General features: G+C 38.2%; 5 protein-coding genes, 1 long non-coding RNA gene and 1 pseudogene across 9 annotated transcripts; 3 read left to right on the top strand and 4 right to left on the bottom strand.

Annotated features, from left to right (window-relative positions):
• Positions 1 to 16,571: 16,571 nt before the first annotated feature.
• LOC131672784 (uncharacterized) lies at positions 16,572 to 17,032 on the bottom strand. The gene is made up of 3 exons (XR_009302661.1): positions 17,001 to 17,032; positions 16,800 to 16,918; positions 16,572 to 16,692 (listed from the first exon to the last, which is right to left on the bottom strand). It is a non-coding gene; the product is annotated as an uncharacterized LOC131672784 (long non-coding RNA).
• An 84,826-nt stretch (positions 17,033 to 101,858) lies between these two features.
• LOC131672920 (coiled-coil domain-containing protein 1-like) lies at positions 101,859 to 108,632 on the top strand. The gene is made up of 2 exons (XM_058950473.1): positions 101,859 to 102,353; positions 108,621 to 108,632. Exons 1-2 carry the CDS (start codon positions 101,859 to 101,861, stop codon positions 108,630 to 108,632), a joined length of 507 nt encoding a protein of 168 aa, XP_058806456.1.
• A 454-nt stretch (positions 108,633 to 109,086) lies between these two features.
• On the bottom strand, positions 109,087 to 111,201 carry LOC131672915 (uncharacterized). Its single transcript, XM_058950458.1, has one exon. It carries the CDS (start codon positions 111,199 to 111,201, stop codon positions 109,087 to 109,089), a length of 2,115 nt encoding a protein of 704 aa, XP_058806441.1.
• A 65,917-nt stretch (positions 111,202 to 177,118) lies between these two features.
• On the bottom strand, positions 177,119 to 178,805 carry LOC131672907 (piggyBac transposable element-derived protein 4-like). The gene is made up of 3 exons (XM_058950446.1): positions 178,453 to 178,805; positions 177,646 to 178,283; positions 177,119 to 177,591 (listed from the first exon to the last, which is right to left on the bottom strand). Exons 1-3 carry the CDS (start codon positions 178,803 to 178,805, stop codon positions 177,119 to 177,121), a joined length of 1,464 nt encoding a protein of 487 aa, XP_058806429.1.
• A 183,832-nt stretch (positions 178,806 to 362,637) lies between these two features.
• On the top strand, positions 362,638 to 362,756 carry LOC131673098 (5S ribosomal RNA; annotated as a pseudogene).
• Positions 362,757 to 407,980: 45,224 nt separating this feature from the next.
• LOC131672542 (major facilitator superfamily domain-containing protein 6) lies at positions 407,981 to 1,079,274 on the top strand. Its single transcript, XM_058949841.1, has 9 exons — positions 407,981 to 408,134; positions 448,081 to 448,546; positions 693,024 to 693,419; positions 771,808 to 771,929; positions 810,848 to 811,073; positions 811,137 to 811,274; positions 955,238 to 955,507; positions 955,573 to 955,831; positions 1,078,627 to 1,079,274. Exons 2-9 carry the CDS (start codon positions 448,472 to 448,474, stop codon positions 1,078,926 to 1,078,928), a joined length of 1,788 nt encoding a protein of 595 aa, XP_058805824.1. The 5' UTR covers positions 407,981 to 408,134; positions 448,081 to 448,471; the 3' UTR covers positions 1,078,929 to 1,079,274.
• Positions 594,289 to 597,661, bottom strand: LOC131672525 (DNA polymerase subunit gamma-1, mitochondrial). Of its 4 annotated transcripts, none has more exons than XM_058949811.1 (2): positions 596,433 to 597,661; positions 594,289 to 596,336 (listed from the first exon to the last, which is right to left on the bottom strand). In XM_058949811.1, the coding sequence occupies exons 1-2, from the start codon at positions 597,568 to 597,570 to the stop codon at positions 594,334 to 594,336; spliced, it is 3,141 nt and encodes a 1,046-aa protein (XP_058805794.1). In that variant the 5' UTR covers positions 597,571 to 597,661; the 3' UTR covers positions 594,289 to 594,333. The 4 variants fall into 4 exon arrangements, with proteins under 4 accessions (XP_058805794.1, XP_058805811.1, XP_058805784.1 ...); XM_058949828.1 differs by having other exon boundaries at positions 594,289 to 596,903; positions 597,010 to 597,166; XM_058949819.1 differs by having other exon boundaries at positions 594,416 to 594,554; positions 594,652 to 597,661.
• Positions 1,079,275 to 1,153,433: the final 74,159 nt, after the last annotated feature.

The following is a 1,153,433-nucleotide window of genomic DNA, read 5'->3' as shown; positions in this document are numbered from 1 at the left end:
AGATATATAAGCAGACTTTTTATACCTAACAACTCATTCATTGAGGTGTCAATGATGAGTAAACAACAGGGATTTCCAAGAACAACCTCTTAAGCTTCAAGTCATTAATTTCGATAGAGTGGTGGAGACGGAAAAACAAGAAAAAAGACATGGTGAACTATTGCCTAATAGTATCCGTGCCGTTTTCTGTGGACCTAGAAATTGTGGAAAAACTAATTGTTTATTAACATTAATCACTCATCCTAATGGTCTTAGATTTGAAAACGTATATGTCTACTCAAAATCCCTTAATCAGCCTAAATATACATTTTTGAAAGATTTATTAGAGCCTATTAATGATATAGAGTATCATGCTTTCAGCGAGCATGAAACAGTTGTTTCACCAAATAAACCACGACCAAATTCTATCATGATTTTTGACGATATAGCCACTGAGAAGCAAGATAACGTAAGAGCATTCTTCTGTATGGGTAGACATAAAAAAGTAGATAGTTTCTATCTCTGTCAATCGTACGCTCGCATTCCGAAGTATCTCATTCGAGATAATGTGAATTTACTTGTTTTGTTTCGACAAGATGGCGTGAATATTAAGCACATTTACAATGATCATGTTAACTCAGATATGTCTTTTGAGAAGTTTAAAGCAATTTGTTCAAAATGTTGGAGAGACGATATTCATGGGTTTTTGGTTATCGACAGAGACAGACCAATAAATCATGGATAATATAGAAAGGGATTTGATTGTTTTGCTATAAATATAGATGAATGAGTGCATGAAGATTATTTAACTTCAGAAATTAGAAGCGTAAACATGGCTGACTTTGAAAGAGAAAAGAAGGTGCTCGAGCAATTATCCATGGCTCGTGATGCCATAAGACGCAAGTATCAACTAATAAAACGTGGTAAAGCTGATTTAGAAAAGACATTGCATGAAACTTTTAAACCTATGGTTGATCCATTGAAGAAACACGTAGAGGCAACTACTGATAAAAGTAACGCTACTACTGCTGAACAGCCAACGAAAAAGAAAAAGAAAATCGAGTTCGATAATGTTTTCAAGTCAGAAGTAGTAACTGACACTCCCTATAAATCTAGATATTTCAATAGTACTGCTAATGAATTAAATTCTACATTGCAACCGCTTGATACTACATTTGAGTCTGCTATTTCTATTGATGATAATGATGATGATCATGAAGAATCATCACTTGATACAACTACTATGGGGTATAATATCACTGAAGACGGATAATACGACGCGAATGACAAAAGAATTTGTTATATAACCGATCCTCAGGAGAGTAACGATGCTGTAAACTTACGAACGTTGCGAAAAACTAGTGAAGCTAACGTCGCTACGCTTACGACTACAATAAATAATCTTAAAAAATCTTTAAATATAATAAGAATACAATTACGATCGTATGGAGAAGCGATTCAATATTTAAAAATAAATAATAATGATAATAATAAAGAGAAAGAAATAAGGATTACGCGGTCTGACTTTTCATTCATTCAATTATAACAAATAGATTGAAATAATGAAACATCAAAGAGTGGTGGATGAGTTACTTAAACCAGCACGTCGAAACTATCCCCGTAGAAAAGTTGATGTACGTGGAATAGATGAGACATGGCAAGCTGATCTTGTAGAGATGCAAGGCTACTCGAGAGAGAACAAAGGCTTTCGATATCTATTAACTGTCATTGATATATTTTCAAAGTACGCTTGGGCAGTTCCTGTGAAACAAAAAACTTGTGTAGATGTTGCTTATGCAATGAAGTCTATATTAAAAAAAGGACGCACTCCTAGAAATCTACATGTGGATTGTGGCAAAGAATTCTACAATTCAAATTTTCAAAGACTAATGACAAAGTATAAAATAAATCTATATTCAACCTATAGCAATCTTAAGGCAACTATTTGTGAACGTTTCAATCGCACGCTAAAAAATGTCATGTGGAAAAAATTCAGTCTTCAAGGAAATTACAAATGGATCAACATTCTAGCTGATTTATTGAAATCTTACAATAATAATCGAAAACATCGTACGATAGATATGAAGCCAAAAGACGTAACTAAAGATAATGAAATGCAGGTGTTGAGACGATTCTCTTACGATCGACGTCTTTTCGTTAAGAGCCCTAAATTTCAAATAGGCGATAAAGTACGTGTGAGCAAGTCTAAACACGTTTTCGAAAAAGGATACACTCCTAACTGGTCTACTGAGATTTTTACTATTCAACGAGTGGTGAAGACAAAGCCTATCACTTATCATTTAAGAGATTATAAAGGCAATCCAATTGTTGGAGGTTTTTACGAGCAAGAACTACAGAAAGCTATGTATCCTGATGTATATCTCATTGAAAAAGTTTTAAGGAAACGTGGTAATCAAGTATACGTTAAATGGTTGGAATTCGCACAATTCATGGATAGATAAGACTTTATACGTATAAAAGAATAAAGACGTTTATGTAAAGTAAATTTTATTCAAATAAATATCACAATAATAATAAATAATTTTTGTTTTATTTTAATGGTAAGAGCCCCAACCTTCGCTCTCACCTGTGAGGTACTTCCATTTGAGCATCATCACTTGTGAGTCCATTAGAACAAGTCGAAACCTGCTTTAGTAGAAACACCTGTGACTCATTTACCTCTCCACAATATATTTTATAATAAATTTATTGTACATACTTTATTGAAATAAAGATACATTGATGTTACATTAAATAATAAATTGAAATCTACCAGCGCTATGATATTCAATCTGTAAACAATATTTTTGTACATGATCTGAAAGTAATATATAAAGATCATAATGTTTCATGATGGCTCTTGAAATTCGATCTGGTAAAATAAGTTGGAATTCACAGTCGAGCTCGAGAATGATTCGATTGTTATCTTCTTCCTTAAAGTTTGTTACTAAATAACAATTTTTTTTCTTCATGTTCATAATGATTTTTCTCCGGTAGTGGATCAAAGGGCTTCATAGCTATTTTATTTAACATTGCTATCGAAGACTTGAGAATAGTGGAGAAGGAAGTGGATACTACTGGTAATGATTCTTCTAACAGAATGACGTTTTCCGAGCTCTTCTCTCTCTCTCTTAAGACCTTTACCCCACCTACACTTTTTCTAGCCGGCACGGCCGCCTCCCTCCACTTGCTAATTCTTCCACCTCCACTTGCTGCTTCTTCCACCCCCACTTAGATTTTTAGTTTGTTAAGTGTATATACTACAATGATTTTTTAGTATAGGTTCAAGAATATGATTCATCATTATTATACGTTTTTTAAATAGTGCTCGCGATATTATACTACTTAGTTGCATAATACGACGTTGGAAGCGTTCTCGATCTCGTGCAAGCTGCTCCCACACTCCTTTTCTCGAGTCTTTGTCTTCAATAGGAAGATGATGAATTTGAATATTATCTGAGAACTATACATACTTCGAAGCGCGAATGCTCTTCTTGTTTCTTCTAATAGGCGCCATGATAAATCACAAGAGGATAGTCTTGCTATAGCTATTTCTTCTCACTGAATGATGGTAAAGCAAATTATGCATCCTTCTTATAAATATATTAGAACTTGAATGACTGCCCTCTATCGGAACTTAAGGTTATTTATAGGAATAGTGAGAGCCCCAACTTTCGCTCTCACCTGTGAGGTACTTCCTTTCGAATCAACGCTCATGAGTCACCTTTACATTGAGATAAAATTCAATGGAAAGGGCTACATTAAGAACTTTTTTTTTACCTCTCCACAAAAGAAAATAAAAGGATAGTTAAATAAAGGAAAAAAGACTATTTAATTAGATATATATTTTTTTATTATTCATAGTGTAGCTAATTACATTAGAATTATAATACATTTAATTACTATTCGTTGAAAATACAGTTATGTTTAAATTCGAAGTTAGAACCGACAATATGGTAAATAAATAACTCATCCTTCTCACTAGTCTGATGTAGGTTGTTCAACATTTCTTCATCTTTTTCGAGTACTATGTTAACCCTTTTAGGCAGGAACACATCAAATTCGTCGTCAATTGTAATAACAACGCTAAATCCATATTTCGTTGTTAATGATCTAACTTTAGTAACTTGATATAATGTGTTCGATGTTAGTTGGGACATCGCCTTCCGAGGAAGGAAAGTCGTCTTGGAAATTTTATTTATTGCTGAGAAATCCATTCTGTAAAATAAAAAATCAAAGAATTAATTATTTATTTATTTATTATTAAGGTATTAATAAACTAAAATTATTTAAATATCTTACTTGTTTCAATAGTTAGTGGAAGACGTATTAGAGGTAAGACTGTTGCTTGAGTGAGAGCTGAGCAACTATTTCGAACAAGAGTGAGCTCTTAGTTTTATAAGTGGCATCCCCACTCTTAAAGCTCAAGCCGCCGTCGCCGCTTCCCTCTCTTTCAGTCTCCGCTCTCTCATGATTCTTCATCTAAAACCATTCTCCCACTCTGTAGACTCAGATATCCATTGTTTTTCCCTCTCCATTACTAGTCATCAGCGCCATCTAGTAACTGTCCAAGGAGTAGAATTCTTTCGCTAGTGCTGCCCTCTAGAATTATTTTCTTCAAATCTGAATCTTTTCATATTACTATTTTGTTCTATCACTTCGTCTTCTTCTCTCTATACCTCTTTCTTCGTAGCTGTTCAACTCTTTCTTTCATTTCAGCAATTTCGAGAGTTTTATAATGCCCCCATAGAAGTGTGTCCGGATTATTATCAAAAATACATCGTTTATCATCATGAGGGCTTAGTGCTGTCTTTTCCTCTCTCTCTGTTAATATTTGATGTAATTTAGATCGAATATTACATTGAGTACGTTTAATAATTTCCATTTCGTTTAAACACCTTCGATAATCTGAGTGAGTTATTGTATTTTTTACTGTATGTTTTTTCACTCCTTTTGCCTTCTTCAAGGGATCCTTATTTATTATTTCAATACTGTATAGTTTACTTCGTAACCCAATGTACTCCCTCATAATAGCAGCATTGCACTCATCCTTCATAACACCAAGAACTTTTTTGTTAGCTAGAGGCATTCCAAATTGATTATCAGCAGGATAGTCCGATGTGTCAAATTTATCAATGTCTACTTTCATGATCTCATACATATCGACATCTTGAATTTCATAAATGAGGCTGTCAGTATCAGTATAAAGTAAATTACATTTTTCACCAATTCGTTGCTTCATGTAACCATAATGAAAGTTATAGACTAATGTTTTTGAAAGATCTAATACACATAGACCGATGTATATAGGTTTTTTAATACTGATAGTTGTCCACGATAATTGAATAGCAGTTACATTTTCATGAAAGATGGAACTACTATGGAAATTTGGTTGGGCAATTCGAGCTTCAGCGCCATATCTACCACCCCATTGATTGAACAGTTTGACATCTTTTCGTTTTCTTTCGTCTTCCATTGTTTTTCCATATACTGCATTAATCATAAGCTTGTAAAATAATTTTTCAAACTCATTTTTAGCTTGCTTTCTTTTTTCAGTATTTAAATCAACATATTGTTTCAACCATTGTTTTTGTTTGAATTCTAGCGCTCTATATATCTTTTTGAGTTTTAGTCCATATTTGAGAGCTTCTTTTAACGCTCTATAATGAATAACGTATCGTTCTTTATCATAAAGCGTTGTCAAAAGTTTTTTCTGTTTTGATCCGAGTGATTTAGTATGTTCAGGACAAAGAGGTAGGTCTTTATGTTCATCATGCAGCTCTTGTGGATACTCTAGATCTACTTCTCAAATATAGCCTACGTCGCTATCATCAGAGATATTGAAAAAATTTGACATATCCACATTTGAAACCCATTTGAAGCCCTCAAATGGTAGTGATTGAGTCATAGCCCAACCATAAAGGTTGTTTACGTCATAATACATTAAAAATTTGTTTGGCTCATCCTTATTGAATTTTTCACCCATATATTTATTGTTGGCTTTTGAAAATCTATTGCAGCATTGACTAATACCTCCACGAATACCTTTTTGAATGAATAAAACCATATCTATATCTGTTAATAGTTCAAGCTTTTATATTTTAACATCGCGTCCCATGTTAATCCAGGAGTAGTGTAATAATGAGCAGGATCGAGATCATATGCATTCTTACAGGTTGATCGAAAATTCTCAAAAATATCAGCTAGTAAAAGTACATCAGTTTTCAGATAGAGATCAGAATACATTCCTAAATCTATTGTCTCCCAAATACTACCGAAAATATTCCATACGTTTTGAGCATGCTTATATTCTTCAGTAGGAATATCACTATCTGTCAATTGACTATGAAATTTTTCAATAGATAAAAAAGTTCAATAGATAAAATTTTTCAATAGATAAAGTGTAATTATCTTTCTGAAATTCTCTCTGTACAATATCTAGCTGAGGTAAATAATATGCTAATTTATCTAGAGATGTAGGCATAAATCGAAAGGAATCAATGAAACGAAAGCTAATTCGACTGTTTGCAACTTCTTTTGTGAAGGATATGTATCGCTCCTTGTTTTCAGCGAGAACAGAGATCTTTCCTTCAAATTCTGAGTTAGTAGCAATTTCTGTTATAATAAAATGTGAGTCATAGCCTGTAAAGTTATGAAATACGACTGGTATGAAAGCAGCATTTTTATAATTCAAATTGCAATGATTGTGAGCTGCACCTCTAAATTTTCCTGTTAAATGACAATGATCACGAACTCGTTTTTGGTTATCTTGAAAATATTGGTTGCAAATATGACATCTTCTTGCCGTTTTGAATGTCTGTTCATTAATAAATGATAAATCCATTTTTATTGCATTATTATATATCTTTTCTAACTCAATCACTAGGGACTTCAATTGCTTTATAAACCATAATGCTGGTGATTCGTCTTCATTTAATTTTTTTCTATATGACTTACATATCGACTTACTATCATCATAACGGCATTTTACATATAATCTAATGCTATAGGCTTCATGTTCTTGGAAACTATGTCTCTTAACATTGATATTCTATGGGTATTAACAGACATTCAAAATCCGCGTATATAATAAATGGAACTTCCTCTTTATGTTTAAAATTTTTAAATTCTAAAGTAGCATCGTCAGGTAAATTAATCCGACACTTATTTATTTTGGAACAGTCAACTTCATGAGATTTCAAATTTTCCTCGTTAGTAAAATAATGAAGGCAACGTTCGCAAAGATAAATTTTTTCAGTATGTTGAGTAACTTGTCTACGAAGGAGAGCAGATAAAGTTTTAATCCATATGTAGTGAGTTTCTAATTTGAATTTTTTATCATCTATTGATATTCGTGGTCTATTAGTATCATTTTCATCAATATATTCGTTTTGTATTAAGAGTAAGTTCACATGTTTAGTTTGTTTTAATTTCGTTATATAGCACGGTGAGACTTCATATTTCGATCCATATTTTTTTAGTATATATAAATTTACACTTATATTATTCAACTTTTCAAATTTAGGAATACTTTTTATTTTTACAGGGAAGCTTATACCATCAAAATTCAGTTCATTCTCATAGGGCTTGTACTTAATTACTCTGTTTGGATTTCTTGCAACTGGATGAAGGCATGAAAGTATAGCCCATTTAAAACATTCATTGTCTTCATTTTTAACATTAACACAGGCTCTTTTATTATCTATGCTTGACGGTAATGGTATGTACGAGCATGGTTTAAATGGATTATACTTATTTATATTAATAGTGAGACCGACAATAGTTTTTAACGACCAGCCTGAGTCTCTTTCTTGAAATTCTTCGATTTGTTTAAGTATAATATCTTTAACGTTATTTTGAAACCATCTATCAAGATCAGTAGTCTTATAAATGCAAACATTTTCTGTATTGAAATACTTGATTTGAATATCTTCGTCTTGATTTTTCTTTATGATAAATTGTGATGCCATTTCTGTATTTATTTTTAAGTTATTATGGATAGCAAGAAATTGAGGTATTTTAATTTGTAATAGTTGATTTGCGGCAACTAGAAATGTTTTTATATCTAAATGATGTTGATTAACTATACAGACTGTACTAATTCGATTTTCAAAGGCTGAATGAATTGGTCTCCAAACAACTCCATCTCCTAGAATTTCATCCTGAATAGCTGTTAATGGTTGTATACTTCCACCAACTTTTATAGTTTTACTTAAATTGACTTCAATAGAATTCAAATGACAAGCACAAGTTTGACACCTTTGTCGAATTGCTCTACTTAAATCAGATCGTTTCATAAATTCATTAATTGAAATTATAGCATTAACTGTTAGATTTCTCCATCTAATACAATCGTCTATATCTAAATCGTTCGAATGGTTATAAGCTTTCCATAAATTTTTAATTGTTTCTTCAAAATAGGCGATAGAAGTCATGTTGTTAGTTATCTAGTTTTATTGTCTTGTACAGTCACTTGTCTATAGTTGTATAAAGGATTATTATGATGAAAGGATGGAAAAGGTAGTGAACAGCTCTAAAATGAACTTGTTCTCAGTTGGTAATGAATATTGATTTGTTTAACAAATCAATAAGGATTCAACTAACTACTGAGGAACTACTTGCAAATGGCGTAAGGTAAGGCAAGCTTAGCTCGCAGGCTGTCTCGAGAGACTGCGCTCTTTTGCTAAGCCAAAGCTGCTTTTAAAGGTTAAGTGAGGGCGCTGTCAGCAATCTGAGGGCGGTGCCAGCAAACTAAGGGCGCTGCCTACAAAGTGTGGGCGCTGTAGGCAGTATATGGAAGGGTTAGCTCAAACGAAAGAGTGGGGGTGAACCGACTGTAGCACCATCTAACTTATTAATTTAGTATTAAAGGTTTTATATACAGGGTGTCCCATTTTAACTTACGCACCAAGATAACCCAAAAACTATGAGAGCTAGCGAAAAATGTTTCGAATAAAAGTTACTCGTCTCCGAGGGGGACATATTATGGTGACCTTGACTTTGACCTCGAGGGTCATTATCAAGGTCATTTGAAGGTCAACTTTGTTTTTTCAAATAGGAACCCCTATTTTCGACCCCGGATTCGGAATGAGCGGAAAATTCTACGTTTAGATGACCTATCATGCGTGGGGTCCGGGAGACGCGCCAAGGTCATTTGAAGGTCAACTTTGTTTTTTCAAATAGGAACCCCTATTTTCGACCCCGGATTCGGAAAGAGCGGAAAATTCTACGTTTAGATGACCTATCATGCGTGGGGTCCGGGAGACCCGCCAAGGTCATTTGAAGCACAACTTTGTTTTTTCCTGGAGTACCCTACTTTTTTTATCACGGATTCGGAAACAACAAAAAATTCTACGTTCAGGCAAGGTGTAACTTGTGGTTGATCACTCAAGAACATGTGAAGGTTAACTATTTTTCATAGGAATCGCTATTCTCGACCCCGGATTCGGGAAGTATGGAAGGTTGTCCGTTCTGTCAACGTCGTGATGTAACGTGTATTCAATTCTTTATGCTCATTTAGAGGTAAAAGTAAGTTTTTGAATAAAAACGTCGATTTTTGTTTTGAACGGAGTGAGGAATTTAGTGTTGAGATGAGTGATTATTAATAGTAAGCATTTTTTTAACAACTGTTGAAAAAGTCGTTGAGCGTTTTTCATGTAAGTATTAACAAATTATTACCACTCTTGTGGTTAGTGTTATCTTTCAAATATGCATTACGTCTTTGATATTTCTTCACAGAATGACCAATTATTCAGAAAATGAAGTCGTTGAAGTATTGTTAGTACTTGGTGCATGTCGCCGGAACTACCGAGCTGCTGCTCGGCTCTATGCTGAACGTTTTCCGAACCAGCGCCATCCTAATGACAGCCAAATCAGAAATATCGAAAGACGTTGCCGTATGAATGATCTTCATCGACAGAGAGGTGGAAACAGAAATGTGAACAACAATGATCCAAGACTTCTTGCTGTGTTAGCAATGGTTCATGTGAATCCTCACATCAGTACAAGAGAAATCGATCGTCGGTTGGGCGTACCTCGTACTACTGCTCATCGGATGTTAAGATCCGTGGGTTACCATCCATACCACATCATCCTGCACCAAGAACTCAATGAAAATAATTATTTACTCAGAATGAATTACTGTAGGTGGGCTCTTAATCAACTGGACGAGGATCCCAATTTCTTTTGGAATGTTTGTTTTAGCGATGAAGCTACCTTCAAAAGTGACGGTAAACTCAATAGACATAATTGTCATTATTGGTCACCTGTCAATCCTCATTGGCATCGTCAAGTGATAAATCAACACCGTTGGAGTCTTAATGTTTGGGTGGGAATATTCAACGGGCATATTATTGGTCCCCATTTTTTTGATGGCAATGTCAACGGCCAAGCGTATCTTGATTTTCTGGAGAATCATCTACCTGAATACTTGGAGGACATCCCACTGAATGTTCGGCAGCTCATGTGGCTACAACAAGATGGTGCTCCAGCTCACTTTGCTGTAAACGTTAGAGAATTTTTGAATGCTCAATTACGTGACCATTGGATAGGTCGAGGTGGTCCAGTTCCCTGGCCACCTAGGTCTCCTGACCTGAATCCACTAGACAGCTATTTCTGGGGATATTGCAAGGACGCTGTTTACAAGGATGCACCTACCACTAGATTAGATATGATGGATGGAGTGAGAAGAGCTTGTGCAGCTGTTACGCCTGAAATACTTACAAACGTTCTCAATAATTATCATCGGCGTTTGGAAACATGCTTAGCAAACAATGGGGGACCTATTGAACATCTCATGTAATTGTGCGTGCGCATCATTCATCACCAACTTATTGCCAGATCATTATTATTGTTATTATCGAGTTATTCCTCATCAGATTGACTAATACTGTTGATTATTACTACTAATGACTAATATTTTTTTGTTAAACTCTGTACATAAAAAGTTGAATAAATTTAGTGTGTTCTAAAATTTACGCATACTTTATTTCTCATATGAAAACATGAAACTGTTCTGAGTAAAGTAATTTGCCATTAATTTGACGTTTAAATGGCCATGGAAAGTTGAATTAATTCATTACATAAAATATTTAGGATTTTTTGTACTTTTCGAATCCGGGGTTAAAATTAGGGATTCCTATTTGAAAAAACAAAGTTGACCTTCAAATGACCTTGGCGGGTCTCCCGGATCCCACGCATGATAGGTCATCTAAACGTAGAATTTTCCGCTCTTTCCGAATCCGGGGTCGAAAATAGGGGTTCCTATTTGAAAAAACAAAGTTGACCTTTGAATGACCTTGAAAATGACCCTCAAGGTCAAAGTCAAGGTCACCATAATATGTCCCCCTCGGAGACGAGTAACTTTTATTCAAAACATTTTTCGCTAGCTCTCATAGTTTTGGGGTTATCTTGGTGCGTATGTTAAAATGGGACACCCTGTATAGATCTTCAAAATAAAAATATAGTCATTATTACTTTGAGATACGATTCAGCTCACATATCATAGAGAATAATGAGATTTATACTCTAAGATGGACTATATTTTAGATATTCAAGGCATTCAGAGTCTTAATAATACTTTTATTTGTAAGGAGTTTGCCTATTTACCAGTATGTTCTAATACTTCACCTACAGTACTACTTTTTAAACCTCCATATCATTGGCTCAAACTGCCTATTGAATATCAAAGTGTTAATAAGTGGTTGGAATTACATCATCATGGTATTTATTTTTATTATCGTTAATTAACATTGATTTTATTTGAAATATTTAATATAATCAATTTTATAGGTATATTATGAAGAAATGGTATTTTACCATATAATTTTTGAAATTGTACTATACGCAGTCATTTACATAATTGTAGAAATATTTATGTGAAAGGATTACAAAAGAAGCAATGGCTCAAAAAAATTATTCCTGAAAAGTAGGTTCAAATAATATACAATAGTACAAAATTCTAAATTCGAATTTAATTAGTTTTTTTTTTTTTTAATTACAGAAATATTTTAGATATCGAAACTGAAATGAGATGTCCGGGATTGGAAGATTTAAGTCTTAAATTTAAACCATCATGCCGTATATTATAGTCAAAATCGCGAGAATATAGTACGAGGTGTGATCAAAAAGGAAGGTGAATTTTTATTTTTCTCAAAAAATATTTATTTATTCATCAATTTTTATTTTATCTCCTTCAAAGTAATCCCCCTCGGATATAATACACTTGTGCCAACGCTTTTTCCAATCCTCAAAGCAATTCAAAAAATCATTTTTTGTGATCTTGTTTAGTTCATCCTTCGATGCCGTCTTTATCTCCTCAATCGTGGCAAAACGCCGTCCTTTCATGGGCCTCTTCAGTTTTGGGAACAAGAAGAAGTCAGAGGGGGCCATATCTGGGGAATACGGTGCCTGTGGCATCGTTACTGTGTTGGTTTTAGCCAAAAATTCGCGCACAAGCAACGATGTGTGAGCAGGGGCGTTATCATGGTGCAAAAGCCAATTTTTATTTTTCCACAAATTCGGACGTTTCTGGCGGATTGCTTCGCGCAAATTGCGCATAACTTGCTGGTAATATTCCTTATTTACTGTTCCATCCTGTGGCAAGAATTCATGATGCACCACGCCCCTGCAGTCAAAGAAAACTGTAAACAAAACCTTTACATTTGATTGAACTTGGCGTGCTTTTTTTGGTCTTGGTGATCCAGAATGCCTCCACTGGGACGATTGAGTTTTAGTCTCGACGTCATAACCGTATACCCATGTTTCGTCACCTGTTATAACCCTGTTGAGTAAATCTGGATCATCGTTGACGTCATTCAGTAGCTCTTGGGCGATGCTCATGCGACGTTTCTTTTGGTCGAAATTGAGCAATTTCGGAACAAACTTCGCTGACACACGTCTCATGTCTAAAACACTCGTCAAAATTGATTGGCATGAACCAAATGAGATGCCAATATCATCAGCAATTTCTCTAATGGTAATTCGACGATTTCCCAACACTATTTTCTTCACTTCTTCAACATTCTCATCAGTTGTTGATGTGCTGGGGCGTCCAGAACGAGGTTCGTCGTCGGTGTCTTCTCGGCCTTCTTGGAAGAGTGTATACCACTTGTAAACATTTTTTTGGCTTAAAGTAGACTCACCGTATGCCACTTTCAGCATTTCAAATGTTTTGGAACATTTGATTCCATTTTTCACACAAAATTTAATGCAAACTCTTTGATCCATGTTTTTAGACAGCAGCAAATCGTGGAGCACGCAAAACACTTCTAACCTTGATGCCTCTTACAAACAAACCAAACATACTACAAAGCTGAAATTTGGAACGTATGTTCTAGACGAGTGTACCGACATAACCAAATAAAGAAGTCGAAGATCGAACGGACGTAGCCCGCTAAATTTCAAAATTCACCTTACTTTTTGATCACACCTCGTATGTGCTGCAGTAAATACACAAAAGATACACGATTGGATGATGGAAAGACAAAAACAAGCAAAATCAAAAGGGATCGACACAGTCGAAAGATTTACAGATGACTATAATTCATATAAAAATTCAACTGAATATTTAAAAATAGCTATGTCAGACACTGAACATAAAGATTATAGACAAAGTGTACTCTATTCAATGTATAATTGAAAATAATAAATATTAAATAAATAATAAATGTGTGCTTATTTAAATAGTAAAATACTTATAACGATTGTAAGAAAGGGTGAATGGATGGGAATAAGGTTCTCTCCTAGCAGAGATGTTTATGAGGAACATCTCATGGATTTGTCAGTCGAGCGACTGCATTCGTAGTCTCTAGCATTCTCACGAAAACAGTTCCCTTCGTGGAAAGAGCACGTATTGACTATAGACAGCATACGCTCCCCTCCGCGCACAGTGGTCCACGCTTAGCTAGAGCGTGGGAGAGAGAGAGAGAGAGAAAGAGAAAGAAAGAGAGAGCATACGTTTACTACTATAGTAGCGCATCCCCATCAGGCCAGAACTATAGACAGCATGCGCTCCCCTCCTCCTCCGCACGCTCGGGCCCTATACCAAATGTATGCGTGTGTAGCTAATATACACAATATGCATCCCCTAAGGTACATGTGGCATTAGCTCTAGTGGTAGAACGCTAGCCTGCCAACCCAGAGGACTCCGGTTCGATTCTCCGGTCTGTCTTTTCATTTTTTTCAAAAAATCGTCGCTATTTTCTATATTCGTTTCATTCTTAATGTAGCAAGTAAATTGTTAATAATATATATTTATAACTTAAAAAAAAAAAAAAATTTAAATTTAATTAGACTGAAAGCACTAGGTATAGGGTCCCTAGGGACTAGGAGCCCTAGGGACTAGGAGCCCTAGAAACCTTCCTTAAAAATTATAAACAATTATTAACATTAATAATAATAATTAACATGGAAGGGATAGAGGCCAGAGAACCAAAGGGTTAAACCAAGGGACCCCCCACGAATATTGTTAATAATAATTGTTAACAATAATAATTATTATTAACATGAAAGGGTTAAGCCAGGGGGGCCAAAGGGTTAAGCTAGGTGGGGTCAAAGGGTCACAGACCCCCCGCAGGTGTGCTGGAACATACATTGCTATACTACTCCGCTCGAAACTCTTTTTTTTCCATTTTTCAAATAAACCAATAACTTTTTATTCAACCAACGCTCACAAAAAACGACTTAATGAATTGAGCTGAAACTTCGTACGACATCTAGTTAGTTGTATTACTTGCCAAAAACATCATAATTTAAGCGTGACGAGCCCCATCTCTTAGATTTTGTAAAGACTTATTGACCCCCCCTCGTACATTGCCTGAAAAATTGCCTCTATCAGTGGTATATTTTGTTGAGAATGCAAATGAGTTGTAGCATCGTTTATACAGGAGCAAACGATCGAATATGCTCGCAAGAACAACATGTTAAATAAGCTCTTGGACGTTTTTTTAAAAGCGGTATGACTGATCAATTCACTTCTTTAACGAATATTTCAAAAAGGATTAAGTGTAAAAGAAATCATGGAGCTTCCCACGATATAGAAAAATTCATTGCAATGTAAGGATGGGATACGATGCTATCCTTGTACTTATTATATTATCATTGACATATAATATCGTATTTCTACATTTCATGTATAGAAAACTATTAGCAGTAAATGAGGAAGAAACGTGGAGTAGCAATTTCAGAAACAATCAGTTAGACGTGAATATTGATAGTGAGATGGATTTTAATTGTTCTTAAAATATATATATATATATATATATAGGTCTGTCCAACAGATTTTTTAAAAAAGCTGCGCAGGTGGGTCAACCGATCTTGGAGGCGATTTTTTCTATGGTAGTACATGCAACAAGAGGACTTTTGCTATCTGAGTTGTTTTTTAAATATATATATACCGAAATATATATATATAAATAGGTGAAAAAATGAGCTTTTTTTGGCCATTCTTGAAGACTTATAACTCCGTGAGTTTTGAAGATATCAGGATGGGCGACCTCTCATTCGATTGGTCTTTTTATTTACTTTTGAAAAAATGGCCGTCCAAAACCTGAAAATACACTCTGCTGGATATGCCCACTGGTTCATTGCACTTATAATTGCTTTATTTTGAATCATATTCACGGGTTCGTAGTTCCGTCAGTTTGACATTTTTTGAAAAATTACAAGATATTTTTTTGTTTGCCTTTAAAAGAGCTTTAATTTGCGATACCGTCCATCTCGCTAGCTTAATTAGGACCAAAGATATGCGTATTCAAAGTTTGTTATTATTCCGAAAATAGCAAAATATTGCTATTTTGAAAGTACATTTAAAAAATACGAACATCATCCTTTTCATCAAACAAGATTTTTCTAAGCAGCTCTAGTATTATAGAATATAGTCCTATAATAACAACGGTGGACTTTTGCTTCCTTGTTGACTTATGTGATTTTGCAAAATCATTAATTTCGGGTATCTTGAATAATTATCTACGATTTACTATTGTAATTAAGATTATGATAATATTATATTAAGAATAAGGGCCAAATTGTGTGCATCTTCTATAAATACATATTCCTACCCTAAGAAATGATGATTCACCAACATCCAGTATTGTGATTGGTGGAGCTCACAAGTAGCGCGAAAATTCAAAGTTATATCAGAATTCAGGTTGAATTACTTTTTGAAGAAGAACAAAAATGAAGCGCAATAAATCATATTAGTTTATGCTAAATGATAAAAAATATCTATTTTTCTACATGTTCAGTTTTTACTTATACTTTCAGGCGTACTCTCGTCAGACAGAGTTGTAACTTTAAACTCGGCACTGTCCTTATTAATCGGTTTCATGTAAAGATATCCTCTAGTATTTTTGACAGTTTGTGCTCTATCAAATCGTTTCTGGAACCTTTCTTGTCGACGTTCACATTCATTACTGCTAACTAGAAACCTTACAAAAAATGGAATAATATTCAGTTTTACGAAAGTCTATTGTACGAAAAAGCGGTTTTATAAATAATGCCTTACTTAATTTTTTCCATTACAGGAACATATCACGTGCATGCAAAATTTGCTTTTCTACTGTCAATCACAAAGATGCATCCCTGACAAAGCGTTTCGCTACAGCTCCGATTCCATCACAAGGTCCTTTACCGTGGCTAGGGGCAAAGAAATTATTGGATTCTACTTTGATTCCAAAGTCATCTTCATGATGACAAATATTTGTAAAATGATTCCTGTAAAAATGATGAGAATTGTCAGTAATTTTTTTTCATTCATTAAAGAAGCTTCGCAAAAATATGTGAAGCTAAAAAAATAAACTTATTTTTGTATTATGTTATACTTCAAATTATTCTTCATGAATGCGAAGCAATATTTCTGAGTTTCATTGACATAATGATGTTCTTTTAATTTCAAAACATCTTTCACAAACCCTTCATAGAATACTTTGACATCCTCGACCTTTTGAATAAGTGTTACGCGAGTATTGCTATTTGTTTCATCATTATTACTTGTAAAATGAACGGATGACCAAGTTAAGTACCTGATGTAGCCATTTTTTTACAAGGTTTTTAGTTTGCAAAAAGTCCTGAATGGCTTTTTCCCCGGGACATTCAGAGCAGTTTTTCAACATACAGTTTTCGTTATCTACTGAACAAACACAAACATCTAATAATTCTCTGTAATCCAATGACAATGATATTGCTGTTGCTTTCAATTTTACATTCTGATGTTCCATGCAAATACAAACGGAATGTGTACCAGGAGCACCAGCAAAACAGCATTCGTCTGGTCGTAGCTCAGCAAAATATGACAAACTGGGAACTTTTTCTAATTCGTCCGCATGATCGTCTAGATAATTATGGTACAAATCTCTGAGACTGAAAAAAAACAATCTCTTCTGTAATTTTTCTTTCACTTTCGTCTTTTCGTTCATGACAACAATATATTCTTTGATATCAGCACAAGCTCGGCTATTCTTATCATCTTTGTAATAACTTCCTATGGATTCTACAAGCTCTTCAGAGTAAAAAGAAAACTTTTTTCTAAGTGGGTCGGCTAGTATACCTGAAATTTATAGACCTTATCAATTGGAATATAAATAATTATAAATCAGAAAATAGTACCAAGATGAGTACTTTTATTATTTCAAATAATTCTGAGACAATACAAATAAGATATTATGAATGGAGAACGGAAAATACAAACATTATTAGAATAAATATTGTAATTGAGCGAATTTGATGAGTTTAAATGAGTTTTATAAATTCACTTATATGATAATTAAATTTTTAAAATGTTTTAGGAATTATCGGAAATTTGGAAAACAATTTATATCAGCCGGCTTGTAAATCTTATCGCTAAAGCTTATTTATCTCAATATTAACTCACCATGTGTTTCCCTAATGTGATTAGCTTTTGTTATCATGTATCTAGAACATCAGATATACTTTCTGATTTCTCTATAAGTGAGTTCTACAGGCAACAAGGTTAAAATCTTGATTTTTCCAGAAGTGGTGGATTGATTGTTGTATGCCATGCGTAGATTGTTAATTATTTGACTTAGAACTTGACTATCTCTTTGCAATTCAGTTATTTGGCTCACAGGTAAGTCAGATTGAAAAACATCATTTATTTTTTCTATACTTCTTTCATAACTTCCCTGAACTACTGTTTCCAAATTTTGTTGCTGTCGTTTTTGAGATAATTTTCATCCAAGATTCTTTTTAACCTTTCTTCTTTCAAAATTTTTTCTTGGTTTTCAGAAACAAACCCCAAGCTACCATCAGACACTATTGGGTCAGAAGATTGACTTTGATCAGTTACTACAGCACTTGCTGAAGATGGCAATTCTATCTCAGATTTTTCTTGAATGTTTGCAGAACTGTGTTGTTCAACAGCCAAGATAGTAGGTAAACTAGAGGGGCATCAACTCAGAGGGGTACTAGCTCACTGAGTTGAAGTGTGTGAGTTGAGGTGTGTGCATGTTCACCTCACCCCCCCCCTCCCGATCGGCCCGTGCACTGTCGACTCACCTCCCCCTCCTCCCCTACTGAGTTATACCGATGCGTTCTACGCACTCCCCCCTCCCCTACTGAGTTGATCTGATGTGGCGTGCGTTCTTCCCCCTCTCCTACTGATTTGATTCCTATGCGCGCATCACCTCCTACCCCTCCTCCTACTGAGTTATACCGGTGCGTTCTACGCACTCCCCCTCCCCTACTGAGTTGATCTGATGAGGCTTGATCTGATGTGGTGTGCGCGCGTTCTCTGCAGCATTTCCCCCTCTCCCACTGATTTGATTCCTATGCGCGCATCACCTCCTCCCCCTCCTCCTACTGAGTTATACCGGTGCGTTCTACGCACTCCCCCCTCCCCTACTGAGTTGATCTGATGTGGCTTGATCTGATGTGGCGTGCGCGTTCTCTGCAGCACTTCCCCCTCTCCCACTGATTTGATTTCCTATGCACTGCGCGCGCGTTCAGTGTTTCGCGTTTTGATTATCTTATTGTGTGTGTGTGTGTGTGTGTGTGTGTGTGTGTGTGTGTGTGTGCGCGCGTGTGCGCGCGTGTGTTAAAAATTTTTAGATTTATCTGAAAAAAAACGGACGGATCGGGGGATCGAACGCGCGTCCTCCGGATCCGCAGGCCGATGCTCTACCGCTAGAGCTACAGCCACTGTTACCACGGGCAATACCGTATTGTGTATACTGGCTACACACGCGATTGATATGTGGGGGGGGGGCGGCGGCGGCGCCGGCGGCTGCTGCTGCTGCTGGGGAGGGCCCAAGCGCTAATACATAAAAATGATAATAAAGTTTAATAAATATACTAATTATAATAAATATTATACATAAATATTTATTATAATTGGTATATAACGAATAATAATTTTTTTATGTTCGATGTGTGCGCGTGGGCGCGCGTGTGTGTGTGTGTGTGTCTGATCGGTGAAATAAAAAAGACATATTATTAATAATTATTTATTATATAAAAAAAATACAAGAAAATATTAAAAAATGTACAAAAAAATCAAAAAAATATATAAAAAATGTACAAAAATTTATAAAAAAAAAACCGATGCTTAGTTATCGTCACCATCATCATCGTCGTCGTCGTCGTCTTCGTCGTCTTCGTCGTCGTCGTGATCAGCGGGAAATAACTTGGCAACTTTATAGCGCGGGGCGCCGTCGACCGTTTCGTCCATGACGCACAGGCGCTTTTTCCCCGTGATGTGGAGATCCTGCATGAGCGCCGTTACAGGCGATCTCGCAGGTCTACTCAAGGGACCTGGCGACGGCGATCTAGAAGGCTGGCGCACAGCGGGGGAACCTTCGGGACTGCACGACCTCGATGTAAATAATCTGCGCACCATGTGTCTGACCGGCCCATTTCGATCTACGTGCCGCCTGCTGCCGCGCTGCGGTGGTGATTCCACCCACTGCGGCTGCCGACTGCAGCGACCAGCGGCGCAGTATACGCACTCCCAGCCCTCGCATACTGGCATGTTGTTGTTGTTGTCGTCGACCTGCAACTAAAAAATGAAAAAAACTTTGAACATACTACCGCCGATTAGAAAAAAAGAAAAGAGAAAAAAATCATACCTGTTCTCGTTGGCGGCAGGGCGTCTCTTGTATCTCTGGTGAAACTAAGTTCACCAAGAGCGGCTGCTGTGGCGTTGTGATGTCGATGATCACAGGTGCTGCTCGAGGCGTCACCAGGTCGACGTGTGTCACGTGTCGTGATGATGGTGGTGGTGGTGGTCGACGCGCGACAATCACCTCGCAGACCATCTCCACGTCGTCGTCGTCATCGTCATCAGACCTGCAAAAAAAAGATTCTTTAATTGAAAAAAATTAATTCATATATCTATTTATATATAACAATATTCAACTTACACATTCACCGTTGGTAGCAATCGCAAGCTTGGAGACGGTGGCAGTGATTCAAGTGGCGACCGATGCCTGCTGTAATAGGAAACACATGTATAATAAAACTATGAGAGTAACAGCGATAACGACTACGACGACGAAAACCAGACATCGTAAAAAAAAAAAAACGCGATCCAAAAACAAAACAAGAAATTCTAACTACGTGAGAGAAAGGGACATTAAATTTAAAATTGGAAATACTCTCTCTCATATACACACGTACATACATATTATATAACGAATAATACAATATTATTCAATGAAAAAAAGAACAGAACCTCTTTTTTTAATGTAAAGAACATATATGCTCTTATTATTATAAAAAATTTATGTATAACTAATACCATTATATTGATAAATTAATAAAATTTAAATATAATTGTTTTATTAGTATAATGGTATTAATTATATATAAAATTTTATAATAATAAGAACATATCTATTTACATTTTAATGATTTTGTTCTTTATATTATAAAAAACAGAATGAGAGAGAGTAAAAGAGAATGAAAAAAAATGATACTTACAATAATATCGTTGGTGGAGGTGTCAGCGGCATCCGTATTGTTGCCGCTTCGTGGATGTCGTTGCCGTTCCTCCTCGGCGAAGGTGTTCGCGGCTCCTCAACGACGACTTCGTCCACCGCTGCTTCTTGTAAGACTTCATCTTCGGAAAGATCTATGTCCTCGCCCAACGCCTCGATTGCTTCATTCAGTGCGTCTTGCCACGACACATTGTCCGGCGAAAACAATTGTTCCAACAATTCATCACTCACTGCTTTATCGTTTTCACGCTGCATTTTTCTTCACTGAACTTAACTTCACGACAAAAAAAATCACAATGACGTATCGTTGCAAGGCGTTCGAATTTTATTCATTTTTGAAACACTTGCCGCGTTTTGGTCATTGGTCGAAGATTTGGGAGTAGGGACGCGAGACTACGCGATAGCACTGATTTTGTCGCGCGTATAAGACGATCATAATTAGTGGTGGGAGTAGCTAAAGAAAATGTGATTAGTGCGGAGAAAAGACGCCAATGTGTATTAATATAGGATCGCGATAGCGCATACGCTCTTTTTTTCTCACGCAACGGACGAAGAGTAGGTGGTGGCAAGCCGTTGGTAGTGACAAGTTGCAGCGAACGAACGATCGGCCCTTTTCTGGGCCACTTTTTTTTTTCAAGTTGACGAAGCTGTACAATCCCGACAGTTAATCGATATCATGATCAGATCAGATAAATTTAAAACAGCACTTTTAAGTGCTATTCAAACGTATGTGCAAATATATTAGTGCTAAATTTTCAATAAAAAACTTATATTATTTTTCTATAAATCAGCACTTTTAAGTGCTATTCAAACGTATGGTTAAATATAACATAGACTAACTATTTGTTTAATAAAAAACTTATATAATTTTTTAATAAATCAGCACTTTTAAGTGCTATTCAAACGTATGTGCAAATATATCGTAGCCGCAAAGGTAAGTACTAAAAACAATAACAATTTGAAATTACGAATAAATTTAACCTTGTGTTTTTCTTTATTCTTACCCCCTCCATTTTCAGCGAAACGAGCAGGTAAGTATAAGGTAAGTATTTTTTTAATTAGTTAAAAATTAGTTTTTAATTATTATTTTAATTAGTTAAAAGTATTTTTTTAATTAATTAATCAATATAATATTTAAAATATACAAAATTAAAAAATAGTTCGTTTAAATCAGTGTACAAAATAATATTAAAAAAATGATAATTTTTTCCTAAATCATAAAGTAATATACAGTTAGTATGCACTATCTTTAGAAAGAGCGACAATGACTCAGACGGTAGACCACTGTCGTATAGATGCAAAGGAGGCTAGGTTCGATTCTCCTGTATGTCTATTACCGAAAGATTATTACGAGAAAAAAAATTCGATAAATAATGTTACTAATTTTTTCTTATAGAGTATTAGATGTAGACAATTAATTATTAAAAACAACAACAACAAATATCTCTAAAAAATCAGTGCGTATATGCGACAGTTTTAAATGACGTCACTCGCATAGGCCGTTGAGTCAATTCCCCACAAGTTGTATGCTTTACATACACATACACGCACGCGCGCGCGCACGTGTATGTATAACTCATAAAAATTAAATGAATTTTTTTTTTATGGAATGTATGGTATGTATGGAATGAATGGAATGTATGGCATGTATGGAATTTTTTTTAATGGAGGATGGAGGGGGGAAATCTTAATCGTCCGTTATAAAAATGAGCTGCATCTCATCAGCAGTCGCATTCGCATCCAGAGTGAACTAGTGTAAAGTGTGAAAGAGAAAAGGTTATACGAACATTCTACAATGAGCTCCAACGAGATTGACTATAGGTAATTATTTGTTTTATTGTTTATAGAACATACTTTATATATTTTTTAAATATTTTTTTATTTGTGCAGATTTGAGCAAGCGAGGCTGGATAGCTTCACGTCTCAATGGACATGCGCACACGTACGACCAGCAGATCTTGCTGCGGCCGGCTTTTATTATACGGGGCAGATCGATCAAGTACGCTGTTTTGAATGTGGTATGGAAGTCTGTCGTTGGGAAGAAGGTGACGACCCTATGACGGAACATAAGCGCTGGGATGGTGGCTGCCTTTTCATTCGTAACAGAAGTTGCGGCAATGTGCCGATCGGATTGAGCCCCGTACCGGTACCTCCTCCTCGAAGAAAAAGTAAAGATGTTTGTGGACCGTATAAGCTCGAGTATCGGGCAGCAACAGCGTGCGCAACAACTAGCCCACTTTCGAGTACAGACGAGCCTGCGTTATCGTTATCGATTGAGAGTCTTGTTACAAAGCTTTTTTCCGATTTACATTTGACGGAGAAATGTGCTTCGAAAACCATAGCAAATGCAACTGTTGGTATGGTATCTGTTTGCGAAGAATTTGTACGCGGTTATAAGAAGAGTATCTATAAACAAAATGAAAAAATGAATAAAATTCGCGAAAGGGTTGAAAAGTCTCAGCGAGATATAGGCAATATTTTGCGTCAACTTGAAATTACCAGATGTAAGATATGTTTGGATGCTAGGGTCGCTGTACTTTTGTTACCTTGTGGACATATCACTGTATGCATGGAATGTGCATCAAGAATTGACGATTGTCCAATATGTCGTCAAACTATTAGCAAACGCGTTCGTGCTTATTTTGCGTAAATTAGTTCTTATTTGGTTTTAATAAAGTTCCTATTATTTTTAAAAAATGTTTGTGTACTTTTTTTTCTTTTAATCTAATATTTTTTTGTATTTTAATGTTATATTTTTTTTGTTTCTAAAATTTAATATATATATATATATATATATTATAAGTGAGTAAAAACAAGGATTGATCGATACGTTAATTTTTAAAATTTATTTTCAAACTTAGATATAAAAAATCAAATTACATATCACGACTTTTGCGAGCGAGCATCCATCTACTGATAGCCAGCGCGTTTTTAAAGGCACACGGTGGATTTGATAGATACGCGTTGTGGTTACTGCATACGGAAATGCTATCGTTTGAAATATTCTTGAGTGATGGACAACCCAAATCTTCAACGTTAACCACAGTCGTTCTGTAAAAAAAAATCATTAGATATCATTTTTTTCTCTTTAAGATGATACGCGACGAAAAGACACTTACTGTGCATTGGTCAACAAATTTCTCAGCCATTTTGTTTTTTCAAGACCTTTGACAAAAATAGTTGCTCCAAAAAGTGTTTTTTTGATTATTTTTCCAAGATCGTCGTACGGTAAATCGCCAGATTCCCACGGAATACCATGAAAATTTCTCGTTAACCACCGGTTTTCACTCTGATTTTTCTTTAATAACCACTCCCATGGGTAAGGTGGTTTAAACAGAAGCACCGATGGAGTTGGATCTTCTTCCAGAGGACAAACAGCAATCTCCTTGAATACGAATTCGTTTAAGCTAGTTTTGAAGCCCTGTACGTCTACAACAAAATCCATCGTAGTAACTGAGGAATCGACGTCGACGACTGCGTCAATACAGACGAATGAATGTCTTTTTATACTGAGCTTGCACTTGTTGATGCCCCACTATAATTTTTCGATCAATCACAATCGTTCACCCCCCCCCCCCCCCTCTATACTTTTTCCAACCAATCAGCATTGACGAGTAATGAATATAACGCGATGGATTTGTCAAATCTGCTCAGTTGAGTAACTAGCATCATGGCTGAGTATTTCAAGAACACAGCTTTGTTGCTCTTGCGCGCACATCGTCTGGCGAATGCAGGTTATGCTAGTGTCGAAGACATCGAAAGATGGTTGACACTGGGTTCATTGGCTTTGCGCAAAGCCGATGAGCTTTCTCGTTCGCCTAGCTTGATCGTGTCTGGCAAACAGAAGCTGCAGGCAGCTATGTGCATGATTAGAAGCGTTTTACATCTGCTAAACGAATACAAGAGTAGGCTGTTGGCACAGCCCCCCATTGCCACCTCATCGATTGCCGAACCTGTGGTGAGCAAGCATAGCGAACAATCCATATACGAACCTCTCGTTATTTTAGATGTAGTTGGTGAAGGTCTCGAACCGGCTAGTACTACTACTACTACTACTACCACTACACCGGCTGTTGTTAATCCAGCTCAAGACTCAACAGTTCACTGGAACGACATCAATAGTGCGTTCAAAGGCAGAATAAAGACTGGTGTGATAACCAATCTGAAACATCTGGATTTGAATGCGTTTTTGAGGCATGCCAAACCATTATTCCATGCTCAAATTAAGGAGACCTTGAAGAAACATAGTTCTTTAAAAGTTAATGCCGTGCTGGATGCCGAGTATGCAGTCGAAAAGAATAATTGCGATGAAAAGCTCGATGTGAAGCATTTCAATACGAAGATGGCGCCGATATACCTAACCACAGACATAGACGAGTGGTTCGTCGAAAACGTTTTACAACCAATTAGTAAGAGCAAGGAAGAATTTCAAGAGCAAGACTCAGGCTGGTCTCTTCGCGTTATATTAAACTTAACCGTAAATATCAGCAAGTACAATCCTATGAGAGTTGGTTCTTACGTTGAATTGCCCAAGCCTGTTAAAAATAAGAAAGCCTGTGTGAACGTGCGGAACAACGATAACGAATGCTTCAAATGGGCCATCCTTTCGGCGTTACATCCAGTCGCAAGGAATGCATGCCGTGTCACTGCCTATACTGCTCATCAAGATAAACATAATTTCAAATATCTATCATTTCCGGTACACCCGAAAGAAATCGTGAAATTTGAAAAGCAAAACAACGTTTCAGTGAACGTGTACTTTTTAAATTTGAATAATGGATCCTACGATGTGTTGCCGCAACATTTGACCGATGAGAAAAAAGACAGGCATGTGAATCTTCTTCTAGTGGAAAATTATTATATCGATGTAAACGAAAAGCAGCAGCAGCAGCAGCAGCAGCAAATGGAACGTCCCGGTATACCATACAAAGTGCACTACGTTTGGATAAAAGACTTATCTCGATTGATGTATCGACAGTTGTCATTTCGCAAATGTAAGTCGTATATATGCGATCGTTGCTTGCACTATTTTCTAACTGAAGAGAGATTGAAAACGCACGAGATTGACTGTAAAAATGTGAATATGTGTAAAATTGTGCTTCCCAGTGTCAAGGATAAATATTTACAATTTGAAAACTTTAAAAATGAGTGCGCGGTACCGTTCGTCGTGTATGCCGATTTTGAGAGTCTCTTGGAAGCGGTGTCCAACGACGAGCGGATCTATCAACGTCACAAACCGTACAGCGTTGGCTTTTTCGTCAAGTGTAGCTACGATGACTCTCTTTCGCGTTATTGAAGCTACAGACAGAAAACCGTCGATGACGTTGGTCCGGCCAAGTGGTTCGTTCGCAATCTTCACGATTTGGCCAAGTATCTGCAAGAGTTGTACAGAAGCCCGCAGCCTATGGAAAATTTAACGTTCCAAGAGGCAATTAGCTTTCTTCGTCCTACGTTATGTCATATATGTAATAGGCCTTTTGTCGAGAATGAAAAAAAAAAGACAGAAAAGTTCGCGATCATTGTCACTTTACGGGAAAGTATCGTGGAGCTGCTCACAGCACGTGTAACATTGCTTATCAAGAATCGCGAACTATACCCGTTTTTTTTCACAATCTCAGCGGATACGATGCGCATCTATTTATCCGGGAAATCGCGAACGAATTTCCCGGTCGAGTGAGCCTCATTCCTCAAACCAAGGAAAAATACATATCTTTTACAAAGTACGTGGAAGGTACCGATATAAAGCTGCGTTTCGTCGATTCGTTTCGATTTATGGCGTCCTCGCTCGACAAACTATCGTCGTACTTGGAAAAACACGATATTCTAGAGCGACATTTTCAGCAAGATGACGGATACACACTGCCGCAGATTGCCCTACTCAAGAGAAAAGGTGTATTTCCGTATGACTATGTGTCGTCGTTTACAAAACTCGAGAAGACGACGACGCTTCCACGAAAGCAAGATTTTTACAGCAGTCTGTACGATTCGGATATCAGCGACGAGGAGTACAGTCACGCGGAGAACGTTTGGAGAACGTTCGACATCGCCGATCTCGGCCACTATTCGGATTTGTATCTCAAGACGGACGTTCTCTTGTTGGCCGAAGTTTTTGAAAATTTCAGAGCCAAGTGTCGAACGGCGTATCGCTTGGATCCGGCCCACTACTATACGACGCCCGGACTGAGTTGGGACGCCATGTTGAAGTATACGGGTGTAAGGTTGGAGCTCTTGACGGATATCGACATGCTCATGTTTGTCGAGCGCGGCATTCGCGGTGGAGTTAGCCAGTGTTGTAATAGGTACGCTGCCGCGAACAATCCATACATGGACGACGACGACGACGACGACAACTACGATCCACAGAAAGATGACAAATATTTGATGTATTTTGACGTCAATAACCTTTACGGTTGGAGTATGACCGAGCCACTTCCACTCGGTGATTTCGAATGGTGCGACATTGACGCCATCGCCAACTTTTCCTTCGATATTCCCGATGACTCAGCTTTCGGTTACATACTCGAGGTGGATTTGGAGTATCCAGAAGAAATTCACGATGCGCACAGAGATATGCCATTTTGTCCGGAGCACAAAGCCGCTCCGGGATCCAAGCAGAAAAAGCTCATGACGACTCTCCATGATAAGGAGCGTTACGTAATCCACTACAGAGCTCTGAAACAAGCAATAGGGCATGGCTTGCACCTCGCGAAGATACATCGGGTTTTAAAGTTTAAGCAGAGCCCATGGCTCAAGACGTACATTGATTTGAATAGCGAGTTGCGTAAGCGAGCGGCAAACGAATTCGAAAAAATGCTGTACAAACTGTTCAACAATGCGGTGTACGGCAAGACCATGGAAAACGAGAAGAAACACATCGACGTGAAGTTGGTGAACAAGTGGGAGGGGCGATACGGTGCCGAGGCTCTGATAGCTCGACCAAATTTCCACAGTAGCGACATTTTCGACGACGAACTGGTGGCGATTCAACTGTTGCGTACAGAAATCACCGTGAGAAAACCCATTTACATAGGTCTCGCTGTTCTCGACTTGTCCAAGACGCTCGTGTATCGATTCCACTACGACTACATGCTCGGTGCCGCCATTGGCGAGGAGCGTTGCAAGCTTCTGTACACCGACACGGACAGTCTCGTGTACGAGATCACCAATGTAGACATGTACGAGGTCATGCGTCGTGATATTCACGAATTCGATACGTCGGATTTTCCAGAGCCGAATCGCTTCGCGATTCCCAGAGCCAATAAGAAGGTGGTCGGCAAGATGAAGGACGAGAACGCCGGAATACTCATGCTCGAGTTCGTGGGACTCAGAAGCAAAATGTACAGCGTGAGAGTTCGGAATAGAGATGCGATAAAGAAGGCAAAGGGGATCAAGAATTCGGTGCTGAATACCACGATTACGTTCGCCGACTACGTCAAATGTCTCCGAGAAAATGTGATTATGAGCCGACAGCAAAAGTTCATCAGATCGCGTCATCATCAATTGTACAGCAAGAGACAAACAAAGATCGCGCTCAGCGCGCACGACGATAAACGCTTCTTGCTGCCCGGAACCACCGATACGCTTCCTTGGGGCCATTACGGCATTCCGTTGGTGGAGAGGGAGGGGCGGATAGAGGCGTTGGGAATGATCGCAGTCGAGCCAATGGTCGCTCCTGCCGCCGCCGCGGCCGCCGCCGCCATCGAGCCGCCGGCCGACGCCGTCGAGCCGCCAACCGCCGCCGTCGAGCCGCCGGCCGACGCCGTCGAGCCGCCGACCGCCGCCGTCGAGCCGCCAACCGCCGCCGTCGAGCCGCCGGCCGACGCCGTCGAGCCGCCGACCGCCGCCGTCGAGCCGCCGACCGCCGCCGTCGAGCCGCCAACCGCCGCCGTCGAGCCGCCGGCCGCCGCCGCCGCCGCTGTCGAGCCGCCGTCGCCGAAAAAGAGCGGAGTGGGGGACGGGTTATATCAATCGACGCCCGAGGCTTCGCAGCTCATTCTCATCGAGACAAAGTTACCAGCAACGTTGACGACGACGAGTAGCGAGCAGCAGTCTTCGAATTTCATTCTTAGTCAACTTGCACCGAGGAAAAGAAAGTTACTGGAAGCTCGGTTCGTCGATAAAATTAGAAAAAAATAAAAAATTACACGAGGTAATTGTGATTTTGTGTGTGTGTGTGTTTTGTTTCAAGTCGACTGAGTTTAAATATCATTGTTTTTTTCTACAGATGGATCTCGCGCAGCTGAATAATTTAGCTTGTAATCAATTCAAACCCACTATGAAGATTCGTGAATTGGACACAGAATCCAAGTATATGATCACCAGACTCAAACAAGTTGAAACACGATACGGTGCAAAAATCGTAGCCGAAGTGAACGAGGAGTTTCAGCCGTTTCTACCAAACAAGGTATCGAGTGCGCTGATCGTGAATGAAAAGCTGTACAACGATATGTCGGATTACGCTAATAAACTTAAATTATTTCTCAGCCATAAGGGTAATGGTTGTATAGAATTTACAACTGCATAAATATATGTATATCAATGTACGCATAACAAGAAAAAAAAAAAGAAGAGAATAAACTTCCTTTATATTTTTTTCAAATCAAAATATGTGTGTGTGTGTTTATTTATTAATTCTTCAATCTACATAGTTTTTCTTTTTTTTCTCTACAATACGGTTCTATTTATCCAACTATTGTGCGAATCATCAAATCCTAACCACTTTACGAAAACTCGATTACCACGCCTCTTAATAACCTTTTCCACTAGATAGATGTCGGGATATTTGGTTTTCTGAAGTTCCTGTTCGTAGAAGCCACCTAGGATAGGCTTATTTTGATAATCTTTCAAATGATAAGTAGTTGGATTTGTTGGTGCCACGCGCACAATTGTAAATATTTCCGTTGACCAATTTGGTGTATATCCCTTTTCAAATATTTGCTTCGCTTTGCTCACTCTGACTTTGTCGCCAACTTTGAACTTTGGCTTTCTTCTTCCCACGTATTGTATAAATTTTTTTAATACTTGAGCTTGATTCGCCGCTGTAACTTGGATAGGTTTTATACCAATAGTTTTGTGTTTGCGATTATTGTAAGCAGCTGTGAGCTCCGGTAGTACGTCGAACCATTTGTAGTTCCCACGGAGACTAAACTTTTTCCACATAGCGTTCTTTAACGTGCGATTAAATCGTTCGCATATCGAAGCTTTGAGCGAACTATTGGTAGAATACAGATTGATATTATATTTTTTCACGAGAGCTTGAAAATCTGTATTGTAGAATTCCTTGCCTCTATCCGTATGAAGATTCTTTGGCCGTCTACCTTTCGCTAAAATAGATTTCATGGCCGCTGTCACATCGCGACCGGTTTTCCTTTTCACTGGCATAGTCCACGCGTGCTTGGAAAAATTATCAATTATCGTGAGAAGCCAATTATAGCCGCGATTTTGTCTAGAATAGGCCTGCATATCGACGAGATCGGCTTGCCACGTCTCATCGATACCTCGAACGTCGTACTTTCGTCTTGGATAATTACGTCTCGTTGGTTTGTGCAACTCCTCGACCACCGCTTCCATCTAATCGACTGTTTTCTAAATTTTCAACACTTGACTTTATTTGTGGTAATTCCTCTTTGATAATTGCATCCAAATCCTCAAGATCACTCCTTAATCGTGCGATCACGTCTCTCGTAGATTTGATTGCCATCTGAACGATGTTTTCCGCAGTTTCCCAATTTATAGCATCTTTAGCCTTCCGCGGAGGAGCAAGATTTTCCAATCTTTTATTCTCTAGATCGTAATGGTACTCGCTCGTGAGCTTGAACCCAATACCAGGCGGACCGTGAAGACCGGGAACTCCTTGCTCTTTATATTTACGTCCAAATACGTCGACGTTCATTTTGATAATGCTCGAACGATAGGTGTGCTCTTAGTATATATATATCCACCCTCGCGTAATTCTTCGATTATCGAATGAATTTCGTTGATGTGATTATTGTTACCAGCTGATTGCTCAGCCAATAACAATCGAAGACGATCAACGAGCTCATTCGGATCATCCCAGTATATGTAATCCATAGAAGTATTGTTTCGAGCAATCTTGTAGGTAGGCAAAGACGTATCAGTCGTCTGTAGCAGCCCCTCGCCTCCTTTTGTATTTTTTTTAGTCAAACCAAATAACGGACCAATTATGTTATTGAATTTATTACTATTGTGCGCTCGTATAGCCTCGTTTGGATTATTTTTCTTCCTATGAATATTAGAAATCTCCAAGATTTCTTTGTAGCTCTTGAGATCATTGGAAGTGATTAAACTTTGATCAGGTTGCTTTGCAACCAGTAACTCCATCAAACCCTGTGTTTTTGGGAACTTGAAATCATCGACGTCTACGTTATCTTTGTCAAAAATCACCGTAGATTTACCAAGCGTGTATGATCCATTTCGTTCTTTACGTACTCCATAAATCAAGTCCACAAAATTCGAATCACTTTTATCCAATGCATTCGTGTACTTGTCGCCAGCTAAATGCTCATCCTCGCTCGGTTCGTCGGATAAACTGTTATAAAATTGTGTAGTATTGTGCGTGACAGTAGCATCGCTATCTCCGCCACTAGACTGAGCGGTTTCGTACTTGTCGACATTATCAGCCGAATTGATTTCGTATTTTAATTTTTTTTTGTTTAGAAATTTCGGCTTTTTAATAACTGTAACGGGAGTTTCGGGGGGAAGATTTTTTTTTTGTTCCTTCTCACTTATTATGACTTTAAGAGGATCGACTATTGGTTTGAATGTTTTATTCAAGACTTCGTCGGTATACTCTCGGTTATGCTTCAATAAACTATATTTTCGTCTTATCGCGTCTTGCGCTTTTACGAGTTGAGAAAGCACATGTTTTTCCCTTTGATGATCAGCCATGTTAACGCTTCGACGATCATCGAGAGATTGTGTACCGCATTACTATCGTGATATATTTATAACAAAACAATCAAAGGCCTTTTGATATCTTCCACAGTTTATAGCTCTGTCTTTGTCGATCACTAAAAACCCATATTTATCATCCAACCAGCATTTTGCACAAAGTTCTTTAAATTGATTGTAAGTCATATCTGAATTCACATGATCGTCGTATATATGTTTCATATTTGCTTCGTCTTGTCGAAAAATTGCCAATAAATTGACGTTATCTCTCACGAGATGCTTAGGAATACGCGCGTACGTTTGCGAGAGATAGAAACAGTCGACGCTCCTATGTCTGCCCATACAAAAGAAAGCGCGTACATTGTCCTGTTTCTCACAGGCGATGTCGTCGAATATCATAATTGAATTAGGCAATGCATGCTCGGGATCGATCACGGATTCGTGCTCCTTGAACGGAAAATACTTCACTCCGTCTATCGGCTTTAACATCTCTTCCAATAATTTATACTTTGGCTGATCGAGCGATTTCGAGTACACGTAAACATTTTCGAATCTAACGCCATTGGGGTGAGTGATAAGCGCCAAAAGACTGTTGGTCTTGCCACAGTTGGACGGACCACAAAAAATAGCTCTGATGCTATTCGGCAGTAAATCTCCGTGACGCTTTGGTTGTTTATCCTCCCGCACGATGACGTCAAAATTTTCTACGGGAAGTTTCACAGTTTGTTTCTTGAAATTCATACTCACGAGACAGAGTTCGAACGATAACTGACCACATGGCTATATATATACCTGTTTTTATAGTTTAAAACGTTAGTCGTGTGTTGGACTTGGTCGAGGGATGATCATATGCAAACGTCAAAGAGTAAAGAAAGGACGAGGATTCGTCAATAATATCATTAATAAACTTCCGTTTGAACTCCATATTCCAGGCTATCAATATTGCGGACCAGGAACTAAGTTACAGACACGTTTAGCTCGCGGTGATCCAGGAATCAATCCTCTCGACGCAGCTTGCAAGCAACACGATATAGCGTACTCGAAAAATCGAGAAAATATCCAGGCTAGAAATATCGCAGACAACATTTTAGCTGAAAAAGCGATCAAAAGAGTCTTCGCTAAGGATTCTAGTTTTGATGAGAAAGCAGCTGCTTACGCTATATCTAACGCCATGAAATTAAAATCAAAGTTTGGTATGGGTCTCGCGAAGAGAAGAAAGAAAACCAAGACGAAAGGACGCAAGAAAACGAAGAAGTTAGTTAATTTGAAAAGCGTGATCAAAGCGGCCACATTCAAATGGTCCAAGGGTAAATGTGCGCGCAAAGTCATCGGTTCTGCTTTGAAAAAAGCTCGTACAACCGTTAAAAAAGCTGGTGGAAAAGCAAACATCAATGTTCCACGAATTCTGCCAATATCAACTAAGATGGGTGGAGCTTTGCCCTTCCTCATACCACTTTTTGCAGGCTTGAGTGCAACTGGCGCTCTAGCTGGTGGCGCCGCGGGAATCGCAAAAGCCGTGAACGATGCAAAGTCTGCAAAACAGCAATTGGAAGAGAACAAGAGACACAACAAAACGATGGAGACCATTACTCTGGGAAAAGGCCTGTATCTCAAACCTTATAAAAAAGGCTATGGACTTTATCTCAAACCTTATCTGGGATCAGGTTTGAAAAAAAAAAAAAAGTTCGAAATAAATTTACCGGATAGAGCCCTCACAAATGCCGACTTGATGAAGTATGCAAAAGTTTTGAGTATACCAAATTTTCGCGGAGTCTTCATGAGAAATGACTTACCGAGTTCTGGACCATATTATCACGAATCAGCTATAGTCAATCTTGACGGCGTCGAAGGAACAGGAACGCACTGGGTGGCTTATCGCAAAATCGGAAAAAACGTCACATATTTCGATAGCTTTGGAGATCTTAGACCACCTATTGATTTAATGATGTATCTTGGCGATATCGAGATCAAATATAATACGAAAAGATATCAAGATTTCAATTCTCACGTATGCGGTCATCTTTGCTTACAGTTTTTGTGCGAGGGTATAAAAGTAAAGGCAACGTGAAAATATCGCTAGTCATGTTCACACAGTCATGGAGGATTCGTTAACTCTGACGCTCTCGGGTAATTCTTCACTGTTGGAAGCGCACTATTTCCCACCAATCGAACTATCACAGCATAAACATTACAAGTTGGGCTTAGTCGAGTTTCTAACGTTCAACTCGATATCTAATATCGACGTACATAATAATAAATTTTACGTCGCAAATCAAATTATCGACATACCTGTCGGGACCTACGAGATCGACGACATTGATAAATTTCTTCGCAAAGCTGTGCAGCCTCTCCGTACTGATAATAATAATAATATAATATTTAGTTTGAAACCAAACAACAACACCTTGCATTGTACAATCAAGTGTTCCGAACCTATCGATTTTCGTCCGCAGAATTCTATCGGACGATTGTTGGGTTTTTCACAACGTACATTAGAGGCAAACGTTTCTCACAACTCTGATCTTCCCGTCAGTATTCTCAGAGTGAACGCTGTGAGAGTTGAGTGTAATATAACCGCTGGAGCTTACTTGAACGGAAACACCGTTCATGATATTCACGAATTTTTTCCAGCAGTACCGCCTGGATATAAAATTATTGAAATTCCCTCTCGCGTGATTTATCTTCCAGTTACGAAAAAGTCTATAGATTATTTACAATTATGCATCGTCGATCAAGACGGAAATTTAATTAATTTTCGCGGTGAAGTCATAACCATCAGATTACACCTCAAAAGCGTATAATGGGAATTGTTTACGATTCAAAGAGTGGTAGGGACTATATAAGCATTGAAAAATGCAAACCCATCATCAGTCGTCGACTGAAATTGAAAACGTCAACACGACGAACTCCAGTCATCAATCGTCATCGGAAAGCGAAAGCTTTAACACGTCAAAGCATAAAGTTCCTAAAAAGTCTTGGGTTAAGAGTAGTTCCAGGTGGAAAATAAATTGCCTAATTTTTTCTTTTTGCTGCTTCTGCTTTCAACGAAACAATGGAGAACATTCTCGAAATATAGTCACCTGTCGTCTTCGATGAATCTTTGGCTCATTACGAGATCCACGCTCATCAACCTTACACCAATTCATCGTTCAAAAATAGTGACGAAATTCGTATATCAATTCAACATCAAGACTTGTGCCTTTTACCATCTCGCAGCTCGTTACACATTTGTGGACGATTACGCAGCAACAATAACACTTTGTTAACGAATACTGATTTTGTTAATAATGCCATTTGTCACATGTTTGAAGAAATTAGGTATGAGCTGAATGCTATAGAAATAGATAAATGTAAGAACGTTGGTCTCACAACCATTATGAAGAACTGGTTATCTCTCACTCCAAGTCAAACCTTGATTGCCGAAAATGCCGGATGGATAAATACCTTAGAACAAGAGGACCGTAAAATAACTAATGCGAATGGCTACTTTGACATTTTGATTCCTCTGAGCTTCATACTTGGATTCGCTGAGGACTATCGCAAAGTGCTAGTGAATATGAAACATGAATTAATTCTCGTAAGATCGAGTACTGATTTAAATGCAGTTTATCAAACGAAGAAGACCGTGGCTAACGTTGAAGCTTACGAAGAATTCAAGATTAATGTAACACGTCTCGAATGGCTTATGCCCTATGTGACTGCATCGAATGCAAAGAAAATACGTCTACTCGACTTTCTAAAAAGCGAACGAAGTATTTCAATGAGTTTTCGTAGTTGGGAACTGTACGAATATCCAGCGCTGCCTGCAAACACAAATCACGTCTGGACAGTTAAAACGACAAATCAGTTGGAGAAACCACGCTACGTCATCTTAGCCTTTCAAATCAATCGAAAAAATGAACCAAACTCTAACGCTAGTATATTTGATCATTGTAACATCAGAAATGTAAAACTGTACCTCAACTCTCAGTGCTATCCATACGGTAATCTCAACATTGATTTCAGTAAAAACCAGTACGCAATGTTGTACGATATGTATGCCAATTTTCAAAACGTATACTACGGTAAGGATGCCGAACCGATGCTCAAAAAACTCGAATATAAAAATTACATGCCACTCGTAGTGATTGACTGTTCGAAACAAAACGAATCATTAAAGACTGCTCCAGTAGATGTGCGCTTGGAGTTCGAAACTAGAGAAAATATTCCCGAAGGAACTACAGCGTATTGTCTTATTCTACACGATCGCATCGTTCAGTATAATCCGATAAATGGAGATGTGAAGAAACTTATTTAGGAGAGGGGGGGGGGGGGTATTAAAGAATTGACTCTTTCCTTAAGCAGCTCAGTAGTAGCTTTCTATCGCAATGGAGTACGTAGTGGATATGCAAGGCTTCATGATGCCTGGCAAAACTTATGCCGTGAAAGAGTTAGCGATACTCCCACTTAACTACAACGAAGAACCGCTCGTACGCTTGTTCAAACCTCCCTTTCCATGGCGAAGGCTAACGGAGAAATATAAGCGAGAAAATCTCTGGTTAGAACTCTACTATCATGGATTAACATGGAACTCTGGCGATTATAAATACGAAGAGCATAAATTCATCATCACAGATACACTCAAAGATGCCACAAAAATTTTCATTTCCGGAGATTTGAAAAAAGAGTGGTTAGAACGATATGGCCTCAAAGTTTTCGATTTGAATGATTGGGGCTATTCGCCTTTCGAAAAATTAAAATTAGTTACTGTGTGCCCTAATCATAACGGCAAATACGTAACGACATGTGTACATCAAAACGTTAAAATAATGAAAAAGTTTTATATCGATGGCTGTTGTATGGATTGGGAAGAGAGCGATGAAGTCGTTGAAGGATTTCTATAGTGATTTTGTTTTTTAAGTAAATACTTTGTAGAATAACATGTATTTTTTTAAGAACATGTAGAATAAGATATATTTTTTATCAATAAAAAAAAATTTTTGTTTCAATAGATACAAAAAAATATTCTTTTATTTTTTATTAAACCATCCAAAAAAAAAAAAAAAGCGAAATTCTTCGCTGACTCTGACGATGACAGCAGCAGTAGCAGCAGTTCATCTTTTTATAATAAATTTTGTATTTTTTTATCAACAAAAAAAAATTTATACAACATAGAATTTAGACAAAAAAAATGTTTATTTATTAGTTGAGGTGGTGTACAATGATGACATGTATAAATATGATTATTTCTTCTTTTCGTTATTGAACTGCTGATAGCCTTTTTGTTCAGGAAAATTTTTAGTATTGCTCGAAAATTTCGAAATACTTTGTTTCCATGTCGATGATTCTTTGTTCTTCTTTTCGTCCGGGTCTTCCTGTGGAAGACGAGAGTACTTTACTTTAGAGTAGCGATCCATTTTATGTGAATGCTGGTTGATGAAAGATTCGATAATTCTTACGCTGTGCTATTTATAGTAGCTTACAACCACGATGTCTACAAATAAAAGAAAGTAAGCAGGTACTTGCACGTTTTTTCTATTAAACCATCTTCAGTAGATAAGACACGCATGCACGCACACACACACACACACGCGCGCCCACGCGCACACATCGAACATAAAAAAATTATTATTCGTTATATACCAATTATAATAAATATTTATGTATAATATTTATTAAACTTTATTATCATTTGTATGTATTAGCGCTTGGGCCCTCCCCAGCAGCAGCCGCCGCCCCCCCCCCCACATATCAATCGCGTGTGTAGCCAGTATACACAATACGGTATTGCCCGTGGTAACAGTGGCTGTAGCTCTAGCGGTAGAGCATCGGCCTGCGGATCCGGAGGACGCGCGTTCGATCCCCCGATCCGTCCGTTTTTTTTCAGATAAATCTAAAAATTTTTAACACACGCGCGCACACGCGCGCACACACACACACACACACACACACACAATAAGAAAATCAAAACGCGAAACACAGAACGCGCGCGCAGTGCATAGGAAATCAAATCAGTGGGAGAGGGGGAAGTGCTGCAGAGAACGCGCACGCCACATCAGATCAAGCCACATCAGATCAACTCAGTAGGGGAGGGGGGAGTGCGTAGAACGCAACGGTATAACTCAGTAGGAGGAGGGGGAGGAGGTGATGCGCGCATAGGAATCAAATCAGTAGGAGAGGGGGAAGAACGCACGCCACATCAGATCAACTCAGTAGGGGAGGGTGGAGTGCGTAGAACGCATCGGTATAACTCAGTAGGGGGGGGGAGGTGAGTCGACAGTGCACGGGCCGATCGGGGTGGGGGGGGGGGGGGGTGAGGTGAACATGCACACACCTCAACTCACACGCTTCAACTCAGTGACCTAGTACCCTTCTGAGTTGATGCCCCTCTAGTTTACCTACTCAAGATATTCTGTTTTGATTTCCAATCGTTAAATTTCTGTAGCATAGAAGCTCGATACGTAGTACAAAGTTTCCCACCAGAAGGAGCTATTATATTGCAAATACTATACAATTTATTACAATTTTCTAAAGAAAGAGTTCTAAAACCTTTTTTAATTTCAGAATGTTCATTTAAAAGGTTGCAGCAGTTTACTTGACGTTCAGGAAAATTTACTAAATATTGTTTTCGATGATTTGCACAAATAAAACCTTTGGGAATTAGAGGTAAGTTTGGTACTCTATATCGAAGATGTTTCAAATCTTGCGCATCTAAATCTTGAAAAGCAATTAAATTTTCCTTAAAAATATATGACTTTTACATGATCTAGAGTTATCCAAACGACCGACTATACAATCGGTCTCATTCATTTTGAAAAAGTGAAAATTGCTGGAGACTATGGATGCTAACAAATTATCTTCTTTTTCTGTAATGAAATGAAATTAAAATATTTCAACTATGATAATAAAATTTTTATTATATTTCATGAGTTTATGAACTACTTTGGAATTTTGATTTATTAGAAAATGTATGAAGGATATACCCAACTGCTCGACTTAAAATAGATTGAATAATTTATTCATTAACAACTTCATAAAAAAAAAATTAACGTGTAGAAACGCGTTTTTGTTCAACAAAAAAAAAATACATTACTATTATTCAAAAAATTTACTATTATTAAACTTACATTACTATTATTCAAAAAATTTTCGAAAGGATCGGAACATTAATATTCAAGATTTTGTTCGTCACATTGGATCAATAATTTTGATTTTCGGAAATCTGATTTCAGATTTGTAATATGAGACGTCAAAAACCCGTATATTACATCTCCAATAGATTCCCCAGTCAAATATGCTCCTCAATTGGTTGAAAGAATATTTTGAAACTTTTTAGAGTTGTTTTCAGTTTTTCAAACTCACGTTATAAGCTTTTCAAATTGTTTTTTGAGTTTGAATACAAAATGTTGCATGCATACTATAAAATGATTGAAATAGTTGTCCGAGGGCTGATTTTCTTTGATGAACACAAAAACTACTTGAAATAAGCCATAACATGTCTAAAAAATAGTGTGATGGCGGGCCATTTTTAAAATTTTAATTTTTCGTAAGAATATTTTTTTTGTATAGCATCTAAGGCAAGCACGAAATGAGAACAATTGCTCAATAGCGAGGAGGGCCGAGATGAGTGTCGCGATAAGAATTTCCCTCGAAAAGCAATAAAATCCGTACTGCATCCGAGCCAGCGTTCTCTTACGTATGCAAAGAGCCCTTGCACGTGTTTAACAGGCGTCAACATGTCGATGAGAGGAGAGAGTCGTAAAACGGCGACTGTATCCTGTATGCTACTTTTCTCAACGGATTTTTCCTCCTTTTAAGATGCTCAAAAATTTACCATTGAAATGAAATAAAATTTAAAATTATCCAAATGCAATTATTTAATTATCGCAATACTTCCCGGATAATTATGAGTTCTCACACCTCTCATCGAGTTCTCATTTCGAAGCTAGGATTAGCTAGAAAATAAGAAAAACAGAGAAAAATCCAAGAAAAAAATTATTATATATGCGCACTATGTTGTTAAACGGATTTTTATTGTAAAAAATTAGGAAATAATCGCCTTGTTAAGTTACATAAGTTTTTTTTTCTTGTATTAATACTTCGATTAAAACTTAAATAGAATTGTATGATTAGTGAATAATTTAATAAAACACTCATAAATCTGTACAATACAGCGTGCGAAATAATAAGATTATACTTTATTACTTATTATCAATATAAATTATATACTGCAACGGTAGTCGATTCAATTAATCGAACCGTTCGCGATTCTGAATTTCGCGCGTTAGTTCTAAGTTTTGAGAGAGAGAGGGGGCGCGCGATCTTTCAAATTAGCAGTTACGTCTCAGCTGTTGATACGTGTGGATACCGCCGAATTTTGTTTGCACTGTTTTCTCGCCGAGTGATAGTTTTACCAGGAGTAATTACACGCGCGAGTGCAACAACGTGATCGGCAGATTACAGCATCACGGGAGCAGCATTTGCAGCATTTGCAGCTGATAGGCGGCACGAGACAGCACAGCTGAGATAACAGTTCCGGAGGCAGTTGATACATTTTATTGGCATCAACAATTACGGCTGATCACCGTAATTGCACCGCAGGGTAGGTGCACCTCCCTTTATTATCGCGTGTCAAAATATATTTATTATTTTGTTTAGCCGCGTTAGCGTTAATAATTTTGTATTCGCGCCGAGCGTTAGATCGCGCCAAATTTCGTATCTTCTCTCTCTCTCTCTCTTTCCCACGGAAAATTATTTGATTGTAAATCCTATTCGCGTGCGTCAGTCTTTCGGCCCGACAAAGACTGTATAGATTTTTGAATAAACTTTGTTAAACTTATTCGCCGATTTCGCCATATGATTTTCCTAATAGTTTAAGAAATTGGAATAGGCTTAGGTGTTAATCCTATTACGTCTAGGGGATTAAGCGGAGAAGGAGTAAAGTCGCTCACACGTCAAACTCATCATGTGTCACAAAGCACGTGACTTAAGGTGAGTTCAACTCTGCTTGATTGAAGACAATCAAATTAAATCAGCTGACGTTAAGGCGAATACACGTACTAACATACGTGTTAACGGAGCGGCGGTTTGCTCTGCATCGTGGGAGTTTGCTCTTATATAAATTTCCCATTTTTGCAGGTTTATCCCCCCGTTACAATACTTATAATTATTTGTAATATTTATTTTCAATACAAATTATAATCAACAGTAATTGCGAAAAAAACCTACAATATTGTCCCTAGCACTAAATAACTTGTAAGTTATCGAGAACGCATCATCGCTTGCTCCACTCCTCCCAAAACCAAGACGCTAGGAGAAGGACTTACCACCCAGCCACCCCCAGTGTATAAAAAGAGATGTACGAGCTTCGAGCGACAGTTGTGGAGAAAAAATCAAAGAGTGAAAAAAAATCAAGTGAAAAAGAAAATCAAGCAGTTGCGGAAATACTAGGCAGTGTCAAGGAAAAATCAAGGGAGTTGAACAAAAATCACGCAGTACTATCAGTAAGGAGCAGGAAGTCAAACAGCCAAGCGGAACGAGAAGACAAGGGAAAATCAACCGATTAAAAATAAGGACGCACAGGCCGAAAATGGCGTATTATAAAATAAAGAAAAACAGTAAGCAAACGAAACAATTTTTATTTCCTATTTTTCAATCTTTCTTTCTTCTAGTTAAGAAATAGCTCGTGCTTCCCTTTCTTTTTTTTTATTATCTGGACACTACTTTTGATAGGCTCCAGGTATTAATATTATTAGGAAAACCCGGGTACTACTATTGATAAGACCCGTGGTGCTTCTCGCTCAAAGAATACGACTTTCGATCGGAATCTGAGAGTAGAAATGTAGGCTCTGTGGCCCTATCCCCCTCGGTTTAGACAATTCCTTAACGAGTGATCCACGTCAGTTTAGGCGAGAAATCGCAGTTCTGGCGACAACGAAACTTGAGATTGCGCTAAGCCTTAGGCGCACCTGAGCTGTGTCGTTGCCACGACGTTACAACAGTAACGGCTATAGCGGGATAATGATGTAATCTTTGAGAGTTACATTCCCATTAGAGAAAATTAAAACTTACAAAGAATCTCTATGAGTTTTAATTTTTGTGATCTCACTCACAATTTTGTCTTTTTGGGTTATATTTCATTAGAAAAGTAATAAACACGTGGGCTTAAAATTAAAGAAATGATTTGTTCAATAATAGTTGTAGTAATTGTAATGACTGTTTTACATACTTTTTATTTTAGTATTTTTAATATCACGCTAGTGCGTAATCTTTCACGTAATCTTGAAAAAAATATTTTTAAGTTGCAACAAAAGAATAAACCAACAAGCAAAATTAAGAATTTGTGGAACTTTTTATTAAAATACCAAGTAAACGTTATCAGCTGACAAAAACAGTTTGCGATCTCAAAAATATCCTTTTCATTTCATTTAAATAAATCTGATACACATTACAATGACAATCAGTACTTGCGATGCTTAAATTTTTTTTTTCATCACAATCTCTTTGAAACGTTACCTTTAAACCATTAAACTCCTATTTTCTAAAAAATACTAAAATAAAAAGTATTTAAAACAGTCATTACAATTACTACGACTATTATTGAACAAATCATTTTTTTAATTTCAAGCCAAAGTGTTTATTACTTTTCTAATGAAATATAACTCAAAAAGACAAAATTGTGAGTGAGATCCCAAAAATTAAAACTCATAAAGATTCTTTGTAAGTTTTAATTTTCTGTAATGGGAATTTAACTCTCAAAGATTACATCATTATCCCGCTATAGCCGTTACTGTCTTTTTAGACATTTTATGGCTTATTTCAAGTAATTTTTGTGTTCATCAAAGAAAATCAGCCCTCGGACAACTATTTCAATCATTTTATAGTATGCATGCAACATTTTGTATTCAAACTCAAAAAACAATTTGAAAAGCTTATAACGTGAGTTTGAAAAACTGAAAACAACTCTAAAAAGTTTCAAAATATTCTTTCAACCAATTAAGGAGCATATTTGTCTGGGGAATATATTGGAGAAATAATATACGGGTTTTTAACGTCGCATATTACAAATCTGAAATCAGATTTCCGAAAATCAAAATTATTGATCCAATGTGACGAACAAAATCTTGAATATTAATGTTCCGATCCTTTCAAAAATTTTTTGAATAATAGTAATGTAAGAAAAATTCTAAACAAATAATATGTAATGAAACTCTGTGAAGGATAGTTGAAAAAAATATTTCAGAGTCCTAGTTGTTCCTATCAAGAGAAAACCGAATATTTTTGTTGAACAAAAACGCGTTTCTACACGTTAATTTTTTTTTTATGAAGTTGTATGAATAAATTATTCAATCTATTTTAAGTTGAGCTGTTAGATATATCCTTGATACATTTTCTAATAAATCAAAATTCCAAAGTAGTTCATAAACTTATGAAATATATTAAAAATTTTATTATCATAGTTGAAATATTTTAATTTCTTTTCATTACAGAAAAATAAGACAATTTGTTAGCATCCATAGTCTCCAGCAATTTTCACTTTTTCGACATGAGTGAGACCGATTGTATAGTCGGTCGTTTGGATAACTCTAGGTCTTGTAAAAGTCATATATTTTTAAGGAAAATTTAATTGCTTTTCAAGATTTAGATGCGCAAGATTTGAAACATCTTCGATATAGAGTACCAAACTTACCTCTAATTCCCAAAGGTTTTATTTGTGCAAATCATCGAAAACAATATTTAGTAAATTTTCCTGAACGTCAAGTAAACTGCTGCAACCTTTTAAATGAACATTCTGAAATTAAAAAAGGTTTTAGAACTCTTTCTTTAGAAAATTGTAATAAATTGTATAGTATTTGCAATATAATAGCTCCTTCTGGTGGGAAACTTTGTACTACGTATCGAGTTTCTATGCTACAGAAATTTAACGATTGGAAATCAAAACAGAATATCTTGGCTGTTGAACAACACAGTTCTGCAAACATTCAAGAAAAATCTGAGATAGAATTGCCATCTTCAGCAAGTGCTGTAGTAACTGATCAAAGTCAATCTTCTGACCCAATAGTGTCTGATGGTAGCTTGGGGTTTGTTTCTGAAAATCAAGAAAAAATTTTGAAAGAAGAAAGGTTAAAAAGAATCTTGGATGAAAATTATCTCAAAAACGACAGCAACAAAATTTGGAAACAGTAGTTCAGGGGAGTTATGAAAGAAGTATAGAAAAAATAAATGATGTTTTTCAATCTGACTTACCTGTGAACCAAATAACTGAATTGCAAAGAGATAGTCAAGTTCTAAGTCAAATAATTAACAATCTACGCATGGCATACAACAATCAATCCACCACTTCTGGAAAAATCAAGATTTTAACCTTGTTGCCTGTAGAACTCACTTATAGAGAAATCAGAAAGTATATCTGATGTTCTAGATACGTGATAACAAAAGCTAATCACATTAGGGAAACACATGGTGAGTTAATATTGAGATAAATATGCTTTAGCGATAAGATTTACAAGCCGGCTGATATAAATTGTTTTCCGAATTTCCGATAATTCCTAAAACATTTTAAAAATGTAATTATCATATAAGTGAATTTACAAAACTCATTTAAACTCATCAAATTCGCTCAATTACAATATTTATTCTAATAATGTTTGTATTTTCCGTTCTCCATTCATAATATCTTATTTGTATTGTCTCAGAATTATTTGAAATAATAAAAGTACTCATCTTGGTACTATTTTCTGATTTATAATTATTTATATTCCAATTGATAAGGTCTATAAATTTCAGGTATACTAGCCGACCCACTTAGAAAAAAGTTTTCTTTTTACTCTGAAGAGCTTGTAGAATCCATAGGAAGTTATTACAAAGATGATAAGAATAGCCGAGCTTGTGCTGATATCAAAGAATATATTGTTGTCATGAACGAAAAGACGAAAGTGAAAGAAAAATTACAGAAGAGATTGTTTTTTTTCAGTCTCAGAGATTTGTACCATAATTATCTAGACGATCATGCGGACGAATTAGAAAAAGTTCCCAGTTTGTCATATTTTGCTGAGCTACGACCAGACGAATGCTGTTTTGCTGGTGCTCCTGGTACACATTCCGTTTGTATTTGCATGGAACATCAGAATGTAAAATTGAAAGCAACAGCAATATCATTGTCATTGGATTACAGAGAATTATTAGATGTTTGTGTTTGTTCAGTAGATAACGAAAACTGTATGTTGAAAAACTGCTCTGAATGTCCCGGGGAAAAAGCCATTCAGGACTTTTTGCAAACTAAAAACCTTGTAAATAAATAGCTACATCAGGTACTTAACTTGGTCATCCGTTCACTTTACAAGTAGTAATGAAGAAACAACTAGCAATACTCGCGTAACACTTATTCAAAAGGTCGAGGATGTGAAAGTATTCTATGAAGGATTTGTGAAAGATGTTTTAAAATTAAAAGAACATAATTATGTCAATGAAACTCAGAAATATTGCTTCGCATTCATGAAGAATAATTTGAAGTATGACACTGGTTTAGTAGTAATGGATTTTTCTGAGAACTACTCATTTATAGCTCAGTATTCCGTTTGGGCTTTTTATTTTAACAATATTCAAGTTACGTTACACCCTTTCGTCCTTTACTATAGAAGCAATGATGGAATAAAGATAGAATGTGCTAGCTTTTGTGTCATTAGCGATTACTTGAAGCATAATGCATACGTTGTAAATATCTTTCAAGAGAAGGTGATAGAAATTATAGATCTCTTTCCGGAGTTGAAAAAATTGATATATTTTTCAGACGGAGCCCCAACACAATACAAAAAAAAGTTTATTTTTTTAGCTTCACATATTTTTGCGAACTTGCTTAACCCTTTGCGGCATAGTGGTAAGTATACTCACCACCTTTTTGAAATAAGATTTTCATGTATGAAGGGCTCTAATAAATCGTTGCTCACGGGGATTTTTAATATTTTATCCTTCTAATATGTTAATGAATGTATAACTATATCAAATTATCGATTTTTAGTCGCCATTTTTTAAAAAATGGCTGAAAAGTGCACCAAACTGACGATTTTTTAGAAAAAAAATCATTATTGAAAGCAAATGTTACTATAATCGTGCAAAAAAAATTACTTGTAGGTTTTCAGGGTCACTGAATACGAATCTGCAGTCAGAATTTGAAAATTTTAATTTCCAAGATGGCGGATTCAATATGGCGGATCCATTTTTCAGCTAAATTTTATTTTTTCATTTATTTTGAGTCAATTTCGGTACTAAGGGGTTTTTGGGATCGCTGATTACGAATTTGAATTCAGAATTTGAAAATTTTAATTTCCAAGATGGCGGATCCAATGTGGTGGATGAATTTTTCAGCTAAGTTTGCTTTTTCCATATATTTTAGATCAAACTCGTTACTTTGGGGTTTTGAGGGTCGTTGATTACGATTTTTAAGTCAAAGTTTGAAAATATTTAATTCCAAGTTGGCAGATTTAATATGGCGGATCCATTGTTTAGGTGATTTTCTTTATAAAATACATTTCATATATCGTAAAAAGAAATTTTACCTAAAAATCGGATTTCAATATTTCGACTTTATAATATAAATTGAGAGATAGAGTAAAGTTTTAAAAAATTAAAAAATAAAAAATAAACAAAAATACAAAAATGGAGACTTACCACCACGTCCTCGCTCGTGTCTCTGGGTTCGGCTAAGAGTGGTAATATTATCAAAAATGTAAAAATTATAGCAGAATATAGTATGGAATGGCGAGTGTAAAAAAAACACTGAACAAACACATGGGTCTGTCATATATCGGCTTTCTACTTCCATTCAAGATACTTCAATCTAGCTGAAAAATGGATCCGCCATATTGGATCCGCCATCTTGGAAATTAAAATTTTCAAATTCTGACTTCAGATTCGTAATCAGTGACCCCAAAAACCTACCGGGTAACAGTTTTCATATTTATATTATTGTTTCAAAAATGTGTGCCGCAAAGGGTTAAAGAATGAAAAAAAATTACTGACAATTCTCATCATTTTTACAGGAATCATTTTACAAATATTTGTCATAATGAAGATGATTTTGGAATCAAAGTAGAATCCTATAATTTCTTTGCCCCTAGCAACGGTAAAGGACCCCATGATGGAATCGGAGCTGTAGCGAAACGCTTTGTCAGAGATGCATCTTTGTGATCGCCAGTAGAAAAGCAAATTTTGAAGGCACGTGATATGTTCCTGTACCTGAATGAGCATATGGAAAAAATCAAGTAAGGCATTATTTATAAAACCGCTTTTTCGTACAATAGACTTTCGAAAAACTGAATATTATTCCATTTTTTGTAAGGTTTCTATGGGTTATCAGCAATGAATGTGAACGTCGACAAGAAAGGTTACAGAAACGATTTGATAGAGCACAAACTGTCAAAAATACTAGAGGATATTTTTACATGAAACCGATTAATAAGGACAGTGCCGAGTTTAAAGTTACAACTCTGTCTGACGAGAGTAGGCCTGAAAGTATAAGTAAAAACTGAACATGCAGAAAAATAGATATTTTTTATCATTTAGAGTAAACTAATATGATTTATTGCGCTTCATTTTTGTTCTTCTTCAAAAAGTAATTCAACCTGAACTCTGATATAACTTTGAATTTTCGCGCTACTTGTGAGCTCCACCAATCACAATGCTGGATGTTGGTGAATCATCATTTCTTAGGGTAGGAATATGTATTTATATAAGATGCACATAATTTCGCCCTTATTCTTAATATAATATTACGAGGGTTGCTACTTATATTTTGAGCCTTGGCAATACTAAGTGTTTAGAAGCGCCATCTGACATTTCCAGTGGAAAGTTTGACATTTTTAACCATAACCTTCTTCAGAACATTTTTTCATTTGAATGCAATTTGTGTTGTTCACAGTAACTTGAAAAATTCATCTCGGGCAAAAAAATGGAATTAACTCGTGAGCATTTTCGTGCGATGATTTTCTACGACTTTTGACGTGGGCTATCAAGACAGGAGTGCATCGATCAACTTACTTCGACTTTTGGCGATGAAGCCCCATCCCTTGCCACTGTGAAACGCTGGTATAACGAATTTAATCGTGGCCGCAGTTCGCTCGGGGATGAAAGTCGTGAAGGTCGTCCAAAATCAGTTGTTGTGCCAGAAAACATTGATGCTGTGCACGAACTAATAAAGCAAGATCGGCATGTAACATATCGTGATATTGAGGCATCCTTGGGCATTAGTATCACGAGCATCAATAAGATATTGCATGAACATTTAGCTGTAAAAAATATTTGTTCGCGTTGGATCCCCCATAATTTAACAAAAGCTCAAAAAGATGCTCGCATCAATTGGTGCAAAGAAATGCTCAAAAAATACAATCGCGGTGCATCAAACGCTGTGTATAACATCTACACAGGTGACGAATCTTGGATCTATGCATATGAGCCTGAAACAAAACAGCAATCCACTGTATGGGTCTTCCAAGACGAGCCGAATCCAACAAAAGTGATTCGTGCGCGAAGCACTTCGAAGCAAATGATCGCCTGTTTCTTTGGAATAACTGGACATGTGGCAACTGTACCGTTAGAGCATCGTAGAACAGTGAATTCTGAATGGTACACAACCATTTTTTGCCAGAAGTGCTTGGTGAAATACGAAAAATGAAGCGACAACGAAGGATCATTCTTCATCATAACAATGCAAGCTCTCACACATCAGCTAAAACAACCTCCTATTTGACTGGCCAAAACGTTGAATTGATGGGTCATCCTCCATACAGCTCTGATTTAGCACCAAATGATTTCTTTTTATTCTCGCATATCAAGAATAAATTGCGTGGACAATGTTTTTCGGCGCCTGAAGAAGCCGTTGATGCATTCAAAAACCATGTTTTGGAAACCAACGTTTTCCAGCAAAACTTTTGCAATCTTTGATAATTAAGGATTCTTTTATTTTTAAAAGCTAATATTATACAAGCTATAGTATAGTCTTGCAAGAATAGACTCCAGGTTATAAGTCAAGAATTAGTGAATTTACGAGAGGATAAATATGTTAATATGCTTCATGGTCTGTTCTTACAATGATTAATTTTGATCTTCGCAAATAAATATCTAACTTAAATATAGACCAAACTATCGCTAATAATTCCTTTTTGATTGTAAAATAATATAATTCTACTCCTTTGAGAGTTCGTGAAATAAATGTAACGACTTTCTCATCCCCCTCGTTATTCAATTGTGACAAAGCAGAAGCGATGATATGATAGCTTGCATCGGTAGTTAGAATATAAGGTTTTTCCAGAGTTGGATGTTTAAGCATAATCGTATCAATAACTAATTTTTCACGTTGTCAAAAGCTATTTGATGTTCCTGCAACCATCTGTAACTTCTACGTTGTATCAAGAGATCCATGAAGGGCCTGCAAGTCTGAATAATTTTTTACGAATTTGGTATAAAAATTAACTAAACCTAAGAAGCTTTGCAAAATTTTTAAGTTTTTTGGCGCTTTAAAATTTATAATAACTTTTAGTTTTTCGATATTTGCTTTAATACCTTCAGGACTTATTATATACCCTAAAAAAGATATTTTTGATCAGTCAAGTTTTGATTTAGCAAATTTTTATGTGTAGTTAAATGAATAATATGATCATCGATATTTGTGAAATACATAGTATATCATCTACGAATGGAATTATAAATTGATTGAAATCTCCGATCGATAAACTTAAAGCTCTTATTAAGGCTAAGTACTAGTACTGGTATCGAAAGGCATTACGTTGAATTTATAAGTATCTTCTTTAAAGATAAAAGTAGTATATTTTTTACTTTCTTCGTTTAATGGTAATTGCCAAAAACTACTAGTCAAATCAAAACTTTAAATGCATTTAGTACCATCACATTGTTGAAAAATTTCTTCTATATGAACTGGAGCATTATAACTTTTAATCAATTTTGAGTTTAATTTTCTAGCATCTATGCAAAATCTGACAAATCCATCTAATTTTATACTAAATACAATAGGATTAATATAATTACTTTTCAACCTTTGGATTATTTTTTTGTTTGTCATATCATTCAAACCTTCTCTAGCTTTACTTTGATATTTTTTAGGTATAGCATATTGTTATGAAAAATATGGTTCTTTATCTTTAAGCTTAAATTTATGAGTATAAACTTTTATTCTTCCTAATTTTTTTTGAAATACAACTTTGCATTCAAAAATTAAATTTGCTGATTCTTTCTCTTGATTTTCAGTAAAACTAGAACATTTCTTGATTTTCCCATCGATATCCCTTCGACTGATATCCATTATGTCGTCTTTTTCAATATCAATGCCTTCGTGTCGAGTTAGATCAGTGAACCAAGAGGTTTCGTCGCTATTTTTCGAATCAAAATTATTTTGAATGGCTGAATTCTTATAAGTATTTGAATCTAAAAAAAATATTTCATTATAATTTAATTTCTCTTTCATATTATTTATTTCTACATCTATACTTTCGTCAATAGTATTCAATATTAAATTCATGTCTTTTATACTATCATATTCAATAATACAGCCTCTAACTAGTTTTGGAATGACGATAAACTTAAGAGTTTTAGTTATTTTTCCAAATTTAAATTTCAAGATATTTATTTTTGTTGTTTTCAGGCCAGTGGCTACTTTATTTATATGACTACAAAGTGGTAATGTTGGTTTACTTTTATTCATTTCTAAGTTTGAATTATAAAAATCCTCTGAAAGTACAGTCACTTCACTGCCCGAGTCCAGAAAAGTATTTACTTTAATATTCTCAGTTGAAATGGAAATCTCTGGATATTTTCGATGTGACTTTTCGTTAACAGTTTGTTTAAATTCTTTTTTGATTTCAACCCTACTAAAAATTCTTACATCAGTTCTAATGTAAGAAACATCGCTATATCCCGTAGGATGTTTTCGCCCCCTATTTCTTACACTTGAACCTGTTTTCATGCAAGATCCAACATAAGAAATATATAAAAATAACTCGTATTCTATTCTCATGAAAGATCTGCTGCATGAAACTGTTTTAACATATGATTTGACATATGGTAGTGTAAGAAACCAAACTTTTGTAAAATTTATAATAAATAACAGTCTTTATTACCATTGTTTATTATAAAAAACACCCTACATGATCTAGCGATATTTCTTACATTAGAACTGATGTAAAAACATTCAGTAGGGTACTCTAGGGTCATCATAAAGGATACATAAATTCTTGTTTGTTACAAGTATATTCTTATTTATCGTTGTATCTCTTAATTCTAAATAATTATTATCCAATTTTCAATATACAATGATTTCTAGTTTTCCAATTGAGTTTCATTGTGAGGTCATATATCCCTATTTTCTTGTCTAATAGGAATATCTAATTTTAACGGCTTTTTCCTCTTTATTTTTTTCTTTATATGCAAGAAAATTATCGTTATCTAGGTTTGCCAATAATTTAATAAAGTCAGATATTTTCTTAATTTTTTGAGCTTGAAAAATTAATGATAATTTTTCAATTAATTCATATTCATTTAATTCATTCTTAATATCATAGGCTAAGTTAATTTTTCTTATGGCATAGTGGTAACGGCTTAATTTTTCATTTCAATAGTATTTACAGAATTGAATTCTGCGCATGATATTACGTCTTACTTCTGCGATCCAGAATCTTTCTCTGAATGCTTTTTCAAAATTGTCAAAAGATGTTATTTGTCGTTGTTCTAAGTCAGGAAGTAATTCTGTAATAAATTTCGCGACGCGACAATTTATTTTGATTACAGCGCGGTACGACAAGATCCTTATAAATAGGATTAAGATCCGATTGCTCTTCCTCGTTGCACTCGTCTAGCAATCTTTTAAGTGTGGGGGTGTGACGGCAGGCCATAATTTAGTTTTTTCAATCTTAATTAATTAATAGAAATCAATATTAAGAACAGAATGAGAACCTTCAAGATATATAAAAAGAGCAGAGAGCACGCAGCCTAAGTAGCAAGTAATCAAATAAAATAAAAAGTAAGTAAATTTCATATGTGGTTATCTTTTCTTTTCTTCCTTTCCTTTTCTTTTGTTTCTCTCTATTCTCCTTTCTTTCTGGAAATTCATTAAGCATGAGTCTGGCAAATTTCCCTTAGTCTCTTAAGAACACATTAAGTGAGAGTCTGGTGTGTACAATAATAACATTCAGTTATTATTTCCCGGTTAGTAGTTTCTCTGCGCAACAATATTGCTCGTCCCGGCTTATGCGTTGCACGCAAGCTAAATCAGAACAACCCTGAGCTTACGTTTACTCCAAGCGTACCTAAGAGTGACCCTGACGTCACAGTAAAATTTCACATAGAATTTAAACCTGTCACGAAAAATGAGGGGTTCCATTTAAAAAGTAAGGTTGACCTCGAAATTACTTTGGGGGTGGGGTGGCGGTTATTTGGGCCTCACACATATTACATGATTTAAACGTAAAATTTTACCTAGAATCCGAATCCAAGATAAAAAGTAAGGGTTCCAAAAAAAAAAAAAATTGACCTCGGAATGACCTTGACCCATCATGTTCATGGTCAAATTTAAGATCACCAAAATTTGGCCCCCTTGGTATTAAGCATCTTTTGTGATATTTTTCTGTATTATACAAATATTTTTCTGTACTATACATAGAATTTGAAATATGGGGATCCATAGATTAAAATGACTCACCCTTTAGAGTAGCAATTTCAGAAATAATCAGTTAGACGTGAAAATTGACAGAGTTAGATGGATATTGTTCTTCTAGTATATATACTAGTTGGGCTACGCCCCCCCCTGATTACTACGCTCGCCAACCCACAATACCTGTAAAAGTTTATTTTCAGGATATAAAAAACCGAATATAATAATATACTACCAAATTCAATATTTTTTTAAAATAAATTTTATTATATCATTTTAAAACATCGTAAACAGTGTGTTCTACTTTACACTCTTGGGGGGTCTTTGATATAATTATGTGACATTGACTTTGTCCTTGAAAATGAGCCTCAAGATGACAAACTTTTATTTGAAACGTTTCTCTCTCTCTCTCTCACTCTCTTATAGTTTTAGTAATATCTTGATGCGCAAGTTAAAATGGAATACCCTGGATATATAGTTGACATATAATTTACATATAATTATAATTTATAACTATTGATTTTTGGCTGTCGTCAATACGACATAGCGGAATCATATATAGAATAAAAACTTAGAGTCAATCGAATGTATCAATTGGTATTATCTAATATTATATTTAAAATATAATATTTATGTGTACAATACAGTATTATTTTATAGAATGTAAATAAAATCTATAGTTCTTGATGTCGAATTCTCGACATATTGGTGTCATTTTTGATATAGTGTTAATATATGTATTTTGTATGTCAAATTAACTGTTATTTACATATGAAATTATTGATATGGAATTGATATGAAATAATAAATAAAGAACATTAAAAATATCAAATTTTCAATTGCTAATTGAAATGCTTTGTGTAAACTTAAAATGATCGAATTTGTAATATTTTTCCATACATATTTTTTTAAACAAAAATGTTATAAATAGTTTCATAATGTCACGAATATGTCACATCGATACTAAGAGAGCGCACGTGACGGACCATGATAACTAATCAAATATAACGAGAACACACGTATCGGGTTATGGTAACTATTCAGGCATCGGTAATTTAATTACCTATTATACCAATTGTCAACCTTTCCGGGAAGATTATTAAATCTATCTAGCGATATCGATTAGGCTAAGCACTTTCTCCATAATATTTCCGCGAATATTACTCACCGCATATTAATTTGGCAAAAAACAAGGGAAGGGGCACATCAGCCTATGGTATAAAAAGGCTGGATCAGGATCCGCGATTACACAACTCACTCACTCACTCAATGAGAGAGTAGTAACTCTGTAATTCTGTAGTTGTATTATTTCTCAATTTTGCTACCTGGCTACTCACAAGGGAACCACCTCAACCGGACCTCACCGAGTTGAATGATTTTGGGATATGTTGTAGTACTTGAAAAAAAATTAGATACGTGTTTTTTTTTATCGGTCTATAAGGGCTTTTAAGGGGTGAAATCCACCCTGATAATCAACCTCTAAAATCAGTTTTTTAAATATTTCTCAGCATCAAATGAATATTGTTTAGTAAACTCAACGTTAAAAAATTTCTTATAAAAAGGCGCTTTTAAGGACATAACATTTATACCGAAGGGTTGCAACACCCTTTTTAATAGGGGTAAAGTGATTTAAAAATTGCACTGATAATGAGAAAATACCAAAATTAAATTGATGGGTTTCTGGATTTAAAAAAAAATTTGTTTAAGGGGTGTTTCACCCCCTAGAAACCACCCTCGTCAAACTATCAGCAGGTTAATCCACCTAACCCTGGGATAAACAAGTTTAGTCGTTTGTTATTTCTTGAAATAATTTAATCTTATGCATGAGCCAGCTAACTCAACTAACCAACCAGCCTCTAACCTACCAAACCCCTATAAACCACCCTTACCGAACCACATGTAGGCTAACCCACCTAATCCTGGGAAAAGCAACTTTAGTCGTTTGTTATTTCTTGAAATAATTGAATTTTACACCATAAGCAAGTTATCCCTGCTGAATCACATACCTCTTATCCACCTACCCCTAACCTATCTAACCCCCACCCTTATAAGCCACCCTTACCGAAACACATGCGGGTTAACCTTATATAAATAGCGAAAAATAAATGTATTTCTTGAATTTAACATTCATGTTGCATAACAATATGTCCTAAGTATTACAAATTTTATGCAATAATTATTATTTTCTTTTCAGTATAAATACAAAAAAGATAAAAATAATTATTAACGGCTTATAAATGTAAGATTTGAGACTAAAATAAATTATAAATAATTATTAACTATTTTGTTTTTTCGAAATTAATAATAACAGTTATAGTATCAGTTTTTTTTTAATATTATTTGCATTGTATTACATATAGCTGTGTATAAAAGAGTAATAATAATAGTTATTATTTTTTAAACGTAAAGTCAATTCGTAATAAAGAAAAATAACAAGTAATAACAGTTAAAAATTGATATGATTGTTGAAAAGACGTTAGATTTTCATGAAGATTATAAAGATACTGATGCTAAAATAATCGAAGATGAAGTTCAACGTCACTTTCCTGATCCTGATTTTGCACCAACAAATCAGTGCACAAATGATGATGAAGAAATCATATTTGATTATAAACAAAGAGCCGTAGAATTTTGGAGGAGCGGAAAAAAAAAACTTAAAACTGGATACTGTACAACATAGATTCAAAAAAGTTTCATTTATAAGTCAACTTAAACGTTGGGCAAAAACAATTAATAAAAATGGAACTTACCGAGAAAAAATTGCGTAAATTTGCCAATACACGTTTGATAAATTATAAGCCGCTATTGCAGCTGGTACGATAGGGCATGATCGAGATATACGTTAATGGGGATTGCAAGCTCAAAAGATTGTTGGCCATGAAGATATACTATAAGATTTAAGGCTTCTCAAAATTGGTTACTAAAATTTAAAAAAGATTATAGAAAAGTATCTAGAAAAATTAATAAATTTATCACCAAAAAAACATTAGAAAGTAAAGAACTACAAACTAATGCTGATGCTTTTGTAGCTGATTTAAATCTTGTATACCAGAAATCGGCATTGCAAACTTTTATAATTCAGATCAGAGTTGTTTCCAATTAGAAATACACTCGGGAAGAACATTAGCAGTTGAAGGAGAAAAGCAGGTGCAATGTCTGGTACAGTCGGTTTCATCGACAACGCACAACTGTGCGTTGTGATATAATTCAGCCAACTATAACAGCAATCGGGAAACTTTTATCACCACTTTTTATAGTATTAAAAGAAAAAATCGGTCAATTCGGTGCCTTAGTGGAATCTTCATTATTTAGACCAGAAAATGTGCATGTGGAGGCATCTAAATCTGGAAAATTAACGACAAGTTAGTATATTTTTGTTTAATATAATGCAATGACATAAAAAAATTTTTACATTTTTTTATTTTAGATCATTTTAAAATTTGGTTGAAAGAAGTTTTTTACCCAAACGTTGGACCTCAATCGATACTTTTACTCGACTTTTGGAGTGGACATTGCGATAAAGCTATAAGGGAAACGATGCCGACAAACAAAATTGTTAATATAAAAAAAATTTCCACAGGAACGACAGGGAACATCCAACCACTCGATGTTTATAGATTTCGTATCTGGAAAAATTTCGTTCGACGTTTATCAGATCAAGTAATTTTGATGGACTATGAAATGAATCTACATTTAAGAAATAACATCATAAAAATGCAGTCTCTCGTCCATAACCAGCTTTCTTCACCAAGATATACAAATATTTTTAAATACGCTTGGTATAAAAGCGGCTACATTGCTGAAAAACCAGCTAAAATAGATAACCCCGTTGATTTTAGTTTTGGAGATTCATGCAATATACATTGCGAAGTAGAAGTATGTAAAAATGTTGCTATAATACGGTGTGGTTGGTGTAAAAGATCATTATGTTTCAAACACTTTTTCGATGATTATCATTTCTATAAGGAATTCGTTGAATGATACATTTTAATTTACCAATAAATAAAAAAAAGAAAAAGATGAAAATTATTATGAAAAATCAAAATATATGTAGTATCGCGTACGATGGCTCTTACGTAAATATATTTATGTATCTACATACGAATATAAATATATATGTATAGATCTATAAATGATAATTAGACCTCGTGTTATTCTCGTGTTTATTTTTAAGAGATATTTCTCGCCATTTTAGTACTATTAAAATAAAATGTATTAAACATATTTTTATTTGTCATAAATTATGTTTGAGCTACAGATATATTTTATCAAAAAAAAATGGGATACCCCACGTACGGTGTAGAAATCAATTATTTTAAGAAAAAGCAACTGATAAACTCAATTCTCCCAAAGTTAGGTCTATTAGACTACATTTGGTTGGGTAAGGGTGGTTTATGGGGGTTTGGTGGGTTAGAGGCAGGTTGGTTAGTTGAGGTAGCTCACTCAGGCGTAGGATTAAATTATTTCAGGAAATAACAAACGACTTAACTCGTGTTTCCTAGGGTTAGGAGGTTTAACCTGCTTGTGTTTCAGTAAGGGTGGTTTATAAGGGTGAGGGTTAGATAGGTTAGAGGTAGGTGGATAAGAGGTATGTTATACAGCTGGGATAACTCGCTTATGGTGTAAAATTAAATTATTTCAAGAAATAACAAACGACTAAAGTTGCTTTTCACAGGATTAAGTGGGTTAGCCTGCATGTGGTTCGGTAAGGGTGATTTATTGCGGTTTGGTAGGTTAGAGGCAGGTTGGTTAGTTGAGGTAGCTGGCTCATGCATAGGATTAAATTATTTCAAGAAATAACAAACGACTAAACTTGTTTATCCCAGGGTTAGGTGGATTAACCTGCTGATAGTTTGACGGGGGTGGTTTCTAGGGCTGAAACACCCCTTAAACATATTTTTTTTTTAAATCCGGAAACCCGTCAATTTAATTTTGATATTTTCTCATTATCAGTGCGATTTTTAAATCACTCGAGCTGATTTACTATATTACATGTCGTAAAACAGTACAAAAAATAATGTATTAACCCCTATTAAAAAGGGTGTTGCAACCCTTCGGTATAAATGTTATGTCCTTAAAAGCGCCTTATTATAAGAAATTTTTTAACGTTGAGTTTACTGAAAAATATTCATTTGATGCTGAGAAATATTAAAAAACTGATTTTAGGGGTTGATGATCAGGGTGGATTTCACCCCTTAAAAGCCCTTATAAACCGATAAAAAAAAAACACGTATCTAATTTTTTTTCAAGTACTACAACATATCCCAAAATCATTCAACTCGGTGAGGTCCGGTTGGGGTGGTTCCCTTGTGAGTAGCCAGGTCGCAAAATTGAGAAATAATACAACTACAGAATTACAGAGTTACTACTCTCTCATTGAGTGAGTGAGTGAGTTGTGTAATCGCGGATCCTGATCCAGCCTTTTTATACTATAGGCTGATGTGCCCCTTCCCTTGTTTTTTGCCAAATTAATATGCGGTGAGTAATATTCGCGGAAATATTATGGAAAAAGTGCTTAGCCTAATCGATATCGCTAGATAGATTTACAAATCTTCCCGGAAAGGTTGACGTCTTTTTCTAAATAAATGACGTATATTTCAGAAACGACTTATTGGTAACCCTTTTAAAATCACGTCTTTCATTTTACAAATACGTCTTATTTTTCAATTAGTCATTCTGTAGTATACAAAAAATGACGTATTTTTGAAAATAGACGTTTTTTACAAAAGAGAGACATCTGTTTTGAAATCAAAGACGTCATTTCGTCTCGCTAAACACGTCATTCTTTACTTATTTATGAAAGACAATATTTAAGTAGTTTTTCATTTTTTTCATCAATATTTAAATGATGTTGTTTATTATACAATTGTTTCGACATATTTTATTTACACATGAAAATTCTTTATATATTATCGATTTCAATAAGAATATCTGTTTGAAACAGCACACAAGTACGAATGAGATCCAGAAACCATGTGAACGCAAATTGTTGGATTTGGATAATGAAAGGTTGTTGAAAGTAATTAATATAAAGTAATCTAACACAAAGGTTTTTATTGGAGAGCAAGGCACGTCCGGCTTCTTCGGCTATCCATCTCAGAGTGCTGCATAGCAGCGAGACCACCAGAGGCGCGCGTGTAGCGCATGCGCCAATACATATATATATTAAGAGGACTCGGAAGCCTTTATTTCAACACTCCCTCCCTTCTAAACAATCTTAATACAATTATAAGTGCTTATATACTAATACAATTCGACTTAACATATAGTAATAGTAATACAATCTTTCTTTTTTGATCACAATTTCAATGAACACATATGTGTCAATCTATCTTAATAATAGTGTAAATAATATAAATATTTAAATCAAAATATCATCTAGTTAAATCTTTCAATCTAATAACTCTAATTAAAGAAACAAAAGAAACATTTTTTTTTTATTTTATCACCAGTTATCAAAATACTCTAGTATCAAATATATAAAAAATCTAAAAATAGTCTATTCCTTCATATTTAAATCTTGATTTTAGTCTTCAGATTCTGGAAAAATAAATACACATAAATTACATCTATTGTTAATGACACATTTAGTAATTTATCTCTAAATGTTTTTGTTACGTGACGCTTCATTGTATTATTTTTTATTTTGTCAAATAATATTTCGGACCCGAGATTTCCGTTTGGACGTAGTATAATCAGCAGTATTCGTGTACGCGACTCGGTGGGAACGTGCGGCAGAGGCTGATTCACGCTGCGCCAGCATGCTACGACGGCATGCTTCGGTCAGCGTGCTTAGCTAGGTAAGACGAGCCGATACGAGAAGCGTAAACGTTTAAAGTATATGTGCGAGAGAGAGACGGAATGCGAGGGACAAAAGATATAGAACGAACCGGCGAAAACAACGAGGCGATCCTCAGTTAGTCAGGAGTCAGCGCTCGACTAAGAAGCCTGCAATCTTCCTACTTAAATACAAGAGTTTGAGAATATAACAGTTAAATTACATAATCGAAATACCGAGTGCCGAATATTTCTAACGATTTTGCGTGAACGAAAATCATACCAGTATTCACTTTATTGGCTATTGGAGTATTATTGGATAAAGGAAATATATTGGACCAGTTAATTAATCGAATTCGAAAGCAGTAATTACTCATATAACGAACCAAACGATATTTCGGACCAGAACAACAGAGTGAGTACTTCCGGCCTTTATTCTCGATAAACCGAAATCTTTTCCTTATTGTTTTTTTATCTCTCTCTCTTCGCTTCAATACTACTTACCGTATTCAAGGTTCCCCTTTTGGTGAATCCATTTGTTTGCGTACCGGGACCAGGTGTGTAACCGCAACCGACCGCGCATTTTAGAATATTTATTTAATAAATCGCGAACTAGATAGTAGGCCGATATTGTTACTAGAAGTGCTATCTGATGTATCAAAATATATATAAATCTATCCAACGTACCCGTGTAAGTTCATTTTAATAAACTAGGGAGCCCCCCCCCCTTTCTTTCCCATCACTCTCGCTTACCGCTCGCGCGGACGAACCTCGCATATTATCGGCAAAAACGCGATTCATTCGCTGATACGGTCGTGGTACCGTACTGAAGGTTTAATTCGCCCGAGTCAGACCCACTCGGAGCTAAAAACGGTCTAACACGTGGCCGTTTTGAAAAGACATCAAAACTGTCACGTAACAACTGGTAGCAGAGCGTAGTTAGTGCCTTCGATTAGTTGCCGATGAAACATTGTGTTTTTTTCTTCTATTGATTTTTTTTTATATATATACATTAACATGTTGAACGGGACGTGGAGTTGAAACCCGAACCGTTTCTTCCGCCGTATAAGTTGAGCTCTAGCGAGGAAGAAACTTTCGTTCTTTCTTACGCGTTTGATTTCGCTGAAGTCAATGGGAAATTAGAACACCCTCGAATTTCTTTTGCTGACTGAGTTTTTTTCTTTCTTTTCTTTTATCCTCTTCGAGTGAATTCTTCGTGTTTTTTAATTATCTTGCAAATATTAACAAAATTAACTTAGAGGTTTTGTGCTCACCTATATACAGGGTGTCCAAAAAGTAACGATACGCCTGAGAAATTTTCTAAGCCGGTTATTTTTTTAACCGGGTGAAGGTTGTTCTTGAAATAACTTTTTACGAGGAATCCGATGGTAACCTTGGATTTGACCTTGAACCTCATTTTCAAGGTTATTTTGAGGTCAACCTCATTTTTTTAAATGGAAACCCCTATTTTTTATGGCGGAATCGGAAAGAGCGGAAAATTTTACGTCCAGATATGTATTGAGGTATGAGGTTGAGGTAACCCCTAGAGGTCAACTGGAGGTCAAAGTATGAATTCTTAAAAATCTCGCGAATTCAGTGGTTAAACAAAACAAACAAAAGGATAACCCCAGGTAACTTTCAACGGTGCTCTTTAATTTGTCCTTGAACCTCATTTTCAAGGTTATTTTGAGGTCAACCTCATTTTTTTTAATGGGTACCCCTATTTTTTATGGCGGAATCGAAAAAAGTGAAGACTCTCACGTATGGATGAGTTGAGGTTTGAGGTTAATGTGACCTCTAGGGGTCAGATGAAGGTCGAACTGTGGCTTTGTAATAGTACCGGGATTTTAGTGGTACAAGGAAGTAAATAAAGGTCATGGAAACCCCCATTTTCGACAGCGGCAATCGAAAGAGCGGAAAATTTCACATCCAAATATCTACTTAGATCATAAGTCAAGGGCGAACTTAAAGTTTAAGGTCAGTCGAAGGTCACCCAAACTTAAAGACGCCCTAAAATTTTTTAAAGTTTTTTTCATAATGGAGAAGGGTATTTATTTAGTAATTGCCCATCGGAGATCCGTAACCTTGAATTTAACCTTCAACCTCATTATCAAGGTCAATTTTTTTTACTTTTAGCGTTACCCAGGAACAACGACGTGGACGTAGTAAAATCTGTGCCTTTGGGGTGCTTTATTTTCGTGAGTTCCCCTCGCCTATCAACAATGATTTTTTACGCTTATTTTCTTAATAACTTGATTAGTCGGTTAATCTTTTTAAGGTTACTATCCCATACCTATTCATTGAAAATCCACTAACAATTTCACTTGGTTCTATCCTTAGGAAATTTACTATGCCTAACATTATCGTTTTGAGCTTATTCTTCGGGACAATTGCATTTTCAAAAATTAATATTTAAAAAAGCAACATATTTGAAAAGATTTTACCATTCGAAAATCTCCATAAAGCATTAGTGCATTAGTCGGACTGTAGTAGAACTTTTTTGTAAAAGTACTCAAATTATAATTTTCATTTTTTGAAAACATTTATTTGGGTTGCAAACTTTTTGTTTTTAATTCTTATTGATTTGAGAGTAAATTTCAATTCGCTGACTTAAAATGGAACGCCTCACTGAACGAGAAAGAATATCACTTCTTATGATGAGAGACTGGGGTGGAGTAGAAAGATCTTACAGGGCAGTGAGAAATCTTTTTAATGAGACATTTCGGGTTAATAGAACTCCAATTGCTGTGTCTACTGTTCAGAATAATATTTCAAGGTTTGTAAATTTTGGCCATGTCAGAAATCTACCTAAGTCAGGCAGACCACGCTTAGCAACAAATGAAGAGAATTTATTAAATGTTCTATTATCATTCACTGAAAATCCACATAATTCCATCCGCAGAGTTGCTCAAGAGCATGACATAAGTACATCGTCCGTACATATCATTTTAAAAACAGCAAAATTCCATCCGTTTAAAGTACACCTGGTTCACAAGTTGAATGAAGACGATTTCGATCGTCGTGTTGAGTTTTGTGAAGATATGATGGCACGCATAATTGAAAATCCAAATCTTCCATCAAACATAGTTTTCTCTGATGAAGCAACTTTTCAACTTGACGGAACATTAAATCGACATAATTGCAGGTACTGGGCTGTGGAAAATCCACACTGGATGCGAGAAGATAAATCGCAATATCCGCAGAAGTTGAATGTTTGGGCTGGAATAGTGAATAATCGAATCATAGGGCCATTCTTTATTGATGGTAACTTAAACGCTCAAAATTATGAAGAGATGCTTCGTAATCAAATAGTTCCAGCAATTAGAGAAATAGTCGGAGACAACTTCGAATATACATGGTATCAGCAGGATGGTGCTGCAGCTCACTATGGACGAGACGTTCGAATTTACTTAGATGAGGTGTTTGATAATCGGTAGATAGGAAGGAGAGGCACAATTGAATGGCCAGCTAGGTCCCCCGATTTGACGCCTTTAGATTATTTCTATTGGGGTTATCTAAAGGATCGGGTATACAAAACTAAACCCCAAAACTTGGACGAATTACGTCAAAGGATCATAGACGAATCAGCTCTCATTCCCACTGAAATGATCCAAAATGCTGTTGATGCTTTTTACCACCGATTAGCTTACTGTCAAGAAGTGAACGGTGAACAATTCGAGCACTTAAAATAAGATGTGCTGATGTAAGATAAATCATACGTGAGAGGCCAGGGGAACTCACGAAAATCAAGCACCCCGATCGTGAGAGGCGAGGGAAACTCACGAAAATCAAGCACCCCGATCGTGAGAGACGAGGGAAACTCACGAAAATCAAGCACCCTGATCGTGAGAGGCGAGGGGAACTCACGAAAATAAAGCACCCCAAAGGGACAGATTTTACTACGTCCACGTCGTTGTTCCTGGGTAACACTAAAAGTGAAAAAAATTGATCTTGAAAAAACCTTGATAATGAGGTTGAAGGTTAAATACAAGGTCACGGATCTCCGATGGGCAATTACTAAATAAATACCCTTCTCCATTATGAAAAAAACTTTAAAAAATTTTAGGGTGTCTTTAAGTTTGGGTGACCTTCGACTGACCTTAAACTTTAAGTTCGCCCTTGACTTATGATCTAAGTAGATATTTGGATGTGAAATTTTCCGCTCTTTCGATTGCCGCTGTCGAAAATGGGGGTTTCCATGACCTTTATTTACTTCCTTGTACCACTAAAATCCCGGTACTATTACAAAGCCACAGTTCGACCTTCATCTGACCCCTAGAGGTCACATTAACCTCAAACCTCAACTCATCCATACGTGAGAGTCTTCACTTTTTTCGATTCCGCCATAAAAAATAGGGGTACCCATTAAAAAAAATGAGGTTGACCTCAAAATAACCTTGAAAATGAGGTTCAAGGACAAATTAAAGAGCACCGTTGAAAGTTACCTGGGGTTATCCTTTTGTTTGTTTTGTTTAACCACTGAATTCGCGAGATTTTTAAGAATTCATACTTTGACCTCCAGTTGACCTCTAGGGGTTACCTCAACCTCATACCTCAATACATATCTGGACGTAAAATTTTCCGCTCTTTCCGATTCCGCCATAAAAAATAGGGGTTTCCATTTAAAAAAATGAGGTTGACCTCAAAATAACCTTGAAAATGAGGTTCAAGGTCAAATCCAAGGTTACCATCGGATTCCTCGTAAAAAGTTACTTCAAGAACAACCTTCACCCGGTTAAAAAAATAACCGGCTTAGAAAATTTCTCAGGTGTATCGTTACTTTTTGGACACCCTGTATATTGTTCAATCTTAATTGAAATAATTACTTTTGTTAAGTACTTTTGTTTTAATACTTTTATGAAGGTGGAGTTTTTTTTTCTCTTTCTATTTTTCTCTTTTTGTTGATAAGTGGTTTGGACTAATTAATTTCATCCTTCTCTTATTTCTTTTAAATGATAAGGATTAGCGAAAAATTTAGATGGGAATAGTAAGAATCCGACACTTTTAACTAATGGGGAGCGACCGATAGAATTTTATTTGCAACTTTAGTCCGCTTTGTTGTCTTATACTTTGCTAGGCAATTTATATTATTCTCTCCTGTTAGGGAGGTTAGATTTAAAATAACGATTCGAATTACGGTAATTTTTTAACTTGTGAAATTGAGTTTACTCCTTTTTTTTTATTATTATAGTAAATATAATTTGAGTATTATTATCATTATTAATCGAATTTTGTTTTTCCCTTAGTTATATTAATTATTATTTATTCTTATATTATATAATCATTTTTTGCTTGTAATTTAGTGATCGCGTCTTATATTATTTTTTTTTCTCTCTCTCTCTCCTCCCTTCGTGTATTTTTGTCTCTTACCACCTGACGACAGAAAAAAAAAACAAAACAACAGAGATGGCGACTGAACAAGCGACCTTAAATCTTCTAACTAGTATGTCAGCAAGTTTTACTTTGCAAAATATTGTGCAAGGAATCACGGAATTCGATGGGAAAAATGTTCCCCTAAAAGACTTTATTCAGGATATCCGTAACGGAAAGACACTTATAGCTGATACGCAAGAAGCAAATTTTATTCGCTTGATTATAGCGAAATTAAAGGGACCAGCGAGAGATTGCATTTACGGTAAAACCGTAAATACTGCCGAGGGACTAGTTAAGATACTCAAGGAGCGCTTTGCCCCGTGTAAGGACTTCTCTTATTATGATTCGAAGATTCATAGTTTGCGAATGAAAAATGGGGACACGGTCGGAGATTTTCACGACCGTATCAATATCCTACTAAACTGCGCACAGAATGCGCTGAAAGAAGAACTTGGAGTTTAATATAGTGATGTTATGATGACCCTGATAAAGAATTCCACACTTAAGACCTTTATTGACGGGCTCCCGAAAGAAATCGGGGACTTAGTCGATATTAAGCAGCCGAAGTCTCTTGAGGGGGCTTACAAGGAAGCCCTTCGCATAGAAACTAGAAATAAGAACAAACCGAAAAATGAGGACCTTAATTTGAGTAAGTGGCTGTCGATTAACCGTGGATTTAACGTTGGCTATATTCAGGATCAGCAAATTGAAGCTGAGGAACCATATTACGAAGAATAGGAAGAGTTACCCGCGGAAATTCAACAATTTTTTATCCAACGCCAGAATGGACGATTTTATCAGAATAATCAACGACAGCAGAACCAGAATCAGAACCAGGAAAGCCAGCCTCAACAACAGGAAAGTCAGTCCCAGGGGCAGAGGCAGTTTATGTTTAGAAATTGGAGGGGACGCCAGCGGAATAAAAATTTTCAAGATAATGGCTGTCACCCAGGACGATTGTATAATTCTGACACGGACATGTATCAAAACGCTACGGGACGAAGATACGGGGCAATTGCCTATGACCAACAACAGAAAACCAATGAGTTAAGACCGAACCCACCGTATCAGCACTTCGGAGGAAATGCTGGTAATTTAAACTCCAACGGGGCTCGCCCTGGAGTGACGGCAGCGGGCCCATCTCAGACATCCCCGGCTCAGAATTATCGGCAGCAACAGGCGAAAACTCTGATAACGGAAGTTCGACAGATGCCGGAAGTGGAGAAGCCGGGAGTACCGCCAGCGAAAGTAATGACGATACTGAAAAATTCGGAGACGTTTTCTCCGAGTCAGTCGTCGCAGTTGCCACAGATCGGGGACTTAGCGCAAGAGATGGCCAATTCCATCTCAGATCATGCAGAGCTCCCCACACACCTGTCACCAAGCTACTCCAAAGTATTTTTTTATTGTTCTAGGTCAAAAATAAGAGGACCCGTATTTTTTCTTTTTTCTCTCAGATGCATAGTTCCGTCAATAATGCAATCGGAAAATGCACTGCTGAAAAGGGAAAATTGAGAAAATTTTTCCAATTAAATTTGGATTCCTCAATATTTTTTTTATTTTTCGATACAATTAAATAATTTTTATGTCATCTATAGTAGAAACGAAGTTCTTCAAGTCTAATTTATCAAAAATATGAATGTATGCATTTTTCGGGAGAAAATGCATGTTTTCGAAAAAGTGCATCTTGGAGAAAAAATTGTGTATCTCAAAAAGGCCATAATTTTTTGCGCTCAAATTTTTTTTATATATTCTTAGTACCAATACCTTCAAATCCATTCGATCAAAATTTGCTGTTTTTTCGTTATATCGCTTAAAAAAATTAAAAAAAAAGTTTTACATTTTCAAGTCAAACGCGATAAATACATAGGTACAGCGAATGGAAATCAAAGCTGAGAAAGAAAGGGTGACGTTAAATTATCAACATTTGCTGATGCATATAGATTTTGCTGAGAATTGGTCTGTAATTTTGAAAAATCCAGTTCAAGGGAATCATTGGGTGAATAAACAGATTTCAATTTTCACTGCTGTTTGCTACATAGGCGGAATTACAAAGAGTTATACTGTAATTAGTGAAGACTTAAAACATGATTATTCTCATGCATTGGCAGCAATACAAATAATTCTTGAACATATAACTAGATACACATAAGAAACGTATGGAAATTCGATTGATTCTATAACTTTAGTATCTGATGGCGCTGCAAGTCATTTCAAAAATAGATTCCAGTTAAATGAATTTTTAAATGCAAGTATGAGTAAAAAATGGATATTCTCTGCTACTGGTCATGGAAAGGGTGCTGTAGATGGTATAGGTGGTTTGGTAAAGCATTATGCAACAGTGCATAATTTACGCAGTACTGAATCTGATGCTATTCAAACTGCTAAAAGTTTTGTTGAAAATGTATCAAAATACACAACTTCTATAGAGTTGATTTTGATGGAAACTGCAGAGATAAACAATTTTCGTAGTAGTCAAATGGAGCAAAGACACAAATGCCAGAAATATCAGGGTATTCAACGTTGCCACATGTGGAAATCTGTTGTCTCGGAAGGGAGGAGCGAATTTATTATAGCTCGAACGGCTGCGCATCCATGGATTGAAGTGAAAAAAGATGAAAAAAAAAGAAAAGTACTCATAAGAAGAAAAACGAAAATGTAAACAAGGGCAAGAAAGTGAAAGTTGTATCTAAAAAAGTGAAGAGAGTTGTAAAAGTAATCAACTCAAACAGAAAAAAATGATCGTGTAATTTTACATTTCTTGCAGACATGATTGAATAAAAGTGAGCTTTTTCTTTGAATTACATGTTATTGTAGTTCAGTTATTAACCTACATAGTCGCTAACATGAATTCCTGAATGTATTTATCGCGTTTGACTTGAAAATGTAAAACTTTTTTTTTTAATTTTTTTAAGCGATATAACGAAAAAACAGCAAATTTTGATCGAATGGATTTGAAGGTATTGGTACTAAGAATATATAAAAAAAATTTGAGCGCAAAAAATTATGGCCTTTTTGAGATACACAATTTTTTCTCCAAGATGCACTTTTTCGAAAACATGCATTTTCTCCCGAAAAATGCATACATTCATATTTTTGATAAATTAGACTTGAAGAACTTCGTTTCTACTATAGATGACATAAAAATTATTTAATTGTATCGAAAAATAAAAAAAATATTGAGGAAACCAAATTTAATTGGAAAAATTTTCTCAATTTACCCTTTTCAGCAGTGCATTTTCCGATTGCATTATTGACGGAACTATGCATCTGAGAGAAAAAAGAAAAAATACGGGTCCTCTTATTTTTGACCTAGAACAATAAAAAAATACTTTGGAGTAGCTTGGTGACAGGTGTGTGGGGAGCTCTGCATGATCTGAGATGGAATTGGCCAGATAATAAAATCTATGCGCCTACAAGAGTAAGATTTCGAATACCCGAGACCGATACACGGTGGACCGTATTTATGGTCGATAATGGATCGGCCGTAAATCTTATAAAATTTAATGCTTTACATTGGACTACGAGGTTCGACCCAAGAGAGTCGACTACGCTGAGTGGGATAACTGCACACTGTTCCGACTCTAGGCACCGTACTGTTAACGATAAATGGCAAGCCTGCTAAATTTCATATAGTGTGGAATAATTTCCCCATTGAAGAAGATGGTATGCTAGGAAGGGACTATTTAATAGACACGACTGCAGTTATATCGTATTATAATGGAACTCTAATGGTAAACAGTGATTTGATGAATCCGATACCATTTCTACCTGCTAATGTACCTATGGAGTGCTTGCAAGACAATCTTATCAAAGCTATGCGCATAGTCCCAAAAGACGATGAAATATCAGAATTTGGAGCTGATTCGGACCTGGATTATGCGATAGAGCGACTTGGGAACGAAGGGATTAGCAACTCTAAGCCCGGTCGGGTAAAGGACGACGTCAGTCACGGTAAAGTCAGGTACACCATAGGACCAAGATCTCGCCAAGTTATTCAAATTAATTTGATCGAAACCGAGTTGACAGAAGGCTACCTGCCCAGGATTGACGTGAAGGACGAAAAGGTATTTCTTGGAGAGGGAGTAGTCGCAAATGCAAATAACACCTGTAAAATTATGGCGATTAATACACATGATGACGAGGAAGTCACCATTGAAGTGGACCCAAGAGAAATTTTACCATTCGAGCAGTTTAAATCGCAGTTTTCCGGCTCTGACGGCGAAAGTGTGTCGGAGTCTAAAGTAGCCGGGCAGGTCAATGATCAATATAAGAAAAGGGGAGAGAACCTCTTACAATTTATTAAGACCGGACATCTTTGTCCAAGCGAGCTCCAAAGCGTTAAGCGACTATTAAAAAGGTACCCACACGTATTTCTACTACCGAGAGAATCATTGCCCTGCACGGACTTAATAGAACACGAAATTCATCTTGAAAATAGAATTCCTGTAAATACCAAATAGTATAGGCACCCTCCCGTGCATAGACAATTTATTTCTCAAACGTTAAGAAAACGATTGGAAGACGGAATAATAGAAGAATCGAATTCACCGTATAACTCGCCGCTTTGGATAGTACCTAAAAGCCCGGCAAGTGATGGAACCCCAAGGTGGAGAATGGTCATCGATTTCCGAGAATTGAATAAAAAAACTGTCGGTGACGCTTACCCTTTACCGAATATAGAGGATATATTAGATCAACTAGGGGGATCCCTTTATTTTTCAACGTTTGACCTTGCGAATGGATTTCAACAAATACCCTTAAGAAAAGAAGACAGGCCCAAGACAGCATTTTCCTCGTTTGATGGGCATTTCCAATATAAGAGGATGCCGGAAGGATTGATGAACGCGCCGGCAACATTCCAGAGAATGATGAATGTATTGCTGCGCGGGCTGCTAAATGTAGAGATGCTAGTATACCTAGACGACGTAATAGTTTATGCTAAGAACCTTCACGAACATGAAGTGAAGGTTGGTAAACTTTTTGAGAGACTATCGGATGAGGGACTAGTCCTACAGCCCGACAAGGTGAATTTCCTTTGTAGGGAAGTAAAATTCCTTGGGCATATTGTAAGTGGTCGAGGAGTCGAGCCAGACCCTAAACTAGTCGAAGCTGTAATGAAGTTCCCAAGGCCAAAAGGAGTGAGAAGTGTTAGGTCTTTTCTAGGACTGTCCGGATACTATATATTATTCAAGATTATTCGAAAATTGCCAAACCCCTCAGTGATCTTACAAAAAAAGGACAAGAATATGATTGGAGACCTGCACAGGAAGAAGCCTTTGAAAAGCTTAAAAAACTCCTATGTGTAGCTCCGATTCTAACATTTCCGGACTTCAATAAACCATTCACGCTAACTACAGACGCCTCAGATTACGCGATTGGAGCGGTACTTTCACAAGAAGAAGATGGAGTCGATAGGCCTGTAGCTCATTTGTCAAGACTGCTAAGTAAACCTGAAAGAAATTATACGACCACTGAGAAAGAGTGTATCTCAGTTTTATACGCGATGAATCAGTTCCGGCCATATCTCCTATGCAACAAATTCACGCTGGTCTTTGACCATGAACCTTTGAACTATATGCATACGCGCAAGGACCCTGGACAACGCCTTATGAGATGGATGTTCAAGTTTACGGATTACCAATACACCTTCAAGTATAAGGCGGGAAAATTGAATTGTAATGCCGATGCACTGTCAACGAACCCGGTAAATTTACAAGAATACTTGAATGAAAAGGAACAAAAAGAGAAAGAACTGAATGAAAACATACCGAAAATTCAAGTAATGATGCTGAGAAATAAAGTGAGTAAAAGGAAAGTCACTAAAGAACAGACCGAAGAAGATCCAGAACAACTGGTAGCGATACGAAGAAGAGCGCATACCATATCCAACGAGCCTAAACCGAAAGGCAGGCCAGTAGGGGCCAAAACGAATAAAGGAAGACCGCAGCTGGATCATAGCACCGTAGCAGAAAGAACCAGAAGTAAAAGGCCTGTGCCTACGACCTCGAAAGATACTAAGAATGCTCGCCCAAATGCTATCGATACTGAAATACACGAGAAAACCTGGGCGCCAGCCGATAAAGAAAAGATGCGATCGAAAAGAGTCCAAGAGCTAAAGAATTACGAAGCGGAACTTCCCACAGACGAGTCAAGTACAGAACCCATCGAGGAGATCCAACAGAGAAAACAACTGACCAACCAAAACTATGAGTCCATGGCAAATACTTCCGAAATAGAAATAGTTGTAAACGAAAATGCGAATGAGGACGAGAAACGAAAGTCGGCCCGTCCTAAATTACATTGGCGCGTGCAAGAAATTGTAAATCGATTGGACCGAGAGATTCAAAGCTCGATTATGTCGGACTCTGAGGCGGATATGAGCAAACTACGGCCCAGTTCCTCGAGACGTTCTATGATATCCTCTACTGGTGTAGAGGATGGGGACGCGAAAGAAGCTCATGACAGTACAGCCTCCCATAGAGGACCCGCGATATAGCGGACTAAGAAGAGGCAAAGATACGGAAATAGAAGCGAGTGAGGATCAAGAACCCCAAACGAAGGGTCCGAAGATAAATAAGGCTAGTGGTACGACGACTGAGGAACTTCTATTCGAAACAACCGAAGAGTCAATTGAAATACCGATCACTGGACACCAAACTAGCGGGAGTTCTGAGAAACCTGAGGACGAAATCTCCGAGGAAAACGCGAATAGCGCAGGTCGAGGGGACCACGAAGATTTAGAGAAGGGACCAAGGACCAGTCTGACACCAGACGAAGTCTGGACATCGGCAGAGAAATTCGAAGCCAGTCTACGTCGACATAGGAGCTTGGACAACGTATCGTACTTTTGGGACGATTTGGGTCTAGCCCAAGATAACAAAACCATAGAAATGCTTTCTCATTTTTCAGACGGTGATGAACCGCTTCCAGAAATACAGGAAACACTATGGGAACTCGACCCATATGACGACGAAATCGAGACTAATGAAGAAATGGCTGGACGAATCAAAAAATTGGTGGAAAAATCTCAAAGGGTCGTTGCCTCTCAAATTGAACAGAGTAGTGATAGCGATGAAAATGACGCGTCACATGAAAACCAGAGCCAACACACAGAGTATTCAAGCGAAATCAACAGAGAGAACCGTGACGACGTGACGGAAGTGCCGCGTCATAGAGAAATTTCAGTGACTCCGAGCATAAAGGTAGGAGCACCAACTACCAAAAGTACGCCCATGGTTCAGGGGCGACGCCCTGTAGTGAAATTCAAGGGACTAAACGCTATCACTGAGGAATCGGCTACGAAAGATGAAACGCCGGTAGAATTACATTTTTCACAAGCACCCGTAGAGGATGAACTGTTTCTCATAGTACCCCCACCCTTGAGACCATTAAATCAATATAAAAGACCCGAAAATTATCGAAATCCGACTTGTAGTAGCGAGGGTACTAGCGGTGATCAAACGTTGGGACCCGCGAATTATATTCTTCAAAATAATGTCAGCATGAGCCAACAGTGTTTCACTTATAAGAGGGATAACATTGTTCATTTTATTTCACGGAATTGCGACAATAAAACCTCCGTCTCCAAGCTATTTGAGGAAATTGGAGCGATAGACTTACGGAACATGAAGAATCAAAAGCCAAAAATTGGACAGATTCTAACGACCGAGTACAAAAATAAATACATCTTCTCAATTGTCGTTAAGGACAAGTACCACGACTCCACTAGTATAGAAGCCATTAAAATAGGGTTAATAAACTTAAAAAAATTGCTCCTGCAGAAAAAACTGAGCAGTTTTCGTATAGCTCGTAGAGGAGATTATTCCGATGACTTAGGGCCCGGACTATTAACCGAAATCTTAATTAGAATATTCAAAAACAGTCCTGTAAAGGTTACAATCTGCTATGGTAAATCCATTATACCCCAGACGACGAAAGAAAAGAGATTATCCGAACTTTACATGATAGTCTTGTTGGAGGACATGAGGGAGTCAATCAAACTTATCAAAAGATAAGGGCTCGGTATCATTGGACTGGACTACGCAATGATGTGCTGGATTACGTCAGAAGGTGCCCGAGATGCCTCGAAAAAAAAATTGACCGGCATAAGACAAAAGAGCCAATGTTAATTACAGATACGCCGATAGAGGCGTTTGATAAAGTATCAATTGATACTGTAGGAAAGCTCCGGACCACTCCTGGTGGAAACTCTCACTTGCTAACGATGCAATGCAATTTGACTAAATACTTAATTGTAGTGCCGATAAAGGACCTTAGAGCAACCACTATCGCTGACGTACTAGCCCGACACTTAATATGCCAATTCGGTGCCCCTAGAGCAATATTGTCAGATCAAGGTACCAGTTTCCTGTCGGAAATTGTAGAATCACTTCTACAACTATTCAAAATCCATCATTTAACCACTTCCGGTTATAGGCCCCAGACCAATGGGTCACTCGAAAGGAGCCATGCACCCTTGATAGACTTTATACGTATATATTCAGAGCGTTTTGACGATTGGGACCGTTTGACGCCGTTCGCGGTTTTCACATACAATACTAGTATCCATAAAGCGACCGGTTATACCCCGTTCGAATTAGTATATGGACGAATCGCTAGGTTCCCGATGAAAATACCGCGAGAAAAAAAATTACGAACATAATCAATATTTGAAAGATCTTGTTTTACGTCTTACCGAATTAAAGATAGCGGCCGGCGAAAATCAAATACGTGAGAAAATCAAATCAAAAGAGCGGTATGACAGACATTCTAACACGTTCAATGGGAAGGTAGTAGACTATGCATGGGTCCTAAACGAACCGCGAATAGGCAAGGCCGATAGTTACTATAAACGACCTTTGAAAATTATCGAAATTTTAAATCGAAAAAATATTTTATTAGAATTTCCGAATGGAAAGAAAGTACGCAAACACGTGGATAAACTGAAATTGAAACATTGACTATATGCTATTTAAACTTAATATTTTAAGGCCATAAATCTACACTTACTATCTCGTACCTTACAGAAAAAGTTCTTCCTTTCCAACATGCAAAACTTTCTCCTTCTTCTCCTATGCTCTTTACTCGCATTATCTGTTACGGACCCCCAAGCTTACACGATAGAAAATTTAAGCCAAAACCCAGGATTATATTATGAAAGATTAGACCCCATGAGAATAAAAAGAGCGGATAGGAAAGTATACATTACGGTTGATACGAAGTACTTCTTGGCAAGGACCACCATAATACATGACCTTCATATATTACTTGGGAATTGCACCAAACACCTAGATGGAATGACGTGCAACAACATGTTAAACAAAGATATTTTGGATATAAAAGAGCTCACGCTTCAACAACTACAAACGGAAATTACTGAATCAATCGGAAACATGGGAAACATCCAGCCACCCAGGGTTCGGGGGCCCGGAAGCATCAGGAACAAAAGACTAATACCGTTTGGAGGGATAGGAAGCTTAAGCCACAGTTTGTTTGGATTGGTAACTGTGGACGAAACGAATAAAATAGACGCGAACATCGATCAATTATACCAAGACCAGAAATCGTTAATCAACCTTTTTAATAAAAGGACACACATTATTACCACGGGAATAAACAAATTGTTCAAAATGATAGACATACATGGTGACAGAATCTTCCAGCTTGGAACCCAGATGCGGCAAAAATTCGAAAAATTAGAAAATGAAAACGCACGCTTAGAATATATGATTTCTGTACAATCTTTTGGAAGAATGTTGGAATCTAGATTAGACTATTTCATTAAAGGTTCAGAAAGATTTCTAGAAATTCTCCGCGCATTAAAGGAAGGAAAAGTGCACCCAGATTTAATAAACACTGATGTGCTGCATCAAATAGTTAATGATATCAAACATACTGAAATGAACCTTGATTTTCCCATTCCAACGGAGCATCTCAGAGTAGAAGAAGTTGTTAGAATTTAAAAAATCGATGCATCGCATCGCGAAGGAAGGACATATATAGTGGTGCACTTGCCCCTTGTGGACAGAGATTACTACAATTTATATAGATTGCATTCGATATTAGTACCACAATTATCGATCTCTAAAAAAAGGTCAGCATATATAAAATATAATTACCCTTACTTAGCCTTGAGCTCAGATCAAAAACAGTATATGCAAATGGACCATCAATCTCTATTAGATTGCACTCGAACTCACTACACCTTTGTATGCTCAGTAAAAGGACCCCTTCTAGATGTTAATCTGAATAAAAACTGTGAATTAAGAATGCTAATACAACCATCCAACCATGAGTTGTACCATTGTGATATAGTACTGAAAAGTCAGGAAACGACGCAATGGAATTATATTTCGATGGACGGATCGTGGATTTTCTCTGCTCATCAACTGGACACTATACGAATCGCTTGTCCGGACTGAATGGACCAAATGATCCACATACAAGGGCTAGGGATACTCAAAATTGTCCCAGGCTGTATTGGACACTCGAGTGACGCGACCCTGTTAACAGAAGCAAAAAAGAATGACACGAACATTTATCTATGTAAACCAGATTTGAACCTCAACTTAACGACTCTATATCCTACCGTACATCTCTTATTCGATTCAGATATAAAATTAGAAAAATGGGTCCCGCAATCTGGAATGTGGACTAGCCAGGAAAAAGCTTTAAATGATATTATGGAGAAGGCAGAAACTATAAGTCAACACCATAAAATTACTACCTATCAATCCGGATTGATCTACGGAGGACTAAGTATCAATATTATTATGATAATGTTACTAATCGCACTTGCGTATAAATGGTGCACTAACTGCACATGGACCTCACATAGCACCAAAACTCACAAATCACCCGACGCTCGTAGACCTAACCGAGACCCTATCGCAAGAACCACATCGATTTTCCAAAGTCTAAAAATGACTAAGACTAGGAAGGATTCTAAACGGACGGATGAACCAAGAAAACCTGTTGGTCATACGTTAAGCGACGCTTCATTGGACCAAATGAAACAAAATCAAAAGCATCATCTACACCGAAACCTAACCCCCAAAAGCGACACGACAATACTCTTGCACTGCAAACCCAAATCGCAGAATTAACTTAATGACTACTAACATACTTATATGACCAAATCACGATCTGTTTCAGAAAAAAAAAGGGGGAAGAAAAAGAAGAAAACATGACATGACTGAAATAACCAGTATTATGGTACAGGATCTTAAAAGTATAAAAATTCTTTACCCTGACCACCTGCTATTAAATGAACTTCTACGCAGATTGGAACAGATCGGACCAGTTCAGGAGTTTCATGTACTAAAAAAAATGGCCAATAGCAGCGTAAAAGTTGTGTTATATAAATTCGATCAGATCGAACATGCTAGAATAGCTAGGAGGACTAAATCATGGACCCCTGATCTAATAACTAAACATTCATCTCGCATAGAAAGAACCAGAGTCTTTAGAAAATCTTCACCAAGACCAACTGATAACACACGCTTATTCTGCAGATTACCGTGGAATATCGAAGAAAATCGAAGAGAAGTGGCCTTTTTTGAGCATTTCGTAGAATTCGGACCCTTGCTATATCATAAAGTATTAAAAGATTCGAGGGGATCAATGGCCCTGGGATATGTTCAATACTACGATGCAGCTGATGCTAAGAGGGCAGTAGAAAAGTGTGACCCAATATATGGCGCAGAATTCGCGCAAGTACGGAAACGACGTTGGAATCAGGACCATGAAATCAAACACCACTGGTTATGTGATGAACAAATAGAGCTTACGATTTACAAAGACCATGACAAGACTTGCATGTGGCAGCATCAGAAAAGGATAAGGGAGAAAAAGGCCAACGAACGTTATCCAAAATCAGAAGGTAGAAGACCACCGTTACACCTTATAGTCGTAAACACAAGCAATATCACAATTGACCCTGAACCCCAGCACGTGAAGTCCAAGGACCAAGCTGATACTCCACCTGAAGATGAAATAAGCACAAACATTGACCAAGAGCGAGAATATTTAGAAACTTATGTATAAAATGGGGCAAAAGGCAGAAAGCTGATTACACTAAAATATAAATCTATCCAAAAAAAAAAAAAAATGAATATTTTGTAGCTTAAAGGAAATTCTTTCAAACTAAGTATGATCATCTTTGTCACTTATGTTAATCTTAGTTATACGCGCGCCGACGATTAAATAATACCTTGAATAATCGCATGTTTGTAGATACTACCCGTGAACTAATTGTAAAACCCCGTTTAACGCTTCTCGTAGTACATCCCACTTCCGATTTATCTACATTTTATCATTTATCTCTCTAAAGGACCATACTTAAAATTTACAGAGACCTTTAACATGAACCCACGGCTCAGATATGACGTTGAGCCGATGCTTAACGAAAACTATGGACTTACAATGATATACATGGACCCAAACAGGAAAGCGGAAGCAATGTGGCTCGCTTGCTAATATGGACCCTTAGAAAAGATGATCGACGTGGCGATTCCCGAGAAATTCAGGGAAAGCATAGGATGCACGATCTTTTACTTTGCGGACCCCATTCATGCCCTGGAGGCAATCGAGCGGTTATTCAACGATCGAAAACCGTTTTCCAAGGAAATTCTGGGACTGGAAGAGGACTTACCGACCTATTATCACCTTGAGAAGGTAATATTTGACAGCAACGACCTCTCGGAAGCCGCCAATGAACCAGACTTATCTGATGACGAGGATGGGCAAAACATCGGCGTGAATAGTGCCGCCCTGGTCCCCCAACCAAAAAACCTTGGTCCTAAACACGATCGCCTAAATAGAATTCACTTCTTATTACCCTATAATTGGACCGAAGTAATGGCAAATAAGGCCTTACTAAAGTTTGGCCCTATGGACTACATAAAGTACGTCCCAATGCGGAATGGAAACGGTTTAATGGGGTTCGCCGCATTTATTCATACCTCCGACGCAGAAAGGGTGGTCGCGAATAAGCTTGGCCAGTATTTAAAAGCCAGACTTATTCGCCCCAGGATCGTAAAGTACGGCGAAAACGCGTTGGACCTTTACGAAAAACACGATCTCTGCGGCCACTGGATTACCTCTAACGAACGCGGCAAGCACGTGTTACTCTGCGATATGCAGATCGGAAGTAATTTAAGAAAACACTACTTCTTACGGCAGGTCCATAGAATTAAGAGAATGGGACCAGCACCTAAAGGGCTGTAGTATTAGGAATTTCGATTATGTTAGTAAAGTAAAAGAACAGACATCAATCGACCTCGCTGGGCCTACAGAATCAGCAGCAAGGACCAACAACACGGCGCAGGTCATCTCGGATGATTTAGCACGGATAACAATCTAGGACCAGGTTATTCCCTTATTAAATACATGTACACACCCCCCTCTTTATACGCTATCATCGATTATACTAATGGACTAGGAATAAAGGACCTATATATATTTACTAATTTAGTCACTAATTTATTCCTTACCGACCCATTGCAGACCCTGTGACTCTTGATACATTGCCGAGGACGGCAACGATTCTAAGGGGGGAGGGATGTTACGTGACGCTTCATTGTATTATTTTTTATTTTGTCAAATAATATTTCGGACCCGAGATTTCCGTTCGGACGTAGTATAATCAGCAGTATTCGTGTACGCGACTCGGTGGGAACGTGCGGCAGAGGCTGATTCACGCTGCGCCAGCATGCTACGACGGCATGCTTCGGTCAGCGTGCTTAGCTAGGTAAGACGAGCCGATACGAGAAGCGTAAACGTTTAAAGTATATGTGCGAGAGAGAGACGGAATGCGAGGGACAAAAGATATAGAACGAACCGGCGAAAACAACGAGGCGATCCTCAGTTAGTCAGGAGTCAGCGCTCGACTAAGAAGCCTGCAATCTTCCTACTTAAATACAAGAGTTTGAGAATATAACAGTTAAATTACATAATCGAAATACCGAGTGCCGAATATTTCTAACGATTTTGCGTGAACGAAAATCATACCAGTATTCACTTTATTGGCTATTGGAGTATTATTGGATAAAGGAAATATATTGGACCAGTTAATTAATCGAATTCGAAAGCAGTAATTACTTATATAACGAACCAAACGATATTTCGGACCAGAACAACAGAGTGCGTACTTCCGGCCTTTATTCTCGATAACCCGAAGTCTTTTCCTTATTGTTTTTTTATCTCTCTCTCTTCGCTTCAATACTACTTACCGTATTCAAGGTTCCCCTTTTGGTAAATCCATTTGTTTGCGTACCGGGACCAGGTGTGTAACCGCGACCGACCGCGCATTTTAGAATATTTATTTAATAAATCGCGAACTAGATAGTAGGCCGATATTGTTACTAGACGTGCTATCTGATGTATCAAAATATATATAAATCTATCCAACGTATCTATCCATCCGTGTAAGTTCATTTTAATAAACTAGGGAGCCCCCCCCCCTTTCTTTCCCATCACTCTCGCTTACCGCTCGTGCGGACGAACCTCGCATATTATCGGCAAAAACGCGATTCATTCGCTGATACGGTCGGGGTACCGTACTGAAGATTTAATTCGCCCGAGTCAGGACCACTCGGAGCTAAAAACGGTCTAACACGTGGCCGTTTTGAAAAGACATCAAAACTGTCACGTAACAGTTTTGAATGCATCAAAAGGAAGAGGCTTTGTAAATATATCCGCTATATTTTCTTTAGTTGAAACCCAATTTACTCTAATTTTTCCTTCAGATACACACTGTTTAATATAATCACCATGAGTTTCTGTAAGATTTGCCTTCACACCTGATTTTTCACGCTCTTCTAATTTCTTTCTAATAGTTGTCAAGTCATCGTCAAAGTTTTTAAGTTATGGCTATCCTCTTTCTGTGTGCAATCTCTAGCTGACTTATTGTCACAATACAGAGTTATGGGATACATTGTTTTACCTAACATGTCTCTAAGTGCTTTATCTAATGAAATAGCTTCGTCACATGCCTCACTCAAAGCATAATATTCAGTGTGACATGTGGATGCCAACACTCTATTTTGTTTGTGACTTCTCCACATGATAGTATCACCGAACAAATTTATAGCCAATCCACTCGTTGAAGTGGAATCAATGTTATCTTTGAAACTGGCATCAGTATATATTTTCAAATCATCTTCTTTACTTTTAAAAATCAATCCTAAGTCTGACGTACCTCTAAGATACCTAAATATTCTCTTAACATCAGTCCAGTCTTCAAATGAGGGATTAGATTGCTTTCTAGAAAGATAATTTACTGCAAATGCGATATCTATATGGGGCATCTATTTGTCTGTTCTCTATTTTCTTATTTTCACTCTCATTGTTTCTTCTGCTTCGAACTTGTCTAGTGATCATAGGAGTACTTTGTGGTTTGCTTTCATTCATATTAAATCTCTCTAGAATTTTCTCTATATTTTTACTCTGTTTCAATGTCATTATTTTATTCTTTCTATCTCTAGTTATTTGCACTCCAAGGTATTTTTTGGATTCACCTAAATTTTTCATTTCAAACACTTTGCTACGATGGCCTATGATTTCTTTTAACTTACTCAAATTGTTTCCTACCAATAAAATGTCATCTACGTATAATAGTAAGATAATAAGAATACTAAGTTTTCTATAAGTGAATAAACACGGTTCATTAATGTCTCTTTGAATGCCCAGTTTTTCTACTTCTTCATTGAATCTTTGGTTCCATTTCTTAGGACTGACTCTAAGTCCATACAGAGCTTTACGTAATTTGCAAACGTGCCTTTTTCTAAATTCTTCACTAACTTCTACACCTTATGGAATTTCCATATAAATTTCTTCATCTAATTCGCCATTAAGAAAAGCAGTTTTTACATCTAGTTGATAAATTTCTAGGTCTAACTTATTTAATATTGCTAACATTGCTCTAATTATTGAAAGTCTGGCAACTGGTGCGTATATTTCTCTTACCTCATATTGATTTGTATCTTTAAAACCTCTAGCTACGATTCTACATTTAAATTCTTGGTTGTCGTTTATGTCTAATTTTATTTTGAAAATCCATCTATTGTCAATAATAATTGGTTTTCTACCTTTTGAGTCTACCTTGGGTCTTATTATAAATGTTCAAATTTCATTTTTATTCATTGAGTCTAATTCCTTTTTAACTCCAATTTTCCAAAATTCTCTACTATCGCTTTTCATAGCTTCTGAGTAATTTGCAGGTTCTGAATTTATTATAGCCATTAGAATATACATTTTATCGTTTTCATCTAACTCATCTATTTTCGGGAATGAAGTAAGAAAAGCAAAACTGTTATCTGTGAAATTTGCTTTACCCTCTGACATAGCTTTAAAGTCTTTGGGTACTTTAACACTCCTCTTTGGTTGCTGTCTAATTTTTACATCTAATTTTCCTTGATCATTATCTTTGTTTATTTTTCGTTTGAGAGTTTTTGTTCTGACCTTTGTCTTTTCATTAGGAACGTCCTTTTCTATTTCTACGGGATTTTCTGGATATAGGTTTAATTGATTTTCGTCTACAGTTTCTTCGATTTCTGTTGGCTCTAAGTTAATGTTTATTTTTTTTGACTTTGTGTATATTTTTAAACGTCAATTTTTCTATGATTCTTACATGTTTAGAATGAATTAATTTACCTGATTGAGGGTGCCAAAGCATGTAGCCATTTGCAGTTTGACCAATTAAAATCGCTTTAATTGCCTTTTCTGATAACTTTGTTTCTGTAATTGGTTTCCTAGCGTAAGCTATACTACCAAAACGTCTAATTTTGTCCAAATAACATTTGCTGTTTGGTGAAATCATTTTTAAAGGTGTTTGAAAATCAATTGATGAATTTGGCGTTCTGTTATACAAATCTACTGCTACTTCTAATGCAATATTCCTCATACTTTTAGGGAGACCTGAATCAAATATGAGAGATCTCATTTTCTCTTTTAGGGTTTTATTAAATCTTTCTGCTGTACCATTATGTGGAGGTGTATATGGGTTCGAAAAGTTTGACTCTATATTTTCTCTATTCATTATCTCGCTAAATTTTCCACCGGTAAATTCAGCGCCGTTATCCGCTCTAATATAACATGCTCTCAACTCTCTACTTACTAAATTTCTCATTGTTTTTAAATAATCTTCTAAGCAGTCACCGAAATCTGACTTGTGTTTGAGAGTATATGACTTAGCAAATTTAGTATAATCGTCTATAAAGCTAATAATATATCTTTTATTTCTGGATGTGATATCGGTTTGAAAGGACCCATCACATCAGTATGTGTAAGTTTAAGTGGTTGATCAGCTCTAGTCCTGATCTCTGAAAAGGGTAATCTACTCATTTTCGCCATTATACAAACTTCGTAATTTATTATGTTTTTGTCAAATACTACATTTTCTAAACGTTTGTCTATTTTCTTGAGTTTTTCAAGGTATCCTAATGATGGATGGCCTAACCTGATATGCCATAACATACCTTCATCTAATTCTTAAGTATATAGTTTTTCTAATTCAAAAGATTCAAATAAGTCATCTACTTCTACATTTTGTTTGAGATTGTCTATGTCGATAATATCAAGGTTTTCAAATTCATTATATTGATTAAGTTTGGGTACGATCTGATCTAAGTTATGCTCCCTCCCACTCTCAATTTCGTTACTTTCATTTTCTTTATTATCTCTCAGTTAAGTGGGTTCATCTATACTGGTAATTCTAGCCTCACAAGTGTATTTTTGATAATAATTTTCTTTTATACTTAAATTTGAATTTTTAACGTCTAATTCAACAAGTCAGTTAGGCCTTTTATAAATACCTGTGAGCTATGTGAAATCAGTCTCTTTATCAAAAATACGGAGTTTAGAATTATCCAAATAAATTCCTAAACCGGAATCTACAAAGCGTCTAAGGGATAACAAATTTTCAGTAATATCAGGAGCTACAAGTATATTTGTAAGTTTGATAGGGTAACCTGCCTTATCTAATTTGTTGATATATATTAATCACCTTTTCCATCTATCTCTATGTCAGCTGATTTATTTTTGTTTGCACTTCTAATAAAAGAATCAGAGCATTTTTTGAAATTTTCTAGAATTAGTCCTTTATTTACGATGTGCTCAGTTGCACCAGAATCAGCTAGAAAAGTTACCTTATCTTTATTTATATTTGTTAATTTCTCACCTTGTATAGCTGCTTGAGCTGCGTTGGCTAATTTTCTTTGATCAAGGGAGTTATAGGGAGTATAGGGACGAAGGTTTCCTTTTTTATTTACATTACCCCTACCTCTAAAATTTTCTCTACCCCTATTACCTCTATCTCTATTACGTCTATTACCTCTATTGCCTCTTCCTCTATAATTGTTATTGCCACCTTCCCTTGAGCCTCTATTTTCAAAGTTATTAGTATATCCTTCATACCTGTCGCCTCTATTTCCCTTGCGGGTTTGGTGTCTGTCGTGCTCCTCTTGGTTGTAAAAGACACATTCGTTGCTTTTGTGTGGCACTGTCTGCTTGCAAGCAAAACAGTACCACAAGTTATACTGAGTCAAGGGACACTGTGCTGCGACATGTCCCGACTTGTTGCAGCGGTGGCATGTCTCAGTAACGGGGCCAGAGGCGCCTTCTTCACTGGCCACATTAACTGAGGCTGCAGTAATTTTACCTCTAATTCCGTCGCGTCTATCAGCTTCTAACTGTAATATAAATTTCTTCATCTCATCTAATGTCATACCAATGGACTTTGTTTGTCTGGTCATGATGTCCATTTCCGTGATTCTAGGGTAGGCATCTTTAACTGCCTTTTTATAGGCTGCGGTTTTCTCAGTCTCAGTAAAAGGTGTTGCATCATCTAATAGTTCAAAATCTCTAATCATTGAATCGAACGTCTCTAAGAAAGTAACTACTTTATCGTTTGGATGTAATTTAGTAGTATATATTTCTGCTCTAATAGAAGAATCATCTCTATTTGATTCTATTCTACGTTGTACTTTGATTTTGATTAAGATTTCATTAGGATCAGTGATGCCTAGAACTAATTTGTGGTAGTTCTCATCTAAGTGGTTAATTAAGATATCTCTTACAATACCTTTCTTTTTCTCTTATTCCTCTAAGTTATATACTTCATTTGGTAACGTTTTGGGATCTACAACATCTAATAGTTCTTTTGCAGCTAATTCTGAATTTAGTCTATCTAACCATACATTTATGTTTGATTTATTAGTCAATGTATAATCTCTTTTAAAGTTAGATTTTGAAACACTATTTGTCTTTTCTAAATATTTTGCAAATTCTACTACTGTTTGATTCAGGAGATGAGACTGAGAACTGTTAATGGGAGAATCATTCAAATTTATAGGATTACGGACCTCTAAATTATTATTATTTTGACTTTCATCTAAGTTGAAGGCTATTCTACTTGTATTAGCTTAGGGGGTAGATGTGGCAGAGGCAGTAATAGCAGAAACAGAATTATTCTGACTCTGATTATTTGCTTGATTATTAATATTTAAATCGTTATCATTATTTTTGTTTCTAGTTACCTCTAGTCTTCTAATCTCTAGTCTTTGTCGCTCTAATTCCCTCTCTTGGATCTGCGACAGCAGGGTCAGAGTCTGTCTAACTCTGGGCCACAGATCCCTTTGGGTCTCCATTATCTTTTCGATGGAAGCTGTGATTTCTAATAGGTGGCTCTGATTGGTATGAGCCCCCTGGATGTCTCTCATTCTAAAGTTTCCCAGGTCGGTCATAGGAGATAGTCCAATGGATGGTGGGGTGACCTGGGTCCCCGAGCCAGCGGCTCCTGAGGTCGTTAGAGTTGCAATAGGTGCAGCAGGTGTAGCAGTTGTGGTGGTTGTTGTAACTGTTTAACAAATGTTTGCTGGAATAGTGTTCTAATTTAATACTTGGTTTTCACTTCTAAACTCTAACTCTAAACAAAGTTTTTGGATCCACTCTCTAAGTTTACTATTCAGCATTCTACTCTATTTATTTCGTCTAAGTATCATATATTAAATATTCTACTATAAATTTATCATAAGTTCCTGTTGTAGCTGGCACTTGATTATTGTTTTCAGTACTTCCACCTGCTCCACCATTCTCGTTGGTAACCTCTTCGTTTTGTTTTTGCATCTATATTCATCAAGTATTTAAATCAGTATGAGGTTACACAATTGATTTCATTCCGAACTAGCCAGGTACATCCGACAAGTTCAGTTTGAAATCTGTATTCGATGTTCACATCAACCAGCACTGCTCACGTGCTCCCTCTCTTTCCAACTAACTATACTAAGTGGAGAATATACGAGAGGGCCGATCGCACACGTTCACAATACCAAGTCAATGCTTCAAAAGAATACAAAAGTCTTCTGAGATGTTGACCATACTTGGTGCAACAATCTCAACTTTTCGAGAATTTACTATGTTATATATATATATATATATATATATATATATATATATATATATATATATATATATATATATATATAAGTTCTCTAAAATTCCATCTGATTGTCAAACTTTATTATTGTAATATTTATTATTGTAATTTTAGTTTTTGTACATGTACTTTCGTTTATATATGTATATATATATATGTATATTCAATTGTATATCATATGATTTAAGTCTATGCATGCAATTTATTAATCGGATACGTATAGTAGAATGATCTGTAATTTGTTTGATTCTAAAATACTCTCGGTTACTTTTCTCTATTATCTCAAAATTATGAATTTCTAATAATGGTATTTTAAACAATTATTGAAATGTGTTGTATGATTTTAAAATCATTGTGGGTGCGCGAAGTGCGGATTAAATTTAAATCGTTTACGTGTAATTTGTATGCTTTGTCTTACTCTATAACAAGCACACGCACGGGTTGTCACTTTTTATGTATCTATCTCTTTCTATATCGAGCGCTCTATAGTCTGCGTCTTCCTACACCCGTTTGTAATACATATCCTCACTCTCTCTCTAAGGTGTACGCACTCGTCTACTACACCAGTTTGTGCACGGACGCAGCTATCTCTCTCTATCCCGCGCTTTCGCTCTATCTATCTCTTTCTCACACACGAAACGATGCCGTGTGGCAAGGATGGCGGCAAACGCGCGCCACTACTCATCTGTGCGTGTCAGCACGTGTTTTAAGCCGGCCGTCATGGCGTCGAATTCTTTGTTCAACTGTCATTTCCACGACGGCGACTTTTACCTTTTATTTTTGTTGCTCTAGATATTTCTATCATCTAACTAAAACGCCGGAATTACTCTATGTTTTACTTTCAGCTCTAATTACTCTAAAATTGAGAAACGCTTATTTGCCTTAAACAATGGCTTTTGTTTGATCGCGATTGCACTCTAGTTTTTATCACTTTCTTTTTACTTACCTTTTCTTCAAAAATGTCTTGCGCAGTTGAAGCGTGCTGGGCCTATAACCTGTTGGATTTGGATAGTGAAAGGTTGTTGAAAGTAATTAATCTAAAGTAATCTACACAAAGGTTTTTATTGGAGAGCAAGGCACGTCCGGCTTCTTCGGCTATCTATCTCAGAGTGCTGCACAGCAGCGAGACCACCAGTGGCGCGCGTGTAGCGCATGCGCCAATACATATATATTAGTATCGATAGCTTACAAGTCTTGACTAATAGACACTAATCTCTTCATTTGAAAATTGGGTACGTGCTCATGGCTATCAAAGATATTTTCAACATTTACAGTCTTACAGATAGTATATTCTCGTTCATTCAATGTATCTACTATAAAAGAATCAATTTGTATGTAATCAATTGTCGATTGTTTTAGCAAATGAATTATTAGATCTAAGTCTTGCCTTATTACACGACAAGTATGTACATTCCATTTTAACTAATTTTCGGTAAATTCTTGAAAAATTTGACAACTGCAAATATTCTATCCATCGATTCGCAGGGCGCGAAGCTTTCCCGAAATATCTACCAATATCCGTCTTTAACACTGTAATACATTCTCTTGTCTCTAAATATAGAATGTAAGACAGAACGCGAGAGTTGGGATTATTTTGTAATAAGAATTTATTCAAAAGTAATCGACTCTTTTTCATTTCCATAACCCTACAAAATTGATGTAAAACACCTTTCGCAGCATGTATTTCTTTTACAATAATTCCGTTCCCATTTTCAAATCCGTACCCAGAATGATAATATAAGAAAGCCCAATTAATTACACTTTGCACTACGTGAAGCAATTGGTGGACGTTATACGTCATCGCACTTCTCCCTTATAAGAATTCTGTAAGAACTACAAATATTGTTAATAAACGGTGTGCTTCGCGGAGTTCAAATCTAGTTATATTTTCTGTCATTAAAATGTAAAAAGCTCTTACGAAATGAGACCAATGTATAACGTAGCATCGCATGCGAGGAATCATGAACAAAGCTATTGTACTGTAATGAAGAATCCAATTTTGATACTCTCTGGCTTTCCAAAATTTCCTATTTTCGATAGATCGTGAATTTCTTAAAAGTTTGTTAGGGACTTTTAAATTTTTTATAAAGTTATCAATAGCATCGATTTCGGCATTAGTTAGTGAAAAGGGCATATTCCTGACGTCCAACCAATATTTTATAAATTGTTTTCCTACTCCCAAGTCCATAAAATGCATGGCATCAGGTACAAAACCTGAAATTATATTAAAGGCTTTTAATCGAATCAAAACCGATTCATTATTAACTCCGAAAATCGTTTGCCCTGTAGCGCAAGCTTGTCGCATATGTTCTTGAGTGTCTGTTTCATTTCTTTCTGCTATAAGATCGTCCACTGTGATATACTTCACACAACCCCCTCTACCTACAGCAATCCAATACCCCGGGTGTAGACACCAACTACATCCATAATAGCCTTTGAACTGTGTTAGCCCCTGCATCGGGGCGCGTGTTATGGAATCAACGCACGAGCAAATCGCATAAAGGTAAATGGTATGTAACGTACCATTGATATTGCATATCATTCCATTGTCGGAAAATGCATTCATCCATGTAACAAACGGTCCAAAAAACACATTCATATCAATTTTACTTTTGCCAAAATATAAACCGCATACGTTTGGTTGTGATGTTCTTAATTTAAAAGGCAATTCATTAATCTGTACTTGAATAGACGTTACAGAAAATGAAGAGCTTTCAAATTCTGGCGATGCGTCACTATTAAATATAGCTGTTGCAAATCGATCCTTCTTATTTTCGGGTAATAATTCCCTCAATCGCTTATATATTAAACTGCCGTAAAATTCATTCATATCATCATTATATCGTGTTCGAGCTTCAACGATAAACTGAAAATGATCCCACTCTTTTTCAAAGTAATGTACTATTTCACATTCGAGATTGAAAATACAGAAAAATTCGGTGTAAGTAGGATCAATTACAGAGAAATGCAGATCACAACCAATACAGTACAAATTATGATCTTGTTCACGATTGAACTGAGTAACAAAGTTTTTACAAGTAGGGCATAAAGCATATTCGACTGTTCCATTATTTCTGTTGAATTTTGTATCAATAAGATAACATGTTTGAGGTAAAGATGATGTGCCAGAGAAAAGATTCAACATCCGAAATAAATCTGCAATGGCTATTTGGGGTAAATAATAATTCGACGCAAACGATAAAACAGTCGAGTAAATTTCATCGGCTCCTCTTCTTCGTCAGATAGTATATTTTGTATCCTATTTCGATGCAATGGTGCATGTGCCGGTCTACCCAGTATGATATTTTGATATTCCAAAACATCATCTACGCTTGCGTCCTCATCATCAAGTTCATTTCTTAATAAATCGCGTATACCGATTCTGTCGTCCTTAAAAAAATTCACAATACTGTTATATTAAAGTAGATTATACTTTCGTCATTTTCGTCAGCCAAATTATTTTTGATGCAAGAAATGACATCATTTTCAGAAAATTTTTCTCTTTTAACAAAGTTAAAGACGTGATTTTTTATCATTATTTTGTAGAGTTAAGGACATCATTTTAAAAAAAGACGTCTTTCGTCGGACGGTGTTTTATAAAATGACGTCCTTAACTCTGCAAAATAATGATGAAAAATCACGTCTTTGACTTTCTTGAGAGAGAGAAATTTTCTGAAAATGATGTCATTTTTTGCATCAAAAATAATTTGGCTGACGAAAATGACTTCTTTTTTTATATAAAAAGACGTATTTTATTCAAAAAAAGACGTTCTAAATGTCTCATTTTAGTACGTAAAGTACGTATTTAAAGGACGTTCTACAAGTATCTCCTTATAAGTAGTCTTTTTTTTCAATAGGGATCATAAAAGTCGACAAAACCTTTATAACGTCATCGAAAAATGAGTAACCTATCAATCTCATTCTAGCAAAGCAGGTTTTGCGAGAAAAAACATAATTTTATTTAGTTTTGATACTGGACAAATTACGTCTTTTCAAAAATACGTCTTTTTTATCTATGCTAATGCTTTCTCGTAAGAAAGACGTCATTTAAAACTGTCATGCAATTACAATTACCAAAAATTTATTTACTGAAATGTTTTTTCAAAACCATTTTTCAAGCGGATTTTTGTATGAATTTTTCAACGAATGAATGGGAAAGTAGTTATTATATAGTCAAAATGAATTTTCTATTAGTTGCACATTTTAAAAATGAACAATGTCTGCTATCATTTTGTGCTACAATATATAATCAAAAACTTAGTAAAATTGATAGTTTGTTAAACTGTAGATCTTCAAATATGTATAACTTTTGAAATAAACATTTCGCAGAAAATATCAACATGCTCAATTAAGTTTGTTATATTATATAAAAACATTAATGTAGCTGTAACAAATCTTTTTTTTTGTCCATTGGAACAAAATTGGATTGTTATGATAATTTTAAAACACACCGGATAACAAAAATAAATGTTATGAATATGAAACAGTCTTCAAAATATAAAATTACCATTTTGTGCCTACTAAACCACGTGGTCGTCGACGTTGATATTTCCACTCTATCATCGTGTACAGGTACAGGAACAGCAGCATCAGACGATTCAGAGCTCTGGAAAATAATAATAGAAAATAATTGTAAGGTAACAATTCAATTTCAATAAACGTAATATTTCATATAAATTTACTTGAGAAGAATGAGTATTTGATGACTGATCCTCGTGAGTATTACCGGATAATGAAGAATCTGAACTTGAGCTGTCAGCCACAGGTACAACGGCTTGCTAGAAAAAAAAAATGATATTTTAATATGAAATGCATTTTGAACCAATATTCAAGGTGATTACTATTGAGCAATTTCATACATACTTCGGCATTGTCACGATACCATTGAATTTCTATTCTAGAATCGCTATCAGACCTTTTACGTAACCTTGCCCGATATCTCCTTCTGTAATGTCTTGTTGAGCGTGGAGTCCGCCAATTGTCAGCCATTCTTTGTCAGTATTTATCTAAATTAATGGCGTATGAATAAATTTATTATAATATGTTACATTATATTATTTAAATGCTCGATATGTATACAATGTTATTTGTATACAATGCATTTCATAATAAATTTCATCCAATGATTCATAACACAGCCACACAAAAAAAAAAGTGGCAAAACCCACAGACCAGACCATGCAGACTTTATGTTTTTGGGGTCGCTGAGTCCGAATCCGGGGTCAGTTTTGCCCCACCACGTCACAGTCAAGGGCAAATGAAGGTCAAATTTGCAAAAATGGAGAAAATCAATTTTCTCCAGTCTATATATACGTTTTTGGGGTTGCTGAATTCAAATCTGGGGTGACTTTTGTCCCACCCTCGCGAGGTCAAGGGCAAATGAAGGTCAAATTTGCAAAAATGGAGAAAATCAATTTTCTCCAGTCTATATATACGTTTTTGGGGTCGCTGAATTCAAATCTGGGGTTACTTTTGTCACACCACCTTGGTAGTGTAGTATTCATCAAAAACAAACAGAAAGTCATGCCATCTAATTTTTTCTGCTATACCTTACGCGTTTCTCATCGAATGAACGGTGCAAAGGTTTTCTTTTACGTTTTTTTGCCGTTTTACAATCTCTTTTCAACTTCCAACAGTAGTCAGCCAACATGCATGTATCCCATCTTCCTTGATAACGCTTTTCCATCACTTTCACATCTTGATGGAAACGTTCACCTTGTTCTTCACTATAATCACCACAGTTTTCAGGGAAACTATCCAAATGATTGTGTAGAAAATGTAATTTGTAATTCATGAGACAACCCATCACCCTAAAGCTCTCCACCATTTGAGATACAATTTCTTTGTAATTGAGGCTTCTACGATTACCCAAAAAGTTTGCGGTAACGTCCTTGAAGCTAAGCCATGCAGTTTGTTCGATGCTGGTCATGGAACTAATAAACTTATCATCAGTCATCATTTTTCTAATCTTTGGACCATCAAAGATACCTTCTTTTAATTTCGCATCCGATTTACTTGGAAATTTGCTTTCCAAGTACTTGAAGCTCTGAGCATCTTTATTTAAAGCCTTGACGAATTGTTTCATGATACCAAGTTTTATGTGCAATGGTGGAATGAGAACTTTTTTAGGGTCAACCAATGGGGTAGCTTTAACGTTGTGTTCTCCAACAGTTAGAGATTTTCTCTCAGGCCATTTATGATCAGTATAGTGCTTTGCTTGATCTCGACTATCCCATAAGCACAAGAAACATGGCGTCTTCGTAAAACCAGACTACTGTCCTAACAATATTCCTGAAACTTTCAAATCACCACAAATACGCCATTGATCCTTGTCATATTTAATTTTTTGCAGTATAATTTTGAGATTACCGTATGTTTCCTTCATTGTGGTGAAGTGCGCTATAGGAACTGAGGCATAATAGTTGCTATTGTGCAGTAATACAGCTTTCAAACTTCTGTTTGATGAATCTATGAACAATCTCCATTCTTCGTCTTTATACACATTAGGTTTAATTTCATTCATTAAACCTTTTACGTCTTTACAATATACTATTTTATCACCATCACGATTCATATCTTCAAAGTATGGTTCGAAACTTTTGCTTCTTTTTCTGTAAAAAGATACTCTAGTAGAACTTGCCAACTGATTCATATCTTTCAAACTAGGCTCTCTAACAAGGTCGTTCAGTTTACCTTTGTGATGTTCGTATCACTTATAAATAAAAATAATTCGAACTCTCGTAATCTAGCCAATGAGTAAGAATTTGTTTCCGATGATTTTACTCTAATTGTCAAGAAAATAGATAAATGAAATAAATATAACAAATAAGTAAATCAAATATACATAAGTAATTGCAAAATATTGAGGAAAGTCAGACAATGCCCTAGTTTCTTATGGTGCGAATTGTCACATAAGCAGAGCTAGAGTCTTTCTTGGATAGGATATAATTCGGCCCAAGTTTCTTATAGCGCGAAATGTTCTATAAGTCGAGCTCAAATTATAAGGAAAGGTTAGTCTTGCTTAGTAAATCACAATGAGAGAAAGAACTTAGGCGTTAATCCAAGTTTATTCAGACTCATGCGCTCACTTTGCAAGGCTAGAAGTGAATGAATCCAGCCTGTGCAAAGGTGGGCCTATTTATACACAGATTTTCCCGCTTATTATTGCAGGAGAGATTTCATCGAAAATTCGAGAGACATTCGCGAATTTTGAGAAATGATTTTTCTTCATTTACAAGTAAATAACCATTAATATTAAGTTTTTAACACATGTAAATTTTACAGAATTAGTTATTTGTTGATTTTATACAATATACAATTATCGCCAATAGTGTCGTCAAAAGTTATTTACTAATGAAGTTAATTAACGTGATATTACATTATTTACAATAGAAAATTATTAAAATTGTGATGTTCGTATCACTTATAAATAAAAATAATTCGAACTCTTGTAATGTAGCTAATGAGTAAGAATTTGTTTCCGATGATTTTACTCTAATTTCAAGATAATAAATAAATGAAACAAATATAATCATTAAGTAAATCAAATATATATAAGTAATTGCAAAATATCGAGGAAAGTCAGACAATGCCCTAGTTTCTTATGGTGCGAGTTGTCCCATAAGCAGAGCTAAAGTCTTTCTTGGATAGGATATAATTCGGCCCAAGTTTCTTATAGTGCGAGATGTTCTATAAGTCGAGCTCAAATTATAAGGAAAGGTTAGTCTTGCTTAGTAAATCACAATGAGAGAAAGAACTTAGGTGTTAATCCAAGTTTATTCAAACTCATGCGCTCACTTTGCAAGGCTAGAAGTGAATGCCCCTAGCCTGTGCAAAGGTGGGCCTATTTATACACAGATTTTCCCGCTTATTATTGCAGGAAAGATTTCATCGGAAATTCGAGAGACATTCGCGAATTTTGAGAAATGGTTTTTCTTAATTTACAAGTAAATAGCCATTAATATTAAGTTTTTAACACGTGTAAATTTTACAGAATTAGTTATTTGTTGATTTTATACAATATACAATTATCGCCAATAGTGTCGTCAAAAGTTATTAACTAATAAAGTTAATTAACGTGATATTACATTATTTACAATAGAAAATTGTTAAAATTTCATATAACTTTAAAGTTGATTAATTTTGGAAGTATTTTCCAAAATTAATTATTTAAATTAATTAATAACATTTGAATTATGACTAATTTTTCATATTTGTAACGGTTTTCTTCTAATCTTAATATGCGATTATTAGATTAATTATCCAAGATTTTTAAATCATAAAATTGTCATTATCAATTATTAACTTAATATTTTCGTTCTATATATAGCTTATTGTTTAAATACATTATTAATTGTTTATTTATTAATAACAGTTGTTATTCTGCTGTTATTAATGAAACCAATTCTTACTCATGTTCTATGCTTATTCATTTTGCATATAAATTATTTATATATATTTATATTATTTATATATATTTCATATGTTAATAAATAAATTAACTTTATATATCGATATTCATTGTTAATTTATAATTGAATGAGATATTGTGAATCTGTATGTTAAAATCTATATAATTGATACTTTGTTATATTCAAATTATCTATAATTAACATATTTTTCTCAATATTATGGTTCATTATATCTATGTCTATTATTTGTGACGTCACGCTATTTGTTTTGACACGACTCTTATTTGTATACAGTCGCGTAAACAGTGAGGTAGCGCCGCTTAATGTATTGTTTTGACTAACAGATAAATACGTTAGACTAGTTGCAGTCATTTAATAAACAGCTCATAAATAGGACCGTTACATAGCCCCCTCTTGAGACTGAATGATTTTTGATAAGAAGTCTCATGAATGAGTTCCTTATGAGCTTTTTATTGATATTTTCGTTTGTTTTTTATATATTTTTTCTTTATTTCTTTATTAATACAATTATAAAAAGTTTCCAGGTGTTTGAGGTCGTTCTGGTTTATTAGTTTTCATTTGATTTCTTATTTCCTCAATTTTTTCCTTGGTCTTTGTGATTCTTGCCGCCAGTTTCTTGATTTTCTTCTGGATCCTGCGCTTTTGCTTTCTTGATGTTGTAGGTAAAGCTGCAGAGGGCACAGGAGCAGATCGACGTTGTACGTTTGAAGGCAGGAAAGATATCGTGGTTTGTTTTTTCGTTTTTGCCTTTGCCATCCAAGTAGGCTTGGATGGTGTCTGTGTGCTTTTGCACAGGGACCAAGGCACCATATTCATTGATGGTACAAAAATTTTGGCTGATGGGAATGGGATGTAATGTCTTAGATCAGACGTATTAGTCTGAGTACTTTGACTCTTTCCCACCATCTTTCGAAGTTGATAGTGTACTCTCTCCAGTGTTTACATATATTAGATCAATATGCAAATTTGATTGGAGAGAGAATATATCCCCTAGTGGCTAAATTTGGTACGGTTTTAGTAGAGAAGTATGAAATACACCTCTATTTTTACCATTTTTATATTTCAATAAGTATGTATCTAAACCGATTATGGATTTAATTATATACGGGCCTTCGTATAAGTTTAAGAATTTTTTAATAATTTCTTCTTCTTTATTACTTATATTTTGACTCCGTAATAATACATAATCATTAACTTTATATTGATAATGATGTATATTTTTATTGAAATTATTTGCACGTTTTATAAGTTTATTGTGCATTTTTTTCTTAATATCTTCTACTTGATTATAATTTGTCGGTACCTTTGTTTTGGTGTTAGGTATCCACCGATGCCAAAACCTATCTGGTTTTATATGTAGATGAGCTTCTATAGGAGTAGTTTCAATTGTTTCATGATATACACAATTCATTATTTGTTGTATTTTGGGAATTAATGGAGCCCAACCTTTATGATTGTCGTTAGCATATGCTCTTAAAAATCTTCCCAGTTCTCTATGTATTCTTTCTACAATATTGCTTTGTGGATGTCGAATACTAGAAAATACTAATTTTATGTTATTAGCTAAAAGCTTTTCTTTCCATGCTTTAGCTGTGAACTGTGTTCCATGATCACATATGATTGCTGATAGTTTACCATAATTTGGTATATAATGTTCAAATATCTTTTTAATAGTAGTATATGTAGTTGATCTTTTTATAGGATACATTACTACAAATTTACTAAAGCAATCTATTGTGGTTAAAATGTATTTAACTCCTCCTCGTGAAGTTGGCAATGGTCCATAAAAATCTAAAGACAATAAATCATTTGGTTTTTCAACTAATATAGGCTGCATTATGGATGATATCTTCTTCGTATAATATTTTGTACGTTGACAGAGATCGCAGCGATTTATAGTTTTAGCTACTTTTTTACGAAGCTTGTAAATATAGAAATTTTCTTGTAACATTTTCATGATTTTTCTAGATCCAATATGACCATATATTTCATGTATTTCTTGGACCAATTCTTGAATGATTATTTCTGGTAGTAATAATTTATTGTTAATTTTATCTTTTTTATATACTAAGTTGTTATAAACTATGTATCTATGGTTGAAATTTTCTTTATTTCTTAAATTTTGTATAAAACCATCATTTTGTTGTAATGACTCCATATTCTTGAAGTATTTCATTAAATTTTGTGAAGGTTCTTTCGTCAACATAGCAATTTCAATTTCATCTGTATAATTATTACTGCAGTCTGTGATATGTCTAGATAGAAAATCGGCGGCTTTATTCTTATTTCCTGGTAGATACTCATACGTAATGTTGTAGTCTTGAAGAAACAAGCACCACCTCACTAATCTCGCATTTGTAAACTTACAAGTTGTTAAAAATTTCAATGCTTCGTGATCAGTACGAATAATTATTTGTTTCGCACCTCTTAGATACGTTTCTAATTTTAAACATGACCAAGCTACAGCTAATAATTCTTTTTCGGTGGTAAAATAATTTAATTCTGCTCCTTTTAGAGTTCTAGATATAAATGTTATAACTTCTTCATCACCTTCATTATTTAATTGTGACAAAGCAGCGGCTATAGTATGATAACTGGCATCAGTAGTTAATATATAAGGTTTATTAGGATCAGGAAATTTTAAAGTGATGTTTCAATAAATATTTTTTTCACATTATTAAAAGCTGTTTCATGCTCAGGTAACCATTGATAGCCTTTACTTTTTTGCAATAAATTCATTAAAGGTCTACATATTTCAGCATAATTTTTTGCAAATTTTGTATAGAAATTAACAAAACCAAGAAAGCTTTGCAAGCTTTTCAAATTTTTTGGAGCTTTATAATTTTGAATTATTTCTAATTTGCTTTTTTGAGCTTTTATACCTTGTGGAGTTATAATATGTCCCAAAAATTCAATTTCTTCTTGAACTAATTTAGACTTTGAAAATTTCAATGTATAATTATCTCTTCGACAACATGTAAATAATGTTCTTAAATGATAAATATGTTCATTGAAGGTTTTAGAAATACATAGTATATCATCCACAAATGGTATAATAAATTGTTTTAAATCGCCAATTGACAAATTTAAAGCTCTCACTAAAGCTGCTGTACTAGTACATGTACCGAAAGGAACTACATTAAATTCGTAGGTATTGCCCTCGATAATAAATGCTGTATATTTTTTACTTTCTTCTTCGAGAGGAATCTGCCAAAAACTACTTGTCAAATCAAAACTAGAAATAAACTTTACTCCGAAACAATGTTGAAAGATATCATCTATATGTAGTGGGGCTTCATAATCTTTAACTAATTTTTTATTCAATTTTCGAGCATCTAAACAAAATCGCACTGATCCGTCTTTTTTAATGCTTATAACAATTGGATTAATATAATTACTAATTGATCGACGAATAACGCCATCTCTTAGCATTTGTTTGATTGCAATTCGAACATTTTCTCGATAATTTAACGGTATAGGATACTGTTTTGAGAAATATGGCTCTTTATCTTTTAAAATCAATTTATGAGTATATACTTTCAATAAACCTAATTTTTTACGAAATACATCTTTAAATTCGTATACAAGCGAAGCTATCTCATTTTTTTGAGCATTGGTAAGGTTAGAGCTTTCATCAACTTTCTCATTAATTTCCCCTCGAGTTAGATTATCAGAATCATCATTTGTGATGCCTGCATCTATTTCATTACGAGTTAGATCAATGAGTGATGGTATATCATCCCCAAAATCCGAGACAGTATCATACTGAATAGTTAAGCTTTGATATGTACTTTCATCCATAAATGCATCGTTATATTTCATGTTTTCCAAAGTATTATTAATTTCAAAATATATTTGCACTTTAAATGTGTCAAGTTTGAGCTTTATATTTTTCATAGTATCATAACCGATAATACAATCTTTTATTAATTTAGGAATAATTATGAAGATAATATCAATGTATTGACTACCCCATTTTACATTCAAATAAATTTGCTTTTTCAATCTCACCGATTTTTGGCCTGTAGCCAAAAATAATAACGTGTCCACTAATCGGCAAAGTAGGTTTATCTTTAAAATTACTTAAGTTTTGATTGTAAAATTCTTCTGAAATAGCAGAAACTTCACTACCCGAATCAAGTAGAGCTTTTACTGGAATGTTTTCTAATAAAAGAAATATTTCAGGACAAATTCTGCCCCCATTGCTATTATCATTATTTGATAATTCACCGTTAATTTCATGTCTAGGATCTTCAAAAATAGTTAATAATTCTTTTTGTAATAAATCGTTACTTGATTTTATTGTTGCAACTCGTTGCAAGCTTTTGCATTTATCCGATTTCCGAGAAGCAACATTTACTCGTTTCCCTAGGAAGTACTAGGTACATCTTGTAAAATCGGTTTTGCAATATTCTTATTTTTATTTACTTTATTATTCTTATTATTCGACTTACTATTTTCAATTGTTATGCTATTAATTTGTTGTTCTCCGCCGCTATCTTTTTGAGCATGACGTGAACTAATATAATCATCATTATCCAAAGAAGATAAAACTTTAATAAATTCTGATATCTTTTTTATATGTCTAGCTTGAACTAATAAACGCACATCTCTATCAAAATGTCGAGACAATTTATCTATTAATTCTTCTTCATCTAGATTTTCATTTATATCAAAAGCTAAATTAATTTTACGTATAGCATAATTATAACGTGATAATTTTCCACCAAAATATTTTCCAAATTCTATTTCGCGAGTAATATTTCTACGTATTTCAGCGTTCCAAAATTTTTCTTTAAATAACATTTCAAAATCTTCAAAATTTCTAATTTCCCGCTGTACTAAATCATATCAAGAAGAATTTACTCCCGTCATAGATTGAGATAACAAACATAACAATTGAGCGGTATTGTAATTACTTGCTTGCAAATAACATTTGAGATCATTTAAATATTTTACTGGTCGATATTTATAACTATCGTCAAAAACTGGACACGTTAAAGCAGGTTGCTTAATAGTTTCAATAATAGTTTCATTAACAATTGATCTATTTTGTTCATTATTCTTAATTTTATCAATATTCTCACGAAGTACTGAAAATGTTTCATTCATTTCCATAGTAACATTATTTTTCGCTCGAACAATATCATTAAAATTATCTTCACATCTATCTTTTAAAATAGCAATAATTTCATTTGACTTTTCTAAATTTGATTCTAAACTCTTAATTATTTGATCTTGTTCAACCATTTTATTCGTTAATCTATCAACTTTATTACTTAAATTGTTAATAGTTTCACAAATTGTCTTAAAATCATTTTGTAATTTAAATTGATCAGTATGAAATGTCTTTAATTCATCTACTACGGCTTTTTCCCATTCGTGCGTTCTCTTTTGTTGCACGGTCAATTCTTCACCAATTAGTGATTCACTAAGTTCGTTAAGAATTGTTTCGGGAGCACATTCAGTAGAATTATACATTGAACGTTTTTCGTTTGACATTGTAATATCAATAAACAAAAATCCAAAGCATACAATTAATTCAATACCAATAATAAATCAATTTTCAACAATATATAGGATTAAACAAATAATTGAACAAATTCAAATTATATATCGTAGTAATCAAATTTATTATAAATAATAATACAATTTATGCGCCTGGAGCATGCCTAGATACTAATATATGTTCTACGGTGTCAGCCAAATGATTTAAATCAGAGCTTATATTTCTCAAACTAGTATCAAATAATTTCATGTTCTTTTTGTAATTATTGCCTAAATTAACAAACGATTCCGCAAGTTCCATATACAATGTACGTAGTTCATTTATTTCTTTTTCCAATGACGCATTCTTACATAGTACTGCTCGCATATGTTTGTTTCTTTTCGGCATAATAAAAATTTACAATTAAATTACAAATAAATAACAAATGCTTAACAATAACTAATATAACAAGAGTCCTGTCACGGTCGCCAAATGTGATGTTCGTATCACTTATAAATAAAAATAATTCGAACTCTCGTAATCTAGCCAATGAGTAAGAATTTGTTTCCGATGATTTTACTCTAATTGTCAAGAAAATAGATAAATGAAATAAATATAACAAATAAGTAAATCAAATATACATAAGTAATTGCAAAATATTGAGGAAAGTCAGACAATGCCCTAGTTTCTTATGGTGCGAATTGTCACATAAGCAGAGCTAGAGTCTTTCTTGGATAGGATATAATTCGGCCCAAGTTTCTTATAGCGCGAAATGTTCTATAAGTCGAGCTCAAATTATAAGGAAAGGTTAGTCTTGCTTAGTAAATCACAATGAGAGAAAGAACTTAGGCGTTAATCCAAGTTTATTCAGACTCATGCGCTCACTTTGCAAGGCTAGAAGTGAATGAATCCAGCCTGTGCAAAGGTGGGCCTATTTATACACAGATTTTCCCGCTTATTATTGCAGGAGAGATTTCATCGAAAATTCGAGAGACATTCGCGAATTTTGAGAAATGATTTTTCTTCATTTACAAGTAAATAACCATTAATATTAAGTTTTTAACACATGTAAATTTTACAGAATTAGTTATTTGTTGATTTTATACAATATACAATTATCGCCAATAGTGTCGTCAAAAGTTATTTACTAATGAAGTTAATTAACGTGATATTACATTATTTACAATAGAAAATTATTAAAATTTCATATAACTTTATAGTTAATTAATTTTGGAAGTATTTTCCAAAATTAATTATTTAAATTAATTAATAACATTTGAATTATGACTAATTTTTCATATTTGTAACGGTTTTCTTCTAATCTTAATATGCGATTATTAGATTAATTATCCAAGATTTCTAAATCATAAAATTGTCATTATCAAGTATTAATATTTTTGTTCTATATATAGCTTATTGTTTAAATAAATTATTAATTGTTTATTTATTAATAACAGTTGTCATTCGGCTGTTATTAATGAAACCAATTCTTACTCATGTTCTATGCTTATTCATTTTGCATATAAATTATTTATATTCTTCTAATATTTCATATGTTAATAAATAAATTAACTTTATATATCGATATTCATTGTTAATTTATAATTGAATGAGATATTGTGAATCTGTATGTTAAAATCTATATAATTGATACTTTGTTATATTCAAATTATCTATAATTAACATATTTTTCTCAATATTATGGTTCATTATATCTATGTCTATTATTTGTGACGTCACGCTATTTGTTTTGACTCGACTCTTATTTGTATACAGTCGCGTAAACAGTGAGGTAGCGCCGCTTAATGTATTGTTTTGACTAACAGATAAATACGTTAGACTAGTTGCAGTCATTTAATAAACAGCTCATAAATAGGACCGTTACACCTTGAGTTCATAACTTTATGTTATTTTTTTTTGATCCGCCGGAAGGAAAACATTGTCATCGTCATCATCGTCTTCTTTAGTTTCTCCATCGTTATCACTTTCGTAGAATTCAACCTTGAATCATCATCCGAGTCATCACTTCTATCCTCATCATTGCCGCCACTTACTTCGGCGTTATGTTCTCAACAATTTCAGATACTTCATAATTTGGGCTTATGCTACCCCCCAAAAAGTTAAAAATCATATTTATTTCTTTCATATTTGTGAAATCATACGTTCAACATTTTCTTAAATGCATTAGAGTTTTCTGTATCATGAGTAGAGAACTTTTTAGAAAACCAGCATGTATTTGCTAATTGTATAAATGTATGGTGACATGAATGAGAAGAATTCAAATATGAATTTTTCCTTCAAAGTTGCCTTAACCTGCTGCCTCGACAAAAACTGTGACGGTGACACTGCCCTAAATAGGGATGTGTGGGATGATCCGCTCATTAGTTTGTCGAGGTAACGATGCCAGTGGAAGCGCACTGCCTTACAGGGGGGCGTTAGGGTGTGAGGATGAAGCTGTAGTGTGTCTGACGACGAGTTGACACTGTCCTCGTCAAAGTCGGAAAGCTCTTATACTTAGCCCCGGAGAGGTATAAGAGTTATCACCTCCAGGACAGCGGACTCACCTGCGATCGGACCAGGATCCCTAACGTGCGGGGTTATACTGTCAATCATGGAACATTTACCTTCTACTTCTCGTCATAATTGCAAAAAAAATAGTGATCTTTTTTATTTCGTCTGTGGAGTATATACTCCTAAAAAATTTCGTCGTGATTTTAATGAACGCCTCAGAAAAATTCACAAATCATGTTTTCAATTAGAGACGGATGATATTATAAAAGAGTGGACTCCAGGTAGCATCTGCGAACGATGTCGTAAAATTCTTTGTAAATGGGAAAAGACAAAAAAACGTGATGATGTCATATTTATTAGCCCAATGGAATGGTATCAACCAGATGGAAGCGAAGATTGCTACTTCTGCAATACTGAAGTTTCAGGATTGAATAGTAAATCAAAAATAAAAGTGAATTACGCTAAAGTCACTTCTGTAAAAAAAGCTGTTGAAAAATCGAGTACCAAAGAAGAGCTTTATGTGCTTGAGAAGTTATCCATTGAATCGGATACGAATGATGGAGATCATAATGACGAAGATTGTGACGACATAAGTGATGACAATAATGGCAATGCTACCAATGATGTAGGTGATGATTTGGAAGATGAATCCTATGAAAGTGATATTGATGGAAAAACTGATGATGATGATGAAGATGATGATATTTTCCTTCCAGCGGGCCAGAAAGACAAAAGCGTAAAGTTATGGTCTCAAGATAAACTGAACGACCTAGTTAGAGAGCTTAACTTACCTAAAGATGGAGCAGAACATTTAGCTTCAGCTTTGAAAGGCATGAATCAGTTGGCAAGTTCTACTAGAGTATCTTTTTACAGAAAAAGAAGCAAAAGTTTCGAACCATACTTTGAAGATATGAATCGTGATGGTGATAAAATAGTATATTGTAAAGACGTAAAAGGTTTAATGAATGAAATTAAACCTAATGTGTATAAAAACGAAGAATGGAGATTGTTCATAGATTCATCAAACAGAAGTTTGAAAGCTGTATTACTGCACAATAGCAACTTTTATGCCTCAGTTCCTATAGCGCACTCCACCACAATGAAGGAAACATACGGTAATCTCAAAATTATACTGCCAAAAATTAAATATGACAAGGATCAATGGCGTATTTGTGGTGATTTGAAAGTTTCAGGAATATTGTTAGGACAGCAGTCTGGTTTTACGAAGACGCCATGTTTCTTGTGCTTATGGGATAGTCGAGATCGAGCAAAGCACTATACTGATCATAAATGGCCTGAGAGAAAATCTCTAACTGTTGGAGAACACAACGTTAAAGCTACCCCATTGGTTGACCCTAAAAAAGTTCTCATTCCACCATTGCACATAAAACTTGGTATCATGAAACAATTCGTCAAGGCTTTAAATAAAGATGCTCAGAGCTTCAAGTACTTGGAAAGCAAATTTCCAAGTAAATCGGATGCGAAATTAAAAGAAGGTATCTTTGATGGTCCAGAGATTAGAAAAATGATGGCTGATGATAAGTTTATTAGTTCCATGACCAGCATCGAACAAACTGCATGGCTTAGCTTCAAGGACGTTACCGCAAACTTTTTGGGTAATCGCAGAAGCCTCAATTACAAAGAAATTGTATCTCAAATGGTGGAGAGCTTTAGGGTGATGGGTTGTCTCATGAATTACAAATTACATTTTCTACACAATCATTTGGATAGTTTCCCTGAAAACTGTGGTGATTATAGTGAAGAACAAGGTGAACGTTTCCATCAAGATGTGAAAGTGATGGAAAAGCGTTATCAAGGAAGATGGGATACATGCATGTTGGCTGACTACTGTTGGATGTTGAAAAGAGATTGTAAAACGGCAAAAAAACGTAAAAGAAAACCTTTGCACCGTTCATTCGATGAGAAACGCGTAAGGTATAGCAGAAAAAATTAGATGGCATGACTTTCTGTTTGTTTTTGATGAATACTACACTACCAAGGTGGTGTGACAAAAGTAACCCCAGATTTGAATTCAGCGACCCCAAAAACGTATATATAGACTGGAGAAAATTGATTTTCTCCATTTTTGCAAATTTGACCTTCATTTGCCCTTGACCCCGCGGGGGTGGGACAAAAGTCACCCCAGATTTGAATTCAGCGACCCCAAAAACGTATATTTAGACTGGAGAAAATTGATTTTCTCTATTTTTGCAAATTTGACCTTCATTTGCCCTTGACTGTGACGTGGTGGGGCAAAACTGACCCCGGATTCGGACTCAGCGACTCCAAAAACATAAAGTCTGCATGGTCTGGTCTGTGAGTTTTGCCACTTTTTTTTTGTGTGGCTGTGTAATTAATTCAATACTCATTCTTACACATGTGATCCAACATTTGATTTCATCTTGTTATAAATGCATGAGATAACATATACTGCACTTATCGACTTTATAAATAATCCCTACGTACTAACCTGAAATAACAAACACACACACACTATTATAAAATCACTAGAAAATAACCAAGAAAAATTTTGTACAATTTGTAAACGTACCGATTATACAGAGTCGACTTGTTTTAGACGTAATAATCAGGGAAACGAATAGATTCTTCCGAACATGAGTGCACGGAGGAAATAAATAAAAAGTCACTCGCTGCAGAATTAAGAGACGAAATAACGACAACACGAAAAATGGACATTGATGACCAAAATGAAACTCACGCATTAAATTTAACAAGATAATATGAGTCGCAAACCAAAACGGAAAAAAATAATAAAGTATGCCTCCAAAATGACAAACAAAAGAAACTCTATAATGAATGTAATGGCAATATAGAACTTACAAGTATCATTGAAACTAAAATGCCAATGTATTTCCTAAAGTTAAAAAATTTGTTACAATACATACAGGTACCGAATCCGTTTTCGGGTGTTAATTTTAATTTACTTATAGATAGCGGAGCTCAAATCAATATCATAAAAAGCGATTGTATACCATCAAACGCTATTTTGGACTCAGAAAAAATTTCATTATCCGGTATTACTGATAAAACAATTCAAACATTAGGTTTGATAAAAATAACAATTAATGGGTTGTTAATTGATTTTCATATTGTACCAAGAGAATTTTCAATCCCTTATGATGGCATTCTTGGCATACCTGTTCTGAAAGAAAATAAGTTAAGATTAGATGAAGGTTATTTGGAAATAAATAGTAGAAAAATAAAACTTGTATCAATACCGTTAACTCAAATGAACTCAATCGTTTTTTCCGAAAACAAAAAGAAAGAGGAATCAAGGATAACAGAAGAACAAAAGGGATTTTTAAGTAAAATTTTACATGGCATTAATAAGGCAAATAAAACAAAAAACGAAAAAGAAAAACACTACGACGAATCGAAAATCTTTGAGGAAAATAACAAATTTCATCCACTAGAAAGAGAAAATATACTAGAGGACCCCGAATCTGTTACATTTCCTTGCACAACAACAACGGATAAAATAAATAACGAAACAATGACTGTAAAAGATTTAAAAGTAGAACGCGAGATCGAAAGTTGTAAAAACTCATTACTAATACCTTTTTCTTCCAAGGGAATAACGAACTTGGAAGCTGAATTAGAGAAAGACCCTTCCAAAATAGAACACATGATTACCGATATAAATGTAGCAATGAGTACTGATGAAATGACTAACACAAAGAATGATTATGCAGACAATTACGATTATAAACAATTTATATCGGTTATAAAAGAAAATATAGGAATAGAATTCCCTTCGGAAAATACTGTTTCAGAAGAAATCCAAACATATCAATATTTATCTTTCGACTTAGAAAACTTTCCAAACAGTATTGAACTAACGGAAAATATAGATTTCAACGTCAATGAAAATGAAATTGTATACGCGGGGAGCATAAATGTTTTAGGAGAGGAACAAGAAAAAATTGAAGGAAATCAATTAAGCCACAAGGAAAGAATATTAGAAAAAATAAATTTGAGAGATTTAGTCGGAAACAACTATAAGATAATGAAAGAACTTATTGAGGAAAACAAAGATGTATTTTGGGCCAATGACGACATGAAATTAATTTAACAGACAACAAACCGGTTTACGTCAAACAATTTCCCTTGCCACACAAATTACGGAACATTGCTATTGAAGAAGTAAAATCATTGATATCTAATAATTTAATAAGGAAATCGAAAAGTGCGTTCAATGCACCAACATGGGTAGTGAAGAAAAAGAGCTTAGCAGACGGGAAAGCTAGATGGCGATTAGTAATTGACTACAGGAAATTGAATGAAAAAACTGTTCCTAACCCATATCTAATTCCAAACATAACAGAAATATTTGATCAACTCGGGAAAGCCAAATTTTATCATGTTGTCGATCTAAAATCCGGTTTCCATCAGGTAGCAATGCACCCGAAAGATATCTTCAAAACAGCATTTAGCATACATCCATTAGGAAGATTTGAATTTCTCGTTTTACCATTCGGATTAGTAAACTCGCCTAGAACATTTCAAAGAATTCTTAATACAATTTTGGGGGACTTAATCGCCAATACATGCTTTGTTTTTATTGACGATATAATCATCTTTGGAGAAACAGTGGATGAGGTCAATAAACGTTTTTCTGAAATAGCTCAAAAACTAAGAGAAGCTAACCTAAAACTTGAACCTCAAAAATGCGATTGGCTCAAAACAGAAGTATCCTTTTTGGGACATATTATCAGTGAATATGGGATTAAACCAGATAAAAAAAAAGTACAAGCTGTTGAAGCTTTTCCAACACCGACAATTACGAAAAACGTTAGAGAGTTCTTAGGGCTATGCAATTATTATAGACGTTTTATTCCAAATTTTGCAGAAGTAACAAAACCATTAACTATACTCTTACGTAAAAACACAAAATTTTTCTGGAACAACGAACAACAGGAAGCTTTAAATAAATTAAAAAAACTACTATGTGAAGCACCTATCCTACAATATCCACAATTTAACAAACCTTACATCGTTAGAACAGACGCGTCGAATCATAGTTTGGGCACGGTTCTTTCCCAGGGAGAATTAGGGTACGATAGACCCATCGCATACGCTTCAAGGGTTTTGAACAAAACAGAACAAAATTATATGACTTATGAAAGAGAGGCTCTTGCAATAATTTTCGCTATTAAAACATTTAGAACATACTTATTCGGAAATAAATTTACGGTAGTAACAGACCACAAACCTCTACTTTCATTAAAGTCGGCTGATAATAATAGTAGAGTACAAAAATGGCGACTAAAACTAGTTGATTACGATTTTGACATAATTTATCGCCCAGGCAAAGAAAACGGTCCAGCTGACTGTTTATCACAGATTGCGGTAGAACCAAAAATTTATGTTATGACACGAGCACAAAGAAAAAGAACCGAGAACTTAGAGGAGGTAGTACAGACAAAATCATTAAATGTTGACAAAAAGAAACAAATTACAAATCACGCATGCATTCAAGAAAAGAGCAAACAGAAACTGTAACGGGGTAATACCGTTTAATTATATTTTTATTCGCGCAACTTTGTCGAGAGGGCGAACGTAATTATCTATGCTCAAAATGTAGTCCGGAGAGCATGCGGAGACAGGCGTCAGTCAACCAATAAGTCATCTAATCTAGGAAAAAGTGAGTGGAAGCTATAAGGAGTAAGCGAGTCGAAAAACACTTGTTAGTAACACGAACTGAATCTTTTATTATTACTCAAATACTACATACGGTCGGTCCGCGCGTTTGTTTACATCGACGCTCGCTCATCGACAACACGTATTGTCGGGACGCTCGCTGTTCTTTGTTATCAGAGCCGCTACATGCACGCTTCGAATGTCGGAAATCAATTATTGAACATGCAACCACGATCGCGAGATTAAGCTGGCCAGCTTACCTTAATATCGCAGGCGTACGAAGATGACACAGACGAGTCGCACAGCGAGAAAACTTTTCTATTGTTTATGTCGCGGATCGCGAGTTCGCGCACACGATGGTTTCGCCCTCGATGGCGAAACCTCACACACTCTCTCACGACCTGGTCTCGAACTGGTAGTTGTATGGCACCTTGGCGGCAGCGGTCACTTCTCTGGATCACTGGCACGTATTTTTGTAGGCTTCCGGTATTGGCGGCACGTAAATCGGCGTTAGCGAAACAAAGGCGAGCGAACGTGATGATAGCCAGTGCTTCACTAGTTCGGTTTCAATCGCGCGCGTTCTGTCTGCTCGCGCGCCGAATTCCTTCGTTACGTATTTCGTCCCCCCGGCACACAGTGTACTATTTTGATAAAATGAGGGACAAAATCAATTATCTTACGATTGATATTAAATTTGAATTAAAAAAAAAAAGGAAATGAAAGATTGAGTAATTTTAAATCAGCGAAAAATAGTCCGGGAGCGAAAAAATGCAAATTTGACCTTCAAATTCAAGGTCAAACTTACGATTTTTTGAAAAAAATGTATATTTTCATCTCGCATTTTTCTGAAAAAAATTTTTTTATCATACCAACTATGCTATTTTGTAGATTTTACAACAAGGAATCCGAATCGCAGGTGCTAAACTAACAAAAAAATTTTTAAACCTCCCAAATTTGAACCTAAAAGTACCTTTCTAATTTTTGTAAATTTATTAAATGATAACGTACTTTTTCAATGTTCATCGTTCATGACATTATTAATCATTCAATATTTCTTGACATGAATCTTAAAATATCAGTATATAAGTAATTCATTCCATAAAAAACTAATTTGAAGGCAATCTCGTAGATAACTAAAGAGCCCTGCCGGGTAAGCATGTCAAAAATGCCCTTGAGGATATCGGATTCCGGACTGGAGGGACTTTTTTGTCATCAAAAGATATGACTTCTCTCAAATTTTCAGACCCCTAGGTTCATGTGGGGCAAGATGGGACGGGGTAATATGGTTTTTGGTTTTCGAACCATATGTTGGTCAATTTTTGAGCTACGTAAAAATTTTTTTTGGAAAATGTGTCGTTTTTTAAGCCCTACAAGACTGTCTAGTTGAAAAAATTTTTGGCGCGAAATTCAAATTTTGGCGGCCATTTTAAAATTTGAATTTGCCGCCATTTTGTCTGTTTTATAGGTGCATAGCTAAAAAAAATCTTACAATACTTCTTATGAACGAGAAAGTATGTGTGAATTTTTTGAGATTTTTAAAATTGGTGGAAGGAGGTCAAAAAAATTAAAAACCACATTTTCGATGATTTTTCGTACGTACGTGGCCCCTAAATATCCGTAAATTGTTTTCCAAGTAGTTTTCACGCTAAAATCTATTTCATTTGCCTCTTTCATACATTAATAAGCATATCCGTTTTTCAGAATAATTAACCAACGTGTTTTTCACGAATATTCTTCGAAAATAATAACCCACGTGACTGATAAATCATTGAAAAAATAGGTTAATTAATTAATATTTTAGAGAAAGGGTGGGCTAGCGTTATTCAAATAAATTCGAAGATTTCGGTTTGGTGTATTCAAGGAATTTCAGAGTAATATATTTTCCAATACATATGTACAGAGATTGAATTGAAAAAAATTTTGATTTTGTCCTAATCTTCATCACTGTCTTCGTTAATGACGGGCGGTACTTGTTGAACTGCAAAAAGGGAACTTAAAATTTTAGCCGGTTGTATTATTTTCGCAAGATATCTTCCATGCGAGAGGTAATATATCACAGCAGCAACGTGAGCACAGCAACCGATCGTGCGATTGCCGTTAGCGCACTCGCAACAGTATCTAACGATACCTGCACAGCCGTTTGTTTGTGGGCGGTAATGAACGAAACAATTATACGTATTTCTATTAACGTGTCTCGACTTCACACGCACTTTTAGAATTTCATTTGTTGCTTTTAAATAGTAAAGTTCAAGCTCGCCATCTTCGTTCATCATTTCGGCCAGATAAGATACGCTCTGCTGCAATTGGTATGTTCCTGAAAACAGTATCTTCAAATCCCTTTCAGTTAATTCTGGAAAATCTAGAACGTCACTGGATGTCATTGGTCGAAAAGGTAATTTTCTTCTACTCCAGTGACCATTTTCAGCTTCTGAAGCTAAAGTATTCTCCACATCTTTTCGTTGAAGCATACGTGAAACAATTTCATCCGTCATGGAAGGGTCTGCTACGAATCGCTTTCCGAACTTGTTTTGTAAAAAGCACGCTATCTTACAATACAAGCCAGCTTTTGGCAACATTGTATTGTAAAACTTATGACGAAGTAACTTGTACTTATTACCGATCACACCATGTACAACTTCAACTGGCCACCGGACCGCAGTAACAAAACGAGAGTCGTTAGATTCTTGTCTTGTTAACTGTTTTTGTTTTCCTTTGAGAGCTGGCATTAATATTTTGTATCCCATACTTTCAAGATTGTCTTTTACATCACGAAAACCTCTGTCTAGAACCCAGATATCTCCACTGATCATCAATTTTCTCAGACCATCTGGCTTTTTCAATAGGTGATCTAAAATTCGTGCATCATTCAGATTAGCCTCAAAAGGGCCTGCTGAGTCTATAATGTATCCATACAAAGCACAGATCATAAACGGTTTGCATAAAGGTACTTTTTTCTGACCAGAAAAAGATTTCCTTTGATACTCATTATTTGCGCTCTTTTCGTGTCGGAGATAAGTTCCATCACCAATCAAAGCCAGCTGATCTTCCCGAATATTATGTAATGCTTTGGCGACTGGAGTATTATGACTTATTAATTCTTCCCTACTTAGTGCACCAATACCAAAACGTGTTGGAAGTACATCTTTTTCAAAAGCTGTTAAAATAGATTGACAGAAAGCCGAAACCTGCTGCTCGCGTTGAACACCCAGAACAGCGCAAATGACTTTATTTGAATTTCCACTTACTAATTTAAACAGAAAAACAATCAATGCTTGTGTCACATTTCGAGATTCCGAATCTCTCAAGGATATCATCATATCGCGTAATTCTATAATATTTTCCCAACTCAACCCAGCAGTCAGCACGTTCAAGCGCTCCTCCGGAAAAGAATAATCTCCAATTCTGTCATGAATTTCAGAATCTACTCGAATAGATAATTGTTCAAGTAGTTTTGATAATTCCGGAACTGGAATCATACTTGTCGATGAGAAAACCTCAATGCTCTTCAATTCTTCGTCATAAAACCTCTTGTTTATCAGGTGTTTAATGCAACATCTATTACCGTTAGGAATATATATTCTCTTTTTTGCATAAACTTGCATCCGAGCCTGATCTGGAACTAACACAAGGCTTTTAATTGATTTGCATAAACAGCAGTAAGCATGAGTGCTGAGTGTTCTTGTAATTGACATTTCAACTAATTCGACTTCTTCCATCGGTTTTGCTTCTGGATAAAAAACTCCTGGACTATTTGTAGATGATAGAGATGACTGGGTTTCAGTAGGAGGTGTTTCTGAAAATAATTCTCCCGCGTTTTCCAGAACTGCAGTTTTGACTTGATTCTCTTTATTCTGATGCACGAATTTCCTCATCTTCGAGAAACATTTTGAACATATTATAGTATTGAGATCTACTGTCTCATCGAATATTGCATGAAATTGAGATATTTCTTCATCAGTATCTAACGATTTTTTGTATCCTGAAAGTTTCTTCAGGGGAATGCTGCAACCTGGACACTTTGTTTGTTTTTTCTTTTGCTCTGACATGATAATCTGTAAATAAATTTTCGAAATCAAAAAAGGAATCTTTCATTTAAGAAAATTAGTGTATGAATAAAAAAGGTTCTGATACAACTGAAAAAAAAAGCAAACAATCTCTAAAGAGCAATGAAATACTGCATAAAAAAGCATAATTTTTTCGAATGATTAGATTTTTTCACTGTTTTTGTAAATAATAATTTTTAACGAGCATTCGTAAAATATATCTCTAATTCTTTACACATCTTATTTCAAAGACCGTAAAATTTCTCATTCAATACAACAAAATGTCCGAGAAATGTTTTAAATTTTGCAGTTCAATACTAGTGTTCAATAAACTGAATTGTAAAGTGATTAGTTTGAAATAAATAAACTTTTCAAATGCAGCTAACTGAAAAATATAATGGCTCTGAATAAATAAGAATACTGGCCGGTGTTAACATTTTGATAAAAAATGAAAAATATGAAGTTGAAGAAATATTCAGTTGTCGGAGTGATTATTTGAGAGAAACAAAATATAATTTTTGCTTCAAACAAACCTTGTGATAATGTACATATTGATTTGACTAAAAGAAATAAGAATTGTCCTACTGTTAGAAACATGATTACCCAAGAATTTTTATAGAGAATCTTTTAAATGATATGATGTTATAAATAAATCACAGCTGAAAAATCTCAAGAATATCATTAAAAGTTTTATTCAAGATCAAGAATGTGATCACATGACAATGAAGCGAAATAAACTGTTTTTACTACGTGCGAGTGAGCATTCTAATAGCGAGAAAAGTAATCATATTTGCTTTATTTATCATAGAATATCTAAAATATATTTCGAACTACATGTTGACATTGAAAACTAACTAACAAATCATGTTTTCATAAAAGTAAAACTATTAAAGCTTTCCAAACAGTATATTGTAAACTGTGATATTTGATTGACGATGAAAATGGTTATAAAATTAATAATACAACAAATAATTGGAAAAAAGTTGAAAAAATGGTATGATAAAAAATTTTAAAAAGTTCTGTGCAGCATGTCATAGAAAATAATTTTTGTGAACTAAAACAATTGTAAGAAATGCCGTCCAATGGGTTGTTAAAGTGAAATTACAGTTCAATGAGTATTCAGTGTATAGAATCCAATGTTTAGAAACTAAGCGAGTGAGATGCAAATAGTACAATTGTAAATTTTATTCAACATGTGGAGTAAACTATAGTATGTTTTAATCAAAAGTAGCTTAGGCAAGCTCAAGGCAAGAAGTAAAATAAAGACACAAATAGCTTCATGAGTACCTTTGTTAGGAACTGGTACATAATAAATATTGCCATTAAATTATAAACCTCAAGTCAAATTTTCATAAAGAATGGTGACAAGAAATATCGATAAATTGCAAATCTTGAACCCGAGTTCTAGATTTAAAATTAATTCAGAAACTAATATGAGACTAGTTACTATTTCCATGAGTCTATAATATTTTTTCTAAGTATACAACAATACGCATTTCAGTTTCTATCTTACATGGTTCTATATTATACCAATTGCCATAAAAAACAGTACTAACAGTAAAATCTTACTAATTCATTCCATGTAGAATAATCTGTGTAAAGAAAGGGGTTAGGTTGTTAACTTTATTTTTTTCAGATAAATGTTCACATGAATGTTGTCTCAGACTGGGCAAATATTGAATCAATTTGAATAGTAGTTCAATAAGAAATGGACATTTTAATTTTTTTCAGAAATGTTATGCAGTAATTATCATATTTGTCGTACGTTATAATATAATAAAGTTTCAATACATTTCTTTGCTCTTTATGAGATTAAACTAATTATAGTTTTTCAGACTATTATTAATTACTAGACAAAAAGCTTCTTTAACAGAATTCAGAAACCTTTTTAAATTGTATTATATGCTGTTCATTTTCTATTTAATTATAAAATACTCAGTTAATTTGAAAGCTCACTTTTATTAACATCAATTCCGTTTGAAGCTTGAAAAATATATTCAATTGATAGGATCTATTACACAATCATAAACTTGTTATTGTCAACATAACACTTGACTTCCAACTCTTATGTCAATACTGTTTATGATATATACTTTATTTGATAAATTGTGATCAAAATATTTTCAGCAATGGACAAACAAGAATAACATAAGAAATGATTCTTTAAAAATCTGTATACATGTCATGAACGACATCAACAGGTGTACCATAACGAATTTTGAAATTGTCACTCGGATATAATAAATATGAGATAATTCGAAAACTGATAATTTTTTCAGATTGTGCATCTCTTTCAACGTCGAATATAATTACAAAACCATTTGTGCGTTATTCATTTACACCTGAACAAATCAAAATCCGTTATATATCCGTTATATATAATAAGTTCCGATTGGCAATTCAACAAATTCAACGATACCAATGCGCCGCTCTGGTGGCCAAGAAAGAAAACTGAGCAACGCCTGAAAGTTTGAAAACTAGCATAGGAAAAGGCATGAATTCCATAAAAAAAAAATTTCCTGGGCCCTGAATACGTAAAAATCAACTGAAATTGAAAGAAAATTATGTTTTTGATTTTTGTATAGTTGAGAAGTTGTTAAATTATGTCTAGTTATTTTTACATATTAATTTACATCTTACGAGTAGTGTAGAAGTGAGAATAGATTTTCTTGTTCAGGCGCTGGCCGATGGGGGTAAAAATTTACAATCCAAGAGTTATTTTATGTACTTTAACATGCTGAACACAAATCTCGAAAGTAGATTGTCGAAAATTTAACAGAAAATTAGTTATAAACCATAAAAAGTCCATTTATTATTTTAGCAACATTTTTTAGCAACATCCCTTATTTCATAACGAATATGTCGGTTCTTTTAGATTTGAAAAATATTGATTAGAATTGATACATGAAAAGTAGAGTTGATACATGAAAAAAACGTGATTTCCCACTATTATAAGAAACCAAAATCTTTGAAATTATTTGAATAACGCTAGCCCACCCTTTTTCTAAAATATTAATTAATTAACCTATTTTTTCAATGATTTATCAGTCACGTGGGTTATTATTTTCGAAGAATATTCGTGAAAAACACGTTGGTTAATTGTTCTGAAAAACGGATATGCTTATTAATGTATGAAAGAGGCCAATGAAATAGATTTTAGCGTGAAAACTACTTGGAAAACAATTTACGGATATTTAGGGGCCACGTACGTACGAAAAATCATCGAAAATGTGGTTTTTAATTTTTTTGACCTCCTTCCACCAATTTTAAAAATCTGAAAAAATTCACACATACTTTCTCGTTCATAAGAAGTATTGTAAGATTTTTTTTAGCTATGCACCTATAAAACAGACAAAATGGCGGCAAATTCAAATTTTAAAATGGCCGCCAAAATTTGAATTTCGCGCCAAAAATTTTTTCAACTAGACAGTCTTGTAGGGCTTAAAAAACGACACATTTTCCAAAAAAAATTTTTACGTAGCTCAAAAATTGACCAAGATATGGTTCGAAAACCAAAAACCATATTACCCCCGTCCCATCTTGCCCCACATGCACCTAGGGGTCTGAAAATTTGAGAGAAGTCATATCTTTTGATGACAAAAAAGTCCCTCCCGTCCGGAATCCGATATCCTCAAGGGCATTTTTGACATGCTTACCCGGCAGGGCTCTTTACTTACATGAGTGTTTTGATAAATAAAATGAATCAATCGTATTTATATTTCTTCTAATTGATTTTTAAATGTAAAAAATATTCTCGTGTTAAATATATAAACATGCATCGGCCAATGAATCAGACGAGCTTTCGATTTGTTTTTTACCGTATTCATTTGAAACTTTTATATTCGAAATATTTTCCATCGCTGTCCCGCTATTTTGAAGGAAATAGAATGAATGTTTACGTAAAGTGTATTGAAGGTGAACTATTTTCAGTATAAGTATGTCTTACTTGTTAACTCATGCAGAAGAACATATCATATTTGAATAATACTAGTGTAGTTTTTGTGTTACTCTTACTTTGATTGAACTTTGCATAATTTACATTTATCGCTCATCAGCTTCAGGAAGTAAGTATTCGTTTATATTGTTTGATCTATTTTATTATTTTTATAATTTAACTGTTCATATTCATTGTAATTACAGAATTCTTTTGTGACTTATTATTCAATAATTTATTTATTAATGTGATCTATTTATTGCACATTCTGTGTAAATATTTGTATTCTTTTATAGATGATTCGTGTTATAATGCATAGACTTAATGTGATTAATTTCATTATATTTTATCTTCTTAGCGCAATATTGCATGGTTTAAGGACGTTCTCTCGCTGCAGTGGTGCTCAACTTGCACAATATTATTAAAAATATAATTAAGAGTGTTCAATTGTCATCAAAAGCCTGATTTAGTCGGTATACATGACAATGTACATATACATGACAAAATAATGAAAAAATGTTAACATAAAAAAGAAAGTATAAATACGATATTTGAAATTCGTAACCTTTTACGATACCACTATATAGATATACAAATAACACGTCAGTTTTTCTTTTAACAGCTGTATCTTGGAATTTAATGCCGCTTGCCCTATTTAGTAAAAAATCGTCGTAATTAGTGTTTTGTCAATTATAACATACTAATTTATTTTAAAAAAATCAAGAAAACTCGTGTCTTGAACGACAAAAGCGCTTTAAAAATGCTACTGGGAACCACTGCTCCCATAAGATCCTGTGTTAAATAAAAGCAACTTTATATTACAATAACTCATAAGTTAGGTCCGGTATAGATAAAATACTTAATTAAGAACATATATTTCAAATTTCACGAAAAAAACAAGAAAAGTGATAATTAAGAGAACGCCCTTAAAGCCATAAATATACTTTAGTTATTTATTATCACTGTTATAAAACTCTTCATTCTACTAATCTATGTGTATGTGATATACTAGTATGAAACGGAAGGTGCGATCCAAGAGTAAAAATAAGGGTAAAAAACGAGGCAGGCCGAGTAAAAAAGGTGGGAAGAGGTTGAATGCGGGCAGAAAACGCATGTCAATAGAAAATGCTTCGAAAAAAACAATTCGTAGGCGAGCTCAAGAGTTGTTACAATCTGAAGAGTATAATTTGGACGTAATCAACGTAGCTGTAGCTGCAAGAATCGGAGAATCCAAGTTTACTAATGTTAGTGATAGTGATGACAGCCTTATTAATAATCATAAGGAGAAGGAAATTCGTAGACACTCTAAAGAGTCAGCTTTAGCATTTTTCTTGGAGTACGATTATTCTGTTAAGAGTTATAAGGCTTTAGTTAGTGATGCTTTTGAAAAAAAGTGCTCCATGTATCCTGCTTATGAATTTGTCCATAATGCAATGGTCGAATGTAGACCACAAAATTATAGTGTGGAGACTGAGGTAGAAGTTATGGTATCCCTTCAGAACATGTTAGATAAATCTGCCGAACGGTTGTGTGAAAGTGTGGCTTCGGACTGGAGTGAGCAAGATCTACGTAAATTAGAATTAATCGTGACTTTAGGCTTCGACAGCTCATCGGGACATGTTAATCCTCAACAACAATACAAAAACTCTGAAAATGAAAGCTCTAACGCTCTTCAGTCGCTTTTCGTGAGCAGTTTCATCATAATTAATTTAAGAAGTATGAATTCAGATGAACCCTTTTGGCTGAATCCCACACCACAGAGTATTCGATTTTCTCGACCTCTACGAATAGCCCTAGAAAAAGAGGACAAAGATGCAACACTACATGAACATGTTCGCTTAAATGAAGAAATAAAAAATCTTATTCCATACCGTTTCAAAATGTGCAATGGCAAATCAGTCAGGATTCAGTATAATGTTTATCAAACATTATTTGACGGAAAATGCTTAAATACTATTGTACAGAATGATTGTTCGAGTCGATGTCCTATATGTTTGCGTACGTCACATAAATTTTCTAATTTAAAAGACGACTTCACTCCAACAGCAGCATCTCTTAAATATGGATTGGGACTGTTGCATTGCGACATAAAATCGTTTGAACATATGTTGCACATTTCTTATCGAATCAGAATAAAATCATGGGATGTACGGAAACCAAATAAAGGTAAGTTTGACCTATTTTTGCGTTTTTACAAAAAAATTTTGCTAAGGGAGATATCTGGAACGTTAAGAATTAAATTGTAACAAACAACGAATACTAATTAAAATAGTCCTATAAGAGTTTCTTAGGGGTATATTAAACCTGTTAAAAAAAATATTATTGCAAAGTATAGCTTATGCTTCTTCACTCTCGAAGTTACCATATATTTTTTAAATTGAAGTTCTTTTTTATTTGTAACATTGGGTGTAATTTCAAGCCAATGAAAGTAATAAAATCAAATGATAATGCTGTCAAGCATTTAACTAATTGCTTGCTTATAATATACAATATTTTACTATTATAATATATCAAATTTAAAAACAAAACAAACGAGTTTTAACGTACGTATAAAGGACACGGGTAGCTCCTGCAAGTAGGTTGTTATACTTGCAGGGGCCTCGACTGTGGCCCTTGATAACATAATATAATTGCACATAAAACTACATTTATAAAATTCTAGTGATTGCACTTGTCTCAAGCTTAGAATATTAAATTTAATTTTAAAAAATGCTCAAACTATTGAATATAAAAACGTCTATTACCCTCTTGGGATTTTTTTAGAGGAATTTGAGGAACGAAAGAAAAATGTACAAAAGCAAATTTATGATAAAATAGGTGTGCGAGTAGATCAAATTTTACAGGGTCATGGCACCACAAATACTGGCAACCTTGCAAGGCGATGTTTTGCTCGTTCCAAGGATTTTGCAGAATCATTGGGAATTGATTTACAATTGATAACTGATATTGCTAAAATAATATCAGCTTTTAATGTAAGAAAGAGCTGAAACTAGATGAACTGGAAAAATTTTGCTGGAAAACTTATCAGTCATACTATAAACTCTACCCCTGGGCACGTATGAGTCCCACCTTACATAAGCTTCTGAAGCATGGCTGTGATATTTGTCGACAACTACCTCTGCCAGTAGCATTCCATGCAGAAGATGCCAATGAATCCTGGCATAAGTATTATAGACAAAACATGATTCGTCATGCTCGACAGGATAGCAGAGCAAATCGGATAAAGGATACATTCAATCGAGCTCTGTATGCTTCGGATCCTAAGATATCGCTGATTCTTATAGATCGTCGATTGAAAACTACATTCACAAATGATTCCTCCGATGTGACAGAATTTCTTGCAAATCCGTAAGTAAAGTAAAGAAATGCTTATTAATCATACTTCAACTAGAATAAAATATGCAAATGAAAATAATTTACAGATCCACTGCAGAAAACGAATACGAATCCGACAGTCATGATTCCTATGTCAAATGAATATCAAATACTTAATGAAAATAAATGTTATTATTAAAAAAACTCATAAAAATTAGGCAGAAACTTTTAAGTTCAAATTTGGAAAGTTTAAAATTGTTTTTTCACTTTAGTACCTGCGATTCGAATTCCTTGTTGTAAAATCTACAAAATAGGATAGTTTGTATGATAAAAAAATTTTTTTCAGAAAAATGCGAGATGAAAATATACATTTTTTTCAAAAAATCGTAAGTTTGACCTTGAATTTGAAGGTCAAATTTGCATTTTTTCGCTCCCGGACTATTTTTCCCTGATTTAAAATTACTCAATCTTTCATTTCCTTTTTTTTTTTAATTCAAATTTAATATCAATCGTAAGATAATTGATTTTGTCCCTCATTTTATCAAAATAGTACACTGTGCGGCAGGTGCTGCCCTCCCAGGCAGCAATTAAGTTAGGTTACCAGCGCTAATTTGACGTTTACCGTCACAAAACATACATACAAATCCAACAATATAGATAAAAAATGTATAAAAAATAGTAGCATTAATAATGATTATAATAGAGGTCATGTCATTTATAGCAAAAGTTCTATACAACTTCGTAATGATAACATTATCCATTTAATCTCTGAAAAACATGAAGGGCTAGACAAAAATACGAGTAACATACTTGCAGAGAAAAATTTGAAAATAAACAAAAATTTATCCAGTAATAATTTGGAAACATTAAACTACGGTAAACGAAAAATATTTATTTTGTGCCTGAACACTGCCGCAGCGACGGAAACAGTAAAACAAGATTTAGCCGAATTGTTCAAAAATATGAAAAGACTTCTATTACAAAATAAGATCTCTATGCTGAGTATTTCAAAAAACATTAACATAAGAAACATACAATGGTCAGAAATAGAAGAAATCATAAATGATACTTTGATAGGAACTAACATCAAGACTATTGTTTGTATGAATCATGTTGAATATATATGTGAGTTAGACCAGGGAAATAAAATTTTTGAAATATATCATTCTTCGAGATTAAGAGGTCATTCGGGAGTGAATCGAACTTACAATAGAATTAAAGATAAATACTGTTGGGAAAACCTAAAGAACGACATACAAAAAAGAATTTCCATGTGTATAGAATGTCAAAGAAACAAATTAAAACGTAAACCTACACGACAATCAATGATTATAACAGATACACCTTTCAAAACTTTTGATAAAGTTGCCATATAATTGGATATAATGGGGCCATTCGATATTACAAAAAGTAATAATCGGTACATACTTTCAATTCAAGACCAACTTTCAAAATTTATCACATTAGTAGCATTAAAAGACCAAACAGCGGAAGCTGTAAGCGAAGCTTTTATAAAAAGGTTTATTTGTACTTTCGGAACTCCAAAAATAGTACTAACGGACAGAGCACAAAACTTCAGAAGCAAAATGTTAAAGCAAATTGCCAAAAGATTTCATTTCGAAAAAATTGAAACAACATCTTAATGAAAACAGGAACAGAAATAAACTGTAACACAATCATTCCCCAATACTACAGAATAGGAAACGAATGAATAAATTTGACACCAACTCCGAGAAGAACAACCAACGCAGTTCTGACCTTGAAACCGACCACCAAAATAAGATGGAAACCGACGGAACTAGAATCATTGGCGACCAGTGGGATCTACTCCCAAGAAGACCTACAAAAACTACAAAATCACATTCTCTTTCCCATGGAGAAAGCATCACTCCTCAACGTAATCGCGAGAAGTATGCGAGGCGACGAAAGTCGACGAAAGAAGCGTAGAGGGAGGATTAGTATCAAACCTAATACTGACAGAACAAACACTAACCAACATCGCTGGAAGCATATAGAATAAGTTCATCACCAAACTAACTAAATTTGGTTCTATAAGTTCTGCCGTCATAATGACCGCCATTATATTTCAATGCGGTAAAAGTTTAATCAATGTAATAATCAGAGGCTACACTCTACACTCTATATATGGAATTTCTGCATATTTGCTAGGAGCCATATTTAGTTCAATAACACAATTACTGGTGGCACTGAACAAACCACTGCTCAAACAGAGAAACCAAACTCCATCGAAAGATGAAGAATATGCATTGGATGAAATAGTAATAGACAAACAAAAAAATGAGAACCCACAAGCAATAACCCCATTCACGAATCAGACCTCAAACACCACACCCCCCGTCCCTACTCCTAAAGAAATTTCCACCAGAAAGAAGCAATATATCCCAATTTTCACATTAGAATCACATTAGTTAAAAACACAAATCTGTTATATATATACATATCGAATCCTGAAATGAAGCTCTACTATACCGTGATACGGAGTATTATTGTCCGCGTAACATTAAAAGTACTATTAAGGTAAAATTAAAGCGTATTCAATCGATTGCCGAATAACTAAGAGTAACGCACATTTATTTATTTATTTATTTATTTTATTTATTTTTTTTCTTTTCTCTCTCTCATTTCTCTCTGTTTATTTTGCGTTGATATCACACCGATATACAACGATCTAGCTACGGAGGTGTTACGTCCCGAGACGTAACTATTTCTTCATTTTTGATTTCATGAGCAATCAATTGAAAAACGAAATAATGTATAAACGACTAACGGCATTTTTACAAAATACAAACTAAGCGAAATTAAAAGATGAGTAGTCCGAAAATATGGGGCGCCCGACATTTTGATTTTTTTGATTACTTAACACATTAATATGGGCCGAAGAGTCAATATAAAAACAGAAGACTCGACTTTTCGCCAGTTGATTCGCGACGCGCGACTACTCAATAACATTAAAATTTGTTACAGTTCTTACGAGCTGATTCGCGACGCGCGACAGCCGAATAACGTATAATTCACCTATTGTTATTTTTGAGAAATCATTTCTGTCTTTGAATAAATAAATAATTACTTAAATTGAGTGTTCGTGCATCATTACCGACCGACCTCATATATACTTCATCGAGATAGAGCTAAGCAGCGAATTTAACTCCAAATAATAACCCAGGTAAGTTCCTGTCACTATAATAATTACTAATAAATGAATGATCATACATATTCTAAAACTACACGTCACGGCTACGTAGTCGCCACATAACATTTACATGCCGCGCGCACGACAACAACATGCAGTGTCGGATCGCTCCCCCCTCGCAGTTCGCAGAGTTATTACATGTACGCTTTTTGTCAAGTCGAGAGATTAGTTGTTTAGCAATTCTATCGCGGTGGCGAAATTAAGCTGGCCAGCTTACCTTTCTAATTCTCGCACGGGTTACAAGGGAGATGAAGGAGACTCGTACGGCACACGCTATGTCTTTGTGTAATGTTTATTTGCCGGCTGTGAGGCCTCTCGCTCACGATTTCGCCCTCGATGGCGAAACTCACCGCTCACACACACCTGCACACACTCTTGTACGCACACTCTCCGGACGTAATACTATGGTACAGCTCCTTGCTTCTCGGCACTGCATTCCGGAATACTCGGGGAAAACTATCGATCTTATAGATGGCAGTTGAGCGTGCGGGTTTCCAACTTTCAACTTGCTGCTCTCTCTATCAGTAGCTAATCCTGCACTTGGATCAGCTCGTCTCGGCACTCGGGAAAGCTCAGGAACTATCAACTATCCCACCTTGCACAGCTTAGCGACCGGATGCTAATCTTCGACTCCTCTCAGGCGATATCGATAATTGATCCTCGACTGCCTCATTTTCATACGCTCGCGTTTCGTCCCGTCGCGTGCCGAGATCGCTCGTCACACTTTCCCCAACCGCTAGGTGCTGCCTTCGCGGGCAGCCGCATGGTTGGGCCGTTAGCGCTAATAAGACGTTTACCGTCACAGTAGATTGATTTTCATTCCGCTATCTTTTATAGTCATAAATCTTTAGAGTGAATTAATATTTAACCGATTGTAAAATACCAAAACTCAAGTTGACAGTATTAATATTTACAAAATTTAATTATCGTTTCTCTTAATGAATACAAGACCAAAAGACTCATGCATACATTTGCGAAAAGATGATTGTCCAGGCCGCGATAGATTTCGCATGCAATATTCGCGATGAAAATTTTTCTCGCGTACAAAAAGTTAGCAAGGCTCACATGTTCGCACGCGAAAATGTCTTTGCGCTTCAAATGCTCGCCGCCTATAAACAATCTCTATATTTTATTGCTGCGTTGCTACATAGTATTTCATATTGTATACTGGATTAGGGCGTATCATGCAAATTTATGGTAGACAATTACACGTTGCTAATGGCAGACATAACCATAACCTTGACAGCAACGGCCAGCATAGTATAGATGAATAGCTGACTACGGGAGTATATGTACTCGTATATGTATAGGAACTATAAGGCACCACCACGCACTGATACCTGTGATTGGTTGGCTTAGGAACAGTTGGTCAATCACAAAAGGAGGGCTAGCGGTAGAATTCAAATTGAATATTATTAATAATAATAAATAAACAAGATAATTGTGGTAAAATACTACCAATCATAGAATATATTAGTTCTAAAATTTTGATGATTTAATTATAATTATTTAAGCAGTTAAAACATTTGTTTGACCACAATTACCTCCATTATTTATTATTATCAATAACATTGAATTTGAATGCTGATACTGCTACAGCCCCTCCCCTTTATCAAACTAACGCCACCAAACGGACGATGTACGAATTAGCCAAGAGCCCGCGCACATTGTCTTTTCCAGGTTGGATTCTCGCCAACCGTGTATTTATCTGTGGTATTTCCGATGTTTCAGTCTCTATCCTTTCTTTCTCACTGAAAGACTTAGTCCTCTGTCTACTGCGTACTCTGGATGGTTAATTCACGTTGTGCTAAGTAAGTAGATTGAACTATAATCAATTACCTGATAATTCTAGCTAATATTACTCATTCATCAGATTCGCTAAATTAAAATCATTCATAGAATATATGGTATAGAATACAACAAAATCTAATTTATTTTCGCATTTATATTGACTTTTGTGAGTGCATATAGAACTTGGGAAATTGTGGTAAATAATAATCCTACTTGATTCCTAATTTTAAATAAGCCCCAAGGAATAGGTGGCCGATATTACCATATTGAATATCAAGTGATCATGACATGACAGATGAGAATAAATTTATTTGGACGTATGCTATAGAATTGCTTTCTTGCACTTCGTATGCTTGAATTTTGGTAAGATTATATCGGCTAGCCATTTTTTCATTATCATTCTGGTGCTTGCTTCCAAATTGTATCCCCATAAACTTGATCTGAACTTTGATGTCATGCAAGTGCAAAAAAGCAATTCTTTAGCCTACATCCAAATGAATTTGATTTGATTATATCGGCCAACATCCGTCGGAGCTTATATTATTTGGAAGCAAGTAGTATTATCATTCGCCAAATTTTGTCCAATTAATGGAGTATTTTATTTGTAGGCAAAATGGATAGTGGATTTTCAGACAGCAGCAACTATCCTGAAAAGGAAAAGAATAAAAGGTGTCTTAGGCGAAGCCCAAGAAAGAAGCCAAGTCCCCTCTGTACAGGGGTTCGATTTTATGTTGGTTCTGTAGGTACTGGAGAAGTGGCCTTCATTGAAGTTTCCAAAATCAAAGTCTTTGATCCTGAAAAAAATAAATTTCCGTACGACGCAGAAATTGAAACAGATATTGATTTAGAAAGCTGTGAATTAATGTATGAAGGTGCTGCTGTCCTTGCAATCGGTAAGAAATACTACCAAAATTTAAATAATAAGACCAGAATATTCAGTTTTTTAGGTAAATTTTGTTTCATTATTTAGGAACTCATGAGGCTCTGAAAGCGAGGTCTGAACGCTGGACAAAACCTAATAAGCGTCGAAGCTATATCTTTATAACAAGAGCTGCAACTGGTATAAAAAACAGTCCTGGGTCAAAAGCAGTACCACCAAAAAAACGAGGAAGAAACAAAATACAGGACGAAGTTCTACAAAAGATCTGAACAACGAAGTTTTTCATCAAGTATGTATCACGTGTAGAGTATAATTGATTCCAGATAGTTTCAGTTTTTACTAACTAGTAAATATTTTATGTAGATGCCACTAGTTCCACAAAGCTTCGCTGCTGCTAAAGCTGATGTTTTTGGCAAACAAAGCTCATTGCTCACTGGTACCGAGCTCAATTTCAACTTACATGGACCGACTGACCAGAGTGGTCCCACAGAACAGCATGACAAAGATTCCATTACAGCTAATTTGAAAAAACAATTGGAAGAAACTTTGTCAAAAAATAAGATACCGGTTCCTAAAAAAAGCGGGGATAAACAACAATGAGGATAATGGTACTTGTCAACCTCTAGAAGTGTCTCCGAGCACTAGTGGGAACTTCATAAGAAGTCCAAATATTACTCTAATCTCTGAGAAGAAAGTAGCGTCTCCTATAAATCGATTGAAGAAATTTGGTAAGATAAAATTGAATATTACTTTAATAATGCTACAGAAAATCGTATATAATATACATTTTTCGTCATTTCAGGCAAACCTACAAAATTATTCGTAGATCATGAAACTCATCCACCAGCGGTTACAATAATCGAGGGAAAAAAGAGGCTCCTCACACCAGTGCTTAAGGTTATCTTTTATCCAAAAAACTCGACTTAACTAAAGGTAAAATTTGAAATTGTCGTTTATGATATATAAAAATTTATATATTTACAATTCTTTTCAGGTCAAACCATGAAACACAATTTTCTAGAACGAGGTAAAAAAACAAGACTGACTTCACAAAAGAAAAGCTCAAATTTGACAAGTACAAAAAAAAATCTTAGAGGAAAAATTATGAAAAAAGGATATATAAAGAAAACCAAACAACTTACTTATGATAGTGACAGTTTCAACGCAGAATGTGAGAAATATTCAGAGCTTGTGGCGGGGAATTTCGGGGGTTTTAACCGCACTACCGAATTTCTTCCGCCACAAGGCCTGATTGGCTCTTTACCCCCGATTATTTAGGGCGCCAGACCGCCATCTAATTAAGGCGATTGTCGGGGGTAGGGCCAATATGGGGATCGTCGCGTGTATCCCGGTTTGCCTTCACGGCGACTGCGCAGGGTGGGCAAACGGGTGAGTACTCGCGATCTCCCCTCTTTCAGGCCTCGGTATCCAACAATTCGCTTCCTATTTGTCTCCTTGGTTATGATATACCGGCAGTTCAGATGATGACTCCTTATTTCAGGTCGAAAGTTCGGTCGAATTCGCGCGTATGTTACCTATCGTGGGACCCGGAAATATAGCAAATCACCGTTACCGGATTATAACCGCTCGCGGCTGAAAATCACCAGCATGCAAATGAGGCAGGGTAACAAAAGTAAATTGTATATAAAAACAATTAATCAGTTGTATTGGCGTATTTATTGATCCATAAATAAGTGGTCGGATTGATTAGGGTCAGTATGACCCGATATAATTATGAGATAGCAAGGACACGAATTAGTTGAAATACTAATATTCTCCCGGTCGGTCTTGGATTGACAAAGATGGTGGAATGGTCAGCACAAATAATTAAGTCACGACTTCTAATTCATCTATTCTCAATTTCCGCAATAAATTATTATACGGCGAAAAGTCAGCGCAAATAATTGAATCACGAGTTCGAATTCGTCTACCTTCAATATTCGAAATAGATCATTTTATTGGTGAAAGATCAGCGTGAATAAATTAAATCACGAGCCTTTTTTGTCTGATCCTAAGGCTTACGTTCGATTTTATGAACTGGCGGAAAGGTCAGCACAATTCAATAGGGTCGATAATTTTATTCGGCTAATTCTACGTTCGCAATAAATATTATTGGCGAAAGGTCAGCGCGAATACCCTAAATCACGAGTTTTCTTTATCTGATCCTAACACTCACATTCGATTTTATGAAATGGCGGAAAGGTTAGCACAATTCAATAGGCTCGATAATTTTATTCGGCTAATTCGCAATAAATATTATTGGCGGGCAGCTCAGCGCGATTAAATTAATTAATAATTTTATTCGGCTAATTCTGCGTGCGCAATAAATTAGTATACGGCGAAAGGTTAGCTCGAATAAATTAATCACTGCTTTTAATCCGTATAATACTAACACTCACGTTTGATTCTACGAAACGGCGGAAAGGTCAGCGCGATTCGATAGGCACCGGCATCGACGGATCCACGCATTGCGACGACCAACGGCATTGAAAAATCCACTCCCGCACTCCACGATTAATGTAAATGAGTGACACTTTGCCTACTTACGATTTTCCTTGCTGTTTCGGCGAACGGAATTACCGTGAACAGAAGGCGTCTAACGCAATTGGTCCTGCGACAAGATTATCTGGCGTGATCACTCCTTCTAGCTAGAAGACCAGTGGCAAAATGGACGAGAATCGGCTTTTCGCGGTCAAAGATCGCTTTTCTTCTCCTCTTTCCGAGAAGAAATGTTATTATTGGTCGGTATGCTAATTCGGATATCGGTAGCGCCCTCCGAATATTTTATCATTGGTCCGTATGTAAATTAGAAGGATACAGCGCCCTCCTTAACTCTCCTACTTTCGTCGTTATTTACCCTCTCTCACCCCCCCCCACTAAGGTAGCTATCATTAATTGATGGGAAAGATCTACCCCTACTCTTATCTATTTTTCTATCCGGACGGAAATCAAATTTTATTCTAATTCGCTTATTGGTTATGACGTCACTAGCGAATTTCGTCAGAGGTTCGAATTCTGTCGGTTAATTTATTGATTAAATTTAACAGGGTAGTTGTCGCTCGCTATTATAATAGGGGGTGTGTCGGTCGCATGCGAATTTTTATAATTCGGTATTTATTCCATTTTTATTTTTTTTTTTAATTATAATTTTAAGTTTAATTCGTTATAATATACGTCGTTTCAATTGTAGCGCCCCCATCTTCGCATTTACATATTATTCTTTTCATCATTTCATATAATCTGTCTCGCTCGCTCTTGTTTAGTCTATTTCGCTCGCTCTGTCTCGTTCGCTCGCTCTCAGTCTGTCTCGCTCGCTCTGTTTAGTCTATCTCGCTCTCTCTGTCTCAGTCTGTCTCGCTTACTCGCTCTCAGTCTGTCTCGCTCGCTCTGTTCAGTTCATCTCGGCGCTTCAAAATGGCCGCTCGGTCTCTCGCGCGTACGTCTCGTGTTCCCGTATCGGTTGTTGGAGTGCCTCCTGGGGTGCTCCCGTGTCGGTTAAGTGATGTGTTCCTGGATTTGTGTGTGTGGTTATCGTTGTGGTTGTGTGTGGCGCTCAGGATGTCGTCGATGGTGTTCGGCAGCCCGACCCAGCTGCCACTTCATCGGCGATTTTCTGCTTGCCCCAGGAGTGTCAGTGTTCTGTGAATGTTGGTGTTGGTGCCTGGGAGTGTAACGGATCTGCATGTGTCATCAACATGCATTTCCGTTGCATTTCCCAGTGAAGTTTTCCCGTTTTTCTTTTGCCGGTCGGCAACACGTGGTCGGGAGTGAGTGTGTGCGTGGGCTCTCTTATTTCGTGGTGCGCTCCTTTTTTTTTCTTTCGAGTGTCCGTCGGATCACTTTCATAGAGTTTGTTTCGCCAATATCTCCGGTGTGGTTGTTCGGGCATGAAAAAGGGTAATTATTTTTTATAGGGCGCATTTGTTTTTATTTTACGCAACTGGTTACGGGGCGGCAAGGGACGGGAATGGCTTTCCTGAAGTGTTGCAAATAATGCAGCGCTCAGGAAAGGTCTTGTAATGTACCGCATTACAAGCTGATAAAGAGAAATCACATAGATACTTTCATGAAGACTTTTATTGATCCCACAACTGGTAAAACAAAGACTGTAAGTATAATTAGATTATGCAATTAAAATAATTATCAACAAATACTAATACTATTTGCATTTTTTTCAGAAGATTTATTATCACTTGTTCTATGACATTTTCGTTCCAAGAAAAGCATGGTTGACAGCCATAGAAGAATCCAAGTCAAGTACGTCGTTCCTCTGGACCCTTGCACCTCACTTATGGGATGAGTCATTATTTGTCTCTTTAGCTGTCAATATCGACAAAGTTAATGTAAACCACTAAGAAAGAATATCAATTAGGTAAACTCCAAGACAATATATGGCTTTGAAAAGTAAGTACTTGCATATTTTTTTACTTTGAACACGATATAATATTTTTTGCTTTTTTAGAGGTTTACACCATGTTTTTAGTTAGAAATAACATCGTTCCAGAAAACCCGACAACAGATAAAGAAAAAAAATGAAAGAAATGAGAATTGGAAAGTTGGAACGAGAACTTGACATAGTTATAAACCAAACCAGACGTTTTTACTTCAAGGTTGAAAAAAAAATCAGTTCTGATGAAATTGGCAAAGACAAAGGTGAAGAAACAAGTGAGAAGGAAGATGAATATGAAAGTAAAGATGATGAATGTGAACGTAAAGAAGGTACATATAATGATGAAGTTGAAGATGAAATCGACGATGAAGGTGAAGAAGAAATCAACAATGAATATGAAGATGGAAATGAAGGTGAAAGCGAAGATGACAGTGAAACTAATGATTAAGAAAATCTTTCCTCGTTTCCATGTATATAGCACCTTAATTATTTATATATTTAGTTATTTATTTTACAAAATAGATATAAGTACTTTTGAAGCTCACTTTTCCAAAAAGTCAGTAAATTATTTTTATATTTAATTATTTATTTAAAAAAAATAGATTAGTAGTATATTTCAAACTTACTATTCGAAAAAATCAGTTTTTTATTTATTTACAAAGTTTAAAGTTTCTAAAATGTTTGCATAAGTTCTGCAAATATGTATATAATATATTTTGATAACATTGTTTCGACTAGCCATTTTCTCATGATCATTCTACTCTGCCTGCTTCTTCATTGTATCATCGTAAACTTGATCTGAACTTTCATGTCATGTAGCTGGATTTTTGATTTGATAATATCGGGCAGATATTCCTCGGAGCTTATATAATTGAGTAGCAAGTAATATGGACTTTTGTTAGTGTATAAAACTTGGGAAATTGTGGTGAATAATAATTCTACTTGCTTTCTAATTAAATAAGCTCCAAGGAATGTCTGTCCGATATTATCATACCAAAAATCCAGTTTTCATGACATGAAAGTTCGGATCAAGTTCATGGTGATACAATGTGGAAGCAAGCATTGTAGAATGTTAATAGAAAAATGGCTAGCCGATGTAATTTTATCAAAACTAAAGCATTCACAGGGCAAGAAAGCCATTCTACAGTATACGTCCAAAAGAATTCGTTCTCAAGTGTCATGTCATGATAACTAGTTTATGATATGATAATATCGGCCACACATTCCTTCGAGCTTATATAATTCAGTAGCAAGTGATATAGCTTTTGTGAGTGCCTAGAACTTGGGAAAATTATAGTGAATATTAATTCTACTTGGAGGTTATATTGAGACTTGGATGAGTGTGGACGTGTCTTGTGTGAGTGCAGAGTATAACTCAATTTTGGAGAGAAGGAGAACGGGAAGTGAAGGGAAAAATGGAGAAAAGGTATAGGAGGAGTGGAAAGGGGTTTGGAGAAGAGAAAAAAAGAGGGAAACAAAGGGCGAAAGAAGTAAGGTGAGAAAAAAAATAAAGGGAGAAAGAATAGGTTAGGCTAGATAAGACAGAAGGCGGGAAAAGAGGAGCGTAGGAGAGGGGTATAAAGGCGAAGAAAAAGGGAATAAGAGAGAGAGTTAAGGCGGGAGCAAGTTGGGGAATTTGAATAGGAAACAGGAACAAGATGTTCACAACGCCAGGAACAGCGAAAGAGAGGGATGGTAGAGGGGACAAGAGGAAGGCAAAGGGGGTGAGAGGTAGAGAGAGCGAAGAGGGCCTGAGGAGAGGAAACAAGGAAGAAGTGAGGCAGATGAAAAGGTACAAAAGTGAAAGCGAGGGGAGTGAAACAGATGGGGATGAAAGAAATGAAATGGACAGAACATTGATAGGGGTGGGTGAGAGTAAAGGAGAAGATAACGCAATTGAAAGAGTACTAGCAGAAATGAGAGAACTGAGAAGAGAGGGGAAGAGAGAAAGAGAGGAACTACTAAATGAAATGATGAGGCGAATGGAAGAGGCGGAGAAAAAAAGAGAGGCAAAATGGGAGAGAGGGTTAGAAAAAACTTAAAAAAGAATTAGAGAAGGATAGAGAGGAAAAGAAAAAAGAGAAAAGAGAAGAAAAAAGAAGACAAGAGAAGTGGGAAGAAAGAATCACTGGATTGGAAGAGGAGGTGAATAAGATAAAAAAATGCGTGGAAGGAAGAGAGACAAGGGCAGAAGAAAAAGGAGTAGATAATAGGGATGAAATGGATCACATGAAGGAGAGGATGGATAGAGAAAGTAGGGTAAATAATATAATTGTAACGGATCTGGAGAGAGAATTGAAATGGGAAAAAAAGGAGATGCAGAGGAATGGTTAAAGGACAGAATGGGAATGAAGGGGGAAATAATAAGCCTAAGGAGTATAGGAAGACCAGAAATAAAACAGAGACAGGAAGGGATAGAGTATAGAAGGAAGAGGATGTGGCAAATAAAGTGTGCCTCATGGGAACAAAAGTAGGGAATAATGAAGAAAAATAGTGAACTAGGGGAGAAAAAAATATTTATAGATCACGACTGGACGTGGAAACAGAGGAAAATAAGAGAGGAGGTAAGAAGAAAAGCAATAGAATTGAAAAATAAGGGCAAGGAAGTTAAAATATGGCACAACGGGTTAAGAGCAGGGGAGGAAGAGTGGAGGTGGAATGAGAGAGAAGAAAGATTGACAATGAAAGGAATGGAAGGGTTTCGGAAATAAATGTGAGAGAGGAGAGAAGAGAGAAGAGGTGAAGGGAAGAAAAACAGTAAAAATGTTATTCTGGAATGTGGCGGAAATAAAGAGCTTGGAAGAAGATGACTGGAAATACATTAGAAATTTTGATATAGTAGGACTTACGGAGACATGGGTAAAAAGAGAAGAAGCAGAAATAGGAATAGGAAGAAATTTGCATGAGTATAACATTGAATGGAGAGACTCGAGAAGGGAAGGAAAAAGGGGTAGGGAGATAGGGGGTGGACTGATGGCAGTTAGAGAAAGACAAGGGAGAATAAAGGTAAAATGGAAGAAAGAAAGGACAGAAGAAGTCATTGTAGGGGAAATAGAGATAGAGAGAGAGAAATGCACGGTTGCATCAGTCTACATGCAGCATAAGAAAAAATGAAAATTATGAGTACCTAACCGAAGAAATAGAGGAAAATAGAGGAAAAATATTAATAATAGGAGGAGACTTTAATGCTAGAACAGGAGGCGAAGGAAGAGAATGGGATAGCGAAGGACAGACAGAAGAAATAAAAACAAAGGATAGTACGATAAACGCAGAAGGGGAAGAGATGGTGAAATGGCTAGGAGAGACGGGATTAGTGATTATGAATGGGAAAAAAGAGGGAGATGAAGAGGGAGAAATTACATATATAGGAGCGAGAGGGATGTCGACGATTGACTACATAATAGGAAATATAGGAGGGGAAGAGAGAGTGAAGAAAATGCAAATGGGAGAGAGAATCAAATCGGATCACCTACCAGTAGAAGTGGAGCTAGAAAACAGGGTTGAAGAAGAAGAAAACAGAGAAGAAGAAAGGTTAAGAGAAGACTGGAGCGAAGAAGGAATAAAAGAGTATCACAGATGGATAGGAGCAGTAGAAGGAACGGAAAAATGGGAAGAGATAAAAATCAGGGTGCTGAACGCTATAACAAAAAAGAAAATAAGAAGTAAAAAAGGAACAAGAAAAAGCTGGTGGAGAGAAGAATGCAAGGTAAAAAGAGACAAGGTAATGAATGCTCTGAAAGAACTAAGAAGAGGAATTGGGGATAGAAGCAGATACCTGGAAGCAAAGAGGGATTACAGAGAGGAAATAAGAAAGGCAAAAGAAGAGGAAGAAAGGAAAGTGGCGGAGGAAATAAGCAAAGATAGAACGAGAAGGAAATTTTGGGAAAAAGTGGGCGGAGGAAAGAAAAAAAGAGCAAAAATAGACGAAAAAATAAGCAATGAGGAATGGCTAAAACACTTCAAGAAGCAGCTGGGAGAAAAAGAAAAGGACTACAATAAAAAAGAAGAAAGAGAAGAATGGGAAAGAGGGGAAAAAGAAGAAAGAGGGGAAAATGAAGAAAGAAGGGAAATAAAAGTAAAAGAGGTAGTAGAGGTGATAAAGAGAATGAAAAAGAAAAAAGCAACAGGAGAAGATGGGATTGCAAATGAAGCGTGGATGGCTGGGATGGAAAGCCTAATAAATGATCTGACAAAATGTCTAAATAGAGTATGGAACGGAGAAGGATACCCGAAGGAATGGAGAAAGGGAATAATAATACCGGTATACAAGAAAGGAAAAAAAGAAGAAGTAAGCAACTATAGGGGTATAACACTAATGGACACTGGATATAAGATATATGCAGAAATAGTAAGGAAAAGACTAGATAGAGAGATAGAAGAAAAAGGAATACTAAGCGATACGCAAATGGGATTCAGACTAAAAAGAGGAACAACAGATGCAATATACGTGCTAAAAACGGCAATAGGAAAAGAAATCAGGGAAAAAGGTGGGAAATTGTTTGTATTCTTCGCTGATATGAAAGCAGCGTTTGACAGGATAAGAAGAAAGAAGATATGGGAAATAATGAAGGAAAAAGAAATAGGTAAAAGGATCAGAAGAAGCATAGAAGAAATATACAAGGAAACAGGATGCAGAATAAAAATTAGAGGAGAGATAATAGGGGAATTTGACACAGAAAAGGGAGTAAGGCAAGGGTGCCCGCTGAGCACCACGCTATTTAATCTTGCCTTTGCGGAGTTAGAAGAGAAAATGAGTAAAATTCAGGAAGGAGGAGTGGTAATAGGAAGAAAGAAAATTTGGACGATAGGATACGCGGATGATATAGTAATGATGGCAAAAAATGAAAATGGGATGAAAGAGATGCTGAAAAAACTAAGGAGATTCTTAGAGGAAAGAGGGCTGGAATTAAACGTAGAAAAGTCAAAAATGATGAAATGTAAGAAAGGAGGAGGAAGAGGAAAGGAAGAAAGTTTTGAGTGGATAGGAAAGAAAATTGAAATGGTAAAAGAATATAACTATCTGGGATACATAATAAACAAAAATAATGGGAATAAGAGACATATAAAGAAAACAGAAGGTAAAATAAATATGGGACTAGGAAAAGTATGGGGGTTGGGAGAAAGATTATTTAAAGAAAATTGGAAGCTAAGGATGATGTTATTTGACGCGTTAGTGAAAGCGTGATAATGTACGGAGCAGAAATATGGGGGTGGAAAAGATACGAGGAAATAGAAAGACTACAAATGAAATAAATAAAATGGGTACTGGGTTTGGACAGAAACACACCGAGTTATCTGATAAAATGGGAAACAGGAAGAAAAGAAATAAAAGACAAAGCAATGGAGAGAGCGATGAGATATCAAAATAAAATTAAAGAAGAGGGGGATGGAACAATAAAGAAAGAAGCATGGAGAGAAATGAAAAGAAACGAAAGGAAAAGAGAAGAAAGAAATGAAAAAAAAGGAAAGAGAGAAGAAAGATTAGGGGAAAGTAAGAAATACAGAGAGAGAGAAGAAGGAGACGATGAAAGAGAAGAGTTCTGGGATGAAGTAAGAGAAGAATTGGAGAAAAAAGAAGAAAAAGAAATGGAAGATAAGTTGGAAGAATCAAGATATATAAGAGAGTGGAAGGGGATAAAGGAAGAAATGAAGAAGTGTAGACTAAAAGAAATACAAAATGAAGGGAAAATAAAAGGCCTACAAATATGAGAGAGGTTTAGGTTAGGGAACGAGACAAGAGGGAGCAGATACTGGGAAAAAGAAGAAAATAAGAAATGTAGAATGTGCCAAAAAGAAGAGGAAGACTGGAAACACATAGTAGAAAAATGCGAAATGACAAGAAAAGAAGGAGAAAAGTGGGAAGAAATAATAGTTGGGAGCAAAGATAAAATAGCATGGATGAGGGAACTAATGTGGAAAAGAAGAAGAAAAGAAGAAGAAAAAGAGAAAGAAAAAGAAAAGTGAAAAGAGAGAAGAAAGAAATTAGTAAGAGAGAATTATAGTAAGCATAAGTGAAAGCATAGGAAGCGGAGGAGATCGCAGAAAAAATGTAAAAGCCTTAATATGGACAGGTGAAAAGACCGGCTAGATAAGAAAGAAATAAAAGAAAATTTCATAGAGTAAAGAAGGCGAAAGTAAAGATTAACGAAAATGGATGAAATTGAAAGGAAAATAACGAAGATAGAAAGAGACAGAAGAGTAGAAAAAGAAGACCTGGAAGAATGGATGGAAATAGAAAGAAAAAAAAAGAAGTGATGTGGAAAATAAAGTAAAAGAGTTGGAAAGAGAGGCTAGGAACCAGGAAATAAGACTAAGAACAGTTGAAGAAATCCTAAAAGAAAGCAGGAAAGAAAGAGATGAGAAAGGAGCAGAAGAGGAAGTAGAGAGAAAAAAAGAGAAAAACAAAGGAAAAAAAAGGAAAATGGAAAGCGAGAGTAACGAATCACCAGGAGAAGAATGGGACGAGTGGAAAAAAAGAATTCTGTTAGTGAAAAAGGGACCAAAATGGGAAGAAGGTGTAAAAATAGAAGAATGGTTTGAAAATGTTCATAAAGTGAAAGTGAAGCACGTAAAGGAATTGGGAGAAAGGCTGAAAGTTGAGTTTAATAGCAGAGAAGACAGAGACAAGATATGGGACCTGGAAAGAGAAATATATAGAGAAGGAAAAATGAGCTTAGACGAGTGGCTGTCCTTTGAAGAAAGAAAAGAGAGGGACGAAATGGTAAGGGCAGCAAAGAAGGTCCTCAGTGCTTGCCAGGAAGCAGGAGTAGTGATGGACATCGTGGTAGAAAACAGAAGGATGATTATAAATGGGAGGACATACAGAAAGAGAGGAGGTATGTATAGGAGAGAGAGAGAAAGAGAGAGGATGGGATAGAAGACGAAATGAAAGAGTGAGAAGAAGACGAAAAAAAAAAAAAAAGGAAGGCAAATGGAAAAGAAGATGAGAAGGAAATACAAAAGACACTTACACGAACAAAAACTCAACCACACACACATACAACATAATCACACAAAACACAGGCAAAGGGAGGCAAGGCGCGTCACACAGTAGAGAAATGAAATGTACTTTGTAAAAAAAATAAGATGTAACATTTAGTTGAATAAATTTATATATATTAATTCTACTTGCTTTCTTATTAAATAAGGTCCAAGGAATGGGTGGCCGATATTACCATATCGAATATCAAGTGATCATGACATGACAGATGAGAATAAATTCATTTGGACGTATGTTATAGAATTGCTTTCTTGCACTTCGTATGCTTGAATTTTGGTAAGATTATATCGGCTAGCCATTTTTTCATTATCATTCTGGTGCTTGCTTCCAAATTGTATCCCCATAAACTTGATCTGAACTTTGATATCATGCAAGTAAAAAGGCAATTCTTTAGCCTACGTCAGTAAATTATTTTTATATTTAATTATTTATTGAAAAAAAAAATAGATTAGTGGTATATTTCAAATTTTCTTTTTTTTTCAGTAGGGTAAGTTATCTACCTAAACACACCACTTATAATAAAGGCGCTATTCCTTTAACCAACCTCTACTTACCTCCTGACTAAGATCCAACTTTTACCAACGCGACAGTATTTTAAACATTATTACGTCTAACCATAACACCTCCTCGTCTAAGCATAACAAATATTTTGCGGAATATTTAACTAATTTGTAAACGTTTCATGTTCATGTCATTTTAAATTACTTTCTAGTAATTAAACATAAATTTGCATATTCGCTCTGACAGAAATACTAAACCGACTACTATTCATTCTTGAATTGAATATTAAAACTCACTGCGCACTTTTACATTAACTTTTCTTCGTTTCTAATTAACCAATTTGAATGCTTGTTTTCCAAACTTGATATATCGAATGTTAAAAAAATAAATAAAGAGTTGTTTTCATATACATTCCTCATTCCATCTACGATATAGATTTACAACAACACACTTGTAAAAATAGATTTATCTCTACAATAAACGATTCAACTTTGACATTGCTTTACAATAAGTTCAGTTCTAATTATATAAACAAACTTTCTTTTATTAAAACCACATAATATTTTTTATTACAGATATGACTTTTATTTTGCGAGTTAAAACTTTAGAAACTATTAAAATATATTAATGATGAATAAATAATGGCTATACAAGATCTTATCCTTGCAAATAAAATATTTTTAAATAAAGTTAATAATAATTAATAATAACAAACTAATAAAAAAAAATTTTAATATTATGATAAAAATGTCTTGTTATTCTTTTGTTTCAGACTGATAATGAAAACTTCCTCGGAAAAAGTTAAGCATTTATATGTATGTCAAAGCTGATTTTGGTTACTTTTTCCATTTATTAATATGTTGAGAATTTGACACGACAAATAAAATAATTTATACCACAATAATGCTTAATTAAATACATAAATATAATTTTGAAAACTTGTCATTAATACCATATAATTTGATACTACTGTGTCGTGTTGACGATAGCCAAAAGTCAATATAAAATATATAATTACATGTAAATTATATAGAAACGTAGTTAAATTTATGTAAATTATATATTCAATGAAATAACGTAATAAAATTTATTCAAATAAACATATTGCATTGTCTCTATATTCTGTATTTTCATAACATTTTACAAAGATAGAGTAATTAATGGTGGGGTTTCCGAATTAATGACTACTCTTTTTAGGAATGGCGGAGGAGTGCCTAAAACTAGTGGGTAGGGGGGGACAAAACTGGAGACCCCCTTACGTGTGTGTGTGTGTGTGTGTGTCTGTATGTGTGTGTGTGTGTGTGTGTGTGTATGAGTATATGTTTACATACCCTGCTAAAAATAGGACATTCAACCGGATTGAAAACCCAATCCGCTTTGAGTCTATTTCTGAATCCTATAAACGACAATTGAAATTCATTAAAGTAGAATGAATCTTAATTCACTTTAATGTTTTTTTATCCCAAAATTAATTTTACATATTATAATAATTAATTTCAGGATAGAAAAATATTAAAGGGGATTCAGATTGATTCCAGAAAAATATTAAAGGGGATTCAGATTGATTCCAGTTTGATAAATTTAAATTGTCATTTGTAGGATTCAGAAATAGACTCGAAGCGGATTGGATTTTCAATCCGGTTGAATGTCCTTGTTTTAGCAGGGTAATAATATTTACTTCATATATAAACGTAACTGAATAACGAAAAAATTGAACTAAATGAAAAACGGCCATTCAGAGTAATATTCTGTAACAAAAATAAATATCTGATTTATAGTTTTGGTATATACACTTTTTAATATCATTTAAAATACGATGTTGTCATTGTTACAATATAAAAATCATCAAATAGATCTTTAAAAGAATACAATATTTGTTTGCATTGATTTTTTTAATAAACATTAGAAGTCTATATGCGGGCTACGCGCGCCGAAATACAAATTATTTCAATCATATAAACAAATGTATTTCGTTATTTAAATATTCGCGAAAACTGCATGAAAATATAGAACAAATTTTGAGCAAATATTTATTTATTGGTATGTTTAAAATTTATGTTTGAACAGATATAATTAATTATCTCTAAATAATTCTTTACAAACGTAATTTTTTATTTTGCTTAAATGTATTTCTTGCCCGAAATAAATTTTTATAGAATCCCACGATCTTACATAAGAGAATGCAACATATAATTATCTATGACTAAAAACGTCTTTTCGTAAATCAACGATAACTTTTCGGAATGTTTGTCCTTGAGCTTTATTAATAGTCATAGCACATGCCAATTTAACTGAGAACTGTCTTTTTTTAAAGGCGAAAGAATTTTCATTTTCGCAATATAAAGTAATATGGTTTGAAAAAAACACTTGTCTTGCTTTATCACTAGTTAAAATTTTACCTTTGAATAAATGATTTGATAAATCTATTATTTGCAATCTTGTACCATTACATAGACCTTCGTTAATGCTGATATTTCTTATTAACATTACAATATAATTTTATTCAAAAGTAATTTGTAAAATGGAAAGCAAACTGGATTTAGAGCATTTGAATTTTCAGGCATAAGGATATCATCGTATTTGTTATTAATATTATTTATAACAGTATCAACAGCAGTACATGTATAAATTGTAACGGGATAAAACCGTTTAATTATTTTATGCGCGCAAATACACTAAAAGGACGCGCGCAGTTAATTATGCTCAGTACGTAAATCGGAGAGCATGCAAAGACAGGCGCCAGTCAACCAGTAAGTTCTTTTATCGAAGGAAAGTGAGTGGAAGCTATGAGGTATAAGTGAATCGAAAAGCACTTGTTAGTAATACGAATTAGATCTTTTATTATCCCTCATACTCTACAGAAGGTCGGCCCGCGCGTTTGTTTACGTTGACGCTCGCTCATCGACAACACGCTTTGCCGGTACGCTCGCTGCTCTTTGTTATTAGAGCCGTTACATGCAAACATCGAATATTAGAAATTGATGATTAATCACGCAACCGCGATCGCGAAATTAAGCTGGCCAGCTTACCTTATTATTGCAGGTGATCGGAAGAAGCACAAATAACTCGCACAGAGCGGGACAGTTTCTGTTGTCTATTTCGCGAGTCGCGAGTTCGCGCACGTTATGGTTTCGCCCTCGATGGCGAAACCTCACACACACGCACTCGTCCTAGTCTCAAACTGGTAGCTGGATGGCACCTTGGCGGCTACAATCTCGGGTAACTGGCTGCTGCTGTTTTGATGTGTTGACGTTGATGGCTCGTGAATCGGCGATAACGATAGCGAAAGCGGGCGGACACAACGATGGTCTAAGCTTCACTGGTTCGAATTCAATCGCCCGCGTTCCGTCTGCTCACGTGCCGAATTCCTTAGTTACGAATTTCGTCCCCCCCGGCAGGTGCTGCCCTCACAGGCAGCAATTAAGCTAAATAATCAGCGCTAATTTGACGTTTACCGTCACAAAATATTCATTTGTGCTGTCTAATAGATTAGTTATTTGTTTATTTACATTATCTATGTCTTCATTTCTAGCAGAACAAATTGCACAATCACTCATTTTGTTAAATTTTTGTCTCAAATTAGTTGACCAAAAACATCAATTACCATACTAAAAATTCTTACATTAGTTCTAATGTACGAAATATCGCTAGATCACGTAGGATGGTAGGACGTATGGTTAGATCATATATAAGAAAAGTAGATAAGCAATGTATGTTTCAAGCTAATTTGTGGGGGGTCTAGGTGACTTGAAACATACATAATGGTCTGCGTATATACGCGCGCGCGCTCCGCAAGTATCGTGCGCGGTCAGGGAGTGAGTGGTGCCTCCCGACGATTCCGCAGAGTGATTCCTTGTCCTAGTGGCGACCCCCCAGAGCCCTCCCTTTATTAGTAAATAGTATAATAATAAATATTATTATAGACTTTCAAGATAGATTTCTTCTATAGAGGTTGTAAAGTTATGTGACAGCGCGCTGTATGATTCCAAAGAAGGGAATAAATTTTTTTCTTAGTATTAAAACCGAGGACGGAGTAAAAATCGTTGCCCATGAGCGGTGGAATCGTATCGCAGGAAAATTTTTCTTAACAGTCTCCAAACGGCAATAAAATCTGCACTCTAAATGCATGTAAGCGTGCGTTCCTTTCTTTTTATTACGCTCTTCCGCCCCTCGCACCCTCGCTCTTGCATACAAAATTCATACAGCCTTCAAAAACGTGATCGGAGGGTGCCGAGATGTCGATAAGAGAAAATGGCCATCAAACCGCGTCTGCATCCTGTTCTCATCATGACTAACGAATTTTTCTCTTTCAAGCTAGCAATTAAGCATTAGAAATGATAATATAATTTTTTTTTGTATTTGAATATTTTAACTTCAGCAATATGTCGCAAATAAGTTTGGCCTCTCAAAACCTCTTATCAAGTTTTCGCTCCGGGGCTTAGTTTAAGCAGAAAATAGGAGCAAATAAAAAAATATACGTTAATTTTAATAAATTCTATGTTATTTGGCGAACTCTAGTTATAAGATTATGTTGTTCTTAGCACTCTCCATTTTGTTCAGCAAAAAATTTTTTAATCCAATTTTAGAGCCAACCCGTTGTAAAAAAATAATCAAACCATCATCTCAGGTGGTTACACACGTGTGTTTCGTTGGTAAATATCCAACCTCATCAGATCTTTATTAAGAAACAAAACGAGAAAATAGTTACAGATATAAACCAAAACAAATAAAAATCACGCTAACAAAACATTTACCTCAATTCGCAAGTCATAATCAAATCAAATATCACAATAAAGTCAAAAATACATTGTTAAACTCATCTTATAACTTAACATTCGTTCAAATACTCAAAATTCAAATCAGACAACGACTATGAAATAATGCAAATCAAACAGTGTCTGCTACCTTTTATACCAAAACAAATCACAGGTAGACACACAATCAAATGTGATCAAATTAGATAGAGAGTCTAATTATTGTAAGAGATTAATTTCGGATATGATATATATTAATTTGTCTTATAACACTATAAATGGACAAGAGGACACTGGTTTATTGAGTAAACAATATAAAGGTTTATTTGATGTTTTAGCTGACTGATCTCACATTTATTTATAATATTTTTTAAAATTTTGTTTTGATGTATAATGATGCTTAATGTACCGGTTTTCTTGGCATAGGAGAGGGGATACATTTGATTGTGTGTCTACCTGTGATTTGTTTTGGTATAAAAGGTAGCAGACACTGTTTGATTTGCATTATTTCATAGTCGTTGTCTGATTTGAATTTTGAGTATTTGAACGAATGATAAGTTATAAGATGAGTTTAACAATGTATTTTTGACTTTATTGTGATATTTGATTTGATTGTGACTTGCGAATTGAGGTAAATGTTTTGTTAGCGTGATTTTTATTTGTTTTGGTTTATATCTGTAACTATTTTCTCGTTTTGTTTCTTAATAAAGATCTGATGAGGTGGATATTTACCAACGAAGCACACGTGTGTAACCAGTTGAGATGATTGTTTGATTATTTTTTTACAACGGGTTGGCTCTAAAATTGGATTAAAAAATTTTTTCTAGTTATAAGAAATTAGTCCACGAATTTGTACAAATTAACGTGTGAGATAACAAGCATCGCTCTATTTTTATTATATTTTATTACCACATAATTAATAATAACTATACTTTGCGGCGGATTGAATTGTAATATTGTTCTTAGTTATGTATTGTCGACTGAATTTGTTCCGAATTCGATTATTTAACAATTACGTGGTCCGGAGTTGAATTACGAGGTTTACGAAAAAGAAGCGCTTGCAATTATTCACAGTATCAAAGCATTCAAATCATATGTCTTCGGAAGGAAAATCACCATTATTACTGATCACCAACCTTTAGTTTGGGTTAAGTTAGCGGACCTCAATATCAGGGTTTTGAAATGGCGTTTTCAAATTTCTGAATATGACTATGAGATAATTTATTGCCCAGGCAAAGCCAATGCGACAACCGATGCATTATCACGAAATCCGATAGATCCAGTTAATGTAAAACATATACGTCAGAATGATAGAGTAATTAAGAATCTAGTTTACTCTTATATTAGTAAACAGACAGGTGAAGAGTTTCAATTCTTAATTGATTCTACTTCCACTACCAATATCATTAAATCCTGCTGTGTACCGGACGATATACCTATCCAAATGTCCAATATCTTACCCATGCAGAGTATTTTTGCTGAAGATGATTATCAAGAATGTGGATTTGTTAAACTATCAATTGTCGGAAATGAAATTATATTTTATGTTGTTACAAATTGTCAAATGCCATATCACGGAATCATAGGTAAAAACTTCTTGTACAAAACTAGCACAAGAATAAATTATAATAACAATAGCATAAACGAAAGTAATGCAGTGAAACCTGTTATTATTGAGAGTAACGTGCAGAAATATAGGAAAATTTACAATTTGTATACACCCCTCGTTGACGAAGAACCTCTTTTATTAAACATATGTAATGCAAAATATGGATGGTCACAGTACATGATTAATACTTTATCTGAACAGAGTCTGATAAAGGAAAAATATGTTTCAGGAATTCGTGATGATGCCGATCAAATTAACCTGATAGATATTGATGGTTTAACTGATAGAACCTTAGGATCAATAATACTGAAATTATTTGAGATACCAATGAAATTCTATATTATATAAAATGACTTTTCTGTAAATTTCGAAGGCACAATAGGATCTGATTTCCTTTTTTCTAGTGAAACCTGCGTAGGTGTGAGGCAGCCCAGCTGCTTATATCACAGATAGCGAAGGAACGAAACGCAGACATACTGATACTGAGCGAGCAACTGTGGGACTTACGAGAAAAGGACAGATGGTTCTCGAATACCCTCGGTACTTTGGCCATATGGGTCAGAGGCAAACCGGCTAGGAGAATACAGGCGTCTGGAAGGGGGGAAGATTACACGTGGGTGAGGGTGGATGCCGTCACCTACGTCAGCGTATATCTGACCCCAAACTGCACGATGGCAGTGTTCGAGGAAAAAGTCGATAAGCTGGAAGACACCCTCACAGATCTCCCGGGTGGCTTTGTCGTCGCGGAAGACATGAACGCGAGAGCGATCGAGTGGGGTATGACAACGACGGACAAACGAGGAAGGCTGCTTCTGGAGATGGCAGCAAGGCTTGATCTAGTAGTGGTCAACCAAGAGACGACAACGACCTATAGACGACCGGGCTTCGGATATTCGATAACCGATGTGACGATGACGTCAGACAGGATCTCGTCGCGGATAAGAGGATGACGCGTGACCGAGGACTATACGAGGTGTGTTCAAAAAGTAAGGTGACTTTTCAAATTTTACGGGCAACGTACTTTCGATTATCGATTTTTTTTGTTTTGTTATGTTGATACACTCTTCCCGAACATCTGTACCAAGTTTCAAGTGTATAGCATTTTTTGTTTGGTTGTGAGAGGCGTAGTAAGGTAAAGTGTATATATGTTAGTGGTAAAGGTAATAAGTGTTTTGCGTGCTCGGCGATTTCTTGCTATCGAAAAATATGGATCAAAGGATTTGCATCAAATTTTGTGTAAAAAATAAAATAAAGTGCTCCGAAACACTTGAAATATTGACGGTGGCATACAGTGAAACTGTTCTGAGTAAAAAAAATGTTTACAAGTGGTACAATCTCTTCTAAGATGGCCGGGAAGATGCCAATGACGAGCCTCGCTCTGGACGCCCAAGCACGTCAACAACTGATGAAAACGTTCAAGCAGTAAAGAAAATTGTTCTGGAAAATCGTCGAATCACTATCAGAGAAGTTGCTGAGGATGTTGGTATATCGCTTGGCTCGTGCCATGAAATTTTTTCTAACGTTTTGGGCATCAGACGTGTGTCAGCGAAGTTTGTTCCGAAATTGCTAAATTTTGACCAAAAGAACCGTCGCACGAGCATCGCTCAAGAACTGTTGAATGACGTCAACGACGACCCAGATTTACTCAAAAGGGTCATAACTGGTGACGAATCATGGGTATATGGTTATGATATCGAAACCAAAGTCCAATCGTCCCAATGATAGAGCCCAGATGAGCCAAAACCGAAAAAAGCACGCCAAGTTCGATCAAATGTCAAAGTTTTCCTCACTGTTTTCTTCGATTACCATGGCGTGGTGCATCAGGAGTTCTTACCATATGGACGTACGGTCAATAAACAGTATTATCTTGAAGTTATACGCCGTTTGCGAGAAGCAATACGAAGAAAACGCTCAGAATTGTGGAAAAACAATTCATGGCTTTTTCATCACGATAATGCCCCTGCTCACTCATCTTTGCTTGTGAGAGATTTTTTGGCCAAAAACAACACCACAATCATGCCTCAGCCACCATATTCACCGGATTTGGCCCCATATGACTTTTTCTTGTTCCCAAAACTAAAGAGACCTATGAAAGGACGGAGATTTGCAACGATTGAAGAGATAAAGATTACATCGCTGGAAGAGCTCAAGGCTATACCGAAAAGTGCTTATGAGAAGTGCTTTGAGGAGTGGAAAAACCGTTGGCATAAGTGTATTGTATCTGAGGAAGATTACTTTGAAGGGGACTACATAAATATTGATAAATAAATGAATATTTTTTCTTAAAAATACAAAGTTACCTTACTTTTTGAACACATCTGGTACAGCCAGCGATCACCAACACATCGTCTTTAAGGTGACAGATCAATCGACGAACGTACGAAACGGACAAACTAGAGACAAGACTCCAACGTATTGGAACCTACGACGACAAGACAGAGAGCTGGTTGACAAACTGCTACAGGAGGCACCGTTACCCGCCGAGTCTGTCCCGGCAGAGCTTGGTTCGCGGGAGCGTGCCAAATGGATAACGGACAAGACAATGGAACTGATAACGGAACTGTGCGACGCCACGATGACTCGACGCAAGGGCCGAACGAACAAACGAGCAATGTACTGGTGGACGGACAAGATTGGCCTCCTCCGTAGGGAATGCATTGCCTGCCGCCGGAAGATGAATCGCGCGCGGAAAAAGAACAGACCAGGCGTGGACGAACTATCGACAGCGTACAAGACGGCACGTAAGAGACTGACTACTAAAATAAAGGACAGTAAAAACCGATGCACTAGAGAGTTGTTTGAAGAAGTGAAGCGAGACCCCTGGGGACTTGGCTACAAGATTGTGACCAAGAAATTGGGGGCCCTAGACCCTTCTGAACCAAAAGACAAAGACACCATGAAAGCAATAGTAGATGGACTTTTCCCAAGCCAACCAGAGACGGATGAAGTGACGAACGAACAAGAGACGATAGTGCCAGAGTTTATCCGGGCAGAGCTCACTAAAGCTGTGTTCACGATCAAGCCTGGTAAGGCACCCGGACCAGACGGTATTCCGGGAGAGATCCTCCGGCAGATCGCGGGCGCACGACCAGGACTCCTCCTCGACAAGTATAACGCGGTCTTACGGGCGGGCATCTTTCCCAGACGATGGAAGACGGCTAGATTGGTTCTCCTGCATAAAGGAAAGGGAGAGCCGAATAGTCCGTCTTCCTATAGGCCCCTGAGTCTCCTAGACACAGCGGGTAAACTTTACGAAGCGTTACTGAAACCGAGACTGACGAACGCGGTAACTGCAAACGGAGGACTGGCAGGAAATCAGCACAGATTCCGACGGGGCCGCTCAACTATAGAGGCGATTCGACACGTGACCGACGCCTTTCAGCGGACGAGGCGCGTGTGCTACGGAGGGAGGCCAATAGTACTTCTCGCGACTCTTGACGTCAGGAATGCCTTCAACTCCGCTCGGTGGGGGGATATTCTGGAAGCCTTACAAACTTTCAGGGTTCCCGAATACCTGATGCGGGTGGTGAGGGAGTACCTATACGATAGATGGATTCGATACGAGACGACCGACGGAACAGTGACCAGACGAATCACAGCAGGAGTCGCCCAAGGTTCAATCCTTGGACCCGACTTCTGGAACATACTGTATGACGCACTACTAAGACTATCGATGCCACCGGGGGTGGAGCTGGTTGCCTACGCCGATGATGTGGCTGTAGTGATAATTACCCGCACCCCGGAGCTGGCGCAAATGCTACTGAACCGCGCGATATTACGAATTAATAGATGGATGAATGGACGCGGACTTAGCCTTGCTCTGGCCAAGACAGAATTCATCCTTCTGACGGGAAGCAGGATTAATACCCTGATTCCCATGACAGTCGGAGACGTCATGGGACATGGGTCATGGCCCACGGTGCGGACCAGTGGGGTGGTCAAGTATCTGGGGGTGACCCTAGATACGAAGATGACCTTCTGGCCGCACATACAACAGACAGCGAGGAAGGCAGCAGAGAGAACTTCCGCTCTCAGTCGTCTTATCGCAAACACATTTGAACCGAGACAATGGAAGAGACGACTACTAATGACAACGACCCACTCTATCATGCTCTACGGGGCTGAGGTGTGGGCCGACGCGTTGGGGGTCAAGAAATACTGCAAACGACTGACAAACGTACAAAGACAGGGAGCACTGAGGATTGCCTGTGCCTGCAGGACGGTCTCGGCTGAGGCTGTTCTGGTGGTGGCGGGGGTTATCCCGATAAACCTGCTCGCCAGAGAACGGAAACGCGTGTACGAACGAAACAGCGACGTGACCAGAACGGAAGCTGCCCAGGACGAAAGAACTAGGACGATGACGGACTGAAACGAACGATGGAGGATGAGCACGAACGGAGCATGGACGAGACGACTCATCTACGACCTGAGGCCATGGACGGAGAGGCAATTTGGGGAAGTAAATTTTTTCCTGACCCAGTTCCTTACCGGCCACGGGTACTTCAGGAAATATCTGTTTGACAGAGACAAAGTTAACGGCGCCGACTGTAAATACTGCGGACACGAATGAGACGACGCAGAGCATACATTTTTCGAATGCTCTCACTGGAATGACGAAAGGCAAAGACTGGAGACGACACTTGGAAGCATCACGCCCAACAACATCGTGGCAAAGATGCTGCAAGATAAACACTACTGGACGGTAACGGCGATGTACGTCGAGACTATCCTACGAGGGAAAAAGGCGGACGGTTGCCTGGAAGTCGAGTGTTAGACGTGAAAATGCGAGAGTAAATGGTATGAAAAAATGGATGAATGTGAATAGATGGATGTAACGAAACGATACAGGACCCGTTGACAACGAGAGGACTTGACGCCGTTCTCCAGCGAGAAGTAATGCTTACGCGGTTCCCCGCTGGAGATCGGTTTAGGTGGACTTTACTACTCTTCCCCGAACGGTTTACCTTCCGGTTGAAGGGAAGCTGGATTTGGATGGTCAGCTGGTCTTCGATGACCCGGAAACTCCTTGCGTTCGATTGATAAATCGCTTGAAACAGCCCGATCTGAGAGGATCAGCGAGTCACGTCACACGGCCGGTGGGAGAGTGTAGGTGGGTAGCTTCGGTGAACTGCCGTCACACTCCAACCGTTATGGTCCATGAGGATTTATCCTGTTTTCTTTACCACTATAAAAAAAAAAAAAAAAAAAATATAGCTAAAATCAAAGAAGCTATATATGTTCGAAACGATAATGTTGCTTGCTTTATAAGCAGCAATGGGTAGCCTTGTGACGAAGGTGCACGAAAACTAATGAAAAACAAAAAAATTAATAGTAAATAAATATTGCGAGTAGGCGAATTTTCGAAGGAGAAAAAGAGAAGAAAAAGAACTATTATCAATTTGGACTTTGTATACGAAGAGACCATCCAGAATCCCTTACTTATGTTAAAAATTATGTACATAGTATATTACAAATATTAAGAGACTTGCTAATTAATACTAATCAAACTGAGATTTGTTTTGCTTAAAGTAAACACATAGAAAATCTGACCAGAGATACTGAATTTATTAGTTGGTATCTTTAGAAATAGTGGAATAAAAATAATAATATGTATGGATAAGTTAGTGTATGTACCATTAGAACAACGAAACGCGATCTTTTATGAATTCCATAAATCCCCAATTGCAGGACATCGTGGCGTTTCAAAGACCTTTTACCGAATCAGACAAGAATACTATTGGGAAAATTTGAAAGATGATATTCAGAGACGTATTTAATAATGTCTCGAATGCCAGCTAAAGAAATTAACACGGTTACAAACCAAACAACCGATGATAATAACTAACACATGCACTACGGTATTCGATAAAATTGCGATGGATATTGTGGGTTCTCTAAAAAGAACCAAAAAAGGAAATGAATACATTTTAACCTTGCAGGATTAATTAATTAAATTTTGTCTGGCTGTTCTATTACCAGACACATTATCATCTACGATAACTGACGCTTTCATCAAGAAATTCTTTTGTGTCTTTGGATGCCCAAAAGCTGTACTTACTGATCAAGGCAAAAACTTTTTAAGTTCACTAATAACGCATGTTTCTAAGCGGTTTAAAACAAGAAAAATTGAAAACTACAGCATTCATGCCTCAATCCAACGGCTCCTTGAGAGATCCCATCACGCACTTATTAAATACTTAAAACAATACACCGACATCAACAATGGATGGGATGATTGGCTCGATTTAGCTATCCTGAATTACAATACCTGTGTACAAAAAAGTATTAAGCATACGCCGTATGAAGTCGTATTTGGTCGATTAGCTTGAATGCCTTCGAGTAATCCTCTTCGTGAGAGCGATACGTTGCCTACATATAAGGAATATATAATAGATTTAGTTGCGCGTTTATGTAGTATATGGAAACTAGCTTACGGAAATTTAATTAGTTCTAAAGAACGATGAAAAAAATATTATAATAAGCATATAAATTCGAAAGATTTTAGTTTAGGTGATTTCGTTTTTTTAAAATCAGGACCTAAACCAGGAAAATTCGGAGATCATTACTCAGGATCTTATTCAATAATTGGTGTTCTACAAAACATAATGATAAAATAGAAACTAAAAAGAGCACAAAGGTAATTCATTCAACTAGACTCCGAATTTCACACATTAACAAACCAACCAAAGAAACTAAATATAAATAAAAATATGATTACCTTAATGATAGTAATATATCCTATTTGATACTCAAACAAAAGAAACATATAATGAAATATTTTCTGATTACAGAACTATAATATGATGTATACTCTTCTATTATTACTGTTATTCCTACTCGTAATAGATAACTCAGTTACTGCCATCATAGGATAAGAATGCGGAGCAAGACCTCTCAACATAACGACTACGTGGGTGGTCCGATAAGTACTTAGCCTACAAAAGAAAAACGAAAATTTTGGAAAAGTGGCGTTTTATTTTTCAACATAGTCTCCTTTTAGTTCGATAAACTTGGCCCAGCGATGCTCCAACTTCTTTAACCCGTCTGAAAAATACGTTTCCTCGAGGTCTGAAAAGTAGGCTTCCGTGGTAGCGATTACCTCCTCATTCGACTCAAATTTCTGCCCGGCGAGTGACTTTTTCAAGTTTGGAAACAAAAAGAAGTCGCACGGGGCTAAATCTGGAGAATACTGTGAATGGGGCTGCAGTTCGTAGCCTAATTCGATCAATTTGGCCATGGCGACGGCGGAGGTGTGAGCCGGTGCGTTGTAACGGTGGAAGAGCATTTTTTTCTTCGCCAAATGGGGCCGTTTTTTCTGCAACTCGACGTTGAATCGTCCCAATAATTCGGCATAGTACAGCCCTGTGACCGTTTTGCCCCTCTCCAGGTAGTCGATGTAGTTCACACCTTGTGAATCCCAGAAAACGGTGGCCATCACCTTTCCGACCGATGGGGCAATCTTTGCCTTCTTCGAAGCACTTTCGCCGGGTAAAGTCCACTGTTTCGACTGTTCCTTGGTCTCTGGTGTATATCAGTGGATCCATGTTTCGTCGACTGTCACGATGCAGAAACTCCTTCGGATTGCGCTTAAACAGCGTCAGACATTGCTCTGAAGTTGTCTCACTATTGCGCTTGTTGTCCTGAGTGAGCAAACGCGGCACCCATCGCGCAGACAGTTTTCTCGTGCCCAAAATTTCATGCAGGACATGATCCACGCGGTCTTTTGAGATGCCTACGATCTTAGCTATCTCGCGCACCTTCAATCATCGATCTGCCGATACGAGCTCGTGAATTTTTGTCACGTTATCCTCCGTGCTAGCTGTTTTCGGAGCACCTGGACGTGGCTCTTCAAAAATCAACGTGCGACCACGTTGAAACTCGTTAAACCAACTTTTGACGGTCGCCATCGAAGGAGAAGAGTCACCGTACACAGCATCCAAGCGCTTTTTGATTTCGCTGCGCGATTTCCCTTCCAAAAACAAGAATCGAATCACCGACCGATACTGCTCTTTTTCTATTTTTCAAAAATCAATGGATACACTTGCTTTCACACGCTCTCAAAAATAAACTACAACTCCGATCCGGCTGAAATCTTGACAGTAACCATCTAGAAGGTTGTACTACGTGATAGAATATTTCTTTTGCGGGAGTGGCGCCATCGGGCGGTGAGGCTAAGTACTTATCGGACCACGCTCGTAAGTGGTACATTCTATTTTGACGATTCGCATGTGTTTCAAGATATTAAAGTTAACCAAACCACAGTTAAACGCGCAATACTTGCAGGAACTGTAGATCAAAATAGAGAATGCTTGTAGAAGTTGGAGTTAAGTAGTGGTTCAAGCTAAAATAAGAGTAACTTTCCATGAATATACCGCTTCTGTTGACTTAGATAACAACCAAATAATATTACGTAGTGGCGTTAGATGTAATTTAGGTAATGAACATTGTATTGATTCTGAAGGAGGATATACCTTTTGAGAAAGTATACCTCAAAATGTATGTAAATTTAATTAGTATCATTTATTGTATGAATGTGTAGCTAACCAGATTGAAGGTGAAATCGAACAAACCTTAGATTCATTAGTAACACAAGACATCGCGTTTGCATTAATATCGAAATCCAAACGTAATCTATGTGGTTATGAAATTATAGTTACCGATCATCCAAAATTATTTGTCTATCTTGTCGAAAATAATGCGTTTTTCCTCAGTGAGAAAATACCGTTGAATAACCTAGATATATTTGCGTAGATAAATTCAAAATTGGTATATGTAGAACGTCATATAAAGGTACAAATAAGTCGTATGTACAAGGATATTGTCAAACAGCGTTGTAAGCAAGAAAGAGAAATTTTGAAAAATGCACTTGCAATTGCTAATCAATCTCCCGATCAGTTTGCCTATAATCTCATGAAAGGACCCGGATACATTGCTGTAACAGCAGCAGAGGTAGTGCACATCGTTAAGTGTATACCCGTAATGTGAATGTCAGGCAGGGGGACGAATGTTATGCCGAACTGAAAGTAATCAATAACAATCATACCAGCTTTTTATCTCCTAAAACTCATATTTTAAAAGCTTGTGGGACAATAGTTTGTAATGCTTTGCTACCTACATTTTTTTATTTTAATGATGATTGGTATAAGTTTTTGCCCAGAGCAGTAGGAACAAAAACACCCACCACTCTTAAGCCTTTTTCTGGGTTAACCTGGAAATACCAGAATATTCCTTCACTAGCCATCAGTAGAATATATAAAGAAAAGGATCAACAAGATTTAATGAATCGAATCCTGTTTCCCTGGGAAAAACCTGCAGTAGTAAATGATGTAATCCGAGAAATTCGTGGACACACCATAAAAGATAATAACGGAATAATTGGAAAGCTGATGAGCGAGAATATAATGGAGCAATTAGTAGTCAATACATGGAATAAGATGTGGATGAAAGTTATGACCTTAGGTACGTTTAGTGCCGGTGTACTTGCGATTATACTAATTGTCCTAACCACTAAAAAATTAATAGAAGTCCTTATCAATGGAATAACTTTACACAGCATTTATGGATGGTCTTTTCATCTAATTGGAGCGATATGGAATAGTTTAACCACCTTTATGATATATTGAGCACCAAAACCTTCAGAAATAAAAAGAGATGTAGAATCACCAGCAAATATTGCCACCGCTTCTGAACAGGATTGCAAAAAAGAATTATATCCGAATTTATATACAAAAGAAAATGAAACAGCACAACACAACCAAAATAACTCTTCCACTAACACAATCTCAAGCTGTTAAGCCATCGCTTGGGTTTTTTCCATGTTAAGGCCAAGACATTCCAAGTTATAAAAAAATAAATATCATGATAACATTTTGATTACAGCATGATACGACAAGATCCTTATAATTAGGATTAAAAGTTCAATTGCTCTTCATCGTTGCACTCCTCTAGTAATCACTTAAGTCTGGGGGTGTAACGGTGGGCCGTATGATTCTAAAGAAGGGAATAATTTTTTTTCTTAGTATTAAAACCGAGGACGATGTGAAAACCGTTGTCCATGAGCGGTGGGAACCGAGTTAAGTATCGCAGGAAAATTTTTCTTGACAGTCTCCAAACGGCAATAAAATCTGTACTTCAAATGCATGTAAGCGTGCGTTCCTTTCTTTTTATTACGCTCTTCCGCCCCTCGCACCCTCGCTCTTGCATACAAAATTCATACAGCCTTCAAAAGCGTGATCGGAGGGTGCCGAGATGTCGATAAGAGAAAATGGCCATCAAACCGCGTCTGCATCCTGTTCTCATCATGACTAACGAATTTTTCTCTTTCAAGCTAGCAATTAAGCATTAGAAATGATAATATAATTTTTTTTTGTATTTGAATATTTTAACTTCAGCAATATGTCGCAAATAATTTTGGCCTCTCAAAACCTCTTATCGAGTTTTCGCCCCGGAGCTTAGTTTAAGCAGAAAATAGAAGCATATAAAAAGATATACGTTAATTTTAATAAATTCTCTGTTATTTGGCAAACTCTAATTATAAGAAATTAGTCCACGAATTTGTACAACATAACGTGTAAGATAACAGGCATCGCTCTATTTTTATTATATTTTATTACTACATAATTAATAATAACTATACTCTGCGGCGGATTTAATTATAATATTGTTCTTAGTATTAAGTAGTGTTTAAGTTATGTATGGTCGATTAGATTTGTTCCGAATTCGATTACTTAACAATTACAAAATTTTTGAATAAATCTTGGCTACGAATGGTACTCGAGAAGCCATTTAGCGAGCCAAGGGCTGCGTCCGCGCTCCCGATTTCCTCCACGCCCCCGCTCCAATCAGGGCCCGAAAACCCAGCGAAGAAAAATCAGAAGAGACAAACAAGCCAATTAACGCTTATAAAAGAATATAGATAGGGGTTTCCTTTTCGTAAGTTGCATCAGTGAAAGAGTGAAGAGAGTGAAAAAATAGAAAAAAAAACTATATAAGAAAAGAGAAAAAAAATCACTGACTCAACTCAGAAAATAGAATATAAAAAGGGCTGCACAAGACCCGAAGGGCATAGAGTGATTTTTCTCGTGCTACCAGTGAAGAGCAGATCAAGTAAACCAAGAAAGTTAAGCAGCCAAGCAGCGAAGAAGCCAAACAACCCAAGAAGCGGAGCAAGACAAGAAAAATCAACCAGTACAAAATAAGAACGCGCAGGTTAAGAAAAGTAAAATTTTCAATAAAAAAAGTAAGTAAACAAAAAAATTTTATTTCTAATTCATCTATCTTTCCACTATCTTAGAAATAGCTCGTGACGCAAAATTCTGTATTTGAAGACTACTTTTGATAGACTCCATGTACGATTTTGATAGGAAAACCGGGTACTACTACTGATACGACCCAGGGTACTTTGCGCTCTCGGATTACAACTATTGATTGGAATCCAGGGGCAGAAGTATAGGTTTAGTGGCACTGTCCCCCTCGGTTAAAATAATTTTTGATTAGTGATCGCGCTAGTCTATGCGAAAAATCGTACTTCTAGCAACAACGGAACCCTGGGACTGCGCCAAGCCTTAGGTGCACCTGAGATGTGTCGTTACCACGACGTCACAGGTAGGATGCTGTAAAAGTTGGTAGGGCGCTTGGTAAGTTATATGCTGGCTAGGAGTTGGTCCTGGGAGAGAGGGAAACGTCTCTAGCTTGTTAAGCTATGCTGGCTAGGCGCGTACATATTTTATCTCAAATTATATTGTAATGCGGTACATTACAAGGCTTTTCCTGATTGTTGCATTATCTGCAACACCTCAGGAAAGCCATTCCCGTCCCTTGCCGCCCCGTAACCAGTTGCATAAAATGTAAACAAACGCGCACTAAAACAAACAATTAACCCTTTTCATGTCCGAATACCACAACCGGAGATATTGACGTAATAAGCTCGACGAACGCGATCCGACGGACACTCAAAACAAAGAAAAAACGGAGTGCACCACGGAATAAGAGAGCGCACGCACACACTCACTCACGACCACGTGTTGCCGACTGGGAAATGAAAAACGGAAAACTTCACTGGGAAATGCAACGGAAATGCATGTTGATGACACATGCAGATCCGTTACACTCCCAGGCACTAACACCAACACTCACAGAGCACTGACACATCTGGGGCGAGCAGAAAATCGCCGATGAAGTGGCAGCCGGCAATCAGCTGCGTCGGACTGCCGAACACCATCGGCGACATCCTGACCGTCACACGCACTCACAACGGTAACCACACATATACACCCGGGAACACGTCACTTGACCGACACGGGAGCGTCCCAGGAGGCGCTTCAACGACCGTTACGGGAACACGAGGTGTACTCGCGAGAGACCGAGCGGCTATCTTGAAGCGCCGAGATGAACTGAGCATGAGCGAGCGAGACCTACTGAGAGCGAGCGAGACAGACTGAGACAGAGCGAGCGAGACAGACTGAGAGCGATCGAGCGAGACAGAGCGAGCGAAATAGACTAAACAAGAGCGAGCGAGGCAGATTATATGAAATAATGAATAGAATTATATGTAAATGCAAAGATGGGGGCGCTACAATTGAGACGACGTACATTATATATTTATTCACAACGAACTAAAATAAAAATTATAATTAGAAAATGAACATGAAAGAAATACCGAATTATAAAAATTCGCATGCGACCGATACACCCCCCATTATAATAGCGAGCGACAAATACCCCGCTAAATTTAATCAATAAATTAACCGGCAGAATTCGAACCTCTGACGAAATTCGCTGGTGACGTCACGACCAATAAGCGAATTAGAATAAAATTTGATTTCCGTCCGGATAGAAAAATAGATAAGAGTAGGGGTAGATCTTTCCCATCAATTAATGATAGCTATCTTAGTGGGGGTGAGAAAGGGTAAATAACGACGAAAGTAGAAGAGTTAAGGAGGGCGCTGTATCCTTCTAATTTACATACGGACTAATGATAAAATATTCGGAGGGAGCTACCAATATCCGAATTAGCATTCCGACCAATAATAAGATTTCTTCTCGGAAAGAGGAGAAGAAAAGCGATCTTTGACGGCGAAAAGCCGATTCTCGTCCATTTTGCCGTTGTTCTTCGAGCCAGATGGAGTGCTGGTGTCCGATACTTTTGTCTTGCAGGATTAATTGCGCTAACCACTGTTCTCTCACGCTAAATTCGTTCGCCGAATCTCAGCAAGGAAAACCGTAAGTAGGCAAAGTGCCACTCATTAGTTTCCGCTAAAGCGCAAAGGACGCTCCGGCAGCAGATCCTCCGGCCTAATCAATTCATTCACGATCGGGCCAAACCTCCCAATCAATTTCTGCATTCGCTCCGGAGTCCGCACACCCCGACAAAGCTCAGCTATCAAGAACGGTGAGACAGCCCTGCTGTTGTCCCATTCGTCCGACAAGCTTGCCCACGAAGTGGATGGTTGTACCTCCACCGGCAGCCAACTCCTAGTAGGCTCAGCTATCGCCACCTGATTCTCGAATCCTCGTCTCGGTGACGGTTTTACTGCGCCCACCGGTAAATCGTGCGGCCATTCGGCGACCCTTGCCCTCGCTTCAGCTGTCGCAGCAGCAGCGGCAACCACCGCGCTCCGACCAGGTGGGCGAGTAGCAACACGAAGCGTACCTCGCTCCGTGCGACTCTCAAATGGTCTCGCTACCACTACCTCCAAGAACCTGTCCGCGATTACCTCGCCTTCGGCGCCCCCCTCGGGAACAGAACCAGCGTTCTCGCCTTGGTTTTGTCCCGTAGCCGCGCCCGCATCAACAAGGTCACACGCGCCCGATAGGCAGCTCTAACGCCGATTGCCCCTGCTGGCCTTCCTCCACCACTCCTGGCATCTCGGCGTACTCGCCAGAGAAGCCTGGCGTTTCTTCCAGCATAACTACCTCTCCTGTAATAAATCATACATGTATTAGCCTTGCTACCTCATCTGACATCCAGTCAAATGACCAGATAATCACGGTTCTGTCTCCTCCTAACTCATCCGAAAAATAAAAAAAAAAATAAAATAAACAATACAAACATCACACTCACACAAACATCACACAACAAACAAATCACTCTCGGCTGTTACCTTTCCTCGTACCTCGAGAAAGCACGTATCTTTCGAGCTCAGATACATGAGCCATTGGTACCTGTTTGTTGTTATTCGTGGTCAATATATAAATTCCCGGAGAAACCACTCGTAAAATCTTATACGAACCGGTATATCGCGGATCCAGTTTTACGTTTTTCCCCGCACTCGCTCTTGACAGAGTGTATGCTCGCCTCAAGACTAGATAGCCGACCGAAAACTCTACGTCTTGTCGTTTTCTATCGTAATGTTTCTTCTGACGGTTTTGCGCTTCTTCAATATGTTTAATCACAAGATCGCGAAATGCATCGAGTCTCGCCATACGCTCGCTCCAATCCTCAATCGACGAGCGGATGATCGGCGTTCGCGTTTCCACCTCACGACGCAGACTTTTAGCCTGCTGCGGTTCGTGGCCAAAATTCAAGAACGCCGGCGAGACTTTTGTGCTCGCCTGCATCGTCGTATTCAGCGCCTGCCTGAATTCATGCAAATACTTATCCCAATTCCTGTAGTTCTGATCGACGAACATCGCCACCATCAGCTTCAGCGTCTTAATCGCTCGCTCGGCGAAATTCGCCTGCTGATGGTACGGCGGACAAAGTACGTGCTCAATCTTGTACTCGTCTTGCGTCGCTCGAAACTCATTCCCACAGAAATTCTTACCATTATCCGTGACAATGTACCCCGGTATCTCCCATCGATACAAAATAAGCTCTTCAAGAGCCTGCGCGAGAGCTTTCCCCGTAGCTGACATAAGAGGTTTCCACTCCACGTATTTCGTGAACAAGTCCTGAAACACGACTAAGTATCTGAACCTATTCTTACTCCTCGGAAGTTCAATCACGTCTGCCGCTATCACCAACCACGGTTGCTCAACTACCCGCCTACTCATGAGGCCCATCGGAAATTGTTGTTCTATTTTATACCGTTGGCATTTCTCGCACGATTGCACGAATTCCGTGATGTCATAATACATTCCGGGCCATGAATACTCCTTCGCGACTCTATCGTAGGTCTTATCCCTTCCGAAATGTCCTGCCGAGGGCTCGCAGTGTGCGTCTCCCATCACTCGAGCTCAGTGTTCTAACGGTACCACCAAGCGCGAATACTGCTCAGGGTTTGTAACCGGATCAAGTAATCTATCAGACGAGAATCTATACAGCATTCCGTCCTCCACTCGCCAATTCCGAAATTTATCCGGTCTCGCAAGTACGTCCTTCATGCGCTGCAAGTATTCAGGGTCCTTGATCGTCGCGAAAGCTGCTACTTCCTCGCCGTCCTCATACGCGCGCGATAACGCGACCGGCGTATGATGCAGGATACCTTTCCTGTACACGATTTCAAAATCGTACTGTTGGAGTTCTAGGAGCCACCGCGCCAACCGACCCGTAGGTTCCTTCTTATTGTGTAGCCAAGTAAGTGCCGTATGATCCGTGACTACCACGAAATGCACTCCCTCAATGTAAGGGCGGAACTTTTTAATCCCCATTATCACAGCCGCGCATTCCAACTCCGACACAGTATAATTACGCTCGTGCACATTCAACATTCTACTCGCGTAGCATATAGGATGTTCAAACCCATCCTCGTCCTTCTGAATTAGACACGCACCTAACGCATACGACGATGCATCGCAATGAATAAAGAAAGTCCTCGCAACATCGGGTCTCGCCAAAACCGGCGCCTCCGCCAGCGCTTTCTTTAGCTTTTCGAAAGCTTCGGCTTGCTCCTTCCCCCAGTGCCAACGTTCGCTCTTGCGCCTAAGCTTCGTGAGCGGTACTTTCATTTCGCTCTCATGCTCAATAAATCGCGCATACCATCCGCACATACCGAGAAAACGTCGCAACTGCTTAACGTTTCGGGGTTGCGGGAAGTCAATCACCGGCTTAATCCGGTCCGGATCAGGTCGCAACCCTTGACTATCCAATCGGTATCCCAAGAACGTCACCTCGGAGCACCCGAATTCACACTTCGTCACGTTTACTTCGAGTCCCGCATTTACCAGCTTCTGTAGAGCTCGCTCAAGCCAAGTCAAAGGCTCATCAAAAGTTCCGGTTACTACAATTATGTCGTCTAAATATTTGAAAACATATGGCTCAAATTCCGGTCCGAAAAGCGTATCCATCAGTCGCATGAACGTCCCGGAGCATTTACTAATCCGAAGATCATACGAGGTGTGTTCAAAAAGTAAGGTGACTTTGTATTTTTAAGAAAAAATATTTATTTATTTATCAATATTTATGTTATCCCCTTCAAAGTAATCCCCCTCAGATACAATACACTTATGCCAACGGTATTTCCAATCCTCAAAGCACTTCTCATAAGCACTTTTCGGTATAGCCTTGAGCTCTTCCAGCGATGCAGTCTTTATCTATTCAATCGTTGTAAATCTCCGTCCTTTCCTCCGTAGGTCTCTTTAGTTTTGGGAACAAGAAAAAGTCACATGGGGCCAAATCTGGTGAATATGGAGGCTGAGGCATGATTGTGGTGTTGTTTTTGGCCAAAAAATCTCTCACAAGCAAAGATGAGTGAGCAGGGGCATTATCGTGATACAAAAGCCATGAATTGTTTTTCCACAATTCTGGGCGTTTTCTTCGTATTGCTTCTCGCAAACGGCGCATAATTTCAAGATAATACTGTTTATTGACCGTACGACCATATGGAAAGAACTCTTGATGCACCACGCTATGATAATCGAAGAAAACAGTGAGCAAAACTTTGACATTTGATCGAACTTGGCGTGCTTTTTTCGGTCTTGGCTCATCTGGGCTCTTCCATTGGGACGATTGGACTTTGGTTTCGATATCATAACCATATACCCATGATTCGTCATCAGTTATGACCCTTTTGAGTAAATTTGGGTCGTCGTTGACGTCATTCAACAGTTCTTGTGCGATGTTCATGCGACGGTTCTTTTGGTCAAAATTTAGCAATTTCGGGACAAATTTCGCTGACACACGTCTCATGCCCAAAACGTTAGAAGAAGTTTCATGGCACGAGCCAAGCGATATACCAACATCCTCAGCAACTTCTCTGATAGTAATTCGACGATTTTCCAGAACAATTTTGTTTACTGCTTGAACGTTTTCATCAGTTGTTGACGTGCTTGGGCGTCCGGAGCGAGGCTCGTCATTGGCATCTTCCCGGCCATCTTGGAAGAGTTTGTACCACTTGTAAACATTTTTTTTACTCAGAACAGTTTCACCGTATGCCACCGTCAACATTTCAAATGTTTCGGAGCACTTAATTTTATTTTTTACACAAAATTTGATGCAAATCCTTTGATCCATATTTTTCGATAGCAAGAAATCGCCGAGCACGCAAAACACTTATAACCTTTACACCTCTCACAACCAAACAAATAATGCTATACACTTGAAACTTGGTACAGATGTTCGGGAGGAGTGTACCAACATAACAAAACAAAAAAATCGATAATCGAAAGTACGTTGCCCGTGAAATTTGAAAAGTCACCTTACTTTTTGAACACATCTTGTATAATTACATTCGAGTAACCCTAATCCCGGGACCGCGAATGCCATATATCTCTTGCTCTCCTCGCTTAGCGGTACTTGCAAGTACGCGTTCTTCAAGTTGATTTTAGAAATATAACGCGCCCCACGCAGTCGATCGAGAACTGAGTCAATGCTCGGCATCGGATATGCATCTGTTTTCGTCGCCTTATTCACCGACCTTAAATCTATACACATTCGATTCGTGCCATCTTGTTTTCTGACTATAACCGGCGCGCTACTCCAATCGCTTGTCAATTTTCTGATTAGCCCCGATTCCAGCCATTTCCTTGTCTCGCTTCGCATGAACTCCATCACCTGTGGCGAATATCGCCTTAAGGGAGTTTTTACTGGTCGTGCATCCTGCACGTCGATTTCATGCTTAATTAAATGCGTACGCGCAAGTGACTTCTCGGGTACTGCTCGCCGCACCAGACGTTCCACTAATTCGCGCTGCGAAGATCGCAACTCGGAGAGCCCCGCGACCTCGGCTCTAACGCGAACACGCGCGAGCCCAGGCTCACACGGGAACTCCACTCTTTCGTGCTTCAGCTCCGCGAACCAGTGCCACGGGCCATCCTCTATATGCCATCTCCCATTCGCATGATCCGTGCCAATGCCGAACTCCTGAATGAAGTCCATTCCGATTATCATGTCGTATTGCACTGGTATATCCACGACTCGCGCTACGATTATTCGTGACACTCCGTCGATCTCAACCCTGAGCCGAAGTTTCCCCACGATCCCGGTTTTCGCTCCCGAAAACCCGAACAACGGGAAGTCGGACGGCTCAATCTTGTCCGCAAAGTTGCCGCGTATCCGCGGACACACGATAGTCACCATCGCACCTGAATCGTACAGCGCACTGTATGGCTTCCCCGCGATATGGACTACCAACAACTCGCGATTTTCCACCGCGTCCACTTTTGGTTCGCCCATGCAAACACGAGCACAGAGGCGCGAGAAACCTACACCGGTCCCCGATGACTCGCCTCGCTTCTCGCTCCCCCGACTATCCGTCAAATCTTTGCGTGTCGACTCGCATCCTGCGCCATCCGACGCTTCCAAACCCGATGCGATCGGTGTCGCCCTAACTGCTACCTCTCCGCTCAGCACCATAAACTCCCTGAACGAGGTGACGGATCGCGACGACGTCTCGTCTACACCGTCAAGGTCGTCAGTTTTTGAGTTTCCAGCCTGCTGAGGCGATCTCTCAGTCCGAGTTTGTTCCGGAACTGGCCGCGCACGCGCCGCATTCCCCTCTGGACTTCTCGAAGACCGCGCGGTCTCTGCAGTTTCCATCGAGTTCATGCCTGGCTGATCCACCCCGGGCGTTCTCGTCGATTTACCTCTCGACTCACGCCCGAGCATCGCACTTCCTTGGCCATCTCCTCGATTTCGCTCTATTTCTCGTGAATCCCCTGCCTCCAACGCTCGCTTTACTCGCTCGCGCTCAGGACCTGCTTCACGCATTCTTAGCTATTATTCGTTGAATTCGATCCAGTCGAACTCTTTCCTCGAACTCTTCTTGATTCTACCTTTGGCGCATTCGCGTTGCATAGAGGCCTCTGCTTTCGCGTTATTCGCGCCCAATCTAGCTTAATTTCGCTCCGCCTGCTGTTGAAACTCTGCGAACTTGCTATAAAACAGCCTCATGAACGCGACTTTTGCCCCGTTGGGTACCCTATTACGCACAACTACGCGGAATTCGTCGGGTAACTGGGTCCCGCTTTTAAGTTTTCCAGAGCTTTGAGCCACACCTGACATTGCGGACATGTTTCCAACGTCTTATTTTCTTTACCGCAGCCTTGGCACGTGACCCCGCTCTACTTCCTTGTGAACACCGGTTCGCGTAATGTCCTAGCTGTTGGCATTTGTAGCAGCGCACTGGGTTCCTTCCCCGATTGCGACTCGCACTTTGGTCAGAAACCCCTCTGCCACTCGTGCCTCCAGCCCCCAACGGCTCCGAACTTGTTAGCGTCGACTTTAAGTTCTCTGGGCTTACAATTCAATGATCCGACCCGCGCCGATGATGCGCTTCTCGCATCAACGATAGTCGGTATTTCACCTGATAGAAAATCGTCGGCTCTCACTGGCGGTGCCGGCTCATGACGCACGCTATATAAAAATGCGCGAAATGCCCTGTCCTGCACGATCGCGGTCGTACCGTCCGTAACTAATCCGTTTGACGTCATCCATATTAGCAATTCCTGAATTTGCATTGCCTGAATGTACTCCCATACTGACTTTACTACAGAAATTTTCATAACCCGCCTTCTAAACGCTTCTGGCCGCGGCCGCGATTCCGCAGCTCTCCGATGCTTGGGCGATCTCGTCACCGGCATCGTATTTCACGCGACCCCGCGCGGTAAATAAACAGGCACCAAAACAGACCCAAGCTTTTCTAGGCCTATTTCACCTTCACTAGGCCTAAGCGCGTTTGTCTTCTTTATTTTCGAGAACAGCTCAATGTGCACAAGCCGACATGCCCATGGTGCGAGTACGCAACACAAAGACCTTACTCATTCTATAAACACGTCTAACCTTGAGCTCACGCTCAGCAACAATCCAAACAGCCTAGAATGATCGTTGCGATTCTCGCAACTTTCAAATTCACAAATACACAATTCAAACGTACAAATGTTGACTAGCCAAAACACCCGGCTCGAGCAATCGCAATCTGCGTAATAACAGCACACAAATTTACAGCGTAATCGCTTAATCACAACACCGCGATACTCGCCTCAGCCCATTTTACTAGCTCCGGGCTTCCGCGTAACTCGAGCCAAATGCGTTGACGACACAATAATGACGAAAACTCAAAATGTCCCATGCAACTAAAATTTTCCCTTTTCCAACTTATTTCCACGGCTCTCGCTCCCTACTCCGCGAATTCACCGAAAAGCGCTGATCGGCCGAGACACCGCACTGTTCAAAACTTATCACAAAGGGAATTATCGCGATCACCTCTTCCCAACCAGAACAAAGCGATGCGAACAACGCAACACGCCGAGATTAAACAAGGGATGCCATGCGAGAGTGGTCAGCCTCCGTGCGCCTTGGGCTGTTCTCTGCTAATTTTTCTGGGTTCTTTCTCGGTAAAGAAAGCCGGCGCTGACTTTCACAGGCCGAAGTTCGCTCTGGTTGGGGGAGGTTGATACAAATAATCGGGCACTTTAATTCAATTATACTACATATGGCGATCTCATTTATTGACGCCTTTTCACAAATATCGCTACAAGATTAACTTCGCCGCGGTGAGCGCGCTCGCTCAACCTTTCCGCGACCAGAGTTCGCGGGATCACGCGAGCGAGATTGCTCAGCGTGCGCGATAAAATCAAAATACGCTAATGTCCGTAATCGAACGAGAGCTACCGCGAGAGAGATAAACTGGCTTTGGACCCACCGAATGCCGACGGTCCGTCGACAGAGAGGTGACGCCGGCGAAAGCGTAGTCCCGCAGGAAACGGCGCCCTGGCGACGTTGGAAGCTGCTGCAGGAAGGGCCGCAGCACGGCTTTTGCCTCGTAGACGGCGAATGGTCGCTGCGTGTACTGGCTCGGCTTCGGACTACTGGCTTCCTGGCAAATGTGGCAGTCGCACCGATGGCAGTCGTTCCTTTCCGGCCGAAATATGGTCTCGTTCAGTCTTCTCTCTAAGCGGCCCTAATTACTTGAGAGCTCGCGCCTAACTGCCCTTCCTCTCTCTGAATTTCTCAGCCTCGCGCCGCCGCGCTCCCACCTCTCTCGCCGTCAAAAATCAGTCAAAATCGCTCTCTCTCTCTCTCGCTCTTCTCGCTCTCACTCGCACTCACGGCGACACCTCGCCGATCGTCGCGCTCCTCTCTCCAGATCCTGCAACGACACAAGTATGTAGTCGCTATATAGCATGCACATGAACATCGCTATAACCCTGTCACAAATGTTTGTTAGAATAAGTCGACAATAGTCGCGCTTTTCAAGAACACGAAGCTTTTAGCGTTGGATTATATATAAAATGTAGATATGACGATAGTCAGTCAGAGTATAAGTCTTATAGAAAACAAACAATTGAAAAAGAGACGCCTGCTCACTGGCTTATAAAACAATTAAAAATATTATTAACTTAGTTTGAAGATGTGACGAGAGCAAGCGTTGCGCTTGTTCTCGTCAGAATTTTTCCAGATTCCCCTCTCTCTCGGCAAAGCACGGCGATCAGCGTTGGGCACATTTAAGAATGCGTCTAATGCATGGTCTCTGTTTCAGCTGACGGAGATTGCCGAGCGGGGCCGAGGAGGCCCGAAGCTGCTACTCTGGCGACAGAGAGTATAGAGGTGTTAGAGAGAGAGAGAGAAATAGTCGGGGGCATGCGTATCCTACGCAAGATTAGGCAGGCGAGCGTTTCGAACCAATTAGCGCATTGGTCGCGCAACGCCTAATAAGTAGGTCAAGTGAGGGAGAAAAGATCGACGAAGAAGCTGTAGATTGCGAGGAAAAACGAGCGACATAGACGATAGTAAGTCGAGGGCAGATTCAGAAGGTTTTCTGAGTCGATAGGAGTAAGACGGTGGACGACCGGCGGTGAAAAAGTCAGAAGTTCATCCGAGGACAAAGGGCCGAGAAGAAACCGAGAGGAAAAGACGACTTGGTCCTACATATACCCGGGACGCTACCTGGGAAGCCGGCAGGAGTTGCCCACCGACGATCTGCTACACCGTGCGCAGGGCGCCGCCAGGACTCCCGCTCCAGCACCAAAGGTCAAGTTTGCAAATTAATCTCTCTCTCTTTCTCTCTCTCTATGCAACAACGGCACTGTGCGTAATTTTTAATATTAGGTGGGTAGCAAGGCATGCACACGCCAGCTACCTGCACTAATTACGGTCGGGTAATAAATCGCTGAAAGAGAAATCGTCCAGGCGATCCCTCGCCGGGCAACTTTCTCTTTTAGCTAAATAGCCTAAGTCTCGGTTTGTCGTCAAGGCGGTCATCTGTCGGACGACTCGCGTTGTGTTTTCTATAGATTTGTAGGCGTGATTAGTTAGTTAATTTGTTCTCTTTGTAATAGGTGTTAAGAACATCGTTCTGTTTATTCGATTAAGAGTGTGTGTAATGCGGTTTATTCTTATGCGATTTGTTAATGTGCGGTATTGCGAAGTTAAAGTGTAATTTAACTTTTGTTTGATTTAATTAGATTTGTTAAAATGCGAATTTGTTTGTGTGTATAATTTATTAACCATTTTCATTTTTTTGTCTCTTCCCCCTTCCCACCTCAATTACTATGAGCGAGTGCGCCTCACTTGCCCACCTTTAAATAATGGTTAACGAACGAGCTTTCGTTACTAAGAAATATATAAAAATGCTTTAGCAATGAATCTTTTCATTATCGATGAGTATACATTTAAATGGGCTACGAAGTGTCACATTTGTAATAAAACTTTTAAGGAAGAAGAAACGAAAGTTCGAGATCATTGTCATTTAACAGGTAGATTTAGAGGAGCTGCTCATAATCATTGGAAGTTGAGTTATAAACAGGCCCATATCATTCCAGTAGTATTTCACAATTTTACAGGCTATGACTCATTTTATCGTAACAGAAATTGCTACTAATCCAGATTTTGAGGGAAAAATTTCTGTTCTAGCAAAGAACAAAGAGCATTATATATCTTTTACAAAACATGTTCAGGGTTACGTCATTAGTTTACGTTTTATTGATTCGTTTCGTTTTATGCCTTCATCTCTAGATAAATTACCATCATATTTACCTAAGCTAGATATTGTGAAAAGAGAATTTGAGAAAGATAATTTCACAATAAGACAAATTGATTTACTTAAAAGGAAAGGTATCTTCCCATACGGATACGTTAACAGTTTAAATAATCTGACAGAAAATCAATTACCTTTCATTGAAGGATTTATTGATAGTCAATTAACAGATAGTGATATATCCAAGGTAGATTACATCCACGCACAAAACGTTTGGAATACTTTTCAAATTAAAGATTTACCTGGATTATCCTCCTTTTTTAACAATTTACATCCAAACACATCAACACTCATTCTATTACTGAGGAATATTTAGGATTCTCTTAATATATATATATATATAGTCAGCTTCAGGTAATTCGTCAATGCTTGAATGAATTTTATTAAGATAACTAGGATTACCAGCGGTTTAGTCGACGATAAGTAATCTTAACCGATTAACTAGCTCGTTCGGATCATCTCAATATACATAATCAAATAATGTTCCTTTTCTTGCTATTTTATAGTTAAGAAAAAGCCCTCTTTCATCAATAGTCTATTTTCGCTTCTTAGGACTAGCACTCAAAGATAAATTTGGACCAATATACTTTTTGAATATATTAACTTGCTTATTGCGATTTTCTACATTTGTTTCGTATCTCTTATGATGAGCGTAAGTGATTTCAAGAATTTTTATATAATTTTCAATATCCAATAAAATGATTAATTTAGAATCAGGTATTTTACGAAAGAGAAGTTCCATTAAACCAGGCGTCTTGCTGTATGCTTTATCATTCACAGTTACGTTATCGTTTTGGAAGGAAATTGGAAAATTATCTATGACATACGTATTTTCTTGTAAGCGAATATCAAATGTCTTGCGTAACTTACTTTTCTGTTCAGATTTATGTAATAGTCGAATATAGTTTCCTACAATCGAATCATCCAATAGCTGTTTTTGTCATTTCGTATTTACATTTGAACTAACTTTGTCTAAATTTATTGTAGCTGTATCAAGTGATGATTCAGTAGTCTTATTAAATTTATCTCTATCAACATCATTATATCCGATTCAAATGTAGTATCAGCCGGTTGCAATGTAGAATTTAATTCATTAACAGTACATTGAAATATCGAGATACAATATCGGGAGAATCAGCTGTTGTTTTTGAATTGAAAACTTTATCGAATGTCATTTTCTTCTACTTGTTCGTTTTCTGTTCAGTAGTAGCGTTAGTTTTATCAATAGCTACCTCCAGAAGTTTCTTCAATGGATCAATCATAGGTTTGTAAAGTTTCATTTATTGTATTTTTTAAATCAGCTTTGTCACGTTTTATTAGTTGATACTTTACGTCTGATAGGATCACGAGTCTCAGATAATTGCTCGAGCATCTTTTTTTTCAAAATTAGCCATGCTGACGCTTGTAATTTCTAAAGTTAAATAATCTTCATTCGTTTACTCCGCTATATTTATAGCAAAAGAATCAAATCCCTTTCTATACCGCCCACGATTGATTGGTCTATCTCTATCGATAACTAAAAATCCACGATTATCGTCACTCTAAAATTTTGAACAAATTGCTTTAAACTTCTCAAAATTCATATCTGAGTTAACATAATCATTGTAGATATGTTGAATATTCACGTCATCTTGTCGAAATAAAACTAGTAAATTCATATTATCTAGAATGAGATGCTTCGGTATACAAGCGTATGATTGATAGAGATAGAAACTATCTACTTTTTTATGTCTGCCCATATAGAAGAATGCTCTCACGTTGTCCTACTTTTCAGTGGCTATATCTTTTAAAATCATGATGGAATTTGGATGAGCTTTGTCTGGTGAAACAACTGTCTTATCCTTGCTGAATGCATGATACTGTATCTCATCAATCGGTTTCAATAAATCTTTTAAAATTTTTACTTTGGTTGATTGAGGGACTTTGAATAAATATAAACGTTTTCGAATCAAAGTCCATTAGAATGTGTGATTAGTGTTAGCAAATAGTTAGTTTTCCCACAGTACTAGGACCACAGAAAACTACTCGTATACAGTCAGGTAGTAGTTCGCCATGTATTTTTTCGCGTTTTTCCGTCTCCACCACACTATCAAAATTTATAACTTGCAACTTAAGTGGTTGCTCTCTGAAGTCTATATTGTTTTCAAGTCACCGATCAAACAACGAATGAGTCTACTGATTATAAAAAGACTGTTTATATATTATTAGTTTCATTAAGACTATCTTCTAAAGAGGTATGGTCATTCGTCATGAAAGAAAGACTGGTGGTGTCTTAGTGAATAAAATCATCAATAATTTGCCATTCGAAGCTCATTTGCCTGGTTATCAGTATTGCGGACCGGGAACTAAATTAAAAAAATAACTTGCTCGGGGTGATCCTGGAAAAAATCCGCTACGCTGCTTGTAAAGATCGCGGTATTACTTATTTTCAGAATCGAGAGAACATTGACTTGAGAAACGAAGCTGACAGAATTCTAGCTATATAGGCTTGGGATAGAGTGCGAGCGAAAGATAGTAGTTTTGGTGAGAAAGTTACTCCGTTTGCTGTAGCCAACATAATGAAAGTTAAAAGTAAACTTGGTGTGGGTTTTAAAATTATAAAACATAAAAACGTTAAAACGTAAAAATGAGGCAAGGGATTAAACAATCGTCAACAACAACAACGACGACGATGACAAAAACACCTGTATAAAGTAAAAATCTATCGATTGCATTAAAAAAAATTATTAACGCTGCTTTGAAAAGTGTTGTGCCTAGTAATAGATCATTCTTCGTCATTCCTTCGGCTATAAAAGGCGCCAATGAAACTGTGAAGAAGGCTGGAGGTAGAAAAAAAAAATATGCCTCGTATTCTACCGATTCCTAGTAGAGTAGATGGAGCTCTCCTTTTTTTTAATTCCATTATTTGTCGCTTTGGGCGCTGGAGCTCTATCTGGAGGAGCTGCTTCAATAGCAAAAGCTGTTAACAGTGCAAAGGCCACTTAAAATTAAATGAAAGAAGCTCATAGACACAATAAAACTATGGAAGCTATTGCTATTGGTAAAGAACTTTATTTTAAACCGTATCGTAAAGGTTATGGTATTCATTTGAAACCATATTCAAGTGGAAAAGGTTTAAAAAAAAAGCTTGAAGTAACTTTACCTAAACAAGCACTAATAGATTACAACATAAAAAAAATATGTAACAATACTAAAAATTGCAAATTTTCGAGGTGTTTTCGTGTGTAATGCTCTACTAACCGATGGACCGCGATATCAAGAGACAGCTATTGTAAATTTAGATGATGAAAGTGGACCTGGTACTCATTGGGTAGCATATAAAAAGGAAGGTGATGAAGTTATGTATTTTGATAGTTTTGGTATTCTACAACCCCCTATGGATCTATTGCTTTATCTCAAAGTTTATAGTATCGTGTATAATTACCGCTCACACCTCAGAAAATTCAGTTCCTGAAAAACTTGAGACTAAAAGTCGTCGACAATCGTGGAAGAAAATATTGTGCAGGTGTGTTGTATACAACAACAAAATGGACGGAATTTTAAACATTCATACAGGTGTCGCTTTCGATGAGTCTATAGCTCATTGTGAAGTTCATGCGCATCAGCCTTATTCATTATCATATTTCAATAACAGTGATGAAATCCATATAGCAATTCAACATCAAGATTAATCTCTGCTTCCATCACGCAGTATGATTCACATTTGTGGTCGGTTGACAAGCCGGATGGTACTACGCAAGTGGACTTTATTATTGAATAACGTCCTCTGTCGAGGAAATATGATATGAAATTAATGCTATTAAAATTGATAAAGTGAAAAATGTGGGTTAACAAACCTAATGAAAAACTGGCTTTCACTCAATCCATATCAAAGCTCTATAGCTAAAAATGCCGGTTGGAATGGTGATAACAAAGAAGTTTTGATATGTAATGCTCTAGGTTATTTTGATGTGTCTATCCCTCTTAGTATATTAATGGGGTTTGCTGAAGATTATGGGAAAATTGTAATCAATGTCAAGCATGAGCTTATTCTTACAAGATCAAGAGATAATTTGAATACTATTTTAAGCACTCCAATAGTGAATCCTGCTACTTCAAAAAAATTAAAATTACTTTAACTAAGGCTAAATGGTTGGTGCCATGTGTGATGGTTGCAGACAAAGAAAAAATCAAATTACTCAATCAAATTGGACGACATCGTGAAATTACAATGAGTTATCGTACGTAGGAATTGTATGATTATCCAAAATTACCTCGAACATCAAAGCATGTTTAGAGTGTTGATACTTCCAATCAATTGGAAAAGCCTCGTTTTGTTATTTTAACTTTTCAAACTAAACATAAAAGTTCGGCGAGCGTTAATTCTAGTAATTTTGATCATTGTAACATTAGTAATGTAAAGCTATTTCTCAATTCACAATGCAACCAAAATCAGTATGTTGTTCTCTACGATATGTATACTAATTTTCAAAACGCCTACTATGGTAAAGAAAACAAGCCGTTACTCAATAAAAAAGATTACATTGATAAAGTACCGTTAATAGTTATAGACTACTCCAAACAAAATGAACATTAAAAAGCGCGCCAGTCGATGTTCGCCTAGAATTTGAAACTCGGACCGATTTTCCTAAAGATACTGCTTAATATTATACGATCGTATTATACATATATGGTAATCCCATTAGTGGTGATATAATATAATCCCATTAGTGGTGATATAATATAATCCCATTAGTGGTGATGTTAAAAAATTAGTTTAAAATTAACAAGACATTATGTAACCAATGTATACAATGCTTTTCAATAAAAAAAAATAAAATATATACATTGTTGGAATTTAATACAAACGACCTATATCATACTATATAACTCGGGAGGGGAGGGGGGTATGATGACTATGACGCTCTCAACTTTCGAATGTTGAGGTATGGGCTTTATATAGAACAAGCATATGCATGTACTCTCATAACGGCTTCAGTATTTCGTAGAGCTTACATTAATTTCTTCATCTTTTCAAATAAATTACGTATTAGATATTCAAGGCTTCCAAGGTTCAAACGAGTCTTTTGTATGTAAAGAAATCGTCTATTTACCTTTATATATTGATACTTTTCCAACTGTGCTTTTCTTTGAAACACCGTATCATTGTCTTAAATTTCCTATCATATGTCCTAAAGTGAATAAATTCTTAGAAATGTTTCATTATGGTATATTATGGAGATCTGGTATTATACCATTTAACATGTTACCACGTGTATTGAATAAGCATTTACATAATTCTAGAAATATTTATGTAAAAGGATTGCAAAAGAAACAATGGTTACAATAAATATTACCTAAAACGTAAGTATAAAAATTATTATTTGTCAGAAATTAAAATCATTATTATTAATTATAAACTTATTTTTACTTTTATAGAAAAATTTTGGATCTTGAAAGCGACATGAGATTCCCACCATTGAGAGAATTACCTTTGCCATTAAAAACTATTATGTATATATCATTGCAGCATTCGGACTGACTTTATATGTGCCGTTACAAATGTACAAAAATTGTTTACATGGATTAAAGATAACAGAAGTAATCTGAACTCGAAGGTATCGATGAAGTTGATAGTAATACATATAAAAGTTCATTTAAATATTTTAAAATAACTATGTTGACTACTACTACAAATAAACATTATAGACAGACTGTTCTGTATTCAATGTATAATTGAACAATTAATTAATAATTAAATGAAAATTCTATGAGTTCTAATAATCGAATAAAATTAACTACGGGGTTGAAAGATTTCCAAAATCGAATGAGACTACTATAAGGCTTGCTTAGATAGAGAGAAAGCAGCATCTACGCTGTACGGAGGGCGTACATATTTAAACAATCATTTTATTTACTTACCACCGTTAATATCGAGTATAACAAATGGTAAAATCTTTGGTTGGTATACTTACCAACAGGACTGGAGGAATCTATGAAAGTATAAAAAATAACGTAAGATTGTCTAATAAGTAGATTATATATATATTTTTTTACATTTACAATAAACATAATTATAGTGTTGATAATAGCGATTATGTTCAAATTGTCCATTTTATATTCTTTTTGTTTTTTATTAAATTTTTTGAAATTTAATTCAGAAAAATTCACCAAAAAACCCCAGAAAAAAGGATACAATAAACAACTCACTTTTAATAAGTAGACATTTAAAGAATGTGCTTTATTTTTGTTGAGAACTGGCGAACGATTGACTCTGGAAAAGATTTTTTGGAAAATTAAGATATTTCCTACTCTCTAAAAGAAATTTCTACCGAAATTCAAAAACGCAGGGGAAACCTTCGTAGAAGCCTGGCACGCAGTATTGATCGCGTGCCTTAACTCATGAAGGTAGCGGTCTCAGTTCCGGTGGTCGCCGTCCACGAAATGACAATCATCGTTTTCATGGTCCGATTAACCCTTTCCACCGCATCACTCTGTTGATGGTAAAGGGGGCAGAAAACATGCTCGACGCCATACTCCCGGAGCATATCCTGAAACACCTTACTTTCATAAGCTTTCGTGTTATCACTAACCAGGTATTCCAGCGTTTCCCATCGAAAAAGGATCAACTCCTTGAAAGCGCGCGCGAGTGATTTTCCGTCCGCGGAGCTCAATGGCTTGATCTCCACCCATTTTGTAAAAAGGTTCTGAAACACTACCATGTATCTGAATCGATTCTTGCTTCGCGGTAGCTCCACTACGTCCGTTGCTACTATTATCCAAGCCACTCTACTACGCGTCTTCCCATCAACTCTTTCGGTACTTTCTGTTCAATTTTATATCTCTGGCAGACCTGACATGGATTAACAGAGCTCTGCACGTCATATCGTACTCCCAGCCAATAATACTCTCTCACTACCCGATCGCACGTCTTGTTCTAACCAAAATGTCCAGCCGACGACGCACAATGGGCATCCTGCAGAACCCTCTCTCTATACTCAACCGGAAAAACCAACCGCCAACTTTCCTCGCGATTCGTAACTGCATTGAGCAGATGATCGGTCATATATTGATATAACAAATTACTCTCTACTTTCCAATTGGGATATTTTTTCGGCTAGTCTCGGGCTTCTTGGCGCCTTTGCAGATACCAGGGGTCCTTAATCGTATCAAATTCTCCGACCTCCACCTCGTCCTCAAACTCGCGCGAGAGTGCATCCGGGACATGGTGCAGAGCACCTTTCTTATGCACGATCTCGCAGTCAAGCTGTTGGAAATCCAGCACCCATCGCTCGAGTCGTCCTGTTAAGTCCCTCTTATTCAGCAATCTCGTCAGTGCGCTATGGTCGGTCACTATTACGTAGTGGAATCCTTCTATATATGGCCTAAATTTTTGAACCGCGAATCGAACCTCCAAGAACTCAATTTGGCTCACCGTATATCATCTCTCATGCGCGTTCAACATACGACTCGCATAGCAAATTGGATGCTCCCCGTCCTCGAATATCTATACTAAGCATGTTCCCACCGCATACGATGAACCGTCGCAATGTAAATAGAACGTCCGTACGAAGTCCGGCCTCGCGAGCACTGGGGCTTCCGTGAGCCCTCTTTTTAATTGTTCAAAGGCCCCCTGCTGCTCTAGCCCCCAAGCACATGGTTGGTCCTTCCTTAATAATTTTGTGAGCGGTACCTTGATATCGCTCTCATTTTCAATAAACCTCGCATACCATCCCACCATACCCAAAAATCTCCGAAGTTGCTCTATATTTCGAGGCGCTGGGTAGTCCATAATTGGTTGCATTCGGTTCGGGTCTGGGCGCAGACCTTCGCTGTCCAATTTGTAACCGAGATACGTTACTTCCGTGTAAAAAAAGTCTAATTTCCCCTAGTTTATCTCTAGGCCCAGCTCAACCAGCCGCCCTAACACTCTCCTAACCACTGCATATTGTCTTCGAAATTCGTGCTTACTACTAACAAATCGTTCATGTACCAAAATACATTCTGTGCGAACTCCGGTCCAAAAAGCGCGTCCATGAAGTGCATGAATGTCGTGGGCGAGTTTACTAGGCAGAATGGCATTCTCTCGAACTCCCACCCCGGAACCGCAAACGCAGTTTACTGCTTGCTTCCTTCGTCTAAGGGATTCTATCAGAACGCCGGCTTAAGGTCAATTTTTGATAAGAATACCGCGCTATGCAATCGATTCAATATGGAATCCAGGCTAGGCATCGGGTATGCATCGTGCTTGTCACTTTGTTTACCGGTATAAAGTCTAAACAGAACCGATACGTCCCGTCTGTCTTTTTCACCATTACCGGCACGCTACTCCATTAACTATCTAATGGCCTAACTATACCCGCGTGCCACATCCTCGTCGTTTCTTCTTGCACGAATCTCAGGATCGGCGGTGACATCCTTTGCGTAGGTGTTTTAATTGGTCTCGCATTCCCGACGTCTATTATATGCTTAATTAACTTCGTCACGGCCGAGGCGGCTCCAGGTTCGGGCACTATGCTATGCACCAGTGCCATCACCTGCTCCCGCTGAGTATCCCTATATGTTGCCAGTCCCACACACTTGGCAAACACCCGTGTCGACCTATCCGCGTCACTCGCGAAGAAAATTCATTCTCGTGAGCCCCTGGGTCACCATTCCCGCCTCTCGATGCTGATATCCTACATCCACTCGTTCCAGAAATCTGCACCGAGGATCAAGTCATGAGCGCACCGCGCCAGTGCACATGCAGTCAACGTCTCGCTCTTCCCTCCTACTTCTATATTCAGTTTTAGGTCGCCCAAAGGATTCGGTTCATCGCCCGAGACTCCTCTTACAAATATTGTCGGCGACCTCAAGTGCGACGCAAACCTACTCGCCAAATCCGGGCCCATGACTGTAACCTGCGCACCCGAATCTAATAACGCCCGGTAGTCCTTTTCGTTTATTTTAATTGCCAGGAAAACCCTATTCTCTACTACTGCCACTTAGGCTGCGCTACTGTCCTCGCTCTGGTTCATGGGCTCACCACCTGAGCTTGCCTCGCCCCTCCCCCTCGTTAAAACGGAAGGATTTTCTACTACCTTTGCGCGACCCATCGAGTGATCCATCCCCGACTCCCCCGGCCTACTCTGAATCCTTTGCTCTCGGTAATTCGAGAGCAGCCGAGAGCTTCGTGGCAATTCCTTGGCCTTGCGTTTGACCTGCGTTCGATCGGTTCGTTCGCTTTCTATATGCACCTCTGAGAGCAACGGGGAGCTCCGTGGCGGCTCTTTGGCCACGGGCACAACCCGCGCTCGATCAGGTCATTCATCTAGCACTTCGGACTTTCCATTATTAACCACGTCTTCATCTTCTTTGCACCTGGGCTCCTGTACTTCATGCTTCTCTATTCCTGCTAAGGCCCTAAAAAATTCACCGTTATCAACATCCCCCCTTTCCAATTGTTCATAGCGACGCGACAATTTATCCTAAAACTCTACTGCTCTCTCATCAGGTACTCCCGAATGCGCGCCTCCGGTTACGTGCGCTTGTCCACTCCTACTATTTTCGCTATTCGCGTTACGTGGCTCGGCTGCGAGTATCAACGCAGCTTTGCCCGGCCCGACCTTTTTTCCATTGTTTCCTTCTCCAGATCTGGCCAACATCGTGCAAGCCACCCTTTTCCCGTGCAATTCAAGAGCCAACAATGCTCGCCAACGTAAACTCAGACACATATTGCAATTTTATTAGATTTTTCTTAATATCCGAATCACCAAGATATCGATGTGGCAGAGGCGAAGGGAATGGCACGCGAAACAGAGAGAGAAAAGCAAACAGGGCGAGCAATCTCAACTATTGCCTGACCCATCACAAATGGAAACCTTTATTTTTTATCCCGGATTCGGATAGAGTGGGAAAATTTACGTTCAAATCGTGTAATATATGTGGGGTGCATATGACCCGCACCCCACCCCCACAGTCATTTCAAGATCAATCTCACTTTTTAAATGGGACCCCTCATTTTTCGTCGCAGGTTAGAATCCTACGTGAAATTGTACGTTCTGATGATGAGATGTATATAGGGTCTTACAAACCCCCTACCCCACCTTCAAAGTCATTTCAAGGTTAACCTTATTTTTAATGGTAACCCTTATTTTCCGTCGCCGGTTTGAATGCATGACTTTGGGGGGGGGGGGGGGAGTCATTCAAACCCCATAAATATCCCGTCATCTGAACGTACAATTTCACGTAGAATTTAAACCTGCGACGAAAAATGAGGGGTCCCATTTAAAAAGTAAGACCTCGAAATTACTTTAGGTTATGAACGTAAAATTTCCCGCTCTATCCGAATTCGGGATAAAAAATTGGGATTTTCATTTATAAAAACAAAGTTGACCTTCAAATAACCTTGAAAATCATTGTCAAGTTGAACACTGATCTGACAAGTAGAGAAGTAGACTCCACTGGCCTAAACAACTTTTGTATGAACAATTTTTTCGTACAACGTGAACTTTTCAAGATATTCAGGTCCGTCATTTAAAATGGGTCACCTTGTATAATAATATTTATTATTATACTATTTATTAACCCTTTGTTGCACATATTTTTCTGTTCAGTGGTTTTACTTGAAAATTCCTACTCGGGGGTTTTTGGGGTCGCTGATCACGAATCTGAAGTCATAATTTCGAAATTTTTAATTCAAGATGGCGAATTCAAAATGGCGTTACCAAAATTTCCAAAAAATAGATGTATCTACTTAAAAATCGTTACTAAGGGATTTTCGGGGTCGCTGATCACGAATATGAAGTCGGAATGCAGAAATTATTGATTCAAAATGACGGATTCAAGATGGCGGCTCGGGAATTTTTGATAAATTAGATGTACAAGCATAAAAATCACTACCCAAGGATTTTTGCGGTTGCTGATTACGAATCTGTTAATTTTTTTTATAGTTCATCATTGTAGATCTAATATGACGAATACTACGACATAAACAGTGGTTAAAATATTGGGGACTTTCGAAAATTTACTCTTTTTTTGCGTAACCCAGAGCTAACGACGAGGACGTAAAAGAGTACTAGCTCCATTTTTTTTTGTTTTTTTTTTGTTTTTTGTTTTTTTTTTTTGTTTTTATTCAGTTTTTAGAATTATTCAAACTATTTTTTATGTATTTTCTTTTGATTTTGCCCATGAAGTTATGAAAAACTAAGCATTATTCTTTACCTAAGTGTGGTGATTTTGGAAACAATTTCTATCTTGCAAAAGACACAATGGTACATCGCAAGTCATACATTTCCACTTTATTCTCCTTTGATCCTTTCTTATACTGCAATAAACACATCGTTTTGCGCTTTGAATAGAAACAGGCATATGAGCTGCTTGATTGCGTCTTTTCTCTAAAGAAACTTGTGGTTTCTGGTAACGAAAATCTTCCGAATGGTCATATTTGCGCTTTCGACCTTTGGCAGTTGGAATTTTGTGTCCTACCATTTGTTCTACTAAATTTAATCGAAATTTTTTCAAATTTAACGTTGGTTTTATATGTTTTTCTCTGTACAAAATATATGCATTACTTATTGTTAGATCGAGAAAATGCCAAAATATTCTAAACCACCACTTTTTAGATTTACGATCAATTTTATAAACTGAAATAAGTCGATCAGCATAATCTAAATAACCCATGTCCTTATTATAATCTGAAGAAACAACAGGACAATTGACACATTTTAGAGTGCCATCTTTTTATCTACGATTTATGGTAGTAACTTCAGATGCATCGTGAAAGTTGAATAGAAAATAAACTGGTTTCTTATCCATCCACTTGATCCAGGTAGGACCTGTCTTTGCAGTCATAAATTCATATTCTCCTATGTCCATTTTTTTTTTGGATTTTTTATCATTGATATTCGTTGGTAGACCAGAACGATTCTGCCGAACCGTGCCACATGCGTTTATTTTATCTTCTTTCAGTGATGAAAGATGTTCCACCCCAGTAAAAAAATTATCGAAATATACGTGATGATTGCCATCAACAAGTTCTCGTGTAAGGTCTTTCACAACTCTTGTTCCCAATTGTTTTTCAGTGTTGTCTGCTTTTCCAGTATAGATTTGAAACTGGCATACGTAACCAGACTCATCTGCGCGAGTCCAGCACTTATATCCGCGTTTTATAGGTTTAGCTGACATGTATTGTTTCATAATACTTCTTCCCTTGAATTTTATCAAGGACACATCTACAGATTGGTGCTTACCAAGATTGAAACTTTCTTTGAAGGTTCGAGAAAGCTCGTCTAAAAGTGGTCTTACCTTATACAGTTTATCGTAATTTGGATCACCTTTTTCTGGTTCTTTAGAGTTGTCGTTGACATGCATATGAGACAGAAAAAAACTAAAACGATTAACAGTCATGAGAGATGATATGTAAGAATCACGTAGCTGAGGGTTGGGTTTTCACTCCAATAATCACGGTAAGATGGCAATTTTTTTATACCCATCAGAATGTTAATGCCTAAAACTATTTTTAATTCTTCTTGCTTACTCTTTTTTGAGAAATGTACAGATTAGTTTGATGTACAATATGATCCAATAGATCAGAAGAAAATAAACAAGAGAATATGTCTAAAGGTGATTTCGCTGTATCTGGAATGTTTGGACCAAAGCTTTTAGAAAACATAAAATCCGATCTTGGCCGACTAACAGACTTCCAAATATCAGATTGATTTGAATCATCAATGTCTTCTGCGTCCATTGATTCTTCTTCGTCATCGTTATTATTTACAGTAGAAATATTTTCGTCTAAAAGTGATCTTGAGTTCACAACGTCTTCTTCGTTATCAGAATCTTGAAGCCCATCAACCGAATCAGAATCGCTAGGAATTTCGGTTGTAACAACATTTTTATTTTTCCCCATATTTATAACTTCTTGTAACTTTGAATACGTTCAATGTGCAAAAAGTAACTTTTATAAAAAAAATATAAGCTCATGAAGTCATGTAAAAATATAAAATTAGTATTAGTTTTGACCAATAGCATTTGCAATGAAAAGTCAGAATTTTTGAAAATATTTCAGGATTTTAAAAAAAAGTTATTATGTTTATTTCCAATTCATAATAAAAAAGAATTGTGATAAAAACAAAAAATTACTTCGAAATATATCACCTCATCTACGATTTCAACGATTTAGATGTAAACCTAAACTACATATAATTTTTATCTCGATTTTTATAAAGTGATAATACCGAAAATCAGAAAAATAAAAGCACACACACACACAACAAACAAACATCACAGAATCTAACTCAGCGTATATCCACCGAGAATAATAGATAGAAGAATGTCAAACATGAAGGACATGGACGACACAGAAACAGAAATAGAGGAATGGATAAGTAACCTAGATGACGATCGACTACATCAGACTCTGGTAACTTTGGAATTAAGAAGCGACGGTGAAAAAACAACCAGGGCAAAGAGACTCCAGCGTTGGTTAATGAGCGACTATACATCGGCTGACTTCGAGGAAACGACAGCCCAAGAAATCGCCCAAGACCCGATTCGAAGAAATAAATTGAGATACGCCTACATCTCCAAGGAATGCAAAACACTGGAAGACACAGGAGCAACCGATCGCGAAAACCACCCTCTATATAGGCTACTCACCGATGATGAGATTGCAATCAAGCTCAACCTATCAGTGAACCAATCCCTATCAAAAGGAGCAGAAAGGATCTCAAGAAGCGACGAGCACGAAGAAGACCAAGCTTCGATAGCGTCAGATACAGAGATGCCCACGCTATATAATGAAAAGGGCAACCCCGTTACAATCCCCGCAGAGATCAAGGAAGTAATGCACGAATGGATAAATCGACTGAAAAGAGTCGAAAAGGCTATGGAAAGAGAGCGCCAGTACGTGTTATCGATAGCACAGATGGCACAAACTATATGCGCTACCCAGGCCACGGAAACATCCAGGATGACCAGGGCTCTGCAAAGGATAGGTAATATAGAAAACGAGATTACTCCAGGAAAACCAACCATCGTCACCAAGCAAAGAAACAGAACAGCTACCCAGCAAAACAGTGAACTTTCAAGATACGGTGACACTGCACTATAACACCATGATCCCAGGAAGCACCCCACAGAGACCAACACCAACGGAACAACCACGGTGGAACCCCAGAATATCGGGAGACCCCCTAATACAGCCCTCGGGGGGGAGTGGACAGCAGAATACGGTGAATAATTCTGCTGAAGGTGGCTCTGCGAGACATACAGGCAGCTATGGGCAAAACACGACGATGGGCCTATCAACCACACGGGACGTGGGAAGGATCGTGAGAGGCTGGCGAGTGAAATTCGCTGGAGAAGACGACCAGAGTGTAGACGTCTTTCTGGAAAAGCTGGAAGCCCAAAGATTGGCAGCTGGTCTCTCAGAGGAAGAGATGCTCCTCGGGCTACCCGACGTACTTACCGGGGTAGCCCACACCTGATATCTAAATAACAACAAGGATTGGATAGACTACCAGGACTTTGTTTCGGATGCGAGAGAATGGTTCGGTACTAGCATCCAACAGCAGCAGAGACTCAAAAGAGAAGCTCAATCGAGATACCAGGGCGATAACGAGCCCGCTAAGGTCTACCTCATGAAACTACAGGCCATGGTGAGTAAGCTACATCCACCGATGCCACCGGCAGAGATACTCGAGCTAATGTACTCCAACCTACTTCCCGAGATAAAGATTCACGTGAAGAGAAGAGACGCAATATCCGTTAGGGAGCTATGCCGGTTGGCGACGGAGGCACAGAACGACATTACGTTCGCCCGACAAAAACGGACGTTGTTGGAACCCAAGGCCTCCCTCTTCCCTGAGTGGGCGTATCAACCCACGGGCGGAGAGGCAACAGCAAGCAACCGCCGGCCGAAGGTAGCGGGCATGTCGAGCGAGAAAGAGGATGAAGAGGGAAAGAAAGAACCAACAATACCGGAGATAGCGGGACTGATGGAGCACGCCTTCCCATCCGCAATGATACAGAGATTGGAGGGTCTAATCTCGAAAATAGTAAACCGGAGAAGTCAACGCCCGGTTCCACCTGCTGAGAAACCGAAAACTCCCGAGAAAAACGCAAGCCGAAAGATGAAACCAAAGGGGCCCCGACGAGAGATCGATTTCTCAAAACCACTTACGTGTATAAAGTGTGGCAGGTTGGGCTTCATCGTTAGGCACTGCCCCGACTGTAAGGAGAGCCCACAGTCGGGAAACGGGACGCGGGACGGTTAGAGGGGGTCCCTACCGTTCCAAAAATAGAGAGGATCCCTCACTCCGATAGTAAGTGGGATGCTGAAACCCCGCAGACGGACCAGACGGCTATCCCTGATGAGGCGGTGGCGAAAGTGTCAGGAGTGAGAGGTGAATATTCAACCGAGATCAGCACGCAGGAAACGAGTGAGGAGAGCGAATCCAAGGTGATAAATCGACCATCTGAGGGTATGGAGGTATCGAACTCCACAGACAAGGACTTCGACATCGCGAGAGCAGACCTAAAGGAGAACCCGGAGGAGGGGAAGGATGGCCAAGAGTCTTTGGGTGCTACGGAGGAAGGAATTTGCAAGGAGCAAGCCAACCAGTGCGCGCCCAGGGAGAAAGGACCACCCCCACCGGCTATAGGATCGGCCAAAGGCAACAGTCGAGATCGACCTAGGAGCAGAAAATACGAACCCGAAGATGAGACGAGATGGTATTTGCCCATCAAAATAGGGGGATTCCGGATCAGAGCATTATTCGATTCAGGAGCATCTTGCACTACGATGGGCAATTTAGGAGTGGAAATCGCTTCGCACTTGGGTTTGAGACTAGAGGTGAAAGATGCGGGTTCCTGTCGTTTGCCGGATGGTACGAAGGTATCCGTAACAGGTCACGTTCTCATGCTCATGACGGTAGGTGGAGTGACAAAGGTAATCCGGGTGGCAATCATCCCAAGGTTAGCGGACGAGTGTTACACTGGAGTCAACTTTATCAAAGCGTTCAAAGCCGTGATAGACTCGGAAGATAACGAACTTTTCCTCAAAGACAAGAAAGTCAGGATACGCATGGAGATGGCGAGCATCGAAGGACTGGCTCAACTAGCATCGGTGGGCATCGCGGAAGTAACGGATGCCCAACGAGAAGAGATTAGCCAGATGGTCTCTAAGATCTTGCCAAAACCAGGGAAATTCCTAGGTTGTGTTGTCGGGGTAGAGCACGAGATCAACGTCGGAAGCGCTCGACCGATTAAGCAGAGGTATTATCCGGTTTCGCCGAAGGTCGAACAGGAAATGCACCGGCTGGTCAACGAGATGCTGAAGGCGGGGGTCATCGAGCCATCCAAGAGTGGATGGTCAAGCCCCGTGGTGATGGTCAAAAAGGGGGACGGAACCTGGAGGTTCTGCGTAGATTTAAGGGAGGTGAACGCGGTCACGGAACCAGACGCGTACCCCATTCTCTTCATGCAAGATATTTTACGCAGACTAAGGGATGCCAAATTCATATCGACCCTCGACCTCAATTCGGCCTACCACCAAATTAACCTGAAAAAGGAATCCTGTCCAGTGACGGCATTCACAGTACCAGGTATGGGTCACTTCCAGTTTGTGAGGATGCCCTTCGGCCTCTCATATGCCGGTGCGACCTTTCAGCGGGCCATAGACTCAGTAATCGGCCCTAACATGGACCCTTTCGCCATCGCGTATCTCGATGACATAATTATTGTCTCATCGACATTCGAAGAGCACAAGGAGCACTTGCGAAAGGTATTAGAGGCGCTCAAGGAAGCCGGCATGTCCGTAAGCTTGGACAAAAGTGCCTTCTGCAAATCGGAGGTACGATACTTGGGCGTGCTAGTGAATCGAGACGGAATACGACCCGATCCCGAAAAGGTACGCCCAATCCTAGAGTTTCCTGTCCCCAAGAACGTGAGGAAACTCCGTAGCTTCATGGGTATGGCCTCATGGTATAGGAAATTCGTAGACGATTTCGCCACAATCGCAGAACCCCTCAACAGGCTCCTGAGAAAGAAGTGTCCATTTGAGTGGGGTCCCGAGCAACAAGTGTCATTTGATCTGGTTAAAAGATTAATGACGACGGCGCCGATCCTCCAACCGCCCGACCCGAAGGGAGACTTCGTACTGCACACCGATGCGAGCGATACAGGCTTGGGGGTGGTTCTGACGCAGATAGTGGACGGAAATGAAAGAGTCATCGAATTTGCCAGTCGCACGTTGAGCCAGCCAGAGAGGAATTTCTCGGTCTCTGAACGCGAATGTCTCGGAGTCGTATGGGCCATCGAGAAGTTTCGGCCATACATAGAAGGTTATCACTTCAAAGTGATAACCGACCATAGTTGTCTCAAGTGGCTGAGGAGCATGAAGAATCCGACAAGCCGCTTGGCTCGGTGAGCGCTTAAGCTACAGGGATACACCTTTGAGGTAGAACATCGTAAAGGCGCCCTGCATCACGTGCCCGACTGCCTCTCGAGAGCTTATGAAGAAGATGGCGAGGAAGATTCGACCCTGGGCGCCATGACCTGGAGTGAGTGTACCCAGGATAAGTGGTTCTTGGAAACGTTGCAGGCAGTGACGGATGAGCCGGAGAAGAACCCGACATGGAAAATCATGGGGGGGAAACTTATATGCGTACCGCCCAGACACGTAGTTCGGAGAGCTGGGCGATGAGGAAGAAGCATGGAAACTAGCGGTGCCCAGGGAACAAAGGAAATCGATCATGACTGAGTGCCACGATGCCCCGACGGCCGATCACCTTGGGCGGGAAAAGACTCTCGCCCGAATACGCCGCTTCTACTACTGGCCAACTCTCGTAGACGACGCTGCCCAGTACGTGAAGAGCTGTACAATATGCCAACAGTGTAAGGTGGAGCAGCGCCCACCCTATGGCACGATGGGGCGCTGCCAAATAGAAAAACCATGGCGGGTCGTAGCCGCGGACATAGCAGGGCCCCTTCCTCGAAGCCCGAGAGGGCACGAATATATCTTGGTATTCGTGGACCTATTCACTCGATGGGTAGAGTGTATCCCTCTTCGAAGGGCCACAGCTAAGAATATCATACGAGAATTCCACGATCAAATAGTCACAAGGTATAGTACGCCAAAGATCTTCCTATCGAACAACGGCACCGAGTTTAAAAATAAATTGGTGGGAGAATACCTCAATAGAAATGGCATCTCGCGGGGCCTGACGCCAATTTATTGTCCACGGGCGAATCCGACGGAGAGATATAACCGTACCCTCAAGACCATGATCAGATCGTACCTCGAGGAGCAGCACAAGAATTGGGATGAGAAGCTTCGTGATCTCTGCTTCGCTCTTATCACCGCCGTCCATAGCTCGACCAAGCTTAGCCCCGCCATGTTGAATTATCGGAGACAACCAGTACCGCCTGCGACGATCCGGCGCGAACGGGAAACGATAAGGGCCGAGAATGAAGAGAACCAATCGCGGGAAGATTGGGCAGATCACATGAGTCATCTACCCGAGCTATTCGAGACGGCCACGGAGAGGGGACGACATGAACAGGAGCGCCAAGCGAAAATGTTCGATCGGAAGCGACGCCAAGTCCCGTTCAAAGTTGACGACTGGGTATGGTACCGTAACCGCGTCCTTTCGTCCGCGGCAAAGGGAATCTCGGCTAATTTAGCGCCGTTTTATAAAGGCCCATGTCATCATCGAAAAACTGGGAGCGAATACCTTCCGAATAGCCAATCACCAGGAGACTATGGAAGGCACGGTACATGCCGAGAATCTTAAATCATTCTACGAATCGTACAAGGAAGAAGAAGACGGGAACACTCAACCGCCGGGGGACATCGAGGCGAAGCGCGACCCGCCAGTGACATGCGACGAATCGAACGACGGAAATCGCGAAGGGGATAGCCCCGAACATACTCCGGATTCAGTCGACGCACCCCCACGATCGGAAGCCGAGGATTCCGAGGTGGGAAACGCACCCAGACGGCGACGACGTGGGCGGCCTCCTAGAGGACCACAGAGTCAGGGCGTCCCAATCTCTGAAAAGAGGGGCAGGGGTCGCCCAAGAAAAACCGTACCGATGGTGCGTCGGGTAGTCGAGCGCGCGGCGTCGAGCGAAAAGCGGGGAGACGAGCCTCCCATACGAAAACGCGGACGACGTCGGAAATCGTAACATGAACTCGTTAATTGTGATACCCACCCAGGGGTACGATCAATCCATGTTATGTAACCATTCGCCATTTTCGAACATATCGTATCATATATCATACTCATGTCAAATATCATTCATCTACCTCAACCCGATGTCCTCCTCCTCCCCAACCCTAGGATGGAGACTATCATCAGGAGAAATGCGGACTGGATGGAGGAAAAACTCCGGTACCTCCACCTATCGGACTCGGCGCAGACAAGGGTCACAGAGATCCTGGGCCGGATGAAGAGAAGGCTGGTCAGGGCCGGAGACCTCGAGGACCCGAACCGCGTGGAGGAAACGATGGTGGGCGTAGCCGACGCGGCCCTCAATGAACTGGGCGAGGTCAACATTGGGCGCGTTGCGAGGGAACTCATCGTATACACACAAGTACGATTCCTCGCCCAACTCGGACGCGCCCACAGCCAAGGGGAGTCGATGCTCGCTCCAGGGGGTCGGCCGAACGATCGCCCAATCCGAATCATCGAGGTGAGGCAGTCCACCCCGGGAATCCCAGTGGTCACCCACAGACCGGGATTAGCCCCGCCACCTCCATCAGACGGCTTGAAGGAACTGTGGGAGAAGTTCCTGCCGATGCCTACCAGTAAGGGAAGACCAACTCCAGGACGCCCAAATCCACCAGCGGGGGCGAGACGAATGGGGACGGCAGAGGCAGCAACCAACACCGAGGCTGCCCCCTCCTCCGAGGCACCTGGCTACGCAGAGGCTCCTCCCCCCTCCATGGGCTCCTCGGTCGATCGGGAGCCCACCAACGGTCCCAGCGCGGCGACCGCAACACGGGGCCGACAATCAACAAACACGCGATCAGAGGACAATACTACCACGCAATCGGAGAGGCCGTGGCATCAACGGGACTATCCCAGGCGAGACCGCCCATATAATCGAGACGACTGGCCTACCTCCCCATTAGCCTGGCCAATGGAATCCTCTCTGGAGGAAAAGTGGAGGATCCTCCACAATGCCCTCCAAGAAGTGGACAACGCGTGGAACTTCGTGCGACTCCTCACCCACAACACCACCGTGAGGTTCGCCGAGTTCCAGGATTATGCCGGCGCTGCTTAGATGGCCGGGGGATGGGTGGAGAAGGTCGCCACCTGGCGAACCTACACCGCGGCCATTAGGAAGGTCCGAGCCGACCGAACCCACGAACAAGAGGGTCGGGTTCGCGGAGGCTACAGAGGGGCCTCGGACGAGACCCACTACCATCATTCCGGGCCAACCTCCAGCGCCAACATCAGCGTAGAGGCATCCTCCTCCAGAGGAGGGACGGTAAACATCACCATCGCCCCCGACAGAGAAAGGAGCCAGAGTGGGCAGCGCGGACGAGCGCTGCCCGAAGACTTCCATAGGAAGAGGAATCGGCGCAACCGTGATCCAGATCGAAGCCGAACCCAAACCAATGCGACCCTAACAACAAAAGGGAAGGGCTCTCCTTCTCACAAGCGCAGGGATGCGCTCGGTGCGGACATCCGGGAGTGACCCGGTCTAGCAGGTGCCCAAATATCCTGAATCACCCGCCGATGGGAAAACCAAACCGACCCCCTTGATTCCTTTTCCTAAATAAAAAGGCCTCGTTTTACAAAAAAATCGTATATTCATTTCACCTCATGATAACCCCTGGTTATCCATCGCTCATCATCGCGCCATCAAGAGGTCCGTCCAAACTTTCAGTAAGGCTGTAACGAGTAGGCTCGTTAAGGGGTAGATGAGCGAGATTTGAAATAGCGCGCCATGCGCAAAAGACTCGCGCAGCGAGAGAGAGAGAGAGACAGCTACGACACGCGGATTAGAGGAGAACACGTGAAACCGGCGAGTAGATAGCACGCGTCTGAAGCCTCATTATCCTTTTTTTTGGTTTTTGGTGTGTGAAACAATCGAGTGAGGTGGAACAGTTATCGAAAAGAGGAAGCGCTGTGATTGACGTTGGCGTTCTGCGGCGACTAACGTGTCAGGGCGACCGAAGACACCACCCGAGCGAGGGGACCCGGCTCGTCGCCCACAATAAACGGGAAACGAATCATAGTCCTTCCGGCCTCGACGATCCTGGGCGACGACCTTCGGACAATCAGGCTCAAATTATAAGGTGAAGCTGTCTGCAGCAGCGTTCGTCCGCGTAAGTCCATCTAGATGTAATAATATTTGCGTGTGGAAGACTGCGCAGGATACGCGCCACCCGAAATTGTATCGTTCGTCTCTCTCTCACGCGTACGTTTAAGTAGGCCGTGCGTCGCGAATCTCTCGGTCAACGTGGGACGTACGCTATTATGGAAACAAACAACGAATAAAATCCGCTGTGATTGCATTGACAAAGCCGGTGAATTCACTTGATAATACCAGATTTTCTCTACGCTCCCTTCTCCTTCGCAACGTTTTCTGAGAACCTACAACCATCGCTCTTCTTTGTTGTTTCGTGCTTTTGAGCTCGTTTTCAGGCTGCGTGTCCAGCACAGAGCTAACCGAAAGAGGAAATAGCGGTGACAGAAATTTTGTTAACGGATGGCGATTCATCCACGAAGAAATCAACAACCGTTACAATGTAAATACGTTAACAATTGATTAAATAGCGAAAATGTGAAGTCAAGTTGGCGGTAACCCATGTTACCACAGTGCAACAAAGGATTAATAAGGAGGAGCTGTGAATGGTCGCCACTAGGTCAAGGAACCACTCTAGGGGGTTGGCGGTAGGCACCACCCACTCCCTAACTACCCACAATGCGTGCGCAGTGCGCGGACGCGCTTGCGCAAACCCCTATGTATGTTCCAAGCTACTTAGACCTCCCACGAAGTAGCTTAAAACATACATTTCTTATCTAATAAGAAACTTTGGTAACACTGTTATTTATTATTAAGATATTATAAGATTTTAAAAAGTTATTATAAAGATTATTATAAGATTTTGAAAAGTTTCTGCAGTACATTTGGAAAGCGACAATACCACGGAAACCATGCAGAATGGACAATTGATAGACTTACAATTAGTGATTGGCGCAAGAGATTACTAAAATCAGAAGGAATGCCACCTTATGACTACAATGATTTATAACGTTTTGTTTGTTAGAAAGGGAAAATAAATATAAAGTTACTGCAAATATTTTTTCGTGTGCAGTATTTAAAACTTTATAAGCGTACATTGTACAGCATACAAGGTCTGTCCAGAAAGAATCGGGCTTATTGTTTATATCTTCGCGCCATAGTGTTCGAGCGACCTCTAACGGACAGAAACGTCAACAGTAAAGCCTCACTAATCTATTGGTTACTTACTGACACCTGACGGAGTTCATGCGCAGTTTATCTTTGTTTACAGTGCCTTTTTCGCGTTTGTCGGATTTTGATATTGTCAAAAATGACTGAAAAACAAGATCAACAAATTTGCATCAAATTTTGCTTTCAACTGGGAAAAACGAGTTCGGAAACTATTGAAATAATGCAAAAGGCCTTCGGAAGCGAGTGTATGAGTAAAACACGAATAAAAGAGTGGTATAAACGGTTCAAGGATGGTCGAACTTCTGTCGATAGTGATTCTCGTTCCGGCCGACCTTCGACGACAAAAACCGTAGATAATATTGAGCGGGTGCGACTTGCAATCGAACAAGATCGTCGTATGACTGTGCGAGAACTAGAAGAAAACCTTGGGATACCAAAAACTATCATTTCAGAAATTTTAACCGAAAATTTAGGAATGAAACGCGTGTGTGCGCAATTCATCCCAAAATTGCGCACAGCAGAGTAGAAGAACATTCGCTTAGAAATCACTCTGGATAATCTGGAAATGGTTAATAATGATGATAATGTGCTTAGAAAAGTTATTACAGGTGATGAATCATGGGTTTATGGTTATGATCCTGAAACAAAACAACAATCTTCACAGTGGAAGCATTCTGAATCGCCAAGACCAAAAAAAGCACGTCAAAGTCGGAGCAATGTTAAGTCAATGTTGATTGTTTTTTTCGATTGTGAAGGTGTTGTACATCACGAATATGCACCAACAGGTCAGATAATCAATAAAGAATACTTTTGGGAAAATTGTGACTGGCTTCTCCATCACGATAATGCGTCAACGCATTCATCCAATCTTGTGCAACAGTTTTTGAGCAAACACAATATCGCATTGCTTCGGCAACCTCCATACAGTCCCCGACATAGCCCCTTATGACTTTTGGTTGTTTCCAAAACTAAAAAAACCACTCAAAGGATACCGATTCGATGACAAAACAACGGTTGAAAACAATGCGACGAGTGTACTTAAGGCTATCCCTAAAAGTGAGTTCCAGGACTGTTTTGAAAAGTGGAAACATTGATGGAACCGTGTTATTCAATCAAGTGGGGATTACTTTGAAGGATGCCACCCACCAGATGATAAAGAATAACGCTAGCACGAAAATATAAAGGTAAGCCTGATACTTTCCGGACAGACCTCGTATACGACTTCCCCTGCTTGATGAGATGTGTAGCTAGGGTTCCCTATGATATTATAGATAATTTCACCTGAAGGAGAGAATTCGGAGATGAAAAAATAAGAACATACTTTTTTCACTACTCCGTACCTTCGTTCAGAAATAATAGTTGGAATAAGAATTTTGAATTTCTATCCCGAAATTTTTTCTTACAATGTAACGGTGTAGGTTGGTCATGGCCTACACCGTGTGCCCCTTCTCTCTCTCCGACATCGCAAGTGCTCATGGCGGGCATCTGACGCACGTATGTTTCGTGCTTGATGCCAGTCTTTTGTTTCAGCACCGGTTTCTCTCTTCATCAAGAAAGGAAGAGAGAGCAGCAGCAGTATTGCAACAACATGCGCTCTCGTCAGTCACCAAAAGTGAGAGAGAGAGAGAGAGAAAGAGAGAGAGGGAGAGCAGCTATAGTGCGGCTAGGCGCGCGACACTGACCACGCTTGGCGGTATCGCGTGCCGCCGATTAGGCAAGGTAGTGGGGAGGGCGTGACAACCAGTCTTTCACGCACTATTGCGTCGTTTCTCGCGAGCATTAAGGAAGTGACCCCGCAAGCGAGAGCATACCAGCCTAACGCACCGTCACAGTATTCTCGAAAGCAGCCTTTGTCCACCAGTCACGCCATATCAGAGGAAGTCACCAGCCGGCAGAAAGAAGACCGACGTGCCAGCCCAGAGGACTTCGCCAATTACACAGGTCATACTCTCTCCTCTCGTTTCTCTTCCTTAATCGGTTTTACCTTTTTTGGCTATTCGCGATTTGTGCGCTGTGCCAGGCTCTCGCGGGCCGGCACAGCTGAACTAGTGGTTAAGTTTTCTTTCTTTATTGTGTATTGAGTCGGTTGTGAGATGACAAGGCGATCACGTGCCGGTCATCTCATTTATTTGGTAAGAAGTTATTGTGTATTAGGTTAAGGTTTGATAGATTGTTCTGTTCGTTATCGCTCAAGGTAGCGATTTTATAATAAATATATTTTGTTGGTAATAGGTTAGAATATTTATTGCGATCGCCTTTCCTCTTCTGCCTTGCTGGGAGCGATACACCGCCTCCCTTACCTCCTCCTTAAAGAATTTGGTTATAGCGGGAAAGGATTATCGGTCAAGGACGGCCAACGCTATTACAACAAACATAAGTTTACCTTTAAGCTAGTTAAAACAATCATAGTTATTTATTTCTAGAAACTGAATTTTCATCAAACTTGAGAGCATAATGTTAAATGTAAAATTGGTTATGATATAGTACATTTCGATACTCCGTGTGGAAAGCATATTTTCCGCATGCACAGCTAATAACGTGCGTTGAAAATCATACTTTTCAGACGTCGTATCGAAAACTACTGTATGACACATGTTCGGAAAAGAGTTCCTCGTTTCGTGTGCTTTTCTACCCTCGCTTCGCTCGGACAAAAACGCGGCACGAGATAAGAATCTACTTTCCTACACTTCTATCGTAATTGAGATTTTCGTATTCGTAGCTTGTCGATTTGCGATTATTTTCTAAATTTTTGTATGACATTGTCAATATGGTTCATTTTATGATTAACCCTTAACGATCCAAAATGGCATAAGCGGTATACTGGATTTGAAGCTTTGTAACTCATGCTATCAGTGACTAAAAAAATTGAGAGAGATATATTTCGAAAGCTCAAAACTTGCCCTTTCCGATGGTGTACATGAAATTGTTCTTTTTTTTTTAAATCGGGTTGTGAAAAGTTTCTTCATATGCCATCGACTTTGAACCATTTTAACCGGTGGAGTAAATGTCTGAACTTTGAGAATCCATTGTTCAAATTTCAATTTTTCACTTTCGTCTCTGCAAATTAATCTTGATTACGTTTATGATTTTTTCCTCAGCAAAATGTGCAAGCCGGCAAAATGAGCAAGGATAAAAAGTTTTTAGAATCACTCAGAGAATATGTTCAAATTTTTTCAAAAAGTTTCGAGCAACTTTTCAATTTTGCAAATGGCCAAATTATTGCAAAATAAAAAATTTGTTCAACACACTTCAAAAAATTTTATATGAATTTTTTTGACTAATTTCAAGCACTTTTTATTCTTGGTAATTTTTCTTCTAACTCTATTGCTTACGGGGAAAAAATTCTTAAAGATCACATTAGTTTCAGATGTAAAAGTCCGACAAAATTACACATAGATTGCGTATTAGTCATAAACAAAGTCTACGTTATCTAACTATCATCAACATGGAGGTCGAGGAATATAGAGAGTCTCTTTTTTTTACAATTTCTGATTTTTATTTTGTGTTTAATTTTTGTTAGTGTTTTTAAAAATATTTTTCATAATTTTTGAGATTTATTTTTGAGTTTAATTTTTCACGATGTGGGACATAATTCTTTTGTCCAATGTACATTCTGATATGGGCGATTAATAACTGCGTGATCTCTCGTATTGCAAGATTCGCATTTAAAAATTAGCATCTCTTGAACGATCTTATTTTATTCTACATATTTCTTAAAAACTTCTATTTTTGGATAATTATATTAATTATATATTTATTTTCACTACAATATTCATACTTCCATACGTCATGATATCTTTCTGACTCTATATTACTCTAGAATAGCTTGATATTTTAGACAAATTTCAAGTTCGCGACCGAGTTCGTGGAAATATCTACAAATTTGTTGCTATTCTTTTTTTGTTTTTTTGCAATCTGTAATTGTTTGTATATTCGGGCAATTTTTCCACTTTAAAAATTGTTAAGTATGTTATGTGACGGTAAACGTCGAATTAGCGCTAATAATATAATATAGCGCTAATAATATAATAATATATATTTATATATTAAATATAATATATAAATATAAAGACCATAGATTTTGAGAAAAAAGTTGATGAAGATTGAAAAAAAAAAAATTCGTTTTTTCCGCCATTTTGTAAAGAAGCGATGGTTCAAGGTAAACAAAAAAATTCCCTGTTAAACTTCAAATCCCATGATCACCTTTGATCACGGTCGCAAGGTAATATCTTCACCGTAACACTTCGAAAAAAAATCCTAAAAATTTTTTTTTTCGAAAATTTAGGTGTGTTTTATGTTTCAATCGAGCATATCTCTTTTCCTGTGAGTTTTATCATGATTCTGGCAACGGATTTTGAAAGAGTATGCAATTTTACATCAGAATATGTGGTTCAAGAATTTTTTCAACGCCAATTACATAGGAAAAAATCACTTTGAAAACGTGCAAGAAATTTTGACATTTTGGACGTTAATGGGTTAAGTCTTTACTTGCATAAGAGGGATTATCTTGTGAACCATCTTGGATTACTAAAAAGCAAAATAAAGAATATGTTGAACGAAAAAGTGATAAATATTAAAAATTACAAAGCAAAGAAATATTTGAAAATATCTTCACAAATCTTAATGAAAATAAATTTAAAAAATTTCTGTGAAATATTTAGAATTACAAATAAATTGTTTTTCATTGATGGTCCTAGGTGAACTGGTAAAATATATTTTTAGAAAACAATTATATATACTTATGAATGAACAAGAAAACATTGATTTTATGACATAGAATGTTTCAAATACCACTAGTCAATAAAAAATATAACGGTTAGGTTGCATCCCCTATAGTCGGATGCATGCACTAGTTCCGCATTTACATGAGAAGTGAAATGAAAGTTATTTCATTGTAAAATATTAATTGCAAAATTCATTTTTGAGGACAGATTCTACTTTCAGAAAACACTTTTTTCGACTAATAAAAGAACACGATACTTATTTTTGGATGATCTACAGCATATCAAAAAAATATTGAAGCCGGTGAGCTCAGGTTAGAGGGGTTTCTTTGTAAGTTTACACTACCTCAGTTATTAACAAGATCATTTTGGGATTAATAAGGGTTTGGGTGATTGCTTCTTCCGGCAATAAATAATCTAGGACGTTCTATTCTTATGAATTCTCGGTTAAATTGTACTACGTACTCTATCCTTCGCTGATACGGTGAACATTTTCTTGCTAGAATTAAGCGTGTAAACTATTTTGTGGATTCTAACGCTAGAATATTTTGTGGCTAAATCCTTATGTAAAATATCATGAATTTTTACAGCATTTCCCTTCTGGTAAAATATTTCAAAATTTCTAACCCCTTTCCATGTGCAAGCAGGATTTTTTCGAAAACCTACCTACTATACACGAACTCAATCTTAACTTATCACTACTTAGGCTAAGTCTATGGTATCCAATGAATGCGTTTCTTATTTTGAGAATGTATTGTAATAAATTGTAGTTAGTAAGAACATTTTGAATCATGGTTGGAAGTTTCTAAAACAGAGCAGAAGTAGTTAGATGGCAATCTCGATGGATAAGTACAAATTAGTTTATGCGGAGTACCTCTATGAGCACTATGAACGTTTGTATGAAATTGTGCTTGCTGCCTTTTTCATTTTTCCTGTCAACTTATTGGTTGTTCATAAACCAACAGCTTTGCAAACAAACTTAAATACTACAATTTTAAAAATATATGATTATATAATTTAAAAATTTCACAATTGTCAACTTTGAATAAAAAATAAATAAATAAGCAACTAAACTTTAGGAGAAGTAAGAAAATTATTTCATAATTTTAAATATATTAATATAGAAAAAATTCTCTAATGATATTACTTCATAAAATATTTATTGATATATAATCATATTCATAACTTAATATTATAAAAATCATACATTAGTTGACCTTTTACGTTTAAGAAAACATAATTAAACCTACTTAAAATTGATTGTTTGCTATGATTTTAGAGTTGAAAATGCAAATTAATATATGATTTTCGTACAAAATAATTATTTAACTAATTACTTGATATTTTGCTTAATATTAATACATCTATTTACGTCATTAGTCAAATACAGTTTGTAATCGGAAAGTTAGTTTATTTACAAAACATTTATATTTCATATATTTGAACTATACAATTTATCACATTGAAAACTGTTATTTCAACGATCTTTCCAACTACAATTATCCAGGATGATTATTCTACATTATTGTTTATTACTATTACTGTTTGCAACGATTACCGAAAATCGTAAGACTCGCGCGGGGTTAACGAGCGGCTAAGCGAGAGGAGCCGCGTTCGGTTCGCGAGAGAGAGAGAGCGCGTAGGGGCAATGACCGGGAGGGGAGGCTCCGACCGGCAGTATGACTGTGTTACTCAGTCTGTCAGCGTCGCGCTAACCTCCAATCTTCCTGAGTTTCCCGTGTTTTGCCAGAGACATTGCGAACTTAAGTGCGTGGGTGGGTGTGCTAACAGTAGCAGCAGCAGTAGCAGGAGCAGCAACTGCAGTAGCAGCAGCAGCAGCAGCAATAGCAGCAACATCAGTAGCAGCAACAGCAACAGCAGCAACAGTATACGAGGCGGCACAGCGAGCATCGAAGCGGCGTATAGCAACTTGTTGTTCGGATACGGTTGGCCACCGTATCCTCATCGTTCTCGCGGTAGGTGCACCTTCCCCTTTTCAATTGTTAATATAATTTGCGTGCGAATCCGCGCAGCGAGCGCGGAGAATTTAATTGTTGCGTGCGAGCAGGTAGTTCGCGGTAATCGCGGTTTTCTCTCTCTCTCTCAATCTGTGTGTCTTGTCATTCACGCGAGCGTGCGTAAGTCTCTCGGCCAGACCCTCGTGTAAATAAGTTGCGTTAATAAAGTGCATTTTAATTGTTACTTTCGAGTCAAATAGTCGTTATTTAGTCTTTCCTTTGTCCGGAGGTCGCGCCAGTGTTTATTTTCAGTGGATTCGAATTCGCCGGTTGCGTAGCACGAATCGTGCGAATTCCGATAGACGCGAGTCGACAACTTAGGTTCCGGCGGCGGCCGCACGAGTGCTACTAGCAAGGGGCGACAGCGCCGCCAAGCGGTGAGTTGGGGGAACCCAACTCGGAACAGTGAAGAGACTCTGCGCAGGCGCACTCTGAGGCAAGGTAGGTTACTGTGCTTTGAGCACATAGATAACAAGGCTTCGTCTAGTTATAATAAGGGCACTTTTTAGAGATTATCGACTAAGCGACAGCCTGTTACATATTATATACTATTAATTTAAAAAAAAAATGTTGTCAAGTTTGAGCAATATAAATTTTTATAGATGGGTTTCGACTCGTGGAAGGGAGTGTCTTGACTGTGAGTGCGAGTTTTGGTGAGAAAGCTCGAGAGAAAAAGTGTTGGAGGAAAGAGATAGAGGTGAAAAGAGCGTGGAGGCGGAAGAGAAGTGGAGTAGAGAGAGAGGGACTCAGAGAAGAGCAGGAAAGAGCAGAGAGAGAGGAATAAAGAAAAAAGAAAAGTTGAGATAAAGAGAGAAAATTAAGAAGCAGGAAAGGCAAGCAGAGAAGAGGAGCGGAAAGAAGTAAAGGCGGAGACAGAAAAAGTAAGACAGAGAATAAAGGTGAGATCACGAGTAGAAGTAGATAGACGAATTAAGACGTACGGGATAGTGATGGAAAGATTTGTGACAACAGAAAAATTAAGAGATAGAGGTGGAAGGATGGATAAGAAAGGCCCAGACGAGGAGAAGAAGAAAACAGTAAAGGTAGTGAGGAGAAGAGAGAGCGGAAAGGGGCTGAGGGAAAATATTAGAGGAGAAATGAGAGAGGCAAAAAGATGCAGGAGTGAAAGTGAGGGGAGCGAGATGGAAGGGGAGGAGGAAAAAGGATTGGACAACACGATAAGAGAAGTGGGAAAAAGTAGTGGTGCAGAAGATATAATGGAAAAGATACGGGCAGATATAAGGGATTTAAGAAAGGTATGGGAGGAAGAAAGGAGAGAATGGACAGAAATGTTTAAAGAAATGATGGAAAAAATGGAAAGAATGGAGACAGAGGGGAGAAGAAGAGAAGAAAAATGGGAGAAAGAAATAGGAAAAGTTATGAGAGAACAAGAGAGAGAGAACGAGAGAAGAAAGAAGGATAGAGACGAAAGAAGAAAGGAAAAAAGCAGAACTTAGTGAAAAAAAACTGCAGGAAAAATGGGGAGAAAGGATGAACCAGTCGGAAGAAGCGTGCTTGAAATTAAAAGAAAGTATAGAAGGAGGAAACAAGAAGCAAAGAGGAATAGAAGTAGGCAATAAGGAAGAAATAGAGTATATGAGAGAAAAAATGTATAGAGAAAATAGGATAAACAATATAATAGTGACAGATTTAGAGGGTGGGTTAAGATGGGAAAAGAAGAGTGAGACAAAGGACTGGTTAAGAGAGAAACTAGAAATAAAAGGGAAGATAGTGAATCTGAGAAGAATAGGAGGGATAGCGGGAAGGGAGCATCGGGGAGAAAGAGAAAAAAAGTTGTGAGAAATTAGATGCGCTTTATGAGAACAAAAAGAAGGAATTATGAAGAGGAAAAAGAAACTGGGACAGACAAAGATCTTTATAGATCAGGAATGAACGTGGAAGCAGAGGAAGATAAGAGAGGAAGTAAGAAGGAAAGCAAGAAATAAAAAGTAAAGATAAAGATAAAGATAAAGGTAAAGATGTGGCAGAACGGGATGAAGTCAGAGAAAAAGGAATGGTGGTGGAGCGAGAAAGAGGGAAAAATGGTAGGAAAAAGGACGAAAGGGTTTCAAAAACAATAGAGAAAAAAGAGAGAGAGAAGACGGAAGGGAGAGAGAGGGAAGAAAGATAATAAAGATACTATTCTGGAACGTGGTGGGGATTAAGAGCATGGAGGAAGACGATTGGGAATATGTTAGGGAATTCGATATAATAGGGCTAACGGAAACTTGGGTGAAGAAGCAAGGGGCAAAAACTGGCGTGAAAAAGCAACTAAAAGGGTATAACATAGAGTGGAGAGACTCAAGAAGGGAAGGAAGAAGGGGGAGAGAAATAGGGGGAGGAATAATGGCGGTAAGAGAGAGGAAAGGGATGAGTAAGGTTGAATGGAAGAAAGAAAGGACAAGTGAGGTAATAGTAGGAGAAATAAAGATCGGAGGGAGGGAATACATGATAGCATTGGTGTATATGCAACATGAGAAAAATGAAAACTATGAATACCTAAGCGAAGAGATAGAGGAGAACGGAGGAAAAACAATAATTATAGGAGGAGACTTCAACGCAAGAATAGAAAATGAAGGGAGAGAATGGGAGACAAAAGAAAACCTAGAAGACATAATGGTTAAGGATAAAGTGTTAAACGCAGAGGGGGAAGAAATCATAAAATGGCTAGGAGAAATGGGCTTAATGATAACGAATGGGAAAAAAGAAGGAGATGAAGAGGGAGAAATAACATATATAGGAGCGAGAGGAATGTCAATGATAGACTATGTAGTAGGTAACGAGAAAGGTGATGAGGCAATAAAAAGGGTTAAAATAAAAGAGAGGGTAAAGTCGGACCACTTACCAATAGAGTTGGAATTGGGAGACAAAATAGCGGAAGAAAGAAAAGCAGAGGAAGAAAGAATGATAGACGACTGGGGCGAAGAAGGTATAAGAGAGTATCAGAGATGGATAAACGCAATAGAGGGAACAGAAAAATGTAAAGAGATAAAAAATAGAGTTAGAAACGCAGTCGTAAAAAAAAGGATCGAAAAAAAGCTGGTGGAGAGAGGAATGTGAGATAAAAAGGGCTAGGGTGATGGCAGTGTTAAATAAGGTAAGAAAAGGGGAAGGAGACAGAGGCAAATACCTAGAAGCAAAGTAAGAATACAGAGAGGAAATAAGAAAAGCAAAAGAAGATGAAGGGAAAAGAGTGGCAGAAGAAATAAGAACAGATAAGACGAGAAGAAAATTCTGGGATAAAGTGAATGGCAATAGGAAGAAAAGAATTGGATTAGACGAAAATATAGGAAAAGAAGAATGGATAAAGCACTTCAAGGAACAATTGGGAGAGAAAGAACAGGAATAAAGCAAAGGGGAAGAAATCGAAGACAGCGAAGGAGAGAAAGGTGAAGAGATCAAAGTAAGACAAGTAAAAGAGGTAATAAGAAGAATTAAAAAAAAAGGCGACAGGAGAAGATGATATAGCGAATGAAACGTGGATGGAAGACACGGAAGGCTTGTTAAAAGATATGACAAAATGCTTAAACGGAATCTGGAACGGAGAAGGAAATCCGGAAGAATGGAGGAAGGAAACAATAGTACCAATATATAAGAAAGTGAGGAAATAAGAAGTAGAAAACTTTAGAGGAATAACGCTGATGGACACTGGATATAAAATATATGCGGAAATACTGAGGAAAAAGCTGGAAAGAAAACTAGAAGCTAAAGAAACGCTAAGCGATACGCAGATGGGATTCAGGAAGAAAAGAGGAACAGAGGACGCAATATATGTTTTAAAAACAATATTAAGGAAGGAAATAAGGAAAAAAGCATGAAAACTGTTTGCATTCTTTGCCGACATGAAGGCCACTGTTGACAAGATAAAGAGGAAGAAAATATGGGAAACAATGAAAGAGAAAGGGATAAATAGAAAAAATAGGAAACGAATAGAAGAAATATATAATAAAACAGGGAGTAAGGTAAAAGTTGGAGGAGAAATAATTGGGGAGTTCGAGACTTACAAAGGCGTAAGGCAAGGGTGCCCTTTGAGCATCACGCTATTTAATCTTGCCTTCGCCGACCTGGAAGTGAAGATCAAGCAGGTGCAGGAAGGAGGGGTAGTGATAGGAAGGAAGAAAATATGGACATTAGGATACGCAGATGATATAGTGATGATGGCAAAGAGTGAAAGTGGAATGAAAGCAATGCTGAAAAAATTAAAAAGATACCTGGAAGAAAGGGGGTTAGAGTTAAATGTAGGAAAATCAAATATGATGAAATGCAGGAGAGGAGGAGGAAGGGGGAAGGAAGAAGAATTCGAATGGGAAGATGAAAAGATAGAGATGATTAAAGAGTACAATTACTTGGGATATGTGATAAGCAGAAATAACGGAAATAAAAAGCAGATAAAGAAGGTAGAAGGGAAAATAAATATGGGACTCGGAAGACTATGGCGGCTAGGAGAAAAGTTATTTAGAGAAAATTGGGAGCTAAGGATGAACCTGATCGACGCGTCTGGCGAAAAGCGTGATTATGTATGGAGTAGAAATCCGGGGATGGAAGAGATTTGAAGAAATAGAGAGATTACAACTAAAATACATAAAGTGGGTATTGGGATTAGATAGAAACACACCATGTTACTTAATACGATGGGAAACAGGAAGACAAGAAATGAAAAAAACAGTATTAGAAAGAGCAATGAGGTATGAAAACAAAATAAGAGAAGAAAGAAATGGCTCTGTTACGTGTTTTCAAATAGACACACACGTCGTTAGTGTCTTTTTAGCAAACGAGCGACACTATAACTCGATGTGGTGTATTGCTGCATATATGAGGCCCCGCTCACTTAACGCTCGCAAGTTAATTATTAAATATATTTTACGTCTAAGTATATTTATGGAACATAAATATAAAAAAAAATCAAATAACTAGAATATATTTATATAGAGGTTCTCCTACTACTATTGCAAATATAGGCACGATTATATATATATGTATCATAAAGTAATTATATAGGTCGAAACTCTCATTAGTCTCGACTCTACTGGTTAAAGACAAAGGTATTAGCTGTAGTAATTGGGCTGCAATTTAAACTATTGGAATATTATACTACTAGATTTATATATCTTTCCGAACTACAGGTAATTATTTATTCGTTAAGGAAATTTCTCTTGAAGCTGATTTATCGTTGATTTAACTATAATTATGTAAAATTCGAGTTAAAGCTTACTCAAGAGTTTTAGCAACTTGGAACCGAGTTCGTCAAAATATTGTAGACGTACTATTTATCCCGTACACATGCATATCATGTTATCTGGGGACGTGCTTAATTTATAAATACTTCGTCAGCGTAGGCTATAATACTATGTAATTGAGAAGATCACATTACGCTGGTACGACCGGTATTTATGATAATAAATGAAAAGAGTCGCGAGAGCAAAATACCAAAGCCAAAATAGTTAAGAATTTAACGAACGCATACACATCTACATATATATATATATATGTAGTTATACACAAAATGAATACGTGGAAATTTGCCAAATGGTAATTATTCCAAGTATTATTATTATTATAGAGAAATAGGTAAGAAGAAGACAAGTTTACACTAATGAACCTTGAGTTACTTACTTGTTAAATGTTTATTTATTATTATTATTAGTAGACTTGTCCTTGAATTTATATAGTTATATAAATGTGTATATTGTTAGAATATTCGTCCAAGAAATATAATCCTTTTATTTTAGCTGGTCCTTATAATAACTGTTATCCTTGTAACAAGTAATTGTGCTGGAATTGGTCTGATCGTACGCTGTATCCGTATGTATATATATATATATATATATTTAATAATAATGCGTTAATGAACGCTGTTACTTTCGTCGCGCGTATACGTTAATCGCTGATAGGAAGGATATAAATATACTGATTTTAGGAATTTAACGATAAATAAAAACTGATTGACAAGAAACTGAGATCAAAACTGTATGAAAAGAACTGAATAAAACTGTACGGAAATCCGAAGAGAATTATGGCGTGTACGACTGGTCGTGATTAGCTCTGGCACGAGACTGGCGTGTCAGGCGTGGGCGATACAGTCATGCCGCGCGAGAGTGTTACTACGCCGTCACTGCATTACTACGCGGCCGCCGAATCGCCCACGCGTGCTTAACGTGTCCAATTAATACGCGCGGCGCAATTATACATAATACTAATACATATAAGTTTTACATTACATTAATACATATATCAGGATTAAGTGCATTTTAAAAGTTGTCACTTAACATCCTCCCCCCCTTAGAATGATTACCGTCCTCGGGAATTATATATCCAATGAGAATGAATAAACATGAATGATTAAGGATGATGAAAACGGGTAATATATGTACTATTAAAATGGTTACTATACATGTTATGATATTTTTTTTTTATAAAGATAAGAGAAAAGAAGAGAAAAAAGGTTTCTAAGGATTGATAAAGTTAAAGGTTGGTAGCGTTTATGGGCATTGCTGCCAACTCGTCCAAAATGTTTTCCAGAATGGTGGTGAATACCAGGTTTTGGCCCACAGATTCTTCGGACTGCTCTGGTTCCACCCAGTCCTCATATTGACATTGACGTAGATGGAGGTAGAAGCTTCGTTTTTCGAAGGATTTGTCACATAGCCAATGTTTCTTCCAATCCTTACCTATTTGCTTGTTACATAGGTTTTTATGGGCTTCGAAATCCCTCTTCATGACAATGCTTTTGCATTGTGCATGAAGAATGTACTGATTCTTGTTGTGCAGGGACAGGGGGACAATCCTTTCTAGTTCGTTCAATTTGGCTCCATATACCCTATGGTATAGTCGGACAGCCTCAGCAGCAGAACCCTTGGACACAAATCGCACACTGCAGGGCAAATGGAAGTGCGAAACATATGTCGTGATAGGCGTAAAATACATATAGTCCAGAGTCCCACAGGTTGCCAAGTCCTTAAATACTTGTTCCCGCGAACAGTACATCGGGATTCGGAAGAATACCCGATGTCCGAATTCGTGTTCTCTGATCACAACTCTGGGAGAGTTGGGATTTAAGGACTGGATACTATCATTCAGGTAGTTGTTTAAGGCCGAATGATAGTCCACGTGGGCGCAGTATCGTATACGGAGGGACTTGTGTCCATCCAGTCGAGACTCTAATTGATGCAGTTGTTCGATAGGTCCATAAGTTAGGAGGTTTTGGACTACATCAGATTCCGCGGTAGTCCAAGGGAAAGTAACCACCAAGGTGTTTTCTTCTTGATGGTAGGGAGCTACTGTGACCCCTTTCGTTAAGGCGTTCATCCTATTGGGCGTTGACATGACTATGTCCTGTAAGATTATGTCCATGTATAAGAAAATAATAGTAGGATAAAGATATACAAGAGAGAAACATTAGTAAAAGTTTTATAGAGAGTATATGAATGAATAGAGTTATATGTGATAAAGACAGTCTGTGAAGTCCAATTATATGATTATTGTCCTTTTACCCGTTTTACATACTAAAATTTAAGGTAAAATAATACAGGTTTTGATAAATAAAAATGTTCGTAACATCACGAAACTATATAAAATTGTATATATAAAATAGTTCATGTAAGAGAGGAATTAAAAAAAAAAATATTTTCTTATAACGCAGCTGTATCTTCTAAGTATTTCTCATCTTCTGAGTTGACCTCTGTCTCGATTTCTCCATCAGTCATTTCCAAGTCTTGTTCGATGACCGTTCTTTCTGGACGGTCAGATTCTGAATTTGGTTTCTTCCTGTATATTTCAGCAACGTCCATTCCATGTCCTGTTCGTGATTCGGTCAATGATTATTAGAGGAGCCGACGGCACCGGTGTTTGTTATTTGTACCAATATATTTGACATGTATCTAGGCCTTTCTGACAGTCGTTCGAGTGAGTTCGATGTACGTCGTTTTTTGCTAACTTTACGTTGTTTGTTGTTAGATGCAGAATTATTTTTGTTTAACCAAAATGTCCTCTGGTATTGCCACCTGCAAGTATAGAAATGTTCATCTTCTAGCTTTGCATCGACATAATCGTCACATAACCAACATAATACAGTTCGCTTCGTCTCTTGTTCACGGTCTTTAGCATATTGTGCACCATACTCAGGGTTACTGAATTGTAAAGCTCTAGTTGCATCTTTCTCATCACAGTATTGTATATACCCCAATGAAAGTCGTCCTCTATTGTCTCTTACTACTCTATGATATAATAGTCGTCCAAATTCGACAAAATGTTCGAAAAATTCGACCTCCCTATTTTTTTTTTTTTTTTTTTTATTTAACGTCGCTCTATTTATGCTCCATCAGTGCTAATCAGCGACGGAGGCTTGCAATGTGTTTGAGAACAAAGCACACGAAACTTTTTTCAGTGGTGCTTGTATCAATCAGCAGGAACTGGGAATCGAACCCGGGCCTACCGGGTGCGAGTCCGTCGCCCTACCGACCGAGCCATTGCAAGCCTCAACCTCCCTATTTTGTTCCGGGACTGCCCAAGGTAGTCTACAAAATAATCTTTTCTTATTAACGGGTGTCTTTGGTTTTATTATCACACTCTTGTATATTCGAGATCTCAAGTCGGCTGAATATACGGCTTCTTTTCGGGAAGTTTCGGTAATGCCTTGCGCCAGCTTTCTAGCCTTTTCAGCCTGTTTGGTGTCTTGGTATCGGCACAGAGCCAATTTTGTATCCGGTCCTGATGTACTTTCTATGGAGTGGAATTCTATAATCGTCCCTACAGATTCCAATTTTACGAGTAAGTCACTCAATTTTATGTCGGCCGAGTACAAGAATCTAATGCCTCTTGGATCTTCAATACTCGAAGCAAGCTGATTATTCATTATGTCTAAGAAGAATGCTAGGGCTGAAAAAAGAAAATACAGATCCGTCCATGCTGTTTCCATACACGAGATAAAGTCCGGTACTAATGGTCCCAGTTGTGTTAGTCAGTAGTTTAGATTGTTACAGGGCTTTGTTTCGGAAGTCCCGATTTTGTCTCTCGATTGGTTAAGGAGATGGGAATTTCGGGGTCGGGTAACATATTAGTAAGATCGTGCCGAGTGACGCTAGTTGTTTCTGGTGTATTGGTGAAGGTAATCATAGTAGCAGGGTTCTGTTTTATGTCCAATTCATTATTTTTCTTAGTATTGTTAGTACACGTTTCCCATTTCTTTGTTTTGCAACATTTATAAGCTAGCAAGAGTGTAGCAGTTAGGAATATAATTCCATTCACTCCCAACCCTCCGTAGATTAGATTCGAATGATAGGACGTTACACGTTTATGCTCGCCCACTATTTCCATTTTGTCCATTATTTCGGTTAATGTTCTTTCTTTATTTTTCCAGCCAACCAATTGAGGTGCCCATTTTATTGTTTCTTGTCGTTTAGATGATGTTATTTGGAGGTTATTAGGGGATTCGTTTAGTATAGGGTAAAGGAAGGTTACATTGAGGGTAAGGTCCGGTTTGTAGATATATTGCTCTGTAGCACTTCTATCTATTTCGGTCATTAACGTTGCGTCAGTTGTGTGTCCTATACACCTTGGCGCTAATTTAATAATACCAATGCCCTCCAGACGGACAGGTTCATCTTTATGACCCGAACAACTGATACGTAAGTTGTCGGGTTTTACCGCTGAAAACAACCAAGATCCGTCAGATTCGATGTAATTCCACTGCGTCGTTTGTTGTGTCCTAATTACCAAGTCACAATTATAGATTTCCTTTTGCGACGGTTGTAATAGCATTCGGACTTCACAATCCTGGTTGAGGTTAATGTCCAGTAGCGACGCCTTGGTCGGGCAAATGAATGCATAATGTGTGATTATACATTTTTTTAGAGTGGCATAATCCAAACGCATATATTGTTTTAGATCATTGTTCAGGGCCAGATATGGGTATTTGTATCTTATGTAGGCTGAATTTCCGGTAGATGTGTATGGTTGAGGGACTAATATGGAATGCAACCTGTAAAGGTTATATGAATTTCTGTCCACTAAGGGCAGATGCAAAACTATGAATGTCCGTCCTAATTTGTGAATTGCATCTACCTTAGAAATTTTTACAATCTCTTCTATTCTTAAATATTCTGAAGGTATCGGAAAATCCAAGTCATGATATGCGTGTTTGATATCAGAGGTTATTTGGTGTAGTACGTCGGTGGTAAGCAGGTCTGGATGTATTCTACCCTCTCTGACATTATGCAATACGTCCAATAGTCTCCTGGATTCATCAATACAGTGATCTAAACGCGCCTCTAGTGCTCTTCCGTAAGAATACAAGAGCATAATGTAGTCCCATTGTTTTCGGTCGTCCTCCATTTTATTTAGTACATCCGCAACTTGCGATTCTAGGTGTGTTATAATTTCGCTATGTTTGTCCATCATAGTATATAATTTGTCCATGCCAGTTAATATTACATGAGTTTTCTTTTCTACTAGATTTGCCATAGTTTTCTGGTCTGCAAATAGCCGATCTATATTTTTATTTATCTCATTAGTTTCGTCTTCTGTCACTAGTCCAAATAAGCTATGGCTAAGCGTACCAATGCCTCCAAAAGGCGTTAGACGTTTAGTTCTTATACTATGTGGGCTCCTTATTTTGGGCGGAGCAATACTGTCCATTGTTTTAGAAACATAAATGACGTCCCTGTGCAAACTATTTAAAGTTTTCATTTTTAGGTCCAGTCCCTGTTCTCCCAAAGTATTGGCACAGGTCGCCATGTGTAGATGAATAACACATTTGTCATAAAATGAGCGGAAATCTACCGATTGTCGCGACTGTGTTATTAAATAAGCGATATCGAGAGCTATATAAACTTTCCAATCAGCTCTTTTCATTTTAACCTGACTCAATTGTTCATAATACAGTCCAGGATTATTGTCTAATTTTTCTATTGTATATGTTTCCTGTCCTTTTGTCCGTAAGAAAGGTAGAAATAGCAACGACAGTAGATAGAATTGAATACACATATCGGTTAATGTGAAAGAAGAGAAAAAAAATAGTAGGATAGTCCTGAAAATAGATGTAATCACATGTAAAGAACAAAAACAAAAATACAGATTCGTCATGGAAAAGTAAAAAAAAAAAATAAATAAATAGGAGCAAAAAGAAGAGAAGAAAGGAGTTTCAACATGTATAATAGTGCAACTAATAGTGATTAATAAATACATAATAAAATTAAAACAAAAAATATATATACTATAGTTTTAACTTAAGCTTGTCTACATGCTTTCTAATTCTTTTACCATTTGCAACTCCAAAATAACATTTTTGTGTCCTAGTATTTCAATAATTTTAAGGGGGTTCTTATAGTAACTATCTGCCTTGCCTACGCGGGGCTCGTTTAAGACCCAGGCATTATCCTTTCTTACCCTTAAACATGTTTATTTTACTGTCGTATCGTTTTTTAGATCGTACTTTCGCAGTGATTTTGTTCGTACCGGCAGCTAATTTTAGTTCCGATAATCTATTAACGAGGTCTATTAAGTACTGATTATAAGTACGCAGTTTTTCTTCCCGCGGTATCATCATTGGGAATCGGGCTACTCGTCCGTATACAAGTTCATGAGGCATATAGCCCGTTGCAGCATGAACGCTGGTGCTATAAGTAAAAACCGCAAATGGAACCAACCTGTCCCAATCATCGAAGTTTTCTGAATAAGTCCTCATAAAGTCCATAAGAGGGGCATGGCTACGTTCCAATGACCCGTTCGTTTGAGGCCTATATGCGGACGTAGTAAGGTGATTTACCTTAAAGAGGTGTAACAAAGATTCAACTATATCCGACAAGAAGCTCGTCCCTCGATTTGAAAGAATAGCCCTAGGGGCTCCGAATTGACAAATCAGATGTCTAGCGAGTGCGTCGGCTATAGTAGTCGCCTTTAAATCCTTTGTGGGTACAATGATTACGTATTTCGTTAGGTGGCATTGCATTGTTAATAAATGTCAATTACCACGAGGTGTCGTCCTCAGCTTGCCTACCGTGTCTATTGAGACCTTGTCAAAAGCTTCTATAGGAGTATCGGTGACAATCATCGGTTCATGGGTTTTATGTCTGTCTATTTTCTTTTCTAGACATTTCAGACATTTCCTAACATAGTCCAGTACATCATTTCTCATGCCCTACCAGTAATATCGGGCCCTTATCTTCTGATAAGTTTGGTTTACTCCCTTATGACCTCCTATTAAGCTATCATGCAACGTTTTAACGATATTTGTTCTCTCTTCTTTGGGAGGCAAAGTCGTTTTCCCGTAACATACGGTAACTGTTATCGGACTACCTTCAAAGGCTCCGATCAATAGTTCTATTAACAGACCTGGTCCCAAATCATCTGTGTAATCACCTTTCCTAGATATGCAGAAGCTGTTAACCTTATCACGAATTAAGAGCTTCTTTAAATTGGCCAATCCGACCTTTATAGTTTCTACGCTCGTTGACTTATAATATTTGTCTTTTACCACTACGGAATATATCTTATGTTTTTTATAATTTGTCGTTAAAATTTGTCCAATCTTAGGTTTTTTATTTTTCATATTACGTAGGTCAATAGCACCTATCTCGCTTAATAATCTGGCTATTGCCGTAGTATTATCACAATCCCGTGAAATCAAATGTACTATATTGTCTCTCTGGTAAGTCAAGCATTGTTGAGAGTTTCTCACATTATTTTGCAAAGTGAAATACCCAGGACCCAAAAGGGTTTCGCTATCTTCTGTATTTGAGGAACTAGGATTATTATAATCGCTAGGTCTTTTATACTGACTTATGGATCCTTTTGCGTGAGGCAGGATGAAAAAGAAGTCATCATCTATGGGAGCCTTTGAAAAATTCAATTCAACCGGGGATTGTGTAGTCTCGCTATTTACACTTTCCTTTTCTTCCGGTATTTCTTCGAGTCCCTTAAATTTAATACCCGTTTGTCCCTTATTTAATGGAGTACTTTGGCTTTTAGGTTCACCAATTTTCAAATTAGGCGTTACCGATAGTTCTCGTCTCTGCAAAGGGATTAGCTCATCCCTTTCGTTAGATTTTTCATGTTCACTGATATGAACAGAGTCGTTGTTCGACGTTATTGTATCGCTCTGTGGTTCAGAATTTCTTTGTTCTATTTCGGATTCCACAGCATGTTGCGACAATTCCACTAATTTTTTTATTCTTCTTTCCATTTCTTCGTCTGAGTTTTCATCACTGTATAGATCCATTTCTCCTAACACATTCTGTAATTCAGGATCTACTTCGTCCCCATCAGAGAAGTGGCTGATTTCGTACGGTTCTAAATCTCTATTGTCCCAATAAAACGTCACGTCTTCGGCACTACGATGTCGTCTCAAACTCTCCTCGAACCTAGCACACGATTCTGCAAGTTCATTTTGAGTTAGGTTGGTCACGATTTCCTTTTCGGTAGAATCGTGTTTGTTCTCAAAGACGTCGTCGTCATTAGTACTATCAGTGTTATTACTCGTTTGAGGACCAGTCACTTCAATATCCAATGATCCATTACTTTCGTCAGATTGCGACGTTTGTTGTGTACTCGATTCAGTGTTTTCAACTAATGTTTTGTCCTGTATATTTTGAGCTGAATCTTCTAACTTTTCGGTTTTCTCCCATTCCCTTAATCCAGTACGAGTAAAATCCGGAATCGGCGGCTCGCTTTCAGAACTCCCTTGTTTACGTGTGTTAACGTCCGTTTTCTCTATACCCGTCGACGACATCATAGACCTCCGAAAAAATGTCGGGCTTTTAATAGTGATCCTATCGGTTTCTACACTGGATTCGTCCGTTAGAGCCTCATAAGATCCTGCGGTGTCAACCTGACTCTGGATTTCTTGGACTCTCGGATGTTTTTTTATTTCAGACGTCGTTAGAGGCGTATCCTTCCGCACCAGCGGCCTCCGGGAAATGTCAGTTCTAATTCCGTTTTCTCGGTTAGTCGAGACATTACTCGAGTTTTGACCTTGCGGTACCTTCGGTCTAGTTCCCGAAGCTCGTGTCGTAAGATCCCTTTTATCCGTAGGCAATCTAGTCCCTGCCTTTGACCTTTGACCGGATGTACTAGGCTGTGGGTCGGCGGCAGTCATCAATGGAGCAGGATTATTACTCCTCGTTCTCCCAGCTATCACACTATGTTCCAACTCCGGCCTTTGTTTGTTGGTTTTAAAGCCTAAAGGTCTACCTATCAGTCTAGGTTCGCCAGCAATCGTGTTTGCTCGTCTGCGCATTCTTTTCTTTTCTTCCTCTGACTTTTCTTTGGCGGCTTCTTGTTCTTTTGATTTGTCTTTCCATTTCTTGAACATCATTACCTGTCTATTAGGTATATTGTCATTGAGATCTTGTTCACACTTTTCTTTCTCTTTTAAATACTCGTTCAGGTCCACTGGATGAACTTCCGTTATTTTGTTCATATGAGCGGCCTTGCGAGCCTTGAAATCTCGGAATCCAATTCCCAGTCCTAGGCTGATATTGCCTCTGTCCTTGAAATCTATTATGCTGAGAATTATTTCCAGAGTAGCCTCCATTATTGAAGTACTGATTATTATTGTTTGGGTAGTTATTACCGTTCTCTGGATTTTGTTGAAATTGCCTCTGTTGGTACTGGTTCTTTTGAATATAGAGTTGCTGAAATTCAGCGGGCAATTCTTCGAATTCAATGGGCAACTGTTCTTCTGATTCCAATCCCTGCTCTTGCACGTAAGCAACGTCCAAATTTTTGTTGAAACCAGTCCATTTGTTAGCTTCAAACTTAGGTTTCATATTATTTCGAGCCTCAATTCTCAAGGCTTCTTTATAAGCATCGCTCAAACAAGTAGGGCATTTGACATCCACTAAGTCCCCTATTTCTTTAGGTAAACCGTTTACAAATATTTTTACTACGGCTGACTTCAATGGTGTCAACAAAATCTCGTTAAATTGTGCTCCCAATTCGTCTTTTAATGCGTGTTCTGCACAATTCAACAATATATTTATTCGGTCATGGAAATCTCCAACAGTGTCGCCCTGTTTCATTCTTAACGCATGTAATCTTGCATCATAATAAGCAAAATCCTTACACGGTGCAAATCTTTCCTTTAAAGCTTTCGTTAATTCTTCCGCAGTATTAACGATTTTGCCATACAAACAGTCCCTAGCCGGCCCCCTTAATTTTTCTATGACGGCCTTTACATAATTCGGTCTTTGGACGACAGGTACTCTGGCAGATCCATTTTTTATATCTTGAATAAAATCTTTTAATGGAAGATTCTTTCCGTCGAACTCTGGGATTCCTAACAAGGAATTTTGTAAAGCAAAACTCGCTGATGCCGATTGCTGCATAACTAGAGTTGCTTGTTGCTGTTCTTGCGCCTGCTGTTGCACTGCTGCTACCGCTGCAGGGTCCATTTTGTTTTGTTAAGTAATGCGAATGTGTGCTATCAGTCTTATTCCTGATTTCTACACTAATCGCATAATATTATCCTCCTATTTTAACGTATTCAAAACGTTATCATAGGGATCGCTTACCGATTTAAGATACATATATAGTTAAACACATATATGTATATATATACAATTTAGGATATATATACTTAATTAGCTAAAACTTAATATTCCGAACGTGCGTCCTTATAGATCGTTAACGTAACGTAATTTATTACGCGTTATTTAATATTACTACTTATTTCGGGGACGGTATAGTGCCCTATTGAAAAATTCCAGCTGAAAATCCAGGCTGGATTTCCACATGGAAATCCAGCGGGATATCCAGCTGGAATGCTATGGATTCCATATGGATTTTTTCTGGATTTCCAGGATGGATATCCAGCAAGAATCCAGGATGGATATCCAGCAAGAATCCAGGATGGATTTCTCAGCAAATCCAGGATGGATATTTTCTGCAAATCCAGATAAATTTTTCGGCAAATCCAGGTGGATTTCTCGGCCAATCCAGATGGATTTCTCGTCAAATCCAAATGGATTTCTCGGCAAATCCAGGTGGATTTCTCGGCCAATCTAGATGGATTTCTCGTCAAATTCAGATGGTTTTCTCGTCAAATCCAGATGGATTTTTCGGCAAATCCAGGTGGATTTCTCGGCCAATCCAGATGGATTTTTCGGCAAATCCAGGTGGATTTCTCGGCCAATCCAGATGGATTTCTCGTCAAATCCAGGTGGATTTCTCGGCCAATCCAGATGGATTTCTCGGCAAATCCAGGTGGATTTCTCGTCAAATCCAGGTGGATTCCTCGTGAAGTCCATATGGGTTTTTTTACAGAATCCAGAGGGATTTCTTGAACAATCCATATGGATTTTTAATCAGAATCCAGGTGGATGTTTTGGACAATCCATATGGATTTTCGAACAGATCCCAGGTGGATTTCTTGGTCAACGTACGATTATATAGATTTTCAAATATACATGAATTTTCACGTTCATTTCCAAAGAGATTCCAGATAGATTTTGGGCTCATTCGTTCATTTATTTTATGGACCGGTAGAATAATTAATCGCTGAAAGAAGGGGAGTTACGTTATTAAAAAATGAATGTTCAGTAAGTCAAGCTATTATTTATTAGATCGATCAATAAATTATTAATAAATATCTATGCATTTTCTTTATGAACACTTTAGAAGTTCTCGCAATTATGAATAATATGTTAAAGATACCATTAAATTATAAAATTTTCTAATAAAATAAACTAATAAAGCTTCAGTTATAAGGCAGTCTAAAAAACTCAGTCATAAAAGTATGAATTAAAGTAATATATTAGACTTCAGCATCATGTTCAATCGACTTTGTTTCTTTCAATAATCTTTTCTGGTTCTTGATGCATACATTGATTTCTTCGGTTATGAAGCCATTTTTCTTCGCAAGGATTTTTTTTATATCTTCATCGCTCCATTTACGTATTTTCTTGCCATAATACCTTATACACTCTGTAAATTAGTGAAATAAATCATTGTAGTTTTATAAAAGTGCGTAAACTTGACTTCGTAAATTCATTTTCCCTACTTTCTATTGTCATCAGTTCATACTCGTCAAGAGATTTTCTTTTATTAACACCCCGCGGCGTATACGATACTTTTGATGATAAGCATCTAGTGCTTAGTTGCCTTTCATAACGATTGTTTTCCGAATGAAGTACTCTTAAAATTCCCTTAGTAAATTTGCTGGCATCTTTCGCCTTCGTAATTATCTTCCAATCGTCATACAACATACGAAATGATTTATTTAACCAAATGTAATGTATCTGAAATTTAATAGATGAAAAATAATAAATTCAATATTTATTAGGGTGACTTTTTGGGAAACGAACTTATAAATGCAAACAAGGAATGCATATCAGAGATGAGCGCACGAAGCGCGCGGGACATCATAGTTATAAGATTTATTGAACTCACTGTGCCACCATCTTCATTAGTGATAGTCTCTTTATCTCCAAAATTTGAGAAATAATCATCCATTTTCTTTTGGCATTCATCACTAATTTCGGTTTTTTGTCCAAATAAATTTCTATTCAAGGTTTCTGTTTCTTTGGCCGATAGCTTTACTTGTGGGGTACGAGGCTGTAAACTACTACTATCATTTGAGGCAAAATCGAAGTCTCCTACCCCGGAATCAGTATTTATTGAAGAACGTGATGGTCGTGATTTTTTAAGTAAATCAGGCGAACATTCAAACGACAGCTTCCCTGAAAAGAATTATTGATGTCAATGCAATTAAGTTACTAGGCGTGTGCTGAATCAATGTATTTGTAGTTTTAAAGATATTGAGTGGCTGTTTGTCTTGCGTTTTACGTTAAGGCGATGCTATAATGAAAAATAACCTATAAAATCGTAAAAACCATTATGCGCAATTATTTTTGAGTTTGTATGGGATATTATAATTGTTCTTGGTTCTTTATATTATTTCTCAACGCGGATGACTTCAATAATTGATAAAAATTAAATAATGGACGAACGTGAACGATCATAATAAAATTATGCTGCTCGGAGTGACCCCATAAACACGCTATCGTACTTTTCGTTATTCTTCTTTAATATTCAGTTTTTGGTAATAACGAGGGTTATCCGCAATTCGTCATGAATGAAAGAAGTGCGGATAACTACGATATTTTATGTAAACTGCAAATTATTTCGATATAACGAAAAATACTGAGGTGTAAATTTGTTATGTCATCCCCTTAAGAGGATTCTATGATAAACCATAACCGATATTTTTATTTTTCGGAAGTAAATATCAAGCAGGATTCGACTAATGCATAATAAAACAATTTTTACTCTGTGGATAAACGCGGTGCGTAGGTTTCGTTATTATGCAACAATACCTTGTTTTTTATAATACTGCTGGACCAACATCTTTCATTAAGGGGATGCCATAACAAAATTAATACCTCAGTAGTTATCGTTACACGCGAATAATTAATAGTTTAAAATAAATATCGCAATCATCGGCACTTCTTTGAATCATGCCAAAGCGTCGATGACCCTTTTTTTTGGTTAAAAACTGAATAATAAACACGTATAACGAAAACTACGATAGCATGTTGACGGGGTGTCTCTACGTTGCATGATATTGTAATCGTCATCGTTCATTCAATACTAATTATTTTTATAAATCATTGAGGTCGTTCACCTTGAAGAACAATCGTCTTACCGAGAAAAGTATTAGGGTTAATAAAATTAATTTTAATAGAGTCAAAAATATTTTCATTACTTTTGGCTGTTGATTCAGTTGTGTGGCCATGTTCCGCTTTGTCTACATCGCGACTATCACCATCGATCCATCGACAACTTGAGAAATAATTTATATCACCATCGAAGACTAGTGGTGATGAAGTACCGTCACGGGAATTGAATTGGGTTTCGTCGTCGTCTACCTCTTTCGGAATATGAGAGTCCTTGATTGGTGTAGACGTTAGTGTTGGTGAGTTGCTCTGGATCCGCTGCTTCAAAATTTAGTTATGCATAAATATCAATTAGTAAAAAATTTACTAAGTAGGTTATGTTAGCGTTGAAATCCGTCTGTATTAGAATTTAAACCAACTGTAGAGTATTGATGACGAGAGAATCTCGAGTATTGATTTTTTACGGTTTTACGCTATTTTCTATCGTTGAAGTATAACAGAACACGTGGTCAGATTCAGTTACCTTTAACACAATATCATTTAAAAAGGGAGAGCAACGCGTAGGGGGGGCTAAGGTATATTCCGACGGGAGCACGCTTCACAGCTTCCAACGCTAACATAACCTACCTCGTGCCAATGTAGACGTGCTACCAAGTATTATAGTACAAAATTTATACAACATAACATCATAACATCATAACTTCATAATATAAACATTCGGCTGAAGCAAGAAGGGGCAGACTATACCTAGCTTTCGTGGATTATAAGCAAGCCTTCGACTGGGTGGATAGACAAATACTGCTTGAGAAGTTGGAAAAAATGGTAATCAAGAGAAGGATGCTATAAATGATAAGAAGAATTTACAAGGTGACGGTGTGAGATAATAACAGGCAACGGAATCTCAAAAGGTTTCTTAACAAGTAAATTAGTGAGACAGGGATATCCGATCAGTTCCACGCTTGTATATTGATGATATCGACGAGGCTGGGAAGGAAGGAAGGAAGGCGGATCAGTAATAGGAAAAAAGAAGATATATGGACTGAAATTTGCGGAAGACATAGTTATGATATTGGACACACCGGAGGGGCTGCAAGAAATATTAAAGTGTTTGGAAAAGTACAGCAGGAACAATGGAATGGAGGTAAACACGAAAAAAAACGAAAGTTATGGTCTGCAGGAATAAAGGAGGAATAGGTAAAAATTTGAGCTGGAAATACGATGGAAAAAAGTTGGAGGTAGTGAAAGAGTACAAGTACCTACACTGAGAGAAGTTAGGCGTAATAGGTGTACCGTGACGTACGATTGCTGTCACAAATTACGTATGTATATCGTACGTGAACTCGGGAGCGCTACGGGAGGCTTGTCGTCCGAAATCGGCGGGAGGCAGAGGTGCGCTATTGTGGTCGCGCTACCACGCGCGGGAAGGAGCCGCTTAGCGGAGATAAAATACCGAGATTAGATGTGCTCTGGATGCTTTATAAGTTATGTTGTCAAATTTTCGATGTTTTTATGTCACCAAGAATAGTTCGTTCAGACGCCACACGCTTAAAAAGTATTATCAAAAATTGTCATACCCTATATATTAAGCTTTATAAATTTTTAAAACCGAAACTACCATTTTTGGTTCATTATACTGAAATTCTTTTGCTGAATGGTCCTGTGATTAAATTCTGGTGTATGCGGTTCTAATCATTCCATCAGTTGATAAAACAAAATGCTCATTCTAGCACGCACCTGTTGGAAAAATCCAGCTGGAAATCCAGCTAAAAATCCAGCTGGATTGATATGGATTCCATACGAATTTGGCCGGGATTTCTAGAATGGATATCCAGCAATAACACTAGAAATTTATTACAAACTATAGCAAAAAAACAAGAGTGAAAACTTTCTGAACTCATACACCACTTAAAATAGGGTAGACCGGGGCTAGTTGGCCGTCTTTTTAGTTTTGAATTTTTTTCTATGAGTATGTGTTTTGGGGTAAAACACGCTATCGTACTTTTCGTTATTCTTCTTTAGTATTCAGTTTTTGGTAATAACGAGGGTTATCCGCAATTCGCGCAATTCGTCATGAATGAAAGAAGTGCGGATAACTACGATATTTTATGTAAACTGCAAATTATTTCCATATAACGAAAAATACTGAGGTGTAAATTTGTTTTACCTCATCCCCTTAAGGGGATCCAGTAGCTCTATTTAAACTCCATGTAAAATCCTAACCTTCCTACACTTCTCGAAGAATACAAACTGCTTATTCAGTTTTCAATTTTGTGTAATTATTTAGATCATCCACCATTCAGATTTACTCAAGGAATGCTGGATGATACTTCTATTAACAAAAAAAGGAAAACTGAATGCGCAAAATGTATTCTTCGAATCATAAGTTAGGTTAGGTTAGGTACGGTTCGGCGCTCTGGCTACTACATCCCCTTAAGCAACATAGAAATGGGGTAGGGAACTGGTAGGAGCGTTTAAAGCAACGGAAGGCGGCATCACGATCAGGCAACTAGCAGAAGGCAAAGAAGGAGAGAACCTAATAGAGAGACTAGATAAGATGATCGCGACAAAAACGGAGCAGGAAATGCAGTTAAGCTGGAACAAGATCGACAGGTCGGGGTACTGGAAATAGTATAAAAGGTGGAAGACGGAAATCGTCATGGAAGAGTACTGGCAGGAAAAAGGAGTGGAAGGACGTCTCAAGGGACAACGGTCAAGATTGTAATTGTGAAGTGCCCGAGTGTGTATTATAGATATTGTAATGTTTATACTATTAAGTAATGTAGGGGATACAATCTGTAAAAAGGAGGGTAATGTAAAAGGCGATTACGCTGTACATTGTAGAAACAAATAAATAAATATAAACATCTGAGATTTAAACATAAAAAAAATATCAATGAAACAGTTACCTTCGCTCTAACTTCTGTACTTTGCTCTAGTTCTTTCACCCTTTCTTCAAGAAATAAATTTCTTATCTGTAACCTTTCATTAATAATACGATAAGTAACTAATTTTTCTTGGAGTATATCTAGAGAGTTCTTCAACTTGTCTTTGCTAAGACGTAGGTGCTCAATATCACTTTCTAGCTCTTTGATCTTATCATTTCGCTTATCCAGACTTGAATTCATCGTTGTAGAAACTCGTGGTATCTCTATAAAAGGTGATACAATAGTACTGCTTGACTTTTCGTCACATACATTATTATCAATAAAAAGAGTGTCACCAGTTTTAAAGGTTTGCAATTTTTCCAATATATCTTTCTGCGCATTTTTATTGCATTTCTGAAATCATCAGTAGTATTATTATATAGGGCATATAGTATAGTATAGAATATAGGGCAGAAAAAGACATTTGGAGAAGTGAAACTCAAGTTTGGAATTTACAGATACTGATTTTCATTGAGGTCACATACATTGGTATCAAATATGTATAGGCTATTTCAAAGCGACACAGCAGACAGAAATTTACTACTCGTTTATTTAAAACTTGTTTGAAAATAATATTTTTATAATCGCTGTATAAATAAATGAATTAATAAGTGCATGCCCTATCATACTCTATGTTGAAATTTCAACGGATTAACTTTTATCCATACATATTGAATCGCTAAAAGAGACTGCTGTAACGGCTGAGATGGCCTATAGCTGACTTATTTTTAGTAGGAAAATAAATAAGCACAAAAAGAAGTCTCAAAAAATAACAAAATTGTATAGATATTCAACTCACAAACTGCAGCTGTTTCAGTTCCTTATCATTTATATTGCTTATTGCCTTTTTCATTTCAATTTTTTCCCTTTCACCATTTTCAATCTCCTCTTCTGATTGCTCGCCGTCATAATATTTATCAACGACTGATCTGTTGAGGACATTGAAATTTCCTCTTTTTATCAAATTTCTCGTACTCAGAAACTGTTGTGATTACTACAAAATAATTATTATTATTAAAACGAAATGAATTTAATCTTCACAGTGGCTCTCTTCCCAAAAATTGAACAGAAACAACAATTGTAGAATGGTTAAAGAAATATATTTTTTAGTATACTATAGAAGAAGGAGCAACAAACTACAATCCCGCAAAAATTATTTACGCCCTTTCGTCAAACCACCCACTGGAAAACTTTATAGCTCAAATAGCTCAAATTATTCTCAAATTGCACTGTGCGAATGCATCTCCCACAAATTACACCGGTCTAGTCGTTTGTGATTTTCTTGGCTGAGGCATGTATAATAAACATTTCGTTCACACAGTGGATATGCGAATTAGATATTACATTGAACTGGTCCCGGTACCCTGCTAAAAAAGTTCCATTCATTCCTATTCGGGATCATTCATATTCAATGGTAATCAATGAACTGAATGGTTCAATGTTCCGATGACGATTGAAACTGAATGATTTTCAATAATACTTCATGGTAAGCATAACTAATAGTAAAACTTACCATTAAATTTAATAGAATTCAATCTTTCTGAATAATACTTTGTATAGGAATGGTTTCAATGATAATCTATCCAATTGCATTGAATGAATATCAATCACAGTTCAATAAAATAATTAATCAATGATATTTTATTGTATATCTTTCTATGAATTTTAATAATTTTTCGATACAATAATTGTCCAATCATATTTTATTGAATCATATTATATGGATATTAATTTTTATCCAATTACACGGTTGGTCAATAATATTTTATAGAATGGTTTTCCATATATGCCAATATGAGCAAAAGCAATACTGTAACTTTAGCAATATTTCATTTAATAGTTTTTTTTTAATCTTAATGATTGGTCAATATAAAAATAACCCAATCGCATTCAATGAGGTATAGTATTCTATAATTTCTTATGAAAGGCAAACAAAAAAATTTCAAATATTTTCAATTGAATATTTTTTAATGAAATCTAATGATTGGTAAATGCAAGTAAAACTCAATCGTATTCTATTGAGAAGTTGTTTGTATAGTTTTGAATAATCCTTCATTCTACAAACTTATCAAATATAATTTTATTCTATAATTTTTCATTAGATGATGAAAGAAAAAATTTCCATAATTGAATGATTTTTTATAAATTTGAATAGTTGTTCGATACTATAATTGAAGAATCGTATCTTATGCTTTGGATATTATAATTTTATATAGGTCATGAATGAAAAAACTCCGTATATGATTTGATTGAATAGACTTTTATCAATTTTAATAGTTTTTAAGTAAAATTTGGATTGATGTGATCTTCACATTAAAAACTATTCAAAATTATTCAACGTCAGAAAAAAAGTTGATCATGCGATAAAAGACCATTAATACCCATTCAATTAGATTGATATTTTCTATTGCATATTATTGAAATGTTAGGACTTTCATATTCAAAACTATTGAAAATTATTCAACGATACGAGACTTGAATGTTGCAATAACAAACCATTGATATCAATTCAATCAAATTGATTATCGCATTCTAATGGTTTCAAATCTTCGATTTGACCACGAATTTTACCATTGAAATCGATTGGGTAACATACATGAGAAATTTCATTGAATCCTATTGAAAACCATTACTTTAATAGTATATTTTTCTATTGATAATGATTAATCTCGATTAGGAATCAATAGTAATCTATATTATTGGAACCAATAGTATTTAATATCTTGACATTTCTTGTTGGATGAGGAATCATATTCAATGGTCATTTGGAGTGTTCAGATCGAAGATTGAAAACCATTCAGAAATTCTTCAATGGTTTTCAATGGAACTTTTATAGCAGGGTTACAATTGATTTATTTAATTTTTCAAATCCTGATTTTTTTATTTTTGAATGTTTGAAACCTTGAGCATGTATTGAATTTTTTAAGCAATATGAGAAGATACTGAATAAGAGGGATGCTTTTACAGAAATAACTTTTCAGTTATTAGTAAAACATTAAAGGTCATAGCAGATCCTTCTACTACCATGAAAAGATTGAAAAGTATAAGTACACGAACACTGCCTTATATTTCTAGATATAATTGATAATCTTGCAGCCAATTATGTTTCAGAAGATAATTTTATTGACTTGAATGTAGAAAATGGAAATGGTTTTATGGGAGACAATACTTGAATAAGTTTGTGTCCAGAGGGATGTATGATTGTATGCGAATAGCATCTACACCATTGATTTGTAAATAACAATGGTTCAAATGGGAACTAGGGCCCAAAAATACTCAAAAGATTCAAATTTTAATATCCATTTCATGAGTCGAACCTGTCTTATAGTCATTCCCAATAAAAACCAGTTGAAAAAGCGTTCAAAATTATTGTTTCAATTTTGATAAAAAGTATTTCTAGTTTTATAATAAAATTATTCATTTATTAACATATCTTTTAATAACCTTTAATAAATATGTACCTGTATAAATGAAATAAAAGATCTGGGTGTAGTTGTGCTCGAATCAAGAAACACAGTAAAATAAACCTATAATGTTCCCCTTATACAGAAATGATTGATAAAAAAAAAAGACTTTTTCCATAGATTTTAAAAGCAAATTTATTGTACTCACATTGAATTGCTGATACTTGGACAGCCAATCTAACAGTCTCATCATTTTTATATTGCCATAATACAGAGTAGACTGAGTTTTTATTAAAGTTGATTTTGGCATCATTTGGATTTACATTCTTGAATTCCAATATATCAAGAACTGGTATTGTGCATCGCACATTATCATCTAGATATTTAATTTTGGCATAGAAACCTTTGCGGAAATTCTGCGACATTACTGATCTACTATTTGTAATGCAACCACACTACACACAATTAATCTAATTTTCACAGAAATCTACACAGAAATCTAATTTTCGTAATTGAAAGAAAAACTTGAACAAAAGAATTGAAATTTCTGATCAGTTTGATTGCCAAAATGCTAAAATGGCGGGAACACCCGAGTCACAAATCAAATTTATGTGAGCAGCAAGCATGAAGACAGTAGTATAGGTTAAATCACATTTATGTGAGCAGCAAGCATGGAGACAGTATGTTAAATCTCCATTCTCCATATGGCAACAAGTATCATAAGGAATTTGTTCAGAAATCATTCATAATTTTTGTAATATAAAAGGAAACAATGACAATATTCGTTTGTTCACGGAGCAAATAAGGAACAATAATATGCAATCTATCTTTTTGTGATTTTTTCAAATTTTCATTTATCGGCATACTAACTTCTAATATCTCTAGCGAATCAGAACCCGCCTATTTTACGGAGGATATAGATTTTGTACTATTGTATTGTATACAAAGCAATAACAAGTAATCGGACCATTGCCAAATAAGATAATTTGTTTCACGTAGATAATTGATTGAATTAAAGCATGGATTCTGAAAGTTCAAGAGAAACTCGTGATACCGATGATAATCAACTGCTTAATTCAACATCAGAAGAATTGAACAATTCAGTATCTGACACTGATAGTGTATTCATAAGATTACGGCAGCCTTTTTCTGATGAATCTCAATCCTTGAGTGGTAAGACAATTGTACTACTTACATATATGTAAAGTTATACTTGTACAGAGTTTTTTATATATTTATATTATAATAGAGTTTTTTGAGTACATAAACATTTATGATACAGATAGGATTTCACAGACCTGTTCTCCAGCAGACCATGCTATCGATAGTTTTGTCAATAACAGTGTTTCAAATGGGCAACCTATTTATGGCTTTCAAGATGGTATGCATAAAATGATAAACAAATCAATTTACAGCCTTGCATGTGACGTTATTATCTTTCTACTTATGAACAGGTAATCCAGTTCTGTGTTTCTTTTTCAGATATTAGTGCTACAGAATATGTGAGTTTGGATGACTCTAATCAATCTGAATTGAATGCTGACAATCAAAATTTGATTCACCACTTTGTAAGTTAACAATTAAGAATATTTTGCTGTAATGCCTACTATGTATAGGGTGAGTGTAGCCATGCTTGGCATTGTCCCAATTACCGGCACCTTTAATGTAATTGCATATATTAAGTTGAGCAACGTGTAAGCAAAATAATTAGTTTTATTAGACCGATTTAATGGATTGAAACTCGTTTGGTCACATAAAAATATAAAATATATTTATCTGACGCAACTATAAAAGTTGCCGGATAGTCAAACATCTAAATTTTTCTCAGTACCAATTACCAGCACTAAAACAAACATGAATAAGGGACGTTTCTTTTGCTTCTTTCACTCATTTTATTTTTTAAAGTTGTTCTGCAGTACATACTGAACAACTTGGTCATATATTTGAGTACTATTGTAACTTTACAAATTATATACAACTTTGAATGCCATTAATTGGTACAGTGATTCCTTAACATGATGGTAATAGGAACACTTACCCTACCCCACTATGTATAAGTTTCCAATTTATGATGTATTTACGTTATAAACTTTTATTCTTAATGATACATAAGTTAATGACTGATAGATTGATTGGAGAGTAGTTAATTTTTTGTTCTTTAATTTATCTATTTATTGTTACACACAAAAAACACAGAAAAAAAATACTTCTCAGTAACTTTCTTACCTCTTAAAAAAGTTTAGATAAAAATAATGTACCATTATGTTTTTGAGTTACTAAAAGTCTAAAGAAATCAAAGATTTGGTCTTTTACATATATTCATTTACAATATTTGAACGCTAACATATGACAGTGGAAGGTTTAATAGGAATACTGCTATGTATGTGTATTGTAGTTCCATTGGATAGATCCATGTTTTGTTATTTAAAAAAAACGCTATAACACAAGTATATATAATTGAAAATCAGTGGAATCAATCTTATTACTTTATCAGCATTTAAATACTCTGACGCTTTTCCAAATTTTTCATATTTTTTTCAAGGGGAGACTTGATATATGACAAATTGAAATTATTACAAGTTATATGCACATGGTAATAATGAAATCGAACAATAAACCATACAAAATTCATACTTTTAAAATGAAAATTAACTAAATAAAAAAGTGCATATGTTTGATAAACTGAAATTGTATAAATATGTACAATTGTATATTTATGTAAATATTGCATTCCATAATTATGAATTTTTCTTTTTATAATGTTTTCATTTTAACCCATTAAAACCGAATCTAGCCTGGATATCCATTCAATTTATTGGCGTTATATTATTGAAACGAAGTTCTTTACGTCAGGTTAGTCGCCTAAATATTAAAAAATTAAAAAAAGCTTTAATGTAATTTCACAATAATTACACAATTAATTAATCGAATTAATTAATGAAAGCTCCCATTCTTAAAAATATTTTTTCTATTTCCACACGAATCTATATGTAATGTATAAAAAATACCCGTTTGAAAATAATCATATGATCGATCATACGTTTTCTTTCGACCGGAATTATAATATGATTGGTGCTAAATCATATGGTCAATCACATGATTCTTCATATGATAAATTGAAAGATGAGTCATATGATTGAGCATACGATGAATCACTTGATGAATCATATGATGTAAAATTTTTCGAAAAATTATTGGAACTTCATTTGATTTATCATATGACTAATCATATGATTTATATGAAACATCACCTTGTACTGCATTTTTTTATCGTCATACGATTTATCATATGTTCAATCACATGACGATAAGAAACATGCAGTATTAACCGATGTTTGTTTCATATAATTTTGTTTTCATCATATAATTTTTGATTAATTGATTTTTCTTGTATCGTATGATAAATCATAGAAATACCAAATATTTTTGGAAAAATTTGCCATCATATGATTCATTATGTCATCCATCATGTGATCAATCATATGATTTATTATATGACTCATCATGTGATTTATCATATGATGGATCATATGATTGATTATATGAATTAGTATCATTCGTATGATTAATCATATGATGAATCATATGACAATACAAGTACAAGTTACATGTACAAGTTAATGTATAAAAATGAAAATGGATAATATGGAGCCGAGGTCGCGAATCTTTATTTGAATCACTTTATCTACGGTTTAATTAATTCCAATAAAAAAACATAAATATGTATAATTTTTTTAAGAGTTCATGTGGCATCATCGTTAATAATTAATTAATATCACTTGTTTTATATATTTTAGGACAGTTATCCGATATTAGAAGATATAGAGAACTTTGCGTGTAGTAGTGAGGAAGAAGAAGATTTTGATGATTTATCTATTAACAACGATAAGATCGATGAAAGTAAATTTAAAAAATTAGATAATATTTTACATGATGAAGAATACAATACGGTGGAACCTTTACAAATAGGCGTCAGTAACTTAGAAATAATTTTGTCGGCTAATGAAGTATTGTCAAAAGTACAATATTCCGACTGCAGGGATAGTAGATTTGTTTAAGATGCAAAATATGTTCCTTGACCGCAAAATTTTTCCTGAGAATTGTTACGGAGTCGATAGCTTATTCAATCCAGAAGGTGGTATTGATTATCACGCTGTATGTCCGATGTGTAATGTTTATATTGGAACATTTAGTAAAAAACAGCGGACAATTCATTGCGAAGTTTGCGATGAATATATAAACTTGAAAGATCCTTCGTTCACCGATTATTTCGTGATTATCGATGTGGTGAGTAAGATAAGAAATCTAATCGAAGCAAATAGCGATTTCTATATTGATATTGTAACTCGTCGAAACAAAGAACCTACTGACAATTTTACGGATATTTGCGACGGTCAAAAATATAAAAAATTTGTAGCATCGTTGCCAATCAATCGTAAAGAATCTTATATCAGTGTTACGTTTAACAGCGATGGATCGCCAACTTTTAAAAGTTCAAAATATTCTATCTGGCCAATACAAATTGTTGTAAATGAAGTACCGCAAGATATTCGTTCTACGCAAAGCATAACTTGTGCTTTATGGTTGGGCGTGACAAGCCAAACATGACATATTTTCTCCGTCCCTTTGTTGATTATATTAACAATCTTACGAGAAACGGTATCACAAGTCAAATACAAAATGGAAAAAGGAATCTTTATGTTTACGCATTATGTTGTTGTGTGGATGCTGTCGCACGGACACCTATGCAGGGTACCGTTCAATTTAATGATTATTATGGCTGTAATTGGTGTTTGCATCCAGGTGTACGTATTTGCCATGATACTGGATACGCTATGAAGTATTCGATAATGGATGAACATCTTGAAAAGAGAACAGCAAATAACACATTTCAACTAATGCAAAGATCAGTTGATATGAATGCACCTATTCTTGGTATCAAAAACGTAACTAGTTTGTTACTTTTGAATAATTTCGACATCATTGATGGGTTCGTTCCAGATCCACTTCACTGCGTTGATGCAGGTATAGGTAAACAATTTTGCAATTATTGGATGGCTTCATCTGGTGTGCCATACTCGGTGCCGAAGAGTATAATAAAAAAAATTGATCGATTCATAAAAAACTTCAAAGTTCCTACACAACTTGTACGATTGTCGCGTTCCGTAAATGAACGAGCCTATTGGAAAGCGGCAGAATGGTCCAATTGGATCCTTTTTTATAGCTTACCAATCTTAAAATATATATCACAAGAAATTCCGCATTTTGATGTGTATGTGAATCACTGGTCTCTGTTTGTTGAAGCATTTCACATATTATTAAAAAATGGATTACAAATAACGGAGTTGCAGAGAGCTCATTAACTGTTGAAAGAATTTGTATTCAAAGTCCAAGTTTTGTATGGTAAAGACGCAATGACGTTTAACGTCCATCAATTGCTACACTTAACTCAAAGTGTTGCTGATTGGGGCCCGTTGTATGCGCATAGTGGTTATGTATTTGAATCCGGTAACGGGAAATTAAAACGAACTATTTATGCAGCCAAAGGTGTATTGAGTCAGGTATGTCGACATGTATGTTTTGAAGAAAGTATAATATTATTACAAAAACATGTTGAAACTGCTGAAGATTTAGCGTGTTTAGAGTATGTGAGATATTTAGAAAAAGGATTTGTTCAAAAAACTGTTAAGTTTACTTACAGGTATTTTGGAAGAACAGTTGTCAATGAAAATTATAACGAACAGTTTCAGTTACCGATAAATCAAGTGAGAGCCTACGTAAAAATGGTTAAGGATGGATGTTTATTTAGGACATGTGAAAAATTATTGTACAGATCAGACAATGCTTTTGCTATGCTGAAAAGTGGCTGTTTTATACAGATTCAGCAGTTCCTTATCAATTTTGAAGACGGAAAAGAGTACATTGTGTACAAAAGAGTAGAAGTAAGTAATGATCTACTAAATAACGAGTTCAACTGCATAAAACCAGTTCTTGGAATGAGCTTAGATATTGATATAACCGAAACCAAAAATATCGATAAACTATGCGCATATTTGAGTATTGACTACAATGATTACATTTCATGTGTCCCTAATATGTATTGGAAATAAAATATGTATTTGCAGCGTTTGTACTTTCTATTAAGGGGATGCCATAACAAAATTTGTACTCAGTAGTTTTCGTTAAAATTAATTGTATCACATGTGTGCTAATTATTAGCAATTATTTTCAAACTATTGAAAGCTCTGAAATCCATAAAAAAATTGCAAGGATGCTAGAAATTAGTTTGAGATATATTACATTGATTCTTAATCTTAAAATCTTGTACTTCATCTTGTAGTTCATTGTTTTACCCTTGTTTTTATTGAATACGTATTAAACTTGATTTGTCACTAAAACGGTAAGTACATTTAAAATGATTTATCTATCCTCCATTCCCATCTCGACAGAACAAGAGACCGCCAGAACGAGAGAAGCTTTGCTGTGAATAGCCCACGTCTGACACCAACCAGGTAGGCCTAAATGTAAGAGAAAGATACGCTACCGCTTTAGCAACCTTTTCGCTCTCATTTTCTTAACCATCCCACGCAATAATTAGCCGTGTAATTGATAGACTCTAAAAAATCCATCTGAATCGACCAAAGAAATCCACCTAGATTCTGCTTGAAAATCCATAGGATTGTATAACAACCTACCTGGATTCTGATGAAAATCCAGGTTGATTGTCCAAGAAATCCATTTTGAATCTGTAAAAAAATCCACCTGGATTTGCCGAAAAATCCATCTGGATTTGCCGAGTGATCCATCTGGGTTGGCCGAGAAATCCACCTGGATTTGCCGAAAAATCCATCTGGATTTGACGAGAAATCCATCTAGATTTGACGAGAAATCCATCTAGATTTGTAGAGGAATCCACCTGGATTTGCAGAGGAATCCACCTGGATTTGCCGAGAAATCCATCTGGATTTGACGAGGAATCCACCTGGATTTGCAGAGGAAGCCACCTGGATTTTCCGAGAAATCCATCTGAATTTGACGAGGAATCCATCTGGATTTGACGAGAAATCTATCTGGATTGGCCGAGAAATCCACCTGGATTTGCCGAAAAATCCATCTGGATTTGACGAGAAATCCATCTGGATTTAACGAGGAATCCTCCTGGATTTGCCGAAAATTCCATTTGGATTTGACAAGAAATCCATCTGGATTTGCCGAGAAAACCACCTGGATTTTCAGAGAAATCCATCCTGCATTTGCTGAGAAATCCATCCTGGATTCTAGCTGGATATCCATCCTGGAAATCCAGAAAAAATCCATATGTAATCCATAGCATTCCAGCTGGATATCCCGCTGGATTTCCATGTGGAAATCCAGCCTGGATTTCCAGCTGGATTTTTTCAGTAGGGTGGGTATATTATAAAATTTAAAATAATAAAATTAAATATTAAAAATTAAAGTATAACTAAATTAATCAATTAAATTAAAATAATTAATTTTTAATTAATTTATCAATTAATAATTATCTTAATTAATTAAAATTAATTTTAATTAATTAAATTATTCACTTTATTAAAATTAAATATATATTTTTTTTATTATAGTTGCAACGATTACCGAAAATCGTTCAACTCGCGCGAGGTTAATGAGCGGCTGAACGAGAGAAGCCGCGATCGGTTCGCGAGAGAGAGAGGGCGCGTAGGGGCAATGACCGGGAGGGGAGCGTTCAACAGGCAGTATGACTGTGTCACTCAGTCCGCCTGTATCGTAGAGCTAACCCTTTTCCGAGCCGTTGTCGTGTTTTCTTGTGGTGGTACGAGAGTAGAGGCGAGAACGTTAGCGCGGTGTGCGGAGTGCAGCAACAGCAGCAGAAGCAATAGCAGCAGCAGCAGCAGCAACAACAGCAATAACAGCAACCGTAGCAGCAACAACAACAACAGCTATACCAGCGGAGTGCGGCGAGTGGCGGAGCAACAAGTTAGCGACGCGTATATCGGATACGGTTGGCCACCGTATCCTCATCGTTCTCGCGGTATGTGCACCTTCCCTTTATTATTGTTGATAGCGTGCGATCCCGCGCAGCGTGCGCGAGGTAATTAATTGTTGCGTGCGAGCGGTTAGTTCGCGGTGATCGCGGTTTTCTCTCTCTCTCTCTCATACAGCGTATGTTGTCATTCGCGCTAGCGTGCGCAAGTCTCTCGGCAAAACCCCCGTGTAATTGAATTGCCTGAATAAAGCGAACGATAGTTTTTACTTTATCTAGTCATCGTTATTTTGTCTTTCCTTTGTCCGGAGGTCGCGTCTATTTGTTTTCGATTCAAATAAGCCGGTAGCGTAGCACGGATCACGCGGATACCGGTAGACGGGAATCGTCAACATAGTTTCCAGCAGCGACCGCGCGAGCTCTACTAAGCAAGGGCGACAGCGTCGCCAAGCGGCGAGTTGGGGGAACCCAACTCGAAGTATCGAAGAGTCTCTGCGCAGGCGCACTCCAAGACAAGGTAGGTTGATGTGCTTCGAGCACATAGATAACTAGGCGTCGTTTAGTCATTATATAGGTACGTTCCAGAGATATTATAGGCTAAACGGCAGCCTGTTACATAGTATAAATATATTATAATTATAATCATACACCCTATTTGGTAAATAATATTTTTATTATATTTTTTTGATATTAAATGTTAATAATTAATTAATTAGGAGCGTTAAAACAGCAAAACCACGCTCTGCTACCATTTGTTACGTGTTTTCAAATAGACACACACGTCGTTAGTGTTTTTTAGCAAACGAGCTACACTATAACTCGATGTGGTGTATTGCTGCATATATGAGGCCCCGCTCACTTAACGCTCGCAAGTTAATTATTAAATATATTTTACGTATAAGTATATTTATGGGACATAAATATAAAAAAAAATCAAATAACTAGAATATATTTATATAGAGGTTCTCCTACTACTATTGCAAATATAGGCACGATTATTTATATATGTATCATAAAGTAATTATATAGGTCGAAACTCTCATTAGTCTTGACTCTACTGGTTAAAAACAAAGGTATTAGCTGTAGTAATAGGGCTCCAATTTAAACTATTGGAAAATTATCAGTAACAATAAATATACTACTAGATTTATATATATTTCCGAACTACAGGTAATAATTTATTCGTTAAGGAAATTTCTCTGGAAGCCGATTTATCGTTGATTTAACTATAATTATGTAAAATTCGAGTTAAAGCTTACTCAAGAGTTTTAGCAACTTGGAACCGAGCTCGTCAAAATATTGTAGACGTACTATTTATCCCGTACACATGCATATCATGTTATCTGGGGACGTGCTTAATTTTTAAATACTTCGTCAGCGTAGGCTATAATACTATGTAATTGAGAAGATCACATTACGCTGGTACGACCGGTATTTATGATAATAAATGAAAAGAGTCGCGAGAGCAAAATACCAAAGCCAAAATAGTTAAGAATTTAACGAACGCATACATATCTACACACACACACACACACACACACACACACACACACACACACACACACACACATACACACACACACACACACACACACACACATATATATATATATGGGTAATTCTAGGCTATTTCGATTGACTTGTAACCCTTAGGTTACGGATTTTTTTTTAATTTGGCACAATTGTTGTACACATAAAACTGAGATTTTTCCCAAATTTTGGAGACGATACATTAATTATATCAAAAGTTATTAACAATTAAAGAAAAATGATAAAAAATTTTCAAACAGCTATATTTTAAAAACTAATAAAGATATCGAAGTCGGATTTTTTTCAAAATACTTATAATGCCTTAAAATTTCGAAATAATTACAACAATAAACAATAAAAATTTTTTTTCGAAAGTTATTAACTTTTTGTTTAAACAATTGCTAATATCTCAAAAAGTATATTTTTTTTTTGAAAAATTCTTGCTCCTACGTATTCCTGAGGATTTTTGCTATCGAAATCAATCATAAAATTCAAGGGCCTGACATATCGGAAAGCGTAGCCCTAATTAAAAGAAGATGCTTCGGTGTCCGGTCGCTGAGGCGTCTTCTTTTAATTAGGGCTACGCTTTCCGATATGTCGGGCCCTTGAATTTTATGATTGATTTCGATAGCAAAAATCCTCAGGAATACGTAGGAGCAAGAATTTTTCAAAAAAAAAATATACTTTTTGAGATATTAGCAATTGTTTAAACAAAAAGTTAATAACTTTCGAAAAAAAATTTTTATTGTTTATTGTTGTAATTATTTCGAAAGTTCAAGGTATTATAAGTAATTTGGAAAAAATCCGATTCGGTATCTTTATTAGTTTTTTAAATTAAAGCTAAAGTACCTTTCGACCGTGAGTCCGCTGGAGCGCTACCGCAGCCTTACGCCGAGGCGTCTTCTTTTGATTAGGGCTACGCTTTCCGATATGTCGGGCCCTTGAATTTTATGATTGATTTCGATAGCAAAAATCCTCAGGAATATGTAGGAGCAAGAATTTTTCAAAAAAAAATATACTTTTTGAGATATTAGCAATGGTTTAAACAAAAAGTTTATAACTTTCGAAAAAAAATTTTTATTGTTTATTGTTGTAATTATTTCGAAATTTTAAGGCATTATAAGTATTTTGAAAAAAATCCGACTTCGATATCTTTATTAGTTTTTAAAATATAGCTGTTTGAAAATTTTTTATCATTTTTCTTTAATTGTTAATAACTTTTGATATAATTAATGTATCGTCTCCAAAATTTGGGAAAAATCTCAGTTTTATGTGTACAACAATTGTGCCAAATTAAAAAAAAATCCGTAACCTAAGGGTTACAAGTCAATCGAAATAGCCTAGAATTACCCATATATATATATATATATGTGTAGTTATACACAAAATGAATACGTGGAAATTTGCCAAATGGTAATTATTCCAAGTATTATTATTATTATAGAGAAATAGGTAAGAAGAAGACAAGTTTACACTAATGAACCTTGAGTTACTTACTTGTTAAATGTTTATTTATTATTATTATTAGTAGACTTGTCCTTGAATTTATATAGTTATATAAATGTGTATATTGTTAGAATATTCGTCCAAGAAATATAATCCTTTTATTTTAGCTGGTCCTTATAATAACTGTTATCCTTGTAACAAGTAATTGTGCTGGAATTGGTCTGATCGTACGCTGTATCCGTATGTATATATATATATATATATATATATATATATATATATATATATATATATATATATATATATATATATATATATATATATATATATTTAATAATAATGCGTTAATGAACGCTGTTACTTTCGTCGCGCGTATACGTTGTAACGGGGTAAAACCGTTTAATTATTTAATTCACGCTATTATTCTAAAAGGGAGCGCGAAACTATCGATGCTCAATACGTATTCGGGAGAGCACGAGAAAGTAGACCTCAGTCAACCAGTAATGGAAATTAACCTGTACTAGAATGAGTGGAAGCTATGAGGTATAAGCGAATCGAAGAACACTCGTTAATAATACGAATTGAATCCTTTATTATTATACCTCAAAATCTACAGTAGGTCGGCCCGCGCGTTTGTTTACATTCGCGCTCGCTCATCGGCAACACGCTTTGCCGGTACGCTCGCTGCTCTTTGTTACTAGAGCCGTTACATGCACGCATTGAATGTTAGAATCGAGTTATTATTTGTATAATCGCGATCGCGTAATTAAGCTGGCCAGCTTACCTTATTTTTGCAGACGGTTGGAGAAAAACAAAGAGTAGTCGCACTGCACGAAACAGTCTATTATTGTTTTGTTCGCGGGTCGCGGGCGCGCGCACGGAGTGGTTTCGCCCTCGATGGCGAAACCTCACACACACACACACTGCTTGGCTCTAAGCTGTTGGCAGGATGGCTCCTTGGAGGCTGCGATCCCGGGTCACTGGCTGCTGCTGCTCTGTCGCCTTGTATTCGTCGAGGATGCGTAACTTGGCGGAGATAATAGCGATAGCGGGCGGACACTGTGATGGTCTATGCTTCACTGGTTCGAATTCTACCGCGTGCGTTCTGTCTGCTCGCGTGCCGAATTCCTTCGTTACGTATTTTGTCCCCCCGGGAGGTGCTGCCCTCACAGACAGCAATAAAGTTAAATGGTTAGCGCTAACTTGACGTTTACCGTCACAACGTTAATCGCTGATAGGAAGGATATAAATATACTGATTTTAGGAATTTAACGATAAATAAAAACTGATTGACAAGAAACTGAGATCAAAACTGTATGAAAAGAACTGAATAAAACTGTACGTAAATCTGAAGAGAATTATGGTGTGTACGACTGGTCGTGATTAGCTCTGGCACGAGACTGGCGTGTCAGGCGTGGGCGATACAGTCATGCCGCGCGAGAGTGTTACTACGCGGCCGCCGAACCGCCCACGGGTGCTTAACGTGTACAATTAATACGCGCGGCGCAATTATACATAATACTAATACATATAAGTTTTACATTACATTAATACGTATATCAGGATTAAGTGAAATTTAAAAGTTGTCACTTAACAGGCTCAATAAAAAAAGAACCATAGAGAGAATTAAAGAAAAGGGAAAGAAATGAAAAAGAGAAAAAGGATAAGAAGGACGAGAGAGAGGAAAGGCTAGAAAAAAGTAAAATATATAGAGAGAGGGAGGAGGGAGACGAAATGATATAAGAGTTTTGGGAAGAAATAAGAGAAAAGCTATAGAAAAAAGAAGAAAAAGAACGAGAAGAAAAGCTAGAAAAGTCAAGATACATAAACGAGTGGAAAGAACTGAAAGAAGAAATGAAAAAGTACAGATTAAAGGAAATCCAAGGAGAGGGAAGAATAAAAGGCCTACAAATAAGGGAAAGATTTAGGTTAGGTAATGAAACGAGAGGAAGCAGGTATTGGGAAAAAGAAGAAAATAAGAGATGCAGAATGTTTAAGAAAGAGGAAGAAAATTGGAAGCACATAGTAGAAAAATGTGAAAAGCAAAAAGGATGGGGAAGAATGGGAAAAAATAATAATAGGAAGCAAAGAAAAGATACAGTGGATGATGGAGCTAAAATGGCAAAAAAGAAGAAACGAAGAGGAGAAAGAAAAAGAAAAACAAGAAGACGAAATTTCAAGACCCTAAGGACAGAAGGAAACAGAAAACAGAGACGCAAGACTCGCAGACACATCTACATACGCAAATATACACACACATACACAAAATGCAAGTACTAGCAACTACACAAGCGAGAGGAAGCAGGTATTCGATGCAGGAGCAAAAATGGAAAAGAAGAAGAATCGAAGAAGAGAAAGAAAAAGGAAAACAAGAAGACAAATTATAAGATATTAAAGAAAATAAGTGAGGTTGAGGAAAAGAAAGGTTGAGGGAGCAATAGGAAATGAGAAAAAGGTATCAAAGCCCTAACAAGGAAAGAGACATGAAATGATTAGCAAGAAAGAGAGCAAAAGCAAAGTAAAGGCAAAGGTGAAAAGGCAAAAAAAAGTAACAAGGGAAGAAGTCGAAAAGAAACTAAGCAAGAAAGAGAAGAGCAAGAGCAGAAAAGGCAGATCTCGGAGAGAGAGAGGAAGAGAAGATTAATCAACAGAAAAATGGCAAGAAAAGCTGAACAGACAGAAGCAGAAGACAGGAACGCAAGAGTTACAGACACACCTACATACGTACACATATACACAAAACACACACATACTCGTACACACATACACACACAAAACACATACATTATCAATTACACAAACTGGACACGAGATACAATTGTAATGTAAGAAATGAAAACCAAATCTAACACATAAGTTGTAAATAAATAAACTAGCTAACTAATTTTTTGTAATATTTCCGTTTACAATATATCTTCACATATGGCACTTTTGAATTCCCGTTTTGTTTGCAACTTGTTTTCACTCTATCAATTTTTTGATTAAAATTATAACAATTGGTACAAAATTCTCTAGAAAGCCTGTAAAATTTTGTAAAAATAAGAAATAGAAAAATAGAAAATAATAAATAATGATCAATATCAAAATTGGTAATGAAACATTTTTTTTCGGATTTCATTTTTTTCTGTTTCTAAAATAATAAACGCGGATAACCGACAATACGGGGTTAACATATGATAAATAAACTACCATTACTATTATTTTTAGCTAAAAAAATGGGGTTTATGAGAAAAATGAATTTGAATTTTTTTTTAATTATGGTAAAAACATTCAACAGTACCTCCCAAATACAATCAAATTCCACCAGCACAGTTAAAAAAAATTTAAGTGAGCGAGTGTTTCAAATTTTACGAAAATATATTACAAATTTTTGAAAAATTGAAAATTATAATGCCTAACTACATAAGTGCATAAAATCTAAAATTTTTATATAATCGACATATATAAAAATAAGTATAGTCTCATTTTCAGTCTAGAACCGACCATTAAATTTCAAACAATTTGGAGACATAGCCTACCTGATTTGAGATGGTTTTGGCTTAACGCAAAAGAAGGAAGAACTCTTATATAGATTGATACAGAAAAAATAATAGACGTTATATTACGTGAACGTCATATTATTGAACATTATTTATATATTATATTATAGCTTCAGAATGATTATCAAGTTTTGTTCCATCAAAAAAGATAAAAAGCTAGCCAAGGATTGCCACAGTGGGATCAATCATCCTAGAACGGTGTGTCATTCCTGAATCACGTACTTCAAGGAATTATATTTTCTAGAATGGATTAGTACCTTTATTAGAACATGAAAAAGTTCTTATTTAATCCAAAATATCAAATGTAATTTGATCCAAAAACTGTATTCTATGAAATGTTCTGGTATTATCGACATGCATACTTTGAAAAAATCTTGCCTGTCGTCATCCATTATTTTTACAACATAATGTCCGATGACACGATGTTCACGTAATACAACGTCTATTATTTCTTTTATGTTAATTCATATAAGAGTTCTTTTTTCTTTTGCATTATCTTTTTCAACATCAAATTTAACATTACAAAATTTGTATAAAGTATTTACAAATACAGTATTTTCAGTCATATGATCATAGTAATGCTCATAGTAATAATACAGCTTTTTTGCAGTAGTACAACATAAAATTTGGAACGTTTCTAATTTATCTCGATAAAAAACCGCTTATACTTTTAATATTATCTGATTATGTAAATGTTCTTCCGAAAAAGAAACGTTTTATTTTTTTACTATTGAGAATGATCTTTTCTTTTGTCTATTAGGAATTAAGTACTTTAAATACAAAGTTTGTCGTTTTGTTTAATTTTATACTCCCACTTTTAGTAAAAAACATGAATTTCTTTAAATTTTCGTATTTTCATTGAATTTTATAGTAATGTATAGTTAACATTACAATACAGAAATTACAAGAAGCATCAAAATGTATACAATACTATATTGTAAACGTTGCAACGGTAGTCGATTCAATTAATCGCACCGTTCGCGATTCTGAATTTCGCGCGTTAGTTCTAAGTATTGAGAGAGAGAGGGGGCGCGCGATCTTTCAAATTAGCAGTTACGCCTCAGCTGTTGATACGAGAGGATATCGCGGGAATTTTGTTTGCACTGTTTTCTCGCCGAGTGATAGTTTACCCAGAGTAATTACGCGCGCAAGTGCAACAACGTGATCGGCAGATTACAGCATCACGGTAGCAGCATATTTGCAGCTGATAGGCGGTACGAGGCGCAGCTGATATAACAGTTCCGGAGGCAGTTGATACATTTTATTGGCATCAACAATTATGGCTGATCACCGTAATTGCACCGCAGGGTAGGTGCACCTCCCTTAATTATCGCGAGACAAAATATATTAAGTATTTTGTTCAACCGTTTAGTGTTAAATTTTTTGTATTCGCGCCGAGCATTAGATCGCGCCAATATTCGAATCTTCTCTCTCTCTCTTTCTCACCGGAAAATTATTTAATTGTAAATCCTATTCGCGTGCGTCAGTCTTTCGGCCCGACAAAGACTGTATAGATTTTTTATGAATAAACTTTGTTAACTTATTCGCCGATTTCGTCATATGATTTTCCTAATAGTTTAAGAAATTGAAATAGGCTTAGGTGTTAATCCTATTACGCCTAGGGGATTAAGCGGAGAAGGAGTAAAGTCGCTCACACTTCAAACTCATCGAGTGTCACGATACATGTGACTTAAGATGAGTTCAACTCCGTTTGATAGAAGACAACAAAGAGAAATCATCTGACGTTAAAGCGAATACACGTACTTACATACGTGATTAACGGAGCGGCGGTTTGCTCTGCATCGTGGGAGTTTGCTTATAAATAAATTTCCCATTTTTGCAAGATATCCCCCCCGTTACATGGCGCCCAACTGGTATTAAGACCCGTGTCGTGCGAATAGGATTGTGCGTCGAAGGTAATCGACGCACGAGAGAGAGAGACGATTGCGCGAGCGCTTAGGGAGGTTTGAGCGGGTGGTAGAGCGAGATCGTGAGCGGTACGCCCTCTGCTGGGGAAAAAACGAAACCACTTCGAACCTTTAGCTAAAAATTGTTAAGAATATTGTAATAAGGGCCGAAAGCGATAATTATTGATAGGTTGAAGTGATTTCAGGTCGTACGGGATAATCAGGTGTTAACCCATTTCAGCAACAGTTTGGTGGATAAAGGGGGGTTGGTAGCACCTGATCGACGATAAAGGCAGAGAGCGTGACCCAAGCGTGCAGTTCAATTATTAGCCAGGCGGAGCAAGCAAACAGTAGGCTCCGACCTTAGGTAGGATATTTTTATAATATTTATAGAAAGTTTGCGGAACTGCACGCGCTCATAATCTCGCGAATTTGAGCCTTATAAAAGGAGGCAATAAGGGTAGTTACACTAAATAGTGTATACCCCGCTCATACCTTGGGTGATAGGAAGCGGTAGTGGTCGATTAGGCCGAAAATTTTAAACCTCAACCGCATCCTACACCCGTGCGGAGGCAAGATGGCTCTGTTGTCAGCTCAAATTGACAATTGGGCATTCGAGCTGACCTCCGCACAGCGCGAACGCTATTTAGCGGAATTAGAACTGCGCAAGGATGGAAGTGTCATCCAACAGGCGGCTAGGCTTGGGAGATGGTTGCTGGGTGAGTACACCGCCACAGATTTTCAAGAGACCACGCACAGCAAAGAGGTGGCGGGACGCAGGAGGCGATCCCGACAAGCGTGGCTCGACACAGTCTGTGACGAGTTGGAAACTCCAACGCGGATGATAACAGCGACCATCCCCTCAGAATCATCAATAGGGAGGGAATAGCATTGACTGATATGTCAAGAACATTCACCTGCCCAGATGAGGACTCTGAAGGTGAAGCCAGCCGCCATGAAGAGGATGAACTCGTCCAAAAGGCCCTCCACACGCAAGAACAGAAGGAGGGAGAAAGGAGACGGAGCAATCCGGATCTCAGGTCGCAGGAAACCTGCACCCGGAAGGAGCCTCAGGAAGAATTGTCCTTGAGAGAAGCCTTCCGAGAAATAGAGTACCTGAAGGAAGGAGTCGACCGTAACCACAAACTGGTAGGTCGAATCCTGGAAACCCTACAGACTCTGCAGGGAATACAGGTGTGTGCGGAGCGCGAGGCGCAGGATATGCGTCTGCGAATACGAGAGCTGGAAGAGACAATGCATGATATGGCCAATGCAAGTCGTTCTTCTCTGCGCGACTCGGTTCAACCACGTTCCGCACGTAATGTGGACTTTCAGGACACATACACCTGTCACTACGACTCTGGGATCCCGGGAAGCACACCGGCTCCTCCAAGACCACAACCCAGAAGGAGGGAAGTCACCCCACCGGAAGTCCTCCAAAGAAGAGGACAGGAAGAGGATCCGGAAGATTATGGGAGATCCGAACCTGTTCGACAGAGGAGTCGAAGCGGATCAGCTGGCACCGGACATCAAATATCCTCAGGGCTCTCCACAACCCGAGATGTTGGGAAAATTGTCCGCGGATGGAAATTGAGGTTTGCGGGCAGTAGGGCACAGAGCGTAGATACGTTTCTGTCAAGGTTGGAAGATCTGCGCGTAGGTGCAGGGCTAACTGATGACGAAGTACTTTGTTCCGTATCAGAGATCCTCGAAGGTAACGCGAGGACCTGGTACGATAATAACAAGTACCAGTGGCTCAGTTATACAGAGTTCGTCGCGGACGCCCGGGACTGGTTCGGCACAAGTACGCAACAGCAACAAAGGCTATTGCAGGAAGCTCAGAACCGGTTCCAGGGCGAGGACGAACTAGTGCGAGACTACGTGTCCAACCTGGTGGCTCTTGTCAATAGACTAGAACCACCCATGACCTTGGAGAGGTTATTAGACTTACTCCATGCAAACCTCCTTCCAAACATCCAAATTCAGCTGCGTCGGAGCGAGATGAAGTCGATACGCGAATTCAACAGGAGGGCGACCGAAGTACAGAACACCTTATCTTACGGTCGTCGTCCACGTGTATTCGCTGACCCCAATTCGACGATCTTCCCTCAGCACGCCTACCAGCCGAGCAAAAGAACGGCTGGTAGTAAATCCCAAACCGCTGCAATGGCCAGAGAAGGGAAAGAGCGTGCGAAGAAGGAGGGAGATCCGCAGCGCGGACAGGGAGTGGAGAACCCTGCCAGGAGGCCTACCGAACAAGCGTCGGTATCGGCTACGCAAGCTCCCACTTCTGATAAGAAGATGGAAGAACGTCTGGAGGGCATCGAGCGGATGTTACGCAAGCTGGCCACTGACAAGCAAGGCAGCCCTCCAGAACAGCGTAAGAGCCGATGGCGTGGGGGAAGGAAAAATTCCCCTTCTCCCAGGTCTCCTGGCGAGCGGCGAGATGGGCAGAGGCGGAAGATCGACTTCAACAAGCCTCTCCAGTGTTCCGCTTGTGGCAAGCTGGGATTCAGTCGCAAGTTCTGCCCAGATTGCAACAAGGGAAACGGCAAGGAGAGCGAAGAGAAGAGGTCATCTTCGCGCCTCCACTAGATTCGACCTCTCGCCGCGGGTCGCCGATGGGAAACAGCAAATTGTCGGCGACCCAGGGATCCAAACAGGTCCTGGAAGGGCATCAAGAGAGTCCAGGACCTAGCAGTACGTTAGAGCAGAAGGCGATCGAACCCGATGCCAGCCCTCGGCAGAATAGAGCAGTGGTCATTCTGGAAGGACCAGATGGCCATATACAGGTTGTGGAGGAGGGGGAAGATTCCAGGGAAGGCCTCTCCACACAAAAAGCTCCTCTGCCGAAGAAATCCACGAATAAAAGCAAGTCTATCGTCGTCGTAGCAGCGGAAGGGAAAAAACTGCTGAAAAACACGACGAAGGGAGGCAAAGATGCAACTCGTGGATATGACCCAGAGGATGAGACCAGGTGGTGGTTGCCGGTAGACATAGGTGACTTTAAAATTAGAGCACTCTATGATACCGGCGCCTCATCCACGGTCATGGGTCAATTAGGGCTGAGATTGGCATCGGAGATGGGACTCGGGTTGAATGTGACCAGGGCGGGCGATGCAAGGCTTGCTGATGGACGTCCGTGCCCTATAATTGGTCACGTGATGTTCCCTTTTAAAGTAGGGGGAATCACGAAGGCAATCAGAGTCGCCATTACGCCGCTGCTCACAGATGACTGCTATGTAGGCGCGAACTTTATAAGAGAGTTCCGCGCAGTTTTGGATCCCGATGAGGATGAATTATGGCTTAAGGACGCCCAAGTGAAAGTACCAATGGAAGTGGCTGGAATTGATGGTACGGCATTTCTCGCACCGGTAGGACTATGGGAAGCCACGGAGTCACAGCTTGAAGAAATTGAAGACCTCGTCGGAAGATTGATTCCTGACGGAGGTCAGACTTTAGGTTGTGCCGTGGGGGTTGAGCATGAAATAGATGTTGGAAATGCTCGACCCATCAAACAGAAGTACTACCCAGTCTCAGATAGAGTGCGAGAGGAAATGCACACGCTGGTCAAAGATATGCTGGAAAAAGATGTTATCGAACCAGCGACCAGCGGATGGTCAAGTCCGATAGTAATGGTAAGGAAGGCTGATGGAAAATATAGGTTTTGCGTGAATTATCAAAAGGTAAATGCAATTACCAAACCTGATGCCTATCCTTTACCATATATGAACGACATCCTAAGACGGATAAGGGATGCAAAGTTCATATCTACTTTGGACTTGAGCAGTGCGTACCATCAAATTCCCTTAAAGGAAGAATCGCGTCCAATATCAGCGTTCACAGTTCCTGGATTAGGGCACTTTCAATTTAAGAGAATGCCCTTCGGACTGTCATACGCAGGAGCGACCTTCCAGAGGGTGATGGACAAGGTGATAGGCCCGGATATGGATCCATTCGCTTTTGCTTACCTTGACGACGTAATTGTGGTTTCGTCGTCCTTTGAGGAGCATAAGCGGCACCTAGAAATGGTATTGAAAAGAATTCTAGGTGCGGGCCTAACCATTAACAAAGGCAAAAGTCACTTCTGTAAGACGGAAGTCAGGTACTTGGGAGTTCTTGTGAACCAGGACGGAGTAAGACCAGATCACGAGAAAATACGCCCGATATTAGAATATCCAACACCCCGGACTGTCAAACAAATAAATAAATAAATAAATTTCCCATTTTTGCAAGATATCCCCCCCGTTACAACGTGTGATGTTCGTATCACTTATTATTTATTTTATAGTTCGTACTCTCGTGGTCTGTCGCGTTAATGAGTAAGAATTCATTTCTTTCAATCTGAATTCCTTCTTTTTGTTCCCATGAAGCGCATCTAATTTGTCACATCTTTTTTCCTCTTTCTCCCCGATCCTCCCTTCTACGAAATCATTTTTTCTAATTTACAAGAGAATAGACAGTGATAACGAAATTATAAATATGTAATGTGATGTTCGTATCACTTATAAATAATAATAATTCGAACTCTCGTATCTAGCTAATGAGTAAGAATTTGTTTCTAATAATTTTACTCTACTTGTCAATAAAATAAATAGATAAATCAAATGTACTCTAATAATAATAAACAAATCAAATACATATAAATAAGTACAATGTTTCAGGGAAAGTCAGACGATGCCCTATTTTCTTATGGTGCGAATTGTCCCATAAGCAGAGCTAAAGACTTTCTTGGATAGGATATAATTCGGCCCAAGTTTCTTATAGCGCGAGATGTACTATAAGTCGAGCTCGAATTATAAGGAAGGAACAGTCTTGCTCAGTTAATCACAATGAGAGAAAGAACTTAGGTTTTAGCCAAGTTTATTCAGACTCATGCGCTCACCTTGCAAGGCTAGAAAGTGAATGCTAGCCTGTGCAAAGGTGGGCGTATTTATACACAGATTTTCCCGCTTATTTTTGCAGGAGAGATGTCATCGAATATTCGAGAGACATTCGCGAATTTTGATAAATGAGTTTTCTTAATTTACAAGTAAATAACCATTAATCGTAAGATTTTAACACATGTAAACTTTACAGAATTTGTTATTTGTTGATTTTATACAATATATAATTATCGCAAATAGTGTCGTCAAAAGTTATTAACTAATAAAGTTAATGAACGTGATATTACAATATTTACAATAGAAAATTATTAAATTTTTATATAACTTTATAGTTGCTTAATTTCGGAAGTATTTTCTAAAAAGAAATATTTAAATTAGTTAATAACATTTGAATTATAACCAATTTTCATATTTGTAACGGTTTTTTCTAATTTTATTATGCAATTATTAGATTAATTATCTTAGATTTCTAAATCATAAAGTTATCATTATCAAGTATAAACTTAATATTTTCGTTCTATATACAACTTATTATTTAAATAAATAATTAATTGTTTATTTATTAATAACAGTTATTATTAAGCTGTTATCAATTAAACCAATTCTTACTCATGTTCATTTCTTATTCATTTTGCATTTGGACTATTTACATTTTTCTAATAATTCATATTTTTAGTGTAATAAATAAATTTACTTTGCATATTAAAATTCATTGTTATTTAATAATTAAACGGAATTCGTATGACTATATTCTAAATCTACGTACTAAAGTCTATATAAGAAATACTTTGTTATATCAAAATTATCTCTAATTAATATATTTTTCTTAAATAACAAAAATCATTATATCTATATCTATTACTTTGTGCCGTAACGTTCCTTATTTTGGTTATGAAATTAGACTCTTGTACTAATACAATCAAATAATCCGTGAGGTGGCGCCGTTTAATGTGCTGATTTGAGTAAACAGATAGATGCGTTTGACGGGTTGAGGTGATTCAGTGATATAATAAACAAGCTCATAGATAGGACCGTTACAGTAAGTTTTACAGAAGCAGATATAGATAATTTAAGTATAATTTATAATTATCGCAAAAAGTATAGTCAAAAGTTATTAACTAATAAAGTTAATTAATGTAATAGCACAATATTTACAATAAAAAAATAATGAAATTTCATATAAATTAATAGTTTATCAATTGTAGAAGTAACTTCTATAAAGAAATACTCAAATTAGTTAATAACATTTGAATTATAATAAATTTTCATATTTGTAACGGTTGTTTCTAAAATCTTATAATGTAATTACTAGATTAATTAATTAAGATTTATAAATTATAAAGCTGTCATTATTATCTACAAAATTAACGCTTTCGATCTATATAAAACTTTGTTTCAATAAATTATTAATTATTTATTTATTGATAACAGTAATAATTAAACTGTTATCAATGAAACCAATTCTTACTTATGTTTCTAAGGTATTTATTATGAATTTAGAGTATTCCCATTATCCTGATAATTAATATTTACAATATAATAAATAAATTAACTTTGCATATCAAAATTTAAAATAATTTAATAATTAAACGCACTTAAAATTATTATAATCTAAATCTATGTTCTAAATTCTATATAAAAAATGCTTTGTTTCATCAAAATTACTCTTAATTAACATATTTTAATCAAATAACAAAAACTAATATATCTATATCTATAAGTATGTGACGTCACGCTCCTTATATGGTCATGAAATTTGACTCTGGTACAAAATCAATCAAATAATATATGAGGTGGCGCCGTTAAATATGCTAATTGATATAAACAAATTGATGAGTTTAGCGGGTTGCAGTGATTCAGTGAGTTAAGAAAATATCTCATAGATAGGACTGTTACAAACGAAAATATTATTAAATTTTTGTTGTTGTTGTATTGGTACATTCGCCACGATTATATATTCATAGTTTTGACTATATAGCATGTTTTGTTTTTCTGGCAGAGGCGTCAGAGATTAGAAATGTTTGGTGAGTTCGGCGATTTTCTTTTATCGAAAAGAATAAAGCAAAGAGTTTGCATTAAATTTTGTGTGAAAATGGAATCCTATAATACTATAATTCTCCATGAGTTGAACACGTTTAAAAGATAATTATTCATACAATTTTGTGATATTTCGGAGACTATTGTTGTCTCTGAGTATGATGTTAAAACCGCTGTATCATCTACGTATGTTGCTGTCATCATGTTAGGTCCGATGTGTATAACAGGTATATTGTTGGGTCTAGAATACTACTCTGCGGTACTTTACTTCTCTATTTAGAAGCTGTCGTTATAATATTTTTATTTATTTTTATGCGGAAAGCTCTATTTTGTAAATATGACTGACGTAGATTGTAATGGCGCTTTGGTGAACATCTTTCAAGTTTGTGCAGTACCCATTTATGCCAAACTTTATCAAACACTTGTATGACATGAAGGATTATGCTAAAGCAATATTGTTTGTCTTCAAAACAATTATAAACGAAAATATTATGATTGTTATATTAATATACGTTAAATTTGTACAAGTATATAAAAAAATACTTTTTGTCGTGAAAAAATAGAAACTTGGAAATTTGACATTTATGACGATAAAATGATGACAAAAATGACGATTTTTGTTAATCTTTTTGGTCGTATATATGCTCTAGATTTTGTTTCTCTCTTCTTAGTCTTCTTTTTCTTACTACATTTCTTCTCCTTCAGTTTAATGCATTTTTCATTTAATCTTTGTAATTTCATATCATTTCTAAGTGTCGTAGTAGCTTCTAATTTTTGTCCTTGTCTGTCCTTCTGAGCTTTAATCGTTGGTTGAATTTGAATATCTTCTGATAAATTTCTTGATAGTACGACAGCATTCGTATTCAATTTTCCGCATTTATTAATAATCTTATAATAACATTCTGTTAGTTTGAGTATTTTTATATTTTCGTATTTTTGTATGTTTGTATTATGATCCGTTGATTAGAATAACAGTAATAGTTTATAGTGACTCACAATTACAAATTTATTACCATATACGAGGAGTGTTCAAAAAGTAACGTGACTTTTCAATGTTCGCAGGCTACGTACATTCAAGTTTTAAATTGTTGTTGTTGTGTTGGTACACTTGCCACCATCATATATTCATAGTATTGACTATATAGCACGTTTTGTTTTTCTGGCAGAGGCGTTAGAGGTTAGAGGTGTTTAGTATACTCGGCGATTTTCTTCTATCGAAAAAAATGGAGCAAAGAGTTTGCATTAAATTTTATGTGAAAAATAGAACCTAGTGCTCTAAATCTTTTGAGATGTTGACAATTTTATACGGTGAGTCTACTCTGAGTAAGAAAAATGTGTATAAGTGGTATAAGCTGTTCCAAGAAGTCCGAGAGAAGGTCGAAGACGAGCCTCCTCTTGGATGTCCCAGCACATCAACAGATGAAAATGTTGCAACAGTGAAAGAAATTGTGTTAAAAAATCGTCAAATCACCATCCGACAAATTACAAAAGATTTTGGCATATTGGTTGACTCATGCCATGATATTCTTTCGGATGTTTTGAGCATGAGACGTGTGTCAACGAAATCCGTTCCAAAATTGCTTATTTTTTATCAAAGGAACCGTCGTATGACCATCGCTCAGGAAATGTTGAATGAAGTTAATGAAGATCCTGATTTTCTCAAAAGGGTTATAACTGGAGATGAATCGTAGGTATATGGTTATGATGTCGAAACTAAAGTCCAATCGTCCCAATAGAAGACCCCAGAAGAGCCAACATCCAAAAAAGCACAACAAATTCGATCAAATATCAAGGTTTTGCTCACTGACTTCTTTGATTACCGTGACGTCCCTGCTGTAAAAAATCCATTGAAAACTATTAAAAAAAAATCAATGGATTTCAATCCTCGATTTGAAACGTAAATTTTACTATTGGAGTCGATTAAAAATCTTTTTAAGATGTCGATTCATTGGAATCCATTGAAATTTATTTATTATAGAACAATAGGTTACTATTCATTTTTATTAAAATAATGTCATGTCTAATGGTTTTCAATAAGAAACTTTACTATTCACCATTCAATTTTGAATAGGATTGAATGATTTCTATTTGACATATTATTCAATGGTTATGAATCATACATTCCACGTTTCAAATCGAGGATTCAAACTTATTGAAATTACAAACTATTAAGTAACAATATTCAATAGTCGAAATCCTGATTGGGCGAATAGAATTCAATGGGTTTTTATAATATTTCTATTTATTGATTTTTTCCTCTCAATACATAAATTATATTAAAATAAATTAATATATTATAAATAAATAAATAAATAATATAATATCGCTTCTAGTAGTTTTTAGTTCAACACATCTACGTCCAATGGATCCGCAGCATCATCTTCAATTAGATTTGATTCATTAACTTCTTCATCGCTGCTATTATAATCAGCATGGATAAATGAGAGAGATTTATCAATTAATTGATTCTCTTCACCATCCAAATCTTTGATGATTGAATCAAAATCTTTACGATTCTTTGGACCTATTAAGAAAATTAATGCACGAATAATTAATACATGACAATTTGAAAGTACAATAGGAGAAATTAGTACGTTTAGTCAATTTTTTTTGTCTTCAGAACTGAAATAATTGGCAATTACCTTCTGATTTCGATTTTGTTTGACTCTTTTTGAGATTAGAAATTTTTATTGATACATAAGTCTTCCATTTCTTAAATTCCACGGAGGCGTCAAATTTTTTTTGTAGAGATTCTTTTAAGCTACACTTGTAATGTGTCTCGAGCCAAAAACGATAATAAACTGAAAAGATTACAAATTCATGAATTACGTATACATTATTTAAGTACAATAATGTGACTTATCAAAAAAAAATCATTTTTACGGGAATACATAAATTTCTCTACATATTATTTATAAAACTTACGAGAGCCGCGGTGGCTCAGGGGATAGGATGCAGGACTCTCACGGGGGAGCTAGACCTGGGTTCGATTCCCAGCGATTACCAATGGCTTTTTTTCAAAAAGTGTATGTGCCAAATTTAACACCGCGACTCTGGTGGTTCGGATTCCACCTTAAGCTGCAGGTCCAGTAATCGGGAACTGACAGGTCTGGTTACTACAGGGGGTTGCTCAAGTAGAAGCATACCGTAGAAAGCAATCATATGACTACTCTGGAACGCGGTAGTCCGATGCTTGAAGGGAAAACGAGAACGAGAGTTAAGGTGGGGAAAAAACACCTCCCACGCTGCGGTGGTGAGTGAGGCGTCCTAAAAGCCCGTGAAGGGTATAAGGAGTACATAACAACAATGCAATACAATGCAATATAAGACTTACGCTTACACGCTTGGACGATGGTTTGATCCAATTGTTTTGGGGCCAATTTGGAAGCAAATTTTTCCTTTTCTTCTTCATTTTGGAAATCTATAGTGGTGATGCTTTTTCATTGATTGTGTTATCCATTTTTTTCGCAGATCCAATGGTTTTATTACTTGCTCTTCCTGACAATGTACTCACTAATAAAACTTTCTCCGAAAACATGGAGGTTATTAAATTCCCCACGAACTGCGATGGACTTGTCGAATGACACAATATGTTGCTCAAGGAAACTCTGTCAATAAATATATTGTTGCCCAGGTGTACCTATTTGACAATTATTCATTTTTATTTAGCATGTGAATAAAATGATATTTAAATAAAATTGCTATTCATAAAAAAAAATATTTCACGTTGAAGATACGTACGTCTCCATTCTTCCTTTCATGACCCACTGGCAATTTATCTGGATCTACAATTGCGTTACTTGCTGATTCTTTGATTTGTTGATCAATGACTGTAAAATTATATTATCATTTATTCAAAATATAGATTTTCAAAAGAGGAGAATAAACAATTCTAAATCTAATCACAAAATATAAGACGCATTGATATTCATAAAATGCAACTCAACTCTTGCCATGAAAGGTAATGCATGTCAACTTATCATAAATGTAACGATCGACAGACATTATCTTTCACATATTAGCCACAAATTTTAAGATAAATAGTGCAATGTTCAAATTCCTTTTGCAATAAAATATAACGCAACAGAAATTGATTATATTTTCAATCAACAATGTCTATGTTTCGTAATTATTTTTATAAATGTTTTCAGTCATAGTTATAAAAGATATAACGGGGTTTTGACCCAGCGCGGGTCACTCGTTATATAAATTACGAGGGGATTAAAACAGCTCGGTGTGGGCCTCGTAATAGGCTGCGCAAAGCCTAGCCCAGCAGCAACAGGAACGTTGTGGTGCAGCGTCTGTTACCTTGGTTCGCGGAGAGCGTCGTGTAGTCCTATGGGCGCTTTGGAACAATCACGAAATTCAGGTGCGAAAGCCGGACGGAACGGGATTGTTTACGATAGGTAAACGGAAGCGCAAAAGAAGAAAACAGATATACGAATAACATCGAGTTTACTACGGAGAGTAATACAAAATTAATACGCAGCATAAGCGGGAGAGAGAGTGGCGAAAAGCTAGCGAGAGAGACATGTGTTCGAGAAGGTACTTACAATAATATCTCGGCGTTAGCCCTGCAGGCGATGTCCTCAGCCTCGCACGTGGCTCGCGATGACGCGCAGTGTGCAGCTCAGGTGCAGTCAAGAAGCGGGCGGCCTTAAAGGCTCGCACGCGTAGTCGCAGGAACTAGCCCACCAAAGGCACTAAGGGCAATCTCGGCACCGATACTTTACACCGAGCGGACACTCGCGTATTCGCAGGCAACCGAAATGTCAGTCACAAAAGTTAGTCGCGAAAAGTCAGATAATAAAAGAAAAGACTCGCAATCACGAGTATAGCCGCTCGTCACACGTCCACGTGCTTCGAAGTCGCCGGTACAAGAGCGAGTCCTTATCGCGCGCCTCTGCCCTAATCTCCTACTCGCGCGCGTCGCGCCGGCCTCCCGAATTCTCTCTCTCTAGCTCGCCCTCTATTAGCGGTCTCTCTGACTTACCTTTGGCTGCCATACATGTGGGATAATTATAAGACAATTATATATATAAGAATAATTATAATTATGTATGGGGAGAGAGAGACATAACGAGGATCTGGCCGCTCGTTATATGCCCCTTCCCCAGAGCTGGGTAGCAGGGCGTACCAGGTCGAAAAACCTGTCTCTCTCCACCAAGCAAGGAAAATTAATTGATAAAGAAAAATCAAGACATCGTAGTGGTAAAAAAATATGTTTTATTTATTTATCTATTCACTAGAAACTCTAGGTGTAATGTAGCTTACCGCGACTCTCTCTACTCGCGCGGATCGCAAATCTAATAACGCGTGACAAAAGAAAACGAGAAGAGAAGAAAAAAAAACATGGGCGTCAATGCCTGATTCTTGGGGGGAAAATCTCGAGGCGTAGCGCTTAGGTTCGGACCTAGTGCTCGGATACACCTCGTCTGTCGCCGCCGTCCGCGTGGGTGACCGACGACTCTTCTCGATCTCGAAGGAAGGCTTCCCTGCGTTGACGCGTTTCGACCATGCTGTACGAGTACGGCTGCTGTCCGTCGCTCCTCCAAAGCTCGTGCCTCGACCAATTCGGGCAGTCGGAGGTTCGAGGTACTCCCGTGAGGCCGCAAGTGGAGCAAGCCCGCTTGCCGAAGAGGTCGGGACGGGGACCGGCCCAGCGGTTGCACGGCTCGTCTCCTGCGGCTCCTTGCAGGGCAAAGTAGCCTGGCGTGCGGTGCGTTCGGTCGTTCGGGATGGCCTGGTTGGAAGCTCGACGGGAGTGGGACGTCGGTGGGTCGCCCAAGGCTGCGAGCTGCCGTTTCACCGTCTCGAGGTGCTCTTGGGCTCGACGTTGCTCCTCTCGTAAGCGTTGTCGCGTCTCCTCGCGCTGTTTGCGAGCCTCGCGTTCCTTCCGCCATTCGGGGATCGCCTCCTGGAGGTAGGCTTTGAGTTCTATGGCCTCCTGTAGCCTGGTTGAGTAGGTTCCCGCGATAGCGAGACCGCGGGACCCATGACGGTCGATGAAGGCGAGTCCGTCTCGGTAGGCCTTCTCCTCCTCCTTTTCCGCGGCTAGCCGCGTCTTTCTGCAGGCGGTGAAATGAGCCTGGAGGACCTTCCACTCCTCTTCGAGGGTAGGTGGCTCATTCGTCGTCGGGGCCGGGTCTACCTTGGCCTTAAGGCTCGTAGCGACGTCGCGTTCCTCGGGGCCGTAGCCGCGCTGCCGCAGGATGGCCTCCAAGCGTTCGGCGGCCGCCAGGGCGGAACAAGGAGACTCGTTGGTGTGCTTCAGGCTGCGGTCCGGTGAATCCTCGTCTTTACGGTCTGTATTGCCCTCTGGCCGTCTCGACCTGCGTAGCATCCTCTGGGGGAAGTCTAGGGTAGTTTCCGCGGAACTTGCGCCGCTGTCATCATCTGACGAGGCCCGCGACTCGTTAGCGGGGTCGTCCCCTACCGCATTGGAGTAGGCCAGGGTTAGAGCTGGAGAAGCGTCCCTTCGCGTCGACGGCGCAGCGTTTCGGCGCGATGCGATCGCTACGGCCGCCGTGAGTGCTTCATGCAGCACGTCTTCCATCCACTTGGCGAGGGGAGCTATTTCAGCGTTGGTCAGCATCCTCTACAGGGCGAAGCATACGTAATGTTAGGCAAGAAAACGAACTCAATTAGCTGCATCGAGCGATAGCGTCTGCTAGGGAAGCGAGAAGCTTTGAAGCAGTAACAGAGTTTTATTAGCATAGAAGGTGAGATAAGCAGAAAGAAAATGAGGAAACAAGCAAAGTCGTAGGGTGTTAGTTCCTGGAACGCAAGCGCCGAGGGGATACGTCGACGGGAGCATGCATTTTCTGCTTGCGAGGGCGACCTCTTCTCCTTGGGGCGGTCGGTATTTCGCCTTGCGCAAGGTCCTGTCGTGGGCTTGCTGAGGCCTCTGGCCCTATAACCTTCGTGACCGAAACGTCGTTGTTCGAGGTATCGCGCTCGTCGCTTTCTTGCGTGCGATCGGGCGAGAAAATTCCTTTCAACGACATCGTCTCGTCGCTTTCGTTTCCTTCAAGGAGAGGACTGTCTGCTACATCATCGGGGCACCGGGCTCCGTCGAAACACGGGCGCAAGTCGCAAACGGCGACTTTACCAACGTCACAACCTTCTTCGTTCTGGAGTTGGTATGAGTTGGGACCGAGGCGTGCGGTAGTGATGAACGGGCCCGCGTACTTCGGGCTGAGTTTCGCGGTTGTCTGGTTAGCGGCGGAGGACAGCATACGATTTTTTGCCCAGACTCTATCACCGACGTTATACTTGACGTCGCGATGCTTAGCGTTGTAGTACATCTCCTGTCTATCTTGGGCTTCTCGCGAGTGTTGCAGTGCAACGGCTCGGAAGTCGTCAAGCTTGTTAATTCGAGCGTGCCAGTCGGTGACCGCGGCCGTCTCGAGGTTCCGAGATACGGCGCGTTCTTCCTCTCGTTTCTTCGAGTTTGGCAGCTCGGGATGACGTCCGTAATTTAGAAAGGCGGGGCTCGTGCGCACCGCTTCGTGTATTGCCGTGTTGTAGGCAAACGCGAACTCTGCTATGTGCGCATCCCACGTCGAGTGCTTTTCCTCGATAAACGCTCGAATCATGGTTTTGATTGTGCGATTTACACGTTCGGTCGGGTTGCTCTTAGGCGAGTACGGGGCGCATGTCGCGTGTATCACGCCGAACGAGTCCAAAAAGTCGTCGACAACTTTATTCTTGAACGGAGTACCGTTGTCAGACAAGAAGTTTTTAGGGATCACGAAACGCAGAAACACACGTTCTTTCAGTTGGCATCGGATGATTTTCCCAGTAATCTTACGGAGAGGGACACATTCGATCCAATGAGTGAAGAGATCGAGAAAGACGAGCAAGTGCTCGTAGCCCTGCGCGGATCGCGGGAAAGGGCCCATGGTATCGCCGGACACAATTTCCCACGGTCGCGTGACGAGGTGTCGTCCCATCAATCCTGCTGGAGTGACTTGTAAGGCTTTGACCTGCTGGCAGATTAGGCAATTCTTAACATAGTATCCTACGTCGTGATGGATTTTCGGCCAATAGTAGCGGAGACTCGCGCGCTTGTGGGTTTTGTAGCGGCCAAGATGTCCTCGTGGCATTCGGATAAGACTAGTGCCCGGTCTTTCTTTGGGATAACGAGCTTCCAAGCGTCGTCATCGGTTCCGAAGAGGTCGTCGACGATGGGGTCAGGCTTATAAATATATAACCGGCCGCCTAATACCTTCCAATAGGGGTTATCCGTGGGCCGCTCGAGGACCTCCTGCATCCTCTTGCGGTACCACGGGTCGTTGATGCTCTCTTCGAGTGTCAACAAAGCGGTAGCCGCGAGCTCGTCTTCATCGGCCTCAAACATGCGTGAAAGCGCGTCAGGCACGACGTTGTCCTTACCCCTGCGATGTATAATGTCGAAATCATATGATTGCAACGCGAGAGACCAGCGACCAAGCTTACCGTTTGGGTGTTTCAGATTAGTGAGCCATTTAAGGCTCTGGTGGTCGGTCACAACTGTAAAGTGATACCCCTCCACGTAGGGTCGGAACTTTTCGGTCGACCAGACGACAGCGAGGCACTCACGCTCGGTAACCGACAAGCGACGTTCGCAAGCCGTCAGGGCGCGGCTCGCGAAGCACAGAACCCGATCTTTGCCGTCGATACGCTGCAGCAGAACGCTTCCAAGGCCGGTATCGCTTGCGTCACATTCGATGATGAACGGCGCAGTGAAATTGGGCCTGGCTAGGACAGGGGCCGTTGCCAAAAGGGCTTTGACTTGCTCGAAAGCTTGCCGTTGCGCCTCCTGCCATTCAAATTTGGTGTCCTTGCGGGTGAGCGCGTTAAGCGGCTCACAAATCGTGGCGTAATCGCTTAAAAATTTTCGATACCTCGAGGCCATGCCCAAGAATCTGCGCAAAGCACGAAGATTTTTCGGGGCTGGGTACTCGAGTATCGGTGCGACTCGTTCAGGATCGGGGCGTGTACCATCGCGATTTACCAGCACGCCGAGATAACGCACCTCGGTCATGCAAATTCTGGACTTCTTGCGATTGATCGTAAGGCCAGCATCACGTATTCTTTTTAGAATATGCGTGAGCCAGCGGACATGCTCTGAGAACGTTTCAGTAGCGATGATCACGTCGTCAAGATACGCGAAGGCATAAGGCTCCATCTCGGGCGAGATGAGCCTGTCGGCCAACATCTGAAATGTTGCCGGGGCACCAGCCAATCCGAAGGGCATCCGAACAAATTCGAATAGCCCGAGTCCGGGGACGGTGAAAGCAGTTATCGGGATGGCCCTCTCCGAAAGAGGGACCTGCCAAAATCCGCTCGCGAGATCAATTGCGCTCACGAATCTGGCGTGCTGGAGCTTTCGCAATATCGCGTCCATAAAGGGCAGCGGATAGGCGCTCACGCGAGTAACGCTATTCACCTTCCGGTAATTCACACAAAATCGGTATTCGCCGTCGGGTTTCCGAATCATCATCACCGGGCTAGACCACTCGCTGCGGGACTTACGAATAATTCCCATCTGCAGCATTTTATGCACTTGCACGTGCATTTCCTCTTCGATCTTATGCGACACTGGATAGTATTTCTGTTTAATTGGGCGCGCGCTGCCGATGTCGATGTCGTGCTCGATCCATCCGGTACAGCCGAGCTGCTCGTAGGAAGGTTCGGGCAGGAGGTCATCCATCACTCGATCGATTTCTTGTCGCTGCTCCTTCGAGATCTCTTCGATGCCCAAGGCCGCCAGCGACATCGCCTCCTCCGCACGAAGTGAGGAGACAGTGGTTGGGACTTCCTGGTCGCAACCTTTAATCCTTATCGTGTTGATCTCGGGATCCAAACACGCGGAAAAGGCTCGAACGAAGGTACTTCCGAGGGTGCAATCAGCATCAGCCTCGCTCAAAATGAGTACGTCGATCGAGTGGGTAACACCACCTATCGTAAAGGGTAACTGTACATTACCGATGATAGGGACATAATGACCATCGACTACTTTCGCGCCGGGCCCGACATACATGTTGACGCGCTTGTTCATCGCGGCAGCAATCTGAAGGGCGATGGGACTCAGAACGGTGCGCGAGGCTCCAGTGTCGTACAGAGCCCTGCAGGTAAATGGACCGATGCTAAGCGTCAGCCACCATCTTGGGTACTTCTCTACCAACGCGCTCGTCGCAAAACTATCGGAACGCGTTGGCGCTTCTCCCGCGGGGGCATCTGCAGCGAAGGTCCGGGTCGCCATCGGAACGGTAGGGACCTCGTCTACGCGTTCCTCTCCACGTTTTTTGGTGCCTCGATTTTTGAGCACTCGGGACAGGTGGCTTTGGTGTACCCAGGCCAGCTGCAGTCCCAACAGAGTAATCTTTCAGCATCGGGGCCGGGAGGCTTGCCCTTGTTTTTATCCGACTTGGGAGTGATGACTTGGGCCCGACCGTTTCTTGCCGGGCGGCCACGTCTTCCCTCGCGTTGACGCGGGTAGGCCGGAGGTTTGCCATCTTTCGGGGAGCCGGCGGTAATCGACTCCTACACTGCGTCCTTAAGGGGGACGGGAAGCCCTTTCTTAGCCGCCGCAAGTTGCTGCCACTTTTTATCGAAAAACTTTTGAAAAGATTTTTCGAAGTCGGCCTCAGAGAAAGAAGACTTTTCTACCACAGACGCGATGCTCGCTTTGGTCCTCGCCGGCGCTTTGGCTCTAGGCTGGTATGCCGCGTCGGGCAGCAAGCTCTGTTCTGCGGAGGGGGGGCTTTCCAGTGTTCGTCGGACTCCGCGATCTCCACTTCCATTGCTTTGGCTAACAACTGCGGTAACGACGCGAAGTAGTTCTGAGTCTTTTTCAACTCTTTCTTCAGTTTAGGCAACATATTATCGATTGCCAAGTCGACCTGGTCTGCGACGCTCCACGGCCTTTCGAAGCGGCTAAAAATAGTATTCAGCGCTGCAAGGTAATCGCGGACCGGTTCATCGGGGCCCTGTGTCCGCAGGTGTGCTTCAACCGATAGGTTACGGTTGTACTTCCTGGATTTACTATAGGCGGATAGCGCGGCATCTCTGAACTGCTCATACGATGACCATGTGGGCCGTAGCAAGCGGTACCATCGAAGCGCAGATCCGCGAAACAGGGTAGACAACGAGTCCAAAAGCTCGTCTTCCGCTATTCGGTCTAGGCAGCAGTTTTCTTCAACACGCTCCAAAAATTCCTCGATGCTGATGGTGCCGTCTCCCGCAAAAGAAATCTTCCATTCCCTGATGGTTTTCCCTAAATTCCTGGTTGAACTCATCGAACGGGAGGTTGCGAGAAGTGGGCTCGATCGCCAATTGGGGACACCGAAGCTCGAAGGGATTTGGGCTTGCGCAGCGGTCGTTTGTTGTGCGCCCGTCGCTTGCGAGAGCGGACGACTTGAAGATGTGATCCCCCTTCCTCAGCTCGAGCTTGCGGGGATGTAAGGGATCGCGTTGGGAAACTCAGCTTCCCTTAATCGCGTGGCCGCTTGCATCCTGTCGGCCGGTCTAACTGGTGCGGCTGAATAAATTGTTGGCCCTGTCGCGTATTGTGTTGTCTGCTGCTTCGTTGTCGAGCAGAAGATTCGTGCATGGGGATTTACGTTCGGGCTGGTTATAGTTAGATCGAAGTCCGGATCGATGAGGCTGTATGTATCGCGAATGTTGACAGCTTTATCTGCGCGCGTCGCGTTAAACCGTGTGCGCTCGTTTTGTTGTTGAACTCTTACTTCAGCTGCTTGTAGTCTGACGAGGAGGTTATTGTTCGTGGTCTTCAGATATTCATTTTGTCTTATAAGTTTGTCGTGTTCGTTTGACATAGCTTCTGAACAGTTTTGAAGATCGAGAATTTGTTGAGCCTGTGAACGTTCCGCTATCACTGCTTGTTTTGGCTCCTCGGCTGCTAAACGTGGCATTTGTTTAGGTTCACCGCAAGGCAGATTAACCCATATGAGGTCTTCCCGATAATTTATCGTACTTGGGGTGCCTATTGTAGGTATCGATGCCTCGTGCGCACATGTTGTGTTCGTGTTGGCATGACGTTGTTCACTTGAGCCTACGTTTGCTGCTGATACTGTGCACGGCGGTGTTGACTGCGATGTCGGCACGTGGGCGCTCGTAATTACTGCGAACATCGGTGTGTATGTGCGTACCGTGTCTCGCATAAGTGTCTCGTGTGTATTAGCTGATGTTGTGAGTGACATGTCGCCGTTATTCGTTTCTTCTATTTCTTGACTATTTATCATGTCTTCTTCTATGTCTTGATTAACGGCGTTAACGAGATCTTCACGCAATTCTCGCGGTAGCGCGTCTGATTTTATAAAAGTGAGACAAAGGTTATTACGCCGCGTTATCGTTTCGTAGTCCCACGCGTCTATGGTTTGTATGAAGTCTTTTTCTTCATAGTCACCTTGCAGTCGTCTATATAAGCGGTTCGCGCGTTCGTATATTGTGATGTCTACCACGAGTTCAAGATTTTCCAAAACGTTATCTATTCTATCACTTGGCAAACTTTTAATCCATTCTTTAATATGATTCTCAATTTTTTCTTTTATAATTGTTAAGTCGGTTATATCTTTTTCGGCCATTTTTAATTTTTATAAAACTGATAACGAAAAACAATAGTTTTGGAATATCCTAAAATAGTGGATTTTAATTGTAGTTCGCGTAACAATTTTTAAGCGGATACGCCCGATTGTTGCCAGCACGCACAGCGGAAAATAAAAGTTGTTACGCTTGTACGCATACGTTTCTAAATACGAAGAATTACGACTCTCGCTCGCACGCTATGATAAAATTTTAAGGTGCTGAAAACCGAGCGCCTTGTTTTGGTTGTGCGCTGTGGCTAGCTTCTAAACGTAAACAATTCTTCTCTCGTCGCGCGCGTCGCATTCCTCGGTGGATTCTACGAACACGCGCTTTCGCTATACAATTATAATTCGAATTTCGGAATTTTCACAAAGCTATTAAACCCATGTGTTGTTAGGCGCCATAATATAACGGGGTTTTGACCCAGCGCGGGTCACTCGTTATATAAATTACGAGGGGATTAAAACAGCTCGGTGTGGGCCTCGTAATAGACTGCGCAAAGCCTAGCCCAGCAGCAACAGGAACGTTGTGGTGCAGCGTCTGTTACCTTGGCCCGCGGAGAGCGTCGTGTAGTCCTATGGGCGCTTTGGAACAATCACGAAATTCAGGTGCGAAAGCCGGACGGAACGGGATTGTTTACGATAGGTAAAAGGAAGCGCAAAAGAAAAAAACAGATATACGAATAACATCGAGTTTACTACGGAGAGTAATACAAAATTAATACGCAGCATAAGCGGGAGAGAGAGTGGCGAAAAGCTAGCGAGAGAGACATGTGTTCGAGAAGGTACTTACAATAATATCTCGGCGTTAGCCCTGCAGGCGATGTCCTCAGCCTCGCACGTGGCTCGCGATGACGCGCAGTGTGCAGCTCGGGTGCAGTCAAGAAGCGGGCGGCCTTAAAGGCTCGCACGCGTAGTCGCAGGAACTAGCCCACCAAAGGCACTAAGGGCAATCTCGGCACCGATACTTTACACCGAGCGGACACTCGCGTATTCGCAGGCAACCGAAATGTCAGTCACAAAAGTTAGTCGCGAAAAGTCAGATAATAAAAGTTCGCAAGCACGAGTATAGCCGCTCGTCACACGTCCACGTGCTTCGAAGTCGCCGGTACAAGAGCGAGTCCTTATCGCGCGCCTCTGCCCTAATCTCCTACTCGCGCGCGTCGCGCCGGCCTCCCGAATTCTCTCTCTCTAGCTCGCCCTCTATTAGCGCTCTCTCTGACTTACCTTTGGCTGCCATACATGTGGGATAATTATAAGACAATTATATATATAAGAATAATTATAATTATGTATGGGGAGAGAGAGAGACATAACGAGGGTCTGGCCGCTCGTTATAAAGAAAGATAAAAAAAATATTGAAAAGTATTTTCAATAAACATTACAAGATTTAGACCATATTTTGTTAGCAGAAGGAATTTGTACATTATTTATGAGAATTGAATTAAAAGAATACTAAATTTGAAAAAAGGTAAATGAGCTTGTATAGCAAAGGAAACATAATTTTTACATTAAAGCTTTCAAAACCAAAACGGAGAAATGTGTGCTAAATGTATCATCCAAGTCCATCAAGTAAGTTTCTTCAGACTAGAATGCAATAAAGCAAGCAGATAGTTTAATTATTGAACTTGCAAAAATGAAGAAAAGTGCCGTATGAGTATCAGTGATTGGTGCAAACAACGTAGAGCCTGAAAAAATAGCATGTGACTTAGAGTAAAAGAAGTGCATTGGCTTCAGCTGCTTCGAGATGAGTAAGTATACAAATTTTACATGTTCTCTATTAAGATGTTAAGAATAAAACCAAGCATTGTTTCAAACTGGTTTATCGTTATTGCAAAAATGGTTTTTCGACACTCCGTGTGCAAAGACGCGATTCTGCGCGCGCTCAGGAAAGCTAGCGTGCTCTAAATCTCACTTTGCGCACATCGCATCAAAAAGCAATATACGATACATGTTCACGAAAACGATTCTTGTCTGTATGATCTTTTCATCACATGAGACGAGAATCGGTTTTCCCGCACTATTATCGTAATCTACTATTTTTCGAGTTTAAGAGGACACTATAGCGGGTTCTAACCTATAAATCTAGAAAAACCATTATGTTCAATTAATTTCAAGTTTTCACTGCATATCATAATTTCCCGGGACTCTATATTATCTTATATCCGCCTGTACTTCAGTGATTGATCAAAACTGTATATTCAATAAAAATCAATGGTTACGAAATTACATACAAATACTACAGGCAAAATATTCAACGGGTGTCTTACTACTTTAGATTTGTCTATTATTGTTGTGTATATATATTCATCCAAAATCAAGTCAGCATGGCTAGCGCTAAATATTTCATTTCAGAACCGTTATAATTCAGCTTTTAATCGCGATGTTTTTGTTTTCTTGCTACAGCAATCTTGATGCTTCTCTATATTTCACATGACTTTTATACTTCTTATTAACAAAAAACACTACAGTAGCATGCAGCGAATGTAAAAATATTTAGCGCTGTCCCACCACATTTATTAAGAAATGCAATTTTAAGATACTTTAGTTTCATACAGAAATCGGTTATATAAATATAAAATGATAATAAAGTGCTTATGAATGATGGAAGGAATGACAAAACATGCAGGTAAAAACCCCACGCCATAAACAATGTGACTATCACCTATGTACCCGCAACAAAAATTGTCTTACTAAAACGGTTCTGCGGTAGTAGTACGTTCTTTAGATACCAATTTCTTCAGCATCTTCCACTGAAAATATTGAAAATTGTTTTTTTATTAAAAAGGTTTATGTTAAACCATTTATTGATGTAATTGACTTGCTTCACAATAAATAAGTCAACTAGTACTATGATAGCTATAACATTGTATAACAATATATGGTTTAATGCCATGTACATTCATGTTACGTGAGTTGCTTTAAAATATACATTTATTGAGATGATCAAAACGCATCACTTCAGGATGTGATATAATACTTGTGTTTTACAAATGATATTGATGAACTATTCGTTCGTAATAGCAATTATTTCTGGCTAAATAACATTGTAAAACAATTGTTAATAAAGCTTGAAATTAAAAAAAAATAGCAATTATTCAAAATCATTGGAATTTACTAAAACGTATAAAAAACTATTGGTACTCATAGAAATTCATTAGCAATTGTTATGGTTCAAAACTTTTGTAAAAAAAAAGGTACATATGATTCTTTGAAAAATTATCGACCCTGAAATCGAATTGAATCAAAGCTATTAGCAATACTAACATATATCGTTATAACCAACATGTTACTAGCTAATAAACGACGCTTAGCGTCTATATTCGTTGTTGTTAGTTAACAGATTATAATATCTGTAAGAGAATGTCTTTATCGTCTTCGAGGGAAGGAGCTATACGGGTAGGTCCAACTTTTCTCGAAGTTTACACCAAAAGTGAGTCAAAATATTCAATTCAGCAGAATAAATTCTTTTTGATTGGGCAATAGTACACCATATATATAGTGTAGTATTATCCAATATGCACAGTCAAGAAGAACGTTAGCGCGAGCAAGGCACCGTCTTTACGTGCACATCTTCCTTCGCGCAATAATTTGTCTCGTGAATGTTAGAAGGAGTTTTTTCGCTTTATTTCAAACATGTATCAACTCATTTTCGGTGAAAATTTTGTGGAAAATCACTTTTCTCCATCAAATTTCATTACTATGGTATAAAAACGAATGATTTATTACGAAAAACGATTATTTTGTCATAATATAAGAGTTTATCCTTGGTAGAGGCATTGCAAATGTAAGATAAACGATTCATATCGATTTAAAAGTTATGGAAACTATTCGAAATTTTTAAAAGACGATTGAAATCTGCAAATTTTACTCAATATTATTAAGAATTTTAAAAATTATGTACTCACTTTTTTGCTCTTCAAACCTCTCGATTATTTTTGTTTGTAGATCGTAATTAAGTTGTCTTAACTTTTGAATGTCAGTCGTCACATCGTAAAGTTCTTGTGCTAGAACTTCATTTTGTTTTTCGATTTTTCGTTTTTCATTTTTATATTTGTGACAACTATCTTGGGCTTTTTTTAATTCTTTCTTTAAAAGCGCAATATCTTTGGTCATTCCTTCAATGAGGCACAGATAAGATGGCGACGTGTGTGTACATCAACAATTAGTTCTTGATTTGTTATCTGACAATCCAAAAATATTTATCATGGAATTTTTTCAATTACTTCCATTATTGTTATAGGTTAAAAATTCATTTTTTTTGTCAACGTTGAAAATAAACATTCTTTGAATGAATTAAAGCTGATCAACACAATTTTTGGACCGGATGTCGGTTTAGACCTAACCTCAACGGTACTATTATGAACTACTTAATCAACAGCTGTAAGTACGAATTTCAGGCGTGTTTCCGTTTCCTGGCGTGGAGCGTATAAAGCAAGTAGAATCTGGAGCCTCAAATACAGTTGTTAAGCCAATTACTGAATTAGAATGTAAAGTCTATTTTATTTAAAACTATTAAATGAAATAATATTAAAAATTTCATGCATCACGTCAAAGATTAAAATCTGTGGAATTGAGTAAATTCAATCTTATCAAGTTGTATAAGCTATCAAAAAATATTGAAACTTTTTTAGAAAGATTGGATTAGAATGGTTTGGATATCTAGTCTGTGAAATTATATTCGAAATTTTTTACAATTATTGAACCATATTTTTAAGTATGACAATTAAAATTTATTTAGTTGAATACGCTTTCAAAAAGATTGAAACTTATTGAATAACATTGGATTCAAAATGATTAGATGAATGTTCTCCAAGGCTATATTCGAAAAGATTAAAAAGTATTGAACCATATTTGAAGAGAAACAGTTAGAAGTTATTCAGTCATTTACGTTATTGAAAGATATTGAATTTCATCAAATAGCATTAGATTCAAATTGAGTGGATGGATGTTCATGAAAATTATATTCGAAATGATTGAAAAATACTGAACCATATTTAAAAAAAGTCAATTGAAAATTATTCGGTTGAATACGCTGTTGAAAACTATTGGAATTTATCAAATAATATTGAATTAAAACTGATTGGATCAATAATTTTTAAAATTATATTCCAAATAATTGAAAATTATTGAATTTAATCATATATTGGTCGCATTGAAAGTTATTGCAATTGGAATTTATTGGAAATGATTGAAGTTCAATGCATATGTTTATCGAAAACTAGCAATATTTTTGAAATCGTTTGGATAATATTGAAATTCAATAAACTTTAATAATTTTCAATATCTTATGTGAGCATATTGTTCATCAGGAAAAATGTTGATTTTGTTATGTCGAAGAAAAAGGTAATGGTCATGGTGAAAATTTCGGATTATTTTTTTAATTTTAAGGGCTTATAGTAAGTAAAATTTAAAGAATAACTTAACAAATCTGAAATGTTAAAAAACATTGACGTAAATAGAGCGAAAACCAAGGATTCAATATGTGTAATATGGAATTATGTAAGTAAAACACTATTGATATAGATTCATGAATGACTTTCCGAACTAAAAAGTTTTGTTAATCAGCGCAACAGATGTGCTTAGACATTGCAATATTTCATCTTTACAATTTTATAGACACCAGACAAAAAGAACTTACTATGGGCTTTATTGGCTTTGTAGCGGCTGGTGGTGCACCAGATTGTTTGCCCAACTTGGAACTTATTTCTTCATCAGATACTTCTATTTCTGGGGTATTATCATTATCTTTTTTCTTTTTAAGGTTAAATTCACTATCCAACTGAGCTGGAGACTTTGCTCTCCGATTGGAATTCTCAACTTCATTTGCAGTGTCCATTACTATATCCCTAGATTCAGGGTTTGCTTTTTCAAAGCTTTCTTTATTTACCTTCTGAAGCTAAGCAAAATTATAAAAAAGTAAGTTCAACTTCAAATAAAAATTCATGTACTATAAAAACTACTGGAATAGTGAAAAATACGTCATTTTCTGATTTTTTTCAGGCCAATAGATTTTTTTTTTATCAAGGTGTTCTGCTTGAGTAATTTGGATTTTAAAAAGGAGTAGAAGCTACTATGAAAACAAATCTAGTCGTACTAGGTCATTTTAAAGTCTACGACAATGACAATTGGATATGATTGGTATGACGTAACTCAGCAGTAACAGTAACTTAGCTGTAAGAGATTTCTTATTGAGTATCTAATATATACTTTTATACATATCTCATGAAGCCTGGAATGTATAAATAAAAAGTTATTGCATTGGTTTACCTGTTGAGTTTCCTCAATTCAGCAACTTTTTCATGCTTCATTTGAATCAGTTTTGTGAATTCCTTATCCTTTTGCTCCTGTAATAAAATAATACAAGTAGGTTAGCACGCAACAAATAGAAAATTATAATCGCACATAGTGATGCATGAAAGTAAATGATTTTGACACATGGGTAATTCTAGGCTATTTCGATTGACTTGTAACCCTTAGGTTACGGATTTTTTTTTAATTTGGCACAATTGTTGTACACATAAAACTGAGATTTTTCCCAAATTTTGGAGACGATACATTAATTATATCAAAAGTTATTAACAATTAAAGAAAAATGATAAAAAATTTTCAAACAGCTATATTTTAAAAACTAATAAAGATATCGAAGTCGGATTTTTTTCAAAATACTTATAATGCCTTAAAATTTCGAAATAATTACAATAATAAACAATAAAAATTTTTTTTCGAAAGTTATTAACTTTTTGTTTAAACAATTGCTAATATCTCAAAAAGTATATTTTTTTTTTGAAAAATTCTTGCTCCTACGTATTCCTGAGGATTTTTGCTATCGAAATCAATCATAAAATTCAAGGGCCCGACATATCGGAAAGCGTAGCCCTAATCAAAAGAAGACGCCTCGGCGTAAGGCTGCGGTAGCGCTCCAGCGGACTCACGGTCGAAAGGTACTTTAGCTTTAATCTAAAAAACTAATAAAGATACCGAATCGGAGTTTTCCCAAATTACTTATAATACCTTGAACTTTCGAAATAATTACAACAATAAACAATAAAAATTTTTTTTCGAAAGTTATTAACTTTTTGTTTAAACAATTGCTAATATCTCAAAAAGTATATTTTTTTTTTGAAAAATTCTTGCTCCTACGTATTCCTGAGGATTTTTGCTATCGAAATCAATCATAAAATTCAAGGGCCCGACAGTAGGTAAACTAGAGGGGCATCAACTCAGAGGGGTACTAGCTCACTGAGTTGAAGCGTGTGAGTTGAGGTGTGTGCATATTCACCTCATCCCCCCCCCCCCTCCCGATCGGCCCGTGCACTGTCGATTCACCCCCCCCCCCTCCTACTGAGTTATACCGATGCGTTCTACGCACTCCCCCTCCCCTACTGAGTTGATCTGATGTGGCGTATACCGGTGCGTTCTACGCACTCCCCCCTCCCCTACTGAGTTGATCTGATGTGGCGTATACCGGTGCGTTCTACGCACTCCCCCTCCCCTACTGAGTTGATCTGATGTGGCTTGATCTGATGTGGCGTGCGTTCTCTGCATTTCCCCCTCTCCCACTGATTTGATTCCTATGCACTACGCGCGTGTTCTGTGTTACGCGTTTTGATTGTTTTATTGTGTGTGTGTGTGTGTGTGTGTGTGTGTGTGTGTGTGTGTGTGCGCGCGTGTGCGCGCGTGTGTTAAAAATTTTTAGATTTATCTGAAAAAAACGGACGGATCGGGGGATCGAACGCGCGTCCTCCGGATCCGCAGGCCGATGCTCTACCGCTAGAGCTACAGCCACTGTTACCACGGGCAATACCGTATTGTGTATACTGGCTACACACGCGATTGATATGTGGGGGGGCGGCGGCGCCGGCGGCTGCTGCTGCTGCTGGGGAGGGCCCAAGCGCTAATACAATAAATTTTAATAAATGTTATAAATAGATATTTATTATATAGATATATTATTAATAATTATTTATAAGAAAAGACATTGTTATTAATAATTATTTATTATATAACAAAATATAAAAAATCTACAAAAAATACAAAAAATGTACAAAAAAATACAAAAAAATGTACAAAAATGTATAAAAAACTAACGCCTAGTTTTCGCCATCATCATTATCATCGGCGGCGTCGTCGTCGTCGGCGTCGTCGTCGTCGTCGTCGTCGTCGTCGTCGGCGTCGTTGTCGTCGTCGTCGTCGTCGTCGTCGCCGTCGTCGCCGTCGGCGTCGTTGTCGTCGTCGTCGTCGTCGTCGTCGCCGTCGTCGCCGTCGGCGTCGTTGTCGTCGTCGTCGTCGTCGTCGTCGCCGTCGTCGCCGTCGTCGTCGCCGTCGTCGTCGTCGGCGTCGTCGTCGTCAGCGGTGAAAAATTTTGCTATTTTGTACCGCGGGGCGCCGTCGACGGTTTCGTCCGTGACGCGCAGGCGCTTTTTCCCCGCGATGCGGAGACTCTGCATGAGCGCCGTTGTGGATAATTCCGCGGGCGATCTAGAAAGCTGCCTACTCAACGGAGCTGGCGACGGCGACCGAGAAGGCTGGCGCACAGCGGGGGAATCTTCGGGACTGCTCGACCGTGATGCGAATAATCTTCGCACCACCTGTCTGACCGGCCCGTTCCGATCGACGTGCCGCCTGCTGCCGCGCTGCGGTGGTGATTCCACCCACTGCGGCTGCCGACTGCAGCGACCAGCGACGCAGTGTGCGCACTCCCAGCCCCCGCATACTGGCATGGTGTTGTTGTGATCGCCGACCTGCAACAAAAAAATGAAAAAAAAACTTAGAACATACTACTGCCGATTAAAAAAAAAGAAAAGAGAAAAAAAGAATCATACCTGTTCTCGTTGGCGGCAGGACGTCTCTTGTATCGCTGGTGGTGAAACTAAGTTCACCAAGAGCGGCTGTTGTGGCGTTGTGATGTCGATCATCATCACGGGTGCTCCTCGAGGCGTCACCAGGTCGACGCATGTCACGCGTCGTGATGGTGGTGGTGGTGGTGGTCGACGCGAGACAATCACCTCGCAGACCATCTCCACGTCGTCGTCGTCGTCATCAGACCTGCAAAAAAAAAAAAAAAAAAAAAAAAGATTCTTTATTTTGAAAAAAAATCGTTTCATATATCTATCTGTATAATAAATATTCAACTTACACATTCACCGTTGAAGATGATCGGGAGCATGGAGACGGTGGCGGTAATTGGAGTGGCGCTGTCCGATGCGTGCTGTAATCGGAAACACTTATATTTATATTATGCCGATAACGCGACTACGACGACGAAAACCGGACATCGCAAAATAAGAAATTTTAAGTACGCGAGAGAAAAGAATGTTAAATTTAAAATTGGAGTATATACTCTCTCTCATATACACACGTACATACATATTATATAACGAATAATACTTTTACATTAATAAATTGATAAATTATCTATATAAAATTTTATCAATTTATTAATACAATATTATTAGATATATAATTGTGTTATTAGTATACAGAAAAAAAAAGAACAGAACCTCTTTTTTTAATTTAAGAACATATATGCTCTTATTATTTTTAAAAAATTTATGTATAAAAAAGAACAGAACCTCTTTTTTTAATTTAAGAACATATATGCTCTTATTATTTTAAAAAAATTTATGTATAACTAATAACATTTTATTAGTATAATGGTATTAATTATAAAAAAACAGAATGAGAGAGAGAGGGTAAAAGAGAATGAAAAAAATGTACTTACAATATTGAAGGTGGAGGTGTCAGCGGCATCCGAATGGTTGCCGCTTCGTGGATGTCGTCGTCGTCGTTCCTCCTCCTCGGCGAAGGTGTTCGCGGCTGCTCGACGACGACTTCGTCCACCGCTGCTTCTTGCACCGGTAAACCGATCAATCCGAAGACTTCATCTTCGGAAAGATCGATGTCCTCGCCCAACGCCTCGATCGCTTCATTAAGTGCGTCTTGCCACGACGCATCGTCCAAGGAAAACAAATTTTCCACCCGTTCTTCACTCATTTTACTAAACACTTCACAACTCCACGACAAAAAAATCACAATGACGTATCGTTGCAAGGCGTTCGAATTTTTATTCATCTTTTGAAACACTAGCCGCGTTTCGGTCATTGGTCGAAGATTTGGGAGTAGGGATGCGAGATACGCGACAGCACTGATTTTGTCGCACGCATAAGACAATCATAATTAGTGGTGGGAGTAGCTAATGAAAATGTGATTAGTGCGGAGAAGAGACGCCAATGTGTATTAATATAGGATCGCGATAGCGCGTACGCTCTTTATTTCTCACGCAACGGACGAAGAGTAGGTGGTGGCAAGCCGTTGGCAGTGACAAGTTGCAGCGAACGAACGATCGGCCCTTTTCTGGGCCACTTTTTTTTTTTTTTTTCAAGTTGACGAAGCTGTACAATCCCGACAGTTAATCGATATCATGATCAATTTAAAACAGCACTTTTCAGTGCTAAATTTTCAATAAAAAAATTTATATTATTTTTTTATAAAGCAGCACTTTTCAGTGCTATTCAAACGTATGGTTAAATATAACATAGACTAACTATTTGTTTAATAAAAAAAACTTATATAATTTTTTTAAAAAATCAGCACTTTTAAGTGCTATTCAAACGTATGTGCAAATATATCGTAGCCGCAAAGGTAAGTACTAAAACAATAACAATTTGAAATTACGAATAAATTCAACCTTGTGTTTTTCTTTATTCTTACCCCCACCCCTCCCATTTTCAGCGAAACAAGCAGGTAAGTATAAGGTAAGTATTTTTTCCCTTTTCTGGGCCACTTTTTTTTGCAGTGCTAAATTTTCAATAAAAAAAATTTATATTATTTTTCTATAAATCAGCACTTTTAAGTGCTATTCAAACGTATGTGCAAATATATCAGTGCTAAATTTTCAATAAAAAAAAATTTATATTATTTTTTTATAAATCAGCACTTTTCAGTGCTATTCAAACGTATGGTTAAATATAACATAGACTAACTATTTGTTTAATAAAAAAAACTTATATAATTTTTTTTTTAAAATCAGCACTTTTAAGTGCTATTCAAACGTATGTGCAAATATATCGTAGCCGCAAAGGTAAGTACTAAAACAATAACAATTTGAAATTACGAATAAATTCAACCTTGTGTTTTTCTTTATTCTTACCCCCCCCCCCCCCCCCCCCCCCCAATTTTCAGCGAAACGAGCAGGTAAGTATAAGGTAAGTATTTTTTTAATTAGTTAAAAAATATACACAATAAAAATAGTTCGTTTAATTCAGTGTACAAAATAATACTAAAAAAAAACGATAATTTTTTTTTCCTAAATCATAAAATAATATACAGTTAGTATGCACTATTTTTAGAAAGAGCGACAATAACTCAGACGGTAGAGCACTGTCGTATAGATGCAAAGGAGGCTAGGTTCGATTCTCCTGTATATCTATTACCGAAAGATTATTACGAGAAAAAAAATTCGATAAATAATTAAAAATAATTAAAATATCGTTATTAAAAATAACAACAACAAAAAAAAAAATGTCTCTAAAAATCAGTGCGTATATGCGACAGTTTTAATATTACCGAAAGATTATTACGAGAAAAAATTCGATAAATAATATTACTAATTTTTTCTTATAGCGTATTAGATGTAGACAATTAATTATTTATATGTAAATTGTCAACAATTAAATTCAACAGAAAGGATAGGTAATTTCTTCTCAATTAAAAATAATTAAAATATCGTTATTAAAAATCAGTGCGTATATGCGACAGTTTTAAATGACGTCACTCGCATAGGCCGTTGAGTCAATTCCCCACAAGTTGTATGCTTTACATACGCATACGCGTGCGCACGTGTATGTATAACTCATAAAAATTAAATGAATTTTTTTATGCAATGTATGGCATGTATGGAATGAATGGAATGTATGGCACGTATGGCATGTATGGAATTTTTTAATGGAGGATGGAAGGGGAAATCTCAATCGTTCGTTATAAAAATGAGCTGCATCTCATCAGCAGTTGCATTCGCATCCAGAGTAAACTAGTGTAAAGTGTGAAAGAAGAAAGGTTATACGAACATTCTACAATGAGCTCCAACAAGATTGACTATAGGTAATTATTTGTTTTATTGTTTATAGAACACACTTTATATATTTTTTTTAAATTTTTTTATTTGTGCAGATTTGAGCAAGCGAGGCTGGATAGCTTCACGTCTCAATGGACATGCGCACACGTACGACCAGCAGATCTTGCTGCGGCCGGCTTTTATTATACGGGGCAGATCGATCAAGTATGCTGTTTTGAATGTGGTATGGAAATCTGTCGTTGGGAAGAAGGTGACGACCCTATGACGGAACATAAGCGCTGGGATGGCGGCTGCCTTTTCATTCGTAACAGAAGTTGTGGCAATGTGCCGATCGGATTGAGCCCCGTACCGGTACCTCCTCCTCGAAGAAAAAGTAAAGATGTTTGTGGACCGTATAAGCTCGAGTATCGGGCAGCAACAGCGTGCGCAACAACTAGCCTACCTTCGAGTACAGACGAGCCTGCGTTATCGTTATCGATTGAGAGTCTTGTTACAAAGCTTTTTTCCGATTTACATTTGACGGAGAAATGTGCTTCGAAAACCATAGCAAATGCAACTGTTGGTATGGTATCTGTTTGCGAAGAATTTGTACGCGGTTATAAGAAGAGTATCGATAAACAAAATGAAAAAATGAATAAAATTCGCGAAAGGGTTGAAAAGTCTCAGCGAGATATAGGCAATATTTTGCGTCAACTTGAAATTACCAGATGTAAGATATGTTTGGATGCTAGGATCGCTGTACTTTTTTTACCTTGTGGACATATCACTGTATGCATGGAATGTGCATCAAGAATTGACGATTGTCCAATATGTCGTCAAACTATTAGCAAACGCGTTCGTGCTTATTTTGCGTAAATTTGTTCTTGTTTGGTTTTAATAAAGTTCCTATTATTTTTAAAAAATGTTTGTGTACTTTTTTTTTCTCTTTTAATCTAATATTTTTTTTGTATTTTAATGTTATATTTTTTTGTTTCTAAAATTTATATATTATAAGTGAGTAAAAACAAGGATTGATCGATACGTTAATTTTTAAAATTTATTTTTCAAACTTAAATATAAAAAAATCAAATTACATATCACGACTTTTGCGAGCGAGCATCCATCTACTGATAGCCAGCGCGTTTTTAAAGGCACACGGTGGATTTGATAGATACGCGTTGTGGTTACTGCATACGGAAATGCTATCGTTTGAAATATTCTTGAGTGATGGACAACCCAAATCTTCAACGTTAACCACAGTCGTTCTGTAAAAAAAATCATTAGATATCATTTTTTTCTCTTTAAGATGATACGCGACGAAAAGACACTTACTGTGCATTGGTCAACAAATTTCTCAGCCATTTTGTTTTTTCAAGACCTTTGACAAAAATAGTTGCTCCAAAAAGTGTTTTTTTGATTATTTTTCCAAGATCGTCGTACGGTAAATCGCCAGATTCCCACGGAATACCATGAAAATTTCTCGCTAACCACCGGTTTTCACACTGATTTTTCTTTAATAACCACTCCCATGGGTAAGGTGGTTTAAACAGAAGCACCGATGGAGTTGGATCTTCTTCCAGAGGACAAACAGCAATCTCCTTGAATACGAATTCGTTTAAGCTAGTTTTGAAGCCCTGTACGTCTACAACAAAATCCATCGTAGTAACTGAGGAATCGACGTCGACGACTGCGTCAATACAGACGAATGAATGTCTTTTTATACTGAGCTTGCACTTGTTGATGCCCCACTATAATTTTTCGATCAATCACAATCGTTCACCCCCCTCTATACTTTTTCCAACCAATCAGCATTGACGAGTAATGAATATAACGCGATGGATTTGTCAAATCTGCTCAGTTGAGTAACTAGCATCATGGCTGAGTATTTCAAGAACACAGCTTTGTTGCTCTTGCGCGCACATCGTCTGGCGAATGCAGGTGATGCTAGTGTCGAAGACATCGAAAGATGGTTGACACTGGGTTCATTGGCTTTGCGCAAAGCCGATGAGCTTTCTCGTTCGCCTAGCTTGATCGTGTCTGGCAAACAGAAGCTGCAAGCAGCTATGTGTATGATTAGAAGCGTTTTACATCTGCTAAACGAATACAAGAGTAGGCTGTTGGCACAGCCCCCCATTGCCACCTCATCGACTGCCGAACCTGTGGTGAGCAAACATAGCGAACAATCCATATACGAACCTCTCGTTATTTTAGATGTAGTTGGTGAAGGTCTCGAACCGGCTAGTACTACTACTACTACTACTACTACTACTACTACTACTACTACTACTACTACTACTACTACTTCTACTACTACCACTACACCGGCTGTTGTTAATCCAGCTCAAGACTCAACAGTTCACTGGAACGACATCAATAGTGCGTTCAAAGGCAGAATAAAGACTGGTGTGATAACCAATCTGAAACATCTGGATTTGAATGCGTTTTTGAGGCATGCCAAACCATTATTCCATGCTCAAATTAAGGAGACCTTGGAGAAACATAGTTCTTTAAAAGTTAATGCCGTACTGGATGCCGAGTATGCAGTCGAAAAGAATAATTGCGATGAAAAGCTCGATGTGAAGCATTTCAATACGAAGATGGCGCCGATATACCTAACCACAGACATAGACGAGTGGTTCGTCGAAAACGTTTTACAACCAATTAGTAAGAGCACGGAAGAATTTCAAGAGCAAGACTCAGGCTGGTCTCTTCGCGTTATATTAAACTTAACCGTAAATATCAGCAAGTACAATCCTATGAGAGTTGGTTCTTACGTTGAATTGCCCAAGCCTGTTAAAAATAAGAAAGCCTGTGTGAACGTGCGGAACAACGATAACGAATGCTTCAAATGGGCCATCCTTTCGGCGTTACATCCAGTCGCAAGGAATGCATGCCGTGTCACTGCCTATACTGCACATCAAGATAAATATAATTTCAAAAATCTATCATTTCCGGTACACCCGAAAGAAATCGTGAAATTTGAAAAGCAAAACAACGTTTCAGTGAACGTGTACTTTTTAAATTTGAATAATGGATCCTACGATGTGTTGCCGCAACATTTGACCGATGAGAAAAAAGACAGGCATGTGAATCTTCTTCTAGTGGAAAATTATTATATCGATGTAAACGAAAAGCAGCAGCAGCAGCAGCAGCAAATGGAACGTCCCGGTATACCATACAAAGTGCACTACGTTTGGATAAAAGACTTATCTCGATTGATGTATCGACAGTTGTCATTTCGCAAATGTAAGTCGTACATATGCGATCGTTGCTTGCACTATTTTCTAACTGAAGAGAGATTGAAAACGCACGAGATCGACTGTAAAAATGTGAATATGTGTAAAATTGTGCTTCCCAGTGTCAAGGATAAATATTTACAATTTGAAAACTTTAAAAATGAGTGCGCGGTACCGTTCGTCGTGTACGCCGATTTTGAGAGTCTCTTGGAAGCGGTGTCCAACGACGAGCGGATCTATCAACGTCACAAACCGTACAGCGTTGGCTTTTTCGTCAAGTGTAGCTACGATGACTCTCTTTCGCGTTATCGAAGCTACAGACAGAAAACCGTCGATGACGTTGGTCCGGCCAAGTGGTTCGTTCGCAATCTTCACGATTTGGCCAAGTATCTGCAAGAGTTGTACAGAAGCCCGCAGCCTATGGAAAATTTAACGTTTCAAGAGGCACTTAGCTTTCTTCGTGCTACGCTATGTCATATATGTAATAGGCCTTTTGTCGAGAATGAAAAAAAAAAAAAAGACAGAAAAGTTCGCGATCATTGTCACTTTACGGGAAAGTATCGTGGAGCTGCTCACAGCACGTGTAACATTGCTTATCAAGAATCGCGAACTATACCCGTTTTTTTTCACAATCTCAGCGGATACGATGCGCATCTATTTATCCGGGAAATCGCGAACGAATTTCCCGGTCGAGTGAGCCTCATTCCTCAAACCAAGGAAAAATACATATCTTTTACGAAGTACGTGGAAGGTACCGATATAAAGCTGCGTTTCGTCGATTCGTTTCGATTTATGGCGTCCTCGCTCGACAAACTATCGTCGTACTTGGAAAAACACGATATTCTAGAGCGACATTTTCAGCATGATGACGGATACACACTGCCGCAGATTGCCCTACTCAAGAGAAAAGGTGTATTTCCGTATGACTATGTGTCGTCGTTTACAAAACTCGAGGAGACGACGACGCTTCCACAAAAGCAAGATTTTTACAGCAGTCTGTACGATTCGGATATCAGCGACGAAGAGTACAGTCACGCGGAGAACGTTTGGAGAACGTTCGACATCGCCGATCTCGGCAACTATTCGGATTTGTATCTCAAGACGGACGTTCTCTTGTTGGCCGAAGTTTTTGAAAATTTCAGAGCCAAGTGTCGAACGGCGTATCGTTTGGATCCGGCCCACTACTATACGACGCCCGGACTGAGTTGGGACGCCATGTTGAAGTATACGGGTGTAAGGTTGGAGCTCTTGACGGATATCGACATGCTCATGTTTGTCGAGCGCGGCATTCGCGGTGGAGTTAGCCAGTGTTGTAATAGGTACGCTGCCGCGAACAATCCATACATGGACGACGACGACGACGACGACGACGACGACAACTACGATCCACAGAAAGATGACAAATATTTGATGTATTTTGACGTCAATAACCTTTACGGTTGGAGTATGACCGAGCCACTTCCACTCGGTGATTTCGAATGGTGCGACATTGACGCCACCGCCAACTTTTCCTTCGATATTCCCGATGACTCAGCCTTCGGTTACATACTCGAGGTGGATTTGGAGTATCCAGAAGAAATTCACGATGCGCACAGAGATATGCCATTTTGTCCGGAGCACAAAGCCGCTCCGGGATCCAAGCAGAAAAAGCTCATGACGACTCTCCATGATAAGGAGCGTTACGTAATCCACTACAGAGCTCTGAAACAAGCAATAGGGCATGGCTTGCACCTCGCGAAGATACATCGGGTTTTAAAGTTTAAGCAGAGCCCATGGCTCAAGACGTACATCGATTTGAATAGCGAGTTGCGTAAGCGAGCGGCAAACGAATTCGAAAAAATGCTGTACAAACTGTTCAACAATGCGGTGTACGGCAAGACCATGGAAAACGAGAAGAAACACATCGACGTGAAGTTGGTGAACAAGTGGGAGGGGCGATACGGTGCCGAGGCTCTGATAGCTCGACCAAATTTCCACAGTAGCGACATTTTCGACGACGAACTGGTGGCGATTCAACTGTTGCGTACGGAAATCACCGTGAGAAAACCCATTTACATAGGTCTCGCTGTTCTCGACTTGTCCAAGACGCTCGTGTATCGATTCCACTACGACTACATGCTCGGTGCCGCCATTGGCGAGGAGCGTTGCAAGCTTCTGTACACCGACACGGACAGTCTCGTGTACGAGATCACCAATGTAGACATGTACGAGGTCATGCGTCGTGATATTCACGAATTCGATACGTCGGATTTTCCAGAGCCGAATCGCTTCGCGATTCCCAGAGCCAATAAGAAGGTGGTCGGCAAGATGAAGGACGAGAACGCCGGAATGCTCATGCTCGAGTTCGTGGGACTCAGAAGCAAAATGTACAGCGTGAGAGTTCGGAATAGAGATGCGATAAAGAAGGCAAAGGGGATCAAGAATTCGGTGCTGAATACCACGATTACGTTCGCCGACTACGTCAAATGTCTCCGAGAAAATGTGATTATGAGCCGACAGCAAAAGTTCATCAGATCGCGTCATCATCAATTGTACAGCGAGAGACAAACAAAGATCGCGCTCAGCGCGCACGACGATAAACGCTTCTTGCTGCCCGGAACCACCGATACGCTTCCTTGGGGCCATTACGGCATTCCGTTGGTGGAGAGGGAGGGGCGGATAGAGGCGTTGGGATTGATCGCAGTCGAGCCAACGGTCGCTGCTGCCGCCGACCGACGCCGTCGAGCCGCCGACCGCCGCCGTCGAGCCGCCGGCCGCCGCCGTCGAGCCGCCGGCCGACGCCGTCGAGCCGCCGACCGACGCCGTCGAGCCGCCGGCCGACGCCGTCGAGCCGCCGACCGACGCCGTCGAGCCGCCGACCGCCGCCGTCGAGCCGCCGACCGCCGCCGTCGAGCCGCCGGCCGCCGCCGCCGCCGCTGTCGAGCCGCCGTCGCCGAAAAAGAGCGGAGTGGGGGACGGGTTATATCAATCGACGCCCGAGGCTTCGCAGCTCATTCTCATCGAGACAAAGTTACCAGCAACGTTGACGACGACGACGAGTAGCGAGCAGCAGTCTTCGAATTTCATTCTTAGTCAACTTGCACCGAGAAAAAGAAAGTTACTGGAAGCTCGGTTCGTCGATAAAATTAGAAAAAAATAAAAAAATTACACGAGGTAATTGTGATTTTGTGTGTGTGTGTGTGTGTGTGTGTGTGTGTGTGTGTGTGTATGTGTGTGTGTGTGTGTGTTTTGTTTCAAGTCGACTGAGTTTAGATATCATTGTTTTTTTCTACAGATGGATCTCGCGCAGCTGAATAATTTAGCTTGTAATCAATTCAAACCCACTATGAAGATTCGTGAATTGGACACAGAATCCAAGTATATGATCACCAGACTCAAACAAGTTGAAACACGATACGGTGCAAAAATCGTAGCCGAAGTGAACGAGGAGTTTCAGCTGTTTCTACCAAACAAGGTATCGAGTGCGCTGATCGTGAATGAAAAGCTGTACAACGATATGTCGGATTACGCTAATAAACTTAAATTATTTCTCAGCCATAAGGGTAATGGTTGTATAGAATTTACAACTGCATAAATATATGTATATCAATGTACGCATAACAAGAAAAAAAAGAAGAGAATAAACTTCCTTTATATTTTTTTTCAAATCAAAATATGTGTGTGTGTGTGTGTTTATTTATTAATTCTTCAATCTACATAGTTTTTCTTTTTTTCTCTACAATACGGTTCTATTTATCCAACTATTGTGCGAATCATCAAATCCTAACCACTTTACGAAAACTCGATTACCACGCCTCTTAATAACCTTTTCCACTAGATAGATGTCGGGATATTTGGTTTTCTGAAGTTCCTGTTCGTAGAAGCCACCTAGGATAGGCTTATTTTGATAATCTTTCAAATGATAAGTAGTTGGATTTGTTGGTGCCACGCGCACAATTGTAAATATTTCCGTTGACCAATTTGGTGTATATCCCTTTTCAAATACTTGCTTCGCTTTGCTCACTCTGACTTTGTCGCCAACTTTGAACTTTGGCTTTCTTCTTCCCGCGTATTGTATAAATTTTTTTAATACTTGAGCTTGATTCGCCGCTGTAACTTGGATAGGTTTTATACCAATAGTTTTGTGTTTGCGATTGTTGTAAGCAGCTGTGAGCTCCGGTAGTACGTCGAACCATTTGTAGTTCCCACGGAGACTAAACTTTTTCCACATAGCGTTCTTCAACGTGCGATTAAATCGTTCGCATATCGAAGCTTTGAGCGAACTATTGGTAGAATACAGATTGATATTATATTTTTTCACGAGAGCTTGAAAATCTGTATTGTAGAATTCCTTGCCTCTATCCGTATGAAGATTCTTTGGCCGTCTACCTTTCGCTAAAATAGATTTCATGGCCGCTGTCACTTCGCGACCGGTTTTCCTTTTCACTGGCACAGTCCACGCGTGCTTGGAAAAATTATCAATTATCGTGAGAAGCCAATTATAGCCGCGATTTTGTCTAGAATAGGCCTGCATATCGACGAGATCGGCTTGCCACGTCTCATCGATACCTCGAACGTCGTACTTTCGTCTTGGATAATTACGTCTCGTTGGTTTGTGCAACTCCTCCACCACCGCTTCCATCTAATCGACTGTTTTCTAAATTTTCAACACTTGACTTTATTCGTGGTAATTCCTCTTTGATAATTGCATCCAAATCCTCAAGATCACTCCTTAATCGTGCGATCACGTCTCTCGTAGATTTGATTGCCATCTGAACAATGTTTTCCGCAGTTTCCCAATTTATAGCATCTTTAGCCTTCCGCGGAGGAGCAAGATTTTCCAATCTTTTATTCTCTAGATCGTAATGGTACTCGCTCGTGAGCTTGAACCCAATACCGGGCGGACCGCGAAGACCGTGAACTCCTTGCTCTTTATATTTACGTCCGAATACGTCGACGTTCATTTTGATAATGCTCGAACGATAGGTGTGCTCTTAGTATATATATATCCACCCTCGCGTAATTCTTCGATTATCGAATGAATTTCGTTGATGTGATTATTGTTACCAGCTGATTGCTCAGCCAATAACAATCGAAGACGATCAACGAGCTCATTCGGATCATCCCAGTATATGTAATCCATAGAAGTATTGTTTCGAGCAATCTTGTAGGTAGGCAAAGACGTATCAGTCGTCTGTAGCAGCCCCTCGCCTCCTTTTGTATTTTTTTTAGTCAAACCAAATAACGGACCAATTATGTTATTGAATTTATTACTATTGTGCGCTCGTATAGCCTCGTTTGGATTATTTTTCTTCCTATGAATATTAGATATCTCCAAGATTTCTTTGTAGCTCTTGAGATCATTGGAAGTGATTAAACTTTGATCAGGTTGCTTTGCAACCAGTAACTCCATCAAACCCTGTGTTTTTGGATACTTGAAATCATCGACGTCTACGTTATCTTTGTCAAAAATCACCGTAGATTTACCAAGCGTGTATGATCCATTTCGTTCTTTACGTACTCCATAAATCAAGTCCACAAAATTCGAATCACTTTTATCCAATGCATTCGTGTACTTGTCGCCAGCTAAATGCTCATCCTCGCTCGGTTCGTCGGATAAACTGTTATAAAATTGTGTAGTATTGTGCGTGACAGTAGCATCGCTATCTCCGCCACTAGACTGAGCGGTTTCGTACTTGTCGACATTATCAGCCGAATTGATTTCGTATTTTAATTTTTTTTTGTTTAGAAATTTCGGCTTTTTAATAACTGTAACGGGAGTTTCGGGGGGAAGATTTTTTTTTTGTTCCTTCTCACTTATTATGACTTTAAGAGGATCGACTATTGGTTTGAATGTCTTATTCAAGACTTCGTCGGTATACTCTCGGTTATGCTTCAATAAACTATATTTTCGTCTTATCGCGTCTTGCGCTTTTACGAGTTGAGAAAGCACATGTTTTTCCCTTTGATGATCAGCCATGTTAACGCTTCGACGATCATCGAGAGACTGTGTACCGCATTACTATCGTGATATATTTATAACAAAACAATCAAAGCCCTTTCGATATCTTCCACAATTTATAGTACTGTCTTTGTCGATCACTAAAAACCCATATTTATCATCCAACCAGCATTTTGCACAAAGTTCTTTAAATTGATTGTACGTCATATCTGAATTCACATGATCGTCGTATATATGTTTCATATTTGCTTCGTCTTGTCGAAAAATTGCTAATAAATTGACGTTATCTCTCACGAGATGCTTAGGAATACGCGCGTACGTTTGCGAGAGATAGAAACAGTCGACGCTCCTATGTCTGCCCATACAAAAGAAAGCGCGTACATTGTCCTGTTTCTCACAGGCGATGTCGTCGAATATCATAATTGAATTAGGCAATGCATGCTCGGGATCTATCACGGATTCGTGCTCCTTGAACGGAAAATACTTCACTCCGTCTATCGGCTTTAACATCTCTTCCAATAATTTATACTTTGGCTGATCGAGCGATTTCGAGTACACGTAAACATTTTCGAATCTAACGCCATTGGGGTGAGTGATAAGCGCCAAAAGACTGTTGGTCTTGCCACAGTTGGACGGACCACAAAAAATAGCTCTGATGCTATTCGGCAGTAAATCTCCATGACGCTTTGGTTGCTTATCCTCCCGCACGATAACGTCAAAATTTTCTACGGGAAGTTTCACAGTTTGTTTCTTGAAATTCATACTCACGAGACAGAGTTCGAACGATAACTGACCACATGGCTATATATATACCTGTTTTTATAGTTTAAAACGTTAGTCGTGTGTTGGACTTGGTCGAGGGATGATCATATGCAAACGTCAAAGAGCAAAGAAAGGACGAGGATTCGTCAATAATATCATTAATAAACTTCCGTTTGAACTCCATATTCCAGGCTATCAATATTGCGGACCAGGAACTAAGTTACAGACACGTTTAGCTCGCGGCGATCCAGGAATCAATCCTCTCGACGCAGCTTGCAAGCAACACGATATAGCGTACTCGAAAAATCGAGAAAATATCCAGGCTAGAAATATCGCAGACAAAATTTTAGCTGAAAAAGCGATCAAAAGAGTCTTCGCTAAGGATTCTAGTTTTGATGAGAAAGCAGCTGCTTACGCTATATCTAACGCCATGAAATTAAAATCAAAGTTTGGTATGGGTCTCGCGAAGAGAAGAAAGAAAACCAAGACGAAAGGACGCAAGAAAACGAAAAAGTTAGTTAATTTGAAAAGCGTGATCAAAGCGGCCACATTCAAATGGTCCAAGGGTAAATGTGCGCGCAAAGTCATTGGTTCTGCTTTGAAAAAAGCTCGTACAACCGTTAAAAAAGCTGGTGGAAAAGCAAACATCAATGTTCCACGAATTCTGCCAATATCAACTAAGATGGGTGGAGCTTTGCCCTTCCTCATACCACTTTTTGCAGGCTTGAGTGCAACTGGCGCTCTAGCTGGTGGCGCCGCGGGAATCGCAAAAGCCGTGAACGATGCAAAGTCTGCAAAACAGCAATTGGAAGAGAACAAGAGACACAACAAAACGATGGAGACCATTACTCTGGGAAAAGGTCTGTATCTCAAACCTTATAAAAAAGGGTATGGACTTTATCTCAAACCTTATCTGGGATCAGGTTTGAAAAAAAAAAAAGTTCGAAATAAATTTACCAGATAGAGCCCTCACAAATGCCGACTTGATGAAGTATGCAAAAGTTTTGAGTATACCAAATTTTCGCGGAGTCTTCATGAGAAATGACTTACCGAGTTCTGGACCATATTATCACGAATCAGCTATAGTCAATCTTGACGGCGTCGAAGGAGCAGGAACGCACTGGGTGGCTTATCGCAAAATCGGAAAAAACGTCACATATTTCGATAGCTTTGGAGATCTTAGACCACCTATTGATTTAATGATGTATCTTGGCGATATTGAGATCAAATATAATACGAAAAGATATCAAGATTTCAATTCTCACGTATGCGGTCATCTTTGCTTACAGTTTTTGTGCGAGGGTATAAAAGTAAAGGCAACGTGAAAATATCGGTAGTCATGTTCACACAGTCATGGAGGATTCGTTAACTCTGACACTCTCGGGTAATTCTTCACTGTTGGAAGCGCACTATTTCCCACCAATCGAACTATCACAGCATAAACATTACAAGTTGGGCTTAGTCGAGTTTCTAACGTTCAACTCGATACCTAATATCGACGTACATAATAATAAATTTTACGTCGCAAATCAAATTATCGACATACCTGTCGGGACCTACGAGATCGACGACATTGATAAATTTCTTCGCAAAGCTGTGCAGCCTCTCCGTACTGATAATAATAATAATATAATATTTAGTTTGAAACCAAACAACAACACCTTACATTGTACAATCAAGTGTTCCGAACCTATCGATTTTCGTCCGCAGAATTCTATCGGACGATTGTTGGGTTTTTCACAACGTACATTAGAGGCAAACGTTTCTCACAACTCTGATCTTCCCGTCAGTATTCTCAGAGTGAACGCTGTGAGAGTCGAGTGTAATATAACCGCTGGAGCTTACTTGAACGGAAACACCGTTCACGATATTCACGAATTTTTTCCAGCAGTACCGCCTGGATATAAAATTATTGAAATTCCCTCTCGCGTGATTTATCTTCCAGTTACGAAAAAGTCTATAGATTATTTACAATTACGCATCGTCGATCAAGACGGAAATTTAATTAATTTTCGCGGTGAAGTCATAACCATCAGATTACACCTCAAAAGCGTATAATGGGAATTGTTTACGATTCAAAGAGTGGTAGGGACTATATAAGCATTGAAAAATGCAAACCCATCATCAGTCGTCGACTGAAATTGAAAACGTCAACACGACGAACTCCAGTCATCAATCGTCATCGGAAAGCGAAAGCTTTAACACGTCAAAGCATAAAGTTCCTAAAAAGTCTTGGGTTAAGAGTAGTTCCAGGTGGAAAATAAATTGCCTAATATTTTCTTTTTGCTGCTGCTTTCAACGAAACAATGGAGAACATTCTCGAAATACAGTCACCTGTCGTCTTCGATGAATCTTTGGCTCATTACGAGATCCACGCTCATCAACCTTACACCAATTCATCGTTCAAAAATAGTGACGAGATTCGTATATCAATTCAACATCAAGACTTGTGCCTTTTACCATCTCGCAGCTCGTTACACATTTGTGGACGATTACGCAGCAACAATAACACTTTGTTAACGAATACTGATTTTGTTAATAATGCCATTTGTCACATGTTTGAAGAAATTAGGTATGAGCTGAATGCTATAGAAATAGATAAATGTAAGAACGTTGGTCTCACAACCGTTATGAAGAACTGGTTATCTCTCACTCCAAGTCAAACCTTGATTGCGGAAAATGCCGGATGGATAAATACCTTAGAACAAGAGGACCGTAAAATAACTAATGCGAATGGCGACTTTGACATTTTGATTCCTCTGAGCTTCATACTTGGATTCGCTGAGGACTATCGCAAAGTGCTAGTGAATATGAAACATGAATTAATTCTCGTAAGATCGAGTACTGATTTAAATGCAGTTTATCAAACGAAGAAGACCGTGGCCAACGTTGAAGCTTACGAAGAATTCAAGATTAATGTAACACGTCTCGAATGGCTTATGCCCTATGTGACTGCATCGAATGCAAAGAAAATACGTCTACTCGACTTTCTAAAAAGCGAACGAAGTATTTCAATGAGTTTTCGTAGTTGGGAACTGTACGAATATCCAGCGCTGCCTGCAAACACAAATCACGTCTGGACAGTTAAAACGACAAATCAGTTGGAGAAACCACGCTACGTCATCTTAGCCTTCCAAATCAATCGAAAAAATGAACCAAACTCTAACGCTAGTATATTTGATCATTGTAACATCAGAAATGTAAAACTGTACCTCAACTCTCAGTGCTATCCATACGGTAATCTCAACATTGATTTCAGTAAGAACCAGTACGCAATGTTGTACGATATGTATGCCAATTTTCAAAACGTATACTACGGTAAGGATGCCGAACCGATGCTCAAAAAACTCGAATATAAAAATTACATGCCACTCGTAGTGATTGACTGTTCGAAACAAAACGAATCATTAAAGACTGCTCCAGTAGATGTGCGCTTGGAGTTCGAAACCAGAGAAAATATTCCCGAAGGAACTACAGCGTATTGTCTTATTCTACACGATCGCATCGTTCAGTATAATCCGATAAATGGAGATGTGAAGAAACTTATTTAGGAGGGGGGGGGGGTATTAAAGAATTGACTCTTTCCTTAAGCAGCTCAGTAGTAGCTTTCTATCGCAATGGAGTACGTAGTGGATATGCAAGGCTTCATGATGCCTGGCAAAACTTATGCCGTGAAAGAGTTAGCGATACTCCCACTAAACTACAACGAAGAACCGCTCGTACGCTTGTTCAAACCTCCCTTTCCATGGCGAAGGCTAACGGAGAAATATAAGCGAGAAAATCTCTGGTTAGAACTCTACTATCATGGATTAACATGGAACTCTGGCGATTATAAATACGAAGAGCATAAATTCATCATCACGGATACACTCAAAGATGCCACAAAAATTTTCGTTTCTGGAGATTTGAAAAAAGAGTGGTTAGAACGATATGGCCTCAAAGTTTTCGATTTGAATGATTGGGGCTATTCGCCTTTCGAAAAATTAAAATCAGTTACCGTGTGCCCTAATCATAACGGCAAATACGTAACGACATGTGCACATCAAAACGTTAAAATAATGAAAAAGTTTTATATTGATGGCTGTTGTATGGATTGGGAAGAGAGCGATGAAGTCGTTGAAGGATTTCTATAGTGATTTTGTTTTTAAGTAAATACTTTGTAGAATAATATGTATTTTTTTTTTTAAGAACATGTAGAATAAGATATATTTTTTATCAATAAAAAAATTTTGTTTCAATTGATACAAAAAAATATTCTTTTATTTTTTATTAAACCATCCAACAAAAAAAAAAAGCGAAATTCTTCGCTGACTCTGACGATGACAGCAGCAGCAGCAGCAGCAGCAGTTCATCTTTTTTATAATAAATTTTGTATTTTTTTATCAACAAAAAAAAATTTATACAACATAGAATTTAGACAAAAAAATGTTTATTTATTAGTTGAGGTGGTGTACAATGATGACATGTATAAATATGATTATTTCTTCTTTTCGTTATTGAACTGCTGATAGCCTTTTTGTCCAGGAAAATTTTTAGTATTGCTCGAAAATTTGGAAATACTTTGTTTCCATGTCGATGATTCTTTGTTCTTCTTTTCGTCCGGGTCTTCCTGTGGAAGACGAGAGTACTTTACTTTAGAGTAGCGATCCATTTTATTGGAATGCTGGTTGATGAAAGATTCGATAATTCTTACACTGTGCTATTTATAGTAGCTTACAACCACGAAGTCTACAAATAAAAGAAAGTAAGCAGGTACTTGCACGTTTTTTTCTATTAAACCATCTTCGGTAGATGAGACACGCATGCACGCACACACGCGCGCCCGCGCGCACACATCGAACATAAAAAATTATTATTCGTTATATACCAATTATAATAAATATTTATTAAAATTTATTATCATTTGTATGTATTAGCGCTTGGGCCCTCCCCAGCAGCAGCAGCAGCCGCCGGCGCCGCCGCCCCCCCACATATCAATCGCGTGTGTAGCCAGTATACACAATACGGTATTGCCCGTGGTAACAGTGGCTGTAGCTCTAGCGGTAGAGCATCGGCCTGCGGATCCGGAGGACGCGCGTTCGATCCCCCGATCCGTCCGTTTTTTTCAGATAAATCTAAAAATTTTTAACACACGCGCGCACACGCGCGCACACACACACACACACACACACACACACACACACACACAATAAAACAATCAAAACGCGTAACACAGAACACGCGCGTAGTGCATAGGAATCAAATCAGTGGGAGAGGGGGAAATGCAGAGAACGCACGCCACATCAGATCAAGCCACATCAGATCAACTCAGTAGGGGAGGGGGAGTGCGTAGAACGCACCGGTATACGCCACATCAGATCAACTCAGTAGGGGAGGGGGGAGTGCGTAGAACGCACCGGTATACGCCACATCAGATCAACTCAGTAGGGGAGGGGGAGTGCGTAGAACGCATCGGTATAACTCAGTAGGAGGGGGGGGGGGGGGTGAATCGACAGTGCACGGGCCGATCGGGAGGGGGGGGGGGATGAGGTGAATATGCACACACCTCAACTCACACGCTTCAACTCAGTGAGCTAGTACCCCTCTGAGTTGATGCCCCTCTAGTTTACCTACTCCCGACATATCGGAAAGCGTAGCCCTAATTAAAACAAGATGCCTCGGTGTCCGGTCGCTGAGGCGTCTTCTTTTTTTTAAGAATTTTTCAAAAAAAAAATATACTTTTTGAGATATTAGCAATTGTTTAAACAAAAAATTAATAACTTTCAAAAAAAAATTTTTATTGTTTATTGTTGTAATTATTTCGAAATTTTAAGGCATTATAAGTATTTTGAAAAAAATCCGACTTCGATATCTTTATTAGTTTTTAAAATGTAGCTGTTTGAAAACTTTTTATCATTTTTCTTTAATTGTTAATAACTTTTGATATAAGTAATGTATCGTCTCCAAAATTTGGGAAAAATCTCAGTTTTATGTGTACAACAATTGTGCCAAATTAAAAAAAAATCCGTAACCTAAGGGTTACAAGTCAATCGAAATAGCCTAGAATTACCCACATACTTTGCTCTTACGACCATTCGTTTTTGCATTCATCGAATCACTTTTTTTCTTTTGCTGGGTGGATTTTGGTTCTTCCAATTCTGTGTCGGTTGCTGATTGGAGTGCATAGCTTGGTGGTTGCCTTGGCTTTCTTTTAAGCTTTGCTTCCATCTCCTCCTCTGTAGCTGATGGAATAAAAATTTTACGCATTAGGCATCAGTATCATTACATATATTGATGAAACATCAGTAGTATGTATGTATATATATATATATATATATATATATATATATATATATATATATATATATATAATTATATATAAACTTATATACATCATATACTTACAAGCTAGATGAAACAGTTGTACTCTGTCTACACCATCAAGTTTATACACGAGCATCCTGTCAAACTTCGTGGATAAAAACTTTTTATTTAATCTCTCGGCAGCAACTGTCTCAGAAGTATTTCGCTTTTGGCCATCTAAATACTTTATTCTGGCATAAGATATTTTGCAGCCATCACTAGAAGGATTTGCGCCGTTACCACTCTCACTTAATGTAGACATTTTACTTATTTGTCTTATTAAATAAAAATTAGTCGCAACAAAATCAAACGAAGTCTTATCCGCGAATAAATATAATCAAATATATAATGAAACAACGAGCTAGAATATTGTAAGCGGCAACAATGGCGGCAATTTAAGCATGAAGCACAATGCGGATTACGGAGAGCTGCAGTCTTACTATCTCCATTGTCTCCAAGCTATTGTATGTTACAACTCCGTGGTCCGCATATAGTCTAACATTCTCGTACACACGGAACCAGAAATATATCTATGTATGTTACAACTCCGCGGTCCGCATATAGTCTAACATTCTGGTATACACACGGAACTAGAAATCGGAATGCGTTTTTGGTATAATATTTGAGAAGTTTGTAATTGCTAATAATCATTACTTACGGATAATATATATTACAAGTTTTTGAATTGTGTATGAGTACAAATGTTGCTAAAGTAAGATCTATAAATCCGTGCTGTTTATACATATATTCCGCAGTGGAGTCGCGTGCGTGTCATCATGGCCGTCTCAACCCATCATTTGCACCTGTTTACATCATATTACTGCCTTTGATTTTCGAGCATTCGCACATCACTGTTTTTGATGATTTAAAATTCTTGGCTTTTAAACGATGATAAAACGTTATAGCCGCGAGTGTGTGGGATAATATAAAGTTGTATTACGAAACCAGCGAGTTTTGAATAAATAATTTATAACACGTTCTGAAAATAGCATGGATGCAAAATAATAGTATTTTGTTTAAAAAGACAAAATAGCTATCACAGATTTAATGTACTCATCGAGGTATACCTATATCTTTTTTCATTATATTTTATTTCGAGTTGATTGATTGCCATGCATCATGTTATACTTTGTACATTTGAATTGTGTGATATATGTTGAATATATATTAATTGATGTCCAATTGAACCGCAAAAAATAGATAACTAATTCATATTTTCAAACTATTATTGCAAGAATTTTAAATTGAAATGTACATTACATTGAAATAGTTTGAAAATATGAATTAGTTATCTATTTTTTGCGGTTCAATTGGACATCAATTGATTAGCATTTTGGTATAAGTTATATATATTAGTAATAGAATCTTAATAATATTACTTATACGATGGTAACCGAGTTACATTTTAATTTTAAATTTTTACAATAATATTTTGAAAATATGAATTGTCATCTATTTTTTAAAGTTTGATTGTCCATCAATTATATATATATTCAACAAACTATCACAATTCAATCAACTTGAATATAATAATATGCAAAAGATGTTGAATTGATGGTATTATATATATGATCGTTACTTGTTTCTCTGATAGGTTTTGATTAATTACTGATCTTTCTTTATTAAAACTGTGTAATATATATTCATCAATGATGGAAGAGGATCAGACGAGCTCAAGTGATGAAACAATAGTCAACTCGCCTTCTAGTTCAAGTAGCGATGAAGCTGCAAATGAACCACATCCACCAAAAAGATACAAGCAAGCCCTATACTCTGACTACAAGAATAGCATGAATGTATCTCGCCAAACACAGTGGAGGTGGAAAAAGAAATCAGAAAAATACTTAGAAAGTCAAAGTTAGTTACATGCGCAAATCACATTTTTTTTAATAGTACGTGAGATTTCTGATGTCCGAAATTGCTTTTATGAAAATTTGAAGCATTTACTACTGTACTTTAAGTTGTACATAAACAAAAAGAATATTTCTCTGTCAATAAGTTTGAACTACGTCAATTTTTGTTCATCAATTTTATCACAAGCAATTAATCCATTTTTACACGAATTTACATTGTCGACAATATGCAAATGGTAATGAATAATATTGAATGTATTTCAATGCGATCTTATAAAATTAAATCGTACTGGATAATATATGAATGTCATTCGTATAAGAATTCTCTCTTCTACCATTTACTATGACCATCAAGTATTTAAAATAGTTTTACCAAGATCATTGATTATTTTAAAATGTATGAACGTTTCTCTGATTATGATTTTTTATTCGTTTATCAAACAGTTTAATGTTATCACGCTTATCAAACCTCAATAATTTCATGAGAACCGTAGTATATTTAATTGATTTCAACTCAGTTCAAAGTATCTGGTTGATAATTAAGTCGATCATTATACAAAATTATTTCCAGTAATAAATTCGCCATTCAAAAATTCACGTAATATAACAAAGTGATAGTAATTATTAAACATAGCTAATACATTTATTGGTGAGGGGTAAAGAGTAAGTTAGGAAATATGTAGTCGCATTATTAGAATTGAAGATTTAACTGAAAACTATTTTTATCGATTACGATATATAGATTACGATAAAATATCATAAAATTTAATAGCAGCCTATTCGATATTATTCATTAGCATTAACATAATTTCTTTAGAATAGGATATAACTTTTAAAGTATACTTTACAATTAGCATAATAAAATTCACACAACAGATCATCTTCAACTTACTGCTTCGACTTCTACTCTTGAACCTACTGTGCCGATTGAATCGAATAATTTAGTACAGAAAAGTGATTCTGATATGGTAAAGTCGAATTCCTCTATTGATAGGAATCAGCATACAGCTTCTATTGCTGAAGACAGTTCAAAAAAAAAGAAGAGTAACGATAACAGTGATCATTCAAAAGTGAATTCCATAGATTCTAGCGAATTTGATGCTCCTAGCAATTTTCCGTCTAGTTTTGTAGAAATAAATCAGAATTTATCTAGTCAACCTGATATCGTTAGACAATCTGCTGAAAAGGTAGAGAAAGGAGTAGGTTCTGTACAAGATTACTATCCTTCTCAGTTTTACTTTACGAATAAAGTCGAGGATACTACTGTAGAGAAAGAAAATGAAACTGAAGAACTGTATTTTTCGTCTGATAATGATACGGATATCGAGTCAGATTTAGAGAGAGAAAATAGTGACGATGAAGAATCCGAGGAGTCGTTGAACGATAAAAGCAAACATTTTTTTAATAAAATAATGTTTGCCGAGTCAGAGTTAACAGTTGGCGATGTTGTAGTATTAATAACGGCTTTTTCTTTGGACGCTTCGTTAAATGATGTAAATAAAGTTAAATTAGGTGAACTAATAAAAGTGCTAGCTGGGCAAAAATTTAGCAATCTCAATCTCTCGAAATACATGATAAACAAATATTTTTCTTCTCAAGAAGAAAACATGAAATATCACTTTTATTGCAGCAATTGTAAGAAAGAAATTCTTTACTCCATAGGAGCGAAGGAAAAAAAACGGTGCAAGGATAGTTTTTGCGGTGATTGTAAAAAAACGCTCAAGATAACAAGTGCTTCAACTAATTACTTTTTGTCCATGGACTTAAAGTACCAACTGCAATTACTATTATCAAATCCACAATTGAAAAATGATATTTTAAAAAATATAGAATCTAGAAATAGTCATAATAATGGTGTGTACGAAGATGTTTATAGTGGCTCGATATACAAAAACATTACATGTAATTCTAATACTGAAAATGAGTACATATTAACTGTAAACGCTAGCACAGATGGTGCACCACTAACAAAAAGTGGTAAAACGGGTTTTTGGCCTGTGCAAGTGATTATTAACGAATTATCACCAAAATTAAGATTCCGCAATATTTTGATTAGTGGCTTATTTTTGACCTCGACTGAACCAAAAAGTGATTTATTAAACTTATATTTGGAACAAGTATACGTTAAGCAAATGAAGCAATTGTTTGAAGAAGGAATACAAATTGTACGTGGAAATCGGACGATAACGTTCAAATTTCGTACGCATGCATTCATCGCTGATGCTGTTGCTCGAGCAATTGTACAGAATCGAATCCAGTACAACGGATATTATGGTTGTAGTTGGTGTTATCAATTAGGAGAATATTTCACAAGTGTCCACGGAGTCAGGTATCCCGTCACTCAGGACGGCAATGAAAGAACGCATGAGAGCCACATAAATGATGTCGAAATGGCTAAATCTGGCAAGATTTGTAACGGAGTGAAGGGCCCTTGCATCCTCCAGGACGAGATTGACATGGTTTGGGGATTCCCGTACGAAGAACTTCATGCTATGTTTTAAATATTATACCTACAAAAGAAATACATAGATTGCCTAGAATTGGTATTTTGAAGGGTTCAGCCAAACCAAAAGGCGCTGAGTTAAAAACTTGGTTGGTGCATTACAGTCTCCCTTGTTTGAATAACATTTTGAATGAAGAAGCATTGAATCACTTTTGTTTATTTGTCAAGTGTGCTTATATAATTTTAACAACAACAGCGTCTGACGATGATTTAGATGAATGTGAAAAAGATTTGATAGTGTTTGTTGTAAACTATGCAAAACTTTATGGAGAAGATCGTATAACTTATAATATTCATATAATTCTACACATCATTGCTTCGATTCGCAAAACTGGACCTATTAGCTGCAATTCGGCATTCCCCTTTGAGAGTAACATTTTTACTTTGAAAACGTTTTTGAGTGGTCCAAAAGGCATGGACACACAAATAGCAAGAAAATATTTGCAGACACTTGTTTTTAAAACTGGAAACACGAGAACATTTACTAAATCTGAAGAAGCTATTGATTACTGCGCCACTTTATTCAATACAATCAGATTTAGCAAATCCTTCCATCACAGAAAAGACGTTGCGTATTGCGGTAAAAGCACAATGAAAAATATCGCTAGTCTTGGAATTTGTGCCACTTATAAAAAATGTATTTATAAAAGTACTGTTTATCACAGTGAAGATTACAAACAAACAACGAAAACAAATGATTCCATTGTGCAAATTCAGTCTGGAGAATATGGTCGTATTGTAACAATTATAGACTTTAACGATGAACTATATTTTCTGTTACGTTTTTTTAATATCTTTCCGGACAATCCTTTCAAGAATGTTGATCACATAAAAAAAATTGAATCAGAATATCGTACAATATCTCTAAAACCTGCCAGCGATATCAAATGCAAAGTAATGTTGGTAAATGTCAGAAACGCACGTTATGTAAGCCACTTACCTAACACTTTTGAAATCCAATAATATGGTAAATTAAAAAAAAATAGAGTTTCACTATTGTATATATTTTTACAAAAATGTTGGATCTACGTAAAACTGTGAATAAATTAATGTTGTTTTATCCCAATGATGTTGAATGATTACCATTGAAAAAGACTAAATACCGTTAAATGCTATTAAAAATACATAAAATTTGTTAGAAACCATTCAATGCTATTGAACGGACAATGCGAAAAAATATTCCTTTTTATTGCAAAAGATTCGTGATTGTTCAATACTGTTAAAAATTATTCAATACTATTAAAAATAATAGAAATTTATTTTCAAATTTTATAAAATTATTGAAATATCATTAAAAATCATTTCTATTTTTCGCTTGACGAATGAAATTGTCGGTAATCAAACATTATTCAAATGACATAGCTGTTTTGTATTGTTAATGCGATAAGTCGTAAGTACATTTTTTTACCTGGACAGGTTGTTCATTAAAATCTACTGACAAAATGACCACAAATAAGGTATTAACCAGCAGCATATCCGATATACTGTAACTGATATTATTGATTATTTTTTGAATTATGCATTTTCAGTTTTTTTTTAATAAAACGCTTCGCTCATTTTGAAGTAGGGATGGTAACGAAAAAAGTTCGACCTCCCAAATTCATTTTCGTTAATCCTAACATTTGTAATCGTGCACCGGATCAAGACTTTTCAAAAAATAAGATATTATGATTCCGAAAACTTTCTGGATACCGAATTGAAATTTTTTGACTCACAGAGAAGAAAATGAAAGCTCCTACCGAGCACTTTAAGATAAAAAATGTTTCAGAATGTTTATTATTATATTTTTCTTGGTATATTTGTATATTTTTCATTGTATATTGTCTCCTGTTTATTATTATACCATTATTAGAATGATTTTTAAACGCTAATAAAGAACTTGGATTTTTCTTATTTAACACTGGCTGATCCCCTTCATTTGTCCGCATGAAACAATTATCCATTTTAATAGATTTAAAAAAGTATTTTGTTAACAACCATTTCATTTCATAAAATAATTTTATGAATACATTGAATACTATTCGATACAGCATCCATTCATCACGAAATAAAATACTTACTCCGAACTTGTACCCTTGACGCAACCTTTAATGCTTTACATTTGTTAAACACATAAAAAAATAAAAGTAAACCAATCATGTGTGACATGAAAAGCTTGAAGAGCAGAGATCAATGTTTTCATCACAAAGGAATATTCGAAAAAAAAAACTTGTTTAGTACCATTCAAAGCAACTTAATTCCACTGAAAATCGTTCAAATTCATTGAATAGTTATAAAAATACCATTCATTATTATCGCACAAATAGTAAGTCTGTTCAGTACTATTCAAAACTATAGACATCTATTAGATATCATTCGAACTTTTTAAATGTTATAAAAACACAGGTGTGCAAAAGATATTGTTCAAAAAAGTAGAAGCGACGCTTCTACGATGATGATTCTACATAAAATTGATTGTGGAAGTGGGACAAAATACACCAAGGCATTGCTACTTAATTCTTAAGTTTTGCGAGTACGTTTATAAATTAAAGAATATAACTTATAGTACTCAAAATTATAATTTAATATTAGATGTTTTGCATCCTCGACATTTATATGCTGTTGGTGAATATCCTATGTTTTAGATAGGGTGGTAATCCGCTAAAAGGAGTATTTTCAATTTAGAAAACAGAAATAGTTGTTGAATCTGCAACATTTCGTCGGTTCATTTATTACCTCGACAGGTTGTTTATTTAATTTTCTTTATTGTAATCATATTAACATGTTTTCTATATAAGAAAATTTCAATTAACAACCTAATGAATTTACTAAATCTACTGTCCAAACTACCGCAAATTAGGTATTCACGAACAGCATATAAAATATTGTGTAACTTATATTATTGACTATTATTCCATTTTACATTCTTCATGTGAAACTATTCATTTCAATAGAGTTGTAGAAGTAATTTGTTAACAACCATTTCATCTCATTGGATATAACATCATTTGTCACAAAATTGAATAAAAAAAAAATATTCAAATGGAATGCAATTGAAAAATTATTAATATAAATTGAATCTCATAAATCATGATTAAATTAAACATGACTCTTTATTCCTCCCATTCGATATTCATTGAAATCAATACAAATTTATTCAGTTAAATACGATTGGAAAATTATTCTTGTCAGCAACATTAGATCTTATAAAAGATTATTACAGTAAATGCGGTTGGGTATAGACCCCATTTTTCACTCGTTGAAATCCATAGAAAAACAGCTTAGTTGAATATCATTAGAAAACTATTTTTGTAATAACCATTCGAATTCATTAAATATGATAACATTAAATACGATTGAATACTGCCTCCATTCGGTATACATTCAAATTGATAGAGAACTATTCGATCGAATGCGATTGACAAATGGTTTTCAAATCAATCATTAGAAGTCATAAAATATTATTGCATTCAATACGATTCAATACTACCCCCATTCGGTATACATTAAAATTGATAGAAAACTATTCGATCGAATACGATTGTGTAACGGCGGTTCAAAAAAAGAGAGAATAAAGAAAAAAATACCGACCACACATTTAGCTCGTAAATTAAGATGAAAAACTGCGTGCGGATGAATAAAAACGATTTTTCCTGTGAACGGCAGTTTTCGGCTCGTGCATCTGGCGACTTTCGGGTACTGGAGATTATCAGGGCGATTTTACGATCGCGTCATCCGGAGTAGTCAGATTGCGCGCATGTTTAGAAAGAAGAGATCTGTAGCGCACATGTGCATCCTGCCAACAGTACTATTATTTTATTTTAAATAATTTATTTTCATTTTTGCTAATTTATTTTAAATTAAAGGAAACAGATTTGCTTGCAGGTCTCTCGAAAAATTGCGAAATTTGTCTTCCCGTATTTATTGGTTCATTTTCTTTACGAGTTTCGTATATATAATTGTTGGGTGCGCTCAACTTTGCGTTAGACAATTTAAGAATGACTTGAATGAAAGTTATTAATTATATTTGTTGCAATTAACTCTGATTTTTTCAGCATTTCTCAAAACTTTTTAATAATCAATTAATAATTAAAACTATTAATATCCTAATTGTTCTTAGATAAATGTAATTCTTAACTTTTGTTCTATCATTTAGTTTTATTATAGATTAAGAAACATTTTTGTAAAATTAGAGTACCACACACACTATTAATTTTAAATAAAATTAGTTTAAATAGATAAAGGCCAGAATAGTACATAGAGGGCCATCTATGCGAAGAGGGCCCAAAACACTAAAATGAAGCCACACCCGCACACTCCGCCCCCGGCCAATTAGGATTCGAACCTTGCTTACGCTGAGATACTCCCCAAATTTTCCAACCAATTAAGTCGAGAAAATTTTAGTTCTTCCTGCCCAAAAATGACAAAGATTTTCGAGTGGGAGTCTCTTGTAAAAAAGTATAAAAGAGATCTTTTCACGAAAATTCAGGCATTACATTATTAATTTTTTCGAAATTCAGTTCGTTCAAAGTTAGTAGCTCAGATTTAGTTCATTCAGTTCGTACAATTTATTTGAATTCGTTAGCTATTCTTCAAGTTCGTCCAGACCCAGTCAATCTTTTAGTGTGTGTGTGGGAAAACCATTATAAAAGTGAGTAAGAAAACTTAAATAAAATTTTTTTACATTTTAACTACTCTCCTTTAACTTCTCTCTCCTTACTCTTCCTAGTTTCGCGTACGGGATTTTCTTTCTTAGATAGTTACACTCGATTGCCAAGCGTGTGGTCGAGTGCATATTAGATAGGCTCCCTTTACGTTATTTTATTGCCAAGAGTGTGGTAAAATAACGCGAAGTACTGCTATATTGCCTAGCGTGTGGTACAGCAAAGCTTCGATCCTCCGTCGCCGAAAAAAGGAATTTCCCGCGATAGTGGTAACGCACGTCCCGGTTATTGTCCGCAAGGATAGACCAAAAAGTGCGCCTGATAATTGTTTCGTCAACCGACGTCACAATTGACAAATGGTTTTCAAATAAATCATTAGAAGTCATAAAATATTATTGCATTAAATACGATTGGATATCGATCGCCATTCGTAACATATTGAAATCCATAAAAAATTGTTCAATTGGATATGTTTGGGTAATTATTTTCTTGAGTAACATTCAAATTCATTAAATATGACTAAATCAAATACTATTGAATTGGTTTTTGTTGAAAACATTATTAAAAATCATTCAATATGATTGATATGAATGGTTATTTTTGCTATTCACTATGATTACCATTTATTTTCATTAGAAATGATTCACTCCCAATCGTCACTCGAACATTGAACCATTCACTCCATTGATTACTATTCGATATGAATAATTTTGAATAGGAACCAATGGAACTTTTCTAGCAGGGGTAGTTCATCAGGAATTCTCACCACAAGGTCGTACGGTCAATGAGGAGTATTAACTTGAAGTTATGCGTCGTTTGCGAGAGGCAATACACAAAAAAAGTCCGGAACTTTGGAAAAATAATTTGTTGATTTTGCATGACGATAATGCAGCTGCTCATTCATCGTTGCTTGTGAGAAATTTTTTGGCCAACACCAACACCACAGTCACGTCTCAGCTGCCATATTCACCGAATTTGGCTCCCAATGATATTTTTCTTTACCTAAACCTTAAAAAACCCATGAAAGGACATCGATTTTCAACGATTGAGGAGATAAAAACTGCGTTGCTGAAAGAACTTAAGGCTATACCTCAAAATGATTATCAAAAGTATTTCGATGATTGGAAAAAGCGCCGGCACAAGTGTATTATATCTAACGAGGATTACTTTGAAGGGAACAATATAAATATTGACTAATAAATAAATATTTTTTGAGATAAACATAAAGTCACCTTACTTTTTGAACACCCCTCGTATATAATTTCTAAATGTTTTTACTGTGAACACTATTCTAAGTGCTTTGCGCTTATAGCTGTGATACTTTTGTTCTATAAGTTTCAAAACTATATAAACGCTATTGAGCTATTGTTCACTATTTCACTTTGAGAAAATACGCAGCTCAAAGCAAAATTGAATGCGTCTATTGTAATAATGAATTTCTTTTTCATATCTGGGAATTGTAAAATTTGAGCTGTGCATAATGTCTTTTTCAACTTTCCAAAAGTTTCTTGCCTTCCATTGTTTCAAGTAAATTTTGTTCCTTTTTGTAACAATCGTGTAAGAGGTTTTGCTATTTTAAAAAAATTTTCTATGAAGCACTTGTAGTTATAAAACTTTACTAAAATGTTAATTTTGATAGTACTAACAAGTATGTAAAGCTTCAAATGGTCTATGTCCTGTTGAAATAGCCAAGAATGTACTATAAAATTATCAATACCGGATAAGCAATGGATTGTGAGTGAAATCGACTTATATATACTCGTATTTATATCTGAAGTAGAATAATACTTGTAAACCAAGCTGATAGAATTATATGACTTACAGATAGAATGAATTACACTATGTGTGTGTTATATCGACATAGAAAATAACAAAACTAACTATATCGACATCAACTCGGTGAATTCAAATAAAAATTTAAAAGAAAACGTGCTGCTGACGTCATCCGAAAAATAAGCCAATAAAAGAGTACCTTCCAAGAACCGATTTCTAATCTCATCACTGACACGCACTGAGGTGGGAATAACCGTAAAACAAGAGACGAAATGTATTAGTAGATCAAGTAAGGAAAGAGTTGCTGACAAGAGCCAGACCTAGTCAATCTTTATGCTTGAAAGAAATGTAGGAGCAATGCTGTCCTTAATAAGGAACCAAAAAACGCGCGCCTATCGCAGTCAATAGGCGTAAATGTGAGATGTTTTATGTTTGCGACTTTAATCCCCGAAGATTGTTGTACTCGAAAAAGGGATAATTTGGCGCCCGTTCAAATAATCTCGACGAAATAACTCACCACAGGTTAAGCTTCTCAAAATTCCTTGTCACATACTAATCGCTTTTGTTGGATATCGTTTACAATTTTGCACAAAAAATACACACAAAAAAATATAAACGTGCAAATAACCATGAAGCGTGAGGTTAAAGGGCAAGAGATCCCGGATTAACGTCATATTTCAGTCACTTATGCAGTTATTTATTGTTTCTGTTAACATTTACATTTTAATAAATTAAAAAAATATGACAAATAATTTCTCGAAAGAAATAATATCTGTAAATAGTATAGTAAAAATCCGTCTTGATTTTGTAAAAAAACTGCTTGGATTTATAAACAAAATTTACCCATATCCACCTATTTCCATCCTGTAAAAATTCTACAACTCCACATATATACATTCGACTGAAAATCTATGTGAAAATCAAATCTTTATCTTTAGCTGGATTAAGAGAATGGGAAAAATGAAGAGTTTTGCATAACTTTTATCGACTTTGCGGAGTCTAATTTTTTTAATAAGTTAATATTATTAACCATCATATGGTAAAGGCCATATAATGAAGATTAATCAATTTCTTTATATTTATAGACAATGAAACGTTTATATAATGTTGTAATGAAGATTTAATCATGTATTAAACTGCATAAACTAGAAAATATCATTTTAATTCATTGTAAGATTCGTTTTAATCAAGATTCATTGGATTTCCTTTAATTTTCATCTGATATTCAACGTAAAGATGTAAAACTTTTTTTAGCTTGAGAAACTATTAAAAATTTATTAGATTAATGGTATTTTATTAATCAAAACAAATCTTAAGGCTGGATCTTTGTGAACGATTGTGAGAAACTCCATAACTAATTATGGATGTTTGGTTATTATCTACATTCTCCAGTACAAATAATAGATACATATTATCAATTGAAATTTAACGCACTAATATGGATTTTTATTTTGAAAATATGAAGCAAGTCTTGATAATATTCAATGATATGTTTATCAATTCACAGATTCCTATAGAAAACAGGTTATACATGTACTTAATTAGAATTAGTGCGTGTTCATCTACATCATATGTAATAGCTTATCCTGAATTCATATTTCTTAGTTTTTATAATTATGTAGTTCTTATAGTAGAGACTTTTTTAGTGCATAAATTTTTATTCATATATATTAGAATATAGAAGTAGTAACTGAATTGTTTGCTATTGTTTCAATTGAAAATATTGTAATTTGACAAATTAAATTAAAAATTTTGGTTTACTGTATGATTATCATATATAAAGCTTTAATAAGAAATCTTGTATGCTTTGAATAAATATTTGTACAATCTCTTCAATTTATTCAAATGCAATTACCTCAGACTAATTTTTATAAAAAAAAAAACAGGTTAAGCCAATTAATTTTTAAAGGAAATTAGTCTGATAGAATTGTTAAAATAACACTTTTATTAGATAAAATAATTAAAAAATCTCTTTAAATTGTAGAAAAAAAAATTTATTTAATGAATTTTAACTTCTATTTATTGCACTTTCCCGTGTTTCTTATCTAAAAATTCGGTATCGCGTAAATGACAAAATATTTCGAAATTCTCAAAGCTCCAAGCAGTGTAGAAGAGACTGATTTCATTGCGCGAGCGCAGTGGCCCATTTATTGATTGGACAAGAAAACAAAAACTCGGAGATTCAGTCATTGATCCGTTGTTAGTTTAGAACTCGCAACCCGATTGCCGATAAAGGCGACTACCATAACAACGACAGATACTATGTCGATTAATGAAAGTGTCGTATGTATTTTTTAATAAAAAGATTTAATTTTTGCAATTTATATATATATATATATATATATATATATAAGATCATGATGAAAAACAGACAAGAAAGTTGTGTTCATGAAAGTGATGAAATCTGCAACGCAGTAAATGAAACAAAGGATAAACGGTTGCCTCAATTGTCTGGTGTACGTCCAATGGTCGACCCACAAGCCGAAGGAAATGTTGATCCTCACTTATATCCACAACCTAAAGAAGCTACTCACAAAATTAGGGGAAAAAATGATATTATAGAATATCTTTTTGGAACTGTTGATCAAGAACTTCTAACAGTTAAAACATTTTACTTTTTCTTTTACTCAGCCTTCGGATCTCTTTTTCCATTAATGGGTGTATATTTTAAACAAATGGGGATGAACGCAGGACAATGTGGCTTACTTATAGGCTTAAGGCCGTTTATTGAATTTTTTAGTGCACCATTTTGGGGTTCGTGGGCGGACAGGTGAGTAAATATATCATTTTTAAATATGTAAAAGCGTACAAAATCTTGTGATGAAGAGTTCTATGATGTTTAATGTTTTTAAATATATATAAATACAAAAACTGTTATGTTGCTATTTAATGTTTTAACATGTACTTAGAATTCTTTTATGTATCAAAATGTCATGATGTTAAATATTTCAAACAATGATTTTTATTTTTATTTTTTAACTGAAAAACATGACATTTTCAAAAAATAAACTTTAAAGTAGAAGTTCATAATAGTATACTCTATTGATTTATATAATTTGTGTCTCTTCTATTTATGCGAATATACAAATTGAAACGAATTTTGAAGTTATCAACACGAGTGAAACCGCCATCTTGATCCGCACTTTTAAGTATGAGAACATGAATTCTTCAGAAAAATTATTCTCTTCAAAAATTTCTTTTAAAAATTTACACTCTATGAATTTTGATAAAATTAGTTTATTCTCCTGCTTGATCATAAATGTAAGAGCTTAAAAAGATCATAAATGCAAACTCTTATCACCACGAAATTCGTACGGAAGTGGTATAAAATTCGTAAAAACTTTTTATGAAAAAACTTACGTATACATATTTTAAGCATAATTATCCAAATTTTATAGGAAATTTACACGTGTTCATACAAAAACTACACAAACCTTGTATGCAATCTATAGATTTTTTCCATAAATTTAAGATATGTTATTGTTAATTATTTAAAAAATAGTGTTTTATTATAAATTATACCTGACAATTAAATTTTAACACAGAAATATATAAATATTCACTGCCAAATCATTCGAGGTATACTTGTAATTTTTTTTTATTACTCCTAGTTTATTTACAATCTGTCGAATATACTAAGACAATAAGTAAATGTTATTATAATATAATTCTATGAATATGAAATTCAGAGGAATACTCCAGTGAGTATTCTATCTCTTATTTTTAATTTCAAAGCGTGTATGTATTAAATAAATTAGAATTTATTTATGTATTCATGGGTTTAAGTTACTTGAGTTTGATGTTAGCGATGGATGTCTTGAAAAGTTTGCTGATAAGTTTATTTGAATAATTTTGAAGTCTCGAGTTATATTTTGCGTAAAAATTTACAATTTCTTCTTTTACTGTTGGAACCTGTAGATTGTTTCTTATAATTTTATTTAGGATGAACCATGGAGCCCGTATAATATCCCTATCAAAAAAATCTAGTTGTAAATTCAGGCTGGATATCCAGCTGGAATACCAGGTAGATTTCCATATGAATTGTTATGGATTTATATAGATTTTTATGGATTTCCATGATGGATTTCCAGATCAATAATCCAGATAGATTTCTCAAAAAATCCGGGTGAATATTTTAGAGAAAATCTAGATTAGAGTTTTTGCCATTCCTGATGGATTTTTTATAAAATCCAGATGGATTTTCCATGAAACTCCAGATGGATTTTCCATGAAACTCCAGATGGATTTCTTATAAAATCTAGATGTATTTTTTCAAATTCCAGATGAATTTTTCATGAAATTCCAAATGGATTGTTTCAAATTTCCAGATGAATTTTCATGAAATTCCAGATAGATTTTTCAAAAATTCCATATGAATTATCATGTAATTCCAGACAGATTTTTCATAAAGTTCCAGATGGATTTTTTATGAAATTCCAGATGGATTTTTTGAGAAATTCCAGATGGATTTTTCATGAAATTCCAGATGGATTTTTTAATCAAATCCAGTTGCATTTATTCGAAATTCCAGATAGATTGTTACATGAAATCCGGTTGCGTTATTTTTAATTACAAATAGATTTTTCATGAAATTCCAAATGCATTTTTTTAAGAAGCGTAGTTGTATTTTTTTTTAATTTCAGTGGAATTTTAGTCCATCTTGGTGCAATTTTTTACAAATTCCAGATAGATTTATTCGGAATTTCATATGGATTTTGATGAAATTCAGATGAATTGCTTTAAAATTCAAATTTTTGTAAAATTCTATTCTAAATAATATTATTCATGCATAAATGTTTCAAAAATTATTGTGAGCAATATCTCTATGTCAAAATAATCAAGTATTGGTCATAATGCTTTCTTACTTAAAGCTTTATTACATTTTGTAACGGGGTTGATATCCGTCTATTTACTTATGCGCGCGTTCGCCTCGAAGAGCGCGCGGGATTGTCTAAACGTTTAAACTCGTCAACCGGAGAGCAGGAGGGAAAGGGCATTAGTCAACCAACCTTCTACCAGCGAGAAATAATAACTCCAAAATTACAGTCAATATCACATGCGAGATCGTTTATTTTCTCTTATCTCTACAATACGTTCGGCCCGCGTGTTTATGTTTACAAGGCGCACGCGCGTCAATAACATGCAGTGTCGGATCGCTCGCCGCTCTTTGTTCGCCGAGTTAATACATGCACGCTTCTTACTAAGTACGGGGAATTAGTTATTAGCAATCATAAAGCAATCGCGATATTAAGCTGGCCAGCTTACCTTATTAACGGTCGCACAGGCAACAAGCGAGGTAGAAAACACCCGCGCAGCGCACGCTAGTCTCTGGGAAATGTTTATCTGCCGGCGAGGTGTCTCGCACTTTTTGGTTTCGCCCTCGATAGCGAAACTGTCCACTCGCACACGTTCTCACACACTCGCTCTCGCCACGCCAAGGCACAGTTCCTCTCTCTCAACTCGTCAGCTTGTCTCGGCACCCGTCAAAACTCGGAGAAACTGTCTTTTGGTTGCTCACTACAGCTAGGCACTCGGATTCTAATCCTCGACTGGTTCATTTGTATTCGCGCGCGTTCCGTCCCGTCTCGTGCGGAATTCCCTCGTTACATTTTTCCCCAACCGGCAGGTGCTGCCCTCGCAGGCAGCCGCGTGGTTGGGCTGCTAGCGCTAATGGGACGTTTACCGTCACAATTTATATAATTAAAAATATTTATAAGTATTTTACATATATATTACATTTATCTAAATTTGTACATGCTTTTTTACTATTGTATAAAAATAACCAACATCGTCATCACTGAAAATCTCACTAATTAAGGAGACCAGCTAGTGTTAAACAGGAAAAAGAGGGATAGCAAAAAACGCCCAAAATCAGCCCCTGTTTCTGAGTCCAACATAACTTCTGAACAAAAGAGATAAATAAACGAAATAAACGAACACGATTCAAAATAATCGATATTTCATGTTGTATCCCGAACCCCCTATCAGCGTTAATAAAATATTCTTCAAATATCTTCTTTTTTCAGTTACAAACGTAATAGTCCTAAAATACAATATCTATGTCAATTATTCTAACTTATGACCACTCCAACCCCTAAAAGTTTAAAAATTACCCTTATCAGGGGGTGGAAAGCAATTCATGATCAAGAACATTTATAAAATAGTATTAAATTGTATTTTATCATTATAATATAGTACTTTCTATATTATAACGATAAAATACGAAGTATATTTTATTGAAAAAAAGAGTTTCGATACATTTTCAAATCAAGAGATTCTAAACAATTTTCATCAAATAATGCATACTGATTTATAATTACAAATGAAAAATTCGAATATCATATTTAAATAAATAAATAATAGATAAAGTTTGTAACATGGGACAAGATCAGGCAGCGGTAGGCTAATTGACCGCTGCTGACTCTCTCATGCGCAATGAGTAATATTGGCTCTCGCGACGTATTTGACAAAGTACAGGTCACACGATATTTTCATATTTTGTATTTATTTCATGTTTCCCTGAGTCAAGGCCATATGACGTCACACCACACTTACAACACACTTACCAAGTACACACAAACAATTACCAAGCCCACTCTCGGAAGCTAAGTACAACGAGATGAGGGGCAATGCTAGCAAAGACGGAGAAGAAAAGGAATTCGGGAGAGAGTTCTAGGCTGCGGTCAACGCCGGACGTTCTAAACCCGCGCTCATCATACTGCGCCGAGATAACGCTTTCTCCGGCATTCGAAATTGCATTGCAAATTCAGTCTTTGATTGGCTAAAGTGTGCCTCATTCAATCATAAGTGATCACAATGCATTGTTTGCCGTTATTTTGCCTAAATAATCACCTACCGTCAAAGGTCTTGTTCCGTGTTAATCAACGAGAATGTATCAGTAAGTGAATTATCAGAGCTTTGTAAGCAATTAAGGTAACAGTCATTTCAAGCTTATTAAATTGCTTCAATCATTCATGTGTGTGACTCAAATCTTACTCTAAATGGAAATTTGACTATCGGCGAATCAATTATATCATTAGCGATTGTAAGTGACCTCGCGTTATTAGAATCTTTTGTTTTCCTCTATGCCTGGCTTGACTATCGTACGGTCAAGCCGAAGAGAGCCAAAGTCCTAAAATTACAATTTTGAAATATTTAATTCAATTAGCCGTCGAATTAAACGAGTAAGTCGAAGCTCATTATCATGTTATTATTCGTACAAATACCATCACGATTAATTGCCTAGTTTAATTAACGAGTATTTGTCTGTTCAATCTATAATAAATCTCATATTTATCATTTACTTTAATTTTTATTATAGACATTTAATTGTATGCAATCCCCAGTTCCTTATCCCATTTTCTCTAGGTAAATTCACAGGAACCTGCTCCCGCTCTTCAATATTAGAGCTAGCCATATCTAAAGGAGAGGCACTGCTCCCTCACTTCCCCTCAGTGCCTGGCGCCCTTGCGCTAATCGCGTGAATCATCGTACATTTCTTGCCTTACCGTAACCACGCTGTTATAAGTTTTAGTTAACGAACTATTAATGAATAGAAAATTTCATATTTTATGATTTAACTGCATTCAATCTTGTTAATATCTGATTCTTGTCCAATTTTCTTCTTCTGGTTCTTAAGGCAGACATTAATTTCTTTTGTTATAAAAGAATTTATTTTGCTACTATTTTCTTGATTTCCTGATCATTTTTTTGTAAAATTTTTTTGCAGCAGTACTTGAGACATTCTGAAATCATACAGTTTCATTAAACACAAGATAATATAATAGGTACCGTGATCGTGGAAAATACATACTTTCGATAATAGTTTGCTCGGTATAATTAAGAGGAACTCGGCGATTGACGCCTCTTGGCGATTAAGATACTTTGTCTCCCGAAACACACTTTTTGCTAAGTGCTTGCTCGTACAAACCGTTTTTATCAGTATATAATTTTCGAAGAAACAATTTCGTAAATTTCTTTTCACTTTTTGCTTTCAGCATATTCTTCTATTCGTCGTATAATATCTTGGTATCTTTATTCAACTAAGTGTACACTGCCGGTCAGTCACTTTTACCCCAGCCCCCCTCGAGCAAAATTGCTTGAACTTGGAAGTTTCATATTTTTGGTCAGAATCAACGTATAGTCCGGGAAAGTAAGGTCGAAAAATCTGTTAACTATCAAAACTTTCCCATAACTGATTTTTCATTTTTAAATGAAAATATATTGACCCAGCATCACTCTCCTAGATTGTCTAATAATTTCCACTGGAGCTTGCGACACAGCTTGCAAGCACAGCTCAGACCACCTAAAATTCAAGAGATTTATGCTCGTATCATTTCTGGATATATTCTTACAAAAAAATCGTAGAGATGAAAATTGAAGCAAATCTTATGCTCTTGAAGGTGACGTAAATAGTTTTTTCAAAAAAAATGTTCCGATCTTAGATTTTCCAAAAATTGAAAAAATGTTCGAAAATTATATTTTTGGCTGGTAATTGTAAATAAAATATTAATATCGAGGTCAAAACATAGATAAACATAGAGGGCAAACTTCTAAAAATTTACATTTTTTCAGATTTGGAAATAGTTATATAGTAAAGAGCAGTAGGTGAAAATTGAATAAGGGCAAATCTACAGAAATTTTAGGTTGGAAATTTTTGATTTATATTTATATTGTTTTTGTTATGATTTATCGGTATTGCGTCGGTCATATGATTTTTTTAGTAATAAAATCGTGCAATTCAGACTGATGCTACCCCTCTTTGGTGAGTGTACGTGAGACGTTCACAAGTTCAGTAAAAATATTTCAATTTTATTTTAATCAAAATATCAAAAACCAATATAAATCCAACATAACTATCGTAAAAAAACGAGGAATCATATTTAGGTTCAATAAAATTATAATTAGAATCAAATAAACTCATTATTAATAGTATAAAACGATTGTAACATCAAGAAATAATTAATACAATGATGATATAATATAATAATTTTAGAAACAAAGTATTAAGTCGTCAATTCGAAATCGATCGTATATTTAGTTTCCCTTAGGTTTTTAGTACATGATAATACGTGTCAAATGCGGTAACTGTGCTCCTTAGAAACTATTTCTTATTTTTTATCGCAAATTTCAAAGTTCTATTAATTTACCCAGAAATAACTTCCTACAATGATGATTTTAAAAGAAATAAAAATTCATAATAGATAATTAATAAATATAAAAATACGAAATTATAAAGATAAAGCACGATCAAGTCGATGCGTACCCTTATACCAACAATGTACTATAACACCCCGCTAAAACGTGCCGGATGTTTTCCACTACTACTAACTACTCTACTCCACACCAATTGTTGACTTTTCCAAATTCATCAACAATCGAAAGACACTCTTTCCAATTGAAAACTCATCCATAGTATTACTTTACGATTGAAAACTACTCGAGAGAGCTCGGGATGATTAAAAATTATTCATGTGCCCTTCTTATGTACGTTTAAAAAAATACATTTATAAATTGTCATGGAAACGCGAACAATAAATTTGGAAGGTATGTGTAATGGTCAGTTATTAATTATATTAAATGTAAAAAGTTTATTCCAAATAGTATTTTTTCTACAGTTTTATACGAATAATGATTTAGAGATTCTCACCATTTATTCTGTTTTATTTAAATAATAAACACAAATTTGTATTACAAGTTAACGTAATTTAATTTCATTGTACTTGTCCAATCTGTGCATGAAAATCATTCTTATATTTTTTCAGTTCGAGACTAGAGAATACTTTTGGAGCAGTTACAACTAAATAGCGTGGCGTCGCAAGAAAACGAGCGTAGGTATAAATTCGGCAAAGGCTACGAAAAAGTGTAAATGACCGGGGAACAAAAAATGTAGAACGAATCCGGCGAAAAAAAAGTGTACACAACCTGCGTATGCTGTTACTGATGATAGTCCAACAGTCAACCAATGCAACTTATTAAGCAATGATACGAATAAGAACAATTTTATTTAGTTATTGAAAAGAAAACTTACCAATGCTGGATTTTTGGTAAACCAGGCAGAAGAAGATGTCGATGCAGAGCTTCGGTCGGCTATTAACTATTCCAATAACTATCCATTTGCTTGCATCGTTGCTGAGGATGTAGACGTTATAGTTATTACCCGTCTGGGTTGCTCGCGACCGTCCGCACAAATTATTTATTCGGGGATTCGGGAAGCAAAAGACGTTCCCACGACTGAATAACGCGTCGAGCATAAACACGTTAAACGCATAGATTCGAAGTCGGGATGAGGAGTGATACAGCGGCGAATAAACACAACAGCAGATTAATACGCTAGTCTTTTAATTATCAACAAACGATTACAATACGGCAACCTCGGACTAACATACTACGAGCGGCACAATAACAAACGCGAACGCGAAGGTGAATCGGTGGCTGGTCAGCCTGCCGATTCCCTTATAAAAACTAGATATTATAACAAATGCCCGACAAACACTTTTCGCTGATAGACTATCAACGGGTAGCCAGCAGGTTTGCTGTGCTACCAGCCATAGACTGACGTCCAAACATGCGAGAGAGAAAGACAAGAAAAAAATACGGCACCAACCTCGACCTTCAGCCCCTCCGACGGCTGGAGCGCTCTGCACCGTGACGTCACTGGTGTGCTCCTCGCTGACCGTCTCGCTGGTATCTTCTTTGGCGTCGCTATCTTCCTCCTTCTCGTCCTCTCGTTCGCTCTCCAATACTGTTGCCTCACCCGCAACTCGCTCATTGATTGTTGTCGCTGTTGTCTTCGCCGCCTCTCTACCGTTCGGGACTGCAGCACGTCCTGACTGCTCGTGCGCGCACCCGCGATTCTCGCCGGTTACCCACACGCACACGCCGGGTATACTTCGGGACACGGCTGGGCGCGACCCAGCCTACGCTCCAATCCTCGTCCGCGCATCGGGCGTGTCTCCGCAACGAACGATCGTCGACGAGGTCGCGAGGCCAACTTGGAAAAACCGTGACCTTTCGGTTTTACCCGCGCGCGCGACTTTCTCTGCTCATAGTTTAGCAGAGACTCTCCGAATTTTCCGCGGCGATCCGCAATTCGAGCGCTCTCTTTCTCTCTCTCTCTCTCTCTCTCTCTCTCTCTCTCTTTCTCTCTTCTTCTGCGCCATCTGCATCGCTACAGTCGTCAGCTCAGCCCGTGTTCAGCACCTCGCAAACAAAAGGTCCAAGCATGAGTGTGTGTGCCAAACGTACACACTCAGCCTGGCACGGCGCACGGACATTTGCGAGAGCCAAACGAACGAGATCGGCCTAGCCGAGATTCTCCGTCACATTATATTAAGTCAGCTGGCTCATGAAAAAACTAATATTTACTTTCTACAACTAGGCAAAGGTAAAGACGCGAAAAAATTTTATTGATGCGACAGCTTCAAATACCCAATGCTTCAAAATTACGTGTCACTATTACATGCCTTTAGCGGCTGTGATACCACTCTGCTTTTTATAACCAAGGTAAACTCAAATTCGCGGATCTTCTTAGGAACAACATGCAACTGTTCGATCAACTAAAAATATTTTACAACAGTACAGCAACGAAAGCTGAAGTCGAAAAAACTGGCACAGAATTAATAAAATATGCATGTGTCGAAACCAAATCACAATGAATCGTTAAACATGCTACGATTTACATGTTTTTTAAAATCTTCAGCTAAAAAAACTTTTAATTTAGCAACTTTACCACCAACGGAAGCTGCAATGAAATTTCATTCTTTTAGAGTGTTTTATCAACTCCGGTTGTGGGATAAGGATAAAACCATTATTGACAAAATGAAGCCTACCGACTGGGGTTGGAAATTCATGGATAATTATGGCCTCGCACCAGAAATGACTGACGACGTACTTGTACCCGACGAATTATTGAAAATTATTTCGTGTTCTTGTACCGCAGGGTGCTCTACTTCCAGGTGTGGTTGTAAAAAAGTTGGCATATATTGCACGATATTATGTAAAAATTGCGAAGGCAAAAACTGTTGTAACATCGAAATTGTAAGTACCGTACTTGACAATGACAAGGATGATAATGAAACTCTGAGTGATGAGCCGAATTTTGATATGAGTCAATTACTCGATTATGAACTTGCAATTGATAGTAGCAATAATATCGATGAGGATTTGTTTGCTAATGATAATGACGAGGAAAATTGTACAGAGCCACTTCCTCAGAGACCAAAAAAGGCGAGAATTTGTAGAAAATAGATGTAAATTTGTAAATAAATATTATTCTTAGTATCTACGTTTCGAATTATGTATAATATATATAATAAATGGATTTATAGATATAAATTATAAATATCATTGTACCTTATTTCTAGCAATATGTAATGGTTGATAATAACCATACTATTAGCAAACCACAAATGCAAAATTTTTACAAAGAAAACCAAAATAAAAGCTTGAGCTTCGTTCAACTGCGAACGAGCGCTGACCCCCCACCACAACGCCAAGCAGCTGCCGCCGCACCGTTTGGCCGAGCGAGCTAGGATTACTATTCTCTTTTGAATGGACCAATTGACGGTAGAAAAATGAAAATTTGTGTTTAAGTTGAGTTGGGATTCGAAAACCTAGCGAAGTGATCAAAATTTGAAAATTTCAATCGATATTATCACAGAATCTAACAGACTTTGAATTTGTTTATCTCAGCTTGTAAAAGTCGCATCTAAAAAAATGAAAAATCAATTATGGGTAACTTTTGAATTTTATTTCCTTACTTTCCCGGACTAGTATAGAGACGACCGGGAGCGCATTTGGAAGCTCATTTCAAGATCTTTCGAATAGTATGCATCGCAACATTTATGAAATCGGGTTTCTAATTTTTTCAATCGAATATTCATCAATGAAAATTCCGAAATTTTCAGTCTATCTTTGATAACTTGCCAATTCTAGGGAAAAAAACCCAGGAAAATTTTAAGAACAGCATTTTCTTCCTTTTTCCAAACCCTATCCAAATCATTCGTCAAAAAAAAATTTCCATTAAATATGACCCTTGTATGAAAAATTTTCTGGAAAATTGACACGTTTTTTCAACTTTTTCTAACTTTGTCAATAAAATCCTAGAAAAAAGTATACATGAAAGAAAATGTTTCTTTTTTCATGTAGAATACCGTAAAATTTTTTCAGATTAAAAAAAAAAATATTTTTTTTCATCCATCTTTCTATGGTCGGTCAAAAAAAAAGTAAAATATTCATCTGTAACGTGAAATTGTTTTCGTATAAAATAAAAATTGTAAATTTCAAAAACTTCCCGTTTTTTTTCCCCACAAGAACGTTGTTTTTCAATTATTTTTCATCGCTGTTTTTATAGCCGGTGCAAAAAACAATATATATTATACAGGAAACGATAGTGAGTATACGTGTGTGTGTTCACACCCAGTAATCACAGGCTTATTTAGTAGGTACCCAACACGCTGTATACTCAGGTGTTTACAAATAAAGTTATATACGAACGCTCACCATATGAAATGTGGTATCTTCTTAAATATTTCTGTGTCTACAATTATGAGCAAACTAGTCGATCAAGAGCGTTTCAAGTGAGAACAACTGTTTGTGTAATGTGCAGTGAACATGGCAAAATCGAAAAATTTGTCCGTGCGTGAACGTAATAAGATCATTGCCCTTCATGAACTGCAAATGAGTAGTCAGGCTATTTCAAAGCAGTTGAAAATAGACAGGCACACAGTGGCTTATAATATTAAAAAGTTCTGTACCTCTGGAAGTGTCGAAAATAGGTAACGTAAACCAAGAAGAAAAACTACTGCCAAAGAAGATAACTACATTTGTCGAATAAGTTTGTGTAATCGAAAAGCCACTGCCTCCGAACTTACCGTAGATGTCAACAAACATTTAGAAAAACCTGTGAGTATGAGTTCGGTAAAGAGACGTTTGCGAGAGAAAGGACTTTTTGGTCGAGTTGCCGTTAAGAAGCCACTTCTATGATCTATAAATAAAAAGAAACGCTTACAGTGGGTAAAAATTCATAAAAATTGGACTATTTCTGATTGGAAAAATGTTCTGTGGTCTGACGAGTTAAAATTTGAAATTTTTGAAAGTAGAAGGAGAGTGTATGTAAGAAGACGGGTTGCTGAGAAATATAATAGTGATTGTTTAGTTCCAAGTGTGAAGCATGGTGATGGTTTAGTTATGGCATGGGGTTGTTTTGCTAGATCAAAAGTAGGAGATATTTTGAAAATAGATGGAATCTTAAAGAAAAAAGTTACAAAAACATTCTACAAAGGCACGCTGTAACATCAGGAATTCGACTAGTGGGAGCACAATTTGTGTTTCAGCGAGATAACGATCCAGTAGTATAGCAATGTATGTTCCAGCACACTTGCGGCGGGTCCGTAACCATTTGGCCCCCCTGGCTTAACCCTTTCATGTTAATAATAATTGTTAATGTTAATAATTAGTTTATTTTATTTACAACTTATATGTTACATTACTTTACATCTCTTATATTACTATTTGTGTCTCGTATCCAGTTTGTGTAGTTAATTATGTATGTGTGTGTGTGTGTGTGTGTGTGTGTGTGTGTGTGCGCGTGCGTGTGTGTGTGTATATGTTGTGTAAATATGTGCCTTTGTAGGTGTGTCTGCAACTCTTGTGGCCCCGTCTTCTACGCCTGCCTGTTCCTCTTTTCTTCTCATTTTTCTTCTGATTACTCTTCTCTTCCTCTTTCTCTCTCCAAGATCTGCCTTTTCCTCTCTTCTGTTTTTCTCTTTCTTGCATATTTTCTTTTGCCTTTTCACCTTTGCCTTTCCTTTGCTTTTGCTCTCATTCTTGCTAATCATTTCCTCTATCTTTCTCCTTATTAAGGCATTGACACCTTTTTCTTGTTTCCTATTGCTCCCTCTGCCTTTCCTTTCCTCAACCTCACTTATTTTTCCTTAGTATCTTATAATTTGCCTTTTTCTTTCTCTTCTTCGAATCTTCTTCTTTTCCATTTTGCTCCGTCCTCCAATACTGCTTTCTCTCGCTTATGTAGTTGCTGTTACTTGTGTCTTGTGTGTGTGTGTATGTGTGCATGAGTATGTTTATGATTGCGCGTATGTTTGTGTTTTGTGTGTATGTGTGTATGTGTGTAGATGTGTCTGCGAGTCTTGCTTCTCTGTCTTCTGTTTCCGTCTCTCCTTAGGGTCTTGTAGCTTCATCTTCTTGCTTTTCTTTTTCTTTCTTCTCTTCATTTCTTCTTCTTTTCCATTTCAACTCCATCATCCACGTTATCTTTTCTTTGCTTCCTATTATTATTTTTTCCCATTCTTCCCCTTCCATTAATGTTAACAATTATTATTAACAATATTCGTGGGGGATCCCTGGTTTAACCCTTTGATTCCCTGGCCTAACCCTTCAATGTTAATTATTATTAATGTTAATAATTGTTTATAATTTTGTGAGGAAGGTTTCTAGGGCTTCTAGTCACTAGGGCTCCTAGTCCCTAGGGACCCTATACCTAGTGCTTTCAGTCTAATTAAATTTAAATGTATTTTTTTTAAATGTTATAAATATATACTATTGACAATTTACTTGCTACATTGAAAATGAAAGGAATAGAAAATAGCGACGATTTTTGAAAAAAATGAAGAGACAGATCGGAGAATCGAACCGGAATCCTTTGGGTTGGCAGGCTAGCGCTCTACCACTAGAGCCAATGCCACATGTAGCTTAGAGGATGCATATTGTGTATATTAGCTACACACGCATACATTTGGTATAGGGCCTGAGCGTGCGGAGGAGGGGGAGCGCATGCTGTCTATAGTTCTAACTTGAGGATGCGTGCTCTCTCTCTCCCTCTCTCTAGGTCTGATTCAGCGTGGACCATAGTGCGTGGAGGAGGAGGGGAGCGCATGCTGTCTATAGTTCTGGCCTGATGGGTATGCGCTACTATAGTAGTAGTAAACATGCGCTCTCTCTTTCTCTTTCTCTCTCTCTCTCTCCTACGCTCTAGCTAAGCGTGGACCATGGTGCGCGGAGGGGAGTGTATGCTGTCTATAGTCAATGCGTGCTCTCTCCACGAAGGGAACTGTTTTCGTGAGAATGCTAGAGACTACGAATGCAGTCGCTCGACTGACACCTCCTTGAGATGTTCCTCCTAAATATCTCTGCTAGGAGAGAACCTTATTCCCATCTGTTCGCCCTTTCTTGCAATCGTTAAGATTATTTTACTATTTAAATAAGTTCACATTTTATTATTTATTTAATATTTATTATTTTTAATTATACATTGAGTAGAGTACACTCTGTCTCTAATCTTTATGTTCAGTGTCTGACATAGCTATTTTTAAATATTCAGTTGAATTTTTATATGAATTATAGTCATCTGTAAATCTTTCGATTGTGTCGATCCCTTTTGATTTTGCTTGTTTTTGTCTTTCCATCATCTAATCGTGTATCTTTTGGGTATATACCGCAGCACATACTATATTCTCGCAATTTTGACTATGATATATGCATGATGGTTTAAATTTAAGACTTAAATCTTCCAATCGCGGACATCTCATTTCAGTTTCGACATCTAAAATATTTCTGTAATAAAAAAAAAACTAATTAAATTCGAATTTAAAATTTTGTACTATTGTATATTATTTGAACTTACTTTTCAGGAATAATTTTTTTGAGACATTGCTTCTTTTGTAATCATTTCACATAAATATTTCTACAATTATGTAAATGACTACGAATAGTACAATTAAAAAAATTATATGGTAAAATACCATTTCTCCATAATATACCTATAAAATTTATTATATTAAATATTTCAAATAAAATTGTTAATTAACGATAATAAAAATAAATACCATGATGATGTCATTCCAACCACTTATTAACGCTTTGATATTCAATAGGCAGTTTGAGCCAATGATATGGAGGTTTAAAAAGTAGTACTGTTTTAGAACATACTGGTGAATAGGTAAACTACTTACAGATAAAAATATTATTAGGACTCTGAAACCCTTGAATATCTAAAATAATGTCCATCTTAGAGTATAAATCCAATTATTCTCTATGATATGTGGGCTGAATCGTATCTCAAAGCAATAATGACTATATTTTTATTCTGAAGATCTATATATAAACCCTTTAATACTAAATTAATAAGTTAGATGGTACTACAGTCGGTTCATCCCCACTCTTTCGTTTGAGCTATCCCTTCCATATACTACCTACAGTGCCCTCAATTTATAGGTAGCGCCCTCAGTTTGCTGGCAGAGCCCTCACTTAACCATTAAAAACCACTTTGGCCTAGCAAAAGAGCGCAGTCTCTCGAGACAGCCTGCGAGCTAAGCTTGCCTTACTTTGCTCCATTTGCAAGTAATTCCTCAGTAGTTAGTTGAATCCTTATTGATTTGTTAAACAAATCAATATTAATTACCAACTGAGAACAAGTTCATTTTAGAGCTGTTCACTATCTTTTCCATCCTGTCATCATAATAATCCTTTATACAACTATAGACAAGTGACTCTACAAGACAATAAAAACTACATAACTAACAACATGACTTCTATCGCCTATTTTGAAGAAATAATTAAAAATTTGTGGAAAGTTTATAATCATTCGGACGATTTAGATATAGACGATTGTATTAGATGGAGAAATCTAAGAATTAATGCTATAATTTCAATTAATGAATTTATGAAACGATCTGATTTAAGTAGAGCAACTCGACAAAGGTGTCAAACTTGAGCTTGTCATTTGAATTCTATTGAAGTCAATTTAAGTAAAACTATAAAAGTTGGTGGAAGTATACAACCATTAACAGCTATTCAGGATGAAATTCTAGGAGATGGAGTTGTTTGGAGACCAATTCATTCAGCCTTTGAAAATCGAATTAGTACAGTCTGTATAGTTAATCAACATCATTTAGATATAAAAACATTTCTAGTTGCCGCAAATCAACTATTACAAATTAAAATACCTCAATTTCTTGCTATCCATAATAACTTAAAAATAAATACAGAAATGGCATCACAATTTATCATAAAGAAAAATCAAGACGAAGATATTCAAATCAAGTATTTCAATACAGAAAATGTTTACATTTATAAGACTACTGATCTTGATAGATGGTTTCAAAATAACGTTAAAGATATTATACTTAAACAAATCGAAGAATTTCAAGAAAGAGATTCAGGCTGGTCGTTAAAACTATTGTTAGTCTTACTATTAATATAAATAAGTATAATTCATTTAAACCATCCCTGCTGAAAAAGTTCCATTGAAAACCATTGAAAAAAAAATTAATGGATTTCAATCCTCGATTTGAACAGTATGAATGACCATTGATGTCGATTGACCATCGAATAAAATTTGCCGTGATATTGAAATCTATTGGTTTTGAAAAAATAGAGAACTATTGATATCCATTGAAGTACATTCCTTTTTTTATAATTATCAATGGTTGGTATCACCATTGAACCAATAACTTTTAATGGAATTTAATAAATTCCTTTGTGTGTGATACTGAATAGTTGTCACTTGTAAATTGACCTGTTCAAATCGAGGATTGAAATCCATTTGACATAGTTTTGAAATGTGTTTGAATATTTCCCAATAATATTGTATAGAAAATTTAAATTATAGGGCATTTATTTAATGGTATTCAATAGATTGTCATTTTAACGATAATTAATGATTTCCAATAGACAAAACCTTACTCAAATGAATAAATATTTATATGTCGCAATTACTTTGGTTTATTTTAAATGATTATGAATCGTGTCAACTGTAAATATTTCAATAATTTTCAATAGATGTGGTCATTTCACCGATATTTAATGATATTTAATAGACAAAATCGTCTTTCGTGAATAGATATGAATAGATCGTTTTTATTTTCATTTATTTTGTATGGTTTTTAATAGTATATACTACAGATTTGTAATGGTATCCTATAGACGTTTGTTCCTTCAAAGGTAAATAATGATATTCAAAAGACAATACCTTATTTAAATGAATAAATTTTAATCGGTCGCTATGATTTGAATAATTTCAATTTATTCTAAATCATATTTAATACTATTTAATTGAGAACTTACCTATTAAATCGTTGTTTTCTATAAATACGATTAATTTTTTATGCTGAAGAAAATCGTCATATTTTCAACTTAGTAAAATTACAACTATTATAATATTTATATTAAAAACATGAATACGTATGTAGTATCAAATAGTCATAGACTTTTTTTATTATTAAATATTAAAATACAGTGATTTTTATACTTGTATATGTATAAATAATGTTTAAATTATTTTTCAGACTCTAATTCGGATAAATCAATAAATAAAAAAATAAATAAAAATTTAAATAAATAAAAAAATTTCCAGATAAAAAATGTTTTTGTAATTCAAGCTAAGTGATCTGATTTTTTATCTTCCTCATCATGACTACAATCTGAAATAAGATCGGATTTGGAGACTGAACTTCCAGAATCACTATCATTTCCATCATTAACTTCCGTATCTATAAATAAAAGTGATTTATATTCTTCTGTCATATTATCAATTGGTGCAATCGATTTATTGCCACCAAAACTATTTCTAGAGTTCGGCCTAGTCGGTATTTTTCCGTCTCCATTGAGATCATCATTTAATAGCATTTCAGTGCCATCATTGATATCCGATTTAAATAAATTTACCAGTAGAGCACTGGAAGATCGATTTTTCTGAATCTCCTCACCTGAAACACCTTCATCGTTTGATAGCCTACCTGTAATTAAGTGTATTAACATAGAGATAACATGATAATATATTTTTTTAATGTAATATGAAAAGAATAATACCTTTAGCTGGGGGTTTTCCCTTTTTTGATTTACTTTCTTTGGGCTTTTTTAAGTTGGAGATTTTCGATGTCACATAGCCATTGAACTTGCTTAGTTTTATAACCGGGTCGAACGTTTCTTTATCACTTTTGTTCAGAGTGTCTCTGTAATAAGTTTCGAGCCTCCCTGCTAAAAAAGTTCCATTCATTCCTATTCGGGATCATTCATATTCAATGGTAATCAATGAACTGAATGGTTCAATGTTCCGATGACGATTAAAACTGAATGATTTTCAATAATACTTCATGGTAAGCATAACTAATAGTAAAACTTACCATTAAATTTAATAGAATTAAATCTTTCTGAATAATACTTTGTATAGGAATGGTTTCAATGATAATCTATCCAATTGCATTGAATGAATATCAATCACAGTTCAATAAAATAATTAATCAATGATATTTTATTGTATATCTTTCTATGAATTTTAATAATTTTTCGATACTATAATTGTCCAATCATATTTTATTGAATCATATTATATGGATATTAATTTTTATCCAATTACACGGTTGGTCAATAATATTTTATAGAATGGTTTTCCATATATGCCAATATGAGCAAAAGCAATACTGTAACTTTAGCAATATTTCATTTAATAGTTTTTTTTTTAATCTTAATGATTGGTCAATATAAAAATAACCCAATCGCATTTAATGAGGTATAGTATTCTATAATTTCTTATGAAAGGCAAACAAAAAAATTTCAAATATTTTCAATTGAATATTTTTTAATGAAATCTAATGATTGGTAAATGCAAGTAAAACTCAATCGTATTCTATTGAGAAGTTGTTTGTATAGTTTTGAATAATCCTTCATTCTACAAACTTATCAAATATAATTTTATTCTATAATTTTTCATTAGATGATGAAAGAAAAAATTTCCATAATTGAATGATTTTTTGTAAATTTGAATAGTTGTTCGATACTATAATTGAAGAATCGTATCTTATGCTTTAGATATTATAATTTTATATAGGTCATGAATGAAAAAACTCCGTATATGATTTGATTGAATAGACTTTGCAACGATTACCGAAAATCGTAGACTCGCGCGAGGTTAGCGAGCGGCTAAGCGAGGGGAGCCGCGTTCGGTCCGTGAGAGAGAGAGAGAGCGTAAGGGGCAATGACCGGGAGGGGAGGCTCCGACCGGCAGTATGACTGTGCCACTCAGTCAGTTCGTGCGGATCTAACCTCCGTTTTTTCCGAGCCATCCGAGTTTTGTGTTTTGCCATTGACGTTGAGGACTCGAGTGCGTGGGTGTGCTAATAGCAGCAGCAGCAGTAGCAGCAACTGCGGTAGCAGCAACAGCAGCAGCATCAACAGCAGCAACATCAGTGGCAACAACAACAGCAGCAGCAATAGCAATCGAAGAGGCGCAGCAAGCAGCGGAACAGTCGATCAACAGCGTGTTAGTCGGATACGGTTGGCCACCGTATCCTTATCGATATCGCGGTAGGTGCACCTTCTTCCCTTTTCAATTATTATTATCATTTGCGTGCGAATCCGCGCAGCGAGCGCGAAGAATCTGTTGTTGCGTGCGAGCAGGTAGTTCGCGGTAATCGCGGTTTTTTTCTCTCTCTCTCAAATAGCGTGTCTTGTCATTCACGCGAGCGTGCGAAAGTCTCTCGGCAAAACTCCCGTGTAAATTAGTTACCTCAATAAAGTGCATCTTTATCATTATTTTCGAGTTAGATAGTCGTTATTTGGTCTTTCCTTTGTCCGGAGGTCGCGCCAGTGTTTATTTTCAGTGGATTCGAATTCGCCGGTTGCGTAGCACGAATCGTGCGATTATCGATAGACGCGAGTCGACGGCTTAGGTTCCAGCGGCGGCCGCACGAGCGCTACTAGCAAGGGGCGACAGCGCCGCCAAGCGGTGAGTTGGGGGAACCCAACTCGGAACAGCGAAGAGACTCTGCGCAGGCGCACTCCGAGGCAAGGTAGGTTACTGTGCTTTGAGCACATAGATAGCAAGGCGTCGTTTAGTCGCAATTAAAGGTACGTTTGCATGATTATAGACTAAACGGCAGCCTGTTACAACTTTTATCAATTTTAATAGTTTTTAAGTAAAAACATATTCGAATATAATTTTTAATGGGTATTCGATTTTTTTTCAATTGTAAATAAATAGTTTTTTATGTACATCAACAAATTACAAAAATTGACATGAACATTATTATTGGATTTCAAATGAATTGGGCATTTTGCATAAATATCTAGCATTTCTAACGTCTACCAAAATTATTTTTTTTACAATCTATTTCACCAATTTCACATTAAAAACTATTCAAAATTATTCAACGTCAGAAAAAAAGTTGATCATGCGATAAAAGACCATTAATACCCATTCAATTAGATTGATATTTTCTATTGCATATTATTGAAATGTTAGGACTTTCATATTCAAAACTATTGAAAATTATTCAACGATACGAGACTTGAATGTTGCAATAACAAACCATTGATATCAATTCAATCAAATTGATTATCGCATTCGAATGGTTTCAAATCTTCGATTTGACCACGAATTTTACCATTGAAATCGATTGGGTAACATACATGAGAAATTTCATTGAATCCTATTGAAAACCATTACTTTAATAGTATATTTTTCTATTGATAATGATTAATCTCGATTAGGAATCAATAGTAATCTATATTATTGGAACCAATAGTATTTAATATCTTGACATTTCTTGTTGGATGAGGAATCATATTCAATGGTCATTTGGAGTGTTCAGATCGAAGATTGAAAACCATTCAGAAATTCTTCAATGGTTTTCAATGGAACTTTTATAGCAGGGTAGCTTCCTGAAATATTATTAGAATTGATTCATTAGTTTTTCAAATGCGTATAATGGTTTTACAAATACGTTAAACATATACAAAAATAATTATGAAATAATATTATTTATTTGTTTAATTTTAAGTAAACGATTTCGAGTGACATGTTTTTAGTGTACATTCAACGATGATATGTATGCAAAGAAGTTGGAGACTAGAATAACTTTCAGTGAGACATTTATTTAATAATAATCAAGGAAGATTTCTGTAAAGTTTCAGATCGATTCATTGAATAATCACTGAAATAAAGCATTTTTAACACAAACGCGCGATCTTGCACGCGGCATCGTTGTATGCTGCTGTCACGTAAGTATCATTTCGTTGTTACCGCCAGGGCGCGGATTTGGTATAAACGCTCTATTTCAGTGATTATTTGTTGAATTGATCTGAAACTGTGCAAAAATCTTCCTTGATTATCAATGAACAAATGTCTCGCTTAAACTATTTTAGTCTAAATTATTCAAGTATGATATTTATAATAAATGACAAAGACGTTATAATCAGTTCATTGCTTTTTTTGCGATAGTGCAAATAATTGACGTATTTTTTCAAATTTAGAGTCAGTGGTATTGGTATTTTGTATTTTCAAGTGACTGTGAAAGCTTAATAGTTGTAATAATGATTTTTGCTTAAAATATACATTGGTTAGAAATTAGATGGTGCACGATAGTTTTTAATTATCGATAATATAATTTGTTCGTTTTTGGCAATATTAATGTTACATATTTTGCTGAATAAAATGGAGGTAAGTAGTCGCATTTTTATAATATTTATCAAATTTTGTATTAATTGGCATACGGTAATTTTTAATACTTATAAAAAGTCTTTTTTATACTTTTTTAATGCATTATATTGTAGCAAAATAAAAATAAAGTAAGTACAACTTAATATATTTAAGATTATGAAATAATAATGATTATTTAGCTAAAACAAATACTATTGAATTGAATAAAATTTTTCAATAATAATGTTATGATTATTAATGTGTCAAGGACTTCGTATTTCCGTTTTAAATGTTGTTATTATAAAATTATTCAAATTTATTCGGCTTCGAACTGAAATTTCTTAAAGCGCTCTTTTTTTTCGTTATTAATTTTGTTTCAAATGCCGTCAATATCGTTCAATCGTTGTTTTGTTTACATCAACGCGCATCTAAAATGCCTCATATTAATTATACTGCTGAAGAGTATACAGACATGGTATTGTGTCTTGGTTGGGCTCAAGGAAATCGAGAAGAGGCTGCTCGTGAATATCGCCGCCGTTTTGGACACTTTCGGGAGAACATGCCAACAGCCGAGACTATCGGCAGAACCGAGCAAAGGTTTTTATAAGACAAAATTGCAAATATTCAATTAAAAAAGCTACTAGCGAAGCCGTTTTTTAGTTGTATACTTTTATTTTGTTGCTTTATAGATAGAATATTTTCATAGTAATCAGTAGCGACGATGAATTTAACCTCTTTTTGTTGCTATTTATAAAAAGGTTACGGGAGACCGGGAGCGTTATCGTGACCAACCGTGATGGTGGGCGACCGAGGGAGCTTCGAAATCAGCTGCATGAAGCAATAGTTGAAGCGTTTGAGAGGGACCCGACCACCAGCTTACGTCGAGTCGCTACAATAATAACCGAAACTACAGGAATCATTTCCACGTACAGTATGGCACAACGGGTAATGAAGGACGATGGACAGCACGCCTATCATTATAGACGCGTTCAAGCACTTCGTAAGTACAAAATTAAGACTTGCATAAATGAGAGATAGATAGATAAATACGTAGATGTCTCATTATTTACTGATTAATAAAATATAACAATACTTTGAAACTACAACATTTAAATATCTCATTTTCGTATTCCGTTTTAGTCGATGTATCAATAAAATATATTAAAACAGTGTCACATACAAGCATAATAACAATGCACGCACACAAAGCCACTCTCAAACGGCATACACAATGATTTCCTGTTTATTTAAAAAATGTTATCATTTATATTTTTAATCTAAAGTCAAAACTGTATAAACTTATAACTTATGACAAATATTAATTAATTTCACTAGATAATAGACTCATGTTTCAGACTATAGTTAAAGACTAATACAATGATACATATAATCAGCAATAATTTTACTTGTTACTGATTTTTTAAAAAGTTTTGTTATCATTGTACAAAGTTAAATTACGTACACGCGTCTCGATTTCGGCCGGAGGTAGCAGAAATTGCAGCGATGGAACTTTGATTGTATTAATATCGACACATCCAGACACGACTTAATTTATTAATTAATTTCTACGCTTTTATTAATAATAGAAATACGTATTTTTTACTATTTATGTTTTTTTTCTATTTCGCAATGGTTTGATACTGACCTATCAAATCTCGATACTTCAAGGGTTAAAATAAATGTTTGTAAAATTAAAAAAATTTTGTAATTCAATGTTTTTACTATTCTTATATTGCTTTGCTTATATTTTTTTAATATCTTTATAACTAGAATAAATTTGAAGTAATTTTTCTATTTAAATGAAAAATAATTCTTTTAGTTGTTTATAGTAGTTCAAAAAATACTACTGAGTTTAGTATCTTATTTACTTCAAAGATGGTTTTATTATTACTGCGAGTTTCGAGTTCAATAGTAAAGAGTAGAGTTTCCTTCTTTGAAATTCTGCTATGAATGTTAATGATATTCATAGCTTTATGTCCGATATCATCAAGTTCTTTCTTTAGCTCATATCTGTCGATTAAAGAGTAAATACCTCTCAATACCACTTAGTTACACTTACACTACATTTACATTTAGATGCTAAATAATATTTAATCTGATTTATGATCGGCGCATAATCCACTTATTTACTCGTGCAACTTTCACTTTCTCTAATCTATTAGTTTTCAATTCTAAAGCGAATACGAATACGTCAGATCAGCATGGACACTGACTAGAGACTCATCAAAAAATTATGAATTAATAACACAGGCCTGCAAAATAGAGAGTCGTCACTGTTCTTTTACAACTTACGGTCATTTCCGAAGTAATTTTTGGCGTAGAATTCGAATCCGTCGTCAGAATTGCTTCATCACGTCAGGTTTTTGAGTAATCGTCCCCTAAAGGTCGAAAAAACACGTTTTTTGGCCATATTCAAGGCTTGATTACATCGTGAGTTTATATTCTTTTCAAAAACGGTTGACGGCATCTTAAAGAAGCACTCTTACCCTTCAAAACCCATTTTTCAAATTTAAGATATCATTTTTTTTCATCAAGATATCATCAATGGAAATTTGCCATTTTTGAGGTTTCACCATGAGCTTAAAAATTCGGCCAATTTTCCTGGAAGAATACGATATATTTCTTAGTTTTTTTTTTATAATGATTCTAGAATCATTATCCAAAAAATAAATTTTTATTTTTTATCATTATCCAAAAAATAAATTTTTATTTTTTATAATGATTCTAGAATCATTATAAAAAAAAACTAAGAAATATATCGTATTCTTCCAGGAAAATTGGCCGAATTTTTAAGCTCATGGTGAAACCTCAAAAATGGCAAATTTCCATTGATGATATCTTGATGAAAAAAAATGATATCTTAAATTTGAAAAATGGGTTTTGAAGGGTAAGAGTGCTTCTTTAAGATGCCGTCAATCGTTTTTGAAAAGAATATAAACTCACGATGTAATCAAGCCTTGAATATGGCCAAAAAACGTGTTTTTTCGACCTTTAGGGAACGATTACTCAAAAACCTGACGTGATGAAGCAATTCTGACGACGGATTCGAATTCTACGCCAAAAATTACTTCGGAAATGACCCTCAGTTGCAAAAGAACAAAACCTTGCAGGCCTATGTAAGTTACACATTTTGTGACATATTTATGCGACTATTGTCATTATCACTAGTTAAAAGTTAAGATTCCGGAACAACAAGCTCTTTAAAATCATTTTCTACGTTTGCCAATGACTCCTTATAATCGTCTTAACTCGTCATTTATTTCTTTATTTCTTTTATATTTCATGTTGCTGATATTAATTACAGAATAATTTTGCCAATATGTGGCCAATCCAATAATCAATCGATAAAATTTAAGGTGAAAGACAAAAATAATTAGTCGGTTATTCTCGTGCTATTACAATCGTTTAACGAATACAATATTATGAATGGAAAAATATGTCAATCGCCTCAACGCTAAGATTACGTTCAGCTCAAACGTTCGGAAATTTATACTCCATGGAATCCTATCACGGAGATAAAATTCGATGATTATAACATGCCCACTTTTCATAACATAGTTGCCAGATTGCAAATCTGGCTCTACTTCCTTCCATAAAAAAAATTTAGATAAACTTACTGCTAGCAATTTATACATGAATAATTGTAGGTATACCGAATAATTTATTAAATATATTGTATTCTAAATTCTCTATTGCAAGATTACGTTGACAAAATTTTTGCAATGGTCAAAAGAGAGACAAAACTTCAATAATCTCATTGTTAAGACTCATACCACCATGGCATGGACTTCACGCTATTAACGATCAACAACAAAACCATGCTATAATAATCTGATTTTTCTCTCCGTGCAAATACCTCTTTTATCTCTAACCAAATAATCAAAACTTTTATTATAAAAAATGTAACAATTTTAAATATAACTCTTAACATTTTTCAAACATTTTTTCACCGATATTTCGGCAAACACCTACATAAACACGCACAAATATACAGCTTTTTGGCTATAAGAAACCGCCAAACAATTCAACAAAAATTAAATTGGAGCTAGATTTATTAAGTTAGGTGATTGTGATACAGATCCCGGAGACGCTGAGAATCGCATGCGGTTCTCTCAGTTTATTTTAGAATAGATTGGAGAAGATCCAGAATACATGGACCGAATTCTGTGGACAGACGAGTCGAGTTATGGTCGGGTAGGGCTGTTCAATCATCATAACGAACATTATTGGGATTATGAAAATCCCTTTGTTACCCGAGAAGGTGAATAAAATACTAAATAAATGATTTTTCTAAAATTTAAAATATATGGTAATTGTGCTATTGAAAAATATGAAAAATTTCGACACAAACATACATTTTGATAATTTAGGTTATTGGGTTATTTAGATTTCGAGGTCATACGATATTGATGAATATAAATAAATCGACACAATTGCCAATATTTTTAAAATTGTAGTTATAAGATTGAGATGATATCTGTTGTTATCTTTAGGGTAAATTAACGAAAATGGTGTTAATTATTTTCAGATAATTTCCAGCATCGTTTTTTGGCGAATCTTTGGACAGGCCTGTACCGCGACAGGATCATTGGGCCATTTGAGTTACCGATACCGTTAACTGCTCAAGCGTACCTCGATTTTTTGCAAAACGATTTGCCAGGAATGTTGGAGGATTATTTAACAGGGCAAGAACTGAACGACATGATTTTCATGCAAGATGGGGCACCTGTACACACTGCCGCGATAGTTAGAAACTATCTAAACGAGGTAATTTTTTATTTATTTAATTTTAATCTTTAATGGTTAAAAATAATTAAACAATTTCTTAAGTGTCACTTATTAATTAAAAAAAAGTTATATATTTCGAGGCATATCTTGGTCGTTGGATCGGCAACAATGGGCCGATACAATGGCCAGCAAGATCGCCAGATTTGAATCCGTTGGATTATTATTACTTCGGAGCATTTAAGGAACATGTTTATCATAGCGACGGCCCTCAAGATCTAGATGAGATGCTCTGCAGTATTCAAGAATTTGCGGATGATGTACAGCCTGAAGTGATCCATCGGGCTACACATCAAATTGAACGGAGAGCTAGGTTGTGTATTGAACAGAGGGGAGGGCACTTTGAACAATGTTTGAATGGCGATAATGGTGATGATGAAGCTATCAACGAGGATGGAATGGATGAAGATGATGAAGAAGATGAAGAAAATAGAGAAGAAGACGAAGAGATGGATGAAGAAGATGATGATCCAGACTGGGAGATGTAATTTGTTTGATGTGTGGGTTGTGTAATTATGTTTTTGATTTGTTTGTTGTATAATTGTGTGTATTATATGCGTGTAATTGTGTTTAACAAATTGTAACTTCATCTATGTAAATATTGTTAATTTCGTTTATAATTCTTATGGTTTATATTTGTTTCTCCATTTTGTTTTTGTTGTTTCGTTCTTTTATTTAATTTCATGATTACAATTGTTAATACAAATTTAGTTCACTGAAAATTTCTCTTGTTCATTATCTTCTTTTCCCCTCATAACACTCCAGCCATAAAACAATCTTTAAAAAACACATAATAAAACGCGACTGTAACCGAAAAAGTTACCGAAAAAGTTACCGTAAAAGTAAACGAAAAAGTAACCGAATAAGTAACCGAAAAAGTAACCGAAAAAGTAACCGAGAAAGTAGCCTGGAGAGCAAACGGAAAAGGCAATAATAGTGATCTATTTTATAAACAAATAACTATTCCAGAAAGTATCCGTGAGAGCAACCGAAAACAAGACCTAAAATGTAATGAAAACATAGTCAAAAAAGTAATCGAGAAAGTAACCGAAAAAGTAACCGAATGAATAACCGAAAAGGTAACCGAAAAAGTAACTATAAAAGCAGTCTTGAGAGCAAACGGAAAGGCAATAATAGTAATCTATTCGAGAAAGTTTCCGTGAGAGCAAACGAAAACAAGACCTATAATGTAATAAAAACATAGTCAAAAGAGTAATCGAGAAAGTAGCCGAAAAAGTAACCGGGGAACTAACCGAAAAAGTAAAAGAAAAAGTAACTATAAAAGCAGTCTTGAGAGGAAACGGAAAAAGCAATAATAGTAATCTATTTTATAAACGAATAACTATTCCAGAAAGTATCCGAGAGAGCAATCAAAAACAAGACCTGAATAGTAATAATAACATAGTCAAAAAAGTAACTGAAAAAGTAACCGTTAAAGTAACTTTTTGTTACTTTTACGGTTACTTTTTCGGTTACTTTATCGGCTACTTTACGGTTACTTTATCAGTTACTTTACGGTTACTTTTTCGGTTAATTTTGTGGTTTCTTTTTGTAATTTTGCGTTCGTTTTTTCGGCTATATTTATTTTACTTTGTCTAATTTTTTGTTATTTATACAGCTTATTGTCATAATATATGGATACATTTTTTTGTATTTATTTTTTAACTTTTGGAGAACTTTATTTAACTTTTTTGGCTCCGTATAATTTTTTGTACGTCTGTATATTTTTTAGAATAATTGGTGATATACGAGGTGTGTTCAAAAAATAACGAGAATTTTCGTTTTATGAAAAAAATATTTATTTATTCATCTACATTAATGTTGTCGCCTTCAAAGTAGTCCCCTTCGGATACAATACACTTATGCCAACGCTTTTTCCAATCCTCCAAACACTTTTGAAACTCGATCTTTGTAATAGCTTTTAGCTCTTTCAGCGATTCGCTTTTAATGTCATCTATGCTTGTAGAACGACGGCTTTTTAATGTTCTCTTTATTTTTGGAAATAGAAAAAAGTCACATGGAGCCATATCTGGCGAATATGGAGGCTGAGGCATCGTTACAGTTTCGTTTTTGGCCAAAAATTCACGAACAAGCAATGAAGTGTGAGCAGGCGCATTATCGTGGTGCAAAAGCCATGAATTGTTTTGCCACAAATCCGGGAGTTTTTTTCGGATTGCTTCACGCAAACGACGTTGAACTTGTAGGTAGTACTGCTTATTGATTGTTTGACCTTGTGGCAAGAATTCATAATGCACTATGCCATTAACATCGAAGAACACAGTGAGCATAACCTTCACATTCGACCGCACTTGTCGAGCCTTTTTCGGTCTTGGCGATCCAGAATGCCTCCACTGGGACGATTGAGCCTTAGTTTCGACATCATATCCGTAAACCCATGTTTCGTCACCTGTTATAACACGTTTTAGTAGTTCTGCATCGTTATTGACTTCATTTAGCGACTCCTGAGCAACTTCCATTCGCCGCTGTTTTTGTTCGAAATTCAACAATTTTGGAACGAATTTTGCTGCCACACGTTTCATACCCAAAACATTCAAAAAAATTTGATGGCATGAGCCAACTGATATGCCAACATCATCAGCGATTTCTCTGATTGTGATTCGGCGATCGTTCATAACCATTTCTTTCACTTTTTTCACGTTTTCATCGGTTGTTGATGTGCTTGGGCGTCCGGGTCGTTCGTCATCTTCAACGTTTTCGTGGCCATCTTGGAAACGCTTATACCACTCATAAATCCTTGCTTTACTCATAGCAGACTCACTATATGCCTTTGTTAACATTTGACAAACTTTACTACACTTTATTTCATTTTTTACGCAAAATTTAATACAAATTCTTTGATCCATTTTTTTTCACAAACGAAAATCGCCGAGCTCGAAAAACACGTCTAACGTTAACGGCTGCCACTTAAAAAGTAAGCAATGAATATTGCTGAAAATTTTATCGTACTTCAGGGGCATGTGTACCAACATAATAAAAAAAATTTTATACAAGCGGACTCTCCAAACCCGCGAAATTTAAAAATTCTCGTTACTTTTTGAACACACCTCGTAATACTCTATGTTGTTTGTCTAATTAAAAAATATGTTTTCGATAGTCTTAACTCTTATATTTAAATCAATACACGAAAAGGTTTTTATATTTACAAGAACTATTTATTAACAATAACTCAATAAAAAGTAACGATATAAATAAAAATATACAAAACTTCGTTATCGGTTCCTCGTATGATTCAACAACCTTGTTAATATTATCCTGTACCTTTTTTTATAAATGTTCTGTTCCTCACTCACTGCATTATTAACAAATTCTACAACAATAATAAACTCATGTATTTAAATATACGTATGTATTTTCCAATTACACATTGTTTTTTTACTTACGTAGTACTCCCTCGAATATCTCCTTTGGAATTTCAGGTGTTTTTCCCTTGCCAGTAGCGGTCATGGCTATGAGTTCCTCTTTTTTAATCAAGGAACTCATCAATTTTGTAACCATTCTAGTACTGTTGTGAGCGTACGTTTTTATGATGCTGTCAAGCTCAACTTTTGAAACGTATACATCAACATCATCCACTAAACGTACCTGAAAATATCTTCCTTGACACATTAATAATCATAACATTATTATTGAAAAATTTTATTCAATTCAATAGTATTTGTTTTAGCTAAATAATCATTATTATTTCATAATCTTAAATATATTAAGTTGTACTTACTTTATTTTTATTTTGCTATAATATAATGCATTAAAAAATTATAAAAAAGACTTTTTATAAGTATTAAAAATTACCTTATGCCAATTAATACAAAATTTGATAAATATTATAAAAATACGACTACTTACCTCCATTTTTTTCAGCAAAATATGTAACATTAATATTGCCAAAAACGAACAAATTATATTATCGATAATTAAAATCTATCGTGCACCATCTAATTTCTAACCAATGTATATTTTAAGCAAAAATCATTATTACAACTATTAAGCTTTCACAGTCACTTGAAAATACAAAATACCAATACCACTGACTCTAAATTTGAAAAAATACCTCAATTATTTGCACTATCGCAAAAAAAGCAATGAACTGATTATAACGTCCTTGACATTTATTATAAATATCATACTTGAATAATTTAGACTAAAATAGCTTAAGCGAGACATTTGTTCATTGATAATCAAGGAAGATTTTTGCAAAGTTTCAGATCAATTCAACAAATAATCACTGAAATAGAGCGTTTATACCAAATCCGCGCCCTGGCGGTAACAACGAAATGATGCTTATGTGACAGCAGCATACAACGATGCCACGTGCAAGATCGCGCGTTTGTGTTAAAAATGCTTTATTTCAGTGATTATTCAATGAATCGATCTGAAACTTTACAGAAATCTTCCTTGATTATTATTAAATAAATGTCTCACTGAAAGTTATTCTAGTCTCCAACTTCTTTGCATACATATCATCGTTGAATGTACACTAAAAACATGTCACTCGAAATCGTTTACTTAAAATTAAACAAATAAATAATATTATTTCACAATTATTTTTGTATATGTTTAACGTATTTGTAAAACCATTATACGCATTTGAAAAACTAATGAATCAATTCTAATAATATTTCAGGAAGCTAGAGCGAGTTATTTAAGAAATAAGATATAAAAATCATATTTAAATTTATCATTTTTGATGTTTCATTTCAATTCTTTTATCCTTGTAAACTTGACACATTGCTGAATATGAAAAATGTACAAAGATAGCATTTTTTGTTCATAGGGGTTTTCAATGTTGGAAAATACATTATGAAAAATCGCAAAAGCGAAACGTTTTACTTTTCGCATAGGGCCCTCGTTCTGACATTCCTTTTATCATTATATTTTTTATTGATGAAACATGTATTTGTTCAATGTTATTTCATTTTCTCAGGATTTATTTTTTTACTTGTTGGAATGCATGTTGAATTTCGATAAATTATAATTTATTATGTATACAATGTTAAGGTAAAATTTGCATATATACAATCAATTTTGTATAATAACGTTTTTTTCATTCATTGTACATGTAAAAATCTCAAAGAGAAATGTTAAAATAATAATATTGAAGTAAAATTTAGGGTATCGATATATTTTTAATTATATTATAACTAATTTTCATATCAAGAAACATTATAGGCTATAGAATAATAAAAAAATGATATGTCAATTAATCATTAAATGTAGTTTGTCGAGTATTGGTGTGTTCCCATGCACTGTTGTTGATTTTGTACTATTCATGAATTAAATTAATATCATCAAACTATCAATTGCACCGTTTGATAGAAATAAATCTGATTCACGATAGTACTTATTTTATCTGAAAATTTTTTATAAATAATATATTAAATCATTGTAGATTATGTTTTTTTTGTAATTAGTACTTTGAATTGATTATTGAAATCGTTGATCATTCCATAACTTATACTATAATATTAAGAATAGTCATTGTTAATTATTTATGAAAGTTCAATTTCATTTTATGTTTCATTATCGTATTACGAGTAAATGTGGAATATGTTACTGCTGATAATACACCATTCAATTCAAATAAAATAGACTAAACTACTCCTGACATTGTTACATTACTGTTTATATGTTTACATTGGACTGATTCATTATTTTCATGTTTTGACATAATAAATTTGAATATTTTTCATTGTTTGTTCTGCCATTCTTGGAAAAAATATTTTTTATACAATAATTAAAAAATTAAAGTCTTCATTTACCATTGTAATATTCATATATTGATTTTTTAATCTAATATCATTTTGATCCATTTATAAAAATTCTTTTTTTATTCATTTTCATAAGAAATACCGTTTTTGCATTTTTTTCAAAAAAGTCATTTTTTACTACATAAATTAACTGTATTTGTTTTACTTTTTTTGTGAATTATATGTTCTATATCTATATATCATATTTGCTACGTATTCATTTTTTCAAAAAAGTAATGTAACTAATGACAGGCTGAGTTTAGTCTATTTTTATTTGAAATGAATAGTGATTCTAAAACAAATACAGTTCATGTTATCTTTCTATATTTAAAATTTGTAAGACATGTTTCATTAATATAAAAACAATTGGTAATAAAAAATGACTTTCTGTTTTGATATGAAATTATAAATTTGATTAGATCTATGTACAAGCCAAATTATATATAGTATTGTATTCTGAAAAGTGATATAAGTTATGGAATGATTGGCAATATTTTATGTTTTATGGAATTGTAAACCATAGTGGTTTATGATCACTAAATATACTTTCGTATACATTTACGTCGATATCTATTGTACTGAAGCATAAGTCAATTGTTGTGTTATAATCGGTGGTGGAAATATTTGTTGGTGTAACTAAGTGTAGCTTGAACTGTGACATAAATTGGATGAAATTTTTATTAGTTAAAGTATTTTTACTTTTTATATTTATGTTAAAGTCACCTATTAATATGCATTCTTTTGTTTTTTCTTTATTAACTAAATACATAATTTCTTCAATATTTGATTTAAAAATTGTTATTTCATATTTCGGTGATTTGTACAGTGTTATAATACTGATATTGCCTACGTTTATACCTATAAATAAAGTGAATCCATTGTCAGATGTATATAGTTTATTCACAAAACACGTAGTTAAAGTTGGTAAGTCATTTTTTCGGTGATCGACATTTATTGAGGTATATTTGCCATTTGATTATAAACATTAAATTAGAAATTAAGGAGGTTTTAGTTAAATATTGTTATCATTTATAATGACTGTACAAAATATTAATATAAATAATAATAATGGTAGCAGCTTAGAAATTATTTTTCAAATTTACTTGAAAAAAAATAGTAGTATAAATAATAATAACGATAGTAGCTCTCAAATTATTTCTTAAATTTACTTGAAAAATTCCCTTACATTTTAATTTAATGGATCAACTATCCTCACATTCTATATGATGAAACAATATACTTTCTTTACCACTGAATTGATATGAATTAATAAAATTATAAGTACATTCTGATTACTTTTTGTAATTAGAACCTTGAGAATATGGAAAATTTCTCAAATTAATATGCAGTCAAAGATTTTAATATGAAAATAATTTTAAACATGAGTTATTATGATTTGCCATTTGATTATAAACATTAAAACATTAATTAAGAAATTAAGTGAGTTTTAGTTAAATATTGTTATCATTTATAATGACCGTACAAAATAGTAGTATAAATAATAAAAAATGGTAGCAACTTACAAATTATTTTTCAAATTTACTTGAAAAAAAATAGTAGTATAATTAATAATAACGATAGCAGCTCACAATTGATTTTTTAAATTTACTTGAAAAATTCCCTTTTATTTAATGGATCAACTATCCTCACATTCTATATGATGAAACAATATACTTTCTTTACCATTGAATTGATATGAACTAATAAAATTATAAGTACAATCAGATTACTTTTTGTTATTAGTACCTTGAGAATATGGACAATTTCTCATACTAATATGCAGTCAATGATTTAATATGAAAAAAAAATGAGTTATTTGCCATGTTTGCGATGAACATTATTTATTTGATACTATTAATATTTTTCAAACTACTTGTTTTTTGTATTAATTAGAATCATAGTAATATACAATTTTTCAAAGTAATATGAAGTGATATGAATTGATGGAATATCCGTAGTTTGAATTTTTTATTTCCAATCATATGGACTCTTTTTGTGAAATAATATTAAGAATTAATGTGCTAATTCAATAATATGATTTTATATATACAATAAAATTCTGAATTTATGTATATATAAAATGGAATACAGTTGAAAGCTTAAAATGTAAGAAATATATAAAGTTATGATAATCTAGATATATAAAACCAAGATATTGTCCAGTAGAGTAGCAAATTTAGTGAAATTGGGGTAGTCCGTACGGACGGAACATATTTCCAGGATGGCTGGATACGTATACCCTGTGGGAAAAGTCTTGGTTTAACAAGTCAAACTGAATTCCTAATTATACGGAACCACTTTTCTGAGATCAAATTCAATAGGCCCTCTCTATATGACTGGGCAGTGAACGAGGGCCCAACAAGGCATTTTTTGAAAAAATCTAGCTTCTCAATGACAAAAAATAAATATAGATTAATTAATTTGGCATTACTATTATCATTATTATCATATTTCTAATATTATGAAAACGTATTTAAATTCGTTAGCATCGAAATATTATGCCACGCATGAAGGTTGAGCACCGTTTTTGTTTAGCTGTGGCGCGCTCATAGCAGTCCATCTCACTGCTTCCCGCTCGCCGCCGAGCGCCTATACTTCCAAAGAGATTAAGATTATTAAGATTAAGATATTACATATATTGAGGTTAACCAAAATAATCTTACCAGCGACATTAGCTTAGATTTAATTGACATTATTAGATTTAATTATTAGACTAATATTATTAGACAATTATTAGATTTAATTGACATAGCAGTCAATTAAATCAAACCTTTGGTGCACTAGCTAAAACAATAGAGAGCACTAATTCTACGTCTAAAGCATCCTTTAAAAGGGATTATTAGATGTGATAGATTCAAACACTAGACCTAAAAGAATTTTTGATATTGATGAAATTGATAAAAGAAATAGACTGGTTAGAGATAATATAATCAATCATCTAGATGAGAACTATCACAAGATAATTCTCAATATTAATGACCCCAAAGAAATATTAGCAAAGATTAGAGAACACAGAAGAATAGGGGCAAACACAGATGATGCTAAAGTGAGGGAAGAGCTGTACAGCATTAAGATCAATAAGAAAGATAAAGTCTCAGTATTCTTTGATAAATTTGACTCCATTATTAGAGAGTATGGACTCTGTGATACAGCCATTCCTCTCACTGACGCAGAGAAAACGTCTGCCTTTATGAAAGCTGTGAAAGACACGAACCCCCGAATTAGAAAAATAAATCGGCTGATATCGAGATAGATGGAAAAGGAGATTTGTACCTTAAAAGTTTAAATAAAGAAGGTCATACCATTAGACTATCTAACGTTCTAGCTGCCCCTGATATATCCGAAAACCTAATGTTCCTTAGGAAATTTGTCGACGCCGGATTTAGTATATACTTAGATGACAAAAACTTAAAAATATTTGATAAAAATGATGGATCTATATTTCTAACCGGGTACTATAAGAAACCAAACTGGCTAATACAATTAGAAGTAAAGAACAGAATCGAGAACCTGGACAAAGAAACATACAATAAATATTCTTGTAGAGCACGATTAATAACATTAGAAGATTTTTCGAAAGACTCACAAAATATAGAGATAGAAAACAGTAAAAATATAGACTTAGAGATTGGGAGGGAGATTATTACGAATGAATCTATACCTATACTTAGCCAATACAGAGACTTTGAAAACTACTCACTAGATGACCTTAAAAACGAAAAGCCAATGGATGATTTATTTACATCATTCGAACTCGAGAAAAGATACTCAGAGGAGTTAGATGAAGGGATGCTGTGGCATGTAAGATTGGGACACCCATCATATGACTATTTAATAAAGTTACAAAAGACAAATAAAGAACTTAGCAATGTCAAATTCAATGAAAACATCAAAAACTGCGAAGTTTGTATAATATCCAAAACGAGCAAACAACCATTTAAAGAAGTTAGAACTAGAGCCGATCATCCACTTCAACTAACTCATACTGATATAATAGGTCCCTTCAAAACAATTACTTATCCTGGTAGGAAAAGATACATAATAGTCTTTGTGGATGACTTCTCGAAATTTGCCAAAACATATGCTATTGTCAACAAATTCCGAAGCAGGAGATTGTTTAGAAAACTATTTAAACACAATGAGAAACTTAGTTGGGAAGAATCTTAGAACTTGCTATGTAAGAGCAGATAACGCCAGAGAATTTTTAGAAGTTATGAAACGAGAAAATTTAGAGTCAAATTTCTCTAATCCATACACACCACCTCATAATGGTACAGCTGAAAGATTCAACAGAACAATATTAGAAAAACTAAGATCTCTAATGATAGATTCTGGATTACCAAAATCGTTATGGAACTTAGCCCTGGAAGTAGCTGTAGATGTGTATAACAGAACTCCAAATTCGTCCATAGAGTACAAAACTCCTTTAAATATAATATCCCCTAACAAGAAAGGCCATTTAGAAAAGATCAGACGCTTTGGATGCATAGCTTATGCAAAGAAACCATTGTCTGAAACCAAATTATCGGAAAAGGCCATAAAGGGAATCTTAGTAGGACAAACCAGCAATGGATATATACTATGGCACCCTCAATCCGGAAAATTAATTCTGACTAAACACGTAAAATTTAGAGAAAAGCTAACTTACAAAAACATTGATAAAAATGACGAAATAACTATAGAATATAATAAATATTCGAGTTCTACTTCCGAAGAATACCAGAATGATACACTAGAGACAACTATAGATGTATTCGATACAGATAATTCTGAAAAACCAGATAAATTAACTGAATTAGAGCCTACAGAAAACAATACAAAGAAAATTAAAATTAGTAAAAGAAAATCAGAAAATAATAAAGAAACAGAGAACCAATCTAGAGTACAACCTAAGCGCGTTAGTAAAATAAAACGAGAATATAAAGCGATGGCTGAAGGAAAAGCTAACTTGGTAGATAATAGTTTCGCGTTCTTGATCCGATGTAACAAAATTGAAGTTTTGGGAGAAGATGAAAAAGGTTTTTGTTTAATGGCTACCCTAAACTCAGACCCAACCAACTATAGAGAAGCTATGGAAACAGAAGATAAAATGAGCTGGACTAAAGCAATAAACGATGAATTAGAGTCCATGCATAAAAACAACGTATGGAGTATAGTAGATAGACCTACGGTAACTCAGAAAGGCAATAAAGCCAACATAATAGATAGCAGGTGGGTACTCAAAAGAAAAATTGATTCAGATGGAAAAATAACCTTCAAAGCTAGATTAGTAGTTAGAGGATTTAAAGATACTAATGAGTACGAACTTAAAGAAACTTATGCACCTGTATCTAGACTTTCTATAATCAGAGCTGCATTTGCTATAATCAATAAATTAGATCTTGAAGTCTGTCAGTTGGATGTGAAAACTGCATTCCTAAACGGCGAACTAGAGCACGAAATATATATAGAAATACCTGATGGAGTAATAGTAAATAAACACGCGAAAGAAAATAAAGTTTGTAAACTACATAAGGCTATATATGGATTGAAGATAAGTCCTAAGAAATGGAATCAGAGGTTCTCAACAGAAGTAGAAAAATTAGGCTTACAAAGAGATATAAATGAGCCCTGTTTATTTATATACAGAAAGAATGGCATAATGATCTTGCTTATTCTATATGTAGATGATATACTTCTAGCTGGAAATAACTCTGATAAGATTAATGAAATCAAAAGACGCTTAAGCTTAGTGTTTAAAATGAAAGAATTAGGAGAACCTAAAGAATATTTAAGTATTCAAATCACTAGAGATAGAAAAGCTAAAGAAATAATGCTGAGCCAAAGCAAATATACAGAAAAGATACTAGAGAGATTTAAAATGGATGAAAGTAAACCACAAAATACACCTATGATAACTAGACAAGTCAAAGTCAGAAATGATAAGAATATAGAGAAAGTGGAAAAACTTGGAAAACCAGAGGTTCCTTATTGAGAAGCTATAGGTAGCTTAATGTATCTTGCTAATGTCACAAGACCAGACATTGCATTTGCTGTAAATTTATTAGCCAGAAAACAATCGAACCCCACTATAAAAGATTGGATCGATGTAAAAAGGATCATGAGATATCTTAGAGGAAGTTCTGATCTAGGACTAACATATAGAGGTGTTACTGAAAACTTAGAAATATTTACAGATGCAAGCTTTAGAGACAATGCAGACTCATCCTCGACAAGTGGAATGGTTGCTTGATTATTCGGAGACTCCATTTTGTGGAGAAGTCACAAACAAAGTTTAATTAACCTCTCGACCTGTCATGCGGATTATTACGCAATGAGCGAAGCTTGTCAGGAAATGATTTCATTAGATAAAGCTCTTAGAGACATGTTAGGAATAACTATGTATCCTATAATTATAAGATGCGATAATAAATCCTCAATCAGCTGTACACAAAAGGAAGGAAATCATAAATTAAAGAACTTTGATGATTCTATTGATGAAATTATTATTAACTTAGAGAATAGAGAGAAAACAGGAATTAAAAATAAGTTATCTAAAGTACATGGAAATTATATTAAGCAGTGCATAACTGAAAGAAAAGTTAAATTGATTTGGGTATCATCTAAAGAAAACTTTCGATTCTTTTAGAGCTCTTAGAGATAATATATTTATCCATTGAATATGCTCGAGATAATTTTTTTTTAATTATTTACAGACGCGGAAACCAACGGGTCTAACTAAACTGCTCGTGATTGCGCGCATATGCACACAAGGGAGGGAGTGTTAAGCTTCTTGTGCGCATGTGCGCGCACGCATACCACGCCATCTTCGCTGAGTTCAACTGCCGCGGAAACTAGCGCGGCATTCCAACAGTGATCGCCTTTGGTGTTAGAGCTCTCACAATAATATAGAGGATTACTATTATTATTATTAGAGCATCATTAGAGTATAACTATTGTAATAGACTTTTAAATAAAATAACTTTGTATTTTCTAGTTTAACCTAAAGCTAGTGTTTAAATTAATTCACTTCAATCCAAAATTCCAACAGAGCCAATGCTTATAAAATGCTAGAAAAAAAATGAAATTTTATTATTTAACGTAAAATATAAAATCGGCAATATCGGTTGATGTTTTTTTAATACTTTTACAGGCGAGGAGTAGCTCTGCATCGAGTTTTTGTGGTGCTGAATTATTCTTATCTTTATTGCCAGAGCGATTGCTTGTATTACCAGTAAGTGTACTCTGAACTAACATCGGTTCAGTAAATTTCATAACCAGCAAGTTTCCTACAAAAAGGGCAGGTGAAGGCGAATGGCACAGTAAATGTGGCAACTCTCCCTTAGTCAATTTTTTATTGTGTCCTAAATTAACCTGTTGGAGTATATAATTTTTAGTATTTATAGTAACGTGTAAACATCAAGTAGTAGCTAGTGGTTTCATTTTTAATAAATATGTACATCTCCATTTCTGTAAGTGTAACCAGGTACTAAATCGTAAGGATTAGCTACAGGATAAGTAGCCGATTCATTCACTTGTTTATCGATTACTGTAAAATTTTAGTAATAATTTTAGTGTCCAATGTCATTAAATAGTCTTTTACGAATGCGTTAAAACAAATTTTAGCAAACCAAAAGTCTATTACATTATAGTTATATAGTAAAAAACAGTAGATGAAAATTGAATAAGGGCAAATCTACAGAAATTTTAGGTTGGAATTTTTGGATTTATATTTATATTGTTTTTGTTATGATTTATCAGTATTGCATCGGTCATATGATTTTTTTAGTAATAAAATCGTGCAATTCAGACTGATGCTACCCCTCTTTGGTGAGTGTACGTGAGACGTTCACAAGTTCAGTAAAAATATTTCAATTTTATTTTAATCACAATATCAAAAACCAATATAAATCCAACATAACTATCGTAAAAAAACGAGGAATCATATTTAGGTTCAATAAAATTATAATTAGAATCAAATAAACTCATTATTAATAGTATAAAACGATTGTAACATCAAGAAATAATTAATACAATGATGATATAATATAATAACTTTAGATACAAAATATTAAGTCGTCAATTCGAAATCGATCGTATATTTAGTTTCCCTTAGGTTTTTAGTACATGATAATACGTGTCAAATGCGGTAACTGTGCTCCTTAGAAACTACTTCTTATTTTTTATCGCAAATTTCAAAGTTCTATTAATTTACCCAGAAATAACTTCTTACAATGATGATTTTAAAAGAAATAAAAATTCATAATAGATAATTAATAAATATAAAAATACGAAATTATAAAGATAAAGCACGATCAAGTCGATGCGTACCCTTATACCAACAATGTACTATAACACCCCGCTAAAACGTGCCGGATGTTTTCCACTACTACTAACTACTCTACTCCACACCAATTGTTAACTTTTCCAAATTCATCAACAATCAAAAGACACTCTTTCCAATTGAAAACTCATCCATAGTATTACTTTACGATTGAAAACTACTCGAGAGAGCTCGGGATGATTAAAAATTATTCATGTGCCCTTCTTAATATGTAATTTAAAATAGTTCTATATGCGTAGCTATTACACATTTCCGAAAAATGTTCGCCAAACTGATTTAAATATAAGCAACAAATAGAGACGCTTATATAACGTCTATATTAGTTGATATAAGTATTGACGAATAATAGCAATGCCTATATTTGAATCAATTTTAGAAAATATCTGGTACCGCGCTTATATCATATCACGTATCGCGTTTGCGGGGCGTCATAGCACATTATACATTATATAGTGAAATATAAGGGGTTCACTGTAGCAAAAATGGCTTTGAAAAAAAGATATGAAGGATAGTGTACATAAAATTGAGCCTGTTGTCATGACTGCAAAGCATGCAAGCAATTTAATTAATAATAATAAGTCATAAGTTGAGTTGAACGCATGTGTTATTCAGATAAGTTGTTTCCAGAAAGAAACACTCATAAATTGGGCGCGAAAATATTTTTGATAAGCAGGATGATGAGCATTACAGTTGTCTGCTAATAATTTCTCGAAAACGTAATTTTTTACATGTTTACCAGCAATAGAGGGGTCAATTTACTATGATTTAGATGAATAATGTATAAAAAATCATGGAAACGAATAGGTAAATCTGATTTAAATCTAATATAGAAAAAACAATATATATATATGTGGGGGGGGGGGGGTTGTATGTGCGTGCGTGCGCGCGCGCGTGTGTATATGAAAAATAATTACAATATTTAGCGCTTATAAATAAAGAGATTTCTACCGCCAATCGTAACCTCGGTACTTTGAGCGCTTAGGTCGAAATTAGTATATTTAAGAATTAGCGCATGTAGCATAAGCATAGATTAAGTATTTGCGTGATTATTAATACCCAAATCACGGTATCACCGTCCATAGTAAAAAAGACCCTCATAATTTTATCACAAACAATGAAGCTATTGATTATTCTTTGCGTAAATTATTGAGTGTACGTAAATAAAAATGTTTTAGTGTAATGATAAAAACCAAAAATAGCAGTGATAATAAAGTGGAGCCGCTGATTACTAAATGAAGAAAGCATGCATTTTGTCAAACCATATGAACATATAATCAATCATCAATCAACAAACAAACGAAATTGTCTTACTAAAATCTGAATATGATATCAGTCTGATACCAGACACTTGTTGTGCCTTCAGCATCATCCACTGAAATTATTTGAATTTCTTGTTTATAAATATAATTTGTCATAAACTAAATGCATGCATATACGTAATTCTGCTATCATTCCAACTGCTGTTGATTAGAAATAATTCATATTTCACGGAATCATCGATAAAAATGATCAGATATTGTAATTATTTGCAAAAAATGTTAACCGAGTTTACATTTTTATTTTACATATATTTCATACACGTACTGCTTTATTTGTACGTGTATTACGTATACTTGTATAGGCTCTATAAAAACTAATGTATATATACTGATATGTCAAATACATGTAAGAGCTTTCTGAATTATTACAACTTTCCAAATGTACGGGATTCGGAAAGTTTGAATATCACTTAGTACTCGCTATTGATTATGTTATATCACTAATGTAATAAAATCGTATTGAAATTTTAGTGTAGCTTTGAAATCAGTATTTAAAGTTAGCGGTGCATTGATATTAATAGAAAAAATTTAATTCTATTCAAAATCATAGAATTGTATAATCTTATTTCAATTAGTTTTTCAAATAAATTATAAATCGGGATCATACATATTTAGATTATTTCGTTTCGAGAATGTACTTACTTTCCTGTTGCTCGAATTTGTCAAGAATTTTCTCTTATAACTCAAAATTGAAGCGTTTGAGCTTCTCATTTTCTATCATAAAGTTTTCACAGTCCTTGCTCAAAGCATCAACTCTTTTTTTCAATTTTTCTTTGTCTTTTTTGAACGAACTTAACTCTGATTTCATTGCTGCAAGTTCATCTTTCAAATGTCGAATGGTGTTTAGATTTTCTTGGTGTACTTCCTTATCTATAGTTGTGCTTTTCACCTGTGTAATTCAAAATTGTAGTTATTATTGTTTTGCCATCCCATATATTTTATTATGTAAAACACGTCTCATAATTGAACACCTTCAATTGATTTTTTCGGAATAAAAACTTACTCTGATAGCTGATGAACTTGGTTTTTGATTCTCCATAGCAGCAATCGTCGGCTAGTACATTTAGTCAACAGATTATACAATATAATGTACTATTCACATCACATAATTCAATGTGGTTTCCAGGCTGAACGACTTCAGTCAAATTCAACTCGAAGTAATTACGATAACTTATTCCACTTACTTTATTCGCTAAATTTAATTCTTTATATCAAAATAATAATCAAGTCTGCTTGAGATAGCTTTGATTTGATCAATGTAATGTTCTACAGACTTAAGATTTTCCGGGAAACCACAGAATTATGTCCGTGAAAAATAATTTGAAAATCAAATTCTCACTAAGAAATAAAGATAATTATACATACAACAGTAGTATCTCCATTATTATTGTTTGTGTTCTGTTCTTCCAAAATTTCTGATATCAAATCAATTTTTGGATGTTTCATTTGCTTATCCTCAGAAATCTCATTGTCAGATAAATCACCAGCTGATCTTTTGTTATTATCTTTGATTACATTTTTTGGAGGAAATTCCTCAGAATCTTTGTTACTCTAAAACATATATCCCATATTTAAATTATTATAAGACAAACAGATGCAGAAATACAAATAATCGGTTCTTATTATTTTCGAGATTTCATTATGAAATTATAATTTACACAATCAGGCCGTATTTAAATCATGCCAGTTCAAATTATACTAAAATTCATAAAGAAATTATTCATTTTAATCAATTGCCATTGAAATCCATTGAAATTTTATAAACTTAGAGAAAACAGTACAAACTTATTAAAACCCATTGTATTTACATACATTAATTATTAAACATGAAGTGAAGTACACTAGTTATCCCCAATACTATACATCTTTTTTACTTTAGAATAGACGTCAGCTTCTATCTATATTTATTATTGTTGTAAAAATTAGCACAAAGATTTTTAAATACCTACTTTTATAGTTGATGAAATTCAATTTTAAAAATATTAAATGATATTCAACTTGTAATGTTAGAAGTTAAAAGCAAAAATTTATTTGTAGAAATTTAAAGTTAATATGCAAGTCATGGTTGCGTCTCATTACGAAAATAGCAATTTTAAGATGCTTTTCAAATTTTAAAAACCAGTATTACAATTACCAGTATTATGTACAAGTGGTTATTTGTTCTCTTGATTTTTGTCGTATGAAGTTAAGAAAAGTATATTCAACTATGAGCTTATATAATTTTTAATGGATTTCAATGGTATTAACCTTTTTTTCAGCGATTATAATTTTCTTTTGGTCACGTTACTGGACCTTAATATACTCTGGTAGGTATAAATCAAAATGTATATAAAAATACCTTCGAACATCACCGGAATTATGTGTGACACCCTTTGATTATTAACCGGAGTTTGAAAAATCATCGAAAAAAGACGACAATTTTCATGTTTTTTTTCAAAATTTATAAAAAACGACAAGCCATAGCGAAAATCTGACTTCAGATTCGAATTCTACGGATTAAAACACATCGAAAACCATATTCAAATTAATCTTTTCATTCAATTTTAACCGGTTAAGAGCTGTTTGAACACGTAAATCTCACTCAAATGGGCAAAACACCTCGAAATTTTACTATTTTCGAGGTTTTTATACAGTGTCAGATTTTGCGAGGCTCTATAGGCCTCAAAATTATAAGTAAAAATAAATGAGATATGGTTTTCGATATATTTTGAGCCGTAGAATTCGAATCTGAAGTCAGATTTTCTCTAACACTTGTCGTTTTTAATAAAATTTGAAAAAACCATGGAAATTGTCGTCTTTTTTCGGTGATTTTTCAAAATTCGATTAAGGATGAAAAGGTGTCACACATAATTCCGGCGATGTACAAAGGTATTTTTAGGTTGTATTTATAATATAGAATGAGAAAATCACACTAATAGTAGTGTAGCCCTGATTTGAAATTTTGCCAGAACCGTGCCGAATTTTTGTGGAATTGCTCATATATATATATATATATATATATATATATATATATATATATATATATATATATATATATATATATATATATATATCTGTGTGTGTGTGTGTGTGTGTGTGTGTGTGTGTGTGTGTGTGTGTGTGTGTGTATGTATAATGTGTGCTCTGTTTGTGAATACAATATTTAGATATACATTATCTGTTTTCAATTAAATAATTTTAATTTTTTTTCTCTCTCTCTCTCTCTATATATATATATAGCGTTAATTGATTTTTATTGATGTACAGACTACTGCTATTTTCAAAGCAGTATTCTATTTCATCTTTCATATTATTCAGTATTATATTTCATCTTTCAAACTTATTGGCTGTGGCTATATAAAGGCATTTCATTATACAAGGATCAAAACAAGATCGTCGAGCTCTTTAAAAGAAATTTCGAGTACATTTCATATTGAATTGTGTATGAGCCACAGGTGTAAATATAGTAGAACTCTTCTTATAAACTCATACAAACTAAACGTTCCTCCCGGATGAGTATTAGATGCACTTTACAGATCATGTTCTTCAAAAATCAAAGTTCGAATTCCCAAAACATTTCTTCTTAGCATTGCAATCAATCATTGAGAAAAAATATGAATCATAACATGTCAAATGTAATTGAAAACGTGAGGTGCTATGAGCTCTCAAAACCTCTGTAAATAGTTCATAGATAAACGGAACTATATAATAATTTCAACAGATTCCAATCACTTTTGATAAATTACTATGAGTTTGAATGAATTTTTAAAGACTATAAAATATTCAAATTAATTTGAATATATTTCAATAGTGACGAATCAATCGTTAGTGTATAAATGCAGGATGGAGAGGCTTTAATCTATCTATATAAATTTTATAGTGTCGTCTATATGTCGTTTTTGAGTTTTAATTGTGCCTGAAGCGAAAAAACACTGTAAGATGTAAGTTCTAAACTACATTTACAATTTATTACTTTTTAATATATTTTGATAATGGGAATTGCAAATGAATTCTGATTTAGTATGATAATTCGAATACCGTATTTACCCGTGTATAAGACGCACCAAAAAGTTACTTTTTTCGTCAAAAAACTGAGGTGCGTCTTATCTACGGGACGCTTATACTATACATGGGAAAAGGTACTTTTTTTTCATTTTTTCGTCCCAAAAATGGGGTGCGTCTTATCTATGGGGGCGTCTTATACACAGGTAAATCCGGTATATATTATTCAATAACATTACTGCAATTTTTCAAAATAACCATTGATCAATGACAAATGTGAGTGTGTACAGTGCTGAATCTGCAGCTGTACAGCTAATTGACTATCGTTACTTTAGAAAAATTCAAGGTTTATATCAGATATAAAGCAAATAATAAACAGCTGTAGGATCTAATTTTTCTTTTGTATGACCGAGAATAATTTTAGATAAGTTTTAATATAATTTATATTTGTAGCGCTTTTATACTTTTTTTTCCAAAGAAACGAATCACTTTGTGGTTTTTCTGTTTTATAGGTCTTAATGAAACAAAAATGTTTTGCTAACAATAGCTGAGAAAAGTTACGAGTTTTTCCTTCAAGATTTCAAATATTGCCATTGATCCTAATAATATTTGGTATATTTTTCAGCATATATAATCCAATAGCCATAATATATTCCAATAAAAATAAAAAATTAAATGCGATAAATTATTACTTAGTACGATTAGCTTTAGTTGTAGTCGGCAACTTCCCAATTTTTATATTTAAAATTTTTTCAAATTCAATTTCCTTTTGTTCCTAAAAAATATAAAAATAGATTAGAGCTATAAACCATTTTATTATGATGTACACATCTTGGTTTAACGAATAAAGTATTCACATCACTGTGAAAAAAAATATAAATTGAAACTTACTTTGCTTGTTTTGCCAGTAGTAGGTGACCTTCCTCTCATTGAAGACTTATCACCCTTCTTGATTTCAGTGTCATCTCCTGTATCGGAGGCAGTGTCAAGTTGTTTTACTGGAAGCCTACGAGGACGCTTCTCATTATCTTTTTTTATCTTCTTTTCCATATCATCCAGAGTTCCTAAATTTGATAATTATTTTTATTAAAAAAAATTTACAGTATATACATATATATGTACACACACACACACACATACATATATATGTGTATGTGTGTGAGCACGGAACAAGCCCAACTTCCAGGCTCTGACCGAAAAATATGAGGAGCTGCGATCACTGCTCAAGGTCACCATCAAAGCAGCTAAGAGACAGTGCTGGCGAGACTTCTGCGAGGAAGTAGATAAGGACCCCTGGGGCCGGCCGTATAAAACGGTCATGCGCAAGATCAAGCCCAGGAGTGGCGCACCACCATCTTGCCCATTATTCCTCGACAGAGTAGTGCGACATCTGTTCCCAAGACATCGGGAGAGACCAGAACAAACAGGCCTAATGGAAAGAGACGATGAAACCGAGTTTACAGAAGTAACCCAAGCAGAACTGATAGTAGCCGCGAAGAAAATTCGAACCCGGAAAGCGCCAGGGCCGGATGGGATACCGGGAATTGCGATCAAGACGGCAGCACTGAATGCCCCGGAAATAATTCGCGATACATTTAGTGCGTGTCTGCGAGAAGGACATTTCCCAAACTCGTGGAAGCTGCAAAGACTGGTCCTGCTATCCAAGGGAAATAAGCCTCCCGAGCAGCCTTCGTCCTACAGACCACTGTGCATGTTGGACATTATAGGAAAACTGCTGGAAAGAGTAATCCATGCCAGATTGGAGGCAGTTATAGCCGAAGCGGGGGTCCTGTCTGGAAACCAGTTCGGCTTCAGAAAAGGCCGTTCAACCTTAGGCGCTATTGGTCGAGTTGTGGACCTGGCCAAAGATGCCATTAGCGGAGGACGGAGCGCAAGACGCATGTGCGCTGTGATCGCATTAGACATCCGAAATGCGTTCAACTCGGCAAGATGGGACATCATTATGACAGCCATGGAAGGACTGAGGGTGCCGCTGTATTTGCGTAGAGCCCTATCGAGCTACTTAAGCAACCAAATCCTGCACTATAACACCGACGATGGCACACACTCATACAACATCACGGGAGGAGTGCCGCAGGGATCGGTGCTTGGCCCCTTGCTATGGAACGTCCTATATGACGGTCTAATAAGACAGCAGTTCCCAAGGGGAACAGAGATAATAGCTTTTGCCGATGATGTAGCACTAGTGGTCACGGCAAAGAGCGTTGAGAAAATAGAATATATAGGAAACGTCTCCATCGAGGTGGTGGCCCGATGGCTAAAAGAGCATGGGCTCAGTCTCGCTGCGGAAAAGACGGAAGCGGTGCTCATCTCCCGCACGAGAGCTTGGAAGTATGCCACATTCACGGTGGAAAATAAGCGAGTACAGTCGACTGACACGGTGAGATACCTGGGAGTTATACTAGATGCGCGGCTATCGTTTAAGGAACACCTCTCGAAAACAGGTGTCAAAGCCACTAACGTTGCTAGGGCGTTGGCAGGTATCATGCCAAACGTCGGGGGGCCAAAGCAACCACGCAGAACCCTCCTATCGTCGGTCGTAAGCTCGGTAATTCTCTACGGAGCTCCTATATGGGCAGATGCGCTAAGAAATAATGCAAGCTACGGAGGGACGTGTCGAAGAGCCTGCAGAGCAGCAGCGCTACGAGTTGCCCGTGCATACCGAACTGTATCGGACATTGCAGTCTCGGTAATCGCTGGAATAGCGCCTATCGACCTACTAGCATGCGACAGAGCAGAAAAATACCGTGAAGGAGGTCGTAACGAAGAGAACAATGCTGATAGACATGTCCACAGCAAACGGTGGACGCAAAATTTAATGCGAGAATGGCAGAGAAAATGGGACAACGCAGTGAAAGGTCGCTGGACTCATCGCATCATCCCGAACATTGACAAGTGGACAGGCAGGCGCCACGGACACCTCACCTTCCAACTGACACAGGTGCTCACCGGTCATGGCTGCTTCCGCAGTTATCTCCAACGCATCGGTGTCTATGCGAGTGCCGAATGTCCAGCCTGTCCAGGCACTGACGAGGACGTAGAACATGTCCTATTTGTGTGTCCCCGCTTCGTTGAAGAACGGATGCATTTCCGCACGGAGTGGAATGATCCAATAAGTCCCGAAGGGCTCGGAGCTTGCCTGCTCGGCTCGCCAGAGAGATGGGAAAGGGTAGTGACCTTTGCCACGTCAGTGGTAAACCGGCTGACCGAAGTAAGAAAGGAGGAAGAGAGAAGACGCGACAGGTCTATCATGCATAGATAGAGCGAGGTGCCAGACTATGGGACTAAAAAGCGCTCCTAAACTACCACAGAGTAGTTGGTAGAGCGCGGTCACCTCATCCGATGCAGAGGAACGTAGGATCTGGGGTCACCTATGTCCATAGGATAACAAGGCGCCAGCCTATCCTAAGGGCTCCCCTGCCTTTGCGGGAGAGTAAAGGGCATTGGGTTGAGCCCAGACTCCCTCACCCGATGCAGAGGAACGTAGGTGTTGAGGTGGAGTCTGTCCAGAGGATGACCGGACGATTCCGATAGAAGAAGACGACCGGACGATGCCGTTGGAAGAAGACGTGTAAATCGATGCCGTAAGAAGAAGACGAGGCTAACATAGCCGAAGACGATGAAGATCGAAGAAAACGACACAGCCGAAAGGTAGTGAAGAAGACAAGGCTAATATAGCAGAAGCCCCCCACGAAGTAATGCCTAGCGACGGTTCCCGCGGGGGATACAGGTAGGACATAGAGAGATGGGAGTTTAGTGGGTATACCATGCTTAGGGATTCCCACACAAGACGAGCCGGAAGGCCGTTACGTTCATAAAGCATTCTCCAACTCTCTTTAATAAAAAAAAAAAATAAAACCCACACACACATAAATATATATATAATATCCAAACTTATAATATCGTGGTATACTTACTTGCGAGATGTAATAGTTGAACGGAATCCTTATTGTCAATTATACACTTTTTTGTCTTGTTGATAGAGGTCGAAGTAAATACTTTGTTGAGCCTTTTCACCGACACAGTATCAGTTCTTCCAATCAAAACACCATCAATGTACTTCATTCTCGCCCATTCAATTAGGTTAGTCGCTGTTTTCGTAGTAGTATGCATTTTTACATTGTGATAGAAAATCATAAAACACAGCGCGCCGCGGCTATTATACTTTTGACCAAAACTTTGAATGAATTCCTCGCTCTTTCTTTCATTTCATGGTTGGGATCACGTCGCTATACAGTGCCGGCCGGCTTTGTTATACGCTATTTTGTGAGCATACGATAGGTACGAAAACGGAATAGAACCGCATGTTTATTATCTACTTTCGAAATAATTAATACATTATAGAAATGATATATCCGAAAATTATAATATATTCAAAAAATTGTTTATAGAATATTGTTTAATTTTTTCAATGTAAATAAATTATTATTCAAAATTTCTGTAGTCTGATGTCCATATATACTTATAGTTAAAGTTTTGAAATACAGACATGAAGTTGTCCAAAAATGATCACGGCAGTTCCACACTCCACGTATATACTCGTATGTTACATGATGCGCATATATACATCATGAAATAAACATTGCAGGCTGATATTGTAATAATAATCATAATTATGATTATAGTTCATAATAAAATGTATATTAATTGAAGAAAAGAACGAAAGTTATATATGCACATATATCTTTAAATTAATAATACAATGGTAAGTTTAAAAAATAAATATTGTTTAAAATAAAAATATTAATTATTCTGCATGCCTAGAAATCGAATTAATATATATATCATCACATTATATTAGGAATAAATTTGATTACAAAAACGCAGCTTAATTATAATTTATATATACATTTTGTAGGTCTATAGCTAGGACCCACATGCATGCATTTTGTGATTATATGAGCACAATATAATAATAAGGATGGCCGATATAATAAGTAACAACTTCGATAAAGATACAATTATTGATGACTCCTTTGATGAGTCTACTACTGATTCCAGAACATCATCAAGTAACGATGAATTTAAACCTAATTTACCAAAGAGATATAAAAAATTTTTTAATCCTGATTTTCAAGAAAATTATGTTAGTCGTCAAACACTTAAAAGATGGGAAGAAAAATCTAATCAATATTTACAAAGATGTAGGAGTAAGTTTTATATTATACAGGGTGAGTCATTTTAATTTCCCCAGTCTAATAACTTTTGAAACAAGCAAATTACGCAAAAATGTTTCAGACCAAAGTTGTAGGGGTTCAAGGGGGACATCTAGGGGTGACTTTGAAATTGACCTTGAGCTTGACCTTGACGGTTTTCTCAAGGTCATTTCTATTTTTTTAATGGAAACCCCTATTTCTGATCTCAGGATCAGAAAGAGCGGGAAATTTTACGTTCAAGTATCTATTTAGTTTTTTTTCATAAGAACATAAACAATATTTCAGTTTTTACTTAAGAAATTGAAGCCGCTTTCAAACATCAAAAGGTTTAACGAGCATCGAAGACCTTTGTCGTACTTCTATTCTCAATGTGAAGCAAAGGTCAAATTCTTGAAAATTCTCTTATTTTTGTTACATTTCGAGGCGAAGCTTTTATCGCATATGACCGTTGTTAAATAAACTTCCAAAGAATAAGGGACTGGCCATGTACTAACGATGCTGATGTTTAAAATCATAAACTTCCTATCTTTAGCACTACCCAGGAACAACGACGTGGACTTAATAGGATTATGTTCCCTCTGGGGTGCTTTATTAACGTGAGTCCCCTTGCCTCTCACGATTCGGGGTGCTTTATTAACGTGAATCCCCTTGCCTCTCACGATTTAGGGTGCTTTATTAATGTGAGTCCCCTTGCCTCTCACAATTCGTGATGAAACTAGAATAAACTTATTTCCTATCGGTTTTGCTCGAAATTATTACCATTTACGTCGATGCATTGCCTGAGCCTCTGTTCGAAGCTTTCAATAGTGCGCAGTAAGTTATCTCTAGAGATTTGTCTACATGCAACTCTAATCCTTTCTATCATATTCTCCCTTGTTGTGGGCGCTTCGGCGAACACAGTATTTTTTAAGTATCCCCAAAGGAAGAAATCTGGGGAAGTTAAGTCCGGTGATCGTGCAGGCCAAGCAACTGGACCACCTCTTCCAATCCACCTTTGTTGGAAATTTCTATTTAAAAACTCTCGTACAATTAAAGCGAAATGCGGTCCTGCACCATCCAGTTGTATCTACATTCGACGTCTAGTCTCAAGATCTACGTCTTCAAGTAAAAGTGGGAGATGATCCCTTAAAAGTTCTAAAATAGCATTGCCGTTGACGTTTTCTTCAAAAAAGAATGGCCCGATGAGATGACCATTAACTATTCCACACCATACATTTACACTCCAACGATGTTGATTATCGACTGGTCTGTACCAGTGAGGATTCTGATCAGACCAATAATGACTGTTGTGACGATTCAATTGGCCAGTACTATGAAACGTAGCTTCATCAGAAAAAAGGACATAATTAAAAAAATTCGGATCCTGCAAAATCATCTGTAGAGCCCGCCGACAGAAATTTACTCTGTTTCTCATATCATTAGCGTTTAATGCTTGCGTTAAGGTAATATGATACGGATGATATCTATTACTTCTTAAAATTCTAATAACGGTTCTCTGAGGTATTCCTGTTTCTCTCTCTATTTGTCGGCTGCTGATATGAGGATTTAGGTGAACCAATCCTAAGACAACCAAAACCCTAGCATCTCTATCATCATACTCATGTCTTGGTCGACTTCTTCGTAGATGCCCTTGTCGAGCTCTTTCTTCAAGACGATGAATGGTACGGTGATCAGGATGGCGCCTTTGTGGGTATCGAATTTGATACAACCTTGACGCTTCACGGTAATTACCTCTACATTCTCCTAAAATCCAAATCATATCAACTATCTCTGTTGGGGTAAAATCAGCCATATTTTAAAGATTTTTTCAAAAAACCTCAATACAAATCAACAAAGGCAAAGATCATAGAAAGATGATACAAATTAAATATTACTGAAAACAGAGGCAATATTGTCCAAATTAGATTTCATATGATCGATGGCAATAAGAAAGGTCTCTTATTCAAATATGAAGAAATAATGATAGTGATACAATGAACACAAGCATGGTTAAAACAAAAGTAATATTTAAAGCTTTTTCAAAATTGAAATCACGACTGAACGTATTGCGATTACTTTCTAAACGACTTCCAAATGTAATAGATTCTTCATTGAACATGAAATTTATCCTTATGTATTTAACTTTTACTCTTATTTCTTTGCAGAACATCAGATTGATACTGAAATAGTTTCATTAATTTAATAGACTTGTAATAGCAAATTATTAGCAACAACTTCCAATATTTGAAATTTATTAATAATAATCATACAGTCCGGTGAAAAATAAAAAAGGATAGGGAACGGAAACAAGAATAGTCCCGTAAAATTTAAAAAAATTAAATTTAAAAAATTTAAAAATTTAAAAAATTTAAATCCTGTAAAATTTCCTGCTCTTTCCGATTCCGAGGTCAGAAATAAGGGTTCCCAATAAAAAAATAGACTTGACCTTGAGAAAGCCGTCAAGGTCAATTTCAAAGTCACCCCTAGACGTCCCCCTTGAACTCCTACAACTTTTTTCTGAGTCATTTTTTCGTATTTTGCTTACATTGTTCGATTCTTGTTCCAGGATAGTTTTGACCTTAGCATGACCTTAAGGGTTTATTTTGACCCATGTTAAAAGATGTTATCTGGATGTAAAATTTCCCGCTCTTTCCGATTCCGAGGTCAGAAATAGGGGTTCCCAATAAAAAAATAGACTTGACCTTGAGAAAGCTGTCAACGTCAAGCTCAAGGTCAATTTCAAAGTCACCCCTAGATGTCCCCCTTGAACCCCTACAACTTTGGTCTGAAACATTTTTGCGTAATTTGCTTGTTTCAAAAGTTATTAGACTGGGGAAATTAAAATGACTTACCCTGTATGTATAAGCATGGTATAAAATGCCTGTCATATTATGAATTGTATGCAAATATAATAGAGACAACTACAATAAACCTAACTACGCTAGGCTCTATTAACATATGTATACTCAAAATACTATAACTATTATACAATTTATAATCGTATTGCAATCGACGTATGCATGATTACTAAAAGCATTTTTGTTTACTAATAATAAATCCATAAATATGTGAGATTATATATATATATATACAGGGTGTCCCATTTTGAAGGAACCACCCCGAAATTTTCGACGGTTGGCGTTGTACAAAAAAATTGTTCAGACAACGGTTGTTTGGGACAATAGGAGCAACCTTTCTGTGAAATCCGATTTGACCTTGAGATTCATTTTAAAGGTCATTTGAAAGTCAAAGTCATTTTTTGAATAGGAACCCATAATTTTGATCCCGGATTCGAAAAGAGCGGAAAATTCTACGTTCAGATAACGTATTAGGTGTGGGGTGCGGTTAACCCCCCCTCCCCTCACCAGGTCATGTAGGGGTCAAATTTATGATTTTCTTCATCTATGCACAGGGATGATCGGGCAAGGGTAAGGTTAATTGTAATAACCCAATAACTCGATAACCCAAGTTCGTAATGTTATAATAACGATTACTGCATTAGCCGTAGACTTGAAGTTACCAGACCAAGGTAGAGTAAAGATGGGACATTTTGTCAAAGTTCTTGCTGGTGACAGATTCAGTAATGTTAGCTTATCTAAATACATGATGGACCAATGTTTTCCACCTCCAAATGATCGCAAGGCGCATCATTTCTACTGTACCAAATGTGATATTTTGGTTTACAAGGTACGATCATCTTAAAAACTAGGGTTCAACAAGTTACATGTGATAAATGTAAAGCTAAACAAAAAATTATTGCCACTTCTTCAAATTATTTTTTATCGCTCGAACTAAAATATCAGATACAACTATTGTTATCGGATGAATTTCTTTTAAATGATATTTTAAACAACGTAAAGAATAGAGATACTTGCGTCGGAGATGTGAATGCTGGTTCAATACATACAAATTTGGTAGGTCAGTCTACGAATCCATCAGAAATAATTCCGGTTAATGTAAACACAGAAAAAAGTGGTAAAAGAGGATTCTGGCCTGTGCAAGTATGGATAAACGATTTAAGTCCTAAATTAAGTTTCAAAAATTTGTTACTATGTGGGTTATTACTAACAGAAAAAGAGCCAAAAAGTAATTTATTAAATCTATTCCTTTCGGAAGTTTACGTCAATCAAATGAAACAGTTATACTTAGAAGGTATTGAGTTAACGCATAATGGAATGGACTTAGTTTTCAAATTTTGTAATCATAGTTTTCTCGTTGTCTTTGTCTGTCAACCTATAATACAGAATCGAGTTCAGTTCAATGGTCATTATGGTTGTAGCTGGTGTTACCAATTAGGACAGTACTTACCAAGTGTTCGTGGAATTAGGTATCCCGTTACCCAAGACGATACAGAGAGAACAAATGACAGTCATAAAAAAGATGTTGAAAAGTGTATGTCCGAAGGAGTCATCTGTAATGGAGTTAGAGGACCATGCTCATTCTCTAATTTACCTTATGATGCAGATTTGGTCTGGGCATTTGCATTTGAGTATTTGTATGGGCTTCTCAATGGACCAACTTTGCAAATTTGGAATGAAGTGAAAAGTGGAAATTGAATATGAATGATTTCGAATCGGAACCAATGGAACTTTTTCAGCAGGGATGCTCATATATACCATTACCGTCAATCATAGATAATAAAAGAGCCTGTGTTAATATTAAAAATGAAGACAATGAATGTTTTAAATGAGCTATACTTTCATGCCTTCATCTAGTTGAAAGAAATCCAAATAAAGTAATTAAGTACAAGCCCTATGAGAATGAACTGAATTTTGATGGTATAAGCTTCCCTGTAAAAATAAAAAGCATACCTAAATTTGAAAAGTTGAATAATATAAGTGTAAATTTATATATACTAAAAAAATATGGATCGAAATATGAAGTCTCACCGTGCTATATAACGAAATTAAAACAAACTAAACATGTGAACTTACTCTTAATACAAAACGAATATATTGATGAAAATGATACTAATAGACTACGAATATCAATAGATGATGAAAAATTCAAATTAGAAACTCACTATGTATGGATTAAAACTTTATCTGCTCTCCTTCGTAGACAAGTTACTCAACATACTAAAAAAATTTATCTTTGCGAACGTTGCCTTCATTATTTTACTAACGAGGAAAATTTGAAATCTCATGATGTTGACTGTTCCAAAATAAATAAGCGTCGGATTAATTTACCTGACGATGCTATTTTAGAATTTAAAAATTTTAAGCATAAAGAGGAAGTTCCATTTATTATATACGCTGATTTTGAATGTCTGTTAAAACCTATAGAAGATCCGAATAGAAATCTCGATGTTAAGAGACATAGTTTCCAAGAACATGAAGCCTATAGCATTAGATTATATGTAAAATGCCGTTATGATGATAGTAAGTCGATATATAAGTCATATAGAAAAAAATTAAATGAAGACGAATCACCAGCATTATGGTTTATAAAGCAATTGAAGTCCCTAGTGATTGAGTTAGAAAAGATATATAATGATGCAATAAAAATGGATTTATCATTTATTAATGAACAGGCATTCAAAACGGCAAGAAGATGTCATATTTCCAACCAATATTTTCAAGATAACTAAAAACGAGTTCGTAATCATTGTCATTTAACAAGAAAATTTAGAGGTGCAGCTCACAATCATTGCAATTTGGATTATAAAAATGCTGCTTTCATACCAGTCGTATTTCATAACTTTACAGGCTATGACTCACATTTTATTATAACAGAAATTGCTACTAACTCAGAATTTGAAGGAAAGATCTCTGTTCTCGCTGAAAAGAAAGAGCGATACATATTCTTCACAAAAGAAGTTGCAAACAGTCGAATTCGCTTTCGTTTCATTGATTCCTTTCAATTTATGCCTACATCTCTAGATAAATTAGAATATTATTTACCTTAGCTAGATATTGTACAGGGAGAATTTCAGAAAGATAATTATACTTTAGAACAGATTAATTTACTCAAAAGAAAAGGAGTTTTCCCATATGAATACATCCAAAATTTAAATAGACTAACTAAGACAAAGTTACCATCTATTGAAAAATTTCATAGTTAATTGACAGATAGTGATATTCCTACTGAAGAATATAAGCATGCTCAAAACGTATGGAATATTTTCGGTAGTATTTGGAAGAAAATAGATTTAGGAATGTATTCTGATCTCTATCTGAAAACTGATGTTCTTTTACTAGCTGATATTTTTGAAAATTTTCGATCAACCTGTAAGAATGCATATGATCTCGATCCTGCTCATTATTACACTACCCCTGGATTAACATGGGAAACGATATTAAAATATACAAATATGAAACTTGAACTATTAATAGATATAGATATGGTTTTATTCATTCAAAAAGGTATTCGTGGAGGTATTAGTCAATGCCTCAATAGATTTTCAAAAGCAAACAATAAATATATGGGTGATGAATTCAATAAGGATGAGCCAAACAAAATTTTAATGTATTATGACGTAAACAACCTTTATGGTTGGGCTATGACTCAATCACTACCATTTGAGGGCTTTAAATGGGTTTCAAATGTGGATATGTCAAATTTTTTCAATATCTCTGATGATAGCGACGTAGGCTATATTTTAGAAGTAGATCTAGAGTATCCACAAGAGCTGCTAGATGATCATAAAGACCTACCTCTTTATCCTGAACATACTAAATCACCCGGATCAAAACAGAAAAAACTTTTGACAACGCTTTATGATGAAGAACGATACGTTATTCATTATAGAGCGTTAAAACAAGCTCTCAAATATGGACTAAAACTCAAAAAGATATATAGAGCGCTAGAAAAACTATGGCTGAAACCATATGTTGATTTAAATACTGAAAAAAGAAAGCAAGCTAAAAATGAGTTTGAAAAATTATTTTACAAGCTGATCATTAATGCAGTATGTGGAAAAACGATGGAAGACGAAAGAAAACGAAAAGATGTCAAACTGATCAATCAATGGGGTGGTAGATATGGCGCTGAAGCCAAATATGGTTGCAGACAAAGAAAAAATCAAATTACTCAATCAGATTGAACGAGATCGTGCAATTACTATGAGTTATCGTACTTGGCAAATGTATGAGTATCCAAAATTACCTCGTACATCAAAGCATGTTTGGAGTGTTAAGACTTTCAATCAATTGGAAAAGCCTCGCTTTGTTATTTTTGCTTTTCAAACTAAACGTAAAATTTCAGCGAGTGTTAAATCTAGTAATTTTAATCATTGTAATATTAGTAATGTGAAGCTATTCCTCAATTCACAATGCTATCCGTATGGAAATCTCAATTTAAATATCAATCAAAATCAGTTTGATGTTCTCTACGCTATGTATACTAATTTTCAAAACGCTGACTATGGTAAAGAAAACGAGCCGTTACTCAATAAAAAGGATTTCATTAATAAAGTGCAGTTAATATTTATAGACTGCTCCAAACAAAATGAAACATTAAAAAGCGCCCCAGTCGATGTTCGCCTAGAATTTGAAACTCTGACCGATTTTCCTGAAGATACTGCAGCATACTGCTTAATATTACACGATCGTATTGTACAATATTACAAACTACCTATAATCATAGAGAGAGAGAGAGAACAGCATCCACACTATACGGCGTACGCGCCTAGCAAGCTAGAGACGCTACCCCCTCTCTGAGGGCCCTAAGTTAGCCAACAGAAGCTTACTAAGTGCCCTACTAGTGAAGAAGAGTGAGAGAGACCATCATATAGCTTACCAAACATCCTACCAACGTCTACAGCATCCTACCTTAATAACCTCTGTAGGTGGGTGTGGGTGGGCGGGAGGGTGTGGGTTGGTGTAGTAGGTGGATGGGTGGTTGGGGAAGGCACGCTGTCGGAGGGCCCACTGGCAGATCCAATCAGCGGTGATGTGAAGAAATTAGTTTAATATAGTTGACTCTAAATAAATTGGAATTAATACAATTAAATATAAGCTAAATAAATTAAAATATGTAACATACAGTACATCACGTTAAATTTTATGAATAAAAGCATTTAATTCTAAATATATGTCTTTACTTAATACCTAATCATAACAGCTATGTAACTCTCTCTCTCTCTCTCCCTCTCTCTCTATCTCTCTACCATTAGTTCTCTCACTCTCTCACTTCTTTCTCTCCCTCTCTCTAATTAAAAAAAAAAATAAAGCATTTTATTTATTTTAATTTATATTATTCAAAATTTATATTAATTATTACAAAAACAATATTATTTTATTTTATTTTGTCTTCTTTCTTCTTATGCGTTCCTACTACCTTGAGGGGGCGAGTCGGCTTTCTCGTTGTCGGTTCAGCTGGAATCATAATTATTCTACGCCGAATAGCCTCACTACTCTTGATTTGTGGCTTCTTCGGCACAGTTCTCTGTAAAATATTAAAAATATTAATTAATTTTTATTAAAATAAACGAATAAAATATATAAATTTTATAATAAATATAAGTGTTTTCTTACCCTAGTAGACAAATCAATTGCCTCATCATGTTGCAAAATGTCAAGCGAAGACATCGGTGATGTTGCAGACGCAGATGTGGTAGACGCAGACGTAGATGACGCAGACGTAGACGTCGTAGATATAGACGACGCAGACATCGCAGACGTAGACGATGCAGACGTAGACGACGATGACAACGTCTCCGATCCTGAAGATGATGTTGTAGATAAGGGCGACGCTGATGACGATGATTTTACTGGAACTAATATTTTTTTTATTTTGTCCGCTAATTCATCCTGTACCGTCTTGGCTAGCTCAGCTTTTCTCTTGCGCTCTAATCGTGAGAATTCTTGTTTTTTTTTCTCATTATTTCAGCGCGCTTCTGGCGACATAGCTGCGCCCTCACTCGATCTTTTCAATTTCATAGGCTAATTGTTGCGCGACCAGCCTTTCAGTCAATGATTCTTTGATAAATAAAATATCTGTATAAGTACATGTATAGAATTAAATAATAATAATAATAAACTTACTTCACGAACGACCGCAGTTATCTGAGTGAGTTGGGCAACGTGTTGCGTGTTGCCTACACATCTGAGCAACTGAAAATAAATAAATAAATATTTAAATATTAAATATTAGATAATATAAAAAAGAACTTACTTTGTTTAAAAGAATAATAAGCAGCCGATACAGCAGCTCACGCGGGATAGCATTAGTATTCTGTAAATTATAACTAAAAATTATTAAAATTATATATATATAATTATTTTTAATTTTTAAAATGATTAATTACGGTTTCTAGAAGCTGACAGACATTAACTATATTTTCCATTTTCACTAACAAAAATTTTTTTACACAAATAAACAGAAAAACCAATTTCACAATGTGCTATGACCAACTCGAAGTTTGCCTTGAGACTGACCGTCGAAAATCCTACCGAATGCTTGTAATATTAACAGATAATATTTTTCTACAATATGAGTATAAGATAAAGAGGGTTGGTAGAAAAACATAGCTGCTCTCTTTTTCTCTCTTCCAGTAGTGGAGAAGCTTGATCATCCTCAAACCAGTTGTGATCTACATTTGTGATAGACATAATAAACTTAAGATAAGAGGGTAGGTAGTAAGCATATCTACACATGCACTCCCCTACTCCTCCGCGCGCTATGGTCCACGCTGAGTCAGAGCGTACGAGAGAGAAAGAGAGAGAGAGAGCACACATCATTTAATAATTAATAAAATAATAATTAATAATTACTCACATAATTTACAAAACATACATCAAAATTACGTAAAAATTATTTCTCAAATTTAAAAAAGAAATAAATTGAAAGTTATGCAATGGCCATCCCAGTCGTCTGATTTGAATCCAATCGAACTGCTATGGGAAGAGCTCGATCGAGCAGTGAGTAAATCTTACCCAAGCTCTGCAACTAATTTATAGGAAATTTCACAAAGAGAATGGAACAATATCCAAGAAACCACATCGGGCAAACTAGTCGCAAGGATGCCAAGAATATACAAAGCTGTTATCAAGCATAAAGGAGGGCACTTTGATGAAAAAAAGTTTAATTTGTGTGATGCAAGTTCTAATTATCGCAAGTTTATGTTTGTTAATTACAAAGTCACTATTGTTACGTGTTATTGTTATAAGACGGTGCATTTATTTATTCTAATTTTATTTATTTCGAATGATATTTAGCAAAAATTTGGTTCATCGTCCAATCGCATTTGTCTATTTTTTGTTATCTATTTTTTGTTGTCTATTTCTATGTTATGACATTCTACTAAAAACACGCTAGAAACAAATCCAGAGTGAAATAGCAGATAATCTTCAAGTTTTAGGCTCAATGAAACTTATGTAAAGTTATTATTTCAAATAAATAACTTTACAGATTAAGCATGTATTGTCATTTGAATAATGACATATCATTATTGTTATTGAAAAACAGTGTTCTTGTGAAGAAAAAAAAATGGGAATAACAAGTTTTTGAAATCTACAATTTTTATTTTACAAGAAGACAATTTCACGTTGCAGATGAATATTTTACTTTTTTTTTGTTTGAACGACCATAGAAAGATGGATAAAAAGAATATTTTTTTTTTAATCTCAAAAAATTTTACAGTATTTCACGTGAAAAAAGAAACATTTTCTTTCATGTATACTTTTTTCTCGGATTTTTATTTACAAAGTTATAAAAAGTTGAAAAAACGTGTCAATTTTCTAGAAAATTTCTCATAGAAGGGTCATATTTGATGGAAATTTTTTTTTGACGAGTGATTTGGATAGGGTTTGGAAAAAGGAAGAAAATGCTGTCCTTAAAATTTTCCTGGGATTTTTTCCCTAGAATTGGCAAGTTATCAAAGATAGACTGAAAATTTCGCAATTTTCAATGATGAATATTCGATTGAATAAATTAGAAACCCGATTTCATAAATGTTGCGATGCATACTATTCGAAAGATCTTGAAATGAGCTTCCAAATGCACTCCCGGTCGTCTCTGTATGTTGATTCTGACCAAAAATATGAAACTTCCAAGTTCAAGCAATTTTGCTCGAGGGGGGTAAAAGTGACTGACCGGCAGTGTATACAATCTGAAAATAATAAAATAAACATTAATAATTCAGTTTAGTTTGTTTTTTCTGATCCCTATACCATAATCGGTTTTTAGAGCACTCCCACTCACCACCGTAGTGTGGGAAAGTGTTCCCAAGAAGCATTAGGACTACGACTCCTCCAATTGGTAGTCCAAATTATTGCTTCTACGGTAGGTGCTCAGCATGAATTCTATTGGCTTTTTTGTATTTTTTTGGTGCTCTTTCGTGCGATTTTTATTACCGGACCAGTTCGTGCCTTGTGGGTTACGAAACCTATAGTAATCGGGCTTGTCAGTTCCCGGCTACTGGAACTACAGCTTTGAATGCAATCCGAACCACTCGCTCGGATTGTTCAATATTCGCCGAGGTAATCAGAGAATACTATACAATCCACACTAGCATTCACTTTGTCATGTGTGGAAATACTGCCCACCGCCCAGACAGTCGGCACAGTCGAAGTGGTCACCCTTCCGAGTGCTAACCCCGCTCGACGCTGCATAATCGCGCATGCATCTCTACTACACACTAAAGTATCGACTAATATAAATTATTAATTATTGTTAATATTACGGCAATGAAAATAGGCGTAGTAAAATAATATACTAACACCAATATTCTCATCATTGATAATGGTTTCTTTCTTTCTAATGTTGGCAAAGATGGAAGCTTCTGCACCTGATATATCTGAGTGACTAGTATCTTCGTTGTAATCATCTTCGTTAACGTTGACTTGCATTTGGGACTGGGGCAAGGTTTTTGATGTTTTTTTACCGCGACTTTTAAATACATTTCTTGATAAGGTTGCCAACTCTTGTGGATATAATTGTACTATAGGATATCCAAAGATACTCGAGGTTGTTGCTGGTAACTTCTCAGAGCCACCTCCAATTCCTGAGTCTTGTGTATGTTTATCCACCAGTTTTGACAACTTCTTCATAGGTGAAAATGTTTCATCGTCGAGATTCAGTTTTCCTAAACCAAAAAAGTTACAAAATGTAGTTATGAAAACTAGTTTAATGTGTGTATGTTGTATCGATATACAATGTACGTTATTTAATTAATCACCAGCCTCTACTCACACTATTTTTCATTCATAATCTATTTTATAAAATGCTATATTTCAGAGTCAATTCTAGATGATGTTCACATTCGTTTGATTGCAATACGATTTTATCTGGATGAACTATACTATACAATATTATTCAAAAGAATAAACTAAAATAACTGAGATACATACAAAAATTCAATGTGAAAAATCCACATACGCATTCCTTAAGCATTTCCACATAGAGGAATGAATTCCATATGGATCTCTGTATGGATTTTCATTATCAACTTTACCAGTGAAATAAACTCGTATGAGATTGTCGAAAAAATAACACCTCTTAAAAATAATAATTTAGCAGCATTCTATAGAAATGAATACAATATAGTATTAGATTGGGCCACATTATCAAATACCACCTTCTTTAAGCGCCTTGAGAAGTTAAGGTAGTATCAGCTATAAATTGAAAATAGTGCTCAATTCTTCATAATTCGCATAAAAGTTACTGATGCTGTAATAAAACAGTATACTAAACTTCAAAGGCCCTAAGCTGTGTCTGAAGTTGTTGCAATATTAAATTGAAAATGTAACACCCAGCGTTAGAAAGATTCACATATTATTAAAAAACAAGTATAGAATAAATAGTGCCAGAATGTCAAATCTTGACAATAATATTTAAGAATTCATATAACAAAGAGATTTGGCATATAAAAAGTTGCAATCACTAGCTGTAAACATAAGCTACCATTTCAAGCCCATCGATCCATTGACTGTACATTCAAAAGTTTGTGAGAAAAATCCCGAAAAATACTTTTGAACCTCTAAAATACTATATGTTATGGTACTTTCACTGTTTTTCATTACAAATCCATCATTATCGATTCATGTTCATATTTTTAATAACTGAAAGAAAGATTTTTTTCATTTTGCTATCTTTTGACTCCGATTGTATATAGCTAATACTACCTTAACATTGTATGAGTTAGAGCCTTCATGATTATGTATACAAGTACTCTAGTACAGTTTGATCCGTGGTTGTCACGATTGTAATCAGAAAACGTGTAATTTCTGAGTCGACTACTTGGAACTTTGACATGTAGAAACAAACAAGCTCTTTATCCGCATAGTTACGAGAGGGGGGGGTTAATAAGTCTTTATAAAAAGAAGAAAAAAAAAGTTTTGCGTATGTAATTTTTTTTATTTTTCAACATAATCTCCTTGAAGGTCGAGACATTTTATTAAACGGCCTTCCAGTTTTTTTAAGCCATCAGAAAAATATGATTTCTGAAAACCCTCAAAATAGACATTTCTTTCGGCGGTGACTTCTTCATTCGACGTGAATCGTTGTCCGGCAAGCCATTTTTTGAGGTTAGGAAATAAGAAAAAGTCACTGGGAGCCAAATCAGGTGAATATGGTGGATGATCAATTATTTCGAACTTTAAATCGTTAATTTTTGCCATCGAAACTGCACACGTGTGAATTCGAGCATTGAAGAAAGAGGCATTTTTTTTGTTCAAGTGAGGACGTTATTCTCTGATTTTTTCTTTCAGCTAACCTAATAATGACGCATAATATTGTCCAGTGATCGTCTGGCCCTTTTCCAAGTAGTCGATGTAGATGATTCCATACGCATCTCGGAAAACCGTGGCCATAATCTTGCCAGTTGACTTTACTGTCTTTGCCTTCTTTGGGGCTGGTTCTCCTGCGGTAATCCATTGTTTCGACTGTTCTTTGGTTTCAGGATAGTGGTGTACCGATGTTTCGTCTACAGTTACAAGTCGACTCCAAAAGTCTTCCGGATTACGCCGTATGCGTGTCAAAAGAGCCTAAGAGGTGACCACGCGGGTTCGTTTGTTTTCAACAGTGAGCAAACGCGGCACCCATCTTGCTGATATTTTTTTCATCCCCAATTTTTCATGCAAAATTGAAATGATTGTACCCTTTGATACCCCTGTGGCCTCAACTAATTCTCGCAATTTTAATCATCTATCACTCAACACCATATCGTGGATTTTGTTGACCATTTCGGGCGTACTCACTTCTACGGGGCGTCCCGAACGAGGTTCATCTTTTGTTGTTGTACAGCCGTGTTTAATTTCATTTACCCAGTTATAAACAGTCTTAAACACAGGGGCAGACTTGCCATGAACGGCGTTCAACTCAACTGTGATTTCTTTTGGTGTAAGGCCTTTCAAATGAAAATGTTTTATCACCGCTCAAAACTCTGTTTTTTTTCATTTTTCAAATAAACCAATAACTTTTTGTTCAACCAACGCTCATAAAAAAACGACTTAATGAATCGCGCTAAAACTTTGTACGATATCTAGTTAGTAGTATTGCTTGCCAAAAACATCATAATTTAAGCGTGACGAGCGCCATCTTTTGGATTTTGTAACGAGTTATTGCCCCCCCTTGTAGCTTATCTTGAGATTTTGAATGAAATTGATTCATAATATACGTGAAATGCGTACAGGAATTCTCTCATATCATTTGTGGAGCGAAGACGATGTGTCGACCGCCTTGTACCATGAATTTCCTAAGTTACTTGTCGAGCGATTTCCGATATTTGACTAATTTTTATTGGGGCTATGAAGAAAAGTATTATATGCACTTAGGCCGAGATACGGGATATCCTATAAACATGTGTTTTTCGGCTTTAGTTTCACCTGGGCCCAAAGCCTATAGACGAATGCAGTAACCTACTTCTCAGTCTAAGAAAGTAATATATTACTAGCGACCTAGCCAACGGCCGTGCCTTGCTGGATACACCGGTTCCCGTTCGATCACCGAAGTTAAGCAGCAAGGAGCGCAGTTAGTAATTGGATGGGTGACCGTTTCGGGACACTGCGTGTTGTTGTCATAGTCGTTACAAAAGTGCACCGAAAATTCAAAAAAATACAAAAAAGACCAAATAGTTTATGCTAAGCACCTTCCGTAGAAGCATAAAAACGACTATCCTTAGAAACCGCGGTAGTTCAATGATTTGCGGGAACACTTGGCTCACGGTATACATCAGGAACTGGTAGATGAGGTGCCCTAAAAACCGTTCACGGTGTAGACATACTGAAAAAACTACTAACTAACTATTACTAGCGAGGTTCCTGGTTCTACTCGAAATCTTGTACGATAGAATTATATCTCAGATTTATTTGTTTATTTATGAGTTAATTGATTGATTTACTTATCGAATTATTAATTGATTAATTTATGGATATGTTCATTAACTTTTGATTTATCGATTTATTCATTCATTTTTTATCGATTTATTTATCTACATTTTCCTACATTTAACTCTAACCCCCTTTCTTCCAGGTATCTTTTTAATTTTTTCAGCATTGCTTTCATTCCACTTTCACTCTTTGCCATCATCACTATATCATCTGGATATCCTAATATCCATATTTTCTTCCTTCCTATCACTACCCCTCCTTCCTGCACCTGCTTGATCTTCACTTCCAGGTCGGCGAAGGCAAGATTAAAGCGTGGTGCTCAAAGGGCACCCTTACCTTACGCCTTTGTAAGTCTCAAACTCCCCAATTAATTCTTCTCCAACTTTTACCTTACTCCATGTTTTCTTGTATATTTCTTCTATTCTTTTCCTAATTTTTCTATTTCTCCCTTTCTCTTTCATTGTTTCCCATATTTTCTTCCTATTTATCTTGTCAAAAGCGGCCTTCATGTCGGCAAAGAATACAAACATTGTTCCTCTTTTCTTCCTAAATCACATCTGCTTATCGTTTAGCGTTCCTTTAGCTTCTAGTTCTCTTTCCAGCTTTTTCCTCAGTATTTCCGCATATATTTTATATCCCGTGTCCATCAGCGTTATTCCTCTATAATTTTCTACTTCTTCTTTTCTCCCTTTCTTATATATTGGTACTATTATTCCCTTCCTCCATTCTTCCGGATATCCTTCTCCGTTCCATATTCCGTTTAAGCATTTTACATATCTTATATCAAGCCTTTCGTGCCTTCCATCCACGCTTCATTTGCTATACCATCTTCTCCTGTCGCCTTTTTCCTTTTCATTTTTCTTATTACCTCTTTTACTTCTCTTTCTTTGATTTCTTCACCTTCCTCTCCTTCGCTGTCTTCGGTTTCTTCCCCTTTGTTTTCTTCCTTTTCTTTCTCTCCCAGTTGTTCCTTGAAGTGCTTTAACCATTCTTCTTTTCCTATATTTACATCTAATCCAATTCTTATCTTCCTATTGCCATTCACTTTATCCCAGAATTTTCTTCTCGTCTTATCCTTTCTTATTTCTTCTGCCACTCTTTTCCCCTCATCTTCTTTTACTTTTCTTATTTCGTCTCTGTATTCGCTCTTTTCTTCTAGGTATTTGCCTCTGTCTCCTTCCCCTTTTCTTACCTTATTTAACTCTGCCATCACCCTACCCTTTTTATCTTACATTCTTTTCTCCACCAGCTTTTTTTCGATCCTGTTTTTTCCTTATCTTCTTTTTTACAACTACGTTCCTCACTCTATTTTTCATCTCTTTCCATTTTTTTGTTCCCTCTATTGATTTTATCCATTTCTGATACTCCCTTATACCTTCTTCGCTCCAGTCGTCTATCATTCTTTTTTCCTCTTCTTTTCTTTCTTTCGCTATTTTATTCTCCCAATTCCACCTCTATTGGTAAGTGGTCCGACTTTACTCTCTCTTTTATTTGAACCCTTTTTATTGCTTCATCACCTTCCTCGTTACCTACTACATAGTCTATCGTTGACATTCCTCTCGCTCCTATATATGTTATTTCTCCCTCTTTATCTCCTTACTTTCTCCCACTCGTTATCACTAAGCCCCTTTCTCCTAGCTATTTTATCATTTCTTCTCCCTCTGCGATTAACACTTTATCCTTGGCCTTTATTTCTTCTAGGTTTTCTTCTGTCTCCCATTCTCTCCCTTCATTTCCTGTTCTTGCGTTGAAGTCTCCTCCTGTAATTATTGTTTTTCCTCTGTTCTCCTCTATCTCTTCGCTTAGGTATTCATAGTTTTCCTTCTTCTCATGTTACATATACACCGATGCTATCATGTATTTCTTTATTTCTCCTACTATTACCTCACTTGTCTTTTCTTTCTTCCATTCAACCTTACTCATCCCTTTCCTCTCTCTTACTCCCATTATTCCTCCCCCTATTTCTTTCCCCCTTCTTCCTTCCCTTCTTGAGTCTCGCCACTCTATGTTGTACCCTTTCAGTTGTTTCTCCACACCATTTCTTGCCTTTTGCCTCTTCACCCTGGTTTCCGTTAGCCCTATTATGTCGAATTCCCTAACATATTCCCAGTCATCTTCCTCCATGCTCCTCATCCCCGCGACGTTCCAGAATAGTATCTTTATTGCCTTTCTTCTCTCTCTCTTCCTTCCCTCCTCTCTCTCTCTCTCTCTCTTTTATCCCCATTGTTTTCGAAACCCTTCCGCCCTTTTCCCTACCATTTTTTCCTCTTTTTCGCTCCACCACCATTCTTCTTCCTCCTACTTCACCCCATTATGCCACATCTTTATCTCTTTATCTTTACTTTTTATTTCCCTCGCTTTCCTTCTTACCTCCTCTCTTATCTTCTTCTGCTTCCACGTTCAGTCCTGATCTATGTATATCTTTTTCCTCCCTTAACCAGTCCTCTGCCTCTCCCTTCTTTTCCCATCTTAACTCACCCTCTAAGTCTGTCTCTATTATATTGTTTATCCTACTTTCTCTGTCCATTTTTTCTCTCATATACTCTAATTCTTCCTTATTGCCTACTTCTGTTCCTCTTTGCTTCTTTTTTCCTCCTTCTATACTTTCTTTTAGTTTCACGCACTCCTCTTCCAACTAGTTCATCCTCTCGTCCCATTTCTACTGCAGTTTCTTTTTTCTACTTTCTGCTTTTTCCCTTTCTTCTTTCGTCTCTTTCTTTCTTTCTTCTCTCTCACTCTCTTGTTCTCTCCTAACTTTTCCTATTTCTTTCTCCTATCTTTCTTCTCTTCTTTTCCCCTCTGACTCCATTCTTTCCATTTTTCCCATTATTTCTTTAAACATTTCTGTCCATTCTTTCCTTTCATCCTCCCATGCCTCTCTTAAATCCCTTATATCTGCCCGTATCTTTTCCATTATATCTTCTGCACCACTACTTTTTCCCACTTCTCTTATCGTGTTGTCCAATCCTTCTCCCCCCTTCCCTTTCATTTCTCTCCCCTCGCTTTCATTCTTGTATCTCTTAGCCTCTCTATTATTCTCCCTCTGCCCCTCTCCGCTCTCTCTCCCCCTCACCACCTTTACTCTTTTCTTCTTTTCCTCCTCTGGGCCTTTCTTATCCATCCTTCCACTTTTGTCTCTTAATTTTTCTGTTGTCACAAATCTTTCCATCACTATCCCGTACGCTTTAATTCGACTCTCTAATTCTACTCGTGATCCCACCTTTATTTCCTGTCTTACCTTTTCTGTCTCCGCCTTTACTTCTTATTGTCCCACCTCTCTACCTGCCTTTCCCGCTTCCTGATTTTCTGATTTTCTCTCTTAACCTCAACTTTTCTTTTTTCTTTATTCCTCTCTCTCTGCTTTTTCCTGCTCTTCTTCTAGCCTTTCTCTCTTTTCTCCACTTCTCCTCCGCCTCCACGTTCTTTTCACCTCTATTTCTCTCCTCAAACACTTTTCCTCTTTAACTTTCTTACCAAAACTCGCACTCACAGCCAAGATACGTCCACACTCTTCCACCGTCCTTCTAACCTCCTATCTTGTTTGGTATATAAAACAATGTATAATAAATGTAGAAAACTCGTATTTTTTAAATTAAATATCATGTAATCATTGTCAAATGTCAAAGGTTGAGTACAAAAAATTTAATTGCAGATAAAAAAGTGTGAAAACATACAGATTATCTTTAGCTATTTTTTTTCTTAAAGAACGTTTACAAAAAAATATACGTCGATAAATAGTTAGTTATAAAACTCTATCAATGATACATTTTGTGTTACAATGATTCAAATAATCCATCAATATATGAACAATTTTTAAATTAGTGCATACAATACTTAGATTAAATATTTCATTTGGGGAATTGTTGACAACTATTAAGTGTGCCTTTGTTTCTGGATTCTGTTTAGGCCTTTCTTATTTTAAAGTGTCTTGATAAAACGGGTCAATTGTCATTAAACTACTCTGTAACTCGATTGACCAGCGCACTGGCTCTTTCTTATTAAAGTATCTTCATAAAATGGGGACTGACTCAAAATTGGAAATCGAATGTTGTTCTCGCTTACCTCTCAACTAATGCATATGCTTTTGTGTCACTGTCGATGCATAAATCATTAGATACTTTCATCGGTAGCACAATTTACCGTTTATAGGCAGATACACGTGAATTCACGGTGTACTTTGGTAACGATGTTGCAGGATACATCTGATGCATACTTTTATATATTCGTAGTCATTCTCTCTTTTTACGGTACTGATGTTTTATATTTTTGATCACGAATTGTGAGATCAAAATTGATTAATAATGGCATCGGTTGCCTGCAATCAATATTAATTTTGATGTTCTTTACATTATTTTTTGTAATTGTAAACAGGTTTAGAGAATTATCGAAGATACTTGATTGCACCATTATTATTATACAAAAGTGTAGCAGCTCAGTGAGTAAGTTTATCATCCACGTATGGAATTTTGTCCAAAATGCTGCAAGAGATTGAGAATAACAAGCACTTTTTGGACAGGGTATTATTTACAATTGAGTCCGTCTTTGGCAGAGAGGAGAATTTAATATGTATTATAACTGCTATTACACCGAAAAAAATTCAAATGTAGTTTTGATTAATAGGCATCAGTAGATAAGCAATGTATGTTCTGGGACACAAAGGAGCCTACAAAGGATGCCGCCAATGTATAAGGGATATGTGTATGTTCTGGGACACAAAAAGGTCGCCCGATGAAGGTGTCCCGGTACCACCCACTCCCATCCACCCCCACCTTTTGTTTGTTCCCACACTATGTATGGATTAAAAACTTATCTGCTCTTGTTAGAAGTGAAGTAGTACATACTCCAGCTCGGGCAATATCTCCTGCTGGTTACCGAGGAGGTAGGTATTGGTCCCACATACCTCCTCGATAATATACGGGCCAGCATACTTCGGCGCCAACTTCGCCGATACGTCCTGAGCCGCGGAACACAGGATACGGTTCCGTTTCCACACCCAGTCCCCAACCCTAAAGTCGGCCTGACGTCTCCTCTTGTTGTAATAGACCGCCTGAGGATCCGCCTCCTCCCTGGACTTGGAGCCAGCGCGTTCCCATAAGTTGGGCAACAGGTACATGTGCTCACCCTATTCGGTTAGTTCCTGGCCCTCAGAAGCTTCTCGGGCTAGCTGATCCTGGGCCCTTCTAAAGGTCGAGGGAGGAGTGGGTTGTCGTCCGAAAACGAGCATAGCCGGGCTGTAGCCTGTCGCGCTATGAGTTGCCGAGTTCAACGCGAAGTTGAACTCTGGCAGGTGCTCGTCTGAGCTCTTATGATCACGCTCTAGGTATGACATGAGCATGGACTTGAGGGTTTTGTTCACTCGCTCCGTAGGGTTGGCTTGTGGGTGGTAGACTGGAGTGAGGGCGCGCCGGATGCCGTTCCTCAGCAAGTAGGCATCGACATCCTGATTCTTATACTCGGTTCCATTGTCCGAAAGAAATATCTCGGGCGCGACGAACCTGGTTACCACTCTCTCGTGCAACTCCCGCACAATGGTCCTTCCATTGGCCTTGCGTATGAGTACGCACTCAACCCACCGAGTGAACAGGTCTAAAAAGACCAAGATGTACTCAAACCCTCTTGAGCTCTTTGGGAATGGGCCTGTAATATCGCTGGCCACCACCTGCCAGGGTCGCGAGACCTCTCGACGACCCATTACCCCGCAAGGCGGTCTTTGTTCCGCCTTGCATTGTTGACAGACCGGGCAACTCCTCACGTACTCTCTGACCTGCTCATACATCTTAGGCCAGAAGTACAGGCGCTTAGCCCTGGAGAACGTCCGTTCTCTCCCCTCATGGACCGCTGCTGGTGCATCATGTACCTCTTCGAGCACTTGGTGCCTTTTCTCAGCGGGAACCGCAAGCTTCCAGGATTCCTCATTATCGATGGACCCTTCGCTATCTTCTGTCGGATTGTAATGGTACAGCCTCCCTCCAACTACCTTCCAGGTATGCTAAGAATGGGGATCCTGGCATACTTCTCGGTACTTCTGCAGATACCAGACATCGGCAGTTTCCGGCTGATGATTCATGGCACCCACTTCTACCACTCCCTCCTCATAGGCCCTAGACAAAGCGTCTGGTACCACGTTGAGGTCTCCCTTTCGATACTCTATATCAAAAACATGTCCCTGCAGTGCCAGCGCCCAACGCGCTAGCCTGCCTGTAGGATTCCTCATACTGTGGAGCCACTTAAGGCAACTATGGTCGGTAATGACTTTGAAGTGGTGCCTCTCTACATAAGGTCGAAACTTCTCGATAGCCCATACTACAGTCAGGCACTCTCGTTCGGAGACTGTGTAATTTCTTTCCGCACTATTTAAGGAGCGTACTCAATGACGCGCTCCTGTCCATCGATTTCCTGCGTCAGTATGGCGCCGATCCCACTATCACTCGCATCAGTTTGTGAGACAAACTGTCCGCTGGGATCCGGCGACTGCAGGATGAGTGCAGAGAACATTGCGTCTCGTAGCCTTTCGAAAGCTTACTCTTGTTCCTGCTGCTAAGCGAACGGAACGCTCTTCTTCGTCAAGCGGTTTATCGGTTCAGCGATTGTCGCGAAGTCGGGTATAAAGCGACGATACCACAACATCATCCCCAGAAATCGCTTCACCTGCTTAATAGTCCGTGGTGTTAGATATTCCATGAGCGGCTTGATTTTTCGGGATCTGGCCTTACTCCTTCACGGTTCACAAGGACCCCCAGGCACTTGACTTCCGATTTACAGAAGTGGCTTTTGGTCTTGTTTACAGTGAAGCCCGCACCCAGAATTCGTTGTAAAACCAACTCCAGGTGTCGCTTATGCTCCTCAAAGGACGACAAAATAATGATCACGTCGTCGAGGTAAGCAAAAGCGAAAGGATTTAAGTCCGGGCCAATCACTTTGTCCATCGACCTCTGGAAGGTCGCGCCTGCGTATGACAATCCGAAAGGCATTCTCTTAAACTGAAAATGCCCTAGGCCAGGGACAGTAAACGCAGTGATGGGGCGCGACTCCTTTTTTAGAGGGATCTGGTGGTACGCGCTACTCAAGTCTAGTGTAGAGATGAACTTGGCATCCCTGATCCTTCGCAGGATGTCGTTCATGAAGGGCAATGGATAGGCGTCAGACTTGGTTACTGCGTTCACCTTCTGGTAATTTACGCAGAACCGATACTTGCCATCTGCCTTCTTCACCATCACCACTGGGCTTGACCACCCGCTGGTTGCTGGTTCAATGACGTCGTTGTCCAGCATGGCCTTGATCAGCGCGTGCATCTCATCTCGCACCCTGTCGGAGACCGGATAGTATTTTTGGTTACAGGGTCGAGCGTCTCCGAAGTCTATCTCATGCTCGACCCCCAGAGCACAGCCTAAACCCTCACCTGCGTCTGGAATCAATCCGTCGACGAGGCTAGCCACTTCTTGGCACTGTACTTCCATGGCTTCTATCAGGCCCACGGGTGCGAGGCACGACGTACCAGTGACACTTGCCACCTCCAACGGTCCCGCCACTTTGGCTTTCGCCAAGTACAGCTGGTCCGTGTCAGGATTCAGGTTGGCGCTGAATTCCCTTACGAAATTCGAGCCCACATAGCAGTCATTCGACAGCAGTGGCGTTATGGCAACTCTGACATCCTTTGTGATTCCCCTACCGTGAAGGGGAAGATCATATGACCCAATATGGGGCATGGATGACCGTCGGCGAGCTTAGCTTCGCCCGCATGCGTCACATCGAGGCCCAGCCCCATGTCCGATGCCAACCTTAGCCCGAGCTGACCCATTACCGTCGATGAGGCTCCGGTATCGTAGAGTGCCCTCAATTTGTAGGCCCCTACGTCTACCTTAAGCCACCATCTGGTCTCATCCTCGGGCGCGTAACCACGGGGAGCTTTCACCGTACCACTCTTACCTGTGGTCCGGAGGCTTTCGCGGTTCTTCATGCCTTGGGCAGCCGCTACTCGCATCGACGTGCTCTCACCCGCTAGTTCCTGGGTCCCAGGCGTATCCTCGGGAGCGTCGGGTGGTCTCCTGGAGCTTTTGGGGCCGACGGTCTCCTCTCCGACCCATTCGTACCCGTGCTCCACCACTTGAATCCGACCTCCATACCCTTCTTGGATACAGAACGCCCTGTTGCCCAGGTTAGGCATCGGCGCGGTCGTTGTCGCCTCGTACGCCACCGCACTACTGGGTCTCATAGAACTCAATGGCCCTTCCGAGACCTGCCTGAACCCTGGGGTCGCTGACGGGCCACCGCCACGTTCGAGCGACCCGCGGCGAGAGGTCATCTCTATTGGGGACGCGGAGGGGACCTCCGTCCTTCGTTTCCCAGCCCGTTTCCCTTGTTGCAATCCGGGCAGTACCTCCTAGTGAAGCCCAGCTTGCCACAGGACGAGCACTTGATAGGTTGGGATAAATCTATCTTTCTCCTCTAACCCTCTTGCCGCTGGCCAGGAGACCCAGGGGGGGGGGGTTACTCCTTCCCTTGTTTTGCGGCCGACCCCTTGGCCGCTTGGGGGAGTTAGCTTTCCTCTCCTTGAAGTACCGGTCTATGTCGCGTCGCAGGGTCGCTACCTGTGACGACAGGTCATCAAAACGGTCTGTCGCTTGCGTCGCGGAGATTGAAGACCGGTCCTCGGGATTCCTGGCCTGGCTCTTCACCGGTGACTCGGCTTACAGCTGCTCCATACCCCGATGTTTGTTAGACATGGCCGCGGTCCAGGCTCCTGCCCTGGGCGGTGGTGCCTACGCTGACACACCCATGTGCTCGGGATATAATGTGGACGTGGACTCCAGCCTGGTCCTCGGGCGCTCGTCGTCCCGCATTGCGGTCTCGATTTCGGTTGCCCGGGCATGAAACTCGTCCACATTGGAGAACGCGTTTCTCCACAGCTGCATTCGGATGGCGGGTAGAAGATTTGCGTAAAGCAAATCTAGTTGTCGCTGCTCAGGCAACGGCGGGCGTAATTGGGCAAGCATGAAGAGGAGGTGGCAGACGTATTCTCTTACCAACTCTCCCTTTTCTTGATACCGAGCTTGGGCCTCTTGCAGTAGTCTTTGTTGCTGCAATTCGCTTGACCCAAACCAACGACGAGCGCCAGCTACAAAGTCGGCAAAGCTCCTCCACTTGAGCTTATTGAGCTCGTACCATGTTCTCGCAACGCCTTTGAGGAGTTCTGATATGGAGCACAAAACTTCGCCGTCGGTCAGCCTAGAGCCCGCTCGTAGATCCTCTAGCCTTGATAGGAAGGTGACCACGCACTCCGAAGCCGTACCTGAATATCGCAGCTTCCATCCTCGGACTATTCTACCCGCATCCCGAGTTGTGTAGAATTCTGACGCCGCGTTGGTATCGTACCAGGCTGTCCGGGATTGCCTGCCCTTCACCAATGTTGGCGTCGATTGGTCCACTCCGCGGCGGCTGCTCCGTCCGCAGAGGCGCCTGCCTTTGAGGAGCCTCTCGAGGCTCACCAGGGGTCGGTCTCGTGGGTTCCGGGGTACTTCCTGGTACCCTCGGATCGTAGTGGCACGTGTACGTGGACTGAAAGTCCACGGTTCTCCTGGGCCGCTCCGGTACAACACTTTGTCGATTTGTGGGGTCCGTGCTCCTCAACTGCTGGACCTCCACCTGCAGGGCGGTCACCTGGTCGCTCCACCGCGCGCATACTTGATTGTGCCTCTCCCGCATCTCAAGTATGCGGTTAATCCCGACACGGTTGCGCTCGATTTCTTCTTTCAATCGCTCGGTCACGCACCGTTCCTCCTCGTCTTCTTGAGGGTGCAGCTCTTCGTTCTCGAAACGACGAGCTCTTCGCCTATCCGGCGATCCGGTGGAACCCTCACGTCCACTACTAACCCCTTCCGGAAGCCCACTGGCTACGCCGGTCCCAGACTCCTCGACGGGCTCTCGCTCCGACTATCCTCATCGAGGTTGTCGAAGACCGCGAGAGTCCGCGTCAGGTTCGCCTCCACCGCCTCATCGCTGTATAACAGGGGGCGACGTGATCCTCGGCATCAGCTGCCTCAAGCTCTTGACGTCTGGTCTCGAGCCATCTCTCTCGGCTTCTTCTTCTATATTGTGCCATATCCCTATCCAACGCTGCTACTTGGAAATCTAGGTCGATATACTCGCCCAATAGCCAATATGCCAGCCGGACCGCTTGCATCAGCTTGGGACCATCTGTGCGCAACTCCAGTTGCGTCAGGTACCTGTCAAGCTGTGTAGAAGGCAGTTCCGATGCCCATCGGGTTATCGCATCGGCGGTATCTTCCATACCGCCTACACTCGGGCGTAGGTGATGGTTGAGGTTACTTTACCTATTCGACCACTACCGCCTCATATCGCCCAAGGCGTGAGCGGGGTGCTGCAACTTCTACGAGGCTCATGGGTGTGTGCAGGTGCCGCGTACCCAAAGAAAGTAAGAACTTCCACTCGCAACTACCTACCTATAGGTGGAGACTAACTGTTTGCTAGCTCCACCAGGTTAGTAAAACTAACCCCGCACACACCCAAATTGCGTGCTCTGCACTTATTGTCGCTCTGTGACTAACCCCCACCTGAAAATACTCTAATGTGTGGATGTCAATTCAAAAAACCAATTTGTCACCTCTTTTTCTTTTTCTTTAGAGCGACACAGGACGTCTCTTTGACCCCCGCTATTAGTATGCTCTCGGCTTACAAAAGCAATCGCTATTAGGTCGGAGAGACGTCTTTTCCCCACTGCAGAGCACGTGCCGAACGAGCCACGTGTTCTTTACCCTTACACTCACACTCACGGCTCACACCTTAACACGCACGCGCGCAAACGTCTCTCTCTCCCGTGCGTCAGTCACTCTTTGCGTACAAACCAAATCCCCTTGTGTGAGTCCTAAAAACTGTTGGGCGCCATGTAACAGGCTGCCGTATAGCCGCTTATCCCTAGTAAATATACTTATCACGACGGCCAAAAGGTGCTCTGTTAGCTGTGTGCTTCAAGCACACTCACTCACCTCGCTCCCGTGTACGCATGCGCCGAGTTCTCTCAGTGATCCGACTTAGATGCGCGAACTCTCCGCTAGGGGCGCTGATGCGCTTGCTTACCAGCGCTCCGTCGGCCACTGCTGGCAACTCGCTTGACGAACAGCTCCTTCTATACTTTCGCGATCAGTGCTGGATTACCGGCGCGTTCGAATCGACTGTAAACAATAACACCGACACCGGACAAAGGGTAGGCGAAATAATAAGAACGTCTCTTATTGATCTCTAACTACTTTATTAAACCAAAGCTAAACCTGTATAGGGGACGATTTGCCGAAAGTCTAACGCACGCTATTTCGACACAATAATTCGAATGGGGAGAGAGAGAGTAGATCTCGCGGACGTCGCGGACTATTCGCACGCTCGCTACCTAAAACTCACCGCGCACGCTGCGCGGGACCGCACGCAAACTATATGACAAAGTGCAGCGCACTTACCGCTAATTCGATGAGGATACGGTGGTCAACCGTATCCACTCACGCAAATCGCGAGCCTCCTCTGCCACACCCTCTGCGGTGGTTGCTACGCCGTGCAGTGGATGCTGCTCGGGTGGTTGTAGCTGCTGCCGGTGCAACACACGTTGTGCAGTGTGCGCACCCGTCACCCCACTCTGACTGTCGTCACCACTGTTGGTGCACAGGTTTCGCAGTGTGCACACTCACCTCGCCACTCACTAATTATCCACCTGACCTTCCCGTGTATCACTCGGATGGAAAACACGTCGTTGCTTCTGACTCGATAAGCTACGATGTAGGCGGACTGAAGGACACAGTCATACTGGCTCACTAGCTCTCCCCTCCCGGTCATTGCCCCTAACGCGCCGTCTCTCTCTCTCTCTCTCTCTCTCTCTCTCTAACTCAAACCGATCACGGCTATTACGCTTAGCCACGCTCAGCAGTTCACGCGAGTCCTAACGATTTCCGGCAATCGTTGCAAGGGTCAGAATACAATGAAAAAGAACCAAGCAAGACTTTGATGTACTTCCATGTTCACAATTTATATGGAACGGCGATGACGCAGTCATTACCGTATAAAAATTTTAAGTGGCTTTTAAGTGAGATTTTAAGTGGGTCTCTAACATTGAGGAGCCTAATTTTTTCGATGTTTCTGATAATAATGAGGTTGGATATATTTTAGAAATTGATCTAAAGTATTCAAAAGAGCTACATGATGAACATAAGGACATTCCTCTTTGTCCTAAACATAACACATCTCCCGGATCAACACAAAAAAAAACTTTCAACGACACTATATAATAAAGAACGGTATGTCATTCACGATAGAGCGCTAAAGCAGGCTATTAAATACAGACTCAAATTAAAACAAATACACACAAATACACACTACAGTTTAATCAAAAGCCGTGGCTTAAAACTTATGTAAATTTGAATACAGAAAAAGCTAACGAGTTAAAAATGAGTTTGAAAAATGATTCTATAAACTCATGATTAATGCAGTATAAGGAAAGACTATGGAGGATGAAAGGAAGCGAAAAGACGTTAAATTAATTAGTGCTTGGGTGGTAGATATGGAGCAGAAGCACGGATCGCCCAACCCAACTTTCATAGTAGTTCCATCTTTGATGAAAATTTAGTAACAATACAGTTATCATGGACGTCTATTAGTATTAAAAAACCAATATACATATAGTGACGTTTGATAATTAAAGAGAGGTAATGGAGGTTTATAAATAAATTATATAATGAATTATAATTTAAAATTAATTTATTAACACTTTCTACAAATAAATAAAATAAATTTTACTCATTTATTTACAATAAATTAACAAAAATAATATGGAAAATTTTTCGAAATAAATTATAAAATCAATTGTATAATTATAAACGGATTGTAAATGATAATAAACATATATTATTCACGCTTTTTAAATAAATAATAATAACGAAAAACAGTAGCAAGTTACTCAGGATAGCTTATAAATGACTACTATTATAATCACAAACAGTTTTCAATAAATGATTTGGGAACTCAGGGTGCGTATAGCAACTTTACGTTTCTTCCATGTCTTTTTAAGGTCACAATGAACAGACTCCATTGCTTGCTCACTGAAGAACCCAAGCCCTTTATTATGTTTTGAATAGAAGTATGGTACGTGGTGGAAAACTATATGAGCTTTGGAAGTAACATTTACATTTAAGTCTAAAAACTTTGACGAAATTTATTTATTGCATCAACATAATTAGGTTTTAATACTTCTGAAAAACACGAATCTATACTGATCGAAAGTCGGAAAAGCATTTCACGTATTTCAAGTAATGTATATTGCAATTACTACGAAAATTGTCTATTTTGTTTAATGTTACATTTTGTTGTCTTACACGAGTTTCCTGCAAAAGCTGGCCCGCCATAAGTGACATCTTTCATAACATTGCAAGCTTGTACCCACTTCAAACTATCTTCTTCAAATTCTTTAGACATGTGATGATATAAAGTGTTCACAACACCAAGTGCGGGAGGAGGAATTATACTAATAATCTCAATATCTTCTCCGAAAATTTTACTGTCTTTGAAAACCGGATAGTTTACACAATTTTCATATAACTTTCATATAACTATCATTTTTTTTACAGCCATTTTTCATCCAAAGCTGGTAATTCTTGGAAATTTGAGATATTGTTCTGTAATTTCCACAATCGTGTAACTTACTTTTTGATGCATTACACCATGGGCAAGGAAAAGTGCTTGAGCTTAATTCCTACTAATATGTTAATCATCTTCAAATCGGCGGCAATAGTACAATTGAGTTCATTTAGATTCAAAAGAGACAAAAACGTAGAAACATTAATATAGTTTTCTTGAAGTCCTTCTACTATTCCTAAAATCAGTAGTTTTTTACACCGGAATATTTGAATTTGTTTGGTGCTATTCCATCGCTGTAATTAAAACGAGATCTTTTATTCAACTTCTCAACGAACGCCTGATTGTTACATTGAATTGATAAACATATTTTTAAGAATCCTCTACCGCCATCTATACTGACTTTTAGATGCACTTCGTAATTTTCACGATGCTCATTCACATATTGACACAATGTAGATACATTATTACATAAAACAAAATCTTTTATTTCATTCGAAACTTTTTTATCAGTAGACTTTGTAAATGTGACCATTTTTACGTGAAAAAGCGAATCAAGACGGTGACTTTGAGTACTTAATTTTTTTCTTAAATATTTGTCAATTAACTTTCGTTTTTTTGTAGCTGTACGTAGAGAAGAAGCTATACTGCAAGTTGTGTTAGCACTTAATCCATGGTTTATTTGGATTTTTAACATATCAACTGAACTAGTAGGAAAAGATTCTTTTTTGTTATTTGAACTTAAGGATAGTTTGAGAGGTTTACCGTGTTCTCGTGATAAGTTTATTACCTCACTTTGGCTTGACTCACTTGAAAGTGTAGATACCTTCTTACTTTTTAATAGCTCACTTATTAAATTTTCTTTAATTTTAGAGGGCAATTCATTATTTATATAGTTTTTTACATTGTTATACTTTGTTATGCGGTTACACTTATGAGCATTCCCTTTCTTCACTTCCGATAAACACTCAGTGCACTGGTTTAAATTAATACGGTGAATACGGTTTTGAGAATTGACTTGTGAAGACGAAACTTTTTTTGGTTTTTTAAATTTTTCTTCTCTCGCAACATTACAAAGAGTACATTGACACTTACCCTGAGATGTTGTTCTAGTATATTTAAGAGAATTAGTATACATTGAGTAATCCGGAAAAAAATATTAACATTTTCCTTCTTTATCTCTCGATAAACGTTAATTCTACATGTACTACATAAAGCAGTTGGCAAACGAACATCATTCGAATCGTAATCTGTATAACTTTGAATCAAACTTATAAGCTTAGGCCCTATACTTATCATATTTTTTTTCTTTTGTTGATACAATAAACATATTTTTGTGCGATTTTCATCGTGAGAGTACGCATGATCTTTTGAATGTAGAGCCATTTTTCATTCTTGTCCTTTCTTAAAAGAATCATGAGGAAAATGCGTCGCCGACATCCAGTATTTTCATTGGTTGAGATATGAAATGGCGCGGGAATTTGAAGTATTGTTAGATTTCAAATATTATTTTTATTGATTAATTACTATATTCAAAAAAAAATATTATGCCATGAGTTATACAATAGTTATATCTGATTTCAATTACATTATGCATAGACGTATTTTTTTACATGTATTTAAAAATGCGCGCTTGACAACACTAGTAGATAAAAAAACTCACCGAACTTTAATTTGAAAGATGGTATTGTTGCACATACTTCTTTAGTAAATGAAACACGAAATAGCACTGATAACTAATATATCGTAATAAAATTTAATAGAAGTCTGCTCTGCGAGTTAAGCCTATGTGTATACGTATATCCTCGTAAACACTTATCGTAAATAATATAGGTAAATACTTAAGAATGCGTGAAATGTATACAGAGAGAATAAGTCTGTGATCTAAGTAAATAGAAAATAATGTATGTAAAATGTGTTAAATGTGGTTGAAAGAATGTAAAACAATTTGCTATATTTTTTCAATACTTTTTTCTAAAGAAAAGAGTAAAATTACTAATCTCATATATAAACAATGGTTAAGGAAAATCCCTCATGTAATTAAAACAACACTCTTGAAAATTTCAACGTTTCGCCATAAATTCATGGCCTCTTCAGGAAAACTTTATTAAAAAAAAAATTATGAACAATTAAAAACTTTTTTATAAACAAATCGACATGATCATAACACTACAGTACACATCTAACAATAATAATAAAATCATTCGTACTCACAACTATAGAAAACCTAAGTCATAGTAATGTTAATTAATAAAATATTTTTACTATTCAGAAACAAACCGAAAAGTCAGAGATATAAAATGAACTGTGAATTTCAAAGTGGTGAAACTGTCTATATACTAGAAATGTCAATATAGTAAGCAATTAAACAACCAATCAGAGTCAAGCACGAAACGGAGATGCCCGAACAATTCGAATCACACAAATAAAATTCAATGACAAGAGCGCATCTCTTTTACAACATTTACAATCCGACAGTATTGTTTATTGAGAAGCTTCACATCTTCTTTTCTGTTAATCGTGTTATCACTAATATTAATATTAATCATCTCAGATGTAATTCTTTTTTTGTAATTTGATTCTCTATCCAAAATAACTGTGTTTTCCCAATCAAATTCATGGTTAGGAAAATTCTCTATGTGAGAAGATACTGGTAACTTATTTTTTCCTATTGAATCTTTGTGTTCTTTAATTCTCTTTTTTAAACTACGTTTTGTTTCCCCTACATAATTCGCAGGGCATGATTTACAATTGAATTTGTAAACGACTCCAGTTTCATCCCACTTTGACAATTTGTCCTTGCCTAGTTTAATTATGTTATTCAGTTTTTTGCTTAAAATAGGAACACATGTGATTTTAAATTTCTTGAAATAAAAAACCATCCGAACTGCACAATGCCCACATTTTGATTCCAAATCTGATTGGTTTTGTTTTTATGAACTGTTTCAGTAAACTTCGACCATAAAATTTAATCATCATTTCATCGATACTCAAAGCCGTAGAAAAATAACCGTACTTTTTCAAGTTATTATTAAATATATCTAAAACTTTTCTAACTTTTCATATTCTATCATTGCTATTCTCATCGCCAGGTTTCGAAGTCTTTACATGTTTTTTTATGCTTTCAAATTCCCTCCGTCCCATTGCATCATAAATAACATCTGATCGAAGAAGTGTATCAGTGGACCAATAATCTCGCTGAGAATTGCGCCCGTTGAAACTTGTAAGAATGACAATTCCTAAAAAAACATCTAATCTATCTGCTGATAAATTGTAAACATGCTGTACAGTAGCATCAATTATATCCTGCTTCAAAGAGATGGAAAAATAATCTTCAAATAATTCAGTAAGAGAAAGAGATAATATATGCTTCTTCTGCCTGTCACTAAGTAAGATATCATTCGTCATAATATCATTATATGTACATTCTTCAGTCATCCAATCATATTTATGATCTGGTTCTAGCTTTTTTTGTTTCGAATCATAACCATCTAATACAGTACGAAATGAAGTTAATTGTAAAGAATTAGTTAGGTCACTTTCATCTTCGTTATCTTCATTTTCATCGTCATCGTTACTTTCAGTTTCAACATCATCATTATTATCTTCATTACCTGAATCGTCAGAACTCGAATCATCTGGATCAGGTATAAGTACAGCCTCGATGTAATCATCATTTTCAAATAATTCAATATTCCTGTCCAAGTGATTTTTTTTCTCGTTCTTGAACTTTTTCTCAATGGAGTCACCAAGTTGTCACCACTCTTTCTTTTGCTCATAGTCAATATTACAAAACGAATATAAAGATAAAATACAAGGTTATTGTAAAAATTCTGGATGAACTATATTAGATTAGAATAAAAACTGAAATATGAAATATGCAGTAAAATTTTATTTATGAAAATAAAGGAACTTACAATCAGGGATATAAAAAAATTATCAGAGATATAAAAAAATTATCAGAAAATTTAAGAATAATATGTAAGTAATATCACTTTTAACAATTAATTATATTATCACCAAATATATTATCGTACAAACTCTAAGAAATATATCGAGGAAAAATACCATTATCATACTTCCAGATTCACCAAATAAATTTTAGAGTAAAAATACCCATATAAAAAAATTTTCAGATTTCATTTCAACACTAAATATTTATATAAAAGATACAGTGACTTAAATATCATACCCAATGTGCTTTATATATTGTAAAAATAAGAACACATACAAATATAACGTAAGTATATATCAAAATACATCTCGAGTCGTTTGAATGCAAAATTCAGGACAAAAATATGAAAAATTAGTGAAAAAATCATATTTTTCGGAATGTACGGCAATAAATGGTTGTTTATTTATAAAAAAACTCATGAAATGTGATAAATAACACTACATACTATTGATTTGCGTCATAAAAAATAACAACATTACAAGTAAAAAAAAACGGATTTTTTGTAATTTCCAAAGTTTTACTGGATTTAAAGAATTCAAGAATTTTTACATAATAATGATGAACTTTAGGAAAAAATGTTACTGAACAAAAAGTTTTTAGCATTGATTAAAGAATATTATAGAATTTTTTCAGAAATTTTTGACAACTTTAAAAATTTATCAAATTTTCAAAATTTTCAAAAATTTTCAAAAGTTGTCAACAAATTTTTAAAAAATTCTATCTTATTTGTTGATCAATTCTAAGAACTTTTTGTTCGATAATAGTTTTTCCTAAAGTCCATTATTATTGTGTAAAAAATTTCTGAATTTTTTGAAATATTTCCGGGATTGAGTCGCCATTTTGGAAATTTTCATGTTCAATTTCCAAAATCTATTGGTATCATTTGAAAGATTAGATAAAAAGATCACGATCTATGAAGGTTTTCGCCCCACTAACATGTCAAAATTGAGTCGAAAATTTTGAATACAAAAAAATATTGCCGAAGAAAATTGCGTTTTTTTCACTTTAATTTGAAAATTTTCTTGGAAAATCGGAAAATTTGAAAATTTTGTCAACGGCATCTGAAAGAGCACCCTCGAAAATAGTAGGGTATATGTTTTTATCGAAAAATTCTATCGCTTTCATAGTTTTAGATTCAATTAAAGTTAGTGCTCTCCAAAAGTGCAATTGTGACGTTAAAGGGTTAAAGTAGAGAGAGGCGGTTGTGGGGGCTCGAAAACCAAAGTAGTGGGGAGAGATTTTAAAAGAGCTGTGAGTCTCGAAGAGCTTCATTCTGTCTCAAGAATCGAGTAGTAGTAGTAGCAGCAGCAGCAGCACCACCACCACCACCACCAGCAGTGACAGCAGTAGTAGTAGAAGTAGTAGTAGAAGTAGTAGTAGAAGAAGAAGAAGAAGAAAGCGTAACATTCTAGATCTCTTTACTTACAGCAAGATGAATTTTGAAATGTTGAATAACATTGGAATGAAGATTTTCGATATACTTCCTGAAAAAAGTTATTATGAATTGCATGAAGATCAGAATTATCTAATAACATACATGAGGCAAGATGAATCTAGAACTATGCTTGAACTCGATTGTGAATTCGAAATTGTTCTACCGGACCGAATGTCAAGAGCGATATTTCATCATTTTGATCTTTTTATTGATCTTTCTGATAGATTTCAAAAATATGCATTATTTATTCAATATCATTTATGTCATCGATTTCCATTTATTATTAAATGTATTTGTATATCTTATTATATCTCAATAAAGATTGTATTATATAAATTTATTTTCTAGAGAGGTAAATGAGTCTTTAGTGTTTCTATTAAAGCAGATTTCGACTTGTCTTAATGGAATCACTAGTGTCGAATATAAAAATGGAAGTACCAGACAGGTAAGAGCGAAGGTTGGGGCTCTTATCCTTAAAATAAAAAAAAACAATGTAATATTTATAAATGAAAACAACACTATTTACTTAAATACAAACTAGATACATATAAATTTATATTTGTAATTCATTGATTTATAGTCTCCTTATTATCCAAGAATTGTAAGTATTGTCGAAGTCAAGCCATTTTACAAAGACTTCATTACCCCGTCTTCTGAGAATTTTTTTTACAAGATAGATATCAGGATACATAGCTTTCTGTAGTTCTTGCTCGTAAAAACCACCAACAATGAGATTTTCTTGATAATCTAGTAGGTGATATGAAACAGGTTTAGTTCTCGAAATATGATGAATAGTAAAAATTTCGGTAGACCAATTAGGCGTATATCCTTTTTCAAAAACGTGTTTAGACTTACTCACTCGCACTTTATCTCCTACCTGGAATTTTGGTTTTTTGAAAAGACGATGATCGTAAGAGAATCATTTTCACATTTCATTTTCTTTAGTCACGTCTTTAGGCTTCATATTTATTGTTCGATGTTTTCGATTATTATAAGATTCTATTAAACTGGAGAGGAAGTCAATCCACTTATAATTTCCTATTAAACTGAATTTTTTCCATGCAATATTTTTGAGTGTTCGATTGAAACGTTCACAAATTGATGCTTTAAGATTGCTATAAGTAGAGTAAAGGTTTATTTTATGTTTTTTCATTAGACTTTGAAAATTTTTATCGTAGAACTCTTTGCCTCTATCCACTTGGAGATTTTTTGCTGAATGCATGATACTGTATCTCATCAATCGGTTTCAATAAATTTTTTAAAATTTTTACTTTGGTTGATTAAGGGACTTTTAATAAATATTAACGTTTTCGAATCAAAGTCCATTAGGATGTTTTATTAGTGTTAGCAAATAGTTAGTTTTTCCAAAGTACTAGGACCACAGAAAACTGCTCGTATACTGTCAGGTAGTAGTTCACCATGTCTTTTTTCTCGTTTTTCTGTCTCAACCAAACTATCAAAATTTATGACTTGCAACTTAAGTGGTTGCTCTTTGAAGTCCATATTATATTATCCACCTATCGAACAACGAATGAGACTACTAACTATAAAAAGACTGTTTATATATTTTTTAGTTTCATTAAGATTTTGTGTTCTGATGAGTTATGATCATTTGTCATAAAAGAAAGACTGATGGTGCTGGCTTAGTGAATAAGATCATTAATAACTTACCATTCGAAGCTCATTTGCCTGGTTATCAGTATTGCGGGCCGGGAACTAAATTAAAAAAACGTTTTGCTCGTGGTGATCCTGGAAAAAATTCGCTAGAGGCTGCTTGTAAAGATCAGGATATTGTTTATTCTCAAAATCGAGAGAACATTTAGGTGAGAAACGAAGCCGACAAAATTCTAGCTAAGCAGGCCTGGGATAGAGTGTAAGCGAAAGATAGTAGTTTTGATGAGAAAGTTGCTGCGTTTATTGTAGCCAACATAATGACAGTTAAAAGTAAACTTGGTATGAGTGTTAAAATTTTAAAACGAGGAAAGAAACGAGATAAGTGATTAAAAAATCGTCAACAACAACGATAGCGACGAAAGACACATGTAAAAAGTAAAAATCTAACAATTCCATTGAAGAAAATTATTAACGCTGCCTCGAGAAGTGTTGTACCCAGTAATAAATCACTCTTCGTCATTCGCTCGGCTATAAAAGGCGCTAAAGAAACTATGAAGAAGGCTGGAGGAAGAAGAACAATAAATATGCCTTGTATTCTACAAATTCCTAGTAAAGTGGGTGGAGCTCTTCCTTTTTTAATTCCATTATTTGATGCTTTGAGCGCCACTGGAGCTCTAGCTGGAGGAGCTGCTTCAATAGCAAAAGCTGTTAACAATGCTAAGGCCGCTCAAAATTAATTGAAAGAAGATCATAGACACAATAAAATTATGGAAGCTATTGCTATTGGTAAAGGTCTTTATTTGAGACCACATCGTAAAGGTTATGGTTTTCATCTGAAACCGTATTGAAGTGGAAAAGGTTTAAAAAAAAGCTCAAAATAACTTTACCTAATCGAGCACTGACAGATCATGATATAAGAAAATATGATAAAATACTAAAAATTACAAATTATCGAGATGTTTTCATGCGTGATTCTTTACCAGCCGATGGACCGTGATATCAAGAGACAGCTATTGTAAATTTAGATTATAAACGTGGACCAGTTACTCATTGGGTAGCATATAAAAAGAAAGGTGATAAGGTTATATATTTCAATAGTTTTGGTAATCTACAGCCGCCTATAGATCTATTGCTTTATCTGAAAGTTAATAGAATCATGTATAAGTATATTAGATATCAAGATTTTAATACATACAATTGCGGCCATCTTTGTCTGAAATTTTTTTTAAACAAACTATAGAAAAGATGACTAGTATAAAAAATACTCATTCAACGAATGACCATCTTTTGATATGAATCTGTCATGGAGAATACACTGACATTGAATCTCTCGGAAACATCATCCGTACTCAAAACATATTATTTTCCACCGATAGAATTGATACCAAACAAAAAATACGTTCTTGGTCTAGTTGAGTTATTAACATTTAATTCAATACCAAACATTGACGTTGGTTATAATTAATTTTATATTGAAGGTCAAGAAGCTATCACTTTACCGACTGGTAACTACAAAATGGAAGATATTGAAAGCTTTCTCAAAGAAGCATTAGCACCTAAAGGTATATTGTTTAACCTGAAATTAACTAATAATACTTTACGTAGTGTCATTCAGTGCAGTCAAAAAATACATTTCGAACCAGAAGATTCTATTGGATCAATTTTGGGATTCACTAGACGCACGCTCGTTGAAAATGAAACACATAGTTCTGACTTACCCGTCATTATTCTCAAAGTCAACGCTTTACGTGTAGAGTGTAATATTACTACAGGCTCTTACATAAACGATCGCAAAGTACATACTATACATGAATTTTTCTCAGCAGTCCCACCTGGATATAAAATCATTGAAGTACCTTTACAGGTACTTATTTACCAATCGCCGTGAGAAGTATCAATCATTTAGAAATACGTATTGTTGATCAAGACGGTAACCTAGTTAATTTTCGAGGAGAAGTCATCACTGTACGTGTTCACATCAAAGCAATATCGTGATGGGAATCATATTTAACAACAATAAAATTGGACGAGGATATATGAATAGACTGCAATGTCAGTCAGCGATTAATCGACCGAGAGCTACCGCAGCGCTTACACGTCAGAACATTCAGTTCCTGGAAAGGTTAGGACTAAAAGTAATAGAAAATACACCAGCTAGCGCAAAGTATCGTGTATATTAGTGCGTTGCTTACAACAAAATGGACGAAATTCTAAATATTCATTCAGGTGTCGCTATCGATGAGTCGATAGCTCATTACGAAGTTCATGCGCATTAACCGTATTCATTATCACATTTCAATAATAATGATGAAGTTTGTATCTCAATTCAGCATCAAGATTTATTCATACTTCCATCTCGCAGTATGATTCATGTTTACGGTAGATTAACTCAGGAAAATGGAAATGTAGCAGTTAAAACTAAGTTAGTTAATAATGCTATATGTCATTTGTTTGAGAAGATACGATACGAGATAAATGCTATTGAAATAGATAAAGTAAAAAATGTTGTCTTGACAAGTCTTATGAAGAACTGACTATCACTCAATCCGAGTCAAAGTTTAATAGGTGAAAATTCTGGTTGAACTAGTGACAAAGAAGTATCACTTACAAATGACGTAGGTTATTTCGATGTTACTATAGCCCTCAGTATGCTGCTTGGATTCGCTGAAGATTATCGAAAAATTATAGTAAATGTTTATTACAATATCAAGAAATGATTTGAATGCTACCATAACCACACCTACCAATACAAATGAAGTAATATTTATGAAAATATTAAAATTACTCTAAATAAAATTGAATGGTTAATGCCATATGTAGTAGCAGCTGATAGAGAAAAAATCAAATTACTTAATCAAATTAGTCGTGATAGAGCGATCACTATGAGTTATCGCACTTGGGAGTTATACGAGTATCCAAAATTACCTTGTTACGTCTCGTGCATCACCTACGAATAGCTAATGAATGAGACGTTCCAATATGTTAACTAGTGGTTGGATATGTCTCACTTATAATAAATGTATGTGGAAATGTATGTCTGATAATTACACTACCTTGATAATCGTAGTTTTTAATTGTTGACAGAAATGCAGCAGGCTCTACTGCTTGTAGAATTTTATAAATGTAGCAGGCTCTAACTGCTTGTTGAATTGTTTTGGGTAGGTCGTTGAATAATAACTTGCACGATATTACTTTGTAACAGTCGCGAGTTTATTAAGTAAAGTAATCATCAATTGTCGGACCGGTGTGTACGGAGTTGAGTCTTACAGGTACTTATTGACTAACTGACGGACTACTGATCAACTGCCTGAGTAATTTGTTCATTCCTTTTTATATCTTTTATAGCTCTTTTCAGGTCAGTATTGCGATATGGTGTGACATTTTGTTTTTGCTGAATATAAATTTTGCGTTTGGTGACTTTATTTAGGCGTGTCATTTACCTTGTGTTTCGTCAACTTTTTGCTGACGTACGAGTAGTTTAGAGGCTTTGAATTTCATGATGTGCATTTGTTACAAAAAAGGATGCGTCGTAAGCCGTAACATTTTATTTCGGAGTGTCATTCACCTCGCGTTTCGTCAGCTGACGTGCGAGTAGATTAGCAGCTTTGAATTTCACGAATGTGCATTTGTTACAAAAAGGATGCGTCGTAAGACATAACAACCTCACACATCTAAATATGTTTGGAGTATGAAGACATCCAATCAATTGGAAAAACCTTTTCGTTATTTTAGCCTTTTAAACACAACGAAAAAATGAATTTCTAAAGTCTCAATGCTATCCATATAGAAATCCAAATTTAAACATTAATCAAAACCACTATGCAGTACTTTATACAACAATATGGAGGGACTTCTAGACATTCATTCAGCTGTCGCTTTCGATGAGTTTATAGCTCATTATGAAGTTCAAGCGCATCAGCCTTATTCATCATCATATTTTAATAATAGCGATGAAATCCATATAGCAATTCAACATCAAGATTTATCTCTGCTCCCATCACGCAGTTTGATTCATATTTGTGGTCGGTTGACCAAGCCAGACGGTACTACGCCAGTGGAGAACACTTTATTAGTCAACAACGCCCTCTGTCATTTGTTCGAGGGAATACGATATGAAATAAATGCTATTGAAATTGATAAAGTGAAAAATGTAGGCTTAACAACTCTCATGAAAAACTGGCTTTCACTCAATCCATGTCAAAGCTCTATCGCTGAAAATGCCGGATGGAATGATGATAACAATGAAGTCTTAATATGTAATGCTCTAGGATATTTTGATGTTACTATCCCTCTCAATATGTTGCTGGGCTTTGCTGAAGGTTATCGAAAAATTGTAGTCAATGTCAAGCATGAACTTATTCTCACAAGATCAAGAGATTATTTGAATGCTATTTTAAGTTCTACTAAGGAATCTTTATGCTTCAGAAAAATAAAAAATTACTTTAACTAAGGTTAAATGGTTGATACCATATGTGATGGTTGCAGACAAAGAAAAAATTAAATTACTCAATCAGATTGGACGAGATAATGCAATTACAATGAATTATCGTATTTGGGAAATGTATGAGTATCCAAAATTACCTCGTACATCAAAGCACGTTTGGAGTGTTAAGACTTCCAATCAATTAAAAAAGCCTCGCCTCGTTATTTAAGCTTTTCAAACTAAACGTAAAAGTTCAGCGAGTGTTAATTTTCGTAATTTTGATCATTGTAATATTAGTAATATGAAGCTATTCCTCAGTGCACAATGCTATCTGTATGAAAATCTCAATTTGAATATCAATCAAAATCAATATGCTGTTCTCTACGATATGTATACTAATTTTCAAAACGCTTATCATGGTAAAGAAAACGAGCCGTTACTCAATAAAAAAGATTTCATTAATAAAGTGCCGCTTATGGTTATAAACTGCTCCAAACAAAATGAAACAATAAAAAGCGCACCAGTCGATGTTCGCCTAGAATTTGAAACTCGGACTGATTTTCCTGAAGATATTGCAGCCTACTGCTTAATATTACACAATCGTATTGTACAATATAATTCAGTTAGTGGTGATGTTAAAAAATTAGTTCAAAATTAAAAAGACATTATGTAATCAATGTATACAATGCTTTTCAATAAAAATAAATAAAAAATATATATATATATATATATTGTAACGGGGTGCATACCGTTTAATTACTTCTATTCGCTCGGATTTATTGGAGGGCGATGGTAATTATCTATGTTCAATACGTAATCCGGAGAGCATGGGGAAACGGGCGTCAGTCAACCAATAGATCTACAAGAATGTGAGTGGGAGCAATGCGGAATAAGCGAGTCGAAAGCACTTGTTAATGTCACGAACGGAATCTTTTATTGCTCATCAAAAATTACACTGAATCGGCCCGCGTGTTTATTATGTTGACATCGGCGCTCTCTCATCGAGTACACACAGTGTCAGGACGCTCGTTGCTCTTTGTTAACAGAGCTGTTGCATGCACGCTTCGAATACGGGAAATTAATCGTCACTCATGCAATTGTATCGCGACCGCGAAATTAAGCTGGCCCGCTTACCTTAATATTGCAGGCGTACGAAGAAAACGATAGTAAGTCACACTGCGAGGGAACTGTTTTATTTTTGTCAATGCCGCGGCTCGCAAAATCACTCGCACGTGGCTTCGCCCTCGGTGGCGAAACCTCACACACACTCAGCCGGTCTCGTGAAAGGCGATGTTTTTCCACCGGGTCGGGTCTCTCCTTTCGGCAGCTGTATAACGCCTCGGCAATTGCGGTAGCCCCTCTAGGTCACTGGCGCGGACTATCTCCTTCTTATTTCCGGTATCGGTAGCTCACGAATCGGTGGTATTCTAACAAACGGACGAGCACGTTGATGGAAGGATCCTCACTCACTTGCTAGCGTGATGGTGGTTAGAGCCTCACTGGTTCAATTTTAAGCGCGCGCGTTCCGCCTGCTCGCGTGCCGCATTCCTTCGTCACGTTCCTAATCTCCCCAGTAGGTGCTGCCCCCGCGAGCAGCAATTAGGTTACGTTATTAGCGCTAATTCGACGTTTACCGTCACAATATATATTGGTGGAATTTAATACAAACTAGCTATAATCATACTATATATATAGTGACTATGACGCCCTCTACTTTCGAATGGTGAGGTATGAGCTTTATATAGAAAAATATAGTAACCGTTATTTCCCAAAATGCTTAAATACCGGCTTCCGGCACGAAAATCGTTTATTTATATTTTAAAACTAAGAATCAAACTATAAAATCCAGCAAAATAAAAAAATTTTACGGTTTCACTTTCAAAAAAACGTTTTTTTTTTATTTTTTTCAAAATTTTCGCAGTTCTAAGCTCCGCATCTTGTATATAAATATTTTAAGGACCCCCAGTATATTTAGTACATTTATGTGGTTGAAAACAAAACTTCTAGTAATTATTTTGAATACAAATAATATTTTTGCGCTAAGATATAGCTGTTCAAAGTAGTGAAAAAATTCAAGCAAACGTACTTTTCTGTTAATTTTTCGTGTTTACCGAAATGTTACCGTTATTTCAGGCCCAAATAAGTTTTACAAAAAAAACTAGAGTTGAAAAGCTTTGATTTGGTATCCCGCAGAAGTTTCTAGGTGCTTTCGTTGCCGAGATATGATCATTCAAAGTTTGTGAAAAAATCAAAGAATGAAATGTGTGAACCTGGTATCCTCGTTTTTAATTTTTCTTCAAATTCTACGCTTCGCTTCTTATACATAAATATTTTAGTGACCTCCAGTATATTTAGTCTAACTATGTGGATGAAAACTAAACTTTCAGTAATTATTTTGAATCTTTCAATCTTTCTACCCTTTAAATATAAAAGTTTGCGATTGAATTTTTTTATTTACGTTGTTTAGGAAATTGAACTTAAAGTTAATTAAAATCATAGTAAAAGGTTTTTATTAATTATTACACATTAACAAAATTTTCAACATAAACCGACAATATATTTAGAAAAATATTGTACAAAAATATGTGAAAATATTTTCCTTCACTTTCATTACTTTAACACTACGTTTTCAATTTTTTCATCAATTGTTCTTTATTTGTACTGTTTAATAATTTTCTTCTGCTTTCATCCACAAACTGAAGTAAATATTGCTTTTGTTCTTCGTCGTCAGATCGGGTATTTACATATTCTTGAACGAGATGAATCGCCCTTTCGGCACAATCATTTGCAACAGTAAGATTTTTCAATTTTTCGCGGCACTCTATGTATGAAGGATTTTTATCCCATGAATTATAATTGTATTTCAAAAACGTGTCATCAAAATTCAACCTTTTGAATAATTTTAATTTATGTTTGTTTGTGAAATAGTCGAGTGTTTTATCATGAAGTGCCCTGATACCTTCATCAGATGGATGAAATTTTTTTATATTATCATCATCATCTAATGTATCAATTCGCAGTGATTTTACAATTTTATCAATACTATTGTTAACATTATTGTCAAAAAGTGCAAGGATAGTTAATTCTGGCGACAAGTACCATAAATGGTTACTGAACTTTTCCAAAGTAACATCTGATATTTCTCTATCTATGGCTCTAAAATAGACTAATGATTTTATCAAATTTAAATCATTGTTTGGAGCAGAAATAGCTAAAGGAGCAGTGTACCATGAAGGCAGATATGTAAATATAATGAATTTACATACAGCATGTAATTTTGTTGTATCTTCCTTACTCATTTTGAATGATTTCCTAAATAAATACATTTTTATCGAGTAAATAGCTTTAGCCATCCAGCGAGCATGGTGAATTGCTCCTGGCTTTTTAAATGTTATTTCTTTTCCAACACCCAAGAAAATCAGAGGCAACTCTAATAATTCTTTGTAATCATTTCTGGGCTGATGTTCTTTTAAGAACTTTTCTATTTTTTCGGTTACACGAAGAACTTCATTTTTCAGAGATGTCTCTAATTCAGCTAATCCATTTTGAAAAGATTTCAAATTGAAAGTAGACCATTCATCTCGAAACTTTTTGAATATCGGTACATCTGGACCACTAGTACCAGAAAATTTTATTTCGTATGCTGCCCTTAATAGAAGCTCAAAAACATGACGGCGGCAAGATAAATAAAGCAAATCTTTTTCCATTATCTGTTCTAAGATCAATGCTGCACCACCTTTGAATCCTAAATTAATATTTTTAGTATCACAGGATAGAATGTTTATCAAGTCAATTAATCTCCAATCTTTCAATAACTCATAGACTGTTGAAGCTATTGTTTTTGCTTTTTGGTCATGCAATGCTGGTACATTAAGGAGTTTCGTGAATTTATCGCTAGATACTAAAACTGGTAATCTGTCGATCTTCTTGCAAGATATATTATCCGGAATAAGTTTTCTTTCCTAGTGAACAGCCATGAAAGTTACAGGAGTACCTTGAATCACCTGCTTCATTTTTTCATATTCACGCTTCCTTACTTCAGCCTTTGCAGTATTGATGGAGCTACAACTGAGGATCAAAGTCTGAAGATTAATATTCAATGCTGATGCGATAACGCTGGTTATTAAAACAGCATTCCTATCAGAAACTTTAGCTTTGTCAAAAGCTGCTACAACTTCTGGAGTCATCACATTGATCGTACCTCTTTCATTTTTTCTGTCTGTTAAAATATATGAATTAATATTTCAAGAGTAAAAGATGTATGTAGTAGCGCATGCGCAAAAGCGCATAAGTACGCGGCGAGATGTATCTGTACATAACTATGAGTACAGTCGAAAGAGAGCGTTTGCTTGAGGCAGACCGTGTCTCTAACTATGAGACCCACTTTGTACATATTTGCATGACATTATATTTTATTTAAAAACAAACTCAATCGTTCTTTTATCCCAGTCATTTTTAACATGGTAGCAGAGCCTGGTTCATTAATAGTGTGATCGATTAAAAGTGAGTGTATGGTTGACAAAGTGAATGAAGAAGATAGGAATGAATGAATGTTGTCTGAAATTTGTTTTTAAAGTTGAAAAATAAGTGTATAAAATGCGAAAGTAAAAAAATTATTGAATGATCAAGAAGATGCAAGTGAATACGATTTTGAATTTTGCCGTCATGCGGTGCTTGGCAGGAACACATGGAAATTTGAGGCTATACGACTAAATGAGGAGAAACAAGATAATATAGTACTCAACGTAATGAAACACAGAGGATATTGATAAGTATACTGTAAATATCAAGGTAATAAATCTTTTATCGAAAAATGAAGTTGTTTGAAACAATAATAAACAATTAGAAACAAAAATAAAGTTAAAGCATTGAAGCTTAATAACATATAAACAAGGAGTAATAAATATTTTATTAGATATATAAAGATAGATATATAAAGATAGATATATAAAGATAGATACACGTGCATGAACGAGAACGTTGAGTAAAGTTGTGAAAAATTGTGTTTGAAAGTTGTAGAGTATAGAATGGCTTCTGATACGGATATGAAAATTCCTATCTTTGATGGCAAAGATTACAACCTTTGGAAAAAAAGATTATTACTTTTACTGAAATTTAGAACGTGTGATGAGGTGGTCACACACGAAAAACAATTGAAAGATACTGATTGGGAAAAGCTTAATTGTAAAGCTATGAACTTAATATATTCTAGTATTTCAAATGAACAATTGGAATTTGTATGTGATGAAAAAACAGCAATTGATATATTGAATAAGTTTGATGAAATATACTTAAAAAAATCAACTTCTTTATAAATAGTTTGAGAAATAGACTGGATAAATTAAAACTAAAAGATTTTGAAAATGCCGATAGTTTCTTTAGTGAATTTGAGAAATTAATTAATGAATTGAAAAGTGTTGGAGCAGATATAAAAGAACAAGAAAAATTAGATTATATATTAAAAACTCTACCTGATTCACTTGCATACATTGGAGATTTAGTCGATACTTTGCAAGATAAAGATAAAAATTGCAGTTATATAAAAAACAAAATTAAAATGTATGAAATTCAACATAGCCAAGATAATAATAAAAAGTCAAATTTATTTAAAGTCGAAAAGAAGGACATTGAATGCTTCATTTGCCACAAAAAAGGGCATACAAAAAAAGATTGTAAAACTAATGCCTTTCCGAATTTCCGAGCAAATTGGCGAGGAGGTGCTATAACCCGAGGCAGCTGGCGAGGCAACAACTCTCGTGGAAGCGGTCAAAGGGGCAGCTACAATCAAGAAGAAAATTACCAAAACAACAACAACAGAGGTTATACAAACAACAACAATAGAGGTTACGGCAACTACAGAGGCTACAGCAATAACAGAGGGTACAATAACAACAACAATCGAGGTTACGGTCAACGAGGAGGTCACCGAGAGTTTAACAATCAACGAAGTTTTCAGCAAGAAGGTCAACACGACGCGCGCTATAGTTATAATGATAGGTATTACGATAATACACCACAAACGTTTTATTTGCATGCAAATATTGATGTTAAAAATTTTAAGAGTAGAGTAAATTACATAAATCAGAGTCAAAGTACACAAATTAATTGGATCTTAGATAGTGGTTGTACAGACCACATTATAAACGATGATTCTTATTTCTCAGATTTTAAAAGATTAGAAAGACCAATTTATGTAACTATTGCAGACGGTAGAAAAATAAAGTGTGAAAAAGTAGGAAATATTATAACATCATTTTATCAAAAAAGTTTTAGAACAGAAATAATTATGACAAATGTTTTTTATGTAAAAGAATTGGATAGAAATTTAATAAGTCAAGCAAGAATTACAAATAATAAAAATTTTAAAATCTTATCTCAAGGAAATCGATCTGAAATTTACGATAGAAACAATAATATAATTTGTACTGCGTATAACGATAATGGTCTATATAAAATTTCGTCATATGTTGATAAAAGAAATATTAGCGTAAATAATTCTGGAATAATAAGTCAAAAAGAAAAATTGCATAGGATTCTTGGTCATGTAAATTTTAATTATTTAGAAAAACTTTGCAAATATGAATTAATCGAAGGACTTCCAAAAAACTTAGAAAAAGAATATATGAAATGTGGAATTTGTATCAAAAACAAAATGCATAATTTACGTTTTGAAAACAATAGAACAAAAGCAACAGAAATCCTTCAATTAGTTCATACTGACTTAAATGGCCCACACAGAAATACGGGGTACGAAGGTTCAAAATATTTTCTCACATTTATTGACGATTTTAGCAAATGTACATTGATTTTTCCAATTCAAAGTAAAACTGAAGTATATCAATGTTTTCTTGAATACATAAATTTAGTAGAAAATTTAACAGGTAAAAAGATTAAAAAATTGAGGTGCGATAATGGTAAAGAATACATAAATAACAATGTTTTTAACTTGATCAAAGATAAAGGTATATACCTTGAACCTTGCCCACCGTATGTTCATCCACTAAATGGAACAGCGGAGAGATACAATAGAACGGTCATGGATACCGCTAGATGTTTATTATCGGAAGCAAAATTAAATATTAGATATTGGCCTGAAGCAGTAAAAACTGCAGCGTATTTGAAAAATCGTTCAATTGCGAATACACTTCTTAATAAGACACCTTACGAGATATTTTTTGGAAAAAGACCGAGTATGAAGTATTTAAGAATTTTTGGTAGTAAAATCTTTGTAAAAACTCCGGAAGAAAAAAGACATTCAAAATAGGACAGAAAAGCTGATATGGGAATTTTGGTTGGATATGATAACGTAGGTTATAGAGTTTTAATGAATGGTAGAATTATAATTGCTAGACACGTAGAAGTAGTTGAAGATGATGTGAAATGGATAGGAATAGATACTGATAATGAGAGTGAAAGTGAATCTGAAACGAGTTATGAAAGTATGAGTGATGATGAAGTATTTTATGATAATGAGAAAATTAAGAAAGAAAACAAATTTAATAATAGAAAAAAATCTAGCCCAAATTCAAGTGGCAATGATAATGAAAAAGTAAACTTAAAGTTTGAAAGGAGAGAGTCAACGCGAGAGAAAAGAAAACCTAGTTGGTACGGTCAACCAGTAACAAGTTTTATTTATGTAAACACTGTTAGTGCTGATTCACCTAAGACTTATAATGACGCAGTAAATTGTAATGATTCTGCTTTGTGGAATGATGCTATGGCAAAAGAAATTCAAAGTATAGAAAAAAATAAAACTTGGACAAAAGTTGACAAACCAATAGATAAGAAAATTTTAGATTTAAGATGGGTTTACACAAATAAATCTGATGGTAGAAAAAAGGCGAGACTTGTGGTACGTGGATACCAACAAGATCAAATAATTGAAGACATATATTCACCAGTAGCTAGACTGCAAACTTTGAAATTACTTTTAGCTTACTGTAACCAAAATGAATTTTATATTGAACAAATGGATGTTGAAACAGCGTTTTTGAATGGAAAAGTTAAATTTGAAATTTATGTGAAAATACCACAAGGTTATGAAAATGTTAATGAGAATTCTGATAAAGTTTTAAAGTTAGAAAAAGCTTTGTATGGCTTAAGAGAAAGTCCTAGAGCTTGGTACGAATGTTTTGATAATTTTATTAATAGTATGAATTTCAAAAGAAGCGAAAGCGACTATTGTTTATATTATAAAACTGAGAATGGAGAAAAAATTTATATATTATTATTTGTTGATGATTTGCTAGTTTGTTCAAAAAATCAAACTGTCATTGATAAAATTAAAAAGAAATTAATGAAAAGATTTGCTATGAAAGATCTAGGTAAAATAAAAACGTATTTAGGAATTAATGTTGAATATGATCTTGAAAAAGGAAAATTGAGCCTTGATCAAACTGATTATATAAACTCATTAGGAAATGTTTATAATTTAGAAAATACTAAACTGTACTCAACACCTATGGAGGAAAGGTTACATATACCTCCAGCACAATCAGGATCTAATGAAATCAAATATAGAAATTTAATTGGAGCACTTTTGTATATCAGTACATGTACTCGACCAGATATAAGCTATAGTGTAAATTATTTGAGTAGGTTTCAAAATTGTTATGATAAAACTCATTATAAATATGCTTTAAGAGTACTGAAATATTTGTATTTAACCAAAGAAAAAAAATTGAATTTTATAAGAAAATCGAATAATAATAATATTATAGATTGTTATGTTGATGCTGATTGGGCAGGTGACAAAAATAGTAGACAGTCAACGACAGGTTTTGTTATACGTTATTATGGAAATACGATTTTTTGGAAAGTAAAGAAACAAAGTAGTGTAGCTAAATCTTCTACAGCAGCAGAATATGTAGCTTTATCTGATGCTGTTAGTGAGATAAAAGTTATTAAAAATTTATTAAAAGATTTAGATGTAAATATTGTTAAGCCTATAAAGATCTATGAAGATAACTCTGGTGCAATTGCTATTGCCAAATATGGTAATCTCACAAAGAAATCTAAATACATAGAAACACATTTTCATTTTATTAACGAAAGCTACGTAAGGAATGAAATTGATATTGTAAAAGTTGAGAGCGAAAAGAATATTGCGGATATATTTACAAAAGCACTAGGTAAAAATAAGTTCGAAATGTTCAGGAAAGATTTAAATATTGTTTTTAAATGTTTGTTTTTAAAAAATACGTAAGTGCTCACAAAACTAATAAATTTTTTTAGATTTGATTAAAAAATATTTTTGGAAATTTTCTTGATTGAAAGACTTACCATTTGAAAATAAATTTTTTCAACTTTATAGCTTTCTAACATTGAATGCAAATGCTCAAATTTTTGAGATTCCATTTAATGTTCAATTTTGTAATTGAATCTTGTGGCTCTATATTTATTAAAGTAGCTTTCTACTTCAAAAATAACTCCAAAATCTATTTTTGGGTTATTGCAGATACATAATCTATAAATCCCATAGAATGAGACAACACAATCACCGATACGAAAAAAACAAAAATTTTCTGCTCGAAATCGATAGATAAACTAACAAAGGGTTATATGCAACAATCTTAGTTTTTACTTTAAATGCGCTTTTCTCAGCTTTTAGTTTTCAAGAGTTCAAAGTGAGCTTTGCGTCAAGGATTTATTTTTTTTAAGTACCGGGTAAAAGTAAGTACTGGGCTTCTTAGTTTCTTTAGCACCTGCCGAACAATTGTTACCTATGGAAAAGATGAGATATTAATTTCCATAATAGTGAGAGTCCAATTTTCAATGAAAAATCAGGAAATTTAGATTTTTTCAGAGGAAATTAGTTTGACTTTGACCTTTCATGCTGTACTTTGAATAGAATTGTTTTTCAAATTTTTATATTAGATAACCTTTATTCGGTGTGGCTTCCCCAACAAACTGAGCCCCCATAGAGTCATTTTTCATGAAAAATTGTAACACCACCTCATTTTGAACTTGTATAAAAAAATGATAAAATATTACCTAAACATCCTTATAACTTATGTTAAAAAAATTGTAAAAATATGGGGTTTGTTGGAAAGAGCTTCTTTTTCCACATAAAATATGGGGTTTGTTGGAAAGAGCTTCTTTTTCCACATAAAATATATGGTAAAAATTTCAAGTATTTAACTTCAATATTAAGGAAAATAGAAAATATGGTAGAAAGCTACCTCAAGCAAATTATTGACTTTAGTACATAAATGAAATGAACAATAGACCACTATAAAATCATATAAACACACCAAGTAATAATTATTAGAGTTAATAATAATTTTCAAAGATACTCCAAGAACTTATTTAATATTTTTCAAGATGACATTTGTCTGAATGTTTGTGTGCAAAGATAAATTGAAAACTAATCCAAATTTCGATGCCAATCAATCTACTACATTGAAATTGGTAATTGCATTATAGAATCTTAGTATAAATTAAACAAAGAGATCTATATAAACTGAACATTCACGATAAATAACAAAACCTTGCAGTCCAATAAATTCAACAAACTAAAGCTATTATTATAACACTTAACAAGAAATCGTATGAAGCAAGTTATCTTTTAAAAATTTCTATTAATACTGCAATAAAATTTGATAAAGACTAATAAAATACCTTTTTTCCCATGAAAATATTTGTAAGCCATTTTAATATTGAACCATGCAGACAATTGACATGGAGTTAATAGAACAGATTTTGTCCAATCAGCATATTACAGGATAATACTATTCCATTGCGATATATGTTATTAGATTATCTATAAAATAATCACTTCTTCATTTTTCAATATTTTGGTGAGATAGATACAACTCTTTATCGATTATAATAGAATTTACTGTTCACATAATGTTTTTACACACAAGCTTTGTAAATTAGCTTCCATAACATCTACAGCATAGTATTTAACTTACTTTCCGTAAATTTTCAACATTGAGAGTAAGCTGATAGTTGACAATATGTTTAAATGTTTATACCTTAGTGGATTCTTATACAGTTAAACCGTATACATGTTATTGCACTACTAACAGGATGTTATAGGAAGAGCGTATCTAAACCACGGTAATAAACACACAGGTAGATTGGCAATTAGTAGAATGAACGCTAGACTTTTGAGTGACCGCTTGAGCTGCGCTGCAGTCGCGCGTAGATATGATATTTTTCCGATTCATGTAGATTTCATTCTTCGTTTTTTCTATCAAGATTGGATGATCGTAACTCGACAGAGATAGTACTTAGGAAGTTTCGTGGGCTATAAAATCAAAGCTTTTCAACTCTATTTTCTCTTGGAGAAATTTATTTGGGCCTGCAATAATGATGACACATCCATAAACTCGAAATATCGAAAAATACGATTTTTAATGAATTTTTCTCTTTTTCAAAAAGCTATGTTTCGGCGAAACAATATTTTTTTTATTCAAAATAATTACTAGAAGTTTTATTTTAAACCACATAAATGGACTAAATATACTGGGGGTCCTTAAAATATTTATATACAAGATGCGGAGCTTAGAACTGCAAAAATTTTGAAAAAAATAAAAAATAACGTTTTTTTAAAAGTAAAAACCGTAAAATTTTTTCTTTTGCTGGATTTTATGATTTGGTTCTTAGTTTTAAGATATAAATAAACGATTTTCATGCCGGGAGCCGGTATTTAAGCATTTTGGGAAATAACGCTCACTCTAATAGAACAAATACGTGCCTCTACTCTCATAACGGTTTTGGGATCTCATAGAGTTCACATTAACTTCTGTATCTTTTCAAATGGATTTCATATTAGATTTTCAAGGCTTTCAAGATTCAAACGAGTCTTTTGTAGATAAAGAACTCGCCTATTTACCTTTAGATATTGATACTGTTCCAACTGTGCTTTTCTTTGAACCGTCGTATCATTAGTTTCAACTTCCTTTCAAGTGTCGTACAGTGAATAAATTCTTAGAAATGTGTCATCATGGTTTATTATGGAAATCCGGCATTATTCCATATAAAAATTTAGCACGTGTACTAAACAATCATTTAGATAATTCTAGAAATATTTATGTAAAAGGATTGAAAAAGAAACAATGGTTACAAAAAATATTACCCGAAAAGTAAGTATAAAAATTATTTTTATTTTTTGTTAGAAATTAAAATCATTATTAATTAAAAACTTTTTTCCTTTTATAGAAAAATTTTAGAACTTGAAAGCGACATGAGATGTCCACCATTGAGAGTACTACCTTTCCCATTAGAAATGATGTACACATATCATTAGAATAATCGAGCTAACTTTGTACGTGCCGTTACAAATGCACAAAAATTGTTTTTATGAATTAAAAATAGACGGAAGCAATCTGAAGTGGAAGGTATCGATGAAGTTTACAGTATTACTCAACATTTCGAAATAGCGATGTCAACTACTGAAAATAAAGATTATAGACAGACTATATTATATTCAAATATAGTTGAACAATAAATTAATAATTAAATGAAAATTCTATAAGTTTTATTAATTAATATTCAAATAAAATTAACTGTAAGGTCGAAAGGTTCCCCAAATCTAATGAAACTACTATAGCGCTTGTTTATAGAGAAAGAGAGAGAGACAGACAGAGAGAGAGCAGCATATAGTTTACCAAGCTATATGCTACCCTCTCTCCAAGGACCCACACGCCCTACTATCGAAGGTGAGCGAGAGAGAGAGAGAGAGAGAGCAGCATCTACACTATACAGCGTATGTGCCTAGCAAGCTAGAGACGCCAGCCCCTCTCCAAGGGCTATACGGCGCACACTCCTAGCAAGCAGCTAGAGACGCTACCCCCTCTCCGAGGACTTACACCTAGCCAGCATATGGTTACTGAGTACCCTACCGCCGTAGAAGAGTGACATTAGATTAAACAATTTTTATTTAGCCATGAGGTATAATCCCGTAGGCTTAGAGAGAGAGAGAGGGAGAGAGAGAGAGATATTTTTTTTTCATTTAAATCAATTTATTTAATTAATATTAATACATTTTATTAAATACAAAATTTTTTTTAAATTTTTTTAATTGTTTTTCCTTCCACATGTTTTGGTAGGATGTGTAGGTTTCCTAACCAAACAAGATGCTTTCAATCGATTTCACCTTCGGTGCCGCTTTCTGCGTGCTGGTGGTAGCAGTGGTTGTAAAAATCATGCTGCTGCTGGTGGTGGTGGTAGCTGTGTTTGCCGTTGGAAGGGCATTTTCAATGCTACTCATTGGATGCCTATCCACAGCAGCAGTAGCATCATTCATCTAAAAAATAATATTCATTTTTTTTAATTTAGTTATAAAATAAAAAATTTATTTATCTATAATAATAAATAATTTTACCTTAAGAAATTTCTTTTTTGGTAGAAGAGATGTAAACGCTGCTAACGATACAGCGTTTACACATCTTTTTTGTCTGCTTTTACGGCTGTTGTTTCGGCCACAGCCTTCGCAGCTTTTTCGGCTGCAGACTTTGCAGCCCTTGCCGTCTTCTCCGCCGCAGCTTTAGCAGCCCTTTCAGCCCTGTCAGCTATATATTTTGTGGCCTTTGCGGCCCTTTCGGCCTCGGTTCTTTCGAGCGCAGCGGTCCTCTCGGTTGTGGTCCTCTCAGCTGCAGCTCTTTTGGCTGTAGCTCTTTCGGCCGCAGCTCTTTCTACGGCAGCCCTTTCGGCGGCAGCCCTTTCGATTCTCTCGACATTGCGCTGTAACTAAGAACAAAAAAATATAATAACTACTTCTAGTATATGCTGAATATGTCACCTATACGACGGATCCAGCACGATTATATTAAGCTGAAAAGAAAAAATGAAATGATTAAAAATAAATATATTTTTATATTATATAAAAATGCTTATTATACTTACCACTCTTAAAATAGAAATCAATAAATAATAAAATATACTTGTCGGCAAACTTGCCAACATGATCGGTGGAGTCTAAAAAATTATAAAATTTATAAAAATTTATTACAAAAATGCTATCTTAAATAATTAGTAGAATATATATAAAATACTTACATTAACCATGAAAATAATCATGGCATTCATTGTGCTTATTATTTGGGTATTATCCATTTCTTTTTTCTTTTTTTTTATAAAAAACAAAGAACAGTTAATAAAAAATTGAGAATGCTTCGTCGATGTATTCTTCTTGAGCACTACCAAACGATTGACTCCGGAAAAGATTTTCGGAAAAATCAGGATGATTCCTACTCCCCAAAAGAAACTCTAGTCAAATTATAAAAAAATCTTTAAATGAAGAAGAACATTGATTTCGCTTTAGACGCTCATCATGTGGGGGATGTTAACGCAACTAAACAAGGCTAACTTAAAAACCTTATCTCTAAGTCAAAAAGCATTAAGATAACTGAGAGACGATTCGTCATTAAGATCACCCTCTCTCCAATCACCCGCTGCGTAATACATACTTTCGAACGCATCTTCATTGAAAAAGGAACATCGATTGCGATTTTAACCCTCAGCATGAGGTAAATCGTTATCGGAGAGAGTGCAAGATGGTGCGATGGTCGAAAGTTTCCTAAAATTAAATGTGACCCTGAAAAAGGATAGTGCACACTGCTATAACACATCTTCATTTAAAAAGGAACATCGATTGTGCTTTAGACTCTCAGCATGAGATGTAGTGTTATCAGAGAGTAGTTGAAAGGTTCCCAAAATCAAAGCTTACTATCTGCCCTACTATCGAAGGAGAGCGAGAGACAGCAGCATATATAGTTTACCAAGCTAGAGACTCTATTCCATCTCCAAGGGCCCACACGTAGCCAGCATAAGTTTACTAAGCACCTTACTATCGAAGGAGAGCGAGAGAGGGATAGAGAGAGAAAGAGACCATCATATAGCTTACCAAACACCCTATCAACTTCTACAGCATCCTATCTTAACAACCTCTGTAGGTGGGTGGGTGGGTGGGTGCGGGGATACTCTGTCGAAGGGCTCACTGGCAGACAAACAGGTGTCAAATTATCGTGAAAACTCAACACCTTCATCGGGCGGCCTCTTTCTGTCCCAGGACATACACATATACCTTATGCATTGGTAACGCATCTTCAATGCAAAAGGTACATCAATTACCTTTTAGATACTCAGCGGGAGGTGTCAAAGGTACATCAAATGTGGTTTAAACACTCAGAATGGGATCTCACCTTATCTCGATAAAAAGGTGTCGCGGTAGTGTGATACCGATGGATGTTAAGAAACTTAATAACCACTTTGATATATTCAAGTTGCATGATGAATTTACAACAGCACATAAATCAACAAAACAAAATGTTTTAGAATCATTATTGACAAAGTGGAAATTGGAACCGAAGAATTTATCTTATATGACGTTTATAAGAGAGACTCTAAGAACTCGCTATTACAATAATTTTTATGTTTATTACAAAACACTGCTAAAAAATCATAAAAAAAGAGAGAAATTTAAAGACTAATATAAGAGTTGGTTAGATGAAACTATAATATTCAATTTTTGTTCATTGCAAAGAGAAAATGTAGATAATACCAGTTCAGATAATTCAAATTTTCATAAGTAATATTAAAAGTACATAATCTTTTTTTTTAATTTTATATTAAAATTCAAACGCTTGTCAGTATAATTAGGTATATTTAAAATCAATGGATTGTGAGTATTGAGTCCTAATTGTATGAAATCTGATTGTACTACTATAAGATTGAAATAAGATTAATAAAACATTTTCTAAATTCGAATAGAGCGCATGCGCAAACCGTATTTATAAGCCTGAAGATTTCTATCCACTTTCTTTGTTGAGAAATTTTCTCATCGATTTTGATCTTCAAAATAACATTAATAAACATAGTAAACTAGTTTTTATGTGTAAATCTAATTAACTAAAGATATCCAGTTTATTCACGATTAGTATAAAGATTTAAACTTTCTGTAAATGGTGATAATTTATAAAAGTCGAATGAAAGTTTTTTTAATTTTATTTTCAGTCGATTTCAAAATTCTATTAATTCTTTATTTTAAATATAGTTATTTAAATTATACAAGCCGACTTAATTTTGAATTTTAACTTTGAACCTTTAATACTTAATTTAAAATTGAAATCTTTTCTAGACCGTCATTTCCGTATACCTGCAAATTGAAATCAAAGTTATTTTTATGTTATTACATGATTTTCTTTTCAAAGTTATAAATTAAGAAGACCTATTATATCATACGAAAATGCTTCTAGCAGAACACAGGAACAGAAACATAGGAACAGAACACATAGGATGATCAGTAATTTATCTGAAAGTATTGCTACTGAAGAGTGTTTTGATTTGGCGAAAAGGAAATTTAAAATTGAAGGAAATCGCAGTGCCTTAAAGATCTTCGATAAATTGGATCAGGAAAATTATGCAAATATTCTAATAAAAAACGAAAAGAAATATTCAAATTGTTCACAAATGAAACCATTGAATGCAGTTCGCTAAGTCGATTTACAATTAACATTGTGTATGTACCTTCACACCGTAAGGTTAATTCAAATATTAAGATTTTTGAGTTATTTAAATTCATGTTCATAAAATATGATTTGAAAATTTTTTGTTAAAATAAGCATTGCATGTATTTTAGATTTTAGTTGAAAAATAAAAATTTATTCTCAAAATTACGTTGTAACACAGCAAGGTTTACAGTGCCGTTGCAAAACCTTTATGACGTAGTTGAATGGTTATTTGAATTTCTAAAATCAAATTTTAACGATGAGTTAGATCATTCCACAAGATTGATTTTAATTCATAAATATAGGTTTTATAGAACAAATATAAAGACATATAAACAGGAGTTATTTCAAAATGAAGGCGAAAATACTGGAATTTTTTGTCCGTGTATGGTTCCACTTAAATTAGTAGACGAAAAAAACAATACCGTTTATTAGGAAAATCCCCGACTTTCGTTTGAAATAGATTTTGCTGAGCCATAAAAATTTATTTTGACAAAGAAACAAACCAATTTATTCAAAAGGAAGGATCAAAACTTAAAAAACAATTAATAACTTAAAATATCTTTGTATCAATGGATGTAATGTAGGCTTTAAAATGGAACTAACAATGATTGATGGGAAGGTATTAACATTTTTGTTAGTTTCTCTCAGTCTTTGATAATATAAATTTAATATTGTAACGGGGGCAGCGCCTTATTCGGCACTGACGTCACCAATTTATTAAGGGGAGAGTAAGAGAGGCACTTTCGCTCTTTAACAATCGGGGAACGAGAGGATAGGTCGAACAAATAAATAATTTTCCTTACTTGGAACATACAACTTAAATCTATTCAGACAAACAAATACAAAATCGGTTATAATAAAGTTTGCATGACGCGCACATGTACAGAACAACTTAAACCAACGCGGGGGGATGAATGGCCCGGCGACTAAATCGCCTTGACCATTTGCCTCCTTACAAAGGAAAGAATACGTCGAAACCTCTCTACCGCATTACGATGAGCGTAGCCGGCAAGTGATCGCCTGGCTACCTATCGTTCCTACGCGGCCGCGCATCACCATGAGAGAGAGAAATATCGGGAGAGAGAGATAACCTGACCTTAGTCCTTGGCGATGAGCCGGCAAAGGGGAGTTGACCTGGCCGCTGGCTGGACGTCTTCCTTGGCGTAGCCCGTGGTGAACCCACTGGAAGTCATGCCGTGCACGGTGGCGAAGGCGACACTGAGTGCCCTGCTGCAGGTATTGTCGCCACACGTTGCCTCGTCTCGCCCTGGTCTGATCACTCCTGCACGTGTACTTCTTCTCTCTTTGCGCTGCTACTTCCAGCTTCTCTCCTTAACTTTCTTCCGGGAACTGGCTCACGCGACTTGACGCATGGTCAGCGTTCGCGCTCTCGCCGGGCTCTCCCACCAAGCCCACTCATTAGGCGGCGTGCGACAAAAGCGCTAATTGGTCGCGCGTCACACGCCGGCCCAAACCTGCATAGTGCGTGCATAGACGCGCACTCTAGCATGCTCCCTAACTCTCTCTCTCTCTGTCTCTCTCTGTCTCTCTCTGTCTCTCTCTACCTCATAGTCGCTGCGCTCTTGCTTCTTCGGGCGCTCTCAACCTTACTCGGCAATCTTCGGCGGTTGGAAAAACATAAAGGCCAGTGGTTAGGCACAATAAATATATGCGCCGAACGCTGACCACGTCGCCATGCCGAGCGATAAGAGGGAGAGAGAGAAGGAGGGCAGACGAGGAGCAAGCGTACTGCTTGCTCTCGTCACAATATCAATAAAATATTTAACCAATGAAAGTTTGTGGTGCACTTAATAATACCTCTAGTCAAACGTACTTTATATGCAAAACAACAATATCTCATTTAAACAACATTAAAACACTGGTAAACATGGAAGTTGATCAGGAATTATTGAATTATGGATTTTCCATTATTACATGCACTGTGACGATAAACGTGACGATAAACGATATGGGACGGACCGCGCGCGAAGGTAGAAGAACTAGTCGAAATTTAGCCATCCGAGAATTTAGAAGCGCACAGGAGCCGGATTAACTCGTACGCAAACGCGGATATTTAAAAGAGTGCGGAAGCGGGACCATTAATAATTTCCGTTGTTGTTGCTGTCCGGAGTGATTGGTGATAACGCCATCGCCGGCCAACCACGAGGTCGCGGAATCCATCCGACAGAGAAAACCCCGTTTCCAGTTGAGAAAAGCGGCAACTTGAGCTTTATCTTGAAAGACGATACTAGTCTGCTCGCCCTGATAGTGCGACTATTCATATATAAGATTTATATATAAGGTAATCTGGCCAGCTTCGCGTCGCGATTTTTGTTAAACAACCGCGTTTAATTACTCTCCCCTCACGCCGGCGATTGTGAGAAAATCGGTAGCGAGCGTGCAAACGAATATCGTGAGTGAGAGACTATAAACGAAATGCCGATGCGTAAGATTGTCGCGCGCGTCGCATAAGCTGAATGCGCGGGCCAAGCGTATTGTAGATTATATAGAAAATAAACTAGCTCATTTATGATTGAAACGTTAATTTATTGTTGTCTTTGCTAATAATAAGTTGGTTGTCTGACATCTGTCCTCTCCTGCTCTCCGGTTAGTTAATAGACTCGATTATTTCGATCTTCCCGCGCTCATTCCGGTACGACTGCGCATCGGGCGAGACAAAGAAATAAAACGAAATTCACACCCCGTTACAGCACATATTAGATTTATATAATTAGTACTTGATATTAGTTACCATTTTGTTTTAGAAAAGAATGCAACGGAGAGGGTGAGTACTAAATTTGATAAAATGAATAAAATCACACTCTATACCGATTATGCACATAATTCCTTCAAACAAAAATATTCCAGAGTATGTATTTAACTATTTTCATATATCAATTTGAAATTTTTGAAGGTGTATTGTTATTTCATATTGTAGAAAATTACGAAACACTCTTGTAAAGTGTTGTATCACAGAAATATATCATTAGTATTTGTCATTTTTATAGATTTCTAAAACGGATGTAGAAGAAGTTGAACAATGGAAAAAATTAATTCAATGTGGTCTTCGAGATGAGCTGGGTATATTAGTCGATATTATTTTACAAGGTTCTCGTAATACAGACGATGATAATACCGCTAGGAAATTGTTTAATAACTTTAAGATAGTTTTCAATATAACTAGTAATTGCAATCGCTAAATTTTGGATTGTGGATATTATTATACTTTATTTTAATCTATAAACATTTGATTTGTTGTAGGATTCCATAAAGATCTACTTCAAAGGTTGCATGTTATTCTTGTACTGATATCGTCTGGATATGAAATAAATACAAAGGAATTTGAAATCTATTATGAAGATACAGTAAAAATATATATTAGATTGTACAACTTTTACTACATGCCTCATCTGTACACGTTATCTTATTACACGGTTGGAAAATTATAGATAGACTTATTCTATGGATTGGATATTTCTCAGAAGAAGCTTTAGAGAGTGGCAATAGAAACATTGAAAGATTTAGAGAAAAACTTAAAAAAAAATGCTCTAGGTATTTATTGAAATTTCTTTGCCAAAAAGTAAAATAAGATAATTAGCGACATAAAAATCACTATGAATGAAAAAATTGCTTTCGATTGAGATTGTTAATATACTTTAGAATATTCTGTATTTAAATGTGTATTATTATTTTTTTTTTACGGTGTTTAAAAAACAGGCAAATCCTCATGGACCTGGCGTGTATGAGTACGTCAGCGGGCAAAACAGTTTACCCGCTGTATCTAGCAGACTCAGGGGCTTGTACGAAGACGGGCTATTCGGCCCTCCTTTGCCTTTGTGCAGGAGAATCAATCTGGCTGTCTTTCATCACGTGAAGAAGATGCCAGCCCGCAAGACCGCTCTATACATGTCCAGGAAGAGTCCCAGACGTACAACCGCGATCCGACGGAAGATCTTCCCCGGAATGCAGTTCGGTCCCGAAGCCTTGCCGGGTTTAGGCGTGGACGCAGCTCGAGTGAGCTCTGACCCACCTAACTCAAGCACTGTCGTCTCTTGGTCTTCCATGGCATCATTCGTTTCTGGCTGGTTCGGGAAGAGTCCGTGACTATTGTGCTCGTAGTGTCCTTTGGTTCGAAAGGGACTAGGAACCCCAGTTTCTTGGTCACAATCTTGTAATCAAGACCCCAGGGATCCTTCTTCATTTCTTGGCACAATTCTCTCAAGCAGCGGTTCTTGCATTCTTTGATCCCGGTAGTCAGAGCTTTTCGTGCCGTCTTGTACTCGGTCGCCAGTCTGCCTGCGTCTTAACGTCCCTTCATTCGCGCTCGATTTATCCTCCTGCGGCAGGCAATGTATTCTCTACGGAGGAGGTCGATTTTTTCCGTCCACCAGTACGTTGCTTGTTTATTCTTTCTGCTGTTGTGTCGGATCATCGTGGCTTCGTACAGTTGCGTTATCAAGTCCATCGTCTGGTTATCCAGTTTACTCGTTCCCGTGTGCTGAGTTCTGCCGACAGAGCTTCGGTGGGTGCCATCACGTCCTGCAGAAGTCTTACGAAGCGCTCCTTGTCTTGCTTCCAGTACTTCAGAGTCCTAACTCTGGTTTATCCGTTTTGTTGAGTCGTTGCATGATCCACCACCTTAATGACAATGTGCTGGTAATCGCTGGCTGTGTAGTCTTCTACCGCCCGTCATCCTCTTATCCGTGATGAGATCATGTCTGAAGTCATTGTCACATCAAGTATTGAGTACCTGAAGACAGATCGTCTGTACGTCGGAGTCGTTTTTTGGTTGGCCACTACCAGATCCAACCTTGTGGTCATCTTCAAAAGTAACCTCCCTCGTTTGTTCATCATTGTCATGCCCCACTCAATCGCCCTGGAGTTCAAATCATCCACAACGACGAGGTTGCCTGATACGAGTAGATCTCTGAAGGTGTTCTTTAGCTGACCAAATTTTTCCTCGAAAACTGTCATCGTGTAGTTGGAGGTTAAGTATACGCTAACGTAGATGACGGAATCTATCCTCACTCACGCGTAGTCTTCCCCCCTTCCTGACACCTGTATTCTCCTTGCCGATTTTCCCTTTACTGTTCTTTGGTTTGATCGAGATAACGTTGATTCCTCCTTTTCGGGGAGGGTCTACCACTTTAGACCGAGTCTTTTCCGTCATGTTCTTCTGCGCGGGCGTCACCGTTGTCGAAGCCAATGGTTACCGTTGCCGTATCGCTAGTCGACTTCTTCGTTCTCTTCTTAGTTTTCTTAGAGGGAACCCTAGCCCAATTCTATCCGTCCGCTACTCTTTGGTAGGCAGCGGTCTGCTCAGGGCTGGTTCTGGTTGTTTTTCTCTTCCTTTTCTGTCCCTTTATCGCTTCGCCGACGACGTTTTTCAGGAGGGGAGGGTCAGGCATTCGCATTCACTTCATACAATTTTTACTGCCTTCTTTATAATGTTGATCCCTGTCGTTATGACTGTGCTGACATTTCTTTGGATCTTCCTTTCGGTCTTTTCCAGCAGCGTGTCAATACGTCTGAGTTGCACCCGAACCAGCTGGAGGCTTTTCGCTGTCTGTCCATTGTCCGTGGTCGCATTTTGGCGTGCCATTTCTACGACTAAGATGGTCGTCGACGTTGTTGGTATGCTGGGTTGCACTTGGGACTCTCGTGAGTCTGCGGTTTTCGGTGCAGATGACACTGTGAAACTTGCATTCTTTTTTGTTGTTTTCTTCAGCTTCTGTGTAATTGTGTATGTTTGTAAAGTGTCGTGTTGTGGTCAAAAGAAACTCCTCGAGATAATTAAGCCCAGTGACTCGCCTTGGACTCTCCCAGAACCAGAGCGCCTCTACAATTCGGTGACCACGGTACACAGTATTGCTAATGTTCGTTCCTAGTTCTCCCTCCCCTCTCGCAGCATGGACCCGTCCGATCACCAGTAAGTATTATTACAAGAGTCAAGATTTCTAGCTTTCGCTATCTTAATGTGTGGGGCGGCCTCCCATGTCAGCTACACAACGTTCAGCTCCCTCCTATTGGCGGCCCAGCAGTGCCCACTGGTTTTAAAGACTGTACCTTCCAGAGTGGAGGCACATACTGGTGTAAGGAGTCACGCCATCTCGATTTGTATCTGCTGGAAACCAGTCTGTCCGTCTCATTTTCTTTCGGAAGATACTCTTTTATAGAGCTTCCGTCTCACGTTACTCATTTAGGATGAACCGTTTATAGGTCATGGTTTATCTCGTTCATTGGTGGTTTTCGTTTATACAACTCCCCATTCGTACGACAGAACGAACTTATTTCTGTGTAAGTGTGAGTGATGAATAGTTGAGGACATCAGCATGTTACCTCTGTTCTTGCGTCGACAGTGAGCCATTACTTCTTATTGGCCGCTATAGCGTTACTGCTAGGAGCATTGACGCGACGTACAGCGTTGACACTGGGCACGATCACGGACGTCGGAAGTTAGCATTTGTCTAGTGAGGAGTTACCACTAACTGGGCCGGTCCAGCATTATTATTATTATTATTATTATTATTATTATTATTATTAATATTATTATTAATATTATTATTATGTGTGAAAAACTAATTTTTGTTATTCACTAAAATTCAATCATTACATAAAATATTAGAAGATTGACAATTGAAATAATAATTTTTTCAGAATCGAGACAAATAAAGACAAATAATATATATCAGAGTCTTTTCTCTATTTCGATCCACTAATAACATCTTTGGAGACATTACCAAAGATAAAAAGATCAAAATTATCGGACAAAATGAAAAAGCTATTACTTATTAATGCTAGCAAGAAGAGACTGAATCAGAAAATAGTGATATTGACTGAAAACACTATAATATATTGACAAATTAACATAACGTAATTAGTATGTATCTGCATATAATATAAATATCACCAGTATTTAAAACTATACAAGTAAAATGGATTTTTCACGCAAATAAATTTTTGTACTCAAAATCATATGTTGTTCCATTAACCTGATTTGATAGTCATACATCTAGAATAAGATAACATATAATTAATGTTTATAACCAAGTTATTACGTAATATATGCCTTGACAGTGAAGAAACTAATTTTTCTTGGAAATAGATTGAAAAAGTATATTGTAAGTTGGTTTTAAATCAAATTCAACCCATTAAAATATTTTGACACTTTTTTTGCTGCTCTGCATCACTGTGCGACGTATACACAGTATATAAGAGATCAAAAAGTGCAATGGCTATTTAAAAAAAAACAAGAGAGATAAAAAGATCACCACTTATCAAATAATCGTAGGAGAACGAAGAGCAGAAATTTAGTGATAGTAAATAACTTGATGTTGACGATATTATTGTCGTCTGCATTTAACCCTTTTCCTCCCAAATAACACAAATTTTTTCTTAACTTTCATCCTCATATCTTTTAATAAAAAAATCGTATGAAAAATTTATCAAGCATCACATCTTGTAGATTTTGACCTCCTCTTTCGAATGCCGTTAACAAAATTTACCTAAATTGTAACCCGGAAACGTTATAAGCCGGTTTTCCGGAAAATTCACAAATTTTTCGCGTTTTTTTTTCTAAAAAAAGTATATTTCGAAATGGAAAAAGTTTGCACACACCACTAAAAACACTGTTATCGGTGTTAGATGTCTTTTCTTTCAAATGCCGTTGGATTTTTTCCGAAATTCAAAATGGCGAACACAAAATAACGTTCGATAGGAAAAATTTTTTTTTTAAACTTGACCAATTTTTTTCTCCAAAACTATCAAGTTTAGTGAAAAATTTCTAAGAATAAAAATGTCTTAAAATTAGTCAAGAAATACTCTCAAATTTTTTCAGATTTTTTTACAGCGAATTTGGAAATTTCGATTTTCCGATTTTCCGATTTTCCACGAATTCGAAAATTAACTCTCTCGCCTAAAGTCCTATCGCGTCGCGATCAGGAAAATCGACTTTTAGCGAGGGTAGCAAAAAAAATAATTGTTAGACTTGAAATTTTTTAAACTTTTGTGAAACCAATTTGAAAAAAATTTACTCGTATACTAGGAATAAAATTGATTAATTTTTTACTCAAAAACTATTGACTCAATAAAAAAATTTATAATAACAAAAGAGTCTTAAAATTTACCAAGAAGTACTCTCAATTTTTTTCAGAATTTTCCGAGTTAATTTTCGAATTCGTGGAAAATCGAAATTTCCAAATTCGCTGTAAAAAAATCTGAAAAAATTTGAGAGTATTTCTTGACTAATTTTAAGACATTCTTGTTCTTAGAAATTTTTCACTAAACTTGATAGTTTTGGAGAAAAAAATTCGTTAAGTTTAAAAAAAAATTTTTTTCTTTCGAACGCTATTTTGTGTTCGCCATTTTGAATTTCGGAAAAAATCCAACAGCATTTGAAAGAAAAGACATCTATAACACCGATAACAGTGTTTTCAATGGTGTGTACAAACTTTTTCCATTTCAAAATATACTTTTTTTAGAAAAAAAAACGCGAAAAATTTGTGAATTTTCCGGAAAACCGGCCTATAACGTTTCCGGCTTACAATTTAGGTAAATTTTGTCAACGGCATTTGAAAGAGGAGGTCAAAATCTATAAGATATGATGCTTGAAAAATTTTTCATACGATTTTTTCATTAAAAGATATGAGGATGAAAGTTAAGAAAAAATTTGTGTTATTTGGGAGGAAAAGGGTTAAACTAGTGGCGTTGCTTCTGATAACTTGGTTTCACAGTAACAAATGCTTGGAGCAGTTTTCAATCATTAATAATTGCACCGCGGTTTTCTTAATTGTTGACATAAGTTAAAAATATTTTTCAAGGGTCAAGAAAAATTCCAAGCAATTAATTACACAGCCCGATGTAAAATGTGCACTCCTACCCTTTTTTTAAGTTTGGAATATCTTTTTTTTCTGTCCAAGATATCGTCATTTCAAGTTTACTGTCATAGCAAATTCGTTAAAGCTTGAAAATAGAGTGAGTCATTTAAAAAATGGATGTAACGTATTTGATTGTCATTGGATCACCGAATCGATACTCATTAGTGAAACTGCACCATATCCTCAGGATATCCTGATAACCTAGCCTAAAAATTAGAAAAGACCCTATTATGGATCCCCATGAAACATTATTTCTACAGATATAGAGCTAGTGTGGATGATTCAAATAATATTTTTTATAAGACAAAGTATTACTGGACACCTTTAAATACCTAATCAATATCCACTGATACCGTAAGTATTTGAGCAGACGTCAGTTCAACAATGAACACATTAACCTAAAGCGGTGCAAGAGACTTCTAAAACTCAATTTCCTTGAACCACGAGTCCGGTAACCCGCTTGTTTTCAACCTCCGATCCTCTCAACCCCATTTTCTTGAGTCTCAAGCCTAGTTACCTGCTGGTTTTTAACTCCCGACCCTCGCGATAAGAAGAATACATTAACCAAGTTTTGCCTGCTGGAAACAATTACGACCCGTACAAAGGGAGTGAAAGTACAGTATGACTAAAAAAAACGTGTACTAAAATCTAATTACTTTGCTTTTCAACAAAAAATTTTACGTAATTTATATTGGGTTATGTTCATAGCGATGATAAGAAATCATTTACCAAATTTATCGTTCGAAAAACTTTGCGATACTTGAAAGAGCGGTGAGAATGCAGTGAAAACGCAATTTTTCACACAACAGTTAATCTATGAGCCCTAATCCCACCAAATCCCAAGTTCAAAACCCTCAAACTATAAACGAATATCGAACGTTTCTAGCAGCAACATGCGTTTCCAGAACCAACCGCGAGAAGGTATTGATCACTGAGTTCTCTTTTTTTTACTAGTATTATTATTTTTAAAGTCGTAAACAATATACTGTTAGTATTAAGTACCATTGTTGTAATTTTATTGTTCTTTAAAATACTTGAGTGAAAAGTTACTATTTAAAAACATTAGTATCTTAGGTTTTTATATAGGTAGAAATCTAAGCTTACTAGTCTGTCGTTTATGCACAGTTATTACATCATTACGTGTGAGTAACCAACAGTAGTTAACTATCATGACAAAATTCCATGGTCCTAGATACCTAGATTCAATAGCTAGTAGGCCCTGGTGAAATCTCTCTTCCTACTCATTACTTACATCACCTAAATTTCCATCTGGGAAGAAATCGAAATGGTCAAGCAAAAAATGTAGTTTTTGAATTATACGGTATCCTAGAACTTTAAATTTCTCTAACATATCTTTTACAAGCTCTTTGTAATTGTTTTCTTTTTTATTTCTTAAGAAACCATTTATGAATTTTTCAAATGCAAACCAGGCATTTTTTTTCTTTGATAGAAATAGTTTTCTTGAAATCGTCTTCTTTACACAGCAATTTAATTTGAAGTCCAATAAAAATTTCTAGAATTATTTTTGTGTCACTAAGTTTTGGAAATTTTTTATAAAATACTGAAAACATGCCCTTGATTGATCGAGCGCTTTTACGAACTGCTTCATTAGACCTAATTTTATATGCAGTGGAGGTAATAGAATTGTTTTTGAATCTACTAACGCTTCGTTAAGGATGTTCATGGGTCCGGGTATCAGATTCTTCCTACTATGTCAGTTCTTTTTTACCCAGTGCTCCTTATCAGATAGTGCTCTACTATCCCACTAGCAGATGAAATATATGTATTTGGTGTATCTACTTTGTTGGCCTAGAAGAATGGATATGACTTTAAAATCACCGCATATCTTCCATTTATGTAATGTCTTTTGTAATCTATTTCTTCAAAAAGCAATTTCATGTTTTTATATTTCTCATCTAAAACTATTCAATATTCAATAGGAACGGACGCTTATAGATTTCCATTATAAAGGAGAGCTACCTTCAAACTACAGGTAGAGGAATTTCTGAAAAGTCTCCACGCGTCTGGATTATAAGGTTTAGGGCCTAAATCAGCCATTAAACCTGAAACATCATTGCAAAAAGTTAATAATTCCGCCTTCGTAAAATATTTTGGAAATTCTTTCCCGCGAATATAATTAAGTAAAAAACAGAAATATAAAATAAATAAATCAACGCTTGAAATGAACCGTAAAACAAAAACAATTAACTTTATCTTTGCAAGGAGTTCTCGGTATTTTCAATACTTATCCGTTAGCTCGCCGCTCAAACACGATCTCTGATACAGATAGTAATATTTGCACTGCTAGTATCAAGTCAGAACAATATCGTTCAACTGCATCCCTTGAGCTGTCCAGTGAAGTAAATCAAACTCCACTATTCCACTAGTCGAAGATATTAGCAACCTAGTGGATGAAAGGTGAAGTTAGAATAGCGCCTGCCTCGAAGTTACCAGGCACGTGGATGAAGGAAATTGGGTTGTAAAAGTCTCTTGCACCGCTTTAGAATGAAGTGTTCATCATTGAATCGACGTCTGCTCAAATGTTTACTGTATCAATGGATATAGATTAGGTATTTAAAGTTGTCTAGTAATGCTTTGTCCCATAAAAAGTTCTATTTCAATTATCCACACTAGTCTTATATCTATAGAAAAAACGACTCATGAGGGTCCGTAATAGGATTTTTTCGAATTTTTAAGCTAGGTTATCAGGGTATTCTGAGGTTATGATGCAGTTTCGATAATGAGTATCGATTCGATGATCAAATGACAATCGAAATCGTTACATCGATTTTTTAAATGACTTACTCTATTTTCAAGCTTTAACGAAATTGTTATAACAGTAAACTTCAAATAACGATATCTTCGACAAAAAAAAGATATTGTGAACTTAACAAAAAGATTTTAAAGGAGAGAGTGCTCCTTTGAGATAACGTACGAGGGAGGGTCAATAAATCTATACAAAATCCAAGAGATGGCCCTCATCACGCTTAAATTATGATGTTTTTGGCAAGCAATACTACTCACTAGATATCGTACAAAGTTTCAGCTCGATTCATTACGTCACGCGTGGTCACCTCTGAGGCTCTTTTGACACGCATACGTCGTAATCCGGAAGACTTTTGGAGTCGACTCGTAACTGTAGACGAAACATCGGTACACAACTACTCTTCTGAAACCAAAGAACAGTCGAAACAATGGATTACCGCAAGAGAACCAGCCCCAAAGAAAGCAAAGACAGTAAAGTCAACTGGCAAGATTATGGCCACGGTTTTCTGGAATGCGTATGGAATCATCTACATCGACTACTTGGAAAAGGGCCAGACGATCACTGGACAATATTATGCGTCATTATTAGGTCAGCTGAAAGAAAAAATCAGAGAATAACGTCCTCATTTGACTAAAAAAAATGTCTCTTTCTTCAAGACAATGCTCGAGTTCACACGTGTGCAGTTTCGATGGCAAAATTTAACGATTTAAAGTTCGAATTAATTGATCATCCACCATATTCACCTGATTTGGCTCCCAGTGACTTTTTCTTATTTCCTAACCTCAAAAAATGGCTTGCCGGACAACGATTCACGTCGAATGAAGAAGTCATTGCCGAAAGAAATGCCTATTTTGAGGGTTTTCAGAAATCATATTTTTCTGATGGCTTAAAAAAACTGGAAGGCCGTTTAATAAAATTTCTCGACCTTCAAGGAGATTATGTTGAAAAATAAAAAAAAATTATATACGCAAAACTTTTTTTTCCTTCATTTTGTAAAAACTTATTGACCCCCCCCCCCCTTCGTACTCAGTTTACCACAAAAAAAATTTATTTAAGACGTTATTATATCTTAAAAATAGTGAAAACAACATTTTTTGCACTTTTAAGTTAGGATATTTCAAAAAAACTTGATGAAATAGAGTAATTCTAAAATCAGATTTGAATTCAGCCACCCAAAATCTACCGGAAATAACTAGTCTCATCTAATGAACAAGTTTTACGTCGGGTTGTATTATCGTTTCAAGCTCTTCAGCATCGTTAGCCTCCAAGTTCCACATAACTGGTATACAATATCGTCACTAAAATTGCGCAATGTGATTGCGCACAGTAAAAACATATGCTCGAACGATATAAGGTTATGCATAATAATACGCAAGCTACCGCCAGTTAGTTTGTTTACAAAAAAAAACAACCAACCGCATAGATCTTAGGATTCTATATTCTTTTTTATGCATTTTACGCACATACGTAATTCCCACTGTCAATTCAATAGTGATAGTAACATATTTTTACAGGTACGCCTATGTGAAAGTTCTTTAGTGCACATTGATAAGCTCGAATTGGACAGCCTCACCAACAAATATAAAAATAATGGCCATAAGATGGTGATTAAGTTGATAAGCCTTCTGATAAAGAAACAAGAACTTCGATAGATGATACTGACGGAAAAAACAGGTACGCAGGCAATACCATCAGTGATTCACGATGGCGTACTACATAAGTATTGTTTTGTTAGAAAAATTTTCTGATTGATACATATGGTTACGTAATTTCTCTTTTTCGTCTATTTTAGAATTAGTCAATGAGATAGTAGAAGAAGAGGAGAAACTGGTGGTCGCCAAGTACAGACTCATTTCAACTAAAATGTGGAACAATGTGCAAAGATCAAAAAAATAATGAGTTATTTTTGCTTTTTTGTAATTGTTTGTATTTTTAATCATTAACACACATTCATGCACACATACATGGACACACACGAACACGCACTCATATACGCGCACCCTCACGTACACATGCGCACTTACTTACACACGAGCACCCTCACACACACACACACACACGCACACGTACTCTCATACACACATACGCAATCTCTCTCATATACACATGCATACACATACGTACGCACATGCAATTATTTTACATATAATATTATACAAAATATAACAGTTAACATATCTTTACATTTATTTCTTCTCAACTTCCTTGACCAATAATTAATCTGTAATAAAAAAAAATTATTATTTTCTTTTCGTTATTGAAAAATAGTATGTGCTTATTTTATTAAAACTATTTAACGTAGATATATTATCAAATTTATATGAAAGTCATTTTGTTATGACTTTTTTATGATTTTTTTTACAACTTTTCTACGCCTTTTCTACGATTTTTTCACGACTTATTTCCGACTTTTTCACGATATTTTTACAACTTTTTTGAGGACTGTTTTATTCTTTAGTCATTTATTATACACATTCCTTATTTCTTATTCATCTTTATCCCAATCTGGATCATTAGGATCTTCTGGCTCATTATCGCCCTCTATAATTTTTGTTTTCAAGCTCACCATAATTTTCATTTCCTGTGACCTCCCTATCCAGATTTGTTTTCATATATTGTTAAAACTGTCCCTTTCCATTCTGACATATAATCGAGCTCTTCGTAGCACTTAGAGCGTTACTGAATGGATTTCCTCCGGCGGTGTGTTTTCTGCCAATTCTTATACACATCGTTTTGCACGTTCCGCATACATAAAAATTTAGAGGATTGTGATTTGGAGAACGCGCTGGCCAATTCACTGTACATCAACGACCAATTCTTTCCTTCAAAATAACGAAATAGATCAAATAAAATAATTACCTCATCGAGATGATCTCGTACAGCTTGAGCGAAGTGGGCTGGAGCACCGTCGTGCATGAAGATGATCTATTCCTGCTCTTCTGGTTCTAGCACATCATCCAGAAGATTTGGTAGATTATGCTGAAGAAACTCGAGATACATTTCATGTTCAAATTCAAATTTTCCGGCAGATAGAATGGCTCCACGATACGGTCCAGAATGACTCTAGCCCGTACATTGACGGCATGACGAGATTGCGAATGGTCTAAATTTATAATAAAAATAGTAGAATTTTATGGAAATTGTATAGAGGTTTAAAAAAGAATCATTATTTTGTTGTTTCATTGTACGAGCAAAGATAATATTGTAATTAAAACGTACCTTCTTGCACCGCGGTTATGAGCCCACTTTTGCTCGTTGTGCTGGTTGAACATACACACTCGCTTAAAGGTACATTCATTGGTTCATAAACCCAAGATGTCAGGATCTTGCTCAGCCACGTCCACTAACAATTGGCTGTATCTCAGTCGTTCTGGCAGATCTCCGGGTTCTATTGAAAATAAAGTATTTCTATAACTATTTAAAACTAAAACATACTCGGAAATGTAAATTTTGATATCACGTTAAAGTCAATTTAATGCTACCATAAAAATAAAAATGTATAAACTTACCTAGTTTCTGTACGTGCAGAAGATGAAAGACATGTTGACCATTATCTTTCATAACATGTTGAACCGTGCTATAAGAACACCTCATACCTGTCGCCTCCTCAATTTGACGTGAAACCGATCGCGGGCTATCCGATGGGTCGGAGGCGAAAGCTGCGATGATAGGCTTATGGAGGCGATCACGTTCTCTGGATTCCTGACTGTAACGCTGTCCGTTTCTCTCAATATGCGTACGGCCATTCGGATGGGGCGGCGTCTGACGATCAGCGTATCTGCGAGTAGCCACGTTAGCGTTTCCCTCAGTTTAGCCCGTACATAACAACATATTGGTATACTCTTCGCTGGTATAAATAATTCGTATAGCCATTTTTGCCTACGATGAAGAATACCAAAACTTCGTTTGTATATACTAACGACTAATTCCATCAATATTTATAAACAAATAATTAATAAAAAACAAGGTTACTACTTATTTGTTTATTGGGCTTTTAATGTTTGGTTATTCGAAAGTACAGTCCCTCCTTCCATCCTGATCGTTGGACCATCGAAACTACTTTATGAAGATTCAAAAAGAAACGGGCAGCATTATGGTCAGAATTCCCGATAGAGCTCGACAACGAGGTGATTGCCTTGATGATCCTATCGGACCTATCGGTAATGTACAGATACAATACTTTTATTCTGCATTCTGTACATTTCAGCCACGCGTGTAATTGTGTCAGGTACAATAATTACACGTGCCTTTATTTATGCTTATTGCAATTAATTTTTTTAAATTAATACTCATTATTATAACACAAGTATGTATGTAAATACGCATGTACGTACGCGTAAGAGAGTACTTTGAGCGTCATAGCATTGCACGTGATTATATATGTATTTTCTACGTTATGCCTATTACAACTACTCGTCCAGTTCAATTTACATTTGGTATGTTGCAACTACGCGAGAAATTGAATACATAAAAACTAAACATAATTGCACAACGTTTAGTAACTATACAGGTAATTTCACTTTAACATCTCAATCAATAATAATAATAATCTCAATCAAAACTGATATTTATCTTACACATTCAAGTGTGCGAGTACATATGCGTGCATGTCACCAGTAATAATTTTATTAATATAAAAATACGCTGATTAAGCAGCCCTCAACGATAACACGTTAAAGGTTGAGCACCGATGTTACCTGTAGAGTAGCACGCGCACACCGATCTGCCCTAACCGCTACAGCTCACTTTCGAAAGGCCCATCGGCTGTAGCCGACCGCTCATTGGTTAACGTTCAATAGCTATTATTTAATTACCTAATTATCAACAAAATTTTTTAATTGCACCATCGTATTTTATGTTTCAAGGCGACTCTAACGTTATTAATCGGTCCCTGTCGGTGTGGGTATTAGGTGTCCAAATATTCCACAGCTAAACATTATAATATATTTTTATTTGGCATTGAAATACGGGAACTTCTAAGAATTCAGTGACTTGAATCAGTTGTATATATAAGTTAGTTGAAAACATTCTTCGGAGTCCAGTAATAAGAATGTTGTAATGTTAGGTGTTGTTGTACTGCAGTCATAGCCAATGATTGCCATAATTATCTTAAATTCTGTAGCTAGTAAGAACAATTGAAAAATCATAATTGTTAGTTTCTAAATTAGAACAAAAATTTAGTTTTTCTTTTTATGTAGAATTAATTTGTTGGCATGAACGTTACTTGCTTTTGTATCTTTATTTATGATGATATTGTTTTCTGAGTAATATCTAGAACTCCAGAAGATCCTAGAGTTTAATTATGTAACGGTCCTCTCAATTAGCTCTTCTCTTATTTTCACTGGATTACTGCAACCCTCTAAACTCGTGAATCTACTTACATCAATTAGTATATTAAACGGCGCCATATGTTATATGATTGTATTAGTACTAGAGTCAAATTTCATGACCATATAAGGAGCGTTACTTCACTCTACTTATAGATATAGATATAATAGTTTTTATTACTCAATTAAAAAGCGTTAATTAAAAGTAATTTCAATGTAACAAAGTATCTTTTATATAGATTTTAGGGCATAGATTGTAATGATGCGTCATCACAAGAAACTTACGCTACCTTATGCTAGCCCCGCTCCTGCTAGAAACGTGCGGCCAAACGACTATTGCTGCATGCACCCGCCCACGCACGTCCAGATCTCGCGACCTATGGTCCCCCGAAGTCTTCCCGACCGATGCGCACGACCCTTACGCCCGCGTACAACCCCTCGCACACTCGCGACCCGGTCCGACACTCCCGCGGGAAGCTGAAAGCCCTTAAAGATTCCAGCCGTGATCAGCTGATCGCAAGCCCCCGTTAACTGAGGCAGACCTGGCTAGACCAAAGTAGGGGCAACCGAGCGCGTGAGAGCAAGCGAGACCGCCGATACGAGACCGATCGGACGCGAGTAAGGGGAATCGTTAAGTCCAACGAGCGGTAGATAGACAAGGATAGGTAAGCGACGCTAACGGATTAGCCAATCATTATCAGCTTAGGGGTAGCTAGACAAATAGAGTGAAACCGACGCTATCTTCGCAGCCAGTAGGGAAATTAGGCGCCAAAATACGACCAATGAATAAATTATGCAGGCAAGAAATACCGATATAGACGGCGCTGACACCCGGCTTAGCATCAAGCTAACCAATCATCTAATCGCTAAGGGGAGGTAAGTTAAGAGAAGTGGCTCGTCGCCGAAAAACGCCACGCCAGTACCCACTGAACTCTGGTGCCGACCAGTGCGCCGCTGAGCCCTGGAGCCGACCGGCGATTTTTGCGCGAGTGCCGTGAGAAGCAGCAATAGAGTGAGTGAACAGCTGAGCATTAGCAGCAACAGCAGAGCATTAGTAGCAACAGCAGAGCATTAGCAGCAACAGCCGAGCAGTAGCAGCAACAGCAGAGCAGTAGCAGCAACAGCAGAGCAGTAGGAGCAATAGCAAAGCAGTAGCAGCAACAGCCCAGCAGCATTAGCAACAGCAGCAACGGCAGCATCAACGGCAGTAACATTAGCGGTAGCTACAGTAGCATTAGCGGCGGTGGCCGGGGCCGCGATCGTTTTAAGAAAGTGCTCGAGTAAGTACGCTTCTCTTTGTAATCATCGCGCGATTGCCGAACGTCCGCGTTACGGGAGTGCCGCACGACCCTCGCGCATCCGATGGTGCCGTTTTCGTGCATACTTTCGTCGCTGACCTTCCGGGCGATTTCTTTGTTGTGCCGTTGTACTGTCCATTGTCCGAAAGACGGAATCATCGCGTGATTGCTAAACGTCCGCGTTAACGGAAGTGTCGCATGACCTTCGCGCGTCTAAAAGTTTCGCTATTATGCATGTTTTCGTCGTTGACCTTCCGGGCGATTTCTTTGTTGCGCCGTTACACTGTCCGTTGTCCGAAAGACAAATTCTTCGAGTACGCACGTCTATGTACCGTAAATTCGTCGCTTAGCCCTACCGATTTATCGATCGACAAACGAGTTTTTCCCCGTTGTCGCGCGGAAAGCGAAACGTTCGCGTGCGTACTTGTTACCAGTTTTCCTCGAAGCGATTTTCCCCTGCGAGTTGCTATTTTGATGAAACAAAGCATGACCTTCGTGCGGGCGAGGAATTCATACGCGTGTCGATAGACTTCTTTGTGAAGCCGGTTGAATGTATATTGCGCGAGTCGCGTCCGACCTTCGTCCGACCGACGAGTTTTCCGTGCACACATCACTAGCCCTTGTTTTCGTTACGTGATTGTTGCTGTGAGGTGCTAACAACATTGGCCGAGTAGTGACTGACCTTCGCGCGACTGACCGATTCCTCGCGCGTGTGTTTATCTCGAGCGAGCTTGAATTTTCGTCGCGAAGTAGATAACTCGATATTACGTAATCGCATTCGCAATCCACGAGACTGTCTGCCCCAGCTATCATCAGCCAAGTCGACGTTGCGTCGTGGTACGCCACTCGAGCCCCAGGGACTAGGCTAGATAGACCATCGCGAGGGATTGACTGCTGGGCTGACCTGGGGAATGTTGGCCTAATAAATTCGAGTCTTATTAATCATGGTTTTGTTATTAACTGTATCCACTTGATTACCTCATCCCCCGTAGCTTTCGCGATCGGTCCCGAGGTTAGCAAGCGCGTACACGAATGATTTAATCGCCAATCCGTCAGATAACCGCGTGATCGCGTGACCCACGCCACCAGTCAAAGAAGGACCGGACGGAACCTTCTCCCCCGGCTACTGATCCATCAGTCGAGGCGCCCCTGCGACGCCTCCCCGATATACCCGCTTCTGAGCCAAGAGCCATCGTGCCCCGGACCACACCTGACTAGCCGAACGACCTGCAGCCGTGGGTGGCTAAAAACCACCCGTTGTCCCTTCTCTCTTTCATTCGGTATTCTAGGTCTCGAACGACCCCGTATATAGGATTTCGCGCTCCCACTTTCATCTCTCACAGGTGATAGCCCGCGCGAAATCGGCATACGACGATAACTTCAGCGAGGAAGGAGATAACGGGGAAACCACCCGACAACCACAGCGGCCAGGACCCGACAGCCGATGTTGCAGTGCTACCTGCCCTCCTAACGCGAGGACACGATACCTGGCGCCCAATCAAATATAAAGCTGCACATATTATCGGCTAACTGTGCCGCTGGCGGCAGTCGAGACCGGAAAATTGTCTACCACTTATTTTTCGCCTCCCTCTCCCCCGTTACAAGATTAAGATTATAATATTTTTCATTATTTTTAACCACTAAATCATATTAAATTTTAATGTGCAAATTTAATTTGTTTATTACGTTGTAAACGTTAATTATTATAATAAAGCGGATACTCTGAACTCAAGATGACTATCTGAGAAACACGAGTAAGAATTCGTTTCATTGATAACAGCTTAGTTATTGCTGTTATCAATCAAAAACAATTAACAATTTATTTAAACAAATATTAAATATGAATCGAAAGTGTTAATTTTTTACATAATAACATTTTTATAATTGATTAATCTTAATTAACCCATTTAATATTATAAGATTTTGCAAAAATACAAAAATTGATTATAATTCAAATGTTATTAACTAACTCAAGTAGTTCTTTATTGGAATTACTTCTACAAGTGATAAACTATTGCTATATGTAAAATTTTCTCACAATTTTGTTGTAAATATTGCGCTATCGTATCAACTAACTTCATTAGTTAGTAACTTTTGACTCTACTTTTTGCGATAAATGTAAATTATACTTTAATTATCTATATCTACTTCTGTAAATCTTACATATTTTAAAATTTCGTTATTACTGTCTATTCTCTTGTAAATTAGAAAAAATGATTTCGCACGATTGCGTAAATAACTCGAAGAGAGCTGTTCTGCGAATATAGGTGGGAAAATCCCTGTATAAATATGCTGATTTTTGCATAGGCTAGCATTCACTCCTAGATTTGCAAAGTGAGCGCATTAGATTGATTAAACTTGGCTAATACCTAAGTTCTTTCTCTCATTGTGATTAACTGAGCAAATCCTCTCTTTTCCTATTGTAAAATTCATGCTCGACTCATAGAACACTTCGCGCTATAAGAAACTTGGGCTGAATTACATCCTTTTTTCAAGAGAGACTTAAGCTCTGCTTATGGGACACTTCGCACCATAAAAAGCTAGGGTAAAGTCTATCTTTCCTTAAGTCTAATTATAACAATTATAGATATTTCATTTATAATTTTACTTCATATTCAATATTTATATATATTTTCAAGGTTCAACGAATTCTTATTTATTAACGCGCAGAGCACGAGAGTACGAACAAATAATAAATAATAGGTGATATTAACATCACAATTATTTTCCAATTTACTCCATCTAGGTTCTTTAATGAGTAAAACTTGGTTTCCTTTATTAAAATCGACTGGGTTTATAAAACTATCATAATTTTTTTTAATTTTAGAAACTATCAAATTTTCTTGTGTTAAATTAGCAATTTCTTTCATATTTGAAATAAATTGTGATAAGTAATTTTCTGAAGCCATATAGTTGTTCAGATGTTTTTAAAGGTTTCATTGATGGCAATCGAGATGGATAAGCGAAAACTACTAGTTTATATGGAGTGAACTGATGGGTACTATGTACACCTGTGTTGTAGTGAAATTATGGTAACTCTATCAACTCATCAAAGTCGATCTTTTAGGAGAGACATTTTTCAAATATTCACAAAGAGGATGATGAGTCTTTTCTACTGAACTATATGACTGTGTGGTGGAAAAATTATTGTTTTTATTTTCGCAAGTTTAAATTTACGGGTTATAGACTTTAATAATTTACTCGTAAAATTTGTTCCTCTATCGGTAAGGACAATTTTTGATGAGCTAAAAATAGATATGAATCTCTTTATTAACGCGTCTGCAATTGATTCTACGGTTTGATCTTGCAAGGGTACTACAATCAGAAATTATGATAATAAATCTTGAATTGAAAGATATATTTATTAAGATTTTTGGTTTTATTTAATAGATCCACTACGTCCATGGCAATTTTGTCAAAAAATTCTAAATTATGTTTCTATTATAACCATGAGTTGTCTTGTTTTTACTCTTTTTAACTTATTTCTTTAACAATCATCACAATTTTTCATTTGCTGCTTAACCCTTTCATACCGTATGGGTCCTGTAGAACCGATTTTGTTCAAGATGCTGTAGTAAACTGAAAGTAAATAATTTCTTAAATTTAGTACAATCGTATTCTTTCATCCAAAAAGAAGACCTCTGGCCAATAAAATTAATATTTTTTGTTTTTTTTCCGATTTGTTTAGTACGTTAAAAAAGTGCTCGGAGATGCAAATTGGGATTTCACAAAAATCCAAATCTTAAATGGTTTATTTTTGAATAAAAAAAAGGGTTAATAGGAATTTTTCTTTATTCTGAGAGGTGGATCTTATTCATGAGACATCGTTCTAAAAATATATGACTTTCCGAGTTCAAAAACATAATGCTGTTGACGGAGCATTTTACGTAAAAGGTAGTGGGTCCTACAGGATCAAGTCGGTTGAACTGGTTCATTAACACCTCGCACTGATATAAAGATTCTTTATGCTAAAGCGGTATTATATTATAATTTATAATATAAATTTATGATAATATCATGTACAAATTTCTGTTTGAAATTTATAATTTTGTATATATTTTTTAAAAATATATATTTCTGTTATGAAGTTATGATAAAATAAATAATTTTGTACCAATTTCTGTTAAATAGATAATTTGCAACGGTAGTCGATTTAATTAATCGAACCGATCACGATTCTGCTTCTCGCGCGTTAGTTCTAACAGCTAAGAGAGAGCGGGGGCGCGCGATCTTTTGAATAAGCAGTTACTGTGAACGCGAGTTACCGCCGATTTGTTTTTCGCACTTTGTTTTCGCCGAATAAAGTTTCCTTGGAACAATTACGTGCGTGTGTGCAACAATAGTATTGCAGCAGATTGCAGCAGATAAAAGCGAATTGAGGCAGCGCAGCTGATAATAGAGGGGCAGTGGCAGTTGAAATTTTTGCAACAATAATTACGGCTAATCACCGTAATTGCACCGCATGGTAGGTGCACCTCCCGTCATATTAAGCGATACAAAATACATTCGATATTTTGTATATTCGTGATAGCGTTATTCTTTGTATTCGCGTCGAGCGTTAGTTCGCGGTAGAATTCGAATCTACTCTCTCTCTCTCTCTCTCTCTTTCTCACTGAAAATAGTTAATTGTGAAATCCTATTCGCGAGCGTTAGTCTTTCGGCCCTACAAATGTAGTGATTATTATTAATTAAAGTCTGTTAAATTTATTCGCCGTTTTCGTCATTTAATTTTCCTAATAGCTTAAGTAATTGAAAAAGGCTTAGGTTTTAATCCACTTACATCTAGGAGATTAAGAAGATTAGGAGTAAAGTCGCTCACACTTAAAACTCAACGAGTGTCACAAGACACGTGACTTAAGGTGAGTTCAACTCTGTTTAATAGAAGACAACTAGGATCATCTGACGTTAAGGCGAATAGACGTATTATCATACGTGTTTAACGGAGCGGCTGTTTGCTCTGCATCGTGGGAGTTTGTTCTTAAATAAATTTCCCATTTTCAGATTTATCTCCCCCGTTACAAATTCGTATAATATAAAAATTTATTGATTAAAAAAAATTCTTTTACAACCATATATGTCCTTTAGAACCCACTTCATAAATAGTATATGGGGACCGAACAGTCGCAACCGAGCATCGCACCGCGGCAGCACCGGCGGAAGCAACAGCTAGCGCCGCGAATTTACCCGCGAGAGGAGAGTGAAGAAAGAACGACAAAGGCTCTTGCGTGCATCAATTCGGCTCGCCTTTCTTTATCGTCAATCTCGGCTGTACTGTCAGTTAGCGTAATAAATATTTTATAAATTTTATACCGCTCAGTGTCGTCTAGATTATTTCCTCCGAATACGTCTCCAAAATTACTTATCGATATTTAAAAAAAATGGTGGATTAATCTTCATTGTAGTGTTTACAAATAAAATTTTAAAAAAGTCACTTTTTTCCTGGAAAAGGGGTCTCGGTATGAAAAGGTTAATATTTAGTTTTGAGTTTTCCTAAAAATATTTATCTTTTTTACGAATCAATGTTCTATTTATTTCCAAATGTCCTTCTACGGTAGATGTATGATTTATATCGAATATCTTGTCTCGATCTTTGGGTACTACGTATTTAATATAATTTAAACAAATCATGAATTTAATTTCGGAATTTTGAAAAATTTTATTCAGTATTTCCTCTATTTTTATCCAATTAATATTATTTATTCGTAAGTCCCTTGAAATGCTAAATCTACTTAATTTTTGACGGGTCATAATTTCTTTTAAAATTTAAAGAATATATATAATATTATGTTTGATAGTAGTTGCGAATTTACCTAAGTTGATACATAATACTTGTACAAGTAATTTTTTTTTCGAGCTCAGATTTATAACTTTGATTTCATTTATATCTAAATTTTTACTTATATTCACTTACTTATTAATTTTTAGACTATCTATTTTTTATCTAATATGTTCTAAATGGTTTACGACGACTACAATATTATCATTTCGTAATTTTATACATTTTTTTGTAAATACATTATTTTTTTGCTTCGATGGTTCCATTTTTTTCTTATTAATGTACATCAACTGATCTTCGGTCTTTACTTCTACCGTGTGTTTATGTCATTTTAATCATTGACTCATTTCTCATTTGATTTTTGAATTTGGGCATTGTTATTAGATATTTCTTTTATTTTAACTTTTCCTGTTTTTTTTTTTGCTTTTTGAGCTTTAGTTACAACGGTTATCTTACTACTCTCTACTGGATTTTTTGACAGTATGTCTGCATTTATATAAATTTTCCAAGTTTATAAATAATGTCATTTAATTATTGTCTGCTGATTTGAATGATAGTAATGGTTTATGATCACTTACATTCATAAATTTATTTCCATAGATGTAATTTCTGAATGTTTTTATAGCAAATACGAGTCCTAATTTTTGTCGTTTATAAGTATGACTGAGTTCAAGACTTATGATGCAAATGCAATTGGTCTATCTTCGCCTATCTTGCATTGAGACAGTACACACCCAAATGCAAAGTTCGATGCATCTGTTATTATGATAAACGGTTTTTTCATATCTGGGAATTATAGAATTGGGGCAGAGCACAAAGCCCTCTTAAGGTTCTCAAATGAATTCTGTTTCTCATTGTTCTAGGTAAAATCGGTTTCTTTTTAGAATAATTGTGTGAGGGATTTGACTATTTTAGAAAAATTTTTTATGAATTGCCTGTAATAGCTAGTTTCCAAAGAATTCTCTTATATTTTTGACGGTTTTTGGGACTCGAAATTTGTTCATGGCTTCGATTTTTCAGATCGTTTTGTATGCCCTTCTTGCTTATAATATGGCCAACAAATTCAACATTTTTAAAAAAACTTGCGTTTACCAGTTTCCAACTTTAATCCTGCATCTCTAAGTTTCTAAGCTACTAGTTTGAATCTTTAATTATGCTCTTCTACTGTACTTATAACTATAATGATATCTTCTATGTGTACATAGTAAAAATCCTTTTTCCAATAAGTCTCCGAAGACTGTAGTTAGGACTCTTAAATACTCTAGGCAAATTGAATAGTCCAAATGGTACCAAAATGTGTCTAATGGGGTAAAGCTCACTTTATTTTCGAACATAATGACGAATAAATTCCGATTGATTGAAATGCAAGTAGATTAAATAAATGTGATAGATAATTGTTTATCACTATACCTTGGAGGTCATTTATAGAATACGTCTGCCAATCAGATCAGATGATGTTGAAATAAACAAGTCTGACTTGTGACTTTATTGATTAAATTTAACGCGTTTTTGGAGAATTATCGTTTTAATAATTCCCACGAACCATGCAATGGACCCGTGGCCGAGCGCCGTGTCACAAATTATTTAAAGGGGAAGGTATGGGAGGCTCTTTTGCTCCTCTGTAGCGGTGACGATGGGCCTCCTCACGAAGTTGACATCCTGGGCGTTAAATCGAGAGGGAGAGAATGATGGGTACATACAATGATCACTCTCAATAACCTTTAACCATATTTATTCTCAAAACGTTTCATAATGAAAGAGCGGCGACGCGGATTTACGCGTCGTCTTATGCGGCCGCGTGCCTTCGCTCGTGCGGACAAACGCACGGGGGCACGGTATAATAAATTGAGAGGAACTCAAAGGAGAATCTCGCCGTTCTCAACTTTTTTCGCTGTGCTCGCGGATGATCGCCAGCATCTCGCCGACGCCTCGCTCACTCGCGAATAGAAAGAGAGAGACGACCTGACCTGACGAAGGCTACTGGTAGGAAATGCTGCTGGTACTGCAGGCAAGTTGACGGCAGGTCCAGATGAAGTCCTCAATGCCTTGGGCGTAGCCGGGAATCCTCTCCTGGCCACAATCTGCCCGGCGTCGTATCGCTTCTTTATCTCTCTGATATGCTATTCGGGTTTTATATCGCGTGCGCTCTCGGCCGTCACAATCGCCGCGGATCGCTCGCGCTCGCTTACTCGCTACGCTCGACGCATCAATCTCTCTCTCTTCTTTTTGCCGCAGCCGCTCTCACTCCTAATTGTCTTCCAATGACGACGCCCGGCACAGGTATTGGCCCTGAAATAAAGCGGTGCGAGCATCGATATCGGTTCTTGATTTCCACCACGCTCGTCAGAGCAACAGCGAAGGAGTGAGTTGCGAGAAAGAGAGAGAGCGAACCAGACAAGGCCGGCCATTCCAGCCAGGGCCCCATCACAGTCTTTATAACCATTAAGCAATATTTATTGAAAAATAACAAAGATTTAAACACGTTTATAGCAAAAGTTAACAAGACAAGTGAAAGTTATATGTAAACCAACGACTTGACGAGCGGGTGAGTGTACGGAGCTCTAATTCTGAATAATTGGAAAAGAGTATGCAAGGCTTTTCATATCGTTTGTATTACATCAATCATCTTTAAAATTTTAAATTAGTATCTCGTTGAGGTAGCAATTACTTGCTACATCCGAAAAGTGTTTATTCGTAACATAGATTTTATGTAACTCTGACGGTTCTTGCAAACGTTTGCGTAAATTTGGACTCTTTTAAAAGCTTAAATTTCGAAATTGTATGTGCAATCTTTAAAATAAAACTTATGTAAAAATACGTTGCAAGACATAACAACGATATTGCAATATTAATTTGAAACATATTATAATATAAGTTTCAAACGCTATGAAACAGTTACAATATTATTTTCCAAGATAAAATAAGAATTTTACTTACGTTTTTTTTTGAAGCAAACAACATGTAAGTTACAAAATTGAAAATAAAATTCTAAAACGGAATTTTCAGGTATATGATCTCACGAGGACATCGATAATCTCTGCCGAAATACTTAGAAATTGATATTTCTAGGTCGTTGCTGTGAGGATAATATTTCTCAATAGCAGCATGAAAAAAAGTATACAAATTTCAATAGTAACTATTTTAATTTATGATCGAATTTCAAAACTTAATTTAAGAAGACATAATACTTAATCTTAAAGTGTCGTGCCAGATTTTATTAAGCCCCATCACATATATCTAGGAAAAGCCAGTAAATGCCGTTACAAAAACTTGTAAATTCACTGGGCTCATAAACGTAAACATTAGAAGAGAAGATTGACTTAGGCTGACCCTACTACAAATTCTAACATCAATTCAAATTAGCAATGTAAGAAACATTGCTAGATCCCATAGGATGTTTCCGCCACATATTTCTTATGTTTGAACCTGTTCTCATGCAAAATCCAACGTAAGAAATAGAATACGAATCATTTTTATATATTTCTTACGTTGGATTTGTATGAGAACAGGTTCAAGCGTAAAAAATAGGAGGTGAACATCCTACGGGATCTAGCGATATTTCTTATATTAGAACTAATGTAAGAATTTTTAATAGGGTACTTGAGCTATCTTCGTATTTTTCATAAGAGTAAACAACTTATGAGTTGAGCTACTAAGCGATTTTTAAGGAAATTGAATTTGTAAGACTTGTGACGGGGGAGAGGGAGGGGAAAAATAAAAGACGGTATTTCTCCTGATCTCGCGCTGTCGCCAGCGGCGCGCAGTCAGCCGAGACGACGTGTGCAGCTTTATTTTATTGAGTTGGGCGCCAGCTACCGTGCTCTCGCGTTAGGAGAACGTGGTAGCGCTGCAACGTCGGCTGGTTCTCGGCTCGGTGGTCCTGCTGGTCGCTGTGAGGTCGGGTGGTTTCCCCGTCGCCTCCCTCCTTGTCGCCGTCGGTGTTCTTGCGCGCGTGGCCGACTATCACCTGTGGAGGATGAAGCAGGGGCGCGAAGTCCTAGGCGACGATTCGGTCAAGTCTAAAGCGGAAAGACGTATCGAGCGAAAGGGGAAAGGGGGCAACGGGTGGTTTCCAAGGCCACCCACGGCTGCGGCTCGTTCGGCTAGCTAGATGTTTCGGGGCATGGCGGCTCTCAATCCCAGAAGCGGGTACATCGAGGGGGGCGTCGCAGGGGCGCTCCGGTTGGCGGCTAGTGGTTCGGGGGATGATGACTCCTTCCCTGGACTGGTGGCGTAGTGGCTGCGACGGTGGCTATCGGTTGAGCGGTGATCAGGGCAGTCGGGGATTCGCGCACGCGTTTACCGATCTCAAACCGGTCGCGAAAGCTACGGGGGATGGGGCGATCAAGTGGGTGTAGTCAATAATAAGTCGGATATAAAGAAAATTCGGATTTATTATGCAAAAGAAACCCAGGTCTACCCCTAGCGATGGTCAGCCTGGTCTAGATTACTGGGGGAACGCGGGTGGCGTACTACGGCGCGAAGTCAGCTTAGACGGACAATAACTCGGTTGAATGTTTCGGGCTTCGGCTATGATTCGAATACGTAACGTCGGTTTATCTATTCGCGGCGAAAATTCCAGCTCGTTCAAAACAATTGCGCTCAGGAATTCGGTCGGTCGCGCGAAGGTTGACTACCATTCGCGGTGTTGACGTTACGTATAGCGATGCTTGCGAACAAAATAAAGGCGACGATGTACCTGAGTTTTGCCGGTCGGATGAAGGTCTAACGCGACTCGTGTGATGTTTGGATCGACTCGGAAAGGAATTTCAAGGGCGCACTCTCAGAAAACTCGTTGCACGGTTGATAGCAACACGGCGACTCGAAACTATTCCGAAAGGTCGGTGGCAAAACCATATAAAGCAACGGTGACGGGCGCGCGAAGGTCATGCGGGATTCCGCGCGCGAACATTCGGCGGTCAGGCGACTATTTCAGGTGCGGGACAAGGAACGACGTGACAAAAAAAACTTGGGGATAACGGCAAACGTTTTCGGTCAAGGCGTAATGCGCGCGAAGGTCATGCGGCACTCCCGAAAACGCGGCGGTCGGCAATGCGCGACAAACTCGCGGTTATCATTCATGCAAAGAAATCGGTAGTAAAAGGGTACTTACTCCTGGTAGATTTTGGCCGATTAATGCTCTATTTGTTATCGTTATTCCGCTATTTTATCCTGTTATCGTTATTATCGTTATTTTATCCTGTTATCGTTATTATCGTTATTATCTATTATCGTTCTTCTGTTATGCCTATTTCTCTCAATATCTTTTGTACTATTTTCACTTTCACTATCTCTTGCCTACCTCCTTCACTATTTCTTTCGTATTCACTCTCGCTTTTCTTTCCCCTCTTTTTTTTTTTGTTTCCACTTTTCACTTCTACTTTCTTTTCTAATTCTCACTCCTGCTTCTTTCTAATTCTCACTTCTGTTTCTTTTCTAATTCTCACTTCTGCCTCTATTCTAATTCTCACTTCCGCTTCTATTCTAATTCTCACTTCTGCTTCTATTCTAATTTCTGCGTACCGCGCAACGGCGAGGCTCGGCGGACTTCCTACCGTCGAGGCTTAACGGTTACTGGCGCGCCGTTTTTCGGCGACGCACCGCTTCTCCTAGTTTACTTCCCCTTCGTTGTTGCCGATTGGCTAGCTTGTTGCTAAGCCAGGTCTCAGCGCCGTCTATATTAACGTTTTTTACCCGCGCAATTTATTTATTGGTCGGTCCTTCGCGCCTAATTTGCCTACTGGCCGCGAAGATAGCGTCGGTTTTCCCTCATTAGTTCGACCACCCCTAAGCTGATAACGATTGGTCAGTCAACTAGCGTCGCTTGTCTATCTTCTTCTATCTACCGCTCGTTGGTCTTACCGATTCCCCTCGCTCGCTTCCGATCGGTCTAGCATCGGCGGTCTCGCTCGCTCTCACGCGCTCGGTCGCTCCTACCTTTAGTCTAGCTAGGCCTGCCTTAACTAACGGGGGCTTGCGATCAGCTGATCGCGACTGAAAACTTTAGGGGCTTCTAGCTCCCCGGGGGAGGGTCGGATCGGGTCGTGAGTGCGCGAGGGGTTGTACGCGAGCGTAAGGGTCGTGCGAATCGGTCAGGGAGGTTTCTAGAGGTCGTAGTTCGCGAGATCCGGGAGTGCGTGGGCGGGTGTATGTAGTCGTGGCTGTTCTGTCATAGTGCCGGTAATATATATTTGTGTGTGATAACGCATCATCACATAGCCCCCCACTAATCCGGTGCATACACATGCACCGTGATTCGTCGGTCATCGCGGGTCTACTGATGATCTGCTCACACCTGGTCCTCGGCTACTGATTTAGTGACCTGAAAGGGGGTGTTTAAGGGATCGGATTAGGGTTAAATAAGAGTAGTCAGATGTGATTAATAGGCCCGGAGGCCGCGGTTTATTATTCTTAATCGCTACTGGATTCTCTGCCCCGATTCAAACTGCGGTTTCTTCTAACCTTCTCTAAATTTCGGCGTTCTGCCGCGGCCATAGCCTCCACGGCTTGACGAAGTTTATCCAGTTCCCTCAGGCGGTCCTCGATGTCTTGTGCGGCTTCAATGTGCGGTCGGCTGTGGCTGGGGTTGTGACGGTTCTGGCGTCTATATTCAGGGGGGCGTGGGATAGCGCCGGTTGATGGCCCCGGTCGATTAATGGTGGCTGGTTGCACCACTTCGTCGTAGGAGGGAGGTGGGGCCTCTGGATGTGCCACGTGGTGCGTCAGTCGGCCCGCGGTTGTCCTGTCCTGGCGATGCCAATATTCCTCTGCGCATCTTGGGCAGTTTTCGACCCCCACCCCTCTCCGGCCACAGTTGCCGCAATATTGGTTGGCTTCCGTTGGACGCGGGCAGGTCCGGTAGCTGTGTCCGGGCATCCAGCAGTTAAAGCAACTGCGGCCAGGAGGGTCTATGGTCGGGTCTGTAGGGATGGCTCTTAGATTTCCGAAGCCTGCTCCGGTATCTCTGGGGCGGGCTTCGTAATTTATCCAGGGGCGGATGCCTCGAGGTGGTGATGTGCGGGTTGGGGGACCTGGTTCGTCGCTGGATGCGTCCGAACGGTCCATCACGCTCACCAGGTCATTATATTCCAGGTGCCTCCGAAGGTTGTATCTTCTCCTCCGGCCATTTTCCCCCCTTATCCTCCTTTCCTCGATTCCGCGGATTAGGGTGGCCCTATCGTCCGTGTTTGTGACCGGTAACCATCCCGGGTGAGGATGGTGTTGCGACGATCTCTCGGTTTGGCTCGGTTTCGGGTCCTCCTGGCTATCCTCGGGCTGGTCTCCCCCCCGGATAGCAGGGACTACCGTCGCTCTCGTGGTCTCCGGGGTCGGGTCTCGGCTGGTCGGTCTGGTTTCGTCCGTGGGGCTATCTAATCCTTCTCCTCTTGTAAGGAGGACTATTCCCGACTCGTCTGAGCTCTGGCCGCTTCCTGAAGGTTGGTTTCCACCCGTTTTCTCGATGAGGCCTGCCAGGTGGAATATTTTTTGGTCGGCTGCAGTTTGTTCCGCCGGGGGAACCAGGGCCGCTACCCTTTTTGCTGCCAGGGTAAGTCGATCCTGCAGTCCGAGGCGAGCCTTTTCTTTCAAAATCTCCTCCTCTATCTCCATTATATAGGAGGAGGTCGAGAACGAGGGGGATGGCGCTGTTGCCCTCTGGTCTTGTCGGTCGTGGTCATCTTCCTCATCTGAGGATATAATGACGAGCTCTGGTTTGGGTGGTGGGCCGTCCTCTGTTGGCCGGAATTCCAATTCTGGCCGGTGGTGGAGGGGTCGTCGTGTGCGGGTTCCAAATTTGGGAGGCATGGTCAAGCCTGTAAATCAGAAGGTCTTAGTTTTCGGTCAATAGGGGAGGTCTATTAGTCAAGGTCATCAACCAGCACCAATCGTGCGATGTTAGTCTGGTTAGTTAATTAGTTTGTTACGCGACCTACATCTCCCCCCCCCCCTTTGTAAAACTAGAGAGGCTTGTCCTTTCTAGTTCTCGATTCAGCATGATTTTCGGGGCGTGATCTTATTCGTTTAGGTTCTGTGGTCTTAGTTACGCGGTGGTCGTTCGGTAACTAGCTTAACATTTACCGGATTTTCTCCTTTATAAGGTTTTAATTGGGTAACGTGGACTTTTCCTGTTTCCTTGCCGGACGTATTCTCGATAATGTACACGTTGTCTGATAGCTGTTCCTTTATCCGGAATGGTCCCTCATATTTCTCGGCTAATTTCGCCGAGAATTGGTTAGCCGCATTGGATAGGTGATGAGCTTTTCTCCATACCAGGTCTCCTATTTTGTATTTTGTTGGTCTCCGACCTTTATTATAGCGGTCGGCCATCTGGCTGTGGGCTTGGTCCAGTCGATCTTGAATCGTTTCGCGAAGGTCGTCCAGTTTCTTCAGTCGGTTTACCCATTCATTTGGGTCTGACGCCACTTTAACCTCGGTAGACTCCACCTTGCGGCGTAGGCTCTTTGGGGGCTTTGGTTGTCGTCCGAAGTTTAGAAAGGCTGGTGACGTCCGCGTGGTCGACTGTATTGCCGTGTTTATCGCGTAGCGGAGCTCGTTTAGGTGTTGGTCCCAATCCTTATGGTTGTTGTCGACAAAGGTCGCTATCATGGTCTTTAGTGTACGGTTCGTGCGTTCGACTGGGTTAGCCTGCGGATGGTACGGCACGGTGGTGACGTGCTTGATACCATACTCCTGTAGCATGGTATCTACGCATCTGTTGGCATATTCCTTGCCGTTGTCGGTTAACAGGTAATCCGGGGTCTCCCAGCGAAACAAGATCAACTCCTCGAAAGCTCGGGCCACGTTCTTTCCGTTAGCTGCTCGTACCGGCTTCAGCTCTATCCAACGAGTGAACAGGTCTTGGAACACTAGTAGGTATTTATTCTGGGTCTTGCTCCTGGGGAATTCCATGGTGTCAACTGCAACTACGGCCCATGGTCGGTCGATATTCCGCCGGCCCATTAGGCCTTGAGGTCCTAGTTGGCTGGCTTTATACCTTTGACACTTTTCGCAACGGGTCACGTAATTGTACACGCTTGAATACATCCCTCTCCAGTAGTAGTCTTGAGCAATTCTCAGATAGGTCTTTTCAACTCCTAGGTGGCCAGTCGTTGTCAAGCAGTGGGCATCGTACATTATTTGCTGTCTGTATTCGTCCGGTACCACAAGCTTCCAGCTGGTCTCTCCGTCGGTGACCGGGTCGGTCGACTCATCCAGTCGGTGATAGTACAGCATGTTGTCTTCGACCTTCCAGTCCGGGAATTTTGCTGGGTTCTGGTTAACATCCCATCGCCGTCGTAGGTACCAGGTGTCTTTGATCAGTTTGAAGGCTGATACGGCATCTGGTCCTGGCGACATTCGTGATAGGGCATCGGGCAGATTATGTAGGTTCCCTTTTCGGTGCTTCACAGTGATTGGCCATTGTTGTAGCTCCAGGATCCAACGGCCTAGGCGACCTTTTGGTTCTTTGTTGTTAAAGAGCCAGGTCAAGGCACTGTGGTCGGTCACTACGGTGAATTCATAGCCTTCTAGATATGGCCTCAGCTTATTTATCGCGTATATTACTGCCAAGCACTCCTTTTCCGTTACCGAATAATTACGCTCCGGTCCTGTCAGGGATCTGCTGATGTATACTATGGGATGTTCGCCGTCGTCGAATTCTTGACTCAGTACCCCTCCGATGGCGAAATCACTCGCGTCGGTCTGGACGGTGAAAGGTCGACTGAAGTCGGGACGGGCTAATACTGGAGCTTGCGTTAAGGCTTGTTTCAAGGTTTCAAAGGCCAGTTGTTGTTCCGGTCCCCAAGTATACACTTGGTTCTTCTTCGTTAGCTTCTGTAACGGGATCTTAATTTCGGAACAATTCTTGATAAATCGGGAGTACCATTCCACCATCCCTAAAAAGCTCTTCAATTGCGTGACGGTGCGCGGTACTGGGAATTCCAGTACTGGTCTAGTACGGTCTGGATCTGGTCGAAGTCCGTCATGGTCCAGTAGGAATCCCAGGTAGTTGAGGCGAGAGCATCCAAATTCGCATTTCTTAGCGTTGATCTGTAGGCCAGCATCATTGAGTCGCCTGAGGACTAGTTCTAAGAAATGTAGATGGTCATCAAAGCTCTCGGTTGCTATTATGATATCATCCAGGTACGGGAAAACATATGGTTCCCAGTCTGGTCCGAACAGGGCATCAGCCAGTCGTTGGAACGTGGCTGGTGCGTTTACTAGTCCGAAGGGCATTACAACAAACTCCCACAGCCCTTCACCAGGGCTCGCGAAGGCTGTATATTGGCAACTATCTTCTTCCAATGCAATCTGAAAATAAGCTTGTCGTAGGTCTATCTTGCTGATGTATCTGGCATGCCTAAGTCGGTCTAATATCGAGTCCATGTTCGGTAGCGGATATGCGTCCTTGCGGGTCACCTTATTCAGGTCTCTGTAGTCAATGCAGAATCTCCATGTCCCGTCAGGTTTCCGGATCATTACTGGTGCGCTTCTCCAGGCACTCTTGGACGGCCTTATAATTCCTAGATCATACATTCTTTTAATCTCTTCTCGTACAATTTTCTGCACTGCTGGTGACATTCTACGTAATCCTTGCCTTACCGGTTTCGAATCTCCTATGTCAATCAGATGTTTTACTACGGGTGTACGTCCTAGCTCGTCTGTCTCAGGCGGTAGCAGCCTTCCTATTATTTCATTCAACTTTGCGGTCTGGGCGGTCGTCATTTCGGTCAACCCCGCACATTCCGCAGAGAAGGTTACAATTTCGTGGGGTTTGTGAGGCCTCAAGTGGTGCCATCGCCCCCCACGTACTCTCCATTTCTTGTCCTTAAATAGCAACACCATGTCCCATTCGGTCAAGAAATCTAGTCCAAGGATGATGGGTGGTCCGGTCAGGTTAGTCATAGCTTTAAAGTTGAACCTGGCCGTATGCCCATCGCAGCTCACTTGGAGTGGCAATTCTCCTTCAGTTCGCTCAATGACCCCGGTCACTCCTTGTACCTCACTGAAACGCGGTATAAGTCGGTCTCGGTACCGGGCTGTGATCGAGGGTCCGATGATAGATACTGACGCACCCGAGTCTATCAGGGCGTCGTATACTATCTTGCCGATAGCGATAGGAATAAACAGACGGTTGTCGCAGTGTGCGCTTTTAACCGAGAGGGTCCCTGGCGTATTTGTAGCCCCATACTGGTCAGTTTCGGACTCGTCTGGTCGATCGGTTAATCCGGCGTCGAATGACGTAGTCGTTTCTGAGCAGTCGGCCGGCCCGCATAGCTGGGTGTCCTCCTCCCTTTGCGGGTTCGCATTTGACTCCGAGTTATTTTTGCTGTCCTCGGGGTCAGCGAAGGTCACCGTCTTTACCTTGGTGCCAGTGTCTGTCCCACCTGGCTCCCAGGGTCCTATCGGTCCTTTCGGCGTCCGTCTCCCTGAGTTATCATGGATGTCCTTAGGGCCAACGGTCATTGCTTCCTGCTGCTTCGTATTCCTGGGGTCTGCATCCATCTGGCCTGACTCCCAGGAATTTGCTTCACTGTATTTCCCCCTGGGGCCTACACTAGTCTGGCCTGACTCCCAAGGGTACTTGCCTACGCTGCTCATCGTCCCCGGTTCTGAGTTATTTGTGCTGTCCTCAGAGTCGGGTGAATCTTTTCGCTTCTGCATCGCTCTCCTGGGGCCTACTCTAGTCTGGCCTGACCCACAGGAGTTTTCTTCATCACACTTCCCCCTGGGGCCTACATCCATCTGGCCTGACTCCCAGGGGTACTTATTTGCTCTGCTCATCGCTCCCGACTCTGAGTTATTTTTGCTGTCCTCAGAGTCGGGTAGGTTTCCTTTCTTCTGCATCGCTCTCCTGGGGCCTACTCTAGTCTGGCCTGACCCACAGGAATCTTCTTCGCTATCTTTCCCCCTGGGGCCTACTACTATCTGGCCTGACGCCCAGGGGTACTTATTCGCATTGCTTGCTCGCTCTCTTACGGGTCGGTCGCCGGAAATCTGGTCGTTGCTGGGCTTTGGGTCCGATCTTTCCACGGCCCGGTCAGCAGGGTCCAGGTTTTCCAGTTTCCTTTCACTCAGGGGTGGGTACGTTGCGTTCTCCACCCTTGAGTCGGTCGGGACGCACTTGGTCGGAAGTTGCAGGATGAGGGTGTCCGGTGTCTCGAGCGTCCGCAATAATCTGCTTAGAGGCTCGTCATCCGTCCAGAGAGGTCGGTCGATGGGCATGTCTGACTCCTCAGAGCTCGTCTGCAGGGTCAAGTAAGGCGTTTCGACTACGTCCTGGTCCATAGGCCCCAGCTCCGTAGTCGCGTTTCCTCGTCCAGTGCGCCAACTCTCTATTTTCTCATCCTCTTCTCTCCATTGTGCGTCCGTCTCGAAGCCCTTTATCGCAGATTGTCGATGACTCGGGGAAGTAGCGGGCTCGCCTGCTCCCCCGAAGCCTCGTTTCCCAGAAGCCCTGTACGACGATTACTGCAGTTTTTGCAGAAGTCAAAGGGGGCTCCTGGTAATTTGCATACTTGGCAGAACATTCCTCGTGCTTCTCGCGGTCTTTCTCTTGGAAATAGTGCAGCTTGTTTTGGACACTGTCCTGCCATGTGTCCAGGCTCATAACAGAAGTAGCATTTCCGTCTCGGGCATCTTCGATAATCGTGGTCATCCGGGCACGCTCTACATTGGTCAGGCCCATACGGCTGACGGTCTGGCTGGGGCGGCTGAGGGCTGACAGGCGGTCGTAGGGGAAGAATCGAGGGTCGTAACCATCGAGACTCATACCCTTGATCTAGCTGCGGGGGATTCGAGTTCGTCGGGCCGTCCGCAGGGGGAACGGTGACGGTCGGGGTTGTCGGTGGTAGCCCCAAATACTGGTGCGGGTTCATCGACGACATGACCTGGGCCAACATCGGAGTGTCAGGAGGTTCCTTGGGTACCGTGGTCGTGCTGACCTTCACGGGTTCCTTGGTCTTTGGCTTCCTGTCTGGCTTCGGTGTTAGGTCCGGTAAAGTCTCCTGGCTCCGGTTCGGTTCTACCTTATCCGAACTTATCGAAGAGATCTTGGCCATTCTTTTACTGGTCTTCGGAGCCGCTGCTGGGAAACGAGTTTTATTCGACGGAGGATGATACTGTTCGTCCATCTCCTCTAGGTTTTCCCATTTCCGCCCATAATAGGTTAGGTCGCTGAAATGTCGTATGGACTTGTCGGCCATATACCTCCTATATGCTGGTAGCAAGTTGCGCTGGGCTATCTTGATCTGGGTCGAAGTGGAGAGTGGATGTTTAAAGAAGCTTGCGATATGTCGGAAAGCATCGAGGTAGTCGATGATGGTCTCCCCCGGGGCTTGTGATCGACGTCGCAGCTCCTCTTCAATGTCGTCATCGGTCAACCTGCGTCCGTAGTGGTCTCGCAGGGCTCGTTTCAGGTCCTTCCAACAGTGGATTTCTCTGGCTAGGCTACGGTACCAGGATGCGACTTCTTTGGTGAACGTGGACGATATCACGTGCAGTAAGTCGCTGCTGGTCATTCCGGTCCGAGCCTTAACTTCCTCAATCTGTCCGATAAACTCTTCCGGGCCGTCTGATCCGTTATACTTTATCTTCCTGCTTTCCAGTATCCTGATATTCCTCAAATCTCGTTTAGCTACATCATACTCCTCATGATGCCTGTCTCGCTGTGGGCGCCGTCGGTCCGGACTACTCTGGAGGTCGCTCGAGTATTCGGATTCGCTGGTCTCGGATGCGTAATGTTCGGGCTCACGCCAACGGTCGTGGTCACCCCTATGACGACGGTGTGACTGAACCTTGACGGGTCTGCGGCGGCGGGCTGGACTGTCTCGTTCACTGCTGCTGTCTGATTCTGAAGACGAATCCCTATTCCGATGGGAGTGTCTTGAGTGTCGGTCAGTTCTCTCAGGCCTACATCTTCGACCGCGGCTTTCATGCCTTTGATGTACTCGTGGCTTCGGTGAATCGTGGTCGCGGCAGTGGGCCTTTCCATGTGGTCGCACAGGGCTCGAGCTCACTTGCTTCGACCTAGACTTGCCAGAGCGGGTCGATTTCGTTGGCCGTCTGATAGTCCGATCAGGGGATCTGCAGTCAGTGGTGTGCGATCCATTGCCGCGTTTGTCGCTACGTCGGTCCGGACTCGAATGCCTAGTGTGTCTATGCCTATACTGTTTCGAAGAGGGTCTACGCGGGGACGTCCTCCTATCGCTCTCACTGGCCGTATTATCTGATGATAAGGCAGCCATACAAGTGGAGGTCCTGGTCTGGCGGTGCGAACTGGTGAGCCGATCTTCACTAGGACGCAGCTGTCTACTGCATAATGTCCTGGATCTTTCTGGCCCGTGCCCGGTCAGGTTACCCTTACGGCAGGTTTCTGGTTCAGCTGACAGGTCCATTCGGTCCTCTTCTGCCAACTGAAGCAAAGATCGGTTCAGGTCCGCCCTCCTAAGAGGCTCTTCGCCTCGACCAATCCCTCGGCTCTCCCTGATGGCTGGCTCGTCGGTATCGGTCCCTCTGTCTACTCCACTTGATTCGACAACCCCTCTCTTCGTCCTAGTAACTCGGCGAATGGCTCCGGTGCGTTCCGAAAGCTCCAGATGTATCTCGGGTTGGTCGGCTGCTCCATGCGGCGGTATCCTTCGAGTATTTCTGCCCTTCTTGGCCGGCTGTTCTATGACAGCGTCGGCCTTCTTGTGATTGCGCGCTCCACTGATCGCTGAGGCTTGTTGGGTCCGTTTAGACCGCCGTAATCTTCCTGTCGGATCGGCTGTGTCATCCTCTGAGGTACTCGGATCAACTAGGTCGGACGGTTCAGCTTGACTTGGTATTTTAGAAAGCGGGCGGACTTTAAACGCCTTCGTTCCTGATCTGGCGTTTTGGTCGTGTTCGCTTTCTTCGATAGCCTTAGCAACTTTGGATTTTGGGCGACTTCGTCCTTCCGCTGCTGTGGATTCCGATTGGTGCGTTTGGGCATCACTACTGGTCTCCACAGGACGCCATAATACTGTACAATACGTTGGGAAGGTGCTAAGGTGTAGGGATCCTTTGATTCGTTGGTCCGGTTTTACCCGCTCCTCCCGCAGACGGTACCGCAGGTACTCCAGGCGGTCAACGTCAGGTAGTCCAGTGATGGGGAGTCCAAGTCGCTCCATTTCCCCATGTACTTCGTCAAGCGTCATCTCCTTAATCGTCACAGCTATTTCTCGTCCAGCATGTGATTTCTTAAGGGTGTCCCACATCCTCAGGTTGTCCCATGGCTGGTCCTCGGATCCTTCAAAGGTGTCCATATCCTCGGTCCTGGAGGTCGGTACTCCTGCACTTGCGTTGGATGCCATTCTGCGCCAAGTAGCTAGTGCGTTGAGCACTGTGGTTTCCTGGCTTAATACTCGGTCTAGCCTAGTTATCACTGAAGGGGTTAAGTCCAGTTGAGGTCTATCACTGGGTTCCGCGGTCGCGAGGTCATTCGGTTCCCGAAGGTCTAGCGAGCCCCTACTAGCCAGTTCGACTGGTCACTAGTCCGGTTTCACTCCGCTTAGTGTTAAGTCCAGTCGGGGTTTGCTACCCGGGACAGAATATCGCGAGGTCGTACGAATCCAGCGGTCAAACCCCTAATCAACGACCTATCCAAGGTCGGCCAATAACTGGTTTCGAGCCCTTAGCTAAACAAAAGGTCTAGCCAAATACTCTCGCAGGTCTACCACAGAGAATCTTCCCAACGCAAACACAGGGGATATAAAGGTCCCAGGTCAGGCCCAACAATCGCGATCTTCTTAAAATTTACCCGGACAACTTACAATTATTATTCGGTCAGCCCACACATAGGTTAGTGAATTATTAGCTAGCAGCATAAGTATATATATAAACACAAATAATCACATATACATCGCATATAATCACAAGCACATCGCATATAGTCGCATGTAATCGCTAAATTCATTAACTTATTCGCTTCCGATTATTGTCTTATTCGCGGTCGCGGTACGCCACTTGGTCGGATCGGGGGTAGGGGGTGTTGCCCTAGCCACTAATCGTCAGTTAACTTGATGGCGTGGGCCCCACGTTGGGCGCCATTTGCGACGGGGGAGAGGGAGGGGAAAAATAAAAGACGGTATTTCTCCTGATCTCGCGCTGTCGCCAGCGGCGCGCAGTCAGCCGAGACGACGTGTGCAGCTTTATTTTATTGAGTTGGGCGCCAGCTACCGTGCTCTCGCGTTAGGAGAACGTGGTAGCGCTGCAACGTCGGCTGGTTCTCGGCTCGGTGGTCCTGCTGGTCGCTGTGAGGTCGGGTGGTTTCCCCGTCGCCTCCCTCCTTGTCGCCGTCGGTGTTCTTGCGCGCGTGGCCGACTATCACCTGTGGAGGATGAAGCAGGGGCGCGAAGTCCTAGGCGACGATTCGGTCAAGTCTAAAGCGGAAAGACGTATCGAGCGAAAGGGGAAAGGGGGCAACGGGTGGTTTCCAAGGCCACCCACGGCTGCGGCTCGTTCGGCTAGCTAGATGTTTCGGGGCATGGCGGCTCTCAATCCCAGAAGCGGGTACATCGAGGGGGGCGTCGCAGGGGCGCTCCGGTTGGCGGCTAGTGGTTCGGGGGATGATGACTCCTTCCCTGGACTGGTGGCGTAGTGGCTGCGACGGTGGCTATCGGTTGAGCGGTGATCAGGGCAGTCGGGGATTCGCGCACGCGTTTACCGATCTCAAACCGGTCGCGAAAGCTACGGGGGATGGGGCGATCAAGTGGGTGTAGTCAATAATAAGTCGGATATAAAGAAAATTCGGATTTATTATGCAAAAGAAACCCAGGTCTACCCCTAGCGATGGTCAGCCTGGTCTAGATTACTGGGGGAACGCGGGTGGCGTACTACGGCGCGAAGTCAGCTTAGACGGACAATAACTCGGTTGAATGTTTCGGGCTTCGGCTATGATTCGAATACGTAACGTCGGTTTATCTATTCGCGGCGAAAATTCCAGCTCGTTCAAAACAATTGCGCTCAGGAATTCGGTCGGTCGCGCGAAGGTTGACTACCATTCGCGGTGTTGACGTTACGTATAGCGATGCTTGCGAACAAAATAAAGGCGACGATGTACCTGAGTTTTGCCGGTCGGATGAAGGTCTAACGCGACTCGTGTGATGTTTGGATCGACTCGGAAAGGAATTTCAAGGGCGCACTCTCAGAAAACTCGTTGCACGGTTGATAGCAATACGGCGACTCGAAACTATTCCGAAAGGTCGGTGGCAAAACCATATAAAGCAACGGTGACGGGCGCGCGAAGGTCATGCGGGATTCCGCGCGCGAACATTCGGCGGTCAGGCGACTATTTCAGGTGCGGGACAAGGAACGACGTGACAAAAAAAACTTGGGGATAACGGCAAACGTTTTCGGTCAAGGCGTAATGCGCGCGAAGGTCATGCGGCACTCCCGAAAACGCGGCGGTCGGCAATGCGCGACAAACTCGCGGTTATCATTCATGCAAAGAAATCGGTAGTAAAAGGGTACTTACTCCTGGTAGATTTTGGCCGATTAATGCTCTATTTGTTATCGTTATTCCGCTATTTTATCCTGTTATCGTTATTATCGTTATTTTATCCTGTTATCGTTATTATCGTTATTATCTATTATCGTTCTTCTGTTATGCCTATTTCTCTCAATATCTTTTGTACTATTTTCACTTTCACTATCTCTTGCCTACCTCCTTCACTATTTCTTTCGTATTCACTCTCGCTTTTCTTTCCCCTCTTTTTTTTTTTGTTTCCACTTTTCACTTCTACTTTCTTTTCTAATTCTCACTCCTGCTTCTTTCTAATTCTCACTTCTGTTTCTTTTCTAATTCTCACTTCTGCCTCTATTCTAATTCTCACTTCCGCTTCTATTCTAATTCTCACTTCTGCTTCTATTCTAATTTCTGCGTACCGCGCAACGGCGAGGCTCGGCGGACTTCCTACCGTCGAGGCTTAACGGTTACTGGCGCGCCGTTTTTCGGCGACGCACCGCTTCTCCTAGTTTACTTCCCCTTCGTTGTTGCCGATTGGCTAGCTTGTTGCTAAGCCAGGTCTCAGCGCCGTCTATATTAACGTTTTTTACCCGCGCAATTTATTTATTGGTCGGTCCTTCGCGCCTAATTTGCCTACTGGCCGCGAAGATAGCGTCGGTTTTCCCTCATTAGTTCGACCACCCCTAAGCTGATAACGATTGGTCAGTCAACTAGCGTCGCTTGTCTATCTTCTTCTATCTACCGCTCGTTGGTCTTACCGATTCCCCTCGCTCGCTTCCGATCGGTCTAGCATCGGCGGTCTCGCTCGCTCTCACGCGCTCGGTCGCTCCTACCTTTAGTCTAGCTAGGCCTGCCTTAACTAACGGGGGCTTGCGATCAGCTGATCGCGACTGAAAACTTTAGGGGCTTCTAGCTCCCCGGGGGAGGGTCGGATCGGGTCGTGAGTGCGCGAGGGGTTGTACGCGAGCGTAAGGGTCGTGCGAATCGGTCAGGGAGGTTTCTAGAGGTCGTAGTTCGCGAGATCCGGGAGTGCGTGGGCGGGTGTATGTAGTCGTGGCTGTTCTGTCATAGTGCCGGTAATATATATTTGTGTGTGATAACGCATCATCACAGACTAAGTACCGAATAAGCAAAACATACTCAGGCTGAGAGTTTATTTTACTTGTACATAGTACTCTCATTGCAAGGCAAGGCTGGAGTTCAGTTCCCAGACGGTCGCAACGACGAGCAATTTATATTTTCTACAAACTTTGAATAACCTTTGACATATTATTGCGCAAAATGTTCAACCATGGGACTAATGTGTATGGTTAGCAAATAGAAACTTCGGTCGACGGTACCCCCAAAGGTCGCGCAGGATCACGGTGATAGGAAAAGGCCGCTGCGAAGACCGGGGAACTCGAGTCATCAATCTTTATGACCCATACGAAATGGTGCACCAATCCATGATTCCGTTTAGATTGTACTTTTTAAATTTAAGATTTCGAAGCACAAAGATTTGTAGATTGAAAGTATAGCTTTTAAGCTTTAATATTACAGCTAGTAAGGATATCCAATTTATATATTAGAGTTTTAAGAAAATACTTAACTCTGTCTTCGATGCAAATAATTTACCATGCTGCCAATATTTTCTACGACTAATGGTTATTATTTATAGAAATTTTATTGTCAAATATTGGAAAACTAATACGATTGTATTGCTAACTACCTCTCATTTAAAGTTATATTTTTGATATTACGTTACTTATCTTGTAAAATTGAGTGTGATAGCATAGACTATCAAAAATTAAAATAAGATTTAAATAATAAGACGACATTCTTTGTGCTTTCTAACTTTCAATTGTTTATATTTTTAGATAACGGAATATTACATTATACTATTAACGGAATATTACATATTATATTATTAAGAAATATTACATGTAGATATATTTTGAAAATTTACTTATCATTCTTTTTTAATTTATAGATGGCGAAAAGGTAAAGTTATTTTATTAGCATCATTATCATGTTGGATAATATTCACCTTACCTTTGGGATTCATCCAACCACCTGCGACTTCATGCTTGATTTATAAAAATCATTCTAGCTATCTATACGTACCTGACTCAGATCAGAAAATTGTAAAAAGGTCAACGGGTTCAGACAAAAAATTGACTACATTTCAAAATCTTTATCATTCTGTAGATTTAAGTGATTCAAAAAAGTTCCAGAATTCACATTCAGTTAACATTTTAAATTTTCAATTGCCACATGTAGATAGACATAGTGATCGTATTCTGGATTACAGTACTTGGAGAAGAAAAAAGGGAATCGACGGTGAAGAGAAAACTTATAATCAAACTAAAAATTCTAAAGATATGCGAATCGAATTTGAAACATTTTTGGAACATAATAGACCAAATAATATTCTCCAATATAACAGATTACTGAAGGTTAGTATAGAAAAACTTGCATATTTTTTTTAAAATTAATTGTAGAATATGGTTTCAGTTAGTAAAAAATGTATAAATTATATATTTTTAAAAATTTGAGATATCTTATCATAAAAAAATGATGAATCTTTCACATCCAACATTGTGATCGGTTGAGCATAGAATAGACACGGAAAATCAGTTATCATTAAATTTAAATAATAAAACGTTTAATGTTTTTTGGAAAAAAAATTGATAATGAATATAGCAAATGGATTATTTTTATTGTTATTATGTGCAAGATCGTTTTAAGAATACTAGACGTTAGTTTTTATATAAAAAATCAAATTCACAGATCCGAAGTTTGAACCGTTACCCTAATCTTACTTCGTTCACACGTATTCGCGTGAACAGAGATCATTGTATGTTTGCAACAGAGAGAAAAGAAAAAAGTAAGTATATATAGGCATATATATATTCAGACTCTAATGATTATTTGGTACGTTGTAATTCCCATTATTTAATTATTCAATTTTCCCTTTAATATTTTTTATAATCAAAAGATGAAACAATAAACTTTTTTTAGTTAAATGATTGAATTAAGTAAAACTTTTAGACGAAAGAATTATAATTTTTTAATTTTAGATTACACTGTTATGTGATATTGCTCTAATAATTGTGGGTTTTTAATAAATGCTGCTGTTAATAGGTCTGTCACAACTAATAAAAAGTTTGATCTAATGGTTGCAGAAGAGAAAACTAGTTATGTAAAGAAATTTTTATTTTCTAGCCAGTCGAATAATTTACTAATCATTTTTTATTATAAGTTCAAGAAAGATAACTGTCCTAGTTTTAACTGTTGTAATTACTGAAAGAAAAAGAAGAAAGCAATATTGATTATTGCAATTTATATTGAGTAATGATATTAAATATGAACGGGCATTGTCCATTAAGATCAAAATTCTCCAGTTACATCTATAAAGATGAAGTTGCCCCCAACTGAACTTCTTTAAACCTCTCACAAGCCGTCATATAGATAAACAACGGCGTTTTTCCTTCCTATTTTTTATTCTTATACTAAACTACTACTAACTTCTTATACTAAAATAGCTATCGTTACCAGATTGACGGTGTTATATTTTTTATAGAGCCTGGTTTTTTGTGAATTTTCTTCAAGCTCATGAATAGCTCATGAATATAGTACTCCTAATCTAAAAATCCGTTTTTAATATTTAAAACGTTATTTTTATCACAATTTTTTTCTAATTGTTGATTTTTTTATAATTAGTAAAACGACATAATGTGTTAATCGCTTTTACATTGACGCTATATATGCTCAAAAATTAAAAAAATTCAATTTTTAGCAGTTTTTTTGGTTCAGGTTAAAAACATGCATTACACTTATAGAAAAATCACTACAAATATCGCCAGTACCAATCATACAAACAGAAACCGATGATTGTATATTTAATCTTCGATTTTACGTATGTATAAACGAAGATTGGTAGTTTAATTGTTGATTTTTCATGATATAATGATAATAATAAAAAATATGTGATACATGTTGTAACACGTTCGTTTTGTTTTTCGTCCCGAACTTCGCTATTCGCGTGTCAAGGATCGGATCAAATAACGTCGCGTCACTAATTATTTAAAGCGAGGGGGGGGGGGGGTACAGAAGGCATATCTGCTCCACCGTGAAGGACGTCGATGGGCTCTTGTCGCGGTTAATCTTGATAGCCGCAACTACTTTGAAAGGAGAGAGGACAGGAGTCATCAATAACAATAATCCTTTTCATAACCATTTCTTTTATTCATATTCTTACGGTCCGCCATTTACAAAGTTTCCAATGCGACTCTACGAATGGGAAAAAGCCGGGCGAGCTGGTCTGCATGCGACGATGGAAACTGGAACTTAATTTTCGTGGGCACACGGGGTACTAGGACCAACGCAAAACAACAGAACAACACTAAAAAGGAATTTTCGAAAAATTAGGTGGTGAGAGCACAGTTGTCCTTTTTTCTGTTTTCGCTCGGGTTGCTATGTTAGTTCAAGTAATACTGTTCTCTTCCTAGTTGCGTACTGTTCCCCCTTCCATTTCACGATCGTGTGTTTCTGATTTTCGAGTTTACCAATTTACGGTTGGTCTCTCTCTCTCTCTTGTTCACGCTTGCTGTTTTCTATTGCGATCACTTTTTAGCCTACGTGCGCACCTTAACGAATATCCGTAGTTAATATATCTGACATTAGATATATTAGTTAATATATCTAATATTAGATATGTTAGTTCATATATCTGATATTAGATATGTTAGTTCATATATCTGATATTAGATATGTTAGTTAATATATCTGATCTATTTTTTCTCACTGCGCAACGGCAATCCACTATACACTCGAAAATGAAGAAAAGTGCTTTCAAAACTAAGACGCTACCTCACATATATGATGTGTTCGGGCATTTTATCAAAATCATTACTATATATGAAGCGTATTGTCATATCTATGAGAAATCTATTATTTACTATTCGAAAATTGTAATTTCAAACTTTTTGAATCAACGAAAACACTTTTTTCAGTTTATATGGATACGGTGATCTCAAATTTAAACTTGTTATGCAGATTAATTAATTAATACTTAGCAAAATTTAATCTATAAGTATAAATCACAAATAATTTTGGAGTAAACAAACGCAAAGCGAATTTGAATATCACACGACGAAATTAGTATCTTAACCCATTACGGCCCATGCAAAATCTGGATAAGATACCAACAAAGTAGCTAGACCATCCTTTGCATAATCAAAAAATAAAATGGATGTGTTTTTTTGCCACTTACAATTGTTTATAAAATATTATTCAAACAATTTACTGAAAAATTCCTAATTTTGGAATAATCAATGCAGCAATCGATTCTACGAGAACAATCATGACAAAAACTTTTATAACATTTTTTTGTCAGAGTCCAATTTGCAGTGTGAAATGAGGATAAACTTCTCACATTTCAAAGTACTTATTATTCTGAATGAAATATATACTTGTGAAAAGGTTTCTTGGTTGTATAATAAGAGTGAATAAATATTTTTGATTTTCCGAATCCTTCCGCGTTAGAAATCACGTTTGAGTGGCGAGTTAGTGGTTGGATGCAAAAATTACGGAAACAATTTTTGAAACGAAAATTTTGGATAGAGCTGTTCTGTTTAGAATTTTGTGATACGTACTATATATTTTTTGTAAATTTAAGTACTTAGTAACCGTAGATTTTATTATTCTATATTGCAACGCAACTAACAATGGCGAGATGAAGACGTATTGATCTCCCTGATTAACTTGACGATTCTGACATTGAAAAAAATGAACATATTGATATAGCATTTATTCTTGATGAACGTGAAAGTTTAAATGGAGAATCAGATAGTGACCTAGATAAAAATACATTGTCTCATGATCTTCCTACATGCACTTAGTTAAAACACGTGAAAAGTTTTTTCACAAGTACTAGAAAATTGTTGGAGCCTAATCGTATTTATAATTGGATAAATAATACTTTGATTGATATTTCTCCTTATGACGAGTATAATTTCGATATTTCACCTATTTTACTATTATTTGCTAAAAATTCTTTAGAATTATTCGAAATATTTTTTTCGCAATCAATGAAAAATCACATTATTAAAGCCACTTCTGAAAATAATTTTGATTTGTCTGCGAATGATTTGGAAAAATTTATTGTGACCATGATTACTATCCTCAATTGCCAAAAAAGTTTCTAGGACTATTGGTCAACAAAACGAATCTTTCAGTGCCTAGTAATTTTGGAACATATGCCAAGAAATAAATTTGTTGCCACCAAGAACTTGCGATTTCATAAACTTCAAGAAAAAAATAACAATGACAAAAACTGGAAGATTAGAAGTCTATATAATGTTTCTTAAGAATTAAAATCAATTTGGTTTCTTTGACTACAATTTATCAATAGATGAAGTGATGATAAAATATTATGGTAAGTTCGGTATCAAGCAGTGTATACGGAATAAGCCTATTCAATTAGGAATAAAGAAATGAGCACTCTGTTCTTCTGATAGGTATGTATATGACGTGAATATTTACACAAGAAAATTAGGCATTGATGAACGAAATCCTTTACTTGTCGTTGATTTAGGATCTAGATTAGTGATGAAATTACTTTATTCTAACTAGAGATTACTGAAAAAGAAGAACTGAATAAATTCCATGTTTATTTTGATAATTTCTTTACTAATCCAGATCTCATGATCCATTTGAGAAAAAATGGTTTATTGGCAAGAAGAACTGTTCGGCAGAATAGCGTGAAAGCGAAAGTCGAAATGCCGAAAAAAGCAGAAAGAAGAACAATTACTTCTATGCATGAAGAGAATTCAAAATTGAACTACATCACAGTAATGGATTCATAACCCGTGTCGATTCTCTCTACTAAATATGGGGATGAACCAAAATATTCAATGCAAAGATAGTAGGGATCGATTAGAAATTTTATTCCTTTTCCTCAATCTTTTCCTATGTACAATCGAAATATAGGTGAAGTTGATCTTCATGATCAGCACTGTAATGGTTTGATGCCCTCATTTCGAAGTTAAAAATGGCCATGGTATCTATTTTTACAACTTACACAAGCATCGTTATCGAACACTACAGTGATTTATAATAAGCTATACCCAGATGAAAAAAAAGGTTCTAATGAAATTGTTCAAAAAGTTTGTGAATATTACATTGTGAATATGACAAGTTATCCTCGACACGTTCTGCTTCACGCAAAAAGTAGATTGCTTCGGGCAGCTGTTCCACAGACGAACACGTGATGAAATGTGAAAGCCTGAAAAAATGTGGAGTATCAACGTATTCAGCAAGAACTGAGTGATATTGTACAAAATGTTCTATATCTGTATGCAAAGAACGTAGAGAAGGACATGGCGATGAACAGTAATTCAATTCTTCTAAATAAACTTACAATATCTTATGTAAATCATTTATGTATTAATGAATCATCAGTTTGATATTATTTGACTCGCATCTCTCATTCCCGTGATGCGATTGTTTATTCTAATTATACACTAACAAATTGGACTCAGACAAAAAAATGTTATAAAAGTTCATATTATGATTTTCCCAAAGAATCGATTGCTGCATTCATTTTTCCAAAATTAGAAATTTTTCAGTGATTTGTTGAAATAATATTTTATAAACAATTGTAAATGGCAAAAAAAAGAAAAAAGATGTATATTTTATTTTTTGATTATGCAAAGGATGGCCTAGTTACTTTGTTGCTATTTTATCCAAATTTCGCATGGGCCTTAATGGGTTGAGAAAGAGAAGCAAGAATTTGACACGCTGATAACTGATTTTTTAATAAAGTTATCAATAAATAAAAAATTAATAAGTTATCCAAGCATTTAAAATTCTGTTGCGTGATAGCAATTTAACTGTATATACTTCTAACATTAGTAAAATCGATTATTATCGGATGGTCGATTTTATATTTACGAAAGAAATAATTTGTTAATTTGTTATTGAATTATTATTCATATTTTATTTATTAAATTGACAAATTCAATTTTGAAAAGAGTTCCGTGTATGATAAGTGATTTTTTTCTATAAAAAATCCATATAATTTTATTATAAATTTTGTTCTGTTATTTATTTAACTTTATTAGTTTATAACTTTGTAAAGCGATTTTTTCTCGATAAGCAATTCATATCATAAAAGTCAGCATCTTCAAGTCCATTTCTTACAAATCACAAATTTTTTACTTCGCGTACGCGATTTCGCGTTAAAGTTTATTCAAAGATTGTGTATATTTGTGATAAGAGCATTGTAGGAGCAATCCAGCTTAAAAAGGAGCCTCTTTCGTGAGTATAAATTCTCTCGTCGTTGTGGCAAAAGGGATTCTAATCCTACCTTGTCTAGCAGCGCAAGCACTGTAACAGGTCAAATAATGTTTCAGCCATTTCCGGAGATCTGCTTCATTTTTTACGTTTTGTAATTGTTGCGGCGCTGTCTGGCATTTTCTAGATATACGACAATACTTAGAATTTCAAACGGCGTATCGATAGGACAAAATCGTGTTGACTTAGACTTTGTTTGCTGCTTCATGAACGACCCTTCTAATTATTATTGAAATTTTCTCGCTTTATGTCACGCAGTCATCGAGAAGTGTTATTCTCGTAGCTTTAAGTTAAGTAGCGAATTTTAAAGGGTTTCAGTAGCAATTGTTGACGTTTTCGTAAAAATACATCAATCTCTATCAGCAAACCGTTTAATTACTAATTTTATTATTTTTAGTCATATATTTTTTGGATAAATTCTTGCTTACTCTCGGTAATTTTATTTGCAAATTTATCTTAGGATTTAAACTTAATTTCTACAACGTATTCGTGTAATATCGTTACAATACGTATATTGTAAATAAACCAACAATAAACCTGATTTTATTAATAAAAATGCTGTTGTGATTTTGTGCTTGTGATTTCCTCTGCTTCCCTTTTTGTTTCTCTTGCGTGCGAACGGTGCATCCTGCATGCCTGACATATAGTATGCATGCTTGGAAGATGGAGCATTTGCGCCTCTCTTTCCCCGTGTGAATAATTTTGTAAATAGGGTCACAGGCCAAATTTAAATTATTATTGAAATGGACTGTCCCTTTCTAACAGGATGTGATGTTACTATCACCTATTATTTTATATAGTTCGTACTCTCGTGGTTGTCGCGTTAATGTATAAGAATTTGATTGAATTTTAAAGTATTGAATTTGAAAAATAATACAATTATATATATATATATATATATATATATATATATATATATATATATATATATATATATATATATATATATATATATATATATATATATATATATATATATATATATATATATATATATATATATACCCGTATATATATACCCGTAACTTGCGCTCCACGTCACTTCTCTGCTAGATGCCGTGATGAGGGATGTAGTGAGTGGCGATCTTGGGGTCGGCCAATTCGTCGTCCGTGACGAGTCTCATGTAGCCCAGAGTCTCGTACTCCTCCATGAAGCGATGGTAGCTCTGCTGGAGTTACGGGTCCCTCTACATACGCTGATGCATCGAGGTGAGCGCGGTTCGCGCGCTCCCGAGGTTCTCTCCGAGAAGAGCCGCCTTACCCGGTTCCAAGGAGAGTGGAACGGTATACCTGCCGTCGGGACTACGAGAGAGCTCGGCCGCAATGAACCTCTCGCACTCGACGTCATCTTTGGACACCTGCATCGCGACGGGCACCTCCTCTGTTTCTCATTATCGAGCAGCTCCTCGTGTCCAGGGTTCGACTCGGCCTCCGCAGCGGTGGCAAACGAGTCGAAGTGCGAGGAGTTCGGCAGCTCCTGAGCGCGGCTGATCAGGGCCCAGCCGAATATTGTTTGCTAGGCGAGCAGAGGGTCCCAGCGTTGCAAACCGGGCTTGGTGATGTGCTGGAAGAGGTTCGCGCCGAGGATCATATCCACTCCTCGAGGATTATCAAAGTCCGGGTCTGCGAGCTGCAACTCGGCTTTGAGCTGACAGAAGTCCTCGCCGGGTGCGCCTGAGGACGTGACAATATCGATGGACCGAAGCACATAAGCGTACGACGGCAGTCGGGGGGTACTGGTTGGATCGTGGAAGAAGATGGTGGTGAGCTGTCGAGCGGAGTCTAGGACGGCTCCAGCAACGCCAGTGATTCCTACGTTGATCCGTTGGAGCTTGCATCTTATCTTGCGAGCGGAGCTGAAAGTGAGGTGGGTCACCTCGGAACAGGAGTCTAGCAGTGCTCGCAGGTCTGCGAGGCGGCCATTGCTGCCACTCACAGAGACGACGGTGGTGAGTAGAATTGACTGTCGTGCCTGAGAGCCGCCGCGTGGAAGATAACTCTGGGTCGTAGCGCTCTGAATGCTAGGCAACTTCACCTCGGCCTTCTTAGTGAAAAAGCGGGTCCGTGAGGCTACAGGCCCCTCTCTGGAATCTGTGAAGGCAAGTCTTGCAGCGTCCTTGTGAATTTAGGTATGGTGGGCTCTAGAGCAGTTTTGGCAGGAGCGCTGCATGGGACAGTTCCTCGCAAGGTGGTTGCCGAGGCTATTGAAGCAGAGCTCCTGCTTCGAGACCAGGCGCCGACGTGCAGCTGGATAGTGGCCGATCTAGTGCGCCTCCTTGCAGGCGGCGTAACCCTTGCCCTCCTGGGTGCCGGTCGCGTGGGCTCGAACCGCCTTCGGAGGCGGCGCGTGGAAGTGGTCCTTGCCCCGGCAGCTGGGTTCCTCAGTGGGCAGGGTGATGTCAATCCTGAGCGTCCTCAGTGTCCGGCAACGTCGTTGCAAGAAGTCCGCCAACTTCTCAAACGTGCGCTTAGCCTTATCGTCAGTGCGAGCCTCCCTCTCGCTTTCCTCTTCCCAGACCCTTCTTGTGACGGGGTCCATGGCCTTGCAAGCGAGGTGAATGAACCAGTCGTCCCAGGTATCTACGGGCTTCTTGAGTTCAAGCAGCTGGTGGCGGTGCCATCGGAGTTTGTCCAGGAGGCCCTGGAGACCGGTGATCGATTCCTCTTCGAGCGGCGCTAGCTGGGCGAGGGCATCGAGGTGATCCTTCACTTTCAGCGAGGGCTAGTCGTAGCGACTCTGCAAGGCTTCTCACAAAGGGGGGGGGGGCAGTCAGTCGCCTTGCAGTGGTAGGGCCGTCTTGGCGTCGCCGTCGACACTCGTCTTCAGGTAGAAGATCCGAGTCGCATCACCCAGTTGCGAGTTGTTATGCACCAGGTCCAAGAACAGATTTCTGAATGAATCCCAGTCCTCCGTCTTTCCACTGAACTTCGGGATCTCCAGGCGTGGCATAAGCACTAAAGATGTGCCATCCGACTGGATCGGACCTGCGGTGGCTGTATGAACCTACGTTGGTGATCGAAGAGTTTGCCCTACGCGTTTATGTAGCTGTTCTTCGCGTCCCCGTAATCACTTCCTGCGACGAACATGATTGCTTTTGGGGTTTGGATGGTCAAAAGCCACACATAGTTATCGCAGAAGGTCCGCCAGGAGTCCTCCAGCAGTCTGAGACGGCTCTTCACCAGTCCAGAGGTCCATTGCTCCTCTGTTATTGCCAGGATGGTCCGGGCCGTCCGCTGAATGACACCAACTAAATCCTTCTGCGCGGTCACCAGATCCACTTGCAAGCCGGCAGAAATTTAGGCCGCAGCATGAGCCATGACAAGCGTATTGCGGAGCGGCCAACGAACGACCAGAGCATTCTGATTTCGTCCCTGGCTTCGTGCATAGCTCCGACCCACTCGTTCCGCTTGAGGTTGCCATCGAACGCAAGCCCGCTCGAGCTCAGCCTTGCGTGCAGTCGAACCCAAGCCAAGCGCTGACGTCTGTACAATCCGCCGCGAGGATGAGTGAGATTGAATACCGCAAGGGCCGGGGCCGGGACTATCTGAGCTCTAGCCGGCGTAGAATCGGTGCCCGGAGCGACTGACTCTGAACCGAGCGCCCTGAGTATCCGTTCAGTTGGCTGCTCTCCTGCCCGAGGCTGGAGAGGCTATGCCTCGCCTGCACGGATTGGCTGCTCTCTCGTCTGGCGTTTGAGATACCGTCCATGCCCTACCCACAAGTATGGGCCTTCCGCTCCACCGTCGGTAACGTCAGCCTCCGCCTGACCGATAGCAGCGATATAGTCTCATCCATCGCCGCCTCCATGCGGAAACGTATCGGTCGTTCTCGTTTGTGGCCGTTGAGTTTCGTAGAACTTCCGCCATCTTGAGCCGGACGACGTCATTCTTTGTCCCAACGGTCGCCGAGGAATGCCTTGCAGATGACACGGGAGGCGGCCCGCTGCGGGCACTCTCGGGCATTGTCTCTAGTTATGCCGCCTGCCAATGTTTCGGCAATACCACTCGCCATAACTCTCCTTTGTAAACGAGCTCAGTTCGCCTCTTTGTTCGAGTGCTTATCTCTGCTTTTCGTGCTGCCATCTCTCCCGTGTCTTCCATCGATAGCTGGATCCGGTTCGAAAAGACCAATGTTGCGGGAATTGCTACAGTGGCTCAGGGTGATAAACTTTATTTAAGTTCACAAAGATCACGTAAGGAGGTGTGTTCAATGCGAGGGCAAGACGCCAACTGACTCGCTGCGCTCGGTGCGGTGAGCGAGCAGCGAACCTCGAATCGAGATGGCGCATCGCTGGCATCGATAGGTCGAGACTTCACCTCGAAATGGCCCGAACAGTCACAATACCTTATATAGTTGTAACTTAAAAGGCTTGTGACGGGGAGAGGGCAGGAGAAAAATAATTTGTTATAATTTTTCGCGGCCTCAACTGCCACCAGCGGCGCAGTCAACCGATAATCGCAGTTTTAATTATCGTTGATTTATTGTTGGACGCCAGCTACCGTCCTCGCGTTAGGAGGGCGAGTAGCGCTGCAGATCGGTTGGGTTCTGGTCGCTGTGATTCGGGCGGTCTCGTTGTTTCCTCCACACGCTGGCTTCGTTGGCTACCTGTAGGAGGTAAGAAAAGGGGAGCGCGAATTCCTAATCCAACGTGCGAAGAAAATCAAAGGGGCGCAACCACCCACGGCTACGGCTCGATGGCTAGTCAATATGTCGGGGCAAGGGCTCTTGTCTCAGCAGCGGGTAATCGGAGCGACGTTTCAAGACGCCACGTTAAAGATCCAGGGGTAGTAGAAGGTTCGGAGTAACCGATTACGTAGACTAAAGCGGCGTCCAGATGTCGACGCAATAGCTGGTTTCGCGCACCCGATCGTGGTAGCTACGGGGGTATGGAAAAATCAAACGGGGTTAATTCAATGACAACAAAAGTTTAAGTTAGGATTCATTTTTGTTAATAATCAAAATTCGTTTTACCCAAGTCAGCCCAAGGTCAGTCATATAGCGTTTCTTCCTACGCTCCATCGTAATTGTCTGTTCGCGGCGATTTGCTTCACCTAAGTTTTCCTAAAGACGCGGATGGCGCATCGCGATGCAATTGCGATCCGTTCTCATGGCGATCGAACGGAGGTCATGTGGCCTGTACTAATACGCGGGCGATTTCGGAGATTGCGTGGCGGTTATGTAGAATTCTATCGATAAGTGAGTATTTACGACGGCACAAAAGCATCGACGGCAATCTAATACAATCTAATATAATCTTGTGCGGGGAACTTGGCGATCGCGAAGGTCAAACAGCACTTCTGTTTACACGAGAGCTTAAACGATCACACAAAGTAATTCGACGGTATTCTAGCGCGGGCGAGGAATTCGTTGGTCGCGCGAAGGTCAGACGGCACTCGTTCAATGCGCGAAAACTCAATCGATCGCACAAAGAAAATTCGGTGGCAATCTAACGCGCGCGCGAGAAATTTGTTGGTCGCGCGAACGTCAAACGGCAGTCCCGTTAATACGTGAAGGTCTAGAACGAATTATACAATAAGACAGGCGGTAGTCTAACGTACGCGAGGATTCGATCGCGCGAAAGTCGGACGGCACTCTCGTTAATGCGCAAGGTTTAAACGATCACGTATAATAAAAGGTGAGAGAAGAAAGTACTCACTTTTCGTTTATTCGCACGTATAATAAAAGGTGAGAGAAGAAAGTACTCACTTTTCGTTTATTCGCTGCCACCAGTTCTTGAGAATTGCTGATGTTGCTGAATGTCTGCTCTGTTGGTGTTGTTCAATGTCTGTTCTGCTGTCGTTGCTGAATGTCTGCTCTGCTATTATTGCTGAATGTCTGCTCTGCTGCGGCTATGCTCTCTTTGTCCTTTACTCACTCACTCACTCACGCACGTCCTCTGGGCTTCCGCGCGACTCAAGAGTCTGAAGGCTACTGGCGCGGCTTTTCGGAACATCGCGTCGCTTCTCCTAGTTTCCTTCCCCTTACAGTCGCGGAATTTTACTTATTGGTCAATTTTGTTGCTAGGTCGGATGTCAGCGCCGTCTATTTTATTATTTCGGCCTGCGCAATTTTACGACTGGTCGGTTTTTGGCGCCTAATTTTCCTATTATATAATTTTCCTAATTTTCCAGATAGCGTCGGTTTTGTCCTATTTGCTAACCTACCCCTATCCTATTACCGATTGGCTGGTAAAGCCGCGCGCGTCGGTCAGTTTCGCGTCGTTATCGGTTGTCTCTTTCTCACATGCGCTCGTTAGCCCTACCGATTTCCCCTCGCTCGCGTTCGATCGTTCTCGTATCGGTTGTCTCGCTCGCTCTCACGTGCTCGGTTGCCCCTCTCTTGGTCTAGCCAGGTCTAACGTGAGCTTAGTAGCAATTGCAATGATTAGCTGATCTCAGCTGCAATCTTTTTCGTCGTCTAGCTTTCTAGGGGAGTATCGGTCCCGGTTGTGAGTGCGCGAGAGGTTGTACGTGGGCATAAGGGTCGTGCGTGTCAGCTTGATAGACCCTGAGAAGTGTTGAATCGCGAGGTCTCAGATGCGCGCGAGTGGGCTATACAGCATCAGCTGATCGATCGCATCCTTTTGTCGGGAGGGGATTTCGCGCGAGCTTAATAAATAATTTCAATGATGACGCATCATCACAGGTTATTTTATATGAATTTAATTTATTTATATTAATGTGGCCTACAACAAAGAAAGCAGAGGGCGAGGTATGGTTCTGGATTAGCTAGCATCATGAACCAGAAATTGGAGGAAATAGATCTGGGACCGCTTCAGATAGCTGAATTGGAAAATCAGACACTGTCGGGGTAAAACAACCGTCGGTTGTGTTAAATTGCGGAACAGAGTTTTTTGGAATGACGGCAGTGGGTCGCTGTTTGACAACCTGGGGCGCAAAGTTGAGATTGAACGGCGCGTATCTTCGAGTGCTGATCGGGGTGCCAGCCATTGATATGGCACTAGAGCGAGGAGCAGACGGGACAGGAAGCTGGCTGGGAGGCAAAGATGTACAGCAATCAAGGTTGCTCTCCGACATTATGGGGATAGGAGTGGAACGCGTGTTTTCCCGCGCAAGCGCCTTCACAAAAAGATTGTGGATTTGCTGAGGTAACAGCTGGCGGATGAAGACGGGATTTCCAAAACCACACTTAAAGACGTCCCTTGCCGTCTCTCCAGGGAGCTTCCCAGAATGCTCCAAAATAATATCACGCATCACCGTTTATTCGATACGCACGACGAATGTGGACGTAGTAGCATGCGTCTGACCCCGCAGGGCAGTATCGGTTGAGTTTGGACGTGAGCGAGTGGCAGTCCATCTTCTGGTGGCCACTATACAACCCCGAGCGTTTGGGTAGCCAATCGCCTCGAAGAGTATACCAACAGTATCCTCCAACGAACCCTGGAACTCCTGCGGAAGGCTCGAAGCGATCCTTAAGACCCATTGCAGATTTAAGGCTCTTCACCTCGTCGGCGACACGACCGTCTTTGATCAGGATAGAAGTCTGGGTGGCTCTAATCTCGTTGCGAAACTCGGTAAATTCATTATTTACGAAACCAGAAAACCATGCTGGCGATTTGTCGCCCATGGTAGAAGCCATACTATCAAGTAAGAGGATTTAGTCCGCATTGGGGGAAGAAACAGTGGGAAGGGCAACCGATCGGACAGTATTCAAGGAATCACTCCGGGAAAGCTCGTAAGGTGATGCTTGTTTCTTTCGGCCTGAGGTTTCGACTAGAGACAAGGTGCCAGCTGAAGCAGAGTCGATTTGAGTGGAAGGAGGGGATGGTAAAAACACGCCATCGGTTTAACGAGAGTTAGCCGAGACCGCAGACTCAAAAGAACAGGTACGGCAAATAAAGATCACAATATCAGAGTTTGAGGTTATATCAGTACAGTGCTGATGCAAAAATCTATCACAAGCCTCGCACTGCGAGATATTGCCACCCCGGTAACTCAGTGCTTCACCACACTCGACGCATAAAGACAAGACCATTTGATAAAAGTGAGCAGTTTGGAATTAAGAACAAATCATGACAAATAATAGAAATTCATAGATTGTGTCAAAATTTTTCCCATCTCTCCTCCTCGGGTCTCAAAACTTCACAAGAAACTGTAATACGATACAACAGGTAATTTGTAAAGGACAGATTGATACGACAAATTAAAATGTTCGAATTTCGCGCGAAAATTTAAGTCACTGACCAGTTATAAACAGGAGCTAAGAAAAGTCAAGATTCAAAAGATTTGAAAATTGGCTCCTCAGTGGTACCAACTCTATTAGTTAAAGATCAAAATTGGCGGGAGATTCGGGAGTAAAATAATGCCATTTACAAGAGGCGGAAAAGGGATTCGCAACTTAACCTAAACCGATTAATACGCAAAAACAAACAAGTAGCACATGCGCAAAATGAAATGAGAAAATGATTGATGAAAACGAACACAGGAATTATATTAAAAATTAAGTTAATTGTAGAAAAAGAACGCGATTTGACAAAATCGATCAAATAAAATAAAAAATAAAATTAAAATAAAAATTGTCTAGCGCTGAATGCAGAATACAACAAAAATTAAAATTAAATAAAACAAAACAAGATAAAGTAAAATAAAAATAAAATAGCCATCGCGATAACTAAACGCAAGAACAATTTAAAGTTATGAGATGTAGTGCAGAAAAAAATAACACCGGCAGTGAGGAGTCTCTCCAAGTAGATTGAAATGTATGGAGTAACGGTAAAATTGTTGACACAGGTACTTAGTAGCAAAATTTTAGAAGTGTAGCAATCAGTAAGGTGTACAATGTGTAATGTGTAGAGTGTAGTGGTCCTGGTGTAAAGGCTGTGTTGTTAGCGTTGTTTGCAGAGGGTAGCTCAAAACTCGTTAAAGTTGGTGATTTGATGAAGGTTATGTTATAACCAGGCAGAGCAGAAAAAACTTACTGAAAAGGTGAAACAGAAGTTTTCAAAGTTAAGTAAAAATATCCCCCTACCAGTCCGATCGCCGCCATCGTCATCGTCATCGTCGTCAACAGTCTCATGCTTTAAACGAGTGTTAGCACCGGTGGAATCATGACAAATCAGCATACCGCTTGATTTGTTAGTTGTAATAAGTATTTAAAAAACAAAATTTTGTTTTATAAATTCATAAATTGAACTAAACATTCAATTTGTTTTGTTGGAGAGTAATGAAAATATTCATAAGGAACCGACATTCAAAAAAGTTGAAACGGTAAGATAAAAAACAATTCTGATACCAGCTTAGCCAACTACTGGGAAGCCGACTCGCCCTGTCAAAATTGTAGGATCAAAATAAAAAGAAGATAAATTAAACAAAATATTTTATAATATTTTTATAATAATTAATAAATATTTTTGTAATTATAAAGTCAATTCAATAAATAAAATATTATAATACATAGTTATTTCTTTATTTCCAATAGAAACAGAGATAAAGAGAGAGAGCAGCATGGTCGTTCGAATACCGCTTGACTAGTCAAGGTCGCTTTAAAAGCCTACAGCAGAATTAAAAGTTCTACTTTATAAGATTAAATAATATAAAATATTATAAAATAATAAAAGTATACAAGATTTATATACCTTATAGGAATAGAAACAACCGTATTTGAAAATTTGATTTGCATTTATTGAAAATTTATAAAATAATATAATATACATTTTAAATTATATAATTTTTTTTTCTCACTTGTTATATACTACATTAATTTTTTCATATTGCCACTAATCGGATTGTATAATACAATTCGATCATGAAGAATTAAACAGTAGGCAGCAGTTTCATTGGAAAATTCGGTTCTTTTCTCAAATTCAAGTCGAACATATACTATAGCACTCTTGATTGATTCATTCTCTTTTGAATAGTCGATAACTATCAGAGGTGATTTATCAATAAAATACGTTTTATTAAGGGAACGAGCTAGGCCACTCTAGAATTTTCGAAAAATTGATTTTTTATGTTTTAAAAATGTCTCTTAAGACCTCAAAAATGATGTGCCAAAAGATTATAGTCGGAAAAAACCGATTCTTCTGTGAAAATTAATTTTTTTCAACTGTATAAATATTGATTTATTTTTACAATGAATAATAAAGTGGTATATAAGCATTAACCAGCTCTTCCAATCGTCGGTTACATACAAAATAGTAACGAAAAATTCTACTCGGCTGTGTGGTCGATGGCCTCAAAATCCATTGCAAGTGGTAGAATAGCCTTGAATGTGGCTATGGATATTCCAGTTTGTATGTACAACGACGAGTTTTCTTCAATTTTGTACCTAATGGATGCAATGAACTTGTAAATCGGACCGAACAGCTACGAAATGTGCCTGCAAATCGATAAAGAGCATATAAAGCATGCAGAGAGATCCCTGTCTAAACGAGTAAAAGAGTCTAAGATCGCTTTAAGATCAAGCAGAAAAGATAAACAAGAGTACGGCAATAAACTGGAAGGCCAATTGTATATTGCAATTCTATACAGGTATCGCTAATTAAAGGTATTACAAAATTATTCATGATTTTCTACTACTTAAAACTTCAAACGCGTTTATCTTAAAACTGTATTTGTTGAGTGGGTCGAAAACATAACTGAGACAATTTTCAACTGATTTACTTGAAATTTTGAATTTATCTTGAAACATATATTGTTTATAAAAGTACGAAGAATATTTTTAATTGCATAGTTCATTTTTCATTAACAAATAAACTATACAATCTGATGATTTTTCGTGCAAATTTTCCGCAAAGTCCGCCATTCAGCCAAAAATTAAAATATTCAAATAAACTAACGTTCTTTCCTAGCAGTTAATGTATAAAATGAAATAAATAAATTGGCTGATTGAAATTCAAAAATTATAGGCGTTGAACCTTGTCGGGTCGTAAATCTTGAAAAAACTAAGACGTCATCGGAAAAATGCTGCATAGCCATCATTTGGAAATAGATCGTTTCAAAAAAATTGTTGTATTCAGCTATTTATACAGGATGTCCAAAAAGTTCCGGAACACCGCAGTAAGTCCTGAGATATAACTATTTCCGAGGAGATTAAGGTCATTCCTTTAGTAACTTTGAACGTGGAATCCAGTGGTGACCTTGGTTTTGACCTTGAGCTTGACCTTCAAGGTCATTTCAAGGTCAACTTTTTTTTTCAAGTGGAAACCCTATTTTTGACAACGGCAATCGAAAGAGCGGGAAATTTTACGTACAAAACGGTATTTTAACATTTTTTTTCATGGCCTTGAGAAGGTCGATTTAAGGTCCAATGCTTGAAAAACTGCCTAAAAGCGTTTTCTTAATTTTTAAGATATCGAAAAATGACCTCTACAAAATTTGTTCAGAACAGAGTGGGCCACCCAATGCACCAAAAACCTTTGACCTTTAACCTCATTTTGAAGGTCATTTCAAGGTCGAAGTGTTTTTTGTAATGGAAACCCCTCTTTTTGACCCCGGATTCACACATAGCGTGAAATCAGAAAGAAACATTCAAAACGCAGTGAGTGGAAAAAACTTATCCGGCAAAAAAACTGTCTCTGCTTGCTCCTCATTTAAAACAACTTGACTTTCGGTTTGGTTAACCCGTTACTTTATTATTCAAACAATCAAAGGTGACCTTGAAATAACCTTAAAATGATCTTGAAGGTCAAAGATAAGGTCACTGTAACATGCTCCCAGTAGAATTTAATAAATTTAGCCCGAAACATTTTGTAAATGTTTCACGAATAATATTGGATCTAAATTTTACATGACCTTAGCGATGAACGTCGTGGATCAATCGAAACTCAACATAATACCTTATCCAAACGTCGGATTTCGCGCTATGTGTGAATCCGGAGTCAAAAAGAGGGGTTTCCATTACAAAAAACACTTCGACCTTGAAATGACCTTTAAAATGAGGTTAAAGGTCAAAGGTTTTTGGTACATTGAGTGGTCCACTATGTTCTGAACAAATTATGTAGAGGTCATTTTTCGATATCTTAAAAATTAAAAAAAACGCTTTTAAGCAGTTTTTCAAGCATTTGACCTTAAATCGACCTTGTCAAGGCCATGAAAAAAAATTTTAAAATACGGTTTTGGACGTAAAATTTCCCGCTCTTTCGATTGTCGTTGTCAAAATAGGGGTTCCCATTTGAAAAAAAAAGTTGACCTTGAGCTTGACCTTCAAGGTCAAGCTCAAGGTCAAAACCAAGGTCACCACTGGATTTCTCGTTCAAAGTTACTACAGGAATGACCTTAATCTCCTCGGAAATAGTTATATCTCAGGACTTACTGGGGTGTCCCGGAACTTTTTGGACACCCTGTATATACAATACGAGGTCTGTCCAGAAAGTATCGGGCCTATCTTGATTGAATAACACGGTTCCATCGATGTTTCCACTTTTCAAAACAGTCCTGGAACTCACTTTTAGGGAAAGCCTTAAGTACACTCGTCGCATTGTTTTCAACCGTTGTTTTGTCATCAAATCAGTGTCCTTTGAGTGGTTTTTTTAGTTTTGGAAACAGCCAAAAGTCACAAGGGGCTATGTCGGGGACTGTATGGAGGTTGTCGAAGCAATGCGATATTGTGTTTGCTCAAAAACTGCTGCACAAGATTGGATGAATGCGCTGGCGCATTATCGTGATGGAGAAGCCAGTCACAATTTTCCCAAAAGTATTCTTTATTGATTATCTGACCTGTTGGTGCATATTCGTGATGTACAACACCTTCACAATCGAAAAAAACAATCAACATTGACTTAACATTGCTCTGACTTTGACGTGCTTTTTTTGGTCTTGGCGATTCAGAATTCTTCCACTGTAAAGATTGTTGCTTTGTTTCAGGATCATAACCATAAACCCATGATTCATCACCTTTAATAACTTTTCTAAGCACATTATCATCATTATTGACCATTTGCAGATTGTCCAGAGCGATTTCTAAGCGAATGTTCTTCTGCTGTACTGTGAGCAATTTTGGGATGAATTTCGCACACACGCGTTTCATTCCTAAATTTTTGGTTGGAATTTCTGAAATGATAGTTTTTGGTATCCCAAGGTCTTCTTCTAGTTCTCGCACAGTCATACGATGATCTTGTTCGATTGCAAGTGGCACCCACTCAATATTATCTGCGGTTTTTGTCGTCGCTTTTATTCATGTTTTGCTCATACACTCACTTCCGAAGGCCTTTTGCATCATTTCAATAGTTTCCGAACTCGTTTTTCCGAGTTGAAAGCAAAATTTGATGTAAATTCGTTGATCTTGTTTTTCAGTCATTTTTGACAATATCAAAATCCGACGAACGCGAAAAAGGTACTGTAAACAAAGACACGCTGCGCATGAACTATAAATCCGGCAGGTGTCAGTAAGTAACCAATAGATTCGTGAGGCTTTACTGTTGACGTTTCTGTCCGGTAGAGGTCGCTCGAACACTATGGCGCGAAGATATAAACGTAGGCCCGATACTTTCCGGACAGACCTCGTACATATCCTTAAATTCAATTTTGATTTATTTGGCCGATTTCTAAAAAAAATCCTAAAAAAGTATTTTTTTGGGACTCTAGAGTGGCTTAGCCCTTTAAGCATTGGTTCATTTTTTTCCACAGTAGTAGCTATAAAAATGAGCATATATATCACATAGTATAGCACACTGATTCTGTTCAATATTTAGATTGAGAATTCTATACGGATAGCATTGCGAATTGAGAAATAACTTTACATTACTAATGTTGTAGTAATCAAGATTACTATTATTAGAAGTCGCTACATTTTTTTATTTAGTTTGAAAAGCTAGAATGACAAAGTGAGACTTTTCTAGCTGATTAGATGTTTTTATACCCCAAACATGCTTCGAAGTAAAAGGTAATTTTGGATACTCATGCATTTTCTGCATTCGATAACTCATTGTTATTGTTTTATTACGTCGAATATGATTTTGTAATTTGATTTTGTATCTGTCTGCCACTGCTATATAAGACATTAACCATTCAATCTTCGCTAAATGAATTTCAAATTTTTCCAAAGTGGGAGGATTTCCTAACGGTGTAACTATTTCGACATTCAAGTCTTGATCTCGTAAGAATAAGTTCATGTTTCACATTGACAACAATTATTCTATGATTTTCAACAAATCCTAAGAGCATTCTAAGAAGGATAGTTACATCAAAGTAACCTGCTTCATTTATTATCGATATATTTTATTTATCTGCAGTCCAACAAGCGTTTTCGGCAATAAAGCTTTGTCTTGGATTCAGCGAAAGCCAATTTTTAATAAGACTCGTTAAGCCAACATTTTTAACTCTATCTATTTCAATGGCATTTATCTCATAACGTATTTCATCAAGTAAAAAACAGAGGGTACTGTTAAGTAACTTAGTATTTTCGACTACAGTAATTCTATTTTTTTGAATTAATCGTTTCTACTACGAGATGGAAGTAGAGCTAAATCTTGATGTGTAATCAAAATACGAATTTCATCACTATTGGTTAAGCATGCTAATGAATAAGGCTGATGTGCGTGAAATTCACGACCGTCGGTTAACATTTTGAACTCTTAATACGAGGTGTGATCAAAAAGTAAGGTGAATTTTTATTTTTCTCAAAAAATATTTATTTATTCATCAATTTTTATTTTATCTCCTTCAAAGTAATCCCCCTCGGATATAATGCACTTGTGCCAACGCTTTTTCCAATCCTCAAAGCATTTCAAAAAATCATTTTTTGTGATCTTGTTTAGTTCATCCTTCGATGCCGTCTTTATCTCCTCAATCGTGGCAAAACGCCGTCCTTTCATGGGCCTCTTCAGTTTTGGGAACAAGAAGAAGTCACAGGGGGCCAGATCTGGGGAATACGGTGCCTGTAGCATCGTTACTGTGTTGGTTTTAGCCAAAAATTCGGGCACAAGCAACGATGTGTGAGCAGGGATGTTATCATGGTGCAAAAGCCAATTTTTATTTTTCCACAAATTCGGACGTTTCTGGCGGATTGCTTCACGCAAATTGCGCATAACTTGCAGGTAATATTCCTTATTTACTGTTCTACCCTGTGGCAAGAACTCATGAAGCACCACGCCCCTGCAGTCAAAGAAAACTGTAAGCAAAACCTTTACATTTGATCGAACTTGGCGTGCTTTTTTTGGTCTTGGTGATCCAGAATGCCTCCACTGGGACGATTGAGTCTTAGTCTCGACGTCATAACCGTATACCCATGTTTCGTCACCTGTTATAACCCTGTTGAGTAAATCTGGATCATCATTGACGTCATTCAGTAGCTCTTGGGCGATGCTCATGCGACGTTTCTTTTGGTCGAAATTGAGCAATTTCGGAACAAACTTCGCTGACACACGTCTCATGTCTAAAACACTCGTCAAAATTGATTGGTACGAACCAAATGAGATGCCAATATCATCAGCAATTTCTCTAATGGTAATTCGACGATTTCCCAACACTATTTTCTTCACTTCTTCAACATTCTCATCAGTTGTTGATGTGCTGGGGCGTCCAGAACGAGGTTCATCGTCGATGTCTTCTCGGCCTTCTTGGAAGAGTTTATACCACTTGTAAACATTTTTTTGGCTTAAAGTAGACTCACCGTATGCCACTTTCAGCATTTCAAGTGTTTTGGAACATTTGATTCCATTTTTCACACAAAATTTAATGCAAACTCTTTGATCCATGTTTTTAGACAGCAGCAAATCGTGGAGCACGCAAAACACTTCTAACCTTGATGCCTCTCACAAACAAACCAAACATACTACAAAGCTGAAATTTGGAACGTATGTTTTAGACGAGTGTACCGACATAACCAAATAAAAAAGTCGAAGATTTCAAAATTCACCTTACTTTTTGATCACACCTCGTATATCAACCTTTGTGTTGTAAATGATACCCATTACTATGTGGTTTTAATATGCACTCGCACTATAATCATTTTTCCTCGAAAGTTAACTAGATTTTCGTCCTGGTCGACAATACGAATTTGTAAATGATTAATGCTTCTGACGGTGAATGGAAGGTAAATAACGTGAGCAGGCATTCTATGATCTTGTATCCAGGTAGAATTGCTAGGAAATATTCAGGTATATAGTATGTACTTTGCGATCGTTTATATAAGAACCTATTGTAATATTATATTCTACACGTAAAGCGTTGACTTTCAGAATAGTCATGACTACATTGAATTACTGCATTGTGTACGTAGAGGATTATTATTTGGTTTCAGACTGAACAATTATATCCTTGAATGTTAAAGCTTCTTTAAGAAAGCTTTTAATATCTTTTATTTCGTTTCGGTAAGATAATTGCTTCACCTTCGATGTAAAATTTATTATTACAAACGTCTATGTTTAGTATTGAATCAAATGTCAATAATTTGTCTAGACCAAGAACATACTTTTCGTTTAGTATCAATTCAATCGAGGGAAAATAATGTACTTCAAGTGTTTGTTAACAACGAAAATTTACAATTTTCAGTATTTGAGCGTACTTTTTTATATCTAGATCTATTAGAACTCGATTAGATAAAGCTAATTCGAGCTTTTTTTAAAACCTTCTCCATTCACATAGGCTTGAGCTGAAGACCATAACATTTATGATGCGGTTTCAAATAAAGGTCTTTACTAATAGCAATAGCTTTTATAGTTCTATTATGTCTATAAGCTTCTGTCAATTTATTTTGTCCGGCTTTAGCATTATTACTGGCTTTTGCTATTAGAGCAGCTCCTCCATCTAGAGCGGCAGTGACACTTAGAACGGAAAAAATGGATTAGAGAAGGTAAAGCTCCACTAATTGCTCTTGGAACCGATAAGTTACATAGTTTATTTACTCGACATTTTCCTACAGCTTTTTTTACGGCTTCTTTAGCACCTTTTATAGCCAAATGAATAATTAAGAGTGATTTGTTACTAGGTTCAACACTTTTCTAAACCACTTTAACGATTTGCTTGAATGAAATTGTTGGCTTTTTACATTTTTTCCATATTACTTTCGTTTTTGTCGACTATTTCCGAGACCCTTACCTCGTCTAGTAATACCCATACCAAGCTTACTTTTCACTTTCATAATATTAGTTACAGCAAAAACGGCGGCTTTTTTACCAAAACTACTATCTTTCACTTACGCTCCATCCCAGGCCTTTTTAGCTAGAATTTCGTCACTGTCGTTTCTTAATGCAATATTTTCAGGATTCTCGGAATAGGCAATATCATGATCTTTACAAGGATTTTCTACCGGATTTTTTTAGGATCACCTCAAGCCAGTAGTTTTTTAAATTTAGTTTCTGTTCCACAGTATTGATATTCAGGCATATGAGCTTCAGATGGCAAGTTATTAATAATCTTGTTCATAGATTGCAACCAGTCTTTTTTCGACGATGAATGATCTTTTCTCTTTGGAAGACGAAGCCTTAATAAAATATATATAAGCAGTCTTTTTATACCCCGTGAATCCAATCGTTGTTGAATTGGTGACGTGCAATTAACATGAACTTCAAAGAGAAACCACTAAACTTCCAGTCATAAGTTGTAATGAGGTGATAAAGATGGAGAAACGAGAAAAAAAAACATCGTGAACTACTGCCCGACAGTATTCGTGCAGGTTTCTGTGAACCTAGTCAATAGTACTACTAATGAATTTAATTGTACCTTACAACCATTTAATACTACGTGTGAATCAGCAATTGCCGATAATAATAATGATGACTATAGCGATAATAAATTCGGTAAGTTTGCTGAATCATCTCTCAATGCAACTGCATTAAATTTAGACAAAACTACTTGAAATGTATTTATCGAACAGTAGAAGCAGCTGTTGGATGATTCGATTGAACTATGTTCGGACGTTGCATAAACCTTCAAAGAAAAGTAATTTAGACAAGACATTCTGTATCTGTTTGTAAAAAAACACTTTTGCAATGGATAATTCTCTAATTCACTTCGAAAAAAATTAAGTGATCGTGAAAGATAAAGCATATAAGACTCTACGTTTAATAAAACTACTCTTTCGCATAGAACCCGATTCTGAATTAATCAGATCCTTGGATATAGAACACTATAGAAATTCTTGAAAACATGAAAGATCATTTGAAGAGATATGAAATAAATGGAGAAAATCGAAATAAGCATATGAACAAATTCAAAAAATATATTGGACCTAATTTATCTCCGACCGGTGGTGGTAAGAAAGGGAAGCAGTCGTTTATTGACAAAGAGGTCTTTTACCTGATTACAAAATAGTTAGGAAAAGAACCTTATTTGATTATATATATTGGAATGATCCGAACCTGCTTGTTGATCGACTAAGATTGCTTATCGCCGAGCAAGCTTCTGGTAATTCTAGTCATGTTAATAAAATTCACTCAATTATCGAAAAATCACATAAAGCTGGTATATATATTGAGTTAATCCTGAATGTCTATTAGTATTAAAATGAATATCAATGTGTTTGATTATAAGTTGAATAAAAAGCAGGATATTCGAGGTTCTTCTGGCGTAGGGTATAAAATCACTGAAGACGGCCAGTACCATGTAGATAACAAGAAAATTTGTAATGTTGCTTATGCTCAAAAAACCGATAATATAGTAAACTTAGACTTTGTTAATCAGTTGATTAAAACTAAAATAAATAATTTAAAGAGTACAACGACTCAATTGCAGAAAAGTATCGATGATTTAAAGCTGCAGAATAATGAGCTTTTGAAACATATAAAAAGAGATTAGCAGTATCATCATGAGCGTTGACGTGTTTGAGCGAAAATTCATGGGATCTCATGGTTATAAGCACACCAAAGATGGTCTGTACGACATTGATAACAAAAAAATTTGTAATCTAGCTAATTCAGAGGAGAATAACGATGCCATAAACTTATGAAAGCTGCGAAAAACTAGTGAAACTGATATTACTGCTGTCATGAGTGAAATAAATAATCTTCAAACATCTATAAACATAATAAGGGCAGTATTGCAAATATTCCAATAATTGATTGTAGAATTAGAAAACAAAAAAGATAAAGAAACGATCCCAGCGATATTGTTGCTTAATCTTCTTTAATATTAGTAATAAATATGAAACATATAAGTGTAGCTGATGAGCTGCATAAGCTAACTATCGTCGTTGAAAAGTTGATATACGTGGAATAGATGATACATCACAAGTTGATAATCTTAAGATGCAAAGCTATTCGAGAGAAAAAGAGAACAAAGGCTTTCGCTATTTCTTAACTATCATAGCTACATTCTTAAAATATATTTGGTCCGTTACAGTATAACAGAAAACTAATACAAATATCGCTAGTGCAATGAAATCTGTATTAAAAAAGGTATATTCCTAGAAATCTTCAAGTAGACAGAGATAAAGAATTCTACAAAATAAATTTTTAAAGTCTGATGATAAAATATAAAATAAATCTCTGTTCTACTTATATCAATCTCAAAGCATCTATTCGTAAACGTTCGAATCGTACACTCAATCATATTATATAAATTTAGCCTCAAAGAAAATTATAATTAGATTGATATTGTTTCTGATATAATGGAATCTTACAATAATTGAAAACACCATACAATGGATATGAAGCTTAAAGACGTAACTAAAGAGAATAAAATGCATATGCAGTGCATATGAAGTGCCGGCGGCTCAGGATACGACTCGGGTCGGAGATTCGTTCGATTAAGCGCGTAAGTCAACTAATGCTCGGAACCAGAAATACAAACAAAAGAATTCTCGCTATCGACCGTCCAGGGCTAAAAATAAAATCACCATGCAGGGAAGGAAGGGTCAAGGAGATGTAAATAATGAAAATCGGTTCCGCTTTACTTTCCTTTATTCTGTGGTACAGATACGTTCGGAAAGGCGGATGGTCAGCGCGTCTTGACGCGATTTAATGCAAGGCGGATACGGATCCACACATCCCGGCGAATCAAATCTACGGCGGACTAATACGCTCGATCCCCAATTAGTAACAGAATTCAAACTGCACCTCGATATCTAAATTCTCTTCCATTCTTACACTCACGCTAGTTTGAAAAATTGCGGGTGGTCAGCACGACTCTATCAGAGCACTATATTCCCGGCATCAACGGATCCACGCGTCGCAACGGGATTATTCGCACAAGAAATCACGTAACGCACTTCGCAATCATTACTAGTGAGTGGCACTTTGCTTACTTACAGATAACGACTGAAGACTCACTCGGCAAAACTCAACGTCCTTCTAGGGTCTCAGCGAATCTCGTAATTGCGTCCTACAGTGGTAGCGATCAGCAGCAAAATGGACGAGAAACGGCTCTTCGCGGTCAAAGATTGGTTTGACCATTGGCCGATAGGCTGATTGGGATATTGGTAGTGTCCTGCGAATATATCGTCATTGGTCAATGTGCAAATTAGAAAAGTAACAGCATCATCATTTTATCTCATACTTCGTCGCTATTTACCCTCTCTCACCCCCCCCCCCCTCCCACTAAGTTGGCCAGCATTGATTGATGAGAAAGATCTACCGCTACTCCTATTTATTTTTCGTTGCGGACGGAAATCAAATTTTATTCTAGTTCGCTTATTGGTCGTGACGTCACCGGTAAGTTTCGTTAGAGGTTCCAATTTCATCAATCAATTATCAATTTAATTTGTCAGATTGTTTGTCGCTTATTAATACACTTAAGGGATTATATCGGCCAAATACAAGCATTTTCTAATTTATTTTAGTATGTTTCACATTCTAAATCGCATCGCTAGTTATTTTGCAATGATACAATAGTTGTATGTTGATTTCATCTTTGTAGCGCTCTCATCATCGCGTTTGCGTTCGAATTAGTATGATATTTATTCTAGTTCGCTCGCTTTTATATGGTCTGTCTCGCTCGCTCTCATCCAGTCCGTCTCGCTCGCTCTCATCCAGTCCGTCTCGCTCGCTCTCGCATAGTCTATCTCGCTCACTCCCGCTTAGTCTATATCGCTCTTCCAAATGGCCGCCCTCGCTCTCACGTGTTAACCTCGTCCTCTGCTGCCGGTTTTCGAAGCGCCTCCTGGAGCGCTCTTCCTCGGTCGTGTGGTGCATGTGTGTCCAGGTATTATGTTTGTGTGTCTCCGGGTGTTATCAATGATCAGCAGCAGTGTATATGTGGCGCTCAGGATGTCGCCGATGATGCGCAGCAGCCTGACACAGCTGATTGATGACTGCCGCTTCATCGACGATTTTCAGGTCGCCACAGGAGTGTCAGCTTCTTCGAAGTGTCCGTGTTAGTGTCTAACATGCATTCCCGTTGCATTTCCCAGTCAAGTTTTCCGTGTTTTCCTCTAGCCGGCAACACGTGGTCGGGAGTGTGTGTGTGTGTGTGTGCGTACGCTCTCTTTTTCTTGTCGTGCGCTCCGTTTTTCGCTCATCCATTGTATCACGTTCTTTGACTTGTTGCATCCTTTTATCGGGTATGGGTAGGCGAAAATGAAAATAAATTAGAGTCTAGATTAAGGCGTGCATCGGTCATAATTATCCGGCTGGTTATGGGGCGACAAGGGTCAGGGATGACTTCTTTGAGGTGTTGCAAATAGTCCAACTCTCTCTGGCAAAACCTTGTAATGCACCGCATTACACTATTCAACAAGTTGCAAAGACAAGGCCTGTCAAAAATCATTTAAGAGATTACATAGATAGTCCAATTGTTGGAGGATTTTACGAGTAAAAATTACAGAAAGCTATATATCCATATGTTTATCTTAATGAAAAAGTTCTAAGAAAACGTGGCAAACAATAATATGTAAAATGGCTAAGATTCGATTACTCGTATAATTTGTGGATAAATAAGTCTTTAAATACATGAAAGAACAAAGAAGGTTATGTAACATAAATTTTATTCAAAGAAATATCACAATAATAAATAATTCTTGTTTTGCTTCTAATTTTAAGAGCTTCAATCTTCATTCTTACCTGTGAGGAACTTTTATTTGAGCATCATCACTTATGAGTACATTAAAACAAGTCGAAAATTGCTTTGGTAGAAACACTCATGACTCATATGCTTCTCCATAACATATTAAATGGTAAAATTATTGAAATAAACATACAGTTATTACATTAAATAATAAATTGAAATCTAGTAGCCCTATAACATTCAATATATAAATTATATTTTTGTACATTTTAAGTAAGTAGTATATCAAGTTCATAATGCTTCACGATGGCTCTTGAAATTCAGGCTGTTAAAATATTTTGCAATTTGGCTTCGATCTCAAGAATGAGTCCATTATTATCTTCTATCTTAAGTTCTACTACTAAATAACAACGATTTTGCTTAAGATCATAATGATTTTTATCCGGTAATAGATCAAAGAGCTTCATAGCAATTTTATTTAAAATTTCAAAATATATCTTGCCATTAAAGAAATTTTTTAATAGTAAAGGAAAAGAAGGAGGATACGACTGATGATGATTTTTCTAACAGAATGACTTTTTCTGAGCTCTTCGCCCTCTCGAGAGCTTTACCCAGCTACTAGCCTTTTTCAAACTATCACGATGACCTCCCTCTCTTTCTCTTTTTCTTTTTTCTTGAATTTGCTCAAACCCTAGATTTTCATTTTATCAAAAGAATAGACATTACAGTGATTTTATAGTATAGACCCGAGTATGCGATTTATTATTATTATACGCTTCTTGAATAAAGCACGTGATATCACACTATTCAACTCCATAATATGTCTTTGAAAGCGTTTAAGTTGCTCATATATTCTTTTTTTAGAGACCGAGTAATCGGAAAAAAGATAATAAATTTTAATTTTTTTAGCAAATCATACATGCTTTGAGGAGCGATTTCTTCTATTTTATCTCATAAGTGACATGATGATCAACTTTTAAAGACTAGGACGAGGGGTTTAGTTCAGGAAACGGATACTACTTATAGCATCCTATTTTTTGGAGATTGACATGATTCTCAGCTCTAGCTCAAACCCCCAAGACGTTTTCTTGAGTTGTTGCAATACTGCCTTCCACTTCTTTTATTTTTCTTTCTAAGAAATAATGAGAGCCCCAACCTTTACTCTCACCTGTGAGGTACTTCCTTTCGAATCATCATCATCACTCATGAGACTTTTACAATGAGTCATGCAATGAGAAAGGGCTACATTATTGACTATTTTTACCAATCCACAAAAGAAAATAACTTTATATTTAAATAAATAAATAAATAAATAAATAAATAAATAAATAAATAAAGAAATATATATATATATATATATATAATATTATTAAATATTGATCTAATATTATTAAACTGAGGTTACATTTTATATTTATATAAAGTCCATTTGCGTTCATTATCACTGCACATACTCGTATTCTGAACAATAATGATAGTCTATAAATAAATGCAGTAAACATATTAATTTCTTGTACCGTGCACATTTTATAAATGCTATTTTTACAAATCTCACAGATAGAATGTTCTGAAAATTCGAAACAATATTAAACAGGATTGATAATTGAATAAATGATAATAATTGATAATAATAATAATTGATAATAATTCGAAACAAATCAGGTTTTTTATTGAAGTATCCACTTTTGTACCAAGCATATTTCAAAACGTTTTTGAATCTAGGTAAAGATCATTCATTATGTGCGATAGACTGTAATTTTGGAATATTATTCCTTTCATATAAACTGATGTCTAATCAAAATAAGTAACAACACCAGATATTATTCTTACAAAATTTTTCCAAAATCGGATACCGAATACATCTTGTGACGGAGAATCTCGGCATGACCGTGGGTTTCTGTCGTCGGGCTCTCGTCCGGGTCCGTGTCGCGCCTGGCTGTGAGTATGTGTGTTAAGAGCATACACTCATCTAAGACTTGTTATTTTCCTGAGTGGGACGAAGGAGTGCACAGATAGGCGGCAGGTAGAGAACAGCGAGAAGAAGAGAGAGCAGAGAGAGATAAAAGAGAGAGACAGAGGTAGAAGAAGAAGGAAGTTGCGCGGGCACCCTTGCGCCGATTTTAAAGAGCAGCATGTACTAAGGATTAGTACGGGCCGTCACACGCGCTTTCGATTCCCAATTTTGTTCATTAAACCGAGTTTCCTGCGCCCTCAACAATGTTATTTGTTTCAAGGATACGCGCTCGGTGTGTGGGATTTGATTTGGTGACAAGGAGAAAATTGGCTGGCTCGCACCCAGCTATTAAATCGCTCAGGAACCCATACCGGTACGCATGAGTGTTCCGGCGAGGTGACGCGGGTATGTGCGCGTGAGCAGCCGTTGCTAGGCAAACTTTTGTGTCAAGTTTGGCGTGCGCAGAGATTTTGAGTTTTGGATGAGTTTTGGAGAGACAGGAGGCGGACGAGCAACAACAACATCAACAACGGAAACAACACCGACACCGTCAACAACAGTAACACATACAGGAAGAATTTCAACGGACAGAGGAGCAACGGAGGAGACAAGGGCAGATGAACAAGGTCGGTGTTTAGATTCTCTCTCTTTCGCATGTTCCGGGCTTTATCGATAATCGGGTAGTACAGCAGACTTGCCAATTACCTCGCCGTCCACGATTATCTTTCGATTTTCCTTTGTTATGGGCGCCATTTTATTGTGTATTTCGGAGCGTGGGAGTAGTAGTGAAGGCGGATCGAGAGGCAATCCTGCCGCCGATTTGTACTTCTTCGCGGGGCGGAAAGATTTTGTCGATCGTGAGACGAGCGGAAAGATTATTATTGTTATATTTGTGTTTTTGAGTTATTTTCGTTAATTAAGTTTATTGTTATTTCTTTAAAATGTATTTATTGTTATTTTGACTAGAATTATTGTTGATAAAGCTCTCGTTATTTCGCGTTGTCACTTCTCATTTCATTAAATTTACTAATGCGTGTTTTGATCCATTTAGCTCGGCGGATCATTTAGTCGTGGGAGCGTTCGTGCTTCCAGAATCCACTCCTTAAATAAATTTGTACGGACGGCCACGAGTTACCTGAATTGGGAACGGCGGCGAGATTTCACTCCGTTACAATCTAATGGTTAAATTTTGCCTGTTGTACCCTTAGAAATTGTCATCAATCGAAAATTTGTATCTGACGGAGTCATTTCTTTTACGGTTCTTTCATATTGTACACTCTATCAGTTTAGTAATAAAACTGCTGTTTTCCCACAGTTAGGATAAAATACATGTTTCAATTATGTTTAAAGTAATTCACTCGATTGATGTCCTGATGCACTTGCTCGCAAATATATTAGGTGCTTTGAATAATTTTTTAGTAACATTGGGTCCAAACTTCCTCTTTGCTTCTTTAATAGAATGAAAATGGTTGAGAGCAATGTACCTTCTGCAAATATTGTCGGCTGAATCGTATAACTATACGTAGTCATTGATATTGATTGCACTACTGATTCGATTGTTTTTATGCCTTTTTCATTCAACGTTCTGCCAGTATACATTTCTAAATTGAATCCATTTTGATCGAAATTATATATAGTACTTGCGCTTCTGGTTGACAATTTAGTTTTTATAAGGTTAATAACATTTTGACAATCTAACTGTAAATTAGGCTTACTATTAACAGATACTTTTATAGTTATTTTACGCGACACAATTTTATGCTTTTTTTATAGAGTAATATCCACTTGGCTGAAGCCTTGAACTAACAATAAGTTATATCTAACTCATACTTTTTTGTAAAGTCTATCTCTGAAGATTGAAATCATACACTGTTAACTTCCGATGTAAAGCATATTTAAGTTGCTATAGAGTATATTCTGAAATTTTAAGTAAATGATTTCTTCTTGTTTCTCCTCTCAAAATTTGCTGTTTCCATGTTTTCAACTGACGTTCTGAAGTACCTAGTTTATATTTACTTAGGACAGAACTGACCACTTACTAGGACAGCAAGTGGTAAAAAGAATTCTTCTTTTTACCACTTTCCTAGTATTCGATAGTTTTTATTTTGTATCTGTCATCGACTGTTGTATTTGTTAATGTACAAGTACGTACCTCAGCATAATTTACACCATGTATTTCTTTAGATTCATCATCAATTACTTCTGGATTAATATCAAAATCATCATCCAAGAAACATAAATCGTCACTTGTCTCATATTCAACGTCTGAATTCGTTTCAATACTTTTTTTCAATAAATCTTCAACGTAATCGAGTAATTGCTTCTCTACGTCGTTCAATATAGTTATAGTTTCTACAAAAATATGAACTAATTTTGGAAGACAATTACAACTTCCTATCCCTTGTGTTTATGATAAATACAGTGCGCGCGAAAAATACGAAAAGTTTATAAGCATTATCCGAGAAGCTCTTAAAAAAGCACTCCGGCAAAGATAAGTGTCAACAATAAAATTTATAGAAACTCAGTGATTTAGTGGGACTTAGAGTGTGACAAAGTTAAAAGACTTCATAGAGCTACCTTCATAAAATGGCGATTTTCTAAAAGCTTCAAAGACCACATTAATTTAAAAAAAGCCAAAACAATTGCTTTTTCGACTGATAGACAAAAAAAAACGTGAAAATTGTGTGAAATTTGCTGAAAGCATTAATTTGCATACGAACTCTAGTTATGTTTGGAATACAGATAAAATCTTTAAAAATAAATAGGCCTCAACAAAGCTTGCTCACAATTCTAAAAACCACCAACAAAAAGCCAAAATAAATGAAGCTTTAGATAAAATAAGCTTTTCTTGGTACCCCTTTAATTCTAAGTATCTACTTGACTACAATGAAAACGATTTTCTTAGTTCAAAGTTCAACTTCACTGAATTTAATATCGCTCTCAACTCTAAAAGTGGACATTCCTCTTGTGGAAGGGACGCCATTGACTACGAAACTCTTAAAAACTTGTCGATTAAGTACAAGCTCTTATTTTTGGATATTTTTAATCAATATATAAAATCAAGTATAAAAGCAAGTCTTATCCACTTGATTGGAAAAATTCGTATATATATTTCATTTCCAAAATCAATGGTAAAAAAGTTAGATCGATTGCCTTAACTTCCTGCTCGTGCAAACTATTTGAAACCATTTTAAAAAATAAACTTCAATGGTAGGTGGAAAGAAATAACATTCTTCTAAAAAATTAAACTGGCTTTAGAAAAGGACAACCTACACTTGACAATCTTCTTCAGGGGTCATTCCACCTGACGAATTTAAAAAAATCGATTTTTTTTTGCATTTTTAGAACGTATATAAATCCAAATTATTGTGTTAAAATTTTATAATGATCCGAGCTGTCTAAGTGTATTTTTTTTATCTGAATATCGCTACCTAAGCCTATTCCTACGCTTAGCGCACTAACCGAGCAGTGAGAGCGGGATCGGAAAATACATTGGAATATTTCGTCTGGTTTGAAGAGCTTAAGCGTAAATGTACATCAAATTACTCCAAAAGTGTTGGTAAAATGGAGGTTCAAGGAATTCTCGACATGTTTTTATGGTCACTGGAAAGGTTTGCTGTACGATATGAATCTTACATCGACGACGGTGACACCAAAAGTTTTTAAACGCTTCTAAGTTCTGCTCTGTACGGCCTAGACTTTGTTGTTGAAAAGTTAGAGTATATTTTGCATGTGACACAACGTGTTTTCAAACGTGCCAACGAAGAAGAAAAGCATTAATACAGAAAAAAAGCTTTCAAATAAACTAAAGAAAAATGAAGTAACAAGAAAAAAACAGTATCAAAAAAAGCCACACCGAAAAAATCCATTGTGGTAAAGAAAATGGTTATCGTTCCTTAAGTGAACACACAATCCTTAACAATCAAGTTAATGAAAGAACTGTCGGAAAACTACAGTTTGGCTGTTCGACAAAATGTCAATTCTATGAAAAAAAATGCGCAAAGAAATATGGGCAGGCTTTTACCACAAAATTTCAACCGATTTCAAAACTCAGCATTTTAACTGTTCCATCGAAAGGTGAAAGTACCTAAAGATTAATGCACGTTAAGAAATGTATAAGCATCCACCAGCTCTTTCTGCAGATGTGCAAGAAGTGTTAAAAGCTATCTATGAAGACCTCACAAAAACAGAGCTGCTCAAAAGGTGTTTATGTGGACATACGCAGAATAACAATGAGTGTTTTAATAATTGCGTATGGAGTATGACCCGAAAACATGTCTTTAATGGAAAACATATTGTTAAGATTGCGTTGTAAGTTGCAGCTTGTAAATTTAATGAAGGATTTCAGCCAGTTTTGAAAATAATGGACGTAATGGGCATCAAACTCGAGCCGATTGCCGTCGTATTCTCCGACAATGAGGATGAAGTACGCATCCAAACTACGAACCGCCACAGCTGTGAAAGTTCTAAAGAAGCTAGATCTGAACGAAAGCAAGCGAGAATGGAAGAAATTGAAGAGTTTGAGCATGTAGAAGGGCTTTTATGGTGCAGACATCGCAGACTAAGTTTAGGTAAGAATTTTTTATGTTTTTTTATTAAATAAAACTTTAAACACGTTTTTCTTAAAACATCATTTTTCAAATATAGCTTCATCGCATCTCCGAAACTAATGAAGCAGAGCAGTCTTTATGAAATTTAAATCATACATTTTTGACATAAAATGCTTTAACTTAAGGCTCCAAAATCTGCAAAATTTTAATTTTTACATATTTTTTTTGCAAAAATAGTGTGACGAGAGCAGGCCATGTGCCGGTCTCTCGTCTGCGTTCTCCCTCCTCCACTCGGCAAGGCGTGTTGGCCAACGCTAAGCGCATTAAAGTATGCGCCTAACACTTGGTCTTTTTGTTTCAGCGCCAAGGACGGGCCAGCGCAGTTAAGCGCAAGAAAAAGTTGAGGAGCGCGGAGAGAGAGTGAGAAAAAGAGAGAGAGAGAGAGAGTATTAGGCCCATGCAGGGATTGGCAGGCGCGTAACGCGTGACCGATAAGCGGCGCGTCGCGTGCCACTTAATTAATAGGTCAGGGTAGGGAGAGGAGCGAGCGCCGCTGAGCGGCTACAAGACGAGCGCAAGAATAAGTGCGTGTGGAAGTCGAAGCCTAGTCCTACTAGAGTGCAGGAGTCCAAGCCCAGTCCTGCTAGAGTGTAGAGAGTGCAGTTTGGGATAGCTGGAAGGAAGGTCAACCCTACCGGCAACAGCTTTGTCTGCGACCGCAGCCAGTCCACCCCTGTAAGGAGAGTCAACGTCGCCTGTGGATACCTGGTCAGCGATAGCAGCCAGCAGTTAGCAACGATCTGACCAGCGACGACGACCGGTACTTCCTGCGGCAGCACATCGCCCAGGATCGTTGCTAGGAGCGGTGAACAAAGGTCAAGCCTTCTTTTCTTCCTTCTCTCTACACTCTCTCTCTGGTGATGCGACGGCCGGTGCGGGTTGAATAGGATAGCTAGGCATCCACGTGCCGGCTATCTAAAGGTTCACGTTTAAGTTTAATTTGTAGTAACGTAAGTTGCGATTGGCGAATTTTCCAGGCGCCCACGTGCCGGGCAGTTCATCCGGTATAGGTTCGCGTAATTTAAGTAAGTTTGTAATAGGTTAAGTGCGCGATTGGATATTAAGACGAAATGCGAAATATTCATTTGTGAATACTATGAGTAATTTACTATTCTATTATGTAGTTGGTTAGTTAGTAATTAGACTATGTTATGCGCGCGTATGTTTAGTTTGAATAATGATTAATAATAATAGGTTGTAAGTGAGATTTGATTTCTGTCTTTATATAATTCATTTATCAACCTCTCCTCGTTCTTCTCCCTCAATTGCCTTGAGCGAAAGTGCCTCACTTACCCCGCAAAGAATTGGTAACAAAGGATAGAGTTTTGTTACAATAGTGAAAAAGAAATCGGTTTTTAAAAAATTTTTCGTTTTTTGTGCGTCATTTTGTTATTTTCAATAAATTATTAATATTACAGCGTTAAATTATAGTCAAAGTCGTACTAAATCTAAGGCACTTCGATTTTTTTGTTTCAAATAAGCCGTTTTCGAGTTCTGATGGAGCTGCCATAACGATTAATTATTTGAGGAGAGTTTCGCAACTAGAATTTATGTATTAACAAATTAGATAAAATTAAAAAAAATTGTTATGTATTTTAAGACTTTATTTATTAAACCCAATAAATAATTTTTATTTCAATATCTTTAATACTATTGTTTAAAAAAATATGCAAAACTACCCTTATTTTCAAGGGTGCCAGGTGGAAGGACCCCTTAACTTAACATTAAATATTGAGGATGCTTTTAGCGAAAAAAAAAAGAATTGCTTGCAGCTTTCCTTGATATTGATGATACATTTGACAATGTAATTATCGACATTTTACTTAAAGAACTCTCAACTATAGGCTGTTCTACAGAACTTGTACAATTCGTTAATCTCATTGCTTCATAAAGATAAATTTATACCGAACTAATAGGAGACAAACCAAGAATTACTAATAAAAGAGTTGCACAAGGAGGGGTACTTGTTACTATTACCCATTGTTTTTCTGTATAAACATAGCCAAAAAGTACCAAAAAGCCTGTAATGCGGTATATTACAGGGCTTTGCCTGAGAGTGTTGAATTATTTGCAACATCTCAGGAAAGCCATCTCCGTACCTTGCCGGCCCGTAACCAGCCGTATAATATTAACTTATACGCGCCTTAATTCAAGCATTGATTATTTTCATATCCGTTCACCTAAACCGGAGAAATCGACGAAACAAGTTGACGAACGCGATCCGACGGATGCTCTCTAAAATGGAGCACACTATGAGAAAAACGAGAGCGCACGCACACACACACACTCACGACCATGTGTTGCCGGCCGAAGAGAAAACACAGAAAACCTGACTGGGAAATGCAGCAGAAATGCATGTTGATAACACATGCAGGCCGGTTACCCTCCCAGACACTAACACTAACACTTGGAGAACTTTGGCATACCTGGGGCGAACAGAAAATCACCGATGAAGCGGCAGCCGGCAATCAGCTGTATCAGGCTGCTGCACACCATCGGCGAAATCTTGAACGCCAGATACACATACACTGCTGCTGACCAATAGTGGCGTCCAGAGACACATACACACACCACATAACTGAAAAAAGGGCGCCCCAGGAGGCGCTCCAAAGACCGGAACCAAGACACGAGGTGCACGCGTGAGAGAGCGGGCGGCCATTTTGAAGCGCCGAGTTAAACTAAACATGAGCGAACGAGATAGACTCAACGTGAGCGAACGAGACAGACTAAGCGAGAGCGAGCGAGACAGACTAAACGAGAGCGAGCGAGATAGACCATATGAAGCGAACGAACTAATAAGTATTATAGATTATGAAAATCCTGTGTTCGATGAACCTTTCAATTTCAGTGAATTCAATACAGCACTTAACTCTAGAGGCAATAAATCGGCTCCGGGAATGGATGGAATAAACTATGAAGTATTGCATAATTTGTCTATAAAATACCACTTAATTTTACTAGATACGAGGTGTGTTCAAAAAGTAAGGTGACTTTGTATTTTTAAGAAAAAATATTTATTTATTTATCAATATTTATGTTGTTCCCTTCAAAGTAATCCCCCTCAGATACAATACACTTATGCCAACGGTTTTTCCAATCCTCAAAGCACTTCTCATAAGCACTTTTCGATATAGCCTTGAGCTCTTCCAGCGATGCAGTCTTTATCTCTTCAATAGTTGCAAATCTCCGTCCTTTCATAGGTCTCTTTAGTTTTGGGAACAAGAAAAAGTGACATGGGGAAAAATCCGGTGAATATGGTGGCTGAGGCATGATTGTGGTGTTGTTTTTGGCCAAAAAATCTCTCACAAGCAAAGATGAGTGAGCAGGGGCATTACCGTGATGCTAAAGCCATGAATTGTTTTTCCACAATTCTGGGCGTTTTCTTCGTATTGCTTCTCGCAAACGGCGCATAACTTCAAGCTAATACTGTTTATTGAGCGTACGTCCATATGGTAAGAACTACTGATGCACCACGCCATGGTAATCGAAGAAAACAGCGAGCAAAACTTTGACATTTGATCGAACTTGGCGGCTTTTTTCGGTCTTGGCTCATCTGGGCTCTTCCATTGGGACGATTGAACTTTGGTTTCGATATCATAACCATATACCCATGATTCGTCACCAGTTATGACCCTTTTGAGTAAATCTGGGTCGTCGTTGACGTCATTCAAGTTCTTGAGCGATGCCCATGCGACGGTTCTTTTGGTCAAAATTTAGCAATTTCGGAACAAACTTCGCTGACACACGTCTCATGTCCAAAACGTTAGAAAAAATTTCATGGCACGAGCCAAGCGATATACCAACATCCTCAGCAACTTCTCTGATAGTGATTCGACGATTTTCCAGAACAATTTTCTTCACTGCTTGAAAATTTTCATCGGGTGTTGACGTGCTTGGGCGTCCAGAGCGAGGCTCGTCATTGGCATCTTCCCGGCCACCTTGGAAGAGTTTGCACCACTTGTAAACATTTTTTTTACTCAGAACAGTTTCACCGTATGCCACCGTCAACATTTCAAGTGTTTCGGAGTACTTTATTTTATTTTTTACACAAAATTTGATGCAAATCCTTTGATCCATATTTTTCGATAGCAAGAAATCGCCGAGCACGCAAAACACTTATAATCTTTACGCCTCTCACAACCAAACAAAAAATGCTATACACTTGAAACTTCGTACAGATGTTCGGGAAGAGTGTACCAACATAACAAAACAAAAAATCGATAATCGAAAGTACGTTGCCCGTGAAATTTGAAAAGTCACCTTACTTTTTGAACACACCTCGTATTTTTAATGAAATGCTAGACAACATCATTTACCCAGACAGTTGGACTAACATCTACATACATTTTGGAGAAAAGCCCAGCGGTAAGGGCCTACGCCCACTAACACTTACATCATGTATTTCTAAAGTCTTCGAACTCATGTTTTCTTACAGAATGCGTTGGTGAGTTGAGCATAACAATTGCCTATCGAAAAGACAAACAGGATTTCGCAAAAGTTTGCCCTGTGCGGACAACCTCGCTACATTCAAACTAGATGTAGAAAATACCCTTAATAATAAAAAACAAGTTCTAGAAGTTTTCCTCTATGTTAGCAATGCTTTCAACGACGTGCATAGTCAAATACTGCTTCAGATATTGGCAAATATTGGCTGCTCGGTGAAATTCTTGAGATTTGTTAAATTCATTACCCATCACAGACAAATGTCTTCATAAATTAATCTGCAGCTTCCAAAACATATGTACAAAGGGGTTCCGCAAGGAAGTGTATTGAGTCCCTTATTTTACATACTGTACGTTTGTGGAATATTTGAAGGGCTTAACACACATATCAAAAACTTGCAATTCGCCGACGATGTTGTTTTGTACATTGAAACGGACGATTCGGTTGAAGCTAAAAAAATATTAGAAGAAACCTTAATGCAAATCGTGAGAAGATTGAGATCCATTGGTTTGGACGTTGCCACAGATATAACTAATTATATGCATTTTAAATCTGAAGGTATTTGTAATGCGGTACATTACAAGGCCTTTCCTGAGAACTGCATTATTTGCAACACCTCAGGAAAGCCATTCCCGTCCCTTGCCGCCCCGTAACCAGTTTCACAAAATAAAAACAAACGCGCCATATAAAAAAACGATTACCCTTTTTCATGCTCGAACAACCACACCGGAGATATTGGCGAAACAAACTTGACAAACGCGATCCGACGGACACTCAAAAGAGAAGAAAAAAAGGGAGCGCACCACGAAATAAGAGAGCGCACACACTCACTCCCAACCACGTGTTGCCGACCGGCAAAAGAAAAACGGGGAAACTTCACTGGGAAATGCAACGGAAATGCATGTTGATGACACATGCAAATCCGTTACACTCCCAGGCACCAACACCAACACTCACAAAGCACTAACACCCCTGGGGCGAGCAAAAAATCGCCGATGAAGTGGCAGCCGGCAATCAGCTGTGTCGGGCTGCCGAACACCATCTGCGACATCCTGAGCGCTACACACAATCACAACAGCGACCACATATAAAACCCGGGATCACGTCACTTTACCGACACGGGAGCGCCCCAGGAGGCGCTCCAACAACCGAAACGGGAACACGAGGCGTACACGCGAGATCCCGAGCGGCCATTTTGAAGCGCCGAGATGAACTGAACATGAGCGAGCGAGACAGACTGAGACAGAGCGAGCGAGACAGAGAGAACGAGCGAGCGAGACAGACTGAGAGCGAGCGAGCGAAATAGACTAAACAAGAGCGAGCGAGACAGATTATACGAAATGATGAATAGAATAAAATGTAAATGCGAGGATGGGGGCGCTACAATTGAAACGACGTATATTATAATGAATTAAAATGAAAATTATAATTAAAAAAAAAATGAACATGGAATAAAAACCGAATTATAATTTAATCAATAAATTAACTGTTAAATTTAATCAATAAATTAACCGACAGAATTCGAACCTCTGACGAAATTCGCTAGTGACGTCACGACCAATAAGCGAGTTAGAATAAAATTTGATTTCCGTCCGGATAGAAAAATAGATAAGAGTAGGGGTAGATCTTTCCCATCAATTAATGATAGCTACCTTAGTGGGGGGGGATGAGAGAGGGTAAATAATGACGAAAGTAGGAGAGTTAAGGAGGGCGCTGTATCCTTCTAATTTACGTACGGACCAATGATAAAATATTCGGAGGGCGCTACCGATATCCGAATTAGCATACTGACCAATAATAACATTTCTTCTCGGAAAGAGGAGAAAAAAAGCGATTTTTGACCGCGAAAAGCCGATTCTCGTCATTGCGAAGAAGTGATTGCGCCAGATAATCTTGTCTCGCAGAATTATTTGCGTTTACCACTATTTTCTCACGCCAAATTCATTCGCCGAAAATCAGCAAGGAAAACAGTAAGTAGGCAAAGTGCCAGTCATTTGTATTAATCGCGGAGTGCGGGAGTGAATTTTTCGGTGCAGTAGGTCGTCGCGACGCGTGGATACGTCGATGCCGGTGCCTATTAAATCGTGCTGACCTTTCCGCCATTTCGTAGAATCGGACGTGAGTGTTAGGATCAGACAAAGAAAACTCCCGATTTAATTTCTTCGCGCTGACCTTTCGCCAATAATATTTATTGCGAACGTAGAATTAGCCGAATAAAATTATTGAGCCTATTGAATTGTGCTGACCTTTCCTCCATTTCATAGAATCGAACGTGAGTGTTAGGATCAGCCAAAGAAAACTCGTAATTTAGGATATTTGCGCTGACCTTTCACCAAATTGATGATCTCTTGCGAATATTGAAAGTAGACGAATTAGAACTCGTGATTCACTTATTCGCGCTGACTTTTCGCCGTATAATAATTTATTGCGGAAATCGGGAATAGATGAATTAGAAGTCGTGACTCAATTATTTGCGCTGACCATCCCACCATCTTTTCAATCAAAGACCGACCGGGAGAATATTAGTATTTCAACTAATTCGTGTCCTTGCTATCTCATAATTATATCGGGTCATACTGACCCTAATCAACCCGACCACTTATTTATGGATCAATAAATACGCCTATAAAACTGATTGATTGTTTTTATATACAGTTTACTTTTGTTACCCTGCCTCATTTGCATGCTGGTGATTTTCAGCCGCGAGCGGTTATAATCAGGTAACGCTGATTTGCTATATTTCCGGGTCCCACGATACGTAACATACGCGCGAATTTGAACGAACTTTCGACCTGAAATAAGGAGTCATCATCTGAGCTGCCGGCATACCATAATCGAGGAGACAAATAGGAAGCGAATTGTTGGACACCAAGGCCTGAAATAGAGGAGATCGTGAGTACTCACCCGTTTGCCCACCCTGCGCAGTTGCCGTGAAGGCAAACCGGGATACGCGACGATCCCCATATTGGCCCTACCCCCGACGATCGCCTTAATTAGATGGCGATCTGGCGCCCTAAATAATCGGGAGTAAAGAGCCAATCAGGCCTTGTGGCGGAAGAAATTCGGTAATGCGGTTAAAACCCCCGAAATTCCCCGCCACATATTTTACCGGGCGAATCTGCGATAACCATAGACGATGTAACGATAGAATCGGTTAAAACAGTTAAATTTTTGGGTATTTACTTCGACTACAAAATAACTTTCGATATACACTTGCGGAACGTACACGAGAAAGCAAACAGAGCCCTCAACATTGTAAAATACCTTAGAGGTACTTGGTGGGGATCTGATCCCTCAACTCTTATCACCTTTTACCAAAGTTATGTTCGATCTACTATTGACTGCGGATCTTTCATATATTATCCTGTACAAGAGCTAAAGAAAGAAAAGTTAGAACGAATACAGTTCTCTGCTATACGCATGGCACTAGGGATGAGAATGAGCACGCCTACCAACGTACTTCTGGGAGAATCTAAATTGATGATGTTAGAACATTGGGCAATGATGCTATGCATAAACTTCCTACTCAAAGCTGTTAGTATTAAGCACTCTCTTGTTAATGAACCCATCAAAAAGTATTTACCCAGTATAATTGAGGATAGAAGGAAAAAATGACAACACTCAATTATTGTATCATGAGAGTTATTAGCGTTGAACACTTGATTGATTGTTACCTGCATCCTACTTTGTATAATTATGAATATAACATAATGAAGACTCCAATCCCGACTAATTACGATATAGGAAAATCGATACTAAAATACACTAACCCTAACGCCATGTTCAACCAGCTATTCAATTCCTCAGGTTCCTTACATATTTTCACTGATGAAAGTAAAAACCACTCGGGATTATCTGTCGGTACTGCCTGTGTATGCCCAGAACTAAATGATCTGTTTACTAGGAGTATAATACCCAAAGCTTCAATTTATACCGCCGAGTGCATGGCCCTAGCAGATGTATTGGATGTTGCTCTAAAGAATGAGAATATGAATAGAGACTTTTATATTTTCACCGACTCACTTAGCGCTGTTTTAGCACTGACTTACCCTAACAATCAAGTTAATAGTAATCGATACATACTTGAAATCCGTAATAAATACTGTGAATTCATGAAAAACAGAAAAAGTAATGTTGAAATCAAGATTTTTTAAATTCCTTCTCATGTCGCTATTACAGGGAATGAAATCGCTGATCAACACGCTAAAATAGTCACAGAGTAACGTCCAATGACCTTATCTGTATCATATACTGATTTCAAATCAATGTACAAAAATCACGCAAACAACCAAACCATGAAAACCATTAAGAACCAAGGAATGAACAAAGGGCAATATTATTTTCAGCGATACTATCATTAAACTACAAAACCTTGGTACATGAAAAGCTTTCTTATGCGAAAGGATAATGTTACTATTTGTAGGTGCAGAAGCAATCAGATTAATTTGAACGAATCGCTAGCCAAGATAAAAGTTATAGAGGACCCATGATGTGAGTGCCTAAGCGAGGTTCAGGATCTCAATCATGTCATATGGCAATGCTCAATGCATGAAAAGCAAAGAAAATGGTTGATAACGGCTTTAGCCAAAAACAAGCATTTTCTTCCTTTCGATAAAAAATGCTTCCTAAGCGCCACCGACATCAACGTTATTAAATTAGTCTGTAGGTTCTTTGAAAAATGTAATATTAAAGTATAAGCTCCACAGTGTACACAGAGACCTATTTGACCTATGTATTCTTATATATAGTCATTATACTTCCGTATTATTATCATTATTATTATTATTCTTTATTATAAATATTTTTTCTGTAAATAGCTAAATAACCTCATAATAAGAGTTAATAAAGCTTGATTATAAAAAAATAGATTCAAATGTTAATGCGAGGATGAAGGCGCTACGAATATAAAACCAACTGTAATTATTCTATCATTTACAAATAATTTAAAGATATAATTTAGGTATGAAACATTAAAATACATAATTAGAAATATTTGTATGCGACCGCTACAACCCCTTTTATGTAATGATAAGCGACAAACAATCTGACGAATTAAATTGACAAATTAATTGACAAAATTCGAATCTCTAACGAAACTCGTGGTGACGTCACGACTAATAAGCGAACTAGAATAAAATTTGATTTTCATCCGCATCGAAAAATAGATAAGAGTAGGGGTAGATCTTTCTCATCGATCAATTTCTGCCGACTTAGTGTGGGGGTGAGAAAGAGTAAATAGCGACGAAAGTAGGAGATAAAATGGGAGCATTGTATCTTTCTAATTTACATATTGACCAATGATAAAATATTCGGAGGGCGCTACAGATATCCGAATTAGCATATCGGCCAATAATAGGATTTCTTCTCGGAAAGAGGAGAGGAAAGGTGATCTTTGACTGCGAAAAGCCGATTCTCGTCCATTTTGCCACTGGTCTTCAAGCCTGAAGGAGTGATTTGTGCTAGATTTCCTCTTGTACTTGCGCTCGTCGAGTCATCAGCAGAAATTCGTAAGTAGGCAAAGTGCCACTGATTAGCAGTAATTGTGAAGTGCGGGCGTGAATTTTCTCGGGCTAATAGATCATCGCGACGCGTGGATTCGTCAACGCCGATATTTTAGTGCTTTAAGTAATTCGCGCTGACCATTCCGCCATTTCTCCGAATTAACGGGAATAGTAAAGTGTAACTGAAAAGTTGGGTGCTTCAATTAAGTCGCGCTGACCTTTCGTTATCTCCCGGAATTAAATGTGAGTGCTAGAATTAAGCGGACAGAATATTAGTGCTTTAGATCATTCGCGCTGACCATTAGCCGTTTATTCGAATTAAACGTGAGTGATAGGATTAAATGCAAAGAATATTAGTGCTTGACATAAGTCGTGCTGACCATTTGCCCGTTTATTCGAATTTAACGTGGATGATAGTTTTAATCAAAAAGTATTTGAGTGCTTCGATTACGACGCGCTGACCATTTCGCCATTTCTTCGAATTGAGCAAGTGTTAAAATCAAACGTTTTAGTTAAGTCGTTAGTTTAAAATTTAAAATTTGGAAAGAAGAGTGAACGGCAACCCTATCAAAAGAGCCTTGTGATAACGACTACTTTTTTTATAGAAATATAAATTTACCTATTAAATAAAAGAAAATATAAATTTGTATTAGATGAGAGATTTACCTCAAACAGCGTTGTAAACTTATTTGCAGTATGCGAATAAAAATTTTTATTTGGAATGTCTTGCAACTTAGAAATAATGCTGGCTAAGCGCGTACACTGTATAGCGTGGATGCTGCTCTCTCTCTCTTTCTCTCTCTCTTTCGATTTTGGAAACCTTTCAACCACTCGCACCATCTTGCACTCTGTCTGATAACGCTACGCCTCATGCTAAGAGTCTAAAGCACAATCGATGTTGCTTTTTTAATGAAGATGCGCTGTAGCAACGTGAGCTCTCCTTTTTTCCTCAGGGACCGTATGCTTTTCCTATTATATAAGATATACTTGTATATTTGAGACTACCCTTAGTTATCTAAATACTTTTTTTTACTTAGAGATAAGGTTTTTAAGTTAGCCTCTTATTGAGTTGCGTTAAAAATATAGTATTAGCAATATTATAAAGTATATAATATTTTAATTTTTATAACATATTATATATAATTTTTATAACATATTATATTATAATCTTTATAATAATTGTGTTAACAATATAATATATATTATAAATACAATCTGTCTATAATCTATATTTTTAGTAATAGTCGACATAGCTATTTCGAAATATTTATATAAATATTTATATGTATTACTATCAACTTCATCAATACCTTCGAGTTCAGATTGCTTGTGTCTATCTTTAATCTATGTAAACAAATTTTGTATATTTGTAACGGCACATACAAAGTCAGCTCGATTGCTGTAATGATATATACATAACGTTTTTAATGGCAAAGGTAATGCTCTCAATGGTGGTCATCTCATGTCGCTTTTAAGATGCAAAATTTTTCTATAAAAGGAAAAAAAGTTTCTAATTAATAATAATTTTAATTTCTGACAAAAAATAATTTTTATACTTACATTTTAGGTAATATTTTTTGTAGCCATTGTTTCTTTTGAAAGCCGTTTATATAAATATTTCTAGAATTATGTAAATGATAGTTCAATAGACATGGTAAAATTTTATATGGTATAATCCCAGATCTCCATAATATACCATGATGAAACATTTTTAACAATTTATTCACTTTACGACGTATGATAAGAAGTTTAAGCCAATGATGTGGTTTCAACCAACAACGGTGGTTCAAAGAAAAGCACAGTTGGAAAAGTATTAATTTATAAAGGTAAATAGGCGAATTCTTTATATACAAAAGACTCATTTGAGCCTTGTAAGCCTTGAACATCTAATACGAGGAGGGGTCAATAAGTCTTTACCAAAAGCAGGAATAAAAAGTTTTGCGTATGTAATTTTTTTTTATTTTTCAATATAATCTTCTTGAAGGTCAATACATTTTATTAAACGGCCTTCCAGTTTTTTTAAGACATCAGAAAAATATGATTTCTGAAAACCCTCAAAATAGGCATTTGTTTCGGCGATGACTTCTTCATTCGACGTGAATCGTTGTCCGGCAAGCCATTTTTTGAGGTTAGGAATTAAGAAAAAGTCACTGGGAGCCAAATCAGGCGAATATGGTAGATAGTCAATTAATTCGAACTTTAAATCGTAAATTTTTGCCATCGAAACTGCACACGTGTGAACTCGAGCATTGTCTTGAAAAAAGAGGCATTTTTCAAGTGAGGACGGTTTTCTCTGATTTTTTCTTTCAACTAACATAATAATGACGCATAATATTGTCCAGTGATCGTCTGGCCCTTTTCCAAATAGTCGATGTAGATGATTCCATACGCATCCCAGAAGGCCGTGGCCATAATCTTGCCAGCCTCAGAGGTGACCACGCGGGTTCGTTTATTTTCAACAGTGAGCAAACGTGGCACCCATCTTGCTGATATTTTTTTCATCCTCAATTTTTTATGTAAAATTGAAATGATTATACCCTTTGATACCTCTGTGGCCTCAACTAATTCTCGCAATTTTAATCTTCTATCACTCAAAACCATATCGTGAATTTTGTTGACCATTTCGGGCGTATTCATTTCTACGGGGCATCCTGAACGAGGTTCATCTTTTGTTGTTGTACGGCAGCGTTTAAATTCATTTACCCAGTTATAAAAAATCTTAAACACAGGGACAGATTTGCCATGAACGGCGTTCAACTCAACTGTGATTTATTTTGGTGTAAGGCCTTTCAAATGAAAATCTTTTATCTGTTTTTTCAATCTTTCAAATAAACCAATAACTTTTTGTTCAACCAACACTCTCAAAAAAATGACTTAATGAATTGAGCTGAAACTTTGTACAATATCTAGTTAGTAGTATTGCTTGCCAAAAACATTATAATTTAAGTGTGACGAGCGCCATCTCTTGGATTTTATAAAGAGTTTTTGACCCCCCCCCCTCGTACGTAATCCATTTGAAAAGATGAAGAAGTTAATGTGAACTCTACGAGATATCAAAGCCGTTATGAGAGTACATATATGTGCTTGTTCTTTATAAAGACCATACCTCACCATTCGAAAGTAGAGGACATCATAATCATCATACCCCCTTGAGTTATATAGTATGATTAAAAGTAGTTTATATTAAATTCCAATAATGTATATATTTTATTTTTTTTTATAGAAAAGTATTGTATACATTGATTACATAAGGTCTTGTTAATTTTAAACTAATTTTTTGACATCTCCACTAATGCTATTATATTGTACAATACGATCATGTAATATTAAGCAGTAGGCCGCAGTATCTTCAGGAAAATCGGTCCGAGTTTCACATTCCAGGCGAACATCGACTGGTGCGCCTTTTAATGTTTCATTAAACTATTAGTGGTCCTTTATTAATGAAATATTTTTTATTGAGTAACCGCTCGTTTTCTTTGCCATAGTAGGTGTTTTGAAAATTATTATACGAGTATATATCGTTGAGAACATCATACTGATTTTGATTGATATTCAAATTGAAATTTCCATATAGATAGCATTGTGAATTGAGAAATAGCTTCACATTACTAATGTCACAATGATAAAAGTTACTAGAATCAACGCTTGCTGAACTTTTACGTTTAGTTTGAAAAGCTAAAATAACTAAGCGAGGCTTTTTTAATTGATTGGAAGTCTTAACACTCCAAACATGCTTTGATGTACGAGGTAATTTTGGACACTCATATATTTTCCTAGTACGAGAACTCATTGTAATTCCACGACGTTGTTTTGTAATGTCCCCATGGAAGTTTATCAGATTTCCCATCAAGTATACATATTTTATCGTCAAAAGGACTTAGAGCTATTTTCTGCTCTTTCAGTTCATAGTTGATACAATCTACTTCGAATATTATAATGCTCGCGAGTTATAATTTTCAAATCGATTAAATAACTAAGGTAATCTTCATGTGAAATTATTTTCTTAACTGTATGCGTTTTAACTCCTTTCGCCTTTTTATCGCTAGTTGATTCTCTACTTCAATACTATACATTTTACTCCTTAAGCCAATGCATTCCGTCATAATGTTTCCATTACATTCATCTTTTATTATACCGAGAACTTTTTTGTTAGCTTGAGGTATACCAAATTGATTGTTAATCGAATAGTCAGATGAGTCAAATTTATCATTATCTTCTTTCATGATTCTATACATGTCAACGTCTTGAATTTCACACATGAGACTGTCAGTAATTCAACTAATTTAACGTTTTTTCGTTTTCTCTTGTCTTCCATTGTCTTTCCATAAACAGCGTTAACCATTAACTTATAAAATAAGTTTTCAAACTCGTTTGTAGCTTGCTTCCTTATTTCTGTATTCAAATCCACATAAGGATTAAGCCAAGGCTTCGGCTTAAATTTTAGCGTTCTATGAATCTTTGAGTTTTAGTCCAAACTTTATAGCCTGTTTTAAAAAGAGATTTGAATAACATATCTCTTTTTATCATAAAGCGTAGTCAAATTTTTTTCTGAGTCGAACCAGGTGGTTGACTATGCTCAGAACAAAGAGGAAGATCCTTATGTTCGTCGTGTATCTCTTTTGGATACTCTAGATCTACTTCTAATATATATCCTATCTTGCCATCATCATCAATATTTAAAAATTTAAATCGCTAACATTTGAAATCCACTCAAATTGTCTATATGCTAAAGTTTGTGTCATTGTGTTAAAAATGTATATGCGAGCACAAGGCACAAATAGTATTTTCGAGATCTATCCTTAGGATCGTTTGCTTAAGAGAAAGCTTAGGCAGAGCCATAAAATCTTTTGCTCACTGCGCGCCCGCGACGCGTCGCCACGCCGATGACCCATGGTCTCCAGATGAAGCAATAAATGTTTTTGGCGATTTTTCTGTGCAAGAGGATACGTTAGCTGCATCTGCGAACGTAGTTTAGTTCAGCCGAAGCACTCAGAGGAGTAACAGCCTTTACTCTTGAGCTCCGCTATTTTGTATTCAAATTATATGTAACTTTTATTTCATGTTTATTCAATAAATACTGAGTTTATACTTTGCTAATCGATTGAGTTTATTTTGCTGAATAAATTCAATACATTGCCTAACCGTATAGATTATTTACTTCAAAATTCATCAAAATCTTGTTTTGTTCATTCTCATTGAGATCTGCACCCATGTACTTATTATTTGCTTTTGAATGTCTGTTAGAACATTGGCTATTACTTACACGAATGCCTTTCTGAATAAATAAGACCATATCAATATCACTTAACAGTTCAAGTTCGATATTTGTACACTATAATATTGCATTCCATGTTAATCCTAGAGTTGTGAAATAATGTGCTGGGTCAAGTTCATACGCATTCATACAGGTTGTACGAACATTTTCGAAAATATCAGCTAACAGTAAAACGTGTGTTTTTAGATAAAGATCAGAAAATTGACCTAAATGTTTGATTTGAAAAGTATTCCACACTTTTTGTGGGGGAATGTAATCTACTATGGATATATCACTATCTATTAATTTGCCGTACAATCCTTCAATAGAAGGTAATTGATTTTCCGTCAAACTATTTAAACTATTAACGTATTCGTATGGAAAGACACCTTTCCTTTTAAGTAAATCAATTTGTCTTGCTGTGAAATTATCTTTCTCAAATTCTCTTTTTATAATATCTAGCTTAGGTAAATATGATTCTAATTTATCTAGAGATGAAGGCATATAACGAATCAAATCAAACGTAAACTAATAACCCTGAACATGTTTTGTAAAAGATATATAATGCTCTTTGTTCTCTGCTAGAACAGAAATTTTTCCCTCGAAATCTGGATTAGTAGCAATTTCTGTTATGATAAAATGAGAGTCATAGCCTGTGAATAAATTGTAAAAACTACTGGAATGAAATGGGCCTGTTTATAACTCAAATTTCAATGATTATGAGCAGATCCCATTCTCTAAATCTACCGGTTAAATGACAATGATCTCTAACTTTTCTTTCTTCTTCCTTAAAAGTTTTATTGTAAATGTGACACTTCATAGCCCATTTAAATATATACTCATCTATAATGGAAAAATTCATTGCTAAAGCATTTTTATATACTTCTAACTGAGCTAGTATTATTTTATATTGTTTTATAAACCATTAAGCAGGCGCCTCTTCTTGAATTGTTTGTTTTCTATAAGACTTATACTCTGACTTACTATTATATCTACATTTTATATATAATCCAACGCAAAAAGCTTCGTGTTCTTCAAAAGCACGACTATTGTCGACTGGTTTTAACAATCATTCTAAGTCAACATATATGACTTATGGAACCACTTCTTTGCGTTTCGAATGTTTGACTTTTAGAATTGTATTATCAGGTAGATAGATACTACACTCATTAGTTTTTGAATAATCACTATCGTGAGCTACCAATTAATCCTCAGTGGTAAAATAGTGGAAGCAGCGTTCACAAAGATAGATTTTTTTAGTATATGAGGTTATTTGACTTTTAACAAGAGCAGACAAATTTTTAATCCAAACATAGTGAAACTCGTTGGAAATTGGTTCTATATCTTGAATATTTTGGCTTTTATTATCATCATATTCATCAATATACTCTTTTTAAATTAAATCATTAACATGTTTGGATTTCTTTGAGCTAGTTACATGACATGGTGACACTTCCAAATTGTTTCTGTATTTTTTTAAAATGTATACGTTTATAGATATGTCATTCAACTTTTCAAATTTCGGAATACTTTTTATTTCTACAAGAAACGTTATATTATCAAATTTCAATTCTTTTTCAAAGCGTTTATTTATAACCCATTTGAAAAATTGTCGGTATTCTTAACATTAATACACGCTTTTATCATTTATATGGCCTTAGGTAATGGAATATATGAACAAGGTTTGAGTGGACTCAAGGAGATTTGAGTGTTTATTTATGTCAAATGTAAGCCTAACATTAGTCTTTAATGCCCAACCAGATTCTCTTCCTTGAAATTCTTCATTATTCTTAGGTAAAACGTCTTCAATATTTTTTTCAAACCATTCCATTAGATACAGATGCATTGATTACACAGGTCAACATGATTTATATCGCACGAACATGAGCAACATATTCCGAAGGTTTTTGATGCGCTGAACACGAACCTGGCATCAAAAATGCTCTATCACGTCACATTTTCGAGATATTCTAACGTAAAAGTGCGAAAAACACGTATTTATGCGGTTTCAGAAGCTATCTTACACCGCAAAACATTATTTTTTGCTAAAAATGAATTTAACCATCTCAAAGTATCGCTTCTTCCCTTTCCAACGCATTTTTCAAATTTAATAATTCTTTTTTTTCGCGGAGATATCATCGAATGAAGTTCACCACTTTAGCGATTTCATAACAACAGTACCAACAATACCAATATGACAGCCCCACGAAAAAGTCATATGTGAACAAAAGTGCAAAAGGTAATACCGTTACATTTATGTTTTTGGGCTCGCTGAATCCGAATCCACGATTCATTTGACCAGATTAGCTCAGGGGTCAAAGTTAGATCAAGGTCAAATCAAGATTATCCCATTAATCTTGGTCCAGGTACTGATTCTATAGGTTTTTAAGGTCGCTGAATTCAAATCTGGGGTGCGTTTGACCTGGTCGACTCAAAGTCAAGGGTAGGTCGAGGTAAAATTCAAAAAATGCATTCAATGAACTCGAATTTAAGTTTTATCTGACCAGTAACCCCTTAATATTTCTATGGCAATGTTAGCAACCCCGTAATAACCCTCTAATAACCCCCCTAATATAAACTATACTATGAAACCCTTAATAACACAATTACGAAGCTATAAATCCTCAATAACGTAATAACTGTGCTATCAACCCTAATAAACCTCTAATAACCCCCTAATATAAACTATGCTATGAACCCCCTAAAAACCCAATGGTAATCCTATGAATACCTTAATAACATAACCCCCTAATAAGAACTATGCTCACAACCCCCTGATGACGCAATGACAGTGCTATCACCCCCCTAGTATGAACCCCTTAATAGCGTAATAGCAATACTAAAATGCCCCTAATGACTCAATGGCAATCCTATCAACCCCCTAATAGCCCCCCCCCGCCCTATATACTTCCCCCTAATAACCCTCGAATATGAACTAAGCTAATAAGCCCCTAATAATGCAATGAGAATGCTAGAAACCCCCTAATTACCCAATAGCAATGCTATTAACCACATTATGTCAGATGCTTCAATGTTATCAATTTTCTGATTTGTGGAATCGTTTGCTTTTTTCGTCTAGGCTTCTGGTTCCTGACTTTCTCTTATGCTGTAGACCATCATCTTCACGTTTAAGAGCCCAGCAGAAGTCAGCTAACATATTAACATTCCATCTACCTTGATACCTTCTTTCCATCTCTTGGATATCTTGATGGAATCTTTCTCCTTGCTCCTCACTTAGGGCTCCAAGATTCTCAGGAAAAGAATCTAAATGAGAATTCAGGAAGTGTACTTTTAAACTCATGTTACAACTCAACTCTTTGAAACTGGTAAGCATATTTTGAACGACTACGTGATAATTTTCTACTTTTCTATTTCTCAAAAATCCTTCTACAACCGCTGCAAAATTCACCCATGCAGCCTTCTCTTTTCTTGTCATCGTTTGTTGAAAATCAGCCGATTTCATCATTTTTTTTATATCTGGACCTGTGAAAATACCGTCCTTTATTTTTGCATCAGATAATCCTGGGAATTTATCCAATAAGTATTAGAAGCATTTTCCATTCTGATCAAGGGCTTTGATGAATTGCTTAATCAATCCTAATTTTATGTGGAGGGGAGGTAAAAGTATTTTTTTTGGATCACACAAGGATTTTTTGAGAACATTGTGTGATCCTGGCTTCAGAGACGTGCGAAGTGGCCACTTAGATTCTCCCCAATGACGTGTAGTAGCTCTACTATCCCACAAACAAATGTAACATAGGTATTTGGTATACCCCGACTGCTGTCCAAGAAGTATAGTTATTACTTTCAAATCGCCACATATGAGCCATTTATAATCTTCATATTTAATTTTCTCAAGAACAATCTGCATATTCTCGTAAGATTCTTTTAGATACACTGAATAGGCGAGTGGAATCGAAGCATATTTATTTCCATTGTGAAGGAGGGCAGCCTTCAAACTTCTTTAAGAAGAATCGATGGAGAGACGCCAGTCAGTAGCGACGTATATCAAGCCTAATTTTGTCATTAAGCCAGTCACGTCATGACAGTAAGTCAATCCATCTTTCTCTGCGAAATATTTGATATATTCTTGCTCTCTGTTTCTGTACCAAGAAAAAGTTGTTTTTGGAGCCAACAGATTCATTTCTTTCAACCTAGAACCTAACAATTCTGATTTATTTTTTTGCAGGTCCAAATCTTTAACCAAATTATTTAGAAGAGCTTGTGTAAATAATTGAGGACTTTCGGTTGTATCGAAATGTGCACTATCATCTGACTGCGGATCTTCGTCGTCCACCTAGATATCATTTATTTCGTCTGGGCTCCTGGAAGTAGTAGGTAAACATTCTGCTTTCTTTAGGGGTGATGATTTCTCACAGACAAGAGTCCCCTGTGAAAGTGGTTTAGTAACAGATGAGATATTAGGATACAAAATTGCAGATTTATTCTTACTGTTGAAACCTTTCAGGTCAATAGAACAAAACTAACAGTCATTATGATCACGTGGCTCACGCCAGATCATCGGAGAACTGAAGGGCAATTTTTGTGAAGAGTCGTCTTTATTCCAACGACTTAATATTGTATGGCAACTTACACATATTGTGTTTGGCACCCAAGATTTGTCTACATTCACGATAAAATAGCCGAAATAGTTTTTGTAAGCAGTTTCGAATGAAGGCGTAATGTGTCTCCTTTGGTTTTTAGTAGCATAAAGTCCACATACGTTGCAGAACTTGTTAGGATCGTCCACGCAACTCCGGGGAGACATTATAAAACAGATCTCAGGAACACGAGGACGATGAAGATTACTAGAAACTTCAACTGGGATTCTCAACTATCCTGAAAGAGACTGTCGAGAAATTGCCGCTCGATCGCAAGAAGTACGCCGAATCTTTCAACTATCCTGAAAAGGACTGTTGAAAAGATGCGCGTAAGGTGGACCAAAGCAGAATTCTCAACTATTCTGAAAAGAACTGTCGAGAAAATGCCGCTCGATCGCAAGAAATACGCCGAACCTTTCAACTATTCTGAAAAGGACTGTTGAAAAGATGCGCGTATGATCAACGGAAACCGGACTCACAACTATCCTGTTGTGAAAATCCCGCTTGATCGAAAGGAGTAATGTTTGCCTTTACACTATTAAGGGGTTGATAGGATTGCCATCGCGCTAGTAGGGGGTTCATACCATAGTTCTTATTAATGTGGTTATTAAGGGGTTTATAGCATAGTTCTTATTAATGCGGTTATTAGGTGGTTATTAGGGGTGATAGCACTGCCATGGCATTATTGGATGTTCATAGGATTGCTATTGGATTATTAGGATGTTTATAGAATAGTTTATATTAGGGGGGGGGATTATTAGAGGGTTATTAGGGGGTTGCTAACATTATCATAGAAATATTAGGGGGTTATTGGTCAGATAAACCTTAAATTCGGGTTCATTCAATGCAATTTTTTGAATTTTACATTGACCTAACCTTGACTCTGAGCCGACCAGGTCAAACGCACCCCAGATTCGAATTCAGTGACCTCAAAAATCTATAGAAACAGTACCTGGACCAAGATTAATGGGATAATCTTGATTTGACCTTGATCTAACTTTGACCCCTGAGCTAATCGGGTCAAATGAATCGTGGATTCGGATTCAGCGACCCCAAATACATAAATGTAACGGTATTACCTTTTACACTTTTGTTCACATATGACTTTTTCGTGGGGCTGTCATATTTGTATTGATGGTACTGTTATTATGAAATCGCTAAAGTGGTGAACTTCATTCGATGATATCTCCGCGAAAAAAAAAGATTTGTTAAATTTGAAAAATGCGTTGGAAAGGGCAGAAGCGGTACTTTGAGATGGTTAGATTCATTTTTAGCAAAAAAAATGTTTTGCGGTATATTATAGCTTCTAAAACAGCATAAATACGTGTTTTTCGCACTTTTAGGTTAGAATATCTCGAAAATGTTACGTGATAGAACATTTTTGATGCCAGGTTCGTGTTCAGCGCATCAAAAACCTTCGGAATACATGAATAGCGTTCTTGCGATAACTCAAAACTTTTTTTTCGCAGACCTGTGTTAGTTTTATAGGCTTATGTATATATTTTTTTCGATTTACTCATACATTACAAGATTCATCACAACTATCATTAATACGTACATCTATTTCATTACGAATAAGAGTTTATAACGGCGTACGATTATGTATAGTTTTTGCGTTTACTCGTTGGCAACCTTTTTTTCTAACCGGCACTATATCGATAGTTATTTGTTTAGCGGTGTGGCTTTTTCCGTGATACGCGCGTCGATCAAAGTCATATCCGATTGGAAGCTTTGTCTGTATTATTCAATCCTATAAGTAGTCATTCCATACAAAATGCAAACTTATGTTCGCTCGTGAAGATTATCCTGTAATTATTAATTAGACTTATATAATTGTGTTATTACTGAATTAATTGATACAAACTACTGTTTGTATTAATTAGGTAAGGTAAGAGGTACCACAGGTAAGAGAGTCGTTATTTTATATATAATTTCTTAAACTACAAACTGCGTTCATGGAAGCTGTAACCAAATTGTAATTTTTAACAAAAGTATCAGAATCAGAAATATAGAGGTTTCTTTACAATTTTTCTTGAACTTCTTGAAGATATTATGCTATCCTTTATCATGAACCACAAAATGGTCTCGATAAATAATGGAATATTTGTAATTATCTGTTTTCTCGGCATTTGTCTAAAATTGATATGACGATTATAATTATTTGGAAAAAAATTTTACATTAAAGTCAAATGATTATAAGCATAATTACAAAATTACCATGATAACAAAATGTTAAACTGCTATCAGCATTGATTATCAAGGCTGTGGTAATTGTAATTTTATTTATAACTTTTTAAATATAGTGGTTGACCTGCATCGTTGAAAATATTATAAAAGGTCCATTGATAGGTGCTTTCATATTTATTACTGCTTTATACAATTGTATTTTGTGTATCTTTTGTAAATAATATTTTAAAAAAGATGTAAACATATTTATTCCTTATTGGAAAATGTAAGAGATTATTTTGATAAGCAATTATTAATGCATATAATTATATAATACAACGAAACACTAAACAAATAAAAGCCTCTATAATCATGTAGTTATATCAATGTTGTCAGAGTAACGCTCTTCCAATTCACGGTGTCGTTTTTTAAAATCTTTTCGAGTTTAAGTGTATTTCAATCAGTGCTACAGTGAACTTTTTTGTTATCTCAAACTGTTTCCAGGACCACGTATGCATACAGGGAATCGTAATATATTATCTGTCATAGATTTTAATAATTTTGTATTTATTATATACATTTTTAAATAGATGAACAGGGTACACCAGAAAATTTTTATATTCTTGATCCAGCTCCTCCCCTACACCGCTTGCAACATAGATTGCACGATCCTGTAAATAATTATTCGATTATAATCGATGGATATAATTGGGATCTCATCCAACTGAAAGGACTTACGCGCGATGTGTCATGTACCATGCTAATTTAAGAGCAACAATATCGGAGCATGAAGAGCAATGTATGCGACATCAGAGATTGATGGCGGAAATAAATGTACCGATTGATGAGCTAGTTCATTACTTGGCTTCAAATGAGTGTTACAATGAAGATTACACCATAAAATGTTTTATTGCAGCTTATTTTGCTTCGGGCGATATATCTTATCTAAAAGTTGACACACTCCTGCCTCTGATGAAAAGGCTCACTTGTTACCCTGGTGCTTTGCAGGAATTTCAACTAACTCGATGTACTCTGTCTAAAATAAATAGGCAACTAATAACTTCTGTCGACAAACAAGCATTATTAGAAATCCTATCAAATCAAAAATTTACTATTCTTTTTGACGAATCAACTGGTATAAATAAAGACAAGCACGATTGCTTGTTCTTCAGATTTTCTCATGATCAATCTTATAAAATTAGGACTGTCCTTTAGGAGTTGATTCCAATATTTAGAGAAGATGACGAACACAGCAATGAAATATCTGATGCTATATACAATTTAATCGTGAACTAATTCTTTGGATAATTGATTGTAAACGAAGAAAATTGAGTTTTCTTACTACCAGAGAATTTAACAGCATCCGGATCAGATGATAATTGGTTATAATTAGGATATAATTGGTTCTGTTCAGCTAAAAGAAAGCATGCACTTGTACAAATTCAAATTTTATTAGATATGAATCAGATATTGCGCTTTGTAGCCTCACGCTGGCTCACTGTATTATCAGCTCTGATAAGAATAGAAGAACAAATGGTTGCCATCCCAGCCACCTTAGTACAATATCGTGAAAATCAACAAGCAATAAAATTAATCGCACTACTTACGTCACCAATAATTAGATGCTTCATTGCTTTTTTAATCTTTATTTTGGAAGTAGTTGAAGATGTAAATGGTTGAATACAGACTGAAGAAGTCATTTTTCTGATATATATGCTGGTGTAACTTTTGATTTTAAAGACATACTTCTATGCTAGATGGATCCTGAGCATGTGAAAAATACTGAACTTCTACACGAAAAATGGCATCACTTTTTGAAAAATGACTATATGTTAATTAGGAACGACACTGGTTAACTAGGTATTATATTTATTTTAAAACTTGTCTCAAATTATTTTCTTGCCCAATCGTTTATTTTTTAAGCTTACGAATTTTTTCTATAAAGTTATGGAGGTAATATTTTTATGAACAAATGTTCATTTGTAAACGTTTGTATTCATTGTATACATTGTACATAATAAAGTATCCACGTAGGAGACTGTATGTACTGTATAGACTACAGTTTTATAGTTTAAAATGCGCATGCGTATTATGATATTCAATAAATTCATTAACTATTTATAATCATTTGGTTTTAATGTATAATGTCATTCAATCTTCTTCATGTATCTTTTATACTCGCAAAAATTAAAAAAAAATGACCATTCATTTTTTTATAATGTTTAAAGGATGAGTCGGCCGCGCGAGCCCGCCCGACTCATCCTGATTCTCACACGACTCCCTTTCTCACAGATGGAGCTCATCCCAGTCCAGCGGGAGCTTGGAAAGACCATCCGTCGGATCGCCGAAAAGGTAGCTGACACGCCGACAGCCTCTTGGACTCTCGGCGTCATCGAGACGCGGTTAGATCTACTCGAGGGCTACTGGAACAATCTGAACGGCAACCACGGCCGACTGTTGACTTCATCAGAGGCCGCCGTCTTGGAATACTTGGCAGGCAATGACTACGCGATCGCCGAGGAGCTCTTCATGGAGAGCAAGAGCACTCTCCTGGACCACCACGCCCGCTGCATCGCGTCTGAAGACCGCTCATCGTTGACTGCTGCTTCCTCGGAGATCGCCTCGGATCCGATAGTCCCGGCCGTGAAGCTGCCGCGCCTCTCCATACCCACCTTCTCAGGAAAGCCTGAGGACTGGAAGTCATTCAGGGATCTGTTCCTCGACCTCGTGCACAACAACAGCACGCTGGGGATCGCCATGAAGATGAACTACTTCAAGACGCACGTCGAAGGAGTGGCCAAGGATGCACTGGCGCCCTTCCACTCGGTCAACGGCGACTATGCGCAGGCCTGAGAGGCATTATGTCGACGCTATGACCAGCCGCGCCTGCAGGTGATCGACCACCTCGCCGCCTTGGTGAAAATGACGCCCATCGCCAAGGAATCGCCGGAGAGCCTTCAGACTTTGCTGGACGAGCTAAACAAGCGCCCCACGCAACTCGAGCGGCTCGGTCGGCCAGTCGGAGCCTGGGGTGACTGGTTCGTCTACTTGGGGAGCCGCGCCCTGGACTCAGTGACCATGCGAGCCTGGGAGAAACACATAGAGCAGCGGGCACGTGGCGCGGAGCTATCAATAGTTGAAGCGACCTTCGAAGAGTTCGCCGAGTTTCTCCAGCGGCGCTACTGCACACTGAGGGCTCTGGGTCAAACCCTCAGCACTTCCTCTCACCCCCGGGCCGAGAAAGGAAAGTTTTCGAGATCCGCGGGCACCCTGACCATACGCGCCCACGCTACTGGAGCGTCTCGAGTGAAGGGAGGATGCCCAGCCTGAAAGGAGGCCCACTACATCGGCCATTGTTTCACCTTCCGAGGCCTCGACCCTGAGGAGTGACGGAAACTTGTGGCCGCTCGGGGTCTTTGTTATAATTGCCTCAGCGGGAGCCACACCGCCAAGAACTGCCCCTCCAGCGGCACCTGTCGAAGCTGCTCCGGAGCGCATCATACCCACGAGGGCGCTGGAAGACCCAGACGAGGGGAAGAAGAGCCTCGCCCATCGACCTCGGGGGAGACACCGACTACGCAGCTCCAGACGGCTGCTACCGGCGCACCATCCCCAAGAGACGACGGTTCCGCATGACTGGCCGTCCTCCCCACCGCCCTCGTCCCTATAAGCAGCGGCGGGGAAAGAAGAGAGCTTGCCCGAGCGCTCTTGGATCCATGCTCAGAAGCCACTCTCGTAAGCCTCGACCTCGTACACAGACTCGGCTGCCAACTCCGCCGCACGAACGCCAGCATTACCGGGGTTACCGGTCCAGCGTTGGACTCAGCCAGACATCAGGCGACAATCTACATCGTCGAGCCTTCCGGCGGCCCTCCGATCAAGACGGGAGCCTTCGTTCTGCGCTCGCTCGGCATCATTACTCCTTCGGCAATGCCCGGCCCAAAACTATCTCTGCTCAAGCGTAAGCTCTTGCTCGCAGACCCGACCTTCCACCGACCAGGCCGGAGCGATGTCGTGATAGAGGCAGACATCTACCACCGCATCATCAGAACCGGCACGAGGAGATTCGGACAGCTTGTCGCCCAGAAGACATCGTTCGGCTGGACCGTGATGGGCTCCGCTCACTCCAAACAGGCAAGTGACGTCCGTCAAAGTATCCAGACCCACGCCGTCTTCGCTCGCGCCACGAGCGATCTGAGCCACGAAGAACTGCTCACACTGGTCCAGCGCTTCTGGGCTCTCGAGGAAGTGCCGGTCGCGAGGAGGATCTCCAAGGCTGACCAAGAGTGCAAAGCGATCTACGCGCGAGACGTTCGTCGCGAGACAAGCGGACGATACGTCGTTCGGCTGCCACTGAAGCCCGAACGCGCCGCCCTGCTCGGCGACAGCCTACTCCACGCCCGCTCCGCCCTCTTCTCTATGCAGAGGCGAATGCTCGCCGACCCAACGCTGCGCGAGAGTTACCAGGAGTTCATGGAGGAGTACGTTCGACTGGACCACATGAGATTACTCTCAGAGTCGGAACTTCAGGAGAACAGAAACACCGTCTACTACGTGCCGCACTACGGCATCTGGCAGCGCAGCGACAGCGGCCCTAAGCTCAGGGTCGTCTTCAACGCCTCTCGAGCCACCTCTTCCAGAATCAGCCTCAACGACGCCCTCCATGCCGGCCCAAAACTGCAAGGGCACATCTCCACCAAACTGACCCGCTGGAGAAGGCACCGATACGTCTTCTGCGCAGACGTGCAGAAGATGTTCCGTCAAGTGCTCATAGACGACCGAGACATCCACCTTCAGCGCATCGTCTGGAGCCCCACCGCCGGCTTGCCGCTGCAGCACTACGCCCTACGCACGGTCACTTACGGCACCGCCTGCGCACCCTACTTGGCCCTGTGCACGACGAAACAGCTAAGCGACGACGAGGGCGAAAAGTTCCCGCTCGCACGAGAGGTTTTGCAGCAAGACCTTTACATGGACGACTTCCTGAGCGGCGGCCATGATCTAGACACCATCGGGAATATCAGAGACCAACTCATCGGCCTCCTCGCTGCGGAGGCCTTCTCGCACCGGTTACCACCAATGAGCTCCGGCATGCCTTCGTCGTCTGCGCCAAGATCTCGCAGCGTAGACATTTCACCGAAGAGTTAGCTCGTCTCAGTAAAGACGGCTCCCTGCAAGGATGACACCAACTCAAGTCGCTGGAGCCTTTCATGGATGGCGACGGGGCAGTTCGAGTCGGGAGGCGGCTCGCTCGATCGCCTCTGCCTTTCGACGAGAGACACCCAATACTACTCCACGGGAAGTCCGCCTTCGCTCAGCTCGTTATCCGCTGGGCCCACGAGCGCTGCCTCCGAGTGGGCTTCCGAGCGACCTACTTTCGCGCCCTCCAACGAGCTTGGATCACCGGGGCCCAGGTCCGCATCAAGAGGTTCATACACCACTGCACACTGTGTGCTCGACTGACTGCACGCCATGCCTCCCAACAAATGGCCGCTCTACCACCGGTCAGAGTCACCCCCGCTAGACCGTTCTCCAAGTGCGGGGTTGACTACGCTGGGCCGCTCTCCATGTGCCGCAACAAAGGGAGAGGCGCTGCCACGGTGAAAGGTTACGTTGCGCTATTTGTGTGCCTCTGCACAAAGGCAGTGCACCCGGAGCTCGTCAGCGACCTCACCACAGCCAGTTTTCTAGGAGACTTCACTCGGTTTGTCGGGAGACGTGGGAGACCAGCTGAAGTTTGGAGCGACAATGGCACCAACTTTCGAGGAGCTGCATTGGAGCTGGGACGTCTGCTCCGAGAGGCCGAAATCGACTGGGGCGTCTCCTCGTGGTCTCTCCTCGCCGCCTCACTTACGAGGAGCTCACCACTCTTCTGGTTTCCATCGAAGCTACTCTGAACAGCCGCCCGCTCGTTCCACCCGCTGGTGACCTCGATGACACGGAGGCCCTCACTCCTAGTCACTTCCTCATCGGGACTTCAGCAACCTCTTATCCTCAGACTAGTAGTGCCGGCCAACCCCTAGATAGAGTTAGTCATTGGGAGCTCGTCCAGGCCATGAGGAGTCACTTCTGGGCCCGCTGGAGTCGGGAGTACCTGAACACACTCTTCCAGAGGCCAAAGTGGAAATCTTCTCAGCCCAACCTCGAAGTAGAAGATTTTGTCATCCTCCTCGACCCCACTCTGCTTCGACCGGCCGGCCGATGGCCTCTTGGCCGCGTGACGGCCACCATGCCTGGATCAGATGGCCTTGTGAGAGCGGTCACCGTTAAAACCGCCACCGGCGAGTATACTCGACCCATCGTCAAGGTCGCTCGGCTATCTACCCAAGACACTTCCAGCTCGTCGACAGCAGCAGCCCCATCAAATGAAGTCGTTCCCGGAACGAGGCGGGCGGGATGTTTGGAACAAGTGCGCACCCAGCGCCCTGACCCTACCGGCGTGCGGCAGGGCCGATCGCTGACGCCTTAGAGAGGGGCCGACAGGGAGCGCTTGAGAGTGACCTCTCCCTCCAGGGGCCTGTTTTGCGAGCTTTTCTTTTGTCCCGAACGCCTCGACGGACAGCCGATCAAGAGCACTCCAGAGCGTGTTACAATTGTTTAAAAAGTGTAATCAGATTTTGAGTAAAGCAGAATAAACCGAATTGAAACAGCCCCGCCTTATTCTTCACCTTCTGCGCAACAGAGTCCATTCTGGTTTAAAATTGTACTTTAATTGATATGTAATTGAAGAGTAAAAATTACAAAATGTATGAAAAAGTTTGGTAAAGATAAATAATTTTATACGTCATTTAGAATTATTGCATAATTGGTATCAATTTTGCATAAATAGAAAATAAAAATCTCAAATTGCCATTTAAAATTTTAAAAAAATAATTCAAAATAAATTAAATGGCATGTCAAGAATCATAGTCCGATATCTCTTTCTGTAAATTATAGATATTTAGAACTAAGCCCTTTTTGTGTAAATAATGTCATTGTTCATTGAATATGCGGAATTTCGGTGAAAAAAATACACATATTTCAATGATCGAAGCGCATCATTTTCCAGTATTTATGTTTAAATGTTTTTGTTTAGTGTAAATAAAAAAACTAATGAAAAAAGTAATTTTTAATGGTTTTTTGTTAATAACTAATTATTTTACTAACGATTTTGAAGATCAACATTTCATTGGATGTGGATTTTCAACAGAAAAAAATGGCTTGAATGATTTTCGGCTGCTTTGATATTTGGCCGAGATATAGCGAAAACACCCGTTTTTACATATTTTCGCATTATTTAAACAATGATCCTAATCGCCCATCCATTTAAAAATTTAAGACCTTGTTCCACATCATACTTCAAACAGTTTCATGAAAAAAAATTTAATATGGAAATTACTGCAAAAAATGAATTACCTCAAAGGTAGATTACCTGGACTATTAGGTTTCTTTTGTTAAACCATATATTGTGATAATCTTGCTCGATAATTTAATTATAAAAGCTATTTATCATTTGGTATTCATTTTCACTGTGAAATATTTACATATACTATCAGTACGTTTTCCTACATTCTAGCTAATTTTTTGTACACCTAAAATTTTTTTCAGACTAAACTTTTTAATACTAATCATCATCGACTGACTATATTTTCAACACTAATAATAAACTATAATAAAACAAATACATAAATAAAAATTTTTTTTAATGATCACAGAAAACTCGTAACTCTTCATTAATAAATTAAACGTTTTTTTCATCAGTGTCTGCCTTTGTTTTTCATGACCACTTCAAAATATTCATTTTTTATATTTCAAGTTCATAGGGGGTTAGTCCTTGAAAAATGTAACATTATTTTCTATTAAAGTTTTTTTTTATAATCACAACTGTATTAACGGAACATTTAACGGAATTACATCAAGCCGAAGCCCAATCGGGCACTGCTTATAGAATTTAGAGAGCAAGGTAATATTGAGTTTCGTGTTATTATATAAGTCTAAAGTAAAATATTCAGATCTAATATTATTCAAACGACCATATCTCCGTTGAAAAAATTATAAAATTAATTTTGAATAGTGATTTTAGTAGCCTAAGAGTTGCTCTTTTATAAACTATGGTCTAAATTGCGCAGAAAAAATCCTTCGTCATGTTACAGGTGGTCAAATATAGTAAAAAGCGTGTTTTTGACGCTTTTAGGTTAAGATATCTGGAAAATAAGGGTGATAGGGTAATTTTTAGCCCAGATTCGGAATCAACGCATAAAAATCTATGAAGGATACTATGTCTGATTTCAGGTTCTTGACTTTTGTAAAATTTTGTTGACCTGTGTTATCTTTCTCAAGTTTTCGCTATACCATATCTAGCTAAGGTAAGTAAGATGAAAACTTATCTAGAGATATGGTCATAAATCGAAAGAAATCGATGAATCGAAAGCTAATCCAATTGTTTGCAATTTCTTTTATGAAAGATATGTATGTAACGCTCCATGTTTTCCAAGAGAACAGAGATTTTTCCCTCAAATTATAGGTTAGTTGCAGTCTGTTATAATGCAATGAGAGTTATAGCCTGTAAAGTTATGAAATACTACTAATATAAAAGTTGCATTTTTATAATTCAAATTACAACGATAGTGAGCTGCACTTCTAAATTATCCTTTTAAATGACAATGATCTCGAACTATCTTTTCTTTATTTTGGAAATATTGATGACAAATATGACATTTTTTTGCTGTTATGAATGCATACCCTATTAAAAAAAACCAGCTGGAAATTCTGGTTGGATTTCCACATGGATATTTTATGGATTTTCATAATAGATTTGCATGTGGAATCCACGTGGATTTAGCTGTCGATCCATATGGATTTAATCAAAGTACAGGTCTATTTTCAGGTGGATTTTTCAATCGATACATGTAGATTCAACCAAAATCTAGATTGATTTTTAGGTGGATATATCGGCAAATCCATATGGTTTTCAACCAAAATTCAAATGTATTTCTAGGTGGATTTTTCGGTCGATCTATATGGATTGAACTAAAATTCAGGTGGATTCCTAGAAAAATTTTTCTGACCTGGATATTCAGAAATTCAAATGTATGGCGCCTGGGATTGAAAAAGTGTTCTATTTTAAATATTTTTTTGTTTCTTGATTTATTTAGAACGAAATTATTAACTTGAAAATATTCACGAAGGTATCTTTCTTATTAACAAAACGTCCTGATTTTTTATCCAATTTTGAGAGTAAAACTGGGATCAGAAAATTCTTTTTAGTTTTTTGATAGTTTTTTATATTTGTATTTAGAAGTCTGAAATTTCGGCTGAATAGATTTTCGAATATATAGCCTTTTGAACAATCAGTTATAAATATCTAGGTTTTGCAACGGTAGTCGATTCAATTAATCGCACCGTTCGCGATTCTGAATTTCGCGCGTTAGTTCTAAGTATTGAGAGAGAGAGGGGGCGCGCGATCTTTCAAATTAGCAGTTACGCCTCAGCTGTTGATACGTGTAGATATCGCCGAATTTTATTTGCACTGTTTTTTCTCGCCGAATAATAGTTTTCCTGTGACAATTTCGTGCGTGAGTGTGATAGCGATATTACAGCAAGTACGGGGCTTTGGAAGCAGTTTGCAGCTGATAAGCAGAGTGAGGCAGCGCAGTCAATTATTCAACGGACAGAGGCAGTTGATATTTGCTGACATCAACAATTACGGCTGATCACCGTAATTGCACCGCAGGGTAGGTGCACCTCCCTTAATTATCGCGTCACAAAATACAATCGGTATTTTGTCCGATCGTAATAGCGTTAGATCGCGCCAATTTTCGTATCTTCTCTCTCTCTCTTTTTCACCGGAAAATTATTTAATTGTAAATCCTATTCGCGTGCGTCAGTCTTTCGGCCCGACAAAGACTGTATAGATTTTTTATGAATAAACTTTGTTAACTTATTCGCCGATTTCGTCATATGATTTTCCTAATAGTTTAAGAAATTGAAATAGGCTTAGGTGTTAATCCTATTACGCCTAGGGGATTAAGCGGAGAAGGAGTAAAGTCGCTCACACTTCAAACTCATCGAGTGTCACGATACATGTGACTTAAGGTGAGTTCAACTCCGTTTGATAGAAGACAACAAAGAGAAATCATCTGACGTTAAAGCGAATACACGTACTTACATACGTGATTAACGGAGCGGCGGTTTGCTCTGCATCGTGGGAGTTTGCTTATAAATAAATTTCCCATTTTTTGCAAGATTCCCCCCCCCCCCCGTTACATGGCGTCCAACTGGTATTAAGACCCGTGTCGTGCGAATAGGATTGTGCGTCGAAGGTAATCGACGCACGAGAGAGAGAGACGATTACGCGAGCGCTTAGGGAGGTTTGAGCGGGTGGTAGAGCGAGATCGTGAGCGGTACGCCCTCTGCTGGGGAAAAAACGAAACCACTTCGAACCTTTGGTTAAAAATTGTTAAGTTTATTGTAAAAAGGGCCGAAAGCGATAATTATTGATAGGTTGAAGTGATTTCAGGTCGTACGGGATAATCAGGTGTTAACCCATTTCAGCCACAGTTTGGTGGATAAAGGGGGGTTGGTAGCACCTGATCGACGATAAAGGCAGAGAGCGTGACCCAAGCGTGCAGTTCAATTATTAGCCAGGCGGAGCAAGCAAACAGCAGGCTCCGACCTTAGGTAGGATATTTTTATAATATTTATAGAAAGTTTGCGGAACTGCACGCGCTCATAATCTCGCGAATTTGAGCCTTATAAAAGGAGGCAATAAGGGAAGTTACACTAAATAGTGTATACCCCGCTCATACCTTGGGTGATAGGAAGCGGTAGTGGTCGATTAGGCCGAAAATTTTAAACCTCAACCGCATCCTACACCCGTGCGGAGGCAAGATGGCTCTGTTGTCAGCTCAAATTGACAATTGGGCATTCGAGCTGACCTCCGCACAGCGCGAACGCTATTTAGCGGAATTAGAACTGCGCAAGGATGGAAGTGTCATCCAACAGGCGGCTAGGCTTGGGAGATGGTTGCTGGGTGAGTACACCGCCACAGATTTTCAAGAGACCACGCACAGCAAAGAGGTGGCGGGACGCAGGAGGCGATCCTGACAAGCGTGGCTCGACACAGTCTGTGACGAGTTGGAAACTCCAACGCGGATGATAACAGCGACCATCCCCTCAGAATCATCAATAGGGAGGGAATAGCATTGACTGATATGTCAAGAACATTCACCTGCCCAGATGAGGACTCTGAAGGTGAAGCCAGCCGCCATGAAGAGGGTGAACTCGTCCAAAAGGCCCTCCACACGCAAGAACAGAAGGAGGGAGAAAGGAGACGGAGCAATCCGGATCTCAGGTCGCAGGAAACCTGCACCCGGAAGGAGCCTCAGGAAGAATTGTCCTTGAGAGAAGCCTTCCGAGAAATAGAGTACCTGAAGGAAGGAGTCGACCGTAACCACAAACTGGTAGGTCGAATCCTGGAAACCCTACAGACTCTGCAGGGAATACAGGTGTGTGCGGAGCGCGAGGCGCAGGATATGCGTCTGCGAATACGAGAGCTGGAAGAGACAATGCATGATATGGCCAATGCAAGTCGTTCTTCTCTGCGCGACTCGGTTCAACCACGTTCCGCACGTAATGTGGACTTTCAGGACACATACACCTGTCACTACGACTCTGGGATCCCGGGAAGCACACCGGCTCCTCCAAGACCACAACCCAGAAGGAGGGAAGTCACCCCACCGGAAGTCCTCCAAAGAAGAGGACAGGAAGAGGATCCGGAAGATTATGGGAGATCCGAACCTGTTCGACAGAGGAGTCGAAGCGGATCAGCTGGCACCGGACATCAAATATCCTCAGGGCTCTCCACAACCCGAGATGTTGAGAAAATTGTCCGTGGATGGAAATTGAGGTTTGCGGGCAGTAGGGCACAGAGCGTAGATACGTTTCTGTCAAGGTTGGAAGATCTGCGCGTAGGTGCAGGGCTAACTGATGACGAAGTACTTTGTTCCGTATCAGAGATCCTCGAAGGTAACGCGAGGACCTGGTACGATAATAACAAGTACCAGTGGCTCAGTTATACAGAGTTCGTCGCGGATGCCCGGGACTGGTTCGGCACAAGTACGCAACAGCAACAAAGGCTATTGCAGGAAGCTCAGAACCGGTTCCAGGGCGAGGACGAACTAGTGCGAGACTACGTGTCCAACCTGGTGGCTCTTGTCAATAGACTAGAACCACCCATGCCCTTGGAGAGGTTATTAGACTTACTCCATGCAAACCTCCTTCCAAACATCCAAATTCAGCTGCGTCGGAGCGAGATGAAGTCGATACGCGAATTCAACAGGAGGGCGACCGAAGTACAGAACACCTTATCTTACGGTCGTCGTCCACGTGTATTCGCTGACCCCAATTCGACGATCTTCCCTCAGCACGCCTACCAGCCGAGCAAAAGAACGGCTGGTAGTAAATCCCAAACCGCTGCAATGGCCAGCGAAGGGAAAGAGCGTGCGAAGAAGGAGGGAGATCCGCAGCGCGGACAGGGAGTGGAGAACCCTGCCAGGAGGCCTACCGAACAAGCGTCGGTATCGGCTACGCAAGCTCCCACTTCTGATAAGAAGATGGAAGAACGTCTGGAGGGCATCGAGCGGATGTTACGCAAGCTGGCCAATGACAAGCAAGGCAGCCCTCCAGAACAGCGTAAGAGCCGATGGCGTGGGGGAAGGAAAAATTCCCCTTCTCCCAGGTCTCCTGGCGAGCGGCGAGATGGGCAGAGGCGGAAGATCGACTTCACCAAGCCTCTCCAGTGTTCCGCTTGTGGCAAGCTGGGATTCAGTCGCAAGTTCTGCCCAGATTGCAACAAGGGAAACGGCAAGGAGAGCGAAGAGAAGAGGTCATCTTCGCGCCTCCACTAGATTCGACCTCTCGCCGCGGGTCGCCGATGGGAAACAGCAAATTGTCGGCGACCCAGGGATCCAAACAGGTCCTGGAAGGGCATCAAGAGAGTCCAGGACCTAGCAGTACGTTAGAGCAGAAGGCGATCGAACCCGATGCCAGCCCTCGGCAGAATAGAGCAGTGGTCATTCTGGAAGGACCAGATGGCCATATACAGGTTGTGGAGGAGGGGGAAGATTCCAGGGAAGGCCTCTCCACACAAAAAGCTCCTCTGCCGAAGAAATCCACAAGTAAAAGCAAGTCTATCGTCGTCGCAGCAGCAGAAGGAAAAAAACTGCTGAAAAACACGACGAAGGGAGGCAAAGATGCAACTCGTGGATATGACCCAGAGGATGAGACCAGGTGGTGGTTGCGGGTAGACATAGGTGACTTTAAAATTAGAGCACTCTATAATACTGGCGCCTCATCCACGGTCATGGGTCAATTAGGGCTGAGATTAGCATCGGAGATGGGACTCGGGTTGAATGTGACCAGGGCGGGCGATGCAAGGCTTGCTGATGGACGCCCGTGCCCTATAATTGGTCACGTGATGTTCCCTTTTAAAGTAGGGGGAATCACGAAGGCAATCAGAGTCGCCATTACGCCGCTGCTCACAGATGACTGCTATGTAGGCGCGAACTTTATAAGAGAGTTCCGCGCAGTTTTGGATCCCGATGAGGATGAATTATGGCTTAAGGACGCCCAAGTGAAAGTACCAATGGAAGTGGCTGGAATTGATGGTACGGCATTTCTCGCACCGGTAGGACTATGGGAAGCCACGGAGTCACAGCTTGAAGAAATTGAAGACCTCGTCGGAAGATTGATTCCTGACGGAGGTCAGACTTTAGGTTGTGCCGTGGGGGTTGAGCATGAAATAGATGTTGGAAATGCTCGACCCATCAAACAGAAGTACTACCCAGTCTCAGATAGAGTGCGAGAGGAAATGCACACGCTGGTCAAAGATATGCTGGAAAAAGATGTTATAGAACCAGCGACCAGCGGATGGTCAAGTCCGATAGTAATGGTAAGGAAGGCTGATGGAAAATATAGGTTTCGCGTGAATTATCAAAAGGTAAATGCAATTACCAAACCTGATGCCTTTCCTTTACCATATATGAACGACATCCTAAGACGGATAAGGGATGCAAAGTTCATATCTACTTTGGACTTGAGCAGTGCGTACCATCAAATTCCCTTAAAGGAAGGATCGCGTCCAATATCAGCGTTTACAGTTCCTGGATTAGGGCACTTTCAATTTAGGAGAATGCCCTTCGGACTGTCATACGCAGGAGCGACCTTCCAGAGGTTGATGGACAAGGTGATAGGCCCGGATATGGATCCATTCGCTTTTGCTTACCTTGACGACGTAATTGTGGTTTCGTCGTCCTTTGAGGAGCATAAGCGGCACCTAGAAATGGTATTGAAAAGAATTCTAGGTGCGGGCCTAACCATCAACAAAGCCAAAAGTCACTTCTGTAAGACGGAAGTCAGGTACTTGGGAGTTCTTGTGAACCAGGACGGAGTAAGACCAGATCCCGAGAAAATACGCCCGATATTAGAATATCCAACACCCCGGACTGTCAAACAGGTGAAGCGATTCATGGGATTGACCTCATGGTATAGACGTTTTATACCCGACTTTGCCATGATCGCTGAACCTATAAACCGCCTGACAAAGAAGAATGTACGTTTCTCTTGGGAAGAGGAGCAAGAGCGAGCTTTCACGAGATTGCAGGAGGCGATGACTTCCGCCCCAATACTGCAATCACCCGATCCGAACGGTCAGTTTGTATTGCAAACTGATGCCAGTGATAGTGGGATCGGGGCGGTTCTCGCACAGGATGTCGATGGAGTGGAGCGCGTAATAGAATACGCCAGCCGATCACTCAACAGTGCTGAGAGAAATTATACGGTCTCCGAGAAAGAGTGCTTGGCAGTAGGGCCATTGGAAAGTTCCGGCCGTATATTGAAGGGCATCACTTCAGGGTCGTCACCGATCATAGTTGCCTGAAATGGCTCCACAATATGAGAAATCCCACTGGAAGATTAGCGCGATGGGCGCTAGCATTGCGAGATAATGTCTTCGATATTGAATATCGAAGGGGGGATCTCAATGTGGTGCCAGACGCTTTATCTAGGGCCTATGAGGAGGAGGGGATTGAAGTGAGTGCTATAAATAGTCGGCCAGAGACCACTGACGCCTGGTATTTGCAACAATACCAGGAAGTATGCCAGGATCCACACTCTTACCCCACTTGGAAGGTGGTGGGAGGGAGACTGTATCATTATCAGCCTGATGAGGATGGTGAAGGGTCCATCGACAACGATGAAGCGTAGAAGCTTGCGGTACCTAGGGAGAAAAGATACCAGGTGCTCCAAGAAGTCCATGATGCTCCTACAGCAGGACATCAAGGACGAGAGCGTACGTTCTCCAGGGCTAGGCGCTTGTACTACTGGCCTAAAATGTATGATCAGGTCAGGGAGTACGTAAAGAGTTGCCCGGTATGTCAGCAGTGCAAGGTGGAACAAAGAGCACCTTGCGGGCTGATGGGTCGTAGACAAGTGTCACGACCCTGGCAGGTGGTGGCCGGTGATATCACTGGTCCATTTCCCAAAAGCTCTCGAGGTTTTGAGTATATCCTAGTCTTTGTAGACTTGTTTACTCGCTGGGTAGAGTGCATTGCAATACGCAAAGCCAATGGGAAGACAATCGTAAGGGAATTACACGAGAGGATTGTCACTAGGTTTGGCGCGCCAGAAGTATTCTTATCGGATAATGGAACCGAGTTTAAAAATCAGGAGGTTGATTCATACCTCCAGATGAACGGCATCCAGCGCGCCTTAACTCCCGTGTATCATCCCCAAGCGAATCCCACAGAGCGAGTAAACAGGATACTCAAAACCATGATCACGTCTTATGTAAGCCGTGATCACAGGAGCTGGGATGAACACCTGTCAGAGTTCAACTTCGCGTTGAACTCGGCAACTCATAGCGCCACCGGATATAGTCCTGCGATGCTCATGTTTGGGCGTCAGCCGGTACCTCCTTTGACGTTCAGAAGAGCCCAAGATCAGCAAGCCCTTGAATGTTCGGAGGGTCAAGCTGTAGAAGATTGGGCCGAACATATGGGGAAGCTTCCTAATTTATGGGAGAGGGCTAACTCCAAGTCAAAGGAGGAAGCTGCGCGTCAGGCGGCTTATTATGACCGGAAGAGACGGCAACCCGAGTTTAAGGTCGGAGATTGGGTCTGGAAGAGGAACAGGATTCTATCTTCAACTGCTCAAGGTATTTCAGCTAAATTAGCGCCGAAGTATGCCGGCCCGTACGTGATTGAAGAAGTTTGTGGTTCCAACACGTACAGACTAGGCAATCAGCTGGAGATCCTGTCCGAACTCTTCCATGCCAAGGACCTTAAACCGTATTACGGTCCGGGTGAGGATGAGGAAAGCGAGGAGGTCATCGAACCTCGCGAGCCACCAGAAGAACTGCCGTCGGAGGATGCGAACGATTCCGCGAATACGCGCGAAAATCCGGGAGGGGATTTATCAGATAGCGAGCGGGTCCAGTTAGCAGCCCCCACGGTCGTAGATAAAGTTCCCACCGAGACGTCGGAGTTACCGGTATCTGCCCCAACTAAGAGAGGTCGAGGTCGACCTCGAAAGGTTCCAGAGACGGTCACCGGTCCAGCGAGGGGCAACAACTCTCCCGTGAAGGTGAATAGAGGGAGAGGTAGGCCTCGAAGGACCGTGCCCGTCGTACAAAGGACGGTTGGGCCGATAAAACCGAGCGGTAACCGACGAGGGCCAGGACGTTCTCACAAAGAATCGTGAGGGAGCGTATAACTCGGTGGGATGCGGCTATTATTAGGATTGTTTCTTCGCGCAGGGAGATTCATCCGAAATTTGTTGTTTTTTTGGATGTTTCAGATGGACCGGAGAATCGTCGTCGAAGAGGAGACCTTCGAGGTGGTCACGCAGATGCTGTTAGATCTGCAACTGGGCTCTGATGCGACGCGGCTAATTGAAGATCTGCGGAGCTTCGCCAGGGTCCAGTTGGAAGGGACCACCCGAAGGGATCGGCGTAATGCCTCGGTGGCAGAGGTTCTCCGGGATTCGTCGTGGGTCGCCCTGAAGAAGGCTTCTCGGGACGCTTCGACACAGACCGAGGACCAGGACAGTGTCGAACGTCCCAAGTCTACAATGGACCAGGGGGTGCAGACCCTCAAGTCCGGCGTAACCCTTACGTCGGACAGTGCGAGCCAATGTCCAGGACCCAGGGAAACCTGTGGGGCCTCGCACTGGGTCTGCAATCATCCCCGGATCCCTGAGCAGCCTACTCTCCTCCTCGACTTCAGACATGTGCGTCTGGGGATCAACGAGGTGGGGAGTGCCTGGCGGTTCGCTCAAGAACTCCAGTCTCAGGTGCAGGAGCACCTGAGACGCTTTTTGAGCCGCCAGGGCGCAGAAGAGTTGCTCGGGGAGTGGGCAGGGATGGCTCAGCGTCAGAGGGCCTATGGAGAGGCCCTGCTGCGGGTGGATAACGGACAAGAGTCCTCCGCAGCGCTCCTGGCGCCGGCTCAAGAGAAGAGAGCCCCGGGAGCTACTGACGCTGGACCGACGCTCACGGTCCATGTGGACGGGCGCATGGCTCCTGATACCACCATCGTGGTTAGGTCGAAGGATGGACGTGCGACCGCCACGGTGGGAGGCGTGACCATCACCGCCTCACAGGGAGTCAGTGCCCAGCAGTCCCCTCTGGCTGCTGAGCAGCCATCACAAGGTCGGGAGGCTGCTCAATCTCGGTCGCAGCTGAGGGGCTGCTACATCTGTGGAGAGCCTGGGGTGACCAACTCCCAGCGGTGTCCGAAGAAGGTTACACACTGGCGCTACCCGAAACATCGCGCGCCAGGTGTAGCCAAACAATGATGTAGGCCCTGGAGGGCAAATAAATTAGCCGAAATAAAGAAGGGAGTGTTTATTTTGTTTCCTTTCCTTCTTTATTATTTTCAGGTTCATGATGGAGGCGAATCGCGGGTATTCGTCCTGCCCGGGTAGTCAGGACTTGGAGGGGGCTGCAACGGTAGTCGATTCAATTAATCGCACCGTTCGCGATTCTGAATTTCGCGCGTTAGTTCTAAGTATTGAGAGAGAGAGGGGGCGCGCGATCTTTCAAATTAGCAGTTACGCCTCAGCTGTTGATACGTGTAGATATCGCCGAATTTTATTTGCACTGTTTTTTCTCGCAGAATAATAGTTTTCCTGTGACAATTTCGTGCGTGAGTGTGATAGCGATATTACAGCAAGTACGGGGCTTTGGAAGCAGTTTGCAGCTGATAAGCAGAGTGAGGCAGCGCAGTCAATTATTCAAAGGACAGAGGCAGTTGATATTTGCTGACATCAACAATTACGGCTGATCACCGTAATTGCACCGCAGGGTTGGTGCACCTCCCTTAATTATCGCGTCACAAAATACAATCGGTATTTTGTCCGATCGTAATAGCGTTAGATCGCGCCAATTTTCGTATCTTCTCTCTCTCTCTTTTTCACCGGAAAATTATTTAATTGTAAATCCTATTCGCGTGCGTCAGTCTTTCGGCCCGACAAAGACTGTATAGATTTTTTATGAATAAACTTTGTTAACTTATTCGCCGATTTCGTCATATGATTTTCCTAATAGTTTAAGAAATTGAAATAGGCTTAGGTGTTAATCCTATTACGCCTAGGGGATTAAGCGGAGAAGGAGTAAAGTCGCTCACACTTCAAACTCATCGAGTGTCACGATACATGTGACTTAAGGTGAGTTCAACTCCGTTTGATAGAAGACAACAAAGAGAAATCATCTGACGTTAAAGCGAATACACGTACTTACATACGTGATTAACGGAGCGGCTGTTTGCTCTGCATCGTGGGAGTTTGCTTATAAATAAATTTCCCATTTTTTGCAAGATCCCCCCCCCCCGTTACAGTTTAGATAATTTTAACATGCTTATCCCGCCATGGCCTTTTTTCCTCATATGATATTTATATTTTTAAGCTACTTAAATGTTTGAATAATTACTTTAGAGGAACTAAATTCAGACGATCAATTGCCCACATCATTATTATTAAGAAAAAGAAAATTTTCTTGTCTACAAATTGATGACTCAGGCATAGCAAATAGTCCTATTGACACAACGGTATCTGCATCCTCAACGATGAGCTCTACGGCATCTACATCCTCTGACATTTCAAAGCCTAAGTTATCGAGATACGATTTAAAAATTATTTCTCGTGGGTTATTTAATAGTGGAAAATTTACATATAAGGAATATATATATAAAATTTACATATAAGGAATATAAGGAATGAATTTCCTTACTTTTCCAATTTCGGGCAAAAAGAAACGATAGTAGAATTGCAGTTAGTTAAATATTTTTTAATGAATCTGTCATCTTATGACCAGTAATTATTAAGAAACATCTCATTGATTTCAAGGTTACTTATATTTGGTTAAATAAGGATTTCAAAATATTATATGACGATTGAAAATCATTCCTAAAAAAGAAAAAAGAAAAAAATATTTACAAAATATATATTGCGAGCTATGCACCAAAATGAAGATTTTTATGAAGAAAACCTTTGTAAAAGGTGTGTTGCAACAGACAAACCATCATATAGTCTACAAGGAAGAAATCGCAGAATACCATTGAACAAATTAGAGCATACTACGATAGACAGTAAATGAATTTCATTATTTATAATATCTTAAATTACCTTTAAAACATTTCATACCTTTGTTATTTTTAGAATGTTTGGCATGTTACTGTCGCAAGATTCTCATATTGAATAATAATCAAATAAAAAGCATATTATCTAAGAAAAATACCTTTTAGCGGAGAATATCAATTCATATTTAAAGAACCGAAAGAAAATTATTCAGCAGCAACACTTAGAATAAATTTAACTAAAATTATATCATAACATATTGATAATTTGTTTCTTCTTCAAATATAGTATATAATAAATGTAGATATTTACTTACATTTAATCAATCCTTACTTTCTTACACAACTGCGCTCAATAGGAAAATTTGAGCAGATTTTGATCGAATTCTTATGAATTAACTACAAAATCCATCCGAAAATACTACCAAAATCTATTTGAACTAATTTTAAAAATCCATGTTTTATAGTATAAAAATTTATACCGATTTTCAATTTAATTCACCTAAAATCCTACAGCATACCATTATATTTTATCAAAAAAACGATGCAAAATCGTTAAGTTATGTAAAGTTAGATATTTTAGTAAAATCTATCTGAATTAGCACTATGATCTAACTGAATTTTACGAGAGATCTGTTTGTATGGAAATTTATAGATTGGAACTATAGTCCACCTTGAAATCACAAGACATCAATCTGGAAATTCATCTTAGATAACTAGCATAAATCTATATAGACCAATAAAACCTAATTAGAAATATAACCTGGATTTTGGTTAAATCCATATGGATCAACAGAGAAATCCACCTGGATGTTTATCTAGATATTGGTAAAATTCATATGGTTCGACGGAAAAATCCACCTGGAAATCCACCTGATATTGGTTCAATCCATATTAATTGACGAAAAAATTCACCTGGGAATCCGCCTAGATTTTGATTGAATCTACATGGATTAACTGAAAAATCTACCTAGAAATCTACCTAAATTTTAATTAAATCCATATAAATCGACCACTAAATCCACTTTGAAATCTACCTTGATTTTTGCTGAAATCCACGTGGATTCCTCATGGAAATTCATCATGAAAATCCATTAAAAATTCATATGGAATCGATATAAATTCAACTGGATATTTAGCTGGATATCTATTTAGAAACCCAACCTGGATTTCCAGCTGGATTTTTTCAATAGGGTGTTCATTAATAAACGATAAATCTATTTCTACAGCAATGTCATACACTTTTTGTAATTGAACTAGTAAAGATTTCAATCGTTTGACAAACCATAATGCTGGTGATTTATTTTCATTGGGCTTTTTTCTATAAAATTTATACACATATTTAAGATTATCGTCAGAACGACATTTTACATATAATCCTACACTAAAAGCTTCGTAATCTTGAAAATTATATCCCACAACATCGAGTTTTCTATTCTTCTACAGGTTTTAATAAACATTTAAAATTGGTATATAGGAAAAACGTTTTTAAATTGGAGAGCGGGATCGTAAGGTAGATTAATCCAACTATTATTTATTTTCAAACAGTCAACTTTATGAGATTTCAAATTTTCCTTGTTAGTAAGATAATGAAGACAACGTTCACAATGATAAATTTTGTCTGTATGTTGAGTAATGTGACCGCGCATAAGAGCAGATAAATTTTTAATCAATACATAGTGGAATTTCAATGTGAAATTTTCATCATTTTTTTGTCTAAAAGATCTTTTATTCTCATATTTATCAATACTTCATTCAAATAAATAATAGGAGTCATCCTGACGATTATCTAGTTAGTTAGTTATTTGTTTTGTAGAGTTAGCTTATAATGAATGGCCTGTAGTTTATTATATCTCTCTCCCTCCACGAAACCAGTAATAAATATATTTGTAATATTGCTATAAATTTATTTATATAAGATGTTTGCAGCGCAGATGTTAGCAAACCGATAAGTGACGCGTCCATCATTTGATAGTCGATAGTGAGCGCGCGATGCAGATCTCGTGGAGATCTGATTATTTTCGAGGAGAGAAAAAGAGAGAGAGAGAGAAGGAGAGAGAGAGAGAGAGAAAAAAGCGCAATAAACACAATCGGCTTTCAATGGGCAACAAGGATACACCTCGTGAGAAGGGCGAACAATAAGAGTGTGACACTGAGGATTGAAGCGAGGACAGGAAAAAGATGGCCAGGCACGCGATTACTAGCATCGACAGCTATAAACGAGGACCCTAGTATGAACTAACAAGAGGAGAAGCCCGTACGCAAGTTAGCTTCGCAAAGCGAATGCACTACCGGATCCGGGTGAATTTAGCAAGCGACCAGCACTGTAAGTACTGGCTTGCCACTTGGCTTCCTCTCTCTCTCTCTCTCTCTCTCTCTCTCTCTCTCTCTCTCTCTCTCTCTCTCTGACGCTCTCTCTTCTTACGTTTGCTTTGTATAACTCTTATTTGATCCGCTGGCTACTACGACTAGTGCGTCAAGCGCATATAAAATGACCAAGATTTCCACATTTTCCAATCCTTAAATCCATATGGAGCCCTATAAGGCCAAGTTATGTCATTTTTGATTTTTCGACGATATCTCGGTCAGTTTTTGAGTTAGAAAATTCTTTTACTTTTTAATTGTAAGATTTTGTAAGATTTACAAAATGGCTGTGCTCAAAAAATTTTTTACGCAAAATTTAAATTATTAGAGGCGTTCAAAATTTTAAAAATTCAATATTTCGAAAATGAAGACCGACTCTTCGCTAAAAAAAATGTGATGTGTTTTTGATTAAAAAATGTTCCTGATTTTAAAAAATTTTTAAAATTGGTGGAATGACCTCAAAAAAAATAAAAACCAACAAAAAATCTAGTTTTTCTCTCTTAGCGCTTTGTAGATTAAATCTGCGATGAAACAAATAGCACCATCGAATATTGTTATAAAAAAACAACATTGAAAACATGTATCACATGTATGGAAAAAATTCAAGTGCTTCAGAAATTCAGTACATGATAGGATCGACCATGCCGATCGGCCCCACTGGCAATGTAAATATTTATTCCTTTTCTATTCAAGGTCAACACAAGATTGTTTCCAAACATGTGATACATGCTTTCGATGTATTTTTTCTGTAGAATAAGATGGTCATCATAAAATTAACCTCATCAGGGCTAGAAGTCAAAAACTAGAAAAAAACAAGTTTGTCGTGGTTGAGTTTTATGAAAAAACTCAGTAGCACTATCGTATTTTACGTGAAAAATTACATCGAAAATGTGTATATAATTTTTTTTAATACTTCAACAAGGATATTATGAACTAACGAGTTCAGGAAAACAAATGATGTCTTAAGCCGATCGATCCGGCTAACACAGCAAACGTATTTTTCATCATGTACGTATACATGATTTCGATGTATTTTTTGGCGCAGAATATGATGGCGATATTGGTTTGATTCTAAGGTTTACTTTGAGCGCTTCATTCGCAAAACAACGGATAAGAAAAATTATCGTTACTATTATTTTAAACCTTACGAAAATTTTTTTTTTAAATTAATTTTTAGCTGGAGCATTGTTGAAAAGTTTAATTGATTAGTGTGTGATTAATAAATAAGAAGGCAGCAAATAAAATTCTAGAGATATCAATTTTCTGTGATTATTTAATAATTTGTTTACATTTTACAATAATAAAAAAAATATTCTTCTAAAGAAATCTGTAACCATGCCATACATATCAATCGTCATTACTATCTCCTTCGATAACAGCCACCACGTGATCTTGTTTATAAATCTTTGTTGGATGTTGGGCAGGTTTTACAATGGAAGATTGGAATTTGGCATATGCTAAATAATAAATGACGGCAGCCACGTGAGAACAACATCCAATTGTTCTCATACTGCTAGCATACTCATAGTAAAAACACAATATGCCAGCACAGCCAATGGTATTAGGTTTGTAATGAATATAGCAGTTGTATTGTTTACTTTCAATATGTCTAGATCTCACTTGCAGCTTGAGAGGATCAGTGGATTCACCGTAGTAACTTACATTTATTTCATTCATGTCGCCCATCATTTCAGCTAAATAGGATATTGCTTGTTTGAGTTGAAAGTTCCAGTGAATAGTTTGACTAGATCCTGATCCGTCATTTCAGGAAAATTTTCTAACTCAGCAGATCTTAACGTTTTGAATTAACTTTTACTTCCTGATATTACTTTCCTGATATCACTTCCGTTGTTAAACTATTTTCATTGGAATTTCTTGAAAGAATGTAATTGAGTATCTCATTATCGGTCGAAGCCCTTGACACCAGTCGTTTTCGAAATTGATTGAAAGCAAATTGAAAGCAAACAATTCTGCAATGAAGACCAGCTTCAGTCAAGAAACGATTATCTAATTGCTGATGGAAAAACTTATACTTCTGAGCTACAGCTTCATGTACTGCTTCCACGACTCATCGAAGTAACGTAATAAGACAAGATTTGTTTCTATCTTCTGCTGACAATTGTTTCTGACTTTTATCTTTTAAGGCTGGCATTGGGACCCGATAACTATCATTTTCTAATCAATTTCTTTAAATTATTATCGTGAGCCTTCAAAATTTTTTCTAATATCATAGAATCGTTTTCATTAGCATAAAATGGTCCCTGTACATTAACAATAAAACCAGATGAAGTGCACAGAGTATAAGGCTTGCACAGAGAAACTTTCTTATGTCCAGAAAAAGATCTTCGTTGGTATTCGTTATTGGAACTTTTTTGGTGCTTCAAATAAGTGCCATGGCCAATAACGAAAGATTATTATCACTTACGCCATGAAGCTTCTGAAGGATAGTCGTTGAATTATTAGCAATCAAGTCCTCTCGATTAACGGCTTGTAAACCAAAGCGTGAAGGTAGTACATCTTTTTCAAAGGCACTTTATACAGATTTTGAAAATTCAAAGACTTGCCAATGATGATCAAGGCCGAAAACAGAATAGATCATCTTATTTGAGTTTCCTGTTCATAACCTGAACAAAAAAACGACAGCTTGCGTAACAGTCCGATTATCGGTATTCCTTAACGAAACCATCATTTCTTACAATTCTATTAGTTGTTCCCAATTCAAATTACCGATTCTGTCGTGTAATTCTCTGTCGGAAGTTAAACTCAAAGATTTGAATAGTTTAGTTATATCTGCAGCTGTTGTGGTGGTTGGATGAGAAACTACTTTTAAATTACTTCTGAATAAAATCTTTTCTTTATTAAGTTTTATAACGGTTTAAATTGTAACGTTAATTACAACTATAACGAGGTTTTAACTCTCCGTTATAATCAAGAGGATTGAGATAGTTTCTTGCTCGACTAGTAAAATGATCAGTTGCCACGAGGCAAGTACCAGGGTCTAGTGCGACCAAGCCTTATAAAGCGCACTTACCAATTATTCGCCTCGTAACCCGCGTAGAGGGTCGTGGATAAAAGTGACAGCAAACGTGAAATAATATACGAGCGCAGAGGAATCGCTGGGAGTCAGGCTGGAAAAGTAATGACGACTATATATACATAAAGAACACAACTTTATATACGAATAAAGAAGCTATGGTTACAGAGGCAAAGCGCAGCCAAAGGAAGAAAGAGAAAGCTAGCTAAGCAGAGAGCGACTAGAATCGAGGAGGTACTTACATTGTTGTTGTCCTCAGCCATGCCTCGCTTATGACGCACGAGGGTCGCACGATATCGCTCGATGCCGAAAATGGGGACCCCGCTCGCTCGCCGACGGTAGTGGTGCCGGAGTGCAGGATGACAGGCTCGCTCACACTCACACGCAGTCCGAATCTTGGTCGTTCAATGCACCACTGCACTGAGTATGTGGACACTCAGCGCGGACGTTCTGCCGCGGCACCGGGACCGACGGTAACGGAGGCAAAGCCAGCGAAAACAAAGGAATCGGCGACGCGAGAAAACAAGAAATCGTGCGCGCGTAAACACGTGTTGCTTGCGCGAGGATCGGCAGTTGATTGCCCGGGGAGAGCCCTCTCTCCCGCTCGTTCGTTTCGGCACGCGACACACGCATATATACATACATGCACGCATTTCTCACTCAAGCGCACGCTCTCTCTGCTAGTTTGAATATTTGGTTCAGTTATGACTCTCTCTCTTTCTTACCTTGTGATGATTGGTTGCTGCTGCATCTAGGAATGTGTACATATTAATATTATAATTTAATAATTATAAATGAAAATATATTAGGGATGAGAGAGAGAAACACATCGAGTTTAATAAATATGAACTCCTTATAGTTTAACAGCAACATCTATTACCCTCTGGGATGAATATATCTCTTTCAACAAAAGCTTGTTTTCTTGCATTGAAAGGAATAATAACAATATTTATTTTGCTGTTGCATAAACAACGGTAATCATGAGTAGAAACTACTCTTTTTAAAGATAACTCAATAGTTTCTTTTTCTTTTTCAATAACTTTCCTTTGGTGGAACATAAACGGTATCATTATATGGTTGCGATAATGTCTTTGAAGAACTTGATCCTTGACTGTCGACTTACAAAGTATTAACATTTTGTGGTTGATCAAATTTTCTGCATTTTACTTTGGCGAAGCGGGCAAAACCATTGCATTTCTGACAAAGTATGTCTCCCACTACAAATGTCATAGCCAAATAATCGGACAAAGTATAAGCTTCATCATATGTATCCCACTAATTTTTTCTCTGGTAAACCGCAGCAAGCGCATTTTTCAGCAATAACTGAGGCTGACATAGTGACATTCTGGAAAAAATATATTGGAGTTCATCAATAATGTCGTTATTTGAAAGAGAAAATTTTGAAATGTTAAATACATTTGGCAATGTTTGTAAAAACGTAATTATAATTAATTTTTTTCTTATTTTTAGATATTTTTTATTTTTACAGAACTTTTATTTTTATTTTATTAGTTGCAATATTAGCTTATGAGATAGAACAGTTCATTTAGAAAAAAACAGTAAAGATTCTAAAGAAAGGTTGATCTATTGTGATAATAAAGAGCAATGACGTGGGGATAAAGCTTCCTTGGCAGTATGTGTTAATTTACATAAAATGATAAGATGGCTTAACGTTGTGAATGAATAGACCTAGATGTATATATCACTCTTTTTTTTAAGTGCAATTTTCATAATTTTTAGTTTTTAAGAGTTTCCAGTAGTTTAAGCGCAAGGGTCTTAATTATTACTTAACAATAAAGATTTGATTTTATACACACATATATATATATATATCAATAAATGTTTGGTTATAGAATGAACTCACTGTTTTATATAATTAAATGTTATTATTATTCAATCCAGCAAAAATAATTCCAATTTGCGAGTACTTAAATCACACTCATTATTTCAAAAATATTTTAATTATATGAACTCTTTCGTTATGAAAAACAAACATTATTACATAATTTGAAATATGCAGAACATTATTAACCTTATTATTAATATTATTAACATTATTAATCAAAAGTATTAACGAATAATTTATTTTATGCGTGGTAGAAAATCATATCCCAACTAATGTCAAGGCGTGATCTTTTTTAAATGTTTGTAGAATGATAGAAAAAGTTTAGAATAATTTAATTCTGTTGGATTAAAATCGTTATTTTCTGTAACTCTACTTAACTAATTTATTTTTTAATCAAACCATTAATCATTATTTTTCAATGAAATACTATTATTTTTATTTTACAAACACTTCAACTACATTTAATATTTGTATGCCACTAACCGACTTGACAAATCCACTATGTTACAATGTTAATATGAAAAATGTAGATTGAAAATTGATTGAGCCATATTTTTGAATATTGGAGCTGTTGTATATAATGAACCTTTTAAATGAACTTTGTCCTATCTCGTAAACTAATACTGTAACTACTAAAATTAAAACGAAAGTTCTATAAAAATAAATAATTCCTAAAAATAAGAAAAAAATTAATTATAATTATTATGTTTCAGAGACGGAAATATCACTTTCGACATATAGGACACGGCTTGATGTGATAGAAAAAGTGATAATCACTTGACCATTGCTCAAAAGATTTTGAGAAAAATAAGTTGGCGTAAAGAGTAAAACAGAAATATTCAAAATTGTAAACAATATATTGTATCACATTTATTTGACATACAAGTACACACTTACTCATGTTTTGTAAAAATGATAATAATGATTTAATGTACATGTGATTGTAAGCGTAAAGTTAATAAAACATACATACCTGTGGAAAAATACAATTTCTATTTCAGAAATAGTCAAATATCCTGTATCATAGCCGCACCTGCACAATCTGTTTTTACCCTACAGTAATCAAGTAAAATGCTTACTATAAATGACATTCAAGTGAAATAGTGGACAATACAAACATTAAACTCTTTATAGCAATTATACGGTGTTATTGATGTGTTACATGTTTTCGATGTAATTTTTTATGCAATATTCGATGGTGCTATTTGTTTCATCGCAGATTTAACCTACAAAGCGCTATAGTAGCAAAACTAGGTTTCTTGTTCGTATTTATTTTTTTTTGAGGTCATTCCACCACTTTTAAAAATTTGAAAAAATCAGGAAAGTAGATAAGCAATGTATATTCTGGGACACAAAGGAGCCGACAAAGGATGCCGCCAATGTATAAGGGATACGTGTATGTTCAGGGACACCAAGGAGCCGCCTGATGAAGGTGTTACGGTAGTGACACCTTTTAATTTATGGTCAGACCTCATGCTGAGTGTTTAAAAGGCATTTGATGTACCGTTGACACCTCCCGCGTGCCGCCAATGTATAAGGGATATGTGTATGTTCTCGGACACAAAGAGGCCGCCCGATGAAGGTGTCGCGGTAGTGATGCCTTGTAATTTAAGGTGAGACCCCGTGCTGAGTGTTTAAAAGGTGTTTGTTTTTCGTTTGACACCTCCCGCATGCCAGTGCGCCCCTTCCACAGCCCCCCCTCCCACCACCACCTTTTTTTGTTTTTTTTTTGTTTTTCAGAGTCGCATGCTTATGTGTTTTCTCAGAATGCACTCTCTGACGGCGTTTTACCTCATGCTCAGGGTTTAAGACGTAATCGTTGTACCTTTTTCTTTTGAAGTTACCTTGTATCTTAATTACGAATCGTATACTGAGCAACTAAAACTAAATTGATTACCTCTTCCATTAAAAAACAATATCTTCGCTATTTTTGAATGGAGTTTCGAGAGTAGGAAACTTTTGGGAGGAACGAAATAAAAACGTCTTCATTTTCAGAAAATCTTTCATTAGTAGACTAGGTCTCCAAGAGAAGACTTCTTAAAAAGTGTGTAAAGTGATTAAAAAAAGTGTATCATGAATCCAATCGAAATTATAAGAACAATAAATGCCATGATCGTATTTATGGCGAATGTAAGTAAAAAAGCAATCTTTATATTAATATTATAATTTAATTTATATATATATATATTTTTTAGACTCCTCCAAACCTGCTGGCGGGCATTCCGACAGCATCATTTTACCATTTACTACTAGCAATTTTATCAGTCGTAAGTAATTTTATTATATATTTATTTTTAATTACTATAATCTTATATATTTTATTTTTCAGCTTCATTCAATCATGGTCGATCCTGCTCAAAAACTGAGGATTGGCCAGCTGCTGCAGGGAGAGTGATCGAGGTAGGAAATTTTACTTTTTTATAATTTGCTTCATATAAATATATAAATATTTGTTTGTTTTTTAGTTGCAGCAGAAATTGGAGTTTGCTGAGAGCTCAGCAAGACAGCGGGCTGATGCTCAAAGAGCCGCTGTTCAAAGGGCTGCAGCAGAAAAAAGCTGCAGCTGAAAGGGCTGCAACCAAAAAAGCTGCAGCTGAAAGGGCTGCAGTCAAGAAAGCTGCAGCCGAACAGGCTGCAATCGAAAAGGCTGCAGCCGAAAAGCCTGCAGCCGAAAAGCCTGTAGCTGAAAAGACTGCATCCGAAAAGGTGTGGGTGGAAACAGCGAGGAAAAGGAGGAATCCGTTTGCATCGTTACCACCAAAAAAAAAAATTTTTAAGGTATAATTTTTTGATAATCATATCATTAATTATAAAATTAAATTTTTAAAATTATTATTTTTTTTTTTTTTTTCAGATAAACGATGTTGCTTGAGAGCCGTTATGCAGTATTGAAAACGCCCTTCTAAGGGCAAAGTCTACTACCGCTGACACCACCACCACTACCACTACTACCACCACCACTACCACCGATGCCATCGCTACCACTACCACCGCCACCAACAAGAAAATAGAAACCATGAATATAATGCATCCAGGAATGGTTCGAAGGCCAACACAACCTTCCAAACCATACGGTAAAAAAAAAAAATTAAAAAAAACATGTAAATAAATAAATAAATAAATATATAAATAATTTTAATAATTAATATTATATTGAATAATTGTATAAATAAATAAAAAAATTCATAAATTACATAATAAAAAGTTTCTCTCTCTCTCTCTTTCTCTCTCGCTCTCCTCCGATAGTAGGGCGCTTCGTTAGTAAGCTTATGCTGGCTGAGTCTAGGCTCACGGAGAGGGGGTAGCGTCTCTAGCTGCTTGCTAGGAGCGTGCATAGTATACCCCTTGGAGAGGGGGTAACGTCTCTAGCTGCTTGCTAGGAGCGTGCGCCGTATAGCCCTTGGAGAGGGGGTAACGTCTCTAGCTGCTTGCTAGGAGCGTGCGCCGTATAGCCCTTGGAGAGGGGGTAGCGTCTCTAGCTTGCTAGGCGCATACGCTGTATAGTGAGGATGCTGCTCTCTCTTTCTCTCTCTCTCTCTCTCTCTCTCTCTCTCTCGCTCTCCTTCGATAGTACGGCATGTGGGACCTTGGAGGGAGGGTAGTATATAGCTTGGTAAGCTATATGCTGCTCTCTCTCTCTCTCTCTTTCTCTAAGCAAGCGCTATAGTATTTTCATTAGATTTCAGGAACCTTTCAACCTCACTGTTGATTTTATTCGAATATTAATTAATAAAACTTATAGAATTTTCGTTTAATTATTAATTTATTGTTTATTCAACTATACATTAAATATAATACAGTCTGTCTATAATCTTTATTTTCAGTAGTTGACATCGCTATATTGAAATATTGAGTTGAATTTTTATATGTAATATTGTCAACTTCATCAATACCTTCCATTTCAGATTGCTTCCGTCTAGCTTTTATCCATAAAAACAATCTTTGTGCATCTGTAACGGCACATACAAAGTTAGCTGGTTTATTGTAATGATATGTACATATTGTTTCTAATGGGTAAGGTAATGCGCTCATTGGTGGACATCTCATATCGCTTTCAAATTCTAAAATTTTTCTAAAAAAGGAAAAAAATTTTTAATTAATAATGATTTTAGTTTCTAACAAAAAAAAATAAAGATACTTACTTTTCAGGTAAAATTTTTTGTAACCATTGTTTCTTTTTTAATACTTTTACATAAATATTTCTAGAATTATTTAAATGATTGTTTAGTACACGTGCTAAATTTTTATATGGAATAAGACCGGATCTCCATAATAAACCATGATGACACGTTTCTAAGAAATGATTCACTTTTCGACACTTGAAAGGAAGTTGAAACCAATGATATGGTGGTTCGAAGAAAAACACAGTTGGAACAGTATCTACATCTAATGGTAGATATGCGAGTTCTTTACAAACAAAAGTCTCGTTTAAACTTTGAAAGCCTTGAAAATCTATTACGAAATCCATTTGAAAAGATCCTGAAGTTAATATGAACTCTACTAGTTCCTAAAACCGTTAGGAGAGTAGAGGCACGTGTTTGTTCTATATAAAGCCTATACCTCACTATTCGAAAGTAGAGAACGCCATAGTCACCATACCTCACCATTCGAAAGTATAGGGCGTCATAGTCACTATATACTATGATTATAGGTAGTTTTTATTAAATTCCAACAATATATATAATTTATTTTCTTTTTTATTGAAAAGCATTGTATACATTGATTACATAATGTCTTGTTAATTTCAAACTAATTTTTTAACATCACCACTAATTGGGTTATATTGTACAATAAGGTCGTGTAATATTAAGCAGTAGGCTGCAGTATCTTCAGGAAAATCAGTCCGAGTTTAAAATTCTAGGCGAACATCGACTGGCGCGCTTTTTAATGTTTCATTTTGTTTGGAGCAGTCTATAACTATTAGCGGCACTTTATTAATGAAATCTTTTTTATTGAGTAACGGCTCGTTTTCTTTACCATAATAAGCATTTTGAAAATTAGTATACACATCGTAGAGAACACCATACTGATTTTGATTGATATTCAAATTGAGATTTCCATACGGATAGCATTGTGAATTGAGGAATAGCTTCACATTACTAATATTACAATTATCAAAATTACAAGAATTAACACTCGCTGAACTTTTACGTTTAGTTTGAAAAGCTAAAATAATAAAGCGAGGCTTTTCCAATTGATTGGAAGTCTTAACACTCCAAACAGCTTTGATGTATGTGGTAATTTTGGATACTTATACATTTCCGAAGTACGATAACTCATTGTAATTGCACGATCTCGTCCAACCTGATTGAGTAATTTGATTTTTTCTTTGTCTACAACCATCACTTATGGCATCAACCATTCAACCTTAGTTAAAGTAATTTTTGATTTTTCTGAAGCAGCTGGATTCCCTATTGGAGCACTTAAAATAGCATTCAAATCATATCTTGATCTTGTGAGAATAAGTTCATGCTTGGCATTGACAACAATTTTCTGATAATCTTCAGCAAAGCCCATCAACATACGTAGAGGTATAGTAACATCAAAAAAACCTAGAGCATTACATATTAAAACTTCATTGTTATCACCATTCCATCCGGCATTTTCAGCGATAGAGCTCTGACATGGATTTAGTGAAAGCCAATTTTTCATGAGAGTTGTTAAGCCTACATTTTTCACTTTATCAATTTCAATAGCATTTATTTCATATCGTATTTCCTCGAACAAATGGCAGAGGGCGTTGTTGACTAATAAAGTGTTCTCCACTGGCGTAGTACCGTCCGGCTTGGTCAACCTACCACAAATATGAATCATACTGCGCGATGGAAGCAGAGATAAATCTTGATGTTGAATTGCTATATGAATTTCATCGCTATTATTGAAATATGATAATGAATAAGGCCGATGCGCATGAACTTCATAATGAGCTGTAGACTCATCGAAAGCGACAGCTGAATGAATGTCTAGAATTCCCTCCATATTATTGTTGTTGTTGTTGTTTTATACAATATGGACAATATTTTCTTCCACGATTTTCGACGACTTTTAGTTTCAAGCTTTTCAGGAATTGAATGTTCTGAGGTGTGAGCGGTCTGATAGCTCGCTGTTGACTGGCTGCTGTTTGACATTTTTGTCTTTTAATATAGCCTCGGCCGCTCTTTATATTGTAAATGATACCTATTACTAAGATATGGTCTTTATATGTACTCGCACTGTGATGACTTCTCCTCGAAAGTTAACTAGGTTTCCGTCTTGATCAACTATACGAATTTGAAAATGATCAATGCTCCTCACAGCGACTGGAAGGTAAATGACTTGAGAAGGAACTTCTATAATCTTATATCCAGGTGGGACTGCTGGGAAAAATTCATGTATAATATGTACTTTGCGATCGTTTATGTAAGAGCCTGTAGTAATATTACACTCTACACGTAAAGCGTTGACTTTGTGTATAGTGACGGGTAAGTCAGAACTATGTGTTTCGTTTTCAACGAGCGTGCGTTTAGTGAAGCCTAAAATTGATGCAATAGAATCTTCTGGTTCAAAATGTATTTTTTGACTGCACTGAATGACACTACGTAAAGTATTATTATTTGGTTTCAGGCTAAACGATATACCTTTAGGTGCTAATGCTTCTTTGAGAAAGCTTTCAATATCTTCTATTTCGTAGCTACCAGTCGGTAAAGTGATAGCTTCTTGACCTTCAATGTAAAATTTATTATAACCAACGTCAATGTTTGGTATTGAATTAAATGTTAATAGCTCAACTAGACCAAGAACGTATTTTTTTTTGTATCAATTCCATCGGTGGAAAATAATATGATTCGAGTACGGATGGTGTTCCCGAGAAACTCAATGTCAGTGTATTCTCCATGACAGATTCATATCAAATAATAGTCATTCGTTGAATGAGTATTTTTTATACTAGTTGTCTTTTCTATAGTTTGTTTAAAAGAAATTTGAGATAAAGATGGCCGCAATTATATGTATTAATATCTTGATATCTAATATAATTATACATGATTCTATTAACTTTGAGATAAAGCAATAGATCTATAGGCGCCTGTAGATTACCAAAACTATCAAAATACATAACCTCATCACCTTTCTTTTTATATGCTACCCAATGAGTACCTAGTCCCCGTTTATTATCTAAATTTACTATAGTTGTCTCTTGATATCGAGGTCCATCGCTCGGTAGAGCATCACGCATAAAAGCACCTCGAAAATTTGCAATTTTTAGTATGTTAGCATATTTTCTTAAGATTATTTAACTTTAGAAATTACAAGCGTCAACATGGCTAATTTTGAAAAAGAAAAAAAGATGCTCGAGCAATTATCTGAGGCTCGTGATACCATCAGACGTAAGTATCAACTAATAAAACGTGACAAAGCTGATTTAGAAAATACATTGAATGAAACTTTTAAACCTATGGTTGATCCATTGAAGAAACTTGTGGAGGTAACTATTGATAAAACTAACGATAATACTGTACAGGAAACGAACAAGAAGAAGAAAATTACGTTCGATAAAGTTTTCAAGTCAAAAACAACAGCTGACACTCCCTATAAATCTCGATATTTCATTAGTACTGTTAATGACTTAAATTCTACATTACATCCGCTTGATTCTACATTTGAATCCGCTATGTCTATTGCTGATGCTACTCATGATGGTGTTGATAGTGCTGATGAAGACGAATTTAGTAAGACTAGTGAATCAACACTTGATAGAACTGCAATAAATTTAGACAATGTTAGTTCAAATGTTACTACAAAACAATAAAAACAGCTATTGGTTGACTCGATTGTGGGAAACTATATTCGACTATTGCATGAACCGCAACAGAAAAGTAATTTAGACAAGACATTTGGCGTTCGCTTGCATGAAAATACATATGTCATAGGCAATTCTCCAATTTCTTTCCAAAACGATAATGTGACTGTGAATGATAAAGCATTCAGCAAGACACCTGGATTAATGGAACTTCTCTTTCGTAAAGAACCTAATTCTAAATTAATCAGTTCATCGGATATTGAAAATTATATAAAAATTCTTGAAATCACTAACGCTCATCGTAAGAGATATGAAACAAATGGAGAATATCGCAATAAGCATGTAAATAAATTCAAAAAGTATATTGGTCCAAATTTATCTTTAAGTGGTAGTGCTAAGAAGCGAAAATTGACTATTGATGGAAGAGGTCTTTTTCCTAACTATAAAATAGCAAGAAAAGGAACATTATTTTATTATGTATATTGGGATGATCCAAACGAGCTCGTTGATCAATTGAGATTGCTTATCACTGAACAAACCGCTGGTAATCCTAGTCATATTAATGACATTCATTCAATCATTGAAGAATTACGTGAAGCTGGCTATATATATTAAGAGAATCCTAAATATTCCTCAGTAATAAAATGAGTGTTGATGTGTTTGGACGTATATTGAATAAAAAGGAGGGTAATCGTGGTCGTCTTGGTGTAGGGTATAAAATTACTAAAGACGGACAATACGACGTGGATAACAAAAGAATTTCTAATATAGCTGATCCTCAGGAGAGTAACGATGCTGTAAACTTACGAACGTTGTAAAAAACTAGTGAAGTTAACGTCCCTACGCTTACGACTACAATAAATAATCTTAAAAAATCTTTAAATATAATAAGACTACAATTACGATCGTATGGAGAAACGATTCAATATTTACAAACAAATAATAATAATGACAATAATAAGGAGAAAGAAATAAGGATTACGCCGTCCGACTTTTCATTCAATTATAACAAATAGATTGAAAAAATGAAACATCAAAGAGTGGTGGATGAGTTACACAAACCAGCACGTCGAAACTAACCTCGTCAAAAAGTCGATATACGCGGAATAGATGAGACGTGGCAAGCTGATCTTGTTGAGATGCAAAGCTATTCTAGAGAGAATAAAGGTTTTCGCTATCTATTAAATATTATAGATACGTTCTCTAAATATGCTTGGGGAGTTCCAGTAAAACAGAAAACTGCTACAGATGTCACTAACACAATGTATTAAAAAAGGGACGCATTCCTAAAAATCTCAAAGTGGATAGAGGCAAAGAGTTCTACAATACAAATTTTCAAAGTTTAATGAAAAAATATAAAATAAACTTACATTCTACTTATAGCAATCTTAAAGCATCAATTTGTGAACGTTTCAATCGAACACTAAAAAATATTATGTGGAAAAAATTCAGTATAATAGGAAATTATATGTGGATTGACTTTCTTCCCAGTTTAATAGAATCTTATAATAATCGAAAACATCGCACAATAAATATGAAGTCTAAATACGTGACTAAAGAAAATGAAATGCAGATCTTGACACGATTCTCTTACGATCATCGTCTTTTCAAAAAACCGAAATTCCAGGTAGGAGATAAAGTGCGAGTAAGCAAGTCTAAACACGTTTTTGAAAAAGGATATACGCCTAATTGGTCTACAGAAATTTTTCTATTCATCGTATTTCGAGAACTAAACCTGTAACATATCACATACTACTATCAAAAAAATCCCATTGTTGGTGGTTTTTAGAAGCAAGAACTACAGAAAGCTATGTATCCTGATATTTATCTTGTAGAAAAAATTCTCAGAAGACGGGGTAATGAAGTCTTTGTAAAATGGCTTGGCTTTGATACTAGTCACAATTCTTGGATAAATAAGGAGACTATACAACAATGAATTACACATATAAATTCATATGTATCTAGCTTGTATTTAATTAAATAATTGTTTTCATTTATAAATATTACATTGTTTTTTTTTATTTTAAGGATAAGAGCCCCAACCTTCGCTCTTACCTGTGAGGTACTTCCATTTTTTATATTCGGCACTAGTGAGTCCATTAAGACAAGTCGGAACCTGCTTCAATAGAAACACTAATGACTCATTTACCTCTCCAGAAAATAAATTTATATAATACAGTCTTTATTGAGATATAATAAGATATACAAATACATTTTACTTAATATTCAATTGAAATCGATCACATCCATGATATTGAATAAATAATGCATATTTTTGACCTCTATCGGAAAGATAAATAAAAAGATCCAAATGATGAATTATCGCTCTTGACATTCGGTCCGGTAGAATAATTTCGAACTCACAATCGAGTTCACGAATAATTCGAGATTCATCTTGACTCATGAATGTTATTAGATAATTCTCATCTTCATGCAATTCATAATGACTTTTTTAAGGAAGTATATCGAAAAGCTTCATTCCAATCTTGTTCAACATTTCAAAATTTATCTTGCAGTAGGTAAAGAGATCTAGAATGTTACGTATCCTTCTTCTAATACTCCTTCTACTACTACTTCTACTACTGCTCTCACGGCTGTTGGTACTGATGCTGCTGCTGCTGCTGCTGCTACTAGTACTACTCGATTCTTGAGACAAAATTAAGCTCTTCGAGGCTCACAGCTCTTTTAAAACCTTTCCCCACAACTTTGGTTTTCGAGCCGCCACAACCGCCTCCCTTTACTTTAAATAAGATTTCCATTTTATTTAACATATATATAGTGTGATGATTTTCTAATATAGAACCAAGCATTCGATTCATCATCAATATACGTTTCTTGAGTAATACTCATGATATAACTTTATTCAAATCAGCAATACGTCTTTGGAAACGTTCGTGATCTCGTGCTATCTGATCCCAAATACCTTTTCTAGAGTCATTTTCTTCGTATGGAAGATGATGTATTTTAACTTTTTTCGCAAACCATACATGCTTAGAAGAGGAGTGAGATCTCCTGTTGTCTCTTATAGCTGGCATGACTAAGCTTCTACTACTACTTCTTCTTCTTACCACTGCTTCGAACAGAATGGGCTTCCTATTAACGTCTTATCGCTATTTGAGAATATAACCTCACTACTACGCTTTTTGAGCCGCCGAAATCGCCCCCTTCTCTCTTTCTTATTTATTTATTTATTTATTGTTTTTTGATAGGGAATGGTGAGAGCCCCAACCATCGCTTCTCACCTGTGAGGTTATTCCATTACTAACATTGCTTATGAGACCTTTATACTAAGTCGAAACTCGGCAGAAAGAACGCATAAGTAATTACTTCAACCTCTCCAAAAAAAAAGGATTTGAAGAAATAATTACATTAGGATTAAAGACATAATTAAAATTTTAAATATAAATTTATTTACTATGTATACATTTACACATTATACTAGATTAATTTTTAAATTCAAAATTCGAGCCTTCTCGATGGTAAATAAACAACTCTTTTTTCTCCATAGTCTCGAATAATTTCTTCAACATATCTTCGACTTTTTCTAACGCTAAGCTTACTCGCTTAGGTAGAAAAATTTCAAATTCGTCGTCTCCGGTTATTACAACACTGAATCCATAACGAGTATTCAGCCATCTTAATTTCGTTATCATATAGGTGCAGTTTTTTTTCTAATTACGACATTGTTTTTCTAGGTAAGAATGCCGATTTGGCTACTTTGTTAATTGATGAAAAATCCATTCTACAATAAAAAATCAATCAATAATTAATACTACTAGGATATAGTTAGAGAGCTACTTGTATACAAGAAACTTACTTTCAAGAGAAAATCTAGAAGTCGAATAGGAGAAGTAGGAAGAGAGACTACTGCTGTTGCTTCAACCTACTGCTGAATAACTGCAACGGACTGAGGTGTGTTCTCCGTTTTGTTCCATGCGTCCACTCTCTGAGAACTCGAGCCGCCGTAATTTCCCTCTCTTTTCGCCTTATCCCCACTTGAGTAATTTCTCATGTGATTCCATTGTCCATACTCCTCCGACTTCAGTCGCCATGTCTGCCGTTGTCCCCCACTCTACCGTTATCCTCACTCTCTCACTATTCTATCCTTAGTCTTTTCCTAACTAAACCTTCTTCCTCCCCACTAGTACTACTCTATTCTAAGCAACTTCTATCGTAGGTTGGAGGAAGCTTACAACTTTCTTGAGGATTTTCTTCCATTTCTATGATCTTTCTTTTCCTGCGTTGTTCCGCACTCTTGATTTTATGACGTTTCAATAGTTTTGTACTGACCCCATGGAAGTGTATCAGGATTTTTATCGAATATACATCGTTTATCATCATATGGACTTAGTACTACTTTCTGCACTCTTTCTGTCCTTACTTGGTGCAATACACTTCGTATATTGCATTGCTCACGCCTAATAATTTCTAAATCCAATATTACACAAACATTGAAAAAATAAGGCTCATCGATGTTAGAGACCCACTTAAAATTTTTATATGGTAATGATTGCGTCATCGCCCATCCATATAAATTGTTAACGTCAAAGTACATCAAAGTCTTGCTAGGTTCTTTTTCATTATATTCTGAGCCCATATATCGATTATTAGCTTTTGAATATCTATTACAGCATTGACTAATACCTCCTCGAATACATTTTTGTATGAATAAAACCATGTCTATATCGGTTAAAAGTTCTAGCTCAATTTTTGTACACTTTAACATAGCATCCCATGTTAATCCAGGAGTAGTATAATAGTGTGCTGGGTCGAGTTGATAGGCATCCATACAAGTTTTACGAAAATTTTGAAAAATATCGGCCAAGAGTAATACGTCAGTTTTTAAATATAAATCAGAATACTGTCCTAAATCAATGATGTCAAATGCATTCCACACTTTTTGAGCATGCTCATAGTCAGCTTCAGAGATGTTGCTATCTATCAATTAACTATGAAAATCTTCGATAGGAGGTAATTGAGTCTGTTTTAATCTTTCAAAACTGTTAACATACTCATATGGAAAAACGCCTTTTCTCTTCAATAATTCTATTTGTGTTTTTGTATATTTATCTATCTTGAATTCATGCTCTACGATATTTAGTTTGGTTAAGTATGAAGCCAGTTTTTCGAGAGATGATGGCATAAAACGAAACGAATCAATAAATCGAAAATTTATAGTACTACCGTCCACATGTTTTGTGAAAGCTTTCCTTGTTTTCAGCTAAAACAGTCACATTTCCCTCAAGATCAGAGCTAGTAGCTATTTCTTTTATTATAAAATGAGAATCATATCCAGTAAGGTTATGGAAGACAACCGGTATAAAATAAGGATTCTTATAATTTAAATTACAGGATACGTGAGCAGCACCTCTAAATATTTTCTACAAATATGACACACTTTGCTCATCTTGAAATCCATTTGATTACGCCATGAAAGATTCATTTCTTTTGCATTCTTATATATTTGATTCATTTCATCTAACAAAATCTGAAATTGTTTGATAATCCATTGTGAGGGTAATTGTTCTTCATTCAGTTTTTTTCTATACATCTTAAAGACTGATTTGGAATCATCATAACTACATTTTATATAAAGCCCCACACTAAAGGCTTCATGCTCTTGGAAGGATCGTCCATTATTTACTGGTTTCAATAAGCACTCTAAATCAGCATAGATAATAAACGGAATCATTTTTTTCGATTATAATGATTAAAATTCAGAAGAGGAAAATTAGGTAGATTAACTCTATACTTATTTAATTTTGAACAATCTGTCTCATGAATATTCAATTTTTCTTTATTATTAAAATAGTGGAGACAGAGTTCACATAGATAAATTTGTGTAGTATGTTTGGTTACTTGACTTCTAACAAGAGCAGATAAGTTTTTAATCCATACATAGTGGAATTTTAATTTGAAATTATCATTATTATTTGATCTATTAGATTTTTCTGTTTCATTCTCATCAATATAATCGCTTTATAGTAACAAAAGATTTACATGCTTATCTTGTTTTAAAGTTGATATATAATATGGTGAGACTTCGAATTTAAAACCGTATTTTTTTAGTATGAATAGATTTATTGAAATACAATTTAATTTTTCAAATTTAGGAATATTCTTTATCTCAACAAGAAAGTTTATATCATCGAATTTCAATTCATTCGCAAAGGGCATATAATTTTGAACTCTTTCGCTATGAAATCTAGCTAGATGAAGACAGGCAAGCATAGCCCATTTAAAACATTCATTATCTGTATTTTGAACGTTGATAATTGATTTTTTATCTGCTATTTGTTTTGGTAGTTGAATATATGAGCCAGGTTTGAAAGGATTAAATTTATTTATATTAACAGTAATACCGATGATAGTTTTTAATGTCCTACAGGAATCTTTTTCTAGTATAACATCTTCAATATTTTCTGTAAACCATAATTTAAGATCTGTCGTTCTATAAATAGAAACATTTTTGGTGTTGAAATACTTTACTTGAATGTCCTCTACCTTATCTTTTATTACGGTAAATTAAGCTGACATTTCTATATTTATTTTTAGAGCATTATGAATTGAAAGATATTTTGGTATTTGTAATTGTAATAGTTTATTTGCTTCTTTTTAGAATGACTTTATATCTCTATGTTCTTGATTGGCTATGAATGCAGTAATGATACGTTTTTCAAATGCTGAATTTATTTCACGCCAAATAACTCCGTCCCCTTCAATTTGGTTTGGAATGACTCGTAATGAATTAACATTTCCTCCGACTTTTATGGAATTATTTAAATTAATTTCGATTGAATTCAAATGAGTAGCGCATGTTTGACATCTCTGTCGTATTGCTCTACTTAAGTTAGTCCGTAACATATATTCTTCAAGAGAATTCAAAGCGGTAATTATTATATTTTTCCATCTAATAAAATCATCCTTATTAACGTCTGAGTTGTAATAAGCTTTCCATAAATCGCATACTGTATTTTCAAAATAAGAAATAGAAGCCATTGTGATGAAAATACGCGTAGGATAACTAGTAATACTACTACTACTACTAGTACTACTACTACTACTACTGCTTGTCACTGCTAAGAAAGCTAGTGAAACGGGCTGTCTCGAAAGACTGCGTCATTTTCCAATCGAGCACGGCTTTTAAGCACTATGGTGGCGCTGAAAGCAGCGGTTTTGGCGCTGTAGGTTGAAGAGGGGGTTGTCAGACGAAAGGTGGGAGGTGGGTGGGTGGGTGGTGGCTGCACCTAGCAAGCTACTGACGCTACCCCCCTCTCCGAGGGCCCACACTCAGCTAGCATAAGCTTACTAAGCGCCCTACTATCGAAGAAGAGAGAGAGAGAGAGAGAGAGAAAACAGCATCCACACTATATGGTGTACGCGCCTAGCAAGTTAGAGACGCTACCCCCTCTCCGAGGGTCCACGTTCAGCCAGCATAAGCGCCCTACTATAGAAGGAGAGCGAGAGAGAGGGATAGAGAGAGAGAGAGAGAGACCATCATATAGTTTACCAAACACCCTACCGACTTCTACAGCATCCTATCTTAACAACCTCTGTAGGTGGGTGGGCGTATCAGGGGGGGGTGGCACTCTGTCGAAGGGGTCCACTGGCACGCGGGAGGTGTCAAACGAATATCAAATATCTCCATCAGTTTTGCGGCCACAACTGCTGAGGCGTGAGCTGGCGCGTTGTCGTGGTGGAAGAGAACTTTTTTGTGGACCAATTGTGGACGTTTCTCTAGCAACTCGGTTTTCAAACGATCTAATAACGATGAATAATATTCGCCTGTAATGGTTTTACCCTTTTCCAGATAGTCAATGAAGATTATTCCTTGCGAATCCCAAAAGACAGTCGCCATAACCTTCCCGGCCGAAGGAATTGTCTTCGCCTTTTTCGGAGCAGATTTCCCCTTGGTAACCCATTGTTTAGACTATTCTTTAGTCTCAGGAGTGTAGTGATGTATCCATGTTTCATCTACAGTCATGAAATGATGCTTAAAGTCTTGCGGATTTTGCTGGAACAGCTGCAAACCATTCTTGCAACACTTCACACGATCTCGTTTTTGGTTAATCGTGAGCAATCGCGGCACCCATTTAGCGGATAGCTTTTTCATGTCCAAAAGTTGGTGCAAAATATTATGTACCCGTTCGCTCGAGATGCCTACAGTACTAGCAAGCTCACGCACCTTCACTCTTCTGTCAGCCATCACCATATCATGGATTTTATCAATGATTTCTGAAGTGGTAACCTCAACAGGGCGTCCAGAACTTCCAGCGTCTTTTGTGCTCATATGGCCACTCCAAAAATTTTGAAACCACTTATAGACCATTCTAATCGAAGGTGCACAATCCCATAATGTTTATCAAGCTTCTGTTTAATCTCCTGAGGCGTTTTGCCTTTGAAAAAGTAATGTTTAAGCAATACACGGAATTCTTTTTCATCCATTTTTTTACAACCACACGATTTTTTTGACTGAAACGAACGTAAAACGCAAAGTAATCGGCCGATCTGGCTGAAACTTGGTGTGTGCTCTTCCAAGATATGCGACTAACTAAAAATAACCTTGATACGCACTAGTAGTGCCATCTCTCTGACTTTGCACGGACTTTTCAAACGACCCTCGTATATAGTGGATAGCGAGGTGTCAACGCGTCTACTAATCTCATATATCCGATCGCGAAAGCTAAGGGGGATGGGGTAGTTAAACGGGTGAGATCAATGATAACACTGGTTTAATGAGGACTCAATTTTATTGATATCAGATTTATTCCCTCAGGTCAGCCTAAGGTCAGTTGCTCGCGATGGTCTATCTGATCTAAACCTACTTAGGGCGCGAGTGGCGAACCGTGACGCGACTTCGACTTGATTTGATAACGACTGAGCGGAGGTTATATAATGCGGGTTGATATGCGGACATTTCCAGGAATCGTGAGGCAATTATATAACGTCGGATTACTCTTATTTCGGTACGCGAAAGCTCACAGAAATCGTTCAAAGGAAATCGATAATAAATTAACGTACGCGCGGGGGATCGGCCGGTCGCGCGAAGGTCAGACGATACTCGCTCAATGTTTGACAGTTCACAAAGAAAATCGCGTAACGAAAATCAGAGCCGAAAAATGCGCACGGAGAAGTTGTCGATCAAGTGAAGGTAAGACGTTATCCGTTTAATGTAAGGAAGTCCAATCGATCACACAAGGGAATTTTCATCAACACAACATACGCGCGAAGAGCTTGTCGTCCGCGTGAAGGTCATAGGGTGCTCGTTCAATGTTTGGCAATTTACAGGAAAAAGCCGCACAAAGGAAATCGACGGTAAGCTAACACGCGCGCGGGGAATTCGCTGTCCGCGCGAAAGTCAGACGGCACTCGATAAGACGATCTATAAAGAAATCGCACAAAGAATATCAGTGACGAATGATGTGCGCGTAAAGAACTCATCGGTCTCGCGAAGGTCAAACAGCACTCCCGATAACGTGAGGTCTAGACGATCGCGAGAGATTTAAGGGTGAGAGAAAGGTACTCACGTCTACGTTTGTTTGATCTCGCTGTTGCTGCTACTATGGCTACCGCCGCTATTGCTGCAGTGGCTACTGTGCTGCTATTGCCGTTGTACCTACTGCTGCTCTGCTTGTTTGCTGCTACTGCTGCTCTGCTCGTTTGCTACTGTTGCTCTGCTCGTTGCTACTACTGCTGCTCCTTTGTCTCACTCACTCGCGCGCGATTACTTTTCGGCTCGGTCGTTCGTCGGCTGCTCACTTCGGCTTTCAATCAGCTACTGGCGCGGCGTTTTGCGGCGTTTCGTCGCTTCTCTTCGCTAACCCCTTTTTGAAAATCGCCTCATTGGTCGGTCTTGTTGCTAGGTCGGATGTCAGCGCCGTCTATTTCACTAATTTAGGCCCGTGTAATTTTACGATTGGTTAGTTCTTGACACCTAATTTCCTTATTCGCTAAGTAGATAGCGTCGGTTTTGCCTTATTCGCTAAACTACTCCTAAGCTGTTATCGATTGGCTAGTTAGTTAGCGTCATTTAAGCTAATTCGACGATCTACCCCTATCCGGTTACCGATTGGCTAATTAAATCGTGCGCGTCGGTCAGTCTTGCGTCGTTATCGGCGATCTTTGTCTAGCAAACGCTCGTTAGTCCTACCGATTTCCCTCGCTTGCATTCGATCGGTCTCGTATCGGTTGTCTCGTTCCCTCTCACGCGCTCGGTCGCCCCTCCTTTAGTCTAGCTAGGTCTACTATAGTTTAACGTCGGATTAAGATCAGCTGATTCCAGCTGCAATCTTTGTTGACGTCCAGCTTCCTGCGGGAGTATCGGTTCGGGTTGTGAGTGCGCGAGTGGTTATACGCAGACGTAAGGGTCGTGCGCGTCAGCTTGGCAGACCCTAAGGGATGATGAATCGCGAGATCTCGGAAGTGCGCGGGTGGACTATGTGGCATCAGCTCTTCGATCGTGTGCTCTTATCGGGAGCGGAGCTAGCGTGAGTTAAAATTATTTTTAAGTGATGACGCATCATCACAAGTTATATGCATTTTAAAATTGTAAAGTGTCATAAAAAAATAACCAAAATATATTCATCACCAAAATAGTTACACTCGTATATGTTGTAAAACTAGTAGAGCTAGCAGTATGTACTTTTTCAAAAATTAAAAATCAGTGGAACACAGTTGGAAACGTAAAAAATTTTTTTGCGATTTTTAGCCATTTTTAGCGCTTGTTTTGGCTTTATAAAGAGCCAAACTCCTGAAGGAATTGTCGTCTTACTTGAAACAGTTGACTAGGACGTACCAGAACCCTGGCTGAGATGACCGGCCCTGCCTGGCTCGCTCTCTCTCCTGCGAGTCGCTCCTTCGCTATGGCCACGGCGAGCGTGATAAAGCCAAAACTCGATGCCCGCAACATTTTATTTCAGAACCAATACTTGTGGCTGGCATCTTTAGTGGGAGTTAATTGGGAGCGAGAGTAGCAGGGATGAGAAGAGAGAAAGAAGATACGTCGCGTAAAATGAAACAAAGAGCGCGAGCGATCCACTCGCGAAAGCGAAGCCGCCGGTATTGCTCGAGGCGGCACACACATGGTGTGGAGAGAGACTAAAGTTCGAGCTCGACATTCGATTAAAGAGTATCGGCCGTGACGGCCAAGAACAAGCGCTAAAGAGGAGAGCCATCAATTTCCAGAATTGCCGAATGCAGAGCAGTAAGATCCAGGAACAAGGACGACGCTAGGTATAGAGTGGTGAGGAAAGATTATTGTCTAGGGCACGGAGACTTTGAGCCAGCCTGCTGTCGACCTGCCAGCAACTGCAGTATCAGTTCAGTCAATAGCCATCGTCAGGTCAGGTCGTCTCTCTCTCTTCTTTTCTTTGCGAGTGTGTGACGCGACGGTGCCGTGCTCGCGATCATCCGCGATCACGGCGATTACGGTAAAGTCCATCCTTCCTCGTCTCTTAAATCTATTGTTGTTCCGTGCCCCATAACGGAATAAATATAATCGAAGGTGATTGAGAGTCATTTCTATATGCGCTCGCCAACTTCGTGACGAGGCCCATCGTCACATTTCCAGTGGAGCGAATGAGCCTCCCGCACCTTTCCCTTAAAAATAATTAGTAGCACCGTGCTTGGGCACTGGCCTAGTATATGGCTAGTAGGAATAATCGAATATGATTCTTTCCCTTACACATTTAATAAATCATAGAAACAAGTATCATCAAAACCTACAATACGTCTGAAACAAAAAATAATTCATTTACGTAGGTTTAATGCAAAAAATTGACCTTTTTAGTAAGTGCGTTAAATTAAAAATTTATTTACTTAATTTTTAACCTGGCTGATGTTATGTTTTTATTTTTTGGACTTGTAAAATTTACAAATTCTATTTTGTTGTAGCTTATACGACTAATAATCCCCAAAAAAGTCACACAAAAATTTTAACATTGGAAAACACATTTTAAAACGAAAAGAGGGCATTTTTCGCAAATTTTGTCTAATTTTAAAGTTATTGCCGAATTCAGCAAATTATAAAATATAGTATTAATAATATTATTAATATAATAACTATTCGCAATACTAATGGAATAAATATATCATATACTAATGGAATAAAAATATTTCAACCATAATGGTTTAATTGAGAAAATTCAACTTTTTTAAATATTTGATTGATTGTTTGAAAAAATCCTCGTCAATTTATATTTTTTCTATCATTATGTAGAATTAGATTTCAATAAGTTTCAACGTATTTCGAAGGAAAACTTCCATAAAATCTTGTATTACGGTTCAATTAGTAGTGAGTGCCCTCTGCAATTTGTTCAGCTTTGGCACTGACGTGGTGTATTGTCATGGCTGCATTACACTCTCGTATTGTGAATGCCGGCATAAAAGTATGCTATTTGGATGTCTTTTTCAGACAGTTTAAAAAAGTCACCGAAATTATTCATTTTACACCTTCCGTTCACATTCTTAGAGTAGACAATATAGCTAAACTATTATACAAATTCTATAGTTTACGAGGTTCTTAATTGGTTACTCAATCAAGTACAAACCGCTCTGAATACTTTTCAACTTTGTAGATAACTTGAGCTATGAATTAAATCCCCATAAATGATACGGTCAAAAACCTGAAAGAAAAAACCCTGAAAACATAAGATAACATGTATTATCCCGAACTTTCAACTAATAATATACTATATTAACAATCTTGCACCGTAAGGTTTTTTAAATGCACTTTCACTATATCACTTAACAGGATATCAGTCTTCACCACTGTAACAAAACTTAATCCTTTGTTACCAATTCTTTTGCGGGGTAAGTGAGGCGCTTTCGCTCATGACAATTGAGAGGGAAGAATGAGGGGAGGTTGATAATAAATTATATACAGACAAGAATCAAATCTCAATTACAACCTATTATTATTAATAATTATTCACACTGAACAAACGCGCGCATAACATAATCTAAATTTACCGACTAACAAACTAAAAATCGAACAATAAACTGCTTAAGATAATCGCAACTGAACATTTCGCATTTCACTAATACCAAATCGCACACTTAACCTATTACAAACTTACTTAAAACTACGCGGACTAATACCGGGAAATTGCCCGGCACGTGGGCGCCTGGACAATTCACCGGTCGCAACTTATATCACTACGAATTAACCTTAGCGCGAACCTTCAGATAGCCGGCACGTGAGTGCCAGGCTATCTCTTTCACCGCGCACCGGTCGTCGCATCAACAGAGAGAGAGAGAGTGTAGAGAGAAAGAAGAAAAGGAAGACTTGACCTTTTTTCTTGTTCCTTGCAACGTCGCGAATCCTGGGCGATGTGCTGCCGCAGGACGTACCGGGCGTCGTCGCTGGTCAGACCGTCGCTACCCGCTGTCGCTGACCAGGTCTCCGTCGGTGGCGTTGACTCTCTTGGCAGGCGGGCTGGCTGTTGTTGCTGGCAAAGCCGTTGCCGGTAGGGTTAATCGTCCTTCCGGCTATCCCAAACTGCTCTCTCTGCTGGGCTCGGACTTCCGCACTCTAGCAAGACTAAGCGTAGACTCCCTCACTCTCGTAAGGCTCGGCTGCGACTCTCTCACGCACTAATTCTTGCGCGCATCTTGCAGTCGCTCTGCGGCGCTCGCTCCTCTCCCTACCTTGACCTATTAGTTAGGCGGCACGCGACGCGTCGCTTATCGGTCACGCGTTGCGCGCCTGCCAATCCCTGCATAGGCCTAATACTCTCTTTCTCTCTCTCTCTTTCTCTCACTCTCTCTCCGCGCTCTTCAACTTTTCTTGTTTTCAGCTGCGCTGGCTCGTCCTTAGCGCTGAAACAAAAGACCAAGTGTTAGGCGCATACTTAAATGCGCCCAACGTTGGCCACCACGCTTAGCCGAGTGGGGGAGGGAGAAACGCGGACGAGAGACGGGCAAACGGCCTGCTCTCGTCACACCACCGTCTTCTATAACTGCTGATATTCCTTTTTGTTTGAAGTATTTTGTCAGTTTTTTCTGCTGGTCTCACTATTTCAGATAAATACCGTTCATGAGACAAATAGTAAGCTACAGCTGCTATATGAGAGCAGCAACCAATTGTTCTCATGCCGGTAGCACACTGATAAAAGTTACGCTATATCCGATGCTATTCGGTCTATAATAAATATAATAAAAATATCTTTTTCTAGTTATGTATCGGGATCGTACTTCCACTTTCAATAACTAGTGTTTTTATTCAATAACATAGATTGATCCAACTATCATTATTTTCGTCCACCATTTCTGCTAGTTAAGCTATCGTTTGATGAAGTTGATATTAACCAGAAAAAAGAAGTTGCAAGTCCTTTTCTGTCATTTCTGAGAAATTTTGAATTTCGCTTGATGTTAGCTTATTAAAAGGTACTTTTCTTTTATTCAATGTTTTAGTTTCAGCTTCTGTAGCTAAAGAGTTCACTTCAGTATTCTACCTCTTAATTTGTGTTAGAACATCTTTGTCAATTGAAACTTAAGAAACACACGTTTTTCCGAAATGATTCAATAGAAACTCAGCTATTTTACAGTAGCTAACAACGTTATGAAATGGTTTATTGTTCAACTAGTGATGAAATAACTTTTACTTTCCGCCAATAATTCCATTCATTGCTTCAACCACCCATCGTACTAATGGCACTAATCGTGAAGAGTTAGATTCCGAAGTTTCTAACTGGTTTCTTTGTTCCTTTCAAAGCAGGCATAAATACTTTGTAATTTTTATTTTCTAAATGAGCTTGAACATCACGGAATCCTCTATCAACAAAAAAAGCATCAACTTCTTTCAATAAGGTAAGTAAACCATTAGGATCATCCATGATATTCTTTATTATTATAGCGTCATTTTGATTAGCATAAAAAAGACATAAAATGACTAAAATATATTCGTAAAATTCGTACAAATTCGTTGTGCAAATGATGAATGGCTTGATAAGGTACTGCTTTTTTTTGACCGGAATATCTTTCTTTGATAGTCGTTATTACTGCTTTTCTGATGTAGAAAGTGAGTACCATCACATACAAGAGTTAGTTTCTAATCGGCAATATCGTGTAATTCTTTAACGATTGGAGCAGTATTTTGTATTAATTATTCTATGGTACATGCTTTTATTTCAAATCATGTAGGAAGAACATCTTATTTAAATGACTTGTTAACTGATGCTGAGAAATCTGAAACTTGCTGAGGACGATCCAATCGAAGAAGAGAAGAAATTAATTGATTTGAATTTCGACTGCGCAATTGAAGTAAAAATGTGACCAAAGCTTAAGTGACATTTCAACTTTCAGAGACACCATCATATTTTGTAATTCTATTAATTGTTCCTAATTTAAACCTGTAAATGTAATTAAGCGTTTTTCGGGCAAAGAATAGTCACCTATTTTATTAATGAGATCACGATCAGAAGATATACTTAAACAGTACATCGTCTTTATGACTTCATTGACTCCTATCATGGATGTATGAAATATTATATGCATAATTTGTAATTCTTCACTGTGATAGCGTCTATTCCACATATGATTCGAACAGCATCGCTTTCATTTAGGTATAAAAAAACGCGTTTCAATGAACAACTTTTGGCGAGCTTCAAATGGAACTTGTACTCTACGATCATATCTTCTGCATATAAAGCATTTATTGTGCATTGTTATTGGTCTTCGAATGGCAATTCTATATATTCTACATCTTCTTTCCTTGAGATGTCCATAAATCTAACTACTGAATCTGTAGAAGATAGTATCGTTAATAATGAAGTTGATTCTCGACTTCCTCTTATTTCTTCTTCGGGAGTTGACGATGGAATCACAATATCTGATTTATTCTGAGTCGATTTATGTAATCTGCATTGAAACGAAAAGTTTGAAAAAGTGGAATTGAAAAAGAAACTCAAAAAATTGAAAAAGTCTACAGCTTCTAGTTCAGATTCAATAAACTTTTTGGTCCTTGTATTTTCTTAATATATATATCAGACCTCGCACACTCAATCTAATAATTTTCTATAGAATACATTCTAAACAAAAATTACACAGGCCAACAAAATTTGACACAAAATTTGAGAAAGGTTCAGAACTAGAGACCAGACATAATATATTCAAAGGATTTTGGTGCGCTGAATCCAAATCCGAGCTCAGAATTACGCTAGTACGTCAGGATTTTGAGATATCCTAACCTAAAAGTGCGAAAATCAAGTTTTTTTGGCTATATACGGTACCTTATAATATTGCGAATAATTTTTTTCGAGCAAAATTGACAACGGCATCTAAAAAGCAATTCTTATCGTACAAAAGCACTAACAATCTTTAGTTTATGTCTTCTCCTATCGTCAATTGAAATGTACTACTTATCAATTGGTTTATACGGCAACGCAATGAATTTCGACTATTATAACTCAAATACCTGATCTTGGAGCATTGTAACCTGCGGGGCAATAAACCTTGCCCACTTAACCCTAAATCCCTTAACCCCTGAGCCCTGTGACCTTCGATGCAATAATCCCCGTCCCCTTAACCCCAAATATTTTAACCCAAGAAGGTTATAACAAGCGCGGCAATAAAACCTGCCAACTTAACCCCGAATTTCTTCACCTCGGAATCCTGTAATCTGCGATACAATAGCCCTAGATTCCTTGTGGCGCAAATTACTGGGCTCAGGCATTAAGGGATTTGCGTAACGGCATCGAGGGTTATAACATCACAGGTTTCAGGGCTACAGGGTTAACGGATTTAAAGTTAAGGGGGCAGTTAAAGGTTAAGGGGTCGGGGGTTTTTGGATTAACGGATTTAGGGTTATAGCTACACAGATTATAGCTTTCTAGAATATCTCAGAATACTGACGTGCTAATTTTTGGTTCTGGAGTTTGTCGGTCTGTGACAGACAGACAAATATTAGAATTAAAAATTTAAATAATTTGTTTAAATAAATTTAAATGTACAAATCTGACATCAAACTCGTGATTAGTAACCCCCAAAACCATGGAAATGTGGTGCAGCTTGCAAAAATATTCTATGATACAGGAATTTGTTTAAAGAAATTTTATAAATAAAATACATTTTACAAATCTGATATCAGATTCATAACCAACGACCTCAAAATTCAGCAAAAGTATGTACAACTAGCAAAAACATTGAGTCTTGCAACATTTGTTTAAATAAATTGTTTAAATAAATCTAAATTCACAAATCTGACATCAAACTCGTAATCAGTGACCCCTAAAACCATGGAAATGAAGTGCAACTTGCAAAAATATTCAATTGTGCAAAAATTTGTTTAAACAAATTGCTTGAATAAAATAAGTTTTGAAAATTTGAAGTTCTGATATCCGATACGATCAGCGGAATCAAAAACCGTGAAATCATTCATTCGTTTTTGAAATTCTGTAGATAGATGATGTAGAATATTACGTAACTTGAAATGTATGATTGTATGCTGAAGCTGAGATAGGTGAAAGCTGAGATAACTGATTTTGTGACATGCTAATCCTTCCGTGTTAGAGGGCGGGCTAACGGTTGAATTTCCTGTAAATGCTATTATCTTATTTTCTTCTACTTTATTTATTATAAGAATATTTATCATAAGAACATTTTCTATCCTCTTAGTTATTTATTATAAGAAAAATGAGTTCCACAAGCCCTTGTGCAAGAAAAATTGATACATTTTGTTATGTTTGTGGAAAGTTTGAAACAACTTCTTATCGACGATCTATTAATGATTCAATCAAAAATCTATATATGAAATGTTATAAGGTTCCGATCGACAATTTAGATAAGACATGGGTACCATCTTCAATTTGTAATTCTTGCAGACTTGCTATGTTGAAGTGGGATGATAATAGCAGCAATATGACTGTTATTGAACCGACAATCTGGCGTGAGCCCAAGAACCATGAAATTGATTGTTACTTCTGCTTATGTAATACAACAGGTTTCAATAAACACAATTCAAATAAAATCATCTACCCTGCGATAGCGAGTGTAACACCAGCCAAAGTAGGAAAAGTAAGTAAACCCGGAAAAGAAGTTGGTTCGGCAAAAGTTGAACCGATGGATATTGATACAACTGAAGATGTCTCTTTTGAAGATAGTTCTAATGACGAGAGTCCTAAGCTTTTTGACCAAAGTTCGTTAGATGATTTTATTCGAGACCTCAATCTTCCAAAGGATAAAGCTGAACTTTGTGCTTCAAGACTCCAAGAAAGGAAGCTATTATTACCTGGAACAAAAGTGTCAATTTACAGAAACCGAGAAGAGGCGTTTATAAAGTACTTTACAATGGAGGATGTGATGGTGTACTGTAATAACATCGAAGAATTGGTTAACTTGTATATCCAAAATTTGTACAAGCCAGAAAACTGGCGTCTCTTCATTGATTCTTCCACACAAAGTCTCAAAGCTGTGTTACTACACAACGGAAATGAGTATGCGGCACTTCCTGTAGGTCACTCAACTACACTAAAAGAATCATACAATAGTTTTCAATTTCTACTGGAAAAAATAAATTACAAGACTCACAATTGGTTTGTTTGTGGTGACTTTAAGATGATAAATCTTATAGTTGGCTTGCAGTCGGGAAATACCAAATTTCCGTGTTTCCTCTGCCTTTGGGACAGCCGTGCAAGAGATAAGCATTGGGTAACAAAAAAATGACCCACAAGATCAGAATGGAAAATAGGTTCTCATAATGTTGCCTACGTAGGTCTTGTTGATAGAGAGAGAGTATTACTGCCACCACTTCACATCAAATTAGGTTTAATGAAACAGTTTGTGAAAGCCTTGAATAAAGAAGGTAAATGTTTCAATCATTTGAAAGCCACATTTCCGAAATTGAGTGATAATAAAATTAAGGAAGTCATTTTCGTTTGGCCTGTTATACGAAAACTCATGAAATATGATACATTTATCGAAACCATGACTCTCGTTGAAAAGAATGCTTGGTTGAGCTTCAAAGATGTTTCAGAAAAATTTTTAGGCAATAATTGAGACCCGCAGTTTGAAACTACAGTGTCCAACATGTTATAGAATTTCCGAAAAATGGGTTGTCTAATGAGCCTTAAAATAAACTTCTTTCATTCTCATTTGGACTATTTCCCAGAAAATCTTGGAGCATATAGTGAGGAGATGGGTGAATGATTTCACCAAGACTTTAAACAAAAGGAACAACACTACCAAGGAAGGTGGGACGAGAAAATGATGGCCGACTACTGCTGGTCATTGAAAAGGGATGATAATAACCCTACTAGTCACAAACGTAAATCTCTTCAACGATCGTTTGAAATGAAGCGTCAACGTTTTCACAAAAAGAAAGCATAACATCACAGAATTGGCGGTTATAGGTTTAAAAATATACATACTAAAGATTGTCAGCTTCTTAGTGTAACCTCTCTAACTACATTGGAGCTTAGGTTGAAATGCTATGGATTACAGTCCACTTAAATTAATTTGTCCTGTGCTTGACCCTCACTGTTCACTGCATTTAGTTTAACCTGTTGTGAGTTTAGCGCTCGCAGATCATAGCGAACGTAAGTTCACCTGTAGTGGACTAGAGCTCGAAGGTTACTGCGCATATAGGTTATACTGTCGTGGATTCTAGTTTGCAAGTTATATTGTACTCAATATACCTGTTGCGGATTATAGCGCGCTTAAATTAACCTGTAGCAGGTTATAGCGAATTTAGGTTAGCTTGCCGTGATTTAGAGCTTGCAGGTTATAGCGCACTTGAGTCAACCAGCCGGGTATTATAACGCACTTAGCTTAACCTCTCGCGGGTCATAGAGCGCTTAGGCTAACTTGTCGTGGTTTATGCTGAGTGTAGGTTATAGCGCACTTAGGCAATCCTGTCATGGTTTTGAACTTGCAGGTTATAGCGCGCTTAAGTTAATCTGTCGCTAGTTCTAGAGTTATAGGATTTTCAGTGCATTTAGGTCATAATCTGCTTTAGCCTGCCCTAAATTTATAGCTGCCATTTCAGAGTGCATCTAATAAATTCAGCTAGATTCGCCGTAAATTATTTTTTTTTTTTTTTTTTTATTTAACGTCGCTCTATTTACGAGGTGTGATCAAAAAGTAAGGTGAATTTTGAAATTTAGCGGGCTACGTCCGTTCGATCTTCGACTTTTTTATTTGGTTATGTCGGTACACTCGTCTAGAACATACGTTCCAAATTTCAGCTTTCTAGTATGTTTGGTTTGTTTGTGAGAGGCATCAAGGTTAGAAGTGTTTTGCGTGCTCCACGATTTGCTGCTGTCTAAAAACATGGATCAAAGAGTTTGCATTAAATTTTGTGTGAAAAATGGAATCAAATGTTCCAAAACACTTGAAATGCTGAAAGTGGCATTCGGTGAGTCTACTTAAAGCCAAAAAAATGTTTACAAGTGATATAAACTCTTTCAAGAAGGCCGAGAAGACACCGACGACGAACCTCGTTCTGGACGCCCCAGCACATCAACAACTGATGAGAATGTTGAAGAAGTGAAGAAAATAGTGTTGGGAAATCGTCGAATTACCATTAGAGAAATTGCTGATGATATTGGCATCTCATTTGGTTCGTGCCAATCAATTTTGACGAGTGTTTTAGACATGAGACGTGTGTCAGCGAAGTTTGTTCCGAAATTGCTCAATTTCGACCAAAAGAAACGTCGCATGAGCATCGCCCAAGAGCTACTGAATGACGTCAACGATGATCCAGATTTACTCAACAGGGTTATAACAGGTGACGAAACATGGGTATACGGTTATGACGTCGAGACTAAGACTCACTCGTCCCAGTGGAGGCATTCTGGATCACCAAGACCAAAAAAAGCACGCCAAGTTCGATCAAATGTAAAGGTTTTGCTTACAGTTTTCTTTGACTGCAGGGGCGTGGTGCATCATGAGTTCTTGCCACAGGGTAGAACAGTAAATAAGGAATATTACCTGCAAGTTATGCGCAATTTGCATGAAGCAATCCGCCAGAAACGTCAGAATTTGTGGAAAAATAAAAATTGGCTTTTGCACCATGATAACGCCCCTGCTCACACATCGTTGCTTGTGCGCGAATTTTTGGCTAAAACCAACACAATAACGATGCCACAGGCACCGTATTCCCCAGATGTGGCCCTCTGTGACTTCTTCTTGTTCCCAAAACTGAAGAGGCCCATGAAAGGACGGCGTTTTGCCACGATTGAGGAGATAAAGACGGCATCGAAGAATGAACTAAACAAGATCACAAAAAATGACATTTTGAAATGCTTTGAGGATTGGAAAAAGCGTTGGCACAAGTGCATTATATCCGAGGGGGATTACTTTGAAGGAGATAAAATAAAAATTGATGAATAAACAAATATTTTTTGAGAAAAATAAAAATTCACCTTACTTTTTGATCACACCTCGTATGCTCCATCAGTGCTAATCAGCGACGGAGGCTTGCAATGTGTTTGAGAACAAAGCACATGAAACTTTTTTCAGTGGTGCTTGTATCAATCAGCAGGAACTGGAAATCGAACCCGGACCTACCGGGTGCGAGTCCGTCGCCCTACCGACCGAGCCATTGCAGGCCTCTCGCCGTAAATTAGTACAATATGGTAGACCTTTATATGCCAGCGTAAGTTTTTCCTACTATTGAAGATTGCAAAAAAAATCGGTAATGCATTTTGTCGGCCAAGAGTTGCTCTTTCAGATGCCGTTGTCAGTTTTGCATGAAAAAATTTATTCACAATGTTATAAGGTACCGAATATAGCCAAAAAATGTGATTTCCGCACATTTAGGTTTGGATATCTAAAAATCCTGACGTGCTGGCACAATTCTGAGCTCGGATTTGGATTGAGCGTACTAAAATCCTTCAGGTGTACAATGTCTGGTCACTCGTTCTGTAGTGTCGCAGTATAAACAAATTCATAGGTGTTAAATTTCAAACGATGATATCTCGATTCCCAAAAGATATAAAAACAAAAATCGCTAGTGCATTTTGTAGACCCAGAGTTGTTCTTTCAGATTCCGTTGTCAGTTTTTCAAGAAAAAATTTATTCACAATGTCATAAGGTACCGAATATAGCCAAAAAATGTGATTTTCGCACATTTAGGTTTGGATATCTCAAAATCCTGACGTGCTGGCGCAATTCTGAGCTCGGATTCGGATTCAGCGCACCAAATTCCTTCGGGTTTACTATGTCTGGTCTCTGGTTCTGAAACCTTGTTGACCTGTGTTATTCTACAATCCTCGCAAAAATTAAGGGAACAAAAAAATTTGTCAAATTTTTGGCTGATTTTCAACAGGCGGTATTTCACGAGAAATGGTCGTACAGGAAATAAAAAAAGAAAACTGTTGAAGCTTGAAGACTCCAGTTTTTAGTTTTTTTGGTTAAAAATTTTTTTGAGCTCCGTATTTCATGCAATCCTTATACTTACAAGGCGCAAAAAAAATTTTATCCAAATTTTTACATTTTGTTTCTTACTCTACGGACATGGAAAAATTTGTTCGAGTTACGCCAATACATAGGTCTTTTAGCCTGTTTATTCAGCTTCACGCTGCTTTTTGCGGAGCTCAATTACGATCATTTGTCTCCGAGATATCGAACTTTGAATGCAAAAGGATCCTTTTGCATTCAAAATTCGATGTCTCTGGAAGTACTGGTCGCACAGCGAGTGGACACCGAATTTCATCATCTGCATAAACTTTCCGATGAAATACAGTCAAACGTTAGTAAAGAGAAAAATTTTTTTCATCTCTAACATTGAATTGAAAAAAGTGAAAAAAGTGACATTTTCCCTTTTTTTGGTTACTTGACTGTATCTTCAGTAATATGGGCGGAAAAGGTACGGTTAAAGAGAAATTTGACAGTCTAATGTCCCCTAAAGAACCCCCTAAATTTTTGGAGCGATCGGTTCAGCCGTTTTTCGGGACCAATTGATCAAAATTTATAAAAAATTAAAGGAACAAGGTTTTTGTTCCTTAACTTGAAGCAAACTTTTTAAAAATCAAAAAATTTCATTTTTTTTTGTCTGTTTACACAATATTTATGTCTGTTTACGATTAATTTTGAAAAAAATGGAAAACAAAAACATTTTTTTTCAAAAATAAAAAAAAATTTTTCAAAAAAAAAATTTTTTTTCAATATTTACACTGACTATAAAATATAGTTCTTTAGCCATCGTGATTGATGACTGATTTACCCTTGAAAAAAAAATTTTTATTTTAATTGAAAAAAAAATAACATTTTCAATTTCTTTACTCAAAAAAAATTAATAATCGATTAGTCACTCATTTTGATGCATTTAGGTCATGGATACATTCAAGCCTCAATTACGCTTAAAAAAAATTGATTTGAAAAAAATCAAAGTTGATACCCCAAGACGTATCCATTACTCGGTCTGTGAAATTCCGCGCGATAAGTTTTTAACGTCTTCTGTGAAGCCAAAACGTGATAAAAAAAAACAGTTTTTTTCTAAACTCTTCGACTTTTTAGTAAAAAACCACTCAACAGTTTTTTTCAAAACTAAACTTTTCTTTTCGTAAATTCTAAAGAACTTTTTGACGGCTGCTTGATTCTCGTAAACATTAATTTTTTTCATAATGCCTCCGAGGCTGCATTTATCTGCCCCAGAAGTCGCTCAGCTAGTAACTCTTGTTCAGGAGGGGTATAGGTATCGGCAGGTGGGTGAACGACTTGGTGTCAGTCCCTCGGTAGTGTCTCGTGCCTACAACCGATATCTGAAAACAAATCGATTCGAGCGACGCCATGGACAAGGCCGACATCGAGAGACGACTTGCCGAGACGATCGAGCAATCATTCGACACGCCCTTCAAGAACCTTTTGCTCCAGCAAACATCATCGCCCAAAACTTTCCCAACCGTCAACATCAACGACAACAACATCAACGACAACAACAACAACGACAACAACAAAGACCGCCTCGAAACATTTCTCGAACAACAGTAAGGAATCGCCTTCACGAAGCTGGACTGCGTGCTCGAAATGCTGCTCGTGGGCCGATGTTGACCGCTGCACATCGTAGAGCTCGTTTGCAGTATGCTAGTAACCATGTGAACTGACCCATGAGAAACTGGAACAATGTTCGATTCTCAAATGAATCTCGATTTTGCCTGTATGGAAACGACAGAAGACCTCGAGTTTGGCGCCGTACAGGAGAACGTTTTGCACAACGCTTGATGCGTTCAGTAGCCGCTTACAATGGAGGATCAGTAATGGTTTGGGCGGGAGTTTCACGAGGATCTCGAACTTCTTTGGTTATTGTTCGAGATAACCTCAATGCCAGGCGTTATATCGATCAGATTCTGTGACCTCATGTGTTACCAATATGGAGAAACGCGAGAAGATTCATTCTTATGCAGGATAAGGCAAGACCTCATACGGCGTACATCACTCGTCGATTCTTCGAGAGAAACGGCATTCAGTTGTTAAGGCATCCTGCAATGAGTCCTGATCTCAATCCAATTGAGCATGTCTGGGACATTTTGGGCAGCCGATTGCGTCAGAGTTACCTAAACCTCCGAAATTTAGCTGAATTAGAGATTGCTTTGATAAGAGTTTGGCGTCAAATTCCTCAGCGGATGATTCGCAGTTGCATTTCTAATATGTGGCAACGATTGCAAGCTGTGATTCAGAGTAGAGGCGGAAATATTCGATACTAAACACACACACACACACACACACACACACACACACTTTGGAAAGTGAGTTTGGAGTCGTAAAATACTGTGGAGCTGATGAGTCACTGACTGAGCAACCTCCACGTGGTATGCTTTGGATAACGCTAATGCCGGCGGTAAATCGGTCATCAATCGCTAGAGAACAATATTTTATAGTTAGTGGAAAAATTTTTTTTTTTATTTTTGAAAAATGTTTTTTTGATTTTTGAAAAAAAATGTTTTTGTTTTCCATTTTTTTCAAAATTAATCGTAAACAGACATAAAATTGTGTAAACAGACAAAAAAAAATGGAATTTTTTGATTTTTAAAAAGTTTGCTTCAAGTTAAGGAACAAAAACCTTGTTCCTTTAATTTTTTATAAATTTTAATCAATTGGTCCGGAAAAATCGCTGAACCGATCGCTCCAAAAATTTAGGCGGTTCTTTGGGGGACATTAGACTGTAAAACTTCTGTTTAACCGTACTTTTTCCGCACATATTACTGAAGATACAGTCAAGTAACCAAAAAAGGGGAAAATGTCACTTTTTTTCACTTTTTTCAATTCAATGTTGGAGATGGAAAAAAATTTTTCTCTTTACTAAAGTTTGACTGTATTTCATCGAAAATTTTATGCAGATGATGAAATTCGGTGTCCGCTCGCTGTGCGACCAGTACTTCCAGAGATATCGAATTTTGAATGCAAAAGGATCCTTTTGCATTCAAAGTTCGATATCTCGGAGACAAATGATCGTAATTGAGTTCCGTGAAAAGTAGCGTGAAGCTGAATAAACAGGCTAAAAGACCTATGTATTGGCGTAACTCGAACAAATTTTTCCATGTCCGTAGAGTAAGAAACAAAATGTAAAAATTTGAATAAAATTTTTTTTGCGCCTTGTAAGTATAAGGATTGCATGAAATACGGAGCTCAAAGAAATTTTTAACCAAAAAAAACTAAAAACTCGAGTCTTCAAGCTTCAACAGTTTTATTTTTTTATTTCCTGTACGACCATTTCTCGTGAAATACCGCCTGTTGAAAATCAGCCAAAAATTTGACAATTTTTTTTGTTCCCTTAATTTTTACGAGGAGTGTATAATTATCCCATCCAATCAGTACAAACAGTTCATTTATTGAAATAATGTAAAAAAAAAAATTATACACACCTATGTAAATAAATAAATGAGCAAGTAATTGGGTGCTCGTTTAACGCCTTGAAAATTACGATTTTCAAATCATTAATTTAATTAGAGGGAAGGTTGAATGTTTTTTAGAATTTTAAAATTTTATTCTTAATTGATTGATTAGAAGGTTAAATATCACAGGCCAACAAAATTTTACAAACCTTAAGAACCTCAAACCAGACCTAGTATAATTAATAGATTTTCATGCACTGTTTCCGAATCTAGGCTTAGAATTGCTCTATCACCCTTTGTTTTCCAGATATCTTAACTTAAAAGCGTTAAAAACACGCTTATTTGCTTTATTTCTCCACCTGTAACATGACGAAGGATTTTTTCTGCGTAATTTTGACCATCGTTTCTAAAAGAGCAACTCTGAGGTTACAAAAAGCACTATTCAAAATTAATTTTATAATTTTTTCAACGGAGATATGGTCGTTTGAAAAGTGTTAGATCTGAACATTTTAATATAGGCTTATAATAACACGAAACTCAATATTCACTTCTCATGCCTATAAATGCACACGTATAATAATATCAGAAGTATGAGAGTCCGCGTATAGCACAGTGTTAAGTCTACTGAAACCCCATAACCTCAAACTCGATATTTTTAAGTCAGTAGGAATTCACATGTCATTTCTTGAGTAATCCTTAAACCAGAATATTTAACGGAATCACATCAAGCCGATGCCCAGTTGGGCACTGCTTATAGAATTTTAAGAGCAAGATAATATTGATTTTTACAATGTTGAAATTTGTGGCATATGCATTAATAGCGTTAGTCCACCAATACATATTTAAATTTGTTATAGATCCCCAGAACTCATATTAACTGAGGCTCAATGGAATGTGTTACTGGATAACGTAAATATTCGGTCTCATTGTCTAATAGTGAGTGACTTCCATGCGCATAATACGTTATAGAACTGCCCATAAAATGACAAAAATTGTGAAAATTTTTCTAACGCTATAGACAATCATAAATTATTCATACAAAACTTCGATTCCGTGACATACGAGGTCTGTCCGGGAAGTATCGGGCCTACCTTTATATTTTCATGCTAGCGTTATTCTTTATCATCTGGTAGGTAGCATCCTTCAAAGTAATCCCCACTTGATTGAATAACATGGTTCCATCGATGTTTCCACTTTTCAAAACAGTCCTGGAACTCACTTTTAGGGATAGCCTTAAGTACACTCGTCGCATTGTTTTCAACCGTTGTTTTGTCATCGAATCAGGGTCCTTTGAGTGGTTTTTTTAGTTTTGGAAACAGCTAAAAGTCACAAGGGCTATGTCGGGACTGTATGGAGGTTGTCGAAGCAATGCGATATTGTGTTTGCTCAAAAACTGCTGCACAAGATTGGATGAATGCGCTGGCGCATTATCGTGATGGAGAAGCCAGTCACCACTTTCCCAAAAGTGCGACCATTTTATTTTTACTGCATCACGCAAACGTTTCAAAATTTGAACGTAGTATTCTTTATTGATTGTCTGACCTGTTGGTGCATATTGGTGCATAACAACACCTTCACAATCGAAAAAAAAAAAAAAAAAAAACAATCAACATTGACTTAACACTGCTCCGACTTTGACGTGCTTTTTTTGATCTTGGCGATTCAGAATGCTTCCACTGTGATGATTGTTGTTTTGTTTCAGGATCATAACCATAAACCCATGATTCATCACCTGTAATAACTTTTCTAAGTACATTATCTTCATTATTGACAATTTCCAGATTATCCAGAGCGATTTCTAAGCGAATGTTCTTCTGCTCTGCTGTGAGCAATTTTGGGATGAATTTCGTACATACGCGTTTCATTCCTAAATTTTCGGTTAAAATTTCTGAAATGATAGTTTTTGGTATCCCAAGGTCTTCTACTAGTTCTCTCACAGTCATACGATGATCTTGTTCGATTGCAAGTCGCACCCGCTCAATATTATCTGCGGCTTTTGTCGTCGAAGGTCGGCCGGAACGAGAATCACTATCGACAGAAGTGCGACCATCTTTGAACCATTTATATCACTCTTTTATTCGTGTTTTGCTCATTCACTCGCTTCCGAAGGCCTTTTGCATCATTTCAATAGTTTCCGAACTCGTTTTTCCGAGTTGAAAGCAAAATTTGATGCAAATTCGTTGATCTTGTTTTTCAGTCATTTTTGACAATATCCAAATCCGACAAACGCGAAAAAGGCACTGTAAACAAAGACACGCTGCGCATGAATTATACGTCCAGCAGGTGTCAGTAAGTAACCAATAGATTCGTGAGGCTTTACTGTTGACGTTTCTGTCCGGCAGAGGTCACTCGAACACTATGGCGCGAAGATATAAACGTAGGCCCGATACTTTCCGGACAGACCTCGTATACGAATGTTCATCGCGATAATCATTCTAATTTAGACTTAATTCTAACGACACCCTACCTAAATGGAAAAACGACAGGTAAAGTCCACGATAAACTCTGGGGGTCGGACCACTATCCAATCTTTGTTGAAATAAGCTCTAAAAATCACGGATACGAACAAAAGAATTTTAAATTAAAAAGTGTTCGGACAGTCTGGACAACATACGAGAATCTACTCAATGAAAAATACGACCAGCTGCTCTCGGGTGACTACGCTTTCCAATCAGCTGTAGGAAAATATTCTTTTTACTTTGATTTAATTACATAAGCCGTAAAAGTAAGCATTCCTAGAACAGCTAATTTTGTAATAAATAAAAAGAGCAGAAATCCGGCCCCTTGGTGGGATAATAAATGTGCACTACTAAAACGTCTACGTCGTGCTACTTATAAAAAATGGCAATTTACAAAAAGCTTAAACGACCTATCAACTACAAAAAACATTGTGTTCTATTTCGTAAGTCTACTAAACGGAAAAAAAGGAAAGTTTCGTTAAATTTGCGGAAAGTCTAAATGCCATAGCAATTTCAGTTTTGTTATGCAAAGATTTAAAGTTTTAAAAAATATCTGGACAAAGCCTTGTGTGAAGCATACGTCAGAAAACTTGCAATTTTCGGAAAATGTCACCAATACACTAAACAAACTGTACTCGCGTATTGACGGTATATCAGACCCAACGAGGCTACCTGACTGCTGACCTAATGAATTTTTCGATGCCTATTTTAAATTTTTAGAATTTAATCCACGTTCAATTCAAAAAACACTAAAATCCGCTCTTGGCATGGATGGGATTGATTTTGAAATCCTTCAAAATCTTCCAATCAAATTCCAATTTATCCTACTGGATATATTCAACGAAATATTTCAAAATAATGATTTTCCGCAAATCGGAAACAATCCTACGTCCACTTCATTTCAAAACCTGACAGTAGCGGTGTAAGACCTATTTCGCTCACCTCCTGCATGTGTAAACTCTTTGAGACTGTGATAAAAAATAGGCTTTCTTGGTGGGCTGAATTGCATAATATTCTCCCATCTATTCAAAATAGTATTTCGGGAAAATAAGTCCTGCGTCGATAGCCTCGCCACGCTTACTCTCAAAATTAAAGAAGCCTTCGTTGGAAAAAATACATCCTTGCGGCTTTTCTTGACGTCAGAAGCGCTTTTGATAGTATTAATATTGATATCTTGCTTAAAAAGCTAGCTGAACTTGATTGCTCCAAAAACGTTCTGCGTTCATCAAATTTATAACACATGGCAGACTAATATACACTGATATATTAAAAGACAACTTTCTATTGACTTATCAAGGAGTACCGCAAGGAGATGTTTTAAGTCCATTACTGTACGTTCTTTATGTTGCTGGAATTCTTACAAATGTACAAAAATGTGTAATAGCATCTCAATTCGCTGACGACATAGCTTTCTATATTAAGTGTGGTTTAATTGAAAGAGGAAAAAGTATTCTCACTAACGCCATTAAAAGAATTAAAACCAATCTCGAAGCATTAAATTTTGAGCTAACTGATCACAAAACTAAACTCTTATATTTCAATAACCAAAATATCCTCCCAGGTTCACTTGAAATAAAGCTCGATGATTTAAGCATCAAATCGACTGAATCAGCTCGCTTTCTTGGAGTTATCTTTGATTATAAACTATCTTTCTCTCAGCATATCTCACTTATTATAAATAAATGTTATAAAACTCTTAACATTATCAGATTTTTAAGAGGTACTTGGTGGGGTGCACACCCAGAACCACTTTTTAGTATAAAAATTTTTTTTTTTAGTATAAAAGCTATGTAAGATCAATTCTTGAGTATGGATCGTATGTGTATTTTCCAAAACGTAAGGATATAGCAGACAAACTAGAAGCTATTCAACGACTTTCAATTAGAGCAGCTCTAGGATATAGAAATAGCACACCTAATAATGTTATTATTGCTGAAGCAAAGCTTCCTCTCCTTGCTAATAGAATAGAGTATTTATGTAACTGTTTTATGGCGAAATCTCTCTCTATAAGCAATACTCTAACTTCACAAACAATCAGAAAAATATACCTTCTTCAAAAGAAGAAACAATGTAAATTAGGATTAATATTGGAATGTGTAATTTCTGTAACCGAAAAATTTTTCTTAGCTGAAACCAAAAATGTTGACTCTGTGTATCGATTCCAATACAATACCATCATGTCGTTTATCCCTATCAAATGCAAAATAGGAGAAGTAATTAAAAGCAATAACAATGAAAACCAAGTTGTTAGCCAATTACTGGAAGAGAGTGATGCAATTGCCATTTACACCGATAGCAGTGAAACCCAACATGGAAATTTTGTAGGAGCTGCTTGCATTAGTCCAATTCTAAATATGTATATAAAGAAATCTATAGATCTAAAAGCCTCCGATTTCACCGCAGAATGCATCGCTCTCAGCGAGGCAGTGAAACTAGCAGAAACAGTGATAGAAGACCGACCAATATATATATTCTCTGATTCTTTAAGTGTGCTTGAATCGTTAAAGTCTACAAAAATCAATGCAGCTCCCAATGCATATATACTAGAAATTAAAGAAAAATATGAGTTAATAAAACATAACAAAACAATTAAGTTTTTTTAGATACCTTCTCATGTGGATATTTTAGGTAATGAGCAAGCTGACTCTCTTGCTAAAGAAGCCACAACAGTCTTCAGTTGTGATATCCTTAATAGAGAGTTTATTGTAACTATCAGTAGGTGTAGAGCTAATCATTATAATCTCGCGGAATCTTTACATAGAAAAAAAATAATTAGCGATCCTTCATGCAAATGTAAGCGTGCCAACGAGAATTTAAACCATGTTATATGACAATGCGATCTCTATGCTGAACAAAGAAAGAAATTACTCAAATCTTTACACAGATTGAAAATTATATTACCGCTTTGTATAGAAATCCTCATTGTTGAGCCTAATGTCACAGCGCGTTCATTTGTACATAAGTTTCTCAAAGATTATTCATTGAAAGTGTAAATATACCGAGAATTTATCTTAAGTTAATGTCAGATACTGATGTAAATATTGTATATTGAAACTACTGCACAACCCTGGCAGCATATATATATATGGGACGATCCATGTCAACCGGATCACTGCTGTGTCCAAAATTTGATGTGACCAAAAAAATCGTGCAACGACTCATTTTAAAGCTTAGGATATCTACTTTCTGATGCTGTGTGCGCCTTTGCAAAATCCAACATGGCGGCACCAATATGGCGGCTACAAGAGACAAACTCGTAAACAAAAAATTTTATTTTTCAAATTTTTAGTAATAAATGTTAACAAAATTAATATTTCATATCTTTTTATGAAAGTCTGGCTCATTTCCTACAAAAAAGTAACAGAGACCATTTTCGCTAAAATGAAAAATAAAAAAGTTATAATTTTTTGAAAATTTTCAAAAATAAAAAACTTTGCGATTTTTTTACTCAGAAGGAAATGACTTTGGAAAAAAAATTTAAGGAACAAAATTGCTTGAAATTCATCAAAACACAAGTGTGAATTTTTTCGAATTCCTTTGAGCGATTTTTTGCTTTTTGGATTTATCGGATTGTTTGAAAAATTAAAAAACTTCCCAAGATTTTTTACAAAAATTCATACGTAGTCTACGACTAATTATAAGAACTTTTTTTTTAAATTAGTTGGTCTATTTTAGATTTTTTTTTTTAATTTTTCAAACAATCCGATAAATCTAAAAAGCAAAAAATCGCTCAAAGGAATTCGAAAAAATTCACACTTGTGTTTTGATGAATTTCAAGCAATTTTGTTCCTTAAATTTTTTTTCCAAAGTCATTTCCTTCTGAGTAAAAAAATCGCAATGTTTTTTATTTTTGAAAATTTTCAAAAAATTATAACTTTTTTATTTTTCATTTTAGCGAAAATTGTCTCTGTTACTTTTTTGTAGGAAATGAGCCAGATTTTCATAAAAAAATATGAAATATTAATTTTTTTAACATTTATTACTAGAAATTTGATAAATAAAATTTTTTGTTTACGAGTTTGTCTCTTGTAGCCGCCATATTGGAGCCGCCATGTTGGATTTTGCAAAGGCGCACACAGCATCAGAAAGTAGATATCCTAAGCTTTAAAATGAGTCGTTGCACGATTTTTTTGGTCACATCAAATTTTGGACACAACAGTGATCCGGTTGACATGGATCGTCCCATATATATATATGCTGCCAGGGTTGTGCAGTAGTTTCAATATACAATATTTACATTCAACATTTAATCGTTTAATCGTTGATTAAACTCTGCACAAACCTTTCAGAAACATTGCTAAACATATTTTAGAGAAATGTTTCGTAATGTTTATAGAAACATTCTACAAAACATCGCTGAAACATTGCAGAAGTGATTCGTGCAATATTGTCGTTCAATGTTTCAAACAAATTGTAATAATTTCTTGGATGAATATTTGTGAATTGTAATAATTTCTTGGAAAAATATTTTCGAAAGTTTTCGGACTGTCAGCGGAATGTAGTCTATATTTCCGGAAATATTTTATTAAATATCTTCGAATAACCTCAAAAATATGCTTGCGCCCACATCAAAACTAGTTATTATAATAGGCTACTATGAAAACTAAAGAGGATATCGACTGTGGAGTCATGAAGATCAGAAAATGTTCACGGCGAGCAGCGTTGAATTTTTCAAGGATGTGCTATCCAGCAATCTACCTATCAAAAAAGGTCTCATACCTCTAGATGATCAGAATTCTTTAGACGAGCACGATCGAGATGAATCAGTAATATGTGAAGAGGAGACTCCAAATAGATTACCTAGAAACTTACCTGTGAATAAAGTATCAGAGAAAGCTGCAGCCACACGAAGAAGTATGATGAAGAGACGCTTACCTGTGCACAAATTCATAAGCGAGGAATTTATAAATAAGATTTTTAAAGAAAACTTACCTGCTAATTTAGAAGATAAACCTAGAATAGAGAAGAATCAAAATTTTACTGTAACTAATATAAAATCGAGAGACAGAAGAGTGCAGTGAACGCAGAGGTCGAAGCGTTGCTCTCCTTATCTCTTTCGACCTCTTTCTGACCAGATCAGTTGCTAGCCAGTGTCGACAGGATGAGTCAGTTAGCTCTGACGATGAATTGATCACACCACCTACTCGAAGATCTCGACACAAAAAAAAAGCCAAGATATCTAGATGATTTTGTTGTCCACTTAGTATTAATCAAAGAGAGACAGCCTAAAAGTTACCAGGAAGCTGTTTCCTGTTCCAGATCAGTAAAAGCAATCCATGGAAAAGAAGTATTCGTCAAAAGTCAGAAGCAATACCTGGAGGTTATGTAGTTTTCCATCCGGACAATCTGGAGTTGGCAGTGAGTGGGTCTAAAAAGAAGAGAACTGCAGATGGAAGCACACGCTACAAAGCCGGACTTGTTGCCAAAAACTTCTCACAGAAGAAAGGAGTTAATTACGACGAAACCTACTCATCAGTGCTATAACTCACCTCTTTGAAATTGCTTTTTTCCTATGTGGCAAGACTGGGTCTAGATTTTTATTACTTGGATGTGGAAACCACCTTTGACCAGATCTGTTTGTTGAAAAAAGCCTTAAATCATAAGTTGGAATCTTAAACGTTATGCTACTCTAAAAGGTTTACACTTGCAACAGTCAAAACTTGACTCTTGCATTCAAATTACAATAACAGCTCAAAGTTGATTATTATTGCTTTGTTTGTGGATGACCTCATAATTTTTACAAACGGTATTGACTTTCGGTAGATCATCAAAGAAAAACTGAAGAAAATCTATATAGTCAAAGATTTCAGTACGCTTAAAAGAGTGTAACTGTGCACACTGATTAGTCTAAAAGAATTGTTGAGCTTGATCAACGCGACTACATCAGTTCACTGCTTAAGAATTTTACAATGAAAGATTGTTGGGGAGTCAGCACACCTGTGGAGATGAAGACAAGCACCAATACCGATATCAGATCACCGATGGAGACCAGATTCAATCAGCATCACTACCCTGCTAGAGTGCAGTTGGATCATTGCTCTACTTGGTTCGAGCAATGCGCCTTGATTTACCTCATGTTGTCAGTGAGATAAGTCAACATAATTTGGATAAGTCACATTGGGCAAAAGTGAAGAGGATCTTGCATTATCTACAGGGAAACAAGAAACTGAAGCTGAAGTACAGCTGGACTAAATAAAGCTGCACTAAAGATCATGGAAACCGATGCTGAGTTTCGGTCTATATTTTCATGGTATAAACAGGTCCCATCTCATGGAACAGCAGGCGGCAATCTACAGTGACTAGATCAGCCACCGAATCTGAGTACTAGTCTTTATGATTAGTTGTTCCGGAAGTTCTGTAGCTTTGCACACTTATCAGTGAATTCCAGATCAGAGATCCGAATACACCTATGCTGGTTTATTACGATAACAAGGGAGCTATTGATCTCAGTAAAAACTTATGCTTTAGTCCAAGGACCAAGTACGTTGATGTATGACATATAAGGGAGTATACTAAAAAGAGACAGAGAGAGACTAATGTGCAATTCGTCTATGTATCAACTAGCTAATGCTTTGATGAAACCAGTTGGACCAACTAACCTAGAGGAGTTTGTCGACGAAACGGATATGCAAAATCATCAAAAGAAGACTATTAAAAATTGATCCTTAATTACTAATCTCATATATAAACAATGGTTAAGGAAAATCCCTCATGTAATTAAAACAACACTCTTGAAAATTTCAACGTTTCGCCATAAATTCATGGCCTCTTCAGGAAAACTTTATTAAAAAAATTATGAACAATTAAAAACTTTTTTATAAACAAATCGACATGATCATAACACTACAGTACACATCTAACAATAATAATAAAATCATTCCTACTCACAACTATAGAAAACCTAAGTCATAGTAATGTTAATTAATAAAATATTTTTACAAATTTTTTATTATATAATAATTTACAGATTTTTTTCAACTATCCACAGGGGAGAATTAATTTTTTCAAATATGTTAACATTAGATATGGTTATCAACAGGCTAATATTGTAAAAAGGTGGACGAAGTTTCGATATGATCTGGCCAATTCTAACGCAAGACTACAGTTTCTTATTAGTTGCCGTCAGAATGACGTAACGCCTTCACACATAAGTAACATGTTTAGAAGGATGCATTCATATCACAGTAATTCCGGTTTTAAACATCATGAAAATTTCATTCGTTCACACTCGAATAGTGTACTTAGGCTAGAAATCACAGACTTGTTCATACATATTAATTTTCTTAGAAAACGTCTCAATGCATTGGCTTCTCTTTTCAAAGAATTTCACAGGTATTCATACATGCTAATTAAATTTCGAAAATACATAGAAAGCAAAAGTACAAAAATATTTAATAATACAAAAAAGAGGTTAGATAATAAATTAAATAAATTAATTAATAAACAAAATTTAGTTGTATATCCTCAAAACAATGAAAAATGGGTAATCAATTTGTCAAAAGTTAGCCTTCCACAAGAAGTCACAAATATTGGTTCTTTAGGTGAGAAACATAATTTGAAAAATAGATTATCGGAAAAAGACATTATAAACAGTATAAAAAATTTCGAATATGCAGTTAGTAAATTCAGTAAAAGAAATAATAATTCTGATTTGACAATAGATGAAAACGTAGACATAGAACCAAAAAACATTCCAAAAATGAGAAACATTTTAATTAAAAACATTGAATTCGCTTGTAGACAAACAAATCATATTAGTACATACGAGAAAAAAATTACTAAAGATTACAAATTAACTCAAGAATTTTTAAAAAATAATAAGAATTTATTTTTCACACGATCAGATAAGGGTAATGTTTCGGTATGTTTGAATAAGGATGATTACATGAGAAATATGGAATTATTGTTGGCTGATAAAGATACATATAAAATAGTTGAAAAAAATCCGTTAAAAATCTTCAATCAAAGGTTTATCAGATATTATCACAATTAAATGAGGAAGAATTCTTGGATCAGAGATATAATAGAATCAATCTCACACAAACTAATACATCTTTAGCGAGAGCGTATGGATTACCTAAAATACATAAAAGTGGTTGCCCACTTAGACCAGTTATTTCACTAATAAATAGCCCTACTTATTTTCTTTCAAAAGTATTAGATAAAAATCTGAGAAAATGTATTGAACCACCCAAATCATATATTAAAAATAGTTTTTCATTGATAGATAAGTTTAAAAAAATATATATTCCAGATGATTATAATTTACTTTCGCTCGATGTAAGTTCTCTTTTTACGAACATTCCCTGTGATTTGGTTATCAAAAGTTTAGACAAACGTTACAATAGAATAAAATCACACTCAAAAATTCCATTCAATACAATAATTGATATTACCAAATTCATATTTAATAATACTTATTTTTGTTTTAATAATAAAATATATAAACAGATGTTTGGTTCTCCAATGGGATCCCCAATATCGCCATTATTTGCAGATTTAGTCATGGATGACTTAGAAAATTATTGTTTGGATCAACTTAAAAAGGATTTTGACTGTGTTCCAATTTTTTATTACCGTTATGTTGACGATACAATTTTGTGTATAAAAAAAGAACATGTACAATCAGTATTAGACATTTTTAACAGCTATAACAGACATTTGAAATTCACATATGAAATAGAACAAAACAACAGTATAAATTTTCTTGATGTGACTATCTACCGAAATCACAATTCTATTTATACTAATTGGTATCAGAAACCACTTTCGGCAGGCAGACTATTGAATTACAATTCTAATCACACTATTCAACAGAAGAAAAATATTATTTCTAATTTAGTTGATAGAGCAGTACGTTTATCAGATCCGACCTTTCATGATGCTAATATTGAACAAATAAAAAAAACATTATTACAAAATAATTATCCGATTAAATTCATAAACTCAAATATCAATCGTAGACTAAGACAACATAGATACAAACAAATCAAAGGTATTATTGAATCAGTTCACAATAATAAACAATATAATCAAGACACTATACTACCACTGCCGTTATGTGAGAATTTTTATTATAATTGTAATTCTATCTTTAAGAAATTTAAAATCACATGTGTTCCTATTTTAAGCAAAAAACTGAATAACATAATTAAACTAGGCAAGGACAAATTGTCAAAGTGGGATGAAACTGGAGTCGTTTACAAATTCAATTGTAAATCATGCCCTGCGAATTATGTAGGGGAAACAAAACGTAGTTTAAAAAAGAGAATTAAAGAACACAAAGATTCAATAGGAAAAAATAAGTTACCAGTATCTTCTCACATAGAGAATTTTCCTAACCATGAATTTGATTGGGAAAACACAGTTATTTTGGATAGAGAATCAAATTACAAAAAAAGAATTACATCTGAGACAGACCAGCGTACAGGAAGAAATTCCTCTGCTGGATTACATGTAATGTAATGTAATTGTATATTATTAATCATTATTAATGTATATTTACTCTGGACTTAAATAAATAAAATAAAAATAAAATAAATAAATAAATGATTAATATTAATATTAGTGATAACACGATTAACAGGAAAGAAGATGTGAAGCTTCTCAATAAACAATACTGTCGGATTGTAAATGTTGTAAAAGAGATGCGCTCTTGTCATTGAATTTTATTTGTGTGATTCGAATTGTTCGGGCATCTCCGTTTCGTGCTTGACTCTGATTGGTTGTTCAATTGCTTACTATATTGACATTTCTAGTATATAGACAGTTTTACCACTTTGAAATTCACAGTTCATTTTATATCTCTGACTTTTCGGTTTGTTTCTGAATAGTAAAAATATTTTATTAATTAACATTACTATGACTTAGGTTTTCTATAGTTTTGAGTACGAATGATTTTATTATTATTGTTAGATGTGTACTGTAGTGTTATGATCATGTCGATTTGTTTATAAAAAAGTTTTTAATTGTTCATAATTTTTTTAATAAAGTTTTCCTGAAGAGGCCATGAATTTATGGCGAAACGTTGAAATTTTCAAGAGTGTTGTTTTAATTACATGAGGGATTTTCCTTAACCATTGTTTATATATGAGATTAGTAATATTTCGAAGGAAAATAAAATAGATTATAATGATCCTTAATTAATTTTTGTATCTTTAGTATTTCCTTGAATTTTATTATGCATATTTTTTTTAAAGAGAATTTTAAGAATTGTTTTATATAGAGTCTCGCGACATAATGTTGTAATAGAATTATATTGAGGTGGTGCGTTGTTATTTTATTTATTTCTATCAATAATTCTATTATGACTAGTTTCAAGTTCAAATTTTTAACGCCTTTCGCGTTCTATTTAATTAGACGCGCTTGATAATTCGAGCGATATTTAGCTATTGAACGTTTTTCGAAAGATTCGTTTTATTCTTCTTGTTCCAACCGCCGAACGGAAAACACCTTTTGTTATCGAGTGTTCTTGTTAGTGTACGATAAATATTAATTGAAAGTTTAACTCGGACTAAAGTTATTTTTAACCTACGTCGTAAGTTGCTTCCCTCATATCGACAATTTATAACGATAGTTTTTGAAAAATTAATAATTTTGTGTAATAATAATAGTCAAATTAATTTATAAATTTATAAAATAATAAATGTTATTTAATAATTATATGCCAAAGTTGTAAATTTTAACTGGATCTTAAGTATTAAAAGTTGTCCATTAATTTTAAGTGTTGCAATAGCATAATTGGTTAAGTATTAGCGAACTACCCCTTGCATCTGTGATTCAATTTCCGTTGCCTGTGAAGTTTTTCTGCAATTGTAAATGTTTAATTTAATTAAATGAATATAGTTTTATAGACTAACAAGAATAACTGTAATAACCCTGCTAAAAAAGTTCCATTCATTCCTATTCGGGATCATTCATATTCAATGGTAATCAATGAACTGAATGGTTCAATGTTCCGATGACGATTGAAACTGAATGATTTTCAATAATACTTCATGGTAAGCATAACTAATAGTAAAACTTACCATTAAATTTAATAGAATTCAATCTTTCTGAATAATACTTTGTATAGGAATGGTTTCAATGATAATCTATCCAATTGCATTGAATGAATATCAATCACAGTTCAATAAAATAATTAATCAATGATATTTTATTGTATATCTTTCTATGAATTTTAATAATTTTTCGATACAATAATTGTCCAATCATATTTTATTGAATCATATTATATGGATATTAATTTTTATCCAATTACACGGTTGGTCAATAATATTTTATAGAATGGTTTTCCATATATGCCAATATGAGCAAAAGCAATACTGTAACTTTAGCAATATTTCATTTAATAGCTTTTTTTTTAATCTTAATGATTGGTCAATATAAAAATAACCCAATCGCATTCAATGAGGTATAGTATTCTATAATTTCTTATGAAAGGCAAACAAAAAAATTTCAAATATTTTCAATTGAATATTTTTTAATGAAATCTAATGATTGGTAAATGCAAGTAAAACTCAATCGTATTCTATTGAGAAGTTGTTTGTATAGTTTTGAATAATCCTTCATTCTACAAACTTATCAAATATAATTTTATTCTATAATTTTTCATTAGATGATGAAAGAAAAAATTTCCATAATTGAATGATTTTTTATAAATTTGAATAGTTGTTCGATACTATAATTGAAGAATCGTATCTTATGCTTTGGATATTATAATTTTATATAGGTCATGAATGAAAAAACTCCGTATATGATTTGATTGAATAGACTTTTATCAATTTTAATAGTTTTTAAGTAAAATTTGGATTGATGTGATCTTCACATTAAAAACTATTCAAAATTATTCAACGTCAGAAAAAAAGTTGATCATGCGATAAAAGACCATTAATACCCATTCAATTAGATTGATATTTTCTATTGCATATTATTGAAATGTTAGGACTTTCATATTCTAAACTATTGAAAATTATTCAACGATACGAGACTTGAATGTTGCAATAACAAACCATTGATATCAATTCAATCAAATTGATTATCGCATTCGAATGGTTTCAAATCTTCGATTTGACCACGAATTTTACCATTGAAATCGATTGGGTAACATACATGAGAAATTTCATTGAATTCTATTGAAAACCATTACTTTAATAGTATATTTTTCTATTGATAATGATTAATCTCGATTAGGAATCAATAGTAATCTATATTATTGGAACCAATAGTATTTAATATCTTGACATTTCTTGTTGGATGAGGAATCATATTCAATGGTCATTTGGAGTGTTCAAATCGAAGATTGAAAACCATTCAGAAATTCTTCAATGGTTTTCAATGGAACTTTTATAGCAGGGAATGTAATACTAACATAATACACACACACATGTATATACATGTATATATATATGTATATATATATATACATAGAGGGTTAGATTTCACTCGAGGGGAGTGTGGACGTGTCTTGGATGTGAGCGCGAGTTTTGGTGAGAAAGTCAAAGAGGAAAAGTGTTTGAGGAGAGAAATAGAGGTGAAAAGAGCGTGGAGGTGGAGGAGGAGTGGAGAAGAGAGAGAGGTCTGGAGAAGAGCAGGAAAAAGCAGAGAGAAAGGAATAAAGAAAAAAAATAAAAGTTGAGGTTAAGAGAGAAAATCAGAAAGCGGGAAAGGCAGGCAGAGAGGAGGGGCGGTAAGAAGTAAAGGCAGAGACAGAAAAGGTAAGACAGGGAATAAAGGTGGGATCACGGGTAGTTATAGAGAGTCGAATTAAGGCGTACGGGATAGGATGGAAAGATTTGTTACAACAGAAAAATTAAGAGATAAAGGTGGAAGGTTGGATAAGAAAGGCCCAGAGGACGAAAAGAAGAAAAGAGTAAAGGTGGTGAGGGGGGGAGGGGGCGGGGAGGGGCTGAGGGAGAATAATAGAGGAGAAATGAAAGAGGCAAAGAGATGCAAGAGTGAGAGCGAGGGAAACGAGATGGATGGGGAAAGGGGAGAAGGATTGGACAACACGATAAGAGAAGTGGGAAAAAGTAGTGGTGCAGAAGATATAATGGAAAAGATACGGACAGACATAAGGGAATTAAGAGAGGTATGGGAGGAGGAAACGAAAGAATGGACAGAAATGTTTAAAGAAATAATGGGAAAAATGGAAAGAATGGAGGCAGAGGGGAAACGAAGAGAAGAAAGGTGGGAGAAGGAAATAGGAAAAGTCAGGAAAGAACAAGAGAGAGAGAGAAGAAAGAAAGAAAGAGATAAAAGAAGAAAGGGAAAAAGCAAAACGTAGAGAAAAGAAACTGCAGGAAAAATGGGGAGAGAGGATGGACCAGTTGGAAGAGGAGTGCGTGAAACTAAAAGAAAGCATAGAAGGAGGAAACAAGAAGCAACGAGGAACAGAAGTAGGCAATAAGGAAGAATTAGAATATATGAGAAAAAAATGGATAGAGAAAGTAGGATAAACAATATAACAGTGACAGACTTAGAGGGTGAGTTAAGATGGGAAAAGAAGGGAGAGGCAGAGGTCTGGTTAAGGGAGGTACTAGAAATGAAAGGAGAGATAGTGAATCTGAAAAGTGAAGTATGAAAACAAAATAAGAGAAGAAAGAGATGGCTCAATAAAAAAAGAAGCATGGAGAGAATTAAAGAAAAGGGAAAGAAATGAAAAAGATGAAAAGGGTAAGAAGGAGGAGAGAGAGGAAAGGCTGGAAAAAAGTAAAATATACAGAGAGAGAGAAGAGGGAGATGAAATGAGGGAAGAGTTTTGGGAAGAAATAAGAGATGAGCTGAAGAAAAAAGATGAAAAAGAACTAGAAGAAAAGCTAGAAAAATCAATATACATAAACGAGTGGAAAGAGCTGAAAGAAGAAATGAAAAGGTATAGGTTAAAGGAAATTCAAGGAGAGGGAAGAATAAAAGGCCTGCAAATAAGGGAAAGGTTTAGGTTAGGTAATGAAACGAGAGGAATCAGGTATTGGGAAAAAGAAGAAAGTGAGAGATGTAGAATGTGTATGAAAGAGGAAGAAAATTGGAAGCACGTGGTAGAAAAATGTGAAACAAGCAGAAAGGAAGGAGAAGAATGGGAAAAAATAATAATAGGAAGCAAAGAAAAGATAGCGTGGATGATGGAGATAAAATGAAAAAGAAGAAGAAATGAAGAGAAGAAAGAAAAAGAAAAGCAAAAAGACGAAGCTACAAGACCCTAAGGAGAGACGGAAACAGAAGACAGAGAAGCAAGACTCGCAGACACATCTACACACACATAGATACACAGACATACACACAAAACACAAACATACGCGCAAACATAAACATACACATGCACACACACAAACGACACAAGTAACAGCAACTACACAAGTGAGAGGAAGCAGGTATTGGAGGATGGAGCAAAATGGAAAAGAAGAAGAATCGAAGAAGAGAAAGAAAAAGGTAAACTAGAAGGCAAATCATAAGATACTAAGGAAAAATAAGTGAGGTTGAGGAAAGGAAAGGCAGAGGGAGCAATAGGAAACAAGAAAAAGGTGTTAAAGCCTTAATAAGGAGAAAGATAGATGAAATGATTAGCAAGAAGGAGAGCAAAAGCAAAGGAAAGGCAAAGGTGAAAAAGGCAAAAGAAAGTAATAGAGGAAAAGCTGAAAAGAAAACGTGCAAGAAAGAGACAAAAAAAAGGTAGAGCGGAAAAGGCAGATCTTGAAGAGAGAAAGAGGAAGAGAAGATTAATCAGAAGAAAAATGAGAAGAAAAGAGGAACAGGTAGGCGCAGAAGACAGGGACACAAGAGTTGCAGACACACCTACAAAGACACATATTTACACAACACATACACACACACGCACGCGCGCACTCACACACATACACACACACAAAACACATACATAATCAACTACACAAACTGGATACGAGACACAAATAGTAATATAAGAAATGTAAATCAAATGTAACATATAAGTTGTAAATAAATAAACTAACTACAGTCGAACCTAACGCACGGCCTGCTCTCGGGAGTAGCCGACCCGTGCACTGCACGCCGCGCGTTAGCCAATCAGAGCGTTGGACCAGGTGCGCGTATACTCCCGCTGGTGAGCGGAGATCTGAGGGGCCCGAATAAATTTGACACCGGAAAATATTATACGCGCTATACTTTCTAGAGAAAAACAGTAAATTTGATGGTTAAAAATGTATTCCTTACTAAATAAAAGTAAATATTAATGCATATTTTCCACGTGGCTTGGGTAATTAAAAAAATGCTTCATTGATGAAAATAAATAATGTTTTTTGAGTATTGCTTTTTCATGGTATTTAAATTTTAATGAAATATTAAGGTTAAAAATGTTTCTCATTGACAAATAAATATTTCAATATGTAACGCTTATTATTCAATCCCGGAAATGTTTATTTTTCAATGAAATTACATATAGAGAAAAATAGAAAACTTGTATTTTTCCAAACCTAAATTCTAAAAGTTGTTTATAAATATTTCATATTTACAGTGCACAATTTTACGTAAAAAATATTTTCGTTACAAATAAGAACCAAATTAAAAGTGATTTCAAATAATTTTTTCTCAAATGTTATGATTATTACTTCAATTTCGGTCGTAATTAAAAACAAAGCGTTTTTATTAAAATAAATAAAAAGAAATTCGTTGTAATTACTGTAAAATTTTATTTAATTATACGTTGCAAAATTCAAACGAAAGGTTATATTTTACAAAATGGATACAAAAAATTAATTATAAATAGAGAATCAAACACAGTAAAAAAATTACTTATTTCTGTTGCGTGCTAACATATATTTTAAATTCTACATACTTAAAATAACTTTCAAAAACGTTATAGCCATGAAAACTTATTAAAAAAAATTTACTCAAAATAAAAACATTATTACTCAAAATAAATAAAAAATTACTCATTTCAATCATGAATTTGGTTAATTTTAAGCAGTCATCAGTACCGGTTTTCATTGCATGGGGTTTTAAGCACAAAAGTGTGCTTGTTTCAAGTTTTTTTTTTCTGTGAATAACAATACACACAATTTTAGATTGGACTATATATATTAAAAAGCAAATCCGAAATATCTTGAATGTTGCTAATTTGTTGCTTTGATGCATCCCAAGTTTTTCCCAAGTATGATCTCACTTTGAGTGCAGCTTTGTAAGCTTCTTCAAGTGTAACTTCATCCTCTTGTACCTCGTCATGGTCGTCATCTCTCTCAAATTCTACTAATTCGTGGGAATTCTCTTTAAAACTATTACTTGGAGATATCAGTCTGAAATGATTAATAAATATATTAGTATGACAGTAATTAGTAATTTCGAAATATATATATGTTATATATAAATAATGCATACCAATCATAAATCTCAACCACATCGCACTGTTCCCAAGCATTATCGCGAAAATCCTCCTCAATCCAGGCTGCAGTCATTGCAAAAGTACAGTCGACAAAGTCTGGAGAATCTTTGAGAAGCGCTAATAACTGGTTAACCTCTGCTGTAGACACTTTTTGTTCACACAAAGACTCATCCTTTCCCAAGAGCCGATTCCAAGCGTTGCGGATATCTTTCGGAGTGACATCGTCCCAAGATGAGGCTAGTTTGTAGCAACAGTCTTTTATAGTCTGCTTTTTGACAATATCAACGATGCAGCGACTTTCTTCTTGCAACATGAGCTCTTTTACTAGCTTTTTTCGGAACATTTTCTTCAGTTTTGCGATGACCCCCTGATCCATCGGCTGGATCAATGACGTGGCATTGGGCGGCAGAAACATCACTCGAATCGTTTCATCGATTTGGTTGAGCTCTTCGATTGATGAGTGACATGGAGCATTGTCCAGTAGAAGTAAAACCTTCCTTTACTCGGGATATTTTTCACAAACTTCTTTAACGAATACATTCTTGAACCAATCAAGAAATAGGTTTGTATTCATCCAAGCAGATTTACTGTTGGTGTAGTATGACACAGGCAACTTCTCTTTCTCGCCTTTTGAGAAACACCTAGGATTTGCGGATTTACCGATAACCAAGGGAGTAATCTTATGGGATCCTGATGCATTGGCACAGCACATGACAGTTACTCTTTCCTTTATTTCTTTGAAGCCCGACGCTTGCCTCTCATCTCCGGCTGCTAAGGTTCTTTTCGGCAGCGACTTGTAATACAAAGCCGTTTCATCGGCATTGTAAACTTGATTCAAGTCGTAGCCTTCTTCTTCAAGATGAGATGTTAGCGTATTCTTGAAATTATCTGCTCCAGCAGTATCAGCAGACAATTTCTCTCCCTGTGTCACCAATTCACGGATGTTGTAACTTTTCTTGAAATTCTCCAGCCATCCATTGCTCGCTTTAAAATCAGGCGACAAACCCTTCTCTTTGTTGAGCTTCAAAGCTTCTTCCTTCATCCTTTCGCCAGATACTGGCATTCCTGCCGCGCGTTTCTTTTTGAACCACAAAAACAACGCTCTGTCGCGCACATTTTCTTTCGCGTGAATCCTTTTGCAGTCCAAACTTCGCTTCTCTTGCTCCAAAGCCACAGCCCGCTTCCTTATGATCGTTTGGTTTGCAATAATCCTTCTAATCGTCGAAACATCCACCTTGTAGAACTTAGCCAAATCTTGTGTACATTGTCCTTTCTGCCGCTTGCTAATAATTTCCATCTTCTGCTGGATCGTCAAATTAACTTGCGACTTTCGTACGCCTTGAGATTGACGGTTTGACGACGCGTTCTCATCGTTTTCACTCGCTCTCTTGATAGTTTTCGGTGATACGCCGTACTCCTTGGAGAGTTTCGCCTTTGTGTTCTTTTGAAACAATTTCTGCTTGATCTCAGCAATTTGCAAAGATGTCAAAGCCTTAGGCATGGTAATGTGAAAAAAATTAGTGTACATGTTTAAACAAATGAAAAATATTATGAATATTACATAATCTAAAAAAAATTTCATGATTTGAAAGTATATAAGAATTGAACGGATTTTTAATATAATGTTGAATGGAAAATAATTTGTGATTCTCTCAAATTAAATAAATACATTGATATATATGCTAAAAATATTAAACACTCACCTCTCAAATATTCACTCCAAGAAAAGCAATCACTGCGTACGCAAATAAATATACATATATATACGTATGTATGTAAATTTAAAAAAAGCAGCAAAATACAACAGCGCACCTGTCAGATGGCCAAGCTCTTAACCGTTCGCCAGTTTGAGCGAGAGTGTCGATCGTTAGATCAACCCCCAGCGAGGAAGCTTCCTCTCGGAGAAAATCATAAGGGAAAGGGAAAGTCCCTCCCACGATGTCTAAGAGAAAGGGTAGCTGGGACCTATGGTAATTAGAGAAAACGGGCGTGAGTTTACTCTCAGCGCGCGGCAATAGGACTTTATTGCAGTTTACCATAAAAAGGGTCGGTGCGACGGCGCGACGCGCCGGCAGTAGATATCTATCTAACTTAGCTTTTTACAAGGAGAAAGTTTGATTTACCATCTCCGAGCAGGTGTTTGAGAGAGAAAGAGAGAGAGAGAGAGAAAAAAACGTACACCACACAAATGTATACGTATGTGATGGTATACAAGAAAACTACATACAGCTAATTATGCAGTCAGAGGACAAAAGGTCAAAACCTATTTTCCCTTCCAATATTAAATATATACAGTTAATAGATAGAGCAAAATTTGAAGAATAAATTGAGTTTTCAATTTCTAAAAAATATTTAATAGATCAAAAATTATTAACAGTTAAACTTGCAGAAAAAGTTAATCTTTCAATTATTAACTTTTTAAAAATGTATTTTAAAAAAAAACTACAAGAGACGTTTTCATCTTAAAATGACCCAAATTATTTATAAAAAATTATTTTGTTGAAAAAGAATTATTTGTACACGATTATTTAAACAACTGAGTTTTAAACAAAGCCTAGGGGTTTATCGTAAAAATTATTAGTACCATTGGATTAAGCAGGTAAAAATACATAAGATTACATGGTTTTTTCTTTCTGCCGTCTTAGAGTATACGGGATGATACCCGGTTCCCGGACTAGCAGTATACGGCAGTGTCTGCCGCGCAGTGCACGGGAAAAGGCAGTGCGGTAGGAGGTAGTGCGTCAGGTTCGACTGTGTATATATATATATATATATATATATATATATATATATATATATATATATATGTATGTATGTATGTATATATTCTATAAAAAATGTATCAAAAGATTTCACAAAAATTTCCTGATAAATTTTATTAAAATTTATCAGGAAATGTTTTGTGCAATCTTTTTGTATGATGTTTTCACATTTTTTGTTTCACAGATATACAAATATATATTTACATGTACGTACAAGGGAGGCTACAGAAATGTTTCAATAAAAGTTTCTGATTATTTTTTTAAATATTTTAGAGGCATTTTAGAATATACTGCAGCAAACTTTTACGAAACATTGTTGCAATTCATAAACGGACATAAATATTCTTAAAATATTTCAATAAAATATTGCTAACATGTTTCGGACCTATCATATAACATTGCAGAAAACTTGCAGCAACCTGTTATCCTGTGTGGATTGTTCTTGACAAATTTTCATGGAAAAACTTAAGTACTGTGCTAACTTAACCGAGAAATTTTAGGCGGACACAAATTTTAACAAGTGAGCACACTTGCTGATCATGACAGGTGAGAGATAGACTAGTTCAAATTGACTAGTTAATTTGTTTAAGAATAAACATGCAAAAACTTCTTTTACTCAGTTCTTTAACATCAACATAGAATCATATATACAAAGCATTAATATCATAGTTTATAAACGAAGAGCTAGCTACGTAAAACAGGGTCGATAATTAATTGATTATGACACTTTTTACGTGCAATATTATAATAAAAGGACGAGGGATTCTCGACTTGAGAGTTGAGGAGAGAAGACGTGTGTCTGGCGCAGGACAAAAAAAAGTGTGAGAGAAGGTAAAGGATATGAGAGTAGGGAGTGAGATTGTGTTAAGAGTGGAGAAGAAGAGTTGGAAAGAGAGGAAAATAAACAAAAAAAGAGGAGACAAGAAAAAAAGGTGAGAAAGGGCGAAAATAGGAAGGATAAAGTAGATAAGTTAGGAATTGAAAATAGAAAAGAGAGGGAAAAGTAAAGTAGAAAGTAGTGGAAAAGTAAAGGTCGCGACACAGAAGAAAAAGAGTAAGAGTAGGGGAGCAGGAAACAGCGAAGGCAATGGTGCTGAAGATACTCGCAACGGGAAGCGAGGAAAATAGAAAGAAGAGAGAAATTAGAGGCGTACAAAAACCAGAAAAGGGCGAAGGAAAAGAGGTAGAAGAAGGAAAGAAAAAGAGCGAAAAGGAGGAACGGGAAGGAAAAGTGAAGAATGGTAAAAAAGAAGAGGAGATAGATAAAGGAAATAACCACCCCAAAAACACAAAAACGTTTTGAAAACGTTTTAAAAACGTTTTCTGGAAAACTTTTAAACGTTGATGACTTTCCGTGAAAAAAACGTTATTAAAACGTTTTTAAAACGTAATATATGTCCGCGAGTAATACGTTTTGAATACGTTTTACAAACGTTTTAAAAACGTTTTTTATAAAAATTTATACAATAGACCGGAATCACAATACGTTTTGACAACGTTTTAAAACGGGTGTCACAACATATTATAGAAAAATTTATACAAGAGGCCAGTATCACAATACGTTTTGAAAATGTTTAAAAACGTTTTTAAAACGTTGTCAAAACGTATTCCGATACCGGCCTATTGTATAAATTTTTATAAATAACGTTTTTAAAAGGTTTGTAAAACCTATTCAAAACGTTTTTAAAACGTTTTCAAAACGTATTGTGATACCAGCCTACTGTATAAATTTTTCTGAAAAATAGTTTAATAACGTTTTTAAAACGTTATCAAAACGTATTGTGTTATCAGTCTACTGTATACATTTTTTTGGGAAAACATTTTTTAAACGTTTTCAAAACATTTTCGAAACGTTTTTAAAACGTATTCTGATACCAGCCTATTATAGAAAATTTTCTATAAAACGTTGTGACACCTGTTTTAAAACGGTTTGAAAATGTTAAAAAACTTTTTTAAATCGTTTTCAAAATGTATTGTGATACAGGACTATTGTATAAATTTTTATGAAAAACATTTGTAAAACGTTTTTGAAGCGTTTTCAAAACGTATTACTCGCGGACATATATTACGTTTTAAAAACGTTTTAAAAACGTTTTTTTCACTAAAAGTCATCAACGTTTAAAAGTTTACCAGAAAACGTTTTTAAGACGTTTTTAAAATGTTTTGTGCTAATCGGACAGCCAAGGAAGAAGTCTAGAAGTAAGAGCGAAGAGAGCGGAGAGGAATCAGAGATGTCGAAAAAAATGGACATCACAATAAGAGAAGAGGAGATAGAAAGGAAGGAAATGTATAACGTAAAAGTGCTGATGGAAGTATAAAGGTGCTAAGAGAAGCAGAAGATGACAGAAAGGAAATGAAGGAATCTATGAAAGGAGTAATAGAAAGATTGGAAAGGAAAAATAGAAGAAAGATGGAAAATAATCGTAAAGGAATTAAAGAGAGAACAAAGAGAAGAGAGGGAGAATTATAGAGGAGAGATGAGAGAAATAAGAGAGAAAATAGAAAAAATAGAGGCCAAAAACAAAGAAGGGGAAAGAGAGGAGGGCTGGAAGATCAAACTGGAAAAGGTAGAAGAAGAAATTAAGAAAATGAAAAACGGATTGGACAGAGGGAAAAATGATGTAAAAGGAGGGAATGCGGAAACAAGAGAACAGGTAGAAATGCTGACAGAAAAAATGGAAATGGAATGCGGAAAGAATAATATAATAATTTCAAACGTAGAAGAAATGCTAGAATGGGGAAGGAATGGGTATGCGGAAAACTAGCTAAAAAAATTTAGAAATATGGAGAGAAATAGTGAATTTGAGGCAAATAGGGAAAAAGCTACAGAGGAAGGGCTGATAGGCAAAAGGGAAGCCCTGCTAAAACAAGGACATTCAACCGGATTAAAAATCCAATCCGCTTCGAGTCTATTTCTGAATCCTACAAATGACAATTTCAATTTATCAAACTGGAATCGATCTTAATCCCCTTTAATATTTTTCTATCCTGAAATTAATTATTATAATATGTAAAATTAATTTCGGGATAAAAAAACATTAAAGTGAGTTAAGATTCATTCTACTTTAATGAATTTCAACTATCATTTGTAGTATTCAGAAATGGACTCAAAGTGGATTGGATTTTTAATCCGGTTGAATGTCCTCGTTTTAGCAGGGAGGAGAGGGAAAAAATGTATCAAGTAAGACATGGGAACAAAACGGGGGTATAATGAAGAAAAAGAGTCGATTAGGGGAGAGGAAAGTTTACATGGATCAAGATTAGACGTGGAAGTAAAGGACGATAAAGGAATAAAGGCGGAGGAAGAGAGAAAGAAGTGAATGTATGGCATAACGGGCTAAGAGCAGGGGAGGAAGAATGGTAGTGGGATAAAAAAGAAGAAACACGATATTGAAAGGATGAAGAAAGTTTTACACATAAAGAAAGAAGAGAATGCGACAAGAAAGGTAGAAAGGGACAGGACAAAAAAGGATTTATTATGATTTTCTGAAACGTGGTGGGAATAGAAAACCTGGATGTAGAAGACTAGGAATACATCAGACAGCACAAGATAGTGGAACTAACGGAAACATGGATGTAGCAAGAAAGAGCATGTAAAAAATGAGAAACCGACTAAAGAGGTATAATATAGAGTGAAGAAACTCAAGAAGAGAGGGTAAAAGAGGAAGAGAAGTAGAAAGCTGTATAATGGCAGTGAGAGAGAAGAAAGGAAGCATGAGGGCGAAATAGAGGAAATGGAAGTCAGAAGAGGTATAGTGACAGAGCAAATATACGAGGTGTGTTCAAAAAGTAAGGTGACTTTTCTAATTTCATGGGCAACGTACTTTCGATTATCGATTTTTTTGTTTTGTTATGTTTCTACACTCTTCCCGAACATCTGTACCAAGTTTCATGTGTATAGCATTTTTTGTTTGGTTGTAAGAGGCGTAAAAGAAGAAAGTAAAGTTTATAAGTGTTTTGCGTGCTCGACGATTTCTTGCTATCGAAAAATATGGATCAAAGGATTTGCATCAAATTTTGTGTAAAAAATAAAATAAAGTGCTCCGAAACACTTGAAATGTTGCGGTGGCATACGGTGAAACTGTTCTGAGTAAAAAAATGTTTACAAGTGGTACAAACTCTTCCAAGATGGCCGGGAAGATGCCAATGACGAGCCTCGCTCTGGACGTCCAAGTACGTCAACAACTGATGAAAACGTTCAAGTAGTAAAGAAAATTGTTCTGGAAAATCATCGAATCACTATCAGAGAAGTTGCTGAGGATGTTGGAATATCGCTTGGCTCATGCCATGAAATTTTTTCTAACGTTTTGGGCATGAGACGTGTGTCAGCGAAGTTTGTTCCGAAATTGCTAAATTTTGACCAAAAGAACCGTCGCATGAACATCACTCAAGAACTGTTGAATGACGTCAATGACGACCCAGATTTACTCAAAAGGGTCATAACTGGTGACGAATCATGGGTATATGGTTATGATATCGAAACCAAAGTCCAATCGTTCCAATGGAAGAGCCCAAATGAACCAAGACCGAAAAAAGCACGCCAAGTTCGATCAAATGTCAAAGTTTTGCTCACTGTTTTCTTCGATTACCATGGCGTGGTGCATCAGGAGTTTTTACCATATGGACGTACGGTCAATAAACAGTATTATCTTGAAGTTATGCACCGTTTGCTAGAAGCAATACGAAGAAAACGCCCAGAATTGTGGAAAAGCAATTCATGGCTTTTGCATCACGATAATGCCCCTGCTCACTCATCTTTGCTTGTGAGAGATTTTTTGGCCAAAAACAATACCACAATCATGCCTCAGCCACCATATTCACCGGATTTGGCCCCATGTGACTTTTTCTTGTTCCCAAAACTAAAGAGACCTATGAAAGGACGGAGATTTGCAACGATTGAAGAGATAAAGACTGCATCGCTGGAAGAGCTCAAGGCTATACCGAAAAGTGCTTATGAGAAGTGCTTGGAGGATTGGAAAAACCGTTAGCATAAGTGTATTGTATCTGAGGGGGATTACTTTGAAGGGGACAACATAAATATTGATAAATAAATAAATATTTTTTCTTAAAAATACAGTCACCTTACTTTTTGAACACACCTCGTAGATAAAGAAAAAGGAAATTATAGTGGCAATAGTGTATACCTTGCACAGAAGGAAGGAGAACTATGAAATATTAAAGGAAGTTACAGAAGAAATAAGGGACGAGATAATGATAATAAGAGGGAATTTTAACACGAGAACGGGGAAGGAAGGCAGAAGATGGAAACAAAGATAGGAAAGGATGAGACAGAGGTAAAACATGAATAAATGAACGCGGTAGGGGAGATGATAAAATGGCTAGGAGAGAATGGAATGACAATAATGAACAGAAGAAAGAAGGGGTATGAGAAGGACGAGCATATATAGGGGCAAGAGGAATGTCTACGATAGATTACTTAATAGAAAATGAAGAAGGAATGTAAGAGGTCAAAAAACGAAAATAGGGAAGAGGCCTAAATGAGATCATATGCCAGTACAGGTAGAGTTGGAAAAAAGCAGATGGGAAGAACTGGAGGAATAAAAGGAAGAGAAGAAGATAATTGACTGTAACTTTGGAAACAAGTAACCTATAGAAAGAAGAGAAAAGGGATAGACGAAAGTGTAGAAAAAGAACAGTTGATAGAAATAGTGGATAGATATAGTGTAAACACTTTAACACTAACAATTAGGAGAGAAAGAGAGAAAGGAAGAGGAAGGAGAACTAGGAAGAGCAGAGATTGAAGAAGAAAAAAAGAAGGAAGAAAAAGAAGTAGTAGGGTTGGGATAATTAACTGTATGAAACGGTAAAAAGCCCCAGGGGAAGATGGAAATCCCAATGAATCGTGGAAAAAAGGGAAATCAGAGATTCCAAGGGATTTTACGGTTTGGTTGAAAAAGATATGAGACAAAACAGGATATCCAGAAGAACGGAAACGTAGAATTATTGTGCCTGCCTTCAAGAAGGCGAACAAGAAAAAAGTAGGGAATTACAGAAGAAATAACATTGATGGATTTAGGATATAAAATATATGCGGAAATTTTGAAGAGAAAACTCAATAAAGATATGAAAAATAAAAAGGATATTAAAAGATACACAAATGAGATTTAGAAGAACAAGAGGGATAATAGATGCGAAATATATGCTGTAACGGAGAATCTCGGCTAGGCCGATTTCGTCCGTTTGGCTCTCGCAAATGTCCGTGCGCCGCGCCAGGCTGAGAGTGTGTGCGTTTGGTACACACACTCATGCTTGGACCTTTTGTTTACGAGGTGCTGAACACGGGCTAAGCTGACGAGTAGAGCGAGGCAGATGGCGCAGAAGAGAGAGAGAGAGAGAGAGAGAGAGAGAGAGAGAGAACGCTCGAATTGGAGATCGCCGCGGAAAAGTTCGGGGAAGTCGCTGCTAAGCTATGAGCAGAGGAAGTCGCGCGCGCGGATAAAACCGAAGGTTACGGTTTTTCCGAAGTTGGCCCCGCGACCACGTCGACGATCGTTCGTTTTCGGATACACGCTCGGTGCGCGGACGAGTATTGGAGCGTAAGGCTGGGTCGTGCCCAGCCATGTCCCGAAGAATACCCAGCACCGGTGCATGTGGGTTGGGTTACCGACAAGGTGTGCGGGTGCGCGTGCGTGCAGTTTAGACGTGCTGCAGTACCGAGCAATAGAGGTGCGACGAAGACGACAACAGCAGCAGTCATCGAGCGAAACAACGGATTGGGGCAGTAATATTGTGGAGCGAGTGAGAGGACGAGGAAGAAGACAAACAGCTACGACAATAAACATTAGCAAGACGGTCAGCGAGGAGCACACCAGTGACGTCATACTGCGGAGCGCTCTAGCCGTCGGAGAGGCTGAAGGTCGAGGTCGGTGCCGTGTTTTTTCTCTCGTCTCTCTCTCTCTCTCTTGCATGTTTGGGCGGTTTTAGTTTTCACAAGGGAATCGGCAGGCTGACCAGCCACCGTTTCACCTTCGCGTTCGCGTTTGTTATTGTGCCGCTCGTAGTGTGTAAGTCCGAGGTCGCCGTATTGTAATCGATTGTTGACAATTAAACGACTAGTGCGTTAATCCGCTGAATCTGTGATCCCGATCTTGAATCTGTGCGTTTAACGTAGTTGTGCTCGACTCGTTATTCAGTCGTGGGAACGTCTTTTGCTTCCCGAATCCCCGAATAAATAATTTGTTCGGACGGTCGCGAGCAACCCAGACGGGTACGGCCGGAATTCTCCGTTACAATGCTAAAGAACGTAATAGGAAAGAAACTAAAAGAGGAAAAAGGGAAAGTATTCATATTCTTTGCAGATATAAGAGATATTTTCGATAAGATCAGAAGGAGAAAGATATAGATTTTAATGAAAAATGGAGGAATAAACAGGAAGCTAAGGGAGGTAATAAAGGAAATATACATTAGAATAGAGTACAAAATCAAAATAAATGGAATTAGTTATTTTAAGATTATTATTTAATTTTATTATTTCGGAATATTTCCATAGTTACAAAAAATGTAAGTAAAGAAATACAATTAATTTAAATTTTTTTATTACTAGTTGGATGTATTCCAACCAAACCATTACTTTTTTGCGTAGCATCCCAAACATTTATACTTTCTCCACAGTTGATTCCATATCCTTCCCTCAGTCCATGAGGATTCGATGGTGTTATGTAATCTTGATTAGCTTCTTTACGTAGTGCAGTATCTATTTCTACGGATGTAAAAAAGGCTACTGACATTGGAAGATCTTTCATTCCTAATTTGGATACAAAGAAACAGCGAACTAATAAATTAGTTACATGCAAGGCTAATGCAGCATTATATTTATATTTTGAAGGTACAAGGTAACGTACCTCATCATGGAATGACAAACAAAGTCGAGCTTGATCTTGCATCAACCACCGCATACTTACTAAAATAAGATGAAGAAAATCTACTGCAGCACTTTGAACAACCCAATTAATTTTTGTAGGAAGATATTTGTAAGAAACTTCTTTTTCTAAAGCTCGACTTAATCTAGCATTTAAAAATGGTGTCTTTGGATTCTCTTGCTTAGCAATACTTTCTAAACTATTGAACATTGCTGATTCAGTACCGCCGAACCATTTTCCTTGTTTAAATAATTCATTTACAGACTTCCTATGCAATTTAGCAATTTTAAAAGCATCACTGGCTGTGTATATTTTATTAGGATAAGTTTTGGATATGAAAGTTTGTTTAAGATGATATACCCTTTCACCTTTAGTCATTAAAAACATTTTTCTTGATTTTTTCAGTGCATTTTCGTCTGTCATTAAAGGATTAAATTGTTTTAACAATCTTTCAGCAAATTTTTGCCCTGCCCCATATATGCGAGCATAATTAATTACTTTTGCTTGATCTCTAGAAATACCAATCGCTTTAGCAGTAATACTATGCATATCTGTACCACTAGATTTGTTACCAATTAGAGTCATCCAACTAAATGGAGTTGCACCATGGATTTTTAAATTAGAAAATGAATCTCCAATAATAGAAGCAATCCAAAGCTCTTGGCTATCAACATCAGCACCAACAATATTATAATGTTGAGGAGCATTTATCATAGCTCTTAACTCTGAACCAATTCTATCAAATTGTGCATTTGAAGCTGTCATCCAAGTTGATTCTACAGCACGGCGAGTTACTGTTCCTGCAACAATAACTTGTGGCAGCAGAATTCCAATATTACCAAGCTTTTTATTTACTTTTGTACTATTTGTTACTTTTGAACTACTATTATCCAACCATATAATAGTTTGAGATAGAATCCTGTCTCTATTATTTTTCCAATATGAAGACATTCGAGCAATTTCGATAATTCTTGAAGAACTACGATTAATCCCAATTAATTTTTTTTCTGAAAAAATATTTATAAAATCTTTAGCTAAAGGATTACCAACATTCGAAAAGAGTCCATCTTTATGAGGCAATTTGAAAAAAGTATAATTTGTCGAATACGAAAGCATATTCTTCATATCATATGATTCAGATGAATTCATTTCATTAAATTTATTGCATGCAACTTGCTTAGTGTTGATTGAAGAATTAGTTTGTTCTGTTATAGAATGCATAAATAAATTATAATTTCCATCAGGCACTGAGAATCCCCAACCATATTGTTTAATATGATGAAGAGGAAATTGTTCCCATTTAAGGCCTAAAAGTTTTGGAGTGATGAGCATTGACGTACTAATATTAAGTTTTACAGGCATTAAATTTACTGGTTTAGATTTCAAATTAAAAAGTTTGCGGTACCAATCTGGATATCCTGGTATATGCGGTAATTTTTTTGGGATATAACATTTTAATCTATATAAATAGTCAAATTTTTCTTCTAATGATCTAATACTATGAATATTGATTACACATGAGTCAACATTTTTAATGATGTTACTTTTTAACTTGAAATCCTTAATTTTCCAATTTTGATCCCACATCCAAGGATCCTTTTTATACTGATCATCAATCATTAATCTACAAGTTTGATCTGCTTGCCTTGATAAACAAATTTTACTTTCTAAATTCAAATCATTATAAATTGTTTCTGATTCTTCTAAGTATTTTTTCCAATTATAGTTTACAGGCAAATAAACCGAATTAAGTTCTAACATACCTGCTAATGTAGCAGGATGAGGAAATCTTTCTGTAAATATTGGTAACATTTTTTTAAATATACTATGAGTTGCTGTAATATCGGATGCGCAATAAAACATCAGTTTATTAAATTCCTTTTTTATTTGAAATATATCTCCATCAATAAAAATATTTCGAACAGTTTTATCCAATTCAATACCACAGTAAAGTTTGTAAACATCTGATAAATTATTTAGAGAAGATAAATTATGCAATTTACTGTTTGACATATTACAACTACTTTTTGATCGAAGAATAGATCTTTGATAACTACTAGTTCCACTAATGCAAACATGCAATGACATTGTATCTAAAAATTTAGTAGCAGTCTTATTTATCCAATATTGCTCCTTTATTCGTACACGATCAAAAGATACATTATGACCAATAACAATTTTAGGCATTAATTGAAATTGTGACAAATTTATACCACTATCTGTATTTGAACTTTCTAAAGGAATAAGAAGATCAGGTGTCAATGTTTTATTCATGAAACTTGAACAATTACCTTCAATTAGTTGTTTTGAAACCCAACTATACCATGAATTTGTACTTACTGCAATTGCTAATACTGGTAAAGGTCCATTTTTTAGACATATTTCTACATCTAGAATTAACTCTTGTTCACGTGGATATTCTACTAATTCATATCCTGGATTTAGATAACGTACCCATCCTTGTTCTAAATTAAAAGATTCTGGCATTGGTGGTAGATCTTTGAAATTCTCAATCAAACTACGGTAAGGATAAATTTGTTCTAAGGCAATTTGTTTGAAATGTTCCTCAATATCAAGACCTTTCAAATCAGGTATATTAATATTAATATCTGATATTTTAAATTTATTGTTTTCAGTGTAAATTCCAAATTTTTTAAGTTCACTTTTGATTGACTGTATGTCCTCATTATTTTTAAATTCTTGATTGGCAACATCACCAAATATTTTTTTATATAAACTAATCGGTAACATTTGAAGATTCATTTCATTGAACCGAGTTTCATTCATGGATATATGGTTTAATTTATTATTGGTGCAATATCCATTCTTATTACAATAGCATGCTTTAAACAACTTTTGATGAAACTTTAAACAACTAAAAAGGTGTGACTTGAATTCCATAGTAATCTAAAATCCAAGAGACAGAACGAATTAATGCCTAAAAGTTAATTCATAAAAGAGAGCTAGGTCATTTATAGAAAGATTTGGACATTTAGGAATTATATTATATTCCGATTTAAATAATATACATACACTAAACAGCAACCGTAGCCTACTCTGCAAGTTGACGCATGCGCAAGACGATTATTCTGATTGCATATGATACTAATTACATTATTCAAATTTTTGTTTAAATAATGTACTTTTTTAAATATACTTTAACGGGGTAAATTTCTTGTAATAGTGAGCAATGTTTTAAGATCTTAAAATTGTACAAATATTGATATTTCGTCAAGATATCGTTTAAAGTTTGCGTAAATAACACTTTAATATTTTGTTCTTAAAAACGTAATGAAAATGTAATTGAGCAAATTCGACTGTATTGAAAATTATTTTTTTTGTAATTTTAAGTATTCTATTCTATTCTATATATATTTATTGGCTCCGGTTTCCCATACGGCCATCAACTGACATGTGGCGCTTGTGCGCCGAGAGAGCGAATTTGGCGGAACTTTTGAAAAAGTGAGTAGAAAAGATCAGAAATTGAATAGAATAAAGTTTAAGCTAGAAAAGAGGAAAAGATTGATAATTAGTTCGTAGTGATAATAGTAGTAATAGTGTTAGTAGTGAAAATTAAGTACATCATAAAAGTATCTCAGCGCTTTTGAGAAATTTGCATAAAATTTCTATATGGGATGGTTTGGGATCTGAAAGGAATTGTGAAATTGTATAAGGCGGGAAGATCTTTGTTTTCATCAGTTTAAAAAGTAACAATTTTCGATGATTGTCAAAGCGTTCGCAGGACCAAAAAACATGATTAAGGTCTTCATTGTCCTTGCCACAAGGACATAAGGGAGATTGAACTAAATTTTTTCTATGTAAGCTGTATGCTAGACTGTAGTGGTTGCTTCTCATGCGTACTGTGGTGTCCTGCACAAGGTAGTGTTGTTAAACCAGGGTTTGGAAGAATGACTAAAGTAGTTTTGGAAGTATTGGACTCCTTTGTTTACGTCCACTCGTGTTAGGAATTTCTTGAATTTATCTCTATAGAGATTGTTAGTGAATTGGCGTAGGTCCGAATGAGGTATTAAGTTGGATGGACTAATACCTGAACCGCAAGCTTGTGTGGCAAGAATGTCTGCTGTTTCATTGCCAGGAATACCTTTATGACTTGGAATCTAAGCAAAAATTACTTCTTGATGGTTCTGGAGAATTTCTAGAAGTCTTGTTTTTATTCTGAATATTGTAATATGCGTGGAGTCGATAATTGCTTCTTGGTGGGTAAGGCAGAGGAGCGCACTAAGAGAGTCCGTGAAAATGATAGATTTGCTAATTTTCTTGAGAATAATTAGTTCTAGTGTAAATTGAATTGCTAAAGCTTCTGCTGAGAAGATGGAATTGTGTGGATCAATTTTAAATTTAAGATTAAGGTCTAAAGGGTCTGGGCCATGGTCTGGGCTATGAATGGCTAAACCAACATACAATCCAGTATCTTTTTTTGATCCGTCTGTATAGAATGGAGTGTGTGATTGTAAAAGATCGCTAAATTGATGAATAAACTCAGTTGGCGGGTTATCAGCTTTGGCAATGGTTTCACCTTTGTCGAGGATAATGGTTGACTCTGTCTGTTGTGCTTCCAAGGAAAAAACGTAGCATGGAGGTATAGGGCTAGAATAAACCTTTTTTTGAAAGCGTTTGAGCTTAGTAAAGGCTTTAAGAAGAGGAAGATTGTGAATATATCGAGGAGAGCTTTTTTTTAACGAGTCTGCCAAGTTTGAGATAGCAATAGTCGCTGGATGATTCGTTGTCGAGAATGAGCGTATTATATAGTTGTACGCAAGTTTCTCTTGTCGAAGCTGAAGAGGATAAACTTGCGATTCTGCGTATACAATTCGATTAGGGGTCGTATTTCTTAAACCTAAAGCAAATCTAAGAGCACGTCTTTGTAAAACGTTAATTTTTTCGAAGAAAGAATTTGTATTGCTTGGGATGCAGCATAGACCATAGTCTATAGCTGCCGAGACTATAGATTTGTAAATGAGTAAGAGCGATCTGGGGTGACCTCTCCACCATGTGGTACGTAGAGATCTTATAATGTTTATGCTCGGTGAAATTTTTTTAACTATGTGGTTAAGATGAGTTGACCATGATAGATTCTTATCCAGTGTTAATCCAAGAAACTTGGCGCTGTTAGAGACAGGTATTTGAATAGAGTCAACTGTAACTGAAAGGTTCGAAAAATCAGAATCTTTGTGATTTGTGTGAATTACTATGTTGGTTTTTTCTAGCGATAGAGAAAGACCAATCTTTTGGAGAAATAGGTTTACTCTTTTCAAGTTACGTTCTAGAATTTTAAGAGCAACTTTTGGATCTTTGTGAGTGACAATAAGGGCGATATCATCAGCAAATTGTAGACAGTCGCATCCAATGAGAATATAGATGAGTTGACTAACACTGATGCTATAAAGAGTCGGGCTGGAGACGCAACCCTGTGGGACACCCTTTCTGGTTACAAAAGGGCCAGTAATTTCACCATTTATGTTGAAGTAAATCAGTCTTTCACCTGTTAGGTTGTAATAGAATTTGCAAATTGTTTCTGGAAGACCTAGGTCTTTCAATAAATAAACGAGGGAAGTAGGGTCTACGTCATCAAAAGCACTTTTGACATCGAGATAGGCTACAGTGGTGTAAAGTCCGTTGGTGAATCCTGAATAGATTTTTGTAGTAAGAATCGAGAGGTTGTCAGCACAAGATCTTGATTTGCGGAAACCGAACTGTGACAATGGTAACTTGACGTTGTGTTCAAGCCACCAAGAGAGTCTAACTTGAATCATCTTTTCGAATAGTTTAAGCGTTGCAGATGCGAGTGAGATTGGTCTGAATTTATTTTTACCTGGTTTGGGAATAAAGAAAATGAGAAATTCCTTCCGAGATTTCGGGAATGAACCTGAGAAGTAGATTTCGTTAAAAGATTGGAGTAGTTCATGAATAACATTATCCGGTAAGTTGAATATAATCCGATAATCTATTTTATCGAGACCTGTAGCAGAGTTTAACCTCTTTGAGCATGATTTTACGGCAGATTTGATCTCAAGTAGTGGGAATGGTTTGTTGAATAATTGCGTTGTTTCTTCTGATGCAAGGAATGAGCTTGGAAAGTTCTGTGGTGTGCAGGAACTAGGACAAATAGTGTCAATCATAAGATTTTGGGCTTCGATATTCTTCAAATTGTTTCATGCTTGAGGAGCACCAAGTGATCGGTGGCGAAATTTTTTGATTGTTTGAAAAATAGTTGTAATTGGAGTGAATGGACTGATTGTTTCACAGAACTTGATAAAGGCAGTTGCTTTAGCCTGTTTAAAAATGTTTTTGGCGTGTTTTTCAGCTGAAATAAGCTCATCTAGAAGCCTTGGATCGTGACAAAAGTTTTTTAGTGCTGCCCTTCTTTGTTTGTTTGCGTTCTCGCAGTCATCATCCCACCAAGGAGCATTTGGTCGTTTAATGCGTTTATTTCTCTTTTTTGACGGGTGAGAAGTGTCTTGAATATCTAGGGAACGAGGGGGGGAAAGAACATGTTCGATAGCTTTCTTGATAATTGAAATTACTTCTGAGTATCTGTCGGAATAAGTATTATTATCAGAGTCGAAATCAAATCGAACATTTTTGAGATAATCGCAAAATGGTAACCAGTCTGCAGACGACTTAAACTTTTTGAAATTATATCGAAGGTTTGGGATGGGTTTTGGGGGATATAAAGGAATGCCAATGGTGATGGTAATAGGGTAGTGATCGCTTCCAAAATTATCATCTTCCACAAACCAATCACTTAAGGTGTATAAGTGAGGTGAAACGAATGATAAGTCAAGATGTGTAGGATTATTGGGATTGATTTTGTTAATGTAAGTAGGAGTGCCATCATTTAGCAAAAGTAGGTCACTATCCGTAAAAGTAGAGAGAAGACTGTCTCCAATTCTATCAACAGAAGAACTACCCCATGCCACATTGCAGCAATTAAAATCGCCACCTATAAATATTGATTTGAATTGACTCAGAGAATCAGTTAAAAGCTGCCAGTGTGTTAGAGGAAACATTTCATTTGATGGTGGTCTGTACACGGCGACAATAGTTAAGTCGAATTGACTAAGTTTAATTGTTACCGCTAAGGTTTCTACAACGTTTAGTATGCTCGGAATGTTATAATTTTCAATGTCAAAGAGAATGTAATTTTTAAGAGCGATCGCAATCCCTCCTCCTTTACTGTCTGGTCTATCCCGTCGTATAAAAGTGAATTCTTTTATTTTCATATTGTAGTTTTCATTTGCCTTCGTTTCAAGGAGAATAATAACATCATAATCTAGTGAAATTTCTTGCAAATAAGGTCGTCTCTGAGTGAAAGAATTACAATTCCATTGTAAGATGCGAAGTGGTGTATTGGTGTTTTTAGAGGCCATTTTGAGATTTGGAGATTTTGGCGAATAATTCTTGGAAGTCAGCGGCGACGTTTGTATTTGATTGGGTAATTAAAGGAATAATGATATTAGATGTGATTTCTAAAAGAAGGGCAAGAGCTTGGGAAGCGTTTTTTGGTGTCTCAAAGAAGCTATAATCCTTATCCGGGTCAAAGTTTGGGAGAATCATCTCATCGGCTTCGTTTGTTGGAGAAGACGAGAGAGTCGTTACAATATTTTTTTGTAGTCTGTATTGAGCATTCGAGGGGGAAGATTCAGAGTTCATCGGTGGGCAGGATGCAGCACGGGTGATACGAGTACGTTGAGTGTTAGTGCTATTGGAAACTGGTGTAGTAAGAGGTTGTGATGCAAACACGAATCCAGCGTTAGGATGACTAGGATGCTGATAAACTTGCGACTGACAGGAAGGTACGAAGTTGGAGGTGCTTTTTCTAATTGAATTACTAGGTTGAGAACCAGCAAAACTATAGTTGGGAGACTGTGGTGAAGGTAGAAAGTTTGAGGGGTGGTGTCCTGATGTATGGACGTTAACTGAGCTAGGTCGAGAAGGAGGTCGCGCAAGAGGTTGAGTAGTAGTACCGCCATTGTCTGGTAAAGGTTGCCTAAAAACAGCTGCGTATGAGCTAGAGAGTTGGTGTTGATGAGGCGTTGAATTGCTGGATAACTGGCATGAACGATCGATAGGGGGAAACTGTGCTGTCGTTGGGGGAGGAGGGGGTGGGCAGTTTCTGGGAAGTTTTCTCTTATGGATTGCCAAAGCTCTAGACTGATATTGGGGAGGATGTTGCATCAAGTAAATGTTAAGAGCTTCTTGAACTGATAAGTTATTGTGTGCAGCGAATTTTCTAACTTCTTGTTGGTACAAATATTCTAGGCAATCCTTTGAACTTGGCAAATGATCACCTTGACAATTCTTGCAAATAGGGGGAAGGTCAGCACGAGGGCAAAGATCTGTCTGCTCCTTAGGATCATGTGCATGTTTGCCACATTTTTCACAGAGAGGCTTACTTTTGCATTCATTTTTTTAGATGCCCATATATGAAGCAGTTGTGACACATTTTAGACGGCAGAACATAAATTTGAACTGAGTGGCTCACAGAATAAAGATAAATATTCGGAGGAAGGGATTGGCCTTCAAAGGTAAGTTTAATGGACTGGGTAGGAATAAGACCTGTAGTTTTGTCTGGTTTTACTCCTTTTCGGTGAAGTCTTCTCACTTCTAATAACGGAGAGGATGATTGAATCATGTGTAATAATTGTGTGGCCGATAAGTCATGAGGTACACCTCTTATCAAGCCTTGAGTGTTGCAACGAGATGATGGGACAAAAGCTCTGTAATTATTCTGAGCAAGAACAGGGTCTTTGAGAAGGCGATTGGCAGCTATTCGAGTTTTAAGAGTTACAGCTATCTTGAAGGAACCAGAAGATACAATAGCTCCTGGAAATATGGACTCACTCGATTTGGAAAGAATACAACCTAATTTAGTAGCATTCATACCGTTTTTGACTAATTCCTTGTTAATGGCTTCTATAAAAACTACAAAAGGACTATTATTATATTGTGTGTACTGATTAGTCGAGTCGGGTGGACATTCTACTTTTGCAAAGTAGAAATCTGGTTCTACCGGTGTTTGAGATGGAGACTTTGACTGCGTAAGCAAAACATTATCTTGAGATAAGGATTCATTAACTTCAGAATTACTGATTTGTTTAGTAGATTCCTTCAGTGGTGGCTGATCTTTGTTTTGTTCAGTATATTCCTTTGACAATAACTGATTTAACAGATTTTCATTTTGGCCATTGGAGGTTATGTCAATAGCTTCAACTCCAACCTCTTGTATATCCATAAGATCAGAATCATCTGATAGTTCTGACTTTCCAATAGACTTTGAAAGAGTCATTTCTTTCTCTTCAGTAAGCTCAGAGGGTTTTACTTTTTCTTTTTTGATAAACTTTGGTTTTTTTAGGGGTTCAGAAAGGTTTGAATTTTTTCTTTTAGAAATAGTAATAAATTTCGGTGTAGGAATTTTGCCTTTTTTTCTTCTGGTCATATCTGTGCCGGCTACTTCTGGATAGGGTGCAGAGAACTCATCTGGTGTATTAATAAAGGACGCTTGGTGGCCAGAGGCCACCGCAAAGAGGTTATCTTGTGATAACAGGTTTAAGTAGTAATTTTGAGCAGATTTATGAGCAATTTTTATGATGTAGATAGATAAATATTAAAAAGGGATAGATAAAAATAAGAAGAAGTAAAGGAAATTAAAGGTATATAAAAAAATAAACCAAAAGTGTGCCTGCAATCTCGAACGCGTAGTGTCACTGTCGATGACCGTCATGGACTCTAATTTTAAGTATTTTCCGGGGCTGATCTGGGGGTGATAACAACACCAATATAACTGCACAGTTACGTGTGCGCCGACAATTGGCAAAGTAACAATACCGATGCACCTACTTGATAGCTATAAAAGGAAGTTGAGCAACGCTCAACAATTTGAAAATTAGTATGAAAAATGATATAAATTAATTGAAAAAAATGTTCTTAGCATTTGACGGCGTGAAAAGTGTATGAAATTTATAGAAAAATATGTATCAAATTTTTTTAAATATAAACGGTATTAAATAATTGTCAGAATGTTTTTACATTTTATTTCTAAGTATAGCGAAAGTTTTCTGCAATTTCGTATCATGTTGCAATTATCTATTGTTATTGGTATTTTTTGGCAAATAAACATAACAATAAAAATGGGCATAGTTCGTGATTTAGAAATCAATATAAATGACATTGACAATTTTAGGAGAAAGTAAAAGGCCTTTAATCGAAGGAGAAGTGGTGTTTTTACCTGATCACATAATTGTTTGCGGTTGGAAGCTCCGCGAAGACAACAAAATCACGATCGAGTCGTATGTAATCTAAACATCGAAAATAGACGAGAAACCCACATGAAGTGCATATTCAAATATCGGTCAGTAACTCTCAAAAAGATTATTATTTGTGAATGTTATGTCCAGCAGGTTTCGGTCGGAAGTGCAAACACATTTTTGCAACTTTGCTTTACATAAATAAGTCAACCGATATTTTGCATGATAACAAAATTGTTGTATTAAATTAATTGAAAATTTCGAAATGTTATATGTATATTGAAAGTGATAGGGTACATTTTTTTTATTATTACCCTAAGTTTATTTACAATCTATCTCACGTATTGAGACAATAAGTAAATATTGTTGCTATTTGAATATACATATAATAAACAGCAGTATACTCCAGTGAGTATACTTTCTTTGTTTTATAATATGATTGAAATAATTATGTTAATTTATTTGCGCATTCATTAGTTTACGTTTTTTTAGTCTGGTGTTGGCAATGGATGTCTTGAGAAGTTTTTTGACAAGTTGTTTGGGTGGTCTTGGATTCTGGAATTATATTCTGCCTATAATTTTGTAATTTCTTCTTTAACTGTAGATATCTGTAAATCATTTCAGATAATTTCATTTGGTACAAACCGTGGGGCCCGTGCTATATTGCGTAGGACTTTCGATTGAAATCTTCCTGAAATTTCGATATTCGAGTTGTCCAGACTGGTTTAAGTACAGCTTTATACGAGGTGTGTTCAAAAAGTAAGGTGACTTTGTATTTTTAAGAAAAAATATTTATTTATTTATCAATATTTATGTTGTCCCCTTCAAAGTAATCCCCCTGAGATACAATACACTTATGCTAACGGTTTTTCCAATCCTCAATACACTTCTCATAAGCACTTTTCGGTATAGCCTTGAGCTCTTCCAGCGATGCAGTCTTTATCTCTTCAATCGTTGCAAATCTCCGTCCTTTCATAGGTCTCTTTAGTTTTGGGAACAAGAAAAAGTCACATGGGGCCAAATCCGGTAAATATGGTGGCTGAGGCATGATTGTGGTGTTGTTTTTGGCCAAAAAATCTCTCATAAGCAAAGATGAGTGAGCAGGGGAATTATCGTGATGCAAAAGCCATGAATTGCTTTTCCACAATTCTGGGCGTTTTCTTCGTATTGCTTCTAGCAAACGGTGCATAACTTCAAGATAATACTGTTTATTGACCGTACGTCCATATGGTAAAAACTCCTGATGCACCACGCCATGGTAATCGAAGAAAACAGTGAGCAAACCTTTGACGTTTGATCGAACTTGGCGTGCTTTTTTCGGTCTTGGCTCATCTGGGCTCTTCCATTGGGACGATTGAACTTTGGTTTCGATATCATAATCATATATCCATGATTCGTCACCAGTTATAACCCTTTTGAGTAAATCTGGGTCGTCATTGACGTCATTCAACAGTTCTTGAGTGATGTTCATGCGACGGTTCTTTTGGTCAAAATTTAGCAATTTCGGAACAAACTTCGCTGACTCACGTCTCATGCCCAAAACGTTAGAAAAAATTTCATGGCACGAGCCAAGCGATATTCCAACATCCTCAGCAACTTTTCTGATAGTGATTCGACGATTTTCCAGAACAATTTTCTTTACTACTTGAACGTTTTCATCAGTTGTTGACGTACTTGGGCGTCCAGAGCGAGGCTCGTCATTGGCATCTTCCCGACCATCTTGGAAGAGTTTGTACCACTTGTAAACATTTTTTTACTCAGAACAGTTTCACCGTATGCCACCATCAACATTTCAAGTGTTTCGGAGCACTTTATTTTATTTTTTACACAAAATTTAATGCAAATCCTTTGATCCATATTTTTCGATAGCAAGAAATCGCCGAGCTCGCAAAACACTTATAAACTTTACGCCTCTCACCACCAAACAAAAAATGCTATACACTTGAAACTTGGTACAGATGTTTGGGAAGAGTGTAGGAACATAACAAAACAAAAAAATCGATAATCGAAAGTACGTTGCCCATGAAATTTAAAAGTCACCTTACTTTTTGAACACACCTCGTATAACAACAGTTTGTTTTCAATTGTCAGCTTCGGTTTTGTTCCGATGAGCCAGTACATTTTTCTCCATTTTAAACCTAACTATTTACGTTTAGTAAATATACATTATCTTTCTACCCCAATAACACAAAAACGTTTTAAAAACGTTTCAAAAACGTTTTCTGGAAAACTTTTAAACGTTGAAGACTTTTAGTGGCAAAAACGTTATTAAAACGTTATTAAAACGTAATATATATCCGCGAGTAATACGTTTTGAATACGTTTGACAAACGTTTTAAAAACGTTGTCAAAACGTATTCTGATACCGGCCTATGGTATAAATTTTGATAAAAAACGTTTTTAAAAGGTTTGTAAAACGTATTCAACAAGTTTTTAAAACGTTTTCAAAACATATTGTGATACCAGCCTACTGTATAAATTTTTCTGAAAAACAGTTTAATAACGTTTTCAAAACGTTGTCAAAACGTATTGTGTTATTAGTCTACTATATACATTTTTTGGGAAAACGTTTTTAAAACTCTTAACCACTTTTTCCTTAACCCTCGAGCTGGTTACCCTACCACGCCGTAACCCGTAACTCCTACACCCTAATTTTATCAACCCTCGAGTTGGTTACCCTGTCACGCTGTAACCCCAAACTCTTAACCTCAATTTCTTTAACCCTCGAGCTTGTTACCCTGTCACGCTCTAACCCCGAACTTCTACACCCGAATTTCATTAATCCTCGAGCTGGTTACCCTGCCACGCTGTAACCTCGAACTCCTGCACCCGAATTTCATCATTCCTTGAGCTGGTTACCCTGTCACGCTGTAACCCCAAATTCTTAACCCCAATTTCCTTAACCCTCGAGCTGGTTACCCTGCCACGCTCTAACCCTGAACTCCTACACCCGAATTTCATCAATCCTCGAGTTGGTTACCCTACCACGCTGTAACCCGTAACTCCTACCTCCCAATTTGATCAACCATCGAGCTGGTTACCCTGCTCTTTCCAATTTTCTAGTCCGAAACCCGGTTCTCTGTTATTCATAATCCCAATTTCGACATATTTGTAATATCACTGAAGAAAAGGATATAGGCGAAATAATTGTAGAAGATATGGTTAAATTTATTTTATTTTTATGTTATCTTTACGTTATATTAATTCGTCATTTCATCTGATATTGAGATTTCATTTTTTGAGTATAAATAGACGATCCGCGCTCATTATTACTGTACATATTGTGAACAATAATGATACTCTATAAATAAATGCTGTAGACATATTAGTTTCTTGCACCATCCATTTTTTATAATTGCTATTTTCTCACAAATCTCGCAGATAGGTTGTTCTGAAATTTCGAAGCAATTTCAACAGGATTGTCGAACGAATCAGGTTTTTTATCCAAGTACCCACTTTTATACCAAGCATATTTAAATATGCTTTTGAATCTAGGTGAAGATAATTGATTATGTCTGATAGACTGTAATTTTATAATATTATTCCTCCCATGTAAACTGATGTCTGATCCGAATAAAATAATGGCATCAGATATTTTTCCTACAAAGTTTTTCCAAAATCGAAAACCGAATACATCCTGTCGTTGAATTTTGCCTGTCTTACCCTTAGGAATTGTCATCAATCGAAAATTTGTATCTGCTGGTGTCACTTCTCTTACAGTTCGTTCACACTGTCCACTCCTTGAGTCTAGTAATATAACTGCTGTTTTCCCATAGTCAGGAAAAAATACATATTGCAACCATGTTTGAAGTAATTCACTCGACAGCTTTCCTGATGCACTTGCTGACAAAAATATATTAGGTACATTGAATAGTTTTTTTGAAGCAATGGGTCCAAACTCTCCGTTTGTTTCTTTTAATACCATAAAAGGGGTGATCGCAATGGACCTTCTGCAGATATTGTCAGTTAAATCGTATATGCGTAGTCGATGATACTGATTGTACTATTGATTCGACTGTCTTCTTACCTTTTTCGCTCAATGTTCTGCCAGTATACATTTCTAAATTGAATCCACTTTGATCGGAATTATATATGTTACTTGCACTTTTGGTTGATAATTTTGTTTTTATGAGGTTGATAAAATTTTGACCATCTAACTTTAAACTAGCCTCATTTTCAACAGATACTTTAGTCACATATTTAGTTATTTTACGCGATACAATTTTATGCTTTTTTTTGAATAGTAATATCCAATTGGGTGATGCTTTAAACCAAGGCATCTAACTTATACTTTTTTTGTAAAGCCCATCTTTTAAGATCTAAATCATGCACTGTTAACTTCCGATCTAGAGCATCTTTGAGTTGTCGTAAAGTTTATTCTGAAACTTTAAACAGATTCTCTCTTTTGGTCCCGCCTGTTAAAATTTGCTGTTTCCATGTTCTCAACTGACGTTCTGACGAAACTTGTTTATATTTACTCTGGACAGAACTTATAGATAGTTTCTTTTTCTTATCACTTTCCCAGTATTCAACAGCTTTTCTTTGATATCCATCGTCGAGTATCGTATTTGTTACCGTACAAGTAGGTACCTCGGCATAGTCTACACCATGTATTTCTTCAAATTGATCGTCAATTACTTCTGGATTAATATCAAAATCATCATCCAGGAAACATAAGTTCTCACTTGTCTCACATTCAATACCTGAATTCATTTCAATTCTTTTTCTCAATATATCTTCAACATAATCGTGTAGCTGCTTCTCTGCATCGTTTAATATGGGTATGCTTTCTACAACTGCACTTATGTGGAATGTTTTCAGTAATTTTTGAATGACGTTGTGAATTACAATTGCCATTCTATCACAATTTTGATATTCAAAAACGTAGGTGTAAAGCAAAATTCTATTACTAATTTACTGAAGTATGCTAATCGAATATAATTCGTATATATACTGTAAGCGAACAAAACATGTTTTTAAGTTGGCACCACACAAACCGATATCAAATCAAGGTGCCCGAGGTTCCTCCCCTGTTAGATCTTGGCATATCACATACGTCAACGATTGCGATTTCTATCAAAGAAAAAAACAGTTGCATTTCAAATCTTCCTATTTGAACCACATAAACCGCATTCGTTGGTTGTGGTTTCTATCAAGGAAAAAAACAGTTGCAGTTCCAATCTTTCTACTAGAATATAATTTTTTAAATTTTTTTAACATAATTTTTTGATTTTGTAAGGTAAAAATACACTTAAAAATACAGTTTTTCTTCTATACAACGTAGGAGTTGCAACCCCCGGAGAACAAATTGATGTGTGTCTGTTATTTTTTTTATAAGTATCTTGTGTTTTTTTTGTTTCATAAAAAAATATTCATTACAACTAAAGATATTGCTATAGAACTGCTTTTGGGGCTATTTTTCGGGGGTGGGTTTCATCCCTTAGATAGCTTTTTTCGCCGATAAAAAAAAATACTAGTCTTTTATTTTTTTACGAACTATAATATAACTCAATTGCAGAAAAATCAGAGGCGGAGGGTTGGGGTGGTTCCCTTGTAAGTCGGTTAGTATTGATCGATCAGAAAGATCTACCCCTACTCTTATCTATTTTTCGATGCGGACGGAAATCAAATTTTATCCTAATTCGCTTATTGGTCGTGACGTCACCAGCGAGTTTCGTCAGAAGTTCGAATTTCGTCGGTTAATTTATCAATTTAATTTGTAGGAACGTTTGTTGCTCGCTATTACAATAAATGGTTTATCGGTCGCATACGAATTTTCTTAATTCGGTATTTTTCCATTTTCGTTTTTAATTTCAATTTGAATTAATTGCGAGTAATAAAATAATTTAAGTCATTTCATTCGTAGCGCCCTCATCTTCGCATTTACATTTAATTTTATTTATCATTTCACTTGTTTCATATTATAGTCTATCTCGCTCGCTCTTGTTTAGTCTGTCTCGCTCGCTCTTGTTTAGTCTGTCTCACATGCTCTCGTTCAGTCTGTCTCGCTCGCTCATGTTCAGTTTGTCTTCAAAATGGCCGCCCGCTTTCTCGCGCGTGCACCTCGTGTTCTGATACCGGTCTTTGGAGCCCCTCCTGAACCGCTCCTGTTTCGGTCAAGTGATTTCGAGTGTTTGTGTTTCCGGGTGTCACTAGTGGTCATCATAAGTGTGAATGTGTGGCGCTCAGGATGTCGTTGATGGTGTGCGGCAGCCCGACACAGCTGATTACCGGCTGCCACTTCATCGGTGATTTTCTGCTCGCCCCAGGTGTGCCAGCGTTCCACGAGTGTTAGTGTTAGTGTCTGGGAGTGTAACGAACCTACATGTGTCATCAACATACATTTCCGTTGCATTTCCTTGTTAAGTTTCCCGTGCTTTTTCTCTAGTTGGCAACATGTGGTCGTGAGTGAGTGTGTGCGTGCGCTCTCTTATTTTGTACTGCGCTCCATTTTTGAGTGTCCATCGGATCGCGTTCGTCTGGCTTGCTTCGCCAATTTCTCCGGTGTTGTTGTTCGGACATAAAAAAAATGAGTTTTTGTTCTAAGGCGCGTCTGGGTTCGCGTTATGACTAGTTAGGAAGCGGCAAGGGACGGGGATGGCTTTCCTGAGGTGTTGCAAATAATGCAATACTCTCAGGCAAATCTTTGTAATGTACCGCATTACACAATACGCAACTGAAGACTGACCATTTTGAGAAAAAACGGAATAAGTAAATTGCGTAAATTGTGATGGTAATCTCACTGCAAATAATAAAGGATACCCAGTTCGCAAACAAAAATTTAACAAAAATTACATTTCAGATTTAGAGAAAAAGTCTAAGTCTAAGTTCAAATAGTAATCATCTCGAATCTAATTTAAATATGACAAAAAGAAGTCAACCCAAATAAAATACGCCACAGCAACAACAAAATTTATTTACAAGCAACTCGTGTAATCATAAATGATAATGACAGCACGATCACAGTATCAGTTGTTTACTGTCTTCCGAACAAATAAATAACAAAATATGACAGAGAGACTTCTTTCAAACTTTAGAAAATCGCTTTCTGGTAGGAAATGATTATAATACCAAGCGCCCATAGTGGGGTTCAAAATCATCAATTCCAACTCTTACAGTCAGAGTATTTTATAAAATTCTACAACTTAATAACTACACTTCAATATCAACTGGAGAACCAGCATACTGGCCAACATTAAAATTTTCATTCTGTCCTAAAAGCAAGAAAGTAAAAGCACTCTGTCCTTGTTTTAATTGTTGCTTACTTTTCTTTCTTTCTTCGATATGTGCATATCAGTTTATGCTTCTTGAATTTTATTTTGGTAATAGCTGTCTTCGAAAGTTTATTTATAAGCTAGTTTGGGTGGTTTTCTAGCCTGATTTTGTATTTTGTGTAGAATTCTTGTGATTTCTTCTTTTACTGATAAAATCTGTAGATCGCTTCTGATGTTTGCATTAGGAACATACCATGGCACGCGTATTATTTTGCGTAGGACATTTGATTGAAATCTTTCTAGTACTTCTATGTTTCAATCTGAAGCAGTGTCCCATAATTGTATTCTGTAAGTCCAAATGGGTTTGAGTGTCGCTTTGTATAGCAATATTTTGTTTTCCGTCGAAAGCTCTGATTTATCTTCAGTAAGCCAGTACATTTTTCTCCATTTATGTTATAATTGCTTACATTTTGTAATAATATGCTCTTTCCAAGTAAACTTACTATTTAGGTCTATGCCTAGGTATTTAAGGAGGTTACTTTATGGTATTGATTTTTCATTTAATCTGATTTATAGGCTGATGCCTTTCTTGAGTGTGAATGTTGCTTGTATTGATTTGGATTCGGTAACTGAGATTCTTTATGAGTTTAATCAGATGTGTCAATGTTTGTCTAGATAGTTTTGAATAATTTCTGTTGCTCTTTTTCCATTCGAATGTTTCGTTAGTATAGATGTATCATCTGCATAAGTTACCGTTGTAATTTTAGACAATTGGGATAGATCCGAACTGTATAGCAGATGCAATGTCGGGCCGAGAAAACTCCCCTGCGGTACTCTAGCATTAATAGAATGTTTCTCTGATATGTAACTGTTTATTTTAACGAAAAAATTTCTATTTTGTAGATATGTGTGTAAAGCTGGTTATGTTGTTTGGGAAAAAAACTTTTGAGTTTACATAGCAATTCTTTGTGCCATACTTTATTAAATATCTGCGCAATGTCTAGAAACAAACCTGTACGGTATGATTTTTCTTCAATAGCTTTTACAGCAGTTATCAATATTTTATTTACTTGATCGATTGTAGAATATTTACATCTGAATCCAAATTGGTGATCCGGGATTAGTTTATTTTTGGTGATTATTATGTTGATTGTATTTGGTATTAATTTTTCTCGTATTTTTGATAAGAGTGGTAGCAGACTTGTTGACCTATATGAAGAAACCAATTCAATTTCTTTTCCAGGCTTGGATATTAAAATTATTATTGCTATTTTCCATTGAGTGGGAAAGTAATTTACAAGGGAACATTCCCAACCACCCGCCTTCAATTTTGTTGCAATTGAGATATGTTATACTTTATAAAAAACAAAGAGACACGTATTTTTTTTATCGGCGGAAAAAGCTGTCTAAAGGGTGAAAACCACCCTCAAAAGTTACCTCTAAAAACAGTTAAACAGCAGTAACTTTGGATGTAATGAAACTTTTTAATGAAACAAAATGGAAAAAATTTCTTACTTAAAAAACAACAAAACCGCGTAGTTTTAGACTCAGGAGGTTGCAATTCCTACGATGTACAGGGGGAAAAGCTACATTTTTTAATGGATTTTTCGTGTACAGAATCACAAAATTATAAAAAAATTCAAAAATAAATTTTCATCTAGGAAATGATGAAATAAAATTGACGTCTTTCGGAGTTTTTTTTATTTTTATGTATTTCGAGAGTGAACTACCCCTAAACCCAATTAATACTATATGAATATTTTCCGATCACCAATTTTGCTGATTTTCCATATGATATGACGTTTAAAAGTGGGCTAGACAATGACACTGTTAGTCTCTAGGAAAATAAATGTAAGGGCTGAAGACCCTAAAAATACCTTAAAAATTTGAAAAATTCGTGATTGTAACGGGGTAGATTAGCTGGTACAAAATGGGTTTATTAAAGAACAAACTCCCACGATGCAGAGTTAACCGTCGCTCCGTTAAATACGTATGAGTATACGTGTATTCGCTTTTACATTTGATACTTAAGTACCGATGTCTTCTTTCCAACAGAGTTGAACTCGCCTTAAGTCACCTGACTTGTGACACTCGATCTATCTTAGGTGTGAGTGACCTAATGCTTATTCCAACTATCCCCTAGATGAAATCGGTTTAAAATTTAACCGGTGACAGATCCATTAAACTAAAAGGAAACGAAATAACGTAATGCGGTGAACAAAATCAAAATCGTTTATCACTAGAAAACTACAGACTTTGATGGGCCGAAAGACTTACGCACGGGAATAGGATTTACAATTTTCAATAATACAGGGAGAGAGAGAGAGAGAGAGAGAGAGAGAGAGAGAGAGAGAGAGAATTTAAAATTATGTCTCGAAAACTAACGCTCGACGCGAATACAAAAATAGTCGCGATAGACAAAAAACTCTCGTTAGTATTTTGTCGCGCAGAAAAAGGGAAGTGCACCTACCCTGCGGTACAATCACGGTGATTAGCCGTAATTGTTGACGAAAAATAATTGAAGGTGCTCCTCTGGAACCAGCTACGCTGCCTCAATCACGAATATCGGTGACTGCTGTTGTTTTGCTGCTGTTTAGTTGCTGCTGCTGTGATGCTGCTGTTTCTACTCAGCTTTCTCCCTATCACTCACGCACGTATCCAAAATCAAGAAAAACTTTTGATTGAAAATTGGCAAAACACAGTGCAAAACTTTTTGCGATTCTATCTACAACAGCTGAAGCTTAACTGAAACTCTGAAGCAATTTTATGCGTAAAATTTGAATCCATCTTCAAGATTGAGCCATCACATCACGCTTTCGAGATATCCTAACGTAAACGTACTAAAGCCTTTAGGCAAGTGTATTAGGAAAACTGTCGAGTGAATTACTTCAAACAAGGTTAGGAGATGTCTTTTTTTCCTAATTGTGGAAAAACTGCAATTTTGTTACTAGTCTCATGGAGTAGACAATGTGAACGCACTGTACGAGGAGTTATACCTCAAGATAAAATTTTTCGATTGACGACAGTCCATAAGGGTACCACAGGTAAAATTTAACCATCAGATGTATTTGGTTTTAGAATTCGGAAAAAGTTTGTGCTGAAAATATCTGATGCTGTTATTTTATTAGAATCGGACATAAATTTACGTGAAAGAAATAATATTTTAAAGTTACAATCTATTCTCAATTATATTCACCTAGATTCCTAAACGTATTGAAATATGCTTGGTACAAGAGTGGATTTTTGGATGAAATACCTCCAAAATTCAATATTCCTACAGAATATTGCTTTGCATTGAAGAGGATCCTATCTGCAAGATTTGTGAAAATATAGCAATTATGAAATGTGCATGGTGCAAGATACTGCCATGCCTGCGGCATTTGTTTATAGAGTATCATTATTGCTCACAATATTAACAGTGACAAGAAGACGGATCTTATATACAATACAATCATTAACTTTAAAAATTTGATTACAATTCAAGAAGAATATGATAATATCATCAAACGTATTAATATTGTATTAATAAAATAAATAAATACACATTAATTGTTCTGAATCAACATGTATAGGGGTTAATTTTTCTGCACGGAAATATTTATCAAGCGGTTGACCGACCTGGGAAAAAATCCGTCCGATAACCATTTATTAAGTTAAGTCTTCTGGAGGTGAAACTGTCTTGGTGATGAACTTGGAACTTACGTTTATGAGGGTTAACTTGACGAGTGGAGTTATTCAGGAGGTATGCGAGAGGAGTTGATAAGGAGGTGAGGTTGATCAGGGGGTAGCGAGTGAGGTTAATCAACGGGGGAGGTTGATCACGGGGTATGCAAGCGAGGTTAATCAGATGGTAAGCGAGTGGGGCTAGTCAGGGGGTTAATCAGGCAGTTGATTAGGGGTATGCGTATGGAGTTAATCATTAGATATTCAGGAGATATACCGGAACGCTTTAGGTTTATTCGTATTATTTTACACAAGATAGATCTTTTTTTTTAATATTTTTATGACCCATTTTTTAATTCGAACGGTAGAATTATATACTCTGTGACGGTAAACGTCTTGTTTTCGCTACTGTCTTGATCACGCGGCTGCCTACGAGGGCAGTACCTACCGACCGGGGAAAGTGGAGAACGGGAACTCGGTACGATACGGGACAGAACGCGCGCGAAGGTAAAAGAACCAGTCGAGAATTAGCCATCCGAGTATCAAGCAGCGCAGAGGAATCAAACGCGAACACAGATATTAAACAACTGCGGAAGCGAATCTGTTGGTAACTTACGTCGAAATTTTCTTTGTTGTTGCCGTTCGGAGTGAGTGGAAACATCGCCATCGTAGGCGACCACGAGGTCGCTGAATCCCTCTTACAGAGTCGACAGGACGACGGGGAAAACCACACTTACGAGAGAGACGTACCGGCGATTATGCGAAAACCGGTAGTGTGCATGCAAACGAATGTCGCGAACAAAGGATTGTGAACGAACTGGCGATGCATGATATTATCGCGCGCGCCGTATAAACATAAACACGCGGGTCAAGCGTATTGTCGAGTTTATTGAAAATAAACTAGTCCATGTTTGATCGAAATGATAATTTACTGTTGTCATTGTCAATAGTAGTAAGTAGGTTGACTGACTCCTGTCCCCTCGTGCTCTTCAGTTAGTGAAACTTGATTATTTCTAATTTGCTGTGCGCATTCCGGTACGACTGCGCACCGGGCGAAACAAAGAAAATAAAACGGATTTACACCCCGTTACAACTCTAAATACAGTTTCACCCTTGCACAACGTAGGGCTGGCAACCCTCAGTGACAAAATCTGTATGGTTATGTTACTTTTTTATATAGATTTTTTCAAATACTTTTTATAAAAAAATAGTCATAAATACCGAAGATATTGCTGTAACATGGTCTTGGGGGTGGCTTTTGAGGGTTGTTTCCAGACCCCAAATTCCTTTTCTAACACAGCAATAGTATAATTCTCTCATCAATTTTTGTTTTGCTGTTGTTTGTGGGTAAGATATGTTTTGTTTGATTCTGTTTTTATTTTGATTTGCATATTATGTGTCTGCATGAACGAGAGTTTTTCTTCTTAATTTCGGGAAGAGTTTCTTTAGGAGCTATATACGATATGTAAAGGCAATGTGATTCTTTTGGCAATTTTCATATTTTATTTCGTTTGTTCTTTCGTATGTTGGACATTCACTCATCAGGTGTAAATTAACAAATTTAACGCAAACTGCACTTTTATGATAGTGATTTTTTGTGTCCGTATTCTTGATATTTTTGACATTGCACACTTTGTACTCTTTTTACGTGTGGTGGTTCTATTTTGACGATTGTATTAATAGTTTATTTATTGTATATGTATGTTGGGAGTTATATTCGTGCTCTATTTCAATGATGTAGAGCGGTGAAAGAATCTTCGTCATCCGAAGTCTAATGTTATGAATACTTTTAACTTTATGATTGTGTTCGTCTATAGCTGTTTTTAATTCGCCGATATACCCTGTGGGATGAATATCTCTTATTATGACCTCTTGAGTCCTTTCTCCTTTTTCTGTTGGTATGTACAATATTGTGTATTTTTGTTTTCTAGTGCGGCAATTATAATTTGATAAGCTTCTGAAGTTATTGGTTGTATTTTTACCAAGTTGTGTCCAAGGATTTTTATAGTGTGGCTTTCTTTTGTTACTTCTTTTAATAATTTCTCTAGGGAGTGGATGTTTTCTGTCTGATATACAAAAATTGGTGAAGGTTTATTGGTCCTTGTAATCGGATTGTTATTTGTCGATATCTCGGTCTTTTCATCGTCGCACTTTTCCAACAGCTTGTATTTGTTTTCTGGCTGATTTAACCAGCAACAATCCGTGGCTTGAGATTGAATTCTTTTGTTATAGGATACAAACTCCAGGCTGGTTCGCTGTCTCTTCCCTCTAACAAGACTCCACTCTTAGTATTGTCTTGTGTGGTGGTGCCATAAACACATCATCGGTTCATTACGCGGCCATTAGATCTTTTCTATTTCTTATTTACTTCTTACACTTATACTTTGTTTTGGTATAATATATACTTATGAGAGTACGTCCGTTCTCCTCAACGTCTAAACTCGAATTGAGATTTGAACAAGTTGCCAAATTCGATAGATTTTGCAACCGTAAATGATATGAACATAAAATATTTTGAAGTATCATATCATCATCCTTAGACTTAATAACACACCATTCTCCACTATTAATTTTTTTGCACTTCTAAGTAATCGAAACTGTAAACAAGTATTTTAACAATTTAAGCATTTGTTTGTTCTTTCACCTCTCACGTCTCGGGGAGCTAGATTAGCGTGAGGTTCTTCGCCTTTCACGTTTCGGGATGCTGATTTAGTATTTAGGAAAATTATTAATCTGTTAAACGATAGTATAAAAATTAAGTAATCGTTTTCTATAACAATTACTGTATATACTTTTTACAATAATGAGGGAGATTGTCATCATTTATTGCGAATAAATGTTGCATGCATAGACATTCAGTGCACCATGCATATTTTATTAGAGCTATGTTATTACATATACATTTGCTGTTAACAAATTTTAAACAAAAATATACGAGTGTCTAATCTCTTTCTGGTTTTTCACTTGTAACGGAAAATCTCGGCTAGGCCGATTTCGTTCGTTTGGCTCTCGCCAATGTCCGCGCGTCGTGCCAAGCTGGAAGTATGTGCGTGTGGCACGCACACTTATGCTTGGATTTTTGTTTTCGAGGTGCTGTATACGGGTTGAGTTGACGGCTGGAGCGATCGAGATGGCGCGGAAGAAGAAGAAGAGAGAGAGAGAGCACTCTAGTTGCGAATCACCGGGGAAAATCTGAAAGAGTATCTGCTGGACTTTGAGCAGAGAAAGTTATGCGCGCGGATTAAATCGAAGTTAACGGTTTTTCGGAGTTGGCCCCGCGACCTCGTCAACGTTTTCGTTTTCGGAGACACGCCCAGTGCGCGGACGAGATTTGGAGTGTTGTGGGCTGGGTCGCGCCAAGCCGTGTCCCGAAGGATACCTGGCACTGGTATGTGTGGGTAACCGGCGAGGTGCGCGGATGTGCGCGTGAGTGGACTTTATCGTTACTGCAGTACCGAGCAACCGAAGGGCAGCGGAAGCAACAACAACAACAATCAACGAGCGAACAACAGATTGAGGCAGCAATATTGAGACAGCGAACGAGAGGACGAATAAGAGAACAAACAGCGACAACAATAACACCAGCGAGGCGGTCAGCGAGAAGGAGTGCACCAGTGACATCAGACTGCCCAGTGTTCTAGCGGTCGGAGAGGCTGATGTTCGAGGTCGGTGCCGTGTTCTCTATTGTCTCTCTCTTGCATTTTTGGGCGCCAGCTGATGGGTGTGTAGTGCAGCAGATCTGCCGACTACCCCGTTGATGAAATAACGGCGGAAAATATTTGTCGGGCATTTATTATAATAATTAGTTTTAAAAAGGGAATCGGCAGGTTGACCAGCCACCGATTCACCTTCGCGTTCGCGTTTGTTATTGTGCCGCTCGTAGTATATAGGCGTGAGATCGCCGTTTTGTAAGCGATTGTTGGTAAGTAAAGGATTAGTGTGTTAAGCCGGTGTTGTGTTTATTCGCCGCTGTATCACTCCTCATCCCGACTTCGAATCTGTGCATTTAACGTGGTTGTGCTCGAAGCGTTATTTAGTCGTGGGAACGTCTTTCGTTTCCCGAATCCCCAAATAAATAATTTGTGCGATTGGCCGCGAGTTACCCAGACAGGAGCGGTTGCAATTCTCCATTATACACTTAAATAACCACTTTTCCACCAAACATGTTTGAAAATTGGTTGTGTATTAAAATTTTTTAAATATTATATTGAATTTTTAAAATATTGTTACGAATACGATTTATAATATCTAATTCATACGTTTGTATCCACAGCAACGTCAGAATAAATATTTTGGTTGTTGTTTAGTTAGTTGATGCCTGAGCGTCAAATTGAAAGCATCACGTTTGTGTTTCAATAAAGTTTTAGTTTGTATTATTTACGTATTTTTATTGATTATACGTAAACGTAACATTTTGAGGGCTCATCCGTTTTGAATTTGTCCGGGTAAGTGACAGTGAACCGTTTTTGCACCATAAGTTTTCAAAAATCTGGAAAAACAACACGTACACCATCACGCATGCCGCTACAGATAAAGACGAGGGCGCAGTCTGCAACTGAAGCTGCGACCACTGCTGCTGCTTCGAACGACATTACTACATCGGATATTTCTGAAGTTGAGACAACCATCGAAAATGTAAATAGATCATCCGTTGATATTTGTAATTCTACATCTGCTCAACAAACAATTTTGCCTTCGAGCTTGCCAAATGATCCGCTGTCGCTGGATCAAGGTCCACCCTCGTTAACTTCTCTGCCGGTGGATGAGATACAAGTTTTACGTCAAGAACCAGTACAATATTGTGTACTGTCGGTTGATGAACCCCAGTCTTTTCTTCGCCAACTTAATGCAGCAAAGGCAGAATTAGAAAAGCTACGTCTAGAAGTTGCGGCTTTACATCGTCTGTGAGAGGAAGATGCACAAGCTAACCGAGAATAACGTGACCGATTAACTCAACGACAAACTATATTAGCGAAAGCTAACCAAGACGAACATCGCTTACGAACCGACATCGCATCGCAGTTTCGCAGAGAACTAACAGAGATGCAATTACGATTAACACAGCTAAGCAACTGCACTACATCTGTCATTTTACCATCGGTTTCTTGTAATATTATACCGATTCCATCTACCTCTATTTTTAAACCCAACCCTACTTTTACACATGCATCTGTTTCAATTCCTCAACATTCGCTATATACCCCTGTATCACCTACAAATGTAAAGTCATCCAACCTTCCTAACACTCAACCACTTCCAATTGCGAATACCTATATCAATTTAGGATATAACCTACAACCCGACACTGTTGATGGTACTTCATCCTTCCGCGATTTCATTCATCAGTTCGACATTATTGCTCAGTTTAATAGATGGGATGACAACAAAAGTTGTATTGCATTAGTTTCCTTTTTACGTGGACAAGCTCGAACCGTATTAGATAGTTTCGAACATGGCTGTGTAAATTTTGTAAATTTACGTTCAAAATTAGACTTTCGTTTTGGCAATAGTTTTCAGGCATTAAATAGTTTTTCGTTATTTCAAAATAGATGTCAGCAAACGAATAAGGATTTCGTTATACTGGCTATGGATTTTGAAAGATTAGCTAGATCAATATTTGCTCATTATCCACCGGAAGAGCAGGATAAGATTGCTTGTTCACAATTTATCCTTGCTCTGCTTGATAATTCTATTCGCGAACAGCTACAATTAGAACATATAGTCTCTTTAAAAATTGCTGTCGCTCGTGCTTTTGAGATAAAAGCTATTAGAGAACAAAATCGTAGATTGACCCCACAGGTTCCACCACCATTGCTTGGTTTTGCTCCTGCCATCCCAACTGTGACTGTCCAAAATTTTTATCAACCACAAAAACCTCTTTCCGGTAACCAACATGCCCCCACTAAGAAGTTCATTGAGCCCGGGTGTTGTTGGGAGTGTGGTTCCACTAATCATATCTGCGTTAATTGCTCTAAGTTTACTAAGAAGGGAAATTAGAATGTGTCACACTTTCTGGGGCGAGTTTGACAAATCGCAACAAAGCCCCATTGCAACCATGTAATCCTAATTCTCTTCATTTCGGAATAATTTCAAGGAATCCGAAAATTTTTCATTTTTCTGGTAATGTTAATGAAAATTCATGTACATTTAGAATCGATTCCGACTCTGATATTTCAATTTTTAATTTTATATTGTTTGATCCCAGTAAAGAAAACATTCCTTTTGATTCTTCTAACCTTAAATACCCTACAGGCGAAAATGTTTCTGTATATTTTAAGACACCTATTAATGTAGAATTAAGAAAACACAGTTTGGATTTAATTATCTATGTCGTTGGCATAGGAGATGATTGCATTTTAGGGTTAGATTTTCTTGATGCTGCAGGCATTACGTCCTATATAGAAACAGGTCTTTTTGGTAATTGCCCAGTTTCTGAGCAAGAAACTTGTGGTTGTATTTTTTCCTCTTCTTCTTCTTCTTCTTCCTCCTCTGAAATTCCTGAATATTTACAAGACTTGTACGAGAGGAGTTGCATTGAATTGAACATTTCTCAGAAATAGAAATTCAAAGAATTCCTTATTCAACATAAGTCATCTTTTACGGATGGATCAGTAAATATTGGTGCTTGTAATAAGATCGAACATAAGATAGAGCTTTCTGACCCCCGTCCCATTAAACAACCTCTTCGTAGACCCCCTTTTCACTATAATGCAGAAATCCAAAAAATGATTTTGGAAATGCAAAAACATGGAGCTATTAGAAAATCTAAAAGTTCTTGGTGTTCCCCTGTAGTTATAAAAAAAAGGATAGTACATTACGGTTTTGTGTAGACTTTAGAAAGTTGAATGCTGTTACAATTAAAGATTCTTTTCCTTTGCCAAATATTTCAGAAATTCTCGATGATCTAATAGGGTATTCTTAGTTTTCAACATTAGATTTAAAGTTAGGATATTGGCAAATTAAACTCAGATCTCGGGATAAAGAAAAAATAGCATTTTCTGTCGGTAATGGTCTTTGGGAATTTGAAGTTATGGCTTTTGGTTTATGCAATGCTCCAGCTACCTTTGAAAAGTTAATGGAGGATATTCTTCAAGATTTGATCCACAAAATTTGTTTAGTTTACCTAGACGATATTATGGTTAAGGCTACGAACTTCGAAGAAATGTTAGATAATTTAGGTAAGGTTTTCTCTCGTTTAGATGAGGCGAATATGAAACTTAACCCAAAAAAGTGCGAACTTTTGAAGAAGCAGACAGAGTACCTAGGTCATATTATATCTCAGGAGGGTATAAGTATGGACCACAAGAAAGTTTCTGTTGTCTTGGAATGGCCAATTTCTAAGACAAAGAAACAGATTAGGAGTTTTATTGGGTTCGCTTCATATTCAAGAAGATTCGTCCCAAAGTTTTCTAACATAGTCAAATCTCTTTATAAGTTAACTGAGAAAAACATACCATTTGTTTGGACTTCTGAATGTTAGAAAGCTTTTGATAAGTTGAAGCAGGTCTTGACATCCCCTTCTATTTTAGCATATCCAGATAAAAATGGCGAATTTATCTTAGATACTGATGTATCAGGACATGGGATTGGTACTGTTCTTTTACAAATTCAGAATGGTGTAGAACGAACAATTGCGTATTATAGTAGGGTTTTATCCGAGGATGAGAGCAATTACTGCGTCACTAGAAGAGAACTTTTAGCGGTTATAGATTCTTCTGACTATATCTCCCATTATCTCATTGGTAAGAAATTTTCAATTCATACATATCATTCAGCTCTTAAATAGCTAATCTCTTTTCGGAACTTATACGGTCAGTTAGCTAGGTGGTTAGAAAAATTAAGTAAATTTAATTTTGAATTTATTTATAGGAAAGGATCTTCTCATAGTAATGCAGATGGACTTTCACGTCGTCTCTGCGATGAATTTTGTTGTAGATATTACTCAAAAATTGAAAACAATTATGCTGTTAAAAAAGGTAGTCGGTCGAATCTGTCTTCTTGAGAATAATCGTATTGATTGGAAAATAGAACAAGGAAAAGATAAGGTCAGTAGTGTTCTACTTAAATTTAAAAGGGAGGATAAACGCCCTGATAGACGTATTGTTTCTTCAAAAAGGCCTTCGTTTAAATTTTATATTCTTCAATGGGATTCTCTCTTTGTTCTTAATGATCTTTTTTTTAGATGTTGGGAATCAAATGATTTGAAAACATGTGTGTGACAATTGCTCTGGCGTTAGTCTCCCAAGTCATTTCCCGTCATGGAGTTCCCTTAGAAATCCATACAGATCAGGGTAGAAATTTGGAGTCAAATTTGTTCAAAGAGTTAACAGTTTTATTGGGTATCCATTAAACCAGAACTACATTTTTACATTTACAATCTAATGATCAAGTCGAGCGTCTTAATAGAACAATTCTGCAGTATCTGTCGTTGTTTGTTTCAGAAAATCAACGGAATTGGGATAAACTTATTCCGCTCTTTCTTCTGGCATTTCGTTCTTCACGAAATTAGACAACAGGGATGACTCCTGCGGAGATGTACCTTGGACAAGATCTTCGATTACCTATTGACTTACTTCAAGGATATCCACCCAACGTTATTCCCGACACTCCCTCCAAGACTTCTTCATCAATTACACCAAATTCATGATGTTGCTCGAAAAAAATGAATTTACAATCCAACCGTACCAAGATAACCTATGATAAGTCTTCTGTTTTGAAGTCATTTGAAGTCAAAGAAAAAGTTTGGTTCTTCAATCTGAAGAGAAAAATTGGAAAGACCCCGAAGTTGCAATCCGATTGGGAAGGTCCATATGAAGTTGTTCGAAAAATTAACGACGTTGTTTATTGTATAAGACAATCCCCTAGACATAAGAATAAAATTGTACATAGTGATAGACTTGCGAAATACGTTGACCGTTGTTAATTAGAGAACTGTTCTGCTTGAGTTTTTGGTGCTGTGGTTTTCCTCCAGCTGTGGGTAAATGCTAGAACAGAAACTTGGGTTGGACCACAGAGCGTCAACTTCCAACCAAGTTCAATCTCCTATATGTCCCCCATAATACTTCTTTCGAAATTTCCTGACGTTCAAGAAACGGATCCTTTGTTTTCTGGAATAATAATTGGCTTGGGGCCTAGAGTCGTTATTGGAAGACTGAAGATCAACCTGCTTGGAGTCAAGAGAGAAGATTCAAGAATCAAGAGACGGGTTCTAGTTTTTCTTCTGGAATGTTGGTTAGGCTGCGCTTGAAGATTTGGTATCTTGGGCAACCTTGGAGCCTTCATTGGTTGAAGACGGATTAACCCGCTTGGTTCAAGATTTTCTTATTGTCGAGGACAATTTTTTTTTTTTTTTTTTTTTTAAAGAAGAGGGTAGTGTTACAAATACGATTTATAATATCTAATTCGTACGTTTGTATGCACGGCAACGTCAGAATAAATATTTTTTTTATTGTTTAGTTAAAAAACTCATTCCGACAGGTAGAGTCGGAAGATACACCAAAATCTAACAAACCATCGAGCCAAGACAAACCATTAAAAACCCCTCCAATATTCGTGATATAAGTAGAAAACATAATACCGTTAAAGAAGAACTTGATTGTATAGCAAAAGACAGTTATACATTTAAAATCCAAAACAACATTGTAGTCCGAATACAACCAGTATCATCTCAATATTACAACCCAATAATAAAAATAGTAAAAGAGAAAAATGCTGAATTTTATACCTATCAAAGAAAACAGGACAGAAATTACAGAGTAGTGCTAAAAAATATCCATCCTTCTATCGATACAAAGAAACTAAAAATAGAAATAGAAAGCTATAACCACAAAGTAAAAAACATTACCAATATTAGACAGAGCCAAACAAAAATACCACTACCACTCTTTTTCATTAAAATAGAAACTCAAAATAACAACAAACAGATTTATGATATAGTTAATCTACAAAACACAATGGTAAAATTTGAACCGCCAAGAAAAAAGAGGGAAGTCTCTCAGTGTACTAGATGCCAGGGATTTTATCACACTAAAAACTATTGCAACAAAAAACCCGTTTGTGTCAAATGTGAAGAAAGCCACTTAACAGTGGACTGTCCAATAAAAGAAAAGATAAAAAATGTCAAATATGCAAACTGTGGAGAAGATCATCCAGCCAGTCACAAAGGATGTAATGTCCGAAGACAATTAGTGTAAAAACTATTCCCTCCAATAAGAGAAAAGAAGTTAAACTCAACTAATAAACAACGAGAGGATAATTGTAGCATGAACATTATAAAAATACAAATATTTCATACGTGCAAGCTGTTAGCGGAGATGGTTCCAAGCAAGAGCAGAGTTTCGAAAAATTAAATTTAAATAAACAATCTTCAGTTACGATAAACAAAGTAGAAGAAATTATGTCTAAGATGATGATGAAAATGGAATCATTGTTAAACCTAATAACTACACTACTAACAAAACTTGCTTAATAGAGTCTAAACTGCTAATAGCTATTGGAATGCTAACGGATTAGTGCAGAGGATTAAGGAATTAAAAATTTTTTTTAATGACTACAATATAGATATAATACTAATCTCTGAAACGTTTTGTACAAATAAAAATTACATGTGCATTTCAAACTACAATATATATTTTACAAATCATCCTGAAGTTTTTCTATAAGCTACCAATATCACAGTCAAAGATAGTAATAGGTAAAATCACAATTTTTGCCATTTACTGTCCTCCTAGATATATAATTAAAAAAGAAAAATACATTGAATTTTTCAAAAAGTTGGGGCAACGTTTCATAGCAGGAGGCGAGTACAACGCCAAATATCCTTGGTGGGGATCGAGATCTATAATTTCAAACCCAAAAGGTCGGTAGCTATAAGAAACAATCCAACATGAAAATTTTATCCCATTAACAACCGGAGAACCAACCTACTGGCCAACTGATACAAGAAAACTACCAGATCTTATTGACTTCGCAGTAATAAAAGGTATTACAGAAGGAAAATTCACTACTAAATCCTGCTTAGATTTGACATCCGATCACTCCCCAGTTCTAATTCATTTTCAAGAAAACCTTATGAAAAATAACATAAAAATAAGCTCTATAACTCAATAACAGACTGGCAAAAATATAAAGACTATATAAACGATCATATCTGTTCTAATATATCATTTAAAACAATTGAAGAACTTGAAAACAGCATAAAAAACTTCAACATACTTTTATATGAGGCAGCTGCAGAGCTAATTCACTTCAAAAACAGGGCCAAGTAACTAGCACGATACCTCATCACATTGCTGAAAAAATAAATGAAAAAAGGAAACTAAGGAAAATTTGGCAAAACACGAGATCTCGAACGGATAAAACCAAACTAAATAAAGCTATCAAAAATTTTAAAGAATCATTCAAAAAAGTAAGAAATTAGGGTATTCAAAACTATCTAAAAAGCTTGTCACCAACAAAAACTACAAATTATTCTTTATGAAAAGCAACACAAAAATTTAAAAAACCAAAAAATTTTTCAACACCAATAAGACTGCCTGATGGAAAATAGGCAAGAATGAAATTCAAAAAGGCAAACGCTTTTGTTCAACATTTTTTTGAAATTCTTAAACCAAATCAAAGAGGAAGAGGAGGAAGAACTATTAGTGGATGACTATTGTGAAACGCAAGACGAAACTACGCAAATTAGTAACGTTAGAGCAAGAGAAATACAAAAAATAATAAAAATCTTAAAAATCGAAAAGCTCCTGTCTATGATAATATCAATGGAAAAAAGTTAAAAGAACTACCACAAAAAGCCATAACGTATATTATGATACCAATAAATGCAATAAATGCGACCACGACAATGCGTCAGCTCACGCCTCAGCAGTTATGGCCACAAAACTGATGGAGATAGGGTTCCAACTCGTTTCATATCCCCCCTATTCTCCAGATTTGGCTCCGTCGGACAACTATTTGTTCTCTAATATGAAAAATGGCTGCCGGGAAAATATTTTATTCAAACGAGGAGGTGATTGCAGAAACGAATGCCTATTTTACAGACTTGGACAAATCCTATTATTTGGAAGGGATTAACAAACTAGAGCAGCGTTGTATGAAGTGTATAAGCCTAAAAGGACACTATGTTGAAAAATAAAGAAGATTTATTTTAAAAAATCAAGCAGTTTTTATTTTTGCACGGACTTTTCAAACGACCCTCGTAATTAGTCGTATATCGTAAGCGCAATTAATTTCATTACTTCAAATATATTTCAGCATATTGACAGTATTGAAATTATATATAGATATAAAAATATAGAATAAAAAGTATATACGATATTATTTTCACTGAAAAATAATTATTGTACTTCAAAATCATTGGGCATTTTGCACAAGTATCTCGCATTTCTGACGTTCACCAATAAAACTTTACATTCAATATAACTCACTGGTTGAACAATTTTATTACTGCGCTCAGACTGTATTTTTCTTATATGTTCTACGTCTTCGAATGGCAATTCCGGAAACATATTAAAAATTCGTAGCTGTATAAATGGTTTGGCATTGTATTCTATAATATCTATTATTTTTGCGTATTCCCCTGAATGCAGAAGTATCACAGAATCATTAGTTTTCTTGCTTTTAGCATATTTCTCACTGTGGTAAACAGTGTTCTTGTATATACATCTCTTGTAAACCATACATTTACCAAATCGGTCTACATTCTTCAGCTGACCTTTTCCGCAATAAACAATATCCGCTCCGTGACGAAAAGACTTGCTGAATTTCATTGGGTTGAATAAATTTGAACAAAACATTTTAGTTCTATCTGACGTTGAAATTGTATCTGTGTTACCTGTCTTGAATAGTAAATACTGCAAATGTTTTCTGCTAATTTGTCGATCCATACCATTTGGACCATTTACATATGTTTTCAATGTTGTGGCGGGGGATTTCGGGGGTTTTAACCGCGCTACCGAATTTCTTCCGCCGCTAGGCCGGCTGACTCCTTATCCCCGATTATTTAGGGCGCCAGACCGCCGTTTGACTAGGGCGATCGTCGGGGATAGGGCCTAATGGGGATCGCCGCGTATCCCGGTTTACTTTTACAGCGACTGCGCAGGGTGTGCCAACGGGTGAGTACTCGCGATCTCCTCTTGGTTCCAGGCCTCGGTGTCCAACAAATCGTTTCCTATTCGTCTCCTCGCTTATGATATGCCGGCAACTCAGATGATGACTCCTTATTTCAGGTCGAAAGTCCGTTCGAATTCGCGCGTATGTTACCTATCGTGGAATCCGAAAATATAGCAAATCAGCGTTACCTGATTATAACCGCTCGCGGCTGAAAATCACCAGCATGCAAATGAGGCAGGGTAACAAAAGTAAATTGTATATAAAAACAATTAATCACTTTTATTGGTGTATTTATTGATCCATAAATAAGTGGTCGGATTGATTAGGGTCAGTATGACCCGATATAATTATGAGATAGCAAGGACACGAATTAGTCGAAATACTAATATTCTTCCGGTCGGTCTTTGATTGACAAAGACGGTGGAATGATCAGCGCAAATAATTAAGTCACGACTTCTAATTCATCTATTCCCCAATTTCCGCAATAAATTATTATACGGCGAAAAGTCAGCGCGAATAAGTGAATCACGAGTTCTAATTCGTCTACTTTCAATATTCGCAATAGATCATCAATTTGGCTAAAGGTCAGCGCAAATATCCTAAATCACGAGTTTTCTTCGTCGGATCCTAACACTCACGTTCGATTCTACAAAATGGCGGAAAGGTCAGCACAATTCAATAGGCTCAATAATTTTATTCGGCTAATTCTACGTTCGCAATAAATATTATTGGCGAAAGGTCAGCGCGAATAAATTAAATCACGAGTTTTCTTTGTCTGATCCTAACACTCACGTTCGATTCTATGAAATGGAGGAAAGGTCAGCACGATTCAATAGGCACCGGCATCGACGGATCCACGCGACGCGACGACCTACTGCACCGAAAAATCGACTCCCGCACTCCGCGATTAATACAAATGAGTGGCACTTTGCCTACTTACGGTTTTCCTTGCGAATTTTCGGCGAATGAATTTGGCGTGAGAAAATAGTGGTAAACGCAAATAATTCTGCGAGACAAGATTATCTGGCGCAATCACTCCTTCTAGCTAGAAGACCAGTGGCAAAATGGACGAGAATCGGTCAAAGATCGCTTTTCATCTCCTCATTCCGAGAAGAAATGTTATTATTAGTCGGTATGCTAATTCGGATATCGGTAGCGCCCTCCGAATATTTTATCATTGGTCCGTATGTAAATTAGAAGGATACAGCGCTCTCCTTAACTCTCCTACTTTCGTCGTTATTTACCCTCTCTCACCCCCCACTAAGGTATCTATCATTAATTAATGGGAAAGATCTACCCCTACTCTTATCTATTTTTCTATCCGGACGGAGGTCAAATTTTATTCTAATGCGCTTATTGGTCGTGACGTCACTAGCGAATTTCGTTAGAGGTTCGAATTCTGTCGGTTAATTTATTGATTTAATTTAACAGGGTAGTTGTCGCTCGCTTTTATAATAGGGGGTGTGTCGGTCGCATGCGAATTTTTATAATTCGGTATTTATTCCATGTTCATTTTTTTTTAATTATAATTTTAAATTTAATTCGTTATAATATACGTCGTTTCAATAGTAGCGGCCCCATCCTCGCATTTACATATTATTCTATTCATCATTTCGTATAATCTGTCTCGCTCGCTCTTGTTTAGTCTATTTCGCTCGCTCTGTCTGTCTCGCTCGCTCGCTCTCAGTCTGTCTCGCTCGCTCGCTCTCAGTCTGTCTCGCTCGCTCGTTCTCTCTGTCTCGCTCGCTCTGTCTCAGTCTGTCTCGCTCGCTCATGTTCAGTTCATCTCGGCGCTTTAAAATGGCCGCTCGGTCTCTCGCGTGTACGCCTCGTGTTTCCGTTTCGGTTGTTGGAGCGCCTCCTGGTGCGCTCCCGTGTCGGTTAAGTGACGTATTCCCGGGTTTTGTATGTGGTCGCTGTTGTGATTGTGTGGGGCGCTCAGGATGTCGCCGATGGTGTTCGGCAGCCCGACACAGCTGATTGCCGGCTGCCACTTCATCGGCGACTTTCTGCTCGCCCCAGGGGTGTCAGTGCTTTGTGAGTGTTGGTGTTGGTGCCTGGGAGTGTAACGGATTTGCATGTGTCATCAACATGCATTTCCGTTGCATTTCCCAGTGAAGTTTCCCCGTTTTTCTTTTGCCGATCGGCAACACGTGGTCGGGAGTGAGTGTGTGTGTGCGCTCTCTTATTTCATGGTGCGCTCCCTTTTTTTCTTCTCTTTTGAGTGTCCGTCGGATGGCGTTTGTCGAGTTTGTTTCATCAATATATCCGGTGTGGTTGTTCGGGCATGAAAAAGGGTAATCGTTTTTTTTATATGGCGCGTTTGTTTTTATTTTGTGAAACTGGTTACGGGGCGGCAAGGGACGAGAATGGCTTTCCTGAGGTGTTGCAAATAATGTAGCTCTCAGGAAAGGCTTTGTAATGTACCGCATTACATTGTATAGATATAACTTTCAAATGGAAAAGCTGAATTGTATCATAAGGATCCCGTCTTTCTTATAGAACTAACCATGTGTCTAAGGATGTGTATGTTAAATGTCATTTTCTCTTTATCATGTTATGTCCTGAGACGTCAATATTTCTTCACTTTGATTTCATCAGCAATCGATTAAAAACGAAATAATGTATAAACGACGAACGGCATTTTTACGAAATACAAACTCAGTGAAATTAAAAGATGAGTAGTCCGAAAATTTGGGGCGCCCGACATTTTGATTTTCTGATTACTCAACACATTAATACGGGCCGAAAAGTCAATGTCCAAACAGAGACTCGACTTTTTGGCAGTTGATTCGCGACGCGCGACTACTCAATAGCATTAAAATTTATTAAAGTTCTTACGAGCTGATTCGCGACGCGCGACGGCTGAATAACGTACAATTTATCTATTGTTATTTTTGAGAAATCATTTCTGTTCTTGAATAAATAAATAATTACTTAAATCGAGTGTTCGCGCATCATTACCGACTGACCTCACATATACTTCATCGATATAGAGCTAAACAGCCAATTTAACTCGAAATAATAACCCAGGTAAGTTCCTGTCACTATAATAATTATTATTAAATGAATGATCATACATACTCTAAAACTACACGTCACGGCTACGTAGTCGCGATGTAACAACCATAATATTTCTCACAATCAACTTCAAATCTTAAAAGGTCATCATCACATTTTTCAAGTTCTCTCTCAGTTTACGCAGGCTGTAGTGCAGTGAAAGCACTATTTACTAGTAAGCTGTAGTGCTTTAAAGCTTCTTCAGGGAAAACATTGTGTAACCATGGTAAACTAAAATACCAAAGCCACGATTTGATTTCAGAGGCCTTAGGTTTAAGAGATCCTTTCATTATACCACTTCTCGGCATTCTGTGAATTTCTTGAGTAGGTGTTATGTGCAAAAACCTTTGTTCAATAAAATCTACATGTTTCTTGCTTAATTTAAATTGCGAATCGCCATTTTCCACTCATTCCAAATTTGAAGAGCACTTCCAAGGCATATCGCATGTAAATACTCATACGGAAAAGACCATACCATATCAAAATGAGGTAATTGTGATATAACAGATGCACCTTTCACTCCGTTAGTTATTTTACCTGATTTAGAAACTGATAGGACTTTTTTTTGTGACTATCGTTAGTTCTTTAGATCTTAGTTTGATTTATAGGATAACGTACACTGCGTACGCTAGTATTGTACTCTCCAAGCTGATATCCCCAGCTACAACCGTAATAACCATTCAATTAAATTCTGTTCTGAACGATAGGACGACAACGGAGTCTACGGGACATGCGTGGGTACAAAATTTAAACACGATTTCGTTTCCTTTATAAGACATTGCTATGCCCTCAGTATACAACTCATTCATTTGATTGACATACACTTCAGAAAGATATATATCAAGTAAATTACTGCGTGGTTCCGTTTCTGTCAATAGTAGACCACTTTGTAATACATTTCGAAATCGCAGTTTTGGAGATAAATCATTTAATATAATTTGTACAGGCCAGAATCCTCTTTAACCGCTCTTAGTTAGTGGTGCTCTATCTGTATTCATATTAACGGTTAGCATAATATCAAAATCACTTGAATCAGCTATTATAATTGTATGAATGGATCCAGCATTTACACCTTTGGTGTAATGGCTATTGGGATTTCTAGATTGTACATTACTTAAGATATCATCTATTATAACAGGATCAGTTAATAATAGTCGTATTTGATATTTTAGGTCTACGCGTAAAAAGTAATTTGATGACCTTGGTGTTATTTTAATTTTGGCTCTGCAATTGTGACAAACGATTTCTTTGTTTCTACATTTTTCACTAGCTTTAACAGAATAAAGTTTCACATCCGTACATTTACTGCAATAAAAATTGTAAGTAACATGTTCATCTTGCGATGAAAAATATTTTTTCATCATGTGTTTAGAGAGATTTAGATCATCAAACTTTTTACGAGCAAGAACTTTTGTGAATTTACCTAATTTTATTTTTCCTTCATCTGATAGTTTTAGATCTAGTGATAATGCCGTTATCATTGTAATTACATCGCGTACTTTTAAATTGGATTCATGAAACATAGTTTGATCAAAAACGTCTATTATCTGATTTGTAAAAATGTCATTACTTTCACTTTCGTCCATTTCAGACTGAATTTCATCATCATCGCTACATAAAGAGAAATTCTGAAAACTACAATTCTCGTCGCCGTCGTCGTCTTTAGATGGAGTTGCATGCATATCCGGTGTTGCTACATACTCGTCAGGTCGGGGACTATTTCTGTTTGTTGAAAGTTGTTCTTCAGCAACCTGATTAATTTCATCAGCGTTATTTGTATAAATACGACTACGTTCTTCTTGACTAAGATGATCATGTTCTGACGAAGAGCTTGAAGAATTTTTAGGACTTTGAAGTGTTGAAACTGTTGCCTTGAATCCTATGACAGAAATTTATAAATGCATAATTAAGTAATAATACCATAATTCTGAAAGTGGATCGACGCTTATTCGGCGATATTTACGCTTGTATAATATGATTGAAATCTATTAAAAGCAGTTAAAAAGTATTGAAAGATTTTAAGAATTGTCGTGAGCTATTAAAAATTATAAAAAATTCATTATTATAAACGTTTTTTGATAAGCCTAAGATGAACGATTTAGGATTCATGGATTGATAGGTAAGTAAAGTACCAAATATTAATTAACCGGTCATAGAGAAGTGTACGGGCGCGCGAGTTGAAAAACAAATTCACTTTGCGTCGGCAGTTGAGCCAGGCGCACATTTTCAACAACCTACCTAACACATTTTCAGGGAACCTATCAACAACGTCAGCTCACAAGTCTTCCGTTGCTTTAGTTTACGAGTCCCATCCTGATATGTATGCCGCTCTGTAGCATTACGAATACGGTAGACACGAAGTTCAAAGGGCTTTTATGTTGTAAAATCAATGGCCAATTTCATCAGCATAAATATTTGGCTTATATGAATTAAATGAACGTAAAATATTTAAACTAAATATTATTTCCGAGATAAAGACATTTTTTTTCCTTTCCTTCATCTCATCGTAAATGTTAAAATATTTATATTGATTTTGGAAACTTTAAGACGATGAACGCATGAGCATTAATTCCGCGTGCTCCAACCCGGAATAATAAGGTGCTGCTAATTGCATCGTGTTGTTCTCAATGGATATTTACTAGAATCACTAAATGTCGAGAATAACATTTATTAATTAAATCTTAACGTTTTTAAAGTAATTCTTATAATGTTGAGAAACAAATGTATTTTTGGAAGTTTTTTCATACTTGAACTGAATTTTTGGCTTATTATGAACAATAATCACGAATCTGAATTTCTTATATTTTATATATATATATATATATATATATATATATATATATATTATTTTGCCCATTTTTAAACCATGTAAGCAGGCTGAAATTATAATAAAATATACGCTATGTATATTATTCTTTAGGCATAGGAGAGTATATATATGCAAAAAAAACCCTGCTTTATTTTTTCTCCCAGGACACCTTCAAAGTAAAGATTTTAATATTTATTTCGAATCTAGAGATAACACGCTCGACCTCATTCGTTTCATTTAATGTTCATTAATATTTATAAGTACATTTTCGACAAATTATTAATTTATTTATAATTGAATACGACAAAATTACTATACTATACAATAATTTATTAAAATAATTTTTCGTTTAATATTTTTATTGTCTTGTCTCTTTTACTTTATTTATTTAAAGCTAAACTTTCGTATCGAGTAGGAAAAGATTCTATAATAATTTTTATCTAAATATCGCTCCCTTTTCTTCTTGAAATTTAGCACAAAACTTACTGTAATTCCAGTATTTTTATTATTAATTATCGATTAAATAATTCGCAATGATTTGTTTTTAAATAAGAAATTGAGAGAAACTGAAAATAATTCATCAGTAATACATATCAAATTAATCATTAGAATCTGAAAATATTTATTATCTGTAACGAGTGTCACTCGTTAAAGGTGAAACCTAAGCGCCTCTATCGTGTGGGGCGACGTATAAGACAAACGAGCGAAAAAGTGGGAGAGAGGAGAGAGATTAGGGCGCCGACCAGCGCGTGTTAGGCGCGCGTAGCACGGAACAGTAGGAATAAGGGGAAGGGGAAAGAGAGCGATTAGGCCGCCGGCCGGCGTGCGCGACAAAGGAGTGAGGAATGCGTACGATTAGTCAAGTCCGGACCTGCGGGCAAGAAAAACCAGAGTGACGAGTGAGTGCACTGGAAATTGAGGGAACGTCTCGACCGATATTGCGCGAAGACTCGGTGGTTCACGCTCCAGGGGAAGGTCATTCGCTGCCCATTACTGCCAGTTGCCCAGCGCGATCTAAGGCAACAGTTGAGGATCGCGGGCAACTGCGACCCCGGGCAGGGATAACCTTGACCCAAAGGCGTGTGGCGAAGAAGGGCCGGAAACCGACGCTAGTTGCGAATACCGTCGAGGATACCCCTGGCAGCAGTAACTCGATCCCGCAGCGTAAGTTCCCGACATTGATTGTAAGTGCGCGTGGCCAGAAAGCGAAACTAAACAGTGCGCGTCCTTCTCTCTCTCTCATCGCGAGCGCGATATACCCTGCGAAATCTCTCGGCCACGGCGTTACCTTTGTATGACCTAACGCGGCAAAGAAGAATAAATTTGTAAATCTTGCGACAACTGGCTGAGACTTTTCCTTTCGAACTCCCTTTGGTTTTCCTCTCCTATCGCCCATAACAGAACCTGCCCGACCTTGAGTCACTGGGCAACCCGAAATCGCCGCACGTGTCCTCCACGTGTGGGCTTTCTCGGGCTCTAGGGCGAACGGGTAAGATTTCTATTCGCGTCCCGAAAGTAATCCCCCGTTACAGTGGCGCCCAACTAGTGGTAAGGGTAAGGAGTGGAAACCTCCATCAAATACTCGCGTTTCTTTTACAACCCGAGAGAGAAAGACAAAGATAGGTCAAACAAACAAACTGTAAGAGCGCACGTGTAAAGCTCGAGAACACGCGACTCAAAAATACAAGTTCGCCGGAAAAATTCCAGCCTGATCGAAAATAAAAATTGCGTAACTCTTGTAAGGCCGGGAGTACATAATAACAACACCGAGCAGACAGGACAAAGAGCGGTCACGAGTGAAACAAAGGCATTAAATTTCAAGAATTTGATAGAGCTAGGCTTGGGCCGATGTAAACATCGGCCGAGGTCGAACTCACAATAACATAACAACCGAAGACACAATCCTAAGAATTTCACTCGAATATTACTTTTTTGCTGTTTTACCTTTTTTCATTCAACCGCCCAGCGACGAGCTTGTACAGAACGGCGCGCCCAGGAAACTAACAATAATTTCCCCAGCAAATAGCTGACGAAATTAATAGGTAGGATAATTGTTAACAAAAAGCGGCGGTTGCGATCACGACGCTCTTAGGAAGCTCGATTATAATTCGCTTAGCAAAAACATGGATGATGCACATAGTGCACCATATGGCCAGCCTTGCGGCTGGCCAGGTCACCTTGTGCAAAAATCTTTTGTCAAAGCGGCGGACAGTAGTTGTCTTCCTCAACAGAGAGTGGAGACTTCTCAAACAAACACTTTGTTGTTTTGGCAGAGGATGTCGTAAACTTCTCTCACCTGTACGGGCATGAGCAAATACAAATGCTGAAGTACAAAATGCGTCACCGATTGCCCTCGACAAGCAACTAATGCTAGTCGACCCGAAGTGAATGCAATGTGTATTTGAACGAAGACTTGCAATCACATGTGCGGATGTGTGTACCTTCACGTGGTGGGGCTGAAAACGCTGTTTCTGTAAAGAAACAGTAGGCAAAACACACAACGCTCGCCCCTAGGGCAAATGGCCAATAGGCTAAACGACAAACAACACAGACCATGACAGCACGTGGTGAGGTGCGGCCCGTAAACGCCCAAACATTCAACGTGGAGTCTACCGCACCCCAAGGGCTCAACTCAAGCCTAGAAAAGTCAAAATCCGGGAATCACTTGAGGGGAAATCTCTTGGGATTGTGGTACCACGCGCCCTCTTAGAGGACGGGAGATCGCTCCGGGAGCTAGTTGCAGTGGACCAATGGTCCCGGCAATCCGAATCTAATTCGGATAGATAAGAAATTACTCCCTATCGACTGGCAATCGGTAGGTGCCACTATTGTGGGTAAAGAGTCGTGGCCGTGGTCATAGCAGCCACCCAAAGTTCTTTGCCTCGAGCTCCGGGAGTAAGGCCAGACACCTTGTGTGAGAAAACACAATTTTAACGCTAATCTCGAACGCTAAAACACCTGATTTTAACCTGGATCTCGGAAATTGATTTGAATAAGTGGCATGACTGGCACGAATATTGAACACTGCCTGGGGAGTCGCCTTGTCGGCTAGGCGAGACCCCGCCCCTGACCCAAGTCAGAAAATTAATCGAAAGAGCAGAGATCAATATCAGCGAGTCATAAAAGCCTTCCATGGAAAGCGAAATCCGAGACTCAGGAAAAATCAGAACACAACCCTTCGAATGACGGATACCCACCAGCGTGAGCGGGGACGACCGAAACGCAATGGGAAGACATGCCCCGGCACGTCGAAATGATGGACCTGTGAGTCGTGGGAGAAATCCCTTACTACAGGTACGCAGGGTGGGATGTATTTCGAACGCGAGCCCAGGAGGGGAGGTTTAGTTGGTTGATCGTCTTAGGAATCTTCCTCTGGCTGTCCTGGCTGAGTCTCTCTTCTGACATCCCAATTTTGGGTTGGCCTCTGCGGGGTAGTGGTACCAGGTCAAGCAAATCTCGTAAGATTTGTACGCTGCGTGCTTCCGACGCAGTAGACGTTGGGGCAACTAGAGTCCCGTCGCGCCCAAACCGAGGGTCAAGCCTTTAGTTCCGCTCTCCTTGAGCGTTGAACCTTAAAAAGATCGGTACTCCTCTCGAGGAGGTCGCCGCCTTAGATGAAAAAGGTTCCGACTCGCTGTGTGCGTCAGGGATGTCGCAGCAAACTTGACTTCCGGATCTCCAAAAATGTTTGAAAGCGAAGGAGTGAAAGACAGTGGGCTATGCCAACCTGTTGGCGCCCAGTGAGAAGGGTGGTAATGTTTGATTACGCTGTTCCTCCCTCAAATCGGAAAAGTGTGACAACACACATACACTAACTGTTAACAAAAAGCGTAGCAGGACGCGCCTATGAGTCGCGCGCGTACAAATCGGCCAGTCAACAAAATAGCTTGTATTGTCGAAGTCATCCCGACAAATAAAAAACGACTGGCCGTCGATTACCAGAAAAAAAAGCAAATACACGTGCGCACAATAAGCGAAACCCAAAAACAGAAACAAACACGCGTTTTTGTCTCCCTGTTAATAAAGAGTTTCGCAACTGAAATGTCTAATCTCGACGATACAACATCGGAAATTGAAGCTTTCGTCGAAGGCATGTCCCAACCAGAGCTTGAGCGAACACTCAATCAACTAGAGCTCAAACAGGCGGGAGAGCGCATCGACCAGGAAGAAAGATTAAAAAACTGGTTGATGGGGGACTACACAGCAGCCGATTTCGATATAACGAAGACAGCAAAGAAGACATCGGATACGATGAGAAGGATAGCCCTCCGAACCAGATACATAGAACAAGAGTGCACAACACTAAAAAAACACAAGCAGCAGAAGCAAGTAGCCACCCTCTGTACAGGCTTATGACCGACGACGAAATTAACACAAAACTAAGCCTCACAACAGGAGCAGCAATGCAAAACGCAGCAGCAAAGAATGCGCGCGGCGAGGAAGACGATGAGTCGAGTCGCCCAAACACGCAAACATCAGAGCCCACTGACGTCGAAAAGCGCCTACAACAAACGCCACCCGAGTTGCTGAGCCTATTCGACAAATATAAAGAGCGAATAGACTATTTGGAAAAAGCGCTAACGCGAGCGATGGAAAATACATCGTCAGTAGCAGCAATGTGCCAATCAATATGCGCTACCCAAGCAATAGAAGCGGATAAATTAAATAGAGCTTTACATCGGATAGGTATACTAGAAAATGACCTCGATGATATAGTGGAAACAAGCAAGGAAAATAGTCGAAGCCCACAACCTCTGGCGAAATCGGTAAATTTCGCGGACACCTTCACGCTCCACTACGATCCCGCTCTGCCGGGCAGCACTCCCCTCCGGGCGAACCCGACACCGGGCGCTCGGTGGCCCAACGAGCGCTCCCCGGTCCCGCCCTCAGGAGGGAGTGGACAGCAGAGGACTAACGACTCCTCAGCTGATCGCACCGCCGGACAAACAAACAATTTCCCGCACAACGCGACGGCCAGTTTTGCGTTCCCAAAAGACGTCGGCAGGATAGTCCGAGGCTGGCGGAATAAATTCTCGGGGGAGGATCAGCAGAGCATCGACGTATTTTTGGAGAAACTCAAGGCACAAAGGATATCAGTGGGGCTGACCGAAGACGAAACGTTAAATGGGCTAGCGGATTTATTCACGGGAGCAGCGCAAACGTGGTACCTAAATAATAATAGAGACTGGACTTCGTACGGATATTTTATTCGCGATGCACAAGAGTGGTTCGGTACGAGTATACAGCAGCAACAACGCTTGAAAAGAGAAGCGCATGCGAGGCCGCGCGAATTTACCTGACGAAAATCCAAGCGATGATGAATAAAGTCCAACCCCCAATGCCTCAGGAAGAAGTAATGGAGTTGGCCTATTCGAACCTGCTGCCGGAAATCCAACAACACATTCGAAGGAAGGAATGCTCAAACATACGAGAGTTATGCAGACGAGCAACTGAAGTCCAGAACGATCTCCATTACGCTCAGCAGAAGCGACAAATGATCGATCCAAAGACGGCACTTTTTCCCGAGTGGATGTATCAGTCCCCTACGACTGCCACCTCCACCCAATCCCAGCCAAAAAGGACGAAAATTTCCGGCATTGGGGCGGAAAAGGGCGAGGTAAAAGAGGAGGCGAACCAAGCGCACCTCTCAGCAACGGCCGACAACAGTGGCACCGCGGCCCCTATGAGTCAAATGGAGGAGCTGCTCATGCGCCTATTGAGGGAAGAGTTGGCGAAGGCCCTCCCGCCCAATGAGGGTAGCCAGGGTCGCACCAGCCCTACAGGACAAGGAGCGAAGTTTAACCCCAAGCCCAGGAGGCCAGTGGATTATTCGAAGCCGCTCCAGTGCGGCAAATGCGGCAAATTAGGTTATAGCAAATTAGGTTATAGAGGTATTGTCCCGACTGCAATAAGCCCGCCGGGACGGGAAACGAGAGGGGCAGCGGCTAGGAGGAGCCCGGGCCGCTCCCAACGTTAAAGGGCTCCACCAGGCAAGGCAGTCGCGTGAGGAGTTATGCCGCGCGCTGCTCGTGGTCTCGCCCAGCGGTAGCGAAGCAGCGCTGAGGGATGGAGTGACGGATCAACTCTATGGTCTCGCGACAAAGGCTGACCGCGCGGAAGGAGCGTCACCAGAGGGAACCCGCCCGGAAAGTGAGGCAGTGCCTCGCTTACAAGAAAAGGAGAGTGATACGGAACCATTCGTCACAAAGGTCGAGAAGGTCCCAGAGAAGGAAGCACGAACCAGAGACGAGCAGGACCAGACGGCTTTGACACAAGGCCGAAGTAACTCGGGACGTCGTATTGAGTCGAAGAGCAACGCGGAGAAATTCACGAGCACAGACACCGTGAATAAAGGCGTGCCAAAGGATGCAAACGGCAAGTCACCGGCAGTAGGAGCCACAAGAGGGAATCGCTCTAGTAGTGGGGAATGCGACGACTACGAACCTGAAGACGAGACGAGATAGTGGTTACCCGTTCAAATTGGTAGTTTTCGAGTTCGGGCATTGTACGACTCGGGAGCATCATGTACGACGATGGGTTCGTTGGGCCAACATATAGCGGCCGAGATGAGAATCACTCTCAACGTAAGGAAAGTGGGCTCCTGCCGGCTTCCCGATGGTAGCTTTATCACTATCATAGAACATGTTATGTTGCCCTTTACGGTAGGCGGCGTAACGCGGATAGTGAGAGTAGCAATTGTTCCTCATCTGGAAAGTGAGTGCTACGCCGGTATGAATTTCATGAAGGCATTCAAAGCAATCCCCGATCCAACGGACAACACGCTACATTTGAAAGACGAGCGAGTGAGTGTGCCGATGGAGCTCGCGAGTTTGCACAGCGTACCAGAGATGGCTTCTATCGGAATCGCAGATGTGTCCGAATCGCAGCGCAAGGAGATAAAAGAGCTTGCAGGGCGGTTGTTGCCCGAGCCCGATAAAACACTGGGCTGCGCGATCGATGTGGAGCACGAAATCAGCGTGGGCGACGCCCGCCCGATTAAGAAGAGGTACTATCCCGTCTCACCGCGAGTAGAACAAGAAATGCATCGCCAAGTGAAGCAAATGTTGGCTGCAGGCGTGATAGAACCGTCGAACAGCGAGTGGTCAAGCCCCATTGTGATGGTACGCAAGGTGGACGGATCATATCGTTTTTGCATAGATTTTCGGGAAGTGAACAGAGTGACCGAACCTGACGCCTATCCAATCCCGTACATGCAGGATATTTTGCGGCGTCTGAGAAATGCAAAATATATATCGACGCTCGATCTCAGCTCGGCTTACCATCAGATCAGCCTGAAGAAAGAGTCTCGCCCGATCATCGCATTCACGGTACCGGGCATGGGTCACTTTCAATTTCGGCGCATGCCCTTCGGGCTATCGTACGCGGGGGCGACCTTTCAGAGAGCAATCGACTCAGTGATCGGACATGAAATGGATCCGTTTGCTTTCGCTTACCTAGATGACATTATAATAGTATCGGCTACGTTCGAAGATCATAAAGAACATCTGAGACGAGTACTGTTGAAATTGAAAAGCGCAGGTCTCATGGTAAACCAGGACAAGAGCGTTTTCTGCAAATCAGAAGTGAGATACTTGGGAGTGCTGGTCAACCGAGAAGGAATCAGGCCGGACCCCGAAAAAGTCAAACCCATCGTCGAGTATCCGATACCCCGATCAATCCGCAAATTGCGTAGTTTTATGGGAATGGCATCCTGGTACAGGAGGTTTATCGATGACTTCGCAACTATTGTCGAACCGTTGATAAAGCTCACGAGAAAAAAGGAACCTTACGTATGGGGCGAAGAACAACAGACGGCTTTTATGAAAATTAAAAGTCGCATGATTTCGGCCCCTATCCTCCAGCCTCCCGATACTGATGGCGATTTCGTCCTGCAAACTGATGCGAGCGACTCCGGATTGGGAGCGGTCTTGACGTAGACCGTGGAAGGGGAGGAGAGAGTGATTGAATTTGCCAGCCGGGCACTCTCCAAAGCGGAAAGGAATTTTTCAGTGTCGGAGCGGGAGTGCCTTGTGGTAGTTTGGGCCACCGAAAAGTTCAGAGCATACTTGGAAGGTTACCATTTCAAGGTGATCACCGACCATAGTTGCCTGCGGTGGCTACAAAGCATGAAAAATCCGACAAATCGGTTGGCTAGATGGGCGCTAAAGCTGCAGGGCTATTCCTTCGGAGTAGAGCATCGTAAGGGGGCACTCCATGCAGTACCCGACGCCCTATCTAGGATGTTTGAAGAAGAGGAGCCCGGGGCGGCAGTAAGCGCCCTCACTTGGGCAAATCTAACCACGGACAAATGGTTTATGGATCGTAAGAAGCAGATCATCGAGAGCTCGGAGTCGTGGTCTACGTGGAATATTGCCGGGGAAAATTTATACTTTTATTCCCCCGACCGGAACTCGTCCGACGACATGAGCGAGGACGAAAATTGGAAGCTGGTCGTGCCCAGCGAATATCGGAAAAAGGTATTGGAGGAGTGCCACGACGTCCCCACTGCCGGCCACTTAGGGCGAGAGAAAACACTCGCCCGCGTTCGGCGCTTCTACTTTTGACCCTCACTACTCAAAGACGTCCAAAATTACGTACGAGTCTGTCAGATTTGCCAGCAATGCAAGGTGGAACAGCGTCCCCATTACGGATGTATGGGACGTCGTTCGATAAGCCGCCCTTGGCAAGTCGTGGCGGGTGATATATCTGGACCGCTGCCCAGGACGGGACGCGGATATTCGTATATGCTTGTCTTCGTGGATCTTTTCACATGCTGGGTAGAGTGTGTACCGATCCGAAAAGCTAACGCTAGGACGATAGCGAAGGAGTTCCATGAGAAGATATTGACACGTTTCGGCACGCCGGAGACGTTTCTGTCGGACAACGGAACGGAATTCAAAAACCGGTACTTCGACGAATATTTGTCGGAGCAAGGTATCCTTCATGAGTTGACGTCCATTTACTGTCCGAGGGCGAACCCTACGGAGCGTTATAACCGCACTCTCAAGACGATAATTAAGTCGTATCTCGAAGGACGGCACAATGAGTGGGACGTAAGACTCAGTGACTTGGTATTCGCGTTAAAGACGGCGAAACATAGCACAACGAAAATGAGTCCAGCGATGTTGAATTTCGGGCGGCAGCCGATCCCGCCCCATACGTTGCGCCGTACTCAAGACTCTCTCATTAGCGGAAAGGAGGACGAGAGAGAGCGGCAGAACTGGGCAGACCACCTGGGGGGGTCTGCCCGCGCTATATCGGGAAGCAACGAATAGATCAGGAATAGAGCAAGGGCGGCAGGCGAGCTTTTTCGATCGGAAGCGTCGCCCCACTCCCTTCAAAGTTGGAGATTAGGTCTGGCGAGTGAACCTCATTTTGTCCTCAACGGATAGCGGAATCACGGCAAAATTGGCGCCGACATTCGCGGGGCCTTATATGGTGAGAGAAAAACTCGGCCCCAATACATATCACCTGGCGAATCATCAAGAGGACCTCGACGGAGTAATCCATGCCGAAGACTTGAAGCCCTTCTATCAAGAGGGGGACGAAGGAGACGACGAGCTTACCCAACCGCCGAAGTGCGACCCGCTCCAGGAATGTAATCAGCCACCGCGAGACGAAAACGCGGGTCCGGACAGTGAGACACTGCCTGAAAACAAGGGCGACGGCGTATTGGGCGGAGACCCAGGAGGTCGAGACCTCGTCGGACCGGTTAAGAGGGGGCGAGGTCGCCCGCGGAAAACCCCCGCCCCAGTTCTCGAATTACCGTCGGTAAGGCGCCCCCGAGGCCGACCACGAAAAAGCGTACAAGTGGTTCGCCGGACGAACGTGCGAGTTAGAGCGAGGCGAGTGAGCGAATCAATTCATTAAATCATCTAAACATCATCTCTTTCCTTCAGCCTGATGGGCTCCCTATCCTACTTCTTCATCAAAACCATATAACTCCTTTACAGGATGGAAAGCGCCCTTCACGAGGCCGTGGAATGGCTCGTTGGAGAATGTGGAACGCCTACAGCTCGAGCCCGAGAAGAGGGCCGTTTTTATCGCGGCCCGTAGGCGATTCCGAGATGCCCTACGGCGCGCTTCGTCCATCGAAGACGATGAGAGCCGAGCTTCGGAGCTGCTGGAAGCCGCGAACTTGCTGGCCGACGCCCTGTGGGCATCCCAGCTAGGGCGGGCGCTCCAACATTTATTGGACGGGGCGAAGGCTCGCTTCGCCCTTGGGTTGCAGCGCGCACGGAAGGAACCAGATCTTCCGGCGTACCTGCAGAAGACAGTACCAGAGGCAACCATCCACGAGGCTCGTGGGGCCACGGAAGGGTTACCCATAAATACCGCGGGGCGGCCCGGACTTTGCCCATCGCCCAAGAACGATCTCTGCAAGGAGTTGTTCTCGCAGTATACGAGGTGTGATCAAAAAGTAAGGTGAATTTTGAAATTTAGCAGGCTACGTCCGTTCGATCTTCGACTTTTTTATTTGGTTATGTCGGTACACTCGTCTAGAACATACGTTCCAAATTTCAGCTTTGTAGTATGTTTGGTTTGTTTGTGAGAGACATCAAGGTTAGAAGTGTTTTGCGTGCTCCACGATTTGCTGCTGTCTAAAAACATGGATCAAAGAGTTTGCATTAAATTTTGTGTGAAAAATGGAATCAAATGTTCCAAAACACTTGAAATGCTGAAAGTGGCATACGGTGAGTCTACTTTAAGCCAAAAAAATGTTTACAAGTGGTATAAACTCTTTCAAGAAGGCCGAGAAGACACCGACGACGAACCTCGTTCTGGACGCCCCAGCACATCAACAACTGATGAGAATGTTGAAGAAGTGAAGAAAATAGTGTTGGGAAATCGTCGAATTACCATTAGAGAAATTGCTGATGATATTGGCATCTCATTTGGTTCGTGCCAATCAATTTTGACGAGTGTTTTAGACATAAGACGTGTGTCAGCGAAGTTTGTTCCGAAATTGCTCAATTTCGACCAAAAGAAACGTCGCATGAGCATCGCCCAAGAGCTACTGAATGACGTCAACGATGATCCAGATTTACTCAACAGGGTTATAACAGGTGACGAAACATGGGTATACGGTAATAACGTCGAGACTAAGACTCAATCGTCCCAGTGGAGGCATTCTGGATCACCAAGACCAAAAAAAGCACGCCAAGTTCGATCAAATGTAAAGGTTTTGCTTACAGTTTTCTTTGACTGCAGGGGCGTGGTGCATCATGAGTTCTTGCCACAGGGTAGAACAGTAAATAAGGAATATTACCTGCAAGTTATGCGCAATTTGCGTGAAGCAATCCGCCAGAAACGTCCGAATTTGTGGAAAAATAAAAATTGGCTTTTGCACCATGATAACGCCCCTGCTCACACATCGTTGCTTGTGCGCGAATTTTTGGCTAAAACCAACACAGTAACGATGCCACAGGCACCGTATTCCCCAGATCTGTCCCCCTGTGACTTCTTCTTGTTCCCAAAACTGAAGAGGCCCATGAAAGGACGGCGTTTTGCCACGATTGAGGAGATAAAGACGGCATCGAAGGATGAATTAAACAAGATCACAAAAAATGATTTTTTGAAATGCTTTGAGGATTGGAAAAAGCATTGGCACAAGTGCATTATATCCGAGGGGGATTACTTTGAAGGAGATAAAATAAAAATTGATGAATAAATAAATATTTTTTGAGAAAAATAAAAATTCACCTTACTTTTTGATCACACCTCGTATACCAATGGGGACCTCCAAACCAAGGCCCAAGCCCCATGTCATCGAACTAATAGACCTCGTGGATGACGGGGAAGATGGGCAGGACACCCACACCGGGGAGGAAGAAACCTCTCCCCCTCCTAGACCATCTATGGAGGCAGAAACATCGCCGGAAACCACCTCTCCCAAAGGAGGTCGGTCAGTCCCCGGCAGGGAAACCTCGAGGTCGGAGGTGCCATGCCCCACCGAACCTTCCAGGGGAGAAGAGAGGAACGAGCCCGTAGCATCGGAGGTCCCGGACCACGCGCCCACATCAACCAAAAGTGACGGCGAAACTTCCGGCGCCATTAGAGACACTAGACCATCGTTCGACGCTGCGGAACCCGCCCGCGCGACCCGGCAGGGCCACGGAGCACCGACGCCCGACCGCCCCTTCGATGAAGAAGACTGGTCCACCTCGTCACTATCGTGGAGCGAGGCGACGTCGCCAGAGGAGCGGTGGCAAGTGATGGAGAGGGGCCTCCGGGAATTGGAAAACGCCTGGAAGTTCATTAGCCGCTTACACACGCGGGTAATGGCGAAGTTCCAGGTGTACAACGAGTTATCGGGGACCCACCCTTACGTCACGCCCTGGGTAGACCCGGTGCTGAGATGGCAGGCCTACCGCGACGCCATTGTGAGCATACGGCGAGCCCAGAAGTTCCCAGGGCAGACACCTCTGAGGATACCCGAACGCCTGACCTCAGCCACCCGGACGTCAGGGCGAAGACGAAGTCTTTCGCCCTGCAAGATAAGCGTTGATGCGTCTCCGTCGGGCCTCGGCTCGGTGAACATCACGATCAACCTGGGTGGCGGACGATCTGGGGAACGGGCGAGGGAAAAATCACGCCCTCGCCCCAATCAAGCCCCCCAGATGCAAGGTCGGGCGCACCAAGAGGTAGCCCAATCCCAACATCGTCGACCCCGCGGGAGTACGCGAAGGAAAGTCCCGGAAGGACGACCAGGGCTGCTACATGTGTGGGCATCCTGGGGTAGCTAAGTCCAGCCGGTATCCGCGGATAGAAGAACACGGAGCTATCCGACGAGACAGGAGGAAAAGGAGAAGAACCGGACCCGAAGAACAGGAGAACAGGTTGTACGACGGCGGATAGAAAGAAATAAATAAAACCAAGCGAGAAAGAGAAAAGTTCGAAGTCTGTTTCCCCTGGTCATTCAATCCCGCCGAAAATCCCTACCCGTCCATCTCTCACTCATCACATCACCAAGGCGCTTGAACGCAGATCGTCGCCGATGTCGCCCCTACATCGGTCGACTAGGGGGAGGCTGTAACGAGTGTCACTCGTTAAAGGTGAAACCTAAGCGCCTCTATCGCGTGGGGCGACGTAAAAGCCGTGAAAACAAACCAGAGAAGGAGAAGCGCCCGCGAGACGAACGAGCGAAAAAGTGGGAGAGAGGAGAGAAATTAGGGCGCCGACCAGCGCGTGTTAGGCGCGCGTAGCACGGGACAGTAGGAATAAGGGGAAGGGGAAAGAGAGCGATTAGGCCGCCGGCCGGCGTGCGTGACAAAGGAGTGAGGAATGCGTACGATTAGTCAAGTCCGGACCTGCGGGCAAGAAAAACTAGAGTGACGAGTGAGTGCACTGGAAATTGAGGGAACGTCTCGACCGATATTGCGCGAAGACTCGGTGGTTCTAAGTCCGCTGAGAATCACGCTCCAGGAAAAAGTCATTCGCTGCCCATTACTGCCAGTTGCCCAGCGCGATCTAAGACAACAGTTGAGGATCGTGGGCAACTGCGACCCCGGGCAGGGAAAACCTTGATCCAAAGGCGTGCGGCGAAGAAGGGCCGGAAACCGACGCTAGTCGCGAATACCGTCGAGGATACCCCTGGCAGCAGTAACTCGATCCCGCAGCGTAAGTTCCCGACATTGATTGTAAGTGCGCGTGGCCAGAAAGCGAAACTAGACAGTGCGCGTCCTTCTCTCTCTCATCATATTTATATAACCTCTCATCGCGAGCGCGATATACCCTGCGAAATCTCTCGGCCACAGCGTTACCTTTGTATGACCTAACGCGGCAAAGGAGAATAAATTTGTAAATCTTGCGACAACTGGCTGAGACTTTTCCTTTCGAACTCCCTTTGGTTTTCCTCTCCTATCGCCCATAACAGAACTTGCCCGACCTTGAGTCACTGGGCAACCCGAAATCGCCGCACGTGTCCTTCACGTGTGGGCTTTCTCGGGCTCTAGGGCGAGAGGTCAGAAGATCGAGCTGATTCGAACGAGCTGATCGAGGTGGCGGTCAGCCTCGCAACAGAAGGAATATCCTTTCTCTAACGGGTAAGATTTCTATTCGCGTCCCGAAAGAAATACCCTGTTACATATCAACAATATATACTTGTCTATTTTTATATAATCAATATATAAAAATTATATACATACGAGGTGTGTCCAAAAAGTAAGGTGACTTTGTATTTTTAAGAAAAAATATTTATTTATTTATCAATATATATATTATCAACGGTTTTTCCAATCCTCAAAGCACTTCTCATAAACACTTTTCGGTATAGCCTTTAGCTCTTCCAGCGATGCAGTCTTTATCTCTTCAATCGTTGCAAATCTCCGTCCTTTCATAGGTCTCTTTAGTTTTGGTAACAAGAAAAAGTCACATGGGGCCAAATCCGGTGAATATGGTGGCTCAGGCATGATTGTGGTGTTGTTTTTGGACAAAAAATATCTCACAAGCAAAGATGAGTGAGCAGGGGCATTATCGTGATGCAAAAGCCATGAATTGTTTTTCCACAATTCTGGGCGTTTTCTTCGTATTGCTTCTCGTAAACGGCGCATAACTTCAAGATAATACTGTTTATTGACCGTACGTCCATATGGTAAGAACTCCTGATGCACCACGCCATGGTAATCGAAGAAAACAGCGAGCAAAACTTTGACGATTGATCGAACTTGGCGTGCTTTTTTCGGTCTTGGCTCATCTGGGCTCTTCCATTGGGACGATTGGACTTTGGTTTCGATATCATAACCATATATCCATGATTCGTCACCAGTTATGAACCTTTTGAGTAAATCTGGGTCGTCGTTGACGTCATTCAACAGTTCTTGAGCGATGCTCATGCGACGGTTCTTTTGGTCAAAATTTAGCAATTTCGGAACAAACTTCGCTGACACACGTCTCATGCCCAAAACGTTAGAAAAATTTCATGGCACGAGCCAAGCGATATACCGACATCCTCAGCAACTTCTCTGATAGTGATTCGACGATTTTCCAGAACAATTTTCTTCACTGCTTGAACGTTTTCATCTGTTGTTGACGTGCTTGGGCGTCCAGAGCGAGGCTCGTCATTGGCATCTTCCCGGCTGTCTTGGAAGAGTTTGTACCACTTGAAACATGTTTTTTACTCAGAACAGTATCACCATATGCTACCGTCAACATTTCAAGTGTTTCGGAGCACTTTATTTTATTTTTTACACAAAATTTGATGCAAATCCTTTGATCCATATTTTTCGATAGCAAGAAATCGCCGAGCACGCAAAACACTTATAACACAATAACCCAATAACCTTTACGCCTCTCACAACCAAACAAAAAGTGCTGTACACTTGAAACTTGGTACAGATGTTCGGGAAGAAACTACTAATATAACAAAACAAAAAAATCGACAATCGAAAGTACGTTGCCCGTGAAATTTGAAAAGTCACCTTACTTTTTAAACACACTTCATATTCATACGAGTGGAATTGAATTCAATATATTTTCTTACACGATAAATATTATTATCTGTTTTTAATTGTTCCTTAAGTTCCATTGATTCAGGTTGATTTTACAATGATGTTTAGTATTGAAATTAATTGAATTTAATTAGAACCTGAGACTAAATAATAATTGAAATATTATATTTAAATGAATTTTTGTTTCTTGAAACAAATTCAATTTTGATAAAATTAACATGATTGAATTTGTAACAAAAATATGTAAAAATGTAATATAATTTACTTTTGCTTTCTACTATTCGAAGCTCCCATCTCTTTCGAATCTTACGGCAGACACCACTTTGTTTAAGACAGGTTTGCATAGACAAATTGTACCTCTTTGGTTGTACTTGCTCTTCATCACTACTATTACTGTTTAAACTCTCCATCGTATTCTTGATATACCTCAATATATGAACTAGGAGAAAAATTCACGGAGAAAGCAGAAGAGATGTGGCCGTTGGCTGCGCAGAGGTCGTGGAAGCCGGTCGAGCGTAAATGTGCGAAGTTTTCTCTTGATATTGATTTGTTGAAAATAAATTGCACTTTATATTTAACTAACTGTGAATTTATTAGCACTACTATATATAAGGCGTTCTTATTAACTAGAAAATTTATTTAAGACTAGTTGTGAAAAGAAAAAAGATATTAGTTGCGAAGAGAAAGCAGGAGAGTCGCTGCAGAGCTGGACAAGCGACGGATACCAGAATCGTTCTAGCGAAAACAACTCGGCGGCGACGTCAAGAGTCGCTGAAAATTCAAAATTGGCGAATAGTGGGAGCAACGAAGGACGTTGAACCTACGCAGAAATGAAAATCGTGCGAAAACTGATGTCGCGAAATTCAACTCAAATTACAAAGAACGACAATTTTCTTTTTTACAAACTAAACCTACTTATCGTTCTAATAACAGTACTCATATCTCTGAAAAATATAAATTTTTTTAAAAGGTGCAGTCTGTAAATCCTAAATTATTGTTTTATCTAAATGAAAATAACTTTGATAAATAATTTTTATATATGATCGTTATATACATATTTTCGTATAAATATTGTACGCATATCTATAAATGGCACTTTCTAAAAATTGAATATATTATTTTTAATCTAAAACATTATTATCAAAATGGAGTATATGTAACCTCTAAAATCATTTTTCTCTTATTATATTATTCGTTTATAATATAAGTATACCTTCAATAAAAATCTAAAATTTTATTTGGCAATTTTTTCCATAATTGCAACTATAATACTAGGGTAGGAAGCGCGAGTAGCCAATCGCATGAGAGTGTGAGAGAGATAGCATCTATAGCCTTGTTCGTGCTATTTCTCTCTTTGGCCGATGATGCGTGCTGATCGAGCCCGTGAAGGCTGCCTTATAGGTAGTATATGCTCGAAGCATTCGAAGGCTAGGGAATAATCTATATTGCTATCGTTGGTGGCCGCATTTCGGCGCATGCGCACACGTATAGTAGCTCTGAATTTCTGGCTTCCGGAATACTATTCACGTCTTTATATTCTGACGACCCACGTGCACCGCTGGATCGTGCTCTTTGTCTTAAGTGGCTTTTATAAAGAATGAAGTGATTGCGTTTTTTGCATAAGTATTTATTTAGTTCGGCGTGGTGAAACCGCGTTCGTATATATCAAAAAGAGGCTACGCCATTTGCATTATAGTTGCAGTTCACGTTCTCGCAGTTGTCGAACACATTTGGCGCCATTTTATACTTGGCTCCCTTGTGCATCACCGCTGGGTCGTACACGTTTCTTTGGCATAGCTAGGTGGCTTAAAAATTAAGTGATTGTTTCTGATCGAATATACAGCATAAAATTTAGTTCGGCGTAGTGAAAACGCGTTATATATTAAAAGAGGCAGCTCCGCTACTTTATTATTACTAAATTTCATTGCTGCGTGTGGTGCTATAATTTTACAAAAGTAAATTCAAAGTGTCTCTTTATCTCCGAAATTATTTGCAAAAGCAATGGCAGATAGTAAGGAGAGTAATAGGAATATTAAGCTAGCTTACGAGGTCTGTCCGGAAAGTATCGGGCCTACGTTTATATCTTCGCGCCATAATGTTCGAGGGACTTCTACCGGACAGAAACGTCAACAGTAAAGCCTCACGAATCTATTGGTTACTTACTGACACCTGCCGGACTTATAGTTCATGCGCAGCGTGTCTTTATTTGCAGTGCCTTTTTCGCGTTCGTCGGATTTTGATATTGTTAAAACTGACTGAAAAACAAGATCAACGAATTTGCATCAAATTTTGCTTTCAACTCGGAAAAATGAGTTCGGAAACTATTGAAATGATGCAAAAGGCCTTCGGAAGCGAGTGTATGAGCAAAACACGAATAAAAGCATGGTATAAACGGTTCAAGGATGGTCGCACTTCTGTCGATAGTGATTCTCGTTTCGGCCGACCTTCGACGACAAAAACCGCAGATAATATTGAGCGGGTGCGACTTGCAATCGAACAAGATCGTCGTATGACTGTGCGAGGACTAGAAGAAGACCTTGGGATAACAAAAAACTATCATTTCAGAAATTCCAACCAAAAATTTAGGACTGAAACGCGTGTGTGCGAAATTCATCACAAAATTGCTCACAGCACAGCAGAAGAACATTCGCTTAGAAATCACTCTGGACAATCTGGAAATGGTCAGTAATGATGATAATGTGCTTAGAAAAGTTATTACAGGTGACGAATCATGGGTTTATGGTTATGATTCTGAAACAAAACAACAATCTTCACAGTGGAACCATTCTGAATCGCCAAGATCGAAAAAAGCAAATCAAAGTCGGAGCAATGTTAAGTCAATGTTGATTGTTTTATTCAATTGTGAAGGTGTTGTACATCACGAATATGCACCAACAGGTCAGGCAATCAATAAAGAATATTACGTTCAAATTTTGAAACGTTTGCGTGATGCAGTAAGAAGAAAACGGCCGCACTTTTGGGAAAGTGGTGACTGGCTTCTCCATCACGATAATGCGCCAGCGCATTCATTCAATTTTGTGCAGCAGTCTTTGAGCAAACACAATATCGCATTGCTTCGACAACCTCCATACAGTCCCGACCAGGGAGTAAGAGAGAAGGAGACCCAACGCCATATACGAGAAGTGGGACGTTTTCACCGGCAAAGATCGCCAGGCTCGCTCATCGGAATAGCTGACACTAGCTAGCGTCAGACCCCTCTAGCGAGCGCCATTCGTACTGCGTAGCAGGTTGATTTTATCTACCGTTCCCTGTCAACTAACATGCAACAACGCATATGAAATTATGCTTCAAAACTGTGCTTAATTATGATGACGATATGTTTTAAGTTGACATAAATGATAAGTCAGCTATCAAGAGACTCAAACCCCAAATACTATAACCGTAAACTTAATCACAAGCCCCTCTCGGCAACTTAAATATAACTTTTGACATTTATGACTGTGTATCAGTGCTTATATCACTATATAAGCACGTTAGCAGAGAGGCTAATGTTTCTGCTTTGAATTGTTAGGATTGCCGGTTCTAATCCTAGAGATGAATTTGTTTTTTTCGTTATTATGGAGAATTTTGGAATCATATAAATACGTCCATGAACATTTGAAACGTTTACTGGGGCATTTTTATCAACAATTTGATATATTTATTCTTAACTGAAATGCGTGCCACAAAAACTAAGCTTTAGCGCTTTTAACATGAATGCTGAAAAAAATAATAACACTATGGTATTATACGAAAAAATGAAAAATATCGCCGGGTAGAAGCATATAACACATTCTTCAAAATATAAGTTCATTGTGCTTGAAATTCAAATAAGTAAAACTAACGCATCAACAGACTCTGCTGTCAGTCCGTTTAATCGATATAAAAAATCGATTTCTATTTTCTATATTTTTCAAGAGCTACTGAAAATTATTTTCAATAATGCAACGTTTATTTGAGATCTACTTTTTTGTTATACGATATGATGATATCTTTCGTATACGTATAGATAAACGAATGTTGCAGTGATGTTGTATAAGAAAAATACATTTAAAACAATGGAAATGTTATATGAACGTGTGTGTGACTGTGTAAAGAGAAACATCTGAAAGCTTCTATGAACGAAAAACTTTCGCCTATTTGAAATGGTAAAAATTATCACCTAAAATAATGTCGAATGAAATGGTTGAAAAAGATATTAATACTAATTTGTCAAATATTCTTTATCATTTTCTATCACTATATATACCTCAAATAACAATCGAAAAATCGTCTGAAGACGCAGTGAAATTTATTTTTAGCGTGTTAATAATGCGACGTTTATTTGAGATGTTAACAGATTTTTTTTCAATCGATTTATTCAGTACATATTGATGCATGATCATTATGTATTGATGTTAATTAAATTAAATTAAAATAATTTGAACTGTCTTTTAAAGGAGAATTGGAATTGACTTCAAGGGTATTTACACGAGTATAATTTTTTTATAATGATTTATTTACACGTCGATATCATACCTTCACAAACAATATTATTTATATATATGGTAACGTGACTGGCTACAAGTTGTTCGTTTTAGCTTATAATAATTTGACTACGAGAGAAATCAGCCTGAAGAGGTCAGCAAATGTGCTGACGAAACGTTGCTGAATATAATTAAAATTAAGTGGATTTCCATCTCTCACTATTTCCCTTCTTTCCATTATTACAAAATTTATCATTGAAAAAAACAATATTATTTAATTATCGGCGATTCACTATTAACTTATTCGCAAATTTGTTTTCTTTTCCCATACGTTGTTTTTTTGCGGCAGGTTTTACTTCAACTTCGATACTGGAACAGTTGTATTTTCTTTTTCTTGTGTTTTTCGTAGCGTTCTTAGTTTTAATTTTATCAGGTTGTTTTACGATGCCAACACCATTCGTTTTTGTCGCAGGAACAGTCGAGAGCTTTGAAAGCTTTCTTCTTTCTCTTGTCATTTCTTTCTCAATATTGTCATTCTTGTTAGATTGCTTCGTGACAAAAAAACATTCGTGTCGTCAAGAAGAAAGCAACAATTTTATGAGTGAATGAAGTATTGTGTTCTTTAGAGCCAAGTAATGGAAGTGGTGGTAATTCTGCTAATTTTGTGGTAACGTCGTATAATAATTCCGCATAAATTATCTGCTAATCATTGATAACTGTCGAAATAGCTCTTTCTAAAATATTAATTAAATTAAAAAACTGCATAGAAGGCTGTATTAAAGCACCTCTATTTCTGATTTGTATGAGCTTGTAAGAACTTGGGACGAGCTCTTTGTTGTCGAGATACAGTGTTGTGGTACAAACTGAACAAACTAGACGACGCTTTTTACTGTTAGTGTCTACTTCCAGTACAGTGGCAGATCGAGCTGATTTTCTTGCCACATATCCAGCTACGTATGCAATTACGTATTAAGAGGTAGTACATTTCATATCATCATGCTCTTCGAACTTGACAGCAACCTTCTCAAGTTGATCCATACCCACTCCTCTGTCCAGTAATGTGTCAATTAGTGCATCCCATTGTTTTTTTTTCTACGTCATTAATATCTGTAGCATCTATTATTGAAGTTAAGCTTTTCATAAGATCACGGCCCGTAACGTTTGACCCTTTCAAAGGTTTGACTATTGAGTAAGTTGAAACAAGCCTGTAAGTTTGTATAAATAGCGCCGAATCGGGATGGTCATTTGAACCGCAATAATTACGCATCATACCGAAAAATTGCTCTGAATAAAATATTTTTATGAGATTAATGTAATAATAATACCATTTTTTATTTTACTTATACGATAGTAATTGGTCGATCTCAAAGATTTTAAATGTGACTACATCAACAAATATTAAATAATGATACAAGTTTATGAAATATAAAACTATTAATTATATTTTAGCACAATTGAAAATATACGAGCGTTAGAGAGCGAGGTTATCTTCGCTAGTAATTAATGATTTTTATTATAGGTATGTCGATAATCTAAGGATCATTTAGAATTTTCGTTTAATCGTTAAATAAAAAAAGAAAAAAAATAGGATCGATGCACGCACTTTGAAATTTCCAGGTTTATATAAATAATGCAGACAATCGAAATAAAAGTTAGACATTCGTGAAGAATATTATATCTAAAATATTTAGACTTAACGTACTTCCAAATTGTCTTGGTTTAAACGAGCTGTCATCAAGTATTTGAAACCACAGGTGTTGACAAGGAAATCACATATTTTTAAAGTTGCTTTCAAAGATATCTTCTAACCATAGCATGTACTTGGAGGCATGAACTCCATATTCTCATCTTTAGCTTTAAAATTTATTTAATAAATTACACAGGTCAACATGATTTATATCGCACGAACATGAGCAACATATTCCGAAGGTTTTTGATGCGCTGAGCACGAATCAGGCATCAGAAATGCTCTATCACGTCACGTTTTCAAGATATTCTAAGCTAAAAGTGCGAAGAACACGTATTTTCGCTGTTTTAGAAGCTATATTACACCGCAAAACATTTTTTTTTGCTAAAAATGAATTTAACCATCTCAAAGTACCGCTTCTGCCTTTTCCAACGCATTGTTCAAATTTAACAAATCTTTTTTTTTCGCGGAGATATCATCGAATGAAGTTCACCACTTTAACGATTTCAAAACAACAGTACCAACAATACAAATATGACAGCCCTACGAAAAAATGTCATATGTGAACAAAAGTGCAAAAGGTAATACCATTACATTTATGTTTTTGGGGTCGCTGAATCCGAATCCACGATTCATTTGACCCGATTAGCTCAGGGGTCACATTCAGATCAAGATCAAATCAAGATTATCCCATTAATCTTGGTCCAGGTACTGTTTCTATAGGTTTTTGAGGTCGCTGAATTCGAATCTGGGGTGCGTTTGACCTGGTCGGCTCAGAGTTAAGGTTAGGACAAGGTAAAATCCAAAAAATGCATTCAATAAACCCGAATTTAAGGTTTATCTGACTAATAACCCCCTAATATTTCTATGGAAATGTTAGCAACCCCCTAATAACCCTCTAATAACCTCCCTAATATGAACTATGCTATGAACCCCCTAATAACACAATTACGATGCTATAAACCCCCAATAACGTAATAACAGTGCTATCAACCCCCTAATAAACCTCTAATAACCCTCTAATATAAACTATGCTATGAACCCCCTAAAACCCATTGGTAATCACATCAACTCCTTAATAACTCACTCCCCTAATAACCCCCTAATAAGAACTATGCTAATAACCCCCTGATGACGCAATGACAGTGCTATCACCCCTCTAGTAACCCCCTAATAACCCCCCTAATATAAACGGCTCTATGAACCCCTTAATAGCGTAATGGCAATGCTAAAATGCCCCTAATAACTCAATGGCAATCCTATCAACCCCCTAATAGCCCCCCCCCCCTTATATAATACCCCGCTAATAACCCTCGAATATGAACTAAGCTAATAAGCCCCTAATAATGCAATGAGAATGCTAGCAACCCCCTAATTACCCAATTGCAATGCTATTAACCACATTATGTCAAATGCTTCAATGTTATCAATTTTCTGATTTGTGGAATCGTTTCCTTTTTTCGTCTAGGCTTCTGGTTCCTGACTGTCTCTTATGCTGTAGACCATCATCTACACGTTTAAGAGCCCAGCAGTAGTCAGCTAACATATTAACATTCCATTTACCTTGATACCTTCTTTTCATCTCTTGGATTTCTTGGTGGATTCTTTCTCCTTGCTCCTCACTTAGGGCTCCAAGATTCTCAGGAAAAGAATCTAAATGAGAATTCAGGAAGTGTACTTTTAAACTCATGTTATAACCCAACTCTTTAAAACTGGTAAGCATATTTTGAACGGCTACGTGATAATTTTCTACTTTTCTATTTCCCAAAAATCCTTCTACAACCGCTGCTAAATTCACCCATGCAGCCTTCTCTTTTCTTGTCATCGTTTGTTGAAAATCAGCCGATTTCATCATCTTTCTTATATCCGGACCTGTGAAAATACCTTCCTTTATTTTTGCATCAGATAATCCTGGGAATTTATCCAATAAGTAGTAGAAGTATTTTTCATTCTGATTAAGCGCTTTGACGAATTGCTTAATCAATTCTAATTTTATGTGGAGGGGAGGTAAAAGTATTTTTTTTGGATCACACAATGGTTTTTTCAGAACATTGTGTGATCCTGGCTTCATAGACGTGCGAAGTGTCCACTTAGATTCTTCCCAATGACGTGTAGTAGCTCTACTATCCCACAAAAAAATGTAACATGGGTATTTGGTATACCCCGACTGCTGTCCAAGAAGTATAGTTATTAGTTTCAAATCACCACATATGAGCCATTTATAATCTTCATATTTAATTTTCTCAAAAACTATCTGTATATTCTCGTAAGATTCTTTTAGATACACTGAATGGGCGAGTGGAATCGAAGCATATTTATTTCCATTGTGAAGGAGGACAGCCTTCAAACTTCTTTTAGAAGAATCGATGAAGAGACGCCATTCAGTAGCGACGTATATCAAGCCTAATTTTGTCATTAAGCCAGTCACGTCATGACAGTAAGTCAATCCATCTTTCTCTGCGAAATATCTGATATATTCTTGCTCTCTGTTTCTGTACCAAGAAAAAGTTGTTTTTGGAGCCAACAGATTCATTTCTTTCAACCTAGAACCTAACAATTCTGATTTATTTTTTGGCAAGTCCAAATCTTTAACCAAATTATTTAGAAGAGCTTGTGTAAACAATTGAGGATTTTCGGTTGTATCGAAATGTGCACTATCATCTGACTGCGGATCTTCGTCATCCACCTCGATATCATTTACTTCGTCTGGGCTCCTGGAAGTAGTAGGTAAACATTCTGCTTTCTTTAGGGGTAATGATTTCTCACAGACAAGAGTCTTGTTGAAAATTGGTTTAGTAACAGATGAGACATTAGGATACAAAATTGCAGATTTATTCTTACTGTTGAAACGTTTCATGACATTATTTAACATTATTTAACAGTTATTATGATCACGTGGCTCACGCCAGATCATCGGAAAACTGAAAGGCAATTTTTGCGAAGAGTCGTCTTTATTCCAACGACTTAATATTGTATGGCAACTTACACAAATTGTGTTTGGCACCCAAGATTTGTCTACATTCACGATAAAATAGCCAAAATAGTTTTTGTAAGCAGTTTCGAATGAAGGCGTAATGTTTCTCCTTTGGTTTTTAGTAGCATAAAGTCCACATACGTTGCAGAACTTGTTAGGATCGTTCACGCAACTCCGGGGAGACATTATAAAATAGACGATGAAGATTACTAGAAACTTCAACTGGGATTCTCAACTATCCTTAAAGGGACTGTCGAGAAAATGCCGCTTGATCGCAAGAAGTACGCCGAATCTTTCAACTATTGTGAAAAGGACTGTTGAAAAGATGCGCGTAAGGTGGACCAAAGCAGAATTCTCAACTATCCTGAAAAGAACTGGCGAGAAAATGCCGCTCGATCGCAAGAAATACGCCGAACCTTTCAACTATTCTGAAAAGGACTGTTGAAAAGATGCGCGTAAGGTGGACCAAAGCAGAATTCTGAACTATCCTGAAAAGGACTGTTGGAAAGAAATGCGTATGATCAACGGAAACCGGACTCACAACTATTCTGTTGTAAAAATCCCGCTTGATCGAAAGGAGTAACGTTTGCTTTTGCACCATTAAGGGGTTGATAGGATTGCCATCGCGCTATTAGGGGGTTCATAGCATAGTTTTTATTAATGCGGTTATTAAGGGGTTCATTGCATAGTTCTTATTAATGCGGTTATTAGGAGGTTATTAGGGGTTGATGGCACTGCCATTGCATTATTTGAGGTTGATAGGATTGCCATTGGGTTATTAGGATGTTTATAGAATAGTTTATATTAGGGGGGTTATTAGAGGGTTATTAGGGGGTTGCTAACATTTCCATAGAAATATTAGGTTATTTGTCAGATAAACCTTAAATTCGGGTTCATTCAATGTAATTTTTTGGATTTTACCTTGTCCTAACCTTAACTCTGAGCCGACCAGGTCAAACGCACCCCAGATTCGAATTCAGCGACCTCAAAAACCTATAGAAACAGTACCTGGACCAAGATTAATGGGATAATCTTGATTTGACCTTGAACTGAATTTGACCCCTGAGCTAATCGGGTCAAATGAATCGTGGATTCGGATTCAGCGACCCCAAAAACATAAATGTAATGGTATTACCTTTTGCACTTTTGTTCACATATGACATTTTTTCGTGGGGTTGTCATATTTATATTGTTGGTACTGTTGTTATGAAATCGTTAAAGTGGTGAACTTCATTCGATGATATCTCCGCGAAAAAAAAAGATTTGTTAAATTTGAACAATGCGTTGGAAAGGGTAGAAGCGGTACTTTGAGATGGTTAAATTCGTTTTTAGCAAAAAAAAAATGTTTTGCGGTGTAATATAGCATCTAAAACAGCGAAAATACGTGTTTTTCGCACCTTTAGCTTAGAATATCTTGAAAACGTGACGTGATAGAGCATTTCTGATGCCTGATTCGTGCTCAGCGCATCAAAAACCTTTAGAATACATGAATATCGTTCTTGCGATAAAACAAAATTTTTTTTTTGCAGGCCTGTGTTATTAACTGTGACGATGTAAAAGTAAGCCACTAATATTTATATTATAAGATCTACTAATCATTAATCAATCTTAAAAATAATAAAAATGTTACCATTTCCATTACAAAAGAAAAAAAATGATGTTACAAAGTGGATAAATAAAGATTGTTTTTAATTCCAACCAAATTTTCGGAAAAAACACAATTAAACTCTGTTTGGTGGTACAAAGCGTGGCGTGGCGACGATACACTAGCGGCGCAGAAAAATCACTTGCAATTTATTTGGAAATCACAGCCAAAAATTGTATATTTTGTTATTTCAATTATTAAATTAAATATGAAATATAACATACATTCTTGTATACTGCCTGTAGTCTTTGATTTAGGTAAGCCTTTGTCGAACTCGACCACATTAGGAAATATGATAGGAAGGGAGCCTTCTTTCAATGAGGGTTTTTCTTTGATCATAGTGAATATTGGTCCATCTTTCAACTTTTGATTAAAGGTCTTTTCTACTTCATTTTCTTTAAAATGCAATTCGCAAACATTGTGATGCTTCATTAAATCGGGAATGACCTCCCGCCATTTCTCAAGTGTTTCGTTCTGTTAATAAAGAAATATAGAATGCTTTTTACCGATCTGCTGAATATTTATTTATGTAAAATTTGCTAAATACATTCACGTAAAGTTACTTATGATATTGATAATATGATCACTCGGAATAGTGAGGACGGTCAAAATTTTCTGTTACGAAGATGACAACACGTTCCTACTTACTTTGGTAGCTCTAAAAAATGATATTCTTTCTTCTGGTTTAGCTGCATTGTTTCTCACCGATGAACACCCCTTCACACAACACTTTACTTTTTGAGACATAATTGATCAAAATACATATCTACACAACATATTCCAACCAAAAAAATTGCAATAAGCATGTATACACGTACACGCACGAACAAATCAACTGCAAACTGACAGTCAGTTGTTCGTAGACAAAAGACAGCGGTCTACGAACTCGCGTTGCCGATCGAAAATTCACGGAAAAATGCGTTAACAGTGAGATACATATCTTTCTACGAATATCTCAGAATATGACTTTTTTTAATTTCGACTGATTTGTAGATAAGTTGTTAAATCGTAAATATATAATACTATTGTATATGTATATTTAATATAGAATTCTGACTTGATTGTTTGTCGTATACCTATGAAACAAAAAAAATTGTATAAATACAATAATAAATTATTAATGGAAACTCAATGATATCAAATGAATGACAATAATATGATATAGTATAATTTTTTAAGCCTCCAATAGCTAAAAATCAATTTCACTGAGTCCTCGGACGTTTTTTCGATTGTTATTTGAGGTGTATATAGTGGTAGAAAATGATAAAGAATATTTGACAAACTACTATTAATATATTTTTCAACCCTTTCATTCGATATTATTTTAGATGATAATTTTTACCATTTCAAATAGGCGAAAGTTTTTCGCTCATACAAGCTTTCAGATGTTCCTCTTAACACACATACACACACACATGTTCATATAACATTTCCATTGTTTCAAATGTATTTTTCTTATACAACATCACTACAACATTCGTTTATCTATACATAAACGAAAGATATCATCATATCGTATAACAAAAAAGTAGATCTTAAATAAACGTCGTATTCTTGAAAATCATTTTCAGTAGCTCTTGAAAAATATAGAAAATAAAGTGATTTTTTGTATCGATTAAACGGACTGACAGCACAGTCTGTTGATGCGTTAGTTTTCCTTATTTGAATTTCAAGCGCAATGAACTTATATTTTGAAGAATGTGTTATATGTTTCTAACCGGCGATATTTTTCATTTTTTCGTATAATACCATAGTGTTATTATTCTTTCCAGCATTCATGTTAAAAGCGCTAAAGCTTAGTTTTTGTGGCAAGCATTTCAGTTAAGGATAAATATATCAAATTGTTGATAAAAATGCCCCAGTAAACTCTTCAAATGTTCATGGACGTTTTCTATCATTTTATATTTTGAATAGGTACAGGAAAAAATGGTGAAAGTCTATGCTAATTTTTTTTTAAATATCATCTTAAAAAAATTTCATTTGTATGTGCTTTATCATTTAACACAGAATCAATAATTATATGTTATTTGCATTTTTAATTTAGTTTTACGTATTTATATGATTCCAAAATTCTCCATAATAACGAAAAAAAAGATTCATCTTTAGGATTTAAACCGGCAATCCTAACAATTCAAAGCAGAAACCTTAGCCTTTCGGCTAACGTACTTATATCACTGTATAAATGTCAAATGTTATATTTAAGTTGCCGAGAGGGGCTTGTGATTAAGTTTACGGTTATAGTATTTGGGGTTTGAGTCTCTTGATAGCTAACTTATCATTTATGTGAACTCAAAACATATCGTCATCATAATTAAGCACAGTTTTGAAGCATAATTTCATATGCGTTGTTGCATGTTAGTTGACAGGGAACGGTAGATAAAATCAACCTGCTACGCAGTACGAATGGCGCTCCCTACAGGGGTCTGACGCTAGCTAGTGTCAGATATTCCGATGAGCGAGCCTGGCGATCTTGAAAACGTCCCAGATTTCTGTTGGCCGGCCGTATGAGTGGGGTCTCCATCTCTCTTACTCCCTGGTCCCGAAGTAGCCCCTTGTGACTTTTGGCTGTTTCCAAAACTAAAAAAACTACTCAAAGGACACCGATTCGATGACAAAACAACGGTTGAAAACAATGCGACGAGTGTACTTAAGGCTATCCCTAAAAGTGAGTTCCAGGACTGTTTTGAAAAGTGGAAACGCCGATGGAACCGTGTTATTCAATCAAGTGGGGATTACTTCGAAGGATGCTACCCACCAGATGATAAAGAATAACGCTAGCACGTAAATATAAAGGTAGGCCCGATACTTTCCGGATAGACCTCGTATATCAAATATTTGGATGGTGTCAATAGAGGTGTAATGGATATAATTAAAACAGATCAAATCCTTGGCCGTTATACTTTTGAATCCTCATGCATTTCTGATAAAACTAAGAGATATAAATTGAAAGATCCTATTGAACTACCAGAGAATTCACCCAGGATTCAACTTTTGTGTATGGCTGGTGAGCTTAAGACATCATTTTTTTCTGGTGAAAACTTTATAAACACTTATCCGTGTTCAATAATCTGAATATTGTTTTCCTATAAAAAATAAAGATGACTTGAAGAAACAGATTGATACTTTAAGGATTCTATCGTGTAAGAATTTAGTCTCAGTATCGGAGGAAAGTGATACCCGAGAAGCAGCTCCGTCAATTGCATCTACCAGTTCTCAAAAGTCAAGTACTAATATTTTTAAGGTATTTAAATTAAAACTATGTACAATATGTAGTTTTTATTTAAGTGAGTGTGCAGACACATACGACAAAAACCTATTGTGAATTATAATTTGATAAGTGAAATACATTTTGAATATGATTAGACCAGTATACTCTGCTATAAAAATAATATAAGAATACTATAAAAAAAATATTTCTACTTGTTAAAAAATTTTTCAAAACTTAATCCTATTTCTACTGCAATGTTGTTTTGGTAAATTTGCATATTAATGTAATTTTTGTTGTTTAGCTCTACAATCTCTACATTCTACATCTATATTTTTCAGTCATTTTCATTCTTTTACATGTATTCTAATTTTGATACGTACTTTTATGAAATAGCTGAAACAATCATCAGAATATTCAAAAATCTTAAAAGCCAGGCAAGAAGAGAAGGTATTACAAAAGAGAAAATTACAGGTACACATATACACACATATATATGTCTTGCATCAGCTCTATTAAATTTGTTATATTTGTCAATATTAATATAAGTAACCTCTTTAATAATCATTTATTATTTATAAAAATTGCAGGGTCAAAGTGATGAACGAAAAACCAAATCACTAAAACTGAGTGATCACCAGACTACGTCTTCTCAATTTCAAGGTAACTTGAATGATTCTTTTCCAGCAGAAGCCATCAAAGAAAAGAAACTCATGATGTCACTGATGAACCAATTTTGGAACAGAAGGTAAATATTGTAATATTTTTAATATAGAGGTATTAATAATTATAAGAGTTTATTAAATGATTCATGCATATAATGTTAGATAATGAATTATTTATCTTTAATAATTACCTGCGTATTCCAAGTTTTTGCTACACACACACAAGTGTAAGCTAACATATGTATATCCTATATATTTATAAAAAATGGTAGGATTTGAATCAAGAAAATAACGAAACGGCGATGATACTGATAGTGTCCAGCCTTCTTCTTTTGCTCAAGTTGAAAATGAAACTGATTCCTTCTCAGGAGGAGAGCATGAAAAAGATAAAATACGTTTTGTAGATATAAATACCATATTACGAAGCGTTGAAAAGAAGGTAAACTTAATAATATTTCTAATTCCTTTGAAATAGAGTTATTAAATATGAATTAAATATAAATAGTATATATTAAAATGTATATTTATTAATGTACTTTTATCATTTTTTTAAATTGTTTGTATTTTTAAAATGTTCTTTAAACACGTTATGTACGCGTAAGCAAATTCATTTATACGTATATTAAATTAAAACAACATTTATAAAAATAGGTTGAGCCTCATGAACCATTTTTAGATGAAAAAGAAAGTCATGAAAATGTAGGTACTAACGAGGATGATGAAAAGCATAAATTCACTGGTGAATCAAGCACTTTAGTAAATCCTGGTTCACATGAAAGTAATGTCAAGAAGACATGTATCGCGTAAGAATATTTTTAATTGAATATAAAATACATAAATATAGACAGTATATATTGAAATCTAAATATTGATTTAGGATAACCATCCAAAAAGTGGTGGACGCAAACCGAGAGTTATCGACGTAAGTTTCAATGAATATATATATATATATTCCTATAATTTCTAATAGCTTTTTATAATTTTTAATAGCTTTCAATACTTTTTAACTATTTTTGATAGATCTTAATCATATTTTATATGCAATGACTTCAGATTCTATTTGAAACAATAACAATATTTTTTAATCCATAGAATCGTTGCCTTGACTCACTCAAACAAAATAATTTATTGAAAAAAAAAGAAAAACAGATTTCTGAATTGAAACAGAAACTTGAAAATGTAGATCGTAAGTATCGGAATTTAAAAAATGACTACAAAGAAGTTAAACAGGAAAACAAAGAGTTGAGAGATAGAAACCTTAAACTACAAGATAACATTAGTTATGATATTATGAAGCTTGGAGGTAATGTATAAAATACGAATAACAATTTCAAATGCTTGCTTGCTTTGTGTCCCCTTATATGACATTAAAATTAGTCGTCATATAATACTAGGATAAGTATTAAAAACTAATGATGCCAAAATTTCAGTTGAAGGCTTTTTGCAAATACTGGAAATTCCAGTCTGTTCGCTTGATACAGCAGTTTTGTAACATTTATACCATTTTATATTTAATGATAGCTGATGATTTATGTTTTCTGATTGGTAGTAGTTGCAAGTTTTTGTGTGCTTTTAGTTAAATTAAATGTGATTAATTTAGATATGTGTATTTGTGTGTGCTACATACTCGTTTTTCTAGTAACATGAACAGTTATTAATTATTTTATTAATTTTCTAGTATTGGTGGACCAACAGAATAAAATTTCTGCTTCCAACAGTATTATTGTTGACCCAAAACTGAAAAGTTTACCCATTGGATTTATTGAACAGGATGGTAGTGTGAGTATAATTATTCCACCAAATTTTCCTCGTATACACTGTTGCTCCATTATTTTCAATTAATATCATAAATTTGTACAGGTTCATATGGGTCAAAATAAATATTTGCCCGCCAGAATTAATGATACTGTCGTATCATCATTGAGTCCTGCAACTTTCGTAGGAAACCTCCTAGTTGCAGTTTTTGGGCCCACTACTTTAATGAAAAGTAGTCTTACAGGTCGAGTCAGCAACAGAAGAATTGGCAAAATAAAGAAAATGAAAACGAGCATGGCGAAAATGACTTGCCACAAGTTGAAAAATTAGAAAAGTTGGATCCTAAGCAACTGCTTGCTTGTCAAGGTAGATTTGAATCAATGATATTTGCAAAATACATATTACAATTACTTAACAATATCAATTAAAATTATATAATTGTGATTTATTTCTTGTTTCAGACTATTTTGGTTAGAAATATATTATGAACCAAAATTGACCAAAGCCGAAATGAAGAAATATGATAGAACCATAGAAATAGCCTGTTTTCGCGGCTATGCAACAAAGAAAATAGCATACATGAAAAAGCCAGAAAGGGCAAAGATAAATAAGAAAAACTTAAGGGAGTCTGAAGATTTTGAAGAACAGGAATCAACGTATAACGAAACCGGCGGAACCGACCCACGACAACTCAATTCTGATGACATTGAAACAGAATTAAACTCAGAAAATATATTCGATGAGTCTGTGTTGGAATCTGCAAGTGATGATGAGGACTAGAATAATTAGTAACATCTGATTATTCTAATAATCTTTATTCTTTTTTTATTAAGTCGTTCGAATTTAGAATTGTTATAATTTATTTTTCTTATTCACTATAGTGTACATAAGTGTACATCATTATTTTTATAATTTATATATGCTATTGGGTTAACTTTAACTTATTTATTGAAGTATATAGTAAAAAACATTACGTATAACAGATAATACTTACATTCTACTTGCATAATTACATTATAAGTATTTATTTTATAATTGTAATTGTTTCTACTTTGTTCAAATTAAAATAATTTGATAATAAAAAGGAATCCATTTATTTCCGAATTGAAATGTATTACAAATGATTAATTCCTATAAAAAAATATTTATGTAAAAACAGTATTGAAATATAATTATATTGAATCGCTTTCAATACTGCAATGAATCTGTTTTAATAAATAATTAATTTTTAATTGGAATTTATTAAAAGAGATTCATTTCTTTTAAAAATATGCCTGCACATACGTGTAGAATATTCAAATATTCAACTCGAATTTTTTTTTAAGGGATTGAATGTCATTAAAAGGAATTCCTGTACATATGAATATCCATTTTAAAAGCAATTCAATAATTTATTTAAATATATTCAAAATTTTTTAAATTAATTAAAAATGATTAATATATTACTTATTTTCTATTAAAAAGAATTTAAATCCATTGCGTACTTGCTAGTTTTAATACAAAAAATGATTCACTGTCCACCAAATACTGAAAAGCATTCAAGTTTATTTAAAAAAATTAATTTAATCAAGATAAATTATATTGAATATTATTTAAATATCGTTCAGAAATTCAAATCATTTTTAATCGTGAATCTGTATTCCAAAATATTTGATTAAAATAAATTGAACGTAACGATAATTATTCATTGGATTTTATTGAATATTTGGAGATATGTGTTCAGGGGAAATAATGTGGTCAACACTGAGCGGAATAAAATCTACTGAATATTTATTTAATTACATCAATTGGGCCGCCGCTATTGATGATAACGCGATGCGAGCCGAATCGATGCGCGCAAGAACTCGCGCCGACCTGTTTTCTAAGTCTTCCCGCAGGCAAATTCGCGGCGCTAGCTGTTGCTTCCGCCGGTGCTGCCACAATGCGTCGCTCGGTCGCGACTGTCCTGACCCCACAAATATAATTCATTTTATGAAAAGATTTGAGATTGAAAGCTATTGAACATTCTTGAATTTAATAATATTTAATCTTAATTAATTCTATCGGTTTGAATCATTTTGAATTATTTTGCTTCCGTGGCTTATTTTTTTTAATTGGCTTATGTGGGATACAAATTCACGATTAAAAGTAATTAGGTTTTTTTTAATAACTTTTAATAGAAAATTTTTAGCAGGGAATTCACAAGCTATGTAACATATTAAACAAATTACTGAATGTTAAAAGACAGATTGTATGTATTGTATTTGTATTTATTAATTTCAGCTTACATAGCCCAGAAATAGACTTGGTTAAATTATACATTTTTCTTATTCCTATAAATATTTATATAAATAATTAAATATTTTATCGCTACATTTCACATTTATAAATTTATTTTATTACATTTTTCGATAATTTTTGCTTAATACTAGTACACAAGATTTCATTAGCTATTGTAATCTGTCTATTAAATATTTTATATCATCTCTTATGTTTTATCTTTTATGATACATATTTTTACCTATTTTTACATATTTTTACATATTTTTATCTATTTTACATATTTTTTCTATTTTACATATTTTTGCATATTTTTACATATTTTTACATATTTTTACATATTTTTACACATTACTACATATTTCTACATATTTCTTCATATTTCACATATATTTCCCATATATTACATAGATATTTATACATTTTTAAATATTTAAATGCCATTTCTACATATTTTGCCTCTGGTGCTAAAAGGCATTACATTATCCTAACATTTGTGTGATTTTTTATTCGTTTTCTAAATTTATATCTCGTTTATATCTGCGTTCTTTTTCCAACTTTCTAATCCATTTTACTACCACATCGCTATTTTTTCCTTCCCAGATTTTTTCTATATCTTTAAATTCAATTTTTCGTGTACCCATTTCCCAATTTTTCGTTACCTCGCAATTTTCAATTATGTGTTTTAATGTGCTTTTTTCTTTTCCACACAGGTCACATATTTTTTTCTCTTCGGTCTCCCAGTACTTATTTGCATTTTCTAAATTTCCACATCTCAGTCTTGCAATGTCTTTGTAGTTTCTGTATCCCTTAGTCAAGTATTCTGGTTTACCACTAATCATTATCTCTTTATACCTTACATTATATCTCGACCTATATATTTTATTACTTATGAATTGCCCTTGTATATTTATCTCTCTCCTTAGAATCTCTTCGTGTACTTCTTCTGGACTTGTCATGCTTTCTATTGCTATTGTACTTAATCCTATGCTATTTAAATAATTTTCTTTTTCTTTCATATATTCGTCTTCTAGTCCGCTTTCTCTTTTTTCGTTCCAGCACATTTTTATTAGTCTATTTTCCTCTTCTTCTCTTATTCTTGTTTCAAATTTCAGTGCCCTAATGGCAAACCTTCCCTTCATTTTTTCACTATTGCTTTCTCTGTAAATCAAATATCTCGCCGTGCAAAAATCTAAGCCTAATGTCGATCTCCAGTATGTCAACAGAATTTCTTCTAATTCTTTTCTCTCTTCCCATCCCCAAATTTCCACCCCATATTCCATTACGCTTCTTACTAAATAATTAAATAACAACGTTATCCTATTAATGTCATTTTTGAATGCTCTTTCTCCTAATCCCCATACTTCTTTAACTGATGCCATACCCTTCTTTTTTAGTTCTTTTATGTGATCTCTGTAGTTTCCTTCTGAGTTAAATATAAAACCTAGGTACTTGAATTTCTTAACCTCTTCCATGTCACTTCCTTCATATTTCCAGCTTTCTTTTTTTTCATTTGTCTTTTTGTTAAAAACTAAAATTTTTCTTTTCTCTGTACTCAATATCAAGTCTCTTATTTTCAAAACCCTTTTAAGCGTGTCCATCATATCCAAAAGTGCTTCCCTATTCAAGGCTAATAATACTAAATCATCGGCATAATCCAGACTCCAAATCCTAATATTACCTATTTTTATTCCCCCTATGTTTCTTTTTCTAAATTCATTTTCAAGTTCACTTATGTATAAACAAAATAATATTGGGCTCAACACACAACCTTGTCTCAACCCAAGACCTATCCAAAGGTCTTCGGTAAAGCCTTTATCAGTTCTAATTCTAGCTTTAGTTTCTTCGTACATTCCCTTCAGCCTTTCAATCAGATATTGGCTAATTCCTATTTTTTCTAAAATTTCCCATCCCCATCGGAAATAAGCATACAAAATTTATGCGAAACTTGTACGAAATATGTACAAGAATATGTGCAAGATTTGTACAAGATTTGTACAAAACTTGAACAAAACTTGTACAAATCTTGTACAAGTTTTTTCCGAAAAAACTTGTACAAATCTTGTACAGACTTTGTACAATTTTTGCACGAATTTTGTACATTGATTGATTTTTATTTAAAAAAAAATATTATTAATGAAAATTATTATTGCATAATTCGCTTTATTATTAATCATTAATTAATGGTATGATGGTAAGCAATAATAAATACATTATTTTGTAGTATTTCTATGTTTATAAGTAATAAGTTCAATACATAATTTCTTTCAAAGGAAAAGTTTCTTTTACAGTAGAATATATTAAAAAATATATATATGTTTGTCAACATCTTATTATCAACTAAACTGTATTTATGTTGATTATGTTATGGTACAATGTATCATTAAATATGCCTGATAACGTAGAAATTATGTTTATTTTACACTAAAATATGCCTTAAAATATAATTATTGCTCTTAAATACGAGTTTTTACAAATCATGATCTTTAAGCAAAACTAATGTGCCCTAAAAATGGCAAAAGCCTATAATCATGTATTTGAAAGCTTAGCAGATTCAAAATAGATATTAACTTCAAAAACCAATTCATTAAATTAGCGCTTTTTTTTATTGATGCATGTAACGTGTACAATTACAAGGAGTGTATCACATCTCCGGGTCACCGATTTGCCAGTAAATTCGGGGAATTTTTCCATTTGTTAAAATATGCAAGAAGCCTCGTCCATTCACCCAACGCTCGATATTTTCATAGCTATAGACTATTTTTATGAAATCTGTAACAATGTATGACTCTCTTGTAATGGAAATAGCTTCTAATCTAAGCGATATAGAGTTTCCATAATTCTCCTTTCGATAGAAAAAAATTTGCTGAAAAAAGTTAAACCGCGCAAAAGTTATGCTGTTTTAAATTTTTCACTGAAATTTCGAATAAAATTATTTTTTTTTTCGACAATTTTTTTTCTATCGAAAGGGTTTGATTTCAGCTGTCATTTGGTAATATCATGATAACTCTATAATGCTCAGATTACAAGCTACTTCCATTACAAGAGAGTCATACATTTTTACAGATTACACGAAAATAGCCCATAACTATGCAAATATCGAGCGTTAGGATGAATGGATGCGACTTCTTGCATATTTTTATGTATGAAAAGAATCCCCAAAATTACAGGCAAATCGGTGACCAGGAGATACGATATTCTCCTTGTTAGTAATGTAACATATTAGGTACTGCTGAAATATATTGCCCGTCAGGTGTCTTGATGCAAACTGCTATACTAGCAATATCATTAGTATTTATATCTATATTACTTTTTTCAATTGTTAAAATTTTTTGAATTTTATCACACTTTCCGAAAACATTTTCTGTTGTAACATGATTGCATATAGTATATTGTTTCTGTTTCGTTTCATCAACTAAAAATTCAACAATTTTCACAAAACTGCCACTGTTCGTTTGAGCAAAAGCATTATTTGATCTAAGGTTTTCTTTTTTGCAGACAGCAAAAAGACAATCATCTTTTATCATTTTTTTATATATTTTTGTGTGATTTGCATCAAGATTTCTCAAACTGATCCATTCAACTGTCGCGTACGCTGATTTTCCAAAATATCTATTTTCTCCAATTTTTGTGGACTTTTCAGTATATTTATTTGTCAGGTGAGAGACGAACTTCGTTATCGGCGAATTTTCGTAATTCCGAATGATGTGTTCTTCTAATAATATTGCGCTATTTTCATATTCAATTTTACGGCAAATTTGATGCAAAACTCCGTTACTTGATTTGATCATTTTCAGAATGTTTCCATTTCCTGACTCAAAAACGTAGCCAGTGTGAAAGGAAATCGGGCCCCAGTTTCTCACACTTTCAACTAAATGAAGAAGCTGGTGAACATTAAATGTCATAGCAGTCTGACCATAATGTTCTTCTGTTCCAGCTACAAATTCCTTGAGACAGTTTTCAGCATAATAAAGCTCGCATTTAGTTATTGAACTTTTTTTTAAAATATGCATCGCTTCTACAAGTAATTCCCAATGCTTTGCATATATTTCAAAATTTGGCATCAACTTAAGTATCGGTAAACTATAATAGAGTAACCAATTCTCCCACTCACGCGACTTCCAATTTTTCCTATCCTTCAAGGATCGTGACAAGCGCGTTATTTGATTTGGAGTTTGAATTTTTAACAAAATTTCATCTATGTCTGCTATTTTATCTTTTAGTGAAAAAGGTGCATGCGATTCATCAAACCAACTACGTGAAAATTGATTACAATTTCCCAAAGACACGCAATGCATTTCATCCGGAACAAATCCATCAATGATGTCAAAATATGATAAATATACTAAAGGACATGTTGCTTTCACTCCGAATTTTAATTCAGATTTGGGTCGCTTGTATTTCAATTTTTTCATCTCTACCAGAGTTTCATAAGCAGATCGCTTCTGAGGCACGTAATCAAGAAGAGGATACTTTACGACTTTTTTCTTTTCATGCTTAACTGGTATACCCGGATGCAAGCACCAGTTACACCCGTAATACCCGTTGAATTGGATAAGCCCTTGCATGGGTGCACGCGCGCTAGCATCGACACAGCAGCATATAGGATACAACCTTATTTTTCGCAAGTCATTATTAATTTTACAAAGAATACCGTCTACATTCATAGTATTGATACTTTTCGCAAAAGTTTTTACAAAAATATTCATATTAGGTTTATTTTTCCCAAACCAAAGGGCAGCAGTTATAGTTCTACTGAGTCTTATCTTTGTAGGAAGTTCATTTATTTGAATCTGTATAGGCCAGATGGAATAATTTGAACTTTTCCAAACTGGAGATCCGTCACTGTTAAATACACATGTAACATAAGAATTTTTTTGTTCATAGGGTAACGAAGAAACAAATTCTTTGTATTTCAAACCATCACAAATATCTTGAATATTCTCTCTCTCCTGATTTTGATCACGCAAGAAAGTTTCATAATACTGATCATTCGTTTCTAATAAATGTCTAACTTTGTCTTTTATATTTAAAATCACAAAAAAATTCGCGTCATTTCCTTTAACATTGACATCGGTCTTACATTTTTTGCAAAATACAGTACTTTCAGTGCCCAGAAAAGAACGGAGATACCTATTACATTTAATGCACACCGCGTGAAAGTCTACAACATCATAAGATCTTAATAATTTGTCGATACTATAACGAGTCTCTGGTAATACTGGTTTATCCAAAAAACAATTGAACATTTTGCACATCTGTTCCATCCCAGTTATGGGTAAATGGAAGTGCTCATTATATTTTTGAATAGCGCACAACATTTCCGCGCGACTTACGACTACATTAGCGGATATTACCCTGTCCAATTCACCATTGTCTAATTTACTTTTAAGTTTACCAAGCGTTTCAGGCTCCAATTGTTTCCAAAATTCATTTTCATCTTCTGAGTTATCCAAATCATCATCCAACTCTGACTCCGTGCTTGAACTTTCAACCTGCAACAATAGTCACTTTTATTGAGAAAATGATATATAACACATTAAAACTCTATTTAAAATATTGACGTCATAAAATAATTTAGAATTTAGAGTGTTAAATAATGTCATTTTTTAATTTTTATCAAACTCGATATTGAATAATTTTTTAATATTCCTTTGTTATTTGATACAAGTAAAAAGTTTATTTGAAAAAACACTTTACCATTTTGAACTTATTCTTAAACATTTTTTTTTCATAACTTGAAAGGAGCCTGATGACTCTATGCAAACCAGAAGAAGCCAAATGAATGTGGGCATAGGCTCACCATGATGTTTGGAAGTCATCGTACAACTGCTAGACTGTTGCTGTGTGACTCAAATACCATCCTCTGACTTCATCAATATCATAATCACTATCTTTGGAACTAATGTAAGTAAAATTTGCCTGCGAAAAAGCTGCTTGCTCATACCGCTATCCCAGTGAAAAGGAATCCTTCAGTAGCACATGTGTAAAAACACAAACAAGAGATAATATCATAAGAGTGAACATACTGCAAATAACTTTGTTAAAGTTTTTATTTCTTATTCGTGTATTGACAGATGTGCTACTGAGGGATTTTTTCAGATTTTTGTTCACTGGGATAACGGTGTAAGCAAGCAGCTTTTTTGCAGGAAAATTTTACTTACAATAGTTCCAAAGATAATAATTATGATGTTGGTAAAATCAAGAAATGGTATTTGAGTCACACAGCAACACTCTGACAGTTGTGCAATGACTTCATCGTGGTCAGCCTTTGCCCATATTCGACTTCTGGTTTGCGTACAGTCATCAGGCTCCTGACGAGTTCTGAGAAAATGTTTGTTAGAATATTTAAGTAGAGTATTTGAAATTTGAGCTGCCTTTCATGGACACTAGAGGGTCATTACAATTGTACTGAAGATTTTATATAGTGACAGCTTTTATACAGCAAAATTACAATCCTCTTTCGTACCTCCAAGTGTCATTGCAGCAACTGTACTCTAGTCAAGAGTGGAGACAATAGAGTTGGTAAAAAATGCTCTTCAAATTACCATTCGGTTGAACAACACGGCAAGAGAGACACGTACTGCCAAGCCACCTAAGGCAAGGCAGATTTTCAAATTTGTTCACATTTTATGTCTATTCTAATAACATAATACTCACCTGATCAGAATAACCCAGTTGAATACTCATTGGCAATGGGGCTTCATTGTCCTCTATACCAAACTCTTCAGGATCAGATTGTGCGGTATTCTGTACAGTGACATCCAATGGAATCTCTTCTTCACTGGTAGAGATTGAATCTTGAGACTTAGTCATCGGTAAATCAGCAATCTCAATCATGTGTAACTTTTCATCTATCATTTCATAATAATCCTTAATAAAATTTATAAGTTATCCAGATATATATTGCATTGATATTTAAAATTTTGAGGTTAATTTAAAAAACCTCGAAAAAAAAACCATTCAAATGATAAATGATTCAATGAAAATTATACAATACGCAAAATATACAATGCAACAAACCTCCATGTCATCCGTGCTGGAACCACTATCAGACATTGTCCTTCTTTTTGCATGATCGTACTTCGTGGATTTTGGTGGACTATCTCCTGTTGTAAGGTACTGCTTGTAAGGTCCTCGTTTTTTTGACATCTTAAAGTTTTGTTTTTATCTGGTTTTAACTTAAAAAAATGTGCCGTGAAAATTATAAGAGGCTTCTTGTAAACAAAACGATGTAAAAACGCACTGTACTGATGCACGCCGCTCGCATCACGCCATGATGCAGGCAAAACCGAAACGGTTAGTTGAAGCACTCTTATTCAAATGATCGATATATATATATATATATATATGATCGAGATATCAACTCGCAGTATGTACTCGCAGTGCAGTTAGGTGCCACCATACCGGCAGATGGCAGAGAGTGAAGTGGTTAATCGTGCGGTTGCGCAACATTCAAGACGCGTACCTAACGGCTAACGTACCTTTGTCTCTGTGCCTTTGACTTGTGTTCATGTATTTACTTAGCTGACAGACATTTTATTTTGGTTTGACAGTTATAGACCACAGTAGACAACAAGTAGCATTTCGTACTTAACAAAGGAAGTGTCTTCACTATGTAAATTAACCGTGCTAGAAACTGATTTTTAAAAAAAGTGCTCGCGTAGTGCAGTGATATTAAAATTACATGATAATTTTTCATATCAAGTATAGTTCAAGCAAGCATTATAATGGCTCCTGCAATAATAGATCATGCTCTTGTATATGCAGATTTTACTGATACTCTTGATGTTGTAAAACTTCAACAAGTATTTGGACTATTACAACATCCATCTAATCGATTAGATTTTGATAGGAGTATAGGTTATTTTTTAGTCGGGGAAAATAAAGAACTGACAACAGATCTTATTCTTTTAGAAGTAGGAAGTAAGTACAAATTAAGTCTTTATCATTCACACTTTTTTGCTTCAATATCCGTAAGAATTTCTTTCTCAAGTACAATTATCTGTTCATTTTTTTGATAGGAAATATGTAACTGATATATTGATCTAATTCTTATCGATGAAAAATGTTTTGTATGAAGTATTAGTGTACAGTAAATGGTTATTTTTGAATGCGTTACAAGGAGTTCATTTTTCAGATGAAGTTGAGATGAAAAAGGCCAAAAATGAATCTGAAAGAAGTTTGATTTCACATGCTGTAGTTGATTATCTTCATGAGAAGCGTGTAGCAGTTATAGAAATAACAGACATTAAAGATTTTGGAATGCCCAAACACAAACTTCAATTTCTAGAGCGTAAATTGTATAGTGCAAAAGTAAGCAGTGATATCTACATGGATATTAACATTTATGCTTTAGGAGGTGAGAATATAGCAAACTGATCTTAGTACATTATAATAATATGAATACGTTATAAGTATAGTTGCCTTATTACATTATAAACACTGCAATTTTTCAATTTTCAGATGAATGTAAAATGACGTCAAAGCTTGACCTATTGAAAAATACTTTCCATGCTCTTGTATACATTGTAGATAGTGATTCGGTAAGAGTAATACAGGTAACAGAGATCAAAGAATTTCAGTTATCACAGCCCAGAAATCAAACTGATTTTGAACCGTGGAATGTTTATCATATAAAAACCCAAGATGATGATGAAGAAAAAAGTATTCAAGTTTTGAAATGGGGGAGTGAGTTTCTGATTTATAAGTTTTATATAATAGTAGTCTACGGTTACTTTTTGTGGTATATTATTTAATTTGTAATGTAGATTCCAAGTGTAATTCAGTAACTAATTTGTCATCAATGTCGTGTAATAGAAATTTTTTCATTTTAAAGGCTTCCAAAGTTGTGCACAACTTATAGATGAATACAATAAGTGCTTGCACGCTTTTGTTATTTTCAAAACATTGAATAATGCTCAAGAAATAATTCCTTATAATAACATTAAGGAATTTCAAGACGAACCACCAGAGCATTCAACAGACTTTCAGAAAGACAAGCCATATTCAGGTCGTCTACTATCTTCTCCTAGATACTCTGCAATACAAATGATCATATTTGGCCGTAAGTTTCAATTATTTTTCAAAAACTTCAATGTGTATTCAAAACGATGATTTATATATTTCTCTCTTTTTAGACCAAGACATTTTGTTATTCCTACAGAAAAACGCAACAAAAAGATTGAGGTTGACAAAATTCAATAAAAGCTTAATGGAAGCTTGTGATATGTCAGTAACAGCAAGCAGTAACGATGAAAGATCAGCAAACAATGGAAGAGAGCAGATCACATCAAAGGATTCTGATAGCGATGCACCAAAAAGAATCAAACACGTAAAAAATTAAATTACTTGTGATGAGTATTTCGACAATTTATATAATGTACATATGTATATATTTTCTAGAGAAAAAAACAATACAAGAAAAAAATTAAGAAGAACAACAAAAACTAAAATCGTACAGAAAAAGAAAGAGAAGAGTTTGAACGAAAGCGAAGAGTTTTAATGGCTACCGAGGAGTCACAAAAAAAACCATCTGAGGAAGAAGATTCTGAAACCAACATGTTGAGTGAACGTATTAATAACAATCAACGTTCTTGGGCTAGTCCTATTATTTCTAGTTCACATCACATGAATCCTTTCAAAGAAATCAGTCAATTCCATGGTAAAATATAAAAATAAATATTAAAATAAGTATCAATTTACAATATCATTTTATATTTATAATTGATTGTTCTATAATGTTTTTCAAGCTGATAATGTAGGTCACAGTTCTTCTCTCTCACATGTGCAGCAAATAAATCCTCTTGCTTCGTCCAATTTATCTAACAAAGGTAAAACATATAAAGAAATATTAAAATTATTAAGCATATTCATATAGAGATAATAACATGAATATAAAAATTACAGTATTCTTTTATAATTACTGATTATTGTATGAACTGTTTATTAGCTCAAAATGGTAGGACCGTACACCAAAAACCAAGAACGAAAAGACGTCATCGTCATGTTTCAATAAGTAGTTCTGACGAAGAAAATCAACCTAGTCTACGTGTACATAAATCAAGCCAGAGAGAACGAAAAAAAGCCAGAAAAAATAAACGATTGCAACAACAAGAATCATCAAGCTTCGGTAAGCACGTCGATGAAGCATTCTCTGACAGTAGCACTGGTTCTACTGATGAATACGCAATGCTTCAGCAATTTGATGTTACAGACGCAGCTTCTGGAGAGGTTAGACAAAAATGTTTTTCAGTTTCGAAATGTAATTTTATAATAATATTAAATATAAACCACTAATAACAATTAAAAACTAATTACTTTACAGAAAATAACTTACATTCACATAGGATATAATTTCAAAATTACGTACGAATCATGGAAAACTGTAAAGTCTCATGCTTCAGATGACTATTCGTTTATTCAAAAATTATCAAGGGCTCTCTATGGGAAATCAATTTTTGAAATCTATCTACAAAGAAAACCTTTTATGAGAGTTGTTGAAGGAAAACCAAGAAGACAAATTACAGAAAAAGAAGTAAAGGCATTTAAAAGTGAGTTATGCTCTTGACTTTTCTTTATTTATGCATATATATTTTTTGAGATATTACATTTCTTTCTTTTTTCAGAATGCCTGAAATATTTTGTCTTCCGTAAACAACCCTATCTATTAAAGGAACGCACAATGACTCAAATACTTGGCAATATACGTAAAATTCTGTCGACAGAGATCAACGATCAATTTCAAAAGTTTCAAGAAGAGCATCCTAACAAAGTAGATTTCGTTAAGTCTTCCACGTTCCTAGTTTAGTTTTTAAAACTTGTTGTTTGAATAATTAAATAGATTTTACCAAAAAGAAATATCTACTTATAATAAACTGTTTAGAGTCTAAAAAAGGAACAGAAGTATTTACTTATAATTAATAGAAAGTGCTGTAGTCTTTAAAAAAAATACTGTTTAAGAAAATATTTTTTGTTATTTTGTATTGCAAGACAAACTAATGATGCTTTTAGAGCATTATTACCTGTAGTTTCAAGTTTTTTGAGATATGCTTTAGTAGATTTTATGAAACAGTAATATAATAAACATAAATACTGTTGAGTTGATTATAAGATGTTGACAAAGATACGCACATTTTTTTCATGTATTCTACTGTAAGAGAAACTTTTCCTTTGAAAGAAACTTTGTATTGAAGTTATGAGTAATAAAAATAGAAACATTGCATAATAATGTATTTATTATTACTTACCATCATACCATTAATTAATAATGAATAATAAAGCGAATTATGCAATAATAATTCTCATTAATAATTTTTTTTATAAAATAAAAATCAATCAATGTGCAAAGTTCGTGCAAAAATTGTACAAAATCTGTACAAGATTTGTACAAAACTTGTACAAGATTTGTACAAGATTTGTACAAGTTTTGTTCAAGTTTTGTTCAAGTTTTGTTCAAGTTTTGTACAAATCTTGCACATATTCTTGTACACATTTCGTACAAGTTTCGCATAAATTTTGTATGCTTATTTCCGATGGGGATAGCTTTTTCCTATTAATCGTATCGAAAGCCTTCTTTAGATCTATGAATAATGCGTATAACTTTTGTTTTTTCTTTTTCGATCTCCTAATTAGATGGTCTAATACAAATATGTTGTCTAAGGTCGATCTTCCTTTCCTGAATCCGGCTTGACATTCTGGTAATAATTTTTTTTCTTCTACTTCATCAACAAGTCTTTTCCTAATTACTTCTGCGTATAATTTATACGCTGTCGGTAACAAGGTTAATCCTCTGTAGTTATCGGTATCATTGGCATCACCGTTCTTATATATCGTAACTATAACTCCCGTTTTCCAATCTTCCGGTATCTCTTCCCCGTCCCAGATCTTTCCGATTATCGCTACCAATTTGTTTATTATTTCATCACTCCCGTGTATCCATACCTCGTGTGGTATATCGTCCCATCCCGGTGCCTTTTTTTTCTTTAAGTTTTTCCATGCCAGTTTTATTTCTGTAGCCGTGATTCTTTCCCTATCAGTAATTTCAGATTCTAAAATTCGCTTTTCACCTAAAATTCTATTATTAGACCCTTTTAAAAGCTTTTCAAAATGATGTTTCCATTGTTCTAATGTAATTTCGTTTTTACCCATACCCTTTCTATTCTTCTTCCTAAATTTATCTATGTATTCCCATACTTGACCTTCTCTTTTCAAGTTTTTCAGTTCGTTTAATTGCTCATCCTTCCATTCAAGTTCTCTTTCCTTGCATTTTAATTTCCAGAGTTTCCTTGCCTCTAGATAATTTTCTTTTTCTACTTTACCTAATTTCCATTTTCCATATTCTCTTTTTGCTTTATTTTTTAGTTTTGAACAGTCTTTATTCCACCACGTTTTATAACCTAGTTTTCTTTTTTTTATAATCTTTTTTTCTACCTTTGTCCATGATTTTTCAATAATTTCTTTAGTATCTTTCCATCTAGTTTCAACACTATCCTCCTTTTTTTCTTCTATTTGATTGCACAGCTCCCTTGTTTTAGTTTTAAAATATGCAATTGTCTCGTCGTTCCAAATAATAACTTTTTTTGTTGCTTCAGGTTCTCTTTCTATTTTTTGACTTTTTTCTAATATATTTTCTCCTTTTATTTCTAAAATTAGTGGTAAGTGGTCTGATTCTACACGTTCTTGGATTTCAAAATTTATATCCTTTTCCCATATTTCATCATTGACTAATATATAATCAATTACAGTGTTTCCCCTTGTGCCTATAAATGTGGATTCTCCTTCTCTGTCGCCTTTTGTATTTCCATTTAAAATTTTCCATCCCTTGTTTTCACTAAGGTCTATCAATTTTTCCCAGTTATTACTACACTTTTTATCCTTGCTTTTTCGGTGTACGTATTCCCCACCTCTATCAAAGTCTAAGTATTTTCCCTCTTCACCTATCCTTATATTAAAATCTCCTCCTATAACTACTTTTTCTCTTTCTTTGTGATCGAATTCGTCAAGTTTTCCTAGAATTTTTTCAGTGTTTTGCGAGTTATAAACTGACCATATTACGTATTTGTCTTTTTTATCTATAATCTCTGTTTTTACTAGCCCTTCTTCTACTTCTTCTATTTTTATGCATTCTTTTTTTACCCAGTTTTTCTTTATTCCTATAATGAAACCTCCTGCGGCCCTTCCTTTTTTATGTTTTTTTCTCGCATCTATTATTTCCCATTCAAAGTTTTCCGGGAGTATCGATTTCACCTTTTCTGCATTTTTATTTTCAATCCAAGTTTCCGTCAGGCTCACAAAATCCTTTTCATCTATGTACCTCCAGAAATCCTTGTCTTTACTAAATATCCCTGTCACGTTCCAAAACATTAACTTTTTCCTATTTTTCTGTTTTTCTTGTTTTTCATTTTGGCGTACCGTCTTTTTTCCTCTATCTATAGTCTCTTTTGTCCTAAATTTCTCTAGCTTTTTCATCGTCCTATTTGGTTTGTCGTTTGTTTTGTTTTTCTTCTCTGCAAAATATAGTTTGCTTTTTACTATATACTCATCCCTACTTATTTTATCTACGAACCATTTCCGGGCTGTTCGAAATTTTCCCTGTTTTCACAACTATCTTGCTTTTCTATCCCTTGATCATTTTCTTTCCTAACTTTGTCTAATCTATTCATCTCTTTTTTTAATTCTTCGTATTCTATTTTTCTAATTTTTTCTTTCTCATCCCATTTTATCCATTGTCCCTCTACATTGATTCTACCTATTCCAATTCTAACATTGAGACCCTTACCTTTTCTTTCATATACCCATTTTTTTATTTCTTCTTGTTTCCTCCTTTCCTCATACGTCAGATCGTTTTCGATATATATAGTGGTGCCCTTTAATTTACTTTTATTCCTCATAATATTTTTTTTTACATCTTCATTTTCCAATTTAACTATAATCACTCTTTCTTTCCCACCGCTCACCCTTGCATTGACAGCTTTCACTGAATTTCCCAGCTTGAAGCTTAAAAATTTTTCCACCCACCCTTTATAGTCGCCTTTTGATTCAGTGTTCTCGTTTTTTTCTATCGCTTCTATATGTTGATTAGCACCCTTTATAACAATATTGCATGCTCTTTCTAATTTATCCTTGTCATACATCATTTTTTTCATTTTCAATACTTCCCTATCAGTAAAACGTTCCGAGTTAACACTTACCCAGCTAGTCGCCCCACTGGTAGCGCTCACGCCGCTCGCCAAACTTCGTCTGCTCATGTGGCTTCTTCCGCTTTTCACACTCCACGTCGAACCTTTGTCCCCGTCTGTGCTGCCATCAGTCAGGCCGCCTTCGTACTGCGATTCTTCCGTCTCCGGCTCCCTCGCTGTTTCCACCGTCAGCGCCGCGTCTAACCTATCCTTAACCTCTGATATAAGTTCTTCCAGATTTCCCATTTTCACTTCCATTTCCTTTGATTTGTCAATCAACTCTTTAATATTCTCTTCTTGTTCCTTGCATTTCTTTTTCCATTCACTTTTCTCCTCTTCCGTTTTTTTACTTTCTGCCTTCAATTTTTCCCTTAATTTCCTATTTTCCTCTTTCACTCCTTCCAAATCATTATGCAATTTATCCAAATCCGGATCTTTGAACGTCACTTTCTTCGTACTTCTCAATTTGCCGTCAAGCGTTTGTTGGCCTCCGCTTAGCGATGTCTTCGAAGCGCCTTTTCCTCCCATAGCTTTCCTATACCACGGGCAATCTAACCTCCAAGAACCCCTCCACACTAAAATCGTTTGTTTTGCACTTTTTCCTAGGTTTTCACCCAAACTTTATTAACTACGTCGTTCTTCGCTCTTTTACGCTTCTTTAGATCACTATTAAATTATTTTCTAAAAAGAATTACTAGCTCAAATTCGTACGGATGTTCAGAGTTGCTCAAGGCACGTGCGCACGCTCTCGCGTCATCCAACCAAGTCCTGTTAAAAGACAGATTGTAATTTTAACTTTAGCAAAAAAAGAAAAAAAATTAATTGCTAAACAGAGTTTTATTTATGCAAAATTTTAATCGGGGAATAAAAATTCTTATAGAACTTAACTAGCAGCATACTAGCTGATTTTTTCTAATTTCTTATAATAAAAGTTTGCCAAATAATAGAGAACTTATTAAAATTAACGTATATTTTATTCATTTTCTTCTATTTTCTGCTTAAACTAAGCTTTGTAAATTCCTTTTTCAGCCATTACAAAATCAACAAACGGATAACAATCGTTACCATTAATTTTATAGGTATGTACAGTCGAATCGCTATCTCACAACGTAATTTTAATTGTTTAAATAAATTATAAATTTTTTATATATTGATAACTCAGTCGAAAATGTGTTATCAAAGTGTCAAATTTTTACTTCTCTGTCTTAAGGTACTAGAATCGCTGTTGTATATTCGAATTTGCATCATATTTATTTGTTGCAAAATTACTAGCGACTTACTTGTAAATCAAATTTTACTTAAATAAAATTAAAATAACAAAGACATTTTAAATGACTATAATAACTTGAGATTCGAGGTTAACGCATGAAAATTGACTGAAAAATGCTTTTGTTCGTTAAAAAAAACTTTGTAACTATTGATTTTGCATTTTAAGCAGTATTTTTCTCGCATTCGTGACGTCACACTCCTTATATGGTCTTGTTTTCCCCGGAATTGCCGTAACACATTCACGCGTATGTGAGAAAAGCGCCTTAGCTCAAGTACGGCTTTTCTTCAGTTTTCTTGCGTACAACGGGTTGCTGTTTTGCAGTGGAAGACGAAGGAAAAGGAAAAATCATACTCGACCATTACAACATACCCGAAAAGGTATAATTTAATATACGTAATATGGGTTCTGTAACGGCCTGGAAAATAATCAAATTATTCTCGTGGCCCGTTAAGAATTTTATTTTCACTGGTCGGTGCGGGGCTCACCGCCGCCCCGATCAGCTAGCCGCTTCCTGGCGTTCCGCCGAATACGGGCGGACACGCGCTGCCCTGAAAAGGGATCGCGAAAGCACGGCCAAGCACGAGAGCGTGCGTGAGTTCTAATCGCGGGCGTGGGAAGGGACAAGGGTGCCTTCCTGGGTACGCCCAATACAACGGCAACACTTGAGTAGTTCAAATCGGGCTTTATTCCTTTAGGCAAATCTTATACAATTATCGCATGCCGAGATTTCGCTATCAATATTATTTTAGAGAGAGAGACGCTCGCTCGCGTAACTAACGCACGCTAAGTTGTCGCTTACAATTAGAGAGAAACTCACCGGGAAGTAGCTGCTGCAGACAGACTACTCCTTGCTAATCACCCGCGTTATCGCCCTTGCTCGGGCGGGCAAGTTCTGCCCCTGGTAATCGCCCACTCGAGATGACGATCCACAGGCTCCGGCGATCTTTGAGGATAGCCTCCAATTTTCTCGCGCACTCGCACCTTTCTTTATCTGCGAGTCGCTTTCCTTTTCTTCCTCTTTTCTTTTGGTCGCGCACTCACGTGACAATCCTTCGAGCTCGCCGGTCTCAGTCCAAGTGTCCGAAAATCGTTTTCTCTCCCCACTCCACTGCTACGGCACGCGCCTGATCGAGTCTCGTTCTGTCTCTCTCTCTTCACTCCTCGCTCGCTTGCCCGCTTGGCCATGCTCGGCCTCGCGCGCGGACAATCTTCCGCGAAAACGGCCCCGGCCGTTATAGGGAACTGCCAGTTTTTTAAACATTTTTTATCTCCGTAAAATCTAAAAATTCAAAAAATGTATGGGAGAAAAAATAATTGTTATTGCAAGTGGAATATTGTACTATTTTTTTTTAATTTTTTCGAAAAGAAATTTTTGTCGATTTATTAGAATTTTTTTTCACAGCTGGTACGCCAAAAAGATGAAAAACTATATAAAAATTTTTTCTTACACTCATTCAATATTATTTCATGCAAAATATGCGCTGTAGAATAGGAGAGCTGGGAGAGATGGGAGGAATGATATAATTAATGCAGCCCATATACCCCAGCAAAACTCTATTCAGCCGCGTTCGAGACGTAACGTGGACTTCTAAGACACGTATACTTGCCACTATGACTTGAGGATTGTTGGGAGCACTCTGGCTCCGCCGAGACCCATCCCTTAGATAGAGGAAGGGACGTGAGCCATCCATAGAGGAAGGGCCATGACCCCTCCAGGAGCCCTCCAGAGAAGAAGAGGTGAAGAGGATCTAGAAGCTTGGAAAAGATCCGCCCCAGAGAGACAAAGGGATCGAAGCGGATCTTCTGGCAACGTCTCGAATATCTTCAAGACTCTCCACAACTTGTGATGTGAGCAAAATTGATCGAAGCAGAAGTTTGCAGGCAGCAGGGCACAGAGCGTTAACACGTTTCTGTCTAGACTGGAGGACCTGCGCGTGGGCGCAAGATTAACCAACGACGAGGTGCTGTGTTCAGTATTGGAAATCCTCGAACGCGAGGATATGGTACGACAATAATAAGCACCAATAGCTCAGTAACGTCGAATTCATTGTTGACACCCAAGAATGGTTTGGAACTAGCACGCAACAGTAGCAAATGCTGTTACAAGAAGCACAGAACCGTTTCCAATTTTGAAGATGAACTAGTAAGGGATTGCGTGTCCAACCTTGTGGCTCTCATCAATCAGTTAGAGCCACCAATGCCTTTAGAGAAGTTGTTAGATCTGCTGCATGCTAATCTCCTGCCCAACATCCAGATATAGATGCGTCGTAGTGAGTTGACATCGATACGCGAATTTAATCGTAAGGCGACCAAAGTACAAAATATGTTGTCATACGATCGACGCCCACGCCTATTTGTGGAACCAAATTCGACGATTTTCCCTCAACATGCGTACCAACCATGTAAAAGAACGGAAGGTAGTAAAAACCAAGCAACCGCAGTCGAGGGCGAAGGGAAAAAATGTGAAGAACCCTGCCAGGAGGCCTACCGGACAAACAGTGCAATCGGTTGCGCAGACCTCCAATTCTGACAAGAAAATGAAGGAGCGATTAGAAGGCATAGAGCGAATTGCGGAAAATGGCGACGGGAAGACGAGACAACCCTCCGGAGGAGCGCAAGATCGGAGGGCGGAGGAGAATGAAAAGTTCACCTCCTCCTGGGTCTCCTGTCAAGCGGCGAGAAGGTCAAAGACGAAAGATTGACTTTATTCAGCCTCGTTAGTGTTGCTCTTGAGGCAAACTGGGATTTAGCTGAAAATTCTGTCTAGAATGCAATAAGGGAAATGGCTAGAAGAGCGAAGAAAAAAGGTCATCTTTGCGTCTCCGGTGAATTTGACCTCTCGCCGCGGGTCGTCGACATAGAAAGGTTAATTGTCGGCGACCCAGGGGTTCAAATAAGTCCAAAAATGGCACAAGAGTTTATAAAGGAGGATCAGGGATGCTAAGTTCATATCAACACTGGACTTAAGCAGCGTGTACCATAAAATTCCCCTAAAGAAAGAGTCACGATCGATTTATATGAGCGTTTATAGTTCCAGGATTAGGGTATTTCCAATTTAAGAGGATGCTCTTTGGTCTCTCCTATGCGGAAGAGACCTTTCATTTATTAATGGACAAAGTAATAGGTCCGAACATGAACCCATTAACCTTTGGATTCCTCGACGACGTGATTGTTGTATCACTGTCTGTCGAGGAGCATAAGCGCACCTTGAAGAGGTGTTGAAGCGAATTTTGGTGAGATCGAGGGCGTATTATTATAAAAATATAATAATTTTATATTATTTATAAAAATATAAATAATATTTTTATTTCAATAAAACCAAAAGTTACTTCTGTAAAACGGAAGCGAGGTACTTTAGATTCCTCGTGAATAAAGACGGAGTAAGACCAGGTTCCGAAAAGATGAGACCGATATTTGAATATCCGGCACCGCTGACAGTGAAGCAGGTGAATCGATTCATGGGTATGATGTTATGGTATCGATGTTTTATACCAAACTTCACCACGATCGCTGAGCCTATAAACCGCCCGACGAAGAAAAACGTCCGTTTCCCCAACAAAAGAGAGCTTTTGCAAAGTTGCAGAAGACGATGATTTCCATTCCCATACTGCAATCACCAAATCCTTACGGTGAGTTTGTGCTACAGGCTGACACTAGCGATAGCGGGATTGGGGTGGTCCTTAAGCAGGACGTCGATAGAGAAGAGCGTGTGATTGAGTATGCCAGTCAATCATTAAACAGTACTAAAAGAAATTATATAGTCTCAGAAAGATAGTTCCTGGCAATGATATGGGTCATTGGGAAGTTCCGACCGTATATTGAAGGGCATCACTTCAAAGTCATCACAAATCATAGTTGCCTTAAATAGCTCCACAGTATGAGAAATTCCACAGGACAGCGCTAGCCCGCTGGGCGCTAGTATTACAAGGCAATATTTTCGATATAGAATACCAAAGGAGAGATCTCAATGTGGTGCCAGACGCTTTATCTAGGGCCTATAAGGAGGAGGGGACTGAAGTTAGTGCCATGACTAGTCAGCCGGAAACTACTGACGCCTGGTACTGCAACAATACTAGGAGGTGTGACAAGATCCTCACTCCCATCCCATATGAAAAGTGGTTGGAGGAAACTGTATTATTATCAGCCTGATGAGGACGGAGCAGGATCCATCAACAACGAGGAGGCACGGAAACTCGCGGTGCCTAGTGAAAAAATGCACCAGGTCCTCGAGGAAATCCACGACGCCCCGACGGCAGGACATCAAGAACGAGAGCAAACGTTTTCCAGGACTAGACGCTTGTACTATAGGCATAAATGTATGATCAGATCAGGGAGTACGTGAAGAGGTGCCCGGTATGTCAGCAATGCAAGATGGAACAAAAGCATCTCGCGGGCTGATGGGTCGTAGACAAGTGTTACGATACTGGCAGGTGGTGGCCGGTGATATCACTGGTCCATTTCCTAAAAGCTATCGAGGTTTTGAGTACGTCCTAGTCTTTGTAGACCTTTTTACTCGCTTGGAGGATTGCATAGCAGTACATAAGGCGAATGAAAAGACAATTGCGAGGAAGTTAGACGAGCCGATTTTCAATAGATTTGACAATCTAGTGACAATAAATAGACAATGATCGATAAACAATCACAATTGATAGACAACGGAACCGAATTCAAGAATCAGGAAGTCGATTTATACCTCCAGAGAGACGGCATCCAGCGCGTTTTGACTCCCATGTATCATCCCCAATCGAACCCAACGGAGCAAGGAAATAGGATATTCAAGACTATGATCCCATCGTATGTAAATCGTGATCATAAGAGCTACCGTTTGCGTTATCGAAATAAGTTCTGTAAATTAGCATCCACTAACATGTGCTTATACGAGACTATCAAAATGAATATTCGATAACTCATAGATCAAACATTGATAGAAGTATATAGTTGGAAGAAAAGCAATAACAATTTATAAGACAAAATATTTTGATTGCGTGAACTTGATTATGAAACAAGAAAAATACAGTACAGAAAAATAGGTCTATCATATGAATCACATCAAATTAGTGAAAGTAAATGTTATGTGATTCAAATACAAACGCAAGAGAACAATAAAGTTATTTATATATTAACTGACGAAGATTTCTATCCAAAGCTTGTAGAAACTCTCATATAAACTAAATATACAAAACGTTGTATAAAATACAAAACGTCATGCACAAGTGGAGAATTTTACGAAAGGCGTGTGAAATTTTTGTGGAATATTATGCGACAGTTACTTTGAAAAATACTCTAATAAAAGAAGGTGTTGTATTTAAACTTATTGCCTCTAAAGGGTTTAATGCACGAGGACTAGTTGATTTAATTGATTTCAGTCTTGTCCGGACGGTAAATACAACTGGTTGCTTCAAGATCATATAACAAAATTTATACACTTGAGGCCTTTGAAATCAAAGCATGCAGCAAATCTTTCATAAGAAATGTCGAAAATATACTTTACATTTAAAGTTCCTTGCAAACTGAACTTCCTTGAACTGGCATTATCAGAATCAAATAAGATAAATAATGTTTCAAGGTAACATTATTATTATTATATAATTTTATTTAGAAAATTGCATATTGACGTGTTTGACATCATTTTTGTTTTTGCAGGAATTAAAAAAATTTGCATTGCGAACAACTTTCACAAGAAAGAAGTGATATTGCTAATGTAAGGTAAAATATAATACATTTTTATTTCGTTACTTTATTTCCATTTAGAACATTAAAACTATCTAAACTTTCATTTCATTACAGCGACAATGCAAATCTCATTACCCTGAATCGTCAGATTCTTGTGTGATTCAAAATTCCTCTGTGTGCAGAATTTGTAATTGAGTCATGGTTTTTGACAATGTAGTTCGCTATACAAAATCTCATTTGACAATCCAATGCAATGAATAAATCTGAATAAAAAATGATCTGGTTCATTTATTTTGTAGTCCAGAAAAGGATTTTATTGATGTTCAAAACGATTACTTTGAAAAACAAAAATTAGCAATAAAGAAAATAGTTACGTTTTTGCAAGACATTTTTTCGTCGATATCTGTTAACAGTGGCGTAGCCATTTCAGTACCACAAGTAGAGAGACACTCGTTTTGGAAGCAATTTTCAGCGTAGTCATCGATATAAAAAATGGCTTGTACCAAGTTGAAATGAAAGGTGTATTAATTAATGAATAGGTTTCACGATATCAATGGAGCTTAGCAGGTATGAAAACCGTTTTAGCTAGTGTAGGAGCGAAATATTCTCGAGCTCGCCCGAAGCTTTCAGAGCAAACGAGCAAGCGACATACATAATATATATTTGTAAACACGTTTAATTGAGTTAAATTCAGTTCGGACGTGGACAAACGATGATCGGAAGAAGTATTGCTAAATTGACTTGTTAAATAAAGATAACTGATTGCCTTATCATTGAATGTGTTCCTATTCCTCTAAAATTCTAATCGGCTGTAAAGGAAACATCTACAGTTAGCGACGTTCAAAAAGAAATTTTATTAATATTACGCGAAGCAGATCCTCATCAGTCAAGAAGTGGTGGATAAGGTTGTCATAGGTGCTTCTGCAAACTCGGTGATAAACAGTATTTTATGAATAAACGTTTCTGCTTCAAATCAAATATTAAATATAGATCGCGATGCTATAGTGTTTTATATATATGAATAAATAACGATGTAATACTATATTATTAAAATAGTGCATTTTATAATATCTGATTATAACAAATTTATTGTTATTTTTAAAAAATAAGTAATTTAAGCTATAAATAAAAATCGTAAGGAATATCTAGAAGTTCATTTATTTCTCCTATTTGCTGAAACTGTTGTTTGGCAGTTTTTAAATCATATAACATTTACTTTCATCAATGTGTTATGATTCATATGACTAAAAACTGAGGAACATTTTTCTGACATATGACTAAAAGGTGTTATAATATAATAATATTATAATATTATTCCATAATATGGAATAAATAATTAAAATTATTAATTAATAATTAAAATGAATAATTAATAATATTTATAGGTTAAAACTAATTTTCGCGGGCTATTTGTTGTCTAGCGTACAACTATTGAAAGACTACATGCACACTTGTGATGTTCGTATCACTTATAAATAAAATAATTCGAACTCTCGTAATCTAGCTAATAAGTATAAGAATTTGTTTCCAATGATTTTACTCTAATTGTCAAGAAAATAGATAAATGAATCAAATATAATAAATAAGTAAATCAAATATACATAAGTAAGTGCAATATATCGAGGAAAGTCAGACAATGCCCTAGTTTCTTATGGTGCGAATTGTCCCATAAGCAGAGCTAAAGTCTTTCTTTGATAGGATATAATTCGGCCCAAATTTCTTATAGCGTGAGATGTTCTATAAGTCGAGCTCAAATTATAAGGAAAGGATAGTCTTGCTTAGTTAATCACAATGAGAGAAAGAACTTAGGTATTAATCCAAGTTTATTCAGACTCATGCGCTCACCTTGCAAGGCTAGAAGTGAATGCTAGCCTGTGCAAAGGTAGGCCTATTTATACACAGATTTTCCCGCTTATTATTGCAGGAGAGATTTCATCGAAAATTCGAGAGACATTCGCGAATTTTGAGAAATAAGTTTTCTTAATTTACAAGTAAATAACCATTAATATTAAGTTTTTAACACATGTAAACTTTATAGAATTTGTTATTTGTTGATTTTATACAATATACAATTATCGCCAATAGTGTCGTCAAAAGTTATTAACCAATAAAGTTAATTAACATGATATTACAATATTTACAATAGAAAATTATTAAATTTTCATATTTGTAACAGTTTTTTCTAATCTTAATATGCAATTATTAGATAAATCATTTAAGATTTCTAAATCATAAAGTTATCATTATCAAGTATTAACTTAATATTTTCGTTCTATATATAGCTTATTGTTTAAATAAATTATTAATTGTTTATTTATTAATAACAGTTATTATTTAGCTGTTATTAATGAAACCAATTCTTACTCATATTCTATGTTTGTTCACTTTGCATATTAATTATTTATATTTTTCTAATATTTCATATGTTAATAAATAAATTAACTTTGCATATTGATATTCATTATTATTTCATAGTTGAATGAGATTTTTGTTATAATATTATGAATCTACATGCTAAAATATATATAATCAATACTTTGTTATATTAAAATTATATATAATTAACATATTTTTCTTAATATCATGAATCATTATATCTATGTCTATTATTTTGTGACGTCACGCTGTTTATTTTGATTCGACTCTTATTTGTATACAGTCGCGTAAACAGTGAGGTAGCGCCGCTTAATGTATTGTTTTGAATAAACAGATAGATACATTAGACTAGTTGCAGTCATTCAGTGATTTAATAAATAGCTCATATATAGGACCGTTACACACTTATTTACCCACACAAATGCACATTCATCAAAAATTTTTATTTTAAACTACACATGAAGTCTAATGCAGAGATATATTTAAAAAATATGAAAAGTATAGTAGATAAGAAACTTCTTATATATGTTGTGTTTTTCAAGAGACTACTCTACTTCATCATATTCAATAAGCTATAATTAGTTTTATATAGATAATTATTACATATAATTTTATTATTTCAGAATAAAGACTCTGGTACAAATGCCGATGTTAAATCTTTTAATAAAGAACAAGATTGGAATGAAATCAGAACAAAATCAATAGCTGCAAAAGTTACGATTAAGCGAGAAATATCACCAATTAGTCCGGAAAATTTAGAAAATGTAGACCTGCAATATGAATACATCGACGAAAATAAGAAATTTGACAATGTACATGTCATGCATCGTTCTTTAGAAAATACAGATTATACTATACAAACGGTATGGAATCCTTTCACGCGAGTATCAAGAAGCGCAAAATTACAGTCACATCAAGGATTAAATCCTATTTCAGTTAATAAAGCTGTCAATTACAAAGAAACCGATCATAGAAGTTGGGTTAAACCAGCATTTAGTTCAATAGTATATAAATTACCTGTAAGTATTCGTTCGCCCTCATAATTAGTTTTGATGATTTTTATTTGAGTACTATAGTAGATAAGGTCTGAAAAGAGTAATAAGTAAACGAATATTCTTTATTTCTATATAACACCGTGAATTGAAATCAGTTTATTTCTCTAATGCAAGAATTTGATATTACATTACAAGAAAGGTTTCAATTTTCTTGAAATATGACTTATTCGTTCACTTTTCATTTTTCATGTCCGTGAACTGCTTTCTGTATAATATCTGTTACGTTTTAACTGTTAAATTAGTAACAATCGAGATGAACCAATACAAATCTACCGGGTAGGGTTCACTTTATGATGATGTTAGTAGCAACTATTGGTTAGTTAATTTAGAGAAAATGTACATTGCTTTTATCTCGAGAGAAAATGATTGATGAATAATAATTTGAAGTGAATATGTACTCGTACGAGTATTTAGTACTGTATTTAGTACTGTACTTTGGGAGATCAGCAATAGATCCCTCAGAGATCGGGCGTTTTTGGAATAATTGAATAAAACCCTAACATTTTAAAATAGATTTAAAAGGATTAATGGAACATCAAACAAGTATTCATTTTTTTAGAATGAGGTAAGAATGGAATAAGTACAAAATAACGGTCGAAATATAAGTGCCTAATTATCGAACTGGTAGGTGCGCGGAGTTCTTAATTCCACAACTGTTTATAGAGGATTTTGTATGATATCTATGCAGTAGCATGTTATCTCTAAAAATATATAAAGAGTTGCGCGTACTTTCCGCATTGTATTTCATGAGAAGACTTTTTTAAAAGCTCTCCCATAGAGTTAGCAACAAAGATATACGAATTTACGATGTCCTTATATTGACCTTACCTGTGTTAGCTTTATTGAGGCGTAACAGAGGAAAAAAAGTATAAAGCCTGAGAAAAAGGCTTTCACTTCTTGGATCTATTCAATTAGCGGAATTGGTTAAAGATTAGAGCTTAAGTAAATTATAGTCTGATGTGGTCGTCTCAAGCATCAGTCACCATCAGGGATGGCTTTCAGGGCTCGAGGAGTATTATATGGCGTTAGAAAAAGAGAGAAAAATAAATAACAAAAAAAATAATCAACAGGGAAAGGATTTTATTTTATATCTATTTTGAATGCTTCATGTGTATGGCGATCAGAGCTTCTCGAATTTTGCATAGATTTTGGCTAGGAAGTTTTTTTTTAATTTTCGAATGTGATCCTTGATGGTATGGTTTGGTACTTTATTGCTTGACGAGTTAATGGTGAGGAGATCTCCTTTACGCGCACTTAATCCTGCGACTCTTTGGTACCAGCCTAAGGCTTGGCTTTGAGTTTGAAGAGTTAGTTGAGGAAGTGGACTAGGAATGTCCATACAGCCGCGAGTATGTGGACGCTCCAGTCGAAGATACAGTAAAGGACATAACCGTGTATGATGGTATTCATTATTGCATTAACGAATTGTATAATTATGAATATTGCGATGAGGCCAGATGCTATGGTGCTGAACTTCATAAAGCTGTTCTGAAATTTGGTGTAGGTTGAAATGGCCATCTGTTTTATTGTTTCTAGATCCAATACATTTTTGAGTTTTGCTGTGTCTACCAGTACTGGTAGATTCAAAAGTCTTCTGGTGATGTTTTCCAATAGAGCTGGTCGTTCTATTAGGAAATTAGAATATTGGTGTAGTCACTCAAAATCTTCGGGAGAATGAATTCCGTCATTGATGAGTACTTAGAGATCGTGGTAGCGTCAAGTGAGTTTTCTTATTGGCTGCATAATTTCTGGAGTAATGATTAGCGATGGGGCAATTAATAGTGTCTACCGGATACCGTTACACTTGTAATCTGACGGAAGGATGTGATTGCAATCCCGGGCCATGCTACTTGTTGTTAAAATGTGTTTTTAGTTTGAAAAAAAGTAGCTTGTTGTTGTAACTCACGAGTAACTCGTAGTAGCAACTTAAGGTGCTTCGAAGGTGGCAAGATACTTCCTGAAATTGAATAATGTGTGCGACCCCGTCAACAGCCATGGCGGTGTACCCGAGCAGTTTTGTGATGATTAGCGCAAATTCGTCTGGTGCCCTGATAGTTAGAGATAGAGTTCTTTAATACTTGTTTCTCTAACTCGCATCTGTGCTTGATTATGACGCGATAAACTTCGTCAAATTGTTCCTATATATATTTCTTAAAAAGTGGGCAAGCTTAGTGTTAAAATAGGCTGTAAGCAAGATTTTTTTTAATGTCCATGAGTTATTTATAGAAATGATCGTACAAGTTCCGTTTCGACGATCAGGAGTTTTGAGTGTTCAGTAGTTATGAGACGATATCCGTATAGATCGAAAGCTTCTCCAATTGATAACCCAAACTGTATGTCGCTAGTTAAGTTGGCAAAATATACATTGGAAATACTGATGACGTTATCATGTACCTCGATATCTTGTTCTTGGTATAGGGCTTCGAATTTATTGTAATTGCACATTAGTGTTGGGGCTATTATCTAGAATATGTAAGCTTTCTCGTTGGTGAAGCAATGTCCGTTCGAGTATATTGTATCTTTTTCCCTGTGTCCGCTTGCGTGAACGTAGGTGCAAAACTTTATAAGTGAACACTACATCGTCAGCAAATATTCCTTTTGTTTTTTAATTTTTTGGAAGAGACTAACTATATCTAAGGCTAATTTTTCAAAACTAGTACCCGGCGTGTCAGTCAGTACCATCGGTTATCGCATCTTTTGTCGGCTGAGCTTATTGATCTCGCATTTTTTACAGTTGCCAATAAGTTTCTGTATGGCAGATTTCAATTTTGGCCAGAAGTAGTCCTGGCGTATTCGTTTGTATGTTTTCGAAACGCTGTTGTGACCGTTTATTGATGACTAGTGCGTTTCTTTAATAATTTCTTTACGCAGGGCTTCTTTCAGCAGTTGAATTATATTGTTACAGATTAATAACTTAGTATGAGAATCGTGAAAGTAAATTTTGAAGAAATCCATGATCTCGCACCAGTCGAGGTCATTGATTTTGTACGTTTTCGAGATACAAATCGATCCTAGTTCTAATGTCAAACATACGTCAAAGAGCGACTCAATTAAGTCCTTGACTATTTGAAGATCGACCGGAATTCTTAGATTTTCCTTTATCGGCAAGGCAATTAGATATTGATGTTTTTTTTAGTGACTTTCGCTCTCAAAAGCGTAACATCTTGCAGGGGTGGAAGTCTGCTTTATTATTGAAGCGCAAGTGCTTCTAGGTCGAGGAGTTGGTTCTTTACTGTAACGAAATACACTAAATTGTCTTTGGCTAGCAAGAATTTTTATGATAATCGGAGCGGGGCGAAGGGCGTTTAACTCACTACGGCCAAACTCGTACTCTTCTTCTAAATTAATTTTGTTTGAACTGTCGTCGTGATTAGTATGGCTACCAGAGTGTAAACCCCAAGAGTAGTACCCCTCCCTGTTCTTGGTTGTTCGGTTCGTTGTTGTCCATCAGGTCATTAGGTGTGGTAGTTGTGTTGCCTCTTGGGACGTCCTTACAGTTTTCCATTTCTACGTCAAGGTTAGGACGAGAGAAAGGCCGATCGTCATTGGCATGAATATCTGGGTTTTAATTAGTTCCGGAAGTCGATGTTGAGGGAAGTTCTAAATGTAGTTGTCTGAATTATGGATGTATTGTTTGTCTGGAGAGGTAGGAGTTTAATCTGTTTTTTTATCAGCGTCTATAGAAGCTTTGAGTGCTTGTAGAATTTTATACCGTTCTTGCGGTGGAAGTCGGTAGGTAGTACCTGGTACTTTTTCCAATTGTCCATCAAAATACAACCAAAGCTGATTCTATCGTCGAAATCTAGATTGAACAATTTTTGTCCTTTTTTGCTTTATGTCAACGATTTTATTTTGATCTTTTTCGATTTCTTGTATATGTTTTATAGAGCTTTACATATAAACATTTCGTTGTCAAGGGCATGTATGGCGATAAATTCGCCTTTATTATACACTCCCGCCCAATAATCTTTGCCCACCTGAGAACAAAACGACTATAACTTTGAAACTCCATATCTCGACTGGAAATACACCTACAGAGCTCTGCGGGGGCTCATTTGAAAGGGTTTTTCGAGCACTTTTCAATGGTGTATATTAAAATCATGTTTAGATATTTCCCTTGCAGATAGGGCGGCGAATATCAAAACAAAAATTACGAAATTTTTGCTTTTTCTTTAACCGCTTGCCATGTCGAGAAAAAAAATCGTAGAAAAATTCTAAACATAGCATTTTTTAGCTCTTTTTCTGCACTATCCAAAACACTCATTCAAAAATAATTTTCGTCTAAATTCAGCGATTATATGAGCATTTCATTCAAAAACAGCATCTATATTCATTGCTCTGTATCTCGGAAAATTCGAATTGTAGAAAAAAATTTTCTTGGAAGAAAATGCTCTATTTTGTAAGTAGAATACGTGAACGAAATTTCATAATTATATGAAAACATTTTTTTTTCAGTCATAATATCAAGTAGTCTAATTTTTTCAATATTTCACTTTGGAATAATAAAACAGATCGTTTATACTCGAAGCTATTCTATTAATTGTAGACAAATTTTAATTGTATGCAAATCTCGATCAACGAAAAATCTAAGTAGAAAAATTAATCTAATCTACCAAAACTGACATAACTAATGATTAGTGAAAAAAATTTTTTTTTAATGTTGTTCTAATCTTTTAAAAAATTGTTTACCATAGTAACATATTATTGAAGTATGGCACCGAGAGATTTTAGTAAACGTTATCAAGTTATTGGATTTCACATAAATGGTAAAAGCAATCGTTTCCGCGGTCTACCAGAGCGCTTCTTGTCTTCAACACTGCCGCTACTTTTAAATTTATTTACATTGTAGTCTACGGTTCGATGAGGAATATTGAGAATACTAGCAATCTGACGATTGCTTTTACCATTTATGTGAAATCCAATAACTTGATAACGTTTACTAAAATCTCTCGGTGCCATACTTCAATAATATGTTACTATGGTAAACAATTTTTTAGAAGATTAGAACAACATTAAAAAAAAATTTTTTTCACTAATCATTAGTTATGTCAGTTTTGGTAGATTAGATTAATTTTTCTACTTAGATTTTTCGTTGATCGAGATTTGCATACAATTAAAATTTGTCTACAATTAATAGAATAGCTTCGAGTATAAACGATCTGTTTTATTATTCCAAAGTGAAATATTGAAAAAATTAGACTACTTGATATTACGACTGAAAAAAAAATGTTTTCATATAATTATGAAATTTCGTTCACTTATTCTACTTACAAAAAAGAGCATTTTCTTCCAAGAAAATTTTTTTCTACAATTCGAATTTTCCGAGATACAGAGCAATGAATATAGATGCTGTTTTTGAATGAAATGCTCATATAATCGCTGAATTTAGACGAAAATTATTTTTGAATGAGTGTTTTGGATAGTGCAGAAAAAGAGCTAAAAAATGCTATGTTTAGAATTTTTCTACGATTTTTTTTCTCGACATGGCAAGCGGTTAAAGAAAAAGCAAAAATTTCGTAATTTTTGTTTTGATATTCGCCGCCCTATCTGCAAGGGAAATATCTAAACATGATTTTAATATACACCATTGAAAAGTGCTCGAAAAACCCTTTCAAATGAGCCCCCGCAGAGCTCTGTAGGTGTATTTCCAGCCGAGATATGGAGTTTCAAAGTTATAGTCGTTTTGTTCTCAGGTTGGCAAAGATTATTGGGCGGGAGTGTATATAATGTCATGTCCTTAGTTATTTAATCTTGAACATTTGTGGTTTGGAGATCATTAATCGACGAGATCGTACGTTCCTTGTATCTTCTGATAGGCATTACTTCCTTTACATTTTTTGATGGGTTACGTGAAAGGGCCTCTCTTACGTAATTTGTTTTTCCTAGGCTGTAGCAAACTTCAAAATTGTATCCTAGTAGTTTATAGTACCAACGCTTAAGCCAAGCATTTGGCGTTTTGAGATTATGAAACCAAATGAGGAATTGGTGATTTGTTATGACGGTGAATTCTCTGCCGTAAAGATAATAACGGGATTGCTTGGTGCAATATGCTATCGATATAAGTTCCTTTTCAATCGTACTATAATTGGTTTTGTATTTAGTTAAAACTCTAGAGACATAGCAAACAGGAAGATAGTTGTCGCCTATTTTTTACCTTAGGTAGACGCCGATAGCATACTGTGAACCGTCTGTCATTACAAAGAATCGTTCATTGAAATTAGGATGTATGAGTATTAGCTTAGTGGTTAAGTAAGTTTTCAGGGTTTCAAACGTATCTTTTTGAGCGTCTTGTCAGATAAATGGTGTATTCTTATTCGTAAGTTCGGTCAGAGACATAGCTCTCTTTGAGAAACCAGGGATGAATCGGCGGTAATAGCCGGAAAGGCCAATGAACTCCGGTCTGATGCCATTTAGAGTTAAACCGTGGTCCAAATATTTGGCCTCATTTCTGTATGGTCTACGTTTTTTAGGGTTAAAGGAGGAGGGTTGATAAGGCGGATTTTTGGCTCCTCTGTTATTTGGCCAATAATTTAAACTCTATTTGTTTAATTATTGCTATGAAATCTATAATCAATAAGGAGCTAAATGGCACTAACCCCACTTCGCTATCCCCTTCCTATTACTCTCTCTACTCTTCTCAAAATTCGCAGGATTTTACTTGTTTTTCGGTATTTTCTTCAATTTTTCGAAGTTCTTTCAAAATGTAGCTAACAGTTATCCATGTAGATGATCTATTATACACAATTTAGGCTTCTACTATATCCTCCCTCTCTTTGCCACGAAATATAACACCCTCTTTTACTTCTCTCCTGCAATTCCCATATTTTATATTATTTTCTATTTTTATGCATTACATTGGAATATAAATATTTTTTGCATAATACGGAAATATATTCCTAAACATCCTCTATTTTATTATATTGTTATATTATATTATAATGAATTGTATTGTATCTCATTGTACTATATTATAATATATTGTATTATACTACATTGTATTATAATATAATATATTATACTATATTACATAACGCTGTATTATATTTTTGCATTGTATGGGACTTTAATTCAAAAGAAATATGCTACTCTCATTGAAACCCAGAAACAACGACATGGACGTGGTAGCAACTTGTTTTCTATGGGGTGCTTATTTATAGAGAGTCCACTTGCCTTTCACAAGAGGCTCATATTGTATCATAGTTTATTCTACCATTGTTCTATAGTATATTATAATACATCATATAATATTATGTTACATTATACTATAAATTGTATCACAGTATAATATATAAAAATACATTATATTATAATATTATATTTTACATTCTGTTATACTATACTATATTACAATATAGTATATTATACTATATACGTACATTGTATTATATTATTATTATATATTATATAATATATATTATATTATTCTAATATACTTTATTATATTATAATATTATACTATTATACATTATATTATAACTTATAACATCCTCCAAGTCGGCAATCGTAACTATTAAATAGCTATTTTATAGTTATTTTTAAAGTATATAACGAGCGGCCAGACCCTCGTTATGTCTCTCTCTCCCCACACATAATTATAATTATTTATATATATATATTTGTCATATAATTATTTCATATGTATGGCAGCCAAAGGTAAGTCAGAGAGAGCGCTAATAGAGGGCGAGCTAGAGAGAGAGAATTTGGGAGGCCGGCGCGACGCGCGCGAGTAGGAGAGTGGGGCAGGAAAAAGCTCCGCGATAAGAACTCTCTTTTTGTACCGGCGACTTCGAAGCACGTGGACGTGTGACGAGCGGATATACGTGCTTGCGACCTTTTGTGATCTGCGACTATTTCCTTAGTGTTTCTGGCTAGTACGCGAGTGTCCACTCGGTGTGAGGTTTGGTGCCGAGATTGCCCAGTGTTTTGGCGAGCTAATTCCGGCGACTACGCGTGCGAGCCTTCAAAGCCGCCCGCCTCTTGACCGCATTCGAGTTGCGTACTGCGCGTCCTCGCGGACCACGTGCGAGGCCGAGAACACCGTCTCCAGGGCTGACTCCGAGACGTCATTGTAAGTACCACCTCGAATACGTGTTTCTCTCGCTAGCTTTTCGCCGCTCTCTCTCCCGCTTACGCTGCGTACTAACTTTGTACTATTCTCTGTAGTAAACTCAATGCTGCTCGTATATCTGTTTTCTTCCTCTGCGCTTCCTTTTTACCTATCGTAAACAATCCCGTTCCGTCCGGCTTTCACATCTGAATTTCGTGATCGCTCCAAAGCGCCCATAGGACTACACGACGCTCTCCGCGGGCCAAGGTAACAGACGCTGCACCACGATGTTCCTGTTGCTGCTGGGTTAGGCTTTGCGCAGCCTATTACGAGGCCCACACCGAGCTGTTTCTAATCCCCTCGTAAATTATATAACGAGTGACCCGCGCTGGATCAAAACCCCGTTATAAGTATCTGTTTTATAACTGTTAAATAATTATTAATAATATTTTTTGCCGACTGAACCTATTAAAGTATATTATAATATATTTTCTTATATTATAAATAATATATTACATTATATTATTATTGTGATTTATTACTTTATAATAATATTATATAACTGTTAATCCTTATCTACTTAGCAATGTCTGATAGAAATGGTGATTTAGATAGTATTACTTTGCTTTTCAAAAAAACTAGTCAGTTTCATAAAAGTTACATTGTGTGTAAGGCAAAAAACTTTTTAATTGTTGTATCTTTATCAGCAAAACTACAATTTTTTGTAAAAAAGGGACTTATTGTTCCAGATAAAAGTAGATGCTGCAAAAGGCATCTTCAAGAAATTTTTTTTAAAACTGCAGATGCCGATAGAATACAAGAGGTATGCCATGAAATCATTTCTACATCGTTAGAAATAACAAATTTACTCAATGATTTACGTTTGTTTTGTAATAGAGACGCCTTGGACTTTGATACCCCATGAGCACTTAGCAATGAAACATATTTTCGTCTCACTGATTTAGAAAGTAGATGTTTCAATCAAGTTTTTCATAAGATTAAAGGCTCCATTCGTAATAAAAAGTGGAGAACCTCGCATAAATGTATGGCTATATGCCTTGTTAAATTGAGAACCTTCTTATGCGATTATTTCTACACTTTTCAGAATAACAAGAATTATCGGCAAACCAATTACCTTCATCAGACTTGCTTTAATGAATGATTTTGTATCTGAAAGTTTAGGATTGAATCAATTATCTCGGCAGGGTCTTAGTAAAAAACATACGACTGATATTTCAAAAATGTATTTGCGGAAGATGATGTAAATGTAGCGATTTTAGTAGCAGATGAAACTTATGTATATATACAAAAGAATGTAAACTATACATTTCAACACCGCTCGTTTATAATACGCTAAGACAAACCTTCGGTGAAGCCAATGATGATAGTTAGCACTACAGATTATATTTTAGAAGTGTTTGGTTCTTATTTTACTGATGGTAAAAACAACGATGCTGATATCTTTAATAGCTTGATTAGGCACAGAGGTTCTGAGTTACTCTAATGGCTACAGCCGGATGATATAGTAGTTGTTGATCGAGGCTTTAGAAATTCTATAGAAACGCTAGAAGAATATTTGCTGATACCCAAAATGTCTACGTTTTTAGAAAAAGATTCGCAACTTGACACGTTAAGTGCTAATTCTTCTCGCTTAATTACGAAAATTCGTTGAGTGATTGAATCTGTAAATAGGATATTAAAAACCTTTAAAGTCTTAAATCAAGTTTTCCCTAATACTCAAATACCTTGTACAGGAGATTTCATTCGAATTATGTCTGTGCTTTGGAACGCATTTTGACCACCTACGCGCGAAGGCAGGAAACTCGATGATGGCATCGTTGCTGAAAGGACGCTAAGTCTTAGTAAGACAAGAAATCTGCTTCAGCAATACATAGAGGATAATCGATCGGCGAGAAAATCCGCCAATTAGGAAAAAATAGAAGGAATATCTCTTAATGACTTTCCTCATCTTGCGATGGAGGACCTTCAGCAGCTTCTTACACCGGCGAGCATTTAGCTTGAAGTGACGATGGCAACGAAGATAATCCGATACATATGTTGTGTACTCTCATAAAGGAGAAGCATTTCTGAGAATTAAAATGCAATCGTGTTACACATCATCTCAACAGTATCGACGTTAGATAAAATATGTGAAAGATTCCTTTCATTCTATTACAGGTTAGTATTGCAAATTTAAAAATGGAAAATATAAAATTGCAAATGTAATTGTGGTATCTACAGAAACATAGACAAGATACCACAATAAAATAGCACTTGATACAGTAATTATCTGTACAATGCAAGAAATTGGTCAGCAAGCAGTGATGGATCGAATCTTGAGTTGAAGGATAAAAAAGAAGAATGATAACATTATAAAAACATAAAATCACTATTAGAGGGTTCCATCATACCTGTCGCTAATATATTCCTTACTTCTACTTCCACTACTTCTTGCAGTTTTTAAGGTATCAGGTATTGCCAAATATTCACAGGGATGTCATCTATGGTTATTACTCTATGGCACGTTATGTTAGTTGCTGTTAAGTGGCCGTTTGGTAAGTGGAAGGCTTTGTCAGTTTTTTCTACGAAAGCGTGTTTCTAAGGTTAAAGTTGAGATTGCGCTCCGGAGGTGGATGAGTATAATTTAGCGTAGAGAATTTTTTTTCGTAATAATAAACGGAGTCACTTTCGAGTATATGTTTGACATTACCTTTTGAATCCAGTTTCATTACCGACAAAGTGTGTATCTGGTCGTAATCTATTCCTCCATTTAAGGCAATCACACTCTCGAATCACTGATCTCGGAATGGCAAATTGTTGCTAGGGTTTCTGACTGAACTTGCGTTACGAGTGTCGTGGCTTAAGGTTGACCCTTGAGTTTTTCGATTTGTACAAGTTGGAGCGTTATTTCCGCTAGATTTGGACAAACAATAAAAATAAGGAACTGTAGTTACCGTGTATGTAATAGGACTGACTACAGATGTGCTATGCTCATCTGCTTGTAGTCTTGATGCGATCAACGTGTTCACACAGTGCGGAAGAGATACTTCAAGATCGATTAATTTGTTTGAAATTTGGGAAAAGGTCTCTTGATCCTTTAGCCCTTGTATCCAGTCTTTGTTTTTTTTACAGCTTCTTGAATTATTGGAGGTAAGGGAAATTGAAGTGACGGACTCGAATTCGTGACCGCACGTAGTTTCGCGCTCTGAAGGAACACTCATAGATCTACCCCGTATGTTCAATTTAAAGTATATAGCTTCTAGGTATAGCGTTAATTTTTGAAATCTAATCTTGACCGGAAAATCGCTATTTTGCTATTTGTAGATCTCGTATGTAGCCATCTATATTATTTACTATTTGATTTCCCGCTGTAACGTACGGATTTCCGAATTTTGAGGTAAGCCTCTATAGAATAAGGTTGGATTTTTAAGAAGTACTTTTAGGGTTAATTAGGTCCGTGGTGGATTTTCTAGAGGGGCGTGGTAGATTGGTTTTTGCGTGCTGTGCATTGCAGTAAAACTAATCTAGGATTAGATTTACTGAGTGTTGTACGCCCTGTGCTGCCACGGCTGGCCACGCGCTTCTAGGCGGCTGAATATTATTGGATTCGCGCCATTGTTTATACTTGAAATCCAAGTAGTCATTGACGCTGTGCCCATTTTTCTTGCAGTAGCTATAAGTCGCTTGTGGGTTATATACCTTTTTGAACTACGGCTGATTTGGATTCACGGGTCTTGTTGATATGTTGGACCATCGTCAGACTGAGTGGATGGTATATTTTGGCATTGATACTATTGAGGGTAGATTGCTGAAGTGGGTTCTTACGTTGTGTTCTGGGTGTGTTGTGAATGGTTCGCGTAAACTGGTCCTGTATTCATCGTGTTATTTGGCTTTCTGTCCAGCATTCCATGTAACCTCAGGTAATGAGAGATGTCAACTCTTATTAACTATATTTATCGATCTGTTGGATAAAGTCCCTTAGTTGGATTTATTATTTTTCTTTTTTTTTGTTCGATTGGCTATGATATTCCTTTTATTAGTAACTATGCCTCAGCTTCCTTATTTTCAATGTTGGGGATTACGTGTGATTCCTTTTATATGCATCAACGATTGCACGAATGTAACATTCTCAGTCAATCATACTTAGCACAAGTTCGTCGAGGGATTGCCGGAATAAAAGGTAATTATAAAATGAAAATACGTGGACCTGCCAGTTTCACTTGTGTGATTAGAGATACACTACCGTCCATAAAGATTTGCTATCCCCTTGCCGAAATCATCAAAATTTTAGTTTTATAGCTCAGTTTCTATAAGAGCTAGAAAATCCTGCGGGGTCTCATTTGAAAGGCCTTGCCAAGACCTTTCAAATGCTGTGAAACATAATTGATTTTATTTGTTTTTTGTACAACTTGTGACGTCATAAGCAAATTGTTTTTTTTTAATTTTTTCACATCAACTTCGACCCCGATTTATTTATATAACGGATTCTACGATGGAAAAACTGTATAAGCCATTCGATAGGGCTTTCAAAAAGCTACAAAATCCATATCCGGAAAAGTTTTTTATCTTTATTTTTTATGAGCTATATGGTGTTTTATACAAAAACAAAGATTTACAAAAAATGGGCTGTATTTTTTTTATTTTCAATTCTAAAGAAAAAACTCTCAGAAGAAAAAATGTAGTATTTTGCAAGAGCTATCAAATGCGCCACTCAGAATTTAAAAAAAATTTTTTTTCACGTTTTTTAGAATTGAAATTTTTCTAGAAAAAAAAACTGAAATTACGTATATTTAATAAAATTAGTAAGTAACTAGTATTTATAACTGAATGGGCTTACAAACAATGATAACAAGATACATTTATTGTTTTCGTCGTTTGTAACAGAGGAATGTGCATTGTTTTCATTTTTAATGACTTTCTACAGTATTGTGCTCACCGATAATCACTGTGATAATCACTGAGTGTTTACGTGGTTTGATTTACTTGACTTTCATGAATGTATACATATAGCAGAGAATACGTATGGAAATTCAGTCTCTTATCAGCTTTAATGAGTGAAATATCAATGTGTCCAATTATGTTATAATTAGCATTCTCCATTTTGTTCAGCAAAAAGTTCTTTAATTCAATTTTAGAGCCAACCCGTTGTAAAAAAATAATCAAGTTAAGTTAATTATAATGTTAAGTTATAAGATGAGTTTAACAATTTATTTTTGACTTTATTGTGATATTTAATTTGATTGTGACTTGCGAATTGAGGTAAATGTTTTGTTAGCGTGATTTTTATTTGTTTGTGTTTATATCTGTAACTATTCTATTTTGTTTTTTAATAAAGATCTGATGAGGTTGGATATTTACCAACGAAACACACGTGTGTAACCACCTGAGATGATTGTTTGATTATTTTTTTACAACGGGTTGGCTCTAAAATTGGATTAAAGAATTTTTTTCAATGTGTCCAATCTAGTCAGTAAATTATGCATGTATTTTTTGTTCATTAAAAATGACGAAAAAAAGAAACTTAAGCATTGAAGAGCGATCTGAGATAGTAGCCTTGCATAAAGTGAATAAAAGTAATGATGAAATTTCCAAAATTTTGAATATTCCCAGAAGAACAGTTAATTATATCATTAAAAAATTCATAACTCAAGGAAATATCAAAAACAAAAAAATTTCAGGAAGGCCTAGGAAAACTACGAGCACTACTAATAAACACATTTGTAGTACAAGTACACATAATCCAAGACTCACGGCACCCGAACTTGCTGTTGAAACTCAAAAAGCGTATGATGTTAAACTTAGTGTTACTACGATAAAGAGACGACTTCATGAAGATGGACTATATGGTCGAATAGCAATTAAAAAGCCTTTACTAAAACCGATTAATAAAAAGAAACGATTGGCTTGGGCCAGAAAACATAAAATTTGGACCATTGATGATTGGAAAAAAGTTTTGTGGTCTGATGAGAGCAAATTCGAGGTTTTTGGTAGTAAACGCAGATGTTTTGTGCTGAGAAAAAATAAGCAAAAACATTTAGAGAAAAATATGTTATTATTGAAACGTTGTAATAAATAAATTTTGCAGAAAAATTGTAACCAAATTATGTTAATCTATTCTGAGTAAGTAATAAATTATGGTTCAATAAATGTATCTTGTTATCATTGTTTGTAAGCCCATTCAGTTATAAATACTAGTTACTTACTAATTTTATTAAATATATGTAATTTCAGTTTTTTTTCTAGAAAAATTTCAATTCTAAAAAACGTGAAAAAAAAATTTTTTTTTTAAATTCTGAGTGGCGCATTTGATAGCTCTTGCAAAATACTACATTTTTTCTTCTGAGAGTTTTTTCTTTAGTGTTGAAAATAAAAAAAATACAGCCCATTTTTTGAAAATCTTTGTTTTTGTATAAAACACCATATAGCTCATAAAAAATAAAGGTAAAAAAATTTTTCGGATATAGATTTTGTAGCTTTTTGAAAGCCCTATCGAATGGCTTATACAGTTTTTCCATCGTAGAATCCGTTATATAAATAAATCGGGGTCGAAGTTGATGTGAAAAAATTAAAAAAAAACAATTTGCTTATGACGTCACAAGTTGTACAAAAAACAAATAAAATCAATTACGTTTTACAACATTTGAAAGATCTTGGCAAGGCCTTTCAAATGAGACCCCGCAGGATTTTCTAGCTCTTATAGAAACTGAGCCATAAAACTAAAGTTTTGATGGTTTCAGCAAGGGGATAGCAAATCTTTATGGACGGTAGTGTATTTATTTCTGAAAAAAAGAATGACAGAAAGATAGACTTAGCACTAAGCGGTATCTTGTTCAATACTTATTGTGTGACAGGGTTGATAGCGATACTCGCTAACCCTGTGTGCGGCACTCTCCTCGCACGGATGTAGCGGCCGAGCGTGGCTATGGTTGACATGGCATTCACGCGCTCGTGTCGTTGCAGGGCCTGGAGAGGGGAGAGCGCGACTGGCGGAGAAGACGGTGCGAGAAGAAGCGAGAGCGCGAAGAGCGTGAGAGAGAGCGAGAGAGGAAGAAGAATAGGCGAGAACGCGGAAAGCGCGGCTCGCGCCGCGAGAATTATGAGAGCGGGAGAGAAATTGAGGACAGTTGGAGAGTGACCGTACGCTAAAGAGGTCACGGCGCGAGAAAAGTCAGAGACGACGCGCCAGGAGAGAGGAACCCCAGGACGAGAAAAGTCTTCGTGTGGTGGATCTCCGGCTGCTGTGCTAGCAGCCCTTCAGCGATCATCATAAGGCGATCGAGAAGCCGATCCCGGCCGCCAGCTGCCAACCAGCCGCTGCCGGTGATCCAGCGAGCCCCGCTGCCAGCCGGACTGCGATTTCGCCGTCGTCGGCTTTCCACCAGCGAGCCGCGGGAGGGGCCACCCGGTGGGTTTGTTCCCTCATTATTGTTTTGCGGATCTCTCTCTCACGTACCAGCTCTCGCCCGGTACAACGCCGCGAATTGAGTTGTCGCGAATATTAGTTGAGCGAATCCGCTCCTAATCATTGTATAATTGTTGCGTATAATAGTTGAGCGATTACGCTCCTAATCGCCGTTTGTTGTCGCGTTTTGAGGATTGGGCGAGCGCGCTCACCATTTCGTTTGTAAGAAACCGTAACTGTAACTTTTATTGGCGTAAATAAAAGGGATCGCCTCTTTGTACTTATTTCGATTCTGTCAGTTCACCTTCCCGTCATTGCGGTAGGTTTGCTCCTGTGGAAGTCAGCGCCGGCTTCCTTCACCGGAAAAGGACCCTTAATAACTCGCAGGGGGCATAGCAGTGGCGCACTTCGCTATGTTTCGAGGATAAATCCCCCCCTTTGCAATTGAAAGAGAGTTGAACTATTTAATCGTAATGCTTGAGTTAGACTGACTATCATTGATAAAAAATACATCGCAGAAGCACGAATTTCCTCACCTTTACTCATCGCGAGTTATGGAAACTAGATATTTGGCACGTGGAGGTAGTACATTCCGCTCTTACTGATGTTCGCATAAAAGGATTAATTTTACATCTAGCGCGCGCTCGCGAATAAGTTGTGATTTTTTTAGTATTAACTAATTTCTTCTACTTTGTGAGAAGACTTTTTTGAGAGCTCTTTCATATAGTCAGTAACGAATTTTACAATTTTCTTATGTCGACCTTGCCTGTATAACCCTTATCGAGTGGTAATAGGACCTTTCGATCATTTATTACTAAAAATTATACTTTGGGCCTTGAAGGAAAATTCTATACGTATATATAGGATAATCCAATTATTATATTATATCGGACCAAAAAAAAATAATTATTACCATATTAATTAAAAAAAATGTAGCACACCTTGTTACGTGGCAGTTTTGATGTTTTTTCAAAACGACCACGTGTTAGACCGTTTTAGCTCCGAGTGGTCCTGACTCGGGCGAATTGAACCTTCGGTACGGTACCCCGACCGTCTCAGCTAATAGATCGCGTTTTTGCCGACAATGTCCGAAATTCGTCCACGTGAGGGACAAGTGAGAGTAATGGGGGAGGGGGGGGGTGCGGCTCGCTGGATTATTAAAATGAAAATACACGGGTAACATAAGATAGATTTGTATATATATAGATACATAAGATAATATGTCTAGTATTGATATCTCTATCGCGTTACTATCTAATTTACGATTTATTAAATAACTATTCTAAAATACGCGGTAGCTCGTCGTTACGCACACGGTCCCGGTACGCAAACAGATGGATTCACCGAAAGGGGAACACTGAATATAGTAAGTAATTATCGAAATAAAGAGAGAGAGAAAATAAGGAAGGGATTTCGCTTTATCGAGAATAGAGCGTCGAAGTACTCACTCTGTTGTTTTGGTCCTTTTTTCTGGTTTATATAAGTCTGATTTGTGGTGTTAGCTTTATTATTTGAATTCGAAATACGATAATTAATGGCAAACTCTTTTCTCTCTTGTGCTCGGAGACTTAACTCAAGTCGAATATAAGTAATGGGTTAGATTTAATTAATACTCTGGCGAAAGTAGCGTCCGTACTCTAGAACCGGCTAATCGCAACTGCTCGCGCGCCTGCCTCGCTGCCGCAGCCTACTCTCCCTTTCTCCTTCCTATTTTTCGTCTCCTTCTCATTGCTTTGTCTCTGCTGCAAAGGCTCAACAAGCGCGCACACGTGCGCTGCTGACTTCAGCAACTTATCGCTGAAATCTTGGCCTTGACGCTTTTACTATGTGTCGATACTTTGTTTTAATCACTGCTCAATTTCTGTCACATAACACCCTTCCCCCGTTAGAAACGTTGCCGCCCTCGGCAATGTATCAAGAGCCACAGGTTCTACAATTAATTATGAAAAATGGATTGGTAAAGAATAAATTAGTGACTAAATTAGTAAATATATAGGTCCTTTATGTCTAGTCCATTATTATAATTGATGATAACGTATAAAGAAAGGGGTGTGTATATATATTTAATAAGGGAATAACCCGGTCCTAGATTGTTATCCGCGCTAAATCATCCGAAATGGCCTGCGCCGTGTTGTTGGTCCCTGTCGCTGGTTCTGTAGGTCCAGTGAGGTCGATTAGTGTCTGTTCTGGTTCCACGTTACTAACGTAATCAAAGTTTCTAATACTACAGTCCTCCAGGTGCTGGTCCCATTCTCTTAATTGTATAGACCTACCGCAGAAATAGTGTTTTTTCAAATTACCTCCGATCTGCATATCGCAGAGTAACACGTGCTTGCCGCGTTCGTTAGAAGTAATTCAGTGGCCGCAGAGATCGTGTTTTTCGTACAGGTCCAACGCGTTTTCGCCGTACCTTACGATCCTGGGGCGAATAAGTCTGGCTTTTAAACACTGGTCAAGCTTATTCGCTACCACCCTTTTTGCGTCGGAGGTGTAAATAAATGCGGCGAACTCAATTAAACCGTTCCCATTCCGCATTGGTACGTAATTTATATAGTCTATAGGGCCAAATTTCAATAAGGCCTTATTTGCCATTGCTTTGGTCTAATTATAGGGTAGTAAAAAGTGAAGCCTATTTAAACGATTGTGCTTAGGGCCAAGGTTTTTTGTTTGGAGGACCAGTGCGGCAATACTCAGGCCGGTATTTTGCCCGTCGTCTTCATCAGATGAGTCTGGTTCATTGGCGGCTTCCGAGAGGTCGTTGCCGTCAAATATTGCCTTCTCAAACTGATAATAAGTCGGAAATTCCTTTTCCAATCCCAGAACTTCCTTGGAAAACGGTTTTCCATTGTTGAACAACTGCTCGATTGCCTCATGGGCATGAATGGAGTCCACAAAGTAAAAAACCGTGCATCCTAGACTTTCCCTGAAATTCTCGGGAATCGCCACGTCGACTATCTTCTCCAAAGGTCCATATTGGCAAGCGAGCCACATTGCTTCCGCTTTCCTGTTTGGGTCCATGTACACTATTGCAAGCCCGTAGTTTTCATTAAGCATCGGTTCAACGTCATATCTGAGCCGTGGGTCCATGTTAAAGATCCTGTAAATTTTAAGTATGGTCCTTTAGAAAGATGAATGATAAGATAGAGATAAATCGGAAGTGAAATGTACAACGAGAAGCGTTAGAAGGGGTATTACAATTAGTCCACGGGTAGTATCTACAAACATGCAGTTATTCAAGGTATTATCTAATCGTCGGTGCGTGTATAACTAAGATTAAGAAAAGTGACAAATATGATCATACTTAATTTGAAAGAACTTCTTTTAAGCTATAAAATATTTACTTTTAGATAACGTTTTAGTATAATCAACTTTCTTCCTTTTTACCTCATTTTATACATAAGTTTCTAAATATTTTTACTCTTGGTCGATGTTTGTGCTTATTTCGTCTTCAGGTGGAGTATCAGCTTGGTCCATGGACTTCGCGTTTTTCGCGGGCTGCTGAATCAAGGCGGTCAATTGTTTGGTCCTGGTCGAAGAGATCGATTGCGTATTTACCTTGGGTTCAGGATCAATTGTAGTATTGCTTGTGCTTACGACTATAAGGTGTGACGGTGGTCTTCTAACTTCTGATTTTGGATAACGTCCGTTAGCCTTTTTCTCCCTTATCCTTTTCTGATGCTGCCACATGCAAGTCCTGTTATGGTCTTCGTAAATCGTAAGCTCTATTTGTTCATCACATAACCAGTGGTATTTGGTTTCATGGTCCTGATTCCAACGTTGTTTCCGTACTTGCGCCATATATTGGGTCACACTCTTCTACTGCCCTGTTGGCGTCAGCTGCATCGTAGTATTGGACGTATCCCAAGGCCAATGATCCCCTCGAGTCTTTCAATACTTTGTGATATAGTAGGGGTCCGAATTCTACGAAATGCTGGAAAAAGGCCACTTCTCTTCGATTTTCTTTGATAATCCACGGTAGTCTGCCGAGTAAGCGTGTGTTATCAAATGGTCTTGGTGAAGATTTCTTAAAGACTCTGGTCCTTTCTATACGCGAAGAATGTTTAGTTATTGGGTCAGGGGTCCATGATTTAGTCCTCCTAGCTATTTTAGCATGTTCGATTTGATCCAATTTACATAACACAACTTTTACGCTGCTATTGGCCACTTTTTCTAGTGCATGAAACTTCTGAACTGGTCCGATCTGTTCCAGTCTGCGTAGAAGTTTATTTAATAGCAGGTGGTCAGGGTAAAGAATTTTTATACTTTTAGGATCCTGTACCGTATTACTGGTTATTTCATTCATGTCATGTTTTCTTCTCTTTTTTTTCTGAAACAGATCGTGAGTTGGTCATATAAGTATGTTAGTAGTCAATAAGTTAATTCTGCGATTTGGGTTTGCAGTGCAAAGGTATTGTCGTATCGCTTTTGGGGTTAGGTTTCGGTGTAGATGATGCTATTGATTTTGTTTCATTTTGGCTCAATAAAGCGTCGCTTAACGTATGACCAACAGGTTTTCTTGGTTCATCCGTGCGTTTAGAATCCTTCCTAGTCTTAGTCATTTTTAGACTTTGGAAAATCGATGTGGTTCTCGCGATAGGATCTCGATTAGGTGTACGAATGTTGGGTGATTTGTGAGTTGTAGTGCTATGTGAGGTCCATGTGCAGTTAGTGCACCATTTATACGCAAGTGCGATTAGTAACATTATCATAATAATATTGATACTTAATCCTTCGTAGATCAGTCCGGATTAATAGGTAGTAATTTTATTGTGTTGACTTATAATTTCTGCCTTCTCCATAATATCATTTAAGGCTATTTCTTGGCTAGTCCACATTACAGATTTCGGGACCCATTTTTCTAATTTTATATCTGAATCGAATAAGAGATGTACGGTAGGATATAGATTCGTTAAGTTGAGGTTCAAATTTGGTTTATATAGATAAATGTTTGTGTCATTTTTTTTAGCTTCTGTTAACAGAGTCGCATCGCTCGTGTATCCAATACAGCCTGGGGCGATTTTGAGTATCCCTAGCCCTTGTATGTGGATCATCTGGTCCATTCGGTCCGGACAAGCGATTCGTATAGTGTCCAGTTGATGAGCAGAGAAAATCCACGACCCGTCCATCCAAATAGAATTCCAGTGCGTCGTTTCCTGACTTTTCAGTACTATATCACAATGGTACAACTCATGGTTGGATGGTTGAATTAGCATTCTTAATTCACAATTTTTATTGAGATTAACATCTAGAAGGAATCCTTTTACTGAGCATACAAAGGTGTAGTGAGTTCGAATTCAATCTGATAGAGATTGATGGTCCATTTGCATATACTGTTTTTGATCCGAGTTCAAAGCTAAGTAAGGGTAATTATATTTTATATATGCCGACTTTTTTTTAGAGATCGATAATTGTGGTACTAATATAGAATGCAATCTATATAAATTGTAGTAATTTCTGTCGACTAGGGGCAAGTGCACCACTATATATGTCCTTCCTTCGCGATGCGATGCGTCAATTTTTGAAATTCTAACAACTTCTTCCGCTCTGAGATGCTCCGTTGGGATGGGGAAATCAAAGTTACATCACCATTACAGTATGTTTGATATCAATAGCTATTTGATGCAGCACATCAGTGTCTATTAAATCTGGGTGCACTTTTCCTTCTTTTAATGCACGGAGAATTTCTAGAAATCTTTCTGAACCTTTAATGAACTAATCTAGTCTAGAGTCCAACATTCTTCCAAAAGATTGTACAGAAATCATATATTCTGAGCGTGCGTTTTCACTTTCTAATTTTTCGAATTTCTGCTGCATCTGGGTCCCAAGCTGAAAGATTTTGTCACCATGTATATCTATCATTTAGAATAATTTGTTTATTCCCGTGGTAATAATGTGTGTCCTTTTATTAAAGAGATTGATTAACGATTTCTGGTCTTGGTATATTGATTAATGTTTGCGTCTATTTTATTCATTTCGTCCACAGTTACCAATCCAAACAAACTGTGGCTTAAGCTTTCTATCCCTCCAAACGGTATTAGTCTTTTGGTCCTGATGCTTCCGAACCCCCGAACCTTGGGTGATTGGGTATTTCCCATGTTTCCGATTGATTCAGTAATTTCCGCTTGTAGTCGTTGAAGCGTGAGATCTTTCACATCCAAAAGATCACATCGATTGTCGATTTTTTTGTTTTGTTATGTTAGTACACTCTTCTCGAACATCTGTACCAAGTTTCAAGTGTATAGCATTTTTTGTTTGGTTGTGAGAGGCGTAAAGGTTATAAGTGTTTTGCGTGCTCGGCGATTTCTTGCTATCGAAAAATATGGATCAAAGGATTTGCATCAAATTTTATGTAAAAAATAAAATAAAGTGCTCCGAAACACTTGAAATGTTGACGGTGGCATACGGTGAAACTGTTCTGAGTAAAAAAAATGCTTACAAGTGGTACAAACTCTTCCAAGATAGCCGGAAAGATGCCAATGACGAGCCTCGCTCTGGACGCCCAAGCACGTCAACAACTGATGAAAACGTTCAAGCAGTGAAGAAAATTGTTCTGGAAAATCGTCGAATCACTATCAGAGAAGTTGCTGAGGATGTTGGTATATCGCTTGGCTCGTGCCATGAAATTTTTTCTAACGTTTTGGGCATGAGACGTGTGTCAGCGAAGTTTGTTCCGAAATTGCTAAATTTTGACCAAAAGAACCGTCGCATGAGCATCGCTCAAGAACTGTTGAATGACGTCAACGACGACCCAGATTTACTCAAAAGGTTCATAACTGGTGACGAATCATGGATATATGGTTATGATATCGAAACCAAAGTCCAATCGTCCCAATGGAAGAGCCCAGATGAGCCAAGACCGAAAAAAGCACGCCAAGTTCGATCAATCGTCAAAGTTTTGCTCGCTGTTTTCTTCGTTTACCATGGCGTGGTGCATCAGAAGTTCTTACCATATGGACGTACGGTCAATAAACAGTATTATCTTGAAGTTATGCACCGTTTGCGAGAAGCAATACGGAGAAAACGCCCAGAATTGTGGAAAAACAATTCATGGCTTTTGCATCATAATAATGCCCCTGCTCACTCATCTTTGCTTGTGAGAGATTTTTTGGCCAACAAAAACACCACAATCATGCCTCAGCCACCATATTCACCGGATTTGGCCCCATGTGACTTTTTCTTGTTCCCAAAACTAAAGAAACCTATGAAAGGACGGAGATTTGCAACGATTGAAGAGATAAAGACTGCATTGATGGAAGAGCTCAAGGCTATACCGAAAAGTGCTTATGAGAAGTACTTTGAGGATTGGAAAAACCGGTGGCATAAGTGTATTGTATCTGAGGGGGATTACTTTGAAGGGGACAACATAAGGCCGATTCCATTTCAACTCAGGCAGGTATGTAGCACTCATGTCACCAAATGCTACGAAACTCAAAGGACTTTTTTTAGATATAGAATGAGCCGGAAAACTTTTATTTTTACCTCCATATTGTTAAAATTTCATATTTTATGCACTTGAGAAGTAAGCTATGCATTTTTCGATTTCTAGAAAAATTGTATTTTTATTTTGTAAATCTTTTATATCTCGCTCAATTTTTGAACTTTTTTCACCGCTCCGGTTCCATTTGGTAGCTTTTTACCCCCAATTCAAACCCTTTTACCAAAAATAAAAAATATGCATAAACAAAAAAGTTTATGCACTTTTTTAAAAAAACAAAAAATGCATTTATCTCGAAAACCCCATTTTTTTCTAGGCTGAAAAAAATCCACATGATTCTTCGTCTCTCGAGATAACTAATCCCATTATCAGGTATGTGTATACATTTTTTTAAAAACATAAAAAAAATTAAAATTAAAAAAAAATTTTTTTTTCAAAAAATACTTAAAATTAGTGTATAAAATGAAATCGTACCACTTTAATTTTCTCGGAGATAGAATTTCTTATGTATAAATTATAGTAATAATACTAGTATATTAGATGGCGCGCTTTTCACCGCAATCTAACCTTTTGTTTTAATCAATTATGAGTGATCACACACATTTCTTTTGTTCTCTCTACGTGCAGTATTTTAAATTGTGATAATGATTAATCATTTGTGCTGATCCGCGCAGTCAAAAATTTTCCAGTCGACATTTTTACTCTATCATCCACAAAAATAAATATCTTTTCTAAAGATCGCATAAAATGCCCAGATATTCTGAATAGACATACGAGAAGCGTATACAGTAGTAGTAGAACTAAGTTTCGACCATTAAAAGAATTGGCAGCATCAATGAAATTGTTATATCATGAAAAAATATTTTTGGAAACTGATAATGTGTGTGGTAACTGTTATGCATTCATCTCAAAAATGTTTGCTAAATTTGATGCAGATGAGGAAAATAGCGATGTTAAAAATGTCGAAAGTGACTCTTCTAGCTCCGATATTAATGAAACAGTATTAAATGTAAATTTTGAACCAACTACTCCAGAGGACGTAGATAAAATGAACGAAGATATTTCATTCAATTTTCCACAAATGATGTCACCTTTAAAATTAAAAAGAAACATCAATCAATCCTGTTTAACGTCTTATGTACACAGGAAAACAAGTGAAATAATTTCTGCATATTCGGAAGCCACCAGTACAAAGTTACGCAAATTATATGATATTGTAGAAACAAAAAACGAGTCTAATTTAAACACCCCACATAACAAAGATTGGATTATGAATTATATAATAGCTCTGGAAGATTGTTCATCCTATTTGGAAAAAATTCGCCTATTGACACTACTACCGTCTTGTTATTCAAAAAGTGACATACTGCTTCTTTTTCCTGGAGTTACGAAACATATGATTGAAAAGGCAAAAAAACTTGTAACCGAAAAAGGAATTTATACAAAACCAGATGTTTATGTAGGACATTCTGTAGATGAAAATCACGTAAAAATAGCAACTGAATATTTTTTGAATGATGACTTGAATTGCTCAATCCAGAGTCCCAATAAAAACGATGTAATATCCGTGAAGATTAATGGTGATAAAGAGAAGAAAGTCAAGCGTTTTATAACTCGAAGCATAAAGGAAACTTACTCATTGTGTAAAAAAGAAAATCCAGATTTAAAGTTAGGAAAATTGAAATTCTACACGCTGAAACCAAAGCATGTCATGACAAATCCTATGAAGGACTTTTGCCTTTGCATCTATTGCGCCAATTTTGAATTATATTTGAGAGGATTGATTGCGTTTCGAGAAAAGAGTTGTACAGACTTGGACAATGTTCGTAATGAAGTTATATCAGCTTTGTTGTGTTCCGTTCCGAACGAAGCATGTCGTTTTCAAGAATGTAAGTCGTGTCCACGGGATAAAGGTATTACTTTAGCATCCTTGAATTTGCAAGATACTGATGCTTCAGAAGAAATTTATTTTGCTCAGTGGGTGAAAGGAGAACTGATAAAAAAGGTGGTTACAGTATCTACTTTCATCAAAGAGTTAGCTAAATGTGCTTTATCTACAAGTGTTCACATACACGTTCGCGACATTCAAAGAAATGTTGTCAAAGTAATGAAACAAAAAATCTTGACATCTTCTCGAAATTTACTCATGCACGTTGACTTTGCTGAAAATTGGACAGTTATACTCAATCATGCAGTTCAAGGTAATCATTGGATAAATAAACAAGTTTCTATTTTTACCGTTGTGTGCTACTTTGGTGATGGAGTGAGAAGTTTTGCTGTCGTGTCCGAAGACAGTAAGCATGATTCAGCCCACGCTTTATTAGCTATGAATAAAGTCGTTGAATATTTGGAAAACTCTATTGGTACTTTTGAGAGTATAACCGTTTTATCTGATGGAGCTGCTGCCCATTTCAAAAATCGTTTCCAGCTTCATGAACTGAAAAAGTCTTTGCGTAATAAAAATTGGATATTCTTGGCCACAGGGCATGGGAAACGTGCGGTTGACGGTATAGATGGATTAGTAAAACACTATGCAACTATCCACAATTTGAAAAGTGATTCAACCAATGTCATTCAAAATGCAAATGGATTTGTTACGACTGTGCAAAATTACACAACAGCTATAAAGTTGATATTGTTAAACAGTAAGCGGTTAGAAGATTTTAGGCAGAAAAAATTGGCGGAATGGAAAAAAGCTAAGAAAGAGGCAGGGATTCAAAAGTGCCACATGTGGAGATGCATTGTCAGCGAGAATGGAAGGGAAAGTTACATCGCTCGTACTGGCAATCATCCCTTTAAAAAACTCAAACATTCTAAAAGCTCGAAAGGACCAAAGGTGCTTGCAGGTAAACTTAGCAACAAAAAACGTGGTAGACAGTCGAAAAAATCATGTAAGAACAAAAAAAAGTAATAAAAAATATTAATATATGATACAACTTCGACTCCGAGTTTTTTTTTCATTTTTATTTTTTTTATGTCTTTAAAAAAATGTATGCACATACCTGATAATGGGATTAGTTATCTCGAGGGACGAAGAATCATGTGGATTTTTTTCAGCCTAGAAAAAAATGGGGTTTTCGAGATAAATGCATTTTTTGTTTTTTTAAAAAAGTGCATAAACTTTTTTGTTTATGCATATTTTTTATTTTTGGAAAAAGGGTTTGAATTGAGGGTAAAAAGCTACCAAATGGAACCGGAGCGGTGAAAAAAGTTCAAAATTGAGCGAGATATAAAAGATTTACAAAATAAAAATACAATTTTTCTATAAATCGAAAAATGCATAGCTTACTTCTCAAGTGCATAAAATATGCAATTTTAACAATATGGAGGTAAAAATAAAAGTTTTCCGGCTCATTCTATATCTAAAAAAAGTCCTTTGAGTTTCGTAGCATTTGGTGACATGAGTACTACATACCTGCCTGAGTTGAAATGGAATCGGCCATAAATATTGATAAATAAATAAATATTTTTTCTTAAAAATACAAAGTCACCTTACTTTTTGAACACACCTCGTATATACGTATAAAGTCTATCAAGGGTGCATGGCTCCTTTCGAGTGACCCATTGGTCTGGGGCCTATAACCGAAAGTAGTTAAATGATGGATTTTGAATAGGTGTAGAAGCGATTCTACAATTTCCGACAGGAAACTGGTACCTCGATCCGAGAGTATCGCTCTCGGAGCACCAAATTGGCAGACTAAATGCCTGGCTAACGCATCGGCTATAGTCGTGGCCTTCAAGTTTTTTATTGGTATTACTAGTAGATATTTAGTTAAATTACATTGCATCGTCAACACGTGGCAATTTCCACTAGGGGTGGTCGGGAGTTTTCCTACAGTTGATTCTTCAGGTTCCGTTAATCTATCGCTCCGATTTCCTCTAACAGCTTGGAGATGGAGGTCTTATTGTCGCAATTCCGTGAAATAAAATGAACAATGTTATACCTCTTATAAGTCAAACACTGCTGGCTCGTGCTGACATTATTTTAAAGGATATAATTCGCAGGTCCCAACGTTTGATCACCGGTAGTACCCTCGCTACTAGAAGTCGGATTTCGATCATTTTCGGGTCTTTTATATTGATTTAATGGTCCCAAGGGTGTGGGTACCATGAGAAACAATTCATCCTCTACAAGTGCTTGTGAAAAATGTAAATTTACCGGAGTTTCGTCTTTCGTAGCTGATTCCTCAGTAATAGCGTTTAGTCCCTTGAATTTCACTACAGGGCGTCGCCCCTGAACCATGGGCGTACTTTTGGCAGTTGGTTCTCCTACCTTTATGCTCGGAGTCACTAAAATTTCTAATGACGCGGCACTTCCGCCTTGTCGTCACGGTTCTCTTTATTGATTTCGCTTGAATGCTCCGTGTGTTGGCTCTGGTTTTCATGTGACGCGTGGTTTTCATTGCTCTCACTACTCTATTCAATTTGAGAGGCAACGACCTTTTGAGATTCTTCCACCAACTTTCTGATTCGTCCAGCCATTTCTTCATTAGTATTATTTTCGTCGTCATATGGGTCGAGTTCCCATAGTGTTTCCTGTATTTCTGGAGGCGGTTCGTGACCGTCTGAAAAATGAGAAGGCATTTCTATGGTTTTGTTATCTTGAGCTAGACCCAAATCGTCCCAAAAGTACGTTGTCCAAGCTCCTATACCGACTTAGTCTGGCTTCGAATTTCTCTGCCGACGTCCAGACTTCGTCTGGTGTCAGACTGGTCTTTGGTCCCTTCTCTAAATCGTCGTCGTCACCTCGACCTGCACTGTCTGCGTTTTCCTTGGAGATTTCGTCCTCAAGTTCCTCAGAACTTGCACTAGTTTGGGGTCCAGTGATCGGTATTTCAATTGACTCTTCGGTTGTTTCGGATAGGACTTCCTCAGTCGTCGTACCACTTGACTTATTTATCTTCGGACCCTTCGTTTGGGCTTCTTGATCCTCACTCGCTTCTATTTCCGTATCTTTACCTTTCCTTAGTCCGTTATGTCGCGGGTCCTCTATGGGAGCTCGGTTGTTTGTACTGTCATGAGCTTCTTTCGCGTCCCTGTCCTCTACACCAGTGGAGGACATCACAGAACGTCTCGAGAAACTGGGCCGTAGTGCACACATCCGGCTCAGAGTCTGACATAATTGAGCTTTGACTCTCTCGGTCCAATCGTTTTAAAATTTCTTCCACGCGCTAATGTAATTTCGGAGAGGTAGCTTTTGGACGAGCCGACTTTCGTTTCTCGTCCTCATTTGCATTTTTATTTACAACTATTTCTATTCCTGAAGTACTTGCCACGGACTAATAGTTTTGGTTGGTCAGTCGTTTTCTCTGTTGGGTCTCCTCGATGGGTTCTGTACTTGAGTCGTCTGTGGAAAGTTTCGCTTCGTAATTCTTTAGTTCTTGAACTCTTTTCGACAGCATCTTTTCTTTATCGGCTGGCGCCCAGGTTTTCTCATGTATTTCAGTATTAGTAGCATTTTGGCGAACATTCTTAGTATATTTCGACGTCGTAGTCACAGCCCTTTTACTTCTCGTTCTTTCCGCTGCAGTGCTATGATCCAGCTGCGGTTTTCCTTTATTCGTTTTGGCTCCTACTGGCCTGCCTTTCGGTCTAGGCTCGTTGGATATGGTATGCACTCTTCTTCGTATCGCTACCGATTGTTCTGGATCTTTTTCGGTCTGTTCTTTAGTGACTTTCCTTTTAGTCACTTTGTTTTTCAGCATCATTACTCGAAGTTTCGGTATGTTTTCATTCAATTCTTTCTCTTTTTGTTCCTTTTCATCCAAGTATTCTTGTAAATTTACCGGGTTCCTTGACAGTGCATCGGCATTACAATTCAATTTCCCCGCCTTGTACTTGAAGGTGTATTGGTAGTCTGTAAACTTGAACATCCATCTTATAAGGCGTTGTCCAGGGTCCTTACGCGTATGCATATAGTTCAGACGTTCATGGTCACAGACCAGCGTGAATTTGTTGCACAAAAGATATGGCCTGAACTGATTCATCGCGTATAAAACCGAGATACACTCTTTCTCAGTGGTCGTATAATTTCTTTCGAGTTTACTTAACAGTCTTGATAAATAAGCTACAGGCCTGTCGACATCATCTTCTTCTTGAAAAAGTACCGCTCCAATCGGGTAATCTGAGGCGTCTGTAGTTAGTGTAAATGGTTTATTGAAGTCCGGAAATGTTAGAATCGGAGCTACACATAGGAGCTTTTTAAGCTTTTCAAAGGCTTCTTGCTGTTCAGGTTTCCAATCGTATTCTTGTCCTTTTTTGGTAAGATCACTGAGGGGTTTGGCAATTTTCGAATAATTTTGAATAAATCGCCTATAGTATCCGGACAGTCCTAGAAAAGACCTAACGCTTCCCACTCCTTTTAGCCTTGGGAAGTTCATTACAGCTTCGACTAGTTTAGGGTCTGGCTCGTCTACCCGACCACTTACAATATGTCCAAGGAATTTTGCTTGCCTACAAAGGAAATTTACTTTGTCGGGCTGTAAGTCTAGTCCCGCATCCGATAGTCTCTCAAAAAGTTTTCCAACCTTCACTTCATGTTCATGAAGGTTCTTAGCATAAACTATTACGTCGTCTAAGTACACTAGCATTTCTACATTTAGTAGCCCGCGCAGCAATACATTCATCATTCTTTGAAATGTTGCCGGCGCGTTCATCAATCCTTCCGGCATCCTTTTATATTGGAAATGCCCATCAAACGACGAAAAAGCTGTCTTGGGCCTATCTTCTTCTCTTAAAGGTATTTGTTGAAAGCCATTCGCAAGGTCTAACGTTGAAAAATAAGGGGATCCCCCTAGTTAATCTAATATATCCCCTATATTCGGTAAAGGGTAAGCGTCACCGACAGTTTTTTTATTTAATTCTCGGAAATCGATGACCATTCTCCACCTTGGGGTCCCATCACTTGCCGGACTTTTAGGTACTATCCAAAGTGGCGAGTTATATGGTGAATTCGATTCTTCTATTATTCCATCTTCCAATCGTTTTCTTACCGTTTGAGAAATAAATTGTCTATAAACGGGAGGGTGCCTATACTGTTTGGTATTTACAGGAATTCTATTTTCAAGATGAATTTCATGTTCTATTAAGTCCGTGCAGGGCAATGGTTCTCCAGGAAGTAGAAATACGTGTGGGTACCCTTTTAATAGTCGCTTAACGCTTTGGAGCTCACTTGGACTAAGATGTCCGGTCCTAATCAATTGTAAGAGGTTCTTTCCCCTCTTCTTATATTGATTATTGGTCTGCACGGCTACTTTGGACTCCGACACACTTTCGCCTTCAGAGCTGGAAAACTGCGATTTAAACTGCTCGAATGGTAAAATTTCTCTCGGGTCCACTTCAATGGTGACTTCCTTGTCATCATGTGTATTAACCGCCATGATTTCACAGGTATTATTTACATTTGCGACTACTCCCTCTCCAAGAAATACCTTTTCGTCCTTCACGTCAATCCTGGGCAAGTAGCCTTCTGTCAACTCGGTTTTGATCAAGTTAATTTGAATAACTTGACGGGACCTTGGTCCTCTGGTGTACCTGACTTTACCGTGACTAACGTCGTCCTCTGCTCGACCGGGCTTAGTGTTACTAATCCCTTCGTTAGCAAGTTGCTCTATCGCATAATCTAGGTCCGAATTCTGATATTTCATCGTCTTTTGGTACTATGCACATAGCTTTGATAAGATTGTCTTTTAAGCGCTCCACAGGTACATGAACGGTAGAAACGGTATCGGATTCATTAAGTCACTGTTTACCATTAGAGTTCCATTATAATACGATATAACCGCACTCGTGTCTATTAAATAGTCCCTTCCTAGCATGCCATCTTCTTCAATGGGGAAATTATTCCACACTATATGAAATTTAGCAGGCTTGCCATTTATTGTTAGCAATACAGTGCCTAGAGTCGGAACCGTGTGTGCAGTTATGCCACTCAGCGTAGTCGACTCTCTTGGGTCGAACCTCGTAGTCCAATGTAAAGCATTAAATTTTATAAGATTTACGGCCGATCCATTATCGACCATAAATACGGTCCACCGTTTATCGGTCTCGGATATTCGAAATCTTACTCTTGTAGGCGCATAGATTTTATTATCTCTTGCGCTAGGTCCCCGATCTGCGGCAACTGCGACGACTGACTCGAAAGAAACGTCTCCGAATTTTTCAGTATTATCATCACTTTTGCTGGCGGTACTCCCGGCTTCTCCACTTCCGGCATCTGTCGGACTTCCGTTATCAGTGTTTTCGCCTGTTGTTGACGATGATTCTGAGCCGGGGATGTCTGAGATGGGCCCGCCGCATTCACTCCAGGGCGAGCCCCGTTGGAGTTTAAATTACCAGCATTTCCTCCGAACTACTGATACGGCGGGTTCGGTCTTAACTCGTTGGTTTTCTGTTGTTGGTCATAGGCAATTGCCCCGTATCTTCGTCCCGTAGGATTTTGATACATGTCCGTATCAGGATTGTACAATCGTCCTGGGTGACCGCCATTATCTTGAAAATTTTTATTCTGCTGGCGTCCCCTCCAATTTCTAAACATAAACTACCTTTGCCCCTGGGACTGATTTTGCTGTTGTCGAGGCTGGCTCTCCTTGTTCTGATTCTGGTATTGCTGTCGTTGATTATTCTGGTAAAATCGTCCATTCTGGCGTTGGATAAAAAATTGTTGGATTTCCGCCGGTAACTCTTCCCATTCTTCGTAATATGGTTCCTCAGCTTCAACTTGCTGATCCTGAATATAGCCAACGTTAAATCCACGGTTAATCGACAGCCACTTACTCATATTAAGGTTTGCATTTTTCAGCTTATTCTTATTCCTATTTTCTATGCGAAGGGCTTCCTTGTAAGCCTCCTCAAGAGACTTCGGCTGCTTAATATCGACTAAGTCCCCGATTTCTTTTGGGAGCCCGTCAATAAAGGTTTTAATTGTGGAATTCTTTATCGGGGTCATCATAACATCGCTATATTCAACTCCAAGTTCTTCTTTTAGCGCATTCTTTACGCAGTTTAGTAAGATATTAATACAGTCGTGAAAATCTTCGACCGTGTCCCCATTTTTCATTCGCAAACTATGAATCTTCGAATCATAATAATAGGAGTCCTTGCACGGGGCAAAACGCTCCTTGAGTACTTTAATTAGTCCCTCGGCCGTATTTACGGTTTTACCGTAAATGCAATCTCTCACTGGTCCCCTTAATTTCGCTATCATCAAGCGAATAAAATTCGCTTCTTGTGTATCAGCTATAAGTGCCTTTCCGTTACGGATGTCCTGAATAAAGTCTTTTAGGGGAACATTTTTCCCATCAAACTCCGTGATTCCTTGCACAATATTTTGCAAAGTAAAACTTGCTGACATACTAGTTAGAAGATTTAAAGTCGCTTGTTTAGTCGCCATGGTAGAAAGACTTTATTGTTCTTGGAGTCAGGTGGTAAGAGACAAAAACACAGGAAAAAAAAAATAAGACGCGATCACTAAATCACAAGCAAAATGATTATATAATATAAAAGTAAATAATAATTATTATTGCTAAGGGAGAAAAACAAAATTCGATTAAGAATGATAATAATACTTAAATAAGATTTACACAAAGTAAAATAAAGGATTAAACTCAAATCCACAAGTCCAAAATTACCGTAATTTGAATCGTTATTTTAATCTGACCTCCCTAACAAGAGTGAATAATATAAATTTCTAGCGAAGGATAAGACAATAAAACTGACTAAAGTTGCAAATAAAAATTCTATCGGTCGCTCCCCATTAGATAAAAGTGTCTGATTCTTACTAATTCCATTTAAACTTTTCACTAATCCTTATCATTTAAAAGAAATAAGAGAAGAGTGAAATTAGTTAGTCCAAACCACTTATCAAACAAAAAGAGGAAAAGAGAAAAAAAAAACTTTACCTTCATAAAAGGATTGAAGTAAAAGTACTTAGCAAAAGTAATTAATTCAATTAAAACTAAATAATAGATAGGTGACCACAAAACCTCTAAGTTAATTTCGTTAATATTTGCAAGATAATTAAGAAGCACGAGGAACACACTCGAAGAGGATAAAAAAAGAAAAAAAAAGCTCAGTCAGCAAAATTTCCCGCTGACTTCAGCGAAATCAAACGCGTGAAAAAGAGCGAAAATTTCTTCCTCGCCAAAGCTCAAGTTATACGGCGGAGGAAACGCTTCGGGTTTCAACTCCACGTGCCGTTCCCAAAAAAAATTCCAGAGCCAACACGTTTATATATATAAAAAAAAATACGTATCAATAAAATTAAGAAAAGGACACAATGATTTATCGGCAACTAATCGAAAGCAGAAAACCACGCTCTGCTACCATTTGTTACGTGGCAGTTTTGATGTTTTTTCAAAAAGACCACGTGTTAGACCGTTTTAGCTCCGAGTGGTCCTGACTCGGGCGAATTGAACCTTCGGTACGGTACCCCGACCGTCTCAGCGAATGGATCGCGTTTTTGCCGACAATGTCCGAAATTCGTCCACGTGAGGGATAAGTGAGAGTAATGGGGGAGGTGGGGGGGGGGGGTGCGGCTCGCTGGATTATTAAAATGAAAATACACGGGTAACATAAGATAGATTTGTATATATATAGATACATAAGATAATATGTCTAGTATTGATACCTCTATCGCGTAACTATCTAATTTACGATTTATTAAATAACTATTCTAAAATACGCGGTCGGTCGTTGTTACGCACCCGGTCCCGGTACGCAAACAGATGGATTCACCGAAAGGGGAACACTGAATAGAGTAAGTAGTTATCGAAATAAAGAGAGAGAAAACAAGGAAGATATTTCGCTTCATCGAGAATAGAGCGTCGAAGTACTCATTCTGTTGATTTGGTCCTTTTTTTTGGTTTATATAAGTCTGATTTGTGGTGTTAGCTTTATTATTTGAATTCGAAACACGATAATTAATGGCAAACTCTTTTCTCTCTTGTGCTCGGAGACTTAACTCAAGTCGAATATAAGTAATGGGTTAGATTTAATTAATACTCTGGCGAAAGTAGCGTCCGTACTCTAGAACCGGCTAATCTCAACTACTCGCGCGCCTGCCTCGCTCCCGCAGCCTACTCTCCCTCTCTCCTTCCTATTTTTCGTCTCCTTCTCATTGCTTTGTCTCTGCTGCAAAGGCTCAACAAGCGCGCACACGTGCGCTGCTGACTTCAGCAGCTTATCGCTGAAGTCTTGGCCTTGACGCTTTTACTATGTGTCGAGACTTTGTTTTAATCACTGCTCAATTTCTGTCACATAACACACCTAAATAATTTGAAATGGATTTCTCTTATTAATATTATTTATTCATTTCTATCGTTGACGAAAATTCGTTTTGACGAAAATTCTAATGACCATATATTCAGGTATTTGCTTCCAACTTTACAAACGTCGATATTTGGTATCGTGTACTCGGACGCGGAGCTGATTAAAAAAATAGCAGTAGCCATCCGAGATTGACGCCGCTTGGAATTGAAAAGTATCTTGCTCTTACGAGCGATTGTACTTTTCTGGTCCTTTTTCCTTATAGTTTTGCTATAGTTCGATGGCGACCGTCAAAAATTGGTTTAACGAGTTTCAACGTGGTCGCACGTTGATTTTTGAAGAACCACGTCCAGGTGCTCCGAAAACGGCTACCACGGAGGATAACGTGACAAAAATTCACAATCTTCTATTGGCAGATCGATGATTGAAGGTGCGCGAAATAGCTAAGATAGTAGGCATCTCAAAAGACCGCGTGGGTCATGTCCTGCATGAAATTTTGGGCATGAGAAAGCTGTCAGCGCGATGGGTGCCGCGTTTGCTCACTCCGGACAATCGCAACCGTGAGACAACTTCAGAGCAATGTCTGACGCTGTTTAAGCGCAATCCGAAGGAGTTTCTGCGTCGTTTCGTGACAGTCGACGAAACATGGATCCACTGGTATACACCAGAGACCAAGGAATAGTCGAAAAAGTGGACTTTACCCGGCGAAAGTGCTCCGAAGAAGGCGAAGACTGCCCCATCGGCCGGAGAGGTGATGGCCATCGTTTTCTGGGATTCACAAGGTGTGATCTACGTCAACTACCTGGAGAGGAGCAAAATGGTCACAGAGCTGTACTATGCCGAATTATTGGACCGATTCAACGTCGAATAGCAGAAAAAAACGACCCCATCTGTCGAAGAAAAAAGTGCTCTTCCACCATGACAACGCACCGGCTCACACCTCCGCCGTCGCCATGGCCAAATTGGTCGAATTAGGCTACGAGCTGCTGCCCCATCCACCGTATTTTCCAGATTTAGCCCCGTGCGACTTCTTTTTGTTTCCAATCTTGAAAAAGTCACTCGCCGGGCAGAAATTTGAGTCGAATGAGGAGGTAATCGCTGCCACGGAAGCCTACTTTTCAGACGTCGAGGAAACGTATTTTTCAGACGGGTTAAAGAAGTTGGAGCATCGCTGGGCCAAGTGTATCGAACTAAAAGGAAACTCTGTTGAAAAATAAAACGTCACTTTTCCAAAATTTTCGTTTTTCTTTTGTAGGCTAAGTACTTATCGGACCATCCTCGTAAATGTAGCAGTTAAATTCAAAATTTAATTTAATAAACTCCAAAAAAAATAAAAAAAACAACGGCCAAAATAGCAACTTAGTCAGGAGATGACAAGACCACTCCCAATAAAAATAATGAAAACTAGGAAATCGTAAGCCTCAAAAATCAAAGAAACAGCCCAGAAAACCAAACTCAAAACTAAACATAACAAGCCCAGTTATTGGACTACTGACTAAGTAATACAAGTACTCGTAATAAGTACAAAATACTAGAAAAAAATAAAGAAAATTATAGTGAAGAAGAAAGCAATGGAGCAAATAAGTTAAAACTAAAATCCCCTCTGATTTTCGTTGATAATGTAGAGAATAATAAACCGCTTAAAAATCTACTAAATATCAAAACCAAAAAAAATTACACTTTAAAATTGATAGGACAAAACAAATTAAAATTCAGCCGACAACTCCGGAAAAGTATTTTCCAATTATTACTGTACTTAAAGAAAAAAACACCCGCAATTTTACATTTACTAGTGAAAAGAAGAAAAAGGTTTCAAAGTTATATTACGAGTATAAAGCATTCACACGTTGATATATGTAGATGAATAACAGCCATGAAGAACATGGACATAAAGTAATAAGTATTCATAATATAAGGCATAACATCATAAAACTACCATTGCCGCTTTTCTCAGATGAAATTGAACATAATTATAAAAGCTATGGAATTTACAAAGTAAACCGACTATTCAACACGGTAATCAAATTCGAACCATCGTACGTTAAAAAAAAATTTTTCAATGTCAAAACTGCCAAGAATATAACCATACAAAAAACTATTGTTACAAAAGTGTTGTATATTTTAAATGTGCTAAATATCACCAAATTGAAGAAAGTTTAATTAAAAAAAAAATATAAAAAATATATTATGTGCAAATTGCTAATGAAATCATACGGTAAAGGATGACCAGTTTGTAAGTAATTACAGCATAAATTATTTCCTAGACTACGAGAAAATACATTAAATCAAAACAGTATACAATTCATAAAAGTCTAGATTCAAATTTAAATGTCAATGTTAATAGAGTTAGACCAAACATACCATATATATAGGTAATATTAAAATAAAATAATTAGAGTGAGATAGAAATATCAAAACAAAGAGTTGTTTAAGCAGAGCTAAGTAAACATACTAACGAAGTAAACACAAATAATAAACTCTAATATATGATGGAACAGCTAATGTAAAGAATGAATACAATGGTAAAATTAACGGTACTTGTTAATAAAATAGCACAAAAAAAATTCTGAAAATTTCAATCTGGAATACAAAAGGTTTTATGCAGAGACATCTTGAATTAAGAGAATTTCTAATTCACAAAAATATCGACATCATACTATTATTAAAAACACATTTTACAAGCAAAAACTTTTTATGCATTCCAAACTACACGGTACATAGTACAGATCATTCACTCGATAAAGCACACGGAGGCACTGTACTCATTGTTAAAACAAATATAAACCATTACATACATAGTTACACTAGTGTGACAAACACGACTACTCCAGGTTGTAGGTCTACACAAATAATAAGAAATTAAATGAAAATAAATAAGTAAATTGTAAATATAAACATAAAAAGGAAATAGATATACTAAAAAACTGATATATAAATTAGATTATAGTGTTGAGATAGGATATAATTATATGACTTGAAGATAGATAGCGCACTATATCTTGTATCAAATTAATTCAGCTTTATGTATTAAGAGCACTACTGATAGCTACGTGGACACAGGAACTTTGTTAAGGTTATTTAATAAATTATTTTATTGATTATTCTAGTCTGTCTCAGTACTGTGTCAATCGTAGCTTATTCCTGTAACACCTTAAGTGATCCAACACTTGAGACTAATTATCTCTAGAGATAAATGAGAACTTAAGAATTACCCTTTCTACCCTTTCCTTCTAACTTAAACAATCTAACTCATGAGACTTGGCATCTCGTGAGATAAATGAGAATTTAAGTTATCCTAAGTAATTCAAATGATTCTACTCACGAAACGATTCGTTTCAAGAGATAAATGAGAATTTGAATTTCGTCCTTATCCTAAAACATAACATCATTTAAATTTATTTTATCTATTTGAATTTTATATATATTTTTTGTCATTCTGATAACTTAGTTTAAATCTGGCAATAGCAGAATTAATTTCGCGCTAAGTTCGAAAAATTTATATAATATTTATTGATTTGTTAATAAATGTTGCACTAGTGAAATATACATACAAACGACCAGTGTAATTATAATTGACAACAAAAGCCCGATAATAGTGTCAGCTGTATATTGTCATTTGAACAAAACACTAACAAACGAAAATTAATCAATTTCTTTTAATTCATTAGGAAATTGCTTAACAGCAAGAGGCGATTATAATACAAAACACCTATGATAGGGATCATGATCATCAACTCCAACATATAGAGGCAGAGTACTCTATGAAATACTACAAAAAAATAACTACATTCCGATATCCACTGGAGAACCAACATACTAGCCAACAAATTTCAATAAGTTACCAGACCTGATATATATTACAATGAAAAAGGCATAAATGAACAATTTTTGGATGTATCGTCATGATTAGACTGAACACCAGACCACTCGCCAGTATTAAAGACACTAAAATCGCAAGTGATTATGATAGTTATCAGCTATATGAAAATAAATTGGAAAAAATATTCTCTTTCTTTTCATGGAAGTCTTACATGTGAAATACCTATCAAGTCAGATACTGAAATGGAAACGATTTTAAAACGTTTAATCTACTCTTAACTAAAGCTCTAGATGGAAGCTCCACTATACTAAATATCAAAAAATCTCAATAGTTTAATTCAAATAGAATAGCGGTAAAAATTATAGAGAAAAGATTATTAAGAAAAAAATACCAAATAACAAGGTCGAACTAAGATAAAACAAAACTAAAATAAGGCAGTCAAAGAATTAAAGAAATTACTGTATCAAGAAAGTTCTATAATAAGAATACTTATTATGGAAAGCTACCAAGAGACTTAATAGACGAACATCATTTATTCCACCTGTCAAAAAACTTATGGTGTAGCGAATAAGCTAGATCTAACGAGGAAAAACATGATATTTTTACCAATTACTTATACACATTGTAATGCGGTACATTACAAGGCCTTTCCGGAGCGCTGCATTAATTGCAACACCTCAGGAAAGCCATTCTCGCCCCGTGCCGCCCCGTAACCAGTTACACAAAATAAAAACAAACGCGCCCTATAAGAAACAATTACCCTTTTTCATGCTTGAATAACCACACCGGAGATATTGGCGAAACAAACTCGATGAACGCGATCCGACACTCAAAAGAAAAAAAAAGGAGCGCACCACGGACTAAGAGAGCGCACGCACACACTCACTCGCCGAGACAGACTGAGAGCGAGCGAGCAAGACAGAGCGAGCGAGATAAACTAAACAAGAGCGAGCGAGACAGATTATATGAAATGATGAATAGAATTATATGTAAATGCGAAGATGGGGGCGCTACAATTGAGACGACGGACATTATATATCCATTCACAACGAACTAAAATTATAATTAAAAATGAACATGAAAGAAATACCGAATTATAAAAATTCGCATGCGACTAACACACCCCCTATTATAATAGCGAGCGACAAATACCCCGTTAAATTTAATCAATAAATTAACCGACAGAATTCCAACCTCTGACGAAATTCGCTGGTGACGTCACGACCAATGATCGAATTAGAATAAAATTTGATTTCCGTCCGGATAGAAAAATAGATAAAAGTAGGGGTAGATCTTTCCCATCAATTAATGCTAGCTAACTTAGTGAGGGGTGAGAGAAGGTAAATAACGGCGAAAGTAGGAGAGTCAAGGAGGGCGCTGTATTTTTGTAATTTACACACGGACCTATGATAAAATATTCGGAGGGCGCTACCGATATCGGAATCAGCATACCGACCAATAAAAATATTTCTTCTCGGAAAGAGGAGAAAAAAAACGATCTTTGACCGCGAAAAGCCAATTCTCGTCCATTTTGCCGTTGTTCTTCGAGCCAGAAGGAGTGCTTGTGCCAGATACTCTGTTTCGCAGGATTAATTGCGCTAACCACCTTGTTTTTTTTCACGCTAATTTCGTTCACCGAATCTCAGCAGGAAAAACTGTAAGTAGGCAAAGTGCCACTCACTAGTATTAATCGCGGAGTGCGGGAGTGGATTTTGCGATGTAGTAGGTTGTCGTGACGCGTGGATCTGTCGATACACCGGTGCCTACTAATTCGCGCTGACCTTTCCGCCATTTCGTAGAATTAAACGCGTGAGTGTTAAGATCGGACGAAAGAAACTAGTGATTAGTTGATTCGCGCTGACCTTTCGCCAATAGTAACTTGTCGCGGATATTGGAAGTATGCGAATTAAAATCTGAGATAATTATTTACGCTGACTTTTCACCAAATTATTAGTTATTGCGAGTGTCAGGATCAGACAAAGGGAATCCGTGATTTAGTTATTCGTGTTGACCTTTCGCCAAGATTAGCTATTTCGAGTGTTAGGCTTAGACGAGTAAAATCAATTATCGAACTATTCGCGCTGACCGTTCCACCATTTTCGTCAATCAAAGACCGACCGGGAGGAAATATTTGCATTTCTATTATTTTGTGTCCTTGCTATTTCACATAATTATGCAGAATCATATTGACCCTAATTAATCCTACCACATGCTTATGAATTATGAAATAAGTCAATAAAGTGATTAATTGTTCTTTATATAAATTTTTACTTTTGTTACCCTGCCTTATTTGCATGCTGATTATTTTCAGCCGCGAGCGGTTATAATCGGGTAGTGCTGATTCGTTATATTTTCGGTTCCCTCTATAGGTAACATACGCGCGAATTCGAACGGACTTCCGACCTGAAACAAAGGGTCATCATCTGAGCTGCCGGCATATCATAAATGAGGAGACAAAGAGGAATCGAATTGTAGGACACCGAGGCCTGGAGCAGAGGAGATCGCGAATACCCATCCGTTTGCCCACCTTGCGCAGTCGCCGTGATAGCAAACCGGGATACGCGACGATCGCCTTAGTTAGACGGCGGTCTGGCGCCCTAAATAACCGGGGGTAAAGAGCCAATCAGGCCTTGTGGCGGAAAAGATTCGGTAACGCGGTTAAGACTTCCGAAATTCCCCGCCACAATATTATTCAAACCTCATTAAAGTGTAATCACCGAATAAAAAACACCTTAATAGAAGACCTGAACGTTAAAAACAGTACACCAATTATAGCAGGGAAAATAAAGAAAGTATTGTGTATTATTAAAAATATAAATTCTAAAAAAGCACTATAAATTACTTAAGTCATACCTACAGAATAAATTTCAAAATAAAAAATTTAAAATAAAGAAACCAGAAAATAAAAGCAGGAGCACCACAAAGTAGCATACTGGAACTAACATTGTATTTGTTATTCACCGCTGATCTGCCAAAATCTCCAAACATCATGACATGTATATACGCAGATGTCACAGCCATTGTCATATTACACTCGGAACTAAAAATAGCAACGGAAACGATACAAATTTCTATAAATAATTATCGGCAAAACTCGAAAAACCCATGGAGAATTAAAGTAAATGAGCGTAAGTCAATTCATATAACTTTTACATAAAAAAAAAAACATCTGCACACCTATTAAACTCAGCGACGAACAGATATCAAAAAACAGTCATTTGAAGTTCTTGGGAATTTATTTAGACCAGAAGCTTTGTAACGAGTATTCCTCGTTTTGCGAATTGAATCGCGAAGGCGAAGCTACGTCAGCTGCAAGATGAATAAAGCGGCATGATCGAGAGAGAGAGAGAGAGAGAGAGAGAGGGAGAAAGGAGCGACACGCACATGTACCGTCAGTTTTTTTCTGTCTACACAAGTCATCGCATCTTATCTTGAAACAAGAAAAATGTTTCTAGGATCTTGATGTGATGACTAATAGAGCGGGTAAGAAAAGCCAGATCTAGCGTGATATCCGCGCGGTGAACAGTAAGCAGCCTCTTGCGAATCGCTGCGGCGAGTCTTCCGTACAATCTCGCGCATTCAGTTTTGTACGACGATCTGCTGGCGAGACCCATTTCAAATATCAGAGCGGAACCCCGAGCTCAACTAGCTCGAGATCCAGTACAGCACCAGAGGTAACGTCCTCGACGAGAGATGTCCGTACAAGCGTGTTATCATCAACGGTAGCAGTGAAAGCGAATCGGTAAAGCTTTGTCGGTTGGCTAGTGGCAGAGCTAAGGTAGCACCAACTTGTATTATTTTCGAGCGAAAACATGCGCGCTGGCATTGTCACTGTTGTTAAATCGTTTGTAGCGGCCGCCTGATGGGCGACTCGTATATTTTACCTTACAGCTCAATAAAGCCGAGGTGCTCGAAATAAAACACCAGCTAGCCATCTTTTATTGGTTGATTTCCCAAAGTCTCTTACCGAATCAACTCACGAGCATCGAGTGTATTGGCCGCGATCACGTGAGTTTTCGCGACCCATCCCAGTCTAGCACATTACGATCACCCGCTCCTCAACTTCTCACGTTGAAAGAGCAATTAACGGGGTAGCAGCTACGTTGAACAGCATCACTGACGTGTGAATCTGCTCCAGCAATAGGACGAAGATCCAGCGATTTTCTTGCGTGTATGACCTTGCACGCGAACGTTGCATCCTTGGTCTGAATATTCGCCCTGTTACAGCTTATATGGAAAAAGCATATATTTAAAAAAACGTAAATAACTAGGACTGCAATAGAGAAAAATATATGGGATACCGTTTCAAACTCAAACATTGAAATCCTAGAAAATTTTAAATCTAAAATAGTAAAAAATATCGTACGGGCCCTATAATTTATACCATATGACATCTACAGATACCATCAGTAAAGGAAGAAATTAAAACATTTTATGAAAAATACAACATCAGATTGAAAAATCATCCAAACAAACTTATTAGTAAATTTCTCACGACAGCGATCACTACTACCAGACTAAAGAAAGATAAACTGATTAATATACAATAAAACCAAAATTTATAAAATATAATACTATATAAGTCAAAAATAAAATCATAATACTCCCTGAAGTATTATATTTTATTGGAATTACATTATTAAGTTTCATAATAGCAAACACATTTACTTATTGTCTCATTTTCATAGATAGATTGTAAATAAACTTGGCGTAAATACAAAATAAATACATAATATTTACTCATTATTATATACTCGTATACACACATGTACATATATATATATATATATATATATTGTAACGGGGGGATAAACCTGCAAAAATGGGAAATTTATATAAGAGCAAACTCCCACGATGCAGAGCAAACCGCCGCTCCGTTAACACGTATGTTAGTACGTGTATTCGCCTTAACGTCAGCTGATTTAATTTGATTGTCCTCAATCAAGCAGAGTTGAACTCACCTTAAGTCACGTGCTTTGTGACACATGATGAGTTTGACGTGTGAGCGACTTTACTCCTTCTTCGCTTAATCCCCTAGACGTAATAGGATTAACACCTAAGCCTATTCCAATTTCTTAAACTATTAGGAAAATCATATGGCGAAATCGGCGAATAAGTTTAACAAAGTTTATTCAAAAATCTATACAGTCTTTGTCGGGCCGAAAGACTGACGCACGCGAATAGGATTTACAATCAAATAATTTTCCGTGGGAAAGAGAGAGAGAGAGAGAAGATACGAAATTTGGCGCGATCTAACGCTCGGCGCGAATACAAAATTATTAACGCTAACGCGGCTAAACAAAATAATAAATATATTTTGACACGCGATAATAAAGGGAGGTGCACCTACCCTGTGGTGCAATTACGGTGATCAGCCGTAATTGTTGATGCCAATAAAATGTATCAACTGCCTCCGGAACTGTTATCTCAGCTGCGCTGTCTCGTGCCGCCTATCAGCTGCAAATGCTGCAAATGCTGCTCCCGTGATGCTGTAATCTGCCGATCACGTTGTTGCACTCGCGCGTGTAATTACTCCTGGTAAAACTATCACTCGGCGAGAAAACAGTGCAAACAAAATTCGGCGGTATCCACACGTATCAACAGCTGAGACGTAACTGCCAATTTTAAAGATCGCGCGCCCCCTCTCTCTCTCAATTCTTAGAACTAACGCGCGAAATTCAGAATCGCGAACGGTTCGATTAATTGAATCGACTACCGTTGCAATATATAATTTGTTATACATCTACACATAATTTGCAGGAATAATAATGACAATAAATTAAATATAAGAAATAATAATAATAATAATATTATATATACGTATAAATTATGATTAATATTTCGACCTCTGTTACTTAAATTTTTTTAAATTGTTATACCATTACGTGTTAAGACTAAACATACGATGACGAATCAAACGACCCTGCAATTTCTGAATATTATGTCTGCCAGTCTTACGCTACAAAATAATAGGCAAGGAATCTCCGAATTCAATGGATAGAATATTCCTTTAAAAAATGTTATACGAAACATTATCACGATCGAAGTATGAAAATATACGAAGATTAAAATATTCAAAGAATGGTTCACTTTTTGTAAGAATTTCGCTAACTATGATTCCAAGATACATAGCTTAAGAATGAAACAGAGATATGGTTGGAGATTTTCATGACTGTATTAATATTTTGCTGAACTGTGCAGAAAATACCTTGAGAGAAGAACTTAAGAAGTCCTACAAGGCTGTAATGATATGCTCATTAAAAACTACGATAAAAACATATCGATGGCCTCCTTACAGAAATCGGCGACCTAGTTGACACAACGCAGTCTGCGATCCCTGCAGAAGCGTATAAGGAGGTCCTTCGCATTGAAACCCGGAACAAATTTAAATACAAGAATACGGACCTTAAAGTGAATAAGTGGGCAGGATTTTATTACGGTTTTAATATTGCTTGTATACAGGATTAACAAGACAATGTTGATGAATAGTAATCTTCGACAAATTAAAGGACCAGGAGAAATTCAACAATTGTACATTCAATGTAACAATGGACAACAAAATGGTCAATACCAAAATCAGCAATATCAGAATTATCTGCAAAGATAAAAACAATTTATGAATTAGAAGTTGCATCAACATAATAAATCCTCTAATGAAAATACAGAACATCTTAGACAACTATATAATTCCGATACCGACACTTATCAGAATCTCACAGGCCATAGGTACGGCGCGATAGCTTACAATAAGCAACAAAAAATCCAATAGAATCAAGGAGAAGAATTAACGGAATAAAGACCCATTGTGTAATCAGTATATAGGAAATATCGAAAATTTAAATTCCAATGGGGCTCACCCTGAAGTGAATGCATAGGGCCCATCTGCGGTATTCCAAAAGAAGACTCGACAATTGAAACCGATAATAACTCATCTGTTACAACATTCGACGACGAAAAAAGTAGGATTACAGTCAGTCAAAGTAATGACGAAAAATACAAGCATCTAATCCAACGGATCAATCTATAATTTTTCTTGTCGCAGATGGAGGTCCTGGTCTGTGAAATTATCAGATCTATGCGCCAACGAGAGTAAAATATCAGATTCCAGAAATCATGAAGTGATAGACCGTATTGGTGGTAGATAATGGTTCCGTAATAAACTTGATTAAAGTTGAGATCTTAGACTGGATTACCCGGTTTGACTTGACAGAATCAACTATGTTAACAAGAAGTGGTATAACGGCGCATACTGTTTCAACTTTAGATAAAATAAATTTAACAATTAATAAAAGACCCTTAAAATTCCATATAATATGGAATAATTCTTCTGTCTTCTCTATTCTAATGTTAATAATGAAATGTAAAATGAAATTAACGCTGTTATGACATACATTAATAGAAGCCTAATAATAAAAAGCGATGTAATGCACTCAATACCATTTTAAGATTGAAATATACCTTGTAAATACCGCCAAGATATCTTAATCGAAACCATAGCTATTACATAGATATTAAAGGGAGACTAATAAGCTATCAGAGCAAAGCAGCCACATAACAATAATATTAACCATACAAGCATTTTTCATGCCGGAAAGTAATCCCTGTGACCTCGTTAATGAAAAATCCGTTGATACGCACGTGCAAAAAGGCAAAGTAAAATATAATCTGAAGGTCAGAACTCAATAAATAATTTAAATAAATCTAGTAAAAACAAACCTGAAGGAAGGATACCTACCCAGAATTGATGTTGAATACGATAAAGTACTCCTACGGCAAACAGTAGTAATGAACGAAAAAGGAGATTGTAAGATTATGACCATTTTCTTTACAAGATTCGATCTCACCAGCAGATTTCAATAAATTTCGTTAAAAAAGAATAATCGTATCAAAACGGCGTTTAGTACGACGAGAGGACATTATCATTGCATATGAATACTAAATGAACTGATTATCTCAAAGAATGATGGATGTGCTACTAAGAAGCTTATTGAATATGGAAATGTTGGTTACCTAGACGATATCATAGTTTACGCGAAAAATCTTTACGACCACGAGTTTAAAGTTAGAAAACTTTTCGAAAGATTGTTAAACGTAAGATTAGTCTTACAACCGGACAAAATAAAATTCTTACGAAGAAAAATAAAATTCTTAAGATACATTGTAAGTGAAAAGTAGATAGAATCAGAGTTAAAGCTATTGATAGCCGTTAAAATTTGTTCTAAACCTACTAGACTTAAAGGTTTACGTTCATTTTTTGCACAGTCGGGATGCTACAGAGGGGAATTTAAATAGTAATTTATCTAACGTACAAGAGATAATGGTCTGTCGAAAGAAAATTGAGGCGCTACCAACAAAAGAGCACTTGAATATAATTCGTACCTTACACGACCTACGAGAAACTAAGTTATTGGATATTTATTAGATTATCAGTTATTTTAATTTCTATGAGTTATTAATAAACTAATAACTAATAACTAATTTAATAATTAATTAGTTAATTAAACTAAACTAATAACTAATAATATGCCTAGCTTAATGTAAAAAAAGTTTTAAAGTGAAAACTCGTGCTTCAGAAAAAGAGTATGAATGTACTTTATAGTGTGATCAAAAAGTAAGGTGAATTTTTATTTTTCTCAAAAAATATTTATTTATTCATCAATTTTTATTTTATCTCCTTCAAAGTAATCCCCCTCGGATATAATGCACTTGTGCCAACGCTTTTTCCAATCCTCAAAGCATTTCAAAAAATCATTTTTTGTGATTTTGTTTAGTTCATCCTTCGATGCCGTCTTTATCTCCTCAATCGTGGCAAAACGCCGTCCTTTCATGGGCCTCTTCAGTTTTGGGAACAAGAAGAAGTCACAGGGGGCCAGATCTGGGGAATACGGTGCCTGTGGCATCGTTACTGTGTTGGTTTTAGCTAAAAATTCACGCACAAGCAACGATGTGTGAGCAGGGGCGTTATCATGGTGCAAAAGCCAATTTTTATTTTTCCACAAATTCGGACGTTTCTGGCGGATTGCTTCGCGCAAATTGCGCATAACTTGCAGGTAATATTCCTTATTTACTGTTCTACCCTGTGGCAAGAACTCATGATGCACCACGCTCCTGCAGTCAAAGAAAACTGTAAGCAAAACCTTTACATTTGATCGAACTTGGCGTGCTTTTTTTGGTCTTGGTGATCCAGAATGCCTCCACTGGGACGATTGAGTCTTAGTCTCGACGTCATAACCATATACCCATGTTTCGTCACCTGTTATAACCCTGTTGAGTAAATCTGGATCATCGTTGACGTCATTCAGTAGCTCTTGGGCGATGCTCATGCGACGTTTCTTTTGGTCGAAATTGAGCAATTTCGGAACAAACTTCGCTGACACACGTCTCATGTCTAAAACACTCGTCAAAATTGATTGGCACGAACCAAATGAGATGCCAATATCATCAGCAATTTCTCTAATGGTAATTGCTGGGGCGTCCAGAACGAGGTTCGTCGTCGGTGTCTTCTCGGCCTTTTTGGAAGAGTTTATACCACTTGTAAATATTTTTTTGGCTTAAAGTACACTCATCGTATGCCACTTTCAGCATTTCAAGTGTTTTGGAACATTTGATTCCATTTTTCACACAAAATTTAATGCAAACTCTTTGATCCATGTTTTTAGACAGCAGCAAATCGTGGAGCACGCAAAACACTTCTAACCTTGATGCCTCTCACAAACAAACCAAACATACTACAAAGCTGAAATTTGGAACGTATGTTCTAGACGAGTGTACCGACATAACCAAATAAAAAAGTCGAAGATCGAACGGACGTAGCCCGCTAAATTTCAAAATTTACCTTACTTTTTGATCACACCATATATGGAAGTCAGATCTAGACAAAGGCGCTTCAACCGCACTAGCCGTAATAAAATGGCATTTAAAGTCTTGAAAGTTAAGTAAAAATGTGTTAATTGTTTAACTACTATAGCCAAAGGTGTTCGTTATAAGTGCAATTCAACAATACTTCTCAATAATGTTGATAACTTTTTCAATGGGAACAGCAACTTGAACATATAGTTTTTAAAATATTTAAAAAAACGATTATTGACAGTGAAATGAAAAAAAATTCTAGAGAGGCAAATATTCAAAGTTCATTATCACAGCAGCTTGATTTTAAGCCAATAAAAGTTATAATAAATCCAAAACAGAAAAAAGTACGCCTAATATCATCTCATAATTTAAGTGAGCTAAAAAATGATACTACTTGTTGTGATCAACAGCTATATAAGATATATTAATTAGGCAGAAAACAGGATCGAAAGATACTCGTATTATTGAACCTAATTTTATTGAAAAAGTTCTTGAAAATTCACATATCTTTGTTGGCGTTTTTTATTTAGGTTTTAAAAGTTACCCAAGAAAATATAATAAAAAAAGTTTAAAGTTGCTCTATTGCTTGGAATAACTTAATCGAATTCGTAAAAACAATAATATAGAAGCGCAACTATCACGATGTTCATTGGAATATAGGATTGGTAGCGGTGGAGGTTTATTGACATTTACGTTTTAGTTGAATAAAAACAAAACGATGATAATTCTGACAGTGTTGAAAAATGCAAAGACACTTGTATAAAAATAAAATATTTATTGTTGCTTTTGTCCCAGATAGAAAATTAGAATTATATTGAGCTACTATGGTTAAAGCTGAAAATAAATAATTTATTAATTGAATATTCTGGAACCATCACAGCTGATATGAAGCTAGAAAATATTATTATGGGTTCTTCAAGTAATGCAAATTAATGTCTATATGTTTGATTCAATATAGCAAAAAATGATATAAACTCTTTTAAAACTTTGAGAACTACAGAAAGCTGTTTTAAAAATTACAAAGATTAGTATCATAAAACACCTTGAAAGAGTAAAAATAATAATTTCGATAACTCCATCCATCTATTTTTGTTTCATTCAAGTGAAAACAATGGTTCAGTAAAACAATATTTCGAGAAAAGCTTCAGTAATGGTAGCTATTCATTCGAGCATAATGCATGTAAGTTGTTATTAAACAATATTAGTAAACTACAGCGGATAAACAAAATAAATTTTAAAGTTTCAATTATATGCATGGATTATGTGTATATTTTCAAGAAGTTTGAAAAGTATTTAACAGTTGTTTTTCGTTGAAGTTACAACTAAAGTATAAATCTCACATTCAGGAATTCCAAAATAATTACAAATACTTAGGAATCTCAGAAAGACAAAAAGTACATACAAAAGTGTCATCATGTTGAACAGTTTTGTACAATGCATGAAAGTGATCTAAGATATTTACGAAACTGGCTACGTTATCAACACATTTATATTTCAATTATAAGTGGAAATATTACATGAAAGTTACTTATTTCTTAAAAATTATATGAAATACATTGTCATTAAGAAATTGTATTGGACTCTTACTGTAAATAATATACTTGCTATTACATTTTACGTGACTAGTATCTTTAATAAAATTGTCATTTCTTTCTCTCTAGATGTTATTGTCACCATTTAATTTCTATTACCATTTTGTTTATTTATTTTGTGAACTCTTTTGTTATTTAAAGTTTTTTTTTATCATTATTAAGCACTTGTGTTGGTATAGTGTAACGGATACATTGTATTATAGTATAAGCAATGACCTATCGAACGTTTTGCACTTACATTAGAAAACAGCGAATCTCGCTATGATGTCACGCGCGAAAATTCAAATTAGATAAACATAATAGGTGTGTTACGTGACGTTCCATTATGTTATAATTATATTTTACGAGTAAGATTTCGCTCTCGAGAATTCCGTTCGGACATAGTAATAAAACACTATAGCTAGCAGTATTCGTGTGCGCGACTCGGTAGGAATGAGCGGCAGAGGCTGCGGCAGCATGCTGCGACAGCATGCTGCAGTCAGCGTGCTTAGCTAGGTAAGACGAGCCGATACGAGAAGCGTTTAAAGCATATGATCGAGAGAGAGAGACGGAATGCGAGGGACAAAGGATATATAATAAACCGGCGAAAACAATGATCAGAGATTAGTCAGTCAGGACTGAGCGCTAGAGCTACTAGGCTGCAATATTTCCGCATTACAGAGTTCATCTCGCCGATTGAAATCTAAATTTAGTTTGATTCATCCGAGTTATCCGGTTAAAAGTTGAGTTCAGTTTGAGTATAGTAAAAGGCAAAGAACACAGCAACCGTACAGCCAAATTGTTCACGTCGCTAGGACCAAGAAAAAGATATAAATTAATCGACAGTATTAATTGGACATATACAAATATACGGACCTTACAATCCATTTAAAGAGAAACAGATAGGAGAGAGGACCGATAAATAGAAAATACTAAAGGACCGATTGTCAATAACTGTATTTAAAAAAAATAAGTGAGTACCATATTGTTTATAGATAATAGACAACGCGAGGCGAAGAACACGCGTCTATATATATATATATTTTTTTTTTAATTTTCACCCTATCATTTATTCATGTACTTAAGCTTTATAAAATAAATTTTATAAGTACTATTAAACGCGCTTGAGTATATCCATATGCTTCCCGTTATTATATATAACCGATTACGGATAAATATATACGAATACGTCCGATTGAATATTTCACGATCGCGGTATCGGGATTCCGGATTCAAATCTACGGAGACTTTGTTATTGACGCGCGAACGGGACGGGGTGCCCGAGAACCTGATTGCCGCCCGAGTCAAAGGCCGCTCGGCTGTTGAAAGGCCTTCGTACGGGACAAACTCGCCTCGCGCGAGTTTTCACCCATCAACTGGTAGCAGAGCGTGGTTACTCAGGCTTTACCTTTTTGCTTTTTCTCGCGTTGATAAAATTTTAATAATTTAGTGAATAACTTCATAAAATTAATACATATTGATTAATATATATTGATTAGCGCGAGTATTAATGTAATTGGTATTAATACACTATACGTGTTGATTAATGTGAAATATATAGTATTACATATGCGACGGGGGAGAGGAAGGGGAAAAATAAATGGTAGATAATTTCTCCGGTTCGACTGCCGCCAGCGGCGCAGTTAGCCGATGATGTGTATGCAGCTTTATTTTTGTTCGTTGGGCGCCAGCTACCGTGCTCTCGCGTTAGAAGAGCGGGTAGCACTGCAACATCGGCTGTCGGGTCCTGGGGTCTGCTGGTCGCTGTGATTGTCGGGTGATTCCCCCGTTGCCTCCTTCCTCGCTGAGGTCGTCGTTGTATGCCGATTTCGCGCGGCTATCACCTAGGAAAGAGGAGAATGGGAGCGCGAAATCCTATTTACGGGTTCGTTCGAGACCTAGAGTACCGAATCGAAAGAGAGAAGGGACAACGGGTGGTTTCTACAGGCCACCCACGGCTGCAGCTCGTTCGGCTAGTCAGGTGTGGTCCGGGGCACGGTGGCTCTTAGCTCAAAAGCGGGTATATCGAGGGGGGGCGTCACAGGGACTAACGGATCAGTAGTCTGGAAAGAGATTCCCTCCGGTCCTTCGTCGACTGGTAGCGTGGTTTCCGCGACAAAGGCTATCTAATGGAATGGCGATTAAATCTCTCGCGTATGCGCTTGCTAATCTCGAACCGATCGCGGTGACTACGGGGGATGAGGTGATCAAAAGGCCAAAGTCAATAAATAAACCGTGGTTAATAAGGACTCGTTTTTATTAAATCAGCTATTCCCCTGGTCAGCCCAGTAGTCAACCCCTCGCGATGGTCAGCTTGATCTAGGTTAACAAGGGCACGAGTGGCGCACCGCGACGCAACGTCGACTTAGGCGGGTGATTGTTGATACAAGCGGTCTCGATAAATCGCGAATGCGTAATTATGCCGTATTCAGCCGTTTACTTTGCATGCTAGCTCAGGAATTTGTTCGAGTAAACACAAACGCGCGGAATCGGTCGGTCACACGAAGGTCGGGCTACTCAATCGGCAATGCTAACATTTCGAAGCGATAATCCTACAGTGAAAACAAACTAGTAATGCGCACACAAAACTCCTCGGTCGAGCGAAGGTCATACGCGGCTCGCGAAGTATCCGATCGGTTTCGGCAACGGAATTTGTCGACGCCCGTACGACTTGTTGCCCGCGCGAAGGTCATGCGGTATTCGACAATCTTATCTAACAAGAACGTCACATAAAGGGAATCAACGACTCTGATGCGCGTACGGGGAGTTCGTGCCCGCGCGAAAGCCAGAAACTCGTCAAGTCTAATAACTTAGCCGGGGAAATTTGCGTAAGAGAAAATCGGCGGTCAACCTACGTACGCGCGAAGAATTTACGAATGCGTGCGCACGCGTGAAGAATTGGTCGTTCAAACGGTACTCGATGTGACAGAAACAAGAAAGGCGTCCGAGAGGTCCATGGCAAGGGTGCGCGCTCGAGAAAATCGTATCGGACGCGCGAAGGTCATGCGGCACTCCCGAGAACGCGGACGTATGACAATCACGCGGCTCATAAACGGAAAAGCTCGTTTCCAAATCGATGACTCGTTAAGGTTAAGCGGGGATTCTGCGGCACGTAGACGCGCGCACGCAAAAACTTGTCTTTCGGGCGACGGACAACGTAACAGCGCGACAAGGAAATTGCTCTGAAGGTCGATGACGAAGATTCGTACAACGGATCGGTTTGACGCGCGAAGGTCATACGGCACTCCCGAAAATCTAGCGTTTAAGTAATCGCGGAGGTCGCGCGGCACTCCCGAGAACGTGGACACGGGCAATCACGCGATCTATTAAAAGAAGAGCGTACTTACTCGGGCGCTTCCTTGGTATGGTCGCGAGCCGTTGAGGTTTTCGTTTGTGGCTGGCGGGCGTTGCTGCTGCTCCGCTTCTGCTGTTGCTGTTCTGAATCTGTTGCTGCTGCTGCTCTGCTCTGCTTCTATTACTGCTCTGCTCTATCGCTGCTCTGATATATCACTGCTCTGCTCTATCACTGCTGCACTCACGGTACTCGCGCTCTGAAGTCTCACTCGTCTGGTCGACACCAGGGCTGGATGGGTACTGGCGCGCCGTTTTTCGGCGACGCGCCGCTTCTCTTAACTTACCTCCCCTTAGTCATTAGTTGATTGGTTGGCTTGTTGCTAAGCCGAGTGTGAGCGCCGTCTGACATTGATGTAACTTTACATACACCAAATCTGTCAAACCTCTTGACTAGCTGGGCGGTGAAAGATTGGACCACCAGTGACCACAGGCCCATAGTGATCGAACTGGATTTTGTCTCACAACCAGTCGAACTCATCCAAACCGAAGAAATATTAGAACCAAGGTTTAACATGAGGAAGGCTGATTGGGAGAAATTCGGGAGACTTTGTAAATTCGAGAAAGAGAACCTAGCTACACTCCCTTTGGAAACCTCCGAAGACATTGAAATGTATACTTCAAAACTTGAAGAGGTTCTAATAAGGGCAGCAAGGGACTCTATTCCACCAAAAACGAGAAGAACGCGCTCTCAACCCTGGTAGAATCCTGACTTGCGAAGTAAGAAGCGTGCGATACAAAGACAACGCAAAATCGTCGCTCTGAAAGAAAAGGAAGGACCGAATAGAGAACAAAGAAAAGCCCTCCAGAGATCACTTGAAAAATTGAGACAAATGAATTCCGACTATGCAGCGGCTATTAAAAGAGCCAAAAGCAATAGCTGGCGAGACTTCTGCACTATCGAAAGCGCAAAGAATGATTGGGCGTATCCATACAAACAAGCATCCAACAAAGTCAGAATCTCAAAAGCGATATGCACGGTTAACCGTAATGGTTCAGTTACAAAAAACTGGAAAGAAACAAGCATGGCTCTACTAGAAGGATTAATGCCTGATGACGACCCAAGCTGCGAAAACGATGCACATGCAGAGATTCGCAGAAATATGCGGGAGGTTCCAACAACCGGCGACGCAATGCCTTTCCTAACAAGGGAAGTTGAAATGGCCCTTAAAGCGAATAAGGCAGGGAAATCACCAGGCAGAGATAGAATAGAGTCGGAGATGCTTGTTAAGGCAAAACCATTACACCATGAACTGACGCGACTTTTCAATGCCTGCTTAAAATGCGGAGTGTTCCCCAGAAGATGGAAAAGTGGAATGCTAATCACGTTGCTCAAAGGGGTTGAAAAACCCGAGAACGAGATTAAATCATATAGACCCGTTTGTCTACTCCCTATAGCGGGGAAGACACTCGAGAGGCTTGTGATTCAAAGAATATCCAACATTCTAAATAGCTCGGACTGGTCTTCGGAGGATCAATTTGGCTTCAAGGCAAATAAATCCACAGAAGACGCCATTAGAAGACTATATGAAATAGTAGAAGAGGCAGAATCTGATCCGTCGACCAAGTACGTAGCCGCTATTCCACTGGACGTCTCAGGAGCATTCGATGCCTTATGGTGGCCAAGCCTGCTTTCCCAATTGAAAGAAAGAAATTGCCCAAAGAACATCTACAAGCTCCTCCAGAGTTACTTCAGCGATCGAGAAGTGGGCATATATGCCCACTTCGGAGAAACACTGAAAATAGTGACGAAGGGGTGCCCTCAGGGTTCAGTCTTTGGACCGGTAGGCTGGAATGTCATCTTTGACAAACCACTCCGGGCAATAAGGGATGCAGGATACGAGGTACTAGCCTATGCAGACGACGTGCTTCCCATCATCAAGGCGAAAACACGCATTGATTTTGAAAGACAAGCCCAAGAAATCGTTAATATAATGATGAACTGGTGCAAGTCTGACAAAATGAAGTTGGCAGTGGAAAAGTCAACACTAATATGGCTTAAAGGCCAACTAAGCGAGAATTGGAACCCTACGGTCAAAATTGGGAAAGACAACATTAGAACGCAGAAAACAGTCAAGTACCTAGGAATCACAATCTCGAAAGGCTTCCGAATGGAAGAACATATCCAAAACGTGATTCAAGACTGTAATAACACCTATTTCAAGCTAAGTAAAATAGCAAAAGCAAATTGGGGCCTAAAGCTTAACTCCATGAAAGAGATATATAATGGCTTCCTACTATCGAAAGTTACATATGCTGCTGCGGGCTGGTGGCAAAGAACTAATATCAAACAGCAAATTGCTTTGGAACAATTGCAACGATCAGTTCTTTGCAAAACACTTAAAGCCTACAGATCGATCTCTCACGAAGCGGCGCACGTGCTTACAGCCTCCCGACCAATAGCTCTCGAGCTTGATGCGAGGGTTGCGAGGTACTGCGTCAGGAAAGGGAAATCGGTAACATTGCACGGCATCCGAATAAAATCGGAGGAACTTCGATCGGGCAGACTAAAAGTCTCAAAAGCCATACAACTCATCAATGATGAATTCGAAAGAGTATGGCAGGAGAGATGGCAGTCAGCCACAAAAGGCAGAAGAACATACTGCTACTTCCCAGTAATCAAGGACAGATTAAAGAAGAGGTGGCTAAATCCCAATCATTACACAGTACAGTTTATGACTGGACATGGCGCTTTTAAGTCATACCTCTACAAAAGAGGACTATGCGAAGACCAACTGTGTAGCTGCGGAGAAATAGAAAGCGAAAGCCATATTCTCTTTAACTGCGAAGATACACGGGAACTAAGAAAGCCATTAATTAAGGCCGTTGAAGAGGAGGACTATGTATGGCCCTGCCCGGAAACGACCTTAGTATCCAGCAGGAAAATCTACAAAGTCTTTGAAGACTTTGCTAGAAAAGTCATAGAGCCCAGGGAAGGCGTACCCAGAAAGAGAAAGCGAAGAAAAATAGTTTCAAATTATGGTAGAAAGACGCCACCTCTTACAAGGTCCCTAACAAAAGGACAAAAACTCGCACAATAGCTTAATTTTTGAATGTAAACAAGCAAATAAGCTTGAAACCTGAACGATAATTTTTGAATGTCGAACTTCAGAAATAAACTCTAAAGCTCGACAATTAGAACGCAAATTACCGATTTGGCCCTGAGGCGGAGTCTTGATTCGAATGTCTCGTGGGACCGGCATGCATACTAGTAACTGCCTGGGGAATCGCCTTGTCGGCTAGACGAAACCCCGCCCAGATCCAGTAGTCAAAACAATAAATTGAAAGAGCAAACATCGGTATCTGCCGGTCTTGGGAACCATTCTTTAGAAAGCGAAGCCCGACATCGGGGCCGAACCGGGAAATAAACTTTTCGAATAACGGATACCCACCAGCGTGAGCGGGAATGACCGAAACGCAATGGGGAGACGTACCTCGGTATGTCGAAGCGATGGACCTGTGAGTCGTGGGAGAAATCCCTTAATACAGGAACGCAGGGTGGGATGTATTTTGAACGCGAGCCCAGGAGGGAGGCTTAGTTGGTTGATCGCCTAAGGAATCCTTCTTGGGCTGTCCTGGCTGAGTCTCTCCTCTGACATCCCAATTTGGGTTGGCCTCTGCGGGGTAGTGGTACCAGGTCAAGCAAATCTCGTAAGATTTGTACGCTGCGTGCTTCCGACGCGGCAGACGTCGGGGCAACTAGAGTCCCGTCGCGCCCAAACCGAGGGTCAAGCCTTTAGTTCCGCTCTCCCTGAGCGTCGAACCTTGAAAAGATCGGTACTCCTCTCAAGGAGGTCACCGCCTTAGATTAATAAGGCTCCGACTCGCTGAGTGCGCCAGGGATGTCGCAGCAAACTTGACTTCCGGATCTCCAAATACTTGAAAGCGAAGGAGTGAAAGACAGTGGGCTATGCCAACCTAATGGCGCCCAGAGAGAAAGGGTGGTAATGTTTGAATACGCCACACCATCCTCAAAGCGGAAAAAGTGTTGAACAACAACGACGCATAGACTAGCTGTCAGCGCCGTCTATACCAGTATTTCTAGCCCGCGTAATTTGTTTATTGGACGTGCGTTGGCGCCTAATTTGCCTACTGGCTACAGAGATAGCGTCGGTTTCATCCTATTATTCTAGCTACCCCTAAGCCGATAACGATTGGTTGGTCAGTTAGCGTCGCTTGTCTATCCTTGTCTATCTGTTGCTCGTTGGTCTTGCCGATTCCCCTCACTCGCGTCCGATCGGTCTCGTATCGGCGGTCTCGCTTACTCTCACGCACTTGGTTGCCCCTACTTTAGTCTAGCTAAGTCTGCCTCAGTTAACGGGGGTTTGCGATCAGCTGATCACAGCTGGAAACTTTAAGGGCTTCCAGCTTTCCGAGGGAGTGTCGGACCGGGTCGTGAGTGCGCGAGGGGTTGTACGCGGTCGTAAGGGTCGTGCGCATCGGTCAGGGAGACTTCTGGGGGCCATGGATCGCGAGATCCGGACGTGCGTGGACGGGTGCATGCGGCCGTAGCTGTTCGGTCGCATTTTCTAGCCGGAGCGGGGCTAGCAAAGGTAGTGTGTTTTTCGCGTGATGACGCATCATCACACATAATGTTAATATATGTTGATGCGTATTAATTAATATTAATACATATTAATTAATCGGCCGTCATTATCATTATTATTAATATTATTTTTTTCTCATATCTCATATATTATTTTACCTTAATTTTGTATAATATTTACGTTATATTTAATTATAATTGCGATTAGAAAAATATAATTTCTTTTCTGTGCTGTACGAAACGCGATACGGGTGAATAAGAAGCTCGTTTCCGCGAGCAGGCTAAAGCCACGCCGGAGATGTGGAAAATTGTTTTTTCTTCACATGATTGGGCGCTCAGGAATTCGGTGGAGTTTCGTTTTTTTGGTCGCGTAAGCGTAATTAGAGTTTTCGCTTCTGAGACCGGGTGCGTCCTTCTTCCGTTCCTACATTTCGTGCTTAGTTGACGGAATAGTATTGGCAACGTGATTCGTTTGCTTAAAAATATTTGAAAGTCGAAACGCGTCTTAAAAAAATTCCTTTGAGGTATTATTTTATGAACGATCGTTTAAAATTTGATGTGCGCGTTTGCGAAATATTTTCTTCTGTGAAATACACGAATTTATTTTTTTTATTATTCTGTTGTGATAGGAGATTGATACTTTACATTATTCCGTACCGTTCTGTTATTAAAATTTCCTTTAATTATTTTTACTTTTTATTTTTATTACTAAACGATAGGTATATATTATTAATTAATAATAATAATTAGTATTTTATTAATAATTATTATTTGAATAAATTATTATCTTGTTAGGAATGATTATTATTATTATTTTCTTTATTGACATCGGAAAATTTTATTGTATTATCGCCTTTATTTATTTATTATCTACAATATTAAAAAAAAAATAATAAAAAGGACCCTGGGCCATATATAATCCGTAAACCACTGCGGGAAAATTTACTGCGACCTTATATGAAAAAGAAAGCAAGATACAAATATTCGTAGGACTATAAGCGAAATGGAGTCGGCTACCTTACAGTTATTGACTAGTATATCAGCCAGCTTTACCCTACAAAACATAGTACAAGGAATTACGGAGTTTGATGGAAAAAATGTGCCGCTTAAAGACTTCATCCAGGATATTCGCAATGGAAGAGCATTGATAACAGATTCACAGGAACAAAATTTTGTCCGGTTAATAATTGCTAAACTACGAGGACCCGCACGTGACTGCATTTATGGAAAATCCATTAAGGCAGTTGATGACTTAATCAGGATCTTAAAGGAACGATTCGCACCTTGCAAAGACTTCGCTTACTACGACTCCAAAATCCATAGCCTGCGTATGAAGCAAGGGGACACTGTTGGAGACTTTCACGACAGGATAAACATCCTTTTGAACTGTGCACAGAACGCGCTAAAAGAAGAGCTCGGAGAAGAATACACTGAGACGATGATGACTCCAATGCGCAACTCAACTATTAAGACTTTCATAGATGGATTGCTAAAAGAAATTGGAGACTTAGTGGACATTAAACAGCCTAAAACCTTGGAGGGTGCTTATAAAGAAGCATTGCGTATAGAAAGAAGAAATAAGTTAAGGGCAAGGCATGGGGAGTCCAACCCTAACAAACGGACAAATTTATTGCGCAGCCTCAATGTTAACTTCGTACAAGACCAACAAAATGATTAAGAGGAACAATAAGAGGACGAGTGGGAGGAATTACCCGCGGAAATTTAACAGTTGTTCGTACAAAGAAATAGTGGACAGCAGTCGTATACGAATAACCAAAATAACCAAGGACAGCAACCGAATCGATTTCAAGGGCAGAGACCGTACCAAAATAGGAACTGGAAGCCTCGTTACAAAAATTATCAGGATAATGGACTGCATGCAGGACGATTATATAACCCGGACACAGACTCGTATCACCATCCCTCTGGAAAACGTAATGGGACAATAGCCTATGACCAATAGCAAAGAGGCGAGCTTAGACCTAATCCAAAGTACTAGTAACAGAATAATGCAAATAATTTAAACTCGGATGGGGTTCGCCCAGCAGCAAATGGAACGGGTCCCTGTCAGACGTGCCGTCAGAACCAAGACAAAATTCAACATCAACAACCGAAGGCGAAAACGATGTTGACCGACATCCAGGAAGAATCAACGTCCGAAAAACCGGGAGTGCCTCCGGCAAAAGTGATGACGATACTAAGGAATCCGTAATCTTTAATGAACCAGTCATCGCAATTGCCTCAAATTGGGGACTTGGCACAGGAAATAATCAGATCTATGCGCCAACAAGAGTAGGGTTTCGCATACCAGAGACCTGTAAAAAGTGGACCGTGTTTATGGTTGATAATGGATCAGCTGTGAACTTAATTAAGTTTAGTGCATTAAATTGGACTACGAAGTTTGATCCGAAGGAGGTCACTACCTTGAGCGTTATTACGGCACACATCGTTCCGACCATAGGTACGGCAATATTAACCATTAATGGAAAATCCGCAAAATGCTACATAGTATGGAACAATTTTCCTATTGAAGAGGATGGAATGTTAGGCAGAGATTATTTGATCCACACTGATGCAGTGATTTCGTATTATCATAACAGCCTAATGGTAAATAGTGATGTAATCAACCCGATACCGTTTTTACCGAATGATGATCCCATTGACCGACTACAAGATGATCTGATACAAACAATGAGTATTAGAGCTCGTGAGGATGAAATGTCGGATATTGAAACTACAGTGGACCTAGATAGAGGAATAGAACGACTGGCTTTTAAGGAAAGCGCGACTAATAAGATTACAGATAGCAAAAAGAGACCGGCGGTTGGCACGGGAGGATATACGTTAGCACCAAGGACTCAGCAAGTTATACAGATTAATTTGCTGAAGAGTACGCTCGCAGAAGGGTATCTACCTAGAATAAATGTGGGCGACGAAAAAGTGTTTCTGGGGGAAGGCATAGTCATTAATGATCATGAGATCTGCAAGATTATGGCTATCAATACCCATGAGAGAGAAGTAACCATAGAAGTGGACCCAAAGGAAATTATTCCATTTGAATATTACAAATCGGAATTCTCTAGTGACACGAATACAGATCAGAAAGGTAGCCTTCAGGGATCACGGGCTATGAATCAACCCGAGAAACGGCGTAATCAATTATTGCAATTGATTAGAACAGGACACCTTAACTCGCACGAACTCAAGAGTTTTAAACGCTTATTGAAGAAATATCCGAATGTGTTTATACTCCCTGGAGAACCTTTACCATGTACTAACTTGATAGAACATGAAATACACTTAGAAAACAGAGTACCAGTTAATACCAAACAGTATAGGCATCCTTCTGTGCACCGAGAATTTATATCGGAGCAAATTAAAAAACGCTTAAGGGAAGGAATAATCGAAGAATCTAACGCACCTTATAACTCGCCGCTCTGGATTGTCCCTAAAAGCCCGGCGAGTGATGGCACACTAAGGTGGAGGATGGTCATCGACTTTAGAGAATTAAATAAAAAGACTATTGGTGATGCTTACCCTTTACCTAATATTGCTGATATTCTAAATCAGTTGGGAGGTTCGATGTATTTCTCGACGTTTGACTTAATCAGTGGATTTCAACAAATTCCCTTAAGAGTTGAGAACAGGGAGAAGACGGCATTTTCAACTTTTGATGGACATTTTCATTATATCAGAATGCCGGAAGGACTAATGAACGCGACAGCGACCTTTCAACGAATGATGAATGCGTTTCTGCGAGAACTGTTCAACGTAGAATGTTAGTGTATTTGGATAACGTGATAGTTTACGCTAAGAATTTACACGAACATGAAGTTAAAGTAGGGAAATTGTTTGAAAGACTTACCGATGCAGGATTAGTCTTACAACCGGACAAGGTAAATTTCCTACGTCGAGAAGTAAAATTCTTGGGACACATTGTTAGTGCGCAAGGAGTTCAGCCGGACCCTAAATGATTGAAGCCGTAAAGAAATTTCCAACGCCCAATGGAGTGAAAAGTGTCAGATCTTTTCTTGGACTCTCCGGATATTACCGTCGGTTTATCCAGGACTACTCGAAGATAGCCAAGCCTCTCAGTGTTTTAACGAAAAAAGACCAAGCATATAACTGGGGACCGCCACAGGAAGAGGCTTTCGAAAATCTGAAGCGGATGCTTTGTGAGGCTCCTATCTTAGCTTTTCCTGATTTTGAGAAGACCTTTACCTTAACCACAGATGCTTCGGATTACGCAATAGGAGCGGTTTTATCACAAGAAGTGGATGGTCATGAAAGGCCTGTAGCATATCTTTCAAGATTGTTGAATAAAGCGGAAAGAAACTATATTACCACGGAAAAGGAGTGTGTTGCAGTTTTATACGCAATGAATCAGTTTAGACCTTATCTCTTATGCAAGAAATTTACCCTGATTGCTGATCATGAACCTTTAAACTTTATGCATAATCGCAAGGACCCAGGACAAAGGCTAATGAGGTGGATGTTTAAATTCACAGATTACCAATATACATTCAAATATAAACCCGGAAAATTAAATTGCAACGCAGATGCACTCTCAAGGAACCCGATTAACCTGCAAGAGTATTTAGACGAAAAGGTTCAGAATGAAAAGGAGCTGAATGAAATATCCCGAAAATTCAGGTAATGATGCTAAAGCATAAGACTGAAGGAAAAGAAATAGATGAGAAAGAGAAAGTAGAGCCACGGGAATCAATTGGTAAACGAAAGAGGGCTCATACTATCTCGAATGAACCAAGGACGAAAGGAAGGCCTGTTGGGGCCAAGACGAATAAAGAGAAACCAAATTTAGATCACAGTACCATTGCTGAAAGAACTCGAAGCTAGAAGTCTGTGATAACCGCAGGAAAAACTCTCCGACTACCGAATGAACCCAGACCCGCCACATCTAAACTTAAATTGGAGGTTGAAAAAGGGGCCAAATTAGACAAGGATAAACCCCTACCCAAGAGGCCCAAGGGGCTAAAGGCGTTACGAAAAACTACATCGGATGCGGCAATAGATGATTCCAGATAGAAAACCGGTGAATCGGACAAGGAAACCTCGCCTAAAATTACAGAGCGGGAAGGAGTAACGTCGACTGATGAATCTACTATCGAAGTTGCCGTGAAGGAGGTCGATAGCAACGAGTTCGTTAAAGATTCATCTTTTGGACAATATCTACCGAGTGGACGACACAAACGGGTACAGGATATTTTAGACCGATTGGAAAGGGAAAACATTAGCGCCAGCGTTTCGGATTCTGATAGCGAGGTCGGATTGAAACAGGCAAGCTCCCCTCGGGGACCCTTGTTATCCTCGACTAGGATGGAGGATAAAGATCCGAAAAATGTCCAGGACAGTACGGATTACAGACCCCCGATAGAAGATCCGCGACATAGTGGGCTGAGAAAGGAAACCGAAACGGAAGGGGACAACTCAAGCGATGAAGTTCAGAGTGATAAATCGGAATTTACTGAACGAATAGAGCTAGAAGTTAGTGGACCTCAAACCAGCGAGAACTCTGGAGAAGACGATGAATTATCAGAAAATGAAAGTTCTACTAAAAGATGCGAAGAACGAGCCCCGGTACAGAGGACTAGTTTATCGGCAAATGAAGTGTGGGAATCGGCAGAAAAATTCGAAGCCAGTTTGCGAAGACATAAAAGTTTAGATAATGAATCGTACTATTGGGACGACATGGGCCTTGTGCGAGACAACCGAACCATAGAAATGCCTTCTCATTTCTCAGATAGAGACGAGCCACCCCAAGAACTACAAGAGACACTAGAGAGGCTTGACCTATATGATGAAATAAATGATACTGATGAGGTAATGGCGAATAGGATAACGAAGCTAGTGGAAGATTTGCAAAAATTAATGGAAACTCACCTAGAACACGACAGTGGCTCGGACACAGATCGCCCGGATGAAGATGAAAATCAACGTCTCTCGGATAGGACTAAGGAAGAAAGTCTCGAAAGAATTAAGGAAGCTGAAGAAACCTTAAGGCAGCCATGATATGGAGAGATATCAGTAACCCCAACTATTAAGACAGGTATACCGGGAGCCAGAAGTACTCCTATGGCTAAAGGACCTCGACTTATGGTAAGATTCGAAGGGCTTGAGGGTATACCCGAAGAGTCAGATCCTAGAAACAAGAGCCCTGTGAAATTACACTTTTCAAAAACACCCGTAGATGATTAATTTTTTTTTCCTGTTACCGCCGACAGGACCAATTAACCAATATGGAAGACCGGAAGACTATAAGAACCCAAATTCAAGCAGTGAAACCGGGAGCGGAAATTCTTCAATAGGACCTGCAAAGTATATCTTATAAAATAATGTAAGCACGAGCCAACAATGTTTAACCTATCGACGAGATAACATTGTACATTTTATGTCACGAGACTGTAATAACCAAACTGCTATCTCGAAATTATTAAGTGAAATTGGGTCCATAGACCTACGCAATATGAAATCTTTGAAACCTAATGTCGGACAAATACTAACAACCAAATATAAAAACCATAATATTTTCTCTGTAGTTATAAAAGACAGATATAATGACTTCATTACTGTAGAGGCTATAAAAGTCGGACTTACAAATTTGAAGAAGATACTGATTAAAGGAAATATAGTAAGTTTCCGGATTGCTAGACGAGGGAACTATACTGATGACCTTGAACCTGAATTACTAACAGAAATATTAATAAGAATTTTTGAGAAGAGTCCTATAAAAGTAATTGTTTGTTATGGGAACATGGTTCTCCCACCGGCAAACCAGCGGACGGAAATAATTAAAACGCTACATGACAGCCTAGTGGGTGACTTGAGTATATCCATATGCTTCCCCGTTATTATATATAACCGATTACGGATAAATATATACGAATACGTCCGATCGAATATTTCACGATCGCGGTATCGGGAGTCCGGATTCAAATCTACAGAGACTTTGTTATTGACGCGCGAACGGGACGGGGTGCCCGAGAGCCTGATTGCCGCCCGAGTCAAAGGCCGCTCAGCTGTTGAAAGGCCTTCGTACGGGACAAACTCGCTTCGCGCGAGTTGTCACCCATCAAGGTGAAAGACCGCTCAAGGTTCTGTCAACCTCCAAATTAATATATATATTAAGGAAAAATTATACCTTACGCATATAGAAACAAATATTAACCTACCAAACGAATAACATACTTAATGCGAATTTACCAAAATTGCAATTAAAGAGAATTTGAACCTTGATAACAGTTCAACACTACAGTTATCAATATGTGACGTGAGCAAGCCGTACGCTTGACCAGCGGAGCCGAGCGCGTTCGAAGTTCAGAAGCGTGGAGAGAAGGAAAAGAGAGAGTGAGAGTGGCCTATGCAGGTTTAGGCAGGCTTGCGACGCGTGACCGATAAGCGGCGCGTCGCTTGCCGCCTAAGAAATAGGTCAAGTAGAGATGCAAACGATGCAAACGAACGGCCGCGAGCGCGAAGAAATGCGTGCGCGAGACAGTTGAGTTTTCGGTAGTGAGTCGTAAAGAGGGAGAGAGCAAACGGAAAGAAGAGTGAGGCTCAAGGTTCATCAAAAGAAAGACATCACCGGTAATTTTGCAGCCTGACGTCACCAGCAACAGCCAGCTTGGGCCAGCCTTCGGCAACCAACCCTAGCTTGGTGTGGCGGCATCCTATGGACGCAAAGGGGTTGCCAGCGGCAGCTCTCTCACGAACAGCTTCGCCAACAGTAGCTTTTTTCCGAGTAGCCAGTGGATTCCCAGCCAGGTCAAGTCCTTTGTCTTTTAATCTCTCTGTCTCGATATACTCTCTCCCTCTCTTTGATAATACGGCAACGTGCGCGGTCAAGAAGGTAGCAAGGCGTTAACGCGCCGGATATCTTCAGGTACGAGTAGAAGGTCGCTCGGCCAGCGTACTAGTTGTATGTCGTCGAGTCGCCAAGGCGATCACTTGCCGGGCGTTATCGTTTCTTTGTTTAGCGTGGTTAGACTGGTTTATTCTTGTAAAGTGTATTTAGATTAAAATTTTATGCAATTGCGATAGACAAAGATTATGTACTCACGCGTTTGTTTAGTTATATAAAAACAAAAGAGGTTTCATCTGCGGAAACTCGTTTAAATTAATTTGTCCTCTTTCATCCTTTCCTCACAATTACTTTGAGCGAGAGCGCTCTACTTGCCACCTTTAAAAAGATTGGTAACGAGAGGGAAACTTTGTTACAAATAAAACTAGTTATTAGGCCGATATACGTGTTATATGAACTAAAAAGCCATAAACTCTAAGAAATGTAATTAAACAAATTCATGAAGTTATCATGAACATTTGTATATAATAAAAATAATTTGAAAAACTGCTAAGATTGACTTTAATCATTTTTGAATGATAATATTCGCTGCATTATTCTCATGCGTATAAGTCATTGAAAATGAGTAGATATATATAAAATACTTATAAGTCAATAACTACTTAGTATAATAAATAATTGGCTGTATCGGAACTGATAAAATTCTATTAATTAAAGTAAAATAGATGGAAATTTGCGACAGTTCATAGGCAAAACAGCGCTCTAGAATTTTTGATGTGTGGAAACAAAGACACTTGTAACTGAAGTAGTGGGATAAGATTCGCATTTCGCTATTATGTATAAATAGGTCAGCGTGCATCGTTTTGATCAGCATTGATCTGAGTACCACTCAAGCAGTTGGACTGAGGTTGAATAAATGACTGGCAACAGTCTTTGTTCAATAATTCTGTTTCTCTATTTGTCGGGTTCAGAACCTTGCCCTTCATCATAGTTTCGATCATCCCCGGATAATTATTTCTATCTAGATAGTATACTTCTAAGATTATTATTAAAAAATTATATTCGCATAATCAGCAATGGAGAGCGAGACTTTTTAAATGCCCCGATGCTGTGTGGTCTACGAGTATTTTTCTGCAGTGAGGGTAGAAATAATTGGCCCACTGTAACTAGTTATTGCTCCGAAATATTATTTTGGAGCGACTGCTAGTTGGTTTTCATTATTCATACAATCATCATCATCACATTCGCGTGTTTATCTAAAGATTTATTTTTTTTATTTTCGAGTAACAATTAATTAATAATATATGACTGAGTTCAAATTCTCTTTAAATGGAGGTTAAGAGCAAATATATTAAAAAATTTGTACGCGTTTGAATAGTAATATAAATTGAAACGTTACAATAGTTATTTGATTTTCCCGTCTCATGACGCATCCTCTGACTTTTATAGGTTTTCTTAATAGTCAATCAGGTGAGCCGTTTTCATCAGTTAGCCAGAGGTTTTGTTACAAGAGCAAAATTTTGAATGAAACAGCTATAATAATTGCAAAAATCGAGAAATTCTCTTACGCTTTTCGTAGGTCATGATATTGGAAACGCTTCGATTGCTTTTACCTTTTCTATATCGGATTGACGTAATATCGAATTAATTGATGATGTCTTCAAGATAAGAGGTTTCTGTTTTTAATCAGTCACACCAGCTTCCTATAATTTCTGAGCTACCTTATAAAACGCTCGTTAGTCTCTTCTATAGTTTCTCCAAATATAATTATATCGTTGATGAACACAAAACACCTATTACCTACTAGTTCAGCCAATACAGTATTAAGTATTTTTTGAAAAATCTAGGTAAATTAACCAGACAAAATGGTAAAAAAAGGAATTCGAATTGACCTATTGAGTGAATACTAAGCTGTTTTAAAAACAGCATTCGGATGCATCTTTACCTAATGAAATCCAGATTTGAGGTCAATAACATGATAAAATTTTGATTTAGCCGTCAGTTTGACATCGCGAGCTACGGGATTGTGGTAGAATTGAGGCGACCGACAGTTGTCGACCTGGAAGAAATCTTCTTTGGTTCACACATCCTCGGTTTGAGCCGCTACCTTTCTGACCGATGTGCTATCAGTTTGCGAGGAGTCTTCGCTGATCGGTCTGCTAAGGGTTTGTTGAGTATGATATCTTCGAGTTCGATTTCCTCGATGATGATTCTCCGGGCGCTTTCTTGCCACTGAGCCTCTAACGCTTGCTGATACTGTGCCACTAAGTTTATTACTGCGATGACAATACTGTCGACGGCCTCTCTTTGTCCTAGTCCTAGAAACGCTGCTGCTTTTCTTTCGAACTGCATCATTCACGTACTCTCGATTGGCTATCGACTGGTGAAAATGCTTTAGATCTTTAGCATGTATGAGGTCGTGCAGAGCTTCTTGGTGATTTTCCAAACAATAAATATTGTGCCCCGTAACTTCGCTAATTGTGAACGGGCCGGGGGCTACCTTGACCGCTATCCTTGAGCTGATTTGAATATAATGCGATTTTGGTTCAAAATTTAGTCGTTGATCTTGAACTTTGCTAGGCTTCGTTTAGCATCACAGTGTCAGGCATGTCGAGCTTGTTCACTGCTGGCTTTGTTGCTTCCCAGACGGATGAGAAAAGAGCTCTTAAATAGACGTTCGCCCAAATTTATGGTCACATTTAAGTTATTTCGCTCAGCCGAGGCGCTGTTTGCGATATCAGTGGAAGTAGTTTTGAGTGGTTTATTGCCAGCTGTAACTTAGCATGACCGGATATAGATCCGTCAGGTGTGTACTGCCGCGTTCATAGCGAATGTGAGCTTGGATAGCTTGTCGTGCCAGTTCCGATGGGAAATTTTCAGGAACGTCTTTATCATCGTCTTTAGAGTACAATTTACGCGTTCCGTGGAGTTAGCTTGAGGAGTGTATATCAGCGTAAGGGCGTGTTCGATACCGCAATTAGCCAAGTACTCGTTAACGGCATTGTTCTTAAACTTCATACTATTGTTGGACAAAAATACTTCTGGCGCTCCGAATCGTAATACCACTCGTTTGCATAGAGCCTTAATGATTATTTACCGATCAGCGCAGCGAATGGGTATACATTTTACCCACCGAGTTAGTGTAACGATCAACATAAAGATGTATTTGTGTTCCGTTGGGCTTCGTAGAAAGGGGCCCGTAAGATCTCTCCTACTACAACTTCACAGGGTTTTTCGACTTATCGCTTACCCATCAAGACATACGGAGGCATTGCTTAATTATTTATTGTTGGCAAATATCGCAAGCTTCTACTTATGCTTGCTTGTCACTGTAGTAGCCAAGCCAATAGTAAGATCAAGCCCGAGTTTTCTCGCACAATCTCCGAAATAATCGGCGGTGGCCACGTTATGAATCTCTCGTAAAACCGTATTTCGTCTTTCTGTTAGCATGACTAGCTTCCAAGTTTTTCATCGATTACTCTCTCCAGGTATTTGTCAGGGCGATGTACGTACAGTGAATCTTCCACCACTTTTTACTTTGAAAAATTTGACGGTTTCTTAGATATATCTTTAACCTTGGCCAGGTACCAAGAATCGAGGTAATTGTGCGTCCATCCAATCGTACTTATTTCGGTCCCTACAAGTTCGAAGGCTCGAAACAGCGTATGTGGCAGTATGTGAAAATTTATTTTCCGTATTTGATACAAACACGTGGCTCTGTAATTCAAGCGCTCAACGGGGTAGTCAAACAACACTGTTTTTTAAGCTCCTTAGCCATCTCAGGCTATTATGGTCGGTGACTATCTTGAATCGGTAGAGTTCCATATAAGACCTGAATTTTTGTGTGACACTATCGAAGAGCATTCTCGATCAGTAATAGAGTAATTGCGCTCGGGTGGCTTAAATACTCGACTGATATACTCGATAATATGTTCTTGATTATCGACGCGCTGCATTAGCAAGAATTGCTCCTCACGTTCTGGAGAGCTTAGACATAGGGCTGAGATCATTAATTTCTTTATAATGTCAAAGGCGTGGGCCTACGCGTCGCCTTAATCATAAGATTTCGTCGGTATTGTCAACTGAATCAGAGGCTCAGCTATAGTAATTAAGTTTTTTATGAAACGACGATACGAAGAAGTCATTTCTACAAATGTGTGCAGTTGCTTTATATTCTGCGGTCACTGACTCAATTATTGCGCATATGAGCTCAAGGTTGACTTCTTCCTTTGCATGATTGATAAGAAATCATAAATATCGAACTTCGGGCTTGCAAAACTTGCATTTTTCAAGGTTATAAACGAACTACCCGACATATCTCACGCGCGTTAAAACTAATTTGAGTTTTGCTACATGTTTCCGGAATGTCTTCACTATAAGTACGTCGTCGATATAAGCAAAAGAAAACGTGAAGGCCGTGATCGATCGGGACTCAAGTTTTAAATGGCCTTGGTGATACGCGCCACTGAGATCTAAGGTCAAATTGTATCGGACGTCCTTTAGCCTCCGCAATACGTTTTGTATAAAGAGTAACGGGTACGCGCTAGGTTCCATCACACTGTTTACAATCCGAAAATCAATACATATGAGATAGCTGATTTGTTTAACTAACTGATGCATTTCTTGTTTAACTTTGAAAGACACGGAGTTGTATTGTTGCTTAATTGGACATGCATCACCAACTTTGATCTCGTGCTCGACCTTTGTGCTCAACCCGATTCGTACGTTAACGTTGCATAACTGCGAGTCGATCATACGGCACGGCGCAAGTCCTCTCGGTGTTACTTGGTCTATGACTTGGTCTTCTATAAGTCTCATGGTCACTAGAATCGGAGTCGCACGTGCTTCTGCAAACGCATGTCTTTCTATAACGAGGGATTCTTTAAAGTATAGTACGTCCTCGTCGGGGTCTATCACCGTACCAAATTGCTTTATAAGGTTGACTCCCTAGATGTATTCATCAATTAGCGGTGGTAATAACAAGACGTGCGTGTCTTATCAGTAGGCGTCATCTCACCTACGGATATGGATAGCATAACGTATCTAAGAATTGGGAAGCTACGCTCTCACCATGCCTACCTGAAAGATTTTTACAAGTATATACTCATAGACGCTGACAATTGCAGCACGATACTGCCTATGATGATTGTAGATGATTGGAGGCATTCACGTGACGAATTCCTACTTTTAACTGGAGCCACCAACGAGTTTCATGCTTGAGCGCGTAGCTACACCATGTCAACTTGACTTAATTTGTCGCGTCTTGACTTTATCTGTTCGAGCGCTGCGCATCGTACGCCTGTGACTGACGCTCGAGCGATTTGGTGATCTGTTGATGAATTCTCGGGGTTCCAAGGGCTATGGATATTATTTTTGGCTGGTATTTCGCTCGATTCATCTGCTATAACTATCCAACCATGTAGCCATAGCCGATTCGCTTTTCTGTTGCCGGGCGTTATCGTGCTTACTGTAGGTGTATCTGGTGGTTCTAGTGTAGAAGTAGAAACTAAGAAGAGCAATCAAAAAGTTATTGATATCGTTGAATTGAATTGTTCGTGTACTCCTTTTCAATATCAATGAAAAAATCGTATTGTTACGCTACAAACACAAAATGTAAATCTGACCAAAGTAAAATATATTGGTAGACGAAAAATCATATCTAAAAGCTGAGAAGAGATCTTACAGTACAAGAAAAAGTACTGAAAAGAAAAATGAGTGACGTCACTCGTAAAAAAAGTAGAAAATTACAAAGCAGGAAGTTAAAACAGAATTATTAAAAATATCCCGAGGTCCATGAGAATCTCAAATTCAGAGCCGGTATGACTGGGCGGCCCAGGCTTGAAGTAGATCAATTTGAATTGCTTACTACAATGCACGAAATTGCGATGCATGAAGGAGCAGCTGATCCTCCACGTCGAACTAAATTTAAGCATCATTTTCGATTGTAATATGAAAAATTCGAATACAAATATTATTTGTTCTTCACATTTGATAAATAATGAATTTACAAATTCTCCTCTTTATATTTATAAAATTGCACATATCTTTTTTAAAATTAAAAATACAATTTGTAAGTTCAATAATAAAGTATCATTTATGAATAACATTATTTTTACTTCATCGCATATAAACAAATATATAAAATTTAACAAATACGATTTTCAAATTACAGCAATTAGAAGTTGTAAAATGTTAGCTAGTTTGACAAAAAAAGCTGCAAAATGATGGGTTCAAAGTTTCAAAAAGTGAAGTATATCTACGTCTTATTCCTCGTTGCGGAAAACACAGAAGAAGAAAAACGATATGTGAAAACTGTGCCGGTCAAATTCTATCTGTCAGAAGTAGATCATAATGCTAAACATCCTGATAGACTAATTTGCCAAGCTACCCTACTCGCCTTGGAAACGACAACATTGCTTTTAGGACCTGATCAAACAGCTTTTTTCTCCGTAGACGATAAATCAGTTCTAATAAGTCTTACAACATCTAAAAAACAACCTCCTTTGCTTATGCATTTAAATATAAAGTTTTACTTCCAGCCCACGATTGGATGATGACAGAGCGTCATAAGCTGATTTTATTTGTATATATGGGTGTCGTTATAAAACAAAATAGCGGTGAATGCCCGAATTCGCTTCCGTACTCGGGCCCTATCTACGTCGTTATTCAAAGCGGCAAACATTAACTCTTCGACTGCTGAAACACATGTATTGGATTTAGAAAGAGCTTTAGAATTGGATAGTTTTGAACTTTTTGTCAAATAGGCTGATGAAAGTATGAAATCAGTTATGATTATTACAACAGATGGTGGTCCAGACAATAAAACACGATATACTTGAGTCATTTCATGCATGATTCATCATTTCAAAAATTTCAATCTTGATACGCTTTTTATTGCTACCAGTAGATCAAATCAAAGTGCATTAATCGCGTAGAGACGCGATAGGTATAATTTTACCACATGACCACTTCAGAACACATCTTAACAGCAGCAACAAAACTCTTGACGATGAGTTAGAACTTACCAATGTTGCATTTGCTCAGTATTTTTTATAGATAGTTAAATGTAATGATCACAAATGTTGTGATTCATGGCGTAGTAGCAGGTGGTTTCTTTTAAAATCCAGATTTTTATCCCCTCCAATGTCTATTAAGCAATCACCTTCTAGACTACACATTCCTTCTTTCGATGAGATAATTGAAAATTTTGTCCACTTTTGCTACAATTATTACTTGATATTAAACCGAAACACAAAGATTTTCCGCAAATTTCATATGATCTATACTGTCGGTTCACGGAAACAAGCTCTTCTGTCTGTTACATATGAAACAACCGGAGCTGAGAATATTAAGTGGGTTGAGGAAGAAGTCGTAGGAGGAAAAACCACCATGAGTACCTGAATCAGCTGATACTCTTCCCAAAATTCGATCTTTTTCAGACTAGCTGGCAAGCTCTTAGATAAAAGAATAGCTTAAATACTATAATTTTGAATACATTCGTTCTACTTACAATGAGAAAATGTAAATTATATTAGTTTTCATAATATCTATAATGAAATGTAATATATATTTATTGTTTTTATCAAAAATAGATTTCGAATAAGAAAATCAATAGGGGTTTATTAAATTCGTGACATCCTTTCAAGGAGGTGGATAGTAAAAATGTGACTATGTGTAACATGTTTAAGATTATTTATGTTTACAAAATCATCCATTTAAAACGTTAAGCTGTCAGATATGTACATACTAAATTTTCAATTAAGTGATTCCAACTACTTCAAAAACTCCAAAAAAATCTTGATGTTGTCAAATTATGAATATTAGAAAAAATTTAAAAATTATTTAACTTCTTCAAAAGGAGGAGAAAATTTTAATTATACTTAAAAAATTCAATGTGAATTAATCAGCAATATGCGGCATATGCCAAAAGAAAGAAAATTTTTTTGAGAATTCAGCATAGCTAAGAGCACAAGCTAAATTAAGTAAAGTGACAAAAAATAAAAATATTTTGAAAATGGAAGAGTTATCGAAAAAAATTTTAATTGTGACGAAACGAAGCTCTATTGGAAAAGAATGACTTTTCGCACGTACAACACTTACGAAGTAAAATTATCTTCTGTATTTGAAGTGGTGAAAGATAGATTGTAATAAAGGCAGACAATTAGCTTGTTCCTCATCTGTCTCTCTCTCCTTCCATTTACTTTCGTTAAGGCATTGTGACCGCAATTGGGCACATTGTAAGAATGTCTCTAATTATAAACTTCTTTGTTTTAACTGCCAATACTTGTCGACGAGCGGGTGAAGAGGCCCGAAAATTTTTGGCAATAAGGAAAGAGAAACAGAGAAAAAGAGAGGGCGAGAAAGAAAGAGCGAGTGACAGGTTTAGACAGGCATGTAACGTGTGGCGTAGATTTTTAAATTTACAAAAACGAAGAAGAAATTAGAAAATAAAAAGATAATTCATTGTTTATTCAGCAGTATAAGTGATTAGCAGTAATCACAGCGCTTACTTTGTGTGTTTAGGCATGAGGCTGCAGAGGGAAGAAGCACGCAGGAGTTTCACGACTAGAATTTTCGTATTTCAAAAAATCGCGCATGCTATGCTGCGAGGAAATATACTCTTGTTACGTCCGGAATTTATCAATATTTAATTAAATTTACTTGGAAAATCCGCCTAGAGTAAGCGAAAATTATCGAAAAAGAAAAAAAGAAATAAAGGGAGAACCTGTAGTAGCGGCTACCCTTCGCTACCTTTCAAATTATTTCCTTTTATTTTGTTGATCTGTAGTCCGTCGCTTGCCAAGGAAATGATTGTGCCTAAAGCACCGCTCACGGCCAGTCACACTTCACAAGACGAGAAGGAATATCGGAAGTTTTCGGTTAAGTTGAAATTACGAATTTTCAGAAGTATCGACACCTTTATTAAATTAATACTTATACTTTGACGTTTACAAGAAGATTTAATGTTTCGGTTTTAAATGTACTTTTCTAATTTTAAAGATTCGACATATTTTACTTAGACTTTACGCGCACGTCCTTACTACTTCACTGTCGGTTACCGAATGTCGCAAGTCCTCCTGCAATCGAGGAAAAAGCTTCACGATGACCCGCCCATTGACATATTCAATGTCACCGGCCAATGGGCTAATTGCTTAATCAGCTTCGCGAGTCGTTGCATATTCCATTCAGCGAAAGCGTGAAAGAAGAGAACTGTCTCTCCCGCCTTCGCGACGTGCTTTTGTCAAAGCGCAATTAGACGGAAAGCTATACGCGATTTCCATTCTCCGCAGGAAACGGCATCGGCTTACATGTACATTTAGAGGTCGATTCGTACCGAAGTTGCTGATCGCGATGAACCGCGCAGTTAGCCGTTTGCGTGAGAAAAAGTAAAGGTCACTCGCAAACTGCTACTTCGGCAACATATCAGTGTCTGATGTCTGGCTTGCTTGGGACGTAACACTCTTTTGTCAGTGTTATTTTTCTAGCCCGAGATGGTACAGAAATTTTATTATTCTAGCAACAAGTTATATTAAACGGCAACCTCGATTAACTTGGCGCAATATATACACGAGTTGTAATTCTTACGTATGCCTAATAATACGATTCTTTCTCTCGAATGTATGCAAGGTTTTGTTTATGTTTAGCGTTCGTAGCGTTTCACGAAGTGTTGTTCTTTTTATAGTAGATACGTTCACGCGTTCGTAAAGTGGCTGGCTGGATTCGATAAGGAAATGGGTAAGAAGTAAAGCTAGTTAAAAGGACGATTCGATTCGTAGAATACTGTAGAAGCATCTAGGCTTTATAGAATAGTGAAGAAAATGCGCTCCCTTCCTTTAGGTAGTGGTGTACAGATGACACGAAACTTACAAGTAACTTTTCAGGTCAAGCGTACGTAAAAGAGAAAATTCGCACTCGCTTACCGTGGATTTAAAAATCATATACGCAAAATTTGCTTATGCAATTATCCTGAAGATCATTTGCTGACTAGTCCGCAGGACGTTTCGACGAAATATGCAGTCAAATACACGACTCAGGAGCTGGAATAGTGAAGCACAAGTGGGCTATTGCTGCAAGCTGATGCTAAATAGGCTTGCTGACGATTATGTCACCGGCTTGTTCCTTGAAACTGAGACAGACAGAAAACGATCTGGCGTCGAAAGCACACACGAGCTTTTTCGGAGCGTTCACAGACACTTTGTCGTCTTACACGTGGACAGCTCGACTACTTAGAATGCGCTTGTTTACTATCTGGTATAAGTATAACAGTATCTCCTTCCGTCATCCAGCGCTCGTCGCGCCTGCGCTCTGCTCCACTCACCAGTCTCCAACCAGAGTACGATTTGAATTGCAACGGAGTTATACCTGTTACACTGCATGAATATATTACTCTCATCGACTGGGTGGCTCATTATAAATGACGAACGACAAAAATTGTTCAGGACAATGGGGACAACAAATGAGAACCTTTATTTTTGACTTAATTTTATAAGAGCGGGAAATTTTACGTCCAAAATGATATCAAGTAAATTTTAGAAAGTCCTATCAAGTTCAAATCAAGGTTAAATACTGAAAAAATTTTATAAAAGCCGGTTTCTATCAGCTTTTCAGGATTGTACATGAGTAATGTTTAAGTGAGCTTATAAGCCAATTGTCCTGAGCACATTGACCTTGAGGTCAGTTTTCAAGAAAATGTGAAGGTCATACTGATTTTTTTAATGAGAACCCCTAATTTATTAGGGGTAAAATATTATTTTACAGTTGCCCCTTATCTTACTTTTATCGTTACCCAGAAACAACGACGTGGACGTAGTAAGAACTGTTTCTTTTGGTGTGCTTGTGTAACATGCTCGTTTATATTTTCCAACTTTCGCGTCGGAATAAGCCCAAATAACGTCGCGTCACAGATTATTTTAAGGGGAAAGGCCCGGAAGGCGTAATCGCTTCGTCGCAAAAATTAATGAAAGCTTTAGTCACTCGGCAATATCAATAGTCGCGATTTCTCTAACTCTAAGAGGGAGACAGGTTATATAAAATCATTTCTTGAATGGTCAATTACATTTTTATTCGAATTATTTACATCCAGGGCGTTTGACTTGTGCGTCAGGCAAAGTCCGGGCTAGTCTGTTTCGTGCGAATTAACGCACAGGAGACAATGCATCGCATTACAATATTGTCCCGCGAGTTCCCGTGGATTCAGTACGAATTCTGCGCACGCAACCACTCGTCCGCGTCCGGCCGATACGATGCCCAGAGAGAGAGAGAGAGAGAGAGAGAGAGAGAGAGAAATCGAAGCGCGCACCAAGAAAAGAAACAAGGGTATCTGACCTTAGGAGAGAGCGCAGTAGTGGAAGCTCACGTCCGTCAGCTCGACTGCTGTCCTCGAAGAAGGTGGACTGATTGGTCACGATGCAGTTGGTCCTCTTCTCCAATGTCTGGTGTAGTTCTTATAAGAGCTAGTGATCACGCGCTTCACACACCTTCACTTTGTCGCGAGGCTATTCCAGCTAATAATGACGTCGCTGGTCAAAGCCGTACTGCCCTCGTGATCTCGCATTTTCCGGCGACACTATTTCTCTCTCTCTTCTTTTTTCGTTTTCCCGCTCTCCTTTTGTCCTTCTAGTGCAAAGCATACTCGCCGATCAGAAACCAAACCTAAAACAGAGCCACATTGTGCATCGATACTCGATTCGAGTCAACCAAGACCGATGTGGCAGCAGCGAAGGGAAAGGCACGCGGAAGAGAGAGAGAGAGGCGAACAGGGCGAGCGAACTCAACGGTCGTTCCGCCCGTCACACTTGTTTAACGCGAGTTCCCTTTTTTCTCGCCTTAACTATTAATTTTTTTATTTCTTTGATTTGTAAAACTAAATCTTAATAATGATTTCCAGACGTTAAAACTGTTTCATTTGATTTTTGAATAATTTCCTTAAACTGCCCATATAAACTGTTAATATTATAGAAAAAAATAAAAAGCTGCCTTGTGGCTTTAATGAAGTATGCGATTTTACTAATTTTCATATTCGCTAAAGCTTTGTAAACTTCATTATTGTATTGAATTCGATGTATTCATTTACTAATATGTTTTCTCCGTCGAATTTCAGGACTAAATTCGCGACATACTGTACAGGCAGGTGCAACCGCGTTATTTTGTTGACACTTTCTTCAATATCGCTACTTTCAATTATTTCAATATTATTCTTCTAAACGGCTGGGTCGTAAGGCACTATTTACTTTTTGCCGTCACTACAAATATCTTGCTTATTAAAAATTCTTTTAATATTCGTGTACTCATTATAGTTAAATAAAAAAATTGCGATTCGCGTTAATTGTAAGATCTGAATGTACGAGCAATTGAACTTCGACGGCAGTCGTTACAACGAATTTTCTGTAGGAAATCCGACTTCCGATGTATTAATTAATTGAACCTATTACTACTATTCGTACTATGTGACGAGAAAAGGCAGTAAGCCTGTTTTTCGTTAGCCTCTCTTCCTCATTCTTCTGTTCTCGGCAATACCGGCCAGCGCTAGGCTCACAATAAGAGTGCGACTAACCATTGGCCTTTTGTTTCAGTGCCGATGATTCTATCTTTGAATCCGTAACTCCTAGATAACCTTTTCTGCAATATTTATTTATTCCAGAGTACTTTACAATCATTATATACAGTAACTAATATATTAATTAGTTCTTTTTCAAACATTCTTTCTTGTGACAATTAAGGCATTCAGATTTGATAATATTCACTTTGAATACCTTGAATTTTTCTTACTGATATTTGTCTCAATTGTATGTAATATACCAATTTAATTATGATGTACATTTTTCAAAAACTGACAATATTTTGAGTGTCTCGGTGCAAAAATGTATAAGTTGGATTAACCCGTTTTTATGAATATATCTACTAGTAGGAATAGCTATTTTGCTGGCATAAAGACTAGGAAAGTTGCGAAAATGCTTTTGTTACTGATAATATGAATTCGAAATCCAAATTATCTCATCAAATTTAAAGAAATTTTTAATATTCTTTATTCGTCTTTATATACTGTGAGGAGAAAAAGACGATGAAAAAAGTCTGTCAAACGTAATGATTTCTAAGACAGATAAATATATCAACAAAAATATTTGTATGAAATATAGAAAGAGAAATTAAGAAAATATCAGGAAAATATGATGTTTTATTTTAATTATTTGTTTATTTTAAGTTCTGAAATGAATTTGTACACACACTCATATCACCCTATCCATTTTTAGGATATACAGAAAACATTTTTCCTTCTATTGCTACTTGTTATTGTTGGCGAGTTCTTTGCTGCTCCTGCCATTACATTAGCAGATTCTGCTGTGATTACCCTTCTTGGCGAAGATGCAGACAGGTAATAATTTTTACTTTATCAGATCAACGTATATTTTCATTCCAATTTATTTTAACATATACATGTCTAATATATTTCATGTAAATTCTCTAATTTACAGCTGTTTCATCGAGTTTTCATACATATTACATATGCACTCTTGATTTGACAGAAAGTTGATCAAAATTAAATCATATGTTTTTACAATATATAATGATATTTAACATTTATTTAATCTAAAATAAAAAATTAATCTTATCTTACTAACTTATCACTAAAAAATTAAATACAGTGAACTAAATTATTATCAATTATTTTGCTTGTTTGGTTTGTGAAATTCAGAAATGAAATTTGAAAAATTATTAGTCATTATTAGTATGATTTGTTCTTACACTGTTAGATTAGATTCCTCAACGCATAACTGCTTGATGTTAAACAACTAAAAATTTTAGAGTCTTATAGTCACTTCATCTAGTGATGAAATAACTTCTCTACTCTCTTTTACTGGCACCTTTTATAATCAAGTTAAAAAATCAAAATGTGATCGTTTGTTTTAACACGCAGTAAAATTTCGACATTCGGTTTCAAAAATTAGCGGTAAAGGGCTTATTTCATCACTAGATGAAAAAAGTATGGTCTCTTACATACTGAGATATGGAATGGGAGCAGCTAGACCCTTAAGAAGTATTATTGGTTCTTTGATGACCAGCCGAATCTAACTTGATGTATTATGGTATTAGTAAAGCTATATCAAAGCCATATCATAATTTTATCTTGTAACGGAAAATCACAGCATTGACAATTCATTCCTTGGCTTTCATAATCGTCCGTTTACCGTATTTAGACTAAGAGCTAACTTGATCCGCTCGCTCGACAAATCCCCCCCTCGGATCTTTGCACGCTTTCGCGGACTCGTTCGCCTCCAATAGCCGTTCTTCGTGCGGCTCGCGAGGATCGATGACGGTCGCTTCTACGCTTTCCTCTTCCCCCCGGACCGTAATACGGCTTAAAGTCCTTGGCATGGAAGAGCTCGGGCAGGATCTCTAGCTGATTTCCCAGTCTGTACGTGTTGGAATTGCAAACCTCTTCAATCACGTACGGACCGGCGTATTTCGGCGCCAATTTGGCTGAAATGCCTTGAGCAGCCGAGGAGAGAATCCTGTTTCTCTGCCATACCCAATCTCCGACCTTAAACTCGGGTTGCCGTCGCTTCCGGTCGTAATAAGCCGCCTGACGCGCCGCTTCCTACTTTGACTTGGAGTTGGCTCGCTCCCATAAATTAGCTTCTCCATATGTTCAGCTCAATCTACCACAGCTTGACCCTCCGAACACTCAAGGGCCTGCTGATCTTGGGATCTTCTGAACGTCAAAGGAGGTACCGGCTGACGCCAAAAGATGAGCATTGCGGAACTATACCCAGTGGCGCTATGAGTTGCCGAGTTCAACGCGAAGTTGAACTCTGACAGGTGCTCGTCCCAGCTCTTATGATCACGGCTCACATACGACGTGATCATGGTCTTGAGCGTCCTGTTTACTCGCTTTGTGGGATTCACTTGCGGATGATACACAGGAGTCAAGGCGCGCTGGACACCGTTCATCTGGAGGTATAAATCGACTTCCTGATTCTTGAATTCGGTTCCGTTATCCGACAGAATACCTTTAACGCGCCAAACCTAGTGACAATCTTCTCGTGTAATTCCTTTGCGATTGTCCCCCAATTGGTTTTACGTATCGCAACGCGATTTACCCAGCGAATAAAATGGTCTACAAAGACTAGGAAGTACTCAAAACCTCAAGAGCTTTTGGCGAATGGGCTAGTGATATCACCGACCACCACCTACTAGGATTGTGACATTTGTCTACGACCCATCAGCCTCCTAGGTGCCCTTTGTTCCACCTTGCACTGCTGATATACCGGGCAACTCTATACGTACTCCCTGACCTGATTATATATCTTAGGCCAGTAGTACAAGCGTCTAGCACTGGAGAACGTACGAGCTCGTCCTTGATGCCCTGCCGTAATTGCATCATGAACCTCCTGGAGCACCTGGTGCCTTTTCTCCCTAGGTACCGCAAGCTTCCACGCTTCATCGTTGTCGATGGACCCTTCACCGTACTCATCAGGCTGATAGTGATACAGCCTCCCCCCACTAACTTCCATGTGAGGTACGAGTGTGGGTCTTGTCATTCTTCCTCGTATTGCTGCAAATACCAGGCATTAGTGATCTCCGACCTACTATTTATGGCACTCACTTCAATCTTCTCCTTCGTATAGGCCCTAAACAATGCGTCCGGCACCACATTGAGATCTCCCCTTCGATATTCAATATCAAAGACATTGCCTTGCAATGCTAACGCCCACCACGCTAGTATTCCCGTGGGATTTCTCATACTGTGAAGCCATTTCTGGCAACTATGATTAGTGATGACCCTGAAGTGATGTCCTTCAATGTACGACCGGAACTTTCAAATGGCCCATACCACTGCCAAGCACTCTTTCTCTCAGACTGTATAATTCCTCTCAGCATGTTGAGTGATCGACTAGCGTATTCTATCACACGCTCCTCTCCATCGACATTCTGCGTGAGGACCGCTCGATCCCACTGTCAGAGGCGTCAGTTTGTAGTACAAACTGACCGCTAGTATCGGATGGTTGCGGTATTGAGGCGGAAGTCATCGCCTCCTGCAACCTCGTGAAAGCTCGCTCTTGCTCCTTCTCCTAAGAGGAACGTATATTCTTTTTCGTCAGACAGTTTATAGCTTCAGCGATCATGTCAAAGTCGGGTGTAAAACGTCTATACCACGACGTCATTCCGATGAATCACTTAAACTGTTTGACAGTCCGGGGTGTTGGATACTCTAGTATCGGGCTTATCTTCTCGGGATCTTGTCTTACTCCGTCCTGATTTACAAGAACTCCCAAGTACCTGACTTCCGTCTTACAGAAGTGACTTTTGGCTTAGTTGATGGTTAGGCCCGCACCTAGAATTCTCTTTATACCATTTGTAGGTGCCGCTTATGCTCCTCGAATGATGTCGAAACCACAATTATATCGTCGAGGTAAGCTAAAGCGAATGGATCCATATCCGGGCCTATCAACTTATCTATCAACCTCTGGAAGGTCGCTCCTGCATATGACAGTCCGAAGAGCATTCTCTTAAATTGAAAGTGCCCCAATCTAGGTACTGTAAACGCCGATATCAGACGCGAGTCTTCCTTTAGGGGAATTCGATGATATGCACTACTCAAGTCCATCGTGGATATGAATTTTGCATCCCTTATCCATCTTAAATGTTTTTCATATATGGTAAAAGGTAGGCATTTGGTTTTGTTATTGCGTTTACCTTTTGGTAATTCACGCAAAACCTATACTTTCCATCAGCCTTCTTTACCATCACCACTGGACTTGACCATTCGATGGTCGCTGGTTCCATTAAATCTTTTTTCAGCATATCTTTGACCAGCGTATACATTTCCTCTCGCATCCTATCTCAAACTGCGTAATAGTTCTGTTTGATGGGTCGAGCACCTCCAACATCTATTACGTGCTTAACCTCCACGGCACAGCGTAAAGCCTTTCCTCCGTCTGGAATCAATCTTCTGAGAAGGTCTTCGATTTCCTTAAGCTGTGTTTCCGTGGCCTCCCACAGTCCGGCCGGTGCGAGAAATGCCATACCATCAATTCCAGCCACTTCCATATGTGATGCCCCCTACCTTAAAGAGGAACATCACGTGACCAATGATGGAGAATGGGCGCCCATCAGCAAGCCTTGCGTCGCCCGCCCTGGTCACATTCAGTCCGATTATCTTAATACCCTCCAGACGCTCCTCCATCTTCTTATCAGAAGTGAAGGATTACGTAGCCGATACCCTTCTTGCTCGGTAGACCTCCTGGCAGGGTTCTGTCCGCGATATGGATCTCTCTCCTTCATCGCACGTGTCTTCCCTTCGCTGGCTTCTGCAGCGATTTGGGATTTCTTACCAGCCGTTCTTTTGCTCGGCTGGTAGGCGGGCTGAGAGAAGATCGTCGAGTTTGGATCCGTAAATCCGCGTGGATAACGACCGTAAGACAAAGTGTTTTGTACTTCGGTTGCCCTCGTATTAAGCTCGCGTATTGACATCAACTCACTCCGCCGCAGCTGTATCTGGATGTTCGGAAGGAGGTTTGTATGAAGTAGGTCTAATAACCACTCCAAGGGCATTGGTGATTCCAATCTATTAACAAGAGCCACCAGGTTGGACACGAAGTCTCTAGCCAATTCGTCTTCACCCTGAAATCGGTGCTGTGCTTCCTACAACAGCCTTTGATGCTGTTGCGTACTTGTGCCGAACCATTACCGGGCGTTGGCGATGAATTCCGCGTCACTGAGCCACTGGTACTTATTGTTATCTTACCAGATCCTCGCGTTGTCTTCGAGGATCTCTGACACGGAACAAAGCACTTCGTCATCAGTTAATTCTGCGCCCACGCGCAGGTCTTCCAACCTTAACAGAAACGTGTCCACGCTCTGTTCCCTACTACCCGCAAACCTCAATTTCCATCCTTGGACAATTTTCCTAACATCTCGGGTTGTGGAGAGCTCTGAGGATAAATAAGGTCCGGAGCCAGAGGATCCGCTTCGACTCCTCTGTCGAACAGGTGCGGATCTCCCGTTCTCTTCTGGATCATCTTCACCTCTTTTTCTTTGGAGGGCATCCGGTGGCGTGACGTCCATTCTCCTGGGTACTGGTCTTGGAGGAGCCGGTGTGCTTCCCGGAATCCCAGAATCGTAGTAACAGGTGAATGTGTCCTGAAAGTTCACATTACGTCTGGAGCGCGGTTGAATCGAGTCATGCTGTGAAGAAAGGGCTGCATTGGCCATTTCATGCATTCCGTCCTCCAGCTCTCGTATTCTTTAACGCATGTCCTGCGCCTCGCGCTCCGCCCACACCTGTATGCCCTGTAGAGTCTGAAGGGTTTCTAGGATACGACCTACCAGCTTGCGGTTGCGGTCGACTCCCTCCTTCAGGTACTCTATTTCCCGGAAGGCTTCGCTCAAGGATAATTCTTCTTGAGGCTCCTTCCGGGTGCAGGATTACTGCGACCTTAGATCCGGGGTTGTTCCGTCTCCTCTCCCCTGCCTCCTGTTCCTGGGTCTGGAGTACCTTTTGTATGATTTCATCCTCTTCTTGGCAGCTGGCTTCGACCTCCGAGTCCTCATCCGGGCAGGTGAATGTCCTTGACATACTTGGCAAGGATATTCCCTCCCTGTTGATGAGTCTCAAGGTATGGTCGCTGTGCTCTTCTACGCTTAGGTTTTCCAACTCGTCACAGATTGTATCGATTGTGCGCTTCCTGCGCTCCGCCATCTCTTTATGCGTGTGGTCTCTTCCAAATCTGTGACGGTGTACTCACCCAGCAACCATCTCCCAAGCATAGCAGCCTGCTGGATGACACTTCCATCTTTGCGCAGCTCTAGATTCGCTAAGTAGCGTTCGCGCTGTTCTGAGTACAGCTCTAATGCCCACGTGTCGATCTGGCTGACAACAGAGCCATCTTGCTTCCGCACGGGTGTACGATGCGGTCGAGGTTTAAAATTATTGGCCTATTCGACCACTACCGCTTCCTATCAACCAAGGTATGAACGGAGTATACACTAATCAGTGTAATTACCCTTAATGCCATCTTTTCTAAGGCGCAAACTCGCGAGATTATGAGCGTGTGCAGTTTCCGGATACTGTCTAATAATAAGATAAAAATGTCCTACCTAAGATCGGAGCCTGCTATTTGTTTGCTCCGCCTGGCTAATATTTCCTGGACTGCATGCTTGGGTCGCGTTCTCTGCTCTTATCGTTGTTCAGATGCTTCCGACCCCTTTTATCTACAAAACTGTGGCTTAAACGGGCTAGCATTTGATTACTTACAACGATTTGGAATTACTTCGACCTACAAATTATTACAGCTTTTGGCCCTTATTACAATAAATTTAACAATTTTTGAGAAAAAAGATCGAAGTGATTCCGTTTTTTCAACTACAGAGGGCGCTCCGCTCTCGATCTCGCGCTACCACCCGGTCAAACCTTCCTAAGCGCTCGCGCAATCGTCTCTCTCTCGTGCGTTGATTACCTTTGACGCACAATCCTATTCGTACTTAAACGGGTCTTAATACTAGTTGGGCGCCATGTAACGAGGTGAATTGCTAGTACAATGGGAATTTATTATCGCAGAAACTCCCACGATGCAGAGCTAACCGCCGCTCCGTTAAACACGTATAGTTTTACGTGTATTCGTCTTTACGTTTGATATTTTCGTTTCAGTGTCTTCTTTCCAATCGAGTTGAACTCACCTTAAGTTACTTGACTTATGACACTCGATCTATCTTAGGTATGAGTGACCTAATGCTTAATCCGACTAATCCCCTAGACGAAATCGGATTAAAACTTGATCCTTTATAGATCCATTAAACTATTAGGAAACGAAATGACGTAACACGACGAATAAAATTAATAATGTTTAATTTTAATATTACAGTCTTTACGGGCCGAAAGACTAACGCACGCGAATAGGATTTACAATTCGTAACATACTGGCTTGATTCGCTTATAGTTTTCTTAAATGATAAATTTTGTACTAATGGAAAGAAAGGAAATTTCAAGCAGTGTTTCTTTAAGTTTTCTATTACAATATTAGCCAATAAAGGAACGTAAAAATAATTTTAAAAGATTGAAATGATTCTGGTTTTCTGAATAAATATTGGTATAATAATGATTTGACTCAAACCGACACATCTATATCAAAATGCTATGGATTACCAAAAATGCATAAAGAAAATGTTCCACTACGACCAATAATTTCATCAATTAACAGCCTTACTAACAAATTAGCAAAATTGTTATATAATTCTCGTAAAACAATTATAAATAAACTTAACTCTTACATTTTAAACAATGGATAGTTAAAACAAAAATTAAAAGATATCTTATTCGAAACGATCACGTTTTAATATCATTAGATATAAGTTCTTTATTCACGAACATATCTTGTGAGTTACTCTTGGAGGGATTGGACAAACGTTATGAACAAATTAAAAATTGTGGGAATTCAATGGAATAGATTCGGAGAGGTATAAAATTTTTATTTAATAACACATATTTTGTGTTCAACAAAATTTATTATAAACAAATATTTGGAAGCTTGATGGGCTCCCCCATCTCTCCTACAATGGCTGATATTGTAATGGAAGACTTAGAGAATTACTGCCTGAACGTGTTGTGGAATAAATATCAAATTAATCCTGTTTTTTACTACAGATATGTTGATGATACTTTGATGTGCGTTCCGAAAGATAAAATTGATTTAGTTGTCGAGATGTTCAATTCTTATCATAATAAAATACAATTTATGCTTGAAATTGAAATGAATAATTTTATTCCATTTCTCGACTTAAAATTGATAAGAAATAATAATAAATTAGAATTTTACTGGTTTAGAAAAACAACAAAAACTAACAGAATTTAAAATTTTAACTCAGAACATACATTTTATCAAAAAGTTAATATAGTTTCAAATTTAGTTGACCGGGTGTTTATACTTGCTGACAAAAAATTTCGTTCACACAATTTAAAAATAATTAGTAATATCCTGAAAAAAAAAATTATCTATCTGAATTTATCAAAAAACACATACACAAACGGATTAACAAATATAAAAAAAGGAAAGAATAATTCTAAAAAATCAATAAATCAAAAACTACCTACAGTCGCTATTCCAAATAATTGCAACATCTTTAAAAAATATTCTTCTATGTTAAAAAAAACATGACATTACTCCAACCCCTTTATTACAAAAACCATTACAAGAATTCATTCGTTTAGGAAAAGACAAATCTGATTTACTAGACAACACTGGTATTGTCTACAGTTTTAACTGCAAACAATGTTCAGCGGTTTACAAAGGTGAAAGTAAGCGGTCCTTAAGAATTAGATTAAATGAACACAACAAAACAATGACTCAGATACAGTAGTAGCTACACATAAAAGAACTCTCTCATACGAATTTGACTGGGACAAAGCTAAGATATTGGATTATGAAAAGAATTATAAGAATCGCAGAATATCCGAAATGTTGCACATTGGCTTACATAAAAACACTTTAAATAGAAAAGAGGATATACAATATCTTACTCATATTTATAAGCCTTCATTAAGATGGATGAGGAAGGGATGACAGATGAAGAATATATATACTCGTATATTTGTTAAAATACTTGATTTGATACTGTATTGTAACGTGACTGGCTGCGAGCTATTCCTTTCAGCCTATAATAATTTGACTACGAGAGAAATCAGGTACACGCATGTACATATAATTATATGCCTTTAAGATTACATTCGCAACTTTATTGTTAATAATTTGTTCTTGTTTTTCTGTCAATAAAGTTTAAAAAGGTTAGCAAATCTGCTGATGAAACGTTGCTGAATATAATTAAAATTAAGTAAATTTCCATCTCTCACTATTTCCCTTCTTTCCATTATTACAAAATTTATTATTTAAAGATTTACAATTATTGATAATAATTCGGTGAGAGAGATAGCGAGCGAGCGAGAGAGAGAGAGAGAGAAAAAGAAAGAGAGAGAGATAGAAAGAAAGAATTTGAACTTTGCCGCGAAATCTAACGCTCGGCGCGAATACAAAAAAATAACGCTCGCGATATATAAAATACTTTTGATAGTATTTTGTCGCGCAATAAAAGGAAGGTGCTCTTTCCCTGCGGTGCAATTACGGTAATCAGCCGTAATTGTTGAAGAGAATCAACGATGCTCCTTGAATCTAAATCAGTTGCGCTGCTTCGCTAGCAAATATCTGCTGCTTTTGTTGCTGCTGCTTTAAATGCTACTGCTCTGATGCTTATGCTGTAATGCTCCTTGCTATCACTCGTGCACGCCCAAAAATCCAGGAAACTTTCGATTTACAAACAACGACGAAACACAGTACAAAAACTAAATTTTCGGTACTCTCGCAAAAGCACTTGAGGCCTAACTGACTATTTTCAAACTCTCGCGCACGCTCTCTCTCTCTCTCTCTCTCTTAGTCGTTCGTTGGAACATCACGAGTGTACCGAATCGCGAACGGATTGATTAATCAAATGGACTACCGTTGCAACTAATGTTTTTGAAAGATCTAGTACACATAAACCAATGTATATAGGTTTTGTAATACTGATAGTTATCTAGGATATTTGAATAGCTGTTAAATTTTCATGAAAGATGGTGTTACGTCTCAAGACGTATCTTTATTCATTTACACTCTTTAAAAAGTGCAATTCCGAATTTCGTAAAATCAAAACTATGTACACGTCCACCAGAAAACTATACGGCAGTAAAATACAAAGACCATACTCAGCATTACACAACGCACATTGAACTCGAAAGGAAAATTATCCAACTACACAGAAACATCAGCGATTAATTAAGCACAAATCTATGTATATAAGACGAACCACCTGTAAAGAGGCAGTCATTATTGTTACTCCGTACACGTCAGTTCGACAATTGACGAATAAACTTTACGTATCGACGCTACAGTCACGTGCAAGCCTGTTCGACAATTTGGCTAACTATTCAATTACTACTTGTCAAACTATACCATTTGATCTTAATAAATACGCGATCCATTAAAAGTGAGAACGTGCAACTTCATTATTCAACCTAACCAAATACCGAGATCTACAATACTGAAAGTACTCCAGAGACTGTAAGTACAACAAAATAATAAACCACATTCATTTCTATCCATATATCATATATTACTCATTACTTGTGAGCCTCAACCAGCCACTTGTATCATATTGGTACGTTTCGCACATTCGCTATTCGTAGTTTATGCACGAGACGTAACAAATTGGTTCCGGTACGAAATTAGAAAAATCATTTTATTTTATCAATTCAAAGTGCAAAATCGGAATAAATTACTTTATCCTACCAATTCAAACTTTTCAATACAATCTTCAAGGCATCAATTAATAACGAATTAATAATTTCTAATTTTGAAAGAAATTTTTTTTTACAACAAATTACATTTCAACCGATTTCTTTTGAACTGAAAACACATAATATCAAATTCGTAAATTGTGTCATTTCATAAGCACGAACCGTGCTTTGGCATAGTAACTTGACCATCGCGCGCCGCGACTAAATAACCTGGTAGAATCTAAAACTCAGCAAAAATTTTGGAACTTGAGTCGAAATAAGGAAAGAGTAGAGAAAAAGTAGGTCAAAACACCAATTCCTTACTTACTCATATACGAATTTGTTACTTATATACATATATATATATGCATGCTTATATAATTATACTTATATGAATGCTACAATATTATTAATCGAACAATATACGAATCATTTTACGTGACTCCCTCCCAATAACCGAACAAATTTTAACTATCGATTTTTAGTTTTTTTTTAAGTTCACATTATTTCCTTTTGAACTTTCTTATAATTATTCAATACAATCTAAATTCAATACATTTACTTTTCCTTTTCTTTTCTCGAATAAAATACCCAAATGAGTAAACAAATTATCCCAACTAGCAGAGTAATTTCAATCGACTCGAAGCTTACGCGATCCCAAACGCGTAGCAATCCCCAATTGAAAAGCTTCCTACATAAAGAGTTAGAAAAAAGCGCATTCAGAAGAAGCAGCAAGATACAATACTCACCTACAAAAAAAGCCAAGAAAACACAAACAGAAATTACAAGAACCGAAGATTCACCAGCAACTCAAACAGAAGAACAAGATTCAATTATACAAGAAAACAACTTTTCAACAGTAAATACCACAATAGACCTCGATAAAAATCAACGATACTCAGACTTTGGAGGAATTTACAACGAACAAAGCCTGATCTTAGGAACTTCAAAAGATACATTTTTAAATCTCGAACTACAAAGTCAAGAAGAAGGAAAAACACTTGCCGAAGAAGATAAACAAGAACTCACAATTCCGAAAAATTTTGAAAATAATCTACCGAAGGAAGACTCACGGAAAAGTGATTTTCTAGCAGCAGTAAACATCGACACACTCATCGAAGACCCGTCTACCACAAAGCAAGAAACAAAAATCATTAGAGAAAATCCTACACCATCAATTAACAAAATGCCTACAAATATGGATAACCAGGAAAAACCAATGAAATTACAATTGAAAGATTTAACAGCCTTCGTCGCGGAGTTCGATGGAAAAAACATACCACCTACGGAATACATCTCCATGTTAAAGGAAGTAAAAGATATTATAGATGACATTGATGAGAGAAATCTTACAAAATTATTAAAAATAAAAATTAAAGGTGAAGTAATAGTGGCAATAAGAGGAAGTAAAGTGGAAAATATAACAGACCTAATCAATGAAATCAGAACTCTATACCCCATAAAAGAAGACATACACGCACTATATGCAAAAGTTCGTCAGATATCACAAGAGGAAGACGAATCAGTTGTACACTATACTAACAGAATACGACAACTAGTATTAAGAATAAAGGAACTAAATAAATGGGAGGACATCACAGCAATAGAACGAACACAATTCGAAGCTACACTAGACAAAGAAGCAGCTAAAAGCTATAGGAAAGGACTAAAAGCAGAAATCAGATACGAAATAGGCCCAGGAACTACAGTACAAGAAATGTCGACAAGGGCAATAGACATTGAAAGCGATATAGAAAAAAGGAAATACAAAACAAAACCAAGTATAAACTATACATATTCAAACGATAAAGAAGAGTTTCAAGAAGCAAAAATTCTCACATGTCAAATATGCAGAGAATATTCACATGAAGCTCTATTTTGTCGCACAGCAGCCTGCGTATACTGTAAAGGAACAGATCATTTCTCGAATAGTTGCAGGAAAGTGCCAAAGAAAATTAATTTAATTCTGTAGCCAACCGAGTCATTCAATAAGTGCTTGTCGCTTAAACAAAAGACAAAATATCCACTGCCAATATTGCCAAGAAATGGGACATGAAGTAGATCAATGCCCACACATCAGCGACTACGAAGCATGCTGGAAATGCAACGAAACAGGACACAACCCAATAAATTGTAAGAATGACCAAATTTCAAAACAAAACAAATGCGAAAATTGTGACAAGATTGGACATACAATGCAGCAGTGCCCGGAAGTAATATGCAGAAAGTGCAATAATATGGGCCACCTCGTAAAAGATTGTAAAGCAGGAGAAATAAAAAAGTCTCTATACAAAATATGTGCTATCTGTGAAGAAGTAGGCCACGAATAAGACACCTGCGACCAAGTAAAAATCATGTTCACAGAATTCAAAGCTAAACAGAAATTTAAGTGCCAGTATTGCGAAGACACAGGCCACACAGCTAAGTATTGTCCACTTCTAAAAACGCAACCGCAGCAAGTTCAACAAACTCAACAACTGTCATATAATTCAAATTATAATGGATTCCAAAGGAAAGGCTGTGCCTACTGCAAAAGTCCAGGACATAATATAAACGACTGTAGAAAATTAAGCGCATTAATGAACAACACACCAACAAATCAACAAAAGATATGCGAATTTTGCATAATCTTGTCACGACAAAAACAAGCCGGCGAATTCTGCGGAAAATGTAAAATAGCCGGTCACACAACTTAGAATTGCTTTAGAAATAAAGGAAGAGCGGGAAACTTCGAGGCCCTTTCTGGAGGGAACGCCTAGAAAGGGAACACAACGAAAAATCGCTCCCACAACAAAAAGATACAAAAATACAACAAGTCAAAAACACAGCCAACATAGAAGCAAAAACATACGTATTGAAAATGGAAAATTTACTGCAATATATTGAAGTCGATGATCCATATTCAAACAAAAAACTCAAATTGTTGATCGATAGCGGAGCTCAACTAAACATCATACAAAATAATAGTATTTCAAAACGAGACATAAATAGCAATGAACGGATACCGATCTCCGGAATAACCGACAAGTCTATCAAAACCCTAGGATCTACAAAGATACCAATACAAAATACATACTTTGATTTCCATGTAACCCCGGACACTTTCTCTATTCCATACGATGGAATTCTAGGAATAAACATTTTCTTAGACTACAAGGTGAGATAGATGAAGGATACCCAGAAATCAATGGAAAAAAAATACTCGTAAAATCTACAAAAGATAAACATACAACTCCCACAATTACTACACTACAAGAAAAATCTATTGTTACTTCAAATCAAGAAGCCAACACTACAGAAGAAATTACAGGAAAATACGACATTACATAAAAAAATGAGGACATCATTATATCAAGATCTAGAAAAAGTATTAACGACAGTAAACGAAATAAACACGCAAGAAAAAGAAAAAGCAGAGGAAGCACAAGAGAAATGCTACGAACAAACGTATCAAGCAAATTTAGCAAAATTCATGGAAAATATAAACGAAGTTCTCGAAAATAAAAAAGAGCAAACAGAAGAAGAATACATCATGGACAACTATTATACTTTTTGTTCGACATTAGAACAAAAAATAAAAATCGAGGACAATACAAAACAAAATATACAAATACAAGAAGCAGAATTATCAGGTAACGAAACTATAGATACACAAAAAGAAATACAAAGGGAAATCATACAAGAAAAAGCCCCAGAAACTCAAGACACGAAAGAAAGACGAAACCGACTGATCGAGGCAGTAAAGCTAGATCACTTAACCCACAAAAAAAAACAAGCGATAGAGAACTTGATTATATCATTCGAAGACATATGCTGGCTAGAAGGAGACGAACTCGGCATATGCAATATAGAAGAACATGAGATCAACTTAACAAACGAAAAGTCAGTATATATCAAACAATTTCCTTTGCCCTATACACTGAAACAAGTGGCATTGGATGAAACAAAAAAACTAATCGCAAACAAATTAGTTAGACCTTCAACAAGCGCATTTAATGCACCAGTATGGGTCGTTCCAAAAAAGGACTCACCAATGAGGGGAAAAAAATGGAGATTAGTCATAGATTACAGAAAATTAAACGCTAAAACAATACCAGACCCTTACTTGATACCTAACATATTGGAAATCTTTGATTGTATAGGAAAAAACAAATTTTTTACAACTATTGACAGGGTTTCTGGATTCCATCAAATAAAAATGAAAGAATCAGACATTCACAAAACCGCCTTCAGCATACCTGGCTTAGGACGCTTCGAATTTAAAGTGCTACCTTTTGGATAAATCAACTCGCCAAGAATTTTTCAAAGAGCACTAACAACAGTACTCGGAGATTTAAGAGAAAAAGGCTTCTGCTATGTATACATCGATGACTTAATCATTGTAGCAAATACAGTAGAAGAACACAACGCAAGATTCAAGCTCATAGCACAAAAGCTAAGGGAAGCAGAACTCAAATTAGAAACCAGCAAATGTAATTTTTTTCAAAAAGAAGTAGAATTTCTAGGACATATCATAAATGAAGAAGGCGTAAAAACTGATCCAAAGAAAATCGAAGCAATACAGAAATTTCCTATCCCTAAAACAGTTAAAAATATTAGAGAATTCTTGGGACTTACTAGCTATTACAGACGCTTTATAGACAACTTTTCAGATATAGCCAAACCATTAATACAGCTATTACAAAAAGACAGAATTTGTCTGGAATACAGAGAGATACAAATCATTCGAAAACTTAAAGAAAGCTCTATGCTCTGCACCAATACTGCAATATCCAGACATGACAAAACCCTTCAAATAACAACAGACGCATCAAATTTCGCATTAAGGTGTGTACTCTCACAAGGCAAAATAGGCGAGGACAAACCAATTGCATTTGCATCAAGAGTGCTAAAACCAGCAGAAAAAAAGTACCACACATACGAACGCGAAGCACTAGGAATTATATTCGCTGTGAAAACATTCAGAAATTACATATATGGAAATAAATTCACAATAGTAAGTGACCACAAACCACTACTATCTTTCAAATCTGCCGACAATAACTCCAGAGTACAAAAATGGAGACTCAACTTACTGGATTACGACTATGATATTATCTACAAACCCGGGAAGATAAACACAAACGCAGACTCACTATTAAGAAACCCTGTAGAAAATACCATGGTAACAGTCGTAACCAGAGCGCAAAAAGCTAAAGAAACAGGAAAAATACAAACAACAGACATACAAAATAACAATACAAAAATAAAAAGAACAATTAAGAAGAAAAGAAAACAAAAAACAAGCCCAAAGGATAAGAAAACAGAAGAAAACATTCAAGATTACCCACCAGGAATCACGACAAGCATAGCAGATCTAAAAAAACAGAAACATGTAGTCTTCACAAAAAAATCCATAGAGTCACGGAATGACAACGTTGCAATATTTGTAAACCAATCACGACAAATATTAGACAAAAAAATGGAATAATTTATAAAGTCAAAGAAAATCAATAACAATAAAGACCTTCGCACAAATGAAATCGAAATTATAAAAATAAATTCAAAAAAATTATTTATTCTATGCATAGACTCAGGTCAATCAGCAATAACAATAAAACAAATTATCACTCACATCCTAGGAACCCTGAAAGAAATTATGGCACAACAAAAAGAAAATAGATTCAGCATTTCAAAAGACCTATAGATAGACAATATTCATTGGCAAGAAATAGAAGAAATAATCACAAAAACCTTTCAGAACTCAGGTATTAACATAGTTATTTGCTTAAACTATATCGAATATATCGAAATCAAAGACCGAGATAGAATATTCAATCTGAACCACTCAACCGCCTTAGGAGGACACTCAGAAGTAAATAGAACATTAAGTCGCATCAAACACAAGTATTATTGGGAAAATTTAAAAACAGACATAGAACAAAGAATAAAAAATTGCGAAGACTGCCATAGAAATAAATTAAAAAGAGTAAAGACAAGACAACCAATGGTTATAACGGAAACACCGTTTAAAACTTTCGACAAAATAGCTATGGATATAGTAGGTCCACTAAATATTACCAAAAATCAAAATAAATACATCCTTTCCATTCAAGATTTATTATCAAAATTTCTAATAGTGATACCTCTACCCGATCAAACTGCCGAATCAATCGCAGACGCGTTCATAAAAAAATTTATATGCGTTTTCAGTTCACCAAAAATCGTGCTCACAGATAGAGGGGCAAACTTTACAAGCAAACTCTTGAAATGCATAGCGCGCAGATTTAAATTCACGAAAATAGAAACAACAGCCTTTTTGCCACAATCAAACGGTTCATTAGAAAGAGCCCATCACCCATTGTGCGAATACTTAAAAAATTTTTCAACCAAAAAAATCGAATGGGACGAATTACTAGAACTAGCACAATTCCATTACAACACAAGCGTACACAGCGCCCACAGATTCACACCACATGAACTAGTTTTTGCTTATCCACCACGATTACCTTCAAGCGAAGCTTTTAAAGCTTGAGAACAATTACCCACTTTCAATAATTACCTGTCACATTTAATCACAAATATGAAAGATATTGCAAATTTTGCAAGAGAAAACCTAATAACTACTAAAGAAAGATCAAAAAAGTATTACGATCGCTTCATAAACCCAACAGATTTCAAAATTGGAGACCAAGTCTGGCTCATAAAAGAACCTAAACCAGGCAAACTCGAAAAGAACCAAAACCTGGGACCATTTGAAATCTTAAAGGTTACAGACAAAAATAATGTCATCATAAATAAAGGTGGAAAAGCAAATACAGTCCATGCAAATAAATTAATTATGCATAAAAAGTAAATCTAACAATAATTTATGTTTTAGGACCATTCCAAAATGTATCAACAATTCTTAATACTAATTACAATTATCAAAACAACATCAGCCATCATCGGATACGACTGCGGGACAACAACGCCAAACATCACGAAGTACTCCCTAGTAGACACGGGAGAATGCGACTTTCACAACATTCCTGTAAATAAATCGAATGTATATATAGAATTAATACAAACCGCGGAATTCCGCGAAATTTCCGTATTACAATGTAAAATAGAAATACATAGAACTGTCTCCACATGCGGAATATTCGGGCACTTAATACCCACTCCAACTGGAGAACAGGAATACATTTATGAAATAAGCCATGAACAATTTAAATTTACCCATGAAACGGGAACTTTCGTATATGACAATATTCATAAAATTGTTGATCTAAAAATAAACGCAACCACTTCAAAAAGTATCGATTTCGCAGGTAGCGCAGAAGGAAACTCCTGCTATGGAGCAGCCTACGCTGATAGCTTCGGATCATGGAATAAGGTATTTGTTCATGGCTTTATTAAAATAACACTAATACAAAGTAGAGCTAAAGTAAACCTAGATAACGATAAATTAAGACTAAACACAGGGACCGTATGCAAGTTCTCTGACAAAACATGTATAGACATGGAAGCAGGCTACACCTTCTGGGATATTTTACCAGGAGGAGAATGCTTCAAAAACGAATTCGATGTGCTATTTAAAGGCATGGCAACGAAATATTCTAGTGATTACGATCACGAAATAATTTACGCATTAAATTCTAGCGAAATAACATTTGCTCTAAGCGCCAGAAACAAAATACAACGCTGCAACAGAGAACTTGTAAGAACGGAACACCCGAAACTATTTATTGTAGAAAAAGACAATTATATAAACGCATATTAACTAGGAAACGACTTAGTAGGCACAAGAAGCAACGTAAACCTAGACCTACTTACATACGTCAATTCAAAATTCGTATACGTTGAAAAACATTTAAGGAGTCAATTGAACAAATTATATTTGAATCTAATAACAGAAAGATGCGAAGTTGAAAGAAAGGTAATATAAAATACCCTATCCATTGCCACCCTCTCCCCCGATGAATTTACATACGACATCATGAAAAAACCGGGATACATCGCAAGAGTTGCAGGAGAAGTAGTACACTTAATAAAATGTGTACCAAAAACAGTAAAAATAGTCAAATTAGAAGAATGTTCAACGAACTCCCAGTAACTTCGGGAAACGAAACATGGTTCCTGACACCAAAAACACACATCCTCAAAAAGAAAGGGGAACAGATAAACTGCAACGCACTCGTTCCAACGTACTACAAGCTCGAAGAAGAATGGGTAAGACTCACACCCAAACCTCAACAATGCGCAGCACCAAACACACTGAGACCTAACACAAAAATAGGATGGAACTTCAAATCAATAAATTCATTAGCAACAAGTGGAGTATATTACCAAGATGAACTAGGCGAACTACAACAACAAATAATGTTTCCTATGGAGAGAACATCAATACTCAACGACATAGCAAGAGAGATAGCGGGAGACGTGACAACAAGCGGAAGCATCTTCTCAGAAAATGCTATAAAAAACATGGCAGTCAGCACCTGGAATATGATCATAAACAAAATGATCACTTGCGGATCAATCTCTTCAGTTATAATTATGATATTGATCTTAATAAACACAATAAAATTAATAATAGATACAATAATTAGAGGATATACACTACACGCAATCTACGGCTGTTCGCTCCACCTACTCGGAGCCATCTTCAGCTCTATGACACACCTCCTCATCAAACTTCAGAAACCAAGCGAAGACAGAACAGACAACGACAAAGGAAAACACATGGAACTGCAAGAAATCAAGATTATCCCTACAATACCTATCTCGACACCTAGACACACAACGCCACCTCCTCTATCAAACAGACCACCTTTTACCCTCAATAATCAAACCACTCTTTCAACTAAAAATAAACATTTGTTTTCACTAGAGTTAAACTAATACAAACATGACACTCCTTAAATGTAGCCTAATTTTAAGCGGGTAGGGAAGCGAAATATTCGCTATAAGTCTACGACAATGAAAAAAAAATTCAAATTCAATTTTTATATTTATAAAACACAAACAATCTTTTTATATTTATTGAGTACAAATTGTAAAAAGCAAGAAAAACGGGAATAATAACTTGTCATACATACTAGATACAGTTACAATCATACCGATGCGATATACTTGGCCCGATAAAAACCTTATAATCATCGTCGAATACTTCCATATAAACTCTACGAAACCCGTTACAATATACACGCAATTCATAAAAAAACATATCACGAAGACCCCAAGTGTTCTCGTCCGGTCCTACTCCCCAAGGTAGTAGGAAGTATGTGTCAGCCGGTCACATTGCCTTAGAGCCCGGATAACAGTCCAATCCTGAAACTAACAACAAGAAAACAAAATAAAACCAACAATCAAGCAAGAATCGGAAAACGGAAACACCTCCCTCTATCCTACGATAGTTCCTCGTTCCAGGCTTCGGCGCAACGGGCATAGGCAGGCCCTCCCTCCTGGCACGCCTGACAGCACGAGTATACTTCCAGTCTTCAAACTAAAGGAAAGAAAAATCAAAATTATATATACATTATAGACACCTTCATACAGCATTTACATACACATATACATATTGTAAATAAGCAAAATACTTACGCAAACCATCGAACAACGTTTTCTCGGGAAACCGTACATGTTAAATTCTATATTCTCGTCACAAGCGCAGAGAACACTTTGTAAACTATCGAAGCGACGCAGCCTTTATATATCAAATAATTTGTACACCTTGCAGAAAAATGATCCCACCGACGCAATCAAATTCCAAAACTTCCGAAACTCGGAAATGCACATAATAAAATAATCTTTTCCACCGAAAACCAACCATTGCAATCAATACATATTAATTGTAATATCTTATGCCCCGAGGTGTTACGTCTCAAGACGTATATTTATTCATTTACACACTTTAAAAAGTGCAATTCCGAATTTCGTAAAATCAAAACTATGTACACGTCCACCAGAAAACTATACGGCAGCAAAACACAAAGACCATACTCAGCATTACACAACGCACATTGAACTCGAAAGGAAAATTACCCAACTACACAGAAACATCAGCGATTAATTAAGCACAAATCTATGTATATAAGACGAACTACCTGTAAAGAGGCAGTCATTATTGTTACTCCGTACACGTCAGTTCGACAATTGACGAATAAACTTTACGTATCGACGCTACAGTCACGTGCAAGCCTGTTCGACAATTTGGCTAACTATTCAATTACTACTTGTCAAACTATACTATTTGATCTTAATAAATACGCGATCCATTAAAAGAGAGAACGTGCAACTTCATTATTCAACCTAATCAAATACCGAGATCTACAATACTGAAAGTACTCCAGAGACTGTAAGTACAACAAAATAATAAACCACATTCATTTCTATCCATATATCATATATTACTCATTACTTGTGAGCCTCAACCAGCCACTTGTATCATATTGGTACGTTTCGCACATTCGCTATTCGTAGTTTATGCACGAGACGTAGCAATGGAACTAATATGGAAATTTGGCTGTGCAATTCGAGTTTCAGCGCCATATCTACTACCCCACTAATTAACTAGTTTGACATCTTTTCCTTTCGTTTTCTAAAATTTTTCCAAATACTGCATTAATCATGAGCATGTAAAATAATTTTTCAAACTCATTTTTAACTTGCTTTCTTCTTTCTGTATTTAAATCAACGTATGGTTCCAACCATAGTTTTTGTTTGAATTCTAGGGCTCTATATATTTTTTTGAATTTAAGTCCATATTTAAGAGCTTGTTTTAATGCTCTACAACGAATAACGTATCGTTCTTTCACATAAAGTGTTGTTAAAAGTTTTTTTTGTTTTGATCCAACTAGTAGAAGCACATTAGTCTTTAGATAGAGATCAGAATACATATGTTTTGACCATGCTCATATTCTTCAGTACGAATATCACTATTAGTTGACTGTGAAATGTTTCAACGGGTGGTAACTCTATCTTAGTTAGACTATTTAAATTTTGAATATATTCATATGGAAAAACTCCTTTTCTTTTGAGTAAATTGATTTGTTTCAACGTATAATTATCTTTCTGAAATTCTCACCATACAATATCTAGCTAAGGTAAGTCACATGCTAATTTATCTAGAGATGTGGACATAAATCGAAAGCAATCGATGAAACGGAAGCTAATTCAATTGTTTGCAACTTTTTTTGTGAAGAATATGTATCGCATCCTTGTTTTCAGTGAGAACAGAGATTTTTCCTTCAAATTTTTAGCTAGTAGCAATTTCCGTTATAATAAAATGAGAGTGATATCCTGTAAAGTTATGAAATACGAATGGTATAAAAGCGGCATTTTTATAATTCAAATTGCAATGATTGTGAGCTACACCTCTAAATTTTCCTGTTTAATGACAATGATCTTGAACTCGTTTTTCTTTCTCTTGGAAATATCAATTGCAGATATGATATTTTCCCGCCATTATGAATGCCTGGTTGTTAATAAATGATAAATCCATTTCTATTACATGCAATGATAGTCGATTCGGTCAATCGATACGTTTGCGATTCGGTAGCACTCGCGATGCTAGAGCGAGCGTCTAAGAGAGAGAAAGGGCGCGCGAGAGTTCAAAGTTTGAATTAAGCCTCAGCTGTTGTGCTTTAACAAATAAAAGTTTTCCTGGGATTTTTCATATGAGCGTGAGTGATCGTCAAAGACAATTACAGCAGGAGAATTCACAGCAGCAGCATTAAGTGCAGCAACAGCTGATTCGTGAGCGAGGCAACGCAGCTGATTCGAGAGGAGCACTAGTTATTTCTCTTCAACAATTACGTCTGATCACCGTAATTGCACCGCAGGGTAGCTGCATCTCCGTTTTGCTACGTGACAAAATACTAACGAGAGAATTTTGTATATCGCAACTGTTATTTTTGTATTCGTGCCGAGCGTTAGTTTTCGCGATAGAATTTTGAATTTTCTCTCTCTCTCTCTCCTCCTGTATTATTGTAACAAGTAATTAATTTTATTCGCCGCATTATGTTATTTCGTTCCCTTTTAGCTTAACGAATCCGTCACCGATTAAATTTTAAACCGATTTCATCTAGGGGATTAGTTTGAGTAAACATTAGGTCACTCATACCTAAGATAGATCGAGTATCACAAGTCAGGTTACTTAAGGTGAGTTCAACTCTGTTGGAAAGAAGACATCGGAACGAAAGTATCAAACGTAACGGCGAATACGCGTATACTCATACGTGTTTAACGGAGTGGCAGTTAGCTCTGCATCGTGGGAATTTGTTCTTTAATAAACCCATTTTGTACCAGCTAATTCACCCCGTTACATTCATTGTTATATATTTGTTATAATTTGATCGCTAGAGACTTTAATTGCTTTATAAACCATGATGCTGGTGATTCGTCTTCATTTAATTTTTTCTATATAACTTATATATAGACTTACTATCATCATAACGGTATATTACATACGTATATCTGACACTAAAGGCTTCATGTTCTTGGAAACTGTATCTCTTAACATGGAGATTTATATTCAGATCTTCTATAGGTTTTAACAAATGATATAGGTATATAACAAATGAAACCTCCTCTTTATGTTTATATTTTTTCAATTCTAGAGGGGAATCGTCAGGTAAATTAATTTGACACTTATTTATTTTGGAATATTCAACTTCATGAGATTACAAATCTTCCTCGTTAGGAAAATAATGAAGACAACGTTCACAAAGATAAATTTTTTCAGTATGTCGAGTAATTTGACTACGAAGAAGAGCAGATAAATGTTTAATCACGTAGTGAGTTTTTAATTTGAATTTTTCATCGTCTATATATATATATATATATACATATATATAGGTGTGTTACATGTGTGTGTGTGTATGTGTGTGTGGGTACATACGTACATACGCAATACGAGGGTCGTTTGAAAAGTCCGTGAAAAGTCAGAGAGATGGCGCTACTAGTGCGTATCAAGGTTATTTTCAGTTAGTGGCATATCTTGGAAGAGCACACACTAAGTTTCAATCAGATCGGCCACTTACTTTGCGTTTTACATTGGTTTCAATCAAAGAAATCGAGTGGTTGTAAAAAAAATGGACGAAAAAGAATTTCGTGTATTGATTAAACATTACTTTTTCAAAGGCAAAACGCCTCAGGAGATTAAACAGAAGCTTGATAAACATTATGGTGATTTTGCACCTTCAATTAGAATGGTTTATAAGTGGTTTCAAAATTTTCAGTGTCCATATGAGCACAAAAGACGCTGAACGTTCTGGACGCCCTGTTGAGGTTACCACTTCAGAAATCATTGATAAAATCCATGATATGGTGATGGCTGACAGAAGAGTGAAGGTGCGTGAGATTGCTAGTACTGTAGGCATTTCGAGCGAATGGGTACATCATATTTTGCACCAACATTTGGACATGAAAAAGCTATCCGCTAGATGGGTACCGCGATTGCTCACGATTGACCAAAAACGAGATCGTGTGAAGTGTTGCAAGAATGATTTGCAGCTGTTTCAGCAAAATCCACAAGACTTTAAGCGTCGTTTCATCACTGTAAATTGAACATGGATACATCACTACACTCCTGAGACCAAAGGACAGTCTAAACAATGGGTTACCAAGGGGAAATCTGCTCTGAAAAAGGCGAAGAAAATTCCTTCGGCCGAGAAGGTTATGGCGACTGTCTTTTGAAATTCGCAAGGAAAAATCTTCATTGACTATCGGGAAAAGGGTAAAACCATTACAGGCGAATATTATTCATCATTATTGGATCGTTTGAAAACCGAGTTGCTAGAGAAACGTCCACGATTGGCCCACAAAAAAGTCCTCTTCCACCACGACAATGCGCCAGCTCACGCCTCAACAGTTATGGCCACAAAACTGATAGAGATAGAGTTCCAACTAGTTTCACATCTCCCCTATTCTCCAGACTCGGCTCCGTCGAACTACTATTTGTTCCCTAATATGAAAAAATGGCTGGCAGGGAAAAGATTTTATTCAAACGAGGAGGTGATTGCAGAAACGAATGCCTATTTTGCAGACTTTTACAAATCCTATTATTTGGAAGGGATTAACAAACTAGAGCAGCGTTGGATGAAGTGTATAAGCCTAAAAGGAGACTATGTTGAAAAATAAAAAAGATTTATTAAAAAAAATCAAGTAGTTTTTATTTTTGCACGAATTTTTCAAACGACCCTCGTATACGTTCACACACAGACACATAATATAGACACGCAATACACATAGCACACATGGCCGATTCCATCTCAAATCATACGGAGCTCCATGGGCACCCATGAGCAAACCACACCAAACTATTTTTTTGAGATTCTATGATGAAAATAAAGCGACTCGTAATTTTTTTTTTGCCTTAGACGCATATTTGATTTAATATTGAATTTTGAAAATTCACTTCTAACATTCAAAGTTAAAAAAAAATTTTGAGAGTTGGATTTCGACTTTCTACTGCTCGGTCATTATTAGTTCAAATCGGTTGAAACTTTTTTCATATTGTAGTAAAATTGAAGACCTTCAAATGTACGTGATCAAAAATGTGCATAAATGCATTTTTCAGAAGATTATGCACTTTCGCATAAAAATTGCATCCTGTAAAAATACCGATTTATCTCAAAAAGGCTATCTTTTTTTTGGCCTATTTTTTTTTTGTAGATTCGTTGTACCATCGTGTTCAAACGTATATTAGTCCGATTTCCGGTTTTTGCTTTTTTATGGAGAAAAAAAATAAAAAAAAAATTTTTTCTTCCGTGTCGAAAATTCGAATAATCTACGTAAATGTATGTTACTTCTATAAAAAAAAACTCTTCACTACTTTTCTACGGAAAAGTCGTAAAAAAGTCGTAGAAAAGTCGTCAAAAAATCGTAGAAAAATCGTAGGAAAGTCGTAAAAATACTACACATATCCAAAACCGAAAAGGCGTAAAACAGTCGTGGAAAATTTACAGAATAGTAGAAAATTAATTGAAAAATCAATTTAAATAAATAATGCTCAATAAAATAAATAATCACAATTTCTTATATTTAGTTAAATAAAAGTTTATAGCATTAACATACAAACAAATATGTAATGTAACGGGATGGATTAACTGATGCAACTTGGGTTTAATTAAGAACAATCTCCCAGGATACAGAGCAAACCGCCGCTCCGTTAATCACGTATGAGTATACGTATATTCGCCGTTACATTTGATACTTTCGCTTCAATGTCTGCTTTTCCAACAGAGTTAAACTCACCTTAAGTCACCTGACATGTAACACTTGCTTACTTTTATATGATGTCAGCGAATGCAATACTCTAACCGCGTTTCGACAATTAGGTTAAATAAATAATGTGAAGTTACCGTTGCTTGTAATTTGTTAGTTTTTTACACCTAATTCGAATTTCATAAATGTTTCTATTAATTTTACATTTATATTTATTTCACTCGGTTTTTATTCACGAATTCTTATGAACCTCTTGAGGGCGGGAAAACCATTATAGTGACTCAAAACAATTTTTTTCAAGTTAGTCTGTAAAATAAATTAGTTCTGGGATTTTTGGATATAGTGATTACGAATTTAATGTTATAAGTCAAAAATTACAAAACAACTATAAACCAACCCTAAAATAAGGGTAAACTATCCTTTTAGTGGCAAAAATAAACTTTCTATAGTAAAGAAGTGTGAATATATGTAGTTTTCTGAGGTATTTTTAAACGTTGAATCAAATCCCAAGGTCAAAATTATAAGAAAACCATAAAACACCCGAAAGTAATAACTCCCTGTGCCAAATAAAACAATTTTTCAAAGTGTCAAAATTAACATTACTCCTGAAGATGGGTAAGCTACTATATAGTGGCTCGACCATCGATCGCCACTTGACATATGAGTATTCTTCGACATTAGACATACATATTATGCGTTTTATATAGAAAATACTGAGCAATTAGAAATTCCAAATCCTATAATTTTTGTTATGTAAGCATTAAATTAATTTATTGTTGTCATTATAGAGTAGACTCGGTAATGTAGTACGTAGTGGCAATCGAGTTGACCAACGCTATCACGTGTTAATTAATATGCGCGTGTCAACCTGCCTACTCTGTCATGACCCGTCGTCACGCGGCCCGTCGCCCGTAAACAGCGCTCATTGGCTAACATTGAATTGTGATTATCTATCTTATTATAAAGAAAATATTAATTGTGCCATCTTATTCAATTTTTTTATTTTGAATCAACCTTATAGGTGTGGTTTTCTCAGGGGAAGAGTGCGAATTAAAAAAAAAACAGTTTCTTTACAGCCCCCTGAATATTGGTTGAGATCAAATAAACGCTATCGGAATTTCGGAAAATTGAAAATTGAGAGGTGAGCGGCGCCTTTGGGAGATAAAAGTTGCTGAAAGGGTGGTTTAAAAAATTGCAAAAAATAAACGAGTAGGACCATTTAATAGAGCTCCAAAAAATAAAGAAAACGAGGGGTCGTAGAGTTTCAGGGCTCAATTCTAAGGATTAAATAAAGTCTTGAAAACATCGATACACTATAAACCTGTATATGGGCTTATTGATACACCATTTTAGCATATTAGTATTGATATTAGTATTGATCTTAGTATTAATTAGTGTTGATACTTCATTATATAAGAATAAAAAAAAAGTTAAGATAAATAATATAGTTTATATAAAAACTAACTAAGCTATCTTTTCCAGAGTAATCTTTACTTTAAAAAATGTTTTACTTACCTTCAATCCTGTAATTGTTCTTATTAACACACTCGTATCAAGAATAAAGCGAATTGTAATTTTAGTTAATCATTCCCAATTCACACCATAGAATTTATACATATGCGTGGATTGCCCTTGACAAGAAAGTATAGTATGCTATACTTGTACTATTTTGATATTGCTAGATAAATAAATATTCGTTAGCAATACTGCTCGTGTATTTTTTCGATAATCCGTGCGCGAAGACTCGATTTACGCATGCTTGAGAAAGCAAGCTCGTAAATTTCGTAATTGAAACGCATGCATTTAATTTCATTTCATTCATTAGCTTGCGCTTTTTAGTTTGTTTTTGTGCATTATTTTATTATGAAAGTATCAAGATAAAAAATAACACAAAATATTTGTAAAAATAAAAAATTTTTAAAAAGGGGCGCATTCTTAAAAATCTTCAAGTGGATAGAGGCAAAGAATTCTATAATAAAAATTTTCAAAGTTTAATGAAAAAATATAAAAGAAGTCTATATTCTACTTATAGCAATCTTAAAGCATAAATTTGTGAACGTTTCAATCCAACACTCAAAAATATTATGTGGAAAAAATTCAGTTTAAGAGAAAATTATAAGTGGATTAACTTTCTCTCCGGGTTAATAGAATCTTATAATAATCAAACACATCGCATAATAAATATGAAGCTTAAAGACGTGACAAAAGAGAACGAAATGCAAGTGTTGATACGATTCTCTTACGATCAATGTCTTTTCAAAAAATCAAAATTCCGAGAAGGAGATAAAATGCGAGTGAGTAAGTCTAAACACGTTTTTGAAAAAAGGATATATGCCTAATTGGTCTACAGAAATTTTTACTATTCATCGTATTTCGAGTACTAAGCCTGTAACATATCACCTACTAGATTACCAAAAAAATCCTATTGTTAGTGATTTTTACGAACAAGAAATACAGAAAGTTGTGTATCCTGATGTCTATCTTGTAGAAAAAGTTCTCAGTAGAAGGGATAATGAAATTTTCGTAAAATGGCTTGGCTTTGACAATACTCGCAATTCTTGAATAAATAAAGAGACTATAAATCAATGAATTACCAATATAAATTTATATGTATCTAGCTTTTATTGAAATAAATAGATCTTTTTTCATTTATATATTACATGTTTTATTATTTTAAGGATGAGAGCCCCAACCTTCGCTCTTACCTGTTAAGTACTTCCATTTTATCTTCGTCACTTGTGAGTCCATCAAGACAAGTTGAAACCTGCTTTAATAAAAACACTTATAACTCATTTACCTATCCACAAAGCAAATTTGTGTAACATAAACTTTATTGAAATATAAGTAAACTCTTTATACAATTGAATAAAAAATTAAAACCTATCACATCCGCGAAGTCATATAAATAAATTATATCTTTGAATTCTTTCTGAAAGATCAATAAAAATATCGTAATGATGGATTATTGCTCTTGAAATTCGGTGTGATAAAATAAATTGGAACTCACAATAGAGTTAGAGAATAATTCGAGATTCGTCTTGCCTCGTACATATTAATAGGTAATTCTGATCTCCATACAATTCGTGATGACTCTTTTCAGGAAGTACTTCGAAGAGATTCATTCCAATGTTATTCAATATTTCAAAATTCATCTTGCTACAGGTTTAGAGATAGAGAATGTGAAGTCTTCTACTACTACTGCTATAAAACTACTACTCGATTCTTGAGACAGAATAAAGTTCTTCGAGGTTTGCTGCTCTTTTAAGACCCACTACTTTGATTTTCGAGTTAATTAATTAATGGTTTAAAAGAACTTGAAGGATGCCTGGAAAAGTATATCAAGCTAGAAGGAGCTAAAAGAAGGGATTGTTTTTACTTTATCAAGAAAGCCCCGAATTTGAATTTAAAATTTAATTTAGAATAATGAATAACTGTACATAGTGAACACGTAATAAATTTATATTTTAAATTTTAACCACATCTTTATTCTAATTTTAATTATTTTCTTAAATCCTTTTTTTTGGAGAGGTAGAAGTAATTACTTACTACTGTGGGCAAAAAGTAAGGTGAATTTGTTTGTAAAATGAAAAATCTTTATTTATTCTTCTACATCAATGTCATCCCCTTCGAAGTAATCCCCTCCCGATAAAATACACTTATGCCAACGTTTTTTCCAATCCTCGAAACATGCCAAATAGTCCCTTTCCGGTATAGCCATCAGCGCCTTCTTCGATTCAGCTCTTATCTCCTCAATCGACTCGAAACGCGTTCCCCGGAGTGGTCTCTTGAGTTTTGGGAATAGCCAGAAGTCTCATCTCCCGTAATCATGCATTTGAGCTTGTCCTGATAGTCAGAAAGCATTGTTTCACACACATCAACGCGGCGACTTTGTTGCAAGAAATTGAGCGTTTTCGGTACCAAACGAGATTTGACTTTTCGTAGGCCAAAATGGTCTTTCAAAATTGTTTTCACAGATCCTTCTGATATTCCGATCATATCAGTAAGGTCTCTAACAGTCAACTGACGATTTTCGAGCACTAATTCCTTCACTTTATTGACGTGTTGGTCATCTGTTGACGTCGATGGTCGTCCGGAGCGCTCCAAGTCATCAACACGTTCTCGACCCTCTTTGAAGTCTTTGTACCACTTATAAACATTTTTCTGCGACATGGTAGAATCACCAAAGGCCTTCCGCAACATCCTCAACGTTTCCGCAGCCGAAATTTCATTCCGCAAACAAAATTTGATGGCACTTCTTTGCTCAATTAAATCAGACATTGTAAAAATCGAAACATGCACTCTTGGTCGTTTGGTAAACACAAGCGTAAATATATTACTGATGATGACATTGACATGAAATTTGTCCCAGATGTCATTCGCAGTCCTACCAACTCAAGAAAAAAAGAACTAGCCCGAAATGTTAAGCCCGCGAAGTTTAAATTGAAAATTCACCTTACTTTTTGCCCACAGTAGTATGCGTCTTTTCCGCTGAGTTTTGACTTAGTGTAAAGGTTTCATAAGTAATGTTAGTACTGGAAGTACCCTCATAAGTGGGAGCGATGGTTAGTGCTCTCACTATTCCGGAACAAAAAAAAAATAAATAAATAAGAAAGAGAAAAGGAGGCGATTTCGGTGGCTAGAAGAAGTAAAAGAAGCTTATCCATATCAGCTATAAAAAGCAACAGGAAATCTCGCTTCTCTTCTAAGCATGTACGGTTTGCGAAGAAATTTAGAATTCAACATTTTATATACAAAGAAAAAGACTCTAAAAAAGGTATTTATGAGCAAGTCAACGACATGGTGGGCGCTTCCAAAGACGTATTGTCGAATTGAATAAGTTTATTTCACGAGCTGTGAATATTTAAAATGTGTTAGAAAATAATAAATGTGAAATGAGTGTTAGAAAATAATAAAAATTTAATAAAAGTAAGTTCCTTTATTTGAAAAACAATTCATGCGCATAATATAACATGTGACTTTTGTATTATTTATAGAAGTAGAAGACGAAGAATCTGAAGCTATTGCTAAGCTAAGCGGAGAAGCTGAAAAATCTGAAGCTGTTGTCGGATTGACTGAAGAATCTCAAGAAGCAAAAAGTGTGCTGCCAAAAGTTCAAAAGTTTTGCGATGGGAGTTTACTTCTGCGAAGCCAGAACTAGGAAAGATATCTAACATAGATAAATACCCGCATATACACGCACGCACGCAATCAGCGTAACTCATATGCACATACGAGGTGTGATCAAAAAGTAAGGTGAATTTTGAAATTTAGCGGGCTACGTCCGTTCGATCTTCGACTTTTTTATTTGGTTATGTCGGTACACTCGTCTAGAACATACGTTCCAAATTTCAGCTTTGTAGTATGTTTGGTTTGTTTGTGAGAGGCATCAAGGTTAGAAGTGTTTTGCGTGCTCCACGATTTGCTGCTGTCTAAAAACATGGATCAAAGAGTTTGCATTAAATTTTGTGTGAAAAATGGAATCAAATGTTCCAAAACACTTGAAATGCTGAAAGTGGCATACGATGAGTGTACTTTAAGCCAAAAAAATATTTACAAGTGGTATAAACTCTTCCAAAAAGGCCGAGAAGACACCGACGACGAACCTCGTTCTGGACGCCCCAGCACATCAACAACTGATGAGAATGTTGAAGAAGTGAAGAAAATAGTGTTGGGAAATCGTCGAATTACCATTAGAGAAATTGCTGATGATATTGGCATCTCATTTGGTTCGTGCCAATCAATTTTGACGAGTGTTTTAGACATGAGACGTGTGTCAGCGAAGTTTGTTCCGAAATTACTCAATTTCGACCAAAAGAAACGTCGCATGAGCATCGCCCAAGAGCTACTGAATGACGTCAACGATGATCCAGATTTCCTCAACAGGGTTATAACAGGTGACGAAACATGGGTATACGGTTATGACGTCGAGACTAAGACTCAATCGTCCCAGTGGAGGCATTCTGGATTACCAAGACCAAAAAAAGCACGCCAAGTTCGATCAAATGTAAAGGTTTTGCTTATAGTTTTCTTTGACTGCAGGGGCGTGGTGCATCATGAGTTCTTGCCACAGGGTAGAACAGTAAATAAGGAATATTACCTGCAAGTTATGCGCAATTTGCGCGAAGTAATCCGCCAGAAACGTCCGAATTTGTGGAAAAATAAAAATTGACTTTTGCACCATGATAACGCCCCTGCTCACACATCGTTGCTTGTGCGCGAATTTTTGGCTAAAACCAACACAGTAACGATGCCACAGGCACCGTATTCCCCAGATCTGGCCCCCTGTGACTTCTTCTTGTTCCCAAAACTGAAGAGGCCCATGAAAGGACGGCGTTTTGCCACGATTAAGGAGATAAAGACAGCATCGAAGGATGCACTAAACAAGATCACAAAAAATGATTTTTTGAAATGCTTTGAGGATTGGAAAAAGCGTTGGCACAAGTGCATTATATCCGAGGGGGATTACTTTGAAGGAGATAAAATAAAAATTGATGAATAAATGAATATTTTTTGAGAAAAATAAAAATTCACCTTACTTTTTGATCACACCTCGTATATTTGCACAAGTAGATACGAGCGTGAGTTTAGTCCCGATACTACCGCACTATCGACACACTCACAAGCATGCATTCTATCATGCGATTGATATGCTCAGAATTATATACAAGTATGGACCTAATAGTTTATATAATAATAGGCAAGCTTAATAGTTTAATAATAATAGACAAGCTTAATAGTTTAATAATAATAGACAAGTATTACGATATTTTTTAGCTGAGATATAAATCTTCGAATTTACGCCCTTTTTTTAATCGAAATCAGGTGTTGCATCAATTTTGTTGCGAAGTATATGTGGAAAATTAACCATATACAGTGAATCCATATTCGTGTGAGATTTTATGTATTGTAAAATTTTATCTTGTACAGTAAGTACTCGTACTATGTAATGCTACTGCTATGACATGGAAAATTAGCAGGTATACAGTAGATTACAATGTTAAAAAATTAATAGAAATGGGTAGTATCGAAAACAGAGATAGAAAGCATTCGAGGAAGATAAGTGCCGACGAAGATAAGTATATTATCCAAATATCTTTACGGAATAGATATTTATGAAACAGTGTATGAAATAATTGTTTTCACTAATGAACACATAACAAATAAAATCAGAGTATGAACTGTACATCGTAGATCCTGTAAAAAGAACTTTGTGGTCAAGTGATAGTTAAAAAAAAACTTCTGAGACCTGCAAACGTTAAAAAAAGATAAAAATGGGCAAAATAACATAAAACTTGGATAATTCATGAGTGAGAAAATTTTTATTGGAGTGATAAGTCCAAATTCGAGATTTCCGGAAGTAGGAGAAAAGATAATGTAAGAAGAAGAGTAGGTGAAAAGTTTTTAAGTTATATGTTTAGTTCCAAGCGTTAAACAGGGAGGTGGATCCATAATGATGTAGGGCTGCTTTATAAGGTCACAAGTGATCTCATAAAAATCGATGGGATTAAAAAAGAAAGAATACAAACAAATTTTACAAAATAACGTTTTGCCAACAGGAACTCGGCTTGTCGGTACTCCTTTTATTTGTCAGAATGATAATGATTTCAAGCATATCTCAAACAGCTGTAAAAATTACTTGGAAAATCTTGAAAATAAAAAGAAACTTACTGTTATGAAATGGCCACCTCAGAATCCAGATACGAACAATCTTGATTTGCTTTAGGAAAAGTTAGATCGTACAATTAGAAAAATTGTTTGTAATTTTGCTTCTGCGATATAGGTCGCTCTATAAAGTCAATGGAAAAATATATTATACAACACTCTCAATAAACTTTTACAAGGGTTCATGAAAGTTTTGATTTTTTATTATATTTTATTGTTAATAAAATATATTTTTTCGTTTTTTTAATCCGCAATAGTTTTTTGAAAGCTTTGGACTTACAGAAGACGATCATGTGAGAATTTTATAGTTGCGATAATTTTGTACTAAGATGTAAAACTTTTGTACTTTCCAGACTTTGTCCTAAGGTTGGCAAAAGCCTGTAATGGGGAGTGTACTCGAAAGGATAATGTACACAAGGCTGGAGGTGGTAGCTGGAAAACACTTGTCCGATAGGCGATTCAAATCCTGCAAAGAAAGATCGACCGTTGATGTTATAAACTTGGTAAGCAATATTGCGAAAGGTAGAATGTCAGGCGATAAATAGGAAAACGGTGGAAAGCAATACTACGCAATAGGGACATTGAATATGAAGAATACGTTGAACTCTGCGTGAAATCGAATCATGGAAGCACTTGATGGTATAGGTATTCCTAAATACCTACAAAAGATAGTAGCTAATTACTTCACTGACATAATTTTGCTGTACAACGCAGAAAAGAGACCTGAGGAATACAAAGTTAGTAGAGATGTGTTACATGCCAAATCTAAATGGGTCTAAATCGAGACGAAGAGAATTTTTAGCGTCTGTCGTCACATCAATACTAAGTTATGTTATTGCCATTTGCATAAACGCGCTGAAGCTGCAGGAATGCAAAAGAGAGATAAATCTTATCGAACGAGAAATGCTACTAAGAGTCGTTAGTGTGTTCAGAATCATCTTCAGAGACGCTACACATGTAATATCACGAATAATACTAATCGAGATCCTGGCCGAGGATAAAGTAAGTAAACCGCTAACATTTGTTACTACCTAACGTAAATGATTACTGGACGTGAATACTTCCGGCAATACTTATATAAGCTTAAGTATAGTTTAAGAATGAGGAATCTCCAAAATGCCCAAAATGTTATGGGACAGAAGAGAACGCAAGGCACATGTTTTTCATATATTCTACATTCAACACCCAACGTCGGAAGCTCGAACAGCAACGTCGAAAGAGCCATAGTGTCCAGCCATGTCGATCACGTCAGAAAATTTGATACAGCTGTACGGCGTAAAATGCAACGATGAATTTCGCCAGGGAAGTCATTGAAGAGTTACGAAAATAAGAAAAGCAGATGAGAGAAAAACAAACAGGAAGTGTAGAACGCCAGGCTATGAATAGGAAATTCTCCATATTGAAGCGAAAAGGCAGAAAAAGATGATCGGACAATGCAGTAATAAAAACACGAAAATAGTTTGTCCTCAATCTCCATTTAAGTGGTGAAATTGGAGAATCTAGGGATAAAAATGCTATCAATATAGAATGATTTTATTATATCAATTGTGGTTGTACATTGTAGAATTGAGAAATCATATCTCCATTGCCCTTACAGGGACGGTCCTGCTGAGCCTATGATGGCTGGACTTGACTATAGGCTAGTGGACTTTCGAACGATTCCTATTTTTAGCATTTTATGCACTTGCATGTGCATTTCATCCTCGACCTTTTTTGACAACGGATAATATTTTTGTTTTATGGGGTATGGGTTAGTGAGGTCTATATTACATATGATCCTTCTTGTGCACCCTAATTGTTCACAGGAGGCCTCAGGTAGCAGACTACGTACGATGTTTTCTATCTCTGCTCTTTGTTCGTTGGTGAGATCTTCGATCCCTAACGAGATCAAGGCCATTGTCTTTTTAGATTTCTCCGAAGAGAGAACTGTACACATGCTATCTTCACAGCCATCAAAAAATCAATTATTTATTTTTAGGCACAAATAAGCCGAAAGGCGCATTTGAAGTCGGCACATAGTATATATTCCGTGTCGACTTCTGTGAGAATGAAAACGTCGATAACATGTGTTACTCTTTCAATGGTGAAGGGCAATTTTATGTTACCCACGGTGTGTACGTAATAACCATCTATCGCTTTTGCCCCAGCGCCCTCATACGGATGTATGCGCCTATTTTAGGCCACAGCTATCGAGATGGCGCTCGGGCTAAGGACAGTACAGGAAGCTCCAGGGTCCTTTAAACTTGTAGTCGCCAACCTTTACTGTCAGTCACAACCTAGGCAACTTATTGATCAGGGCGATAGCCACAGTACCTCCATCGCTGGTCGGCTGTACGTCGAAAGAATTAGCCGGGGATAGTATTGACTAGCTCTCCATGTCATATCATGCTTGAGCTACCCCTGTGATGCTGCTGACATCAAAAGTCTAAGTAATAGGGAGAGCTGTATGGACCTCGTCTACTAACTGCTGTCAGCATTTTTGATTCTTCGTTTTTAATTTCCTTGGGCGAACACTCAGAATAGGTGCCCTTGGTTTACCCTGGACAACTGCATTTCCAGCAGAGAGACTTATCGCTCTCCGGGCCAGCTTCTTTGTCTTTATTTTTATCGGACTTGGGAGTAATGACAGAGACGCGATTGCCTCCCGGGAATCCTCAGCCTCTCTTTCCTCCTCGTCCACGGCCACGGTAACTACCTCGAGACGAATTGCCTATAGAGCCATTCGAAGTTCCTTTTGTTGCCATTTAGGACTTCTCGCCCGAGGTTTTTTTGTTTGCCAGCAGGGCAGGTAGCCTAATGATGCCTAGTTTCTTGGCCTTTTTGTCGAATAGTTTCGTTATGAGTTTCTCCAGCTCGGCTTTGTTGACTCGTGAAGCTTTCTCGCTCAGGAATGACAAACCCACGGGCTTGGCCTTGACTAGCTTGGACGTGGCTTGGTCCCTCGAAGGAGGCGGTTTCACTGGCTTAGTTCGTCATCTTTAGCCTGTTGGATTCAAGCCAGTCTGTTAGATTGCAGCTCCACGTCGGTTAGATTGTCCCTAAAGTAATTTAATCTTTTCTTGAGTGAATGACGCATGTTGTCAATTATGAGCTTTTTTTGGCCCTGAACGCTCTATAGCGGATCCATCCTTTTCAGAATGGTAAGTAGCTAAACGGCATACTCAAGTACAGTCTCATTGGCACCTTGCATACGCAGGTGAGCCTCCACTGTCATAATACGTTTGTTTCTTTTAAACTTGCTATAAGCGTTAGAAGCAGCTTCTTTGAATTCGCTAAACGTAGACCACGCAGGCCTTAAGGCGCGATACCAAAAGAGAGCTGACTTTTAAATAAAGGGGTCATGAAATCTAGCAATTCTTCTTCCGCTACTCAATCTAGTCGTCGATTTTCCTCGACACTTTTTAAAAACTCCTTTCAACTAAGGCCGTCGCCTTCGAAAAATTTTATTTCCATTCTCTAACTGTCTTTTCTAAGTTTTTGCTGGGAAGAAAGTGAGACGAGGTATTAAATGACGTTACATTTGTGCCAGTCACTTGATTAGCCGTAGACAATACCCTTTGATCCTTGCTGTATCGTCGACACTGGTGTTGCACTAGACAAGCCTCCTATTCTCCAGTACGAGCTTACGGGAGTGAGCGAGTTTGCGAAGTAAACCATAGGGCCGAGTGATAAAGTGGTTCGATACATTGTAATAATTTAGCTCGAATGTACCTGCAAACTATACAATTTTATTCCGGATAGCTTCTTGACGAGCTTCTTCTGAATCTTGTTAATGAGTCGTGGTCACTACCATTTTCAACTGCTCTTGCAGTTCTTTGTTGAGTAAATTTATACTTTCTTTTTCTTTTTGTAATTTGGCTAGATTGACCTGCAATCCAGCGCTATTTTGATAGTGAATGGCCAGTACCTGCAAAGATTCTTTTTCTCATTGATATACTACTACTTGTGCCGAGAATCATGCATACCATTGTTTGGTATCGGCTTCTTTTTGCCAACTTCTATTTAGCTCGCTTGAAATAGCCTGGGAGACTTATGAAAATGAGAGAAAAGATAAGCAGCTCGTTGCGGGCGTACATAAACCATTCAAAGACTTGCGCGATCATCGGGAATTACGGTAAAAGCAGGCCCGCGAAGAGTGTCGTGCATTTCGCTACAGTAATTACATCTTACATATAAATTATTATGATGAGCGCGTACAAGTTCGCAGGGAAAAGGGGAAAACAATCAGACGTGAATAAAAAACAGTGTTTGTACGTAAAGAAAAAAATTTATAGTAAACATAAACGAAATACAGTGAAGCGACAAAGAGAGAAGGAAACAAGCATGAAAGAGCTAGAACAAAAAAGTACTTACAAATGATAGCCGGGCCCTTGTACATGGATAACCGTTATACAGTGACGTTTACTCGTCACGAGCCAAAGCCTTGTAGCTGGTGCAATAATTAATAGGCAGTGGCCTTGTCTTATCGCACCGATATAAAAGTACACGCATGAATGTTACTCTCTCGCACACACAATTCCTACATTCCTCTACGCGAGGGTTTCGGCAAGGTCGCGCACACATAACTAGCAGCGCAGGATGATTTATCAGAAGGGCTGAGTTTAAGGAAACGACCAAAGCTACAGAGCGCGTGAATACATGCATACCGGACGAAAGCCATGAGCTAATTCCTGCTGCCGGCTCTCCCTCTTTCGCTTCTTGCGTGGCACGCGACACTCGCTCATACGCGCATCACTCATCCATAACCGAGTGTCTCTCCGTGGCTCGCGCATGAAGTTGCTCTTTCTCTTACCTTATTATCGTCTACTGCTTCTGTGACACTAGGTAAACATATTTAATTATAAGTGGTAATAATAATATGGAGAGAGAAACGTAACAGGATAAATCTTGTTATAATTTAAATTCTTATACTACCAGGAAAAATTGATTTATTTATCATCACAGGAGGGTACAATTTAAAATTTTTTTTAATTTGATATAAATTACCAGATACAGTTGTTTTTTCTTTGGAACTGCAACATTGTCTGGCCAAAAGAATAGATTTTTAAAAGGTTCGTTTTCTGACTTTTATCCGCTTTTCAGATGGATACAAAGTGCAAAATAATTGTTTTCCACTGATATAATTAGTTTCAAATCGCTTACTTTTTTTCCCGCATAATTTTAGTATTTTTGCGCCAGAATAAAAATTTTCAAATACTTTTACGCTAGAATCATAATTTTCTACCGCATATGCGCTAACAGCACTTACATGTATCAGACTGTTCTACAAAAATGTTATTTTTCTTGGTAAATAGGAAGAATACGAAAAGAAAATTTTGCAAATTTTGTATGATACAAATTGAAATAAAGTAATTTATTAAAATTTTTTTATGAAAATCCAGCATTTTTCTGGCAGGATCGTAGATTCTATAAATTAATTTTTTTCACTTTGCAGATGGTACATTAAGAAGACATTCATAATATTTTACCATCAATTTCCACGATTTTTCCGCTGACAAGAGAAATTTTTCGCGTCGTGATAGACAAGTAATTGAAATTGTCGAAGTAGACTGTGAAAATCGTTTTTTTCTTAATATCTTGGGGAGCACAAGTACTAATTCCAAAAAAGCAGTTTTCGGCGGTATAAATTACAGTCGAACCTACGACACTGCACGCTTTCGGGAGTAGCCGACCCAAGGCACTGCATGCTGGCGGTAGCCAATCACAGCGCTGGGCCAGGTACGGGCATATGTAGCACTAAAAGAGGCCCAAAAAAATTTTCGCGCAATTGTTCGTAGTTGTTTAATTAAGCAGGATAATTTTTTTATTAAATAGAACAATATTGGATTTTGTCGGCATTAAAATAATTCAATTAAAATTACTTTTTTTAATTTTAATAAAAAAGTTAAGAGGGCCCCCGCGGTGAGTGGGCTACTAGTAATGGTACTGTGCAGCGTGCAGTTTCTAGGGTATAGAGGCGCGCAGTGACTCGGGCAATGCAGTGCCGAAGGGTGCAGTACCGTAGGTTCGACTGTAAGATAAAGCTAATGGTACATTTTTTTGCATCAATTCTGCCTCGAAAACTTGATATTATAACCTTTTCTCATTTATAAACAGTTGATATGTTTAAAAATCTTGATAGACTGATTCTTTTACAGATATGGTCATCAGAGAATGTTTGGAAGTCTAGGATGGGGTCTAGCCATGTTTTTTGTTGGAATAGCATTAGATCACAGTACTGCATTTCCAGATCATCCTTGTGGCCCTGATCCGAAAGAAAAAAATTATACTATTTGTTTTGCAATATTTAGTGTTTTGATGGGGGCTGCCCTAATTACGGCAACTCAAATTAATTTTAAATATGATCCGATTGTCTTGGAACCAGTAAGTATCGACTTTTTTAAAACTTATTTTTAAAAACTTTTGACTATGTATAAATTAATTTAGGAAGTAAAGAAAGTTTCGACAGAATTAACAAAAGAAGAACAGTTACAAAATCAATTATCTCAACAATTGAATCTTCCAAGTTTACAAAATTCATTAGTAGATACTACGAGTTCTAAGCCGCAATCTCTAGAAGGAAAAGTGAGTATAGTTGATAGATTGTTACAAAATTGTAGAAGCTAATGCATATATGTGAATTATGTATACCACACTGCAATGAAATCCTGTACGAATATAAATATAACCACTAAAGTTAAATTTACCAAAGATTTCTAAATTATAGACAGAGATTCCCTTCTTCATATTTTGTATTCTATATTCTCTTCGGAATAGATAAAATATAAAAAAATAAAACAGCCTGGACGTTAATGATTTTTTATGTTACTTAATTTAGACCAGATGAAAATGGCTTTTATATGATCTAAAAATAATACCTGCATAGGTTTTAGGTCCAAAAAATGTTATCTTCGCGTGCTATAATGCACCTGAAGTTTGCTATAGTTTTTAAATGTATAAAACAGTCTGAATCATTCATTCCTTATACATTCCAACCAGTGTGGAGTTTCGATAGTTTACCTCGAGAAAAAAAGGGCCCTGAGCTCCGAGTGTGCAGCTAATTTCAGTGCGTACACCAAAGAGCTCTTTCCTATTCCGCTCGTTCCACCATCCCAGTCATTAACATTATATACTCATGTCAAATGCAAGCTTTTGCATTTTAATTTTTGTTAAGTAAAAAATAAAATACAACAGAATGGGCTAAATTTAAATATTTAAATGTATTTTGCATGTATAATGATAGAACCAATAAGAAAAATACTATAGCACTTTTTCAATTCGAAATTTTACATTTGTTTTCACATAGTAATATTAAAATTCTAATTTGTCATTATTATAACTATAAAATGTAATGTTTTGATTGCAATTAAAACTTAAAAAGTAGTTTTAAGCTATAATATAACAATATAATTTTTACTTTAATATATTTTAGACTACAAAAAATATATACGAATTGAAAATAACATTACTAAAGGAAATATTAATATTAGGAATAAGAAGTAATTATATATTGTAACAGGCTGTCGCCTAGCCTATAATCTCTAAAATTGCCCTTATTATAACTAGACGAAGCCTTGTTATCTATGTGCTCAAAGCACAGTAACCTACCTTGCCTCGGAGTGCGCCTGCGCAGAGTCTCTTCGCTGTTCCGAGTTGGGTTCCCCCAACTCACCGCTTGGCGGCGCTGTCGCCCCTTGCTAGTAGCGCTCGTGCGGCCGCCGCTGGAACCTAAGTCGTCGACTCGCGTCTATCGATAATCGCACGATTCGTGCTACGCAACCGGCGAATTCGAATCCCCTGAAAATAAACACTGGGGCGACCTCCGGACAAAGGAAAGACTAAATAACGACTATTTAACTCGAAAGTAACGATCAACATGCACTTTATTGATGCAATTTAACTACACGGGAGTTTTGCCGAGAGACTTTCGCACGCTCGCGTGAATGACAAGACACGCTGTTTGAGAGAGAGAGAAAAAAACGCGATTACCGCGAACTACCTGCTCGCGCGCAACAAACAAATTCTTCGCGCTCGCCGCGCGGATTCGCACGCAAGTGATAACAACGATTAACAATGGGAAGAAGGTGCACCTACCGCGATATCGATGAGGATACGGTGGCCGACCGTATCCGAACAACAAGTTGCTAGACGCCGCTACGATGCTCGCTGTGCCGCCTCGTAACTGTTGTCGCTGTTGTTGTTGCTGCTACTGATGTTGTTGCTATTGCTGCCGCTGCTGTTGCTGCTACTGCAGTTGTTGCTATTAGCACACCCACGCACTCAAGTTCTCAATGTCAATGGCAAACACACGAAACTTGAACGGCTCGGGAAAACGGAGGTTAGATCGGCACGAACTGACTGAGTGGCACAGTCATACTGCCGGTCGGAGCCTCCCCTCCCGGTCATTGCCCCTTACGCGCTCTCTCTCTCTCGCGAACCGAACGCGGCTCCTCTCGCTTAGCCGCTCGTTAACCTCGCGCGAGTCTTACGATTTTCGGTAATCGTTGCAATATATATATATATAAATCAATGGTTTATTTAATAATAACAAAAGCATTATCTTTTAAATGCAGATACATCTTAACATGAGAAAAACGTCGATATTAAATCAATGTAACAAAATTGTTGATACAATTAGTGCTTCAATAACATCAATTAATTTATATAATATATTATTATATATTATATATAGTATATTATTATATATTATATTGTAACGGTTGTTGATTTCTTCGTAGATGAATCGTCGTCCGCTAACAAGATTTCTGTCACAGCTATTTCCCTCTTTTGGCTAGCTCTGTGCTGGACGCTCAGCCTGAAAACGAGCGCGAAAGCACGAAACAACAAAGAAGGGAGATGGTTGTAGATTCTCAGAAAACGTTGCGAAGGAGAAGGGAACGTAGAGAAAATCTGGTATTGTCGAATAAATTCGCCGTCTTACTCAATACAATCAGAGCGGATTTTATTCGTTATTTGTTTACACACTAGCGCGCATTTCGCATTGACCGAGCGATTCGCGGCGCATGGTCTCCTTAAACGTACGCGCGAGAGAGAGACGGGTGATACGATTTCGGTCGGCGCGCAGCCCGCACAGTCTTCCGCACGCAAATATTACAATATCTAGGTGGACTTACGCGAGCGAACGCTGCTGCAGACAGCTTCGCCTTATAATCCAAGTTTAATCTCGCGAAGGTCGTCGCCCAAGATCGTCGAAGTCAGGCGAACTATGGTTTAATCCTTGTTTACTGTGGGCGACGATTCGCGACGAGCCGGATTCCCTTGCTCGGATGGTGTCTCCCAATCCGATCACTTTGACGCGATAGCCGCCGCTGGACACCAACCTCAATCACCACACTTCCTCTTCGCGATAATTGTTACACCTTACTCGATTTCTTCACGCACACGAAATGACAAAAAAAAGAGATAGAAAGACAATGGAACCTCGAACGCGTGCTATCCGCTTGCCGGTCTCACGTGTACTCTCACGAGCCCGCGTGTCGTAGCTATCTCTCTCTCTCTTTCTCGCTGCGCGGGTCTTTTGCGCATGGCGCGCTATTTCAAATTCCGCTCATCTACCCCTTAACGAGCCTACTCGTTACAATATATAATATATTATTATATATTATATATAATATATTATTATATATTGAATATAATATATTATTATATATTGAATATAATATATTATTATATTTCAAAGTAATGCTTTACATTTACGTTTATTTATCGCAATGATTTTTCGATGTTTCATTAATAAAAAAAATTAATTTTACAAGACAGATTTGTTATACTTTTTGTTTTAATTTGCTATCGTGATGTGCATTCATGAAAAAACTAGAGGTTTTAAATGAAAATTTCTTAAAAGCAAATGTGCATAGTTACGAAAAATTAATAAAAATAATAACAACAATAAATTAACTTGGACTAGTCAATGAAATAAATTTGTTTACTAATATAAAGCTATGTTTTATTATTTAAATTATATAACTATTGAATAACAACTCGATTAGATAAGTACCTATAGTTTCATATTATTTATATTTTTTATATAACAAAATAGATAGTAACATTATAAATAAATTGCGGAAAAAAAATTATGAATCTTAAACTTTTAATTTAAATTTAATATGTATATTTAAACCATAAATTACTCTGAATGTCTGTTGAAACAAAACGAACGTTTTTCGGTAAATTCATGAAACCAAGTTGATTAACGATACGTTATATTGCGAATTCGGCGATGTTCAAATAAAAACTACAATAAATATTTTATGAGGATTAGTGAGTAAAAAATTGAAATTTATTCTATTAGTTTAAATATGATATTTACCGCTCAATTTAATAACTTTCAGCTGCTTGTCTTGAATTTGATACAATAATTCAACTTATTGTACTTGAAGAAGCTCCACTAAAGTAGTGTTCCTTTAACCAGTGACTGATTATAACATTCTCGCTCCAATGTAATTTTCATGAAAAATACAATTAGTGTTAATTATAAAAAATGTACGTAATATTTGTAGTTAATAGTAATGTAAATACTATACAAAATGAGTTGTTCATAATTTTTAATAAATAAAAATATACATGAACAACTTGATGAAAAATTCCTATGAAAGAATATTGCTAAATGTAAAATATATATTGTAGTTATATGAATAGTTAATCGAAATTACCTGACAATTCCTATCATATATCACCTGAAAATTATTCAGTAACAAAAATATCGTTAGCGACATTCATTTTTCTACAACATTTTATCAAATCAAATAAAGAGTCCTATTTAAAATAAACTAACTGGATATTATCATTTTAATAGATTCAATAATGTCAGTTAATACAATTTACATTTATACGATTAATATAATTATATTTTTTTACAACATAAAGGTATAGTAATTTTCCTTTTAAAATTCATTTTCTTATGTCAATTGTAATTGATTAAATTAAATTTAGGCAATATTGAAAGAAGTATTTCTATATTATATGAGTGATTTCATTTTAGTTGAAACTAACTTTACTCCGTAATTAAATTCGACATAAACACTCATGAGATCTATCATATTCGTTTAATTGTTTGGTGGCTTTGCAATTATACAATTCATTATATCTTCTACTACGTGATTATTGCAGACAACAATAATACGCTCAATTATTCGATTTGTCCAATGAATATAATTATGTGAAAATTCTAAAATAAAATTCATCATAATTGTTCATTTTTTAATCAAACAATATATTATTCAATGTAGAGCAACGAAATTTGAACATATTATAAGTAATAAAATTTGTTACATAAAATTAGTGTATAAATTAATATAAACCTTGGAAATACGAGCATCGGTAAGTGGTTATCCATTCCAATCATTGAATATTATTTATATCGACTAAATATCCACCAGATAGGTGTTCTCCAAGTGTAAGTCCTATATTTTCCTATCGCTGAAAAGTAATATAACAATAATGCAATATTTATTCATAGAATATTTAATAAAATATTGTTAAGCAGGACAGCACAATAATACTACTCAATCTATTTCATTCTCTCACATTCTAGTTAAACATTAAAACTAAAAAAACTACATTAAAATTAATTTTCTCTTTCTCTCTCACACACACATTTTCTCAATCTACCACATTTGCGTAAATTTTATTTTATGACTTATATGATACTGTTACGTGACGCTTCATTGTATTAATTTTTATTTTGTCAAATAATATTTCGGACCCGAGATTTCCGTTCGGACATAGTATAATCAGCAGTATTCGTGTGCGCGACTCGGTGGAAACGTGCGGCAGAGGCTGATTCACGCTGCGCCAGCATGCTGCGACGGCATGCTTCGGTCAGCGTGCTTAGCTAGGTAAGACGAGCCGATACGAAAAGCGTAAACGTTTAAAGTATATGTGCGAGAGAGAGACGGTATGCTCGGGACAAAGGCTATAAAGTAAACCAGCGAAAGCAGAGCAGTAAAATTCAGTTAGTTAGGAGCGAGCGCTCAACCAAGAAGCCTGCATTTTCCTACTAAAGAGTTTTGAGAATATAATTGTTCAAGTTGCGATTAAGTGTCGAATTCAAGTGTTTTAATAATTTCGTGTAAACGAAATCATAGGAATTATTATTTTATTGCGTGTTGGTACACTATTGGATAAAAATACATAAAACCACGAAAATCATAGGAATTATCATTTTGTTGCGTGTTGGTACACTATCGGATAAAAATATATTGGACCAGTTGATCTGATCAGATACAAAGAAAAAGAATATATTGGACATATCACAAACCGAACAATATTTTGGACCTAGACGACAGAGTGAGTACTTTTGGGCTCTATTTTCGATAAGCTGAAATCTCTTCCTTATTGTTTTTTTTATTATCTCTCTCTCTTCGCTCTAATACTACTAAGCATAATCAAGGTTCCCCTTTCGGTGAATCCACGTGATTGCGTACCGGGACCAAGTGTGTAAACACCACTGACCGCGCAAATTAAAATACTTATTTAATAAATCGCGAACTAGATAGTAGCACGATATTGTTACTAGACGTGTTATCTGATGTATCAAAATATATATAAATCTATCCAACGTACCCGTGTAAGTTCATTTTAATAAACAAGGGAGCCCCCCCCTTTTCTTTTCCATTACTCTCGCTTACCGCTCGTGCAGACGAACCTCGCATATTATCGGCAAAAACGCGATTCATTCGCTGACACGGTCGAGGTACCGTACTGAAGGTTTAATTCGCCCGAGTCAGGACCACTCGGAGCTAAAAACGGTCTAACACGTGCCCGTTTTGAAGAGACATCAAAACTGGCACGTAACAAATGGTAGCAGAGCGTGGTTAGTGCCTTCGATTAGTTGCCGTTGAATAACCATATAAATTTATTTAAATGTTGGGTAGCATGAGTATTAATGTAATTAGAATATATGTATTATAGTTTATTAGAATATATTCATTAGTGTGCAATATATATAATTATGTAATACTATATGTATTACATAGTGTTAATATATTGACGCGTATTAATTAATATTAATTCATATTGATTAATCTGTCGTCTTTTTCATCGTTATTAATATTAAATTTTTTTTTTTCCCCTTTCCTCTCTCTCATATCTTGAAACGCGATACGGGCAATAGGACGCTCGTTTTTGAGCGAGCTAAAGCCACGCCGGAGACGCGGGAAAATTTTTTTTTCTCACACGGAATTCGTCGGAGTTTCGTTTTCAATCGCGTAAGCGTAATCAGAGTGTTCGCACCTGAAACCGGGTGGGCCTCCTTATCCACTCCCACATTTTGTGATTGGTTGGCAGAATGGCATTAGCAACGTGATCCTTCGCTTATAAATGTTTGAAAGTGAAAATGCGGGTTAGAAAATTCCCTTGATTTATGGACGATCGTTTATAATTTTGACATGCGGGTCAGCGAAATATTTTATTTCTTTTTTTTTTCTGCTGTAATAGGGGACTGACCCTTGGCATTGTCCCGTGTCGTTCGGCTATTAAAATTTCCCTTAATTATTTTTGTGTTTACTTTTGCTACTAAAAGTATTTATTAATATAAGAATAATATCTTTATTAGGAATAATATTTTATTAATATAATTTATTTATTGACTAATGAAACAATGTAAATTAATTATTAAAACAGAAACTTATAAATAAATATAACGGATCATTGCTGATCGAGGATAATAAATGTTGTTTTTTTAATGATTGTTGTTCGAATGAATCATTAACTGCTAATTATAATTAATCAATAATTATAATTGGTATTTTGTTAATGCAATGATTATTTGAATAAATTATAATCGTTGTATTATCAGCTTTATCCATTTATTATTGATTAATTAATAAAATAAATAAAATAAATAAAAAAAAATATATAAAAAAATTTAAAATAATAAAATTTAAAATAATAAAATAAAAGAAGAAAAATATAGGACCTAGGACCTAGACCATAACGAAATGGAGTCGGCAACCCTCCAGTTATTGACTAATATGTCAGCAAGTTTTACTTTGCAAAGTATTGTGCAAGGAATCACGGAATTCGACGGGAAAAATGTTCCCCTAAAGGACTTTATTCAGGACATCCGCAACGGAAAGGCACTTATAGCTGATACACAAGAAGCAAATTTTATTCGCTTGATTATAGCGAAATTAAAGGGACCAGCGAGAGATTGCATTTACGGTAAGACCGTAAATACAGCCGAGGGACTAGTTAAAATTCTTAAGGAGCGATTTGCCCCGTGTAAGGACTTCTCTTACTATGATTCAAAGATTCATAATTTGCGAATGAAAAATGGGAACACGGTCGGAGATTTTCACGACCGTATCAACATCCTATTAAACTGCGCACAGAACGCGCTGAAGGAAGAACTTGGAGCTGATTATAGTGATGTCATGATGACCCCGATAAAGAATTCCACACTTAAAACCTTCATTGACGGGCTGCCGAAAGAAATCGAGGACTTAGTCGATATTAAGCAGCCGAAGTCTCTTGAAGAGGCTTCCAAGGAAGCCCTTCGCATAGAGACTAGAAATAAGAACAAGCCAAAAAATGAGGACCTTAGTATGGGTAAGTGGCTGTCGATTAACCGTGGATTTAATGTTGGGTATATTCAGGATCAGCAAGTTGAAGCTGAGGAACCATACTACGAGGAATGGCAAGAGGTACCCGCGGAAGTGCAACAATTTCTTATCCAACGACAGAAGGGACGATTTTATCGGAATAATCAACGACAACAATACCAGAATCAGAACCAGGAAAGCCATGCTCGACAACAGGAAAATCAGTCCCAGGGGCAGAGGCAGATTATGTTTAGAAATTGGAGGGGACGCCAGCGGAATAAAAATTTTCAAGATAACGGCAGTCACCCAGGACGATTGTACAATCCTGATACGGACATGTATCAAAACCCTACGGGACGAAGATACGGGGCAATTGCCTACGACCAACAACAGAGATTCAATGAGTTGAGACCGAACCCACCGTATCAACACTTTGGAGGAAATCCTGGTAATTTAAACTCCGATGGGGCTCGCTTTGGAGTGACTGCGGCGGGCCCATCTCAGACATCCCCGGCTCAGAATTATCGGCAGCAACAGACGAAAACTCTGATAACAGAAGTTCGACAGACGCCGGAAGCGGAGAAGCCGGGAGTACCGCCAGCGAAAGTGATGACGATACTGAAAAATTCGGAGACGTTGCTTCCGAGTCAGTCGTCGCAGTTGCCGCAGATCAGGGACCTAGCGCAAGAGATAATAAAATCCATGCGCCTACGAGAGTAAGATTTCGAATACCCGAGACCGTATTTATGGTCGATAATGGATCGGCTGTAAATCTTATAAAATTTAATGCTTTACATTGGACTACGAGGTTCGACCCAAGAGAGTCGACTACGCTGAGCGGGATAACTGCACACACTGTTCCGACTCTTGGCACTGTATTACTAACAATAAATGGCGAGCCTGCTAAATTCCATATAGTGTGGAATAATTTCCCCATTGAAGAAGATGGCATGCTAGGAAGGGACTATTTAATAGACACGAGTGCAGTTATATCGTATTATAATGGAACCCTAATGATAAACAGTGATTTAATGAATCCGATACCATTTCTACCTACTAATGTGCCTATGGAGCACTTACAAGACAATCTTATCAAAGCTATGCGCATAGTACCGAAAGACGATGAAATATCAGAACTTGAAACTGATTCGGACCTGGATTATGCGATAGAGCAACTTGCAAACGAAGGGATTAGTAACTTTAAGCCCGGACGAGTGAGGAACGAGGTCAATCAGGGTACGGTCAGATACACAATAGGACCAAGATCTCGTCAAATTATTCAAATTAACTTGATCGAAACCGAGTTGACAGAAGGCTACCTGCCCAGGATTGACGTGAAGGACGAAAAGGTATTTCTTGGAGAGGGAATAGTCGCAAATGCAAATAATACCTGTAAAATCATGGCAATTAATACACACGATGACGAGGAAGTTACCATTGAAGTGGACCCGAGAGAAATTTTGCCATTCGAGCAGTTTAAATCGCAGTTTTCCAGCTCTGACGACGAAGGTGTTTCGGAATCTAAAGTTGCCAAGCAGATCAATGACCAATATAAGAAGAGGGGAGAGAACCTCTTACAATTGATCAGGACCGGACATCTTAGTCCAAGCGAGCTCCAAAGCGTTCAGCGATTACTAAAAAGGTACCCACACGTATTCCTACTACCCGGAGAACCATTGCCCTACACGGACTTAATAGAACACGAAATTCATCTTGAAAATAGAATTCCCGTAAATACCAAACAGTATAGGCACCCTCCTGTTCATAGACAATTTATTTCTCAAACGTTAAGAAAACGATTGGAAGACGGAATAATAGAGGAATCGAATTCACCATATAACTCGCCACTTTGGATAGTACCTAAAAGCCCGGCAAGTGATGGAACCCCGAGGTGGAGAATGGTCATCGATTTCCGAGAACTGAATAAAAAAACTGTCGGTGACGCTTACCCTTTACCGAATATAGGGGATATATTAGATCAACTAGGGGGATCCCTTTATTTTTCAACATTTGACCTTGCGAATGGATTTCAACAAATACCCTTAAGAAAAGAAGACAGGCCCAAGACAGCATTTTCGTCGTTTGATGGGCACTTCCAATATAAAAGGATGCCGGAAGGATTAATGAACGCGCCGGCAACATTCCAGAGAATGATGAATGTATTGCTGCGCGGGCTCCTAAATGTAGAGATGCTAGTGTACCTAGACGACGTAATAGTTTATGCTAAGAACCTTCATGAACACGAAGTGAAGGTTAGTAAACTTTTTGAGAGACTATCGGATGCGGGACTAGTCCTACAGCCCGACAAGGTGAATTTCCTTTGTAGGGAAGTAAAATTCCTTGGGCATATTGTAAGTGGTCGAGGAGTCGAGCCAGACCCTAAATTAGTCGAAGCTGTAATGAAGTTCCCAAGGCCAAAAGGAGTGAGAAGTGTTAGGTCTTTTCTAGGACTGTCCGGATACTATAGGCGATTTATTCAGGATTATTCGAAAATTGCCAAACCCCTCAGTGATCTTACCAAAAAGGGACAAGAATATGATTGGGGACCTGCACAGGAAGAAGCCTTTGAAAAGCTAAAAAAACTCCTATGTGTAGCTCCGATCCTAACATTTCCGGACTTCAATAAACCATTTACGCTAACTACAGACGCCTCAGATTACGCGATTGGAGCGGTACTTTCACAAGAAGAAGATGGAGTCGATAGGCCTGTAGCTTATTTGTCGAGACTGCTAAGTAAACCCGAAAGAAACTATACGACTACTGAGAAAGAGTGTATCTCAGTTTTATACGCGATGAATCAGTTCCGGCCATATCTCTTATGCAACAAATTCACACTAGTCTGTGACCATGAACCTTTGAACTATATGCATACGCGCAAGGACCCTGGACAACGCCTTATGAGATGGATGTTCAAGTTCACGGATTACCAATACACCTTTAAGTATAAGGCGGGAAAATTGAATTGTAATGCCGATGCACTGTCAAGGAACCCGGTAAATTTACAAGAATACTTGGATGAAAAGGAACAAAAAGAGAAGGAACTGAATGAAAACATACCGAAAATTCAAGTAATGATGCTGAGAAATAAAGTGAGTAAAAGGGAAGTCACTAAAGAACAGACCGAAGAAGATCCAGAACAACCGGTAGCGATACGAAGAAGAGCGCACACCATATCCAGCGAGCCTAGACCAAAAGGCAGGCCAGTAGGGGCCAAAACGAATAAAGGAAGACCGCAGCTGGATCATAGCACCGTAGCAGAAAGAACCAGAAGTAAAAGGCCTGTGCCTACAACCTCGAAAGATACTAAGAATGCTGGCCCAAATGCTATCGATACTGAAATACACGAGAAAACCTGGGCGCCAGCCGATAAAGAAAAGATGTGATCGAAAAGAGTCCAAGAGCTAAAGAATTACGAAGCGGAACTTCCCAGAGACGAGTCAAGTACAGAACCCACCGAGGAGATCCAACAGAGAAAACAACTGACCAACCAAAACTATGAGTCCGTGGCAAATACTTCCGAAATAGAAATAGTTGTAAACGAAAATGCGAATGAGGACGAGAAACAAAAGTCGGCCCGTCCTAAATTACATTGGCGCGTGCAAGAAATTTTAAATCGATTGGACCGAGAGATTCAAAGCTCGATTATGTCGGACTCTGAGGCGGATATGAGCAAACTACGGCCCAGTTCCTCGAGACGTTCTATGATATCCTCTACTGGTGTAGAGGATAGGGACGCGAAAGAAGCTCATGACAGTACAGACAACCGGCCTCCCATAGAGGACCCGCGATATAGCGGACTAAGAAGAGGTAAAGAAACGGAAATAGAAGCGAGTGAGGATCAAGAATCTGAAATGAAGGGTCCGAAGACAAATAAGGCTAGCGGTACGACGACTGAGGGAGTTCTATCTGAAACAACCGAAGAGTCAATTGAAATACCGATCACTGGACCCCAAACTAGCGCGAGTTCTGAGGAAACTGAGGATGAAACCTCCGAGGAAAACGCAAACAGCGTAGATCGAGGGGACCACGACGGTTTAGAGAAGGGGCCAAGGACCAGTCTGGTAGCAGACGAAGTCTGGACATCGGCAGAGAAATTCGAAGCCAGTCAACGCCGACATAGAAGCTTGGACAACGTATCGTACTTTTGGGACGATTTGGGTCTAGCCCAAGATAACAAAACCATAGAGATGCCTTCCTATTTTTCAGACGGTGATGAACCGTTTCCGGAAATACATGAAACACTATGGGAATTCGACCCATACGACGACGAAAATGAGACTAATGAAGAAATGGCTGAATGAATTAAAAAATTGGTGAAATTAATTAAAAAAAATTAAAAAAATCTCAAAGGGTCGTTGCCTCTCAAATTGAACAGAGTAGTGATAGCGATGAAAATGACGCGTCACGTGAAAACCAGAGGCAACACGCAGAGTATTCAAGCGAAATCAACAGAGAGAACCGTGACGACATGACGGAAGTGGCGCGTCATAGAGAAATTTCAGTGACTCCGAGCATAAAGGTAGGAGCACCAACTGTCAAAAGTACGCCCATGACTCAGGGGCGACGCCCTGTAGTGAAATTCAAGGGACTAAACGCTATCACTGAGGAATCGGCTACGAAAGATGAAACGCCGGTAGAATTACATTTTTCACAAGCACCCGTAGAGGATTAATTGTTTCTCATGGTACCCCCACCCTTGGGACCATTAAATCAATATAAAAGACCCAAAAATTATCGAAATCCGACTTCTAGTAGCGAGGGTACTAGCGGTGACCAAACGTTGGGACCCGCGAATTATATTCTTCAAAATAATGTCAGCACGAGCCAACAGTGTTTGACTTATAAGAGGGATAACATTGTTCATTTTATTTCACGGAATTGTGACAATAAAACCTCTGTCTCCAAGCTATTAGAGGAAATTGGAGCGATAGACTTACGGAACATGAAGAATCAAAAGCCAAAAATTGGACAGATTCTAACGACCGAGTACAAAAATAAATACATCTTCTCAATCGTCGTTAAGGACAAGTACCACGACTCCACTAGTATAGAAGCCATTAAAATAGGGTTAATAAACTTAAAAAAATTGCTCCTGCAGAAAAAACTGAACAGTTTTCGTATAGCTTGGAGAGGAGATTATTCTGATGATTTAGGGCCCGGACTATTAACCGAAATATTAATAAGAATATTCGAAAACAGTCCTGTAAAGGTTACAATTTGCTACGGTAAATCCATTATACCCCCAGAGGACGAAAGAAAAGAGATTATCCGAACTCTACATGATAGTCTTATTGGAGGGCATAAGGGAGTCAATCAAACTTATCAAAAGATAAGGGCCCGGTATCATTGGGCTGGACTACACAATGATGTGCTGGATTACGTCAGAAGGTGCCCGAAATGCCTCGAGAAAAAAATTGACCGGCACAAAACAAAAGAGCCAATGTTAATTACAGATACGCCGATAGAGGCGTTTGATAAAGTGTCAATTGATACTGTAGGAAAGCTCCGGACCACCTCTGGTGGAAACTCTCACCTGCTAACGATGCAATGTAATTTGACTAAATACTTAATTGTAGTACCGATAAAGGACCTTAAAGTAACCACTATTGCTGACGCGCTAGCCAGACACCTAATATGCCAATTCGGTGCCCCTAGAGCAATATTGTCAGATCGAGGTACCAGTTTCCTGTCAGAAATTGTAGAATCACTTCTACACCTATTCAAAATCCATCATTTAACCACTTCCGGTTATAGGCCTCAGACCAATGGGTCACTAGAAAGGAGCCATGCACCCTTGATAGACTTTATACGTATATATTCTGAGCGCTTTGACGATTGGGACCGTTTGACACCGTTCGCGGTTTTCACATATAATACTAGTATTCATAAAGCGACCGGTTATACCCCGTTCGAATTAGTATATGGACGAATTGCTAGGTTCCCGATGAAAATACCGCGAGAAGAAAAATTACGAACGTATAACCAATATTTGAAAGATCTTGTTTTACGTCTTACCGAATTAAAGATAGCGGCCGGCGAAAATCAAATACGTGAGAAAATCAAATCAAAAGGGCGGTATGACAGACATTCTAACGCGTTCAAGGGGAAGGTAGGAGACTATGCATGGGTCCTAAACGAACCGCGAATAGGAAAAGCCGATAGTTACTACAAACGACCTTTGAAAATCATCGAAATTTTAAATCGAAAAAATATTTTATTAGAATTTCCGAATGGAAAGAAAGTACGCAAGCACGTGGATAAGCTAAAATTGAAGCATTGACTATATGCTATTTAAATTCTACCTTTTAAGGCCATAAATCTACACTTACTATCTCGTACCTTACAGAAAAAAAAAGTTCTTCCTTTCCAACATGTAAAACTTTATCCTTCTTCTCCTATGCTCTTTACTCGCATTATCTGTTACGGACCCCCAAGCTTACACGATAGAAAATTTGAGCCAAAACCCAGGATTATATTATGAAAGATTGGACCCCATAAAAATAAAAAGAGCAGATTGGAAAGTATATCTTACGGTTGATACGAAGTACTTCTTGGCAAGGACCACCATAATACATGACTTTCATATATTACTTGGGAATTGCATCAAACACCTAGAAGGAATTACGTGTAACAACCTGTTAAATAAAGATATTTTGGATATAAAAGAGCTCACGCTTCAACAGCTACAAACGGAAATTACTGAATCAATTGGAAACATGGGAAACATCCAGCCACCCAGGGTTCGGGGGCCCGGAAGCATCAGGAACAAAAGACTAATACCATTTGGAGGGATAGGAAGTTTAAGCCACAGTTTGTTTGGATTGGTAACTGTGGACGAAACGAATAAAATAGACGCGAACATCGATCAATTATACCAAGACCAGAAATCGTTAATCAACCTCTTTAACAAAAGGACACACATTATTACCACGGGAATAAACAAATTATTCAAAATGATAGACATACATGGTGACAAAATCTTCCAGCTTAGAACCCAGATGCAGCAAAAATTTGAAAAATTAGAAAATGAAAACGCACGCTTAGAATATATGATCTCTGTACAATCTTTTGGAAGAATGTTGGAATCTAGATTAGATTATTTCATTAAAGGTTCAGAAAGATTCCTAGAAATTCTCCGCGCATTAAAAGAAGGAAAAGTGCACCCAGATTTAATAAACACTGATGTGCTGCACCAAATAGTTAATGATATCAAACATACTGTAACGGACCTTGATTTTCCCATTCCAACGGAGCATCTCAGAGTGGAAGAAATAGTTAGAATTTCGAAAATCGATGCATCGCATCGCGAAGGAAGGACATATATAGTAGTGCACTTGCCCCTTGTGGACAGAGATTACTATAATTTATATAGATTGCATTCTATATTAGTACCACAATTATCGATCTCTAAAAAAGGGTCAGCATACATAAAATATAATTACCCTTACTTAGCCTTGAGCTCAGATCAAAAACAGTATATGCAAATGGACCATCAATCTCTATTAGATTGCACTCGAACTCACTACACCTTTGTATGCTCAGTAAAAGGACCCCTTCTAGATGTTAATCTGCATAAGAACTGTGAATTAGGAATGCTAATACAACCATCCGCCCATGAATTGTACCATTGTGATATAGTACTGAAAAGTCAGGAAACGACACAATGGAATTATATTTCGATGGACGGATCGTGGATTTTCTCTGCTCATCAACTGGACACTATACGAATCGCTTGTCCGGACCGAATGGACCAGATGATCCACATACAAGGGCTAGGGATACTCAAAATCGCCCCAGGCTGTATTGGATACTCGAGTGACGCGACTCTGTTAACAGAAGCAAAAAGGAATGACACGAACATTTATCTATATAAACCAGATTTGAACCTCAACTTAACGACTCTATACCCTACCGTACATCACTTATTCGATTCAGATATAAAATTAGAAAAATGGGCCCCGCAATCTGGAATGTGGACTAGCCAGGAAAAAGCCTTAAATGATATTATGGAGAAAGCAGAAACTATAAGTCAACACAATAAAATTACTACCTATCAATCCGGACTGATCTACGGAGGACTAAGTATCAATATTATTATGATAATGTTACTAATTGCACTTACGTATAGATGGTGCACTAACTGCACATGGACCTCGCATAGCACCAAAACTCACAAATCACCCGACGCTCGTAAACCTAACCGAGACTCTATAGCAAGAACCACATCGATTTTCCAAAGTCTAAAAATGACTAGGACTAGGAAGAATTCTAAACGGACGGATGAACCAAGACAATCTATTGTTCATACGTTAAGCGACAATTCATTGGACCAAAACGAAACAAAATCAAAAGCATCATCTACACCGAAACCTAACCCCCAAAAGCGACACGACAATACCCTTGCACTGCAAACCCAAATCGCAGAATTAACTTAATGACTATTAACATATTTATATGACCAAATCACGATCTGTTTCAGAAAAAAAAGGAGAAGAAAACACGACATGAGTGAAGTAATCAATAATACGGTACAGGACCCTAAAAGTATAAAAATTCTTTACCCTAACCACCTGCCATTAAATGGACTTCTATACAGATTGGAACTGATCGGACCAGTTCAGGAGTTTCATGCACAGAGCAGTAAAAAGTTGTGACCCGATATATGGCGCAGAATTCGCGCAATTACAGAAACGACGTTGGACTCAGGACTACGAAACCAAACACCACTGGTTATGCGACGAACAAATAGAGCTTACGATTTACGCAGACCATGACAAGACTTGCACGTGGCAGCATCAGAAAAGGATAAGGGAGAAAAAGGCTAACGAACGTTATCCAAAATCAGAAGTTAGAAGACCATCGTCAAACCTTATAGTTATAAACACGAACAATACCACAATTGATCCTGAATCCAAGCACGTGAAATGACCAAGCTGATACTCCAACTGAAGATGAAATAAACACAAACATTGACCAAGAGCGAGAATATTTAGAAACTTATGTATAAAATGGGGCAAAAGGGAGAAAGCTGATTACACTAAAATATAAATCTATCTAAAAAAAAAAAAAAAAAAAAAAAAAAATGAATATTTTGTAGCTTAAAGGAAATTCTTTCAAACTAAGTGTGATCATCTTTGCCACTTTTGTTAATGTTAGTTATACGCGCGCCGACGATTAAATAATACCTTGAATAATTGCATGTTTGTAGATACTACCCCTGAACTAATTGTAAAACCCCGTTTAACGCTTCTCGTAGTACATCCCACTTCCGATTTATCTACATTTTATCATTTATCTCTCTAAAGGACCATACTTAAAATTTACAGAGATCTTTAACATGGACCCACGGCTCAGATATGACGTTGAGCCAATGCTTAACGAAAACTATGGACTTACAATGATATACATGGACCCGAACAGGAAAGCGGAAGCAATGTGGCTCGCTTGCCAATATGGACCCTTAGAAAAGATGATTGACATGGCGATTCCCGAGAAATTCAGGGAAAGCATAGGATGCACAATCTTTTACTTTGCGGACCCCATTCATGCTCTGGAGGTAATCGAGCAGTTATTCAACAATCGGAAACCGTTTTCCAAGGAAATTCTGGGACTGGAAGAGGACTTACCGACCTATTATCATCTTGAGAAGGTAATATTTGACAGCAACGACCTCTCGGAAGCCGCCAATGAACCAGACTTATCTGATGACGAGGATGGGCAAAACACCGGCGTGAGTAGTGCCGCCCTGGTCCCCCAACCAAAAAACCTTGGTCCTAAACACAATCGCCTAAATAGGATTCACTTCTTATTACCCTATAATTGGACCGAAGTAATGGCAAATAAGGCCTTACTAAAGTTTGGCCCTATGGATTACATAAAGTACGTCCCGATGCGGAATGGAAACGGTTTAATGGGGTTTGCCGCATTTATCCATACCTCCGACGCAGAAAGGGTGGTCGCGAATAAGCTTGGCCAGTATTTAAAAGCCAGACTTATTCGCCCCAGGATCGTAAAATACGGCGAAAACATGTTGGACCTCTACGAAAAGCACGATCTCTGCGGCCACTGGATTACCTCTAACGAACGTGGCAAGCACGTGTTACTCTGCGATATGCAGATTGGAAGTAACTTAAGAAAACACTACTTCTGCGGCAGGTCCATAGAATTAAGAGAATGGGACCAGCACCTAAAGGGCTGTAGTATTAGGAATTTTGATTATGTTAGTAAAGCAAAAGAACAGACATTAATCGACCTCGCTGGGCCTACAGAATCAGCAGCAAGGACCAACAACACGGCGCAGGCCATCTCGGATGATTTAGCACGGATAACAATCTAGGACCAGGTTATTCCCTTATTAAATACATGTACACCCCCCCCTTCTTTATACGCTATCATCGATTGTACTAATGGACTAGGAATAAAGGACCTTTATACATACTAATTTAGTCACTAATTTATTCCTTACTGACCCATTGCAGACCCTGTGGCTCTTGATACATTGCCGAGGACGGCAACGATTCTAAGGGGGGAGGGATGTTACGTGACGCTTCATTGTATTATTTTTTATTTTGTCAAATAATATTTCGGACCCGAGATTTCCGTTCGGACATAGTATAATCAGCAGTATTCGTGTGCGCGACTCGGTGGGAACGTGCGGCAGAGGCTGATTCACGCTGCGCCAGCATGCTGCGACGGCATGCTTCGGTCAGCGTGCTTAGCTAGGTAAGACGAGCCGATACGAAAAGCGTAAACGTTTAAAGTATATGTGCGAGAGAGAGACGGTATGCTCGGGACAAAGGCTATAAAATAAACCAGCGAAAGCAGAGCAGTAGAATTCAGTTAGTTAGGAGCGAGCGCTCAACCAAGAAGCCTGCATTTTCCTACTAAAGAGTTTTGAGAATATAATTGTTCAAGTTGCGATTAAGTGTCGAATTCAATTGTTTTAATAATTTCGTGTAAACGAAATCATAGGAATTGTTATTTTATTGCGTGTTGGTACACTATTGGATAAAAATACATAAAACCACGAAAATCATAGGAATTATCATTTTGTTGCGTGTTGGTACACTATCGGATAAAAATATATTGGACCAGTTGATCTGATCAGATAAAAAGAAAAAGAATATATTGGACATATCACAAACCGAACAATATTTTGGACCTAGACGACAGAGTGAGTACTTTTGGGCTCTATTTTCGATAAGCTGAAATCTCTTCCTTATTGTTTTTTTTATTATCTCTCCTTCTCTCTTCGCTCTAATACTACTAAGCATAATCAAGGTTCCCCTTTCGGTGAATTCACGTGATTGCGTACCGGGACCAAGTGAGTAAACACCACTGACCGCGCAAATTAAAATACTTATTTAATAAATCGCGAACCACATAGTAGCGCAATATTATTACTAGAAGTGTTATCCGACGTATTAAAATATATATATATATATAAACCTATCTAACGTACCGGTGTTCATTTAAGTAAACCGGCGAAGCCCCCTCCCTTTTTCCTTCCCGATTACTGCCGCCTGCCCCCTCGCAAGGATGAACTTCGGATATTATCGGTAAAGACGCGATCCATTCGGTGACACGGTCGGGGTACCGTACTGAAGGTCTAGTCCGCCCGAGTCAGGACCACTCGGAGCTAAAAACGGTCTAACACGTGCCCGTTTTGAAGAGACATCAAATCTGGCACGTAACAGATACGTATCTCAGGTTGGTTCTCTATTTCTCAGGTTGGTTCTCTATTTCTCAGGTAGATTCGCTGGTTCTCCAGTTGTTCCTTAGTTTATTCTTATATATATATATATATATATATATATATATATATATATATATATATATATATATATATATACAGGGTGAGTCATTTTAATTTCCCCAGTCTAATAACTTTTGAAACAAGCAAATTACGCAAAAATGTTTCAGACCAAAGTTGTAGGGGTTCAAGGGGGACATCTAGGGGTGACTTTGAAATTGACCTTGAGCTTGACCTTGACGGTTTTCTCAAGGTCATTTCTATTTTTTTAATGGAAACCCCTATTTCTGATCTCAGGATCAGAAAGAGCGGGAAATTTTACGTTCAAGTATCTATTTAGTTTTTTTTCATAAGAACATAAACAATATTTCAGTTTTTACTTAAGAAATTGAAGCCGCTTTCAAACATCAAAAGGTTTAACGAGCATCGAAGACCTTTGTCGTACTTCTATTCTCAATGTGAAGCAAAGGTCAAATTCTTGAAAATTCTCTTATTTTTGTTACATTTCGAGGCGAAGCTTTTATCGCATATGACCGTTGTTAAATAAACTTCCAAAGAATAAGGGACTGGCCATGTACTAACGATGCTGATGTTTAAGATCATAAACTTCCTATCTTTAGCACTACCCAGGAACAACGACGTGGACGTAATAGGATTATGTTCCCTCTGGGGTGCTTTATTAACATGAGTCCCCTTGCCTCTCACGATTCGGGGTGCTTTATTAACGTGAATCCCCTTGCCTCTCACGATTTGGGGTGCTTTATTAATGTGAGTCCCCTTGCCTCTCACAATTCGTGATGAAACTAGAATAAACTTATTTCCTATCGGTTTTGCTCGAAATTATTACCATTTACGTCGATGCATTGCCTGAGCCTCTGTTCGAAGCTTTCAATAGTGCGCAGTAAGATATCTCTAGAGATTTGTCTACATGCAACTCTAATCCTTTCTATCATATTCTCCCTTGTTGTGGGCGCTTCGGCGAACACAGTATTTTTTAAGTATCCCCAAAGGAAGAAATCTGGGGAAGTTAAGTCCGGTGATCGTGCAGGCCAAGCAACTGGACCACCTCTTCCAATCCACCTTTGTTGGAAATTTCTATTTAAAAACTCTCGTACAATTAAAGCGAAATGCGGTCCTGCACCATCCAGTTGTATCCACATTCGACGTCTAGTCTCAAGATCTACGTCTTCAAGTAAAAGTCGGAGATGATCCCTTAAAAGTTCTAAAATAGCATTGCCGTTGACGTTTTCTTCAAAAAAGAATGGCCCGATGAGATGACCATTAACTATTCCACACCATACATTTACACTCCAACGATGTTGATTATCGACTGGTCTGTACCAGTGAGGATTCTGATCAGACCAATAATGACTGTTGTGACGATTCAATTGGCCAGTACTATGAAACGTAGCTTCATCAGAAAAAAGGACATAATTAAAAAAATTCGGATCCTGCAAAATCATCTGTAGAGCCAACCGACAGAAATTTACTCTGTTTCTCATATCATTAGCGTTTAATGCTTGCGTTAAGGTAATATGATACGGATGATATCTATTACTTCTTAAAATTCTAATAACGGTTCTCTGAGGTATTCCTGTTTCTCTCTCTATTTGTCGGCTGCTGATATGAGGATTTAGGTGAACCAATCCTAAGACAACCAAAACCCTAGCATCTCTATCATCATACTCATGTCTTGGTCGACTTCTTCGTAGATGCCCTTGTCGAGCTCTTTCTTCAAGACGATGAATGGTACGGTGATCAGGATGGCGCCTTTGTGGGTATCGAATTCGATACAACCTTGACGCTTCACGGTAATTACCTCTACATTCTCCTAAAATCCAAATCATATCAACTATCTCTGTTGGGGTAAAATCAGCCATATTTAAAAGATTTTTTCAAAAAACCTCAATACAAATCAATAAAGGCGAAGATCATAGAAAGATGATACAAATTAAATATTACTGAAAACAGAGGCAATATTGTCCAAATTAGATTTCATATGATCGATGGCAATAAGAAAGGTCTCTTATTCAAATATGAAGAAATAATGATAGTGATACAATGAACACAAGCATGGTTAAAACAAAAGTAATATTTAAAGCTTTTTCAAAATTGAAATCACGACTGAACGTATTGCGATTACTTTCTAAACGACTTCCAAATGTAATAGATTCTTCATTGAACATGAAATTTATCCTTATGTATTTAACTTTTACTCTTATTTCTTTGCAGAACATCAGATTGATACTGAAATAGTTTCATTAATTTAATAGACTTGTAATAGCAAATTATTAGCAACAACTTCCAATATTTGAAATTTATTAATAATAATCATACAGTCCGGTGAAAAATAAAAAAGGATAGGGAACGGAAACAAGAATAGTCCCGTAAAATTAAAAAAAATTAAATTTAAAAAATTTTAAAATTTAAAAAATTTAAATCCTGTAAAATTTCCTGCTCTTTCCGATTCCGAGGTCAGAAATAAGGGTTCCCAATAAAAAAATAGACTTGACCTTGAGAAAGCCGTCAAGGTCAAGCTCAAGGTCAATTTCAAAGTCACCCCTAGACGTCCCCCTTGAACTCCTACAACTTTTTTCTGAGTCATTTTTTCGTATTTTGCTTACATTGTTCGATTCTTGTTCCAGGATAGTTTTGACCTTAGCATGACCTTAAGGGTTTATTTTGACCCATGTTAAAAGATGTTATCTGGATGTAAAATTTCCCGCTCTTTCCGATTCCGAGGTCAGAAATAGGGGTTCCCAATAAAAAAATAGACTTGACCTTGAGAAAGCCGTCAAGGTCAAGCTCAAGGTCAATTTAAAAGTCACCCCTAGATGTCCCCCTTGAACCCTTACAACTTTGGTCTGAAACATTTTTGCGTAATTTGCTTGTTTCAAAAGTTATTAGACTGGGGAAATTAAAATGACTCACCCTGTATATATTTATGATTTTTTCAATTTGATACCTTATTATATATCATCTTTGATTTTAACTTTATTATTATTAAATTGATTTACTTTATTATTATTATTATAAATTATTAAATTAATAAATAATTATATGATTATATGATCATTACTTGACTCGAGAAGACTAACATTAATGGCCCATTCTCGCTTACGGCGAATGCCTCCAGACCTATATGTCATCGATTTTCATGAAACTTGGTAGGATGATTGTTTATATGAAGAACAATATCCGTACAAATTTTTAGGTCAATATATTAATTATTTAAAAAGTTATTAACAATTAAAAAATTTCAACGATTTTTTTTTTCTATTCATATCTCGCTAACCGCAAAAGCTATCGACACGAATGTTTTCTTAAAATACGCACAAAACTACATACTTTTAAGATAATAATATAGAAAACCATTTTTTTTATTTTTTCAAATGTTATTAACTTTTGAATATAAAAAGTAAATTTTTTTCGATGACGGTAGTCTTGGATTTCAAAAATTCTTTTTCCATTGTATTCCTTGGCCCTTTTTCTATGAAAAACCGTTTTAACATTTTTGTAATCGGCACTTCCAGCCTCGTAATAAACAATAAACTAGTGACGGCGCCGACGCGCCGTTCGGACGGTCGCAGACGCTCGAGCGGCACACTAACCGATTGTAGCTTTCTTGTTGTATTTGTATTTTTTTTTTACTACAATTTGGTCTTTATTACCTCTATTTTATTATACTATTGTTAAACTAATATCAAATTCAGCTTTTATATTAATAATGAAAATGGGGAAAGCTCTAAATAAAATATTCACTTTAATTTTTGTTTTATTTTGAATAAATACATTTGCACATTTATTATAGATATAACAATGGAATTATAATTAAATAACTACAACACGTTCTGTACAATAAATTCATTAGAATATGATACTTTCGTAATTTTTATCTGTTTTTCATTAAGCAGAATAAAAGCATGAGACATTTGTGTTCCACTAATAGTCTTAGCTTTTGCGAAATCTAGTTTTAGTTCTTCTGTTATTTTTGCGTGCTCTTCGTTTGTACAATACGCAAAAGTCATATTCGATAATGCTGACACTACCCACTCGTACAATTCTACAGCCTCTTAAACTAGCTCGGCGGGCTAATCTTTTCACAGTTCCGCCTACTCCATCACACGGACTTTTTCCGTGGTAACTTGCAAAAAAGTGCCACTCTGCATGGATACAATACTTTTGATGATGATGGGCTAAATGAAAAAAATTGTATCGATTCTTGTACTGACTCGCAGCTCCATCAGACACATAACAAATTTTGTGTACATTGTAGTTCTTACTTTTGATATAATTAATAAGTTTTTCTTGAAACAACGACACTGCTTGTACGTTGTGTTGAAGGTTTTCGAAAATTATCACAAATGATTCCATCTCTACCTTACCATTTACTTTTCTATAAATAAAAAATGGATGTACCGTTACTTGAGTGTAACGCCAGTGAGCAGCTTGGACTTCATCTTGATGGGTGCAAACATAATTTTCTGCAAAGTCTGACATCACAACTATTTCATCTTCACTCAAATTTTCTATTGTTTTTCTTACAAAGTCACCCTGACTTTTAGCGATATAATTGTGCAGTCTAAACTCTTTCATAAATTTTTGTCGGAAATGTTGAATGAATTCATTTTTTGTATACTGCACATCAATTAATTGACATCTATTGTCAGTAATAGCCCATTGCTTAAATTCAAGTGTCTCTATTGAATGTGATTGAAGTACATTGAGGATCTTACATAGTATATTATTTACACCAGGACAGTCAAAACATTCATCATAGTGACATGCTTCCGTTGTCTCTGAACATAATGCTTCATCTAAAATTAGTCGATAATTGAAAGGAATGTGGTCTTGCAATTTGAATTTTCTACATATTTTAAGTATAGGTTCTAGTAGCAGTTTAATATTTTGATGACTGATGCAAACACAAACATTATGAAAACGTTTTGATTCGTCTACTAAAATACATTGCGGAGGGCGATATCGACAAAATGTAGAAAATCCAAGAAACTTACCGTATTCCTCAGTAAAAAGAGCAAAAATTTCTTTCATACTGTGTAGCAGTAAACGTTTTTGGAGCTTTTCTGATGACTGTCCTAGTTTTACAGTTTTGGTATCCCTCATACCAGGACATTCTCTACTTATTTCAAAATTGAAGAAAAAATCTTTTACCATCTTGATTTGAACATCTGTTAGAGCTGATGATCTATTGCGTTGCACGGGCTGATAAAATATAGTTTCAGTTTCACGAATTTTTTTTTACTCACGAGCAGCATACATTGTACAACCTATTTTTTTCTGCATTTCAGATAGATTCCAAGTAGAAGATGCAAATAACAAAATGTTAATTTTTTCTGAATAATTTTTTGCTTTATGGTACTTTAATTTTGAATCCTGCGTAAATTTTGTTTCAAAATCACTTTGATTATCTGTAATGGCCTTTTTGGAGTCTTTGAGGAATAACTTACTGAGACTTAATGTGACAGTATGTAGCTTTTTCTGTATAACTTCAAAATTTTTCTTATCGTCTGTGCTTATAATATCTATGTTCAATTGTTTGCACAATTTATTCACTGTTTCAAGCACTTCATTTTGTTGCTGACACAAACTTAAACTAAAATTTTCGTCTCTAGTGCCATTAGTATCAATGAATGGATTTTGAAATGATTCCGAATCGCACGAGTCTATCTCCATCGGCTCACCTTCCTGGCCTACTGGAGAAACAGATCTAATAATTTCTGATTCAATTTTGCTCTGCTTTTCTTGCTGTATATTTCTCACATAATCTTCTATCGAACGTGGAGTCTGATTATTATTGATCAGATTTTTTCGTTCTTTCATGATCCGATAACATACTACTCGGCAACTTTCACACAAAAATTCACCACTTTGCAAAAATGAAGAAAAGGCAGCATAGATCCCATCTGACAATTTTTTGAAATTCCCTCTACGGGCTTTTTCATGTTTATCAAAAATATTTTTGCAATATTTAATGCTTATGGGGCTCGTTCTTACCATTTTGAAAGCACAAAACTTCACTGGAATGGCAGACACAACCTTCTACGTGAACGTTCACGAGAAAACTAAATTTGGAGGACGAACCTCAGAGACTTATCTTTCGGCCAGCCTACCTCACACCTACAAATTTTCTTAATAATAAATATTGTCACTCTCACCTACACTATCTATGAGGCCATAAATTAGAACTGTCATTAGTGCGGCACAGCTAATTGCCAGGTGCTTAAGCCTGACGCCAATAAGCTGTCCAACCGGCGCGTCTTAGGGCCCTTAATTATTATAGATTTGTATCACTAACACAAAAGCTGAATTTATTTGATATTAGTTTAACAATAGTATAATAAAATAGAGGTAATAAAGACCAAATTGTAGTAAAAAAAAAATACAAATACAACAAGAAAGCTACAATCGGTTAGTGTGCCGCTCGAGCGTCTGCGACCGTCCGAACGGCGCGTCGGCGCCGTCACTAGTTTATTGTTTATTACGAGGCTGGAAGTGCCGATTACAAAAATGTTAAAACGGTTTTTCATAGAAAAAGGGCCAAGGAATACAATGGAAAAAGAATTTTTGAAATCCAAGACTACCGTCATCGAAAAAAATTTACTTTTTATATTCAAAAGTTAATAACATTTGAAAAAATAAAAAAAATGGTTTTCTATATTATTATCTTAAAAGTATGTAGTTTTGTGCGTATTTTAAAAAAACATTCGTGTCGATAGCTTTTGCGGTTAGCGAGATATGAATAGAAAAAAAAAATTCGTTGAAATTTTTTAATTGTTAATAACTTTTTAAATAATTAATATATTGACCTAAAAATTTGTACGAATATTGTTCTTCATATAAACAATCATCCTACCAAGTTTCATGAAAATCGATGACATATAGGTCTGGAGGCATTCGCCGTAAGCGAGAATGGGCCTAATAATAAAATCGAAGGGAACAATATTTTCGCAGTGTAACAGTCTAGTATGAATATACATGACTCAAACACATAATAGCCCCGAATTATAATTTTAATTTTTATAAGATATCAAGTATTATAACGTCTTGTTATTAGTTTTAGTTTATATAATTTATTTTTAAAGTAAATAGTTGATAAATTTAGTACGTTTATTTTATCGTATTTGGAGTGTGAATTATTTTTATTTTATTCATATTTATTTTTTTTATTTATATACTGTTTTCGGCATCCAAGTCGCTTTTTAAGTTATTTATAAGATCTTCGCCTATCGATCACTCATGTATAGTATTCTTATCAATGGCCTTTTATATTCTATCGATATCCATTTTATTAGCATAAGCTCTTTCTGATTATTTGCTGATATAGATTTCGTTTGTGTTGCTACATTTTTTTATTATTATTTGACACGTATTTCATCCATACGTTACTGAGTGTTCTTATTAATAATATTTTTAGTAATTCTAAGCTAAATTAGTTGTTTTGTTTAAAATTAAATTTTATTTCTCTATTGATGTATGTATAGTATGATTTTTTTATGATTTACTAATTTTTGTTAACTTTTATTATGTACTATTATTTGTTTATTTATATTTTACTTCTGTTTTTAATGTTTCTTTTAGTAGGAGATATAGTTGCTCTTTTTCTTATTTGTTATTGAATTTTATTTCTCTCTTGATGGTTGTATAGTATTATTTTTTTAGGATTTACTAATTTTTGTTAACTTTTATTATGTACTATTATTTGTTTATTTATATTTTACTTCTGTTTTTAATGTTTCTTTTAGTAGGAGACATAGTTGCTCTTTTTCTTATTTGTTATTGAATTTTATTTCTCTCTTGATGTATGTATAGTATGATTTTTTTATGTTTTACTAATTTTTGTTAACTTTTATTATGTACTATTATTTGTTTATTTATATTTTACTTCTGTTTTTAATGTTTCTTTTAGTAGGAGATATAGTTGCTCTTTTTCTTATTTTTTATTGAATTTTATTTCTCTCTTGATGTATGTATAGTATGATTATTTTATGTTTTACTAATTTTTGTTAACTTTCATTATGTACTATTATTTGATTATTTATATGTTCGTTTTGTCGTTATCATAATTATACATAAATTTGTTATTTTAGGATGTAAAAATCTCGTTGATTGAATAAATTAAAAAAAAATTTAATTTTACTTTGGTTTTTTAATGTTTCTTTTAGTAGGAGATGTAGACGCTCTTTTTCTTATTTGTTGTTCCATTTGATTGCTCTTTTTTATGTTCATTTTATACGGTTTTTCTTTCTCTGCATTTTCATTTTTTGCCTGTTCAATTTTTCTTATCCTATCACAAAACGGACAAATAATATATTTGTTAAATTCTTGCGAAATTCTATGGTAACACCTTGTTCTATGAATCATTCTATTACAAATGAAACAATAATCTTGTAGTCTGTCTTTATTCCTGCTGGTGCAACTCACGCAAGTGTTTTTCAAATTATCTGCTTTATATATTAGTATTTGTGCTATTTCCCTTCTGTACTCCATAGGTTCAAAGTGAATATCGAATGCATTTTCTTTTCCTATGTTATTCATGTAGCTCATAACAAATACACCGCAGTTAAAGGAATCTGATTGTAACACTCTTTTTATTTTCGATCTCTTGTATTTCCAATTAATCAATTTCAAATTAGTTATTGACTTATTTAATGGATTATGTAAATACTTTTTAAAATTATTTACACATGTTTTAGAACGCGTCGACATCACATTACCTTCCATTACGAGAGGATCAATATGCTGTTGCGTTTTATCGTCGACATTTATAATAAATAAACACCAATGACTGGCAGAACAATATGGTAACAATATTTTACCTTTGAATTCATGATTTATATGAAACATAAACCATTCAGATCCAGGAATCAAATATGCTTCTCGGATAGGATCATATGTATTCAAAATCAAGCGGGTCTGGTCAGTGGGAATGAAAATGGTATCAACCCACTCTTTTTCACAAACAGTTCCGAATGCATTAATAACAGAGCCTTCGATTTCAAGCTCTGACACATCCTGTGCATACTCACGTAATATTCTATACTGTTCTGTAAACAATGGATATTCAAAATTATCTGGATAAAGTGAAGGTTCATCAATATTCCCTGTTTCCTTATTAATTAATATTCTATGTTCTCTAATTGGGTGCTGACTTTTTCTTGTATATTTTCCAACAAGCGCTATTTCTTCACAGCTCATATAATAATTATAATCTGAAATTAAACCATTATCTAATATTTGTTTTCGCAATATCTGCATCCAATCTTGTATGCAAGTTAAAAAAGAGTTTGTATGAAGCAGTCGCCAAGATGTTGGAATGAGTGTTTAAAAAATGAACTATTTAAACTTGATTTGAATAAGAGTACAGTTGATCAATGTTTATTTCATAGTATTAAAAATGATTGTAAGATATTAGTTGCAATTTATGTTGATGACGGTTTAATTGTTGCATCTGATAAAGATATCATCAATGATTTTTTAAAGAAATTGAAAAATTTGTTTAAAATTACAACAGAGCCAGTTGGCTAATTTCTTAGTTTACATATACAGCGATTTGATGATGGTTCGATTTTGATTAATCAACAAAGATATGCATAGAAACTTTAATAAGATTTCAAATAAATGAGACAAACATTGTTCATACACCTATTGATAGTTATGATAGTTATTGATAGTTATGTACAGCCTGGCGAAGCTGAAGTGACGCAAGAATTGAAAGGTTCATATCGTGAAGCAGTAGGATGTTTCATGTAGTTAGCGGTTGTTTCTCGACCAGATATTGCATTAGCCGTAAATTATACATCTCAATTTTTGGAAAATCCTCGCGAGAGACATTGGCATTTAATTTTGCGTATTTCCAAGTATTTAAATGGAACTTTGAGTCAGGGAATTTTGTATAAGAATGAATTTAAAACTGGAAGATTGAATATTTTTTGCAATGCTGATTATGCAAGTGATTAATAGACGATATGTAAATGGAATGGTATCAATGTATTCTGGTGGAGCAGAACGAAGCGTTTCTCTTTCAACTATAGAAGCTGAATATATAGCACTGAGTGAGGCTGCTAAAGAATCATTTTGGCTAAATAGATTGTTTCAAGAAATAGTTTTGATAAAAAATACACCAACTATTTTTTGTGATAATACTATTTTCCAAATTGACGAATATATTTAACTGTCGAATCAGTGCGGTGATTGTTTAAAAGTCAATAGCTCCAGTTATATATGATATTTTTATAAAAATCAAAATGCTTATTAATTTCTAAGTAAATGTCTATCCTATTGTGTAACTTTAAGGTGGTTGGCTCATTTGAAACGATAATTATACTCTTGTAAACAAATAAAATAGCGAAAAATCCGAAAGAAATTTTACATTAAATGCTCTAATTTGTTTACAAGTGAGTGTACAATATTTTTTTTCATCAAAATATAGGGCATACTTTGTTATTCAAAATGAGCCTTTACAAGCCAAAATATCTTTATTATAAACTGAGATATTATTTAATTTGATTATCGCTAAATCGCAAAAAATGTCATAACTTTTAAAACTTCAGGACCGAATAAAAAAAATAGGTATCTTCCAAAAATGTGGGCACACTTTTTATAATAATGACTTTCATAGACGCGTGCCCCTAATATGAAAATTCGTGAAAACTGTGCCAAATTATGGACGCATTCTTGTGGAATTGCTCATATATCCAAACGTAGCTAAAGTAAAAAAAAACTACATCCTAACCTGGCATGATATCAAGAAGCAATTATATACGAATAGGTATTAAAGTTTAAAAAGATGATACTTTGTAAAAAGAAATCTTTGCAAAACGTGGAAAATCATTTTGCTTTTGTGATTTTTATATAATATGTGATAATAAATGTTGATCTCTAAGAATGTGAAAAATCACTTCGTTTTTGTGATTTTTCACATTATTAATGATCAACATTGATTCAATAACGAAAACTGATAGCGAATCGGCTTCTTATACTTAGCAAGCAAACTATGTAAGTGATATAAATATATATATATATATATATATATATATATTTGATCGCCATTCATAACTAGTTTAATTATAAATTTGCCCATATTATTGTTTTTGAGAAACCAAATAAGTACTTAGCTAAATGTTTTCATAATTTTTTTTGAAGACTATCGAAAAATATTTCACTTAATACGCAAAATAATTAATTGATGTACAAAGCCGTTGTATATGTTTCGCGTTTACCGCGCCTTCGGCATTCATGCCGCAGGTCGATGCCGCAACCCTTGATGCTACATTGTCGAGCAAACAACTAAATCAATCCTGATAATTTAATTGTCTGAGCACTTCTTTGTTTTTTGTCTAAAAATCTTATTATTGTTAAATATAATTATTTAATTAAGACTAATTATCGTAGTATGGAAGTACAATCGTGATTACAGAATTGATCAACGATATTAATTCGAAGAAGTAAAACAGTCTTTAAAAAATTATTATAAAAAAATCTTGCACCCATGTATTTGTTAATTTATCAGTAACAATAATTGATATTATTTTACAAACAATATAAATGGTCTAGTTTAGTCTAAAAAATGAGGTACAGACAACCTAGCCTGTTGCGTTTTGGTAAATAAACTAAATTGAATAAAACTACAATAAATTGATAGCATTTTAGAAATTCTTGCTCGTTTAATTTTTTTTTTTTTGTAAAATAAACAAGAAGCTTTTTACGTTTCGTCTAAAAATTGAGTTGAGTTCTATATACTTACAAAGAAATCTTTCCGTGCCAGTTATGAGTTTTTAATTGTCTAAATGTTACTCAATCACCATTTTATTTGCAGTAATTAAAAAATAATTAATTGATTGAATTAATTTGCCCACACAATATTACTGCAAATTATACACGATACTATAATGTAGAATTTGATAAAAACACAACAAAAAATATAATTAATTATTTAGCCGAGATTTACGTGTCAAATATGTCAATATTATAATATTACACAAAATATGTATAATTTTTATGAACAAAAAATATTCTATACATATGTCTATTAAAAATAAGTTACGATTAGTATACTTAGAATAACATAAAAAAAAAACAAAGATATCTTTCGATTGACCTAACCCATATGTTAAAATGGATAACAATTATATGTTTGTAATTAAAAAATTAATATCAGGAAGAGGTTTTTGTACATAAAATTATACGTTCATTTCCATAAATCACCGTAAATTTATTTAAAACATTGTTAAAACACCATTTCTTCAATTTAAAATAATTCCATGCATGTAAATAAAAATCATAAAATGACATGCATATACAAATTTTGATTATTATTACCACTATCAGTTTAGCCTCAATTTTAAGATGAATAATAATAATATTCCACCTGAAAATGATTAATAAATGCCTTCTAAATGTCTGAATTTTACTCGTAAGCTCAGCTCATGTAATTTCAGAGAAAAATAGTAGCTTGTGACTTCGCGCCAAATTGCACTTGAGAGCGGGAAACATGGAATGAGAGGAATAGAAAACAGTTGCTCGGTAGAGCGTACGGAAGTTGGCTGCGTATACAGCTTCAGGGAGCCTTTTTTCCAAAGTAAACTATCGAAACTCCAGCCTGATTCCAACACAATTTTAACATATTTTTAACATATTTTGAGTCGCTGAATACAGTTATGCTATTGGTTTTTATTAATATTTAAAAAAAAAATCTAAAGCCTAAAGTTATCAGAGAAAGCCGCACATTACGTAAAAAAATAAGTTTGCGACGTACAAGATTAATGTATTGTATAAAAATTTATTATTATAATATGATTTACACGTATGTTGATCAGTTAAATCCAATGATACTACTAGTATTTGTCAACAATAAAAAAAAATTTTTTCCAAACCAAAATCTATACAAAAGTTTGAAACATCACGTAAAAAGTGTCATTTTACCGTTTCCGATTACTGAAAAATAGAAAATTTTATTTAAAAAAAATTTATTTCTATATATTTTTAACAGCTAATATAATAGCATTTTTTCGGAATAACAAAAAATATAAGTTATAAAACAACACGAAAAATTTGATCAAATTTCAGGGAAATGTAATTAAAAATTATCTTTTTGCAATTTCTAATGATAAGCTTGACTAAAGTTCGTTTAAAGTATAGATAAGTTTTATCAGGAACTGAATAAACATAATTTTTAATTACATTAATCTGCGGTTCGGACAAATTTTAGCCAAACAAATTATCGTATATTTTTTACTTTTTATTTGCAAATTTTAGTAAAAGTTAACAAAAAGTTATTCTATCAAATTATAATACTGACAATTGTTTTTTGTTTTATTTGCAAGTTTAATCAATGTTTTGTAAAATTCTATTATAATTGAAATAGAAATATAAATAGAAATTCTTTTACGGTTTTTCTAAATACCTTCTCTTCTCTACATATTTCGACGCTTCCTCGCTCTCTCTCTCTCTCTCTCTCCTACAACTTATGAAATTATACCCCATAGTTAATAAAGCTCAATCAATCTATGAATTTCCCTAGCATTCCGTCTTTCCACGCCTGTACGTTTCTTTGTCTCCTCACGCTCTCTATTCTTAGCTGTTTATCTTTCCTCATGTTCCCTTTTCTTTATCACCTCGCGCTGTCTATCTTCTCGGCTCATCTCTGTTCCTTATACTGACGTTTATATTTCTCAACTTCTCTTTTTTGGTCACTAGCGTATGATACATTTTTAAATCTCACTTTTTTCTTTTTCATAGTCTTAATATTCATCATCACTTGTTATTGATATATTAAATTCAGATAGATTACCATCAAAATGCGAAAGTTTACGATTTTTGAACTTTAAAAATGACCTTGAATATCAAAGTCAAGTAAGTTGGGGTTGCGTTAAATGGAAAATCGAATTCCACCATCTTAAAATAGAGATTTTAACCTTTAATGAAAAAACATCGATTCTCTTATGACATTAATACCTGAGGTATAGATCTTTGAATTTGCACCCATTCTTAGTTGGAGATCGGTGTTGCGTTAATTTTGCACCACCCTTATACCCCCGCACGCACATTCTCACACTCAGGAACCCGGACTGATGCTTCTCTAGAAAGCTAGACGACGAGGAAGATCGCAGCCGATATCAACTGATTCTGGTAGCTAACTACGTGAAGAAAAGCATCGCACGCATATTGATACTGTTTGCCACCCAATCAATGCACCGAAGGACAGCCTGACCCACATACATATACGTACACAATAAACGACCTTCCGAACATTGAGAGGCAGTCACGGAGGATGCGACGTTGACGTAGGAGCCGAGCGGCGGCCATGTTGTGACGTGATCAGCAACGAGTATAAGTCAGATAGAGCGGGTGGAGTGAGAACATGAGTGCAAGCGAATCTACCAAGGAGGGGCGCAAGTAGGCGCGATTGAAAGCATGAATGCGAGCGACATGACTAATAGAGTAGATAGATAGAGGGGATACCGATGCTAAGTAAGAACGACCGGTAGGACTAATAGGCGTGAGAGATCAAAGGACATGCGATAACGATATGGGTAGCGATGCTAGACCGATCGGCGCGTGCAATCTCGACCATTCAATAGTAATAGAGATAGGGGTAAAATAATGAATAAAACCAACGAAAATTAATTAGCCAGTAGAAAAATTACGCGGGATAAATAACAAAATAGACGGCATTAATGATCGGGTTAACGACACTTCCGTCTAATAAGATAAAAGTTCATGTCCGAAAAGAAGGGAAGCAAAAGCGCTAGTCGCGGCCTATTTCCCTGGAGGCCGCAGCCGAGAACGGACGACTACTGGATAAGAGCGAACGTAGTGTTCTTTGTGAGGGTCATAGAGAGAATGAGAGAGAGAAAAAACTAGAGCCTCTCCGGACCTGACACCTTTACGGCACCTGTGAGTACATCTTACATTTGAATCATGAACGGAAGTGCGCGAAATAGCTTAGGCCTCGCGGATCCGCGACTCGTTTCGATCGACTTACGACTGACTTACGGTGCATGAATACGGTCGCCTTTGTTTCCAATTATTTTCTGACCAACCAACCAACCTGACCTGTGTCTATCGCAAGTGCGGGCTGCGATCGCGTTGTAGTGTGCTTAATAGGGAAGGACTCGTGTGCTGCAAATGGAGATAGCGTCAGCGTGGATACTCAAGTTGACCCGCGTCTTCTAGAAATCGTAAAAATAGAGTAAATTGGCATTGGGCAGACTAATAGATTAGGACAATAGCAATAGATAAGAATATTGCGTAGCTTGACCTTGGCGCATAGTTTAGTATGAAAGCATAGCAACAATGTAAAAATGTAGCATAGCTTGACCTTGGGTCGATAAGTAATATAAAAGCATAACAATTAGACGAGAATAATAGCTTGATCTTAAAAGGCCGACTTGGGATAATAGGCATTGACATAATGGGAAAATCACAATAGCTTGACTATGGGCAGATAGCTTAGTAATGAATAAATAGACTTTCCTTAATAATCAGCTTTCTTCTTTGAGTGTACCTTATATCCTACCTCTCCCCTGTAGCTTCCGCGATCGGATTACCGCGTTAGAGGGGCAGGCTAGTGCGCGCCAGCACTTCGTCCTCGCAATCGTACGCCACCACGTCCGACACTTCTGAATAACTCGTAAGACTACCTACTAGCAAGACGATGATAAAGATTTAACAATTATGGTACTAACATGTCAATCGACAGTTCGAAATGAAATTATAAACAGTCAAATTTTCGTTTGATATATCTAATTGGATTTTTATAAATAAAGAGATAACCTGATTATTATATCATGTTGAAATTACTTTATTCGGCATGCAGAATACGTGGGTACTTATTATATTCTTCTTATAGAGGTATTTATTACATTTGTTTACAATAATCGTAATCAACTAAATTTCTTTAATATGATAAGTTATAATTTTTTAATTTATTTACAATAATTTTTAAGTTTCTTTAATTTGACGTGATGGAAGAATTTCGTAAGTTCACAAGTTATTCACAGGCATCACAATACTGTCTCTTCCAGCGTTTCAAGAAAAGCGATTTGAAAAGTGAGGATGACAGTTCAGATAATTGTTTAAGAACTACTATACTGTAAGTATCAGGAATGTACTATTATTGTAAATTCATCGCGTTATAAACGATGCACTTACAATTGGTTACAATAATAAGCCCTTTATTTTTTCTTTTTGATCAATGAAGATTTAGCAGATCTTTAACGTGCTCTAAAAGAATGAATTGTATGATAATTCACAGTTAAATTTTGTGCAAAAAGTTAACACGCTCTAATATTAAAAATGTAATCGCTGTTTACAAGCGATTTCCATGTATTAAAATACAGTAGTCCCGTCTAGTATAGACTACATTGTTTTTAATTGATTAAATATATTTTAGTTAAAATTTATAATTGATAAACTTATTTGTTTAAGAAGAGTTTAGCCTATACAACATTAATAATTTTTAAAGAGAACTCGGAGACGGACTCTGACAAAAGCATTGAAAGTATTGAAAATATCCATGATAATTTTTCTTAAAAAGTCAGTTCAAATGATTTTGAATTGGACCGTAATAATTAAACGTTAGGCGTTATTAATATATAGTATATATTAATAATCATCAGTAAAACAAGATTCTTTCAGAAGATAAACAGATGGGTATAATTATTTTTATTTGAACTAAGTTTACTGATTATCATTGGAATTAATCAGATCAGGTCACCCATATGAACATGTAACCTAACGCACAAGCATAGAACTTGGCAAGCTCATAGTCGTAACTTATATATATTAGATAATCGTGCAATAGATATGTTGAGGTTTTGTTTATCATTATGTAAAGTATATTTATAAAAATATCATATAATTTCTCAGCATTCAATCGAGAATACCAAGAGTTTAGCGAAGAAAGTGGAATTGCATCTGACAGTATATCTGCGTATAGTTTTTCTATGGATTATTCAGATATTGAATCTGATAATAACAACAAAGAATTAATTCATAATGGTGACGGTCCACTATATTCAGCACCTATACCGATTGTAGAGAGTACTCTGTTAATATTTTCTCTTATAACTAGATTTAAAATATAGGATTAAATTTAATGTCAGGTTATAACGAAAGCTCGTTCGTTAACCATTTTTTTTAAGGTGGGCAAGTGAGGCGCACTCGCTCATAGTAATTGAGGCGGAAAGGGGGAGAAGGCAAAGAAATGAAGGTGGTTAGGGAATTATACACGAAACACACATTCTCATTTAAACAAATCTAATTAAATCAAATCAAAATCAATTTACACTTTATAACGGGCTTATTACATTGTATTTCGAGAGACGGAGACCGTTATAACGTCGGAACACCTGCCGGCTCCAACTTTACATCCGCTCTGCTGCACGGCTAGATGTCATTCAGGGAGCGGGAGTCGAAAGAATAACGCGAGGGAGATCGGGTAGAATTTGTCGTATATTATCACTAAACAGAACAAAGGGGTATTACCGAGGTCGAGCCGAAGTCCCGTCGTGTGCCTCTGCGAGGGTGCGGACACGACGGACGACGGTGTACACAAAGGGGAATACTCACGGCGCTCAGTCTAGGCGCAATCGCGTATACGCTAGCCGCAGCTTCTGGACACTCGGTGTCGGTGCTCGCCTACGGCGATGATCCGGCGACGAGAGGGTGGATCGGGCTGTTGCTGGCAGAGATCGACTAGGTAACGGGTCGGCGAAGAGCTTCGTCGTAGGCGGAGAAACACTTGTTGCGCGAGCGTGGAAGCGAATCCTAGGTTAGGTTTAGCGGTGTCGATGCTAAGGCAGATGACCGCCTTGACGACAAACCGACTTAGGCTACTTAGCTAAAAAAGAAAGTCGCCCGGCGAGGGATCGCCTGGACGATTTCTCTTTGAGCGATTTAAGACGCCGACCGTAATTAGGGCAGGTAGCCGGCGTGTGCACGCCTTGCTATCTAACTAATATTGAAAATTACGCACAGTGCCATCGTTGAAGAGAGAGAGAGAGAGAGAGAGAGAGAGAGAGAGAGAGAGAGAGAGAGAGAGAGAGAGAGAAAGATTAACTTGCGTGACTTGACCTTTGATGCTGAAACGGGAGGGCTGGCTGCGCCCTGCGCATGATGTTGCTGGTCGTCACTAGGCAAATCCTGCCGGCTCCTCCAAGTAGCGTCTCGAGCAGATGCCGGAACAAGTCGTCCTCTGTTCTGTCGGTTCTCTTCGGCCCTTGGCGGTGTGTGCGTTCGGCAGGCCCCTCTATTTTCAACTGCACTTTGACTTTTTACCGCTGGTCATCTACCGTCTTACTCCCTGCTCGTCTCACTACCGTCTGTATCGCTCATTTTTCTCTTCCACGATCTACAGCTTCTTCGTCGTTCTTTTTTTCTCCCTACTTAACCTACTTATTAGCAGCGCGCGACTAATGCGCTAATTGGTTCGCGACGCGCGCCTGCCTAATCTTGCGTAGGGCACGCACGCCCCCAACTATCTCTTTCTAACACCTCTATACTGTCATCAACGTAACAGCTTCGGGCCTGCTCGGCCTCGCTCGGCAATCTTCGTCGGCTGAAACAAAGACCATGCATTAGGCGCATTCTTAAATGTGCCCAATGCTGGTCACCATGCCCTGCCGAGAGAGAGGGGGAATTAGGAAAAATTCCGACGAGAACAGGCGCAACGTTTGCTCTAGTCACAAGGTATTCTTGAGATTATAGATCTGCATTGTATCCAATCAAATCATTGTATCAAAACGCTTTACAAATTAAAAAAGATTTTTGGGAAAATGTTATGCCCCATAGTAAAACATTTCTATTCCGAAAGATATTTAGAACTAGTAAAAAACGATTGCAACAACTGTTTCAAAAATTCAAAAATAGAATTTTTTTGTAAATCCTGTTAACAACGCAATTAGTTTTGTTTTTTGACAAATCACATGGATAAAAAAAATATGAACAATTATGAAGATACATATGACGGAGCAAATTATCAATATTTAGCACGAGAATACACAGAGAATCCGAATAATATTAGTTTCACATTGAATTCGGATAGAGTGCCCATTTTTAATTCCTCAAAATATAGCATATAGTCATTTTATTTAATAATAAATGAACTACCGGGTCTTTTGCAAATTGAAAAAGGAAATTGTATTCTGTCTAGCTTATGGTTTGGTATTAAAAAGCGCCGTCAAATTAATTTTTACCTGTGTATAATCGTAATGTATATCGAAAATGACCTCAAGCTATACAGGAAAAAATATTTCACAATAGACGGTTTGCACCGACCTAGTAAAAATTCACGGAAGGATACGAGGGTCAATCGATAAGTCCTTAGAAAATCCAAGAGATGGCACACAAATCATCCTAACTTATGTTGCACCAGCAAGCAAATACTACTATTAAATAGAGTGCTGCCAAGCTTTCAACCAGATCCATCGAATAGTTCCGTTTTTATCATCGATCAAAGTGAATAACTTTTGTTTCTTGTTACTCGTAACAATGAAAAAAAGTGAGTTCCGAGCGGTGATAAAACATTTCTATTTAAAAAGCCTTACATCAAAAGAAATCAAAGCTGAGTTAGATGCAGTTCATGATATATCTGCCCCTGTATTTATAACTGTTTATCATTGGGTAGATGAATTTATACGTGTCCGTACACCAACTACAGATGAACATCGTTCAGACCGTCCTGCAGACGTGAGCACTTCGGAAATGATCAATAAAATCCACGACATGGTGTTAAGTGACCGAAAAATAAAATTGCGCCAAATAGGTGCGGTCACAGGGGTTTCAAAAGGTACAGTCATATCGATTTTGCATGAGAAATTGGACATGAAAAAAATTTCGGTACGATGGGTGCCGCGTTTGCTTTCAGTCGAAAACAGACGCAGTCGAGTGGTGGCCGCTGAGGCCCTCTTGGTGCGTATCCACCGTAATCCGGACGACTTTCTGCGTCGATTCATAACTGTAGATAAAACGTGGATATACCATTACACTCCTGAGACGAAGGAACAGTCAAAATAGTGGATTGTGAAAGGTGAACTAACTCTAAAGAAGGCGAAGATAGTGAAATCGGTCGGCAAGGGTATGGCCACTGTTTTTTGTCGTATTATCTTCGTTGACTATTTATAAAAAGGACAAACAATTACCGGAGAGTATTATACGTCGTTATTGGACCGGTTAAGCGAGAAAATAAAGGAAAAACGTCCTCATTTGTATAAAAAAAGAATTCTGTTTGAGCAAGATAATGCATGAGTGAACACTTGCTTAGTTTCAATGGCTAAAATTAAGGAATTGAAGTTTGAATTAGTAGATCATCTACCGAATTCACCATATTTGGCCCCTAGTGACTTTTATTTATTCAACAAACCTAAAAATGTGGCTTCACGGACAACGATTTATCTCGAACGAGGAGGTCACAATACAAACAAATGGCTATTTTCAGGTACTTTCTAAAATAATTCTTTTCTGGTGGTTTAAAAAACTTGAAGGACGTCTGGAAAAGTGTATCAAGCTTTTTATTTATCTATTTTTTTTCATTTTGATGAAAAATAAAAAAGAATTATTTTTCTGTCTTTTTTAAGGACTTATATACCCACACTTGTACTAGAGAGTACTTGCGATTTACAAGAAAAAGCTAAGTTTTTAAACATACAACAATATAATGGAAGTTATGGATGTAATAACTGTGACTTGGAAACTAGGAAAGTAAACAATGTATAAATATATCCTGCAATGGTAGTCGATTTAATTAATCGAACCGTTCGCGATTCTGCTTCTCGCGCGTTAGTTTGAACTATTGAGAGAGAGAGGGGGCGCGCGATCTTTTGAATAAGCAGTTACGCCTCAGCTGTTTACGCGAGTTTACCGCCGATTTGTGTTTTGCACTTTAATTCGAAAAAATAATTAGTTTTCTGAACAAATACGTGCGTGGGTGCAACAATAGTATTGCAGCAGCAAGCAGCGGTGCAGAAGCAGCAGATTTGCAGCATATAAAGGCGAATTGAGGCAGTGCAGCTAATTAATCGAGGCGCAGCGGCAGTTGATAATTTTACAAAAACAATTACGCCTGATCACCGTAATTGCACCGCATGGTAGGTGCACCTTCCGTCATATTAAGCGAAACCAAATACATTCGGTATTTTGTCTATTCGTGATAGCGTTGTTTTTTTCATATTCGCGTCGTGCGTTAGTTCGCGGTAGAATTCAAATCTACTCTCTCTCTCTCTCTCTTTCTCACCGAACTTAATTAAATTGTAAAATCCTATTCGCGTACGTCAGTCTTTCGGCCCAACAAAGACTGTAGTGATTTTTTATTAATTAAAGTCTGTTAAATTAATTCGCCGTTTTCGTCATTTGATTTTCCTGGTAGCTTAAGTATTTGAAACAGGCTTAGGTTTTAATCCAATTACATCTAGGGGATTAAGAAGATTAGGAGTAAAGTCGCTCACACTTAAAACTTATCAAGTGCAACAAGACACGTGACTTAAGATGAGTTCAACTCCGATCGATAGAAGACAACTAGGATAAATCATCTGACATTAAGGCGAATACACGTATTATCATAAGTGTTTAACGGAGCGGCGGTTTGCTCTGCAACGTGGGAGTTTGTTCTTAAATAAATTTCCCATTTTCAGATTTATCTCCCCCGTTACATGGCGTCCAACTTGTATTAAGACCCGTTTCGTGCGAATAGGATTGTGCGTCGAAGGTAATCGACGCACGAGAGAGAGAGAGACGATTGCGCGAGCGCTTAGGAAGGTTTGAGCGGGTGGTAGCGCGAGATCGTGAGTGGTACGCCCGCTGCCGGGGAAAAAAACGAAACCACTTCGAAACTTTTGATTAAAATTGTTAAGTTGATTGTAAAAAGGGCCGAAAGCGATAATTATAAGTAGGCCGAAGTGATTTCAGGTCGTTCGGAGTAATCAGGTGTTAACCCATTTGAGACATAGTTTCGTGGATAAAGGGGGGTTGGAAGCACCTGATCGACGATAAAAGCAGAGAGCGCGACCCAAGCGTGCGATCCAAAAATATTAGCCAGGCGGAGCAAGCAAACAGCAAGCTCCGACCTTAGGTAGGATATATTTATAATATTTATAGATAGTTTGCGGAGACTGCGCACGCTCATAATCTCGCGAGTTTGTGCCTTATAAAAAGGAGGCATTAAGGGTAGTTACACTAAATAGTGTATACCCCGCTCATACCTTGGGTAATAGAAAGCGGTACTGGTCGATTAGGCCGATAGTTTCAAACCTCGACCGCATTCTACACCCGTGCGGAGGCAAGATTGCTTTGTTGTCAGCTCAGATCGACAATTGGGCATTAGAGCTGACCTCCGCACAGCACGAACGCTACTTGGCGGATTTAGAGCTGCGCAAGGATGGAAGTGTCATCCAGCAAGCGGCTAGGCTTGGGAGATGGTTGCTAGGAGAGTACACCGTCACAGATTTCGAGGAGACCACGCACAGTAAAGAGGTGGCAGGGCGCAGGAGGCGCACCCGACAAGCGTGGCTCGACACAGTCTGAGACGAGTTGGAAACCCATAGCGTAGACGAGAACAGCGACCATCCCTTGAGGATCATCAATAGGGGGGGAATATCCTTGACAGATATGTCAAGGACATTCGCCTGCCCGGATGAAGACTCTGAGGGTGAAGCCAGCCGCCAAGAAGAGGATGAGCTCATCCAGAAGGCCCTACGCAACCAGGAGCAGGAGGAGGGGGAGAGGAGACGGAGCAATCCGAATCTCAGGTCGCAGGAATCCTGCACCCGGAAGGAACCTCAGGAAGAATTATCCTTGAGTGAAGCCTTCCGGGAAATAGAGTACCTGAAGGAGGGAGTTGACCGTAACCGCAAGCTGGTAGGTCGAATCCTAGAAACCCTTCAGACCCTGCAGGGAATACAGGTATGTGCGGAGCACGAGGCACAGGACATGCGCCTACGAATACGAGAGCTGGAAGACGCAATGCATGACATGGGCAATGCTAGCCGTTCTTCTCAGCGCGACTCGGTTCAACCGCGCTCCGGACGTAATGTGGACTTTCAGGACACATTCACCTGTCACTACGATTCTGGGATTCCGGGAAGCACACCGGCTCCTCTAAGACCACTACCCAGAAGAAAGGACGTCACCCCACCGGAAGCCCTCCGTAGAAGAGGAGGTGAAGAGGATCCGGAAGAATATGGTAGATCCGCACCTGTTCGACAGAGGAGTCGAAGCGGATCATCTAGCACCGGTCCTCAACTATCCTCAGGGCTCTCCACAACCCGAGATGTTGGAAACATTGTCCGCGGATGAAAATTGAGGTTTGCGGGCAGTAGGGCACAGAGCGTAGATACGTTTCTGTCAAGGTTGGAAGATCTGCGCGTGGGCGCAGGGCTAACTGATGACGAAGTGTTTTGTTCCGTATCAGAGATTCTCGAAGGTAACGCGAGGACCTGGTACGATAATAACAAGTACCAGTGGCTCAGTTACGCAGAGTTCGTCGCTGACGCCCGGGATTGGTTCGGAACTAGTACGCAATAGCAACAAAGGCTGTTGCAGGAAGCCCAGAACCGGTTCCAGGGTGAGGACGAACTAGTGCGAGACTACGTGTCTAACCTGGTGGCTCTCGTCAATAGACTGGAACCATCAATGCCCTTGGAGAGGTTATTAGACCTACTCCATGCAAACCTTCTTCCAAACATCCAAATTCAGCTGCATTGGAGCGAGATGAAGTCGATACGCGAATTCAACAGGAGGGCGACTGAGGTACAGAACACCTTATCTTACGGTCGTCGTCCACGTGTGTTCGCCGACCCCAACTCGACGATCTTTCCTCAGCAGGCCTACCAGCCGAGCAAAAGAACGGCTGGTAATAAATCCCAAACCGCTGCGATGGCCAGCGAAGGGAAGGCGCGTGCGAAGAAGGAAGGAGATCCGCAGCGGGGACAGGGCGTGGAGAACCCTTCCAGGAGGCCTACCGAACAAACATCGGTATCGGCTACGCAAGCTTCCACTTCTGATAAGAAGATGGAAGATCGTCTGGAGGGTATCGAGCGGATGTTGTGCAAGTTGGCCAATGAGAAGCAAGGTAGCCCTCCAGAACAGCGTAAGAGCCGATGGCGTGGGGGAAGGAAAAATTCTCCTTCTCCCAGGTCTCCTGGCGAGCGGCGAGAAGGAAGATCGACTTCACCAAGCCTCTCCAGTGTTCCGCTTGTGGCAAACTGGGATTTAGTCGTAAATTCTGCCAAATTACAACAAGGGAAACGGCAAGGAGAGCGATGAGAAGAGGTCCTCTTCGCGCCTCCAGTAGATTCGACCTCTCGCTGCGGGTCGCCGATGGGAAACAGCAAGATGTCGACGACCCAGGGATCCAAACAGGTCCTGGAAGGGTATCAAGAGAGCCCGGGGCCTAGTGGTATGTTGGAGTAGAAAGGCGATCGAACCCGATGCCAGCCCTCGGCAGAATAAAGGAGTGGTCATCTTGGAGGGACCAGATGGCTACATACAAATTGTGGAGGAGGGAGAAGACTCCAGGGAGAGCCTCTCCACACAAAAAGCTCCTCTGCCGATAGGATCCACGAGTAGAAGCAAGCCCACCGTCGTCGCAGCAGCGGATGGGAAAAAGCCGCTGAAAAGCACGACGATGGGAGGCAAAGATGCGACTCGTGGATATGACCCTGAGGATGAGACCAGGTGGTGGTTGCGGGTAGACATAGGTGACTTTAAAATTAGAGCACTCTATGATACCGGCGCCTCATCCACGGTCATGGGTCAATTAGGTCTAAGATTGGCATCAGAGATGGGACTCGGATTGAATGTGACTAAAGCGGGCGATGCAAGGCTCGCTGATGGGCGCCCATGCCCTATAATTGGTCACGTGATGTTCCCCTTTAAAGTAGGAGGAATCACGAAGGAAATCAGAGTCGCCATTACGCCACTGCTCACGGACGACTGCTACGTAGGCGCGAACTTTATAAGAGAGTTCCGCGCAGTTTTGGATCCCGACGAGGATGAGTAATGGCTTAAGGACGCCCAAGTGAAAGTACCAATGGAAGTGGCTGGAATTGATGGTACGGCATTTCTCGCACCGGTAGGACTGTGGGAGGCCACGGAAACACAGCTAGTGGAAATAGACGTCATTAATGGATTGATTCCTGACGGAGGTCAGGCTTTAGGCTGTGCCGTGGGGGTTGAGCACGAAATAGACGTTGGAAATGCTCGACCCATCAAACAGAAATACTACCCAGTCTCTGATGGAGTGCGAGAGGAAATGTACGCGCTGGTCAAAGATATGCTGGAAAAAGATGTAATTGAACCAGCGACCAGCGGATGGTCAAGTCCAATAGTAATGGTAAAGAAGGCTGATGTAAAATATAGGTTTTGCGTGAATTACCAAAAGGTAGATGCAAAGTTCATATCTACTCTGGACTTGAGCAGTGCGTACCATCAAATTCCCCTAAAGGAAGAATCGCGTCCGATATCAGCGTTTGCAGTACCTAGATTAGGGCACTTTCAATTCAAGAGAATGCCTTTCGGACTGTCATACGCAGGAGCGACATTCCAAAGGTTGATGGACAAGGTAATAAGCCCGGATATGGATCCATTCGCTTTTGCTTACCTTGACGACGTAATTGTGGTTTCGTCGTCCTTTGAGGAGCATAAGCGGCACCTAGAAATGATATTAAAGAGAATTCTAGGTGCGGGCTTAACCATCAACAAAGCCAAAAGTCACTTCTGCAAGACGGAAGTCAGGTACTTGCGAGTTCTTGTAAACCAGGACGGAGTAAGACCAGATCCAGAGAAGATACGACCGATATTGGAATATCCAACACCCCGGACTGTCAAGCAGGTGAAGCGATTCATGGGAATGACCTCGTGGTATAGACGTTCTATACCCGACTTTGCCATGATCGCTGAACCTATAAACCGCATGACAAAGAAGAATGTACGTTTCTCTTGGGAGGAGGAGTAAGAGCGAGCTTTCACGAGGTTGCAGGAGTCGATGACTTCCGCCCCAATACTGCAATCTCCCGATCCCAACGGTCAGTTTATAGTACAAACTGATGCTAGTGACAGTGGGATTGGGGCAGTCCTCACGCAAGACGTCGATGGAGAAAAGCGTGTGATAGAATACGCTAGTCGATCACTCAACAGCGCTGAGAGAAATTATACGGTCTCAGAAAAAGAATGCTTGGCAGTGGTATGGGCTATTGAAAAGTTCCGGCCGTACATTGAAGGGCATCACTTCAGGGTCATCACTGATCATAGTTGCCTGAAATGGCTACGCAATATGAGAAATCCCACGGGAAGACTTGCGCGATGGGCGCTAGCATTGCAAGGCAATGTCTTCGATATTGAATATCGAAAAGGGGATCTCAATGTGGTGCCTGACGCATTGTCTAGGGCCTATGAGGAGGAGGGGATTGAAGTGAGTGCCATAAATAGTAGGTCAGAGATCACTGATGCCTGGTATTTGCAGCAATACCAGGAGGAATGCCAAGACCTACACTCGTACCCTACATGGAAGTTAGTAGGGGGGAGGCTGTATCATTATCAGCCTGATGAGTACGGTGAAGGGTCCATCGACAACGATGAAGCGTGGAAGCTTGCGGTACCTAGGGAGAAAAGGCACCAGGTGCTCCAGGAGGTTCATGATGCGATTACGGCAGGGCATCAAGGACGAGCTCGTACGTTCTCCAGGGCTAGACGCTTGTACTACTGGCCTAAGATATATGATCAGGATATCGACCCTGGCAAGTGGTGGCCGGTGATATCACTGGTCCATTTCCCAAAAGCTCTCGAGGTTTTGAGTACATCTTAGTTTTGGTAGACTTGTTTACTCGCTGTGTAGAGTGTGTTGCAATACGCAAAGCCAATGGGAAGACAATCGCAAGGGAATTACACGAGACAATTGTCACTAGGTTTGGCGCGCCCGAGGTATTTTTGTCGGATAATGGAACCGAATTCAAGAATCAGGAAGTCGATTCATACCTCCAGACGAACGGCATCCAGCGCGCCTTGACTCCCGTGTATCATCCCCAAGCGAATCCCACAGAGCGAGTAAACAGGACACTCAAAACCATGATCACGTCTTACGTAAGCCGTGATCATAAGAGCTGGAATGAACACCTGTCAGAGTTCAACTTCGCGTTGAACTCGGCAATTCATAGCGCCACGGGATATAGTCCTGCGATGCTCATGTTTGGACGTCAGCCGGTACCTCCTTTGACGTTCAGAAGAACCCAAGATCAGTAGGCCCTTGAATGTTCGGAGGGTCAAGCTGTGGTGGATTGGGCTGAACATATGGAGAAGCTCCCTAATTTATGGAAGAGGGCCAACTCCAAGTCAAAGGAGGAAGCTACGCGTAAGGCGGCTTATTATGACCGGAAGAGACGGTAACCCGAGTTTAAGATCGGAGATTGCGTTTGGAAGAGGAACAGTATTTTCTCTTCAGCTGCCCAAGGCATTTCAGCCAAATTGGCGCCGAAATATGCCGGTCCGTACGTGATTGAAGAGGTTGTGGTTCCAACACGTACAGACTAGGCAATCAGCTGGAGATCCTGTCCGAGTCATGCCAAAGACCTTAAACCGTGCTACGGTCCGGGTGAGGATGAGGAAAGCGAGGAGGTCATCGATCCTCGCGAGCCGCAAGTTGAACAATCGTTGGAGGCGAATGATTCCACGAACGCGTGCGAAGATCCGGGGAGAGATTTATCGGATAGCGAGCGGATCGAATTAGCAGCCCCCACGGACGTAGATAAGGATCCCACCGAGATGTCGGATTTACCGGTATCTGCCCCAACCAAGAAGGTCGAAGTCGACCTCGAAAGGTCCCAGAGACGGTCACTGGTCCAGTAAGAGGCATCAACTCTCCCATGAAGGAAACAAGAGGGAGAGGTAGGCCTCGAAAGACCGTGCCCGTCGTGCAAAGGACGGTTGGGCCGCTAAACCCGAACGGTAACCGACGAGGGCCAGGACGTTCCCGCAAAGAATCGTGAGGGAACGTATAACTCGGTGGGATACGGCGTATATTAGGGTTTTTCTTCGCGCAGGGAGATTCATCCGAGATTTTTTGTTTTGGATGTTTCAGATGGACCGGAGAATCGTCGTCGAAAAGGAGACCTTCGAGGTGGTCACGCAGATGCTATTGGATCTGCAACTGAGCCCTGATGCTACGCAGTTAATTGAAGATCTGCGGAGCTTCGCCATGGTCCAATTGGAGGGGACCACCCGAAGGGAGCGACAAAATGCTTCGGTGGCAGACGTTCCCCGGGACTCATCGCGGGTCGCCCCGAAGAAGGCTTCCCGGGACGCTTCGACACCGACGGAGGACAAGGACAGTGTCGAGCGTCCCAAGTCCACAGTGGACCAGGGGGTTCAGAACCTCAAGTCCGGCGTACTCCAGACGTCGGACAGTGCGAGCCAGTGCCCCCAACCCAGGGAAACCTGTAGAACATCGCACTGGGTCTGCAACCACCCCCGTATCCCGGAACAGCCTACTATCCTCCTCGACCTCAGACACGTACGACCGGGGATCAACGAGGTGGAGAGTGCCTGGCGGTTCGCTCAAGAACTCCAGTCTCAGGTGCAGGAGCACCTGAGACGCTTCATGAGCCGCCAGGGTGCAGAAGAACTGCTCGGGGAGTGGGCAGAGATGGCTCAGCGTCAGAGGGCCTACGGAGAGGCCCTGCTGCGGGTAGACAAAGGACAAGAGTTCCCCGCAGCGCTCCCGGCGCCGGCTCAGGAGAAGAGAGCCCCGAGAGCTACTGACGCTGGACCAATGCTCACGGTCCATGTGGACGGGCGTATGGCTCCAGATACCACAATCGTGGTCAGGTCCCAAGATGGTCGTGCGACCGCCACGGTGGGAGGCGTTACTATAACCGCCTCCTAAGGAGCCAACCTCCAGCAGTCCCCTCCTACTGCTGAACAGCCTACACAAGATCGAGAGGCTGCTCAATCTCGATCGCAGTTGAGGGGGTGCTACATTTGTGGGGAGCCTGGGATGACCAACTCCCAGCGGTGCCCGAAGAGAAGGCTACACACTGGCGCTACCCGAAACATCGAGCGCCAGGTGTAGCCAAACGATGATGTAGGCCCTGGAGGCCAATAAACTTAGCCAAAATAAATAAGGGAGTTTGTTATTTGGTCCCTTTCCTTCTTAATTTTTTTTAGGTTCCTGATGGCGGGGAATTGCGGGTATTCGTCCTGCCCGGGTAGTCAGGACTTGGAGGGGGCTGCAACGGTAGTCGATTCAACGATTGCCGTTAGCGATTCTGCTTCTCGCGCGTTAGTTCGAACTATTGCGAGAGAGAGAGGGCGCGCGATCTTTTGAATAAGCAGTTACGCCTCAGCTGTTTACGCGAGTTTACCGCCGATTTGTGTTTTGCACTTTGATTCGAAAAAATAATTAGTTTTCTGAACAAATACGTGCGTGGGTGCAACAATAGTATTGCAGCAGCAAGCAGCGGTGCAGAAGCAGCAGATTTGCAGCATATAAAGGCGAATTGAGGCAGTGCAACTGATTAATCGAGGTGCAGCGGCAGGTCATAATTTTGCAACAACAATTACGGCTCATCACCGTAATTGCACCGCACGGTAGGTGCACCTTCCGTCATATTAAGCGAAACCGAATACATTCGGTATTTTGTCTATTCGTGATAGCGTTATTTTTTTTATATTCGCGTCGTGCGTTAGTTCGCGGTAGAATTCAAATCTACTCTCTCTCTCTCTCTTTCTCACCGAACCTAATTAAATTGTAAAATCCTATTCGCGTGCGTCAGTCTTTCGGCCCAACAAAGACTGTAATGATTTTTTATTAATTAAAGTCTGTTAAATTAATTCGCCGTTTTCGACATTTGATTTTCCTGGTAGCTTAAATATTTGAAACAGGCTTAGGTTTTAATCCAATTACATCTAGGGTATTAAGAAGATTAGGAGTAAAGTCGCTCACACTTAAAACTCATCAAGTGCAACAAGACACGTGACTTAAGGTGAGTTCAACTCCGATCGATAGAAGACAAATAGGATAAATCATCTGACGTTAAGGCGAATACGCGTATTATCATACGTGTATGACGGAGCGGCGGTTTGCTCTGCATCGTGGGAGTTTGTTCTTAAATAAATTTCCCATTTTCAGATTTATCTCCCCCGTTACAATCCATTCATCAAGAATTTAGGTAATTTGGAAAAAACGACAGAAAAAAAGAAAGATTATGCTCCGCAATCTCTTAAAACCGGTGTTTCAGTTAATGGTGTAAAAGAGCCAAGCATATTAGAATTACTAGTGCCTAATTACATAGAATCTACTGCCATTAACGAGATCCGTAATGCTTATGAAGCAATAACGAAAAATGTAATAATATTTATGTTTGATATAGAGTACAGTATTCATACTGCATTTTTGATAAAATTTATCAATATTATTACCAGAAGAATTAAACAGTTAACTCCTCCATCATTCTTTCAACGATTACCACGAAGTCTGCTGAATTATGCTTTCCGGAAAGCCTCGAGTACCCATAGCTGAAAAGTCGTCTCTTTACGAGATCAACAAGATCATGTAATAGAAACTTTCACGAACGAAAATATAAATTTAAATCATACCATAATTCGTGAATTTAATTATGTACTGAAAATAGTACAGACTCATATTCTGAAAGAAAAGCAACTAATTTTTTGCGTATATTGCACATTCAAAATAACGCAATTGCTGCGGAACCATTGACAGATTCGTTCGTATTTGTAAAATGTCAAAGCAGACAATTATTTGAAAATTATAGAGAAGATTTCAATACGTATGCTATTTATTTTTCATATCTTTCGAGAAAAGCATTTGGTTGTCCATTAGTAATTTTGTCCATTAGTATTTCTAACAATTTTTCGATGTAGAAAAAATGATCATTATTGGGTAAGTAATGTCAAAGATTTTAAAAACATACTATATTATCTTCGATTTAAGAATAAGATTTTATTATAGAGCGTGCAAATAGTTTCAAAAGAGAATAAAAGCTATTTATGTTTAATTAATATATTTCTTAAAAGATACAATTAGGGAAATTGTATATAATTTTACTGTATACGCGATTGTCTCGTTTGAATATGTTCTGACGTAAATTATAGCTATTAATTATTGTAATTTAGAATTAATTATAATTGAATTTGAACAATAATTAGTTGTTATTATTTTGAATATTATTTTGAATTATTTACAAAATTTCATTAGCATATTAAAAGAAATTTATTTCATCAAAGTTTTTCAGAATTTTATTGAAAATTTCAAATATAAGTGAAAAAAAAACATTTTGATTGCGTGAAATTGCCGAACTTTACTTAAAGTAGCAAACAAAATTAAATAATATTGATTACCTTTAGGTACAATTTTCTCACAAATTATCCAAGCTTTTCATTGAAAAATAAAAAAGAAATTGAAGTTTGGTATTATCTTACGAGAAGTTTTGCCAAACTTCATTCAATGTAAGTTCGGCGAAAGTTTGGGAAAAAAATTTTTTATGCAGGTTGTGACACTTCAGTGACCTCGGTATCTTTCCTTTTCCGTGTCGGAGATAGCGTGGAAATGCACTATTACCTGATCTGCACATCCACTTCCTGTGTATCATGGTGTTGGCGATCATCTTAGTGGATTTTGACGGGATGCGAACAATGTTATGACGGCGATCATGAAGATTAGATAAGGATTTATTTCTATAATATATAAAATTGCATGTTAGTAAGTTTACATTGTCAGAGATCCTGAATCTAAATCACAAAAATGCTACTAAAATAGTAAAGCTGCAAACTTATCATTATTTAAAAATTATCTATCTCATTAACTGTTTAATAAATAAGTAAAATACTGCAGCGAAAGTATGAAAAGAACTTCACGAAGAAGATCACAAAGGCCAATCTTTGAATGTTGTTGGTCGATCCCCTTAACCCCATGGTCCGCGTGATCTTTTTGGGACGGTACTGTCTCGTTTTTACCCAGTCTCTATCACTAGCGTTTACAGCACGGTATCTGAGCGATCGAATACATAAGTTGCAATCGATTCCTCGACAAAATTACACAAAGTGCTTTAATTAAGGATTGTTAAATTGCCTTTAGTTTCAAAATATAATAATATTTTATTATTTAATAAGTTAATAAAATATGTTTTTACCCCTAACTTTAAGTTTTTAAATTGGGAAGCCCTAGTTTTTATTTCAGAAATGGAAAGAGCGGAACTTGGAAAACTATTCTTGTGGTTTTCTGGGTCATTTAAAACTAATCTGTTATCAGAATTCGATATTAAAAATGGCAGCCGTGAACAGCTGATTTCATCATAAAATGCTCAAATCATTTTGAAAATTCATTCTTGGGATTTTTTGAGTTTGCTGAATATGAATAAACTTTTGGACTTTGGAAATGAACGGAATATCAGAAAGCGGTTTCAAAATAGCGACTACACACCCTAGATTTTACCAAAAAATTTCAGAAAAATTATCCACCCCTATCCACCCCTAGTTGAATATTGTCTGTGTTTTTGAATATCAAAATTGTGATAATTATTCATTTTCAGTAAACTTAAAAACTCTCGACTATGACTTTCTAACTTGATTTCAGCATTGTTCGATGAAATCAGATGTTCACAGCCGCAATTTAGTATTCGCCATTTTGAGTATCTAAATTCTGATAATAGATTCATTTTCTACAATATCGAATTTTCTGTAAAATAAAATTCTTAAGTTTCTTATTGTACTTAGTTTTTGTACTTACCGTTAATTTCCAATGATGACTTATGTTCGTTTAAGTGAACGAGAGCGAACATCTATTCTGGTGATGCGCGGATGGACTGATAGGGAAAGTTCTCTAAATCAAGTACGACAGCTTTTCAATGAAACTTTTCGCATAAATGCTGCACCCATTTCTAAGATGACTGTATCAAGTTTAATAAGAAAATTCACTAACACAGGGAGTGTTAAAGATCTACCTGGAACAGGTAGGCCACGATCGGCAACCAACGAACAAACGTAACTAGATATTGCACTTTCTTTTGTGGAAGATCCCCATCTTTTTACTCGTTGAGCAAGATTGCAGCATGGCGTAAGTCATATGTCTGTGCAAAGAACTTTCAAATCAATACCTTTTCATCCTTATAAAATGCACTTAGTGCAACAACTAAATGAAGACGATCCTGATCGGCGTATAGATTTTTCGAAGAAATGATGATGAATATTGATAATAATAATGGTTTTTTTTATGATATTGTTTTTTCGGATGAAGCAACTTTTGAATTAAATGGACATGTAAACAGACATAATTTTCGTTACTATTCTGACGTTAACCCTCATTGGATGATAGAAGCACATACGTAATATCCTCAAAAACTAAATGTTTCGGCCGGTATTTTAAATAATAGATTAATTAGTCCTTTTTTTGCTGCAAGTTATGAAACAATGTTACGAAATGAAATATTACCGGGTATTAGACGAATATCAGGTAAAAATTTTGAGAACATTTGGTTTTAACAAGATGGCGCTTCGGCCTATTTTGGAAGAGACGTTGTAAGATTCTTGAAAGAAACATTTCCTCATAGATGGATTGGTAAACGAGGGGAAATTGAGTGGCCACCGCGTTCATCAGATTTAGCTCCTCTCAATTACTTCTTTTGGGGATATTTGAAAGAAAGAGTTTACAGAACTCAACCACGAAACTTAGAAGAAATGAGGCAGAGAATTACTCAAGAAGCAGCACTTATTGATGCTGAAATAATAAGGAAGGCGGTGGATCACTTTTATGATAGGATAGCTTTTTGCCAAGCAGCTGAAGGTAATGTTTTCGAACATATGCTCCAATGACAATGCACTATTTTAACATGAAAGGCAAGGGGACACGTCATTAAATAATGATGAATTATTATTATTGAAATAATGAAATATTTCGCTATTCATCTATTTGTACTCATCTATTGTATCTATTATTCTATTGTATTTACTAAAGCTCTTAAAGAATAAAATTGTGAAAATAATGATGTTACATTTTTATTTATTTCATTCTTAGTTTTAGCATAAGACATTATTTTTTTCAGTTAAATTACGTTCATTAAAATATTTATTGTTTCTTACAACTTGTTTACACGTAGAATATTCTTATTTTTTATATCGTTCTTCCATTTATTTAATTCGTCATTAAAATCAAATATGACCTTGAAATGACCCTCAGGGGTTAATTTGATCCAAGGTTAAGTTCATATCTGAACGTAAAATTATTCGCTCTTTCGATTTCTGAAATGAAAACTAGGAGTTCCCATTTGAAAAAAAAAGTTGACCTTGAAATGATCATGAAGGTTAAGCTCAAGGTCAAATCCAAGGTCACCATTGGATTTCTCGTTAAATTTTACTACAAGAGTGACCTTCAGTATTTATAAAAATATTGTAATTTATAAAAATATTGGAAATTTTTTTGGATGTATCGTTACTTTTGTTACACCCTGTATAATTGAAGTTGTCACTCAATTGAATAACCGTTAATTTTTCGTTTGCTTCCGTATTAAATCATTAATAAATGTCAATACCCTTTTAAATAGTATGTAATTTTTTCAATCCTGCTTTTTTCATAAAAGGCCGTGTAAATTGTGTAACAAAAGCTCGTTCGTTATCGATATTTAAGGTGGGCAAGTGAGGCGCACTCGCTCAGAACAATCAAGGTGGGAACGGTAAAGAAATGAAAGTAATTAAGAAATTACACACACAACTAAAATCGCATTCAAATCAAATGTAATTCTAATCAAAATCAAAATCAAAATTACACTTAAACTTCAAAATACCGTACAGGAATAAACCGTATAATTATACAAACTTTTAACCTGATGAACACAACAGTGTTGCAAACACGTTTTAACAATATCGAACACAACGGTGTTTTGAACATCTATTACAATAGAGGAACAATGAACAAATTAACTAATTTATCGCGCTTACTAATCTAACCAACATACAGCACGTGTCGCCCGGCAGGTGACCGCCATGACGACGAACCGACTTATCCTATTTAAACTAAAAGAGAAAGTCGTCCGGCGAGGGATCGCCTTGACGGTACTCTACCTGAACAATTTTATGACGCCGACCGTAATTAACTGACTCTTAGGATTACCCACTGTACCATACCGCTGAAGAGAGAGAAAGAAAGAAAAATTACGAGCCTTGATTATCGACGCAGGAACGGGAGGCTTGGCTACGCCATGCCGATGGTGTTGCTGGCCATCGCTGGGCAACTCTCGCTGGCTCCTCTGGGTAGCGTCTCAAGCAGATGCTGGAATAAGGCACTCGTCCTCTTTTCCTTTCGGCTTCTTCTCGGCTTCTTGGCGGCGTGTGCGTTCGGCTGACCTTTATATTCTCAACTGCACTCTCAACTCTGCACCGCTGACGGACTAAACCATCTTTACTGTTGATCGACTAACTACCGTCTGTACCTATGATCGGCGGTTGCAATCACGACGCTCTCAGGAAGCTCGATTATAATCCGCTTAGCAAAAACATGGATGATGCACATAGTGCACCATATAGCCAGCCGCGAGGCTGGCCAGGTCACTTTGTGCAAAAATCTTTTGTCAAAGCGGCGGACAGTAATTGTCTTCCTCAGCAGAGAATGGAGACTCCTCAAACAAACAACTCGTTGTTTTAGGAGAGGACGTCGAAAACTTCTCTCTTTTGTGTACGGGCATATACAAAATGCTGAAGTACAAAATGCGTCACCGATTGCCCTCGACAAGCAACTAATGCTAGTCGACCCAAAGTGAATGCAATGTATATTTGAACGAAGACTAGCAATCACAAGTGCGGATATGTGTACCTTCACGCGGTGGGGCTGAAAACGCTGTCTATGTAAAGAAACAGTAGGCAAAACACACAACGCTTGCCCCCAGGGCAATAGGCCAACCGGCCAAACAAAAGAAATAACACGGACCATGACAACACGTGGTGAGGTGCGGCCTGCAAACGCCCAAACATTCATCGCGGAGTCTACCACACCCCAAGAGCTCAACTCGAGCCCAGAAAAGCCAAAATCCGGGAATCACTTGAGGGGAAATCTCTTAGGATTGTGGTACCGCGCGCCCTCTTAGAGGACGGGAGACCGCTCCGGGAGCTAGTTGCAGAGGACCAATGGTCCCGGCAATCCGAGCTTAATTCGGGTAGATAAGAAATTACTTTCTATCGACTAGCAATCGGTAGGTGCCACTACTGTGGGTAAAGAGTCGCGGTCGTGGTCATAGCAGCCACCCAAAGTTCTTTGCCTCGAGCTCCTGGAGTAAGACCCGACACCTTTGTGCGAGAGAACAGTCCATTGGGCCGAGTAACTCTCGATGACTAGAACGCACTACGGATGCCGAAACCCTTAGGAAAAATATTTCCACAGAAGGACAGAATCCTTCCTGCTAAGGAATTGATTAAGCCCTAATAGCTAAAATAACTTTACACTTGAAAGCGAAATTAGTGGCCGTCAGCTCCCTTTTGAAAGCAAAAACCATGCACTAACGTCCATCAGATCCAGTGCTGCTAATGGCGAACACAGGCTAAGATGATAGAAAAAGGCAGAAACCCGACATGCTCACTCAAATGTTACTTTGGTTGCAATTCGTCAAATACCTTACCCTGACTTGACCAAAACGAGGTTTGATTAATATCAAACCCAGCGTGAAAGATAAACACGCTTGTACACTCGTAAGTAGTTTTAAGTTATATTATAATTAAATTAGTTCTTAAGTAGTTAACAATAATTTAAGCAGTAATATAAGCAGTAGTGTAGTAAATAATATTAAGAAAGTTACCAATCAAAAATAAAAAATTAATTAAAACTAAAAATAAGAAAGAAAAATTACAGATTTAAACCTACAGATTCAAAATCTACAAATCAAATCAAAATCAAAAGAAATAAAATAAAATAAAACAAAATCAAAATAAATAATCTAATAACAGCGTAATACGCTAGAAAAATAACTAGCTTAATCAAATGTAAATAAAAGAGCCATGGAAAACCATGGAGAAACCCGCCAAGGTAACTAACGAAGCTCACGTCAACACACACAAGTACTCACTGCTCGCACTCGAACGCCACTCGCTTAATTAAACGCGCACGTTAACGCCAGAACTAGAATTGAAAGCCACCCTCCAGAATCGCCAGTAGCGATTCCAAAGGAAAAAATATATAACTAGACATTGCGTTGTACCTTGAAAGCGATATGGTCGACCATTCTAGGTATAATAAGGCGAGGAAACGTAAGCAGGAGGCGACCGTTGAGAAACCAGAGCACTGCTCCAATACTCCGGCGTCAACTCAGTTTCCTTCGCAACCAAACAATCTTGACGAAAGCAAAGACGATTGCCCACCAGTTAAGAGGTTTAAGTTGAACGCACAACAAAACCCTGAACTAGGCCCGAAACTGAGGATCATACAATCGAACCTCAACAAAAGGCAAGTAGCCAACGATGAGCTGGGTGAAATCATGACAGACAGAAATCTTGACATACAGGTGGCACTGGTGCAAGAACCATATCACTGGAATAACGCGATTTCAGGTATGGGCAGTGTCGCAGCCATTCACGGAGCCGAAAAAGGCGAAACGATTCAAGCTGCGATAATCTACAATAACTACGTCGAGGTTGCCTCCTGTGTTTCACGGTTGGCACAGGCGTCGGTTGGCGGGGATAGTGACGGGCAGGCGAAGGGGTTCCCTTTGCCGCCGCCTTTGCCTTCGCCCCCGACGCCGTTTGTGAGCGACCGGCGAGGGGTCCGTTTGCTAACGGGAAATCGCCGTGCGGGTTCGATAATTCGTCTGGCTGCTCCCACGCGTACCTGGGACGAGGCGGTACGTCGCAGCGCCGCGTTTCGGCTCACGACGCTTTGCATACGCGAAGCATCCGAGAAGTCGAGAGTTATCGCCGCAAAAGAGGGAATTGTCTTCTCGCAGGCGGGCACGAGTAGCCAGGGCGAGAAATCGCCGGGCTCTCGAGCTGCCGCGGGAGGATATCTCGCGGGTAGGGCGGCAAATCGGAGCCGTACCGCGAGGGCTTGTATTGGAAGGGGAAACTGGAGTCCCACAAAGCGAGGCGCCACCAACGGTATACTGGAGGTGGTGCTAAGCTCGAGCGACTCCGAGGATGAGGCGATGCCGCTGCAGGAGCTGCCTCTAGTGGCTCCGCAGCCACACATCCATCCTAACCTCCCTTTCAAACCGCTCGCGTTACAGAGGTTAGACCCCGCGTACCAATTCGTCCGCAGGGGTGGGCCCGCGCAATTCTACCCAGCGGGGTATTTGGAGGACGAGAGAAGGAAGGAGGCCGAGGCTCGCCAGAATTCAGGTAGGAGGAAACGCACAATGCGTTTTAATCTATCCGCGTGTAATTTTGAGAGGCCATCCTCCAGTTCAATACCAACTCTACCCAAGATGGCGGAGGGAGCCGTTGCTGAGGCAACAGGCGCCCTCCAGTCACCGGTTTCGTTGGCTGTTGGCAAAGGGAGAGCCTCGGGAGTTAGTGCGAGCATAGTCACCGAGAAGACGGGAGAGGCAGGCACAAGGATGGAAGTGGTGGTGCCGCCGACTCCACGAAGAGTGGAGCCGGTTGTGCCGGAGCGACCAATCCTTAGGCCGGTACGACCTGTCCCGACTCCTCAGGTAGCGAGCCCGGCCTCGTCCTCTGCGTCGCCGTGTTAGGTCGACGAAACAGGGTTTCGGTTAGTAAGAGGTAGCTTCCTGCAAAACCTGGCTCCGGTCCTCTGGGATGAGGAAGTGGACGTGCCCTCGTTCCGCTGCTTTAATTGCAGAACGGGGTCACATCCCAGATCGGCCTGCAGGAACCCGCCTCTCTCGCGTCCGGTCTGTAGGAACTGTGGGTGACTCGATGTCCGCGTGCAAGACTGTCCGCGTTGCCGCGATGCCTTTATGGCAGACCAGGCGCGCGCACGATCGGTGGAGGAGGTAAGGGTTCGGACTCGCCCGGGCGAGCCAGTAGAGCTCCCGGCATCGCAGGAAAAGACTGTAGAGCCGGAGCTCGAAGTTTCTAGGTCAATGCCCGAGGTAGCCAGCCCTGAATCCTCCGTCGGGGAGCCCAAGGCGAAAAAGCCTAGGCACCGATGTGGCAAGCGTTTTCGCGCTAAGCTCGCGCGTAGGTCACAGGCGCTTGCTGCAGAGGGAGCCGGGACTGAAGCCGGTTCGGCTGAAAATCCGGGAATGGAAGTCGCGCCGCGGACGGAGCAGGCGTCGGTCCCCGCGGGTGAGCCGAGCGATCGGAGCGCCGAGGTGATTGGGTCCGAGGCGACTGATGATGCCGGCCAAAGACTATCCGGGGCAAGTGCCTCGTTTCCTTCGGCGGAGGAGCTTCGAACGCTCAGGCTCCGGTATTTGGAGTCGTTGGAGCGGCAGTGAATGGTATGATTCTTGGTTTAATTGGATACTGAGTTAGTCGCGATCTTGGCGCAGTGGATTAGTCGGCTTGCTATGACGAAAGGTTAGGCATATCACTCGGATTAAACTATTCGGTTTGTTAGATTTTGCTCTTAGTTGATCTGGTTGTTACCAACTTAGAATTAATTATGATTTAAGCTAAGTCTAAGATATTATGATATAATTTAGCGTCTATCTGCCGGTCGACAGGGAGAGAAAGAGGGAGAAACGGAGTCAGGCCGTTCGCGGGTGCAAACTTTGGCCTTGGAAGGGGGAGTGACGAGAGCAGGCCGTGTGCCGGTCTCTCGTCCGCGTTTCTCCCTCCCCCACTCGGCTAGGCGTGGTGGCCAACGTTGGGCGCATTTAAGTATGCGTCTAACACTTGGTCTTTTGTTTCAGCGCCAAGGACGAGCCAGCGCAGTTGAGCGCAAGAAAAGTTGAAGAGCGCGGAGAGAGAGTGAGAAAGAGAGAGAGAGAGAGAGAGTATTAGGCCCATGCAGGGATTGGCAGGCGCGCAACGCGTGACCGATAAGCAACGCGTCGCGTGCCGCCTAACTAATAGGTCAAGGTAGGGAGAGGAGCGAGCGCCGCTGAGCAGTTGCAAGATACGCGTAAGAATTAGTGCGTGAGGAGAGTCGCAGCCGAGTCTTACTAGAGTGAGGGAGTCGAAGCCTAGTGCTACTAGAGTGCGGAAGTCCGAGCCCAGCAGAGAGAGCAGTTTGGGATAGCCGGAAGGAAGGAAGATCAACCCTACCGGCAACGGCTTTGCCAGCAACTGCAGCCAGCCCACCTGCTAAGAGAGTCAACGTCGCCTACGGATACCTGGTCAGCGACAGCGGTTAGCGACGATCTGACCAGCGACGACACCCGGTACTTCCTGCGGCAGCGCATCGCTCAGGATTCTCGACGTTGCGAGGAACAGGAGAAAAAAGGTCAAGCCTTCCTTTTCTTCTTTCTCTCTACACACTCTCTCTCTCTGTTGATGCGACGACCGGTGCGCGTGAAAAGAGATAGCCTGGCACTCACGTGCCGGCTATCTGAAGGTTCGCGCTAGGTTTAATTCATAGTGACGTAAGCTGCGACCGGTGAATTGTCCAGGCGCCCACGTGCCGGGCAATTTACCCGGTATTAGTTCGCGTAGTTTTAAGCAAGTTTGTAATAGGTTAAATACGCGATTAGGTATTAGTGAAATGCGAAATGTTCATTTGTGATTATCTTAAGTAGTTTATTGTTCTATTTGCAGTTTGTTGGTCGGCAATTTAGGTTATGTTATGCGCACGTATGTTCAGTGTGAATAATTATGTATAATAATAGGTTGTAAGTGAGATTTGATTCCTGTCTTTGTATAATTTATTTATCAACCTCCCCTCGTTCTTCTCCCTCAATTGTCATGAGCGAAAGTGCCTCACTTACCACGCAAAAGAATTGGTAACAAAGGAACGAGTTTTGTTACACCTTAATACAGGTACGCAGGGTGGGATGTTTTGAACGAGAGCCCAGGAGGGGAGACTTAGCTGGTTGATCGCCTTAGGAATTTCCTCTGGCTGTCCTAGCTGAGTCTCTCTTCTGACATCCCAATTTGGGTTAATTGGACTCTGCGGGGTAGTGGTACCAGGTCAAGCAAATCTCGTAAGATTTGTATGCCGCGTGCTTCCGACGCGGTAGACGTTGGGGCAACTAGAGTCCCGTCACGCCCAAACCGAGGGTCAAGCCTTTAGTTCCGCTCTCCTTGAGCGTCGAACAGTGAAAAGATCGGTACTCCTTTCGAGGAGGTCGCCGCCTTAGATCAAAAAGGCTCCGACTCGCTGTGTGCGTCAGGGATGTCGTAGCAAACTTGACTTCCGGATCTCCAAAGTGTTTGAAAGCGAAGGAGTGAAAGACAGTGGGCTATGCCAACCTATTGGCGCCCAGAGAGAGGGGTGGTAATGTTTGATTACGCTATGCTACCCTCAAAACGGAAAAGTGTGAAACAACGCAGACACTCACTGTTACAATAATACGGGGGGAGAGAGAGAGAGAGAAAATTCAAAATTCTACCGCGAAAACTAACGCTCGGCGCGAATACAAAAATAACAGTTGCGATATACAAAATTCTCTTGTTAGTATTTTGTCGCGCTGAAAAAGGGAGGTGCGCCTACCCTGCGGTGCAATTACGGCGATCAGCCGTAATTGTTGAAGCAAATCAAATGTTGGTGCTCCTCTGAAATCAGTTGCGCTGCCTTGATCTCGAAGATCAGTGACTGCTGTTATTTTGCTGCTGCTTTAGTTGCTGCTGCTGTGATGCTGCTGCTTTTCCTCAGCTTCCTCGCTATCATACGCGTAGGTATCCAAAAATCAAGAAAATCTTTCTATAGCAATCGGCAAAACACAGTGAAAACTTTTGAATTGGTTTTGAATTGGTGATACTTTCACAAACAGCTGAGGCTTAACTGAAACTTTGAACTCTCACGCGCCCCCACTCTCTCTTAGACGTTCGCTCTAACATCGCGAGTGCTACCGAATCACGAACGTATCGATTGATCGAATCGACTGCCATTGCATAATATTTCACGATATTTCATACAACGTTTTAAAAGACATAAATGATATAAATTTTGATAACAAAGAAAACACATCAAGCTAATTTTTGTGTATATAGATTTATTTAAAACTTAGTTTGCTTTTATATCGATTGCAACGGTAGTCGATTCGATGAATCGATACGTTTGCAATTCGGTAGCACTCGCGATGCTAGAGCGAACGTCTAAAAGAGGGAGGCGGCGCGCGAGAGTTTAATTTTTCAGTTAAGCCTCAGCTATTGTTCAGAGTACAACCAAATAGTTTCCACTTTGTTCGTGCCGTTTTCCAAAAGTTGTTTTTCTGATTTTTTTTTTATACGTACGCGAGCGATAGCCAAGTGATAGAAAAGGTAGAAGCAATCACAACAGCAGCAACTAAAGCAGCAGCGAAATAGCAACATTTGGCGGAGCAACAGCCGATTTGTAGCGAGGTGAACCAACGTAGCCTTTCCTGGGAAAGAATTCATTTTTCTTCAACAGTTACGGCTGGTCATCGTAATTGCACCGCAGGTTAGGTTCACCTCCCTTTTTCTGTGCTACAAAATACTTGCGATAGTATTTTGTCAATCGCGACCATTTTTGAATTCGCGCCGAACGTTAATTTTCGCGGTAGAATTTTGAATTCTCACTCTCTCTCTCTCCCCGTATTATTAAAAATTTGTAAATCCTATTCGCGAGCACAAATTTTTCGGCCCAACGAAAACTATAGTTTTTTAGTCATAAACGATTTTTATTTTATTCGCCGTATTACGTTATTTCGTTCCCTTTTAGTTTAACGGATCCGTCACCGGTTATTTTTTAAACCAATTTCATCTACTGGATAGTTGAAGTAAACATTAGATCACTCACACCTAATATAGATCGAGTGTCACAAGTTAGGTGACTTAAGGTGAATTCAACTCTGTTGAAAAAGGAGACAGTGGATCGAAAGTATCAAACGTAAAGGCGAATACACGTATACTCATACGTGATTAACGGAGCGGTGGTTAGCTCTGTATCGTGGAAGTTTGTTCTTTAATAAACCCATTTTCTACCAGCTAATACACCCCGTTACATGGCGTCCAACCGGTATTAAGATCCGTTATATGCGTATAGGATTGTGCGTCGAAGGTAATTGACGCACGGGAGAGAAAGACGATTGCGCGACCGCTTAGGAAGGTTTGAGCGAGTATTAACGTGAGATTTTGAACGGTGCGCACTCTGCAGGGAGAAAAGGGAATCACCTCGATCTTTTTATAAATTATAATTTTTATTGTAAATAAGGGCCGAAAGCGGTAATAATTAATAGGTCAAGGCGATCCCAAATCGTTTCTTATTAACAGGTGCTAGCCCTTTTGGAGCCACAGTTTAGTGGATAAAGTGGGGCTGAAAGCACCTGGGTGACGATAAATGCAGTCAGCGCGAAACCAAGCGTGCAGCCGAGAAAATACTAGCCCAGCGAATTAAGCAAATAGCAGGCTCCGACCTGTAGGTAGGATAATATTGTCTAATAATTAGATAGTTTGCGAGGACTGCACGCGCGCGTAATCTCGCGAGTTTGCGCCATAAAAAGAAAGCAGTAAGGGTATTAACACTAATTAGTGTAATACCCCGCTCATACCTTTGGTGATAGGAAGTGTTAGTGGTCGAATAGGCCGATATTTTAAAACTCGATCACATCCTACATCCGTGCAAAGGCAAGATGGCTCTGTTGTCAGCCCAAATCGACACGTTTTTAATCTAATTTTGAAGTAGGTTCTTGGATAATTTTCCAGAGGCAGATACTTCTACGTATATATTTCGTGATCTAAATAGAGTTTGTACTACTCTAGGTCTAAATTCTCTTTTACTATCTTTCAAAACTATGCATAAAGGGGACATGAGCTTTCCCTCTGCTGATATAGTTGGCTGTATGGTATAACTGTGTGTTGTTGAATGTACCGACTGACCGATGTTTTTAACTTTCTTTAAAACAAAAAGTGTGCGGCCACGACGTATTTCTAAATTAAACCCACTCTGGTTGGAATTAGAAACGTTTTGAGTACCATGAACTCTTATAAGATTTTTAACTTCGTTAATAAAATTTTTTTTGTTTTGTTCTTGATCTTTTACCTTCTGATTAGATGAAGTAGTAACAAATTTTGTTGTTTTACGTGACACAATGTAATGTTTTTTTGAATAGTTGTATCCATTTATGTGAAGCTTTAAACCATGGAATTTTGACTTCTGTTTTCTTTACAAGAAACCATTTTTATATATCAGTATCATGCAAAACTATATCTTCTCTAAAGAGACGGCTTCTTTAAATTTTTCAAGTACATAAGTTGTCATTGCATATAGTTTAGTTTTTCTATCTTCTCCTGCTTCAACTTGCAATCTCCACTCTCGCAATTAACGTTCGAATGTAACTTTTCGATACTTCAACTGTACATTTGTCAAGCATAGTAATGGCTTTCTTTTCCACTTTGCCAATAATACACTGCTTGTTTTTTATATTTAATATGTACGCCTTTTTCATTCCGTAAACAAGTTGGAACTTTTGCATGATCATCATATATTTCGTTTGTTTCATCAACATCTTGTGGAAGTGTATCATTATAGTCTTCTTCAAAGCGTAAAGTATATTCTTCTATATGCGCGTTATAATTGACACTATTCTGTGTTATATTTTTTAAAACCCTATATAACGCTAATTCCTCTGTATTAGCCTCTGATTCTTGAACTTTATCGTTGCGAGGATTGAACGTTATAGGTGGTAATGCTAATATAACCACTGGATTGATAACCATTTTAATTAAATTTCAACAGATGAAGATTATTTATTTTGCAATTGATATTTTACTTAAAATAATTTTATAGCATTTATCATTGCATAAATTTACGAAGGATTTTACATAGGTAGTCAGTATTTGTACAATCTTCCGGATTTTCTGTAGGAGAAAAAAGTTTATATAATATTATAAATTATATAATATAATTATATAATATAAAATATGAATATAAGTATATATAATTATATATAATTATATAGAAAGTCACAAATAAAGCATTTTCAACAACAAATATAGTTGAAAATATTTATTCATTAACGAAAAAGAACTGTTAGTAAAATCAAATGATTATCATTAAGTAGATATGTGATAAGCTTATGTACATACAATGTATGAATTTGAAAGATCAAACAATTTTTTTAGATTAAAAGAAAGAATAATTAAAGAATCTTTTACTTAATAACAAAATTAATTAATATAAATAATATTTTACGTCAATTATAGACATCATATTTTTATCAATATATTTTATATTATTAAAATTATTGTTTTATTTACTTCTTAAAAATGCTAATATTTTCACTGTATTTTAAAAATTAAACTTCTTATTTAATATTTAAAAATTTTTTTTTAATATTTATTACATTATTTATTTATTTATTTGGGGGAGAAGGAAGGCCGGTAGAAGAGTGTGGACGTGTCTTGGCTGTAAGTGCGAATTTTGGTGAGAAATAGAGGTGAACAGAGTGTGGAGGCGGAAGAGGAGTAGAGTAGAGAGAGAAAGGCTTGGAGAAGAGCAGGAAAAAGCAGAGAGAGAGGAATAGAGAAGAAAGAAAGAAAGAGACGAAAGAAGAAAGAAAAAGAGCAGAAAGTAGAGAAAAGAAACTGCAGGAAAAATGGGGAAAGAGGATGAACCAGTTGGAAGAGGAGTGCGTGAAATTAAAAGAAAGTATAGAAGGAGGAAACAAGAAGCAAAGAGGAACAGAAGTAGGCAATAAGGAAGAATTAGAGTATATGAGAGAAACTAGGATAAACAATATAATAGTGACAGACTTAGAGGGTGAGTTAAGATGGGAAAAGAAGGGAGAGGTAGAGGACTGGGTAAGGGAGGAACTAGAAATGAAAGGAGAGATAGTGAGTCTGAGAAGAATAGGAGGGACAGAGGGGAGGGATGATCGGAGAGAAAGAGGAAAAAATATGTGGCAAATTAGATGCGCTTCATGGGAAAAAAAGAAGGAATTATGAAGAAGAAAAAGAAGCTGGGACAGAAAAAGATATATATAGATCAGGACTGGACGTGGAAGCAGAGGAAAATAAAAGAGGAAGTAAGAAGGAAAGCGAGAGAAATAAAAAGTAAAGATAAAAAGTAGGGAATTCGACATAATAGGGCTAACGGAAACCTAGGTGAAGAGGCAAGGGGCAAGAACTGGCGTAGAGAAACAACTGAAAGGGTACAACATAGATTGAAGAGACTCAAGAAGGGAAGGAAGAAGGGGGAGAGAAATAGGGGGAGGAATAATGGCGGTAAGAGAGAGGAAAGGGATGAGTAAGGTTGAATGGAAGAAAGAAAGGACAAGTGAGATAATAGTAGGAGAAATAAAGATCGGAGGGAGGAAATACATGATTGCATCGGTGTATATGCAACGCAAGAAGAAGGAAAACTATGAATACCTAAGCGAAGAGATAGAGGAGAACGGAGGAAAAACAATAATTATAGGAGGAGGCTTCAACGCAAGAACAGGAAATGAAGGGAGAGAATGGGAGACAGAAGAAAACCTAGAAAAAATAAAAGCCAAGGATAAAGTGTTAAACGCAGAGGGAGAAGAAATGGTAAAATGGCTAGGAGAAAGGGGCTTAGTGATAGCGAATTGGAGAAAAGAAGGAGATGAAGAGGGAGAAATAACATATGTAGGAGCGAGAGGAATGTCAACGATAGACTATGTAGTAGGTAACGGGGAAGGTGATGAGGCAATAAAAAGGGTTTAAATAAAAGAGAGGGTAAAGTCGGACCACTTACCAACAAAGGTGGAATTGAGAGACAAAATAGCGGAAGAAAGAAAAGAAGAGGAAGAAAGAATGATAGACGACTGGAGCGAAGAAGGTATAAGGGAATATCAGAGATGGATAGACGCAATAGAGGGAACAGAAAAATGGAAAGAGATAAAAAATTAAAACCGTTAAAGAATCAAATGATTTTAAAGAATCGGGTATGGAGTTAGAAGATCGTATAGCAGGTTCGATCGCAAAGAGGCGGCACTTTTAGAAGAAATTTAGATAGACCGTTTACAGGAATTTGCTTTAATTACAACGCGGTAGGATATAGGAGGGCACAATATCCGGTGCCTCAGGCCAATCCACTTGTTGTTTGCTACAAGTGTTAGCAACCAGGACACTATGCTAATAATTGCCCAGTTTGATCTGCTGAACGCCCGCCGATGTATCAGTTATGTGGAACCGTTGGATTCGTTTTTAGAGATTGCTCGACTTGTAACTAAATGAAGCAAGGAAACTTCATTGCGTCAATCGTTCGACGACCTCTACCTAAAATGGATCGAGCGGGCCAGTTCAATTGAAAAAGTACTTTGTTCAAGGAATAAAAACTCTGTAAATGAAGAAAATCGAGCCGAGATAAGAAAGGAAGGCAAGAATATGGCGGAAATTGACCTTCTGCGTGTCATTTCTTAAGTAGGATAGTAGGAAGACATGTAAAGAAAAAGTTTAAAGTCGAGCGTATAATTATTGTATAGAACGTGGGTTCGGAAAAGTATAACATGAAAATAGTAGTTTTGAGAAATATGCAGGACGAAGTTGTGAGAACCGTGTTCAAGAACGAGCCTCTTATTTCAATACTGGTAGAAAATCAGGCACAGAGTAGCGAAAGTGTAAATTTCCTCAGTAAAGCTAGCGAAGGTTCCGAACGGGAAAATGAACGGGAATCGGTACAGGGAGACGCAGCGAGTTTTTAGAAGTATCAAAACGCCAATACGCACTATTTTTTACCAGGCAAAGAGACGCAAGAAGTGATCGTTTTAGGTAATTCATTTGCGGTAAGTAGCTTACCCAGGAAATGCGTAGCAAGACAAAGTAACTTACCGTCGCTGCGCATGAACACGAGGGAGATAGGTTCAAGTATTTCGTCCGCGGTGGGCAGGCTTCGGAAAAGGCTGTTACCTCTAGTAATAAGGATGAATCTACGGTAGATTTTTCGCATGAGAAAGCGAGCTCAGGCGTTGTGCTTCCGTCGGAGCGGGCTGCGACTCTTACTGTCACAGGCAATAAGAGTAAGCTCGCCGATGATCACTTTTGTTGTGTAGACGTTCGGTCGCTCGTACTGACGCACCATCCATTTTGGTAAGGAGAAAGTCTGAATGTAACTCAGGATTTCCTAAAGGAACGGCAGATGAATTAGTGACAGGGGTAGTCGCGGCAATAGAGAACAGGTTATTTATTAAAATCGTAGCAGACCAACGGCCTTTACCGGTGCCATTGTCACCAATTCTTTAAAAAGAGGGAAGTAAGAGACGCACACTCGCTCTTACAAATCTCCTACTACAAATCCAAATCTAACATCAAAAATTATCTAACATTTTTATAACGCTGAAAAAATGTCTACAAAGCCTAGCATCTACTTACACTTATTTCGATATTGTTGACTATGGAAATTTTAGAAAAATAAAAGTTCATTTATTAAAATATAACTTTTAATACTAATAATAATTCAATTTTTAAAAAACGCTCTACAAAGTGCAGTGAAATGCAGAAAATTTTTTTTTCTCCAAATAAAAATATATATTTGTATATATGATTTATTATATATAATTTTTTTATATTATATATTGTAACGGGGTAAAACCGTTTAATTATTATATTCGCGCGATTACTTTAAAAGGACACGCGTAAATTGTCAATGCTCACTACTTATCCGGGAGAGCACGAGAAAGTATGCGTCAGTCAACCAATAATCGTTATTAACCTATACTAAATTGAGTGGAAGCTATGTGAGATGAGGGAATCAATGAAAACACTTGTTAGTAATGTAAATTGGATCTTTTATTATCCCTCAAAATTCACAAAAGGTCGGCCCGTGCGTTTGTTTACATGCACGCTCGCTCGTCGACAACACGCTTTGCCGGTACGCTCGCTGCTCTTTGTTATTAGAGCCGTTACATGTACGCATTTACGTTATTCATTAATTAGATAATCGCGATCGCGAGATTAAGCTGGCCAGCTTACCTTATACTTGCAGGCGATCGGAGAAGTCACAAATACCTCGCACAGAGCGGAACTCTTTTTATTGTTTCTTACGCGACTCGCGAATGCGCGCACGGAGTGGTTTCGCCCTCGATGGCGAAACCTCACACACACGTACACTGCTTGGCCTTCAGCTGGTGTCCGGATGGCTCCTTGGAGGCAGCTGTCACGGCTATCTGGCACTCTCGATTATCTGCTGATCTGGCGTATCGTTGATAAGGGCACGTAAATTGGCGATTGCGGTAGCGAAAGCGGACGGACACTAGGATGGTCTAGGCTTCACTGGTTCAAATTCGATCGCGCGCGTTCCGTCTGCTCGCGTGCCGAATTCCTTCATTACCTATTCTGTCCCCCCGGCAGGTGCTGCCCTCACAGGCAGCAATTAAGCTAAATAGTCAGCGCTAATTTGACGTTTACCGTCACAGCCCCCTTCCAGTCTGGACCTATAGGGTCCTCGACGATAATTCTATTAGCGCTGCCTTTTCCGAGGAGGAGAAGAGGAAGGATAATAAAGGGTTGTAGTCCAAGTGATGTTAAACTCATGATTTATTGAGCGGCAGGGCGACATATCGGTGGCCTTGCCCACGGGGGCAGGGCGTCATCACCTAGCTGGTCTCGGTGGCAGCTCCTGGCCCTGGTCGTCCAACGGGGGTCGGCCGCGCGCCTCCCACCCCAGCCTCTCCTGGACCAGGTCGGCGTGTTGCCGCACGCGTGGGCAGCGGTCCGTGCGGGTCACCCCGGGGTAGTGGCATACGTTGCACCCTTCCCACTGAGCGCGGGAAAGGGTGCCCCGTGGGAGCCCTCGCTCTCTGGGGGTCAGAGGCAACCCGTTTCTACGGTTCGGGGCGGATCACAATGGTCTTTCAACCGTGGAGTCCGCACCCGCGGGGCCTAAAACCACATTAATGTGGATGGGCCCCGTTGCTTGACCGCCCTGGCTCCCGTCCACATTTACCACCAGGTTTACCCCGCACTTTTGCGGGCCCTGGTGCGACGTACTCCCCGACCTGATTTCCGGAGCCGTTGTCCTGGCTCCGGCGATCGGAGACTGGGGGAGGCCGGTGGTATCGCCACTCGCCGGGCCCTCGATGGCCCGGCGGAGGCGCTGCTGGACCTCCCTTAGTGCCGACGCGAACTGGCGACGGCGGGACACCACTTTCTCCCAATGATCTAGGTCATCCGGGTGGTGTCCCGCGGCTGTGTACGCATCATACTCGGCGTACATAGCCCGTTGGAGGGCGTTGAGGGTTGTCCAGCCTCGCTCGACTTCCCTCAACCCCTCGACTATCTCCTCCCAGGTCCTTTTGCCAGACGGTGGTGTCTGGCTCGGGAACCTGGGGGGCCAGGTCGCGTCGGGGGGCACCCTCTTCAGTTGGGGTGCCCACGGATGTCGTCGGGGCCTTCATTGGGATTGGCCCCGCTGGTGGTTTCGACGGTGGCGCGGCGTCGTCGCGCGTGACGCCGGGTGCCATCGACGGTGTTTCGGTGGTCTCCTCCGCCGGGAACTCTTCTATGAGCACGGAGGACGAGCTCTCGTGAGCTCGAACCCGTGCTCGCTCCTCTTTCTCCTTTTTAGTGGTTAGCAGGTGGAGTGCGGCGTGCACCACCCCCTCGACGGCGGGACCTAATTCCAAGCCGATGAGGGCGGCTGCCGCTTGCTCGAACTGTTCGAGCGTAATCTGTATCCTGTAAATGTCCAGCGAGTTAGTATCCTGAAACAATTTTGGATATCGAAGGTGGGCGCCTGTTCGGCTGCCCAGGGCCTTCGTCGCCGGAGTCGAAGGTCCTTGGCGTCGGTCTCCCAGGTCCTTCGTTCGCCGTGTATCATGCACTCGCGGTTGTCGCTTTCGGTGGTCTGCCCCTCTTCCTCTTCACGATGGTGGGAGGAGGGGTTCGTGTTGTTTGTCGATGTTGTGTAGTGTGTGTCGTTTGCGCGGACTTACGAGGTCTTCCTCGTGGGCGCTTCGTCGGGTTAGTAGGAGGGATATCTAGCGGGACTCGGCTGGGGGGATTACGGCGAGTACGGCGAGGTAATTTCGGAGTTGTCGCGTCGTCAATTCGGAGTGTGTTATCTGACGTGTCGGTGCTCCCGTTTCCGTGTACCGATGTATCGCTCGCGTTAGGCGGGACGTTCATCGCCTCGGTTCCCTCGGCGGTAGCGGTCTCGTCGTCGTCTCGTGTTCGGGTCCCATTTTCCGGTATATCGTCATCTCGTCCATAATAGGGTTTAAGGTCCTTCGCATGTATTAGCTCCGTGACCTCCTCCTGTTGGTTGGCGAGGCGATATGAGTTGGCACCGAGTACCTTCGTGACGATAAAGGGGCCGATGAATTTGGGTGCTAGTTTCGCGGAAATGCCCTGCGCCGCGCAGGACAGCTCGCGATTCTTTTTCCAGCCCAATCACCTTCTTTAAACCTGTGGTCCCTGTGTTTGGCGTTGTAGTACTTAGACTGCCTCAGGGACTCATCCGAGGCGCTCTCGTGAGCTTGCTGAATGGCGGAACGGCTACTCTGCATGTGCTCGTTCCATTGCCCGATTCGAAGCAAACTCTCCCCTTGCTTGGCGAGCTCGTCCATCCATTTCCGGAGAGTATTCGGGGCTCCCGGTTGTCTGCCGTAATTGAGCATGGCCGGACTAACCCCGGTGGAACTATGGACGGCCGTATTTAACGCGAACATTAGTTCGGGAAGCGCTCGGTCCCATTCCCTATGATTCCCCTGCATATACGACGTTATCATCGTCTTCAAGGTGCGGTTAACACTTTCCGTAGGGTTAGCCTGCGGGGTATAGGTTGGGGTGAAGGTCCGTTTTATCACCTGATCTCTCAGGTACCTGTCCACCAACTGATTACGGAACTCGGTGCCGTTGTCGGACAAGAAGATCTTTGGCGTGCCGAAACGTAGGATTATTCGTTCCCGAAGTTCCTTCACGATCGTCTTGCCGTTAGCACTACGTATGGGTATACATTCGACCCATCGTGTGAATACGTCGATGAATACCAGGACGTATTCGTGCCCTCGTGGGCTCTTCGGAAAGGGTCCGGCGATGTCGCCCGCGACCACTTGCCAAGGCATAGACCATGTCCGGTCCTGCATGAGCCCGCGCGGTGGTCGCTGCTCGACCTTGCACTGTTGGCAGACCTGGCACTTTTGGACGTATCCCTTCACATCCGTGTACATTCCCGGCCAGTAATAGGACTGGGCGACGCGGGCGAAGGTCTTCTCGCGTCCTAAGTGTCCTGCCGTCTCTAGGTCATGGTTTTCGAACAACACCGCTTTGCGTTCTTCCGGGGGCACGACGAGTTTCCATTCGTCGCCATATCGGTCTCCTCCTTGATGATCATAATTCGGCCTTCGGTGATACATCACCCGGCCGACAACTTTCCAATTCGGGTATTGTTCTGGTTGGCTCTCGACGCGTCGGAATTGATCCGTGTACCAGGCGCTGTCCCTTGGCTTCGGCTGGTTCATTGAGCCAACCTCTGCCCTCGTGGGCTCGAAAGCGCGTGATAAGGCGTCGGGCAATACATTGTCTGCCCCCTTTCGATATTCGATCTCGAAAGTGTGGCCTTGAAGTTGTAAGGCCCATCGGGCGAGACGTCCAATTGGATTCTTCAGGTTGTATAGCCATTTCAGGCTATTGTGATCAGTTACCACCCTGAACGGGTACGCTTCTATGTATGGGCGAAATTTTTGGATGGCCCATACGACCGCTAAGCATTCGCGCTCCGTAGCTGAATAGTTTTGCTCAGCCGGATTAAGGACTCTGCTAGCGTACTCTATGATTCGGTCGCCGTCTCCTGTTTTTTGTATCAGGACGGCCCCGATTCCGGTAGCGCTAGCATCTGTCTCCAGCACGTACTGCCCATCAGGTTCTGGTAATCCCAGGCATGGTGCGGACATCATGAGTGCCTTAATTTTGGCGAAGGCTTGTTCCTGTTCCTCTCCCCACACATATTCGCTCTTTTTTCCTGTTAACCTCGTTAACGGTTGAGCGTGCGTGGCGAAGTCGGTCAAGAATCTGCGGTACCACGAAGCTACCTCCAGGAAGGTGCGCAGCTGTCGCACGTTTCCTGGCCTTGGGTACTCCATGATAGAGCGCACCTTTTCAGGATCTGGCCTAATCCCTTCGCGGTTGATCAGCAGGCCGAGGTATTTGGCTTCAGACTTGCAGAAGACGCTTTTCTCTCGATTGATCGAGAGGCCAGCTTCGCACACCCTGTCCAATACGGTTTTTAGATGTCGTAGGTGATCCTCGAAACTGGACGATACCACTATGATATCGTCCAAATAGGCGAAGGCAAATTCGCCTAATTCGGGACCGATCACACTATCGATCAACCGCTGGAAGGTGGCACCGGCGTATGAGAGACCGAACGGCATTCGTACGAACTGGTAATGTCCCAGTCCGGGTACGGTAAAGGCCGTAATCGGCCGAGATTCGATCTTGAGCGGGATCTGGTGGTACGCGCTACTGAGGTCGAGCGTGGATATATGGCGCGCGTTTCGCAAGCGCCTCAATATATCCTGCATAAACGGCAAGGGATACGCATTCGGTTCAGTGACTATGTTGACCTTTCTGAAGTCAATACAAAACCTATACGAACCGTCCTTCTTGCGTATCATGACCACTGGGCTCGACCAACCACTGTCGGCTGGTTCGATTACCCCTTGGGTCAACATTTCCCTTACCAGTCTATGCATTTCTTGCTCGACCTTGTGTGATACCGGGTAGTAATGCTGTTTAATTGGCTTCGTATCACGGACCCGAATCTCGTGCTCGATGCCTGCCGTACATCCCAAGCCCGTCGGGGCTCGGGATAGGGCCTCGTTGATGGTCTTCTGCAGCATGGTCTGTTGTGTAGCCGTAACCTCGGCTAGTCCGATTGTGGCTAATCTCGGACCAGCCTCCAAGCTAGCTACTTCTAGCTCCATTTTGGCCTGCGATCCCTTGAACAGCAACGTGTTATCGTCTAGATCAAGTACCGCTCTGAACAACCTGATGAAGTTCACTCCTAAAATACATTCTTCGACGAGGGTAGGGAGGATGGCTACTCTCGTCGGCATCGTCAATCCTCCCACGGTGAAAGGTAGCATGGCGTGACCGACGATCGTTAACTTACGACCATCTGGTAATCCTGCTGTTCCCGCGTGGGTGGTGTCCAATCTGACGCCCAGCACAGACGCTATTTGTAGAGCATTACTACCCATGGCTGTGGTGGAAGCTCCCGGATCATAGATGGCCCGTATTTGGAAGTCCCCTATCTTCACCGGTAGCCACCAACGCGTCTCTTGTTCCGGGGAATATCGGGAAACAGCTTCGACGGCTCCACAGCTTTGCTCTTTATTCGTTATAGCGCTAACCATTGTGCTCTTGCGTGGTCGAGTGACGTTACTTGTCGTCCGAGCTCCTTTGGTTCGGACGATCGGAGTTTCCATGAGGTTCTTCTTCGACGGTTTATCTGCCTTAGCCCGTGCCCCCGAGGGCGTGTGCGATCCGTACGTCACCGCCTCGGCTGGTCTAGGGTCTTTGGCTTTACCAGCGTCGTAACCTTTCTTCTCCGAGCGCACTCTTCCGCCACGCTTGTCTTTGGCGTCGGCAAGGGAGTTCTCGTTCTCGACGCCCAACACGCTCGCTTCTAACGGTGCGGGCTGTGTTGGCGGAGGCCGCGAGATCTCTTCGACGGGGTTTGCGTTACTGGATGAAGGAGTGGGATCAACCCCATCTATCCACTCCTTTGCTCGTTTCCCTTATTACACTGGGGACAGAACTTCCTATAGTAACCCAGTAGGCCACACTCGGCACATTTGATCGGCCCTGAGAATTCTCTTCCTCGTTTACGGGGAGTCTCCGGCCTTCTAGTTCGGTCCTCGGAAGTCAAGCTTTTGTCGACGCGGTTATTCTTCATTTCCGCCGATATTTCCTTAAGGAACAACAGCATTTGGTTGAATACGTCAATGGGTAGAGCCTTCTTCTCGCCATCGACGGATTCCAGACTCGGGTTAGGTGCCGCCCCCGGGGGCGTCGGTGTGTAGACGACCTGGTGCGTCACCTTTTCGAGGACCTTTTCCATGCGTTCCAATCTATCGCTGACTTCCGGTTTGTCGCCGGACATTGATGCCACTTTCCCTTTACGACCCTTGCTCGCGTCGGTGCGGGGGTGATACGCCATCTCAGGATATAAAGTCGACTGAGGGTCCGGTATCGTCCGTTCCGTCCTTCGCTGGTGCAAATTGTTCTGGGCCGTCGTGGCCAGGTCGTTCGGGGTCCGTACGGAGTCTACTTCTGATCTCCGTATTTCGCTCTGGATTTCGGGAAGGAGGTTGGCATGTAGTAGGTCCAGCTGGCTCTCGTGTGACATTTTTGGGTTCAGTCGACTCATTAGGCCCATCATGTACGCGATGTATACATTCGCAGGTTCGTCTGGGCCCTGGTATCGGCCTTGAACTTCTTTGGTCAGACGCTGCTGCTGTTGCCTGCTGGTCCCAAACCATGCTCTGGCGTCTGCCTCGAAATCCGCGTAGGAGAACCATTCGTTGCGCATTGCTTCGAACCAGACGAGGGCAGGACCGGTGAGTAGTTCGGATACGGCCATGAGCATCTCGTCTTCCGTAATTCCAGCGCTGCTCCTTGAGTTGTCCACCCTTGATAAGAAGGTGTCAATACTCGCGTTGCCTTCTCCGGAGAACCTGAGTTTCCATCCCCGGACGACGCGGCCGACGTCCCTTGTTGTCGACCACTGGTTTGACGTCTGTTGAGATGGCCACGTACTTGGCGGGTGGTTGTTCACTTCAGTATCAACTCTACCGAGTTGATGCTGTCCACCCTCTCCGAAAGGGGGCGTCCGGCGGGGGGTCCTGCCGGCGGCCCCCGTGGGCCTCAGTCCGGGTCCGGCTGGAGAGCTCTGGGGTAGCCTGGCGTCGTAATGGCATGTGAATGTGTCCTGGAATGCGACGCTCCTACGCGTGTTTTCGGGTTGCGGTTCCTCATTGGAACTGTTCGACTCGTCTTGCCGCATAATTTTGTGTACGGTATTCTCCAGTTCCGTAATCCTGGTTGACAGGTTGTCCATGTGTTCCTGCACCTTGATGTTGGTCTGGACGATTTCTTGCATTATTTGGGTTAGGTCAGACGCATTTGAATTTCGCGAGTCTTGTACCTCCCATTTCCTCTCATGTTCCCTGGACCGGAAAATGAGGTCTTGAATCATCACTGCGAATGCCGGTGGGAGTTTAAACTGGTAGCCTTCGTCAGTCGTTATAGTAATTTCCTTCTTACTATTTGATTTTTCTCCGCTGTCCAGGGCATTCGCGATGTTTATCGAGGTTTTTTGAACTCGCGATATTACGTCCGCACTCTGTAATAGTTGGGCTAGCGGGTGTTCTCCTTCCTGCTCGGATGCTGTGTGTTGCTGGCATAGGGACACAATTAGCTCCGAGCGTAGGGCGGCTCTTTTGGCTGGACTGCTGTTTTGGTGTTCGGCTTCCGCGAAATCTGCTGCGGAATAGTCGCCGAGTAGCCAGTTGTGTAGTCGTGCAGCTCTCGAGAGCTTGCTCCCACTAGTTTTGAGCTTCAGCTGGTCGAGGTATTCTTCGATTTCCTCCTCCTGGAGCGTCCATACCCAATTTTCTATTTCAGTCTGAGTGCGGTCCATAATTGCTGTTTGTTCGCTTGCGTTTGCCTTCTTTGCAAAATTTACAGTTGTGTTACGCGGGTGCGAGTGTTGTTTTATAATTCGTATGCCGAATAAAAAAATAATAAAATTTTATTAGCCAACACTGGGCTTGATCAACGGCGTTTTACGAATTATTTGCCGAAAGATTCTTCGCTCGTTAGTACGCAATATTATTATCCTACCTATCAGACGCACTAACTGTTTGTTAGTACGGCTGTGTGAGTTAGTATTCAAAATATTGTAACGAGCGTTGCGCGTAATCACCAATAACCGCTTTTAATAATATTAAAAAAAACACTTTTACGTTACGACAATGTAATGTCAAATAAAATTATTCGATTAAATTAATTTTGTTTGAAAATTGCCGGTGTTAGTTTTCCCCGGGCCAACGGGTATAATATTATTTGCGGCAACTTTCAAAATTCGTTGTTGTTTACGTTCGAGAATCTTTCGGTCGCACTCGCACGCGTTCACAGTTAATATTTACAATTTTTCGCCGCGGCGGGCCTTCGCAAGCTACCTAACAGGCTTTGTTTACTAGTGTGGCTTTCGGTGTCGAGTGCGCACAACAACACTTGACTGCCACCTGAGTCGCTGGTTGACCGAGCGTAAGATTAATATTAAGAACCGGTGTTTTGAACAATCAGAAACACCGTAGGTTCTTTAACGTTGGGCGCCATGTAACGGGGTAAAACCGTTTAATTATTATATTCGCGCGATTACTTTAAAAGGACACGCGTAAATTGTCAATGCTCACTACTTATCCGGGAGAGCACGAGAAAGTATGCGTCAGTCAACCAATAATCGTTATTAACCTATACTAAATTGAGTGGAAGCTATGTGAGATGAGATAATCAATGAAAACACTTGTTAGTAATGTAAATTGGATCTTTTATTATCCCTCAAAATTCACAAAAGGTCGGCCCGCGCGTTTGTTTACATGCACGCTCGCTCGTCGACAACACGCTTTGCCGGTACGCTCGCTGCTCTTTGTTATTAGAGCCGTTACATGTACGCATTTACGTTATTCATTAATTAGATAATCGCGATCGCGAGATTAAGCTGGCCAGCTTACCTTATACTTGCAGGCGATCGGAGAAGTCACAAATACCTCGCACAGAGCGGAACTGTTTTTATTGTTTCTTACGCGACTCGCGAATGCGCGCACGGAGTGGTTTCGCCCTCGATGGCGAAACCTCACACACACGTACACTGGTTGGCCTTCAGCTGGTGTCCGGATGGCTCCTTGGAGGCAGCTGTCACGGCTATCTGGCACTCTCGATTATCTGCTGATCTGGCGTATCGTTGATAAGGGCACGTAAATTGGCGATTGCGGTAGCGAAAGCGGACGGACACTAGGATGGTCTAGGCTTCACTGGTTCAAATTCGGTGGCGCGCGTTCCGTCTGCTCGCGTGCCGAATTCCTTCGTTACCTATTCTGTCCCCCCGGCAGGTGCTGCCCTCACAGGCAGCAATTAAGCAATAATGCTTTCAGCGCATATACTCTCGCACGGCGCGCGGACCTCGGCGAGAGCCCAACGGCAGGCAGAACGACGCCATAATTCTCCGTCACATATTATTCATAAAATTATATGAAAATATCAGTTAATATGAAATAGTGATAACATTAGCATGTTTCAGTAATCAAAAATAATTTGTAAACGAAAATTTGCTGTTTAATTGTTTTGATGTTGAAAGAACAATATGTTTATCATTATATATATATATATATATATATATATATATATATATATATATATATATATATATATATATATATATATATATATATATATATATACGAGGTGTGATCAAAAAGTAAGGTGAATTTTTATTTTTCTCAAAAAATATTTATTTATTCGTCAATTTTCCACAAATTCGGACGTTTCTGGCGGATTGCTTCGCGCAAATTGCGCATAACTTGCAGGTAATATTCCTTATTTACTGTTCTACCCTGTGGCAAGAACTCATGATGCACCACGCCCCTGCAGTCAAAGAAAACTGTAAGCAAAACCTTTACATTTGATCGAACTTGGCGTGCTTTTTTTGGACTTGGTGATCCAGAATGCCTCCACTGGGACGATTGAGTCTTAGTCTCGACGTCATAACCGTATACCCATGTTTCGTCACCTGTTATAACCCTGTTGAGTAAATCTGGATCATCGTTGACGTCATTCAGTAGCTCTTGGGCGATGCTCATGCGACGTTTCTTTTGGTCGAAATTGAGCAATTTCGGAACAAACTTCGCTGACACACGTCTCATGTCTAAAACACTCGTCAAAATTGATTGGCACGAACCAAATGAGATGCCAATATCATCAGCAATTTCTCTAATGGTAATTTGACGATTTCCCAACACTATTTTCTTCACTTCTTCAACATTCTCATCAGTTGTTGATGTGCTGGGGCGTCCAGAACGAGATTCGTCGTCGGTGTCTTCTCGGCCTTCTTGGAAGAGTTTATACCACTTGTAAACATTTTTTTGGCTTAAAGTAGACTTACCGTATGCCACTTTTAGCATTTCAAGTGTTTTGGAACATTTGATTCCATTTTTCACACAAAATTTAATGCAAACTCTTTGATCCATGTTACTGGGGATATGTGATAAGCAGAAATAACGGAAATAAAAAGCAGATAAAGAAGGTAGAAGGGAAAATAAATATGGGACTCGGAAGACTATGGGGGCTAGGAGAAAAGCTATTTAGAGAAAGTTGGGAGCTTAGGATGAACCTGTTCGATGCACTGGAGAAAAGCTTGATTATGTATGGAGCAGAAATCTGAGGATGGAAGAGATATGAAGAAATATAGAGACTACAACTAAAATACATAAAGTGGGTATTAGGATTAAATAGAAACACGCCAAGTTACTTAATACGATGGGAAACAGGAAGACAAGAAATGAAAGAAACAGCATTAGAAAGAGCAATGAGGTATGAAAACAAAATAAGAGAAGAAAGAGATGGCTCAATAAAAAAAGAAGCATGGAGAGAACTAAAAAAAGGGAAAGAAATGAAAAAGATAAAAAGGGTAAGAAGAAGGAGAGAGAGGAAAGGCTAGAAAAAAGTAAAATATACAGAGAGAGGAAAGAGGGAGATGAAATGAGGGAAGAGTTTTGGGAAGAAATAAGAGATGAGCTAAAGAAAAAAGAAGAAAAAGAACTAGAAGAAAAACTAGAAAAATTAAGATACGTAAAGGAGTGGAAAGAACTGAAAGAAGAAATGAAAAGGTATAGGTTAAAGGAAATTCAAGGAGAGGGAAGAATAAAAGGCCTACAAATAAGGGAAAGGTTTAGGTTAGGTAATGAAACGAGAGGAAGCAGGTATTGGGAAAAAGAAGAAAATAAGAGATGCAGAATGTGTATGAAAGAGGAAGAAAATTGGAAACACATAGTAGAATAATGTGAAAAAAGCAGAAAGGAAGGGGAAGAATGGGAAAAAATAATAATAGGAAGCAAAAAAAAGATAGCGTGGATGATGGAGATAAAATGGAAAAGAAGAAGAAACGGAGAGAAGAAAGAAAAAGAAAAATAAGAAGACGGAACTGTAAGACCCTAAGGAGAGACGGAAACAGAATACAGAGAAGCAAGACTCGCAGACACATCTACATACACACACATACACACAAACACACATACAAACAAAACACGCACACACGCGCAAACATAAACATACACATGCATACACACACACAAAACACACGTACTAGCAACTACACAAGCGAGAGGAAGCAGGTATTGGAGGATGGAGCAAAATGGAAAAGAAGAAGAATCGAAGAAGAGAAAGAAAAAGGTAAATTAGAAGACAAATTATAAGATACTAAGGAAAAATAAGTGAGGTGAGGTAATAAAAGAAAGGCAGAGGGAGCAATAGGAAATAAGAAAAAGGTATCAAAGCCCTAATAAGGAGAAAGATAGTTGAAATGATTAGCACGAATGAGAGCAAAAGCAAAGGAAAGGCAAAGGTGAAAAGGCAAAAGAAATTAACAAAGGAAAAAGTTGAAAAGAAAATATGCAAGAAAGAGAAAAACAGAAGAGCGGAAAAGGTAGATCTTGGAGAGAGAGAGAGAGAGGACGAGAAGATTAATCAACAGAAAAATGGGAAGAAAAGAGGAACAGACAGGCGCAGAAGACAGAGACACAAGAGTTGCAGACACACCTACATACACACACATACATACATTCACACACAAAACACATACATCATCAACTACACAAACACAAACTAGACACGAGACACAATTAGTAATGTAAGAAATAAAAAAAAACCTAATGTAACATAAGTTGTAAATAAATAAATATATATATATATATATATATATATATATATATATATATATATATATTTATTTATTTATTTATATTTATTCCCACGTTTCGTTCACACCAATATACGTATAGAATCACCGAAAAGAGATTAAACTCGAACAAAGTATATCTTGTTTACTTCATAAATATTTCGTATTAACTTATTGTTTTTTTAGCTTATCTACATAGATATCATTAAGAACAACTTTTTGTGTTGCGATATCGTTGAACATGTTATAATTATGTTCTAAAATATATTCTAAATTTTTAACAGGAAAATAACTAATTTTTACATGAGTGAATATATTTAAAAACAATATATTTCAAGGTGATTCTCACTACTTTGATATCTTTGGGTCCCTAAACTGTGCCTGAACACTTAGTCTTTTATAAGAAATAAACAGGTTGATTTAATCGAAAAATTCCGATCCAATCTCGATATATTAAAAAAATTGGTTTTTGGGGGTTTTAAGGGTGGGTCTCACCCCCTGAATATATTTAGATCACTAATTTATGCTTGAATACTCATTTTATTATAAGAAAAACAGGCATAGATTTTATTCTAAAGAATCCGATCAAATCTCAAGATATTAAAGAAATCTGATTCAGGGATGAGTTTTAAGGGTGGTTATCCCCCATATACACATCTATACATATGAGCGTTCGGGCTCCTAAACCTTACCCAAATACTTATTTTTTTAGAAGAAATTAGTAGGCGTTGGATTTCATAACAAATGTTGATTCAATCTTAAGACATTGAATAAAAACAGGTTTAGGGGGTGAACTTTAAGGGGGGTTTTCACCCTTTAAATATGAGTTTCAAAAAAATCATAGGCGGAAGGCAAGTGTCTCTCCCTTGTGAGTAAGTGTGTCAACTTACAGATTTGCATACGATGCGCCGGTTTGCTTTCTATCGGCGGCGGCTCATAATGTGGCGTGAGCTATTGTTCGGTTCACTCACGTCGCGCGTGTACTATACTCATTTCTTTCGGGTGCAGGTCTACGACTGTTTGTGTTGTACTGACCTACGTGACGCAGGCGCGTCGCCCAATTTGCGCCGAATTTGCATTCTACCATTCTGAACTTTGTATTAATTTGCCTCTTTCCACTATAAATCGCTGTTTACCTGAAATTCCTGTCGAGTTATTAACTTAACCATTCCCGTTCTTCTTATAATGGTCAGTCGCATTATTGTTTCGCGCCCCGTTTTCTTTCGGTTATTCATTGGTTGATTTTCGCGTAGCTTACGAGACTCTCCGTGGGTTGATTTCTCTTTCTTGACGAAGGAGGTAACCTGAAGCAGCTGGACCCTGAACACACCTATGCAGGAATATACGGTTGTACAGGATAGCGAAAACGCCCGCTACATATAATTTTCATTCGCGAATAATAACTAATTTTTGTTTCGACTTTTGTTCGAAACACCTCGAACAAAAGTCTCGTTAAAATAGGGAGTTATAGAAAAAGAGACATTCGTATTGCAAATTTGATATGTATTTATTGAAAATTTATTAAAAACTAATATGATTTTTTTTTTTATTTTATTGTAGCTTTCAAATCATGTACAGATTTATTCGCTATACTTGGCATTTATGTATTTACATTCGTGAAAACGTTGTAATCTCTTAATACTAGTGAACTATATGCGAAGTGAGCAGTCTTTGAGGAAATTAACAATGCAGAAACACGCAGCAATATTGGGACCCTTGATTTCCATTCTACAAATATCAGATTAATTTGCGACAATTGTGTAAACAGTTTAATTCGCTGATCATGGTAGATTGGACAATTCCACAGAATGTGATTGATATCTTGAGAAGGGAATGAACACGGGCAACTAGGGTCAGATATTATCGAAACTCTTGCCAATGAGGCATTTAGATTATAGTGATTCGCACGCAGACGGTTTACTTGTATTGTGACTATAAACTCGCGCGAAAGTTTTTTGCTTTGGAACCATGGTATTTTCATGTCGCTATAGTAATGGTCAAAATAAATCTTCCCTTTTTCAGTATCGGAACTTAGGAGTTTTGATTCGCTATTTGACTTCATAGTTAATTTGAACGATTCTTTCAAATCCATGAAGGGGAATTTGTCACAATCAGTAACATGATATGATTTATGTAAATTATATAATTATATATATATGTTAAATTATATAATAGTATAATTTATATTATATAATTCTTTTTTTCATTAGTTGTATATAATACATTAATTTATTCACATCACCACTGATCAGATTGTATTGTACAATTCGATCATACAGAATTAAGCAGTAGGCAGCAGCATTGTCAGGAAAATCATTTTTTATGTCAAATTCAAGACATACATCTACAGGTGCACTCTTGATTGATTAATTTTTTTTTAGCAATAAATAACTATTAGAGGAATATTATTGATAAAATCATTCTTGTTGAACAATGGCTCATTTTCTTTTCCATAGTAAGCGTTTTACATACATATCATAAAGTACTGCGTACTGATTTTTTTCAATATTCAGATTAAGATTTCCATACGATAGCATTAAGAATTGAGAAATAGTTTAACATTACTAATATTACAGCGATCAAATTTACTAGTATCATCACAAACATTATTTTTGCGATTTGTCTAAACGGCTAAAGGGACAAAGCGAGGATTTTCTAATTGATTTGACGTTTTTACACTCCAAACATGCTTCGATGTGATAGGTCATTTTAGATACTTATACAGCTCCCAAGTACAATAACTCATAGTTATTGCTTTATCACGTCCAATATGATTGAGTAGCTTGATTTTTTCCCTATCAGCCACTATTACATAAGGCATCAATCATTCTATTTTGGTAAAATTAATTTAAAATATTTCAAGAGTACCTGGAGTACCTGCTGTTAGAATACCTTTAGCAACATTCATGTCATTTCTTGATCTTGTCAGAATAAGTTCATGCTTGACGTTTACAACGATTTTTCGATAGTCTTCAGAAAATTAAGTGAAATAGTAACGTCAAAATCGCCATGATTATTTGTCGTTCCAGCCGTATTATTACCAAACCATCCTACATTTTCAGCAATTGAATTCTGACTAGGATTGAGTTGTTACATCCTGGGAGTTAGCTACCCTGACTATCTACAAAAACGATGTCAAGGTTAGTGAGAATGAAATATTCAGTGAGTACTATGTATATATTTGATGTATTACGTATGTATGTATGTGAATTCAATTTAGATATCGAGGATTGGCTGCACTCTCGTGCTATAAATGGGCTAGAAAGAATGGCTTGCCTGCTTCTGCTGAGCTCAAGGTGAGAATGAGAAGGTATCGGCGGATATGCGTAAGTACGGGGTCTGTCCGGAAAGGATCGGGCCTATCTTTATATTTTCGTGCTAGCGTTATTCTTTATCACCTGGTGGGTGGCATCCTTGAAAGTAAGCCTCACTTGATTGAATAACACGGTTCCATCGATGTTTCCACTTTTCAAAACAGTTCTGGAACTCACTTTTACGAATAGCCTTAAGTACACTCGTCGCATTGTTTTCAACCGTTGTTTTGTCATCGAATCGGTGTCCTTTGAGTGGTTTTTTTAGTTTTGGAAACAGCCAAAAGTCACAAGGGCTATGTCGGGACTGTATGGAGGTTGTCGAAGCAATGCGATATTGTGTTTGCTCAAAAACTGCTGCACAAGATTGGATGAATGCGCTGGCGCATTATCGTGATGGAGAAGCCAGTTGGTGCATATTCATGTTGTACAACACCTCCACAATCGAAAAAAACAATCAATATTGACTTAACATTGCTCCGACTTTGACGTGCTTTTTTTGGTCTTGGCGATTCAGAATGCTTCCACTGTGAAGATTGTTGTTTTGTTTCAGGATCATTACCATAAACCCATGATTCATCACCTGTAATAACTTTTCTAAGCACACTATCATCATTATTGACTATTTCCAGATTGTCCAGAGCGATTTCTAAGCGAATGTTTTTCTGCTCTGTTGTGAGCAATTTTGGGATAAAATTCGCACACACGCGTTTCATTCCTAAATTTTCGGTTAAAATTTCTGAAATGATAGTTTTTGGTATTCCAAGGTCTTCTTCTAGTTCTAGCACAGTCATACGACGATCTTGTTCGACTACAAGTCGTACCCGCTCAATATTATCTGCGGTTTTTGTCGTTGAAAGTCGGCTGGAACGAGAATCACTATCGACAGAAGTGCGACCATCCTTGAACCGTTTATACCACTCTTTTATTCATGTTTTGCTCATACACTCGCTTCCACAGGCCTTTTGCATCATTTCAATAGTTTCCGAACTCGTTTTTCCGAGTTGAAAGCAAAATTTGATGCAAATTCGTTGATCTTGTTTTTTAGTCATTTTTGACAATATGAAAATCCGACGAACGCGAAAAAAGCAATATCGAGAGAGATTTTAGATGGGGGAGTACGGCTCTGACGAGGATACTTGAAGTCTTAGAAGCTTATTCTTCTACGAGTTGTAGGTATACTGCAATGGATTTCGGCGAGTGTACATGGAAGTTTTTAATGGCTATTATAATTTATTTTTTGGACCTAGTATAATGCATCGTTATACATGTAATTGTATATAAGTTTTATTTATATGTTGAGTTAAAATACTTTTGTGAAAGCATCCTTCGGCGGCCGAGTGTATCGCATGGAGTTGAATGTATTGTAATTTAATGAATTATAATATGTATTTAAAAAAAAGTTTTCGTTATTAGTATAATGTGTTCTTCTCCTTTCTACGTATTTTATTTCAAGCGATTACGTAAGAATTGTTAAGGGTAAGTGTCTAAAGAAAACAATCCGTATAATACTTTAGTGTTTGAGGTATTAATTATTGTTTTTTGTGCGATTGATGGTATACAGTATATGCATTCAGCGAATACGAGACAGTTGTTTCACCAGATAAAGTTCATCCAAATTCCATTATGATTTTCGATGATATAGCCACTGAAAAGCAGGATAACGTGAGAGCATTCTTCTGTATAGAAAAACATAAAAAAGTAGATAGTTTCTATCTGTGTCAATCATACTCTCGTATTTCAAAGCATCTCATTCGAGATAATGTAAATTTACTAGTTTTGTTTCGGTAAAATGATGTGAATATTAAACACATTAACAATCACCATGTTAACTCGAATATGACTTTTACAAGATCCTGAAGAACTAATTGAAATAGTCAAAATGTTAGTGTAACCAAAAGCTGAAAACATACGATTAATACAAAATAACGAACTCACAGCAAATTGTTAAATTTGAAATAAAACGAATCATGCAGTTAAAACCTGTTAGTTCCGCACTCGACAAAGTCAAAGCATCGACACAACAACGTCAAATAGAGCAACACAGAATAAGTAAATGCCCACCGAGGGTGGATTTACAGCGCCTAACGACGCAAAGAATACTTCTCAAACAATACCGCAAAAAAAAAACTGGACTGCCCATCAAAACCCAACAGAATCAGCAAATATTAATCCAACAGTTAAAAATAATAATGCACAATAAAGAACACCTTAGATATGACTTTTGACAAGCTTAAAACAATTTGTTCAGAATGTTAGAGAGTTGATAATCACGAAATTTTAGTTATCGATAGAGACAGACCAACAAATTCAATCATTGACGGTATAGAAAAGGATTTAATTTTTTATTTGCTATAAATATAGCGGAGGAGGCCTGCAATGGCTCGGTCGGTAGGGCGACGGACTCGCACCCGGTAGATCCGGATCCGATTTGTTTAAATTTATAGCAATTATTAGTTAGTGATGATTCTGAAGTTTTATCAAATTCGTCATCATCATCATCATCATCATCATCAATAAAAATAACTGATTCAAATGTAGCATCAAACGGACGCAATGTAAAATTCAATTTACCAGTCCCACTGAAAAAAGTTTCATGTGCTTTGTTCTCAAACAAATTGCAAGCCTCCGTCGCTGATTAACACTGATGGAGCATAAATAGAGCGAAGTTAAATAAAAAAAAATATATATATATACGTATATAGTGGAGTGAGTGGATCAAACAATATTAAACTTTAGAAATTACAAGCGTCAACATGTCTGATCTTGAAAAAGAAAAAAAGGTGCTCGAGCAACTATCTAAGGCTCATGATTCCATCAGACGTAAGTATAAACTAATTAATGTGACAAAACTTATTTAGAAAAGATATTGAATGAAACTTTTAAACTTATGGTTGAACCATTGACGAAGCTTGTAGCAGTAGCTATTGATAAAACTAACGCTACTACTGAATAGGCAATGAAAAAGGAAAAGAAAATCACGTTCGATAATGTTTTCACGTAAAAAGCAACAGCTGACATTCCCAATAAATCTCGATATTTTAATAGTACTGCTAATAAATTGAATTTTACATTGCGTCCGTTTGATGCTACATTTGAATCAGTTATTTCTATTGATGATGATGATGATGATGATGACGAATTTGATAAGACCGCAGAATCATCACTAACTAATAACTGCTATAAATTTAAACAAAACTTCTTCAAATGTATCTATAGAATATCAACGTCAGCTATTGAACGATTCGATTTTAGAAAACTTTGTTCGACAAATGCACGGACCTCAACAGAAAAGTATTTTAGACAAGACATTTGGTATTCATCTTTAATAAAATACATATGTCATAGGTGATTCTCCAATTTATTTCGAAAACAATAATGTAACTGTGAATGATAAAGCATACAGTAAGACACCAGGTTTAATGGAACTTCTCTCTTGTAAAGAACCTAATTCCAAATTATTCAGCTCATCGAATACTGAAAATTATATAAAAATTCTTGAAATCACTAACGCTCATCATAAGAGATATGAAACGAATGGAGAATATTGCAATAAGCATATAAACAAATTCAAAAAGTTCATTTGACCGAATATATCTTTGAGCGATAGTGCTAAAAAGTGATAATCGACTTTTGATGGAAGAAGTCTTTTACCGAACTATAAAATAGCAAGAAAGGAATATTATTTGATTATGTATATTAAGATGATTCAAATGAGCTCGTTGATCGACTAATATTGCTTATTGTCAAAACAAACCGCTGGTAATCCTAATCATGTTAATGGAATTTATTCAATCATTGAAGAAATACGCGAAGCTGGCTATACATATATAAGAGAATTCTGAATGTCTATCAGTATTAAAATGAGTGTGGATGTGTTTGATCGTAAGTAGTATAAAAAGGAGGGTAATCAAGGTCCTCCTGTCGTAGGGTATAAAATCACTGAAGATGGTTAGTACGATGCAGATAACAGGAGGATTTGTATCGTTGCTTATCATTATAAAGCACATGATGCAGTATACTTAAACTTTGTTGTTAGTTGATAGAAGCTGAAGTACAAAGTTTTAAAAGTATAACGATTTAATTACAGAAAACTTTCAGTGACTTAAAGCAACAGAATGATTAGTTTTTGTAATATAAAAAGAAAGTAGCAGTATTTAAAGTATCATAAGCGTTGATGTGTTTGTACAAGAATTGAAGAGCTCTCATAGTTAGAAACTCACTAAAGACGGTCAATACGACATTGATTACAAAAAAATTTGTAATCTAGCTGATCCTCAGGATAAAAACAATGCCGTAAACTTATAAACGATGCGAAAAACTAATGAAGCTGAAATTATTGCGGTCATGAGTGTAATCGATAATATTAAAAAATCTATAAATAAAATAAAGGTAGAATTGAAAATACATCGAGAAGCGATTGTAAAATTAGAAAAAGATAATGAAATTATTTTAGCAATTTTGTTTCTTTAATCTTCTTTAATATTCGTCAGAAATATGGAACATCAAAGATTAATTGATGAGCTGCATAAATCAACACGTAACTATGCACGTCAAAAAGTCGATATACGTGAAATAGATTAGACGTGGCAAGCTGATCTTATCGAGATGCAAGGTTATTCGAGAGAGAACAAGGGCTTTAGTTATTTATTAACTATCATAAATACATTTTCAAAATATACTTAGGCCGTTTCATTAAAACAGAAAACTAGTACAGATGTCGCTAGTGCAATGGAAACTGTATTAAAAAGGAACGTATTCTTAGAAATCTCCAAGTAGACAGAGGCAAAGAGTTCTACAAATCACATTTCCAAAATCTAATAATAAAATATAAAATAAATTTATATTTTACCTATAGCAATCTCAAAGCGTCTATTTATGAACGTTTCAATCGTATACTTTAAAATATTATGTGGGGAAAACTTCCAAAAGGAAATTGTAAGTGGATTGATATTCTTCCTGATTTTATGGAATTTTACAATAATCGAAAACATCGTACAATAGACATAAAGTCTAATGTTATTACTAAAGAGAAATAAATGTAAATGTTGAGATGAATCTGTTACTACCAACGGCTTTTTATTAAAAAACCGAAATTTCGAGTAGGTTATAAAGTCCGAGTAAGCAAGTCTAAACACGTTTTTAAAAAAAGATATACTCTTAATTGGACTACTGAAATATTTACTATTCAGCATATTTCAAGAATTAAACCTATAAAATATCATCTAATAGATTATAAAGAAAATTCTGTTGTTGGAGGTTTCTACGAACAAGAGCTACAAAAAGCTATGTATTCTATTTTATAGAAAAAGTTCTCAGAAGACGTTGCAATAAAGTCTTCGTAAAATGGCTTGGCTTTGATAATACCCAGAATTCATAGATAAATAAGGAGACTATAAATCGATGAATTACAAAATATAAATTTATATGTATCTAGCTTTTATTCAAATAAATATATCTTTTACATTACATAGTTTTATTATTATGAGTATAAGAGGCACGCTCTCATCTGTGAGGAATATTTGATCTTCGTCATTTGTGAGTCCATTAATACAAGTTGAAACCAGCTTTAATAGAAACATATTTACCTCTTCATAAAATAAATTTATATATTATAATCTGTATTAAAATGTAAAAAGACATAAAAAATACACTTAATAATAAATTTAAATCCATCACATCCATGATGTTATATAAATAATGCGTATCTTTGAATTCTTATTAAAACATCAATAAAAAGATCGAAATGATGAATTATTGCTCTTGAAATTCGGTCTGGTAGAATGATTTGGAACTCACAATCGAGTTAAAGAATAATTCATGATTGATTTTGTGCCATACTTTGTAATGCGGTGCATTACAAGACTTTGTCTGAGACTGTTGCACTGTTTGCAACACCTCAGAGAAGCCATCCCCGTCCCTTGCCGCCCCGTAACCAGCCGGATATTTATAACCGACGTGCGCCCTAATCCAGACACTAATTTATTTCCATATCCGCCTATCCATATCCGAAATAACGATGCAACAAGTCGAAGAATGCGATCAGACGAATGAGTGAAAAACGTAGCACACGACGAGGAAAAGATAGCGCACGCACACACTCTCGATCACGTGTTACCGGCTGGAGAGAAAAACACGAAAAATTGACTGGAAAATGCAACGGAAATGCATGTTAGCGATATATGCAGATCCGTTACATTTCCAGACACTGACACGAACAATTTGGAGACGCTGAAACACCTGGGGCGACCAAAAAATCGTCGATGAAGCGGCAGCCGACAATCAGCTGTGTCAGGCTGCTGCGCACCATCGACAACATCCTGAGCGCTACATACACAAATACTGCTGTCGATCACTCATAACACCCGGAGACACATACACATGATACCCAGGTACACACTTACACCACACGACTGAAAGGTAGCACTTCAGGAGGCGCTTTCGAGACCGGCAACAGAGCACGAGGTTAACAAGCGGGAGCGAGGGCGGCTATTTTAAAGAGAGATATAGACTAAGCGAGAGCGAGCGAGGCAGACTAAACGAGAGCGAGCGAGACAGACCATATGAAAGCGAGTGAACTAGAATAAATACCATACTAATTCAAACGCATTTATCGTCCATTTTGCCGCTGATCGCTAAAACGATAGGAAGCAATTCCCGGATTCGCTGAGAAGTACATTGAGTTTGCCGAGTGTCTTCAGTAGTAATTTGTAAGTAGGCAAAGTGCCACTCACTAGTAATAGTTGCGGAGTGCGGTGCGTGATTTCTCGTGCAAATAATCCCGTCGCGACGCGTGGATCCATCGACGCTGGAAATATAGTTCTTCGATCGAGTCGCGCTGACCACCCGCCATTTTTCGAACTAGCGTGAATGTAATAATCGAAATGAATTTTAGATATCTAGGTGCAGTGAGTGTATGTGTTGTTAACACTTTTCCGTTTTGAGGGTGGCACAGCGTAATTAAACATTACCACCCCTCTCTCTGGGCGCCAATAGGTTGACATAGCCCACTGTCTTTCACTCCTTCGCTTTCAAATACTTTGGAGATCCGCAAGTCAAGTTTGCTACGACATCCCTGACTCCGTGTGGACCTGTTTCCGTCGCGCATTAAATCGCGTCAAGTCGCGCTGACCATTGCCATTCCGACCGTACCGGTACCTTAGCAACAGAATAAAGGAAAGTAAAGTGTGACCGATTATCATTATTTACGCCTCGTTGATTCTTTCTTCCCTGCATGCTAATATTATTTTCAGCCGCGGACGGTCGATAACGAGGATTCTTTTGTTCGCATTTCTGATTCCGAACATTAGGTGACTTACGCGCTAAATCGACCGAATCTCCGACCTGAGACGAGAAGTCGTATCCTGAGCTACCGTCACTTCCAGGTCGTGAGAGGAGGGATAAGAACGACAATTGGTGGGTACCATCGGCCTGAGAAGAGAAAATCGCCGTGAAGACGTCAACTTACCCACTCTGCGCAGTTACACAGTGGGAAAAAAGAACTACGTCGCAAATTTTAGACCCTAGCCCCGACGATCGCCGTAAATTAGGAACGGCGGTCTGGCGCTCTTATTATTAGTCGGGGGAAAACGGGACAATCAGGCCTTGTGGCGGAAGTACTCGAAATGCGCGACTGAGACTCCCCGAAGTTCCCCGCTACAACGTGTTATTAGATAATTCTGATTTTCATTTCAAAATCCATCTTGCTATAGGTTTAGAAGTAGAGAATATTACGTCGGGTATCACTCCTATAACAACTCCTACTCGATTTTTGAGACAGAATGAAGCTCTTCGAGGTTTACAGTTTTTTTAAGACCTATCCCTACTTTTTTGATTTTCGAGCCGCTGCAACCGCCTTCCTCTACTTTAAATTAGATTTCTATTTTATTTAACATATATATCGTATAATGGTTTTCTAATATACGACCAAGCATTAGTTAGAATACGTTTCTTGAACAATATTTGTGTTATAAATTAGCTCAATTCGGTAATGCACCTTGGAAACGCACGCGATCTCATGCTATCTGCTCCTAAATTCCTTTTCTAGAGTCTTTTTTTTTATACGGAAAAAGATGAATTTTAATTTTCTTCGCTGTCTAAACATGTTTAGAAAAGAAGTGAGATCTCTTGTTCACTCTTAAAGCCGAGATGGTTAAAATTCTGCTACTTCTTACCACTGCTTCTAACAGAATAAGTTTACTATTAGCTTCTCACCGCTATTTTAGGACTTAACTCCACTACTATGCTTTTTCGAGCTACCGAAAACGCCTACCTCTCTTAGTTATTTTTTTTGTTAAGGAATAGTGAGAGCCTCAACCTTCGCTCTCACCTATAAAGTACTTCCACTACTATCATTACTTATGAGATTCTTACACTAATTCGAAACTCAACGAAAAGGACGCATAAGTCATTACTTCTAACTTTCCAAAAAAGAATTTAAGAGAATAATTAAATTAGAATTGTATAATCAAAAAAACTATTGATTAAAGTTTAAAAATATATATTTACTACACATTCGCTAAACACAATTATTCATCAGTATCAATATCCCCTTTCATAATTTAATAGATATCAACATCTTCAATTTTATATACAAAGCTATCTGTAACGGTGTATAATAATTTAGATTTAGAGCCAACTCGATTTAATATATAACCATAATGAAATCATACATGTGTTTTTAATTATTTTGAAACACAAAGCGCTATATAAAACGGTTTATTTATTTCTATACTTGTCTGCGATAATTGTACTGCAATCAAATTTTTATAAAAAATAAAGCTACTATGAAAATTGGCAAGAGCAATACGTACTTCTGCTCCAAACCGATCATCATATCGATTAATTATTTTCATATCTTTTCTTTAACGTTCATCTTCCATCATTTTACAGTATACTGCAGTCACCATAAGTTTATAAAATAATTTATCAAATTCATTTGTAGCTTGTTTCCTATTTTCGGTATTTAAATCTACATAAGGCTTGAACTAAGGTTGTTGATTGAATCGAAGTGCTCGATGTATCTTTTTCAGCTTAAGTAGATATCGCAGAGCTTGTTTTAATGATTGATAATGAATGACATAGCACTTTTTGTCATATAATGTTATCAAAAGTTTCTTAGTATTTGAACCAGGTGGCGCTCTATGCTCCGGACACATAGGTAACATGGATCTTTCTGAGTATCATGTAGCACTTTTGGATATTCCAAATCTACTTTTTGTATCCAATACCATTATCATCCGAAACATAAAAAAATCTGTATTATCGATATTCTTAATCCATGTAAAATGTTTGTATGATAAACACTGTGTCATAGCCCAACCATAAAGATTATTATTAACATCATAATACATCAAAATTTTACTTGCTTCATCCTCTTTGAATTCTGCCCTCATGTATTTATTATTAGCCTTTGCATATCTCTTACATCATTGACTAATACCTCCACGTATACCTTTTTGGATAAATACTACCATATCAATTTCGATCAGAAGTTCGAGCTCAACTTTTGTATACTTCAGATTACATCTCATGTTAAATCGGGTGTTAATTAATAGTGTGCAGGATCAAGTCTATATGATTGTTTACACGTTTTACGAAAATGTATAAAAATATCAGCTAATAATAGTACAGTGCTTTTTAAATATAATTCAGAGTACGATCCCGAATCTGTAATATTAAAAGTATTCCAAACATTTTATACATAATGATATTCGACTTCATTGATATCTCTATCTGTTAATCGACTATAAAATACTTTTATCGAAGGTAATCGAGGCTCGTTTAATCTTTTTTTTTTGAGGAGAGTCTGAATCCATTTACGGACAACTAATGGAAGCCCGGCAAGTGTTGGACTCAGTAGCTTAGGCCACCAATACCCACCAAACATATCTCTCCTTGTTCGCACCGCAACCAGCTCGGAACTGTTTATCACATTACTTCAGACTGGGCGGCTGTCATTGCGTGTCCAAGCACACATTCATCCCTTTAATACTCATTCATTCCCGAGTAGACTCTGAAATGTTCTCATTCATTCAATTTTCCAAGCATCTATCCGTCTTTTTGTTTCGTAACACATTCGAAACGTACAGCGCGATCTTACGCCATGCGTCAGCTGTTGTCAACATTACGTTCGTCACGTTTTCTGGCGTAATCGGCCCTAATTCTGTCTCCAGTCTCAATCTTTGCTCGACCCAACGGTTGCACACGAAAAAGTGTGCTCCACATTATCCCAAGACCCCCTACAGTACACATAGTCTGGGGAAGTTACCTTACCCATTCTGTGCAGGTACTTTTGGAAGTATCCGTGTCCGGTCAGAAACTGGGTGAGATAGAAATCCACCTCCCCGTGTTTTCTGCCTTTCCACGGACCAATGTCTGGTATCAGTCTGTGGGTCCAGCATCCTTGAACATCTGTCGTCCATCTTGTCTGCCATTGTTCTGTCGTTTTCGTTCGTTCCTCTGTTGCAGCCTCGGCCCTCCCTACGGTCGCACTTCGGTCGTAAATACGTTTCCTTTCGCCTGCCAAGAGGTCGATCGGGATAACGCCCGCGATCGCGAATATCGCGTTTTCCGAGACTGTTCGGTACGCGCACGCGATTCTTAGCGCTGCCATTCTTTGTACGCTCGTCATAGTCTTTGCGTGTCTCCTCACCCGTAACGAGTTGGTATATACCTCTGCTCCGTAAAGCATGATGGAGTGGGTTACGCCCATCAACAGTCTTCGTATACTCGGTCTCGGTCCTTTCGTGTTTGCCATCAGTCTACTCAAGGCCATGGTCCTTTCGCTGGCTCTGGCGGTCGCGTCTCGTATGTGGGGCCAAAAGTTCAGTTTCGTATCTAGAGTCACCCCCAGGTACTTTACTTCACTTTTGGTCTCCAGTCGTTCCGTACCTATGGTCATCGGTATTATCGTGTCTATTCTCTTTCTCGTCAGTATCAGTAAGCCTGTCTTAAAAAGAGCCAGGCTCAGTCCGTGGTTCGTCATCCACCCATCCAAACACCTCATCACCTGGCTCAGCTTGAGCTGAGCCAGATGCGTGTCGCGGGCTGTTATTACGACTGCTATGTCATCAGCGCAGGCGACCAGACGCGTGTCCGCGGCATGTCGAGCTTTATTAGACCATCGTACAGTACGTTCCAGAGGTCGAGACCCAATATGGATCCTTGTGCCACCTCCGCTGTAATTTTCCGGTACTTCCGTCCTTCCGTCGTGTCATACGTCAGTCTTCGGTCCTTTAAGTAATCCTTCAAGACTCTTAGAAGGTAGGCGGGCATCTGAAAGCCGTCTAGTTCTCTCAGAATATCCACCCACCTAGCAGAGTTGAAGGCGTTCTTTACGTCTAATATTACTAGGAGCGTTATAGGTCTGGCTCCGTAGCAAATCTCGTTCATTCTGTCAACTATCTGTCTCACGTATGTGATTGCTCCTATCGTTGAGCGTTCTTTCCGGAAGCCGTGTTGTCGGTCCGATAGGTCGCCAGCGGCTTGCATCGCCACGTTCAGTCTTGGTCTCAGTAGTAGTTCGTATAATTTGCCGGTCGTGTTGAAGAGGCACAAGGGCCTATCCGAATTCGGCTTATCGGGGTCTCCGTTACCTTTGCCGATGAGTACCAACCTCGCGTTCTTCCAGAGTTTACTGAAAACACCCGCTGTCAGGCACCCCCTGTACAACTGCAAGAGTATGTCGGGCCGTCGAGTCGCTACATACCGTAGCAGTTCCCCGGTATACCGTCTGGTCCAGGGGCCTTGTTCATCTTCAGCAAGGTTGTCGCTCGTATGAAGCAAGGACATTCTATTTCTTCGTCCGTGTTCGTGTCATCGATTCTGTCAGGATGCGTTGGAAAAAGATCCTCAACTATCTTTTCCATTGTCCTAGCGTCTTTTGTCCCCGGTGGAGCTCGGACGCCTAGTTTCTGGGTCACAATTTTGTAACCCATCCCCCACGGGTCCGAATCCACCTCGTCTGTCAGTCGTGTTCAGCATTGTCGTTTGCTGTCCGTTATAGCTTGTCTCAGCCTTTTTCTGGCAAGTTTGTATGCCTCTGAGGCTTCTTCGTCATGTCTATTTCTTTGTCTTTGTGCCTGTCTACGCCGCCGGTGACATTCGCGTCGGATGTCTGTGATTTCTTGCGTCCATCAGTACATCTGTCGCCGGTCGCGTCCGTATCGTTTTTTCGGCATCGTAGCGTCGCATAGGTGACGGAGGTATTTTTCCGCCTCCTCAGCTAACTTCTCCGCCGAGTCACGGTCCATACCACTTCGAGTGGTTTTCGTAAAAGGCTCTGCATTTTGCAGTATTCTGTCGAGTTCTTTTCTGTCCAGGTGTTTCGTGTCCCATTGTAGAGGGGGTAACACGTTACCTCTTCGTCTAGTCGTATTTTCATTTTCGTCTGTCACTTCAAATATGATGTATTGGTGATCACTGGCTGTATATTCCTCGATCACTTTTCATCCTCTTATTCGCGTCAGTAGTCTGTCTGTGGCCAAGGTCACGTCTGGTATAGATTGACCCCACCCCGGTCGTCTAAATGTCGCCGTCTTTCCCTCGTTTACCACTACTAGTTCGAGCCTCGTGGCCATCTCTAGTAGTAGCTCTCCGCGTCTGTTTGTCGTGGGCATACCCCACTCAATCGCCCGCGCGTTAAAATCGCCCGCTACGATCGTATTTCCGGATATATTCCTCACTGTGTCTTCGATATCTGTGAGTCTGTTGGCATACTCCAACGCGGAATAGTTCGGTGACAGGTATATACTGACGATAACGACAGTGCCCACCCTCACCCAAACATAGTCCGCCTCGGACCCACTTGCCAAGACTCGCATCGCTTCGTTTCCGCGTACCTACACCGCCGTCGTGTTCGATTTGCTAGCGAACCACGATGGCTCAGTTCTGTTCCTGTATTGTTCGGTTATAACAAGTACGTCTGCGTTCATCTCCATCGCAATTTGAGGGAGGAACATGTGTGCTACGCTACTCTTGTTCACATTGCATTGTAGTATCGTCAGGGTCATTTTTTCTGTTTCGTCTTCAATTCCATCAGTGCTGCTCTGTATACGGCGCACCCGCCTGATTCAGGCACGTGGGCCAGGTTCTGTCCTTTTATCCCCTTACAAAGGAAGCAGTCAGTAGTGTTTTTACAGTCCTTGCCCACGTGACCCGTCTGTCCGCATTTCATGCAGCAGTTCACGGTGCGCTGGAAGTGCCTTTGAATCGAAGGTGAAGTGCACATCCAATTTTATTGCATAAATAGATTCTACGGTACTTACTGAGTAACTCTCTGCGAAAATTAAAATAATCCCCAGGGGCGTTTTTATTTTTTTTTAGTTTTATGCTTAGAAAATCAAATATTGAGACGTACAAAAAAATTTGACGGAACGTGGCCGGTAAATTTATTTAACAAAATAATATTGACTTACTAGCGACATCTCGTAAAAGTATAGAAACATATACAATGATAATATGACAGTTTTCATAGCTTTTAAAACTGACTTTGCGAGTTTATACAATGTGTATACGTAACCAATACATCGAAATGCTAGGAGTCTAGGTCTGTTTACAAATATATAAAGTGAACGAAAAATGTATTCAGTATCTAATTGTAAGTTGAAGACGCTACATGAATCAAGTTTGAGTCGCAAGTATTTAATATTTTCGCGAATGTAATTGTTTAAAATAAAATTCCATTTATTTACAAGATGTCTAGAAAGACTAAAGACCACATACTGACTCACTCTGAAAATCGAGAAAGGATTTGTTTATTGTGTCTAAAGAAAAAGTCTGATTTACAAATAATTTCTGGAAAACTACTATTAAAAATTTGTGATACATTTGATAGCTATGACAGTGTAGATATTCGACTTCCAAATGTTATTTGTACCAATTGTCGAATTCGTGTTTATCGTCAAAAGGAAAGTGGACAATCAAATATAAAATTACAGTTACCTGACTATTCAAAGTGGACTCTACCAAAACAAAACACTAGATTTAGTGCAGAAAAGAAATGTGTATGTACTTTGTGTGAAAAAGTAAGGAACCTTGGTCAGTATAACTTTCCAAACCTGGAAACGGTCGTCAAAAAAGAAAAAAATGTGCAGCCAATATTTGTGCTAAATGTTTGAATAAGCTGTCAAAAGGTCATACTCATAAATGTAATGCGTCAAGTAGTTATAATAATCTAAAAGACTATGCCTGTGATAACTTAACATTAAGACAGAAAGAACAGTTAACAAGTTCATTGTTGAAAAATATATCTTCAAATAAAAATGAATCTAATAGTGAAGTGAATTTATCTCAGAAGCATGGGCCACCTGTCACAGTTGCTATTATTAATAGTATTACTAAGAAACGTAAACACACTGAACAGATATCTGTCGAAGATATGGCTAGTATAGCAACAGAGAATAATTTGTCAACACGGAAAACTGTAAAAATAGCTTCAAGGATTCGAAGTGCAGCAAAGAATAGAAATATTATTGAACCAAATTTGATAGAAAAATTGAAGTACAACAACCATAGACTCGATAATTTATTTGAAATCCAGAAAGTAAATTTGTTAACATCAAAAAAAGGAAATCAAATTATTAATGTAGATAATATAATTATCTGTAATGATGTAGGTAAACTGATTCAGCAAATCAAGTCGTACAGAAAAATTGATGATGAAGTTTATTTGAAGTTCGGAATCGACGGTGGAGGAGGGTTCCTCAAGGTTTGTTTATCATTGCAATTAGTCAATCATAGTACAAGCGAACTTACAATCAAAAAAAGAAAGCCTTTTACTAAAGATGTACGATCCAATAAAATGAAAGACTCAGGAGTAAAGAAATTATTTTTAATTGGGTTGACTGATGTTTCTCAAGAAAATTATGAGAATGTTGAAACTTTATGGTCATTACTAAAAATTCGAAATTTTCCAGATTGTACAATTTCAACTGATTTAAAATTGGCTAATATTCTCGTTGGGTTAATGAGTCATGCCAGTACATTCCCATGTACGTGGTGTACAGCAAAAAAGGTCACTTTGAATTTATGTGGACAGTATAGAACAATTGGCCATTGCATGAACAAATACAAAAAGTGGAAGCCAGTCAAAAGATGCAAAAAATTACGAATGTTGTGTTCATTCTCCGATTTGTTCAACAAAAAAGGAATTAGAAATTATAGATTTAATACCACCACCAGAACTGCATCTCATGTTAGGTGTTGTGAATCATTTATTCAAAAAAATGTCAGTAGAATTTGAAAAGAATAGCTTAGATTGGGCTAAAAAATGCAATGTTTCACAAGATTTCTACAATGGAGTTTCTAGTTTTGCTGGAAATGCGTGTCACAGTCTATTAAAGAAGGTAGTCATTTTGCGCTCGATTGCAGACATTGGTTGTTTGAAATTTGTTAAGTGCTTCGAAGATTTTTGCAAAGTAGTCGATTCTTGTTTTACAGTTGAACTTGATCCAAATTTCAGTTTATACATCGATAATTTTAAAAAAAGTTACGAAGATTTAAATATAAGTATCATTCCAAAAGTACACGCAGTGTTCTTTCATGTCAAATATTTTTGTGATAAAGCTCAAAGAGGACTCGGTTATTTCAGTGAACAAGCAGTGGAGTCTGTTCACTCTGATTTTGAAAACACTTGGAAGAAATATAAGTTGAATAAATCCCACGAAAATTATGCTGCAAATTTACTCAAAGCGGTGCAAGAATATAATAGTCAACATATATAATTCGTTATTCTTTGTTTGTTATAGTTTGTTATTGGATATTTAATGTATATATTTCAAATATACACACATATGTATATATGTATAGATTTGATATAGATGTGCACGTACAGTCCGCAGATGTTAATTATTCAGTTAATAAAATGTTATACGATTTTTTCTACATCATCGAATTATTTCACCGACCACGCTCCGTCAAATTTTTGTGTACGTCTCAATATTTGATTTTCTAAGCTTAAAACTAAAAAAAAATAAAAACGGCCCTGGGGATTATTTTAATTTTTGCAGAGAGTTACTCGATAAGTACCGTAGAATCTATTTATGCAATAAAATTGGATGTGCTCTTCACCTTCGATTCAAAGGCACTTCCAGCGCACGGTGAGTTCTTTCTGTCCGGCCCTTTACATTCTCTCCGCGTATGTCCGTACCCGAGGAAGTTGAAGCATCTTTGAGGATGAATGCATAGTCGAACTCGACAATTCATCCATCCTATTTTGATGCGTTCCCTGCCCATCAGTCTCGTTGCTTCCGTCGTGTCGAACTCGCAAACGGCTCGCGCATTCCCATATGCGTTTGGCGCAAAGAGATGCACTTTCCGCTCCGAGTCCTTATTTAGTTCGCGATTTATCGCGTTCGCGATGTCCTGTACCGTCGTGACGCAGTCCAAGTCAGCAAACTCCAGCGTCACCCTGGAAGTTAAGTCTTTTACTGTCGCAGTCTGTACTAATACTTTCTAAAGTGTCCTTTGGAAATCCTGTCCTTGCGACTTTTCCAGCCGCATTAATACAGCACCGTCCTTAGTTTTTCTAATCGTCCGAACGTCTACCTTCTCTGTCTTGGGGTCTATCTTCTGTCTGATAGTCCGTAAGACATCGGCGTACAGTTGTCCTTCCGCCGGCTTGATCAGAATGGTCCCGCGCCTGGTTTTCAGGTTGGGACACTCCAATCCTCTGCTTCTGTGTCTCTCCGTCGTCTTTTGTACCGTCTCTTTGTCGGTCTTTTTCTTGTTCCTTTTCTTTTTCTTTTTTACGAGGGTAGCCCAGTCCTCTGACATCTCCGCTCTCATCTCAACATCCTCCGAAGGAGTCTGTTGAGTGGTATGCCCCTCGTCAGGTGTCTGTTGGTTTTCGGCATTCACCCCCGGCGTTTGCTGTGTGGCAGCAACGTTTAGGAGCGTTCTCCGTCTTTCGTCATCTACTTGGTCTGGGCTTGGGGTCTGTTTTAGCCGTCGCCTTTTATGTCCTGGAGTTTCCTCCATTACATTCGCTCGTTTTTCCGTTACGTTCGTCTTTTGTCTGACCTGTCGCATTCGCTTCAGTTCATACATACAAACTTCTACAGCCTCATATATCTCATCCATACCGTTCGTAATCACGCGGCTCACGTTTCTTTAGACGTTCGTCTTCTCTGTCATTTGTCCTAGGACGCTATGTACTCGTATGGTGAGCAGTTGCACTCGCATCTTACTCTCCACAGCGTACCAGGATTCTGGTAACGTCGACCCTGTTCTTTTTCCTGTCGCAATTACCCGTCCACCAGCCAGGTTTCCTACTGGTGTAATGGGAGAGCCGGGCAACTCCAGTGACTCTCCTGAGTCGATGGGCGCAGGCGACACTCTAGTACCTGCAAAATTTTCTTTACCTTTCATCTCATTTTCATCTCCTTCCATCTACTATGTGTTTTATGTGTTAATGGTCAGGACTAATTACCAGGTATAGTGGGTCCTGCAATCTTTCCTGAATAGACCCCCTGACCGAGCGTGCCTAGAGTCCGGTGGCGTCGACCGTTCCTTCCCCCCTTCCTGCAGCAAAGACCCTTCCGATTGCCAATCGGCATTACTACAGAGAGCGAGATTTGGCACTTATTAGGCGCTTTACCATTGTGTAGGGCGAGCCTCCCATGCTGGCTGAGCTGGGTCCGGCCCCCTCCAACTATTGGCGCCTTAGGAGTGCGAGACTTATTTTACGATTGTACCCTCCAGAGTCGGCGCACACACAATCTAGGATAAACTGTCTCGTGATTGCTCTCTCCACCGTCTGGTAAAGTTCTGCTTTGTGTCTGATCGACTAATCCGTCATTCCTCTGGTTTCACATCCATTCGGGAGATGCCCATTTATAGAGCCCCCACATTTATAACCCGTTTGTGGAAAAAATACCCGTTTATAGGGTTTCATCTCATTCGTAGGCAATACCCATTTATAAGGCCCTTCATTCATGCTCCCAGAGAATTTTCGGACAGTCAATCAGATGTGTAGGTTTTGTGTGATGATTGGTTGTGTTCTGCCTTACCGCCTACCACTATTGGCGGCTGTAGCCAGTGCTTCTGTTAGCCGTCTCTATTATAGCGCTGCTGCAGAGAGCATCGACGCAATATTGACGTGTTCAGCGGGCGCAACGTGGACGTCGGAAGTTAGCGTTTCTCTATTGTGGGTGTGATCCACACAATAGAGCACCCACCTTAATCTACTAAAACTATTTATATATTTATATGGAAAGATAAATTTCCTTTTCAATAATTTGATCTGATTTAGAGTATAACCATCTTTGTTTTATTCTCGTGTAACTATATCTAATTTCATTAAATAAGATGCTAATTTCCGAGAGATGATGGCATAAAGTGAAATGAATCAATAAATCGGAAATGAATTAGACTGTCTTTAACTTTATTTGTGAAAGATATATAGTACTTTAACAGCACTTTCAAAATCTGGATGTTTAGCAATTTCTTTTATAATAAAATATGATTTACAGCCAGTAAAATTATGGAATGCAACAGGTTTATACCTGTTATAAAGGAAACATTTCTGTAGTGTAAATTATACTTATTATGAGCAGCTCCTCTAAATTTACCTGTTAAATCACAATGATCTCTAGATTTCTTGTTATTATCTTGAAATTTTTGTAAGCGGATGTGGCATTTTCTAGTGGATTGAAAAATTTATTCTTCAAAATCTGATAGATTCATTTTTACAGCATGATTACACACTTCTTTTAATTGGGTTAACAATATTTTAAATTGCTTTATAATCCATTGAGCTGGTGTTGGATCTTCATCGGCCATTTTTCTATATTCTAAATACATAATCTTGAATTATCAAAACTACATTTCAAGTACATTTCAATGCTAAAAGCTTCATGCTCTTAAAATGCTCGACGATGATCATCAATCTGTTTTAAGATATATTTGAAATCGGCATATATGATATATGGAACCATTTCTGCTCGTCTGAAATTTTTACATTTAAAAATATTTTTTTTTGGTAACTTAATTGCATATGTATTTATTTTCGAGCAGTCTATTTCATGAGTCTTAAGTTTTACATGATCTTGAAAATAGTGTAGACAGCGATCACAACGATATAATTTGTTATGATTTTTTGAAATTTGATTGCTAACTAATACAGACATATTTTCAAACCATACGTAATGAAATTTTAAACTGAAATTTTCATTATTATATAGTGCATTTTTTTTATCCTTACTTTCTTCGTCAATATAAGAGTTTTGAATTAATAAAAGATTAATATGCTTATTTTGTTTTAACTTTGTCTCATAACACGGAGACGTTTCCAATTGCTTCCTATATTTTTTTAGTATATACAAGTTGATTGATATGTTATTCAGTTTCTCAAATTTCTTGATATGTTTTATTTAAACTGCGAAACTGATACTATCAAACTTCAGTTCATTTCATACTTTTATATTTATTCACATTATATCCATTATCCTTAAATGAAGTGTGATGTTCGTATCACTTATAAATAATAATTCGTACTCTCTTATCTAGTTACGCTCATGAGTAAGAATTCGTTTCTAGTAAAATTACTGTAATTGTCAATAAAATTAATTGAAAAATCAAATATATGCAAATATGAATAAGGTTTCAAGGAAAGTCAGACTATGCCCTAGTTTCTTATGGTGCGAATTGTCCTATAAGCAGAGCTAAAGTCTTCCTTGGAAAGGATATAAGTAGGTAAACTAGATGGGCCTTAACTCAGAGAGGTATCAGCTCACTGTGTTGAAGCGTGTGAGTTGAGGTGTGTGTATGTTCAACTCAGCACTGTCACCTCACCTCACCCCCCCCCCCTCTTTACTGAGCGGCCCGTACATTGTCGCCTCACCTACCCCCTCCTCCTACTGAGTTATACCGATGCGTTCTACGCACTTCCCACTCCCCTACTGGTTGATCTGATGGCGTACTCCCCCCCCCCCCCCTCCCATTCTGCTGTGTTGTGCTATGCGTTCTACGCACTCCCCCCTCTCCTATACTATGCTGATGTGCTCTGACGCGCGTTCTCTGCACTTCCCTCTCCCAGCTTATCGATCTAATTTCTATGTACTGTGTGCTGATGTGCTCTGGCGCAACGTGCGTTCTCTGCACTTCTCCCTCCCTCCTCCTTCTCTCCTCGTAATCTGATTTATTCTCGATGCGCGCGCGCGTTCCCTGTTACGCGTTTTGATTTTTTCTATTGTGTGTGTGTGTGTGTTAAAATTTGTAGATATATCGGAAAAAAAACGGATGGACGGATCGGGGGATCGAACGCGCGTCCTCCGGATCCGCAGGCCGATGCAACTTCTATTTATTCAGTAAATTATCTTTAAAGTTATATTTTCTTATTAAAAACAATTATTTTTTATTTTTACTCTAAAGATCTATTGCCTCAAAAAATTTTGCAATTCCACGAACTTTTTGAAGGATAGGAAATCTATTTCGACACTCGTTGTAGGTTTTCTTGTATTCTATAAGTAATTAGCTTTACATTGAAATCGATTTTCTTATATATAATAATAATACACATTCCTAAAATTTATATATATTATAAGTGATGTAATGCGGTACATTACAAGGCCTTTCCTGAGTGCTGCATTATTTGCAACACCTCAGAAAGGCCATCCCCGTCCCTTGCCGCCCCGTAACCGATTGAATAAAATAAAAATAAACGCGCCCTATATAAAACAATTACCTTTTTTATGTCCGAACAACCACACCGGAGATATGGGCAAAACAAATTCGACAAACGAGATCCGACGGACACTCAAAGAGCAGAGAGAAAAAAGGAGCGCACCACGGAAAAAGAGAGCGAACGCACACACTCACTCACACACACTCCCGACCACGAAAGAAAAATGGCTTGACTGGGAAATGCAACAGAAATGCATGTTGATAACACATGAAGATCCGTTACACTCCCAGACACCAACACCAACACTCACGAGGCACTGACACTCCTGGGGCGAGCAGAAAATCGCCGATGAAGTGGCAGCCGGCAATCAGCTGTGTCGGGCTGCCGAACACCATCGGCGACATCCTGAGCGCCACACACAAGTACAACAGCAACCACACACACAAATACCCGGGAGAACGTCACTGAACCGACATGGGAGCGCCCCAGGAGGCGCTCCAACAACCGACACAAGAACACGAGGCGTACGCGCTAGAAACTGAGCGGCCATCTTGAAGCGCCGAGACAGACTGAGAGCGAGCGAAGTAGACTAAGCAAAAGCGAGCGAGACAGACTGAGACAGAGCGAGCGAGACAGAGCGAGCGAGACAGATGATACGAAATGATAAATAGAATAATATGCAAATGCGAGGATGAGGGCGCTACAAATGAAACGACGAATATTATATACGTATTCATGACAAATTAAAATTAAAATTATAATTGGAAAAGAATGAGCATGGAATAGATACCGAATTGTAAAGTTCGCATGCGACCGACACCCCTATTATGATAGCGAGCGACAACTACCCCATTAGGTTTAAATAATAAATTAACTGACCGAATTCGAACCTCTGACAAAATTCGCTAGTGACGTCACGACCAATGAGCAAATTAGAATAAAATTTGATTTCCGTCCGGATAGACAAATAGATAAGAGTAGGGGTAGATCTTTTCCGACAACTAATGATAGCTACCTTAGTGGGGGGTGAGAGAGGGTAAATAACGACGAAAGTAGGAGAGTTAAGGAGGGCGCTGTATCCTTCTAATTTACATACGGACCACTGATAATATATTGGGAGGGCGCTACCGATATCCGAATTAGCATACCGACCAATAATAACATTTCTTCTCGGAAAGAGGAGAAGAAAAGCGATCTTTGACCGCGAAAAGCCGATTCTCGACCATTTTTCCACTGGATCTCTTGCTAGAAGGAGCATTTTGTCAGATAATTTTGTCGCAGGTCCATTTACGCTAGACACCTTCTATTCTAGATAATTTTGTTCGCAGAAGAAAACAAGGAAAAATCGTAAGTAGGCAAAATGCCACTCACTTATATTGATCGCGAAGTACGGGAGTGAGATTTTCAGTGCCGTAGGTCGTCGCGACGCGTGGATCCGTCGACGCCGGTGCCTATCGAATCGCGCTGACCTTCCCGCCATTTCGCGGATTGAACGTGAGTGTTAGGTTTAAACGGATTAAAAGCAGTGTTCGATTATTCGCGCTGACCTTTCGCCGTATGATATTTTATTGAGTATGCAGAAGTAGGTGAATAAGATCATTGATTAATTTCTTCGCGCTAATCCTTCACTAACAATTTATTACGATATAGAATTAGCCGAATAGAATTATCGTGCTTACTTAATTGTGCTGAGCTTCCCGCCATTTCGTAAACCGAAAGTGAGCGTTAGGATCAGACAAAGAAAATTCGTAATCTAGGATTCGCGTTGACCTTTTGCTAATAATTTATTGCGACATAGAATCGGCTGAATCAAATTACTGTGTTATATTAATTGTACTGACCTTTCCGCCATTTCGTAAATCGAAGGTGAGCGTTAAGATCAAACAAAAGAAAGTTCGTGATTTAGGATTCGCGCAGACCTTTCGCTAACAATTTATTACGAGAGTAGAATTAGCCGAATAAGATTACCGTACTTATTTAATTGTGCTGCCCTTTCCGCCATTTCGTAAACCGAGCGTGAGCGGTAAGATCAGACAAGAAAAATTCGTGATTGAGTCGTTTGCGCTGACCTTTCCACCATCTTTGTTAATCGAAGACCGACCGGAAAATTGTTAACATTTCGATTAATTTGTACGCTTACTATTTTATGATTATTCAGAGTTTTACCGACCCTATTCACTCCGATCTCTTATTTGTGAATTATTAGATACGTCAATAAAGTGATTAATGACTTTTATATAAAATTTACTTTGTTATCCTACCTCGATTGCATGCTAGTGATTTTCAGCCGCGAGCGGTTATAAACGGGTATCACTAATTCGCTACATTTTCGGGTCCCACGATAGGTAACCTGCGCGCGAATTCGAACAGACTCACGACCTGAATTAAGGAGCCATCATCTGAGCTGCCGGCATACCCTAATCAAGGAGACGTAGAAAGTGGAGAGTTGGACACCGAGGCCTGAATCGAGGATATCACGCGTATCCCCCGTCTGCCCACCAATAGAATACCATGAAAATTTCTCGCTAACCACCGGTTTTCACACTGATTTTTCTTTAATAACCACTCCCATGGGTAAGGTAGTTTAAACAGAAGCACCGATGGAGTTGGATCTTCTTCCAGAGGACAAACAGCAATCTCCTTGAATACGAATTCGTTTAAGGTAGTTTCGAAGCTCTGTACGTCTACAAAAAAATCCATCGTAGTAACTGAGGAATCGACGTCGACGACTGCGTCAATACAGTCGAATGAATGTCTTTTTATACTGAGCTTGCATTTATTGATGCCCCACTATAATTTTTCGATCAATCACAATCGTTCACCCCCTCCATACTTTTTCCAACCAATCAGCATTGACGAGTAGTGAATATAATGCGATGGATTTGTCAAATCTGCTCAGTTGAGTAACTAGCATCATGGCTGAGTATTTCAAGAACACAGCTTTGTTGCTCTTGGGCGCACATCGTCTGGCGAATGCAGGTTATGCTAATGTCGAAGACATGGAAAGATGGTTGTCACTGGGTTCATTGGCTTTGCGGAAATCGATTGCCGAACCTGTGGTGAGCAAGCATAGCGAATAATCGATATACGAACCTCTCGTTATTTTGGATGTAGTTGGTGAAGGTCCAGTTCGCTGGAACGACATCAATAGTGCGTTCAAAGGCAGAATAAAGAATGGTGTGATAACCAATCTGAAACATCTGGATTTGAATGCGTTTTTGAGGCATGCCAAACCATTATTCCATGCTCAAATTAAGGAGACCTTGAAGAAACATAGTTCTTTAAAAGTTAATGCCGTACTGGATGCCGAGTATGCAGTCGAAAAGAATAATTGCGATGAAAAGCTCGATGTGAAGCATTTCAATACGAAGATGGCGTCGATATACCTAACCACAGACATAGACGAGTGGTTCGTCGAAAACGTTTTACAACTAGTTAGTAAGAGCACGGAAGAATTTCAAGAGCAAGACTCGGGCTGGTCTCTTCGCGTTATATTAAACTTAACCGTAAATATCAGCAAGTACAATGCTATGAGAGCTGGTTCTTACGTTGAATTGCCCAAGCCTATTAAAAGAAAGAGAGTCTGTGTGAACGTGCGGAACAACGACAACGAATGCTTCAAATAGGCTATCCTTTCGACATTACATCCAGTCGCAAGGAATGCATGCCGTGTCACTGTCTATACTGCTCATCAAGATAAATATAATTTCAAAGATCTATTATTTCCGGTACACCCGAAAGAAGTCGTGAAATTTGAAAAGCAAAACAACGTTTCAGTGAACGTGTACTTTTTAAATTTGAATAATGGGTCCTACGATGTGTTGCCGCAACATTTGACCGATGAGAAAAAAGACAGGCACATGAATCTTCTTCTAGTGGAAAATTATTATATCGATGATAATGCCGATGTGAACGAAGAGCAGCAGCAGCAGCAGCAGCAAATGGAACGTCCCGGGATACCATACATAGTGCACTACGTTTGAATAAAAGACTTATCTCGATTGATATATCGACAGTTGTCATTTCGCAAATGTAAGTCGTACATATGCGATCGTTGCTTGTACTATTTTCTAACTGAATAGAGATTGAAAACGCATGAGATCGACTGTAAAAATGTGAATATGTGTAAAATTGTGCTTTCCAGTGGCAAGGATATATATTTACAATTTGTAAACTTTAAAAATGAGTGCGCGGTACCGTTCGTCGTGTATACCGATTTTGAGAGTCTCTTGGAAGCGGTGTCCAACGACGAGCGGATCTATCAATGTCACAAACCGTACAGCGTTGGCTTTTTCGTCAAGTGTAGCTACGATGACTCTCTTTCGCGTTATCGAAGCTACAGACAGAAAACCGTCGATGACATTGGTCCGACCAAGTGGTTTGTTCGCAATCTTTACGATTTGGCCAAGTATCTGCACGAGTTGTGTAGAAGCCCGCCGTCTATGGAAAATTTAACGTTCCAAGAGGCATTTAGCTTTCTTCATGCTACGCTATGTCATATATGTAATAGGCCTTTTGTTGAGAAAAAAAAAAGACAGAAAAGTTCACGATCATTGTCACTTTACGGGAAAGTATCGTGGAGCTGCTCCCAGCACGTATAACATTGCTTATCAAGAATCGCGAACTATACCCGTTTTTTTTCACAATCTCAGCGGATACGATGCGCATCTATTTATCCGAGAAATCGCGAACGAATTTCCCGGTCGAGTGAGCCTCATTCCTCAAACCAAGGAAAAATACATATCTTTTACGAAGTACGTGGAAGGTACCGATATAAAGCTGCGTTTCGTCGATTCGTTTCGATTTATGGCGTCTTCGCTCGACAAACTATCGTCGTATTTGGAAAAAGACGATATTCTAGAGCGACATTTTCAGCAAGATGACGGATACACACTACCGCAGATTGCCCTACTCAAGAGAAAAGGTGTATTTCCGTATAACTATGTGTCGTCGTTTACAAAACTCGAGGAGACGACGACGCTTCCACAAAAGCAAGATTTTTACAGCAGTCTGTAGGATTCGGATATCAGTGACGAGGAGTACAGTCACGCGAAGAACGTTTGGAGAACGTTCGACATCATCGATCTTGGCAACTATTCGGATTTATTATGTTATTATTAGCACTCTCCATTTTGTTCAGCAAAAAATTTTTTTAATCCAATTTTAGAGCCAACCCGTTGTAAAAAAATTTAAACAATCATCTCAGGTGGTTACACACGTGTGTTTCGTTGGTAAATATCCAACCTCATCAGATCTTTATTAAAAAACAAAATGAGAAAATAGTTACAGATATAAACACAAACTAATAAAAATCACGCTAACAAAACATTTACCTCAATTCGCAAGTCACAATCAAATCAAATATCACAATAAAGTCAAAAATCATTAATCTCCAATTTTAAAATTCTTTTAGACTATGAATTACAAAATGCTGTAAATTCCGCTTCGCATGACTTACTATAAAAATGAAAACCCTTAGAACGGAAACGTACTATATGTGAGGGCAACAGATGCTCACGTCTACAATTAATTAAAAATTGCAATCTAGCATTTGCCGTAGCAAGGTCAAATCTGAATTCTGTCCATCTTCTCAAAATATTTTTATCCTCAACTCCATATCTAAAAGCAATAAATTTGAAAAAGTTCCTCCTTCTCAGAACCTGGTCTTTATTCCATTGGCGACCGTTAATAGTTATGTTATTATTAGCACATTTACAGCAATTTACAGCATTTTGTAATTCATAGTCTAAAAGAATTTTAAAATTGGAGATTAATGATTTTTGACTTTATTGTGATATTTGATTTGATTGTGACTTGCGAATTGAGGTAAATGTTTTGTTAGCGTGATTTTTATTAGTTTGTGTTTATATCTGTAACTATTTTCTCATTTTGTTTTTTAATAAAGATCTGATGAGGTTGGATATTTACCAACGAAACACACGTGTGTAACCACCTGAGATGATTGTTTAAATTTTTTTACAACGGGTTGGCTCTAAAATTGGATTAAAAAATTTTTTATTCGGATTTGTATCTCAAGACGGACGTTGTCTTGGTTGCCGAAGTTTTTGAAAATTTCAGAGCCAAGTGTGGAACGGCGTATCGTTTGGATCCGACTCACTACTATACGACGCCCGGATTGAGTTGGAACGCTATGTTGAAGACGCCAATTATAGTGAGAAGCCAATTGTAGCCGCGATTTTGTCTAGAATAGGCCTGCATATCGTATGCGTATTTGTTTATTCATTATTAGTCTTTTCATTGTTTTGTCTAATGGTTTATGTAAATTATCAATAAAATATATAATGTTATTATTTCTTGATTCTATGGGTTTTTTGTAAATAATATATTATCAAACTTTCCTGTTTTAAACTCATTATCTTGGTTTTTTTTTATTTTGTATTTTTGTTTGTGTATTTTTTCATTTTCATTTTCATTCTTCTCATTTTGTTTTATCCTTTTTTTACCTGTTTTCCGTGCTTTGTAGTCGTTTGCTAGCATTTTGATTGTTTGTAGATTTTCTTCTTGTTTGGCTCTTTGCGCTCTGTTTATTGCATTTAATGCCAGGTTTGTAGATAATGTCATAGTCATAGTCTGCTAGTTTAAGTCTCCACTTTTGCACCCTTGAATTGTTATCTGCCGATTTGAAAGATAACCCTAGATGCGAACACTATTGATCTGTCTTCACCAATTTCTCCTTGAGAGAATACGCAGGCAAAATTTGAGGCGTCTGTTGTAATGATAAAAAGGATTTTTCATATCAGGGAATTGATAGATCGGGACATTACATAGAGCGTTTTTCAAATGTTGGAATGCTTTTTGTCTTTCCACATTCCAAATAAATGTCGTGTCTTTTTGCAGTAATTGGATGATAGGTTTAGCTATTTGTGAGAAGTTTTCGATAAAATATCTGGTATAGCTTGTCAATCCTAGAAATTCTCTAATATTTTTGACATTTTGAAGTATAGGAAATTTCAGGATATCTTCTATCTTCTCGAGGACAGTTTTGATATCTTCACTTATTATATGACCTAAGAATCACACAAGAATCAGACCTTCACTCTGAAAAAATTTGCATTTACTTGGTTCGAGTTTCCACCCTGCTTCTTTGAGTTTTTGCGCTATAAGCTTAAATCTTTTGTTTTGTTCTTCCACTGTTTTTGATGCAATGATTATGTCGTCAATATACACATAGCAAAACGCTTTTTCGCTTAAGTTTCCAAGTACTTTTGTTAGAGCTCTCTGGAAGACTATAGGTAAATTTATTAGTCCAAAGGTTAGAACCTTAAATTCGAAGCATCCTAGGCCAGGAATACTGAAAGCAATTTTGTGTATGTCCGAATCTTTCATTTTTAGTTAATGAAATCTAGAAACCATATCAATTGTAGTAATAAATTTTTTTTTCCAATGCTATCAAGAATTTTTAATTTGTTAGATATTCTGGTCTGAATTAGTTTTAGCATTCAATTTTCGATAGTCTATCACCATTCTCCATTTTTTTTTCTTCTTTAGTGAGCCTTTTTTTGGCACAATCCATACTGGTGCGTTAAATGAGCTTGTTGAAGGTCTAATCAGTTTATTTGCAATTGGATTTTTTGTTTCGCCCAAAGCAATTTAATTTAGCGTGTAGGGCAAGGGAAACTGTTTGACGTATACTGGTTTTTCATCAGTTAGATTAATTTAATGTTCTTCTATTTTGCACATATTTTTCTTCTTTAAGTCTGAAGCTAGTAACTCCGATTGTTTTAAACCAATTAATTAGTAAATCAATCTTTCTAAATTTTTTAGATAGTGGTAAAGCTGAAATAACTAATGGATGCTTGAAAAATTTTAATGATTGTAGTTAGACTGGATCAAAGAATAAAGTTACTAAATGTTACAGGAGTTGCACTCTTCAACCTATTTTTAAGTATGCTGTTTGATGTATAATCTGTTTTGAATAGACCATTGGTTGATCTGTTATCTTATTCAAAATAAGTTATCTTATTAGCTGGAGTTTTCCGGTAGTGTGTAGGCGAAACTTTTCTTTATAGATGCCTCTTACAATTAAAGTATTGTTTTTAATAGTTGAGCAATATAATTGGTTTAGCATTATTATACACAAAGCTACTTTTATTTTATTAATTCATAAAGATACGTGATTATGTTTTAAAAATAAAGACGTATTAGGCACTTATATAACCGAATTTTTTTGTTGACATTTACATTAACTTTCTCATTATTTAAACATTATTTAAATTTTTTCTGTTATTTTAATTTAACGTAATCATTTACTAATTCTTATCACGTATCTTAACCATTTTTATCTTAAAACATATCATTTGATAATAGTATTACATTATTATTATTATAAAATTAATGAATTTTACGTATTCTTTAGTTTGTAGTGTGACGGTAAGCGTCCGGTTCGCGCTACCGTCTCGATCGCGAAGCTGCCCGCGAGGGCAGCACCTGCCGGCCGGGGGAAAGAAAAAAGGGAACTCGGTCCGAGATGGGGCGAAGAGAGAAGGACCAGTGGGAGTTAATCTCTGGTATCTGCAACAGACAGTACGTGTGAACGTGATATTCACGAAACAAGGAAAAGGATACAGAAATTCGTCAATTGCAATTAACCCGTTGCTACTGATATCGCTTCTGGATAGCCGATACGCTATCGAAGGCTAATTATTAGCCCGATGAATTGTCCCGGCGGAAGCGGCAGAGCGATTGAGGAGGCCTTGTTTTATGACGAAAAGTGGCAACCTGTGCGACACGTCGAAAGGCGACGACAGATTACTCTTCCTAATAACGCGTCGAATTGATTAAGGTAAGGTCGCCAGCTTCGCGTCATGATTGTATCGAACAGCCGCACGTAATATGTTAACTTTCCCTTCACAAAGCCGTGCGCGAGCGTTACAATACAGGTAGTGAGCGAGCGAGCGAGTGAACATTTCGAACGAACAACGGCGAATAAAATGGCGGTGCGCAACGCTGTCGCACATATTGGGCAAATGTTTATACGCGGGCCTAATGCACTGTAAGAGCAGCGGAAATAAATGAATTTGTGCTATCAAAACCATAATTTTACTTTCGTTCCTTTTGTTCTTTAGTTGGTTGACTCTTACTCATCCTTCCCCACTTATCGTTTAATTGGAATCGCTTATCTTCGTATTCATCGCTCGAATTCTAGCACGACTACGTACCAGGTGAAATATAGATACTAACACACGGAAATCATACCCCGTCACGGTATACTATATTGGTTAATTAACATTAATTATGGAATAACCTGAAACTATTTTTCGGTCATTGAATTTTATAATTGTAAATATTAAATTGAGATTTTTCATGGAATTGATTCAATATTTATTATAAATAGGATTCGGCATTATTACAGAAACTTACCTATAGTTAGTCCATTAACACCTAAAATTCCAGACTTTTTAACTTATTTTTCGTCCTTATTCCCACAGCGAGAAAATATAGACCAAACCTTGTATATTTGAGGTTTATGGACTCTGCTAAAACAGACATTCAACTGAATTGAAAATCCAATCCGCTTTGAGTCTATTTCTGAATTCTACAAATAAAAATTGAAATTTTTTAAAATAGTATGGATCTTACAATTAATCCCACTTTAATGTTTTTTTATTCCGAAATTTATTTTACATATTACAATAATTAATTTCAGGATAGAAAAATATTGGAGGAGTTTCAGATTGATTATAATTTAAAGAATTTAAATTTTTATTCGTAGGATTCGAAAATAGACTTGAAACAGATTGGATTTTCAATTCGGTTGAATATCTTTGTTTTAGCAGAGGATCTCCTCTTTCGAATTCTAAAGACAAAATTACATTACCATGTACGGGAAAACCAAATATCTAGGATTTTACGCCAAAAAGTACCAAAAATTTGGTAAAACTTTTTATTCTTTTCTTTTTTTTTTAAATGGATAAATGGATAAATGGATAAAGCATCTTTATCTTTTTCAAACTATGGATAAAGGTAGAAATTTTTAGGTCCAGCTACTTATGTTATATTTTTTAAGACACTTCTAAGGTTATTGAATAACACACGAAATGTTATTGATCAATTTGTAGACATCTACTATATGTTATAACGAGTAAGATTGTTAACCCGTTATGTCTTTCTCTCTCCTTGCCTTTTATTTAACGATTATTATTAATTAATAAATATAATTATGTTTTATTATTATTGTGTACGACGCAAAATGTATGCACTTATATGTCAGCACAAGTTAAGTGAAAGGAAGAGAGAGATGCTTATACGCAGCGATATAATTTATGCGTGAGAGCGAGACGTTGAGAGAGAGAGAAAGAAGTATTCGCACCGTGTTTGAGAAATCGCGCGCATGATTTGGCTGTTATAAATGCAATGAAACGAGAGTGCCCACGAAGCTCAGTAATCTTGGCTCTGATTTTACAGACGACACGCATGCATATACTCGCGTGGGGCGGAATGTTTGTCGGCTTCTTCGACAAATTAGCATTCTTTTTGTGTGTTCTTAATCTTCTGATGTAAACGAAAGTTGTCCTGGACTGTGGTGTTATAGTGTCACGCGTGACGAACTATTACACAAAGATGTTTCCGTGTTTCTCAGCATCTATGTAATTGGCGGAGCTTTGGTTTTCGACCGTAGACGAAAAGAGTAAACGCACCCTCTGCGAGTACCTCTTCGATCGCTCTCTCTCTCTCTCTCTCTCTCTCTCTCTCTCTGTCTCTCTCTATCTATCTATCTATCTTATGCTGCTTTATAATTCGCTTATTATTATCAAAGCCCGTTATGATCATATAAGTTTATTTATTTTGTACGCCTGTCTTTTTGTGTTAGCCGGTATTCGCGTACCGTCATATTTCACGCCTTTCAGTCTACACAATGAACTTACGTTGTTCCAATCATCCAGCAGATGGTATAAACCTAACTTGCAGATCTACCACATCCACCAGTATATATTTCTATACTGATATACATAATACAACAGTAGGTCTGATGACCAATGATCTCTCTCAGATTCCTCTTATTAAATGGTGATAAAATGATCACGCCAAAAATGTTTCTAACAAAGGAACGTTCTCAATCGTCCGCCTTCAATTTTGTGCAATTGAGATATGTTATACTTTATAAAAAAATAAGTGAACATTGGTTGGAATAAATCTTTTTTGATGAAACAAAATGGAAAAAATTTCTTACTTAATAATCAACAAAACTGCATAGTCTTGAACTCGGGGGATTGCAACCCCTAGGATGTACAGGGGAAAAATTACATTTTTGAGTGGATTTTTCGTGTACAGAATCACAAAACGATCATAAAAAAATAGAAAAATAAATTTTCATCTAAGAAATGATAAAATAAAATTGACGTATTTCGGAGTTTTTTCATTTTTTGAAAAATTGGGGTCTGAAACCACCCTCAAAAGCCATCCCCGAAACCTTGTTACAGCAATATCTTCGATATTTATGACTATTTTTCGACAAAAAAATTTGAAAAAATCTATATAAAAGAGAAACGTAACCATAAAGGTTTTGTCACTGGGAGTTACCAGCTCTATGTTATAGAGGGGTGAAACTGTATTTAGAGTATATATTTTTACCGTTCAAATTAAAAAACGAATCATAAAAAAATTAAAAAAACGATCTATTTTTTAAAAAATAAAACGAACAAACGAAAGCGTTCCGGTAAATCTCCTAAACACCCAGTACTTATCTCCATACGTATACTCCCTAATCAACTTCCTGATTACCCCCCTGATTAGCCCCACTCACATACCACTTGATCAATCTCGCTCGCATACCCCCTGATCAACCTTACCCCCTGATTAACCTCACTCACATACTCGTTGATTAACTCTCATTAATTATACTCGCATACCGCCTGATTAATCCTATTCGCATACCCCCTGCAAAACTCTACTCGTTAAGTTAATCCTCATAAACGTAAGCTCTCAGTTCATCCCCAAGATAGTTTCACCTCCATAAGGCTTAACTCAATGAATCGTTATCGGACGGGTTTACCCCAGGTTGGTCAACCGCTTGGCAAATATTTTCGTAGACAGAATAACCCACAGAAAAATTCACCCCTATACAAGTTGACTTAGGACAAGTGAAGTATATTTATTTATTTTATTAATACAATATTAATACGTTTGATGGTATTATCATATTCTTCTTGAAATTCAATCAAATTTTTAAAGATTGTATTGTATATAAGATCCGTCTTCTTGTTACTGTTAATATTATGAGCAATAATGATACTCTATAAACAAATGCCGCAGGCACAGCAGTGTCTTGCACCATGCATATTTCATAATTGCTACATTTTCACAAAGCTGCAAATAGGATCTTCTTCAATTGCAAAGTAATATTCTGCAGGATTATCGAATTTAGAAGGTTTTTGATCCAAATATCCACTCTTATACTAAGCATATTTGAATACGTTTTGGAGTCGAAGTGAAGATAATTGATTATGTGTAATAGATTGTAATTTTATAATATTATTTCTTTCATGTAAATTTATATCCGATCCGAATAAAATGACAGCATCAGATATCTTCCGCCCAAAGTTTTTTCAAATTCTAAAACCAAATACACCCAATGGTTGAATTTTGCCTCTGGTACCCTTAGGGATTGTCATCAATCGAAAATTTTTATCTTGAGGTATAACTTCTCGTACAGTGCGATCACATTGCAGTTTTTCTACAATTAGGATAAAAGACATCTCATAACCATGTTTGAAATAATTCATTCGACAGTTTTCCTGATACATTTGCTTACAAATATATATTAGATGATTGGAATTATTTTTTACAACAGTAGGCCTAAATTGGCCCTTTGGTTTTTTTAAAATCATAAAAAGAGGCGAGAGGAACATACCTTCTGCAGATATTGTCGGTTGTATCGTATAACTATAAATAGTTAATTTTTTCCACTCCTGATGTTTGATAATTATATTAGTAATCTTGATCTTAGGAGTCGTCCCTATCGTATAACTATATCGTATATTATTATGTATAATTATATCGTATATTATTATATTATGTATCGTATAACTATATGTAGTAGATGATGTTGATTGTACATTCGTTTCAACTGTCTTTATCCCTTTCTCATTTAATGTTCTACCACTATGCATTTTTAAATTTAACCCACTTTGATCAGAATTATATACATTACTTGCTCTTTTTTAGATAGTTTAGATTTCACTTCATTAACAAAATTTTGACAGTTCAGCTGTAGATTAGTCTCATTATCATTAGATACCTTTGTTACATGTTTCATTATTTGACTTGATGCAATTTTATGTTTTCTTTTAAATAACAATATTCACTTTGGCGATGCTTTCTCCTCAGCATAACCTTTAGCATGTATTTCCTCAAAACCATTATCAATCACTTCTAAACTGTGATCAAAATCATCATCTAGGAAACATAAATTGTCACTTGTTTCATACTCAACGCCTGAATAATTACCTTGAATACTATTTTTCAACACATCTTCGATATAATCGTGTAGCTGTTTCTCTGCATCGTTCAATTTTAGTATATTTTCCACTATTTCAGTTACATGGAATGCTTTTAATAAACTTTGCATTGTGAATTTCGATTGCCATTATCACACAATACTGATATTCAAAAAAATTATACGATGTTAATAAAATTGTATTACTATCCGACTGAAATATGTTGACATAATACGATATATGTGTGTGTGTGTGTGTGTTTTGAGTTAACAAAACATATTTTAAAGTTTGGACCACATAAAAAGCAATTGATTAATCTTGAGTTCCCGTATATATATTGTGACGGTAAACGTCAAATTAGCGCTGATTATTTAACTTAATTGCTGTCTGTGAGGGCAGCACCTCCCGGGGGGACGAAATAGCTAACGAAGGAATTCGGCACGCGATCAGACGAAACGCGCGCGACAGAATTTGAACCAGTAAAGCACCGACCATCATAGTGTCCGTCCGCTTACGCTACCGCATCGATCGATTCACGTGCCCTTGTCAACTGTACGCCTGATCAACAATTACCGAGAGTGCCAGATAGCCGTGTCAGCTGCCTCCAAGGAGCCATCCAGCTACCAGCTTAAGGCCAAGCAGTGTGTGTGTGTGAGGCTTCGCCATCGAGGGCGAAACCACTCCGTGAGCGCATTCGCGACCCGCGAAAGAAACAATAAAAACAGGTCCGCTCTGTGCGAGGTATTTGTGACTTCTCCGATCGCCTGCAAGTATAAGGTAAGCTGGCCAGCTTAATCTCGCGACCGCGGTGATCTAATTTATGAATAATCTAATTGCGTGCATATAACAGCGTTTCTATTAATAAGGAACAGCGAGCGTACCGGCAAAGCGTGTTGTCGACGAGCGAGCGTGCATGTAAACAAACGCGCGGGCCGACCTTTTGTAAATTTTGAGGAATAATAAAGGATACCATTCATATTACTAACAAGTATTTTTCGATCCGCTTTTACCTCATAGCTTCCACTCATTTTAGTATAGGTTATTAACGATTATTGGTTGACTGACGCATACTTTCTCGTGCTCTCCCGGATAAGTAGTGAGCATTGACAATTACGCATGTCCTTTTAATATAATCGCGCGAATATAATAATTAAACGGTTTTACCCCGTTACATGGCGCCTAACGTTAAAGAACCTACGGTGTTTCTGATTGTTCAAAACACCGGTTCTTAATATTAACCTTGCGCTCGGTCAACCAGCGACTCAGGTGGCAGTCAAGTGTTGTTGTGCGCAGTCGACACCGAAAGCCACACTAGTAAACAAAACCTATTAGCTAGCTTGCGAAGGCCCGCCGCGGCGAAAAATTGTAAATATTAACTGTGAACGCGTGCGAGTGCGACCGAAAGATTCTGTAACGTAAACACCAACGAATTTTGAAAGTTGCCATAAATAATATTATACCCGTCGACCCAGGGAAAACTAACACCGGCAATTTTCAAACAAAATTAATTTAATTGAATAATTTTATTTGACATTGTATTGTCGTAACGTAAAAGTATTTTTTTAATATTATTAAAAGCGGTTATTGGTGATTACGCGCAACGCTCGTTACAATATTTTGAATACTAACTCACACAGCCGTACTAACAAACAGTTAGTGCGCCTGATAGGTAGGATAATTATATTGCGTACTAACGAGCGAAGAACCTTTCGGCAAATAATTCGGAAAACGCCGTTGATCAAGCCCAGTGTTGGCTAATAAAATTTTATTATTTTTTCATTCGGCGTACGAATTATAACACAACACTCGCACCCGCGTAGCATAACTGTAATTTTACATAGAATTTAACCGCAAGTAACCCAACAACGAATCATGGACCACACTCAGAATGAAATAGAAAATTGGGTATTGACGCTCCAGGAGGAGGAAGTCGAAGAATACCTCGAGCACCTGGAGCTCAAAACAAGCGGAACCAAGCTCTCGAGAGCTGCACGACTACAAAGCTGGTTACTCGGCGACTATTCCGCAGCAGACTTCGCGGAAACCGACAACCAGAACAGCAGTTCAGCCAAAAGAGCCGCCCTACGCTCAGAGCTAATAGTATCCATATGCCAGGAACACACAGCATCCGAGCAAGAAGGAGAACATCCGCTAGCCCAATTACTACAGAGTGCGGACGTAATATCGCGAGTTCAAAAAAACCGCGATAAACATCGCGAATGCCCTGGACAGCGGAGAAAAATCAAATAATAAGAAGGAAATTACTATAACGACTGACGAAGGCTACCAGTTTAAACTCCCGCCAGCATTCGCGGTGATGATACAAGACCTCATCTTCCGGTCCAGGGAACATGAGAGGAAATGGGAGGTACAAGACTCAAGGAACTCGAACGCGTCTGACCTAACCCAAATAATGCAACAAATTGTCCAGACCAACATCAAGGTGCAGGAACAAATGGACAACCTGTCAACCAGGATTAAGGAACTGGAGAATGCCGTACATAAAATTATGCGGCAAGACGAGTCGAACAGTTCCAATGAGGAACCGCAACCCGAAAACACGCGTAGGAGCGTCGCATTCCAGGACACATTCACATGCCATTACGACGCCAGGCTACCCCAGAGCACTCCAGCCGGACCCGGACTGAGGCCCACGGGGGCCACCGGCAGGACCCCCCACCGAACGCCCCCTTTTGGAGAGGGTGGACAGCATCAACTCGGTAGAGTTGATACTGAAGCGAACAACCACCCGCCGAGTATGTGGCCATCCCAACAGACGTCAAACCAGTGGTCGACAACAAGGGACGTCGGCCGCATCGTCCGGGGATGGAAACTCAGGTTCTCCGGAGAAGGCAACGCGAGTATTGACACGTTTTTATCAAGGTTGGACAACTCAAGGAGCAGCGCTGGAATTACGGGAGACGAGATGCTCATGGCCGTATCCGAACTACTCACCGGTCCCGCCCTCGTCTGGTTCGAAGCAATGCGCAACGAATGGTTCTCCTACGTGGATTTCGAGGCGGACGCCAGAGCATGGTTTGGGACCAGCAGGCAACAGCAGCAGCGTCTGACCAAAGAAGTGCAAGGCCGATACCAGGGCCCAGACGAACCCGCGAATGTATACATCGCGCACATGATGGGCCTAATGAGTCGACTGAACCCAAAAATGTCACACGAGAGCCAGCTGGACCTACTACATGCCAACCTCCTTCCCGAAATCCAGAGCCAAATACGGAGATCAGAAGTGGACTCCGTACGGACCCTGAACGACCTGGCCACGACGGCCCAGAATAATTTGTACCAGCGAAGGACGGAACGGACGATACCGGACCCACAGTCGACTTTGTATCCTGAGATGGCGTATCACCCCCGCACCGACGCGAGCAAGGGTCGTAAAGTGAAAGTGGCATCAATGTCCGGCGACAAACCGGAAGTCAGCGATAGATTGGAACGCATGGAAAAGGTACTCGAAAAGGTGACGCACCAGGTCGTCTACACACCGACGCCCCCGGGGGCGGCACCTAATCCGAGTCTGGAATCCGTCGATGGCGAGAAGAAGGTTCTACCCATTGACGTATTCAACCAAATGCTGTTGTCCCTTAAGGAAATATCGGCGGAAATGAAGAATAACCGCGTCGACGAAAGCTTGACTTCCGAGGAACGAAGTAAAAGGCCGGAGACTCCCCGTAAACGAGGAAGAGAGTTCTTAGGGCCGATCAAATGTGCCGAGTGCGGCCTACTAGGTTACTATAGGAAGTTCTGTCCCCAGTGTAATAAGGGAAACGAGCAAAGGAGTGGATAGGTGGGGTTGATCCCACTCCTTCATCCAGTAACCCAAACCCCGTCAAAGAGACCTCGCGGCCTCCGCCAACACAGCCCACGCCGTTAGCAGCGAGCGTGTTGGGCGTCGAGGACGAGAACACCCTTCCCAACGCCAAAGATAAGCGTGGCGGTAGAGTGCACTTGGAGAAGAAGGGTTACGACGCTAGTAAAGCCAGAGACCCTAGACCAGCCGAGGCGGTGACGCATGGATCACACACGCCCTCGGGGGCACGGACAAAGGCAGATAAATCATCGAAGAAGAACCCCATGGAAACTCCAATCGTCCGAACCAAAGGGGCTCGGACGATAAGTAACGTCACTCGACCACGCAAGAGCACAATGGTTAGCGCTATAACGAATAAAGAGCAAAGCTGTGGAGCCGTCGAAGCTGTTTCCCGATATTCCCCGGAACAGGAGACGCGTTGGTGGCTACCGGTGAAGATATGGGACTTCCAAATACGGGCCCTCTATGATCCGGGAGCTTCCACCACAGCCATGGGTAGTAATGCTCTTCAAATAGCGTCTGTGCTGGGCGTCAGATTGGACACCACCCACGCGGGAACAGCAGGATTACCAGACGGTCGTAAGTTAACGATCGTCGGTCACGCCATGCTACCTTTCACCGTGGGAGGATTGATGATGCCGACGAGAGTAGCCATCCTCCCTACCCTCGTCGGAGAATGTATTTTAGGAGTGAACTTCATCAGGTTGTTCAGAGCGGTACTTGATCCAGACGATAACACGTTGCTGTTCAAGGGATCGCAGGCCAAAATGGAGCTAGAAGTAGCTAGCTTGGAGGCTGGTCCGAGATTAGCCACAATCGGACTAGCCGAGGTTACGGCTACACAACAGATCATGCTGCAGAAGACCATCAACGAGGCCCTATCCCGAGCCCCGACGGGCTTGGGGTGTGCGGCAGGCATCGAGCACGAGATTCGGGTCGGTGATACGAAGCCAATTAAACAGCGTTACTACCCTGTATCGCACAAGATCGAGCAGGAAATGCATAGACTGGTAAGGGAAATATTGACCCAAGGGGTAATCGAACCAGCAGACAGTGGCTGGTCGAGCCCAGTGGTTATGATACGTAAGAAGGACGGTTCGTATAGGTTTTGTATTGACTTCAGAAAGGTCAACAAAGTCACTGAGCCGAATGCGTATCCCCTGCCGTTTATGCAGGATATATTAAGGCGCTTGCGAAACGCGCGCTATATATACACGCTCGACCTCAGTAGCGCGTACCACCAGATCCCGCTCAAGATCGAATCTCGGCCGATCACGGCCTTTACCGTACCCGGACTGGGACATTACCAGTTCGTACGAATGCCGTTCGGTCTCTCATACGCCGGTGCCACCTTCCAGCGGTTGATCGATAGTGTGATCGGTCTCGAATTAGGCGAATTTGCCTTCGCCTATTTGGACGATATAATAGTGGTATCGTCCAGTTTCGAGGATCACCTACGACATTTAAAAACCGTATTGGACAGGGTGTGCGAAGCTGGCCTCTCGATTAATCGAGAGAAAAGCGTCTTCTGCAAGTCTGAAGCCAAATACCTCGGCCTGTTGATCAACCGCGAGGGGATCAGGGCAGACCCTGAAAAGGTGCGTTCTATCATGGAGTACCCACGACCAGGAAACGTGCGACAGCTGCGCACCTTCCTGGGGGTTGCTTCATGGTACCGCAGATTCTTGACCGACTTCGCCACACACGCTCAACCGTTAACGAGGTTAACAGGAAAAAAGAGCGAATATGTGTGGGGAGAGGAACAGGAACAAGCCTTCGCCAAAATTAAGGCACTCATGATGTCCGCACCATGCCTGGGATTACCAGAACCTGATGGGCAATACGTGCTGGAGACAGATGCTAGCGCTACCGGAATCGGGGCCGTCCTGATACAAAAAGCAGGAGACGGCGACCGAATCATAGAGTACGCTAGCAGAGTCCTTAATCCGGCTGAGCAAAACTACTCAGCTACGGAGCGCGAATGCTTGGCGGTCGCGTGGGCCATCCAAAAATTTCGCCCATACATAGAAGCGTACCCGTTCAGGGTGGTAACTGATCACAATAGCCTGAAATGGCTATACAACCTGAAGAATCCAATTGGACGTCTCGCCCGATGGGCCTTACAACTTCAAGTCCATACTTTCGAGATCGAATATCGAAAGGGGGCAGACAATGTATTGCCCGACGCCTTATCACGCGCTTTCGAGCCCACGAGGGCAGAGGTTGGCTCAATGAACCAGCCGAAGCCAAGGGACAGCGCCTGGTACACGGATCAATTCCGACGCGTCGAGAGCCAACCAGAACAATACCCGAATTGGAAAGTTGTCGGCCGGGTGATGTATCACCGAAAGCCGAATTACGATCATCAAGGAGGAGACCGATATGGCGACGAATGGAAACTCGTCGTGCCCCCGGAAGAACGCAAAGCGGTGTTGTTCGAAAACCATGACCTAGAGACGGCAGGACACTTAGGACGCGAGAAGACCTTCGCCCGCGTCGCCCAGTCCTATTACTGGCCGGGAATGTACACGGATGTGAAGGGATACGTCCAAAAGTGCCAGGTCTGCCAACAGTGCAAGGTCGAGCAGCGACCACCGCGCGGGCTCATGCAGGACCGGACATGGTCTATGCCTTGGCAAGTGGTCGCGGGCGACATCGCCGGACCCTTTCCGAAGAGCCCACAAGGGCACGAATACGTCCTGGTATTCATCGACGTATTCACACGATGGATCGAATGTATACCCATACGTAGTGCTAACGGCAAGACGATCGTGAAGGAACTTCGGGAACGAATAATCCTACGTTTCGGCACGCCAAAGATCTTCTTGTCCGACAACGGCACCGAGTTCCGCAATCAGTTGGTGGACGGGTACCTGAGAGATCAGGAGATAAAACGGACCTTCACCCCAACCTATACCCCACAGGCTAACCCTACGGAAAAAGTTAACCGCACCTTGAAGACGATGATAACGTCGTATCTGCAGGGGAATCATGGGGAATGGGACCGAGCGCTACCCGAACTCATGTTCGCGTTGAATACGGCCGTCCATAGTTCCACCGGGGTTAGTCCGGCCATGCTCAATTACGGCAGACAACCGGGAGCCCCGAATACTCTCCGGAAACGGATGGACGAGCTCGCCGAGCAAGAGGAGAGTTTACTTCGAATCGGGCAATGGAACGAGCACATGCAGAATAGCCGTCCCGCCATTCAGCGAGCTCACGAGAGCGCCTCGGATGAGTCCCTGAGGCAGTCCAAATACTACAATGCCAAGCACAGGGACCATAGGTTTAAAGAAGGTGATTGGGTGTGGAAAAAGAATCGCATACTGTCCTGCGCGGCGCATGGCATTTCCGCGAAACTAGCACCCAAATTCATCGGCCCCTTTATCGTCACGAAGGTACTCGGTGCCAACTCATATCGCCTCGCCAACCAACAGGAGGAGGTCACGCTAAGGACCTCAAGCCCTATTATGGACGAGATGACGATATACCGGAAAATGGGACCAGAACACGAGACGACGACGAGACCGCTACCACCGAGGGAACCGAGGCGATGAGCGTCCCGCCCAACGCGAGCGATACATCGATACACGGAAACGGGAGCGCCGACACTTCAGATAATACACTCCGAAATGACGACGCGACAACTCCGAAATCACCTCGCCGTACTCGCCGTAATCCCCCCAGCCGAGTCCCACTAGATATCCCTCCTACTAACCCGACGAAGCGCCCACGAGGAAGACCTCGTAAGTCCGCGCGAACTACACACACTATACAACATCGACAAACAACACGAGCCCCTCCTCCCATCATCGGGAAGAGGAAGAGGGGCAGACCACCGAAAGCGACAACCGTGGATGCATGATACACGGCGAACGAAGGACCTGGGAGACCGACGCCAAGGACCCCACCTTCGACTCCGGCGACGAAGGTGGGGTCCAAAACTATTCAGGATACTAACTTGCTGGATAATTACAGAATGCGGATCAAGCTCGAACAATTCGAGCAAGCGGCAGCCGCCCTCATCGACCTGGACACGGGTCCCGCCGTTGAAGGGGTGGTACATGCCGCCTTGCACCCCCATAAGTGCCCGAAGAGAAGGGGGGACGAAATAGGTAACGAAGGAATTCGGCACGCGATCAGACGGAACGCGCGCGACAGAATTTGAACCAGTGAAGCACCGACCAACATAGTGTCCGTCCGCTTACGCTACCGCATCGATCGATTCACGTGCCCTTGTCAACTGTACGCCTGATCAACAATTACCGAGAGTGCCAGATAGCCGTGTCAGCTGCCTCCAAGGAGCCATCCAGCTACCAGCTTAAGGCCAAGCAGTGTGTGTGTGTGAGGCTTCGCCATCGAGGGCGAAACCACTCCGTGCGCGCATTCGCGACCCGCGAAAGAAACAATAAAAACAGTTCCGCTCTGTGCGAGGTATTTGTGACTTCTCCGATCGCCTGCAAGTATAAGGTAAGCTGGCCAGCTTAATCTCGCGACCGCGGTGATCTAATTTATGAATAATCTAATTGCGTGCATATAACAGCGTTTCTATTAATAAGGAACAGCGAGCGTACCGGCAAAGCGTGTTGTCGACGAGCGAGCGTGCATGTAAACAAACGCGCGGGCCGACCTTTTGTAAATTTTGAGGAATAATAAAGGATACCATTCATATTACTAACAAGTATTTTTCGATCCGCTTTTACCTCATAGCTTCCACTCATTTTAATATAGGTTATTAACGATTATTGGTTGACTGACGCATACTTTCTCGTGCTCTCCCGGATAAGTAGTGAGCATTGACAATTACGCGTGTCCTTTTAATATAATCGCGCGAATATAATAATTAAACGGTTTTACCCCGTTACAATATAAACGGGTTGCATATCATTGCGGTTAACGTAGTGAACAAACATTAAAATTCGATTTGATTGTGGTTAACGAAGTAAACCAAGATTAAAATTCTATCATAATAGTTTTTCCCTATTTAGTAAAATGGGCCGATAACATACGTAAAATTTGAATTCATTCTTAGAATTGATCCATCACATTATGCTTTCGAGATATCCTAACGTAAACGTGCTAAAGCCTAAAAGCTAGATTTTTACCTATATTCAACGTTATGTGACATCGTGAATAAATTTCATTTCCAGAAATGGACTATACACTATAAAGAAGTACTCCTACCCATCAAAATCCACTTTACATATCAGGAATACATTTTTTTTCATCGAGATGCTTGGAGATTCCCCGTGGGATTAAAGAGTGGCTCAGCAAGTGGAGTTGATCACAGGTATTCAGGGGGTAAACGAGTGGGGTTAATCGAGGGGTATGCGAGTAGGGTTAATCAAGGGATGAGGTTTATCAGGTGGTATGTGAGTGGAGTTGATCAGGGGCTGATGTTGATCAGGTGGTATGTGAGTGGGGCTAATCAGGGGGTTAATCAGGAAGTTGATTAGGGAGTATACGTATGGAGTTAATCACTGGCTGTTCAGGAGATATACCGGAACGCTTTAGTTTGTTCGTTTTATTTTTGAAAAGATAGATCGTTTTTTTAATTTTCTTTGTGATCCGTTTTTTAATTCGGATGGTAAAATTATATACTCTAAATACAGTTTCACCCCTGTACAATGTATGGCTGGTGACCCCCAGTGACAAAATCTGTATGGTTACATTCCTCTTTTATATAGATTTTTTCAAATTTTTTTGTCGAAAAATAGTCATAAATATCGAAAATATTGCTGTATTAAAGGTGTTGGAGATGGCTTTTGAGGGTGGTTTATGACCCTAAATTCCTTGTCGAGCACAACAACAGTATAATTCTCTTATTAATTTTTAAGCGTCATAGCAAATGAAAAATCAGCGAAATTGCTGAGTGACAACTATTCATATAGTAATAGTAATGTTTAGAGGTGGTTCACCCTCCAAATATTGAATAACGAAGAAACTCCGAAGCTAATCGATATTATTTTATCATTTTCTAGATGAAAATTTATTTTTTAATTGTTATGGTGATTTCGTTCTTTCAAAAATGTTGTTCTTTCCCTTTACGTCGTAGGGGTTGCAACCCCCAGAAACAAAACTTATGTTATGTTATATTCACATCTGTCATGTTCTATGTTATATTCACTTTGTTATAAAGAATTTTTCAAATTTTTTGTTGTCGAAAAATATTGATATAAACCGAAGATACTGCTGTAATGGTGTTTTAGAGGTAGCTTTTGAGGGTGATCTTCAGTCCTTACATTTATTTTCCTACACTCCAAGTGTTATTGTCGAGCCCACTTTTAAAGATCATAGCATATGGAAAATCAGCAAAATTAGTGATCGACAACTATTATAACGGGGTTTTGGCTAACCCGCCGTTATAATCGAGAGGATAGATTAATTGACAGCTCGGCTTAATCAGTTACTAATGCCACGGGGCTAGTACGCTGGTGCATGTGTGGCCAAGGCTTTCAACCAGCCGTAATGTCAAGCAGCCTCGTGGCCCGCGTAGAGCGTCGCAGGTAGCGGTGGCTGGAAAGCGCGAAAAGTAGTGACGAGCGCAGAGAATTCGCCAAGGATTGGGAGTGGGAGTCGGGCGCAAAGTCAAAGAAACGCAGAGAATACGAAGGATAAAGATAATTTATATAAATTATTAAGGAGGCTTTAGAGTCATAACGACTGGACTTGACCACTCGCTCGTAGATCTCCGGATGATTCCCATCTTTAACATTTTGTGCACCTGAGCGTGCATCTCGTCCTCTATTTTCTTAGATACTGGGTAGTACTTTTGTTTTATGGGGCGCGTGCTGGTGAGGTCTATGTCATGCGCGATCCATCCTGTGCAGTCTAACTGTTCACCGGAGGGCTCCGGGAGCAACTCGTGCATGACTTTTTCTATCTCTGCTCTCTGCTCGTCCGTGAAATCTTCGATCCCCAGCGAAGCTAAGGCCATTGCCTCCTCAGATTTCTCCGACGAGAGAACTGCGGGCACGCCTTCTTCGCAGCCATCGAATATCAGCTTATTTGCTTTTGGACACAAATAAGCCGAAAAGGCGCGTTTGAAGTCGGCGCCAAGGGTGCACTCTGTGTCGACTTCTTTTAGAATGAGAGCATCGATAATATGATTCACCCCCCCCCCGATCGTGAAGGGTAACTTTACGCCACCAACAATGGGCACGTAATGACTATCTACCGCTCTTGCCCCAGAGCCCACGTACCGATGTACACGCCTATTTAAGGCTGCAGCCATCGAAATGGCACTCGGGCCGAGGACAGTACGGGAAGCTCCGGTATCCCAGAGACCTCTAAACTTATAGTCGCCAACATTTACTGTCAGCCACCACCTAGGTGACTTATCGATCAGGGCGCTTGAGACAGTACCTCCATCGCCGGCTGGCTGCACGTCGGAAGGGCTAACCGGGGCTAGCATTGGGTCGCCCACCGTGTTGCACAGCGCCTGCGCTACTCCTGTCACGCCACTGACTTCAAAGGTCCGGATGATAGGGGGAGCCGTCTGGACCTCGCTTACTGGCTCCCGCTGGCGTTTTTTGGTTCTTCTTGATTCTTCTGCGTGGGTGAGCATTCAGGACAGGTAAACTTAGTGTAGCCTGGCCAACTGCACTCCCAGCAGAAAACCTTGTCAGCGTCAGGACCAGATTCCTTATCTTTGTTTCTATCTGATTTGGGAACGACCTTCAGAGCACGACTGCCCGATGGCCGTCCCTCGCCTCCCCGGCCGCCTCGGCCGCGGCCACCGTAGCTACCACGAGACGGGTTACCACTTGGACCGTTCCGCGATTTTTTTTTCGCCGCCTCTGATTTTTCACCAGAGTTCTCGGTATTTGCCGAGGAGGTCGGAGGCCTGTTGAGGCCAAATTCCTTGGCCTTCTTATCAAAAAATTTAGACACTAGCTTCTCCAGCTCGGCTTCGTGAGCTGGGAATGCCTTGTCGTTCAAAGACGACAGGTTCACTGGCCTGGCCTTAGCAGATTTGGTCCGTGGCTTATAAGCCGCTTCGGGCCACATACTTTGGTCTGCCGCAGGCAGTGGCTTCCACTGTCCCTGTTCATCGTTTTCGGTCTCTTGGGCCCGGGTCAGTAGCAGCTGCACGTCAGTGAGATTGTCCCTGAAGTATTTTAACTTCTTCTTGAGTGGAGGGAGCATATTGTCAATGATGAGATTGATTTGATCCCGAATGCCCCAAGGCGGATCCATCCTTCTTAGTATGGTGAGTAGCGAGACTGCGTATTCCAGTACTGGTTCATCGGCGCCTTGGGTGCGCAAGTGAGCCTCGACCGTCATAGTCCTTTTATTTCTTTTGGACTTGCTGTAAACAATGAGAGTCGCTCCCTTGAAATCGGCGAACGTGGACCATGCAGGCCTCATGGCACGATACCAAAAGAGAGCTGACTTCTCGAATAAGGGGGTCATAGAATCGAGTAACTCCTCGTCCGCTACTTTATCTAATCGTTTGTTGTCCTCTATCCTCTCTAGGAACTCCTCAATACTAAGGCCTTCGCCTCCGGAAAATTTGATTTTCCATTCTCTGACTGTTTTTCCTAGATGTTTGCTAGGAAGAAAGCGAGACAAAGAGTTAAATGTCGTGGCCTCTGTGCCATTAGCAGGCGCGCCTCTTGGCCCTAGCTGTGTCGGCGGCACTGGTGTAGCGCTGGGCAAGTCCCCCCTCCCCCAGCACGAGCTTACGGGTGTGAGCGAGCTTGCGTAAGAGGGCCCAGGGACGCTAGAAGGGGCCGACGAAAAGTTTGGCGACGGCTGTGATGCAGTCGCCGATGAAGGTTTAGTTGTCGAATGAAAGATCGGCGCTTGAGGATCGAGAGACAACGGCATGTTATATTTCTCCGAGCCGTTGAGCTGGTTTGATACATCGTAATAGTTTAATTCGAATGTATCCGCGAATTGAACATTTTTATTTTGGTAGGCATCTAATCTAGCTTGCTCTGCAGCTTGTTGTCGGGTTGTGGCCACTACTTGTTTTAACTGCTCTTGCAGCTCTTTATTGAGTGCGGCTTCACTCTCTTTTTCTTTTTGTAGCCTGGCTAGGTTAGCTTGTAACCCAGCAGCTAGATTTTTGTAGTAAGTGGTCAATGCCTTTAAATTCTCTCTTTCGATATCCTGAGCTTCTATATGCCTCTGGGCCTCAGCCTCTTTCCGCCAAGTTCTGTTTAACTCGCGCGCGATGGCCAGGGAGGCATATTCTACTGCACCGTTTGGCAAGCCTATTCGTATTGTCTTGCTGTGTTCTGTTAAAGAAGTCGTCATTGCATGCGTGTAAGTCGGTACATATGTCGAACCCGGCGCGCCTGTCCTAAAGATCACTTTTTGCGCGCTGTGTGATGCTGCGATTGCCGGGTCGGCTAAAGCATTGCGTTCGTACGGGCCGATAGTCTGTGTTGTCGTTGATTCCTGTTGCTGGATCGTATCTGTTACGTTGTGTGTCGCATTCGCGCCTAAAGTGAATGACATATCGTGTTGTATGCCTGTCGGCGAACTTGTCCGGATATTCTCTCGAGCGCTATTGCCCGTCTCGAGCTTTGAATTTTCAAAAGGCTCGAGAAGTTCATTCGCCTCTATGGCCGCGCGCAAGTCCGCGCGAACTTCTTTTGGCAGGGCCTCTGACTCGAAGAATATACGAGTGAGGTGTTCACGTCTTTCGTATGCCATATTTTCGTCCTGGTTTTCAATCGCTACAAAATCTTCTGCGGTATAATCGCCGTTCAGTCTACGATACAAGCGGTTCGCGCGCTCGAATAGTGTACCGTTTGTGTGTAGTTCCAGTTGAGTTAGCATACAATCCACGTCCGTGCTAGAAAGGTCTTTTATCCACTTGCAAATTTTTTCGTCAATTTGTTCTTTAAATATTGTTAATTCGCTCAGCGACCAATTGGAGGCCATTATTATAAAATAGAGTTATGCTATTTGGAACAAATAAACAAAGCAGAATAAGACAAAAAAAAAGGACGAAAAAGGCAATGCCAAAATGACGTGGATTTTATAAGTCAACTAGACTACACGGTACAGTCAGTATAACAAAAAAAAACTAATGCGCAGGAAATTTTATACTTGAACGCACTCGTAACAACAACAAAAGTAGAGAACGAAGGAGAGGAAAAAAAAACGAAAATGACAACAAGTTGCTTTTAGAAAGACAACAAAAGTCTTACTGTTGTAAAAGTTGAGCGCTGCGACTTACAAACTATACCTGTTATGTGTGTATACGTATGTATATATATACACACATAACCGTGCGCACGCTGCGTGAATTGACTGGCCGGCGGACGAAATTCGGTAGAGTCGTTTATCGTACTCTACTCGTAATTCGGCCAAGCCTTGAGGACGTACGACTGAAATTTTCAGTATATAAAATTTCGTTTTTAAATGCCTCAAGGCCAAGCTCGGAGCTTATGGGTGTCGCGCGGCGTATATGCTTCGCTCCGTATTTACTGCTTTGCGCGGCCTGGCTCTCGCGTATAAACAAAGGGGGGAAGGCGCGCACGTTATTGTTGTCCGCGCTGAGTTTCGAATTCCAGAGGCGCTGGAATTCTCGAAAAATGTCCGCGCTCACATAGATTTCCTCTCGTCGCACTATTTGCGACACAAAGAAAAGTTGCCAAATCAGAGGTTGGGCGCCAATATAACGGGGTTTTGGCTAACCCGCCATTATAATCGAGAGGATAGATTAATTGACAGCTCGGCTTAATTAGTTACTAATGCCACGGGGCTAGTACGCTGGTGCATATGTGGCCAAACCTTTCAACCAGCCGCAATGTCAAGCAGCCTCGTGGCCCGCGTAGAGCGTCGCAGGAAGCGGTGGCTGGAAAGCGCGAAAAGTAGTGGCGAGCGCAGAGAATTCGCCAAGGATTGGGAGTGGGAGTCGGGCGCAAAGTCAAAGAAACGCAGAGAATACGAAGTATAAAGATAATTTTTATAAATTATTAAGGAGAAAGCGTACAGTAGTAAATCGGTAAAGATAGAGAGAGAAGCGAGCGGGCAAGCGAGAGAGAGCTAATCGAGCCGGTACTTACAATGAGGCGTCAATGGCCAGGCCCTCCGTGCGGTAAACGCTCGCTCGCTGAACAGCGTTCCCGGACGCCGGTTGCAGTGGTGACGAAATGTGGGCTACCTAGCACTACGTCCTTGCACGCACACACCGTCGTGTCAAGGTGTCGCACCACTGCACGCACTCGCGAATAATCTAAGGCAATGCCGGGTCGGAAGTCCGAATCCGCAAAAAGGCAAATCCTTTAGCACGCGCTCAAACACATGTCGCCCGTGTTACGTCAGCCAGTCAATTGCCGCGGGAGGCGTCCCCACTCTTTCATCGCGCTTTTCGGCAGCGCGACCACACGCATACACGCATACACGCGGACGTGACTCTCCCTGCTTGTAGGCTCGTTAGTATACATGCCGGGCTCTCTCTCTTACCTTACACTTCGAAGTTGTCGGCTGCTGCAGGCTGCTGTATAATATAGTATGAATTCAAATATAGTATAAGTATATGAATTGTGTACATGCATGCGTGGGAAGAGAGAGACATAACGAATGAATTAAATTCGTTATACTATTCATATAGTATTAATAGCGTTTAGGGGTAGTTCTCCCTCGAAATACATAAAAAAGGCCGAAATACGTCAATTTTATTTTATCATTTCTTAGATGAAAATTTATTTTTCAATTTTTTTATAATAATTTTGTAATTATGTACACGAAAAAACTACTAAAAAATGTAGTTGTTCCTCTGTACATTCTAGGGGTTGCAACCTCCCGAGTCCAAAACTATGCGGTTTAGTTATTTATTAATTAGAAAATTTTTTCCATTTTCTTTCATCAAAAAAGGTTCATTACAACCAAAGTTACTGCTGTTACTGTTTTTAGGGCTGATTTTTGAGATTGGTTTTCACCCCCTAGACAGCTTTTTCCGCCGATAAAAAAAATGTCTATATTATTTTTTTATAAAGTATACCATATCTTAATTGCAACAAAATTGAAGGCGGACAGTTGGGAATGTTCCCTTCTAAGCCTTTTTTCATGAGATTGTAACTTTTGTCATTGGTGGGTTCAATAATATAATTTTTCATATCATCTGAAATAACTGGATAGGACTGAATCCACAAATTTTTATTTTTAAACGTTCCTCAATAATAATTCATTTTGAAGTTTGCTATCATTCTTTTTCTCCCTGCTTACTAATTCTTACAAGTGTTCATTTTCCAATTATTTTAATTGTCTGTATATGTTTTAGAAATTTTTTTATATGAATGTTGAGCTAACACATTTTCAATGTCAGTGCCTGATCAATATTGTCATTCAATTCTCCATCATAAGATTTTTCATCCGACTCTCCAGAATCATCTGCATTCGATATGTCAATAAATTCGTTATAATTATTATTAGTATCATCGAACTCAAAATGTTCGTCATGATGAGAAGAACATCTCTTCCGTTTTTGAGGCATTTGACAAGGTTTTATTTCTTAATTTTACTCTTATTCGCCTGAGACAGAGCTCAGATTTCGAACTAAATTTATATCAAGAGCCAAAATAGATTTAGTGAATGAATCGATTAAATCGATAAGATCCATTTTCAAGTGAATGAGTTTATCGAATCACTATAATTTCTTTTAGAAAATAAGGAAATTTCTTATTTTTATCGTAATAATTAACAATTCGTTTGGATGGAAAACTGTATACTTTTTTTTGTCACATTAGTCATACCATTAGTCGAATTTTAAAACGTGAAACCTCTCTATAAGATTAAATTAATTTACGAGGGGGGGTGGGGGGGTCAATAAGTCTTTACAAAAAAAAGGAAAAAAAGTTTTGCGTATGTAATGTTTTTTATTTTTTAATATAATCTCTTTGAAGGTTGATACATTTTATTAAACGGCCTTCCAGTTCTTTTAAGCCGTCGGAAAAATATGATTTCTGAAAACCCTCAAAATAGGCATTTGTTTCAGTGATTACTTCTTCATTCAACGTGAATCGGTGTCCGGCAAGCCATTTTTTGAGGTTAAGAAATAAGAAAAAGTCGCTGGGAGCCAAATCCGGCGAATATGGTGGATGGTCAATTAATTCGAACTTTCAATCGTTAATTTTTGCCATCGAAACTGCACACGTGTGAACTCGAGCATTGTCTTGAAGAAAGAGGTATTTTTTTTTCAAGTGAGGACGTTTTTCTCTGATTTTTTCTTTCATCTAACCTAATAATGACGCATAATATTGTCCAGTGATCGTCTGGCCCTTTACCAAGTAGTCGATGTAGATGATTCCATACGCATCCCAGAAAACCGTGGCCATAATCTGGCCAGCTCACTTTACTTTATTTGTGATAATAAATAATACATCTTTGCCTTCTTTCGGGTCGGTTCTCTTGCGGTAATCCAATATTTGGACTGTTCTTTGGTTTCAGGAGTGTATTGGTGTACCCATGTTTCGTCTACAGTTACGAGTTGACGCCAAAAGTCTTCCGAATTACGACGTATGCATGCCAAAAAAGCCTCAGAGGTGACCACGCGGGTTCGTTTATTTTCAACAGTGAGCAAACGCGGTACCCATCTTGATATTTTTTTTATCCCCAATTTTTCATGCAAAATTGAAATGATTGTACGGTTTGATACCCCTGTGGCCTCGACTAACTCTCGCAATTTTAATCTTCTATCACTCAACGCCATATCGTGGATTTTCTTGACCATTTCGGGCGTACTCACTTCTACGGGGCGTCCTGAACGAGGTTCATCTTTTATTGTTGTACGGCTGCGTTTAAATTCATTTACCCAGTTATAAACAGCCTTAAATACAGGGACAGATTTGCCATGAACGGCGTTCAATTCAACTGTGATTTTTTTTGGTGTAAAGCCTTTCAAATTAAAATACTATATTTTATCACCCCTCAAAACTCTGTTTTTTTCATTTTTCAAATAAATCAATAACTTTTTGTTCAACCAACGCTCACAAAAAAAACGACTTACTGAATCGAGCTGAAACTTTGTACGATATCTAGTTAGTAGTATTGCTTGCCAAAAATATCATAATTTAAGCGTGACGAGCGCCATCTCTTGAATTTTGTAAAGACTTATAGACCCCCGCCCCCTCGTAGTAGATCAAATAATCACTTTTGACTTACGCTATGAAAATTAGACCAAGTAAAAATCGAATAACTTTATTTAGCCATACATATCAAGCGTTGAGGAATGTGCAGCGATCGTAAAATACTCGTATGAATTCAGAACTTTACGATTTTCTTTTCGAAGAATCAGCGCTCTTAAATCAAAAAATTACTAGCGACATTTTTTATCACAAATTCTACATAAAATACGAAAATATTTTTATCATTAGCATATTATCAAATTTTCAATAGTCGACTATATATTTGATCCGCCATTTTAAATTTCCTAATACTCATTGGATTTTCATATAATATGCCGAGAAACATGGGAACATTTAATTTAATCAATGTTCAACAATTTGCATCAACGACAATCTTTAATAAACCCGGTATTTTCCAAGCTCTACGGGCGCCATATTGAATCCGCTATTAATTCGGTCATTATATATACTAGAATATGTCTGTACATAACTTATCAATCAAACTCTGACAATTTCATCAACAAAATTTCGCGTTTTATCAAATGATCATAGAAGTGTTGTGAAAAAACAAGCATTTTTCCAAATTTCCATACCATTTTGGAAAAGATAAAACATAAGCAGTTGGACCAAAAAATTTTGTTCATGAATACAACTATTTTATTCAGCTTTGTTCATAGTTTGAAACAAATCAATATGCTTAATCCATTTAAAAAATAAAAATAAAAAGTTTCTTTTCAAATTTTCGATACTTTTTGCATAAAATCCACCATATTTGTTTCCCGGTACACGGTAACGTAATTTTGACTACAAAAATCGAAAGAGGAGACCCAAAAACATTAAGTATATAAGGTTTAGTCACGTTACATTCCCTTTGTCGCTGTGGGATTAAGGGCCAAAATATTATAAGTTAAAATATCTGCGATTTCAAAGTTAAATTCAAAAAGTAGTTATATAAAGGAAAGTTTGAATGTTCTATCAAAGTTAATAAAAATTGCGAAGAGCTATCTAAAACCTAAAAAGAATTTCGAAAGATTTTTAACGTTTATTGACCGAAATAGACTTTGGATTAATAATTTAATAAAAGGGTTTTTTTAATGTAATGATTAAATGCCATTTATTGCAGTAAGTAATTTTTGATATCAATAAATTTATATTTTTACATTGTTTCCATGGATAAAATTGTTTGAGGCGAGCAATTTTCTGTAAAAAAACATACGATAGGAAGAAAGACACAGTTTTTATCACCGTCTCTGTCGTAATGACTTGTTTGCATCTTCAATACACTATCAAAGGAGCTTTGTACGTGGAATTAGCGGGCAACTCTAGCGTAGCCATATCTAGACCCGCACAAATGCAAGTCTCCTTGACAGAGTCTTACTAATTTTGAACTTTGAGATAAGCTTCCTTAGCTATGATATTCCATTTCTTTTTCTTCAAGAAAAGATAAATTTAAAAAGAAAAATATTTCCCGTCGTCACACTATTCTAAAAAAATTGATGAATCAGAAAAACCACCAGACGTTATATGTTTAAAATATACAGGGTGTCCAAAAAGTAACGATACACCTGAGAAATTTTCTAAGCCGGTTATTTTTTTAACCGGGTGAAGGTTGTTCTTGAAGTAACTTTTTACGAGGAATCCGATGGTAACCTTGGATTTGACCTTGAATCTCATTTTCAAGGTTATTTTGAGGTCAACCTCATTTTTTTAAATGGAAACCCCTATTTTTTATGGCGGAATCGGAAAGAGCGGAAAATTTTACGTCCAGATATGTATTGAGGTATGAGGTTGAGGTAACCCCTAGAAGTCAACTAGAGGTCAAAGTATGAATTCTTAAAAATCTCTCGAATTCAGTGGTTAAACAAAACAAACAAAAGGATAACCCCAGGTAACTTTCAACGGTGCTCTTTAATTTGTCCTTGAACCTCATTTTCAAGGTTATTTTGAGGTCAACCTCATTTTTTTTAATGGGTACCCCCTTTTTTTTATGGCGGAATTCAAAAAAGTGAAGACTCTCACGTATGGATGAGTTGAGGTTTGAGGTTAATGTGACCTCTAGGGGTCAGATGAAGGTCAAACTGTGGCATTGTAATAGTACCGGGATTTTAGTGGTACAAGGAAGCAAATAAAGGTCATGGAAACCCCCATTTTCGACAGCGGCAATCGAAAGAGCGGAAAATTTCACATCCAAATATCTACTTAGATCATAAGTCAAGGGCGAACTTAAAGTTTAAGGTCAGTCGAAGGTCATCCAAACTTAAAGACGCCCTAAAATTTTTTAAAGTTTTTTTCATAATGGAGAAGGGTATTTATTTAGTAATTGCCCATCGGAGATCCGTAACCTTGAATTTAACCTTCAACCTCATTATCAAGGTTTTTTCAAGATCAATTTTTTTTACTTTTAGCGTTACCCAGGAACAACGACGTGGACATAGTAAAATCTGTCCCCTCGGGGTGCTTTATTTTCGTGAGTTCCCCTCGCCTCTCACGATCGGGGTGCTTGATTTTCGTGAGTTCCCCTGGCCTCTCACGTATGATTTATCTTACATCAGCGCATCTTATTTTAAGTGCTCGAATTGTTCACCGTTCACTTCTTGACAGTAAGCTAATCGGTGGTAAAAAGCATCAACAGCATTTTGGATCATTTCAGTGGGAATGAGAGCTGATTCGTCTATGATCCTTTGACATAATTCGTCCAAGTTTTGGGGTTTAGTTTTGTATACCCGATCCTTTAGATAACCCCAATAGAAATAATCTAAAGGCGTCAAATCGGGGGACCTAGCTGGCCATTCAATTGTGCCTCTCCTTCCTATTCACCGATTATCAAACACCTCATCTAAGTAAATTCGAACGTCTCGTCCATAGTGAGCTGCAGCACCATCCTGCTGATACCATGTATTTTCGAAGTTGTCTCCGACTATTTCTCTAATTGCTGGAACTATTTGATTACGAAGCATCTCTTCATAATTTTGAGCGTTTAAGTTACCATCAATAAAGAATGGCCCTATGATTCGATTATTCACTATTCCAGCCCTAACATTCAACTTCTGCGGATATTGCGATTTATCTTCTCGCATCCAGTGTGGATTTTCCGCAGCCCAGTACCTGCAATTATGTCGATTTAATGTTCCGTCAAGTTGAAAAGTTGCTTCATCAGAGAAAACTATGTTTGATGGAAGATTTGGATTTTCAATTATGCGTGCCATCATATCTTCACAAAACTCAACACGACGATCGAAATCGTCTTCATTCAACTTGTGAACCAGGTGTACGTTAAACGGATGGAATTTTGCTGTTTTTAAAATGATATGTACGGACGATGTACTTATGTCATGCTCTTGAGCAACTCTGCGGATGGAATTATGTGGATTTTCAGTGAATGATAATAGAACATTTAATAAATTCTCTTCATTTGTTGCTGAGCGTGGTCTGCCTGACTTAGGTAGATTTCTGACATGGCCAAAATTTACAAACCTTGAAATAGTATTCTGAACAGTAGACACAGCAATTGGAGTTCTATTAACCCGAAATGTCTCATTAAAAAGATTTCTCACTGCCCTGTAAGATCTTTCTACTCCACCCCAGCCTCTCATCATAAGAAGTGATATTCTTTCTCGTTCAGTGAGGCATTCCATTTTAAGTCAGCGAATCGAAATTTACTTAAAAATCAATCAGAATTAAAAACAAAAAGTTTGCAACCCAAATAAATGTTTTCAAAAAATGAAAATTATAATTTGAGTACTTTTACAAAAAAGTTCTACTACAGTCCGACTAATGCACTAATGCTTTATGGAGATTTTCGAATGGTAAAATCTTTTCAAATATGTTGCTTTTTTAAATATTAATTTTTGAAAATGCAATTGTCCCGAAGAATAAGCTCAAAATGATAAAGTTAGGCATAGTACATTTCCTAAGGATAGAACCAAGTGAAATTGTTAGTGGATTATCAATGAATAGGTATGGGATAGTAACCTTAAAAAGTTTAACCGGCTCATCAAGTTATTAAGAAAATAAGCGTAAAAAAACATTGTTGATAGGCGAGGGGAACTCACGAAAATCAAGCATCCCGATCGTGAGAGGCGAGGGGAACTCACGAAAATAAAGCACCCCAAAGGGACAGATTTTACTACGTCCACGTCGTTGTTCCTGGGTAACGCTAAAAGTAAAAAAAATTGATCTTGAAAAAACCTTGATAATGAGGTTGAAGGTTAAATTCAAGGTCACGGATCTCCGATGGGCAATTACTAAATAAATACTCTTCTCCATTATGAAAAAAACTTTAAAAAATTTTAGGGCGTCTTTAAGTTTGGATGGCCTTCGACTGATCTTAAACTTTAAGTTCGCCCTTGACTTATGATCTAAGTAGATATTTGGATGTGAAATTTTCCGCTCTTTCGATTGTCGCTGTCGAAAATGGGGGTTTCCATGACCTTTATTTGCTTCCTTGTACCACTAAAATCCCGGTACTATTACAAAGCCACAGTTTGACCTTCATCTGACCCCTAGAGGTCACATTAACCTCAAACCTCAACTCATCCATACGTGAGTCTTCACTTTTTTCGATTCCGCCATAAAAAATAGGGGTACCCATTAAAAAAAATGAGGTTGACCTCAAAATAACCTTGAAAATGAGGTTCAAGGACAAATTAAAGAGCACCGTTGAAAGTTACCTGGGGTTATCCTTTTGTTTGTTTTGTTTAACCACTGAATTCGCGAGATTTTTAAGAATTCTTACTTTGACCTCTAGTTGACCTCTAGGGGTTACCTCAACCTCATACCTCAATACATATCTGGACGTAAAATTTTTCGCTCTTTCCGATTCCGCCATAAAAAATAGGGGTTTCCATTTAAAAAAATGAGGTTGACTTCAAAATAACCTTGAAAATGAGGTTCAAGGTCAAATCCAAGGTTACCATCGGATTCCTCGTAAAAAGTTACTTCAAGAACAGCCTTCACCCGGTTAAAAAAATAACCGGCTTAGAAAATTTCTCAGGTGTATCGTTACTTTTTGGACACCCTGTATGTATGTATTAAAAAATTTGGCTAACATTGTGATAAACTTTTCGGCAAAGAATATAAACTTTCTTATAATGTAAGTTGTAATGATGAACGTTATATTCGCGCACTCATGTCGTCGGTGTGACTGCCCGCGGGGGCAACACCTGCTGGCTATGAAGTTAGAGCATGCGTTGCGTACGCGTTGATGTACATAAGAGAAACCGGCCTTGTTCACGAACCACTCTAGTTCCGAACTCTCGAACTTCGACGTCGGACGAACACAGAAGCTATTGTTTGTGTTATCTCCTTAAAAAAAAGAAAGGTATCCTGAGCGAGCTCCAGACGCGAGAAACTGAGCACACTGAGAACAGCCACCTTTAAATATACCAGCCGTCATAGGAAGCGCAGGAGTACCCTTCTTTCGTGATTGAAAAAACCTGAGCGACGGCGAAAACGTGGATATTGCGAGGCAACCTGGCCAGCTTTGCACAATACAGGCGTGTGATCCGTAATCGTCTTACGTGTGTCATACAAGGTATAACCCGAAATGGATCGCCAGCCGATCTCACGCAAATTCGGAAACCGCGACGGCTTAATTGTGCGCGAGTTATAATACATCCGTAGACAAACGATCGCAGCGTGCACGTGGCCGCGAACAAGATGGTGGCATTTGCATCTGTCACGTGCTAGTAATTATTATCACTGCGCAGGCCTTAATTTATAAATGAATCGTAGAATAATAAAAAATACCGTTGTGATAATTAAGAACGACTTATGTCAATCATTGACTGACCCTTCAGAAGCGCCCATTGTCATACTCGTATGTTCGTTTCTGCCTTCGCTTTTGCGTCCATTTTCAGTTAGCGGAATTTAGCTGTACTTCAGAGCGAGGCTGAAGCTGCCCAGTAAAAGTAACGGCAGCAATAAACGGGGACTTCACCCGGAAGTAAGGGCACACGCCCAAGATAAAGTCGCGGTACAAGGTTCGACGCAAAGGAAGCCTTTGCGATTGCCACAGAAGGCAGCCCTGAGTAAGCGCACGGAGCGCCGCTCAAGTGTGCACCATTGCGCACAGCACGGCAACGCTTGCGCAACCCGCGCTGATGCATACGCATATGTAACTCCGTTATAAATTATTTATAAATTTAACAAATTATGTAGATTTGAATATCAGTATAATAGAGTATAAATCAGTAACTTGACATAAACGTGCAATATTTTTTTATATTCTTATACTTTAAGAAACTGAATGCAGGCTTAGGACTATACAGTAAACAAGCATTTATAGCTATGCATCACGATTTTAATGTAACATAGGCTAAATATAAAGTTAAGTTTAACCATCTTAATTATGAGCTTGATAAACTGAATTATTATAGGTTGATTAATATAATTTATATTATTTATAAATATTCTATAAATAATCATAGTACGTTAACCAATATTTCGATTTTTTTATTATTATTGTTCATGAACGTTATGTATTTATAAAGCAATAACGATATATTAATTACAAAGTTAAATATAAATACTATTTAAAATTTTCTCATTAATAAGATTACGTTCTTTGTGTGGGGAATGGATATTAAAAAAATATCAAGTGAACTAGAAAATAATAACTTTACATCAAATATATATTTTTGTCATTATTCATTCTAAAAATAAAAAATATTATACTTAATTAAAGAAGAGACGACCAATCTTAAAAAAAAATCGCATGTGACAGGGCTATAGCGATGCTCGCTGGCCCTGTGTGCGGCACTCTCCTCGCGTGAACGCAGCGACCAAGTGTACGCTATATAACGACTACATACTTGTGTCGTTGCAGGATCTGGAGAGAGGAGCGCAACGATCGGCGAGGTGTCGCCGTGAGTGCGAGTGAGAGCGAGAAGAGCGAGAGAGAGAGAGAGAAAGACTACAACATTATCCTGCTTAATTAAACAACTACGAACAATTGCGCAAAATTTTTTTGGGCCTCTTTTAGTGCTACATATTCCCGTACCTGGCGCAGCACTGTGATTGGCTACCGCCAGCGTGCAGTGCCTTGGGTCAGCTACTCCCGAAAGCGTGCAGTGCCGTAGGTTCGACTGTAGTACATATTTATTATAATGCTAAAATTATCGTTTTAATCAATATTGAAATACATGAGTATACATGGAGAAATACATGGAGTGTATATATACTGAAGTACCTGAAGGGGCCCATATTAACAAATTTTAATGGGTGATTTGAATTCATTTAATTGTCTTCAATTTTGTCTCCAATTTTCGCCAACAATTACTACGCACGTATAAATGCTGTGTGTATGTACGAGTACCAGGCATGCCCTGTGCGGTTTTCTGAGGAATTTCATTGTGATGCTAGTGTGCACTGATAATTTTCGACATAATTCGCATATTTGGTTTTGAATCGACGTGGATTCAGATATGATCAAATTTCAACGACTTTTTATACAATTTGATCTTAAAATACTTTTGAACCTACTATGCTAGGATTAAACTGATGATGGATTTCGATTGAGTGTGTCAAAATACACGAGGAAATATTTTTATTGTTTTTGATACAGATTACTTTTTCCTTTGTATCACTGTGTTTTATGTATATTCATAAATATAAAATATATGAAATTATCGATTTCTTCTTAACTATCAATTTTTATCTTTTCTAAAAGATGTATGATATTGTCATTATTACTCAAGACTATAAACATGTAGAAAACTACGTTTTTTAAAACTTCTGGTTCGAATCAGTTTGATACTCGTAAATCAACTTTACCATTTATGTTGTATAAGAATATCTATATGCTTGAAAATATACAGTTTTCAATTTTAAGTTCTATTTTTGAAATTAATATAATTAATTATTCGAACACAATTTAAAATTACTTTAAGCTAGCGTAGTAAATTTTAGCAACTAAATATTCTTTGTATTTAAAATAAAAATAACCAATTTTATGAATTCAAAATATTTTTTTCATGATCCAGACAAAAATTTTTGCACAAACAACTCGTGAGATTCCAGAATGGATTACAGTAATGAAACAATTCAAAGATTTGAAATGTGCTTCATTTCTATTTGTCGCTTGGTTTATGGGATTTGGCATAGGACTTATATTTACATTCTTATTTTGGCATCTTCAAGATTATGGAGGAACACCTACGCTATTTGGCGTAGCATCAGTCATAAATCATATTTCTGAAATATTTGCTTACTTCTTCAGTTTCAAACTTATTCGTCAAATGGGACATGTTAAGGTAATAAATTTTGTTTGACGTAAACGTGATTTTCCTCATTTATAAAAAATTTTGTGTGATTATAGGTATTATGTCTTGGGTTGGGAGGTAATGTTTTACGGTTTCTTTATATATCTTGGTTAAAAAATCCATGGTGGGTTTTACCATTCGAATTCATGCAAGGCATCACACATGCTGCCGTATGGGCTGCGTGTTGTAGTTATATTGCTCACAATACTCCAATGCCATTACGACCAAGCGCACAGGGAGTACTGCAAGGATTGCACCATGGACTAGGTCGTGGATGCGGTGCTGTTATCGGGGGATTATTCGTAGCCTTGTATGGTGAGTATAATAAAAAGGCTACAAAATTATTTATAGTGAATTTTCTTTGCAATATACGGGGTGTCCCACGTTAACTTGGATAGCAGGGTACCCCAAAACTTTTCAAAATATTCGAAAAATGTTTCAAATAAAAGTTGTGTGGTTCAAAGGAGTTCAACTCAGGATGACCTCAAACTTAACCTTGAACTTTAGTTTCAAGGTCACTTCAAGTTCAACTTTGTTTTTTTAAATCCGAATCCAGGCTCAAAAAAAGGGACCCCTATTTTTGAACCTGGATTCGGATAGAGCGGGAAATTCTACCTTTATATGATATATTATGCGTGGAATCCGGAAGACCATTCAAGATCATTTCAAGGTCAACTATGTTTTTTGAGCTTGCATACTGTGATATAAGTCATTTTTACTACATTGCAAACGTGTGTTGGGCTGTTTGTTGGTTCGCTTTGACCTAAGCAGCCGAGGGGTCTAACTCACAACTGGCTGCTTACCTCAGTAACAAGTAACTCACTAGCGCAAAATCCCTCAAGTTAAGTTTAGCACTTAAGCCTTCCCACTAGCTACAAGGTCTTATAGCCCCTAGGAAAAGTTGTGTGTGTGCATCGATATATGATTTATCTAAGTACGGCAAGATCATGTAGAGATCCAACCAATCAAGGCAACATTGTGTATAGATCCAATCAGTCAAGGCAAGATCTTGTAAATATACACAAATTTAATTATAAATTAAATGTTCAAGTTAAGTGTCCACCATTATTCTCCAAATACAACTGTAATAGCCGGCGAAAGTTTTGCTGCACAATTGTAAATATTTCAGGAGTTATCGCTCCACAAAACCCTTCTAATTGTATTCATCATATCCAATGGTGTTCTTGAAGGTTCATTAAGAACAAAATTTTTTACATATCCCCACAAAAAGAAATCATGGAGCTCAAATCCGATTACTTAGGAGGCTACGCTATTGGTCCAGCCCGCCCTATCCATCGATCTGGAAAATGCTGATTTAAAAACGCTCGTACGATACGAGGATAGTGAGCAGGAGCACCATCTTGTTGAAACCATAAATTTAATCTAAATGCAAGTAAAATATTCTCAAAGTATCCTGACAAATTATTCTGAAGAAATGCAAAATAGATTATTGGACCATCAATAATCCGTTTAAATGTTATACCTATTCAAACTCCCATTACTATTGAATGTAGCTTCATTGCTGTGACAAACATTCCAAAAGAAATCGGTATTTTCATCCAACATGTCAAGAGCCCACCACCAAAATTGTATCCTGAGTACATGATCTTCAGGGCTTGATTCGTGTACTAAATTAATGTAAGAAGGATGGTATCGTACAGATCTTAATAATCTATGAGCTGTAGTTCTGGTGATTCCTTTTTGGCTTTTCAATTTGCCGCATACTAATATGTGGATGTATAAACGTTAGAATGGTAAGTAACCTCGGATCGTTATTATTTTGGAGTCTATTTCTTCATCTTCGATGATGCAGTGGATTATTCCGTGATCTTCTTTTAATGTTTATCACTTCTTGATGGGAAGAATGGTGCCGGTTGGAATATTTTTCGGCGTAGGTCAGTACAGTGAGTCTGTCATTCCTATTGCATTCACCTGTCCTCATGAGTATGTCAACTACTTCATTGGGAGTGTAGTTAGCCATTCTGCATACATACAGAAGCATTCTATAACATAAATTGATTTTAGTAATTCTGTATGAATAGTAATCAATAAAACATACTTATCCTGGAAATACCGTAAATTGCGACACTTAACACAAAACTCTTGAGTAATTATGCAGGCATTCGATCGACGTATCTTGAAGATACTAAACTCATAAGGTCCTCTAATACATAGAGAACTCTGGAATTGGAAAATTGTTTGTCTAAATCATACGCAAGTGAAAGATTTTTTAATTGATAAATTTTGTAATAATGGAAAGAAGGGAAATAGTGAGATATGGAAATCCACTTAATTTGAATTATATTCAGCAACGTTTCGTCAGTACTGTTCAGGCTTTATTAACAGAAAAACAACAAATTATTAACATATGACAGGGTTGATAGCGATGTTCGCTAGCCCTGTGCGCGGCACTCTCCTCGCACGGATGTAGCGGTCGAGCGTGGCTATGGGTGACATAGCATTCACGCGCTTGTGTCGTTGTAGGACCTGGAGAGGGGAGAGCGCGGCCAGCAGAGAAGAACGCGAAAGGGAGCGAGAGCACGAAGAGCAAACGAGGAGAGGAGCAAACGAGAACGCGGAAACCGCGGTTCGCGTCGCGAGAATTAGGAGAGCGCTGGAAGTATTGAGAGCAGTGGAAGACTGACCGTACGTTAATCAGGTCACGGCACGAGATAAGTTAGACGACGCGCCAAGGGAAAGCAAGTCCAGGACGAGCAAGAGAGAGTCGTTGTGTGTCGAATCTTCGGCTCCTGTTGAGCAGCCCCCACAGTGATTAAGATTAGACGTTCGAGAAGCCGATCCCGGCCGCCAGCTGCCAACCAGCTGTCGCCGGTAGTCCAGCGATCACCGCTACTAGCAGGACTGCGATTTCGGCGACGCCGCCTCTCTACCAGCGAGTCGCGGGAGGAAATACCCGGTGGGTCTGATTCTGTTTGTTCTGCGCTCTCCCTCTCTGACGTGCCAGCTCTCGTGCGGCGCAACGCCGCGAATTGAATTTTCGCGCGTGCTAGTTGAGCGAATCCGCTCCTAAAGTATTGTGCACTTGTCGCGTACGATAGTTGAGCTACTACGCTCCTATTCCCCGCCTACTGTCGCGTTCCGTGGATTAAGCGAGCGCGCTCACAATCGTGATTTGTAAGATTCCGTAGTTGTAATTTCGTTGGCGTAAGTAAAGGGATCGCCTTTCTGTATTTATTTGATTTCTTCTATTCACCTTTTTCGTTATCGCGGTAGATTCGCGCCCGCGGAAGTTAGCGCCGGCTTTCTTTACCGAAAAAGGACCCTTAAATAACTCACAGGAGGCACAGTAGTAGCGCACTCAGCAGTGGCGAGAGCGGTTGGTCGAAATCGCGTTTTCTTTGTGTCAGAGGCGGTGCGGTACTTTGGTTGACCTCTACATTTTTGGCGAGTTCGCTGAGCGGCGGTTAAGTACCGCTGAGACGCTGACAGGATCTAGGATTATATTTTAAAAGTGAAATTTCTTTGTCATTATGTCGTCAACACGCTAGGCTCAAGTTACGCCAGAGTCCGAACGTTCCGAGAAGGGCAACAGCAAGAGTCGCTTTGGTTACATTGCGCGATTAGCGCTAGTAATTTGAAATTGAGTCTGGAGTTCGAGGCGACGAGGCGAGCCTGGTGTTTTGGCTAATGTGCATGATTTGTGAGTATTGTGGATGTCTGTATTGTGCGATTAAAGCGTGTGATTTGTATCATTGCCTCTGGCCGCATGGATTTAAGTTTACGTGGTCTAAGCGATCTGTCGAGCGGCGACCAAGATTTTGTGTTGCGTGTTCGCACCAAACTCATCGCTGCTAAGAGACTTAGTGTGCTCGCGGATAACTGTTGCGAGTCGCACAACAAATTATCAGCGGGTTTGTACACTGGACTAGGTGTATAAGACGATGCCTCTAGCAAGGTCACCGAAAAAGCCGAAGCCAGGCGAGTCGCGCGCGCGACCGAAAACCTTTAGGCGACGAGTTATGAAGACGCCGGAGATAAAGGAATTATGGGAGCGCGTGTTAGAGACATGTTTAAACGATCTGCTAATATGGATGGCGGCCCGGGGCCTAGCGACAGAGGGAACAACAGCAACCATGCAGGATAGGGCATTTCGCGTATTTCTATTTAGCGGTCGGGGACTTGGTTTTGAGACGCGCGCATAAGTTGTCAAGCGTGAGCGCGAGTAGAAATGCCAAATTGGATCCGAGATTCATATGTCCGTATAAGATTTTGCGTGTAGTTTCACCAGGAGTTTACATTTTAACCACGGATAATAAGAAGCAGGTGACAATGGCTCACATGTCTGAACTTAAGAGGTACGAGGTGTGTTCAAAAAATAACGAGAATTTTCGTTTTATGAAAAAAATATTTATTTATTCATCTACATTAATGTTGTCGCCTTCAAAGTAGTCCCCTTCGGATACAATACACTTATGCCAACGCTTTTTCCAATCCTCGAAACACTTTTGAAACTCGATCTTTGTAATAGCTTTTAGCTCTTTCAGCGATTCGCTTTTAATGTCATCTATGCTTGTAAAACGACGACCTTTTAATGTTCTCTTTATTTTTGGAAATAGAAAAAAGTCACATGGAGCCATATCTGGCGAATATGGAGGCTGAGACATCGTTACAGTTTCGTTTTTGGCCAAAAATTCACGAACAAGCAATGATGTGTGAGCAGGCGCATTATCGTGGTGCAAAAGCCATGAATTGTTTTGCCACAAATCCGGGCGTTTTTTTCGGATTGCTTCACGCAAACGACGTTGAACTTGTAGGTAGTACTGCTTATTGATTGTTTGACCTTGTGGCAAGAATTCATAATGCACTATGCCATTAAAATCGAAGAACACAGTGAGCATAACCTTCACATTCGACCGCACTTGTCGAGCCTTTTTCGGTCTTGGCGATCCAGAATGCCTCCACTGGGACGATTGAGCCTTAGTTTCGACATCATATCCGTAAACCCATGTTTCGTCACCTGTTATAACACGTTTTAGTAGTTCTGCATCGTTATTGACTTCATTTAGCGACTCCTGAGCAACTTCCATTCGCCGCTGTTTTTGTTCGAAATTCAACAATTTTGGAACGAATTTTGCTGCCACACGTTTCATACCCAAAACATTCGAAAAAATTTAATTGCATGAGCCAACTGATATGCCAACATCATCAGCGACTTCTCTGATTGTGATTCGGCGATCGTTCATAACCATTTCTTTCACTTTTTTCACGTTTTCATCGGTTGTTGATGTGCTTGGGCGTCCGGGTCGTTCGTCATCTTCAACGTTTTCGTGGCCATCTTGGAAACGCTTATACCACTCATAAATCCTTGCTTTACTCATAGCAGACTCACTATATGCCTTTGTTAACATTTGACAAACTTTACTACACTTTATTTCATTTTTTACGCAAAATTTAATACAAATTCTTTGATCCATTTTTTTTCACAAACGAAAATCGCCGAGCTCGAAAAACACGTCTAACGTTAGCGGCTGCCACTTAAAAAGTAAGCAATGAATATTGCTGAAAATTTTATCGTACTTCAGGGGCATGTGTACCAACATAATAAAAAAAAATTTTATACAAGCGGACTCTCCAAACCCGCGAAATTTGAAAATTCTCGTTACTTTTTGAACACACCTCGTATATACCTCCGCGAAACGCGAGTGGAGGCGGCCGGAGGTAGATGTTACTGTGTGGTGTGATTGTTGTGTGCGTGTGTATTAGTAGCTGAAGACAGGACCATTGATGACGCGACCATCATGGTGACACGAGATAACAATTACACGATTAATGAATTATTTGCTAATTTTACATGGAATTTTTATTACAGGCGACACAGCGATGCACACGCTAGATAACATTTATCAAAATTAAATCATTGTTTGGAGCAGAAATAGCTAAAGGAGCAGTGTACCAGAAAGGCAGATATATAAATATAATGAATTTACATACAGCATGTAATTTTCTTGTATCTTCCTTACTCATTTTGAAAGATTTCCTAAATAAATACATTTTTATCGAGTAAATAGCTTTAGCCATCCAGCGAGCATGGTGAATTTCTCCTGGCTTTTTAAATGTTATTTCTTTTCCAACACCCAAGAAAATCAGAGACAACTCTAATAATTCTTTGTAATCATTTCTGGGCTGGTGTTCTTTTAAGAATTTTTCTATTTTTTCGGTTACATGAGGAACTTCATTTTTCAGAGATGTCTCTGAATCCAGCTAATCCATTTTGAAAAGATTTTAAATTGAAAGTAGACCATTCATCTCGAAAATTTTTGAATAACGGCACATCTGGACCACTAGTACCAAGAAATTTTATTTCGTATGCTGCCCTTAATAGAAGCTCAAAAACATGACGGCAAGCTAAATAAAGCAAATATTTTTCCATTAACTGTTCTAAGATCATTGCTGCACCACCTTTGGATTCTAAATTAACATTTGTAGTATCACAGCACAGAATGTTTATCAAGTCAATTAATCCTCAATCTTTCAATGACTCATAGACTGCTGAAGCTACTGTTTTTGCTTTTTGGTCATGCAATACTGGTACATTAAGGAGTTTCGTGAATTTATCGCTAGATACTAAAACTGGTAATCTGTCGATCTTCTTACTAGATATATTATCCAGAATAAGTTTTCCATCCCAGTGAACAGCCATGAAAGTTACAGGAGTACCTTGAATCACCTGCTTCGTTTTTTCATACTCACGCTTCTTTACTTCAGCCCTTGCAGTACTGATGGAGCTACGACTGAGGATCAAAGTCTGAAGATTAATATCCAATGCTGAAGCGATAACGCTGGTTATTAAAACAGCATTTCTGTCAGAAACTTTAGCTTTGTCAAAAGCTACTACAACTTCTGGAGTCATCATATTGATCGTACCTCTTTCATTTTTGCTGTCATAATTCCTCCCGGATCCTACATAAACTGCACCAGAACTTTGTGAGCTTGCAATCGTTTCTTCACTGGATGGTTGTTGTGTTTCAGGCAATAAGTAAGCTTTCGATCCTAAAACAAGTATAATTCAATCATCAACTAGAGCGGACAGAGATATTAACGAGTGAAGATATTTGTCTGAACTCAAATGTCTAAGCTTGGATGTTTCATATTAAAACAAAAAAAATATGTACTTGTTATAATTTCTGTTGCTGATACGATATTTGCATCTTCAATAGATTCGGCTTCGCTAAAAGATACATTTGGACTCAATTTTTGACTGAGTTTTGCATCAACTTCAGTCTGTTCTGCAGACAACGATTGACCAGATTCTTCAACATTTATTTTAGAACTCTCTTTATCTGAAATAAAATAGAATTATGAAAAACCCACAAAAAATAATATCATATTATTACATATTATTATTGCATTATTTACCAGAAATATTTTCAGATTCTGTAACAGATAATTCAGATTTCATAATATGAACTCATTTAGACAGAAATGCCTTTTTTTCCACCTGATTCATTGAATCAAGTAACACCAATGAACCTTTTTTAGTAATGTCAAATACATTATTTATTTCAGAAAGGAAATCATTGACTTTTTTGCTAGACCTTCCGTGAAATTTTCTTGCTGCTGCATAGTCGTGATACAGTTTCTGTAATTTTTCACTACAATGATCGATTCTTTTAATTGTTATTGATGAACTTTCCCATATATTTATAACTTCCATTATCACAGTCTTAATAGCGTTGGTTAATTTTTGGAATTGCATATTCTGTGTTTCGTACAGCAGTCTTTTGAGAACATTTACATTACTTGGTAAGTATCTCTTAAACAGCTATCAAACATTGATCATGTAATTCGATTGAATTTTTATTCAGTTTTATTTTCGTGATCTTCTCGATGTCTTTTGCACAAGGGTATAGCACATTTTTGGCAATAAAATTCAGTTTTCATCTCACACGATAATATCCCACATGTTTTGTACATACCTTGTTTTATTACGTGTTTATGCAAGGATGTGTCACTTGATCTCTTTCACTTATTAGGACGTTGATTCGCAAATTTCTCAAGATAAAATTCACAAACTTCTTGCACAATATCTTTTGAACCTTTAGGCAAGTCTGGGTGCAGCTTATTATAAATCAATGAAGCCTGAATAAGTCGTAAGAACAGACACCATGTCCATTTTTTACTCCTAATTGAAGGCATCAAAGCATTGCAATGTTGATACTGCAAATCAACCCCACCCATGTTTTTGTTATAGGAAGAAAACGCTTGAGGGAAAAGAATGGACCTCTTAGCTTTCTCATGCCATCGCTGCACTTCAATTTTCGGTTCATCCCCAAATTTTGTTGATAACACTGATACAGGTTTGGAATCTATCACAGTTATATAATTTAGTTTGGAATTTTATCGTGAAGAGCGATTGTTGTTCCCCTCTCAGCTTTTTTTGGCATTTCAACTTTATCTTTGACGCGGTTTTGTCTGACCGTCCCAGTTGCTGATAATCCAATTTTTTCCAAATATACCATAAGATCTGGATTGGTGAAAAAATTATCAAAATACACATGATACTTAGTAAGATCTTCTTTATTAGTTACTTGTAGTAAAGACGATAACAACTTGATAACGACTTTCGATTCCAAACAAACAGCAACTAGAGGGTTCCGTTCATCGAGTCCTGCTCCAAAGAGCTTTGAGAATACAAAGAGGAAATGGATTGAACGTTGAAGGGATCGTCGTTATTCACAGTTGAGATATCATTCAAATCTAATACTTGCTAATCCTAAACATGATTGGGTTCTAATAGTTTTTAAATGCTGCTGTATGCGCTTTTTATATGTTCATACGAACCAACAGGAATCAATTCAAATGATATATTTTCGTCAACATTGCAATCAGAATCCCCATCTGAACTTTCGTGATCTCTGGGAATGAACGATATATCGAGATGAGCTCGGGAATCATCGATATCATCATCCTCGACAAAATCGATTAAATCTTTAACCATCCGCCTTGTCATTTTTGCTTGGTTCAAAAATAGACAGCAATTTACAAGAAATTATAGATTTTCGCTGTAAGTCAGATAGAAATCAAATTTTCGTATCAAGTAAAATAAAACAGTGGTCATCACCTTTCCGGCCGACGGTGCCGTCTTCGCCTTCTTCGGAGCAAGCTCACCGGGTAGAGTTCACTATTTTGACTGCTCTTTGGTATCTGGAGTGTACCAGTGAATCCATGTTTCGTCGACGGTCACGTATCGACGCAAGAACTCTTTTGGATTGCGATTAAACAGCTCTAAACACTGCTCTGAACTGGTCACACGGATGCGCTTTTTGTCTGTAGTCAACAAATGCGGCACCCACTTTGCTGACAGTTTCTTCATGCCCAAAATCTCATATAGAATATGCCATACGCGTTCTTCTGAGATGCGTACTATCGCAGCTATCTCGTGCACCTTTAATCGGCGTAATGACAAAACAATATCGTGTACTTTTGTCACTTTCTCCTCCGTAGTGACTATTTTTCGAGCACTTGGACGTGGATCATCCTAGACCGACGTACGATCACGTTTAAGCACGTTATGCTAATTTTTAACGGTCACCATTGAAGGATAAGCATACCCATACACTGCATCCAAGCGTTCTTTAATTTTACTGTGCGATTTCCTTTCAAAAACAAGAATCTAATCACTAAGCTATTGTTCTTTCTCCATTTTTCAAAAATCAACGGACACACTTACTTTCACACGATTTTAAAAATAAACTACAACTTCGATCCGGCTGAAATATCATCTGTACCATGTGCAGGAAGATACTGCACTATAGTACAGGATGTCCCATTTTAAAGGAACCACCCCGAAAATTTGGACGATTGGCGTTGTACAAACAAATTGTTCAGACAACAGTTGTTTGGAACAATGGGGGCTACCTTTCTGTGAAATCCGATTTGATCTTGAGATTTATTTTCAAGGTCATTTGAAGGTCAAAGTCATTTTTTGAATAGGAACCCATATTTTTGATCCCGGATTCGGAAAGAGCGGAAAATTCTACGTTTAGATAACGTATTATGTGTGGGGTGCGGTTAACGCCCCCTCGCCTAAGGTCACGTAGGGGGCAAATTTATGATTTTCTTCATCTATGCACAGGGATGATCGAGTAAGTAAATAACTTGATAACCCCAATAACCCCCATAACCCAATAACCAAGAGATATTTAGAATAAGGACCCCCCATTTTTTATCCCGGATTCGAAAAGAGCGGGAAATTCTACGTTTAGATAAAATTCACCCCCCCCCCCATCCCACCGGGGAAAGGGTGAGGTTAATAAGGTATTGATTACCCAGCCAGTGAAGGCAAGGTATTGATTATTTCAAATAGCCCCATAAAAAGAAATCTGGACTTGTCAGATATGGTGATCTTGGACACCACTCAGTAATGTCACTACCAATGCCTATCCATCGTCTTCGGTATCGTTGGTTCAAGAAGTGACGAACCATTAGTGAGCTATCATACGGTGCACCATCCTGTTGAAGCCATAATCGTCTTCTGGTTTCCAAGTCCACATCTTCCAATAATTCTGGAAATTCATTCTGCAGGAAATCAAGATATGCTGCGCCGTTGACATTTCCATCGAAATAATAAGGTCCTATAAGATAACGATTTATTATACCGCACCAAACTATGAGGCTCCATCTATGCTGATTATCAACATGACGTACCCAATGAGGGTTGTGGATAGAACAATAATGACTATTATGGCGATTGAGTTGCCCATTACCATGAAATGTAGCTTCGTCCGAAAACATGACGTATCTGAAAAATTCAGGATCTTGACGAATCCTTGCTTGTGCCCAATTGCAGAATTCGAGTCTGCGGCGGAGATCATCTGGCATCAAAGCTTGAGTAAAAGTTATGTGATACGGATGAAATCTGTACAGCCGCAAAAATCTAGCGGCTGTTGATCTTGGGATTTCATTACGTCTCTGAATTTCACGCAACGAGACATGATGATCCGAATCAACCATTGCTAAAACGACGAGAATTCGTGGATCATCGTTGTTCGGCATCATAATGTGATGCCGATTTCTGCTTATTCGGGGTCGACGTCTCTCTCTTTGCTCGATGATTCGGATTCTCACGTGGTTCGGGTAGTGAAGTCTCCCTGGGTAATTTTGGCGGTAATACCTTGCCGCAGCACGATATCGGCCTTGACATGCCCCTAGAGACAACAGAATATCAACAATTTCGTTTCTCGAATAATCCGGCATATTCCCTCCTTTTAAGTCGACTAAGCAAATTACACTTGAACTATCCTGAGAAGGACTGTTCGCGAATCACTATTGTCATGAACAATACTAAAAAAGTGTTATTAAACAATTTAGTTGAAACTTTGTAGGCTTGTCCGGAATTACAACAGAAAAAAGAATGGAAATAACATGTTATCCCACAAAATGGAAAATGACACTTCTCATGAAGGCTTTGAATACATGAAGTCGACTTTGAAAATCAACCTGAAGTTTAAGCTCAAGGTCACTGTTGTTTGACCCTACAATTTTTTTGGGATATATTGGGGTTATTGAATTACTGGGGTTATCGGGTTATTGGATTATTAAGTTATTTGGATTATCGAGTTGTTGGGTTATTACAATTAACCTTACTTTTGCCCGATCATCCCTGTGCATAGATGAAGAAAATCATAAATTTGCCCCCTACGTGACCTTAGGCGAGGGGGCGTTAACCGCACCCCACACATAATACGTTATCTAAACGTAGAATTTTCCGCTCTTTCCGAATCCGGGATCAAAAATATGGGTTCCTATTCAAAAAATGACTTTGACCTTCAAATGACCTTGAAAATGAATCTCAAGGTCAAATCGGATTTCACAGAAAGGTTGCCCCCATTGTCCCAAACAACTGTTGTCTGAATAATTTTTTTGTACAACGCCAACCTTCGAAAATTTCGGGGTGGTTCCTTTAAAATGGGACACCCTGGTTATCCCAAGTAGTTATACTCTTTAATCATCTCTATCTTCTCAGCTTCCCATTCGAAATCTTCTTCCTTCCCCCTTCCTCTTCTCTCTTGTATTTCATCATCTTTGATTTTCCTACTTTTAGCTCTAATCCCCTTTCTTCAAGGTATCTTTTTAATTTTTTCAGCATCGCTTTCATTCCACTTTCACTCTTTGCCATCATCACTATATCATCTGCATTTCCTACTGTCCATATTTTCTACCTTCCAATCACTACCCCTCCTTCTTGCACCTGTTTGATCTTGACTTCCAGGTCGGTGAAGGTAAGATTAAATATCGTGGTGCTTAAAGGGCACCCTTGCCTTACGCCTTCGTAAGTCTCAAACTCCCCAATTATTTTTACTCCAACTTTTACCTTACTCCCTATTTTCTTATATATTTCTTCTATTCTTTTTCTGATTTTCCCATTTATCCCTTTCTCTTTCATGATTTCCCATATTTTCTTCCTCTTCATCTTGTCAAAAGCGGCCTTCATGTCGGCAGAGAATACGTACAGTTTTCCTCCTTTTTCCCTTATTTCCCTCCCTTTTATTGTTTTTAATATATATATATATATGAAGTAATATATATATATATATATATATTACGTCCATTGTTCCTCTTTTTTTCCTGAATCCCATCTGCGTATCGCTTAGCGTTTCTTTTGCTTCTTTTTTTTCTTTCTTTTGTTTCTCTTTCCAGCCTTTTCCTCAGTATTTCTGCTTATATTTTATATCCCGTGTCCATCAACGTTATTCCTCTGTAGTTTTTTACTTTTTCTTTCCTCCCTTTCTTATATATTGGTACAATTATTCCCTCCCTCCATTCTTCCGAGTATTCTTCTCCGTTCCATATTCCGTTTAAGCATTTTGTCATATCTTTTATCAAGCCTTCCGTGCCTTCCATCCACGCTTCATTTGCTATACCATCTTCTCCTGGCGCCTTTTTCTTTTTCATTTTTCTTATTACCTCTTTTACTTCTTTTTCTTTGATTTCTTCACCTTCCTCTCCTTCGCTGTCTTCGGGTTCTTCCCCTTTAATTTCTTTCTGTTCTTTCTCTCCCAATTGTTCCTTGAAGTGCTTTATCCATTCTTCTTTTCCTATATTTTCGTCTAATCCAATTCTCTTCTTCCTATTGCCATTCACTTTATCCCAGAATTTTCTTCTCGTCTTATCTTTTCTTCTTTTTTCTGCCACTCTTTTCCTCTAATCTTCTTTTACTTTTCTTATTTCCTCTCTGTATTCTCTCTTTGTTTCTAGGTATTTGCCTCTGTCTCCTTCCCCTTTTCTTACCTTATTTAACTCTGCCATCACCCTAGCCCTTTTTATCCTACATTCTTCTCTCCACCAGCTTTTTTTCGATCCTTTTTTTCCCTTATCTTCTTTTTTACGACGGCGTTCCTCACTCTATTTTTTATCTCTTTCCATTTTTCTGTTCCCTCTATTGCGTCTATCCATCTCTGATACTCTCTTATACCTTCTTCGCTCCAGTCGTCTATCATTCTTTCTTCCTCTTCTTTTCTTTCTTCCGCTATTTTATCTCCCAATTCCACTTCTACTGATAAGTGGTCCGACTTTACCCTCTCTTTTATTTAAACCCTTTTTATTGCCTCATCACCTTCCTCGTTACCTACTACATAATCTATCGTTGACATTCCTCTCGCTTCTATATATGTTATTTCTCCCTCTTCATCTCCTTTTCTCCCATTCGTTATCACTAAACCAATTTCTCCTAACCATTTTATCATTTCTTCTCCCTCTATATCTAACACTTTCTCCTTGGACTTTATTTCTTCTAGGTTTTCTTCTGTCCCATTCTCTCCCTTCATTTGCTGTTCTTGCGTTGAAATCTCCTCCTATAATTATTGTTTTTCCTCTGTTTTCCTCTATTTCTTCGCTTAGGTATTCATAGTTTTCCTTTTCCTCATGTTGCATATACACCGTTGCTATTATGTATTTCCTCCCTCCGATCTTTATTTCTCCTGCTATTACCTCACTTGTCCTTTCTTTCTTCGATTCAACCTTACTCATCCCTTTTCTCTCTCTTACCGCCATTATTTTTCCCCTTATTTTTCTTCCCCTTCTTCCTTCCCTTTTTGAGTCTCTCCACTCTATGTTATACCCTTTTAGTTGCTTCTTCACCCCAGTTTTTGCACCTTGCCTCTTCACCCAAGTTTCTGTTAACCCTATTATATCAAATTCTCTACCATATTCCCAGTAGTCTTCCTCCATGCTCCTAATCCCCGCTACGTTCCAGAATAGTATCTTTACTGCCTCTCTTCTTTTTTCTCTTCATAATTCCTTCTTTTTGTTCCCATGAAGCACATCTAATTTGTCACATATTTTTTCCTCTTTCTCTCTGATCGTCCCTCCCCACTGTCCCTCCTCGATATCTCTCCTATACTTCTCAAATTCACTATCTCCTCTTTCATTTCTAGTTCCTCCATTAACCAGTCCTCTGCCTCTCCCTTCTTTTCCCATCTTAACCCACCCTCTAAGTCTGTCACTATTATATTGTTATCCTACTTTCTCTATCCATTTTTTCTCTCGTATACTCTTTTTTTTCCTTATTGCCTACTTCTGTTCCTCTTTGCTTCTCGTTTCCTCCTTCTATACTTTCTTTTAGTTTCACGCATTCTTCTTCCGACTGGTTCATCCTCTCTCCATTTTTTCTGTAGTTTCTTTTCTCTAAGTTCTGCTTTTTCCCTTTCTTCTTTCATCTCTTTTTCCCTTTTCTCTCTCTCTCTCTCTCTCTCTCTCTCGTTCTCTCCTAACTTTTCCTATTTATATTTCCTATCTTTCTTCTCTTCTTTTCCCCTCTGCCTCCATTCTTTCCATTTTTTCCATCATTTCTTTAAACATTTCTGTCCTTTCTCTCCTTTCTTCCTCCCATGCATCTCTTAAATCCCTTATATCTGCCGGTATCTTTTATATTATATCTTCTGCACCACTACTTTTCCCACTTCTGTTATCGTGTTGTCCAATCCCTCTCTCCCCTCCCCTTCCATCTCGCTCCCCTCACTTTCACTCTTGCATCTTTTTGCCTCTCTCATTTTTCCTCTAATATTCTCCCTCAGCTCCTCTCCGCTCTCTCTCCCTCTCACCACCTTTACTTTTTTCTTTTTTTCCTCCTCTGGGCCTTTCTTATCCATCCTTCCACCCTTATCTGTTAATTTTTCTCTTGTCACAAATCTTTCCATCACTAACCCGTAAGCCTTAATTCGTCTCTCTAAGTCTGCTCGTTATCCCACCTTTATTCACTGTCTTACTTTTTCTGTCCCCGCCTTTACTTCTTACCACCCCTCCTCTCTACCAGCCTTTCCCGCTTCCTCTTTTTCTATATTAACCTCAACTTTTCTTTTTCTTTATTCCTCTCTCTCTGCTTTTTCCTGCTCTTCTACAAACCTCTCTCTCTCTACTCCATTTCTCTTCCGCCCCCACTCTCTTTTTACCTCTATCTCTCTCCTCAAACATTTTTCCTCTCTAACTTGCTCACTAAAACTCGCACTCACAGCCAAGACACGTTCACTCCCTTCCACGAGTCGAAATCCACTCAAAAAAAAAATAACATAAAATAATATTATTAGTTATCCGACGTTACAAGAATTATCAAAATCGGTGAATTCGGGTTGGTGGTACATTCCTTGTAAGTATTTATTGTGAAATAATTCTATACATACAGTGCCGACCAATAATTCTGAACCGATAATTAATGTTTTGTTCCGACTTTGTGCATGTGTAGCTCCTTCAATTTTTATTCTAAAAATATTCTAACCCGGTTATTTTAAAGCTCTCTCCAAAAAATTTCTTTTTTACTTTTTTAATTTTTCTCAGGGTTTTTTTTATGAATATTAAAACGAGTAAGAAACTTCTGAAATTGTTGCACTTTTTTATTTTAGTTCAATCGGTTGTAGTTTTTTCAAAATTAGAGATAGAATATTTCTGAAAATAGATTCTAAAGGGGCTTGAAAAATGCTATTTGATTCTTTTTTCAATAAATTGATTTGTCAATTTTCTCAACAACACGAGTATAAAATCGGTCATTTTACTAGCTCAAAACCTTGCTATAAATGAATGAGACAATTTTTTGAAAATAGATTCAAATAGTCCAGAAATTAAGTTAGTTTTTTCGAAACTATTGTTCAGTCTACTCTTGTAACGGAAAAGCCACCCTCAAAAAATTAACCTGAATAGTAAAATATTATACTGATATAAACCGACTGTGGATTTTTATCTCGGAAAATATTAATGTATATCAAAATAGAATTAATTCTTTCATACATAAGATTCAATACATCGTGAAATAAAATGAAAAATTTATAATGTGTTATGTGTATAATTTTCGAAAGCATAAAAATAGTAACGGAATTCTTATAATAGATCCAGTTTCCAATGAGAAAAATCAAGAAAATTAGGATTTATTTATTGTGTGTACTTCTCACAATAATGATATTCATTATAAATGTGCTTCAAATACAATAGTTTTTTGCACCAACTACAACGTATAATGGCCAGGTTTTTGCACTCTTGTATTTCACAATGCGTATTGCAGAAATGTACGAAATCGCAAGTAATAGGATTGTTCAATTTTTCTGGTTTTACAGTAATGTAACCACTTCTGAAGCAGGAGTATTTAAAAAGATTGATATAACTTGGTGAAGATAATTGATAATAGACTAATGACTGACGTTTAATAATGTCATTTCTTTTATATAAAGTTAAATCATAACTCATCAATGTTACAGTATCTGAAAATTTTCGAACAAAGTTCTTCCATCTGTGAAATCCATAAACATCAAGTGGCTGATTTTTTCCCGTTGTGCCAATCGGTATTTTTTTGACATTTATAATTTTATTACTTGTTGTCATCTCTTATATAACTCTATCACAATGACCACTCTATAAGTAATGTAAGAGCATAGTATTGAAATCTACGTTGAGGAAATATAGGTGTCTCAGCCATTTTTTGAATAGATCTACAATTAAAAATCTGTGATGACGCGTCATCACAGGAAAATCTATGCTACCTTATGCTAGCCCCGCTCCTCCTAGAAACGTGCGGCCAAACGGCTATTACCGCATACACCCGCCCACGCATGTCCAGATCTCGCTACCTATGGCCCCCGAAGTCTTCCCGACCGATGCGCACGACCCTTACGCCCGCGTACAACCCCTCGTACACTCACGACCCGGTCCGACACTCCTCCAGAAAGCTGGAAGCCCTTAAAGATTCCAGCTGTGATCAGTTGATCCGGCTTAGCAACAAGTCGACCAATCGCATAACCGTTAAGGAGAGGTAAGCAAGGAGAAGCGGCGCGTCGCCGAAAAATGCCGCGCCAGTACTCGTTCAGCACTGGTGCCGACCAGACGTCCCCGCTAGACTCTGGAGCGAGCCAGGCCTAAATCCGCGAGTGAGCAGCAGCAACAGTGAGCAAAGCAGTAATAGTGAGCAGAGCAGCAATAGTGAGCAGCAGCAGAGTGAGCAACGACAACCAGCAGCAGCAACGGCAGCAACAACCAGCACCAGCAACGGCAGCAACAACGGCGGCAAAGACAGCGATAACTACGGCAACGATAGCGGCAGTAATCACGATCGTGATACACTTGAGCAAACGCAAGAATGAGTACGTTTCGCCTTTCTCTCTTAAAGAGTCGCGCGATCGTTTTAATATCCGCGTTATCGGGAGTGCCGCATGACCTTCGCGCGTCCGATGAGATTTCCTCGAGCGCGCACCTTTTGCCACTGACCTCTCGGACGTCTTTCTTTGTTATCCCGTCATTTTGAGTATCGCTTGAGTAACAAATTCTTCACACGCGCGCGTATATTTGTAAATTCTTCGCGTGTGCGTTGGTTTACCGCCGATTTTCCCTTACGCAAGTTTTCTCGGCTAAATTGTTAAAATTAACGAGTTTCTGGTTTTCGCGCGGGCATGAACTCTCCGTACGCGCATCAGTTTCGTTGATTCCCTTTATACGATATTCTTGTTACATCAAATTGTCGAGTGCCGTATGACCTTCGCGCGGGCAATGGATTTCCAGTGCGCGCGTCTATTCACAGTCGTTTTTCCTGATGGACTTTGTTAAGTGCCAAACAAGAGTGAATACCGCATGACTTTCGCGCGGGCGACGAGTTTCTTACGCGCGTTGGCAAATTCCTTCTCGGATGTACATACATTACGCGGGCCGCGCCTAACCTTCGCGCGACCGACCGATCCCGCGCACGCGTGTTTACTTAAATAAATTCCTGAGCTAGTGCGCGAAGTAGATAATTTGAATATTGCATAACCGTGCGTTCGCAATCCATCAAGACCGGTCGCACCAACTATCGCCCGCCCAAGTCGACGTTGCGTCGCGGTACGCCATTCGTGCCCTTATTAACTTAGATCAGGCAGACCATCACGATTAACTGACCACTGGGCTGACCCAAGGGATAAGTTGGTCTAATAAACTCAAGTCTTTATTAATTACACAGGCCCACAAAAAAAAATGAACTTGGATGTCCATCGACAAAACCCATGTACTCCTACGTATTTTTGCGCGCTGAGTCCGAATCTGGCATTCGTTTAACCTCAGCACGTCGGGTTCAAGGGCATTTGAAGGTCACATTGCAGAAATCAGCAATAACTAATACAAGACATCTGTCTGTTAAGTTTTTGGGGTCGCTGAGTTTAAATCCGGTATTTGTTTTTCTCCATGAGGTAAGTTTGAAGGTTAGTTCAAGGTCAAAGCTGTTTACTCTAGGAAAAATGAATTTTTGACTGCAGATTCTGAAAGAGCGGGAAATTTTACGTCCAGATACATATTCAATTTTTTTTAATATAACCCTCAAGGTCATCTGAAGGTCACTTAATCTTGTTGGATGGAGGATTCGTATGACAATAAGATAATGGAATTTCATGGGGCAAACTACTATGTCGTTATGTTTTCAGGGTCGCCGAATCCAAATCCGCGGTGTTCGTTTGTCTCCATCAGGCCGCATTGAAGGTCGTTTAAAGGTCAAATCCTCGACAATTAGTGAAATCGAGTCAAGTTATCATTCTAACATATTTTTTGAGCATCTGAACCCAAATATAAAGACCGCTTAATACCTCAGGGTCAAAATCAAGGTCATCCCAAGGTCAAATATACATTTTTTTTATTAAAAAAAGGAAATTTTGACCACAGATTCAGAGAAAATGGAAAATCTTACATCTAGCTGTGATCGTTACTTATTTTTTTGATCACACTCCCGAAATAATCGTGTGCCGCAACCCAGGGTACCTCCACGTGGTGACGGCGGAAAACGGCTTTTTTTTTGGCTTTTTGTTTTCCGGCAAAACCCTGGGGTGAAGGCATGATGCCGTCATGGTTGGCACACGAAGAGGTACGATGCAGGGTTTCGGATGCCCAGTATCGGCGATTGGTCAGGATGAGCAAGCAGGTCCGCAATCGTCGTCATCATGCGACTGCAGCTCTACAGTGGTTGGAAACTTGGTCTCTGTAGAGTACAACAATACAAGAATACGCTCTAATTCTCATAGTTGTAAGCAAAAAGTGAATTCCTTTTGCTATGTGTGTGGCAAATACTTTTTGAAAAAGTCGGATCTTCGCAAATTCACAGATGATTTGAAACTAGTATACGATGAGTGTTTCGGTTGTAAAGTCACTGATGGTGAGCAAGATTGGCTGCCACAATTGATATGCAATAGCTGTAGGCTGATGTTTAGCCGGTATAAAAAGGACAAAACTCCATTAAAATTTGTCAAACCTATGGTTTGGAGTGAGCCAGAAAATGTAGAGAATTGTTATTTTTGTATGACAAAAACTATAGGTTTTAACTCATTTAATGTCCACAAAATTGTATACGCGAGTGTGTCTAGTGTAATCAAGCCGTTTATAGCTCCAACAGAAGAAAGAGATACAGATGTAGAAAGTGACCTTTCTTCTGCACTTACTGAATTAGAGATTTCTAGTTCTGATGAGGCCGAGAGTGAAAGAGAAGAAACGGACGAGAGTAATGACGAGTATGTGCCATCTGGATCACAAACAAAGATAAAAGGAGAATTTGATCAGAAAGAACTTAATGACCTAGTTAGAGAGTTAGGCTTATCAAAGGAGGGAGCAGAGTTGCTTGCTTCGAGGTTGAAGGAAAAAAATTTACTGGCGAAAGGTACTAAATGTTCTTACTATCGGAATAGAGAAAAAGACTTCAGAAAATATTTCTCTATGGAGAATGATCTCGTATTTTGCAACAATGTTAAGGATCTGATGAACGAATTTAAGAAGGATGTTTATAAATCTGAGGAATGGAGATTATTTCTGGATTCTTCTAAGCGAAGCCTGAAGACTGTATTATTACATAACACTAATAAATATTCTGCAATACCTCTGGCCCATTCGGTTACCCTGAAAGAAGATTACAAAAATGTTGAGTTGGTATTAAATAAAATACAGTACAAGAAACACAACTGGCTAATCTGTGGTGATCTCAAGATTCTTACCATCATGCTAGGTCAGCAATCAGGCTTCACAAAGTTTCCATGTTTCTTATGTATGTGGGATAGCAGGGATCGTAAGAATCATTATGTAAAAGCAGAATGGCCTGATAGATCAACGTTCGAACCCCGTAAGGATAACATCATTAACAAGCCATTAGTAGAGCCATCCAAGGTCCTTCTTCCTCCTCTCCATATTAAACTTGGTTTAATAAAATAATTCGTTAAAGCGTTGAATAAAGAAGGGCTATGTTTCTCGTACCTGGGAACAAAATTTCCAAGAGTATCTGACGCTAAATTGAAAGAAGGTATATTTGACGGTCCCCAAATCCGCACATTGTTAAAGGATGAAGCATTCATAGACAAGATGGACGATAAAGAGAAAGCAGCATGGATTAGCTTCAAGGATGTAGTGGAAAATTTCTTAGGGAATCACAAGAGCGAGAACTACAAAAAACTAGTTGAAGACTTACTTAAAAATTACAATAGTTTGGGTTGCTTGATGAATTACAAGCTACACTTTCTTCATTCACACTTAGACTACTTTCCACAAAATCTTGGAGATTATAGCGAAGAACAAGGGGAACGGTTTCACCAAGATATTAAAGTAATGGAACAGCGATACCAGGGCCGGTGGGACATAAATATGATAGCGGACTTTTGTTGGACATTGAAAAGAGAACATATTATCGACGGAAAGAAACGAAAGCGGAATCCCCTACATAGATCATTCGAAGATAAAAGAACAAGAAAAAAAAGAAAATCATGAGTTTTGTAATACATGATACCCATGTCTCCATATGTGGCTGTTTGTCATGCGACGATTAGTCAGCTTCAGTATTTTTCTCAAATACTAATTCACTAATATGTGAAATTTTCTATTTTTCATGCAACTGTGGTCAAAATTTCCTTTTTTTAATAAAAAAAATGTATATTTGACCTTGGGATGACCTTGATTTTGACCCTGAGGTATTAAGCGGTCTTTATATTTGGGTTCAGATGCTCAAAAAATATGTTAGAATGATAACTTGACTCGATTTCACTAATTGTCGAGGATTTGACCTTTAAACGACCTTCAATGCGGCCTGATGGAGACAAACGAACACCGCGGATTTGGATTCGGCGACCCTGAAAACATAACGACATAGTAGTTTGCCCCATGAAATTCCATTATCTTATTGTCATACGAATCCTCCATCCAACAAGATTAAGTGACCTTCAGATGACCTTGAGGGTTATATTAAAAAAAATTGAATATGTATCTGGACGTAAAATTTCCCGCTCTTTCAGAATCTGCAGTCAAAAATTCATTTTTCCTAGAGTAAACAGCTTTGACCTTGAACTAACCTTCAAACTTACCTCATGGAGAAAAACAAATACCGGATTTAAACTCAGCGACCCCAAAAACTTAACAGACAGATGTCTTGTATTAGTTATTGCTGATTTCTGCAATGTGACCTTCAAATGCCCTTGAACCCGACGTGCTGAGGTTAAACGAATGCCAGATTCGGACTCAGCGCGCAAAAATACGTAGGAGTACATGGGTTTTGTCGATGGACATCCAAGTTCATTTTTTTTTGTGGGCCTGTGTTATTGTTTATTATTGACTTTACCCTCTTGATAACCTCATCCCCCGTAGCTTTCACGGTCGGTCCGAGATCGGCGAACGCGTTTTATGGATTAATTATTATTTCAACGATCGCTATCGCAAGCCCCATAACTGGTCGATCGGGATCCTCCCCTGTCTATTAGATGATCAACCAGGCGTTCTGAGACGCCACTCGACGTACCCGTTCCCGAGGCGAGAGCCTAGTGCCCTGTGAAAAACCTGACTAGCTGGACGAGCCGCAGCCGTGGGTGGCTAAGAATCACCATTGTTCCCCCCTCTTCTCCATTTGACTCACCCTCGTACAATTCAGTCTAGGACTTCGCGTCCCTTTTTCTCCTTCATCTCCTGTAGGTGATTGCGCGTGATCGACGACGACGAGGAAGGAGACAGCGGGGAAACCATCCGACAACCACAGCGACCAGGACCCGACAGCCGATGTTGCAGTGCTACCTGCCCTCCTAACGCGAGGACACGGTAGCTGGCGCCCAAACAGAAAATAAAAGCTGCACACTTCGGCTAACTGCGCCGCTGGCGGCAGTCGAGACCGGGAAACTGACTACTACTTATTTTTCCCCTCCCTCTCCTCCGTCGCAAATCTCATGTGTAAATTCATTTATAATGACGTTAATTGGTATTAGATGAAAATATATATACCTATGAACATCTTTCCAGATTTAGATGCTTCTACATGTATATTTACCGGCGTAAATATATTAGTTTCAATAATGGGTGCAAACTCGTCGCTAGCTTCCTTCAAAACTAAAAAGAGTGGTAACAGTAATTCTCCTTCAGCTGATATAAGTAGTTGTATAGTATAACTATGTGTCGTCGATGAAATTGATTGCACTAAACACTGTACTTTGTTCTCTCCTTCAAGTGCAAGAGTTCTTCCGGAGTGAATCTCTAGTTGGAATCCACTTTGATTAGAATGACACACATTATGAATTCCAATTATTCCTATGCTTGCTTTAACATCAGCAATAAACACATCTTCTTTATTCATTAGTTCTGAATTACTTTCTAGTGTTTTCTTGGTTACAAACATATTTACTTTCGGAACTACTTCTATGAACTGTCTTAAATTTCGAAACTCAGGTTTTTAAACCTGAAATCTTATGTCGTCTGAGTCTATGTCCTTTTGAGCTTGTAATGCCCATCGACCTATACAGGGTGAGGAAAAAGTATGGAAACCCCGGAAAATTTAGAAAACCGCATGAAAGGTTAGTCATGAAATGAAGGTCGTACCCTATGTAACTTTCAACGAGGAACCCAACGGTGACCTCTGATTTGATCTTGATCCTCATTTTCAAGGTTATTTCAAGGTCAACCTTATTTTTTCATATGGGAACCCCTATTTTTCATACTGGAATCAAAAAGGTCGATAAATTTTACGGGTGGGAACGGTTCAAAGATAGCGTGTCCCCTAATCCTCCTTGAAACTATATATTTTCAAAATCATCACATCTTAACGCCTGGATAGCTGAAACATGAAGCAATCTGATTTCACAAAAGTTACAGTGTTCAAATTTCCTGTGATAAAAAAGGGACCTCTTATTGTATCGCCTACCATTTATGCCCACACATTTAATTTTTGAGGATATTGAGTGTGACTTTCTCTCATCCAATGAGAATTTTGTCGTACCAATATCTAAGGTTATGGCGATTGACTTCGCCATTTAATTAACATGTAGCTTCGTCTGAGAAAACAATAGTTTTTTTTTAAATACAAGAAGAGGGTTGATTTTTGCTAGAAAACGAATAAAAATCAATTTGAAGATCTGTCTTTCTCGTATTTTTTTAGAATTTGGAAAAAAGAAGACAACTCTTTTTTCACACTGTACAATTCATCTGGATCTCATTTCTTTTGCAGTCTTCATCTTTCATTTTAGAAAATAGAAAGTCACTACTTTGAGCATAAAATATCATTAAACTTGTCAAAAACTGGAAAGTCTCTCCTTTTCTCCTCTTTCATGAGCTGTAAAGCTAAATGTTTATTAGAAATACAAAATTATTTTGAAGGTATTTGAAAGAAGTGAAAATTTAAAAATAAAATAGAAGTTCTTTTACAAATAATAATTAAAAAATTGTTATCATTTAGATTTTAAAATCTTATTTGTTCTTGACTTCTACTAATTTGAAGTTGAATCCATATTTTGTTGTTTTCATAGTAAATAGGCTCTAGAAGAAGAAATACTTGACCTATAAAAAAAAATTCGATAAATTTGTCAAATATTTCATAGTTTTTTTTAGTTACAATAACAATATTAAATTTTTGTTTTTTTCAAACTTTTAAAATGTTTTATTTGTCCGAAAGAGAACGAATATCTCTTCTAATGATGAGGGGTTAGGGTGATCAGCAAAGGTCGTATACTAATGTTGTTAATCTCTTTAATAGAACGTTTCGAAACGGCGATGGCGAAACTTCTTTGTCTAAATCCACAGTTTTAAAAACTTTAAGACGTTTTCAAGAAACGGGGTCTATTAAAAATAGTTCTATTACTGGAAGACCACGAACAGCAACAAATGAAGAAAAATCTTTAGATGTTTTACTGTCTTTTGCGGAAAATCCATATGAATCATCTCGATCAGTAGCTTTACAACAGGAGATCGATCAAAAATTTGTTCTTAAAATTTTAAAGGTAAACAAGTTTCATCCTTATAAAATGAAACTTGTGCAGGAAATGAATGAGAATGATCCTGATCGTTGAGTAGAATTTTGTGAGACAATGATGCAAATGATTACTGAAAATCCAATAGTTTTACAAAATATTGTTTTTTCAGACAAAGCGAAATTTCAATTAAATGGCGAAGTAAATCGTCATAACTTTAGATATTGGTCCAACACAAATCCTCATTGGATGAGAGAAAGTCACACTCAATATCCAAAAAAATTAAACGTGTGGGCAGAAATAGTAGGCTACGCAATAATAGGTCCCTTTTTTATCGAAGGAAATTTGAACGCTTTAAGTTATGAACAATTTTTGCGAAATCAATTTGTTCCAGCTATCTAGGCCTTAAGAGGTGATGATTTTGAAAATACATGGTTTCAGCAAGATAGTGCTCCAGCTCATTACGGTATAAATGTTAGACAATACTTCAATGAAATATTTTTTGATAGATGGATAGGTAGAAGAGGTACAGTAGAGTGGGCTCCCAGATCTCCAGATTTTAGCCCTTTGGACTATTTTTTGTGGGGGTATTTAAAAGATCGGGTATACAGAAGTAATCTTAAAGAATTAAGATGTAGACTAGTTCAAGAAATTAATACAATTCCACGGTAGATGATCCAAAATGCAACTCAATCATTCTACAATAGGATTGGTTACTGTCAAGAAGCGAATGGAGAACAATTTGAACATCTGTTGTAAATTCATTTACGTGAAAGGCAAGGGGAACTCACTCCTAAAAAGCACTCCGAAGTGAGAGGCAAGGGGAACTCACTATTAAAAAGCACCCCGAAGTGAGAGGCAAGGGGAACTCACTAATAAAAAGTACCCTGAAGGGAATAGATTCCTTCTACGTCCACGTCGTTGTTCCTGGATAGAGCTAAAAGGAGGATTAGGAGTTACGATATCTTCGGACTTAAATAGTTCCTACCCTTAAAATTTATCGTGTTTTTTTATTCCAGTATAGAAAATAGGGGTTCTCATATGAAAGAATTAGGTTGACCTTGAAATGACCTTGAAAATGAAATTTAAGGTCAAATCATAGGTCACCGTTGGGTTCCTCGTTGAAAGTTACATAGGATATGACTTTTGTTTCATGACTACCCTCATGCGGTTTTCCGAATTTTCCGAGGTTTCCATACTTTTTCCTCACCCTGTATATCGATCACCAATAATGTAGCCAGCGTCTACTGCTACATTAAAATTATCAAAAGTGTGCTGAAAAATTCTTGCCATTTTCTTCCTATACGTACCACCTTTATTAAGCGTGTGAACCCAACGATGTAACTGACTCAAAGACCTAACTTTTCTAATTTTTGACGTACACTTTCAAAAATTAAATTTTTAATTTTTTTTTGCCGTTTCTTCAGTATTCTACAGCTCTTTGATTATATTCGAAAGTAATATCTTCATTTTCTTCTGTACAGTGGTCTGTAGGTGCTTCGAAAAGATCAGGAATGTGGTGATAAACTTCATCCTTGACTATTTTTCCATTATGATCTTTATACTCTTCTTAAAAATCCAATGTATCTTCGACGGCCATATCAACCTGATTAAAATCATTTATTGAATCTAGTAAAATACTTTTAATTCTTTCTACGTATTCAATTTCTTTATAATTTGTCTAGCTTTCAGGTATATGTACAGTTTGGAAGTAAGCTAATAATAAATTCAAGATATACTTAAACGACTTAGATAAAATGTGGACGGATCGAAAGGAAGGGGGAACTGTAATTGAAAAATAGAAAATTTATGGATTAAAGTTCGCCGACGACATAGTACTGATTGCTGACACCAAGGAGGGATTGGAAGAAATGCTTAACAGCATGCAAGGGTATAACGAGAGGAATGGAATGGAGTTAAATGTAAACAAGACAAAGATAATGATGATAAGGCGGGGAGGAAGGTTAAGAAAAGAAGCAAAATGCTATTACAAAGGAGAAATACTGGAAGTAGTAAAGGAGTACAAGTATTAGGGATTTTGGTTCACAAAAAGGGCGGATACAAAGCACATATAAAGAAAATGAAACAAATAGTACAGAGAGCTGTGAACAGCTTATGGGGTTTAATAAAGAGAGCAAGACTCAATACACTGGAAAAAAGACTGTTAATACTGAATTCAATGGGGAGAGCGGGATGCCTATATGGAGCAGAGATATGGGGATGGACACAGCAGGATGACATGGAAAAAATTCAAGCAAAGGTAGTCAAGATGGCACTAGGAGTCAACATGAACACACCAACTTATTTATGGAAAATGGAGGCGGGGGTTGAAAGATGATATCTGGAAACGATAAAGAGGGCGACAAACTACATAGGGAAGATCACGGAAATGGATGACAAAAGACTCCCAAAGATATGCAAAAGGAGGAGATAAGAGGGATAAGAAATAACAACCCTACAATATGGGGGAGGAAATGGCTGGAATCAGCTAAGAAGGCAGGAAACGGTGAGTTAACAATATCAATAGAAATCGCGTTAGAGAAAGAAAAACTAATGGAAATCACAGAAAGAACCTTAAAAATAAGGACAGAGCAAGACATACAAACAAGATGGAACAAGATAGACGGCTTCAAATACTGGAAATACTACAAGAAATGGAAAAAATTATTAGGCACGAAGAAATACTGGAGAGAAGGTGGAAATGATGGTTATCTGAAAGAGGAATGAGCAAGAATAAGATGCGGGAGCATATAGTAGGAAAGGAAGGGAACAAATGATACACAAATCAAATATGCAGAGTATGCGAACAAGAAGAAGAGAACCTACAACACATTTGGACATGCGAGCTGGCGAGGAAGATTATAAGGAAAGAATGGGTAATGGCTGGGGACATTTGGAGAGGGGAGAGCAGGGGAGAAGAATTAATAAGAAAATTGGGAATAGTGCTAGTAGGAAGGATTGACCATGGTACGAGTCAATATGCAAGGGCTTTCTAAAGGATAATAGATAAGAACAAGTAATTGAGAATAAGAGATAAATGCGAGAGGATAGAAGACTGGAATTGAAGAGTGAACAGTCTACATACAAAGGAGGGAACTAGGGTACTCAGAGGGGAGAAGTAGAACTAGGGAAGAAGAGGAAGAAGACAGTCACAAGGAGTATTGAAGACCAAAGATTAATTGTAATATTTAGTTACCGAGATTCTATGTACGAAACTAGGACAGCATAATGTTAAAAGATTGTATTACATAGCATGGTAAAGTAAGCAAAAGATGTATACTTAACTGGAATAAAATTATTATTATTATAAATTCAAGATGTTTAGAGGGTTAATTTTCATTTTTTAATCTGAAATGAAAAAAATTAATAAAATACGTTATATTTAACAACATGGAAAAGTATACACACACGCGCGTGCGCGCACTTTCACATGCACACACATACATATATACAGGGTGTATCAAAAGTACCGAAACGGTCCTGTATTTTTTCAGATAAGGTATTTTTGAAAAAAGTTAGGGTCAGATCTTTCGTAACTTTTTGCAAGAAATTCAACGGTGACCGTGGATTTGACCTTGAACCTCACCTTCAAGGTCAATTTATTAAAATGGAAACCCCTCTTTTTCATAGCGGTAATGTTAAGAGCGAAAAATTTTACGTTCAAATATATATCGAGGTCCAAGGTCAAGGACAACCCTAGAGGTCAAATAAAGGTCAAACATGTGTAGTTAGGGAAACATCTGGAAATGTTTCGGGATTAGTAAAGGACATAAATGACAAAATTTTTTCAAACGAAAACATATTTTGGATGTCGGCAATGAAAAATTTTACGCTGTGGTAATTTGTAGATTATAAAGGTTACATCCCCATGGTATTAGTATCGTTGGAAATGCAGCTTGTACAGTGATTTTTGGGATCACTAATCACGAACTTAATTTTCTGATGTTTTGGTTTTTACTTTTAGCATTACCCAGGAACAACGGCGTGGACGTAGGAAATACTGTTCCCTTCGGGGTGCTTGGCAACACATGTTTGACCTTTATTTGACCTCTAGAGTTATCCTTGACCAGACACCTCGATACATATTTGAACGTAGAATTTTTCGCTCTTTCAATTACCGGTATGAAGGTGAGGTTCAAGGTCAAATCCAAGGTTACCATTGCATTCCTTGCAAAAAGTTACGAAAGACCTGACACTAAACTTTTTCAAAAATACCTTACCTGAAAAAATACAGGACCGTTTCGGTACTTTTGTTACGCCCTGTATAAGTAACTATTAGAAACAAAATTAGTGTCAGAGAACAATAAATGCTACCTTCTAATCGCTGCCCTTATTCACGGTCAACACGCTAACTGCAGTATGCTGTAACAGCATGCTACAGCAGTGCGCTCGGTCTTTCCTACTCATTCTCGCCAAGGCGCGCACACGTGTGCTGCTGATCATAATATCTTATCGCTATGCCTTAGGCCTTGGCGGGACGCAAGTGAATTTTTCGCAGATGAACTCTCTCTTTATTTATATTTAGGCATGTATAAAAAAAGAAAATAGTCTATCACATAACATGTTTATTTTTTTACATAGTAGCATCTTTTAGCATCGCGCATGCGCTTCCGAAATTCAAGCTCTTAAGAAATTAACATTTTGTATACGTCAGCAGGAAATCCTTGAACTCGCATGAGCTCTCACTACAAGCAAATGCACTCCGAAATAAAAACTTCGTACTCAGCGAATTACGATGTAACAAGAGATGTACTGTTTTAATTGCAGATATCAAAAAATGATCGATTATAAAAGGCCTTGCATACCCACTAGTTCCATAATTCGATGTTACTTGTATTTTTACTTAACTTATGAATCATTCGATGCAAACGAACAATAGTAGAAACCATTTATAATTTTTCAATAAACGCCATCTAGTAGTTACAAAGTAAACCTTGTTTATCAACTATTTTCAATATTACCTATGCTGGTCTACAAACGTAATCAACACACGATCTCCAAGATCAGACAAGTCTCTATCAATTAGAAGGAAAGAAAAATTTTTTTTTATTTTTCAACATAATCTCCTTGAAGGTCGATACATTTTATTTAACGGCCTTCCAGTTTTTTTAAGCCATCAGAAAAATATAATTTCTGAAAACCCTCAAAATAGGCATTTGTTTCAGCGATGACTTCTTCATTCGACGTGAATCGGTGTCCGGCAAGCCATTTTTTGAGGTTAGGAAATAAGAAAAAGTCACTGGGAGCCAAATCAGGCGAATATGGTGGATGGTCAATTAATTCTAACTTTAAATCGTTAATTTTTGCCATCGAAACTGTACACGTGTTAACTCGAGCATTGTCTTGAAGAAAGAGGCATTTTTTTTTGTTCAAGTGAGGACGTTTTTCTCTGATTTTTTCTTTCAGCTAACCTAATAATGACGCATAATATTGTCCAGTGATCGTCTGGCCCTTTTTTAAGTAGTCGATGTAGATGATTACATATGCATTCTAGAAAACCGTGGCCATAATCTTGCCAGCTGCCTTTATTGTCTTTGCCTTCTTTGGGGCTGGTTCTTCTGCGGTAATCCATTGTTTGGATTGTTCTTTGGTTTCAAGAGTGTAGTGGTGTACCCATGTTTCGTCTACAGTGACGAGTCGACGCCCAAAGTCTTCCGGATTACGACGTATGCGTGCCAAAAGAGCCTCAGAGGTGACCACGCGGGTTCGTTTGTTTTCAACAGTGAGCAAACACGGCACCCATCTTGCTGATATTTTTTTCATCCCCAATTTTTTATGCAAAATTGAAATGATTATACCCTTTGATACTTCTGTGGCCTCAACTAATTTTCGCAATTTTAATATTCTATTACTCAACACCGTATCGTGGATTTTGTTGACCATTTCGGGCGTACTCACTTCTACAGGGCGTCCTGAACGAGGTTCATCTTCTGTTGTTGTACGGCCACGTTTAACTTTATTTACCCAGTTATAAACAGTCTTAAACATAGGGGCAGACTTGCCCTGAACGGCGTTCAACTCAACTGTGATTTCTTTTGGTGTAAGGCCTTTCAAATGAAAATGTTTTATTACCGCTCGAAACTCTGTTTTTTCTATTTCTCAAATAAACCAATAACTTTATGTTCAACCAACGCTTACAAAAAAACGATTAATGAATCGAGCCGAAACTTTGTACGATATCTAGTTAATAATATTGCTTACCTAGAACAGCATAATTTAAGCGTGACGAGCGCCATCTCTTGGATTTTATAAAGACTTATTGACCTACCCTCGTAAACAAGCCTTACCGACTAGATTTCATATTAGTTACATCTTAAACGTTCGGTTCAATAGATAAATAACAACCTAGACGTAACAAAAACGATGATTCTGATTTTATTAAAGATTAACACATTAATATTGTATACATCTAAATCTATTATGTGAAATATCTCAAAATTGTGGCTAGATACAGAAAAATATTTCAGACAAAAGTTGTTCAGGACGAAAAGGGCCATCTAATTGTAAACTTAGATTTGACCTTGAGAGCTTTATTTTCAAGGTCATTTGGAGGTCAAAGTATTTTTTTCAATGAGAATCCCTATTTTTGACACGGGAATCGGAAAGTGCAGGAAATTTTACGTCTAATACCATATTTAAATTTTTTTTTCGTAAGAACTTTAGATGGTCATTTCAAGATCAAATGCTAAAAAGTCCTGTGGTTACTGTTTGCTAGTTTTTTCTTATGAATATCAACCCTAATGTTACAATGACCTTAAAAATGTAGACCTTAAAAAAGTTGTCCTTACTTTTTGCGTTACCCAGAAACAACGACGTGAAGGAAGGTTCGTTTCCTTTGGGGTGCTTGATTAGCGTGAATCCCCTTACCTCTCACTTTATGTTTTTAAAGTAACTATTGAGTATGTGTTCAAACTGACGGCCGTTTGTCCCGATACACAATTGAATTCTTCTCAAAAAATGTGTTACAGTGGAAAGAACTTGTGGTTAGAACTTGCAAAAGTAAAGAGGAATGGAAAATTTGTGTTGATGAGCTTATGAACTTTCGAGTTCCACCTGCTACACAATAATAATAATAATAACAATAATAATAATACAATTTCTTAATTTTGTGTTGCAGTGTAGCTCCAACAGATGTGATAACGAATAGCAAAAAAAACTTACTTATGTAATTGTGCATCCAAGTACCACCTGTACCAACATTATAGTCTGTACTCGTATTAGAAATCGTGTTCGAGCGGCGGGCTAACGGATAAGTAATTCAAAACTTAAAATTACGAGGATACCATTTATCTGTATTTAGTAGTTCATTTCTTAAAAATACAAAATGGCTGATTACCCCCCAAATAAAATTGTAGAGCTGATTATGATTTTAGGAGAGTACCGTGGTGTTTACGTTCATGCAGTCATACTTGACGCTAAACGTTATCCAAATAGACGACATCCAACTTACGTTACTTACAATTCGAGATTTAACAACTAGAGCTCGAGAAGGACGATTCCAACGTGAACGACATCGCTATGAGTATGGAGAAAATGACAATCGTATTTTAACAGTTCTTGCATGCATTCACATTAATCCCCACATTAGTTCTCGAGAAATTGATATAGAACATGGAATATCCAGATCAGCAGTTCTAAGGATACTGGCAGCCCAAAGGTATCATGCTTACCACATTACATTAACTCAGAAACTAACGCTTCGGCACTTTGCAGAACGTCTTCAGTTTTGTCAATGGGCAGCACAGCATCCTAAGTTGTTTACATATATTATGTTTTCAGATGAAGCAACATTTAAAAATACGAGAGAACTTAACAGACATAACTGTCATTACTAGTCAGATGTCAATCCGCACTGGCATAGAACAATTGATAATCAACATCATTGGAGTTTTCTTGAAGATGTCGATTTAGAGACCAGACGTAGAATATGGGTGCAATTAGATGGTGCACCACAATATTTTGTACGGATTGTGGAAACTTCTCTTAACGAATGGTATCCAAACCGATGGATTGGACGTGGTCGTTCAGTTGCATGGTCTCCTTACTTGCCTGACCTAACATCACCTGACTTCTATCTTTTAGAATATTTGAAAAATACTTGTTATGAACAGCAGCCAACGACACGAGAAGATATGATGGAACGCATACGAAGTGCGGCAATTTCAAGAAATGTTTTACTTTCCACTGTAACACACATTTTGAGAAGAATCCAACTGTGTTTCAAGGCAAACGGCCGTCTGTTGGAGCACATACTCAATGATTAATTTAAAAACAAAGTGAGAGGCAAGGGAGTAGTATAGGCTATAAGGGTTCTAAGCCGCTTTTACCATGTGAGTATTCATTCCTTCCTTACCAGCAGTCGGTAACATAATTAATCCTGTATTACCGGCCACTGAAGTGTTTTATCGGCCGATTTTGTATCGACGGTCTGCATTGTAGCCGACCGAGCATGTACACGTGCACATGCTCGGTCCGTAGTTATTGACGTGGGTGATGCCCCCCAACCCGCAGCCCCCCGGCCCCATGGCCCCCTCCCGATGATCGATCGATGATGTATCAGATTGATGGTAAAAAAGATATATGTGATTATGTATGGGGATGGAATATTATCGACGGTGGCGTACAGGCATTACGCGCCCAGTTGGTATATCTCATGGAATGAGGTGGGGGATAAGGTTTATTATCATTGGAAAATCAACAAAAAATCATCGAAATTTTGAATACGTTTAAAATTAAAAAAACATTTATTTGATAAAAAAAGTATACATGATTATTATATTATAATACTTATAAAAGTTTTGTAATCTGATTATTTGTATTTCTTCTTTTCATTGTCGAACTGTTCGTAGCCTTTTTGTTCTGGAAATTGACTAGTGTTGGTTGAAAATTTGGAAGTGACTTGTTTCCATGTAGATTGTTTTTTCTTTTCATCTGGGTCTTCTTGGGGAAGACGCGAATACTTGACTGACGGATAACGGTCCATTTTATTCGAATGCTGGCTGATGAATAATCTGATCCTTGCGTTATCTTATTTATAATAGCCGACAATTACGTTAGTTACACAGCCAAGAGTGTAAATTGGATTCTGTGTTTGATAATTTTCAATCTTGGTTTTCAGAGGTTGTAGCACTTTCATGCAGAACCATCTTCGATATGTGTAAGCCGAGTAAACAGGAATATATTTCACTTTGAAAAGTTTAACTTTGAATTTGGGATTGGAATCGGTATATTTACGATGTAGATATAAAACTGTGAATATAAAATGTACATCCAGAACCAATTCATTTCGGAGATAATTTTCAATGGTGATGCGAACACATTCAGCAACATATTGTATGAAAACGTTTAGTATGGAATGACTAACATTGATCACTACTTTTGTAGCTAACCTATCAGTTCTAGAAATAGGAATATCTTCCTAAGTAAATTTATGACAAAGACCCATTGAATATTCAGATAAATTGTTGGTTTTCTTATCCTTTGTCATGTACCAGATACCTTTCAATAAGACTATAAAATATTCAATTATTATGAGATCATGCGTTGATAGGTTGAAAATGTTAGAAAAATGTATCAGGTCCGCACCTTCGTCAATGAGTGACTGTACATAATTCATCGTTGTTTGAATCATAGAATCATCTATATTATACGGTTTACTAAGATATTCATGCAAGCAGGCTATAGCCCGACTTCGAATGTTGATACTTAATGAATTCATAATGTATCTGATGCTGTTGCAGACGGCAAATGAGCTGCGGCGAATGAATGGCGCTCCTTTTGTAACGGCAACTGCGTCATGGAGAGGGTAAATGACTCATTCAACTTATGAATGTTAGATAAAACTTCTATGATTTTCATATCAAGTTCTTCTCGATGAAGATCAATCAATGTATAAGTTTCTTTTAAATCTACTTTCAATTTTAAAATAGAATCTTTAATATTTTCAATCTCTGTTAAAAGAATTTCATGTGAAGTTTTAAAATTTAGTTCGTCAGCTCCTCTGAGCTTGCGTCCAAACGCATCAATGCTCATTGTTAAAATGAATAAAAAAGGTAATGAATGGATGATAAATAGTAAATTGAAAATGCCTAATTTCTTTAAGTATTTTTATATTTATTGAATTATTGTAACTTATATAAATTCTAATAAGCTGTCGCAAAGATACTTAATCTTAACAATTCTTTTTTCAAGTTGACCGAGCAGAGTATTGTACGATTCCGGGTTCACAATGAAATGTTCGCTTAGTTTGCTAAATGTTTTGCGAAAATATCAAACTCAGCATCCAGTTCGACGACGACTCTTGCTCCGAATTTTATTTGAACTTTTTTCATGCCAGTGACTGTGTAAAGGATTGAAGGATTCAATGCTTTCAATTTTTTCGTTGGCAAGTAGGATGGGATACGAGCTACAGCGTTAATAGCTTCCATAATGAATATTGATAACTACGACATGTAAAATTTCAAATATAAAAAATGAAAAAATTCTATGAGTAACAGTTGACATACAATTTTTGATTAAAAAGAGTATTCAAGCTATATGAAGTATCTTCTGTGAGCGCAGACGAGCGAATGAATCCGTACATTGATGCTATTGTATATATAGGGTTAAACCGATCATTTTAATTGAAGGCTTTGTACCAATCCCCCATCTCTACTTCATCTTCCTCATCCTCTAAATCTAACATTTTTAGCTTGCTGATCACATCGTAATCATAATCATAATCATCATCATTATCATTATTCGACTCTGACATTGAAGAATCGCTGTCAGGGAGGTCACAAGTCTGACTTAATTGTCGACTATAACGATTTTTCAACCAATTTTTAAGAGCCACGACATTTTGAAGCGCGCAGTTTTCTGTCCAGTCTGGATGATGATAATTGCAAACTATAGGTTCGTAAAATCCTGGCTGATGTAAGGAAGGGCAACCCAGATCTTCGAGATCGAAGACATGATCAGTAAATCTAATGAGCCACTCCATTTTTTGGCGTCCCTTTACATAAATAAGAACTTTGTCAGTGTCAGCTGCTAAGCGACATAGGTCTTGTATAATAAGCGGATGGCAATCGTATGGTAAGTTTCCTGTATTCCAATCAAGCCTATGATAGTTATTTGTAAGCCATAAATTTTCACGTTTTGAATGACTGGGAAGTTCTTCCCAAGGACATGGTGGCTTGAAAATCCAATGAGCGGGTTCTATATCGTCATTGAGATTTATCATTGCAAGTTCTTTAAAAACTAATTGATCATCGTTCTTAAAAGCTTGTATATCAACGATGATTTCCATGCCAAATCTACAATGAAAAAAAAAATATTAGACAGAAATATAGATTAATAATATTAGTTCATTGATTTTTCCAATACCTTGTTAAAGGATTGCAACGTGCCATGATCGCTCGAACCGATGAGTGCTCGACTGAATATGATGTAGCATCGATTTTGACACGCATTTTATACATTTAACTCTTCCCACTTTTTCATATATTAGTAACAGCGCGATAATCAAAATTCGCTCATACGTCTATGTCCAATCAAGAGTCTTTATGAATACGGCTAAGTTCTTTTTATATGCTACAAGAACTCTAGCTCCGAGCGAATATAGTTAAGTCTCTTTAAAATGAATGCGGCTAAGTTCTTTTTATATGCTGCAAGAACTCTAGCTCCGAGCGAATATAGTTAAGTCCCTTTAAACGAGCTGACGCTAGATGACTTATACTATAGCCTTTCTTTCCAATGCACACGCGGCTAAGTTTCATTTCTCTCTCTCTGCTATCGACACTTAGTCTCTACAACATACAAAATAGAAGAAAACTGAAAATCGTGCGCCTGCGAAGTGACATAGCTCTATCAGCTATGTCGCACGCTGAAAAAGATAAGTTTTCGGTCATATGAGAACTTACACGTGTGAACGTAATATGGTCATAGCCGTGGAGCAGTGCGATGCGTCACACTCTCCCCTCTTCCAAAAGTTAGCCATGTAGCGCGTGGCTACGAACTGTGCGTGCGCTCTCTCTCTCATTCATGAATTTATATAAAGAGCGATCATAATGCACACGCGTTAATTGATGATTGAACAGCATCACGACTGTAGTCTATGAATTACTAAATCAATGCGCTCATTTTAACTTTGAAAAAATTTTTATGAATTCATTGCACTAAATGTAATGTATTTGGTCTTGAAAATTTTTTTGAATTTAATGAAAAAATAGTTAGCGTGATAGTTAGAAGCGTGCACGCATGAAAGGACATAACTACGCGTGCGAGTATAAGTGGTCTTAATTGCGCGAGCATAAACTGCACGAAAAAGTCCACAACCGGCTGCACGAAAATTTTCTAAGTCAATCGTATAACTTCATCCTCTCGCTGCGAGAGCTCAGATTTAAATGACTCTGCGCGTGCACGCATGAAAGAACATAGCCACGCGCGCGAGTATAAGTGGTTTTAGTTGCGCGAGCGAGCATAAACACCATGCACGAAAATTTTCTAAGTCCACAACCGAATAACCTCATCCTCTCGCTGCGAGAGTTCAGAGTTAAATGATTCTGCGTCGAGCTCCCCATCCTGAAGTAGCCTTTGACTTCCTATGCATTGATTGATATGTAGGGACTTAGTCGCGCGCGAACATATTACGACTTAGTTACATACAAGCATATTCGAGACTTATGAAATATTACAAGTGTCAATACCCTCACTTGACTTTAACATTTTTTGAAAATTAAAATTTTTTCAATCAACCCTCACTTGACTTTGACAGTTTTTGAAAATTAACATTTTTTCAATCATTTTTTTTCTTTTGCTATGCATTGATTGATATGTAGGGACTTAGTCGCGCGCGAACATATTAGGACTTAGTTATGTGCAAGCATATTCGAGACTTACGATATATTACAAGTATCAATATCCTCACGTGACTTTGACAATTTTTGAAAATTAAAATTTTTTCAATCATTTTTCTTAGAATTCATACGTCTAATACAGTTAGTTCATTGCTATACATGTGTATAGTAACGAGTGCTCTCGGTTACGTTAGCTGATCCATAGTCGTAAAAATTTGAAACGTCGCGCCGTAGGTCATGTTATAATACAAATTCTCAAAACAAAAATACACCTACTTTCTCTCATTTTTAGTGCAGAGTTCGATTTGAAAGAAAGAAAGAAAAAATCTCAGTCAGTGTAAAGCTGTGGTGCTGTTCAAACGTCTGAATTTGAAAGTGAAAAATGTCGCGTTATTCGAGGCGTTATTTCATCCATGAAATATGTAAAAGTGAAAATTGTGATCGTGCACATGAACATTTAATGGATCCACGACTTCAGCACTTAGAGATATCACCGTTACATATGCATGCTGTAAGTTTGTTAATTTTCATAGATTGATATATATGTTTTTCAAAAGTAGTTTTAACAGTGTAGTGATTGTTTTTATTTTTATAATATTTTTTTTTAGCCACTTAATTTTTATAAACGTGAAACTAGAGAAATTGGAACGCAAACGGATATAGAAGATCCAAAATCTGTGACTTTGAAAGAAAACGTCACTGTAGAAGTCATCGTTCCTGATGTTGTAAGTATAAAAAAATTTTAAGATCGCAATGGAAATGGAAATTTTCAAATTAATTTTTTTCTAATAATTTATTATTCTGATTGCAGAATTTATAGAAATCACGTGTTGACGAAAAAAATGAAGAGTCTGCAACTCAATATTTGCCCGTTTTAATGGTAAATTAAAAAAAATTTTAACGTCGGAAAAGAAATTGAATTTTTTTTAAGTTAAATTAATTTTTTTCTAATTTTAGACACTTTTGGATATTGGTAATTTCATCACCGATTATGAAAAGATATGTTGAAACACTATTTTATTTTTATAAAAAAATTATTTGCATAACGACTCATTATTCTGATTGCAGGATTTTGAGAAAATGTACAACGAAGAAAAAAGTAATGTGGCTGTAACTGAATATTATCCAGTACCAATCGTAAGTTTTTATTTTCAAAATCATATTTTATAAAAAAATTTTTTGCACACCCATTTATTATCATAAATTTTTCAGAATCCATCAAACAGCTACAGTACAACGAAAAATCAAGATAATCCGCAGGCATACGAGGAATATGTTCCCTCTTCAGAGGTAAAATATTTTTTTAATTTCTAACGTTAATTTTTTTTTAATTTCCAAAGTTATTCATTTTTACTTATTTATTTTTTATAGTGTAATCAGAAGAAATAGTACGTGGAATGGAAATGACAAAATGGAAAAAAATCTGGAAAAAAATCTTATCAAGTTGCAGATCAAAGTGCAGAGTTAATTATTTTTTATCCTCGTATATTCTCTTTTATTAACATAATTTAAATGAATATATAATGAAAAAATTCTATTTTTCAGAATCAGCAGCCGGACGTGGTAGACCATGTGGACATTTACCGTCCAAATAATAAAATTGAGTCCTTGCCACGCGTACCTAAAAACAAGGATGACAAATTAAAGGATAATAACTCATATAAGTATGTAGCGTCTAAAAACTCTATAAAAAAACACGTGACGATACCGAAAACGGACGGACAAAAACAGAAGACTAATGACAAAAAAATTATAAAAAAAACATTACCAAAAATAATAAGTGACGTGAAGACGCGCGTTATATCAAACAAACATATAAATAAGACTGAAGCGACAAAAACAGACAAAGAACAGAAACTTCTTCACTATTCCACAACACAATCATTAAAAAAAAATATAAAACAGACAGACAAAAATACGGACGCGATGAATACTCGTAAATAGCGACCAAAAATTAGACAACGAAAACCTACTCCTCGTTCAAAGTCAATTATCAGTACCACGAGTTCTGATAATTTACCTCCTCCGAAGAAAAAAAAATCCCCCCAAAAACTTCTCTATCAAAAAAAATTTCAAGTTCCTCGAGTTCCTCGAGTTCAAGTTCAAGTTCCTCTAGTTCAAGTTCAAGTTCCTCTTGTTCTTCCAGCATCTCCTCTTCTGAAAATTCTCCGCAAAGACAAGACTCCAATGACAAACGTACTCCTCCAGATACTATCACCTCTCGACCAAAACCATTTCAATATTCTCAAAAACGATCGAGTTCGTGTTCCTCGATACATAAGCGACTGAATGAGTTTTTAAATTTTAAAATGTAAATATTTTTTATGTACGATTGTAAATTTTACACTTTTATACTTTTATACTTTTATACATTTATACTTTTATACTTTGTAACGAGCCGGCTCGTTAAGGGAAAAAACAGCTTAATAGAGGGCCAGCGCGTGTCGTGCGCGGGCCAGCTGCGCAGAAAACCGTGCGCGAGCGGAGAGAAGAGAGAGAGGACCGTAAGGGGTGGGGGCAGGTGCGAGAGACATTCACGTGTGAACCGGCTTACCGAGAGGATTAGTACAAAGAAAGGGAACCGAGAATTAAAAGAAAAGAGAGTCCTAGAAGGAGTGCAAAGGTACGAGAATTGGAAGTTGGATCCAACAGGTGCATCGAGTTAAGTGCGCCAAGAGTGAGTGCCGTCGCCCAAGTCACAAAAGGTTCAACGAGTGTTGAAGGAATTCAAAGTGAGAGAAGGAAGCACCTCCTGGGCGACGAAAGCCAGCGCACGAGCCCGGCAACCGAAGAGTTGGTAGTTAGGTTTAGCGCAGGACTACATCGAGAAGGAGTGAGTAATCTCACCGGCGTACAATTATCTGCGAAAAGATTACATTTTGTTAAGCGTGCGAGAATCGGTCCGTTTATCTCTCTCTTTCTCTCTTGCGGTAAAACCTCGCGTATTGTCATTGCGCGACGCAGCGGCGCGTCACCCAGTAAAGCTCTCGGCCTCTTTCTCTACGGGATGTAAGCAAACCGCTAAACGAATAAAGGGTGTCTGCAATTAATCGGCCGCCTTGTTCACTGACGTGGGCAGAAGCACACGTGTCTCCTCTGCCCAGCTACCCGAACCCACCGACTCCCCCGCGCAAGCAGTACGTCGAGCACGCATTCGACGAAGCAGTCGACACCACAGCCGGGAGGTAAGTCTTCCTTCAACGAAGCGGCGGTTAGCTTCGCAACGTGGGAGTGACGGTGACTTATTTTGTTAACGAGTACCGATTTATTATTCGGATAAATCACAACCGTTACAGTGGCGCCCAACTTAAAGTGACTGGGCACAGGAGTACAAAGTCTCCTACGAAAGTGTCAAGGGCGCGCGTGTTTTCTAGCTTTGTTTTGATTCTGAGAGAGAGAGTCGCGGCGACCGACACACGTGTACACGTGAGTGCGAGTGGTAAACACCGCGAGGTAAGCGAAGCGTTGTTAGTTGCATATATTCTGGCCTAGGCATTTTGAATTTTGTAAAACTTTAAATTTTTAAATTTTGTAATAATTTTGTAAAATTTTAAAATTTTGAATTTTGTAATAATTTTGTAAGGCCGAGAGTAATACTAACAAAGTGATAGCCAAGGCCAGAGGCGAACAGCAACCGGTGAGGCAAAAGCTGCACGCGACAGACGGAACGTAAATACTGCCGCGCGCACAATTAGTCAGAAAGACGCACCGACACATGTTTACAAAAATAAACACATAGTCAACAGGTGCCCATTTACAGATTTGATGTTAAGATTACAGGGCTACTTGCGTTTTTTTTAGGCTACATTGAGAAAACGAATTAAAGAGTAAAATTTTTTTTTCTATAATTCTTGTTCGATTGCAAATAACATTGGCAAAATTAAGATAACAAATTTCTTTATATTATTTCGTATTTTCTTTCCCCTTGCGGATAGTTCTTGCGCTAAAGTGGAAAGTAAAAATACAGAAAAAAAACCTCAATTAAATCGACTGCTAAGAAGCGACGAACAATAGCGAAGAGGGCGCGCCCAACAAAAATGAACACAGCTTTACTAACAAACAGTTAGCAAAGCTGATAGGTAGGATTATTGTTTTTATTTTTGCGTAGTAAGGGCGCGCCAAGACAATCTCGCGGGATAGAGCCAACGATTTTGTACGGCTAAATCAAATTGAAATAAAAGCGGCGGCAATCAGACCGTTTGTTTTTTTTTACATAGATTTTTTCAGAAAAATACGAAACACTCGCACTCACAGGAGCGGACTAGCCACTGTTTAAACAAAACGAGCGTGCGTAAGCAATGGCTAAGTCAACAAATCAAACGCTGTTATTCGACTTAGATACCACGTCGGATGAAATACAGACATGGGTAAACGAATTAGATGACAGACGTCTAAAGGAGATGCTGTCCGGACTAAAGCTGCGAAGCGAAGGCGACAGAGCCGCGCAAGCTAACAGATTACAGAAGTGGCTACTCGGCGATTACTCCGAGGCAGATTTCGACCAAAGAAGGGCAGTTGATAAGACAACAGACCCAATTAGAAGAACGGAACTGCGCCAGTCATTTATATCTGAAGAATGCAAAACTCTTGAAGATGCAGCGGACCTGGACAGCCATCCGCTATACAGACTGCTGACGGACGATGACATCAAGACAAAAATGAACTTGACGGTCGGCAAGTCCCTATCAAAGGAAGCAGAGAAGAACTCCAAGTACGATGGTGAAACGATCCAACAAGACTCTATGGAAGACATAGAGGAGGAGATGCTCACGTTAAGGGATGCAAAGGGCAACCCGATAACAGTGCCACCAGAGATAGCCAAGGTAATGACGGAATGGATAAAATGCCTCACGAAAATCGAAAGGGCAATGACGAGAGAACGGGAGTACGTCCTGTCAATTGCGCAAATGGCACAGACAATTTGCGCAACACAGGCAACGGAAACCACACGTTTATCCAAAGCACTACACCGCATAGGAGTACTAGAAAATGAGATGTACGAACTACAAGAGAGCAGCACGTGCACAACAGAAACCAAAGAAGAGAAACAGCCAAGTAAATCAGTGAATTTTCAAGACACACTGGCGTTTCACTACGATACGGTGGTACCGGGCAGCACACCAAAAAGGCCACAGCCGCCCGTAGGGGCCCGGTGGCCTGCAGACGACCCCCCGCACAGCCCTTAGGATGGGGCAGACAGCAGAATTTCACCGCGAATTCTTCTGTAGGCGCCTATTCAAGACCAACAGGCTATTCAACGCAGAATAACCCATCAGGGCTGTCGACCACCAGAGATATCGGCAAGATCGTCAGAGGCTGGCGCGTGAAGTTCTCCGGCGGAGAAGAGCAAAGCGTCGATGTATTCTTGGAGAAGCTAGAGGCACAAAGAGTAGCGGCTGGGCTATCCGAGGAAGAGATGTTGTTGGGGCTACCAGACGTGTTGACTGGAGTAGCCCATACATGGTACATCAACAACTACAAGGATTGAATCGGTTACCAGGAGTTCGTACAGGATGCGAGAGAATGGTTCGGCACGAGCATCCAGCAACAACAGAGGCTGAAGAGAGAGGCTCAAGCCAGATACCAAGACGAGCAGGAACCGGTGAAGGTTTACCTGACCAAGCTACAGGCCATGGTAAACAAGATACAGCCTCCGATGCCTAGTATAGAAGTGCTGGAGCTGATGTACTCGAACCTGCTTCCTGAAATAAAGACGAACGTCAAACGAAGAGACGCGACGTCGGTAAGAGAGCTGTGCCGGCTGGCAACGGAGGCACAGAATGACATTGCCCAGGCACGACAGAAAAGAATATCGTTGGAGCCGAAGGCGGCGCTATTCTCAAAGTGGGCATATCAACCCGCACAAGCTGGGGCTGCGGCGAGTGCTCGCAAGCCTAGGGTATCGGCGATAGCAGCCGGCAATGACGAAGCCGAGGAAGACGACGCAGAGATCGAGATCGCGGCGCTGAACGAGAAGCAGCCTTCACCGACGGCAATGCAACGTCTGGAGACGATGATCGCGGACATGATAGACCGCAAGCTGCCAAAGCCCTCACCTGTCGAGAAGCCCAATGGAGCGGACGGCGGAAACGGCCAAAGACAGAGGCCGAGAATGCCCAGGCGCGACGTAGACTATACGAAGCCCCTCGCTTGTTCCAAATGTGGGAAACTGGGCTTCAGCGTCCGATATTGCTCCGACTGCAAGGGAGCAGCATCATCGGGAAACGACAAAGGAAGCAACTAGACGGGGTCATAGTTGCTTCGAGTAGTAAAGAGATCCCTTACTCTGGGCGGCAGCGCGACGAGATTCCGCGCGAGTCACCTCCGATATCAACGAGCTACGTCATAGATGAAAGGAAGCCTACAGAGAAAGTATCAAGAGTGAGAGACAATGGTGATAATGAGATCCAGCCATTACGAGTAGAGGAACGTGCGGCCGAGAGTCAAGATACCAAGCGGGATTGAAGGAGCTACTTCCTCCCCCAGGGTCCGACGTGCGATACAGGAAAATCCTCAGAACATGGCAGGGAAGTGCAGCCGAAGATCGTCGGACGACACAGAGGCGTTGACCAGCGGGGTGCTGGCCAACTCTAGTCCAGACGACGACGAAGGGCAGACTTCCGCAGCCATAGGATCGACCGACGGGAAGCACGAAGGCAGCCAGCGAGGAAGAGCTTATACACCCGAAGATGAGACGAGATGGTACGTGCCCATTAATATTGCAGATTACCGAATCAGAGCTTTGTACGATTCAGGTGCATCTTGTACAACAATGGGCACGTTAGGGATCATGATTGCTGCTCAACTGAGGTTAGAGCTACAAGCGCGCAACGCAGGTACTTGTCGCCTGCCGGACGGCTCAACCGTGGCAGTATTAGGTCATGTTCGCATGCCCTGGACCGTAGGTGGAGTGACAAAGGACATCAGAGTGGCTATAATCCCAAATCTGAAGGACGAATGCTACGTCGGTGTCAACTTCATCAAGGCATTTAAGATAATGGTGGATCCAGAGGAGGACGTGCTATTCATGAAGGATGAAGAAGTCAGAGTCCCATTAGCATTAGCAAGTTTGGAGGGCCAAAGTGGCACAGCCACGGTGGGCATCGCGGAAGCAACGGATGCCCAGCGTGAGGAAATTAGAGAAATGGTCTCGAAGATAATGCCGGACCGGAAAGTTCTGGGTTGTATCATCGGCGCAGAGCATGTGATTAACGTCGGGGATACTAGACCAATTAAGCAAAGGTATTACCCCGTATCACCAAAGGTAGAACAAGAAATGCACCGACTGGTGAAGGAAATGTTGATCGCGGGGGTGATCGAACCGTCCAAGAGTGGATGGTCCAGCCCTGTAGTAATGGTCAGGAAGTCGGACGGTTCGTGGCGATTTTGCGTAGATATGCATCAAGTGAACGCAGTGACAGAGCCCGATGCCTACCCAATCCCCTTTATGCAAGACATACTGCGGCGATTGAGAAACGCAAGGTTTATCTCGACGCTGGACCTCAACTCGGCCTACCACCAGATCAACTTGAGAGAGGAGAGTCGACCATTATCGGCCTTCACGGTGCCAGGGATGGGCCACTTCCAGTTTGTCAGGATGCCTTTCGGCTTATCCTATGCCGGAGCCACCTTTCAGCGGGCCATCGACTCAGTGATAGGGCCGGAGATGGCCACCTTTGCCTTTGCGTACCTCGATGACATCATCATAGTGTCGGCTACGTTTGAGGAACACAAAGAACACCTCAAACGAGTATTAGAGGCCTTAAGGAGCGCGGGAATTTCCGTGAACTTGGAAAAAAGTGCCTTTCGCAAGACGGAAGTGCGATATTTGGGCGTGTTAGTGAACCGGGACGGCGTTAGGCCCGACCCTGAGAAAACGCGCCCTATATTGGAGTTCCCAGCACCCAGGAATGTTAAGAAGCTGCGTAGTTTCATGGGCATGGCCTCGTGGTACCGACGCTTCATCGATGACTTCGCGACAGTAGCGGAGCCATTGAATAAGTTGTTGCGCAAGTCAACGCCATATGAATGGGGCCCAGATCAAGAAAGAGCCTTCTCCAAGTTAAAGAACCTCATGGTGTCCGCCCCGATATTGCAGCCCCTAGATCCGAGCGGAGAATTCGTATTACACACCGACGCCAGTGATACGGGCATCGGCGCCGTCCTGACCTAGATCGTGGACGGGCAAGAGCGGGTGATTGAGTTTGCTAGTCGCACCCTCACCCGGGCCGGCGCAATTTCTCGGTGTCCGAACGGGAATGTCTCGGAGTAGTATGGGCCATTGAGAAGTTCCAGCAGTATGTGGAAGGCTACCATTTCAAAGTGATAACTGACCATAGTTGCTTGAAGTGGCTGCGGAATATGAAGAATCCCACGAGCCGCCTGGCAAGATAGGCCCTGAAGTTGCAGGGGTATGTTTTCGATGTGGAACATCGGAGAGGGGCCCTGCATCACGTGCCCGACTGTCTGTCACGAATGTATGAACCCGAGGAGGAGGAGAAAACGATGATCAGCGAGGTGTAATGGTCCGAAGAGGTAAAGGACGAATGGCTGCTGGCTAAGAAGCAAGAAATACTGGATGAGCCGGAAGCGTATCCGACATGGAAGGTCGTGGGCGGTAATGTCTACACTTACCGCCCAGACGGATCACTTGGAGAACTAATCGACGATGCTGATGATTGGAAGATAGTGGTATCTAAGGAACATCGAAAGAAAGTGTTAGAGGAATGTCACGACGCCCCCACAGCCGGCCATCTCGGACGTGATAAAACGATTGCCAGAGTGAGGAGGCTGTACTACTGGCCTACGCTGATCGACGACACATCACGTCATGTGCGTAACTGCGTGATATGTCAGCAGTGTAAGGTCGAACAGCGCTCGCCGTATGGGCTAATGGGAAGGCGACAAGTTAGCAAGCCGTGGCAAATCGTCGTCGGAGATAACACTGGACCTTTTCCCCGCAGTGCAAAGGGCTTTGAGTATATCTTAGTCTTCGTTGATTTGTTCACAAGATAGGTCGAATGTGTCCCTATTCGGAAGGCTATTGCCAAGACAATCGTGCGAGAATTTCACGAGAGGATCTTGGCTCGCTTCGGGGCGCCAGAGATATTCCTCTCAGACAATGGCACCGAGTTCAAGAATAAGTTAGTCGATGAGTATCTGCACGAACAAGGGATTCACCACGATCTGACGCCCGTGTATTGCCCACGAGCCAACCCGACCGAAAGATATAACAGGACCCTGAAGACGATGATAAGGTCATTCATCGAAGATGACCATAAGAATTGGGACGACAAGATAAGCGAACTGATGTTCGCTCTTAACACCGCAATACACAGCGCAACTAAGATGAGCCCTGCCATGCTCAACTATGGACGGCAGCCTTCGCCGCCCGCTACCCTTCGGCGAGAACAGGAACAGCTAAGCCAGTGGCAGCTCGAGGATCAGGCTCGTCATGAATGGGCTGACCACATGGGCCTGCTGCCCGGGTTATTGGAGACAGCGGCCGAGAACTCGCAACGAGAGCAGGCCCGACAGGCCAGATCGTATGACACGAAGCGTCGGAAAACCCCGTTCGGAGTAGGAGATTGGGTATGGCGAGTAAATCGAGTGCTGTCATCAGCCGCTAAGGGAATCACGACGAAGCTGGCCCCGCCATATGCGGGACCATACGTCATATCCGAGAAGTTGGGCGCGAACACCTTCCGCTTAGCAAACCATCAAGAGGAGTTGGAAGGGGCGGTACACGCGGAAGATCTCAAACCCTTCTATCAAGGTCCTGAAGACGATCAGGTGGAAGAAGAACAACCACTGATGGAAAACGTGGCGAAGAGCGACCCACCCCAGGCGTGCGAGCGGCCGAGCGACGGCAGCGAAGGCGAAGATGCGACGATCACAGGCGCGGGCCTGTCCGATGGCGAAGAAAACGATCCGGCACGCGTGGACAGGGAGGCCTCACCCCCACGACGCGGGCGAGGGCGACCTCGTAAAGTAGCACTGCCAGGAGCAACCGCCAAACCCAGCGCCCGAGGGAGAGGCAGGCCAAAGAAATCGGTGACGACGGTGCGTCGAGAGATAGGTCGCGTTGCGAAGCGAGTCGACCTTGACGCCAATGCTGCGACGCGCGCAAGGGGACGACCCCGAAAATCATAACTATTCTGCGAGCGAGCGTTTTGTACCATTTCGTTTCCCTCCTCATCCTTCATCACCATCACTTCACCATGTTGCAGTATGGAGCAGATCATCAAGGACGCCGTGCAGTATTTTGTGGAGATGATCGCAATGTTCGACATCCCCGAAGACATCAAGGAGCTGCTCGACGTCGCGGTCATCGCCCTGGGGCGACGCCTCGCCGAAGCTGTGGAAACCCGTGGCCAAAAGAACCGGGAGCGGGAGCTCAGCGCGGCCGTTCAAGAGCTGGCAGACACCCTGATGGATCAAAAGATAGGGAGAACCATCAGGGACTGCCTTGGGCACGCGGGGGCGAAATTCCTCGTGGAGGTCCAGCGTGCCCAGAGAGACGGCCGTCTGCTACGCCCGCTCAAAAGTGAGCTCCGCTACATCCCGGCTACTCTGACCGAGGTAGAAGAGGCGCCGGCAGTCTGGTCGGTGAGGGCAACCGCGTCCTTCGGAGGTCCTCCCCCTTCAATGAAGACATCGGGGGATGAATTATTTGGGCGCTTCTTGTCCATGGGCTCTCGGCGGCCCATCGCCAACCGGGACCGTCCCTCGCCCCAGCTCCGTGACATCGGGACTAACACTGAGGCGCCCCGAAGATGGAACGTGGGCGTGCAGGTCGGAGGAGCCGCCGGCGCCCGAACCCGAAACTCGGCTGTCAACACCGACAGGACCAGCGCACCCCAGAGGACCGAGGTGGCCACCAACACCGTGGAGGCGATGACGATCAACGCTGCCACCATGACTGACCCAGTCGACCTTGGGCCCAGCGGAAGAGGAGAAGAGACCGCACCAGCTGGGCTCACGGAATCCGCCCCGCCCGAACCCCTCTTAGCAGCGCCACGAGGACAACAAGAAGAGGCCGTCCAAATGGCCGCGCGCACCTTGGGAGAAACGCCCTGGCCATCACGGCGATACCCGTTGTTGGCCCGTCCCTATAACAGGGACGACTGGCCAACAACGTGCCTGGAGTGGCCGCAAGGACACCCGGCCGAGGCGAAAGAGCGCTCCCTAGCATTCGCGCTGAACGAGGTGGGCAGTGCATGGAACTTCGTGCGCCTGGTCATCCTCAGCGTGCTCTCCCAGTTCGGGGATTTCATCCGATACCCCGGAACCGAGAGATTCGCGAAGGAATGGCTGGAGAAGTGTGCGCGCTGGCAGGCCTACGTGGGAGCCGTCCGCTACGCGCGCGAGTCACGAGTGCCCCCCATACCATCCGGGGGCCGACTCGCGCTTCCCTACAGCCGAGCCGACGGAGACAGAAGAAGGCGCGAGACAGCCCCCACTACTCGCGCCCAGATACCGGGGAATAAGACTCTCCCGGTCATCCTCCGCGACCAATATCTCGATCGAGGCTACATCGTCGGGGGCCCACAGCACGATAAACGTGGCTGTGAGCAACAACGACAGTATTGGGCCCTCTGGGCAGTGCGGTTCCGCACTGCCCCGAGACTTCAGAATCAAGCGGTCCAAGAGGAATTATGACCCGGCCCGCCAGCCCAACCCCAATGAACGGGATCCACGCGGGATAAGAGGCGGCGAGTCCCGATCGGCGGCCGAGGGATGCTCAGTGTGTGGGTATCCGGGCGTCACTAGGTCTAGCCGGTGCCCAAGGATACGAGACCATCGACGCTACCGAGAGTGAAACGAAAATAAATACGTGAATAAAACCAGCATTTATCCCTCATTTATCCCTCTACCCATCTACTCCTTGCTTCCGTTAAGCGATTTTCCCCTTTCCGGTTTGATTCGGCACGTGAAAAGTATTTCCGCCTAGGGGGGAGTTGTAACGAGCCGGCTCGTTAAGGGAAAAATCAGCTTAATAGAGGGCCAGCGCGTGTCGTGCGCGGGCCAGCTGCGCAGAAAACAGTGCGCGAGCGGAGAGAAGAGAGAGAGGACCGTAAGGGGTGGGGGCAGGTGCGAGAGACATTCACGTGTGAACCGACTTACCGAGAGGATTAGTACAAAGAAAGGGAACCGAGAATTAAAAGAAAAGAGAGTCCTAGAAGGAGTGCAAAGGTACGAGAATTGGAAGCTGGATCCAACAGGTGCATCGAGTTAAGTGCGCCAAGAGTGAGTGCCATCAAACGAATAAAGGGTGTCTGCAATTAATCGGCCGCCTTGTTCACCGACGTGGGCAGAAGCATACGTGTCTCCTCTGCCCAGCTACCCGAACCCCGCGCAAGCAGTGCGTCGAGCACGCATTCGACGAAGCAGTCGACACCACAGCCGGGAGGTAAGTCTTCCTTCAACGAAGCGGCGGTTAGCTTCGCAACGTGGGAGTGACAGTGACTTATTTTGTTAACGAGTACCGATTTATTATTCGGATAAATCACAACCGTTACAACTTTTATAATAAAAAGAATATATTAAAATCTTGTGTTAATAATTCTTTATTAAAAAGTATTAATTCATCTTTAAATTAAACAAAATATGCATCATAAATTTGCTTTATTTTCTTGTGGTAAATAGGACAAGAACTTAATCTGATTGAACATGTGGAGCATGTTGCGATATGTCCACAAGGTAAAAAAATTTTTCTAAGTTCCTTAGCGAAAGATATTTTGCAAATTCGTACATCGCTAACTTTATCGATATTTTCTTCTGGTGATGATGTTGTGTTTGAATCTATATTTATTGAAATCGGTCGGTACTCAAGCTCGTATATACCACATACATCAAAACTTGGTGGATCTGGTAGAGGTATGGTACTCGGATCAACTCCGATCGGAATATTACCACAAGGCACGTTGCGAATGAATCGACAGCGGCCACCCCATCGCTGATGTTCCATCTTACGATCGTCACCCTCTTCCCAATGAAAAATCTCTATCTTACACTCGAAGCATCGGACTTTGTCAATTTCATTCACAAAGTAAAATCCGGCAGCTGCTAAATCCTTAGGCTGCACATATGAGCATGGCCAGTTGTCAAAGCTTTGCAGCCTAACTTGTTCAGATCTGGAAAAAATGAATTTGTAAGAAAAAAATTACTAAGAATACTTTAAAATAATTACCTATAGTCTGACATGGTTCCTCAATGCGAGTATTACTGCATCTAAATTAAAAAAGTACTTGCACACAAATTTAAAGTTGTACCCCCTCCCTTTGTTAAATATGCATATTTTTTTTTTTTTTTTTTTTTTTTATTTAACGTCGCTCTATTTATGCTTCATCAGTGCTAATCAGCGACGGAGGCTTGCAATGTGTTTGAGAACAAAGTACATGAAACTTTTTTTTCAGTGGTGCTTGTATCAATCAGCAGGAACTGGGAATCTACCCTACCGACCGAGCCATTGCAGGCCTCTAAATATGCATATAAATGAGATTTCTTTTGCAAATGTGATCATTCTCTTGTCATCTATCAAGAAATATAGAAGCTCAAAATGTGTTATCCAATACACGCTCAAGACATCAATAAATTCTGCTTTCCAACTGTAAGAACTTTAGCAGAGTTGCTTATGGAGCTGGAAGAAGAAAAAGTTCAATCCGACATAGAAATACTTAGTGATGATGATGATGATTATATTCAAAATGAAGAGTCTGAGATAGGAACTTCAGATACCTGTAGTACATGTGGCGAAGAAGATTAATAACATATATATAAAATAGTAGAAGTCGATCTCAATTCATTCGTGATCGATACCTGCAATAGTCAACGTCTATGCTAAAAAACAAAAATGGAAATTTTACAAAACTGTTTGGAACACTTCCATCTGATTGAAGGAACTCTGTAAATCTTATTATTTCTAAAAACCTACGTGATGAAATAATTATAGAACGATGGAAAAAACAATGTGTCTTATCTTTGCGAACTTTGATAAAAGTTTTGAGACAGTCATCATCGCTTAGTGTGCCACAAAAACAATCATTGCTCAGTACCATTGGTAAACTTGAATGTATTTATTTAAGACTAGAAAATTGTAGAGTTCATGGAAGACGTTTGGATGATAGTATAAAAAATCGTGTACAATGGGTGGATTTGGAAAGCGCATTCGAAAACCGTTTGAAAACTAGTATTATAGCCAATATTCAACACATTGATATTGAATCATTCTTAAAAGATGTTTGCGATTTATTTGTAAGCCATGTCAAAAGTATTTTAAGAGTGAATAATGCTTGTAAAATTAATGCTGTACTATCATGCAAATTTTGGAAATATTCAAGTAATCAAGATAAATTGAAAAAATCTTTTGACACAAAGCATTTCACTACTCGAAATATTGAAGTATATCCTTCAAGCTCTCTCAAGAAATGGTTTGATGATAATATTAAAAGTCCATTATTAAAAAAGGTGGAGGAATTTGAAAGTAACAAGTCAAGTTGATCTTTGGATTCTATTATTAATCTTCAAATTAATATTAATAAATTGAATCCAATGCGAAGTGGAAGTTCTTATATACCTCTACCAACATTTTTAAAAAACAAGCATGCTTGTATCAATGTAGAAAATAATGATAAGAAATGCTTTATATGGGCAATCTTAGCAGCTTTATGTAAAATGTGACAGGGTTTTAGCGATGTTCGCTAGCCCTGTGTACGGCACTCTCCTCGCGCGAGCGCAGCGACCAAGTGTACGCTATATAGCGACTACATACTTGTGTCGTTGCAGGATCTGGAGAGAGGAGCGCGACGATCGGCGAGGTGTCGCCGTGAGTGCGAGTGAGAGCGAGAAGAGCGAGAGAGAGAGAAAGAGAGAGAGCGATTTTGACTGATTTTTGACGGCGAGAGAAGTGGGAGCGCGGCGGCGCGAGGCTTAGAAAATGAAAAGAGAGGAAGGGCAGTTAGGCGCGAGCTCTCGAGTAATTAGGGCCGCCTAAGGAGAGACTGGTGGAGACAAGAATTCGGCAGGAAAGGAACTACTGCTAGGAGTGCGACTGCCACTTGCCAGGAGAACCAGGTGTTCAAAGCTGAGCCCGGACAAGCAGCGACCATTCGCCATCTCTCTCGCGCCAGTTCTCGCTCGATTACAGACATTAGTGTATTTTGAAAATTTATCGCGCACGCTGAGCAATCTCGCTCGCGTGATCCCGCAAACTCTGGTCGCGGAAAGGTTGAGCGAGCGCGCTCAACAAAAAGTAAATCTTGTAGCGATATTTGTGAAAAGGCGTTAATAAATGAGATCGCCATATGTAGTATAAGTGAATTAAAGTGTTCGATTATTTGTATTAATCTCCTCAACCAGAGCGAACTTCGGCCTATAAAAGTCAGCGCCGGCTTTCTTTACCGAGAAAGAACCTAGAAAATTTAGCAGAGACTAGCCCAAGGTGCACAGTAGCTGACCCCTCTCGTATGACATCACTTGTTTAATCTCGGCGAGTTTTGTTGTTCGTATCGCTTTGTTCTGGTTGGGAAGAGGTGATCGCGATAATTCCCTTGGTGATAAGTTTTAGACAGTGCGGTGTCTCGGCCGATCAGTGCTTTTCGGCGAATTCGCGGAGTAGCGAGCGAGAGCCGTGAAAATAAGTCGGAAAAGGGAAAATTTTAGTTGCATGGGACATTTTGAGCTTTCGTCATTACCGTGTCGTCAACACATTTGGCTCGAGTTACGCGGAAGCCCGGAGCTAGTGAAACGGGCTGAGGCGAGTATCGCGGTGTTGTGATTAAGCGATTACGTTGTAGATTGGTGTGCTGTTATTGTGCAGATTGTGATTGCTCGAGCTGGGTGTTTTGGCTAGTTGAAATTTGTACGTTTGAATTGTGTGTTTGTGAAAGTGAAAGTTGCGAGAATCGCAACGATCATTCTCGGCTGTTTGGATTGTTGCTAAGCGAGAGCTCAAGGTTAGGCGTGTTTATAGGCTGAGTAAGGTCTTTGTGTTGCGTACCCGCACCATAGGCACTCCGGCTTGTGCACGCTGAGCTGTTCTCGAAAACAAAGAGGACAAGCGCGCTTAGGCCTGTTGAAGGTGAAATAGGTCGAGGAAAGCTTGGGTCTGTTTTGCCGCCTGTTTGTTTACCGCGCGGGGTCGAGTGAAGTACGATGCCGGTGACGAGATCGCCCAAGCATCGGAAAGCTGCAGAATCGCGGCCGCGGCCGGAAACGTTTAGAAGGCGAGTTATGAAGTTTTCCGTAGAAAAGTCAATATGGGAGCGTATTCAAGCAATGCAAATTCAGGAATTGCTGATATGGATGACGTCGAACGGACTAGTTACGGACGGTACGACTGCGATCGTGCAGGACAGGGCATTTTGCGCATTTTTATATGGCGTGTGTCATGAATCGGCACCGCCTGTGAGAGCTGACGATTTTCTGTCAGGTGAAATACCGACTATCGTTGATGCAAGAAGCGCATCATCGGCGCGGTTCGGATCACTGCTGGAGACGTTAGAGGCGGAGGTAAACGCAGCGGTAAGTGCTCGACGTGAGTCGAGTGACGGCATGCGGCGAACATGTGCGTTGCCATCTGAAACGCGAGTTCGCGCCACAGATGGTGCGATTGCATGTGAGGAGGTGCGCGGAAGGGATCAACTTTACGGTCTTCCTGTATATTGCGAGTAGGTTAGAACCGAAGCTTTCGGAACGTAGGCAGCTTGAGCTGATTATAAATAATTTATACCCGAAACTACGCATTTATATCAGGGCAAAAAAGGTTCAAACGCTCAAAGACCTTCGCGTTTACGGGGAGAGATTTGAACGCAGACGGGACATCGAGAATCGCTACCGCCCACCGCAAGCGCTGCAGAAGTCGTTGATGCCAAAAGTTGCTTACCGCGGAGATTCGTCAAAAAGAATCGCGAAGACTAGTAGTTGTACGAACTTTGCGATGGGCGAAGGGTTTATGCGGTCGGGAATGAGAATAGAAAGGACCGCCAAGAAAATAAAAATAAGTCGGCAATAAAATCCGTAGGCAGAAGCCGTAATCCGGATAGTGAAGGCGTAGCTCAACGAGAGGATGTGGATTCGTCAAAAGAGTTGCCGAGAGATATGGTGGCCGTGTTATCACAGCTAGTTCAATCGCAGAGGGGCCCGCCCAGGAGAAATGCGAGCCCTGCTGCGAGGAACGCTGCAGGGTGCGTGACCTTTCAGGGCGTATGCCACAAATGCGGGGAGCTGGGACATCGGAAGGCCGAGTGTCCAAGCCCAGAGAACTTGAAGTCGACGCGAACAAGTTCGGAGCCGTTGGGGGGGCTGGAGGCGCGAGTGGCAGAGGGGTTTCTAACCAAAGTGCGAGTCGTAATCGGAGAAAGAACCCAGTACGCTGCTACAAATGCCAACAGCTAGGACATTACGCGAACCGGTGTTCACAAGGAAGTAGAACGGGGTTAACGTGCCAAGGCTGCGGTAAGGAAAATAAGACGTTGGAAACATGTCCGCAATGTCAAGTGTGGCTCAAAGCTCTGGAAAACTTAAAAGCGGGATTCAGTTGCCCGACGGATTCCGCGTAGTTGTGCGTAATAGGGCACCCAACGGGGCGAAAGTCGCGTTCATAAGGCTGTTATATAGCAAGTTCGCAGAGTTTTAACAGCAGGTTGAGCGAAATGAAGCTAGATTGGGCGCGAATAACGCGAAAACAGAGGCCTCTATGCAACGCGAGGGCGCGAAAGGTAGAATCATTTATACTAATATGAAAGCTATGATAAATTATTTTGACACTTCTAACTATCCTGCTGACAACGTATTCGATATGCCAAGGGTAAATAAGAAGGTAGTTGGTTTAATGAAGGACGAGTGTAATGGAAATATACTAACAGAATTTATTGGTTTGAGGAGGTAAATGTGTACTCGTGTAAATGGTATTGATGCTATGAAAGAAATTAAAGGTGTAAAGCTTTCCGTTGTCGAGAAAACTATTGAATTTGATCATTATTTGGACTGTTTACAAAATTTACATATTCATAAAAGACAGCAATGTACGATCAGATCTAAATTGCACAATGTTGAAACTATTCAACAAAGAAAAATTGCTTTGAATCCTTATGATGACAAGAGATATCTATTACCTAACAGTACTGACACTCTAGCACATGGACATTACAAAATTAGGTAAGTCAAAAAACATATTAATATTTTTTTTTTTTTTAATATATAATCATGGAACAGATACGTAATTAGTCTTAATCAGTGTTGTTTAATTTCAGATTGAACCAGAAAAAGAAATCATCCAAGTCTGTACGTTTTCAAGAAAAAATTCAAATACATGAGATGATTACATGGGCATACGCACATCGAACTGCTCATCATGGAGAATGGATGCAGATGGCTCGTGATAAAGAACGGTTTAAAATGAGAATCAATCGTTTGAGTGAAATTATTACATCTGTACTCGTAAAAAAATGTATAGAAATGAAAAAATAAAAAAACAGAATATATTTTATCATTTTATTTATTTGATACCGTTTACATATCATCTTTATGAACATAACTATTATGTGATTCGTCAAATCCTAACCATTTTATGTAATAATGATCACCATGTTTTTTTACAACTTTTTCTATCAAATAAATATCCGGATATTTTGTCTTGAGTAATTCTTCTTCGTAAAAGTCACCAGCGATAGGTTTGTCTTGATAATCTTTCAAACGATAAGTAAATGGAACTGTTTTCATAACTTTATATACTGTAAAAATTTCTGTTGATCAATTCGGTGTATAGCCTTTCTCAAAAATCTGTTTACTTTTGCTTACTCGTACTTTGTCACCAACTTTGAATTTTGCACGTTTCGCTAGAGATAGAGTTTTTTTTCGCAGACAGTCGTTTCAATATTTCTAAAACTCTAGCAGTAGTTACTTCGATAGGTTTCATTCCAATTGTTCAATGTTTGGAGTTATTGTATTGTGAAACTACATCAGGTAGTATATCCAACCATTTACGATTACCATTCAGCGAGAACCTTTTCCACATCTTATTTTTCAAAGTTCTATTAAATCGTTCACAAATTGATGCTTTCAATTTACTATATGTAGAATACATATGAATTTTATATTTGGTCATTAAACTTTCAAAATCTTTATTATAAAATTCACGACCTCTGTCAAGACATATCTTTTTTGGCACACGTCTTCTTTCAAGTATGGTTTTCATAGCCTTTGCAACATCTTTACCAGTTTTTTGTTTGACTGCCTGACACCAAGCGTACTTGGAAAGGCTGTCAATAGTGCACAAGATATACTTGGAATTTTTATTTTCTCGTTGATATGGTATCATTTCAACAAGATCGATTTGCCATGTCTCGTCAATATCACGAATGTCAAATGATCTTCTTAAATAATTACGACGAGCTGGCTTATGAAGCTCATCTACAACTGTTTTATACTTGTTCATTTTTTCAAACGCAAAAGTTTTTCTTCAATCCAAAGAGATCAATGCTTATGATGATAATGAACTTGAAAGCTAACTAATACTATTAATATATAATTTCAGCTTCTCTTAATTCTTCGATCATAGATAGAATTTCATTCACATGATTTTGATTGCCTGCCGATGTCTCTGCAATTATAATCTAAAACGTTCTACAAGCTCATTGGGATCATTCCAATATATATAATCAGTAAGATTATTAGGCCGTGCAATTTTATAAGGTGACTTCAAAGAAAACCCTCTGCCACTTGGTTAATTATGAGGTGTAACTTTGATCAGCTGAGATATGATATCTCGAAATTTTTCACTTGATTGATAGCGTATTTCCTCGTCAGGTTTGTAATGCTTTTTATATGCATTCGTTTTATTTATAATACGACCGTAGGTACCTAAATCGTCTTGAGTTACAATGGAGCTATCAGGCTTTTTTTTGAATAACAGTTCAATCAATCCAGAGCTTTTTTCATAAGTATCTTTACCTATAATAATTTTATTATTTTCAAAATTCACCAATCTTAAGAGTACCATCTTTATTTTGACGTACTCCACAGATAGAATCTAATGTTGCTACTTGATTTTTCCGCAACATTGATAAATACTTATTAAGTGAATCACTTTCAGGAGTATGAAATACATCAACATCATTACTTTTCAGTTGTTCATTAGCATTCAATGCTTCTTCCAATCCACTATCATATAATTTTTCAAATGGTTTTTCCTCTTTTTTAAATAATTCTCGTATGTCATAGCTATCTTTTTCTTCTTTTTTAGGTTGCAATAATTTTTTACGTTTGGTTTTTCTCTGCTGACTAAGTGTTGTTTCATCAACCAACTTTTGAAGTGGTTCAATCACAGGCTTGAAAGTCTCTTTGACAAATTTTTCAGTTGTTAATTTGTCAGACTTCAACAAATTATATTTATGTTTTATGGCTTTGCGAGCTTTTTCCACTTGACGAAGAATACCAATCTGTTAACCTAACTCAGTCATGTTGTCTATTTGCAATCTTGTTGTCTACTGTCTGTTTTATGTTGAGTGATTCGCATTTATAATGAACTTATCAAAACCTTTTCTGAATCTGCCAGCATCTATTTTTCGATCCTTGTCAATTACAAGAAAGCTGTAATCTTCTTTCCAACACGAAGAACAAATTTCTTTAAAACATTGGTATGACATATCAGTATTTACATGATCATTATAGATATGTTTTAAATTCATATCATCTTGGCGGAAAATTATTAAAAAATTCACATTATCTCTCACTAAGTGTTTGGGTACTTGACCATATGATTGACATAAGTAAAAGCAATCAACATTTCTGTCTTCCCATACAATAAAAAGCTTTCACATTATCTTGTTTCTCACAAGCAATGTCATCAAAAATCATAATAGAATTTGGACATGCTTCGTCTGGTGATACAACGAGATCATGCTCGCTAAAAGGTAAGTAGTCAACACCTTTGATGGGTTCAAGAAGTAGCTCAAGAAATTTGTATTTTGGTTGATTAAGCGACTTAGAATATATGTAAATATTTTCAAATTTTACACCATTAGGATGGGTTAAAAGAGCTAAGAGCGCATTCGTCTTACCACAATTAGATGCACCACAGCATACTGCACGTATGCTGTCGGGCAATAGATCCCCATGTCTTTTACTTTTCTTTCCACTTTTGTCTGTCAACGCGTCAAAATTTATCACAGGAAGCTTGAGAGACTGTTCCTCTACATCCATTTCACTCTAAACTCTAAATCACAACTGATAATCGATGCTATAAAAGAGTGTATTTATAAGTTTTTACCCATTCACTACTAAACACTCGACCATGATCGCCCACGAGAGAAAAAAGAAAAGGAAGACTGGTAGAGGTTTAGTAAATAACTTGATAAATAATCTACCCTTTGAGACTCACATACCAGGTTATCAATATTGCAGATCTGGTACAAAATTATATAAGCGATTAAATCGAGGAGACCCTGACATTAATCTTCTGGACGCTGCATGTAAAGATCACAATATTGCTTACTCTAAAAATAAGGATATTCAAGCACGAAACATTGCAGACAAAGTATTGGCTGAAAAAGCTTGGCAACGTGTACATAGTTCTGACGCTAATTTAAGTGAAAGAGCTGCAGCATATGCCGTTACAAACATCATGAAAGCAAAATCAATGTTCGGAATGGGACTTAGCAAGAAGCGTTCTAAGAAAAGGAAGACTTCGTCGAAAAAAAATTCTAAAAAAAGAAAGACTTTAACAATGAAAAGACTTATCAGCATGACAAAAAAATGTATAACTCCTAGCAATGATTCGAAAATTGTTATCAAAAGTGCTTTAAACGCAGCACGAAAAACCATAAAAAATGTTGGTGGAAAGAAAAATATTAATTTACCAAGAATACTTCCAATTCCTAAAGTTGAAGGTTTCCTACCAGCACTCGTTCCTGTTTTCGCGGGACTTAGCGCACTTGGATCTTTGTCAGGTGATGCAGCAGGAATAGCACAAGCTGTAAACCGAGCGAACGCTGCTAAAAAACAATTAGAAGAACAGTCGAGGCATAACAAACGTGTCGAAGCTTTAGCTCTTGGTAAAGGTTTATATTTGAGACTATATCAAAAATATTTTGGTTTAGCCTTTACTACAAATAGTAAAGTCAAGAAGCCTAAAAATAAAGTTATTAAGAAAAAAAAATTACAAAGACATTAAAAAAAAAAAAACTTTGATTTAAAACTGCTACGTCGTCCTTTAACAGATTACGACATAAAAAAGTATGCTCATGAATTACGAATTCCAAACTTTCGTAGTGTTTTTATGAGAAACTCTCTACCCACGCGACCACGCATCAATAAGTGTGTAGTTGTAAACTTTGATGATAATTCTGGACCAGGTACACATTGGGTGGCATACCAAAAAAATGGTAAAAATGTCTTCTACTTTGATAGTTTTGGTGATTTACGACCACCTCTAGACCTCTTGAAATATTTCAAAGTTGATCAAATCAAGTACAATTATAACAAATATCAAAATTATAATACGTACACCTATGGCCATTTATGTTTAAAAATTTTATGTAATTTGTTAGAACATCATGACAATTATCATTTGTATAAATAGTAAGAATTGTGAATAAAGAATTCAGTTGTGTACAATCACTCGACATGGTTGAATCATTGACCCTCAGTTTGTCTGGTACATTATCTGTATTAGAAACATACTATTTTCCACCTATAGAACTGGATAAGGATAAAACTTATACTTTTAGTTTGGTAGAATTACTTACATTTAATTCGATACCAAATATTGACGTCGGACACAATAAATTCAAAGTTAGTGATATTGAAATTGAACTACCTACAGGTAGTTATGAAATTGGTGACATAGATCGATATTTGAAAGAAAAGTTAAAGTCAACAGATATAAAAATTGTAATAAAACCTAATAACAATACTTTATGCAGTGAAATAATTTGCAATGAATTTGTCGATTTTCGACCAACTAACTCTATAGGACGTTTATTAGGTTTCACTAAACGATTGTTGCCAACCAATATAAATAATGTCTCCGACATGCCTGTAACCATTCTCAAAGTAAATGCTCTACGCGTTGAATGTAATTTAACATCTGGAGCTTATATTAATCAAAATAGAGGTCATATCATTCATGAATTCTTCCCAGCTGTACCACCAGGATATAAGATCATTGAAGTTCCTAAACAGATTATATATTTACCTCTAACTATCAGAGTTATTGATCATTTACAGCTACGACTAATTGACCAAGACGGTAATTTAATAAACTTTCGTGGAGAAGTAATCACGATTTGTTTACATATAAAGAGAGTATAATGGGAATAGTTTATAATGCTAAAGTAGGGAGTGGCTATATAACAACACCGTTATGCGCTCAAAAAGTCAGTCATCGACGGATAGTCAGAGGTCTAACACGTCGAAACATTCAGTTCCTGAAAAGTCTCGGGCTAAAGATTGTTCGAGACGACGCCACAAAAAGAAGAAAAAGAAACGTCAACAGTTTAAAAAATTAACGTGTATATTTGTATGCTGTTGTCATTTCAAAGATGGAAGAAATACTTAGTGTGCAAGCACCTATCATCTTTGATGAATCTATAACTCATTATGAAGTTCATACACATCAACCTTACAATTCACAAGCATTTAACATAGCGATGAAATTCGTATATTAATACAACATCAAGATTTATGTCTCTTACCATCGAAAAGTTCTCTACACATTGTAGGAAAAATAAGAAGTGATGGTAATGCTGTTACTGAGACAAAGTTCGTAAATAATGCTATATGCCATCTATTCGAAGATATCTGCTATGAAATTAATGCCATTGAGATAGACAGATGTAAAAATGTTGGATTGACAAGTACTATGAAAGGTTTGATTTCATTGAATCAAAATCAAAGTGCATTCCTCGAAAATGCCGGATGGCTTGATATTGAAGAAACCAAGACAATAATTGACAACAATGGTTACTTTGATGTGTCGATACCACTTTCCATGATTTTAGGATTCGCTGAAGACTATCACAAAATTGTTGTGAATGTAAAGCATGAACTTATTCTTACCCGATCAAGAGATAATTTAAACGCAGTCATACAAAACTTGGTGAGAATTGATGATACTGAGCAGTATGAACCTTTTAAAATAGAACTCATACGAATCGAATGGTTGATGCCTTATGTAATTACATCAGATAAGTGTAAAATACAGTTATTCAATTTCATTCAAAAAGATATTCCTATTTCTATGAGTTTTCGATCGTGGGAACTTTATTAGTATCCAGCATTACCACAAACGTCAAAACATCTTTGGACAGTAAAAACATCCAATCAATTAGAAAAACCAAGATATATTATATTAGGTTTTCAAACAAAACGCAAGTCTGATCAAACTAAAAATCCAGCAGATTTGATCATTGCAGTGTAACCAATGTTAAACTTTTTCTCAATTCTCAGCAATATCCGTATGGAAATTTAAATCTTGATATAAGTAATAATCAATATTCTATGCTATATAACATGTATGCTAATTTTCAAGTGAACTATTACAACAGAGACTGTATGTACAATCCACTTTTGAATAGAAAACAATTTATTACGCATGCACCTCTAATAGTAATAGATTGTTCTAAGCAAAATGAATCATTGAAACAAGCTGCTGTAGATGTACGTCTAGAGTTTGAAACAAAAAATGATATACCTGCGGAAACAGCTGCATATTGTTTAATTTTACACGATCGTATAACTATACTTATTGGATTATACTTAACTAAGTATAATCCAATAAGTGGTAATATTACAAAACTTGTATAAGTATTATAATATAATAAACATACATACTTTTTTTATCAAATAAATGTGTTTTAAAAATTTTAAACATATTCAATATTTTTAATAATAATGATAAGCCATATCCCTCACCTCATTCCATGAGATATACTGACTGGGCGCGTCATGCCTGTACGCCACCGTCGATAATATTCCATCCCCACACTTAATCACATATATATTTTTTTCCATCAATGTGACACATCATCGATCGATCATCGGGAGAGGGCCATAGGGCCGCACGGGGGGGGGGGCATCACCCACGTCGATAACTACCGACCGCACGTGCACGTGCACATACTCGGTCGGCTACAATGCAAACCGTCGCTACAAAATCGGCCGATAAAACATTTCAGTGGTCGATAATGCAGGATTAATCATGTTACCGACTGCTAGTAAGGAAGGAATGAATACTCACATGGTAAAAGTGGCTTAGAACCCTTATAGCCTATACTACTCAAGGGGACTCACGTTAATCAAGTACCCCATCGTGACACTTCTCATGAGATGGCCTAATCAGTCTTTAGCTCACGCCTCACTACCATTCTTTTCGTCGTACCTTTTTTTTGTCGCCATACGCCACTTCTAGCCCTACTCTCTCCTTAGCCGAAATCTTTGTCGTTCTCTCTCTCTCTCTCTCTCGCTCTTCTCACTCTCGCTTACGACGCCACTTCAGCGACCACTACGTTTCCCTATTTAGGCCCTGCAACGACACAGACATGTTACCCATTGCTACAGCACATGCTCGGTCGCTGTGTTCACGCGAGAAAAGTACCACGCACAGGGTCAGCGAACTCGCTATAGCCCTGTCATATGTGTAAGACAATGAAATTACTACAGCTGAACAGAAAAACTTAAAAAATAAGTCTAATGTTAACCAGAAACTATTGAGAAAGTTAGGTTATATAATAAAGGGGAGTAATATGCTAAGGCATATAAAATGACGTACGAAGTAGAAAAATTAGAAATACAAAGATGTTCTAAAATCGGTATATCTCCGAGAAATATTACAATGTCAATACAAAGACATGAAATATTAGAAAAAAATAAATACAGTATTGTTACAGTCGACGAAGTGGCAATGAATTTTGTTAGAGAAAACGAGCAATCTCCTATGAATGAGATATCGTAGTATGAGTATACTTAAAATATGAAAAAATAATTTGTAATCCACCTGTCAGTAAACATACCGATCCAATGACGTATCGACTTATTTATCCGGACGGTGGTTAGGGATGACTACCCATATGAAAGCTGTTGTTAGAAAAAGTTATGTATTAAATCTTCGATTTTATAATTACAAAATGAGTGTAAGAATTGGATTCAATCCTTATTTAAATCTTTGAAAAATTAGAAAAAAGCAACGGCTGATGCATTTGTAAAGGTCGAAAGTTCCAGATTATATTATATAAAATAAATCAGGATACATTTAGAAATGAATGTTATAATGGAGTAAGAATTATTTACTTAATAAAAGAGAATCAGAAAATATGGAAATTGGAAAAATGGTTATCATGACATCAAATTTTGCGGGAAGTGCAAGGTTTCTAAAACTAAATTATATCGATTAGATGACAATTGTAAATCACTATGGAAAATCATATTGATTCATAACAATGACATGCAACTCAAATAGGGAAGAAATTACTGAGAATTTAGAGGAGTATACGAGTAAAAGTTCTATAGATATTTTTACCAAAGTATTTCATCAGAAAGTGAAAGAATTAAAAAATGGAGTAATAAAAAAAGGTTTTTTAGAAAAATGTATTGCCCACATTTACGTATTGAATTTTCAAAAGGTGGACTTCCGCATATGCACATGTTATTCTTTTGGATAAGAAAAATAAGTTTTTAAGTCCAGAAAAAGTTGATGAAATAATTAATGCAAAGATATTAAATAAAAATATTTATATAAAAATTATACGAGGATCGTTCAGTAAGTCCGTAACTTTAAACAAAAAAACACTATTTAATTAAATAAATCCAATTTACTTTTCAACATATTACCCTTTTAACTCTATACATTAATTATAGCGGTGCTTAAGTTTTTGTTTTTTTATACCCTTTGACAAAAAAATTTTTATCAAACTCCTCAAAGTACTCATTTATTGCAGCAATTACCTCTTCATTGAATGAAAATCTTTTATCCGAAAGCAAAATTTTTATGTCAAGAAATAAAATCGGAAGAGATTAAATTTGGAGAATAGAGTGGATAAGAAAGTATTTCGTAGCTTGAATCAAATAGTTTGACCGTTGCAATGTGACGGCACCCTGACTAAGATGTCCGGCCCTGTCTGGCTCGCTCTCTCTCTCCCGTGATTCGCTCCTTCGCTGTGATCATGGCGAACGTGATAAAACCAAGAATCATTATCGATAGCCCGCAACGTTTTATTTTAGGACGAATACCTGTGGCTGGCATCGTTAGTGGGAGCCAATAATGAGTGAGAGTGGCAGCGTCGAGAGGAGAGAGAGAAAATACTTCGTGTAAGATGAGGGAAAGTGAGGAACGAGCGCGAATGATTTGCGGATTCGCTCGCGAGAGGGAAGCCACGTCGCTCGAGCCGGCACGCGCGCGGCGGAGAGAGAGAGTAGAGTTCAAGCTCGGCATTCGATCTCACAGTATCAATCGTGATGACCGAGAGCGCGCGCTAGTGGAGAGAACCACCGATTTCCAAAATCGCCGATTGTAGAGCAGAAAGGTCCAGGAACAGGGACAACGTTAGATATAGAGCGGCAAGAAAAGGTTATTGTCCAGGGCATGGAGAGTTCAGGTCAGCCTGCTATTGACCTGTCAGTAGTTGCCATATCAGTTCAGCCAGCAGCCTTCTGACCAGTAGTTGCAACATCAATTTAGCCAGAAGCTCTCTCTCTCTCTCTCTCTCTCTCTCTCCTTTCATTGGCGAGTGTGTGACGCAACGGCAAAGTCCATCCCTCGTTGTCTAGCTAGCTTCGAAACGAGAGTAGAGAACCGCGCGGACCAATGAAATTCCGAGTTTGAGTGTGAGTGAGTGTAATGTTTCACTTGATTTTATATTAACAACCATCACCGCTTAATTGTCGTCGCTGCACTTGGGCCTGGACGGGTGTGCGTTCGGACTAGTATTCGGTTCACAAACCGTTGTTGATTGTTTTGTTTGCGGTAGAAAGCCGTGTCGAGTAGTGTTGCTACTAAACCTATTAACGCTAAGAAAATTGACGCGTTTTTTCCCAAGAGCACAGTTAATGTACATGTTTTTAAATTTGAGTTATTATGTAGTATTTCTTTTAAAAGAGGGAATCATATGACGCGAGGGTAAACACTTGGCGTAATTCCGCCGAGATTGCCTAGTACGAGAGGAAATTGAGTTAATTCGCAACCTTTTCGAACAGAGTTTTTATAACAAATCGACCAGAAGTACGTAAAGGCCGACCTGGGTAAGTGTCAGAAGCATCTAATGTGTAGGTTCAGTACGTTTTGGATTGAAAGGTTTTGTCGAGTTAGTACAGGTGTGGGTCACGGATTTTGCCGGTGGCACGCACTAGGGACGGATCAGTCGCATCGAGAATTAGACGTAGCCGACATTGACAGTGAGGAATTTTTTGAATCGGTAGAAGTGACGAGTAGATCACGAGATTGCTGTTTGTCCGCGCTTGTACCGGAGTGGCCGTACGCTGGGCAGAAAGCACACTGAAGCGATACGTTGAGCAAGGTGTCCTTAAACCTTATCCAGTCAGGGGTGTAACAAAACTTGATCCTTTGTTACCAATTCTTTTGCGGGGTAAGTGAGGCGCTTTCGCTCATGACAATTGAGAGAGAAGAACGAGGGGAGGTTGATAAATAAATTATACACAGACAAGAATCAAATCTCACTTACAACCTATTATTATTAATAATTATTCACACTAAACATACGCGCGCATACATAATCTAAATTACTGACCAACAAACTACAAATCGAACAATAAACTACTTAAGATAATCACAAATGAACATTTCACATTTTATCCTAATACCAAATCGCATACTTAACCTATTACAAACTTACTTAAAACTACGCAAACTAATACCGGGTAAATTGCCCGGCACGTGGGCGCTTGGACAATTCATCGGTCGCAACTTACGTCACTATGAATTAAACCTCGCGCGAACCTTCAGATAGCCGGCACGTGAGTGCCAGGCTATCTCTTTCCACGCGCACCGGTCGTCGCATCAACAGAGAGAGAGAGAGAGAGTGTAGAGAGAAAGAAGAAAAGGAAGGCTTGACCTTTATTCTCCTGTTCCTCGCAACGTCGGGAATCCTGAGCGATGTGCTGCCGCAGGAAGTACCGGGTGTCGTCGCTGGTCAGATCGTCGCTAACCGCTGTCGCTGACCAGGTATCCGTAGGCGACGTTGACTCTCTTGGCAGGTGGGCTGGCTGCAGTTGCTGGCAAAGCCGTTGCCGGAAGGGTTGATCTTCCTTCCTCCCGGCTATCCCAAACTGCTCTCTCTGCTGGGCTCGGACTTCCGCACTCTCGTAGGACTAGGCATAGACTCCCTCACTCTAGTAGGGCTCGGCTGCGACTCTCTCACGCACTAATTCTTACGCGCATCTTGCAACCGCTCAGCGGCGCTCGCTCCTCTCCCTACCTTGACCTATTAGTTAGGCGGCACGCGACGCGTCGCTTATCGGTCACGCGTTGCGCGCCTGCCAATCCCTGCATAGGCCTAATACTCTCTCTCTCTCTCTCTCTTTCTCACTCTCTCTCCGCGCTCTTCAACTTTTCTTGCGCTCAACTGCGCTGGCTCGTCCTTGGCGCTGAAACAAAAGGCCAAGTGTTAGACGCATACTTAAATGCGCCTAACGTTGGCCACCACGCCTAGCCGAGTGGGGGAGGGAGAAACGCGGACGAGAGACCGGCACGCGGCCTGCTCTCGTCACAGGGGGCACAGCACCGAAAAAAACGGCGAGGCTTAACGGGATCCGAAAAGGTAGCGGTGGAAGAGCCTAAGCGAATGGGGGAAGGAAACGAAGGTTTGGGTAAACTGCAATGCTCCGGTCGCGGCGAGTTAGGCCGTACCGTTGAGGGCGAAAATCCAAATAGAACAGATGAAGCGCTGAAAAAGGCCAAGTTGAGCGGACCACGGAAACGCCGTCCTTATGCTCTTTAAGCCCTCCAGTGGAATGAAAATTAATGAAGCGAGGCGATGGACAAGTCAAGCCCGCAGCGATAGAGCCGCTGTGATGCTCCTTGAGACTGTCCACGCAGGTTAAATTAGCAATGGAAATGTCGACGTATGAAAGTAGAGTCGTTGCCAAAGAAGTGAGTGCGGCGGAGAAGGTGGCGATAGCACCTTCTATGTTAGTGGAGGAGAAGACGGACGCAAGCTCGGAAAGCTTCACTACCGAAAAAACGAATAATAAGGCTATAGCGTATATTGCTGTAGTTAAGAATAGGTTTTTTGTCACGATCAATATGAATAGCGCGAATTACTCGGCACTGTTGGACTCGGTTGTGTAAATGGCTGTCGTGGGCCCGGGGTAGGCAAATATAAGTTTCAGTCGCAACTAAAACCTCCGACAATAGTAGTAAAAGGAGTCTTGGACAAAGAACCAGATGCGCTTGGAATTTTCAGCTGCATCTGGAGATCGGTGGAAACTGGGCCTTGACATCATGTGCAGTGGAGAGATGTGCTCATGATCTCATACTTGGGGTTGAATTTTGGAACTAGTAGATGGAAGAATTTTGTAGTAAGATACGCGAATGGAGGCCGAAAGGCTCAGTAACATGGATCCCGTTCGTAAGTAACGAGAACAGGTTAGCGTATCTCTACGGAGTGCGCGGGACTAACCGGATACCGTGATACGCAACGAGAGCAGATGTTAGCGCTTGTGCACAGTATTCTGTCGGAGCTCGAAGCTGCACCAGCGGTGACGAACATAATTAATCATAGACGTCGACGACGCGCAGCCTATCAAGATGCCTCTGAGGCGCATGTCACCTCCGATTTTAAGCTTTACGTAGGAAGAAACAATGCGGATGTGGCGCGTGAGTATCATTAGCCCGTCGGACAGTCAGTGGAATAGTGTGTCGGTGATCGTTAGAAAGGCAAAGTGACTTAAATCGATGCGTATCCAATGCCTAATCTCGATTCGATTTTGGACCGGCTGAGCGAGGCGATTTTGCTCTCGAAGATCCACTTACGGTCAGCGTTTTAGCAGATCCCGATGAAGGAAAGCAGCAAGAAATATACAGCGTTCGCCGTACCGGAATCTGAGCTTTGGGAGTTCCAGAGAATACCGTTTAGTCTGATGAATGCTCTCGCACTATTCATCGATTTATGGATGCCTTATTTGGCCCGGAGTACTCGTCGAATGTGTTTTGGTATATGAATGACTTGTTGGTAATGGGTGCGAGTTTTGAGGATCACATGTCTTGGTTGAGTCGAGTGTTGCGTAGGTTAGTATAGGTAGGCCTTGAAATAAACTTAAAAAAATCAGATTTCTTTTGCATCGCAGTTACATACCTCGGCTACCGACTGGACTGCGAGGACCTGTGCCCCGACTCGGAAAGAATTCAGCCGATCCTGGATTACCCGAAGCCAAGAAATGTAGAGCAGTTGCGTCGATTTTTGGGCATGGTCGGATGTATGCGCAGTTCATTGAGCACAAGAGCGATACCAAGGTACTGCTCACGAAATTGATTAAAAAGGATAGACCGTGGGTATGGGGTGACGAGCAGCAGGAGGTGTTCGAGCGGTTAAAGCATGCGTTCACGGAAGCTCCTATGCTTGCGCAGCCGGACTTTGGGCGAAAGTTCTATCTGCACTGTGATAGTTCTTCGTACGCGGTAGGGGCATGCTTAGTGCACATATTCGAAGATGGTGAACATCCGATTTGTTATGAGAGTCGTATGCTGAACCCGCATGATCGTCGGTATAAGGTTAATGAGATCGAGTTTCTAGCAGTTCGTTTTTCAGTTAAAATGTTTAGGTTGTATATCGCGGGGTTTCACCCGGCCTCTGGGTAAACGATAACTTTCGGGGCGACTTGAGCGATGGATGCTCAAGAGTTCCAACAGCTCGATTGCGAGATCGTGCATAGGAAAGGTGCTTTGCACCATGTTCCCGATGTACTCTCGCGCGAGTTTGAGGACGCGGCAGAGGTCTGCGAGTACTCGGCTATCAAGGATTTTTGGTACCTGCAAAGACGCCAAGAGATTCTCAAATGGCCTAAGAAGTGCTGAAATTGGAAAGTGGAGGACAATTTACTGTACCGGTACTTGACAGACCATTTGCTCGACCCAGTTACCAATCGAGAAGAGTGTTAGCGACTCGTGGTTCCGCTTGAGTATAAAGAAAGAGTGTTCCGGAACGCGCATTGTGCGCCATCTGCAGGGTATTTTGGTCGGGAAAAAACTTATAACCGCGTGGCTCGCGAATATTATTGGCGAGGCATCTGGTATGATGTAAAGAGTTTCGATGAACCGTGTCAGAAGTGCTAACGGCATAAGGTCGAGCAACGAGCACCCTATAGTTTGATGGGAAGGTGCTTAGTTAAATGTCCTTGAGCGGTGGTCGCGACGGACGTGGTGGAGTTACCGCGGAGCAAGAATCGTTATCAGTATATCATAGTTTTTCAGGATCTGTTCACGAAGTGGGTAGAGCTTAAACCGTTGTACTCGGTAGACGAGAAGTTGCTCATAGGCGCGTTCGAGGAGTTGATATTGCTACGATGGAAAACACTTGTATAGCTCGTCAGCAATAACGCGAAAGTGTATCAGAGTAAGGTTTTCAAGGACACTCTAAAAGAATATGGCGTAGAGTGCGTATTCTGTCCCCCTATCATCAACAGAGCGACCCGATAGAGTGAATGAACAGATTATCGAAGACTATGATTGCTATTTTTGTTGATAGCGATCACAGAAGTTGGAATAAATACCTTCACAAGTTTAGGCATGTGATTAATATCGCTACTCAGTCCTCTATGAAGGTTTCCTCTGCATTCCTGAACATCGGATGTAACCTGCGACCGGTGAAAAGACTAAGGCGAGAAGTGGAGAAGAAAGTGCCCGTGATCGGGGTGGGTCCAAAAATTTAGCAAGATCGGCTACAACGGCTAAAGGCTCTGCGAGACTTAGTAGCGGCAGCTACAGAGCTCGGCCTGCTTTCTGTCCTTTCTCCTCCCCTGACCGTGCCAGGGTACGACTGAACGCACTCCCGAGTCAAGCCAGAAGAAGTTGGGAAATTGCTCGCCGGTAATCTCTTTCGTACCCCTGTTTTTGCACCTTCATTGATTCTTCATTATTTAGCGAGGAGAACAAGTTTTCCAAGGAGAAGTCCGGACCTCTGCGGCGCTACCTTCTTGGTCCTGTATCTCTCTCGGCCTTCGCAGTTTGTCGACGCTCATCCTCCAGTTATCCAGCGGGCGTAATATTTGACACCGTAGGCTAACGCGGGAAGGAGAACCACGAGTCCTGGGCCTGGAGATGAGGGGCTTCCAGTCTGTGACGGGGCCCTAGCTCAGATGGCTGGCCCTGTCTGGCTCACTCTCTCTCCCTCGCTCCTTCGCTGTGGTTATGGCGAGCGTAATAAAACCAAGAATCATTACCGATGCCCGCAATGCTTTATTTCAGGACCAATGCCTGTGGCTGGCATCGTTAGTGGGAGCCAATAATGAGTGAGAGGGGCAGCGTCGAAAGGAGAGAGAGAGAAGATACGTCGCGTAAGATGAGGGAGATAAAGTGAGGAACGAGCACCAGTGACCTACGGATTCGCTCGCGAGAGCGGAGTCGGGTTGCTCAAGCCGGTACGCGCACGGCGGCAAGAGAGTGTAGAGTTCGAACTCGGCATTCAATCGGAGGGTATCGACCGTGACGGCCGAGGGCACACGCGCGAGAGAGAAGAGCCATCGATTTCCAGAATCGCCGATTGCAGAGCAGCAAGATCTAGGAACGACGACGACGCTGGGCATAGAAAAGTGAGGAAAAATTATCGTCCAGGACATGGAGACTTTGAGCCAGCCTGATATCGACTTGCCAACAATTGCAGCATCAGTTCAGCCAGCATCCTTCTTTAGATCGGGTCATCTCTCTCTCTCTTTCTCTCTCTCTCTCTCTCTCTCTCTCTCTTTCTCCTTTTATTCGCGAGTGTGTGACGCGGCGAAGAAGTGTTCGCGATTATCCGTGAGCGTAAATCCGCATCGTCTCTACTTTTGTACAAATCAATGAAATAAATATAATCTAAGGTGGTTGAGAGTCATTACTGTATGAGCCCGTCATTCCCATCCTCTCGAGTTAACACCCAGCCCACCAACTTCGTGACGATTTCCATCGTCACATTTGTAGTGGAGCGAATGAGACTCCCGCACCGTTCCCTTAAAAATAATTGGTAACACGGCGCTTGGGTACTGGCCTAGAGTGTTGCTAGTAGGAGGAATCGAATACGATTCTTTCCCTTACGCGTTTAATAAATCATAGTGCTACAATCGTATAACGTTAAGTCTTGGCTTTGACATTTGGGTGATTTGACTTGGGTAACATTTTTTTCTCTTCATATAATACACAACAACAGTTGTTTCACATCTTTTATAAACATACGATGCATTATTATTTTAACATATACACAAAACAGTAATATTTTTCACACTTACTAATATAATAATAAAATATACGATAATAACAGGAACCATAGTAATAGCAATAAAATAGCAACAACAGCAACAAAAACTGCATGTAAACTAAAAAAAGAAAATAAAAGAAAAATAGCCTAACAAAGAAACATATTCAGAACGATTAGTTAACTTATTTTTTTTCATAATCAGTTTATGAAAAACTGAATGATAATCAAGTTAATGTACTCTTTAGTGATAGCAGTAATGAATCAGAATTGGAAATAAATGAAGAATATCTAATTGTGATAATAATTTAAAATTAGAAATTAATGCAGAGAACAAATCTCTAATAAAATGTGCATCCACGAATGTTGATATTTCTTATAATGCCAGAAAGTGGACGAAGATACAACCCATTCAAGTATTATATAAAAATAATCACAATCCAGTAGAAAGATTGAATTACGACTGGATTAATGTATTGACATGCAAAATTTACTCTGCAAAACATTTACAACGTGTATTTTCTTTCAAGAAACAAACCGTGTACAAAAACGGAGAAACATCCTTAATTTGATTTTTACGGCAACTGTAAAGATTCTAGGACCTATATATATAGTTCTTATGTTCACAGATATAAGAACAGCACAGATAATATAGTAATAAAAATTAAAACATTTGACACCACTATTATTCCACACAAAAGTGAAAGAATTTAAAAAATTATCCTCTGAAAAAGGAAAAAAAAATTTGTTTTTATGAAAGCAAGTCGATACAGAAAGGAAAGGCTGAAGAATATTTCAAATTTGGAGATTTCAAACCAGCGGACCTACAAACAACCATAACTCTAAGGAAAACTAGAGAAAGGGATATTGATAAGGCGTTAGGCACGGAAGAATCCAGAGACGTATATTCTTCTTTAGAATATTAAGACAACCAACAAAACTCGTCCATTGGCTATTTGCAAGAATATCATACTCAAATCGCTTTTTGAAAACCAAATAACCTAGTGTAAAAATATTGTTGAACAATGCAGAATTTGCGTATTTATTGATGTGATGCATCAGGAAGTTTTATAAAATTGATTCGTATGCTCAGCCACAACATAGAATACACTGTGTGTTCTGTAGTTATAATAATCGTCAAGCGTTGACTCAAGAGCAAAAGCAACAATTATTTACGGCCAATAAAGAGCTATTGTGATTCTGATATAATAAGAACTGATTGTATAAAATAAGAGCAGAACTGATGAAACCACTTGCAGTATAAATAATTGGCTGTGAAATAAAATGCCTAATTATAACGTTTGAGTCTATCTCGCGTTATCAAAACAATAGTTCGGACTCTTTGTATTGAATTCGCAATCGCGTCTCCGAGAAAAGCAAGAAGTTGACACGCGTGTAATCTAAATAACATATGAAAATCTTTCGAGTAGCAAACCACAAGGCTTTCTAACTCGATGAATTGTCTCGAAATGCAATTGAGAGTGTTCGCATCTATCGGGGAGAGGCCCGACAGCGCCGCAATCACTACTCAACTTAATTTCTCAACAGCAAATGTATTTGGGTAGGAAGATGTCTAAGGCTGCTTTTTTCTCATGAGAGAGATAGTCTCATGAGTTGAGCGCTTAGCTATCTGTTAGATGGGAGTTTAGCAGGCTAACCACTGAATAAGAAATTTATCTCAGGAAATTGCTGAGGCAGTAGGTAAACTAGAGGGGCATCAACTCAGAGGGGTATCAGCTCACTGAGTTGAAGCGTGTGAGTTGAGGTGTGTGCATGTTCACCTCACCCCCCCCCCCCCTGCTGATTGGCCCGTGCGCTGTCGACTCACCTCCCCCCCTCCTGCTGAGTTATACCGGTGCGTTCTACGCACTCCCCGTCCCCTACCGAGTTGATCTGATGTGGCCTATACCGGTGCGTTCTACGCACTCCCCCTCCCCTACTAAGTTGATCTGATGTGGCTTGATCTGATGTGGCGTGCGTTCTCTGCATTTCCCCCTCTCCCACTGATTTGATTCCTATGCACTGCGTGTGTGTGTGTGTGTGTGTGTGTGTGTGTGTGTGTGCGCGCGCGCGTGTTAAAAATTTTTAGATTTATCTGAAAAAAAACGGACGGATCAGGGGATCAAACGCGCGACCTCCGGATCCGCAGGCCGATGCTCTACCGCTAGAGCTACAGCCACTGTTACCACGGGCAATACCGTAATGTGTATACTGGCTACACACGCGATTGATATGTGGGGGGGGCGGCGGCGCCGGCGGCTGCTGCTGATGCTGCTGCTGCTGCTGCTGGGGAGGGCCCAAGCGCTAATACAATAAATGTTAATAAATATTATAAATAGATATTTATTATATAGATATATTATCAATGTGTGTGTGTGTGTGTGTGTGTCTGATCGCTGAAATAAGAAAAGATATATTATTAATAATTATTTATAAGAAAAGACATTATTATTAATAATTATTTATTATATAACAAAATATAAAAAATCTACAAAAATACAAAAAAATGTATAAAAATTTATAAAAAAACCCTGACGCTTAGTTTTCGCCATCGTCATTATCATCGGCGTCGTCGTCGTCGTCGTCGTCGTCGTCGTCGGCGTCGTCGTCGTCGTCGTCATCGTCGTCGTCGGCGTCGTCGTCGTCGTCGTCGTCGTCGTCGTCGTCAGCGGTGAAAAATTTTGCAATTTTATACCGCGGGGCGCCGTCGACGGTTTCGTCCGTGACGCGCAGGCGCTTTTTCCCCGCGATGTGGAGACTCTGCATGAGCGCCGTTGTGGGTAATTCCGCGGGCGATCGAGAAGGCTGCCTACTCAACGGAGCTGGCGACGGCAACCGAGAAGGCTGGCGCACAGCGGGGGAATCTTCGGGACTGCACGATCTCGATGTGAATAATCTTCGCACCACCTGTCTGACCGGCCCGTTCCGATCGACGTGCCGCCTGCTGCCGCGCTGCGGTGGTGATTCCACCCACTGCGGCTGCCGACTGCAGCGACCAGCGGCGCAGTGTGCGCACTCCCAGCCCTCGCATACTGGCATGGTGTTGTTGTGATCGCCGACCTGCAACAAAAAAAATGAAAAAAAACTTAGAACATACTACTGCCGATTAAAAAAAAAAAAGAAAAGAGAAAAAAAGAATCATACCTGTTCTCGTTGGCGGCAGGACGTCTCTTGTATCTCTGGTGGTGAAACTAAGTTCACCAAGAGCGGCTGTTGTGGCGTTGTGATGTCGATGATCACGGGTGCTCCTCGAGGCGTCACCAGGTCGACGCATGTCACGCGTCGTGATGGTGGTGGTGGTGGTCGATGCGAGACAATCACCTCGCAGACCATCTCCACGTCGTCGTCGTCATCGTCATCTGACCTACAAAAAAAAAAGAAAAAAAAAGATTATTTTGAAAAAAATCATTTCATATATCTATCTGTATAATAAATATTCAACTTACACATTCACCGTTGAAGACGATCGGGAGCATGGAGACGATGGCGGTAATTCGAGTGGCGCTGTCCGATGCCTGCTGTAATCGGAAACACTTGTATTTATATTATGCCGATAACGCGACTACGACGACGAAAACCGGACATCGCAAAATAAGAAATTTTAAGTACGTGAGAGTAAAGAATGTTAAATTTAAAATTGGAGTATATACTCTCTCTCTCTCTCATATACACACGTACATACATATTATATTACGAATAATACTTTTACATTAATAAATTGATAAATTATCTATATAAAATTTTATCAATTTATTAATACAATATTATTAGATATATAATTGTGTTATTAGTATACAGAAAAAAAGAACAGAACCTCTTTTTTTAATTTAAGAACATATATGCTCTTATTATTTTTAAAAAATTTATGTATAACTAATACCATTTTATTAATAAATTAATAAAATTTAAATATAATTGTGTTATTAGTATAATGGTATTAATTATAAAAAACAGAATGAGAGAGAGAGGGTAAAAGAGAATGAAAAAAAATGTACTTACAATATTGAAGGTGAAGGTGTCAGCGGCATCCGAATGGTTGCCGCTTCGTGGATGTCGTCGTCGTCGTTCATCCTCCTCGGCGAAGGTGTTCGTGGCTGCTCGACGACGACTTCGTCCACCGCTGCTTCTTGCACCGGTAAATCGATCAATCCGAAGACTTCATCTTCGGAAAGATCTATGTCCTCGCCCAACGCCTCGATTGCTTCATTCAGTGCGTCTTGCCACGACGCATCGTCCAACGAAAACAAATTTTCACTCATTTTACTTCACTAAACTTGACACTAAACTAAACTTGACTAAACACTTCACTTAACTCCACGACAAAAAAATCACAATGACGTATCGTTGCAAGGCGTTCGAATTTTTATTCATCTTTTGAAACACTAGCCGCGTTTCGGTCATTGGTCGAAGATTTGGGAGTAGGGATGCGAGACTACGCGACAGCACTGATTTTGTCGCACGCATAAGACAATCATAATTAGTGGTGGGAGTAGCTAATGAAAATGTGATTAGTGCGGAGAAGAGACGCGAATGTGTATTAATATAGGATCGCGATAGCGCGTACGCTCTTTATTTCTCACGCAACGGACGAAGAGTAGGTGGTGGCAAGCCGTTGGTAGTGACAAGTTGCAGCGAACGAACGATCGGCCCTTTTCTGGGCCACTTTTTTTTTTTCAAGTTGACGAAGCTGTACAATCCCGACAGTTAATCGATATCATGATCAATTTAAAACAGCACTTTTCAGTGCTAAATTTTCAATAAAAAAAATTTATATTATTTTTCTATAAATCAGCACTTTTAAGTGCTATTCAAACGTATGGTTAAATATAACATAGACTAACTATTTGTTTAATAAAAAAACTTATATAATTTTTTTTTAAAATCAGCACTTTTAAGTGCTATTCAAAAGTATGTGCAAATATATCGTAGCCGCAAAGGTAAGTACTAAAACAATAACAATTTGAAATTACGAATAAATTCAACCTTGTGTTTTTCTTTATTCTTACCCCCCCCCCCCCCCCCCCCCTCTCCATTTTCAGCGAAACGAGCAGGTAAGTATAAGGTAAGTATTTTTTTAATTAGTTAAAAAATATACACAATAAAAATAGTTCGTTTAATTCAGTTACAAAATAATACTAAAAAAATGATAATTTTTTTCCTAAATCATAAAATAATATACAGTTAGTATGCACTATCTTTAGAAAGAGCGACAATGACTCAGACGGTAGAGCACTGTCGTATAGATGCAAAGGAGGCTAGGTTCGATTCTCCTGTATATCTATTACCGAAAGATTATTACGAGAAAAAAAATTCGATAAATAATGTTACTAATTATTTATATGTAAATTGTCAACAATTAAATTCAACAGGAAGGACAAGTAATTTCTTCTTAATTAAAAATAATTAAAATATCGTTATTAAAAATCAGTGCGTATATGCGACAGTTTTAAATGACGTCACTCGCATAGGCCGTTGAGTCAATTCCCCCCAAGTTGTATGCTTTACATACGCATACGCGTGCGCACGTGTATGTATAACTCATAAAAATTAAATGAATTTTTTTATGCTATGTATGGCATGTATGGAATGAATGGAATGTATGGCACGTATGGCATGTATGGAATTTTTACGCGTGCACACGTGTATGTATAACTCATAAAAATTAAATGAATTTTTTTATGCAATGTATGGCATGTATGGAATGAATGGAATGTATGGCACGTATGGCATGTATGGAATTTTTTAATGGAGGATGGAAGGGGAAATCTCAATCGTTCGTTATAAAAATGAGCTGCATCTCATCAGCAGTTGCATTCGCATCCAGAGTGAACTAGTGTAAAGTGTGAAAGAAGAAAGGTTATACGAACATTCTACAATGAGCTCCAACAAGATTGACTATAGGTAATTATTTGTTTTATTGTTTATAGAACACACTTTATATATTTTTTTAATATTTTTTTATTTGTGCAGATTTGAGCAAGCGAGGCTGGATAGCTTCACGTCTCAATGGACATGCGCACACGTACGACCAGCAGATCTTGCTGCGGCCGGCTTTTATTATACGGGGCAGATCGATCAAGTACGCTGTTTTGAATGTGGTATGGAAGTCTGTCGTTGGGAAGAAGGTGACGACCCTATGACGGAATATAAGCGCTGGGATGGCGGCTGCCTTTTCATTCGTAACAGAAGTTGTGGCAATGTGCCGATCGGATTGAGCCCCGTACCGGTACCTCCTCCTCGAAGAAAAAGTAAAGATGTTTGTGGATCGTATAAGCTCGAGTATCGGGCAGCAACAGCGTGCGCAACAACTAGCCCACCTTCGAGTACAGACGAGCCTGTGTTATCGTCATCGATTGAGAGTCTTGTTACAAAGCTTTTTTCCGATTTACATTTGACGGAGAAATGTGCTTCGAAAACCATAGCAAATGCAACTGTTGGTATGGTATCTGTTTGCGAAGAATTTGTACGCGGTTATAAAAAGAGTATCGATAAACAAAATGAAAAAATGAATAAAATTCGCGAAAGAGTTGAAAAGTCTCAGCGAGATATAGGCAATATTTTGCGTCAACTTGAAATTACCAGATGTAAGATATGTTTGGATGCTAGGGTCGCTGTACTTTTTTTACCTTGTGGACATATCACTGTATGCATGGAATGTGCATCAAGAATTGACGATTGTCCAATATGTCGTCAAACTATTAGCAAACGCGTTCGTGCTTATTTTGCGTAAATTTGTTCTTGTTTGGTTTTAATAAAGTTCCTATTCTTTTAAAAAAATGTTTGTGTAATTTTTTTCTCTTTTAATCTAATATTTTTTTGTATTTTAATGTTATATTTTTTTGTTTCTAAAATTTATATATTATAAGTGAGTAAAAACAAGGATTGATCGATACGTTAATGTTTAAAATTTATTTTTCAAACTTAGATATAAAAAAATCAAATTACATATCACGACTTTTGCGAGCGAACATCCATCTACTGATAGCCAGCGCGTTTTTAAAGGCACACGGTGGATTTGATAGATACGCGTTGTGGTTACTGCATATGGAAATGCTATCGTTCCATATGCAGTATCGCTATCGATAACAACCCAAATCTTCAACGTTAACCACAGTCGTTCTGTAGAAAAAAATCATTAGATATCATTTTTTCTCTTTAAGATGATACGCGACGAAAAGACACTTACTGTGTATTGGTCAACAAATTTCTCAGTCATTTTGTTTTTTCAAGACCTTTGACAAAAATAGTTGCTCCAAAAAGTGTTTTCTTGATTATTTTTCCAAGATCGTCGTACGGTAAATCGCCAGATTCCCACGGAATACCATGAAAATTTCTGGCTAACCACCGGTTTTCACACTGATTTTTCTTTAATAACCACTCCCATGGGTAAGGTGGTTTAAACAGAAGCACCGATGGAGTTGGATCTTCTTCCAGAGGACAAACAGCAATCTCCTTGAATACGAATTCGTTTAAGCTAGTTTTGAAGCCCTGTACGTCTACAACAAAATCCATCGTAGTAACTGAGGAATCGACGTCGACGACTGCGTCAATACAGACGAATGAATGTCTTTTTATACTGAGCTTGCACTTGTTGATGCCCCACTATAATTTTTCGATCAATCACAATCGTTCACCCCCCTCTATATTTTTTCCAACCAATCAGCATTGACGAGTAATGAATATAACGCGATGGATTTGTCAAATTTGCTCAGTTGAGTAACTAGCATCATGGCTGAGTATTTCAAGAACACAGCTTTGTTGCTCTTGCGCGCACATCGTCTAGCGAATGCAGGTTATGCTAGTGTTGAAGACATCGAAAGATGGTTGACACTGGGTTCATTGGCTTTGCGCAAAGCCGATGAGCTTTCTTGTTCGCCTAGCTTGATCGTGTCTGGCAAACAGAAGCTGTAGGCAGCTATGTGCATGATTAGAAGCGTTTTACATCTGCTAAACGAATACAAGAGTAGGCTGTTGGCACAGCCCCCCATTGCCACCTCATCGATTGCCGAACCTGTGGTGAGCAAGCATAGCGAACAATCCATATACGAACCTCTCGTTATTTTAGATGTAGTTGGTGAAGGTCTCGAACCGGCTAGTACTACTACTACTACTACTACTACTACTACTACTACTACTACTACTACTACTACTATACTACTACTACTACTACTACTACTACTACTACTACTACTACTACTACTACTACTACTACTACTTCTACTACTACCACTACACCGGCTGTTGTTAATCCAGCTCAAGACTCAACAGTTCACTGGAACGACATCAATAGTGCGTTCAAAGGCAGAATAAAGACTGGTGTGATAACCAATCTGAAACATCTGGATTTGAATGCGTTTTTGAGGCATGCCAAACCATTATTCCATGCTCAAATTAAGGAGACCTTGAAGAAACATAGTTCTTTAAAAGTTAATGCCTTACTGGATGCCGAGTATGCAGTCGAAAAGAATAATTGCGATGAAAAGCTCGATGTGAAGCATTTCAATACGAAGATGGCGCCGATATACCTAACCACAGGCATAGACGAGTGGTTCGTCGAAAACGTTTTACAACCAATTAGTAAGAGCACGGAAGAATTTCAAGAGCAAGACTCAGGCTGGTCTCTTCGCTTTATATTAAACTTAACCGTGAATATCAGCAAGTACAATCCTATGAGAGTTGGTTCTTACGTTGAATTGCCCAAGCCTGTTAAAAGTAAAAAAGCCTGTGTGAACGTGCGGAACAACGATAACGAATGCTTCAAATGGGCCATCCTTTCGGCGTTACATCCAGTCGCAAGAAATGCATGCCGTGTCACTGCCTATACTGCTCATCAAGATAAATATAATTTCAAAAATCTATCATTTCCAGTACACCCGAAAGAAATCGTGAAATTTGAAAAGCAAAACAACGTTTCAGTGAACGTGTACTTTTTAAATTTGAATAATGGATCCTACGATGTGTTGCCGCAACATTTGACCGATGAGAAAAAAGACAGGCATGTGAATCTTCTTCTAGTGGAAAATTATTATATCGATGTAAACGAAAAGCAGCAGCAGCAGCAGCAAATGGAACGTCCCGGTATACCATACAAAGTGCACTACGTTTGGATAAAAGACTTATCTCGATTGATGTATCGACAGTTGTTTCGCAAATGTAAGTCGTACATATGCGATCGTTGCTTGCACTATTTTCTAACTGAAGAGAGATTGAAAACGCACGAGATCGACTGTAAAAATGTAAATATGTGTAAAATTGTGCTTCCCAATGTCAAGGATAAATATTTACAATTTGAAAACTTTAAAAATGAGTGCGCGGTACCGTTCGTCGTGTACGCCGATTTTGAGAGTCTCTTGGAAGCGGTGTCCAACGACGAGCGGATCTATCAACGTCACAAACCGTACAGCGTTGGCTTTTTCGTCAAGTGTAGCTACGATGACTCTCTTTCGCGTTATCGAAGCTACAGACAGAAAACCGTCGATGACATTGGTCCGGCCAAGTGGTTCGTTCGCAATCTTCACGATTTGGCCAAGTATCTGCAAGAGTTGTACAGAAGCCCGCAGCCTATGGAAAATTTAACGTTTCAAGAGACATTTAGCTTTCTTCGTGCTGCGCTATGTCATATATGTAATAGGCCTTTTGTCGAGAATGAAAAAAAAAAAGACAGAAAAGTTCGCGATCATTGTCACTTTACGGGAAAGTATCGTGGAGCTGCTCACAGCACGTGTAACATTGCTTATCAAGAATCGCGAACTATACCCGTTTTTTTTTCACAATCTCAGCGAATACGATGCGCATCTATTTATCCGGGAAATCGCGAACGAATTTCCCGGTCGAGTGAGCCTCATTCCTCAAACCAAGGAAAAATACATATCTTTTACGAAGTACGTGGAAGGTACCGATATAAAGCTGCGTTTCGTCGATTCGTTTCGATTTATGGCGTCCTCGCTCGACAAACTATCGTCGTACTTGGAAAAAAACGATATTCTAGAGCGACATTTTCAGCAAGATGACGGATACACACTGCCGCAGATTGCCCTACTCAAGAGAAAAGGTGTATTTCCGTATGACTGTGTCGTCGTTTACAAAACTCGAGGAGACGACGACGCTTCCACGAAAGCAAGATTTTTACAGCAGTCTGTACGATTCGGATATCAGCGACGAGGAGTACAGTCATGCGGAGAACGTTTGGAGAACGTTCGACATCGCCGATCTCGGCAACTATTCGGATTTGTATCTCAAGACGGACGTTCTCTTGTTGGCCGAAGTTTTTGAAAATTTCAGAGCCAAGTGTCGAACGGCGTATCGTTTGGATCCAGCCCACTACTATACGACGCCCGGATTGAGTTGGGACGCCATGTTGAAGTATACGGGTGTAAGGTTGGAGCTCTTGACGGATATCGACATGCTCATGTTTGTCGAGCGCGGCATTCGCGGTGGAGTTAGCCAGTGTTGTAATAGGTACGCTGTCGCGAACAATCCATAGATGGACGACGACGACGACAACTACGATCCACAGAAAGATGACAAATATTTGATGTATTTTGACGTCAATAACCTTTACGGTTGGAGTATGACCGAGCCACTTCCATTCGGTGATTTCGAATGGTGCGACATTGACGCCGCCGCCAACTTTTCCTTCGATATTCCCGATGACTCAGCCTTCGGTTACATACTCGAGGTGGATTTGGAGTATCCAGAAGAAATTCACGATGCGCACAGAGATATGCCATTTTGTCCGGAGCACAAAGCCGCTCCGGGATCCAAGCAGAAAAAGCTCATGACGACTCTCCATGATAAGGAGCGTTACGTAATCCACTACAGAGCTCTAAAACAAGCAATAGGGCATGGCTTGCACCTCGCGAAGATATATCGGGTTTTAAAGTTTAAGCAGAGCCCATGGCTCAAGACGTACATCGATTTGAATAAGCGAGCGGCAAACGAATTCAAAAAAATGCTGTACAAACTGTTCAACAATGCGGTGTATGGCAAGACCATGGAAAACGAGAAGAAACACATCGACGTGAACTTGGTGAACAAGTGGGAGGGGCGATACGGTGCCGAGGCTCTGATAGCTCGACCAAATTTCCACAGTAGCGACATTTTCGACGACGAACTGGTGGCGATTCAACTGTTGCGTACGGAAATCACCGTGAGAAAACCCATTTACATAGGTCTCGCTGTTCTCGACTTGTCCAAGACGCTCGTGTATCGATTCCACTACGATTATATGCTCGGTGCCGCCATTGGCGAGGAGCGTTGCAAGCTTCTGTACACCGACACGGACAGTCTCGAGTACGAGATCACCAATGTAGACATGTACGAGGTCATGCGTCGTGATATTCGCGAATTCGATACGTCGGATTTTCCAGAGCCGAATCGCTTCGCGATTCCCAGAGCCAATAAGAAGGTGGTCGGCAAGATGAAGGACGAGAACGCCGGAATGCTCATGCTCGAGTTCGTGGAACTCAGAAGCAAAATGTACAGCGTGAAACTTCGGAATAGAGATGCGATAAAGAAGGCAAAGGGGATCAAGAATTCGGTGCTGAATACCACGATTACGATCGCCGACTACGTCAAATGTCTCCGAGAAAATGTGATTTTGAGCCGACAGCAAAAGTTCATCAGATCGCGTCATCATCAATTGTACAGCGAGAGACAAACAAAGATCGCGCTCAGCGCGCACGGCGATAAACGCTTCTTGCTGCCCGGAACCACCGATTCGCTTCCTTGGAGCCATTACGGCATTTCATTGGTGGAGAGGGAGGGGCGGATAGAGGCGTTGGGAATGATCGCAGTCGAGCCAACAGTCGCTGCTGCCGCCGCCGACGCTGCCGCCGCCACCATCGAACGGCCGGCCGACGCTGCCGCCGCCACCATCGAACGGCCGGCCGACGCCGTCGAGCCGCCGACCGTCGCCGTCGAGCCGCCGACCGCCGCCGTCGAGCCGCCGACCGACGCCGTCGAGTCGCCGACCGCCGCCGTCGAGCCGCCGGCCGACGCCGCCGAGCCGCCGCTGTCGAGCCGCCGTCGCCGAAAAAGAGCGGAGTGGGGGACGGGTTATATCAATCGACGCCCGAGGCTTCGCAGCTCATTCTCATCGAGACAAAGTTACCAGCAACGTTGACGACGAGTAGCGAGCAGCAGTCTTCGAATTTCATTCTTAGTCAACTTGCACCGAGGAAAAGAAAGTTACTGGAAGCTCGGTTCGTCGATAAAATTAGAAAAAAATTTAAAAAATTACACGAGGTAATTGTGATATTGTGTGTGTGTGTGTTTTGTTTCAAGTCGACTGAGTTTAAATATCATTGTTTTTTTCTACAGATGGATCTCGCGCAGCTGAATAATTTAGCTTGTAATCAATTCAAACCCACTATGAAGATTCGTGAATTGGACACAGAATCCAAGTATATGATCACCAGACTCAAACAAGTTGAAACACGATACGGTGCAAAAATCGTAGCCGAAGTGAACGAGGAATTTCAGCTGATTCTACCAAACAAGGTATCGAGTGCGCTGATCGTGAATGAAAAGCTGTACAACGATATTTCGGATTACGCTAATAAACTTAAATTATTTCTCAGCCATAAGGGTAATGGTTGTATAGAATTTACAACTGCATAAATATATGTATATCAATGTACGCATAACAAAAAAAAAAAAAAGAAGAGAATAAACTTCCTTTATATTTTTTTCAAATCAAAATATGTGTGTGTGTTTATTTATTAATTCTTCAATCTACATAGTTTTTCTTTTTTTCTCTACAATACGGTTCTATTTATCCAACTATTGTGCGAATCATCAAATCCTAACCACTTTACGAAAACTCGATTACCACGCCTCTTAATAACCTTTTCCACTAGATAGATGTCGGGATATTTGGTTTTATGAAGTTCCTGTTCGTAGAAGCCACCTAGGATAGGCTTATTTTGATAATCTTTCAAATGATAAGTAGTTGGATTTGTTGGTGCCACGCGCACAATTGTAAATATTTCCGTTGACCAATTTGGTGTATATCCCTTTTCAAATACTTGCTTCGCTTTGCTCACTCTGACTTTGTCGCCAACTTTGAACTTTGGCTTTCTTCTTCCCACGTATTGTATAAATTTTTTTAATACTTGAGCTTGATTCGCCGCTGTAACTTGGATAGGTTTTATACCAATAGTTTTGTGTTTGCGATTATTGTAAGCAGCTGTGAGCTCCGGTAGTACGTCGAACCATTTGTAGTTCCCACGGAGACTAAACTTTTTCCACATAGCGTTCTTCAACGTGCGATTAAATCGTTCGCATGTCGAAGCTTTGAGCGAACTATTGCTAGAATACAGATTGATATTATATTTTTTCACGAGAGCTTGAAAATCTGTATTGTAGAATTCCTTGCCTCTATCCGTATGAAGATTTTTTGGCCGTCTACCTTTCGCTAAAATAGATTTCATGGCCGCTGTCACATCGCGACCGGTTTTCCTTTTCACTGGCACAGTCCACGCGTGCTTGGAAAAATTATCAATTATTGTGAGAAGCCAATTATAGCCGCGATTTTGTCTAGAATAGGCCTGCATATCAACGAGATCGGCTTGCCACGTCTCATCGATACCTCGAACGTCGTACTTTCGTCTTGGATAATTACGTCTCGTTGGTTTGTGCAACTCCTCCACTACCGCTTCCATCTAATCGATTGTTTTCTAAATTTTCAACACTTGACTTTATTCGTGGTAATTCCTCTTTGATAATTGCATCCAAATCCTCAAGATCACTCCTTAATCGTGCGATCACGTCTCTCGTAGATTTGATTGCCATCTGAACAATGTTTTCCGCAGTTTCCCAATTTATAGCATCTTTAGCCTTCCGCGGAGGAGCAAAATTTTCCAATCTTTTATTCTCTAGATCGTAATGGTACTCGCTCGTGAGCTTGAACCCAATACCGGGCGGACCGCTAAGACCGTGAACTCCTTGCTCTTTATATTTACGTCCGAATACGTCGACGTTCATTTTAATAATGCTCGAACGATAGGTGTGCTCTTAGTATATATATATCCACCCTCGCGCAATTCTTCGATTATCGAATGAATTTCGTTGATGTGATTATTGTTACCAGCTGATTGCTCAGCCAATAACAATCGAAGACGATCAACGAGCTCATTCGGATCATCCGAGTATACGTAATCCATAGAAGTATTGTTTCGAGCAATCTTGTAGGTAGGCAAAGACGTATCAGTCGTCTGTAGCAGCCCCTCGCCTCCTTTTGTATTTTTTTTAGTCAAACCAAATAACGGACCAATTATGTTATTGAATTTATTACTATTGTGCGCTCGTATAGCCTCGTTTGGATTATTTTTCTTCCTATGAATATTAGAAATCTCCAAGATTTCTTTGTAGCTCTTGAGATCATTGGAAGTGATTAAACTTTGATCAGGTTGCTTTGCAACCAGTAACTCCATCAAACCCTGTGTTTTTGGATACTTGAAATCATCGACGTTTACGTTATCTTTGTCAAAAATCACCGTAGATTTACCAAGCGTGTATGATCCATTTCGTTCTTTACGTACTCCATAAATCAAGTCCACAAAATTCGAATCACTTTTATCCAATGCATTCGTGTACTTGTCGCCACCTAAATGCTCATCCTCGCTCGGTTCGTCGGATAAACTGTTATAAAATTGTGTAGTATTGTGCGTGACAGTAGCATCGCTATCTCCGCCACTAGACTGAGCGGTTTCGTACTTGTCGACATTATCAGCCGAATTGATTTCGTATTTTAATTTTTTTTTGTTTAGAAATTTCGGCTTTTTAATAACTGTAACGGGAGTTTCGGGGGGACGATTTTTTTTTGTTCCTTCTCACTTATTATGACTTTAAGAGGATCGACTATTGGTTTGAATGTCTTATTCAAGACTTCGTCGGTTTACTCTCGGTTATGCTTCAATAAACTATATTTTCGTCTTATCGCGTCTTGCGCTTTTACGAGTTGAGAAAGCACATGTTTTTCCCTTTGATGATCAGCCATGTTAACGCTTCGACGATCATCGAGAGACTGTGTATCGCGTTACTATCGTGATATATTTATAACAAAACAATCAAAGCCCTTTCGATATCTTCCACAATTTATAGCTCTGTCTTTGTCGATCACTAAAAACCCATATTTATCATCCAACCAGCATTTTGCACAAAGTTCTTTAAATTGATTGTAAGTCATATCTGAATTCACATGATCGTCGTATATATGTTTCATATTTGCTTCGTCTTGTCGAAAAATTGCCAATAAATTGACGTTATCTCTCACGAGATGCTTAGGAATACGCGCGTACATTGTCCTGTTGCGAGAGATAGAAACAGTCGACGCTCCTATGTCTGCCCATACAAAAGAAAGCGCGTACATTGTCCTGTTTCTCACAGGCGATGTCGTCGTTGAATTAGGCAATGCATGCTCGGGATCGATCACGGATTCGTGCTCCTTGAACGGAAAATACTTCACTCCGTCTATCGGTTTTAACATCTCTTCCAATAATTTATACTTTGGCTGATCGAGCGATTTCGAGTACACGTAAACATTTTCGAATCTAACGCCATTGGGGTGAGTGATAAGCGCCAAAAGACTGTTGGTCTTGCCACAGTTGGACGGACCACAAAAAATAGCTCTGATGCTATTCGGCAGTAAATCTCCGTGACGCTTTGGTTGTTTATCCTCCCGCACGATGACGTCAAAATTTTCTACGGGAAGTTTCACAGTTTGTTTCTTGAAATTCATACTCACGAGACAGAGTTCGAACGATAACTGACCACATGGCTATATATATACCTGTTTTTATAGTTTAAAACGTTAGTCGTGTGTTGGACTTGGTCGAGGGATGATCATATGCAAACGTCAAAGAGCAAAGAAAGGACGAGGATTCGTCAATAATATCATTAATAAACTTCCGTTTGAACTCCATATTCCAGGCTATCAATATTGCGGACCAGGAACTAAGTTAGACACGTTTAGCTCGCGGTGATCCAGGAATCAATCCTCTCGACGCAGCTTGCAAGCAACACGATATAGCGTACTCGAAAAATCGAGAAAATATCCAGGCTAGAAATATCGCAGACAAAATTTTAGCTGAAAAAGCGATCAAAAGAGTCTTCGCTAAGGATTCTAGTTTTGATGAGAAAGCAGCTGCTTACGCTATATCTAACGCCATGAAATTAAAATCAAAGTTTGGTATGGGTCTCGCGAAGAGAAGAAAGAAAACCAAGACGAAAGGACGCAAGAAAACAAAAAGTTAGTTAATTTGAAAAGCGTGATCAAAGCGGCCACATTCAAATGGTCCAAGGGTAAATGTGCGCGCAAAGTCATCGGTTCTGCTTTGAAAAAAGCTCGTACAACCGTTAAAAAAGCTGGTGGGAAAGCAAACATCAATGTTCCACGAATTCTGCCAATATCAACTAAGATGGGTGCAACTTTGCCCTTTCTCATACCACTTTTTGCAGGCTTGAGTGCAACTGGCGCTCTAGCTGGTGGCGCCGCGGGAATTGCAAAAGCCGTGAACGATGCAAAGTCTGCAAAACAGCAATTGGAAGAGAACAAGAGACACAACAAAACGATGAAGACCATTACTCTGGGAAAAGGTCTGTATCTCAAACCTTATAAAAAAGGCTATGGACTTTATCTCAAACCTTATCTGGGATCAGGTTTGAAAAAAAAAAAAAAGTTCGAAATAAATTTACCAGATAGAGCCCTCACAAATGCCGACTTGATGAAGTATGAAGTATGCAAAAGTTTTGAGTATACCAAATTTTCGCGGAGTCTTCATGAGAAATGACTTACCGAGTTCTGGACCATATTATCACGAATCAGCTATAGTCAATCTTGACGGCGTCGAAGGAACAGGAACGCACTGGGTGGCTTATCGCAAAATCGGAAAAAACGTCACATATTTCGATAGCTTTGGAGATCTTAGACCACCTATTGATTTAATGATGTATCTTGGCGATATCGAGATCAAATATAATACGAAAAGATATCAAGATTTCAATTCTCACGTATGCGGTCATCTTTGCTTACAGTTTTTGTGCGAGGGTATAAAAGTAAAGGCAACGTGAAAATATCGGTAGTCATGTTCACACAGTCATGGAGGATTCGTTAACTCTGACGCTCTCGGGTAATTCTTCACTGTTGGAAGCGCACTATTTCCCACCAATCGAACTATCAGAGCATAAACATTACAAGTTGAGCTTAGTCGAGTTTCTAACGTTCAACTCGATACCTAATATCGACGTACATAATAATAAATTTTACGTCGCAAATCAAATTATCGACATACCTGTCGGGACCTACGAGATCGACGACATTGATAAATTTCTTCGCAAAGCTGTGCAGCCTCTCCGTACTGATAATAATAATAATATAATATTTAGTTTGAAACCAAACAACAACACCTTGCATTGTACAATCAAGTGTTCCGAACCTATCGATTTTCGTCCGCAGAATTCTATCGGACGATTGTTGGGTTTTTCACAACATACATTAGAGGCAAACGTTTCTCACAACTCTGATCTTCCCGTCAGTATTCTCAGAGTGAACACTGTGAGAGTCGAGTGTAATATAACCGCTGGAGCTTACTTGAACGGAAACACCGTTCACGATATTCACGAATTTTTTCCAGCAGTACCGCCTGGATATAAAATTATTGAAATTCCCTCTCGCGTGATTTATCTTCCAGTTACGAAAAAGTCTATAGATTATTTACAATTACGCATCGTCGATCAAGACGGAAATTTAATTAATTTTCGCGGTGAAGTCATAACCATCAGATTACACCTCAAAAGCGTATAATGGGAATTGTTTACGATTCAAAGAGTGGTAGGGACTATATAAGCATTGATAAATGCAAACCCATCATCAGTCGTCGACTGAAATTGAAAACGTCAACACGACGAACTCCAGTCATCAATCGTCATCGGAAAGCGAAAGCTTTAACACGTCAAAGCATAAAGTTCCTAAAAAGTCTTGGGTTAAGAGTAGTTCCAGGGGGAAAATAAATTGCCTAATATTTTCTTTTTGCTGCTGCTTTCAACGAAACAATGGAGAACATTCTCGAAATACAGTCACCTGTCGTCTTCGATGATCTTTGGCTCATTACGAGATCCACGCTCATCAACCTTACACCAATTCATCGTTCAAAAATAGTGACGAGATTCGTATATCAATTCAACATCAAGACTTGTGCCTTTTACCATCTCGCAGCTCGTTACACATTTGTGGACGATTACGCAGCAACAATAACACTTTGTTAACGAATACTGATTTTGTTAATAATGCCGTTTGTCACATGTTTGAAGAAATTAGGTATGAGCTGAATGCTATAGAAATAGATAAATGTAAGAACGTTGGTCTCACAACCGTTATGAAGAACTGGTTATCTCTCACTCCAAGTCAAACCTTGATTGCCGAAAATGCCGGATGGATAAATACCTTAGAACAAGAGGACCGTAAAATAACTAATGCGAATGGCGACTTTGACATTTTGATTCCTCTGAGCTTCATACTTGGATTCGCTGAGGACTATCGCAAAGTGCTAGTGAATATGAAACATGAATTAATTCTCGTAAGATCGAGTACTGATTTAAATGCAGTTTATCAAACGAAGAAGACCGTGGCCAACGTTGAAGCTTACGAAGAATTCAAGATTAATGTAACACGTCTCGAATGGCTTATGCCCTATGTGACTGCATCGAATGCAAAGAAAATACGTCTACTCGACTTTCTAAAAAGCGAACGAAATATTTCAATGAGTTTTCGTAGTTGGGAACTGTACGAATATCCAGCGCTGCCTGCAAACACAAATCACGTCTGGACAGTTAAAACGACAAATCAGTTGGAGAAACCACGCTACGTCATCTTAGCCTTCCAAATCAATCGAAAAAATGAACCAAACTCTAACGCTAGTATATTTGATCATTGTAACATCAGAAATGTAAAACTGTACCTCAACTCTCAGTGCTATCCATACGGTAATCTCAACATTGATTTCAGTAAAAACCAGTACGCAATGTTGTACGATATGTATGCCAATTTTCAAAACATATACTACGGTAAGGATGCCGAACCGATGCTCAAAAAACTCGAATATAAAAATTACATGCCACTCGTAGTGATTGACTGTTCGAAACAAAACGAATCATTAAAGACTGCTCCAGTAGATGTGCGCTTGGAGTTCGAAACCAGAGAAAATATTCCCGAAGGAACTACAGCGTATTGTCTTATTCTACACGATCGCATCGTTCAGTATAATCCGATAAATGGAGATGTGAAGAAACTTATTTAGGAGGGGGGGGGGGGGGTATTAAAGAATTGACTCTTTCCTTAAGCAGCTCAGTAGTAGCTTTCTATCGCAATGGAGTACGTAGTGAATATGCAAGGCTTCATGATGCCTGGCAAAACATATGCCGTGAAAGAGTTAGCGATACTCCCACTTAACTACAACGAAGAACCGCTCGTACGCTTGTTCAAACCTCCCTTTCCATGGCGAAGGCTAACGGAGAAATATAAGCAAGAAAATCTCTGGTTAGAACTCTACTATCATGGATTAACATGGAACTCTGGCGATTATAAATACGAAGAGCATAAATTCATCATCACAGATACACTCAAAGATGCCACAAAAATTTTCGTTTCCGGAGATTTGAAAAAAGAGTGGTTAGAACGATATGGCCTCAAAGTTTTCGATTTGAATAATTGGGGCTATTCGCCTTTCGAAAAATTAAAATCAGTTACCGTGTGCTCTAATCATAACGGCAAATACGTAACGACATGTGCACATCAAAACGTTAAAATAATGAAAAAGTTTTATATCGATGGCTGTTGTATGGATTGGGAAGAGAGCGATGAAGTCGTTGAAGGATTTCTATAGTGATTTTGTTTTTAAGTAAATACTTTGTAGAATAATATGTATTTTATAAGAACATGTAGAATAAGATATATTTTTTATCAATAAAAAAAATTTTGTTTCAATTGATACAAAAAAATATTCTTTTATTTTTTATTAAACCATCCAACAAAAAAAAAAAAAACAAGCGAAATTCTTCGCTGACTCTGACGATGACAGCAGCAGCAGCAGCAGCAGCAGCAGTTCATCTTTTTTATAATAAATTTATACAACATAGAATTTAGACAAAAAAATGTTTATTTATTAGTTGAGGTGGTGTACAATGATGACATGTATAAATATGATTATTTCTTCTTTTCGTTATTGAACTGCTGATAGCCTTTTTGTCCAGGAAAATTTTTAGTATTGCTCGAAAATTTGGAAATACTTTGTTTCCATGTCGATGATTCTTTGTTCTTCTTTTCGTCCGGGTCTTCCTGTGGAAGACGAGAGTACTTTACTTTAGAGTAGCGATCCATTTTATTGGAATGCTGGTTGATGAAAGATTCGATAATTCTTACGCTGTGCTATTTATAGTAGCTTACAACCACGAAGTCTACAAATAAAAGAAAGTAAGCAGGTACTTGCACGTTTTTTTCTATTAAACCATCTTCGGTAGATGAGACACGCATGCACGCACACACGCGCGCACACATCGAATATAAAAAAATTATTATTCGTTATATACCAATTATAATAAATATTTATTAAAATTTATTATCATTTGTATGTATTAGCGCTTGGGCCCTCCCCAGCAGCAGCAGCAGCAGCATCAGCAGCAGCCGCCGGCGCCGCCGCCCCCCACATATCAATCGCGTGTGTAGCCAGTATACACAATACGGTATTGTCCGTGGTAACAGTGGCTGTAGCTCTAGCGGTAGAGCATCGGCCTGCGGATCCGGAGGTCGCGCGTTCGATCCCCCGATCCGTCCGTTTTTTTTCAGATAAATCTAAAAATTTATAACATGCACGCGCGCGCGCACACACACACACACACACACACACACACACACACACACACAATAAAACAATCAAAACGCGTAACACAGAACGCGCGCGTAGTGCATAGGAATCAAATCAGTGGGAGAGGGGGAAATGCAGAGAACGCACGCCACATCAGATCAAGCCACATCAGATCAACTCAGTAGGGGAGGGGGAGTGCGTAGAACGCACCGGTATAACTCAGTAGGAGGGGGGGGGGTGAGTCGACAGCGCACTGGCCGATCAGCAGGGGGGGGGGGTGAGGTGAACATGCACACACCTCAACTCACACGCTTCAACTCAGTGAGCTGATACACCTCTGAGTTGATGCCCCTCTAGTTTACCTACTTGAGGCTTTATTTCTCTAACAGTGCTCGCGCTGCTAAGCAAGGTAGGATAGTGAGTCCTCTTGCCGCAGCGACGAGCGAATTTATACTTGCGAAATGGGCTCCTTTCTACGCTTGGTAGCCCCTACAACGCTATTTTTGTAATTTACACAAATTTTGTACAAGTTTTATCGCAAAATGGCTCGATCGAAATTGCAATTATATGATTTAAAAAATTAAACTTGAAGTGACGAATTTTTTAACATAAATTACTTCTCGAGGAAAAATCGCTTTTTAAAGTTATAAGTTATACAATTCAATGATTAAATTACGCCAACTTTACAATAAATATATGGAAAATTTTTACATGAAAAAATCGCTTGTGGTTAGAAGAATGTTATTCAAGTTAAAAATGATTAATGTAGCTATCTAATTTTGAATAATAATTAAAAAACGGATTTGCCAATTTCTTGTTTAACGATTTAAAAATCAGTAAATTAGTAACAGCCAAAATCATTAATTTTATATCAATGTATGTTCGATTCGCTATCTAACAATGCAATTTTTATTGTTTAAAAAAATTATAAATTTTTTATTTATTGATAACTTAGTGAATAATTAGTTATCAAAGTGTCAAATTCTTGTTTTTCTGTTTCAATGCGTCGAGGTTGTAATCGCATACTCGAAATAACAATATAATTGTTTATTGCAAAATAACTAACAATATTAACTTGTAGATTAAATTTGACTAACAAATATCGATTTGAGAGTTATAACAACATGAAATTCAGGATCAGCGCATCAAAATTGACTAAAAAATACTTTTGTTCATTTGAAAAACTTCATAATTGTCGATTTTCTATCGTAAACAATAAATTTTCCCACGGTCGTGACGTCACGCTCCTTATATGGTAATGTTTTCGCAGAGTTGCCCTAACACATTTTCATATACGTGAGAAAAGTGCCTTTGCTCCATTACCGCTTTTCTTTGATTGTCTTGTGTATGACGGGTTTCTAATTTGCAGAAGAAAATAGGAGACAAATTAGACTGGACCGTTATATAATAATCGTTGGCAAATTATTTGAAATAATTTTTACTGAGCAAGCATTAATAACAACAATTATCTCATGCAATCACTGCTAAACAGTTTCAGCTAATACGTATTCCACCACAATAGTGCCTATATCACAAGTACCTACTCTCAGAAATACAGAATTATTAGATTTACAACGATGTTTTAATCTATGCTTCGTTTATGGCAATATAAAATGCTCCAGTTGTAAAACCAATAGTCGAAGAAACGATTATCATATAGATAATTTGTTATCTATAAATCTGGAATATTTATTTCTCGAAAATAGCAAAGTATCCCAAGTCAGTGATATACCTTTATCACTAGTGATTCAAAATCAGAGTTATAAAATATAAGGTCTTGTTTGTTTTAAAATTTGAAATTATACACATTTATAAGTATTCTATTTAAGAATAAAAATCAGATGCTCTTTATACATAAAACTAATTTTTACATTCCAAATACTTACAGAAATAATTTCAAAATTTTCGTTATTGCTAATAGTGAATAGACAATAAATAATAGTGATTTTCAATTAATTTTAATCAATGTGACTTTAGGATGATTGCCTGTGGAGCTTTCGAGCCGTCGAGGTTTCTTATACCAAAATAGTTAAAAATATTTTCATTGCTGGCAGTATCATATTCTGAAGTGAAGAAAATATATATCAAAACAAGGGCAGTCTCACTTATACATTTTCAAAGTGGTTGAACCTGTAAAGAAAAAATAGAAATTATCACAAACAGTTATACTAAAATTTATCATTGCATAATAATTGGTTTGTAACGGAATTATTTAAGCCGACTATTCGTTGGAGAATACTTGCTCGCGGCCGTCCGCACAATATTTATCAAAGGAGGGCTCGGGAGGCACGAATGCTCCCACGACTGAATGGCACACCGAGCGTGTGTGCCAATCGCGCACGAATCAAAGGAAAGTCGGAAAACGAACGGGTTGACGCAATGACATATGACACATGTATATATATATATCAAAATTTATTAACGTAATACAATAAAATAAAAATAAAAGAAAGACGCACAAATTAATAATTAGACGGAGCACACACACTCCATCTCGCAAATCGGCCTAATACAAAAAAAAAAAACGCTAATCCGCTTAATCGGATTATCGGCAATCACTGCCCGATAATCCGCTTAAGCCTAAACGCCCGCGACCTCAAAACCCGGCAACGGGGGCCGGCATCACTGCCCGACCTGCACCGTTGTACCCGCGAACACCCCGGACATGCAAGAGAGCGAGAGAAGGAGAGAGAGAGAGAGAAAACCGGCACCGACCTTCCCAACGACGACCTCGGGCGAAGATGGCCGCTCTCGTCCAACGGCTGTGGCTTGCTGCTGCTGCTGATGTTGTTGCTGTTGCTGTTGCTGCTGCAACTGTTGCTGTTGTTGCTGTTGCGGCTGCTCAGCTGCTCGCCGGACTCGCTCGCCGAACGCGCGCGCGCCGGCGGTACGGGCCTCGCCCTCACCCGCGCACACCGGTGCTGGGCGGCAAAGCTTGGCTGGGTCGCGACCCAGCCACTCACTCCCACTCACACCAAACAAACCCACCGATGCACGCCCACACACCGGGTGCGCATCCACAAGAAAAACACGACGTGGCGAAGCACCGCACCGCTTCCAAAAACCAACGAAAGAAAACCGGGAATCGGCGACGACAAAATAAACGCGCGCACGCGATCGGCCAGCCCAAACGATACTGCCGATCTTCCCCCCCGGCCGCACTCTCCCCATTCCACTCGCCCCCACGCATAACGATCCTGGCAACGGATCGTCGCCTCGTCAACCGCCTCCAGTTCCGCCAATTGCCCGTTCGCCGCACCTCAAACAGAGAAAATGTAGGCATGAGAGTGTATACAAATACACCCTCAGCCCGGGCGCAACGAACGGACGAGAGAGAGACAAAGGAGAAGCCGGCAAGCCGAAATTCTCCGTCACAGCCCCCCCGTAGCAACCGATCCTGTACCAGGATCGGGAGCTATCCCCCGCTCTCATCGTCCGTGTGTCACACCCGGGCTGGGTCCCGAGTGCAAACTCGGCCCGACGGCAATTCTGCCCGGGGAGCCTCACATCTCGCTGACCACGAGCGAACAGGAATGGTGGGTCATAACTACCTATAACGGGACAACAAAAGAAACTACAAATACAGGGGATCACACGACACCCCCTAACGATACTCCCGAAAACGAAACATGCGTCATTGCGGGGTTCAGAGCGCCACTTACTTTGGGTCTCGCGTGGCCTCACCTACTGGCCACTCTCGCGGGCGGGAGGCTGCGATATTAGGCCAGCCTCCTCCACAAGGCGCAGGCGATCCTCTCGGGACAGCCCGGCAAGGTAAGCCAGGACCCTCACACGAGAGGACGGCCTCGGCGCCGACGGCACTGGTGACACCGATGGTGGTGAGGGCGTCACCGACGCCACAGGTGGTAGTGGCGTCTCCGGCGCCAAAGATGTTGATGGCGCCGCTTGTGCCGTCGGGAGCACTGGCGGCTCCGTGGTTGGTGAGCCCCGCTCGGCCCGAGCTCGGATCTCAGCCTGAAGCCGGCGTCGAGCCCGACGTCTAGCCGCCACTGAGGTGGGCGATGGCGTGCCCTGCTTGGCGACAGCGGCTCCGGACCCGGGCCGAGGCAGCTGACACCGGCTTGCCAGCGCGCCATCGGCGGTCTGATGGTCGACCGCGGTGCGCGCTGGAGAGACCCGCTTGGCCTCAACCCCCTTCCTCGCGCGCCGCCCCCCCGCTCGGGTCACAGGGCGAAAATGGCCGTCACCGCAAAGGCGGTAGACGATGCCATCGTCACCCACGACCCGACGCGAAGACGACACCGAGGCGGGGACGGACAAACCCGTCTCCAGGGTGGGTGAAGGTGTCGCGGTTGCCGCGGCCTCCGGCACCAGACCAACCCTAGCCTCGGATGGAGGCGTCGACGGGACCCCCTCCACCAGTCTCGCGGGTGGAGACGAATCCGAGTTTCCCACAAATGGGGAACCGGCCCTCACCGTCTCCTTCTGGGGGCACCCAATCTCACCGGACGCGTCCGGCCCCGCCAACGATCGGTATTGAGGAACCTCCTCCTGTCGAGGAGTTGGTTTCTCACCAATGTGGCGGAACTCTACGTCCCTGGTGAAATCGGGCAGCCGCCCAGACCTCTTCTTACGAGACGGTTGAGGGATCGCCTCCTCCCTGTATCCCGCGGGAGGGTAGAGGCCCCGGCCCCCGGTCGCGACAGTTGGGAGCGCCATACGCTTCGGCTGCTCCGCTTGTACCCCCGACGCCGGGAGGAAACGATACTCGAGAAGGATTTCATCCCTTCTCGAGTGGCCGCGAGATGGACGCGGCTCCTCCCGAATCGCCGGGAGCACGTTCCGGACTCCCGGACACCGTAACTCGGTGCTCAGACCGGGGTTGCGCGGCTCCACGAGAGCCTGCAGACCCCGGGTCCGTGCCGTCCGGAGCCCCATAGGCGAGCCCGCGTACAGGCGCTCCACCAGTTTTCCCTGCCGCGGCCCGCGGGCGGCCAGGTTGGCCAGTGCCCTCTGCAACGGCAGTGCCTGACGAGCCCGGCCGGAGTTGAGACTATTGTCCCACTCCGACCTACCCCTCAGTGGAGAGGCCTCCACCGGGACCATCCTGGCCACCAAGGCCTCACTGGCCCGGAGTTCTCGCGCCAGCCGTTCAGCACGCGGCAGAGATCGGACAGCGGAAAACGGCGCCCCGGAAGGAGTCGCCAAGGGAATTGGCTCCTCCCCCAGGTACGCCGCGAGCTCCAGTTGCGCGGCTCCGCTGCCGAGCTCCAGCGCGTCCCCAGCAGACGCGGACATGGAGGCGTCCTCCACCTCCGGACATGGCTCGCCAGACCCACGAACGGGGAAAGGCCCACTGCCTCGGGGCTCGGAGGGCATCACGGCGGCCACCGAGGCCACACTCCCTCCGAACCGCGCAGAACTCACCTCAACGACCGAGTTGGCCACCGGTCTGGCTTCCGCCGCGGCATCACTGCCCGCCGCGGAGCCTTCCAATGGCTCCGGTGTCGAGGTCGGGGCCGACTCCTCACCTCCAGACCCGCTGTCCGTCCCGACGAGGGCTCCCAGTTTGCGGATCTCGTCCGCCAGTGACATGCTGCTGGACCTGTAACCAACCAAATCAACCCAATCTAGAGCCCATCCAATAATCCTCTGCCCGGACACCACAATGACCACATGCAATACCAGCATACCATAAACAAGAGTGACGACAAAAAGAAAACACTCACGATTCGCACGACTGAAAAAAAACGCAAAACTCGACCCACCATTCGCCGACTTACAAACTATTGGCCGTTTCTACACACACGCTGTCGCTCGGTTCGACCGCGGAGGGACATATCGCTTTAACTCCTTCACGTGTACGCGGTCCACCTGCTTCTTGCTATCCGTCGTCAGAATATACAATTCTGGGGACAGCACCTCCAGCACTTTATACGGACCGATATACAAAGGGTCAAGTTTGGCGTTCCTACCTAGCGCTGCGTTGGACAGAGTGTGGGAGCGTCGCAAGACCAAATCTCCCTCTTGGAACTGGACGAACCGGCGGCCACGATCATAGTGGCGCTTCTGCCTGTCCTGCGCCTGCTCAATATGCCTGACCACCAGGCTCCTCAGAGCATTGAGGCGCTTCAGCCGGTCCGCCCACTCCTCAGGAGACAACCGAACAAAAGGTCCCCGCACCTCTACTTCCCTACGCAGGCTCTTCGCTTGACGCGGTTCACGACCAAAATTGAGGAACGCCGGTGACACCCTTGTACTCGCCTGTACCGCCGTATTTATAGCGTGCCGAAACTCGTGCAGGTGCTTATCCCAGTCGCGATGATCATGATCTACAAAAATGGAGATCATGGTCTTCAACGTCTTGATCACACGTTCACAAAAATCTGCCTGTTGATGGTAGGGTGGGCAGGGCACGTGTTCAATCCCATACTCTTTGAGTACGGTCATGAAGTCCGCCCCGCAATAGTTCTTACCACTGTCGTTGACCAAATACTCCGGAACTTCCCACCGGAATAAAATAAGTTCCTCGAGCGCACATCCTAACATCTTACCGGTCGCGACTGTCAGTGGTTTGAACTCCACCCATTTCGTAAACAAGTCCTGGAAAACCACCAGGTACTTGTAACGATTTTTGCTGCGGGGCAGTTCGACAACATCCGTGGCAATCACTGCCCATGGACGTTCCACCACACGCTTGCTCATCAGACCTTGTGGCGCGCGTTGTTCTAGTTTATACCTCTGGCAGGCCGGGCAAGACCGCACAAAACCCTGCACGTCAAACCACATGCCAGGCCAGAAGTACTCGCGCGCTATGCGATCGTACGTTTTCTCGCGTCCGAAATGTCCGGTCGACGGTTCGCAATGAGCATCCCGCATCACACGTTCTCGATGCTCACCCGGAACTACGAGTCGCCAGCACTGCTCCTTATGAGTCACTGGATCTAGGAGTTCATTCGTGCCGTACTTGTACAGCATTCCGTCCTCAACCTTCCACCCGCGGTACTTAAGTGGACGCGCTTCCACGTCCTTCATCCGCTGAAGGTACCACGGGTCGTTGATGACTTCGAATGCTGCAGCCTCCACGTCGCTCCCAAACCCACGAGACAACGCATCAGGGACATGGTGGAGTGTCCCCTTGCAATACACCAGCTCGAAGTCCCATTGCTGCAACTCGAGGATCCAGCGGGCCAGACGTCCCGTCGGATCCTTCTTGTTCTTCAGCCAGGTCAGAGCCGTATGGTCGGTGACTGCAATAAAATACGCGCCCTCGATATATGGTCTGAACTTCTGGATTCCGAACAGCAGCCCTAGGCATTCGAGCTCGGACACGGTGTAATTTTTCTCGTGCTCATTAAGCATGCGACTCGCGTAACATATCGGGTGATCGTACCCTTCGTCGTCCTTTTGCATCAGGCAAGCACCCAGTGCATAAGACGACGCGTCGCAGTGCACATAGAACGGCCGGCAAAAATCCGGTCGCACAAGCACAGGAGCTTCCGTAAGAGCTCGCTTGAGCGCATCGAATGCTCGTTGCTGCTCGGAGTCCCAGTGCCATGCTTCGCCCTTGTGCAACAGCTTCGTAAGGGCACCTTCAGATGTGACTCATGCTCGATGAACCTGGAGTACCATCCACACATCCCCAGGAAACGACGCAGCTGTTTGATGTTCTGCGGGGCTGGAAAGTCCAGCACAGGCTGAACTCGATCAGAGTCAGGCCGCAGCCCACCCTGGTGGAGAAGATATCCCAGGAACGTGACCCTGGAGCAACCAAATTCACTCTTCTCGACGTTGATCTCCAGCCCCGCCCGGACCATGCGCTCCAGCGCCTTCTCGAGCCACACCAAGTGATCTTCGAACGTTTCCGTGACTACGATTACATCGTCGAGGTACTTGAATACATGCGGCTCGAAATCTGGTCCGAACAGCGCGTCCATCAAGCGCATGAAGGTTGCGGGAGCGTTGACCAGACCAAAAATCATCCGGTTACACTCCCAGAGCCCGCAACCCGGCGAACCAAACGCCGTGTACTTCCTACTATCTTCCTGCAAGGGCACCTGTAAATAGGCACTCTTGAGGTCGATCTTAGAAATGTACCGGGCTCCTCGCAACCTATCGAGAATCACATCTACCCCCGGCATGGGGTAAGCATCGATCCGAGTGGTCTTGTTCACCGGCCTCAGGTCGATGCACCAACGGTAGCTACCATCGTGCTTTTTCACGACCACCGGTGCACTGCACCACTCGCTCTGAGACGGACGTATCACTCCTTTCTGATACCAGTCCTGAATCTCCTGGCGAATAAACTCCGTGACCTGCGGAGAGTACCTGCGCATCGGCGTCTTAATTGGCCTGGCACCTTGCACATCAATGACGTGCTCGATAAGGTCCGTTTGCGCAGGGGACCTCTCCGGCACCACTCGCCGCACCAACGTCTCAACCTGGAGTCGTTGGGGCTCCTGCAGTGCCGAAAGTCCTCCTACCTCCGCGGTCAATTGGAGCTTTCCTGGTTGGTCGGGAAAGTACACCCGGCCATCTTGCCATTGGGCAAAGTCATGCTAACTCTCCTGACCTGCGACACTCCATGCATTATGTTCGGCATCCATACGGAAACCAAACGCACGGATGAAGTCCTGTCCAAGGAGCATATCGTACTGCAATCCCTGCTCGCACGCATACGCCTCAATGGACCGGACCACAGTGTCGATCTCGATCACCAGCCTCAGTTTTCCTACCATACTGACTGATGTACCCGAGAAACCATTTACTGCTCCCGGAGTTTTCCTCACCTGAGCCTGGAAGTCTTGCGTGACTCGGCAGCCTACCACTGACACTTGCGCTCCGGTGTCAAACAGCGCACTGTAAGGCTCGCCATTGATGAGCAGTATGAGCAGAGGACGGTTCTCCGTTACCATGTCAACTGCGGGATCTCCGTTGTCAGAGGCGCCCGGGCAACCCGTTGTGTCACTCACAACGCCCACCCCCGCCGGAACCGACGAAGCTTGAAGCTCTCTCGTCGCGTTTCTCACGCACGGGGAAACCTCTGTACCCGGCACCTCGCGTCCACGCAGTCGACCTGTCCGCTCTAAGAACCCCTGCAAGGTTTGACAACCGGGGGCAACTTGCTGCGATTGCTCGCTCGCAAGTCGCCTCACACACAGTTGCGACCTTGGGCTCCCCTGCTCACCTCGCATTTCCTGGGACTCGCTTCCGTCAGCCACCTGCCAACGGCTCTCGAGTCGCCGGCTCAGTTGTCGCCAGTATTCATACGTCTCAGGCCCCGAATCTTCTTGGGGTCTTACTCGTATGTCCCATCCGCTGTGCTCCACGCCGGCTGCCCTCTGCGAGTTATGGCGGAGAGCGTAGGGCCACCGTTCCCCGCTGGCCTGTTTTCCGCCATCCGACGAATCGGCTCGCAGTTGATGCACGTGCGAAACGTGCAGTTGGGCGCCTGGCAATTTTGGCACGACTCGGCCGGGGCTCCAAAGGGGCAGATGGGGGCATAATGGCCCACCCGGTTGCATCGGTAGCACACAGGTGCTCCGCGAGCCTGGTCGTTCTGGCGGCCAGTATTATGCGGGCACTGTGACCGTCTATGTCCCTCCCCGTTGCAACCAAAACAACGACCTCGAAACGGGGATGGACCCTGGCCGCCTCCAGAACCTGCGCCACCTGGTCCCTGCTGCAGGACTACAGCTCGCGCTGGAGCCTGCAGGGACGGCGCTGCTCGCGGGTTCGTGCCCCCACCGGCAACCTTCCCTTGGGCCTGGGCGTTGGAATAACGCCCGGGTGCTGGGTGCATCACTGCACTCGCCATGCACCCCTCAGCCCCCGAACCGCCACACGACGAACGCCCCGAAACCTGTGCTCCCGAGGACTTGGCACCCTTGCTCTTCTTCTTCTTCTGCTTCGGCTTGCTGGCCGGCTGCTCCTTGGAGGTTTGGGAGACCTCGACGGCAATCTCTGCAACGTGGGTCTTCCTCGCCTTCCCTCGGTACGCAGCATCCTCCACCAGCAAGTTATCCTTGGCAGAAGGTGGGTGCCATCTCCTCTCGCGATCCTGGTGCCTCTCCAATCTATCTCCATAATACCGGAGATCGCGGAGGTCATGTACGGGTCTATCTCGGAGGTAGCGCCCATACTCCGGGTTCAACCCGGCCATCGCCAACCGCACTTGCCGTCTGTCGGACGGGGGAGGCCGCATCCGCCGCACGATGCTCTGGAATGCGGTGAGATAGTCAGCGATTGACTCATCCTCACCCTGCATCCGGCGGCTCAGCTCACAATAGAGCTCCTCGCGGTCCAATGTCCGGCAGTACTGGTGGCGGAAATCAACCGCAAAATCATGGAAAGTGCGCCACCTTCCGAGGTTGTTCGCCAACCAAACCTCCGCGCGATCGGAGAAGATCGCATCCAGGGCCGGGAGCACCTCACGATCGGGGAGGTTATATAACCTCACGCAGCGCTTCAACTTCTCCAGGAAGCGTTCTGCACCCGATCCCGCGGCGCCGTTGAACCGCACGTTCCAGGCCCTAAACGCCGAAAACGCATCGGCGGGCATGCCGTCGTGCGCTTCGCTAGAGGAGGAATCGGGGATGCGCCCCGACATAAAGTCAGAGGGGAAAAGGGGCACCTCAGCTCCGGATCGCGTATTCGCCAAGAACACGCGGAAAACGCGGTCCTGTAGCACCGGGAGTCCACCCTCTGTAATTAGCCCCTGAGTCCGCATATACCTCACCAGTTCCTCCCGCGGAACCCTGGTGATGCTGGCCCTCAGGTGCTGTAACTCCGGCTGCCTAGATAATCGGCGCATAAACAAATTCGCGTCGGCTGCGGGGGGCGGCATCTTAACGGGACCGAGCGACAGACGCGACGCGATCGCTGCCCAGCGATCCTAAAAAAACGAAAACGAAAAAAAAAAACAACAACAATCGCGACAACGACCTCGGCACCAAAAGGGGACAAGAAGGGGGGGGAGGGACAGCGCCTGTCCTGCGGTCTCTCGGTCAACCACTGGCCGGGCCGGGCCGCAAGGGGGGTCGCGGCAATCACTGCCTGCCACTCAACCGACCGCCGAACCCGCCAGTCCCAGAAACACGCTAAAGCTGCTTCGGTTTGCTGAAAGAAAAACCCCCTCCACCTCCTGAAAAGAAAAGCACGGCAGCGCACGCGATCCCGGTCGCCAACGGCAAACGAGGGAACAAAAAACGGACAACCTACCGGCGCAACGATTGTCGGTCTCGCTGCCGATCCACCTCCCCTTATGCCGCATCGTTAAGCACCTGTCACCGCTACCGATTCGCGATCATCCTACTCGCGCACGCGTCGCGGCCTCCCCACAAGGGATGCCATGTAACGGAATTATTTAAGCCGACTATTCGTTGGAGAATACTTGCTCGCGGCCGTCCGCACAATATTTATCAAAGGAGGGCTCGGGAGGCACGAATGCTCCCACGACTGAATGGCACACCGAGCGAGTGTGCCAATCGCGCACGAATCAAAGGAAAGTCGGAAAACGAACGGGTTGACGCAGTGACATATGACACATGTATATATATATATCAAAATTTATTAACGTAATACAATAAAAGAAAAATAAAAGAAAGACACACAAATTAATAATTAGACGGAGCACACACACTCCATCTCGCAAATCGGCCTAATACAAAAAAAAAACGCTAATCCGCTTAATCGGATTATCGGCAATCACTGCCCGATAATCCGCTTAAGCCTAAACGCCCGCGACCTCAAAACCCGGCAACGGGGGCCGGCATCACTGCCCGACCTGCACCGTTGTACCCGCGAACACCCCGGACATGCAAGAGAGCGAGAGAAGGAGAGAGAGAGAGAGAAAACCGGCACCGACCTTCCCAACGACGACCTCGGGCGAAGATGGCCGCTCTCGTCCAACGGCTGTGGCTTGCTGCTGCTGCTGATGTTGTTGCTGTTGCTGTTGCTGCTGCAACTGTTGCTGTTGTTGCTGTTGCGGCTGCTCAGCTGCTCGCCGGACTCGCTCGCCGAACGCGCGCGCGCCGGCGGTACGGGATTCGCCCTCACCCGCGCACACCGGTGCTGGGCGGCAAAGCTTGGCTGGGCGCGACCCAGCCACTCACTCCCACTCACACCAAACAAACCCACCGATGCACGCCCACACACCGGGTGCGCATCCACAAGAAAAACACGACGTGGCGAAGCACCGCACCGCTTCCAAAAACCAACGAAAGAAAACCGGGAATCGGCGACGACAAAATAAACGCGCGCACGCGATCGGCCAGCCCAAACGATACTGCCGATCTTCCCCCCCGGCCGCACTCTCCCCATTCCACTCGCCCCCACGCATAACGATCCTGGCAACGGATCGTCGCCTCGTCAACCGCCTCCAGTTCCGCCAATTGCCCGTTCGCCGCACCTCAAACAGAGAAAATGTAAGCATGAGAGTGTATACAAATACACCCTCAGCCCGGGCGCAACGAACGGACGAGAGAGAGAGACAAAGGAGAAGCCGGCAAGCCGAAATTCTCCGTCACAGGTTAAAGAATGTATTTTACCTAGTATAATATTATGGAAATTTTATTGTTCAGTTTCTATTACTGTCGGTATTCGTATTTGCAAGAACTGTAAGATTATTAAAATCGATAAGTCATTTTCTTTTTTTTTATTACTTGTAATAAATTATTTTTTATATATTGTAAATTGGAGCCTAAAATAAACCAGTAAATTCAATTTTATGTCTTACAACGTACTTTACCTTTCATTATAAAGTTCCGAAACTCAAGATCTTAAAGAAACTCAAATTCTGTACACATTGGCAAAAAACCATTGCACTCTAATGAACTCTTGCCATAAACAGATAGGCGACAAGTTAATGTCTTACTTTGCAAATTTCGATGTAGTAAGCAAGACCTACTTAAATCTGCAAATATCGAAAAATTAACGAAATTCGGGCTGTAGCGGGCAGTTCGTAAGAGTTCAAGTCAAGGACCATATCTCAGATCTCTGTATTGTACCCATACGTAAATTTGGTATATTTATTTACATATTTGGTAACTACAGCTGTAAACGCGCCTAAAATATTTTATTAAATCCTGCATTAACATTACTTAGTCAGAAAAACATTAAACTAATCTATTTCAGTATTTCTTAACCTGATTTATGAGACATCTCAACGATAAAATTCCAGGTATTGTAATACTAATTCATTTATCTCTCTGCTTTCTCATTGTTCGTATTTCTGCACCATAGCTAGAATATATCTGTGAAACATAAGTGAGCCTTACCCACTTAACCCATTAACGCTCACAGGACGGTTTTTCGAGACCTGAGTTTGAACTATTCTCATGTCATGAATTCTCGTGGAAAAAATTCAAGAACCATTGTTTCTTATGTTTTCGAGTGTCCTCTTTCCAATGATGCTGGTTAAAATTGTCGCTGAAAAACTTTTACGGTCCAAAAATCAAAAATAAATAAAAAATTGATTTAATTTTTTTTTTAAATCGACTTTTCGTTCCCTAAGCATTTTTTTTAATGCCTAAAACCCTTATAGATCGCGGCCTCGAGGTTTTAACTACAAGTTACTAGATTTTCATGAAAATTTTTAAAGAACAAAAATGTCTTAGAATTAATTATAAAATACTCTCAAATTTTTTCAGAATCATCCGAGAAAATTTTGGGATTTCGGAAAAGTCTCTGAATTGAAAATTTAAAAATTATGTCAGAAAATTTTGAAATAATTTGAGAGCGTTCTTTATTTGTTTTTAAGATATTTCTATTCTCAGAAAAACTTTCGTAAAGTGCATGGTTTTTGGTAAACAAAATATTTGTTTAGCAAACTTTAACATTTTTTTTCTCGAAAAGTATACTCTTTAGGAACATTTTTCTGAGAATAGAAATGTCTTAAAAACAAACAAAGAACGCTCTCAAATTATTTCAAAATTTTCCGACATAATTTTTAAATTTTCAATTCAGAGACTTTTCCGAAATCCCAAAATTTTCTCGGATGATTCTGAAAAAATTTGAGAGTATTTTATAACTAATTCTAAGACATTTTTGTTCTTTAAAAATTTTCATGAAAATCTATAGTATTCGAGAAAAAAATTTGTAAAGTTTTAGATAAATATTTTCACTTCGACCGCCATTTTGTTTATACGAAAAATTTTCATATCCGGAGAACCATAGTAACTTGTAGTTAAAACCTCGAGGCCGCGATCTATAAGGGTTTTAGGCATTAAAAAAAATGCTTAGGGAACGAAAAGTCGATTTAAAAAAAAAATTAAATCAATTTTTTATTTATTTTTGATTTTTGGACCGTAAAAGTTTTTCAGCGACAATTTTAACCAGCATCATTGGAAAGAGGACACTCGAAAACATAAGAAACAATGGTTCTTGAATTTTTTCCACGAGAATTCATGACATGAGAATAGTTCAAACTCAGGTCTCGAAAAACCGTCCTGTGAGCGTTAATGGGTTAATTTCATATTGGTACGTCTTAAATGTTAGGTTTAACGGGTAGCTGACACCTAAAACGTAACAATTGGTTCCGATACCTAACTATCTAAAACAAATTTTTTATCAAATTATTTGAATCAATACTAAATAATAGAAATAAATGAGCATAAACCGAAGAATCGTACTTTCAAAATGAAGCATTTTTCTGTAAGAAGGCAGGTTGCGTATACTGCAGAAAAACATGACCACTTATCCAATAACTGTAAAAATGCAAAGAATAAAGCAAAATTAATGTGCAAATTCTGCAGCCAGCCTAGCCATTCAATTAGCACATGCAGACTAAATAAAAGACAAAACATGCAGTCAGTATTGTCAAGATCTAGGACATGAAATGGACCAATGCCCATACATGAAAAATTACGAAAGTTACTGGAAATGCGACCGAGTAAGCCATGACCCAAACGTTTATGCAAAGAAACCAGAGGCAAAAGAAGTCAATGTGAATTTTGGGATAATCTTAGTCATACGAATAAAAACTGGCAAAATGCGATTTGCCGCAAATGTATGTTAATAATAGAGGACACAGAATGAAAAACTGCAAAATAGATGAACGACAAGTAACACTTAAAGCCTACACGATTTGTGAAAACAGAGGACACATAGAAAAAAATTGCTAACAAGTTAAAATACTAGTAGTAGAATATAAAACAAAATAGCAATACAAATGTCAATTATGCAAAGAATCTGTCCATAAAGCAAAATTCTGTTCAACATTTAAAGAAATGCTAATGATACAATTAAATACAAACAATATAAATTTTAATAGGTTTTAAAAAAAATTTACGAATTGTAACGGGGTTAATACCGTTTATTTATTTTAATGCGCGCGATCGTATCGAAGAGCGCGCATGATTACCTACACGTTCAAACACGAAAACCGGAGAGCAGGAGGGAACGGGTGTCAGTCAACCAACTATCTATTAATGCGAAATAAATACGTCGGAAATATCGTTAGTATCACAAGCGAGAACTTTTATTGCCTCTTAATATTACACTTCATTCGGCCCGCGTGTTTATGTTTACATGCCGCGCGCACGACAACAACATGCAGTGTCGGATCGCTCACCGCTCAGGAGGCTCGTATAGTACGCGCTAGTCTTTCGGCAAAATGTTTATGTGCGGGCGATGGTACGTCTCGTTCACGGTTTCGCCCTCGATGGCGAAACTCTCCACTCACTCACATTTGCACGTACTCTACTGGACGTAAGACTATCTCACAGCTTCTCTCTCTCGTCTCTGCCTTCAGAAAACTCCGGAAAACGTCAAGGGTATTTTTGCTATCTGACTCTGCGATCGGATTCTAATCCTCGACTGGTTCGTTTTCGTACGCGCGCGTTCCGTTACGTCTCATGCCCAATTCCTCTATACATTTCGTCCCAACCGGCAGGTGCTGCCCTCGCCGGCAGTCGCATGGTTGGGCTGTTAGCGCTTATACGACGTTTATCGTCACAGAATATTATAAAAATGCTGGACATATAGTAGACAGTTGTTGAAAATTAGAAGCATTAATTAATTACAAATCAAAAACTACAACAAAATTCTGTAAATTCTGCAACATTAAAGGGCATTCAATCACTACCTGCAGTAAATTATTAGAAAAATAACGAAAAATAGAAAACTATTGCAAAATCTGCAAAGCTGTGGGCATATAGCAGACACATGCTTCGAAATATATCGGGAAATGGCGAAATTCTTTCTGGGAGGAACGTCTAGGAAGAGAAAAAAATAATAAATCGTTCCTACAATAAACTACCTCAAAAACTAATAATACTAAAAAACAGGTCCAAAAAAACAAAAACTACATTGAAGGAAACATTTCACACACATTACAAGAAAGCAAAAATACATCAATTATAATCAAAAATGCATTTTGAACGTATGTACTGAAAATTGAAAATCTAATACAAGACATAGAAATAGACGAAAAACATTCGGGTAAAAAACTTACACTATTATTAGATAGTAGAGCACAATTAAACATAATGAAACATAGTATTTTAACTACTAACTTCAATAGTAATGAATAAATACTCATTTCTGGAATCACAGATAATGCTATAAAAAATCACGGTTGTACACAGATACTTATTCACGATATTTTCAACTTTCACATAGCACCGAAAAATTTTTCTACACCTTTCAACGGAATACTAGATATAAAAACATCACTAGATCATAAACTAAGATTAGATCAAGAATAGTTAGAGATAAATAGAAAAAAATTACTATTACAATCAACAGATATTATGGTAAATACCGTATAAAATAGTTAATAAAAATAAAGAAAATCATTGCAACATGTAACGAGTCCGGAGAAATGCAAATTAAAATAAATACCATTACAGAAACATAGGAGGAATGAGAAATCGTAACAGTACGAGTACATGATGACATACAGATGTTACTATCCACAATAAATATAACAGAAAATCAAAATATAAACGATAACACAATAGGAACTTTCAAAACACTCAAGAAAGATACAGAAACTACAACACCAATATATCAGATCCACATAGGGCATTTTTTGGAAAATTTGAATAATGCACAGGAAAATAAAATCAACGTTATAAATGAATATAATATACAAAATTACTCTAACTTTTTAAAAATATTACGAAACAATTCTGAGATTACGAAATTGAATAAATACAATATTGAAGGAAAGAAAATAAATTATCTTACATTCGACATCAATGATAAGCCTGAAAGACTTGAAGATACTACAGTAGAACTTGTACTTGAAGAATTAGTAATCTTGCATTGTGGTTCTATGTATCTAACGAAAAAAAGAATTACAAACAAACCCAAACAATGAAGATATTACAAATCAAAAAAGAAAATCAGCATTACTAAATACAATAAATTAAAATCATTTAGGAAAGAAAAAACGTGATCTCGTGGAAAACTTAATATTTACGCTTGAAGATACACTACCGTCCATAAAGATTTGCCATCCCCTTGCTGAAATCATCAAAACATTAGATTTTTATGGCTCAGTTTCTATAAGAGCTAGAAAAACCTGCGAAATCTCATTTGAAAGGTCTTGCCAAGACCTTTCAAATGTTGTAAAACATAATTGATTTTATTTGTTTTTTGTACAACTTGTGACGTCATAAACAAATTGTTTTCTTTAAATTTTTTCACATCAACTTCGACCCCGATTTATTTATATAACGGATTCTACGATGGAAAAACTGTATAAGCCATTCAATAGAGCTTTCAAAAAGTTACAAAATCCATATCCGGAAAATGTTTTTACCTTTATTTTTTATGAGCTATATGGTGTTTTATACAAAAACAAAGATTTTCAAGAAATGGGTTGTATTTTTTTTATTTTCAACTCTAAAGAAAAAAATCTCAGAAGAAAAAATGTAGTATTTTGCAAGAGCTATCAAATGTGCCACTCAGAATTAAAAAAAAAAAAAATTTTTTTTTTCACGTTTTTTAGAATTGAAATTTTTCTAGGAAAAAGACTGAAATTACATATATTTAATAAAATTAGTAAGTAACTAGTATTTATAACTGAATGGGCTTACAAACAATGATAACAAGATACATTTATTGTATTCGACGTTTGTAAGAGAGGAATTTGCATTGTTTTCATTTTTAATGACTTTCTACAGTATTGTGCTCACCGATAATCACTGTGATAATCACTGAGTGTTTACGTGGTTTGATTTACTTGACTTTCATGAATGTATACATATAGCAGAGAATACGTATGGAAATTCAGTCTCTTATCAGCCTTAATGAGTGAAATATCAATGTGTCCAATTTAGTCAGTAAATTATGCATGTATTTTTTGTTCATTAAAAATGACGAAAAAAAGAAACTTAAGCATTGAAGAGCGATCTGAGATAGTAGCCTTGCATAAAGTGAATAAAAGTAATAATGAAATTTCCAAAATTTTGAATATTCCAAGAAGAACAGTTGATTATAACATTAAAAAATTCATAACTCAAGGAAATATCAAAAACAAAAAAATTTCAGGAAGGCCTAGGAAAACTACGAGCGCTACTGATAAACACATTTATAGTACAAGTACACATAATCCAAGACTCACGGCACCCGAACTTGCTGTTGAAACTCAAAAAGCGTATGATGTTAAACTTAGTGTTACTACGATAAAGAGACGACTTCATGAAGATGGATTATACGGTCGAATAGCAATTAAAAAGCCTTTACTAAAACCGATTAATAAAAAGAAACGATTGGCTTGGGCCAGAAAACATAAAATTTGGACCATTGATTATTGGAAAAAAGTTTTGTGGTCTGATGAGAGCAAATTCGAGGTTTTTGGTAGTAAACGCAGATGTTTTGTGCTGAGAAAAAATAAGCAAAAACATTTAGAGAAAAATATGTGTGCTTCGGTTAAACATGGTGGCGGCTCAGTAATGGTATGGGGTTGTTTTGGTGGGTCTAAGGTTGGTGACCTTCTTAAAATTGATGGCAAGTTGAAAAAAGAAGGTTACAAAAAAATTCTTGAAAAAAATGTTGTATCTTCCGGAACAAGAATAATTGTTCGCAAATTGACATTCCAACAAGATAACGACCCAAAACATACTTCAAAGTTATGTAACAGTTATCTTGCTCAATTGGAGAAGAAAAATAATTAGTTGTGATGGAATGACCACCGTACTCTCCTGATCTTAACCCTATCGAACTGTTGTGGGATGATCTAAATAGAGCTGTAAGGAAGGTAGGACCTACTTTCCAGAAGGATTTTTGGAGTATCTTAGAAAATAAATGGAAAAAAATAAGTGCAGAAACTTTAGAGAAACTTGTAGCATGAATGCCTCGAATTTGTAAAGTAGTTATAGCAAACAAAGGTGGACATTTCGATGAAAAAAACGTTTAAATAATTAGTATTGTTTCGTTTTTGTTTACAACTGAAATTTATATTCAGATTGTGATAATATAATAATTACAAGCGTTATTAGTATTATAAAAAATGAAATTATTATTGTTATATTATTATTGAAACGTTGTAATAAATAAATTTTGTAGAAAAATTGTAACCAAATTATGTTAATCTATTCTGAGTAAGTAATAAATAATGGTTCAATAAATGTATCTTGTTATCATTGTTTGTAAGCCCATTCAGTTATAAATACTAGTTACTTACTAATTTTATTAAATATATGTAATTTCAGTTTTTTTCCTAGAAAAATTTCAATTCTAAAAACGTGAAAAAAAAAATTTTTTTTTTTTTTTTAATTCTGAGTGGCGCATTTGATAGCTCTTGCAAAATACTACATTTTTTCTTCTGAGATTTTTTTCTTTAGAGTTGAAAATAAAAAAAATACAACCCATTTCTTGAAAATCTTTGTTTTTGTATAAAACACCATATAGCTCATAAAAAATAAAGGTAAAAAAATTTTCCGGATATGGATTTTGTAGCTTTTTGGAAGCTCTATTGAATGGCATATATAGTTTTTCCATCGTAGAATCCGTTATATAAATAAATCGGGGTCGAAGTTGATGTGAAAAAATTAAAAAAAAACAATTTGTTTATGACGTCACAAGTTGTACAAAAAACAAATAAAATCAATTATGTTTAACAACATTTGAAAGGTCTTAGCAAGACCTTTCAAATGAGACCCCGCAGGATTTTCTAGCTCTTATAGAAACTGAGCCATAAAACTCTAAAGTTTTGATGATTTCAGCAAGGGGATGGCAAATCTTTATGGATGGTAGTGTATACGAGGTGTGATCAAAAAGTAAGGTGAATTTTGAAATTTAGCGGGCTACGTCCGTTCGATCTTCGACTTTTTTATTTGGTTATGTCGGTACACTCGTCTAGAACATACGTTCCGAATTTCAGCTTTGTAGTATGTTTGGTTTGTTTGTGAGAGGCATCAAGGTTAAAAGTGTTTTGCGTGCTCCACGATTTGCTGCTGTCTAAAAACATGGATCAAAGAGTTTGCATTAAATTTTGTGTGAAAAATGGAATCAAATGTTCCAAAACACTTGAAATGCTGAAAGTGGCATACGGTGAGTCTACTTTAAGCCAAAAAAATGTTTACAAGTGGTATAAACTCTTCCAAGAAGGCCGAGAAGACACCGACGTCGAACCTCGTTCTGGACGCCCCAGCACATCAACAACTGATGAGAATGTTGAAGAAGTGAAGAAAATAGTGTTGGGAAATCGTCGAATTACCATTAGAGAAATTGCTGATGATATTGGCATCTCATTTGGTTCGTGCCAATCAATTTTGACGAGTGTTTTAGACATGAGACGTGTGTCAGCGAAGTTTGTTCCGAAATTGCTCAATTTCGACCAAAAGAAACGTCGCATGAGCATCGCCCAAGAGCTACTGAATGACGTCAACGATGATCCAGATTTACTCAACAGGGTTATAACAGGTGACGAAACATGGGTATACGGTTATGACGTCGAGACTAAGACTCAATCGTCCCAGTGGAGGCATTCTGGATCACCAAGACCAAAAAAAGCACGCCAAGTTCGATCAAATGTAAAGGTTTTGCTTACAGTTTTCTTTGACTGCAGGGGCGTGGTGCATCATGAGTTCTTGCCACAGGGTAGAACAGTAAATAAGGAATATTACCTGCAAGTTATGCGCAATTTGCGCGAAGCAATCCGCCAGAAACGTCCGAATTTGTGGAAAAATAAAAATTGGCTTTTGCACCATGATAACGCCCCTGCTCACACATCGTTGCTTGTGCGCGAATTTTTGGCTAAAACCAATACAGTAACGATGCCACAGGCACCGTATTCCCCAGATCTGGCCCCCTGTGACTTCTTCTTGTTCCCAAAACTAAAGAGGCCCATGAAAGGACGGCGTTTTGCCACGATTGAGGAGATAAAGACGGCATCGAAGGATGAACTAAACAAGATCACAATAAATGATTTTTTGAAATGCTTTGAGGATTGGAAAAAGCGTTGGCACAAGTGCATTATATCCGAGGGGGATTACTTTGAAGGAGATAAAATAAAAATTGATGAATAAATAAATATTTTTTGAGAAAAATAAAAATTCACCTTACTTTTTGATCACACCTCGTATGCTTGTTAGAAGACGAAAAAGTCGGCATTTACAAGGTAGAAGAACATGAAATCAACCTAACAGATGATACACCAATTTATGTTAAATAATTTTCACTACCCTACACATTGAAGTTGCTGTGTCAGAAACAAAAAAAATTATTATATATAATAACTTAATCAGACCATCAACAAGCGCATTTAATGCACCTGCGTGGATCGTACCGAAAAAAGGCCTAACAAAAGAAAGGAAAAAGAAATGGAGACGATACGGACGAAAATCAAATTTTATTCTATTTGCCTATTGTTCGTGATGTTACCGGCGAATTTGGTCAGTGGTCCAAATTACAGCAGTTAATTATATCGATTTAATTTAACTGACTACCTGTCACCTATGAGTACGCCTATGGATATAAAGTGGTCGCGTACATATATTTCCATTTTTCCCTTTATATGGTACATATAATAAGTCGCACACTTATTATCGTTAGGTATTTTGCAGTATACATTATTTATTTTGCTAATTTCCATAATAGTCATAAGTCAATTTTCATATTCGTACCACCCTCATCATCGAGATTGCATTCGAATTAGTATTTGCATTTGAATTCTAGTTCGCTCGTCATTATCCATGAAGGTACTTATTTTTCGTATTACTTCGTATGTGCGTACAATTGAATTCGAATTGTGTCAGTCAATTACGTGCACATCTTTAGTTATGTGTTTTTACTCTACTTCGCTCCCTTTCTCTTTCTCTCTCTCTCTCTCTCTCGTTTACACTCCATTTCTAGCTATTGCCTAGTGTGATTGTTGCTACTCGCCAAAATAGCCGCCGCTGCTCGTCCATGTGCGCTCCGGTTTCAGTGCCGGTTCAAATTTCGCTTCCTGGAGCACTCGATCGTCGCTTCAGTCATTTGTCTAGTATGCGTGTGTGTGTGTCAGCGGGGAATCATGTAGTTTTTCCCCAAGGTAGCAGTATAGCGCTCAGAGCGCCATCGTCATACACGAGTAGCCGGCGACATCTGATAGTCGGTTGCTCGTCTCCGTCATTTGCATATATGTTGATAAGATAGTAAAAGAAAAGCAATCGTATATGTCATAATGCGGTGCATTACTATTAAAAAGGGCCGCCGTATTTTCCTCCGTCACGTGACCGCACGCACACCACTTACAAGGGAACCACCCCCACCCGACCTCACCGATTTGAATGATTTTGGGATAAATTATAGTACTTGAAAAAAAATTAGATAAGTGTTTTTTTTTATCGGCCCATAAGGGCTTTTAAGGAGTGAAATCCACCCTGAAAATCAATTCCTAAAATTAGTTTTTTAATATTTCTCAGCATCAAATGAATATTTTTCAGTAAACTCAACGTTAAAAATTTCATATAAAAAGGCGCTTTAAGGACATAACATTTATACCGAATGGTTGCAACCCCATTTTTAATAGGGGTAAATACACCATTTTTTCTACTGTTTTACGACATGTAATATAGTAAATCAGCTCGAATGATTTAAAAATCGCACTGTAAGACACCTTCCGGATTTAAAAAAAATATATTTAAGGGGTGTTTCACCCCTTAGAAACCACCCCCGTCAAACTATCAGCAGGTTAATCCACCTAACCCTGGGATAAACAAGTTTAGGTGTTTGTTATTTCTTGAAATAATTTAATCCTATGCATGAGCGAGCTACCTCAACTAACAAACCTGCCTCTAACCCACCAAACCCCCATAAACCACCCTTACCGAACAACATGCAGGCTAATCCACCTAATCCTCGGAAAAGCAACTTTAGGTGTTTGTTATTTCTTGAAATAATTGAATTTTACACCATAAGCGAGTTATTCCAGCTGTATAACATACCTCTTATCCACCTACCCCTAACCTATCTAACCCCCACCCTTATAAACCACTCTTACTGAAACACAAGCAGGCTAAACCTCCTAACCATGGGAAACACGAGTTAAGTCGTTTGTTATTTCCTGAAATAATTTAATCCTACGCCTGAGCGAGCTACCTCAACTAACCAACCTGCCTCTAACCCACCAAATACCCATAAACCACCCTTACCCAACCAAATGTAGGCTAATAGATCTAACTTTGGGAGAATTAAGTTTATCAGTTGCTTTTTCTTAAAATAATTGATTTCTACACCGTACGTGGGGTATCCCATATTTTTTTGATCAAATATATTTGTAGCTCAAACATAATTAATGATAAATAAAAATATGTTTAATACATTTTATTTTAATAGTACTAAAATGGCGAGAATTATCTCTTAAACATAAACAAGAGAATAACACGAGGTCTAATTATCATTTATAGATCTATACATATATATTTATATTCGTATGTAGATACATAAATATATTTTGATTTTTCATAAAAATTTTCATCTTTTTCTTTTTTTATTTATTGTTAAATTAAAATGTATCATTCAACGAATTCCTTACAGAAATGATAATCATCGAAAAAGTGTTTGAAACATAATTGTAACACATTTTTAATTCAAAATATCTGTATTTAAAGTAATATTTTAAACAAAACAACAATTAATTAACATTTCTTAAGCAACATTATTTTATATTTTAAAGAGATTTTAGTAAGCTAATTATCCAAATCCGAATACCAGAACTAGCTGCAAATAATTTCAAATCTTATAGTAAAAAATTCTGACGACTTATATAAAATCGTATAATTATAAATGAAATATCGACGCAAACACACAAACACATACACGCACATTTAATTTGGGAATATAAGAGATCCTCTCCAGAGCTTAATATTGTTTCCAAGGTGTCTTACAGTGGCTATTCAATACCGAGAGTCAATCTAATCTGGTATTCTTTAGTCGTTGAATATGTCTCCTGTCATTTCTTAATGCCTTAATTTTGGTTTCATTAAAAATAAATTTTTTTTCCGTTTTTGAATTTTCCAAAGTTTATGAATCTCAGTAAATTCCACTCTTGCTATTTTATTTTTTACACTAATTAGTGACTTTTCAACTCCATTCACCTTAAAAGTCCAACTTTCATTTGTGAAAAAGTTTTCTACACCTAGTTCATATTTTAGTACCTTTTTTACATTGTGGCGAGAAATTTTGGGGGATTGAAGCCGTGCACGCGAAATACTTCCACCACAATGCTTAGTAAATCGTTTCCCCGACTAGGTTATAAGGGCGTCAGACCGCCGTTCCTTTGTTACGGCGATCGTCGGGAATAGGATCAGATATCGGCGTTTAGATCTGTTTATCCGCTGTGCAACTGCGCAGAGCAGGCAAGGAACTTGTTTTACACCGATAACTTTTCCAGACCGCTCCAATGGTTTGCTCTCCGTTCTCCTAACGTTCTTGGGGTACCGGCAGTTTGAGAAGGAACTCCTTTTCTCAGGTTGAGGGTTGAGCGTTTGAAATATATGGCGCGTGCAATTACTAAACATTCGGAACTATTTGAATAAATTCTCGCTGCAAACCGTCCGCGGCTGAAAATAAAGTCAGCATGCAGGAGGGGGATTGTTCAGCAAGATAAAAATATCGGATACCAAGTATACTTCACTTTCCTTTATTCACAGGTTGGAGTACATGTTGGTCGAAATGGCGGATGGTCAGCGCAGTTGATTACGACAGTTTATGCGTGGCGGCAACGGATTCACACGTCCCGGCGAATCAAACCTGCGACGAATTGTGCGATCACCTAACTCTCGACAGCGAGCAACACTTTACCGAGCTATCCAAATCCTAAATTCTTTTACGTTCGAGTTAATCGGATAATGGTGGTTAGTTAGCGCAATTCAGTTAGGATTACTTCGTTCGCACGGCAACGGATTCACACATCACAGTGGAATTAATAACGCGGAAAATTGCGCTCGGCAACCTGATTTTTACTCCACAAGCGGTACTTTACCTACTTACTTCTTACAAGTTTAATGAGTTTCTCTCGCTTCAAATTGCTCGGTTTTCTAGCTCGTAGAAAAGATCTACTTGCAGCTGAGTACACTCCCAGTGGCAAAATGGATGAGCAACGGCTCTCCATGATCAAAAATCTTTTACTTTTCCTCTTTCCGTAGGTGTCGTACGCGCTACTACATATATTTTGATTGTTCATAATAATTTTCATCTTTTTCTTTTTTTATTTTTTGTTAAATTAAAATGTATCATTCAACGAATTCCTTACAGAAATTATAATCATCGAAAAAGTGTTTGAAACATAATGTAACGATCTTTTACATCAACCACACCGTATTATAGCAACATTTTTATATGCTTCTACTTCGCAATATATATTGCACGAATCTCCAAAACTAAAATCAAGAGGGTTATCTGTTTTAACTGATTTTTCAGCAATGTAGCCGCTTTTATACCAAGCGTATTTAAAAATATTGGTAGATCTTGGTGAAGAAAGATGGTTATGGATAAGAGACTGCATTTTTATGATGTTATTTCTTAAATGTAGATTCATTTCATAGTGCATGAAAATTACTTGATCTGATAAATGTCGAACGAAGTTTTTCCAGATACGAAATCCATAAACATCGAGTGGTTGGATGTTCCCTGTCGTTCCTGTGGGAATTTTTTTTATATTAACAATTTTGTTCGTCGGCATCGTTTTCCTTACAGCTTTATCGCAATGTCCACTCCAAGAGTCGAGTAAAAGTACAGATTGAGGTCCAACATTTGGGTAAAAAACTTCTTTCAATCAAATTTTAAAATGATCTAAAATAAAAAAATGTCAAAATTTTTTTATGTCATTGCATTAGAATAAACAAAAATATACTATTTTTATCTTTTTTGTATTTATAATGAAAAGAAAATAATAATTATTACATAAAATTTATAATACTTGGGACATATTGTTATACAACATGAATGTTATTCAAGAAATACAAAAAAGATAAAAATAATTAATAACGGCTTATAAATATAAGGTTTGAGACTAAAATAAATTATAAATAATTATTAACTATTTTATTTTTTCGAAATTAATAATAACAGTTATAGTATCAGTTTTATTAAATATTATTTGCATTGTATTACATATAGCTGTGTATAAAAGAGTAATAATAATAGTTATTATTTTTTAAAGGTAAAGTTAATTCGTAATAAAGAAAAATAACAAGTAATAACAGTTAAAAATTATTAATTTCAAAAGTGGAAGTTTAATATATTTATTATTCCTTTCTTAATCATTTAGAATTTATCAATGAGAAAAGAAATTATAACAAATAATTGATTATATTAATAGTTATAAATAGTTATAATAGTCTCAATTCCTATACTTCTAAACTGTTTACTTTTTTCAATTTTCACTTGTGGTTTAGTTTACTTTTTGTTGGTACTTTACTTTGCTATACACTTTATCTTATTTACAATTATGTCTTATCAATGGCTCGAAGTATATAAGTTATATCAAATCTACGCCCCTTACGATAGTAAGACATCCGATACATATTTCATTATTCATAGTAGTTGAAGTAAAGTCCAGTATCTAAAAAGTTAAAGTTTTTTTATAGTGCTGGATTTATAAATAACCTTATTTCTATATTTACATACAAATTTTCCGAACACGACAATATAGTATATAACAAGAAGAAAAGTTTTTGTATACTACGTAAGTATTTATGTCACTTTTCATATATAATTTTATTCAAATATTTCGATTTGTAAACATGTGAAATATAACTGTTAAAAACATATGATCGAATTCTATCTATAGACTAGGTTTTATTTTGTCTTTTGTAAAATTATTCAACTGCAAAAAAGAGTATTTATATCTTGATTTTCTTTTAGATTAAAACATGAAGATAAATCCTTTCAACGTAGTCAATTTATTATTAGCATATTTTCTAAGTTTAGAAATACCAGATAGCGAGATTAATTTCAAAGAAATGAAATTGTCAGAAAAGTTGAAAGAAATATTAATAGATGCCGTGTATGAGTTTAATGATATTGATATGATTGTTGAAGAGACGTTAGATTTTTATGAAGATTCTAAAGATACTGATGCTAAAATAATCGAAGATGAAGTTTAACATCACTTTCCTGATCCTGATTTTGCACCAACAAATCAGTGCACAAATGATGATGAAGAAATCACATTTGATTATAAACAAAGAGCCGTAGAATTTTGGAGGAGCGGAAAAAACAAAAACTAAAAACTGGATACTGTACAACATAAATTCAAAAAAGTTTCATCTATAAGTCAACTTAAACGTTGGGCGAAAACAATTAATAAAAATGGAACTTACGGAGAAAAAATTGCGCAAATTTGCCAATACATGTTTGATAATTTAAAAGCCACTATTGCAGCTGGTACGATAGTGCATGATTGAGATATACAGAAATGGGCATTGCAGCTCAAAAAATTGTTGGCCATGAAGATGTAATAATTAAGGCTTCTCAAAATTGGTTACTAAAATTTAAAAAAGCTCATAGAATAGTATCTAGAAAAATAAATAAATAAAGTAACCAATTTTGACATTTTTTTATTTTAGATCATTTTAAAATTTGATTGAAAGAAGTTTTTTACCCAAATGTTGGACCTCAATCTGTACTTTTACTCGACTCTTGGAGTGGACATTGCGATAAAGCTGTAAAGAAAACGATGCCGACGAACAAAATTGTTAATATAAAAAAAATTCCCACAGGAACGACAGGGAACATCCAACCACTCGATGTTTATGGATTTCATATCTGGAAAAACTTCGTTCGACATTTATCAGATCAAGTAATTTTCATGCACTATGAAATGAATCTACATTTAAGAAATAACATCATAAAAATGCAGTCTCTTATCCATAACCATCTTTCTTCACCAAGATCTACCAATATTTTTAAATACGCTTGGTATAAAAGCGGCTACATTGCTGAAAAACCAGTTAAAACAGATAACCCTCTTGATTTTAGTTTTGGAGATTCGTGCAATATACATTGCGAAGTAGAAGCATATAAAAATGTTGCTATAATACGGTGTGGTTGATGTAAAAGATCGTTACATTATATTTCAAACACTTTTTCGATGATTATAATTTCTGTAAGGAATTCGTTGAATGATACATTTTAATTTAACAATAAATAAAAAAAGAAAAAGATGAAAATTATTATGAAAAATCAAATTATATGTAGTAGCGCGTACGACACCTACGGAAAGAGGAAAAGTAAAAGATTTTTGATCATGGAGAGCCGTTGCTCATCCATTTTGCCACTGGGAGTGTACTCAGCTGTAAGTAGATCTTTTCTACGAGCTAGAAAACCGAGCAATTTGAAGCGAGAGAAACTCATTAAACTTGTAAGAAGTAAGTAGGTAAAGTACCGCTTGTGGAGTAAAAATCAGGTTGCCGAGCGCAATTTTCCGCGTTATTAATTCCACTGTGATGTGTGAATCCGTTGCCGTGCGAACGAAGTAATCCTAACTGAATTGCGCTAACTAACCACCATTATCCGATTAACTCGAACGTAAAAGAATTTAGGATTTGGATAGCTCGGTAAAGTGTTGCTCGCTGTCGAGAGTTAGGTGATCGCATAATTCGTCGCAGGTTTGATTCGCCGGGACGTGTGAATCCGTTGCCGCCACGTATAAACTGTCGTAATCAACCGCGCTGACCATCCGCCATTTCGACCAACATGTACTCCAACCAGTGAATAAAGGAAAGTGAAGTATACTTGGTATCCGATATTTTTATCTTGCTGAACAATCCCCCTCCTGCATGCTGACTTTATTTTCAGCCGCGGACGGTTTGCAGCGAGAATTTCTTCAAATAGTTCCGAATGTTTAGTAATTGCACGCGCCATATATTTCAAACGCTCAACCCTCAACCTGAGAAAAGGAGTTCCTTCTCAAACTGCCGGTACCCCAAGAACGTTAGGAGAACGGAGAGCAAACCATTGGAGCGGTCTGGAAAAGTTATCGGTGTAAAACAAGTTCCTTGCCTGCTCTGCGCAGTTGCACAGCGGATAAACAGATCTAAACGCCGATATCTGATCCTATTCCCGACGATCGCCGTAACAAAGGAACGGCGGTCTGACGCCCTTATAACCTAGTCGGGGAAACGATTTACTAAGCATTGTGGTGGAAGTATTTCGCGTGCACGGCTTAAATCCCCCAAAATTCCTCGCCACAATGTAAAAAAGGTACTAAAATAATAGCATATGAACTAGGTGTGGAAAACTTTTTCACAAATGAAAGTTGGACTTTTAAGGTGAATGGAGTTGAAAAGTCACTAATTAGTGTAAAAAATAAAATAGCAAGAGTGGAATTTACTGAGATTCATAAACTTTGGAAAATTCAAAAACGGAAAAAAAATTTATTTTTAATGAAACCAAAATTAAGGCATTAAGAAATGACAGGAGATATATTCAACGACTAAAGAATACCAGATTAGATTGACTCTCGGTATTGAATAGCCACTGTAAGACACCTTGGAAACAATATTAAGCTCTGGAGAGGATCTCTTATATTCCCAAATTAAATGTGCGTGTATGTGTTTGTGTGTTTGCGTCGATATTTCATTTATAATTATAGGATTTTATATAAGTCGTCAGAATTTTTTACTATAAGATTTGAAATTATTTGCAGCTAGTTCTGGTATTCGGATTTGGATAATTAGCTTACTAAAATCTCTTTAAAATATAAAATAATGTTGCTTAAGAAATGTTAATTAATTGTTGTTTTGTTTAAAATATTACTTTAAATACAGATATTTTGAATTGAAAATGAGTTAGTAAGATATTTCCATCATTACAACAATCACTAATAAATACAACTCATTCAACATAAGATCATAAGATCTTTGTTATTTTGTAAATCTTATTTCTGAATGTCATAGTTATTTTATCTACTTTTGTATATATCCAACAATCTACAAACTATGAATTATTTTTTATACATTTTTTCAGGTACCACATTAACATTTCGTATTTATGGATTAATTTGTTTGATAGTATTAGCAGCATTTATATTTATAAATTTTTATCGAAAAGATACTGGATTTGTGTCAGATTTGCCACAAGCAGAAGATCCACATCAAGTTGCAGAAGTAACTCACTTAGCTCCGCATGGCGTACCAAGTAATGCCATGCCCAGAGCACTAAGTTCAAACAGACTTCAAGAATTAGCAAATCAAGAATATAGTTATGGTGCTACATATCAAGCATCTAGTAGTAACTTAAATGTTCCTGGTCAAGAAAGAGGTGAATGATATATATATATATATATATATATATATATATATATATATATATATATAGTGTGGTTGTGTGTGTCTTAGTGTGGGTTTTTACGGAGATTGTAGGGTAAGAGCAATATAGATAGCAACCTGGTAGCTCGTACAGAACCTTCAAGGCTATGCCAATGTAAGTACCGATAGTCTACGCTGTGACTATCGAAAGGTTTTTATGTATAATTTTGAGCATTATTCTAATGTTCATTACTGTGGTACCTAAAAATTATAAATTATGTTACAGTAGTACAATAACTTGTAATTATCATTTTATATTATATATTATTACTTAAATAATAAATATTTGATTTACTAACAATAAATTTTCGTTCGACAAAATTTTGACATGATAAATACCTTGTACTTTAAAAAGTAAAAGGTTTCCTACGATAAATTATTTTATAAAAGAAATATATATATAATTTTTTAATCAAGCAAAAGTAGTATATTACGCATTTCACATAAATTACCTAAAATTATTTTAACTTTATTTCTTTTATGTAATCACTATCAAGTATAAATGGTTATCATAACTTATTCTAATATCAGTTACTGCGATAAAATTCCCAATCACTAAAATTCTAATACCAAACGCTATGATACCAATACCATCAACTTTAATCTTATTATTAATGATTGCGATAACATTAAATTAATTTGTAATTCAAAAAATCTAGTAATATTTAAAAAATTATATTCAATCTAATAACTCAATTAGGTTATTGAGCGGGACACACACACTCATGCACACACACAGAAGCTTAGCATCTCTTTGAACTTCTCACCTCAACCTCTTTCACATTAATTAATGATAGCTTATTATAACAATAATATCTTTAATTTATTTTCGAAGAGTATAGTTTTATTTACTTTTGTTTATTTGGATATTTCCAAATAATATTTGTCAATTGTAGCGAAAATTTTTGAATTTAATTATAATTCGCAATATTATTACCCTAGATGACTTATGCAATGATGTCGAGCTTTCATATTTTTATGGTAGTCGCTCTAAGGCTGATTTATCCTCCAACCTAATTGCCATGTCTACGTGCAAAAATGTCGGCCTACGCTAGGAAAAATATCTTACGAATATGAGCGCCGCCATTTTAGGTCACTTACACTGTAGCCATGCTCTCTGATCGACAACCTCTCGTAAAATCGTCCGCTCATTATCGCGTCTCTCTACAATAATAAAAAGGATCAAACTATTCACGCATATAATGAACGCGAATGCTGGCCAACTTATCTATATCACAAAGCAAATCGTTTCTCGTCGTATCGTCTACGGAAATATACGGTTGCGCTCCGTAACTTCTCGAGAGAATTATCAGGTAGGACTCAGGTGTGCCCGTCGTCCTTTACTCAATAGTTCCTTTGACCTTCATTCTTTGCTCACATATCTAAAGGTATCTAGTTATCACGTGCGGGGGGAGAAGAGTGGTAAGGTTACCTGAGCTCTATTTTGAGCTGTTTTGATGTTCTTGCGAGGCCTTCCGAGAAAGTGTTTACTGTTACTTACGGTCAGAATCGAGGTCACCATCTTTTGAAACAATTCATTGGTCTTTCTGGACTTCAATCTGCGCTCTTCTAATGCTCTTGCAAGCACTCCTCCGTCCTTAGTTTTGGATCGATTCGCGATAAATGGCGCGAATAGTTTAAATTGGTTCCTAATGATTCCCTACCGATACGCGATTCTTGCTCTCAACGTACTTTACTTGCCTATGCGGTGACTTACTCGCATTAGGTCGATCGCTCATTACCTACAGTGCCGGTCAGCCACTTTTACCCCCCCCCCCCCCCCCCACGGGCAAAATCAGTCTAACTTCAAAGTTTTATATCTCTGGTAGAAATTAACGTACAGAGACGAGCGTGGGTGCGTTTGAAAGATCTTTCGAAGAGCTTTCAAATGATATGACTCACGGTTGCCATCGATTGTTTTTTTAAATTTTGCAACAATTATGCAAAATTGAAAATTCTGAAATTTTTTTATTATTTTTGACAATTAGCCAATTTTGGAAAAAAAATCGTACGAAAATTTGAAGTACACCATTTTTTAGCTATTACCAAGCCCTATCTGAATCACTCTTCAAAAATTTATTTTCGTCAAATATGACGCGCGCACGGGCATTTTTTCCTGGAAGTGACAGTTTTTTTCAACATTTTTTATCTCCGTCAAATTGTAACAATCGAAAAAAATTTTATAGGAGAAAAAATGTTTGTTTTTTCACGTAGAATACTGCAATAATTTTTTTTTCGGTTTTTCGAAAAATTTTTTTTTTTCGGTTTTTTTCAATTTTTTTTTCTCACAGTAGGTACGCTAAAAAGATGAGAAACCACAAAAAAAAATTTTGTTCCACCCATTCAATAATACTACATAACAAGTATCGTAAATTACATAAAAAAAAAATCTTTTTTTTTTCGACCTTGCAAAATAATTTAAACCGAAAAAAAAAATTTTTCGAAAAACCGAAAAAAAAATTATTGCAGTATTCTACGTGAAAAAACAAACATTTTTTCTCCTATAAATTTTTTTCGATTGTTACAATTTGACGGAGATAAAAAATGTTGAAAAAAACTGTCACTTCCAGGAAAAAATGCCCGTGCGCGCGTCATATTTGACGAAAATAAATTTTTGATGAGTGATTCAGATAGGGCTTGGTAATAGCTAAAAAATGGTGTACTTCAAATTTTCGTACGATTTTTTTTCCAAAATTGGCTAATTGTCAAAAATAATAAAAAAATTTCAGAATTTTCAATTTTGCATAATTGTTGCAAAATTTAAAAAAACAATCGATGGCAACCGTGAGTCATATCATTTGAAAGCTCTCCGAAAGACCTTTCAAACGCACCCACGCGCGTCTCTGTACGTTAATTTCTACCAGAGATATAAAACTTTGAAGTTAGACTGATTTTGCCCGTGGGGGGGTAAAAGTGGCTGACCGGCACTGTATACTTCATCGACGGTCAGGGTAATGTAGCTTTTACCTCTTGAGTCTTATCTGCGTCCTCTATAGTCAAGTCATCTGAACTATAGTATGACTTAAAGTCCTTAGCGTGTACCAGTTCCTTTATTTCCTCCTGTTGGTTATCGAGTCGATAGAAGTTTGCACCTAATATTTTTAGACTCAGTAAGAAGCTACGAAGTTGGGTACTAATTTCGCTGACACATCTTGTATCGCGTTGGATAGGATTCGATTCTTCTTCCACACTCAATAACCTTCTTTAAATCCTGACGCCCTCCGCTTAGAGCTGAAATACACCGCTTGGCGTAGTGTCTCTTTAGAGGCCGTCTCCTAAACTTCTGGCAAGAGGGATCGATTGTGTTTCATATGCTCATCCCATCGCCTCAATATTTACAGATCCTCGTCCTTAACCGCCAGTTCATCGCTTTCTCTTCTTAGAGTTTTAGGAGCTTCTGGCTGCCTACCATAGTAGAACATCGCAGTACTGGTCCCGTAGAGCTATGTATGTCGGTGTTCAGTACAAATGCAAGTTTTGGTAGGAATTGGTCCTATTTCTAATAGTTCTTTCGGAGATACGAAGTGATTATTGTCTTCAACGTACAATTGATCCTCTCCATAGACTTGGTCTGTAAAGTATAAGTCGGTGTGAACATTCGACTTATTTCTTGTACTTTTAAGTAACCATCTTCAACTTAGTTTTCGAATTCTGTACCATTATCAGATATGAAAACTCTAGTAGTACCAAAGCGCATAATCACTTGTTCCCACAGTTCTTTTGCGATCGTTTTACCATTTGCACTACTATAGAGACGCATTCTAACAATCGCGTAAACATATCGATGAACACTGATACGAGCTTGTGTCCTCCTGGACTACGGGGATATGGTTCAGTGATATCGTTTGCTACTACCTGCCTGATAAAGCTTGGTCTTTAATCAATCCACATGTTAGTTGCTGTTCTACTTTACATTACTGACATACCTGGTGCCTTTTGACATATTCATTGACGTCATTGTACATGCCTGGCCAGTAGTAGGATCACACAATACGGGCAAATATCTTCTCGCGATCCAAGAAGTCAACGTTGGAACGTCAATGTTACATAACCTTGCCGGTAACCTATCTAGTATATCTGTATAGGTAATCTATCAGTCAAAATATTATTAACGTTATCAATTATCTCAATTTGTTTATCTGCCACTTCATGGACTTCTACCGTTATTTCTTCAAGTAGGGCATTGTTAACCGAAATTTCTGGTGTTCTAACTAACAGAATCATTTGAAAACAATAACTTCTAAAATACAAAGAATAAAATATAGGTTAAAATTCAATTTATAGATATTATTGCCAATAATTCGTTCTCCCTTTTATATGTAGAAATTTTACAAGTTAAACTCTTTTTTCATTCTCTTAATTTCTTCTCGAGTCTTCTGTATTTCCTTTTCCGTATCTAAAATTTGTTGTTCCAACGAAGTTGCTGTTTTTCCGGGGTTTTTTGATTCTACAGGTTTCGCTCGAAGTGAGGTAGTAGGAGGAGCTTTTAATCCGGCTGGTAAATTTTTTATTAAGTACTTGGTGCGCTGAATTTGAATATATTTCTTCCGATCCTTCTTATTTTTGCTAAATAATAATTTTTCGATGTCAGTGATGGGTGTTGTGTTTAAATTCACTTCTTTCAGCTAACAGTCCTTCTGCACGTTCTTACGCGGTATTTTGAAGTTGTCGGAGAAGTCACTGACACAGGACGAGCAATATTCGGGATTATTACCATGGGTGCAAATCCTTTCCCGAATATATTCTAATTTTTCTTCAATCATTTTTGGGGCTACTGCAGTTGTTTTCGGAGGTGATATGGGTGCTAATGGCTCGGAAAATACAGGCGACGTTTGTGATAACTTGCCGTAAGAGAATCTATATTTTTCGTATATTTCTTTGCTAAGGCCGTCAGGGTGGTTTTGAAGAGCCCTGGCGCCAGCTTTCCTTTTATTTTTCGGCAATCGTTTTTTTATTAATCCGGAATTCACTAAAAAAAAAATTCAAAATTTGGCATACGATAAGGAAAAAATTTCTCGAATAGAGCAGTTTGCGATAATAGCAAAAAAAAATAATTTTCAATTGACTTTACTTTGTAACGATAGTTTTTTTTTCTAAGTGCACGAACTAAAATACTCCAATGAATTCAGATGATGCTTTTTTTTAAACACGATTATCCAGACTAACTAAACTATTAGGAAAAATTGAAAGAAGAGAAGATTTTAGGCCTATCGAATTTCTTGATAGTGGCTTTTATCCCTCCGGGGCATCCAAAAATTTTTATGTAACGTCGGTTGACGAAACAATTCTCAGGCGTACTTTTTTGGTCTATCCTTGCGGATAATAACCGGGACGTGCGGTGCTACTATCGCGGAAAATTCTTTATTTAGTACGGGAAAGTAAGGTCGAAAAATCTGTTAACTATCAAAACTTTCCCATAACTGATTTTTCATTTTTAAATGAAAATATATTGACCCAGCATCACTCTCCTAGATTATCTAATAATTTCGGCTGAAGCTTGCGACGCAGCTTGCAAGCACAGCTCAGACCACCTAAAATTCAAGAGATTTATGCTCGTGACATTTCTGGACATATTCTTACAAAAAAATCGTAGAGATGAAAATTGAAGCAAATCTTATGCTCTTGAAGGTGACATAAATAGTTTTTTCAAAAAAAAATTTTCCGATCTTCAATTTTCCAAAAATTGAAAAAATTTTCGAAAATTATATTTTTGGCTGGTAATTATAAATAAAATATTAATATCGAGGTCAAAACTTAGATAAACATAGAGGGCAAACTTCTAAAAATTTACATTTTTTCAGATTTGGAAAATTTAAAATGGCGGCTGCGCAAATTGAAAACAAATTTTTTTCTTTCAATCGCGTCTAAATTTATGAACATTAACGATATTGAGAAACGGTTTGTTGTAATCGGCAGAGTGAAAGTTATATTTTTATAAATAATATAAACAAAATTTTTTAAAATTTTTTTACATAATTTTTTAGAACATTTACAAAAATTAAAATTTTTCCATCTAGTTTTTTTCTCGTTTTGGCGTTGAAAAATTTGTTTAAAATATGTTTTCACATTATAAATATGTGTGTCTTTGAAAGACGAGTATTTTGAAAAAAAAATTTTTTTAGATGCGACTTTTACAAGCTGAGATAAACAAATTCAAAGTCTGTTAGATTCTGTGATAATATCGATTGAAATTTTCAAATTTTGATCACTTCGCTAGGTTTTCGAATCCCAACTCAACTTAAATACAAATTTTCATTTTTCTACCGTCAATTGGTCCATTCAAAAGAGAATAGTAATCCTAGCTCGCTCGACCGAACGGCGCGGCGGCAGCTGCTTGGCGTTGTGGTGGGGGGTCAGCGCTCGCTCGTAGTTGAACGAAGCTCAAGCTTTTATTTTGGTTTTCTTTGTAAAAATTTTGCATTTGTGGTTTGCTAATAGTATGGTTATTATCAACCATTAGATATTGCTAGAAATAAGGTACAATGATATTTATAATTTATATCGATAAATCCATTTATTATATATATTATAAATAATTCGAAACGTAGATACTAAGAATAATATTTACTTACAAATTTACATCTATTTTCTACGAATTCTCGCCCGTTTTGGTCTCTGAGGAAGTGGCTCTGTACAATTTTCCTCGTCATTATCATTAACAAACAAATCCTCATCGATATTATTGCTACTATCAATTGCAAGTTCACAATCGAGTAATTGACTCATATCAAAATTCGGCTCATCATTCAGAGTTTCATTATCATCCTTGTCATTGTCAAGTACGGTACTTACAATTTCGATGTTACAACAGTTTTTGCCTTCGCAATTTTTACATAATATCGTGCAATGTATGCCAACTTTTTTACAACCACACCTGGAAGTAGAGCACCCTGTGGTACAAGAACACGAAATAATTTTCAATAATTCGTCGGGTACAAGTACGTCGTCAGTCATTTCTGGTGCGAGGCCATAATTATCAATGAATTTCCAACCCCATTCGGTAGGCTTCATTTTGTCAATAATGGTTTTATCCTTATCCCACAACCGGAGTTGATAAAACACTCTAGAAGAATGAAATTTCATTGCAGCTTCCGTTGGTGGCAAAGTTGCTAAATTAAAGGTTTTTTTAGCTGAAGATTTTAAAAAACATGTAAATCGTAGCATGTTTAACGATTCATTGTGATTTGGTTTCGACACATATGCATATTTTATTAATTCTGTGCCAGCTTTTTCGACTTCAGCTTTCGTTGCTGTACTGTTGTAAAATATTTTTAGTTGATCGAGCAGTTGCATGTTGTTCCTAAGAAGATCTACGAATTTGAGTTTACCTTGGTTATAAAAAGCAGACGTGGTATCACAGCCGCTAAAGGCATGTAATAGTGACACGTAATTTTGAAGCATTGGGTGTCGATCTGGTTGGGTCCATTTGAAGCTGTCGCATCGATAAAATTTTTTCGCGTCTTTACCTTTGCCTAGTTGTAGAAAGTAAATATTAGTTTTTTCATGAGCCAGCTGGCTTAATATAACTATAACGTCTACATCCTCAGCAACGATGCAAGCAAATGGATAGTTATTGGAATAGTTTATAGCCGACCGAACAAGCTCTGCATGATCATCTTCTTCTGCTTGGTTTATCAAAAATCCAGCATTGGTAAGTTTTCTTTTCAATAACTAGATAAAATTGTTCTTATTCGTATCATTGCTTAAAAAGTTGCGTTGGTTGACTGTTGGACTATCATCAGTAACAGCATACGCAGGTGATATACACTTTTTTTCGCCGGATTCGTTCTACATTTTTTGTTCCCCGGTCATTTACAATTTTTCGTAGTCTTTGTCGAATTTATACCTGCGCTCGCTTTCTTGCGACGCCACGCTATTTAGTTGTAACTGCTCCAAAAGTATTCTCTAGTCTCAAACTGAAAAAATATAAGAATGATTTTCATTCGCAGATTGGACAAGTACAATGAAATTAAATTACGTTAACTTGTAATACCAATTTGTGTTTATTATTTAAATAAAACAGAATAAATGGTGAGAATCTCCAAATCATTACTCGTATAAAACTGTAGAAAAAATACTATTTGGAATAAGCTTTTTACATTTAATATAATTAATAACTGACCATTATACATACAGTTGCGGGCAAAAGTGTCCGGCCAAAGTTGTTTTTATGTTTTGATCATGTATAAATGATGCAAAGTAGCAACACAAACATATCTTAGTAAAGTACTTTTATTATGCATTCAAATCATGTTGTCCAACAATTTGTTATAATGCTTAACAAAATTTTATATCGATAATAGAAAATATGGCTTATTCATAAATATCCGGCCAACTATTACGTAGATACAATTCGCGTGGCTTTGTTTACATTATCGGTCACAAAGGTATGTAAGCGCTGGAACTGTCTACCAGTTATGCTCTGACATCAGTATCAATCGGTAAACATGCCGAAAATAACATAAACAAAATTTAAAAAATTTTTTTTACATAATTTTTTAAAACATTTACCGAAAATAAAAATTTTTCCATCTAGTTTTTTCTCATTTTGGTGTTGAAAAATTTGTTTAAAATATCTTTTCACGATATAAATTTGTTTGTCTTCGAAAGACGAGTATTTTGAAAAAAAATTTTTTTAGATGCGACTTTTACAAGCTGAGATAAACAATTTCAAATTCTGTTAGATACTGTGATAATATTGATTAAAATTTTCAAATTTTGATCACTTCGCTAGGTTGTCGAATCTCAACTCAACGTAAACACAATTTTTAATTTTTCTCCCGTCAATGCGTCCATTCAAAAGAGAATAGTAATCCTATAGCTCGCCCGGCCAAACGGTGCGGCGGCAGCTGCTTGGCGTTGTGGTGGGGGGTCAGCACTCATTCTCGTAGAGTGCCCGAATGGCTCTTACTAACACACGTAGACTTTTCGGTTATCTTTTCTACCTGCACACTGGCATTGCAAAGCCGAAACAGGTATACGCAGTTGTAAGGTCGGCTCAGTTTGTGTCTACAGTCAGTCAGCATCACATCGTTCACTTTGTAAGAACTCTGCTATATGTTTAAAAAAATACATTTATAAATTGTCATGGAAACGCAAACAATAAATTTGGAAGGTACAGTTGGGGGCAAAAGTGTCCGGCCAAAGTTGTTTTTATGTTTTAATCATGTACAAAGGGTGCAAAGTGGCAACACAAATACATCATTGTAAAGTACTTTTATTATATACTCAAAACATGTAATTTAACAATTCATATTAACAATCAACAAAATTTAATATCGATAATAACAATTATGGCTTATTCATAAGTATCCGACCAACTATGAATGTGGCAATTACAAGTAGAAAAAATATAGTAACATGAAACAAAACAAACTAGAAATGGTTTTAAATGTAACACAGTCATCAGAACTTCGTAGCCATACCCTTAGAAGCTATCACGGCAGCACATCGGTGAGGCATCGATTCAATAAGTGTCACAATCCTATCATGAGAGATATTGTTCCACTCTTCTTGCACTTTTTGCCATAGGGAGGCTTTACTAGCATAGTTTTGATTTCCTAATCTCATTTTTAGCTCTTGCCATAAGTGTTCAATAGGATTTAAGTCTGGAGACTGACTCGGCCACTGTAAAACTCGAATTTTTTTCTTACTAAAAACTTACTGAAGAAGGTGTGACCTGTGTTTTCGATCATTATCTTGCTGAAATATCCATCCTCTGGGCATGTTTTGTCGAGCATAAGGTAGCATTTGCTCCAATATAATATCCTTGTGCATGACAGAGTCCATATTGCCTTCTATTTTGAAGATTGGACCGACGCCTTTCCATGAAAATGCACCCCATAGCATTATGCTACCTCCACCATGCTTCACAGTCGGTATTTGGTATCTTGAATCATATCTACTACCTACCGGTCGCCGCACATACCTTCTACTATCATTTCCAAATAGATTGATTTTAGTTTCATCCGAAAACAGCACTTTTTTCCAATCCTCAACAGTATAGCTTTCATATTTTTTAGCAAATTCTAGTCTAGCCTTCTTGTTTTTCTTACTAATAAGTGGTTTTTTCACACCAACACGTCCAGAAAAGTCCCACTTCTCTCTGTCTACGTGATACAGTATTACAACTGACGTCTGCTACATTTTCTTCGCGTAATTCGCGTGTCATAATGGCAGCATTCTTTTTAACATCTACGACAGCTTTTCTTTTGATCAATTTGTCAATACGATTAGTGGTTTTTCTTGGTCTCCCAGAACTTTTTTTATCTTTCAGAGTGTTAGTGCTGTGGAATCTAATAATTATATCATTCATAGTCGATTTTCCTATGCCTAGAATTTTAGATATATCACAAGAAACCTTTCCTTCATTGTGTAATTTAATTACGACTTGTCGAATATCTACAGACGTGCGTTTCGGCATGTTTACCGATTGATACTGATGTCAGAGTATAACTGATAGACAGTTCCAGCGCTTACATACCTTTGTGACTGATAATGTAAACAAAGCCACGCGAATTGTATCTACGTAATAGTTGGCCGGATACTAATGAATAAGCCATATTTTCTATTATCGATATAAAATTTTGTTAAGCATTATAACAAATTGTTGGACAACATGATTTGAATGCATAATAAAAGTACTTTACTAACATATGTTTGTGTTGCTACTTTGCATCATTTATACATGATCAAAACATAAAAACAACTTTGGCCGGAAACTTTTGCCCGCAACTGTATGATAACATTCATTAAACTAATGAATGTATATACAATTCCCTTTCAATAACAACGTGTTATTTAATTGCAAATGAAGTTCGAGTATTAATATTCTTTTATGTATTTTTAACATTAACAAAAATTATCATAGTAAAATAATAATAATAATAATAATAATAATAATAATAATAATAATAATAATAATAATAATAATAATAATAATAATAATAATAATAATAATAATAATAATAATAATAATAATAATCCCCCGCTTTTGTCGCTGAGGAGCTCATCAGAGCAACGAATGCGATGAAGACGGGTAAGGCACCTGGACCGGACGGAGTACCACCTGAGATCCTCCGGCTTGTGGCTCGTCTACGGCCGGAGATACTCCTCGACCTGTACAACACGTGTTTGACGACAGGAACGTTCAGAAACCGGTGGAAGGTGGCAAGGCTCGTTCTTATCCCAAAAGGTAGGGGCGATCCTGGCACGCCTTCGGCTTACCGACCGTTGAGTTTACTTGACACGACTGGTAAACTCTTTGAACAACTACTGAGATCGAGACTGCTGGATGCGATACAGACCGAAGGAGGTTTATCAGATTTGTAGTTCGGTTTCAGGAGGGGTCGATCGACGATTGGAGCGATCCAAAAGGTGGTCGATTCTTTCCTGGAACTAGACAGACACTCCCACGCTGCACGACCTAAAGTGTTGCTGGCGACGCTCGACATTAGGAATGCTTTCAATTCGGCCAGGTGGAAGGATATCTTGGAGGCGCTGAAAAGCAACTTCGGGATCCAGCCATACCTGCTTCGGGTTGTGGAGGATTACCTAACAAACAGACGGATAACGTACGAGACGATCGAAGGACAAGTAACGAGACAGGTCACCGCTGGGGTGGCACAGTGGTCGATACTGGGACCTGACTTCTGGAATGGCTTATACGATAGCTTGCTTCGGCTTGGGATGCCGCTCGGAGTGACCCTCGTCGCTTACGCTGATGACGTGGCGGCGGTGGTTACGGAGAGGTCCCCCGATCTGGCGCAGTTGGCGTTGAACCAGACCATGAGGCGAGTCGGACGATGGATGACAGACCACGGACTACAACTCGCAACGGAAAAAACGGAACTGATGTTTCTCACGAGAAGACGCATACAGACGATACTGCACATTAGGGTGGGGACATGCGAGATAGTGACCAAGAGGGAAGTCAAGTACCTTGGGGTAACCGTCGATATACGAAGATGACCTTCTGGCCTCATATACAGAAAACAACCCGTAAAGCGGCAGAGAGGATAGCATCCTTGAGTCGCTTGATGGCAAATACGACGGGACCGAGATCGGGAAAACGACGACTATTAATGGCGACAGCTCACTCGATCCTTCTATACGGCGCGGAAATATGGGCAGACTCCCTGAAGACAAAAAAATACTGTTAGACGATGATGATGGTACAGAGACAGGGCGCACTGCGAATCGCTTGCTCCTACCGAACAGTCTCTGCGCAGGCTGTTTTGGTGGTGGCTGGCGTAATACCGTGGATCTTCTGGCCCTTGAACGCAAAAGGATCTACGAGAGCAGCGCGGACATAGGACGAAAGAGCGTGGCAATCTATGAGTGCGACAGGACAATTGACATTTGGCAAGGCCGATGGACAGAGGAACGAGGTGGTAACTGGACAAGACGATTGATACGGGACTTGAGGCTGTGGCTCGGAAGGAAATTTGGTGATATAAATTTCTACGTCACCCAGCTCTTGACGGGCCACGGGTACTTCCGACGGTACCTCTACAATATGAACAGACTACGAACACCCAATTGTAAGTACTGTGGACACGACCGAGACGACGCGGAACACCCGTTTTTCGCGTATGACCGCTGGACAAGACTCAGACAGGAACTGGAAGAAACGGTCGGCAGCATCACCCCCGATAACATCGTGGCTCTAATGCTGCGTGAACCCGAATGGTGGCACTTAGTCGCTACCTATACGGAAACTATACTGAGACGTAAGAACGCGGACGGCTGCCTGACAGATGACTGAGCAGACGAAGTAATGCGACGTAACGAATGACACGAACGGACGAATACAGACAGAACCTCCAGTCAGAAGTAATATCAACACAGTCCCTGGCTGGGGGGAAGGACACCAAGGATATGACGGTTTAGTGGGTAGGCCTATTTTTTTTCGGGGAGTCCCACATACGAGGTGTGTTCAAAAAGTAATGTGACTTTGTATTTTTAAGAAAAAATATTTATTTATTTATCAATATTTATATTGTCCCCTTCAAAATAATCCCCCTCAGATACAATACACTTATGCCAACGGTTTTTCCAATCCTCAAAGCACTTCTCATAAGCACTTTTCGGTATAGCCTTGAGCTCTTCCAGCGATGCAGTCTTTATCTCTTCAATCGTTGCAAATCTCCGTCCTTTCATAGGTCTCTTTAGTTTTAGTAACAAGAAAAAGTCACATGGGGCCAAATCCGGTAAATATGGTGGCTTAGGCATGATTGTGGTGTTGTTTTTGCCCAAAAAATCTCTCACAAGCAAAGATGAATGAGCAGGGGCATTATCGTGATGAATTGTTGCCATGAATTATTTCCACAATTCTGGGCGTTTTCTTCGTATTGCTTCTCGCAAACGACGCATAACTTCAAGATAATACTGTTTATTGACCGTACGTCCATATGGTAAGAACTCCTGATGCACCACGCCATGATAATCGAAGAAACCAGTGAGCAAAACTTTGACAATTGATCGAACTTGGCGTGCTTTTTTCGGTCTTGGCTCATCTAGGCTCTTCCATTGGGGCGATTGGACTTTGGTTTCGATATTATAACCATATACCCATGATTCGTCACCAGTTATGACCCTTTTGAGTAAATCTGGATCGTCGTTGACGTCATTCAACAGTTCTTGAGCGATGCTCATGCGACGGTTCTTTTGATCAAAATTTAGCAATTTCGGAACAAACTTCGCTGACACACGTCTCGTGTCCAAAACGTTAGTAAAAATTTCATGGCACGAGCCAAGCGATATACCAACATCCTCAGCAACTTCTATGATAGTGATTCGACGATTTTCCAGAACAATTTTCTTCACTGCTTGAACGTTTTCATCAGTTGTTGACGTGCTTGGGCGTCCAGAGCGAGGCTCGTCATTGGCATCTTCCCGGCCATCTTGGAAGAGTTTGTACCACTTGTAAACATTTTTTTTACTTAGAACAGTTTCACCGTATTCCACCGTCAACATTTCAAGTGTTTCGGAGCACTTTATTTTATTTTTTACACAAAATTTAATGCAAATCCTTTGATCCATATTTTTCGATAGCAAGAAATCGCCGAGCACGCAAAACACTTATAACCTTTACGCCTCTCACAACCAAACAAAAAATGCTATACAATTGAAACTTGGTACAGATGTTCGGGAAGAGTGTACCAACATAACAAAATAAAAAAATCGATAATCGAAAGTACTCTGCCCGTGAAATTTGAAAAGTCATCTTACTTTTTGAACACACCTCGTAACCCCTCAGTCAGAAAGACTAAGGGGAATCCGCAAAAAGGATTCCGCAACTCCTTTTAAAAATAAACAAAAACATAATTGCAATAGCAATAATAACAGTTATACTGATAATATTTATTATTGAATTTAGATTATTATTGCCTAGACGTTTTCACCATTTCAATTAACTTTTTACACTATTGCATATAATAAAATTATCCTCATAATATTTTTTTGTATTTTTTTAAGATAGAGTAGCTTGAGATTTTTTAATTTCGATTAATTGACCAAGAAAATGATTTCTATTCTGAATCTATTCGTTCATAATTTAGTTCAAACAATCGTCGATTGCTAGTTGCTAATCGAGGTGCTGTTACGATACCAAAAACCTTTCTGTTATACAAAGAATAACTTATGGCAATTTTCGATATAGCATCAGCAGATAGTTGATTCTCAATTTTGCTCGTTACATGTTTAAGATTAATTAAGACTTTCATAGACAAGCCTCTTCTTTGAGATAATATTAATATATTATTTGAGGAAACATCATCTTGGTGTAGTTTCTTCTATTATTTGGTTTATCAACTATTTTTATTTTGTTTATAAGGTAATGTATTATTTATATGCTGTTTAATATCGTTGATATTAGATGAGTAACTACAAATATGATTTTTGCTTATGTATAATTCTGCTAAACACTTTGGACACTTTTTAATTAAGTTGAGCTTTTTCTAGGTTTCAAGTTGGACTCCAATTTTATAAAATTGACTTCACTTTGGAACCTAGCCAGTTTATAAATATTGCAACGACACAGTTGTTTTTCAGCTACTCTGGTTCAGTCTATTTGGTTGACTACAATTTGATTAATCTGGAAGTTTCATATGTTATTTATCTGTACTTGAATCATTATTTTGTAAGTACACAAGTGTCCGATACGCAGATCATTTAACATTTAGTAAACGCTCATCCTGACAATTATAATAATCATTCACAATGTCACATTTTTGTTAAGTGCACCTTTTATTCTAAACATATTATCCTTCTTCTTCAAACAGAATAAGCAAAGTACTTGACGATTCTCTAAATGAGTCCTTGCGTAATCTCTGAATTTTGATAACGACACTGTGAAATATTCAAATTCAAATTCACACAACAATAGTAGGCAACAAACTCAGTATGTGTATGACTCAAATGCGCATGAATATCCATGTTCTATGGCATCAACTACTTGACATGTATGTACTACACTACATTACGTGCTTAACTCAGAGTAAAGAAACCTTTTCACAATAGAAATACCTTAATTGAAAATCACGTCTCTTTTTTGAATTTTTGAGTTGATAATATTCACATTGGCAAAAAGAAAAGACTAAGAGAAACATTTTCATTTGAAAATAGTTTTGAAAGTTATACAGAATGCAACGCAATAAAAAATTTCGATGGGCTATTCACTTTCAATTAAACTTGTCTCAGATAAACCGTGTTTCCAAAGGAAGGATGTAATACAAAAATTAACGTGTGTTTAAAAGAAATTTAAATTTGAGGTCAGACAATAAGTTTTTCGAACCATATTAGATTATTGTCTGAAACTATATTTAGTAAGTAGTGATTAACCAATAATAATTAATGATGAATATGATAATTAGGCACTCTAAAGGCAGCAGATTCCTTAACTGCGGATGAGTTAATTAAGGGGATAAATATATGTGTAATAACATGTAAGGTGTGTTATTAGATCTGATAGAGTAGTAATAACTATTTACTACAGTGACTTGTTGGGTATAGAAATTTCGCAAGCACGAGTAAATTCTTTGTGATTTTTGCGTAAACTTTCACTAGGAAATCTACGAGTAATTAGATGTGATAAGATGGTTTATTATACCATGGGTTTGTAGTGTGCTGCATACCTGGATTAAGGGCAAGCGGCAGTCTCCTGTACATACCTGTACATCCTGCGACTATCAGTGGTATTTTGAGGATTTGAGGTCAGGGTTTCGCTAAGTCTATATAGAACTGGGCAAAAACGGAACAAATTCTAGCAAAGAGATGGAGGGTCCAGCCATAGATACGCTAGAGTGCATAACTGTGGAGAATGGTATCATTTAGTTATGTGCTATATAATGAACGATTTGATGAGATCTGTTGCTATATTGTGCCAAACTTCATAAAACCTTCACAGAACTTGGTAGGGTGATGTTGCGATTTCTTTAATGGCTGAATAATATTTTTTAAGATTGGCGTAGAATTTAGGTTTTCCCATTTTACGTGCATAGTAAATCATTATAGTGTTAAAATACGCCAATAAAAGTATTTCATCAACATCTAATCTCTGCCAAGTAGGAAAAAGGTGATCTGGTTGAGTCTCTACAATAAAGAGTCCAAGTTGTTCGTTAGAGATAAGGCGATATCAGCACAGATCAAGTAAATCTTGTATAACTAGTCCGAATTCTATATTTCTAGTGGAGTTGGTAAAGTATACGTCTGGAGCATGTGTGAGCTTGTCAGAGATCTTTGGTACAGTGCTTCGTAACTATTGTATCCCATGTAGTTCTAACATTGTCAACCAAAAGACTTAGTACTAGTCATTGGTGAAATAGTGGTCGTCTGTATAAATACATTATGTGCCAAGAAGAAGATATTTCGTTTATTCTTAAGTTTCTTATAATAATTTCTCCAATTTTGAGTCCGCTGTATCGCGATCTGTCGAAGCACTCATCCCATGAGACCTTTTTGACGTAGTTTTCGATGAATGTTCAACATCAAAATTGTGAGAGAACATGCCGCAGTGACATACTGTTCGCTTAGTGAACTTTTCTTTTTTGGCCCTTCTCTCTCACCGTCATTTCCCTTATTCTACTCTATCACGGCTACCGACGCCTCGTTCACATTTCTCGGCGATCCCGAATACGCAGTTGCTGAGATTATCATCTTTTCCGCTCCGAGCGGAGGCTTGCAACGCTGCAATCGCTCATTTTTAATCTCAAACTCCGCGCCTATCTTCTTAAATTCGCGGATATCATTAAGTGTCTTGCTACCGAGAAACTGCTTATACTTCGGATGCAGTCCCTCTATCAGCAAAGCGAGTTGTTTCTTCATTGAAGGGCGCGGATTAAAGTGGCGAATGATGACCCTGCGTTCGCGCTGCAAGCTCGTGATAGAGATCCATCTGATTCAACCGCCTACAGAACTCATTCTTAAAATCCCCTATAAATTCGCCCAGAGACTCCCACGACTCCTTTTTATTCTCCGACCACAACGCAGCCTTACCCGCGATCGTGGTACCGATGCTCTCCAGTACCTCCTCATCGGTCAATCCGTAAAAGCTCCGACGCTTTCGTAACTCCACCAGGTATTTCTCCGGAGAAAGATCGACCTCCTTTGTGAACCTCACCGGCCACGCCCGCATCGCACCCACCGCAACGAGAGTTCCGACGTCGATGCCCCTAATCGCGCGCGCCCCAAACTTCCTCGGTAAGGCTCGCTCCCTAGCCAGTCGTCGATCTGAGCCGCACTCCTCATAAACCTCCGAATCGGAGGAAAATTGCCCGTCATCGTCACTTTCCCGTCCAACCAGTTCCTCCTCGCCGCGCTTAACACCACTGCGGGTCGCACTCACACGGGCCGCAGAGTCACCGTCGGTGAGCAAATCACGCGCGCGCCTCTCTCACGACACGGCACGACGCGCGGCTCCCACTTTCGTCCGCGGCGTACTCGCATGGAGCGATGCCCCATCATGGTCGAATGGGGTCCGGAACACGCCACCGTCGCCCGGATCGCGGGCAGTATCGCTAATCAACGATCCCATGGTCGCGGCGCTCGCCGACGAGCCCCCCTACGCGGGCAGACGGTACGTTCAGTTGTGCACGGCCCGTAGCTCTTTATCCTCTCGGAGATTGGGGCGCCCGTGCTGCCGATCGCTTCATGGCTTCTCGGTCCATCCGATATACCGTGTTCTTGCTATCGGACATCTGTTGCCGAACCTCGCACCGATATACCCATCGCGGAAAATCTGCCAGCATCTCCCACACCTGCCCGAACGGACCGTGCTCCTCTCTCGATCCCTCCTGTTTCACGGGCTCGCGTTCCCTCGCGTCCACTCTCATCTCCATAGGAGCGGACACCTCCGGCAGATTAGAAGCCCTATAAAAGGACTCATGCGCCGGGGTATCCGCATCCCTCTCACCTATTTGCTCCATACGCTGCGGCAATAGAATGCTTACAAACGCCTCCGACCTATAAAAATTCGACTAGTCTTCCACTGCCTGTGCCCTAACGACGGAGTCGCGACAACCGCCTCTCTCTGCGCGCTGGCTTTAGCTTGTTTACTGAAGCTTCTGTACGGGAAATCGGGGACCCTTCTCGACGCAAAATCATCAGGTCGCAGCGGAGGATCGAGATCAGGCCTCTCGCATGCCACCATAAACCGCAACTCGAGATCACGCAATTCGTCAATTGTACCGCCCGTATTGAGCCGCCTGATAGTCATGAGGTTTCTCAATTCGACGGATTCGGTTTCCTGGATCTTCCTCTTCAATACCTTCACGCGTGCGTCTTTAAGAATACGGAGCATTTCCACGCCGTCCTTGCACGCGAAGGGCATTGCGAATCAAGGGGGGGGCCACCCACGCGGCACTGCTTACTACAATAACTAAACTCTTTCTCCTGCGCGTTACCGCGGGAGGAATTCTCTTCCTCGAGCTTTAGCTCGAGAAACTCCAAGAGTCAGCGGGTTGAACGCTCAACTCAACACAGTCCAAAGAATAAAATTTACTGTCACTCGTCATACATCTAACATGCAAAACTACTGGCTAATACAAACCGTCCACACACATACTCAGCCCACGCCTCTAATCGTTATTTTCCACGGCCACCGCGCCGGTTCAAATTTCAGACCGACGCAAGGGCCGCACCGGCAACAGTCCGCCGAGAAAACTCTCTTCTCTACGCCTGTAAACAGACGCGCGACTCTAGCCAGCGCGCAACTGTAAACAAAATAACGGGCCCTCGCGACCTTTCGCTTCCCGCACACCGATCCGAACTCGACGCGCGATAATAACACGCGCATTCACCCAGCTCTTTCGCTGCTCTAAACGCGTAAAAAACGCGCCGACAACCAACAAGTTTCTCCTATGTGCACATGACACCACTGCCGCAGTCACGGTGTAAACAACGGACTCGCCAGCTAGCACATTCCAAGCGAGCCGATGCCTAGCAATAATAATAACAACACCGCTTGCGCTTGCCTATACTTACTTACGAGTATACTTCGTCATCAACAATAAAACAATTTTAATTCGCACTTCTGACCATTCCCGTTACGCGGTTGACCGCCGTTCCCCCCAAGGGATACCATGTTATGAGTTCTCTCCCGATGCCGAAGAAAATGACAAATTTTTATAGATGGGAGCCCGGAAGGCCAAGCTGCTTCGCGGGGTACGCGAAAGGCAACGTTTCGATGCGCGCAAAAGGGAATAGGCAGAAATGGTCAGCACAATAATCACTCAAAACTCGTTTAATACATATATTTATCCACACACTTCAACAGTTACAATCAGTAAATCTACGTCACAATAATCGCGCTCTCGCACTACCGCAGCCGCGAGTTCCTGCGGAAAAATCGCATGGAACCCCGCTGGCGCGACGGTTACGAGCAATTCTCCGCTTTTCCCCATAGGCCCTCGAGCGAAATAACCGCTGAGCCTCTCTATCCTCGCGATTTTCCGGCGACGCGATCGTACGCAAGAGAGAGAAAACTTGACCAACCTTACGGTAAAGCTGCTCGATGTCCCCGGGTAGTTAGATGCTGAGGGCACGTTCGCTTTTCTCGTACACAAGTCCAGAGACGAACGGTTGCACCAAGTTGCACACGCGTCGCAGAAACAAACTTCACTTTCTTTCACAAAGGTCAACAATTAATCAATTGCTAAGACGGCGCGGACAAAGCGTGTTGCACTCAATCGCTGTAGCAATCTACTGCCGGGCACCGAGCGTCCCCCACCAAAAACCCTTGAGTAGCGGGTAGCGGGTAACTCACGCGCGCCACTCTGCCGGCTTCTAAACCATATTCCTTGTTCTCTCTCTCACTCTCTCTGCCTCTGGGAAGGGAGAGACGTTGACGGAGCTGACGGTGCGAGCCGCGGCTCTCGTCACACACGAAAAATTAAAATATTAGCCAATCAATGAAGTGACAGTTAAATACAAAATTTAATTTAATAAACCCAAAAAAAAGAAAACAACGGCCGAAATGGCCACTCAGTCAGGAGATGACAAGACCACTTCTAATAAAAACAACGAAAATTTGAAAATCGTAAATGGCAAAAGACAAAGAAACAGCCCAGAAAACCAAACCCAAAACAAAAACCGATAAGCACAAATATCAAATTACTGGCTAAGTAACACAAGAAACAAGTACGAAATACTTCAAGAAAATGAAGAAAATAAAGAAATTTATAGTGAAGAAGATAACAATGAAGCAAATAAGTTGAAAAGCAAATCTCCTCCAATCTTCGGTTACAATGTAGAGAATATCAAACCGTTAAACAAACTACTGAACTCACTAACCAAAGAAAATTATACCATAAAAGTGATAGGACTAAAAAAATTAAAATTCAGCCAACAACTTCAGAAAAATATTTGCCAATTAACACTGCATTGAATAAGCACGCAATTTTACACTTACCAGCGCAAAGAAGAAAAAGGTTCACCCATCAATCGATATAGACGAATTAAAAACAGCTATTGAAGAACATAGATATAAAGTATTAAATATTTATAATCATCGCATCACAAAACTATCATTGCCGCATATCATAGTTGAAATTAAACATGATTATAGAAGTCAGGAAATTTATAAAGTAAACCAACAATTAAACACGGTAATCAAATTCGAGTCACCGAAAATTAAAGTCGTCAATGTAAAACTACCAAGAATACAGACATACAAAAAACTTTTGTTACAAAAGTGCTGTGTGTGTGAAATGTGCTAAACAACACTAAACTAAAAAATGTTCAATTATATAAAAAATAAAAGAAGTAACATATAATCTATGAAATTATAGACATATTGATATCAGAAACACACTTTACAAGTAAAACCTATCTTAATATACCAAACGACACTGTACATAAAACTAATCACCCATTTAATAAAGCATACGGAGGTATATAATCAAAACAAAAATAAACTACTACATCCACACTTACACTAGTGAAATCTATTTACAAGCAACCAATGTAATTATCAAGGATAAAGACGGACCGAAAACAATATCAGTAGCTTAATGGCCTCCAAATGAAACAGTTACGTATAAAATAAAAGTAGTCTTGACCTTGTTGACTGCACCGAACGTTGGCAAGGCCTGGCTCTGCTCTGCGGATGATGATGCTGGCCGTTGCTGGGATCAATGCCTAGCCGGCCTCTTCCCAGGGAACGTTCCTGGCAAAGGTATTGATGAAGGCCACTGGCAATATCTCAGTGTGATTCTTCTCGTCTCTCTCTAGAGTAGCTTCAGAAAATTAGCTCCTTGTTTCTTGAGGTGGCGTTCTGTACTCTCCTGTCCACACGCTTCACCACAATCGACAGCTTCCTTCGACTTCTTTCTTTTCCCCACTTGACCTACTTATTAGGTGGTACATGACTAAAGCGCTAATTGGTTACGCGTCGCGTGCCTGCCTAAACCTGCGCGGAGCACGAACGCTCCTCTCTTTCTCTCTCTTTCTAAGACATAACGTCGTCCACGCCAGAGGCGTCGGGCCGGCTCGGCGATCTCCGTCGGCTGAAAACAAAGACCACGCATTAGACGCATTCTAAATGCATCCAACGCTGACCACTATGCCCTGTCGAAAGAGAGGACCGAGAAAAAATATTGAGCGAGAGCAAGCGCAACGCTCGCTCTCGTCACATGTATACTTATGTTGATGTAAATTATTATATTGGTAAATCCACCTGGAATCATTATTTTCAATGAGATTGGCTGCTCTGCTACGTTATTTCCGATTTGATTCTTTTATGTTTATGTATATGTCTTTATATTTATCGTATTTATATATTTCCATTATGTTGGTCCTTGAATTTATCGTATTTATTTAAAGGTATTTTGTGTGGATGTCGTAGAAATGAACATTCGATACAATATTTGATGAACGCAAATAGAATATATATCTTTATTTAAAATAAACTTAACTCCGTAAGGAACAACTGAATATAAAGATATAGACAATTTGTTGCAATAGAATCGTCGCGCGTCGCGAATCAACTGCCGAAAAGTCAAGACATTGTTTTACATATTGACTTTTAGGTTTATTTTAACTTTTCTGAGTTTGATTATATGTTGGCTTAAGAATTTTGTGTTTCCCAAAAAGTATAATATTTGACACTTAGTTTGCTATTTCGATTTCGGTTGATTGCTGATGATATCAATAAAACAAGTTTACGTATCAAGAAGTAACACATTTATCAAATTTTTTCAAACGGATTCCTGCACAAAAGCCGATTGCTCTTCAAATCTGACTACGTAACTGCAATACTCATTAAAATAGTCTTCTTCAAATAAAGTTTTGAGTCATGTACGCGAGCCAATTTACCATAGACACAGTCGTATGGTGTTAGTACCATGCCTTCATGGACACTTGTGTTATAAAAGAAGGCGGTACATTCACACCCGTATATTATTAGTGTAGTTTGTCAGCAATTCGGTTATTGAATGGTGCATCCGTTCGATACTACTATTAGATTGTGATTGATACGCTGTTATATTACATGTCTTTATGAGACAGAATTTTGCCATATTTTCTATTAATGAACTAGTAATGTTTGTACCTTGATCTGTTAAAATTTTGGATAGCCGTGAACAAAAATGAATTTTCTTAAAAACACGCTTGCTATAATTTTCAAAGTTATTTTTAGATATTGTTTTTTCTTGTTTTCTCCATCAGGCCGACCATATTAAAGGCTACCTTTTCAAAACAGGTTCCTGGCGTATCCGTCAAAATCATTGGTTATATTGTTTTTTTTTCTACGGAGCTTTTTGATTTCGCAAGTTTTGTTGAGGCCAATAAGCTCTTATATTGATCTTTTTAAATTCGGCTCGTAGAAGTCTCGTCGAATACGTTTATAGGTTTTCACGACGCCCTTGTGTCCGTTTATCATGAACTCATGAATATTACGGACTATTTCTTTTCTCATGGCACTGTCTGGTAGTTATACTAAATTCCTATAGATCAGAATTTTAGTTTGAATACGAGGCGGGGTCAATAAGTCTTTACAAAATCCAAGAGATGGCTCTCATCACGTTTAAATTATGATGTTTTGGCAAACAATACTACTAACTAAATATCGTACAAAGTTTCAGCTCGATTCATTGAGACGTTTTTTTGTGAGCGTTGGTTGAACAAAAAGTTATTGGTTTATTAGAAAAATGGAAAAAACAGAGTTTCGAGCGGTGATAAAACATTTTCATTTGAAAGGCCTTACACCAAAAGAAATCGCAGTTGAATTGAAAGCCGTTCACGGTAAATCTGACCCTGTGTTTAAAACTGTTTATAACTGGGTAAATGAATTTAAACGCGGCCGTACAACAAAAGATGAACCTCGTTCAGGACGCCCCGTAGAAGTGAATACGCCCGAAATGGTCAACAAAATCCACGATGGTTTGAGCAAAAGCAAAACCGTCAAAATCCATATGGTGTTGAGTCACAGAAGATTAAAATTGCGAGAATGAGTTAAGGTCACAGGGGTATCAAAGGGTATAATCATTTTAATTTTGCATGAAAAATTGGGTATGAAAAAAGTATCAGCAATATGTGTGCCACGTTTGCTCTCCTGTTGAAAACGAACGAACCCGCATGGTCACCTCTGTGACTCTTTTGGCACGCATACGTCGTAATCCGGAAGACTTTTGGCGTCGACTCGTAACTGTAGACGAAACATGGGTACACCACTATACTCCTGAAACCAAAGAACAGTCCAAACAATGGATTATCGCAGGAGAACCAGCCCCAAAGAAGGCAAAGACAGTAAAGTCAGCTAGCAAGATTATGGCCACAGTTTTCTAGGACGCGTATGGAATCATCTACATCGACTACTTGGAAAAAAGCCAGACGATCACTGGACAATATTATGTGTCATTATTAAGTCAGCTGACAGAAAAAAAAATCAGAGAAAAACGTCCTCACTTGAACAAAAAAAATGCCTCTTTCTGCAAGACAATGCTCGAGTTCACACGTGTGCAGTTTCGATGGCAAAAGTTAACGATTTAAAGTTAGAATTAATTGACCATCCACCATATTCACCTGATTTGACTCCCAGTGACTTTTTCTTATATCCTAACCTCAAAAAATGGTTTGCCGGACAACGATTCACGTCGAATGAAGAAGTCATCGCCCGAAACAAATGCCTATTTTGAGGGTTTTCAGAAATCATATTTTTCCGATGGCTTAAAAGAACTGGAAGGCCGTTTAATAAAATGTGTCGACCTTCAAGGAGATTAGGTTGAAAAATGAAAAAAAATTACATACGCAAAACTTTTTTTTTCTTCTTTTTGTAAAGACTTCTTGACCCCACCTCGTATATTTAAAATAAATCTTGAGAAGGTCGACAATTTCGTTCCAATCTGTATAGTCAATTTTGTCTGTTTTTAAAATTCTGACTAAAACTAAATTGAGTGAAAGACATACGTCTAGAAAGAATTCTATCATATTTTTCAAAATTTCTGAAACTATTGTTATTTTGAAGTTTTCGTTTACAGATAGCGCTATGAGATATTTACTTTTGTCTTGATACACCTTTACCTTTCGAAGAATTATTTCTGATAAAGCGAAAGTCTACTTTTAATTTGAAGGGTAAATGTTCTAGAATCTAAGGGTGAATTTTTAACTATTACGAAGTAAGTAAAATTATCTTTTGCGAATAAGAAATTATCTCTGGTTACAATAATATTATAAACTGATTTCCGCCTATTTTCTTTTCTATCCGCTCCAATTCATATTCTACTTCGGATAAGTCGTCGTCGTCGGAGTCGTTATTGGTGTTATCTTTTTTTATCGTAGTTTATATTGCTTGATATTTTGGAAGATGAATTACTTGTAGAAGGCCTGTTTCCGATGTGGAACTCATTGCTCGTTATAGAATCGTCTTTAGTTTCTGGTTGGTTGTCAGGACTGCTCGGTATTTCTTGATCTATGATAAGATTCATAAAATCAGTCAGTTATGTGTCAGCAGAATCCGATTCTAAGCTATAGCAGGATTTATAAAATCGTCTATTCTTCTGTTTTCTGTGGCTACTTCTATGGATTCGGTGTTTGTCGTGTTCTGAGGAGTAATACTATCAAGTTTTCCATGTAACTTACTTACTTATTTGTGTCAATGGAAGCCTTTAGAATTTCTTTTATTCTTCTACGTTCTCAGTCTAAAAGTTGATATACCGTTCCAAGAATTTTCTAGAGATATACGTTTATCAATATACGGCTAAAATTTATTCTATTATCATAGTTTGAGCTGAAAAGAGTCTTGTTGGTTTTATTTTGAGTCAGCCATTGAATTTTAATTTAGTTTTGGTCCTCGCATATGTCTTGCATAGTTTTGCATATATAAAACGAATCGTCAGTCGTTCTGACTACGATGAACCCACAGTTCTCATATATTATTTTGCTTTCCTGATCGTCTAGTTTCGGACGATTAGACTCAATTTCAATTTGATTCCTGATCACAAATACGTCTTCGAATGGATCGGTGATGACGTTGACCTTACTAGGATTGTAAACAATAGTGAAATCATATTCCAATAATTTGTATTCCCATCTATTTAAACATAAGTTTGCTTTGCCTGGTGATCTGTAATCCCACTTATGAGAAGTGCTTTGAGAATTGGAAAAACCGTTGGCATAAGTGTATTGTATCTGAGGAGGATTACTTTGAAGGGGACAACATAAATATTGATAAATAAATAAATATTTTTTCTTAAAAATACAAAGTTACCTTACTTTTTGAACACACCTCGTACTATAGCTAGCAGTTCCTTTTCTAGCGTACTTTAGAGGCCAAATAAACTAGTAAATGCAAATTTTTGCATTTCTGGCTTAAACATCCTCCTATAGTATACTTGAGGCATTTGCGGGTACGAAAAATCGCTCTTCAAAATGAGGGTGCCTTAAAATAGGTGCCGAAATCAGACAATGCTTCAAATACTCGAAGGAACGTTATCGGAAATACTCGAACGTTAAAGAAATTTCTTATCATGATCAACGAGATCTCAATCAAAAACGTTAAGGTCATAAATATCTGCAAACACAAATTTCCCTTGGACGCCGCTTAAGGGGATCAGGAGGTGAATTTTTACCCTAGTGATAATTTATCGAGAAGGGAATAATTGGTATTTTTTTATATGCGAAATTTCACGAGGAATTCAATGGTGGACTCGAAAAACATAAAAAAATTTATTTTCCGTATTTTTCAACAAGAAAAAAATTTTTTTTTAATTTTTATTCTTAACCCATAAAAGCTATGACTTAATCCATGCGTATTGTTGTTTCAAATCATTCTAGCATCCCTTAAAAAAATTTTCAGCCCAAAATATGAAAAACTGAGGTACTAGTTTCATTTTTAATGTTGCCTCAATTATCACTCGGTCGCATTGTCGCATACGGATGCCAGGGATGATTGGGCGATTCACCGAATAATAAATTTACAATAAATCTGCATTTACTTCAAAGAAATTATTCGTATAAATGAGTCATGTTGTTTGTATAACAAATAATAAATTGCATGCGTAATAACATAATGAAAATAATCTGTAATAGTTGTTACAAAAATCCTCATATCATACATCTTTCATGTATCATTCTTATTCAAATATCCTTATATCAAACTGATTTACAAATACTCCTCTATATATCAGAACATTCCTGCAGCGAACATAACACCTTCGTTCTCGAGCTGATCTTTTCTTGTCTACTTTTAGCCAAATCTATAATTCTCTGAAATCTTTTATATTTTTCAGTTTTTTTCAGCATACCCATCTTGAGCTTGCGGTTGTCTAAACTTTGCGCTATCGTCAGTGTGTGTTGTCCAATAGGCAATCCTAATTGTTACAGAAGTTCCGTGACGTTCTTTTTTTACTCCCAAGTTATACTCACTAATGGCAATAGAAGCTGCAAATGTTACTCATACTTTCTATACAAATACCTTTTTCGGACACTTATTCCAGATTACGCTGTGCAAGTTTTCATTAGCATTCTGCGTCAGACAACGAGCATACCGTATAAGCAAAGCCTCGTCAGTTAGTCGTTCATACCGAGGAAGAACTTTTGCAAAGCATAAATCATTCAGTGGCGTCTTTACATTATCTTTGTGAGGACTCAGTTGCTTGTTTTTTGCTAGTGCAGATTGGTAAAAACACCAAGACGAAGAACCTTTAGGGCACTTTGAATGTTGAGGATTCTTATCTGAAGAAACAGCATGATATATCGAAGCGTAGATTGCATTCTTCGTAGCCTGTTTTTATTAGGATGAATTTATATGATTTATAATACTTTTTATACAATACCAACATATTTATAAATAATAGAGTAAACTTTTTTTACCTAAATGTTACCCTTATTCCTGTATATAGCTTTCTTATAATACTCTGCGAGCTTTTTAATAGTTGTTTCCTTCAACTAACCGTGCTTTCTTCAGCCCAAAGTGATTTTACGAGATTTCTCTTCCTTTACAATTGTTGTAATACCGTTGTATATCCTGTATAAAATTAAATATAAAAAATAATAAAATACAGGATATACCGTTGTATATCCTGTATAAAATAAAATTGTATAAAATAAGATATAAAATAAATTATATCCTGTATAAAATGATAATCATACATAAATTATTATGTATTATTACTTGTATATATAAAAGTGTATTTTATCATTTTCCTACATGGTTGATGCATTCTTCTTTTGTAAGTGGATATTCAGGACCATAAATATCTAGATTGAAGAGGTAATTGAAGGTTTTAGCATCTCCATTTGAAAGCATTATCGTCAGTCGAAAACCATAATCAATCGAACGTCTTCATATCATCTCAGCAACCGACGTCTCCATAGCTCCAGAGGATCCTGAGTGATTTATTGGGCATTCTTTAGCGAGTCCTTCAAACCAAAAAAAGAACTCTGGCGAATCTTCACCTAGTTCTTTTATGACTTGAGTATACGTGTGACAGAATTTTAATACCACTTCAAAATTCAACACAAACCCTGACAATAAATCAATAGCACACCCGAAACTATACTTATATTTGTGACCTCGAGTGAGCCAAGTACCATTGTAACTTACGGCGGCATTTACACATGCATCTTTTGATTCATTTTGCTTATCATCATTATTCTTACATTGTCTTTATTATTTAGTTTTTCAGAATCCAATTTCTTGTCAGCTTCTTTGGCCAGAATCCGAAACTTGTCTAAAATTATTTGTGTTGATTTCTCTATGCTATTTTCAAGTAATTTTGAATATTCCTTGAATACAAAGTCCGAGTGTGGTCGCATATTCATTATCATTGCAAACTGTTCGATCCCAGTAAAACCCTTGCCAATATTTGTGAAAGCAGTACTTACATGTAAATTCACATCCAATCCTCTTCTTTCTGTCGATTTACTATTTTTTACTCGTTTATATGTATAAATTTATGATTTCAGAAATTTTATGCCGCTTATCTCGCAATAATCACAAAGTAAAACTATTTTGTGTGCAAAACCATTCTCATTAGACAATGCAAATCTAAGAGCAGACTTTCCGCAATCGAAACATTTTATATTTGTTAACAATGGCGATAACTCTGCAAAATCTAAAAAGATATATTTAGATAATATTCAGCCCAAGTATAAATTTTTGAAAGATTTATTAGAGTCTATTAATGGTATAGAGTATCATGCTTTCAGCGAGCATGAGACAGTTGTATCACCAGATAAAACAGGACCAAATTCTATCATGATTTTTGACGATATAGCCATTGATAAGCAAGATAACGAAAGAGTGATTTTCTGTATGGGAAGACATAAAAATGTAGATAGTTTATATCTTTGTTAATCGTACACTCGTATTCTGAAGCATTTCATTCGAGATAATGTGAATTTACTAGTTTTGTTTCAACATGACGTGAATACTAAACACATTTACAATGATCACGTTAACTCGGATATATCTTTTGAGAAGTTTAAAGCTATTTGTTCAAAATGTTGGAGAGACGATAATCATAGATTTTTGGTTATCGACAGAGACAGACAAAACAATCATGGACGGTATAGAAAGGGATTTGATTCTTTTGCTATAAATATAGCGAAGTGAGCGAATGAAGATTATTTAACGTTAGAAATTACAAGTGTGAACATGGCTGAGTTTGAAAGAGAAAAAAAGGTGCTCAAATAATGATCTGTGGCTCGTGATGTCGTCAGATATGAATATTAATTGATAAAACAGGATAAAGCTGATTTAGAAAATACATTAAATGAAACTTTTAAACTTATGGTTAATCCATTGAAGAAACTTATGGAGGTAGCTATTGATAAAACTAATCCTACTACTGAACAAGAAACGAGCTAATTCTTTCAACTAAGCTAATAATATTTTTAATTGTTTTATAAGCCATTGAGCAGGCGTCTCTTCTTCAATTGTTTGTTTTCTATAAGACTTATATTCTAACTTACTATCATGATATCTACATTTTATATATCATCCAACGCTAAAAGCTTCGTAGTCTTGAAAAGCACGACTATTGTTGACTAGTTATAACAAATATTTTAAGTCAGCATATACTATGAAGTATTAAGTATGACATATATTAAGTATGACATATGGAACTACTTCTTTAAGTTTCGAATGTTTGAATTTTAGAATTGTATCATCAGGTAGATTGATTCTACACTTATTAATTTTTGAAAAATTGAACGATTAAACGAACTTACCAAGTGAAGTTCTACCGTAATTATATGAAGAGCCTCTTCCGAAGAGATCACAATGTAGTGCCCCCACTCCATGCCAATGATACCATAATTTTTTAAAGTATAAAATGCTGCTGTGTGTGCCCGTCCGCGTCTCCGCTTACGGCGCTGCCATAGCGCGACCGCGGCTGCGCGCGGCACCGCAATCGAGTCTCATTTTTTAAAGTTTGCTGTAACTAAGAGTAATAAACAAGGGGAAGCTGGTTACCAGCCAATGGGGAATTGAATTATTTGGGTGGGACTGATCTCTTCGGAAGAGGCTCTTCATATAATTACGATAGAACTTCACTTGGTAAGTTCGTTTAATCGTTCAATTATATTTGAGCCTCTTTCTCGAGATCACAATGTAGATGTTTACAGAAGAGTTACAGCAATATTTTTTACAATCATCACGCAAAAAATGTTATTTTGGGTAATAATTTTTTACAAGGAATTTTATTATATAAATAAAACGATTACAATTTGAGTATGTTATAAGGTAAGTATTGTTTTAGCAAAATTCTCCTCATTTTTGGTTATTTGTAAATTATAAAATCTTGCAAAAGTGTTGGAGTTTTTTGTCCAACCTGCTGTCGCTCTTATTGTATCAATACTGATACCCGCCCGTTTGGCTGAGGAAGTCGCCACGTGGCGTGTGCTACAGCCTGAGAAGGTTTGTGTATCTATACTGCTTTTGTCTAGGATGATTTTTATCCATCTACTCAAGGTACTTGCGCCTACCTTTGTATATGGCTTCTTATATGAAATGAATAGGCTTTTCTCTTTGCTTCTAATTTCTTTGGTTCGTTTTAAATAATCTAGTAGCGTCTGTGCCGGACAGATCTTCTTTTTCTCAAAGAAGGGCAATTTCAGAGTAGGCTGAGCTCTTCCTGGCTTTGAAGTTTTTATTGGTTGTTCTATATTGATTGTAATTCTCTCTTTGGAATTAATGATGCAATCAATATTGATTAGTGCAAGCGTTTGCATTATATGCGCAGTTACTAGGGCTAATAATGTTGTTAGTTTGTGAGATAAATCCTCTAAAGATAATTCTTTGTTGTTTGGCCATGTTGTGAACAATTTTAGCACTATTTTCGGGTCCCACGTGGATGAGTATTTTGACTTTGAAGAACGTAGCTTAGCGGATCCTTTACAAATTCTTTTTATGCCCGGGTCCTCGGCAATTGTTGTGCCAAGAATAAAGCTCAATGCAGACCTGTAAGTGTTGATGGTTCCACTACCAGCTCCTTCTTGGAACATTACCGTCAAAAATTCTTGAATTTTTGGTATGTTGATTGTAAAGGGTTCTAATTTATTACTGTGGCAAAATTCGAACCATTTCTTAAGAGGAGCGTTGTACTGTTTCAAGGTCGAGTCTGTAACTGATGCGATGGCTAAGTTAATTGTGCTTTCATTCATATTTTTAGTTGCGAATGCTATCCTGATAAACTCCCTGCAACCAGGGTAAGCTGCTGCCATAGAGGGTGAGGTTCTCGCCTGGAAGAACGTAAAAGATAAATTTCAGGTTTGAAAAACAACGGTTCTGCCGATAGCATTTCCATGAAAAGCGGGTACCAGGGCTGCGATGGCCACTTGGGAACTACTAAAATTCCTCTGGAATTTTCTTGTTTTATTTTTCTTAAAATCTTCAAAATAATGGCAAAGGGAGGAAATGCATAACAGTATTTAGAGTTCCAATTTAGAGTGAAAGCATCGACAGTTATCGAGCCTGGGTCTTTTTTCCAAGAAACGTACTTTCGGCATTTAGCATTATTTCTGCTTGTAAATAAATCGATTTCTGGTGTGCCAAATTTTTTACAAATAATTTGAAATGCATCGTTTGACAACTCATATTCAGTTTCTGCTTCTAAGCGCCTAGATTCAAAATCAGCTATAAAATTATCTTTAGAGCTGATGTAAGACGCGAAAATCCAAATGTTGCGTGCCTCACACCATTTCCAAATAGATTTTGTCATTAAATGTAATTTTTTACTTTGAGTACCGCCCATTCGATTAACGTATGTTATGGCAGTAGTATTGTCAATACGGAGTAAAATATTACAACTTTGTAGATTTTTGGCAAAGCATTGTAATCCAAAGAAGGCTGCGAGTAGCTCCAGATAATTAATATGATGTGCGCGTTCTTCAGTATTCCAAAAACCGAAAGCTTTTTCTCCTTTACAGTGTGCGCCCCAGCCTGTATTTGAGGCGTCCGAAAAAATTTCCGTGACAAAATTTGAGTCGCGAATGGGTTTACATGTATTAAAAATATTATCTGACCATCATTTGAAACTCTCCGTTAGACTGGGTTTCAGTGACATAATTTTGTCGTATGAATTATTATTCACTAGTGCTCTATCTTTTTCGATTTCCAGATCCTTGACATATGTCCATCCGTAGGTAGAAGTTTGACAGCAAAAACCCAAAGTTCCTATTAAGGAAGCGAAATCTCTAATTTTGCAACTTTTCAATATTGAAAATTTTTCTACTAACTGCTTAGTATGCGTCTGTTTGTCCTGAGGTAATTTTACGAGCATATTTTTTGAGTCTAACTCAAGACCTAAGAATTTACAGTCTGAGGATGGAATTAAATGGGTCTTTTCATAATTTATAACAAAGCCTAGTGATTCTAATAATTCCATAGTTGCTTTCAGATTTTGCGAGCACTCAGCGTAGTCTCTGCCAATCAATAACCAGTCATCAAGGTAAACTACTGAAAGATAGCCTAATTCTCTTAGATAAGCGATCACTGGTTTCATTATTTTTGTGAAAACATATGGTGCGCAGTTGAGCCCAAACAGTAGAACTACGAATTCGTATAATATTTTTAAGAAACTAAATCTTAAATATTTTCGATGTTTTTTGGCAATTGGAACTAGATAGTAAGCATCTTTAAGATCTAATGTGGCAAAATAGCATCTTTTTGACATCAAACTCTTAGCCGTTCTTATGTCTTCTAATTTAAAATGAGGAGCTTATTTATAAATTCATTCAATTTTTTCAAATTTAGAATTAATCGGCTTGATCCATCAGGCTTTGGCGTTAAGAAGATTGGGGAAATAAATTCACCTCTAGTGTGTTTACATACGACAATTGTTCCTTTTGCCAATAGTATGTCAATTTGGTCTTTTGATAATTTAATTTCGTTATTTGACCAATTAGTTGTTTGATAGATGACTTTTTGATAAACCGGTTTGAGAAAAGGTATTTCAAAATTTTTTATCCAATTTAATATGACAGAATCTGTTGTGATGTCCTGCCAACGATTCGCAAAAAGTTTCAGTCGCGCTGCTACAACACTTACGGTGTTTAACTGTCTTTTGTTTGTGGCGACTTCTGGCGTGAGCGGCCTTTGCCTCCTCGGTGACTCTGGCTCTGCGACGTCTGGCGCTGCGATGAGTGGCGTGTCTTGTTGTGCTGCCCGCTCCTAGACCTGGATTGATGTTGATCACGTGACCCGTTTGGGTACGACTGTCGGGGCGGGCCTCTCGGGTTTTTTGAACGAGACTTTGATGTTTTGGAGATTGTCAAGTCCTTCTTCGACCGCTCCAACATCTTTGCAGCTTTGAGTTTATCTTCCAGACTGTTTCCAAACAGCCATTCATCGATAGTAGTCTCCTTGAAGGCCTCTCTGACTGTTGCATTGATTTTTGCGAGAATCAGAGATTTTCTAGTTAGAGCTTCGTCTCTTTGCAAATCAACTAAAATTCTACAGCTATCACTTAGAACATTGATAAATTTTAATCGGTCTATTTCTTCTTTGTTTAGAAGTACTGATAAAAGCGAACCTAGCGCTGCCAAACATACTGAAACTTTCTCCTGCTTCAAAATTAAGCGGTTGTCTCTGTCAACGATTGGCGCTTGAAGAGACGCTTTAATTTCGGGATTTAATTTTGGTGCTTCTATAAATTTGCAGTTATCTGCATGCGCCGAAGTACTCGTCGCGTTCCTTCTTTGGTAGACCACTTTCATAAATCTCCTTCCATCTTACTTCGATGTCAGAATGCAACGACGATGGGCGGATCTTATCCGGTTTCAGTCTTTTGCCAATAACCTCTAATACTTCCGCGTCCAATTCTTTGTTGAGCTCTGCTTTACCATCAGCGGGTAAGATGTCGCTGTCTGGTGTCGACTCTGTTTGTTTGGCTGAGTCGAGCATTTTAGCGGCAACAGATCCATTTGTGTCTTTCTGCTTGAGCACTTCTGACTCTGATTGAGAAGGAGAGCGATCTTGCCAATTTGATTGTATTGAATCTATCGAGCATGATCTTTCACTCCTGCCCTTGGCGTTAGGAGGCTTATGTTCTCGTTCTCGTGAGCTTGTTTTAAGCGCTCTTTCACGTGAGTGAGATTTTGCGCGCCTGCGTTTTCCATGTGGTGACTTGTCAGCACGATTCCTGGAACACGACTTGCCTCTGTCGTCTCTCGTCCTAACTCGGTCTCTCGAGCGCTTTGCTCGCCTGTTATGTTGAGGTGACAATGATGGCGACCTGTCTCTGCTACTGGTCGTTGAGCTTGAAGAATGCGATGGATAGCCTGCACAATAAAAAATGCCTCATCAGGTCCTGCCCTTCAATAGGGGATTTTTCAGGTTAGGTTTATCTGCAGTCCTTGACGGCTGAAACGCTGAAACTCAGGCCGAGCTAGAGTTGCTTGGTATAATGGCATCTGTCGTACGAAACGGCCTTTAAGCGTGAGCCGAACTCACGCTTGATTCGAGACGCACAGTGCTAAATACCTTTTATTTGCTCGCTGGCCGAACCTTTGAGCTATGTAAAAGACAATTTTTTACATCGATGCAAGATAGCCTAACTAATTTGCGTTTGGATGTCTCAATTGAGACAATGAGATGACTCGCGCTGCAATAGCGCTGTAACAAAAAGAAAAAGATGGAGAAAAAGGATTAGTGTACTCACGTCGTTTGCGATTTTCCGCCTTTTCCAATCTTTTCTCGAGACGTTTGAGTTTCCTCCTGATTTCGTCCTGGCTTTCGTCATCTGAAGATGAATAACGGCGTCTTTTCCGGCCCATGATGCAGTTGTAAAAATTCGCACTGATTTTGGGGATGTGGTAACACCGGCACAAAATGGAAGAATGAGACTCGATTGCGGTGCCGCGCGCAGCCGCGGTCGCGCTATGGCAACGCCGTAAGCGGATACGCGGACGGGCACACACAGCAGCATTTTATACTTTAAAAAATTGTGGTATCATTGGCATGGAGTGGGGGCACTACATTGTGATCTCGAGGAAGAGGCTCAAATATAATCAATATTGTAAGCTATCAATTGATCCTCAGTGGTAAAACAGTGGAGGTAGCGTTCACAAAGATAGATTTTTTTAGTATGTGAGGTTATTTGATTTCTAACAAGAACAGACAAATTTGTAATACAAACTTAGTGAAATTCATTGGAAATTGGTTCTACATGATGAATATTTGAGTTTTTATGATCACCATATTCATCACTATACTCTTTTTAAATTTGGAAAAAGATTAACATGTTTGGATTTCTTTGAACTAGTTACATGATATGGTGCCACTACAAAATTTTTTCTGTATTTTTTAAGAATGTATACGTTTATAAATATATCATTCAACTTTTCAAATTTGGAAATACTTTTTATTTCTACAGGAAACGTTATATCATCAAATTTGAATTCTTTTTCAAAGCGTGTATAATTACTAGTTCTATAACTGTGATTTTTATAACTATCAGTAGGATGAAGACAAGATAATACAGCCCATTTCAAACATTCATTATCGGTATTCTTATCATTAATACACGCTTTTCTCATTTCTATGGCCTTAGGTAATGGAATATACGAGTAAGGTTTGAGTGGATTGTGTTTATTTATATTAACTGTAAACCTAACAATAGTCTATAATGACCAACCAGATTCTCTTTCTTGAAATTTTTTAATATTCTTAGGTAAAACGTCTCAATATTTCTTTGAAACCATTCAATTAGATCACTACTTTTATAAATGCATTGATTTTTAGTGTTAAAGTGTTACGTCTTACGACGCATCCTTTTTGTAACAAATGCACATTCGTGAAATTCAAAGCTGCTAACCTACTCGCACGTCAGTTGATGAAACGCAAGGTAAATGACACGTCTAAATAAAGTCACCAAACGCAAAATTTATATTCAGCAAAAACAAAATGTCACACCATATCGCAATACTGACCTGAAAAGAGCTATAAAAGATATAAAAAGGAATGAACAAATTACTCTCAGCAGTTGATCAGTAGTCCGTCAGTCAGTCAATAAGTACCTGTAAGACTCAACTCCGTACACACCAGTCCGACAATTGATGGTTACTATACTTAATAAACTCGCGACTTTTACAAAGTAATATCGTGCAAGTAATTATTCAACAACCTACCCAAAACAATTCAACAAGCAGTTAGAGCCTGCTACATTTAAACAACTCAACAAGCAGTTAGAGCCTGCTACATTTATACAATTCAACAAGCAGTTAGAGCCTGCTGCATTTCTGTCAACAATTAAAAACTACGATTATCAAGGTAGTGCAATTATCAGACATACATTTCCACATACATTTATTATAAGTGAGACATATCCAACCACTAGTCAACATATTGGAACGTCTCATTCATTAGCTATTCGTAGTTGATGCACGAGACGTAACAAAAGTATTTAATTTGAATATCTTCTTCATTATTCTTTTTAATAATAAACTGAGCTGAAAATTCTATATTTACCTTTCATGTATTGTAGATAGCTAGAAACTTCGGTATTTGCTTTTCTAAAAGTTTGTTTGCTGCATTTAAAAATGACTTTATATCCAGACGATGCTGATTTGTTATAACTATAGTATTAATGTGACTTTCAAAAGCAGAATAAATAAGTCTTCAAATAACACCATCTCCTTGAATTTCATCTATATTTAACTGTATAGATGTATAACTGAATAGTTATACATCTATACAGTTATAGTTATACATCTATAGTTATACATCTATACTAGTGTATAGAACTGTATAACTGAATAGTTTCAAATCAAGTGTGTAGCACAAGTTTGACCTCTTTATAATACTGCTGTTAACTACTAACTATGGCTACAGACGGTCTTAACAGATTGTGCTCTTTCTTAGGGCGGATTAATTTTTAATGACAGGTGGTAACGCTGTTCGCAGCGACGTCGGCACTGTAAGCTACGGAGGGGATAGTTTCTGTCGGAAAAGTGGGGAGGCGATTGTAGTGACACCGAACTAGTGTACGCAGTGCTGTGATCGATGAAAGGAGTAGCTTATACTGAAAAGTGGAGAGGCGACTGCAGAAACATCTAATTAAATAGAGTATATATTGAATTCCAACGTTCTCATTTCTAGGATAGCAATCGTATTGTTCGAATATATCTACGAGGACAATTGTTCAAAATGGAGATAGATAAATGTTAATAATTACATCGTTACTTACTACAAATAAATATATTTAAGGGAGGTGCAAGAATGTAAAGTGGGAGAGTGGGTGGGTGGAGAAGCGTAGGAAAAGACTAATCGACGTGCTGAGTGCGGGTGAGGCAATGAACTCTATCTTTCAATATAAATTTGATGCAGCCCTAGCAAGCATCTTGACCTCCATATACATTTCAAGCTAGAGAGAAAGAGAGAGAGACAGAGAGAGAGCGCACCTCAAGCTAGAAACGCTACCCCCTTTCAGAGACCTTGCACCTAGCTAGCATATAATTATTGAGCGCCCTACTGTCTAAGGAGAGCGAAATAGAGAGAGAGAGAGAAAGAGAGAGAGAGAGAGCAATATCTACGCTATATAGTTACGCGCCTAGCCAGCATCATCAAGCTTATCAAGTTAGAGACGCAGCCCCCTCTCTGAGGGCTCACACCCAGCCAGCATATAGTTTATCAAGCTAGAGACGTTGCTCCTTCTCCGAAGACTGACACCAGTCAGCATATAGCTTGCCAAGCGCCCTACCAACATCTACAGCGTCCTATTTTCATAATCTCTATAGGAAAAATCTACCTTGATAGTCTACATAATAATATTTATTATTATATTATTTACTAATAAGAAAGGGAGGCTCTGGTGGATCGCGACTAGGTCAAGGAACCACTCTGGGGTCATCGAGAGGCACCACCCATTCCCTGAGCACCCTCCATGCGTGCGCCGCGCGTGCATGCGCAAACTCCTATGTATGTTTCAAGCCATCTGAACTCTCTATGAAGTAGCTTGAGACATACATTGCTTATCTACTCAGATTTTTTTCGAAAAATATTTTTCAACTTTTTTATGTTGAGTAGTTCGATACGATGTTTTATCGATTTTTTTTTTAATCTGAAGAGGGCTAATTCAATTTTATGAACGTATAGTTCTTATTTTAAAAATAAAAAAGAACACCTCATGATTCAGATAATTTTCCATTTTTTTTAATCAATTGCGAGGTGTATTCAAAAAGTAAAGTGACTTTGTATTTTTAAGAAAAAATATTTATTTATTTATCAATATTTATGTTGTCCCCTTCAAAGTAATCCCCCTCAGATACAATACACTTATGCCAACGGTTTTTCCAATCCTCAAAGCACTTCTCATAAGCACTTTTCGGTATAGCCTTGAGCTCTTCCAGCGATGCAGTCTTTATCTCTTCAATCGTTGCAAATCTCCGTCCTTTCATAGGTCTCTTTAGTTTTGGTAACAAGAAAAAGTCACATGGGGCCAAATCCGGTGAATATGGTGGCTGAGGCATGATTGTGGTGTTGTTTTTGGCCAAAAAATCTCTCACAAGCAAAGATGAGTGAGCAGGGGCATTATCGTGATGAATTGTTGCCATGAATTGTTTTTCCACAATTCTGGGCGTTTTCTTCGTATTGCTCCTCGCAAACGACGCATAACTTCAAGATAATACAGTTTATTGACCGTACGTCCATATGGTAAGAACTCCTGATGCACCACGCCATGATAATTGAAGAAACCAGTGAGCAAAACTTTGACATTTGATCGAACTTGGCGTGCTTTTTTCGGTCTTGGCTCATCTAGGCTCTTCCATTAGGACGATTGGACTTTGGTTTCGATATCATAACCATATACCCATGATTCGTCACCAGTTATCACCCTTTTGAGTAAATCTGGGTCGTCGTTGACGTCAATCAACAGTTCTTGAGCGATGCTCATGCGACGGTTCTTTTGGTCAAAATTTAGCAATTTCGGAACAAACTTTGCTGACACACGTCTCGTGCCCAAAACGTTAGAAAAAATTTCATGGCACAAGCCAAGCGATATACCAACATCCTCAGCAACTTCTCTGATAGTGATTCGACGATTTTCCAGAACAATTTTCTTCACTGCTTGAACGTTTTCATCAGTTGTTGACGTGCTTGGGCGCCCAGAGCGAGGCTCGTCATTGGCATCTTCCCGGCCATCTTGGAAAAATTTGTACCACTTGTAAACATTTTTTTTACTCAGAACAGTTTCACTGTATGCCACCGTCAACATTTCAAGTGTTTCGGAGTACTTTATTTTATTTTTTACACAAAATTTGATGCAAATCTTTTGATCCATATTTTTCGATAGCAAGAAATCGCCGAGCACGCAAAAGACTTATAACCTTTACACCTCTCACAACCAAACAAAAAATGCTATACACTTGAAACTTGGTACAGATGTTCGGGAAGAGTGTACCAACATAAAAAAATCGATAATCGAAAGTACGTTGCCCGTGGAATTTGAAAAGTCACCTTACTTTTTGAACACACCTCGTATATAAGAAAAAAGTGAAAAATTTTTTTTCGGAAAAAAAAATCTGAGAAAACTACATAATATTCTACATAGAAAAAGGAACATTTTCTTTCATGTGTACTTTTTTCTACGATTTGAACTTAGAGAGTTGTGAATATTTGAAAAAAAACGTTAATTTTCGAGAAAAATGCTCGAACGCGGGTCATATTTGTTATAAATAATTTTTGAATGAGTGATTTAGATAAGATTTGGAAAGGTGAGTGAAATCCCAAGCTCAAAATTATTCTGCGATTTTTGCGTTAGAATTAATTAATTATTAATGAATTAATTAATGATGAGTATGTACATACATACATGCTTACTTATATAGATACATATATGAGCAAATCCCTAAAACTTTAAAAATTTAAGTTACTCCATGATATTCGGGCTATACTAAGAGGAATTCGAAATTTGAAAAAAGGTTTTTTGTTCAAAAAATGATGACTAACATCCTCCATTTATTTATTTTAGGCCATCAATTATAGATATAAAGCTATAAATCGAAATTGTATCGTTTGTGCAACAATTTAATGTGTTACTCGCTATAGAAAATTTGATTCTTTGTATTGTAAAAAAAAAAAGTCTTGAACAAATTGCTTCAAAATTTTTTTGTAAGTTAATCTTCACCATATTATTGTAATAAAATCGGTCTCATGCATGTGCTTCTATTAGACACAAAATAAAAAATTCAAATGTAAGTGAAATTCACTTTATAAAAAAATCGAAAACTTCGTAGACTTTATTTTTTTTTGCAAATAAGTTTGTTGGAACTCATACATAAATACTTAGAGTGTGTTCTACTCTAAATTACTAATCTAAATCTATTTTTGTTATGCTTGTGCCTTGTAAATTATCCGAGTTGAACACTTTAGTAGTTGGCGTAGTCGGTGCGCCGCTCATGTTGAAAAAAGACATTTTTTATTGGCACAATAAAAATACCTTTCAGATTGATATATAACCCAAAGCCAATTTATATTTATTGTTTTTACATGATATTTAAACCGTGCTTAAGTTGCATATACATTGCGTTGACTGGTAAGATGCAATTATAAAAATTATAAAAGTCTAACATCGATATGATATAATGAATGAATTCATGTATAAGCTCACTATACCTATAACTCTCATTTCGCTTTCAAAACAGATAGAGCGAATTATGCGTCTACTGAAATATGTAAGCAAACACTGAAAGTCGCGCGAAAAATTCAGTGTCGTCCTGACTCTCGGGCAGTAAGTATGTGATATGAGCACAGCAGTTGCTCGTAATTTTTTTCAGAATGGATGATATTAGTACCAAAGAAAAAAATAAACAATTGAAACGTGACAAAGTGAATGCCAAGAGAGATATAGAAAGGCAAAAGCGGCAGAAACGTGCAGATGATCTTCGTGAATTTAACGAAAAAAGAAGACAAGAACGTCTTTCAGACGTACAGTAAGTGCACAATTTGCGAAAAAGAACATTGCACCTAAACGCACGGATAAAATGATCTGTTTTACATAATTATGCTCATTTTATGTATTATTGTGTATTTCAGCGTGAAAAATATTGATGTTTCTCAAATCCTATACCTGGATGAATCGTTAAATAATGAAATAATTGGTGACAGCAGCAGTATCGAAAATGAAAGTATCACAAGACAAAGTAGCCGACTCAAAAGGAAACAATCAGTCAATTACAGGACTACGCAAAAACGGAAATCAACAAATGTACAAACAGTAAGTCCTCTCAAACAAATACGTCTTGACAGCCAGGCCAGTGACCTCGACAGTGACGACTCAAGTGATGATGTTTTGGATGACGGTGACTTAGTAAATAACGAAGTCTCCCCAGGTATTGTTTCACAGCCATATCTTGAAGGTGCTCCAATTGAAAGCAACAGTCGAGACGGGTTTGAATATAACGCTTCAAAACAAACGCGAATAGAAATTAAAAAAGTGGAAAATTCTTTACGTTTGTCGAACAATAGGGAAAGGAGGTTGCGCAGAAAAATTGAAAAATTGAAATTGGTTATTAAAAAAAAAGTTAGACAGCGAAATGTATGGAGAGTAAAATGTTACAGAGAGTTGCGAAAAAACACAAAGAAAGATGAAATTTTGAGAGAAGTGGAGGAAATTGAAAAACAAGGTGAAACTGAGATTAGGAAGCATTTATTAATTGGAAAAGTTTTGCAAGCTCAGTTGATTAATAATAAAACCAAACTGAGTACAGAAATTGAAAAAGCTACTTTTGCGCGAAACAGATCAGGTACAATTGCAAAGAAATATCGTTGTTTAAATAAATTATCTAAAATCAATAACTATTATTCTAATGAAAAAATCAATAAATATAGCGATTGGACTGGTAGGCGTTCTAACAAAAAAATAATGCTAATTAGAAAAACATTATCTGATGCGATTACTGCGTTTTTAGAGAGGGACGAGAACTCATGTGTAGCACCGGGTGTCAGGGATGTAGTAACAGAAAATGGAATGACTAAAAGAAAACGCTACTTAATGGACACAGTTGATAATATGCATAAAAAATTTTTGCAAACTGAAAAATTGAAAATTTCCCGATCTGTATTCTATAAACTCAAACCTTTTTGGATTTTGAAAAAAAAATTCACTGCTCGTGATACATGTTTATGTAAACAGCATGCAAATTTCAATTTTCTATTGCAAAAATTGGCTCATTTGAAGATTATTTCAGCCAGAAGTTCATATAAGTTTATTAACAAGTTTGTTTGCGATTATAAAAATAAAAAGTGCATGTACAGAGACTGTGAAAAATGTGGTAGAAGAACTGTAAAAGATAATAAAAATAATATGAAAACATATTATTATAAGTGGGTGACATCAAAAGAACATCGCATCGGCAAAAATAATAAAGTTTTCGACGTTACTGTCACTTCGAAAACTAAAATTTTCTGTACTGTTTCAGAACTAATCCAAGAACTAAATACATCACTAAACTCATTCTTAAAACATTCTTATGATACTAGTCACCAGTTGTTATTTTTTGAGGAAAACAAATGTAATTTGAAACTAAACGAAGTCCAAAAGGTCGTTGATTTCTCGGAAAATTACATATGTAAATACTCAGAAGAAATTCAAGCTGTTCACTTTGGAGCTTCTCAAAAACAGCTAAGCCTCCACACGGGAGTTTTCTATTACAAGAAAACTTTGCACGATGAACCGGAGTGTGTTTCTTTTTGTACTGTGTCGGAAAATTGAAGGCATGATGCCAGTGCTATATGGGCTCATTTGCAACCAATTATCAAGCTTATCCAGTCAACTGTACCAAATGTAGAAACAATTCACATTCGCAGTGATGGTCCCACGACACAGTATAAAAACAAAACTAATTTCTACTTGTTTCGTCTACATTGTGAAAAATTTCGTTTAAAAAGTGCTTCATGGAATATTTCTACTCCAGGGCATGGAAAGAGTAGTGCTGACGCAACTGGAGGGACAGTGAAAAGATTGTGTGATAATTTCGTTCTAGCTGGAAACGATATTACTTCAGCAGATGATGTAATTACTGCTGTTACTAAATCTGATAAGAAAAAGATTCAAATTTTCAAAGTTATACTTGATGAAATAGAAAATATTGATAAGATCGTTGAGCCTCATTTAAAATCCGCGCCAAATTCTAACAAAGTTTTTCAATTATTGTGGAATGCAGAATTAAAAAATGCATTATTCCTCAATTATCTCTCATGTAATTCATGTTTCACCATACTTCCATGTACTCATTATACACTCAAACTAACTAAATGGAATTTAGTCAATGAAAAAGTTGGGAAGGTGCAAAAACAGAAAAAAAAACTAGCAACAAAGCGACAAAAAAGCATACGTGAAAATAATTGAATTCAGTATTATTGTTATAGTTAATTTTGTTAGTTATAAAAACAATCAGATTTAATATTAAGACCAGGTTCCGAGAAGGAGGAACTTTTTCAAATTTATTGCTTCTAGATATGGATAAAAACATTTTGAGAAGATGGACAGAGTTCAGATATTGTAACCATTTTCTCGTTTTGTTTTTTTAATAAAGATCTGATGAGGTTGGATATTTACCAACGAATTACACGTGTTGTATTATTTTTTTCACAACGGGTTGGCTCTGAAATTGGTTTAAAATTTTGCTTAACAAAATGGAGTGTCAAGAATAACAAAAATAACAGATTTAATATTATTGTTATAATTAATGTTTGTAACTATTGTATTTTGTTCATTAATTTGTTGTACTATTATTTATAAGATAAATAAAGTTTACCTATTAATAAAAATATATTTAATGTATTTTTTTTTCGACACCTACAAAATTTCCAGTCTCCGTCAATTATGCTGTTTTGTGAAAAAAAGATTCTGAAAAAAACATGAGCTTGTATTTTTTCATGTTATTTAAATCTAACTAAAAGAGAAAAAAAGATCCTGGAAGCTGTGCTTTGAAAAAAAAAAAATTTTTTTTTTAATATCAAATTTCAAAATTTTCGGGGATTAGCTCATATACGAGTACATATATGTACGGATACGTTGTGATTAATTGTGCATACAATATATAAGCATATGTATACATATACAGGGTGATTCAAAAACATATGTAAGTATGGGTACCGTTGGATTCGTCTTGAAAAGTTATTTAAGATAGCATTATTAGTTTTTTATGTCGATAATTAGGTAATTAGAGAATTAACTTGAAAGATCGACTAATCAGCACACGATAAAACTAAAACCTACGGCGAGCGCGGAGCAGCTAGGGGAGCTAGCCAGCGCGCGCCGTGGCTAAATGGAAGCAGTGCTCAACCTTGATGCGCGACATGAGCTCCTCAAGCCGATAGACTCATATTCTTTTATATATAGAGACATAGAGTCATATCGATTGATCGACAATAATATGAAATTAGGAGGACGCACGATTAATAGACGAAGTCAATCATCCGATCATAATTATTTTATAGACCGTATAAGTAAGGTAGCATCACATACGCTTTAATCAATGCCAAAAGCATCGCCCAAAAGCCAAATTGTTAAATGATAAATTCTTCAACGTGATTATTTGCACCAAGATCATGGTAATTACGAGGCTGCAATCACGTAATTAGGTGACTCGTAGAGTTATTTTCTTGTGGTTCTGAGTGTTTATTTTTCGACTAGCTTGGAGTTACGTAAATTTTCCTGTGAAAATTTATCCCCCAAATACTGGAAATTTCCTATTTGTGTCATACTGCCATTAAGACAAGTCACTTAGCCTAAGGAAAATAATGACAGCGCTCAATTACGGGAGTGAAGAACTTTCCCTATTTATTAGTTATGCAATGCAATATTCGCATAATCGGAACCGTTTCACCCTTGATCCATAGCGCTCAAAACATGGATTTTGATTTCGGCATAGTTTAATAATGTGAAATCCGGAAATAAAAATTTTTGTAGACACTATTTCTCGGAGTAAGGAGAAAACGTTATAGCTTTGCCGTTTCTTAAAATATTCATATTTATTTTTGTTGGGCGCTAAAATTCCAGATATAAACTTTTCACAATAATACCCGTAATTCCGTGACTGTAGTCAAATATTTAAGTGAATCAAAGAAAAATCACCCGGTAGAGTCTAGAAGTTACGTAAATTCTTTGAGTAATTAGATTTTTTTCCTGGTCACTAATTCATGAGCAACGCACCTGATAATTTTAGTCTGGAAATTTATGGAATTTATGAATCTGTTAGAGTAAAAACAATTTTTTATGTCAGAAGTAAAGAGTTTCCACATTCGTACCATCTTGGCATGAAAAATCCTATACACATCAGGGGAGTAAATGGCAGTTTCATAGCTCGTGTTTGACGCCTTCGGTTTCGCCTAGGGTGTCAATTTACACAAGCTGCGGACCCAGAGAATTGACCAATATTTTACTTGTGACTTTTAAAGGATTTTTTAAGGAATTCTTCGAGGACTTTTTCGAGGACTTTTACGAGGACTTTTTCTAGGACTTTTACGAGTATTTTTTTGAAGACTTTTGGAGAACTTTTACGAGTTTTAGAAATCTTCACTCCCGTAATTGGGTGCTGTCATTATTTCCTTTAAGATAAATGACTCATCTTAACGGCCGTATGACAGAAATAGGAATTTTCCAGTCTTTGGGGGATAAATTTTCACAGGAAAATTTACGTAACTCCAAGCTAGTTGAAAAATAAACACTCAGAACCGCAAGAAAATAACTTTACGAGTCACCTAATTACGTGATTGCACCCTCGTAATTACCATGATCTTGGTGCGAATAATCACGTTGAAAAATTTGTCATTTAACAATTTGGCTTTTGGGCGCTGCTTTTGGCATTGATTAAAGCGTACGTGATGCTACCTTACTTGTATGGTCTATAAAATAATTATGATCGGATGATTGACGTCGTCTATTAATCGTGCGTCCTGCTAATTTCATATTATTGTCGATCAATAATATGAAATCATTTTACGTAAATTCGACGGACCGAAATTTTTGGAGGAGTTGATGGTAGCACCAGCTCCAGGGTTGAAAATTTCCCCAGAGCTAACGAGCCGGCGAAGAGTAGAAAAACTGACAGACGAGACGGCCAAATTAATAGACAGCTTGTGCAGAAGCACAATGCCGAAACGTCAACAGATACAAAAAAGACAACCACAATACTGGTGGGCGAATGATATAGCCGAGTTACGCAGGATATGTCTGGCAAATCGGTGACGAGTGACAAAGGCATGGGGCGGACCCGACAGGGAAAACCTCCAAGACATATACAAAACAGCACGGAAGACGCTGACGAAAGCAATACGGGACAGTAAGACTCGATGCTGGAGGAAGCTGTGCGAGGAGGTGAACGAGGATCTCTGGGGAACCGGGTACAAGATCGTGACCGGCAAACTAGGGACCCGAGTCCCACCAGAAATTAAAGATGCCGAAAAAGCAGGACGGATTGTTGACGGATTGTTTCCGACGCACCCGATTAGGACGAACGTGACGGACGACGTGAACGTACTGATGCCGTTGAGGACAAGGCGCCGGGACCAGACGAGATACCGGCCAAGATCCTCCGGCTCGTGACTTGTCTACGGCCGGAGATAATTCTCGACTTGTACAACACGTACTTGAACACAGGAACGTTCAGCGACCGGTGGAAGGTGGCAAGGTTCGTTCTTATCTCAAAAGGTAGGAGCGATCCTGGCACGCCTTCGGCCTATCGACCGTTAAGCTTACTTGATACGACTGGTAAACTCTTTGAACAATTACTGAGACCGAGACTGATGGACGCGATACAGACCGGAGGGGGTTTCTCAGACTTGCAATTCAGTTTCAGGAGGGGCCGATCGACGATTGGAGCGATCCAAAATGTGGTCGACTCTTTCCTGGAACTAGACAGACACTGCAACGCGGCGCGACAATGTCAAGCTGCACTCTCTCCAAAGCCTCCGCAAGGCTGTCCGGATGACAGTGAAGGTAGACCTACGTGTACTAGGCATAAAGCATGTAGTTCAATAAGGAGAGAACAGAGAGCAGGTCCGAGATATAGATTGCAAATAGCAATGGTCCCAGAATACTACCCTGCGGCACTTCAGTAGCAACCCCGAGCCAGTCCGATACCCCGCCGTCCTCCTCCACAACAGCCTGAAATCTGTTAGTCAGATAGCTAAAGAACCATCCCAAGACAGTGTCAGACAGAAATAGGTCCCTGAGCTTGACCATCAGACGACCATGGGGGATAACGTCAAAAGCCTTGGAAAAATCCAGCAGGACGAGGATTGTAATTTTACGCTCCTCAATAGCTCTACGGATGTCATCTAGGACGCCCAGGAGTGCAGTCTGAGTGCTGTGAAATCTCACGAATCCGGCCTGCCATGGATCACGCAGCTTGCGGCGGTCCAGATAGGACACGAGTTGTGAATGAACGAGCCTCTCAAGCACCTTTGATACCTCAAATAACCTTGCTACCGGTCTGATGTCCAATAAAAGAGTGGGCGAAGGTACTTTGGCAAGAGGGGTGATGAGAGATCGTTTCCAGGAGGTCGGAAAAACGCCGCACAATAATGATTTGTTGACAAGATGCGTGAGATACGAGAAACAAGTAGAAGAGACGAGTTTAAGCATCTTGACAGACAAACCATCGGGACCGAATATTCTGGATGAGAACGAGTTTAGTGCATCCATAACCTCCTGGCTAGTGACCTCACGAAATTTGAATGGGGAGTGGGCGTGAGGAATATTTGGGGGACTCGCTAAAAGGGCGTCAAAAAAGTCACATGTCATGGGAGGAGCCGAGTTTACTATATTGGCAAAGTGGGTGTTTAGTACGGCTGGGGGAAAAAATCGAAACGGAGATGGAAAACGCGCTTAGTGACTCGCAAGTCTCGTAATTTGTTCCATTTGGCCTTACTGGTGCTTGCGCAGGACAGTCTGCTAGAGATGCAAGAATTTTTTGCTGAGTCGAGGGCATTTGAGCCGTCATTACGTAGTCTTCGATACTCAGCGACATCACTGACCGAGCGGGAAGAGGATGCCAGTTTATAGGTAGCGTCACGCCTTTTCATAAGAGCGAGAATGCTCAGAGTCACCCAGGGCTTACGCCTAGAAGACAACTTAATGGACCTGAGAGGGGCTACCTCGTCGAAAGTCTTTATAATAACTTCAGTAAGAGAGTGCACCGAGTTGTCGAGGGAATGCAAGTCAACATCGATCGACGGATCGGAAGAGCGCTTCAGTCGTGCAGGAGATTTGTCGACCAGACACGAGAGAAGGCTGCTGAGGGTCTCATTTAAGGCCGCTTCGTCTACTTGATTTAAACCGCGGGACCTAATGACTCTGGTGATATGCTTGTTAGTAGTGCAATGATAGGTGAGCGAGATGAAATCATGGCCACCAATGAAGGGAGTATCAGATTTTCCAAATGTCTTGATGGCATTTGGGTCTTTCACTATGAAGAGGTCAAGAGTAGTGTGGGAAGGAGGATTTATATCAAGGCAGTGATGTGTGGGATCAGTGGATACGAAGTAGAGGTTGTGTTGGCCAACGAGAGATCTCAAAGCTCGAGCATCAGGCAGAGAGCCAGAACTTAGGTCTGCGTTAAAATCACCGGTAATGATGACATTTCCGTACAGTGGGAGGTAAATGGCAAGGCAGTTGAAAAAATGTATGGGAGAGCATGCAGAGGGACGTCTGTATACCACCACCATCAAAAGCTTGGTCTTGTCGGATTTTTTTTCACCAAGGATGAATTCAGGCCTATTATCAAAAACTGGATCTGAAGTAGCTAGAAAACTAAATTTAAGATAAGATCTGACGTACAGGCCAACCCCGTCACCCCGCTTTCCAATTCGGTTAAGCCTGAAAAAATTGAAATCGAAGAGGGAGAGGTGTGAGTCAGAGATATCAGGTGAGAGGAAGGTTTCAGTAATGACTATGACATCAAAATGTGTAGAAAGGCTTGTGCTTCGCGAAGAGCAAAATGTGTAGAAAGGCTTGTGCTTCGCGAAGAGCAAAATGACAGGGGGAATTTAGTCTATTTATATTGATGTGGCCGACAACGAGGAAAGCAGAGGGCGGGGTATGGTCCTGGATTAGTTGGCATCATGGACCAGAAACTGGAGGAGATAAAATTGGGATAGCTTGAAATAGTTGAGCTGGAAAGACAGACACTATCGGGCTAAAATAACCGTCGGTTGTGTTAAGTTGCGGAGCAGGGTTTTTTGGGATGTTGGCAGTGAGTCGCTGTTTGACAACCTGGGGCGCGAAGTTGAGGTTGAATGGCGCGTATCTACGAGTGCCGATCGGAGTGGCAGCCCCTGACATAGCACCAGAGCGCGGAGCGGCCGGGACAGGAGGCTGGCGGGAGGCAAAGGCGTACAGGTGTCAAGGTCGCTCTCCGATATTATGACGATCGGGGTGGAACGCGTATTCTCCCGCATAAGGACAACCATACTCGAGACGAAAGGGCTCGCGAAACCCAGCTCACGACTACGCGCAAGCGCCTTAACAAAGAGATTGTGGATCGGCTGAGGTAACAGCTGGTGGATGAAAACGGGATTTCCGCGATCGCACTTAAAAATGTCCCTCGCTGTCTTCCCAGCGAGCTTCCCAGAGCGCTCCAATATGACATCACGCACCACCGTTGAGTCGATACGCACAACGAAAGTGGACGTAGTATCAGTCGGGTTGGGGCGAGAACGAGTGGCAGTCCATTTTCGGGTGGCCGCTATGCATCCCCTAGCGTTTCGGTAGCCAATCGCCTCGAAGAGCATACCGGCAGCATCCTCCACCGAACCCTGGAACTCCTGCGGAAGGCCCAGAATAAGGAGCTCGGAGCGATCCTTGAGACCCACTACGGACTTGAGGCTCTTCACTTCGACGGCGACACGATTGACTTTGGTCAGGATGGAAGTCTGGGTGGCTCTAATCTCGTTCCGAAACTCAGTGAATTCATTATTCACGAAACCGGAAAACCATTCTGGCGGTTTGTCGCCCGTGGTAGGTGCCATGCTATCGAGCAAGTAGATTTAGTCCTCATCGGGGGAAGAAACAGTGGGAAGGGCAACCGATCAGTCAGTACTAGAGAAGTCACTCCGGGATTCCATCTTCAACGTCTTCGACGGTAAAAGCTCGTACGGTGATGCCTGTCATTTACGGTCTGAGGTTTCGGCGAATAACAAAGTGTCAGCTGAAGCAGAGTCGATTTGAATGAAAGGAGGAGATTGTAAAAACATGCCACCAGACTGACGATAGTTGGCCAAGACCGCAAACTCGATAGAAAAGGTACAAAAATAAAGGTCGCAAGGTCAGGGTTTGAGGTTATATCGAAACAGTGCTGATGGAAAGATCTATCACACTCTCGCATTGCAAGATATTGATACCCCGATAACTCAGTGCTTCATTTCACTCGGCGCATAAAGACAAGACCATTTGATAAAAGTGGAAGGTTTGGAATTTAAAAACAAATTAAGACAAAAAATAAAAATTCATAGATTGTGACAAAAAGTTTCCCATCTCTCCTCCCCGGGTCTCAAAACTTCACAACAAACTGTAATAAACGAGGTGATTTGAAAGGACAGATTGATACGACAAATTGAAAAGTTTGAATATCGCGCGAAAATTTGAGTCACTTACCAGTCATAAATGGGAGCTGCGAAAATTCAGGATTTAAAAGATTTGAAAATTGGCACCAACTCAGTTAGTTAAGGATCAAATATTGGCGGAAGATACGGGAGTAAAATCATGCCATTTACAAGAGGCGGTAAAGGGATTCGCAAATTAACCTAGAAATTATTAAAACGCAAAGATAAATAAGTAGCTTATACGCAAAAATGAAATGAGAAAAAGGTTTGATGAAGCGAATGCAAAAAATTACGAGGTCTGTCCGGAAAGTATCGGGCCATCCTTCAAAGTAATCCACACTTGATTAAATAACACGGTTCCATCTATATTTCCACTTTTCAAAACAGTCCTGGAACTCACTTTTAGGGATAACCTTAAGTACCCTCGTCGCATTGTTCTCAACCGTTGTTTTATCATCGAATCGGTGTCCTTTGTGTGGTTTTTTTAGTTTTGGAAACAGCCAAAAATCACAAGGAGCTATGTCGGGACTGTATGGAGGTTGTCGAAGCAATGCGATATTTGCTCAAAAACTGCTACACAAGATTGGATGAATGCGCTGGCGCATTATCGTGATGGAGAAGCCAGTCACCACTTTCCCAAAAGTAGGGCGGTTTTCTTCTTACTGCATCACGCAAACGTTTCATAATTTAAACATAGTATTCTTAATTGATTGTTTGACCTGTTGGTGCATATTTGTGATGTACAACACCTTCACTATCGAAAAAAACAATCAACATTGACTTAACATTGCTCCGACTTTGACGTGCCTTTTTTGATCTTGGCGATTCAGAATGCTTCCACTGTAAATATTGTTGTTTTGTTTCAGGATCATAACCATAAACCCATGATTCATCACCTGTAATAACTTTTCTAAGCATATTATCATCATTATTGACCATTTCCAGATTGTCCAGAGCAATTTCTAAGCAAATGTTCTTCTGCTCTGCTGTGAGCAATTTTGGGATGAATTTCGCACATACGCGTTTCATTCCTAAATTTTCAGTTAAAATTTCTGAAATGATAGTTTTTGATATCCCAAGGTCATCTTCTAGTTCTCGCACAGTCATACGACGATCTTGTTCGATTGCAAGTCGCACCCGCTCAATATTATCTGCGGTTTTTGTCGTCGATGGTCGGCCGGAACAAGAATCAATATAAAATAAAAATATAGAATAAAATAAAAATTAAAATTAGAATTAAAATTGTCTAGCGTGTAGATAACGCTAGATGAAAATTACAAACAAAATTAAATTAAATAAAACAAAACAAGATGAAGTAAAATAAAAATAAAATTAAAATAAAATTAAAATAGCCATCGCGATGACTAAGCGCAAGAATAGATTAAGTTAAAAGTTGTGATGCGGCGAAGAAATAACACCAGCAGTGAGGAGTCTTTCCGAATAGATTGAAATATGTGGATTAACGGTAAAAATTGTTGATACAGGTACTTAGCAGCAAAAATTGTAGAAGTGTTGCATTCGGTAAGGTGTGTAGTGTGTAGTGTGTAGAGTGTAGTGGTCCTGGTGTTGTTGTTTGTGTTGTTTGTCAAGATGTGTAGATCAAAACTCGTTAGGGTTGGAGATTTGATGAAGGTTATGTTGTAACCAGGCAGGCGGTTTATTCATCCACTGGCCAAAAGATTGACTAAAAGCCAAGAACTTTTAACAGAAAGCGCAGTGGCCAGCTGGACGAAATCACCTGCAAAAATATGCCGCTTGAGGAAGTGGCAAAAGTAGGAAAATATTTATAAAAGAAGAGTACCTCAAAAACCAGTGTGTCGCTACTCACCGAGAGAGAGAGAGAGAGCATCCGTTTCCTACCATTGTGCATCCCCAAGCCAGGCTGAGCCAAAGAGAGCATGCGCTTCCCTCCCCACGGTATGCTTCAAGCTACGCTTAACCAGAGTTAAAGATCACTTGCCTCCTCTGCATGCATTGGCTCTATACCAAATGTGTACCGAACATGGTAACAGATAGCATTCTTTGTGAAATATTAATAGATAAGATCAATAAAGTCATTGACTTACAAAATATAACACGAAACCCCAAGATACCTTAATAAAGTAGGGAACAATGAAAGCACACAGAATACCAACAAAATCGGTGCTAAACCAAGCACGAAGAAATCTAGGTTGATAAGAATTAAGGTCAGCTAGTATTACGTCGAATTGAGAAAATCTACTCAGCAATGGAGAAGGTTTTAAACTCTGAAGCAATAACAGGTAAAGAGTTAGTATATAAGAATATAGTATCTCTCAAAGAAAATCTCTCTAATAATGAAAATGTAATATTATGTATAAATATAAGAAGTTTGAATGCAAATTCTAACAAATTGAAAATCTCGTTGTAAACTCACAGATCATTATTTGCACTGAAACTTAAAATTTACATGAGTTAGATTTCTGTACACTTGAAGAATATAAAAAGCATTATAATAAAAGTATAATTCATAAAGTTTATGGTGTTATAATGTATATTAAAAAAGAATCAATTGAAAATATTGAAATTGTTCTATTTGACAGTTCGAGATTTGTAAGTTCGGATATAACAATTTATGATGATAAGAAATTGAAAATCTAAATGATATATAGATCTTACAATATAATGAAAATAGAATTTATAAATAATTTGAAAAAATTTATTATTGAAAAGCAAATACAAAAAATCATTATATTGTTGGAAATTTTAATATAGATATTGTAAATAAAAAAAAAGAAAACATAAAAATATGATAAACTGACTGAACGAGAATCCATTAATAATGTGCTAGAACATATCCCTTGCTTTCTCAGCATAACTAGACCTTGCAACGGTAGTCGATTCAATTAATCGATCCGTTCGCGATTCCGTAACTCGCGCGTTAGTACAAACAATTAAGAGAGAGAGGGGGCGCGCGAGCATTTAAATTAAACAGTTTCGCCTCAGCTGTTCACGCGACTTTACCGCCGATTTTGTTTTGCACTTTGGTTCGCCGAATATTAAAGTTTTCTTGGGACAATATTACGTGCGTGAGTGCAACGACTTTATTGCAGCGGTAAATAGCAGCAGTGCAGGAGCAACATCATATCTGATTAGAGGCAGATTGAGGCAGCGCAGCTGATAAATAGTAGGGCAGCGGCAGTTGATATATTTCATCAACAATTACGGCTGGTCACCGTAATTGCACCGCAGAGTAGGTGCACCTCCCGTCTTTATTGCGTGACAAAATACATTCGGTATTTTGTCAACCGTGATAGCGATTTTTTTTTTGTATTCGCTCCGAGCGTTAGTTCGCGGTAAAATTCGAATCCTCTCTCTCTCTCTCTCTCTCTCTCACCGAATAATATTCATTGTAAAATCCTATTCGCGTGCGTTAGTCTTTCGGACCAACAAAGACTGTAGTTATTTTTATTAATTAAAGTTAGTCAAATCTATTCGCCGATTACGTCATTTAATTTTCCCAATAGCTTAAGCAATTTGTAAAAGGCTTAGGTTTTAATCCGATTACATCTAGGGGATTAAGCGGATTAGGCGTAGAGTCGCCTACGCCTAAGATTCATCGAGTATCGCAAGGCACGTGACTTAAGGTGAGTTCAACTCCGTTTGATAGAAGACAATTAAGCAAAATCATCTGACATAAAGGCGAATACACGTATGATCATATGTATTTAACGGAGCGGCGGTTAGCTCTGCATCGTTGGAGTTTGTTCTTAAATAAATTTCCCTTTTTTTTAGATAACCCCCCCCCCCGTTACAACGTAAATATAATCGATAAAATAATGTTAATATAATAAAATATTATTAATTATATCAAAGAACCGCTGCAGTATATTTACAATATATGTATTGTAACGAAGAACGTTATGTTCGCGCACTCGTTACGTTGGTGGGACTGCCCACGGGAAGTTGGGACTGCAATGAAGTTAGGGTACGTGTTGCGTACGCGTTGATGTGCAGAAGACAGCCCAACTTTGTTCACGAACTACTCTAGTTCCGGATACCTTAGCTTCGACGTCGAACGAGATCAGACGATACCGTGTGTTATCTCCCTAAAAAGAAAAGCATCCTGAGTAAGCTCCGGAGGACGAAAGACATTGAAAGCAGCCACTTCCAAGTATATCAGCCGTCATAGGAAATTCAGGAGTACTTTTCTTCCCCGATTGAGAAAACCTGAGGAACGGCGAAAACGTGGATGTCTTAAGGTAAGCTGGCTAGTTCTGTGTAATACACGCGCACAATCTGTCACCTCCCTGCGCGCGTCATACAAGGTATAACCCAAGGTGGATCGCCGGCCGATTTCATCGGAGCTCGGAAACTGCGATAGGATAATTGTGCGCGAGTTATAATACATCCGAGGACAAACGATCGCGGCGTGCACGTGGCAACGAACAAGATATCAGCGTCCGCATCTGCCACGTGCTAGGAATTATCATCGCTGCGCAGGCTTCGATTTATAAACGAACCGTTGACCAATAAATGATATTGTTCTGGTAATGTAGGACGACTAGTATTGATCATTGACTGACCCTTCAAAAGCGTTCAGTCCTAATTCATACTCGTATGTTTATTTCTGTTATATGCCTTCACATTTTCGCGTCCATTTTCAGCTAGCGGAATTTAACTACACTTCCGAGCGAGGCTAAAGTTGACCAGCAAAAGTAATGGAAGCAATTAATGGAGACTTTGCCAGGAAACAAGGGTAAACGCCCAAGGTAAGGTCCCGGTGCAAGGTTTAACGCTGAGGAAGCGTTTGCTGTTGCTAGCAAGGCCGGCCTCCAGTTACACTATTGAAAAGGCTATTTGGCCTAATATACTTAAAACTAAAGAAGTAGTTCCAATTTATAAAGGAGAAGAAATTTTACTACAGAAGTAGTTCCAATTTATAAAGCAGAAGGAAGGGCAAATGTGTCGAACTATAAGTCGATATAAATGATATTGAATTTTGCAAAAATATTCAAAAACTCTTTCCTCGTAAAAAATAAACTAATATCAAATAAACAATTTGCTTTCGTGAAAAACAAAAGGCTTGACAAATGAATTACATTGCATTTCTGATATTATATATGAGAATCTTCATAAGAGTAAACCTAAAATAGTAGCTTTCTTAGATCTGTTAATAATCTGTTAATAATCTGTTAAAAATTAATAATACTAAAAGTGACTACAGATTCAATATCACTCATGTCCCACACGGTACCATTTTAGGACACTTACTTTTCATACATTTTGTTAATGATCTATTACGAGGTATAATGACCAAAGACATTATAGCATGATGTGTAGATAACACTGTCATTATTGTCAGTGATACTACGTACGTATGTAGTCATCCGCTACACATGCAATGAATACAAACTTATAGTTTGTGGAAAATTAACTTGCATTAAACAAATTAATTCTTAATATTTATAAAAATATAATCTAAATTTTAGAAATTATTTTAATATGATGCCAAAAACAATAAACTTATAAAGATAAATAATAAATTGATAAATAAGATAGTAGAGCAGTTCATAGACATAATTTTCGATTACTAAATGAAATGGAATAAACATATTATATATATTTTACATAGAACTGAGTATCTAATCATTGTATTTGCCAAATTTAAATAAATCATGGATACTAAAGTACTAATGATAGTGTATTTTTCATATTTTTATAATATTATAAGGTATCGAATAATAGCGTAAGGAGGAGTCTATGGTAGTAATTTAAATTCAATATAAAAAATACAGATTAAAATAATAAAAATTATGAATAATATTAAATTTTTCAAACCAGATAAAACGTTCTTAATTATTATCAGATAATTATTCCAATTACAGACAATAACATATCATTATTATAATTAAAGAGAGAGATAATTATCAACAAAAAGTGTAGCAAGTAATAAATCGATACAATTTCCGAAATACAATAGAAAAATAAGTTGTCATAAGTTCTCTCCCGTTGCCGAAGAAAATGACGAATTCTTTATAGATCGGGGCCCGGAAGGCCCCGACAAAGCGTGTCGCACTCAATTGCTATCGCAATCTACTGCCGGGAACCAAGCATCTCCCACCAAAAATCCTTGAGTAGCGGGCAATCGGCGGCATCTCACACGTGCCAACCCTGCCGGCTTCCAAACCATATTCCTTGTTCTCTCTTTCCCTCTCTCTGCCACCGGGACGGGCGAGACGTTGACGGAGCCAACGGCGCGAGCCGTGGCTCTCGTTAAATCCCCCCCCCCCCCACAAAGGCTAACGGTCGCAGTCGAACGAAGCTTGATCTACGTCTCGACCAGCTTCACCGCGCCAAGCTCACGACGACAACCAAACCTGACAAAGATCTAACAACAATCATGCCCACTCAATCTCCGTCGCTCCCTACATTCTCCCTTTTGCACGCTTCTCCAGGGTGCATCCGCCCTTTGCTCGAAAAAACGAAGCCGAAGTCTTTGGAGTTCGGCCTCGGTCGGCAAACCAAGGCGTCCCTCCGGTGTCACCGTCTGCGGGATTTGTCGCATGACGGGCTCCGCAGGATCAACCTCTATAGCCACGGGAGCAATGACACCCTCACCGCCCTGATGAGGGGGCGTGCGACGACGGTCATGCTCCTCGTGACCCTCGAGTTGGCTGGCCAGGCGGCTCTGACGCGGTTCTCCTCACGGATTCGCGTGGCGGAGTCACCGGCATCAGCTATCTCCTGTTGCTGTCTCTGTAAATACAGCTGGTATCGGGCACTCTTCTTCTTCCCGGCCCGATAACGCTTCCGTCAAGGTATTTCAGCAGCCTCTGCCTCCCCAGGCGGCTGCGCAACGCTGGTAACTGGCGCGTTCTCAACGGGCGCGTCTTGACCGGAACCGGCTCCAGCGGCCCAAATCGTTCCCTCTTTGAACTTCTTCGTCTTCTCGACAATATGTGTCTCTCGACAACGCGGACAGCTCCAAACAGTAATGCCCAGGCGACCTCAATTGCGGCATAGCTGTTTTCCGCTAGGCGGGCGCGGGTAGGAGGAGCGAGGCACAGTGGGACTTTGTTAAAAATTTTGTTAAAAAACGAATATCTCATGAAGGAATATAGATAGCGAGACAATATCAACGGGATTTTATAGTTTAACTAATGTAGAATAGGAGAAAACTATCCTGGAATTAATCATTTGACCCTTTCCCCCTTAAATTCAAGGTCAAATTTATACTTTTTCCGAAAAATTGCAGTTTTTTCTATTTCTTTACTTCAAATATTCAATTTTTTGACAATGACGTAATGCATTTTTGTAGTATTTTGAACGAGAAATCCGAATCCGCCATTAGAATTTCAATAAAGTATATTAGTCATTGAGAAAAATACCCTTAAATTCGAGGAAAGCTTGATTTTGCCTCAATTTGGTAGTTTTCCGAACTGCGAACTGCGGAAATCATCTTGTCTTGTAAAAAAAATGTATTTCCATAGGATTTTGAACGAGAAATCCTAATCCGTCATTATAATTTTAATAAATAATATTGGTTATTAAAATGGGAATCGACAAATGTCTGCTCGCTGGGAACGGATGCTATTGGGCAATAAACAAGCTAATAAAATCACGATTGATACTATTATTATGAAAATGATATCAAATTAATGAAGTTTAAATTAAGTTAAATTTTCACAAAATTTTTCACTTTTTAAATCTTGTTCTTAGCGTATGAATTACAGGCAGCTATTTGAATTGGAACACAAATGATGTTTGATAAAAAATAAATACAGATTCATTATAGTTTAAATATACCGCTTAAAAATACGATAAACAAACTCATGTCGTAAAATACTATTAATAATAATAAAATCAACTCACTGGTCTGGTTACAAATACTCGTACTTGATATCCGTGTCGAATATATGATATGCTGTTTTCTAAAACCATATGTAACTTTCTGTTCACGTAAGTAAGCAACTCAATTTCAGTGTACATGAGACGAAAATCCAATTAGCAATTACATTGCTTTCGAAAGATGTCAGCAGCGGCATAATGGTCAAGAATTTCGAAGACACCAATGAAATTCTGAAATACATCACCGAATTAGAAGCAATTGAAGGAGCGCGAAATCAACGCATTGCTTTGGCACGAGCTACTGATGGAACAGCGACTTTTGCGACAAAATATATGCGTAAAGCGCTAGTTATTAAGTGTCATGATTTATGTAGCCATTTCGGTATCGATCGTACTGTTGCACGAATTCGTGAATTCTATTATTTTCCAAAAATGCGTAGATATGTACGTCAACGTGTATCTTCTTGCATCGAATATTTGTTATCTAAAAATAAAGTAGGCCGTCAAACTAGAGAATTATATCCAATTACACCCGGTAAAGAACCATTCGAAATTGTCAATATAGATCATTTAGGTCCGTTTGTTTCTTCTACCAAGCGCAATACGTATATACTTGCTGTGATATGTAACCTTACTCAATTCACGCAATTATATGCAGTAAGAAATGTCAAAGCGTTTACAACCGTTAAAAAACTTGAAGATTTTGTAATTCGATTTTGTTCTCCAAAGCGATTTATAACTGATAGAGGGACATCGTTCACATAGGAGAAATTCAAAGAGTTTTGTAAGATACATGGTATTTTACATACATTAAATTCGACACAACACCCGAAAGGTAATGAGCAAGTTGAACGACTGAATCAAACTATTTTACCAGAGCTTCAAGCTAATTTACCAGAACCAAACAGTCGTAAATGGGATGAAGATATTAATTTATTAGAGAATGATTTGAATACTTCCATTTGTAAAACTACTGGTTTAACTCCTTTTGAAATGTTGTACGGGTATATTCCGCGTTTCAGAGAAAGAGAAATGCGTCGTATTACATTAGAGTCTGAAAGTTATAGAATTCCAAAGGATATTGAGGACGAAATTCGAAATAAGATAGAAATTGAACAATCAAAAATGAAAGACTTGTATAATCAATCTCGATTGAAAAATATAAAATTTAATTTAGGCGAGATTGTTTTTGTAAAGAGCATTCCAAGTAGCACAGGTGATTCGACGAAACTTTTACCTCGTTACGAAGGTCCTATGGTAATTACAAAAATTCTATATTCAGACACATATGCAATTCAAAGACTGGGCAGTAAAGATTCTTATAGTAGTACTGCGCACGTAAGTCAATTGAAAATTTGCTGTGAGTTTTATCATGATTCTTGCAACGGATTCTGAAGGAGCATGCAATTTTACATCAGAATATGTGGTTCAAGAATTTTTTCAATGCCAATTACATAGGAAAAAATCACTTTGAAAACGTGCAAGAAATATTGACATTTTGGACGTTAATGGGTTAAAATAGCACTAATTTTTCTTAAAAAGCAGCCATAGTGTATTTTATGCTTGAAGATTGCTTAACAGGAATTTAATGTCAGAATTAAGCTCTAACCTTAAATACGTAAAATTTTCGAACCTAAAATTATAAAATAGAAAATATTATTATAGACGTTGATGAACATTTTTTTGTATTGGGACATTAATGAACATATAAAGATATGAAATTTGATTTTCGACAGGTTAAATCAACATTACCAGTGTGTTTCAAATCTATAATAAGTTAACCTCCAAGTTGAAAATCTCAAGACACCCAACCCACGAGCTTTAAACCTACGACAGGTTAATCTTCAATCCGAAAACACCACGATCCACGTATTTCAATCCTATGACAGGTTTCTAGTCTATCTTTTGGTATAAACCTAACAGATAATGCTAGGTGCACAATACGAGAGTAGCTACTTATATGAGTATTTCTGGTCTAAGTAACAGTAAGTGTTATCAGGCGCAATCTGATATTTCTAATCGAAACTTTGACATTTCTAAGCATAACCTTCTTTAGTACATTTTGTCGTTTGAGTGCAATCGGTTGTTGTGCCACAAAATATCAATGATATATACGAACTCATAAAGCAAGATCTACATGCGACCGATCGTGAGATAAAGGTATTTTTGGATATTAGGATAACTAGTATCTATAAGATATTACATAAATATTCGGCCGTAAAAAATTTTTGTTCGACTTGGATTCCACATAAATTGACAAACGTTCCTAAAAAGGCTCGTGTTAATTGAAGCAAGGAAATGTTGAAAAGATATGGTCAAGGGGCATCAAAGGCTGTGTATGATATCTACATAGATGACAAATCATGGATTTATGCACATGAGCTCTAAACAAAACAGCAATCAACTGTATGGGTCCTCCAAGATGAGCTAAATCTAACAACATTTATTTGCGAAAAAAACACATTAAAGCACATCAAATGGTTGCCTGTTTCTTCGGCATTACTGATCATGTAGCGACAGTAGCATTAGAATAACGCAAGTTGGTTAATTCTAAATAGTTATTTTTATCTACTACAAGTTTATTTACAATCTATCTATGAAAATGAAACAATAAGTAAATGTGTTTGTTATTATGGAAATTAGCAAAGTATAAAACATAATACTTTAGTGAGTATTGTTTTCATTTTTGATATATATATATATATATATTATATATTATTACTTTTGGCTTGATTGTATATTAATCAATATTTATCTCTTTAGTCTAGTAGTAGTGATCGTTGTCGGGAGAAGTTTGCTAATAAGTTTATTTGGGTGGTTTTTCAACTGGTGTTGTATTTTTTATAAAACGTTTTAATTTCTTCTTTTACTCGTGGTATCTATAGTTCATTCCTGATGGTGTCACTTGGTTCAAATCGTGGGGCCCGTATGAGATTTCTTGATACTTTAGATTGAAATCTTTCTAGAATTTCAATGTTTGGGTTTAAAATGGCACCCTATAGTTGAATGCTATATGTCCAGATTGGTTTAATTTTCGTTTTGCAACGCAGTATTTTATTTTCTATTGTAAGCTATGATTTTTTCCATTGAACTAATACATTTTTCTCTATTTCAGTCATAGTTGTTTAAGTTTTCTAAATATATAGTTTTTTCATATGAGCGTCTGGTCTAAATGAATTTCCAAGTATTTCACATGACTGCTTTGTGGTATGTTTGTCGTTGAGTTTAATTGGTGTGTAACGGTGATAAGCAGCCGTTCCCGTCTGGGTAGCTCGCGGCCGTCCGTACAAATTATTTATTCAGGGATTCGGGAAGCAAAAAACATTCCCACGACTGAATAATGCGTCGAGCAAAACCACGTTAACTGCACGGATTCAAAGTCGGGATGAGGAGTGATACAGCGGCGAATAAACACAATACCGTATTAACACACTAAAATCCTTTAATTATCAACAACCGACTACAAGACGGCGATCTCACGCCGATATACTACGAGCGGTACAATAATAAATGTGAGCGCGAAGGTGAATCGGTGGCTGGTCACCCTGCCGATTGCCTTTTTAAAACTAATTATAACAATGAATGCCTGATAAACAATTTCCGCCATTATTTTGTCAACGGGGTAGCCGGCAGATCTGCCACACTACCCACCCATCAGCTGACGCCCAAACACGCAAGAGAGAGAGAAAAGAGAGAACAGGGCACCGACCTCGACCTTCAGCCTCTCCGTCGGTTAGAACGCTTTGCTGTATGACGTCACTGGTGCACTCCGTCTTGCTGAGCGCCTCGCTGATGTTATTGTCGTCGCTGTTTGTTCTCTCGCTCGTCCTTTCGTTCGCTATACTAAGATTGCTGCCTCAACTTGTTGTTACGCTAGTTGCTGTTGTTGTTGTTGCCTCCGCTACGATTGCCGTTGTTCCTGCTGCCCTTCGGTCGCTCGGTGTCTGCAGCAGCGATGAAGTCCGTGCACGCGCGCACTCGCACACCTCCCCGGTTACCCACACTCACCGATGCCGGGTATCCTTCGGGACACGGCTGGGCGCAACCCAGCCACAACACTTCAATTCTTGTCCGCGCACCGGGCGTGTCTCTGAAAACGAACGTTGATGAAGTCGCGGGGACTATTCCAGCAAACCGTGACCTTCGGTTCAATCCGCGCACACGATTTCCTCTGCCCAAAGCCTAGCAGAGACTCTCGAATTTTCCGCGATCATCCGCGATTTGAGCGCTCTCTCTCTCTCTCTCTTCCTCTTCCGCACTATCTCGATCGCTCCAACCGTCAGCTCAGCCCGTACACAGTACCTCGAAAACAAAATTCAAGCACCCACACGTGTGTGCCACACGCACACATCCTCAGTTTGGCGCGGCGCGCGGACATTCGCGAGAGCTAAACGAACAAAATCGGCCTAGCTGAGATTCTCCGTTACAGGTCGGCAGATGTCTTTCCTAAGAATGAAAATTGTACGTGTTGATTTACTTTCATTTACTTTAATTCTTCATGAGTTTAGCCAGTTTTGTAGATAATTATTTATATAATTTTGTATTGTTAGCGTTGCTATTTTTACTTCCGAGTGTGATGTGATAATGGCTGTATCGTCTGCGTATGTTGCTGTCATAATGTTTGGAGATTTTGGCAGATCAGTAGTGAATAACAAGTACAATGTTAGTCCTAAAACGTTACCTTGTGGCACTCCTGCTTTTATTATTTAATTTTTTTATGTATTTTTATTTATTTTGACTTGCAATTCTCTATTTTGTAGGTATCACTTAAGTTACTTATAGCGTTTTTCTGAGAAATATTTTTTTAATTTATGTAGAAGACTTTTATGCCATACTTTATCAAAAACTTATATGACGTCACGGAATATGCAGGTGTAATATTGTTTTCTTTTTAAATTTTCTTACAGCTCATACTATTCTGTTTACTTGTTCTATCGTGGAGTGGTTTCATCTGAATCCAAATTGATGGTCTAGAATAAGTTTTCTATTTATTGTTATTGAGTTAATTCTAGATCAAATAATTTTTTCAAAGATTTTTGATATTACAGGCAAAATATTAATGGATCTATATGATGTCACTACTTCGGTTACTTTACCAGGTTTAGGAATTCAAATAATCTTCAACAGCTTTTCACACACAGCAGACCAGTCGTAAAAATCAACGAACAGGCCATGGGTGGTATAGCTGCAACGACTTAAACGGCCCTTTTTTTTGAGGACCATTTTTTCAAGACGATCGCACAGCTATTCAAATGTTCAATTGAAATATAAAACAGGACTTTTTAGTGCTAAATTACGTATGAAAAAATATTTGTTTCATAAATAAACATATTATATTAGAAAATCTTATTAAAGTTTCCTTAAAACAGCACTTTTCAGTGCTAAATAACGTATGAAAAAATATTTGTTCAATAAATAAACGAATTGTATTTGAAAATTTCTTTAAATTTTCTATAAAACAGCACTTTTCAGTGCTAAATCAAAAAAATTATTGAAAACTTTCTCTAGTGTTTTTTCTTTTGCCAATGTAATTTTCGGCAAAGTCAATAAATACGTATAAGGTAGGTATTTTTCAAATTAAGTTATATGCGCTATTTCTTTGTCCTATAAAGTCAATAGGTAAGTATAAGATAGGTATTTTTTCATTATCGTTTCGTTAAAAGTCTGTCTTATTTTTATAAAAAATTTTAAATACATATACATAGCCACAAATTTAATTTTTTGAATAATCTTTACCAATTGTTATAGATTTAATTATATTACAGAATATGAATATTTATTAGAGATGATAGATATTAAGAATACACTACGCGCATTATGACTAGTACTCTCTGAAAGAATGGTTACGATTCAAGCGGCATAGCGTAGTCGGGAGAACACATGAGGAGCGCAAGTTCGATTCCCCGTAGTATTGATATGTATTATTTTATTAATATTATAATTGTAATTAAAGATAGATATTGTCTTATTTTTAAGAATTATTTATTTAAATGTAATTAAATATTTGAATACAATTAAATATTTAAATACAATTAAATATTTTAAGTAAAATAAAATATTTAAATATAATTAAATATCCAGATATCTTTTTTCTGTTAGAGATTGATTCGATCGTTCTTCAAATTCAAGGATATAACTATCATGAAAGAATAAGTTAATATATTATAAAAAAATTTCAATTTATTTGTTCATATAAAGAGTACAACATGTTGTATGCAGATGGTTGAAAGTTTTTTAAATCCTTCTGACTTTGGTGTAGATTTGATGTTGGTTGAATAATTTTCAGTCTATGATTTCCATTGCACAGATGGTTTTGTTTTCTTATCATTTGCATTGGAACTTTAACTAAGACGTGTGTAAGTTACACTTTTTTTTCTGCCTCATTCTGATGAAAAAATGATTACAACAAACAAAGCACGTTATATTGATAGTTTAATCTTTAAAGATTAATCACCGATAATTTGTTAAATACTTGTAGTGTTATCAAATTCTAATAATGGACTAAAATTGAGAGCGTTTACTAAAAATGTGTTGCCTTATATAGTCGATTATTTTGAATGGATAGAAAACTAGGGAAGTGGAAGGAGGGGAGGAGACGGGTGGGGGTAATTTTCATCTAGTTCATCTGCTTCTCATGGTATAAAAATGGACTGAAACTCACTGACAGTCACATTTGACAATTCGCATCCAGCTTGTTAATATTAAAAAGAAGTGGTAAGAGCTTTCTGTAACGCAACGTTTTCGTGTGATAAAGTGATATTCTGCAAAGATTATGAGCGAGAAACTGATGGACTACAGGTAACTATTTTTATTTGAAATTAATTTATATAATTTCTTTTCATCACATACATTTTTTTCTAGATTTGAGCAAACGAGGCTAGATAGCTTCATCGGTAGATGGTCTTGCGAGTATGTTGGATGTTCTATGTCGTTTTATTCATAATAAGGCTTGCGGTAATGTACTAAACGAATCGAGCAATGTATCCATACTGCCATAAAGAGGTAGGGATGATTGTGGAATGTATGAGCTCGAGTATCGGTTTGGGGCGTCAGAATAACCAGCGCTCGGAACGAGCAGCATAGCTACAGAGAATGAAAACAGCACAGCTGCAGCTAGCGCAAGTGCAGCAACAGCCGAGACAACCGTAGCATCAATAAATGAAATCACGAAGGTGATTGATGATTTAAATTTATTAGAAAAAATTACGAATGCATCAGTTAGCATAGCAACTGTTTGTCAACAACTTATATGTAAGTTCGAAAAGATTATTACTAAACGCAATAAAGATATGGAAGAAATCGTTAAAAAATCAGAACAAGATACAACTGATATCTTAAAACAGCTTGATTTTAATGTATGCAAAATATTTTTGGATGCGAGAATCGGGTGCATGTACAGTAAAACTCAATCATTGTCCGATATGTCGCCAAGTAATTACGAGACGTATTCATGTTCACTTTGTAAAAATTTTCCTTAATAAATCATTTTTTATTTTAACTGTGCGTATGTGTTTTTTTTTTTTACTATCAATCACTAAATTAATTTTTTCAAAAGGATTAAATATTTTAAATTGTTTATATTAACACATTCATCTCGTGATTAAAATTATGTCGAAAAGACTTTTTTTTAATAAATCAGTATTCATTTTGATTTTATTTTAAGTTATATAAACTCTAATACATAAAATAATAGTGTAATTATAAATGATAACTAATTGTATATTTGACGAGCAAACATCCATTTGGTGATTGCAAATATGTTTTTGTAGGCACACGATGGATTTGAGCGACACTTGGTGTAGTTATGACGTGAAGAAAAAGTTTGATTTGATAGTTTCTTGAGTGAAGGACAGCCCTAATCTTCAACATTGGTCACAGTTGTTCTTTAAAAAATAAAATAATAATATCACATATATGTTGTAACAGGCTGTCGTTTAGTCGGTAATCTCCTAAAAGTGCCCGTGCTTCAACTATACGAAGCCTTGTTATCTATGCGCTCGATGCGCATTAACCTACCTTGCCTCGGAGTGCGCCTGCGCAGAGTCTCTTCAAAGTTCCGAGTTGGGTTCCCCCAACTCGCCACTTGGCGGCGCTGTCGCTCTTGCTAGTAGCGCTCGTGCGGCCGCTATCGGAACCTAGATTGAGGATTCCCGCCTAACGTCTCGCACACTTCGTGCTGCGTTACCGGTGAATTCGAATACCATGTAAACAAAGCTAGGCGCGACCTTCGGACAAGGGAATGACAAAATAACGACTAATAAACTCGTTTAAACGAAACAAAGGATGATTTATTTAATCAAACCAATTACACGGGAATTTGGCCGAGAGACTAACGCGCGCACGCGTGAATGACAATACACGCTTTTCGAGAGAGAGAGAAAAAACCGCGATTGCCGCGAACTACCTGTTCGCACGCAAAACAATAAACTCTCCGCGCTCGCTGCGCGGATTCGCACGCAAAATCGTTATTATAATCGACGAAAGGGGAAGGTGCACCTACCACAATACCGCAGGGGATACGGTGGCCAACCGTATCCAAAAGACAAGTGCTGAGACGCCGCTACGCTGCTCTGCCTCTGATGCTGTTGCCGGTGTTGTTGTTGCCGCTACTGTTGCTGCTGTTATTGCTGTTGCTGCTGTTGCTGTTGCAGTTGTTGCTGCTACTATCGCTGCTGCTGCTGCTGCTGCTGCCGCTGCTGCACCTCACCCACGCACGCTCACCAGGAACAATGTCAATGTCCAACACGAAAAACAGAACTCGGGACGGATGGAGGTTAGGCGCACGGATCGACTGAGTGGCACAGTCATACTGGCGCTCGGAGCCTCCCCTCCCGGTCGTTGCCCCTTACGCGCTCTCTCTCTCTCGCGAACCGAACGCGGCCCACCTCGCTTAACCGCTAATTACCTCGCGCGAGTCGAACGATTTTCGGCAATCGTTGCAGCCCCCTCCTAGCTTCGAACTACCGGATCGAACTACCCTATTGACTCGCGCCCCAAGGATAGGATTGGGAAAGGAGAGAAATCAATACCAACCATCCTCAATTATGTGCTTTATTGCCCATCCCGGGCCACCAATGCCCCCCCGTCACCTGCCGGAGCCCCCTGGCGCCTTATGTCTTGGGTAGCGCCAGTGCTCCGACTTGTTGGGGCACTTCGACGTTGTAGTGATGCCGGGATGGCCGCAAATATAGCAGCCCCTTCCCGGTCGCCTGACGAGGCTGGGCTCCGCCCCATGACCCTGGCCTCCTGATGGCTGCTGGGGCGGCGTGGCTGCTGACGCCGGGGCGGCGATAAATGTAACGCCGCCCACCGTGGCGGATGTGCGTCCCCCCTCGGTTCGCACCACCACGGTAGGGTCGGTGACCGACCCGTCCACCCGGACCACGAACTCTTGTCCGGCGCCGGGGGCCCCCGAGACCCTCTTCGGTTGGGTCTTTGTCGGGGGCTTGGCCGGAGCCCTGGCCGCGTCCCTATTTGTCGGGGCCGCCGGCGGCAACACTGCCGGCGGGCCCGCGGCCTCTGAGGACTCCAGCCCCCGGTCGACGTGCAGGAGGGCCTCACCGTAGGCCCTCTGCCGCCGGACTACCGGAGCCCATTCCCTCAGCAGTTCCTGGGCACCTCGGAAGTCGAGGAACTCTCCCAGGTGCGCGTGCACCTGGCGCTGGAGTTCCCCGACGAACCCCCAGGCATTCTCGAGCTCCTGGAGGCCTAATCTCACGTGCCTCCAGGTGTTTTCGAGACCTACCTGCTGGGGGACTCGTGGGTGGGTGCAGACCCAGTGCTGTCGGCCGCAGGCCTCCCTTGGCCCGGGGCACTGGGTCGAGCTCTCTACGGTTGCCGTGCTCGACCCTTGGGTCTGCACACCCTGGTCCGTAGTGGACAGAGACCGACGGCCCTCTTCGGGTAGACCGTCGGTCTGGGTGGATGCTTCCCGGGTCGCAGGCCTGGAGGTTTGGGCCCTCATGCCTTCCCGGAGGAAGTCATCCACCCGCTGACGTGAGCGGCCCTCTCGAGCGGTCGCCTCGACCTGGGCCCGGACGAATCTTCTTAAGTCGCCAATCAGCCGATCGGCGCCCGGGCCCAACCCCAGGTCGAGCAGCAGCTGGGTGGCCGTCTCGAGGGCCTCCTCACTGATCACCAGCTTCCTCTCCATCTGTAAAAGAGAAGAAGTGGGGTCAAGGGATTTCTCAGGTTCAGCCCTTAACCTACCCGTCGCCGTGTAACGCTCGACGCTATTCTTTACGAGGACGTCCCGGTCCCCGGCGCTTTCCTCGCGAACATGGCCCAGTTGCGGGGGCAGCTGGCAGCACCACCTTCCGCACGTGCTGAGCGGTTTTACGTGGCCTGCCCCTTCCCCTTACCGCATTGCCATCCAGGTCGTCTCCACCTGGTTCCCGAGGTTCGCGCGCGGGGTTCTTGCGCGGCCTTCCTCGACCTCGCTTAACCGGCGCCTCGATCGGTACTTCCGGAGCCGCCGCGGGTTTCTCACGCTCGCTCGAGGGGGCTGCATTCGCGACGCGCTCGCATATCGGATCCTCGCTGGATTCCTCGATCTTCGCTGGCGGGTCGCCTACGCCCTCCTCTTCGTCCAACGGTGCTGAGTCCCCGCCTCCTGGTTCCTCGTCGTCCTCATCAGAGTATGGGCCGAAATAGGGCTTGAGGTCCTTGGCGTGGATCAGCTCGGGCAACTCTTCCTGCTGGTTACCTAGGCGGTAGGTATTCGTCCCGCATACCTCTAGAATCACGTAGGGATCAGCATACTTCGGTGCCAACTTCGCCGAAATGCCCTGAGCTGCGGAAGACAAGATGCGGTTCCGCTTCCACACCCAGTCCCCAACCCTAAAGTCGGCCTGACGTCTTCTCCGATTGTAGTAGACCGCCTGACGCGCCGCCTCCTCCCTGGACTTAGAGCCAGCGCGTTCCCACAAGTTTGGTAACTGGCGCATGTGCTCGCCCCATTCGGTCAGTTCTTGGCCCTCGGAAGCTTCCCGAGCCAACTGATCCTGGGCCCTTCTAAAGGTCGAGGGGGGAGTGGGCTGTCTACCGAAGACCAGCATGGCCGGGCTGTACCCTGTCGCGCTGTGAGTTGCCGAGTTCAACGCAAAGTTGAACTCAGGCAGGTGCTCGTCCCAGCTCTTATGGTCCCGCTCCACATACGACATGAGCATGGCCTTGAGGGTTCGGTTCACTCGCTCCGTGGGGTTTGCCTGTGGGTGGTAAACTGGGGTAAGGGCGCGCTGGATGCCATTCCTCGACAGGTAGGCATCGACCTCTTGATTTTTAAATTCGGTCCCGTTGTCCGAAAGAAAAATCTCTGGCGCCCCAAACCTGGTGACCACCCTCTCGTGCAATTCCCGTACTATGGTCCTTCCGTTGGCCTTGCGTACGGGCACGCACTCCACCCACCGAGTGAACAGGTCTAAAAAGACCAAAATATACTCGAACCCTCTCGAGCTCTTTGGGAAGGGGCCAGTGATGTCACTGGCCACCACCTGCCAGGGTCGCGAGACCTCTCGACGACCCATCAGCCCGCAAGGCGGCCTTTGCTCTGCCTTGCATTGCTGACATACCGGGCAACTCCGCACGTACTCTCTGACCTGATCGTACATCTTTGGCCAGAAATACAGGTGCCTAGCCCGGGAGAACGTTCGTTCTCTCCCCTGGTGTCCCGCTGCTGGCGCATCGTGCACCTCCTCGAGTACTTGATGCCTCTTCTCGGCAGGAACCACTAGCTTCCAGGCTTCCTCGTTGTCGATGGACCCTTCGCTCTCCTCAGTCGGATGGTAATGGTACAGTCTCCCACCCACTACCTTCCAGGTAGGCTGAGAATGTGGGTCCTGGCATACCTCCCTGTATCTCTGAAGGTACCAGGCATCGGCAGTTTCCGGCTGATGAGTCATGGCACCCACTTCTACCACCCCCTCCTCATAGGCCCTAGATAAAGCGTCTGGCACCACGTTGAGGTCTCCTTTTCGATACTCTATATCGAACACGTGTCCTTGTAGTGCTAACGCCCAACGCGCTAGCCTTCCTGTAGGATTCCTCATACTGTGGAGCCACTTAAGGCAACTATGATCGGTGATGACTTTGAAGTGGTGCCCCTCAACATAGGGCCGGAACTTCCCGATAGCCCATACAACTGCCAGGCATTCTCTTTCGGAGACTGTATAATTCCTCTCCGCACTGTTTAAGGAGCGACTGGCGTACTCGATTACGCGCTCCTGTCCATCGACTTCTTGCGTCAATACCGCGCCTATCCCACTATCGCTCGCGTCCGTTTGTAGCACGAACTGCGCGCTGGGATCCGGCGACTGCAAGATCGGTGCCGAGACCATTGCGTCTCGCAACCGTTCGAAAGCCTGTTCCTGTTCCTGCTGCCAAGCGAACGGGATGCTCTTCTTCGTCAGGCGGTTTATCGGTTCAGCGATTGTTGCGAAGTCGGGTATGAAGCGACGATACCACGACATCATCCCCATGAATCGCTTCACCTGTCTGATCGTCCGTGGTACTGGGTACTCCATGATGGGCTTGATCTTCTCTGGATCTGGCCTTACCCCTTCACGGTTCACCAGGACCCCCAGGTACTTGACTTCCGACTTACAGAAGTGGCTTTTGGTCTTATTCACAGTGAGGCCCGCACCCAGGATTCGTTGTAAAACCAATCCCAGGTGTCGCTTATGCTCCTCAAAAGACGGCGAGATAATAATCACGTCGTCGAGGTACGCAAAAGCGAAAGGATCCAAATCCGGGCCAATCACTCTGTCCATCAACCTCTGGAAGGTCGCGCCGGCGTAGGACAATCCGAAGGGCATTCTCTTGAACTGAAAATGCCCCAGGCCGGGGACTGTAAACGCCGTAATTGGGCGCGACTCCTTTTTAAGAGGTATCTGGTGGTACGCGCTACTCAAGTCCAGTGTCGAGATGAACTTAGCGTCCCTGATCCTTCGCAGGATGTCGCTCATGAAGGGTAATGGGTAGGCGTCCGGCTTGGTTACTGCGTTTACCTTCTGGTAATTTACGCAGAACCGATATTTGCCGTCTGCCTTCTTAACCATCACCACTGGACTTGACCACCCGCTGGTTGCTGGTTCAATGACGTCGTTGTCCAGCATGGCCTTGACCAGCGCGTGCATTTCGTCTCGCACCCTGTCGGAGACCGGGTAGTATTTCTGTTTACAGGGTCGAGCGTCTCCGATGTCTATCTCATGCTCGACCCCCACAGCACAGCCTAAACAGTCGCCTGCGTCTGGAATCAATCCATCGACGAGGCTAGCCACTTCTTGACGCTGTGCTTTCGTGGCTTCTACCAGGCCTACGGGTGCGAGGCACGACGTACCAGTGACGCTTGCCACTTCCAACGGTACCGCCACTTTGGCTTTCGCCAAGTACAGCTGGTCCGTGTCAGGGTTCAGGTTGGCGCTGAATTCCCTCACGAAATTCGCGCCGACGTAGCAGTCGTCAGACAGCAGTGGCGTTATGGCGACCCTTACGTCTTTTGTGATTCCCCCTACCGTGAAGGGGAAAATCACATGACCCAAGATGGGACATGGACGGCCGTCAGCGAGCTTCGCTTCTCCCGCTCGAGTGACGTCCAGGCCCAGTCCCATATCAGATGCCAACCTAAGCCCGAGTTGACCCATTACCGTTGATGAGGCCCCGGTGTCGTAGAGTGCCCTTAATTTATAGGCACCTATTCCCACCTGAAGCCACCACCTGGTCTCATCCTCGGGTCTGTACCTGCGGGGAGCTTTCGCCGTCCCTCTCCCCTCTGTGGACGGGAGGCTTTCACGGCTCTTCTTGCCTTGGGTAGCCGCTACTCGCGTCGACGTGCTCTCACTCGCAGGTGTCTGGGTCGCCGGCGTATCCTCCGGAGCGTCAGGTGGTCTCCTGGAGCTTTTGGGTCCGGTGGTCTCCTCTCCGGCCCACTCAAACCCCTGCTCCACCACCTGAATCCGGCCTCCGTACCCTTCGAGGATACAGAATGCCCGGTTACCCAGATCAGGCATCTGTTCGGTCGCTGTCGCCTCTAATGCCGCTGCGCTGCTGGGTCTCGTGGGGTCCGATACCCCTGTCGAGACCTCCCTGAACCCTGAAGTCGTTGACGGGCCCCTGCCACACTCAAACGACCTGCGACGAGAGGTCACCTTTACTGGGGACGCGGAGGGGACCTCCGTCCTCCGCTTCCCTGCCCGTTTCCCTTGTTGCAATCCGGGCAGTACCTTCTGGTAAAGCCCAGCTTGCCACAAGACGAGCACTTGATGGGTTGGGAGTAATCTATTTTCCTCCGCTGACCCTCTCGTCGCTGGCCAGGAGACCCTGGGGGGGTTCTATTCCTCCCCTTTTCTTGCGGCCGACCCCTCGGCCGCCTGGGAGAGTTAGCCTTCCGCTCCTTAAAGTACCGGTCCATTTCGCGCCGCAGGGTCGCAATCTGCGACGACAGATCCTCGATGGGGTCTGTTACCTGCGTTGCAGCGATGGTGGGCCGGTCCTCGGGTCTCTTGGCCGGGGTTTTAACCGGCGACTCGGGTTGCCGCTGCTCCCTACCCCGAGGCTTGCTGGACATGGCCGCCGTTCGGGGTCCTGCCCGGGGCGGTGGTGCCTTAGCTGACACGCCCATGTGCTTGGGGTACAACGTGGACGTTGGCTCCAACCTGGTCCTCGGGCGCTTGTCGTCCCGCAAAGCGGTTTCGATTTCGGTCGCCCGGGCGTGAAATTCGTCCACGTTGGAAAACGCATTCCTTCGCAGCTGCATCCGGATGGCGGGTAGGAGATTTGCGTACAGCAAATCTAACTGCCTCTGCTCTGGTAACGGCGGACGCAGCTGGGCTAACATGAAGAGGAGGTGGCAGGCATATTCTCGTACCAGCTCTCCTTTCTCCTGGTACCGAGCTTGGGCCTCTTGCAGCAACCTCTGTTGCTGAAGCTCACTCGACCCAAACCAACGTCGAGCGCCTGCCACGAAGTCGGCGTAATTCCTCCACTTCAGCTTGTTAAGCTCGTACCATGTCCTCGCAACGCCTTCGAGGAGCTCTGATACCGAGCACAAGATTTCGCCGTCCGTTAGCCCAGACCCCGCGCGTAGATCTTCTAGCCTAGACAAGAAGGTGTCTACGCACTCTGAAGCCGTACCAGAGTATCGCAGCTTCCACCCTCTCACAATCCTACCCGCGTCCCGAGTCGCGTAGTACCCCGACGCCGCATTGGCGTCGTACCAGGCGGATCCTTCTGGGATCATCTGCCCTTCACCATTGTCGGAGTCTCTTGGTCCTCTTGTCGGTGGCTGTTCCGTCCTTGGAGGCATCTGCCGTTGAGGAGCCTCTCGAGGTTCGCCAGGGGTCGATCGCTGGGGCTCCGGGGTACTACCTGGTACCCTTGGGTCGTAGTGGCACGTATACGTGGACTGGAAGTCCACGGTCCTGCGGGGCCGCTCTGGTATGACCGTGCGTCGATTGGTGGGGTCCCGGTCTCTAAACTGCTGGAACTCCACCTGCAGAGCGGTCAGCTGGTCGCTCCACCGAGCGCATACCTGGTCGTGCTTTTCCAGCATCTCCAATATGCGGTTTATCCCGACCCGGTTGCACTCTATCTCCTCTTTTAGTCGCTCGGTCACGCACCGCTCCTCCTCTTCCTCTGGAGGTTGTAGCTCCGCGTTCTCGAAGCGACGGGCTCTT

This window comes from Phymastichus coffea, unplaced genomic scaffold, assembly GCF_024137745.1.
Source record: "Phymastichus coffea isolate CEN01 unplaced genomic scaffold, Cenicafe_Pcof_1.1 PCOF00012, whole genome shotgun sequence".
NCBI classification, from domain to species: Eukaryota; Metazoa; Arthropoda; class Insecta; order Hymenoptera; family Eulophidae; genus Phymastichus; species Phymastichus coffea.
This window is presented reverse-complemented; position numbering and strand designations above follow the sequence as displayed.

What these genes read in the sequence shown, in the direction of transcription:
- LOC131672525 (XM_058949801.1), bottom strand. Translation starts at nt 597,570, where the DNA reads ATGGAATTCAAGTCACACCTTTTTAGTTGTTTAAAGTTTCATCAAAAG.
- LOC131672542 (XM_058949841.1), top strand. Translation starts at nt 448,472, where the DNA reads ATGCGAATCGAATTTGAAACATTTTTGGAACATAATAGACCAAATAAT. An exon ending in AATATAACAGATTACTGAAG is followed by an intron (nt 448,547 to 693,023) that starts GTTAGTATAGAA and finishes TTATTATTTCAG; the next exon opens with AATAAAGACTCTGGTACAAA. An exon ending in GTCAAATGGGACATGTTAAG is followed by an intron (nt 955,508 to 955,572) that starts GTAATAAATTTT and finishes GTGTGATTATAG; the next exon opens with GTATTATGTCTTGGGTTGGG.
- LOC131672920 (XM_058950473.1), top strand. Translation starts at nt 101,859, where the DNA reads ATGGAATGGTATCAACCAGATGGAAGCGAAGATTGCTACTTCTGCAAT.
- LOC131672915 (XM_058950458.1), bottom strand. Translation starts at nt 111,201, where the DNA reads ATGTCAGAGCAAAAGAAAAAACAAACAAAGTGTCCAGGTTGCAGCATT.
- LOC131672907 (XM_058950446.1), bottom strand. Translation starts at nt 178,805, where the DNA reads ATGGGGAAAAATAAAAATGTTGTTACAACCGAAATTCCTAGCGATTCT. An exon ending in ATTGTACATCAAACTAATCT is followed by an intron (nt 178,284 to 178,452) that starts GTACATTTCTCA and finishes TAATCGTTTTAG; the next exon opens with TTTTTTTCTGTCTCATATGC. An exon ending in TGAAGTTACTACCATAAATC is followed by an intron (nt 177,592 to 177,645) that starts GTAGATAAAAAG and finishes TTGTTTCTTCAG; the next exon opens with ATTATAATAAGGACATGGGT.